General features: G+C 43.2%; 1 protein-coding gene and 1 pseudogene across 1 annotated transcript; one reads left to right on the plus strand and one right to left on the minus strand.

Moving 5' to 3' along the window:
• Window positions 1-90,754: 90,754 nt before the first annotated feature.
• Window positions 90,755-808,461, minus strand: LOC126249226 (E3 ubiquitin-protein ligase RNF220-like). Its single transcript, XM_049950882.1, has 11 exons — window positions 808,318-808,461; window positions 807,409-807,522; window positions 806,348-806,819; window positions 629,962-630,087; window positions 215,666-215,895; window positions 189,296-189,448; window positions 185,992-186,287; window positions 155,954-156,027; window positions 155,766-155,863; window positions 126,256-126,330; window positions 90,755-96,016 (listed from the first exon to the last, which is right to left on the minus strand). Exons 2-11 carry the CDS (start codon window positions 807,520-807,522, stop codon window positions 95,945-95,947), a joined length of 1,710 nt encoding a protein of 569 aa, XP_049806839.1. The 5' UTR covers window positions 808,318-808,461; the 3' UTR covers window positions 90,755-95,944.
• Window positions 343,376-343,493, plus strand: LOC126250281 (5S ribosomal RNA; annotated as a pseudogene).
• Window positions 808,462-1,067,424: the final 258,963 nt, after the last annotated feature.

Genomic DNA, 1,067,424 nt, shown 5'->3' on the forward strand with positions numbered 1-1,067,424 from the left:
TTCGATAATAAACCTCTCCGTATTGCGTAACGCCTTTCTTGAAGTGTCTGCCACTGGAGCTTGTTCAGCATCTCCGTAACGCTCTCGCGCTGACTAAATGTCCCCATGACGAATCGCGCTGCTTTTCGCTGGATCATGTCTATCTCTTCTATTAATCCAACCTGGTAAGGGTCCCATACTGATGAGCAATACTCAAGAATCGGACGAACAAGCGTTTTGTAAGCTACTTCTTTCGTCGATGAGTCACATTTTCTTAGAATTCTTCCTATGAATCTCAACCTGGCGCCTGCTTTTCCCACTATTTGTTTTATGTGATCATTCCACTTCAGATCGCTCCGGATAGTAACTCCTAAGTATTTTACGGTCGTTACCGCTTCCAATGATTTACCACCTATGGCATAATCGTACTGGAATGGATTTCTGCCCCTATGTATGCGCATTATATTACATTTATCTACATTTAGGGAAAGCTGCCAGCTGTCGCACCATTCATTAATCCTCTGCAGGTCTTCCTGGAGTACGTACGAGTCTTCTGATGTTGCTACTTTCTTGTAGACAACCGTGTCATCTGCAAATAGCCTCACGGAGCTACCGATGTTGTCAACTAAGTCATTTATGTATATTGTAAACAATAAAGGTCCTATCACGCTTCCTTGCGGTACTCCCGAAATTACCTCTACATCTGCAGATTTTGAACCGTTAAGAATGACATGTTGTGTTCTTTCTTCTAGGAAATCCTGAATCCAATCACAAACCTGGTCCGATATTCCGTAAGCACGTATTTTTTTCACTAAACGTAAGTGCGGAACCGTATCAAATGCCTTCCTGAAGTCCAGGAATACGGCATCAATCTGCTCGCCAGTGTCTACGGCACTGTGAATTTCTTGGGCAAATAGGGCGAGCTGGGTTTCACATGATCTCTGTTTGCGGAATCCATGTTGGTTATGATGAAGGAGATTTGTATTATCTAAGAACGTCATAATACGAGAACACAAAACATGTTCCATTATTCTACAACAGATTGACGTAAGTGAAATAGGCCTATAATTATTCGCATCTGATTTATGACCCTTCTTGAAAATGGGAACGACCTGTGCTTTCTTCCAGTCGCTAGGTACTTTACGTTCTTCCAGAGATCTACGATAAATTGCTGATAGAAAGGGGGCAAGTTCTTTAGCATAATCACTGTAGAATCTTAAGGGTATCTCGTCTGGTCCGGATGCTTTTCCGCTACTAAGTGATAGCAGTTGTTTTTCAATTCCGATATCGTTTATTTCAATATTTTCCATTTTGGCGTCCGTGCGACGGCTGAAGTCAGGGACCGTGTTACGATTTTCCGCAGTGAAACAGTTTCGGAACACTGAATTCAGTATTTCTGCCTTTCTTCGGTCGTCCTCTGTTTCGGTGCCATCGTGGTCAACGAGTGACTGAATAGGGGATTTAGATCCGCTTACCGATTTTACATATGACCAAAACTTTTTAGGGTTCTTGTTTAGATTGTTTGCCAATGTTTTATGTTCGAATTCGTTGAATGCTTCTCTCATTGCTCTCTTTACGCTCTTTTTCGCTTCGTTCAGCTTTTCCTTATCAGCTATGATTCGACTACTCTTAAACCTATGGTGAAGCTTTCTTTGTTTCCGTAGTACCTTTCGTACATGATTGTTATACCACGGTGGATCTTTCCCCTCGCTTTGGACCTTAGTCGGTACGAACTTATCTAAGGCGTACTGGACGATGTTTCTGAATTTTTTCCATTTTTGTTCCACATCCTCTTCCTCAGAAATGAACGTTTGATGGTGGTCACTCAGATATTCTGCGATTTGTGCCCTATCACTCTTGTTAAGCAAATAGATTTTCCTTCCTTTCTTGGCATTTCTTATTACACTTGTAGTCATTGATGCAACCACTGACTTATGATCACTGATACCCTCTTCTACATTCACGGAGTCGAAAAGTTCCGGTCTATTTGTTGCTATGAGGTCTAAAACGTTAGCTTCACGAGTTGGTTCTCTAACTATCTGCTCGAAGTAATTCTCGGACAAGGCAGTCAGGATAATGTCACAAGAGTCTCTGTCCCTGGCTCCAGTTCTGATTGTGTGACTATCCCATTCTATACCTGGTAGATTGAAGTCTCCCCCTATTACAATAGTATGATCACGAAACTTCTTCACGACGTTCTGCAGGTTCTCTCTGAGGCGCTCAACTACTACGGTTGCTGATGCAGGTGGCCTATAGAAGCATCCGACTATCATATCTGACCCACCTTTGATACTTAACTTAACCCAGATTATTTCACATTCGCATTCGCTAATAACTTCACTGGATATTATTGAATTCTTTACTGCTATAAATACTCCTCCACCATTGGCGTTTATCCTATCCTTGCGGTATATATTCCATTCTGTGTCTAGGATTTCGTTACTGTTCACTTCCGGTTTTAACCAACTTTCCGTTCCTAATACTATATGCGCACTATTTCCTTCAATAAGAGATATGATATACCATCATCTCAAACTCAATGTTAGTTGAAATGCCGACACTGACACACTGTGAACCACAGAGAGTCAAAAGGCAGTATTCTCATGATCAGCAACACACTAACAACTAATTGGGTTGGCACATAGGATTGTTCTCCACGAATTTTTTCTGTATATGAAACAAAATAAAAAAAATAGATATGAAACATAACTCCACATTATTACAGTGTATGCACTGTACCTACCCCCATAGGTTCTCAGTCGTATGATGCACTTTTTTTGCAGCTTGTGGAAGTATTTGTTTTAGATTGGTTGTTGTAGTATGAGGACATGCTGAAAATTAATGGCTCCGAATTTTCAAGTGAACACTCTTACAGTTTTTTTTTTAAATAAAACATCACGTATCTTTATTTTTCATGTCTACATATTTATTTCTCAACATAGTCACCCTGGTGGAGAACAAATTTCTCTAAATGAGAGAGCAGTTTGTTATACCATCACAGTAGAATGGTTGGATTTATTGACGAAGCCACAAACTCACCACTGCTTTCAACACTTTACGACTATCGAAGTGAAGTCCTCAAAGACGTTCTTTAGGTTTTGGAAATAGATAAAAATCTGATGGGACTAAGTTGGGACTATATAGAGGATAATCAATGACAGTGAACGCAAGGCATCAGATGGTTGCAGATGTTGCAGCCCTCATGTGTGGTCTGGCGTTGTCATGCTGAAGGAGAGGGTGCTCCATGTGTGAACAGTTATAAAATCGATTACAGCACGCTATTTCTCATGCACTGACATAGTTACATTACAAATCACCATGTGACACACTACAAATTGGAGACCCATGGTGGCAGAGGGTTGCAACTTCCGTTGGTAAAGTGGGAAAATGGACTGAGTAATACGCATGACATGTAATACCTCATCCAGTACTGAGAACGGAATAAAAAATCCGGAGGCATTACTTTTCAGCACAACCTCATGTGCTTGCATTGTGGAAGTTAAAAATGAAATGAACTTTGTGCTTGGGTTGCACGTATGACATAGTATCACAGATGATTATGAAAAGGTGTTACTTATCTATGTATGTGTGTGTGTTACCCTTTCACACTAGATTAAGTGTTCGGATGTCCCAAGCAACTCTTTCTGTTGTTAGAAGAGGATTTTTTTTCTGGGCATTGTTGTAGGCACAAGAATAGTGTGGCGTGCATGTAAATAGGATGATGATGAACAATTATGACAGTATATTATTCATCATCATCATCTTGGACAGTTTCCAGCCACTGGCTGGGTCTGTCGGGAACACAAGCCTCTCCATCGTGTTCTGTCTTTCCACCATTCCCCCTCTTCCACCTTCGTCCAGTTCTCTCCTCTTCTCATCACACATTCCTTCACTCCCTTCACCCATCTATCTCTTGGTCTTCCTCTGGGCCTCTTCCCCTCCAGTTGCAGATCAAACATCCTCTTTGGAATTCTTCCCTCATCCATTCTCTTCATGTGTTCATACCATTGCAGTCTTGATTTTTCTATCCTGTCCTGTACTGGTTCCTCCTTTAGTCTTTCCCTCACATACACATTTCGCAATCTGTCTCGTCTTGTTACACCCAACCTGCTCCTCTGGAACTTCATTTCACTAGCCTGTTCTACTTTTGTCGCTTTTGTGCATTACCCATGTCTCACTTCCGTATGCCAATATGGGGACAAAGTAGGTTCGGTATATAATTCCCTTGGATTTCTGTGGCACCTCCTTGCTCCAAATAAGCCCCCTAATGCATTTGTAGAACTGCCCTGCTTTTCTGCACCTTTCATTTATTTCCATTGCGTTTCCCCCCTTACTTTCAATCACGCTTCCCAGGTACTTGAAGTTCTCTACCACTTGTAGTTTTTCCCCTCCACAAGTTATATCCACATTTGGCCTATTCTTCTTCCTTGTTGTGACAATTATTTCACTTTTCTTTGCAGAGAAATGCATTCCATATTGTGCTGCCGTTGCCTCCCATGCATCTAACTGCTCTTGCACCTCCTTCTCGCAATTTCCCCAATACATCAGGTCATCGGCAAAAAGCACTGCTTTCATTTTATGATCTCCAATTGCCTCTGATACTTGCTGTAGGATTTCATCCATAACAATAATAAACAATAAAGGCGAAAGTGCACTTCCCTGTCGCAGCCCATTTTCCAGCTTGAACCATGCAGTACGTTCCCTCCCCACTTTCACACAACTCTCACTTTCCTCATACATTTTTCTGACTTTTCGTGTTATCTCTTCATCTATCCCTTTTGCGTTCAGCACATCCCAGAGCTTGTCCCTACAGATACTGTCATACGCCTTCTCAATATCTAAAAAGGCCATGATTAAGTCCTTCCCGTACTCATAGTGCCTTTCCTGCAGTTGCCTTACCGCAAATATGAGGTCCGTTGTTGATCTTCCCGGTCTGAAACCGTACTGCTCCTCTTGCAGTCTACTTTCAATACTGCTTCTTATTCTCTTCTCCAGGATCTTTTCATAGATTTTTCCACAGTGGCATAGCAGGGTGAGTCCTCTGTAGTTCTCACATCTCCTTTTATCCCCTTTCTTGAAGATCGGGACTATAATTCCTTTCTTCCAATCCTCAGGAATTCTGTTCTCCTTCTACACCACCCTCAGCACTCTGTGTAGCCACTGGGTTCCTACTTCTCCTGCTGCTCGTATCATATCCACTGTTACTTCGTCCGAACCTGGTGCCTTGCCCCCTTTCATCCTCTTTATGGCTTCTTCCACTTCATTCCAAGTTAGATCATCAATTTCCCCACTATTATAATCGTCTGCTGCCTTCGGCTCTCCATCACTGTTAGTTACCCGCTTGGCGGCATTCAACAGATCTTCAAAGTACTCCTTCCAAATCTTTTTGAGCTCATGCATTTCCTCCACAACTCTTCCATTATTATCCATGATCCTCAGGCACTCGCTTCTGTCGTTCCTCTTATTTCTTACCATGGTGTAAAGTACTTTTTTGTTCCCTTCACTGTCCTCTTCTAACATTCTTGTCCATTTTTCCATCCACTTCTTCTTCTCCGCCCTTACTATGGTCTGTGCCGCTTTCTTGCTTTCCTTATGTTTTACCCTAGCTTCCTCTGTTCGGGTCTGGAACCATTCTCTGAAGGCTTTGTTCTTTCGAAGCACTGCCTCTTTACATATGTTGTTCCACCATGGGGTTTCCCTACTTCTCCTCTTTGTGCTAGTTCTTCCGCATACAGTCTCAGCTAACTCAACTAGAGCCCTATTAAAATCTCCCCATTCTTCTTCCAGTGTTCTCTGATCTTCCTTTGGCAGCTTCTTCCTGATCAGTGTCTGGTACTGGGTCCTCCGTTCATCCTCTTTCAGCATCCATGTCTTCAACCTTTTCTCATGTATATCTGTTGCCCTCCTATCTTTTTTCTCTCTCAGGGTGGCTACCAACAGCCGATGGTCACTGTCTAAGGCCTCAGATGGAATGACCTTAACATCTGTGAGGCTGCTCATCATCTGCCTGTCCACTAGTACATAGTCTACTACTGAAATTTGGGACCAGTCCCCACTGTACCAAGTTATTTTGTGACTACTTCTCTTCTTGTACCAGGAATTTGCGATCGTCAGCCCATTCCTCTTGCAGAATTCCAGCAACAATTTTCCTTCTCTATTTCGGTTCCCCCAGCCCTCTGGTCCCATTATCTCCTCGAATCCTTTCCTGTCTGTGCCAACATGTGCATTGAGGTCCCCTATTATAATCTGATTTCCTCCATTTAGCTGCTTTTGCATGTCATCTTCAAATTCCTCCTTCTCCTTTTTTGTACACCCCACCTGTGGGGCATATGCTTGGATGATTTCAATGCTTTTTCCTTTCACCCGTACTCTGGCTTTTATCATTCGATCATTGATACCTTCCACCTCCTCCTGCAGACCCTCTCTGACCACTATTGCCACTCCATTTCTTCCCCTCTCATTCCCTATCCAGTACAGTTTACATCCTTTACTTAGTGGTTTTTCACCAACTCCTCTCCACCTAGTCTCAGCAAGTCCCAAGATGTCCAATTTCCTCCTTTCCATCATTTCTACCATTTCTTCTAACTCCCCAGTTAGAGTCCTTACGTTTAAGGTGCCCAGTCGTAAACCATCTCGTAATCCTTTTCCATTGCTTGGTCGGTTTCCTTTAAATCCGTTCCGTGATCCGAGTCATGTTCCCTTTTTAAAAGCAGGTGATTTATCCACTACTGGCTTGCTAGGCCTATCGCAGCTTCACCAGAGCCCCGTTAGCCGTCACGTTTCAGGGTTATTTAACAAAAAGATTATGATGGTACACCCTGCGGTGCATTATTTAAAACAAATACTTCAGGTACCTTGACAGTTTATGCTGAACGATTTTCCCATGACATTGGTTCACAGAACTGGAGCTGGTGGAAGAGTGAGAGTTGTTGACACACAAATGTTGAATGTATCAAAGGAAGCTGCAAGACATGCCAAGGCCAACACAGCTGCAGTGTGTATCCCATATAGAGATCAACAGCCAGTTCATCCACATGATTTAGTTAGAGAGCTGATACATCGCCCCTTTTTTTTCGTAAATGTTAAGATTTATTGCATCCTCACAAGTTCGAATGCATATTGCAAACTAATTGTGTACTTATCTTCTTCTAACATTCTGTATTACTGTGATTGAGCTATAAAAAGAACTTACAGAAAGCCCTGAAGCTTTTACTTTAAGGCAGATGTGTATATCTCTTAATTTAATGATCATACATAGATCGATGGCAACAACAATGAAGCACAGATTTTCTATCAATTTTCTACCTTACAAGGTTATTATATTCTACTGAACGTTATTGCTTGGGGAGGTTCCGACAAAATCTGATAGCTTGTTGTATGTGGAAGAAACAGATTATAATACAGAGACAGGTGAATTTTTACTGACATTTTTTGTAACTCTTGGAGGGCTAGCACACATTATCTCAGCTCTGTATTGATTGCCCTTATTATCTCTCTCTAGACTCATGCAACTGCTGTGCATTAGTCATCGTTAATAAGGCATTACTTATTTTGTTATTCCAGGTAGTTATAATTTAACTGACAGTGTTCCGACTGCTCAGTGCAGGTTGCATACATCGCAGGATGCTGTAGCATTGTAGATATGTTCATCAAATGGTGCCCTCATGGAGTATGTTGAACAAAAAAAATAGTGACACTTTCTGCCACCTGACGAAAATATTGTGCTGTAAGCAGACAAAATGTGAAATGTTTCCTGTTTTGATGTCTGTATGCTGTTTATCACTTGACAATGTGTGTTGACTTCTTTTGTGAAGTGGCTGTTGGTGTAAGAGTAACATGTATGTACTGAACTGTCGCATATGGTGTTATGTTGCTCCACATGTTGTGCAGGACCATCCACTGCACTCAGGTTATGTGTATGTGTGGCGTGGTTTCACAAGCTCGTACATTCTTGCTCCACTTTTCTTCGAGGAGATGACATCACGTGGGCTTGTTAGGTGTACAGTGACATCTACAACATCTTATAACGACCTCCCTGTGCAACACGCGATTCCAGTTATGCAAGAACGGAATTGTGCCCATACCACTATTTTCTTGCAAGATGGGGCGACACCACAGGTCGCTTGCAATGTGAAACATTTGCTTCGAGAAACCTTCGGTAACAACCTCAACATTTCTGGGTGATTTCAATATGTGAGGCCTTTCATATCCCCAAACCTAATTCCAAGTGACTTTTAGTTTTGGGATAATCTGAAAGATCACATCTATGAGGGATGTACCCAAACTCTTCCTGATCTGATAGTATAGGATGATATATCGCTCCAATTACAATACATATGCCACAAGCAACTGTTGAACATGCTGTTCAGAGCATGCAGCCTGCTGCTGAGTCAGAAGACCATGCTGAATGCATGCTGTAACTTGTGACCATATACCAATAAACGCGCCAGAACCATCGTTATCATGTGTTTGAGCGTTCCTCCCCTTTTCCTACACCCACATTACTTTCTGACTGTTAACAGCCCCATATTTTCACCAGCTGGCAGAAAGTGGAACTATTATTTCTTTCAGCATACTCAGTGAGCACACCAATTAATAAAGATAGCTACGATGTTTCAGTTTCCTGCAGTGTATACAATCTACGCTGGAGCACTCAGAACACCATCAGATTAATTATAACCACCCAGTACCCCACCCACAGAGCTGCTGACTACAGAATAGGGTTGTGGGAAATAACATTTTTTACCTAAAATTATCTTATTTCTTTTTGACATACCAGTAAAAACCGTGCACTGGGTGCAGTACTTCATCATCTTCAAAGAAAAACTGCTGATGGTGAGAACAGTTGTTGTGCCATTGCATTTCCCGGTTATGATGTTGGGAGGAAAGCAAAGAAAGACAAGTATATGTGAATACATTATTATTATTATTATTATTATTGAAACTTCCTGGCAGATTAAAACTGTGTGCCCGACCGAGACTCGAACTCGGGACCTTTGCCTTTCGCGGGCAAGTGCTCTACCAGCTGAGCTACCGAAGCACAACTCACGCCCGGTACTCACAGCTTTACTTCTGCCAGTACCTCGTCTCCTACCTTCCAAACTTTACAGAAGCTCTCCTGCGAAACATGCAGAACTAGCACTCCTGAAAGAAAGGATATTGCGGAGACATGGCTTAGCCACAGCCTGGGGGATGTTTCCAGAATCTATGTTATTTCCCCCAGGCTGTGGCTAAGCCATGTCTCCGCAATATCCTTTCTTTCAGGTGTGCTAGTTCTGCATGTTTCGCAGGAGAGCTTCTGTAAAGTTTGGAAGGTAGGAGACGAGGTACTGGCAGAAGTAAAGCTGTGAGTACCGGGCGTGAGTTGTGCTTCGGTAGCTCAGCTGGTAGAGCACTTGCCCGCGAAAGGCAAAGGTCCCGAGTTCGAGTCTCGGTCGGGCACACAGTTTTAATCTGCCAGGAAGTTTCATATCAGCGCACACTCCGCTGCAGAGTGAAAATCTCATTCTGGATTATTATTATTATTTCTTCCCTTTCTCAGACGTTATGTCTGGTTAGAAATGGAAAGTGACGCGGACCTTGATCAAGCGTGACTTCCTTTTAACTGTACGGTATATGTTACTTTGCATTAGGAACTTTCAGGTAATTGAACATGTATCAATAATTACAGATTTCTGTAGTTGTATATATACGTTTGGATGCTGCTGTATTGCGTTGATGTACTGGTGGATATTGTGTGGTATGACTCCTGTAGTTGATAGTATAATTGGTATGATGTCAACTTTATCCTGATGCCACATGTCCTTGACTTCCTCAGCCAGTTGGATGTATTTTTTCAATTTTTTCTCCTGTTTCCTTCTGTATATTTGTCGTATTGGGTATGGATATTTCGATTTGCTGTGTTAATTTCTTCTTTTTATTGGTGAGTATGATGTCAGGTTTGTTATGTGGTGTTGTTTTATCTGTTATAATGGTTCTGTTCTTGTATAATTTGTATTCATCATTGTCCAGTACATTTTGTGGTGCATACTTGTATGTGGAGACGTTTTATTAGTTTATGTTGTATGGCAAGTTGTTGATGTATTATTTTGCTGCATTGTCATGTCTTCTGGGGTATTCTGTATTTGCTAGTATTGTACATCCGCTTGTGATGTGATCTACTGTTTCTATTTGTTATTTGCAAAGTCTGCATTTATCTGTTGTGGTATTGGAATCTTTAATAATATGCTTGCTGTAATATCTGGTGTTTACTGTTTGATCCTGTATTGCAATCATGAATCCTTCCGTCTCACTGTATATATTGCCTTTTCTTAGCCATGTGTTGGATGCATCTTGATCAATGTGTGGCTGTGTTAGATGATACAGGTGCTTGCCATGTAGTGTTTTCTTTTTCCAATTTACTTTCTTTGTATCTGTTGATGTTATGTGATCTAAAGTGTTGTAGAAGTGGTTATGAAATTGCAATGGTGTAGCCGATGTATTTATATGAGTGACTGCTTTGTGTATTTTGCTAGCTTCTGCTCGTTCTATAAAGAATTTTCGTAAATTGTCTACCTATTCATAATGTAGGTTTTTCATATCGATAAATCCCCTTCCTCCTTCCTTTCTGCTTAATGTGAATCTTTCTGTTGCTGAATGTATGTGATGTATTCTATATTTGTGGCATTGTGATCGTGTAAGTGTATTGAGTGCTTCTAGGTCTGTGTTACTCCACGTCACTACTCCAAATGAGTAGGTCAATATTGGTATAGCATAAGTATTTATAGTTTTGTCCTGTTTCTTGCTGTCAATTCTGTTTTCAGTATTTTTGTTAGTCTTTGTCTATACTTTTCTTTTAGTTCTTCTTTAATATTTGTATTGTCTATTCCTATTTTTTGTCTGCATCCTAGATATTTATAGGCATCTGTTTTTTCCATCGCTTATATGCAGTCGCTGTGGTTATCCAATATGTAATCTTCTTGTTTAGTGTGTTTTCCCTTGACTATGCTTTTTTTCTTCCATTTGTCTGTTCCAAAAGCCATAATTATATCATTGCTGAATACTTCTGTTATCTTTAGCAATTGGTTGAGTTGTTGATTTGTTGCTGCCAGTAGTTTTACATCATCCATGTATTACAAATGTGTGATTTTGTGTTGGTATGTTCCAGTAATATTATATCCATAATTTGTATTATTTAGCATGTTGGATAATGGGTTCAGAGCAAGGCAGAACCAGAAAGGACTTAATGAGTCTCCTTGGTATATTCCACGCTTAATCTGTATTGGCTGTGATATGATATTATTTGAATTTATTTGGATATTAAGTGTGGTTTTCCAATTTTTCGTTACTATGTTTAGGAACTGTATCAATTTAGGATCTACTTTGTATATTTCCAATATTTGTAGTAGCCATGAGTGAGGTACACTATCAAAAGCATTTTGGTAATCAATCTATGCGTAGTGCAGCAACCTTTGTTTAGTTTTAGCTTGATATGTCACCTCTGCATCTATTATCAGTTGCTTTTTATGCCCTCGTGCTCCTTTGGAACAGCCTTTTTGTTCATTTATAATTTTGTTCTGTGTTGTATGTGTCATTAATTCCTGTGTTATGACTGAAGTTAATATTTTGTATATTGTTGGTAGGCATGTTATGGGGCGATATTTTGCTGTGTCTGCTTGATCTTTAGGTTTCAGATAAGTTATTCCATGTGTAAGTGTATCAGGGAATGTGTATGGGTCTGCAATGTAACTGTTAAATAATTTAGTTAGTAGTGAATGTGTTGAGGTGAACTTCTTTAGCCAGAAATTTGCTATTTTATCTTTTCCAGGGGCTTTCCAATTGTGTGTAGAATTAATTGCTCGGGTGACTTCATGTTGCAAAATTATCACTTCAGGCATTTGTGGTATTATCTTGTATGTGTATTATTATTATTATTATTTTATATGTATTAATATAATTACTATTATATTAATATATAATAATAATAATATTAATAATGATGGAAAGGTAGACCTACGTACTTTTCAAATTTGCGTAGGAGCTGCTGTCTCAATCGTACAACTCACTGATTTCAAAAGGGAGAGCCCATCCATCTCCACACATATACATCTCTGGATTGCTAAGTAATCCAAAAAAACTGTCACCTTTTGTGTGGTGGAAGAGGGAAACTAGGTGGGGATTTCGAAAAGGGTATACAGTTCCAGCAAATGCATCTCACTGTCTCAGCATACATAATCAGGTAATGCACTTTCATATCATTCTCCTGTATTTCATTTATTAGCTGAATAATATTCCTACTTATACAGCTCCTGACTGCTGGGTAATCCAAATAAACCATCACTTCCTCCTCCATTATCATGTCTTTCCAGTCTTGATGCAGACAAGTGTGAATAGATTCCTCTGATGCATGCTTGCAGGAAATACACCTGTTAAAGTCTTCTCTACTCAACAAAAGTGCCTCAGCAATTGAGCAAATCAGACCTGGATGAAAGTATAAATGCAAATGAAGGAGAAATCTCATCCAACTGAATTATTAAAAAAAATTGATCTAACGGTGGGAGGCTGGTCTTCCAACTGAAACGCACATAACTTGAATGATTCCTGTTTCACAATTGCGCGAGAGCAAAATCAGGGGGGAGGGAGGGGTGGAGCTTGATTCCCACTGGGCGAACTCTCCTCCTCTCCCCCTCCCCTTCCCCGGGTGACCTCAAAACGTGTCGAAAGTGACCTTGAATATGACCTGGACAATTGCATCACATGTAATACAACATCCGAAAAAAATTTCTGATCGATGCTGAGTTAGCAATTTGAGACAGAGCCTACACCAACCTTCTACTAACAGCTGTATGACACCCTTTGCAACCGAAGCAGTACATATATCCAGGCCAGAGGGGTGCAACATTGTACTCGTAACTGGGCTCATACTGCCAAGTTATTAGTAAATTTGACTTGATTTTGTAATGACAGCAATAACATCTCATACCCTCTCAACCAGTGAAATTTCATTTCATTCCTATTTATCTTTTGGACAGTTCAATTTTTTGTGAGGCAGTGTATATTCAAGGATGCAGTGGATGACAGCAAGGGAGGAAAATCTAAAAATAACATCAGTAGTAGGGTAAAGCTGGTTCTGGAATACTTTTGATGCCAAGTTATTGTGCAAATTAATTAAATTGTGGCAGCTGTTTGATTTATGACCTTAAACTATTTTTTTGCTATGTGGTGTTTCATGTAACACCTCCCCTCCCCTTAATCTATTGTTCTGTTAATTGAATTATGTGCTCCTGATGTTAATTTATGATGCCCTGGAGATAATCCGTCCTTCTGAGAACCTTCCACCCTACCCCTACCCCTTCATCTCTACATCCCCTCTGCAAAAATCCTAACCCCTCCCCCTCTCTAATACAAGAACACTTTTGATATCAAATTAATTGACTAATTAATTAAATCGATAAATTAAACAACCTATCTCCTTCTGGGAAATCCCCGAGACCCCTCCCCTCTACCACTGCCCCTCCCCTCCACCATTAGGAAATTGGCGAGAAAAAGACCCAGTCTGTGCTGGGGAGGTAAGATCTCATGAAAAGAAATTCTTTTGTTCTTTGGGGCATGCAGTGCAAAATATGTCTTCAAATGACATGATTATTACCAATATCAGCCAGCTACTCTGCTCTTTAAATTGTTTCTGTTTTATGACTCACTCACAATGAGCCCATTTCGGCATATTGCCATCATCAGATGCTCTGTAAATACATAAGTAAGGAATGATCTAAATATAATGGTTTGTAACTATGATCAGAAAAGTTATAATACATCGTTAGGTGTTTCTACCTTACACATATATAATACCATTGCTGCCATGATGTGTCTATTTTCAAAACTATTAGTTTCTCCTTACATGCACAAAATTCAAATCGATGTCAATTACATAGCAAAGGATATACTGTTTATCTGTAAAATTCAGTTCGCAGGGGTTGGGTTTTTCTTTTATTTTTTGGGGCCGGCCGAAGTGGCCGTGCGGTTAAAGACGCTGCAGTCTGGAACCGCAAGACCGCTATGGTCGCAGGTTCGAATCCTGCCTCGGGCATGGATGTTTGTGATGTCCTTAGGTTAGTTAGGTTTAACTAGTTCTAAGTTCTAGGGGACTAATGACCTCGGCAGTTGAGTCCCATAGTGCTCAGAGCCATTTTTATTTTTTGGGAGAAACTCACCAATCTCTGCTACTTTAGAAGATGCTGATCTTGTAAGATACATAAAAAGTAGTTAAATAGATCGCTTTTTCTGATCATGCAAAGAATATCATCACGAAATCGACGTCAGCATAACTCACCACACATAATTACACTGTCAAAAATCTTGTCCTGTTCCACCACCCCAGACAGAATAAACCAGAGGTGTTCACCTTGATTTATGAGCCTCGACTGAGCTTGTTCACAAATCTGCCACAGAGAGCACTTGAAATGGGTATTTTCTCCCCCACCCCCAACCACTTCCCTCAAGAACGAATAGGAACATAGCGTTCACTTGAAAATTGGTGGGAGCCATTAGGAATGAGGGAACAGTACATCTGGTCAGTGACCATGACGTCGGGGGATATCAGACAAATGTACTGTCAGTTGCAGTCAGTCAGTGGAAGAACCATGTAGTGTCAACAGCAGCGGAGATCTGCTTCTGCGTACCAAAACAAGCATAAAACTAAGTACTCATTGCATGTCTTTGTTACCATTACTGCATGTATCGATTCCTCCTCTTCTTTGCTCATTAGCATCCAGAGACAAAGACATAGAGTCTTCTTCTTTTTGGTCCAGCAGCCTCCAGCGTGTCCAGACTGGCAGCAACATCCAGCATTTCTGGACCAGCAACAGACGCCACCAGCTTGTTGGGACTGGCAGTGAACTCCAGCCTGTCAGGGCCCGCAGTGGCAGCAGCACTATGGCATCCTGTAGCGCATCTGACCAGCATGTTGGAGCAGAACAGTACTGGTCACCAACACACGCACGATCCCAGAACATAGGGGTTCTACTGCAAGCACTAAGTGTTGATGTGGTGGATGATAAGCTGCCGATTCCTCTAAGTGCTCTACTGCTTTTTACTCCAAGTTATAATTTAACAGCAAGCGACTCAAAGTGCTTATAAATGCCATGTGACTAGCCGTAAAACCTAAAATAGGGCATCACCATCTATAAGATGCCAATGATACAGGGTGACAATTATTGAACTATATGAAAAAAACGTAACTTAATTACAAACTAAGGCACTTTACTCACACACTTTATTCAACATGTAAACGTTACTGCAGATATTCGGATTTAGATTATGACATGTTCGACATGCCTTCCATCAATGGCAATGATGTGGCGCAGACGAATAGCGAAATTCTGCATGGTCTGCAGAAATATCGGAACATCGATGCAGTTGATGACCTGCTGAATAGCTGTTTTCAGCTCAGCATTGGTTTTGGGTTTATTGCTGTACACCATGTCTTTCATATAGGCCCACAGAAAGGAATCGCATGTGTTCAGACTCTACTCGTTCTCTCAAACTTGCGAATCAAATTATTGATTGTTAGCACACTTCAACCAGTTGTCTTCAGCTTGAACTCGGTTGCAAAGTTTCTTTGAACCACTACTCGCATAGTAGGCCTTGACAAGCGCTACACGCTCAGCCACGCTGTACCGTGACTTTTTCACGTGCACTTGGCCGATAACAACAATGCGCGTGCACATGCGCATACTAATTCCCATCATGCCCCGAAGCCAACCGTGCAGTTCGAATGTAATAACGCAAATCGTTCAAAAGTTATGACGATTTTATTTCATATAGTTAAATAATTGTCACACTGTATTTGAAGTGAATATAGGACTGCCGGTGTAATAGAAGGGAAACTTTATTCTGTGAAGCACTGTTTGGTAATATGTGGGATGTAGACGTTGATACATATGGCACAGTAACTACTTATTTTATAAAAAATGATGCCATCAGGAACTAGGCCAATTGACCTGTGGATAATTGACAGTGAAATACCAAAGAAAGTACTACGTGCCTATGATGGACGTGGTAATGTATGTGCTACACATTTCTTCGTACATCATCATTTGTATGCACCATTTGTATGCCGACCGGAGTGGCCGAGCGGTTCTGGGCGCTACAGTCTGGAACCGCGCGACCGCTACGGTCGCAGGTTCGAATCCTGCCTCGGGCATGGATGTGTGTGATGTCCTTAGGTTAGTTAGGTTTAAGTAGTTCTAAGTTCTAGGGGACTGATGACCTCAGGAGTTAAGTCCCATAGTGCTCAGAGCCATTTGAGCCACCATTTGTATCATAAAAACAGCTTTATGATGGAAGTAGCCAGTACATATGTCGACTTTGCTGGAACGTTAACGTCTTAGGCGGGCAACACAAAGTGATCATGGAACATTGGAAGCAATGTCAGCACCAGAGATTCGGTGATGTAAAATTCTCTCACTTCGGTTATTTCATTCACTGCAGCATGTGTAATATGGTCCAAGATTAACACTAAACATCTGGAATATATCTGAAAAGATCGCATGGAAAATTTTAATAAGAAAGATTGTTTAACATGGGTGTTATTGTCAGTACATATAGAGTGGTAGCTGCTGTAAAGAAATGTTACAGGAATTAGGAGGGAACTGTTGGGCTATTCATTTGCACGTATTTCAGTAAATCAGATTACACTAAAAAGTACTGCCACCTACTGTAACACACATTCCAGCATCCTTTTCGACAGTAATGCAATCCTTTCGAGAATAGCAATGTCCATTGGCTGGTTTTCTAACTTTTTCGATTTTCATCCTTCCCCATGAACAAGATTCTGGTAGAGCAATATTCAGGTACATTGGTGAAAGGAGACTGTGATCGTTGGATTCTGAGGGAAATTATATTCAGTTGTAGTGTGCCCACAGGCAGGGGTCCAAAGTGAAGCAGAATGATAAATTTTGCATATAATGAAAATGTTTTTTTCATCTAATACAAAATTTCTCACCGAGACAGCACTAACAAATAAGCTATGTACAGTGAACGAACATGATGTGCGTGTGACAAAACACGCAAATACCACTGCAACGTCACTTGATTGCTCCACTTTTTCCCGCGCAATACTTATTTGCTACATAAACGCTTTTGTGTATGTTCCTCTGCAAATTATTATTGAAATGCTGCCAGCTTTCTAATGACCTATTTTCCCCTATGACGTATGGCAATTTTGCCAGATTTCTTCCCCCCATCCTTCTGACATCACAGTCTAAAATGGAGGCTATGATCCACTTTTCTTAAGTTTAAAATGGGAAGAAATAAAAAAATACAAGAAGGAACACCTGTCCTAAAATAAAATGGCGGGAAATATAACATAGCCTTCCAAACACTAGTTCCGATTTCCGCCACTAATATGTTATATTTGGCGGCGTTGCAGTTATCCACTAACCTACTTTTATTGAGATTGTGAAACCTCTCTGAATTCACAGCCCTTTTGTTCTAAGTTAATATGTCAGGAAATGCAATTTATTTAATTTATTTAATCGTATGGCTACAGCCCCCCCATCGGCCAGGCCGTTGACCAAGGGCTGGGTGTTAAGGACAGCACAACACCCAGTACCTGGGCAGAAAAAAGTCCCTGACTCAGCCAGGAATCGAACCTGAGCCCAGAGGATTGGCAATCCGTCACTCTGACCATTCAGCTACCGGGGGCAGACAGGAAATTAAATAGTCCCAAGTTAAAATGGAGTAAAATTCGAAATTGCAAGAGGCCACTTGTTATAAGCTAAATATGTTTAAAATAGGTCCCAAAAAATTCGATACACTTAGTGTCTTACCGTTCCACTGCCACCAAATGCAACGCTCCCCAGCCTAGGGGTTGCACCATGTGTTATAGATAAAAAATGGAACATTCGATACATTATCAGTATGACAATGGGGGCTTTGAGCCACTTTTGATATCAAACATATCTCATTAAATATATCAATTAATTACCCCATTCCCTGATCACATCATGGGCTTTCCCCACCCAGCGAATGGGTCCCTTCCCTATCCACCCCTCGCCTGTCCTTTCGACCTCTCCCCTCTCCTCCCCCACACTCCTGGAAACAGCCAGAAACTCAAAAAATGGCGAGAAATTCAAATTTATTGGCGCGAATAACAAATTTTGTGCGTTCTCCTTGAGGTTCGGAGGCCAACTGACCTAGTTATTAACACCACCCCCAGGGGGCACTATTTGCTGTCCCCTGTTCCTCTGTCCCCCCCCCCCCCTGCCCCACTCAACCACCACTTGTGAGAGAGCTTCAGACTGCGCTAAGCTGTCGGATAGGACAGACACGAGACTATTCTGTACAGTGCAGAATATTGTTTATTTAAACACTCTGTATTGCGCAGTGGTTGTTGCCATTGGTTGAGCACTAGACAGTAGCTCCATCCAGTTTCGTCAATAACTGGTAGATATATAGTGGATATTTTCAATATTAATCTATCACTGGTGGGTTTCTCCAGCCAGTCTAGCCAGTATCCCTATATGCAAAGGATGAGTAATAATAATAGGACAGCAAGCTATCACTGAAGTACAGGGGAGTAGCCTCCTACCGATCTACAAGTGGATAATTGCTGGATGTGGAGAGGATGTTTTCGCTGCTAGTCTAACTAACACTGCAGAGTTGCTGCAAACAATCTAGGCAATAGCCCTATAGGGGAAGTATGGGTAATAATGACAGGACAGCACTGAAGTACAGAGGAGTATCCTCCTGTCAATCTGCAAGTCAAAAGCTGCTGCTGGGAGGAAAATAAGAAAGGGCAATGATATTAGAGCAGCAACACACTGTCCCAGTGCATTTGTTTTTTTCCATTGTTGTGATTTCATTCCCCTCTGGCAGTGGCACAATCTGCCGCTCTTCAGCTGAGTGATATATTTAATAAAAAAATGAAAACGATACATATAAAAGGCGATAAAGGGAAACATAAGAACAGAATAAGGAGAGACAGTCGGGGATTAAAATGTAGACGTACATGGAGACGTTCACTGTGGGACAGTTACAAAAAGTCCACAGACAGTCAAAAAACACAGTTTGGGATTTGCTTGGCATGTGGAAAACACTGATGTCACACGCACAAGTTAAAGGTTGGCCACACAGTATTAAAACACACGATAATGACGTCACTGTTCGAGAGGGGGTTGGACGCAGGGATGCGAGAGATGTCGAGCACGTCCCATGTGTCCCTCGTTCAGTGCACTGCTGTGGCCACCCCGGGTACTGCCTGCATTGATGTTGACCCCTCACCCTTGGTCGAGTGGGTGATCATTCCAAAGTCTGGTAGGCAGCGAAAAACTTTCCGAGGGGCCGATCGTAAGGCCTCCCCGGTTCGTTTGATGAACAGGTTTCGGGTGTTATCTGTGGCTGATGATGTCTGTGAGCTGGATTTAGTCGTCCACCCTGTCCCAGAGGAAGCTTCTCGGCCTGCAAGATCTGGGCGTTCACAGAGGGTGGGTTTGCTGGTAGTTAGGAGCTTCAATGTTAGGCGTGTAATGGGGTCCCTTAGGAACATGTCTGCCAAGGAGGGGAAGGAAGCTAGTGTGCACTCCATGTACATACTTGGGGGAGTCATTCCGGATATGGAAACGCTGCTTCCAGATGCCATGAAGAGTACAGGGTGCAGCCAACTGCAGGTGGTGGCTCATGTTGGTACCAATGACGTATGTCGCTTTGTATTGGAGGAGATTCTCTCTGGTTTTAGGCGGCTGGCAGAAATGGTGAAAACTGCCAGTCTTGCTTGTGAGATTAAGGCGGAGCTCACCATCTGCAGCATCGTCGATAGAACCGAATGTGGTCCTTTGGTGCAGAGCCGAGTGGAGGGTCTGAATCAGAGGCTCAGGCAGTTCTGTTACCATGTAGGCTGCAGATTCCTTGACTTGTGTCATCGAGTGGTTTTCCGGGTTCCGCTTAATAGGTCAGGAGTCCACTACACACAGGAGGCGGCTACACGGGTAGTGGGAGATGTGTGGAAGGGACTGGGCGGTTTTTTTTTTTTTTTGTTAGAGGGCCTCAGGGAACCACAGAAAGGGCGTCCGTCTAAAAGGGGGCAGGTAAAACACAGTACGTTAGTTGTAGAAACGATCGGTATTGTAGTTGTAAATTGTCATAGCTGTGTTGGGAAAGAACCAGAGCTCCAAGTCCTAATAGAAAGCACTGAAGCTAAAATAGTTATAGGTATAGAAAGCTGGCTAAAGCCGGAAATAAGGTCAGCAGAATTTTTTTCTAACGATCTAACAGTGTTCAGAAAGGATAGATTAAATACAATTGGTGGTGGAGTATTTATTGCGGTCAGAAGTAGTTTGCCTTGTAGTGAAATTGAAATAGATAGTTCCAACGAAATAGTATGGGTAGAGGTTATACTTGACAATCGGACTAAACTATTAATTGGGTCGTTTTACCGAACCCCCGACTCAAAAGATATAGTTGCTGAACAGTTCAAAGAAAACTTGAGCCTCATTTCAAATTACAATTATAGTCGGTGGTGACTTTAATCTAAGCTCGATATGCTGGAAAAATTATACGTTCAAAGACGATGGCAGGCATAAAACGTCATCCGAAATTGTACTGAATGCTTTCTCAGAAAATTATTTTGAACAATTAGTTCATGAGCCCACTCGAAGCGTAAATGGTTGCGAAATCATACTTGACCTCTTAGCAACAAATAATCCTGGACAAATAGTGACTACCGTGGCGAATACAGAGATTAATGACTACAAGGCAGTAGCTGGTAGGCTGAATACCGTAACTCCTACAACCTTCAAAAAGAAACGCAAAGCATATCTATTCAAAAAGCTGATAAAAATGCTCTTAACGCCCTTTTAAGAGACAGTCTGCACTCCTTCCGATCTGATCATGTAAGAGTAGAAAAGTTGTGGAATGATTTCAAAGAGATAGTATCGACAGCAGTTGAGAGATATACCACATAAATTAATAAATTAATATTGATCCCCATGGCACACAAAACGGGTCAGATCGCTGTTGCAGAAGCAGCGAAAAAAAAAATGCCAAATTTAAAAGAACGAAAAATCCCCAAGACTGGAAAAGTTTTGCAGAAGTTCGAAATATAGCGCGTACTTCAATGCGAGATGCTTTCAATAATTTCCACAACGAAATCTGGCACAAAACCCAAAGAGATACTGGTCATACATAAAGCAAACCAGTGGCAAGACGCAGTCAATACCTTCACTGCGCGATAACAACGGTGATGTCACTGATGACAGTGCCACTAAAGCAGAGTTATTAAACACGATTTTCCGAAACTCCTTCACCAAAGAAGACGAAGTAAATATTCCTGAATTCCAATCAACAACAACTGACAAGATGAGAAACAGAAATAGATATCCTCGCTGTCGCAACGCAACTTAAATCACTTAATAAAAGCAAGGCTTCCGGTCCAGAGTGTTTATCAGTCAGGTTCCTTTCAGAGTATGCTGATACAATAGCTCCATATTTAGCGATTAGATACAACCGCTCGCTCACAGAAAGATCCGTACCTAAAGACTGGAAAATTGCTCAAGTCACACAAATATCCAAAAAGGGAAGCAGGAGTAGTGGTGGTGGTGGTGGTGGTGGTGGTGGTTAGTGTTCAACGTCCCGTCGACAACGAGGTCGTTAGAGACGGAGCGCAAGCTCGGGTTAGGGAAGGATTGGGAAGGAAATCGGCCGTGCCCTTTCAAAGGAACCATCCCGGCATTTGCCTGAAACGATTTAGGGAAATCACGGAAAACCTAAATCAGGATGGCCGGAGACGGGATTGAACCGTCGTCCTCCCGAATGCGAGTCCAGTGGGAAGCAGGAGTAATCCGTTGAATTACAGACCCATATCACTAACGTCAATTTGCAGTAGGGTTTTGTAATATATACTGTATTCGAACATTATGAAGTACCTCGAAGAAAACTATTTATTGACACGTAGTTAGCCCGGATTCAGAAAATATCGTTCTTGCGAAACACAACTAGCTCTTTATAGTCATGAAGTAATGAGTGCTATCGACAGGGGATGTCAGATTGATTCCATATTTTTAGATTTCCAGAAGGCTTTCGACACCATTCATCACAAGCGTCTTCTAACCAAACTGCATGGTTATGGAATATCGCCTCAGTTGTGCGACTAGATTCGTGATTTCGTGTCAGAAAGGTCACAGTTCGTAGTAATAGACGGAAAGTCATCGAGTAAAACAGAAATAATATCCAGCATTCCCCAAGGAAGTGTTGTAGGCCCTCTATTGTTCCTGATCTATATTAACAACATAGCAGACAATCTCAGCAGCCGTCTTAGATTGCTTGCGAATGATGCTGTCATTTACCGTCTTGTAAGCTCATCAGATGACCAAAACGAATTGCAAAATGATTTAGATAAGATAGTTGTATGGTGCGGAAAGTGGCTACTGACCCTGAATAAAGAAATGTGTGAAGTTATTCACATGAGTAATAAAAGAAATCCGCTAAATTTCGATTACGCGATAAGTCACACAAATCTGAAGGCTGTAAATTTAACTAAATACTTAGGGATTACAATTACAAATAGCCTAAATTTGAACGATCACATAGATAATGTTGTGGGTAGAGCTAACCAAAGACTGCGATTCATTGGCAGAACACGGAGAAGGTGCAACAGGTCTACTAAAGATACTGCTTTCACCACGCTTGTCCGCCCTGTTCTGGAGTACTGCTGTGCGGTGTGGGATCCGCTTCAGACGGGACTAACGGATGACATCGAAAAAGTACAAAGAAGGGGCAGCTCGTTTTGTATTATCGCGAAGTAGGGGAGATAGTGCCACAGACATGATACGTGAATTGGAGTGATAATCATTAAAACAAAGGCGTTTTTCGTTGCGACGGGATCTTCTCATGAAATTTCAATCACCAGTTTTCTCCTCCGATTGCGAAAACATTCTGTTGGCACCCACCTACATAGGGAGAAATGATCACCACGGTAAAATAAGAGAAATCAGAACTCGCACAGAAAAATTAAAGTGCTCGTTTTTCCCGCGCGCCGTTCGAGAGTGGAACGGCAGAGAGACAGCATGAAGGTGGTTCATTGAACCCTCTGCCAGGCACTTTATTGTGAATAGCAGAGTAATCACGTACATGTAGATGTAGATGTACTGATTCTAGACTAATCCTGCTGAGAGCTGTCGGTCTATGGGAGCAGTAGGATGTTTAACTCTCTTCTCCACCCTCACAATGTATCCGCCACTAGGTCACATGTGAAGAGCTACCACTGCCGCCACCCACGTCGCAAACTTCCGCCTACGCATCATGGCTGTACCACTCCTGGCGACAACCCACTACTCACCATCCCAGACAGCTGTTAATGATTCCAGACTAGCAAAAGTTGTCTATCCTTCTCAGAAAGACTGGGCGCTTTAATGTTGCTGGGGTAAAATCAGGATTTTGAACAATATGCTTTCCCTATCCCTCCTACAAACCAAAACGTTCTGAGATGTGTTTCCGAAATATTCTGGAAAGGCTGATGCAGTGAGCAATAACAAAATAATTGTTTTTCTGTCCAGCACACCCCCAACGTGTATGACTCTGCAAACCTCGAGGTTTCCCTCAGAATACAGCCATATACATGCGTTCCAACTGTCAACCACCAAATTAGTGGGCGAATGCTTTGGTAACTGAAATGGAAATCCCTGGAGGGAATGTGATGTTCTTTTCAAGGAACACTATTGAGATCCGACATTTGAATAATACTGCAGAAGATTTCTATTGCCGTCAACGTACATTTCACAGCACGAAGATAAGATACAAGAAATTAGCGCTCATATAGAGACATAATGACAATTTTTTTCTCCCGCACTCTGTTTGCGAGTGGAACAGGAAAGGAAATGACTAGAGGTTGTGCAGGGTACCATTTGCCATGCACTGTACGGTGGCTTGTGAGATGTGCGTATACATGTAGATATAAATTTAATCTACGTAGTAAGATGCCACTCCGTCCATTTATAGGCACACATTACTCACGGAATAATGTCGTCTCTTGTTTAACGAGAAAACAAAACACGGAACTCCTGCAGCTGATTGTCTCTCAGTGCAGTCACTTCACGAGAATTATGTGAGAGGTTGTAATATATTTATCGACAATACTTAGAAGAACCAGTATAGATCTCACCTCTCAAGTCCCCTTTCATTAGAGTTTCACTTACCTGTTGTATTCTGTAGTCTTCGATGTATAACATTTGAATCCACCTGATTTCGACGAGTAAGAGCTCTCCCGCTCCAAGTTATAGACACCTACTAATTATCTCGAAATCCCATCACGTTATGGCAGCACTGTTCCATCACAGCCATGCAGAGTATACATGGATTACACAAAGAAATTGAGAAGCATAACACCTACAATTCATCTATATCAAATTACTGTCTGTCGGTATCTCCACTGTACATGATCTAATCTCCTTTATCGCATTCCTTTGAATACCATGCTAGAAACATGACGGTGTAATGGTGTTCGAGTCTTTGTTGACAGCACAGTCTCTCTCTCTCTCTCTCTCTCTCTCTCTCTCACACACACACACACACACACACACACACGCACGCACACACACTCTTCATTGTTTTTGTAAGATCCAACGAAGAAAAACTACAAACTATAAAAACTTTTCTAACGTCACCTGGTAGAGAACTTAATAAGATTTTACCACATCTCTCTGTTCCGATATATCGAAAACAAATGCCCTTGAATGATTAAATCGACCATATTACATCTGAAACAGGTGGTGTCGGTCAATCATTATGTAGTAATCAACAGCGTACCAGTGGATGAATGGGATGGAAAAAGACACTGTCGATATGGGACAATGTACTGTAATAAGCACCTCAGTTGATAGTGCGATCAATTTTTGCAGTTTCACCAGTTTTTCCGTAATTTCAACGCCAGCCAATAACACGGCAGCATGCTTCCAAATTTCTGTAAATCGCTAAACACTACTTTATGAACACCATATACTAGATTGCAAATGTAGATATATGACTGTGCAGTACGTCCATTCATGGTTAATTCTCGGACATAAACACGAAAGCATACCAGACAGCGCCCTACACTAATGCAGTTAGGTTATCTACGTATGTCTAGCACTTCGATCATAGTGGGCGGAATGTGCAATTACCATTTGCCACCTTTGCCCTATGTGGGTGAGAGTCACAGAGCATACTCGCATTCATAGGATAAAGCTGGAAATTGATAGATCTCCCCCACATTGTCTTTGATCAACCCTCCCTGCAACACTGTCGCCAGTTTAATTTGCAACTGACAAGAAGTAGGGGGTACTGTACCGACTCCATTCCACATCAAATGTAGGAACAGAGCGAGCTAAGTTCATAACTGATGTCCAGCGAAGTCTGTACCACACCACTCCTACTCACGGTACCCATCCAAACGCACAAGATCTCTCCAGATGTTCGCATGTCGAGGAGGTTAGCACCCCTGATCGGCACATAGTAGATATGAGAGTGTTGTGGTGAAATAATGGACAGTGTGCGGTCCATGCATGATGGTGTTCCAGATGGACCCAGTTTGAAACACTTCATGTAAATCACTTATCTTATCAATTCCTGAGTATTGTTCTAGTTTCTGGAGTTTTTATCAAGAAAGTACTGGAAAGAGATAAACTATCTTAGAACATAAGCACACATTCGTAAGGTTACAGTGCTCTATATTTAAAAACGCTATAATGTTACAGGAATGCGGTTTTCCGATGTATTACTCATGTGGAAATGTATTTCCAACAGCTCACATCCATCCACCCTGCAAGTTTTATACCTCACTCACTATGTCAAGAAACTTTAAAATGACAAAGCTACTACCTTCTGCACGGTATAAATAACACATATTCTTTGCGATAGAGGCTATGCTCGCATCAGTACTACAAAATGATCGTTATCAACAGAAAATGCAAGAAGCAGCTACATTTTATGAGGAAATAGACAAATACGTAGCAGCTGCGCCTGGCATGTGAAATTACTCACCACAATGCACTAACTCCGTGAAAATACACTACTGGCCATTAAAATTGCTACACCACGAAGATGACGAGCTACAGATGCGAAATTTAACCGACAGGAAGATGATGCTGTGATATGCAAATGATTAGCTTTTCAGAGCATTCACACAAGGTTGGCGCCGGTGGCGACACCTACAACGTACTGACATGAGGAAAGTTTACAACCGATTTCTCATCACAAACAGCAGTTGACCGGCGTTGTCTGGTGAAAAGTTGTTGTGATGCCTCGTGTATGGAGGAGAAATGCGTACCATCACGTTTCCGACTTTGATTAAGGTCGGATTGTAGCCTATCGCGATTGCGGTTTATGGTATTGCGACATTGCTGCTCGCATTGGTCGAAATCCAATGACTGTTAGCAGAATATGGAATCAGTGGGTTCAGGAGGGTAATACGGAACGCCGTTCTGGATCCCAACGGCCTCGTTTCACTAGCAGTCGAGATGACAGGCATCTTATCTGCATGGCTGTAACGGATCGTGCAGCCACGTCTCGATCCCTGAGTCAACACATGGGGACGTTTGCAAGACAACCATTTGCACGAACAGTTTGACGACGTTCGCAGCAGCAAGGACTATCAGCTCGGAGACCATGGCTATGGTTATCCTTGATGCTGCATCACAGACAGGACGCCTGCGATAGTGTACTCAACGACGAAACTGTGTGCACGAATGGCAAAACGTCATTTTTTCGAATGAATCCAGTTTCTGCGTCTTTGGCTACATCGCGGTGAACGCACATTGGAAGCGTGTATTCGTCATCGCCATACTGGCGTATCACCCGGTGTGACGGTATGGGGTGTCATTGGTTATACGTCTCGGTCACCTCTTGTTCTGCATTGACGGCACTTTGAACAGTGGACGTTACATTTCAGATGTGTTACGACCCGTGGATCTACCCCTCATTCGATCCCTGCGAAACCCTACATTTCAGCAGGATAATGCACGACCGCATGTTGCAGGTCCTGTACGGGCCTTTCTGGATACAGAAAATGTTCGACTGCTGCCCTGGACAGTACATTCTCCAGATCTCTCACCTATTGAAAACGTCTGGTCAATGGTGGCCGAGCAACTGGCTCATCACAATACGCCAGTCACTACTCTTGATGAACTGTGGTATCGTGTTGAAGCTTCATGGGCAGCTGTACCTGCACACTCCATTCAGGCTCTGTTTGACTCAATGCCCAAGCGTATCAAGGCCGTTATTACGGCCAGAGGTGGTTGTTCTATTTACTGATTTCTCAAGATCTATGCACCCAAATTGCGTGAAAATGTAATCACATGTCAGTTCTTGTATAATATATTTGTCCAATGAATACCCGTTTATCATCTGCATTTCTTCTTGGAGTAGCAATTTTAATGGCCAGTAGTGTAAAAAAAAAAATGGTTCAAATGGCTCTGAGCACTATGGGACTCAACTGCTGTGGTCATAAGTCCCCTAGAACTTAGAACTACTTAAACCTAACTAACCTAAGGACATCACACACATCCATGCCCGAGGCAGGATTCGAACCTGCGACCGTAGCTGTCGCGCGGTTCCAGACTGTAGCGCCTAGAACCGCTTGGCCACTCCGGCCGGCTGCAGAGCTGTAACATTGTCGAAAATAACGTACAAGTGGTTGAGACCGAGATTTCATGATTGGTGATATGCGTGCAGAGTCCGCATTGTTGGTCTGGGGATACTGCTCACCAAGCTTCTACTATCAGAATCCACATTTAAAAGCTATACATCGTTGCATAGCAGTTATATAGCGACTACAAGTTATTTATGTGCAGCTGTAAAAATCACAACTGTGTTCGCTAAAAATGATCGCTGTAGTGCCGTATCGAGTTTGTTAAGTCCTACTGGTTGCATGATGATGCACTGTTCTTTGTTCATCAAACGAGTATGTCTTGAGTTTCACATCCTCTGCAAACGAAAGTCACTAGAAGCGGAACGGGAGCTCAGTAGGACAAAGTTTACGGGAAGTCCATAGACTACCTAAAGAAACCATTTCGGCATTCCCCTAAAGGAAGGTCGGCCACGGCGTGCCACACTCCACGAATGCAGCACATGCGGGCCACGTGCGTGCCAAGGCCCGGACTGTCTCGGCTTTGCTTGGTCCTTTCTGGAAGCAGCCCGAACAGCGCGGCATTTCGTTGAGTACTGTGGTGTGGGATTTTTCTGTCTGCACAACTCTTTTCAGTTCGGTACAATCGTGGTGCCGGAGCAGTTTACCCTTCGCTATTTGTTCTTGGTACGAAGGACGTTTACAAGTTCAGTGACCGTTTGCACAAAAAGAGGTATTCTAGCAATCTATCGTCACAAGCCTTTAAATATGAATGGGAATAACAGCAGACAGGGATGAAAATTCTAAGTGTCTAATATGCAATCGCATAAGCGACGGGTACTCAAAATTTGCTATGAAACAATCTATCAGTACCACCCACAAAGAATTTAAAGATTTTGTTGACAATGAAAGAGCAAAAAATTACAATCATGGAGAAACGGGAGTCATCGTTCTGTATATAAACAAACACTCTGTGCTAAATTTCTAGGCATGCAGCACGTGAAGAAATTGGTGGTACGAATAGTAAAATTTCTGAAATAACACTCATTATTCTACTGTCATTAGCAACAGTTTTCGATGGAATTGAACGAAGAGTATGGCGAGTTTATGTATTACTGCAAAGTACGTTGGTTAAGTCAAGGGGTATGCCTGGAACGATTTTTCGATTTGAAACTCGCTATTGTTGGATTTATGAAAGAAAAAGGAGTGTAGGAACGAAAATTAGAACATTCGAAATGGACTGCAGACCTCGCATTTTAAGTGAACTTGTGTACACTGCCCACAGTAAGACATTGTTAGGCGAGAAACAATTTCATTCTGATATGATACTAACGCATTTAAAAATAAAATTGCATTGTTCAAGGGACACATTGTGACTAACCCAGTCCAGTTCCCCAAGCTTACTCATGTTAAGGGAACCCGGAACCTAAAAATGATGAAATTTTGGGTTTTCAGTTTATTGTGAAATAAAATACTACAGATCTTCCTCTTTAAAATGACATATTAATCTTACCTGTAGCTCAACTCCAAGTATTGAAAATATTACTTTCAATAATGTGCTGTAGAGGGCATGTCGCTGAATTTCCATGGATACATGTTCATTGAAAACATCGTTTTTCAAAACTTCCGGTCTTTCCAAAGACTTTATATTATGTTGGCAACACGATCTGATAGGCAATTGTTTTGTCTGCATATTGTAGTCTTTGGATACTGTTGTTTACATTGAGCATTTGGTGGTTATTGCACGATTTGTGTTGTATTTCTATTGCGTAACTGGAACTTATCAAATATGCCTCGATTTAGTAACAGAGTTTACAAGAGGAAGAAGCCTCCTCCGAGGTACACTAGTGGAACTGTGACAATTTCTCCGACATTGGGAAATGATTCTGAAAATAGTGAGGTTATTCATGAAGTGAAATCTACTCCTGTCTCTAGCACAAGCAAGAAGTTGCATGGTTCAACTGAAAAATACTGCAGTTTATTGGAGAAGTGTAGTGAGGATAATGTGAACGAAATAATAAACATTTCATTGCTCTCAAAGGTGATTGAGAGTTCAGTATTGTGTAAGGAATGTTGCAAATTGAGTATGTCAGTAAATGTCAAGCGACACACAGGACTTGCAGCAGAAATCTGTCTCCATTGTACTAGTTGTCATTACAGTGTTTCATTCTGGAACTCAGAATATGTCGAAATAGGCCAAGGTGAAACTGATAGTGAGAAAAGCAAGTACTATGGCGTAAATATTAGATGTGTTTATGCTCTAAGGTCAATCGGTAAGGGATACTCTGCTGGTCAAATGTTTTGTGGTGTAATGAATCTACCACCACCACCAACGAAATTCTCAAAATATAACTCGGTTGTTGGATCCTGTGTTGAAGATATTGCCCAAGAATCCATGAAAGAAGCAGTGGAGGAGGCTGTGGCAGTGAATGAAGAAATTCCAGATGTTCAGAATCCTCGGGACCTGACTGTCGCACTAGATGGTACGTGGCAGAAGCGCGGGCACACTTCACGTAATGGGGTAATAACGGCAACAAGTGCTGATACTACAAAAGTTATAGATGTTGTAATTAAATCCAAGCACTGTAGGTGTCCTAAAAGAGTGAAGGATGAGCATGCAGAAGACTGTCGAAGGAATTACAGTGGGTATAGTGGGGCCATGGAAGTTTCCGGTGTGAAAGACATTTTCAGTCGCTCTCTTCTGTGGTACAAGGTCAGATACCTACAGTTCCTGGGTGATGGTGATTCGAAGTCTTTTGCTGCTGTATCTGAACTGAAACCTTATGGAAATGATGTTACCATTACTAAACAGGAGTGGATAGGTCACGTTCAGAAACGTATGGGAACAAGGCTGCGTCGACTGAAGACCACAATGAAAGGCCAGGTATTCAGTGATGGAAAACATTTGGGCGGAGCTAAAAGATTGACAGACGAGGTAATCAACAGATTGCAGAGAGACTATGGACTGGCAATAAGACAAAATTCTCATAGTGTTGATGCAATGGAAAAGGCTGTTATGGCACTTTACTACCACACCTTATCGACTGACGAGGAACCACTACATGGACTATGCCCACAGGGACCCAATTCCTGGTGCAAGTACAACAAATATCAGGGATCTGAACGTGTATACAAGCATCATCACAGTCTACCAGAAACTGTCATGAAGGCTATAAAACCAATTTTCAGGGATCTTTCTGCAACTGAACTTTTGAGGAAATGTCTCCATGAACGTACACAAAATCAAAATGAGAGTGTGAATAATGTAATTTAGACCAGAATCCCAAAAAATGTGTTTGTGGAAATTCATACTCTTCATTTTGGAGTATATGGTGCCATTTCTATGTACAACAAAGGTAACATTATAAAGTGCAATGTGCTGCAGAAGTTGGATGTGATGCCCAGAAAGTACACGGTGAGTGCAATGACGTCGATAGACAATGAGAGGAAACGGGATGCTGAAAGGAAAGAAAAGGAGTGTGAGAGTCAAGCCAGACAAAGAATGAAAGGTGTGAAAAGAAGGCTAGATGGGGAGATGTCTAGTGACAATGAGAACCCCTCTTATGGTGCTGGACTCCACTAAAATGTTAGTGAAACTTTGAAACTCGTTTTCCACAAGTTCACTTTTTTGCCATATAAGGAACATTTTCTGCTAAAGAATTAGAGATAAAGACTTAAAATTTTCAAGGAATGTAAACGGTGCCAATATACACCTTGTATCATAGCCTTTTTGTGATACATAATTGATAACAGATTTGATTTCAAAGATACTATGCCAAAAAAATGTGTCAATTATTTTCAATACCAAATTAATTAACATCTTCCCAAAAAACACCAATAAATTAAAATCCATATGGTACATGGTATTAAATATATGTAATATTATACTGTAAAAGTTTCATAATTCTGGTGTTAATAGTTCATAAGAAAATGTTCCTTACATTTAACATTGGAGGTATAGGACGTTCCGGGTCCCCTTAAAGGAAACATAAGTTTTGAAGAATTCATTGGGGCCTTGAAAGAATTACAACGATAGTTCCCTAAACGATTTGAGGACACTACCAATCAATCTTACATCTGCTTGCGAGACCGTTTGCCGTTTCGGTTGAAGGCACACCTGTGCATGTGCACATGTAAATGATTGACCTGGAAGGTAATTTCCGGTTTAAAGAAAAATCCTTTACCGCCCAAATTGCCAAGGACGTCTACATTGCTTTGCTGAGGTAGAGATCCCAAGTCTCCATAACGAGTTGCAAAAGTGCTACACTATTTCGACCTACGAAGGTGTACCCAAAAAACCGGAATTCTTTTTTAAAAGGTCCACATTTTCTAACTGTTTACAAAACAACCTTATACCCTTCAAAATATTCTCTATTGCAACTGACACATTTGTCCCACCGGCGCTTCCATAGTTTGAAACATTTTTTGTAGTTATCTTTAGAAATGGATGACAGCTCCTCCACCTTTCTTTTTCTTGATTTCTTCAGTCTTATCAAATCGATGTCCTTTCATGCTCCTTTCCATGTGTGGTAATAAGAAAAGGTTACGCCGAGCCAGGTCAAGCGAGTAAGGTGCGTAGGACAGAGGTACCATGCCATTTTTAGCCAAAAACAGTCTAACAGGGATGGCTGTGAGTGCAGGTGCGACGTCGTAGTGGAAGAACCAGTCTCCTGTCTGCCAGAAGTCGGGTCTTTTTTGACGAACACTGCTGCGCAATAGTTTTGGTTGCCGGTCTGACATGGGGGAACAAACTCTGAATCCGGGCAGTTGATGGACGTCCACAACGAGGTTTGTTATCTATCGACATGTCGGCATTTTTAAATCGCGTAAAACACTCGTGCACCTGTTTTTCCCATTTTTACCGAGTAAAAAATAAAATTTTACAGCTGCACGTTGTTCACTTAAACTCGCCATCATAAAAAACGAAACAAGAACAAAACAGCGTTAGCAAAAACAATCACTACAGATCAACAGAACAAGCCAGGTCGACAACACAGGCGGCACTGAACTGGCAATGAGTTGGCTATACAGGCGTAGTGGCAGAAATGCGTACTACACGATTTCCGAACACAAAAGTGTTATTTTGGTTTTTCTGTGTACATCCTCGTACATACGTGTCTGAAAGACACTTTTTCGATTACGATACTAAGTAAGTCACGCTTACACGGCAATATGAATAGGAAAGTCTGTGAATTTGTCTGCGTCTGTCCGTATGGCAACTGTTTGTACCAGATAAAAGTTTCATTATGTCCTTATTGCGCCAAAAATAATAAAGTAATACTGAAAATTTCGTCGTGTTTTTGATCTACATCGTTGAGAAATGTGAAGTATAAAACCAAGTGTATGCACTGTCACGGCATCGCTACTTAAATGCGGCCCATTCACAGTTTCTTCCACATCCCCTCCTCGCGCTCAGACAGCATGGTGTGGCAATTGGGGAAATGTGTCAATTAGGCTTAGCGCTACGGCCCTCAAATCAGGGCACGGTTCACGAGTCGAATTCTGGTCACCCCTGCCCTAATGTGAACCAGAGAAACTTGGTAACCTACACTTGGATGGCAAGAAGGAGATTTGAATCCTGTTCCTTCCGAATACGAGTCACTGGGTATTTAAATCTATTAGCAACTAGTTCCGGTCCGAAATTTAGCACGGGATCTCCTGCTTACATGGCAGCTCCGTCAAGGCGTACTAATCTTTACAAAGCATACAGTGTCTCTTCCTCGGCCTAATATGTAATTAAAAACGTACTGCATAAGCTTACCTCCGCACCTGGTATCCTCTAGATGACACTACAAATGCATGTATATTGGGAACAAACCTGAAGTTGACCCAAAGATGATACGTAACAATCACACAAACCACCTCTCTGACTTGGTGCCTTGCCTAAGAATCGTAGTATTTCATAATGAATCTTTCATTATGTAGTGAAGTGTGCGCTGTTTTGAAACTTCCTTACATATTAAAACTGTGTGCCGGACTGGGAATGGAACCCAATACCTTGCCGTTCGCGTGCTTATCGAATGAGCTCTGCAGGCACGACTCACAAGCGGCCCTCACAGCTTTAGCGTTCCGCCAGTACCTACCAAACTTCACAGAAGTTCTCCTACACACCTAGCAGCACTAGCAGTCCTGGGAGTGCAATTTGCCAGTAAGCTCCAAAACAGTACACATTTCGCGCTGCAGAGTGGAAGATTGATCCAGAAAAGAATTCCCCTGGCTGTAGCCAGGTCATTTACACTCACAAGGGAACCTCCCCATCGCACCCCCCTCAGATTTAGTTATAAGTTGGCACAGTGGATAGGGCTTGAAAAACTGAACACAGATCAATCAAGTAAACAGGAAGAAGTTGTGTGGAACTATGAAAAAAATTAGTAAAATATACAAACTGAATAGTCCATGCGCTAGATATGCAACATGAAGGAGAATGTCAACTCAGGAGCGCCGTGGTCCCGTGGTTAGCGTGAGTAGCGGCAGAACGAGAGGTCCTTGGTTCAAGTCTTCCCTCGACTGATAATTTTACTTTCTTTATTTTCGCAAAGTTATGATCTGTCCGTTCGTTCATTGACGTCTCTGTTCACTGTAATAAGTTTAGTGTCTGTGTTTTGCGACCGCACCGCAAAACCGTGCGATTAGTAGACGAAAGGACGTACCTCTCCAATGGGAACCGAAAACATTTGATCACAAGGTCATAGGTCAACCAATTCCTCCACAGTAAAACACGTCTGATATATTCTATACAACACTGGTGACGGCATGTGTGTCACATGACAGGAATATGTTGTCGACCCACCTAACTTGTACACTTAGCGAATGGGTAAAAAGATTCTTCTACCTTGCCCGATTTAGGTTTTCTTGTGGATATGATAATTACTCCCAAAAAAGTGATGAAAACATAAGAGTTTGTCACATAAACTGAAAATAAAAAATTAAAATTTTCACTCGAGGGAAGACTTGAACCTAGGACCTCACGTTCCATAGCTGCTCTCGCTAACCAGACCACGGCTCTCCTTGACTCCCATTGTCCTTGATGTTGCCTATCTTCGCATGGACTACTCCGTTTGTATATTTTATTAATTTTTTTCATAGTTTCACACAACTTCTTGCTGTTTTCTCGATTGATCTGTGTTCAGTTTTTCAAGGCCTATCCACTGTACCAACTTATAACTAAATCTGAGGGGGGTACGATGGGGAGGTTCCCTTGTCAGTATCCTCTCTTCCAGTAGTGCGAGACTCGCAGGGTATGCAGAGGAACTTCTGCGAAAATTGAAAGGTAATAGAGAGGTACAGGCGGCAGCAAAGCTGTGAGGGCAGGTCATAAATCGTGTCCGAATAACGCAGCCAGTAGGGGCACTACCAGCGAAAGCCAAAGTTCCGGTTCGAGTCCCGGCAAACAGTTTTAATGTCGCTCGTTAATTGTTAGTATGTGCATAGGTTCAGTCTTTCGGAATCTTGTCGTTTTAGGAACATCTTCTGTTAAAGTGGTGGTTCACTCTGCATTAAATGTATATCCACATTCGATGTGGGCTAGGTTTTCTTGATAGCATCAAGATTTGTTACATTAATTAGGGGTTAACAACTGTCTTTCGCCAAAATATCAATAATTTAAGTGCGTTCCCTTCGTCCCAGCTTTTGGTCACTTCACTTGCAAGTTTGTTTTAGGATAGCTTGCTGCATGTAACTTCGGGGGCTGACATCTAGCGGCCTAACCAAGAAACACACGAGCATCTGTCACTGCGTGCCTTGGGAAAGCTATTCGAGGTCTCGTACTGGACGCGTACATTCACCACCTATAAGAACCTAAATAAATGATATCAAATATTATTCCATCATTTTAAAAATCGGTACACTACCTTCTGTTATTCAGGAGAAGACTGCATAAAAATTTCAACATTGTAACTATCAAAGTTTCAGAGATAAAAAAATTTCTAAAAAAGTAAAAAACCCACACTTAGGGAGCTAAATTCAGGTAGGAAATATAATAGTTTATCTTTTGGTATAACTGGAAAACATAAGTAAAACTCTCAGTGTGCAGAATTAATTAATTGAGATTTTCATATTAAAACTTCAATTATTTTTCGTTATCGTAATATAAAAATCAGACGAAATTATTATTTGTGTCTAATATTGTTGTGGGAATAAATGTGAGTAAATGAGAGTGTGCACGTGGGACATTCGTCAGATTTACATATTGCATTATATACCGTCTTAAGTAGCCTGCAAGAGTTACACAAGCCTGTCGTGAGAAAATGCTCCTAGGGAATTTACCCACTTTGCTGATGACGTATGTCTAGGTGTGATTGCTACTGTAACAGAGGAGCCAGAAAGGCAGCTGGAGTAAATCTGTATCTAAAGAATATTTACAGAGTTATTGCCTTTTCGTTTTCGTTTATTAAACACTACTTTAATATTTGCATGCCAGATTGACACAAATGCGTCTGTGCATATGGATTGGTGGAGGCCAGTTTTGGCACGAGTATGATCATGAGCGAGCATTCTGATTGGCAGCGAGTATGATCAGCCAATCAGAATTGAGACGGTTCCCGCTCGTTACCTGATAGTTATACTGGGGATGAGGCTGCAAGAAGGGAGCTGCTCACTAGCTTCGAACGCGGACGGTCATGTTATTAGTGCCAATCAAAATAATGTGTAAAATGAAGACATAACTGGCTCCTCGCATCTAGATTGTATGGCCGTAATGGCAGTTGCATTTACGGACAGTTTTGTGAAATTTGGAAGTTTTGGAATAGTTTTTTTGGAATGATATTCGCATATGAAATCAGGCCTTCTTAGTGTCCACGTGGCATGTTTCAGTATTCAAGTACTGAGTATTTTTGGCGAGCAGTTGCTTTTTTAGAAATCCACAAGAAGGACCGAATGTAATAACTCGAATTAGTGGTGAAATTAATGATTGTGGAAATGTGGTTTAAATTGAGGTTTGGACAGATTTCTGGCTGCTGTGCGTGTGAAATGTATGTATGAATCACGAACTGGAAGGTAATAGCCCATAGCTTAAATGTGGACTGAATAGTACTGTTTCTTTGGCTATAAGGGCAAAATAAACATTTTTGTCTGGAAATTTCGGACATTATTTTCCAGAAGCCAATCCATTTCCTCACTGCCCGATAAAATTTTAATGACAGTTTTTCTACAGAACTTTATTTCATTTCTAGAGTTGCGCGGCGTCACTAATTGTAGATATTAGATTTTTTTTTTTTTTTTTTTTTTTTACATCACCTTGTAAGTATCTACGTTGCCGAGTGAAGGGACATCGAGCAGACGCCGTTCTGAGGTAGCTCAATTTTAATTTGCAGCCTGCACAAACAAACCCTACCCCGCCGCAGCATATCCTACTGAAGTTAGGCTACAGTATGTGTTAAAATACCCGTAATTAATCTTCCAATCCACAACGAAATGTGTGCTGTAGTGAAAGTTTCTGACGGGTAAAAAATGTGTGCCAGACTGGGAATGGAATCCGGAAGCCTTGTGACTTGCGCAAAATTACCCACCAAGCTATACTGGGACGACTCACGACTCGCCTTGCCATCTTCAATTCTGACAGTACTTTCCACCCACTTTCCAGCGGTTATCATGTATATCTTTGCTGAATGAACACTAGTAGAGAGCCGTAGTGCAGTTTTAAAAATAGGGAGGAGTTAGTGATACAATTGAAGTAATGTAAGCGGTTCGTTATTCGAGCGTGTTAGTTCAGTTGGTAAAAGTTCTGTCCACGATAGGCAAAGTTCCAGGTTTGAGTTACAGTGCGGCACAAATGTTAAATATTTGAAAAAGTCCATATTCACTTCTATGACATATGAACTCACCTCATTAAAAATCATAGAAAAACAATAGACAATACAATATATGTTCCTACTGTTGGGTTTTTAAGTAATTGTGCTGTTTCAACCCATGACGACAATGGGAAGAAACATCTATCGACGCGTCATATTATGGAATGTATTAGTGTTGTCGCAATGCGTGAAAAGTAACAAGCAAGCCATTTTTGCTAAGGCGAATTGCCAGGAAGAGGGTCGCTGTTGTGAGGGGAGTAAATTGTGTGTACGTCCTCGGTCTCTGTTTAGCCCTAAAGGGCCTCATGAGGCGGCCTTGCGCTGTGCTGACCCCATCGCCATAGAACACCACCACTGTGTCTCGTGTCGCCCAGAAAAGCGTAAACTCCTCCGTATCGAGCGACAATTCACGGAAATTATTAAGAAAAAGAAGAAGAAGAAGAAAAGTTTAAAGTAAGGCGACGTTAGTGAAAGTTGATAAATTATAAGAATAATTGCACGTCCAAAGTAAAGAAACTATAGACAATTAAATCGATGCTACAAATCGGCTATCCAGGAGGAAACCGCGAATTAGTAAATCGATATATAAGCGCGCTTTGGAATTAAAACTGCGGAATTCCGTTTATCCTATTCACTCAATTAATCGAAGATACTGAGAGCTGCAAGATGGTAACGGACGAGCAAAGACTCTTAGAAAGATGAATACAACGTAAATTACGAAGATGAGCTGTTCTTCGCTACACAGTGAAACTATTTTTGTAAGAGCAACGGAATACTTTCAGAAAGGCAGAAGGGGGAAACGACACAAACAGACACGTTCAAAAGGCTCTGAGCACTATGGGACTCAACTTCTGAGGTCATTAGTCCCCTAGAACTTAGAACTAGTTAAAGCTAACTAACCTAAGGACATCACACACATCCATGCCCGAGGCAGGATTCGAACCTGCGACCGTAGCAGTCGCGCGGTTCCGGACTGAGCGCCTAGAACCGCTAGACCACCGAGGCCGGCAAACAGACACGTTCGATAACGAAAAAAGTAGCATGTACGGTGAAAGTTTCGTACCCATAATTAGGCCTACGTGCACTTGGAGTGGAAATAATGTGTAACGTACCGAACCTGGCCACTGGCCACCATTGTGCGTTCCGTAATCATCTCGCATGAGCTACACATTTTAATGCTGGATTTAGTTGCACATATTAAAACTGTTGATTTAAATGTTTATAATAATTATATTTACAACTATTTCTGGTTCATTTTGACTTCGGAAGTCTTGTTAAGTTTGCCAGACAGTCGCAGCCCGCAACATGTTCCGTTGTAATATTGGTAACATCAAGTACAATCATCACATACACACTGAAGCGCCAAAGAAACGGGTATAGGCATGCATAATCAAATACAGAGATACATAAATACGTACAATACGGCGCTACGGTCGGCAAAGCTTATATAAGACAACAAGTGTTGACACAGTTGTTAGATCGGTTACTGCTGCTACAATGGCAGGCTGTCAAGATTTAAGTGAGTTTGAACGTGGTGTTCTAGTCGGCGCACGACCGATGGGACACAACATCTACGAGGTAGCGATGAAGTGACGTCATGTGTTTGCCCTTGGCATGTTGGGAACCCACACTAGCACTTTCACTTTTCATCATCATTTCAGAGGAAGGGCTGGAAAGTTGATGCCATACTACTTGCGTGACTGCTGCCTCCCGTAATTTCTTCGGTACTTACTGTTAGATGTTTTATCTCTCTTCTCCAGTTCCACAAGATACATTTTTTCGTTCGTAATGTCATAATGTACTTACACTCCTGGAAATTGAAATAAGAACACCGTGAATTCATTGTCCCAGGAAGGGGAAACTTTATTGACACATTCCTGGGGTCAGATACATCACATGATCACACTGACAGAACCACAGGCACATAGACACAGGCAACAGAGCATGCACAATGTCGGCACTAGTACAGTGTATATCCACCTTTCGCAGCAATGCAGGCTGCTATTCTCCCATGGAGACGATCGTAGAGATGCTGGATGTAGTCCTGTGGAACGGCTTGCCATGCCATTTCCACCTGGCGCCTCAGTTGGACCAGCGTTCGTGCTGGACGTGCAGACCGCGTGAGACGACGCTTCATCCAGTCCCAAACATGCTCAATGGGGGACAGATCCGGAGATCTTGCTGGCCAGGGTAGTTGACTTACACCTTCTAGAGCACGTTGGGTGGCACGGGATACATGCGGACGTGCATTGTCCTGTTGGAACAGCAAGTTCCCTTGCCGGTCTAGGAATGGTAGAACGATGGGTTCGATGACGGTTTGGATGTACCGTGCACTATTCAGTGTCCCCTCGACGATCACCAGTGGTGTACGGCCAGTGTAGGAGATCGCTCCCCACACCATGATGCCGGGTGTTGGCCCTGTGTGCCTCGGTCGTATGCAGTCCAGATTATGGCGCTCACCTGCACGGCGCCAAACACGCATACGACCATCATTGGCACCAAGGCAGAAGCGACTCTCATCGCTGAAGACGACACGTCTCCATTCGTCCCTCCATTCACGCCTGTCGCGACACCACTGGAGGCGGGCTGCACGATGTTGGGGCGTGAGCGGAAGACGGCCTAGCGGTGTGCGGGACCGTAGCCCAGCTTCATGGAGACGGTTGCGAATGGTCCTCGCCGATACCCCAGGAGCAACAGTGTCCCTAATTTGCTGGGAAGTGGCGGTGCGGTCCCCTACGGCACTGCGTAGGATCCTACGGTCTTGGCGTGCATCCGTGCGTCGCTGCGGTCCGGTCCCAGGTCGACGGGCACGTGCACCTTCCGCCGACCACTGGCGACAACATCGATGTACTGTGGAGACCTCACGCCCCACGTGTTGAGCAATTCGGCGGTACGTCCACCCGGCCTCCCGCATGCCCACTATACGCCCCCGCTCAAAGTCCGTCTACTGCACATACGGTTCACGTCCACGCTGTCGCGGCATGCTACCAGTGTTAAAGACTGCGATGGAGCTCCGTATGCCACGGCAAACTGGCTGACACTGACGGCGGCGGTGCACAAATTCTGCGCAGCTAGCGCCATTCGACGGCCAACACCGCGGTTCCTGGTGTGTCCGCTGTGCCGTGCGTGTGATCATTGCTTGTACAGCCCTCTCGCAGTGTCCGGAGCAAGTATGGTGGGTCTGACACACCGGTGTCAATGTGTTCTTTTTTCCATTTCCAGGAGTGTATATGTCATACATATTGCAATCTAGATAACCTTTAAGGTAATTGGAAGACTATTTCTATTAAATTGACTAAATAGTGCGCCTTTAACGCTCTTTCGAAATATTTCTCCAATTAACAAAGAGTACACCACAATTCTGCACTTGCGACGTTCCTCTGCTACCGTATACTAATTACAAGTTTATATCCTAGAATATACGCTTGTTACAAAGAATAATGCATAAGAGGAACAAGGAACCCTCCCATAATACAAAGCAACTGTATTAAAATATACACCGAAGAGCCAAAGAAACTGGTAACCTAACTAATATCGTGTAGGGCCCCCGTGAACACGCACAAGTGCCGCAACACGACGTGGTATGGACTCGACTAATGTCTGAAGTAGTGCCGGAGGGAACTAACACCATGAATCCTGCAGGGCTGTCCATAAATCCGTAAGAGAACGAGTGGTTGGAGATCTCTTCTGAACAGCACGTTGAAAGGCATCCCAGATATGCTCAATAATATTCACGTCTGGGGAGTTTGGTGGCGTAGCGGAAGTGTTTAGACTCAGAAGAAAGTTCCTGGAACCACTCTGTAGCAATTCTGGACGTGTGGGGTGTCGCATTGCCCTGCTGTAACTGCCCAAGTCCGTCGGAATGCACAATGGACATGAATGGATGCAAGTGATCAGACAGAATGTTTATGTATGTGTCTCCTATGAGAGTCGTGTCTGAACTTTTCAGGCTCCAAAATCACTCCAACTGCACACGCCCCGCGCGACCGCTACGGTCGCAGGTTCGAATCCTGCCTCGGGCATGGATGTGTGTGATGTCCTTAGGTTAGTTAGGTTTAAGTAGTTCTAAGTTCTAGGTGACTAATGACCTCAGAAGTTAAGTCCCATAGTGCTCAGAGCCATTTTTTTGCACACGCCCCACACATTTACATAGCCTCCACCAGCTTGAATAGTCCCCTGCTAAAATGGAGGGTTCATGGATTCATGAGGTTGTCTCCATACCCTTACACGTCCATCCGCTCGATACAATTTCAAACGATACTTCCGACCGGGTAACATGTTTCCAGTCATCAACAGTCCAATCTCGATGTTGACGGACCCAGGCGAGGCGTAAGGCTTCGTGTTATGCAGTCATCAAGGGTACACGAGTGGGCCTTCGGCTCCGAAAGCCCATATCGATGATGTTCCGTTGAATGGTTTGCATTCTGACACTTTTCGATAGCCCACCACTGAAATCTGCAGCAGCTTCTTGATGGATTACATTTCTGTCACATTGAACGATTCGCTTCAGTCGTCGTTGGTCCTGTTCTTGCAGGAGCTTTTTCCGGCCGCAGTGATGACCGGGATTTGATGTTTTACCCGTTTCCTAATATCCACGATGCACTCGTGAAATGGTCGTACGGGGAAATCCCCACTTCATCGCTACCTTGGAAATTCTCTGTCCCACACTCGTACGCCGACTGTAACACCATGTTCAAACTTTCTTAAATCTTGATACCTGCTATTGTAGCAACAGTAACCGCTCTTACAACTGTGCCAGACACTCGTCTTATACAGGCATATTTGAATAGCATGCCTAGGCCAGTTTCTTTGGCTGTTCAGTGTATATTGCATCCTTGCGTACTAAAATGATACATACTGAAAAACCACAAATATACCTGCAATGTTTTTTTCAACGATTGTGATCCTACACAGAAGCTTGTGACTAACTGGTGAAGCGTTCCAATGGTAGCCGCGTATTTCACGCTTTACAAAAAAGTAGTTTCCGCTAGTTCAGAATTCAACCATTCATCCATACATCTTCTGATCCTTGGAGTACTTTTAGGATACCAACAAGAACAGATTGTGTTTTTTGTTGATGACGATTGTCCACATCTTTTCTTGATGCCTATTGTCCGCATCAGTTGCAAAAACCAGTGGGAATTTAGGGTTGTTGTCAGCCGTAGTTGTTAGTGTATAACTGCAGATGAACATGTTTCCCAGTATCATCATCTTACCCAATCGGGGTTCAGTCGGCATCATAGCAAGTAAACGACTCCGGCTGTCCGTCTGTGTTCACAAAGGTAGACTGCAGTACAGCTGTCAGTCTGCTGTATTGCCTCCCACCATCAACAAGTGTTCCATTAGAAAAAAATATAACTGCAACAAATACATCCCATCATGATTTTGAAATGCAGTTTACTAACAATGAATAGCAAGTACTCCACCATATCAATGGAATAGGATGCATAACATAGACTTCCACAAAGCTTACAATAAAATACGTTGTCTCGGCTTTAATATAATACCTATATCATCTTTGTTGGAGTCTATGTTCAACTACTATCGTCAACAATACATTTGTCAGCTCCACCTCCGATTTAAAATACAGTAATGGTACTATCTTCCGTCATTAACAAACGCTCCGTTAAAAATAGTCTTCTACCGCTTATGATCCCGATGTTGTTGTCGTTGTGGTCTTCAGTCTGAAGACAGACTTGATGCAGCTCTCCACACTACGTCCTATGCAATCCTCTTCACGTCTGAATAACTGCTGCCACCTACATCCTTTTGGAGGTGCTTACTCCTCTGATCTCTTGGTCTTCGTCTAAAATTGTTACCACTGACATTTCGTTTTAATGCTAAGCTGGTAATTCCTTGATGTCTCAGAATGCGTCCTGTCAAGCGGCTCGTGATTTAAGTCAAGTTAAACCACAACTTTATGTTCTCCCCAGTTCTATGCGGCACTTCCTCGTTAGTTTTGCAATCTACTCATGGAATCTTCAGCATTCTTCTGTAACACCACATTTCAAAACTTCTGCGTTCCAGACAAATATCTTTAGGCAAAAGCTTCCTAACACTTAAATCTATATTTGATATCAAAAATTTTTCTTTTTCAGCAAAGTTTTTTTTTTTTTTTTTTGCCACTGCCAGTCTACATTTTATATCCTCTCTACTTCAGTCATTATCGGCCCAAAAGCAAAAACCATCTACTACTCCTAGTATCTCGTCTCCAAGGATATTTGGTAGTTCTGACGGAATTTCGTCTACTCCAAGAACCTTGTTTCGACATAGCTCTTTCAGTGCTCTACCAAATTCTTCTCGCTATATCCTATCTGCCACCTCATCTTCATCTAGTTTCTCTTCCCTTCCTATAATATTGCCTTCAAGTTCATTTCCTTATACAGTCTCTCTATCTGTTCCTTTCATCTTTCAGTTTTCGCTTTTTTACTCAGTACTGGTTTTTCATCTGATCTCTTTATATCTATATGGCTCTTTCTCTTTTCTCCTATAGGCGGTATCTATCTTTCCCCTAGTTATATATGCTTCTACATACTTACATTTGCCCTCTAGCCATTCCTGCTTAGCCATTTTGCACTTCCTGTAGATCCCATTTTTAGACGTTCGTATTCCCTTTCACCTGCTACATTTGCTGCATTTTATATTTTCTCCTTTCATCAGTTAAATTCAATATTTGCTGTGATATCCAAGGGTTTCTACTAGGCTTTGTCTTTTTGCAGATTTTATCCTCTGCAGTGATGCGAAAGACCTTTGCTTCTGCTTCCGCAGATTTTTTCACATCCGCTTCCGCATTTCTATATCAGAAGTTTATCGGAACTTTCAACAATGGCAAGAATGTCGGTGCGCACACTTATTGGTCCAACGCGCCGGCTGCTGCGCAACAGGGGTGTTCGTTGGGTGGGGCGTGTAGCAGCAAGCCGACAACTGCCCGTAGCGATTGTTGCGTTAATTGGATTATTATGCAGTAATTCTGTCCATCGCTACGGAAGTATAGCGTCTTCTCAGTCGTCAGTCTACTTTGCGTTGCTGTATAATACACTCCTGGAAATGGAAAAAAGAACACATTGACACCAGTGTGTCAGACCCACCATACTTGCTCCGGACACTACGAGAGGGCTGTACAAGCAATGATCACACGCACGGCACAGCGGACACACCAGGAACCGCGGTGTTGGCCGTCGAATGGCGCTAGCTGCGCAGCATTTGTGCACCGCCGCCGTCAGTGTCAGCCAGTTTGCCGTGGCATACGGAGCTCCATTGCAGTCTTTAACACTGGTAGCATGCCGCGACAGCATGGACGTGAACCGTATGTGCAGTTGACGGACTTTGAGCGAGGGCGTATAGTGGGCATGCGGGAGGCCGGGTGGACGTACCGCCGAATTGCTCAACACGTGGGGCGTGAGGTCTCCACAGTACATCGATGTTGTCGCCAGTGGTCGGCGGAAGGTGCACGTGCCCGTCGACCTGGGACCGGACCGCAGCGACGCACGGATGCACGCCAAGACCGTAGGATCCTACGCAGTGCCGTAGGGGACCGCACCGCCACTTCCCAGAAAATTAGGGACACCGTTGCTCCTGGGGTATCGGCGAGGACCATTCGCAACCGTCTCCATGAAGCTGGGCTACGGTCCCGCACACCGTTAGGCCGTCTTCCGCTCACGCCCCAACATCGTGCTGCCCGCCTCCAGTGGTGTCGCGACAGGCGTGAATGGAGGGACGAATGGAGATGTGTCGTCTTCAGCGATGAGAGTTGCTTCTGCGTTGGTGCCAATGATGGTCGTATGCGTGTTTGGCGCCGTGCAGGTGAGCGCCACAATCAGGACTGCATACGACCGAGGCACACAGGGCCAACACCCGGCATCATGGTGTGGGGAGCGATCTCCTACACTGGCCGTACACCACTGGTGATCGTCGAGGGGACACTGAATAGTGCACGGTACATCCAAACCGTCATCGAACCCATCGTTCTACCATTCCTAGACCGGCAAGGGAACTTGCTGTTCCAACAGGACAATGCACGTCCGCATGTATCCCGTGCCACCCAACGTGCTCTAGAAGGTGTAAGTCAACTACCCTGGCCAGCAAGATCTCCGGATCTGTCCCCCATTGAGCATGTTTGGGACTGGATGAAGCGTCGTCTCACGCGGTCTGCACGCCCAGCACGAACGCTGGTCCAACTGAGGCGCCAGGCGGAAATGGCATGGCAAGCCGTTCCACAGGACTACATCCAGCATCTCTACGATCGTCTCCATGGGAGAATAGCAGCCTGCATTGCTGCGAAAGGTGGATATACACTGTACTAGTGCCGACATTGTGCATGCTCTGTTGCCTGTGTCTATGTGCCTGTGGTTCTGTCAGTGTGATCATGTGATGTATCTGACCCCAGGAATGTGTCAATAAAGTTTCCCCTTCCTGGGACAATGAATTCACGGTGTTCTTATTTCAATTTCCAGGAGTGTATTTGCAACTATTTCATTGAGATTAATGATCTGAATGCCTAATGCAATACCTGTGACAAAGTATACTCGCGAGAAGGGCGCACGACCACTGCATTGAACAGTCATCTTAAATCACTGTATGTCGAGAAATTTGCGGAGTTTGAAAAGTTAGATGAAACTATCAAACTTCCAGTGGAGGCGAACAAAGGTTAGTTCAATATTTATGTAATAATATAGTCGGTACTAATAACATAATTCGACTATTATAGGGTGAGCCGGCCGTTGTGGCCGTGCTGTTCTAGGCGCTTCAGTCTGGAACCGCGTGACTGCTACGGTCGCAGGTTCGAATCCTGCCTCGGGGCATGGATGTATGTGATGTCCTTAGGTTAGTTAGGTTTAAGTAGTTCTAAGTTTTAGGGGACTGATGACCACAGATGTTAAGTCCCATGGTGCTCAGAGCCATTTGAACCATTTTTTATTATAGGGTGAATTCTGTCACCGCTGGTGCAAATCTGTTTTATCCGTATGATTCACAATACGATAACACTTTAAAGAGCTCACCCCACCCTTAGTTCTGGTCTGGTCGTGCTGGTACAAGTCGATAGATAGTGTGCCTTTTCTCTCAGCTGCCAGCACTTAACTACATAAGCATATAACAGTATATGAAGCGGAATAAATAAATGAATACACCACTGTAGTACGTGAGCTGCACACGAGTGTATCTTGGGAGAACTTTACGAAATTTAAACTGATTCTGCGTCTTTGCCCCTCATCCAATCTGAGATGCGCACTTTAAAAAGTTATCGCACTCCATATAGTACACACGTAACTACTTATAATTACTCAGTAGAATGTTAATTGCCGGCCGAAGTGGCCGTGCGGTTAAAGGCGCTGCAGTCTGGAACCGCAAGACCGCTACGGTCGCAGGTTCGAATCCTGCCTCGGGCATGGATGTTTGTGATGTCCTTAGGTTAGTTAGGTTTAACTAGTTCTAAGTTCTAGGGGACTAATGACCTCAGCAGTTGAGTCCCATAGTGCTCAGAGCCATTTGAACCATTTGAATGTTAATTTATTTACTCCATTTTATCCTCCATATTGCATAACAGGTGTTGGTAACTTCTTTATCATCATCAGTTCTTAAATAAACACTAATAATGGTAAATAAGTAATCGAAACCTAGTACGCAATATGAAGAGTAAAATCCAATAATTATAAATCAACATCCTACTGAAAACTGAGAATCATTTATAAATTGGTTCAGAGACGTTTCTTTTCCAAATTGTTGCTTCAGTTGGGCACGCTACGAATTATTGACGTGATTAACTTAACAACCTGAACTTTAATTTTTGTATTACTTTTACCGTATTTAATTTCTTGGGGTATTTTTCTGCTTTTATTGTGTCGTTGTTATAGGTTTCAAAAATGGCTCTGAGCACTATGGGACTCAACATCTTAGGTCATAAGTCCCCTAGAACTTAGAACTACTTAAACCTAACTAACCTAAGGACATCACACACACCCATGCCCGAGGCAGGATTCGAACCTGCGACCGTAGCAGTCCCGCGGTTCCGGACTGCAGCGCCAGAACCGCTAGACCACCGCGGCCGGCTGTTATAGGTTTCTTTTACTCTAGCCAAAGATGCTAAAAAACAACATACAATGCAACAACGGCTGCAAGTAAGTGATTACTGGGATTCCTCACACCTAAAGTCTCAACAAATGGATCGCTGAAATGATTCCCCTCCACAACTTATCGTTTAATTTTGTCGAGGGTACCGGCTTTCACAGAGTAATGAATGCTGCTCTTCCAAAGTATAAGTTGAAAGGTTGTGATTTTTTAATTCACATTTGTGCGATAACTTGTACAATAAGTTTGCAAGAAAAATCACAAATTTACTAGAAGAATTTGAGAAAATATCTTTCACAACTGACATATGGACTGATTTGAATTGTGGAACTACATTACTTAGTTTGACTTATCATGGTATTTCAAAGAATTTTCACAAGACGTCTATAATTTTGAAATGTGAAGTCATGACTGGGCGTCATACAGGTGACGTAATATCGACAAAATTTGAAACGGTACTTCAAGAACGGGGGATAAATCACCAAGCAGTGTATTGTATTGTTCGTGATCGTGGATCTAACATGATTAAAGAATTTCATTTGTCTGTTTTGATGATGTGAATTGGGCAAAGCTTCGGATACAACTTTGTATTCGGGCTGCTCTGGAATCACGGAAGTGACTCCTACAACTTACGGATAAATTGAAAAAGACTGTCACCAGTTTCAATCATTCCTTGGTCGCACAAACCGAGCTGGCAAAAATTCGAAGGGATCACCTTAATCAACCTGCTTTATCTGTCATTCAGGATTGCCCAACACGGTAAATATTTTTAAATATATATAAATGAATTTTAATTTTATGGTATATCTTTAGTGTAAATATTGCGTCTTGTTTTTACGAAAGCCTATCAGTTAATTTAATTTCTTCTATTTCCAGCTAGAACAGCACGTTCTATACGATATATCTATTTTCTAAGTTCAAGGGTTCGCTAATTTTGTACTTATGTTCCAATCCACTCACGATAATCTCCACTGACGACTGAATAATTGTTCAAAAATTTGTAGAAGTAATGAAACCATTCGAAGAAATTACTAGAAACTTAAGCAGTTCTCAAGCGAGCATTTCATCAGTCATACCGCTAATTCAAGTTCTTGTGACCACTTTACAACAACAAGAAACGAAAACTGACACTTCAGAACAATTACAAAATTTGGCAAGAAAATTACCTCTGGAATATTTTTCACAAGACGATACTGTTAGCATTTAGCTATACAGTAGAACTGCATGCCCTCAGGAAATATAACAGCTGTCCTTTCCCCTTGCTTTCAGCCGTTCACAGTACCAGCATAGCATGGCCATGTAGTTATCATCCCATACCGATGTGTAGCCAGTCATGAAATCAGACGTGTAAGAAAAGTTACCGCCAAGAGGTGGTTTGTAATACGCCTGTCAGTCCCATTTCTTAGTAGAGTAGGCCTAATGTGGCAGTGCCACCTGCCAGAACTTTCACGTGCCCTTATTACTGCAGAATGACAGTAGCGATATATATGCTCCGAAGGGGATAATTCTCGGTCAATTTCACTTTTGTGGACTCGTACTGGCTGCACTCTGCTAACTGTTAATCTTTAAAACAAGAGGACACCAACAAACCCTCACTAGCTATTCACCCACTCGTGACACAGTGGCAGCATGGTAGCTTGACCTAGCACACAGAAATGTGATCTGCATGCTGTTCACATGGACCATAACTTTAAACGTCTCTGAGGAACTGTCAATGTGTATCTCTATGCAGCATATAGAAAAAGCTGATTATCTTCTACGTGACCCGTGGCAGAAGTATCATGTAAATTATTGTGCATATTGTAAAACCAAAAAAGGCTAAAATTATGAAAATAACTTAGAAATGGCCGAAATACCAAACAACACAGAAAGTCAGACCTCTGGTGTCCTTTTACACACTTGTGTAGCATTTATTAACAGATGAAACAAACCCAACGTTTTACCAATAGCACACTGCGAGGAATAAAATGACATATTTTTAATCCTACGGAATAACGTCGATGTGGACAAACTCTTGTATTTTCTGCCAGTTCTACGTTTTAGCACTAAAATCATAAATCCTTCTAATATCGATCAGTTTTTTCGAAGGAAGTCTTAAGATCACTATGTATTAATGTTAGGAAATTCTGGATATTATCTGTCACTATACAGAATGTCGATGTGAGGTGTGTCTTATGACACTAGCAGCTACAGTTGGCAACATCTCCACCTTCCCAGAGGTTTTTGTTAATGGTATGGACAATTGTCATCAACAAAAAAACTTTCTTAGTGATAGGCTTTCTTATTACATTACTATGCTAAATACATTCCAAGCATGGGAAGATGTATGGATGAATGATTGAATGGTGAAGTTGAAAGAACTATTTTTTGCGAAGTGTGGATTATTTAGCTGTCATTGGAACGCTTCACCAGTCAGTCAATAATTCCTGTGTGGGATCACAATCGTAGAAAAAAAAAAGAAACGTTGCAGGTAGATCCGGGTGTCTGCAATATGTATCACATTACTGTGCAAGGATGCATTATATATACCCATCAAGCTATGATATAATCATCACTTTAATACAATATGCATCCCTAGATTCCCTCCTTACATGACAGCTGCTGCATTAGAAGTATTGTTTATAATAGAGGGGTTTAATGTTGAAATCATCCGAGGGAATATGTTTCAGACAGTATATTACTTCCACACACATATGTATATGTTGCTTCGGACATGAGTAACATAGAGGATAGTGGAAATTAAATTGTAACACACTCCAAAAAGCATGGGTAAAACTACCAATCGTGGGTCAACCGAAACGTTTCTTTCATGTCGCAGTTGGTTTGTGGGAAACCCTTGTGAACCCTTGGTATACTGGAAACTATATATATAGCGTTTAGGCTAAGTGACAACTGGAGAACGAACATCGAAGTAGATACCAGGGAAGATAGAACAGTGACTGATACAAATACTAAGACTGACTGATGTGGGATCGAAACCAGCACCTTCATCCATAACCTAGCAAGAGTTGTCTGCGCTACTGCGCATAGGAGCAATCGATAATCACACACCAGTCCAATCTACATCCCGTCAAAGCAGAACTAATGCTAACCTGCCACACAGCTTTTGTGGAACGACAGTCAAAGTATTATAATGTGAAATTTGTATGTGTTTCAATTCCATCTGTTAACGGGTGTTTCGTGTTCCAAGAGTAGCATGTCAGAAGCAACTTACGCACTTCAGTATACTAGAACGACTCAAGGCTGCAGCTATGAGAGTACGGAGTAAATTGTGTGATCCACTGCCATACAACTCCTCCTTACTGTAACAGTTATAATTTATTGTCCACACCCACATGTCAGAATGATTTTAAAATTCCCCCCTTCGTAACACACTATACGTATGGTGCAGGTTTCTTTCGCTCTCAATTAGAATCCACCTTTCCCTAACGAGTCGAGAATTGTCTGTAACGATAGAGTTTCCTATGGGTCACCCTATCCATGCGCACAGGAAAAGAAAATGTAAAAAGGGACACAATAGGTCACAGTATTATTGTGGAATCTTTAAAAATATCATTTATTTATTTCAGCTTTCTTAGGTAATTCGATTTGACAATCCACTGTGGTAACCAATGTGTGTGTGTGTGTGTGTGTGTGTGTGTGTGTGTGTGTGTGTTTGTGTGTTTGTGTGTGTCGGGGGGGGGGGGGAATACAACGACCGTAGTTTTCTGCTGCACATGTGAACAAAAAACAAATTTTTTGAATGATTCTACCATGGTGCATATCTGTAACACTGCACCATTTTCTTAATGTGGGAATTGGGTGCATCTGTTAAAATATCTTGCAGTGCTAGTTGTTTAACATGGGATATCGACGTAATTTGTTAACATATCGCACTGCGGTAACTGCTGAATCTCAAACTTAGGGTCGCCATTTGTGGAAAAATCCCCTAAAATTGAAAATAGCAATGGGAGGTTGAGTGCTTGATGAAAATTTCCAGTGTTTTGATGCTATTTGTGCTGCTTAAGATACGAAACTTGAAGGCAGCCATTTTGGACCATTACTTATGATAATATTGCCTAGCCTTTTTTGAGCAGGATAACATCCTGCCACACAATTCACTAAGAGGTCTTACATTTTCCGACATTTGACAGAATATGCTATGATATTATTAAATCATGGTAATTGAGCCACACACGTAACTTACCTCTTAGGAATGTGTTATACCATTCCAGATTCCTGCAAGCAACTATTGAGTTAAATAAAAAAATTTTACTGTACAGGTGAACTATGCTAATATGTAGACTGTTAATAACGACTTATTATAGGAAATATTCAAGGTATTTAGAAAGATGTGTAGTCATAAATTTTTAGATCATTCTTGAGACTGCCTACATGATGTGTTCACTGGCTTCTTCTGAAAGGTCCAGTGTCAGTTGTGTAGGGGCTGCTGGCAGGCGGGGATCTTTAAGAAGCGACAGGACTGTTGTCTGGAGGAGGTAGGTGCACCGGTGACACGACATTCCATTATTCTCATTTTGCTTTTGTTGATGTTCATCTTATATCCTCCTTTCAAGACACTGTCCATTCCGTCCACCTGCACCGGTGAGTGGATTGCTTGACCATTACCGCGAGCAACATGGGCCAGGGGATTCTCAGTTTACCAAGTACGCATAGGACATTGTCCTGCAGTTACTGGCTGTCAGTCTGTGTGTGTTGTCTGCAAGTTGAAGCTTGTCAGATATAGGCATCGTGGTACTTTCCCGTGTTAGAGGGTACATACACACCAGACACTAGAGCATTGGCCGTCTCAGGTACAACGGAGCAGCTCTGTGGAGAGCATTTACTCGTGCTAGCACTTTCCAGAGGGCCACCAACAGTCCTGCGCTATGGTGAGATTCGTGCGAATTGCGGAGCCGATTATGTGCAAGTCCCCACATTGCATATTTTAGTTTGTTTTTGATAAAATGTATTTCTCTACCATTCCTATCCATTGGTGGGGAAATTTTTTACTGTTCAATATAACAGTTTGTAGAAACATTACTATTCAGGTTTTCCATTGTTTATTTGCAAGTATACTACACTCATGAGCGAAAACTTTATGACCACCTGCTTAATAGCTTTTTTGTCTGGCTTTAGAACGAAATACATCACTGATCCTGTGTATCAGGAATTCGACAGTTTGTTGGTACATTTGTGGAGGTATCAGATATTAGATGTATACGCACAGGTCGTGTAATTCGTGTAAATAACGGGCCGCTGATTTGCGTATGCGGTGGAGGCTTCCGATAGAGACTGAGATGGGTTCCATAGGATTTACATCAGACGAATTTGGTCACCGAGACATCAACGTGAGTTCAATACAATGCTCCTCAAACCACTGTAGAAGAGTTCTGGCTACGAAACATGGACAACTATTCTGCTGAAAGACATTGTCGTCAGGGAACACATGAAACATGATGGGACGCAGGTGGTTTGCAGTTGTTAGTGTCTTCGATTGCTGTCACAGGTCTCATGCAAGCGCAGGAGAATGTCTCTTATAGCATAATACCGCTCCCAACCACCGTCCGTGGCGCCGTTCACCTCGATAGCGGCGTTTTTGGAGACGACCGTTGACCTAATGTAGAAAAAAATGTGATTCACACGAACAGCAGACAGCTTTGATTGATCGACGGTCGAATCCCGATGGTCCCGTGCCATCGCAGTCGTAACTGACGATGTCGTTGGGTCAACATGTGTACTCGTAGGTGTGGTCTGCTGCGGGGCTCCATGTTCAACAATGTACGACGACCGGTGAGCTCCGAAACATCTGTACGTGCACCAGCATTGTGCTCTTTCGGCAGAGATGGAACAGATCACCACAGATCTATCCAACTTTACAGAGCAGATAAGCAACCGAATCTCACGTTCTGTGAAGAGTAGCGGATGTCCAACTATTTAGCGACAAGTGGTAGCTTCACTGCCCTACCTCTTTCTGTACATGCTCACGATAGTAGCACGTGATCATTCGACCAGCTTCGCCGTTTTCGAGATACTCGTTCACAGGCTCTGCGTAATAATAATCTGCCCTTTGTCAATGTCGCTTATCTCAGTGGATTTCCCCTTTGCAGCCGATATCTTCCCTGAGGTGATCCCCCTTTGGTGTCTGCTCCGCTTACATACTTGTGTTACCGCGTCATGTGTGTGTGCAACGCCACCCGGCGGCATCCACTGTCGCGGTGAGCTGTGGTCATAACGTTTTGGCTGATCAGTGAAATGCGTTAGTGATGTCATAGTCTTTTAACGTACTATGAGGCTGTTTTTTGGCTGGTCGTGAAGTTAATTGTTGTTGTAGTTATCTTTAGTCCAAAGACTGGTTTGATGCAGCTCTGCATGCTACTCCATCCTGTCCAAGTCTCTTTATCATCGAGTAACTACTGCACCCTACATCCTTCTGAATCTGCTTAGTATATTCATCTCTTGGTCTCACTCTACGATTTTTACCCTCCACGCTGCCCTCCAATACTAAATTGGTGATCCCTTGATGCCTCAGAATATGCCCTACCAACCGATCCCTTCTTCTAGTCAAGTTGTGCCACAAACTCCTCTTCTTCCCAATCCTATTCAGTACCTCCTCATTAGTTATGTGATCTGCCCATCTAATCTTCAACATTCTTCTGTAGCACCATATTTTGAAAGCTTCTATTCTCTTCTTGTCTAAACTGTTTATCGTCCATGTTTCACCTCCATACATGGCTACACTCCATACAAATACTTTCAGAAACGACTTCCTCACACTTAAATCTATACTCGATGTTAAGAAATTTCTCCACAAAAGCTTTTCTTGCCATTGCCAGCCTACATTTTATATCCACCCTACTTCGACCATCTTCAGTTATATTGCTACCCAAATACTCATTACTACAAAAAGAGTCATTTCCCAATCTATTCCTTCAGTATCACCTGATTTAATTCAACTACATTCCATCATCCTCGTTTTGCTTTTGTTGATGTTCATCTTATACCCTCCTTTCACGGTACAGTTCATTTCGTTCAACTGCTCTTCCAAGTCCTTTGCTGTCTCTGACAGAATTACAATGTCATCGGCAAACCTCAAGGTTTTTATTTCTTGGCCCTGGACTTTAATTCCTTCTCCAAATTTTTCTTTTGTTTTCTTTACCGCTTGCTCAGTATACAGACGGAATAACATCGGGGTAAGGCTACAATTCTGTCTCACTTGCTCCTCAACAACTACTTCCCTTTCGTGCCCCTCGACACTTATAACTGCCACTGGTTTCTGTAAAAATTGTTAATAGCCTTCCGCTCCGTGTATTTTACCCCTGCCACCTTTAGAATTTGAAAGAGAGTATTCCTGTCAACATTGTTAAAAGCTTTCTCTAAGTCTACAAATGCTATTAAGTAGGTTTGTCCTTCCTTAACCTATTTTCTATGAGAAGTCGTAGGGTCAGTATTACCTCGCGTGTTCCTACATTTCTCCGGAATCCAAACTGATCTTCCCCAAGGTCAGCTTCTACCAGTTTTTCCATTCTTTTGTAAAGGATTCGTGTAAGTATTTTGCAGCCGTGACTTATTAAACGGGTAATTTTCACACCAGTCAGTACCAGCTTCCTTTTTTTTGAGGTTTGCTGATGATATTGTAATGTTGTCAGAGACAGAAAGTAAAAGACACGAAAGAGCAGTTGAACGGACTGGATAGTGTCTTCAAAAGAGGTCATATAATAAGTAAAACAATGATTGTAATGGAATGGAGTCGAATTAAATGAGGCTATTCTGCAGGGACTGGATTACGAAATAAGACTCCAAAAGTAGTATATAAGTTTTGCTATTTGGACAGCAAAATAACTTATGGTGGACGAGGTAGAGAGGAAATAAAACGTCGACTGGGTAGAGAAAGAAAAGAATTTCTGTAAAAGAGGAAACTGATAACATCAGATATAAATTTAAGTCTTAGGAGGTAAATGTCAGGAAGTCTTTTCGGGAGTATGCGTGTGGAGCGTAGCCCTGTAGTGAAATGTGGACGATAGACAGTTCACACAAGAACAGAACAGACGGTTCTGAAATGTGGTACTACAGAAGAAGGTTGAAGATTAAACGGGTGGATCGTGTAGCTCATGGGATCGTGCTGAATCAAACTGGGGAGAAAAGAAGTTTATGGCTCAACTTGACCAAAAAAACGGAGCGGCTGACAGGACAGATCCGAAGCATCAAGGATTTGTCAATATGGTACAGATAAGAAGCGTAGAGGGTTAAAACTGCAGGAGACTAAGGGACGAATAAAGCAAGCAGGTCCAAATGGGGTTAGTTGCAGCATTAAGAGATGAAGGGACTTAGACAGGCTGATGCCGGCGGAGGTTCGAGTCCTTCCTCGGGCAAGGGTGTGTGTGTGTGTGTGTGTGTGTGTGTGTGTGTGTTTGTCCTTAGGATAATTTAGGTTAAGTAGTGTGCAAACTTAGGGACTGATGACCTTAGCAGTTAAGTCCCATAAGATTTCACACACACTTCAACATTTTCAACTTGCACAGGATAGATTAGCATGAGGAGTTGCATTAAGCCAGTCTTCAGAATAAAGACCGGAAAGACAACTACTACTACAACAGACTGTCTCCTCACGCCAAAAAAATTAAATCCATGTCTACTGTCCTTGCAGAAACAGTAAAAAAAATTGCTTTCGCTTGAATACAAATCAAAAAATTTTCTTCAAAATTTTCGGAAAGCATAAAGCCTGTTTTGAGAACTTAGGTGCTGATTATTGCGAGTACAAACCGCGAATCTTCCATAAATATCCACTCGCTTTCATGGCACGTGTCAGAAAATCATAATATTAAACAAATTTTCCGTCACCTCTTCTCTCATTTCTCCCACAGTACCTCATTATCAGTAGGGATAACTGCTCGCGATTTTCGCGTACAGCACATCAAAATATGTTGTCACAACGTACACGCTATCGCCTGTGCCAGTTGTATCCTACACTGTTGAACGAACAGTCGTACCAAAATGCGCTAAATCTGTCGTCGCAATGGCCAGTACGTTTCGAATATCGACGTTACTTTCTTCCGGTAGCTCTTCACGAAAGTGAAACGAATATTTTCAAATAAATTTTCTAATTGAGATACATGAGAAACCCAGATATAGTCAGGTCTGTAAAATATTCCGAGGCAGCTAAAGAGAAAGGGTCGGGAAGTTTGTTTATTAAGTGAGATGAGAGAAGTGTAAATTTCTCGGGTACGAAAGACTCGAGATCCGTTCCGCAATGCAGCTACGAGCGACATATTTCTTCCGTCGGTTTTCGAGAGCAGACACTACAGGTGAAGCCAACTGCGACCAGAACGTGCCTCGCATAAGAGCATTCCGGCAGACAAAGTGGGCGTCTTAAAAGCCAGCCAGTCCCGTTCAATTACAGCTCACGAAACGGATAAAGCCGGCAGAGTAGTGCGAGGAAGAGACAGAGGCAACAAGTGCGGGAGCGGTGGGCGGCGCGTAGAACGACGTGGGCGGCGGCAGTGGGCGTGGAGCGGCGGCGGCGACGGCGGCGGCGGCGGCGTCGGCGGCGGAGGCAGCGCGGCGCGTCGGCGCGGGGCGTCTTGGGCGGCGAGGCCGGCCGGCTGCGACAGCGTCGGCGCCAGGCCAGCGCCGCCCACCGCCGGCCACGGCGCGCCCGCGGTTGGCCGCCGCCGGCGGTGGGCGGTGGGGAGAAAAAACGCGGCCCCCGCCCCACCCGACCCCGCCGCCCGCCCGCAGCCGACAGCCGCCGCCCACACTCCCGCCCTCCTTTCGCAGTTTTAATAATCGTCGACCCTCACAGCTTCTCCTCGAGAAAGACATCGCCGTTCCCATTATCGCTAATTTATTATAATAGAATTTTGGGTCGAGAAGATAAGCGCGACGTAATTTGCACAGTTACACCCAATTAAAATTTTAATTACACAAAAGGTGAAGCGATCTTTGTTATCGGGGTGGGCGAGGGAAATGACCGACGTCACGGGTGGGGTGTCTTTATAAGCGGTAAAAAATGACGGTACAAAGTATTTCAGAAGAGGGAGGTGAGTGCCCTACACCTTCCGCGGTTCAAATGGCCCCCTCGAGTTTGGCCCGAAGCATCTGCTTCTCCCGCAATTTTCTTTCTATCTTAAACGATATTTTGCTCGTTTACTCCGCCTCGCAGGAATTAAACGACGTCTTAAGCGATTCGAGCGATATTACGAGGGGGGCGAGATACTACGCGCCCGCAGTGATCGCCGAGCGCCTTTCGGCTTTCGTAAGTTTGCGTTCCTGGGCTGGCCTCATTGACGCGTAAATTCGAGGAAAGTGGGTACCACCATCGTTTCAGAAGTTAGACTTACGTCGTGAGTACTGTAAGACGTACTGGAAACAATATTTCACGATGAGTGGAATATCATTCGCTACTACGGAAATTTCTCGACTGACTACAAAATCTTTTTAACGTCGATGATATTCATTTGAATTTACAGTCTCTCTCTACATATCTGTATGACATACTATGAGAATGCCTGAACGAACTGAAATCTCTAACGATGGACTGCATATTAGATATGAGTACATACACGTTTGTGGCGTCACTTATAATCTAGGACCATTGAAACATTATATCGCCGTTAATTATTTTATAGAGTATAGAGCGACATTTTTCCTTGGAGTGAAATGTCACCCCAATTTACGCTGTCTGTGATTTCCCCAGATGGTTAAAGGGGAAATGCCAGGATGGTCCTGTTCATACAATGTCTATCTTACCTTACCCTGTCTTCCCCTAACAAGGGAACCTCCCGATCGCACCCCCCTCAGGTTTAGTTATAAGTTGGCACAGTGGATAGGCCTTGAAAAACTGAACACGGATCAATCGAGAAAACAGGAAGAAGTTGTGTGGAACTATGAAAAAAATAAGCAAAATATACAAACTAAGTAGTCCATGCGCAAGATAGGCAACATCAAGGATAATGTGAGTTCAGGAGCGCCGTGGTCCCGTGGTTAGCGTGAGCAATTGCGGAAAGAGAGGTCCTTGGTTCAAGTCTTCCCTCGAGTGAAAAGTTTAATTTTTTATTTTCAGACAATTATTATCTGTCCGTCCGATGCGAGGTAACTGCGCCGTAGTATGGGGACGCAACACCTAAACAAACACCGAAACACACGACGTCAGACGACTACAGCGGACGGAAGAGAGAGTATTCCTGCTAACGAGGCACCCTGGCTGTCAGTTGACTGTTCGCTACTTTGGACGAGAGTGCATTAAATACGTGAGATGTATTCCGTGGGAAATATGAATCCAGCAAATATAGATCGCTGCTTCAATAACAAGGTCAATGAATATTTTCCGAACTGTAAGTTTGCGGTGCGGTCGCAAAACACAGACACTAAAGTTATTACAGTGAACAGAGACGTCAATGAACGAACGGACAGATCATAACTTTGCGAAAATAAAGAAAGTAAACTTTTCACTCGAGGGAAGATTTGAACCAATAACTTCTCGTTCCGCAGCTGCTCACGCTAACCACGGGACCACGGCGTTCCTGAGCTCACATTATCCTTCATGTTGCCTATCTTCCGTATGGACTACTCAGTTTGTATATTTTGCTTATTTTTTTCATAGTTCCACACAACTTCTTCCTGTTTTCTCGATTGATCTGTGTTCAGTTTTTCAAGGCCTATCCACTGTGCCAACTTATAACTAAATCTGAAGGGGGTGCGATGGGGAGGTTCCCTTGCAAGTAAGCTAGAACTCGTTGCCAACAACATATTAACTGTCAGTATTAGGAAACGGAGAAAATACCCAATTCTAGGCAGATAAATCTGATAACTGTAACTTCGCATTTTGTTTTGACAAGTAACACTCCTGTATTGCAAATTTTCTAGCGTAAAAGTGCCCCGCTTTAATTCCAATGAGACAACCAAAGGCATCCTTTTAGTCTCAAAAATTAAAGTTCACCACTTTCTGCAAAACTGCTTTTGCGATGGAAGCCGACAGGCTACCGAGAACGAATGGGATCTTCAGCTTTATAGATAACGCTCATTGCTAGTATAGAATGTTTGAAGAGATACCAATTACGTAATGCAGAGCTGAGTTACGGATGGTAGTAGGCGTAATTTCCCGGCATTTGGGGATACTGGTGCATCATACAGATCCACAACAACCGCGAAGTCCACTTCTCGAGCTGCGAGGAACAAGCAGGGGGAGAGTCCGGGCTCGACTGAGAGGCGCCCTGCAATCCCTCACACTTCTCTTATATTTCTAAAAGCAACATAAACTTGAATCTGTAGATCAGGAGGGGTAAGAAAACTGGTATAATTAATGTTATTTCCTTTACCGAGACAAACCAGCTTTTGCTGGGCACATCGAAAAATCATTTCTCTCCCATCTTCTCTTTGAATTGGCAGCAAGCTGACTGAAGTGCGTATGGAGACGCACCGACAGTTTTCTGCCGATCCATTCGGGAATGAAACCAGAGGAGCTGTGAGTATTAATGGCAAGAACCCTCCACCATGCATTGCACCGCGATTCGTGGAGTATGCAGGACGTGTCAAAAATTTGAATACACACTTTGGGAATGGACTGCTCATACCAGAACAAGAAAAAAATATATACAAAGTAATATACGAATCTCATGTTTTGAGTTATTAACAAATAAACATTTTACTAAGTTCTCGAATCAGAAACACATGACAAATGTTCCATATGGCCTCCACTTGTCTCTACAGACACAACACATATTTGTCATCGATTGTCGCGCCCTTTCCAGCGCGCCTTAACGGCACCAAATGATTTCGGAGGCTCCTATGAAATGCTGATGAAGTGGCTTTGCATTAGAGTAAATATATAAAAGGTGCCTACAATCCAAAAAGAACATTGTGTGTGCCGCATTCTGACGCGGGAACCTGTATCCAGTTCACAATTTCTGGGCTCATGCATGCGTGTGTAGAATCAAGCGGGAGTCATTTCTTATGACGTTCTACCTTGACAACTTTGTAAAATGTTCTTTCATTAATTACTCACAAACGGAGGGTTTTAGAAAATACTTTATATGATTTTTGACGTGAACTGGTCAGAGGAGATCGCATCCAAAATTTTTAAAAAGTGTTTCTGAGGCACCCTATGGCTTACAGGTACTGTAACGAAATTAATACTGGTACCTCCACATCTCTGAACATGTATATCTTTCGCTGAAAAGTGCACCACTACAAACAAAGTTGGTATCGACGAAGCCGTATCATTTACATTTTACAGAAAAAATGTAAATAAGTATTTTTAGAGAACCTTCACTATTCTTTGTTGAACTGTTTATCTGAGATCTTTGATGGCGTATTAGGTTCACAGATCCGTTAAAGAAGGGTGATTGAATAGGCAAGTGTGTCACTTAGCGAATTTCTAAGGAACTTTCCCATCATTTGCCTTCATCGAATTAGGGGAATCATGAAGGTTTAAATATAGTTGTCTGGGCAGGAATTTCGAAGAAACAAACTGAAGACATATCTGCAGGAATTAAAAAATGGATATGGAGGAACTGAAAGCATTTACGGATTCATTCTACGTAACAAGTATTTTGGTGTTTCACGATATAGTTAATAAACGCTATTCTGTGAATGCAACAAGCTTATAACACACGGGCAACCAATAAGAAGAAACACAGCAGGAGCTTTTGGAAACCGCACGTATCAAGCAGCGGAGTAAATTTGTTTGGGAGACAGATTAACTGACTGAACATAACATACAAATGCACTGACACGAAACTAAAATCTGAATGGTCTGTTACGCATAAACTTCTTTCTCCTCGTGCGTAAGCAAGGGATGTAGAGTGTTAGGCAACGCTACTTGTATCGTCAGAAGACTTTGCGACGTAAATCGAATCTTGTACTGTGCAAGAGGGTATATGGCTAAGACACTAGATATGTACAGGCGAGAGGCCCGGCTTTTGGCCATCGTGATTGCAGTTCTCTATAAATAACTTGGGGTGAATAATGGAGAGATTCCTTCAACGTGACGACGGCCATTTCTTTTTCTGTTCGTTCCAATGAGCTAGTGTGGCGTCACCACACACGTCAATGCCGATGTCGACAAAGTACTGCACTAAGATTGCTTTCACATCGAACCGAATTAGGGCAAAAATTTGTCAGTGAAGTACATGAGACGTACATTCTTGGGAAGGCAAAAGAGTGCTGGTACTTGCGACGAGCCGCGAAAGACAATGAGAAAACCGAGGACAACAACAGGTAGTTCATCAGTGAAAACTTTATTAGGTGGGTAGGATATGGTAATCATATAAGGAAAATGCACTTTGAAAACATTATGATTTGTGGGCCTAGAATTTCAGGGCTGAACAAGGAAACGCAATGAAATGAGGCGTTAATGTCTCATTGGTCAAGCAGCAGCCCGTATTCGTCAGCTTAGCAATTATATAGCTCCGAGGTTAGCACCTGTTCTTATAGTAAGAGCAGTTTATGTTGTTATTTCTTATTTTATTTAACCATCTTGAATTATGACCAGAACGTACCATCAAAAATGTAAAATATCCTACTCTACATACGATCCTCGTATATTGTTACAGGTGAAGATATCTTTTATGCTAAACAATATAACGTATATTGTTACAGGTGAAGATATCTTTTATGCTAAACAATATAACAATGAATCTGGTGTATCTTTTCGAAATATAAACCAAATCAGTTTGACTGAAATAAATTATATAAGCTTTCACAAAATTAGAGTTAACAGTTTTCTTTGCTGATGCTATCATCATCATAGTTTGGATTAGAATGAAACCATATCTTCCCATAATATCATCATTTGTGTCTGCAGGAAAAGGAACCTATTCTGCACATAGTTTCAAAGAAAATGTTAGCTTTTTCATGTACACCACATCAAATAGAAGACATATAACATACTTCTGTAGAACTTCCATCACAATGTATTCCCATACATATATATAACACATACTTTCTCTATAAATTACTTGAAATACTTACATTTGAGTTTGTAATTTTTCTGTCGCAAAGAGACGGAACATTCAATTAAGATAAGTTACATATATGTAGACTGGTCAATCTAAAAAACATAGCTTCTCCAACAACATGTCATGGTTCACTCAGTGAAACAAGTCACAAAAAGTCGAATCTGGTTACGACTTTATACAATTTAAATCCTATTTTTAAATTCACAGTCATGTAATCATTAGGTACATACTTACTTGAGCCTTAAAAACCGGTCTTCCATTCACAATAAATTTATCGAAGATATGGCTCCATTCTAATCCAAACCATGACGGCTTTGATATCAAGTAACACAACGAAATGAAAAAAAATCAACTTATAAATTTTCATAATAATTGTTTATTCTGCAGTGAAAGAGTCTTTAAAGTACTACATTTAAATACAATGGAGTTATTTTTTAAGAATTAGATCACTTATTAGTGTACTGAATTACTATATTTATACTTTTTACCCATAGAGAAATGGAAGTGTACAGCAAACACAATATCGATACGTTGGTATATTCAGTTTTTTTTTTTTTTTTTTTTACTGTGATCATGCTGTTATTGGCTGCTCATTACGCTAACAAATACAGCAAAAACACTGATCTTGGAGGAACAGGACACTGATTTTATTCTGCTGTATGCCTCACACCCTGGATTGTGAATACCTACGCTTTATAAAGAAAAACATAATATTTTCCTTTTATATTTATTTATGAGCGACTGTTACTAAAATATATAATGCTAGTAGTTAATCGTTCAAAGGATGTGTGCCAGAAACATTTATAGGCGGGTGTCCAAATTAATGTGATTACTGACACGAAAAGTTAGGTAACGTACCGTTCAGATCGAGTTATACACACATCAAGCTTTTGACAACACATGTTAGTATACGACTTTAAGTCGTACATGGGCAGATTGCAAAAAAATGGCTCTGAGCACTATGGGACTCAACTGCTGTGGTCATTAGTCCCCTAGAACTTAGAACTACTTAAACCTAACCAACCTAAGGACATCACACACATCCATGCCCGAGGCAGGATTCGAACCTGCGACCGTAGCAGTCGCACGGTTCCTGACTGCGCGCCTAGAACCGCGAGACCACCGCGGCCGGCGGCAGATTGCAACTGAGGCTGTTGTTTACAGAGCAGTACAGGCAGCAGCAGCTTACGTCATATGGGTAGGACACGAGGACCACGAAGAGACAGGCAGTGACGCGCTCATCACAGCATGTGGTACTACAGTCTCACGAATGCCAGCACCCGCCTCCGGCGGAGAGCAAGTAACTATTTTAGACGAGTTTAATAATTCGTAACTGCGCGTTTAAAGGCGTGCAGCCTCGAGATTTCACGACAATGTTAAGACCTTCATTGGGTACCTTTACAATTACATACTGATTTCCCGTAGGCCCTGGACGATACCGAAAGTTTGCGAACTGTGGCGGACAAGCCAACTGGTGTGACGTCACAAGTTCGTTCCAGGGCCGTATTTCTAGTGGGCCCCGTGCACAGCAACGCAGCGGCTGCTTGTACGGCTCTGTAAACAAAAGTCTCAGTTAGAATCTGGCCCTGTACGTCCTACAGTCGTATAACAACATGTGTTGATATATATATCCTTTTCTTTTTTTAAAAAAAAAAAGAAACAAATCATATGTATTAACGAATTTGAGCCATGTGGTAAATAGATCACATCACTATAACTAAAAATTGAGATATTATTTCGTTATAATTATGTCAATTTAAATAGTGTTAGACGAAGGGATAAAATTTCTTAACGTCTAACGAACGTCAAAGGGCCAATGTTTTGCTTTCAGTGTGTAACATGTGTAGATTTTCTTAGAGTTGTTTGCAATAGCCTGCTAAAGCAGATTAAGAGGTGATTCTAAATGGAGGCTGCTTATTGTTTAGTGAGGCTTGTAGTAAAACGTAGGTAGTTTTACTATTTATTCTTCGTAATACTTACGGAATACCACTGTCAAAGCTGATGCGCTGGAAACTCGCAGTTCTGTGGCGTGCGCGCCTGTGTGTAACATAAGTAACGCGGCTGACCACCACGGAGACTGTTCTACTTTACACGAGATGACACTGAAAATAATAATTACTTTTATTAAATGTTCATCAATATTTCCCCCGTCATAAAGAATTTGCATTGACACAAATACTCAGAAAATGATACAGAAATTTTCCTTTAACGTAATAAAAAAAGTGTGTAATCGCGAATCCGCTAGTTGGTGTCTGTTGGTTAAATGACATTTGCAATGTATTGCTATTCGCCGTGTTAACCTACAGCTGTTCCCCCATCACCGGGTATGTGATGCTCTCCATCTTAAATTTATTGTTCTTTGTTACTTCAGTATAAATAAAAACCCCGGCAGAGTTCACACTGCAAAGGTTATCCGTGACGGTTCTTGGCTTCTGAGGAACAAGGATTTCAGTGACTCCTCACCTTCCTGCAGAATTAACTCTCTCGTCTACAGCTGTAACAACACTAAAAGAAAATGCAGTGTTATATCGCAGTTCATGCGGAAACTAGAGGAAACCACAACCGCTACCATTTTCACCACGATGGTACAAGTTTATATGCCTATCTTCTCCGCGAATGATGAAGGGATTGAAAGAATGTATCATGAGATAAAAGAGGTTAATCAGATCGTTAATGGAGACAAAAATTTAATTGTGATGGAAGACTAAAACTAAATAACAGAAAAAAAGTTGAACATTTGCTGGGAGAAAGGAATGAAAGGGGAAGTCGCCTTGTAAAATTTCGCACAGAACACTTGACAAAAGGTTGTATACGTCGAAGATACCTGGAGACACCGTAACGTTTAAAATATACATAATGATAAGATAGATATTTCGAAACCAGTTTTAAAATGCAAACAGTTACCACCAACAGTTGTGGACACTGGCTACAACTTGTTGTACATGAGCTGTACATAAAATCTGAAGAAATTGCAGAAAGGTATGAAATTAAGAAATTTGGAGCTGGATATTGAAAGAAACACTGCTTGTTGAAAATTTCAAAGGCAACATTTGGCAACGATTGAACGCGATTCCATCGACATAATTTCGGAGGTTGTTCACGATATTTTCTGAATCTTTGGTATAAGGAAGTAATAGTCTGCGGCGTCTAGTTACAGTGTAATCGAATTTCGTACTGATTTATTATTCCCATTTAACTTTGAATATATATTGCACTTCAGCCCGGAACCGCGCTGCTGCTACGGTCGCAGGTTCGAATCCTGCCTCGGGCATGGATGTGTGTGATGTCCTTAGGTTAGTCAGGTTTGAGTAGTTCTAAGTTCTAGGGGACTGATGACCACAGATGTTAAGTTCCATAGTGCTTGGAGCCATTTGAACCATTTTTATATATTGCATTAAATTTTTCTGCACAACGATGCTAATTTTAACGGCATGCACTACGTATGTTATATGGAAACAATCAGTTCACTCGCGGTACTTGCTGTTGACAGCAGTAATGCCCACTTTACTATTAGCCATCGAGCTTGCATTCGGTACTGCTCGGTTGTGTGTCAGATTTGTTTTCCCGCAGTGTTCGTTGTACGTTAACGGTGACACACAGCAGGATGTTAGGTTTACTGATGCGTTGGACGCTATCCCCGTCGTGTCTGGGTTCACTGGATGCAACAGAAGAGCAGCACACACACGCTTTGCAAAGTTGTTCCCGCAGCGAAGGCAACTACATCACAGTACTTATGTCTTCGTTCATAGGCGCCTACGACAAATCCGATACTTGTGTGTATCACTTTTACAGTACAATTAAAACTTCCAGATGAAAAAATTATAAACAGAAACGATCAGTGCTAAATGCAAGCTTGAGGGTGAAGGATAAAATAGACATTTTACTGTCAATAGCACGATGCAGACTGCAAATTACCGATATGAATTAATTGCAGAAGAACCGAAGAACTGGTGGAAGGCGACCGCAGGGAATATCAACTTCGGTTCTAGAGAGATATAGGAACATGTGAGTTAATGCTGAACCTACGAAATATCTTAGAAGACAGGTAGAAGAAAGACAAACCTGCGTTTACAACATTTGTATACTTAGAGAAAGCGTTCGACCATCTGGACTGGAATACGCTCCTTAAAATTCTGAAACTAGCAGGGACACAATATGTGGAGCGAAGGGTTACCTACAACTTGTACAGCAATAAAACAGAAGTTATAAAAGTAAAAGGGCATAAAATGGAAGCAGCGATTGAGAAGGATATGAGACAGGGTTGTAGCCTATCCCCAGTGTTATTCAATATGTACCCTGAGCAAGCAGTAAAAGAAGCCAAAGAAAAAAAAGGAATTAAAGTTAAGAGAGAAAAATAAAAACTCTGAGGTTGGCCGATGACACTGTGACTCTGTCAGCAACAGCAATGGACTTGGAAGTGCCTGGAAAAGAGGAAATAAGATGAACTTTAATACAAGCAAAAAAAGGATGGAAATTAAATCTGGCGTTGCTGAGGGAGCTAGATCACGAAGTGAGATACGAAAAGTAGTATATGAGTTTTGGTACTCGGGCAGCAGAACAACCAATGATGGCTGAAGTACAGTGGACTCGCAATGGTAAGAAAAGAATTAATGAAAGACAAAAATTTGTTAACGTATGATAAAAATTCGTGTGTTAGGAATTCTTTTCTGAGAGTGTTTGTTTGGAATGTAGCCTTGTACAGAAGTGAAATGTGGACGATAAGCAGTTCAGACGAAATGAGAATAGAAAGTGTGCTGTTAGAGCATAATACTGATGATCACATGTGTAGATCTGATAACTAAAGAAGACGTACTAAATAGAATAGGAGAGAAAAGAAATATAGAGTACAACTTGGCTAAAAGAAGGGATTGGTTGACACTGCGCTCCTTAGGTACGGTGGAAAATTCAACTTTGTACTGGAGAGAAGTTTCGGGGGAAAATTTGTTGGGTCAGACGAAGGCTTGACTACTGAAAGCGGGTTCGAATGGATGTAGGTTGCAATAGTTATAAGGGAATGAAGAGGCTTGCATAGGATGGAATAGCGTGGACAGCTGCATCGAACCTGTCTTTAGTTTCAACAGCGACAACAATAAAATTATATACCTGGACAGGAAGTTCTCGTGTTTCTATTGCATATACAAAATTACCGTTGCATTAGATTGCTCAATGCTGAAGGGAGTCATCAGAATAATCTCTTAACCTTTTCACAGCTCCGTGGCATATTTCACGAGTTACAGGGTGGATAAAGTAAGGTTTCGCTATTTGAGCGGGGGACTATCAAAAACGAGTAATCATAGGGCAATGAAACTTTGTTGAAACATTTGCAAAGACATGCAGTAGAGAAATATCGAATAAACAATTGAACGAAAGACATTTTAATTTCTACATGAGAGGATACCGAATGTTAATTCCGTACCACGTTTATGTTGCAGGTTACAAAAGTTGCTCAAAGTGACGACCACTTGCATCCACAACAGCCTGGACAGAGATACCATTTCATAATTATTCGCAGCACTTTTCGAACGGTGGACCATGGAATGTCCGCTATCGTGACACAGCTCGTGCACCGCCTGAAGGTCGCACATCGTGTCCAGCATTCTGAATCATGGTAACTTCTTCAACTATTTGTGGTGCAGTCGGCCTCTCCCAGGAACAATTCTCAAATCGTCAGTTAGTTCAACCTTCCGAATCATGTTTTTCAACCCCGATGCGCACAGAGGATCTGTCCGTATTCCTTTAATGCGTCGATACTCGAAAAGAGCGGCTGCACTATCACTGCTGTATCGATAAAACAGCTTTACAAGTAAAGCCCTGTTCATCTTGTCCAGACCCATGTTGACTGTCTGCAACTATAATGCACACCACCGGCCGCTGTGGCCGAGCGGTTCTAGGCGCTTCAGTCCGGAACCGCGCGGCTGCTATGGTCGCAGGTTCAAATCTTGCCTCGGGCATGGATGTGTATGATGTCCTTAGGTTAGTTAGGTTTAGGTAGTTCTAAGTCTAGGGGACTGATAACCTCAGATGTTAAGTCCCATAGTGCTTAGAGCCATTTGAACCATTTGTAATGCACACTGTCGCTTGTTTTTCACTCGTACGTCGCCGTACCAGTACCGGCGCCTAACAGCAAGTTCAAAAAATGGTTCAAATGGCTCTGAGCCCTATGGGACTTAACTTCTAAGGTCATCAGTCCCCTAGAACTTAGAACTACTTAAACCTAAGAACTTAAACCTAACTAACCCTAAGAAACCCAGAAATTCACGACTACGAAATGAAAATTGGTTTTCCACCAGAAGCTTTTAATTTGGCGATTTATCAAGCAAAGAAAAGATCAAAACGCTCTTCTCAGCAGGAAAATCACAGAGAGTTGTGTCTGGGGGAGGTAAAAGAATTCGATGAACTACCGTTGAAAACGGGGCCTAAATCCTAAAATTCAAGAAGTTCTTGGCTTATTGTACACGACGTGTTGGGAGTGTGCTGTGGTAATATTTCACACAGTGTTTATTCGTAAACTCTGTTCACAGGTCCCGGCGGACCCATCGGTACCGACCGACAGCCGTGTCATCCTTCGCCAATGGCGTCACTGGACGCGGTGTGGAGGTGTGTGGGTCAGCAAACCGCTCACTTGAGTTTCAGTGACCTGGAGGTGCTACTACTCGATCAAGTAGCTCCACAATTGGCATCACGACGCTAGGCGCATTCTTTTTTAGCCCTTCCAGCAAGGACAAATCCCTGGTAATGTCAGGTATCGAACCCGGTTCCTCTGCATGGCATTCAACCGCGCTGACCACTCCGATATGGTGGCGAACTTACACAGAGCCTATGGCCTCTTCAAATAACCGACAGCCACAACTATTCCGCTCCAAGGCAGCCCGATTCTCTCACATTTCTTGCTTGAAAAGCTGCAACACCAGCGTGATCCGACGACATCTTCAGTTGGTGAATTAGTTATGACATTTATAAACCCGTACGTGAACTTGATGGATGTGTGGATATATATAGAAGTCGTGCATCAAACTGCCAATGAAACGACGCGATATAAACCGCAAGTTTGTGAACCATATGAGGTATTTTGTGTTTAGAGCTGCTGCAACATAAGGAGTCAAGATGAAATATAGTCTGCTTGGCGCAAAAATGGGGTTGACATCAGAGACATTTTTTGGTCATTCGTGCATATCGGCCGATAACGTTAGTCAATTATAAACTTGAACTTCATTATAATTTTGTGTATACAGTATTTTAAAGTAGTCATGTTGGGTGTGTTTGGTTCAAATGGATGCACTGCAATATCGGACCGTAAAGAATTTTTTCATCGGTTTATTGGTAAAGGAAATGCATCAGAAATTCTGGAGCTTGTTCTTTTATTTTCAAGAGTTAAGAAATACATAGCGGAATTACAACGTGCCTTTTCCGGAGAAGGGGATAAATATGAACTGAGCAATCGGTGGTTAAAGGTGTATGAAAAGGCAAAGCAAGTTACATGTCATATGAAGATTAAAGTAGAGAATACTTTGAGCTAAATGAATTCAAGATGAATAAAAGCAGATGTATGGACCATATTGAAGAAGAGTCCAGTTAATATTGTGCTCAGATTTGTTACAGTGGATGAGACCTGGACCCGTCACTTCAAGTCGAAAACGGAACAGTAGTCAATCCATTGGGTAGAATCCGGCATACCAAAAGCATGGTCTGCTATAGGAGAAAAAAAAATCGTAGTTCGTCAGGACACTGAAAGACGCTTTGACATAAGAAAAACAGGGACTTTATGTGCGAGGTATTGGAACATCCACCTTATTCAGCAGATCTAGTACTCTCAGGTTTGTATGTACTGCCACATCTTAAAAATATTGGTGGCTGGAAGGAGTTTGGAGTCCAATGACGAGTTTATGGCAGCCACAGGGTGATATTTTTTATATCTTGCCGAATCCCTCTTCAGCAAAGACGCATAGTTATGAAATGGCATTACGTCGGAGAAAAGTGTCAGACTTACACCTTGGCATCATACAAGCTGTCACAAGAGAAAAAGACATTACTACTGAAGCTGACAGACCATCTGAAGTAAAAAGTAGTTAAGACAGACGGATGTTCTGCTGTGAAGAGTTTCAGAAATAAAATGTGGTCTTCATATGTGGCTCCTTTCCACTAGTGCCACGCGGCAAAGCCGTATTTACACGAGATGGAATCAGCTACACACGTAGTGCTAAGACAACCCTGTTCGTTAAAGAAAGGAAGTAAGTTTATGATTTAACGACAGCCGGCCGGTGTGGCCGAGCGGTTCTAGGCGATTCAGTTTGGAATCGCGCGACCGCTACGGTCGCAGGTTCGAATCCTGCCTCGGGCATGGATGTGTGTGATATCCTTAGGTTAGTTAGGTTTTAAGTAGTTCTAAGTTCTAGGGGACTGATGACCTCAGATGTTAAGTCCCATAGTGCTCAGGGCCATTTGAATCATTTATGATTTAACGACACGCGCGCGATGGTCAGAGCATAAGCTCGGGTAGGGAAGAAAATCGGTCGTGACATTGTCAGTCGATCCAATCAGACATTTATTTGCCTCAAGCGATTTAGAGAAACAACGAAAACTGGCGTCTTCCAAAATGCGAGTCCAGTGTCTCACCAATGCACCTCCGCTCTCGATGAAGCCAGTTTGCTTCTCATCAATGCGTGGTGTGGCAAAAACGGAGACACCTTCATGCGTCTGTTCAAAAATGGCTCTGAGCACTATGGGACTCAACATCTGAGGTCATTAGTCCCCTAGAAATTAGAACTACTTAAACCTAACTAAACTAAAGACATCACACACATCCATGCCCGAGGCAGGATTCGAACCTGCGACCGTAGCGGTCGCGCGGTTCCTGACTGAAGCGCCTAGAATCGCTCGGCCATCGCGGCCGGCATGCGTTTGTTTTTTTTTTTTTTGATCCGATTCTCTTGGCCTCTTGAAACTCAGTGTTGTCCAGCATAACGGAAGGAAAATATTACGGTTTACCACTCCGTCGACAAAGAGCTCATTAGAGACGAAGCACAAATTTGGATGTAAGTTTGGGGGCTTATCACAGCTCGTTTTAAAATAACGAAATTGACATGTGTATCTCCGTAGTTGATTAGTTTAATAAATCATGCTGGTCATCGTTTTATGAGATGCTTGAGCCTATTTCTCCATGCGAAAATGTACTTTCAATACCTCTAGCGAAAAAAAAGATATTTAATGAAGAAACAATTGGTGTATCATCCTGTCTTGAAAGTTACGTTGCAAGCATATTGTAGTTTGCTAATAACGTATTCTTAATTGTTGTTTGGAGATGACCCTACGCACGAAACGAATTTCTGCGGAACAAAACCAAAGAAGTGCAATTCATATTTTGCAAGCTAAGGATCTTATACGGCCTAACAGGCCATACGGAAGTATGAAACTGAATGCACCGGCCACGGACGTATCTTCACAACATGGGTGGACTGTGGAAGGCATGTTGTAATTAGGGGAGCGGGTGCTGCCGTAGGAGAATAAGAAGGACCGGTTGCTGCGTGGCGACGCATTTACGGGTCACCCGGTGCCAAGGGAGGCCATAAAGCGAGGGGACGAAACAAGCTCCGTTTTCCGCCTGCTGTCATTTGCTCGTCCCGGCCCAGATAAAAGCGGGGAAGGAACTAGGTTGGTGTCGCGCCACTCCGCCCACCCATTTCGCACCCTGGCGGCTCAGGCGGTAAAGGACACTGCGAGTCATCTGTCCGGATCTTCCCCACCGCTGCGTCTTTAGCTGAGAGAATGTTTGTAACGAGCAGGCACGCGGCATCCAGGACGCACCCTCAGCTTTCCCGTGTCAACTGCTCTTGCCGTGCCGAAGATCACAGATTCCAAGTAGGCAGTAAAGATCCAGACATTATTTTCAGCTTGTTAGTCTTAACGTGTGTTATTGATAGTGAAGTAATTACACTCCATAGCAGGTGCTTTACTTTGTGGGCTAAGGGAGTGAGTCTGCTTTAGATATTGCTTACAAAGTATAAATAAAAATTTATGTGGTTCATAGATCAGCTCCAAACATTGGTTCATGCGAAATATAATGTGCACGGTATACGAAACCGCTCTCCTGCAGCGATGAAGGCGAGAGCATAAACAATCCTGTTAACCTGTTCGAAGTGACAAAGCGAGAAAATGTGTATTTTGGAATCCAAGCACAATTCTCACGAAAAGTACTTCCATTATAGCACTCTTTGTTACGTAATATAATAATGGTTCAGTGAAATTAGTGTAATATACTGCCATTCTGGCTGACACCGTTCCATTTTGAGACTACAAGGAAGTTTTCCCAAGTCCCCCTCTCAAAAATTCAGCCACGCGTTTCTCCTTAAACAGCAGGTGACAGTCAGGCGGACGTCGTCGATTTTCGCTGTTTTCCGTTCAGAACTATTTTTACTGGGAGGAACAACTTATTTATTTATTCTTGTAACTCACTGCCTACTTCGAGCATTTCTTGATAACGCAGTTTCGACTTAAATGTTGCTGTTTCATGTAGGTGATTGGACTGTTCGGGGGAAGAGACCAAACAGCGAGGTCATCGGTCTCATCGGATTAGGGAAGGACGGGGAAGGAAATCGGCCGTGCCCTTTCGAAGGAACCATCTCGGCATTTGCCTGGAGCGATTTAGGGAAATCACGGAAAACCCAAATCAGGATGGTCGGACGCGGGATTGAACCGTAGTCCTCCCGAATGCGACTCCAGTGCTAACCACTGCGCCACCCCGCTCGGTCATGTACGTGACTGCGACAAGAACATGTGGAGTGTAATAGTATGTTTTTGTTTTTCTGTTATGGTCTCAAAGAAGGGAGAGGGTCAAATCTGGTTCCGGCACTTCACCTACTTTTGTCCAACAGCAAGCACTGAAGGGGTCGTCTATCTTTAACGTTCCGTTCAACAAGCGGATAACACGCTTTCACTCCCACAGAAACTGCGGTGAGCCCAAAAACTGGCACAAAGTCAGAAACATTCCGCCACCCACTCTTCTCCTCTGGCTAGTGAATTACTGGCGAGGAATATTTCTTCCATCGCTGGCATTCGAATCGGCTACCTCGTAGTAGATCGCTGTCGCAAAACTGTGCGTTGACGACCTCAGCTACGAAGGCGGTTAGGAGACGCCCATTAATTACGTGAGGGATGAGTTTTAACTCGGAGGCCCCCTCTTTCCCCTTGGTGAGATGGTGAGAATGGTGAGAAGTGGTGGGAATCTGCCCCTCCCTCTCACCCCTAAGGCGAGGTTACCCTGTAGTCGGATGAAAATACGTATGAATTAATTTTTTAAAAAATTTGTTTTAAACATTAATTAATTCACTTTAATAAAACAGTGTTTCATCTATAAAGTGTGTTAAACAGTGCTTTTAATACATGATTTAAAACACTTTAAACGTGCTACGCCTGACTAGTTCTCGGACGGACAGATAGACAGAGAGAGACGGGCAAAGAACTCCACAGTATTAGCTGTCTTAATGGATCTCTAAAAATTGGCCTTTTATTGGTATACTGTATACACTAAATGTCATAGTACCTTTACTTTGCAGATTAAAGACAACATTGTTTGTATCTTCATTTAAACCGCATGATTACGGAGCTTTCCAGTCTCTCGATTTACATGATCACTAGGAGAATTATTAACAATGAATTTCAGCTTTCACACGTGTGTTTTGACTTGTCGGCATGCCCCTAAACATACGCATCGTAAAAGTTTTGGTACGGATCCATGTTGAAAACAATAACGTCGGCTTTACACGTGTTGCTGAATATCTCAACGTATACACGTCGCGATTTCGACCAGCGTGGCGGAGAAATCCTGGAATGAAATCTAACACTGCTGCGAGTCTCGTTTCAAATCACGGAATCCCGGGCATGCACACTTGTAAAGCATTCAGTCCAGTTCAGAGAGGCCATAAAGACTGGTGGGAACTTTAATATTGTCTGTGTTCTGGATTAATTATACAAAACAAAATGTTATCCGTTATAGTAATGTGTATTTTCTAAATTAGTTGACGTGAGATTTTCATTGCCCTCCCCCTTTTAAATGAGATTTGGTGAGATTTCACCGAACACTCCCGCCCCCCGCCCCGAAATCAATTTTCAAGTCTCGTCATTAACGGACGCTCCCTTATCTGGAACGATGAACTGTAGAGACGATCGGTGTTACAGTGCGAGCGCATGCGCGGCTACGCACACACGATCCACACGTCCTAACTCAGTACACACTTCCGCGTATCGATGTGCAACTATCGTCGGTACAATTTACTTCTATTGGCATTTATTGTCAAATGTTTTCCTGGTAACTCACTCTTACCGAACTTTTTTGTTTAACAGATACACCAGCTGCAAATGTGTGACATTCATTATATATCTGTAGTACTTAACCTATTTGCCGTTTAACTGAAACGGACGAATAGTGTTTCTATTTGAAATTTAGCTAACGAGTGAGAGAATGCAAATGGAATAATCGCCGGCCGCAGTGGCCGTGCGGTTCTAGGCGCTAAAGTCTGGAACCGCGTGACCGCTACGGTCGCAGGTTCGAATCCTGCCTCGGGCATGGATATGTGTGATGTCCTTAGGTTAGTTAGGTTTAAGTAGTTCTAAGTTGTAGGGGACTGATGACCACAGATGTTAAGTCCCATAGTGCTCAGAGCCCGAGTCAAATGGAAAAATCAGACTGAAAACTGACAATAACACAAAGTAAATGGCCCATTACAATCACATTCTCGTATTTGAATGGGCTTGTAATTACATCGTTTTCTTGGCACTCTTTTTTGAGCACTGTTGTGTTCGACAATTTCAGTGTCATTAGTAATTGTAATGAAAGTTCTGCAGAAGAAGGAACTGAGGGTAGCTACCATGACATGCAGTAAAGATATTAAAAAAAAAACCTCGCAGCATTCTGACTGGGGAACAGATGGCAGCAGGAATCACCCAGGTCATGTATGAAGACATGCCGAGATTCACTATGAAAGCTACAGAGGCCATACGGGGACTCCAGAGTCGTCATTCACATTCTGACCTGTGGATGACGAGACAAATGTGGACAGCGAAGTGCACAAGATTGTGATGAGCGTTGTGAAGTATTGTGCTGCATTGCATTTATGGCTTTATACAGGGTGCGGCAGTCAAAAAAAAGGCCACCCCGGATATACCCAGAATGAACAAATATTTAGAAGTGCGGTTTTTGCCAAGTTATAGCAGACAATATGGCAAATTTCCTGGCGTTCGCAAGTAATTTTTATCATTTATAATAGCTGAATTACGACACCGACTATGTTTTCTTGTAATAGAACTACATACATTTTTGTGGAATTTGGAAGAAGCTTCTAAGAGAACTTCAACGACATAACGTGTACGGGACGTGATCAAACAGGATGAAGCTAACAGCGGCACAAACCACTGCCATCAGTAGAAGAGGTTCCACGAACGCCTGCCCTACTGTATCAAATGTAACATAACTCAGGTACAGTCATATGTTTATGAGCACTGCTGCCATACCAAGTGCCCAAAATGTTGACCTTGAACATTGATACACGTTTTGAAGTGTTCCGGAGAAAGAATACTGTATGTTCAAATTGCTCTGAGCACTATGGGACTTAACTTCTGAGGTCATCAGTCCCGTAGAACTTAGAACTACTTAAACCTAACTAACTTAAGGACATCATATATATCCATGCCCGAGGCAGGATTCGAACCTGCGACCGTAGCGGTCGCGCGGTTACAGACTGTAGCGCCTAGAACCGCTCGGCCACCTCGGCCGGCTACTGTATATTCAGTTTCATTTGGAGTCAACGGCATTACAGGCCCGTGTTATTAGGCGTTTAATGCAGCCCTCGGTGTTTGCTAATAGACCTCTTGTTTAAATTTCCGCCACAGATAAAAGTATAGAAGTGTTAACTTCGGTGAGTGTGTGGACCATTTTGCATTTCCTGAACGGCCATGCTAAAGCTCCCCAAATGTTCTCTTAGGAGGGTCTGTCACTACATGTGCAAAATGTGAGGGACGTCCGTCATGTTGGTACCACACTCATTGAGTGTCATTTCTTAGTTTCATTACTTTGATCAGTCGCTCTTCGTTTCCCTACGCGTATTTTATTCTTCACGCTTCCAGTCCTCATAACTTTTTTTAATATAATGCTTGCAAAGACATATCGTGAGTGCTTCGTACGATCTGGATACTCTTCAGCATACAACCGCACCGCTGCTCCAACAGTTTTGCGGCATTTGCCATAAGCGATATCCACTTTTTCGACTGTCGTATACATATGCTTGCTAAACACTGTCTTCAATAGGTACATTACTCGCTTCAGTCGTTAACATCTTTATCGGCCACACAATTGCAAACGACTAAAAATATTGTCTGCAATATGCCCTGGGAATTCGTCCAATTCCTACTTCACAGCTACTCTGTCTCTGAGAAGGTGTAGAGGAAGTTCATCGGGAAACGAGACAAATGCAGTTCATACACAAAAGATGGCGCTGTTTCAAAATTTAATAAAAATCTTACTCCGAAACCTTGGCATCGCAGTAGCACAGACCACCAGTAACAGTAGCGGTTTGAGATCCTGCAGGTCTCATGCAACTTACGGAACGAAAGGGAAATGATGTCGCTGCGTTTTAAACGGACTCCGTTTTCAGATGTCAGTATCTACAGTGAGTCTCGGAATGAACAGAACATAAGAATTAACACATATGGAGTTGTTATATTTATTGCCTTTGGTTTTACATAGATCAAGATAAGTACTTGCAGAGTTTCAGTAGAGATTACACGAGTGGCATTTGTCTTGTGGTCTACACTCATGAATTATACGCAGCTATTGTGGTGCTGGCGAGAGAGAGCTGCTGACGTTACGGCGATTGGAAGAGTTGGGCGTGTCACGTGATTGATTTGTCGTCAGACACTGTGTTGGCTGCCTGCGTGACATTCGAAGCCGAGACGTGGGAAATGCATACAGTATCTTGGCATTTGACGCAGCCAGATCACAGCTGCCAGACGCATGGTTCAGGTGATGGAAGCAAGAGGCAACGCACTTCTCACGTGCCTTCTGAATTCCTCTCTTCAGGAAAACTGCAAAGTACTCACCAATTTAGTGTCTGATGCTAACGACCGTATCATCCACAATCAGCTTCTCACTGTGGGACACAGAAGGCACCGTCGAATACGTGCACTTCCGCTTACCGCACAGCTAGTGGTATAGTTCTAGGTACACAACTATTCAAAGCTAGAAGCGTGAGAAAATGCCGTCTGGACGGATGACTGGCGGTATACTTGAATACACACCGACGGCCTGGCACGATTACGTCGAAATCCACACTAGGTAACATACCCCACCGCCACTAGCAGACTGAGTGATATTTACATGGGATGAAATGAAGGACGCTAATAGATCTGTCATCACACTACTTGTTACCGATACATACACTATGTGATCAAAAGTATCCGGACACCTGGCTGAAAATGGCTTACAAGTTCGTGGCGTCCTCCATCGGTAATGCTGGAATTCAATATCGTGTTGGCTCACCCTTAGCCTTGACGACAGCTTCCACTCTCGCAGGTATACGTTCAATCATGTGCAGGAAGGTTTGTTGGGGAATGGCAGCCCATTCTTTACGGGATGCTGCACTGAGGAGAGGTATCGATGTCGGTCGGTGACGCCTGGCAAGAAGTCGGCGTTCCAAAACCAAAGTTGTTCTACAGGAGTCAGGTCAGGACTCTGTGCAGGCCAGTCCATTAAAGGAATGTTATTGTCGTATAACCATTCCGCCACAGGCCGTGAATTATGAACAGGTGCTCGATCGTGTTGAAAGATGCAATCGCCATCCCCGAATTGCTCTTAAACAGTGCGAAGCAAGAAGGTGCTTAAAACATCAATGCAGGCTTGTGCTGTGATAGTGCCACGCAAAGCAACAAGGGGTGCAAGCCCTCTCCATGAAAAACACAACCACACCATAACACCACCGCCTCTAAATTTTACTGTTGGCCCTACACACGCTGGCAGATGACGTTCACCGGGCATTCGACATACCCACACCCTGCCATCCGATCGCCACATTGTGTGCCGTGATTCGTCACTCCATACAACATTTTTTACACTGTTCAATCGTCCAGTGTTCAAGCTCCTTACACCAAGCGAGGCGTCGTTTGGCATTTACCGGCATGATGTGTGGCTTATGAGCAGCCGCTTGACCATGAAATCCAAGTTTTTTCCACCTCCCGCCTGACTGTCATAGTACTTGCAGTGGATCCTGATGCAGTTTGGGATTCCTGTGTGATGGTCTGCATAGATGTCTGCCTATTACACATTACTATCCTCCTCAACTGTCAGCGCTCTCTGTCAGACAACAGACGAGGTGGGCCTGTACGCTTTTGTGCTGTACGTGTCCCTTCAGGTTTCCATTCCACTATCACATCGGAAACAGTGGACCTAGGGATGTTTAGGAGTGCGGAAATCTTCCGTACAGACGTATGGCACAAGTGACACCGAATCACCTGACCACGTTCGAAGTCCGTGGAGAGCCCCAGTGTGCTCTCTCACGACGTGTAATGACTACTGAGGTCGCTGATGTGGAGTACCTAGCAGTAGGTGGCAACACAATACACCTAATATCAAAAACGTATGTTTTTGGGGGGTGTCCGGATACTTTTGATCACACAGTGTAGACCTACTGTCCTATCATGTGCACAGGTTTATTCGGCTACAGCAACCCACAGGCGACTTGTACCTTCAACATGACAGTGCACCACTTCATCGCTTCTGACCCGTGCCAAGATGCATGGAGGAACGCGCAATGAACACGATAGCGCTTGTTGACCCAGCTCGGACCAGTCTGGTGGTCATAAACAAAAATGGATCGCTTTCTTTTTCTCATGGGATCCAGGAAAACACTCGTCGCCGCCGGTGACAGGGTGAAAGCGGTTGCTACATGCTAATTTAGTCGTTCAAGAGTTTACACCCAGGCGAAATTCCATCCCTTACGATACATTCCAATGAATCACAGTTATAACAAATCCCATCGCGTCCGCAATGTGGCTGTCATGAAGCGCTTGTTATACAGTGTGGAGAAGGCATCATTCTCTGAAAAATTGTTTCCAGTTGCAAGTGTTGAATGGAGCCATTTTCTAGAACATCGAAGTATGTGATGAAAAGTCGCTGTAGGTTAGATGAAGAAGAATGTGCTATTGACGCTGGTCTGTATCTAGGCCGCTCACCTTCAGACTGTAACGGTTGTGCCGGTACATGAAAGGTTTTGCTGTATGAACTTTCAGCACGATTGGAGCCCCTAATACGCTACCGATGTAAGAAGTGAATAATTGAAACATGAAAAGAAAGTATTAGACAGATTTATCTTAGCATCACACGTAACTGTATGTTACACTCCTTCCTGATGTTACTTGTGCTTTTTTAAACTGGCACAATTCTGTGTATTTAAAGAAAATGCTATTGCACCAATGATGGGGCACGTTTCCTCCATAGGAAGCGAATACCATTATTCTTGCAAAACAACTTTTCAGTCAAAGAGGACGTCTAGGAACAATAAATGGCCTAAAGGAAGTGCAACATATATTTTCTATGCGATTCAAGTCAGAAGACCTGCCCACTACAAGCGCCGAATTATTTTGCAGTTAGAGATATTCATCCACTACTGGCCCGTGTGTGATCGATACTTTTTTGTGGGACAACGAAATCAAGCATAAATGAAGTTATATTTAGTGGACTGTGGAGTCACAGTTCCACATGGAGACCTTAGTGTCTGCTTACACGTAACCATCTGATCAAAAGTAAACGGACACACTGGCGTAACGTGGAATTGGTCACTAGATGCCAGACGCCGACCAGCCAGTATAAAAGGAGACAGGGAGTATTATTTTGTAAGCAGAGATGCAGTAATAGCAGAATGGATCGGGCAGGAGAGCTCAGGGACTTATAACTTGGACCTGAGTAACAAATCCATCCCAGACATTTCAACCCTTCTAAAGCTGCCAAGTCACTGTTGATGGTGTGAAAAAAATGGTTCAAATGGCCCTGAGCACTATGGGACTTAACATCTATAGGTCATCAGTCCCCTAGAACTTAGAACTACTTAAACCTAACTAACCTAAGGACAGCACACAACACGTTGATGGTGTGACTGGGAACTGAAAACGCGAAGGATCAACCACCAACCAAGACCAGGTAGACGACCTCATGTACTAACAGACAGAGAGAGTCAAGTATTACAGAGTGTGGTCGTAAAAATCATATGAAATCTGCGGAAGGTGTCAGTCGCGAGATCCAAAGTGCTACCAGCAGTCCAACTGGCACCCTGATTGGGCTTAGGAAGTTTAAAAACAATGGTGTACGACGGTCGAGGGGCTCCTCTTACTTCACACATTCCTGTAGTCGCAGATAAGCGCATATGACTGGAAATGAGCGATTTGGATTGATGAATCACTCTACACCTTGTTGCAAAGTATAGTATCAGCAGTGAAGTACGAAGGTGGTGATGTTACTTTACGATTTTCTTTCTTTCTTCTTTTGTGTGCGCGAGTGTGTGTGTGTGTTCTCCGTTGTGGTCCCTTATTACGTTTAAGAAACGCTAAATGCGGAAGGATGTGAACGCATTTTACAACATTGCTGTACTGCGTACAGTACAGGAACAGTTACGGACGATGACTACTTGTTTCAGCAGGACAGTGCACTCTCTGTCATAAAGCAGCATCTGTGAGGTAACGATGCGTGGACAATAAGAGTCCTGAAATGGACTGGCCAACCCAGAGACCCGAACTGAAACATATGGAACATCTTTGGTTTGAGTTGGAATATCGACTTCGCTCCAGACCCCAGCGTTCAACATCACTGCCTTCTCTGTTTTCGGTTCTTGAGGAAGAATGTGTTGCCTTTCTTCACAGACATTTAGAAACCTCACTGAAAGTGTCCTCGGCACGGCTCAGGCTGTCTTAAAGGCGAAGGGTGGACATACCCCATGTTAACAACCACTAGTGGGTGTCAGACTAATTTTGAACAGACAATGTATACCACCTCACATACGCAGAATCCGCATCGTCGGAAGGCATCCCACTCACTGATGGTTGATGGATAATTACAGGTTCCAGCTTTTCACAAAGTCAGAACACATGTGCTTACATTTCGCAGGCAAAACAGAAAATCAGTCTAAAAAAGAGCTGCAGTCCAGAGTAGAGTTTGATGCGCACACTGTAAACGTTCCTCTGATGAGCACTGGACATGGGGCTGATGGTCTCGCGTACATAGCACAGTTTATGAAAAACAGGTGGCCACCTGTGTCTTCTCCTGACCCGACTGCGATCCCGCAGTTGCCAGCCAGCGCTAATGGTCCAGTAAATTATATCTTAGCACCTAGATGGCCTTTCAGATACTTTCTCCCGTTATAAAATCAGCTTTTCGTTTAGTCTCAAATTTGCACTTGCCTGTTAATCACAAATTAGCCAAACGATTACAGAGCCGCTGGTTTGTACGAGGTGCATTCAAGTTCTAAGGCCTCCGATTTTTTTTCTCCGGACTGGAAAGAGACAGAAACATGCGCATTGTTTTAAAATGAGGCCGCGTTCATTGTCAATACGTCCCAGAGATGGGAGCACCGTACGGAAGATGGAATTTTACCGCCAGCGGCGAGAATGAGAACTGTTTTAAATACTTAAAATGGCGACATTTTCCTTACTTGAACAGCGTGCAATCATTCGTTTTCTGAATTTGCGTGGTGTGAAACCAATTGAAATTCATCGACAGTTGAAGGAGACATGTGGTGATGGAGTTATGGATGTGTCGAAAGTGCGTTCGTGGGTGCGACAGTTTTATGAAGGCAGAACATCGTGTGACAACAAACCGAAACAATCTCGGGCTCGCACAAGCCGGTCTGACGACATGATCGAGAAAGTGGAGAGAATTGTTTTGGGGGATCGCCGAATGACTGTTGAACAGATCGCCTCCAGAGTTGGCATTTCTGTGGGTCCTGTGCACACAGTCCTGCATGACGACCTGAAAATGCGAAAAGTGTCATCCAGGTGGGTGCCACGAATGCTGACGGACGACCACACGGCTGCCCGTGTGGCATGTTGCCAAGCAATGTTGACGCGCAACAAGAGCATGAATGGGACTTTCTTTTCGTCGGTTGTGACAATGGATGAGACGTGGATGCCATTTTTCAATCCAGAAACAAAGCGCCAGTCAGCTCAATGGAAGTACACAGATTCACCGCCACCAAAAAAATTTCGGGTAACCGCCAGTGCTGAAAAAATGATGGTGTCCATGTTCTGGGACAGCGAGGGCGTAATCCTTACCCATTGCGTTCCAAAGGGCACTACGGTAACAGGTGCATCGTACGAAAATGTTTTGAAGAACAAATTCCTTCCTGCACTGCAACAAAAACGTCCGGGGAGGGCTGCGCGTGTGCTGTTTCACAAGACAACGCACCCGCACATCGAGCTAATGTTACGCAACAGTTTCTTCGTGATAACAACTTTGAAGTGATTCCTCATGCTCCCTACTCACCTGACCTGGCTCCTAGTGACTTTTGGCTTTTTCCAACAATGAAAGACACTCTCCGTGGCCGCACATTCACCAGCCGTGCTGCTATTGCCTCAGCGATTTTCCAGTGGTCAAAACAGACTCCTAAAGAAGCCTTCGCCGCTGCCATGGAATCATGGCGTCAGCGTTGTGAAAAATGTGTACGTCTGCAGGGCGATTACGCCGAGAAGTAACGCCAGTTTCATCGATTTCGAGTGAGTAGTTAATTAGAAAAAAAATCGGAGGCCTTAGAACTTGAATGCACCTCGTATGGGGCATTTTTCTGTAACAATAGTATCACGACACTATGCTCCACTTTCATGTCATCTGCTTTATCTTTTCTCGAGTTATAGCTGCTTGTTTTTGTTTTCCCTAATTAATGGAAACCAGTGTAGCTCACAATTTTCTTCATCTAACAACGGTATTTGCATTTCGTTAAGTGCATATAGAACTTCCCCTTAATGGAAAAGGATTACACTTCGTAAAGATTAATTACTACTACAAAACGGATTTCGGCTAATGAGTTTGACCAGTGTTGCATGTACTTATGTATAAAGGGTGTCGCAGGAGAAATGGTCAGTATTCAGGGATGTGACATGAATGACCATTCGAAGCAAAAAAATTCTAGTAAACACCGGCTCTATAATGCATACATTATGAGCTTTGAGGACTTGCACAGTAGAAGAGAAGTGTTTGACAGCAGCGAAGGTGAACAAGTGCTCATGGCTCTTAAGGTATGCCTTTTAGAGTAGACGTTCATTAGAACTCTTTGCTTCGAATGATCGTTCCTGTCATATCCCTGAATATTGACCATTCCTCTTGGGGCACCCTGTATACAATCCTCAGTAGATACTTTGCTAGTGAATGTAAGTTCACGTTTTCATAGAGTACTTTCATAGTCTGCTTCTAGTCTTTATACTTTGCTTCTTCAACATAAATGAAGAACTTAACCATCAACTTTCTACATCCCGTAACATCATTTTCGGTGAATTTCCTAGAATACATCACGGTCCTTTCCTTCTCCATCCTTGTCCAATACAAGTTACTGATTATTCTCTAATATCCTCAAATTTTACTTTTATGCTAACGAATTCTTTACGGAGATGTAGTCTTTTAGTAAAAAATTGAACATTAATTGTGGAAAAGTCTGTTGTCAGATTTCTTTGTTGTATTTCTGTGATGAATTGGGTCGATTTTGCTGGTAATTCGATAACGGTTGTGCGGGAAGTACGAGCAAGCAGAAACAATGCCTCCTTGGACATCAGAAATGTCATTTATCTCGCTGATAGGCTGCCCTCAAATTTGTTAATGTTCTTGACAAATATTTCCAGAAGTACCCATTAACTTTATTTGAAACTAGGAATACTGACATACTTTCTCTGATGACGGTATAATCTGGACAACGCTTTAACTGAGTTTTCGTATGTGCTTGACGTAACATGACAACAACATTGAATAGGAAACACTTTCCTGATTTTCCGAAAAATTATTTAATTAAACACGAAACGACTTTCATTTTCTACGAGTTTGAAACTGGCGAAAAACATTTATTTATACAAACATCAAAAAAAGTTTTGCAACACCCCAGTTCCCAGAACTCCTGAAGACAGACGTTGACTCCGGATAATGTATCACAGACACAGTCCCTTTGACTGTTCAGAGATGTCACTAAACCCGCCCAAAGATATAAACGACCATGCATGAGCAGCGCCTGTAAGACGGAGAGGGGCCGACAGCCGATCAGTTCCAGTCATTCAACCAGGAAGCAGGTACACTGCTCGTGTTGTCTGTAGTTTAACCATGCCTCGACGGTCAATACCGTGGTTCGATCGCTTCAGCATTGTTACTTTGTGCTAGGAAGGGCTCTCAACAAGGGAAGTGTCCAGGCGCCTCGGAGTGAACCAACGCGATGTTGTTCGGACATGGAGATACAGAGATACAGGAACTGTCAATGACATGCCTCGCTAAGGCCGCCCAAGGGCTACTACTGCAATGGATGACCGCTACCTACGGATTATGGCTCAGAGGAACCCTGACAGCAATGCCACAATATTGAATAATGCTTTTCGTGCAGCCACAGGACGTCGCATTACGACTCAAACTGTGCGCAATAGGCTGCATGATGCGCAACTTCGCTCCCGACGTCCATGGCGAGGTCCATATTTGCAACCACGACACCATGCAGCGCGGTGAAGATGGGCCCAACAACATGCCGAATGGACCGCTCAGGATTGGCATCACGTTCTCTTCATCGATGAATGTCGCATATGCTTTCAACCAGACAATGGTCGGAGGCGTGTTTGGAGGCAACCCGGTCTGGCTGAACGCTGTTTTGGGGCGGCATTATGTGGGGCCGACGTACACCGATGTTGGGCATGGAAGGCGCCGTAACGGCTGCACGATACGTGAATGCAATTCTCCGACCGATAGCGTAACCATATCGGCAACATACTGGCGAGGCATTCGTCTTCATGGACTACAATTCGCGCCCCCACCGTACCGTTCTTGTGAATGACTTCCTTCAGCATAACGACATCGCTCGACTAGAGTGGTCTAGCATCTTCTCCAGACATCAACCCTATCGACCATGCCTGGGGTAGATTGAAAAGGGCTGGTTATGGATGACGTGACCCATCAACCACTCTGAGGGATCTACGTCGAATCGCCATTGAGGAGTGGGACAACCTAGACCAACAGTGCCTTGATGAACTTGTGGATAGTATGCTACGACGAATACAGGCACGCATGAATGCAAGAGGACGTGCTACTGGGCATTAGAGGTACCGGTGTGTATAGCAATCTGGACCACCACTTCTGAAGGTCTCGCTGTACGGCTGTACAACATGCAATGTGTGATTTTCATGAACAATAAAAAGGGCAGAAATGATGTTTATGTTGACCTCCACTCCAATTTTCTGTACAGGTTCCGAAACTCTCGGAACCGAGGTGATGCAAAATCTTTTTGATGTGTGTATCGTCACCTACAGCGGTAACTTCCAGTCAGCCATCTCCTGTTAGACTGTCCCATATTTTCTTCCCAATGTTCTAGGAGTGAGAACACCAGTTAATTAGCTATAAAGCTTACAGTATGCCTCTGAAGACGAAGAATTTGGATTTATTATGAGACGCCTAGAAGAGGGTTTTCGCAAGCCTGTACGAAATACGGGTCTGAGATATATTTAGCCTTCATCACGAGAATGTTTGCTGTTTCCTGTTTGGTAGCCGCTCAGTAAACTGACATTGAAACTGTGTTTTACCTTACACTGTTGCTGTAGCGCAATGAATCAGTCTTAAATAGTTTCCGACTTTTGAAATGTCGCTTGAAACCGGAATAATAGAGTCAGACCTGCATAGTTTACGAATAATTAGTCAAGATCTTTGCGAAATACCCAGCAGGAAATCTGAAATTAGAGAACAAGAAAGCCTTTCTCCCACACCATGCACTAGATGTTCAATTTATTCCCGAGTATGGGTCTATTAAGACAGGCATAAACCACATATTGTGAATCCTTCAGAAAGAACTAGTTTGAAGAATGTGATCTATCGGATCATTCTTTTTTCGTTACGTACAGGGTGGTCAGAAACAATCTGAAGAACTTGTACGGATGTCTCAGGGTAGGTTGTGCTGAGAAAGAATTGTTAAGAAAAAAATTCTCTATATTGTGCCGTTTCCGAATTAATTAGCATTGAAGTTAGCCAACCTGGCCGTTGCGCGCAAATTCAAGCGGTCCATCAGAGACTGTTGCCAAACGTGTTCTTCGTTTGGTATTGTAAGACCGAACAAGAGAGCGATACACAAATTGGAGGTAGTGAGGATCGAACCCGAGCCAAAGGCTGTGCAGTCGCGTGCGCTGTAATTTGCGCCACGAGAACAACAGACATTAATTGTATCTGGCGGGCCGCTTGAATCTGAGCGCAAAACGGCCTGATTGGCTAATTTCAATGCTAGTAAACTCGGAAACGGCGCAACATATCGGATTTCTTTCTTGATAATTATTTTTCAGCGAAACCTAGCCCGCAACACATTTACAAGCCTTTCATACTGTTTCTTACCACACTGTTTACAAATGACAGTGCATATTGCACCCCAACTGGGAGTGAACGAATAACGTGGCGCAGTAGTCAAGACAATGGACTCGTAATGAGGAGAAAATGAATATTAGCGCGAATTTCTTCATACTGAATTCCTAATCTAAGCTAGTACTCCGTCTAGAATTACCTCAAAGTCGACTGGACCTTAAATGTTAAAAAATCAAAAGAACTGTGAACAAAACGAAAACTCGGAGTGGATAGGGGCGGGAATGGAAAGCGGCCGTGGACTTTACAAAGGAAAGATCACAGTAACAGTCTAAAGTGACTTTCGAAATGCACAGAAAACCTAAATCAGGATGGCCGGAAGAGCACTTGAACACCGTTCTTCTCAAATACGAATTTAATTTCTTAACCACCGTACCACCTCAGTTCTTATATGGGAGGAGTTGGGAAACCACAGTTTGGCCACCCAAAGGTCAGAAAGGTCAGAGACGAGCCCCCTCTCAATTATTTTCTGTCTGAAATCGTGCTCTGTCGCTGACCACCTCTAAGCCAACGAGACGTTTTTCGTGTTCGTCACGAAAGAGGTTCAAATCCCCGTTTCACAGTCCTTTCAGTAAACTTTTTCTCTCTGTTGTTGTTGGAAATAGAAACTTCGCATTTCCATGTGCCATACAGGGATAATTTTGAATTTGTGGAACCCTGGTTTCCATAAACTAGGACATCAATTAAAATGGCAGTAAAGTAAAAGATAAAGTAGACACACGAATAGAAAAAACCAACACAAGCTACCAGCGGTGCTGGATTCCCCATGGAGCAGACAATGACGTTTGATGGTAAGGTGACTGGCTGCAGCAGCACCACGTCTTCACACCATTTACCGTCTGTCTTTGTTCCAACCAGTGGTAGGTGTTTAAAACCTAAATATCGATATCCGGACGGGAATTTGTTCCCCAACCTCCCGAGTACGAGTGCAGTATCTTACCAATGTGTCACCTCGACCGTTCCGTTAGGTAATGTATGACTTCATTCGGAACATAATTTTACGTGATGTAATTGCGGTGTGGCAGACCGCAGTAGTCACTGAGAGTGTTTTTTTTTCTGGAAGACGCTCCAGACTATACAGGAACTGGGATACTCCCTTTTCCTCGACAGTGGTAAGGCAATGGGCGGATAGCGTCCTAATCAAAGCTTAGCATGTCGCTCGGGATATTTCACTCTACGGAGTATTCAGAGAAATTTTGTGATCGTTAGTTTGCCAAATATGGTTACGATTTCTGGGAGTGTTGTTAAAAGACCCCAAGTGACTTAGTGCTCCGATTTTTCAAATGAGTGAGACGTGAATCTATTACTTAGCACAAGAAACGAAACAGCGACCATAGTCAGGGGAAAAAAGGAGGGGGCTTTAGTCCTGCATCAAAAGTGCCGAAGTCGATTTCAACTGCTAGAGGCTTATACCCTGTGGTTTCGGGGAGGCTGCAAGGATTCATATTATTTACTGCCTTACAAAAGAGGAAACAATAACTGGCGTATATTTTAGGAGTCTTCTGGATCAATTAGAAGACAAAGTAAGTGCCAATGCATGAGATTGCAAAAGAAAAATTCTGCTTTGGCAATGGAAAAAACTAAGTGACTTTGTGAATGAAGTTTTGGAACACCTATACTATTAGCTATATTTGGCACTCTTTGATTTCCAGCTATCACCCCACCTCAAGGAATTCGTGGCTGAAAAACGTCATTAGTTACAGTCTGAAGACCCTCAAGACTCGCCCCATGGCAATTAAATGTACTAACTGCAGAAATGTTGGACAGCGTGTAGCTAAAGGGCATCACTGTCAAAAAATGAGAGCAATTTTAACGTAAATACATAGGATTTCACTCAGGGGGAACGCATCACCTTGCTCAGTGCTTGTTAGTTGGGAAAAGCACTTAATATTCCAAATTTTGAGCACACCTTCGCTCTCTCCTTCCAGTGCTTCCCGTCTCGTTGAAGAAACTTAACGCGCCCTACATCCTAATTAAATTAATATAATACGTCGATGAAGTGTCGTTGTGACGGGTGAAGGGCGAGGGCACAGGGGGAGGTGGAGGTACAGTTGAAAAATGGTTCTGCATTTAGCAACATATGTGATGTTGCTTTCACCATTACATCACTTTTCCATAAAAACTAGTTACTTTGATATACGGTATGGTACGGTAGTTGCACAGGGTGAATTCATAATTCATCAGCTACAAACGGTCTTTGGAAAATATTTCATGCATGTGCATACAACAATAGTCTACGAATATGACATCTAACCAAAAAACACGTAAGTGTTCTGATTAGTTGTTGAAATGTACTTGTCTGTGTCATTCCGGACAATGTTCTGCAAATTCAAAGGAATTGGGTTAGTTTATCACTGTTGCTTGTGACAGACCTAGAATATGCAGTGTTTAGATGAGAGCGCTTTGATACATCAAAACCACACTGATACAGTTCAAGCAGACTGAAACAGTACTAAAGAGATTAGATTAGTATTTGGAAGACTTATAGTGCAGTTCCCTGTCCAGCCACGCAAATCTATGTTCTTCACTAAGATCACGCCCAGTTTCCTTCCCCAGCCTTGCATACTTCAATGTGGGCGCCATCTCTAATGAACTTGAAGGAGGTTAATCTCCAAAATTCTTTATTCCTTATGTAGGCATTGAAATTAACACATTATGAGTCTGTTTTTGATGGACTAATTGGTATTTCTCCACAGGAAACTACTGGGTTCCACAGGCAGCAGCCATTACAAACTTTTCTTCCTCTTCCTTTTATTCACCACATGCCTAGTCCACATAATATAAATTGTCTCTAGCAGCTTAAATACTTTCAGAACACGAAAAAGATATTGAGAACGCATTGCAGAATGCATTGGTTGACTTGAAAATATGCCATCCCACACTGCTCAGTTCTTTATGATTATACAACCAACCAGATTCTGATTCCCCATTACAGTGTCTTGAATTTTTTGGGCACAGAACCGAAACCTAAGTTCGAATAATTGAAGTTTGCATCAGTGAAAAAGACGAAATTATTCAACTGCTCGTTTCATTTTCAGTTATCAGTTACCTTGATTCTTGTTCCTTAATTATAAAAGGTTGAAATGTTTTCCCCCAAATTTTTAGCACAGTCATTCAGGTCGCAGCAAACAATATTTGTTTTATCTGATCAATTGCCACACTGAAGAAGAGATTAATTTTTGGCCACTAATGGCACATAAGGGAGCAGATAGCTTATTCTTACAGATCATATGATGAATAATATCTCAAAGTATTGCATCCTTGTATAACACAAAACTGAGCAGTTTGGTGTACCACAGCTTAGCTTCTTATTCAGTTCACAAGAAAAAGACCACGTGGATGCATTTCAGTCAACAACAGAGATTGAAGATTCTTCGTAAAGATCACAACCCACAAAATCAGTATCTATTAACAGCCTTCTCACTACATGAGAGACTTCTACAACTGGAACCACTTCCAGATTAAACTGGAGTGGAAAGTCTATTCTCATTTGGTGTGTGAAACTTGGTTCTCACGAGAAGATGAGCCTGAGATACCAATTCAATACAATTCTCAAAAAGAAACACTCTTTCAGAAATCGACTTCATGCTGTGCTGTGCACTGAACTGCAAAAATAAAACTAAATTAATAAATAGACAAATCAATTAAAAATTAATTTCAAGATTAATTTTGATTAAATACACCCACAGAGTATGAAATAATACTGCAGCTAACCTGTTTAAGTTTTCCAAATACATTAGACAAGCCCTTTGACACAGGGTACAACATATTTTTTTAAGTGATTTGGGGGGAGAACAGCAAGGTAATAACAAAGAGATAAAACTGCTTTAATATTTCAAATATTTATTCTATTACAGGTCTGGAAACAATTTGCTACTGCATTTAGTCATAATAGCTTTAAAGACACAACACATATGTAAGCTTAATCTGCCGTTTTGGCGTTAGGGCAAAATGCATATGATACCGAACATGTAGCGTTGACTGTATGTATACATTTATATATTTGCAATACGAATTAAATACACCATTATACCACTCTGTGTGATTTATGGTATTTAGGAATTAATTATCAAGATACAGAACCAACTTTGCAATGAGAAAAGGTTGTGCCAAACTGAAATTCGGATTGTGACATTAGTAGAACTTCACACATATATTTTTAGGTATTGACAGTTATGACAGATATAAATTGAAGAAATGGGCACTTGGCTGTAAGGTATTCAAATACATTATACCATAATAATTCATTATCGGTAAATACTGATTTCTGTTCAATTTTAAATTTTCTCCAACATTGGGTTGGAGTTAAGTCCTTGAGATGAAAATGACAGAGATAATTAAATCTAATTGCATAAACAGTAAATTATTTTGAATTGAGAACATAGACATTTTATCCTCGTGGCACGAACTTAAACAAATATGTGAATCACAAAAAGATTCTACTGAGACAATGCAACATGACTGTTGTGTAAAAGTAAGTGAAAGAATATACAACTGTAAGGTTCAGACTTGTAAACGTGAGTTTGTTGAGTAATATTATGCACATATTTGATTAAAGCTGTCTTGTAAAACAGAAAGGAAACTACAGTTTAATGCTGTAACAGGAGGCATCTCAACCACAACATTACATGGACTAGTAAACAGGCACACATGAATATTACGTCAGTAAGGTGTCCAATGGCCATATAAACAACGGGAAAAATTCATAAATCTCTGTATTAACGTGAAATCTTACCATAACAACATATATGACGAAAAATGCCTTTCTGGTGGGGCCATATACAGTATATTTATTCGCAGATGTTCGCGTTATTTAACAATAATCACGTTTTACATAAAATTTCACAGACGATTCCAATTAAATCTTGCCTTTTAACCCGTAGAAACAATTCTTGGAAAGGTACTGCTACTCGTACTTAGATACAAAAAACGTTAGCGCCACATAAAATATGTCAAACCTTTTTTAATAATGTTTGCTTCATCACGAAATACGTATAATGAACTGCAACACAAGCATTTCATTCCTAAGTGTCAGAATTTAAAATCCACGTCGCTGATGTTCAGTTGAGGGAGGACGGTAGGACTGGGTTACTACTAAAAAGAACTGTTTTCAGTTTCTTCTTCTCCGAATGGGGAGTACAACAATCTACACTACAGCCAACAAAGGGAAGTTGCACGGTATATAGAGAGCTGGTTAGCTGTAGTACTGAGTGGAAATTGCCAAAGCTTTACAGTTTCTGCCATGCCATTGCCAGTTACACCCAGAAAACAAAATGTAACTAATGTAATGAAAATTCTCATATAATTTAACACGTGAACATGCATTCTATTACACAAACAGCACACCCAGGTTACAGATAAACATGCGGTGCTCCGTAATGTACGTAAAATGGTCGTGGTCCCTGCCAGAGTCACAGAGAGTATTGTTAACCTCTCCAAGAAAGTCTTCCGCCAACTGAATGCCTGCCGGGTACTTCTAAGCAGACGGGCCTGTAGAACCGTACTTCGACACTGGTAAAAACACATGGACCAAATTTACTTTAACAAAACTCGTGGATGGCTATATTAGTGCAACTGCTGGCATTTTATATAAGTACAGAGGTCACGCAACATAAACACAGATGTTCTCAAAACTTTTCCCTGCTTTTATGCGTTCGACATTGTTCCCTAATCCCACTGGAAGTCGCCTTTACGTATTAGGAGTTGTTTCCTCTAGTTACACTACATTATGTTTTCTGGCCAAAAGAGAGACATGCAGACGTGTCGCACATACAGAACTCACGCTGTCAGTCTCATAATTACGGTTTGATTCAGCCACGCTAGTTCTCATGTGGTCTGCAACGTTCCATGTAAGCGGTTTCAGACAAATCCAACGTGTCTCCTTCGGAATGTATTACGGTAGAAGGGCAGGAAGGCACGAGCAATCCACATCTACTAATCTCAAAGTTTTCGATTTTGAATCATACCTATCTATGCGCTTTTAAATATCGGTGACACCCTACTCAAATTCTGCATCAATACTTTGATGAGGTAACAAAAATGTATAATTGATCTTAGGCAGGATTATGCGTTCGCACACACATGTACATATCGATAATAGGCAACAAAAACCTCGTAGCTCCATTTTTTTTAAATTTTGCAGGAGAAGCAAAAACGGTTTCTTAAAAATAATATAAAGTGATACAGAAAGTTGCTGCATATGTAACTGTATAGTAGAAACCTAGTTATTGACAGATTAGAGAAATTACCACACTTTCAAATCTCTCTCTGATTATGGAGTTACTGGTTACTGGAATTACGACGTTTTCACCAACAGATGGAGTTGCGGGGTTTTTATTGGCTACCATCGACATATTCCTCCCTAACCGCGGTCACTGCAGACTAGGTTTGTCTTATCTCCAGTTCACACAGATTTAGGTTAATCTTAATTCTGTTACCTTTGGGACTCTAGGTTATTTTTACTGTCCCTACATTCTGCACGAGTTGTTTTCTCGCACACTGAGACACGTACTCTTCATACAATGAAAAGACATAGTATCTGGGAAGCAAAACGTTTTACTGGCTATTCCTAACATATAGTCATTTAGTCACAAAGAAGCCCTACACGAACAATTCAGTTTGTTTATGTTTACATTTTTCAGTTCGACATGACGCTCCTGCAGTCTGACTTTATTTAATTAAGTATTTTTCTCACCGAGTGAGGTAGCATACTGACAGCATAGGAAGCAACTAAACGCAGTTAGTTGAATTTTTTCTCACTTCGCCAACTTACTTTTAGAGCAGGCACGATTTTCTGACATAACTGCAACACTTAAACGTCAAACTGGTGGTTTCGTAAACGGTACATAGATTTCTGTAATTAATATGTAGAACCAAGGTGTTAAATAAAAGGCTCTGTGTGTATACAGAATTCACAACGTTAAGTTTCCCCCATTACTGTGCAGATAAAGTTAATAGAATTTAATTTCCTATGTAAATTTCATACGGTATTCTGACACGATATTAGAACGATCAGATGAAATCGACATTTGGCCAGAACTGTCGAAACAACTGAAAACTGTTTTCGTCAGTTACTGTTTGGAATTTACTTTTTAATTGACAAACTGCTTCTGATGGAAGGATCCGACTTACACATTCCCACAGCCGACTGTCTGCAACGGACTATTACTACGAAAAACCAATTTTTTAAAGAGAAATATTCAAGTTGTGAATCAAAGAACTACCCTGGAAAATGTGTGTAGTAACTCTGGTGCCACAGAAGGGAGCAGCAGTGTACGGCTAAGCAATAAAGCAGCTCTCTGGGTCCACACAGTTTTATCTTCATGGACGTTTCGGATACACAATAGCCAGCACACGTAGACTGATAATTAAGGACGTTTCGGAACAACTTTGTCAGTAACAATAAAAGCAGACTACGTGAGCAGAAGTGGGGCTGAGTTACAAGATTCATATCGGGTAATTTTCTAGACGGAATTCTATCTAATACAATCGGTCCATAGCCGTCTGCTTTGAGATGGTACTCTGCTATTAAAGCCTCATCAGGGTTGCTATTTGGCATATTATTCGACACTGTACATGGGCGCTCGGCAAGATGTTTACTGTAAGCTATATATTTTGCACAAGTGATAGGGTATGGGACCTATAACTGACGGTTGTCACGTTGTAAATATTTTCTCATTATTAATTGGTATAGTTTTATTTTGGTAAGAAAGTTCACTTTATAATAAAAATTAAGTTTTATTTTAGAAATGTAGCTGGGATGCGCAGTCAGCCAGACAGCTAATCTTTCGACAACAGTCACTGACGAGAGGTAATTAAAGTTTCTAGAACAATTATACCAATCGTGAATTCGTTAAAAATACCGGTACGTGTTTTGCATGATTAAAACCGATTTCTGTCAGACTGTAGTAAGGGCCTCACAGACTTAATATACACAGAGAACGTAAAATATGACAAATACATACGGTGAATCTGCCATACATATTCGTCAACAAGATCGGGTAATGCTACACTGCTTCAGTAAGTATTATTTGGGAATGTGCATGTACACTACGTCAGTAGGATGGCCACACAAACATTTATGAGACGAAGGACGATTGAAGCCAAAACACATTTTGCAGTGGTTAAATTAATGAGAGGTTTATAAATGAAATTTGCGCGCGCGGCCTTAGTGGGATGCTTCTGTGGTGATTTGTCAAATGCGAGTCGCGAATCAGTATTGCTATTTAATTCGTTGAGCTCAGACTTTTTAAGATCCTCACAAAGCCGGAGGAGGTCCACGATCTGCGGAACCTCGTCGTCTCATTACAAAGAGCAGACCAACTGTCTCGACAAATACGAATACATGAGGGGCTGGCACAGCTCCCACACATTAATTTCCAACTTGCCCACTCGGATCTTCTGTCCCGTCCGGAATCGACCAGGTGCGCCTCCAGTTAACGGCGAGAATCCACACGCTCACACAGATGACGCTTCTGTTCTTGAGTTTAACAACAGTCCTGCATAATTACGATGCACTCGTTTCCTCCCTAAATCGTTAGCCATTGTACGTACGACACTGAGCTTTCACGCACATTGTCAAATCTTACGAATGTCAGTTACTTCAAAATCGACTGAAGTAAATTGCAGCTTATCACGATTGACGGCACTACCGCCTATGTCTCTTGCAAGCCAGTCAAAGAACGTCGCTTTGATTGGTGTATTCATTCTTGACGCCGTAACTCACAAGCCGTAGCTGCAACTCACCTTCGTACAAGGAACGCATTGACACAAAAATCTTCCAACTGTGCTGTGAAGTTGCAGCTATCCGCAAATAAAAGCTTCATCTCTCTGCAGTGCACCAACAAATCCATCATCAGTCCGTAGTTTCATAAATACGCTATGTCGCAAACCGAAGAAAGCCAAGGGATGTTCCACTTCAGAGAGATGTAGCACGTGTTTCCACTGGAGTTACTTCTTCAACAAAATGGATGGCGGTCGCCAGAGTATCAGCTAGGGGCGATCACATGTAAATCCTCCGCAGGTCCGATGGTGATGTTATCATATTGCACTGAGGACACAGCTTCTTTGCACCCTGAAACAAACACCGACGAAACATATTAATTACTGTTTCCTCAATATTTGCAGTAAGTCTGTATAAAAAATAAATTAACAATATATACACCGTTTATTCCCTTTAAGTCATAAGCTTTATTTTCTTATTCTTATTTTTTTACTACTAAAAATACGAAAAACCGAATATGTGACTCATACTGAAACATAAAAACTATGTTGAAACCCCTTTTTCGGCCCTCGCTAAGACTCATATCAGGCTACAACGCGCTTTTAAGTGAAAGGATTCCATCGAGTGAAACATCCAAAATAAATGCGATAAAAACATACAGGACAGTCAGAACTACCGTCTCTAGTCACACCGTATCTAATCATCCGTACAGTGACAGCCAGCAACAAGCACATTTTATTTTCAGATTTGGTTTTCCTAGGAATTTTACAGTCACTGGAGCTACTATTTACTACGAGCTACTGTTAACAGTCACACAAGTCTAAGACTTGCGACAACAGAGCGAAGTCCAGAAATTTTTTTCCGTTAGTAAAAGAAACCAGCCTCGGAATTTGGTCGAGGGGACTGTTTGACACCGACGTATCGTAGTGCCATCTCCGTCAGTAAGCGTTCTCATTCAGGACGTATTATCGTGTTCATGGAGTGGGACGAGTTTTCAGACACTACGTGAAGTTTCATTTTGCGAAGCACTTACGTGCGTGTATAATGCACTGCATCTAGTCGGATTTCGGCAAGGTGTTACTAAACGAGAACCAATGTGTCTCTATTATATGCCGAACCGAGCAGTAGACATATATTGTAATATAAATTACTAAAGCTAAAGTGTCGTATTTGTTGGTTTTGCATTACAACTTGTCACGAAAGCCCGCTACTTCTAGGTACTGGCAGATTAAATACAGGGTGTTACAAAAAGGTACGGCCAAACTTTCAGGAAACATTCCTCACACAAATAAAGAAAAGATGTTATGTGGACATGTGTCCGGAAACGCTTAATTTTCATGTTAGAGCTCATTTTAGTTTCGTCAGTATGTACTGTACTTCCTCGATTCACCGCCAGTTGGCCCAATTGAAGGAATGTAATGTTGACTTCGGTGCTTGTGCTGACACGCAACTCATTGCTCTACAGTACTAGCATCAAGCACATCAGTACGTAGCATCAACAGGTTAGTGTTCATCATGAACGTGGTTTTGCAGTCAGTGCAATGTTTACAAATGCGGAGTTGGCAGATGCCCATTTGATATATGGATTAGCACGGGGCAATAGCCGTGGCGCGGTACGTTTTTATCGAGACAGTTTTCCAGAAAGAAGGTGTCCCGACAGGAAGACGTTCGAAGCAATTGATCGGCGTCTTAGGGAGCACGGAACATTCCAGCCTATGACTCGCGACTGGGGAAGACCTAGAACGACGAGGACACCTGCAATGGACGAGGCAATTCTTCGTGCAGTTGACGATAACCCTAATGTCAGCGTCAGAGAAGTTGCTGCTGTACAAGGTAACGTTGACCACGTCACTGTATGGAGAGTGCTACGGGAGAACCAGTTGTTTCCGTACCATGTACAGCGTGTGCAGGCACTATTAGCATCTGAGTGGCCTCCACGGGTACACTTCTGCGAATGGTTCATTCAACAATGTGTCCATCCTCATTTCAGTGCAAATGCTCTCTTTACGGATGAGGCTTCATTCCAACGTGATCAAATTCTAAATTTTCACAATCAACATGTGTGGGCTGACGAGAATCCGCACGCAATTGTGCAACCACGTAATCAACACAGATTTTCTGTGAACGTTTGGGCAGGCATTGTTGGTGATGTCTTGATTGGGCCCCATGTTCTTCCACCTACGCTCAATGGAGCACGTTATCATGATTTCATACGGGATACTCTACCTGTGCTGCTAGAACATGTGCCTTTACAAGTACGACACACCATGTGGTTCATGCACGATGGAGCTCCTGCACATTTCAGTCGAAGTGTTCGTACGCTTCTCAACAACAGATTCGGTGACCGATGGATTGGTAGAGGCGGACCAATTCCATGGCCTCCGCGCTCTCCTGACCTCAACCCTCTTGACTTTCATTTATGGGGGCATTTGAAAGCTCTTGTCTACGCAACCCCGGTACCAAATGTAGAGACTCTTCGTGCTCGTATTGTGGACGGCTGTGATACAATACGCCATTCTCCAGGGCTGCATCAGCGCATCAGGGATTCCATGCGACGGAGGGTGGATGCATGTATCCTCGCTAACGGAGGACATTTTGAACATTTCCTGTAACAAAGTGTTTGAAGTCACGCTGGTACGTTCTGTTGCTGTGTGTTTCCATTCCATGATTAATGTGATTTGAAGAGAAGTAATAAAATGAGCCCTAACATGGAAAGTAAGCGTTTCCGGACACATGTCCACTTAACATATTTTCTTTCTTTGTGTGTGAGGAATGTTTCCTGAAAGTTTGGCCGTACCTTTTTGTAACACCGTGTATACAACATGTAAATGATAACTGTTTACAATGTACCAAAGTGGTGTAGGCGAAGTCGACACGAAAAAACTGATATACGACAGTTGAGTATACAAGGGAAACAGCCTCGAATTCGCCTACAAAAGTCACCTAAGCTACACCGCACCCTCCCTGCGCGGTATTTTGCCCAAAATCAATACTGAACATTAAAAACTCCTCCTTGCATTTACAACATGTCAAATTGACATCTGTGTAAATTTTAGTTCAAAATAATGTGAATTTTAACAGCATAAAATTAACTATTAAATAATTTTGTTTGTCTGTCCTCTTAACTACGAAGCTCGTATGCTTGTAAGGGAGAAGTTTAGATCGAGAGGTAAACGTAATCAGTTTTTACATAATTTTTACAAAAGTCTTTCCTCTTTCATCATTCGCACGGAAAAACTTAAATTAACGTTAATGAAACAGCCAACTAAGCGGGCGGCCTAAGAGAGCGAGAGAATATTCAAAATCTCGCGTGTGTACCATCCGCTGTAGCTTATGTGGCTTTTGTACACCGATTTGAGGTTGCTTCCCAGCCTGATACATGGCAAGTGTCTTATATCCAACTTTCCATCCTTACTTCCCCTGGGGGAGGGGGGGGGGGAAGAGGGAGGGATGGAATGTCCCTGGGGGAATATTCAGGGATATGACAAGAACGCCCATACAAAGCAAAATAATCTAGTGAACGTGGCTTCAAAAACGTATACCTTAAGAGCTACGAGCACTTGTACAGTTGACTACACATTTTTGCTTCGAATGATCGTTCCTGTCATATCCCGGTATACTGACCGTTTCCCCTGGAACACTCTATATATCATCATCCAATTCAGTCATTTGGTGATGTGTCATCTCTGAGTCGGCGTGCAATGTAGAATTCCAGCAGGTTCTTCCATTTCTGCAGATCTTGAACTTCCTGTAGCCAATTGAATCCAGCTTTCTTTCTTAAGACGCTGTCCCATCTGTGCGGTGGTCTTCCCCTCTGTCTTTTTTGGTAAATTGGGCTCCAATCTAGTAATTTTTTTTTTACCATCTGCCATCTCTTCTTCGAGCGATGTGACCAGCCCATTGCTACTTCAAGGTATTTTCTCTTACATTAGGTCACTGACCTTTGTTGTACGTCTGACATCTACTGCTTTCTTTCTGTCTTTCTTTGTGTAGCCGAATACTGATTTGTCGTTTTTAATTCTTTTAGTAGTCAAACATACTACCATATCGCTAAATGCATAGTTGTAGGATGGAAATTTCTTCAGATCTTTTATTCAACTAATGCCTGTTTGCGTGTCCTGTCATAATGTGGAAGTTACTGGTTGGTTGGTTGACGGGGGTAAGGCACTAACAAGCGAGGTCATCAGTCCCTTAGTCAAGAGTTCATTCATCCGGAGGCAGTGACGTTCACCAGGAATGAACTTGGACGAGGACACTACGGAGGAGTGGTAAGAGTGAGGCACTGAAGGCAGAAGTGATGCCAGAGCTGGGAAAGCGATTTACAGAGAGCAAAAGTGTATGGATTCGACAGGTACGTAGGTTAGAGCAGACATGTGGTCTCCTAGGGCTCAGTCATGACCAAAGGTACCCCACTCGCTTTGCACCTCCGCCAACCCGATTAAGGGTTGGTAAAGAGTAAAGAATGCCTTCTGGTCAATAGGGACAGTGCTAAAAATGTAATGGACATCAGTTGGCCCGTCAATAATAAAACTAGACGAGAGCAATAGTTAAGGTTGCACATGGATGTCCGCTGTAGCTCTGCATGCGAATGGGGCATCCCCTCCCACAACCATCTCATCCCTGATCCATCACAGGCAGAGCATTTAACAGGAGGATAGCACCACGAATCAACAGAGGGCTATTCCTAAAACGAAGAGCAGGGTGCGGCAGAAAAAAGAGGCGTACTACCCAAGAGCAACTAAAACAGATTGAGAGAGGACAGATGCAGCATGCAAAGCAGACAGGGTCAAGGGTCCCCACGAAACATCATGATGCAGGACACGTCCCCAGCCCAAACGAACTGGCTCCTCTCCTGAAGGTAGTTTAAAACGTTTTATCTGAGAATAAACATCACAGTCAAGGAGAAAACGGAAAAGCATTTCAACTGTCCATGAGTCATCTGGCAATACGACAGACAAAGAATTCTGAGGACAATGCTTAGCACAAAGAGCCATAAGGAGGGGGCATTCAACCAGGATATGAGCAACTGTCAGTAAGCCTCCACACCCACAAAAGCCGGCCCTGTGGCCGAGCGGTTCTAGGCCCTTCAGTCCGGAACAGCGCTGCTGCTACGGTCGCAGGTTAGAATCCTGCCTCGGACATGGAAGTGTGTGATGTCCTTAGGGTAGTTAGGTTTAAGTAGTTCTAAGTTTAGGGGACTGATGACCTCAGATGTTAAGTCCCATAGTGCGCTTAAAGCCATTTGAACACCCACAATGTGGGGACGGCTCGGTATGCAAAATAAAACTATGGGTCCATGTAGTATGACTGATGCGGAGGCGATATATAACGGTGGATTCCTTCCAGGAATAACGGAAGAAAGAGTACCATGCAGCAGTAGTCTCCTTGATAGCTCAGGGTTTATTGGAGGGGGCAGTAGCCCACAAGATGTTTATCCATGTTCTAGTGAGCAGAGGCATTATAGTTGTACCTGCAAATCCGCACCCGAGATTGTCAAAGTGAATGGAGGCGAGTAATCACATCTCTGTCCATATCGTCAGCCATTTTGTTCCCTGGGATACAAACTGCTTGGAACCCAGAGAGAGAGAACGGAGCAGGCAGTATGATCAAGTCCAGAAACAAGGTCACAAATATCAAATATCACAGGGTGGCAACAGTAACACTGGTAAATGGCCTGAAGACTGCTTATTGAGACACTACATATAAAAACAGGGACAAGGGAGGCCCTTTTAATGCTTGGTTAATTGCCACCAGCTCCACCATAAAAACATGTTACCGGCAGTTAATGGTGTTCCTCACGTGCAGGAGATGTAATAGGATGACCCCTCCTATCTATTGCTTTAGAACCGTCATGTTGAAATGTGGTAGCACCCTGATATTCTTTAAGAACTCAAAGGAACAGATGCCGAAAGGTCATGAGGGTACCTGAGAAATCCTTGAAATAAATCGGTTTTAATGTGTGGCCTGAGTACCAAGTGGGGATGGTGGGAGGAGGGAGCGAAAACATGGGCTGTGCATTCTACGGTGGATATACGGAGGTCCTGCTGTGAGGTGCTTTGCAACTTGTCATAACAAGTGAGGGTGGGTAACAGGGAGTCGATGCATCTCATATGCAATACGAATAGGATAATTTGGATGACCAGGAAACTGTCAAAAGGCGATTGAACAGGTGAGCAAGGGTTGGTGACTCCGTAACTGAAGAGGGAAGATCCATGCTTCAGCAAGGAGAGTGTGTACAGGAGTAGTCCAGAAGGCATCACTGGGCAGTCGAACTCCATAACGATGGACCGAGTCTAGCAATTTCAAAGCCAAAGGCACTACACAGCCATAAATCTGGCAACCATAGTCCAAGCCGGATTGGACCACAGCTCCGTTGATATGAAGGAGAATACCCCAACAAACATGGAAAAGGAACCACAAAGCACTGAGCTTTCGTATGCAGTCAGTCTTTAGCTGATGAATGGGGAGCAACCAAGTCAGATTCTTGTCAATGTGGAGTCCCAAAAAAATCTGTCTGTGTAACATCCAAGTGCCTTGCACCTAAGTACAATTCTGGTTCAGGAAGGACCGTGGTATGATGACAAAAATGCATGTCCCTTATTTTTGAAGTATAGAACTGGAAACCATGGGAAAAGATCCAAGCAGAAGCCTGTCAGATGCTGTCTTGGAGCTGATGTTCAGCCAAGGCTATGCTGTGAGAGCTGCTCCAAATACAAAAGTCGTCTACATACAGCATGGGGATCGGCAGTGGCCTGACAGAGGTGAGAAGCTCATTTATAGCAATGAGAATGAGTGTGACATTCAGTATGGAGCCCTGCAGAGGTCACCATTCTGTTGGACCCGTGGATAGCTGAGTGATGTGTCAACTCTGACCCAGAACAACCGGCGGGATAAAAACTGATGAATACAAATTGGTATAGATCCTCGAAAGCTCCAGTCATGGAGGATAAGTAAAATGTGATGGCGCCAGGCAGTGTCGCATGCCTTATGTAGGTCAAGAAATACTGCAGTATGGTGTAAGCAGACAGTTGGTCCCTCTTGGAAGCCACACAGATAGCGGGACAAAAAGCCCCAAGATTCGAGAATCCAGTATAAACGGCGAGTAACCATCATTTCATGCAGTTTGCAGAGCACATTAATAAGGCTAATCGGCCATAATTGTCAACGGATATTTGCTTTTGCCCACATTAAGGATTATGATGATGATACTATTTCGCCATTAAGAAGCGAAGACCCTGTCGAGCCAAACACAGTTGAAGACCCTGAGGAGATCAAGTCATTGAGTAATATCCAGGTGCTGGATCACCTGATTTTGAATGGAATTTGGGCCTGGGGCTATACTGTAAGACAAGGTAAGAGCCTGAAGCAACTCCCAGTCAGTGAATGGTTCATTACATAATTAGGCTAAGAGGCGAAGGAGAGAACGATGTCTTTAATTTGTCGCTTAGCGTCCGGAAGACAACTGCATAAGAATGGGATGCTGACGGTGTCACAAAGTGGGTCACAAATTGTTGAGACTCAGTGCATCATTATAGATAACATATTGAAGTAAGAGACCCGGTACAATTGTGGATCTCTGGGTCCCTGACGACTACAGAGCTTAGTCCACACCTGGGATGAGGACGATTATGTTTCCAGGAAGGGGACGTAGCTCTCCCAGCATTCCTTCTTACTGCAAATAATTAGATAGTGAGCCTTAGCACAAAGTCTGGGTGATAAGGTTAGTCTGCAAAGGACGTTGCTTGAAGCATTGCAGGGCTCTTCGGCGATCCTGGACAACTATTGAAATGTCTTTGGTGCGCCAAGGCACTGGCCAGTGATAGAGAGCACCTGTAGAAATGGGAATAGCAGTTCCACTGGCGTGGGTGATCCCACCGGACATGTCCTGCACGTGCTCGTTAATGCAACCTGACAAAGCGGCGATGGGAGGCCATTCCCTTCCAAGGATTTCAAACCGCCTGCGCCTGTTCGATTATCCTTGGGACCTTTTTGGATGCTTCAGGCGAAATGTACTCATTGCCCCCCAGAAATCAGTCTTTAGCTACTCGTCTGTCTGGAGCGTGAGGTCTCCGTGGAAGATGATTTCTTGGACAATATTCAAAGTTTTGTGTGGGGCAATGGTCAATGGTATGTCATCCAGACGATCACATGCCTAAATAGTTGCCGACTGTGTAGCAGAGCAGGCTTTGATCAATAGAGATCCACTTCACATCTTCCACAAAGTCACAATTTCTCCAGATCAACCTTCAATATGATCTGCGAAAAATAACGGATCTGTCGCAGCAAAAACATCCCCATCAGTTCGATTATATTGGATAAAATGTTTCGCTCCCAGACTTCTGGCTTGTCCTCCTTCCCACGGGGTAGTCTGCTGTGTCGACACTGGTGCCACTTGCAGTACAGTAGGGTAAGTAATAGAGTTATAAATATCTGTACTGAGATATTTAGACCTATCTGATGAGAAGGCCAGATTAGAACTGCCATTGTTTTGGTATAATCTGATACGTTTCATGTGCCACCAACTCCGGTCTAGGGCTCTCTCCAAGGGCGCCAGACAGCGGCAGCAAATGCCATCTGGTACGACAGCTACTGCTGAAAGTTCCGATGCCCCAGGAAGACGAGCATCTACTCCTTGGCATACGCAGGGAGCTAGCAGCCCAATCATCATCAGCTGTGCGATCCCTGTGTTGTCAGGGGGTTCCACCGAAAGGGTACACATGGACCCCACCACATTGGTTTGACTAAATCGTTGGCTTTCGAGTTCATATAAGAGTGTACGCAGATATTGTGCACAGATGACCTTTAACGCTGCATGTAGTAGGTACTACTTAAGGTGTTATTCTAAGTCGGCCAACATTACAGAAAAATTTGGAAAATGAGGTCCAGCTAAGAAGGGATCTAAAGTTACTTCAGCCCAAAGGTATTGTAAAGTAAATGAATTAATATTCGGAGAAAGGAAAGCAGAATCTTGGAAATAGGCAGGTCGACATCAAAGGCTGCTACCATGAGAAAAAGAGGGAATGATAATCAGAGATGAGAGACTGCAGCACAGGAAAGGCAGTAGGTGATGCAGTACCTTTGTGGTCCGTGCTCGCCATGCACGCACGAAAGTGTCGTGAGCCCCATGAGGGGAATGTGGAAATGAAAACCTACTTTGAGGTATGAAGGCAAACAATTTAGAAATACACCTTTGATGACATTTCAGTTATTTGCACACACCGTGGATTGATAGTGTACTGCTTAGTTAATTAGGAGATCCATGTTATATTCCCAGAAGGAAATAAAATTTTAGCTCGGCGAAAATTTTTGTTTCCTACATGAAATATATTGTCAAAATGGTTCAAATGGCTCTGAGCACTATGGGACTTAACATCTGAGGTCGTCAGTCCACTACAACTTAGAACTACTTAAACCTAACTAATCTAAGAACATCACACACATCCATGCCCGAGGCAGGATCTGAACCTGCTACCGTAGCGGTCGCGCGGTTCCAGACTGAAGCGCCTAGTGATTGTCAGTGATACTGTGTCTAGGAGAAAACGTATTACCTTATAAGCTCTCTTTTTCTTTGCACTGAAGCGCCCTGATTCCATTTGCATCACCACAAAGTTTTTCAGGATTTTTTTCCCGCGCAACTTTGAGAACCACTGTTGAAATTGAAGCAGCTGTTTTACGCATGGCCATTTTCGGAAGCAAATTTAGTGTGGTGGTGCAACAGATGTAGGCGACAACTGTCGCTGAACAGCAGATCAGTTTGGCGTGTGATCATTTGTGAACGCCCACACCCACGGTCAGGACACCTTAACGAGTCACTGGAGGAACATGTAGACAGCACACCACTCTTTCGATCATTAATGTGAGTTTATGCTCCCAGAAGTTGCTGTTTTGCTCCCACTAGAGCGAGTCCCCAAAGCAAGGCAAAATGGAAACAACAGGGGAGACTCCTAAGTGTGGTAATCAAATGCGCTGGCTCCTCAGCTACATAGGTGGCTGTTTGAGCTGTTGCTCATGTCGAAGATCAGCTGTCGATTGATTATTCGATAACATTCTTCATCAAAGATCAGTTTTCTGAAAGAAACCACAGTTAAAATGGTATGTCTCTGGAAAACTGTAAACATTGTAAAACTCGATGAAGAGATTGAGAAATATAAAGATTATATGCACAAGAGAAGTCGTGTAGTATATGCAAGACAACAGATCAGGTTTCAAGAATCAACATGTAATCCGGAAATGTCTCTCATGTAGACAGACTAAAGTTTCTAAGAGAAATCGGCAAACAAACGACAAGCCAATTGCAAATACTACACAGAGCATGCAAGAACACCTGGAGCACATACATTAAAAAATGTAAATCACCGGCCGGCCGCGGTGGCCGTGCGGCTCTAGCGCTGCAGTCCGGAACCGCGGGGCTGCTACGGTCGCAGGTTCAAATCCTGCCTCGGGCATGGATGTGTGTGATGTCCTTAGGTTACTTCGGTTTAAGTAGTTCTAAGTTCTAGGGGACTGATGACCTAAGATGTTAAGTCCCATAGTGCTCAGAGCCATTTGAACCATTTTTTGTAAATCACCTAGCGCATATCTAAGTCATTATAAGACAGCTGTGAAAACACTCACCCCGCCTGAAACTACGATAACCGATGCTCGATAAGAAAAAAAGAAGTACTTTCCGTGTAATTTTAGGACTGAAGTATGATAATAAAGTTTGATGAAAGAGTGATCTATTAAGTCACTGATAAAAATCAAAGACCCAAGAGGAAATAACGAATAAAAGTTTACAGTCACAAACATTGGATGGATTGAAACAGATTTACGAAACATGTAAATCTTGCCTTACTTATGAAAATTCTCAACAGTTAGTGAAAAGAAATTAATGAAGACTCAAAAGATACTGCATTCGCAACGAAATAATGCAAAAGAGAGCAAAATTATTCCTAACTGTAATTAACAAACGAAAATTTTTCGCGAGGGAATGCCCGATATATCAGAGGGTAAAGTGTAACACCAAAGAAGCACCATGGGGCGCAACAATTGGCGAAGCAACATTAGAGAGAGAGAGAGAGAGAGAGAGAGAGAGAGAGAGAGAGAGACGCACAAGAACATCAGATGATAGTATTCCGTGGTTGCGCACAATGAATAAAGAAAATATATCTGTGACAAAAATAAACTGTGTTATCACAGCATAGCATATCTTTCACGTCGACGATTTTCTCACTGGTTCGACGATAACTCACCTACACACACACACACACACACACACTGTAAGGGGTCCGCAGGCCCTTACTACTACGTTTACACTCACACAGGTCGGTAGGGCAACTATCGATTAGTGCGTGCAGGTCGCGAGAGCGAAAGGGGGTTCACCGGAGTGCCGAGTGCTGCTTGGGTAGATTCCCGCGAGGCGGGAAGAACTGGGCGGAGAGCAGTTAGAGTGGAGATGTGCGGAGTCAGGGTGTGGTAGGTTCCCGCGAGGCGGGCAGAGCTGTGCAGAAGCCAGCAGTTGAGTTAATGCAAATTATTGACAAAGGGAGTGGCCATCGCCGCGGTTTAACCCCTATGTATTAGTATCATACGGGAAAGTGAGAAAGTTTGGTTTAACCCCTATGTATTAGTATCATACGGGAAAGTGAGAAAGTTTAATTATAGAGTGATTTCAGTGATATTAAGTGCCGCTATTGAACTTCCGCGTCTACCGCGCCGGCATTACTTGGATTACAGTGATTGGATGTTGCGTGTGACGATTAAGAATAACTAAAGAAACCTGTGCTGAGATTAGCCATCATTAACAGTGTATTGACGAAGGCAGTGGCTGTCTCCTTATTTTGTGCTTTTGCTGAAAATATAGATCTTGTTTGTGAAACTGTGTTGTGTCCTTCTTACCACCAAACAGTACGTATTACCATATTTGCGAAGGACAATACGGAATGTAACATCCCCTGAGCAGTCCAATCCGATTGCCAGCCCATTAGGTACACGGTCACATTAATTAATTATCTAAATTTGGGCTGCTACTCAGATCCCGAACGAGCGGGAACAATAAAATAAATAAAAGGGCATGTTACACCCTTGGCGACCGTGAAAGGACAAGTGCAATTTTCGGACGAGTCGTAATGAACAATAGGTAATTTACCGTGCTTAAAGCAAGAAAATATTTTGCAACGTTAAAATCGCGATAAGGAACAGTGCATTTTTTTGAACAATACGAAGTAATAATATCTTACGGTTGTGACTAAATTGTTTTTCTGGCCATATTAAACTGTTGTAAAGTGCAAATGCAAAAATTCGCACGAAAAACTGTGAAAAGTGGACGCTAAAGAAAGACACGTGTGAACAGTAAAATAGCAAAACGAGCTAAGATTTCGTCACACAAATCGTCAGAAAGGTGTTTTGTGGTAATATGTTGACCGAAATTGCCTTTTGAATGGTGAAAATCGGACGGTTTCGTGTGGACCCAAAAACTGGTATGCTGACGATAATGTATTGTGGCGACGCAACTAGTGAGTGACGTCACGCAGACCAGTGTAGCAGTTGCACCAAAGAGCTTCGACCCGCGAGGTGATTTCACACGACACCACGGCGAGCGACGCAACTTCGAGACAACGAGCGCAGTCCCGGCATCTAGCGGCCGAACTACGAACTACGCCCGCCTGCAGCGCCACGGAGCGGCCGACGGGGAACTACGTCGCCTTGCAGCTGATCTTCAACTTCACGCGAGCTCCAGCGGCGGCACAGCCACGCCCATCTCAAACGTCAAAACATCGCGACTCGCGGTAACGTCGGTTGGTGAGTGAAGACGACGGGTTAACATAACAGTAAATTGCAGTGTGCAGTCTTCGCGATAAATAAACAATTTTTAAATGATATTTACATTAGGAAAAGTGCTCAATTGCAGTAATTTCAGGAAAGTTGCGAAGCATACTCTGAAGTCTAGCATGCTTACTTATGCACACTGCACTGTATAAATGGTAATTGTTTTGGTAATTTGCATTTATAGATTTTGTGAGTGTTATGATATGTTATTTAAAACATTTTTTATATAAATTGTATATGTGAAAATTGTTATTGGAAATTAATACTCATGCATATAGTATCATTTTGGAAGTTAACTGAAAGAATTGCAGGGACTGTTTGATTAGTTTCATGATAATTAGGAGTGTTTTGGGTTATTGGAGGTTATTTTGTATTACTTGCCTGGGCATTAAAAAATCAATCAAACATGTCTTCTGAAGATAAGCAGGTCTGTGAGGCAGTAGTTGAAAGGAAAGGGATAGGACAGGAAGATAGAGATGATTCAGGAATTAGTGATTGTAGATTGTCATTAGGAAGCCCATCAGCACATTCAACTAATTATCCCGAGACACCGGGACAAGCGATGAGAGCTAAGTCAATTTTAGAGGATGAAGATAAGTGGTCGATGTTGATAGACATGATAAAGGAGCTTAATGAATCGATAGAGAGGAGCGCTCAAGAACTCAGAGAATCAATAGAGAAGAGTTCACGAGAATTCAGAGAATCATTAAAAGAAGAATTCCGAAAAACTGGAGAATTATTTAAGAAGAGTTCACAAGAAACGAGAGAATCACTAAAGGAAGATTTACATGAGATCAAAACATCGTACACAAAGATGGAAGGTAATCTGAAGAAGGAAATGCAGGAGTTACCAGAACGATTGAAGATGAACGTCGACGGAAGAGAAAATAAGCTACAGACAAATATAGACCAGGTCCAGGGAGACGTGGAGAAGATGGAAGAAAAGTTAACAGAGAAGATAGAAGACAATGTTGAAGAAACTAGAACCGAATTGGGAGAAAAGATCACCGAGGTGACGCAGATGCAGAAACAATGCAACGATGTGGTTGAGGGGATAGGAGATAAGCAAAACCAATTGGCAGTCAATCCAAGAAATGCTATAGCCGTGCAGCGAGAAGAAGATGACCAGTGGGTTGCAATCGAAGGTGAGGCCTTCACTTGTGGAATCAAAAGGAAGAAAGGGAATACTAATTATGATCAGTTTGGAGGAGGATTATTGGAGAAATGCTGGCCCAAAAGTCGTCAGTGTGCAGCACTTGAGGACCCACTACGATGCAGACCACTTAGTAATTGGAAAGGAACGTCGGAAGAATTTGCCAAACATTTGTGGAAATGGAACGAGATTTTGGAACAACCCCTGAGTGACAACGTAATGGTATCTGCCATAAAAAGAAGATTGAATCAGAAAAGGCAAGGAACTATATCTAGGAGCCTGATCAAAGATAGGGAGGCCTTAATGAAGATACTGGAGCAGTTGGAGTCTATTAAATCACAGAAATACAAGCAAGCTAATGATCGAAACAGAGAAGGGAGTAATGACCCAAGGATTCATATTAATCATTCGTCTGATTTCCGAGGAAGAAGAGGAGGAACCGAAAAACCGAAGGACACTCCAGGTGAGGTCCGACCAAGAGTGAGGGCTATAAGGACCCGAATAAACCTGCTAAGACATGGTTAGGACATTTTAGCTGTAAAATGGACTTTTGAAAGAAGGGAGTGTTTTTTACATTGTGTTTTGTGATATATTACAATTAGAGTTGCATATTTCATGTCAAAGACTATCTAAGAATGAATATAAAACTTGGTAATAAAGTTTGTAGTAATAATTGATATATTCTGTGTTTAGGTAATAATTTTTGAGAGTATATGTTGTGTGTTGTCATCTGATATTGGACTAGAGAGGACTATTGCTGGTTGAGATAAAAAATATTTTTTTTGTAATTTTGGACAATGCCATTTATGTAATATAATAACCTTTTGTAAAATTATTGTGGAGGCAGCCCACTACCGGAGTCCAGGACTATTTTGACAAACTGTAAATTCATTAATTATTTGTATTGTATGTTCTGTTTAAATGTAGCCATGTTTTAAATCCCTTGCCGATTCTTTTTCGCCTGCGGTTCAAAAGAAGTTTTTGAGGGCGGGGATGTAAGGGGTCCGCAGGCCCTTACTACTAAGTTTACACTCACACAGGTCGGTAGAGCAACTATCGATTAGTGCGTGCAGGTCGCGAGAGCGAAAGGGGGTTCACCGGAGTGCCGACTGCTGCTTGGGTAGATTCCCGCGAGGCGGGAAGAACTGGGCGGAGAGCAGTTAGAGTGGAGATGTGCGGAGTCAGGGTGCGGTAGGTTCCCGCGAGGCGGGCAGAGCTGTGCAGAAGCCAGCAGTTGAGTTAATGCAAATTATTGACAAAGGGAGTGGCCATCGCCGCGGTTTAACCCCTTTGTATTAGTATTATATGGGAAAGTGAGAAAGTTTAATTATAGAGTGATTTCAGTGATATTAAGTGCCGCTATTGAACTTCCGCGTCTACCGCGCCGGCATTACTTGGATTACAGTGATTGGATGTTGCGTGTGACGATTAAGAATAACTAAAGAAACCTGTGCTGAGATTAGCCATCATTAACAGTGTATTGACGAAGGCAGTGGCTGTCTCCTTATTTTGTGCTTTTGCTGAGAATATAGATCTTGTTTGTGAAACTGTGTTGTGTCCTTCTTACCACCAAACAGTACGTATTACCATATTTGCGAAGGATAATACGGAATGTAACATCCCCTGAGCAGTCCAATCCGATTGCCAGCCCATTAGGTACACGGTCACATTAATTAATTATCTAAATTTGGGCTGCTATTCAGATCCCGAACGAGCGGGAACAATAAAATAAATAAAAGGGCATGTTACAACACACACACACACACACACACACACACACACACACACACAAACCTGTGCGCACACGCGGAAATATAAGTTCGCATTTGCAGACAGTTATAAGACTTACGATGAAAAAGGTAAATTCAGTGAAATGACCTAAAAAGACACTGTACTAAAACGGAATGAGCCGAAAAGCTTTGGTTGACGTCCTGACAAATCACAAAATCAGAAAAGATTTACGACACCCTCCTCGTCGTTAACTGATATAGAGGGTCATCGCCTTTTGCCCTTTCGTCTACATATAAAATGCATTCAGTTAAAATGAGACGTACAGTCATTTGAACGCCACAGACAGCAGCACACATTTGGGCGGAGGGGGGGGGGCGGGGGAGACGGCTCAGGATTACGTCATCCGATCAGAGTGACCTGTCTGCAGTGGACTATGGGATAACAGTTCAATTCCTTCGTCCATTTTCCAGGGGGGGGGGGGGGGGAAGTCACACTTCAACAGCAGTAGTAAGTTTGCATAGAGAACGGTAATAATGAGACTGTAGTTCAGTACGAGAGAAACTAAAACAATTATCACTTCCTGAATAAACTTTATAACTTTATATAGTCTCTCTCTCTCTCTCTCTCTCTCTCTCTCTCTCTCTCTGAACTCTACCAAACTGCTACTCCAATATTTCCATGCCTGTGGGATATATTAATTAAAATGTCGTCCTCATGCTATCTTATTTTCAGTACAGAAGAAGCCATTGCTATAGATGAGGAATGGTGTGAGTAAATGATGACTATTGGACGTGTTGACTTCTCATCCGGAGATCGCGACACACTGTGTCCAGAGGAAGTGCACGTGCAGCTTTTCACCATTGTTCTGCCGGTTTCGAGAAAGACTGAATCACGTGGATGCACGTTATAAGAGCACCATAGCTGTGTCTTCCCATAAGAACTACACAAAGAGAAAATCGTACGCCTGTTCGACTGGCTCTGACGTACTGGCGGAAGACAACAGCTCAAGTATGGATAAACGTTACAGGCAGACTGTCACCACGAACCATCGGGAAAAAATTACCGGAATATGGGTTGACATCTCGAGTTACTATGCTTCTTTCATTGCTCACAGCACACCGCAGAAAACAGAGACTTGCATGGTGTGGAGCCAGGATCAACTGGGACACTGAGTGGCATTCTGTGGTGTTTAGTGATGAGTCTCTCGTTCTGGCAGTCATTTCGACGCCAACCTGAGAGCATAGACTACCGGTGAAATGTAACAGAAAGCAACAATTCTTAAGAGCCATACTTCACTAACTCCTGGAGCCATGGTGTGTGGACTGACTTGATAGTTATTGAACGGAAGCTAAATGCTCGCCAGCATATGGCAAGAACGATAAACCCTGCTGTTATACGCTTCATGGCTAGGGTACCGAGTGACAGATACTAGCAGGATAACACAAACGCCACAGTGCAATTCACACCACAGATGCCTTGAAGAATGTGCAGGTCCTTGACGAGTGTGCCTGGTGCACTCATTTGTCAACCATAATGCATGTTTGGGACGCGACGAGTAGGAATTCAGATACATTAGTTTTCAGCACTCCCTCGTACTTTCGTTCCATTCGAAATTGATGCCCATCACCTACATCAGAAGCAAACAGCTTCCGAATGTAATCTCAATGAACCTCTTGTCATGTCCGAAGAACATGCTTTGTCATATCCCGAAGATTTCTGGCTGCAAATTGGTATGAAAGTTCATACCAGTCTGCAGCTAGAAATCATCAGGTACAGAAAAAGCATGTGCTTCAAGCATGGCAAGAAATTCATTAATATGACATTCAAAAGCTGTTCGTTTCTGATGTAGATGATGGACAACAATGTCGAACGGAACGAAAGTACGAGGGCGTCCTGAAAACTAATGCCTCCGCAATTTTTATTCTCTTCTCAATACTGGCTGAGGTATTACATGTTGTGCATATGACTCGATCTACTTTCCCGCTTCGCTGGCGAAAGTTGTAACCCTCTGCATCTAGAGGGCTCCGAATAGTAGCGGGTAATATGGCGGTATGTGAGAAACAGCGTGTTGTAATTGAATTTCTCTCGTCGGAATCGTGTTGATGAACTGATCAGAGAAAATCGTCGGATAACACAAACGCAGCTCTCAGGTAAGTGTGGAATATCACCAGCGCGTATACATGCTATCATTGTGGAACTCTGGTACAGGACACTGCGTGCAAGGTGGGTGCCTCGAATGCTGAATCCTGACATGAAACAGAGGAGATTGGACATCTGTCAACAACTTCTTTTGCGTTTCGAGCGTAAGAGTGATGGGTCCCTTAACAACACTGTGACAGGTGATGAAAGCTGGGTTCATCATTTTGCCCCCGAAAGGGAAAAAAGCATCAATGGAGTTCCGTCACGAAGGATCACCGATGTCGACGAGTTAAAGACCCTGCCATCAACAGGTAAAGTCGTACTCGCAGTGTTCTGGGATATTCGAGGTGTGTTGCATTTGGAATTCATGCCCACCATAAACTCTGCAGAGGTACTGCGAGACCTTTACAAAACTGAAAGCACGGATTCGAAGAGTTCGTCCACGGAGCGCCCTTTCCTTCAGCCAGACAATGCCAGACCACTCGAGCGCTGCGACAATTCGACGCCTTGGATTTACTGTCATCGATCATCCTCCATACAGTACCGACTTGGCAACATCCGATTTCCATCTGTTTCCAAAACTTAAAGAACACTTTCGAGGACTTCACTTTTACGGTGATAATGCTGATGTGAAGTTGTGCCTCCGTCAACAAAATCAAACATTGTACAGTGACGGTATAAACAAACTGGTCTCTCGTTGAGAGAATTCTATTCGTCGCTAGGGTGACTATGTTGAGAAATACATGTATAGACATGAAGAATAACGAAATGTTAATAATGTTTGTTTTATTTAAAAGCTTTCAGAGTTTTCACATAAAAGATTAGGTGGCATTATTTTTCAGCAACACTCGAAAAACTTTTAGTACACGGTATGTGACAAACATCTCCACAAAGTTTGGTACATATCGGTCGGGTGCGTCATGGTGTAATATTTGTATTTCCGTTGCAATCCAAGAGCCCATGATTTGGAGGTTATGATTAGTTAGTTTGACTTAATGTATAACGAGCATTCCACTCGCTCGTATAGCATTTCGCTGTCGAAGTTTTAAGTGTGAAAGTCCGACTACATCCGCAACTGATGAGCCCCAGTACGACATAACGTCCCGCTGGGACGCTAACAATTTAACCAAAAAAATGGTTCAAATGGCTCTCAGCACTATGGGACTCAACTGCTGTGGTCATCAGTCCCCTAGAACTTAGAACTACTTAAACCTAACTAACCTAAGGACATCACACACATCCATGCCCGAGGCAGGATTCGAACCTGCGACCGTAGCAGTCCCACGGTTCCGGACTGCGCGCCTAGAACCGCGAGACCACCGCGGCCGGCAACAATTTAACCGACAAGGGTTACATTTCAACTGCTCTGAACTTCCTACGTCAGCCTAGTTGCGACACTAGCACTAACTGCAGATCAAAATATCGGTTACTGATCATGCAGGTGTCACGTTCAAACGCCTCCTCCAACGACGCATAAATCTTTTCACAACCCGATGTGTATTTTCTCTACGACCTCAAATCGAAGAATCTGAGCAATTTTGACAACTACACACTCAGTATTACGCCTTCTTCCGCAACACAAGTACGTTCACTTGCAATTTTGAGATGTAGACAGGCATACAGTAAATAAAAATGACTCACCAGCATTACCGAAGATTTGTTTCGTTTACGTTAAAAGGTATCACGAATAATACAAACAACAGTTACGGTTATTTTACAACTTCTAGGCTATTCCGCTGATGTGTCGTTTTCCGTCCCATGTTTTAAGTCACGCGGACAAAAAATATGGGTCATACACATACACCACTACATTTCAGCATATTATAATGCATGTGGAAGTATTTCCTTCTACATCTACACCGATACTCTGCAAATCACATTTAAGTGCCTGGCAGAGGTTTCATCGAATGAACTTCACAATTCTCTACAATTCCGATCTCGCATAGCGCGCGGAAAGAATGAACACCTATACTTTTCCGTACGAGCTCTGATTTCCCTTATTTCATGGTGGTGATCGTTCCTCCCTATGTAGGTCGGTGTCAACAAAATATTTTCGCATTCTGAGGAAAAAGTTGGTGACTGGAATTTCGTGAGAAGATTCCGTCGCAACGAAAAACGCGTTTCTTTTAATGATTTCCAGCCCAAATCCTGTACCATTTCTGTGACACTCTCTCCCATATTTCGCGATAATACAATGGTGCATACCAGAGTACCATAAAAGATACTCTTTATGTATAATGTGACATGTCGTCAGGTATCTTAATTGCTTTGACCAGTTTCTTACACCATCATACATATCAAGTCCGGTCGAACACAATAACAAATGCTTATTCCCAGACATACGCTGATGAGCTGAAACAATATGACCACTGTCCAACGCGAAACTGAATATCCCCTAACGGCATTGGGAACACGCTAAGCGTAAGTAAAGTATACAGGGCGTTCCAGGTGAAATGCTCGTATTCAGGGATATGACAAGAAAGATCAATCAAAGTAAAATAATCCAGTAAACATGGGCTTTAAAAGGCATACCTTAAGAGCTATGAGCGTTTGTTCAGTTTACTAGACTTTTTTTAATTTCAAATAATGGTTCCTGGCATATCCCTGAATACTGGCCATTTCACCTGGGGCACCCTGTATAAGCGGGACAGACACGAGTGGGGAGTCATTCTACCGGCAAAATGGGCCGCTGATAGCGAAATTCACTTTCAAAAACGGCATTTATTAACGCTGCGTGCTTCTGAACGAGCACCTCGAAAAAGTCGATGCTAGCGATCTGTTAGTGTACTAGTGTCATCAGCATCTATGGAAAGTGGTTGAAGGACGGCGAAAACACGACTAGACGACAAGGTGTTGGACATCCACGCCTCACCATAGAATGTGGAGGTCAAAGGCTCGCCCGCTCGGTCCAGCGGTATAGGTGGCGATATGTAACAGCTCTGACGACAGAGTATAATGCTAGTGCTGGCATAAGTGTTTCGGAGCACACTGTTCAGCGCACACTGTCGAATTCAGGGCTCCGCAGCAGACGATCCATAGATGCACTACGAAGTTCGATTCTAGAATTGCGAATCTAAATTGACTTCAACTGTACCATTTATCGGTGGCACATGAAAATTTGTGCCGCACCGGCACTCGAACACGGATTTTCAGCTTATCGCGAAAGGTCGCCTTAACTATTTAATGAGACAAACGTGTTCAACGTTAGTAGTGTCGTCATTTTCGCCCGTCTAAGCTGTAATATTTATTTTTGCTTGGTATGTATGAAGGAGTAAGAAACCGGTCATATCAATTAAGAGAGCTGACAATATATCACATTATAGGTAAAGAGTATCTTTTATGTCAATCTTATGTGAAACATTGGAGAAAATAATTCCAGACGCATTATAACGTGCTGAAACGTGGCGCTTAGGTTCTCGAGTGAACTGTCAACACAGACATTGTACGAGGGTATTTCGGAAAGTAAAGATACACCGTACACTAGAGGAACAGAAGAGTTTTGGCGAGCAAGTTGGCAACACTGGTGTTAACCTTGAACCGTTAGCTTTCTCCTCGCGGTAGTTCGGCAGTTGAACATTGCTTCTGGTTGGAGTAGGTCGTGTTTAAAATGGCTGCGCCGATTCAGAATCCCGCCAAATGCGAAGTGCGCTCCGTCATAAGTTTTCTTCATGCAAAAGGTAAGCGACCAGCGGATATTCACTAAGAAATTGTTTCTGTTTATGGGAACATTATGAATCGACAAAATGTAACGAAATGGTGTCGTCATTTCTCTGAAGGTAGGACCGATGTTCATGACGAACAAAGAACAGGTCGGCCATCTGTGATCTTTGATGCCCTTCTTCAGAGAACGGAGGAAACAATTCGTGCGAACAGACGTCTCACATTGAAAGAATTGCATCAGATCATACCGGACATGTCAATGACAACTCTTTATGACGTTGTGACTGTCAAGTTAGGGTCCAGGAAATTGTGGGCGCGCTGGCTTCCAAAACTGTTAACGGAAGAACGCAAAAAGAAAAGGATGGGCTTTGCACTCGACTTCCTCACACGCTATGCTGAAGCAGGTGATGAGTTCCTTGATCACATTGTGACAGGTGACGAGACGTGGGTTTATCACCATACACCTGAATCCAAGCAACAATCAATGCAATGGCACCATTTGAATTCACCCAAAGCCAAGAAATGCAAAACGTCGATTTCAGCGAAGAAAATCATGGCTTCTGTTTTTTTGGGACAGACAAGGCATTCTTCTATTGGAATTTATGCCCCCTGAAACGACAATTAACGCTGCTGCATATTGCCAGACTCTGAAACGTCTTCGAAGGGCAATTCAAAACAAACGCAGGGGAATGCTGACAAGTGGAGTCCGCTTGCTTCATGACAACGCTCGGCCTCACACAGCGCTCGTAACCAAAGCACTACTCAAACAATTCAAATGGGACGTATTGGACCATCCGCCATACAGCCCGGACCTTGCGGCCACCGACTTCCATATCTTCCGTTACCTGTAGTCACATCTTGGTGGAAAATCATTCCACGACGATGAAGAGATCAAAGACGAAGTTGAAATGTGGTTCCGACAACAGGCGGCAACCTTCTATGACTGTGGGTTACAAAAGCTTGTGCACCAACATAACAAATGTTTGGATAACGGGAGTGATTATGTCGAAAAATAACAAATAATCCAGTTACTAAGATGTAACTGACGTTTCTAAATAAATGTTCTATTTAAGGACTACAAGCCATTGTACTTTACTTTTCGAAATGCCCTCGTATAATTACATAGTAAGTATTACATTCTCTGATGCGTTAAAACAATGATCGTATCGAATACCGCTCTCTGGTGGGAATCACATAGTGTGTGTGTGTGTGTGTGTGTGTGAGAGGGGGGGGGGGGTTGGGCTGGCGCGCTGGCCAGTGTGGCCGAGCGATTCTTCTAGGCACTTCACTTCAGTCTGGAACCGCGCGACCGCTACGGTTGCAGGTTCGAAATCTGCCTCAGGCATGGATGTGTGTGGTGTCCTTAGGTTAATTAGGTTTAAGTAGTTCTAAGTTGTAGGAGACTGATAACCTCAGAAGTTTAGTCCCATAGTGCTCAGAGCCATTTGAACCATTTGGGCTGGGGCACGCGAGACTTACTGGAAGTAGATAAGTGTGACATGTGGAAGTTTGGGTCGGTCCTGGGGACGTGCTGGGACACTGAAAGTAGTTAAGGCGGCTGCTCGCGTAAAGCGGGAAACCTGGTTTCATACTTATCCGGCAGGACATTTTTTCCGCGAGAATTGTCAATACAGACATTGTGGAATGACATATTTACACATATTACGGACTTTTGTTAAAGTTTCGAGAACATACCTTCACCGAAGAGTCAAGCAGTAAATTGCTCCCACCTACGTATATCTCGCGAAGAGACCATGAGGATAAAGTCAGAGAGATTAGAGCCCACACAGAAGCATACCGACAATCCTACTTTCCACGAACAATACGAGACTGGAACAGAAGGGAGAACCGATAGAGGTACTCAGGGTACCCTCCGCCACACACCATCAGGTGGCTTGCGGAGTATGGATGTAGATGTAGATTAAGTAGGACACCTACGTATTCCCATGATGACCCAACGATATCGTCAATTACAGTTGACTTGGGGACAGGATCATTGACGAAGGTCCGTGGATCAGTGGAAAAGTGTCACCTGGTCATATGCATTACATTTATTGTTACACCAGGTCTATGGTCATGTTTGGATATATTGTCATTTAGGGAAACGGCTGCTCGAATCATCCACTGCCTCACGAAGGCTGGTCGGTGACTGCAGTGCTAAGCTCTGGTGGACATTCACCTGGGCTTCCATAGGGCCTGTGGTAGTAACTGAAAGCATCACGACATCATGACGTGAACATTATTGCGGACCACTTGTCTCATTTCATGCCTTCTACAATGGTAATGGCATCTTCCAGCAAGATAACTGTTGGTATCACAAGGCCAGAATTGTGCTACAGTGGTTCAAAAACGGTTCGAATGGCTCTGAGCACTATGCGACTTAACTTCTGAGGTCATCAGTCGCCTAGAACTTAGAACTAATTAAACCTAACTAACGTAAGGACATCACACACATCCATGCCCGAGGCAGGATTCGAACCTACGACCGTAGCGGTCGCTCGGCTCCAGACTGTAGCACCTAGAACCGCACGGCCACTCCGGCCGGCTACAGTGGTTCAAGGAAATGATGTCTTGGAAATAAAATTCGCCTTATCAGAATCCTATGGGACATAACGGGGACCCTATTGGGTATCAGCTTCACATCCACGAATCACCCGCCCACAAGTAACCATACAGTAAGAATTTCTATGGAGTGAGGTTAGCGGACACTGAGGTGACGAAAGTCATGTATAGCAATATGCACATATATAGATGGCGGTAGTATCGCGTGCACAAGGATTGGATTGGATTGTTTGGGGGAAGAAACCAAACAGCGAGGTCATCGGTCTCATCGGATTAGGGAATGATGGGCAAGGAAGTCGGCCGTGGCCTTTCAAAGGAACCATCCAGGCATTTGCCTGGACCGATTTAGGGAAAACACGGAAAACCTAAATCAGGATGGCCGGACGCGGGATTGAAACGTCGTTCAAAAATGACTCTGAGCACTATGGGACTCAACATCTGAGATCATCAGTCCCCTAGAACTTAGAACTACTCAAACGTAACTATCACACACATCCATGCCAGAGGCAGGATTCGAACCTGCGACCGCAGAAGCCGCGCGGTTCCGGACTGAAGCGCCTAGAACCGCTAGGCCACCGCGGCCGGCTGAACCGTCGTCCTCCCAAATGCGAGTCCAGTGTGCTAACCACTGCGCCACCTCGCTCGGTGCGTGCACAAGGTATTTGGCCAGTGCATCGGTGGAGCTGTCGTTTGTCCTCAGGTGATACATTTGAAAAGATTTACGATGTGATTATGGCCACACGACAGAAATTAACAGACTTTGGATGAGGAATGGTAGATGGAGCTAGAGGCATGGCACATTCCATTTCGGAAATCGTTAGGGAATTCAATATTCCGGGATCCAAACAGTCAGGAGTGTGCCGAGAATACCAGATCTCAGGCGTTACCTCTACCACGGGCAATGCAGTGGCCAACGGCCTTTACTTAAGTACCGAGGGCAGCGGCGTTCGTTGGCTTCACGCGGTGTTAACAGACAAGCAACACAGCGTGAAATAGCCGCAGAAACCAATTTCGGATGTACCACTAAAGTATCCTTTGGACAGTGCGGCGAAATTTGGCGTCAGTGGACTATGGCAGACGACTGACGTGACTGCCTTTGCACGACATCGCCTCCAGCGCGTCTCGGGGGCTCGGGACCACATCGGTTGGAACCTAGATGACTGGAAAACCGTGGCCTGCTTAGATCAGTCACGATTTCAGTTGGTAAGAGCCGATGATAGGGTTCGAGTACGGCGCAGACCCCACGAAGCCATGGAACCAAGATATCAACAAGGCACTGTGCAAGTTGGTGGTGACTCCGTAATGGTATGGGCTGTGTTTACATGGAATGGAGTTGACGGGAAATAGTTATGTTCATCTCCTTGATCATTTGCAGTCATTCATGGACTTAACGTTCCCAACCGATGAAGTTTTTATGGATAACAATGTGCCAGGTCACCGGGCCATAACTGTTCACAATTGATTTTAAGAATATTCTGGTCAATTTGAGCGAATGATTTGGCACCCAGATCGCCCCATCGAACATTTATGGGACGTAATCAAGAGGTCAGTTCGTGCACAAACTCCTGCATCGGCAACACATTCGCAGTTACGGACGGTTATACAGGTAGCTTGGCTCAGTATTTCTGCTTGTGATTACCGACTTGTTGAGTTCATGCAGCGTCGAGTTGCTACACTACGCCGGGCAAAAGAAGTCTGACACGATATTAGGAGGTATCCCATGACTTTCGTCACTTAGTGTATTGTACATGTCGCCAACGTGAAACGGGAAATACCACGTGACTTTTCAGGTAATGCTCTTACGCCATTCTACGCGAAGACCGGAACTGTAATATTATCGTACATATACCTCTTTTGTTGTTACATATTTATCAGTGACAGCAATGCTGAATAACTTTTGCTGTTGTGATTGCGAATCGAAATACGTAAAAACAAGCAAGTGCCATAAAGTCACGTAGCATGTGAATCAGCGTATGTTGGCGACGAAGGTCGTCTTATGCGTATCTGAATGCTGACCCCATAAATATTCCCGTTCTATGCAAATAACTGCTAAATTAGTTACCCAGGATTGCGAAACCATGAACACAGGGGATAACTTGAGTGCCATAGATGTACAGTTACATAGAGTGCTACGAATGAAGAATAAAAATTTCTCTATTAAAAGAAAACTATTTTATGTGATACAGATGCAGAGCTTTGCAAGAAGAATGTTCCACGGTCAGTGTCAAACCTTTTAAAGTACAAACAGTTCCGAGAATGTTCTTTGCGTTCATTTTAATATGAACACATTGAAATTATGGAAATGTGCCATAAAAGTGTCTTTCACTTTCGTCAGAACTGAAATTATAAGAACTTTATCAGATACACTTTGGAATTTATCTATTTTTCCTAGTAAATGTACCATACCTATACTTATGTTTTGGGTGGCTTATGTACACAACCTGTCCAGTAAACCAGCTTATGCATACTTGCAAAGCCCTGTCATCTGCAGATACACTTTTACTGGCAAACAGAGCTTAAAATATGACAGTAATGAAGTACTGGAAAATTACAGTGTACTCACCAGATGCTTTCACATGCTGCTGGTATTTTATAGAATTCCTGTTCATCTAATAACTTCATGTCTCTCTTGAAAGAGGTCCTCAGTATAATAAATCTCAATTCCTCTGTATCTGTCACAGAGCCATATTTATACACAACGATGTAGAAGAAGCTGGTTGAGGCACATTGTAATACTGACGAAGCAGATGGATATCAACACCAAATACTGCTTTAAATTAAGCGTTGTATCTCTGTTCTTTATATTGATGTATTTGTATGATGTTTAGTTTTTCCTCCAGCTGACTTTATAAACTTTCCATTAAATTAATTCTCTCTTCAGTACAATATGAATCAATACTTATTGCTTAGATTCATTTTTTTATTGCATCTTTCAACTTAAAACCCAAAAGATTTGAACATTTTCATACTTATTATTTAGTTCCATTGACTGCTTCCTTCAGTTGTTCTCCCTGATTTACTGGCAAACATGCTGCTTGCTTTCCACATACGTTCTTACATAAAGACAAAGAAAATGACTAACAGTGTTCATTTTTATTATTCCACTATGAAAATTTTCTGTGTAGCTCAGTGTATGACGTTAGTTTCTCATTTTAACCTTATCCAGTGTTATTTTACATCATGTCAATCAAGCTCTTCTCTTCATCCTTCGTGTAGAAGCTAGTATCAATAACATTTTTTATGCTCAATATTGCAGTTTTCCAGAAATTTAGAAAATTTGTAGTCTCCAGATTTGCTTTATCATCATTACATATTCTTCAAACATCATTTGAATTCTGAGTTTAACTATGCTGTTTTCCGCACTGGACGATCTATATTCATTATTGAGCATATTGACCGCCCTTATAATAATTTAACTTTCATATACTAAATTCAGATAATAAAACACATATATACATGCTCCAACTCTTTGGTAATAAATATTCTCCTTAATTATCTTCACTACAAAGTATTTCCCCTTCACAGGGTTTCTTGATCAACCCATTTGTAAGTCTCTAAATTACTTTAGTTTGAGTGTGAAATAGATAATAATCTGCTCATTTCAAACAAAAACTTCGTTTAGGGACTGGCTGATTCTCTGAAACAATGATCAGTAGGAAAATTCCTGACAATACTGACGTAGTGACAGTGATGTGCTTTGTTCTGCAGTGTCTAACATTTTCAAAACATCTGAAATTGCGGAAAATCGGGAATCCACGAAGAACAACTTAAACTGTCACTACTTCACTTCTAAAGAATATGTATATATGGTGAGCAGTTCCGTGACATATAAGAAGGATATGGCATCAATGGAAATTTCACTTTACAGGAGTTTAACGCGCGTTTTAGTTAAGATTAAAGTATTTTGCAGCTCCTAACACCTGTATTTTCTTTCGTTTTTATTACTCATTAAATGAAGTGACGGCTATAACTTTAATTCTTTGTTTCATTTCTCTCACATATCAGTCTGTCAGTGTACTGGAGGGCATCCATTCCAGCAGTTTCAGAAGGAATGTTGCTGGATGTTGACCAAGTTTTAAACGATTAATTTTACTTTTTCGCAGAAAAAGTACTGTCAACATTGAGATTTTCAACTATACTTTAATCAAATGAGTTCAGCATTTTAATAAATCTTCGTATCAATGCAAGCGTTGAACTTTTTTTTAGTATTAGCAATGCATCAAATTTTATTTCTTTTCTAGTGTTCCTTCATCTCCAAGAACACAGAGAGAATGTATGCGTATCTTTATTCTGATATTTACGCTAAGTGACTGTATCTATTTCATTTTTACATGAAAATTACGGTATACTTTAAATTTCATTTACTGCAATGTGGGGATGCAACTTCCTATATAAATCCACCAATGCATTACTGATAGCTAATGTTATCATAACGATTTACCAGTAAGTACTGTATCAGCTGAGATTTTTTTTGAACAGATAATCACCATCAGCATATGATATCCACTGCTCGTTCGAGGCCTCTTGTAGACTCTTCTGTGTATTACAGTCTTCAGTTATTCGCATCCACGTTGCTCTTGCATGTTTTCTAATTCCATCTACCCATCTTCCACGAGATCGTCGGTCTTATATCTTGGAATCCAGCGAAGAATTTAATTGCGCTGTCTGCTACCAATTCGTCTAGGTACACGTCCCGCACATCTTCGTAGGGCTATTGTTTAGTTAGACAAGCATCTTGTAATTTTGTTCTTCTTCCATACATTCCATTCATTATGGGGTCGTCTGAAGACAGTTTTAAATGACTCATAGTGGCGAAGCACTGATGGCATATACCTCTGGAAAATTCACGTCCAAATTCCAAGAATTCGCACAGGGCAATGGTTCTCTTAAGGATGGACCTCAATGATCTGATATACCACAGGTGCGTCTCTCTCAATTGCACTACTACTTAGCTAATAAGGATATCAAAAGACTCATAATTACATTAATGTTGTTCTTCCAAAAGTTTTACTCTGGCTCTAAAACCTAAAATAACATTGTCCTGCTGCTTCAAAAGTCCATTAGCGGTTCTTCACCAACTCAACTACCACAGAAGTCCAGATTTTAGCTACGTGACTCATCACACCCATTAAGAGCTTATAGTTTTACTTCTAGTAATTACATAAGCATCTAACTTAAAAAAAAATATTTTAACAATTTAAAGAACTCGGTACTGTTGCGTTTACTTTCCGCCTTGCTACTGTAATTCATCTTCAACAAATTACTGAATTTCTTTTTCACTTTAAAATGCAGAATGGACTGTTATAAACTATTTCGTGCAATCGACAAGATTGTATACAAAATTCAATTGCTTATGTTAATTGAGCGTTCGTTGCGTTACGTTCTTTTTTCTAGTTTTCAACGGCTCACGAAAACATATGTCATAATACTGAAGGCATCAATTATTCCACTTTGCATCGGAACATTCACTGGGCATTATCCAAAGTGACACACACAATTCACTATTAATGTCACGTCATCCTGAAGCAATAATCTTATCTTAGTAGATGTCAGTACGTTATTTGCATAGATGGAAAGATGATGAAGATTTTTTGGTTTGTGGGGCGCTCAACTGCGCAGTTATCAGCGCCCGTACAAATGCCAATCTTCACTGAGTCCAATCTCGCCACTTTCATGGATGATGATTGATGGAAAGCGAACCACCATCTGTCAACTGCACATACATTATGAATTGATTCACTGAAGTAGACTTATTAAATTGTGAGTTTCCAGAATTTTCTTTTTTATTCAAGCAGAGTTTATTGATGAATTTGCAAAAAAATAAAAAATCCACGAACGAATGTTTCTTTTGCTGGCGACTGCATTTGTCTCACATTCCAGACTCGATGCTTTGAAGAAGATCAAAACTGATTTCTCCATACTGAGGTTTTACATCTTATTGGCATGGAAAACAAGAATCTTCTTTCAACTGGTTATTGACTGCAGTCTTCAGTTCACCAGTAGCACATCAAGTGAAATTCTATATCAGTTCTTTCCACCGAAGGTTACTGAACTTGGCCCACTAAAAAGATATGATGAAATACTTTCCTCCAATACGTCCTGGTCCATACATAGTGCTGGAAGAAAACTGGAAGCAATAACGTGTTTTGTTAAATTCTGTAGTGTTTTTTAATTTGTAAATATTTATAGAGCATATAAGCCATTTACCTTATATCTTATATCCTTGTACATTCTTAGTAGTTTGGTTATCTGGAAAAAAAGCATGAAACAGCAGCAGGGTATATCTGCAACTAATTTTCCCAGGGTCTGCTTGTGACTACGACAAGATACTTGCATTGCGGCAGGTTCACTGGACAACTATGTACTCAACTGCAGCAGTAAGGCCCCTCTGGGAGGCCCTAACTGTGCTAGTTGCTACTCAGGCCACCCAAAACATTGTCTGTTAAGTCTTCAGCTATAATTAAAACAGCTATACCACCTAAAAACTTTACACGATAGCGCTTAACTGTAAGAATGCAGGTTGATAGAAGCACATTACCAGAGTACGTAGCCAGCATTCTTCGCAATGAACATGCCAGCAGCATATGGATATGACAGGTTTCTTGTAACGTTCCTGAAACAGAAAAAACACGGTTTCTGCAAAATGAGACACTAAAATAGTAATTGTGCTGGAGTGTTAATATCAACTTGACAGTTCATACAAATTATACAATGTGAGTAGTTCGGTAGAGTGAACTGAAAATACAGAAGTTGTTTCAAAAACAAATTATGGAAATTGGATTTAAGAAAAAGATAGTATAGCGTGTTCTTCCACAATGAGTACATTACAATATGCTGTTGCTGGATCCACTGAATCTTGCACTTTTGTCACACACAATTTCGAAAAACTTTCACCACTAATTAGCTTTTTCCCCCAGGAAAATCAACTTTTCTTTTGTGAATGTTGGCCCTCCCGGCGCATACGGTTCGTGAAAAGCTCTCGGGTTTCCAGCCAGGTGGAAATCTTAAAATTCCGCGACTTTTCGACGAGTGTAATACCCCTCATCTTCTGGCGAAGTATCGAGATATACTGATGCTGTGATGTTTATACTAGTGGAGTGCCCCTCTCCACATGGTTACGAGCGGCCGACGCGTGGGGAGAGGGGTGAGGCTGAAGTGGTAGGAGTAGTGGGTGCTCAGTTCGCATCTCTGTGTGGTCATACCGCCGGCGTCTTGTGAGTTGGACATTGGCTGCGGATGTGGCCAACAACAGAGTGGGCAAACGTAGCGCTCTATTACGAAACGCTGCGAAGAACACATCAGGCTAGTGCAACCGGGATAGACAGAAAAATCAGCGATAGCAGAGCAAAGCCACAAGTTTAGTTTCCAGAACAGAGAGATGCTTTGCCGAACAACCGCCTGTCGGGACTGTTTCATACAGGAATCCATTGAAATACGGGTTGACAACAGTCTTGTCAACAGAGACGAAGGATACCAGTTATGCATGGAATCCGGAATTAGCGGCAATATGACGAGAAAGCGACCAGCACCGTCCAGTTCTCAAGACGTGATCGGAATGACGACACAGAGAGCGAAGTGAGCACACATGCTATCCCAACCACTGCAGCCTCACCCCCCACCACCGTTCACCGGCCGGGCAGCACACGGCCGACCGTAGCCAGTTGGAGGGGGCACTCTACTAGTACAGATATCACAGCATCCGCAAATCTCGACACTTCGCCAAAAGATGATAAGTATGACCCTCTTAGAAACGTCGCAGTATTTTAACACTGCTACCCGCTTGGAAATCCAAGAGGTTTTCGCCAGCTTTTCACTTGTTACTTTACGTAAACGAACAAAACGTATTTTAACATCCTCTCTTCATCGTTTAACATGAATAAGCCTCAACAAACTCTATTGAGTTTAGTGTGCTAAAAAAATTTAAGGTCGTCTCTCCTTACGAGAGCAAATTCTGTAGTGTCACTCCGCAATTTGATACACTATATAGCCATAAATGAAAAATTACTCGAAGCGCTTAATTTTCATGAACGAATGTCTCGCTTTTTCTTAAGGTACCCATTCCTTTACGATGGGTCGGCAGTGGGTGGTAGCAAGATCCTATTCAGTGTCTACAGGCTATCCTTCCCCCATATGAGATTGGGGCGAGCCGTGGTGGATTAAGTGTGGCTTTGTGGTTAGTCATTGGCTGATCTGCTGCTGGTCGCCAGTTCAACCTCGACCACTAGCAATTATTTGTTATATGGTAATTAATATTTCTGTAACGTTTTAGAAATTTCTTGTGTTTGTACATTCTGGAATATTCGGTGTCTTGTATAAATGGTGCACTCTGTGGCCAGAATTTCAGTTCTGTTCTGGCTCTACATTGGTGTACGAAATAAATGTGCTTTTAGTTCTATGTGCTGCACCTCCCTGACGATGCTGCTTCTGGATTCGAGCTGGAGCGTGGTTTCGACGTGATACTGATTTACCGGGACGTCGGGTACTTGAAAACATCTACATTGCCGTAGCTTTAAGCAGTAGCCTACACGGACATGAACCGCAATACAAGTGGAACATGGTTCACAAGGTCCGTAAATTCAGGGTGCCAATCGTTTCCAAAAGAGCAACAAGTCTCATGGTAAGCAAATCCGCCACAGTTGTGAAATACTTTTTCTGACCGAAGTTTTACACGTCAGAAGTCGCTATATACTACCACAGTTTCATCAAGCGCATCTGAAATCTGAAGTAAAACAACAGTTGTAACCTACTCCATTAAACAATAAAGAACTTTAAAAAAATAACCATTAACATTTAGAAAATAAAAAATCAGACGAAATGATTAAAAATAACCTATCTAGCAAAAGTAGGACGTCATGTCCATGCCGGAACAACTAGTAGGCAAACATCTATCGTACGTGGAACGTCAAGTAACATTCTAAATTGTGGCTAGCAAGAACCCCAAAACAATCGCGGCCTAGGAAAATGCCTCTTGTCCCAGAATTGCCACCTTGAATGCATGCAATCCATAAAAAAGGCCACCATATCACATTAGAAGGCAGTCACGCGCTAGACTAAGGTTGGCGTACATTGCAGCTGCAATTAGCGTAAGAACATGTGAAGAACAGGGCCCAATGTCAGGGAGAAATGACACAGTGCTATATACAGATTCTTTTGGTCCTGTGTCACATTGTGAATCCGAAACCAACAAAACCTCGCACTTGATAAAGAAATCACAGAAGACATGATCGAAGCTGTTCTAATAAATGATGTGACAAAACAGAGGAATTCATCATCAAGTTATGCCAACACATTGATGAAATGCAATAGAAAAAGAGTCGGGCGACATACGTATACCTGAATCCCGAATATGGTCCCCAAGGCAGCTGTGGAACATCACTATGACCTCACCGCTCTCATCCGGCAGGTAGTAAGAGAAGAGATGTATCATTTCTGGCAACCAGAACTGTCTGAGCGAGTAAGAAAGAGGCATCAGCCGTGGATGTTGACCCCCTACGTCAGGAGGTAATAGAAAAGATGAGGAAGAAGTTTGTCAATCTTTAGCACAAGTTACCCCCAGCAGTCGTATGTGCCAGGAAGAATGGCTCGGCAGACTCGGACTTTTCTAATGACAACCCAAAGCCCGACCAACGCAGGTGGAACCAACTCCTCCGCCAACTGTAATGTCCCACAGACGACAAACATTTGAAGGAAATACGACAACATACCAGTGTATTTCCACCGTGGACGTCTTGGACACTTTGTACATAACCGCAGAGGAAAAAAGGCGAGTTTGCGAAGACTACTGCGCCACCAGACGTCAACCATGACAACAGTGCAACTCACGCCAGTCATCTGAAAATGATTATAGTGAAAACGTGGGCAGAAGCGTATCGTCGTACCCTGGATGAGGTCACTCCCCGGCATGCCGTAACTGTTCCCTGCCGTCGGAGAGAGAGAAGCACCAGCCAATTGGTGACCACTTATGGCGTTAAGGACGCCACTAATGGAATCTTCCATGGACGACAGTCGCCACAATGTCAGGAAATCTCACTGACGTCATAATCAATGGCCATCTTGTACGGGCGCTAGACGACTCCGGAGCTTCTTTATGGTCGAATACTTATCACTACCAAAAAAGAAGACTATGTTCTGTGATACTAAAGTGATTGTGAAGATCGCAAATGGGAAATCCGTCCTCCGACAGGAATATGTATTGCAAGAATAACTATCAATAACATAGCACGGCCATTCGAATCAACTGGTTTGACAGAATGTAGTCATCACGTTATTCTTGGATGAGACTTCTTGCAGGCATCACAAGTAGTCGTAGACTGTGGAAGGTCAGAGCTCCAGACTGATGAAGTTATTCCAACGAGCACACAAATAAAAGATTGCTCTCAGTACTAGTTTGCCACTGAAGATATTATTACCCTGCCATCATCAACTAGACGAGTAGTCAATCAAGATCCTCAGTTAAATCATGAAGCTTTCGTCAAATGCAAAAAGTTACTGAGGCTCACAAAATAAATCTAAATGCTATCAGCGACCAGAAGCATTGTAGGTGGTCAAGGAGAACTTTGAATCACCAACCGTCACAAGCAGCTACTACTCATTCCTAAAGCTACAGGGTAACAATTATTGAACTATGTGAAATAAAATCGTCATAACTTCTGAACGGTTTGCGTCAGGACGTTCAAACTGCGCGGTTGGCCACGGGACATGATGGGAATTACCACATGTAAGTATGTCTTGGTTTAGCGATGAAACCCACTTTCATTTGGATGGGTTAGTTAGTAAGGAAAACTGTCGAATCTGGGGGACTGAGAATACGCATTTCGCGATCGAGAAGTCTCTTCACTCTCAACGGGTGCTTTGGTGTGCTATGTCCACTCACGGAATAATCGGTGCGATATTCCTTGATGGCATTTTGAACACTGAATGGTACGTGAAGGTTTTGAAAGATGATTTCATCCTCATTATCCAACGGGACCCTGATTTCGACAAGATGTGGTTCATGCAAGATGGAACTCGACCCCATCGAAGGAGATGTTTGACTTTCTGGAGGAGCACTTTGAGTACGGCATTCTGGCTCTGGGGTACCCAGAGGCCACTGGCATGGGCCTCGATTGGCCGCCATATTCTCCAGATCAGAACACATACGACTCCTTTTTGGTGGGGCTATATTAAAGACAAGATATACATCAATAGCACGACACTTCAGCGAGTCATGCAGAATTTCGCTATTTGTCTGCGCCACATCATAGCCAATGATGACAGGCATATCGAACATGTCATAGCCTAAACCCGAATATCTGTAGTGACGTTTACATGTTGAATTAAAAGTGTGTGCACGCCATAGTTTGTAACTAATATAAGTTTTTTTCATTTAGTTCAAAAATTGTCACCCTATAAGTTCATAGGGACAGCCAAACCACCTTTGCATCTTTTTAGCATCAAAGAATTGTGCTCTGCTGCCACTACAGACAGCAGGGGAAGAAGCTACTATCAACCTGCCCATAGGATCTGGCCTGACTAAGGAACAACATTGGCAAGTGTTAACCGCTCTGTGCCAGTTTTTTGGAAGTTTTCAAATCTAAAGTGGAGAAAACAGAAACCAAGTGGTCTATGGTAAAACAATGTATCAACAGTGGGTATCCTCCACCAATGAACCAACACAATTACAGCATGTAGCTGGCTGAACGATGGATAATCTGGGTGGAATTGGAAAAGTTTTTGCAAGATGACATTATTCAGACTTCAGAGAGTCCTTTGTCATCTCCTATGGTCCTTGTGAAGAATAAGGTTGGCTCATGACATTTATTCATTCATTATCAATGACAAAACAAAATCACAAAATAAATCTACTGACTGTCACTTACTGATGACATCCAAGACTGCCTGAAACGAGTAAGGTATTTCCCAACTATGGACATGAAGACAGGCTATTGGCAAACCGAAATTGAACATGCTGAATGGTAAATAGACTGCCTTGATAACATATGACAGCCTCTATGAGTTCAAAGTGTTGCCATTTGGTCTGTGTAACACTCCAGCCACTTTGGAGCATACGATGGAAAACCTGCTTTGACACTTTAAATGAATGGCGTGTCTTTGCTGTCTGGATGACATGGTTGTTTTCTCGGTCTTATCAAGAACATATAAGCAGCCTGACAACCACGTTGAATAGTATTCAGACTGCAAAGCTCTGTCTAAATCTGAGAAAGTGCCTTTTCGCCAACTAAGAAAGACAAATCACGTGGTACCTAGTGAATGGTGATGGAGTCTGTCCCTAACCTGGGAAAATAAGAAGAGTCACAGATGTCAGAACTACTCAGCATATTTGTGATGTGAAAAGTGTACTCTCAATGTGCTCATACTACCATCAATTCATTACAGACTTCTGTACCATGGCACATCCCTTGCAAGTACTATTGCTGCAAGACGCAATATGTGCCTGAAATGAGGTGTAAAGAGGCGCAAACATCTTTTCCAATCCTATCATTGTGTGAGATGAATACTGAGAAGGAACTTCCCACCACTGCTGGTGGTTGTGGTATAGGTGCAGATTTAGTGCAAATCCCAGAGTACTCATCAAGTCTGAGATAAACTACTCTACAATTGAGAAGGAGTGCTTTGCAGTTTCCTGGGTTACAATGACTTCCAATGGTATTTACTTGGTAAACCATCCACTGATGTGTTGGACTACAATTTTCTGCTCTGCCTGAATGGCCTAAAAGGATCTGTCAGGTTGATGGTGATATGGGCACTGAAGATTCCGGAATACGATGTTGCAGTGGGATACACATTCAGTCGCAAACAAAAGTATGCAGACTGCATTTCATCGAATCCTTTGGCAGAACAAGGCAGCTTTGGTGAAATCTCAGTCATCGCTGCACAAAGTGACATTGCCACTAAACAGAGGGAATAAGCAGCACTGATGAAAAATATACAAGCCTTGAGGAAGTTTGAACTGACCAAAGGAGAATTCAAATTAATAAACGATATACTGTACAAGAAAACTATGATCCAATAGGCAGAAATTGTTGCTCATCATTCCAGCTAATCTACAGCCAGTTTTCATGAAATATTTCCATGACACTCCTGTTTCTAGGCAAGTGAGATTCATGTAGACGCTACACAGTATCAGACGCAGGTATCAATGGCTAGTTCTCTACCAGTATGATAATACATTATGAGAGCCACTGCAAGGAATACCAGCTATGGAATCACGTTCCACTATTAACTCCATGGCAGTTGGTACCAACTTACATGCAGCAGCACCATACCACTGAATTGGATTCAATCTCTTGGGGAGGTTCCTGAAGCCGAAAAATGGAATTCGATGGATAACACTCACTACTGACTACGTCTTCCACTCACCAAAGCTGTGCCAACTGTCGAAGCTCCAGAAATTGCAAATTTCCTTATAGAAGACATCATTTTGAAGCACGGGGCTGTTCTCTGAATGCTGAAACAGTCGAGACTAGTAACAGACGTAATTTCACGTGGCAACATGATCCACAGGATGTCAAAATTCCCACCCAAAGACGGATTGTCTCACAGAACACTTTAATTCTCGATACACGCTTCTGTCGAACACGGAGATCTGGATACAACACTGCACGTTGTGACATTTGCATACAACACAGTGAAGCAAGACACTACGGGCTTCACACTGTTGTTTCTGCTCCAAGGCCATGAGACCAAATCGACAGTGGATACATTGGTCTCCTTTCAACGAGACGATACTTAGGAAGACCACATGGAAACATCTCATCACCAAGACTCGAGAAGAAAGACAGTTGGTTCGAATTCGGACGCTGGACGCACAGGAGAAGGGCCGAGAGAGCTATGAAGCCACGTACTGGTCAGTGACATACAGCTCAAAAGATTTGGAATGGGTTTTTACACCCGCACGGAAAGGGAGTCAATCGCAAAAGTTACTAAAGCTCTAGTTTAGGCCATATCACATCCTACATCGATTATCGAAGGTCATATGTGAAGTCAACGATTAAGACCCTTCATCAAGAAGACAGAAGGGCACAGACGTCATCCATATCCTCCGTATGGATACCTAATACAGTCCGGAAGTGTAAATCGACGAAGATGGCTCCATGTTCACGGGAACTGAAGAACTACACAATCTCTCTTGCAACTCTGTCCCTGTCTAATATGCGTTATCCTCAAAGGCAGTTAAGCAATAGAAGGGACGAAGAACAGATGCGCGAAATAAGACACAAGTATTCTTAACATCAGGCTGCTACAGGATCCTTGACCATTTTCTAAGCTCAAATCTTGTGATTTACCTAAAGAGAGAAAAGCTTCCGTCTGTAAATCGGCATAGATTTCGCTTGTGGGAAATGAATGTCGTCCTTTTCACACACGATATCCTACATACTATAAATGGAAGTTGATAGGCAGGTGCTACATTCCGACATTTCTGGAAAGTGTTCTGTTCCTAGATTTCTGGAAAATGTTCAACACTGTACCATACAGTAAACTAATAATAATGGCCCGAGCATATGGAGTAGGTTCTTTAAGTAGGTGACTGGCAGAAGCTCTTTTGCAATAATAAAACCCAGTAAGTTGTCCTGGACAGCGAGTGTTCATCAGGGATAAAAGTAATCTCATGAGTGTCAAAGTGCCTCAGGAAGTGTGATATCATTACTCCTGTTGTCCACGCACACCCATGATCTGTGGGATAGGAAGCGGGGGGAAGGGGGGGCAGCAATGTGAGACTGTTTGCTGAAAATGCTGTTGTTCCCAGGAAGCGTTGTCAGTGAGGGAGTCTGCGAGGATCCAGGATGACTTGAACATAATTTCTACTTGGTGTAATATCAGACTGCTGAATTAATGGTATGAAGCTTGACCCAATTATGTTGACTAAAAATCTGGACGTAACGTTGAGAAACAACATGAAATGGAATGAAAACAAAAGGTCATTTGTAAGGAAAGCGAACGGCTCACTGCTGTTTTTTGGGTAGAGTTCTAGGAAACTTAAAAGCAACTGCACTGCCTGGCAAAAAAAGTGAAGTACCCAGAAGACGTGGTCGGATGTCAGTGTAACTTTGTTAATCTGTACATGTACACACAATCGGCGGGTACCACACGATTAGAGTTGCAATTTTCTGTCAGGTAGAATGGCCACCAGAATGCATTGTTCTTGTTTGTGTTTCGTGTTTTAATACGCGTGGTAGGGTATATAACGGCGCCACATGTTGAGTGAGCACTGTGAAGGACACGTAGATGCTGTGTACTCATGTGAGACAGCGTTATCAGCACCTGTCAGAATTTGATAGGGACCTCGTTGTGGGTCTCCATTTGTCCAGGTGGTCGAATCACGCAAATCCAGATTTTTTGACCGTTTGGGTTAACTGTGGGCTGATCCTGAACTGCATGAGAACGTGACAGCACGCACACTTGTCATAAAGGTTCCGATCGACCATGTCTGTCCACCACAAGGGAAGATTGCCGTCTTGTGCAACAAGCACGTCATAGCTCTTCACATTTGTGGCTGCCATCTGAAAACAAATAATAATGGGATACGTGCATCATACTGTGTCATGCCACATTACTGGTCAGAGACTAGCAGCAGCCGGATTAGGGAATTACTGTTACTTGTGCACATTGCCATTAACAGTACAATACAAACTGCAGCGTTTGAAGTCTTTACGTAACCAATAATGATGGTCTACTGATGAATGGCGTCACACTGTGTTTAGCGATGGGTCGTGGTTCTTCACTACCCCAGATGCTCATCATTGGCGAGTATGGCGGGGACCGCATTCTCCCAATGTATTGGAGAGGCACTATGGTGTTACCCCTGGTGAAATGGTACGGGGAACCATCGGGAATAACTTCAGGTCTCTGCTGGTAGTAATTGAGGCAATTCTGAAGCACAAAACTATGTCATGGACATCCTGCGCCCTCACGTGTTATCTATCATGCGAGATGCCATTTTTCAATAGGAGAATGCTCGTCCACACATGGCACATGTCTGTATGAACTGTCTGCGTCATAATGACGTACTCCTATCGCCAGCAAGATCCCCATATCTGTCCCTGATAGAACATGTGTGAGAGCAGCTCGGGCGTCAGTCTCATCCAGTGTCAGTATACAACACATCAAGCACCAATTACAAGAGTTATGAGTCAGCCCAACTCTGGAGACGATACAATGGCTCTGTGACACCTTCCTGACAGAATCGTTGCATGCATCTGGGCAAGAGGTTGTGCAATGTCATACTGATACGTGGGTTGATACTATAGAGTTCTTCGTAAATTTCATTTTATTTTGTAATCACTGAAATATCATCACCAACCCTCTCAACCACTTAAGTTTCATTTAAGTTCCTTCTCCCCTTTTAGGTGTCATGTGCCATGTATAAAGGAGATCAAGTACAGAACACTTATATACTCCACCCCGCAGTTTGTTTCAAGTGTTTGGAATACCTCCAGGTCGTATTAAAGGAAGGCATCGAAGATATTCAGAGAACTGCTGCTAAATATGTTACTGACCAGTCCGATGAGTATGAGGGTGTGTTAAGAAAATGCCACGTGTGCATAGTTGGGAATCCTTGGTGAGAAGAACACCACCGTTTCGTGAAGAGCTTTTGAGAGAATTTAAAGAATGCACAGCCTATTGAACGATTCTACTGCTTCCACTGCTCGTCTCATGTAAGGACTAAAAAGGTAGATTTGGCTGCGCTCATATGCAAGCAGTTATTTTCCCTTGCTCGATTTGAGAGTGGAACGGTAAAAGGGATGACAAGCAATTGTACACAGTGCCCTCTACCATGTAACGTGTTGTATCCCTCCTACAAGACAGCAACCTGAAAGCCTGCAACACACTTGCGTCCGCAGGTGGCCACACTTCAGACATCGTCTGTCGCAACACGAACAAGCGCCTGCAAGCCAAACTCTCATCCGCGCTCGTCTCGCATATTGGTAAATGCTTCACACGACGACAACAACAATAACAACAACAACAAGTTGATTTGTGTCCACGGAGTCCGCCATACAATGTGCTCACCAGCAGCTCCCTCCGCGACACTATTTAGGCCGGTGCTCAACCACTAATTGGCACTTTGGTTGCACCTATCAAATCTGTCCGTCCTTCGAGTTCTCTGGTCCAGGCACCAGATGCATCCGCAGCCCACAAGTAAGAGCTCTCTCTAGCAAACCACCATCGGATAGTCGCCATGCAGTGTTTAACACCTGAGTCCGCAGCTCGTGGTCGTGCGGTAGCGTTCTCGCTTCCCACGCCCGGGTTCCCGGGTTCGATTCCCGGCGGGGTCAGGGATTTTCTCTGCCTCGTGATGACTGGGTGTTGTGTGCTGTCCTCAGGTTAGTTAGGTTTAAGTAGTTCTAAGTTCTAGGGGACTGATGACCAGAGATGTTAAGTCCCATAGTGCTCAGAGCCATTTGAACCATTTAACACCTGATCTCTAATGAGCTTAGGGCAATAACTTTACTTCTTCAGACTTAAGCCTTAAATCAACTAAGTATGGATTGTGCTATTAACTAGCGAACTTTTCAAGTGAGCATGGACTTGAAACTTTTTGTTATTCATTTTGGTCTTCGTACTTTCTTACCTCGTTCGGACTTGAAGTACCAACCAAATTTCCATTTGTAAAGAACTTACCCCAAGAAGGAGCTTTTGTATATGTACTTATTAATAACTGCCGGCCGAAGTGGCCGAGCGGTTCTAGGCGCTACAGTCTGGAACCGCGCGACCGCTACAGTCGCAGGTTCGAATCCTGCCTCGGGCATGGATGTGTGTGATGTCCTTACGTTAGTTAGGTTTAAGTAGTTCTAAGTACTAGGGGACTGATGACCTCAGAAGTTAAGTCACATAGTGCTCAGAGCCATTTGAACCATTTTATTAATAACTTGTTCTAAATTGGTTACTTGTGCAGTGTTCTCTGCAAAGACACATCATTCATTGGCGAAGAGAGTAAACAATTTTTGAGTTTTCGTCCCACCTGTGGTGTCAGCGCCAGACACCACACTTGCGAGGTGGTAGCCTTTAAATCGTCCGCGGTCCGGTAGTATACGTCGGACCAGCGTGTCTCCACTATCAGTAATCGCAGACCGAGCGCCGCCACACGGCAGGTCTAGAGAGCCTTCCTAGCACTCGCCCCAGTTGTACAGCCGACTTTGCTAGCGATGGTTCACTGCCTACTTACGTTTTCATTTGCCGAGACGATAGTTTAGCCTAGCCTTCAGCTACGTCATTTGCTACGACCTAGCAAGGCGCCATTATCAGTCACTATTGATATTGTGAATCATGTACCGTCAAGACCTACGTTCATCATTAATGGATTAAAGTTAAGTATTCCACCAGCTACGTCCGTTTTTTCTAAATTCTAATTTCCTTGTCCTGTTCCAGACCTCACGCCAGCCTGCATGAGCTAAAATGCGTGCCTTTCGGCCTCCTCTAGTAACATGATGTTGGCTCTCCTGCCAACCACAACATTGGCGACGAGGCAAAACCGCGTTCTTATCGATATTGCCCTGATTTACTTGTGTAATGGCTTCGCCACAATCTCCAGATGTACTGTCCGAATTTTATCGCTTACAGAATCAGCAGACGCAGGCCTTACTGGATGCCCTTGGACAGCTCGTCCAGGGTCAAAGTGCCATGCAAAACGGTGCGGCAGCAGCCGCTCCACCGCTAACGCAGCCACAACACGCAGTTGCACCTACTTTTCGACCTTTTGATGCTGCACTGGAAAGCTGGACGGAGTGGTCACGCCAATTTGGATTCCATCTCGCGGCCTACAGAATTCAAGGTAACGAGCGGCAGCCTTATCTCATATCATTGGTCGGCATACAAACGTGCCATGTGATAGTCCAATTATTTCCCTGACGAGACATTGCAACTTTGTCCTACGAAGAAATTTTGTCTGCATTAGATGTATATTTCAAAGAATCAGTCAATGTAGTTGCGAAAAGGTATACCTTCTTTCGTACAAAACGTACGGCAGGTCAGACTAATCGGGAGTGGGTTGCAACCTTGCAAGGCCTTACTAGGGATTGTGCTTTTGAGTGTCAATGTGGACTCTCTTATTCAGATACTATGGTATGTGATGCAATTGCACAGTAAGTTTCTGATGTTCGTATAAGGGAACATATTTTGAAACTAGTCAATCCCTCCCTCCAACAAGTGATGGACATATTGGATCGGCTGGACACATTTGACTTTGCTCAGGAATCTTTTGAAACTTCGCCAGCAGTGTGTCAGGTTAACCGGCCCACCTGGCGAGCTGCACGGAGCAGTAAACAGCCGTCGCGCCCGGCCGCGCCGCTGCCGCCAGGCTCGCAGCCACGTGTGCCACGCCGGCAAGCAAATGCAGTGCTCAAATCATGCCCGCGGTGCGCTACTAGATATTTGCGTGAGAATTGCCTGTCACGCCGAGCTATTTGCTTTTTCTCTAATAAAAAAGGACATGTTCAGAGTGTTTGCCAGAAAAAGCTTGGATCGGAAACTCACAACCATTCCAGGCCCTTTGCTTCGCGCCGGATTCGAACCAAGGATACTCAGGCTCGTGAAACTTCTCCCATGGAAATTCATGTAGTTCATTCCACTCCGCTCATTGCCACTCTCTCTAACAGTGACTGCGTTCGTCCCACAAATAGTGTGCGTCGATATCGCCGGAAATCCCGTCAAGTCGCAAGTGATTATGTACCAGTGTCAGTTCACTTTGCATGAGACAGTCGCTCATGTCGTCAGCAGGACAATAAACTTTTTGTAGACTTGGACATTAACGGCAAAGTGATACCATTCCAGCTCGATACTGGAGCTGCAGTTTCACTGATCAATCAAGACACGTACAAACAGCTGGGCACACCTCCGTTGCGTGCCGCAAATGTTAACTAGTTATTCAGGTCAAGATATACCTGTGTTAGAACAGTGCAGCCTTCTTGCAACATACAAAGGACAAACAAAACTTGTGTCATTTTACGTCCTTCATTCTTCTTCTGCAGTGAACTTGTTTGGTTTCGATTTATTTCAGTTGTTTAACTTGTCTATAGTAAATCAGGTCCTATCAGTGAACCAGACTGTGCCTTCCGACAGTGTTTCTCGTCTATGTGAAGAATTTGCAGACAGTTTTGCACCGGGCCTTGGTTGCGCTAAGAACTGAAAGTAAATGCGCAACCGAATTTTTTCAGAGCGCGCAATGTTCCCCACACATTGCGTGATGAGGTCGCAAAAACATTACACGTTTTGGAATCACAAGGTGTAATTGAACGTGTGCAGGCTTCTCTCTGGGCATCACCCTTAGTAATTTTGTCAATACCTTCGGGAAAATTGAGACTGTGTGTGGACTTCAAGGCAACAGTGAATCCACAACTACTGATTGCAACTTTTCCTTTACCCCACCCGGAAGATCTTTTTGACAAACTGTGCCCAGGTAAATATTTTTCGAAGTTGGACCTCGCACATGCGTAATTGCAAATACCGGTGGACGAAGAATCCCAGCGCGTTTTGGTGGTTAACACGAATCTTGGGTTGTATCAATTCAAACGACTGCCATTCGGGTGTGCATCCGCCCCTGCATTGTTTCAGCAATATCTACAAACTGTTTGTGCGTCGGTCCCTACTGCAGCAAATTCTCTGGACGATATTGTGATATCCGGAATAATGGAAGAAGAACATTTGGCCAATCTCAGAACAATATTTCAGGTCTTGCAACAAAATGGTCTTAGCTTGTGGAAGGACAAATGTGTGTTTTTTGCTCGTGATTTGCCATATCTGGGACATGAACTCAATGCCGAAGGCATACATCCCAGTCCCACGCACCTTCGTGCCATACAAGACTTGCCTTCGTCGCAGAATTTGAAGCAGCTACAGAGTGTGCTGGGAAAAATAAATTACTATAACAGATATGTCACATGCCTCTTCCATTTCAGCTCCGCTTCATCGCTTACGCCGTAAAGGTGTTCAGTTCGTCTGGACGACGGAATGCGAACGCGCCTTTCGCCAGTTGAAATCGGCGTTGCTTTCCAATACTTGCCTTACGCCATTCGATCCCCAGAAGCCCCTTTTGTTGATGGTGGATGCATCGGATTTAGGGATCGGTGCCGTGCTTGCGGACAAAGATGGATCGCACGATCGCCCTATTGCCTTTGCATCCAAATTGCTCTCGTCTGCGCAAAGAAAGAAGCATTGGCTCTCGTATTTGGTGTTACAAAGTTTCATGATTTCTTGTATGGTCGTCACTTTACCATAATCACAGACCCCAAACCTTTGACATTGCTTTTTCATCCGAACAAGCCTGTACCTCTACGTACAGCGCAGAAATTCATTCGCTGCTCTATTTTCCTCTCGCAGTACCGCTACGATATCTTGTATCGGTCCACTGCTAAGCACGGAAACGCCGATGCGTTGTCCCGCTTGCCTGATGCTGAGGATAGGGCATTCGATTCCTCCGAACTTGCTTGCATGTTCATTGATGCAGAAACCGATGACGTGGTCAAATCGTTTCCGATTGAGTTTCGTCGTGTAGCTACAGCCACAGCTGCCGACTCTGTCCTTGCTACCGTTCTGCGTTTTGTTGCTACGCAATGGCCCTTGTCAAAGTCATGGATCGGGGACCCATTGGTTCGCCGATTTTTTGCTCACAAGGAGAGACTTTTTGTTCGACGTGGTATTTTGCTGTTGCGTTCTGATAATGATCAGTCCAGGATCGTGATACCACGTTCGTTACAGTCCTCTGTCTTAAATCTTCTCCACCAAGGACATTGGGGTATAGTGAGAACGAAACGACTTGCTCGTCAGCATTGTACTTGGTTCGGAATCGATGCTGCGATTACGAATATGTGCTCTTCTTGCATGGTGTGTGCCGAACAACAATCAGCACCACCGCGGAAATTCTTTGCATGGCCAAACGCCACTTCCCCTTGGCAACGCTTGCACATCGATTTTGCTGGTCCATTCTGGAATGCTCGATTGTTGGTTGTGGTACATTCATTCAGTAATTTTCCTTTTGTTGTCCGGATGTCTTCCATGACGTCATCTGCCACCATCCAAGCGTTATCTGCTATCTTTTGCATTGAAGGTCTTCCACAGACTATTGTTTCCGACAATGGCCCACAATTCATGTCCACAGAATTTCAGTCATTCTGCAAGGCCATTGGTATTCAACATCTGACATCCGCGCCGTTTTCGCCACAGTCAAACGGTGCCGCTCAACGATTGGTCAGGACTTTCAAGTCACAGATGTTGAAGCTGAAAGAGTCGCATTCTCGGGAGGACGCGTTATTGCTCTTTTTGTCCTCGTATCGCTCTCAGCCCCTAGATGGTCGCTCGCCGGCTGAGTTGCTCCACGGTCGTCATCATCGAACCTTGATGTCTTTGCTACATCCGCCACATCAGGTTCCTGTGCAGCGGCAGACACCTGCTTTTGCTCCAGGCGACGTTGTCTACTATCGCCACTATCGAGGTTCACGGCGTTGGCTCGAAGGGTGCATTCTTCGCTGCCTCGGACGCGCTATGTATCTGGTTTTGGGGCCCTCTGGTGAGGTGCACCGGCATCTCAACCAGCTGCGCCTCTGTCGTCGCACGGGATCTTCCGCTCGCCGTCTGCTTTCAGCGTCGGTGCCGTCCGATCAGCGTCCTGGGGACCCATCTACTGGCTCGCCTCAGCCCCAGGTTTTACCGACGCTGCCTTCCATTTTGCCCCATGGCGACGCGCCGCCCCCGCCGCCTGTTCTCCCGCCGGCGACGCCCGCAGTGGACGATTCGCTGCAGCCGCCGGGCGCCTCCCTATGTCACGCGCCGCCGATCGCTTCCCGTGACCCGTTGTCCTCCGACATGGAACTCTTGCCCGCTCCGAACCATGTGTCGTCTTCGCCCGTCGGGTGGCCCGGCCCGATGGAGGTCGACCCTTCGGCCCCTCCTGTCTCTCTACGGGCGCATACACCGCATGTTGGCGTGCACCCTGGAGCAGGTTTTCAGGCGTTTCCTAGCTCCCCGCGGTCCGAATGGCAGGGTGCGGGTGGCACAGCCTCGCCTGTTGTTAGGCTCCCCACCTCGTCGCATACGTCAACATGGGTTCCTTCCCACGCCGGGCGGAAGCCTTATACCGCAACCGTACGCCGATTTGCGGGGGAGGAATATGGTGTCACCGCCAGACACCACACTTGCTAGGTCGTAGCCTCTAAATTGGCCGCGGTCCGGTAGTATACGTCGGACCCGCGTGTCGCCACTATCAGTGATCGTAGACCGAGCGCCGCCACACGGCAGGTCTAGAGAGCCTTCCTAGCACTCGCCCCAGTTGTACAGCCGACTTTGCTAGCGAGGGTTCACTGCCTACTTACGTCTTCATTTGCCGAGACGATAGTTTAGCCTAGCCTTCAGCTACGTCATTTGTTACGACCTAGCAAGGCGCCATTATCAGTCACTATTGATATTGTGAATCATGTACCGTCAAGAACTACGTTCATCATTAATGGATTAAAGTTAAGTATTCCACCAGCTACGTCCGTTTTTTTCTAAATTCTAATTTCCTTGTCCTGTTCCAGACCGCACGCCAGCCTGCGTGAGCTAAAACGCGTGCCTTTCGGCCTCCTCTAGTAACACGGTGTTGGCTCTCCTGCCAACCACAAGACCACCATTTGGCGATGAGTACACGTTTTCACCTGTTTCAGTGCCACCTCTCCAAGTTTCGTATCGTAGTTGGCGAAAGGATTTTTTTCTGGACTCAGGGCCTCCACTGGCTCCAGAACCACCTCCAAGTTTAGCCTCAGAGTATTTACGACGACATATTTTGTTCTGAACTCCATTTCTCATCCATCCCAGGCAGTCAATGCTCTTTTGTTTTTAAGGCTCAACATTCTCGTCCCACCGTTGGTAACGGCTTCACTAGCGTTGTGCCACCATTGTCGACAGTTTCCACGTTATGCCCCATCATTTGGCGATGGGTGTCAACATTCACATCAGATCCAGTGCCACCAATCAAAGTTTCGTCCCGTCAATGGGCGACGACGCAGAAGTTTTTCACTGGCTTCAGCACCCCCACTCAATGTTTCGTACTACGCACTGGCGACCGGACTGTCTGTCCTTGATACAGAAGCGACTTTCCAAATCTTATGTATCTATCTTGTACAGACGCAGAGGCCCATTTTGGAGACGCTGCCAGTGTCAGCATGACACCATCGATATACAGCTGCTGTCTCCGACGCACTTCCAAGGTTGACCAGCTCCGGACGGAATCGCCGCAGCTTTCTGCTTCTGGCACAGCACCAAAATCCTCTGTCCATTACAGCATCGTCAGAACAGCGGAGATACCCAGCCGCCATCCCCGATGCACCTCCAGGGACAACCACCTACAGACAGCACATCCTGCAGCCTCCTCGAGACACAGCACCAAAACCTTGTATCAAATACTGCCTGATGCATGGACATCAGGGAGACTGCAACCAGCGAACCTCCATGGTCGCACCTGTTCCCTTTGCCTTGGCCCAGCCCAAGCCTAATCCATGCACACAATTTCGGATAGTTTTTTCTGTACCTAACGCACACACGTGTTTTATGAATATCCTTTCTGTACTTTATTCTCTGGTGCTCCTGCACCCACCTATGCCATCCAGGTCTGCACCCACCTATGCCATCCAGGTACAGTCATCTTACATCTCATCTTCTCTTGCAGTCATCCATGCTCTCCAAGCACAATACCTGTATTTCTCAGGTGCTTCTGCACTCACATACACCCTCCAGGCACAGCTGTGGTATCTTCGGGGCACTCTCACACTCACATCTGCACTCTGGGTGCACCATTCCCACATTCCTTCCTTGGGGCTCTTGCACCCCTACCAGCCATCCGCATGCAGTGTGTCTCTTACTATGTTTGCTATCCTTGAAAATTCACTCCAGACTATATGCTCCTTGTCAACTGCCAATCTTGCCAGCCACCCCATGTCTGCCCATTCCAGCCTCACGGCGGGCATCCGCTGGACATGTCTAACGCCACTTCCTCTGGATCAACACCATGAGGGTTCTTTGCCCCTCTCCCAATGATGCCGAAACCGTTTTCCAGGGGAAGAAGAAGGCCAGATTTTCATTCTTCACGCAGACGACTTTTCCATCTGTCCCATGGGGGAATGGGTAATGTTGTATCCCTCTTACAACAAAGCAACCTACAGTCCTGCAACATACTCATATCTCACAGCTGGCCATGCTTCAGGTATCATCTCCCGCACCAGACACAAGCATCTGCAAGTCAAACACAGTGATCCGTTTCACACGTTGGTAAATGTTCCGGACAACAACAACAACATGCCACGATGATTTGTCGTCCATGGAGTCTCTGGAATCCGCCACGAGAGGCACCAAGTCTGCTGTAACTATTTTCCTATACCATATCACATGTCTGTCAGTAGTACGCCACGACAGTATTTAGGCCAGCGCTCAACCAGTTTGGTCTCAGCTATCGAAACCATCATTCCTTCGAGTTCACTGGGTTAGGCGCCGGCTGTATCAGTAGCTAGTCAGTCGGAGCTCTCGCTAGGAGCCATCATCCGACAGTCGCTGTGGGGTGTCTATCTTTTAATCTCTATCGATCATGGGGCAGCAACTTTACTTCTTTCAACTTTTGCCTCACGCCAACTAAGTAAAGATTGCATTACTAACTTAAAAGCATATCAAGAAATCCTGGACTTGCACATTTTTGTTACTCATTCTGGTCTTCATATTTGATTCGCTTGTTTGGACTCAAAAGTACCAAACAAGTGTTCATTTGTAAATAACTTACTCCAAAAAGGAGCTCTTGTTTATGTACTTAATTAATAAACTTGTTGTACAAACTGTTTACCTGGACAGTGTTCTGATTGTGCAACCACTGGTGCAAGATACATCACAATGTACGGTGGTTCGTGTAGTAGGTATTTATGTATGTATGTACGTACTGGGGAGCCGGCCTGGGTGGCCGAGCTGTTCTAGGCGCTACAGTCTGGAACCGCACGACCACTACGGTCGCAGGTTCGAATCCTGCCTCGGGCATGGATGTGTCTGATGTCCTTAGGTTAGTTAGGTTTAAGTAGGTCTAAGTTCTAGGGGACTGATGACCTCAGAAGTTAAGTCCCATAGTGCTGAGAGCCATTTGAACCTTTTTTTTTTTTTTTGTACTGGGGATAGGCAAAATAATGTGAGCAGTGGTAGTAATGGGATAGTTGTGTTTGACAGTCAACAACGCAGGTAAGGCACGTGTCGCGCTGGACTGTGCGTATTCAGTGCGGACTAGGTATCAGTGCAAGTTGTTTACAAGTAGTTCACGCTTCGTATTTGCATACAGAGGCCGAGGTCGACGTGCAATGAAAGACCTAACAGAGTTCCAGATCAAAACTAAATGACAGAGATCGTCGTACGATAACACGAATTGTGTCAAAACAAAATTACAGCGACTAAAGTGACTGCAGAGCTCAATAGCCATTTTCGAGACCCCGTACCTATCGACACTGTCCGCCGAGAACTCCATAAAGCGAATAATCATGGATGAGCTGCTCTACCGAAAACATTAGTGACGACAACCAACGCAAAGGAGCGTAAAACATGGTGTCAGGAGCAAAATCCTGGGCGGCTGATCACTGGAAACACGTCATGTGGTCCGACGAGTCAACGTTTTCGTTATTTCCAACATCGCGATGGGTTTACGTCTGGAGAACGCCAAAAGAAGCATACAATCTTGACTGCTTGATTCCAACGGTTAAGCATGGAGGTGGAAGTGTGATGGTGTGGGCAGCAATGTGATATATTCTGCTGGTCCAATCATTACTCTCAAAAGCCGTGTTACAGCCAATGATTATGTGAACATTTTAGGTGATCAGGTGCAACCCATGATTCAAATGATGTTCCTCATCAATGACGCCGTATTTCAGGACGATAATCCATGGATTCACACAGCTAGGACAGTACAATCAGGGTATGAGGAGCATGCAACTGAACAGCAGCGTCTTCCCTGACCCCGGACTTAAACATTATCGGACCCTTGTGGACGGTATTGGAGCGCAGACTCCGGAGCAGATTTCCGCTTCCCTCGTCACTACAGGAGTTAGAAGGGGTTCTGATCGAAGAGTGGCATCACATTCCACTGGAGACTATGCAATCATTATATTCCAAGAAGAATCGCAACTGTATTACGGACAAATGTGGGCCTAACCCCTTATTAATAAATCACTCCCAAGTAAGTACAGGTGTTAACATTATTTTGCCTATCCCTTGTATCTATGCAGATAAAGATGTAAATATTCACTTCGATTCTATAAAGGTTTAAAAGACTACGCATTGCGTATCAAGCGTCAATACAGAATATTCTTGGTTTCCCACGTTAGTAACCTCGACTTTCTAGAGAGGATTATTCCTTCTGTTTTTAACAATTCGTGGATATCTTCAAGAAAAATTCAGATTTTTGCTTGAAGTCGTTCAGAAATAGAAATGCTGTTAAGGCCGACTCTGTCCGATGACAATGCTTCTTGTCTCCTCTGGTTTCTAACATCTCTATAACGATTTGGTTAACAGAGTTTAGCAGATTTTTTTTAGTTTTCAGAGCAGTTTGTAACACGACTAACACAAATGTATAGATAAATACACAAGAGAATTCCGATTCCTTTAATAAACAATTACTTTCTTATTTGGATTTATTTCATGTGGTTCATTAAAGGCTTGGCTAAATACGGAGTTTCCACCTTGAGACACTGCCACATTCTATGCCAACTTTTAAGATAACCTCTCAAAGGAGTTGTAATCATAACTGTATTGTAAGTACATTTTTCTTATCATATATCTATTTACATGCAAAACTTTGCTTACAGCCCAGCCATAAGTTACAGATTTATTACAGCTGCAGTTAGATTCTGAATATTTCAAGATTTTTATATGCGTAACTGACACCAAAATCTTAACTTTCTCTTTCTTTCTTGTCGACATTCTTACTCGCAACACGACCATATAAGAAAACAAAAGCCTTCATGCATAGACAGCGTTGTTGTTTAATAACGTCCGCTGAATAAAGGACAATACAACGAATTTTAGTTCATTTCCCTTCGAAGAAAGAGATCCTTTGATATTACAAGTCATCCAATCCCTCTTACCGTCGGATTTGTCCCTGGAAAAAGCACACAAATTTCTGAAACGCACCAACTTTTTTTATAATATCCACCTCACAACGTAATGCGTATTTACAGTTGAATAGTCATCACTTCCAGCACCAACGAACTGAATACATTCCGCATTTGTAACACAAACAAATGAGAAATGGTGGAACGTAGAACATTTTCCTTCCTGTTTACAAGCAAATTGTTATCTTAACACACCGGGAATAAATTTCTTGTGGCATATGTGGTAAGCCGGCCGCGGTGGTCTAGCGGTTCTGGCGCTGCAGTCCGGAACTGCGGGACTGCTGCGGTCGCAGGTTCGAATCCTGCCTCGGGCATGGGTGTGTGTGATGTCCTTAGGTTAGTTAGGTTTAAGTAGTTCTAAGTTCTAGGGGACTTATGACCTAAGATGTTGAGTCCCATAGTGCTCAGAGCCATTTGAACCATGTGTGGTAACTGTTCTTTCGGACATGTCCGAAAGAACAGATACCATCTTCATATATACATAGTTAAGGCTCACCCGCATTTGACAATCTTCTTCTGCGCGGATGCACAAACAGTGCCCCAACTCTTACGGGAATCGGCAAAAAGCCGCGAGTAATGAGTGTAATGGGCAGTGGCAATATGAATGTAGTGCGTGACAATAAGTTGGGAATGTGGGGTCTCACGGGAGGCGTGCCAGAGATAAGTCCCTGCAGTCGCACTATCGTCTATGTCCTCAGTGGCTCTGATGGATGCCGGCACGGTAGCTCAGCGTGTTCAGTCAGAGGGCCGATAGTCCTCTGTAATAAAAAAAAAAAAAAACTGAGTGAAGGAATCAACGAACAACTTACAACTTGAACAGATGTCGTGTGACGTCCACCCAGACAAAAAAAAAAAAAGATGTTAGAGCGTCTGCCATGTAAGCAGGAGATCCCGGGTTCGAGTCCCGGTCGTGGCTCACATTTTCAACTGTCCCCGTTGACTTATATCCACGCTTGTATGCAGCTAGGGGTATTCATTTCATTCTAAATGTCTAGCTGGTCGTATACTTCTGCACGGTCTGCCTGGTCTGGCACTAATGCTTTACTGCTAAGGCTGATGAAAGTCATCGTGTCACAGCTGCAGCATATGATAGGATGGGAAAAATTCTTCTAAGCCTCTACCACATGTTGTTTTACCTTTCCTAAAACGTGAGTGTGGACGATGCCGAGTAAACGTGCATCATGAAGCCTGCTTTGTTGCCGTAGAAAACTCGATCATATTAAGTACGGTTGTTATCTCAGTAAGAAATAATTTGGGTAAACATATATGCTATGGTTACACGAGCAGACAGAGTTGCAGACGGCAGGGACACTGATGCGCTTTAGATATCCATATGTCGAGTAGGACAGTGACTTACAAAGTTTGTATTAAAACAAAGAGCGTTTAAACACAGATTTAAATAGCACCAAACATGAACGAAGTAGAAATAAGTGCAAAGAAAGCAATACGACAAACGAATAATGAATCCTACACCAAAATGACTACGAGTAATAAAAAACAATTGAGCTTACGCACAGTTAGACAACGGATCAAAATGGCCAATACAGAAGCTTGTTAATCATACTGACTTGAAATAATGATCAACAAGACAAAAATACTTAACACTTGCTTCGGAAATCATTACGCTGAACAACATTGTATTAGGGTTCCGCTTTTCGGTCATCATACTGACGCTAAAATGTCAAATATTGAAATACTCAATAGCATAATCAAAAATCAACTAAAATATTTCTGTGGGCGAATGTTACTGATGGTACACCTGTTCAGCTCTATATAGATTACGCGAAATGACAAGGTTCTGTTCTCGTAGCAATTTAGCGTAGGTAGATGGAGCCAAGAAACGGTCCGTGCGAATGGATAAAAGCGCATTCTCGCTATCAGGAATGGCCATCGGACAGATGTGTATAAATACAGGCCTACATTTCCGATGTCAGTCAGATGTATAAGGGGGCAATCAAATGGAAAAGAAACAAATGGAAAAAAGGTAAATAAACTGTTTATTATTTCAAAAGTATCTGATGTAACTGTTAATTAATACATTTATCTCACTGTGAGATAAGACGGTCACAATGCGTCCATGAAAAAATTTGCAGTTGCCTGTAAAACCCAGGTGTCCAGCAATTCTTACGAAGCAAAGCGGCAGCCACCAACGACTTTCTTCACAGTGCCAAAAATATGTAATTCTCATGGGGAGAGATCGGGATTGTATGGAAGATGAGTAACGGCTTCCTAGCGAAGCTCCTGGAGAGTAGTCGAAACAATCTTTGTAGTATGTGGGCGGGTATTATCCTAAAACAGAACGATGCCGTCCGTTAATACACTACTGGCCAATAAAACTGCTACACCACGAAGATGACGTGCTACAGTCGCGAAATTTAACCGACTGGAAGAAGATGCTGTGATATGCAAATGATTAGCTTTTCAGAGCATTCACACAAGGTTGCCGCCGGTGGCGACACCTATAAAGTGCTGACACGAGGAAAGTTTCCGACCGATTTCTCATACACAAACAGCAGTTGACCGGCGTTGCCTGGTGAAACATTGTTGTGATGCCTCGTGTAAGGAGGAGAAATGAGTACCATCACGTTTCCGACTTTGATAAAGGTCGGATTGTAGCCTATCGCGATTGCGGTTTATCGTATCGCGACATTGCTACTCACGTTGGTCGAGATCCAATGACTGTTAGCAGAATATAGAATTGGTGGGTTCAGGAGGGTAATACGGAACGCCGTGCTGGATCCAAACGGACTCGTAGCACTAGCAGTCGAGATGACAGGCATCTTATCCGCATGGCTGTAACGGATCGTGCACCCACGTCTCGATTCCTGAGTCAACAGATGAGGACGTTTGCAAGACAACAACCATCTGCACGAACAGTTCGACGACGTTTGCAGCAGTAGGGACTATCAGCTCGGAGACCATGGCTGTGGTTACCCTTAACGCTGCATCACAGACAGGAGCGCCTGCGATGGTGTACTCCTCGTCGACGAACAGTGAGGGCGGGAGGGAGGGAGGGAGAGAGCGTGCGTGTGTGCGTGCATGCGCACGCGCGCCGGCGACGTGGGTGCGTGGTGCGTGCGTGCACCAGCATACCTCTGGGACGCCTGAAGTAGAGGAATGGTAGGGGTACACGATGTACTCCATCTCACAGTCGTAACTCATTTACGGCAGTTGTGTGTAACTTCTGATGGCGTAACTGCTAATACCTTACTAACTTCATAAAGAACGGTGTGTTCTCATTTGGCACGCAAGTGTTGTATCCGCTTCTTCCTTGAGGATCGATATTTTCGAAATATGGAAAACGTAGCGTGCTATCATTTGTACATTAATTTTCTTCGACATTTCTCTCGGCTCATGTACCACTGTGCTCTCTTTTCCAAAGACAGACAACTTTCTACATCGCCCCACATAAAACATGGGAGGCTAAACAGAAGAGAAACACGTGAAATAAAAGGCACATTTACATGAAAATGCATAGAGCGTCTGTAACAGTCAGTACTGGTCAGAGTAGTTGTAATGAGTACGTGTTGCGCTTATTTGATACACGTTACTGAAGTCCTAGGGAGGGAAAACGGCCGGGAGCTGAACTTCATCTGTACCTTTATTTTGCGGCTATGGAGCTTATGCCTTGAAGGAGGAAACATTTAATGGCAGTATAGATAACTTCAAACACGTTTAACAACCCAGTGACAGGTAATTACACTGAAACGCCAAAGAAACCGGTATAGACAGGCGTATGCAAATACAGATATATTTAAACAGGCAGAATATGGCGCTGCGGTAGGCGACAACAAGTGTCTGACACAGTTGTTAAATCGGTTACTGCTTCTATAATGGCAGGTTATCAAGATTTAAGTAAGTTTGAACAAGGTGTTATAGTCGGCGCAAGAGCGATGAACTGGGGATTTTCCTGTACAACCACTTCACGAGTGTACAGTGAACATCAGGAATCCGGTAAAACATCAAATCTCCGACATCGCTGCGGCCGGAAAAAGATCCTGCAAGAACGGGACCAACGACGACTGAAGAGAATCGTTCAATGTGACAGAAGTGCAACTCTTTCGCAAATTTCTGCAGATTTCAATGCTGGGCCATCAACAACCATTCAACGAAACATCATCAATATGGGCTTTCGGAGCCGAAGGCCCCCACGTGTACCCTAGATGACTACACGACCGAAAGCTTTACGCCTCACCTTGGCCCGCCAACACCGACACTGGACTGTTTATAATTGAAAACACGTTGCCTGGTTGAACGAGTCTCGTTTCAACTTGTATAGAGAGGATGGACGTGTACGGGTATGGAGACAACGTCATGAATGTATGGACCCTGCATGTCAGCAGGGGATTGTTCAAGCTGGTGGAAGGTCTGTAATGGTGTGGGGCGTGTGTAGTTGGAGTGAAATGGACTCCTGATACGTCTAGATACGACTCTGACAGGTGACACGTACGTAAGCATCCTATCTGATTACCTGCATACATTCATGTAAATTGTACATTCCGACGGAGTTGAGCAATTCCAGAACGACAATGTGACACCCCACACGTCCACAATCGCTACAGAGTGGCTCCAGGAACACTTTTCATAGTTTAAACACTGCCGCCGGCCACCAAACTCCTCAGACATGAACATTAATTAGCATATCTGGGATGCCTTGAAACGTGCTGTTCAGAAGAGATCTCTACTCGCTCGTACTCTTACGGAATTATGGAACCCTGCAGGATTCATGATGTCAGTTCCCTCCAGCACTATTTCAGACATTAGTCGAGTCCATGCCATGTCACGTTGAGGAATTTCTGCGTACTCGCGGGGACCCTACACGATATTATGAACGTGTAGCAGTTTCTTTGGCTCTTCAGTGTGTATTGGCTTTAATGCTCGAATACGTCCAACGAGGACAGTCCCTGCCAGGCTCGATACATAGCGTCCAGCGTCGGGGTCATAGATTCCTCTCAAAATGTTTTCTGAAGCTGTAAGAGGATGTTGTAAATTCCGCGACACACCAGTCGCATTCCATACACACAAAGACACTGGGTGCCACTGCAAATGTGATATTGCCAATCATGAATGTTCCCGTGAAGAAGGGTAGTGTCTTGTTCTCAGACTTGCGGTTTAGTCGTCGGTTCATTTGACGCTCCCAATGGACAAGTTAAAACTGCCAATATCATGTGAAAGGATTGTTATGGCGGCCACTGTGTTCTCGTCTGAGGCGGCACCATGTTCGGTGCACATACAACGTAGTAGGGGAAGAGGAATTTCGCTTTATGCAATACACCTTTTATTTGTTTTGTTTCACCCATACAAGTATCAGCACATTTTGTGCTATGTTCAGTGGGTTCTTTTTTTATTTTTTTTTTAATTACATGATACTATTCGACATTTATTTTGGTAGCTATTCTGCTGTACAAGTTACAATTTCTCATGGTTTTAATGGTACAAATGGGTCTGAGCACTATGGGACTTAACATCTATGGTCATCAGTCCCCTAGAACAGAACTACTTAAACCTAACCAACCTAAGGACAGCACACAACACCCAGTCATCATGGTTTTAATATTGTGGTGCTTTCTCATATGTTGCTGGCGATGTGAATAGGCAGATTTTGTGGCCTATGGTGGCTTGAAACTGCACTTTCACCGATTTTTCAAACCATAGGCAGACTTTTCGCCGCGACGTAATGGCAAGCTGTGTTGCTGCGTTGCCTGTGGTGAGAGATGTTGTTGTTGTTTGTTGTGGTCTTCAGTCCTGAGACTGGTTTGATGCAGCTCTCCATGCTACTCTATCCTGTGCAAGCTTCTTCATCTCCCAGTACCTACTGCAACCTACATCCTTCTGAATCTGCTTAGTGTATTGATCTCTTGGTCTCCCTCTACGATTTTTACCCTCCACGCTGCCCTCCAATGCTAAATTTGTGATCCCTTGATGCCTCAAAACATGTCCTACCAACCGATCCCTTCTTCTAGTCAAGTTGTGCCACAAACTTCTCTTCTCCCCAATCCTATTCAATACCTCCTCATTAGTTACGTGATCTACCCACCTTATCTTCAGCATTCTTCTGTAGCACCACATTTCGAAAGCTTCTATTCTCTTCTTGTCCAAACTAGTTATCGTCCATGTCTCACTTCCATACATGGCTACACTCCATACAAATACTTTCAGAAACGACTTCCTGACACCTAAATCTATACTCGATGTTAACAAATTTCTCTTCTTCAGAAACGCTTTCCTTGCCATTGCCAGTCTACATTTTATGTCCTCTCTACTTCGACCATCATCGGTTATTTTACTCCCTAAATAGCAAAACTCCTTTACTACTTTAAGTATCTCATTTCCTAATCTAATCACCGAGCGAGGTGGCGCAGTGGTTAGCACACTGGACTCGCAATCGGGAGGACGACGGTTCAATCCCGTCTCCGGCCATCCTGATTTAGGTTTTCCGTGATTTCCCTAAATCGTTTCAGGCAAATGGCGGGATGGTTCCTTTGAAAGGGCACGGCCGATTTCCTTCCCAATCCTTCCCTAACCCGAGCTTGCGCTCCGTCTCTAATGACCTCGTTGTCGACGGGACGTTAAACACTCACCACCACCACCATCCTAATCTAATCCCCTCAGCATCACCCGACTTAATTTGACTACATTCCATTATCCTCGTTTTGCTTTTGTTGATGTTCATCTTATATCCTCCTTTCAAGACACTGTCCATTCCGTTCAACTGCTCTTCCAAGTCCTTTGCTGTCTCTGACAGAATTACAATGTCATCGGCGAACCTCAAAGTTTTTATTTCTTCTCCATGGATTTTAATACCTACTCCGATCTTTTCTTTTGTTTCCTTTACTGCTTGCTCAATATACAGATTGAATAACATCGGGGAGAGGCTACAACCCTGTCTCACTCCTTTCCCAACCACTGCTTCCCTTTCATGCCCCTCGACTCTTATAACTGCCATCTGGTTTCTGTACAAATTGTAAATAGCCTTTCGCTCCCTGTATTTTACCCCTGCCACCTTCAGAATTTGAAAGAGAGTATTCCAGTCAACATTGTCAAAAGCTTTCTCTAAGTCTACAAATGCCAGAAACGAGAGATAATGCCTGATATTTGGTATTCTCGGTACGCTCTTGACACTGTGAATTCGGAATATTGAATTCCCTAACGATTTCCGAAATGAAATGTCCCATGCGTCCAGCTTCAACTACCATTTCCCGTTCAAAGCCAGTTAATTCCCGTCTTGCGGCCACAACCAAACCGGAAACCTCTTCACATGAATCACCTCAGCGGAAGTGACACCACCGCCAATGCACTGGCCGTTCATACACAGTGAACGGGAAACTACCGCCATCAGTACATGTGGATATCGCTATCCATGACTCTTATCACCTCCGTGTATTTCAAAAGTTCTTATTCTCTTCTTATCTGAACTGTTTATCGTACATGTTTCACTTCCGTACAAGTCATCCAGACAAATAACTTCAGAAAATTTTCCCTAACACTCAAATTTAAATTTACGTTCAAAAGCTTCTCGCTACTGGTAATTTCCTCGGCAACGCCTGATTTAATTCGACTACATTCTGTTACCTTTGTTTTACTTACGTTGATGTTCATCTTAATAACCTCTTTTCAAGACATTATCCACTCCATCCAAATGCTCGTCCAATTCCTTTGCCGATTCCTACGGGTTGACTCTATCATCGACAAACCTCAAAGTTTTGATTTCTTGCCCCAAACGTTTCATTTTCTTTCGAAATTTCTCCCTTGTTTCCTTTACACCTTTTTCCATGAACAAACTTACATTTGTTGTTGTTGTTGTTGTCGCTGTTGTAGACTTTAGACCAACGACTGTTCGATGCAGCTCTCCGCGCTACACTACCCTGTGCAAGCCTCAATTATTGAGCTTTAGCTACTTTTGAGTGTAATAGTAATGCGTTGAAGGAGGGTGGCTGGAGGTAGTACTGACCATGCAGATGAGGCATTTGAACTTGTCGGCGCTGGAGGCGTCCGCCTCGAGCTGTCGGATGCGCGCCTTGAGCGCCTCGACCAGCTGGTCGCGGTCGGGCGCGGGGTCGCCGGGGTGCGCGCCCGCGGCCGCGCCCGCCGCCTCGCCGTCGCCCTCCGCCTCTGCGTCGCCGTCGCCGTCACCCTCGCCCTCGCCGTCGCCGTCGCCGTCCGGCTCCTCCTTGATGTCGGTCGCCTCCGCTGCCGGACTGCTGCTATCGCCACTGAAACACCCACCAGTCACATCACGACATGCGTTACCTCAATATTTGACAGTCTCGCCATTCCGCTTCCTTCCAAAAAACTCGACAAAGTGATTGACAGGAGCAGCGAAAATGACCCTCTTTACACAATGTTATCTGTTACCACGGATGATCTGAGCAGTGGAGCAAAGTTCGTACGAGGAAACTTTTGATATCAAATTAATTGACCAATTAATTGATCAATTAATTGCCCCTACCTCTCTGGCAAATCCCCAGGCCCATCAGGTGGTCCCTATTATTCCCTTTCGGGAAATCACACGCACTGCCCCCCCCCCCCCCCCATCTCGTAAGAAAAATCGCTCAGTCTCAGCTGAGCTGTTGGACTGATCTCACAACATGAAATTGAAATCAATGTCAATTACATTACAGAGGATATCTGTTTATTTACAAAATTCAATTTGCATATTATTTATTTAATCAGTGCAGAAGACAGGGCTCCTCCCCTCCCACACCTAGAAAGACGGCGGGAAATTCAAAACCTAAGGAAAAACTCAAATTTTCGTGATAAATACGAATTTTCGCGGTAAATGGTTCAAATGGCTCTGAGCACTATGGGACTTAACTACTGAGGTCATCAGTCCCCTAGAACTTGGAACTACTTAAACCTAACTAACCTAAGGACATGACACACATCCATGCCCGAGGCAGGATTCGAACCTGCGACCGTAGCGGTCGCGCGGTTCCAGACTGTAGCGCCTAGAACCGCTCGGCCACCCCGGCCGGTTCGCGGTAAATTCAAATGCTAAAATGTATAGGACATAATAATAATGATGATGATAATAAATATTAATAATAATATATTCAAATATGTGGTATCCGTTCTTTCGACATATCCAACAGAACAGACACTATTTTGGTCCAGCAGCAACTACGAATTAAGACACAAAAGAATTACACACAATGGCGTCTAGTAGGCAATGATTTAAACCAATGGGGAAGGCTGAAAATTTGTGCGAGACTGGGATCATCACCTTCTGACAGGACTTTTTCATTACTGAAAACTGCACACTAACGTTCAGGAAAAAATTCACCACCATGTGTATGCTCGAGGCCAAATAGTAGCAGACCACTTTACCTATTTTAGATTCAATTCTTACATTTATTTACATTCAACTCCAAGGCCCACCAACCCTCAATTCTCTGCAAATCGCTATAGCCTACCTGTGTTGCAGCCCTGCTCCGTTCCTTTTCCAGTCACATGCGTAATGATCAAGTAAAAATAGATGTATGTATCACCCCTATGATTGCTATGCCAGATACAGGTTGTTTAATGCCGGAGGGAACCATACTGCTGAACCACTACAATACGAGGACTGTACAAAGATGATCTGGTACATCTGCAATTCATCGATATCAGCCGGCCGCGGTGGTCTCGCGGTTCTAGGCGCGCAGTCAGGAACCGTGCGACTGCTACGGTCGCAGGTTCGAATCCTGCCTCGGGCATGGATGTGTGTGATGTCCTTAGGTTAGTTAGGTTTAAGTAGTTCTAAGTTCTAGGGGACTGATGACCACAGCAGTTGAGTCCCATAGTGCTCAGAGCCATTTGAACCATTTCATCGATATCAAATGATAATCTACTTATCCTAATCTAATTTATCATATTCCAGTGATCACTACACTAGATGTACACTGGCATAATGGCCTCAGAGTCTTCACTGACAGCATAGCCACCAGTTTTTCAGCTGGGATATACCTCCATAATACAGTTCTAACTGTATCACAAATCGTTCAACACGCACGCTATCACTGTGGCTGAGGTGCCCATTGGTTTTCCGTCGAACGAGGACGTCAAGAAGGGCAATGCACCATCCGTCTCGACTTCCATCGTAAACTTGATGCGGCCGTGAATGCCGTTCAGGTGTTCTAAGTGTCTACAGGAAACCGACATACACAGATCGCGAGATCGGTATCCACACGGTCTCAGCCACCACCATCCGGCACAAAAACGTGGCGTTCTGAATACCCTCGTCCATCGTGCTAACGTCGTCTCAGACGCTGAAAGTCTGCCACTTGAACTGAGCCACCTCCGAAAAGTCTTCCGGGAAACGGGTACAGCCACGGACAGGTGTCACAGGCTATATCTGGTGTGACACGCAAGAAACACACCAACAGAGAAGAGAACAACACCGAAGAAGAAAGCAAGAAACTTGTGTTTTTGCCTTTCTGCGGTACAGTGTCGGGAAAGATTATCCGGCTCCTGAAGAGATATAACATTTAATCGGTGTTCAGGCCCCCAGCAAAAATTCGACAGCTCATGAGGCCTGTGAAGGACGATATAGGGCTTAGAACGCGTGGAGTGTACAAGATACCGTGTCAGTGTGGCTGTTAATTCGTCGCCCAAACAGTACGCACTGTGGAGCAACGCCGGACGGAACACGAGAGGTACTCACGCCTACGCTATCCAGAAAAATCAGCCGTGGCAGAACACGCCTTAGAAAATGGACACCGAATTCTATTCGACGAAACATCAGTCGTTATGAGGACGAAGGGATTTTGAGATAGCGTCACAAAAGAAGCTATTGAAATGAAAACCTCTGAAAACACCATCAACAAGGACGGCGGTTTGCATCTCAGCACAGCCTGGGACCCGGCCATCGCGAGGTTAAAACGGGCACGACGGACGCGGAATGAAAACATTACCATATATGGCGAGGAAGAGAGCACTAGTGACGTCACAGCCAGCAGTGCGGCTACATAACGACGCGGCCACGGCGACACAGCAGTCATTCTTACCACTTGACAATGACTGAAGAGAGCTCGGTCGAAAGCTCGTGGAATTTTAACCACATGACGCGGCTGGAAGCCCGAGAAAATTTTATTAATTCATATCGCCGCGAAACCATGTATTCATACACAACTGCTTTTGTATGTTGTGAATTATACATTTATTGCATCCAATACCTTTTGGAGTAGGCATACCACCTTGCACTGAACTTTCGTTCATCTTAGAATAATTGTGTCACTGAAATCACAAACAGCATATCTCCATAACAATGCTCCTGCTGTCTTAAGCACGAAAATGCCACAGATCTACTCTCGCTCCACTGCAGCACATACCGCTTCCTGCAGACCACATAGATGGATAACACTTTGATATTTTAGGAACACACTCTGCGATGACTCTTGAGCTGTTAATTTTAAGACAGCAAGACCAAGCACAATGAGTAATGATGCACTAACACTGCAGCTGTCGGAGGAATGACGAGACAAAATGTATTGTACTTAACCATCAACTGGCCCTCGATATATATGTCAGTTTACTGCACAAGTTCTCCCACTCTATAAACAATCATTTTTTGACTCGAACAGGGTGTGAGATTGGGATGGAGGGTAATCGATAATACTGATGCCATGTGCCCCTCCACCATGTACTGCACAGTGACTTCTGAAGTATTTGTTTTACATGTAGGATGTTCACAGGTAATGGAGTTTTCTGCAAGTACACATGAAGACCTATCGTGGGGCTTGCAGTTGACCTGAACATATCTAAATCTATTGTACATTAACTGGACTAGAAATACTGCACACTGTTACTGGAAGCGTTAACCGCAGTACAATGTCTAACAGTATGCATCTCAAGCGAGCTGAAGAAGATTGCATGTGTTGGGCTGAGATTCACTTGCTGGAATCTCAGGAGAAGCAACGCAAACACTGAGGACTGATAGGTCGGTGAACTAAAGCAGAAGAATATGTCAGGCTAAGGCTCAATTTTCATGAATTTTTAAGGGGCTGTAATTCACTCATAAAGAAGTGACAGTGTATGAGGCCAGTGGACGCATTTCTGGTCGGCATGTCACCTGGATACTGTGGCACTACAATACAGATCGAAGAATAAGAGGCGCTTAACTGACTGCTGTTGCTGGAGGAAACATCGGCAATTATTTCGTCTAGCTTGTACTTGTTGGTTAACTGGCTCTCAATGTACGATAGTCAAATAGGCGTGCAAGTACGGGGTTCGCTTCCAAATACATAACTACATTATGCATATGCGTACTACTGTGTGAATATACTCTGCTCTACACGGAATACGGTATCATGTTTGGTCCACTCCCAAAGAGCGCCCGGGGGGAAAACGAACAATGCTATAATTAAAACCTGAATCTTTCCGTACTCCTGCAGTAGCCTTGAATTGTGCTTGGAGGTGCGAGGCTGTTGCACCACTGTAAATGATTCAGTGGACAGTGTGTGTGCTGAAATATCTGTGATGTTGTTAGAACTGTATTATAGAAGTATATCCCAACTGAAAACTGGTGATTTATTTCTCATGAAACACTATGCTGTCAACGAAGACTCTGATGCCAATATGTCATTGTATATCTAGTGTAGAGTTCATTGGAAAAAAGATGAAGCGTTCAGGGATATATTTATAGACAATCATTTGATATCGACGAATTGCAGATGTATCAGATTATCTTTGTGCAGGCCTCATGTAGTACAGTGCAGCAGTACGGCTTTCTTGGCCATTAAAAAAACATACATCTGGTGCAGCGATCATAGGGGGGATTATGTTGTATAGATAGTCATACGGACATATATATTTACTGGATCATTACGCATATGACTGAAAAAGGAAAAAGGAAAAAAGACATGGGTAATACTACCGACATAGTAAATACCGTGCAGTGGTTTGCTGAATACGTATTTCGATGTAGGCTCCTGTCTATGTTGGGTTGCGATCCGATAACCTAAAGCGATTTTCAGAGGGTTGAGGACTGGGGGACGTTGGAGCTGAATGTAGATAAACGTAACTATTGAATCTAAAATAGCCGATGAAAGTTCTTACCTTTTTATTACGTCATTGACTGCAAATCGGTAGTAGCAATAACAGTCGCATAAAATATATGGACGCGAGCATCTGCATAGTGGTGAATTTCTCATTGAACATTGGTGTACTATGTTTTCTTTACGTTGTGGTAGCTCCCACATAGCCAAGGATGGGTGGAGCGTTAGACTGGCTTCTAACTAATGGAACGGTGCTGTTGCAGCTTGATGGGATTTCGAGAGAGTTAGGAGGGGTCTGTGACTTGGCTGGGGGTATATATCGCTATATATCGAAGACTGGGTAGATTCGTGCGGATATGGATGCTAAACGATACTCTGACAAAAGGGAGGCTGAGAGATGATCTCTTTATCGCTTCTTTTAAGTGTTGCGGGCAAACTTATTACATCCTCCCACATGTCTCGTAATCAAAGGCAAGAAGATTCATCTAAATATGGAGGGTAAGCGATACCCTGACAAAAGGGAGGCTGAAAGGTGATTTCTTTACCTCTTCCTCTAATTGCTAAGAGCAAACATTATTACTCCATCCCACATACGTTTCGTGAAGTGACTGCAATGAGAAAAATAGCAGCTAATACGAAAATTTTTACTTAGAGACTGGGGATGTACCACACCAATTTAAAATGCTGTGAACAACTAACTTTGGAACATATTATCGTAAATCTACTCTCAGAATTCGATCTACTCAGAAGGAGACTGTCGCGGAAAAAAAAAGGTCAGATTGTGCCAATCGAGGGGCTGGTGACAGTATATTCCAGAGAGAGAGAGAGAGAGAGAGAGAGAAAGAGAGAGAGGGGGGGGGGGGACTAAAAGTGGTGGGAATGAACTTCGCAGTCATCTTCAAGCTAGAGGCCGATTTTAATTGCATGTACCGTTACTAAATATATTCCTAATGGACTGACGCACATACCTTTTACATGGAAGGAGATCACATTATCTATCGAAGAAATCCATACAACTAACTGGGGCTCGAATGCCAGACTCTTGGGTGACTGCCCTGATGCTTAAGGAAACCAAATGTTATCGATTACTGTAATGAAATTGAGGTACGATATCTGATCAGGCTATCTGTCAATAATGAAACAGGTGTAGGTATGAATAGGGGCATAGGTCACAGATGAAGTTATAGAATGGAAAAATTGTTCAGAATTAAAACTAGATGAGCCTCAACTATGAATCTGTAATTTTATTTGCCCACGTGAGATGCGGAAGATGGTGAAACATAAAAGCGTCTACAAATATGCGGAAATTATAGTAGAATACTGAGCATTAACAAATTTAATGACAAGACATAGCAATGCTACATTCGGAAGATAAGAATTTTTTAAAACGTTTTTTGTAAGACCAGTATGATATATCGAAGTTTCACCTAAATCCAGGCGTTCTTAGCGAGATTGCATAGACAAAAAGGATACCTGGAAATATTGAACTTGTCGATAGTGGAGGATGAATGGTTCAAATGGCTCTGAGAACTATGGGACTTAACATCTATGGTCATCAGTCCACTAGAACTTAGAACTACTTAAACCTAACTAACCTAAGGACATCACACTCATCCATGCCCGAGGCAGGATTCGAACCTGCGACCGTAGCAGTCGCACGGTCGATTAGTTGTGTTAATTTCTTCTTTTTATTGGTGAGTATGATGTCAGGTTTTTTATGTGGTGTTGTTTTATCTGTTATAATGGTTCTGTTCCAGTATAATTTGCATTCATCATTCTCCAGTACATTTTGTGGTGCATACTTGTATGTGGGAACGTGTTGTTTTATAAGTTTATGTTGTAAGGCAAGCTGTTGATGTATTATTTTTGCTACATTGTCATGTCTTCTGGGGTATTCTGTATTTGCTAGTATTGTACATCCGCTTGTGATGTGATCTACTGTTTCTATTTGTTGTTTGCAAAGTCTGCATTTATCTGTTGTGGTATTGGGATCTTTAATAATATGCTTGCTGTAATATCTGGTGTTTCTTGTTTGATCCTGTATTGCAATCATGAATCCTTCCGTCCCACTGCATATATTGCCTTTTCTTAGCCATGTGTTGGATGCGTCTTGATCGATGTGTGGCTGTGTTAGATGATACGGGTGCTTGCCATGTAGTGTTTTCTTTTTCCAATTTACTTTCTTCGTATCTGTTGATGCTACGTGATCTAAAGGGTTGTAGAAGTGGTTATGAAATTGCAGTGGTGAAGCCGATGTATTTATATGAGTGATTGCTTGGTGTATTTTGCTAGTTCATGCGCGTTCTATAAAGAATTTTCTTAAATTGTCTACCTGTCCATAATGTAGGTTTTTTTATGTCGATAAATCCCCTTCCTCCTTCCTTTCTGCTTAATGTGAATCTTTCTGTTGCTGAATGTATGTGATGTATTCTATATTTGTGGCATTGTGATCGTGTAAGTGTATTGAGTGCTTCTAGGTCTGTGTTACTCCATTTCACTACTCCAAATGAGTAGGTCAATATTGGTATAGCGTAAGTATTTATAGCTTTTGTCTTGTTTCTTGCTGTCAATTCTGTTTTCAGTATTTTTGTTAGTCTTTGTCTATATTTTTCTTTTAGTTCTTCTTTAATATTTGTATTATCTATTCCTGTTTTTTGTCTGTATCCTAGATATTTATAGGCATCTGTTTTTTCCATTGCTTCTATGCAGTCGCTGTGGTTATCCATTATGTAATATTCTTGTTTAGTGTGTTTTCCCTTGACTATGCTATTTTTCTTATATTTGTCTGTTCCAAAAGCCATATTTATATCATTGCTGAATACTTCTGTTATCTTTAGTAATTGGTTGAGTTGTTGATTTGTTGCTGCCAGTAGTTTTAGATCATCCATGTATAGCAAATGTGTTATTTTGTGTGGGTATGTTCCAGTAATATTACATCCATAATCTGTATTATTTAGCATGTTGGATAGTGGGTTCACAGGAAGGCAGAACCAGAAAGGACTTAATGAGTCTCCTTGGTATATTCCACGCTTAATCTGTATTGGCTGTGATGTGATGATATTTGAATTTATTTGGATATTAAGTGTGGTTTTCCAATTTTTCATTGCTATGTTTAGGAACTGTATCAATTTAGGATCTACTTTGTATATTTCCAATATTTGTAGTAACCATGAGTGGGGTACACTATCAAAAGCTTTTTGGTAATCAATGTATGCGTAGTGTAGCGACCTTTGTTTAGTTTTAGCTTGATATGTCACCTCTGCATCTATTATCAGTTGCTCTTTACATCCTCGTGCTCCTTTGCAACAGCCTTTTTGTTCTTCATTTATAATTTTGTTCTGTGTTGTATGTGTCAATAATTTCTGTGTAATGACTGAAGTTAATATTTTGTATATTGTTGGTAGGCATGTTATGGGGCGATATTTAGCTGGGTTTGCTGTGTCTGCTTGATCTTTAGATTTCAGATAAGTTATTCCATGTGTAAGTGTATCAGGGAATGTGTATGGGTCTGCAATGTAACTGTTAAATAATTTAGTTCGATGTGAATGTGTTGAGGTGAACTTCTTTAACCAGAAATTTGCTATTTTATCTTTTCCAGGGGCTTTCCAATTGTGAGTAGAATTAATTGCTTGGGTGACTTCATGTTGCAAAATTATCACTTCAGGCATTTGTGGTATCATCTTGTATGTATCTGTTTCTGCTTGTATCCACCGTGCATGCCCGTTATGTTGTACCGGGTTTGACCATATGTTGCTCCAGAAGTGTTCCATGTCTGTTATGTTTGGTGGATTGTCTATTTTAATGTGTGTGTTACCTATTGTCTGGTAAAATTTCTTTTGGTTAGTGTTGAATGTTTGGTTTTGTTTCCTTCTATTTTCACTTTCTTGTATCTTCTAAGTCGTTTGGCCAGTGCTTGTAATTTCTGCTTCTTTTCATCTAATTGCTCTATCGCTTCTTGTTGTGATATTTTACCTAACCTTTTTCGTTTTTTGTCTGATATTTCATTTCTTATAAATTGTGTTAGCTGTCGGATGTCTTTTCTCAGTTTTTCTATTCTGATCTGTAGCCTGTGTTGCCATGTTGGTTTTGTGGGTTTCTTCTATGTGTTGGTTGGTTCTGATCTCTGCCTAGTGTGTATATTTAGTGTAGGGAGTGCTCCTATATAAACCAGTAGTTGTAACTCTTCCATAGTTGTGTTTTCATTTATTTTGTTGTGTATGATTATGTTGATAGTTTTTATTGTTGTTTCGACTTGTGGGCTATTTGGCGGTCTATGCAAGAATGGCCTAATATCTGTATTTGTGTCTTTGTATTCTATATATGTCAGCTGAAATTTTTCTTCTATATCTAACATGTGTGTCACTTCGTGTTCTATTTGTACTTGTTCTGGTGGCTGTCTTAAGATTTCGTTTTCCTCTGATTGTTTAATTGATGAATGTTGTTCTTTGTTTGTTTGCTCTGGGATGTTTGAGTCCATTACTGTATTTTCTTCTTCTTCTGATTGCACATTATTTTGTTCCAGTATTTGTTGTACTTGTTTGATGTTTTCTAATTCTGACTGTGGTATCCTGTTATTTTTTATTATTACACGGATCTGATCAGCTAGTCGTTGTTCTGTTAAAAATTTTAATTCTGGGTATCTGGTAATAAATTTTGTGTATACTTGTGATCTGTATCCAGTTGTGTTGGTTCCTAGGTTTGTTGCTTGGTAATAACAGAACATGAGGTGTCGATTAACTTCATCTGACCATCTCATCCTCTGTCTTTGTTTTCCTTCTAGGGTGGTTGCAGGAAGCATATCCTGCAAAACACCTCTGTTTGGATTTAAATCATTTTCCAGTTGGCTAGCAGTGTCGTTACCATTGTGGGCGGGCATAGGGTTCAAGCGTCGTCCCCGACCATGACGGCGCTTGTCCGAGGCTTCTTTAGTTCCCTCCTGAACCAACTAATCACACTAAAAGGGGGGTTAGCCCTATTAGTGGTTTGTTCTTTTCGTCACCTTTTACGACTGGCAGAACATACCGGAGGCCTATTCTTTTCCCGGGCCTCCACGGGAATTATTATTATTATTATTATTATTATCATTATCATTTCAATTAAGCGAATTCACTCATTTCAGGTCTGTACGTCATAGTAAAAGGATTACCATGAAGCACAAACAGTAGAGATCAGCCACCGTCTCCAGCCAGAGCAAAAAGATGAACAAGTCAGTCACATTCGAAAGTATTTGTCCATCCAGTTCTATTATTATTAATTAATGTTAATACTATGTTAATACTCACGATTATTCCTTCTCCACAAATGATCAATTATTTATTGATACTCTGCGCGATTTTACTTAGTATATTTCATTTTTATTTTCCAACAGCGCAACACCCTCCTGATGCAGCACCAGTGGAAATGGTGGACCACGTCAAGCAGGTGTTCGTAATAGTCAGCCTATTGCCGCGACCGCTGCCCCGGGGGCCGCGCAAGCCTCCAGCGACTCCAGTGCCCACTACCGCCGCCGTGAGTGGTCGCTGCCTCGCCACAGCTTGAAGGCCAGAGAAACACCACTGTGGACGCTGACTGCCGCCCACGCAGATATCGGCAGCTGACAAGACCCAACATGCCTTAACCGCAAACAGTTGCCGGAAGCTTCCCATGCTTTTGATAAACGAGTTCGAGATAACGATGGATAATACTCACACCCTTTCTAGCACATGACGACGGGCAAGCATTCCCCACACTGGAGATAAGACGGAAGTAGATCGCGAAAGTGATGCGCATCACTTTTAGATGCGAGTATAAGTCACACTGCGCTCCAATGTTGCTTCACTCCTAAAAGATGCCCGCCCGCCAGCAGCGCCTATGAACCAGAGGAAGCTAAGGGCTGACAGCCCACACAACTCAGATTAGACCAGCATTCTGTCAGAAGCAGCCAGCAACTCGTAGAATGCAACCAGTTAAAAAAAACTATTTAATCCTTTTTTTTAATTCTGTGTCTCTCCGCTTCTCGAAGATATTTCCAGAAAAGAGCTGTTATTAAATTCATTATATGTACTACTCCTTCATTATTTTCCTAAATTTCATTCTGCAACTACGAAACTGGTGGCTCTCTACGATTTCTACGGGGCAGCAGACAACCGCTAACGACTGTGAAGAAAAACGTGATGCTCACGTATCTTTGTAAGTAGTGCTAAGCTTAGAGCAGCAATTGCATGGTTTATATAGTGCAAAACATACTGTTGTGTGTTTGTATAGTTGGAGCAGTAAGGGCTCTGACATACATGTGAAAACAGCACCTAATGCACATTTGTTTAATTTCTTCGTTCAGTTCGAACACCTACATCATTTAAATATAAAATTAATCAAATGTATTTGCTAATTAACATACATCTAATAATCGGTTTTTAGAAAAAAAATGTGTGTCTTCTGTTTGCTGAGAAAGGATTTTGTTATGCAAGTTTTTACTATTCATACTCATTACAGCAATGAAAAATCCGCTGGCACATACTGTAACGAAATGATTTATGCTCGTCAGGTAAGTATTGTAGAATATTTTTTACATCGTCTAGGTTTTTTTTTTAATTAGAACAGGTCCAATATAAGCTTGTCGATTTGGACAATGGCTCTTCTCTAACTCAACGCCCTTCTAACGAGCTCTTCTGTTGATGAGATATGATCCCATGTTATACGAAACGATGCATACAGTTATCTCCGGTAATCGTAAATTAAAAAAGTGGAATGGCCCCTTTTTCAGCTCATCGATGCAACCACGTACCACGCTCACTGCTTAATTACATAAATTCTAAATTATCGATATTTTATACAATACTGTGAATAGATATTGATGAAATTTTAAAAAATCATTACGGATTTATTGACAAACTTTTATAAAATATCGATGATGAGATATGTGTTAATTAGCATATATTTGATAAATGTTTATATCTAAATGATGTAGGCGATCGAGCTGAACGAAAAAAATAAAATTAAAAAAGACAATACTAAGTTTCGAACCAGCGATCCATTGATTATCACATTACCATTCTCCAATACAAAGCTACACGGCGCACACACGGGTATTTTGCCCTAAATCTGGCCAAAAGTCCACTTTTCAAACGGGAGTAATTCCTAGAATTCCTACATTCCTGCGATAGTCTGATGGATAGGGCATTGCTGAGGCAAAGCGTTATTTGCTTATTGTGCACCGATACGTGGTAGAGTTGTTATATATTTAAGTCTCACTTGCGGTGCATCTGAAGCTTCTCCACTGGCTTGAAATCACTTTGCGTTTGTAACTGTGTTGAAGCGTGTTTCTGCTTAAAGTGTAGTGAAAAGCAATATGAATTCCGAAGAACCGCCTGCGTACTGTTATTTATACTTATTTTCATTCAAACTGTTTGCTATTTTTGTTATAATCATTCTTTTTGTCATAGTGCAGGGTGTTTCCCTGCGTACCTGTTAATTCAGTTTGATAGAAAAATCATTTCTCTACTGGAAATTTAAAAAATTGTCGCTGAATACCGCAGTTTATTTTGTACGATTGTTTAACATTAACGAGTTGCCAGCTGTAAACAATGTCATCTCCGAAATGAATTTTGAAAGCATTTTATTTATATACTCGCGTCTTTGAAAGTTAAAATTATGACAAACAAAGGCCTTTATGTCCTTACGAACAGATGTTCTGGAAAAACAGTTTGTAGAAAGATTGGACTTTACGGAGAATTATATACACTCCTGGAAATGGAAAAAAGAACACATTGACACCGGTGTGTCAGACCCACCATACTTGCTCCGGACACTGCGAGAGGGCTGTACAAGCAATGATCACACGCACGGCACAGCGGACACACCAGGAACCGCGGTGTTGGCCGTCGAATGGCGCTAGCTGCGCAGCATTTGTGCACCGCCGCCGTCAGTGTCAGCCAGTTTGCCGTGGCATACGGAGCTCCATCGCAGTCTTTAACACTGGTAGCATGCCGCGACAGCGTGGACGTGAACCGTATGTGCAGTTGACGGACTTTGAGCGAGGGCGTATAGTGGGCATGCGGGAGGCCGGGTGGACGTACCGCCGAATTGCTCAACACGTGGGGCGTGAGGTCTCCACAGTACATCGATGTTGTCGCCAGTGGTCGGCGGAAGGTGCACGTGCCCGTCGACCCGGGACCGGACCGCAGCGACGCACGGATACACGCCAAGACCGTAGGATCCTACGCAGTGCCGTAGGGGACCGCACCGCCACTTCCCAGCAAATTAGGGACACTGTTGCTCCTGGGGTGTCGGCGAGGACCATTCGCAACCGTCTCCATGAAGCTGGGCTACGGTCCCGCACACCGTTAGGCCGTCTTCCGGTCACGCCCCAACATCGTGCAGCCCGCCTCCAGTGGTGTCGCGACAGGCGTGAATGGAGGGACGAATGGAGACGTGTCGTCTTCAGCGATGAGAGTCGCTTCTGCCTTGGTGCCAATGATCGTCGTATGCGTGTTTGGCGCCGTGCAGGCGAGCGCCACAATCAGGACTGCATACGACCGAGGCACACAGGGCCAACACCCGGCATCATGGTGTGGGGAGCGATCTCCTACACTGGCCGTACACCACTGGTGATCGTCGAGGGGACACTGAATAGTGCACGGTACATCCAAACCGTCATCGAACCCATCGTTCTACCACTCCTAGACCGGCAAGGGAACTTGCTGTTCCAGCAGGACAATGCACGTCCGCATGTATCCCGTGCCACCCAACGTGCTCTAGAAGGTGTAAGTCAACTACCCTGGCCAGCAAGATCTCCGGATCTGTCCTCCATTGAGCATGTTTGGGACTGGATGAAGCGTCGTCTCACGCGGTCTGCACGTCCAGCACGAACGCTGGTCCAACTGAGGCGCCAGGTGGAAATGGCATGGCAAGCCGTTCCACAGGACTACATCCAGCATCTCTACGATCGTCTCCATGGGAGAATAGCAGCCTGCATTGCTGCGAAAGGTGGATATACACTGTACTAGTGCCGACATTGTGCATGCTCTGTTGCCTGTGTCTATGTGCCTGTGGTTCTGTCAGTGTGATCATGTGATGTATCTGACCCCAGGAATGTGTCAATAAAGTTTCCCCTTCCTGGGACAATGAATTCACGGTGTTCTTATTTCAATTTCCAGGAGTGTATTATCAGATCGTACCTTCCCTGATGAAGAAAAGAAAGGTTTCAGACATAATGTGTTTTATATAAAGTCACAATTGAAGTAACGATGACTTGCTTCAAACAAGATTGAAAGTATCTTCTCAAAAATAACCATAATTGGCTGCAAGGTATCATCACAATTCCATGTTGCAAAACTCGAGTTGATAGGCCATCAAGGTCGTTTGTAGAGCTAAATGAATGTAGTAAAAAGCGTAAGACACAAGTATTGAGAAACAAATTTGGAGCCACAGAATTAACGTGAGCCAGTCAAACGAAACACACGTTGCTGAGGACTGTGGTAGATGCAAGGGTCTGCAGCATCGACAATGAGGTACTACATTTACAATGTTACATCAAAAGACTTCAATGACTTACCGAAAACCAAAGTAGTAAATATTGAAGGTTTCAGTTCGACCTGTCTAAACTCCACACGCGAATTAGATTTTTGGAACTTTTGTTGTATTCTTCGTAGAAAATAAACATCAAGAAGTGGCATATCCGTTCAAAAGAGGAAAATAAACTTGTTCAAGAGAGGGAAAAAGCCACACAAGAAATGTGCACAAATCGACTGGGGTTAATTGTAGACGTTCCCAAGCAAGGCTGTGGAAATAGCAATGACGGAAATACCAGTAGGATATTTTTTGAAGATCCTGAAATTTCAGCGAAATAACAGGTGTAGATCTGCAACTCATCTATCGATTCAGAGTTATTCTAGAAGCTATTTCTAGGGGCATAAGATAGACATATACAAATTTTCTGCTTATACTGTCGAAACAGCAAGACTGTACGTTGACTTACATCCATGACATCACATGTCTTCCACTGTATACAAGATTTTGGAGAAGCCAAAGAAAAACAGCCAACGATTCTGAAAAGAAACATACATTTACTGCTCTCAAGCGAAGGATAGATTAGGCAGGTCCCTCAAGCTCAAAAAGATAATAAATGGTTTAAATGGCTCTAAGCACTATGGAATTTAACATCTGAGGTCATCAGTCCCCTAGGCTTAGAACTAATTAAACCTAACTAACCTAAGGACATCACACACATCCATGCCCGAGGCAGGAAGCGAACCTGCGACCGTAGCAGCAGAGAGGTTCCAGATTGAAGCGCCTAGAACCGCTCTTCCACAGCGGCCGGCTAAATGATAATAAAGAGGAGTCGCCAGCAGAAACAGACTGCTCAGATGAACAAGACTAAGATGCATCATCTGAATAATACATAGTATTGCAGCTAGGGAATAAATAATCTAATAAAGATACCGTAATTCTGGTCTATTTCATGTTAAGTATTTAAATATATTGCTGTCCTACAAACACGTTCGCTAGGATCTCACAATACAGAATATATCAAACTTTAATTCCGGCCAACTTTTTGCATGAAATACCTCTATGTGCGCCGCGTCGGGAAAATCGCCTTAGTTTAGTGAATTACAGCCCGTTGGAAAAATTCAAAGTTGATTTTGTCGAGACACTTTTAGAGTTGCATAGAACTACTTCGGTTGGGTGATATTTGAGTTCTGAACTTCACGTACCATAAATATGAAAAATTTGCAAAAATCCCGTTGCTGGGTGGTCTCCTTGTGGGCCTCTCTTCTGCAGAATGCGAGTCTCGTGCCTAAAACAGTGCGCCACCTAGCTGGGTGCAGTCGCAGAGACTACGAACGATGGCAGACGCATAAGCGTTCGACGACGGTAAAGGAGCATGAATGCGTGAAAACTATGGAAATAATAAGAGCTAGGGAATACAAGATTTATGACTTCAGGGGCAACCGAAGAAGAACAGGGGATAGGCAAACAGTGGCAGTAATGGGATGGTTGTGTTCGACGGTTGGACTGTCTGTGTTTAGTACGGACTAGGCATCAGGGCAAGTTGGTTGGTTTAAAAGGGGGAGGGGGTAAGGGACCAAACTGCTTGGTCAATGGTCCCTTGTTCCTGTTAAAACAGTCCCACAAAGGAAAGAATAAAACAAACGAGACGTACAGCACAATATCGAAAGGAAGGAAAAACCACAAGAACGACAGAAAGGCAACAAACACCGCAAGGAATAAAAGAGGAGAAGAAAACCACAGTTAGACGCAAGAAACAGGTAGAAAAGATTTAAAAAAAAGAAAGCAGATTACCATGGCTGGCTGACCACGAGAATAAAAAGGAGAAGCCAGCCACTCTGCAACACATTAAAACCTCCAGCCTAAAATCACTAGGGTGGAGCACACAGAGGGACAAAGGACACCCACTAAAACTTACATAGAATGATAAAAACCACCCTCGCGCCTAAAACGTAAAACTATATCAGCCGATGAAGCGTTGTCAGCTAAAATTAACGGCAACGCGTCCGGTAACCAAAGATTTTGTCGCAGGGCAGCCAACACAGGACAGCGCAACAGAATATGGGCCACTGTCAACCGGGCGCCACACCGACACAGGTGGGTCTTCACGGTGCAGGAGGTAGCCGTGGGTGACACAAGCGTGGCCACTGTGCAGCCGGCAGAGAACCACAGAGTCCCTCGGAGATAACCGAATGGAAAAGTTCCACACATTCGTAGTCTCCTTAATGGCACACAGTTTGTTGTGCGTACTGTTATGCCATTCCGTTTCCCAAAGCCGAAAAATCTTGCGGCGCAACAAGGAACGTAAGTCAGTTACAGGAATGCCGATTTCCGTGTAGCCTGTTTGGCCAGCCTGTCAGCGAGTTCATTGCCTTGGATGCCGACGTGTCTGGGGTCCAGACAAACACCACTGAACGACTGGACCGTTCCAGGGCACAGATGAACTCCTGGATGGTCGCTACCAAAGGATGGCGAGAGTGGCAGCAATAGCTTGGAGGCTGCTTAAGGAATCAGTACAGAGTAAAAACGACTCGCCAGGGCATGAGCGGATGTGCTCAAGAGCACGAGATATTGCCACCAGCTCTGCAGTGAGAATACTGCAGCCATATGGCGAGGAGTGCTGCTCAATATGCCCTCTGTGAACATAGGCGAAGCCAATATGACCATCAGCCATCGAGCCGTTGGTGTAAACCACTTCAGAGCCCCGGGACATGGCAAGAATCGAGAGGAAGTGACAGCGGAGAGCCGCGGGAGTAACTTAAGGCCATGAAAAAGGTCCAGACGAAGCTTCGGCTTAGGTTTAATCCACAGAGGTGAACGTGAATGGACCTCTAGAGGTGGTAAACGGAAGGACTCCAGTTCAGACAGAAGGGATCGGAGGCGAATCGCAATCGTAAGCCCTGACCTGGGCCCCCGATGCGGGAGATGAACCGCCGTGGTTGGGAAAAGGAGACAGTAATTCGGATGCTCAGGAGAGCTACGAATGTGTGTAACGTAACTGGCAAGCAGTTGTGCACGTCTGATCTTGAATGGAAGGACTCCAGCCTCCACCAGTACGCTGGTCCCGGACTCGTCCTAAAAGCTCCCGTCGCTTGTCGAACTCTGCAGTGGTGCACTGGGTCGCGTAAACACAACGACGAGGGCGCTGCCGAACGATAAACCAGACTCCCACAGTCGAGGCGGGATTGAACAAGGGCTCTGTAGAGTTGCAGCAGCGTAGATCGACCTGTACCCCAGTTGGTGCTGCTCAAGTAGCAGAGGGCATTGAGGTGCTGCCATCACTTCCGCTTAAGCTGACGAACATGAGGAAGCCAAGTCAATCGAGAGTCGAAAACCAGTCCTAAGAATCGATATGTCTCCATCACCGTGAGTGGATCGTCATTAAGGTAAAGTTCTGGTTCCGGGTGAACGGTACGACGCCGACAGAAGTGCATGGCACATGACGTCTCGGCTGAAAACTGGAAGCCGCGGGCTACGGCCCATGACTGTGCCTTGTGAATGACTCCCTGTAGGCGCCGCTCAGCAACACCAGTATTGGAGGAGCAGTACGAAATGCAAAAGTCGTCTGCATACAGATAAGGTGAGGCTGACGGCCCGACAGCAGCTGCTAGACCGTTAATGGCCACTAAAAATAGAGACACGTTCAATACGGAGCCCTGCGAGACTCCATTCTCTTGAATAATGGGGGGATCTATGGGAGGCACCAACTTGGACACGGAAAGTACGGAGCGACATGGAGTTTTGGATAAAAATAGGAGTGCACGTTGTTTACAAGTAGTGCACACTTCGTATATGAATTCAGAGGCAATGACGTGGAATGAAAGACCTAACAGAGTTCCAAAGAGGGCAGATTGTGGAGGCCCGATTAGCTGGAGCATCAGTAACCTCGACAGCCAACTTGTTGAATGTTTCAAGAACAACTGTTTCAACAGTCATGACAGCCTACACAAAACATGAAACGACGTCATCGCGTAAACGTGAGAGTGGGCACAAATCAAAGCTAAATGACAGAGTTCGTCGTACGGTAACACCGATTGTGTCAAAGCAACATAAAACTACGGCGGCTAAAGTGACTGCAGAGCTCAATAGCCATCTTAGAGACCCTGTATCTATCGACAATGTCCGCCGAGAACTCCACAAAGCGAATATTCATAGACGAACTGCAATAACGAAACCATTAATGACGACAACCGACGCAAAGAAGCGTAAAACATGGTTTTAGGAGCGTTAATCCTGGAAGGTTGATCAGTGGAAACACGTCATATGGTCCGACGTGTCAATCCTGATTGCTTGATTCCAACGGTTAAGCATGGAGGTGGAAGTACGATGGTGTGGGCAGACATATCATGGTATTCTGCGGTCCATCATTACTCTCTAAGGCCGTATTAAGCCAACGATATTGCGAACATTTTAGGTGATCAGGTGCACCTCATGGTTCGAACGTTGTTCCCCAACAATGATGCCATATTTCAGGACGATAATGCACCCATTCACACGGCCAGGACAGTACAATCGTGGTATGAGGAGCATGCAACTGACGTGCAGCGTCTTGCCTGGTCAGCACATTCCCAGGACTTGCACGTTATCTAAACCTTGTAGGCGGTATTGGACCGCAGACTCCGGAGCAGATTTCCGCCTGCCTCGTCACTACAGGTGTTAGAAAGCATTCTGATCGAAGAGTGGCATAACATTCCACTATACAATCATTATATGCCAGTATTCCAAGGAGAACTGCAGCTGTATTACGGGCAAATGGGGTCCAACCCCTAATTAATAAACCATTCCCAAATAACCACAGGTGCTCACATTATTTTGCCTATCCCCTGTACCTGAAATTATCAAATAAAGATGGAAAAAGAAAATTAACAAAATGATGAGCGAGTCATTGTTGTACATGACTTACAAGGGAACCTCCCCATCGCACCCCCCTCAGATTTAGTTATAAGTTGGCACAGTGGATAGGCCTTGAAAAACTGAACACAGATCAATCGAGAAAACAGGAAGAAGTTTTGTCGAACTTTGAAAAAAATAAGCAAAATATACAAATTGAATAGTCGATGTGTAACTTAAGTCACATCAAGGACCATGTTATATGACGAGAGCCGTGGTCTCGTGGTTAGCGTAACCGACTGTGGTACGAGAGGACCTCCGTTCAAGTCTTCCCTACAGTAAAAATTTTAACTTTTTTATTTTCTAGCAATTGACGTGTGTCAATTATCAAAGTTCAGGCACTCACACAATCAACTTCGCTCTCGAAAATTCCAGGACATGTTCAGATTTGCTTGGACATATGCAGGATTTGACGGTCTACACGGAAAAAATTGGAAAACGTTAAAAACATATGTTTTGACAGAGCACAGGGAAAACTGTGTGACTGTGAAACTGTTGCATTCATTTGTTGCAGTTTATGTGACAAACTCTTATGTTTTCATCACTTTTTTGGGAGTTATTATCACATCAACAAGAAAACCTAAATCGGGCAAGGTAGAACAATCTTTTTACCCATTGGCCAAGTGTACAAGTTAGGTGGGTCGACAACATATTCCTGTCATGTGACGCACATGCCGTCACCAGTGTCGTATAGAATATATCAGACGTGTTTTCCTGTGGAGGAATCGGTTGACCTATGACCTTGCGATCAAATGTTTTCGGTTCCCATTGGAGAGGAACGTACTTTCGTCTACTAATCGCACGGTTTTGCGGTGCGGTCGCACAACACAGACACTAAACTTATTACAGTGAACAGAGACGTCAATGAACGAACTGACAGATCATAACTTTGCGAAAATAAATAAAGTAAAATTTTCACCTGAGGGAAGACTTGAACCAAGGACCTCTCGTTCCGCAGTTGTTCACGCTAACCACAGGACCACGGCGCTCCTGAGCTCAAGCTATCGTTGATGTTGTATATATTGCATATGGACTACTCAGTTTGTATATTTTGCTTATTTTTTTCATTGTTCCACACAACTTCTTCCTGTTTTCTCGATTGATCTGTGTTGTGGACTGACAAGAGCAGCCAGTCCACAATGAAGTAGCCGATAGGGCACGCGTCAACTCACGCCGTCTTGCGTTAAATCTGAAACAGGATATGTGGTAAAAGCTATAAAGAAAAGAACGGAGCTTCTCATATACTTATCTTTAATTTCTTCTTGTACATCTCTATGGTGAACACAAGTGGCGACACGCGGGTCTGACATGTACTAGAGGACCGCGGCCGATTTAAGCTACCACCTAGCAAGTGTGGTGTCTGACGGTGACACCACAATCTGTGTTCAGTTTCTCAAGGCCTGTCCACTCTGCCAACTTATAACTAAATCTGAGGGGGGTGCGATGGGGAGGTTCCCTTGTTAGAAGTGAAATACGAAGTAGATTCAATCAAACGTCGACTGATTACGAATGAGATATAAAAAAGTTGGAAAAGAAATAGCTGTAAACAATATATAATATATAAGAAGATTGAAAAATTGGTAAGTAACGTATTCATATCAGCGGTATGGACGGTACTCCACTGATAATCAAGTAGAAAAGAGCACGAAAGTTAGAAAACATGACTGAAATCTAGTACTAGCATAGTAATCATATAACAACATACACTATTACGTAAACCGGGAGGGTAGAAACAAATGGTAGAAAGCTGCAGAAAGGGCTGCAGGCATGCCTTCGAAAGATTCAAGCACAGACTCGATGAAGCAGATTGTTGTTTATGAAAGTTACAATGGATTCTCCAATAGCGTCAGGTATATAACTATATCAACTTAATTTTTATTGTGGATGGTTGCTGCAACTGCATATCCCGACCAAGCCATTAAGAGATCAATCAAGATATCCTAATACTTGGTAGGAAAAGAGGAAACGCACGTTCTTCCAAGTTGCAGTACGATAGAAGAGAGAATTTTCGACAGCCGATGGGACAACTTTCTGACATGGTGTTACTAAACGGTCTCTCATAACGCACTGAAAGCGGTATACACTTACAGAAAATCTGATAGCAGTATTAACGCTATTCAGAGCCTCATATTAGAAAATGAAGGTATCAAATGCCCCTATACCAATTTATTTATAAACTACCGGCGGAATATAACTTGCTCATGTTGGTCTGGAAACTTCAAACCATACAGAATAGAAAATCTGTAAAGGTTTCGCAAGTCGTCCTTGATAATGTTCTGACACTACGATTTTTTAACTCCTGCTTGCACACCAAACCGGTTTTGCAATTTTATCAGACTTTTTTTGCATCCTATCTTCTATTTAAACAATATTTTCTTTTGTTCTGCCTCGTTTCGATTAGTTTTCTTGTTTAAATTACGCTGTCCCGAACTGCCAAATACATTTTGGGGGCTAGTTTTACTTTGGTCGCATGATACGTCCGCATTCGATGGTCATAAACTGCTAATGTTACACTGACAGATCATTTTTGTCGCAGATGACACTCAACTCTCCAGTGAATGACAACGCACATTTTAACGATAAGATTCTACGTCAATCGCAGGCACATATGAAGCCTCCTCTTGTGAAAACGCTTGCCCATCATATTATTCTGGGAATGACCAGGCCGGAAACGAACGTTGGAAGCGCTTTTCGGCAGAATTGGCTCAGCCGCATATCAACTGTTGCTCACCGTTCTGTTCTGCCCCATTCATCTGGCCATGACGCGGCTGCGGTTAACCGTAAGAGTTAGAGGCTTCCATACCGCAAATAAACTGCTGCGGCAGAGGGGCTGTGCCTCTACAAACCGCACGTTCCTTGCACTTTAAAAATGATCTCACAGCGCAATTGTTCTGGTCGCTCCCATCCCCATCCCTAAAATTAGTGTCGAAGTAGATTAGCTTGTTAAGTGGGTTCGACGGGCGTATCCGTCGTAAGCGTGTTCATTCACAATCGGTACGATTTATTTATCCGTCTACTCCAGTCTGTTGTGTGTTTAGTGGGAAATGACACTACGTTCCAAATTATTTTACAGATACTTCCTAAATAGAGCATGCTTAACTTCTACAATAAATTCATTTACAATTGATCTTTATTTCAATTAACAGTTGAGAAGCTTGCAAAGTTTTTTTCATAGTGTGGCCCACAAAATAATGCTACAGATATTTTATAGTTCAGCGAGCCACTTACTACTATTGTAAAGGGAAAAGACACAGCTGAAATGATAAAGGATTTCATTTCTGTATCACATAAACCGATGCAATTGCACTGGCGTTACCCCGGTATGATGTTCACAGAAGACACCCAAGGGATATTTTCTACAGATTCCGGAGTCCAGCAGCCAATTAAACCCGTCCCCCCTGAAGATCGTAATGTCAAAGGACGTGAATGGACCTGACAGCAGTGTGTCTCATTTGTTTCTAAATAGTGCCGCACTCGCGACTATGCTGTCGGATTCCCCCCGGAACAATTACAGTGCTTCAACCCCCCCACCCCCGCCACCCCTCTCTCTCTCTCTCTCTCTCTCTCTCTCTCTCTCTCTCTCTCTCTCTCTCTCTCGACAATTTTTCAAGAAAATGTTGGACAATGTTATTTCCAATAGGCATTTGTCATTTTAGGTTTATCAGCAGAACAGTATTCTAAATTTTCTGTCATTTATACGCTATCAGTTTGCACGGCCATAGCTGGCGAAATTGATTAATTACGCGTGTTACGAAGCACAATATGCAGAGCCATTTCTTACTCCATCGAAATTTGTGTAAATAAAACTTGTAACGACTGTGAAGTGCATAAATGTATTAATGATTCTTTTGTTACGAGTGTCTGGTGCACGAAAAACGTTTGGTTTAGTCTCTTAGTAGATAATTCACATTTTTATGACGACTATAATGTATAAAGAGGAAACTCTTTCATTGTGATATACGCAAAAAATTCAAAAACAGTCGTAAGAGCTGTGCTACAAGAATTGCCATAAAATACTACTCCATTTCAACAAATTAAAACATCAAATGGTTCAAATGACTCTAAGCACTCTGGGACTTAACATCTGAGGTCATCAGTCACCTAGACTTAGAACTACTTAAACCTACCTAACCTAAGGACATCACACACATCCATGCCCGAGGCAGGATTCGAACCTACGACCGTAGCAGCGGCGCGGTTCCGGACTGAAGCGCCTAGAACCACTCGGCCACAGGGCGGGCAATTAAATTATCGACTGAAGTGATGGAAGACGTCAATAATGTCAAAACCCTGCACTGTCTTTGTTGTCTACTAGTCACCTTACCAAAAATTTCATCTGCAAAAGTTTAGTTTGCGATATGAAACGCGAGTTATCTACGAAGTTCATGATATGTGATATTTTTCCTATGGTTAAAGTACCCGAAATGGCCGTGAGGTTCCCGCTTTACGCGACATTCCGTTGACTCGTCACAGCTGCTTCAACTAGGTAGAAAAGCGGTATTAAAAGTTCTAAGTTCGGCGACGATGAGTAACTTCAACATTCAGAAAAGTATTTGCATTCCATGTTGGCAGCTAAAAGTTTAACACTTCATGTTTTCGTTCTGTTGTTACTGTGTAAAAGGCCGTGCGGTTAAAGGCGCTGCAGTCTGGAACCGCAAGACCGCTACGGTCGCAGGTTCGAATCCTGCCTCGGGCATGGATGTTTGTGATGTCCTTAGGTTAGTTAGGTTTAACTAGTTCTAAGTTCTAGGGGACTAATGACCTCAGCAGTTGAGTCCCATAGTGCTCAGAGCTATTTGAACCATTTGAACTGTGTAAAAACATTTTTTTCAGGGCAGGTTTTGACATGTAGTTGTGTGGGTATTGGTGATCTCTAATGGGCCACCCAAACCGTTGGGCCATTTGTTTCTACGTCTGTGAGGATCCATATACGTTCCCACGACTAGCTATGGATCTGGATCTATAACACGCTACCTTTGGTGACCCACGGGCCTGGCTCACTAACTTCCTTAAGCTTATGGGTCGCCATGTCATGTGACGCGACAGCAGCGCTCTTAGTACATGAAGTCGAAACTATACTAGCGGTTGTCTGTTGATGGTTGCAGTCACATCACTTTTACAGTATTCAATGGAAGCCAGATCATAGATGTTGGCCACTGAAGGGATCGTTTATACGATTGGAGTTCACCTCCTCAGCGTCACTTAAGGCCTGAAGATGACGTAATGACTCACGGAAACTGGTTGTAATATAATAAAATAACATCACAACGACGGCTGTTGACTAAAATTTACAGACGCGCGAAATTTGGCACGGACTTCAATGCGAGATGCCTTTAATAGGTTCCACAACGAAACATTGTCTCGAAATTTGGTAGAAAATCCGAAGAAATTCTGGTCGTATGTAAAGTACACAAGCGGCAAGACGCAGTCAATACCTTCGCTCCGCAGTGCCGATGGTACTGTTACCGACGACTGTGTCGCTAAAGCGGAGTTATTGAATGCAGTTTTCCGAAATTCCTTCACCAGGGAAGACGAATGGAATATTCCAGAATTTGAAACACGAACAGCTGCTAGCATGAGTTTCTTAGAAGTAGATACCTTAGGGGTTGCGAAGCAACTCAAATCGCTCGATACGGGCAAGTCTTCAGGTCCAGATTGTATACCGATTAGGTTCCTTTCATATTACGCTGATACAATAGCTTCCTACTTAGCACTCATATACAACCGCTCGCTCACCGATAGATCTGTACCTACAGACTGGAAAATTGCGCAGGTCGCCCCAGTGTTTAAGAAGGGTAGTAGGATTAATCCATCGAACTACAGACCTATATCATTGACGTCGGTTTGCAGTAGGGTTTTGGAGCATACACTGTATTCAAACATTATGAATCACCTCGAAGGGAACGATGTATTGATACGTAATCAGCATGGTTTCAGAAAACATCGTTCTTGTGCAACGCAGCTAGCTCTTTACTCGCACGAAGTAATGGCCGCTATCGACAGGGGATCTCAAGTTGATTCCGTATTTCTAGATTTCTGGAAAGCTGTTGACACCGTTCCTCACAAGCGACTTCTAATCAAGCTGCGGGCCTATGGGGTATCGTCTCAGTTGTGCGACTGGATTCGTGATTTCCTGTCAGGAAGGTCGCAGTTCGTAGTAATAGACGGCAAATCATCGTGTAAAACTGAAGTGATATCAGGTGTTCCCCAGGGAAGCGTCCTTGGACCTCTGTTGTTCCTGATCTATATAAATGACCTGGGTGACAATCTGAGCAGTTCTCTTAGGTTGTTCGCAGATGATGCTGTAATTTACCGTCTAGTAAGGTCATCCGAAGACCAGTATCAGTTGCAAAGCGATTTAGAAAAGATTACTGTATGGTGTGGCAGGTGGCAGTTGACGCTAAATAACGAGAAGTGTGAGGTGATCCACATGAGTTCCAAAAGAAATCCGTTGGAATTCGATTACTCGATAAATAGTACAATTCTCAAGGCTGTCAATTCAATTAAGTACCTGGGTGTTAAAATTACGAACAACTTCAGTTGGAAAGACCACATAGATAATATTGTGAGGAAGGCGAGCCAAAGGTTGCCTTTCATTGGCAGGACACTTAGAAAATGCAACAAGTCCACTAAAGAGACAGCTTACACTACACTCGTTCGTTAGAATATTGCTGCGCGGTGTGGGATCCTTACCAGGTGGGATTGACGGAGGACATAGAAAGGGTGCAAAAAAGGGCAGCTCGTTTTATATTATCACGTAATAGGGGAGAGAGTGTGGCAGATATGATACGCGAGTTGGGATGGAAGTCATTAAAGCAAAGACGTTTATCGAAATTTCAGTCACCAACTTTGTCTTCCGAATGCGAAAATATTTTGTTGAGCCCAACCTACATAGGTAGGAATGATCATCAAAATAAAATAAGAGAAATCAGAGCTCGAACAGAAAGGTTTAGGTGTTCGTTTTTCCCGCGCGCTGTTCGGGAGTGGAATGGTAGAGAGATAGTATGATTGTGGTTCGATGAACCCTCTGCCAAGCACTTAAATGTGAATTGCAGAATAGTCATGTAGATGTAGATGTATCTGGGGCTGCATGTAAGACAAATAGTGAATCAGCTACAAACGATTAAATTTATGAAATTCTTAATTCACTTTGTAGTGCCTTGTCAGTACTGATTCCGACAACGAAAACGTTTGTAAGCAGACTGCTGAAATCATATTAACGAGACCAATTAATGGCCTGCTACATGTTTGACTAACGCCATAGCCTTCAGATAACATGGAACAATAAATAACTTTAAATAATTAGTGATTGGTAGACGTTGGGAACTTAAATACAACGGTGGAAACTTAAATAGAAACGTTTACAATCAGTTTCATTACACAATACACTAACGGATATAGACGCCCAGGTATACTGGACATCAGACAGTTCCGAAATGCACCACTGTCGTTCCAGGCACACGCTTCGCTTGTTCATTGTATACTACTTACGGTTAATAACAATTTAATATAATCCCCATTGTAAAAACTGACGACACGTAAAGAAGGCTGTATTCCTACAATATAAATGCATATTCTTTTATACCAAGCGACAGGAATATTCTGCCCAAATTAAAATTCGAGATTTGTCTTCAACATCGTAGCTCGTCTCTACAAAATAACATTAGGTTGCCGCGTAACTTCGTACCGTTTTTGTTTTGCATGTTGGCATTCCCGTTGCTATGGATTTATTTACCGACTGTCATTCTTCTTTTGTAGTTCGTCATTGCTTTCTTTTCTCGATATTCTGAACTACTGATTGTGAATGATCTGTTAAGCTCAGTGTAAGGCTAATTTACAAAAGGCTCTATGTAGTCAATATGTGTGAGCTGGGATCCTCGTGAACTGCTCAAAGCAATAACTGGAAGTGTGCATTGCACTTACCACACCGCCGACAGAAACGAGATGTCTCGAAGATGGTAGCTCATTAGTCTCAACTATGACATTTACAGTCTGCAATATATAGGAGTACTCTTTTACCTCGGGTGACTTTATATATTGTCATTCGCCGGCCGGAGTGGCCGAGCGGTTCTAGGCGCTACAGTCTGGAGCCGCGCGACCGATACGGTCGCAGGTTCGAATCCTGCCTCGGGCATGGATGTGTGTGATGTCCTTAGGTTAGTTAGGTTCAAGTAGTTCTAAGTTATAGGGGACTGATGACCTCACAAGGTAAGTCCCATAGTGCTCAGAGCCATTTGAACCATTTTATATTGTCATTCTGTCATTTGGAGATAGTGAGTGAAGTGTCATGTGGAGAGATCGGAATATTTCCGGCATGTTCCTCTGTTTCAATCCATTAGAGCGGTGAGCCAGAAACATTAGCGCCGTGTCTGGTGATAATGCCACTGGACAGAGTATGGAAAGAAAATGGATTTCTCGTTTTAAGAAGGACCGTTTGACATTAGTGACTCTTCACGCTCAGGACGACTTTCGGGGTTTGATGAAGATCGTTTAAACGCATTAATCTACAATGATCCACGTCAGTGTATCCCAGAACAGGCAAATGTGATGAATTGTGATTATTCCACCATAATGTGACATTTACATGCAATGGAGAAGCTTAAAAAATCGGGTGTGTGGGTGCCGCATATTCTAAGTCAAAATCAGAAAAAAATCGGATGGCCATAGGTGCATCTCTGGTTGCTCGTCATCAACTGGCTCGTGAACGACACCAACCATTCCTATCCCTCATCGTTACTGGTGACGAGAAATGGTGTGTCTATGCTAACATAGGGAAAAGAAAGAAATGGTTGAACCCAAACAAAGCGGCAACTCCCCGTACAAAGGCCTGCGCGCATCCACAAAAGATAACGTTAAGCATCTGGTGGAACAGCGACGGTGTGGTGTACTACCAATTGCTTCCCAGAGCCGTAGGCATCACCGCTGACATTTATTGTCAACAACTGAAACGTCTTCTAGACGCAGTCCGAGCACAACGACCAGGAAGACTGCGTGAAGTGACGCTACTCCACGATGACGCCCGCCCGCCTCCTGAAGTCATTCCGCACCCGCATTAGTCACACGATCTTGCGCCCTCAGATTTTCACCTTTCCCGCTCTCTCTCGAACAACCTTGAAGGAACATCCTTCTCGGATGAAAATGCGCTCCGAACATGGTTCGACGAGTCCTTCGCCTCAAAACCACGCGATTCTACAGCCGCAGGACCGAAAAGGTACCTCAGCGTTCCAGACTGCTGTAAATGGCGAAGGAGAATATATTATTGGTGACTAACGCCTCTATTGTGTATATCTATTGTATTTATTAAACTAGCGGAAAACCGCTACAAACTGATACACCAATCCAATACTTCGTTTCAGACGCGCTGATTTCCGAGCTATGCTTCCCATCCGCCGACACTGATTTACACCACTGGCCATTAAAATTGATACACCAAGAAGAAATGCAGATGATAAACGGGTATTCATTGGACAAATATATTATATTACAACTGACATGAGACTACATTTTCACGCAATTTGGGTGCATAGATCCTGAGAAATCAGTACCCAGAACATCCACCTACGGCCTTAAAAATGGCGTTTATACGCCTGGGCATTGAGTGCAACAGAGCTTGGATGGCGTGTACAGGTACAGCTGCCCATGCAGCTTCAACACGATACCACAGTTCATCAAGAGTAGTGACTGGCGTATTGTGACGAGCCAGTTGCTCGGCCACCATTGACCAGACGTTTTCAATTGGGGAGAGATCTGGAGAATGTGCTGGCCAGGGCAGCAGTCGAACATTTTCTGTATCCAGAAAGGTCCGTACAGGACCTGCAACATGCGGTCGTGCATTATCCCGCTGAAATGTAGGGTTTCGCAGGGATCGAATGAAGGGTAGAGACACGGGTCGAAGCACATCTGAAATGTAACGTCCACTGTTCAAAGCGCCGTCAATGCGAACAAGAGGTGACCGAGACGTGTAACGAATGGCACCCCATACAATCACGCCAGTATGGCGATGACGAATACACGCTTCCAATGTGCGTTCACCGCGATGTCGCCAAACACGGATGCGACCATCATGATGCTGTGAACAGAACCTGGATTCATCCGAAAAAATGACGTTTTGCCATTCGTGCACCCAGGTTCGTCGTTGAGTACACCATCGCAGGCGCTCCTGTCTGTGATGCAGCGTCAAGGGTAACCGCAGCCACGGTCTCCAAGCTGATAGTCCATGCTGCTGCAAAGGTCGACGAACTGTTCGTGCAGAAGGTTGTTGTCTTGCAGACGTCCCCATCTGTTGACTCATGGATCGAAACGTGGCTGCATAATCTGTTACAGCCATGCGGATAAGATGCCTGTCATCTCGACTGCTAGTGATACGAGGCCGTTGGGATCCAGCAGGGCGTTCCGTATTACCCTCCTGAACCCACCGATTCCATATTCTGCTAACAGTCATTGGATCTCGAACAACGCGAGCAGCAATGCCGCGATACGATAAACCGCAATCGCGATAGGCTACAATTCGACCTTTATCAAAGTCGGAAACGTGATGGTACGCATCACAACTACGTTTTACCAGGCAACGCCGGTCAACTGCGGTCTGTGTATGAGAAATCGGTTGGAAACTTCCCTCATGTCAGTACGTTGTAGGTGTCGCCACCGGCGCCAACCTCGTGTGAATGCTCTGAAAAGCTAATCATTTGCATATCACAGCATCTTCTTCCTGTCGATTAAATTTCGCGCCTGTTGCATTTCATCTTCGTGGTGTAGCAATTTTAATGGCCAGTAGTGTACTTACGAGGACCGGCATGAAAACGGAAGAGTGGAGAGGAAGCACGCTACCTGAGCAGGGCGTGTCGCAGCGCGCGCCGCTCGCGCGCCGCGGCGGCGGGTAGCAGCACGTCGGCCTCCGAGTACTGCGCGGGCCCCAGCGTGGCGGAGTCGTCGCCGTCGACGACCAGGTCCCCGTGGTCGGCGTCGTCGGCCGTGGTCGCGGCCGTCGCCAGCCCGGCCGCCGCGTAGCCGCCCACGAGCAGCGCGGACGCGCGCACGCGCCGCTGCCCCGCCCACTCGTACTCCGTGAAGACGCCGCCCTCCACGTCCACCGGCTCGTCCGAATCGCCGTCGCCGTCGCCGTGCTGCAAAACGAGACACGCGCCGCTCCTCACCTCGGTGCATCACACTACTCTCAGCCCTAATTACTGCTTCCTCCGCTCGGTGTTCGGTCTTCCTCCTAAATGCGACCATTCCGTGTTTTCACTGTACACTGTCGAGACACATTATTATAATCACCAATCAGAACCTGGAATAACCACGGTTTATAGAACAGACAACAGGCACACAAGCTACAGATTACTGAGTCGGGTACTCGCAGGTCAAACGAGTATCCTGAAGCTACGCTGTCCGCAGAGCCGCAGTTGTCGGAGGGTGCCTACGAATTCCCACAGAGGACGCGGTCGTGATGGTCTCACAGATGTTGAATAGGCTTAATATCCCGGTATTTGGGAGTAGAAGGACTGCTTTAGTGTCTCGACCACGCTCTTCCAGTCATTTACGGACTCTTCTAAAAGTAAGTTTATCGCTGCCCGCCCGGATGGAAGTGCGGTCTAACGCACTGCTTTCCGGAATGGTAAGCAGCGCCTGGTCCCCGGCACGAATCCGCCCGGCGGATTTGTGTCGAGGTCCAGCGAACCGGCCAGTCTGTGGATGGTTTTTAGGCGGTTTTCCATCTGTCTCGGCGAATACGGGCTGGTTCCTCTTATTCCGCCTAGTTACACTATGTCGTCGATTGCTGCGCAAACACGTTCTCCACGTACGCGTACACCACTCTACCACGCAAACATAGGGGTTACACTCGTCTGGTGTGAGACGTTCCCTGTGGGGTCCACCGGGGGCCGAACCGCACAATAACCCTGGATTCGGTGTAGGACGGCGGAGGGGTGCCGTGGACTGCGGTAGTCGTCGTGGGGTTGTGGACCACTGCGGCTGCGGCGGGGACGGAGCCTCTCCGTCGTTTCTAGGTCCCCGGTTAACATACAATACAATACAGACAAGTTTATGGTTAATGTACCAAGACGAGCGACAGTTTGGAACAGGGCGACAAGGTGTATTACCTTGCTGAAACACCTCGTCTCTCCAGGACACGGAATTATGAATGCACGAATGAGATCTCTGAGGATGGATTAGTAACCACATCCGCTAAGAGTATCCCACAGAATACCGTGTAAACATTTACCAGACATTAACGCTCGGCCGTGCGCTCTTGCAGAGACAATGCAACGCGATTTTTCTCTGAAGTTTTTCTCCGGAGACGCCAACACTTGTCCATCCGAAATAGTAGAAAACTTGCCTACGCGGGAAAATCTGATAGCTTCTTAGCGGTAGCAGTTCACTTACGATAATGCACGAGCAACGCAAGTCACTTCCATACATGCAGTGGTATTAAAACTGTTTCAGACACACTGTGTCTGCTTCAGGAGCCCCTACGTACAAGGATCTGCTGAACTCCTGTCGTATATACGAGTTTAGTTTACTCCTGCTTAATTTGAATGGTTCCACAATCCGTGTCGATTGGCTGTTACGAAGTGTCGCAGTTGGCGACTACCTCTGAATCAATGGCAGCAACCGTTTTCCACTTCCGCAACTATGCACTCACGATGTACTTTCACACTTTCACAACAAGGGCACACGGGTAGTCCACAAACTTCGCTTGCTCCGAGTTACTGCTCACTTGGCTTTAAAGCTGATAGAAAACACTATACACCCTCCGAATAGGCCTCGGAAGGGCCAATGGTACCGACCGATAGGCATCAGCGCAGGCTGATATTGGGGGGGGGGGGGGGGGGATGTGGTCAGCACACCGCTCTCCCAGCCGTTGTCAGTTTTTTCGACCGGAGCCGCTGCTTCTCAGTCAAGTAGCCCCTCAGTTGGCCTCACAACGGCTGTGTGCACCTCACTTGCTAACAGCGCTCGACAAGCATAGACGGTCACCCATTCAAGTGCTAGCCGAACCCGACAACGCTTAACTTGGGTTATCCGACGGGAATCTGTATTAGTACTGCGGCAAGGCCGTTGTCCTCTAAAGTCCATAGTCACTCCTTTTCAGAAACTCGAATCGTCCATTTCTTTACTCATGACGGCTGTGATCAAAATGCCTAAAGACAGCTTGTCAGTCCCGTGATATATATTACTTCGTCAGTGGTTATCACATGATATACGTCCAGCTCAGTTCTAGGTGGTGGTCATAATTATCTGACACGACATTGTACACAGTCAGGTCATTTGATTCGATGCCCGCAAAACAAATTATTTGAATCAATATTCGTAGTAATTTAAAGCATTAGGACTCGGAATTCCACTTACCTTCATGCGATGTGGAGCTTTCTTCGCAGACCGAAACGGAGCCTGGTTTGCCATTGAGTCCCTATGGGTTCTAGGATAGTGGCGGAAAATCAATAACAGGCTGAAGTTGTAAGGTGGTCAGTGAGAACGGATCAGAAGATGAAGATGCAGCGTTGTCCATAAGGAACATAGATCCGGTGCACACTTCTAATTATTCAAGAAGCTTCGTGCGTGTACAAACTCTGATGCCAGAATGAATAGCTAGAGCCGTACAGAAATTCTTTAACATCTACCAGAGCATACTCATTAATTGGGCTAATCCCCACTGTCAGGTTCCAATGTTAACCTGAACTGTTCTGATCCGTCGCTCGAGTTAGCAAGTCACACTATTATTTACACTACGTTAAAAAATAAAAATAAAAGTGACCACAACGATTAAAACGATTGTAAGGATTCACGTAATTTTTAAAATCTGAAAAATTGTAGACCTGGTACCAGTAAAGGGAAGAACTATGAAAGATATAACAGCACTGATGCACTGTCTTTAAAGGATAGATAAAATGTGTCCTTACAATTACGTCGTCACTGCTGCGTGCGCGAAATTCATTACTCCATAATAATGATAAGCAGTTCTTCTTGTAACCCTTCTGTAAGTTATTTTTCCACTGGAGCTAAAAGAAAGGAAATTATCTTCACAACAGCAAGGGAAAGGAATGTTATTCAAACAGATAGTTAAGTACTGGACGTAAAACGGATAAGAAGAGAAACTTGGACACATGGGAGTGTAGGTAGGTATGAGACTGACCTTGCGCAGGCAGGCGTCTACGTGCGCGTTGAGCTCGTCGGGGCTTCCTGAAAGACGCTCGCTGCACACGGGGCACGTCGCCTCGTCCGCCTTGCGCTTGCGGTTCTTCAAGCGCAGCCTGCTCTGTCGGTTCGCCTTGATCCGCTGGTAAGTCTGCAACAAACAAGTCATCCCTGAACATCATACATGACTCCACGCATATCCTTCCCTACACAGCTTCTCTAATAACACACCAACTCAGAAGGCATTGACGACCAACCCTTAAGAAGTGTTTGTCTTACAGACATAAGAAATGAAAAAAGGTGAGCTGTGCGATTCGCAAATTGGAACTTCAATAGCATAACTGAACGTCAGAGATGTCCAAAAGCAAAGTGTGCAACAGGATCAATGTTTTCAAGATTAAGAGCATGTGTCATAAAAGGGTTCCAGGGACATATTAATTACCCAGCACATCTTCTCGTTCGCATCCACAAATTGGGCAGTGTAAAAAAATTACAGAGATTCAGGAAAGTATAGAATCGATGGTGGACATTCCTCAAAAAGTATCTCAGAATGAATTATGGAAAGGAGGGAAGAGGAACGTAATATATATATATATATATATATATATATATATATATATATATATATATATATATATATATATATATATATATATATATCAGCTAACGCCCACAATATTACAATAAACTGGCCTTCCGATTTAGACTGCGTGTCCTTTTCAGACAGAAAAGTGTCGCAGAATTACATGTATCGCGGCAAAAGAATAAATTCGTGGAGCTGCTGTATTATTCATCACATGAGGTTCTGCGAACCGTAAGGGCCTAAACCACACCGTCGTCGAGCCCAAATTTAGGTGAATATTAGAGAAACCAATGACAGAGTTTTCCGTATATGTTGAAATATACAATGTGGGCCTACAGCACACGTAAATCTAACTCAACATAAGATCAACAGATGTCAGAAGCACGACTGACGATGATGAGCTTAGGGCGTTATGGTTCTCGGCGTCTCACAGCAAGATGCTACATGAATGTCCCTTATTCTCTCGTCCTCGGGGACGTCACAGAGTCGCGCGAAATCCCACTCGCGATCGCGGCCGTAATTTCCGCGCTCCTGGGTCGACTTATTGCTCCAAAGATTTGCTACGAGACGTTTATTGGCACGCCGGGATTAATTCTCTGCATCTGCATACATACACGCATATACAGACAAATATTTCGTAAGCCAAAATACGGTGCAGGGCGCACTATACCTAGTACGTCCTCAAGTCTTCCCCTTTTCTCTTCCACTCGCAAATGGAGCGAGAGAAAAACGGATGTCTGTATGCTTCCGTGCGAGCCCGAATCCTCTTATTTTCTTTACGCGGTCCTTAAGCCAGATGTACGTTGATGGCAGTAGAATCGTTCGCCCGTCTGCCGCAAACTCCGGTTCTCTAAATTTACTCAATCGTGTCTAACTGAAAGAACGTCCTCTATCCGTCAAGAGTTCCTATTTGAGTTCACTAAGTATTATATAATATTAAAGTGTCTGATGCAGTAAACTGTTTTATTTATACTTATTAAATAATACAGTCCTCATGACGCCATACTTTATGAGCGAAATGTTCAATAAGTATTCCACCCACAATACTCAGCAGCACACCTCTGAATTGCTTCAACGTCTTTCTTTAATCCCACCTGGCGAGGATCCAAATTACCCTTGCGATACTCAGGAATGGGTCGCACACGAGTTCAGTGTTCACGGTTTCCTTTATATATGATCTATACTTTCCTAGAATTCTCCAAATAAATCGAAGTTGACCATTCGCGTTCACTGCAATCGACCTTACGTACTCGTTCCATTTCATATCGCTTTGCAACGTTGCTGTGTCTAACTGCACACTACAAATACTGTATTCGAGCATTACAGGATTATTTTTCTACTATATCCTTTAACTTAGGTTTTTACACATTCAGAGCCATCCATCACACCAAACAGATATTCTATCCACATGGATGCTCACTGGCATATCTTTTGTCTCTACAGAGAACGACAGCTTTTCCATTACACTTTCCTGAGCCACTCCTGAACAATACCTTTATCTCACAAGAACACTCGCAGTCGAGGGTAACGAAAGGGATTCTATTACTTAAGAAGTATTATGATGGAAAGACCGCTTGAGCTGTATGATAAATATTTATTTATGAAACAAGTAGCTTCATGGCGTTAAAGTCACATCTCCAGGGATGCCTCTGTATAAAAACAAGAGCAAAACGTTTAAAGATCCAGTATCAGTTAAAATGTAGCTGAACTGTACACTGAACTATATAAGAAAATTACGTACTCACATTTATTTCGTAACTTAGTTCAAGCGATAACTAGTAGCCGACCCAACACTCTCTGTCCAAATTGTGATAAAACTGTTCAACCGTTAAGAGGTCGGTAGTCAAGTTAAAACACGGCAGAATGCAGTTCATCCATATTTGAACCGATACTGAATCTTTATACGTTTTGCTCTTGTTTACACACAGACGTATCCCTGAATATGCGACTCTAACACCCTCAAACAAGTTGGCTCATAGATAAATATTTATCATTCAGCTGAAGCGATTTTCACATCATGATACAGTTCTAAAGCTGTGGATTTTCTGCACTTAAGAAGTCCTGTAGACACGTACCGGAGAATCTGTTACGTATACCCGGACCGTCGTTTAAGAGTCTGGAGCGTGCACTGTGTCAAACAATTTCCGGAAATCTGAGAATATGGAATCTGCCAGGTTCCCAACGCCCATGGTTCGCAGGATATCTATCGTATGAGAAAAGGATAATCTGAGTTTCGCATGGGCGAAGCTTTCTAATTCCGCGCTGAACTGTGGACAGAAAGTTGTCCCTCGCAAGGAAATTTATTATATTTGAACTGAGAATATGTTCAAGACTCCTGGAGCAAACCGATGTTAAGGATCTTGGTATGCACTTTTGCGGATCCGCTCTTTTACCCTTCTTATGTACAATAGTCACCTTCGCTTTTCTGTAGTTGTTTGGTACTTTGCGCTGTGTCAATTTCGAAGGTAATTCTCTGTAAAATCGAATTGGGGTTCCTTCCGGACCTGGAGACTTATTGTAGAACTCTTTCAGTCCCTTCTCAATGCAAGGGATGTCTCTTCCTAAGTCATCCACGCGAGAGTTTGTGCAGAAGACAAACTATAGTATTTCTGTACGATCTGCCTGCGTAAATGATTCGTTTTAATGTGAAATTTAAAACTTCGGTTTCCCTTTCGCTGTCTTCTATTCCCAAATCAAACTGCTCGACGAGGAACTGAACAGAACCATTCGATCCGATAAACCACTTTGTGCAGGAGAAGAATTTTCTGGCATTCTCGCCCAGAGCTTTCGCTTATGTACTAGGGGCGTTCAATAAGTAATGCAACATATTTCTTTCCTCGGCCAGTTTCGGCTGACACATGTGGATTTTGTTGCGCGCCATCGTGGAATATTCCCGCTTCAGCTCCTATAGTTTCATGAAGTTCCGATTGTTGGCGGCGCTATACGAAACGTCTGTAACGGAGGTGCGTTCGAAGTAGAGCTGCCATTAAGTTTCTTTTGGCAGAAAATCAGAGCATCGCATATAGTCATAGGCGCTTACAGAATGTCTGCAGAGATCTGGCAGTGAACAAAAGCACGGTAAGTCATTGGGCGATGCATCTGTTACCATCCCAACAAGATCGCGGAAACCTGTCCGATCTCCTGTGTACCGGCTAGCCTTACACAGCTGTGACTCCTGCAATGTTGGCACGTGCACCACTCTCACTGGAGGTGATCGACGGATCACAATCAACAACCTCGCTACACAACTGGACGTCTTTGTTGGTAGCGCTGACACACTCGTCCACCAGTTGGGGTACATAAAAGGTTAGTGACCGATGGGTTCCTCGATGCCCAACAGAAGCCCGTAAACAGCAACGAAGAACCATCTGCGCGGAATTGCTTGCGTGCTAGCAGGCTGATCGTGACAATTTTTGTCGACCATCGTCACGGGTGATGAAACATGGGTTCATCACTTCGAACCGGAAACAAAACGGCGATCCATGGAGTGGCGCCACACCACCATTGCTCCGAAGAAAAAGTTCAGAGCTGCACCCTCAACCGGTAAAGTCACGGTGACCGTCTTCTGGGCCCCTGAAGGGGTTATTCTGTTTGCTGTCTTCCGTCATGGTGCATTGATAAACTCTGAAGTGTACTGTGCTACCCTCCGGAAACTGAAGAAACGAGTTCAGTGTATTCGTCGCCACAAAAATACAAACGAACTTCTTCTCCATTACAACGCAACACCTCGCACAAGTCCGTGCGACCGAAAAGAGGTCACAAGACTTCATTGGACTGTTCTTCCTCATCCACCCTACAGCTCGGACCTCGCAACTTCCGACTTACACCTGTGTGGCCCAATGAAGTGTGCACTCCGCGGGAAACAGTACGTGGATGATGAGGAGGTTATCGATGCAGCAAGACGTTGGCTGCGACGTCGACCATTATACAGGCCCTCCCAGTAAGGTGGCGTAAGTGCGTCGCATTGGACGGAGATTATGTTGGAAAATAGTGTTTTCTAGCTAAGAGATAGGGCAATAATATTGTGTACTGGAATTCTGAACAAAACCAATCTGCTTTCAGAGGAAAAAAAATGTGTTGCATTACTCATCGAACGCATACTTTGTGCATCAACATTTTTATGCACAAACGAATATCAACTAACTTTGGTCTGTCGACATTTCTGCTTTTTTTCCCCGAGAGTACAATAGCCTGTGTTTTCTAAGAATTTTCCAAATTTTGTTATCAAACCACTATGTGTTTCTTTCAACCTTAATCTCTGAAATGTTCTACTATTAAAACTGGTCTAAATAAGGATCACCGGAGTCCTCGACCCGCAAGAATGTGCTAATGTTGTTAGTGTTCGGAAACCTATGATTACTCCCCTAAATGCATCACAAAGATTCTGAGATCCGACCACTGAATTGGAAAACATGCTACGCTAACACTCAATACACCGCCCCCTCCCAACTTAAAGAGAGAGAGAGAGAGAGAGAGAGAGAGAGAGAGAGAGAGAGAAGCACCGCTGCTTCTCCCGATGGCGCTGTCAATGCTTCTCGTATCTTGTTTCCATAAATCGCATTTCTTTTGGTCCTCCCCCTACCAAAATTTTCAAGACACCTATAGTCACTCCGCTGGGTTAGTCAATGTACATACGATTTTTACAGGATGCGGAGCGGGACGGGTGAGCTTCGGAAGGAAGGTGGCGAAATAAAAGTTAAGTTCACTGATCTTCGGAAATATTGTTGGTATACGGAATACAGAAATGACTCCTCCTGGAGCCTGAGAAAAGGTTCACTGCCAGTCTATGAGTTTGGTCAAAAATAATTAACGGGAGAAGTGGCGGTTCTCGTTCGTGTGGCTGGTGGCCGACAAGCCGCCCGCATTGGGCTCAAGTAAAAGACAACGTCTTCCCAGTCTCAAAACTGGAAACCAAGAGAGGGGCAACTCCGCTCTGCCCTTCAAGACCTTCCAGCGGACACATACGTGTCTCGCTTCTAACGTTCCCCATTGGTTAAGTGCAATAAGCAGAGGTCTGAAAGCGTACCCTGCCAGCGGCTTATACTGGAACGAACTGCTTCTGTCCAGAAGGACAGGTCGGCCGCGGTGGCCGTGCGGTTCTGGCGCTACAGTCCGGAACCGCGGGACTGCTACGGTCGCAGGTTCGAATCCTGCCTCGGGCATGGGTGTGTGTGATGTCCTTAGGTTAGTTAGGTTTAAGTAGTTCTAAGTTCTAGGGGACTTACGACCTAAGATGTTGAGTCCCATAGTGCTCAGAGCCATTTGAACCAGAAGGACAGGCTGGGTTCTCACGTATGCATAACAAGAATTCACGCCCGTAGTTTAGTTGGAAAGCATATGAGAAAAATTTCGAACAAAATTCTGTGACGAACTCAAAGCTGTCCCATGATTGGCTGACTATCCTATAAAGATTTATACATATCGATTTCTCCTCAACATTTTTGTGACGTCATATCTCATGCGTCATGCTATGTAAACAGTGTGTGTGTGTGGGGGGGGGGGGTGTTATGGGAGGGGATGAAAGGCGACAATTCTTCGGTTCATGACATCGTTACCTTTGCATAATTCTAACATTAAAATAAGAGTATACTCATTCAAATGTCGTTTTTCAAGAAACACAGCACAATACAGAATGAGTTAATGTTTTCAACAAGCAACTTGTCGATATTACGATTAATTGCAGCAGTTCAGATGTGACCTCTACTAAAAGAAGATGTGTTGTTTGCCTCTTGGTGGACATTAAATCACAATCTGAAACTGAATCATGTCCTCAAAGTTAGTTTGATGCCCCTGTCCCAGGAGATAACATCCATCTAATTCGTAATCACAGCTTTGTCTTCGATCGTAGCTAACAATCTCAACACAATAGAGTCTGCCGGCCACAGCATGCCAAACTCCACCCGTGCACCGTGTGCAGGGCCAGGCCCGACCTGTCACTTAGCTTTGCTCAGTCCTCATCAGAAGTGCTCAGCACAGCGCGAAATTTCGCTTAGCATTGCGGTGTGGCATTTTTCTGTCGGCACAACTCCCCGAGTTCGGCAGAATCGTGCTCTCAGCGCTGTTTAACCTTCGCTATTTGTTCATGGAATGATAGACGTTCACAAGTCCAGTGAATGTTTTCACAAACAGCAACTTTCTAGCGATCTATCGTCTCAGTTCTATAAAATGAATGGGAATTATAGAAGAGCGTGATGAGAATTCCCAATTCCCATAAGCGACATTTACTGTATATTTGCTACGAAATGATATTACAATGCCAAGCAGAAAGAATTTAAAGATTTAGTTGACAATGAAAGAGCAAATAAAGTACAACTATCGACAGACGACATTCATTTTTCCGTGCATCAAAAAGCACTTTGTGCTAAACGTGCAGGCCTGGGGCACGTGAGGAAATTGCCGGTACGAATAGTAAAATCTCTGAAGTTGCTCGCACTATTCCATTGTCAGTGCAACAGTTCTCAGTGGAAATAAATGAAGAGTACGGAGACCTCATATACATACAACAAAAAATGTTTTGCATCACCCCGGTTCCCAGAACTCCAGAAGATAGACGTTGACTGCGGATATTATATCACAGACACTGTCCCTTTGAGTGTTCAGAGATGTCACTAAACCTGCCCAAAGATGTAAACAACCATGCATGAGCAGCGCCTATTAGACGGAGGGGGTCCGACAGACGATCAGTTCCAGTCATTCCTCCAGGAAGGAGGTACACGGCTCGTGTTGTCTCCAGTTCAACCATGCCTAGATGATCAATACCGCGGTTCAATCGCGTCCGCATTGTTACTATGTGCCAGGAAGGGCTCTCAACAAGGAAAGTGTCCAGACGTCTCGGAGTGAACCAAAGCGACGTTGTTCGGACATGGAGGAGATACAGAGAGACAGGAACTGTCTATGACATTCCTCGCTCAGGCCGTCCAAAGGCTACTACTGCAGTGGGTGACCGCTACCTACGGATTATGGCTCAGAGGAACCCTGACAGCAATGCCACAATGTTGAATAATGCTTTTCGTGCAGCCACAGGACGTCGCATTACGACTCAAACTGTGCGCAATAGGCTGCACGATACGCAGCTTCACTTCCGACGTCCGTGGCGAGGTCCATCTTTGCAACCACAACACCATGCAGCGCGGCACAGATAGGCCCAACAACATACCGAAAGGACCGCTCAGGATTGGCATCACGTTCTCTTCACCGACGAATGTCGCATATGCCTTCAACCGGACAACCGTCGGGGACGTGTTTGGAGGCAGCACGGTCAGGCTGAACGCCTTAGACACACTGTCCGGCGAATGCAGCAAGGTGGAGGTTACCTGCTTTTTTGGGGTGGCATTATGTGGGGCCGACGTACGTCGCTGGTGGTCATGGTCTCCTGCAGGAGAGCTTCTGAAAAGTTTGGAAGGTAGGAGACGAGGTACTGGCAGAAGTAAAGCTGTGAGGACGGGGCGTGAGTCGTGCTTGGGTTGCTCAGTTGGTAGAGCACTTGCCCGCGAAAGGCAAAGGTCCCGAGTTCGAGTCTCGGTCCGGCAGACAGTTTTGATCTGCCAGGAAGTTTCATGGGACAGCCATGTCGCCTTAGTATCAAAGAAGGCCCAAGAAACGGAACTGCACTGCAATATCTATGTGCTGGTTGCCTAAATAAAGTTCTGGATTGGGGTGGGCTGTAGGTCTACGGCAAAAATGCATAACATGCATTTTGGAGGGAGAAAACTGTAAGTAATGGAAAAAGGGCCACGCAGAGACCCATCAGGTGGCGCCTTGTAACTGGTGTTCAGCAGATGCTACCAAGTGGGAGCTGCACCAGATGCAAAAGTCGTCGACATACAATGCAGGGGCAACCACAGGCCCAACAGAAGGTACAAACCCATTGATGGCTATGAGGAAGAGTGTGACACTTAACACAGAACCCTGTGGGATACCATTCTCCCGGGTCCGAGGGGTGCTGAATGAGGTACCAACTCGAGCCCGGAAAAGCTGGCGGGATAAAAACTCGGGCCGCAAAAGGCCCAGTCGTGGAGGGTACAAAAATGTGCCGGAGCCAATCCATGTTATATGCCTTATGTAGGTCAAAGAGGACCGTGAAAAGATATTGGTGGTTAATAAAAGCCTGTCGGACTGCTGTTTCCAATCTGAGTAAATGGTTTTCCTTCCCAGAAGCCACACTGACACGGGGACAAAAGGCCCCGAAATTGGAGTACCCAACATAATCGGAAGCTAACCATCCTCTCGAGTAATTTACAAAGTATGTTGGTCAGGCTAATCGGTCTGTAGCTGTTGAGAGACGTTGGGTTCTTCCAGGGCTTAAGGATTGGGATAACTATGCTGTTTCAGCATTGTAATGGGAAGGCACCCATGAGCCAAATGCAGCTGAAGACCCTGAGTAGATGTTGCCTCTCGGTAACGTCAAAGTATTGTATCATCTGGTTGTGGATGGAATCTGGTCCTTGTGCCACGTCATGTGAACAGGTAAGAGCCTGCACGAATTCCCATTCAATGAAGGATTCAATATAGGCTTCACCTTCGTGGAGGTTGAAACAGAGGGGGTTTCCAAAACCTGTCATTTCTGCCGCAGAAAGGTAGCAGGATAGGAAGAAGACGCCGATGCCGTCATAAAGTGTGTCACAAGGTGTTCTGCCAAGGACCTATGTGTCAATACACAGAGCACCCTCCAGGATAAGACACTGGAAAGCTGATTGTCGCTGGCAGCCTAGAAGGCTGTGGAGCTTGGTCCACACCTGTGATGAAGAGGCATACGTCCCCAGGGAGGAAACATAGCGCTCCCAGCATCCCTTTGTACTCTGCTCAATAAGGCACAGGGTCTTAGCATGGAGATGGTTAAAAGCGATAAGGTTGGTCTGTTAAGGCTGTCATTTAAATCGTTACAGCGCCCGTCGACGGTCCTGGATAGCGATTGCCACGTCCTTAGTCTACCACGGTACTTGTCGACGACGGGGCAGACCTGTGGATAGGGAGATAGCAGTGCCAGCGGCATGAAGGGTAGTATTAGAGACGTCTTGCACGACCGCATCAAAGCAATCTGAGACATAGGTGTCTAAGAGCACAGCAGACGTATATAAAGAAGACCTATTGGCTCTGTGGAATGCCCAACGTGGGGGCCTGCCTGCCTGTCGGCAGCAGGGGAATGATAGAATCACCAGAAAGTGGTTACTGTTACAAAGATCATCATGGGGTAACCAGTGTAGGGAAGCCACGAGATCAGGTGAGGAGAACGTGAGATCGATTGCAGAAAAGGTGCCATGAGAGGCACTGAAGGGGGTAGGGGAACTGTTATCGAGGAGATACAAACCAAAGTCTGTGATATGTTGGTCAATCAGAAGACCCCTAGCCATCAAAGTGGCACTCCTTCACATGGGGTGGTGTGCAACAAAGTTCCTGAGGAGGAGATATGGGGGCGGAAGTTGCAGTATTATGGTAGGCAGTTCAACGTAAGGAAGTTGCCTACCTGGAAGGAGGCAGACACTGCAAATGGTGATTGCTGGGATCTTTCACACTCGTACCGCTATTGCTCCCAGGTTGGTATTGAAGGGGATCCAATCACTAATGACATCAGTGCGAACCGAAGTGTATACCGTTCAAGATGCTATCCTGGGGCTTGTACGGTTCCAACAGAATGCCCGATATCCACTAAACGTTAGAGAGTGGTCATCACGGAGCTGCGCTTTTTAGAGAGCAAGAATAAAAGGAAATAAAGTGTTGTATTTCCCGTAGGTGACAATAATATCCATTGCAATTCCATTGGATAAGTGTGTGGCGAGAGTGCAGCTTAGACATAAAAAGCCAAGGGAAGGTCATGTCACTAAGTCAGTGGTCGTCACCGACGAGGATGGGGTGACATCCTCAAGTAAGAGCTCAGACTCAGGTTGTGAGTGGGAAGATGGCACCTCAGGTGGGACTGGTGGGAGAGCGGGGCTTGTCATGTTTCTCCTTCTTCACTTTCAGAGGATGAGGAGGGCAGGGCAAACAGGGACAGCAGGTTTCTGCGAGATCCGGGGCCGAAAGACAGCAAGCAACTTTGGGACACACAGACGGTGCATCTTGTGGCCGAGCTGTGGTAGCAGGCTTCTGGTCTGAGAGACACTGGGGAGAGTGGTCCATGGTGGTTGCCGAAGAAGGGGGCACTTCTTCAGCCAGGTAGAGGGAGTGGCACCCAGAGGGAAGGGTGTGGGAACCTAGGGGAGGGGGACGAGGATGGAGCTGGGATAAGGAAGAGGGGAAAGGATGTAACAGAAGCAAAAGTTGATGAAATCGACACTGTGTGATCATATTTCTGGTGGGCCTCCGCATAAGATAGGCGACTCAGGGACTTGTACTGTTGGATCATCTTTTCTCTCTTGTAAGCTGGGCAATTTGGCGATCGTGGAGAGTGGCGGAACACCTGGGCTTCCCTCATGCAGTCGGCGTCAATGGTCAGCACACAGATGGTCTGTTGTACAGCAGGAAGACATATGCCCAAAATGCAACCACCGAAAGCACCTCATGGGTGGAGGGACGTACAGCTTCACGTCACATTGGTAACAAATGACCTCAGCCATCTCTAGGAGGGTATCTCCTTTGAAAGCCAGAATAAAGGTGCCAGTATTGGTGCAGTTGTCTCTATTGCCCTTCTGCACACGTCAAACAAATTGAACACTGTGTCGTTCCAGAACTAACCTGGAGTTCCTCATCAATTTGCAGGTAAGGGTCTCAATGAGAAATGACTCCCTGGGCCATATTCAGTGACTGGTGAGGGGTAACAGACACCGGTATGTCAGCAAGACGATAACAAGCATCAAGAGCTGCAGACTGGGTGGCAGAAGAAGCTCTGATCAACAGGGAGTTCGACCACATCTTACTGAGAGCCTCCACTTCTTCAAACTTATCATCAATATCATCCACAAAAAACAACAGCTTTGTGGCAGTGAATGTGTTCCTCTCCATCCGACCAAGAAGCTGGCAAGTGTTTCATCCCAAGACAGAGAACCTGGCCCTCCTTCCACGGTGTATCCAGGGAAGGGAAGGCTGCAGGGTCATTTGAAGCAGCACTCAATGAACATTACCATTCGGAGAGACGGCCATTTAAGAATGGGCAGATGTTTGCACTTGATATGCTTGATGCACTAAGCATCCACGCTGATACCACTCAGTCTCATCAGGGGCTATCCTCATGTGTGCCACCCAGCCACAGTAAGGGTGGCCTGGTACGGTGGCCATTGCCGGAAGTTCCTACACTCCAGGATGATAAGCAACCACTCTGTGGCATACATGGAGGGGTTGGGGGGGGGGGGGGCAGCGGCTCAGTAGCGTGATCACTGTATTATCAGGAGGCTCAGCCAGGTGAGTACATAACAGTCCCACCACACAGACTGACTACACACCCTAGTGACCTAGTCCGGTGGAGAGGGGCTATGGCAGGGAAGCAAGGAAGGGGGAAGAGGAATGCACGCAGTAAACGCTAGGGAGGATGATCTTCTCAGATAGCTCACACTAAAGACAGAAAATGTAGAAATGGAGGTCAAACCCGAAGGAACAAAACTGCAAGGAAAACAGGGAACTGGGTGGATAGCCAGGTCGACATGAATGGGAAGAGGGGGGCAGCAGGAGGGGGCAAGGATAGGGAGGGCATGGTGAAGGAAATGCAGTCAGGTGCCTGCCACACACGGACTCACGAGAACCGTGAGCCCCTTGGGGGGATTTAAATGCAATGTGGTTGCAGTTTTCCTCTCTTCCCTTTCCTTGTGCTCAGGTGGCATTGTGTGGCGACGGGGCAAATGTGAACTAAGTCTGAGCGCTTTGGCACTCATGCTCGTGCATGGCCCGTGAGCTGAAATTTTGGCCACCTCTGGTGTGGCATTATTCTGGCAACTTCCCAATATTTCACCTCATTACAGCAACAATAATGAGCTCTTTTTCTGAAGTCCTGAACATGTTAATCTGCAATGGATAATTTTTTTCGACGTCTCCTTCATTGTCTTGATGTCTTTTCAAATTTCAATTTTATGAATACAGTAGTGTTCTGATTTTACCACATTAATTATACTTTCATTTTTTTATGGGGCATTTTGCAACTAGTGGAACTCAAAATGTATTATAAAGTCTTATGCTACCCACCTGTTTTCACAGTCTGGTCTCCTATTTCGTAAAATTCGTTTTACTTGTCCACTGTTTCCTGGATAATAATCCAAGTCGATAAATATTTATTGAGGTTGCTGACTCAAGTCAGTGTTTCATACCTGCGCTGCTACCATACTGACAGTTTCATTTACTGTGTCTTTTAGTTATGTGTGAACAACTAAGAAACAAAGAACCTCAAAATATTACTGTTACTTATTGCAGAGACCATTCTTTTTAATGTCACACTTTTAGGATGCTGCATCAGCTGCTCATAATAGGGTAACATGACAAGTACAGATAATGATCTTATCTCGAGGTCACTTCTGCTTATAACACTTTTATGAACTCTGTCCATCCACCTGAGACAACTGGGTTTGTTATCTTCTAGGTTATCCTGAGGAACACCCGCTTTGCCCACGTATCTTGGGCAATTGTACATAGTACAATCAAGGACATGATGTAACCTAATACAGGTCACATGTCATACACGTGCCTCTCAGCGAATTGTGACTGTTTCTGAGACCAAATTGAAGGTCACCTGCTCCTCCCCTACTTCCTTCCTCTCTAGACCAATAGGAATGAAGTTCCCCTTCCCCATTTTTTAGTGGAAATTCAACTGCATGAGGCTCATCATACTTGTTCTGTATGCTGTAGTGAAAGGATCACCATGAAGCGACAGCAGAGATCTGACAGTGAAACTGGCCAGAATCAAAAGACTATAATATTCAAAAGTAAGTAGTTTGTTCATCTTTAATCGCTATTATACTATTATTATTATTGTTACTGTTATGTATCAATTAATATTCTATGTATTAGTTTTTTTTTTAAAACAGAGCGAAGTGCCCCTGATGCGGTACTAGTTAAAATGCTGATCCTGGTGACGCAGGTGATCGACTTACTACTGTCATCTGCTCAGCATTAACAGAAGTAGCAGCAGCAGCAGCAGCAGCTGTTGGAGTTTCCTCAACGAGCTGAACCTCAGTTAAGTGTTAGTTCAAATTGGTTCAAATGGTTCAAATGGCTCTGAGCACTATGCGACTTAACTTCTGAGGTCATCAGTCGCCTAGAACTTAGAACTAATTAAACCTAACTAACCTAAGGACATCACACACACACATGCCGGAGGCAGGATTCGAACCTGCGACCGTAGCGGTTCGCGCAGTTCCAGACTGTACCGCCTAGAACCGCACGGCCACTCCGGCCGGCTAATTGTTAGTCAATGCATATAATTCAGTCGCTAATCGATGTAAACACGTGAAAATAGTCCTGGCAACTGATAGCGAATATGATGTAATAACTGAGGTAGAAATGTTCAACATCTAACATCTTGGTACTAGAGTACAGCATATGTGGTACGAGAGAGGTGCCCTATGCAGTATGACCGACTACATTAAGAGGAAGATGATAAGTGACTATTAACTGTCACATACTCTTATTAACATCAAGCGTTGTCGAGATACACCACATTTTCTGTTGCAGTTCATCAGTGTCTTGGAACCCTTGGCATCTCTAAACGTTAACGTAGGTGTTCGAAATGTCATCTATGCATCTGAATGCAACATTGAACTCCACTCTAAAATGAGTTGCAAATCCTATCGGGCAGTCCTGGGAAATTCAGAAAAAGCTGGAAGGGTGCTTCAATTCAAAGCGTAATTCCTCAAGAGAGCTGACCTCGGTAGCGCAGCCCAGGCTTTTGACATGGACTCACACACAGAAAGCCATGGGATTTCAATCTGGAGACCTTGGAGGGAATGACACACACCCTCCTCTACCTATCCAATACTGATCATACGTCCGTGTTAGAAGCTGCCGCCCTCGTAAATGAAAATGTGCTGGAGCACCGTCATGCACGAACCACATTTCAGGCGTTGGTTGAAAGGTGCATCATCACGTACACCTGGCAGTACAGGCCACAGAAACCGCATGTACTGTTGTCCGGTTAGTCTCTGTGGTAGGAAGTGAGGTCCAATTATGCAGTCTACAAGCTGTCCTGCCCAAACGTTCAATGATTAATGCTGCTGATGTCATGATACGTTTGTTGCATCAGGATTGGCCCTAATGTGAGAGTTATGGTAGTTAAAAATACCGTAATGGGCTAATCCAGCCTCATCTGTGAACAGAATACTGTTTACAAACGGGGGATTCAGGGTACACTGTTGTTGCACCCATTGGCAGAAATTGTCTCTGGGAGGGAAGTCTGTATTGTTGAGTACTTTCACTCTCTGGAGGTGATGTGGACAGAGTACTTGCCAATGTAAAATCCGACACACACTGCAATGACTGAGGACACGCTCTTGGGTATCAATCCTCTTTGTTGAAGTGCTCGGACGTTCGTGTACAATGCGTAACATCCTTTCCTCAACATCGGGTGTTGTGGATCTAGGTCGACTTTCACATACATGGAGTGCGATTCTCCTGGTTTCTCTAAGGCGCTGATGTAATTGGCTAAATGTACGCCTGTCAGGCTGCTTGCAGAGAGGAAAAGCTTCTTCATACAATAACGCAGCCTCAAGGGCTCTGCCATTCGCTTTGCCATACATGAAGTGTATGCAAATGTACTCTGCATTGGTGTAACCGACTGTGAGGCTGGTATAGCACAGTTCACGGAGAGGGAAAGGGAAGTAGTTGTGCATGCGTAAACTAAAAGATAGGCAATCCCAAACCTTGAGACACCAACGTAAATCCAGAGGTGTTTACAGTTGGTCCCCAACTCGAATTAATGCGATACCTCGGCAATGGTTGATTTGTGGACCCATGTTTATTGGAGCTTTTTAGCTACTTTTGGCCTGTACTTCTCATGTGTGAATTATTGACCATCACTTCTTAAACACCCTTTATTTTGAAATATTTACCTTTCTAACCATGTGGAAACCTGTTACACACCTGATCTCATTGATACGATGGAGTGCAGACTATTCTTAGTATGCGAATTGTAATTCAAAATATCAGGAGGAAGGAAGATCGTGATGTTTATGCCCTTAGAAGAATGTAGTTTCTTAATGAAACATTTGCAAATGGTGGAGGCAGTATCACACAGCGATATTCTACCAATCAAATGGACTGACATACATACAACAGAACAGACGGTCTCTTGGTGGATATCTAAGTTACATATTTGGCGCCATTGTTCTATTGGAAAATAATTTTCCATAAGAAAACTGCATATAAAAATCAGCTAGCATGCGTGAGTCAACAGTAGTCAGTGTCCATGATATGACGTACTGTGATGGATGTAAGGCATGGAGACATGGAAGTTTTCAATGTCCAAAGAGGTTACGGTATTTCTGTACACTTCTAGATTTGATTACACTGAGGTGACGGAAGTCATGTCAGACCGCCTTTTCCCCAGGATAGTGCAGCAACTCGACATGGCATGGACTCAACAAATCGTTGGAAGTTCCCTGTAGAAATACTGAGCCATGCTGCCTCTATGGTCATCCATAAATGCAAAAGTGTTACCAGTGCAGGATTTTGTGCGCATTCTGGCCTCTCCATTATGTTCCATAAAACTTTGATGGGATTCATAATGGGCGATCTGGGTGGCCACATCATTCATTTCAAATGTTCAAAAGAGTCATCCGGTGATATCGCGCACTGTCATCCACGAAAATCTCATTGTTGTTTGAGAACATGAAGCCCATGAATGGCTCCAAATAATCTCCAAGTAGCCGAACATAAACATTTCCGGTCAATGATCGGTTCAACTGGACCAAAGGACCCAGTCCATTCCATGTAAACACAGCCCACACCATTATGGAGCCACCACCAGCTTGCACAGTCCCTTGTTGACATGGCTTCGTGTGGTCTGCGTCACATACGAACCCAATCCCGCCAGCTCTTACCAAATGAAATCGGGACTCAACTGACCAGTTCCCGGTCTTACAGCCATCCAGAGTCCAACCGATACGGTCACAATCCCAGGAGAGATGCTGTAGGAAATATGCTATTAGCAAAGGCACTCGCATCGGTCGTCTGCTGTCATGTCCTATTAACACCAAATTTCGGCACACTGTCCTAACGGATATGTTCGTCGTACGTCTCACATTAATTTCTGCGGTTTTCACGCAGTGCTGCTTGTCTGTTAGCACTGACAACACTACGCAAACGTCGCTGCTCTCACTGTTAAGCGAAGGTGAGAAGTAATACCTGACATTTGGTATTCCCGGCACACTCTTGGCACTGTGGATCTTGGAATATTGAATTTCCTAACGATTTCCGAAATGGAATTACCCACGCGTCCAGCTCCGTCTACCATCCGCATTCAGAGTCTAATTCCTGTCGTGCGGCCAAATCACATCGAACAGCTTTTCACATGACTCACTTGAGCACAAATGACAGCTCTGCCAATGCACTGCCCTTTTATACCTTGTGTACGCAATACTACCACCATCTGTGGATGTGCACATTGCTACGCCGTGACTTTTATCACGTCAGTGTATATAAAAGTTACGAGGAGATTGTTAACAAAGACGACTCGGATATCACACATACAGCACATGGACAAAAAAACACCGTGAAAAATAAATGCTTGACTACAAATGCTAGTGAACCTGCAGGTTTCAGTGTCGTATTGTAAGCAAATTGGAATCCATTGGATAATGCTGTATCTGTGCAAGAACGGTACCTATGCAATGTCCTCAAAAAGTTGCAAGTGTCAGCCGTGTTCAGTAGTACACATATGTGCAGAGTGCTAATTTATTTAGAAGCAAACCCAGCACCTAAACGCTTATCCGACTATAGTACATCGAGAGCCAATTAATCAACAAGTACAGGCCAGACCAAATAATTGTCGTTGCTTCCTCCAGAAACAGCAGTCGTCTAAGTGCCTCTTACCCATCGATCCGAATTGTAGTGCCACAGTCATAAGGTGACATACCGACGAGAATTTCGGCCACTCGTCTCCTACACTGTCACTTCTTAGTGGGTGGATTACGCATTCTTAAAAATCCATGCAAATGATTTCGAGCCTGACATATTTTTCTGCTTCAGCTCACCGACCATTCGGTCCTCAGTGTTTGAGTTACTTCCTTTAAAATTCCAGCAAATGAATCTCTGACCCAGACATATGCAGTCTTCTTCGGCTCCCTCCAGATGCTTCCGCCTAGGCATTTTACTGCTGTTGACGCTTCCGATGACATTTTTGCGGGATTTACAGTCATTTACACTATGACGCCATCAAATATGAAAACACTGTTTGGCTTTACTTTCTCGGACGGTGAAATATCACTGCTTTCGCTAAATGACTGTTAGGTTACTTCGTCAGTGCTGTGCGGAATTTCCCGCAAAAACAGATGCTTTGGCTCAAAAAGAGTTGTTGAAAATACACTCCTGGAAATTGAAATAAGAACACCGTGAATTCATTGTCCCAGGAAGGGGAAACTTTATTGACACATTCCTGGGGTCAGATACATCACATGATCACACTGACAGAACCACAGGCACATAGACACAGGCAACAGAGCATGCACAATGTCGGCACTAGTACAGTGTATATCCACCTTTCGCAGCAATGCAGGCTGCTATTCTCCCATGGAGACGATTGTAGAGATGCTGGATGTAGTCCTGTGGAACGGCTTGCCATGCCATTTCCACCTGGCGCCTCAGTTGGACCAGCGTTCGTGCTGGACGTGCAGACCGCGTGAGACGACGCTTCATCCAGTCCCAAACATGCTCAATGGGGGACAGATCCGGAGATCTTGCTGGCCAGGGTAGTTGACTTACACCTTCTAGAGCACGTTGGGTGGCACGGGATACATGCGGACGTGCATTGTCCTGTTGGAACAGCAAGTTCCCTTGCCGGTCTAGGAATGGTAGAACGATGGGTTCGATGACGGTTTGGATGTACCGTGCACTATTCAGTGTCCCCTCGACGATCACCAGTGGTGTACGGCCAGTGTAGGAGATCGCTCCCCACACCATGATGCCGGGTGTTGGCCCTGTGTGCCTCGGTCGTATGCAGTCCTGATTGTGGCGCTCACCTGCACGGCGCCAAACACGCATACGACCATCATTGGCACCAAGGCAGAAGCGACTCTCATCGCTGAAGACGACACGTCTCCATTCGTCCCTCCATTCACGCCTGTCGCGACACCACTGGAGGCGGGCTGCACGATGTTGGGGCGTGAGCGGAAGACGGCCTAACGGTGTGCGGGACCGTAGCCCAGCTTCATGGAGACGGTTGCGAATGGTCCTCGCCGATACCCCAGGAGCAACAGTGTCCCTAACTTGCTGGCAAGTGGCGGTGCGGTCCCCTACGGCACTGCGTAGGATCCTACGGTCTTGGCGTGCATCCGTGCGTCGCTGCGGTCCGGTCCCAGGTCGACGGGCACGTGCACCTTCCGCCGACCACTGGCGACAACATCGATGTACTGTGGAGACCTCACGCCCCACGTGTTGAGCAATTCGGCGGTACGTCCACCCGGCCTCCCGCATGCCCACTATACGCCCTCGCTCAAAGTCCGTCAACTGGACATACGGTTCACGTCCACGCTGTCGCGGCATGCTACCAGTGTTAAAGCCTGCGATGGAGCTCCGTATGCCACGGCAAACTGGCTGACACTGACGGCGGCGGTGCACAAATGCTGCGCAGCTAGCGCCATTCGACGGCCAACACCGCGCTTCCTGGTGTGTCCGCTGTGCCGTGCGTGTGATCATTGCTTGTACAGCCCTCTCGCAGTGTCCGGAGCAAGTATGGTGGGTCTGACACACCGGTGTCAATGTGTTCTTTTTTCCATTTCCAGGAGTGTATATACACATGTCCGAAGCCGAACCCCTCAGGGTATGTTAAGAGTGACAGAACGAGATTAGTATTCCCGCTAAAGTCAAACAGCATATATTGTCTGATAATAATGAACTATTTCTTCTTCTTCTCGCAGCTTCCAGTATCATTGCAGGACTAACTCACATGCCCACTTCCCACATACGTAGATCATTTTCAATAGGAAACGTCTTAGCATTGTTTCCAGGGCAGAGAATAAGAAAACAAATATTCACGTACAAAACCTTTTATTAATTTCTGTGTATACATTTACACACAGACAATAATTCTTTATTTTTGTTTGGTACAGTTTTAAGAACATTCGGTCTAATTTTTAACGTATAGTTTAAATCTACATGTGAATCGTTTAATTCTCTCTCCAACAAGTAGTTTGACTCATGCAAATACGGTATGTTTTCGAATTCCAAGACATATCTAATTTCTTTCCTGTAAACTATCTATTTTATGGCTTTGACAATTAGCTGTGTTCCTCCCTGCAATTATTCCAGCTGAGAGCGTTCTGGAATTTTAATTTTGCCCCTTGTTTCCCGCATGACACAGTTATTAAAAACACTCTACGTCTTCATGGATGTATCTGGTAGCTCGTCTGTGGGACACTCCCAAATGTAATTATTCCGTTCGTTTTAAGCTCCGCATAAGGTCGTTCCATTGACAAGTTTACAAGGTCCAGTCCATCTCATTTCCATACAATGTAGTCATCCTTTTTAAGCAGATCCAAACGGAAGTGGAGCTTTATAAACAGATTTTTCGTGTGACCTTTAATGTGGTAAACGTGCTCCAATCCATCCTTTTCGGCCAGCACCCCAACACACGACCAATTTCCAATGCTGTTTACTGTAAATGCAGATATTTCATATTCCCCAGTCGTAACCAGACTTCTCCACACACTGTTCTTAAAACCATATGTAAACCTTGCTTGCACATCTGCAATAGTTACTTCTTTAACCAACTGCAGTTTATAATCTTCTTTTATGGCGGTTGTCTTCGCCATATACTCCAGTTTTCGTTTCTTGACTTCGATGTCGTTCACTTACAATTTTCTTTTGCGTGCACATAACACATTAACTGTACTTATGGGAATGATTTCCTTAATAGGGAATGGTTTAAGTCTGTCTGACACATTGATTCTTTTCCTTACTTGCGGAATAACATCGGTTGTAGGAACCAGATCCCATTCGGCAGTGTCAATATTTGATGGTTCTGTGGCTGGTGCGCTGTGCCACTCGGTGAAAAACAACTTGCCCACCCCGGGACAAGCAGGCAGGCCCATGGTTTTCCCTTGACGAGCGGCTGTGTACGACGTCTAGCTTATGATTTTGCTGTACGGCTTGGCCTCAATCATAAATTTAATAACGAAAAATGAAACGTAGGTTACGACTGGCTACAACCGTTCTTATCTCGATATCCAGATCGAAGTGTATGAAAACCTGAAGGCGTATCTTTGGCCAGAGACCAGGAATTGAATCATAATGAAGTCATAGAATATTTCAAGGTACTTTCAAGAATAATGGAAGAAAAAGGGGTGGCTCAATAAACTTGGAAGTATATTTAACATGGATGAGACAGACCTTCAGTTAAGAAACCGACCAGGCGCTGTTGCAGCTGAAAAGGGGTCATAAACAGTTCCTGTAATTACTTCGTCAGAAAAAGGAGACACTGTTACAGTACTTGCATTCTGCACTGTTGAAGGGATGTTTCTGCCACCTTGAGTTGTCATGAAGGGAGTTAACAAAAAAAGAGTGGGGGGGACAACAAGCCACTGGGAAGTAAGGTTGTCATGTCAAAGAAATCTGCCTACGTGAATGATGTTGAGATCTTTTTTGAATGGCTAAGGGATTATTTTGTGCCCCGCAAACCCCTTCGAACAATTAAACTGATTTTGGGTGGCCATACTTCACACTCTGGCACGGTACAGCTGTTGGAGTTTACCGAGAGGAACAGTATCATTTTAATGTGCCTCATTATCTGCAGCCGCAGTACCGACCTGTCTCCAAATGTTTAGAGCTTCATTTTCACAGTGCCGTTGAAAAATGCCAAAGGAATCACCCACATCGGAAGCGAGGAAGTTTGAAATTTGGCGAGCTACTAGAAGATTATTCGGGAAAAGCTGCAGCATAGGGGAACGGCGTGTCTGGGTGCACGGCAACGGGAATCTACCCGTTTAATCCCAATGCAATTCCACATTACGTTTTTAGAAGTGATCCAGATAGATTTACAGGAAATAAAAAACATCAACGTATCTGGACAAACACTCCACGAAAGAACCTCTTCTCCCTTTCCATGCTCCCCTACTAGAGTAAATATCATCTAGTCATCTAGCTAGAAATCCACTGAAAGAGCTCTATTATCCTAGCTGCAATTCACTACTAGATCCACAGGCTCTACTTCGGCAGCCAAATGTGGCCAAAAATACGCCATCCTCTGAAAGGAGTACAACGTCACCTCTACCAGGGCCTTCTACAAAACCAGACGATAGGTCTACTTGACCTTGTGATCTCAAATGAAACGAAGCAAGTCACCCCTACGAAAATTCAGAACAATGGTTGACATTTTCCAGCTACATCCGATCCTCAAACAAACAGACGTAAACCTAGACAAATTAAAGCTACAAACTTGATGTCAAAAGAAAATATTAACAAAGCTAAAATAGAAACTTATTGCAAAAGGAAAAAAAGTCATCAGACTCGTCAGATGGCGTGCACTATAAGAAAGTAAAGTAAAAAATGGCTCTAAGCACTATGGGACTTAACATCTGAGGTCATCAGTCCCCTAGATTTAGAACTACTTAAACCTAACTAACCTAAGGACATCACACATCCATGCCCGAGGCAGGATTCGAACCTGCCACCGTAGCAGCAGCGCGGTTCCGGACTGAAGCGCCTAAGCGCCTAGAACCGCTCGGCCACAACGCTCGGTGGTAAAAGTAAGAAGCATTTTGTACGAAATATGATTACTTATTTATATCTACATATATACATAGTCACTAATTTACAATCATTCCGTTATTCAATATTTTGCAAATAATTGGTTCCTATACACTTTAAATTAGGCCTGAATCGCATTCAACCCTGTAGAAGCAGAAAAATACATAGATATTAAATTCGTAAACTCCGCTTCTACGAATTTATGCTATTTGGAGATACCAGTTGCATGCTTTGGCACTAGTTGAATATATGAATTCATACATTACTCTGACATTCACACTATGCTCACTTAAGTAGCCTATAAAGTCATTGAATGGAGCTCTAAGACACGGATACAAGCAGCTCTGTCTGTCGCAATCGCTAACGCACAGTACAATTCACCCAAATTCACGAAGGCTGTATGTTTAATATAATTGTCCGTGTCTCCAGAAGTTAATTACAGCGTTGGTTCTCCACACATATCGACTATGGACACATTCCTTCCAAACATATGGACGTTAATAGGCGTATGCGACAGGTCATAGTCACTCTTCATCTTCCTCTCAACGTAGTCCATCACACTGCACAGGTAGCCCCACTCATACCACTTACACTGAAGCGCTACAGAAACTGGTATAGGCATGCGTATTCAAATACAGAGACATGTAAACAGGCAGAATATGTGGCTGCGGTCGGCAACGCCTATATAAGACAACAAGTGTCTGGCACAGTTGTTAGATCGGTTACTGCTGCTGCAATGGCAGGTTATCAAGATTTCAATGAATCTGAACGTGGTGTTATGGTCAGCGCACGACCACTACACAGCATCTCCGAGGTAGCGACGAAGTGGGGATTTTCCCGTACGAACATTTCACGAGTGTACTATGAATATCAGGAATCTGGTAAAGCATCAAATCTCCGACATCGCTGCGGCCGGAAAAAGATCCTGCAATAACGGGACCAACGACGACTGAAGAGAATCGTTCAACGTGGCAGAAATGCAACCCTTACGCAAATTGCTGCAAATTTCAATGCAGGGCCATCAACAGGTGTCAGCGTGCGAACCATTAAACGGATCATCATCGATATAGGCTTCCGGAGCCGAAGGCCTACTCGTGTACCCTTATGACTGCACGACACAAAGCTTTACGCTTCGCCTGGGCCCATCAACACCAACACTGGACTGTTGATGACTGGAAACATGTTGTCTGGCCGGAAGAGTGTCGTTTCAAATGGTACCGAGCGGATGGAAGTGTATGGGTATGGAGACAATCTCCTGAATACATGGACCCTGCATGTCAGCAGGGGACTTTTCGAGCTGGTGGGGGCTCTGTAATGGTGTGAGGCGTGTGCAGTTAGAGTGATATGGGACCCCTGATACGCCCAGATACGACTATGACAGGTGACACGTACATAAACATCTTGTCTGATCACCTGCATCCATTCATGTCCACTGATCATTCAGACGTACTTGGGAAATTCCAGCAGAACACTGCGACACCCCACACGTCGAGAATTGCTACAGAGTGACTCCAGGAACAGTCTTCTAAGTTTAAATACTTCCGCTGGCCACCTAACTCCGCAGACATGAACACTATTGAGAATATGTGGGATGTCTTGTACCGAGCTGTTCAGAAGAGATCTCCACCCTCTCGTACTCTTACGAATTTATGGACCGCCCTGCAGGATTCACGGTGTCAATTCCCTCCAGCAGTACTTGGGACATGAGCTGAGTCCATGCCACGTCGTGTCGTGAGACATCTGCGTGCTCGCGGGGGTCCTACACGATGTTAGGCAGGTGTACCTGTTTCTTTGCCTCTTCAGCCTATAATATCGAATACTCATAGCCAGAAAGCTCAATGTGTTGTAGACGTGTGAAGAAAGCACGGAGACGCACTGGTGCTTCCTATAGTCAACTGACCGAGTTTGAAAGGAGTCAAATTGTGGCCTTCCGAGTGGCGGGATGGTCATTTCGGGCAACTGCCACACGAAAGTGAACGTGCTACGTCAGTTATGCAACGTTGCTGGTATCAGTGGTCACGTGAACATTCTCACACCCGTACACGAGGTTCTGGACGTCCACGCAGCAGAGACTCCCTCCAGGATTGTCGTATTATAAGGGTATCAGTGGCAGATCGCACAGCTAACACTGCACAGATAAGAGGGCTTGTGAACCGAAACGTGTCAACAAGAACTGTTGCGAACCGGTTATTAGCAGTGAGGGTAAGGACTCGCACACCTCTAGCTTGTCTTCCACTCACGTCACAGCATGGATGAGCACGCCTCGACAGGTGCCGTCAGAGGATCACTTGGAAGATGGAATGGCGCGTCGTGGTCTTCAGCTAGAAATGCAATTTTTCATGCGCGCAAGTGATGGTCGTTTGAGAGTACGACGTTGACCTGGTGAGCGCTGCCTCGTAGAGTGCATTCGTCGAGGGCACACTGACCCCACCCCAGGCATTATTGCCTGGGACAACTCTCTTTCACCTACGATCTCTGGACTTGTTGCCAATCGATGGGACGAGAAATGACTCGTGCGCCTCGGCAGCCAAGAATGCTTACAGAACTACATGAACAGGTCGAGCACACGTGGCATGAAGTATCTCAGAACAGTATTCGCCATCTGTACGATCGACTGAATGTCAGCGTGAGCGCCTGCACTGCCGCCCGTGGAGGCTACACCACGCATTAATATGGGTGTTTCAGCATGCATTGATACCTAGTACTTCGGAACCGCTTGCGCTTTTCGTCTGTAAATCTAATCAGTTCATGTACTACATATTGACGGTTGCCATAATAAATCTTGAGTGAACTGGAAGCCTCTAAAGGGTGTACTAATTTCTTTTCCTGCAGTTTATGTTATTTTTGACATTTTTAACTGATTAGTTGGTTGTTTGGGGGAAGAGACCAAACAGCGAGGTTATCGGTCTCATAGGGTTAGGGAAGGATGGGGAAGGAAGTCGGCCGTGCCCTTTCAAAGGAACCATCCCGGCATTTGCCTGGAGCGATTTAGGGAAATCACGGAAAACCTAAATCAGGATGGTCGGACGCGGGATTGAACCGTCGTCCTTGAGAATGCGAGTCCAGTGTGCTAACCACTGCGCCACCTCGCTCGGTTTTTTAATTGACTTAATTGTTTTCTCTGGCTGCACATATCGGTAATCATACACCACAGCTGTGCACAGAAGTACAAAATTGTAATTGCTTGCGACAGTGTTTGGTGTTTCGCCGTTGTCGTTCCAGCAATGCACATGAGTCAGCTGTAGTAGCGAGCCGGCAGTCTAAAGTGGAGAGTTTACAGCCGTTAAGTATTGTTTCATATGGGAAGTCGGGTATCAGATTAATTAGTCCTGTCAGGAAATTTTATCGTGCTGAAGTTCCAGTGTGAAAATGTGTGTTGGCAGTTGTGGCATACAAAGGATTTCACACATTCCACGATTCCAATGTTCCTGTACTAAAACATGTCGTGAATGATCATTTGAAATAACAGACCTAACGGTCCACATTGTCGTTCAACCCTAGTTAAATGCATGTGGTACGGATATTGAAGCAAAATTGATTTTCAAATGTTGTTTGTGAAATGGCGAGATTTGGTGAGGTGGGAGAAGAGCATTAATGTAATACGAAGATTAGGCGCAGTTTCACCTGTCACGATAAATTGGAAAAGAGAATATTTGTACTTGTAGCACCGATAAAGGTTACGAGTTGTAAGAAATGCCAGTATACGACTGGAATGTAGTGCACCTTTAATCGTCAGTTTATTATGAGAACATCTTATTGCACGATATCGTATAACGTTTTGCGTTACCACGCGTAAATTCTGAAACATACAGAAATCCAATGCAATGAGCGTGTGATTATGGGCTATTTCCAGTCTCCTTAGATTTCTGTGCGAGGGATTCCGTGACAGGACACGTTCACACACACAGAGGGGAGCTACGGTCACTATGGAGCGCCGAGCGCAGTTATCTCCAGCGAGCCTGCGCCACGTACCTCCCAGCGACCCTCGTGCGTGCCGTCGGCGGAGGCAGAGGCGGCGGCGGCGGCGGCGGCTGCGGCGGCGGGCCCCGGCGGGGGAGGCGGGGGCGGCCGCCTGGCGCGCGCGCCGCCCAGCTTGTAGAGGCGCTGCAGCTCGTGCGCGTAGTGCGCTTCCAGCTCGCCCGCGCGCAGCGTCACGCCGCACACCGGGCAGCACGACGCCTCCGCCTGCAGCTTCTTCTTCCCTGCAACACCCGCACGCGCCTCCTCTAGTCGCAGTTTTGTTTTACGCTCGAACTCCTGATACCCCAGAAGGAGCTGCGTCGGTACTCACATTTGAGGACATTTGCGGAAAAAAATTAACTGCCTTCTTTTACCCTCTGCCAATAAATAAACTTGCAAATGAGTTACGTTATTAAAAACTTGACCTCTTCCAATAAATAAACTTGCAAATGAGTTACTTTATTGAGTACTTGAAACATCTTTCAATCAATAAGTCGATACTGAGACACCAAATAACGCAACAAATATAGGAGAGGATTCGCGAGATAAGTGTTTCGCGAACCCGTACGGCACAGTGCATTAGTTTAATGCGAGAAGGATAAGTTATACCTGAAATGAAACAGCGCACTGAATTAACGAACGTGCGTCTCGTACATCATCCTTCTCTTGACGGATTACTTTTAAGCGACCGAGAAATGACGTGGCGGTATAATGAAGACGTTTGACTCTTATTCGGGTGAAACGAGTTCTAATTCGATCCTAATTTATATTTTCCTTTGTATTCCCAAGCGCGGGATTAGCCGAGCGGTATGAGGCGCTGCAGTCAGGGAATGCGCGGCTGGTCCCGGCGGAGGTTCGAGTCCTCCCTCGGGCATGGGTGTGTGTGTGTTTGTCCTTAGAATAATTTAGGTTAAGTAGTGTGTAAGCTTAGGGACTGATGACCTTAGCAGTTAAGTCCCATAAGATTTCACACACATATGAACTTTTGTGTGTGTGTGTGTTCCCAAATACGTAGGGGTGAATGACTAGTAGGGAGTGGCTCCTAGGGCCAATTTCGTTATCAGTCTTATCAAATCGTAAGTAGCGCGCCGTCTTCGTATCCCTATATCCACGGTACATTCTTTGCTTCCTCATTTTAAGCGATTCCCCAGCACCGCCTCATATACAAAACACTAAATTAGTTAAAAATATGAGAACACAGATTTTAAACATTGTGTATGCGACTTCCTCCCCATCTGTAAAGCTAACTGTAATACTAAGGATAGAATATCTCGACAGGAATCCAGATCGTTGGTAATTAAACAGGGCCAGATAATCATCGAAGGCAATAACGCAGTACGAATACCAGTAAAAAAGGGCAAACTTTCTATGTATTTGACTTAAAGTCGCCAGCCGATGTGGCTCATCATTCAAAAATGGACAAATGGCTCTGAGCACTATGCGACTTAACTTCTGAGCTCATCAGTCGCCTAGAACTAAGAACTACTTAAACCTAACTAACCTAAGGACATCACACACATCCATGCCCGAGGCAGGATTCGAACCTGCGACCGTAGCGGTCGCCCAGCTCCAGACTGTAGCGCCTAGAACCGCACGGCTCATCATTACATGAATATAGTTCAGCGGAAAACTTGCCGGATTTCTGGTGCACTGCGTTCACGAAGCCTATACCTGACCACTGCGAAACGTTATGGGTCATAGCAATTAAATCCATCTTATACTGTGTATTAACCTAACATACATGTTCCAAATGTTTCTTCAGCAGTGCAAGATATCGAAATAAGTGTTTCGGCAAGTGATGCCAGAAAGATGCGCCTAACTTTTTTTAATGGAAAATTTTACATCTTTTCATAAAAGAAACAATCCCACAGTTCTCAGAGTATAAAAATGACAGAGCACTTGTTAATTTTGCAGCCAATCTTTTCGCAACTCAGTCACAAGACGTGAAGTCAACGACCACAGCGCCATTATTCTAATTTGTGCTCCAATAGAGGGAAAAGCCTGCACTTTTGGTATTCACTTCTCGAAAAACCACACAAATATTTCACTCTAAATATTGATGAGTGTCATTTTCCGTGTTCTCTGCCACTTTCCGAAAATGCTGTTTTCATATAGTGATTCGTTTGTAAAGTATTATAGTATTACACGTTACGTGTCACGCATTATACATTACAGAAATTTAGTCGAAAATTAACGGAAGCTTGTGTGCATGTGTTTGGTGCTTACGGGCGCTCAACGGTGACGTTATCAGCACCCTTACACACATTAAAAGAAACGAATGAGGAAAAAAGTAGTAGAATGTGATGATATACGCCGACTCAACGGGAAAGGATTAAAGATGCTATACAAGAGACTAAAACACAAGTAAAACGAGAAAGGAGCTAAAAGGAAGCCACAGGAAAATGTCACTGGCTGACCTCTTACGTAAAATATGGGCGAGCCAGTCACCCTGTGAACAAATTAAAACCGTCTCCCTAAAATCTTGGTAACAACGTTGTACAATTCACAAAAGTTTAAAACTCTAACCACATTCGTTTGATTATTGTCTAAAAGAGATTGCAGATCCGTCGGCAAATCAGCCGCGGCTCGCTGGTCGGAAAATAAAACGCAGTTCAGTAAAGCGTGGCGCACAGTGATCTGAACGCCGCAAACGCCACAAATTGGAGGGTGCTTTCGCCAGAGCAAGAAGCGATGCGTCATAGGGCTGTGGTCTATGAGAAGACGAATGAGGAATACCTCGTCCCGTCTATGTGGCTGGAAGCAAGTACACCATAGTCGCGATGTGAGCTTTACTAATCGGTCACCTCCACCCACTCACCTCCCCACCGACGCAGAAGCTTGAAAAGACGACTGTGAGCTGTACTGATAACTCTGATTACACAATAAAATAGAAATTTTTACACAATAGAAACATAATGATACAACATGCAGGAAAAGGAGATATTTACCACATATATTAGAAGCATGAAGAATAGTTTTTTTCTCTTAACTATCCTTCTGATATTTACTCGTGGCCGTACCGAATGAATTACTTCACTATAGACATTTACACAAGCGGAAATGATATGTTTCCTAATTAATTTTTACTGTTTCCTTTTAAATTTCAGTAAAATATTCTACAAATATGCAGAACCAAAAGTTTTACAAAACGATGGAAGTAGGCCGACATGTTGTACAGTAAATTTACGGTAACAGCTTATGATAATATGGCGATTTTAATCCTTAAGATTCCGAAGTTTCGAACTGACAATGAAAACAGTCCATTGCAAACACATGAACATGTTGTTTCACATTGTCAATCGATACTGTGCGTGTTCAGCGTTATATATCATTCAGTTTATATAAACCTTTATACACAATACAATTACACATCGTACTACACCACTGATAATGAACATGACACACAAAATTTCTACGGAACAATTCAATCAAAGGCACAGAATGGAGTAATTTTTAATATTTACATGTTTCCATGTTTCAATTAAGTTTATTTACTGCATTTGGTCCGTTAGAATGCCAGGTAGAATGTCATATTAAGTACGGACACAATATGGACGCCAAAGAATGCACACTACGTGCCAGAAACACACTCGATCATATAGCGAGGTTTTCAATCTGAAAATGAGACACTGTCGTTCGAGGCTGAACTCTCCACTATAATTAAAACAACGAGAATTGTGACCGTTCTCGTCAGGATACTTTGCATTACACTCTAGTCACTGTAAATATTTTAAGACAATTTTAGAACAAATGTGAGTGAAGAATAAAGATACAGAACTTAGGCGGTTACCTATCACAAATAAAGAATAGGTGCCAAGAGTGGGACAAACGGTGAGTAACGAATATAAGAACTTAACACTACAGGTGAAAAAGTTTGGCTGTTTTGGTTGCGGTCAGTCTGACGACAATGACAGTGAGTTCTGTGGGCTAAGATTCTGGTTTGCGTACCAGTAGTATTAATATTTCAGAATACTTTGCTTGCGTTATATGACTTGTATAGGCCTCACCCACCATGTTACTGGTGTGATCGAGCGTATTGCAGAATTTCAAACTTCTAGTGTTTCGTAAAGTTTCCGTATCAACACCTGAACGAATCGCGGCCCGCTGAACCAAATTTCTGCAGCAAAAGCTTAATTATCGAGTAAAAACAACGATTTAGTGAATATCACTCTAGATTATTCTGAAGGGGGTTTACAATTCGGTATCTGTCTCATCGGCACAATGAAGAAAGCATGAGAAATTACTATCCATCGCCTAAGTTCCTTTCACACGATGTAAGGCCTAAACGCGAGACAGTCCGTGAAACGACGAGAAAAATCACCTTTGCGACAGGTTCAGGCAGACAAGCGTGTTGAATTCTGAATTATTGCGTAGTCAGAACGTAGATCCATTCCATCTGACCCGTGACATGTATATGCATGTGTACACAACGGTGCAGAGCTCATGCAAATACTTCTTCTTACTCGTTAATATTTTCAAAAATGTCACTTAGATCTGCTCTTATTGCGAAAAAATGATACGTCTATACTACACGATCGCGAGTTCGTTACAACTAGAGTTGCGTCTTTTAGTAATTTTTCGCTGCCGCAGCGACAATGCTGCAACTCACGTATGAACCACAACTGGCCGAAAATATGAATAACATAATGACGTAGATGACGATGACAGTGGTGGTGTTGACGAAGGAAGAGAAGAAATAATTCCATTGTGGTAGCTACATATGCAAGTGTAACGAATTTCAACCAATTCAGCAAAACAGGAAAAGATGAAAAATGTATGAATATTCTTTTTAACACAGAAATGACAACGTTTCTGCTAGCTTCCGGATCTGATGAACCACACCACCAACGGGAACTACGCGGGTATACAGATCTTTCGTTGGATGAAACTTGTTACAAAGTGAACGTTGTGCAGGAGTAGCGGGGAAATGTAGAAAGGCGAGAAATAAAGCTAGGAAGTGGCGGGCGCCGGCTGGGCGCGGCGGGCGCCTGCTCCGTTTATTTAATCGCTCATGCTATTCGTGTAAGTAAACAAGCAAAATGTTGACAGTCGATCAGCGAGGCGCTGCTCTGTTTGTGTCTCCGCTCGGCGCCATGCGGGACACTTCAGCCGCTGAGAGTAAACAAACGCTCTTCTCCGCTACTTAAGTCCTCCGCCCTCGCCAGCGGAGGAATCCGAGCGCCTCCCCTGCCAAGTGGCGTCTGTCTTCCGACAGGGAACAGCGCAATCACTCGCCGGAAGCGATTAGGGGAAGCAACAGGGATGTGCAAGCTCAATCCCATGGAGGGGATACGTAGCGCCAAAAATGCCCACCCTGATACACCATAAAAGTTGCGTTACTTTAATGGATCCGCACAACGTTCGTGAGAAAACTAAATCTTTACAGCAGTGTTACGCAATGAAGATTATTGAATATCCAGAGACTAAAATCCGTTGAAAATGACGTAAGAGGATATTCGCAGTTCTCATATCTTGACCAGTAATGTTTAGGCTTCCCACTGGATAGCTGTTGAGGTTTTATCTGTACACAACCACCCCGTCGAACAGTATCTGCGTCCGTTTTAACAAATCTGTCTGCCATTCGGAGTGGCCGAGCGGTTCAAGGCGCTACAGTCTGAAACCGCGCGACCGCTACGGTCGCAGGTTCGAATCCTGCCTCGGGCATGGATGTGTGTGATACCCTTAGGTTAGTTAGGTTTAAGTAGTTCTAAGTTCTAGGGGACTGATGACCTCAGATGTTAAGTCCCACAGTGCTCAGCGCCATTTGTCTGCCATTCCAGTAACGTATAATGCCCTGTGGAAATAATTACTTAATGTACCCACGTTATTGGTGGTTGAATTCCGTGGCTGTAGACTGAAATACTTGAAGAAATACAGCAATTAGCTGCTTTCATGTACAGCTGTATTTATGCTAAGACGGTTTCGGTCTTTCACCCATCTTCTACTGACGTTAACACATTTACATCTCTGTCAATATAACGTTTGAATGACTGTACTTTAGTAACATTCAATATAATTTTGTTACCATTCTCTCAAAACTAGTCAGTCACTATTCTACTAAGCCGATAAGGATTTACGTCAATTGCTAATGTAGCCATCCTAATTCATGAAAAAAAATACCTACCCGTAAAACGACTCGTGCGACTCATTGCAGTAGATACTTATATATCAAACCAAATTTTGATCATGCATGGACAGCGTCAGCCGGCCGTTGTGGCCGAGCGGTTCTAGGCGCTTCAGTCTGGAACCGCGCAACCGCTACGGTCGCAGGTTCGAATCCTGCCTCGGGCATGGATGTGTGTGATGTCCTTAGGTTAGTTAGGTTTAAGGAGTTCTAAGTTCTAGGGGACTGATGACCTCAGATGTTAAGTCCCATAGTGCTCAGAGCCATTCTAACTATTTGAAGAGACAGCGTCAAGTTTTAAGGTCAGCAAAATTAAGTCCAAAAATATAACTGATTTCCGAAGTAGTTTTCGAACGGGTAAGAATATTGTAACTTGACTTAAGATATAATTTCCGATACACACAAACGCATTAATTGACCACAGGACGAATGCTGGGCAGCATCAGTGGAGCTAAATGAAGCTAAACGTGTTTGCGCTATGCATATGAAGACGGAAAATGGAGTCACAAATTACTAAACAAAGGTAATTGCACCTAACTATTAATTAACTCGGGAAACGTGGTGGCTGTGCGAATTGTTATTTTGCACACGGCAGTGTCTGAGTTCAAAATGAAGTCGATAAAAACGTAATCATTACGGAAATATGAGTGTTTTATACCAACTGAAGCAAAGTGAAAGCCGGAAACACGTCTTGCCAAAAGTAAAGCTACACAAAAAAGTGTCTGGTTGCTGTATAACTTCAATTAAGTATTACTTGCTTCATCTTTCCGTCAAGATAGTGCTAGAAGAGGAAAGAAAACAAAAATCATCAAATTCTGACCGCAGAGTATGACATCTTTCGGGAAAACTATTCAGGATCGTCACAGATATTTTAGCTGTGAGAACTGTCCGCCGACGAATCATAGTGTTAGAAGGACGATGACTCATACTTCAGTCGCTTTTAACCTTGGTTGTTCATAGGAAGAGCTAACGATTACAGCCAAATCACGCAGTTAGTGCGTAAAATACAAAGAATTTGCAAACAACAATCTATTATTGGTATTCAAAACCTGTGATACAGTTTACAAGACCTATTCGAACGACAAAATACTTTGTCATTAACAAACGCAGGTTTATTGCAACAAAAAGGCTTCGGATACTAATTGACATTAAAACGAAAATGTGCACAGATTATGTGTCTTCTAAGATGGCAATTGACCGTTCTTCGGGATACAACTAAGAATGCTTGGCATGAGTGACATTCAGGACCAATGTCATGTTTGCACTGAACTGCAAAGTCCGCGAGATTTGACTACGGCCCAACAGAAAAAATAGGCCAATGGCTAAATTTTGTGATTTATGATAGTTACTATGGTAGGAAGAAAGTAACTTTTTTTTTTGTCCTGTATGCGTGCTCACATAATCAGCATGGGGTCCAGCGGTTTAATGTTGACTGCATCTACGTCGACAGCCACAACTTCTTAGTCATCTGTTTTAAAATTATCTACACGATTAAGTCATATAATGCAAATAACTCTCAGATCATCGAGTGAGTGAGAGTGGGGGAAGGAGGGAGGGAGGGAGGGAGGGAGGGAGGGAGGGAGGGAGGGAGGGAGGGAGGGAGGGAGAGAGAGGGGGGGAGCTTTAAGGAGTAACACCACTACAGAATTTTCAAAAAATCCTTTTCTTATTGGCCTAAAAGATGCTTTGAATCCCCTAAAATGTGAGGTTAAAGTCTAATCACATTGCGCTTCGAATCTTAATTTTTGTGTGCAGTATTGATTCTGATAGTTAATTTGTGATCTAATAGTATACAGTTTTGTCTTTCAAGTAAGAATGAGCTCGGGCAGAAAAGGTACGAAAACATCGTATCCAATTCGGTGTCGAAGCAGTTTGTCATCCAAGCGTCGGAAGGAGTCAGTGCCTCTGCTAAGATACTGAAAGACAGTGACCAGGATTTTGATGTAAATTACGGAGTGAACTATAGGATTACAAATTTTCTTGCCGTTTTCTCTGTTATTTTTTAAACCTGAAATGTAAAACGTGCAACGCAGAGATCACGTTGCCAGAACGAAGTCCTCGAGGCTTGGGCTTCAGTATAAATAGTGCTTGTCCAAACTATACAGTTGTTATACCAAGTATTAAGTTTATACGGAATGCATATGAGATCAACCGTCGAATCGTCCAACAAATGCGCCTGCTTGGAATAGGGATAAATGGAATTGTATGGTTTTGTGCGTTCATGGAATTGCCACGACCGATATTTCAATCGTTCTGTGATAAACTAGTGGATATGATTTCGATCACAACGCAACAGTACGACAGACCAGTCCTGGGATGGATGATTAATGATAGGAGTTTTCTAAATGTAGAATTTTTTTTATTTGTTCATGTCTATAACACATTTCCAAACTTCAAGCGTGTTATTCTCTGAATATGATTTTCCGAAACGGCACGCAGCATAACTCCAACAATTTTCAGTCTTTTTATTTGGAAATTTAATTACAGTGCTCATACTGGCACCGAAACGAAAGATAACAGAGAGAACGCCGAAATACTGAATTCGGTGATCCGAAATTGTTTTACCGCGGAAGATCGTCACACGGTCCCTCCTTTCAATCGTCTTACTTACGTCGAAATGGCATATATTGAGATAAAAGATCGCAGAATAGAATAACAACTACAATCGCTTAGTAGTGGAAAGGCGTCAGGACCAGATAAGATACCTAGAAGATTCTACAAAGACTATGCGAAAAAACTTGCTCCCCTTCTAGCAGTAATTTATCTTGGGTCGCTTGAGCAATGAAGGGTATCTAGCGACTGGAAGAAAGCGCAGGCCATTCCCGTTTTTGAGAAGGGCTCTAGGACAGATGCACACAATTATACACCTATATCGTTGAGGTCAACCTCTTGTATTATTGTGGAAGATATTTTACGCTCAAGAATTATGACGTTCTTGGATAAGGAAAATCTCTTCTATAAAGATCTGCGAAACTCAGCTCGCTCTGTTCCTCCATGACATCCACAGCGCCGTAGACAACGGCGCTCAGGTTGGTCCGTGTTCTCTGACTTCAAGAAGGCATTTGACACCGTCCTGCGCTAACGTTTAGTGGAAAAACAAACGAACCTATGGAGTATCTGAGCAGATTTTCGACTGGATGCAAGACTTTCTTTCAGAAAGAACTTAACACGTCGCTCTCAACGGAACAAAATCGACAAATGCACAGGTCATTTCCGGAGTACCACGAGGAAGTGTAATAGGACCGTTACTGTTTACAACATATATAAATGATCTAGTAGAAAGCGTTGGATACTCTCCAAGGCTGTTCGCAGATGATGCCGTTGTCTGTAACAAAGTAGCAACGCCAGAAGATAGTAACGATTTGCGGAATGACCTCCAGAGAATTGATGAATGGTGCACGCTCTGGTAGTTGACCCTGAACGTAAATAAATGTAACATATTGCGCATACATAGGAAAAGAAATCCACTACTTTACAACTACACTATTAAGGACAAACAGCTGGAAACAGCATCTGCCGTAAAATATCTAGGAGTAACTATCCAGTGTCATTGTTAAGTGGAAGGGCCACATAAAACAAACAGTGAGATGAGCAGACGCCAGACAGATTCACAGGAAGAATCTTAAGGAAATGTAACTCATCCACGAAGGAAGTGGCTTATTTCTTGAGTTTTGTTCGTATATCTGGGATCCCTACCAGATAGGACTGACAGAAGAGACAGAGAAGATCCAACGAAGAACGGCTCGTTTCGTCACGGGATCACTTCGACGACAGAGACCGTTACGAAGATGCTCAACAAACTCCATTAGAAGACGTTACAAGACAGGCGTTCTGCATCACAAAGAGATTTACTATTGAACTTTCGAGAGAGCACTTTCTGGGAAGAGTCGTACAACATTACTTCCCTCCACATGTCTCGTGTAATGATCATGAGGAGATAATTCGAGAAATTACAGTCAGTACATAATAGGCTAACCGACAATCATTCTTCCCACGCGCTAGTCGCGAGTGGAACACTGTTGGGGGCCACAGTTAGTGGTACAAAAAGTGCCCTCCACCACACACCATTAGGTGGCTTGCGGAGTATGATGTAGATGTAGATTACATAGATGTTTTTCTGTTTTCCAGATTCAAATTGGCACCAGTTATAGTGCGTGCCACAGATCGCCTCAAATTCAACGTGCCTCGGGAGCAACATAAACAGAACATCTTTCTTTCTTTCTTTCTTTCCACGAACAATACGAGACTGGAATAGAAGGGAGAACCGATAGAGGTACTCAAAGTACCCTCCGCCACACACCGTCAGGTGGCTTGTGGAGTATTTATGTAGATGTAGATGTAGACTACTGCTACAGTGTCGCCATTCTGCAACATTTTCAGACACAGATTTTGTGTAATATACTTAAAAACACTCTCAATAACTACCCCAGATATTATTTCTCTATCACCTTTCCTTCTGCTCAAAAAGTTTGAAATACACGGTTTTTTAGGCCAAACAGTGGTGTTACCCCTTAAAGCAGGACAGATAAAGGGAGAGAGAAACTTCGGGGTATACATAACAGAGGAGAAGGAGAATAACATTTTCCTTTGAAAATCCATAGCAGTCAGCTTCGTTACACCCACGCATCTACACGCCGAGTCATCTGCCTCCAGTTTTTAGTAGTAATATAAATTCAAGCAACATATGTCAATGAGTCAATGAGTCCCGTAAAATTCGTAAAAGAATATCATTTCATCAATCTGTCAAAAACAAGACAAACGCAGCTATCGACACCATTCGGTTTCTAATGATCACCGTCTCCTCGGCGAGTTAGATATTTTAAGACTACAAAAATGTGAGAGCGCGCTTTTATTGCAATGGCGCGCGGCTGCTGTGAGCTGTACACTTGTGCCCGAGATTTCCAGCAGAAAGGGTCAGCGGCAGAAGAATGCAAAAGGAAATGTATAGAGCCGACTGAGGAGGGGAGTGGGCGCGGGGACAGGCTTCACTGCGTAGAAAAACAATTTCCCTCGAGCAGAAGCATCTGGAGAGGGATTTACGACTGATCAAGCACGATTCATTCGCATTCCTTAGAAGCACAGGTCCAGCATTTTCCCTCCGAAGAGCAGCTTCTTTCCCTTCGCTGTGCACATACACTAAAACAATTAATCTGACTCGGTGGGTAGTATTCAACAGGCCGGTGAATCAGTGCGGACGTGTTAAGAATAGCGATGCACAACTGCGCTCAAGTAACAGCTTGGCCGGCCATTAGGAGTCCCCCGCGGACGCTTCTAATTAAAACCGCTAGCACGCCTCTCCCATTTCAGAAAAACACATCACTGCTTGCCATTCAGTGGTTTACTAAACTAATGCCGTTCGAATGCAGCAAGCTCTTTTCCCTTCGTTTAGCGTTCAGTCATTAGAGGCACTGAGACTAACTCAGTTCCGTAAAGAAACGGGGAAGTGATAGCGGCTATGTCGAAAACCCACTTGATATACTACATTCTACAACAGTGGTCTAGGGAAATTAAGGATAAACTAAATTAAAATGGCGAAGATTCAAGTGAAACCAGAATAGAAATTAGTACAGCAGAATGGCTATACCAGGGTTTTAACGTAGTTTCATCGGATATAAGTTCGGAATGTCGCCGCAGTAGAACGAAATACTCGCATGGCAATATACATCCTTCAGACCTACTAGATGCACTTCAGACCTACTCGATGCATTTACGTGGTACTAAATTACGGCGTAACAATACAGAAGAAAGTGGCAGTGGCACACACCTTATCAAATGAAGGATTTCTCTTAAGTTTGAGTACAAACACTGTAGCCACTTATCAGTAATTCACTCTGATCTACTTTTGTAAACAGTGCCACGTAAGAGGAGTTGAGAGCTGATGCTGCGAAGAATCGATGAATACTTACCTATAATAGAAACATTCCATAAATAACAACATCTGGCAGCTCGTTTTAGCAAAGGTAAATTTTCCGGTACCTATAATGATCCCCTCGCCAGGTTTTATGCAGATGCTGTAACAGTATGGAGGGATATGGGGTCAGCACACCGTTATCCCGGCCATTTTGCAGACTTTCCAGACCATGTAGCTGTAACTACTCGGTCAAGTAGCTTCCCGACTGGCATCACTAGGTTAAGTGCACCTCCAACCAGTCCTCCCACCAAAGAGAAATCCTTGGCAGTACCGGGAATCAAACCCAGATCCTCCAGGTGGCAGCGGTCTACACCGATAACGCAGCTATGGAAGGTGATAATATCTCATCCCGCCGACTCCAAACTCCTATCCTTGCACAAATTGGCTATTAATCTACGTTTCTTCGCCCTCTACAACGTAAGAGAATCACTGTCCTTTCCGCATTCTTTATCACATACGTAGTTTTCCGCTTATCTTTTTTTCCTTAGTTTCCTTCTTTCCTTTTGCCATTACTAGTGTCCCATTCCGAGTAAGTCCTTTGCATTGCTCTTATTATGTCTCAAACCGTGTCGTCATTTTACTCCTCGCTACTTATTGCTGCCACCGACATACATACAGCCTACACTTCCCTGGTATTATTGGCTAAAATGGTTCAAATGGCTCTGAGCACTATGGGACTCAACTGCTGTGGTCATCAGTCCCCTAGAACTTAGAACTACTTAAACCTAACTAACCTAAGGACAGCACACACATCCATGCCCGAGGCAGGATCGAACCTGCAACCGTAGCAGTCGCACGGTTCCGGACTGCGCGCCTAGAACCGCGAGACCACCGCGGCCGGCCCTGGTATTATTAACTAAATATTGTTATTAAATATTGTCTCTGCAAAACTTTGTTAGGATCATTTTAATAATGTTTTAATTTGTTATTATTCTTAGTAACTTTTACTACTAACATACTTATTGTATATCTGGCATATTAACTTTTTTTGTGAACAGAACCTAAAAAAGGTTGTATTCTTAGACTATGGAATGGTCGAAAGGCACTACTGTTACTAGAAAGAGTAAATAAAATGTATGTAGGCGTAGGTTTATCTATTATGACAGCAGTCAGTATACTATGTTCTGCATCTCTTCATGTATCTTATAATATACAGGGTGAGTCAGGAGGAAAGGTACATGCTTTGAGACACTATAGTATTAGTGATTCTGAACAAAAAAAATTCATATGGACATATGCCCTATTGTTAATGATTTACGAGATAGAAGACGTGTAATACCATTTTTGTACGGTTTTCTTTAATAACTCGAAAACCGCACACTCCGACGAAAACGTGTCTTGGCTCTACGTAAATGGCTCTAAGCACTATGGGACTTAACATCTGAGGTCATCAGTCCCCTAGACTTAGAACTACTTAAACCTAACTAACTTAAGGACATCACACACATCCATGCCCGAGACAAGATTCGAACCTGCGACTGTAGCAGCAGCGCGGTTCTGGACTGAATCGCCTAGATCCGCTCGGCCACAGCGGTCGGCTAAAATGTGTCTCAATACACAATTAAACTAAATTAAATTTGCTACAAAAAAGGTCCTATTTATCTTTTGTCTAGGACTAACAGCTCGCGCGGAGAGATCGCGAGAACATTGACAATCTCGCGCGAAGCGCGTGCGCTGTAGCTTAGGTACTTTTTGTAGGGCAGTTTGTGGTAGTTTTCCGACTTTATAGACCACAAAATGTTCGTCTCAACTTCCTCTATATTACTGTGGTGCGTTGTAAACAATGACAATGAATAATACAGAAAATAAATAGAAATGTACATTAAAAATGTTCTGTCTCGGAAACCATTCGGAATAGGGCATATGTCCACATCACGTTCGTTGTTCAGAATCAGTAATGCTATCACCCGTCAAAACACCTAAGTTTCCTCCTGACAAAATAAATACATTACGATAGTAAAAATGGTTCAAATGGCTCTGAGCACTATGGGACTCAACTGCTGAGGTCATAAGTCCCCTAGAACTACTTAAACCTAACTAACCTAAGGACATCACACACATCCACGCCCGAGGCAGGATTCGAACCTGCGACCGTAGCGGTCGCGCGGTTCCAGACTGTAGCGCCTAGAACCGCTCGGCCACTCCGGCCGGCCATTACGATAATAAGCGACACAGAAAACTTTTATGTCCGTTTTCTCTAAATTTTCAAAGTGCTGAACAAGAAACCGAAACGGGAGACGAATCATTTGCTGAGTTCCCCTTGTAAGATTTCTAGCAGACAGATTTATAGCTAAAAAGATCTGGTATATGTACAGGGCGGTTGTAATGAAACATTCGCTACTTGAGATGATGTAGACAGAAAACCATTTACCGACTGGAAACCCAACCTTATAGAAATGATGTTCAGAGTATACGCTGCATGATTTTTGTTGCCGTTAGGCGCCGGTGCTAGTACGGCGAAGTAGGGTTGAAACAGATGCGTCAGAGTGCATTACAACTGCAGGCAGTCGACATGGGTCTGGACTGACGCCCACGAGAAAGACAGGCCGTGGCGCGTACGTCATAGCAAATGACACTGCACGTCTTACGAGTGCCAGCAGCCGCCTCCGGCGGGGGGGAGGAGGGGGGGGGAGTAACTCTTTCAGACGAGTTAATTAATTCTTGACTGCGTGTTTAAAGGCATGCAAGTTCTTGATAGTACACGACTAAATTAAGACCTTTAGTGTGTACCATTTCAATCAAATATTGATTTCCTGTGAGCCCTGCACGGAGCCGAGCGATCACGAAGTGTGGGAGACAAGCCGACTAGTGTGACGTCACAAGTTCGATGCAGGGTCCGTATATTTCGTTGTCCCCGGTGTGGACAAGGTAATTGGTTGGTTGTCGGTCAACGGTCCCATCGGGATAGGGAAGGATTGCGAAGGAAGTCAGCTAAGCCCTTTCGAAGGAACGATCCCAGCATTTGCCTGAAGCGATTTACGAACATCACGGAAAACCTAAATCAGGATTTAACTCTTCAGGCTTTCCCGGCGATCTAATGACATTTTGGGTTGTCGGGTGTTCTGCCGGATATCAGCGTCGTACTTGCACGATATTTCGGTCACGTAGCTCGTAACCTTCATCAGGTGCGACCTGAGACTGCTCCTCGAGTGGACCTGGTCCAGTATTATGCCTATGGCCTTCCCCATCTACCAACGGCTGCAGGCGCTTCCTCTGTGGTCCGCGCCCATTCCTGCGACCTGCTGGAGCGTTGCTGCTCCGTTTTCCGTCCGCTACGGTTCTAGGTGTTCCCTCTGCGGTCCGCGCCCACCAAACCCGCTCCACTGGACCAGGTCCACTCGAGGAGCAGACTCAGGTCGTACCTGATGAATGTTACGAGCTACGTGACCGAAATATCGTGCAAGTACGACGCTGATATCCTAAATCAGGATTGTCGGACGCGGGTTTGAACCGCCGTCCTCCCGAATGCGAGTCCAGCGTGCTAAGCACCGTGCCACTCTCTCAATGCACAAGATGGGCAGGACTTTAATCGTAAAGCTCTTTTATCGAAACAGCAGCAGTACTGCTACTCTTCGCGAGTATCGGCGCATTAAAGGGATACAGAGAGGTCCTCCTTCCGTACCAGGGTTGGAGATATTGATTTGGAAGTTCTAATTATCTGGCGATTTGGGAATTGCGCCTGCGAGGGGTCGACGGTCAACTGCGCCAAAAACTGTTGAAGAAGTTACTGTTGCCATACTGAGAATGCTGGACACAATGTGTGACCTTCAGCCACTGCACGAGCTGTGTCACGACAGCGGACATTCCATGGTCCATCGATCGAAATGTGCTGCGAACAATTGTGAAATGGTATCTGTAGTGCTGTCCCACGCTGTCGTGAATGCAGATGGTCGTCACGTAGAGCAGCGTTCCTAACCCGGTAAACATGGTACGTAGTTATCACATGTTACCCTCTCATGTGGAAATTAAAATGTGTTTCTTATAATGGTTTATTCGTTATTTCTCTTCCGCATATCCTTACAAATGTTTCCACAAAATTTCACTGTCCAAGTTGTGGAATGAAATACAAGAACAAAATTACAAATTTTCGTCTACGCATTTTGGGCCATAAAGAGAAGAAAATTATTCAGAAGAGAACGGCATTTATAGGGAAAGTTCGTGCCTTTCTACCATGCAATGAACCGTTGTCATGAAGTACATATCAAATTCAGGTGCAATTTACTGCCAGTTCTTATTAAGCCATTGAAGAATACACAACAACGGGACCACAGAAATGTTTGAATCACAAAAGACGCGTTATCGCTTCCACGAAGCGCCTCACTTGGAGTCGGGTCACGATTAAGGGGCAAGCGAGATAAGTCCGAGATCGATTGGATTTTTCCGCTTCGCTGGGGGAACTAGGTGGCAGAGTAGTGAGGTTGAGTTGTCCCATACCACCAGACGGTCTTGAGGCGCGCTCGCAACGACAATTTGATAGTTTGCCAATTTCCTGCGGAAGATGACGTCGCGCCTTGTGGAAGAATTATGAAAATCGCTTGTCGCGTATTTGCATGAGGTCGTTCTGCGTAATAGAATGGCTGGCGCGGGGGCCCACAGCCATCTTGTCTGGATTACAGTGAAGCACCGCTGTAAATTGAAATATTAAGCAACAGATGAGGCCCCATTCACTTTCATCAGCATTACGTCTCCAAGTCGTTCACTGCAAGCACACGACGGATTACACGAGAGTGCTTTCGATAATTTTACTGCAAAGCAGATTTCGCTCAAGAAAAGAAGATGTGCCCGAATTCTCGCAGTTGGCCACAATCTGGTGGAAAAATACTGCCAGCAATCCATCGCTTCCTACCAGCTCCGCATCTGTCCAGCGTATGAGAAGACGGTTACTGTCATATGACAGCTGTCAGCTACGACCGGGATAAAGCGCATGGTCGCATTAAAATGCAGCACTAAAACTTTTCGCTTACGCCCAGCGGCGCTTGGATGCTTCCTTCTAGTCGTCATCGAGTCGTCCTGCGTACTAGGCTAACACCGAGCTATAGTCCCATATTTCATAATCCCACAGAACAGGGCAAAAACTGCTCAGTGCTCTCTAATTGCTGTTCTCGCGGTGGTACCATAAATTAGTTAATATGTTTCCCTCCATAGTATTCCGAATAATTGTGCTAGATAAGAATTCCTTTGTAATCTTGCACCTCTTAGCAATATGGTCTCCATATAAAAGCGAATGACTAGATCGAAATGTATTAGATTAGGATTGTCAGATCCGTTGAGAGATTGTGGCTGCTTACTCGTACGAATTCTTCTGTATCTAACTATTTTTACCACTTATAATGTAGACAGCAAAACGGATAACCTGCAAGACTTTTACCCTGTTCTCTATGAACAGCATCCATACACTTTTCTGTTCAAAACAACGTATGAATGGAAGCAACGTAATGTATATATTTTTAATTTATTTATTTATTTGTTGCTGCTACCCAGAAATCAGTTCAAAAATGGTTCAAATGGCTCTGAGCACTATGGGACTGAACTTCTGAGGTCATCAGTCCCCTAAGTCCCATAGTGCTCAGAGCCATTTGAACCATTTTGAACCTATTTATGGCATTGGCGTCAGTCAGCGTGCCTCTTATAGCAGTGACCAGGTTATTTTGTCGCAACCGTAAAACAGCAGCAAGCTGAAAGCGGGTTACGTCACTCCCTCTGTCGCAATTTTCGAATAAAATCTATTCATTGCCTATATGACCTACTGACTCGTCCTTAACAGATGTCCACCGCTTAGAGTAAATCATCCCTCAGTGGTCGTTTATCATGCGACTTTCGGTCGCTTCGAGTAGAGACAGAAATTTCACCTAACTTCTTGTCGTAACGGATACCATTCAGTCATTTCACACGTTTTCTTTAGACTTCTCTCGGCTTAAGGTGTTTGTATCTAAAATGCCAGATAACTTTTACGGTTTCGTCAGGTGTTGAGAAAACATTTCCGAGGGAAAAACTCCAGATTGAAATTTTAAGTTAGATTTAACTTATGCTAAGCATGGTGCACTGCAATTTTGTCTCGGCAGGCAGCCTACATCGTAGGCGTATCCAGTTGCAGTTAGCGAGGCTTTTCCTCAACAATTATATCTGCAATGGGTATGAAATCACAAAGTTGTCAGAAACTATTAGGTTACGGGTGTGATACGTACAAATAAAATTCCTTATGATCAAACGTTCTAACTTTTCTACTTGGTCTGAAACGGATCCTGCTTCACGATTTTCTTTCACCTCCATCTTTATTCCAAAACGGAGGGGTAGTGGCCTTAAACCTTATACAGGAGTAACTTGTTAGTGTACCTGACCCCCCCCCCCCCCCGCCCCCGGCCTCTGTGTCGCAATTCATAAGGTTTTCTGACAACCGGTTTCAGTACCGGTGACGTTCTGTGCCTCCTGCACGTTTCCACTTGAAAGCCAGTGGGGTGACGCCGGACTCAGGCACCTTCAAACACACAACAGCACGCTGACGGAGCGCTCGAATTTATGAGCGCCTGGAATCAAGCACATTGCGAATTCACCAGCCCTCGTCGCTGATTTATTACGGCGGGAGCCACCAGAATGATGTCGAGCGCTAGTCACACGCCTTTGTGTCACTCTGCGCAAGTGCACTTGTAGCAGAGTCGGTGTATGATGATTCTACCTACATAACGCAGTGTATTACAGAGGCTAGTCAATTATTAATGGCTCATAGAGCAGACAAGTAAAGTCTCGTTGCTGACTTACGGAGCATTTTATTCGAAGTTTTAAAATACAAAATGCGAGAATGGAAGTTAATGCTTAACAGCTACTTCCACCGAAATACTACGGATGGATCACGATAATGACAGCGTAGTACACTTAAAAAATGTGTCAGTAAAAAAATTGTTACCCAAAGCATGTCTCGCAAAAAACTGAATATCATAATTTTTTGTGCTGTTTCCTTCGCTGCACATAATGACGAAAACAAGAACAACAAAATATTGGTTGCAGGGACAAATGAGTTTAACAACCACGTCAAACACTGCAAACGTATGCGACATAACTGTCGCCCACTGTTCATGTTAGCTAACAGATTTCCATAAAAAAAAAAAAAAAAAAAAAAAAAAAAACTGTGATGCACACCGGTTGAAATTTACTGTAGGTAAGTCATTCGAGAATGTCTGCTAACCGTCAGAGTCAACAAGATATCTATACATTTTGAGAAAGCACAGAAGTTCGCCATGTTGAAACCGAAAATTATTTTGCATCCGCCGATTCAAGCATGATTTATTCTCAGTTCGATGATGATCGGTTTGTGAGGCGCTCAACTGCGCGGTCATCAGCGCTCCTACAAAGTCTCAATTTTTACAGTGTCCAATTTTTACACAGCCAGTGTAGCCACTGTCCTGAATGATGTGATAATGACGAGGACAACACAAACACCCAGTCCCCGGACAGAGAAAATCCCCAACCCGTCCGGAAATTGAACCCGAGACCCCTTGATTCAGTTCGAGAATTTCAAAAATATCTTCGATTTTATAGAAAGCTAACATAATAAGAGCAGAAACGCGAGATGATCATGTGAATAAAGAAATAGAAAAGGCAATGATGCTGCACCGAACGCAATGCATTTTGGCGACTTACCTGGAACGTCAACTCCGAAACCGACTTGCATTATTTCTGGCTACTTTCTGTTTATGTCGGCCAAAATTTTTCTCGGGATATGTGAAAAACGTTTTCGTATTTTTAATAGCTTGTAGCGATTCGCGCACCTTCCGTGGCCATGACTGAAGTCTTTTCAACATTACTTCATGTTACTCGCTACTTTCACGTTCTAAAATTCGTATGCAGCTAAAATAATCACGTTATTCTCATACGCTCTTATTCAATCGTTCGTGGACACACATGTTAGCGAACTGAAAGCAACATAGTGAAGGTACAGATTCTGAACAGAATGTTCCGGAGATTTTCGTTTTGTACATTTTGCATTTTAAGTGAAAGCGTGACCTTCCAAATTTCCCGGGCAACATAAAGCTTAGTTTCTAGAAAAGAACATGCGAAAGTAGGGTGATTTTTGCAGTGTACTTATTATCGTCAATGATGAGTAGGAAGGAAACAATTTAACTTTTTCTCACTGCAGGATACTTATCCGTTACCGAAAAAATGCAAAATCATCAGTGCCATAATTACTTTACTACTTCCAATGCATTCTTCACTGTCCGGCCACTTTAATGTGACCATCTGTGAAAAGCCTGAAACCATAACAACATTCTCCAACCAAATGGCATGCAGGGTGTTCGTTTTAAGACGTATCACGCTGTACACACCAACGGCCACAACGGAACACAAAATTGATCCATCTGGAAAGGCTAAGTTCCACCACTCAGCAGACGTCAAATTGCGGTATTGGCGTGCAAATCCCAGCCTTCCTTGCCTTTGTACAGTAGTCAGCCTGGATCCATGATATGGAGACCAATAAGCTACATACGTTCGTCGTTGAGGTGACACTGTTCAAAAAATGGTTCAAATGGCTCTGAGCACTTTGGGACTTAACATCTGAGGTCATCAGTCCCCTAGAACTTAGAACTACTTAAACCTAACTAACCTAAGGACATCACACACATCCATGCCCGAGGCAGGATTCGAACCTGCGACCGTAGCGGTCTAACGGGTCCAGACTGAAGCGCCTAGAACTGCTCAGCCACACCGGCCGGCGAGGTGACACTGTTAATAGCTGTTTACGTGGGAGGTAAGTTGCTTAAAAGCTGCACGTTTGCTCACCCACACACATCACCGCAGCCGTCGTTCACCCCTGTCATCTAAGGCTCGACGTGCACCACACTTGCCTTGGTGTCGGTTTTGGATAGCGCCATTATGCCATTGACGGCATACTTTTAACCACGGCGATAAGTGAACAGTTAACAAACTTGGCCGCTCCGAAAATGCTACCACCTTTGACCCGAAAGCCTATGACCATCCCCGTTTGGAAGTCAGATAAATCGCGCCGTTTCCACGTTACGTCAACGCCTGCACTGTTTTCCGCGTCCCCCAATACGCTTTATGTACCCTCCACTGCTAGCGCTGCCACCTGGCGTCTGTGAGTGGTTATTGCACGCTGACGTTCAACTTAGGCGACCCTGTCAGCAGCAACAAACTGAGAAGGATCTGCAAAAAATAACAACCACAACGAGAGCATCTGTACTACACCGACGATATATTTGTGAAAATTACAACAAGGTTACATTAGTAAATTAACCTTTAAGTAGACAATAGAACACACATTGTAACACAATTTGAATTTTTTTTTACAGGTACGAAAGTAGTGTCAATTAGAAGCAACGCAGCGTGCTCCTCCCGCAAGTAAACTTCCATACAAGCATGTCATTGCAATTTTTCCAAGGGTAAAAATTTTTGTGCTGATGTTACTTTACAAACCTTTTTATCTTTCTTTTTTTTTCTTACAAAGTTTACATGTAAATGTAGCGTTTTTATTTGATACCAGTCGAATAACGAAGACTGAAACGTTGCCATTATATTAAGAAACAAGGGCAAATGGACATTTCAAATCATCGAAATGATTTCTATTAGAGGCGCGGCAGACAAATATAGCACCCTCGAAGGATAAATTTCACTCTTTTCTTCGAAACAAGTTGCTACCTTAACTTCGCGAGTTAAGCTGATAGTTTTGATGCAAAAAGGAAGCAAAAAATGTCCTTACTTTTAAACGTACGACTAAACGGAAGAAAGAAGTAAATTATACAACATTTACAATGCGACGACGTGCAGCCAATTGAGAAACCGTTTACAATGGTTCTACATTTGTTCGGAATAAAATTAAAGGAATTATACCTAAACCGCAGGATACAATCGGACGCCTGAAATGGTGAATTGCAAAGACAATTCCATTAAATAAGGTAGAGTAAGTGTTCGATATAGTTCCTTATAACAGAATGTATTCCGTTTTTGTTTGGCAACATCAAGTTCACTCCGAACATGTAAAAAGATGATGGTCTTACAGTGAACTTAATACATACATTTCTCGTGTTTCTAGTTAATATCTGCACTGTTGCGAAGGTTACAGGACATCAGCGCAGAGCAGATGACTGACAATTGTTCGCGGATAGATCAAAACATAACTCGAAGTATGTGTTTCTACTCAGTGGCAATGTTTTCCCATGTAAAGCGCGTCGTTGAAATGAATAAACAGAGGAAATATGAATATGCTATTAGAAAAAGTAAGTAGATTATTTGTAGATCTGAGGATCACTGTTTTACTCAATCGCTTGTAGCTTAAAATTACTATACGCTGTGTTTTTTCTTGTATGAATGGCGCAAGAGAGTCGAGAAATGCATCGACATCAGAAAACAACAAACTAAATTTCAAACTTTTATTAATGTGAAGAAAAATACAGCAAATGTACATTTAGTGAAGTCACTAAGGCTGTGCTTACTTCCGCTGCATGTGAAAACGAAACTCGTGAATAATTTTTCGAAAAAAGCTGATTAAATTCTCCTTTGTCTACGTATTTAAGACGTAAATTCAATGGTGCCAGTTACAAAATAGTGAAAGAACACACAGTTCATGAGTTACGAAGATAATCACCACCGCTAGATGACGGACGCTTTAGGGCAACGTTAGAACCGCTAGAACACAAGGACAAGAGTCTGACAGCAATTCAGAAATATCTTCGGTTTTCGTAAAAATAATAAAACACAGTAGTGTCGTGATTTAGCAACTGTTCTCCTTTCTTAAACACTGTACGATTCACATTTAGGACTACCATCTCGACTTCATCCCAATATATATTGAGAGTAACGTGTTACGGAAAGGTAACTCTATACACGACGATTACTGGCTAACGATTTTGCAGATGTGACCTAATAAGGAAAAGGATGTACGAGATTAAATACAAAAAAGTAACGATTGTTAGAACTTCGTGAACGTACTAAAAATGGCAAGGGTAAGAGCCGAAGTCTAAAAAGTTTGCGTATCACATTTAAAAACTGAACACATCAGGAAAGCAAAATAAGTTATTCGGAGAGTCTTTCGTTACCACAAAAAAAGAAAAAGGTTAGTTAACTAGCACCATATGTTTTCCCTGCAAGGAGTGTTACTGTTCTAATAGTGATAGGTCTCGTGAACATTTAGCAGGTCCCTTGTAACAAAGGATGTTTTCTTTCTAACAATGCTGAATTACCTTCGAAAAACACAAATGTTTCCTTCAGTACTGGTTGGTTGGTTGGTTTCAAAGAGGGGGGAAGGGAACAAACTACGAGGTCATCGGTCCCTTGTTCCAAATAAAACAATACGACAAGTGTGAGAATAAAACAGACGAGCATATAACACAAAACGGAAAGAAAGGAGAAACCACAAGAACGAAGAAAAGCCAACCAACACTAAAAGGAAAAAAAAGAGGACAAGAAAACAACAGAGAGTAAAACAAGAAAGCAGATTACAGTGGCTGGCCGACCACGAGAATAAAAATGAAAAGCCACCAACTCTGCAACACATTAAAACCGGCCGGCCGGTGTGGCCGAGCGGTTCTAGGCGCTTCAGTCTAGAACCGCGCGAAGGCTATAGTCGCAGGCTCGAATCCTGCCTCGGGCATGGATGTGTGTGATATCCTTAGGTTAGTTAGGTTTAAATAGTTCTAAGTTCTAGGGGACTGATGACCTGAGATGTTAAGTCCCATAGTGCTCAGAACCATTTGAACCATCAAATAAAATGAGCGGAAACGAGTCCGGTAACCCAAGATTTCGTCGCTGGGCAGTCAACGTGGGACAGTGCACCAGAATATGGGCCACTGTCAACCGGGCGCCTCACCGACACTGAGGCGGGTCTTCACGGCGCAAGAGGTAACCGTGAGTCGCCCAAGCGTGGCCAATGCGGTGCCGACAGAGGTCAACTGATTCCCTGTGAGAGGCCCGCATGGAAGACTTCCACACTTTCGTGGTCTCCTTAATGACACGCAACCTGTTGTGAGTACTTTTATGCCATTGCGTCTCCCAAAGACGAAGAATCCTGTGGCGTAAGTCAGAAAGCAGGTCAGGTTCAGAGATGCCCATCTCCAGAAGCGGTTTCCGCGTAGCCTGTTTGGCCAGCCTGTCGCAAGTTCGTTGCCTGGGATGCCGACGTGTCCTGGGGTCCACACAAATACCACTGAAAGACAGGACCGGTCCAGGGCATAGATGGACTCTTGGGTGGACGCCACCAAAGGAGGGCGAGGGTAGCACTGGTCGATAGCTTGTAGGATGCTCAAGGAGTCAGTACACAGAAGAAACGATTCCTCGGGGCATGAACGGAGAGAGGACTGACGTGCACGAGATATGGCCACCAGCTCTGCAGTGAATACACTGCAGCCATCGGGCAAGGAATGCTGTTCAAAATGGCCTCTGTGGACGTAGGCGAAGCCAACATGCCAATCAGCCATCGAGCCGTCGGTGTAAGCCACTTCAGAGCCCCGGAGCACTTCAAGAATCGAGAGGAATTGACAGCGGAGAGCCGCAGGGTTAACGGAGTCCTTAGGTCCAGGCGAAGTTTGGGCCTACAACTACACCACGTAGGTGTACGTGAATGGACCTCGAGGAGAGGTGGTGAAGGGAAGGACTCCAGTTTAGACAGAAGCGATCGCACGCGAACCGCAATCGTTAGCCCTGACCTTGGCCGCCTATGCGTAAGATGAATCGCCGTGGTTGGGAAAAGAAGACGGTAATTAGGATGTTCAGGAGAGCTATTAATGTGTGCAACTTAACTGGCGAGAAGTTGTGCACGTCTGATCTTCAATGGAGGGACTCCAGCCTCCACCAGTACGCTTGTCACCGGACTCGTCCTAAAGTCTCCTGTCGCTAGTCGAACTCCGCAATGGTGCAATGGGTCGAGCTAACGCAATGCTGAGGGCGCCGCCGAACCATAAATCACACTCCCATAGTCAAAGCTCTGTAGAGCTGCAGCAGCGTGGAGCGATATGCACCCCAGTAGGTGTTGCTCAGGTAGCAGAGGGCATTGACGTGCTGCCAACACTTCCGTATAAGCTGTCGAAGCTGAAGAAGAAAAGTCAAACGAGCGGCGAAAACCAGATCTAAGAATCGATATGTCTCCACGACAGTGAGTGGATCGTCATTACGGTAAAGTGATGGTTCCGGATGAACAGTACGACGCCGACAGAAATACATGACACACATCTTAAGGGCGGAAAACTGGAAGCCATGGGCTAGAGCCCATGACTGCACCTTGTGGATGGCTCCCTGTAAGTGACGCTCTGCAACACCAGTACTGTAGCAGCAGTACGAAATGCAAAAGTCGTCTGCATACAGAGAAGGTGAAACGGAGCGCCCGACAGCTGCTGCTAGACCGTTAATGGCCACTAAAAATAGAGAGACACTCGATACAGAGCCCTGCGTGACTCCATTCTCCTAGATATGGATAGAACTATGGAAGGCACCAACTTGGGCACGGAAAGTAGGGAGCGACAGGAAGTTTTGGATAAAAATTGGGAGTGGGCCCCAGAGAACCCACTCGTACCATGTGGCAAGGATATGATGTCGCCAGGTCGTGTCGTATGCTTTACGTAAGCAAAAAAGACAGCAACCAGGTGTTGGCGTCCGCAAAAGGCAGTTCAGATGGCAGACTCGAGGGACACAAGATTATCAGTGGTAGAGCGATCCTGGCGGAAGCCGCCCTGACATGGAGCCAGTAGGTCACGTGACTCCAGGACCCACCCCAACCGCCGACACACCACATGTTCCAGCAGCTTACAAAGAGCGTTGGTGAGGCTAATGGGCCAATAGCTATCCACGTCATGCGGGTCTTTACCGGTTTTGAGCACCAGAATGATGGCGCTCTCCCGCTATTGAGATTGAAAGTCGCCATCGCACCAGATCCGGCTGAAGGTAACGAGGATATGTCGCTTGTAGTCAGATGAGAGATGTTTAATCATCTATCTGTGGATCCGATCTGGTCCAAGAGCTGTATTGGGGCAATGTGCAAGGGCACTCAGGAGCTCCCACTCTGTAAATGGGGCGTTATAGGATTCAATGTGGCGTGTAGTTAATGAAAGGCCTTTCTCTTCCAGCCGCCGCGTTTGAGAGTGCGAATGGCTGGGGGGGGGGGGGGGTTAATTCTCTAACGCAGAGGCTCGAGCAAAGTGCTCAGGAATCGCGTTTGTCGGAAGATAACACGCCATTTATGGTAGCACCAGGAACACCTGTTGGGGTCTGGTACACGAAAACACGTTTCATCTTTGCCCAGACTTGGGGAGGTGACGTATGGCACCTAATAGTCGAGACATCTCTCTTCCAACACTCCTGCTTCCGTTGTTTGATAAGTTGGCGAACGCGGTCACGGAGCCGTTTAAAGGCTATGAGGTGCTCCAGATAAGGGTGGCGCTTATGCCAGTGCAGAGCTCCCGACGCTCCTTAATTGCTTCAGCGACTTCGGGCGACCATCAAGGGACTGTCTTTCGCCGGGGGCACCCCAAAGAGCGGGAGATCGTGTTTTCTGCCGCAGAAACGATTATTGTAGTCACCTGCTCAGCCATCACATCAATATTCGCGTGTGGGGGAGATTCAACGGTTACAGCAGAGGTGCAAGTTTCCTAGTCCGCCTTGTTTAAAGCTCATCTGGGCAGGCGTCCATGACAGGAAGATGGGGAAGTGGTCACTACCACACAGGTCGTCATGTGCTCTCCAGTGGATAGATGGAAGAAGTCCTGGGCTGTAAATTGCTAAATCAATGGTCGAGTAACTACCATGAGCCACACTGAAATTTGTGGCGGCCCCAGTATTTAAATTGGCAGTTGACCCTAAATAACGAAAAGTGTGAGGTCATCCACACGAGTGCTAAAAGAAATCCGTTAAACTTCGGTTACACGATAAATCAGTCAAATATAAAGGTCGTAAATTCAACTAAATACCTAGTTATTACAATTACGAACAACTTAAATTGGAAGGAACACACTGAAAATGTTGTGGGGAAGGCTAATCAAAGACTGCGTTTTATCGGCAGGACACTTAGAAAATGTAATAGATCTACTAATGAGACTGCCAACACTACGCTTTCCCGTCCTCTTTTAGAATACTGCTGCGCGGTGTGGGATCGTTACTAGATAGGACTGAGGGAGTACATCGAAAAAGTTCAAAGAAGGGCAGCACGTTTTTTAACATCGTGAAATATGGAATAGAGTGTCACTGAAATGATACAGGATTTGGGCTGGACATCATTAAAAGAAAGGCGTTTTTCGTTCCCACGGAATCTTCTCACGTAATTCCAATCACCAACTTTCTCCTCAGAATGCGAAAATATTTTGCTGATACCGATCTACATAGGGAGAAACAATCACCACGATAAAATAAGGGAAATCAGAGCTCGTACGGAAAGATATAGGTGCTCATTCTTTCCGCGCGCTATACGAGACTGGAATAATAGAGAATTGTGAAGGTGGTTCGATGAACCTTCTGCCAGGCACTTAAATGTGATTTGCAGAGTATCCATATAGATGTAGATATTTCATAATGGAAGAAATGACGGTATCCATGTTACAGTTCATTCATTTGGTCCTTTGGCTTTGTCGTATTTACCATACTACACACGACGCGTTTCTTGGCAAGAGTTGCGGAAAAATAGTGCTGCTCACTTTGTGTGAGTGAGGCAGAATTTGGGCTTCATTTTCACTTTAGAGCAGCCCGGGAAAGAGCAACAAACGTATCTCGTAAAAGCTACGCAACTAGATAATCATGGAAAGGAATGTAACTTTTACGACGAAGGAAGGTTACTTTTATATATAGAGGATGAATAAAAATACGCAAACACAGCGAGAAATGTATGCCTGAACATAAATTCAGGTGATAGCCAAGCCTGTTTGTTGCGTTGTTGTATTTGACGACTAACGGTACCTGTGCAATTACCTCAGTACGCTGCAAGTGTCAGTCGTGGCCAGAACAATGTTCTAAAGGATGTTTCCGTAAGAGCGTGCAAAAACGTAACAGGACATAGAGAGTGCTCCACTGAACTATTTGAAGTAGGTAACATGGGGTCGGAGAAGCCTGCTTAGGGAGATATGGAAGTAAACTTGTCTACCGCTTTGTCTAGCATTACTGTTTTTCGGCTTATTTAAAACTAACAAGTGTACAAGTTTACACGTACTGCATTGTTTATTCACATTTACATTCTGTATTTCCTGCGAGAAAACAGGGAGGACGAGCCTGATAACTAGGAAATCATGAGGTAGGTTTTGCTTACTTTATTTGTTCGTGCAAAGAGTTATACCTGAGTTGTTCGAGGACGTAGCGTTGTCTGTTCGTGAGAGGATGTGGATACAACATGGCGGTGCACCGCCTCACTTTAGTGTGGATGTCCGCAAGCACCTCAGTACTGTATTTCCTGGTCGCTGGATTGCAAGGGAAGGTCCTATTTCATGGCCTGCGAGGTCACATGACCCGAATCCTCTTGATTATTTCATATGGGGACATTTAAAGTTACTGTGTATGGGACACCAATGGATACGGAGATGGAATTTGTTGCCAAAATTTTAGCTTCCTGGGATGTCGTTCGAAACACACCAGGGATATTTATCAGGGTGCGTCAGAATCTTGTTAGCCGATGTCATGCTTGCACAGGTTTTTGGCTATCAGTTTCAGCATATTTTGTAAGATACAAAACAGACGGTACGTTCCCTGTGTCAGTGATTGCATTTTCAGTTAAATGTAACTAACGTAAATACAAAAGTATACAGTAATGTGATTTTATTCGTATTATCTCCTTTAGCTGGCTTCTCCGAGCCCACGGTCCCTACCTCAAATTGCTCAGTGGAGCATCCTCTACGTCCTGTTAAATTTTTGCACGCTCATCCGGAAAGGCCCAGTATGTAGTTGTAAGTGCGTTTGTCGGAGCTGATTGAATTCGAACGCGGGCAAATTGTAGGTGGTCGTATGATAGGTGCTTCCTTAAACAAGAGTAGCAGAAGTGTTTGATGTTTCAAGAGGCACCATAAGGATGATTTATATTGTAGGTGTGCCGCAGGGGAGTGTCGTAGGACCGCTGTTATTCACAATTTACGTAAATGACCTTGTGGATAACATCGGAAGTTCACTGAGGCTTTTTGTGGATGATACTGTAGTATATCGAGAGGTTGTAACAATGGAAAATTGTACTAAAATGCGGGAGGATCTGCAACGAATTGACGCATGGTGCACGGAATGGCAATTGAATCTCAATGTAGGCAAGTGTAATGTGCTGCGAATACATAGAAAGAAAGATCATTTAGCTATAATACAGCAGGGCAGCAACTGGAAGCAGTTAATTCCATAAATTATCTGGGAGTAGGCATTAGGAGTGATTTAAAATGGAATGATCATATAAAGTTGATCGTCGGTAAAGCAGATGCCAGACAGATTCATTCGAAGAATCCTAAGGAAATGCAATCCGAAATCAAAGGAAGTAGGTTACAGTACACTTATTCGGCCACTGCTTGAATACTGCTCACCAGTGTGTGATTCGTACCAGATAGGGTTGATAGAAGAGATAGAGAAGATCCAACGGAGAGCAGCGCGCTTCGTTACAGGATCATTTAGTAATCGCGAAAGCGTTACGGACATGGTAGATAAACCCCAGTGGAAGACTCCGCAGGAGAGACGCTCAGTAGCTCGGTACGGGCTTTTGTTGAAGTTTCGAGAACATACCTTCACCGAGGAGTCAAGCAGTATATTGCTCCCTCCTACGTATATCTCGCGAAGAGACCATGAGGATAAAATCAGAGAGTTTAGAACCCACACAGAGGCATACCGACAATCTTTCTTTCCACGAACAATACGAGACTGGAATAGAAGGGAGAACCGATAGAGGTACTCAAAGTACCCTCCGCCACACGCCGTCAGGTGGCTTGCGGAGTATGGATATGGATGTAGATGTAGATGTAGATATAGGAAAAGCGGAAAAAACATCATTGTGATCTAAGTTACAACGGACGAAGGTGTGTGTTGAATGATCGTGACAGGCGGACATTGCAGAGCATTGTGAGGAAAAATGAGAGGACGGCAGTTGCAAATGTCACCGCAGAACTTAACGTTGCACTCGCGAACCCTGTCAGCAGCAAAACAACACGATGGGAGCTCCGTAAGCAGAGAACAGCAGGGCCAGCTGAAATTGCAAAACACACACATCAGTGATGCAGATGCCCGTAACAGGAAAACGTGGTGTTGCAAAGCCATAAAACCTGGACTATGGAGCGAATGGAAGAATGTCACTTGGTCGCATGACTCTTGTTTCCAACATCTGGTCGAGTTTACGTGCTATGACTGAAACATAGCGGCGATTCGGCCTTGATTTGGGCAGCAACATCGTGGCATTCCATGGGCCCCGTGGTTACTCTGCAAGGTCGCATTACTGCCAACGATTTCGTGACCATTTTGGCTGATCAGGCCGATCTCATGGTACAATACGTGTTCCCCAATGGTGCTGCTGTGTTTCACGACGACAGGCCCTCTGTTCGCATCGTCCACGACTGGTTTTGTGATCACCAGGATGAATGTTCGCATCTCTCCAAGCCACCACAATCACACATTTAAATATTATCGAGTATTTGTGGTTTACTTTGGAGAGAAGGGTCCGTGATCGCTATCCACCTCCGTCATAGTTATCTGAACGTGCCACTATTTTGCTGCAAAAATGGTATAAGCTTCTCCTGAAAACCATACAGGACCTGTACTTATCCATTCGGAGATTATTGGAAGCTGTTTCGAATGCCAACGGTTTTCCTAGATCGTATCAGGCATGGTAATATGATGTGTTCGTGGCGTTTCCATATTATTGTGCACCTCCTGTGGCTCACATGCCATTAACAATGCTGATTTCAGCAAAGTATTTCCTATTTGTGCGATTATAAGAAATTATTTGCAACGTTTCATACTTATAGTACACTTTAAAGATGTTAGCAACAGATTTACGATTCATTTTTACACTCATTTATGGATACGCAGATTCCAGATTATATACACCTGTATCTAATAATGGACCAGGTGTGTTGTACGGTACGTAATATAAACATATTTTATAAAACAGGGTCCAAATTGACAATTTAGTTTACAGCGTACGTTCTGTTATAGTTAGTTTCTAAGGACGATCGTAGCAAATAAATAAATCGCGAATGAATCTGAGAACTGCATTATTCACATCGGTATCCATCAAATTGGCATAACATATTACATAGAGAGACATACATCAGCGCTGAACAATACAGGTTCTACTGAAATTTAAAGAAACTGGATTATAAAAAGAAAAAATAGATCTGGATGGTTCTATTGTTTTCGGATAAAATATCGTTACAGAGACACACGTGTTATTCCGGTCAAAAATTTCCCTTCGATGTTCAAAAGTGAGGGCAATTTCTGAAAGGCCTACCGGAAAGCGATGTCAGCATATGCAGCGGTGCTGGGGCGACACTGGAATGTAAGGGGAATGGTGGGGGAAAAGGGCGATGGCACGTAAGTGATAGGACCGTGTGTGTCAGGAATGTGGCGTCACACTTGTCGCAAAAACTGTAATTCCTCGCCCCAAAAGATTTCCGGCGCAGGCGTCACAAAGAGGATTACGCGTGAGTGATGCGATACGAGGGGAGCCCGACATCAAACACGGACACATCAAAGTGCGCTCGCCTAATTACAGTTAAGACGGGGTCGGCCCCCGGATGCAACTCAATTTGCCGCCCTGCAAAACTGTGCAGCCACGCACGCCGCGTGCAAGCGTCCTCTTTATCGCCTGTGAACGTCTAAAACCGATTATTAATATATCCTATTGGGGAAATGTGAACGAACGTTCAAAGTACAAAATGAAAACATTTTCACATGGTGCCCAACTGATAGAAGGTCCGACAAGAATACGAATTGAGTGACAGTCCCGCGTTTATATGAATTATATAGCTGTAATATTGCAATAACAACCAATATTTATGGTTTCACTTCTCAGCTCCTACGTAACTGACTGCAAATCTGCGCTCTTTACACTTACGATCGGTTGGTTCTAACCGCGGTGGCTGCATATAGAGGCTCTTTCAGTAGTGGGGTAAACGTGTTTTCCACAAACATTTTTTACAGTTTTTCACGGTAAGTACGTGATAGGTAAATTGCTACTATCAGCTTCTGTCGGAAGCTGTTTCATTTTTAATTCCTGCACACACCGCTTTGTCTCTATTAATCATAAACAAACTTACTGTACTTTCTGTAAGGGTCTGTACATTTATCGCAGCGATATTTATATCGCCTACCTACTCGTATTTAAAACATTAACATAAAAATGGCTCTGAGCACTATGGGACTTAACTTCTGAAGTCATCAGTCCCCTAGAACTTAGAACTACTTAAACCTAACTAACATAAGGACATCAAGCAATCCATGCCCGAGGCAGGATTCGAACCTGCGACCGCAGCGATCGCTCGGTTCCAGACTGCAGCGCCTAGAACCGCTCGGTCATTTCGGCCGGCCAAAACATTAACATACTAAAATCTGTTTACCATTATGTTTGTTTTCAAAATTGTATTTCAGGGGTTTTTTACGCAACGCTCCGGAATTGCTTGACACAGGAGCAATTATTTACAGTGACACTTTTCAATACTACTGCTAGGCATATACAGAGTCGCGTTGGTACAGCATTCTGATTCTAGTTGGAAGTGAAGGATTTATGAGTAGCAGGTCTATTACACATTCCTTGTAAATATACATACTTGTAAATATACATATATATATCAGGGACGATTAAAAAGTTCCCACTCGAAGGCCCTACAGACTGCGATAGGTATGCCAACCAGGCAAAATCGGCTTGTGCATTGACGCAATCATCCCACCGTAGCACCGAGTTGAAGATACCCGTTTGGTAAATTCCCGAACGTTTCGCCTTAATTGCACGCCGTAATTTCTCCAACAATGTGCAAGAACATTCCCAAGTGATGGAGACACCAGGTTGTTTGAAATCAATCAGCAGTGGGCCCCAGTAATAAAATCATTTTTCCAGTAAATGACTGGCTCTTGAACTTCTTGGGACGAGGGGACGGTCGATGACACTACTGAAACGTCGACGATTTCGACTTCGGTTCCCAGTGGTGGCACCACCTTTCGTTGCCTACAACAATGCGCTCAAGGAACGTGTTGCCGTCAACATTGAAACGCATCAGGCGCTTCAGGCAAACAGCCATCCGATTTGTTTTTCTTTCGACATTCAGTGCCCGAGGTATCCACTGGCTGCAGAACTTACGGTAGGTTAACTTCTGCTGTATCCTGTGTTGCTCGCTACCGATGCTGAGCCGGCCGAAGTGGCCGTGCGGTTAAAGGCGCTGCAGTCTGGAACCGCAAGACCGCTACGGTCGCAGGTTCGAATCCTGCCTCGGGCATGGATGTTTGTGATGTCCTTAGGTTAGTTAGGTTTAACTAGTTCTAAGTTCTAGGGGACTAATGACCTCAGCAGTTGAGTCCCATAGTGCTCAGAGCCATTTGAACCATTTTGAACCGATGCTGATGTCGAGATACGTCGCTAGAGCAAGAATTGTTATGCTTCAATCCGCCCTGATCGCATTAACCCGGCGTCTTGCGTACATTCTTCATTCTCATATGAATGTGAACAGGTGTTTGTCCTGTGGCAGCTAAGAAAAGAATAACGGCACGTTGGTCCTGTTTGGACGCATTTTGTAATAACATCGCCGTAATTCTCGTTTCCAACATGTTCATGCTTATATGCACGCATTGCGCTGGGTTGCAATTACACTGCAGCAACGCTCTCAAACGGAATCTGTTTGATCGCTCCTTTATATATATGGTGGCGCAGATAAAATTACCCTGTGTAAGTATGAAGGAAATGCAGTGAAATTACAGAAAAGAAGAGCTGAAATGGACTAACTATTTATTTACAATGAAAAATGCAGTGAAAAATACATTTTTAGAAGATGTTGAATGTGACCCCCTAGCCGGCCGCGGTGGTCTCGCGGTTCTAGGCGCGCAGTCCGGAACCGTGCGACTGCTACAGTCGCAGGTTCGAATCCTGCCTCGGGCGCTCCTTTATATATATGGTGGCGCAGATAAAATTACCCTGTGTAAGTATGAAGGAAATGCAGTGAAATTACAGAAAAGAAGAGCTGAAATGGACTAACTATTTATTTACAATGAAAAATGCAGCGAAAAATACATTTTTAGAAGATGTTGAATGTGACCCCCTAGCCGGCCGCGGTGGTCTCGCGGTTCTAGGCGCGCAGTCCGGAACCGTGCGACTGCTACGGTCGCAGGTTCGAATCCTGCCTCGGGCGCTCCTTTATATATATGGTGGCGCAGATAAAATTACCCTGTGTAAGTATGAAGGAAATGCAGTGAAATTACAGAAAAGAAGAGCTGAAATGGACTAACTATTTATTTACAATGAAAAATGCAGTGAAAAATACATTTTTAGAAGATGTTGAATGTGACCCCCTAGCCGGCCGCGGTGGTCTCGCGGTTCTAGGCACGCAGTCCGGAACCGTGCGACTGCTACGGTCGCAGGTTCGAATCCTGCCTCGGGCATGGATGTGTGTGATGTCCTTAGGTTAGTTAGGTTTAAGTAGTTCTAAGTTCTAGGGGACTTATGACCACAGCAGTTGAGTCCCATAGTGCTCAGAGCCATTTGAACCATTTTTTTTGTGACCCCCTACAAACATCAATACACAGCTGTACACGCTTAAGCATAATCAGATACACCCAACGTAAAGTTCAGACATCAATGGCTGCAACTTCGCAGCTCACGTTGTTTTTCAGTACCTTTTTTGTGTGTGGATTTGTTTCATAGACCTTGCTCTTCAAGTGTTCCCACAGGAAAAATTCACATGCTGTTAGATCTGGCGAACGTGGTGGTTATAAATGTTTACCGTGAGGCCTATGCTCCACTTTGTTGTCCGCCAACACAGTTCCAGGCTGATCATACAACGCACGCTTTCACGTCCGGTGTTTACTTCCCTGGTGACGTGTGGATTTGGGATACTGGCTGTGGTCTAAGGCATCATTTTTGCTTATTTTTCGTCTCCTGTTGCGTGAGATATCGTCAGAGGCAATAAAGTTAGACATTTAAATTCAGCGACGGTAACTACTACTACCAACTCGTACTACTACTACTATTACTAAAACCATTAAACAAAAATTGAAAAAAAGGCCTTATATATTACTGGTGGCTCAACTGTTTATACACTCCTGGAAATGGAAAAAAGAACACATTGACACCGGTGTGTCAGACCCACCATACTTGCTCCGGACACTGCGAGAGGGCTGTACAAGCAATGATCACACGCACGGCACAGCGGACACACCACGAACCGCGGTGCTGGCCGTCGAATGGCGCTAGCTGCGCAGCATTTGTGCACCGCCGCCGTCAGTGTCAGCCAATTTGCCGTGGCATACGGAGCTCCATCGCAGTCTTTAGCACTGGTAGCATGCCGCGACAGCGTGGACGTGAACCGTATGTACAGTTGACGGACTTTGAGCGAGGGCGTATAGTGGGCATGCGGGAGGCCGGGTGGTCGTACCGCCGAATTGCTCAACACGTGGGGCGTGAGGTCTCCACAGTACATCGATGTTGTCGCCAGTGGTCGGCGGAAGGTGCACGTGCCCGTCGACCTGGGACCGGACCGCAGCGACGCACGGATGCACGCCAAGACCGTAGGATCCTACGCAGTGCCGTAGGGGACCGCACCGCCACTTCCCAGCAAATTAGGGACACTGTTGCTCCTGGGGTATCGGCGAGGACCATTCGCAACCGTCTCCATGAAGCTGGGCTATGGTCCCGCACACCGTTAGGTCGTCTTCCGCTCACGCCCCAACATCGTGCAGCCCGCCTCCAGTGGTGTCGCGACAGGCGTGAATGGAGCGACGAATGGAGACGTGTCGTCTTCAGCGATGAGAGTCGCTTCTGCCTTGGTGCCAATGATGGTCGTATGCGTGTTTGGCACCGTGCAGGTGAGCGCCACAATCAGGACTGCATACGACCGAGGCACACAGGGACAACACCCGGCATCATGGTGTGGGGAGCGATCTCCTACACTGGCCGTACACCACTGGTGATCGTCGAGGGGACACTGAATAGTGCACGGTACATCCAAACCGTCATCGAACCCATCGTTCTACCATTCCTAGACCGGCAAGGGAACTTGCTGTTCGAACAGGACAATGCACGTCCGCATGTATCCCGTGCCACCCAACGTGCTCTAGAAGGTGTAAGTCAACTACCCTGGCCAGCAAGATCTCCGGATCTGTCCCCCATTGAGCATGTTTGGGACTGGATGAAGCGTCGTCTCACGCGGTCTGCACGTCCAGCACGAACGCTGGTCCAACTGAGGCGCCAGGTGGAAATGGCATGGCAAGCCGTTCCACAGGACTACATCCAGCATCTCTACGATCGTCTCCATGGGAGAATAGCAGCCTGCATTGCTGCGAAAGGTGGATATACACTGTACTAGTGCCGACATTGTGCATGCTCTGTTGCCTGTGTCTATGTGCCTGTGGTTCTGTCAGTGTGATCATGTGATGTATCTGACCCCAGGAATGTGTCAATAAAGTTTCCCCTTCCTGGGACAATGAATTCACGGTGTTCTTATTTCAATTTCCAGGAGTGTACGTAGCTGGGCCGTGACGTCGTCCCAATGCTACCAAAGATCGCACGCAGCGCTGAACTGGGTCCCTGAGACCTTTCAGTTGATAAATTAGCTGTTCTTGCTACCGCTACCGGTGAAGTATTTGAAAATTCGTCTTTCGACGTAGTTAACAGCTGAGACTTTAAATAGCAACCGTACAGCCTCTCGAAGACTTCTCCCACAAGATACGAAACATTACGGAGACACGGTAAAAATACAGAGAAAGGATTTTAGACGAACTCCAAATATCAAGCACCTTTACTGATTGTACAACTACAGAACTGATTTACTTCTTCTAGACAGTTAGATTCTATTAGATGGAAAGAAGCAGCGTAAGAGTGAGTGCTGTTGGGTCATACAGGATGTCAATGTTTCTCCACCGCTAATGTACGCGGAAGTCACGAGGGTGAAAATTGAAACATAAATTCTCCAGAAGCATTGCGACTGCGTTTTGCGGAAATACATATCAGAAGGAGCGCGCCATTTTGAGAGTCAATCTGAAATACACACCATTCAAATGAACGAAATGATTTCGTTATGCGAATAATTTATACAGAATTTACGTGTACCCCAGCAGTCTCCTTATTAGTAATACGATGAGCTGTAATGACACCCGCGCGGCATCTCGACTGTGGCTTAGTCACCGCCTCCCACAGGCAGTCCCCATACTGGAGGCCCCTTCGGCCGCGAGGACACAGCTATTGTCAAGGAGCAGCTCGCGAGCTGCCAGCTACTCCAATGTTTTCACGGGCTGTGGCTATGTCAGAAGTAGCTCGATAATAAAATAGCACAATCGGCGGTCGTAACTGGTCGTCCAGTAAGGAATGCGGCGAGAGGGCGGGCTTCTTTTTGTAGCAGGGCGCGCGCGGCCATAAACGACCAGACTTGTTGATCCCGCTGCAGCTGCCGCGCCGGCGGCACATACCGCGCTGCCAATCCCCAACAATACGCCGCCGCGACAATAACGCCAGGCATCCGCCATTAAGTGAAACAACTGCCGAGCCAATATAAGCAGATTATGGCCGGCGTCAGCGATTAAATACGTCGCTCCTTTCCAAATCCGAGTAATGCATAAAAGTGATGGGCGGAAGCCCTTGACAGCTTTCCAAGTCTCTGATGCTGTCATTACCGTCGTTGTTGGCGTTTCACGGTTGCTGTACTCCAACGACCAGTAAAATTACAAGTGAAAACGAACCTCACACAATACTCAAAATTCCCAACGCATCTAAAACTGAGATTATGGGGTACCCTAAACTACAACAAAAATGGAGAGGCTTACGGTCTCACATTCTTAGTCTCGTTGAACACATCAATAACTAAATGATGGCGGAATCAGATAATCAGGTAAGCATTTAGCAGAGTAACATAAATCTTTTTCCCTTCGTACTTTATCTTACTACAAATAAAGTGGCTGAAGAGTGCAGTACTGAGAATGAATCTTTCGCTCTGCAGCAGAATCGCTGATCTGTTACTGTTGTGTCGTGAACGCTCCGCAGTGTGATTGTCACCGCTGACGAAATGGACGCAAGTATTAATGCACATGACGGATGACTGCGAGACGAGAATCTGCATAAAAGCATTTAATTATCTGAGGAGTACTTGTCAAGTTGGACAACGACTTCTGCTAGTTGCATATTTCCATCTGCTCTTAAGTCCGTTTTTGCAACGAACTGTACCGTTCTAACGCAATATTCCGTCAAACAGCCTGCAGTCATATCATCTCTCACTTTCTTCCGTTTTAATTATATTTAATACTAGTCCATAGTGGTGTCACTGGAGACAGATAGACCTATTACACAGCTAACTTTTATCAAGGAAAGAAACTAACTGTAACACCGCTTGCCACTTAAAGATGTAAGGTGTTTCATGTTAACACCGTTATAATTTACAATGCAGCATACCGCGCAAATTTGAGGGAGTGGCTTAACTTTAGATGTATGTCAATAATGTAAGTAAAATTAAAACAGGACTGATATGTTGTTATATGTCATATATATCGGACAACGCTATTTTATGTCGTATTTCCGAAATGTGACAACACTGGCATAAGAACTGTGTAGATTCTACCATATAGTCTGCGCATTGAATTATAAGCCACAAAATCAATTAAGATACCCTAGAATTATACTGTAATCTCTTAACGAAAGTTTGATTGACATCCTTCGTGCGGAATCTGCGGAAGTACACGCGAAAACTCAGTATCTGAGAATTGAGGCTACTCTGCATTTGCGAGAGAGAATGCTATTGTACATTCTGGACTTCGTGTGCTTGCTTGTGATCACTTGAAATACATGAACATGGCCGAGGAAGTAAAACCTGAACGCGGCAATTTACCCCACGAAAACATTGCAGCAGATAATCGGCTTTATGGCGAACTTTTCTTTCAGACATAAATGCGCATATCTTTTCACAGTTTCGAACGCCACAGACATACTACAAGGAAGGTACCAAAATTTTTCAGTGGTTGGTTTCCTGATACGACAGCATTTAGCTGAAAATAAATCGAATTATAGTACTTTCAGTATTAAGACCTACGCAGCAATAGGTACAGTAGCCACGACAAGTTGCTTCTCTCTGCAGAAGCGTGAGGGAAACTAACTTGGTCAGATCTTCAGAATACAGTGAACGTGACGATGGCGAAAGGACAAGCCACAGGTTGAAGCGTATTGCGCCAGTTAATTTCTTTAAACGTGCACCTTTTGAGTGTCGTCTTCAATATGCTCTAATCGCTGTTGCTGTTATCGCGATAGCAACACCAGTCGCTAAGAAGGTCTATTTTGAGAAATGTATGAACACTGCCGAAGAAGTTATTAGAGGGGTCAACCACTATATATTAGAGCATCTAGCATGGTGGATGGGCTATAGGTAAACTACAGCACTGGTAATTGTTCCAAGGTTGCGCCAGCTAATGCGTGGCAGCCATCGTCAGGAATGCTACCAGTTCTATTTCCCGTGGAGTAGGAATTTTCATCACTGGTATTAGGATGGTGGGGTAACATTTCCCGACCACCAGATTATGACAGGATTAGATTATGAATACAATCGTAGTGTTTTACAGATTGAAGGCTCATGACTGTATCGATGGCCACCTTGGCTTCCTTGATGCAATTTGAGAGGACCCAGCTCTCCTCTCTCTCACCGTCCGTCACCACCAATATAAATACAAACACTAAATTCTACACTCAGGCATCAAAGAACAAACAGTTACGCTACGAAACTACATTTATACTTCTCGACGAAACGTGTGGTAATGCGTGCGAGTGAAGGTAACATTTCCAAATAGGCGACTGAACTTTTTGAATATCTCGGTCAACAGTGTCACGTGGACCGACTTCATTAAGAATATCATTGTAGCACTCTTACTAATTCCTTTTGTCCTGTTCATAACCGAAAGGCTGTCTGGTCGAGTTTCTGTACTGCATGAACCACCACGACATGGCTTCTGTGCGCTGACATTCATAATCACGGAGAGAAAACGCCTCAAAAGAAGTACAAGAGCCAAATCCGGTAGGGAAGATGCGGCAAAGCTAGTACCGTAGAACAGGCAGTGAAGCAGGGGCGAAGTGTGGTAAGCCAGTCGTTGTTTATGAAGCCGGCGCATTATCCGGAAGCGGCCAGAGGACGTATATCTCGTCAGGCTCCTGCGAGCAAAGCCCGCGTCACGCGTCCATTGTGCTGAGGAGGAATATGAGGTGTGTACACCAACCCCACACAATGGCCACGGTGCACTTGTTACTTCCCAACCAGCCATCCATCCATCAGGCCACTACGAAAAATCTGCTGACACCCCTCGCTTGTGCCAGTAATTGGCGTTCAGTTCATGCAGAGTTTAATGGAACAACCCACACGGTTGTAATTTCCAATAACGCACATTGAGTCCACTATAGATCTTCGGCGTAATCGCCGTGGTGGAATTTGTGGTAATTTAGTACGCGTAGCAAGAGAATGACTTAAAACTTTCTACGATGACCACAAAGATCAGGCAAGGTTCAAGAAGGAAAACAAGATCTGTTTGAAAACCGTCCCACATTCTCGAAATCTAGCGACTGTACATACATCTGTTTGATGAAACGAGCCGGAAACTGACTACATTCTAGCAGATGACTGAGGAATATAATACGTATTAAGCCTATTTGCTTTTATCAAACTCCATAGCTGCTGTAAGCCGAGGAAGTCACATAACCAGAAACACACCAAATTACGAATCAACAGGAAGCATTGCGACTAATCAGCAACGAGTCCTGAAGATGGTGTATGTGATCGGTAGTAAAGCCGTTTGTCATTCGCTAGCTTAACCGCTTCAAGTGCTTAGCGATAGTGAATACACACTATATAAAATATCCTCACTGGATAGATTCCAGCTTACTCGATAAGTAGAGTGTGGAGTTCAACTTGTAGCTATTTTGCAGCCAACAAGCCTATCACGCTACTAACCTGTGACTTCTTTATTTATTTTTAATTATATTATACAATTAGCAATATTGTTTACAGCGTATATTGACAAAATTGACATCTAACGAGCACACTCTCTCCTAAAGCATATTCACACGTCACAGTTCGTAACTTTGCGATGCCATCAACATGTATATGGCATAGTCAAATGAAAACGAGACACATGGGAAAAGGTAAGTAAACTTAATTATTTTAAAAGTAATCGCCATAACTTTCACACGAGACGGCCGATTCCTTCATGGAAAAATGTTTGCGGTTGCCTACGGAACCGTGATTGTACCCACGGGTGAACCTCTTCGTGCGAAGCAAATCTCCAGGGCTCCAAAAATATGAAAATTAAATGGGAAAGAGATCGGAGCTCTTTGGTGGATGTGTCAGGGCGCAGCGAAACTTTTGCAGCGTACTCGAAACAACCTTAGCAACATGTGGGCGGGCATTATCCTGCAACAGAATGATACTGTCATTCCTGAGCGTTTGGACTTGATGAAGTGCTTTAGTTTTTGCAAAGTGTCCACGTACAGCTTTACGTTTATTGTGGTGCCGCGTTCCAGAATGTCAATGAGCAACAGGCCCTTGCAGTCAAAAGAAAAAGTTTGCTCCAGAAGTTTCGCTGGGAAGTCGTTACAATCCTCCATATTGTCCAGATCTCTCCCCACAACTTTCATTTCATTGGTCGCGTTTTCATTTGACTGCCCCCTGTAATTCCAAACAAACAAACAAAAATCTAGATATTTATCGGAGCAAGTGTGCTTTTATGTACATGCAGGATTTTGCTTATTCCTACGAAAATAAGTGGGATACCTATATCCAAAGCAGATTTGGTTTCGGACAGCTGACGCTTTTCTGAAGGAAGTCGTATCATTTAGACCAATGTGGTCGCTTTTCAACTGTTTTGGTCATTACTAATTACTTTACAGTAGCACAACTGCGACAAGATCAAACATTTTCACCACTACCTTATATTTACGAGCAATTCACATTTTAATGTGTGTCATGACAAAACCCTATAGCTACGTAGTTGATACTCCACGCTATTCCTAACTAGCCTTCCGTGAACACCAACCTACGCGGTAACGTGCCAAATGACAATGAGGCTTTAAAAGTCACCGTCTGAAAATAAATATTCCTGTAATTATGTGCAATCATATTGTTACGTCCTTGGATGGAATACCAGTGTATCGACGTTCAGAGTATCGACGTTACTTAACTGTTGAGACAACATGGTACGGTATTGGTGATTCCTGTTGAAACATTTTAAGAAGGGATGGTACAAGGGACGCCATAGCAATGTTTGTATAATTCCCTTCTGCTTGTGGCAAAGGACTGCAGATAAAAAGTTGTGACACCTACTAACACATGATGTGCTAGCAGAGAAAGCACGATCTCTGACATTTCATTTCATCTCGAAACGATTAATAGTCAATTAATTTTTTACTCGCCAATCGAAACAAGTGAATACCGGTATAGGGGCATAAACCACAGCAAGAAAATAATTAGTTATTATTTCGGTCAATGTGAGTAAGGGAGTGACTAGCTGGGCTGAAACAACAGAGAGAAGGATACATATACATATTGCCGTTAGGTCACGTTTTCGAACCAAGTCTCTTTAAAATTTCTATTCTATCTCACTTAACTGTTCTAAGGAATTCCTAGAGCACTGGGAGTCATACTGGCTTTACAATGTCCGTGAATGTAGTTTCCAGTCACGTGTTTTTGTTTACATATACAGGGTGTTACAAAAAGGTACGGCCAAACTTTCAGGAAACATTCCTCACACACAAATAAAGAAAATATGTTATGTGGACATGTGTCCCGAAACGCTTAATTTCCATGTTAGAGCTCAGTTTAGTTTCGTCAGTATGTACTGTACTTCCTCGATTCACAATCAACATGTGTGGGCTGACGAGAATCCGCACGCAATTGTGCAATCACGTCATCAACACAGATTTTCTGTGAACGTTTGGGCAGGCATTGTTAGTGATGTCTTGATTGGGCCCCATGTTCTTCCACCTACGCTCAATGGAGCACGTTATCATGATTTCATACGGGATACTCAACCTGTGGTGCTAGAACATGTGCCTTTACAAGTACGACACAACATGTGGTTCATGCACGATGGAGCTCCTGCACATTTGAGTCGAAGTGTTCGTACGCTTCTCAACAACAGATTCGGTGACCGAAGGATTGGTAGAGGCAGACCAATTCCATGACCTCCACGCTCTCCTGACCTCAACCCTCTTGACTTTCATTTATGGGGGCATTTGAGAGCTCTTGTCTACGCAACCCCGGTAACAAATGTAGAGACTCTTCGTGCTCGTATTGTGGACGGCTGTGATACAATACGCAATTCTCCAGGGCTGCATCAACGCATCAGGGATTCCATGCGACGGAGACTGGATGCACGTATCCTCGCTAACGGAAGACATTTTGAACATTTCCTGTAACAAAGTGTTTGAAGTCACGCTGGTACGTTCTGTTGCTGTGTGTTTCCATTCCATGATTAATGTGATTTGAAGAGAAGTAATAAAATGAGCTCTAACATGGAAAGTAAGCGTTTCCGGAAACATGTCCACATAACATATTTTCTTTCTTTGTGTGTGAGGAATGTTTCCTGAAAGTTTGGCCGTACCTTTTTGTAACACCCTGTATATACACATAATCAATAAAATTATATCACCAGCTGCAGCCACAGATGTTTTGCTATTTTTTCGAAGGCTAGAGAGGGACGGCTCCATCACTTACAGATATTCTGAGAGTTTCTCTAAACCACCAGTGGTTCCTGAAACAAAACTAGGTCTATTTTACTTCATCCCGCCTTGCCAACATGAGCTGGCACTCATTTCTTAATGACCTCGACGATATGTTAAAAGCTAAATTTCAACTTACTTTTCACCACACAAGGCGCGAAGATGGAGCAATATAAGATGGATGCCTTACAAAACCAGTAAGAGGGTGAATGGATATATTTGTGGCATCGAGTAAGCGGAGGAAATTTTGAACCGTAGATAATGAATCGAAGAGCAGTTGCTCAAGCAAGGATGTAGGAAGGACTCTAATAGATCTAATTAGAAGAAAAATGCAAGTTTCGTTTTGTAGGGAATCGACAAAACGTGTGTCAGTACACGAGAACACAACGGGGTTTGAACCCAGTGCCTAGTGTTTTAAGCGAAGCAGAGACGTGATACGCTGTTTATTTCACATGTACAAGAATGATTGGAATACATAATCTAGTGGAGATTTATCATAACTAAAGCCAGAGGAATAACTGGAGTATTGGTAGATGGTACACTGCTATAATGGAACACCAGCACGAGAAGCGAAGCTGGCAGAACGCAGTGAATGAGCTGGCTGTGTATAGATTATATCGACTGCCAACTTTAGAGATGTGGCGCTGCCAGCCGAGAATTTCTAGAGCCGCATTTCGAAGATGTTAGGCGGTGGTTTGGCCTTCCAGGTTACGGCGGGCAGCCACTGGTCGCGTTACAAAGGCATTCTGCCGCTCGAGATAAGTTGTTGGAGAGAAATATACTGGCTCGAGAATGTAACGGACACTTAGTTGTGCAGAAAACTACTGGCTCGCTGACGACCGAGACAAACGACGCGGCGAGCGGTAGGCGGCGCCGCGCTTAATGCACAGATCAAGTATTTACGGTTATTGCGGCGCCTATCGGCCGCATCGCGATCCTCCGCCCTCGGACCGCACCTCGCAGACATGACGCCGTATATTACCGCAGCGCAGCCTGAGAACAGTCGGTAAATTTAATAACGATCACCCCGGCAGCCTGTACCGGCGTCGTGTTTCCAGTATACGTACGCTGTTATAGAGATATTTTAAACCCAACAATTCCGCGGATACACTAATGCGAGGCTTCATAAAACTATACGCTGCCGATCGCGGGCTGCAGCAACACTCACTCCCGAGAGCACACTGGCGTATTTCAAATCCTAATACTATTTACGATCTTGTACTTTTCTGTCGCGTTTCCGACGTAGTTGCTACAGAAAAAGCATGCGTTTCGCAGAACCATCCTCGGGAATTTCTCATTTGTCTGCCGTATCTATACTGCGAGGAGTTGAAATGCGAGTTTGGCTTTAAAGTGACGATTCAGTGGGAAACATACTTAGCTACTCAACCTGCGCTTTCAAGTAGTCAGTAAAATTTCTAAGCAAATAATAATCACTTTACTATATTATTTTCTGCACGAACAAGTTCTTAACTTCCTTACTACGCCATCGATATTCTGGGCAGTAATACTACTGACACGGAAAGCGAGTGCTTCAAGCACCATTGATACAACAAAGTTTTGAGAAGAGTTGAATTTGACGCTAATACTTAAATTTTTAAGTAACGGATACCCTAAATAGAACAAACCAAATAACTATGCCACATGAACACATGTTCAAGAATAGGGTATTAGAATCTTCGTTAAATGTCTACACAAATGCACCTATTATTAAGCAAGAAATCTGTCATATAAAGTGGACGTATTCTCAGATTTTGGTATCTACTCAGCCACGGCGGTAAATTTTGCATCGTCTGGCCACACTTATGAAGGAGAACATTGTATTCTTCAGATGAACAAACAACTTAAGCATCAAAAGCATTGTTAATAGAAGATGGAGCTGCACGGTCGGAAGTGAGAGCTTCAGAATACCACACATTTGGACGAAACATCCACGAGTGTGATTTTAGTGCCTGTCAAAATACATGTTTGATCGTATTTTTTGAAAGTATATTTGTTCTTTTTTTGTTTGTTTCACATTTTGAAAATGTTTTCAGTACATTTAGTGGTTATTGTATTGAAGGTTTCCATGTCAACTCTGTTTCCGATGGTCGTTACCTAGATCTGACTTTTCATTACATACAGCACTCACGCTCATAACGATCTGTATACACTCCTGGAAATTGAAATAAGAACACCGTGAATTCATTGTCCCAGGAAGGGGAAACTTTATTGACACATTTCTGGGGTCAGATACATCACATGATCACACTGACAGAACCACAGGCACATAGACACAGGCAACAGAGCATGCACAATGTCGGCACTAGTACAGTGTATATCCACCTTTCGCAGCAATGCAGGCTGCTATTCTCCCATGGAGACGATCGTAGAGATGCTGGATGTAGTCCTGTGGAACGGCTTGCCATGCCATTTCCACCTGGCGCCTCAGTTGGACCAGCGTTCGTGCTGGACGTGCAGACCGCGTGAGACGACGCTTCATCCAGTCCCAAACATGCTCAATGGGGGACAGATCCGGAGATCTTGCTGGCCAGGGTAGTTGACTTACACCTTCTAGAGCACGTTGGGTGGCACGGGATACATGCGGACGTGCATTGTCCTGTTCGAACAGCAAGTTCCCTTGCCGGTCTAGGAATGGTAGAACGATGGGTTCGATGACGGTTTGGATGTACCGTGCACTATTCAGTGTCCCCTCGATGATCACCAGTGGTGTACGGCCAGTGTAGGAGATCGCTCCCCACACCATGATGCCGGGTGTTGGCCCTGTGTGCCTCGGTCGTATGCAGTCCTGATTGTGGCGCTCACCTGCACGGCACCAAACACGCATACGACCATCATTGGCACCAAGGCAGAAGCGACTCTCATCGCTGAAGACGACACGTCTCCATTCGTCCCTCCATTCACGCCTGTCGCGACACCACTGGAGGCGGGCTGCACGATGTTGGGGCGTGAGCGGAAGACGGGCTAACGGTGTGCGGGACCGTAGCCCAGCTTCATGGAGACGGTTGCGAATAGTCCTCGCCGATACCCCAGGAGCAACAGTGTCCCTAATTTGCTGGGAAGTGGCGGTGCGGTCCCCTACGGCACTGCGTAGGATCCTACGGTCTTGGCGTGCATCCGTGCGTCGCTGCGGTCCGGTCCCAGGTCGACGGGCACGTGCACCTTCCGCCGACCACTGGCGACAACATCGATGTACTGTGGAGACATCACGCCCCACGTGTTGAGCAATTCGGCGGTACGTCCACCCGGCCTCCCGCATGCCTACTATATGCCCTCGCTCAAAGTCCGTCAACTGCACATACGGTTCACGTCCACGCTGTCGCGGCATGCTACCAGTGTTAAAGACTGCGATGGAGCTCCATATGCCACGGCAAACTGGCTGACACTGACGGCGGCAGTGCACAAATGCTGCGCAGCTAGCGCCATTCGACGGCCAACACTGCGGTTCCTGGTGTGTCCGCTGTGCCGTGCGTGTGATCATTGCTTGTACAGCCCTCTCGCAGTGTCCGGAGCAAGAATGGTGGGTCTGACACACCGGTGTCAATGTGTTCTTTTTTCCATTTCCAGGAGTGTACATCCGGCCATGTTTTTATACATAACTTTGGCCGTGTACCGCCACACAAGTGAATTTTTTTCTTGTCACACAAGTGAAAATTCACATCTCTGCGTTGTGTTTAGGAAATATCTACCGTTGTTTTGAATTTCTGCGAAGGGTGTCTTCTGTCTAACGTTCTGTTTACTTACGTATGACTTACTGAACATTCGCTCGTAGCGAACAGGTAGTGGAATAAACGTAAAACATCTGCGACAGTTTTTTTAGTTCTACATATTTAGGACTTTTTCCTCTGCTATAGATGTTTTATCTGACCACGAGTGGAAGCAGTGGGAATTGCCACAGGAAAGTAAGCAGTGAGATCCATTGTAGAAACTGTAGCAAATTGTCTGACTTTGGGGGAATACTGTAGGGGAGAATCCTGCTAAGGTCACTTAAACAATACCTTGGCACTGAAAATATGCAACTGAGCAGTTTAATAAGCGAACACGACAGGAAATTCTGAGAGATTCCAGCACATTGGGATGGATCTAGGAAAGCTCTACTGACGGTGAAGGCAGAGGAAGGCAATGGTGAGGGAGGGTGGTTGGGAACTGGCGGTTGGTAAGAAGGCTAGTACGACGTGGGCGCGGTGAGGCAGTTTTGTTGTGTCTACCAGTAACAGTTCCCAGCTACTAGAGATGAGGGGAGAGAAGCCTCACGATGGTCTAGGAACAGGATATGTGCAGCACTCTCCGCCTGCGAGTAGGAAACCTAGGAGCAACACTAATGTTGGGAAGAGAAGAGTGCTGCTGCTGCTGCTGCTGCTGCTAGGTATCAATAATGGCAGAGTTCTACGCACCAAGTTACACGAGAAGTCAGGGGAGGACTATCACGCCACCATCATTTTCAATCCGAATGTTGGGCTGAATCGGGCTATTGAAGGTTTTAGAAATTTGTGTAAGGTTTTTCAGGAAAGATGATCATATAGTGATACTGGGTGGGGCAGCTTACAGTTTGGATAGGGACGAGCTGTACAGCATGGGTGATGACCTGAGAAGAGGTAGCTTCCCTAATTGGTAGCACCAATGAGAGCATGGCTGAGCTGTTCCGGCGGCGAGATAGGCCTCGTCTTGGCAGCACTCTACTGTACGGAGAGCCAATTCGGAACTGGATATGACGCTGATAAATGGTGACTAGGCGCACATTGCGCAGGTGCTGATTAGGACTCTCAGGAGTGACTACACTGGCATGGTCTACACCCAAACTGTACTGGGAAGAGGAGACTGGTGGAGTTAATTAGTGAGAGCATAGCAGGTGGGTGAGGGACCACACATCGTCAAATGCAAGCAGTCTTATGCAAGCAGTTATTCACCTTGGCATTGATTGACAGAGTTGTTGGTTGTCTTCCGGAGAGATATCGTGCCAAATTCTATCCCACTGGCGCGTTACATCGTCAAAATCCCGAGATGGCTGGAGGGTCCTATCCACTATGCATCAAACATTCTCAGTTGGGTTGAGATCCATCAACCTTGCTGACCAAATTAGGGTTTGCCAAGCACGAAGATAAGAATACTGTAGTGGAGAATCCTGCTGAGGTCACTTAAACTCTCGCTGTGTGCAAGCCAGCATCATCTTGCTGAAATGTAAGCCCAGGATGGATTGCCATGAAGGGCAACAAAACGGGGGTGTAGAATATCGTCGACGTACCGCAATGCTGCAAGGATGCCGCGGATGATAATCAAAGGCGTCCTGCTATGAAATGAAATGGCACACCAGACAATCACTCTTGGCTGTCGGGCCGTATTGCGGGCGCCATTTATGTTGGTATCCCACTGCTGTGCCGGCCGTTGTGGCCGAGCGGTTCTAGGCGCTTCACTCCGGAACCTCGCTGGTGCTACGGTCGCAGGTTCGAATACTGGCTCGGGCATGGATGTGTGTGATGTCCTTAGCTTAGTTAGGTTTAAGTAGTTCTAAGTCTAGGGGACTGATGGCCTCAGATGTTAAGTCCCATAGTGGTCAGAGCCATTTGAACCCACTGCTGTGCAAAGGGTCTCCAGACACGTCCGCGCTAATTATCGAGATTCAGTTCAACGCTGGACTCTTCACTGAAGAAAATTCTACTTCGTTCAATGAGAGTCCAAGCCTAATGTGCCCGACTCTGCTGCAAACGGGCTTGTTGGTGTACAGAGGACAATGGTAGTCAGCGCAAGGGGCGCCGTGAGCTCGGCCCTGTTTCTCTGAGCCGCCTATTAATGGTCCTTGTGGTCAATGAAGCACCACTTGCACATCGGATCGATGACAATAATGAATCTGGGACACCGACTGTCTGTCGTCTGTCTAGGTCTATTGCTTACTTCTTGACGCTGTGTTCCGCCATGGTTCACCCATTCTTGCCAACATCGTCGAATAACGGCAGCGCGCCTATTCAAAGGTCGAGCAGTTTTCTGATACATCCAACTGGCCTCTTTCAGTCCAACTACACGTCCTCTCTCAAATCCGACATATGCGGGTACTGTCACACGCTGTCTGCGAGGCATAGCTACTGTCCAACTGAGCAGACGGAATGAAATTCGCCAATGCCCTGATATCGACATGATGTCCGCTATTTACAATCCTTGCCCGCTGCGCGGTCAAATTACACTGCAGCGTCACAAATTCACCCATCGGCCGACGAAGTTCACAATTTTGCATTTTCCATCCCTACCTGTATGAATATCGATTTGTGACCAATTTGCGTAACTCCTTTGCGGTGCGTTTTCTTTTTTTGTCTTAGGATGTATATTTAATCCGTTAATGAGTGGATTTCTTACCAAGGCTACGTGTGTTCTTTGGCGGTTCAGTCGCAAATACTGGACCCAAAAAACAAAACAAAGGTGAATGCTTGTTTCTGACCACATGCAAATTAATTAAGATATTTTCCACGATCTTGAACGGAAGTATGTTTGCGGGACTGCTCAATTAATTTACGAATATCGCTGAATATTGCTCCCAAAACGCATGTGGCAATTTTGTACAAGAAGAATATAGTCTTTTGCACTGAGTCTTCGATAATGGCCAGACAGCTTATTCGTCGTACTTTTATAGTGACAACAGGACCTCAGATGGTGTCTTCTACTAACCATATTTCAGGGTTTGCACCTTAGAATGCTAACAGCACGAGCAATGACACAATTAATCTGCAAAGGTTTATAAACATAATCGTAATTTTCTTTTACAAGCAGTCACAATTCCATTCTTTTATCTTGAGCTGTCAACTCATTCAGGTAGATAACAGCACTTACGAGGACATTTTCTGCTCAAAGCAGGATGGTTTCATTCACAATCTAAATACACCATATTGTTCCGCAATTCTTTGATTATAAAACTCTATTTTTCAACGTAATCTCCGTTCAATTCTATGGCCTTATGCCACATTAATCTGAGCGCCTGTATGTCGACATGCTTCGTGCGCAGTCCATCCTTCAGTGTGTCAAAAGAGATGGAAGTCACATGGTGCGAGATCCGGGATGGGGAGGTGGGTGATGAACATTTCACTGAAGCTTTGTGGTATCCTCGCGGGTGTGCAGACTTGATGTGTGTCTTTGCGTTATAGTGGAGAAGAGCGTTCACAATTCTGTGGCCAAGAACATGCTGTAATCGTTTCTTCAATTTCCGAAAGGTCTCACAAATAATTCGTAGTTGCCTGCTTGGCAATGAGAAAGCAGACGGAACAGAATAACCATCTCCAAGCCCCTGATGAGGGTAGTTATTTTTTTACGATCTGAGGGTACAGTTTTGAAGTACTACTTCGAATGCGACGTTGTGTGATAGCACTCATACCACTCCATGGATTGCCGCTTTGTTCCAGGTTCAAAGTAGTGAATTCATGTTTCATTGCCTGTGACAATGTTTGACAAGAAATCTCACCATCAACCTCAGAACGAGCAAGGAATTGGCACAGACGTTCCTTGTTTCCTTTTTACGGTACTGATTTAGGCTTCGACGATCCGTGAGGGCACAAACTTTCAAAAACCTTTGAATACGCTCCCTGGCGACACGTGTGACAATATACCCAACAGAGACGTCACACTCAGCACCGAGTTGCTTCATGGTTATTCGTTGATCGGCTCTAATAAGAGTGTTCGCACTCTGCAATATTGTAGGCGTGGCAGCTGTGTACGGGTGGCCTGTGTGTGGGACATCAGGAAGATTACAGTCTCCTTGTTCTGTTCACGGCAAACGCTTCGTCCAGCGCGGTTATCCACTGCCCGTTGCCCACAGATATTCTCTAAATGCCTGTGAATATTTGTGAACGTCTGACTTTCCATCAATAGAAATTCAATAATTGTTCTTCGGATGGGACACACCTCTCTGCTGAAGATGCCATTTTGAAGCTGGTTACAGCGATACAATCTACCGGCAGTTACTAGAAATATATGGGATGGTGCGGGAGTATTTAAGGACCCAAACGAAAGTACAAATTTTTTGAACCAAAAGTGGTCGAGGATAATATTGTGCTGCATTACTGAGTGACAACTCTTTAAAAAGTCTGTCTTCTGGGTGTACAGCAAGGGATTCGTTCAGTACTTTACGTATGTAAAAAAATCCACAGAATATCACGTTAGTGATGAAATCAATATTAATTATTGTTAATTTCACTGTTTCTGTTAACACATAATTGACGTCTACATCTACATGGATACTCTGCAAACCACACTTAAATGCCAGGGAGCGGGTTCATCGAACCACCTTCACACTAACACTCTATTATTCCATTCTCTAACAGCGCGCAGAAAAAACGAACACCTATACTTTTCCGTGCGAGCTCTGATTTCCCTTATTTTATTATGATGATCGTTTTTCCCTATGTAGGTCAGCGTCAACAAAATATTTTCACAATCGGAGGAGAAAGCTGGTGACTGATGTTTCGTTAGAAGATCCCGCCGCAACGAGAAACACCTTTATTTTAACACATTGACTGCCATGTGAGCCAATGGTGGCTCTCAGTTACACGGGTAGTGAGGCCACGTGAGCCATATTTGGTTCACTTATACACTGTACTGTGGTCCACGTGAGCCATAACTGGCTCACATGCAGAGTTGTGGTTAGAGGCCTCGTGAGCCTCATAGGGCTCACAGATAATGCGTTTCAACTATGGGTTTGAAAGTGGCGGCTCCACTGAACACTCATGTTCGTAGCACTCAATAATTTTACAATTGGTAGCCATGGTGATTCCTAACTTCGGCGTACAGTTAAATGGTACAGAAAGATCGTTTTTGAAATCCTTTTTGGAACATATTTGCAAATGCTCAAGTGCTGTACAACTTGGCAAACAAAGGATCAAAGTCTCACATACAAATAATTTCTTTCAGGCGGCACTTGGCTCTACTGCTATTGAATGCCAAAGATCCACAACCATGAGCAACACTACAACCGTCCCAGGAAGATAACAGCAATCGCCTTGTGACAGTAGAGGGACCAAAGCAGAGCAGTCAAAGATGATGTTCGGGCTGTTATAAACGCCTGCAAAGAACAGAAGAAAGAAAGGATACTGCCAAGGAAGTGAAGATGGTGTGCACTAAATGCAATAAATGTGACAGTTTTATGTGCAACGGGTGCTTTAGTGACATTGACAATGCTGTGTTGAAGAAGTAGAATATTCTAAGTCGACAAGACAGCACAACCACGAGCACCTCCGAAGATGTCCAACGTAGCCTTGGACGAAAAGTCAGGGATTGAATAGTTCCATGGACCACGGCCATACTACCCGTAAAAATTCTCAGAAGCTGAAACATCCGGTCGTGAAAGCCTTCACTGTATGATGCTTCAAATGGTTCTAATGGCTCTGAGCACTATGGGACTTAACATCTCAGGTCATCAGTCCCCTAGACCTTAGAACTACTTAAACCTAACCAACCTAAGGACATCACACACATCCACGCCGAGGCAGGATTGGAACCTGCGACCGTAGCGGTCGCATGGTTCCAGACTGAAGCGCCTAAAACCGCTCGGCCACAGCGGCCTGCCTTCTTCCAGGAGATCAGCTCCTTGATAACTGTACCGCAGGACAGAGACAAGCTGGTGGATTCTCCATTATGCTCTGGGGAACATTAACGTGGGCATCCGTCGGTCCAGTGGAGCTCTTGCAAGGCACATGACGGCCACGAAGTATCTTACACTGGTTGTAGACCACGTACACCCCTTCACGACAATCCTGCATCCCGACGGCAGTGGCATTTTTCATCAAGATAATGTGCCATGTTACAAGGCTAGGAGTGCCATGGAACGGTTTGAGGAACACAGTGAGAGTTCCAATTGATGTGCTGCCCTCACAACTCGACAGATCTGAACCCGACTGGATACAGCTGGGATGGGATTGAACGTGGCGTCAGAGCTCAACGCCTGCCTCTCCAGAATTTACGGGAATTAGATTACTTGTGTGCGCAGATGAGGTGCTAACTCCCTCCAGTGATCTGCCAAGGCCTCATTGCTTCCACGCCAGAGCTCAAATATATCTCTCCTAAACCCGTTCCATGCAACTCTTCTTTCGACAGTCAGCGTGGCTATATGGCAGAGTGCTCGCCAGACGCGTAGTTGGCCTGCGTTCGAATCATGGTGCAATCAAATTTTTAAACAAAGGTGCTTGCTGTACGAGTATTTCCGTGAAACGCATAATATATAAAACAGAGTAATCCCCTGGTCGAGTCCTATTCCGATTATTATTTTTTTCGTTTTCTTCTCGTTCAGTACGAGCCTCTGTTGTTGTGGTCTTCAGTCCAAAGAGTGGTTTGATGCAGCTTTCCATGCCACTCTATCCTGTGCAAGAATCTTCATCTCCGAGTAACTACTGCAACCTATATCCTTCTGAATCTGCTTGATGTATTCATCTCTTGGTCTCCCTCTACCATTTTTATCCCTCACGTTTCCCTCCAGTACTAAATTGGTGCCTCAGAATGTGTCCTGCCAACCGATCCCTTCTTTTACGCAGATTGTGCCACAAATTTCTCTTCTCCCCAGTTCTATTCAGTACCTCCTCATTAGTTACGTTATTTAACCATCTAATCTTGAGCATTCCTCTGCAGCACCACATACCAGAAGCTTCTATTCTCTCTTGGCTGAACTGTTTATTGTCCATGTTTCACTTCCATACACGTCTACACTCCAGACAAATACTTTCAGAAAAGACTTCCTAACACTTCAATCTACACCCGATGTTTACAAATTTCTCTTCTTCAGGAACGCTTTTCTTGCCACTGTCAGACTACATTTTCTATCCTCTCTACTTCCACCCTCCATTAGTAATTTTGATGCCCAAATAGCAAAATTCATCTACTATTTCAAGTACCTTGTTTCCTAACCTAATTCCCTTAGCATCAACTGATTTAATTCTACAACATTCCATTATCCTGGTTTTGCTTTTTCTGATGTTCGTTTCATATCCTCCATTCAAGACACTGTCCATTCCATCCAACTGCTCTTCCAAGTTCTTTGCTATCTCTGACAAAATTATATTCTCATCGCCAAACCTTAAAGTTTTTATTTCTTCTCCCTGGATTTTAATTCCTACTCCAAATTTTTCTTTTGTTTCTTTTGCTGCTTGCTCTATATACAGACTACAGACTACAGCGATAGGCTACAATATTGTCTCACTCCCTTCTCAATCGCTGCTTCCCTTTCATGCTCCTCGACTCTTACAACTGCCATCTGGTTTCTGTACAAATCGTAAATAGCCTTTCGCCCCATATATTTTACCCCCGCTACCTTCAAAATTTGAAAGAGTATTCCAGCCAACATTGTCAAAAGCTTTCTCTAAGTCTACAAATGCTATGTACGTCGGTTTGTCTTTCCTTAACCTATCTTGTAAGATAAAGTGTAGGGTCAGTACTGCCCCGCGTGTTCCTACATCTCTCGGAATCCCAACTGATCTTCCCCATGTCGGCTTCTCCTGTTTTTCCATTTGCCGGTAAAGAATACGTGTTAGTATTTTGAACCGTGACTTATTAAACTGATAGTTCGGTAATTTTCACACCTGTCAGCACCTGCTTTCTTTCAAATTGGAATTATTATATTCTTGTTGAGTCTGAGGGTATTTCGCCTCTCTCATACATCTTGCTCACCAGATGGAAAAGTGCTGTCATGGTTGTCTCTCCCAAGGCTATCAGTAGTTCTAACGGAATGTTGTCTACTCCAGGTTCCTTGTTTCGAAGATGCTCTCTGAGTGCTCTGTGAAATCCTTCACGCAGTATCGTATCGCCCATCTCATCTTCATCTACGTCCTCTTCCATTTCCATAATATTTCCCTCAAGTACATCTCTATATATTCCTTCCACCTTTCAGCTTCGTCTTCTTTGCTTAGGACTGGTTTTCTTCTGAGCTCTTGATCTTCATACAGATGATTCTCTTTTCTCCGAAAGTCTCTTTAATTTTCCTGTAGGCGGCATCTGTCTTACCCCTAGTGATATATGCTACTACATCCTTACATTTGTCCTCTAGCCATTTACGCTTAGCATTTTGTACATCCCGTTGATCTCTTTTTTTTAGATGTTTGTATTCCTTTTTGCTTTCTGCATTTACTTCATTTTTATATTTTCTCCTTTCATCAATTAAATTCAATATCTCTTGTTACCCAAGGACTTCTACTAGCACTCGTCTTTTTGCCTTTTGATCCTCTGCTCCCTTCACGAATTCATCTCTCAACGCTATCCATTCTTCTTCTACTGTATTCCTTTCCCCTATTCTTGTCAATCGTTCCCTAATGTTCCCTCTGAAACACTCTACAACCTCTGGCTCTTTCAGAGTACCATCTTCTTAAACACCTTTTTGCAATTTGCTCTGTTTTAATCTACAGTTCATAACCAATAAACTGTGGTCAGAGTCTACATCTGCTCCTGGAAATGTACAATGTAAAACCTGTTTCCGAAATCTGTCTTACCATTATATTATCTATCTGAAACCTTCCAGTATCTCCAGGCCACTTCAACGTATACAACCTACTTTCATGCTTCTTGAACCAAGTGTCAGCTGTTATTACGTTGTGGTCTGTGCAAAATTCTAACCGGCGGCTTCCTCTTTCATACTTTCCTCCAGTCATTATTCCCCTACTACTTTCCCTTCTCTTCCTTTTCCTACTATTGAATTCCAGTTCCTCATGACCATTAAATTTTAGTCTTTTTCAACTATCTGAATAATTTCCTTTATCACATTTCTTCAATCTCTTCATTATCTGTGGGGCTAGTTGGCATATGAACTTTTATTACTTTGGTAGGCGAGAGTTTCGTGTCTATCTTGGCTACGATAATGCGTTCACTATGCTGTTCATACTACCTTAACCACGTTCCTGTTTATTATTATTATTATTATTAAACCTACTCCTGCATTACCCCTATTTGATTTTGTATTTATAACCCTGTATTCAGCACATCAGAAGTCTTGTTCCCCGTGCCACCGAACTTCACTAATTCCCACTATATCTAAGTTTAAGCTATCCATTTCCGTTTTTAAATTTTCTAACCTACCTGCCCGATTAAGGGATAAGACATTCCACACCTCGATCCGCAACGCCAATGTTGTTTCTCCTGATAACGACGTCCTCCTGAGTGGTCCCTGCCAGGAGATCCGAGTGAGGGATTATTTTACCTCCGGAATATTTTACTCAAGAGGATGCGGTCATCATCATTTAACCTTACAGCAGAGCTGTATGCCCTCGGGAAATATTATGGCTGTAGTTTCCCCATGCTTTCAGCCGTTCGCAGTACCAGCACAGCAAGGCCGTTCATGTTGATGTTACAAGGGCAGAAAAAAATGGTTCAAATGGCTCTCAGCACTATGGGACTCAACTGCTGTGGTCATCAGTCCCCTAAAACTTAGAACTACTTAAACCTAACTAACCTAAGGACATCACACACATCCATGCCCGAGGCAGGATTCGAACCTGCGACCGTAGCAGTCGCACGGTTCCGGACTGCGCGCCTAGAACCGCGAGACCACCGCGGCCGGCTACAAGGGCAGATCAGTCAATCATACAGACTGTTGCACCTGCAACTACTGAAACGGCTGCTGCCCTCTTCAGAAACCACACCTTTGTCTGACCTGTAATCAGGTACCCTTCCGTTGTAGTTGCATCTAGGGTACGGCTATCTGTATCGCTGAGGCATGCAAGCCTCCCCACGAACGGCAAGGTCCATGGTTCATGTCATTTTTATGAAAAATGCAAGTCTTCTTATTTCTAATTATAAATTGCACACGAAAATACAGTTTTCATTGCTAACAAAAATTCTTCATTACCTATCTTTTACATAAGATTGTTACTCAAGACTGTATAGTCAAAAAAATACCAATTACATTTTTCTATCTTTTTGTATTGTACGCTTCACGTTAATGTTCACAGAACATGCACCTTTGTGTAAAAACATGATTCGATCCCAGACCCTCCACGCGTCAAGCGAGCACTCTACCACATAGCTTGTCGAAAGAACACCATTTTACTTTAGCACATTAAAAAGGTTGGGAAACTTTGAAGTCAATTTTGTCGAGTATTTTTGAGAGTTGCATCGAACTGCTTTGGGAAGGTATATTTGTGTTCTGAGCTTCTTGTCCCATAAATATTATAAATTACAAAAGTCCGGTTGCGTGCGGTCCCCTTGTAAGTACAGACTGATTACCATGCACAACTAAAAACGTTTTGCATTGTTTCTTCTTTTCTAAATAAGTGAACACAGTCATTGTAGCCACAGAAGACTGCGGTACATAGTTAATGAAGCAGGCAATTTTGAGAAAATTTTGATATTTCTTGTTCATATACTGATTTCCACCAGTAGGTTTGTTCTGTACCTCAGTAAAGTCTTACACATTATAAAAAAGTACGCAGCTACTTTTACCACTGTTCTCGTGTTGTATTCGCTCCGAAGAAAAGCGCGTTGTACATCACGCAATAATGCAAATAAACGTCAGTTTAGCGGTTACTTTGAAGGCATGTCTTCACAGTCAGCGTATTCTAGTGTATCAGCTGCTGATAAGAACTCGTTGTTTATAAAAAGTACAGAACTTAGTATCAGCACAGACACACAAAATACCTGGTAAAAAATTTCTTTGAAGTTTAACTTTATCTATAATCCACAGAGGCCACCGTTATTTTTCTGAAAATGTCGGTATATGGTAGACGACGCTATCAGTCACACACACATTCCTGCTTTATTACGTTGAATAATGCATTTTGCCCGCTGTGGATTCGTCAGCCGCTACAATATGCTTCTTATATCAGTTTTCTTGTTGCTGAGCCGGATAGAGCGCTAGAAAAGTATGCAGCTTTTACAAGAAGGTTGTGTGTTAAATTATCGAAGAAATGAGGAAGCAATAGAAACATACATTAAACTTAAAGGATGTGATGAATTTTCCCTGACATTACGTTAGCTTTGAGTAATGTGAACGGCACTACAGGGCAGCACGTTAAAAAATAATGGGAACGCAGGCAGATAACGTCATCGCCACCTGAGATATTTCGACACGTAAGCACACCGTCATTTTAAAGCACATATATACCTGTACAAACGGCAGCGCTTGTCGTTGACGTTACCCAGTAATTTATCTCAACATTCGATACTGTTGGAGAAGCTCAAGGCTCACAAAAGCACGCGACTTCATTTGAGGGACATGTAGTTACGTGTGGACCAAACCAGTTCAAAGATATGGTACACAGCATATATCTTATTAAATGCTATTTTATTTTACTAAATCTTTAAATTACAAAATTACTAAGTTAATGGTGGCCGAATAAGAAGCTACATCTAATACTTTCGACTGTATCTGCAACGCCAAAAGCATTGACGACGTGGTCGTTAACGTGGCTGGGGAACAAATTCGGCCATGTCCTCTTCAAAGAAAGCTTCCAAGAAAGCTTCCAAGAATTCGCATACATCCATTTAGGACAAAAATGGAAAACCGAAGTATAAGCTGCCGCAAAAAAATTCAACACCCTTAAGGACATGGTCATTTTACTGGCAAGGTAGTTCACCATTGCAGGAGTATATGATAAATTCAGACCAAATGAAACATACCCTATGTGATCAAAAGTGTCCAAACACCTAGCTGAAAATAACTTACAAGTTCGTGGCACCCGCAATCGGTAATGCTGGAATTCAATATGGTGTTGTCCCTCCCTTAGCCTCTACTCTCGCAGGCATACGTTCAAACAAGTGCTGGAAGGTTTCTTGGGGAATGGCAGCACATTCTTCACGGAGTGCTGCATTGAAGAGAGGTATCAACGTCGGTCGGTGAGGTCTGGCACGAAGTCGGCGTTCCAAAACATCCCAAAGGTGTTCTATAGGATTCAGGTCACGACTCTGTGCAGGCCAGTCCATTACAGGGATGTTACTGTCGTGTAACCCCTCCGCCACAGGCCGTGCATTATGAACAGGTGCTCGATCGTGTTGAAAGATGCAGTCGTCATCCCCGAATTGCTCTTCAACAGTGGGAAGCAAGAAGGTACTTAAAACATCAATGTAGTCCTGTGCTGTGATAATGCCACCCAAAACAACAAAAGGTGCAAGCCATCTCCATGAAAAACACGACCACACCATAACACCAACACCTGCAAATTTTACTGCTGGCACTACACACGCTGGCAGATTACGTTCACCGGACATTCGCCATACCCACACCCTGCCATCGGATCGCCACATTGTGTAGCGTGATTCGTCACTCCACACAACGTTTTTCCACTGTTCAATCGTCCAATTTTTTCGCTCCTTCTGTGCGGCTGGTCCCGGCGGAGGTTCGAGTCCTCCCTCGGACATAGTTGTGTGTGTTTGTCCTTGGGATAATTTAGGTTAAGTAGTGTGTAAGCTTAGGGACTGATGACCTTAGCAGTTAAGTCCCATAAGATTTCACACACATTTGAACATTTTTCGCTCCTTACACCAAACGAGGCGTCGTTTGGCATTAACCGGCGTGATGTGTGGCTTATGAGCAGCCGCTCGACCATGAAATCCAAGTTTTCTCACCTCCCGCCTAACTGTCACAGTACTTGCAGTGGATCCTGATGCAGTTTGGAATTACTTTGTGATGGTCTCGATAGATGTCTGCCTATTACACATTACGACCTTCTTCAACTGCCGGCGGTCTCTGTCAGACAACAGACGAGGTGGGCCTGTACGCTTTTGTGCTGTACGTGTCCCTTCTCGTTTCCACCTCACTATCAGATCGGAAACAGTGGGCCTAGGGATGTTTAGGAATGTGGAAATCTCGCGAACAGACGTATGACACAAGTGACACCCAATCACCTGACCACGTTCGAAGTCCGTGAGTTCCGCGGAGCGCTCCATTCTGCTCTCCCACGATGTCTAATGACTACTGACGTCGCTGATACGGAGTACCTGGCGGAAGGTGGCAGCACAGTGCATCTAACATGAAAAACGTATGTTTTTGGGTGTGTCCGGATACTTTATGTCCCCCCAAGACCATGAATCCTGGGATGGGATCCGCGTATCGTGCGCTAACGTAATCTGGAAGAGGCAGCTACAAAGTCTACGCCCTACACGAGGGCGTCCATCACTCGTATACAGACAGAACCTACTCTCATCACTCAAGACTGTGGGGCGCCATTCCACTCAGCAATCAACTCTGACGACACGACATCAAGGTAGCTTTTCCTAGGGGTTACATGGTGTCACTGGTAGTCTGGTTAAAGGCCTTAGTCCTGTTGCAAGCAGACGGTTCCCAGTAATCCATGATGACACAGCAGGTGCATCATGAGCCGAGATTTCGCCCATGGTTGTGTTCGGTAGGCGACAGCTGCTCGCACAATGCGTTGATGTTGAAGCGCATGTGTACTACGCGGACGTCCAGAACCTGGTGTACGGGTGTAGGAATGTTCTACGCGCCGCTGTTGAAAGCAGCGATACGCCATCGACAGATAATTTGTATCCAACATGTGCAGCAATCCTTCGATTCTTTCCTGCAGGCCCACTACGCGACTTCCTTTAAATGGCTGAAGCTGTTGAACAGAAGTACGTACTCACCGGAGGGGCGTGGTTATGTCCTAGAATGGTTGTTACGAATATTGTTCACGTCTAATTTCACAGCGAAGTCTCTTCAGCGCCATGTGATGTGAGAATTGAATCACTAGTTCTACAACCCCTCAGTATGCACATATTGACCCCTGGTGCCTCTGAGCACAGTCCTGGAAATGAGTTTATTTTTTTTCCAGTGTTTGTCTTGCTACACGGAACTCAACTGCAGTCAGTATGTATATTTTCTAGTGCGTGAACTGTACAGGGTGTCTCACAATTCCTATTACAGGATTACAGGGTTTGTCGAGAGGACTTAGTAGATACAGTTTCAATAATGAACCTATCTCCCGAAATGTAGCGTTTGGATGCAAATAATTTAAGTTTGAAGATGGGAGCACTTTCAAATCTAGCGCTTCATGTTATGCACACAGTGGAGACAATGAGCTCTGACTCGTGTGCTCTACAGGAGCCCGTGGCATCGGCAATGTTTGGAGTACTCGTCATGGCGAAGGACGTCTTCTTCAAAGTGGGAGTGCAGTGCATCCGGGGAGTACCACAGTCAACCCTTATAGCAGCGAACGTACCTAGCAGACGAAAATGGAATGTGGTGACATAATTACGACTGGAACTGACGAAGGTCCCCTCTTGTCAATCTGTGTGATCACCGTGAAGCGGAACATACCTACAAACGTATTTCCGGACTTGAGTTTCTTACCAAGTCCCTTCTGCAACCCCTGTAAGTCTGTAATAGGAATTACGAAACACTCTGCACGAATGATATTCATAAAGGATATTTCAGTTTTTGAATGAATGATTTTATAATCACAACACAGGCTTATACAAATCTATTTGTTTGATGTGTTTTCGGTTGCGCCCTGCATTATAAAACAACTTCTGTCTAATTTGAGATAAATGAGTACTGCACGAAATTATCCGCAGTTCAGCGCAATTTTATAGCTCCGCAGGTATAATTCGGCGAATTTTTCGTAAAAGATAAGATGTATTTTTATGCTGTATTATCGCCACCGTCTTATTCCAGTATCTAATTTCTGTAATTCACAGACATGAATTGTATCTTTTACAGGACCGCATACTGCGCGTAGGGTATCGCACTGTCTGTTGTTGATACACTAAGAAGAAAATTAAAATGAGAAAGCTTAACGAACTAACCAATGAAGCTTTAGATGGACATCTGTTGAGCTGCTGTTAGCTTTAATTAACGTGAATTGCGCTTCTCAAATAGCACATCACTTCGTTCAAGGTGCAGATGTTTCACAGACATAAGAGTCCACAGAATGGCATACTATGGGTCATTCAAAAAATGTAGATTTCTAGATGGTGCTTTAGGAAAATGATGTGACGTCTGTTTAACTGAGATCTGGCATTAAGGAGATCTCGTAAGCTCCGGTATGCTGCCCCTTTTCTGTTTTTTTTTTTTTTTTTTTCTTTACCAACACGCACACTCAGTTCCAAGAAAGAACAAAAGCGAAAATACTTTAGTCGGAATCTTCAGTCACAGACTTTAAAGACATTCTGTCTTTTGACAAACACACGTCTTCATTACATAAAGTTTCCGTCTCTTATACTATTTGTCTTCTATCTAGCTGACCACAGAAACGCACAGACCTCTTGTAACAATGAACTTATTGCAACAGGCTCGCAGACTGCCGGTGAAACAAATTACTAGGTAGACGGCAGAAACCAGCAACACATCATTCAGTACATCCAAATGACTACACTGACGTCTCGAATAAAAATTACAAAAAAAGGCTCTAAGCATTATGGGATTTAACATCTTACGTCATCAGTCCCCTAGAACTTAGAACTACTTAAACCTAACTAACCTAAAAACATCACACACATCCATGACCGAGGCAGGATTCGAACCCACGACCGTAGCAGCAGTGCGGGTCCGGACTGAAGCGCCTAGAACCGCTCGGCCACAGCGGCCGGCTAAAAATTACATACCAAACAACAGCATTATTTCGCAAGTTTCTCCAAAATACAGGGGCACGTTACAACTAGAGAATTACGGGGCGGGTTAAGATGTTTTAGTGACACACCATGAACCTGCATTGTGAAAACTGCTAAAATGGTCAATTTATTTTATATAGACATAGTTCTAGATTTGCGTCGGTACGCCGTACGGTATCTGTGACGAAAAAATGTGTTAAAGTAACGTTTGAGCTGTTTAAATTTTGCCGGCCGTTGTGGCCGAGCGGTTCTAGGCGCTTCAGTCCGGAACCGTGCGACCGCTACGGTCGGAGGTTCGAATCCTGCCTGGGGCATGGATGTGTGTGATGTCCTTAGGTTAGTTAGGTTTAAGTGTAGTTCTAAATTCTAGGGGACTGATGACCTCAGATGTAAAGTCCCATAGTGCTCACAGCCATTTGAACCATGTTTAAATTAAAAACCTGGGAACGTTACAGTACGGGTGTAACGCGAAAATAATCCTGCAACACATCAGAAAATGTGATTCACAGCTCATTTTCACACAAGAAATAGTAAATTAACATATAATTTATTCATTACTATTGGTATTTCTGTTTTAACAACCTGATCTTTGAACTTTGCTTCCTCTACTCCAACAAGCACAGCAGCCTTTTGAGATCCGGTCCATTAAAAAGTCGCAGTTCTTTGCAGCTAATCGTTCTGGCAACCTGTGAGCGTGGCGGACGGAATCCCAAATGGGAATATTTGAGAGGGGAATCCCAGTTCCGGAATTCGCCTGACAACCAAGGAACCAACGGAAACTTCCCGAAAACCTTGGTCCGAACGGAAGCATCGCGATTATGTTAGTTTATTTCTGGCACAATGTTGTCACCTGTCCCACACCAAAATTAAAATTTAGTGTATGTGTTTGTTTTGTGTATGAGCCTGTGCGTTAGCGTGAGTAGTCTTAAATAGTGTTAGCTAGGCACATTTGTGGAAACATATTACAAACGTAAGATTTATCAATTATGGCACCATAAATGTGTCTAACGAACACTATTTAAGACCACTTATACATATAGCATCGTTGGGCCCGAGTAGCGTCGCTGCTTCGTAAAACCGAGCTCGCTGTTTCGATTCCCGACTCGGATATGTGTGCAAATTTTATATGAGCTGTTGCTGTGCGAATGTCATTTATGTAAATCAAAATGCTCAGCGAAAACCTTGCATTCAAAGTTACAACTGCAGTTAATGTGCTGTTAATCCTCTGTGTCCTTACAAAATATTACTGATAACGACATGATTAGAGTAGATGCACGAAATAGCTACTTATAATAACTAAGCTTTATTTACGACAGACTGTTTCGGCTTTATCGCCATTTTCAAGTACCTGCAATTACAATTTTGGTGAGAACAGGAATGGATGCCACTGTCATATATACTAAAGTAGCTGTACCGTACTCACGTCTAGATTGATGTGACGTCCATATTACGTCGTTAGAGGACTGTTTTATAATCGTCACTGCTTTAATAAGACGGTAAATGATGTCAAGATGTCGAAAATAAAATGTTAATTACGACGTGACAGCAGTTTGACAGTTCCACTCTTACGACGGTACATATTTACAAAGATTGTGCAGATTAACAGCGATATTATTTTATTAACTATAATTTGTTACGATTGTCTTCGGTTGTTGCATATGTTACTTCCGATTTACTCATTTTCGTGTCCTAGAAGTTGTAACTGTTTGATGTTACTTCAGTTTTACTCGATGACTTTCCATTAATCATTAATGTGACCTTTCTGACAGGAAATCACGAATCCCGTCACACAGCTTAAACGATACTCCATAGGCACGCAATTTGATTGTCAACGACGGAAGTAGTTTTCCACCACTCTCGACAGCTCTGAACGTTAACTATCCTTGTGATGAAATTTTCTTTGCGTGTTTACGTACCAGAAACTTCAATTTTCCCGATAGTATTGAAAATGTGTTGACCTGACGGACAACTTCTTCTACTATTACCCATAAATGTAGCGCCGTAGTGGAAGACATGTCAACCAACGGCTCAACCTTCGTTCGGTCCGCAAATCGTTTTAGGGGTTCGCTGAAATACTACTTCACGATGTGGCGGCATATTGACGCGGCTTCTCACGCAAGGCTTCTCCTTCGGCTAGCAATGTACATCGTCTTTTTTGAACAACCGTCTTGGCGTTCATCGTTATATACGTGTCGCCGAACAAACGATTCTATTAGCACCCAGGCCGCCTGTCGATCTCCGCGCAGTTTCTCGGGAGCAGAGAAAAAAAACAAGGTAAGCGATATGCGCGCAGGAAGCTGAGGAGGCAGCGCGGGGTTGCGGGCTCGCGTGTAGGGGCGTCCGGCCGGCAGAGGGCACAAAAACACAAGCCAGAGCGCGTGAATCACTGCAGGAATGCTGAAATTGCATAGCTGGGGACCACAACCGGACCACAATAAAATCCCCCCGGGAGGCAAAAGTCATAATGAATGAACACCTCTATCAATGTTACAAAGAGCCGCGGCGCGATTTCAGCGCTGGAATAACCGCTGTCAGGTTTTGTGAGGCGAAACAAAAGGGTGGCGGCGGACAAACCGGCGCACAAAAGCCGCTCGTATTAATCGTTACACCGCAGCGCCGGCCGCCATTTCCTACATCAGTCCGACATCAGTCCATTGTGACCTCGGCAATAATTCTTAAGGTTGCGCCGCCTCCCCATGACACGTGGCTCGCCCCTGTTGCTCCCCCCGTCGTTGCTCTACATACAAGATACCAAACACAGCTCCGTGTTTTCGTTAAAATCACGAGCTAACATCTATCGGCTTTGCTCCGGTTCGTTGTGCAGTAGTGCAACTGGTGACAAGAAAAAGAAGTAGTATAAGACTAAATTATAGTCTCTGTAAAGCGCTTGCTGATATGTGCCATCGTAATTTCTGCCACACAGTGTAAAACGAAAGTCTAACGCCACGAATTGTAAAAAGGCATAGCGTAACCCAACAAGCGAGTGAGTCAACAGCTTATCATTAATCGACAAGGAGAAAAAGGAGACTCAGCGGTTGCTAAAAATACTCTTACGAAAAATATTGAAATACAACGGTTGGGAAATTTCTTTATGTTGGTTATAAACCGATTGAGAGAGACATCCAACAGGAGGACTGTTTTTTTAATTACTCATGTTCAGTGAGTATTTCACTTGGTAGTTCACCTCCAGAAATACACTATAACTCTATAACTATAAATTGAACTTATATCGACTCAATATCGCAGTGTGCTGGATGTCGTAAATAGATCCTTGCTGCTGTATGTATGTTTACAATTTCCAAAAATAACATTATAAAAGAAGTTGAAATTACCTCGTTGTACCAATGTTTCTAGATTCTCACAGAACGAAGATTAGCAATATCTAAGTCCAACAGCAAATTCGCACATGCATGGAAAAAGCTTCCGTTGGTAAGTAAAGTAAAACTGCCAATAACCGGAAGTTTGAACACCACACTGTTTTACTGGGCATGGTGCTACTCGCAGTTATTGGAAGACCTACAGCTTAATGTGGGCTCTGGAACACGTAAAACGACTTGACAATTTTCACATGAAAAAAAGACTGCCTGAGGTAAAGGAGGCAACGAAGGACAAAGCAAAGCTTCCGATCGACTCAGGATCGAATCTCAGAAATACAAACTTGTAGTTTATCACTTTTTTTCACTTGCTCTTTATTTCTCTAGTCTTTACATAAAGTAAACTAATGTTTCATACAGTTCGACTTTTCAATAACTATTTAACCATTATTTCATTAGGATTATACATAAGCTCTTTACGTTATACATAAAAATATGAACACGGCAACTACAGCAATCACAGAATTATTAGTTGCGTACAGTGTTCAGTAATTAATTACAAACGAAAAATTTCAGGTGCTTCTGTTTGAGAGGCATCTTCACTGTCTCTCTTTCAGTAGTGGTATTTCTATATCACGTACGACTCGGATTTCCTTTTTTATTTCCAATACCAAGTATTATATTTTTTCTGTTTTATGTCACTTTACTAAGTAAAATATTTCGAACACGGTAACAAAATATGTTGAAATATAATACAAATTATATAGAAAAGAAATCTGCAGTTTCATCTATCAGGTCACTTCTTCATTTCCTTACGTAACATTATCTGTTTTAGAATATTGTCGCAGAGATATTTGGTACTGGGTTTTTTGAATTATATGTCCTTTTTCAGCTGTCGAATTCTAGTTGTAGGTAGGTTTTGAAATCTTAGAGTGAGTCATATTTTTCTTTGGGAGCATAATGTGCAAAATAACCTAGGGTCCAGCTGGTGCATACATTTTTTCGCTTCAGGATACGGCCACTGGGCCGCACTTCTAACTCTTGAAATGACTGATCATCTCAGGATTATGTGTTTTGCCATTCACACATCGGATGTGCTACGAGTAGTACGTAAGGATGGCAAAGTTAGAGTATATTTTGTACATCAAGGGGGTGATACCTCGCAGTTTTCACAACTATGGAGAAATTAATATAATTTACTACCACTGCCACAATGAGTGAGTCATCACAAAACGTTGAGAGGAACATATTTTACTATAATAAATGTGTAGCAAATTTTGGAACGGTGAATGCACTATACTACTTTATTATTTTCGAGTGTGAGATATGTAAATACACCCACACACACTACAAAGAGAAAAATATTTTATTCAAAATTTAGAAATGTCACAGATATGATTATTCACCGTTCACAGCTAATCAGAAGGGGTGAATACTGTACAAAATGCAGGTAAAACGAAAATACATCACTGAAGAGTTTAATAATTCGGTAATCCAGTACGGAACCAGAGACGTAATACGAATGCAGACTACAGGACACGTACACGGGGTGTACAAAAATATGGAAACACCAAAAACACAACATATTTCCATGCCTAATACGGTGTAGAAACGTCATTGGCATTCACACAGCTTCTAGTCGTCTCGGAATGGATGAATACAGGACATGTATGGTTTTCACGGCAATCTTATACCATTCTTCCTGCAAAATAATGGCAAGTTCACGTAACGATGTTGGAGGTGCATAGTGATCACATTCCTTTCCTTTCAAAGTAGCCCACAATGACTCAATAATTCTGAGATCTAGTGACTGTGGTGACAATTCATCCTCATGCTCACGAAACCACTCCTGTACGATGAGAGGTGTGGGAACAGGGGTTCTGCCGCCTTGGAACACAGCATCACCATTGGGGAACAAATACTGTACCAAAATGATCAGAAACTGGTCCGAGCGTACACCTCGAAGTAACCGCCCAAATCGTCATCGAAACCCTGCCATGTTTCACTCTTGCCAGGAAGCAGTCGGCACCGTGGGGTCTGCACGGCGTACGCCAGACGTATACTCGGCCAGAAGTTGCAAACAGTTTGAAACAAGACACATCCCACGAAATGGCTTTCCTCCATTGCTCCATAGTCCACGTTTATGGGTTCGGCACCATGGTCTGCTGTTACGGGTATTTGCACACTGATGTGTGGTTTTGGAATTTCAACTGGTTCTACAATTCTCTGCTTATGGAGCTCCCATCGTGTTATTTTTCTCCTAACAGGGTTCTCAAGTGCGACATTCAGTTCTGCAGTTGTCGTTCTTCCATTTTTCTTCACAGTCCACGTCAATGTCCGTCTATCACGATCACTCAAACACACACTTTCGTCCACTTTGTGATGAGCAGATGACGTTCTTCCGCTTTCGCTGTATATATTATAAATCTTCGAAACAGTGCCTCTTGAAACACCAACCACTTCAGCTACCGTGGTTACGGAAACACCCACCATGCGAACACCAACAGTTTGCCCATATTGTAATTCACTTGGCTCCGAAATAACGCACACACGGCATTTATGTTGAAGCACGCATTTCTCGCGGTGTTCCCATACTTTCGTCCAACCCCTGTAGGGTTATGCGCAGAAGAACACCGCCACGTGCCATGCCGGTTAGCAGCTGATTTGTTACAACAGGCTCTCTCGTATGCTTATAACACTGCAGTACACAGTGGCGGGGTGTACCTGCCTTACGGTTTGCAGTTCCCGTACCACAACATAATTGTTTTTTTTTTTTATTCCTTACACGTATATCTTATTTACTCAAGAAAATTTATTATTTTATGTTACACAAAAGACTGTTTTCTTCCAAGAATCAGACTGGGCTGCGTCGTAGCTGCTCCTCCACTGTTGTCAAAACTAATCACCCACTATCAACAAGACAGAACCTCCTAATATACGGATTAAAACTAACTTACACATTTTTGTTGTAAGTGCTGCATCTCTCTCCAGCGCATTTCACCAATCGATACAGTCACATTATTTTCTGAAGAAAAGGTTTGCGTAACGAAACGCATGGTGCTTAAGAAATTAAACAATACCCCCACACAAAAAAAAAGAAAACCAACAGAGCCACTAACATTCTCAGACATGGTTGTATATCAGGTAACAAACATTCGGGTTTTCAAAAAATGGTTCAAATGGCTCTGAGCACTATGCGACTTAACTTCTGAGGTCATTAGTCGCCTAGAACTTAGAACTAATTAAACCTAACTAACCTAAGGACATCACACACATCCATGCCCGAGGCAGGATTCGAACCTGCGACCGTAGCGGTCACGCGGTTCCAGACTGAAGCGCCTTTAACCGCACGGCCACACCGGCCGGCTTCGGGTTTTCACCGTTGTGTTATAGATTCAACTTTGCACATTGTGTTTCGAGATGTATCTCAGTAGTGTTCTTCAGATATTATGCTCTTTGGTGCTAGCTATCAGAACTCCGGTAAGAACTCTAAGAGTGTCATCACAACGAAAACTTCATAGGTCCCTTGTGCGGATAATTAGAACCGATACACCGACTGCTTGATACATCAATTTGATTTTCAAAATCTGCCTACTGTTTGTTCCTTTAATTACGCACTCACGGTCGACTTTACGTTGTACAGCAGCGATAGTGAACACCTTCATATATTTGCCTTTGGAACTTTTAATATTTAAAAAAATAATATTTTGTATATCCGCGATTTAAATGTAGTCTAGAGCCATAAACAGGCACTTTAAACCGGTAACAGCTGAAGTATAGAAGCAGTACCGCTAGATATTGTGCAAATGAAATACACTAACCATACACAAAGAAGGATGTAGCAACTTAGATTAGAGTAAAATGGAAGATTAATTTGGACAGAATAGCATAGAAGACAGATTCTAAGCAGCGACTCTATGTCCATTCGCAGATGCTTCCTTATAATTTGTCGTCACTGGGATTAGAAATCACTATGCCACGCAGAGGTGAGTGGCTGGAAGTGTACTACCGAGGTCATTTTGCATTTGTAATGGCACTGATGAAGGTATCTTACATTTTCTATCTTCTCTTCTTCTTCTCTTCTTTCCTAATCAAATAATCTAGAGTTACGTTATTCTAATTTTCCAATCTAATGTTAAAGTTGTTTTTGTTTGTTACTGAGTATAAGTATATAGTTCGATAAAATAAAAAAGTCTTTTGTACAATTTGTGGAAAAGTGCAATCCAAAGCACGGTCCATTTAGTTAGATAGGTGAGGGACCATCAAAAAGGAGAAACGTAAATGTGCTGCTGAGCATGGTGGCTTTATTACCAAAAAATGGTTCAAATGGCTCTGAGCACTATGGGACTTAACATCTGAGGTCATCAGTCCCCTAGAACTTAGAACTACTCAAACCTAACCTAAAGACTTCACACACATCCATGCCCGAGGCAGGATTCCAACCTGCGACCGTAGTGGTCGCGCGGTTCCAGACTGAAGCGCCTAGAACCTCTCGGCCACACCGGCCGGCCGGGTTTTTATCTTATTACAAACGGCTACAGTATATGAAACAAATACATAGCCGTGAAGGGAAATTCTATGAAAGAATATCAAGCACGAATAATAATGCTGTTTTTTTGTGAGAGATGAATTGCTGTAGTGACTGCTTCATCCATTGTTGAGTCGCATCATCAGTACCTGCCACGCAAAACACGTATACTACTGCATGTCCATCCTGTCTACGTACCCCTTCCAAACAGACTAGGGAGCAAAGAGTGGGCAACTGCTGTTCACCAAAATTAAAAAAGAACCTTTAACTATAAAATGGTTGCTTAAACCAAGCATTTCGCTACGCCAACTGACATCAGTCGTATAAGAAACTATATACACTCCTGGAAATTGAAATAAGAACACCGTGAATTCATTGTCCCAGGATGGGGAAACTTTATTGACACATTCCTGGGGTCAGATACATCACATGATCACACTGACAGAACCACAGGCACATAGACACAGGCAACAGAGCATGCACAATGTCGGCACTAGTACAGTGTATATCCACCTTTCGCAGCAATGCAGGCTGCTATTCTCCCATGGAGACGATCGTAGAGATGCTGGATGTAGTCCTGTGGAACGGCTTGCCATGCCATTTCCACCTGGCGCCTCAGTTGGACCAGCGTTCGTGCCGGACGTGCAGACCACGTGAGACGACGCTTCATCCAGTCCCAAACATGCTCAATGGGGGACAGATCCGGAGATCTTGCTGGCCAGGGTAGTTGACTTACACCTTCTAGAGCACGTTGGGTGGCACGGGATACATGCGGACGTGCATTGTCCTGTAGGAACAGCAAGTTCCCTTGCCGGTCTAGGAATGGTAGAACGATGGGTTCGATGACGGTTTGGATGTACCGTGCACTATTCAGTGTCCCCTCGACGATCACCAGTGGTGTACGGCCAGTGTAGGAGATCGCTCCCCACACCATGATGCCGGGTGTTGGCCCTGTGTGCCTCGGTCGTATGCAGTCCTGATTGTGGCGCTCACCTGCACGGCGCCAAACACGCATACGACCATCATTGGCACCAAGGCAGAAGCGACTCTCATCGCTGAAGACGACACGTCTCCATTCGTCCCTCCATTCACGCCTGTCGCGACATCACTGGAGGCGGGCTGCACGATGTTGGGGCGTGAGCGGAAGACGGCCTAACGGTGTGCGGGACCGTAGCCCAGCTTCATGGAGACGGTTGCGAATGGTCCTCGCCGATACCCCAGGAGCAACAGTGTCCCTAATTTGCTGGGAAGTGGCGGTGCGGTCCCCTACGGCACTGCGTGGGATCCTACGGTCTTGGCGTGCATCCGTGCGTCGCTGCGGTCCGGTCCCAGGTCGACGGGCACGTGCACCTTCCGCCGACCACTGGCGACAACATCGATGTACTGTGGAGACCTCACGCCCCACGTGTTGAGCAATTCGGCGGTACGTCCACCCGGCCTCCCGCATGCCCACTATACGCCCTCGCTCAAAGTCCGTCAACTGCACATACGGTTCACGTCCACGCTGTCGCGGCATGCTACCAGTGTTAAAGACTGCGATGGAGCTCCGTATGCCACGGCAAACTGGCTGACACTGACGGCGGCGGTGCACAAATGCTGCGCAGCTAGCGCCATTCGACGGCCAACACCGCGTCCTGGTGTGTCCGCTGTGCCGTGCGTGTGATCATTGCTTGTACAGCCCTCTCGCAGTGTCCGGAGCAAGTATGGTGGGTCTGACACACCGGTGTCAATGTGTTCTTTTTTCCATTTCCAAGAGTGTATATACACCTTCGAAATAGATACAGGACTGTCTGACAGATAACTCAACCCCGTGAAGTCGTCAGATGCAGAAGCATCTTCGACCATATCGTAATAGAACGTTTGCTGTAGAGTCGTTACTGTTTATAAGGTACACGTCGGTCAGGGGCCTGAGGGTGGCGTTCAGTAACGCTGAAACTGATAGCAAAAATATAATAAAACTGGAAATTTAGATGTCTGAAGGTGTTTTGATTTGACATTTTTAAATATAAATAAAACAGTTACCGTTCTCTGAAAGATATTTGATGATGTGCTAAAAGTATCTTAAATTCTGAAGTAATTTAAATGTAAAAGTTCAGAAAGCGAAAGTATGCTAGAAACAGTGATTTTAATGTATACAAAAATTTATTTGAAATTGCGAAAATTACGACAGAAATTTTGTACATGTTGTCGCAAATGAAAGCGCTACGAATTTTCAACAACAGGCAAAATACAAATTTTAGCTCCACTGTGGGTTCACCCTCTTTCAGCAGTGGAAAGTAGTTGACGATTTGCACTCTAGTGGCCGCTTCCTGATGTGAATGAGTAAACAGTTCGAATAGTGCCCGAAAGTATATACCTGCGCATCTGTTAGTGGGCATGAATGAGAAAAGTGTCCTCAATATTGATACGCTTGACATGTAAAGTGTCATCTCTAACGGCCATTGATTACTCTAGTTCCAGCACTTAGTTAACGAGTAATGCAACACGCAGGTTCCTTTGTGACTTTCAGTCCAAAAAGGCTACTCCGTTGAGTAGTGCAGCTACCAATGTACTTTTAAGGTTCGACACAAAACCGAATAATTTCTTTACGCTGTTTGATTACAACCACGTTATGACCGTAATTAGTGGAAACTTTTTTTTGCGGTTTCCTGGAATACCTCTCAAGTATGTTATCCAACCTACCTCCCAGTATTCTAAGTAACGAGTCATGATAGGTGTTCACTTTGGTTGTAGGGAACGAGTTCAGTTTGACATTTTCTATCGGTACTTCCATTCCGAAATTAGTAAGCACTTGACGGATCCGTGAAGTCGAAAGAAGGCATGCTTAGTGTCCAGATTACGGCCTCTGGCGTCGTTTGGTGTCACCAGTTTTGGAGAGGCCATAAATAGCTGCGAGGCCCCCGTGTACTTTTGTTACGACCACGTGAGGAATGTAACATCTTTCTCTGGCGACCGGCCGGTTGCCTGCTTCGTAGGACAGGGGCCGCGGCAGCTGTTTTTCTTAAACAGCACCTTCTGTTCACGTTAACTGCCTGCACAGAGCACACAGCTACGCTGCCGAGCTCACGTTCCTAACTGCGGATTATCAGAACATACCAGTTCTGGAAGTCTAGGTCACTTTTGCTTAGCTGAAATTGGCGTTTACAGCACTGTGTCCCACCATTAGTAGAAATAATCATTCACAATTCATTTCAGAAAGAAAAATTTCATTATCCATTTGCATCCTGCAATCATGTTACTATGCAACTTCACAATAATCAAATGTTTTAGCTTCACAAGGGAGTAGCAACACGACCGTCACGTAGCGTTTTCTGTCTTTAGATTTGACACGACAGCCCATCCTTCTTTTATATGATTCAGTCACGTTCCCATATAAAACTGGTTCTATGAACATGTACAAAGGCTAGGTATTAGAGTTGTAGAACTACCGTAGGTTATCGTAGACTGTCAGAAATAGGCGTAGACTACGGTACGATAGGTGTGTTGCATATCTATCGGGCGTCACCTCGTTTCGACCCCTCTCCTTGCGTACGCGATGAGTCTCTTACTAGATTCCCCTAGAAGCAGGAGGTGGTGAACCGTCTAGAAACTGAGTGAGGATATATAGAGGGCCATGTAACCTTCGGAAATTTGTCATACATAGTTATCCCCCTATCTTTTACTTAAAAATAAACAGTATTTATAGCAAAACTGAAATTGTCAGTGTTTAATTTTGATTTTTTCGAAAATTGTTGATTTGTAACGTGAAACAGAGGGGTATTGTAGTGCAAAATTTTTAGAAATGAAGGTTTATCACAAAGTGCTAGAAAATCCAATTTCCTTCAAAAAGTAAAATTTAAAAAAAAAAGACGAAAAACAGAAGCACATTAAAACATCGCTTCAATACTTCGTCGAGCTTAAATAAAACATGTTTCTGTTATTCGTAAACAATTACCACACTTATCAATAATAACAGGAAAATCTTGCCTTTGATCATAATAAAGAACGTTCTATTGTGTACAAAATAACTGTGTGTGTGCTTTTAATACTTATAAAATGCAATGTATATTCTCTAAGAATATAAAATACACAATGGACTAACACTGGATGATGTGTAGTTTATTTATGTGCAAAACAAACAACCCAACAAAAAAATTAAAAAAATGAAGTAGTCGACTCCCATTTTCTCTTTTACACCCTCATTTATGTTTCTTTCCCTTCCAATGGTACGAATACTACCGGTAATCCTACGATTTACTTCGTCATTTACGTAATGTACCAGAACTATCGAACCGTAGTTTCGGTAGAGTGAATCCTCGTGGATTCTCGTCTTTTTAATACTCTCCTTTCCAAAATCTTCACAATACAAGCATAAGGAAACACTGCAGATAGTTTTTCTGTGATTTCCTCCTCCTCTACGTTCGCAGTCAGCCTTATTACAAATTTCAATATCTTCTCCAAACATCTGCGTAATGTGCGTAGCAATATTTTCGTTCGTCCCATTAATCAATGCCGTTAATGGTCTACCTGAAATAACATGTTAACAAATTGACTATTCCCCTCCTCCACAGTTATACGGTACCCCTTACACAACTAGTGCAGTAAATGAGTTCAGTCTGTCTTCGGCTCATCTGAACCGGTTAGCAGTCTGATATTCTGAATACATTTGGATGCGAGGTAAGGAAAGCATTAAGTACATGAATTTAGATAAAGAAAACTAAATCTAGTTATGGAATTTGAAATGTATCGCATTTCGTGTGCTTCTGGATGCTGTAGTCTGAAATCTACGGGAAGTATTCACACCTCCCGGATTCTGAAACAAATAGCTTTGGTCATTGAAATGGACAAATCTTCGTGCTACAGTCTATCAAACTGTAATTCAGTATGAACGTGCCTGCCCCAAGAGGATATAACAATTCAGAAATATAACTTTACAGCATAGGGCAAGATATATCATACTACTAATTTTGCCGTTAATCTTCCTCCGTGTTGTAAAATACAGATGTAGGTAAACTCTGACCTTCTGTGTACTAAATTGTTGTTTCAGCTGGCTCGCAAATTTGGTGCTGCTAAAGTCTTCCCAAAGCCCTGTACAGTCATGAACGACTTGACACCCAAGATTGACTTATGTCCACGTCGCATATTTCAAACCAATGGAAACTGTGAAAAATATGCAAAGACACACTATTTTCATAAATTTATTTCAGTGAGTAATCTTTGACAAACGATTACCCAGTGGTAACGGTAACAACTTGGAAGCAATGTGTATCATTCGGTAAAAAATTAGATTTAGACAGACTGCAGGTATAGTTAGGATTCTCGCATCTTGTTAAGCTACATTTGAAAATATTTTCACTTTGAAACAAGTTATGAGGAAATGTATCTTTTAATAGCTTCCACAATTTTCCAGTAAAGCAGTTTTCGCTCTGGACAAGAAAGTAATACAATAGGTATTACTGGCTGTATTTGACTCGAAACCTTTTATCATCAGCGTGTACTGTTGTTTTTACATGCTGCGAATTGCTGTGGTTACTGAAAACCAGCTTATGTGCTAAAAGGTCTGAGCTTTTGACCAGCAAGCAGCAAAACACGTCGTTTATAATTGAGACCATATTCTACTTGAGTGTTTATTGAAATTTATTCCTCCGAAGAAAAGTGCTTAACTCCTTTTGAAGGCATTTTTATTGGCTGCCGAAGTCATCAGAAATTTAATACTGGTATAGCAAAATGTAATGAAATTTAAGGACATATTACACGAAGAAACCTGTAGACAAGTTTAGTTCAGTATTTCGTGAGAGTATTTCAGGGAAGGCACATTACGAGCGCGGCCCTCTTCTGTGTTAGAACTTATTTGCATGGATGTTGTGTTTGAATAAAATGGAATACGGTACTTATATTTTAGTTTAGTTACATGATGTACAAAAACTCAGGAGGCATGGACGGCACAGGGTTCGCGAAGGTACTTCCTTGTGAATTACTCATTGAGTACTAATTTCTTACTAATTAACCAAATACTTCGTGCGAGCGTCAGTTTTCGCGGTCGTTATCGTCTTCACTAAAAAAATTTCTCGGTATATGACGGTGACGTCATCATGTTTTTTTAGATCAACGTTTCGGTCCCTGCAGAAAGTAAAATGTATTTAAAATATGATAAGTACCACCTTTTAACCAACAACACCGGGGGACATGAGAGAAGCCTCCACGAAGGGTGTGTCCTGACAACTAAGCCTTACACATCCGGGCGTCCCCTGGGCGTCTAGGTATACCTAGACGGCTGATTTCTCACACCAGAAGCAAACAAACATGCGAGTAAATAAACGGTCCTTATCAGAGCCAACTTTAACTATCATATCTATAAATAATGAAGGCATATCATCAGCCAAAGAACATCTGTTATCCAACCTATGCCGTGACAAAAAATGCGACGTCCTGTGTATACAAGAGACGCATAGAGATGAGCGACAGAGACGACCAAAAATACCGGGCATGAAACTAGCTGCAGAAACACCGCACTCTCAGTATGGAAGTGCTATATTTGTAAGACCAGGGCTTCAGATAATCAGTGCTCACTGCACCGTAGAAAATAACATCGAAGTCATCTCAGTGGAGCTGAGTAACTGCGTGGTTACCTCTGTGTATAAGCCCCCTTCGGCTGCATTTTCCTTCACACCACCCAGGAACTTCTGTAACAGCAAGACGTCTGTAGTAATCGGTGACTTTAACAGCCATAGTCATTTGTGGGGATATTCTGAAGATGACGAAAATGGGGAGGCAGTCCTCTCCTGGGCTGAATCCTGCCAGTTGTCTCTTATACATGACAGCAAGCTACCCCCTTCCTTCAACAATGGCAGGTGGCAACGTGGATTTAACCCTGACCTCTTTGTGTGTGAAGACATCACACAGCTTTGCTCCAAATCAGTGTGCTCGCCCATACCAAAGACGCAACACAGGCCACTACTGTGTTAAGTTCTTCCAGCAATAAGGCTACAGGAGGTGAATTTCAAACGAAGATACAATTTCAAGAAAGCTGATTGGAAACAATTTGCTAAGATGCTGGACAAGGAGATTAAGTCTGTGCGACCTATTCCTGAAGAGTATGACAGCTTTGTTCAAACTGTCAAACATTGCTCCCGGGCATCAATTCCAAGAGGGTGTAGGACAATGTATCTGCAGGGTGTGACACCTGAAACAGCTGCTCTGCTGGACGGATACTATCGACTATATGAAGAAAACCCTTATAGCGAGGAGACTTATCTGGCTGCGCAAAATACTCTCTCCTCAATCTCTGAGGCGAAGAGAGAACAGTGGATTAAACTGATGACAGAATGTGAGATGAGTAGAAGTAGTCAAAAGGCCTGGAGATTGTTACGACACCTTAACAATGATCCCTCCCAACCCAATACGCATACGAATGTGAAGGCAGACCAGATCGCACACCAGCTTTTGAAAAATGGTAAACCTGACCATACCAGTAAAATCGGAAGACGAACCCTGGAAAGGGATCCCGAACAAGAGGGAAACACTCTGTCTCGACCATTCAGTTTGAATGAGCTCGACTCAGCTCTAAATAAGTGCAAAGTCGGAAAAGCAGCAGGGGTAGATGACATAAGAAGTGAACAGATCAAGAACTTTGGTCCAGGCGCAAAGTGCTGGCTACTCGAGCTAATGAATAATTGTGTCAAGAGCATCAAGATACCAAAATCTTGGCGGAAAGCAAAAATTATAGCTATACATAAACCAGGGAAAGACCGGGATGACCCCAAAAGCTATAGGCCAATCTGCCTCCTATGCCACCTGTATAAGGTATTGAAAAGGTTGATCCTCCAAAGAATTACAGATATCATAGAACCATTACTGATCCCTCAACAGGCAGGATTCAGACAAGGGAAGAGCTGCACAGCACAGGTGTTGAATTTGACACAGCATATAGAGGACGGCTTCCAAAGGCGGCAGATAACAGGAGCGGTGTTTATAGATCTTTCAGCCGCCTACGACACTGTCAACCACAGACTCTTGTTGGTGAAGCTATACAACCTCACCAGGAACTACAAACTAACCTGTCTAATTAGAAATCTTCTGCAGAACCGAAGATATTTTGTGGAATATCAAGGACAAAGAAGCAGATGGAGGCAGCAGAAAAATGTGTTGCCACAGGGCAATGTACTGGCACCCACCCTCTTCACTATATACACTAATGACCAGCCGTTACCAGAAGGAACACAAAGCTTCATATATGCAGATGACCGAGCAATCACAGCACAAGACCACAGCTTTGAGAGGGTGGAGCGGAAGCTAACTGATGCTCTGAAAGAATTAACTGCCTATTACAGGGACAATCAATTGAAACCAAATCCTTCTAAGACCCAGACCTGTGCTTTCCACCTCCGAAACAGACAGGCTAGTAGAACCTTGCAGATAGATTGGGAAGGAACCTCTTTAGAACACTGCAAGACTCCAAAATACCTCGGAGTCACTCTGGACCGTGCTCTTACATATAAGGAACACTGCTTAAAAACAAAGCAAAAAGTGGCTGCCAGGAACAATGTGGTTAGGAAGCTGACTGGAACAACATGGGGAGCACAGCCAGACACAGTGCGTACATCCGCATTAGCCCTCTGCTACTCTGCAGCTGAGTACGCTTGCCCAGTATGGTGCAGATCTACACATACAAAGAAAGTTGATGTTGCTCTGAATGAGACATGTCGTATCACTACGGGTTGTCTAAGAGCCACACCTGTGGAAAAACTGTACTGCTTATCCGGCATAGCCCCCCCGGACACCCGAAGAGATACAGCAGCACGGAGTGAAATGAAGAAGGCATTAACATCCGAAACCCACCCACTACATGGCCACCAACCGGCACAGCAAAGACTTGTGTCTAGAAAGAGCTTCCTTCACAGTACAGAACCACTCGCTAGCACTCCACATCAACACCGGGAGAAGAGATGGCAGGTCAGATGACAGCATCTGGAGGAGTGGCTGATCCCGCAAGAAGTTCTTCCCCCAGGCCACACAGAGAAATGGTCCACATGGAAACCACTCAACCGCCTGCGTTCTTCTGTCACAAGATCCAAGAGTAATCTGGAGAGGTGGGGCTTCCAGGTGGACTCTCTCCAGTGTGACTGCGGAGCTGCCGTGCAGACATCAACACATCTACTACAATGCACATTACCTCCAACTGTGTGCACCATGGAGGACCTCGTAAACGCTACACAAAGTACACTGGACGTTGCAAATTTTTGGGCATCCACTGTATAGATTAAAATTACCTTATGTTTGACAACACAATCTGTGTCAAATCATTTATTTCATTCTTGACTAGTTTAATTTATAAACCATAATGTATGTATGTATGTATGTATGTAGTAATGTATCTAATATTGTTTTTTTTTTTAGTTTGCTTCTGACACGATAAATAAATAACCAACAACACCGGTTGAAACATTCGTCTACAAAACAACATGAGATCGCGGTAACGTAACGGAAAAAGTTTTACTGAATTAAACTTCTATTCTCGCAGCTAGAGGTTGCAATATTTTATTTTAGGTTGCTTCCATTTCTGAACGTTTTAATAGTATGAGGGTTATTCGGAATGTAAGGAACGGTCGGTCGCGAAATGGAAAATAACAGTGAAAATCTGATGAAGCTTTGCACAGATGCGTAGGGCACTGTGTCTAGTTCACCCGTCGACCGCATCATGTCGCTCTTTTCAGTTCTGAGCTCACAGTGAGAACGTAGCAATGGCTAGAAATTAGCGTCTCCCGCCAAGTATGAGGGCCTGGCGAAAGATTTCGCCTGAAGCTATGCAATCAACATAGCATAACTGTCATGTGGTTCGTTCTACACGACAAATCTCGGCCGCACTCTGCAGGGGTAATGATGATGTTCCTGCAGCGTTTTCGATGGGAATTGTTTGATCACCCACAATACAGCCCGTAACTGGCTACCCCTGAGGTTCATCTCTGCTGAAATGAACCGCTGGCTATGAAGACAATATTTTGACACAGACAACGAGCTGCAGTCCAGAGTAGAAAATTTTCGAAAAGCACTGGCGGCTGTCTTCTGTAACGAGGGAATTGAAAAGTTGGTACAACGCTACGACACATATCTGAGCGGCGACTGTGTACAGAAGTAGCTGGAAGGTGTAGCTAACCGTTGCAAATAAAACAGTTTTGATTTTCACTGTGGTTTCCATTTCGCGACCTATCGTCCCTTACTTTCCGAATGCCCTCGTATATTAAAGAAGTAGATTAGGTATATGCACTAATCACAGGTTTACTGTCTGTGACTGGTGCTGTAGAGGAAAGAGTTGGTCTGATACAGTCATTTGTAATCCTATGCACTGTAGGTGGCGCTTGATAGCGACTGAACTGGGCTGCAATTCACCGACTGGCGTTGCCGGCTCCCATTGTGTTGCCACTTCCGCTACATAAAGCATTAAACTTGCGAGCTCTCAGCAAGCTGTTGCATACAAGGTTTATGTAATGTTTAGTTTCGCGAGCCTGTAGGAGGTACTTTTTACGAGTTAAATTTTGCCAAAACTACAAAAAGAAAAGAAAAAACGTAGTTCAGCAAAGTATATGTATATGCGATAAGCAATTCTGCTGCCGAGCGAAGTATTTTGCCAATGAATAAAATAAAAAGTATTTCAGCGAGTTTAATCGTTCTCGAGACATGACATGATAAGTTTGAATTTTCTTCCCGGGCGAAAAAATTTCATCCGTATCAAATAAACTAAGAACATATTTTCGATAGGCTTAGAGACACTGTAGAGATCTGTATTGTAGGCGAATTTCAGATTTTTTACGTTATTTTTGTAGGCGTTAGAGACTTTAAAGCGATATTCTATCACCGTGGAAAGCGGAGTGTTGTGGCGCATGACTGCAGGAAGTAGTTCTCGCGACTTCGCTGCTTTTCAACTAAACGTCAGATACCAACTGGCTTAAATCATGCTAGAGCAGGAAGCACTCGATACTGTCCTCCCTGACGCACGTGCGGACAGTAAACGATCACTGTTCTTTTATATATTTTAAATTTATAAAATCTGTTATTAGAAGAAAATTCTATGATAATAGGCTTATTCGGAATTCATTACGAACTTGTTTCGTAAGGTTACTTAGGATTCCAGCTGTTGTAGACGCTGAGGGTTCTACGTCTAAGTAACATCGCAAACTTCACTGAGCGCTAGCCTGGTGTGTGGCCGTTCGAAACGACAGACAGTATTTCACGATTCTCGGTTAGACCTTGTGCAACGAGCAGTCCGGCTACTACACGCGCATACGGACACAGCAGAGACAATGCGGCCGCGACGGGTACAAATCCCCTGACTGTCCTGCGCGTTAATAAATGACGAGCGCCACATTCCATACCGGCAGACACAATTCTCACTTCGCGTCTGACATTTACCATTCACTTGGTTTTTGGCTGGCATGACAAAACCACAGGTCCCCAGGACAATCCCCGCTGTCCCTCGCTCGGCCGCTGCCCCTCCCCGCTGCTCGCAGATGGACGAGGATACGGGGGCAGCCAGTTCCCCACCGCTTGCGTGGGTAGTGCTAAACGCCAACATTACTCCAACCACCGCGCCAGCTAGGGGGTAGTGGACGCACTCTCAGACAATATTATTATGCGAAATATTAGCTGTTAAGTTCCAACACTTGGGTGTCTCGCTATTCAGCGACAAACAACATGCAATTCAGGGTTGCAGAACGATCAATATCCCGGTCTACATCAATTTTCCATAGACAAAAATATTAAGACGTAATTTATACGTACATTGCTACAGTATCGAAAGCTGTTGCAGAATGAGACTTAAATTTCGTCCACCTACGCTTTCGCGGTTACTTCATTTAGACACGAATACCCATTATAAACATAGGAGAACTAAAAGGCCATTGCCAGAACTTGATCTAGAGTTTTGAATTTTTGTTTCCCCCATAGATCGTTGACTCTGAGCCGTCCGCCAGCTTCGCTGAGTGATAACGTGATTGCCTACCATACAGCCGGCCCGGGCTTTTTTTAAAAAAAAGTGGCTCAAATGGCTCTGAGCACTATGCAATTTAACATCGGAGGTCATCAGTCACCTAGACTTAGAACTACTTAAACCTAGCTAACACTAAGGACATCACACACATCCATGCCCGAGGCAGGATTCGAACCTGCGAACGTAGCAGTTGCGCGGTTCCGGACTGAAGCGCCTAGAACCGCTCAGCCACCGCGGCTGGCGGGCCCGGGTTCGATTCCCCGGTGGGTTGGAGATTTTCTCCGCTCGTGGATTGGATGTTGTGCTTTCCTCATCATCACCGACACGCAAGTCGGCCAATATGGCGTCACCTGAAACAAGACTTGCAACTCGTCGGCCGAACTTCTCCCGGTCATCAATGCCACACGACCATTTCATTCGCACTATAGTACATATTACTGAAAGCGCTGAATACTAGCTTATTGCTGTAGTAGTAAGTGCCCGCAACACTACACTAAGTCACAGCAGAGAAACTGTTAAATTGTTGATCCTACGTATGAAGAAATTTCATCCGGGATTCACTGCAGACCTGTGCGAGAAATTGGTGTTTCTATGGGATGTGCTGTTCACTACTCGTTGGCCAACATCTTAATTATTATCCACACACATATTAATGCTGTCGGTCACAAATTTATCTGCGATGAGGCACTAGTGGTGTCTTACGGCAACCGTTCACAGCCGAAACGCATTCCAACTTCCACTTAAATTACTCAACGGGTAATTGATTCAGTTTCTTATATCATCCATCCACATCACCTAGGATAGTATTTCTAAGTCGAATTTGGTTCACAGCGTTGGCCCTCTGTTGAAATGCGAAGCAGAACGGTGTGGGTACCAACAACTTTCTTTTTGAGTAGCATCCGAGATCTACACAATAAATTAAAAGATAAACACGACTATCCAGTTAGATTGCTCCTATAAAAACACATCCCGGAATTATGAAAATCTACAGACTACTACTTCCCTGACGGAATGCTTCTGTTGTGTATTCGTGTGTGAAGTGATTCTGAAATGGCGATAAGACTGTAAATAATCAGGTTTCGGGTTGGGGCCTTTATTAAAGCCCTTAACGGGAGGCACATACGTAATGCTGCAGTGAATAATTAGGACGATACAGTTATTTAATATCAGCCAGTTCAGCGCAGAGAAATTAAAATAAAGCGACACCATGTAGCTAACATTGTCACTGTTTCCGTGATCATTATACATGCGAGTACTGAAGAATGACTACACACACAAGCAATTTCCTTCGTATGATTGAGTCTAACCTTTGGCGTTTCATACACTAGCCAAATATCTTCAAATAATATTCCCGTGGGCCTAACATCAGTGTAAATGTGGCCGCCAGCTGTTAACTGACAAATTGTGATCCCGGCGGAGGTTCGAGTCCTCCCTCGGGCATGGTTGTGTGTGTTTGTCCTTAGGATGATTTAGGTTAAGTAGTGTGTAAGCTTAGGGACTAATGACCTTAGCAGTTAAGTCCCATAAGATTTCACACACATTTGAAGATTTTTGACAAATTGTGGCTGTTGGAACCAAAGCAGCCACCATGTATTTACACAACTGGTTCAGTGCTTACATCCTGATGTGAACTGCATATGCAGAAGGACCATAAAGGGTGTCCTCTTTCGTCTTGGAGAGAGACGTAAATGACCAAAGATAATGCGACATAGTTGCTGAGTGAGTGGGGCTTTCCAGTTGAGTAATTAAATAGAATAATGTAACATGCAATCCAAAACTTGTAGGCCGCACAGCCAGCTTTGTGATACATAATCGGCATTTCTGTGAATTGGGCAATATTTGAGCCCTTCAGACTACACAGGGGCACTAGAAACAAAACAGAGTTAGTAAGGCTACGGAAGACCCGGCAGACTATATCACATAAAATTTTGCTATCATCGTTTGTCAAGCGTGAACTGATCCCACGTCATCGCTGTCTACCATCCAGTTCCATGGTGCACCTTCGTGAGCGATCGTGAACCGACCAGGACAGCACTGCTTCTCGCAGAAAAGAATTTGTCTTCCGAATAGTTTCTCATTAACACCTCAACAGTGGCAAGTTGAGCATTATTTGTTTCCTGACTGTCAGCAACGCTATCTGCGAACTGGCGTCATTTATCTGGTAATTGACAGCTATGGATCGTAGTCTATAGAAAGGAAACACACGGGCAGTATCATGGGCGTCCGCACAAATTTATCCAAGAGGAGGCCAGATTCCAAAAGTGCTATTTTTTCTATGGTTGGTAAGTTGAACTTGAGAACGTGCTGTTCCCCAAGAAATTAATTTGACATGAATTATACAAAGGTTACTGTATCTCAAACGTTTGATAGTTATCAAGTGAATATTTTTTAAAGGAATGTCAATGTAATACCTTGATGGCAAGCACACTTGATTCACATACCCTAAGTACTTTTTCTATTATTAATATGGATTGTTGAACCAACTCTTAGCATCTTAGGACTGAACCAAAATGGTCCCCGTCTCACTTGTTTGGCATGGTACTATGTGGCCATGGCATATGGACTACAGAACTAACTCTATGGGTGTATAGCGCACAGGTTTTGCACGCCATACAGCTCAAGAACTGCAATACTTATTTTACAAAGGTCCAGACGCCTTATTGAACTTGATAGTTCACCATTTTTCCCTTTTTACAACGCGCATATTGGCATTTCTTCTGCATTTGGGCCCACAGATAATACACCTACGGCGTAGCATGACCGTGTTTCACAACATACTCTACTACACTCGCTCTACTATGTAAAATTGACTGTAGGCTTAGCAAGCTTTGACGTGTCACATACAAACCAGATGACTAGACCTCCAGACCAGAAAAAAAGGAAACGAAGATCAGCAAATTGTAAGTAATTACTTTTTTACATAACAAAACTGTGCCGTGAACTGTTTAATAATCCAAAACTAACAAAACTGTATCGTTACAGATCCCACTGATGATGCCTTAGAATAACAAAAAGACGAAACGCGTCTGGGATAAATAATTTGGCAACAGGGACAGGCGTTTTATTTACAAAACAAGTATTACAAACCTACTGTTTTGATTAAGATGTGTAAAAGGCGAACGGACTGTTGTTCTGGCAATTACGGCGTGTGACGGGCACACTGCAGCCATGATAGTACTGTGCTGCGTATTGGAAGAGTCACGCCTATTGCAGATCCATTAGTGGCTTTACAAGTAAACGACAGAGTAAAGTTGGAGGGCTCCATTTCGGCGATGTTCTCTAAAAGTTCACATCCGTCAAGACTGAAAAACAATGTCGAAAACGCAACCACGGCAAATATGATTTTCCGTGAAGAACCTAACAATCAAACAAACTAGCGTATACTATAGTCACAGTGTTTCCCTTTGTATTTGGCAGTGCTAAATCCGCGGTAGGGAAGCAACAGAGAATATCATTTCTAGAAATACATAATACATAAGAATTATGAAATTAATAAAAGGTCTAACCTTGATACCAGGAGGGAGCAGGAACCCCCCCCCCCCCCCCCCCCCCGCACCCTGCGGACGCCTATGGGCAGTACTTGGTCGTATGGGAGGCAATGAGGAAGCAGTAGCAGCAACCGGGATGCAATAATGACACAGTTAAGTCAACTTCGTCTACGACGTCCCAACATATGTTTCCTACTCTTTTTTGGGGGGGATCATACGGAGGACGCAGAATACGAGTGATCTGAATGGCCAGTTGCAGAAACTATGGCATGATATTCATCGGAAGCATCCAGACCTCTATAATTCGATGCTCGCTCGTACAGGCGAATGTCTTGGTTATAGAGGATGCCTAACACAGATTTTGAACCGACATGAAATTCGATGTTTGTCTGACATAAATAGTTGATGAAGTACGATACTGTAATGGCTTCATGATATGCCCATGCGCCAATTTCACGGTATCTCAGCAGCTTCCTCATTTCCCAAAAGAGTACACAAGTTTGCAAGTTTGCTTACCATCTCACAGGCACACTCATCTTTTAGAATCTCATCAAATTTGTCAGAGCTCATTCGACGATAGAGATTACCACCAATATCAAAAGAATGTCTTCAGTGAATGTCTGCGTGGCTCTGGGTTTAAGGTATATTTACGTACGCTAAGAAATCCACACAAGTCCACTAACGCACTGTCTGCTTGTATGTCACGATTAATCTTCTTAACGCACTCAGCATAGTAACCTAGGAAGGAGAAATTGCTCGGAACGCTGACCACCTTGCCAACACTATCCTTTTGACTTTCGCAGGCTGGCCAGTAGTGTGTGTGACGTCAACAGGCTCGGGGCAGCGACCCCACCATAAACCAGCGCTAACGACCAGCTAAGCAGCGGCAGATAACGCCGCCCTAACTGGCCATCTCAGTGATGCAGGGCCGGGGGTTAACTCCTGCCAACCTACTACCGCTCTCCCTCTTTGCTACCGGATTATACAATTACATCAAATATCACAGCTGCTCCCAGCCTTCTTATTCGCAACCTTGGAGCGATTCTTTCTTTAATTGACAATTCAAAAGAAGGAGAAGAAGTGCACTGGTGCTCTCTCTTTGGTTCGGAAGTTAATGATAACGTGTCTATCGGCTGACATGACAGAATACTAAACTCATGACGAAATAAGTTTTTCGAGTCATTTCCACCAACCGACGAAAATCTCCTATAGGCCGCCACCATCGTCGTTACAGAAAATATCCCCACTGTTCTTCGAAACTTCCTTAGTGAATGTCTTTTCTGCAGAGAGCAATGGGAAAAAAAAAAAACAATTTGCTTAATTCTACGCGCACGTTCAGGAAATACAGAATCACTATAACAACAGTTTTGCGTGAAATTAGTGCTAACACTTAAACATCAAACACGCTTATTTTATAACAGCGGGGTCATCAGCACGACGTAATTTGACCACTCTGGGGTAAATGGTGGTAAATAATCACTCGTAGTTTCGTTGTCCACATCAACTAGTATATCTGCATTCTGTAAGCCACAGTATGGTGTGTGTGTGTGTGTGTGAGAGTGAGAGAGAGAGAGAGAGAGAGAGAGAGAAGGAAGAGGAAGAAGAAGAAAACTATAAGGTTACCCGGAAGGCTGGAATTTGTCAATAACTCAGCAAAGATGGTGCACTAGTGACACCAGGTTTTCTAATAGCTGCAAGCGTAAACGTGAAATAGCGCAGCTGCGGCAGCTAATAAGTTGGCGCACTTGCAGGGCTTGCAGGGGAGCGCGGCGCGCAGATTAGGCTATATATTTTTTGATACTTGGCAGGGAGAATTTCATCCAATTGAGCAGTGAGTCTCCCCAGTTCCCCATAAAACGGGGCGCCTTTAGACAATCGGAGCGGCGCCCGCCGCTTCCAATAGCCCGCCGAGAAAGTGACAATTGCCGCGCAGTGCCTCGTGTCGCGACAACCACGTATTAACGTTTTCATATACACCCGCCTAGGCTCGCCGGATTGCGCTATTTATTTGTGAATGCTCTGCTGTATTTCCGGCGTGTAGTGCTGGCAGGAAAATGCAACCTGTCAGGTGTAATATTAGTATATTAAATTACTGACCGTATTCGCGAAATTCGTACTTCGTATCTTAATACGAACTATACTGCTGACGCAGACAGAAGACAAGCTGTCTCCTAAAGTACATACATATCCCACTACTGCCAAATATCCCATGTTACACTCAACCCAGGTCCACTATTTTCCACAGGGGAGAACAACAAACTTTTATTTTGCCGTTTATTTGAGACGGTTATGGATTTATTTCAGACAAAGCTATCCTAGCTGAACTTTTTCTAGTGTTCTTGGACTTTATAGCAGGCAAGACGATTTATTTTACTAATGAAAACAAAAAAGCGAAATCACTGACGTATTTATTTCCCTTGCACATCGTTGTCAGATAAAATGTAACTATTATCGTAAAAGACATTGTACGCTGATCACCCTGCACAAGAAATTACCCTCGAAAGTTGATTTGTTGGAAATGTAAATGCAATCCAAAAATATAAGCGAAAGTTAAAACTGAAAAATAAATCAATTTATATGAAGCCAAAGCAGAGAATATTACAACAAGGCTGCAAATGAATGAGAAGGAAGAAGGCAGGAATTAATTGCAAAAAGAAAGTTAAAATAGATTATAGCACTAAATTGCAGTGCAACTAAATCTGATTTTGTGATCGCAGATTCTACTGTTTTAAGTTACAAATAATTTAGCACATTTACATAGATTAACATTAAGTTTTAGGTAACTACAGAGAAGATTTCATTTGTAAAGGCAGGAGGTTCTTTAGCAATTTAGAATGCTTTAAAAATTCGCTTAAACTGTCTCGATTGCGCCGCCAACGATGAATTTTGCGCTTGCTCTTTTTTTATAAAGCTTTTGGTAACAGGTAAATGTTACACACAATCAACAGTATGATGGACTGATTGCAGAGCAGTAGAACAGTAGGAAACCATGCGACTAGTGTACAAAAAACATCACTACATAAGCTGTACCTGTACGGAAACGGACACAGTAAAATCAGCATGAACGTAGCGATTATCAACTAATCAACTTTATGATTAACATACTAACAGTAATAATAATAATAATAATAATAATAATGATAGCAGAAAATTATGCAATCCCTCACAGCTTAAAAGAAACTCTATTTTAAATTACAAAAAAATTTATTACTAGATATTTAAAGACACAAAAGAAATAAATTTGTGTCCAACTCAAGTCACGACAGCTCTAGTCAAGCAACGTGGTTACAAGGCAATCGATTCGGATTCGGAGCAAGCTGAGGTTCAAATCCCCGTGCACCCATCCAAGACAGTTCATTAAAATAAAGAAAGATACGTGGTCACTCGCCCTTTCCATTTTTGTCCTGTCCGTACATTTGCCCCGTCTCTAATAGGCTCATCGCCGACGGCTTGATACACACTGCTCTGCCTTCTGGAACAGCTGCTGAATATAAAGCGAAGCTACAATAATATGGAAAACATAGCTCTCAATAATAATGGAGCTAGTACTAAGGTATACAACCAGATATCCAAAAAGAAATACAAGGGGAGGAAAAGTGGCTGTTCCTTTATGTCATGTTCAACAGCTGTTGAGCCGAAGAAAAATGTAAGAAATGAGGAATATCTTATAACATTCGTGAAAATCGAATCAATACACTGTCATAGTTACAATATGAACTGCACTGTCTAGACAGAAAGCTTCAGGAGCATACACATCGTTTCTAGAGAGTCGTACGGTCGGTATGGAATAGTGTAATCACAAAATCCAAAAGAAGTATGAGAGTGAAGTGCATATTCAACGTGTCACAGCAATGAAACAAAATACATACCACTCTAACAACGAGACATTATTAATACAAGTATAATATAAATGTAACAAGTCATTCGTACGACACAAAAGAGTACAATTACGTGCCACAAATAGCTACACAAGGTCAACAATCACACAACTACAGTGAATTTATATGGAAAGCAGTATGGAGTAAACACGCGTCAAAAAGCCGTCGTCATCCACTGACCGGAACATAAGCAAAATGGATAGAACCAATGCACAACAACGACACAAAGGTCCCGAGTTCGAGTCTCGGTCGGGCACACAGTTTTAATCTGCCAGGAAGTTTCGTATCAGCGCACACTCCTCTGCAGAGTGAAAATCTCATTCTGGACACAAACACAGTTTTGCCTTTACTGTCAACTTAAAAATAACTTATAAAATTTTTTATGAGTGAACCAACGGAGAACAGACGGAGCGCTAAAATAGCTGAATTAGCAGTACAGTTTTTATTTCTGTGCTGTATGGCGCACATGTCTGAACTATACAAATGAGAAATTACACGCCTTCCTCATACATTTCCCTCTGACAACAGCAGTGACGCGGCCTGCGATGGACTCCTCGGCACACCGAAAGTGTCCGGCAGACATCACCATGATCGATGACCACTCACCCGTAGCCCACAACTTAAGCAGATTACTCGGAGCTGGGTCCAAGGCATGCACATATCACTCTATGGAGTCCCACATGAGTTCAATATGACTGAGGCCACGTGACTTTTGGCAGAAGTAAATGTGTGGGGGGAGGAGCGTGGGCGAACAAATGTCCTCACGTCCGCGACGTTCGCTCAAACAATTGAGATCGACGCGGTGTTAAATTATCTTGATGAAGGTACAGTTCACCTATGGAGTGCTGAAAGCAAGAAAACGAATGCACATTTTAAGATAGTACCTTCTTGTACCATTCACCAGTGTGATACCAATCGGTAGTCCCTTTTCATCCCCTATAAGCCTCTCCACATGATAACAGCTCCACTATCCGCCTGAACAATAGGGCCTACCCTGCTAGCAGTGCCCGCATCTCGTGGTCGTGCGGTAGCGTTCTCGCTTCCCACGACCGGGTTCCCGGGTTCGATTCCCGGCGGGGTCAGGGATTTTCTCTGCCTCGTGATGGCTGGGTGTTGTGTGCTGTCCTTAGGTTAGTTAGGTTTAAGTAGTTCTAAGTTCTAGGGGACTGATGACCACAGATGTTAAGTCCCATAGTGCTCAGAGCCATTTGAACCATTTTTTTGCTAGCAGTGAGGATCCATCGTCCATACGTGGTTTTCTACAGTACTGATAACATGTCATAGGCGTGTTCAAACATAGTCCACATATCACCGATACAGGAGCTCCGTGCGTACGTGATAAGTTTCGCCCGTAGTAGCAAGTGTGCCCTGAGATGTGTATTGATCAGACGAACACTTATGAGACGGTCACTTCAGGACCCTACAATCCGATGGCGACGGTGGATGCCGTTTGATTTTGGGAGTTTCACGCAGGACGTTATTAAAGCGCCCCAAAATCCTAATTCTGTTACCCTGCATGTATTCTCCGTCATGCCATTTGTGGTTAATAATATGGAGTTCCTGAAAAGAACTGCAGCATTCACTCGTTGAATACTCAACACAACAACGGTTTGTGGAGGTCGTTACTGTACAGCATTGAAGGAAGGAAGGTAGGAACATCAGGCTTCAGCGTCATGTTAAAGACATGGTCATTAAGAAATAGAGTTCAGGCTCAGATTCCGGAACTAAATCGGCCCATTCTTTTACTCTACAGAGGAACTATACCGACATCTACCATAAGCGACTTAGCAACGCCACAGTACACCTAAATATCGAAGGTCAGGCTGAGATCTGAAGCGCTGTTCTACCGCATGAGTGTTCAGAATGTTTCCACTGTGCCACCTCGCTCGGTATACAACACTGGGAATAACTAGCCGCACTGTGATCCTTCTGGTCGCTGTCATTATACGTGGTCATCGACGGCGACCCCTGTCAACGGCAGTTGACTTTTGATGCGGTGGGGCGTTTTTTCCGAATCTAGGCACTCGCGGTACGCCCCTGCACAGTGACACGTGAAAGCCTAGTGTCTGCACAACCTCTTAGAAGAAATCTCTGACTCATCGGGCATCCATGATCTCACTCGTTACCAAATGCGCTAAAACGGGCGCGTTGTGCTCATTGTGTACTAGACTGCCACGCCCACGTCCAATACAAGATTTGACGTCGTACTGCTCACGTGACATACCGAAAATGGGTCGTGGCTATAGAAAGGCTATTCTCCAACACACTAGCCGCCTTTAATTCAACTGCTCGTGAGTGTATAACGCAATAGTGGAGTGTCAGTTTTTGAAGTGTTCCAGTCAGGTGCTTTTAAGGCTATTATTTCATCGAGCCCAATACATAAAACATGATGAGACAAATTGTTACTTAATTACAAGGCACTGAACGAGGCAACGCCATGTTTAAAGGGGCAGTCCTCTTTGAAAATTAAAAAAAAATCAATTTTTTGGCTAAAATGTTATCTGGTATGTCTACTTTATTGTAGTGTTCATCCCAGGTTCACCAGAAACGTCATTATCGAGTTACAAGGCGATTTGTGAAAAAGTGTCGCGGAAAACCATTCGCAGTGGGAAAAAAATCATCGACATCGAGGCCCATGTGGCAGCATGTAGTTTCAACAACGGCCAACCAAGCATTGCGGAAATTATGAACGGGCTCGAACTTGAGATAGGACCAACCTGTTACAACTTCTGCACAAAGGCGGACAAAAAGCGTATCAAGCGAGCAGAACAGCGGACAATAGACGCTGCCACGGAAGCCCGCAGGACCACCATGACCACGAAGAAAACGGAGAAGGACTCCTTTCTGGTCTGGAAGGATTGCTGTATGGTAGAGGGATCGGCTACTAGAGATACATTAACTACAAAAAATGTAACCCAATACTTTAAACGTGTTTTCCCATAGCCGTCTTTTTCAAAATGATGGGAAAAATAACTTGACAAGTGTACACGCGATTTTGACTGAAATTTGATGCCAGCATTCTAAAAGTGTACATAGTCGTTTTGCGATATCTTCAAAAGTCTATTTTCGGTACACGCTTGTCTCCATTTTTGGTGTGAAGTACATGTCTTTTTTGAACACGTCACCATTTTGTTAGAACTTAATATTTTTCCAACTATACGAAGTATGCTGATAGAAAATATATTGAAAATGACACATCCACAATTATTTTGTTACGAATCCAACTGAAGGGCTTGGGGAATTCCCGCCGACGACCAATGTTTCGTCTGCAAGGGGGTCTTTCCACCAGGTGCAGCGGTTACAGACAGCGTCCGATGTGGACACAAAAATGATTTCTTAAAGACAAAAGTATAAGGAATAAAACTATATCATGATATTTAGCATAACTGTTTATTTTATTCGAAAAATCACAAAGATCACCAGTTTTTCACGCATTCAAGGAGAGTTATGCCGTTAAGCGGATGAGTGCACTTCATATTTGAGTCCGGCTATCCGTAATTCAGTTTGTCATGGTTTCCTTAAATCTCTCTCTCTCTCTCTCTCTCTCTCTCTCTCTCTCTCTCTCTCTCTCTGTGTGTGTGTGTGTGTGTGTGTGTGTGTGTGTGTGTGTGTGTGTGTGTGTGTGTGTGTGTGTAAGGGGGGGGGGAGAGATAAAAATTGTGGAGGAGACCACGCAATGAATAAAGTAATCAGGTTCAAATTAATGTACGTTGTTGTAGTTATTCGGAGATAGACGAAAAAGTTGCGGACCCTGGAAAGCCCTACCAGTCTTCGGACTGTAGACGACGATAATGAGGCGGAATATTGATATTACAAAATGCAAAGAATACTCTTACAATCACACAAACGTAAACTGCATTTTGCTTTTCAAGAAAGTGAAGACGCTTCTTCTGGAAATTACTCATTTCCCTCTTCTGACATGTTTTCGAATATATATTTTTGCATGGTGTTCTTTTCAGTTGACTAGAAGTACGATGTATTCAGTAATGGTAGGAAAAGAATTGCAGAATAACGGTTTAAAAATAGAAAGTCTATCTCATCGAAAACGCCATTGGCCAGACGAAATAAAACGTATTTCCAGCAGAGTGTTAGCTTACAATTGCTGATTCAAATGGTTCAGATGGCTCTAAGGCACTATGGGACGTAACATCTCAGGTCATCAGTTCCCTAGACCTAGAACTACTTAAATCTAACTAACCTAAGGACATCACACACATCCATGCCCGAGACAGGATTCGAACCTGCGACCGTAGCAGCAGCGCGCTTCCGGACTGAAGCGCCTAGAACCGCTCGCCATAACGGCCGGCTATAACTGCTGTATTGCAGCAATAACATTATATTTGGTTGCATTATTTAAGACACTGTTCCTTTCATTTATCGAGAAAGCATTTCATGTTGCGTCTGAAGATATGTCGGATACTGAATCCCTATGCCGCAGCAAATGAAAACACAGCAACCACATGTTGAGAATATAAATGCTGTCGTGGTTTTCATCTGAGTAATATTACAACCCCCTTAATGTCACTGTTAATCAGCTACACAATATCACACAGTTTTCCCCATACCAATCGAATAATGGCGATAATGGACTGTAAAGAACTGGAAAATTAATTGTTTATTTAAAATAGTTAGGCACCTCTTCGGACTTTTAGATACACAAGTTATGCGAAATACTTTTCTTTAAACATTTCTGTAGACTTGTCAGTACTGTTAAATGAAATATACACCCCAAGCTTGAGGCAAGGTGAGAAGTTAGGAGTCATGCAGAGAAGAGAGAACGCGGTACCGCCAACAGCTACAAGCACGAGATTTTGCAATTAGTTTTTATGCGGGTGCGTGCGACCACAGCTAAACATCAAAGCACGGCCGCCAGTTATTAGCAAATCCTGGCTATGATAATTGTTCCAGCGTGGTGGGCGCAAGGAATGCCAGCCCATCTGTTAGCGTAATCACTGAGCCGTCGTGACCCCCCCTCCCCTCGCCACCCCCGCACGCACACACACACACACACACACACACACAGGATGCGGTTTCATCTCTCCCCGCATTTTAGGCTTATGGAAACTAATATATATGTACGCTAGACTGCACACAACTTTTATAACGTTTGTTATATAAATAAACGATCGCTGAACAGCAATGAGTCCCCCCTCCTCGCTTCAGACTGCTTCATACCCTCCGAACGTGTTATGTCTCTGTAAACATGTAAAATTCTAAAAACTTTGCATATCCAGCCAGTACATGCGTAAATGGTGTCACTGGTGGCATAATGGCAGCATTAACTAAGAAAGAGACAAGATTGATTTTAAGAATGCAATCATGCAAACTATTTATAAACTTGAAAACAAAACAAAAAACTGTATGGCGAAGGGTACACAGTCAAATAGTCACCAAATGCGGATTCATTCGAATACTATGCAAGTATACAGACAGCTGTTACGCCTCTGTACGTCTAAAAGTCTCGAATTATTCCACTGCCGTTGCTAAGCGGTACGACAGGGAGTGGTAACAATGTGTCCCTTGACAGCTCTCGCATGGTAGATTCCCGGAATTTTAAGAGCTAACTGTTTACTGACACCATACTTCCTATTCTAATGCCACTTTCAGAGTACCTTGGCGATACCAGTAAAATTCTCGCCTTTCAATAAACGAAAACGTGTCTAACAGCGTGCCTTCTGTACCCGTTCTGTTCAACACGTTTGGTGAGAGCCCAGTTACGGAAACGACACTCAGGTATGATTCAGGCAAGAATTTTGCACGTGACCTCCTTGATTGCACAAAAGAGACCAGTGAGAATAATTAATAGTGTTCACCCAAGGACATCATGTAGGCACCTATTCAAGGAGTTAGGTATTTTAACTGCACCATCAGAGTACATATATTCGCTAATGAAATTCGTTATAAATAATCCATCTCAATTTGCGAAGAACAGTGATGTTCATACGTACAACACTAGAGGGAAAAATGACCTTTCCTATCCGTTATTGAAACTGTCAGTTGCTCAAAAAGGAGTAAATTATGCAGCAACAAAAATCTTTGATCATTTGCGCAACAACATGAAGTGTCTGGCAAGTAGCAGATCAAGTTTTAAATCTAGCTTAAAATCATTTCTTTTGGACAACTTCTATTCCACGGACGAGTTTCTGTTTCAGAACTACTAAAAAAAAAGAAATTTACCTGTAAATGTAGTTGCATGCGTAGAACTAAAAATTTCAGTAATATTAATATTAACACTATTCATGTGTGTATATACAGGGTGATCAAAAAGTCAGTATAAATTTGAAAACTTAATAAACCACGGAATAATGTAGATAGAGAGGTAAAAATTGACGCACATGCTTGGAATGACATGGGGTTTTATTAGAACCAAAATAAAAACAAAGTTCACAAAATGTCCAGCAGATGCCGCTGGACAGCAAAACGTCAGTAACGGTTACCGTGACGGGTGAGAGGTACGCCGATATGTTACAGAATCGCATCATCCCCAGCCTGGCTGCTAAACACCTGCTGGAACGTACGATGTTTACGCAGGATGGCGCTCCACCCCATATTGCTAGACGAGTGAAAGATCTCTTGCGCGCGTCGTATGATGATAATCGTGTACTCAGCCGCCACTTTCGTCATGCTTGGCCTCCCAGGTCCCCAGACCTCAGTCCGTGCGATTATTGGCTTTGGGGTTACCTGAAGTCGCAAGTGTATCGTGATCGACCGAGATCCGACGCCAATGCCTCATCATAACTCCGGACATGCTTTACAGTGCTGTTCACAACATTATTCCTCGACTACAGCTATTGTTGAGGAATGATGGTGGACATATTGAGCACTTCCTGTAAAGAACATCATCTTTGCTTTGTCTTACTTTGTTGTGCTAATTATTGCTATTCTGATCAGATGAAGCGCCATCTGTCGGACACTTTTGTATTTTTTCGGTTCTAATAAAACCCCATGTCATTCCAAGCATGTTTGTCAATTTGTACCTCTCTATCTACATTATTCCGTGATTTATTCAGTTTTCAAATTTATACTGACTTTTTGATCATCCGGTATATCTTGTAATCTGACTTGTTCCACATCATATCGATAAAATAATCGTGAAAATCATCTACGGAACATGACATAACTAAACTAACTTGCTGAGAATTCTTCCAATTAATTTCAGTTTGGTGCATACTTTCCTGACGCAAGATTTATTTTTTACATGCTGCCCACGGAGGAATAAGCACATGTACTTGGAGGCACTAACAAACGAAAAACATACTACTCCTAACAGCCACAATTATTAGTCTGCAAATGAGTAAATACCGAAGTAATGTTATTCAGTACACTGCCCTCAGCCGCCAGCACACCCTGTATTTGCTTATATTACGACGCAGTTGCCACTCAATACAATATGTCGACTGACTACAAGGATTTCTGCATTGTCCAACAACTTTCTAGAAAACCACTTCTTTGTGCGCAGGATTTGGCACCTTACCTTTTTTGCCGCAAACACCTTTTGTTACGTTATAGATATTGGTGCTCAGCTTGCACCTTAACAAAGTCACAAAGGACTCACGAAACAGTGACCACCATGTTTTCGTAACTATACTAACCGTCGAGATGAAGACATCAGACTTGTTCTTTAAATGGAGGAACGCATTTTGTTGGCTTAATAGCATTAGTGGGAACTAGTTGTTAACTTGACTTGGAACGTCCACTTTTGAATTTTAAAGGACAAGTCTTTCCCAGACGCACAACGAATTTTCTCGGGCATTACTGGGCGGCTTTCGCACTGACTAAATAAGACCGTGATAAATGCCGCAAATCCTCTTCGAATCTCACTTTCATCCCTCATTTTCTTTTGCGTTGGTCCAATAGCATGAGAGAATTATGTTGTGAGGGACCTCTTCTGTGAATGAAGGACTTCAACGATTGACAGTATACTACTAGCCTTCTTCAGTTTTATGTTCTTAACATTTAAATGGCTCCGAACGGATTCCGCTAGATATTTATCTGTTGAGACTGATTCCAGCGACTGACCTGTATGGTACAGTCAAACAGCATTGGACTTGGTCAAATCTTTTTGCTGGAAAATGCCACATTTTGAACGACAGTTAACTTCAGTGAGAAACTACAATGTGTACTAATCTAAGTTCCTGAGACTATACATTGGCACATCATGATAATCTTCTTTCTTTTCCTTTCCTTGAGTTTATTAATCAAGAAGTGCCACTTTACAAATTCAATTCCTTTTCTTTCTTTGTTGTTTAGCGCGCTTTCAGTATTTTTTCATCTTCCCATGTTTTCATTTTATTTCTTCCGCTCGTATCAAATGTAATTCCTAATATTTTTGAGTTTGTTCTTCTAGAAAGAGAGTGTTATTTCCAGTTCTTAAATATTATTCCTGTCGACTTTTATTTTATTTCTGTGATTCAAGTAATCATTAATTTTCTTTCCAAAAATACGAGAATATTTGTTTAATGAATTTGTTCTCACTCATTCTGTAAACCTGTCAAAACAGTAATCTTTTTTTCTGATATCACCTTTGACATTTTTGTGTGTACTTCGAAGAATTTCCTCGCTATTTCTAAATTTTAATCCCTCTTGTGTTTGTATCGTGTCCGTTGTTTGTCTTGCAATTCTACCCGATAGTCTTCTAACCCATCTAGTTCTTAATTACTTGTTGGCCATTCGATTGGATACGACCATAAACATTGTCGACATACGGAAGTAGTGCAGTAGGTACGTTAGTTTTGTAGTTTTACAGTTACACTTCTTGTTATACATGTTTGTGGCCCACGTTTGTTTCTCTTCTACTAAATCTGCCTTCTGTTACAGGTTTTATAATACATTTTCTTCAATAGTTTCTTGGAGATTTTCCGTTCCAGTTGCAAGTGTTTTATCTAGGTAACTGGAGCCGGAAATCCATCATTAATGCACATTCAACAATTGCGGATTTGCATCAACATTTTTCTTTCCTCCTTTTCCATTTCATCTCTTTTTGCTACCACGTATTTCGGTGTCAGACTTAGTTTCAATAATATTCGTACACAAACACAGTCCTTTTCTTTTTGTTATATACATCGTAGGACCACTGTAATATTGCAAAGTACCGTTCAGACAGGTAATGGAGATACTGTCGTTTGCCACCATCTCTCACCTGCGAATAATGCGGAACCTACTTCCGATCACGTGGATCCATTTGTCCGCCTCCAGCACCTGACCTCAATCCTATTGGCAACATCTGGAAACCCATCTAGCTCCAAGCAATCTCCGCGAGTATTATACTACGGCAGAACGGTTATCGAGCACGTTGGACCGCCGTCGCTTTCATTGCTTCAACTAGCCCTTGCTAAGGGGCGTTACCGTCATTATCAGGCCTAAGGACACTGCTACGCGCTCCTAGATAGCTGTTACTATTGGTATTTTCCACTTGGCGGTAGCAAAACGAAATAATTAGTCTGTAAAGAACCATTAGAGGTCATGAATTCCTAACACAATGATGAACATTTGGCGGCTGATGTGGGGTTCACCACGTATGGGCTTTCAGGGGTTTGATCAGGCGACTAAAATGATATCGCCTGTAGTCACCAATATTTACACGTCATATTCTTTTTTTAATTTCCAGCAAGTTTCACATGACCTGCGTGATCCGTCATCGGGCTGCACTTTCCAAAACGCAGTTCATTGCTGTTTATCTTTACGGGACTTAAGGTAAACAACTTAACATCAAGGAGACATAAGAAATTATAGATTTTTTTTGTCACTAATGAGACCTTGAAATACGCGTAGAGTGAATAGCCTAAGAAGTGATCGGTTCAAGATATTGAAGCAAGGTTTTGGGTAAATAATCGTACGCGGAAGTTGTTGATAGTTAATACTTTTAATTCTTATATCAACCGAGACACTGAGGGTAGTACAGTATTTTAAATATACATGACTACACTTCCAGTTCTCACTTGACTGCTTGACAGAGGGTTCATAGAACTATTTCTTTACCGTTCTATTCTCGAACAGCACGCGGGAACAATGAACACCACAATCTTTCCACACGAGCTCTGATTTCTTGTATTTTATCGCGATGGTCTTTCCTCCCTATGTCATCAACAAAATACTTTCGCATTCGGGGTAAGAAGTTGGTGATTGAAATTTCATAAAACAATCTCGACGCAACGAAAAACGTCTATAAGAAAACGTGTGTGTCTGTGGAATCTTGAAATTTCAGCTATAGACATAATAGAATGTAAAAAAGAACTCAACAGAGATTAGGAAGCTTACATCTAGAAGTTGAGAGTATTTACGCAACCAGAGATGGTACACCAAATTTCATGTAGGCCTACACACGTTAGTATCTCGTATAATATAAAAAAGGCTTTGTAGATATTATAACATAATTACATAGAAGCACTTGTTGGAAACGCCACTTTAAATTTTACAAGGTTTTGCAGTAAGCGGTTTTGCTGTGCTATGAAGAAAATGCAGGGAAACAGAGAGTGGGTTACGTCTCTTTCGTCTTTTTACTTACAGTCGTGGAGAGGTTTATCCTTGGCGCTTTTCGAATGTAAGTGGAAAGGAGATGAACCATGGTTGGTATGTCTTCGTACGAAGGTACTTACCAGCTTCCCGAAGTTTTCGAAACCAGGGGGAGCTTCCAATTACTGGTTGGATTGCAGCATAGTATTGGCCTTTAAGACAATTTGTAACGTGCCAATCCTCTGCCCATTCTTCCTTGGCTATTTCCCGTATTTGTAACTTAAAGCAAGAACACTAAGGTGGGGAATGTTACATTGTTACTAAAGCATCGTAAATTTTACCACTCAATATTTTTTCAAACGAAGTCATAAGTTACAGTTTATGTACTAGTTAATTACAATTATAAGGTCTCCAATGGTATGTCACATGCAAAAGTTCAAAAATGGTTCAAATGGCTCTGAGCACTATGGGACTCAACTGCTGTGGTTATAAGTCCCCTAGAACTTAGAACTACTTAAACCTAACTAACCTAAGGACAGCACACAACACCCAGCCATCACGAGGCAGAGAAAATCCCTGACCCCGCCGGGAATCGAACCATGCAAAAGTACAAAATGTTTTGTTGAACACCCTATACTGACAACACCTGATTGGTGGGAACCGCGAATTGGTACCAACAGCAATAGTAAATTTTACGAGGGTTAAAGTCGGAGATGGTAAACTGATGTTCGTTACCAGGTCAGAAATACTGACCCCAAGAAGATACTAAAATAAAAAAGCTACTCAGATAAAATACACGTCCTCTTGGCTCATCTTTATACGACATACATACAGGGTGCGCTACGACTGTAGTAAATGGAGTTATATGCTACGTTCTAGTACATCAGAAGGGGCTAAGGAAACAAGTAAACAGTCAAAAGGTTTGATACGACGATGGAGCGTGTCATGAGAGGCTCACTTGGCGATATTTACACCGCAAAAACCCAATCCGGTCGCCTTGCCTTTCAAATTTAGCCAGTTTCCCGGGTATTTTTGTGAGAAGTTTCGGCGCTAACTTTATAAACAAGCGTTACTTCTCTGTACTTGTATTTTCAAGAGCTTTCGTATGCCGATAAACAATGTACACCAGTCTGCGACGTAATGTCATACACCGAAACATGATTTCGACATCTTAAACCATTCACGAAGTAGAAGGATTTTACGTCTTATGCTACTATCTGTATAATTGGGCAGTTTCAAGGCAGGTAGCGGATGTGTCAGTTCCCATTAACATGAAATGATCATGCGACAGCTTCCAAGAACAGCACGTGCATTGTACAGTCAAATACATATGTACTGACACACATTATTCCATCAGATACTTTTTTACGCGTGAAATTTCAGACCTATGCAAGCAATTAACAAATAAGTCGAACCGAAGATGAATTTTTCCTTGTGAAAGATACCTCCTTCAGCGAACTGTACACAATGGAAGAAAGATAGAGACCGTTAAGGTACGCAGAATAGTTAGAAATGCTTATTCATTCTGTTCCGATGGGACTTAATAGTTTTCCGTGAACCACAACAAAGTGAGAATAAACATATGATTAGTATTTTTTAGCCGTTAAAAAGTCACTTTCCAAGCTAAGTGGAAACAATTCATTGTTTTCAGAATTGCGTCGAATAACGTTTGAAGTTGTTCTTTCAGGATCAAGATTATCCGGCATATCTCAACGTTTGCGATTCCCTATTAAGCGACCACGTTAAATGAAAATTAATAAGAAAGAAAGGAGATTCACCCAACGTGCAGCTTTTTGCGGGTGACGTATTGCGACAGAAATCACATTTTCATATATTTAGTTACCTCCGACTGCAACACTTTCTCCCCACAGTAGAAAAAGTAATGCCTGTTCGCGGAATGGAAACTATTTGGAAACGGAGTGGAGTTGACCGAGAGCTAAGTGAAGACTGCCCGGAGGCAGCTGATTTTCCTTCGGGCAACTCTCACATTCTTCAATCCACTAAGAAGGTGCACCTCTACAGGCGAACAGTTACAGCGTACTCCTTAAGTATTCATCCAGCTCACATTTTTTTTTCTTTTTTTTTAAACCTTCGTAAACAGTCTTTCGCGATCTTTCTGGGTGCAGTTTTCTTCGATCTGTGATAAAATCCAGAATCTCACTGCATAACAAAAACCGTAGTTTTCTGGAGGGTCAGGTTCCAAAACGCTAAAATGTTCTACGTTTCTCATATTTAATGGCAGAATATTTATATCGTACATATTTCTATCAAACATACTAGCTTACATTCTGTCAAAACTTGCAATGAGGCCATATTCTAAATGTTTAACGTAGACTCGATTCAGGAACTCCTGCATGCTTCTAAAGATGCCTAAGAGAATGACTGTAACATCAGAACACATGTTAATGTTTACAGATCTACTTTCTTTTACATTAGGGAGTGGGATTCCAATTTCGGTCGGTAATTTGATCTAATCTTCTAATCTTCTATTCAGTGGCTCAGTGACCATAAAAACACCGAAACGGGAGAGTACAGTGAGAAAGCCAAAATATTGAATTCAGTATTCCGGAACTGTTTACTGCCGAAAATCTTAATACGGCCCTTCTCCTCAGTCAATGGTTCAAATGGCTCTGAGCACTATGGGACTTAACATCTATGGTCATCAGTCCCTAGAACTTAGAACTACTTAAACCTAACTAACCTAAGGACGGCACACAACACCCAGTCATCACAAGGCAGAGAAAATCCCTGACCCCCCTCAGTCAATGCACGAACGCCGAGATGTAACATATTGAAGTATGCGATAACGAATATTAATCCACCAAAATCGCTAAATAACGCAAAGTCATCTGGATTTGATTTAGATATTTGCGAGGTTCTACAAAGTCTTAGCTCCTCTTCTAGTAGAAATTTATCGTACGTCGCTTGAGCAACGAAGTGTAAAAACGATTCGAAAAGATGCACAAGTTATTCCAAATTTCATAAAGGGTCTTCGGACACGTGCACATTCGAGGTGTGTGAGAAAATTAATCAGACTGATTTTTTACATACCAAAGTACTTTTTTTTTCTTCAAACAACAATATTGTCCCATTCAAAGTAATTCTCTTCGGCGGCTATACACCTGCAGAGTCGTTCCCAGTCTCGGAAGCAGCGCTGAAAGGCTTCAGCTGGTAGGGCCTTTAACATGTCGGCAATATTCTTTTGAATGGTCTCCCGAGTCCCAAAATGACGACCTTTTACGACATTTTTCAATTTCAGGAAACAAAAAATGAGATCAGTTGCACAGCGGAGCTGTGGAACAACTGGAATGCGTTTTGAGATCAAAAATCCCGTGATGGAAGTGGCCGTGTGACATGGGGTGTTGCCATAACGCAGCATCCGCTTGTCTGCAATGTCCGGTCTCACTCGACTCTCACTTTTCCTGAGCCCTTCAAGGACATCTTTGTAAAACGGTTGACAGTTTGTCCTGGAGGAACAAATTCTTCAAGCGCGATATCCCTACAGTCAACAAAGCAAATAAGCATTGTTTTGATCTTTGATTTGCTCATTCGAACTTTTTTTCGGTCGAGGAGATGTCCCAGTGTGCCACTCCTCATTTTGCCTCTGTCTCACGGTCATACTCAAAAATCCAGCATTCATCACCTGTGACCACACGACTGAATCATTCGTGGCCATTGGCTCGATTGACCTTCTGCTCAGTTGTGAGGTTTTTCGGCAGCACTTTGGCACAAATCTTCCGCATGTGAAGATTTTCGGTCAAAATTTGATGTACGGTGAAATTATTTAACAGGTCACTCACCATCCTTATTGTTACACGTCGCCGGCCTTATTGTTACACGTCGCCGGCCGTTGTGACTGAGCGGTTCTAGGCGCATCAGTCCGGAACCGCGCTGCTGCTACGGTCGCAGTTTCGAATCCTGTCTCGGGCATGGATGTGTGTGATGTCCTTCGGTTAGTTAGGTTTAAGTAGTTCCACGAATAGGGGACTGATGACCTCGGATATTAAGTCCAGTAGTGCTTAGAGCCATTTTGCTACACGTCGGTCTGATCTCACAAGAGCACGCACACGTTCGACGTTTTCGTCAGTTTCTGAATTTGAAGGTCTCCCTGAGCGAGGTTCGTCTTCAAAGTTATCTTGGCCTTCCAAAAATGGTTGAGCCAGCCAAACACTTGTGTTCTCGATACCGAATGTTCCCCATAACTCCGTTTCAACTTTTGAAAGATCACAATAGCGGATCCCTCCAAGTTCAATACAAACATTGATGGTATAATGTTGCTCTAAATTCTGCTGTTCCAGTTTCGTAACAGACAACAAAAATACAACTTCACTGTTCTCCTCTCAAAAATCACTTGATGGCTGTACAGAGCTGAAACTCGGACTGAGCATCTGGAAGTGATGAACACACCGGTCTACACAGCAGAACAACACGGCGTTGCCTGATCGCTCGCAGTATTGTCAGTCACTATGGAACACGTTTTAAGATCACACGCTAGCATCTACTCGGAGAACAAAAAAGATCCTCTGAAAAAAATCAAAATAGATTCTGCGAACAGTTCGCTCTTCGATTGAAGAGATTACAGAGCGCTGCAGGCAACGACGCCCGGGTCGATGCCGCGTTCCTTGACTTCCGGAAGGCATTCTGTACAGTTCCACACTGTTGTCTAGTGAAAAAAAAAAAAAAAACTATCTTACGAAAGCCAGATTTATGATAAGATTCACTATTTTCCAGAAATCAAAATATCGCGTTCAGCGGTACGAAATCAACAGAATTAAAGGTAATTTTGAGGTTTACGGGGGTTAGGATCTTTGCTGTTTCACCCAGTGGAAAAAAAAGCACATAGAGGACATAATTCGATGTCAACTTAACTTTGTACATACACGAACCATCGGCGGGTATGTAAATGATTACAGTTGCAATTTTCTGTGACAGGTAGAACGGACAAAAGTGTGCATTAGTGGTGTTTGTGCTTAGTATTGTTACCAGGCCTGGAAGCGCGTATAAAGGGTGTGAACATCGACAGATGTTGAGTGATCACTGTGTAGTCATGTGAGACAGGGTTATCAGCACCTGACGGAGTTAGAAAAGAGCTTCATTGTTGGTATCCATTTATCTGACTGGTCGAACCGTGCGATATCCAGATTTGTGTAGCATTCGGGCGTGACTATGGTTCAGTGCTGGACTGCATTGGAATGTGAGGGAGGCATAATCGTTGTCAAGTTCCCAGTCCACCACGACTACCAACAGAAGGAAGGAGCACCGTATTCTGCACCGAGCCCGTCGTATCCCCTTCACATCTCACACTGGACTCGCATTCGGGAGGACGACTGTTCAATCCCGCGTCCGGCCATCCAGATTTAGATTTTCCGTGAGCTCCCTAAACCGCTTGAGGAAAATGCCGAGATGGTTCCTTTGAAAAGGCACGGCCGACTTCCTTCCCTGTCCTTCCCTAATCCGATGAGACCGATGACCTCGCTGTCTGGTCTCCTAGCCCAAACAACCCAATCCCACCCCTACCCTTCACATCTGCGCTTGCCATCTGAGAACAAGAGTAATGAGCTCGCTGCAACAATATGTCTGGCCCCGCACCTTTTGTAGGGGACTAGCAGCAGCAGGATTAGGGAATTGCCGCCCACTACGTGGGATGCCGTTTACACCACAACAAAATCGGCTGCAGCTGGAATTGTGCTATGACCGGGAAGTCCATGAATGCCGTCGCATCGTGTTCAGCGATGAACTGCAGTTTGCACCACCCCGGGTGAACATCGTCGGCGGGTATGGCGGCAACCTGGGGAGAGGTACAAAGTTTTGTAGGGGCACAGTGATAATAATACTGGCGTCATTGTGTGGGAAGCCGTTGGGTATGACTTCAGGTCACGGCTGGTAGTGCCTGAGGAAACTGACAGCACAATGGCAGATCACAGACATCCTGCATCCTCATGTGTTACTTCTCGTGCAACAATATTGTGGTGTCATTTTTCAACAGGACGATGCTGGTGCACACATGGCACGAGTCTCTATGAACTATATGCGTAGTGTCGAGGTACTGCCGTGGCCAGCGAGATCCCCAGATCTGTCAGCGACAGAACATGCGTGACACCAGCTCGGACGTCAAACTGTCCCAGTGCCAGTATGCAGTGTATCAAGGACCAGTTACAGCAGTTGTGGGCCAGATTTCCTCAAAAGAGGATATAACAACTGTACCGACACCGTTCCCAATATAATCAGCGCATGCGACTCAGCCAGAGGTGGTGCAACGTCCTACTGATACGAGGGCGCATACTGCCAACTTCTTTGTAAATTTCACTCAATTATGCAATCACTGAACTATCATCATATACGCAAGCAACCAGTTAACTTTCATTTCGCTTCCTCCTTCCCTTCTGGGATCTTCACTTTTTTCTGGAAGGCAGTGAATATTAACGATATAGTGGACGGCGTTGAAACTTCCGGCAGCTGCTGTTCTGTATTGGAAAGGTGAAACGCCAGAAGAATGTAGCGAAATGCAGGAAGGGCTGCAGATTGTCGATTATTCGGGCACACATTGGCAGTTGACCTTGAAAGTAAATAAATGTACGTATTGCGTATAAATGAACGAACAGATTAATTTCTGTTCGGTTACGATACAGACGGTAAATCAGTGGAAACAGTAACAACTGTAAAATGTCTAGGAGCGGCCGCGGTGACCTATGGTGAAATGATCAAATAAAACTATCTATTGGAAAAGTACACTGAAGCCCCAAAGAAACTGGTAAAGGTATGCGTATTCAAATACAGAGATATGTAAACAAGCAGAATTCAGCGCCTATATAAGACAACAAGTGTCTGGCGCAGTTATTAGATCGGTTACTACTGTTATAATGGCAGGTTATCAAGATTTAAGTGACTCTGAACGTAGTGTTACAGTCGGCGCACGCGCGATGGGTCACAGCATCTCCGAGGTAGCGATCAAGGGAGGGTTTTCCCGAACGACCATTCACGAGTGTACCGTGAATATCAGGAATCCGGTAAAACATCAAATATCCGTCATCGCTGCGGCCGGAAAAAGATCCTGCAAGAACGGGGCCAACGACGATTGAAGAGAATCGTTCAACGTGCCGGAATTGCAACCCTTCCGCAAATTGCTGCAAATTTCAATGCTGGGATGGTCAGCGTGCGAACCATTTAACGAACCATCATCGATATGGGCTTTCGGAGCCGAAGGCCCACTCGTGTAGACTTGATGACAGAACGACAAAAGCTTTTTGATGACTGAAAACTGTTGCCAGGTCGGACGAGTCTCGTTTACAATTGTACCAAGCGGATGGACGTGTACGGGTATGGAGACGACCTCCTGAATCCATGGACCCTGCATGTCGGCAGGAAACTGTTCGATCTGGTGGAGGCTCTATAATAGAATGGGGCGTTTGCAATTGGGGTGGTATAGGACCTCGGATACGTCTAGACACAACTCTGACAGGTGACGCGTACATAAGCATTCTATTTGATCACCTGCATCCATTCATGTCCATTGTGCATTCCGACGGGCAATTCCAGCCGGAGAATGCGACACCCCACACGTCCAGAATTGCTACAGGGTGGCTCCAGGAACACTCTTCTGACTTTAAACACTTCCGCTGGCCACCAAACTCCCCAGACATCAACATCATTGAGCATATCTGGGATGCCTTGCAACGTGTTGTTCAGAACAGATCTCCACCCCCTCGTGCCCTTACGGATTTATGGACAGTCCTGCAGGATTCATGGTGTCAATTCCCTCCAGCATTACTTCAGACATTAGTCGAGTTCATGCTATGCCACGTCGTGTTGTGGCACTTCTGCGTGCTCGCGGGGGTTCTATACGATATTAGGCACGTGTACTAGTTTCTTTGGCTCTTCAGTGTATATGGCATACTGACATTCACTGGAAGAATGTCAAAGAAATGCAATTTATTCACGAAAGAAGTGCTTTACAAAACAGTTCTGTCGAATAATGGTACTGCTCATTACTCTTTTCTATGATTAATGGAAGAGAAAGAGGTAATCCATTAAAGAGGGTGCGTTATGTGACGTGATCGTTTATCTAGCAAGAAACTATCACGGAGATATTCAATAATTCTATGTGGCAGATGCTGGAAACAGGGAATTACGTATCAAAAGGAGGTTTTCTGTCGAAATTTCGCGACCGTACGTTCCTAGAAGACATAAGTCTCGCGAAATGACCACGACGAGCAACTCAGAGAAATTATAGTCCTTGTGGAGGTTGATGGACAGTATTCCCCCCACACACCATTCGGTGATAATAGTACCAGAGCTAACTTTCGGTACACACAAGAAGCTGGCTTGAGAAGTATAGACACAGATGTAGAATTACTTCGGTCATAGCACAAAAAAAAGTGTGTAAGAACCCTTTTGGGCTCGAATACTGATCACCCCGTGGTGCAACAAACACACAAACTGACTTCTGAAACGTAAAAGATATTATTATTACGTAATAAGAGGAAGGTGGTGGTGGTGGTTAGTGTTTAACGTCCCGTCGACAACAAGGTCATTAGAGACGGAGCGCAAGCTCGGGTTAGGGAAGGATTGGGAAGGAAATCGGCCATGCCCTTTCAAAGGAACCATCCCAGCATTTGCAATAAGAGGAAGGTCTTACTGGGCTAAGGGCGTATACGAATGTTTTTTTTCTTTAGGAAACTAATGACTGGTTGGTAGATATGGATATCCATTGCGGCAATCAGAGTTACCGCCGGTGTTGGGAGTTGATGCTCACAGTTCTCATAATTCCTGCATGCAAACAGCGTGAGATTAACATTCCCAAAAGAAACTTTATAACACTGGTATTAACAGGGTGTCCTTCGAGAATAAATATTGCCTGTAATGCTGGGTGGTCAAAACGCCGTGATAATGTTGGATCATTCGAGATGTTGTGCACGGAAAGTGTTCTGTTAGAAGGGTACAGCCCACAGATGTAGTAGGAAACGCAACAGATAAGATGTTTTTGGGTGTTCCTCCACAAAAATCTAAAATGTATGGCCACTGCACACAAGGGGTAACTGCACTACAACGCCCGGCGTTGAATATTTATGTCTCTTTCTAATACACACCAGCAGCTATGACCATTACTTTCGCCAAGCGGGATTAGCCGAGCGGTCTGAGGCGCTGCAGTCATGGACAGTGCGGCTGGTCACGGCGGAGGTTCGAGTCCTCCCTCAGGCATGGGTGTGTGTGTTCGTCCTTAGGACAATTTAGGATAAGTAGTGTGTAAGCTTAGGGACTGATGACCTTGGCAGTTAAGTCGCATAAGATTTCACACAAATTTGAACAACCATTACTTTCAACGAAGGAGATTCTACTCTCATCACCGAGAACCTTGGTGTCACTCATCCCTTGCGCTATATCGAGTGACGACTGCACATGTATAGATGTAAAAGTAAGCCACGCGTGTGGCACCATTTGCTCACAGCTCATCTTCTCCCAAACGGTAAGGGAGAGTGTTGTACCTCGGTACACTTTTCAGACTTTCGCCTCTAGCCAGCCCTGCAATACAAGTTCAATATATTTTGTTCTTCCATTTTTAAACGATGGCATTCACGTTTTTTGTGCTATAGTCTTTTCCGAAATTACAGAAATTACTACGGAAAATTATGGTTTTTCCAAATCTGAAAACATATTCTGAGGTACAACATGGTCATATACCTAGGAATGAGTATTCTATACAAATTTAAAAGCGCTGGAATAGAGAAAATCACGTCAATATTGTATTTATTCGACAATCTGTTACATCATTACTCAACTACACACCAAAAATTAGCAAGTCAAATCAAGTTAACGAGAAGTGTTATCAAAAACCAGTTACAACATTATGAAATGTACTATGCTACAGAAAACGAACACATATTTCCATTTTCAAGACAGATAAAATTGTTCTGATACTAAATTCATTTGTATCACATTTTCATGGTAAAAAACCTCCGTCTATTTCAAGGTACAAGACGTTCCACCACAGCCTAAGGACGGGTTATCTGTTAACAGTAGGTTATCAACGCATGTTCTAGATGACGTCGACCTTTGACCTTTTCGTAAGATGTCACCAATAAGATAAGAGCTCCCTGTGTGATCAAGGTCACTGCTTTCCCTCCCCTTCCTTCCTTGCCCATCTCTCCCTCCTCTCCACCCTGGGCCAATAAGATGCAAGCAACTCCCCCCCCCCCTCCTCATCTTTTATAACTGGAGCACTTGAGTGGGTAGGATCATTTCTGGCTGCGCACCATAGGGAGAGGACTTCTGCTGCTGACTCACTGCGGGTCACATCGCTGCTGCTCTCGCTCGCTGCGCAAACATGCCTGGACGCCCGAAGAGAAGACAAGGAGAACAAGTTGCCGCGATCGTCAGCTTCCTGGGCCAAGCGCTTGGGCTGGACGGCAAGCAGAAGAGGAAGAAGCCTATACAGTGCTTCCATTGTCAGAAGCTGGGGCACTTCCCCGCGGACTGCACCGGCGTACTTGCGTGTTTAAAGTGTGCAAAGCCGCACCTCACACGCCAGCGCACAAAGCCTAGGGACGCCGCCGCTACATGTTCCAACTGCGACGGCGCACACGCCAGCAACTACCGTGGCTGCAGTTATCTCAAGAGATGTAGCCGCGGGAATGGGCGGCACACACGCCCACAGCGAATCACCGCGCAAGAGGAGGCGGCAATGGACCAAGATGCGGTAAACGCCCCGCCCGCACATCATGCCATCGGCACTTGTGGAGGGCCGTGCTGCTGCAGTCCCGACAGCATTCGCTAGATTGATGATGCTGTCGCCAACGCAGTTGCCGCTCTCAAATTTGCCGTGGCAGAGGAGAGGGCTGCACTTCTGGCTGAGGCGGACGAGGTGCGCCTTCAGCTCGCGCAACTCCGGGAGTCGCTGGAATGCAAGTCTCGTAAGAGGCGAGACGTTGCGACCGCCACCATCGCCACGCAGACGAACGCTCTTCCGACCTCTCCGGCGGCGCAGAGTCTGTGGGGGTGCCCATGGAGGTGGTGACAGAGATGTCTGCCCCCTCCTCGAAAGGGGAGGGCTCGCAGAAACAAGATTCCGACCCAGCTCCACCAGCAACGCGGGATGACGTGGCCAAAGACAATGAACTGCCCGCCCGCTCTCCTGAGGGCAAGGCTGAACAACCGCTGCTGGCAGATGAAGTCATAATTGCTGCGCCCGGCCAAGAACAGGATGCAGAAGAGGTAGTCAATACGCAGCCAGCAGAGACTGAGATGACCGCTCCAGGACTACTGAAAATGGTCGTGAAATCATTGTGTGACAAATCGTACGCGCACCACAGAACCCCCTACCCTTTCACCGATTCCAATGTTCCAAAACCACCTCTACCCCACAAACCTTATGACGTCGGTTAGGCCATTGCAAATCTGACCGCCGTCACCGTCGTTCCTAAGAGGTACCTGGATCTTACAAACCGCTTCCCTATCTTTACTCAACATGAACTGACAGTGCATAATCGCTGCTATACCAAGAATTAAGCAGAAGAAGAAGAACAAACATTCTTCATCCTCGCACCGCTAGTTCCCTAGCACCCCCAGTATTTTATCCTGTCGAGCTCAGACAAGTCTTAGTCAATCCTTTTAATCCCAGACAAACAATTTTTATCTTATCCTTGTGGAGTAAATGTCAACTGACAAACACCCCGATATTGTAGACCACCTCAGGGGAGGCTGTCAATACCAGATAGCAGAGAGAGACCATAGGGAGAGGATCAGGATGTGGCTATTCGTTAATAACAGCTTAATGTTGTTGTAATTACTTTGCCATGTCACTCGAGGTCTAGGGTGTAGGTATTCGTTAGTAAAAAATTAAATTTTATATTACGCGATTTTTTAAGATACCAGCAGAGTAAGATACCCCAATAAAATATGAAAGTACTCTCACTTTTCGTCTTTTTCCATACTGTCCACAATTTTACTTATTTTTCTACGCTTTTCGTATTTTTCCATATTTTCCATATAATCCACTATAGTCTGTCGAAACTTACTTTAGGACTGGCACTTGGGCAGGAGCACGTGGAGGTGCGGAACAGAATTGCCACGTTCAGCACGGAGCACACACGTAATCTTACATTTCATTCAACTCGCCCAAACAGACAACCTATTTACTATATAAATATAGTAACTGTATCAACGTGTTGTAGAAAAGTTACAGTACTTTTTGATTTTAGTTTTATCTGCGGCAACAAAGTATTAATAAGATACAGGGACAGTTTAGAAAAATGCATTTTTCACGACGTCATCGAATTTTCGACACGGAAAAACTTTTTGTTATTGAAGTTAGGCGAATACATTATGTGAATGAAATCTTAAGAATACAAAATATTTTCATATGTTCGAAATCAGAACTCTGTCTGAGATCTCTAATGCGAGATCATTTTAGCTAAATTTGGTGCACAGTGGTTCACTCGTGTGTCAATTACTAATCGGGCGCCTGTACGGTTTCGACACGTGAAACAGATCGCTATAGGTTTTGTAAGTTTGTAATGAAACTAATTGATTTTTCTGATCCACCTGCTTAATTCTAACACAAAAAAAGATCAAGTATGTTTATTACGGTGGGAAAACGTGTCTTAAATAGGCCTATTGTTCAGACAGAACAAAAGTGATACAAATATCAAAGCCTCTGTATTAAAGCATTTACACTCCTGGAAATTGAAATAAGAACACCGTGAATTCATTGTCCCAGGAAGGGGAAACTTTATTGACACATTCCTGGGGTCAGATACATCACATGATCACACTGACAGAACCACAGGCACATAGACACAGGCAACAGAGCATGCACAATGTCGGCACTAGTACAGTGTATATCCACCTTTCGCAGCAATGCAGGCTGCTATTCTCCCATGGAGACGATCGTAGAGATGCTGGATGTAGTCCTGTGGAACGGCTTGCCATGCCATTTCCACCTGGCGCCTCAGTTGGACCAGCGTTCGTGCTGGACGTGCAGACCGCGTGAGACGACGCTTCATCCAGTCCCAAACATGCTCAATGGGGGACAGATCCGGAGATCTTGCTGGCCAGGGTAGTTGACTTACACCTTCTAGAGCACGTTGGGTGGCACGGGATACATGCGGACGTGCATTGTCCTGTTGGAACAGCAAGTTCCCTTGCCGGTCTAGGAATGGTAGAACGATGGGTTCGATGAGGGTTTGGATGTACCGTGCACTATTCAGTGTCCCCTCGACGATCACCAGTGGTGTACGGCCAGTGTAGGAGATCGCTCCCCACACCATGATGCCGGGTGTTGGCCCTGTGTGCCTCGGTCGTATGCAGTCCTGATTGTGGCGCTCACCTGCACGGCGCCAAACACGCATACGACCATCATTGGCACCAAGGCAGAAGCGACTCTCATCGCTGAAGACGACACGTCTCCATTCGTCCCTCCATTCACGCCTGTCGCGACACCACTGGAGGCGGGCTGCACGATGTTGGGGCGTGAGCGGAAGACGGCCTAACGGTGTGCGGGACCGTAGCCCAGCTTCATGGAGACGGTTGCGAATGGTCCTCGCCGATACCCCAGGAGCAACAGTGTCCCTAATTTGCTGGGAAGTGGCGGTGCGGTCCCCTACGGCACTGCGTAGGATCCTACGGTCTTGGCGTGCATCCGTGCGTCGCTGCGGTCCGGTCCCAGGTCGACGGGCACGTGCACCTTCCGCCGACCACTGGCGACAACATCGATGTACTGTGGAGACATCACGCCCCACGTGTTGAGCAATTCGGCGGTACGTCCACCCGGCCTCCCGCATGCCCACTATACGCCCTCGCTCAAAGTCCGTCAACTGCACATACGGTTCACGTCCACGCTGTCGCGGCGTGCTACCAGTGTTAAAGACTGCGATGGAGCTCCGTATGCCACGGCAAACTGGCTGACACTGACGGCGGCGGTGCACAAATGCTGCGCAGCTAGCGCCATTCGACGGCCAACACCGCGGTTCCTGATGTGTCCGCTGTGCCGTGCGTGTGATCATTGCTTGTACAGCCCTCTCGCAGTGTCCGGAGCAAGTATGGTGGGTCTGACACACCGGTGTCAATGTGTTCTTTTTTCCATTTCCAGGAGTGTATATTGTAAACAGTAATATTTATTTTGTGTGATACACACTGAATTCCTGAGATAAACTTCCTTTGGAATCAGCTGCTATTACGGCCTCCTTATTAAAATTTCGAAACTTACGACGATAAAATTTTGTTACGTAGGTAGTTATACATGTAAACTGCGCAAGCCAAACAAGTAGCTGAATCCGACTTTGCTCCATTTCAACGGGAATAATGGAAAAACTCCATTGATATCACTATGGTCACTATGACAAGTTCTTCAAGTGTTACTGTCACGGTCATTGTCAGTGTCACTGTTGTCATTTACTGAAATTTTCTTCTCCTCCACTGAATTTTCCAAAACAGCTTAATTCTGCCATGCTCTTTCCAAGTTTCTCTGTGTATGACGGCTTTTTTATAATCTTCAGAACTGACTTGCCTGAAAGCTTCTCTTGCGAGTGCTTCGGCTGCAGAGAGAGTAAATTTATCATTGTTCGTGGCAACGTAACCTTTAATTTGGGTCCACATTAACTCTACTTGGTTGAAATGACAGTGGTAAAGTGGTAGCCCAACGATTGTGTGCCTATGTTTATTTGCCAGTTCGTCAATTTCGTATAGGGCGAACTGTGGCTTATGGAGAGAGATTCTTTCCATAAGCTCCACCTATTTAAGGCAATCACTTACACCGATGTTATGACGCTGAAGCCAATCAATCATTTTCTCTGTTTGGTTTGTCATGTTAGGTGTCTTATAAACAACAACTGAACGTTAAGGAGCATTATCTAGAACAGCTGTTGATGGTTTTTCAAAGTTTTGTATTTGTGAGTCTTCGAGCCCTTTGTAAATGTAAGGTGGCACATTTCTTCGTGATTATCTCCTGCTTTATTTGATTTAAAAAGCAGGAGACTGGGAGAAAATCTTGCGAGATGCCTGCATGAAGAAGAATAAGTCAAGTCTGCCCCCCTTGCCAGAAGGCATTGCCATTGTTCCTTTATCTGTGTCGTCTGTTCAGCCCTACTTGACAAGGTGGCCAGAATTGAACCACGTTTCGTCAAGCCACACCACTTCGTCGATATTTATGCTTCGGATGTCACTTAAAAAACCGGCATCGCCATGCAACTATATCCTCCTCCTCCATCAACAGTCTACGGCCACAGAAATGTCCACAGTGAAAATCTAGGTTGTGTGAAACTGTGGACAAGGACATGCGACTGGCATGAAAAACTCCTTGTTCTTCAAGTGTGAGCAGTAACTTCCAGAGTTTCGTATGTTCCTTCCTGCGAAAAAAATCTAAACATCCTCCGCAAGCGGATCGTACTGGTAATCCGCTTATCCACACGACGTTTTCCTCCAAGGATGTTAAGATTCGATGACTCTTTAGCTTCCTTTTTTTCTGTCTAATATTTCCTTCCCAACCTTCACAACAGTGTTTTTGTTTATACTCAAAGCTGCAGCAGTTCAGTCGGTTACTCTGTTAATTGAGATTCTCGAAGTAGCCACGTAAGGCGCAACCATTTCTCTCGGCTGTCCTCGTGCGGCAGTCCTTTAGCCAAGTGAACGATGTCGAACTTCTTCACTTATAACTTTCAATGAATTTCCCACTGAAATCGTTTAGTAACACACAGAACGAATAACAGTAACAACGAATAAAGGTAACAACGAATAAAAGACGAACTCCTACAACTGTAAAAACGAAAACACAGAAAATCACAGGGAGCAACGATCACACAGGAAAGCAAGCTGACTGCAACTGACGTTCCCTGCAAGCAGGAAATGTTGTGGTGTGGGGTGACGGTTTGGCAAATTTGGGGATTTGCTACGGTTGCAGATATTGTGGTATTTGGCGGAAAGCGGTCTGCGCCTGTCGCATGGGCTTCCCCCCCTACCACTTCCGTTCTCGCTGTGATCCTACAGTCATTTTGGACAAACTACGTATTTTTTCACATTTTTAAACATTTTTTCTTATTTTTCCACAATTTTACGTATTACATCCTAGTACTTGAGTTTCGTCCCGCCCCTCTCGATGTCATATCAATGTCACATCGCGTCACATTGTGTCGCGACATCACGACAATATCGCATCGCGTCGACATCATGATGCTCTCAGCTAATAACAATGCAGCATGTGCCCAAAAGTAGCCAAATTAATTTTCATTGTTAAGCCACCATTTCACTACTAGGATGTGTGTGACGTCATAGTCTGTGTGTTAGAAACGAACACGGTCCCCTACTGATAGAAATAATGACATCACGACATATTCCGCAAAATTAATGACGTCATAGCAAGTTCTGTAAGCATTACTGTTTTAACCATTTAAACCAAGGCACTGTACATATAAGAAATACCACACTGCGACAAATAAACCGTTGCTAAGCCACCACTACATTACTAGATTGTGTGATGTCCTCATTTATGAGTTAAAACGACTGCGTTAGAACCAATGATATCACGGCAAATCTATAAAATTATAGCAAAATTCTGAAGTTTACCGATTCCTACCTAAAGATACGTTATGTGGGTATCAAAATAAGAACAGTACCAAATAATACGTATCTAGAGAGCTAACCAGTATCTCCAACCACCCCACCAGGAAAAAGTAAGTCAATTGCAAGGTAGAGCACACTTCGAACGCCGACGCTTGGAGTGTATCCGTGAACACAATGAGCCAACCCGGCAATGACCAGGAAAACTTGCATTTTTTAGGGACAATTGTCTCCAACGCAACCCACTTGGTTTCTGAAGCAAAAGACACTGTTGCTATAGCCAGCATTCGGCGGGGGCCCTCCCACTGTGACAAACGTCCCAAAATGTCAGTGGAACTGTGTGGGTTGCACTGCAGGTAAGAGTAATCCCCTCCCCCAAACATAATGCTTTCCAAACTAGCGCTTATTGGTGGGTGGTGTCAGTTTCGGTCAGATAGAGCTCCCAGGCAGAATAAAAAGACGTGTAATCTAGCGCAACACGACATAAACTATTGCATTATTAGTGAGTGTGGGACGTTGCTAAGAGATACGTAAATAAGTACGACAAAAAAAATCGGAATAGGCACGCTACCAATCCTGTGTCCACCACTTTGGTAAGGTTAGTGTCGAGTTTCCTTCAAACGTGGGAAGGAGTGGTGCCATGCAGAGAAACTGCTATATTCTCCCAACACGTGGACCGTAATGAGCATATTAGGAAAAATTTGTCGGCAAATACAATACTCGAATACACCGTTGGTGGGCGAGTTCTGCTTGTGCTCCCAGGCAGAATAAAAAAAGACATGCAACACAGATCAAACTCTAGCAGTATTGTTTGTACTGTTCTCGGCTGTCCAGCAGGGTGCAGTCGTCATCACAACATGATATTTTGACACCGTACCTTGCTGTCATCTTTATGTGATACCTGCAGAATGAGCGTCTTCGCTGCAACTCGCCTCCTTTATACTGCGATCTCTCCCCGCCCCTCCCTCCACTATCCAGTCGCGGGATGCGTTGGGTGGTGGTGGTGGTGGTGGTGGTGGTGGTGGCGGTGGTGGGGCGGGGGGGGCCGCCCCTCCCTCCACTATCCAGTCGCGGGATGCGTTGGGTGGTGGTGGTGGTGGTGGTGGGGCGGGGGGGACGTCGCCAAAGTCTGCGCGTCCACAGTGCTTCTGTAGGCGAAGTCAGGCGCGGAAGTGGCTCTCGCCGACACTATGATTTCAGTTGGCTCAGCGCTGCGTCCCAAGCTTTGCTTAGAGTGCAGCCACCGTCTCTATTGATCACTCCGTCGGTCATTCGAATTTCAATAGCCTCCTTCAGAACACAGTCCCAAAATGGCAACGTCTGTCTTGACACGTCCGTTTCTTCATCCTTCATTGAATCCCGTGTAGCTATGCAGTGTTCTGCAACTGCGGATTTTGTTGGTTGCTTGAGTTCAGAGTGTCTTGTAGCAGTATTAGTATGTGACATCACTGTAAGATGTGTAAATACACGACGGAAAAAATCGCAACACCAAGAAGGAGTTGTGCGACATAAACGAAAGTTGTTACGCGTGTTTCTACATCTCAAATAAGTACACGCTCTAACGATCGTGAACGTTAGTTACCTTTGAGATTGGCCGTGAAGAGTTGATGTTAGTCAAGAATGCCTTTAAGGCGACAAAGACACCATTATCAACAACTCACTGTGTTTGAACGAGGTCGTGTACTAGGGCTACGATTAGCTGGACGTTCCTTCTGCGCTATTACAGAAATGCGAAATACTTGGCAGGAATGTAGTCACTGTACATGAGTGCTGGCAGCAGTCGTCACGGAAATGTACGGTCTCAAGAAGACTGGGCTCCGAACGGCCACATGGCACTATCGAGAGGGACGACCATCGTGTTCGGCGTGGGGCTCTGGCACAACATACAACATTTGCAGCAGCAATTTGAGCAGCAGGTGGCACCAAAGTGATACAACGAACCGTTACAAATCGGTTACTTCAAGGACAGTTCCAAGCCAGACGCCCTTTGGCGTACATTCCACTGACCCCAACCAACCCATATTTGGGACTTCAGTGGTGTCAAGTGACAGTTCGTTGGAGAGCTGGGTCGAGGTCTGAAGTGTTTTCTGATGATATCTGGTTCTGACTCGGTGCCAGTGATGGCCGAATGTTTGTCCGAAGGTCAGTTGAGGGCCTACAAGCAACCAGTTTGCGTCCTAGACGCACTGGACCTACACTTGGCGTTATGATATAGGGTGCGATTTCGTATGACAGTAGGAACGCTCTTGTGGTTATCCCACGCATCCTCACTGCAAAACTGTATGCCAATCTGGTGATTCGACCTGTCGTGCTGCCATTGATGAACAGCATTCGTGGGAGCGTTCTCCAATTGGATAACACTTCCCAACATACCGCTGTTGTAACCCAACATGCTCTACAGAGATTCGACATGTTGCGTTGGTCTGCTCGATCACAAGATCTGTCTTCAATCGAATATATGCGATATCATCGGACGACAACTCCAGCGTCTTTCAAATGGTTCAAATGGCTCTGAGCACTATGGGACTCAACTGCTGTGGTCATAAGTCCTCTAGAACTTAGAACTACTTAAACCTAACTAACCTAAGGACAGCACACAACACCCAGCCATCACGAGGCAGAGAAAATCCCTGACCCCGCCGGGAATCGAACCCGGGAACCCGGGCGTGGGAAGCAAGAACGCTACCGCACGACCACGAGGAGGAGGAGGATATTAGTGTTTAACGTCCCGTCGACAACGAGGTCATTAGAGACGGAGCGCAAGCTCGGATGAGGGAAGGATGGGGAAGGAAATCGGCCGTGCCCTTTCAAAGGAACCATCCCGGCATTTGCCTGAAGCGATTTAGGGAAATCACGGAAAACCTAAATCAGGATGGCCGGAGACGGGATTGAACCGTCGTCCTCCCGAATGCGAGGCACGACCACGAGATGCGGGCCCAGCGTCTTTCACAAACAGCATTAACCGTCCCTGTATTGACCAACCAAGTGCAACAGGCATGGAACTCCGTCCCACAAACTGATGTCTGGCACCTGTACAATACAATGCATGCACGCTTGCAAGCTTCCATTCAACATTCTGGCAGTTACACCGGTTATTAATGTACCAGCGTTTCACATCTGCAACGGCTTATCCGTGTACTTACATTAACCAGTGATCTTGCAATGTTAATCACTTAAACATCTTACCCAGACAAATGTATTCGCGAAATTTCATTACAGTACATTAATTATTTTTTGGTGTTGCTTTTATTCTCCGTCAGTTTACGTACGGAAATAATACGAAGCATATATACACGCCCTTGCCACGCGAATGGGACTGAGCAATTGCCACAGTGTAGCAAAAATAAACTATTTCTACTTACGAAGACAGATGTCACGATACCTCTGTTCCTATACGATAAAATGCGGCCATCGAGAGCTGCAGCGTTCACATACCGTCTGTCGATAAGCCGAGACGATTAACAATTTCATCGTATCTCACTTAACAACATTCCAAAGACGTGCGCCTACAAAACATTGAACTAAACAACTACGTACAAGGAACTGCGCCGCGCACGTCTCTGCAGGAGTTACTGCCGACACAACCGCCACAGACGCCGCTGCAGCGGCTGACCCCGAGGCCATGAACGATGCACATCCCCATGTCTGTCCAACAATACACCAGCCAGCCACGTCGTACACCACTGACGTCCACGTCCGCCCTCGACAGCGCCTCCGGCGCCTCCACGTCGGCAGCTGCAGCCTCCGGGACTGAGAGTTTCCAGCCACATCTGGGAATACTGGCCGGGCCGCGATCCTCCAACAACTCTCTGTACTCGCGTATAGCTCAGGGGGCTACCACCATGCGTACAAAGCTCAGCTCGTTGGTACCAAGTAACCACGAGAGATCTTCCTAAGCGTCAGGGATTCCGTGCGCTGTCTGTCACTCGCAGTAATGGTCGAATACCTTTCCCCTACCAGGGAATCTCCGATCGCAATGTCCACAACAGAGAGGCTGTTCAATAACTAAAAAACAAACAGGAGCTGAGGAGTGTCACGCAGTGGCGATATCTGTAATCGCCGAAGTCAGTGCTTGATAAGGCGGCCAGGGCGTCACCTGACAGCCAGCAGACACACATACAGAGTGCAGGCACCTGTAAAACATTCTAAAATTTGTTTCCTTACTATACATCTCTCTAAATACCGAGAATAATACCAGTAATGATATACTCCTAACGGTGGCAGAGTTTTCCCGTGCAACAGCACAGCAATTTATTAAGTTCATTAAAAAAAAAAAGGTTCTGAGGCAGATATGTAGTAAGTTGTGTCATGTGGACCACTGCGATGGGATTATTAAACATTCATTTTGCTTACATACGCAGTCGTAAATTACGATGGATGTATCACAGGACAGGTCCACATACCGCTTCCTATAAAGAAGCAAAATTAAGATAGAAACAAAATAATTACAGCCAATCCATGTTGTTTATAAAGTTTCTGGTCACAATTTGTAGTAGTGAATCTTGCGTTGTTTGCAGAAATGCTGTATCACATTCATTACCAGCATCGTATAACGCTTTTCCCAAAACCAATAACGTAATGCTGTACCTGTTTGTTACCAGTAGATTCAATCAATACACTAGTACTACGTGAACTCAAATTGTGTAACGGTCTTTTCGCGAAAGCACTATTGAGAACTGACATTCGTAGCCAACACGTATTTCAAGCGAAAAATTAGGGCTCGTACAGCGGCATAAGGAGAGTCGTTTTTATCCATCTATCTTTTTTTGAGCGAGTGGCACAATATACCCCTGTCGCTGACTTAGAGTATGTATGCACTCTAGAAAAATTCTGGGAGAAACGCCATGACCTCGTGACCAAGTCAAAATGGTACAGCTCTGTCGTAGGACAGCTTCTGTGAAGTTTGAAAGGTAGGAGACGAGGTACTAGCGGAACTACAGCTGTGTGGGAGGGTCGTGAGTTGTGGTTGGGTGGCTCAGTCGGTAGAGCACTTGTCTGCGAAAGGCAAAGGCCCCGAGTTCAAGTCCCGGTCCAGCACACAGTTTTAATCTGCCAGGGAGTTTCGTATCAGCACATACTCCGCTGAAGAGTGAAAACTTCGTTCTGGAAACCGGACCTTAATCGACATCGTCAGAGCGTCGGTACCAGTAATGACTATAATGCCATTATAGAAACTATGGTTACGAAAGTTAATAAATTCTGGTCCAACGTAAAATCTCTAAGCGGATCTAAGACTGCCATCTAGTCATTCGTTGACCAGTCTGGTGTGGCAGTTGAAAATAGCAAAAGGAAAGTCGAATTTTTAAATTTGGTATTTACGAAATAGTTCACGCTGAAGAATCGTTTGACGACATAGTTCACGCTGGAGAATCGTACAAACATATCGTCGTTTTACCATCGAACAGACTCCCCGTATGGACTACATAATAATAAGCATCCCTGGCGAAGAGAAAAAACCGAAAGAGTTGAAACAAATACGTCGCCAGGTACAGATGGAATATAAATTCGGTTTTACAAAATTTCTCGCCCATAGCAATGTCACAAGCTACTGGATAAAAGCGCACGTGACTCTTGTATATAATAAGGGTAAAAGAACGGACCCGCAAAATTACAGACCAATTTTCCTAACTTCCGTTTGCTGCGGAATCCTTGAACATACTCTCAGTTCGAATATAATAAATTTTCTTGACACCAAGAAACTTATGTTCACATAATTTTAGAAATCATCGCTCTTGCGAAACTCAGCTTGCCCTTTTCCCACATGATATACTGCGAACTATGGATAATGCAACAGACAGAATCCATATTTCTAGATTCCCGTAATGCATTTGACACGGTGCCCCACTGCAGACTGTTAACGAAGGTACACTGCAGACTGTTAACGAAGGTACGAGCATATGGAACAGATTCCCAGATATATGGGGGGCTCGAAGACTTCTTACGAAACAGAACTCTGTTTGTTGTCCTCAACGGTGGATGTCTTTAAGAGACAAGGGTATAGTCTGGAGTGCCCCAGGGATGTGTGACAGAATCGCTATTATTTTCGACATACATAAATGATCTGGCGGACACCGTGGGCAGCAATTTGCAGTTGTTTGCTGATGATGCCGAGGTGTTCGGGACGGTGTCGAAGATGAGTGACTGTAGGAAGATACAGAATGATTGTGACAGAATTTCTAGTTTGTGTGATGAATGGGAGCTTGCTCTAAATGTAGAAAAATGTAAGTTAATCGGATCAATAGGAAAAACCTGTATGGATGGCAGAATGAACGGTTGTTTAAACGCATGTGTGCGCGCTGTCATTAGTTTCGTCTTTTCCTCGAGACCCCTGCAGAAGCGATACGTAGGGGATTGTAGTGTATTCCTAATTCATCAATTAAAACTGGTTCTAGAATCTTTGTAAGTAGCTTTCAGGGGATAGTGAGTGTCTATGTTCAAGCGTCTGCCAATTCAGTTATATCGTGACTCTCTCCCACCTGTAAAACAACCGTGTCACGATTCGTGCTGCCATTCTCTGTATACGTTCAACATCCCTGTTACACGTATTTGGTATGAGGCCCACACACTTGAGCAATATTCTAAGATGAGTCGCAACAGTGTTTTTTTACGCAATCTCCTTTGGAGACTGATTGCATTTCCCTAGTATTCTACCAATGAACTGCAGTCTGCCACCTGCATTACCTACCGCTGAGGGTATTTTATCGTCCCTTTTCATAACACTACAAATTGTTACACGTATTTCTGTACGTTGGGAGATTACAACTGTGACTCGCTAATGCCGCAGTCATAAAATGGTTCAAATGGCTCTGAGCACTATGGGACTTAACATCTGAGGTCATCAGTTCCCTAGAACTTAGAGCTACTTAAACCTAACTAAGGACATCACACACATTCATGGCCAAGGCAGGATTCGAACCTGCGACCGTAGCGGTCGCGCGGTTCCGGACTGAAGTGCCGCAGTCATAGGACTCAGTTTTTTTGTCCTGAGAAGTGCTAAGTTTTATAGTTATAAACATTGAAAGTGAGTTGACAATCTCTGCACGATCTGGATCTTCGTACTGTTTCGCCAACTTGCTTTAATCAACAGGAGTAGGAGGTCGAACTCGATTCCACTTTCAGCTACCGTAAATTAGTCTCGTGCTTCCTTACGACGTCTCTAAGGGCATGGTCGGCAATGGGCTGCTGACCTGTAGAAAGGAAAATACTCCATAGCTGCCCTTTCGTAGTTTAGCTTTGAATTTCCAACAAACAGCATGATGTAAATCAAGCCAGATAGACGGTTACCAACATGAAACAAAGTTTACAGAACTACTTGACAAATTACCTCTAAAGAAAGTTTAGGGTCAAAAGTCCATCGACGATACGGCAATGAGAGTCAGAGCACAAGCTCTGAATGGCGAAAGAATTAGATCGTATTTTCAAAGGTTCCATCCCGTAATTTGCCTTAAGCGATTTAGGGAGATCACAGACGACCTACTTCTGAATGCCACCTTATCTTCTCTGTTCCACCACTGACCTGCGACGTTCACAATGCGACTGTCCTACTCGCTACTTGTGCTTCGTACACCTGACTTTTTTTTAATCTGTGCTTAAATACAAGAATCAGTTTTCACTACTGATACAGGGTCCACTACCATCTATTCATCGTTCAGGGAATGCTAAACATTGTATCACGTTTAGAATTTGCAGGGTCTCAAGCTAAATTAACCGATTTTCGATTACATCGTGTGATCGTAATCTGCACTTTAGATAGCAGGGCAATGTAAATACTAAATGTTTCCTCCTGTAATCTCCTTGTAGTAAGGAATAATAAATTTTAAAATTAATGATGCTATAAACGCGAGATACATGTTTGTTACAACTAGTATAACCTACTGCGAGCGCTGTCACCCACAGAGCTGCCTCCAGACGGCTTTTTGAGCACTGGTATATAATCCCCAGTACGAGTTTGCTGCTTCCTTCCCGGTGTTGTTTTTTTCAAAGCAAAAGAGGAGCATCTGTGTGTGGTACGAGCTGGTGGCTGCGCATCATATTTTGGCTGCGGTTTTGACGAAGCCGCACAACGTCGCTACCGTGGACAAGTTAGCCGTGGCACAATTGCTGGTACTGAAATTCTTCCTGGGGATTCCACACATGATTCTCGGAGAAGTCCGTCAACTACATCTGACATACTCCCGTCATTTTAACATTAATGAAGGATATCGCTCTAGCGTAAAAAATTTCATGCTTGAATGACTAATAATTCAGTAATATTCCGTTCGTAAGTGCCTAAGTTACCAGTAGTTTCTCGGTCATCAGAGCTCCCACTAAATTTGCGGACATTGTGAAGTACGTGTAAAGTGTTACTGCATATACCGAAGTACTGACCAACAATATTATCTGTCAATGTAAACTACCTTTATGAGAAAACAATATCTTAGTGCTTCTTTTTTACACAGAAAATATCTAATTATAAAGTTATAGTAACTGTAGACAACAAAATAGTAAGGAGAATCTCTAAAAATGATCCTAATACTAGCGAATTTTAAAGATTTGTGAGAAGAGTGAATATTTCGAAAATCACAGTGGCGTGGTAGCAATGCAAAACAGAATCATTTCGGTAGATATTGTTCTAAACTTACATGGAGAAAACTTTTCACAAACAGATTTAATTTTGAGACATGCTGTAATATTATGTTAAGAACTGCTATTCGGGCGCTCGCTTAAGAAATCCGTTCTGCCTACGGAACGACTTTTCAGTGAAAGTAAACAATTTCAGTGCCGTATTTTCCAGACGTTAATAGTTTGAGGTAAAAATGTAACTTCTTCTAAACATTACACATCTGGATAAATAACTGTTTCAATAAAGCATCATGGAAAAGTAAACTTGTATTCAATGGAATAGATTCAAAAACACTCTCAGTACGAACACCGATTGCAGAATCACTCCTTGATTGTTATTTGGTACCTGACAACACTTGATGTATTAAGTTCCGCGCTGTTGGCGGCATCCATCTTGGTATTTATTAAGCTTATAGAAAGATCGAGAAGAACCACTTGCGGTTAACGGTTTTCATTTTCGCATCAACAATATGTAAGAAGACGAGGAGGATCAACAGTATCGATGTCATGAGGCACACGACTTTAAGAATTCGACATAAATACACTGTACTATCAGCTAGAGGATAAAATTGTGTACGTAATGTCTCTAGGCCGTGACATTCTGGCTTAACGGTATTGACAGTGGGACAAAAAGGAATTTCATTAATCAGAATTGGTGGACAAATAAGTAAGAGAAAGCGTTAATGAAAGACACGCTTCACTGCTTATGTCAGCAAGTGCACCATTTCGCAACAGTTCTCACTGCAGGTCAAATCTACGTAGCACTGCTGTTTCTTGCTTTCATATTAGGCATGACAGTAGTGACAATTGCGTTATATACTTAGGTAAGCAGCGAAACAGGGTAGAGATTAGAGCTTCGGTTGTTCTCAGCGACAGTAGACAGCTTAGGTCAATCCCTTCAGATCGCATAGCACTTTACCTAAGTAGATGTATTAACTGACCGAATCAATACGCAGTAATCACGCCCTCTACATACAGTATTACAGCGAGTTGCTGTAATACTGTTAGTGATAACCAAGTTGGTTATAGCCATTCAAAAATTACAGGACGCTATCACAAACGTATGAAAATAACGCCCTCCTGTGTTTTTTGTAACAAACCGAGTTGTTATAGCTGAATCGCACATTTAAAGTAAGCTGGTAGTAGTTCTGAAACCGTCATGTGATGTATGCCGTGGATGCCGTCACGGGTAAAAGTAGTTTCGCCATTAAACAGTATTACCAGTTAGCGTATCAACTATATTTGAACTGTCGGGTCACATCGTGTTGACTGGCGTCAATAAAAAGCCAAGTTGACGACGTACGTACTTAGCACTGTACGGGCCAGGAAGGTCAGAGCCTCTGAAAAAATAATCTAATTCCTCGGTGCAGGGTTTGACGGCCTCCAAGGTTTCGTGGCAATGTCGCTAAATCGTAAAGCGAAGACACCGGGTTCAAGTTCCGCCTCGGGAATGGGTGTTAGATTTAAATATGACGTGGACTTTGTTTGTTATAAAATACCCTTTGCTGTTCCCAGCAAAGATTTTCTTTAATTATTTTTTACTCGACGCGCTTCGGGAAATAATTACAATCAACCATGACTGGCATTATTCGTGTATTATGACATTCTTAGGGGCAACGGCCTTGTCTCAGTAAATACTCCGGTTCCCGTCAGAACACCAAAGTTAAGCGCTGTTGGGCGTGGCTGGAACTTGGATGGGTGACCGTCCGGGTAGCCGTGCGCTGTTGCCATTTTCCGGGGTGCACTCAGCCTCGTGATGCCAACTGAGGAGCTACTCGACAGAATAGTAGCGTCTCCGGTCAAAGAAAACCATCATAACGACCGGGAGAGCGGTGTGCTGACCACACGCCCCTCCTATCCGCATCCTCAGTTGAGGATGACTGGGCAGTCGGATGGTCCCGATGGGCCACTTGTGGCCTGACGACGGAGTGCTGTGCATGACATTCTTAGGCGTGATGTTTGCGGCGTCTGAGCTGCTGCATTATTCTGATGCATTTACTGTAAAATAAACAAGCGCAACTTAACTTTGCAGTTGCTGAAGTGTCTTACCCTAAATATTACGGTGAAGTTGGAAAGAACTTCTACTTACGGATTTCTTGTTGTACTCTTACGAAGAAACTCTTGCATATTATGCATCACTTACGCTGATGACAGTGCACACAATACGTTAAAAACAGAAATATGCAGTAGCAACCAGTTGCAAGGATGTGTTACTTACTGTCAACAGGGATATGATGTTAAACGTCGTCCACAGAGTATACATACTGTTCTGCACTAAAAAAAATCCTTAGATGAAAGTTATTTCCAAACATCTATTATTTATAGAAAGAATGACATCAGTAACTGAGAATCTGCGCTTGTTTCAATTACAGTAAAGACACCAGAACAATGCAGCAGCTCGCACGTCGCTAACATTAAGCCTGATAGCGTCATTATAGACCATAGTTTTTACAGTCTCAGAGCTTCACTAACCATGCCCAATGGATAGAACAAAATCTAAACGTGACGTTACAATATGCGCATCTTTTATAGCAAGGGGTTGAACATAAAGCAAGCATACGTGTATATGTGCCTAGTTGCGGAGTATGAGAAGTTCAAACTAAGACTGATCGACAGCCGGAGTGGCCGAGCGGTTCTAGGCGCTACAGTCTGGAACCGCGCGACCGCTACGGTCGCAGGTTCGAATCCTGCCTCGGGCATGGATGTGTGTGATGTCCTTAGGTTAGTTAGGTTTAAGTAGTTCAAAGTTCTAGGGGGCTGATGACCTCAGAAGTTAAGTCCCATAGTGCTCAGAGCCAATCTGAAGCATTTTTTTTATTTTTTAAAGACTGATCATCGACAGCTAACAATACCGGGGTCTCCTCGGAAACAGAGCCTTGCTTCAATAGTAAAATACAAATGGCTCTGAGCACTATGGGACTTAATATCTGAGGTCATCAGTCCCCTAGAACCTAGAACTGGTTAAACCTAACTAACCTAGGGACATCACACACATCCATGCCCGAGGCAGGATTTGAACCTGCGACCGCAGCGGTCGCTCGGTTGCAGACTGAAGCGCCTAGAACCACTCGGCCACACCGGCCGGCAGTAAAATACAACAGCTATATGACTGTTAAAGGAAAGTATCACGATTTTTGTTAGAGACCTATGTGCATCAGGATTTACGAGGTAACTTCGCTCAGCTGACATCCAAATATGTTAGAAAAAGACAGACACATATTTACGTAACTCTCAATTGGCCGTACTGTCATCTTTCAAAGACACACTGCTCCCCCTGGAAGACACGGTATTCGTTGGCCATATGCCGTTAGTAAATTAACTACTAGTCTAATGACTTCTATGATTACACGTACAGGAGAAACGATAAATTGTACTCGATTTCACGGAGAAGAATACTGTATGACACTAGTAACTAGCACAACTAGCTTTTCATTCACGGTTGGCTCAAAGTGGCGGCAGCAAAATTATTTCTAAGTATGAGAGTGTTGTTGTCGAAAGCCAGGAGAGCGTGTGTGCTGGAGACGGCGAGGGAGCCCTGTGAGCAGTGGCAGGTAGCCGGCAACCGGTAGCAGTAGCGGGCAGCGGGCATTGTGCAGCGTGCAGCGGCGCGGCGCTAACGCAGTTATTAATATGGCCGCGCGAAAGGCCGCGCAGATGTGCGTGTCAGGCCGGCCCATTAGCTTTGAAGAGCGCGCGCCCGGAAGGAGCGCCACAATGGCCGCGCAGACTTGTCCGCGCCAAATTGATCCACTTTATTGGTGACCTCTGGCGGTGCCAGATGCAAGACGCGCCTGTCCCCAGCTGCAGCTGTCCCGGCCCACGACTCCGTGTAATCCCAGTCAACATTTTCCGCGACTACACCGTCGTCATTCCACACCTTATGCTAGCGTACTGAAACTCACGTAACTCCCATGACGGCACCCATCGACACCCGCAAAAATACAGAGTGAAGCAAAAGGAGAGCATTTTTTGCCATCGATGGTTCGTGGGATAGGGGGTAATAACTTTATTGACTTTTAAAAAAATAATACTTGCACCGGAACAAACTATAACAAACCGAGTTTTCCATCGAAATTGAATTACGGAAGATTATGACCTTCCAGGTCACAAATCCGGAGTTTCTGATATAGCCGTCATTTCTTCTCGAGTGCTAAACTACTGGCCATTAAAATTGATACACCACGAAGATGACGTGCTACAGACGCGAAATTTAACCGACAGGAAGAAGATGCTGTGATATGCAAATGATTAGCTTTTCTGAGCATTCACACAAGGTTGGCGCCAATGGCAATGCCTACAACGTGCTGACATGAGGAAAGTTTCCAATCGATTTCTCATACACAAACAGCAGTTGACCGGCGTTGCCTGGTGAAACGTTGTTGTGATGACTCGTGTAAGGAGGAGAAATGCGTACCATCACGTTTCCGACTTTGATAAAGGTCGGATTGTAGCCTATCGCGATTGCGGTTTATCGTATCGCGACATTGCTGCTCGCGTTGGTCGAGACCCAATGACTGTTGGCAGAATATGGAATCGGTGGGTTCAGGAGGGTAATACGGAACGCCGTGCTGGATCCCAACGGCCTCGTATCACTAGCAGTCGAGATGACAGGCATCTTATCCGCATGGCTGTAACGGATGGAGCAGCCACGTCTCGATCCCTGAGTCAACAGATGGGGACGTTTGCAAGACCACAAACATCTGCACGAACAGTTTGCAGCAGCATGGACTATCAGCTCGGAGACCATGGCTGGGGTTACTCTTGACGCTGCATCACAGACAGGAGCGACTGCGATGGTGTACTCAACGACGAACCTGGGTGCACAAATGGCAAAGCGTCATTTTTCCGGATGAAATCAGGTTCTGTTTACAGCATCATGATGGTCGCATCCGTGTTTGGCGACATCGCGGTGAACGCACATTGGAAGCGTGTATTCGTCATCGCCATACTGGCGTATCACCCGGCGTGATGGTATGGGGTGCCATTGGTTACACGTCTCGGCCATCTCTTCTTCGCATTGACGGCACTTTGAACAGTCGACGTTACATTTCAGATGTGTTACGACCCGTGGCTCTACCCTTCATTCGATCCCTGCGAAACTCTACATTTCGGCGGGATAATGCACGACCGCATGTTGCAGGTCCTGTACGGGCCTTTCTGGATACATAAAATGTTCGACTGCAGCGCTGGCCAGCACATTCTCCAGATCTCTCACCAACTGAAAACGTCTGGTCAGTGGTGGTCGAGCAACTGGCTCGTCACAATACGCCAGTCACTACCCTTGATGAACTGTGGTATCGTGTTGAAGCAGCAGGGGCAGCTGTACCTGCACACGCCCTCCAAGCTCTGTTTGACTCAATGCCCAGGCGTATCAAGGCCGTTATTACGGCCAGAGGTGATTGTTCTGGGTACTGATTTCTCAGGATCTATGCAACCAAATTGCGTGAAAATGTAATCACATGTCAGTTCTAGTATAATATATTTGTCCAATGAATACCCGTTTATCATCTGCATTTCTTCTTGGTGTAGCAATTTTAATGGCCAGTAGTGTAATTTCACGCCGCACGAGGTTCGTGAATGTAGACTAGATCACAGGTATTCCCATACGGAAGAAATTAGAAATAGATTTCGTGACTGTGAGAGCCCAGGATCATCGCGGGACAGCGAGTAATTTAATTCACGTAATAACAGCTGTGATTCCTTCTAGTTGGATCTGTGTTTTTTCACGTTGACTGATACTCCTTGACGACCCCTAATAGCAAAACGTCATGCGGAACTGCAACAGTACTAACATGGATAGATCTCTGGCGTTTTTTCGTGGGTTCCCTACGACCAATAATCTGTTGTATCGATACGGAAGCAAGAAAGCCTCATCGCTCATCAACGCAAGGTTATCGGAAGTAATGATTTCAAGCGTTCTTTCACAAAAGAGCCTACATTGGACAAAATCAAATTCACGTAGCTCTTGAACACTCATCTTTTTTATGTAGACCGTAGTGTAGTAGGAAGACTTAGTGTTGGAGCACGACGCCTAGAGGAGCGACGAAGACTCATAAGAACTGTTATTCTTACATTCTTGAATGCGTACTGTCTTTCTTCAGAACAGATCCAGTTCTGTGAAACGCTCAGTGATCGCACCATGTCATCTGTATTACACTCTGGTCGAAACAAAGACGTTGCACAATACTAATAGAATCCTTAGTTTTGAATTATTGTTCGAAAAGAAATAAACAATGCTCTATGTTCCCATAGCTCAAGATTATTAAAACTGCACGGTATGAAATTGTCACAACCGATGGAGGAAAAATCATCTTTCAGTCTCTTCTGAAGTACTACCTGCGTTAGAAACACGTGATCCTTTTTTTCTGCGACAAATTCCTGGCTGTTAAACAAAATAAATTAATTAATGAATAAAATGAGTGTCTTACAGATTAGAAATAATTAGATACGTCACACTCGAAAAACAAGTATGAGCATTTCCGTTTGCCATCGACATCGAACGGATATGCAAAGTTGTTTATAATAGCAAATACTGAATAATGTCGGCAAAATCTGTATTACCTGTAACCGAGAAGACTGCACTGGTTCTCCGGAAATCATCCTTAGCATTAACTGTGATTTTAAACTTTTGTACAGTGTCTCTTCACGCATGGTTGCTAAAGGTGTTACAGCAAAAATAACAATTTTCCAATGCGAAACATCTGGTGTTATCCCCATGGCTAGTTAAACATTAACGAGCACAACATAGCATCGCATATACGTCTGATATGTTTTATAGGTCCTCCCCGTCTGGTGACGTTATTGGTAATCTAAACTATCATTTTTTATAGAGAAACATTCTCCGGTTACATTTGTAGTAAAGTACACAATTAGTGCTACTTCACACAGCGAGGGGCAACTGGCTCTGAACGTAAACAGATGCAGTGTAAGCACGAAAATAGTTTTCCTTTCTCAGTTCACTTTTCTTTCTTTTTATTCTTTCACTTTGGCTTCCCCCCTTATTTTCAGTTCAAGTGTCCAGAAACGACAAGTTTCTCGGAAGAAAACCAAGGATGAAGCAATGTACAACTAGGAGAATTCTCTGTATTATTCAAGCACACAATCGGTGATGACATTCCAGAGTCAGTGTAATCAGTCAGTACTTTTGGTGAATTTTCAAGGCATACATATGACGGTACCTGAAGAGAATTTTGAAGTGGGGAATGTCTGACTACGGTTCATCGGGAGGACTCTAGAAAGGTGTTCTGAGACTAGATATTTCATATCACATGAAGAACTTCATGCACAGTTTCGCGACACATATCAAAATCAAAAGCAAGATATGGGTATTAAAACGAACTATCTTGTACAGAATGGCTATGATGGAATTTTCAGAGTATTCATGATGGTGCAAAAGGCAGTCGGAACTTGAGAAGCGCGAATGGATCACAATACTTGCAACTGCGATGGGAAAGGAAAAAAAGTGCGACCTCACGAATGTGGAAATCTAATGTTGTCAAACAAACAGCAGAGCATGCATCTGTGGAGGTAATGGACAATGTTCAACAGGCAAGCAAACCCTGTAGAGAGCGCGGCTAGCGATAATAAATATACTGTGTGCAAAAGTATCCGGACACCCCCCAAACATACGTTTTTCATATTACGTGCATTGTGCTGCCACATACTGCCAGGTACTCCAGATCAGCGACCTCAGTAATCACCGTCGTGAGAGAGAAAAATGGGGCGCTCCGCGGAAATCACGTACTTCGAAAGTGGTCAGGTGACTGGATGTCACTTGTGTCATACGTCTGTACGCGAAATTTCCACACTCCTAAACATCCCTAGATCCACTGTTTCCGATGTGATAGTGAAGTGGAAACGTGAAGGGACACGTACAGCACAAAAGCGTACAGGCCGACCTCGTCTGTTGACCGACAGAGACCGCCGACAGTTGAAGAGGGTCGTAATGTGTAATAGGCAGACATCTATCCAGACCATCACACAGAAATTACAAATTGCATCAGGATCCACTGCAAGTACTATGACAGTTAGGCGGGAGGTGAGAAAACTTAGATTTAATGGTCGAGCGGCTTCTCATAAGCCACACATCACGCCGATAAATGCCGAACGACGCTTCGCTTGGCGTAAGGAGCGTAAAAACAGTGGAAAATCTTTGTGTGGAATGACAAACCACGGTGCAAAAAATGTTCAAATGTGTGTGAAATCTTATGGGACTTAACTGCTAAGGTCATCAGTCCCTAACCTTACACACTACTTAAGCTAAATTATCTTAAGGACAAACACACACACACACACACACACACACACACACACACACACACACACACACACACCCATGCCCGAGGGAGGACTCTAACCTCCGCCGGGACCAGCCGCATAGAATCACGGTGCACAATGTGGCGATCCGATGGCAGTGTGTGGGTATGGCGAATGCCCGGTGAACGTCATCTGCCAGCGTGTGGTGCCAACATTAAAACTCGAAGGCGGTGGTGTTACGGTGTGGTCGTGTTTTTCTTGGAAGGGGCTTGCACCATTGGTTGTTTTGCGTGGTACTATCACAGCACAGACCTACATTGATGTTTTAAGCACCTTCTTGCTTCCCACTGTTGATGGCGATTGCATCTTTCAACACGATCGAGCACCTGTTCATAATGCACGGCCTGAAGCAGAGTGGTTACACGACAATAACATCCCTGTAAAGGACTGGCCTGCACAGCGTCCTGACCTGAATCCTGTAGAACACCTTTGGAATGTTTTGAAACGTCGACTTCGTCCCAGGCCTCGTCGACCGACATCGATACCTCTCCTCAGTGCAACACTCCGTGAGGAATGGGCTGCCATTCCCCAAGAAACCTTCCTGTACCTGATAGAATGTATGCCTGCGACAGTGGAAGCCGTCATCAAGGCTAAGGGTGGGCCAACACCATACTGAATTCCAGCATTACCGATGCAGGGCGCCACGAACTTTTAAGCCATTTTCAGCCAGGGGTCCGGATACCTTTGATCACATAGCGCAGATCGGCTACTGCTACATCAAATTTTATCGACCCTAATAGAGAGAGTTTCGGACATTCACGCCCCGCTCCTTTAGATACATTTCACAGCATAAAATTACCTTACGATATACTCGAAACCATTGAAAATTTAAGACCGTGTTTGGGGTAGGTTCAAAATAACGTGTAATTCTGAACCTCAACTGATGTAGTGAGAACATAGTACTGTAATGTGACAATTACAGTGTACGTGGAATCTTCATCTGGGTTAGTACAAGCAATACAAGAACACTTGCTTGTATTATTGTAGAAACGTATTGCATCAAGATGGGGTGACGATATGTTTTCGCGGTGCAGTGTGTGTTCGCATCGACAAAAATTGCGGCCAACTCTGTTCCGGAGACGTTGCATAGTGAGGAATAAAAAACATGGATGGGACACTCTCGGAAAATCGGTGACACATTGGACAGCAAACACTGCGATTTCTTGCAGACTAGCAAGACGAGTTACCACAGGTATTGGAATTTGCATCTACAAAATACCTGTCCAATGCATCCGAAGTTCCGGAAATACTTACTTCGGAAGTCGAACATAGTGTCGATACCTTGAGAAAATGTGTTGTTCCAGGTTGTGATGAGTCGTCTGTTGATATTCTGAAATTTGCTACGCAGGAAACCTACGAGTTCTTGTCAAAAATCTTTACTTTGTCTACTGACCGTACACCTGCCCCAGCTCCATGGACTAAAGCAATAATACTGTCCCGCAAAAAGGAGCATTCACGACATAAAATACTACCACCCCATAAACCTAATTTGCGTTTTGCACAAAGATTTTACAAGAATGTTGTTAAATCGTATATCCCATTCTTGATGCAGCTCAACTCATTACGAAGGTTGGATACCGCAGCTGTTTCAGCACATTAGACCATAACCTAAATCTCTGGAAAGTAATAAGCAAAGCAAACGAATCCCGAATGCCTCTATGTGCACCTTTTGTAGATTTCGCAACGGCTTTTGATTTTAATATTTGTGGAAAATTCCGTCGGTACTTGGAGGAACAAAGACATCTTAATAACTTGAATACATAGTATTAATGTTCCACAATAATGTGGAATACTAATACTGTGTATTCAAGTTATTAATAGGCCTTTCATTCAGTTAGCCATCCTACTGCCTTGCAAGCTTCAGCTGAGCAAGGGTAGACGTGGAATATATTAAAATCCTGTATCTTATATACGAGACTTCTACAGTTTTTGTTATGTCAGCAAACCAACTCAAGAGTTTCCAATTCACAGAAGAGCGAAACAAATCAATGATATCTCTCTCGAAGTGTTCTCTGCCGTCCTGGAAATGGCAATGTCAAAATTGAACTGGGAAGAAAGAGGAATTAGAACCAACGGGGAAAGAGTTAGTCTGATATTTGCAGTTGACAGTGTGCTTTCGGCATATGATTCTGAAGAACTACAGGCGTTGGTATCGGATCTCGCCTCGGAATGTCAGGCAGTGGAACTGAATATAAACCTTTCCAAGACAAAAGTTATGTCTAATAAATGGAGCACGGAAGGAAACGTACATCTCAAAAACATACTACATGACACTGTTAGCAAATACGTCTGTCTTGGCCAGCTTGTAAATATGACTTGAGACACTAGATCGGAAATGTTTCGACGCATAAAGTTAGGCTGGCAAGCAGCTCGAAGACATTCAACTATCTTCAGGTCAAACTTGGCAGTAAAACTGAAAAAAAAAAAATATTTTTTATCAGTGTGTGCTCCCCGTGTTGACTTGGGACTGTGAGCTCTGGACACTTGATGAACATACAAGATGTAAACTTAGAACTGCACAGCGAGGCATGGACAGATCTATGTTGGGATTTACAACGAAAGACACAAAAAAGCAGAAGACATCAGCTCAACTGACAAAGTAAAAGATGTCCGGGAGAGAGCAGCCACTATGAAATGGCAATGAGCCGGCCATGGTGCCAGACGAAATGATGACCTATGGACTTAGGTGGTGCTGGAACGGAGTCCAAGTGTCACAGACAGACCAGGAAAAAGACCGTCAGACCGATGGGACTAACAGCTGCTGGAGCTACTCGCTGAATATCGCCCAAGACCGTTTGCTCCTGGAAGAAGTTTGCAGATACACCTGAACTCAGTACCTGGAGAGGCAATATCTTTTAATGGTAGAAATGGCTGCTAATGATCTGTTGCCATACATGTGACATGTTCTTTCTTGCACTGTGACGATACTGATCCCACTAAAGTTCCCTGCCCTTTTCTTCCCTGTTCTGCGTCCGTCCATAGTGGTGAATTCCTGTCGAACCACGTCCGCCATATTCTGTATATGTCCATACATTATTTTGATGTCCAGTACTGATGTTAAAAAGAAAAAGCATATGACTGTTAAGGAACAATTTCCAATCAAAGTTGATGTGTACCAGGATAGGCTTACGATCCACAGAACGCATACGGTAGCGTCCAACAGTTTTTCTCCGTGCGCAGTTACGCAATGGATCAGCCCTTTGAACACACTCCCGAGGAAGACGAGACATCGTAAATGTAACGAGCGTTTGTGATTTGGGGGCAGCGCGCTGCGCAGCTCTGCAGATACCGAGAGCTGGAGTCGGCCGCAAAGGAAATGTAAACGCCGCTGCTGTGATTTGTGAGGAAGCATCTCCTTCCATACGACTCGGTCTTTACGGCCCTCGCGTAAAAAGCATGGGCGTGTTGGCCACTAAAAGGCGGCCGCGGCGCGGCGCGCTCGCCGCCAACTAAAACGTCTATAAAATAATCCCGCCCACCTGTTGGGTCGCCCACACACAACCCGCCCTGCCCCGCCCCACCAGCACGTTCCAAAAAAGAACAACAACCAAAACCGATAAAAAAAAGCACACCACTGTCGTCAAGTGCTTCTACGTATTCCAGCCGCAATGCACGCGCGCTTTGCGTCTCGACAGAATAATACGTGTCGCGCGCAAGCCATCATACCGTGCCGGTAAACACAACTGCACCAAAAACGGTGTTTCAACACGCTAGTAAACTCGTACACATCTTCTCTCACCAGTCAATTATCTATGAAAAAATAATTGTTCTGCGTTCTTGTGAACCAGTGCGGCGCCGGATTTTTACGATAAACTAGACCTCATCCGTTAAAAATTACAGTTATGGCAACGAGAAAGTAATATGGTCTTCTCTTGGTATTCAAGTGTGTCACACATTTAGCAGTAGTTTAGTTTAAGTCACTGGAGCAATGGAAAGTAACAAGGTAATGGAAGAAGCGCAGGTCATTCCTGTTCTCAAGAAGGGACGTAGGACCGATGCACGTAATTATAGGCCTATATCGCTGAAGTTAGTCTGTTGTAGATTATGTAACATGTTTCCTGCTCACGATTATGACGACGACGAAGGAAGAAAATCGCCTCCACCAAAAGCAACGTCGATTCTACAAACAGAGTCCTTGTGAAACTCGGGTCGCTCCGTTTGTTCACGAGATCCCGAGTACCGTACACATCGGCGCCCAGACTAATGCTGTATTCCTTGACTTCAGGGAGGTGCGCGATACAATTCCTCAGCGTCACTTACTGAACAAAATACAGAGTACCGGACCAAATTTGTGATTGGATTCATGACTTCCTCCCTGCATATCGAACTCAACACGTCGCTCGTAACGAAACAAAACAGTCAGATGTAAAGACAATCTCATACGTACACCGGAGGAGTATGATAGGAACTTTATTGTAAGACAATTAGCTAGTGGATAACGTTGTAAGGTCCATGATGCTATTCGTGAACGATTCCGTTACTCATAGGGAAGTTCGGACGCCAGAAGACTGTAGCGAAGGGCAGCAAGACCTGAAACGGATCGTTGATCGGAATAGGGACAGACAATTGGCTATGAACGTAAACAAATGTAAATACTGTTCGCTAACACTATTGCAGACAACTGGACACAGAACTGCTGAAAAAACCCAATAATAACTGTCCACAACGATCTAAAGTGGAATGAGCGCATAAAATAAGTTGTAGGAGAAGCACAGGCCAAGCTGAGATTGACTGGGAGAGTTTTACTTACTTATTTACTTACTTACTTATGCTGGACACACAAAACTCCTTGGCCTCACTCAGTCCAGCCTTCGACACCTTCCTGTCAGCTGTATCTTCATCTCCCTGACCCAGTATGTCTCCCGTGGCATTATCCTTCCATCTCGTTCTCGGCTGTCCTAGTGGTCTCCTTCCTTCGGCTTCTCCATCCATTACTGCCTTTATTACCGTGTTCTCCTCTCTCCTCCTCACATATCCGTCCCACCCGCGTCTTTTAGTTTTCACCCTCGCTACGACGTCAGGTAGTGTGTACAATTGTCTGAGTTCTCTGTTTTTTCCTAATTATCCTCTACTAATTTTCTTTTATTGGTCCATATACTTTTCTCAGTACTCTATTCTCAAAAGAGATGAGTTTTTTCTCTCTCTTTTTTTGTCAGGGTCCGTGTCTCACTTGCGTAGCACAGTAGCACACTATTGGTTTGATGATGGTCTGATATATTTCTGCCTGCATGGATACTCCTAGACATCTTCCCCCGCCTCGAATTCTCGTTATGATCTCTTGTTCTTTAAGGTTTTGTTGGTTGATGTTCACACCGATGTACGTGAATTTGTCTGTCTTCTGTATTGTTAGGTTCCTGATTGTTAGATGATTTGGTCTTGAGATTTTCTTCCTATTACCATGAACTTTGTTTTACTTTCATTTATACTTAGACCTAATTTCTTAGCTTCTCCCAATAGCACAGTTCCCATTTTCTCCAGGTTTTCCATGCACTTTCCTATCACGGCAATATCATCCACGAAAGCCAGACCATTTATCTTTTTCCCTATGGTAACTCCCGCACATTCTTGAGGCACTCTCTTCAGGGCACTGTTGAGTGCCAAATTGAACAGGATTGGTGATATACTGTCTTCCTGTTTCAGTCCTGTTTTTACCTCAAATGTTTCTGAAAACTCCCCCTGTACTTTCACTCTACACATTTTAGTTAGTTTTATCAGCTTGTCGAGTATCCCACGCTCTGCCATTACCCTACACATCTCCTCTCTCAGTATGATGACATATGCTTTGTTGAAGTATATAAAGATACAGAAAATGTCCTGATTCCGCTCCCAGTTTTTATCTAGTATTTGTCTTAGCGAGAATGTTTGGTCGGTTGTTGACTTGCCTTTTTGGACCCCGCTTATTCTGTGTCCAATATTTCTTCAATTTATGGGTTGAGCCAGATCAGTATAATTCTTTATGTTATTTTATAGCACGTGCATAGTACAGATATGTATCTATAGTTCTATGTCAACATTTTGTCTCACTTCTTGTATACAGGATATACAGTAGCAGTTTTCCATTCCTCCGGCATCACTTCTTCCCTCCACACCTCTGTTATCAATTCAGCTACCGCTTCTTTGATGAGCTCTGCTGAAGTTAAGCCTATGTCTGGGGCCTTCCCATTTTTCACTCTTTTTAATGCCTCCTTCACCTCCATCAAAATTGTTTCTTTTGTATCCCGCCTGGTGCCGGCCGCTGGTGGCCGAGCGGTTCTGGCGCTACAGTCTGGAACCGCGCGACCGCTACGGTCGCAGGTTCGAATCCTGCCTCGGGCATGGATGTGTGTGTTGTCCTTAGGTTAGTTAGGTTTAAGTAGTTCTAAGTTCTAGGGGACTTATGACCTCAGCAGTTGAGTCCCATAGTGCTCAGAGCCATTTGAACCATTATCCCGCCTGGGAGGCGGCGCGTGGGTAAAGAACAGGAAAAGGTACTAATCTCTCGGTACTACAAATACGGCTTAAGCACTTTTACTAGTGGATAAACATATGCAAACATATTACATAACTTGCGAAGTTGAAGCGAAGTGTCCTGGCTGTCTGCACCTGATGAAATGCGCTGAAGCAGTCGCGGAGCTCGTAGACCTCGACAGCACCGGCTAGATGGCGCTGTCGTCGGTGTCTCTCGTAGTGCCAACCTAACAGAGCGGACCTACGTTGTGGCATCGTACCTATCGATACCACATGTTCTTCGACTAATGATTGTCCGTTCAGATTTTTTTCTGCCCCCGCGCGGCTCCCCCCGTCGGAGTTTCGAGTCCACCTTCGGGTATGGGTATGTGTGTCGTCCTTAGCGTAAGTTAGTTTAAGTTAGATTAAGTAGTGTGTAAGCTTAGGGACCGATGACATCAGCAGTTTGGTCCCTTAAGACCGTATCACAAATTTCCAATTTTTTTTCTGCCTTCTTTTCGTTCTCATAGGTCTCTACAGGCTTGTTCTTCAGTTGTTTGAAGTATCTTCTCCAGTTCTCTAGATTCCCTTCATTTATGATCATCAGTTTTTAATTTTCATCCGTCATTATAACACGCCGAGCTCTATACTCCTTTCTATAGCTTCTCATTATCCTGTAAAACTGTTTATTATTGTTCTGGCTATAGTCCTCCCTCTGCCTTCTCGATCTGTTTATTTATGAATTATCTTTTCTCTCGCCTGATTCTTCTCATCATTTCTCTCGTGGCTATTCTGTACTTTATTTCGTTTTCATATTTGTTATTGCTCATCACTGCCTGTCTCGCTGGCTTCCTGTCCTGAACTGCTTTTCCACAAGTTTTATTGGCTCTGAGCACTATGGGACTCAACTGCTGAGGTCATAAGTCCCCTAGAACTTAGAACTACTTAAACCTAACTAACCTAAGGACATCACACACATCCATGCCCGAGGCAGGATTCGAACCCGCGACCGTAGCGGTCGCGCGGTTCCGGACTGTAGAGCCTAGAACCGCTTGGCCACTCCGGCCGGCCAAGTTTTGTAAAATGGTTGATACTGCTATTATTGTTATCTCCTAGTAGTTCCTGTGCTGTCTCATTAATAACTATTTTTATCTTGTTCCATTTTATATTGATATCTTCTCCTTCTTTCCTATTGTTTCCGTTCTCTAATTCTGTGAATCTATTTCTGAGTTGTTTATTCATGTCTTCTTCTTTTAGCCTATTCACATCTACTCTTTGGATTCTTTCGCCACTTTTGCTCTGCGATGCTTTGGTGATGACTGTTACGTCTTTATTAGCACAATAGAATAGTCTGATCCTACCTCGGCCCCTCTCATTGTCCTGTTACAGTATTTTTATGTTTTTTTTGTCTATCAACACATGGCCTATCTAAGTACTGTTCATCAGTCTGGGACCCTTATGAGGTTGGATTAAAAGAAGAGATAGAAAATATACAAGGAAGAGCGGGGTGTTTCCTCACGGGATCGCTGAGTCGACGCGAGAGCGATCTACATCTGCGTCTACATCTATACTCTGAAACCGCCGTGAAGTACATGGCAAAGTATATGTCCCATTGTACAAGTTATTAGTTTTTTTTCCCCGTTCCACTCACGTTTGGAGCGCGGGAAAAATTATTGTTTCAGTGTCTCTGTGCGTGCTGTAATTATTCTAATCTTGACTGTACGATCCCGATGTGAGCGATACGAAGGAGGTTACAGTGTATTCCTAGCGTCATCAGCGATACGAAGGAGGTTACAGTGTATTCCTAGCGTCATCATTTAAAACCGGTTCTTGAAACTGTGTTAATAGACATAGTTTACACCTGTCTTCAAGAGTCTGCAGTTAAGTTTCTTCAGTATCTCGGTGATAATCTCCCATGAAACAAACCTGTTACATTCGTGCTGCCCTTCTCTGTATACGACCTGTTAGTGGTATTTTGTACGGGTCCCACACACTAGAGCAGTATTCTGGAACGGGTCGCACGAGTGATTTGTAAGCAACCTCCTTTGTAGAATTATTGCACTTCCCCAGTATTCTAACAATAAACTGAAGTATAGCCCCTCTTCACCCACGACTGAGCCAATTTGTTCGTTAAATTTCATATCCCAAAAAAGTGTTATATCCGCGAATTTGTACGAGTTGGTCGATTCCAACAGTGACTCACTGATATTATAATCATAGAATACTACGTTTTCTCACTTTGTGAAGTGCACAGTTTTACATTTTTGAACATTTAAAGCGCGTTGCCAATCTTTACACAACTTTGAAATCTCATCAAGATCTGATTGAATATTTATGCATCTTCTTTCAGACAATACTTCATTATAAATAACTGAATCATCTGCAAAAAGTCTGAGGTTACTATTAATATTGTCCGCAAGGTCATTAATATCCAACATGAACAGCAAGGGCCCCAATACACTTCACTAGGGCACACACGAAGTTACTTCTACATCTACCAATGACTCTCTAAGAAGATAACAAGCTGCGTCCTCCTTGCCAAAAAGTCCTCAATCCAGTCATAAATTTCACTTGATACCCCATACGGTCGTACTTTTAACAATGACAATAATCGTAGGTGCGGTACTGAGTCAAATGCTTATCGGAAATCAAGAAATACTGCATCTTCCCGACTGCCCCGATCCAACGCTTTCAGTATGTCATGTGCAGAAAGAGTCATTTGGGTTTTACATGACCGATGTCTTCGGAATTCATGCTGGACGGCATGGAGGAGGTCATTCTGTTCGAAATGCCTCATTACGTTTGAGCTCAGAATATGTTCTAAGATTCCACAATGAATCGATGTCAACGATATTGGACGATAATTTTTTAGATCATTTCTACTACTGTTCTTGTAGACGGATGTGACCTGTTCTTTCTTCCAAGATCTGGACACGGTTTTTTGTTCCAGGAATCTACGACAGATTATAGTTAGAAGACGGACTAATTCAGCCGCAAATTCAGTATAGAATCTGATAGTGATTCCATCGGGCCCTGGAGATTTTTTCAATTTTAACGATCTCAGCTGTTTCTCAACACCACTGGAACTAATATTTATTTCACTCATCCTTTCAGTGGGACGTGCGTTGAGCAGTACAACCGGATTGTAAATGACAGCAGTATGCTGGTTAGCCAGCGGATTCTGGCAGCGAACAAATGTTGATCAACATTTTTTCAAAGACAGAAACATGCAGTTGTTCTCAATACACAGTGAGCCAACGTTTTGAGTTAAAATCTCGATTATATCATTTTGAATTCATGTAATAGAGCGCACTGTTGTTGGTATTGGTATTTGACCACTGCAGTTTATGTGCAGGATGTCTGCGAGTAGATTTCACTATCACCTAGTACGTAATTTCACGTACAGGATTACACACTTAACAGACACTGAAGATGTTCTCACGATAGTCAACTATACTGTGCATGTGCGCGAGACGGAAACATACGAAAACGGGAACACAGAAGAGACAGAAGCACCTGTCGTTTGAAAGACAAACAAGACTTACTGCTATTGCAAAAAGCTTTGTCTAAGGTACTTCCGAAAGGAAAGTGAGAGACGTAGGGCTCTGATTTACGTTTGGTACGCATCACAGGCTAACATCAGCCATTAGAGCGGAACGGAAATCACAGAAAGTGTCAATACTTGGGCCAAATCTGGGTCGAAGCTGCCGGCGAGCTATCAGTAGTTTAGCGTTCCTTGCTCGGTAAGAAATAAAGCTGTACGCAACCCGTAGATCGGTTTGAGTACTACAGTAATTTACTAAGCATGGTCCTATTGGGTGCGTTAAGTCCTTGACTTGAAAGATCATTAAACTGCCTTACAGTTAACGGGGTCTCGAATCGCGTTACACTGTTTGCATTTAGCACTCGCTGCCAGAGGAGAAAGAAATAATCAGTGACACTAAATGTCCTACGACAAAAAATGGTTCAAATGGCTCTGAGCACTATGGGACTTAACATCTGAGGTCATCAGTCCCCTAGAACTTAGAACTACTTAAACCTAACTAACCTAAGGACATCACACACATCCATGCCCGAGGCAGGATTCGAACCTGCGACCATAGCGGTCGCGCGGTTCCAGACTGAAGCGCCTAGAACCGCTCGGCCACACCGGCCGGCTGTCCTACGAGAGATCGAGCCTTGTATTGATAGACTGGCACTTACCTATAACGTGAGCGGCATGACAACAGGAAATGAATCAACGTCGAAAACTGTTATTCTTGCAGTTCCAGGAAGTCACGCAATTTAAGAACTATGTTTAGGATATAAGGCTGCGTATATTTGATATGGATAGGAAAATTAAAGAGTTCACTCTGTATATCTGTGGATGTCGAGTACATAAATACCTGGTATTCAAATAAATATTCTAAAGAAAGTTCTTTTGAAATTTTGAAAAAGAATTTTACGCATATTACACCAACGACGGCAATTATAATGGACTTGAGACGTACCACATGTCTGAAATCACTGTCTCCAACTCAAATTATTTTTTCTCTTGCAAAATGTTGTAGATAAATATCTGTAGGGTGCGAAAAGTGGCAATTGACCCTGAATAAAGAAAAGTGTAAAGTTATTCACATGATTACTAAAAGACATCCGCTAAATTTAGATTACGCGATAAGTCACACAAATCTGAAGGCAGTAAATTCAACTAAATACTTAGGTATTACAAGTAACCTAAATTGGAACGATCACATAGATAATGTTGTGGGTACAGCAAACTAAAGACTGCGATTCATTGGTAGAGAACTTAGAAGGTGCAACAGGTCTACTAAAGAAACTGCTTACACCACGCTTGTCCGCCCTATTCTGGAGTATTGCTGTGCGGTGTGGGATCCGCATCAGATGGAACTGACAGATAACATCGAAAAAGTTCAAAGAAGGACGGCTCGTTTTGTACTATCGCGAAATAGGGGTGATAGTGCCACAGATATGATACGTGAATTGAAACGGTAATCATTAAAACAGAGGCGTTTTTCGTTGCGACGGGATCTCCTCATGAACTTTCTATCACCAATTTTCTCCTCCGATTGCGAAAACATTCTGTTGGCACCCACCTACATAGGGAGAAATGATCATCACGATAAAATAAGAGAAATCAGAACTCTCACAGAAAAATTTAAGTGCTCGTTTTTCCCGCGCACCTTTCGAGAGTGAAACGGTAGAGAGACAGCTTGAAGGTGGTTCATTGAACCCTTTGCCAGGCACTTTATTTTGAATAGCAGATAATCACGTAGATGTAGATGTTCTGTAAAGAGACCGTTATTTTTCTTGTTAACGCATGAACCAGGTGGCTCCGAACACTTTTATTTCTTGCCTTGTCATCCAAGGATTCATTTCGACATCACCTAGCTGTGTGCGTGGGGTATTGGGAAAGTGAGCCAGATATGGTAACTACACGGGTTTTGCCTACATCGTATACCATTACAAGGATGATAAGGGAGGATAGACTCTTTACCAAAATACGGCCGACATCGACATCTGAATCACGAGTATCTGGCCGTGCCGGAAAAAATCTCCACACAAGAAAGCGCACCAAAATTCGTGACCGAAATGGTACAAGCATATGGGGGAACTCCATCAAGACGTTATCCGACTCTACAGTTATCACGAAGACTACAAGAGTATCCAGGAGAAACCCGTTCCTCGTCAAGTACTGTAACTAGAAACGTACTGCAACTCGATGATGAGAGCTATGTGCTATTTTCTGAGGGACTGAGAAGGAAGGAAAATAAGAGTTTAACGTCCCGTCGACGGCACAGTTATTACAGACGAAGCACAGGCTCGGATTACGAAAGGATGGGGAAGGAATCGGCCGTGCCCTTTTCAAAAGATTTCTTTTTATTTTAAAGACATAGAGGATGGGGAAGTAAAGGAAAAGGATGATTGGGGAACTCGTGACTTCCAGCTGCACAGGCCATTGTGGTAATGCAATGGCGGCAGTTGCTTATAGCGCGCTGCAATGCAGCGTCCCTCGTCCATTAACCCCTACTCTCAAATTATTGATTCCCATAGGATTTCGGACGGTACTAGTACATTCGCATTTAAACAAACGTCAAAGAGCCGTCGCGCTGTTACAGAAATGTATCTGTTTGAGTCGTGTCTGTTCTGTCCAACATGTCCAACAGAAAAGACGCCACTCACATATATACATTTCTTTTCAAAAGAAACATCCCGCTATTTGCCAGGAGCTATTTAGAGAAAAAACGGAAAACCTAAATTTGGAGGGCTGGATTGAGATTTGAACCGTCGTCCTCCAGAACGCGAGGGATTGAGAGTAGCTGATAAATCTCATGTTTGATATGCAAACACCAACTTTCCATTCATCTTCAAACGATAGAGTTCTTGTGTAAAGTGGGGAGCCAATGATGAAATATGTGGAGTATGATAAAGTACTGAACAGGCAAAGTCATTGCTAGGGGAGCCATTGTCTTCGGCTGGTGTAGGAGAGCTAAAATGAATCTACGACACAATAAGAAAAGAACATTATCTGAACGTTCTAAATAATGTCTACACATAGGTGCGGAGAAACATTTCATGTTTTTGTGTTTTTCAGGATGGGGAATCTAAATGCGGAAAGAACCAATGGCTACACCACACTCGTCCTGAAGTCAGAGATACAGATCAAATCACCAATCAGTAAAATGGATTGTAGAGACGAATGAGGCAGAAAGCTCACTTTTACAAGTGAAAAGCTAAAAAGAAGGGAAAGTAACGTGTCTGAATACATAAAATAAGAGGAGGAGGAGGAGGAGGAGGAGGAGGGGGGGGGGGGGGCGAGAGCAACTGCAGCAGGTTGGTATGTGATGAAACTGGGACGTTGTCAAGACACCGAACAAGCAGTCGGTGTCACAAGCGGAGCGGAGAATGGACAAAGTGCGCTACTTCTGCGAACTTGATCTCTACCAGATCGTAGGTACTTGTTATGTGGAGTGCTTCACCTCTGAGATCGTGCAGACACTGAACTTTTCGCGTGCCACTCTTTCATGGGCGTGCCATGAATAGCTTGACTTGTCGAAATCTGCTGCCACTGCCAGCTACCATGAACAACAACGTGTTGATGACACAGCCCGACGTCAACTATCGAGGATTTTAGCAGCTGTTACACGGGTCAGAAAGCAGCAAAGCACTCATCAAGGGAATGCTGGCTAACATCAGCCCTTTTATTCCTTTTCATTGTTTCTCGGGTTCCGTCGGATCAAATGAACCAAAGCTACTTGCTCAAGGACTGCATAATTAATAGAGGCTGACGATGAAAATTTAGAATTGATCAACAGAAACAAATAATCAAAAATGAAAATATTTGCGATAGTACACACAAATATACAGCGTATACAAATACTATCTCTACAAAATTTTAGTGTGTTTAGAGGAAGTAGAAAGAAACACTTTTTTTATCTGAAAAATGACACAGATGCATCGTTTTCCCATTAGGGGTCCGTGAAAGTTTTGACATTGTTGATGTTCAGAAATGGTGATCCAGGTGCCGTGTGATGAATATTGTGTTAACGACCTGTTAATTTTCCGTCGTCTGGTCTCAGGGATCCTGTTTCACGAAGAAGGCCATCAAGTCAGCAATGTGACATGGTTTGGGTACCTTCTCCGTGGAAGTCGTTTTGCATACAGCCACCTTGTTGCTCGACTTTTGCATCCTGCCCCCCAGAAAAGAGATGTACGTCAGCTAACTCGTTTAGAGGGTAACCAGCTATCAAGAACAGTAAACATTAGTAGAAACCTTCATGTAAATGGAACATAACGTAAACAATAATAACGTGTTTATGCAGAGACGTGGACACTGCCAGCAGTAATGGAAATGGAAATGCCGTGTGGCTAGGGCCTCCCGTCGGGTACACCGTTCGCCTGGTGCAAGTCTTTCGAGTTGACGCCGCTTCGGTGACTTGCGTGTCGATGGGGATGAAATGATGATGAGAAGGACAACACAACACCCAGTCCCTGAGCGGAGAAAATCTCCGACCCAGCCGGGAATCGAACCCGGGCCGTTAGATATGACATTGGGTCGCGCTGACCACTCAGCTACCAGGGACGGACGCCAGCAGTAATGAAAACTTACCCTTCCTAGCAGTAAGATGTAATCGTGTTGCAAATCAGATTCCACTGTCAACAGGTCGCATACGAAGCAGTCAAAACAACTGAACTATAGCCTAATGGATGTCCAGCATCGAAACTTTCAAAGATCTCCGGGAAAACTGTGTACCTGTGACATTTGTGTCATATAATAAAATTGTTTCTTTTTATCTTTTCTAATTTGTATACGTCGTTTTTTTTACACCCTGTATGTAATGAACAGGAATGCGCTGAAGACTACTGTGGTTATTCACTCTGACGTCTTAGTCCTCTTCGAAGACTATTACAAAGAGAACCTACAGAACAGTAATCACATTTCCATTTTAGCTATTTATATTTGTTTTGTTTGTATTTTGTTCATTCATTTTATTTTTTGATGAAATAGTAGACGAGGATGAAGAATGATTCACTTGAAAACACAAATTAATTAAATCCTTAAAACGAATATCTTCTTCTTCCCTTCTTTTTCTTAACCTTATCCCATACCTATACGGGTTCGGTATGTTAACCTGAATTAGGAAATGTTGGTGTTAGATGGTACCTGGACGCCCGAGGACGCAATTTTCCTGTGCCTAGTTTTACCCAGGTGTATGGAAATCTGCCTAAAAATCACATCCAGGCTGGTGAGCACACCAGCCCTCGTCGTTAATCCGCTGGGCGGATTACATCCGGGACCGGGGCCGGCGCCTCTCCATATTCCACGAGCAGCGTGATAACGCGCGCGGCTATCCAGACAGGCTTCTTAAAACGAATATAGCAATAAAGTAAAAACGTGAATCTGAGACTACAATAATCTTAAGTGTTTGTATTTTACCTTGGTGAGAACTGATTACCGTAGAATGTAGCTTTCTATTGCTGTTCTGCCAACATGAGTGAGGAAAGTATTCAGACGTGGACGTATCGATGAAACTACTTCAGCGTTCGTCTGAGAGACAGGCTACATCTCTGTCATCCGGTTACGAGGTCTACCCTGCGGTGTCCACTATCAATGACTCCTCCGGCGGCCGGTATGATACGCCAGCGGTCAGTCACGTGGGCTTGCCCGCTGACGTCAAGCGAGGGATAAAACCTGGCCACTGAGCGGCTACAACACACTTCGAATCGTGCTGTGCTAACATCTGTACCTCACTTACACGATACTTTCGTGACCCGACTGTTTACTGGATTTCATGTGGACTACGTTTAGGATTGCTGTTCTACAGTTTATTGAAGAATTTGCTTTACTATGGACTATCTGGAATGTTCTCTTGGTGTGTTCAACAATTTACTACGGCCCATTGCGGACTGGAATTGTGAAATATTAAATCATTACAATGTATCCATATTTTCTGTGTAATAAGTGTGTGTTGCACTGTAGTGGGTGTCATATTGGCGACGAGGTGTGTTACAACACATGTTCAGTGATCCTGTATTCACAATTCAGTTTATACTACAGCAGCTCAAAGTCAGAACGGTACCCATGACAACCATCCGTGCCATTTCGTCCAGAAGATGAAGACTAGGACTCATACAACTGACACCTGCATGTACACTTTTAGCGAATAGCATAACTGACATTGACAAACTGCCTATTGGCTTCTGTCTCGGGTTCTTCGGCCGACGTTCATCTAATGATTTTTCTGACGTTTCGCCAGCACGAGTGGCTGGCATTGTCAAAGCTTCACCCTCCATTGCCGGTGGTGAACTGGAGCCGAGCTCGTGGGCGCAGACTATATGTACCTGGCGCGCCAACGTCCGAGGGCTTCTCCGCGGTCATTTCCGGTGCGGTTCTCCTCTTGCTACCTGCGACGGTCGTCCGCTGCAGAACGGGAAGCCAGGATCCGTTTACCTTAAGGCTTTCCTCTTTCTTGTTCAAACTGTTCGCGTGTTTTTGTATTTCTACAGCTTCTCTGAACAAGCGCGTGTGATAGTGGTTCTCTACAGCCAGAACTTCGGTGTCGGCGAATTTTATTACGTGGTCGGTCTCATTCAGTGCGTGTTATGCCACGGCCAATTTCTCCACCTGCCCCAACCTGCAATGTCGCTTATGCTCCTTGATCCTGGTGTTAATGGATCGTCCAGTCATCCCGACATAAACTTTTCCGCATGTGCATGGTATGCGGTATATTCCCGACATTGCAAGTGGGTCTCTTTTCTCCTTCGCCGATCTAAGACACTCTTTGATCTTCCTTGTCGGTTTGAAGATCGTCTTTACGCCATGTTTGCGCAATATACGGCCGATTCTGTCCGTCACTCTGGGAATGTATGGCAGAAAGGCACGAATGGCATACCTATGGAGGACATCATTGCCAACACCGAAGCAGTCATTCGTGCCCTTCCTTGTGAAAGGGCAGAGGAAATACGCACGGAAACAGCCAGGATACTGCGCCGAGCAAAACCGCCAGCTTGCAACCTGAAGAAAGAAGAGGTACAAGCCATTAAGAATCTCAACGCCGACGAGAGTATATTGGTACTGCCTGCCGGTAAGGGGAATGCGACCGTCGTAATGAAGACCGGAGATTATGAGCAAAAGATCCGAGACGTATTAGATCCGACGACGTACCGAAAACTAAGCGCAGATCCGACGCAACGTACCACACGGAATACGAATCGATTGATCAAGGCGTCTTCTCTGCCGGCGGACATACATAGAAACCTGCGCAACACAGAAGCCCTACCACCTCGGCTGTATGGATTACCCAAGATCCATAAGAACAACGATCCACTGAGACCGATCGTTAGCGCTCCTGGATGACCGACATATAAACTGGCAAAACACTTGGCCTCTCTGCTCCAACAACACGTGGGGAAGACCGACACATACATTAAGGACTCAGGACATTTCATTGAGAAGCTGAAGAAACTGAAACTTGCACCAAACGACATCCTGGTCAGCTTTGATGTTGTTTCGTTATTTACGAAAGTGCCACTCAGTGACGCTCTGGAGCACATCGGTTCCATTTTCCCGCTAGACATCAGAAAGCTCTTCCATGCATGTCTCACCACGAGCTGTTTCACGTGGAATGGCGACTTCTACGAACAGCTGGAAGGCGTCGCCATGGGTAATCCTCTCAGTCCAGTGGTGGCCAACTTCTTCATGGAACAATTCGAAGCACAGGCACTGGACTCCGCGACTTGCAAACCTAAGGTGTGGTACAGGAACGTCGATGATACTTTCGTGGTGTGGAGCCATGGTGAAGAACAGCTCGGTGACTTCCTAAGACACTTGAACAGCCTCCATGCCAACATAACATTTACCATGGAAGTAGAAAAGGACAAGAAACTGCCATTTCTAGATGTGCTGGTCACAAGGGACGGCGAAAACCTGGGACACAGCGTGTATCGAAAACCGACTCACACGGACCGATACCTGCACAAACTGTCAAACCACCACCCGAGCCAGAAAAGGGGCATGATTAGTACGCTCGTAACGAGAGCAGGACGAATATGTGAGCCGCAACACCTCAAACGAGAAATGCAACACCTGGAAACAGTCCTGAGGAGCAATGGGTACTCCACAAATTATATTAGAAGTGTAACTGAGCCAAACACTCGGCGAAGTAAGGAACCAGAAAAAGAAATGTCTGGTACGGCCTTTCTGCCATACATTCCCAGAGTGACGGACAGAATCGGCAGCCCGCATCTCGTGGTCGTGCGGTAGCGTTCTCGCTTCCCACGCCCGGGTTCCCGGGTTCGATTCCCGGCGGGGTCAGGGATTTTCTCTGCCTCGTGATGGCTGGGTGTTGTGTGCTGTCCTTAGGTTAGTTAGGTTTAAGTAGTTCTAAGTTCTAGGGGACTTATGACCACAGCAGTTGAGTCCCATAGTGCTCAGAGCCATTTGAACCATTTTTGAACAGAATCGGCCGTATATTGCGCAAACATGGCGTAAAGACGATCTTCAAACCGACAAGGAAGATCAAAGAGTGTCTTAGATCGGCGAAGGAGAAAAGAGACCCACTTGCAATGTCGGGAATATACCGCATACCATGCACATGCGGAAAAGTTTATGTCGGGATGACTGGACGATCCATTAACACCAGGATCAAGGAGCATAAGCGACATTGCAGGTTGGGGCAGGTGGAGAAATCGGCCGTGGCAGAACACGCACTGAATGAGACCGACCACGTAATAAAATTCGCCGACACCGAAGTTCTGGCTGTAGAGAACCACTATCACACGCGCTTGTTCAGAGAAGCTGTAGAAATACAAAAACACGCGAACAGTTTGAACAAGAAAGAGGAAAGCCTTAAGGTAAACGGATCCTGGCTTCCCGTACTGCAGCGGACGACCGTCGCAGGTAGCAAGAGGAGAACCGCACCGGAAATGACCGCGGAGAAGCCCTCGGACGTTGGCGCGCCAGGTACATATAGTCTGCGCCCGCGAGCTCGGCTCCAGTTCACCACCGGCAATGGAGGGTGAAGCTTTGACAATGCCAGCCACTCGTGCTGGCGAAACGTCAGAAAAATCATTAGATGAACGTCGGCCGAAGAATCCGAGACAGAAGCCAATAGGCAGTTTGTCAAGAAGTGGCCACGAAAGCCTCAACAATTTTGTATAACTGACACTGCTAAACAGGGTGGTTTTCTGCTATCTCCCAACCCCAAATACTGTGTCTTCTGCAAAAACTACGTCCTCTCGAGAAATCTGAATCTTTAAAATTTGTCTGAAATGCATACTTTGCTCTCCACCCATTATGAGCAGCCAACGCGTGTTGTGGCAGCGAGGTCCGCATTTTTCGTTTTCCCACGAAGTCTCATGAACTGCATGCTGCATGGGCTGCTGATCTCAAAGGGCTCTACCTAAGTGTGGATTTCTGCGTAAAAATCGAAACTGTAAATAATCCTATGCTGAATCATTAGAGCTTGATATAATAATTATCTATGTACACGATAAACAGTTTCGTGCACAGGCACTTATTCTAGTCGCTCAGTCAGGAACCGCGCGACTGCTACGGTCGCAGGTTCGAATCCTGCCTCGGGCATGGATGTGTGTGATGTCCTTAGGTTAGTTAGGTTTAAGTAGTTCTAAGTTCTAGGGGACTTATGACCACAGATGTTGAGTCCCATAGTGCTCAGAGCCATTTGCACCATTTTTTTGCACAGGCACTTAAATTAAGAAATTATTCTGTTGAGGAAGTGTTGTCAACAGCAATACCTTTTGAAATGTCAGATGCAGCTCAGTAGCATTTTGAGAAAGGCAGCGTATGTTCTGAAAATTGCTTAAAATATCTAATGCGACACAGGATAATCTCGATGAAAGTGAGGCAGATTCGGCAAAAAAGCGTTTCCATTCACATCATAGTAAGCGTGATCAGAACTCATCAAGTTCTTCTCCATCATCCGAGTTGGGAGTCAATCCCCAACATTCATTTCGGAACACAGCGCAAGTAACATATTACTGACGGTACGTGTTTGACTCATGGTCTTCACGAAGTCTCTACTGCACATCCAATCTACTCAGTGCCCGTATAGGTAAGCGCACTATACGCAGTGCTGTAAACAAAGATATGTAATGGTACTTTGTAAAAGCGGCACCGCACCGCGCCGCACTGATAACGCTGTAGCAGCGTAACATGTCACAGCCACAGGTGGACCCTTTCGCAGAGCAACTGCGATACTTCTGCAACCGACGAACAACAACCACTTGCAATGAGCGGGTTAGGCGGCCATTATGCGGGTTATGGTGATGGGTTGATGGAGGTCAGGAGGTTAACGTACCATCACCCAGTGTGGGTATGAACAGAGGTGAGATGAGGTGACGGGACAAATGGTAGATGCCTCGTGGGACGTCAGAGCGAAAGTATTGACAACGTAGACATTTATTATTCAGAGTGCAACAGTAGTCAGGTCGTCACTCCAGGAAGCCAGCACTCGTAGGTCTCAAGTAGCATGAGCCCAGCCAGGGGATGCTGCCGTCAGCGCGCGTCAGCGTTGTCGCCATCAGTTTACGTCGGAGGCGATGCACGGGGGCTGAGGCGAAGGTCGTTCCCCAGCACGTCTACTGCACTGCCTACTGGCAGCTGAACATCTTGACACGGGGCACGCTGACACTCACCAGATCAAGCTGTGGCCCTCAAGAACCGGGCAGCAAGGAGACCGCTCGCCATTACGGTGGTGGTATAGCGGCTGCCTGTCTCCAGGCCCTTAGTGTGGGACGCCAGGCCTTCTAGACCAATGGCGCCAAGTTCGCCACATCGGACTCGGCACGAACAGAAGCGCTGTGGCTAGCACCGCCCATATCCGCAGGGTGGGACGTGCAGTTTCACAGAAGCTTGTAGCTTGTGGACAGCTACATTCGTAGAGGGCTGCGCGACATAGTCTGCTGCTTGTAGCTGGATATCAGTGGAATGAGCACATCCGAGAACATCTGAGAACGAAGATACGACTTTGAAGATATTTATGAGAATCTACTGGCCAGTACACCTCCAACAGCAGCACCCCACCGTCGAAAAGGCAAAATGTCATAGTAGTCAGGCGTCGCCACTGACTGGTGGTAACTTCATTCGTTCTACTCTTCTTGTTTCGTCAGCTCCTGAAGGAACCTAGTCACAGCTCATTGCCCAGCCTTTCTCTTCAGAGCAGCTGCCTACTTTCTTCTCCTTTGTCAGCTTTCTGAATGAGCGTCTTTTTACTTCACAGTGGTGGTCAGCACAATGATGGCACCTCTGTCGTTTTGCTGCACTGGCGCCGGGCTGCCATGTCCCACCAGCCTTGTCCGACGTTGTCGCCCGAGGGACACAGTCAGGATGTTGACCTTGCGAGCTGATATCTGCTGATTTCCTTTTAAAGGCACAAGAGAGAGAAAGTCCGCTGATATATTTAGCAGAAGTGATATTGGAACGGAGAGGAGAAGCTTCTAGGAAGTGAATAAGGATGCAAACATTTCCAAAATACAATTTAAGAACATTTATTTTTTCAATAGTTCAACCTTACTTGGAGAGGTGCCTTACAGTGGCTTTTTATCCATCAATGATTACACTCTACCACTCTAGCAACCACCGGTTCATGAGTACCGCCTTTTACTATCAGGGGCAAGGGCTTTGCTTGCAACTCGTTCCGACGATACTGTGAAATACTCGAATCAAGATATGAGACGAGTGCGAGACAGCACTCCTTCCTACCCATACACAGAAGACTCTCAATTATTCCTCGTAGTGACACACACAACTAGACACTAGGAGACTAACTAGGAGACTAGTGTAAGGTGGCACTGGTTCCTCTGTACATTCTAACACACAGAAATACTATAAGTCTTTGCTACTTCTAGAGACAAACTCTATAGAGCTTGTTCTTTACTAACAGGTAGAAAACTCAATGTAAGAACTGTGGCTGGGTACTTCCTCCCTCGAATGTGTACATTCTTCTCGCAGTTTACAGTAGCATCTGTGACTTTACAGTGACGGCTCCTGACGACTCAGTTGCTCTCTGGTGATGACCGCGGCTCCACCTGTGCGACTCACTGATTAACACTCTCACTGCTTAACTCATCTGCTACTGCCGAGACTGCCTCCGACTGCTGTTTATACACTGCTTTTTTCATGGTCTTGGAGGAGTTTCCCCTGGAAGTGTTACTTTCCCCCGCTTCAACTGAAGGTCCTTCTAATGGTAAAAATCTTTCCAGCAGTTTCTCGAACAGTTAAGAAACGCCCCACCTCGATCAGCACTTCCTTTTTTAGACCACGGTAGGCTTCCCGTGGCTATCTTCATTGTTTACAGCATGTTGTCGCCCCGGCAGTGACCACAACTGCAGCACTGTACCACTTACACCTAGGGTGTGCTAACTCGCCAATTCTACTCCCTGTTCACTATGTGCAGTGTTCTCACCGGGGCCACGCCAGTGCCTTACTACTTAATAAAGCTTTGATTCTTTTCATAGAGTCCATGACACTTCTTAAATCAGTAACATTTGACCTCTTCTATTAACAAACCTTGATATCCATGACAGGATGGTTCAGTGCCACAGAATAGGACGTTGCTCAACACTCTTCCTCTCCATGGCTTCTTGTGTTACCAGGGAAGGTGTTCAAATGGTTCAAATGGCTCTGAGCACTATGGGACTCAACTGCTGTGGTCATAAGTCCCCTAGAACTTAGAACTACTTAAACCTAACTAACCTAAGGACAGCACACAACACCCAGCCATCACGAGGCAGAGAAAATCCCTGACCCCGCCGGGAATCGAACCCGGGAACCCGGGCGTGGGAAGCGAGAACGCTACCGCACGACCACGAGATGCGGGCCCAGGGAAGGTGTCTTAATTTTTATGCGGGTTCTCCAAGTACATTATTTTGCAGCACAACACAATTAATACAATTTCATGTAGGTACCATTTACCAGATTCTACTATCAATAAGGAAACTTATGCTCAGACTGGTTCTCCATCTCTTCAGCCGAAATCATAACGGTTGCAGTCCTGCAGCAAATATTGCACACTTTTGCATGGTAAATGCACAGCAACAGCGCCGTACAAAGAAGTTAGATGTTTTATTACTTTCTTAATTATGCTATCACGTCAGGCACAAAATATTATTGAGATGAACGCTTTTTCATCATTAGGTTTTAAACCAGTAGATGACGACAACAATATGTCAACAGTTGTACCATTCGATGATCTTAATTCACTATGCAACGAATATTCAGATCTGTAGTGGTGGAATTTAGTATAAAGGCACGTGCTTATTTGTGGAAAAAAAAACATGTTTACTTGCGTAGTTGGTGTTGCATGCATTTTCCCGTACAGTTTACAACAAAGCAAAACAAAATACATTCTCAATTCACCACTAGAATTAGGCCGAGTACTTAAAAATTGAAAAAAAAGGCGGTCTTTCGGGTAGAAAGGGGCAGACGTTGGTACAAGGGCAGGTCCGCTAGGTGACGCGCACAGCAGGGAACGTCAACAGTTCGCGGCAGTTACAGTGTAGAGGTTTGACTGCTAACGTCGTATTGTAGTTATTGTGATATTTCCGCGTGGAAAGCCTCTATCGGGTGACGAGCAAGCTATTATTGAGGTCTGCAACGAAATGGAACTGTGTAATCGCCAAACTGCTCAGAAATTTGGGTATTCCAGTTTTTGATAATTTTGTCAGACTGGTTGTACAGTGTGGCAAAAATGGCAAATACGGCTGGACAGGAAAATTATCCTGCATCAGATACGGGTTTGATTCTGCGTAAACTAAAAGTCAACAGCTTATGATCCTCTCAAATCGTGGCTAATTTGCAGTTGTCAGTCACTTCCAGACGCCTTAAACAAATCCTGGCTAAAGACGCGAATCTGGCATTAAAGAAACAGCTCCATGAACCACCCTTAAACAATGTGCATAAGGAGTCTCGGGTGTAGTTTGCGGAAGAACATACGTCGTGGACCACTGGATGGAACGAAATAATTTTTAGTAATGAGAAGAAGTTTAATTTGGATGAGTAAGATGGTTTTCAGTATTACTGGCATGATCTCCGCACAGAAGAACACGTTCGGATGAGTTGAAACTTTGGTGGTGATAGCGTTATGGTCTGGGCAGCATTTCGTGCTCAAGCCACGTTCAACACTGCATGGCTGCACCCCAAAATGAATTCCGATCATTATACCTGAAGACTGGAAATTGAACTTGACGATGGTAATTTACTATTCCAAAGCCATAACGTTGAGGTTCACAGGTCTGCCACGATAAAGACGTAGTTTTAAGACAAAGGAATTCCACTTTTGAGCTGGCCATCGAGAAGTTCTGATTCAAATCCCATGGAGAATCTATGGGATATCCTAGCATGATGGGATATCCTGGCATGACCTATTTATCGCAATGGACGAAAGTCTAAGACTGTGGCCGAGATGAAAACTACAATTCGAATGGAGTGGACCTCAATCTCGGAAGAACAGATCACTGCCCTTATACAATCAATGCCTACGAGTATTTTCGCAGTTATGGCAGTTCGACTAAATACTAGGTCATAGCTGTGATCCAATTGATGTATACGTTAGGTTATTCTGATAATAATTCATAAGTGTCTATATACCAATTTCCACCCCTAATGCTTGTTTCTTTAAATTTCTTAAGTGCCAATGTTAGTGGTAAAATGAAATGTATTTGGTTTTGCTTTGTTGTAAACTGTACGGGAAAAATTGCGTGCAATATCAAATACGTAAACATACACGTTTTTCTTACAAACAACCACGTGCCTTTACACTAATTTTCACCACTGTATTTCCTCCAGGCTTAAGGTGTGCAGATTATTATGTAGTTTACATTCAGCTAAAGTATTTTACAGCACCTCGTTACTTTGGTGCTACAGCAGTGGCACTAGCATTATTAAATCACTTCAAATCCGAATTAGATCGTCTGGTGCCACAATACATCCTGACAACTGTCAAATCCACACAATGGGCAAAATACTAGTAGTATTAAGACAACCACATGGCTCCCTACGTCTTGTGGTGACTTTAAACCAAATGGAAATGCACACTCAGAGATAGCGCATGTCAAGACTATTGGGTGGACAGTACAATAAGACTGATCTGAAGATTATTTACAATCGCTGCTAAATGAACAGTCCCACCTATTCATGACCATGAACACGTCATTTGTATCGTGCAGATACGACAGGTTGCCTTTGGGAACTGCTTGTGCACCAGCAATTTCCCAATGTTTTTTGGAGCAGCTGATTCGAAACATTCCGAACACAGTCAATTATTTGCCCTGTATATAAGTAAGAGGCGTCAAAACAGAGCAACATCTTGTCTACTGTTCCAGAGACGACAACAAAATGAATTAGTGAGATCTACAGAGGTTCGAATTGTTTGAAGACCAAGTAGAGTACTTTGGCCATATATTGGGCCGTTAGGGACCTCAACCCACTCAGCAACATGTGGATGCCACAGAAAAAAATTTAAGCCTCTACAAATTAAGAGATCTTCAGACATTTGTCGAAAAATAAATTATGCAAAATTTACACTAAATGTTGTCCAGATCGCCAGACCCCTTAATAATCTACACAAGAAAGATGTAAACCAGGAATAGTCATAACGGTGTCAGGAGGATTTCACAAGCTATAACATTATCTGAAGTTCACTCCTTGTCTGCCGACCTATGGTCCATCAAAACGCCTTATTCAGTCGACCGACGCGTCTTATCATGTCATCAGGATTACTCTTTCTCACAAAAACAATGATGGACACGAACAACCGATAGCATACGTGTCTAAAAAGCTCACGTCAGCCCATATTAATTACTCACAAATCGCAAACAACTACTGGCTATCATATTTGGCTTCCACAAATTCCATACCTTTCTTTACAGCACAAAATTTCACCTCATAACGGATCGTAAACGATTAATTTCCCTGTTTGGTCTTAAGTATCGTCTTCGACAAAAAAAGGCACTACGTCTACAATGCTGAGCCCACTTACTAAGGTATTATTCAATTCACTATCTGTCGACAGTGGCCGGCCGCTGGTGGCCGAGCGGTTCTGGCGCTACAGTCTGGAACCGCGCGACCGCTACGGTCGCAGGTTCGAATCCTGCCTCGGGCATGGATGTGTGTGTTGTCCTTAGGTTAGTTAGGTTTAAGTAGTTCTAAGTTCTAGGGGACTTATGACCTCAGCAGTTGAGTCCCATAGTGCTCAGAGCCATTTTTTTTGTCGACAGTGCAACATGCGAACGCCGATGGGCTATCCGGACTACCTAGGAGACCAGATCCCAAATTTGACTCTCAGGAAACACTGCGCTTACATCTCACAAAACCGCCTACCGGAGTTTCCCGTCACGCATCCATAATTGCGAAGTATACAGCTATGGACCATATCCTCAAGCAAGTTATGAAATAACATTCGGCACGGTTGAGCAGAATGCCTCCTACTCTACTCCATTGTATTGTGTGTGTGTGTGTGTGTGTGTGTGTGTGTGTGTGTGTGTGTGTGTGTGTGTGTGTGTGAAACCGGGGACCCAGAAACGACGGAGAGGCTTCGTCCCGCCGTTAGCCCTCAGTGGTTCACAATCCCACAACAGGCCATAGCAGACCACCCACTCCACCGCCGACCCACGCCGAACCTTGGGTTATTGTGCGGTTCGGCCCTCAGTCCAAGAAGCAACAAGTTTTGTTGCTACAGGACTGTGATGAACACGTTCCCGGCAAACCACATCTCAAACATGTTTTGATGTGGAAACATGAGCGAACGTGCAGGCCAGGGAAGCGCTCAAATCGATCTTTACACGTCTGGGGTGCAGCGCAGTAGTGTACAGACAGACCTTACGTCCGGTTGACGCAGTCAGCGACACAAACTGCGCGCGTCACTACTCCCTGCACTGCCGCGAGGTTCTTTATGTACATCACGTAAAAGAGAGCCAACTACTAATCCAAAACACTTCGCTAAAAACTGACGATTACTAAAAAATATTTTAGAAGCCTACTTCGGTTTTCATGGTCTTTCATCGAAAATCACCACGTGACAACAGGTGCTTTCAAAACAAAGTACTTTAGTTAAAAGCGAGCGAATCGTCAATACTTTACTACATTAGTGACCATATTTATATATTTTTAATCCAGTGAATCCCTGCGTCTACGTTCATGGAACATGCCCTTACATTCCCAGAACTTTTTTAAGAACAATTTGTCTGTATACTTGGCAACAGAGAGGTGGAAAACAGGACATTAACGAGAGACCCTCACCTACTACATAGTCTTTACGGCCCAAATCTCAACCTTTACTTGGAGGCGAGAGGTAAAGCAATAAATAACAATCAAAGTTTTCCAAAATGTCCTTTCATCTAAAATGTAAACAAAAAATGTACAGAGTTGAACAGAGAATTATTTTACTTTCGTAGATTTACTGTGATATATAAAGATAACGTATGGTGTTTGTCCGCAGTTCCGATCAACAGTGCAGATAATCAGACTGGGATCACCACGGTAGCGTCTAAAAAGTATACAGCCATAACTACAGGTCAGATAGTAGACGGACCCGTGTGCAAACACTAAGTCTTGCCGCTCATCACGCCAGGGCAGCGGACAAGTGGCCATTGCACTTACAGACGGTTGTAGTTTCCCAGCCGGATCAACGCCATGGTTGATACAAGTCCGCTACGCAACAGGCCCGTCGAGCTGTCGGCAGTTCCACAACCTCCGCAGTGTTCTGACATACAGCCGACAAAGTGGATGAAGATGCACAGTCTGTTAATGACATGCAGACGAGATGGTGGTCATCATTGGTGTGGTCACACTGTGTGTGCCACGACGTCACAAACGCATTTCCCACAGGCTGATCACTCTATCTCGTTGGATCTGTCTCACGCAATTAAATGCCCTTCGACGCTGACGAGGGATAATAGCACATGCTTCCACGTTTTCACTTTGTCTAACGTCTCTTCACTGCCTTATCTGGGCATAACACTGATTTTCTAGTTACTGATCAGAGTCCTAGGTGAACGCGCCATCTCTCTGGAAGCACAACATGTGTGTAGAAACGGCAGTATACAAACTGGTTCGGCATTTACGGCTTACTGCAAGGTCGTCACACACACACACTACTGTGGTCGCGCTAGTTCAGAATATACGATAACACTACCACACGATGTAATATTTGTTTCCTTTACTTTCTTTTTCCTTGTTTTCTGCTTTATTTTCGTGATATATTGAAAAAGTTACTTCAGGTTGATTTTGTTCAGTTCATTACTTTGTACAACTATGTTTCTGTTAACGTCATGCAGTTATCATGAATGTAATTGCCAATTTTTCGTTTCTTCTTATTCTATATGTTCTCACATTTATTAACATGTTTGTATTTATTTTCCGAGAACAGAATTGTGCGAAGTTAAAAAATACACTCCTGGAAATGGAAAAAAGAACACATTGACACCGGTGTGTCAGACCCACCATACTTGCTCCGGACACTGCGAGAGGGCTGTACAAGCAATGATCACACGCACGGCACAGCGGACACACCAGGAACCGCGGTGTTGGCCGTCGAATGGCGCTAGCTGCGCAGCATTTGTGCACCGCCGCCGTCAGTGTCAGCCAGTGTGCCGTGGCATACGGAGCTCCATCGCAGTCTTTAACACTGGTAGCATGCCGCGACAGCGTGGACGTGAACCGTATGTGCAGTTGACGGACTTTGAGCGAGGGCGTATAGTGGGCATGCGGGAGGCCGGGTGGACGTACCGCCGAATTGCTCAACACGTGGGGCGTGAGGTCTCCACAGTACATCGATGTTGTCGCCAGTGGTCGGCCGAAGGTGCACGTGCCCGTCGACCTGGGACCGGACCGCAGCGACGCACGGATGCACGCCAAGACCGTAGGATCCTACGCAGTGCCGTAGGGGACCGCACCGCCACTTCCCAGCAAATTAGGGACACTGTTGCTCCTGGGGTATCGGCGAGGACCATTCGCAACAGTCTCCATGAAGCTGGGCTACGGTCCCGCACACCGTTAGGCCGTCTTCCGCTCACGCCCCAACATCGTGCAGCCCGCCTCCAGTGGTGTCGCGACAGGCGTGAATGGAGGGACGAATGGAGACGTGTCGTCTTCAGCGATGAGAGTCGCTTCTGCCTTGGTGCCAATGATGGTCGTATGCGTGTTTGGCGCCGTGCAGGTGAGCGCCACAATCAGGACTGCATACGACCGAGGCACACAGGGCCAACACCCGGCATCATGGTGTGGGGAGCGATCTCCTACACTGGCCGTACACCACTGGTGATCGTCGAGGGGACACTGAATAGTGCACGGTACATCCAAACCGTCATCGAACCCATCGTTCTACCATTCCTAGACCGGCAAGGGAACTTGCTGTTCCAACAGGACAATGCACGTCCGCATGTATCCCGTGCCACCCAACGAGCTCTAGAAGGTGTACGTCAACTACCCTGGCCAGCAAGATCTCCGGATCTGTCCCCCATTGAGCATGTTTGGGACTGGATGAAGCGTCGTTTCACGCGGTCTGCACGTCCAGCACGAACGCTGGTCCAACTGAGGCGCCAGGTGGAAATGGCATGGCAAGCCGTTCCACAGGACTACATCCAGCATCTCTACGATCGTCTCCATGGGAGAATAGCAGCCTGCATTGCTGCGAAAGGTGGATATACACTGTACTAGTGCCGACATTGTGCATGCTCTGTCGCCTGTGTCTATGTGCCTGTGGTTCTGTCAGTGTGATCATGTGATGTATCTGACCCCAGGAATGTGTCAATAAAGTTTCCCCTTCCTGGGACAATGAATTCACGGTGTTCTTATTTCAATTTCCAGGAGTGTAGTTCAAATGGCTCTGAGCACTATGGGACTTAAACATCTATGGTCATCAGTCCCCTAGAACTTAGAACTAATTAAACCTAACTAACCTAAGGACAGCACACAACACCCAGCCATCACGAGGCAGAGAAAATCGCTGACCCCGCCGGGAATCGAACCCGGGAACCCGGGCGTGGGAAGCGAGAACGCTACCGCACGACCACGAGATGCGGGCTGAGCGCGCAGTTGAAGGATTTGTATGAAACTGTAAATAGATGTATTCGGAATTTTTGGAAGTGTAATGTGAAACGAGACTTGTTGAGCCGTGTAAAACCATATCAAAGGGTCGACAGAGAAAGCATCAACAAAGACTATGGAGCGAGAATGGAAGGTGATTATCGTGCCGTATGAGTGCCACTTTGTGTACTGTGTACGTGACCGGTGTGAAATAACTGTTTGAACGGTGATACTTTTTGTGATTTCGGCGTGTACTGCGGGTAAGGAATTAATAACCTTACGTGTCTGTTGCTCACTAGACATAACTGCTACTCAGCACACTAATGTTGAAAACTAATATGTGCACACCGACAAGCTCCGTGAATGCTGTACGTGTGGTTTTAATTGTAGATAGCACGGACTGTTTAGTGTATACTGCGGACTGTAAAACTGAACAGAACTATGGTAATGCGTTTCCTTGTCGTGAACTTATATTAAAAACTTAGGCCAGTAAAACGCTGTCTTTGGTTTGCCTTCCCCAAAAATTTACTATGGGTTCTTTCAAATTAAAGTTGTACCGAATAGCAATTCCTAGGTATTTACTTGAATTTACGGCCTGTAGGTTTAACTTATTTATCGTGTAACCAAACTTTAACAGATACGTTTGTAGCATTCATGTGGATGACACACTTTTTATTATTTAGGGTCAATTTCCAGTTTTTGCGCCATACAGGTATCTTTTCTAAACGGTTTTGCGGTTTGTTTTGATCTTCTGATGACTTTACTAGACGATAAACGACAGCATCATATGCAAACAACGTAAGACGGCTGCTCAGGTTGTGTCCTAAATAGTTTATATAGGTAAGGAACAGCAGAAGGCCTATACTTTGTTGGGCGCCAGAAATCACTTCTGTTTTACTCGATGACTTTCGCCATTTACTACGAACTTTGACCTCTCTGACAAGAAATCACAAATCCAGTCATATAACTGAGACGATATTCCCTAAGTATGTAATTTCACTACAAACCGTTTGTGTTATACAGTGTCAAAAGCCTTCTGGAAATCTAGAAATACGGAATCAATTTGAAATCCCTTGTCAACAGCACTCAACACTTTTTGTGAGTAAATAGCTAGTTGTGTTTCACAAGAACGATGTTTTCTAAATCGGTGTTGAGTGTGCGTCAATAGATCGTTCTCTTCGAGGTAATTCATAATGTCTGAACACAATATACGTTCCAAAATCCTGCTGCATATTGACGTTAATGATATACGCGTGTAATTTAGCGTATTACTCCTACTACATACACAGCCAATGACGTTACGTGGGTGCGAGTGCAGACCATTCACACTGAATTTAGATTTTGTAATTGGATCAAATCGAATCATAGATTTCTTCTTCTTTTGAATACGATGCAAAAATCAGTACTGTGAAATGGAGTTACTTGAAAGAGCGGGGCAACAATAAACGATTGCAGTTATCTTGTTTTTAATGTTGGCCTCACGGTGTGCACAATGTAATTTTAGGTTTTGTCTCAGGTTCTGAACAACCATACGACGAGCGGTTGTTTTAACTACAATTTGAACTAAATGAATGAAGTTACTATCCTCTAGATATCGTTTATGTTGCTGACGATTTTAGACCTGAAAATTTATCTTTGAAAATTTATTTTCCCTGGTAATTTCATGAAAATATGAGCATAGCCTACCTTGTTGCTGATAATGTCACGTTAACAATTCCTTCTCATCAGGCCTGTTTAAATTTCTATTTTTTATAATTCCATGTCTATACTGGGGTAATTTGGAGCAACTATATTTTACATTCACTCAGAAATAGTCAAGGCCAGCAAGAATGAACATACCGGTGTTGTGTTGGTGACTACAGTGCAGTATCATTAAGAATTGAGTGTAAAAACCACCGAGGAAAAATTGGCTAGTTGGTGGCTAGTGGCTTCCTTTAGTCTTCAACGGTATGAAGCAATTTAAAGCGGCACAGCTGCCACCGCATGTGACAGAATTACTGATCCTCGTGTGGCTTACTGTCCTGTGTCGATCAAATACGCGCATTGTGCAGTGCCTGCCACCAAGTTAGCAAACGCTAGTCCATCACGATTTTTCCACAGCGTTTAGTGAAATCTTTTGTTCGGGGGAAACTTTTTGATTTCAACAGATGTGTGAATGCTCATTACGTTATAGTTTTATGTGCCTTGCTTGCGTCTGTGAGTGCAATGTTCAATTAATCCTGGGAAAAGTTAAATATTCTTGTTTCAGTTACCTCAAAACTTATGTTCGTGAGAAATGACGTGAGGCGTATCAAAGTTTCTTCACTTTTATTTGATGAACACGTTTATGTGTAATTAGATTGATAATCGAGGGGGGTCGTGTTTCGTCACAAGTGGTCGAAGGAAGGTACGTGACGCCTTCTCCTACAGAACACGTTCAACACAGAACTTTGTTGCTCAGTCTACCCTTTTCACTTCACGGGTAGAAACAGTCGTCTGCGGAGGGTGAAAGGGGTTCTATGCAAGAGAAAGCAGTAAACACAGAGTTGCACAAACTGTCACAAGTGACATTACACGCTCTCATTAAATTCGCGGAGGAGGATTCGACAGGAATATTAGACGAACAAGGCTGGCAAGTCTGAAGAGACACGACCATAAATCGGTAGCCATCATTTGGCGCAACGCAAACCCGGGGTGACGTTTCGGGCGCGATTCATTAAGGGGCTTAATAGGGCCATTGCGAGGCGAGGCACGTGGCAGCCGCACGCATTAGCGCAGCGGTGCCGGCTGCAGGCTGCCGCCAGCGCTCCCACTTATAAAAGATGGAACAAGGCCGCCGCCGCGCCACCCATTTATTTAATTATTACTCCCGCCTAGCTTAATTACAGGCCAAAGAGGATGTTATATTACTCGTACTGAACAAACGCTAAAGATTGCTTGTAGGGGCAGCAGCCGGCGGCAGGCAGCGACACCACTCCCCCGTCTCCTCACGTTCCGCATTCCGATGCTCTGGGTCACGCCACTGTCTATTTCACGCAGTTTCCCCCTTCTTTCTTGTTTCCCCAGATTTACCTACGTCCCCACAAACAGGTTGCAGCTGAAGTGGTACTTTCCGTTTCCAGGAAAGTATTTCATACAATGAAGTGACAAAAGTCATGGCATACCTCCTAATATCGCGTCGGACCACCTCCTGCCCTACGTGGTGAAGCATCTCACACGGCATGGACTCAACAAGTCGTTGGAAGTCCCTTGCAGAAATATTGTGCCCTGATGCCTCTATAGCCGTCCGCAGTTACGAAAGCGTTAGCGGTACAGGACTTGGTACATAGACTGACCTCACGATTATGTCTCACAAATGTACGATGGGATTCACGTCGGGCGATCTGGGTGGCCTAACCACTCGCCCGAATTGTCGAGAATGTTTTCAAACCAATTGCGAACAATTCTGACCCGGTGACATGGCACATTATCATCCATAAAAATTCCATCCTTGTTTGGCAACACGAGGTCCATGAATGGCTGCAAATGGTCTCCACGTAGCCGAATATCCAGAGGATCCAGTCCATTCCATGTAAACACAGCCAACACTATCAAGGAGCCACCACCAGCTTGCCTTATTGGCGACATAGGTTCGTGGGGGTTGCTTTACACCCTAGCCCTACCATCAGCTCTTACCAACTGAAATCGGGACTCATCTGACCAGGGCACGGTTATCCAGTTATCTAGGGTCCAACCGATATGGCCACATACCGAAGAGGGGCGATGTCGTGCTGTTAGCAAAGGCACTCGCGTCGATCGTCTGCTGCCATAGCCCATTAGTGTCCTGTTTCGCCGCATAGTCCCAACTTATACGTTCGTCGTACGTCCCCATTGATTTCTGCGGTTATTACACGCAGTGTTGCTTATCCGTTAGCACTGACAACTCTACGCAAATGACGTTGCTCTCAGTCGTTAAACGAGGCCGTCGGCCAGCGCGTTGTCCGTGGTAAGACGTATCTCCTGAAATTTAGTATTCTCAGCACACTCTTAACACTGTGGATGTCGGAATATTAACTCCCTGACGATTTCCGAAATGGAATGTCTCATGTGTCTAGCTCCAACTACCATTCTGCGTTCAAAAACTGTTAATTACCGTCGTGCGACCATAATCACGTCGAAAACATTTTCACCTGAAACATCTGAGTATAAATGACAGCTCCTCCAATGCACTTCCCTTTTACACCTCGTGTACGAGATACTACCGCCTTCTGTATATGTGCATAACGCTATCCTATTTCTTTTGTCACATCCATATATAATACCCTCTTTGTGGGCTGGATAGCAAATATTTATTACGAAAGTAGCACGATAACAGGGCTGTGAAATTACAAATTAGCTAGCTCCGATCTGGTGTCGTTATTTCCATTATTCCACTAATTCCTATGCTGGATCAGCTAAATCGGATGTTCCCTCCCGATATTGCAGAACTGTGTATATAATGGATGTCAAATTAAATACCTTTCAGCCGTCAACTTTAAAAAAAAATGGTTCAAATGGCTCTGAGCACTATCGGACTTAACATCTTACGTCATCAGTCCCCTAGAACTTAGAACTACTTAAACCTAACTAACCTAAGGACAGCATACACATCCATGCCCCAGGCAGGATTCGAAACTGCAACCGTAGCAGTCGTGCGGTTCCGGACTGAAGTGCCTAGAACCGCTCGGCCACAGCGGCCGGCGTCAACTTTCAACCTTATTTTATTTGGCAACTAGTTCAATTAAAATTGACACAGTTCTTATGAGCCTGTGAAGTCTTTCACTCGATTATTATGGAAAGGAAAGTGCCCACCCTTCGTGAGCTAAATAATACTAAACCCATTTTCTCCTTGTTGTGATAACAAAAATCTCCGAAACGAAGACGTATGTTATATATTCTAATAGTGCTAGATCTTCTTTTGTCATCACATAATAAAGATACTGACAGACGAGTCATGAGTAATTGTTATGCCTCGTAAGAGGGTATAATTTCCAGTCTTTTTTTAGTTATCTTCGACTATTATCGATGTATCCGACGTCCGATTCATGATCGTCAATTTTTTCCTAGTCCACTTCCATATGTGACTGATCACTGTATATGAAAGTATGTGCTAATGTGGCAATGAGGTGTCACTTTAAGAGTACGGCTTCGGCTTGAGGTTTATGTGATGCAACTTTTCACCAGTGGGAACCATAGTGCAGTCACTGTAAAACTTAGCGTAGGATTGTTAAAATTGTCCCATATGAATTTCCAGTTTCTGTAAGGGTATTTCCCTTCGGTGAATTGGCGATAGGCTGTAAATCTGCCTGGTATTAAGTTTTGTGGTCTATTTGGCATGTATCTAATATCCGTGAAATATCGCCGAACGTATTCCAATGCCATGTGGAAAATGTTCGTTGGTGAAGTACTGTCTTTGGGATCTAAGATATCAAATATATTTTTTGTAATGCTTGGCCGGCTATCTTGCAGTATTCTAGCTGTGCTCTTCATGAAGTTTACTGTGCACTGTGATGCAGTATCTCTGATCCTCAGTCCGCCTTTGAGTCGCAATAATGGAGTTCCCTTGCAGCTGAATTCAAATATATTCCTTTTCCAGATATATCGACAAACGAGGGCTAATATTTTATCCGCTATAACTGTTGGAATGGGAAGTATCGCAGTCATGTGTTATATTCTGCTAAGTACATATATATGGGAAAAGGTATCTATCTGTATTCGCTTGAAATTCCGCATGATTACTTCTTTGATCGTATACACTAGTGTGGTGAGTTTCATTTCCCAGTTAATCTTGATCATATCCTTCGGATTCTGGGTCAGTGTGATCCCTAGACGTTTAATCTCATTCGTGTGCTGTAGCCATGTTTGGTCCATGTACTCAGTTTGTGAACGTACGAGCATTATTTATGATTTGTAGAAACTGACTTTTGCTCCGTTTGCATCTTCATACTTCTGTATTAATCGTCTAACTCTGTCAACCTCGCCGGCCGTTGTGGCCGTGCGGTTCTAGGCGCTTCAGTCTCGAGCCGCGTGACCGCTACGGTCGCAGGTTCGAATCCTGCCTCGGGCATGGATGTGTGTGCTGTCCTTAGGTTAGTTAGGTTTAAGTAGTTCTAAGTTCTAGGGGTCTGATGACCACAGATGTTAAGTCCCATAGTGCTCAGAGCCATTTGAACCAAGTCTTTGATTTGAGAACTAACATTACCTTCGTAAATAGTGGAAGGAAGACGTTATTTATGAAGATCCCACTGCTCATTTCGGTGAGTTCCTATCCTCTGATATTCCAAAACTGTTCGCAAAATTCGATGGGCAATCCTAATTCAGGAGCGTTCGTTCCTCTTGGGACCGTCGGTGATGATTCGTTTGACGTCTTCAAGCCCCTGACCCAACGCTTCGGTTTGATCAGTTACTCGTTGAAGCTGCACATAAATTACATCAATATAAAAAACCGTCGTCTCCTCTGACACGGTGGAGTATCTACGCATAAGCTGGGACACATATTCGTTTATTTTGACGCCTCTTCCACTGAGCCAAGTTCCTGGGAAATCGGGTTATGGCACTTGTGTTTTCCTCGCGAGACTCCATACACTTTCACAATACGTTTTCTCATTTACTTGGGAATTCCATTAAGTCAAGGTTGAAATTTAATCCCGTTGCAAAGAGAGAGACAGCATCCGCTTAGAGTGAAAAATATCCCCGTATTCAGACTACCAACGTGCTCGCATCATTAGTTACGGTAAGATTACTAAGTGCTGTTGCTTCTTTCTGGGAGCACTAATTAATTGCTTAATACAAGCCCGGGCGCCCTCTACACGGTGTTACCTGCTGGATACTGTCAGTCCGGGCAATATTAAGTTCGCTGGAGGCGATATTGAAACTCGCAATTAACAGCTGTCTATATATCATTAAGGCCGTTACTCGCTGCACAAAAGCAGGAGCTCACCTCAAGGGCGGCTTGAATATCACGGAAGACAAAGTCTGCTCCCGTGATGGCACAGGCGGCTGTATATCCCCGGCTTACACGCAGTCTTCCTCACAACAATCTCAGCCTACCGCTAGCTTCCTTTTTCATATTTTCGTATAGCTGTCTCAATTAACTCCACAGCAATAGTCCACAAAATTACTACATCCAAGGTAAGCCTCATGCTGAAACAAGAAAACACAATTTTCCAAGGTTACTAGACCAGACATGACATCATTTTCATAGCGGCATTTCTTGTCGTAACAAACGTTATGCCTCGCTTTCCTAATTGATGACTCCGGATGTTCATCCTACTATATTATCAGTTATGTTTATGTCCTTCGCTCCCCCTCCCCCCCCCCTCGCCTCCCACCCATTTTGAAACAATATCCACTGTATCACTCACAAAATTTGCGCAAGTTTCAGTGTGGTCGGAATGTAATGTTCGGGTTTATCGAAACGTAAAAGCTAACGCAACCGTTTGCCGGACAGACTGGAGTGTGACTGATGATTTGCGGTACAAATACTTTCAAGTGCAATGATATTTCTTCAAGCATTCGTCAGATTGAAACTTAACATACCGTTAAAATGAAATACAAGTGTAAGTATCATAAACAGAGAGTACAACTGTGTGACTTTATAGCGTCCAGGAAGTTTGTATTCTTGTAGAATATGCCTTTCTGTAATTATACGCTCTGCCAGAAAGTCTATTTATTTATTTCTGCAGACAGCGGTCAATGCGTCATTCTCACAGTTTGTTTCCACATACTTTAAGCCATCATCTAAAAGTTATGTCGTGAAGCAAGTACTGTCATGAAACTTACGCTGTGGTTACATGATTCCACAACTCTCGTAGCTAATTGCGGTACGCCATCAGAACACTCTTTCATCACTTTGAGCTTATCTTGGCTGATCATTCGCGTTCAAATAATTTCGGTTTCTAATTCAGTTTTTTTTACATTTCTGGACTGAATATTTTTACTTGCTGGAATAAACGAAGCTTTTTTCAGTCCCCAATGTGAATTTCCCTAATTTCGACCTCAGGTTTCGGCCAGCTCTTAGTCCCAAGTGTTAGATGTTTCATGAGTCCTCCCCTGCTCCTTGAAGGGACGTACATTTTAAAAAGTTTGTTGTGAAAATTTTAGGGAAAACTAGTAGAATCGTAATACTCTCATTCTTGGTTCTACACGTCTGATTCATTATGTAATTTTCGCAGAAGATGTAACTATTTGCGACATTCCAACGAAATCTTGTAACTATTTTCCTTCTCAAACTCAGGTCATTATTCTACTAAAATTGAGTTAATCAGCTGCGCACTACATAAGCAGCCTGAAACGCTCAACAATGTCACAGTCAACTTACGCAAGCACAACATCGTCACCGGACTAAACCGCACGTAGAATCCAAGAGAATTTTTTAAAATTTATGTGACTTCAGCCATTTAAGCAGGAAACTAAGTATTTACACACTGATTTTTCTATATCAAACATTGAACATAGAAATACAAATTATACTAATACCATTATATACCGTGTGGCACGACGCTGTGGTGCAAGTCTTTGCCGGCCGGGGTGGCCGAGCGGTTCTAGGCTCTACAGTCTGGAAACGCGCTACCGCTACGGTCGCAGGTTCGAATCCTGCCTCGGGCATCGATGTTGTTTGTTTTGGTTTTAGGGCGCAAAACTGCTATGGTCATTAGCGCCCGGTCCGTGACTTAGGAAACAGTAAAAAAACCGAAAATGGAAACCAGCAGCAATGGGAACGAAAATCATAAAATTGGATAAACTAAAGGCAGAAGAAAGGCTTAAAATCCACTACAGAAAGGGGTTGGTTGTCCCCAAAAAAGCTTCAAAAGACTGACGTCATTTCACTGGCACTAATAAACTCGAGAACGCGATCGGCTGAGCGCGTGTCATCTGCTAAAATCGACGATATATCAGGCGACAGCTGTAGACGGGAGCGTAACGGATTAAAATAGGGGCACTCAATTAAAAGGTGTCTTACCGTCCACAGCTGAGAGCAGTGGGGACAGAGTGGGGGAGGATCGCCGCTTAAAAGATGTCGATGGCTAAAAAGACAGTGCCCTATCCGGAGTCTAGTTAAAATTACTTCCTCCCGACGACGCGTTCGGGAGGAAGAGGTCCAAGCACAAGGAGGAGCTTTCACGTCCCGCAATTTATTATGGGGAAGTGTCGACCAATGTGCGTGCCACAAAAAAAAAAAAAAAAAAAAACAACACGACGACATAAAACGCTCCGTAGATCGGCGAAGGGAATCGATTGAATAGCTGGCCGAAGAAGAGAGACTGCAGCCTTGGCTGCTATATCGGCCGCCTCATTTCCACAGATACCAACGTGTCCCGGGAGCCAGAGGAACGCCACCGAGACGCCCCCCAGGTGGAGCAAGCGCAGACAGTCCTGAATCCGTTGGACCAGAGGGTGCACAGGGTAAAGAGCTTGGAGACTGAGGAGAGAGCTGAGAGAATCTGAGCTGATAACGTACTGTATCCGCTGATGGCGGCGGATGTAGTGGACAGCCTGGAGAACAGCGTAAAGCTCCGCAGTATACACCGAACACTGGTCGGGAAGCCGAAAGTGATTTGGGGTGTCGCCAACAATATAGGCACTCCCTACACCTAACGATGTTTTCGAGCCATCGGTGTAAATAAATGTGGCTTCCGTCATTTGTGCACATAGAGCAGCAAATGCCCGACGATAAACAAGTGAAGGGGTACCATTCTTGGGAAATCGACAAAGGTCACGGAGCAGGCAGATCCGGGGACGGAGCCAAGGCGGTGCTGTACCCCAAGTTGTCAAGAAGGTTTTAGGAAAGCGGAAGGAAAGAGAATGGAGCAGTTGACGGAAGCGGACTCCCGGTGGTAGTAGGGAGGAGGGGCGGCCTGCATACCCTACATCAAAGGAGGCGTCGAAAAAAATGTCATGGGCTGGATTAGCAGGCATGGAAGACAGATGGCTAGCATAACGACTCAGAAGGACTGCTCGCCGATTGGACAGCGGAGGTTCAGCAGTCTCAGCATAAAGGCTTTCCACAGGGCTGGTGTAAAAAGCTCCAGACACTAAACGTAATCCACGGTGGTGGATAGAGTCGAGACGCCGAAGAATAGACGGCCGAGCAGAGGAGTAGACTATGCTTCCACAGTCCAATTTCGAGCGCACTAAGGCGCGATAGAGGCGGAGAAGGACCACTCGGTCCGCTCCCCAGGAGATACCATTCAGGACACGGAGGGTGTTGAGGGATCGCAGACAGCGAGCCGAAAGATAGGAAACGTGGGAGGACCAGCACAGTTTTCTGTCAAACATAAGACCCAAGAATTTAGCGACGTCTGAAAACGGAAGGTTGACAGGTCCTAGATGTAAGGAGGGTGGAAGAAACTCCTTACGTCGCAAAAAATTAATACAAAAGGTCTTACTGGGAGAAAAACGGAAGCCGGTTTCGATGCTCCAAGAGTGGAGGCGATCGAGACATCCTTTAAGACGTCGTTCAAGAAGGCTGGTCCGTTGAGAGCTGTAGTAGATCGCAAAATCGTCCACAATGAGGGAGCCCGAGACATCAGGAAGGAGACAATCCATAATTGGATTTATGGCAATGGCAAACAGTACAACACTCAGCACGGAGCCCTGGGGTACCCCGTTTTCTTGGGAGAAAGTACGGGAGAGAGTAGTGTTCACCCGCACCCTAAATGTGCGCTCTGCCATAAATTCGCGAAGAAAAAGGGGCAGCCGGCCTCGAAAGCCCCAAGAGAACAGTGTGCGGAGGATGCCTGTCCTCCAACAGGTATCGTATGCTCTCTCCAGATCAAAAAATATTGCTACTGTTTGGCGTTTCCGGAGAAAATTGTTCATGATATAAGTGGAGAGAGCAACAAGATGGTCAACTGCAGAACGATGCTTTCGGAATCCGCACTGGGCAAGTGTTAAAAGACTGCGGGATTCCAGCCACCAAGCTAAACGGTAATTCACCATACGCTCCAAAACCTTACAGACACTACTCGTGAGAGAAATGGGGCGATAGCTAGAGGGGAGATGTTTGTTCTTTCCAGGTTTCGGAACAGGAACGACGATAGCTTCCCGCCATCGTCTGGGAAAAGTACTGTCGGTCCAAATTCGATTATAAAGGCGAAGGAGGTAACGCAGACTATGGGTTGATAAATGCAGCAACATTTGGACGTGGATACCATCCAGTCCTGGGGCGGAGGAGCGTGAAAGAAGAGAGTGCATGTTGGAGTTCCCGCATGGAGAAAACAGTATTGTAGCTTTCGCGATTTTGAGAGGAGAAAGCAAGATGTCGCACTTCCGCTGCAAGTTTCTTCGGGAGAAACGCTGGCGGGTAATTTGAAGAGCTCGAAATCTCAGCAAACTGCTGACCCAATGAGTTAGAAATTGCGACGGGGTCCACTAATGTATCATGCGCGACAGTGAGCCCAGAGACCGGGGAGAAACTAGGCACGCCTGAGAACCGTCGAAGCCGACTCCAAACTTCCGAGGAGGGAGTGAAGGCGTTAAATGAGCTAATAAAGAATTTCCAGCTTGCCTTCTTGCTATCGCGGATGACACGACGGCATCGCGCACCGAACCGCTTATAGCGGATACAGTTGGCCAAAGTAGGATGGTGGTGGAAAACGCGAAGAGCACGTCGCCGCTCACGTTTTGCGTCACGGCATGCCTCGTTCCACCAAGGAACTGGGGGGGCGTCGGGGCAATTCGGAGGTGTGTGGTATTGAACGTTCCGCAGCTGTAAGAATAACGTCAGTAATACGTGTGACCTCATCGTCGACGCTGGGAAAGTGACGGTCATCGAACGTCGCTAGAGACGAAAAAAGTGTCCAATCGGCTTGGGCAAACTTCCAGCGTCGCGGGCGCATATATGGCAGTTGAGGCTGCAGTCTAAGGACACATGGAAAGTAGTCACTCGAGTGTGTATCATCAAGGGCGAACCATTCGAAGCGCCGAGCTAGCGGAACAATACCCACCGCAAAGTCCAAATGAGATAAATTTGTCGTGTAGGCAGACAAAAATGTAGGGACCCCAGTGTTGAGGCAAACTAGATCCGCTTGGTGGAAGACGTCTAGCAATATTGAGCCACGTGGACAAGGATGTGGAGATCCCCAAAGCGGGTGGTGGGCATTGAAGTCCCCAACCAGCAAATAGGGGGGTGGAAGCTGACCAAGAAGATGAAGGAGATAAGCTCGTGCCATTGGTGTGGACGATGGAATGTATACAGTACAAAGAGAGAACGTGTATCCAGAAAGGGAAAGACGGACGGCGACAGCTTGGAAGGAAGTGTTTAAGTGGATTGGGTGATAATGGAGAGTATCATGGAGAAGAATCATGAGTCCTCCATGGGCTGGAGTGCCTTCAACAGAGGGGAGATCATATCGGACAGACTGAAAATGAGGGAGAACAAAGCGGTCATGGGGACGCAGCTTTGTTTCCTGAAGACAGAAGATGACCGGCGAGTAGGATCGTAAGAGGATCGACAATTCATCCCGATTGGCGCGAATGCCGCGGATATTCCAGTGGATAATGGACATAGGGTGAACAGAAAATGGAGGAATGTGACCAAGGTTGCTGTCAACTCAACGACTGCTCAGAGCTTGCGATCGACAGCATGGAATGGCATTTAGCCGAAGGCAGAAGATCCTGATCCATACGTTGTTCAGGAGCAGCTCCTGCCACCAGCGATCGGCCGGTTGATCGGCCGCCAGCAGTGCGCCTCGGCGACACAGAAGACGGCCGAGGGCGATTTCCGCCAGGTGGTGCTGTAGATGGGACACGCCTTGGCGGAGGAGAGGAACTGGGTTTCTTTGTAGGCTTCTTGGAAATATGATGTTTAGAAGAAGGAGGAACCGATGGTTGTGAAGTTGGGGTACGTAAAAATTCTTCACGAGTATGCTCTTTTTTCGAAGTCTTGGTGTCTGACTTTTGGGCTCGAGATTTAGCAGAACCCGATGAAGGGTGAGCCATAGAGTGGGCAGGCGAAAGTGGTGAGGTTGAACGGGCGATCTTTGCGCTGGCCGATCTGACGACCGTGGCACTAAAGGTGAGGTCGCAAGTCTGCGTGGCCGCCTCCTTTGTTGGCCGAGGAGAAGCAAGGACAGTGCTGTATTTTCCTGTCTGAGGCACGGTGGGCTGTCGACTGGCGAATAATTTTCGAGCAGCAAAGGTCGACACCTTTTCCTCCACTCTGATTTCCTGGATGAGCTTTTCGTCCTTAAAAACGGGGCAATCTCGAGAGGAAGCAGCGTGGTCACCCATACAGTTGATGCACCGAGGGGATGGAGGTGGACAAGCACCCTCATGGGCGTCCCTGCCACACGTAACACATTTGGCCGGATTGGAACAGGACTGGCTGGTGTGATTGAACCGCTGGCACCGATAGCAACGCGTAGGGTTCGGGACGTAAGGGCGAACGGAAATTATCTCATAGCCGGCTTTGATTTTCGATGGTAGTTGAACTTTGTCAAATGTCAAGAAGACAGTGCGGGTTGGAATGATGTTCGTGTCGACCCTTTTCATAACCCTACGAACAGCCGTTACACCCTGGTCAGACAGGTAGTGCTGAATTTCTTCGTCAGACAATCCATCGACGGAGCGTGTATAAACGACTCCACACGAGAAATTTAAAGTACGGTGCGCTTCAACCTGGACAGGGAAGGTGTAGAGCAGTGAAGTACGCAGCAATTTTTGTGCCTGGAAGGCACTGACTGTTTCTAACAACAAGGTGCCATTCCGTAATCTGGAACAAGACTATACAGGACCTGCAATTGCGTCGACACCTTTCTGAATAATGAAAGGGTTGACCGTGGAGAAGTCGTGACCTTCGTCAGACCGAGAAACAACAAGGAATTGTGGCAACGATGGAAGAACTGTCTGTGGCTGAGACTCTGTGAACTTACGCTTGTGAGCAGACATAGTGGAAGGTGAGGAAACCATTGCGGAAGAATCCCCCATGATTACCGGCGTCTCCGATGGCGCGCTCCTCCCTTGTGGGGGCCCTCTCTGAGGGCACTCCCGCCTTAGGTGATTGTTCACACCTCAGGTCACACATCCCGACAAACGGACGGAGGGACCAATCGGCACTTTCGGAAGGTATCAGCTCGGGTAATCACCCCTCCCTGGGCCTGGCCGTTACCAGGGGGTACGTACGTGTCCTACCTGTCTAGCCGGGGCAGGGAATTACGCGTTACCCCGTCACCGGCTACGCACAAAAATGCGTGGGTCGGCCTTCAGACATGCACAGGGAGGAAGAAAGAGAAAGGGAAAAACAAAGAAAGAGAAAGGAAAGAGGAGAGGTCTCAAACGCCGCAGCGGAAAAAAGGGTAAAGAGAAGAGGTAAGGAAAAGAGAAGGACAAAGGAAGGATGAAGACATACAAGCAGAGAAGGCGAAGATTGCGGTACATTTACGAGCGTCCGTCTCCGGACGTAGGCACAAACCATATTCCCAGAGGGGGAGAAAGGGAAGGAATGAGCCTGAGGTGAGGGGAGGAGGGGCGAAGATGAGGGAGAGGGAAGGATGCGGAAAAGGAAGGTATGCAGCCCGGAAAGGAAGGAGGGCCACAGTAGCTCGGGCTCCCGTGCTCGCTACGCATGTATCCACAAAAGAGTTGTGGACCCCCTGGGGGGGGGGGGGGGGCATGGATGTGTGTGATGTCCTTAGGTTGGTTAGGTTTAAGTAGTTCTAAGTTCTAGGGGACTGATGACCTCAGAAGTTAAGTCCCATAGTGTTCAGAGCCATTTGATTTTGCAAGTTTTTCAACATGACGCCACTTAGGCGACTTCCGCGTTCTTGAAACCAACAGCGCCCGTTTTCCCCAAACGGTCACCTATCCAAGTACTAGCCGGCCCCAACGTTGCTTAATTTCGGTGATCAGGCGGGAACCAGAGTTACCGACGTGGCAAGCCCGTTGGTTACCATTATACAAAACGACACACTTTTTTCAATTTAAATGGGAGAAATCATGCGATTACTACATTTCACTGCCTAAAATTTCACAGGAGCAATGTGCCAACATTGTAAGCAGTTTTCCATATACGTCTTTAGGAACAGTTTTTTCATACGAAGTCTCATAGAGACCGCACTGTCAGACAGTTGCTCTTCCGACGACGTCAAAAGAGTCCCTCTCCGGTATACCGGGTGATCAAAAAGTCAGTATAAATTTGAAAACAATAAATCACGGAATAATGTAGATAGAGAGGTACAAATAGACACACATACTTGCAATGACATGGGGTTTTATTAGAACCAAAAAAATACCAAAGTTCAAAAAATGTTCGACAGATGGCGCTTCATCTGATCAGAATAGCAATAATTAGCATAACAAAGTAAGACAAAGCAAAGATGATGTTCTTTACAGGAAATGCTCAATATGCCCACCATCATTCCTCAACAATAGCTGTAGTCGAGGAATAATGTTGTGAACAGCACTGTAAAACATGTCCGGAGTTATGGTGAGGCATTGGCGTCGGATGTTGTCTTTCAGCATCCCTAGACATGTCGGTCGATCACGATACACTTGCGATTTCAGGTAACCTCAAAGCCACAAATCGCACGGACTGAGGTCTGGGGACCTGGGAGGCCAAGCATGACGAAAGTGGCGGCTGAGCACACGATCATCACCAAACGACGCGCGCAAGAGATCTTTCATGCGTCTAGCAATATGGCGTGGAGCGCCATCCTGCATAAACATCGTACGTTCCAGCAGGTGTTTACCAGCCACGCTGGGGATGATGCGATTCTGTAACATATCGGCGTACCTCTCACCCGTCACGGTAGCAGTTACAAAACCAGAATCACGCATTTCCTCGAAGAAAAAAGCCCCGATAACGGTAGATGTGGTGAATCCAACCAATACCGTGACTTTCTCGTCGTGCAATGGAGTTTCCACGACAGTTCTAGGATATTCGGTAGCCCAAATTCTGCAGTTGTGGGCATTGACAGACCCTCGGAGCGTGAAATGAGCTTCGTCGGTCCACAACACATTACTCAACGAATCGTCATCGTCCAACATCTTTTGAAACGCCCACACCGCAAATGCCCTCCGCTTCACTAAATCGCCAGGTAACAGTTCATGATGCCGATGGATTTTGTACGGATAGCATCGAAGGGTACGCCTCAGTGCCAAACAAACAGTAGTGTATGGAATGCCGGTGCGACGTGCGACTGCACGAGCGCTGACTTCCCCGTGCATAGACGAACCCGCTACAGTCTCCATTTCTTCCTGAACTGTCTCAGCAGCATTACGCCTTGTGCTCTATCGGCCACTACGGGGCTATCGTCTAAACAGCCCGTGGCTTCGAACTTCGAAATCATTCTCGCCACAGCTTCATTTGTCAACGGACCTGGTTCTAATAAAACCTCATGTCATTTCAAGCACGTGTGTCAATTTTTACCTCTCTATCTACATTATTCCGTGGTTTATTAAGTTTTCAAATTTATACTGACTTTTTGATCACCTGGTACTTCTTGCTTACCCCCATTTTTCGGCCCTGTCCGTTTATCATAACTTCATTAGAAAAATTAAACGAAAGTAGCAGGCTTGGAGGACAGAATACAGCTACTATGGATAGTTCTAATGTCTTTAAGCGAGCTCACGCCGCTACCACCTGGAATTTTCCACGTAACTAGTGAGGCTGGAACCAGTGACCTAACAAACAGTGCTACTCCGCAATTTCCATCGTATCCATCCTGCCGACAAAATATGGAAGCCTGGTAGCGAGTACAAAGAATTTGGTTTAAACCTCGTTTCCGAAAGACTCGAATGTGCACGTTTTGCCAAGTTAACACTCTTCGCAGGGATTCTCTGTTTGAGATGGCCGGCCGCTAGTGACCGAGCGGTTCTAGGCGCTTCAGTCTGTAACCGCGCGACCGCTACGGTCGCACGTTCGAATCCTGCCTCGGGGACGGATGTGTGTGATGTCCTTAGGTTAGTTAGGTTTAAGTAGTTCTAAGTTCTAGGGGACTGATGACCTCAGATGTAAGTCCCATAGTGCTCAGAGCCATTTGAACCATCTGTTTGAGATGAACGACCTAGTGTTGTTGAATGTCAGTTTCACGTTATCGTGTCAAAGTTTACAATAACGACTGACGTTTCGCTGTAGATTTTAACTGGTCCTTTGTGTGCTGTTCAGATTTAGAGAATAGCCTGCACGATTAGATTGAAATATTCTTCTTGAAATGTGGCTGATCTTAGAGAAGACGGTCTTCCTGTTTCCGGCTGTGGCACGGCTGTTCTGTCGTACCGCAGTCTGGTGTTCGGGCGGGTCTGGATGGCAGCGAATTGGGCCAAATGGCCTGGCGTCGGGGTGCAGCGGTGGCGCAGATTTCCATCGGGTAGTGGGCGCCGGTTGGGCAACCCGATATCGCTGTTGTGTTACTGTGATTCTGTGCGGCAGGACCGGCAGGGCTTGGAGGGCTGATTCCGTGACGCCTTGCCTGGTAGCGATTTCCTTCTGGCGCGCGTATTCCGCGACGCTCTGTTCGGTGCGTCGTATGGCTGGTTGCAATGTATTCAGCGCGTCCGAGTTGTGGGGCAATCGGCGCGGGCCTGATTGTCACCACAGCTAGCAATCTTACGGCACAGCGGCACTGGCTGCTTATACGATTAAGCTTGAGACAGTTTAAAAAAAAATGACAGACAGAACGGACATTTATTTCCAGCGCGCAACACATTGCCTAAATTTCAATAAAATCTTAGCAGCAGCTACAAGTCAAACTGAACTACGCACGTTCTCAATGGTACATGGGTGTCAATTCCGTTCTTCGTCAGCGTTTTCGTCATACGTCTTACATGCAGTGTGGTGGAACGTTCAAGAGTAGTTCTTCACCTAAGTTGGTTTCAACTTTCCGAATTCAAGCAAGATCTAACTCAGTCCCGTTAAGTCGCTTAGTTATTTATTACAGATTCATCGCGAGCATACATCAGTCGAAATAAAACAATAAAACCTAGTTACATCAGTAGTATCGAGAACAAGCTACACCTACCGCAGAAAGCACATTTTTGAATTGTTCGGTAATACGTATACGGGCTCTTTAGATCGATACTTTATTGGAAAGACGCAGCGAACAGCCAAAACAAGGTGCTCTATCAACTGATCGGTGGACAACCAATTAGCACGGAAAACGTCGGTGGTCGTTGTGCGGCAAGCTTTTTGATACAAAAAAAAAGTTATGCGGCAACGAAGAACACTAACAACGTGTTTGATTGGTGGAAATGAAACTAGCCGAGCATCAGTAACGGGCAGGTCGCGGGAACGTACAGTCGACTCTTTCATCTGAAATATCCTCTTTTTTCAATTTTTTTCGTTCGACGATAGAATGAGGGGAGAGTCTCTCCTGCCAACTGTAAATTTGGTCTGTCCACGCGGAAAATGGCTAATCATTAATTGGCAATCGGGAACAGGAAGGGTGAGGAAGCAGGAGGATAGGGGAAGGGGGTTGCGGGAAGGTGAGAACAGGCGTGCGCACAGCGGTACGGTCCACTAACATGACACTTCCTTTCCACAAGGAAACAGAGGAGGGCACTCCCACACGCCAGCACAGCGCAGTCACAACACGCCTTCAAAACTTCGTTCCTGCAATGCTGTAACAACAGTCTGCCTCCACGCAACGTCTGAAGAGTACAAAATATATATAGTTTTCCTATCTTTATTTGCAGCATGCTCCATGACCGTATTTATAACACTATCTTCTGTGTGCGTGCGTGAAGTGTAGCGTAATGTTTGTGTTGTATGATGAAGATGAGAGAATGAAGAGGGTGAAACCCGGTGCCGGCACATAGCTATTTTTAATTTTGTCATCAGTCTTCTGACTAGAAGCACTTGCAACATACGTCCTCAATTATTTGCTGGATATACTCCAGTCCCTGTCTTCCTCTACAGGCCGGCCGAAGTGGCCGTGCGGTTAAAGGCGCTGCAGTCTGGAACCGCAAGACCGCTACGGTCGCAGGTTCGAATCCTGCCTCGGGCATGGATGTTTGTGATGTCCTTAGGTTAGTTAGGTTTAACTAGTTCTAAGTTCTAGGGGACTAATGACCTCAGCAGTTGAGTCCCATAGTGCTCAGAGCCGTTTTCCTCTACAGTTTCTGCCGTCTAGAGCACTCTCTGGTATCATGGAAGTCGTTCCTTGATGTCTTAACAGATGACCTAACATCCTGTCCCTCCTCCTTATCAGTGTTTTCCACATATTCCTTCCCTCTCCGATTCTGCGCAGAGCTTCCTCATTCCTTATTTTATTCCACCTAATTTTCAACATTCGTCTGTAGCACCACATCTCAAATGCTTCGATTCTCTTGTGTTCCGGTTTTCCCCCAGTCAGCGTTTCAGTACCATACAATGCTGTGCTCCAAGCGTACATCCTCAGAAATTTCTTCCTCAAATTAAGGTCTATTTTTTATACTAGTAGACTTCTCTTGGCCAGGAATGCCCTTTTTCCCAGTGCTATTCTGCTTTTGATGTCCTCTTTGCTCCGTCTGTCATTGATTATTTTGCTGCCTAGGTAGCGGAATTCCTTAACTTCAACTTCATGACCATCAATGCTGATGTTAAGTTTCTCGTTGTTCTCATTTCTGCTACTTCTCATTACTTTCGTCTTTCTTCGATTTACTCTCAATCCCTATTCTGTACTCATTAGATCGCTCATTCCAATCAGCAGATCATGTCATTCTTCTCCACTCTCATTCAGGATAGCAATGTCATCAGCGAATCGCAGCATTGGTAACCTTTCACCTTGAATTTTAATTTCACTCCTGAACCTTTCTTTCATTTCCATCATTGCTTCTTCGATGAACAGACTGAAAATTAAGGTCGAAAGACTGCATCCCTTACTTACATCCTTTTTAATCCGAGCACTTCGTTCTTGGTCGTCCTATCTTGTTATTCCCTCTTGGCTCTTGTACATATTGTGTGTTACCCGTCACTCCCCACAGCTTACCTCTATTTTTCTCAAAATTTCGAACATATTGCACCACTTTACATTATCGAACGCACGTAGCACATAGCCTACTTCTTTCAAATAGCACCAAAGGGGTCTCTAAGCTTTACGTCCCCATTCGACCGACGGATCACCATCAACAGTGTCACATGCCCTCACTTCATGACAAACTGTGGAGCGGTTTTATATTTAAATCGGGACAGTGCCGCAAAGTCTGGTGATCAGAAACTTAACGCCAACACCACCTGGATTCGAACCGACTTACTCCTGGGTTGAGAGCCACCGTACAAGAGTGTGTTAGCGAACACTTTTTTCCTGTCTTACGTAGATTAATTTCCGTAACCAGTTAGAGCCACTGATATAATAACAGCATTATAATTTTAGATGGAGTGACATTTCATATAACACTGTTTTACAAACAGTCCTGTACCTACACTGGTATTGGCGAAGATAAAGCTAGGAATCCTCATCATCATAAAAATCATCATCATTTACAAGAAGCATTAGTCTTTCAATTCTGCTGCGACGACAGATATCATTTATCGTCGGCCTTCCCATTTGGTTCCGACCTACCCACACTATCACAATATTTTAACTGTTCTGTAAGACTTCAGCAGCGTTTGAGTTCTACTTTATGTACTAAACATTCTGTTAAATTTTTCGATTTTTTTCTAGTATCAACATCCTTAAAAGTTTAAAAACGTACTCTTAAGAAAGGTAAAGTTTGCCATTAATAACCAGTTTGCACTGTAGTTACAATTAATCATACGAATCCTTACAATCTTTTCGCAAAGAATTTTGCAATCACACGTTCTCATTATTTTCTTAATTTTAATCAGCGATTGTTGTAATTCCTCGTCGGAGTTCCAACTTATTAACTGATTTCTACACAGAAGCTCATGGTGAAATTACCAACATCCGTTTCACTGACAAATCCAAAATACAAGAGCTGATGTTCCGATCTCGGAGCTCTCGTCATTCTATAACGTAAATTGAACAGGTGACATAGAACATCTATGTCTACGCACTAAGATGATTTCTTGACATAAATTAGACTCTTTTCGCAGAGGTTTTGCAATATTTCTTCAAGATGATTTCCTCCTTTATCCATGACGACAGAGAAATATTCCATAAAAGGATTTGACACAATTAACTAATCTTTTTATGAAGTCTGACAACATTATTCTCTTCCTCCTATCATTCTTTCCGTTAGATGCTTTCTATATTAAATATGGACGAAAACTGTACAAATTTTTCACTCGACAAGAAATCTTAATTCCACTTCGCGCCCAGGTAGTCGTTTGCTAGAAAAAAGCCTAGATTAGCTTCCGTAATGTGTTTTGAGAAAGCAGAATCAAACAATAGTTTTTAAACAATCTACGATCAATAAATACTGCGGATGACTGCTAATGTGTCGTGTAGCTGGTATTACTGTCCCAAGGTCAGTCACATACCGGTAGCTATGTGATAGTCCAGGCGTTTGTATCTGTGTACGCGCTGAGAAAGTGAGGTATAACGAAGCGATAGTGTTAAAGGTGTAGTGGAACACCGTGAAAAGTGAAATTCGCAAAACGGCAACACAATATCACAACACGCTGCGCCAGGTGTATCATAACCAAAGAAGAGTGTTCAAAAATGGTACAAGCGCTTCCGTGGCAACTGGGAGAGCGCGAAAAGTGTGCAACGTACAGTCTTAAACATAAAACCCGGCCACAACAGATACACTTAACGCGGCCAGTATAACCGGTCGCCCTTCAGAATTCTAAGTCCAGCCACATGTACGATCTGGTAACACTGTAGGGTGCAGAAGTGTATGGAGGAAGAACTGTCATTCTTCATGAACTGTTACAATGCTGTAACTGCTCGTGGTGTAGTAGTCGCGAACTAGGTGTGAACGGCGTCTCCGATTCTACGCATCAGTGATGGTGACTGGAATGTGCCGAACCGACGCTCCGTCGCACATTCGTCATTTACAGCAGCGAGGAGGGCGATTGGCACAGGCGCGCTTTGGACTTCTACTTCAGCGCCCTCCGCGACCTTGATGGCCAGCCACTTACTCCGGAAGTGCAAATTGAACGCAGCACGGTTAAGGCGAAGCCACTACCGATTACTTGCCGGAAACTGCAGGCGGCTGTGGTGTATGCCCACAAACCGGATTTGATGTGGCGGAAGAATCCCTACATGCATGATATTGTACATGATCGCAGACACGGCAGTCAAACTTTAGACACTGAACTTGTCGGTCTCCGTGTGCAGCGAGCGGACATAGTCGCCAGCTTTATCTAACGTTGTCGCCGAGTCTACCGTGCCGACGATGGGACCGTCCTGGATTTCGATCCTGTCTCCGTGTACGTTTCACGCGCCCTAACGGTTGAGGAGGGGTTACATTAGAGGAACCTTTCACCTACGAGGACGTCACTACCGCTATCATCCGGGGTGCGGTGTGTACGTCGCCAGGCACCGACGGACTCCCTACTGAATTTTATGGTACGTTTTGAGGTCTCATGTCTACAGGATGGACGGAAATGTATAATGAACTGATCACGTCTGCAGCTGCGATTACACAAGCTTTTGTCGAGGGCATTATTTTTCCCGTTCATAAACCGACACCTGGAATTACGACGGTCCGCTGCCGCACTGTCACCTTGTTAAATACTGATTACGAGATTTTTGCGCCGTTACTGGCGGTACGCGGCAGATCTCTCTTACCACGTGTCCTCTCCACCGAGCATTTTGGCAGAGGTAACGTAGAAACAGTCACTGGTGACTGCCGTGACATGACTGCGCTAGCAGAGGGTGCAGACTTCGTGCGGCGAGCGTAGACGTAGATTTTGAAAGCGCGTTTGAAAGAGTGCGCCAAGTATTTCTATATTCTGGCTTCTATGCGCGGCTCACCAGCGCCCTTCGGCGGCTCTTTACCAGCGCGCGTTCGTTGGTCCAGGTCAATGAGCTGTGGTGGGTCGTTCCGCCAAGATTGCCCCCTTTCTACGTTCCCTTATGCGGTGGCGTAGCAGCCGCTCATGGGCCTGCTGAAGGAGCAGACTCTCGTTACTTGGTTACAGCTTTGGGATGTCGCGCACTCGCAGATGACCTCCTGCTGCTGGTTCGTTCTCGGGAGGATGTCGCACAGATTCTCGACACCATCTCAGCTCATGGGATGGGGGCTGGAAGAGTGATGAATGTGAGCAAATCCACAACACTGTGTATTGGTCGCGGGCTACCCGTGGAAGATATGGCGCCCTTGCCCTGTGTCCAACGTCTCCGCTATCTGGGGTCACCTTTACGTCGTTAGTGTGCTGTACAGTGGCGGTCAGCTTTCGTCAAGTTTTGTGAATTACCCGTATGATGATCAGTCACAACTCCCTACGCCGCCTCGATCCTTCACAGGGTGTTACCCACCTGAATGCCTACTTGGCATCCAGAATAGTACATATTGCGCAGGTTCTACTGATGCCAAATATGATAGGACGTTGTACTCAAGCGGCATTCGGTTATTTTCTGACGGCTGAGTCTACCTTCAAAGTCCGCTGAGACACACTTACTCTGCCCCGCGTGCAGGAAGCCTTGGTCTTACGAACGTACACTATCGTACGGCGGCACTTTACCTGGCCACGATGTATAAACAGAGGCGCGGTGTCTAGGCCTCCATTATGCACCATTTACTTGACTTTCTTGTGCCACTGTCTCTCTCCCCTCCGGTCCTGTTTAGCAGCATCATGCCTGCGTTCTATGCTTACGCCGAAGTGTCATGAACTCGCCGGCCGTGGGCAAAGTATTTCTTCGTCCTTTTCCTGCGTAGCGTTGTTTATAACGTCGTAGAACGCAAGTTCCCATCGTTGGGTTGGACTATCATTTAGCGGCACATTGGTCACAGTTTCTTTCCGACGCATATCACGTCGACTTGGTATGATGCGAACTGTGGGAAGTATCCAACTAGTCACCGACTTCATGCCACAGGGCTGGCAGACTCTCCCCTCTGCGTCGTCTGTCGTTGTGTCGGCGATGACCATCACCGCTTCAACTGTGTAGCCGTTGCGGGTGTCTCGTTGTTGGGGCGACAAATGGTTGTGTGTTTTCTGAGAGTGTCGCCGCGTGTTTCTGACCTGGAGTCCTTTCTTTACACAGTGGTGTAATGTTTTCCTGATACAAAGCCTCGTGCTGTTCTCTGGATAAAGGGCTGAACTTCGGCTTATCTTCATGGAGATACCCAACACTCGTGTCTCACTTTTTGGCAGTATTGCAGATGCACATGCGGAGGCTACGCGCTGTTCCCAGTATCGCGTGTATTTTGCCAATTATCTTAACAGCATTTTACCACGCCCCCACTAAGTTTGCATTTTCCCAGTGTTGCGGGCGCCCGCCCGATTCGGGAAGAAACATGACGTGCCAACCTCTTGGACTCAGTCGCCTCCCATCCTTTATCGCCTTACGGGGTTTTCAGGGTTCCGTAGGGGTGGATTAGTTTTACTTTGTTTTTCCAATTATATATTAGCCAAAAAAGTTTCAAAGCAATTACATATTGTAATTAGTTTGTTACTTGAAGAAACTTTTAAAAACAAAACAAGAAAGTGCGAACGTCACGCAATGAGCGTATGAAGTCCCGAGTTCGACAGCCTTCGATGCGTAATATTATTAAAGCGTATTTCGGGTGTCTCCTAAAGTTCTGTCTGATGGAACCTCAAGATAGTGGAAAGCGTCTTGAGTTCGAGTCCATTCCATTCCATTTGTTTTTAAATCGCTTTTCGGTTGGCTTCTACAATTTTAAGTCTGATGGAACCTCAAAGACAATTCGCTTCACCTTATAACCCACCTGCAACAGATAACACTTCCAGAAACCAATCCGCCAAACAGCTCGTGGTTACGTCAAGATCATTTTATGCTCGACAGTTTCCTCGCACTTCAGCGGCCGCTAGCTAACGGTCATACGCCACCCGCCGCCTAACGCCACGTGCCGTCCACCATGTGAACGAGAGGAGGGACTGTGAGTGTAATAATCAACTGTCATTTTCTTACTTGAAGCTCTAGTATTTATCTTGTAGTTACATGTTTGAAACTTATGAACGTCCTTCAAGAGTTATAAAACAGACTCGCAAGTGGAAAAATGTCAAACATTTGCGACAGATTATTCGCTTTGGATTTATTAGAGGAGTGAAGGCAGCAAGGCATCTTGGAATCTTTGTACTACGGATTGGCGAATGCCCCTGGGCAAAACACGTCAGAAAAGGACTTGCTTGTTTCACAAAAGGTCGTTCTGGCATGAATTATTTTCCACATTCAGGAAGTCTCGATAGTAGACACATGTGATGTACTGCGACCACTGAAGCGTCGTGCGACATTTGCAATCAATAGGCGAGATTCAGAAGTCGGGCGTAGGAGTACTCAATACTCTAATTCACAGCAACAAAATTCAAATAGTGACTATTACTGCATTTTTGCTTGAACGCCGTCAGTTCACACATCGAGCTTTTCTATGCAACATTGTTACTGGTGGCGGGTTGTGATGCGTTTATGTTAATTTCTTAAGAAGAAATTAACAGCTGAGTCGTAACAAGAGACATGCTTGAGAGCGAAGGCCAACGTGAACATATTTTGCATCTGTTGGCTAAAAAAGGATGCTGTTCACTAGGCGCTCCTACGTAGGGGGTGTGTCCATCGCAGCTGGTATTTGTTGCCAACAACTGAGACACCTTTCGGATAAGTGTAAGAAAAACTACAGACAAAACTCCATCGCGTTTTGCTGCTACGCGATAACGCACTCTGCTAATTTCAAAAACAACAATATCCAGGAGGTAGTTTGGGAAACCATCCCTCACGCACATTATTCTGACTCTACGCTCTCGTATGTTTAATCTTCCCGCTCCTTATCGAACAACCATTAAGAAAATTCGTTTCCGGACTACAATGCACTTCAGACCCGATTTGACAACATTTTAAACTTAAAATCTGTAGGTTTCTACAGGTGTGAAATCGGTAGACCACCTAAGCATTATCACGTTGTTTTAGATAATGTGAGGGACTATATTTTTGTTAACTGATTAACATCTGCTGTTGTGTTCAGTAAATTAAGGGAAATTGCTATTGAAATATACATTTTATTAATACAAATGAAATACAGCTTACCACGACGAAAGTCTATTTAAATAAAACATGAAGAAACCGTACCAAGAGTGGGTCTATATTAGCATGAATTAGTAATGACTTAAATAATGAAATCTGCAACAGGTACAAATTTTTTGCTGCTTAGCACAACACGTCTGGAGAATTTATTCTGTGAGTAAACAAACAAAAATACCATTCATACAATGGTTCAAACTGACAGGACATCAGACACATCCATGCCCGAGACAGGATTCGAACCTGCGACCGTAGCGGTCGCGCGGTTCCAAGCTGAACCGCTCAACCACAGCGGCCGGCGCAATATCACTTATTCGGTTTATTAAATGCCACGTTTTCATACTACTGGAGAGTGATTTACATATATATACAGTTACGAAGTCAAGAGCGAGTAACATCTCACTAATTCATGCCAATATTGGCAAGTTCTAGTTACAGATACCTTATATTTTATGAAAAGAGGTTTTTATCATACGGTTATTGTGGTATGCTGTATTTCATTTGTATTAGTACAGTCCATATTTTAATAGCGTTTTCCATTAGTTTGTTGTACACAACGATAAAAATCAGAGAGAAATCAATCATCAACAATATATTCTCTCACATTTTCTAAAACAGTTTGACAATGCTTAAAGAGTTTACCGATTCCACACCTGTGAAAACATAATGGATATGATGAGTTAAAGATGCCAAACAAAGATTCGGAGTGCATTTTCGTTCTGAAAGGAAATTTCTTGACCATTTTTCGTTGAAGGCCAGAAAGGTGAATATTCGAGGGCGTAACACGAGAAGAAGAAGAGCATGGCAGATGACTTCCCTAATAAATTTCTGGGCAGTTTTGCTTGTGAAATCAGCACAGTTTATCATCATGTAGTAACAACTCGCGATGTAGTTTTGTCGATCGTGTTTCCTACTGCGACCAAAAAGTGCCTCAAGTTGTTGGAAACAAATACCAGCCGCGATGGACACATCCCTGGGGAGGAGTTCGTAGTGTACAATGCTCTATTTGAGCTATCAGATGCAAAATATTATGTTCTCACTGCCCTATGTTCGAGTATATGTCACTTGTTGGGGCTCAGCTATTAATTTCTTAAGAAGTTACGATGCCTGCAGGGGAATGCTCAGCGAGTGAATTGATGACACTCAAGCAAAAATCCAGTAACAGTGACCCTTTTGATTTTTGTAGCAGTACTCTTACTCCCGACTTCTGAACCTTGCCTATTGAATGCTAATGCTGCATAACGCTTAAACGGTCGCAGTTCATCACATATCTCAGTTATCGTGTCTTCCTGAAGGTGGAAAGTTATTCATGACAGAACGATCTTCCGTGAAACAAGAAAATCCTTTTGTGACGTATTTTGCACAGAAGTGCTTGCCCCATGGACAATACGAAGATTTAGAGCTGCCTATGCTACCTTTTATCGAACCGAAAGCAAATAATTTGTTGCAAATGTAAGACCATTTTCCACTTGTGACTCTATTTTATTACAACTCTTGATCGATGTTCATTAGTTCAAAGTTCTTGTAGATTGTAAGTAATTTACGATTACGGGAGACTACTCACCGAAAAGCATAAGCGTTGAATTGTCAATAGGCACATACAAAAAGAAGAAAACTTACTAGCTTTCGGATTTTATCCTTTTATAATTTAGAGTAAAACAAAATACACACACACATATTCACACATACGTATAGACATGCCTATGCTCCCACATGGTGCCAGTATGCAAACTCCAATACGTAACTACAAGATGAATACAACAACATCAAATAAAAAAGTAATAAACCCGCCAGCGTAGCCGAGCGCGCTAGCGCGCTGCTTCCTTGGACTCGGGTAGGCGCGCCGGCCCCAGATCGAATCCGCCCGGCGGATTAACGACGAGGGCCGGTGTGCCGGCCAGCCTGGATGTGGCTTTTAGGCGGTTTTCCACATCCCGATAGGTGAATACCGGGCTGGTCCCCACGTTCCGCCTCAGTTACACGCGTCGCAGACATTTGAAACACGTTAGCACTATTTCACGATTTACACTAGATGCAGACAGCTGAGGTGCACTGATTCCATCCCAGGGGGTACGGGCTGGCGGCAGGAAGGGCATCCGGCCACCCCTAAAAAAAAACTAACCTTGCCAAATCCGTTCTAACCACGCCGACCCTGCGATTGCTGCGGGACTATGGCGTACGCGAAAGAAAGAAACGAGAAAGTAATAAGAAAGTGACAGGTGATAACTACAACGATCGCGCCGCACCGTGGTCGTCTGGTAATAATGGAAATGTCGTGTGGCTAGGGCCTCCCGTCCGGTAGACCGTTCGCCTGGTGCAGGTCTTTCGATTTGACGCCACTACGGCGACCTGCGCGTCGATGGGGATGAAATGATGATAATTAGGACAACACAACACCCAGTCCCTGAGCGGAGAAAATCTCCGACCCAGCCGGGAATCGAACCCGGGCCGGAAGGCGCCTCACGTTCTGCGGCGAGTTGCGTGAGGCCAAGCAGCTGTAGCCGGTTGCCGCCATACAGCAAGGAAACTCTCGATCGTAAAGTGATCTTGACGCTGCCACGAGCTGTTTGACGGAAACGTTCCTAGATGTTTTTGCTATTACAGGTGGGTTGAAAAGCGAAGAGAATTATCTTTGAGGTTCCATTAAAATGATAACTTTAGCAGTCAACAGAAATACGATTTAAAAATATAGGGACTGGAGTGGACTCGAACTCGAGACTTTATTTCTACATCGCACGACACTCCCACGAGCAGATACATCACTCTGACAGCTCGTGAAGTGTGACAGTATCTCCTCCACACACTTCCACATCCTACAGTGTTGCCAGATCGTGCATATGCCTGGACTTAGGATTCTGAGGGGCGGCCCGTTATATTGGCCACCTTAAGTGAGCGACTCCAAATTAGTCTCTGCAGCAGCAGGCCGGCGGTCGAGTTCTATGTCTAAAACTGTACACGAAGGTACGTCACGTCATGCACCGAAAAGATTCACAACTCTCCGCCAAACATCTTTTATGGTCGATTTGAATGTCGGCGGAAGATGTGATTGTAGCCGTAAAGCTGACTAGTGGCCTGACTGCTGAACAGGCACAAGAGAGGAAGAAAGCATGCATCGACTTCATCAATACGGTGGCTATTGATACCGATTATTTCGTTTCTCATCTCCGTAATCCATCGCACTGTAAATGCTGAACTCGACCACACCGTCACAAGCTTTTTGGCTCCAAAGTTTTCGAGGCCTCTATATGCGTTGTCAGAAATGCATAATCACGACATACAATATTTTTGAAAGGAAGTTGCTTACATGCATCGCCTTTACATGAACTACATGATTCACCATATTTACCGATCATGCATTGCTCTAAGGCTCGTAACTCAATACTTTTTAGCAGATACATGCTCTTGTTTTGAAGCTTTATCCACAGGAAGCGCAATTTCTGTTAAAGAATCATCTCGGCGATTGGAAATGGATCAACTTGAGATCTGTGAGAGGGTGGTTTCCAAAATGATATTAGATTGTTTCGAATATCCTTCAGAAGTGACACCGGTCTTATCAGTCCATATTTTCCCCTCCTTGTAAAATGACGCCAGATTGCGATGGCACCGACAGCAAGATATCATTACGAGTGCAGGTAAGAGACGGGAGAAGCATCGCTCCTGGACATATGATAACGTCGTAACATATGAGCAGTAGGTTATAAGTGCCGGTTCTGGATATAGTGGGTATTCCTGATAAGATAAAGACTTCCGTCATCAGGCTACGCACTACTCAAGGTCAACTTGCACTTCTCTCCCTCCACCCCTCCAGCAAACCATCAGTCCAGCGTATCACCCCCCCCCCCCCCCCACACACACACACACGCCTTAGGCAACTGTGTGAGTTACATTCAAGATCATGACGTAACTCCATCTGGTCATCACATAATCCTACCCACACACCTTAGGCAAGCGGACTATTTATATTCCAGGTCATGATGTAACTCGATAGTGGTCACGTGATATAAAATTTGTGGGGAAACCCTTGAACCAATACGAACACACTGAATCGGCGGGAAACCCCTGGACCAATAAGATTCGAGCTCCCACTCCTCCCCCTTATCAGCATCATTTCTAATTATCTCATCAGATAAGACCTCTACATTCCCGGTACGTGGCTCATAGGTACAAGTTCAAGTTTGTTATACAGAAATTATTATTGACAATAATTCTATAGTAGCAGGGTTTGGAAATAACAACAATGATATAAAGAATTAATTGATAGTTTTATCAACAATTTATTTTTGCAACATATTATTTACAATTTATTTGTCTTTTTACAAATCTATTTGTTTTTTTATTTACAACCCTTTTAATTGACCCAGTTGTTCTACAAACCTTTTTTATATATAGGGGTTACTACTAAAGAAATTTTTTCTGAAGACTTACAAGTATCAGGTAAAAGAAGAAAAACTTAAATACACAGTTTCCAATCATCTGTCTACTTAAATTTTCTAACTAGCAGGTTTCACCATAATATGTATAGTATTTACATTTCTTTCAATGTATACAGTGTTCATATGTCAATAAATTATTTTCTATACACAATATATACATGGCAAATGGGTTTCTGTAGCGCAGAGCAGGCAGTAGTGTAGAGCAGGTGTGCATCAGTGTTCATGTATAATCTCAGATGTTCTCTTACATCAGGGATGCCGAATTCCTGTCAAATATTCACCACGTGCTCATACTCCGCATACATTTGGCAGCGCCTGTTAGTTTAATGGAGAATGCAGTTATGTGGGGGTATGTGGTTTTGTAGACTCTGTCCATCGAATCCAGGTGTTTGTATGGAAAAATCTCATTCTTCATCAGAAACTGAAGCTTCGCATCAACAGGATATGCAGCTCTGGTGATATGGTTGTTCTCCAGACACATCATCTCGCCAAGTTCCTGGAGAGACGCATGCATGAAGCAAAGTGAATCCAGGAAGCAGAGAGGTATCCTTGGTATGATTCTCTTGCAAGAAAAAGTTTACTTTTCGACAGATTCAGGAATGACGCTGACCTTATCACACTTCAAACTGAAATCACCCAGATGCTGCACAATAGAGTGGACATCATACCCATTTAAATTGTGGAAGATGAGAGGAAGTGCGACGGCAGTTGCTACATCAAGTAGCATGCATTGCGAGCTGTGCTGCAGCATTTCCCTGTTACATGTAAACAGTCTCTACAAGGAAAAAAATGCGTGTGAAATCTTATGGGACTTAACTGCTAAAGGCATCAGTCCCTAAGCTTACACACTACTTAACCTAAATTATCCTAAGGACAAACACACACACCCATGCCCGAGGGAGGACTCGAACCTCCGCCGGGACCAGCCGCACAGTCCATGGCTGCAGCGTCCGAGACCGCTCGGCTAATCCCGCGCGGCTCTCTACAAGGAGTTTATGCTTCTCTATCCAACAGCAGCCCATAAATAGGACCATCATCAGCTTGCTCGTATAAGGCATCATACTCCTCAGAGTTGGTCATGGGGACATTGTTGCGATAAATCCCATCAACTTCCCATGCAAGTATTTCGAGCTCAGAAAGCAAAAATCTCGCAGGATCATCCCCGAAATAAGATCCGATTTTGTTGCAAGTAGAGCCATACATGTATACAACTTGATACAATGCCACATACAGTACGTGCATTGCTGTGAAGATAGTATTGGAGGAAGTGTGGTCGCTTTCACAATGCACCACAGGAGCTAGGAGGCACTCGACATCAGCGTACATGCTGAAGGGTATCGGTCCAGATGGTGAACATTCTTAAACTTGACGAACTTCTTATCCTCGGTAGGCACTTCCATATGTACCAGTTTCTGGCTCAAGCAATCAATGAGATGCCTTTCTATATACTTACTCTTGGTAAACGAGTTGAGGCATCTATGGCATGAACGTTGTTTATGCCCATCTTTACTCAATAGGGTAGAAAGTATGTGGGGCATGCTTTAAGCTTGACTTCTTTGTTCTGTAGAGTGTGCTCATGGTCTTCATCTTCTGGCTTGCTATCATCAACATCCACGGTGTATATGTGAACTTAATAATCAGGGTTCTGTCTCTCGAATTTTGGTTGGTCCTAGAGTTCTATGGGAAATGAGATGTCTTGGGAACTGCCATGCCCACGAACACCATATCTTTCATATTCACTCGAACATTGTGCATCTTCTGGATAATTTCTATTGCTAGCCAGATGTGACCATGCAAAGCAATATAAATCCCTGTCATCTATAATCTGGACATTAATACATGCCTGTTAAGCAGCAATATATTTCACAAGAAGGATGACCCCCCTCCACTAAATGTGTCACAGATATGTGAGTATATATTGAGGTGGGGTACTTGCCTGAGTGCCTAATCCAACACTCTTTCCTGCATGTTGGAGAAATGACTAAAAATGACACTCTTTAAGAAAATTCCAAACCCCCTCTCCACGATTCAACAGCCCCCAAAGTTGAACGAAGGGCATCTCCTTGCCAGCATCACTGTCCTCCTCCAGGGGGTGCCAGTGTAGAGCTGTATTAAGATTTAATGGCAGGATACCGTGGACTGTTCACAGTTTTGGGGAGCATCCATTCCGAAACATCTTGGCAGGCACCGAGGAAAGTGGCAGGATCCTGGCAGCATGCGAATTATCAATGCAAGCTTGTGAGATTATGTTTGCAAAAGTGTCAACAACAACAGAGTAGTCCAGTGTGGCTGCAGGATTTACCTGGTGATCCGTTACACTGCAGCTAAGGGTACTGCTGCTGGTATGCCAAGAGTAATGTCGAAGCCATGTCCAACGCCATGAAAGTCAGTTATGATTGAGAGATGGTCCAGGGCACAGCTGCATCAGCAAACGAGCTGGTGTCTTCAACCCGTATATTGTTGATGATGACAGATCCAGCTGCTGTTGTATTTACGGGCACAGCAAATACATCGTTGATGAAATGGAGTGGGGCAACGTACACGGCATAGTCAAGTCGGGTGATGGAATAGTAGTTGCAGGTGCAAGCCGGCATCTGCGTACAATGCTGTATACGACCATGTCACTAATATCAGCAATGGCTTGTAGTATCATATACTTCGATCCTTCACAACATTATCATCGAGTGCATCAGGAAACAAAGGTCCATAACGAATGTGAGATGTTCCAGGACAAGGATAAGTTGGCAGACAAGCTGGTGTCATCAGCCCACAACACAGTGATTACAGTGGTCTGGGATGTGGTGCTGTTTGCAGGCACAGCAAGTACAACGCAGGCAAACTGGGCTGTGGCGATGAACACGTCATCGTCTCGACAGGTATGGACTAGTAGTTGTTGCAGGTGCGTCTCCAAGTCCATACGTCCATCACATCTGCAACAGAAGAAGGAGAAGAAGAAGAAACTAATCACCAGCATGCAGCTGTAACAAGCACACAAACATAAAACAAAATCATTTTAAATGCATACCTGTAGGATCACTGGAGTCAAATCAGGGTTGCTTATTAGCCCGTCATAAACCATAACATTCAATATGGTGTTTCTTCTCTGCTGATTCTGTTGACGCTGTTGTTGATAACGCTAGCAAGTCTCAGACTGGAATGACCTCTCGCCCTGAAACGACTCATATTTATAGTCGAAAACCACATTCTTTTGCTTATCTCAACCGATGAGGAACGAGTATTCATATCTCTAGTCATGTGCTTTAGGCAGCATAGCGCTTGCTCGCGGCTGTGCGCAGGCACTGCCATTTTACACGGCTTCTGTCGATGTTCTTAAATATCTTGAATATTTTAGTGCAGGTGTGTGCGCTGGTCCATCACGTGAGTGTAACATCCGCTGTTCAAAGAGAAAAAGACTTTTCTAGTGAGTACACAGGTACACCATGAATGAGAGAGGAGGAGAACAGGCCATTTGACATTTTAGGTTACATCCTTTACCTGGATGTAAACAATCTCTACAATTATGTCATGCAACAAAGTCTACCACTTGGAGCGTTCTGATGGATGTCGACAAGGGGAAAACGCCTAACTGAAGGAAAAGATCCAGGATGCTGTGGATGATGATGCGCGATATGTTGTGGAGGTAAAACTGGAACAATCCACCCACTTGCGAGACGACCACAGCAACTTGCCACTGTGTCTGGAGTCACTAGCTCCGTGAAATGGTTCCATCCCAACGTTGTTGACAATGCTGGGGAATAAGCAGTGACATACTTTGTACTATAGAAACTTCCAGCAATGTCTCAAGTTGGGAACTGTACTTGTCAGAATCACCTGCTGTATCTGCTTCACGGAGATAGAGTACACTGATGTTAACTACAAACTGAGAATTCTAAAAACGTGTGCCTTTGAAAAAGATTTTTCTAGGTTCAGGAAAAATACAATTTTGAGAAAACCCTTGGGAAATGTTACAAAATGTCCTGACGTTCATTTAATATACCAGTGGGCTGGGCGTTATGGCACAAGAGATTACATCGCAAGGCCAAATTTCAAGCATACCACCATCTTCAATGAACGGCTGGTCGTGGTGGAGATGGCTAAGGTTTCAGTGCAGTTCACGAAGCCTGTCTAGCGATAAATCGGTCGGTGAGTTCTAGACCTCCCCAAACTCAACGTTACCGCTTTCACTATGCATTTTCAAAGCCCAACTTCGCTGATTCCAAGTTATTTTATATGGACACAGACAGTTTCATCTACTGGGTGAAAGGCTGTGATCCATATGAAGTAATTAAATACAATCGCGAACCATTTGGCATGTCAGGATATGTGGCCGCTAATCCTTTTAGAATAACACATCAAAACCGGAAGATTATCGGTCTGATGAAAGATGAGGTGTATGGGCTGCAGACTGTTGAGTTTGCGGGCTCATGTCAAAGATGCACCGTATAGATGCAGGTGTCACGCAGAGGCAGTTTATGTGTGTGCGTTGTGTGGCATCGAAGGCTCTCACGGTTGAGGATTACACCAGATGTCTCCCCGATAGAGTTGGCGCCACTCCACATATGGTGGATAAGGCAATCTTTCGATCGAGAGGCCATGAGGTACGTATTGCACTGCAGCAGACAGTAGGGTTGTCACATCATGACGACAAACGTTTTATCTGTACTCAATCTATTAAATGGAGTTATTGATACTGTGGGTGTGGCTGCGTATTCACGCGTGCGTGATTTTTTCTTCACCTGATGTTGCTATTCTCGGTTTCCCATGTATATATTGTATATAGAACACAGATGATTGAAATGTAAATAGATAGAATGATCAGAAATGACTGATACGTAAATACTGTTTATATAAAATGATAAAAACAGTCAGAAAAAAATGATTAAAATGTAAGTACTGTATATAGAAAGATGATGGGAAACATGACGTTTAAGTTTTTAATATACCAAATAGTAGTAAGTCTGCATAAAAAAATTACTTTATAAATAAAACCAGTATACGTGAAAAAAATCTGTGTAAATACATAAAGAAAAACTGCAAATTATTACATGTAAGATAATAGCTTCACAGAAAAAAACAATGTGAATGAGACTTGTAAATAAAAAAATTGTTAATAAACAATAAATGATTGTAAATAATGTATTGTAAAAAAGAAACTCTCCATAATAACTATCAGTCAATTTGTTACATCACTTATTTCCAAACCCTACCACTACACAATTATTGATAATAATAATTTCATAATTTTAAACATAGCTGACAGCATCTACTGTAAATAAACTTTCAATGAAGGATGTATTCAGCCAGTTGGTTACATTAACTTTATTGCAATAAGCCTTGACAAGTTTTCAGTACCACTACAGGTATCTTCTTCAGAATAAATAAAAGTCACGTAACTTACATTAAGTTAAAATTATAAGCATACATTATGAGATGAAACGCGTAAGTCCTACTATTTGACTTGAGTGTTTTAATTCATAATGTTATAATTTTAGCGTAATGTAAATTAAGTGATTTGTTCCTTCTCAAAAAGATACCCGTAGTGGTACTGAAACCTGGTGAAGGTTTATCACACTAAACTTTATAATTTGTTTATAACAGCCCTTAACCTCTCCTCCATGATGTAGAGACCACTAATGAACATGCCTACACAGTTGAGCTAGTTATAAAGGATAATGAGGGGGAGGGGGACCACGACTCTTAATGGTTCACAGAAATTCCTGCCATTTCAACGTGCTCCCACTGGTCCAGGAGTTTCTCACCAATTTTATATCACATGACCAGCATCGAATAACGTGTCTACTTAGCTACGGTGCTTAGGTAGTGTAGGCGTTACCCTGGATGACGTTGAATATAACTTACACAACTGCCTAAGTTGCGTGGGGGTTCCTATGGATGACCTTGAATGCACCACATAACCGTGCCGCTGATTCCCCAAGGGGGAGAGAGTGTGGGGTGATCTGGATTAAAAGTAGCCCAGGTGTGTAACTTGACACCGGAAGTCTTTATCAGTCACCTTCAGATAAGATCGTTTTCGTTCCTCAACTAATATCTTACTGTTTATCAGTTACGGTGTTACCAGTTTCCGATGATTCTTCCCACAATGCACTGTAATTACTTGTTCAATGACACATAATGTATTTTTCCCACTCCTTCAACTGCCTCGTGATGCAAGGCCAGTCCCATGTGGCACTATAGCCTCGCTGACATCACGCCATGTGACTTCCAGCTTTCTGTACACGACTGGGAGACCTCTAGCAACATGCTCCCGCAGTTCCTTTCATTCCCACCGAGTAGTCAATTCGTTACGGTACTTTATCTAGGTTGTCCTTAAGTTTTGCAGAGCGTGTGTCTGGAGACGTCAGCACTTACTTCCATACGACTGCATCTATGCTACACTACTGGCCATTAAAATCGCTACACCACGAAGATGACGTGCTACAGACGCGAGATTTAAACGACACGAAGAAGATGCTGTAATATGCAAATGATTAGCTTTTCAGAGCATTCATACAAGGTTGTCGCCGGTGGCGACACCTACAACGCGCTGACATGAGGAAAGTTTCCAATCGATTTCTCATACACAAAAAGCAGTTGACCGGCGTTGCCTGGTGAAACGTTGTTGTGATGCCTCGTGTAAGGAGGAGAAAATCGTACCATCACGTTTCCGACTTTCATAAAGGTCGGATTGTAGCCTATCGCGATTGCGGTTTATCGTATCGTGACATTGCTGCTCGCGTTGGTTGAGATACAATGACTGTTAGCAGAATAAGGAATCGGTGGGTTCAGGAGGGTAATACGGAACGCCGTGCTGGATCCCAACGGCCTCGTATCACTAGCAGTCGAGATGACAGGCATCTTACCCGCATGGCTGTAACGGATCGTGCAGCCACAGATGGCAACAGGTGGGGACGTTTGCAAGACAACAACCATCTGCACGAACAGTTCGACGACGTTTGCAGCAGCACGGACTATCAGCTCGGAGACCATGGCTGCAGTTACCCTTGACGCTACATCACAGACAGGAGCGCCGGCCGCGGTGGTCTAGCGGTTCTGGCGCTGCAGTCCGGAACCGCGGGACTGCTACGGTCGCAGGTTCGAATCCTGCCTCGGGCATGGGTGTGTGTGATGTCCTTAGGTTAGTTAGGTTTAAGTAGTTCTAAGTTCTAGGGGACTTATGACCTAAGATGTTGAGTCCCATAGTGCTCAGAGCCATTTGAACCATTTGAACCATTTTGAACAGACAGGAGCGCCTGCGATGGTGTACTCAACGACGCACCTGGGTGCACAAATGGCAAAACGTCATTTTTTCGGATGAATCCAGGTTCTGTTTACAGCATCATGATGGTCGCATCCGTGTTTGGCGACATCGCGGTGAACGCACATTGGAAGCGTGTATTCGTCATCGCCATACTGGCGTATCACCCGGCGTGATGGTATGGGGTGCCATTGGTTACACGTCTCGGTCACCTCTTGTTCGCATTGACGGCACTTTGAACAGTCGACGTTACATTTCAGATGTGTTACGACCCGTGGCTCTACCCTTCATTCGATCCCTGCGAAACCCTACATTTCAGCAGGATAATGCACGACCGCATGTTGCAGGTCCTGTACGGGCCTTTCTGGATACAGAAAACGTTCGACTGCTGCCCTGGCCAGCACATTCTCCAGATCTCTCACCAATTGAAAACGTCTGGTCAATGGTGGCCGAGCAGCTGGCTCGTCACAATACGCCAGTCACTACTGTTGATGAACTGTGGTATCGTGTTGAAGCTGCATGGGCAGCTGTACCTGTACACGCCATCCAAGCTCTGTTTGATTCAATGCACAAACGTATCGAGGCCGTTATTACGGCCAGAGGTGGTTGTTCTGGGTACTGGTGCCTCAGGATCTATGCACCCAAATTGCGTGAAAATGTAATCACATGTCAGTTCTAGTATAATATATTTGTCCAATGAATACCCGTTTATCATCTGCATTTCTTCTTGGTGTAGCAATTTTAATGGCCAGTAGTGTATTACATATATGTAATGGTTCAGACAATTCACTTCATTTACTAGTACGGGTTTTCAACTGAATATTTTCGAAAATAAATACAAACAGCTCTACAGATCTTATCGATTGCGTTACAATGAGTCATGTATCGTGCAACTGAAGCGAAAGGATCATTCCTCTTTGCGCAAGTAATACTCTATGTTTTTTTTATTGTAAAATCGACATCATCATATTTTAGAATAAACAGCTCAATATAACTTTTGTTTCATACGATTCCTGGTAGCATCGTGAGTAGCACAGATGGTTTGTTTGTTAACAGATCATTAAAAAACGGCATCTTATCAGGAACAGCACCTGAATTTCCCTGACATGACTTTCAGGAATACAAAGAAATTTTTATGCTATCCTGCGGACTACCTCTCATAATGTACGGGGAACAGATCTCCTTCAGTGTAGACACGTACTTACGCCATAACTGTAATGGCTAATAAGCGCGGCTGTACGAATCATTTCACACTTGCCGTTTCCCTCAAGCCTCGCAGATCAGCGTTAAGGTCCCGATTTATTTGTGTGCGCAAAGAAACAGTACTTTCTGTAATCCCCACAAACAGAGGGCGCGCGGACAAAGAAAACGTGCTGGAAGACGTGTACGCTGGTGCCATAATTTACTGAATTAAGCCTTAATTGTAGGCAATAACAGCTGCGTAGGAACGGCTGATCCATTTTTATTCCGACCATCACGCACTATTTGCCCAGCAGTAGCTACAATTAAACGGCTATCATAGCACCTTTATCCAAAACCTGACACCGTGTTTCACGCGAAGCAACGGCAAAGCAGAAGCAGAAGCACCGCCTGCTCCCCTCGCGGCGAGCGCCAAAGAGAAGGGGCGCTGGGGGACGCGCCGCCACCGGTTCTTGCTTTGCTCCATTTCCTCCTGCTGATGGGCGCGCATCTGTCTGTGTACCACTACTGCACTCATACGTTTCAGTCTATATTCATATCCTTTAGTTCAGGTCTAAATATGGTCAATGCATGTTTACTCATAAAACCGACAACTTCGTAATTCCATAAAAATTATTAAAATTGATTTGCCTCTGCGTACTACATCGATAAAAATAAACCTAGAGTAACGCTAACGTTAGATTGAGGAGAAAAATGCATGGCAAATAAATCTGCAACGGAAGAATCTGAAAACATTACCAGCCTCTTACTTCTTAAGTAATAGAACCCAGTACGTTGTCCTCGATGGTGGGTGTTCATCGGAGGTGAGGGTATCATCTGGAGAGCCCCAGGGAAGTGTGGTAGGTCCGCTGTTGTTTTCTATCTACATAAATGATCTTTCGGATAGGGTGGATAGCAATGTGCGGCTGTTGTGGTGTACGGGAAGGTGTCGTCGTTGAGTGACTGTAGGAGGATACAAGATGACTTGGACAGGATTTGTGATTAGAATGGCAGCTAACTCTAAATATAGATAAATGTAAATTAATGCAGATGAATAGGAAAAAGGATCCTGTAATGTTTGAATACTCCATTAGTAGCGTAGCGCTTGACACAGTCACGTCGATTAAATATTTGGGCGCAACATTGCAGAGCGATATGAAGTGGGACGAGCATGTAATGGCAGTTGTGAGGAAGGCGGATAGTCGTCTTCGGTTCATTGGTAGAATTTTGGGAAGGTGTGGTTCATCTGTAAAGGAGACCGCTTATAAAACACTAATACGACCTATTCTTGAGTACTGCTCGAGCGTTTGGGATACCTATCAGGTCGGATTGAGGGAGGACATAGAAGCAATTCAGAGGCGGGCTGCTAGATTTGTTACTGGTAGCTTTGATCATCACGCGAGTGTTACGGAAATGCTTCAGGAACTCGGGTGGGAGTCTCTAGAGGAAAGGAGGCGTTCTTTTCGTGAATCGCTACTGAGGAAATTTAGAGAACCAGCATTTGAGGCTGACTGCAGTACAATTTTACTGCCGCCAACTTACATTTCGCGGAAAGACCACAAAGATAAGATAAGAGAGAGTATGGCTCGTACAGAGGCATATAGGCAACCATTTTTCCCTCGTTCTGTTGGGAGTGGAACAGGGAGAGAAGATGCTAGTTGTGGTACGAGGTACCCTCCGCCACGCACGGTATGGTGGATTGCAGAGTATGTATGTAGATGTAGATGTAGCCTCCGCCAGTTTGTAAGCATCGTTTAGAAACTTTCAATACAGTTCCAAATTCTCTTGTCACAGACTTTATTTAAAAAGCCAGTAAATATATTGGACCCAGCTGAGACGATATTTGGATCTGTCTTAGTTATCGCAGCTGGACAGTGAAAAAGTAATTTTGCTTATTTGTAGGAAAGACAGAAAGAGCATTGCTCACCCCAAGAATGATGAAAAACTGGTTTGCGAGTTCTTCAGCTTCTTCTCAACAATGCATAGTTAAAGAAATGACGAAAAATGTTAGTTGTATTTGAGATGCAAGACCTGTCTAATGCGTTTTCGTGAGATATTTTACGTGCCTGTAGAAACCACGCGGCCAGCTGCCGAAACATAGTTAGTGCGTGAGTGACAGGGAGAGAGATCTAGCGTGTCAGAACATCCAACACTAATGATAGGGTATAATTCAAATGTGACTAAACCGATTCCGCTTTTCTGTTGCCTTAAACTACCCGAGATGAATACCGGTAGAAGTGCTCAACAAGGCATTTTCCCAATCATTTTTGAATCCGATCTTGTGCTTCGAAAGAGTGGACCATGACAGAAACAACACGCTGAATTCTAGTTATCCTTCCTTCACTCCTCCCTTTGTGACAGTTGAGCTCATTTCATGTCAGTCGATACGTAGAACACAACTTACAGTACCTGTCTCCATATTTTTGCGAATACATTGCGTTTTGGTAACATTCTGCTAACATGAGATGCATTTTGTTCTCTAGGATTTTTAAACAGTTCCTATTAACGAACGAGATGACCAGACTGTGATTCTAATTTGGATGAGACCAAAACATACACAACCCACGTGGCCATAAAAACACAGTTCGCTTGTTTGTAAATCCAAATCGACTAATGTAAAGAATTTTTCCTTTAAAAATCTGAGCATAGTTTACAGAATCAATCTGACTGCTCTTTAATTACACTTCCTCACTCTTCTCATTAATGTTTCCCATATGACAGTACAATATCGGCGCATCGTAAACTAAAACGTGCTTATCACGAACCGTCTTCATGCTGTACTAACGGCAGGTTGTCAGAAGGTGGCAGCGGCAGCAGCAGCAGCAGCAGCAGCAGCAGCACGAGGAGGAGGGCGTGAGGCTGCGACATGTCTTCATTCATCAAGTTTCGGGACGAATCCTAAGTTCCGATATCTCCATGTACTGTTTTTGGCTGCTTCTAGGAGTCTGTGCACCGGACGCTGTAACTGAAATCACATTCTCAGCCAGCATGACGTGAACAACTATGGCATTATCGACAGTTCGAGTATTTGTGTATCTGCGCACGGAACGCAGCTCTTCGTGAAGACGTTTTCTGTTAAAATAAAATGCAACTCATTGAGGAACGGAATAAATTGTTCCGAATTTTAGTTGTGCACAGAGGGGCTGGAGAAAGTGTTAGAAGATAACGACAATGAACAAACCTGTCTGTAGCAGAAATCGATTTGTTCAAGGTAAACATAGTACGTCGTCACACGCTTAGAACGAGTACAAAATAGTACACCTCCATATCCAGAAATATGTGGTGATTGCTATGAGCATCTCTGGTTATTGTGTGCAGGATGTCCTCTGATGCCTGGACAACTTCAGTATCACAGTTATGTCATTGCTTCTGGTTTTACTGATCTGTGTATATATTTTTGACTCAGCCTACTTCATTAAAAATGCCGTGCAATTTGTTTCGATGGACTGTGCTTTCATTTGTCACACGGACGCAAAAACATACTATACAAATTATTGAGGAACCGAAAATCAATTAAAAGTTACCAGATAGATAAGAAATCACTGGACCGGAAAGAGTACCACACACACACACACACACACACACACACACACACACACACACACACACATTAACAAAAGTTTTGCATCACCCCTTCATTTCAAAATTCATATTACAGAAATCAAAAAGTGACTTTGAGTTATGTGTACATATTCATTTGCAATGTGTCCAAATCACCAAATCAAAAACGACCAACATTTGTGTAATGAAAAAATCGGGTGTTTCCCAAGTGAGGTTTTTCACAGGACTTCTGAGTACCGCCAATAAGTGGTGAAATGTCCTCTTGCTCGAATGCAGACTTGAATCCATCGTGGTATACCATCGACAAGATCATCTAGACAGCCTTGATCCAAACAATCCTTGATCCTTCAATGGGGATTCTGCCGAGGTCGTGCAGAGTATGAAGCCGTTGTCCACGTCAAAAAACAGCTCGTTTCAAACGATCCCACATATTTTCGATTGGGTTCATGTACGAAGAATAAACAGGCCACTCATTCTGATGATCCTAGCACCCTGAAGGAACCTGTTCACGAGAACAGTACGGTGAGCCAGGTTGTCATCCATCAAAATGTTGGCGGTACGTTCCCTTACAGGTCGCAGAATCTCGTCCCTGTATAGTCAAACAGTGAGACTGCAGTAAACAACCAAGAGAGGTGTACCGTGGCCTCATGTAATGCTACCCAATAACGTCACTTCATCACTACCTTGTTGCACATGTGGGACACGATATTGGAGGCGCTCGATATTAACGAATTATCCCTAAACTCGTTGACTACGTTTTTGTAGGCATTCTCGGTTATTCTATATGTCTGTAATACCCCACGAAGGGAAGATCATTAATGTTGTCTGCAATTATCAAGGTACCAACGGATCCGAGTTTCGACCGTAAACAACACTGACGCCAATCATGGGGCATCCATTCTGCATTATTTGTGGCCTACAACAAATTTGTTGTAGATATCTGTAGCTATGGGGAGTCTCAGTAATCGGAAAGAGGTATGAGACTCTTAAGTGGTGTAGGAGACTGGTGGGGTGTGGGTGAGGAGGGGGCAGGTATCAAAGAAGTAGAGATCCTATGCGAATATGTTGTAAAATTACGTATCGGTTGTTCAACGTTACAACCCTCCGTACTTAACGGTGATCCCTGTCAACGTGTAGCTGAGCAAGACGGCAGTTTTCCGTGAATTGAGGCACTCACCGCCCAGTCCTTAAAGGAAGGCACGTGAAAAGCCCAGAGCCTGCACACGTCGGGCCCTCACGAGACGACTGATAGTAAACTGCGCTCATATCGTGTGACTCGCCGATCACGTGTTTGACAGTCACACCGAAGGGCAGTGCAAGATTTCACAAGATGCCACTATCGTGGTAGCCCCAACTATCCCTTTCGCCATAGAGACAGCAGTTGTCTCTAATTTAATGGCTCACTGAGTGTAAATTTTACTGGATGTTTTTATTATTGTAATAAAAGTACTGAATTTGTCGCTAAAGAAAGGCAAAAGAGTGATGACAACGCCTATCATATAGCTACTTTCCTGCACGACTGACTCGCGAAGAAACTGACTACGCCACAGGTGTTGGTACAGCACGTACTGTCGTACAGTCAGATAATTGTAAAGACGCCTCGAAACACCTGCACACACCAGGGCGCCTCGTTTTATCTTAGTGCCTTGCCAGAAGCTTCACATAACAATATACTGAACGTGCAATAACAGTTGGTAAACCGAGTAATCTCTTTTCGGTACAAGTCGGGCGTAGCGCCCAGAATGGCTGCAAATGGACGCAAGGAGGCTGGCGTGGACGCCGACTTTTACGAGTCAACATCAACCCACAAGCGCTGTTAATATCGAGTAACATTTACGACTCGAAATTGACTGAGGCAGTAAAATCACAGAACATTGTAATATCCTGTCAGGCGCGGACGTAGCACGGCCTGGAAATTAGCATAAATGTGCGCCGATTGTGCCATTAGGTGGGTTAAAGTCCGTGCTGCAGGCGTCGCTCCACTCGTAAAACACGGCTGCGCTCGCGCCCGCGCCCGGCTGGGCCTTACGCTGCTCTCTCAGGATCAAAATTATCTCTCCGTCTGCAGCTGGCGCTAAGCCACTGCCTGCTGCGACACAAAGCCGTTTTTTAAAGAGCCACTTGGAGACAATTTGTGACTAATAAGTTACGGCAAACTACGAGACCGGAGGATAACTGTTCGTTGCAGTGCATCACGCCCTCGAACGTGCGTGAGGTAATGCTCAGTTGGAACTGATCATCATTCAGTCACGGGGCTTATGCACTGCTTGGTAGAGACTGAGCCAAATACTTCTTTCTTCTGGACTTTACTAATCATGTTACAAATCGAGAAGATGCTGTTACCTGCATAAGTATCACTTTACCCTCACGGACTTCTTGGTCACATGTGGCCAAGTTTTTAGAATGTAATCTATTTTCCAGCGCCAGACAGTTATACGTGGACCTGCAAATGGTCAATGAGCAGTACAAACACAACAAATACACGTTGCATACCACCAATTCACATTCTTAAGGTATGTAAGTGAAAGACGGAAAGAAAAAATAAAAGTGGGTTTCATTAGTAAATAATCTAACAAGCCAAGGATTCTCTTTTTAAAATGACGACATTGTTGCCAAGAGACTGTCTGAGACATAATAATTTATTCCACTGCTTCATATTGGTCTGAAAATAATTATACGATGAAACTCATCGTACATTAAGTGAACGTTCAGATATTAAGAATCAAATACAGGCTTCATTCCACAACTGAAGCGCAAATTTAGTGGTTTAATTATGAAGAAAACATCGAATTAAAAGTGAATGTAGCACTTTTTTGCTCTCATAATGACTAACAGAAATCGCACTGGAAGCGTAGGCTGTCAAATAACACTCTGTTTATGCAATTTATGTTTTCAGTGACTTCTGTGATCGCGAATCTCCACCAAACTTCTCTGTTAACCTGAAGGCTCAACCAGTCACTCTCTCCACACTCCCTCACAGCTAGCTGCAGGCCTCTACTGGTGCGAAGTCTGCCTCTGATCTGGGCAGACACTGTTGTAGTGAGCTGCCTATTCTTCATTGGGCCCACTCGTGCTCTCTAGCCAGCGCGGCTGCCGCAGTTGAACGCTGACTTGCTGGTGTTAGTGGTCTTGCCTCGCCGTAGGTATCTTCACTTCCTGGCCTGCACAACACCACAGAGCAGTGCGCTAATCACAACGCATTCCCCGTCGGCTGAGTATGACTTACGTCCCGAAGGCATTGGCCTCTGTGAAGATCGCTATGACCGTTGTAGTATTGACTAATGAATGTGTGGTCTACCGATGCTGTTTCACTGATCAGGCATCGAACGCCAACCTGGCAACTTCTCACCGATACCTGACTGCTGCCCACCTGGGTAGTGGAATCCCGGCATCATGACCTCCAACTACCACGTTCCACCATCCACCGTAGAAGCAAATCGCATTGGTAGAGTGGTCACTGACGACTGCTGAGGGACTCCAGGACCATGTGCGGCGTGCAGTGCAGCGGTAGGGTTTTCATGAGTGAGATTTTTATTTTTGTGGCCTTTCTTGTTTTGTTTTGTTCACGGCCATAGGAAATAGGCACGACCCAAATAAAAATTAGAATTATGGCCATTGAAATGAAAGTATTGTAATTTACTAGGTCATGAGTTACCATGTATGCGGGCAGTGTCAGCTACGTATAGCGCATGCTGACGTTATGGGCATGAAGGACATTAGTGCTCAGTCTTGATACGCTATAGGAATTAATGTCACTTTCCTTGAACCTCCGTCTGAGTGATTCGTGATAGATGTCCTCGCGCTTTGTGGTGTACTTTAAATATACTGTATTGTATTGATAGATGCCAGGAACACGGGCAATGACAATGGAGAAAATGGTCGAGATTTTCAGGAAACGGATGTTTGAACTGGAAGCGAAGAACGCCGCATTACCAAAGCAGGTAGACACGTAAATGGCAGACAGTAACCGTGGACAACAAGAAATGGTGAAGGCGGAAGTCCACTAGTCTACGTGTCAGTGTAGCTGTGCTTTCTATTGATCCTAGTGCGGCTAGTTTAGTGGCTCCCTTTCTGGGCAAACCAAATTAGGATATGTCAGCATTTACTAACAATCTGGGAACTGCTGCTGCTAGTCTGAGTAACTGACCAGATGACGTACGTCTGCATATGGCAAATTTAAGATTAGTAGGTGACACAAAGATGTACATCATGCATCATGAAGGTTTAAATAAGGTGCGTACGTCAGAGAAAATTAAGAATGAACTATATCACCGATACCGCAAACCAAATAGTGCTAGATTCTTCAGGAAACAACTTAATGCGATGTCGCAGAAACAAAACGAGTTAGCAGAGGCGTTCTTGGATAGGATCATAGAATTCACAAACATACGAGTTGCAACATGAAGAGGCTGATAAGATAATTCTCCATGAGACAGAACTTGGGGCAGCAGACGTATTTTTGAGAGAACGTCCAGCCGATACGTCCAGGAGTGTAGACATGGAAAACCCAAAGGATTTGATGCTGTCTTTAAGTTTGCTACACAGCTCAAGAAGGTGGACATAGCGACTTTGTGGTAGGATAAAAGGAGTGTTTTTTTCCCCGGAGGTGAAATGCTATAGGTGTGGACGTATGGATCACATCTGTCAATAATGCTACCACCATATTCTAATGAATGCGGGATGGTGGGGCATCGAGCGCGAGACCGTCGAAACAGAAAACAAAGTGAACAGTGTCATAACAAGCATTCATTAAAAGCCAATTGGAATTCCTCAACCTCCAGACGCCGTTTACGGCAAACTGTAATGTTGCAAAATTGTATACAGAGGTGAGTGCTGTTTGGTGGGCATGGTAAACAGAATAGAACGTATGTTTTTGTGGCATAATTGGGGTCAGCGTTGCTCAATTTTTTGTATTGGAGCAAGAAGTTTTCAGGAATATATTGATGCATTACCCTGTATCAACGTGGGGACTGGCAATCCTAGGGCTGGATTTTTTGGATAGGTGTCACGCAAAAATTAATCTTTCACAGCTTACTCTCAAACTCAGGGGGGGGGGGGGGGGCGTTGTTCCATTTGGGAACGACAGCAGCGAGTGATACATAGTCGCGAGGTCCGCCAATCATGAAGGTGAAACCGAATAAACTGTGTACACATTAATTAAAGTTCAATTCGAGGGATGAAGTACTAAGAGGTACAGGAAAACTACTCTTAGTGAGTGTGGGCACTGACCTACCGAACGATGTGCTAAGCAATTGGAACACAATGGCGAATTGGATACTTCGCATTGTTTTGTGTATAAAAGTGTGGCACTCATGCAGGAAAGAGACAGAGATTACATGGTTCTGATGAATGTAGGCAATTTTGGCTCTGGTGAAGTGGATCTGCCAAAACGGTTAGTCGTTGGTAATTTGTACATCCTAGACGAGGGCAATCTGGACAGCTCGAATAGAGACCTCTACCGTCAGCTAACCTTAATGTATCTCCATTATGCAGAAAGATGAAACATTTAAAACGAAAGGATAACTCAGCTATGGAAATTTGTTAACACAATTTGTGGATTCGTTCAATACTAGTGGACCATTACCAGCAACACCTGTGACTCAGCATAAAATCCCAATGGGGAATAGCTTCCCCGTCTACAAAACGCCATACAGAATATGCTGCTATCTGCTACCTAAAATGGAAGAATTCATGAATCAGCAATTGGCTGATGGCATTACTGAGGAGAGTAAGAGTCGATGGAGAGTAGCTGAGTAGCTGCTGCTGTCATTGTTTCAAATAAGTCATTGGATGCAACAAAGAAATACATGTTTTGCTGGATTCTTTTTGAGCCATCAGTCTTTCGACTAATTTGATGCACCCCACCACAAATTCCTCTCCTGCCCAATCTTTAATCTTTTCATCTCAGAGTAACACTGCATGTATTCTAATCTCTGTCTTCCTCTGCAGTTTTTAGCCTCTACAGCTCCCTTTCCAATACGTAAACGCAATAAATATCACAGCTGTCTATCCCATACTGAGTATAACTGGGATTTTGGACAACCTAGGTCAATGTAAGTATTTCTCCAAGATGGATCTGAAGAGCACATGTGAACAACTGAAAGTGATTCTGGAAAACCAGCCGAAAACCGCGTTTACCACATCATGGGGTCACTATCAGTATCATGAGATGCCAATCGGACTTAAAAACATGCCAGACACATTCAAGAGATTATCGGGTGGAGTACTACGGGAATTAAAACAACAACAGTGTATATTCTATTTACATGATGCTACTGCGTTTTCTACAGATCTAGAGAAGTATGCCCAATGACTGTAGGAAGTATTTAAGAGATTGCATTTCGGCAAGTTTAAATACTGATATATGTCACCTTGCATTCACAGAGGTAAACTAAGATTGACCCAAGGTTGATAACCGCTCTTCGTGATTTTTTACTTCCACAATCAATGCAACAACTGCAAACCTTCTGAAGGACTGTGTAGTATTCATCATAGAAAATTCTTCAAAAGATCTGCCGAAATTACTAGACCACTGGCTTATTTGTTGAAGAAAGATATGAAATGTCAGTGGCAGACCGACTATCAGTCTGCGTTTGCGAAATTGAAAGAGGCGTAAACACCTAGCCTGGTATTAATATTTTCAAATTAAGAGAAGGAATTTATCCTCTCTTGTGATGCAAGCAATCAGTTGTTTGAATATATTCAAAGTCAGGATATAAGTGGCAAGGAACACCTGATAGCATATGGGTCGAGACAGTTGAATAAAGTGTCTGAATTCCTAAGAGACCAAACTGCTGAGGTCATCGTCAATAGGATAAAGCCAAAGGGAATTACTCAACCACAGAGAGAGAAATGCTGACGGTCATTTGGGGTATTACCTGCTCCCACTGTTACCTGTATGGTAGGAAATTCAAAGTTATACTAGACCAAGGGGCAGTGAAATGGTCCTTCGTGTAGATTAACCAGTGGGGCATTAATGTTGAGAAAATTCGACTATGAGGTAGTACACAAACCCAGCAGGAAATATAACAATGCTGATAGCTTGAGCAGAAAGTTAGGGGACATATGAGCACTTGACAGAAGCCTTGTCGAGTGGCACGAAGCACTACTGATACGCAGCAGTCACTTAGGACAGTCGCAGTTCACGACACATGAGGGGCTATTGTGTAGTATAATGAAGTATGGGCCACGCATTGAGACACATACATCTTTGAAGGGTGAAATGATGAGGGCAGCACATCACCATGTGTTAGTAGGCCATGATGGGTGAAAGACTACTGATCATCGAATAGCTCAGCAATACTGAGAGACGGCGAGGCAGGATGGCTACCAGTATGTGAGGAATTGTAATGCACACAATGTACTGATCTCAGTCATCAATGAGTATTATTGCACAGATTACCGGTGGCATCCAAGCAATTTTAAATGGTGTGGATGGACATTTTGGGTGCATTTAACCTAAAACTGGCAGATAACCATTACGTTTTAGCCACCACAGAACATTTTTCATGTTATGTCGCGATGACTGCAATTCCAAATCAACAAACAAATATCAAGGCACATGCCATGGTAAACAATTGGTTATTAAAGTTTGGTATTCCTGACATAGTAATTACAGATCAGGGCATCACCTTTATGTCTGGGTTGATTAAGTAGCTGTGCCGTCTATTATGAATCTGAATGCTTAGAACTAGCCCTTTCTACCTCAGTGAAACGGAGGAACAGAACGTATCTCACATTTTAGCAAACAGTTAAGTTACTGTGTGAATAGCCATCGTAACGATTGAGATCGTAACTGCGTTTAATTCTGAAGTACATACCAGCATTGGGCTATCAGTGAATGTGGTGGTATATGGTAGAGAGATGTCATAGCCTTTTAAAGTGATTAAGTCTAAAACTGGAAAAATAAGAAGTCAGAGAATACATTTGTGGAGATGCCACAGGGTGTTTTGAAATATACGGAAAAATCAAATACGAAAGTACTCAAATTTCAAGAGCAAGTGGGATGACGTGCTGGTAAATTATCTGAGTACAGAGTTGGTCAATGAATCACCCTGGCAAATCCCTGCACATCAAAGAGAGAGAGAAAAAAAAATTCTTACTCAGTACCAATGACGTTATCTGTGAATGTGAAGTTGCAGTTACCAACATAAATTTCCATTCTTCAGGTAGGGCACAACAAGCCTTTTCAAGAACAGTGAACTTTTCTCCTCAAGTGCCAATGTCGTTATCAACAAAGTATGCTAAGACTGCGAAGGGAAGAAAGAAAAGCGGAGTTGACGAGAAGGAGGTATTCAGAGTGCCTTGTGCACTCAGGTCATGCCAATAGATACCAGCGGGATAGAATACATGAAGACGACTGGGGGAATAATTAACAGGGATTTGGATAGAGTACAGGCTCGACTGAATGCACTCAGTGGGAGATTGGGCGCACCAAAGTTTGCTGCGATCCCTGGCAAACAGCCTAGATGATCGAGGGATGGAGGTGACCACATTGTAGGGTCCGCCCTGAGTGATCAGCGCGACAGAATGTCAATCCTAAGGGCCCAGGTTCGATACCCGGCTGGGTCGGAGATTTTCTCCACTCAGGGACTGGGTGTTGTGTTGCCCTAATCATCATCATTTGATCCCTATCGACGCACAAGTCACCGAAGTGACGTCAAATCGAAAGATTTGCACCCGGCGAACGGTCTACCCGACGGGAGGCCCTAGTGACACATTTTATTTTACCACATTGTAGGACGTGGTACATCATGCACTGCATGGGCAATTAAGTCCTACACTAATGCCTACATGACTGTTCATAAATTCACTAGGGAAACTATTGCAAAAAGGTGAAGGCAGAGCTGCAACACACAGTTTAACCAATGGAACGGAATTTGTCATTTTAGCATACATTCACCATCAAGACTAACTGTGATAGAGTTAGACTTCACGAGTTGGTTTGGTTCAGAGTGGTGAGTGTGGATGTACGTTCCCAATGAAATGGGCATCTTATTTGTACAGACGAAAATGCAGGAGGCGGTGTTACTTCCAAGGATAATGAGAGCTATTTATTGATGTCGAGCTACGTTCGGCCAGAGAGAGAATCACGAAATGCCCAACTAGGATGGTTCACACTGGCACACACGCCTGTGAAATTCAGTTCTTTTTAGGTAAATGGGAAGCAACAAGGTGTCAAAGTGAAGTGCTGATGCCACATCCATACTTTCTGAAGGTGGGCATGCACTGTATTTACTCCGTGTTCACTCCAGAGTAACCTGCTACGAAGAGGAAGGTCCAAAGCCATGACGAGGTTGCACTTACGAGATAGTGGATTGTTAGTCAATGGTACGACATGTGACAGAATAGCTACGACGTTCCGTCTCCTGGCTACCGTCACTGGAACAACCATAATGAATCTAACACAGCTTTCGTTGTATTTGTTGGAAAAGTCACTAGATGTGTTAGCAACCCAGAACCTGACCTGGTTTACAGACATACTAAACCCGGCCCTTTTTACTGATTGTGTGAGTTTACAGAATCATTAAAGGGTCGAAGTAGCGCTGAGAGGATGTTACAACAAGTATTGCAGTATCACGATCATCAACGCCACAATATTATGACGAAAAGTATCTCAGCTTGTAGTAGTTCCAATTTTGCTCATCTGTCTTAGGCGGGAAACTGTCCACCCCTGTAAACTTTCGCCGCATCAACTACCAGTGCATTGGATACATTGGAGCAAGTAAGATTTACTTAAATAAGAATTAAATAGGAAACTACTTGGTAATCGAAATATAGAAAAGAGTTGAGCAGAATTATTTACGGTGACATGGCTATTGAGGAATATGTATAGATGAATTAAGTTAATGATGTTATTGCATTAGTCTGTAAATGGTAGTCCAGTGGAAACATATTCCACTAGGGGAACGACAGTCTAGTGGAGCAAATCTCCAAATGATGATAAGAATTAAAAAGAGCTCCAGCTAACGTTGTGGTTTAACCTGAGCTAGTATAACAGAAGGAGGGAGACGAGTTGCGCTGCAAGTTCAAATGGTTCAAATGGCTCTGAGCACTATGGGACTCAACTGCTGAGGTTATTAGTCCCCTAGAACTTAGAACTAGTTAAACCTAACTAACCTAAGGACATCACAAACATCCATGCCCGTGGCAGGATTCGAACCTGCGACCGTAGCGGTCTTGCGGTTCCAGACTGCAGCGCCTTTAACCGCACGGCCACTTCGGCCGGCTGCGCTGCAAGTAATTAACTGGGCACAGCTGAGTAAAAAACAAACACACCCACCACAGCTAACGCAAGGGGCCACGTAAGTGCGTCAGATCAAAGCTGATCAAATGTTATTGTATTGGGGAACGTTAGTGATACAACAAAAGCTGCACTACGACGCCACTGCAGCATTGCTGCCCCGACTGCTTCATATCCGAGCCACGGGCTTGGTGTGGCTTACGTGATGTTCAGATGTTCAGATGGCTCTGAGCACTATGGGACTTAACATCTATGGTCATAAGTCCCCTAGAACTTAGAACTACTTAAACCTAACTAACCTAAGGACATCACACAACACCCAGTCATCACGTGGCAGAGAAAATCCCTGACCCCGGCTTACGTGATAAAAACTGATACTGCAACATAACAAAGATGGGCCAAGATCATATAAATAACTGTCATTTTTTCTCAAAAGTATCACAGTGCCGACCACCAGTCCCGAGGAGAGCCCTACGTCGATCCACAAGTCTATCAGTCTACATATTTAAACTATTCACCCTCTCTGGATCCTCACTGCAAGCAGCAATCCTGCTGCTGGTGCTAGGGCCGATGCTGTTGACTTAGCGCCACGTACCCAGCGGGTCACTTCGGGGGCCCACTTCAGGTTTTCACCCTGGAGGTCTCGGTCTCTCGTCCGCGACCGTGCAGCCGCTCAGCTGCTGTCACTCATGGCCTGCTTGCCTCTGCTCTGGGAAGACACTGTTGTGGTGAGCTGTCCCTTGTACACCCGGCCCACGTGGTGACCTCACGCGCCATGGCGCGCTTTATCGCGACATTTTAGCTGTCTCTAGGCACCAAGGCTGCCGCAGTTGGCCGCTGACTTGCTGGTGTTAAGTGACCTTGCCTTGCCGTAGGCGTTTCGTTTCCTCGCCTTCACAACACCACCGAGCCCTGTGCTGACCACAGCGCCCTCCCCATCGGCTTTGTACGGTTTACCTCTTGCGGGCATTGACTTCTCTGGACATCGGTACGACGGCTGTAGTACTGCGTAATTAACGTGTGTTTCACTAATGCTACTGAAGATACGTCAGATGCCTACCAGGCCTCCGCTTACGGCGTCACCGCTATTCCGCTTGGGTGGTGGACTACCAGCATCCTGACCTCCAACTACTCCGATCACCGCAGTCGATACAGAATTCTAAAGTGGGATGTTTATTAAAGCGCGCCTTAACTTGAGGTAACTTTATTAATGTGACAATAATAAAATTTTCTGACGCTAATTTCTCTTTACTTACAAATCTGGTTACATAAAGTTGACAACTGCTTGCAATCTCAGCTCCTGTAAAGCGTGCTGTGGTAGAGCACAACAAAAATGGTTCAAATGGCTCTGAGCACTATGGGACTCAACTGCTGAGGTCATTAGTCCCCTAGAACTTAGAACTAGTTAAACCTAACTAACCTAAGGACATCACAAACATCCATGCCCGAGGCAGGATTCGAACCTGCGACCGTAGCGGTCCTGCGGTTCCAGACTGCAGCGCCTTTAACCGCACGGCCACTTCGGCCGGCAGAGCACAACAATTGAGAAACTGAAGCAGTTTGCGTACAGCAGATCGCAGTTTTAATTACAATCCCTGCGGCAGAGAAGAATAAATTTAACACTGACAATCAATTCATTTGAAATAGCGTGTGACCCTGCGGATTTGAAGTAGTCTAAAACCACAGAATCAACTACTATTACAGATATACACTGTTTTTTGCATCTCAAGATCCTTGCGTTCCGTTATGGACTTCTCCAATACATTAGGCAAGACAATGGCTCTGAGCACTATGGGACTTAACATCTATGGTCATCAGTCGCCCTAGAACTTCGAACTACTTAAACCTAACTAACCTAAGGACATCACACAACACACAGTCATCACGAGGCAGAGAAAATCCCTGACCCCGTCGGGAATCGAACCCTAGGCAATACAATCACGGACTATTTTATTCAAAACAGAAACGTTAAACTTGCCGACGAGTGGCAGAACTACGTCACATTTGTCACCGTGTGATAACAGGAAGGTTACATTTGATGACCTGTAACTAGTATACACTCCTGGATATTGAAATAAGAACACCGTGAATTCATTGTCCCAGGAAGGGGAAACTTTATTGACACATTCCTGGGGTCAGATACATCACATGATCACACTGACAGAACCACAGGCACATAGACACAGGCAACAGAGCATGCACAATGTCGGCACTAGTACAGTGTATATCCACCTTTCGCAGCAATGCAGGCTGCTATTCTCCCATGGAGACGATCGTAGAGATGCTGGATGTAGTCCTGTGGAACGGCTTGCCATGCCATTTCCACCTGGCGCCTCAGTTGGACCAGCGTTCGTGCTGGACGTGCAGACCGTGTGAGACGACGCTTCATCCAGTCCCAAACATGCTCAATGGGGGACAGATCCGGAGATCTTGCTGGCCAGGGTAGTTAACTTACACCTTCTAGAGCACGTTGGGTGGCACGGGATACATGCGGACGTGCATTGTCCTGTTGGAACAGCAAGTTCCCTTGCCGGTCTAGGAATGGTAGAACGATGGGTTCGATGACGGTTTGGATGTACCTTGCACTATTCAGTGTCCCCTCGACGATCACCAGTGGTGTACGGCCAGTGTAGGAGATCGCTCCCCACACCATGATGCCGGGTGTTGGCCCTGTGTGCCTCGGTCGTATGCAGTCCTGATTGTGGCGCTCACCTGCACGGCGCCAAACACGCATACGACCATCATTGGCACCAAGGCGGAAGCGACTCTCATCGCTCAAGACGACACGTCTCCATTCGTCCCTCCATTCACGCCTGTCGCGACACCACTGGAGGCGGGCTGCACGATGTTGGGGCGTGAGCGGAAGACGGCCTAACGGTGTGCGGGACCGTAGCCCAGCTTCATGGAGACGGTTGCGAATGGTCCTCGCCGATACCCCAGGAGCAACAGTGTCCCTAATTTGCTGGGAAGTGGCGGTGCGGTCCCCTACGGCACTGCGTAGGATCCTACGGTCTTGGCGTGCATCCGTGCGTCGCTGCGGTCCGGTCCCAGGTCGACGGGCACGTGCACCTTCCGCCGACCACTGGCGACAACATCGATGTACTGTGGAGACCTCACGCCCCACGTGTTGAGCAATTCGGCGGTACGTCCACCCGGCCTCCCGCATGCCCACTATACGCCCTCGCTCAAAGTCCGTCAACTGCACATACGGTTCACGTCCACGCTGTCGCGGCATGCTACCAGTGTTAAAGACTGCGATGGAGCTCCGTATGCCACGGCAAACTGGCTGACACTGACGGCGGCGGTGCACAAATGCTGCGCAGCTAGCGCCATTCGACGGCCAACACCGCGGTTCCTGGTGTGTCCGCTGTGCCGTGCGTGTGATCATTGCTTGTACAGCCCTCTCGCAGTGTCCGGAGCAAGTATGGTGGGTCTGACACACCGGTGTCAATGTGTTCTTTTTTCCATTTCCAGGAGTGTAGATGAAACCCTAATAGGTTTAGACAGAAGGAGAGACGTTACGTGCTTCCTAATGATAAACTGCGAGTTGACAACAATGAAAATGTAACTACTACTCTACGCGCGTCCTTTTCAAAGATGATGTAAACGACAGGAAGCGGAAGAATCGGATTGACATTGTCCACAAGTTATCTCCTCCTTTTTTGTTCAATGGTTTCAGTAACGAGTTATGGAACTCTATCGACTGTACGTCAATCCGTGAAAAAACTACTCAGCTCTCCATACTTGCACACGTCACTGCCGAAAAGTCACCTTTCCACTTCAGAATCTCGTAAAAATCGCTATTTGCCATTGTCAAGTGACACTGGAAAAGTGGACGCGAAAAGCAGTTGCGAGGCGAGGTGAGTAACTAGGAAAGATAGCGCGGGCGAGCAGAACGCGCCGGGGGCGTGATGTATGGGTTTTTGGAGCGGCGGCTGCGGCCGTGCTTATTCAGCTATTAGCCCACTTATCGGCGCCGCCCGCGGTGACGGAAACATGACACCCGCAATCGTTACTCATAATTACCGCCGCTGATTGGTTTAGCGACGACTAAGCCCCGCCATCAACTAGTACACTTTGAATCTCGTTTATCCCCGCGAGGCAACATTTTGCGGTCAGAAAGTATCGTATTAGCATGAACTGGATGAATTGCAAGTTAGCGTGCCGCGTTCAAGGAGGCCGCAAACAGTGGGCTCGCTAACAACGACTGTATTGTTTTCCCTTCGTGCTGCAAATTAACCATTCTTCAGAGTGTTTCTATTTGTGCAGTAAATTGCGGGCGTGTGAAAAATATAACTCTGAAATTTTTCTGACATCTGTCACAAGTAGCAATTTTGTGGAGTCAACGACAAACCAGTATACAAAGCAACATGCGCGTACTAAAATTTAACAGGAACAGTAATTTCGCAGTGTTACGTACAACATATTATGAGAAACTTTCTGGTTTTCACTTTACATATATTTCCGAAATAAGCGAAATGCACTGTATTTCCTAGAAATACACTTTGATCATTTAACACTGGTTAAAATTTCGGGCGTTTTGCCACATTCATTCTAAGAACTTGTTCCCCGAGATTTGGGCACATGTTGGCCAATTACACGAGTATCTACACTGTGTCCTAGGAGAAGAGTCACTATTTCAAACGGTGATAACAAACATTTATTTGAAGCAAAAATATTCAAATATTCATATGCTCTGTTTAAAACGGTCCCGACGTAGAAACCTATTCAAGCAAATGTCCATTTTCGCCAGCGGTGCTCTGTACGATAAGTTCCGTGTTTCGTTCATATGTTGTTTTGTAGGAACGAATGACAGGATACAATTACTTGCCTTTCTCTCTAAAATATGCTAGTTGCATAATTGTAACCCGTTCCCCTGGCTACGAACAATGCAGATTAGTTCCAGTATAATGGAGCTCCAGCACATTCTACCACATGCCTGACACAATACGTCAACGGCACTTACCATATTTGGTGTATTGGTCGTGGTAGATCAAGTACAGGGTCACAGTTATTGAACTATATGAAAAAAAACCTCAATTTGTTACAAACTACGGCGTCCACACACTTTATTCAACATGTAAACGCCAAAACAGATATTCGCATTTAGGTTATGACAAGTTCGATATGCCTGCCATCATTGGCGATGATGTGGAGCAGACGAATAGCCAAATTCTGCATGACCCTCAGAAGTGTCGGAACATCGATGCTGTCAATGACCTCCTGAATGACTGTTTTCAACTCAGCTATGGTTTTGGGGTTATTGCTGAACACCTTGTCTTTAGTATACCCCACAAAAAGGAGTCGCATGTTTTCAGATCCGGAGAATATGGCGGCCAATCGAGGACCATGCCAGTGGCCTCTGGGTAATCCAGAGTCAGAGTGCGGTCCCCAAAGTGCTCCTCCAGGACGTCAAACACCCTTCTGCTTCGATAGGGTCGAGCTCCGTCTTGCATGAATCACATGATGTCGAAATCAGAGACACGCTAATAAGGATGAAATCCGTTCGGTAGTCACCGCGCCGTCAAGGAATATCGCACCGATTATTCCGTGACTGGACATCGCACATCACAGTCACCCGTTGAGGGTGAAGAGACTTTTCGATCGCGAAATGCGGATTCTCATACCCCAAATACGCCAATTTTGCTTATTGAAGAAACGATCCATATGAAAGTGGACTTCGTCGCTAAACCGAATGGAATAAACCATACCAATTCCCATCATTCACCGCGGCCAACCGTGTATTTTGAATGTGCTAACGCAAACCGTTAAGAAACCGTTAAGAAGTTATGACGATTTTAATTCATATAGTTCAATAATTGTCATCCTGTATCTGGCCACAAAGATCTCCAAGCCAAACGTGTGTTAGATCGTTGTTTATGGGCTTGGATGAAGACATTGCTGTATTATAGAAAGATGGAAATGGTGCGTCAGATCATGCACATAGTTGACCTCGTAAAGGAACATACACACACTCCTACGACATGCGATGCAATTTATCAATAGCGGACTTTCTACTAATATTTTCTGAATTATTTAAAAACTAAGTATGAACCGTTGAAAAATTTTACCCTAAGATTCAAAAAATACAAAAAAATAAACACTAAAAATAAAATCATTTCATAATTAGAAGCGTTTCTTTCAGGAAATAGGGAACATATTTTGCTTCAAATAACCGTTTCTATCACCTCCCCCTCCCCCTGGGACACCATGCAACCCCATCAGTCCAAAACATTGTCAAATTTTAGTAATAAACAATTTGAGGAAAGGTAAACTGGTGGTTTTATTGCGTTACGTGTTCTATACAGTCTCCCCCTCCCGCCTTCTCTCCTCCACGCCACTTGACTACAAAGCACAGAACGTTCACTGGATCACGAGAAACTGTCAGAAAAGTCCTTCTTTGGGCTGTTGTTCAAGTCGCGGTCACATCCACGCCTTCTTCGGTCTTGGCGAACCATCAAAAATCTATTGTGCATTTTGCCGTTTTGTGGTTGTTTCTTATTGATAACACCAAGTTTCTCCACTTGTGATGATTCTTCTCGCAGAAGAATTGCCCGCGTTTTTCATTTCAATCACGCCGAGGCAGGCGTCCACACGTAGTTGTTTTTGTTCGGGGGTCAAGGAATGCGGTACAACTTTCCACACTTTTTTTTCCTTAAAAACATTCTGGACAAAATCTTGACCACTTCATTTAGAGATGTTGCTTCACTGCGATTTGTGGCGCAACAACGATGACACAATGCGGCTGCACGTCCACTAATTAATAATGCCTGCTAATGCATATATGCTGTTTACAATTGTTAGTACAAGTGGACAACTTGGTTACTGCGCTGACGTCGCTTATACGCCAGGAATAACATCAGTCTCGGAACGTTTTGGGCGCCTCAACACTAATGTAATTTATCTTTGATCAGCCACAAAATGTTTATCTGTATCTTAGTTGTAAAATCTTTAGCTTCACAGTATTTTTTTCCATTTTCCTCCGTAACACGATATATTAGCTCGAAGATGGTCTTTTAGAGAGTATATTTGTTCTCGAAGTACGCCGGCGAGCAGAAAACTACTGCGTCCGAATTTTTTATGTGAAACTCAAAGCTTTTTAAATGAAACAAACGTCATTTGCATTCTACGTCTTTAATCTTCATGTTCACGTATTTGCAATCAAAAATGGTTCAAATGGCTCTGAGCACTATGGGACTCAACATCTTAGGTCATAAGTCCCCTAGAACTTAGAACTACTTAAACCTAACTAACCTAAGGACATCACACACACCCATGCCCGAGGCAGGATTCGAACCTGCGACCGTAGCAGTCCCGCGGTTCCGGACTGCAGCGCCAGAACCGCACGGCCACCGCGGCCGGCTATTTGCAATCCTCTGCCGCTAGGGCTTCGAACTGTAGCGTGTAACAAGGCGGCATGTTGGTGGTTGAATGGGCCGCCCAGTGTGGCTGAGCGGTTCTAGGCGCTTCTGTCTGGAACCGCGCGACCGCTACGGTCGCAGGTTCGAATCCTGCCTCGGGCATGGATGTGTGTGATGTTCTTAGGTTAATTAGGTTGAAGCAGTTCTACGTTCTAGGGGACTGATGACCTCAGATGTTAAGTCCCATAGTGCTTAGAGCCATTTGAACCATTTGTGGTTGAATGGGGGGAGGGGACCAAACAGCGAGGTCATCTGTCCCGTCGTATTAGGGAAGGATCGGGAAGGAAGTCGGCCGTGCCATCCCACCATTTTCCTGAAGCGAATTATGGAAACCACGGAGAACCTAAATCAGAATAACCGGACGTGAGTTTGAACCGCCGTGCTCCCGAACACGGGTCCAGTGTGCTAACCACTGCGCCACCTCGCACGGTCAGGCTGTGTGTAGCGTAACTACGTCAGTGCGTGAGAAACAGCATACTGTAGTCGAGTTTCGAATTCGAAGACTTTGTCCACACAAGGCGTACCCTCTCCTTCAGCATAACAATACCAGACCATACACGAGCACTGCGACATCTACAACAATCTGACGTCTTGGGTTCACTGTCATCTATTATCCTCAATACAGTCCCGACTTGGCGCCATCCGATTTTCATCTGTTTCCAGAACTTAAAGAACACCTCCGAGGACTTCACTTTGATAGTGATGAAGTGGTGCAAGCAGAGGTGAAGTTATGACTCCGTCGACGACGTCGGACATTCTATAGTGACTGTATCAACAAACTCATCTCTAGTTGGGAGAGTCGTGTTCGTCGCCAGGGCGACTATGTTGAGAAATACATATCTACACAGTAAGAACAAAGATGTAGAATGGTAACAAAGTTTGTTATATTTAGAAACTTTTAGGAGTTTTCACATAAAAAATTCTGAGGTATTACTTTTCAACACACCCTTGTAAATTAGTACCAACAGAATTTTCTGGGTTGTGTGTCTTCCAGTCTTCAAGATGAAAATGTTCTTCGTAGGACTGACGCAAGGATCCATTAAGATAATCCGTACATAATACGACAACGCACTGTCCAGAAGCGTGTTACAGTAGCTTTACCTTTGGAGTATGTGAAAGGAAATAAGCGGGGGCCGTTTATTGGATTTCGCCGACCGCAGTTTATTACATCTCACTTTCTGCCACTCAAACTCCCATTGACACAGGGCTCCCCGCGGCACGCCACATTGTGCTGTTGTCCGTCATCTGAGGCTTCTGCTGGTTCATTTTCCGCAATCCCATAGTCCCCGGGGCCCTCCAAACCGTCACCTCCATACTCTTCTTTTGTACGCAGGGAGCGGATTATTGGATATTTTCGACAACTTTCAATATTGAATAACTCTTAGATTCCAAGCCGGTGACCTCATCAGAATCTATCTTCTTTAGTATTCTAAAACTTTCGTGTAACAGTCCACTAAAGGTGTTGAATTCTTTTAGTAGGATATTAAAGATATTAGCCTACTTCCAGAGAAGACAGTTGAGAAGTCAAATGAATAAACCTGCTGAGAGTCGGTGTATGTTATCACATAATTACAGTGCTCACCTAAAATACAGCAATAACATGAAAACCTACTGAATAAGAATAAACGTACCGCAGTCTCCATAGAGGACGGTAACTTTCCTTACACATGCTCGAGAAAACAGTGTGCCTAGAATAACTTGGGATCGCATTGTTCATGGGCAACATATGAACATTCCTTCGGAGAACTAGAATGGGTATAACAATGACAGACAGCACTAAGAAACATTAATGTGCTTAGTGAATAACAAGTGGGCTATTACCAGTCTCATCAAGAAGTCTGGGTGTAAGCAGGTTACATAAAACAACTTCATTCAGAAGAATTTCTTCAACAATGGACATCATCAACGATTTTTCAGATTTTCGGCAATGATGGACCACATACACTGTACACACACTCGAGTTCGGATCGTAAAAATGTCGGAACTTTCTAGTCTATGTTCTATTATCTGCACTTAACAAACAGACCACACGGCATCAAATTTCTGTAATTTTTTACATTTTTTGTAGGTGAAGTTCAGAACTCAAATATCAATCATCAAAAGCAGTTCTAAGAAACTATCAAAAATTCTCGAGAAAATCGACTTCCATGCTCGTCTGCCATGTAGGGGTCCTGGGTTCGAGTCCTGCCTGATGCAAAATTTTAAGCAAAAGTGAATGGTTCAAATGGCTCTGAGCACTATGGGACTTAACTTCTCAGGTCATCAGTCCCCTAGAACTTAGAACTACTTAAACCTAACTAACCTGAGGACATCACACACATCCATGCCTGAGGCAGGATTCGAACCTGCGACCGTAGCGGTCGTGCGGTTCCAGACTGTAGCGCCTAGAACCGCTCTACCACCCGGCCGGCGCAAAAGTGAATGTTCTACGAGCATTTGTGAAGTGTAAAATACATAAAGATGGGAAAAATCCGTAGCGGTCGAGACGTAATCGCTGGTTCTAGTCTCGTTTCGGACACTGTTCTTTTTTAGTTTTGTTTTTTTGCCATTCACTTCGAATATCTACGTCATTCATGTAATCGCACACAACAATGCAGCTTTTATGAGAAAAATAAATTTTACAAAAGAATGTTAATAAAAACAGTTTAAATTATAAAAACATTATAAATTATTCTTTTTTCATCCCTATGTATTTTACGCTTCTTTAGAATCGCTACCTACTACGAAACAGCGAAATGCACTGTCTTAAGATGGCGAACAATCAGATGGGAATGTAAGCTGATTGAAAAAAGAAACATGGAAACGTCTGAAATCACGTATACATCTAAGCGTTGTCGACATAAAAACTCAGTTCCTGGTCGGGACTATAACTCCGATCTACCGCTTGAGCCATGCTAACACGTCTTACTGCCCACCTCAAACCTTGGATCTGCAGTTCCCTCTCTTCATTGCAATAGCTCTCGCTCATCTTTTGTTTCATTTCCAGATCGTATGTATGTCTGTAAAAAAAAAAAAAAATTCCTCCAAAACTGAATACTTGCAAATGAAATATTATAGTTCAAGTTCCATAGCCAAGTAAAGGAGCTGACTAAAAATCATCTCTGATCTAGCCAGTGATCAAAATGTACCTTAAGGCTCCACAGTCTTATAGTGTACGACTATGTCTGTGAGTTTGATAGCCTTAACACCGCATCCCTTGCAGGGAACATCACGTGTAGTATACCGCTCCCTCTTTTCGGCACAAGTATCAATGTATCGATCGTACAAGGATAGCACTACGACGACGTAATACTACGACGCTGATATATGTACGAACGAGCTCTGATTTTGGAAACTATGGAAGTCACTCGTCACATAGCATTACGCGACGCATTACTCGATGGCGATGAATTTATTACGAAAATTGTGGTATTTTGAACGGAGTAAGAGGACTTAATAAACGGGATCTCTCTAATCAACGCTGATGTGACTTTTCTAAAACACATTGATATTGGCGACGTTTACTGTGACAACTATACAATTTCTTGACACAATCTCTCGTAACCTACGACTGACTTACAGTATTATTTGTGAGATGCGAAATACGCACCATTCTAATTTGAAACTCAATTTCTATATTTAACAGCTCGTGCAATGAGATTCTCACTGTTGCTTGTATATATTTCCACGAAGGCAAAAGATGTAGCATCCTGCGAATTCCCTTCAAAAGCGGAGAAGAAGCTGTCTCCTCCCCTCGACTGCCACCTTGTGGTTTTCAAGGTGCCCCTCGCCAACGCCCAAACTTGGCCCCGGAGAAGCCATTAAAATGACAAACGGCAATACATTTTGGACTCACACGGATCGCAGCGGCGGTGTAAATACGCGCGCGGGCATAAATATTCCGTCAACACCTGGGCTTCCCGGCAGAATCATATTACGGCGCCAGGTCATTTGACCGGCATCATTCACAGGATTAGGCCCGCCTTGGCAAAACTTGTTAATTGCGAGTGCTAGCCCCTGTAAATCAGGCGGGCTTTAAGAAGCTTACGAGAGCTGCCTCGTGACGAAGACAAGCTAAGGTGCCGGCGGGCAGGAGTCTACGCCTGCGCCCCTAATCCCCCACCAGGTGCACCCCGTGGCGGGCGTCTGCCCGGAAACCACACCAACTACTGCATCTCATCACCTCTATAAATTAATGGCTGTATCGCTATTGGAACAGAACACGTAAACTGTCAATATACAAAATTTCCGTAAATCGTATCGTCTTGTGGGTCTACCTACTTCGACAAAGTCCCTCTGCGGCAGCATTGGCTGTTCATCATTGGACAGCTTTTTCCAAAAGCGCTTCATTGGTGAAAGATTACCGATACGACTTCTGCAAAATTCATGTAATGTACAGCACATACTTTCAAAAAATTTTGCTAATACACTACGCAAAACAAGTATCACTTTTTCGAAACCCCGTTACAGTCTCCCATTGCGACGCGTTAGTTACAAACTGGGCTCTAAGGTGACTACAAACCTCCTCCGTAATGGTGTAAAAGCGTGGCACTCTGCGATACTTCAAACAGCAATGTGTCGACACAGCTCAGAAGTTAATGTGACGTTTAAGGTAGGGTAATGATGTCACATAAGCAGCAAATTTCACCACAATTCTGACCAATGTCATTGTGAACGTGTCACATGATGGGAAGATCGTTCCCCCCCCCCCCCTTACCCGCATTTCACCCATTATTTTGACGCCTCTGTGATGCAATCCCATCGATATCCCGTAAGTGGGGTTGTCTGCCTTCAGGCGCTAGAGCAGCCGCGAGGCGCCAATCAACCAAATGGTGTCGAAGTCTCTGAAAGGTAAATATTTAATGTGCTCAACAAAGATGGGTGGGTGGCACCAAGGATGTTTCCGAACTGTGGAGTCTTAGAGGGACCCTTTGCCATTTTATTCACGCACATGTCAATGTTCACAACACTGGAGGACGCGAAACATGAGGGCTGAAAAAGCCTAAACACCCTTAGCTGCTTCGGATCACTTTAAAATTTGCTCGAATGGTTTTGAACGGTCCCTGGCGGTTCCACGCTGTACACCAGAGGAAAATCTGAAGTCGCGCTACACTCCAAAGGGGCTGCTGTCCCAAAATTTTCTTAAAGTAAGGTTCAATGGGCCAGGGGGTGTCAGTAGTGCAGAACGTTTGCACGAACATCGTCCTGCCGCTCGTTCGCTGTCATTTTCGACCGCGACATGTGTGGGAAACAACGACCCAACAGAACAGGTTTCATCGACGTCCTTTATGCCACCCTCTGAGGGCTTTTCGTGTCGATTCTGGGCGGCGGTGTAGGAGAAATGTTTTCCTCGGTCACCCTGATGATAACTGCGTGATTTCAACGCTGGGTGTCGCGGTTCTGACCTCCATCGCAGAGACATCAAAAGATGGGATGAAATGTCCCGTCGTGTGACATGCCCACGATGGCGTTAGACAGAATGCTTGTGAAATTTGGTGCCAATGTGACAATATTAATCCACTTAACACCCCACATGAACTTCTTAACTGAGGCCTTGCTGTTTAAAGCGTCGTCGAACCCAAGGATGATATTTCAGGGCGCCACGCTTTTACACAATTACGGAGGAAGGCTGTAGGCACCTTCAAGGCCGATTTCTAAATTAAGCGTCGCAATGGGAGACAATATGCGGTTTCGAAAAAGTGATACTTCATTTGCGCAGGGTACAAGTGCTTAGGCTTTTACGGCCAGGGTCTATTTGGAATTATGGAGCACTAAGATACAGATAAAACTGACTTCTCGATCGTCTTTGCTCCGTTCCTCTTCATGGCGACAAAACTGTAGCCGTTTTATTGCCGTCAAGAGTACAGCAATAAAGATAGTCGAAAAGTCTGTATTATAACTGTTTTAGACCTTTAAAATAATTCGGCGTAACACCCGAAAGCATTTTATTCAAAATTTCCTAACAAGGAGAGGTCCCCAGCGGTAACATCAAATTTTTGAAATCATCTATACTACGATGTAGGTTAGGATCCCAAGTTTCACACCCTGCAGCCATTCACTCTAGTAGGCCCTCGTTTGCGACTAATTGATGGAAAAAATAGGAATTTCGCGTGATGGCCTTCAGCTTTAAAAAAGCGATGTTTAGTATATGGTTGCGCAGTGTCACTGTTACGGTACAGGCTCCCTGTGCGTGAGGTTGTGGGTCCGAATCTTGTCAGGTGGTTTGAAATTTTGTATTTTTAAATTTTTTTCCAAAATGACTTTGATCTTAAGTTTTATTCAGTCAATTGCGTTAAATGTAATTTTTTATTTCTATTGCTTCGTCACATCATGTTAATCAACATATAAACCTTTTCAAATTGTTCTGGTTTCTTCTCCCTATAATTCTTTTCCACTCGAACTCTTTGTGAATGCGATTTTAATTATTTACATGTATTAACTTCGGTTTAATTTCTTCCACTTTATCATATTTTTTACTATGTTATTTCATTAATTATTTCCATTCCTCATTTGATTTGAATTTTGTTTTATTTATAATCCCTTCTTTCGTTTAAATCTTAATCTGCGTTACTCTGTCCAGAGTGGAAAAGGAATTAATGTTCAAATGTTTTTATGACATTAACTAGCCAAAAAATATACTACTAGTAGCAAAAAATCCTTTTCTGGCACAATTGCACAGTCAATGTAAATAGATTCCATTGTCTTTTGTTTTTTTTAACTGAGACATCAACAATTTCAAATTTTAACTTTGACAAATAAATAAATTCACATTCACGAGGATCCCAAGTAGAAAAAGAATAATAGGAAGAAAAATAAGAGCATAACAATTACAACACTTGTTAAAATGATGTAACAAAGCAACAGAAATAAAAAATTACATTTAATCAAATTAGCTGAATAAAAGTAATGATCAAGTCATTTCTACAAGGATTTAGAAATAAAAAAAAATTTCAAACACCTGACAAGATTCGAACCCACAGCTTCTTTTACATGAGGCCTGTACCTTAACCGTTATGCTGCAAAACCAATCTGCTAAAAACCCCTTTTTTAAAGCTGAAGACCATCATGAAATGTTCCACAATATTTTTTCGTCGATTACTCGCAACCGAGGGTCCACCGTGGTGAATTTCTGCAAGGTGTGACGCTTGGGACCTTAACCTTCATCACCGTATACATGATTTCAAGACGTCGATCCCACCTCTGGGGGCCTCTCCTTGTAAGATGAAAGATCAAAACCACGAATAATCTGATGTGACTTACAACAGGCTTATTTCTTAGCCTAATATATACTAGATAATGGAGTTCAGTGGATTCTTTCACAAAGACATTCTTTGTAGCATACAAAGTGTCAAATAAGCCAGTCTCTGGGCCTCTTTGATTTTCCGTAAGGGAGAAAGTTCCAGAGTTTTCAAATTCATGCACACCATTTATAGAGCCTGTATTCCTCGGTATCTACATTTACGGTCCATAATCTACTCCGGACCGCGCTACGGAGGATACCTGACACCAGCCTCTGAATGACACCCGTGCCTTTACGTTCCCAGGTGCAGCACTGGAACATAGACTGCCTTCGCGCATCTGTCAAGCAAGGTGGCGGGGTGGAAAAGGGTTTGAAGGAAGGAAGGAAGGAAGGAAGGAAGGTTACAGTTCAACATCTTGTGGACGACGATGTCATTAGAGAATGATTATTGGCTCAACGGCAGAAGGAAATGGGCAGGAACAATCGCTGGATTCGCTTGGAATGATATAGGAAGACCACAGGAAAAGTAAATTTGGTCTTCAGATGCGAGGAGCGAGTGAAGGCTGGTGTGTAATAAATCTTGTTGCACCTGCTCGGTCGCATTTTGGAGGGTCGGGATTATGTAGAGCTTCAAGTGTAATGAACAGTCTTTATGTGAACGGGGCGTTAAAAATCTTGCCCAGATTTCCTATCTACGCTTCTCCGTGCACTCTAAACTCGCTTGCCTTAGCAGTGGATGTCTGGAGCAACGCCATGTTCTTAAAATCCACTATGAACACAGTTTAAGGAATTTTGAAAGCGGCTCTTCCAGTGACGCATACGCCTTTGCTCGTGGTGATCAAATAAAATGGAGAAGGAAACTGTCCTCAACTTCTGCAATAATTCCAATTTCGTGACTTCTTATCTTCAACACAAATATTAATCTCCGTTTGCGTCACTATAAAATTTCACGTCTGTTTGTCAAGAAAGCCGGAAGCAATATCGAGTTTTCAAGACACACGAGGAAAAACACTGTCAGTACACACGATGGTTTTCTTACTACTGTTCTCGTAGTGTCGACTACGAACCAGATATCAATAGAACTATTCGCAGTTCTTTATTTATTCGGATGAAATTCAGTTCCTTTGCAGTTGTATTTTTTTTTAATTTTGATGTTTATCTCATGTATTTACTATTGATTTCAAGACAATACTGTCTCATCTTCAGCTACCAATGCAACTTGCTACTGTGGTCTCAAATAATTCAAAAGTTGTATGCCAGAGGTTTCGGATGTAACTGAAATATCGTTTCAGAAACTCGGTAAGATATTCCTTTTTCTGAATCTTAATAAGGCGGCGGTTTAAATGGCGGCTCTGGAGCCCGACTGTGCCTGGCGTGCAGCGAGGCGAAGCGCGCTGCGGCGGTGTGGGCGGCCGGCCGCGTTGTTTGGCGGGCAGCACGATCCGCCGCCTGCAAACAATGGCAAAGACTGCGGAAATAGTTAATTCGCGGCAGCGATGCTTCGCGCGGCAGCCGCCACGTTCGTCCCGCATTCCTGCGTGAAAATCCCGACACGTCAAAAAGCGACGCCGCCTGTTCCCTCGACTGAGAAAATTAAAGGTCTGGAAATAATCCTTGCACCCCGTCTGGCAGCCATATTCACATCGGAACATCGGTCGCCCTAAATCAGCAAAACAATGGCGACAGTTTAGTGGCGCAGTAGTGGGGTGCGGCCTACTGCTTCTAACCGCATTACTCCGTCCAATGAGCGCGAATATGTCGGCCAGGCTAGCGGTACAAAAATAAAACTCGACAACAAACCCTGTACAAAAATACTTTGAGCGGAATTCCCGTATTACCCGTATTTTGAAATAGTTGCTGAAGCTATTTTCGTAATTGCGTTAAAAGGCCACGGAACACAAATGCCGGCAAAGAAAAACTGAAAACTATCTGTGTGAAGAAGGGAGCCGTGCCTCGTTAAAAGGTTCGGATACCATAATGTAACCAAGCAAATTCATTTGTGAAAGTAATGCCTATATATTCTCACAGTTTAAAAATACATTTTATGACATTCTACTATGCACAGCATTCGTACAGAATGAAACGAACGAATGGCACAAAGTGGGCGACAGACCCAAGAAGAGAGAAAAACAAAAGTGATGTGAGAGACTGAGCCGACTTCAGAATATTTCCACCCTAAATTCATAATCCACACAATCTGTGTAAGGTGGCTTACTGAGACACACCTCTTACTCCTAAAATTTTCTATCGCAATTTGGATAACTGGAGAAACAACAACAGACCACTAGATGCTGGAAACAAGATCATGAACGCCTCTACCACTTGATGGGCAAGAAATTTCAAACAACGAAAGCAAATTTAGCGCAATGCTCAGAAACGGAAGTCACGTGTTGACTGAGCACACCTTTGGCGATAAATAATTCGACTTTACAATTAAATAATATAATATTGTCTATTGGAAGCGATATAAAACGAAACAGCCAAATAAGTCTAGCAATTAGGAAAACAACAATCTCCTTTCGAAGAATTCTGAGACTGTGTACCCAATGTACGAGGCTCGTGGTGGTGAAAAGTAAGGGCTCCGAATTTTTATGTGAAAACTTAAGCTTTATAAATAAAATTATTCATCTTTATTACTCAACACAGTTACCCTGGCGACGAACACATTTCTCCCAACGAGTACCAGTTTGTTGATATCACCATTGTAAAATGTTTGTAATTGTTGACGGAATCACAACTTCGCTTCTGCTTGCACCACCGCGTAACTATCAAAACGAAATCCTCGACGGTGTTCTGTAAGTTTTGGAAACTGATGAAAATCGGATGGGGCCGGAGTCGGGACGGTATGAAGGACGATCGATGGCAGTGAACCCATGGCGTCGAATTGTTGCGGACGTGGCAGCGCTCGTGTGTGGTCTCGCACTGTCATGCTGAAGGAAAGGGTGCACCATGTGTGGACGAACTCTTCGAATTCGAAAGTAGATTATAGCACGCAGTTTTCTAGCAACGACATAGTTGCGTTACACACCGCCATGTTATACGCAACAATTCGGAGCCCTCTGCCGGCTGACGCTGCAAATATGTAGACAGAGAATGAAGACGTAGAATGCTAATACCGTTCGTTTTAATCAAAAAGCTTTAAGAGTTTTCACACGAAAAATTCGGAGGCATTATTTTCCAGGATGCCCTTGTACCATAGGCTGCCGGACAAAACTCTCGAATTGCCCGGTATACAGTTCTATCTGCAATTCCTATAAAACATCATCAACACGAGAATGTACACAATATTCAAATGGCAGATGAAATATTCGTCACGAAATTCACTAGTCAGAACGGATAAATCACAGAAATTTTCTAAAAATTTCAGTGATTTGCTTTGAGCGAATTAGGAAATCCACGGAAAACCTAAATCTGGGCGGCCGTACGGGAATCTTACCCGCCGTTCTCCTGAATGCGTATCTAGTAGTATCCTGACCACTGCTCCACCTCCATTTATAGCTACTAGTCTTGGGTTAGTCAACCCATTCTCCAAATAGCACTCTCCTTCAAGGCAGCAAATATGTCAAGTTGCAACCTAGCATTATTACAGCCCACGGTTAGACTAAAATTGTTTATGAATGTGACGTACACCGGCCAAAGAGCGACAATGAAACTAGTAGCTACGATGGAAATCAAAGGCACAGTTGTTCTATACTCAGTACTTGAGCATCGGGGAACAGATGCAGGAATTCTGTATCGCCATTCTACGGAAAGTCCTTGTGAATGTGGTTGGCGGTGCCTTCTTACTACCTGTTATTAAATGTCCAGCGTGTATCTGTGTCATTTGGCTGACGGTGATGTTTGCTTGTACACTACTGTGGTGGGTTGCGTTTGTGTTATTATGGATGAAAGGAATGGAGAGGGTGAATACCGGGGCCAGTACATAGGCTACTCCTCTCTAATACCATCACGGAGACCACCGAGCTTAACTTCACCATCCGGCGAACGAATCACCATTAAAAGAGTGGAATGCTCAGACTTCACGAGACACTGAGGGCGTGTTTGGAATTTAATCCAGGATATCGATACAAAGACAGATATCAGGGACTTCACCCCCAAATACTGGCAGTGAAAATTTTGTATCACCAGGATTCGAAACGACACACATCCGAGACGAGTGCCATCACACAGGCATGCGTTAGCGACCTCGGCTATAGAGGCGCTTCAAAGAAGGAAACAGTAATACAAAAAACAAAACATAGCTCTGGAATAACTATTTCGAGGAAATTATGATATTGACACAACCATGAAGATATGATACAAGCAAATGTAGCAAAATTAAAAGAAATATCCTTACACAACAGCCTCAACTGCCAAGTGTCACTTAACACTATCTGCGTTACAAGTTAAGAGGACTTCCACGGCTACAATACTGAGATTCTACAATATTTACTTCGTAATATCATGCGAAGCTAGACCTATTTAACAAACAGTAGTGGATTTTTTTCGTGTGTGTAGCATAGAACTTGAAGTGAAGTGCTCGCTTGGAGTAGCTGGTTCAAAATGGCTCTGAGCACTATGGGACTTAATCGCTGAGGTCATCAGTCCCCTAGACTTAGAACTACTTAAACCTAACTAACCTAAGGACATCACAAACATCCATGCCCGAGGCAGGATTCGAACCTGCGACCGTAGCGGTCGCGCGGTTCCAGACTGAAGCACCTAGAACCGCTCGGCCAAAACCGCCCGGCGCTTGGAGTAGCTCTTACGTTAACTCCGCCAGCGTAATAGCGTGGAGCTAAACTGCACATTTGCATTAATGATGGCAATTTCTCATCATCTAATTACGATAAAATTTCGTAAACTCGTTCGTGGAGTCATGTGGATTAAAGGTGGTCCGCCAGTAAGGCTGAGATGTTGAGCGCAGCAGGCAGGCCCAACCGCGCTTTCAACAGCGGCAGACCCAAGTACTGGTAGATGAGATAACCCTTTCACTCTCTTTTGCATCACAGTGACCCAAATAAATAAATAAATAAGGCCACAACACTGCACAAGCAGGAAAGATGGTCACCGTGAAAGTGCCACATTTTGAATGGTTCAAATGGCTCGGAGCACTATAGGACTAAAATCAGAGGTCATCAGTCCCCTAGAACTTAGAACTACTTAAAGATAACTAACCTAAGGACATCACACACATCCATGCCCGAGGCAGGATTCGAACCTGCGACCGTAGCAGCAGTGCGGTTCCGGACTGAAGCGCCTAGAACCGCTCGGTCACCGGGCCGGCCGCCACATTTCGAACATGACGCATAGGTCGGAAAAAAGTCCCGTAGACCAAAGCAATACTGAACACCAGTGTATGGGACTCAGAAGTCTGCAGCGGTCTGACATAAATGTAACACTTGCCACACAAAGTCACTGTGGATAATTTCCCTTTTCTCTACTCATACAAGAGTTAGTATAGAAATAACATTAAAATCCAAACAGTTTATTGTAGTTAAAATCTCTTGAAATTATGGCATGAGTCGAGAAAAAATGAAGAAGCCAACACTTGCGAGGGGTGTTCAATAACTAATACAATTTTTTTTTTTTTCGGAAAGATGGTTGGCTTTATCCAGGATTCGATTATACCGTATTATCCCCTACTCTTTTGGTTACAAAACTCTATTTTCTTTACTGCCAGGTCTCCGTAGGCATTCTGAAATCGCCTACGAATATCTGCGATGTTCTAGTTTTCCGCCAAAATAAATTCAATGAAAGCTCTCTGCTTGGAACGCAACTCTGTTACAGACGCCATTTTGAAGGCTACGTATTACGCCACCCCTATCGGAATTTCGTGAAACTATAGCGGCTGAAGCGGGAATTTTCCAGGATATTCCACAACAAATTCGACATTTTTTCATCCTAAATTGGCAGAGGAAAAATGTGTTGCATTACTTATTGAACGCTCCTCGTATAATACTGGAATATCAAATGACACAGTGTAAATGAATTTTATCTATTAATATGGACATGATACTGGCTGTGGTAATTCAAATGCCTAACTCACAAAATAACTGTGAATTCTTTTTCAATTGGTTGTTTTCTTGCAGCGCCTTCGTGTATCTTTCCATCTGATTATTATATGTAATACACACAAAGAATGTTGTAACAAACCACAAAAAGGAACCTTATAAGAAGACAGTTGTAGACGTCATAAAAAAAGAAGCACCTGCAAATGGGTTCAACGGATCTGAAATAATATAATGTATAATTTATACAGAGTTATTTTGTGGCTGAAGGCAGTAATTACAAAAACATTAATTAAAATAATTTATTTACCGATGTTTGGTTTCTTTTTAACGAATAACAATTGAAATTTCTCTGAATATGTTGCGACTCAATTTTGAAAGCACTGTCGGTGGCGAATTTTGCTTATTTTCTGCATCGGTGTTGACCTGGTACTGTTTCCCAATGCACATCGATGTCCAATATTGGCTCAACCTGTAAATGTGCGACCTGTGATGGCATGGAACAATTAGCACAAGGCAAAATCGCTTAGTCCAAGGCCGATGTGAAGCAGTAATAAAACTAGCCACATGAAATTCTTTTTAAACAAAAGCTAAACGTGTTGGCCCAACATTGTCATCGTCAAAAATGGTTCAAAAATGGCTCTAAGCACTATGGGACTTAACAGCTGAGGTCATCAGTCCCCTAGACTTAGAACTACTTAAACCGAACTGACCTAAGGATATCACACACATCCATGCCCGAGGCAGGATTCGAACCTCCGACCGTAGCAGCAACGCGGTTCCGGACTGAAGCGCCTAGAACCTCTCGGCCACAGCGACCGGCATTGTCGTCGTCGTCATCGTCATCATCGACTGCACAGACTATCGCTAGTATTTAATAACAGTACCTTAACAGGTACACCGAAGGAATATAGGTCTCTTACGCAGAACTGTTTACAATCAACATGTTTACTCGTGTACGATGTCCAAGCTGCTGTCCAAGGCAGAAGACGTTCAGAATTTTCGTATTCCTTATCAGATTACGGGGGCAGTATTGTCGCGAGCGCAGTTGGAATAAATATGCGTGCGTGCGTGTGTGTGTGTGTGTGTGTGTGTGTGTGTGTGTGTGTGTGTGTGTGTGGCGCCTATGCCGTATTTAATCTGTGGGTTTTTGCGCGTTATAGTGTATGTGATGAGAGTTTGATTGAGATAAATCTGATTGTCGGGCGAGTGGCAACAGGCACGCCTGGGCCGCTACGGCTCTATTAGCGCGGCGTGGCGCGGCGCGGCGTGGCCAGGTGTAGCCAGCGACCCTCGCTCCGACAATTACACACTAACTAATGGCACTAGCCGAGTGATTAATGACTCTCCGCGGCTTAGCCGCCGCACCGCCGTCATCCACAACAAAAAGAAGAAAAAACTAAGGCCGCAGTGTGCACAGCTATAAGCTTTAGCTCCGACTAACGTATGCGAACGGAACGAAACGAAACTTCTGAAAAAGGAGGCCGACGAAAACGTCGTGTAGTGGAATGCGGCCGGCTTCCGATCGTTCCGGCTGAGTTAGGAGCCGAGGGGACGCCGACAAGTGAGTGACAACGCGGACAAGACGTTCGACAACGGGCGAGCGTTCCGCCCCTCGCAAGAAAAGAAACGAAAAGCGGCCGGCGATGGAAATAAGAGGTAAAAGGTTGCAGGCAGCGCCGCGCGGCAGATGCTATCAGCGAGCCGGCCTCCGCTACACATTACACTGCCACTCGCGCCAAACTCGCCCTTGTTCGCCGCCTACCTTCGTTTTATTCCTTTTGATTTTGTAGCTACTTCCTTTATTCGGGGAGAACTGCAAAATAAAAGTGCTACAATGTTATCATTGTCCTTCGACAAGCCCGCCCGACCCTTCCTCAAAACACGTACGCACACACGCTAACATAAAACACGGTCATCTACGAAAAGAAGAATATCTGCGCAGTAAATACTATCATTTACGACTAAAGTGCAAAATCGAGAGCACTGTTTTATCTTTCTCGGAGGCGGGCAAATATGGAGACTCCAAAGCGCAATTCGCGACTCCCGAATATTTGATAGGAAACACGTCTTTTACGAGCTTCGTTCACAAAGGAGACTCTTCGGCGATCGAAAAAGCGTCGCCGACATTCCAAAGAAAAAAAAAGTGATAGTAGCAATGAGTTCTGAGATAAGAAAATATAAACCCAGTAATTTCCAACTTTTGTTCATTTGCTCGAGATGCTGGACTGCCGGCCGTGGTGGCCGAGCGGTTCTAGGCGCTACAGTCTGGAACCGTGCGACCGCTACGGTCGCAGGTTCGATGGTTCAAATGGCTCTGAGCACTATGCGACTTAACTTCTGAGGTCATCAGTCGCATAGAACTTAGAACTAATTAAACCTAACTAACCTAAGGACATCACACACATCCATACCCGAGGCAGGATTCGAACCTGCGACCGTAGCGGTCGCTCGGCTCCAGACTGTAGCGCCCAGAACCGCACGGCCACTCCGGCCGGCTCGCAGGTTCGAATCCTGCCTCGGGCATGAATGTGTGTGATGTCCTTACGTTAGTTAGGTTTAAGTAGTTCTACGTTCTAGGGGACTGATAACCTCAGAAGTTAAGTCCCATAGTGCTCAGAGCCATTTGAACCATTTTTGAGATGCTGGACTTCCAAGAGTTTAATGTACATGGGAGTTGTAGTATCGTCACGCAAGAGAATTTGTATAGCTACGTGTAGTTTAATCGCTCAGTACTACAGAGAACACTACGCTAAGTACAGTGACTAACAAACGAAAGTGGTCCCGGATACGAGATAATCTGGTTAGAGATAAACAGATGCTAATGTTCACATACCTCAAATACCAACTGTTAGAATCCAACTCCTATTTGCTTCCGTATATCAAGGACGTATGTGAATAACGACAGCCGTAAGTACATTATTTTTTACAGTAGTGGCATTATGTAAAACGCGATTGGCATATTTACGCTCACATTCTTATTTCAAAGGCCAAAGGCATACTGACTTGGAAGGAAAGCCACAGCTATCAAGTTATATAGAAAGAATGTCATGTCTTTGATAAATTACGATGTTCTGCGTTAGAAAAAAGCATGCGTCCAAAATAAATTACTTTTCTATTGCTAGAAATTCATGTAAACTATTTCACTATGATGGGGAGGTAGACTTTTCATGTTGTAGCAAAAGTGTTCGTAAAATTTAAACTGTGAGCCATCCGGCGAACGAATCGCCATCAAAAGAGCGACATGCCCTGACTTAACGAGACACTGCGGGGATGTCTGGAATTTAATCCAGGATATCGATACAAAGACTGGTATCAGGGACTTCACCCCAAATACTGTCTGGTTACACTGATCTCACTGTTTCCAGAAAATATAAATTCTTACCGTAGACGCAAAATGACGAGGAACACTGGGTAATTCTAAAAGATTCTTTGTGTTAACTGAAATCACTAACACCGCCAATGTTAAGTTGACGTAAAAAATAGATACTGCCCTCTATCAGATGCATCTCGTCCTCCACTGCTCAACTTTGGTGTGTTTAACAATGTAGACGACGAGGTCGTTACATATTGAGCGCAAGTTCAAGTTGGACAAAGATGGGAGACGAGGTCGGTCGCGCCCTTTGCTAAAGGAAATCATTCTGTGTGAGCCATAATTAATTTAGGGAAATCACTGAAAAGCTAATCTGGATGGCCGGACGAGGATCTGAAGCACCGAATGTGAGTACAGGGCCCTAGTTATTGCGCTACCTCTCTGGGCGTTCCGCTTCTGTCATGAGAGTTCGACTACTCTACCAAAATTAAATAAGCTTAATTGACAGGACTGATTATTGCCACTTCCAGATTACTGAACCCGCAAACGTCAGTTACTCACGAAGAACCTAACACGCATTGCCCTGCGTCTCTCATGTACGCTATGAGTATGGCCAGGTTGAGGAGTTAGGTAAACCGAACCAGTGAAGTACATAAAACGGACTTCAATTCCTTCAGAATTGCTGGTATTCAACATTTAGCCAGAGAACCGATAAACCCATGCACTATACGAGGCTTGTTTTTTTAAGTAAGTACCGTTTCGAAATTAAAAAAAGACGTGCTAAGATATATCAATAATCTACGCACTGACCCCATTACAGTCTGATTCTTCCTTGTTTACGTAGTGTACTGAGTGTTAGTCCCGCCGACTGTGAAGTACGGGCTGTTATAAGATTTCTTATTGCTAAAGGCCTAAAAGCGATCGATATTCATCGTGAGATCTGTGCAGTTTACGGAGAAAACATTATGAGTGATGGAATGGTAAGAAAGTGGGTGAGAGCATTTAAAGAAGGCTTCACACATGTGCATAATGAACAACGGAGTGGGCGTCCTTCGGTCGATAATGAAAGTTTGGTGCAGGAAGTGGACAATAAACTGAGAGAAAACAGACGCTTTACGATTTCCTCCTTACGGGATGACTTTCCTAATGTTTCTCGTAATGTTTTTTACGGCATTGTGACCAAGCACTTGAATTACCGAAAATGTTGACGGATGTGCACAAAACCAAATGTTTAGACAGTGCATTGACTTTCCTTGAGCGGTACTATAACGACGGTGATGATTTCTTATGCCAAACTGTTACGGGCGATGAAACATGGGTGGCCTACGTCACACCAAAATCAAAGCAACAGTCCATGGAAGTTGAGCAAGGGCATCGTTTTGCTGCAAGACAATGCTCGTCCGCATGTGGCGAATCAGACCAAAGATCTCATCGCATCTTTTCGATGGGAAACTCTAGATCATCCTCCGTACAGCCCAGTGACTACCATCTGATCCTGGACTTGAAGAAACACCTGGGCGGTCAGCGTCTTCAAGACGACGACGAAGTCAAAACAGTGGTGATGCAGTGGTTAACAAGTCAGGCGGCAGACTTCTACGAGGAGGGTATTCAAAAACTGGTACAACGTTATGACAATTGCCTCAATATTGACGGAAATTATGTAGAAAAGTAGATTAAGGTACAGGCTTTCATGTAAAAATAAAATTATTGAGATATCTTAGCACGTCTTTTTTTAATTTCTAAACGGCACTTACTTAAAAAAACACGCCTCGTACATACGCTGGTGAGCCGAAACATTGTGACCATCTGTTTAACAGCGCGGTGGTCCATCTTTGAAACGGAGTACAGCAGCGATTCTGCATGGCATGTGCACCGTAAGTACTTGGTAAGTTTCCGGAGGTTTGTTCCTGTGAATTTCTACACACAGGTAACGCAATTTTCACAAATTACGGGCCGTTGGTTTGGTAGCGCGGAGCTGGCGCCCTGTAGCGTCTCAGATATCTTCCATGTAGTTCAAATCAAGCCCATTTGGAGGCTAAAATATTAATGTAAATTAACTATCACGCTTCTCAAACCACTGTAGCACGATTTTGTCCTTGTGACACGGACAGTTATTCTGCTATAAGACGCCACTTGCGTCGGGAAAGACATTTAGCATGAAGGGATGCAAGTGACCTTCGCCTGGATGGTGGGGTATCTGCATAGGATCACAGACGTTGGGTAACTACAAACGTGATTCATCCGACCAGACGACACGTTTCCATTCATCCGTAGTCTAATTTCGACTATCCCGTGACGATGCTATCATAATTGACGATGTCGTTTAGCCAACACTGGAACGCTTAGCGTTCATCTGCTGCGGAGCCCCGAGTTCAACAACGAGCGCTGATCACTGTGCTCCGAAGCACTTGGGCCTGCAACATCAGTGTACTCTGTAATCAGATCAGACACAGATCGCAGCCTATACTGCTTTACAGAGCGGGCAAGCCTTCGATCTCCACACTCTATTATGAGGGCTGGATGTCCAACACTTTGTCCCACGACTCTTGGTTTCACCGTCCTTCAACCACTTAACACTCATTCTCACGGCAGGGGTAAGCGAACAGCCGACCAACTTCTCCGTTTCTGAGTTACTCGGTCCCCAGACGCCGGATCATACCAATCTGTCCTTTGTCAATGTCGCTTATGTCACGTAGATTCCTCATTTATCTTCGCTACAATCACTGCATTCTCGTCTCTGCTCATACGCTTTCCTTACCGCGTCGAATGCCGCAACGCCACCTGGCAGCATTTAACGACGCGGTGGGCAGTGGTCATGATGTTTTGGTTCATCAGTGTAATCAACGACTAAAAACTAGAGAAATGTTAGATGGTATGCTAGCTATTAATCATTAACTCTTAACAACGATTTAACGATACAACAAGCAGTGACGTTCATGCGGAAAACACATTCCGTTGAATTCTGGCGGCACTGCTGCACGGTTGACAATCCGGACATGCGACACGCAAACGTAATTATTTGGTTGTCTGGGAATATATGCTACAGGCATTAGTTGTGAATTGTTTACAGAAATAAGCAGTACTGAAACAGCCATTACTTGTTTTGTGAATTGTTGTTTTTAGAACATTCGGGCAGCGGCAAAAATTCACTCAGTCACTTACGTGAAGATTACAGAGTTGACGGGCAGTCTCGAGAGATTGGTCCAAACTGTTGACGTAATAATCAAAGATATCGCATTACATTCCGTCAAGGTAAAGGCTGCAAGGGTACGGTTTTATTACAATAGTAGCGGTGTAGATTCCAGAAGTTTTACAGAAAATTCTGATTTAAATCGCTATGATCCCAGCGAAAAAAATTGTACGAAGAGGGTAAACGGAAACAACAGAAACATAAGTATTGGCAAACGCGAAATTGAATGTAAGATAAACATCACTGTGACGGCTTTTCTTCAATTCTCAAATTCCATCTCACCCTCTTACGTATGTACATAAAGAGTAGGCCATGCGATAGCCAGTGGTACCCAACTGTAGATAGTTCATTTACCTCACATGCTCTATTTTTAGTGTGTCTCCCTTTAGCAAGATCATTAAAGACGGAGAATGACATCATCAGGTATACGAGAAAGAACCTAAATCAGCTTCTTATATCGGCTCCTTCATATGCGCCTTACGCTGCCCTCGCCCAATACGCATGTTCGACTGCAGACTCTGCCGGTAAGAACAATTCCAATTGTTAAATAACAATAATTATGTATATTAGACTAAAATCTTGACTCTGCTCAGAGTGTTCAAACAGTTTTCAAAGACAGCATTGCATCCAAAATCGATGATCTCCGAACTCTATCGAAATGATCGAATAAGCTCTGTCGCTTTGGGAAACATGTTTCTAGCATTCTTGCCGAAATTTCGACTGCAGCCAAGCTCTTTGAAACGGAAAAACTGTAGGCGGGAAAGGACACGGGGGTTCCGCGGTATTTCCGATGGTGATGTTGATGGTACACGGCCCAAACACTTTCTTATTTATGGCCACCTAAACGGAAACATAAAGGGGGGAAAAAAAGAGAATACCACGTAACAGCCAGCAACGTAGGCGGCAAAATTTATCTTACACGCACACGCACACACACACACTGAAGAATGGTACCGCAACGAAAACACGGTTGTCATACTGCATTTTAAAATATACACAGACGTATAATATGACAGCGTGGAGGCCCTGAGGGGCAGAAATACTTACAAGACGTTGGACCTGAAAGCCTATATAAAACAAATGGGGATCCATTGTGGTGCATAGTAAATGTTTCAGAAGTTTTCTCATAGAAAGTGTTTCCGCGCGGCTGGCGACTGTTCGCGACGCAATGGAGTGCGTATCATTTGAGGGTTGGTGGGCGGGCGATTCCAGCGCTGCATCCTTACAGCAAACGCCGCTACTGCAGGGCGCTCGCGCTAACAAAAACAACTTTTTCTTGCCTCAAGTACTGGTTGTCCAATTGGGTCACGATAAGAAAAAGGAAAAAGTCATGCAGTATGCAGGCTTCCCGGGACATGACACATCGTCCAGAAGCCAGTATGTCGTTTTGTAGCAACAATAAAGACACACAAAAAATATTAAAAACAAAAGACGTAGTGCTGAACAGGGAAAAAGTTTGAAAATGGAGCTGTTATAATTAAAATAAACAATGTGATGACTACACGCTTCGTCACAGGTGTACTGATCAGCTAGTCGCCGTACGAGTGCTGTGCAGACGTGGAACGTCGAGAAAACTGCGTTACAATTTTTACATCCTCGTGATCAGAATACTTAGCCACTGCAAAAGGAAACTTTTAACTGAGACCGAGTGGTACTTTTGTGCATCAATAACACCAACACTAAATGCGGTAAAGGCAACAGTATGCGTAAAACTTTTGTTTTCTCCTCCTCCAATACAGTAACTTAAAAGTCTACCGAATAGTATCCTCGTAGACGAAAAGCTCACTGAAATTACTGCTGATTAACAAGTCTTCTACATAAATGTGTAATGGAGGGAGAACTTCTAAGCAAACTTTTCTCAGTGGTTCTCCGATTTCCTATCTTAGTACAGCGGTGATGTAAAGGTGTGATAAAACACCGAGATGTAAAAAGAAACGCTGTTTTTCCTCCCTAACAGTTCGGTATATTTATTTGCCGATGATACAAGTATAGCTATAACACCCAACAGACAAGAATTAACTGGTGAAATTGTAAACGATGTTTTTCAGAAAATCATTAAGTGGTTCTCTGCAAATGTGCTCTCGTTAAACTTTGACAAAACACAATACATACAGTTCCACACAGCAAATGGAATGACACCATTAATAAATATAGACTTCTATCAGAAATCGGTAGCTAAGGTAGAATATTCAAAATTTCAAGGTGTATGCATTGATGAGGGGTTGGACTGGAGAAAACACACTGAAGATCTGCTGAAACGTTTGAGTTCAGCTACTTATGCTATTAGGGTCATTGCAAATTTTGGCGATATACATCTCAGTAAATTAACTTACCACTCGTATTTACATTCTCTGCTTTTGTATGGCATCATATTCTGGGGTAACTCATCAGTGAGTAAAAGAATGTTGATTGCACAAAAGCGTGTAATCAGAATAACTGCTGGAGCTCATCCAAGATCATCCTGCAAACAATTATTTAAAGAGCTAGGGATCTTCACTGTAGCCTCACAATATATATACTCACTTATGAAATTTGTTGTTAACAATCCGAACGAATTCAAAAGTAATAGCAGTGTACATGGCTACAACACTAGGAGAAAGGATGATCTACACTACTCAAGGTTAAATCTAACTTTGGCTCAGAAAGGGGTAAATTATGCTGCCACAAAGGTGTTTGGTCACTTACCTAATAGCATCGAAAGTCTGACAGATAGCCAAATAGCATTAAAAGGAAATTTAAAAAAATTAATGGCAACTCCTTCTACTCATTAGATGAATTTTTGGATATAGTAAGTGGATAATTTCCCCAACCCCCACAAAAAAAAGAAATTAAAAATTAAAAATATTAAGTGTCATGTAATATTTCGTATAGACACCTTTTATTAACCTGACACGTTCCACATCATTACGAAGTGTCGTATTCATGATCTATGGAACAAGAACTAATCTAATCTAATGTAAATGGTTCTGCTGCCATCTTTTATTACTTTAACTTGGTTAAATTTGCACCCTTTCGCGTGTAATTAATGAACGTAGAATCCAGATTCAGAGAACAGCACTTACCCAGCTTGCAGAAATTTCACATTACAGAAGTAATTCCCCGACATGTTTTTTTAATAAATATATAAACACCCGGAAATTATCGTGACACATTATAGGTACTTGACCTCGTTCGCAGCTCGAACGTAATCAATCTCCGCCGTTACGTCTAGAAACATACACCTCAATTCAATGAGGGGAGATATGAAGCTGTCATTAGTTGCGGCAACAAGCGATTGAAAATGATATACTAAGTTATATACAATTACCATTTTATTCACGTTAATTTATTTCTGTGAACTGTCCAAAATGCAGTATTGTATATGCACGCTTGGTGAGCAAAAAAATAATTACGCGCCCGCTGCCTGGTTCTACAGGAATTAGTTCCAGCACAGAGAACTTACCATTAACCAAATAATCTGTTAAATTAATAAAAGAAGGCGGTGTACACGGTAATAAATACGTGGCGCCGCAGGGGCGCCGAACATCAGCCCACTCGCTGACTTCCGTTCTTTTTATCTCATTTTTACGTTAGTGCTCAACTAAATTGGAAAATCATAGAACCTTAAAAAGTCATTAGCTTACAACATTTATGACACACTCCGGCAAAAAACGCGCGCCGGAGTCGCAGAAAGCACAGCGACATTATATTGTTAGGCACGGAGAGAGATTAGCTGCGGGCCGCGGGTCGTTGCGCAGCTATGCGGAAAACTACCGGTCGCGGATAAAATACATTTAGACGGAAAAAGACAAACGTTGGTTTAATTGGATGCTAAAGGGCACCATCCTGTCAGTCCTCGTTGATATTCTTTCGAGCTTGACAGCCGATGGTACGGAAGTTTAATACCAGGTAACTACTTTCAGCGCTACTTGACTGCACACAAATTGCGTCAGTCACCGTATGCCGGAACTAAAAATGAGCTAGCACTTTGCAGCCAGTCGCTAACATTTAGCAATTATTCACAACGAACACATTCCATCGTCCCTTGGCAATTTTGGTCTCTCGTTCAGCGAATCGTACGTCTCACAAAAACAATGACGTCGAAAATTCTGAAAATGATTTGATTTTATCTCCGTGATTACAACCGAATACAGTACACTGAATTAACAAAGTAATATACTTAAAATCTGTTGTCAAGCTGGTGGGGTTCTCCGCATCTGCGTTTCGTATTTAAACTCCACACTCTGCTTAGAAATAGTGCCTAATATGATACAGGTTTTGCGTTTCTTTTTGGTTAATAGAAATCCTTATGAATCTGTGATATTTTGTTTTGGTAATCAACACTAAGTTTGGTTGAGGCAGCTCTCCATTCCTGGCACCTACCAGCTATCCCACCCATTTCAGTATAATCTTTGAATCCCATATCGCTGACGATCAACCTTATATAGTTCTACTAGTATCTAAGAACCTGCTGCGATTCTTTGCTACCACTATACCTTTAACCGTAATTTGCAACGACATTTACTGTCGCGATGTGTGCTAACCATTCTCTCTCTTCGATTAATGTTCAAATGCGTGTGAATTCCTAAGGGACCAAACTGCAAAGGCCACCGGTCCCTAGACTTATACACTACTTAAACTTTGTGCTAATAACAACACACCCACCCATGCCCGAGGGAGGACTCGAACATCCGGCGGGAGGGGCCGCGCAACCCATGACATGGCGCCTCAAACCACGCGGCCACTCCCCATGGCTTCGATTAATTATGTTTTTATTATCTTCAACAGTTTCATATGTAACACTATATTTCAAAGACTTCTCATCGTCTCCTTTGTGTCTACTCCGTTGTTCACTGCATCAAACCCACACACAGACGTGCCCCCAAACACAGATCTTCCAGACTGTTTTCCTGATCCCAATCCTAATTTTGAGATTTTATCAGTTGCTTTTTATGTAACACAATTTTGCCCAGTACAATCATTATTATATGCCTGGATCTCCCCTCTTTATCCATACTTGTACATAATCGAAAATACGTTTTACACTTTTTGAGAATTAAATCTTTTTAAACCTGTGTAACACTCCTGGATTTCTTCAACTATTTCTTCTACAATATACAAAATTTATCTGTACTAATTAAACTGAATTCTATATAATGATCTGTATAGGTACACTTGCAATGCCAAGCCGGCCAGAGTGGCTGAGCAGTTCTAGGCGCTACAGTCGGGAGCCGCGCGACCGCTGGAGCAGGTTCGAATCCTGCGTCGGGCATGGATGTGTGTGGTGTCCTTAGGTTAGTTAGGTTTAAGTAGTTCTAAGTTCTAGGGGACTGATAACCACAGCAGTTAAGTCCCATAGTGCTCAGAGCCATTTGAACCATTTTTTGCAATGCCAAGAAGACGATATGTCATATAATTTAAGTGAACTGGGCGTGAATGGGTTTCATGAAAGAGCCATGCCTTACTGAAGGTCATTTTCCAGCTTTTCATTCAGCAGAGGTCAGTGTAAACTCCGGTGTTATAAGAACAAATAGCTAATACGAGTAACTCTCGATCGTGTATGATAGATGGTCAGAGCTTTCTTTACATCTGAGTTTGGATCAAGTTTCACGAAGGCGGGGTACAACGACTGATTTCCTGTGTGTGTCCTGTTTAAGGATTTCCATGTGTTCACTGAAATTTATTCCGGATATTCCTCCCGTCAGTACAACATACTTGACATACGAGATAACGCAACTGAGATCTCGTCGACAAAGATCGATCGCAGGAACCGTCGGCGATAAATTACACAGATTTATTTATTCACAAGGATATTACATATGTTCAACCATTCACAGAGACACAGTGGAATACCAGTCTGAAACTTACGGCAGTCATTTCTTTTTCCCTAATCTTAATCATTCAACTCGAGGCCAAGTGTCTCGGAGAAAAGGGGGACGGGGTGAATAACATGCTGCTTTAATGCCTGTAACAGCATGTCCGTACACTGTCAGCCACTGAAGAAGGTAAAGAAACAGAGCCCTCCCTGATTTGAGTTGGGTTAATCAGTTGCCGTTAACCGCAACAGATCCTATTAAAGCGTTAGTGATTACCGTGAAATACAGCCCTACCTCATCTGGAAGAAACTATGTGATTAGGGCTCGGTCGCTAATAGCATCGCTCAATTTCGAAATTAAATCGATTAGTAAGATAATCGAATGTCCGCACACACGGCGCGGCGCGGTGCACATTACTCAAACAGCAGACAATTCGCAGGTCGCCGCCGCCGCGGGCAATTCCTCTTATTCTGTTCTCATTTCCCTCAACACCACACACTAGCTGGCCAGCTCTTTCCTCACTGTCCATTACACAAGCAGAGAAAGCAAATACTCGCTTTATGGAGAAACAAAGACTGCCACGCCTTGTTATTAATTAAACGTCAACACAGCCGAAAACAGCTCTCTCCGAAGACACAAACAAGCGATCATTTAATATCAGACGGCTACAGTTAGATCGCCAGCAACACTCTCTCACCAACATATGTATCACAGAAAGGCCCATCAGAGGCGTTTGCGAAATTCTGCTGCGCATGAAATTTTATTTTTATAATAGTAAACTCGCAGTTATCTGGGTTAATGCGGACCCGAGACTGCATGCTTAGCCGAAAAAACACGAATAATCTAAAATATTCACCCTTTTACCGGAAACTACTGTTAACGGTGTGCATAAAACATACTACATGTCACAATTCAAAGCCCATTGCATTACTTATGCGTTACTCGCCGAAAACCTTATTTAGAAAATTACACTTACAACACACTGTATCACTTGCTTTCAGTTCACTTTCGTGTAGTAATTTTTTTCGGTTTTTCATTCGCGTTTTTCCCTGATGGCGGTTCTCACTTTCTGCAGAGGCAAAACATGTGTATAGTCAAACGACTTTTTCATGCATTCTCCAACAACAAATCAACGCATTTCAGTGCTCCCATGTGTGCGACGACGGTTTCCTACTTCGCCTTGTCTTTGCTCTCTTTCTTTCTTTCTTTCTTTCTTTCTTTCTCTCTGCCGATACACTTCGTGTCACTACATCCGCGTCACTTAACTGCTTAAATCCTAGTTCCTAGGCCTCGTTATTAACCACCTGCGGATGTTTTCGTCATCTACAGTTCACAATCACAAATTTGTATTCTAAACCAAAATATTCGTTCATATAATAACACAATAACATTTTTAAAAAAAATACTTGTACTATTTTTGGATAATCCGCAAGCGGGATAAGCGGAAGTTTCCTGTAATAGCAAATGAATTGTACCACATTATTTGTGATATGTAAAACAATACCTTTAGTTCGAAACAGGAGAGACTATTTGGCAATCACCAATACGTATACAGCCAACATACAAACTATCGAAAATCTCTTTCAAATCACAAAAGTATTTCAGTACTTATAAATAAAGGTAACGATAGAATGTTTCTCGGACCAAGGGGGATAAAACTCTGTTCAAGCATTCTTTTTCTGCACTTAAAGCGTTGTTTTTCTGGGTAACAGTCCTTAATATGAGGCGCGTTTAATAAGTTATGCAAATATTTTTTTTTCTCAGCCAATTTTGGTTGAAAAAATTCGGAATTTGCTGTGGGACATCGTGGAATATTCTCGCTTCAGTACCCATACATCTACATCCACATACATAAACCTCAAACCACTGTACGGTGCGTGGCGGAGGGTACCTTGTACCACTACTACTCATTTTCTTTCTTGTTCCACTAGCAAATAAAGCGAGGGAAAAACGATTCCTCTATATGCCTCTGTACGAGCCCAAATCTGTCGAATCTTATCTTCATGGTCCTTACGCGAAACATACGTTGGCGACAGCAGAATAGTTCTGCAGTCAACGTCAAACGCCGGTTCTCTAAATTTTCTCAATAGTGTTCTTCGAAAAGAATGTAGCCTTCGCTCCAGCGACACCTATTTGAGTTCCCGACACATCTCCGGCATACCTGCGTGTTGCTTGAATCTACCGGTAACAAATCTAGCAGCGAGCCTCTGAAATGCTTCGATGTCTTCCTTTAATCTGACCTGGTACGGCTCCCGAACACTCTAACAGTACTCAATAATGGGTCGCACCAGTGACCTATATGTGGTCTCCTTTACTGATGAACCACACTGTCCTGAAGCCTCCCAATAAACCGAAGTCGAACATTCGCCTTCCCTACTACAGTCCTAACATGCTCGTTCAATTTCATATTTCTTTGCAACATAACGCCTAGGTATTTAACCGACGTGACTGTGTGAAGCAGCAAACTGCTAATACTGTATTTGCTCCTACTCATCTGCATTAACTTATATTTTTCAACATTTACAGTCAGCTGCCATTCGTCACACCAACTAGACATCTTGTCTAAGTCATCTTGTATTCTGCTACAGTTACTCAGTGACATATTCCCATATGCCACAGCAGCATCAGCAAACAGCAGTAGATTGCTGCTTACTCTGCCCTGTCCACCAGATCCTTTATGCACGTAGAAAATAACAGCAGTCCTATCACACGTTCCTGTGGCACTCCTGACGATATTCTTGTCGTTGACAAACACTCGTCGCTGAGTACAACGCACTGGATACTGTTACTTAAGAAGTCTTCACATACCTGGGAATCTATTCTGTATGTTCGCACCTTCGTTAACAGTCTGCAGTGTGGCCCGTGTCAAATACTTTACGGAAATTTAGGAATATGGAATCCTACATCCATAGTTCGGAGTATATCAAGCGAAACATGGGCAAGCCGAGTTTCGCAAGAACGATGCTTTCTAAAACCTTGGTGACTTGTCACAAAAGCTTTTCTCTCTCAAAGAAATTTATTATATTGGAACTGGGAATATGTTCCAGGGTTCTCCTCCAAACCGATGCTAACGACGTGGGTCTGTAGTTTGCCGGATCCGTTCTTTTACCCTTCTCATATAAAGGAGTCACCTGCGCTTTTTTCCAGTCGCTTAGGGCTTTGTACAGTGCACAGATTCGCCTAAGTAAGGCGCCAATGCTGTAAAGTACTCTTTGCAGAATGGAATTGTGATTCCATCGGGACCTAGCAATTTTGTTTTCAATTCTTTCAGTTGTTTCAAAAATGGCTCTAATGGCTCTAAGCACTAAGGGCTTTAACATCTGGCGTCATCAGTCCCCTAGACTTAGAACTACTTAAACCTAACTAACCTAAGGACATCACACACATTCATGCCCGAGGCAGGTTTCGAACCTGCGACCGTAGCAGCAGCGCAGTTCCGGACTGAAGCGTCTAGAACCGCTAGGCCACAGCGGCCGGCTCAGTTGTTTCTCTACACCAGCTATGCTTATTACTATGTCCTGCATACGGGAGTCCGTGCGACGGTCTTCCCGAACCTCGCACCTTCCGACTTCAATCTGTTTGGCCGAATGAAGGATGCAACCCGCGGGAAGCAGTAGGTGGATGATGGGGAGGTTATTGATGCAGCAAGACGCTGGATCCGACGTCGACCAGTAGAGTGGTACCATGCCGATATACAGGACCTCCCAGTAAGCTGGCATAAGCTGGTCGCATTGAACAGAGATTACGTTCAAAAATAGAGTATTGAGCGAAAAGAGTGAGGAACAATATGGTGTTTGGAAGCTTGAGTAAAATCAACCTTCTTTCAGAAAAAAAAGTGTGTTGCATTACTTGTTGAGCGCTCGTCATAAAAAACTTAAGGTGAAAACTGCCAATGCACAGGTAATGAAAGTCGAAGATCAGTATTGCGCACACATTCCTCGTTTTTATTTCAAAGATGGAACCTATTCACTAGAAAAATGTTGGACTTAGTGATTGAATCTGGAAGCGGACTACGCCGAAAACTGAAATGCATTTCTGGCTCATACAACAGCATTTCACTGATATGCCGAGAATGTTTCTTCTTGGACATGTATGACTGAAACATACTGCCTGACAAAAAAAGTAAAGCAGCTAGATGACGTGGTCGAATGTCAATGTACCTTCTTACACGTACACACCATCGGCGAGTACGGAAATGATTAGAGTTGCAATTCTCTGTGAAAGATAGAATGTCCGCCAGAATCCATTAGCGTTTTGTGTTGAGTGTTGTTAGCAGGCCTGGTATGGTATATAAGAAGTGTGAACAGCGTTAGATGTAGAGTGACCATTGAAGGACACTGAGGTGCCGAGTACTCATGAGTGACAGCGTTATCGGCCCATGACAGTGCCTGAAGGAGTTCTCATTGTGTGTTTACATTTGGCAGGTTAGTCGAATCATGCAATATTCACATTTTTGTGGTACTCGGATGAGACAGTATCCCGATGCTGGACTGCATGGGAACGTCACGGCATGCATACTCGTCAGGAAGGTTCCGGCTGGCCACGTTTGACCACCACAATGGAGGATCGCCGTACTGTGCACCAAGCACGTCGTGACCCCTTTACAGCCGGCCGCGGTGGCCGTGTGGTTCTAGGCACTTCAGTCCGGAACTGCGGGACTGCTACGGTCGCAGGTTCGAATCCTGCCTCGGGCATGGATGTGTGTGATGTCCTTAGGTTAGTTAGGTTTAAGTACTTCTAAGTTCTAGGAGACTGATGACCTAAGATGTTAAGTCCCATAGTGCTCAGAGCCATTTGAATCAGAGCCATTTGACCCCTTTACATCTGCGGCTGTCATCCGAGAATAAGCAATGGACTACCTGCAACTTTGTTTCATCCTGCACCATTGGTCGGAGACTACTAGCAACCGAACTGGGGAATTGTCATCCCGAGCATAAGGTGCCGCTAACACCACAACCTTCTTTGCTGCGTTTGGAGTGGTGTCGTGAACGGGAAGCATGAACTCGGCGAGATGTCCCATTCTTCCAATGGTTTGGAGAGGCACAGTAACGTTGCTCCTGACGCCACAGTGTGCGGAACCATCTGGTGTATCTCCAGCTCACGACTGTTAGTGATTGACGGGACTGTGACGGCACAACGACATATCACTGACATCCTGCGTCCTCATATGACAGTATAGTGGTGCTATTTTTCAGCAGAACAATACTCGTCCACAGATGGCACGTGTATCTGTGATCTATCTGCGTGATATCGAGGTACTCCCATAGTCAGCAAGATCCCCAGATCTGTCCCCCGACAGAAGATTTGTGGGACCAGCTCGAATGGCAACTCCGTCCCAGTACCGTTGGCCAGCTTGCCTCGGGAGAGGATTTAACGCCTTTACGACACCCTTCCCAACCGAATTAGTGCTTGCATCCAGGCCACCGGAGGTTGTGCAACGTCATACTAATAAGAGGTACTCCCATAGTCAGCAAGATCCCCAGATCTGTCCCCCGACAGAAGATTTGTGGGACCAGCTCGAATGGCAACTCCGTCCCAGTACCGTTGGCCAGCTTGCCTCGGGAGAGGATTTAACGCCTTTACGACACCTTCCCAACCGAATTAGTGCTTGCATCCAGGCCACCGGAGGTTGTGCAACGTCATACTAATAAGAGGGCTCATACTGCTAAGTTCTTTGTAAATTTGACTCAATCACGTAATCACTGAAATAACGTCACATACTCACTCAACCCGTGAAGTTTCATTTCGTTTTCTCCTGCCCTCCTCGGTGCTTCACCTTTTTGTCAGGCAGAATACATTATTTCTGTACTGCATGATTGCTGGTTCAAAGTACGTGTTCGAAATTCATTTGCAATACATGCGTTTGACAAGGCTTAAGATCTGTAACCCTTCCATGCAGGTTATTCACAGGAACAAACCAGTACGTTTATTTAGCGGGCGTGACATCAATTTTCTAGATTCATCATCAAGTAAAAGTAGGATGCGTTGAGCTCTGGTGAAAAAGGCTGCCACACCACGCACACATCGTGGGATAGCTACAGTTCGCGGCAAGCTTCATGTATCTATCATTGCAAATGGTCAAGCAAAGTGGCTTGTGGTCTTTCGTGCATGAACCACATTTCACTCTGTTTGAGCAATGAAACGATCTCTAACTCTGATAGCACATTGTAAAAAGGTTTGGGTGTACTCCAGTGTCAACTTTAGTCCAGGTAAATAGTCATCAAGGGCACCCGGCCACGCATTGACCGAAAACCAACACTGATGATGTTTTGATATCCCAAGAGGAGTGCATCGTTTCATAATGCTCGTTTCGTGTAGAGCAGCTTCCCGGAAGCTTTTTTTTTTTTTTTTTTTTTTTTTTTTTAAATCCACAGGACACTCCGCTTCGCCTCATTTTTTTTGAGGATTGCTGATTTCAGTATTCAATAACAAGACCCATCTCCCTCGCTCCAGCGTATCACCCCATAACCTAAAACCTGCAAAATGCTTCAGATTTTTTGGCAAAACCCTCATTTTGCACGATGAACGCAAGTCTGACAAAATAAAAAATGTCATACTGTTTCTGTGATCATTTGCGGTCATTAAATTGTACCTAACTCGATGAGAGCCACTGCTGACTTATAAGGTGTTCAGAGGCCACGCCGCTAATGTTATTGTGGTTTCGCCCACTCCTTGGCCAGAACACTACTGTTGTCTGTAGCGCGAAGGGTCAAGTGAGTCACGGGAATTTTACGAGGTGGGTCGCCCTCCTCCCTCCGTAGGCTCAGCTCAGCCAACCGGTTTTGGGAACCGCTACGGTTTCCGAGCTGAAAGCGGTAGCACACTAAAATATGGCGGTGGGACGTGAGCATTCGAAGTGAAAAAGTGAAACAGCGGGTTGAGAAATCTCACGACCAGCAGCCCTTACGACAGGGAACCATCCAGTACGTTCTATTTAACGGGCGTGACGTGATAATTCTAGATAACTGGAATAATCATTTCAAAATCCCTTTTGTTGCTTCTGAGATGAAAATTTCTTTTTTCCACTGTAGGAAACTTTTTCCTCTTAACAATAAAAAAACTGAATGCTCAAAGTAATTTATTTACATTGTTAACGGATTGCAGCTTACATGGTGATTACCAGACAGTCACTATCACTAAACGGATGATATTCAACTAGTGCCTTCGACAGTGCACCAACGACATGGCAAAAACGGTTAAAACTACTAGTTAGATAAATGAGATACTAGATTACAGGTTAAAATCTAAATGGTAATAATAAAACCAGTTATTATTAATTGAATATAGGCCAATCATTTGTCTGGGCGTCGGTAATCACATAAACAGAACTGCAAAAGCTATGTTACCTCCAGAAACATTTTTAGATACGACTCATTGCAAGGAAAGATCCCCAGTAATACAAATAATGAATCCTGACTCTAACATTTCAGATCTCCAATTAAATAGCATAAACTTACTGGCAACGTCTCCAAAACGTCTTGTGATTTTGAATGGACAAGGTAAAACGAAATCAAATAGTCTACGAGAGATCGCCGCTAACAACACAGGGGACTTTGTACTTGACGTCAGTTGTAACGCACTTTTCCGATTCATTCAAGATGTGTCGCATGTGTAGTGTTGTGTATGAAAGAGGACTATTAGTGGTCGTCCTAAGCACAGTGTTATCATTTTTCTTTATGGGTAAATGTACAAAAATGCTATACTGAGAGGGGCAACCGGACTCCACGTCTGCATCCCAAGAGAGAGACGCCCTTCAGGGATTGCTAAGCGCTCTGTTGGTAGGACACCCAGGAAAGAGAAGAAAGTTGCAGCTTACAACGTTACTGAAATCATTACAGAACTAAGCACATGCTCACTTGCAGAAGGATCGGGAAGGAACATGGTGTAGCCCATAAGACGTATTCCCACAGGGTGATTTAAGAAGCCACTCAACACCAAGTGGGGACGTAAACAGCTTTCCTCCACAGCGCCCGACTATGAGTTCAGCAGCCTGACGGCCCAGCTCGCACACACTGCGGCGAGATTCGAAATTTAATCCTGCAGTATGGCGCACAGACCGAGGAAACAGACCTGCAATATGCTAAGTGTACTCTACTTAGTGGTCAAAAACCAGAGCGGGGATATTTTGCACTACCATATTACCAGTAGGCTTCCTCTGAATTGGGAACCATCGCGTAAACATGACTCGACGGACTCGGTCGCAAGGATTGATCCATTTTATTCCAATATAAGGAATAAAACTGTGTGAAACCTAAAACGATTGCTTGGATACTATGTGGGTTCTTAAGGATAGCAACTGCTGATTCTGCTTCCACACAAGCCGTTCGTAGTAAAATAGCGTGCTTATGGAATATCGTCTCAGTTATGTGACTGGATTTGCGATTTCCTGTCACAGATGTCACAGTTCGTAGTAACTGACGGAAAGTAATGGAGTAAAACAGAAGTGATATCAGGCGTTCCCCAAGGTAGTGTTATAGGCCCTTTGCTGTTCCTTGTCTATATAAACGATTTGGGAGACAATCTGAGCAGCCGTCTTCGGTTGTTTGCAGATGACGCTGTCGTTTATCGACTAATAAAGTCATCAGAAGATCAAAACAAACTGCAAAACGATTTAGAAAAAATATCTGAATGGTGGGAAAAGTGGAAGTTGACCCCAAATAATGAAAAGTGTGAGGTCATCCACATGAGTACTAAAAGGAATTCGTTAAACTTCGGTTACACGATAAATCAGTCTTATCTAAAAGTCGTAAATTCAACTAAATACCTAGGTATTACAATTACGAACAACTTAAATTGGAAAGAATATATAGAAAATGTTGTGGGGAAGGCTAACCAAAGGCTGCGTTTTATTGGCAGGACACTTATAAAATGTAACAGACCTACTAAGGAGACTGCCTACACTACGCTTGTCCGTCCTCTTTTAGAATACTGTTGCGCGGTGTGGGATCCTTACCAGATAGGGCTGACTGAGAACATCAAAAAAGTTCAAAGAAAGGCAGCACGTTTTGTATTACCGAGAAATATGGGAGAGAGTGTCACAGAAATGATACAGGATTTGGGATGGACATCATTAAAAGAAAGGTGTTTTTCGTTGCGACGGAATCTTCTCACGGAATTCCAATCACCAAATTTTTCCTCCGAATTCGAAAATATTTTGTTGACACCGACCTACATAGGGCGGAACGAACACCACGATAAAATAAGGGAAATCAGAGCTCGTACGGAAAGATATAGGTGTTCGTTCTTTCCGCGCGCTATACGAGATTGGAAAAATAGAGAATTGTGAAGGTGATTCGATGAATCCTCTGCCGGTCACTTAAATGTGATTCGCAGAGTATCCATGTAGATGTAGATGCTTCTGTTTATGAGAGCCACGGGTCTCGCCAAACAATAAACAAAACACAAACACGTGAAAACGATGTGTCGAAAAAATTATAAACTTTTGTTGGTTATTTCAACCTCATATCAAAAAAATAGCCAGTTTCGACTTCCTACCAAATTGCCATCAGATGATATGTTTAAGAGTAAGAAAAAAGAGGATAGTGAAACACCAGGAAACTAAAGTACAAATCAAACTAATTCCGATACACAGGTAGAGGAACGTATGTTAGACAGTAACTCGTCAACAGAATAGACTCTGGTAGGCGCCCACAAAGTGAACGTGTCTGCTCTCTCATTATTGGAACTTGAGGCCACAGTTAATTACATGATAGTAGAATGTGCTACGTCTTAAATCGCAAACACGAGATTAAAAATTCCCGAAGTGAAAACTGCTAGCGCAGATAACTGTAAATGCACTAGATGCAGGGCACGCTATCCACGAGTAGCAAACTAGTAGCTGGCTCTCGTAAGTGTACACTGAACAATCGGCATGAAACACCCGTTAAATCTAACTACTGTTCGAAAAGTGTGAGCCGCCACAAAAAGGAACTTGAGACAAAACAACGCGGAGGAGAGTCAACATAAGTACATTTAGCTTCTTCCTCGATCGCAGGGGACCACGTTGCGTGTCTGGTTGCTATTTCATTCGAGTGTTTCGTAATCTGCACCCAGTAACTAAGGACGAATTCACGACTTCTATCGTTAAAAAGAGTGTCTGCCGCAGTTTCCTTAGATGCCAAACTTTCACGGTCACACAAAGTGCTTGGACAGTGTGAAAGGAATTTATTCTGGATTAAGAGCTTAGTTGAGTGCGGAAGAAAGCGCAGCGAAGCTACACCCGGGGGCCCGGCCGGTCACGGGCGAGCGGCGTTAACGCCGTGCTATCGGCGCGCGCGGGGCGGGAGCGGCGCTGACACGATATTAATTGTGATCGGGAGCGGCCGCGGCAGCTGGCAGCAGGCTTAAACAATGGCATATGGCGCGCCTTATCGCCGCCCGCATCACGCACCGCGCTTCAAGATATTGCCAAACTCGCGCCGCCACGGCCTACATACTAATTTGATACGGGCCGGATTTGCAAGTTCTAATAACCGACTGGGCGCTGCCGCTGAATACCTGTCTCGTCGTTTTCTCGTCAAATTGGAATCTCCGCCCTGCTGGGGCTGCGATGTTGTCCACCTGATGCGTTACGGGGAAATGCCGATAAAACCTCGGAATGACAAAGTCGTAACGTCAAGCGCAGGTTATAACGCGAGCGAAACGTAATGTGAATCAGCTCCTCACAACAACTAGGCGAACCTTGCGCTTTACCTTTAGTAATTTAGTGTGTCCCAAGAATCTACAACAACATACAGTAATCGAAATTTGACTCTTCTCTCCTTACTCGTGGGTATTGGAAGACAAAGCCAATAAACAAATTTGCTTGAATAATTATTCCATCTGATCAGGAGAACGCAGTCACTGTTTGATGCACAAAATGCTGCCAGTTTTACATCACTTGACAATCTTATCAGTAATACGCCATTCGTATCATTCCAACGTTTTTATGTCTGTGCCGTACGAAACAATTGTCCAAATTTACAGCCGGCCGGTTTGGCCGAGCGAGAGATTATAGGCGCTTCAGTCCGGAACCGCGCTTCTGCTATGGTCGCAGGTTCAAAAAAGTGGTTCAAATGGCTCTGAGCACTATGCGACTTAACTTCTGAGGTCATCAGTCCCCTAGAACTTAGAACTACTTAAACCTAACTAACCTAAGGACAGCACACACATCCATGCCCGAGGCAGGATTCGAACCTGCGACCGTAGCGGTCGCGCGGTTCCGGACTGTAGCGCCTAGAACCGCTCGGCCAAGGTCTCAGGTTCGAATCCTGCCTCGGGCATGGATGTGTGTGATGTTCTTAGGTTACTTAGGTTTAAGTAGTTCTAAGTCTAGCGGACTGATGACGTCAGATGTTAAGTCCCATAGTGCTCGGAGCCATTTGAACCATTTTTTGAACCAGATTTACAACAAACAAGGATTTATGTCACATGGTATTAATGTAGCACGGATAAATTCACCCGGGCTCCAGTTACTGTCTGACCATTCTGTTTTATATTTTACGCAGTTTCTTCAAGATGACTCCCTCCCACTGTTCCCTCATCCACTACCCCGTTTCGCCTCAAAGAACTTATAACTTGTAAACAAAGAAGACATCTGTTAACCATCCCACAATGAATACTCATTCAGATTTCAAAATTACTTCAACATACAGATAAAACAACTGAACTTTCTCGATAATTAAGACACACTACAAAACGAGATTCTTTTTTTCTTTTTGGAAGATTTACTTGACTGTCACAAAGTAGTGAATACGTGGTTGAACACCGTCTAACGGAATGTTTTATCATTATGCACTTTCCTTGGTTAATGTGTCTTACTGAATCGCTATATTACAAATTTGTATTAACTAAACGAGGCACCTCTTAGGGATTACTCATTTAATAAGTTATTCATTCGGTAGAAAATGTCGAAAACGAGTATGAGCTAGTTTATTACTAAGTTTCATTTTATCCACTTTTTTCAATCTGAAAAAAAATACAAACGGATTACGTTTATTGTAAGTATTATTCGTTCATAGAATGGTAGGTAATTAAGGAATACAACACACTTAATAGCACGGTACGGAGTAATGGTACAGCATTACCCTAAAAATAAATTTCTTTCATACGATGCTTCGTTACTAAATTAAATCTGAGACCACAGATTTGCTCGATAACTTTCTCTAATGAAATCTTCTGGGACCGAGTAATAATGTCCTCTTGAAGCGAATTTTCCTGCTCGTCATCTCCTCCCGAAAATATTTCTTCTGAACTAATTCTTATTTTTACCAGACTGCAGAGATTCTTCAATGGACATCTAAAACATAGTGCGATCTCAAATTCAAAAACGTCCTTTCAACGGGAAAGCTTTGCTTACAGCTTTTAACAGTGTACGCATATTTGTAGCTAAGATTACTTGTCCTTTCCTCTGCTACTTCATAGCAAAATACGAATCACTGTAAGACTTGAGATTATCGCAAACCTATGAAAAATGCAGTATCAATATCGACACTACCTAATCAGTTCCATTTCGGGATGCTTACCGCTTCACTTCCTTCACAGTGCAGATCCAAATTATAGCTTCTGTGGAGATATCACTGCACACTTCATTCGTTCGTATATGTACCGTAACGCATGGTCTGTGTGTAAGAAAAAATCCCAAGCCGTTAACCGAACTGAACCGAAATCCAATTATCTAAGGCGTGGACTGTCAAACCCAGATTCCTTGTTTATAGAAACAAGTGTTTAGCTGTTTACACTGTTTGAGCATATGTTTTATAGTTAGTCTATTTGTTCAGCGTGTTTCACTTTGCAACATGGTACTACATGGACAACTTACGTAGAAGGAAAATTTTGTTGAGTGAACACGAAAGCTGAGAAGCAACTCACTGTAACGAACGTCGAGGAACAATTTCGACGAACGTCAGATGGTTTCAGGGCGGCAACGGAAAACAAAATCTATTTGAGGAGAGCCAGGTGTTCTGTCTGTGCGCTCTCCACAGCAAGTCCAACATTCCTCTCACTTGATATCTCTTCCTTCGCATCTCACGGCACCAGAGCCGACGAGAACCGAGTAATATCTGTATTATGAAAAACATGTCACCATATGAGAGTGAACGAACTTCTGTTTCATGTGCTCGAAAAACGAAGGAACAGCCAACCTGATGAAACGCGGAAATTTCCACTTCAATAACGCTTCAACACGCCATTAAATCTTGCGACCAGATAGTAAACCACGGTTTTGGAACACTGTACAAACAACGAAACCAATGTTGATCACTGAATGAGTTAATGCATCACTCCATGCCAATGACTAAGGAAACAACGAAGAAAGATTGGAGTTTAATGTCACGTCAATATTACGGTCCAGAGAGGGAGCATTAGCTCAGATGGAACAGGAAGGAAGAGTGAAAGACAGTGGTCTTATCCAAGGAATAGTCCTAACATTCATCTCTAGTAATTTAGAGAATGCAAAAAAGTCTAACTCAAGAGAGCCTGATGGAATTCGATCGCTGTACCTCCATAGTGTCAGTCTATTGTTTCACGAACTGTGGCGTACAATGATCAGCAAGAAAATTATGACCAGCTAGCTAATAGCCGGTATGTCCACATTTGGCACGGATAACAGCGGCATGTGTCGTGGTATGGAGGCAGTGAGACCTTGGCTGGAGGTAGTTGGCACCACATCTGCACACCTAATTCCAGTAAATTCTGAGGGGGAGGGGGGTTGATGAGCCCTGACGCCACGTTCAATCACATCCCAGATGAGTTCGACAGGATTCAGATCTGGCGAGTTGGGGGGCCATCAGTTGGAACTCGCCACTGTGGTCCGTGAACCACACACCAGACTCCTGGCCTTGTGACATGGCGTATTATCGAGTTGAAAAATTACCACTGCCGTCGGGGAACAAGCTCGTCGTGACGGGGTGTAGGTGGTCTGCAACCAGTGCAGACCCACTGGACCCACTGATGCCCACTTGAATGTTCCCTAAATCACCTATGGAGCCGCCGCGAGCTTGTCTCCGTCCTGCACCGCAGTTGTCAAGGAGCTGTTCCCCTGGAAGACGATGGATTCGCGCCCTGCCATCGGCATGGTGAAGTGGGTACCGCGATTCATCAGACCATGCAATGCTCTGCCACTGCGCCAACGTTCATTGCCGACGGTCACGTGCCCATTTCAGTCGTAGTTGTCGATGTTGTGGTGTTAACCCCTTAATGATGAGTGTCGCGATTTCGGATCATACCAATGCTGTGCTAATAACTGGAAGGTTAACTGTTTTTAAATGCCAGTGCCGATAGACACTAATTCTTCACGAAGATACCAACGCTTCTGAGAAGTGCTTCATTCTCCTGAATGTTTCGGGTGCCTCTGAAACAGCACGATTTTTGATTATTATCTTTCATCTAGAAATTTATTCAGGCATTAAGGGGTTAACATTGGCATATGCATAGGTCGTCGGGGGGCGGAGACCCGTCTTAGGTGTGCTCCGTGCACTGTGTGATCAGACGCACTTGTACTGTGTCCACCATTAAAGTGTAATGTTAGTTCCGCCACAGTCCGCTGCCTGTCCTGTTTTACCAGTCTTCCCAGCCTACGACGTCCGACTTCTGTAATGAGGGGTGGCCGCCCAACCCCACGACGTCTGGGCGTAGTTTCACTTTGGATTCGTCACGTATTGGAGACATTCACCACAGCACTCCTCCAACACCAGAGAAGTCGTGCAGTTTCCGAAATGCTAGTACCGAGCCTCCGGGACATCACAATTTGCCCTCGGTCGAACTCAGATAGATCTCGCGCGTTCCGTATTCACACACAGACAGCTCGCTCACTGATACAGCATGCACCGTGCGTTTGTCTGACTAGCAGTCATTCCTCGTCAGGTGTCGCTGCTATCGCCTGGAGGGGTTTATATCGATAATAGGTTGGTAGTGATAATGTTCTGGCTGATCACTGTATAAATCAGAACTGGTCATTTTAGTACTGTCATATACAAGGAGCTGATAAAAGACAACACTATAAGACCGCCACGTCCTTCGCTTTCCTCTGTTTGTAGCTGTCTCCAATTGATGTAATGAAGCACTGTCGGTTTTTAGTGCATTCTGTGAGAAAATGACTGGGAAGTTTCTAATACACAAAATAGTAATTGCATTTTAATTACAACGTTAGGAATATTAACGACACGTCAAAATGTTACATCATTTGCGAATATTATAACACTTCACCGCCATTCGCTATGAACCGCTTCCAGAGGGTGAAGAAAGAAAGGGCATGATTCTTCGTTAAACTGTCTTTAATTACACTTCTGCGGAGAAAAATATTATTAATGCATCCGCACACCAACTGGAACACAATAACATGGAAATTTTTCTTTTCACGATGAAAGAGAAAGTAACAATAACAGTCTGCTGCGGCGTTCTCAGTCACCATTTATAAATACCTACAAATTTTACTACCTAAAATGGAACAGAAAGAAAATTTGTTTCCCCGTTGTATTCAATGAAATTCTAAATTGAAACTTATATTTCAATTCCAACGACAGTATTTTTAGGGCTCTCCTAAGCAATACACCTACAAGGCGCATTATGTCGAAACAACGTGTAAAACACACCATCATGTGTTTTCCTTTGCTCCTCTTCGTTAGGGGTCTATAAAGCGCTTCTCCGCCTTTACGCATTTCCCTGTACCTATGTGGCGTTGTGCTGAACGATAAAGACACAACAAATGTTAGACTTGGGGAAGACATATTTACTACAGGAATTTAACCAAACAGCACCAGATGTGGCAGTTCACCGTACCGATCGTTATTTTATGTGCATTGGTCATGTACGTTGGATTAAAAATCCAAATCCTTTCACCCTGTCGACTGAAGCAAGGCATATTAAATTTTCAAAGTAATAAGACCAAAGTACGGAAGCGTCAAGCTCGTCATCCCCACGGTTTTGCTGGCTATACACTTGCACTAGCTTCATTTAACACTTAGTTACATTATCATATTGGCTCTGAGCACTATGGGACTTAACATTTATGGTCATCAGTCCCCTAGAACTTCGAACTACTTAAACCTAACTAACCTAAGGACATCACACAACACCCAGTCATCACGAGGCAGAGAAAATCCCTGACCCGGCCGGGAATCGAACCCGGGAACCCGGGCGTGGGAAGCGAGAACGCTACCGCACGACCACGAGCTGCGGACACATTATCATATTGATCAATAATGGTCGTACACTCCTTTAATTACAGTAACACATCTGACGTCATCGATAGGTCGCAAAGGGACAATAGTAATGTAAAAGCAACAGGAATTTAGCAATGAGAGCATTGCAGGCACAGCTGTAAGGACAGCAACCTCAGTCGCTGAATGCAGAGACTCGCATTGAAGGACTCATAATATTGCAATGCACACGAATTAAAATCATTTAAGGGACAAAATATTATGTCCCGATTTCAAATCGGATTGGTGAAACAGGAGTTTTCAGGATAGACTTTCTGACCTAAAGCAATACGCAAAAGCAGAAAAATTAAGAACTAGTTGATAACTGCTTTCGTTCGTTCAAGCTTCAGATGTCAGCGTCGGCGCACTTAGCGAAGCCAAGGATTGGGTAGTTTCCATGTCAGCAGAACAAAACGCTACCATAGGTTGCTAAATTTCTGTGCACAGAAGTAACAACCATTTCGTAAGTTACAATCACCACAAGAAAGAAGAGAAGAAAAGCACTAGAAAAACCGATCTTAAATTATCCACAAGCAAATGTATATGGACTGCTGCTGCTAATAGCTCTCCTTGGAGCAACAATATTAAAGCTTAGTGAAGGAGCGGAGTACAGCTTTGAAGCATGTTATCTATTAACAAGTAACACAACTAGGGACTAAATCCAAGACCAATTTTTTAAGTTTTCTTACTTTTACCGGGGTAAAAACAAAACAACGACTGGAGTCAATCATATTTCAGAGTCGAGTTGTCAATCCAGCTTATACAGAGTGGTCAGAAACAGTCTTAAAATCTTGTAAGGGTGTTGCAGGATAGGTTGTGCTGAGAATTTATTGTTAAGAAAAAATTCGATACGTTACACCGTTTACGAGTTAATTAGCATTGAAGTTAGTCAATCAGGCGGTTGCGCGCACAAATTCAAACGGCCCACCAAATAAAATTAGTGTCACTTGTTCTCATAGCACAGGTGATAGCACACGGGACTGCTCAGCCCTTGGCTCGTCTTCGATCCTTACTGCCGTCGCCTGTCCAATTTTTGCATCGCTCACTTCTTTGATTTTAGGAAACAAAATGAAGAACACTTTTGGCGACATCGTCTCTGGCGGGCCGCTTGAATTTGCGCGCATGGACCTCGTTGGTCAACTTCACTGCTGATTAACTCGGAGATTCCGCAACGTATCGAATTTTTTCTTAACAGTTATTTCTCAAAACAACCTACCGTGCAACACCCATACAAGCTTTTCAGACTGTTTCTGACCATTTTGTATGCTCCTATCAATCGTATTATATCTTTCGTACAGTGCACAAGTGCTAACTTTTTCAAACTATGTAACAATCTTGGACATATCGATGCCATTTCTTCGCCACGGCCATTTTTGTGTCTGTCACAAGCCAAAACAATACGGGATATCAATTTTTAGTTCCCAAGATATACTAGTTTCAAATAATAGCACATACATTGCACAGAAAGGTGACTGGACGAAAAGTGGAAGAATAAGTGAGGTGATAATGAAGACGGCGATGATAATGAGGGTGGTGGACGTGTCCCGTGTTTGACAGCGGGCAGCGAGCAGCGGCGGCGTGGGGACAGCGCGGACCGTGGTCCGGGGAACGGGGGTACGCAGGCCGGCCGGCGCGTGCTGATGAGCTATTGATGAGTCGAACGTGTCGCCACCAGCTGAGCCAATTACGACGGAGATCAGTGGCCGGGATTACCCAGCTACACTTTGTCATATTGATACGGATTTCCCGCGCCAGCCGCGCCGAGCTCCAAGGCAGCCGGCCGCATCCGGAATACAAACAGCGTGTCGCCTTTTTCCCCGCGGCCCTAAAGCCAGCACACCAAATCCCCACCGTCAACGTGACGTTCTCATCTCCAGAAACGCGCGCTGCCCTTCTCCCACACCCTCAGTTCGCCCGCGTACACACCTGCGGCAGGGCCGCGAGAGAAAACGTATCACGCAAATCTTGGCCAGAAAGAAACGCCGTTCGCTTTATTCAGCAGGCACTGCTACGTACCGTTCTAACCGTGAGCCCATCATTCAGTTGAAAGGTATACGTACACAAATACGCGAAAGAAAAATATGGAGAATATTTATTTTCCTTTCCTTGGTAGGGGCTGAAGTTGTTATAAAGACTCTAGGCTAAATTACATTATTTCATGTCTGTGTGGAGGAAAACACCGCGCGTCACCTTCAATTAAGCACTCTGTCGAAGTTTAACTCTTACTATTCGAACAGAGTGACAGACGAGTCCTATTTTGCTAAGACGCAGAGTACTACACTATCATAACGTATTCAACGTTTGGTAGAGTAGTCTAATTTTTCTGCTTCACAGTATTTTACCCAATGTGTCACCTCGCTCGGAAAACATATTTTTGTTCCAAAAATAAATAATTAGTTATTGCCCGATGATAGGCTTGTACGCCGAAAACCCGTTCACCAAATAATTAAATACCATAAATAATGTAGAACATCCGCCTTTTGTGCTTTTCATTTATAAAAGTCAATAAAGCCTCTTTAGAACCGCTGTGCTATTTTGCTTCTTAAAAGGCCCTTTGATTCTTTTATCATTTCTGGAGAAAAGCTTCGAAAGCCTGTGGCTTTAGATAAATTCTTCACTACTTTCAGAACAGTCACTATCATAGTTACTTATTTCCAGACGTGTTTCGGAGAATAATATGTTAGTCTTCCCTGAGGATTCAAGTTGATTCATTTCCGCAGTTCTGATTAAAAATACATCTCATGCAAAGGACATGTTGTGAGTGTAATGTGCAAAATTTGTGAATTATTTTAGTGAAAAAAGTGAACTCCGTAATTTCGAGATGTATCTTCCTATACTCTTGAAACCAAGTAAAATACGTTTCATCAGTTTATAGTAAATGGAACTCTCAAAATATTGACGTCCGCACAGCAAAAGTGAAATAAGGTGTAAACGCCACTGAAAATGATGACAGTTCTCTAAAAACCATCATGAAATATATAATTACGAAACTGATACGTAGCGTGATTATTCTGATAATAGGGCGTAATTAACTATGCCTGTGAGGCCCTACAATGAATGTTGCAATTACGTAAGTTTGGGAATTGCGCTGCAATCTGAATACACCTGCTAATCTGCTTTTTATGTCGTCTCGTAACAGCACAATCACTCCACACAGATCAAAGTATCAATTGAGGACAGAATAGGCCGTTGTCTACCCGAAGAAAAAATTTAAGATATTTTCTTCGATCATGGATAGAGCTGTATTCGATGCTGGCTCTTCAAGAGTATTATCCTGGGCCTTGCCAGTGGGTTTGCCCACTCGCTAGGAATATGTTCGCAAACATATTTGTCTGCTACGGTTACGTGTAATCAGATTTCTTTTTGACAAGTCCAATATCACAAATAATTAATAATAAAATATAGATGCAGACTTCTGTACTGAAAAATCTACATAACAAATATTTACTCCAGCGCTGAATTTAAAACGGTAAACAACGCTGCGTAAAGAAGTAAATCGCAATATAGAAGAGATACACTACAATGCCTAATCTTGCTTGTCAAGTTACATGTGAGATCAAAGAATGCTTTTGAATTCCGCAATCACAGGTACGAAACATGTGGCACAATCAGCTCATGTCAGCCAAAGCACGTATATAAATACTATTTTCATAATACTCCACGTGTCGTCATGCTTCGGTGAGCATGAGAATGAGAAACGGAAAAATGACACACCAAACGTAAGCGAAAAATATTTGTGACTACTGATAAGAGCAACAGGGAAAGGCTGATTTCTTTTGTTTAATGGCGCTTTTATTGTGAGCGCAGTGGTATTAATACCTTGGACAGATAATTCTCGCTGTCCTAATAAAAGGACTCATATCTTCTGTGGATTTAACAAGAGTTCGTATACTGTAACATGTGTATTATGACGTATTAAAATTAATATCGACGTAACTTTCAGAGCTACTTTGCACCTGAAATGTGATTTTCAGCAATTGCAGTTACATATGGCCTACAAAATATTTCATTTACTTCGTTTGCTAAAACCAATACATGTCACGCAGACAATTGTTGAATATCAAATACGACACATTATTGTTGAGTTTCATTTCAGGAATTCTGGAACACACTGATGAATGGCTGTGAGTGTAAACTGTACCAGCGCCGTAACTTACTACTTATTTGAAAGTTCCAGTTCCGAAAGAAGAATGCATTCAACTCAACGACAGAAATTTCTTATGTCACGTACTTCCTTGCATTCTAAGTGAAGTAAATCGCTTGCAACACTTTCTAATGAAAGCCAGTTGACTGTATTTTTGTTTCTGATACGTTTTATTGAAGCGAAAGATCCATCATCAGGGGTTTCAACATTCACATATAGTTTCCCGTCTTGAACTGGTGAAGCAGTCGCACCTGACATTTGTTACACAACTGTAAAAACATATGAGCGCTAGTGCAAAAACTACAGGACTATAAAATATCTGCTTGTTGCGAGAAACTGCTTCAGTGGTAGCCCTTGCCGAAATTCCATGAATTTGTTTGCTTTTTATTGCACACACATAATCACAAACAAGAGAAGGATAAAAAAGAAGAAATAAACCACTTTGTCAATAACTATCATCTCACCAATGTGTACTCATCAAATCTATTTCCCGAACTGTCATTAATTTTAGTTTAGTATGCCGACGGCACGATTAACATATACCATATAGAACCAATAGTCTTGCAGATTGTAAAACCACTAGACAGAAGTTATAACGTAGCTCAATACGCTGTGCATTTGCCGTGTTTCTTAAACACATCCGGGTATCACAGCCTGTAAGGGCACATTTTTTTCGCATTAATATTTCCGCCCGTAAAAATACAATAACGCTACAATAACTAAGAATGTGCGTTGCTGGAAATTACAGTATACAGATTACATACTTGCTGATGATGTACTGATGGAAGGGCACAAATACGGATTAAACGCAGAAGCACTACACCACTGAAATTTCTGCAGTTTTCATACAGGAAATGTGTTTTTAACATGTAAGACGTTGATCAACACTCAAAACTACAGGTTTGCTCATTTTGGCCAGGATAGAATGAAGTCAGTAGCCAAGAAATGAGGCAACACTGGGTACCTGAGGGCTGACGTTAACTCATACTATTAAAAACGGTACGACATTTTATCCGGATCTTCCTTGGTTTATGCAAAATCATAACTGTGCAAATCTCAGCCTTTTACAGATCTCAGAAAACGAAATGGAGGTAAAACAACAACATTCCGTTTTACCTTCATTGGGCAAAATTTCGGACCCTATCTGAATTGTCGTCTCTGCCTCTTATCCAAACGCGCTCAACACAAAAATCGTGTAAAGCACCCGAAGAAAACAACAAGTTGCGTCATCGGAATATTGTGCCCAAACCCGACTGGACAGCCGGAAATCACACACCGGTAATAGAACCCTAATGGAAAAAGATACATTATACGAAGATATTTTACTGTAGGAGACAATCATTTATATACATGTTCATTTTTGTGACTATAGTCCCGCAGTCAGCTTTGCTAATTATAGCGTCTGTACTAGCCTTATTGAAATGAAACGTATATTTAGAGCAAATGCATTTACTGTTTAACTACAGAGAATATCAAGGTTCAGTTTATATTAACTATGCATACTTTAAGAAATTGGCTTCGAGAGACAAAAGACAGCTTTTACGCTTCATTCTGGTTTTGCAGCACTCAACTTGTGTCATCTTACATACAGCTAGTGTGTTTTATCTCAAACTAGGGTCACGGTTTCATCACTTATAGATACTTACCCCAAGTTTAGAACATATTTGCGTGTAACCAAAAACAGATGTCTACATCTGGAAAAATTAACCTAAGCGATGGAAGAAGACAACAAATTTGATTACTGGTAAGACAAAATTTAGCCGAACTGCTTCTGGACTGCTTCAACGAAACCGTAAGCGTGATTATAATAGTTATATCGACCACTGACGATGGTAATTTCGCGTTTCTTCTCGACAATGGTTGCATGTCGAAATTTTAACTTCTTCCTTCGTTACTCTTCGGCAGCGTCTAAAGATCAAGCCACAAAATAAGCCACTAAAAGGGGGGGCGTGCAGCCTGATGTTACTTCGAATATACGAGAACAAATCCAGGCTTTCAATTTATATATAGAATTTTAATACTCAGCATACTTCAGCATCGGTTTCATTTCCTGTTCTCCAACAATGTAAATATTTCAGTACAAAGACAAGAGCGTCCGACAATATTTGAGGATAAAACATGCAAACTTAAAAAGCAACAACATGAAAGCAATATCTTATCACCAATGAACTGTTAAGGAAAAAATGCCCATCGAATTACATTTTAAAACTTAACAGCCTCTATTTATGACGGTACTGAATTTTTTCCCAAATTACAATGGTAATCTGGTTTTACTTTCTTGAAATAAGACATAACTGGTTATTTCATGTTTTAAATTTTAATTAATCATCACAACGCCATTCTGAGTGTGAGTTCATCTCTGTGTATATTTAACTTAATGAAAAAAGTTGCAGATTGTTATTTTCGTATTTCTAATGAATTAGGCCTACTGTGCAATCTTCAATGCATTTATTTTCCTATGGCACCTTCCGATTGAACTGAACTGTGCAATGCATATCATTATCGACAGATATTTAGTAGCTGGAGGCAGTCGATTAATTCTCCTTTAAAAATAATTCACCAATAATATATCGTCTCCACACGAAATGTTATTTTTTTATCGAAGTGCAATAAGTTTCGGAAATGCAACTCTACTTAAACGAAATCTATAATCATTTGTGTACAAGCAATTGCTTAACCATTCTTAAAGGCATTCAGACAGACAATATTTGCGGCCTTCATACGTGAAAAACGTCCACAATTTCATTTACACTTGACGAAAATTGATCTATGAAGAATACATTATGTTAATGAAAATATGGAAGTATTTCGCCAATCGAGAAAAGTATATTGAGGACGAATCTAGTCAATCATCAAAATTAAATTATTTGAATATTAAATTTTCCTTGACGCGGTATTCACGCCAATTGAAGAACTATGTCGGTGAGTAATTGCTACGCGAAGACCTGAAACAAATGTCGGAGTCCGTATGTTAATGTAGCCTTGCAAGTTGAGTTCAAGATCTGAAAAGCATTCAACGTAAATACCAAAATAAAATACTGCGACTGATGACGGTATATTATTTTTTAAGCATTTTTAACAAAATATACAGCTTGAAAGGATCACACGTAGCCTCAAAGTTTTAGACTAATGTTCACTGAAATGTAGCACAATATAGCAAGGATCTTCATACACATTAATGGTATGCAGTTTTCGATACTTATTATAAGATTCGAAATCCTGTATGCAAGAAGACAGTCTACATACAACTGTTAAGCGAACCGTTATGACTCCGCATGGGCCCTGATGATGTAACATTCTACACTGATTCGCTTGAAAATCCAATAACTTCAACAAAAACTATTACACTTTTTAACGATCCAACGGTCAGGTACCAGAGAACAGGTTGTGCATGAATTTATTAGAATATTACAGTAACAGCCATGGTTTGATCGATCACAATCACTATTTCATAGGGCACGAATTATTTGTTAAACTGCAAAAATTAAGGGAAATCTAATTTGAAAACAAAAAATGTGTAGACTGAATAACAGTCGAGGATAAGTTCCTGGTAAATATTATCGCTTCGCGCGAAACCACTGTATTCAGTTCGACCGTAAATTTCAATTATATGAACTTGACTGATTTAACGAAGTCAGAAATGTGTGTCCTATAAGTAAATGTGTGGATAGTCCCTAAAAATACACCATGGCGGTCACTTTCAGCATTCTCTACCAGTTTTTACTGGACTCAAAATGTTTTCTAGTCGTAACTTCATTGAGATGTGGGGGAATAGGTGGAAGTCATAGGGTACCCTGTCTAATGAACAGGGTGCAGGTTCCATAACTTGTACTTAAAATTCTTTAGTTTCCAGATTCCAAAGCAGCTTTCTTGGCAGATGCATGTTCTTAATCGAGGTAGATTTTTTCCTTCTCCTGTTCGGGCTGCTTCTCGCGGATTGCTTCACCAAGCAGGTCCAGGAGACTTGCAAAAATTTCTCCACTTATTGTTGTGTCTTTGTGGTCCATAAAATAAGAAGAATCAATTTTGAATCCAAGAGTCATAATCTTTCCGGCATACGAAACAGCTGTTCTTTCATGCATAGGGCCACCGCCAGTATAAATTTTGTCAAAGAATTTATTTTCCTGCGACGGTTGTTTCCTCATTTAAAATAACCACTTTATTTCATTATTAGTGATTTTCTAATTTCACCTTTTCTTGGAGCTTGGTTGCTAGCTTCGACACACTGTTTTAACTGCTTTTTGGTTTCTGGCGTGGACTGGTTGAGATACGTCTTATCCACAACAACGTATCTGCGTAGAAAATTATGCGGGTGCGTTTTAAAATAAGTCCCAGCATTCGTTTTGGCATGTGTAATCAATTAGTATCTAATAATGCGACACTACTTTTCCATTAATTAGTCCCATAGTAAATCACTGACGTAAAATGCATCGTACTATTTCCTGTACATGCGTTTGGTGAAGTGTACTTCATGTATCTTCAATCGTTGATTTTCTATATAATTTTTTTGGTGTTTTCATTTGTGGGTGCACGTTTGCAACATACATTATCTGGGCCATCTTCAAGAGAAATACGACAAGGTTCGAATTCAGAACGCATTTAGCCTACTAGATAGTGAAAATAAGCAAGTAGACTCCTTATAATTCTATAACAGCTCTGGATAAATTGTCCAAAACAGGTAACTATATGACAGCAGTATATTCTAGATATCCATCTGAACGAAATACGTACATACAACACGATTACTTAAACAAATCACTTGACTTACTTTGCTGCGAAACGTACACCAACATAAAGAAATTACTGGTTTCCGAATCAATTTTTTTTCAGAGACTTCTATCATCGCGCTAGAATGTCAAGGGACTATGCAATAAAAATTAATAACATATACGATAAGTAGGTGTATGCCTTTATGCAAAAATTTATTTGCCCAAAATCGTTTCGACAGCGTTTTAATATTTTCTGTACGGTGTATGTTTTCTTTTTGCTTTGTCACATATTGCCTGGTTTGGATTTGATCAACCGATATGTGTTATTTCAATGTTATACCGTGCCATCTAGACTGACAGCATTGTTTGGAACTCGTATTCATCCTCGGCAAAGAACTCAACGTAATCGTGTTGTTGAATGCAGGTTGTATCTGTGACTTAATTTTAACTGATAATACAGTAGACGCACAAATCTTAACTAATCACTACTTCTCACTTTTTTAACGCCTCACAACGCTTTTCGGAACCTAGACTTAGCGAAGGCGGTTATCGCTGAAACAAACTATTTTCAGTTATATCAGTTGTTTCAACGCCAGTTCATCGTGCGTGGTAAAACTGCTGAAAACAATAGGTTTCTGAAATAACCTACTTTCGGTTTTTTATTCCTACTATTTCGTGTAATAAATGTAGAAATCGAACAAAGACTAAAACATTTGACTCCCTCAGTTTCAAGATAATAGAATCAAAATATTACACTAATTAGACAAATAAAAAAATACTTAGTGCGTCCAACCTCCGCTGCTTGTCTCGGAAACTGATAAGTGATTGAAAACTACAAAAAATCACCAGTGTTCTCCTACTGATTCTAACTTTTTGAAACTCTGCTCAAAAATAATGTTGCAATCGAGGATCATACCGCATTTGGGCATTACGAACAGTCAGTCCTAAAGGGTGAAAACTGAAGTTGGAGAAGTCTATTTCTTGTGTTAATTTGTCCGTTTTGAAGGGTTACAAAAATATACATGCATATAAAGTAGACACAGAGAACAGACTAGGTACTTTCTATATTTATTGTAAACTACGAATGTATTTCTAAGTTTTAACTTTTCTCCTTACATGATGTTACAGGTTTGTTTCGGCTCCTTCCTTCCTTAATTTTTTAAAGCAAATGCAGCATTACACTCCATTGATACCGCACTTCGTAAAATACTTCCAGCCTATAGATGGTATAATTCTGTAATAAAACTAATTTCCGACCACAACAGAGAGAAATTCCCATATAAACCAGATAGTACAAGTCTCACGCACTGCACGTACATGCGTACCATCCAATAGGTCACGCCACGCCACGCGCTAACAATTAAATTATTGTTTTAGCAATGGTTACCAATTCTTATGCCACATGTTTGTTGCTCCTTTTTGATGGAATTATTATTAAAATAGCACTGATCGCGTCTCTCAGTTTGTATACTAACGCAATATCCCAAAGCAACGGAAATTTTGTAAATAAAAATTACTTCTTTCTTAAAAAATATTTATTTGAAAAACAAAAATTTAGCACTGCTGTTACGGCTAATTGATATTTCTGTTTTTACCCTGTTATCAGCATAAAGTAAAAGACCTGTTATAACACAGACCTAACAAATACCGAAAAATATGTTTTATTCCAAACTAAAAACACGTATCGGTTTTAACCAATCTGTTTTTCGCAGCCCTATCTATATTAAATGTTCAGGATATATAGCAAAAGAGCTAGGTTGTGGCAGCGGTAACTGAAGCAGACGAGGCTCCAAACATTAACTGTACAATTTCAGCCCAACCAGAAAATGGAGCTAGGTCCCGAAAGGCGTTGTAATAATTAAAGAACGTAAGAGGCAGTGACAGACAGCAGTCCAAGTACAGTTCCAGTCGTTCCAGAAATTAAAATTGGTCACGTGACAATGTACAACTGCGTTCCAGTGTAGAGTGTTGTATATTGTTACTTCTACACCTACATGGATACTCTGCAAATCACATGTAAGTGCCTGGCAGAGGGTTCATGGAACCACCTTCACAATTCTCTATTATTTCAAACTCGTTTAGCGCGCGATAAGAATGAACACCCATATCTTTCCGTACGGGCTCTGATTTCCATTATTTTATCATGGTGATCGTTTCTCCCTATGTAGGTCGGCGCAAAATGTTTTCGCATTCGGAGGAGAAAGTTGGTGATTTGAATTTCGTGAGAACATTCCTCCGCAACGAAAAACGCATTTGTTTTAATGATGTCCACCCCAAATCCTGTACCATTTCTGTGACACTCTCTCTCCTATTTCGCGATAGTAAAAACGTGCTGCCCTTCGAACGTTTTCGATGTACTTCGCCAATCCTATCTGGTTCGTAGTTGAAAGAATAGAAAAAATAACACAAAATGTGTTCAACCATATATCATGGCTAGTTCTTAACGCGTTCGTTAACTAACCACCACAACACAAGAAGACAGGGTGCATATGAAAAGTGTTTCGGTACTAAATAATTACGAGAAAACTGTGAGTAAAATATGGAACAGAAATTGGCACACGGGGGTGAATTAAATTTCATTAATTTTTCAAGAGAGAAAAAGGAAGATGAAAAGTGCTTTGCTTAAAGAAAGAAAGAGAGAACAAAGATTCGGGTTTAACGTCCGTTCACCGAGGAGCTCATAACTGCTGGAGCACAAGCTCGGATTGGGTAACGTTGTGGAAAGAAATCGGCCGTGTCGTTTTCAAAGGAGCCACACCTTAAGCAATTTAGATTAACTACGAGAAACGTTAATCTGAATGGCTGGACCTTCGTCCTCCCGTACAGTTCTGAAGCAGCCTCTGATGTTCTAATGGTTCAAATGGCTCTGAGCACTATGGGACTTAACATCTGTGGTCATCAGTCCCCTAGAACTTAGACCTACTTAAACCTAACTAACCTAAGGACATCACACACATCCATGCCCGAGGCAGGATTCGAACCTGCGACCGTAGCAGTCGCGCGGTTCCGGACTGCGCGCCTAGAACCGCTTGACCACCCGGCCGGCCGTTGATGTTCTATTTCTTGGCGGAATAAGATCGTCGACCTGGCGCTCAGTTTCTAGCGCCTTTTTGTAAACCCACTCCGAAAATTCTCAGGTTATATTGCCTCGTCATACTGTCAGTAAACGTAGGTTCATGTGCCACAGCTAAATGTACAGTCCTCCCACACCATTACAAAAAAATGGCTCTGAGCACTATGGGACTTAACATCTATGGTCATCAGTCCCCTAGAACTTAGAACTACTTAAACCAAACTAACCTAAGGACATCACACAACACCCAGCCATCACGAGGCAGAGAAAATCCCTGACCCCGCCGGGAATCGAACCCGGGTACCCGGGCGTGGGAAGCGAGAACGCTACCGCACGACCACGAGATGCGGGCCACACCATTACAATGCCACATTTTACAGTGGTCTAAATATATTTATTTTGAAATTCTTCGTTGACTTTGCACCACATATTTACCCTTCCACCTAATATGTAAACATTAAATTTACTTTCGCCCACACATTTTTCCATCAGTCAGTTCCTTGCTAACGTAACTTTTAAAGAACTTCAGCCTTTTATTGGGCTTATCTCATCAATTTATGGCTTTCTTTTTAATCCTACTTGGTCACTGTCATTTAGACTGCAAGTCACTTTCCTGACGAATTGTTCTTCAAACGTTCCTGAAATAGTACAGTTGTTAATACAGAAGCGTTCAGGCGATAACGATACTTTATCTTACGTAGGATGACGGATCTTTCCCTATCATAAAGATTCTGTAGCTGTGCGCTGCATAACAGTTAAAGTATTCGTGCCTTTATCAGCATATGTTACCCACGGTATAGCACGTCATGTTGAGCGTATGTGCACTTTCCCCTCTTCGAATCATCCATCTCTTCATAACAGATCGCCAGGTGCCGCTGATCGAAGAAAGAAACTTTCGTGTATTTTAGACTGGGGCCAGGGGTAAAAGTCAACTACTAGAGTACACGACAAGAAATGGTGTACGCAAGCGATATTTGTTGTCGTTTCAAGGAGGAAGGAGACACTCTCACTATCGATAGCTGAATATCAAAATACGCTAACTTCGTGCAATGTAAATCAAAAGAAAACATTACCTGCGGTTTTAAGTCAAAATTTTGTGAAAAAGTGAAACGTTTTATTGATGCCGTTAAGCGCTTCTTGGCTCTGAGCACTATGGGACTTAACATCTATGGTCATCAGTCCCCTAGAACTTAGAACTACTTAAAACTAACTAACCTAAGGACAGCACACAACACCCAGCCATCACGAGGCAGAGAAAATCCCTGACCCCGCCGGGAATCGAACCCGGGAACCCGGGCGTGGGAAGCGAGAACACTACCGCACGACCACGAGATGCGGGCTAAGCGCTTCTTAATTTCAGAATAATCGACGGCTTTCTTTGTCATAAAATAACATTTACTTCGGAAAATCACAAATACTCTCTTATTTATTATGTGCACGACGCATTTCGGGAAATAATTCACATTATCAAGTGCGTTTCAAATGTGTTACGAATTTTTAGGTGAGATGTTTGCAGATGTGTGAAGTGCTGCATAATCCTAGCGCCTTTGCTGTAATCTCAACACACCCAATCTTGTAATTACTGGTATGTCGTCCGCAGCTCGTGGTCGTGCGGTAGCGTTCTCGCTTCCCACGCCCGGGTTCCCGGGTTCGATTCCCGGCGGGGTCAGGGATTTTCTCTGCCTCGTGATGACTGGGTGTTGTGTGATGTCCTTGGGTTAGTTAGGTTTAAGTAGCTCTAAGTTCTAGGGGACTGATGACCATAGATGTTAAGTCCCATAGTGCTCAGAGCCATTTGAACCATTTTTGAACTGGTATGTCTTTCACTGTATATAACTGGCACAAGAATAATGCAACAGCTCATACGCCAGAAACACCACGCCTAAAATGGCAAAATACACGAAAAACGCACTTGATAATGGGAATTACTTACCGAAACGCGTCGCACAGAAAATTAATAAAGCAATAACCGTGACTGGTACCAGCAAATACTATTTTATAACAAACAAAATCAAGATTTAATACGTAAGACACCCGCAACTGAGAGACATGATAATTAATTTACAGAGATCCGTTTCAGTTGTGCTAATATTTATGTACACCAATGGTGGTTGGCGTTCCTACCGTGCGGCTGCCCAATGGCAAACAGTTTCCTCCAACATGCAGTGATTGGAACTCTTGCTCTGACTGGCCCGAACGCATCTTACGTATTACCAAATATTGGAATTTCATACACCTGAAGATGGCATTATAAAAATCTCGAAACCGGTCGTATTTTAGATATATATTACTGCAAGTGAAGCGGATCTCTCTAAATTAATTAACTAACAAAATCATTGTTTTTTACAGTCGCATGCTACCACTAGCCATTTGTAGTGGAAAAAAATAAGATTCAGAATAAACGCTGACGCAATGGGAGGTGGCTTTGCAATAATAGATTAAATGAAGGCGCTTCCTGTGTGTCGAGACGCACGCATCATAAGTTCGGAAAAGTGCGCCGGCGTGTATTTAGCGGCCCGTCCGTCCTTGCAGAGAGCAGAGCGCGGATAGCGGAGCGCAACCCACCGGCCCGCCCATTCGCTGCACGCGCTCTCCAGGCCGTCAGCATTCATCTGGCGCAGGTGATTACTCACGCGGCTAAACAAGCCTCGAGAGGCCTTCACCGCAGGTACACACTGTTGTTACGTACGACGGAAATCGCAAACCGTACGCCACACCTCTCTGAGCCCTCAACGGCCGCGCATGACCACCAACTCTTCTTGATTTATGCACGTTGCGGACAGAACGTCCTCGTTTCCAGCAATGAAATTCAGCTACGACATAGAGAACAATGTTAAACCTAAACTTCGCGTCAAAGTTTGTATAAAGTCAATACTAAATGAAATTCCGTAAGTGTCGTAGAGAAGAGGTTCATAAACTACAAATACGACCAATGACTTTAATATGACATTTAATTAAGGTCATTTTCACTTTCCTGTCGCTGGTTTCCGGTTTCAGTATTCATAGATTATTCGTGTTGAGACACATGCTGTCTAGATTGCGAATCTGATGAAATTACATGTGATGATAACAATTTTAAAATGCGTAAACGCGCATTAAGACATCTACGTTCGTTTATACTTCACAAGCTACCCCGTAGTAATGTTATTTGCCCCCATCCAACGAATCCTTCCTTTTCTGCAAGAAAAAGAATAGGACTGCCCATACACGCGTCTCAATTCTCCAGTTTTATCACTGTGAGAGTCAAAAACGCGTCTGCTGTTTTCCTTTTGTTAAGAGAGAGAGAGAGAGAGATGCGGATGTCTTCCACAAACCTTTCTTGGAATTTTAACAGGAGCCGTTCAAGTGATTCACGACACACCTCCCTTGCAGTCTCCTATGGAAGTTTCCTGAGCTTCGCAGCAACGATGTAGTGCTGATTAAACCAAGTGTAAGGTTATTCAGTAAAGTTTTGCAGTTTATTTAGTCGCTTCGACAGGGGTATCTAGGATCCTTATCAGCAATGAGTTCGTAAGAATTCCTTGCGAGCTTCGCTCTCCACAATGTTCCCAGTGACCACCATTACGACCTATGCCTTAAGATTTACATGGTCGTTCTAGTTCATAATTATATGCTTCCGAATGACCACCCTAAGATATTCTGTATGAGTATCGAAACAGTTTTTACAATAGGCCATTTCTCTACAAGCGGCTGTTATGCCTCAGAAAGGCATTAGAGAGCTATTTGAAGAATTCTACATCCTGTTCCTGAGGTGTAGTATATACAGAAGAGCTGCGCTTAAAATGTCGGAAATTACAGTTAACAGCAGTCATTTACTTGGATCTAAATGTGGAGACGCTGTATGAAACACTGAGACATTTTTAAAAACATTTTGCTGCAAATAAACTCTAGCAAACGGTACTATTCGAGCAGTGGGTAAGGTAACAGATATTCATCTCGACTTATTACTGCATTATGCGCCTTCAGTGCAGAAAACAGTGGAAATGTGCATTACTGATTGCTTTAGCCTGAAGTAAAATCGGGTCAGCACAGTACTCTGCAACATTTTTGGCTCTAAACAAATTATTATAATTGATGTGCTGCACGTTGTAGAATGATGACCACGGGAAGTGGAAAGCGATGATCACTAGAAGAGAACTGTAAAATTTTACGAAATTTGAAAGTGAATGGCTGCCATGATTATTCATTCACCGTTTCAGAAGCACAACCATAGGCTTTTGCAGAAGAAATGAGTTAACTGAAAGAAAAACAGCACTTGCACAAGATAACGAAGTATGGGTGGGGAGAGAGAAAGAGCACAGCAATGACTGATCTTTTCTGGTGGAAGAGCAGTAACCTAAACAACTGGAAGATGAGATACTAATGCCAAGAGATGATTTCTGAATGGACCATAAAATACTGGTAGCCAAATTAAGACTTGGAAAAAAAAAATCACAAAGTTAACAGATAAAAGGGAAAGAAAAACAAAGATATGGAAGATGAAGGAGAAGGGCACAAGCGAAAAGTTCCAAAAAGATCTTAAAAATTTCCAAAGTTGAAGTAAATAGTATAGAAGAGGAATGGAGGTGTTTCAGAAACGGTTATGTAAAATGTACAGTGAACCTATGGGTGACTATTAGGGAGCAAAAAAGAAGAACGAAATTCCTTGGATGAACAACAGCGTAAAATAAGTAATGAAAGAGAAGCAAGTGACTTGGAAGAAAAGGACAGGCAATAAAAGTACTGAAAATTGGCAAAAGTATATAGAAGCCAAAACGCTTATAAAAAATAGTGCAAGAAGAGGAAAAGAAGAGCTAGAAACTTTCGCTGAAATTTTACAGAAAGATGCTGAGAAAGGTAAAAAGGTTTTGTATGGATTGATAAAGGGTACGACAAAAAGTAGGGCACATAAGAAATTTGTTAAATCAGAGACAGGGCATATACTGCCACAGAGATTTTATAGTCTAAAAAGATAGGAAGAATACTTCTCCAAACTTGTCAATGTAAAATACAGTGAAGACAGCAGATGACCGGCAAAAAGAAGACAAAACAGAAGAAGAAGAAGCAGCATAAGAAAATGAGATCTATGTTATAAATACAGGAAGTCATAAAGAAGATGACGAGTGGTAAAGCAGGAAGAGTGGCTGCAGTGATTACTGAAATTATACAAGCAGGAGGACAGGGGCTGTCTAGACTATTTAGAATAAGAAAGAAATCCAATAAGAATGGGAAAAACGTCAAATTATCTCCACAATTAAGAAAGGTGTTAAGAATCAATGTAATAACTACAGAGGGCTTACCATTACTGTGTATGTAATAAGATCTTTCAGAGAGTATCAGAAGGAAGACTGAGGATAAAGCTTGAAGGAGAAATGAACGAAGAACAATATGGTTTCGGGACAGATTAATTTAACCTCGTGTTTACATTAAGAAATTTGGTGAAGAAAAGATGTGAATTTGGAGAAAAAAAGACATATTGAGAAAGCCTGTGAGTGGGTCTAGGCGGTCGGTATGGGAAACATTAATGGATAAAAAAGTTTATAAAGTGGAACAGCAAATGATGCCGTTATACATGCACAAAATATATATTAGCGCAGTAAAGACCGGTATAAGAGAGGCAAAATGATGTACAGTTGAAACGGATCTAAGACAGGGAAGTGTGCTGTTCAGCACATTATTCATCCTAGTCATGGACAAAACTCATAGGAATATTACACAGAAATTAGGAAGCGATGCAACAAATGCCATGTTGTTTGCAGATGACATACTGGTATGGAGCGAGGACAAAATTGAAGTGTGAAAACAAATAGTCGTTTGGAACCAAGAAATATAAAAAAAAAATGGGATAACAGTACGCACAGAGAAGAGCAAAGCAGTAGTGATGATAGAGGAAGGAAAGACGGACGGACGGATGGAAGGAAGGAAGGAAGGAAGGGAAATTGGAAAAAGAATACCCGCAAATAGCTTCTACCAGAGTGTAAGAGGCATTCTGTGGAACAGAGACTCTGAAATAAATGTAAAAACATATTCAGCTTATCACGAACCCATTTTAGTTTATGCAACTGGTACATGGACTATGACAAGAAAGGAAGACACCAGAATGTAGGCAGTAGAGATAAAATTTTAAGAGGCATCGAAGGCAAGATAAAACCGTATAATATCATAAATGAGATCAGAACAAAGAAGGGAATTTCGCAACTTAAGGACAAGAAAGTGTAGTGCCACTCCTGGTTTATGTGTAACACGGTAAGAATATGTGGGGAAGTACTAGAGCGGCTACTGGTAACTGGCGACATGAGGTGTTTGCATTTCTGTTAGAGTAACAGATCTGCGGAATTATTGCTAGTGCGGCAGGCTCACTCCGTGAAACCTGCCAGCGCAGCAGTAGTGAACGGTTGTTGTAGGAGAGGAAAGAGGCTTTCTCCACTCACGGGTTTCAGTAATATTGTTGAAAACGTGACTGGAAGTGGTGCATTGGCGTAACAGGTGTGCCGCTTTCCTGTATAAATAGCAGTAATTTTGGTAGCAGATTCATTCGCTCCCCAACAGTTCTCTCAGGACAGGACGGTTACTCCCGATGAAGGGACGAGATGGAGCAGGCAGCAGCAGTCATGAGTTCGCAGCTTTATTGTTGTACATGCCACCTGCACTGATAAGGAGATTCTGCCTACACGTCATCACCGATTTCAAGGACATTCTGCCTATACGTCATCACCGATTTCGTCCAAATTTACGGCACATGCAGGGCTTGGCCAGAAATGGAAATGACAGAAGCTCCAGACAACCAAGCGTTTCGAACAAATGTTATTTTTGGCGTGGGTAGGCCGAGGCCTGAGCTACTTATGTTAACACAGTTTCTAAGCAGCATCTGGCGCAGCGAAGGGAGTCCAGAACGGTAATCCGAGGGTCTTGGATCGAATTCTTTTCTTTTCCCTGATTTAATTTTAAATTTTTACAATACTTAGACTGAAAATAAACCTAAGTAATGATGAATACTTTACATTTATTAATTTCTCATAGAAGGAATTGAAAGCAGTCGAAAGGTAGCAAGTGCATGAGCCCCGCAAATTAGCTAACGTTATCCCCAACGGCCGATGGGCCGATTCTACCTGCACCGGGAACCTACTGTTCGCGTGCAGCTGCCGAGGGCGCTCGAAGGTCAAAATTAAACTAATGGAATACGAACTGCACAGTTTAAATCCAGTCTCTTCTTCGCAAGTTATTTGCAGCGTCCTCCTGGGCGCTATTAACTATAACCTTTTCTTGGAAATTGATTCCGAATCCCAAATTTTTCTTCACTTTTCTTTATCATAGCTTTTATGAAAATATTAATCAATACAATATATTGAGCATTATTTCAGTTTATTCGCTGTGTGTAACTAACGTGATAATGGAAAATATGAAATACTTGTGCATATGAACTCAACCCCAAGATCCTCGGATTACCGTTCTGAACTCTTTTTCATGCGACAACCGCTGCCTGGAAACTACGCAAACATAAGTGGCTCATGCCCCACTCGACTTGTACCTGCATATACCATAAATTTACATGAAATCGGCGAGGACGAGTAGGCTCAATCCCCTTGTGAGTCCTACTCACAGACTTAGAATGGCAGCGCAGTGCATCATTCTATGCATACTCTATCGGTAGGCCAGACTCCTGCTCAGGGGGGCAGCGGGTCGTGTAGCGTGCACGGCAGCCGTCTTCCGCCTTCGCGGCGCTGGCATCACCGCGCCACTCTCCAACGGCCGCTGGGACGCAATCATTCACCGCAGAGCTGCCTACCGTAGCAAGATTCCCTGCTGTCTTCGAGCGCTGCTGATACAAGAAGCTTGTGGTGCGACTCACGCAATGGGATCGCTTGCCACATAATGAGCGCTGGCATTAGCAAACCTGCGTTGCAGCCAGCTTGCTGGACACTGTCATCTTGCTGGTCAGTGTGAGGGGTCGCTACCCCGTGCCAACAAAGCACAGATGTATGAATAAAGTAAGTGTTAACTTTGACATCTGAGTTTCCCTGGGCCGTCACCGGTCTGCAACCCCGCATCAACTTCTCTGCCGTCTGCCATTCTGAACCGTAGCCACCCCTCCATTCCAGGGATCGGCTCCTCAGCTACAACAGAAACAGCAAGCCAGAAGTGGTATGGAAATTTGATGAGAATGAGACACGTGGGGGTGCCAAAAAATCATTTACCGAAAGGTTAACTGGAAAGAGATCACTAGAAAGACCCAGATCGAATGCGCAGATACAGTGACGCAGACGAAGCTGGAAACGAGCGAAGAAGAAGAAGGAAAGCGCTATCCTTACAGTGACTTAAATTCCCATACATGCATTCTAAAAAAAAAAAAAAATAAATAAAAAAGGGAATAAAGCATGCTATAATAAATTTGTCTTAAACTCAGGTGGTGGATGAAACAACTATCTTGTCCCAAAAACAGAGTTATCTTGCCCAAAAAACAGAGAAAGGAATTAGCAATAGTGGAAACATCTTCTATATCCTCCACATTTTAACAATAGACGGTATGAACATTTATATCGAATTCGTACCTCTCACCTTCTTTTCTCGATATATCGAGGGCCAACGGAAGTGCAAATATTTTTATCTTATGACTATAATACTGTGTACTGTAAAAGAACTTTGTCAGATACCTATTTGTAAAAAAATGTTTTTATGGCCTTTGACAGTGTATTGTATGGCACTTTTATCATACGTTCTATAACAAAAAAAATGGTTCAAATGGCTCTGAGCACTATGGGACTTAACATCTATGGTCATGAGTCCCCTAGAACTTAGAACTACTTAAACCTAATTAACCTAAGGACATCACACAACACCCAGTCATCACGAGGCAGAGAAAATCCCTGACCCCGCCGGGAATCGAACCCGGGAACCCGGGCGTCGGAAGCGAGAACGCTACCGTTCTATAACATTTAGAGCGTCGTCTAGCTTTTAGAAATGATCTGTCATAGATCTTTGACATAAAGGAGATGCAGTAACTTGTTTCTTAATCTCTATTACAAACAGTTAAAAATGAGTATCAGCCATGATCCAAAATTCAGACAGGAAATACGTGCAGTTCTTGATTAAATTGCGTGTTGTCATGCTAATTAAATTGCATGTTGTCATGCTATCTTAGTGCCTAAAAGGTTGTTAAACCTGAGATGTATTATTACGCACTCAGGATCATAGGAGCACACGCACAAGAAACTTCAGCATAATTCACTATCGACAGAGAAATGATGTGATGTCTTGGAGCAATGGTTCATCTCCTAAAATGCTCTTCTCGCAGACCCCTGTGTACGGCTGTGTAACAGAAGAGTGTTGTTAGCCATCGAATTTTCGATGCAATGACTGGCTTCATACAACTGCTATTAGCTTTGCAGTCAGATGTTCCATATTTCGAAATTTCTGCGTATAGAAAGTAGTTTCTTATGGGCTAAGATATTTAAACAAAATCACTACTCTTACAGATTCGAATGCTTCCTGAAATGTTTGAACATCAAACATATGATGGCTGGGTGTTGTGTGCTATCCTTAGGTTAGTTAGGTTTAAGTAGTTCTAAGTTCTAGGGGACTGATGACCATAGCTGTTAAATCCCATAGTGCTCAGAGCCATTTGAACCATCAAACATACACCGCGCAAACGGCTCACACTAAGTGATGCAATAGAAGATGTTTTGAACACAGAAATGTAAAATAAGTGTGTTCGTCTTGCATGCATAAACACTAACACTGATACAAAATACAATACGGTAGCAGACTGGCTGGCCAATTACGCACCACGGGAAAAAACATTAACACCTACCCACTTTCCATATACATACTTTATGCTTACAGTGAAGCAATATTTAAAATGACACTGGGCAAGTTAAAGGTAAAATCTCAACAGGGAGAGGGAAACATTACACAGCTCTTCAACCTGCCGTCTCCATGATCATGGTTCCTTCACTTCCACGCGTCTACAAATGTATTAACTCTGTTAATCATAATAAGATTAGGACAGGAGTATTATTCATATTGTTTACTCGTCTAACTGTAACGATTATACCCCAGAAGTTGGTGATGAATACAACAATTTACAGTTAGTATATTCTCGATTTAGACGTCCAGTTTAACTATTGTAGCCAACGAGTCCTTTAGCTGGTTTCTAGCTACCGAGAAGAATGACAAACTGCTACTCTCGGTTGACGTCGCTTTATATTCAGTTACTTATAAGGATCTAAACAAACAGTCTTTTTGTGTGTCTAAGACACTCAAATATTTCCGTTTCAGAAGATAACAATTATTGTCAACAGACAGTATCATAGCACATGAACAGTGACAACATACTAACTACTTAATTCCACTTCTACACCTGAAGACGGAACGCACCACAATGTGTTTCTGTATCAGGTTTACCGTAAATTATGAACATGGAGACAAAACTTCTGTGAATCAAAATTATTCTTGGCTTCATAGAACTCAAAGTACTAATAAACATACGAATGTTACGTGGTATTCCGTGAAACCAACAAGTTACGTATAACAAATGTCACTCACCACTCAGCAGTTTCAGACCGCATACCAAAAGGTGGAAAAGCAGTACACTTACCTGTAACAAAAAAGAAAGAAATTAGGAGTAAATAGGAGCATATAAAATGCTGACATATCTTCACTCATTACAGTAAAAATACTTAAACGTACGTCTCCCTTGTCTCCTTGACATCGAGATAAGTTAGTCTGAATGATGTACATTCAGTACAGATATTTAACGATTTAATTTTGCACTGACTTGACACATTTTGTGTAGAATGAAGGTGAACATAACACAATTTTTTTCCGTCCTTACTCGCACGATATCCAAATCTGATGTCTACAGGTTTCTTTATAACACAAAAGCATTTCAGTACAGATATTTAACGATTTAATTTTGCACTGACTTGACACATTTTGTGTAGAATGAAGGTGAACATAACACAATTTTTTTCCGTCCTTACTCGCAAGATCTCCAAATCTGATGTCTACAGGTTTCTTTATAATACAAAAGCATTTAATAAGTTTCTTTTTATAGTTCCCACACAAAGTGAAGTTTACATAACGGAGATTTGTGGACATAGCAAGTTATCTGCTCCGGTAGCAATTTTAAACAGCGGGAGGAGACATCGGGATGGCACTTCTTATTCGAGAAAGCATGGCAAATCTGTCAGGACGGTCACTTCCAATTTCTACGAACCTGCTTTCATAATAGGAGTCTCGTCCAGAATTAAAAGATCACTTCTGCCTGAGGGATGATTTAGGAGTCCACAACTAGCCCCTCTAAACTGCCCCAGGAGCCGTCAAATGAAAAGGAGGTAAGGGCGTTTATCTGTTTTTCTCATACCTCAAGATATTAAACATGGCTGAAACAGAACCTCTGGAAATTCTTCACGCTAAAAGATGACAGCCAAAACAGTTGCAGGATAAAGATTTATTAAAATTCTTGACCAAGGTTTCGGTATATATAAATATATCTTCATCAGAAGTAAAATATCTAAAATTACATCCTGCAATGGAGATTAATAAAACAATTATGCCAAAAGGCATCGTCGGTAGTTAAGACATCATCTCCATTTATACAACATGATTGTGGACACAGACACAATGCGAACACAGTATTAGCATCATTAGCCTTTTGGCACAATTGTTTTATTAATCTTCATTGCATGATGTAATTTTAGATATTTTACTTCTGATGAAGGTATATTTATATATATCGAAACCTTGGTCAAGAATTTTAATAAATCTTTATCCTGCAACTGTTTTGGCCGTCATTTTTTACCGTGAAAAATTTTTCACATACCTTGAAGAGAACAAAATAACAAATTCCATCTCAAATGCATTTAATGATGTCGTATACTTTCTGGATGCGTAACAGTGGGGTCCCCAACATTTAGCGACACCTATCAGAAATCAAGAAAACTGGGAAGAATGTTCCATGGTAGGTATCGTTGCATCATGGTGAATGTGTTCGTCCACATAACGTCATTCTTGACGAGAAAAAGAACTAAAAAGAAAATATTTAAGAGTACAAACATTTTTAACAGTTTGCTCACCTTTTCCCCGAAATTTCGATAACTCTTACTTGTGAAATTTTACTGACAAAAGAATGTCACCTATCGTAACGTGTGTGTGTGTGTGTGTGTGTGTGTGTGTGTGTGTGTGTGTGTGTGTGTGTGTGAGATCCAGTGAAAATACTGGAGATTTTGCCTTGAACTGCAAATATTTCTTTCCTGGAGTCTTATTATTACACAAAAAATCCGAAGATAATTGCCTTGTCATCCATAATCGTTTTTGTCCATTCACAGTACTCAAATGGTATAAAGAAACAAAGTCTGGCCTGGTATGGAAACTGTACGCTTAGTGTCCTCGTCTACGCTGGCAGATGCAAAGTGGAATGCTTAAAGAAAGAAAAGGCGTCGCGCTTCGTAAAGCATATCTCCACAGCAGCTACAAGCAATCCTCGGAGGGACGCCGGAGCTCTGCTTACGGCTCCCTGTCACACCAGATCAAACGGGGCGCGCCAGATATTGAAAATAATATTCGGGCCAGGAGGCACAAACACCACTGATCCCATGGCTGACGTTCAAATTTCCTGAGATGGGGCGAGAATTGAGACGGCGTGCGAAAAGCTGCGTGCTCCCCCGCTACAGATACATAATATACATCTGGTCGAGCGGACCCCGAAGAGAGCGTTTTATTTGCCAAATTAAATTTCCGCGTTATTACATTTCTGGCGGCGTGCTGTGCGCCTCGGGCAGTGCACTCACATGCGCCCCACCCGCTTCCAACTCCTTCGCCAAATTAAATGATTTCGCGGCGAGATGACAGGCCAAATGATATCAAAGGATCGAGTACATATTTCAATTTTTAAAGCCCGAGTTCACACCGTGATTGAAATTTTTTCCTCCTATCCCTGCTCGGCTGCTCTCGTGCCCCCAACCATTCCACTTCCATCCCTCCTTTTCGCCACGGCCGTTCGAAAGACTTTCGCTTTATCCGAAAAGTTGCGAGTAAGATACGCGCGCCATCTGCGTAGCAGGACTGCGCTTTTGTGGGGCGCTGTGTTTCTAGTCGAGCGCGCAGCTGGAACGCGGCTTGCCGCGGAAACTGCGACGCCCTTCTTTTCGGGGTAATGCTTCGCCTTAGGTGACAGGGAAAGAACAAACCAGAAACTGTACTAATTTACGTTCTAACTATGCAGCTACAATGGTTTCTATCAGTGTGGCTAAGCTGCATTACAATATGAATCTAATGGAAAACAAGAAGATGGGAGCGAAGTTTTCAACCATATAGTCATCGAATGGAAATAAGCGTACCTAGAGAAATTACAGGGATCAACTTTTGCTTTCAGCTCTTTTAGCCACTAAGCCGTCGCCAATTACATTTTCTCTGCCACAAAAGAACAACAATGAAAGACTGACAACATTTTTTGGTTTTAAAAAAGGTATTGCTACACTAGGACTATGTCTATATATTAAGACACGGACTAGTAAAACTGATGTAAGCATGTAATAAACAGTTTGGTTGTACGAATTCATGGGTCATAAGTTGTCTTCCAATACCAATAATAACTCCTTCCGTCGAATCCTTGGTGTTATATTACTGGGCTCTTCAGCAAAGCTACACTTCCAAGACGGTCACTCGTGAAACTGGTCCGTCTCTTTTTAAACTGAGACTACAACACTGTTTGGATGGGTATTGTAAGAGTAGTTTGGACATTCTTAAATTTTCCATTCCTTGACGCCGAAACCGTATAGGTCGTTCAGAACATTTTTTGCCCTAGCTTTCCTCAGCGTGTACGTAAAAGCAACACCGCGTTCTGACCTTCAAGAAAGAACCATCTCAGCATTTCCCAGAAATGATTCAATCCAACCGTGGAAAACTGTAAAAAACCAAAATCATGGACTTCACATTCACTTCTCGGAATAAAAATGCAATAAACGCGGCATTTCTTTCGTTTCAAGCATTGACACTTCGTTGAAGATTACAAAATACAAATGATGTCCCTTTGGCCTCGATGATTGTTTTAAGCGGTTGAGTTATCAAACATTTCACTGTCTAAAATTTAACGACAACTCTGCACATACAGTATACTACCGTTAGTTATAATCTCTCATATTTGTGAATCGAATCTCGTTCATGTGTAGCGTCATCCTCGCAAATGACTTATGAAGGTTAAATGTAAACTTCTTTCGCCGATTATGACAGAATGACATGAAAACGGAAGAACAACTCACCATGAATGAAACAGCTAATATACATATCACCGATACAACAAAGGAGTCGTGAACATAATAAAGAAACAACCAAGGAAAACCGGTAAATACATATAAAGTAGTCAGCAGGAATCCTTAGAGATACAGAGAGAAGAAAACGAAATAAGAGAAAATGTGACAAACCAGAAAAAGAAATGTCTCTCGGTAAAGGAGACTCACGTTGGAGGCAGAATTCGTAGATATCGAAAACAAAGGCGGCCCACTACTGCGGAGCGAATTTGAAAAGGTAATGCGAAAGTTTTCGAACAATGCACTAGAAAGAGACGCGATATCATCCGACGTATTGTAGTCTCGGAGTGAAACTGATGTGGGAACCAATTTGCTTTTTCAGACTAGTACACTTTAAGTCCATCACAGTCTAAGAAAAAACTTTAACTGCGAAAACCGCGAGGATGTGCAAGCAAATAAATCAGAAGGCTAGCACAGATAAGATTCACATACCATTCTTCTACCCTCTGTATTATAATTCGGTGCCTTCGGCGTACATTCACTAGCAACATGTAAAAACACCGCCGGCGATGTGATAGTCAATATGAGATAGGAGGCCGGTTTCTGCTTCATAAAGTAGCCGGACTCACTGAGGAAAGCCTAACAAAGAGCTCCATCGTACATAAAACAAATAAGTTGAAACGCCACCTCAACGTGACAGGGACCCAGATAAAGTACAAAATTAAAAAATAAAAACCAGCAACGAACAAAATGTTCAGGCGCTCACTAATTTACGATAACAGCGCGTGTGACGAGTATTTTTAATTTGATAATAAGCGGCAAAGGGATGTCGACAGACGCTTCGATAGGCAATTCCGCGCTCACGTGGACGAGGGGCAGGGCGGCCAAGTGGCCACACGCGGTTCACCCCACCCCGGCCGCTGCCCCACCTCCGCCGCCACCTCCGACCATCCCCGCCGATTTATGCGGCCGTTAAACCCGAGCGCACCTGACTATTCATCTTTCCTCGTTTCAAAGTTATTGCAAAGTCATAAAAGAGCGACGAATGTGTCGTACGAATGCGAGCGCCATCGTGTTTTTTGATGCCGCAGCTACTGCTCCGAACACGAAATACTGGAAACAAAAGCGCGAATAAGATTATCTCAAAGTTTCAGTTGTCAGGAACACTGATATCAGACTCAAGCTGAAAGAACTTCTGTAAAATCATCGTGTTTTCCGGTGATACACATTCTACTACAAAAACCGTAACAAAGCGGCCTTCTTGTAATCGGGACCAACAAATAATTAAAAACAAGCACTCCGTCTTCAGGCCACGAGTGGCCTACCGGGACCATCCGACCGCCGTGGCATCCTCAGTGGAGGATGCGGATAGGAGGGGCGTGGGGTCAGCACACCGCTCTCCCGGGCGTTATGATGTTATTCTTGACCGAAGCCGCTACTATTCGGTCGAGTAGCTCCTCAATTCCTCAATTAGCATCACAAGGCTGAGTGCACCCCGAAAAATGGCAACAGCGCATGGCGGCCTAGATGGTCACCCATCCGCTTAACTTCGGTGATTTCACGGGAACAGGTGTATCCACTGCGGCAAGGCCGTTGCCCAAGAAATAATAATAATAATAATAATAATAATAATAATAATAATAATAATAATTACTGAACAGTCAGATCGTTCAATTACTTTTTTCATGAAACACCACACAGAAACACTGGTCGAAATATTCAAAACATTTACTCTTCTTTCGTTCACTTGCTGTTCATCTCGATTTGAAAATGACCCACTCCCTCGAGGCAATAAAATTACATGCGTTTGTTTATTGAAATACAAGGATTAATAAATCTTCCTTCTTTTTATCCAGACGTATTTCGCTGAAGAGGAACATCTTTAGTGGTTTTTTTTATTATTTTGCTTTCTTGTTAACACATTCCGTAACTTCAGCAAAACATGTCAGTGTAGAAAACAGGACAAACATGTGTTTGCTCACGGCGAAACCTATCCGAAAACCAGTTTATTTGTAAACACGACCATGTCTCTCTCCGTAACTGAGTGATCTGCGTGGCTGACTGTCATGCGGAGGACCAGGCTTCAGTTCCCAGTACTGCCACAGACTTGATTTTTCCTTGATGGGAGAACTGAACCAGGCTCCACTCAGCCTCTTGATGCCAACTCAGGAGCCACTTGAATGAGAACTAGAGGCAGCAAGGTCTGTAAAGCCGATAACGGCCGGGAGAGCGCTCTGCTGACCCCCACGCCCCTCCATACCGCATCCACATGACGCAGATGGTGAGGATGACATTGTGGTCGATCGGTTCCGATTGGCTCATCTGTGGTCACAAAGGCGGTGCAAACATGGACACAAGAGTGAGCTTCAACCTCCTGACGAAGATTAACGCTTGATCGAAGTTGTGTATGTAGTCCTTTTTTATTCCTGTCAGAGAAGCCATAGTTCGTAGTAATTGGCGGAAAGTCATAAAGTAAAATAGAAGTGGTTTCTGGCTTTCCCCAAGGTAGTTTTATAGGCCTTCTGCTGTCCTTATCTATATAAACGATTTAGGAGACATTCTGAGCAGCCGTCTTAGGTTGGTTGCAAATGATGCTGACGTTCATCGTCTAGTAAAGTCATCGGAAGATCAATACCAATTGCAAAACGATTTGGAAAAGATATCTGTACGGTGCTTAAAAAAAAACAGGTACTAAAATGAAATATCATTACCTGCAAATTAAGTTTCACTCGTAAATATATATCTGTAGCATCAAGCAGAAATAGAAGATACCCAATTAACAGCCGGCCGAAGTGGCCGTGCGGTTCTAGGTGCTGCAGTCTGGAGCAGCGAGACCGCTACGGTCGCAGGTTCGAATCCTGCCTCGGGCATGGATGTGTGTGATGTCCTTAGGTTAGTTAGGTTTAACTAGTTCTAAGTTCTAGGGGACTAATGACCTCAGAAGTTGAGTCCCATAGTGCTCAGAGCCATTTGAACCACTTGAACCCAATTAACATAAACGCTTGCGTGACTAAGATTTCGGTATTCTTTTTCTTCTTACGTAGTACGACGTACAATCAAAACACGCGATTCGAAATCAATATCATTCACAACTGTTTACATTTTTAAAAATTTCTCTTGTGGTTCCAGACAAGTAACTAAAAAGGATATGCTACAGGCTACATCATGTCACCGCTATCAGTTAAAATGAAGAACGCTACACTGACATACGCCTAAAATAGTGCGTTCAGTTATCCTATATGTACGTCTCACTTAAGAGTCAATATGATAAAAGATTTGACCCTGATATACAAATGAACATATGCACAGTTTGCCCCCGAATTATCTCCAGTAGAGTGAATAAAGGAGCTACCCAACCACGAAAATACTAATATTAAAAAATTTCACACACAACAACGCAAAAAGCTCAGATCACCAAAAAACATAGTGCTCTAAGCAATCATAAAGTATCCTGTCGATACATAATCGATATTGCACACAGAGATTGAAAGTACAGCTAAGCTTAATGGAAATCCCAGCAACAGCCACATTCTAGCTAAAAAGATTGCATTTTAGTGTCTCCAAACTCACAATGTTAACAACAAGGAGAAGTAACTGAACAGCATAATTTGTTACTAGGGGTGTTCATACTGAACGTGGTAGTGACACAGTCTTATTCTGACTTCGAATCAAATTGAAACATAACGTGCACAACCGTTAATGTTTTCTGGATACATACAACGACATATTATAAAAAACATAAAAAGTCACAAGACCTATCGGGTTGCAAACCGGAAGGTTTTGGATAAACAGCCTGTCTTGTTATATTGACTGCTCGACCCACTTCGCACCAGGTATTCAAAATGATTAACCTAATGTACAAAGACAAAAATTAGATAAAAATCTGGACATTTCATACACTACATGTAAACTCAACCAAGATATGTTTATAACAAATTTAGAACATAAAGTCTTGTCCGTAAATTCTTTATTATTGACCGAGAAGAGAAAACCCATAAAAATATTTTTATTGATTACAACAAAATGAATGTAAAATAATTACTTGCCAAGTCAGACAATTATTGGAACAAACCAGTTTTGTAAGTTGTGTCGACTAACAACAGAGCAATGTGCAGATCTTGTATCTATACAACTTCAGAGACCAGTGCTTCAGTTTATTAGTTGTGCTCATAGCGTTGAATGCACCGAAGTTCAGAACCCTCAGTTCAATTATAAAACGTAGACATTACCACAAACTGAATCTGGAAATATTAGCAGAAGCTACTCTTGATACAATATTACAGAGCAAAATTAGCAAAGAGCGGTACAAACCAAAGATTTTTTCCAAAGTTCTCAAACAGTCCCAGCAAAAATGAGAAACTGCATAATTTATGACAGCAATGGAGAGAAATAAACACTCTAAAATAAATGACGCACCGCGAAGGAGTTATGCAAACTCCTCACATATTAGTATTCTTACAGATATAGGCGGAAAATTCAAAATTGTCAACTTTGGCGGCCGATGGATGAAAATGTGACCCTGCAGAGCAATTTCAAAGCGCAGGTACCAAGGATAGTAAACAGGGGACACGGCGATGCCAGGGCATAAAATCTTTGTGAATTTCATTCCTTGTACTCAGATTGGCAGTAATTATGCCTCGCAGATAGACAGCAGGTGTCAGCATTTGAATGACGTGAAGTTAGGCTCAAACAAACCCCTTGGACTAACTGGCGCATCGTTCGACATATGAATAGGAGCGATGCCACTATTCGACGATGTTAGCAGGACTGCGTGAACGATGGCCAAACACAGTGTCAAGAACGGAAGCAGTCGACCTAGAGAGTCGACAGAACGTAAGGCCGAGCAATCGTCGGAGAGGCACCCAGAGCCCCTGATTCATCATTGTCACAGACCCGGCGTGTACCTGGTGCTTCAGTGACCTCAAGGCCATTAATAGACGGCTCACAGAAAGGAGGCTCAGCTCACGGCGCCTCTGACCTGTGTATACCAACAACCTGGATTGCAGTGGTGTCGGGCACATTCGGCCTGGAAACTCATTCACTGGAGTAGAATTGTCTTCACTGATGAGTCCCGGCTCGAACTGAGCCCCAATGTTTACCGAAGACGTGTCTGGAGACGCCCTGGGCAGTAGTGGGACACCAACCTTACTGTGGCTCGTCATACGGCCCGACAACCAGGAATGATGGTCTGGGAACGCCATTTCATTTCATTTCATAGCAAGACCCCTTTAGTTCTCTGCGCGTCACACTTACAGCACAGCGGTACGTCGACGATATCCTACGCCCATTTTATTGCCATTCATGACAAGCGATCCCGGGCTTACATTTCAGCAAGGTACTGCCCTCCCGCACATGGCGAGAGTTTCTATTACTTGTCTTCGTACTTACCAAACCTCACATTGACCAGCAAGGTCTACCCAACTGAGAACTTTTGGAGCATGATGAGCTAGGTGCCGCAACCAGCTTAGGATTTTGACTATCTAAGGTGCCAATTGGACAGGATGTGGCACGATATCTTTCAGGAGGACATCCAAGAACTCTATCAGTCAATGTCAAGTCGAATAACCGATTCCATAAGGCCCAGAGGTGTATCAATGTGTTACTGACTTGTTCAGTTTTTGAAGCTTTTCCTCTTTAATAAATCACCCAAATTTTCTAAAATTGTAATCATTTATTTGCCTGTACATGTACATCATGTTTACAGATTCGGTTAATCCCTTTGTTGTATTCGTTTTCTTTGTCTTGTAGTGTATTACCCACGTGGCATAGGGTGGATAGCCGCTCGTTTTCCGTCTTCTTCTCTTGATTTTCGTTTGCCCGCATCGATATCTTGGACCCGAAACACTACACGAGGGTGACATGGAAGATGGCAAAAAACGCAGTGACCTGATAGAACGGATCGTCTTGATACTGAACTCGTGTGATTTAGGAGAACTGTGGAAAACTTGAAATATATTTGAAGATCATCATATCCACGTATGAGACCATAGTCATATGCACCTGTATCACACTAGCCAATATACGAACACCGCAATGCCTGCACATACGTAAAATCTCTCACTTATCATCATCCTGTGACAGCTTGCTTATTCGAAAGGTCTCTGTATTAAATGGACTTACTTCCCCTTATTTTTACAACATCAAAGCATAAAAACAAAGGAAAGTCTTTCTTAGCCTTAAGTAGTTGCAGAGTTGAGCATACAGAGTATTTTAAGGAGTTAACCACAATTTCCATTTATGTATTCTGAGAAGTCAAAATGACAGAACATATTATAGACGGGCCATCATTTCCTATTATCTATTAAAGCAACAGCCTGTAGCCTCTGAAAGATAGTGTGCCTTTCACTGTCATCATATTCGTTTTTACTCACATCTATTCTCCATTAATAACTACCAGGCCCGCATTCACTGGCTGCATGGCCAACATTAAACGGACCAAAATGTACAAATTTACCACAGCACGGTTTCTCTATGAAATTGTGGAGTGCCTGATTCACTGTATCTCAAATGATAACTCCATTATTGTTGCTAATTTGGTTAAAGCCACAGCAATAAACCACTTTTTTTAAAGGCTGACCCTTCCAGTGGACCTATTACAATAAACTGTACGAAGATTTCAGTATAAATGTAAAGCCGCGAAGTGCGCGCTTCCCTCGCCTCTGGTCCCAGCGCACACAGAACCTCCTAAAGTTAGAGGAGCTACACTGATAGTCAACGACTATCTGAAAACACAGAGCATGTGATATGTTCCCATATATTAAGATCAAATTGGCCCTAAGCGCCTCGCATTCAGGTTTCCGCTACGGGAGGCAGGTAAGGCGCTAAAGAACTTTGGCCGAAAGAGAAATGAAAGAGATTTAGAGCACATGTAGACTGAGAAACCACAACCTTGCTCCGAAGAAAGCAAGAAGGCTGAAGACAGAAACATCTAAAAACAAAAAAAAAGTTAGGTGTAACTGAAGCTACAGAGAAAGGGAGCTAAGCAGATGTAGTACGATGCTGACGGCATGACACCTACAAGCATCCATTACGAATGTTGAAAGGCGCTTCCAAGAAACCTCTACGTATTCTGTCTAAAATGTCAGTGGATCCAATAATGATTTAACAAACTTGCACTACTACACATTTGCAATGTTGAACAGTGAAAAATCAGCGCAACAGTAGGGAAAAAAGGATTTTCCCCGTTTACGCACTTTAATTTTGTATTTTGTGTCTATGAGACATACAAGTGTGCATGCCTTTCTAACGCCCATCACATAAAGGAATATATTAACTGTTCGGCCACCTGAAAGCTAGTCGCTTAATTAACGTTTTGGATCAAAGTGGTCAAAGGAAAAGTTATCAGAGTGATGAGGTTCTTTCATGTGCATTATGCGCAGCAGAGATGCCATAATCGTACCCTCCCTTCCCTCTGACAGGGTTTATCTTCTCCAGCGACATTCCGCTCCTTAAAACTCAGGAGGAGGCGAGGTCACTATAATCTAAGAGGGCGTAAAAAGATCGTATGAATGGAACATCGCCGATATCCTACAAGCTGGTTGTCTCACAAAAAGCCCGTCAGCAATGGACAGGAATCTCTTTGGTGTCTCAACTTAATTGAGCAAAAGGCAACGGCAGACAAAGTAAACTAAGCGACTGAAGCAGCCGTGGAATTCCAGAAGCTCTTAATGAAGCGCACCAACCGAGGCCGATTTCTGTCCTGGCGCAAGCTTTCCGTTCCCTTTGTGAGAGCCCCTGGCCGCAGCATATGACTTGCAAAACTGCAGCGCTCGATACACAAGATATTTTCACACGTGGCTGAGCTGTTTTTGTGGATGCAAATGAAAGCTAAGCTAAGCGAAACGCACCCGCAGCCGCTGCGGTGAGAGCAGTCTTGCCGAATAAATATTTCAGTATCTGGAGCGCGACACGCGCCTCCCTAATTCCCTTCACCTTTCCGCCGTGAACAAGTATTTTCCAGTCAAAAAAGCAGACAGCGATGGGGAAAAGGTAGAGGCGCATTCGTAAGAAGCTGAATAGATTGACGTCGGGCCGTCCTCAAGCCGATGTTTAAACGCCGCCATATGTTTGACTTTCAGGGCTCGAGTGGCATATGCAAAACTGAGTGGATTACAAGAGGGGTGGGTTTCTTTCCTCTTGTAAAAAGAAAATTCTCAAAGGCTGTCGAGCGCGTCTTCCGTTTTTACTCCCCCTCGGAAAGGTCCCTGTGATGGCTCGTCTCGAGTGCATGAATTAATCATGCACCGCTACACGAATGAAGATGCGATGAATTTTCATAACCGCCAGCAATACCACCCCCACTCTCCGTCTGCTCTTTAACAGTCACGCGGGTGCGAACAATGAGAGAGACGAAATATGTATGAAGAAGGGAGATCCGCCTTGCCAGGAAATTAAATAGAAATCCCAGTTATTAACCTGCGAAAAAACAGCCACGACTTCGCAATATCTGGAATACTGATTCATTTTAATTAAAATTCGTGAGGAGGATTTTACATAAAGTAAAAATTTCGAAAAATACTTGAGATATTACCGTACTGGACTTGTTAAAATAACGCTTGCCTATATTAATAACGCTTCTGCACCAGTGGCTCCCAAAAGTAATGACATTCGTCCTCCAGATATATTTACTAGCAACTCTTAAGCATATCATAATGTTCTAGATAGTTCCCTTGCACAATCTCTCACAGATTAAGACATCACGGTCACGAACCTCACCAAAAGTGCGACGAAGTTTGACATTGTGTTGCACGATTTCTATCACATGTTTCTAGAGTTTATAGGAGGAACTCGGCAGATGAAGATAGCCTGAGAACATTTCGACGCAACAAGGTGGATAGGTCGAGGTGGACCACATTTAGGTCCATAAGATTATTTCTTGTGGGGCTACACGAGGATTCTTGTTTTATGAAACCCCTGTACACGAGGAAGTGTTTGCAGCAGGTACGTTATACAGTGGATATCTTCAACCGTACCCAATATTTTTTAACACGGATTGTTGAGCAGTTTTTGCAGTGGCATAACATAAATGTAAGCGCCAGAGTTAAAAAAGGGTCCTCATGGACATACGTTCCTACTTAAAGCTATAGTCAAGTCGGAGAAGACGAGCTACATACGAATGCCAACCACTCATCATCTTTAGGTTTTGGAAACGCACTCAAACTCACCCTAAACACCTATTTCTTACATTTGGTAGTCAAAAAATCAAACCTTGGTTTCTTTTCCAGTTACATGTCATTATCGCGAGAATTTTTATGCCAGTTTAGAGCTGAGTAGATAAACTAACCCTTGTTGAAATTCAGATGAAAGTTAAGTGATAGAGTTGTTCTAACTCGGTTACAGGTCGCTCGCATAAGTATCTACGATAATTAGTCTAGCAGGAGACTGAGCATCCTTGATCCTTCATATCATCGGAAATTTTCACAACGTGAAGCTGCCCATAACTGCGTAAAGTCTCAGTCCACAGTAACGGCTGACCCAGCTCATTTAGACAACTATTACAACACGCGTAATCATGCTCCTTCCGTGATTTACAGTCTCTGTTCCAACCAACAAAAATGACGTTACCTTTTCTTCTTTGAAATTTTAAACAGCAACACGCGAAAAATCGATCTCGTATAAATGGTGGCCCGGTTTTGGCGACGACTCTCTAACGCACATTCATTACTTAAACCTCAGAAATTTGACTTGTCGTAGTTAAAATTGACAGCAACATTACATGCCGTTATGAGAAACAAGGCAAACAGTAGATTGTTTCTGAAGCTAGGGCAGAGTCTGTATTTCCATTTCCCAAGTACTACGGCCACATTTTCTTTGTGGACCTTCTTTTCCAGACAACACCCAATTTTGTCACGATTTTGCAAAATGCTGTTACGAGCTCTGCTCCAGTACTGAAGTAACGCCATCTGTTAGCGAACGTGTAAAGACAGCCTCATGTCCACAAATTTACACTGACAAGGTCGTCTCACAGGATAGCGTTGCATGCTGGGTATCATGTATCGACGATGCAAATACCTTCTAGATCTAGCGCCATTACTCGAGAAAATATCAGACTTCTCTAGTAGCACGGGGCTGGAACTAATTAATCAGCGCCAGCTGAAGAGCGGTTTTTGTCCGCTGCCAGCCCGCCCCCGTTGAGGGGAACTGAAATAACAATAAAGAAAAAAAAGGAGGAACAATCGGGCAGTTCCCATCTGAATAGCGACCTGACGATTCTTTCCAAACGTGATACGAAAAAAGAGGGCCAGTTAGAAATGTCTGAGCCGGCCGCGGTGGCCGAGCGGTTTTAGGCGCTTCACTCCGGAACCGCGCGACTGCTACGGTCGCAGGTTCGAATCCTGTCTGGGGCATGGATGTGTGTGATGTCCTTAGGTTAGTTAGGTTTAAGTAGTTCTAAGTCTAGGGGACTGATGACCTCAGATGTTAGGTCGCATAGTGCTTAGAGGCATTTGAACCATTTAAGTACTGTCTGAAGAGTTTACTGCAGGTATATAGGGCGTGAAGTGTTTAATGACGTGTACTACTATGACCGAAGTGTTTTTGCCGACTGTTTACTGTCTAATAAACTTATCATAGCCTACGAAAATGTCTCAGGATGGAAAGAGAAAGCGTCACTTTTCGGATGATTACATAATAGAGTGATCTCTTGCCAAGAAAGGACGCACGGATCAGGAAGCGTTGTGTGATATATGTAGCTGTTTCATTTCAGTGACTCACGGAGGTAAGGCAGATGTGAGGCATCACATTTCCACGAAGAATCATAAAAATAGATTCGCGGTAGCATCGACATCAAAGCCTATTTCGACATTCACGATTAAAGAAGATACCCACGAATAATTGCTTGTTGCTGCTGAACTAACAACAGTTTATAAAGTTGTCAAGCATCATGAATCCTTCAGGTCTCTTTACTGTACCGTAAAACTGAATGTCGAAATATATCCTGACTCCAAAGTCGCCGCAAAGCGGTTTGCACAGCCAGGACCCAAGCTAGAGCGTTTGTAAAAATATTCTCGCATCATAATCCGTGTCCGAATGCATAAAACAATTGCAACAAGTTTCATTTTACGGCATGGGTGCCGACGCATCGAACCACAAAGCTGAACAGATGTTTTCTTTAGTTGTTCAATACTTTACTGAAACTGACGGAATCCAACAAAAGCTGTTGAAGTTTGATTCTCTGAATAACGAAATATCGCAGACAATTGCAAATTTTTGTCTAGACACTTTAAGACAACTGCAAATTTCATTAGATAAATTAAGAGCTCTTCGTGGCGACAATACCAATACCAACGTCGGAGGTCTTCTTCGACGAGGCCAGCAGAATTTGTTTCACCAAATTAATGAAGAACTAGGAAAAAATGTAGAAGGAATTGGATGTCCGGCTCATATTCCCCAAAAAATATATCAAGCGCTGCTGGAGTATTAACTGTCGACACTGAAATATTCGTCATGAAAATATTTATTTATTTTTCAATATACATGGTAAGGACAGAGAAGCTCAAAGAATTCTGCTTATACGTTGATGTAAATCATCAGACTCTTCTATTACACTCAAAAACAAGATAGCTGTCGTTAACGTCCTCAGTTGAGCGAATTCTTAAGCTTTGGATTTCATTAAAACAATTTTTTGACGCCGAAGACAGGCCACCTAAAATAATTTCAGATTTTTTCAGTAGTTCTCTCGGTGAAATTTACTTCATGTTTCTGCAGTCAAACCTGACTCTGTTTGAAAAAAAAATTATAAAAAGCGTGGAGAACAATAAAGTCTCGACAACTGAAATAAGGAATATATTAATCGACACTCATAGACGTCTGAATGAAAGGAATACTGCCAATTGTATTGGCATGAAAATGAAGAAAACTTTGAACAAATTAAAAAATAGGAACCCTAACCAATAAATAATTAATTCGATTTCGAAATTTGAGGAAGAGGCAATGGCTTTCTATACTACAGCATTTCATTACTTAGAGAAATGGGCTATTTCTTTTAATAAACATCAAGTATCTGATTGGATGACGCTATCTGAAACCCCAGATAGGGTGATGATTGAAGCCTTGAGGCCTGGCTGTGTAAAGCGCTTTGCGGCGACGTTGGAGACAAGATACATTGCGACATTCCGTTTACACCTGACTAAAAATGGTGTGAAGATTTCAGACGACAATTGATTTCAGGAATATATGTATCTGAAGAGCTTTTTAGAAACTAAGAGTGACTCGGAAGAACGGAAGTCTAAACACTCCATGGAAGAAAGGTGGAAAATCGAAAATACTGAACGAAAATGCCAAGTGAAAAATTATGAGTGTATTTGTTTTATATTCCCGCACAGAGACAGCAAAAGACTTGGAAGAGCAGTTGAACGGAATGGACAGTGTCTTGAAAGGAGAATATAAGATGAACAACAACAAAAGCAAAACGAGGATAATGGAATGTAGTCAAATTATATCGGGTGATGCTGAGGGAATTAGATTAGGAAATGAGACACTTAAAGTAGTAAAGGAGTTTTGCTATTTAGGGAGTAAAATAACTGATGATGGTCGAAGTAGAGAGGATATAAAATGTAGACTGGCAATGGAAAGGAAATCGTTTCTGAAGAAGAGAAATTTGTTAACATCGAGTATAGATTTAAGTGTCAGGAAGTCGTTTCTGAAAGTATTTGTATGGAGTGTAGCCATGTATGGAAGTGAAACATGGACGATAACTAGTGTGGACAAGAAGAGAATAGAAGCTTTCGAAATGTGGTGCTACAGAAGAATGCTGAAGATAAGGTGGGTAGATCACGTAACTAATGAGGAGGTACTGAATAGGATTGGGGAGAAGAGAAGTTTGTGGCACAACTTGACAAGAAGAAGGGATCGGTTGGTAGGACATGTTTTGAGGCATCAAGGGATCACAAATTTAGCATTGGAGGGCAGCGTGGAGGGTAAAAATCGTAGAGGGAGACCAAGAGATGAATACACTAAGCAGATTCAGAAGGATGTAGGTTGCAGTAGGTACTGGGAGATGAAGAAGCTTGCACAGGATAGAGTAGCATGGAGAGCTGCATCAAACCAGTCTCAGGACTGAAGACCACAACAACAACAACACACAACGCCACTGTGGCGTTTCGCTGACGTCGGCCCAGTGGACTGATGAAAGAAAGCAACTACTGCTAAGGAATCAATTTTACAGTGCCAGTTTAACTACAAGCTGACTTAGATGGAGTTTCATAAATATGTAAAAGAAAAAAAAAAAGACTTGCTGAAAAATATAGTGTGCCAACTACTTCTGCCGCAACAAATTCCGTGTAATTGTGTTCTAAATAAAAAGTAATCATATTAAATAAATTTTTACTTCATTTCTACACCCCCATCTCAGTGTGTCCCGACGAGGTCCCTGCTAGATATGGCAACCCTACAAGACATGTAGTGTTTTATGCGTCTTCCAATCGAAATATTGCTGTCAGACTGTGCCTCAAAACTGCCGTTCGTGTCCAAACGACCACTGCATTTCTAAAACTGTAAAACTAGTCTCGTTTCCGAGAAAAAGCAAGTTCATCTTCTGGCTGATAAAATTAAATCGGATTCGTCTGTCAAAATGGCCCTGAGCACTATGGGACTCAACTGCTGAGGTCATTAGTCCCCTAGAACTTAGAACTAGTTAAACCTAACTAACCTAAGGACATCACAAACATCCATGCCCGAGGCAGGATTCGAACCTGCGACCGTAGCGGTCTTGCGGTTCCAGACTGCAGCGCCTTTAACCGCACGGCCACTTCGGCCGGCGATTCGTCTGTCGTTGGCCTTAATCGTTACTGGCGAAAGTAGGAATTATTATCAGAATTATATCTCGACTGACATTGTTGTCTATAGTAAAGAATTATACACATATAAAAGGGAATTAATAAAAAGGCAGGGAAGGAAGGAAACTGCAAATGGGCCGGACATAGCGTAAGTTAAGGCGAAGGATCAGTAGCGAAACAGGATCTCGACTGCAGCACATGGTGAGATAGTATTTACGAATGTGCGGACAAGAAGTAAATCGAACGTGAACACTGCACCTTGCCCAAGATGTGATCGGCAACAGAGTGCGATGGAAACTCTTGGTGGCGGTCCTTTTTTACATTAGTCTGACAAACAACAAGAAATGGCAGTAATGAAATATTTTATCAGCTATTTCTAGACCAGACAAAAGATGGATGCTTTACTCACTATATGTCAAATTACCGAACTATCAGTTTAATAAGTCACAGCTGCAAAATACTTACGCGAATTCTTTACAGACGAATGGAAAAACTGGTAGAAGCCGACCTCGGGGAAGATCAGTTTGGATTCCGTAGAAATGTTGGAACACGTGAGGCAATACTGACCTTACGACTTATCTTGGAAGAAAGATTAAGAAAAGGCAAACCTACGTTTCTAGCATTTGTAGACTTAGAGAAAGCTTTTGACAATGTTGACTGGAATACTCTCTTTCAAATTCTGAAGGTGGCAGGGGTAAAATACAGGGAGCGAAAGGCTATTTACAATTTGTACAGAAACCAGATGGCAGTTATAAGAGTCGAGGGGCATGAAAGGGAAGCAGTGGTTGGGAAAGGAGTGAGACAGGGTTGTAGCCTCTCCCCGATGTTATTCAATCTGTATATTGAGCAAGCAGTAAAGGAAACAAAAGAAAAGTTCGGAGTAGGTATTAAAATTCATGGAGAAGAAGTAAAAACTTTGAGGTTCGCCGATGACATTGTAATTCTGTCAGAGACAGCAAAGGACTTGGAAGAGCAGTTGAACGGAATGGACAATGTCTTGAAAGGAGGATATAAGATGAACATCAACAAAAGCAAAACGAGGATAATGGAATGTAGTCAAATTAAGTCGGGTGATGCTGAGGGAATTAGATTAGGAAATGAGACACTTAAAGTAGTAAAGGAGTTTTGCTATTTAGGGAGTAAAATAACCGATGATGGTCGAAGTAGAGAGGATATAAAATGTAGACTGGCAATGGCAAGGAAAGCGTTTCTCAAGAAGAGAAATTTGTTAACATCGAGTATAGATTTAGGTGTCAGGAAGTCGTTTCTGAAAGTATTTGTATGGAGTGTAGCCATGTATGGAAGTGAGACATGGACGATAACTAGTTTGGACAAGAAGAGAATAGAAGCTTTCGAAATGTGGTGCTACAGAAGAATGCTGAAGATAAGGTGGGTAGATCACGTAACTAATGAGGAGGTATTGAATAGGATTGGGGAGAAGAGAAGTTTGTGGCACAACTTGACTAAAAGAAGGGATCGGTTGGTAGGACATGTTTTGAGGCATCAAGGGATCACAAATTTAGCATTGGAGGGCAGCGTGGAGGGTAAAAATCGTAGAGGGAGACCAAGAGATGAATACACTAAGCAGATTCAGAAGGATGTAGGTTGCAGTAGGTACTGGGAGATGAAGAAGCTTGCACAGGATAGAGTAGCATGGAGAGCTGCATCAAACCAGTCTCAGGACTGAAGACGACAACAACATGTCAAACTACAGAGTTGGAACAACCCAAAATTGAACATGAACGTCTCCTACAGCAGGGCATGAGAGAAAACGTTGAGGATCATAATGAGTAACAGAAAGAAACATGATGCGGAAGTAGTACTGGAACAGAAAAGTGACCAATATCAGACAGCAGGGGCCCGTTGGAATCCAGTGTACGCCTCGAAGAAATATTACATTTCACATGCACAGATAACGATCATCCAGGGATCTCAGTTGACTGACCACACGAGATATATTTAGTATATTGCTTTCATTTAAGTTATAGGTTGCCTTAATGGTTTTAACAGCCATAGAGCAGAGATCGAAATTGAAAGGAGACAACTCTTGCGAGGTGTCTGCAACGTCATTTCTCTTGGAAACATTCAGAGTCCACCTGAGTCTTTGCGATGAAGCACAATGGCTCTACCTAAGCCTAGTTTTCGGCATACAAATTGTTTTATTCCTATTTACATGCAAATGCTTCTTTTCATCTTAATATGAAGTACGAAGAGCAAATTACGCTCATTTATAATAACTGCTGCATTGCGCGGTAATTTTCACAGAGCTTTGGTGTCGTCGAAATAGTAATTACATAGCACGAACAAATAGAGTATTACCATACTGGAGAATAAACACCAAAATGCACAAATTTAATAAAAATGCCTAAGACTTCACACTTTCCGACGCACAACGAATTTTTACAAAATCTCTCCACGAGTTGTTATTTGCAAGAATGAAGCGACAGGAAATTGATAGCGGCGCTGCGGGAAAACAGCGGTGAAGGAACAAGGGAACCTTCACATGACTTGTTTCATCAGTGTCTACTAATCTACATACAGAAAAAAACTACCTACTGAGACGGTAGTCAGCCATGAAAGTGAAATTTGTTAATAGATATTCAGATGCGCGACCGTCGTAAGACGTGGGGCGACTTTCAAGAAACACTGAGGCTGCCTCTTAGCTAGGCAGTTGGCCCCTGCAGAAGCTGGGATTAAGCTGAGACGTTCAGTGAGCTCCAGATTAGCTTTGTCACCACAATAAAGAAAGGAAAAGGAGGGATAGGTGGAGGCTGAGCCCCCGTAGTCGCGAAGGGTTTATTTCCAATCCCACTCCTGAAGTGTCCCACGAAGCCTGCCTGAGGTATAATACACCAACTAATATTTCATGTGGTACAGAACTGATACGGACATAAATCCCGCATTCGAGGGTTAATAAAACAGTTGCAGGTCGCAGTGGCAAGTCTCCTCTTGGAACCAAGGTACACAACGACTACTCGAGCTCTGTCGGTCATTATACAATGTAACGTTATCAGAGCACAAACGCGCGTTTAATTATTTTCATCAACACTTCATCGACAACACGAAAATGCGTTGCAAGAACCTGGGAATTCAAAATGCATTTTGGTCCTACAAGAGGGAAAAAAAAGAATTGGCGTTGGCTCAGAAGCACGTAGCGGCCGAAAAATTAATCGCCACTTAAAAACGAAAAAAATCTTAGTTTTCCTTTTTTTTTAGTACATTTCCGAAAAATGTAATTTTGCGCTACGCGAGAATCGCCCAGAAAATTCGCCAACAAGTCGCATCCTCAGAGCGCCTGTGGCAAACTGGACGCTCAGTGGCCCACCCACGTCGTTGACTTAATGCGTCGAAGTGATGTACGCCAATGTGGCAGCAAATTTACGAGCGCGAGGGCAAAGTTTTCAGAGAAAAGCGCGGCCGGACAAGGGCGGCGGCGATTAGCTATCGCAGTGGCGCGCAAAAAGGGGCCCAGCGCTGTCGCGTTAATTACCGCCGGCAATTAGCAACCGACTGTCAGCGCTTTCTTTGACATACACGCCAAGGGGCGCGTAACTTACACGCGGACACTGTATACTGGTGCGTTACCACAAAAATAAAAAACAAGCCACTTTCCAGGAAGCGACCATTTGCCACATATTAATTCAATCTTCAATCCAACCCCACCGACAACCAATACCGCAACCATTTACACTAGCGCTGCAAGCTACGCACTGTTTCTCTCTTTTTTTTTCTGCACGTCACTCTCCTCATTCTCTTCTCATATCTTCCCAGTGAGTTCCCAACATCCAACAAATCTGGCGAATACCATCTTCCAGTATATGTTTAGATACAAGGTCTTTGCAACTCTCTCATTATTTATTGTGGGAAAATGGTACACATATATTCATTCTAAGTCGTGCAGCTCTTATAATCGCATGAATTCCGGTGTAAGAAAATTCTTTACGTTGTTTTCAGCAAGTTATTCACTATCTGCTTAAGCCTTCAAAAAAATTTATTGTTTGGTCCCCTAGTGTGGCCTAGAAGAGAACAAGCCGGCGGGAATCGCTAGAGGATATTGTGGTGACCGTGGATGAGATGATACCCAATACGATATTATCATCTTGTCCAAATTGTTGCTGGGAGAGTGATGAGATTTGCGGTATAACATTACGAAAATGATACCCTTTGACTACATTCGAGGCCACTGATTTTATGTAGACCGAAGACTACCTGTAGGGGAACTTAATACGATGCATGGGTAAATTTGTTTTCCGTGGACGTGCGTTGATCTAAGATTATGTCTTGTCCCTAAAGAGAATAACATGCCCTACACATACCACTGAACGAAATTTCAGTGCCGGCCGAAGTGGCCGTGCCGTTCAAGGCGCTGCAGTCTGGAACCGCGAGACCGCTACAGTCGCAGGTTCGAATTCTGCCTCGGGCATGGATGTGTGTGATGTCCTTAGAACTAGTTAAACCTAACTAACTTAAGTTCTAGGGGACTAATGACCTCAGAAGTTGAGTCCCATCGAGCCATTTGAACAATTTTTTTGAAATTTCAGTTTTGACAACGCAGTGTGTCGCGATTCTTCTTTGTTTTCGGTTAGTTTCAATGGATTTGAGTTTTCTCAACCTTAACATTTGTTATAATCAAGCTACCTTCTCTTCTTTTAGGCCAGAACTCAGATTACAAAGCATCTACCCCAGCGACAGCGACACTCGGTGAAACCCACATTCGTCCAGCAAAGCTCAACGGATTTCCGGAAATATTGCTTAAATGATTACAAAGTTCTGCAAATATAGTACTACGAAAATATTATATCACTAAGTCGCACTAGACACGCACACTACCATCTTCGTTCGAATACTTTCAGCTGCGATAAATCTGCATCACTATGCTGATTCTTCATATATCTATCAATTTCAGTAGCTATCACATCTGCACCATTCAGAAACCGAACAAACAACCTTAATTCGATTGCTCATATGCGCAGATAGCTGCTGGATTGGAGCGACTGCGTTCCAGTATTCAAGAGGAATGGACTGTTCTACAGGGATGTCGTTAGACCCTGAACTGAGCACCGGTTTGACAGTCGAGCGGAGCAAAAATGAGAGATAACATCCGGCGGGGTCAGGGATTTTCTCTGCCTCGTGATGACTGGGTGTTGTGTGACGTCCTTAGGTTAGTTAGGTTTAAGTAGTTCGAAGTTCTAGGGGACTGATGACCATAGATGTTAAGTCCCATAGTGCTCAGAGCCATTTTTTTTTTTGAGATAACATCTCATTTGTTCACCGCAAATCCAATTACTACCGTCATTATTTGTGCTAAAACTGTGCTCTGTGCAGTACGTGGTTATAAAAAATCACTGCACAACGATCAATGAGTAGGGTCCTGTGTTGTATGGGTACAGAAGCTATAGTGAACTACATGTACCTCTACTCACTAGACCCGCCCCGCGCGATCTTAGGCGCCTTGCCAACGTTCGCGCGACTCTCCCCGTCGGAGGCTCGAGTCCTCCCTCGGGCGTGTGTGTGTGTGTGTGTGTGTGTGTGTGTGTGTGTGTGTGTGTCCTTTAAGTTTGATTAAGTAGTGTGTAAGTGGGACCGATGACCTCAGCAGTTTGATCCCATAGGAACGTATCACTGTCACCACCACCACCACCACGCCCCACATACTACATGGGCCCAGGAACATCGCCAATGGACGCCCCAAACATAGAAGAAGGTCGTCTCCATTGGTGAGTTGCAGCAAACGCCGATGGTAGAGTGCATGAGGCGACGCGTCCCGCTTGCCAATAGGGCACCGTTCAGGTTGGTGTCTGTGTTATTCTCGCGTAGGCGACGTTTACATCTAACAATATGTGGCCCTCGATGCGTCTAGCATCGTCTCTCATGGGTGAACGATACAGAAACCTACTGTCCAATAATACACTCCTGGAAATGGAAAAAAGAACACATTGACACCGGTGTGTCAGACCCACCATACTTGCTCCGGACACTGCGAGAGGGCTGTACAAGCAATGATCACACGCACGGCACAGCGGACACACCAGGAACCGCGGTGTTGGCCGTCGAATGGCGCTAGCTGCGCAGCATTTGTGCACCGCCGCCGTCAGTGTCAGCCAGTTTGCCGTGGCATACGGAGCTCCATCGCAGTCTTTAACACTGGTAGCATGCCGCGACAGCGTGGACGTGAACCGTATGTGCAGTTGACGGACTTTGAGCGAGGGCGTATAGTGGGCATGCGGGAGGCCGGGTGGACGTACCGCCGAATTGCTCAACACGTGGGGCGTGAGGTCTCCACAGTACATCGATGTTGTCGCCAGTGGTCGGCGGAAGGTGCACGTGCCCGTCGACCTGGGACCGGACCGCAGCGACGCACGGATGCACGCCAAGACCGTAGGATCCTACGCAGTGCCGTAGGGGACCGCACCGCCACTTCCCAGCAAATTAGGGACACTGTTGCTCCTGGGGTATCGGCGAGGACCATTCGCAACCGTCTCCATGAAGCTGGGCTACGGTCCCGCACACCGTTAGGCCGTCTTCCGCTCACGCCCCAACATCGTGCAGCCCGCCTCCAGTGGTGTCGCGACAGGCGTGAATGGAGGGACGAATGGAGACGTGTCGTCTTCAGCGATGAGAGTCGCTTCTGCCTTGGTGCCAGTGATGGTCGTATGCGTGTTTGGCGCCGTGCAGGTGAGCGCCACAATCAGGACTGCATACGACCGAGGCACACAGGGCCAACACCCGGCATCATGGTGTGGGGAGCGATCTCCTACACTGGCCGTACACCACTGGTGATCGTCGAGGGGACACTGAATAGTGCACGGTACATCCAAACCGTCATCGAACCCATCGTTCTACCATTCCTAGACCGGCAAGGGAACTTGCTGTTCCAACAGGACAATGCACGTCCGCATGTATCCCGTGCCACCCAACGTGCTCTAGAAGGTGTAAGTCAACTACCCTGGCCAGCAAGATCTCCGGATCTGTCCCCCATTGAGCATGTTTGGGACTGGATGAAGCGTCGTCTCACGCGGTCTGCACGTCCAGCACGAACGCTGGTCCAACTGAGGCGCCAGGTGGAAATGGCATGGCAAGCCGTTCCACAGGACTACATGCAGCATCTCTACGATCGTCTCCATGGGAGAATAGCAGCCTGCATTGCTGCGAAAGGTGGATATACACTGTACTAGTGCCGACATTGTGCATGCTCTGTTGCCTGTGTCTATGTGCCTGTGGTTCTGTCAGTGTGATCATGTGATGTATCTGACCCCAGGAATGTGTCAATAAAGTTTCCCCTTCCTGGGACAATGAATTCACGGTGTTCTTATTTCAATTTCCAGGAGTGTATATTGTAATATTTCTGGCTTTACAGCCACCATATCCAGGTACAAGAAGCTCTTCTTAGAGCAGTTGAGAAGACAGAAATGGGAAGATGACGCAATGTGGCGTGAGGAACCGATGACAGATGGCTTGTTCGGTACGAGTATCGTCAGAAAGACTGCGCCTAAATTGTGGCGCTTCTCCGCGATTGGCTGCTGCGTTCGGAAGTTGCTCGTCAAAATGGTAAACTTCTGTCAATAATATTTGAAAAACTAAGCAGCGTATTTATTTGCGCCGGCCGCTGTGGCCGAGCGGTTCTAGGCGCTTTAGTCTGGAACCGCGCTGCTGCTACGGTCGCAGGTTCGAATTCTTCCTCGGACATGGATGTGTATGACGTCCTTAGGTTAGTTAGGTTTAAATAGTTCTAAGTCTAGGAGACTGATGACCTCAGATGTTAATTTCCATAGTGCTTACAGCCCTTTGAACCATTTTTTTATTTATTTGCATTTCATATTAAAGCATTTCTCAACAGCGTGCTATCATTCCATTATTTCACGAATATTAATAACCAGCAGAATAATAGGCAACTGCTAAACGAAAAGGCAGACGAAGCACTTCGGTGATCTTCGGATAGAGCTAACTTGGATGGCGGGCGAAGTGGTTCGGTTGTATGATCAGAGCTGATTCGGCAGTCTCGGAGGACAGACAGGTTGTCTGCCGCAGCCGATACCAGTTAAGACTTAATTAGCAATGTCTAGTTTGTAGATCAGAGTTGGACTCGCTGTCTCGGAGGACAGTTGTTGTCTGTCCTGGTCTGCATCAGGCTAAGACTTGATTGGCAATGTACGGTTCCGTAGACATGTAATTGAGATCAATTTGATAGTAATTAATTGTTTTGATTTTATAGAAGTGTGAAGACTGGACATTATTTGTGATGCAGAAAGTGGAGTATAATAGTGCAGTTTCTCGTATTCTGCTAACAAAAAGCGAGTGGCATTCCGTATAAAGAAACGTTTTGGAAATTTAATTATTTCTAAGATATCAGTTCCTCGCTAAGAGTGTATTACAGCGTCAAGATAACGGATTCACGACCTACGTGCTGTTTTCTACGCAGGGGACAACTATTATAGAAGACTGCAGGTTGGTGAACATTAATTACACCTTCTGCATTCCACTCAGGGCGATGGAAGCTAATAAGCACCTCGCGTGTACTGCTGACTTAGTACAAAGGAGATCAGTGACACGTCATCTGTGGTAACAGAGGAGGTATTTTACGGGGAAGGGGTTTTTCAGACGCACATATATATCCTGCGCTCTCTCTCTCTCTCTCTCTCTCTCTTCCAACTTGCCGTAATACCACAGACAACGCACCATCCCAACTCTCTTCAATTGTGTCACAAGGCTTCCGTAAAAAAACTTCACTGCCATGAGATTGTGTGTTCTTCCCTCCTCCCCTGAAGACATGATATGACAATACTACTGACTACATCTGGGACGCAACCAAGCGAAATGTACACGCCTTGGACCCGCACCTAACCAATTTCCACTGGATTTGCGCGGTGGTTGGGCATTCATACATCATAATGGCTCTACAACATGACGTTAGATGCCCTGTGGGGCCCATTCAACGATGCGTCGTCGCTGTCGTGACACACGATATAGATGTGTTCAAAATGGTTCAAATGGCTTTGAGCACTATGGGACTTAACATCTGAGATCATCAGTCCCCTAGACTTAGAACTAATTAAACCTAACTAACCTCAGGACATCACACACATCCATGCCGGAGGCAGGATTCGAACCTGCGACCGTAGCGGTCACGCGGTTCCAGGCTGAAGCGCCTAGAACCGCACGGCCACCAGCGGCCGGCGACATAGGTGTCTGTCTAACTCAATTTCTCATACGTGTATGGTGCACATTGCTAGTGGAACTATAGAAATTTATAGCAGCATTGCTATCGGGTAAATATTATACCAAAAATTTATTACAAGTCTGTAAAATTATTTTATTCACTACCTTACGCCGAATTTTTAAAGGGTTTTGCACAATACAGTTAATACTAAGTATTATGATATCTTGGTCATTCCTCAGTTCACAATTTCAAGGAGTAATAACACCTTCATTTCACTAACATTTATATTTTTGAATACGACACAACAATCGTAAAAGACTTATTGCAAGCAAGATGAAACGCGGCAAATTAAATAAATGACAAGACTACTACGAGGGTTGCCCAGAAAGTAATGCAACGCATTTTTTTTCTCAGTAGAAAACAACGCTACGAATGCGGAACGTTAAGTATGTGTATTATTTGGAGTTTCCTGGGCGCACGCGCCACGTTCCGTCACTTCCGACAAATAGCATAGCTGCAGGAAACTTTCAAAATGGCGTTTGTAGGTGATGTACGTTACGAGCATCGTGTCGTCATTGAATTTCTCGCTGCAGAGAAAGAAACTGTGAGGAAAATTCACAAATGATTGTGCAGAGTCTATGGAGAATCTGCTGTCGAAGGAAGTACAGTTAGTCGCTGGACACGGAGGGTGAGGTCATCAGAAAGCGGCCCGGGGGATCTCCGCGATTTGCAGTCGTCGGGGAGACCATCCACGGCTGTCATGTTGCAGCGACCTGATGTCATTCGCGAGGACAGATGCATCACGACTCGGCAGTTGGCGCTGCATCTGTCAATCATCAAAGGAAGTGTGGATGCAGTTATCCGCACTCTTGGATATTCAAAACTGTGAGCAAGATGGGTCCCGCGGTGTCTCACTGTGGATCACAAATCGCACAGAAAAAACATTTGCTTGGATTTGTTGCAAAGTTCTGAAGCTGAGGGGAGGCGTTCTTGTCCCGGATTGTGACAGGTGATCAAACCGGAGTTCACCGTTTTGAGCCCGAAACAAACCCACAGTCGATGGAATGGCGCCATTCCCACTCCCCACAGAAGAAAAAAATTCAAAGCAACTGCTTCCGCCGGTAAGGTCACGATTACCGTGTTTTTCGACTGTAAGGGTGTGATTCTCATTGATGTGATGCCAAGAAGCAGAACCATTAATTCAGAAGCATATGTCAGCACATTAACGAAACTCAAGACGCGCTTCCGGCGACATCGGAGCCACAGCAATCCACGAGATGCTTTACTGCAACACGATAACGCTCGGCCCCACACAAGTCTGAGGACTGCTGAACACATTGCAAAACAAGACTGGACTGTGTTATCCCATCCACCCTACAGCCATGACCTAGCCCCCTCGTACTTCCACCTGTTTGGGCCATTAAAGGATGCCACTCGTGGAACACATTTTAAGGACGATGAAGAGGTGATTCACACGATGAAGCACTGGCTTCGACACCAGGACAAGGATTGGTACCGAGAGGGCATACACGCCCTTGTTTCGCGCTGGACGAAGGCCATAGAACAGGATGGAGATTACGTGGAAAAACAGGGTGTGTAGATAAAACACCATTCTTTCGCGTATGTGATTCTCGTTATGTTCAATAAAGAATTGTTGAAGGAAAAAAATCGCGATGCATTACTTCCTGGGCAACCCTCGTATAATTAGACGCCATCATTTGTCCTAAAATTAGGCTTTGCAGCTTGTGCGAGACGGTCAGAAGTCAAGTCTAAAACCAAAACTCACCATGAAGTACACACACACACACACACACACACACACACACACACACACACACACAAAAAAAAAAAGAAAAAACAAGAACGTTCTGCGCGACAGTCATTTTATTTTTGAAGTTCGATTGACGTATTAGTGCATTATTTAATCCGTTACAGACCTCGAAAAATAGTTTGTAATGAACAAAGTAGCACTTTCTAGTGTTCGACCTTCTCTCGTTAACACATACTGCCAAGGAGAAATTCTATACAAGTTTAAAAATACAGTCACAGACGGAAGATTTTTTAGTTTTTATGACACCGCATCCCTGAAGCTATGCAAAGTAGCAGCAGACAACAATATATGCGAGATGCATCTCTTTGTATGTAAAGTACTGTAAAAACGATGGACGTTATTGGAAATGTAAATTATTCCCATGTCTAAATTGAATACAGCAATCTAAAGAAATGATGTCGTCCGCCAACAAAAAGTTCATAGTCGCTTCATGATAACGGTTCTTTACTTTCCGAGAAAAGACTAGAGAAAGGTGCAATGAAGTGGCTGTGTTGGCGTTTTGCCAAGATGAAACTCAAACAACGAGATCGTAAATGTAGTGTACGTTTCCACAGTCTACTGGGTGTAAATTTGTTCACTCCACTGTAAAGTTTAACGTTCAACCAGTGCTATTCCCCTTTGTTTATTGCGTTAAACATACACAACACGCAGGAGTATATATACCAACCGAGGTGGTGGTGGTGGTGGTGGTGGTGGTGGTGGTGGTGTGGTTCAAGAACGATTGATTGGCAACTGGAAGGAGCAGAGCGCACCTTTCGCCACCTGATCTCAATTTAAGTCAAAGCAACTAAAACGAATGATCTGAGGATTCCTTATTCAGGTAAAAGGAAATGGTTCAGGTGAAGGACGGAGGAAGGAAATAGAATGATTTGCTGGCGCCACAAATTTCCCAAGTAAAATCACATTTTGTGTATTAAAATTGTGTTTCAATGACGCAACATCCATGTGCTACTTTATTTAGTCTCATTAAACATGCTACCGATAGGTGTCAACGCTAAGTCCGTTTCGCTTGTGCATCTTTTAAGTGGAATTGCACAATGCCCTTGAGGTGGTGCGAATATTATCTCTGGAACAGAATAAATAGGAAAGAATCAAGCTTCTCGTGGCATTAGAGGTAACAACATATCATTGAAAACATTCTCAGGAAAATTATAGCAGGAACTGTTACGACACATTGGTCGAAAAAAACAGCCTCCTATTTATTTATTGTCTTCTGAAAACCTTGTATTTTTAAGCCAAATCCTATAACACACTCAAAACATGAATATTCTTTACATAATAGTATTTTTTACCTTCTTAGCTCCAAAAACGGAATGCAAAACATAGTAGTTTAAAAACTATAATTTAACAGTAAGTATATAAAAATCCCTATTAATTGGAAAGAATCTGAAATGAAAAAAAACTAATAAAACAAAAATAAATTGGTTAAGTTGCTTCTGACGTTTTCAGGTATGTGGATTACTCTTCGTGCCCTTCGATCTGTAGCTACTCGGTATGTCTGCAGTTTTCTACAACACTGAAAACAGAAGTCGCACTCCGTAATCTTATCTGACGAGCCCCGGTTCTGCGTACATCAAGATGGACGTATCTGGCTCCGGAGGCTCCGAGGAGGAAGAACGTTGCCAGATTGCATTCGTCATTGTTATATGGGCCCAGCCCCTGGGGTGAACGTATGAGGAGCCATTCGGTACACGCTACCATCACCTCTGGTTCGTAAAGCCACTAATTTGGAAAGCAGCCATTAGCTGTGCCCTATTTCGAGAACTTCCGTGAGGTTACCTTTCAGCAAGACAAAGCACGACTCTCACGTTCAATCAAAGCGGAAGGAAGAAAGGTACGTCCTGACGACAAACATGTCAGCCGGCCGGGGTGGTTCAAATGACTCTGAGCACTACGGGACTCAACATCTGAGGTCATCAGTCCGCTAGAACTTAGAACTACTTAAACCTAACTAACCTAAGGACACCACACACATCCATGCCCGAGGCAGGATTCGAACCTGCGACCGTAGCGGTGGCGCGGTTCCAGACTGTAGCGCCTAGAACCGCTCGGCCAGCCAGCCGGCCTCGGCTTTCATAAGAATTTTTTTATGTGATTATCTAACTTTAAGTCACTTCGGATGATCACTCCTACCAATCATACAATATTTACTGTTTATAGTGATTTGTCGCAATAACAGTAGTAGGTTTTTTCGGTTATTTATACATGATGTTACATTTATTTACTTCACATTTCGCAAATCGTTAGGGGATCCAATATTCCGAGATCGACAGTATCGAGAGTGTGCCGAGAATATCAAATTTCAGGCATTACTTCTCTCCACGGACAACGATATGGCCGACGGCCTTCACTTAACGACCGAGAGCATCGGAGTTTGTGTGGAACTGTCAATGCTAACAGACTAGCAACACTGCGGACAATAACCGCATAAATCAATGTGGGACGTGCGACGAACGTTTCCATTAGGACAGTGCGGCGAAATCTGGCGTTCATGGGCTATGGTATCAGACGACCCACTCGAGTGCCTTTGCCAACAGCACGACGTCGCCTGCAGCGCCTCTCCTAGGCCCTTGGTTTGTCGGCTGGACCGTAGACGACCGGAAAACAGTGGTCTGGTCAGATGAATACCGGTGTCAGTTGGTAAGAGCTGGATGGAAGGGTTCGAGTGTGGCACAGACCCCACGAAGTCTTGAACAAGGCATTGTGCAAGGTGGTTGTGGCTCCACAATAGGGAATTTGACTGTTTTGTGGAAATCGTTTTAAATGGTTATTTATGTGATTTTGTGCTCATAGCATGCTTTTGTACCGCTTGAGTTTTAGTATTTTTAGAATAAAACAGAAATAACATTCAAATAATTTGAAAGCCCGCTAAAACGCTCCATTTGAGTCATCTGACGTCACTGGCTTTCTCGCTGCTCATACTGTCCAAAAACCTATTCAAAGTGATATCTTGTTGTGGAATTTACGTGTCGGAAAAATGGGTTACACGTGGCGTGTAGTACGACAGCGTACCAACACGTCCATACGAACCCCTGAAAAATTGTTTTCGGTTATTCCGAAAGAGAGAGTGGTAATTACTTGTGTTTATTTCTGTGAGGATGGTTTTGATATAAGTAAAGACTTCATATGAAACTGTATTAGCTCACTATTAAATATTATGCTCTGCCACTTCAAAGGTGTAGAGAATAATGACGTGCAGGTTAGTGTACTTATTCTTACATTTGCGAAATAACATTTCACGATGTGATACACAAACTATTTGTAGCTAATTAACGTCGTCAAATCTACGTGATGAAAGTACAAAATCCATAATGTTTTAGTTCACTATAAAGTATTACACTGCACTTACAGTTGTCAGTTTTAATATTTAGATCAATGATGCAGTCGTTACCTACATGATGCAACAACGACTTGTGTTACTTAAGCAAAATGAACCGTATTTCGCTCAGTTAGATTCCCATAATTATTGTGATTAATTTTTTCATCGTCAGTAGATGACATTCACACCATAATCTCAAAAACGCATTTTGTGAAGCAACATCGTTGTAATGTCATGCTGGAAAGCATTATTCCACAAAAATAAATAAATATCAAATTTAGAAAGCAAAAGTAGTTTTCCGTCATTAAATAATCAAGAGCCACTCGTGAATTCAATTTAGCGATGATACCAGTAAAGAATCTGCCACGAAACTAGGTAACAATATTCAAAACTTCAATCGGAGATTGTGTTTCAGTAAGAAATTGCTCGTTTTGCATCGAAACTCCATTGCCAACAAGATCGCAGAAAATGAATCAGTGACTGTAGTACTTCTATACCAGCTCGTACCAAAAGACACAAAATCAGTCTTATTCGGGAATGTGAAGAAGCAGCTGAGTCAAGTTCAGAAAATGTGACTGCTAGCAGCAACCAAAGCGTTCACAGCGAGATGCAGAATGCCAGTGAATTGGTGTCCATAGGTAAGTTATGAGTTGTTAATGTGTTTGTTTTCAAACTGTTGAAAAGTGTGAATGCAAAATATATCAGTCCTTATGATATCTATCATTCTCTACTGTATTTCAAGTTACATCGAAACAGAAAATATATTGTATTTTCAAAACCCTGTAACGAAACAAAACCGGAACATTCTGCATCAGCTAACAAATGTGTAGGCCTACAGATAAATTTCAGCCCCATTACAGAAGCAAGTCAGTGCAGATCAACTCTGTGATGCTGAAAAAGAATGTTTCTTTGTCTCCTTGTTAAATGCCAACTGCGTCTACTTACACCCCACCAATCATGAGAACTCAAAATGATTTAAATTCACCTAGGAGTAAGGAAACAAGCTTTGTACTTTACATCCTGTCGTACCTAAGAGTGGCTTTAATGGTATAAATAAAACAGATTGTTTACCTGAAGAACAAAACTCTGGATGTGATGTGTCGTCTTTTGGTACTCAATCATTTCATTTGTCTGATCCTGATTCCAGTACCACTGAGACAAATGAAGACATTGAAAAAATGCTCAGTGTAACACATACTAAGCGTTCATCGTCAAGAAACCCTTGATATATGTTGGTATTTCAAAAGTGTGCTATTTCATAACTCAGTTAATTTAGAAACATTGTAATATACGAGAAAAACAAATCTTGTTATGTTAAAAAAAAAAGAGACTAAATAGCACATTTTCTGAATTTGAGGACTACTTTGGCATCTCTATTTCGTATGGCAGTAAATTATTTGTGAAACGTGTACCTTTACTTGCTGGTGTGGTACATCCCTTCATTGTAAAATGAAATAAATATTCAATTAAAAAAAATCTCCTTGTTGCCTTTAGGTATAAATATTACGTTGTAAGCAGCATAAGAGATTACTTACACATTGATACTCAATAGCCACCCAAAGGCCTTCCACCAAGCTTTAACTTGGTCAACCTACTAGAAACCTAATACCGTAAATCATTTGACAGCCTGCACACCAAATTGTTTAATCAGCGACATTTCATCCAGATTTGGAAGTACCATCATGGAAAACTGCAACATTTTACATAATTTAGAACCATGTACACATTTTGCTAGCTGATAGAGGTTTCAAACATGTTGAGCATATGCTGAGTAGAAGAGAATAAAATCACTAAGGCCAAGAAGTGTAGCAGTTGGCTGTAAACAGAACAAAACAGAAGTTAGACAGGCAAAATGCATTGCAGATTTGCGAATACGCATACAGAGAGTGATTCGACGTATAAGAGAGTTTCACATTTTGAAGCAGCATTCAGTTTGTTAATAGTAATATACTTTCTGCTCTTGATGATTTTACTTTAATAGCGTGTGCTCTTGTTAACTTTTAAGACTCTCAGATAAAATAATATTTATGACTATGGCATTTATTTTTTGCAGCAAATACCTTAAATCTGATTCCATGGCGGAAGAAAGTAACACAAGACGCGTTCTCTCTCTCTCTCTCTCTCTCTCTCTCTCTCTCTCTCTGTGTGTGTGTGTGTGTGTGTGTGTGTGTGTGGTTCAAATGGCTCTGAGCACTATGGGACTCAACTGCTGTGGTCATCAGTCCCCTAGAACTTAGAACTACTTAAACCTAACTAACCTAAGGACATCACACACATCCATGCCCGAGGCAGGATTCGAACCTGCGACCGTAGCAGTCGCACGGTTCCGGACTGCGCGCCTAGAACCGCGAGACCACCGCGGCCGTGTGTGTGTGTGTGTGTGTGTGTGTGTGTGTGTGTGTGTGTGTGTGTGTTCAGCAACCGTATTCATTATTTATTGACGATATATCAGTAACATTGCGAGGGGCTGGAGATCTCTTTTGAACAGCACGTTGCAAGGCATCCCAGATATGCTCAATAATGTTCATGTCTGGGGAGTTTGGTGGCCAGTGGAAGTGGTTAACCTCAGAACAGTGTTCCTGGAGCCACTCTTTAGCAATTCTGGACGTGTGGGGTGCCGCACCGTCCTGCTGGAATTGCCCAAGTCCTTCGGAATGCACAATGAACATGAATGGATGCATATGCTCAGACAGGATGCTTACGTACGTGTCACCTGTCAGAGTCGTATCTAGACACATCAGGAGTCCCATATCACTCCAACTGCACACGCCCCACACCATTAAAGAGCCTCCACCAGCTTGAACAGTCCCCTGCTGACATGTAGGGCCCACGGATTCATGAGGTTGTCTCCATATCCGTACACGTCCATCCGCTCGATACAATTTGAAACGAGACTCGAACGACCAGGCAACAGTTTCCAGTCATCAACAGTCCAATGTCGGTATTGACGGGCCCAGGCGAGGCGTAAAGCCTTGTGTCGTTCAGTCATCAAGGGTACACGAGTGGGCCTTCGGCTCTGAAAGCCCATATCAATGATGTTTCGTTGAATGGTTCGCACGCTGACACTTGTTGATGGGCCAGCATTGAATTTTGCAGCAATTTGCGGAAGGGTTGCACTTCTGCAACGTTGAACGATTCTCTTCCGTCGTCATGGGTCCCGTTAGTGAAGGATCTTTTTCCGGCCTCTGCGATGTCGGAGACCCAATGCTTTACCGAATTCCTGATATTCACGATACACTCATGAAATGGTCGTACGGGAAAATCCCACCTCATCGCCACCAGGGAGATGCTGTGTCCCATCGCTCGTGCGCCGGCTATAACACCACTTCAAACTCACTCAAATCTTGACAACCTGCCATTGTAGCAGCAGTAACCGATCTAGCAACTGCACCAGACACTTGTTTTGTATAGGCGTTGCCGACCGCAGCGCCGTATTCTGCTTGTTTACATATTTCTGTATTTGAATACGCATGCCTATATCCGTTTCTTTGGAGCTTCAGTTTATTTTTTCCATACGGAAGCTAAACTGTTAAGTAAATTACTAATATATTTACTGTCATAACCTACTACAATAATATCAGTATCATTCGTCTTTTCAAAATCTCGGTGACTTACACACAAATAACACTTCTTTCTACTTCATGCATACACCTGTAGCTGCACTTGACTAAAATATCCTTTAGTTAACTCATTGTTTTTAGTATAGTTTATTTTTGTTTCTTCATTTTTGGGACACTTTATTTCAAGAACAGGATTTTTGCTTATACCATTTGGAGTAGTTGCAATCATTGGATAAGCCTTTGAAATTAAAGTCCGCAAAACGTAAAATGTTTTTTAAATTTATTCCCCGCAGCCTTACGGACAGCAGTTTCTAAAATAATACCCCTTCTCAGAGCAGAGGAATCTGGTGTTTTGGTTCCCATGATGGCAGCTACTAATGATCCATAACAGTTTTTCAGCGACTTATTCCATAACCCTTGGATGCTGTTATACGCCGATATCGAAGCTCGTACCATATTATACTTTTATTTTGGTCCCCCTCTAGATTCTTCTGTTAATTCAGTGGTTTCATTGTCCATCTTTTCCCTCATACGCTGCAGAAATATATTTACGCAAGTTTTAAATACCTCACGGTCTTGTATATAGAAACGATGTAGGCAAAATTGCTTTCAATGATTGTACCTATAGTCACTCTGATATTCCAAAAGTTCACAATTTTCAGTTTTTCTTCTTCCTGAAGAAACTCCGAAAGAACTTCTGTGTTTCTGTTGCAAAGTGGAGTTTCTGTTCTGCTTCAGAATGCTACGTTTTAGGGAAGTCCCCACTCTGGAAAGTGTTAGCTTTTGCCAGTAGCACTATACTGAAGTACACGATCATTCTTCACTTTGTTGGTGTGCCCGCGTCAGAAGGGCCACTGCATGCTTAAAACCACCAGCTGAAGCTGCATTCCTGGCATTGACAACTTACTGTTTTGCCTTCGTTTTCATCCACAATCATAGTAGGTGAATACGAACTGCTCCTCATTTTGTGTTCACGGGATATCTTGCATTTGACTGTGCAGAGTCCATTGTCACGATGCAGTTGCACATAGGAACTTCGTTTCCATGGGATTATCTTGACACCTTTTAAAAGCACAAAGGAAACATATATTGGGGAGAGTACACGTATTGTCAAGATATTCCCAGGGTATTTCGCCATATGTCACAGTTACAACTAGCTACCAATTTACGAGTAGGCTAATATGAAAGTATTCCCTTAGCTGCGTGCTTTAATGGATAATTTGCGGTCGTTTTTTGTCACAGAACGAATGGGCAGCCAATGGAACGAAAACCGAAGAGTCTAATATAAAATCCATCAACACCTACAACAGGCAGCGAAAACAAGAGTGCCGGGCAGGGTGGCAGAGCGGTTCTAGGCGCTACAGTCTGGAACCGCGCGACCGCAACGGTCGCAGGTTCGAATCCTGCCTCAGGCATGGATGGGTGTGATGTCCTTAGGTTAATTAGGTTTAAGTAGTTCTAAGTTCTAGGGGACTGATGACCTCAGCAGTTAAGTCCCATAGTGCTCAGAGCCATTTGGACCATTTTTTTTTAAAAACAAGAGTGCCACTAAACACAATTTACCTTGACAAGTTTCTTTGTAACCAAACATCAGGAAAAGTGTCAGGCATAATGATTTGTGGAAAGTGAGAAGTGCACAAGATGAATTTACGTATACACACTAATTAATCTGAATCAGAGCTGTAACTGCAGAGGCGCGCACATACAGGATGTGTCACGTGCGACGCAAGAGTTGAGTCCAGCGTTGCGCGAGAACTAATAGGTTGAGTACGCCCGCTCAAAGAGATGTGCACAAATTCTAACTCTGAGAGAGTATCTAAATTGGTCAGGTCTACACAACACTGGTTATTTGTAGGATTTCACGTGCAGTTTGTGTGTATCTCCATTAGCAGGCGTTACTGACTAACCTGATGTTGGGTAAAACTGATACGCCACCTGCTAGTGTCCAAGGATCGAGTGAATATGTCAACGGCAATCGGATCCTGCCTCTCGGTACTTATTCTCGTACAGCGCCGGACACATCTCTTGGGTCTTACGTGAGATATCCTGTACTATGGTAATTTCTACTGCGACCACTGACGATAATTTTCATTTAAAAACGAAACGCGTGTGTCAGAAAAATGACTAGATCCTAGAGGCAATCATATACACACGGTTTTGGTGTGTAATAATTTGTAGTGACTTTAGATTTAGTCTGTTGACACAATTAAGTACTTTTCTTCTTCAAATTGTATAAAAATATGCCTAGCTATTAACTGCGTCAACTTTCGGAAGGTTTCCGCTATCAACGTTCACAAAATTGCTTCCCATAGTTACTTAAATGCGTGTTCCACCATCAAATAACTAAACTGCAGAAAAAGTACGGAAAAACATTAGTAGCTTCGACTGACACTCCTATAACACCCGTATCTCTTCGTCTTACTCCTAGCCTATACCGTCACAAGTGCGTCAGCCAATAACAGGGCGTTTTCGATCATAGACCAAATCTTGAAATTAAAATATTTTTTAACTTTAATTACGTAGAAATAGCAGATATTTTGTGAGAATACTGACCGAAAATGCAATTTCAGTGTTATGATTATTCAAAACAAAAATCCGAATCCTTTTTAACATAGCAAAATAGCCTATGGGGCGGGCTGTGTTTACATGCAACGGACTGGGTACTCTGGTGCAGCTGAACCCAGCACTGACTGGAAATGGTTATGTTCGGCTACTTGGAAACCATTTTCAGCCATTCACGGACTTCATATCCCCAAACAAAGATGGAATTTTTATGGATGGCAATGCGCCATGTCACCGGACCACAATTGTTTACGATTGGTTTGAAGAACACTCTGGACAATTTGAGTGCCGCCCTCTCCCCTCTCAGGTCGCCCGACGTGAATCCCATCGAACATTTATGGGATACAATCGATACTTGAGATTGTGTGTTAAATCCTGCACCGGTAACACTTCCTTAATTATGTACGGCTATAGAGGCAACATAGCCAACGGCCTTGCTACAGTCGTTACACCGGTTCCCGCCAGATCATCGAAGTGAACTCTGTTAAGTTTGGCTAGCACTTGGATGGGTCACCGGGTCTGCCAAGCGTTGTTGCCGAGCGGTTGCACTCAGCGCTTGTGAGACCAATTGAGGTGCTACTCGAATGAGAAGTAGCGGCTCTGGTCGCGAAAACTGAAACGGCCGGGAGAGCGGTGTGCTGACCACACGTCCTTTCATATCTGCATCCAGTGACGCCTGTTAGCTGAGGATGACACGGCGGTCGGTCGATATCGTTGGTCCTTACGAGATCTTGATATTACGAGGTACCTCATGACTTCTGTCACACCAGCGTATTTATAATGTAAACAGCAACGGCCCGGTCAAATTCCTTTGTGGTATTCTTCAAATTATTTTTACTTCGGTTGCTTTTGTTCCGTTGTGAAAGACGTGCCGAGTTCTATCTGCGAGGATGTCCTGAATCCAGTCACAAGTGTTGTCCGACACTCTGTACGCTGGACTTTTGTTCAATAAACGAGGGTGCGGAATAGTATCGAATGCGTTCCTGAAGTTATGAACGCGGCATCAATCTGGATCTTATGGACGAACACAGCACGCCGAGTTTTTCAGCATCGTGTACGAAATCCATGCTGATATTTATAGAGGCGATTTTCGCCCTCCAGGAACGTTATAATGCGTGAGCATAGAATATATTCTATTATTGTAAACACACTGTTGTCAGCGATATGGGCTAATAATTAAGATCTTAAGTAAGACGACCCTTCTCTAAAACGGAGAGGATATGTGCTTTTTTTTTCTAATAGCTTGGTACCCTTCGTTGTTCCAGCGACTTAAGATAAACTAGTGCTAACAGGTGAACAAATTTTTACGCATGAGCTCTAGACTCTCAGAGGTACTCACACAGTCCAGGCGCCTTTCCATTACTCAAATATTTTGGCTGCTTTTCTTTTCCGCGATTACTTATCTCAGTATTTGCAACAGCAACGTTCGTGCGATGGCTGAAATGGAGAATTGTATTACAATCTCCTGATGTGGATTCAAATTGTCGGTCTTCTCTCTGTCATCTAACGTTACGGTGCCTGTATGGGCACTGAGAATCTGAACAGATGATTTCATTCCACTTACTGACTTTACGTATGACACCAAAAGCTTCTTGGGATTTTTAGTCAGACTGAGTGCCTAAATTTTAGTTTGCAATTCATTAAATACTTCTCGAATTGTTCTATTTACAATCATTTTGGCTAAGTTCAGCTTTCGTTAGTCAACTAGGTTTTGACTCCACAGATCTGTGATGAACGTTTCTTTATTTTCGTAGAAACATTCAAACATGGCTTCTGAGTCGCGGCGAATTTTTTCTATCCCTCAAAATCTTGGTCAGGACATACGATTCTAAGGCGTATTTTTATTCACTTGTTCACCGCAGTTTTGTTCTCAGAGTTGATTATTTGATGATAACTACTCAGATACTCCGCGATTTGTATCCTACTGCTTCCGCCAAGCAAAAATATTTTTCTACATTTCTTACCATTCCTTGTAATATCTATAGTCTTTGGTGCTATCTCAGACTTATCATGACTGATGCCCTGCTCTACCTTAACTGATTCGAAGAAGGTCGAGTATGCTTTTTGTTAGGTGGTGTAGGACGTTACCCTCACGATTAAAAAACACATTTAGAACAAAACTGGTATCTATTGGCTAGTTTAATGATTCTGGAACAAATTCGAAACCGATCTTCACAACCTTTGATCCCCATACTTTTTATCAGGTATACCCCATAAAGCTGAACCCATGATCGATTATTAGATCCAGTAAATCAACCAAATTGCGAGAATGCCAACTACTTCGTTTCACCAGCTGTTTCAAACTGTCCCTGAACTTTTTAAAGTGTTGAGACCCGATGATTTAGCAGGCCAGCCAGCCAGGGTGTTTATGAGTATTAAAATAAGCAAGAACGTAGGCGTGCAGTCAGGTGAACACAACTTTTTACATACATGTTGGAAGATAGGTGTGTCCGTAACATACTCATCACGAAGATGTGGAGGACAACGCAACACTTCATCATCGAGAATACTGATATAAACATCCTCGTTCATGTTCACTGTAAACTGAATCAGTGGGCTAAGGTCATGGTATGAGAAACACCCTGAAAACTTCACAGAACCACTTCCAGCCTTAACTATATCCTCCATATAAAGCGGGTTAAATGGCTCATTGTGTCGTCGGTACACTCAGCAACTTGCTTCATTTGAAAGTGAGGTACAATCGCGACTCCAGCCAACAACTGTGCAGTTTCGTTTATGTTTGGCCAACTGAAGATGTGCAGCTTTATGACGCACTACGTTAACGCTCCTTTGCAAGGTACCCCACCCCCAAATGTTAGCTGCATGCAGTTTCCGTTGCAATTTTCGCTCGGACACTGGTGGAAATGGACTTCGATATCCTGACAGTGGCACTTCCTGCCGGGTTTGAAGACAATCGTATCGACAAAGCATGGCATTTGACAAAAAGTTTTTTTTATTATTTTTTTTAATTTTTTTTTTTTTTACGAGCACTGTTCTTACACCATGTTACATTCCCGCGAATGGTACACCATTCCTTGTAGACAGACACACTGGACAGTCCGCGTTGATACACCAACTAATTGGGAAACTTCATTCACAGGGTGGTCATGGGCACATCCAAACAAGACGGCTGCTGTTGTCATTCTGCTGCGTCTACCCATCTTACTACGTTGATTCTACAGTATACAACTGAATGGTTCATATGCACCGCTTCACTGACATGACGTACATCAGTAGCAGACGGATGTACAATGCTTGGTACCAGTCCTACACCACATACAGCGCATAATTCCATCAAGAAATCTAGAATTTGTATACTGTGAATGACACAATAGACTAAAAAATATTTCAAATTTCCACCTTTCATGTCTCATAGTCAGCCAGAATTTACAAATATATGGCATATTTGCAGTCAAAACGACTCTCCCGCTTATAACATGCATTTAGTTAAAAGTAAGCACAATGCTGGACGCCCACAGTTCCTGAAGCTGGCGGGCTTCAGGGCCGGGACACCAACTGTGCCTTGGGTTCACCATTCAAAGCATCGTCCAAGTTGATTCCGGCCTTACGCACCCATTTCTGAGGGGAGGGATCTGGTATCGCAGCTGCCGATTTTGAAAGCCCGCCAGAAGACACTCAACATTGGCAATCTAAATCACTCATTTGGCCTTGTTATTCCGCCATGCCGTCTCCTTCTTCTGTCTTCCTCTTGTGTTCATGTACTCCTGTTCACACTTGACAACTTGCTGTTAACAGCCCTTGGCCAGTTCTGCGGGTTCTTGGATCGTTCCTGATCTTGTCAAGTTCTTGTCAGTACAATTGGTAATGCATTGTGTGAATTTCTAAGGGACCAAACTGCTGAGGTCATCGCTCCCTAGACTTACACACTACTTAAACTAACAACACACACAACCATGCCCGAGGGAGGACTCGAACCTCCGGCGGGAGCCAAAGCTAGTGCAATTCTTGGAACAGCAACAGTAGTTGTAACAGCTGTTTCACCAGCAGTTTCTCTAACAGAAACAACACCAATAGCAGGAAAACGAGTGCCTCCATCAAGAAATTGAACTTTTAAAGGATCAGCTAGAATATTTCGGGTCACAGATGATGCTCTCCAATGGTCGATCTTTCTTTCTTGGGCTTCCCTGGAGACGTTTTTCTTATTGAAGAAGTTGGCACCCCTCTCCAATCCGGTCACTCTCACCTTTGAGGAGACGTACTTGTTGCTTTCGAATTATTATTCGCAACGATTCCATGTGGTCACATCGCGACCCGAGTTTCATCAGTACAGCAAGCAGCCTGGGCAGTCACATCTGAAGCGCTGAGTCACTGTTTCTATTTGCCTTGTGCGAACTCAGGCTGGCCGGCCGCTATGACCGAGAGGTTCTAGGCGCTTCAGTCCGCAACCAAGCGGCTGCTACGGTCGCAGGTTAGAATCCTGCCTCGGGCATGGATGTGTGTGATGTCCTTAGGTTAGTTAGGTTTGAGTAGTTCGAAGTATAGGGGACTGATGACCTCAGATGTTAAGTCCCATAGTGCTTAGAGCCATTTGAACCTTTTTTTGAACTCAGGTTGCAAAACTCACACGCAGACTCTTTGGGAGCCAGCTGAACCATAACATCTCGACTCAGTCTTAAGCATGCACGGCTGCCATCAAGTTCGACAACCCTTGCATGATTCACCATTTTCTGGTAGGTCATGGCCTCTGAACAATCTGGTCACACCCCTGTCGGTATAGGTAGCAGGGCTTTCCATCACGTCCCAACAGTGGAAGAAATATTTCGGAGACTGGACAGATACAGTGATCTTAAGATGCAATTTAAATACCATCTGCAGCGGGCAAGAACAGAGAGCTGGAACCGATGTGTGACACTGAACATACATCTTGACCCATGGGGCCAGCCATATAAAATCGTCCGTCACAAGATAAAATCTCCAAAAATCTTATCAACTCTAAAACGAGCAGACGGCAGCATGACATACGAATGGCTGAAACCTGCAGAATTACTGAAGGACACTCTCCCAGAAAACACTGCAAAGGACGAATTTGATGAACACAGAGAATTGTGGAACAAAAGTAGGGAAGCTTCCTGTGGAAATGGGATGGTTTGTTCGTTCTCGGAAGGGAATGTGAGGCAATAAATCTTGAAACAGAGACGTGATAAATCACCTGGCTCTGACAGCATCTCTGTTGAACTTCTGCATGTCCTTCATACGCACATACGTTAATATATGTGAAAACTCAACAACACGTATTTATTGCAGGGAAGAATACCACATATGAGAAAGAAAGCAAATATTGTTATACTGAAAAATGGGTGAAGACAAGGACCTCCTAGCTCCAAAGTTCCACAGACCGATTTGCATTCTCGAAACCTTAGGTACAGTTCTGGAGAAACTGCTATGCGGCAGACTACAGGAGAGAAGAGTTCTTCACGGAATGAATTTCCAACAGTATTGTTTCGAAAGCGGTAAGTCAACAGATTATGCTGTAAATGAGGCGATAAAATTTGTGAACAATGTCCCACATAAATAAGTGTATTTATAACGGTGGACATCACCGGGACGTTCGATCATAATGGTGTCCAGCACGTTTCGATCGCCTGAGAAAGTTGGTCTGTTTACGAGCGTTATACAACTGCTTTATGAACTGTTGGGATAACAGAGAAACAACGCTGTCGTGCCCAGAAGAGACACAAGAGTAATTTTAAAAGGCTGCCCCCAGGGATGCATAAGCGCCCCTGTTCTCTGGGGTCTGGTACTCGGTCCAGCATTACGAAAGCTGCAGGATAATGGTCATAGGAGTCGTGGCATAGTCCGGCCATCTTATGATCCTTGTGAAGCGAACCTCCAGAGGCAACCTGGAAAAAGGATGTAACATAGTCCTTTAACAATTACATCAGTAGCGTCCAGAAGTCAAATTGTCTGATGTACCCGAAAATACGACGTATATGTTTTTAAAAGGGGATCTTTTAAGAGACCTGATCACGAAATCAGGTGATACGTCCGATAGCGAACTTCCGTCACCACATACTTAGGCATTTTCTTGGACAAACGACAAAATTATAGTGCACATAATGAAGAAATGAGCAAGACAGGAAGGAACACCATGAAAAAATTATTAGTCTATTCAGGTATGATTACAAGCTGCCAATGCAAACAATAAGAACGTATGATAACACTATCCGAACTGCGATCAGGAGATGACGTGCGAGTGCTTGGACAGGCGAACTCCTGCTCATAAAACCAGCACGGTTAATTAACTGAGTGCCACGAAGAATACTTCTACGGTTGACCGAAATTTTCGGCAGCGTAAGTTGAGGCATTGCATGTAGTCTTTGGAATATGTCCACTCGATCTCCAGATGCGGAAAACAGCGGCGATGTATTAGGTGAAGAAAGAATAATATTATGAAGTGATGTATTTAATAGGAATGGGGACGACAAGCAAGCAGCAAATTGACAGTCAGATTCTCCACTCTTGACACAAATAATGTGATGATGCCCAGACAGCGAGGTGCACCTATAGTTTTCTGCTAAATACAAAACGCAGACTGCAAATGAAGCAGCCAAACCCCTCAAGAGGCCACACACACTTCTTGTCTGGCCACCGGCCTACGACGCCTAATGGCAACTAACTGGTACAAGACAAATATCCCAGTGTGCCTGTTGCGAAGAAGGAATGCCAGAACATACTCTCCGGGGATATTCGACGTATGCCGACGTAGCTGATACTGTTCGGCAGCAACTGAACGGAGTGGAAGACTCGGTGTCAAGGAAATACTGCATTGCGAGACAGAATGGCAGATTCTGGACATCACTGCCGACACTGATTCGAGAAAGTCTTGGACAGCGTGTTATCTTAACAATCAACTCCCGACTAATGTACTACGAGAGGCTGCGACAGAATATCGAGAAACAACGCAGCGAAGACAGTTGAGGTCAACGGTTACAGCAGAAGAACAGCCAGCGAAAACCAAAAAGCAGCCATGGATCTTGTCTCGTCGGCCAAGGAACTAGAACCGGTGTGCCGCGGGCCGCCATACGCCAACAAACGATGTTCCACGGAACAGGGGAGACACCCCCGGGACTGCGATACAGTGCATTGTGGACTGTGATAGACAAGAACTGGCGTTAATATAATAGTGACAAAGATAGTCTGATTTGGTAGTATGGGTAGTTTTTGTTTGTAGTAGACATCGTTATTCCTAATTATTATTAACATTGGATATAGTTATGGTGACGTGATGTAGTACTGTGTAGCAGGTAATAATGTACAGTGCATATTTGTGTAATAATCTGTGCAAGAATCAATACAGCTTGTGTTGAAATTATACATAACAGGCTACAATTGAATTAATAAATAAATAAATGCCCCAATTTCATCACAGCATTCCTGTATGCGGACTGTCTATACTGCTGGGCATATTGCACCCACTGTGGAAAAGAGGGACATCTCCAAACTGTTTGCCTTAAACTATCAGGACAGGTAGACCCAGTTCCCCACATGCACCAAGGGACAGTGCGTGAGCTTCAGACTATTTTTCCTCAGGGCGATCCTTGGAATACCAAGTTGTTTATCGACCTCACGACTGTGAATCAAGACTTCTTTCCCAGATGAACATGGAAACTACCGCTTCCTTGGTGAACCTCCAAACATATACTTGTCAGGGTTACCTTGAGTTAGCTCCACCCTCCCATACGTTGGTCACATATGGAGACAGTCGATTCCCCTTTGTGGTCAATTTCCATCACCACCTGATAAGGTCACACGACTGGTGATGCTATTTGTTATTGACTGTCATTCAGCAAGACACGTTTTCGATCTGGACACCTTGTCATTGTTTGCTTTCTGCATCACTATCAAGGTTCAACTCATCACTGACGTGGGTCCCATCCAGGAACTATACAACCTTTGTGCTGCTTTTGCACCTATCTTCAAACCTGACCTGGGATGTGCCACACACTTCCAGGCTCATATCTCATTGTGTCCAGATGCAGTGCCCCATTTTGCAATGCTCATTCTGGTCTCATTACAGATGTCTGTTAAGCAGGAATCCGATCATCTCCTGAGGCTGGGGCGACTGAACCTGTTGACACCAGTGCATGAGACACGCCCCTGGTAATAGTCAAGAAACCCAATGGTTCCCACCAGCTATGCAGAAATTTCACATTGATGATCCTTATCAGGCCCAAGTGGAAACCTACCCACACCACATCCAGATGACCTCCTAACATAGCTAGTAAGATCGACCTTGCCAACACATATTTGCAGATCCCACTGGACAAGGAGTTACACAACATCATCGTTATGAACACTTCCTTCCAGTTTCTATTGCTGCTTTCACTATCATCAGAATTATGCATCAGGAACACCTGCGCAACCTTGCGCACGATTTAATAAGTTGCACGAATCACGGCTCAAGGGCCATGCACACAAATGCCACTTTTTTCAGGAACAAGTGGAATACCTCAGACACTTCCTCAACAAGGAAGGTATCCAGTCCACTCACCGCAATATTGCAGCTATCGATTCTACCCTATCCCCAGAACTTACATGAGCTGCGGCTTTTTTTTGGGAAAGGTGAATTATTACTCTAAGTTCCTCCCACAAGCAGCCCACATTGTGCATCTGACAAACCTAAGTTCCTCCCACAAGCAGCCCACACTATGAATTCGACAAACCAGCTGCAAAAGAAGGATGCTCAGTATTGGTAAATGGCTGCTAGTGAACATGGTTTTATGGAGTTGAAGCATATCCTGCAGTAGGAACCCTGCCTTACGCCTTTTTCCCCCACCACATCCACTGTCTTTCGCCACAGTTGCCTATCCACAAGGCATTGGTACACTGCTCGTGCATATGAATTACAATGGTGCTGAGCAACTGGTTGCCTGTGCATTAAAGACGCTGACGCCACTACTTGCAGACAGAAGAGGAAGCTTTAGCAATTACCTTTGCAATTAAGAATTTCCATGTTCAATTATTCAGGAATAAGGTTACATCCATTATGGAGCACAAATGACTGGTCGCACTATTTGGGCTGTGCTGCCATCTTCCAGAACAAACAGCACAACAGCTCAAATGTTGGAAGCTTTGCATCAGTTCCTACAGTTATACCATTAAATAAAAGCCCAATGCACGCAAATTCAAACGCTTCATCTCGCCTCCCTGCAGGACCAGACCTATTCTTTGACCAGTAGAGAATTCCCTGTTTTCACATAGATGTGGAACCGCGACATGCCTTGGATCATTTTCCTCATCACAGCTGTCCAATTGCTGCATACACAAGCTGTGTTCCCTTCTTTCAGAGTGTCATGCAGCATGGCTGGACCACATATTTCTCGAAAAACGTGAATCTGGAGCTCCAGGCATGGGCTCCCCTCTCCCACTGTCAGTCAGTCATCACCAACATTCTCCTGCTTGATGCTGAGGCAGATACTCACCATGTCATCATCTCAACTTCCCTGCGGTCTGAAGTTTTACAAATCCTCCATCACAGGCACTGGGGTATGTCATGGATGAAAGCCCTCGCAGGCATGGTGTCCACCATAACCGATACTACAATTAATGCTCTCATCAAGAATTTTCCCCATCAAAGAGCTTCCCCAAACAACTGTGTCAGATAATGGGCCCCAATTCACAGTGATCGCTTTTGATCAATTCGGCGCCTCAAATGGCATCAGACACCTCTTTAGGCTGCCATTCCATTTGTCCTCCTGTGGCAAATCTGAGCACATGATTCAGATGTTTAAAAAGCAAATTTTAGAACTTGTGGGAACCACCGCCACCACCACAACCGCAGCTGCAGTTGTACTTTTCCTGAGCACATGCAGGACCACATCCATCAGCAACCAAAGTAAACTGGAGCTTTCCCATGGGTGGCAGCCACATACTTTCCTCCATCTACTGACCCCACAACTCCAAGAACCCCAAACCAGGCTATGCACGGCTATGAGGGCACAGTCTTATAGGGCTCACAACATATGGACACCTACCATGATGGTTACCACCCATGGGCAATACCTCACAACGGTTAAAACCCCAAGGTGTTTGAAGTGCAATCATACCACCCAACTCCATCCATGTCCCTCGACTGCAATGCTGTTAGTGGCTTAATCAGACCTGGAAAGCCTGCCCTTGCCAGTCAAAAGACACACCAACGGGTTGTTACTTCAGTAGAAAAGACTCCTGTATCGCATTTTTCAAGTGGGTCAGGTAATCAAGAGTTGAACAGTAGCCTCTGAACTAACTAAAGAAGAATTTCATTTTAATTTGCACGAGGAGACGAACCAATTTCTTTCTTGGCTACTAGAGCTGAAGTCCAAAAGTTCCTTTTCCAGATTGCACTAATGTAAGAAAGTGGGATGTGCATCGCTTGAAGGTGAAAAATAGTATACAGAGTTTCTCAGACCATTTCACAGGGAGAGGTTAACAGTGTACTTTTTTCTGTAATAGCAACGGGTCTTAATCTGCCTTTGGAAGGGATCTTTCCGACACCCATACAATGCCTGTTGAAGTAACCCAACTAATTTAACAACTTCGGTTATGAATTCCCCCCACTTCCTGCAAGTCCTCCATAGGCTTTCATTCTTGCTACACATAAGGCTGCAAGGTTTATTATTGATGGCCTAAACCCGAAACATCACACAGCCTCCCACCTGCCATAACTTATACAGAGAGGCAGTCCGTGATTCAGCACAAGGCTGGCAGTCTTGTAAACTAACGTCATGATTTGGGCTGGATGCTTTAGTGATCCGGTTAATTTTACTGAAACTACGATAAACCATATCCTCGACAGTCGTAGCACTGTACAGGGTCCAGTTTACGCTGTCAATCGTCCGTCTTCAGAGCCTCCTCTTTGGCACTGTTCTCTAAGTTAGGCGAACACACACTCACTGATGAGTAAAAGTTAAAAACGAAAGTAACTTTCGCATGATGTTTCACTGACAAATACGATTGCCCGATGAAACTTGGACCATACATACAAAGACCTTGAGTGTAGTGCAGAAGGTAACTAAAAGAAATACGGAATGAAATAGACAGAAATGACGCTTTTATTCAATGACAGTAATTACAAAAGGCAGGAGATGGCTCTTAACAGAATGTGTGATCAAAATGGACGGCAATGCAGTGCAATGTTCCTGGAGCACTTTGTGTGTTCTCACCTCTCACCACATGAGGGTGCGTCTAGCATTGTCGAACATGATCATTTTGGTGGTCCAGGTGTTATGGCGTTGGAAGCATAACGTTGCATTGGTGTACCGACGTCTCAATGTTTTAACACTGTCCAGTCACTGGTCAACGTTACTGTGACACTGTACTCCTTCCCCATGTGCGCCTTCTCAAGGTTGCAGTCAGTCCTGTGGATGACCGTGAGTGACTGCATCGAACATCGCAGGCGGAGGAACTCTCGGAACGAGACGATATTTGGCGAATGGACTGGCCTGTTGTAACCCGACTCAAATCCCATTGAGCACGTGTGGGATACGTTGGAGGGGCATACTGCAGTACATCCACACGCACCAACGGCAGTCCAGTATTTGTGAACTGCGCTCGTGGAGGAATGGAACGCCCTACCCCAGAAAACCCTTATTAACATTTAGATCAGCATGGGGGCACGTTGCAGAGCATGCACTGCGTCCGTTGTGATCACATACCCTATTAAGAACCATTCCCTATCTTCTGTAATGTCTAGGGGACCATCATTAATTGTGGTGACTTCTGTGTAAATATTGTCTTTGAATAAAAGTGCCATTTCTGTTCGTTTTTTTGCGTATTTCTTTCAGTTACCTTCTGTGTTATATTGTAGCAGTTCTTTCTATGAATGGTCCAAGTTTGATCGAGCTATGTTACTTGGCAGTGACACACCAGGTGGAAGTTACTTTCTACATCTACATACACTCCTGGAAATGGAAAAAAGAACACATTGACGCCGGTGTGTCAGACCCACCATACTTGCTCCGGACACTGCGAGAGGGCTGTACAAGCAATGATCACACGCACGGCACAGCGGACACACCAGGAACCGCTGTGTTGGCCGTCAAATGGCGCTAGCTGTGCAGCATTTGTGCACCGCCGCCGTCAGTGTCAGCCAGTTTGCTGTGGCATACGGTGCTCCATCGCAGTCTTTAACACTGGTAGCATGCCGCGACAGCGTGGACGTGAACCGTATGTGCAGTTGACGGACTTTGAGCGAGGGCGTATAGTGGGCATACGTGAGGCCGGGTGGACGTACCGACGAATTGCTCAACACGTGGGGCGTGAGGTCTCCACAGTACATCGATGTTGTCGCCAGTGGTCGGCGGAAGGTGCACATGCCCGTCGACCTGGGACCGGACGGCAGCGACGCACGGATGCACGCCAAGACCGTAGGATCCTACGCAGTGCCTTAGGGGACCGCACCGCCACTTCCCAGCAAATTAGGGACACTGTTGCTCCTGGGGTATCGGCGAGGACCATTCGCAACCGTCTCCATGAAGCTGGGCTACGGTCCCGCACACCGTTAGGCCGTCTTCCGCTCACGCCCCAACATCGTGCAGCCCACCTCCAGTGGTGTCGCGACAGGCGTGAATGGAGGGACGAATGGAGACGTGTCGTCTTCAGCGATGAGAGTCGCTTCTGCCTTGGTGCCAATGATGGTCGTATGCGTGTTTGGCGCCGTGCAGGTGAGCGCCACAATCAGGACTGCATACGACCGAGGCACACAGGGCCAACACCCGGCATCATGGTGTGGGGAGCGATCTCCTACACTGGCCGTACACCACTGGTGATCGTCGAGGGGACACTGAATAGTGCACGGTACATCCAAACCGTCATCGAACCCATCGTTCTACCATTCCTAGACCAGCAAGGGAACTTGCTGTTCCAACAGGACAATGCACGTCCGCATGTATCCCGTGCCACCCAACGTGCTCTAGAAGGTGTAAGTCAACTACCCTGGCCAGCAAGATCTCCGGATCTGTCCCCCATTGAGCATGTTTGGGACTGGATGAAGCGTCGTCTCACGCGGTCTGCACGTCCAGCACGAACGCTGGTCCAACTGAGGCGCCAGGTGGATATGGCATGGCAAGCCGTTCCACAGGACTACATCCAGCATCTCTACGATCGTCTCCATGGGAGAATAGCAGCCTGCATTGCTGCGAAAGGTGGATATACACTGTACTAGTGCCGACATTGTGCATGCTCTGTTGCCTGTGTCTGTGTGCCTGTGGTTCTGTCAGTGTGATCATGTGATGTATCTGACCCCAGGAATGTGTCAATAAAGTTTCCCCTTCCTGGGACAATGAATTCACGGTGTTCTTATTTCAATTTCCAGGAGTGTAGATACTCCGCGAGCCACCGTACGGTGCATGGCAGGCGCTACCCTGTACCACTACTAGTCATTTCCTTCCCTGTTCCACTCGCAAATAGAGCGAGGGAAAAACGAGTGTCGATATGCCTCCGTATGACCCCTAATTTCTCGTGTCTTATCTTCGTGGTCCTTACGCGCAAAGTATTTGGCGGCAGTAAAATCGTTCGGCAGTCAGCTTCAAATCCCGGAAATTGGAAATTTGTGGTAAGGTCTTATGGGATCAAACTGCTGAGGTCATCAGTCCCCAAGCCTACACATTACTTAATCTAACTTAAACTAAATTACACTATCGACAAAACACACAAACACACACACACACACACACACACACACACACACACACACACACACACACACACACACACACACACACACATGCCCGAGGAAGAATTCGAGCCTCCGACGGGGAGAGCCGCACGGACCGAGTAAGGCACCCTTGGACCGTGCGGCTACCCCGCACGACTATTCAAATCCTGGTTCTCTAAATTTTCTCAATAGAGTTTCTCGAAAAGAAAGTCGCCTTCCCTCCAAGGATTCCCATTTGAGTTCCTGAAGCATCTGCGTAACATTTACGTTTGTTCGAACCTACTGGCAGCAAATCTAGCGCGCCTTTGAACTGCTTCGATTTCCTACTTCAATCCGACCCGGTACGGATCCCAAACACTCGAGCAATACTCAACAACAGGTCGCACCAGCGTCCTATATACGGTCTCCTTTATAGATGAACCACTCTTTCCTAAAATTCTCCCTAAAAATCGAAATCGACCATTCGCCTTCCCTACCACAGTTCTCACATGCTCTTTCTATCTCATATCGCTTAGCAATGTTACACCCAGATATTTAAACGACTTGACTGTGTCAAGCAGGACACTAGTAATCCTGTATCCGAACATTACAGGTTTGTTCTTTCTACTTATCCGCATTAACTTACATTTTTTCACATTTACGGCTAACTGACGTTCATCACCCCAATTGGAAATTTTGTGTATGTCCGGTCACACAGAGGAGGGCGCCGCTGGACCTACGGGCACGCCATCTATCTGTAACCTTGATCACTTATTACGGATCTACTGTTCTACACATCCTCCGATTTTGGAGTGATTCAAACTGTTCCCTACGGATGTCACGATTTTCACAAACAGTAGTGTACAAGAAATTAAATCTAATTTCAGCTGACGTTAAGAAATATGTAATTTAATGTATTCCATTTAATAAGACCGTGTGCTGCTCTGATCTTCATTTAGCTTCTGAAATACTACACCTTCATTTAATATTTCTTTTTTTATTTATACACGCTATGAGAAAAAACAATAAAACGACGCACCACGAAGGAACTGTCGGAAAGAGACAAGAATCGGTATATGTGATGTACATGCACAGACAAGCAGATGATTACAAATTCAGATATGCCGCGCGGGATTAGCCAAGCGGTCTTGGTCGCTGCAGTCACGGACTGTGCGGCTGGTCCCGGCGGAGGTTCGAGTCCTCCCTCGGGCATGTGTGTGTGTGCGTGTGTGTGTGTCCTTAGGATAGTTTAGGTAAAGTAGTGTGTAGGCTTGGGGACTGATGACCTTAGCAGTTGGTTCCCATAAGATTTCACCCATATTTGAACACAACAAATTCAGATAAATTGTATGATTTATTCAAGAGAAAGAGCTTCACAAACTGAACAAGTCAATAACGACTTGGTTCACCTGTGGGCCTTATGCAAGCAATTATTCTGCTTGGCACTGATTGCCAGACGTGTTGGATGTTCCCTTGAGAGATATCGTGCCGAATTCTGTCCAATTGGCGCGTTAGATCATCGAAAACGTTCTCCATTGGACGGAGAACCGGAGACCTTGCTGGCCAAGGTAGGGTTTGGCAAGCACAAAGACAAGCAGTAGAAACTCTCGCCGTGTACGAGCGTGCGTTATCTTACCGAAATTTAAGCTCAGGAAGGTTTTCCAGGGAGGGCAACAAATGGAGCGTCGAATATCGTCGACGTATCGACGTGTTGCAAGAGTGTCGTGGATGTCAACCAAATGAGTCCTGCTATGAAAAGAGATGGCATCCCAGACCATCACTCCTGGATGTCGGGCCGTATGTCGGGCGGCAGTCAGTCCCCCTACTGTCCGGGGCGTTTCGAGATACTTCTTCTGCCTGGAATCCCATTGACTGAAGTGGAAGTGTCTTCAGTGATGAGTCCTGTTTCGAATTGAGCCCCGATGATCAGTGAAGACGCGTCTGGAGACGCCCCAGACAGCGTGGAATCCAACGTGACTGTCGTCTGCCACAAGGCCCGACAACCAATGAGATGATGTGCTATTTACATTCATAGCAGGGCTCCTTTGGTTGTCATACGCGGCATCCTTACAGTACAGCAGTACGCTGATGATATTCTACGATTCGTTTTGTTGCTCTTCATGGCAAGCCATCGTGTGCTTACACTGCAGCAAGATAGTGCCCGCCCGCACACGGCGAAAGTTTCTACTACTTGTCTTCGTGCTTGCCGAACCCTACGTTGGTCAGAAAGATCGCCAGATCTCTCCCCAGTTGAGGACGTTTGGAGCATTATAGGCAGAATGCAATAGACTACCAACTGGCATGAAATATCTTACATGATTCCATATGCAAATGATTACTATTTCAGTGCAATCGCACAAAATACGTATGAGTAACGAGATCCACATTTTGCATGTTAGGAAACATTAAGCAGCTTATTTCTCATTCAGGAATAGCATTTGAATGATAATTGGTTTTGATAAGATCGCATTACGTGTTTTGTAAGGAGGAGATGCGTCTACCAGTACAATACCTGAAGTCGAAAGCGGCAAGATCGTGACATATCGAAACTGCAGCTTATCGTTGCGTGATATTACTGTTCGCATTGGACGGCATCCAAACAATACGAATTTGGAATCGATAGATTGACATCCCGCATCTCGAAGGCTCCATGCGACTAGTGTCTAGCACACTGCTCGCCCTGCCGAGTACGATCGTAAATTCACATTAAGTACCTTGAGTAAGGAAGTGGGCATCTTTGCAGCAAAACTGGTACCTAGATCAACAGCGTGACGACAACTGGAGCACCACCAACTGTCAACACGGCACTTCCCTTGACGGTGGCAGAGAGAGGTGCGCCAACAGTTGTACTCCCAACGCAACACTGGACTCAACAATGGCACCACGACATCTTCTGAGGAGAGTACCAGTTCTGCATATAGCACCAACGATGAACACATCCATGTGTGACGGATTCAAGGACAACGAACGTTGCCAGACTACATTCGTGATCATCACATGGGCCAACCACTGCCCTGGTGCTATGGGGCGCCATTGGATACACAACATGATCACGTCTGGTTCCTATAAGCGGTGATTTGGGCAGCAGTCTTTACATTTATAACGTGTTAACGCCGATGGCTTTGCTCTATCTTAGAGGCCACCGTAACGTTATCTTTAAACAAGGTCAACCGAGACTGGATGTTGTCTGTGTTGTCCTGATCTACCTAGATACAGAAGGTGTCCGACTATTGGACTGGCCTGCATGTTCTTCGTACCTCTTACAGACCAACTTTTATAACAGATACGGGCTCGACACGATGTCCAGTTGGGGACGAGCCAGAGATGACAGTACTATGTACTAAATTTCGTGCCCTGACTACCTCTAAATCACCTAAAAATGTGATAATGTATCCTTCTTACTACACTGTATACGTACTATAAATGAAATTTCGTTATTTCCCATTTTCCCTGATGTAATTTTACGGCCTGGTAAGTCCTAATGAATGTAACCGAATCACAGTGTCTGGAGTACACGACGAACCCTGTCAGACCTTAATCTTCTTCTTTCAGCATACCTGTTGTAGCTCAGACATTATGTATTCATTCGACTTACACGTTGTCCTCGGCGAAAAGTCACGAATTTGAAGTGTAGTGAAACGGACAAATCCATTTGCGTATCTTCTTCTTACTTCTTTCTTACTATACATATTAATGCCAGACAAAAAAAGTGAAGCACCCAGTAGATATGGTATTATATCAATCTAACTCCGTACACATTCATAGTATCGGGGGGATATGTAGATGATTATAACTGCAATTATCTGCGACAGGTAGGACAGCCGTTAGAGTATATTAGTGTTGTTCGTGTTTAGTATTGTTCCCACGCCTGGTAGGGTGAACCACAGTTGAATGATCACTGTGAAAGGCATGCAGATTTGGCGTAGTCGTGTGAGACAGTATTATTGGCAGCTGGCAGAGCTTCAAAGGGGCCTCATTGTAGATGTCCATTTGGCAGGCTGGTCGGTCCATTTGGCAGGCTGGTCGAATCATGCGACAACCAAATTTGTGGCGCATTCGGATGTGACAGACGCCTCACGTTGGATTGCATAGGAATATAAAGGAAGGTATACTCGTGTTTTAAGGTTCTGGTCGACCACATCTGCCCACCACAAGGAAACACACTGTGCACCAAGAACATGGTAATCCCATCACATGTGTGCCTGACCTGCCATCTGAGAACAAGTAACTGGCTCCCTGAAATATTCGGTGTCATCCTGCACCACTGTTCAAAGACTAGCTGCAGCCCGTCTAGGGAATTACCATCCATTTTGTAGGCTGTTGTTAGCATAACAACGCAAATGACTGGGTTGGAGTGGTGTGGGGACTGGGAAGCAGTGACTGCTGATGAATTGCATAGGTGCGTGTTCTGCACTGCCCCGGCGACTGAGCTAGCGAGAGATCCTATTCTTCCGATGTTCTGGAGAGGCACAGAACCGTAGCTCCTGGCATAATGGTGTGAGGAGCCATTGGATATGACTTCAAGTCATGGCTGGTAGTAACTGATGGAATTACAACGTCACAATAATAAGTGACGGCCATCGTTGGTCCTCATTTATTACCACTCATGCAGTATCGTGGTGCTATTTTTCAACAGGACAATGTTCGTCCACATGTGGAACGCTTTCTCTACGAACTGTGCACGTGCTGTTGAGGTAGTCCAGTGGCCAGCAATATCCCAGATATGGGCTCAGTAAAACTTGTGTGGGACAATCTCAGACGGCAAGTCCATCCCACTGCCAGTATCGAGGATATCAAGGGCCACTTACAACAGTTGTGAGCCAGCTTGCCTAAGGAGAGGAGAAAACGCACTTCCGTACCAAATCAGTCCATTCATCCACGCCAGAGAGGGTACAACGGCGTACTGATAAGCGGCTTTATACAATAGTGCCGCTACCACTTTGAGGGTAATATGTAAGAATGTGTGGTGGAGTACTGCGGCAGCCGCTGGTAGCTGGCAAGTACAGGGCCTGTAATTTCGGTTATTGCAACCAAGTTGTTGCATTATTATGATACAGGCCAAGTGCATCGGTAATGCACAATTCTTGCAGTATAGGCATAGGGGATTACTCCACCTGCAAGTTACCGCGGTGTTGTCAAGTACATGACTAGAAGCGGTACACTGGCATAATGGATGTGCTTCCACATTTCATAAATAGCTGTCGAATTTGTAGCAGTTTCTTTCGCGATCCAGCAGTTCCACTAGGGCGCAGGCGCTACGCCAGACGAGAAAACTGTATGGAGCCACAGGCAGCAGTCACATGTTCGGGTTTCCGTCGCATTACCAACTTCTGCACTAAGACCGTCCGGATTTCAGGCCACAGTGCAGCAGACCTTTTCGGCTCACTCCAGCAGCAGCTGTACTTCTGCCCTGGGCAGCCCGTACACAGCAGCCATCTTCCGCCACCGCGTTGTGCACGCTTCCATGCTGCACGCGAAGTTGGCTACCTCTGCAAGATTAATGTTCGCGTTCATGCATTGCTGACGCCCGGTGTTCGTGGCTCTCGAAATAGAGTCGCATGCCAGGCTCCGAGTGCAGGCTTCAGCAAAACTGAGCACGCGCTTGTTGCAGCCAGCTGTCACCTGTCGGCCACCTGCCATCTTCCCCTAGATTGGAGTTATCGTCGCCTCCCTGCATAGACACACAGCTAATATAACAGTGCGCAATAAAACAATTTTCACAGCAGCTTCTCTCTGGGCTTTCATCCACCTGCTATCCCGCCTCAACCCTTCACCGTCTGCAATGCTGACATTTTAACCAACCCATCATTCCTAGGTCGGTTGCAATACTGTCACGTTCCTTCTAAACTTGACTCGATAATGTGAACACTGAAACAACATAAAATACTCTCTCAACTCGTGACGTTTCATTCTGCTTCTTCCTCCTCTTCTGAGTGTTTCACTTCCTTTGTCAGGCAGTGTAAATATCTTAAGGCGATAGCAGGATTCCTCCTAAACGCATTCCATCATCACGAAACAATAATACGATTCTGTTGTTATTGTATGATTAATGTAACCCACATTAGGGAGTACAGGATGAGGAAACATTGTCTTTGACTCCTGTTGCTGTCTTGAGGCTAAAGACTGGTTTGATGCTGCTCTCAACACTAATCTATCATCCGCCACTTATATCCAGTAAATAGTCATAGAGGAATTATGGGTAAAATTTAAACGGATTGTAAATCAAAATCCGGAGAAGTACAGGGTGATTCAAAACGAATACCACAACTTTAGGAATTGAAAACTCTGCAACGACAAAAGGCAGAGCTAAGCACTATCTGTCGGCGAATTAAGGGAGCTATAAAGTTTCATTTAGTTGTACATTTGTTCGCTTGAGGCGCTGTTGACTAGGCGTCAGCGTCAGTTGATGCTAAGATGGCGACCGCTCAACAGAAAGCTTTTTGTGTTATTGAGTACGGCAGAAGTGAATCGACGACAGTTGTTCAGCGTGCATTTCGAACGAAGTATGGTGTTAAACCTCCTGATAGGTGGTTATTAAACGTTGGTATAAACAGTTTACAGAGAATGGGTGTTTGTGCAAAGGGAAAAGTTCTGGACGGCCGAGAACGAGTGATGAAAGTGTAGCACGCATCCAGCAAGCATTTGTTCGCAGCCCAGGAAAATCGACTCGCAGAGCTAGCAGAGAGATGCAAATTCCACAATCAACTGTATGGAGAGTCCTACGAAAAAGGTTAGTTATGAAACCTTATCGTCTGAAATTGGTTCAAGCACTGTCTGCAGCTGATAAGATTAAAAGAATCGATTTCTGTGATTTTATCCTTGCTCAAATGGAAACAGATGAATCTTTCATTTCAAAGATTGTGTTTAGTGATGAAGCAACTTTCCACACTAACGGGAAAGTCAACCGTCACAATGTCTGTATATGGGGCACTGAGAATCCGCGGGAAACAACTCAGTATGAACGGACTCGCCTAAGGTGAACGTTTTCTGTGCCATTTCAGCCAATAAAGTTTTTGGTCCCTTTTTCTTCTAAGGTGCTACTGTAACTGGAATACAGTATCTGGAGATGTTAGAGAATTGGCTGTTCCCTCAGCTCGAACAAGAAGCACAACAATTCATATTTCAGCAGGATCGAGCGCCACCACATTGGCACTTATCTGTCCGTAACTACCTGAACGTCAACTACCCGAGGCGATGGATCGGCCGCCAGGCAGCCCGTGACAGAGCACTTCATCACTGGCCTCCAAGAAGCCCTGATCTTACCCCCTGCGAGTTTTTCTTATGGGGGTATGTTAAGGATATGGTGTTTCGGCCACCTCTCCCAGCCACCATTGATGATTTGAAACGAGAAATAACAGCAGCTATCCAAACTGTTACGCCTGATATGCTACAGAGAGTGTGGAACGAGTTGGAGTATCGGGTTGATATTGCTCGAGTGTCTGGAGGGGTCCATATTGAACATCTCTGAACTTGTTTTTGAGTGAAAAAAAAACCTTTTTAAATACTCTTTGTAATGATGTATAACAGAAGGTTATATTATGTTTCTTTCATTAAATACACATTTTTAAAGTTGTGGTATTCTTTTTGAATCACCCTGTATTTGCCGACAAAGTGGTTAAAGGACAAAAAGGCCACCGTGGTTTAACAACAACATTTGCAAAACGGTTAAGAAACAAAAACTGTTGCACTGTCGGTTCAAAAGAAAACGTGCAATTGATGACAAGCCAAAGTTGGCAGACATTCCTGAGTCTCTACAAAGATCGATGCGAGAAGTATAAAAAACTACCACTTTCATACCCTTGCAAAACATCTTGCTGAGAACTCGAGAAAATTTTGGTCTTACGTAAAATCGCTACGCGCCTCTAAGGCTGACATCACATCTGTGGCCACTTGTCTGGCATCTTCGTGCCCGTTACCGTCTCCTGCTACTGAGTGCTGAGGCATGCAGTCACCGCTGGCCAGGTTCAACACGCACCACTGGATGGAGTCATCCCCAAAGACATGCTTCACATGTAGATGATAAAAGCATTATGCCAGGCAGTTCGATGAGTGCGCATGGTTGATGACTAAGCGGAAAGAATTAATTGAGTAGGGTAGTGCTAGAAGTAGATGTCTAGTTGATCCAATTGTATTTTTCCAATTGTTTATCCTAGTCTGTTACACAGAGGTTTCAAAACCAGCGACTCAAAAGAACAGGTAGCTACCACTCAGGAAGTGGTTCAGTATTTGCTAGATCATGTAGCTCAATTGAAACTGGATAAAACAGAGCTGCATAAGTAGTTACGTGCTGTGAATGAGGACAGAGGCTCATCTCTACTGGTGAGCAAAAATTAAGGACGGAAGCAACTTTTGCATGATGTGACAATGCCAAGTAACATAACTGGATCCAACAAGGGTCATTTGTAGAAAGAACTGCTACTGCAAAGTACAAAAGGTAACTGAAAGAAACACAGTATGAGACGGACAAAAATTACACTTTCATTGAAAGACGATAATGACACTGAAGTTAGTGTGAATCATCGTGGTGACCTGGACACTGCAGAACGTGAGACATAGTTCTTAACAGGGTATGTAATCACGACAGACGTCAATGCATGCTCTGCAACTTACTACTGGCCACAACATTAGTAAGGAGTTTTTGTGGTTCCCCATTTGGTTGACAATGAGCACGGTTGACAGCTACTGGATGTTCGTTGGTACTCGTGGATATTATGAAATATGTCCCCTCTCCCCCTCCCACCGCCACAATGCATACCATACATGCTCATTGTAATTTAAGACGAGGGAATGTACAAGTCACCCATTCGCCAAATATCTTCTCGTTTCAAGAGTTCCTCTACCTCTGCTCTTCGATGCAATCGTTTATTGTTAGCCATCAAAAAAATTCCTGGGCGAGTGCACCTCCAAGAAGACTCACATGGGGAAGGAGTACAATGTCACAATAAAGCCGACCTGTGAGTTACAGCATCCAAAGATCTGGAGGTCAGTACGCGCATGCAACATTATGGCTCCCAATACCTTAAAACATGAACCACTAAACGATCATAATCGACAATGTTCCTCCGAGCATTACATGTTCCCATCTCTCGCAAGGTGCGGGTATGTCTAGCAGTACCAAATATGATCGTTTTGGTGTTCAGGTATTATGGTGTGGGAATGCATAATGTTCCTTGGACATACTGACATCCAAACCTTTGAACACTATACACTTACTGGACAACTTATTCCCTCCTCATGCATGTGTTTTCAAGAGTGCATTCGGTTCTGATTTCATTTTTATGGATGAAAATGTGCAACACACCAATATCTATTCAGCAGTTTTCAACCCTGCTCATGGAGGAACGGAATGCCCTACCACAGGAACTGTTTACTAATGTTGTGGCCAGCAAGACATCACAATACAGAGTGTGCGTTGTCATTTGTGATGATCACATACCCTACTAAGAACCATGTCCCACACTTTGTAATGTCCAGGGGACCATCACGGATCTCGGTGACGTTATTTTAATTATTGTCTTTGAATAAAAGTGAGAGTTCTGTTTGGCTCACTGCGCATTTGTTTCAGTTACCTTCTGTACTATGCCGTAGCAGTTCTTTCTATGCACAGTCCAATTTGGTTCAAACTGTGATGGTTCAAATGGCTCTGAGCACTATGGGACTCAACTGCTGAGGTCATTAGTCCCCTAGAACTTAGAACTAGTTAAACCTAACTAACCTAAGGACATCACAAACATCCATGCCCGGAGCAGGATTCGAACCTGCGACCGCAGCGGTCCTGCGGTTCCAGACTGCAGCGCCTTTAACCGCACGGCCACTTCGGCCGGCCCAAACTGTGATACTTGGCACTGTCGCGTGAAAGTTAATTTTGTCCTTCAATTCTGCAGACCAGACAGTTTAGCCATGTCTGTCCTAGATGAAACTACTGCTAGCCTAAATGAGCCTTTCTCAGGCAAGTCAATGATTAATCTTTATAGATAACCTGTTGACAGTTGCAAAGCTGGGCTATTGGACAGATGAGTGGTTGTTGCAAATGGCCAAATAACGCTTGACAGGGGACACGAAAATTTATTTAATGTATGATGAGGATGTGAGAATGGTTTCTTATATGGTACATGGAACTTTGATGTTAATACGTATTGGATAATGATGATACGAATTCTGCAGTAATCAGAGCAGAGAGCATCAGGTGTTTGTACGGGATCTGCCACCTGATGTGTCAAGAAAGACACAGTTTTCATAAGGCAAGGTTGCAGCCATAGTGCAGCAATGGATTTGAAACAAATAGATGTGGTAACTAAAGGAGAATAAGTGTACAGTGTTGAAAGATTTGGAGGTCAGCATGGCCACGCAACATTTTGCGTCCCCGCACCGTAACACCTGGACCACCACAACCATCATGTTTGGCAATGCTGGATATATCCTCATATAGCAAGAGGAGAAATGTTAGTTTCCACAGACTTTAAACTCTACCATTGTAGTTGTTCACGTCATATATGAAGAGATTTGTCGTCAGCTACAATGTAACAGGTGTGCCAGGGTTGGACACTGAAAACAGGATTGTAGAAGAAAATAGCATAATAGGGAGGGACAGAATATGAAGTATCAACTGTTAAACAACGGTGGAAGCCATATGTCTGCTGCGCTGTGCTCTGAGGAAATTTTATTGCTACAAGAATTTGTGCAGAGTTGGAATGTTGTTTGACTGGCACAGTGAACTGTAGGGAACATATGTTATTGTTAGTCAGAGGTGCTGATGTGTCTGTGACAAGTTTGGACCTAATAGGGAAGAGGCGATTAAATACTCCACAGTATACGTTATTGGACTTGGGATTATCAATGTGCAGACGCTAGATTTAGCAATGTTGAGTTTTCAGGTGTAAGCAGAGCAATTCTGCGAAAATATGGAAGTTTTGCTCCATATTGGTGAAGCGAACTAAGCAATCATAGGATTAGAGTTTCTGTGTAATAATCACGCTAAAATTGATCTTGAGCAATGCGTGATAAAACTTGCAGGAATATCGTTCCATCTGAGGGAAACTGTTGTCAGTGACACAATTCCACAAGTTTCATCTCTCTTGGAAGATAAGTTAATTAAATTGCTTGCAAGAACACTAAGGGTAAATTCGTGTTTTAAAGTACCACAAGGCACTGGGTAACGGTTGTGGGTGAATGTGGAAACAGATCTGTCTGTACACATGCGTGTGGTGGAAACACTGGGAGAAAACAATGAGTTAGATAAAGCACAGTGTATTGCAGATGTATGGGAAACAGTGAGTGACCTGTGCCCACTGGTGTTAGTAATTTTTGGACAGAAGAAATCAGTTTGCCTAAGGAAGCGCTGGTCACCAATTTTGATGTTCTAGATGAAGATGAGCTGTACAGGACGAATTTAATCCCTAGCCGTGAGCTTGTTCCCTGTGTAACTGCATTGTGAGAAAATGACACATCTGAATGGGATGAGAAGCATAGAGACTATCAGCATTTTTATCCTTGTGGATCGTTACCATCAGCAGTCACTCAACACAGGATCCCAACTAGAAATCTATCACCTCTGTATTGTAAACCCTACCAGTTGTCCCCACCCTCTACATTATATGCTGCAGGAATTTATGAAACAACAGTTATGTGATGATATGATTGAGGAGAGCACTAGCTTGTGGGTATACCTGTGATAATAGTGCTGAAAAAAACTTGGATGAAACAATTCTGCTGCGATTATGGATACATCGGTAGTTGTACGATTAAAGACACATCAAAATAAGCATACGACTACATATTCGTCAGTCATGGGGGGTGCAGAACCACCGGCTGCAGAGTAGCCAAACATTTCCAGTGGCACGCATGTGGACAAGATGTAGAGCAGTACATAAAAAATTGTGTGCTGTGTGTGCAACACGCAGAGTTCAGCCATCAACATGTTCTGCAGCATAGATTGCCAGAAGCTGGTACTTTTCACAATGATCAGAATAGATATTTTAGGCCCTTTTAGCTAGACACCAGAGGGGAACCGCCGCATTCTGGCCATTAAAGATAATTTCTACCACTGCACATGGATAGTCACTACCCCCAATCAGCAAGATGACACGATAGTACAAGCAATGGTGAACAACTGGGCACTATGGTTCACTGTTCACGAAGTGATTATCATGAATCAGGGCACTAACTTTATGTCAGGCCATTTTTTTGCGTATTTGCGAGCTAGAACGAGTTGATGGAAGAACAGAGCAGGCACACCTAATGATAGAGAAAATGCTAATCCTTTGTGTGAACAGATATCATAGTGACTGGAATACTTTATAGTCTTATGTGGTAGTGACTAATAATTCTAAAACTCATGAAAATACTGGTCTGTCGCCATACAACCATCATTCGAAGTAATCAAACCTAAGGAACAGAAAAACGATGAGCCAGTGAAACATTTCGCGAAAATGTTGACAGAAGTATGGAAACGAGTAAAAAAATCAACACCAAGGCCCTTGTGCGTAAGAGAGAGTAGGGTAGCCCAGTGTTATGCTACTGGTGTATCATATTGGGGACTGAGCAGTGATGACACACCAAAGGGAAAAACAAACAAATTCGTCGCATGGCATCAACGTCCACATGATGTTATTGAGATGACCTCAGCAGAACGTCAAAATATAACTGTGGACTCGGTAAGGTCAGATGCGTACATCCTTTTATGGACAGACCAGATTCATTACCACTGGTACCGGTAACACTCCCAAAGACGAGGGGAAGGGACAGGAAGAAGAATATCGCTGCACCTCTGCAAGCTACATGCACACTGCCGTACATGTGAACTCACAGAGGTTGTCGTATTTTGAGATGTTTACGTTTTTTGAGGGTGTTTTTATTGTGTCGTGTATCATGGAAAAAAAAGAGTGAGAATATTATACAAGTGAAAAGAATGATGTGGTATTTTGAATGCTATTTCTAGAAAAGGTTTTGTTTACTTACATTTTATTTTTGGGTACATGAATTTTGCTTAAAAGTTAATATGGGATTCTTTACTATATTTCATTGGTTCATTTTTTCCGATCAGTTGCATGAGTGTGATTTCCCTTGGCTGGAATGTTAATTGATTGCGTTGTAGACACTGTAGCTATTGAGAGACTTTACCCTGTGCTGCAGTGCATTTGGGGAGAATGAAGGTGATTGATAATTTGATGTCTAAGCAATTTTTGTGGTGTTTAATGAGAGATTTACACCATTTTCAGCATGTTGAAGATTTCTGAGTGGCGACTGGAGACGCTAGTTGTTACGTGTACAGAACAATGTGGATTATGGAAGATATTCCTGACTGATGAATAAATTACACGGTATTTGGGAGCAATTTATTTGTACTTTTGTTTAGAATGTTGTTTATCTGTCTTCTTAAATTTGGTGAGTAGGGGGTTTGATTTGTCTTGTTGCAAATAACTGTGTATAGGACTAGAATGGGCTTCTTGTAATTTGTGGAAGATTTTTGGAAGTTGTCTACTCTCACTGAGGTGCTGACATTGCGTCTTCTCTGTCTGCCTGTCCACCAGGAGTCATCTCCTGCTACCAAATGCTGAGCCAAGCAAGCAGCGCTGACGACAGCCAACACGCGCCACTGAGACTCTGACTACAGAAAAACGATGCCTCCGGCTGCTGTATGAATTCTGCCAAATAAACCTATTATCTTTTCACTACCGATATGATTCCACAAAGAACAATGAGCTTGTTCTCCGTGCCCACTGCACTGTCTAACATTGTGCAACGTCATCATGACCTGCAGAGAGGTCAGCAACACTCAGACCATCCTCACTCCAACTCTTTGAACGGTAGCCCCCACCCAGAGAACTTAATGTGGGTTATTCTATCTCTGGAACGTATTACCCAAGAGAATATCCTCATCATTACACCATACAATAGAGCTGCATGGCTTCGAGAGAACTAACTTCTGTAGTTTCCCATTGCTTTCCGACCTTTACAGTACCAATATAGCAGTTCCATCTTATCCACTATTACAAAGTCAGATCAGACAAACATACGGAACGTTTGCACTGCAACTACTGAAATGGATGCTGCCCCTCTTCAGGAACCAATCCGACTTCCCTACATATATCCCTCTATTGTGGTTGCACACATAGTAAAGCTACTTGTATCAGTGAGCACGCAAGGTACCCAAACCTGGCAATGCCCATGATTCATAAAGGTGTGTTTTGACTGTCGCTTCAGAAAGAAGACACTAGGAATACGATTTGGGGACTTTGGGCACAGCCAACAAATGTTATAAACCCCTGGCGACCATTTAATTACCGAAAAGGAAGCTCTGTTACATATGTTCCAACCATTCCATGTTGAAGAGATGGTTCTCCATATTTCTGGGGAATGTAATCATCCAGATGTTTTCATCCTCTACCGTTTCATTGTCTTAGAAAAAAAGAGATCGTAAACCTTGTTGTTACCCACACAACACCACAACAGCACTAGTGTGTTTCATGTGAGTGTTCCCAAATTTCATACACAGTGACAAATGATGTGACGATTCATAAGAAATATCACTTCACCAATAAAAACGCTAGGAGAATGCACAGGTTTATTGTCTTTCATGTCCTATAGCATTTCTGTGCACAAATCCATCAGCTCTTCTTTCTCAGTGGGCGAACGCACATGAAGGAGCTGCATTTCGTAGAAAATTCAGCTGATGACATCTCATAACACATCACAGAATGGGCTAATGGTTTGGAAGCTCACGGAAAGCTGAAGCTAAAAATGTCTACAAACCTTATTGAAAAGCTTCCCAGAATCTCTTCAAGTGACTCTCGAAAACTCCCATCAACTTCATAGTGTGATCACAACTACCTAGTATTCTTTACAGAGGATGTGAACATGATGTTAAATCCCCTTTACAAACGTAGCGTTTTTTAACATACACTTAACACATGCAAGTGTAGCCCCAAAAAAGAGGAGAGATCTTCGTTGGGTGCTGATGGGAAGGGCAAAAAACACCATATGCAGCATTTATCACAATGACCACTTTCACGGCAGGGAACAATACCTATCACTCGAGATCGTGTTACTTTCCTAAATCTTTTTGCGTTGTTTTATGGCGCTAAAGCAACTGAGGTCACAAGGGCCCATGTCATAATCTTAGATCATCAAGAACTTAAAAACGACTATACTTTAAGCCCAATCGATGGAAGGAAAGAGCTAAGGACGAGGACGTCCTCTTGGAGAAAGGTCCACAATATAGGTTATTGAGTCAGCGGAGGTCCCGAACCAAAGACTAAATGTCCTTCGCCATAATGAAATCAGACGACAAACATACACTAAAAGGCAAGTGGTTAAAAAAGGGCAATCGGTTAGGAAATGGAGAACAATCAGAGGTTGACGACAATGAGCACAAAGTGATGGGGATCACCTCTTAACAAATGGCGATAGCTAAAACGACAATGCCCAATACGCAATCTATCTTAAATGATCGCTTCGCAGCGAGGGGGACGAGATGAGGTCGGCGAAGCCCCTGGGAGAGGTTTAATTCCATGGAGCTTGTTCTCATGAACAGAATACCAGTGGTGATGCCAAAGTGATAGAGCCTCCCAACAGGCGGCAACACTGAGATCATCTGAAGGATAGAAGAGCTAGCGGACCGAGGTAGGAGGAGTGAAGTCTTAGCAGCACCGTCAGCAGCCTGATTTTCCATCAGACCAACGTGACCAGGAACACACATGAACATCACAGTGGCTCCCTCAACACTGAGCAAGTGGAAGTTTTCATGGACTGTTGCACTAATGGGTGCACTGTGTACAGCACACAGAGGCTCTGAAGGGCACTGAGAGAATCGGAGCATTTGACGCAATTAAAAAGCCTATGCCGCCAGATGTACTGGGTGGCCTCATAGAGGGCAAAAAGCTCCGCTGTAAATACTGAGCAGTATTCTGGAAGCCAATACCAAAAATTGTCGGTACCAATGACGGTGGCACACCTGACACCACAGCTGGTCCTAGAGCCAGCAGTGCACATGACGGTGCTATTGTTGAGTTGCATGCGGAAACAGAGAAACTTACAGCAATAGATTGAATCCGGAGTAGTGTCTTTGGGAAGCCAATGAGGTCCAAGATCAACATGGGCTGCCATAAAAAGCCAAGCTGTTGGAGGATTCACATCCATCAGGAACGTGGCAGGTAGTGTGACGTTAAGTTGCCAGAGCAGGAACTGAGAGTGAACTCTGGGGAGTATCAGGGAAGAGGGATGTGACCCATACTGACGGTCAAGGTAGTCATTCAAAAACGAGGCCTGGGATGGGTGGAAAGACATGGCAGACAAATGGCATGCATATCTGCTGAGGAGAACATTATGCCTGTAGGACAGTGGTAATATGCTAGCTTCTGCGCAGGGACTCTCAACTGGGCTAGTGTAACACATGTCAGTGGCCAAAGAGATTCCATGATGGTGGACTGTATTATGACAGTGTAAGATGGATGGACATGCAGATGGATAAAAGAAACACACACAGACTAGTTTCAAATGGACAAGGCACCGGTACAAACGGGAGTGTTCTGATCCACTCTCCAGGAAGTACTGCTTAGGACATGTAGGACACAGAGACCGGGTACAGTGTGTGGCCAGATAAGACACATGGGTGACCACAAAAGATTTCTATCGAGCATGAGCCCCAGTAATTTCGTAGATTCAGCGAGTGGAAGAGCAACAGGCCCAGGATGTAAAGACAGTGGAAAAAATCCACTGCGCTGCCAGAAATTCATACAAACGGTTTTGTTATTGCAAAAGCGAAAGCCATTGTCGATGCTCCACGAATAAAGACGATCGAGACATTGCTGGAGACAAGTCCATGGAGAACTGCACTAGGTCGTAAAATCGTCGACGAAAAGGTGGTCTGAGATGCCTAGTGAAAGACAAGCCATAATAGGGTAAATGGCTATAGCAAAGAGGACGAGACTCAGGACGGGGCCTTGAGGCGCCGCGTTTTCTTGGATAAAGGCGTCAGGCAAGGCCGAACGCACATGTACCTCGAAAACTCAGTCTTTTAAAAATTCATCAAGGAAATGGGACAGGTAGCTTTAGAAGCCCCATGTTTATAGAGTACAGAAGATGCCACACTTTCAGTAGGTGTCGAAGGCCTTCTCCAAACCAAAAAACACGGCTACAGTCTGGTATTTCGGCAGAAAAGCGTTCATGACATGGGTTGGCAAAGTGGCGAGATCGTCAACTGCAGAATGGCGTTCTCCAAATCCACATTGTGCAGCGGTTAGTAGGTAGCAAAACTCAAAACACCATACCAGCCGGCTATGAATCATACATTCCATCACATTGTAAACACAGCTGATGAGAGAAATGGGGCAGTAGCTAGAAGGAACGTGTCTGTCCTGACCGGGCTTAAATATGGGCATGAGAATGGCTTCAGGCCAATGTTTGGGAAACATGGCATCAGCCTAAATGCGATTGAACGTGTAAAGGAGAATGTGCTTGCCCATAAGAAAAAAAGGTGCTGCAACATCTGAATATCAACATCATCCAGACCTGGGGTGGAAGCTCGGGATGAAGTGAGAGCATGATCTAGCTCCCCCATAGTAAAGGCGGCATCGTAGCATCACGGTTCTGACAGGAGAAGGTTATCAGCTGAGCTTCCTCCTTTGTTTCTGAGGGAGGAAGGCGGGGTGATAGCCTATGAAGCTCGAAATTTCCGCAAAATAGCGGCCCCAGGTTCAAGTAGCATAGCGTCCGCAATGACACCATCTGCTACTGTCAGGCCAAGAATCAGGAAATGGACCTTGGTACCAAACAGCCGACGGAGGTTGATCCACACGACGGAAGAGGAAGTGAACCTGTTGAAAGAACGAGTAAATGGAATCCATCTAGCTTTTTTGCTACCGCGAAGGATGCAACGACACTGTACACGCAACTGTTCCTGACAAATACAGTTCGCCGTGGTAAGATGACGCATAAAAACGCAGAGAGCACGTATCCACGCGCGACTCGCGTCGGAGCACGCCTCAATCGAGATGACGGGCAAGGTGGGCAGTGCAGAAAGAGAGGTCCTAAAGGAACATGGGTGCTCCGGACAAAACAGGTGCAGCTGATTGAGTAGGTCAGCCAAGAGGCCACCTTTCTGACAGGTTCTGGAAGAGCCCCAAAGGGGATCCTGTGCACTGAAGTCGCTGAACAGCAAAAAGGGGTGAGGGAGCTGACCAATGAGCTTGAATAAATCTGCATTAGTGATACCAAATGTCAGAAGGATGTAGACGTTGAAACGAGCAAAGGTGAACCGAGGAAGGATAATGCGGACTGCAAAATATTGCAGCCATGTATTCAGTGAAATGGTTTGGCTATGAACAACATCCACCATGAGCAGCATGAGTGCCCCATGAGATGAAATGCCGTCGTCAGGGAGAAGGTCAAAGTGGAACGGAAGAAAATGCGAGACGTCAAAGTGGTCACGAGAACGAAATTTTGTTTCTTGTAGGCAGAAAACAAGTGTACGATGCGATTCCAAGAGCAGCCATAATTCCTCCTTGTTGGATTTAATGCCATGAATGTTCCATTGGAGAAGAGCCATAATGGGGAATGGGAAAGAGGAAACAAATGAAGGGTAGTCACTTCGGCAGCTGCCGGGTACCAAACTTAGAAGACTCATTGTTACAGGGCGCAGAGGCTGGACGATCCTGTTCCATGAGGTCTACGTAGGATTTGGCATTCTCATTGTGTTTGCCTGCGGATTCCAGGGCAGAAAAAAAGAAGACAACGTGCACCGGCAAAATGGAGGTCGGCTGGGTATGAGCTGGAGACACCATTGAACAGAACCTCTGAATCGGGGAAGGAGAAGACTGTTTGTCTTTGATTTCATTAGAGCTTTTGAGGTTGGCAGATGACGATTCAGATGTTTGTTAGCTGGATGGACATAGAAGAGTTTGCGTGGCAGTATTCCTTTCATCTTTTCCGGCATGCCAGTTGTGTAGGTGATTTCGCCACTGGAGGGGAAAATTAGGTGGCTTGTTGCATAGCTGGAGACGAAGGAGACACGCATACTGGGCGATTTTACAAGTGCAGTGCTGATATAGAGCTCGGAATTTAGGGATATAAGATAGCTGTATAATCAGTTTCCTCACCAACTACTCATGAACTCAATAACATATACCTCCTCCAGCAACGACACCACAACCACGATTTTTTCACACCATCAAGTTGGATGTTGTTGTAGATAGGACTACTACTATTTTTCTTGTCTTTTCGAAGCTTTGTTTATATTATAACAATAAGCGTCTCAAATTATGAATTCCTTAACGTACTGCTTCTCCCTGCTGTAACAGTCGTCATCTCGGTCTCTATGTTGTGACATTTCGGTCAAAGTAAGGTTGAGAGAACCTGTGAGGAGCTATCATTTTTATATACCCATGGGAAGATAACATATTTTCTTAGTTGTTCTAAAAGATGCACTGTCACATTTCTTTGTCCATGGAATTACAGAGTTACACCTCTCTGTTTGGTATACTTCTTTCCTCGCCCTTTTTAAATAATGGAATGCTAACTGTTTCCACTGTCATACCGCCTTTCATTTCCGACTTCTGAGTAGAGATCTGTACAGTCACAGCTGCACTATCTCTCCAAGTACTTCGATTATTTCCTCACTGAAATCAATTCTTCCAGAAGATCCGTTGTTGTTGTTGTTGTTGTTGTGGTCTTCAGTCCTGAGACTGGTTTGATGCAGCTCTCCATGCTACTCTATCCTGTGCACGCTTCTTCATCTCCCAGTACCTACTGCAGCCTACATCCTTCTGAATCTGCTTAGTGTATTCATCTCTTGGTCTCCCTCTACGATTTTTACCCTCCACGCTGCCCTCCAATACTAAATTGGTGATCCCTCGATGTCTCAGAGCATGTCCTACCAACCGATCTCTTCTTCTAGTCAAGTTGTGCCACAAGCTCCTCTCCTCCCCAATTCTATTCAATACCTCTTCATTAGTTATGTGATCTACCCATCTAATCTTCAGCATTCTTCTGTAGCACCACATTTCGAAAGCTTCTATTCTCTTCTTGTCTAAACTACTTATCGTCCACGTTTCACCCCCATACATGGCTACACTCCACAGAAATACTTTCAGGAACGACTTCCTGACATTTAAATCTATACTCGATGTTAACAAATTTTTCTTCTTCAGAAACGCTTTCCTTCCCATTGCCAGTCTACATTTTATATCCTCTCTACTTCGACCATCATCAGTTATTTTGCTCCCCAAATAGCAAAACTCCTTTACTACTTTAAGTGTCTCATTTTCTAATCTAATTCACTCAGCACCCCCCCGACTTAATCCGACTACATTCCATTATCCTCGTTCTGCTTTTGTTGATATCCATCTTATACCCCCCTTTCAAGACTCTATCCATTCCGTTCAACTGCTCTTCCAAGTCCTTTGCTGTCTCTGACAGGATTACAATGTCATCGGCGAACCACAAAGTTTTTATTTCTTCTCCACGGATTTTAATACCTACTCCGAATTTTTCTTTTGTTTCCTTTACTGCTTGCTCAATATACAGATTGAATAACATCGGGGATACGCTACAACCCTGTCTCACTCCCTTCCCAACCACTGCTTCCCTTTCGTGCCCCTCGACTCTGATAACAGCCATCTGCTTTCTGTACAAATTGTAAATAGCCTTTCGCTCCCTCTATTTTACCAGTGCCACCTTCAGAATTTGAAAGAGAGTATTCCAGTCAACATTGTCAAAAGCTTTCTCTAAGAAGATCCGTAGCTTTTAATTTTAGACATTGTTCCCTTCATTTCCAACCACTTCATTGTATCTGCCTTTCGGTTAGCAAAATTGTGCACTTCATTGCCTACAGGAATGACATCCTCATTACAGTTTAAAAAAGGTATCGTCTTTATCACAATTAAGCTCCTGAAATATTTGGTTCTTGCCCCTCGCCACCTCAGCACTGGGAAGTCAAGTGATTGAATATCGTTTCGGTAGATGAGAATGATCCTCATTAATCCCCAAAATTTTCGGCTAAAGGGGGTCTGGTGAATTCATGTTGGACGCCGCTAGCTAGTACTGGATAAAAGATTAACAAGAAAGTGCTTGTCCCAAAATACCGAATAAAAAATATTTCGTTTCTATATAACATGATAATCGTTGTCTAAGGAATTATATAGGGTGAACATTAATAAAAACGACAAACTACAGGGTCGGATTCCTGACTGCACATGCAGTTAAAGAGGTCCTATGAACATGAGTCCAGAAATGCATCGTTGCTACGGCAGACGGCGCTGATGAATGGAAGTTCCTCTGACCACTTGCCGTGTGTTCCCTGTGGGTTGCAGGCTGTGTGATTGACGAAGCTTACTGTAAGCAGCAGAATGGGCCGATATTCAGGTCTGGAACAAGCCGAGATGGTGTCGGTGTACGGTCAAGTAGATGGATGCGATCCAGAGGCAGCACTGCCATACCAAAACAAGTACCTCACAGACACCAGCCACATCACACAACATTTCCAACCCTTTTTGGGCATTGGTTGACCATGCGTCCTTTCAGACAGACGAACGTGCGGGGAGGCTGTTGATTGTGCGTACATCAGATCTGGACGATCGGGTTCTACCGTATATTGAGACGAAACCTAGTACAAGCTCTAGCAAGTGGCCCGGCACATGGTGTAAGCCAAAGTGCGGTAATCCATGACGTGACGTGTAAACGCGTGCATCGCATCCCATAGAGGCCATTCTGAACATCTGTTCTGACGTGGATGCGGTGCAGCTTTGTGCTGGGTTCAGGGGCGATTTGTTGTCGTTGCATACATTCCGTCCATTTCAGGACACATGCTCGTAGAGCCATTTTTTCCCTTCATTTTCTGTCAGGAATCCACACCTACAATTTATCGGTTTTATTAATGTTTACTATGTATATGCGGAAATAGACTTAATCAATGTGGCACTGCAGTCTGCTGCGAGAAATCCAGAAATCGAGGCGTTGACGGCCCAAATCAATGTACTGCTGCGAAGCTTCACCAAATGCTGAACTCATATATAGTCAAAGTCCTAAAAAGACGGAAAAAGACGTATTTCAAGATTACATCGTTCTGCAGAAATAAAGTCACTTGATCTGCTGTCATATAATGCAGGTATTTGTACAGCACGTGGCAGAAATAATGTGCCTAATATATTAGTATTACTGATGATTTCTACACCAGGTAGAAATACGCAACCATAGATAACTTTAAAGCATGACTCTAACAATATCACGCCCAGTAAACCAGGACCAGTTCAGGTTATCAGAATCCCATTTTATAGGGTTAGGGCCTGTTGAGAAAGAAAAATAACAATGGATAGAGAGCAAAAGGTGACTACTCATCTTTGTGGATCATGGATCACGTAACTTCTGAACCCTCTGCAACATAAACATAAAACCAGTGACTGTACCATACAAAATGCATCATATAGTAACTGTGTTCTCTGTATCTGAACTGTCATGAGGGACTGAACCAAGACTCTGTCCATGATCTCGTTACATTGTTACATCATCCATTCCTTCCCGATTACGATTACGATTTTAACATATCAGCTGTAACATGGGGCTCTGGTCTTGCCTGCCAATGGGTCACGTTTGAGCACCTCATGCTCTTAGAAGATATAGCTATTCTGAAAATCGGTCAAGTGATCTAGCACTGATATTGGTAGTTTCTCCCCCTCCATCTTTCCTTATGCTCCAGAGGCTTCACTAGTTCCCTCTCGTAGTACGTGATCCTAACTGGACAAACCACATACGGAAAACCGAACAAGGTGTCTCACCATGGAAGAAGTATTATTTACTGCTAGTGTCAAAAATTTGAACGAATAAAACACTAGCTCAAGAGAGAGCATTCTCTTGTTTGATGCTAACACAGGACGTCAACTAGCTATTTAAAATGGCAATGGGAGAAAAAATTCCATATACAGATATGAATAAATACTTTGAGGCAAGTAATCATGAAACAGTTGCATGTACGATGTTTCCAAATATTATTGCAGATCATCTCAAGTTCATGGAATAACACATACAATACGGTCAGTATCTCCATGATGAAGGGATATAACCAGAAAAAAATATTTGATAGCCATAGACCTGTACAGATTCTTAAACAAGGGAGTCATTAGAGTAACACCGAACGAATTGTCCTTTCTAGGTGTTAAGAGAGGAGTTATAGCGCCTTCCTTTCACGACAACGAGAACAGTTCCACTGCTCAAAAGATATAGAATTTATTTAAGATCATCAGTGAGGTAGCGGAAGAAGTGTAATTGATTCTGACATGAACTGGTGAAGCGCCATGTGCCGCAGATGATTTAGAAAAGTGCTCATATACCACGCAGAGGAACTAGAATGAAAGCATTAATCTCTCTTCTCGGTGGTCATTTGGAAAAGAATGAAACCTGGATCCTGACCGGCTGTGGACTTAAATCGAGCTAAAATGTTTTCTATGGATTGCTCAGTACAGCATTAATACCGTATTTTTTCACCTCTCCGTGAAATGAAATACAACTTCGTGTACACATGTTGAATTCATGTGGGAGATGATGTTCAGAACAGTTTTCGGCGGCACTTCTTGCTTTCTTCAACATGACGGAATTTCTCCCTACACAAAAAGGAATCAGAGCCTTGCAACAGTTACACTCTACGCTATGCAATTTCTTATTTCTGCACATCAATGTGCAACGATATTCCTTACTCCATAAATTTTCAGATTGTTACGTTAGTTCCTCTGGATGTTATGGTATGAATGAATGAGATGCCTGAAGAGGTCGTGAGGATTTCGTCGTAACGCCCACTTTCTGCCACGAGCTACGCTGCATGCAATTTGACTTAGCAGTTAGCGTCGTCGCCAGTACTGCGGGTCGCGAGTTCAAACCTGACCATCAGCAATCATTTGTTATTTACTGATCATTTCTGGAAGGTTAACGAAATTTCGTATATTTGGGATGTTTGTATATTCTGGAATATTTGACGTTTGTATAAATAACAGGGCCCTCCGTCCAGCAGACAGTTCTTTTCTGTTCTGTCCTACAGGGACTAGACCTGTCTGTACATTCAGGAGACCAATAGATTCCAAAATAGTGGCAACTCAGCTTTACATTAGGCATCCATCAGTGCTTTCTGGAGAAGCTGGTCAGGACCAAGCGAAATGGCTAGACTGAGTTGCAAAATACAACAGGTGGGATGACATGATGTGTTTGGCAAATGTGTACTTTCACTTACGTGCCAAAGCCCAGGAGTGGTTCGAGAACAATGACTAGAAGCTCGTAGTTGGGAGAAATTCCAGGCTACATTGAAGAAAACATTTGGGGACAAGTTCACACAGCCAAACAACACTTGAAGGAGAGGGCCCAAAGCCATGGCCGAACGACACATTCCTATTCCTTTATATAGAATGCTTATCGCCCCATCACACATAGTGAATCTGAGTATGACAGAAGCCGAGAAAATCTCCCACTTGATCAAAGGAGTCACAAAAGACTTATCACGTTCTTCTGGTGAAGGATGTTACAACAATTGAGGAAGTCATCAAATGGTGCCAGCGCATCAAGGAAATGCGACAGACAAGAGAGAGAGAGAGAGAGAGAGAGAGAGAGAGAGAGAGAGAGAGAGAGAGAAAGCGGGAAAGGGAGGGGGGGTGTCGACTGCACGTTCAAGAATGGATTCAGCCAACTCGGACTTAACCAGCAGCCATAAATAACAACTCAGCATCCGGCCAATGCATGAACAACCAACTCATTCACCAAGAGTAACGTCCTGCAGAAGAACGGAAGTTTCTAAGGCTGAGAACAACTCATCAGTATGTTTCCACTGTGGACATCCTGTATGCTACTGCTGCAGGTGCTTACAGCCGATAGGTGGGATGTAGCGCACTGCCATACGGTGGAAGAGCTCTCTCACCAACACGCTGTAGGCGTTCCCCATCATTGTACAGAGGTATTAGCTGCTCACCTAGCCGCCAAATTCAGGAGTAAGCAAGGAGATCATCTATGAAGGTGAAGCCGTCACAGAAGAAACTCGTTCATGGACGGTAATTACCCGTGTCAGAATCTCATCGATGTCCTGCCTGCCAGGGCGCTAGTTGACTAGGTGCCTCTTTTACTGTAACGTCGAAAGCTTACTGTTGCAATCTAAAGAAGACTATGTTCTGTGACGCAAAAGTACGAGGACGGTTTGATAAATCTGGTAAATTTCTATGAAATACTGGAAAACTTTTATGGTACCTTCATGGTTAGTAAGTTTAATTATTCCAAGGATCGTATACACAATTTCAACAATTTACAGTGTACAGTTCATCGTTGACTGAATTGGTCAATGTGTCAACTGCGATTGAAAGGCCGGCCGGTGTGGCCACGCGGTTAAAGGCGCTACAGTCTGGAACCGCGCGACCGCTACGGTCGCAGGTTCGAATCCTGCCTCGGGCATGGATGTGTGTGATGTCCTTAGGTTAGTTAGGTTTAAGTAGTTCTAAGTTGTAGGGGACTGATGACCACAGATGTTAAGTCCCATAGTGCTCAGAGCCATTTGAACCATTTTTTTGCGATTGAAAAATGGGGAAAACCGAATTTCGTGCTGTTATTAAACATTTCCTTTTGAAGGGTTGGACTGGCACACAAATAAGAAGAGAACTGGATGAAGTTCAAGCAGACTCTGCACCATCATTGAAACCCATTTTCCTTCTGGAGTCATTGATTTAAATGTGGTCGGACAAGCAACGTAGATGAAGCGCGATCAGGTCGTCCCTTTGAGGTCACCACAAAGGAAACCATTGACGAAATACATGGTATGGTAACGAAAGACCACCGAATAAAAATTCATGCGATTGCTGATTAAGTGCGTAACATCCTGCATGGACAATTGGACATGAACCAGCTGACTGTGAGGTGGCTGCCGCAATTGCGGCATTTGAACACAACATCTGGCGATGTTTAATCGTAATTCGTAACACTTTTTGCGTCCATCTCAGACTGATGATGAAACCAGGATCCATCATTACACACCAAGATCAAAACGGCAGTCAAAGCAATGCACAGAGGCTTGTGAAAGTGCACTGAAGGAAGCAAAGACCATTTTGTCCGCTGGGAAGCTCATGGCAACTGTTTTTTGCTATTTTCAACGAGAAGTCCCCAGAGATTGCTTGGAAAGAGGCAGAACCATAACTGGGCCCTATTATGCTTCACTGTTGGATCGTCTGGGACTTGCGTTGGTTGAAAAAAGACCAAAGTTGCTGTACAGAGAACATAATCGGGTCTACCCTGGAAACGTTGAGCCAGTGTGAATGGCTAATCCTTCTACCATCAGGAAACATCGGAGAAAAGTTGGAAACACACAAAACTGGACCCCTTCAAGTACAAAAATTGCGTCAAGTTCATTAAATATTGAAGAACTGTCAAGAGAGAAAAAAGTCTTACTATCAGACAGTTGCAAGCAACATTCATGGGACATTTTAGCATTGCAAGAAACAGACAGACGGGTAAACGACCGAAGACCAAAAACTGAAGGCATGAAGATGGTATCAGAAGGCCCTCATGAAAAATATAGTAGTGCTGTCTTTTCAAAATCAAATATGGAGATTTAGTCAACAAGCATAATGGACACAAAAAAACACTGAAATTTTTAACAACTGATCTACAGTCGTGTACTATTACTTTAGAGTACAAACCATCTAAGATTGATTTTACCTTCCATAAGTGAAATAACTTTCATAACCAAAACGTCAAGATTATATTGGGCGATTTTAACTGACAAGATTTCAACTGGGATTAGAATTGATGAAAATGGGGAAGAACTACAAAGTTAGACAGAAAGAGGGGTAGTGAAGCATATTTTTTATCCTAACCAAAGATCATGATTTAATAGCGGCAGGCGGTAGGTGGCAGAGAGGGCATAATCCTTGCAACGTCTTCAAAACGGAGAACATCTCTCATCAAATTACAAAAAACAACAGACGAACCTTGGCCCACGACGCAACATTGCCCTACATCTTGTATAGTTTCTGGAGTCGTCTAAGTAGAAAGTGTACCATTCAATCGCAGTTTTAACTTCAAGAAAGCAAATGGAAGGTTTTCCGAAAAGAATTGGATCTCGAAGTTGAAAACATGGAAGCAGGCCCTAGAGAACCAGAAAGAATTTGTCGAATTTGTAAAGAAAGCGCCAAGGAGGCATATTCCTCGGGGATGTAGGACTCAATTTACATCTGGACTTGACTCAAGCTCACATGACCTTTTGAGCGTATCACATCACGTACAAAGCAGGTCCTTTCTCAACAAGCACAACTGAAGCAATAGGACTACTCTGAAAAATAGTTGAACAAAGAATGTAGAAATGGGCTAAATCACTATCCGATCTGGACACGAAATAGAACAGTCGAAGACCATGTAAGATGATAAAAATCTTAGCAAGCCCACCACTGATTACAAACGTCACTCCGAACCAGACTGCTCACCAATTGCCACTGATTGCAGGCCAAGACAGAAAGCGATTAAGCTGAATCTCAAGCGAAACACAGGAGGAGACAGCGAATTTGTAGAAACTCCAGTCTCACGTCGAGAACTGGGAAGAGCAATGCGAGAAATAAAGCTGCAGGCCCTGGTGACATATGAACTGAAGAAATAAATCATTCTGTTCCAAAAACTAAAGAAATGGCTCGTGAACATGATAAACAGATGTTTCGAAACATTCCACATTCACAATCTGAGGAGGACAGCACAAGTAGTAACATTACTGAAGCCTGGCAAAGAGCAGACTCAGGCAAAAAAATTGCCGTATTTCTTCCTATAAAATTTATTTGAAAGAATGATGCTGTCAAGCATAGCAATCAAAATCAATACAAAACTTCTCCTTGAACAAGTTGGATTCAGACCAGGGAAAGCACGTTGTAGTCAGATACTAATAAATATGACTCACCACACTGAAGACAGTTTTGAAAAGAAACTGATAACTGCTGTGGTTTTTGTTGACCTTTCTGCTGCATATGACGTAGTAAACCACAACCACTCCTCACAAAATTCTACGAAATAACAGAGGACATTCGACAGATTTACCAAAAGAATTGAGAGACTGTCAGGACTGTCACCGGATGCCTGAGGCTTACGCCTGTCCAAAAAATTTACCCACTAATGGTCATAGTGGCACCAAATATCAGACCCGAAGTAACTAGTTAAAGAAAGAGGGAAAAGCAGCAAATCGACCCACGGCACTTAATGTAGAACTACCGAGTAGTTTCGTCTAGTCTTAAGTCAAGGAAGAGCTTTATCCAACTTTAAGTATCGTTATATGGCCGACCTGAGACCTGTCGCCTATCTTTATGGTTGGACGCTCTGTAAAATACAAACCTACACTCCAAACAGGAAATCACACAAGGGCAGTAACTACATTACATACAGAGCTGTTAATAAATTAAGAAGGGGAGTCGCAAAATGCAAAGTAAATATGGAGAATTGGGGGTTGCTCTGTAGATGACGAGTGTGAATGTGGAAAAAAATAGATGATTATTTGCTCACGTGCCCATGGATGAAATTTGTTTCACCAGTGGAAAACACTTTTGTGCTATGACGAGGCCATTCAAGCTGCAGAGTTTTGGTAAAAGAGTCTTTAGATGTCCTTGCCAGAACACAGAGAGTAAAGTAAGTACCACGATAATGCACCATCCCACATATAACAATGGTGAAAGCGCGTGAATAGAGCTTTGACTTTGTTCCTCATCTACCCTATTCACCAGGGTTAACTCTGACTGACTTCTTCTTGTACCCTAACTTGAAACTACTTCTTGCTGGCAAGAAATTTTCCTCAAACGAGAAAGTGATACTTGGAGTCAAATAGTGTTTTGCAGAATTTTACGCAACCTATTTATCTGATGGGATACAAAAGTTGGAGGACCGCTGGATGAAAAGTACGCGAGTTGTTTACGAATACAACATTTCTTCTTGTTTTTTACCATACTTATCAAGGTCGTAAATGGCAAAACATCCAGCCAAGATATATACCTGTATGTACTGAAAGAATAAATGTCAAGTACTAAACACAGAATTTGTCTTTTTAGAAGACCGTAGTCATGATATGTCTTGGATGGGACTTTTTAGGCATCACAACCAGCCATAGACTGTGGAAAATGAGAGCTCCAGACTGGAGAAGCTATTACAACAAGCATGCATAACAAGTTGCTACTGGCGGTTATATGCCATTAAATACATTATTATGCCATGATCATCGAAATGAGACCCAGCCATTAATCAAGGTGCTCATATAAACTGGCCGCTTTTGTCAATTGCAAAAACCTAATCAGGCTCACAAAAGAAATATACATGCCAGTGATGATTACAAGCATTGCAGACGATCAAGAAGGGCTTAATATCATTAACTGTCATGATCAGTCACAGCTCACTCCTACAGGTATGTCTGTAGGGAAAGCTGGAACAGTGCAGGAAAGGCAGCTTAGTGACAGCAGTGAGCAGTCCTACACTACTACCACTACAGACAACAGATGGGAGTTAGCTACTATCAAATGGCCCACAGGCTCTGCCCTGACTGTGCAACAACATCAGTGAGTATCAAATGTTCTGCACCAATTTTCGGATGCTTTCCAATAAAGAGTAGAGAAAAAAATAGACGAACTGGTCAATGGTAAAACACTGTATCATCATTGAGGATCATCCATCACATACTCAGTGCTCATATAGGATGTTGCCAGCTGAACAATGAATAATCCAGGAGGAAGTGGAGAAGATGCTGAAAGATGACATTTCTGAGTATTCATAGAGCCCTTGGTCCTTTCCTGTGGCCCACAGGCAGAAGAAAAATGGCACATGGCATAGCAGCACCGACTGAATAAAATCACTAAGAAAGCTGCCCATCCACTTGTGTGCAGTGACAACACCCTAGACTAATTGAAAAGAGGAAAGTATTTTTCAGTCTTGGACATAAAGCCAGGCTACTGGCAAATCGAGGTTGACAATGCTGGCTGAGGAAAGACTGCCTTCACAATTTTTTCCATTTGAACTATGTATTGCTCCAGCCATCTCTGAGCATATGATGGAAAACCTGCTTTAACACTTTCAATAGATATATATGTCTTTGCTATCTGGATGACAATTTCATTTTTTCGAAGACACTTGAATAATAGCTAAGCCACATGAAAACCATCTTGAGATGTGATCAAGCTGAGTAGCTTTCTACAATTGACAAAAGTTTCCAATTTATCTGAGCATCTACATTAATGACTGGGCCTCATCTCGATGAAAACAGCAAGATATAAAAATCTTGAAACACCTAGTTAAAGGCGATGGAGTCCATCACAAATTACAGAAAATAAAAACAGATTTTCCGTCTCCTTAGTACATTTGTGATGTGTCAAGTTCTCAGAAGGTGCTCATACTACTATGGACTTATGAAAGACTTTTGTACCAAGACACATCCGTTGCAAGATCTACTGCATGCAACTCCAAATTTTCCTGGAAGGAGGAGCAAGGGAGATCATTCATTGTCCTTAAGGAGACAATAATGCTGAGACAAAACTTCACAACCATGCTAGCAGTTTTGGGATAGTGACAGCTCTAGTAAAAATTCAGGATGGTGCTGTAAATGTGACAGCTTGAGCCTCCAGAAAACTCTTTAAGCCAGAGATGAAGTACTCTACAACTAAGAAAGGCTGCCTGCAGTTGTCTGGGCCATCACCAAGGACAGGCCATGATTATATAGCACCCCATTCACAAAATTGTTGGATCACCATTCTCTTTGCTGACCGGCTAGCCTGAAGGATGTCACCTCAACTGACGAGATGGGTACTGAGGCTTCACGAGTGCAAAAACAGACGCAAAATACAAGAAAACTGAAAACCATCCATGGAATCCTTTGGTGGAACACATCAGTGTGAACGAAAACTCAATCACTGCTGCATTAAATGACATTGGTTATGAACGAGGAGGAAACAACCAAGGCAGAATTCCAGTTAATATATAGAACATTACATAAGAATTATATAATAACTATGTTGTGATGGGGCAGAAACCGTTACTAGTCATCCCAGCTAATCTATACTGAAGTTTTTACGTTATGCCGCAACATATGATCACTTGGGTATCATAAAGATTCTAGATAGAATCAGATGCAGTTATCATTGGCCAGGTCCCTACCAATCCGTTAGACACTATGCAGACACTGCATGGAATGACAGTGACGAAAGCAAGTGCCGCACTTACCTCAGGATCATCTGGTGCCAATCCTGCCAGCAGGAGCGCCACTGCACCGAATTCGAATCGGCATCTTGTGCACGTTTCCGTGGTCAACGAATGAGAATCGATGGACGATAGTCTGCACTGGCTACATAGCCTGCCATGCTGTCAACAAAGCTATGTCAGCTGCTGAAACTCTACCAACTGCCGGACCTTCGGAAAGTGCAAGATTCCTTGTAGATGACATCATTTTGAAGCATGGAACACCCCATGAGATCATCTCAGATTGCCCTCACACACTGCTTTAATATGCTGGCAGACAAGCTCTGGATGTAAGTACATGTCAAACAGAAAGACTGGGATACAATACTGCCCGTCGTCACATTGGCATATAACACAGCGAAGCAAGTTGCTACAGACTGAACAATGCTCTTTGTGGTCCATGGTAGTGAGGCTGAAATGGACAATGGATAAACTATAAACATTTCAACTGGGCGATAATCAAGATGACTGCGTGAAACACCTCATTTCTAGGACCGAAGAAGCAAGACAGCTACCTCGCATACTGTCCCTGGACATCCAGGAGAAAGACCAAGAGTGCTGCAACACTAAGCACGGGCCAGTGAGATACAGCCCAGAGACTTTATATGGATTTTTATACCTGTGCAGAAAGTGGGACTATCCGCAAATATACTAGCGACTACTTTGCGCCATATCGTCCCCTTGGTCACTTGTAGGACGTCACATACAAAGTCAAGGATTCCGACACTATGTCAAAAAGAAACAAATGAAGAGACGTCATCCATGCCCTTCGTATGAAGCTCTACTACAGTCCTTATGCGCAGATCGACGATGAGGGCTTCTCCAAAGAAACTGAAGATCTGCTCAACAATCGTGAAGCTTCGATTGGAAAGGGTACCTGTAACGCTCTTCATAGTCAAAGAGGGAGTGACAATATGACCAGCATGCGATGATATGCCAGAGCTGCATGCACAGAACCACAAACAAGATCTAGATCCATGGTACTCCGGTCAGCTACAATGAGAACTTCTATAAAATTTGCTTCCCGAGGAGAGTCATCAATGCCGAGAGCTGTGCTGTAGGCAGTGTGGCGTAATGGAAAGTGTCAGTGCCTGGTGTGTTGCAGGTCGCCAGCTCCAACATGACCACCAGTGATTGTTTTTTAGTTTGTGATTATCAGTTCTGAAAGACTCTCGAAATTTCTTATGTTTGTAAATTTTGGAATATTCGATTTTTACATAAATAGCAACAATCTCCATCCAGGAATTAAGTTTTGTTGGTGGTCATAATAAACGTGCTTTTATTTCTAAGTGTTATACTTCATTAATGAACCTGTTTCAGACTTGGACTTTATTGTAATCACAATGTGACAAGTGTGTGTGTATATATACAGTAATACTAAGCACTGATAAAGTATATGCTTTGGGCCATATTCAGAAGACACAGGCTACACATTCTTCTACGAGCATGAGGCACTCAGCAGCATGACCCATTAGGGAACTGATGCCGCAATCTCGTATCAGTGTCTTCAGTAAAACCCCACTAAGGGATGAACGGAGGCGACAACGATGTCATGTGATGAGTGACAAGCCTCTTTGAACTAAACATTCAGGACAGAACAGGTAGAGGAAACACACAGTTAACCTGTGATGCACTTGCAGAAATATAGTCACTGATTATACGTATGTGTTGAATGAAGCGCATGTGGTGTAGTTTGCGTTATTTTCAAAGATAGCTACTTACCTTTGGCTCTCTCTCCACTGGGACTGTTCTCTCTGTGGAGGCTGTAAGCTTTCACTGCAGAGTCTCTTCTTGTTTGTGATATTATAATATTAGCAATCGTAGCTACAACTACACTTTCGTCCACATGTACCCCAAATTATTTTAAATTCCACTGTAAAATAGGAATAATTTTATCTGATGTAGTCTCATGCTTGTTTTGCTACAGATGAAAACAGTGCCTGTTCGGTTGTTCTGTACACTTGCAATGCTGGTTCCTTTTGGCGGACTTCAATATTAATACCATTCGTTATTTAAGTTCCTTAAGATTTGCCACACAAGGGCAGTACAACATAGTCCGATAGTTTTCAACTACGTCTTGTAATTTGCAGGTTCCTTATTACGCAACTACAGATCAACAAGCCATCTCTATCTCCAGTGACGTAAAACACATTCCCTGATCGTTTTCTGCTTGTCAAAAGGATGACTTTGTAGCCTGCGGTGTTCACTTGTCTGCAACCTGACCTGTTAGAAATTAGGAAAAGGCTCACTTTATCCCAAGAACATAAAAGTAATCAAAGTACACCACAAAAAAGACGTGTCATGAAGGAATTGTCAAAACGGAACGGAAATCGGCAGAGGTGATGTATGCGTACTGAGACAAACAAGTTACAACAATTTCAGAAAAATTTAATGATATATTCAAAAGAAAGGGCTTCGTAAACTGAACATGTAAATCCCATTGGCTCCCCTCTGGCCCTTTTGTAAGCAATTATTCGGTTTGGCATTCATTGATAAAGTTGTTGGATGTTCTCCTGAGGGATATAATACCGAACTCTGTCCAAATGGCGCGTTAGATCGTCGAACTCCCGAGCTGGTTGGAGGGCCCTGCCCATAATGCTCCAAACGTTCTCAATTAGGGTGGGATCTGGCGACCTTGCTGGTCAAGATAAAGTTTGTCAAGCATCAAGACAAGCCGTAGAAAGTGTCGCCATTTGCGGGCAGGCATTACGTCGCCGTAATGCAAGCCCAGGATGGCGTGCCATGAAGGGCAACAAAACGGGGCAAAGAATATCTTCGATGTACCGACGTGCTGTAAGGGTGCCGCGTATGACAGCCAAAGAGATCCTGTTAGGAAAAGTAATGGCACCACAGATCATCACTCCATGCCGTCGCGCCATCTGGTGGGCGACAGTCAGGTTGGTATCCTGCGGTATCTCCAGACATGTCTTCGTACTGGAATCTCATTGACTGGACTAGACTTGTCTTCAGTGATGAGTTCCGCTTCGAACTGAACCCTGATGACCTGCGAAGACGTCTCTGGAGATTTCCTCGACAGCGGTGAGTTACCAACTTGACTGTGGTCCAACACATGGCCTGACAACTTGGAATGATGGCCTCGGGTGCCATCTCTCTTCATAGCATGACCCCATGGGTTGTCGTCTGCGACAACCTTACAGAACAGTGGTACATCAATGATATTCTATGCCTCATGTTGTTGCCTTTCATGGAAAGCCATCCTGCGCATACAATCCAGCAAGACAATGTACACCGACCCACACAAAGCGAGAGATTCTATTGCTTGTCTTCTGTTTGCCAAACCCTACCTTGGCCAGCAAGGTCGCCGGGTTATTCTCAAATTGAGAACGTTTGGAGCATTACACGCAAGTCCCTCCAACCATCACGGGTTTTTGACGATCTAGCGCACCACATGGACAGAATTTGTCACGATATCCCTCTGGGTGAAATCCAATAACTATATCAGTCGATGTCAAGCTGAATAACTGCTTGCATAAGAGGCTGAGATGGACTAACACGGTATTTACTTACTGAACTGGTGAAGCTCTTTCTGTTGAATAAATCACCGCATTTTTCTGAAAATTTTGATAATTTGTTTCTCTCAATATGTAAATCACATGTGTCGATTTCTGTCCGACTCATATCATTCCTTCGTTGGGAGTCTTTTTTTTTTTTTCGAGAGTGAAATGAAGTACATTTGGAAACTTTTTACGAATTTGGCGTTGGTTTTCTCTTAACCAACAAAAGTTTTAATTACCTTAGAAAAAATCAAGCTGCGACCATGAAAGTTGCTCTTAGGTCCTCTCTACAAATTCACATTTCAACATTTTCTCCCAACAATGCATGACTTTGTGGAGACCTTGGCTGTAGAAGTCTGCGTTCTGGCCATTCTGGAAATGTTCCACATTGAAAATCGCCTCTTCATTATTCGAGAAATTCCTGCCACACAATGGTTTCTTCATCCAAGGAAAGAGTCACCATATGTCATTTTACAAGAATATGAGAACTGAAGCAAAATTTGATGGCCCAAAGAAGCAACAAGTATGACTGCGTGCTGCCCAAAATGTCCTAGGCAGTTGTCATGCAACAAAAGCAACTTCGTCAGCTTCCCAGAACATTTTGTTCTGACAGTCTCCTGTAACTTCGTAAGGAGCTTCGATAGTAAGATGCATTACCTTTCCGGATGATAGTTTGGCTTTCGCTTTATCGGCGCTAATGAACCCAAATGTTTCAATTCCTGGCTTTACTTCGTATCGGCGTCACCCACACTGGTTCATCCTTATTATGCAGTTACAGAAGTCATCTGGATTGGCACGATGTAAATCAGAACTATCGGCTGCTGCCTTAGTTCGGCAGGCTTTTTGAATGGGTGAGAGCACTCGCGGCATCCAGCAGGCGGCGACCTTGGTCATGTTCCACTTTTTGTTTATCTTGTGATACCCAGTCTCTATTATTCACACTTGTTCGACCACATCTGAAACTCCTGCGTCACCTAACCACTGTGCCATATGGCGGTGCACTGTTGCCATACAATTCCAACAATTTAGCACAGACCGTTGTAGGTTTGTTTCCCCTCAAATTCAGAAAACGATTTACCGCACAACGCTCCACTTTATCAACGAGCTGCGCCATTTTGTTTTTGCTCCCATTTTTCACAATAATCTTCACAAGTACTTCAAAGTTACTTCTCCTCGTTTTATTAGTACAAAAACATTCAGACAGTTGTGTGTTAGTTACGAGTTTGTTTCTTACTGCTGAAAACTCGTCTTGAGGGCTGGAAACCCAAGCTCAGCTGTTGGATTGGATGTTAAGTCATTTCATCAGTATGTGTGAAGCACCGGCAGTGTTTATGTTTGATTCTGAAGGACCAATGTTAATCTCAAGAAAAATCCTTGCAAATAAATATTTCCATACGTTTGTAGGTCCTAGCTGCAGTTTAATGTGTGTTTCACCTCAACATACACTTATCTCTTTACTCACCTTGACGTTGGCATCCAGGTAATAAAAGAAACATCTCTGGTCCTTGTACACACCACGTCCCGTCGTTGTACCTGCAGTTCTAGCGGAGGCAAGCACTTCGTTTACCATTATAGGAATGCCTGCTCGGAAAACGTGATTGGCGAAATTCACACATAAACTAAACTGTTAAATTACCTTTGGACTCCACTACGACATAATTTCTAAAACAGTGTGCTTCGATTAATGAATAGTAGCTACAAATTACTGCACAGAAATCTCCACATGCACACAAATCTCTATATCACGCCACCAACTTACGTTACAGATTTGCTATTCTGGAAATATGGTGTTTTAAGTCACTACTTGTTACATCAGGACAGTTGGGTTCATTAAATGGAACGTTTATATGATTAATAAACATTCACGATCAAAATACTTTGGGTTGTATGCTGTTGATTATTATCCACCTAGCACTGCTCTTATATTACTGCCTCAGCAACATATTTGCGTTTCTGCATAATGACATTAAACATAATCTGTTTTGGTAATTTTTGTTCGCTGTGTTACCTTATAATAAAACACAAAACATAGTAATAAAAAGAATTCGTGCAGCCAATTTAAAATTTGTGCCAGGCCTGACTCAAGTTTTCATTGTCACTTACGTCTCCACTTACGATCTCCGAGTACTACTGCCAGTGGTTCTCTGACGAAGTGTTCGGAAATTGGAAATGGAAACAGCAGTCAGGCCTTGGAGCGTGCAGAGATACCCTAATAGTACAGGCAGGAAATCCGGCTGGAGTGCCACTCTGGCACGGAGTTTCAGTATTCATTTCATTGCAAGTTTGACATATCACAACAGTTCGCACTGATATCATTTCAGGTTACAGCATTTTCACTGATTTCATCCCCCACAGATCCATTCATTTCATTACATTACATTTAATTCCGTTTCATAGCAATCAAAACACGGACTGGAGTCCCTCTGGATTAATATAACTCGTTTACTTACCTGACATTATATCACTGCTCAAGGAGCCAGTAGAGAAGATTACATATCTGAGCAGTTACTTCCTAATCCCACAGTCTGCACAATACAATCGGCAAAATGAATATTAGTAGTAACAGTTATGCATCTTCAATGACAAATCATTTCATGACCGAAGTACTGAAAAATGCAAAAATCGGTGTCAAGGCACCTCAGACATCAACAGTTAGTTTTCACTCCATGTGCACCAGATGATGCCTACAGCACACGCAAGTACTAAGAAAACAATAGAGGAACTAATACGAAACCCAACTGTGCGGCCGGCCGCTGTGGTCGAGCGGTTCTAGGCGCTTCAGTCCGGAACCACGCGGCTGCTACGGTCGCAGATTCGAAACCTACCTCGGGTATGGATGTGTGTGAAGTCCTTTGGTTAGTTAGGTTTAAGTAGTTCTATGTCTAGGGGACTGATGACCTCAGACGTTAAGTCCTATAGTGCTTAGAGCCATTTGAACCATGTGAACACAATTGTGCGGTAACTGAATAATACTGTGTACACCATGGTCAGCGCATAAACTATGACGATAAATCTCCTTAAATATCCGGTAAACTGAGGACACTATAAGGTTTAATGCGCACTGATAAATCTGTTGCATGTACTGGTCGTTAACAGTCTATTCAATTCGCTGACCGTAAACACAGGGAGTGAAAACACACGGTTTAAACAGTTGGTGTTAGCTGATGCTGGACATGTTGGCCACTCTGTATATGTAATGCGGATCTTTAACATTCCTCGATTCGTATGGTCAAAAGTGTGTGATGACCTCACATTGTCATCCACAGTGGACAACAGTGTTTCACCATGATTACTCAGCACGAAAAATGGCATGGAATGTAGCCAATGAGCTATGAAGTATGACTCTGAAGGACACCTTCCACAGGATATGTGTGAAGGAACCGCACTACAGTTCCTCCGCTAACGCTACAAACCTGTAGGCAACATATTCTGTGCGCCTCTGAAGTCACGAATTGGACCAAACATAACTGCAAAACTATAGCCAAGCGATATGAAAGTTGTTCAAAGAGTATGGCTGGGTGCGATGCGAGGAATGAACGAGTATTAGACCGTCCAGTCACATTGATGTGACCACCTATCAAACTCCTGAATAGCCACCTCTTGCAGCGCGGACCCCCGTTAAACGTGCAGGAAGAGTGTCAATGAGGTTCTAGAAGGTACCGAAAAGGATGTCGAGTCATGGAACTACAGTGCCGTGGCCAACTGCACTAGGTTTATCGGTTGAGGATCCATGGCACAAAGAGCCGCATTGGGGTGGTCCCAACGATTCTCGACAGGGTTTACATTTGGGGAGTTGGATAGATGCATACTTGTGTTCATCCACTGTGCCTTCCGGAACGACGAGGTCGTCCATGGAATTCCACGAAAACATTTCCAAGACCATAAGGCAAGTAGGATGTCTGCTTTCAAACGTTTCACACCGTACACAACAAAGGCCAACTGTCCGACAGAGCATAAACCGTGATTCATCTGAAATGGCCACATGTAGCCACTTAATGGACGTCCAGTGACGGTACTGGCGTGCAAATTCCACCCTTTGTCGCGGATGAACAGTGAGCATGGGTGCATGAATCAGGTGCCTCCTGCGGACGCCCATACACAGTACCGTTTGCTGAACGGTCGTTGAGGGGATGTTCTTGGGCAGTGGTCAGTTGCTCAACAGTTGCACTTCTGTTCGCCCGTGCACTCGCAGCAGTCTTCTACCCGTCATCTATGGCCCATCGTGCATCATAGTTGCCTCGGTGCCAGTTCTGGATAGCCCCATTTTGTCATGCACAGTATGCTTTCACCACGGCAACGCGTGAATAGTTTACAAACTCAGCCGTTTAGGAAGTGCTTGGCTCGAAACTCAATGATCATGCCCTCTTGGACGTCAGATAAAAAGCTCCATTTCCGCATTACGACAACGACTGCACTGTTTTCGGCGTCCTCTGGGCACGCTCTACAGAGCCCCCATTGGTAGTGCTGTCACCTGCCGACTGAGAGTGGTTATCGCACATTGACGTCCAACAAAGGCGGTAGTCATATTAATGTGACTGATCCATGTAACGCCAGTAAAACTGCCTGTGTAGAGATCGTTGCTGGCAAGCTCCTTCGTGACGAAAGTTCGTTCCACTGGTGTTCCTAGGCAGAACAGTTGATTGCGGCCGCAATGAAACTTTGTTTGTACATTATTTTGAAGTTTTAGAACAATTTACATACCTTATCAGGTAGGAACATTACGGACGTATCATCTTATGGCGAGAGGTGGAAACACGTAATAAACTCACGGGCACTGTCGAACGTGATCTTTCTGGAGGTTCAGGTGTTATGGTTTGGGGAGGTTGGTTCAAATGGCTCTGAGCACTATGGGATTCAACATCTGAGGTCATCAGTCCCCTAGAACTTAGAACTACTTAAACCTAACTAACCTAAGGACCAATCATAGCCTCTTAGCCGGGAAGTTTTAATTACTAACCTAAGGACATCACACACATCCATGCCCGAGGCAGGATTCGAACCTGCGACCGTAGCGGTCGCGCGGTTCCAGACTGTAGCGCCCAGAACCGCTCGGCCACCGCCGCGGCCGGCAGTTCCCTAGAACTTAGAACTACTTAAACCTAACTAACCTAAGGACATCACACGCATCCAAGCCCGAAGCACGATTCGAACCTGCGACCGTAGCGGACGCGCGATTCCAGACTGTAGCGCTTACATCCGCTCGGCCAATCAAGCCGGCGTATGAGGATGCACGATGTTGCATAGGACTACTGACCTCCAAATCTTTGAACACAGTACACTCACTGGTCAACATTATTGTGACATTCCACTGCTTCCCCATGTGCGACTTTTCAGGAGTGCATTCGGCCCTGACTTCATTTTTATAGACGAGAATACACGGCCACATCGAAGAGTGCATGTGGAAGAACTCTTGGAACGACAGTATATTCGTCGAATGAACTGGCCTGCCCGTTTTCCCGACTTAAAACCCGTAGAGCATATATGAGATGCTTTGGACTGACGAATAGAAGCACGTCCACTGACACCACCGATCATCGATTCTTGTCAACCGCGGTCGTGGAGGAATGTAATGCCTTACCACAAGAAATCCTTACCAGCCTTGTGGGCATCATGGGAACAAGTATTGCCGTCCGTTGTGATCACATACCCTATTAAAAACCATGTCGCGCCTTTTGTAATGTCCGGGGAACCATCACGATTCGCGCTAACTTCAGTTTAATTATTGCCTTTGAATACATTTCTGTTGCGGACGTTACTTTCGTTCTTCAGTTTTGCTCAACAGTGTATTTAACATCTTTAGGATCCACCATTTACCTGGATTATATGTTTACAAATATGCCAGGCTTGTTCTAGTACATAGTCTCATGGTGAGTTAATGGATAAAACATAGCTACATTTTCATTCGTTTCTTCGCGTCATTAGAGTGAGGAAAAAGCATCATGCGCGTTCCGAAGCATAGAAAACGCACTTAATTGTGGATCAGGAAGGGGCAGGCCTGCCGTCCGGTAAGCATCACTGCAACACATTATGCCTCTTATATGCTAGTAAACTAATATTCATTACTTCTTCAGGAATTCGTAATCACTGAGTAATCAGGGCACATTCTTAAGGTTTAGCGTCCCTGTGAGGTGTTACATGTGGTGGGTGGAGAACAGGAAAATAACAAAGATGATACTTCAAAGCTATTTCACTCTGGTGCAATGACGCTCGAACTTCAAGTAATCGCTTTGAATTCTGGTTACTGAAAAGTTTTCACGGCCCCTATTTTCTGTAAACGGGAAGAGCGCTAGTGACATTACGATCCCTTTCACGACGTCTAGCAACAATTCCTTGGACTGCATCTCAAGACTCTTCGTAGCGTTTCGTGGCTTGAGAGAACGACACAAAGTTCATGATGATCACTCAGTTGGATGGGGATTACGCTCAACAACCTCCAGTGATTTTATTCTAGCTGAGTAGACCATATGTAGGTGACATGTTTTGCCTGCTTCTTTCTACTAATTCATTCAGAAAGTCTCCACAACATGGCACTACACAAGCTGTCACCCACACGATACAGATGCACGTTGGACACTTCCTAACTGCTTGGGCGGCTCACTTTGACGGTAACGGTGAACGCAAAGGAAAGTGACAATAACGACGGCGAGATGATAACGGGGCACAAACTTCGTTTGGGCAAGAAATCGACAGCGTTCTTTTCAAGCGAAGCATACAAATCTCCTTATGTGATTTAGCAAAACTATGGGACTTCTACATGTAGATGGCAGGATAGAATTATGGTATGAGAAGGAAGGGAGTGTAATGTTTCGACCATCCGAAGAAAACATTATTACTTTATCATCCGACCAATCTTACCAAAACAACCATATGAATATGTGATCGGGGAGGGAAGGGGGGATGAAGCCAGTTACGATAACGTGACACATCTTGGAAAAAATATCGGTCTCTAAGAGCCTTAGGTACAAGCAATCAGTGTTAATGCTGTAAGGGAGAAACGGGCGATTCCTCTCAATTAGCGATGTGACTGGAAGGCGATGCAAGGCTCATGATTCGGACCACCAGGAAGAATAAGTGTTTGGCAATAATGTTCAGAATCATACTTACATCCCATAAGAATATAATGGAAAACCCAATTTAACTGAAACTGGCCTTGCAAACAACAACAGGATGCACACTATAACAAGACTCAGAGTATATCAAACTGCTAGTAATATTCTTCATGAAGGAGGCCTCAATACACGTCGGCTCCTTGTATGTGTCACACCACACACGAGTCCGTAGTGCCCTAACTCTGGACGTAGAAATATTGTGTATACGGTCACCGATTCGAGTTTTCTTCTCTGGCGAGTCACGATTTAGCGTCGAAGTTGAGAACTGCTAGAAAATGCATGACCTATGAAAATTCCAGTTCCATGGTGATAGATAATACCGGCAGTATTTTAGATTAGTGACGTACGAAAGTCCATGCATTCGAAATGGTTCTGATAGCTAGAAGGTGGATTCAGGTTACCTTATCAACAAGGTTGAGGTTACGGATATGAAAGTAGCTAGGATGATTGCAGGTACTAGTAGATGGGAACAATGGCAGCAGGGTGTCCACAATGAGGAAATCAAAGAAAAACTGGGAATGAACTCTATAGATGTAGCAGTCAGGGCGAACAGGCTTAGATGGTGGGGTCATGTTACACGCATGGGAGAAGCAAGATTACCCAAGAGACTCATGGGTTCAGCAGTAGAGGGTAGGAGGAGTCGGGGTAGACCAAGGAGAAGGTACCTGGATTCGGTTAAGAATGATTTTGAAGTAATAGGCTTAACATCAGAAGAGGCACCAATGTTAGCACTGAATAGGGGATCATGGAGGAATTTTATAAGGGGGGGGGGGGGGGGCTATGCTCCAGACTGAACGCTGAAAGGCATAATCAGTCTTAAATGATGATGATGAGCTAGAAGGTATAGGGGTGAGGTTCTCTTTACTCGTAATTAACATATCTGGTGTCATTCTCGTCTTTCCTTGCTATGAACGATAAAGGTCTGCTGGTGAAAGACGTGCTACAAACAAGGGTGTACGTCGGACAGTCGCCATCCTGCTCCTCGAACATTGATTCTATCGACACGTATGTGGTGAGCATCAACAGAAATGGCCATCTATTGCAACTCTTGAGTCGTAGCAAAACGCCCCAATGGTACGCATAAATATCAGTTAATTTTGTCGTGCAGGTGAGAATTAGTATAGGCTTTTTGAAGAAACTACAAATCCTATCAGGGGAGAATTGCTTTGTTTCTGGACTGTTCTACTGGAAACCAGTTTTCCATGTATTGAGACGCACAATCAATCATTACAGACTGTCTACATTAGCATATATTAAATTAACTGAAAATGTAGTCTTCTCTCTAGGAGAAACTGAGTGAATTAAAAGTTTATTTTTATCTAATGGGTGACTTTCGATTTAATTCCCAAACTGAAGCTTAGGGTTTAACACACAGTCGACGGGGAAGTCATGAGAGGAGTACAAGCTCGGACTGTGGAAGGAAATAGGCTATGTCTTTCCAAAAGAACCATACCGGCTTTTCCCTTGCGCGATTTAGAGTAATCACGGAAAACCTACATCTTGATGACCGTATGGTGATTTCAACCGACTTCGTCGTGAATACGAGGCCTGTGACTGAACAAGGTGCCAGGTCCCTCGGTGCATCTGATTCCCAAATGTTTTCAGAGAAGCATAACGCATTTCTTGTGGAGATATTGGTGATATAACAGAATGGTCAGAAAATTCGGTTGCACTAACGACGGAAGTAAATCTATACTCCCACACCATGACTTGCATGGAAAATAAGTTTAATGGCTCGGAGTAAGCATTTCTTGGGAAGATTCAGTAATTTGTACCTCTGAACAGTCTAAACATGTCACTATTCACTAGTCTGCTTAAATCCAGCTTGAAAGCTTAAAGTGTGTCTTAATACGACAAATTACACCTAATTCAACGTTTTAAGGCACCTGGTAGGACCATTTTTATTAGTAATTCATGTCTTCATGTCTTAACTAACTTTACTCTCGCTTATGACTTTTGAAGTCTGCGAATCTTGCTGTCTGTTCTCTAAAGCTGTTTTGGTGTGTAGGAGTCCAACTGCAAAGCAGTGATAGCGGTAATGGAACATGTACACAGAGGAATGGTGTTTGTAAGCAAGGTTCTGGTACATGCTGAATGACACACGAGTGAAAGTCAACTGGAAACAGGCCATGCAATGACACAATGAACTGATATCTTACCTCAAAATCGGTCCAGCGAACTCCAGTATCTTGACACTCCGAAGTTCGGAAGTATAGCACAATTATTCAGTGATTTTATATCACCTACCTGTACTGAACTTTAAGAAACAGAAATTTTCCATTTCCCTCAAGATCCATGTTGCCGGCAGGTCATCTGGATTACCTACCCTCTGAGAATAAAATTCAACTCTTGTAGAAACTTAAGTATCCAAGAGGAGCATGCAATTGGTTTGTAAATTACTATTGTGGCAATACAAGCGCTAATATGATTGGAGAGTTTGAGAAGCAGGTTTTCTTTCCAAAAAATACTATTCCTGATACGTACCTTTGCATAAGTTGTGCAAGTTAGCGTTGCTTTATTTTGGAAAGTTTATTGTAAGTTTGCTAGCTGAAACGTCATCTCTGAGTGGAATGGATAAAAAAGACCACGACACTAGTACCTGACCATGTATGTAGTCTTACCAGTTTAAGTACAGCAACATTCGTTTGTTACGCACTGGAGAGCGTGTCATTTTCCTGCACTTATAGCACAGTCTTAACCACAATTAAACTCGTCCAAACTACCACGGTGTGTCATTTGAACCAATTTTTTTGGAACCTTCAGGTCGTGATTGTTTTGTAGAAACCAATCAATCCTTAGTTTTAACGTCTTCCGGAAGATAACGGTCGAGTCTAACGCCTATCCTTCCAATAATAATGCTCGAACGGTTCTGAAAACTTTAAATAACTTATAGCATTCTCTGTTTATTTGATGAGCTGATGAGTGTTGTCACAATGGCCAGATGAAACTGTCCTAAATATGGATTATGCTGATCTTTTTCCTCGCAGTTGCTCATACTGATGTTCGCAAAGACACACACGACCGCTTCCAGAATCCCTCCCTCACTGCAAAAGAATGTTCCACAGATCTTTTACAATGCACGAATGGCTCTTCAATACTAGACATCACCTCCAAATTAACAAACGGTTGTTGCAAGGCAAATAAATGTATGTTTGCTAGCTCCCAAACCACCAAAATTACTCCAAAATTTATATTTCCTGCTCATTTCAAGTGCGTCTCGAATGAAATTCTTTGCAGTTTGTTACGAAGCTGTGTGTCAAACCAATATAACGATTTATAAAAACAAACAGTAAAAGGTAATGTCTAACATTCGTAGCTCGTTCGTCAGAGAAATGAAAGCTGCTGGTCATCAAACCAAAGATCTGGTGCAAGTAATCTTTGTTTTATCCCTATGAAAATTTTCCATGATATGATAATGCTATAGCATAGGATACAAAACTAACTGATAATGCAGACAGGCCAACGTCTTTTGCTCTCTGATAGAAACGATACACCATGGCAGCTTGTCAGTGCGCCGCTTGACAGAGGAAACTAAGAAAATTCCAACGCAGGTATAACTTTACCAGTAGTATTTAGCAGTTCCGCTGTCAATATCAATTTCTAAGCTCATTTATCTTGATTTTCAAAAGAAAATAATAGCATGGCGACAGTGTGGTTACAAACATGCGAGGTAAGGTTGAAAATAGTGTAATGTAATGCGCAAGACCTGACTGCTGTCGTGTCAGCTGTCCCTTTTATTACTGATTCTCGTGTTTGACTGGACTGGACTAAGAATGGTGCGACGGAGAAGGAGTACTCCAATGTGTGATGATATTTTTTTTTTCGTACAATTAGTACGAAAATTTGTTGATATCGCTAAGGCAATCAGTACAGTTACCATTTCTTACAGAACCGATCAATTAGGAGTTTGTGGAGTGGGCGGAAATTTTAAAACGTTAACAACGCAACCCTCTAACAATAAATGAGTACTGTAACATAAAAAATTATCTGGCAACCTGAATCACTGAAGAAGGGAAAGAGAGAGAACAACATTCACACACCGCTAAGCTCTGCTGAGATTATTTTTGGAAATAAGACGACTGATGCGAACAAATTAGAAGATAGAAAATGTCGTTTAAGTAAGAAACAGAGGGAGGAATTTGCGAAACTGAAGAAGTTCCCAACCAATCCATTTGCAGTGGTCTTCCGTGGTACGGGTAGATCGTTGAGAAAACACAATTAACACCAGCAGTGAAGCGTGATGGTGGTAGGTGCCGGCTCAATCTGTCAAACCACGGACCCACGCACGCCCCCGACGCTCATTAGGAATATTACGGCGGGGAAAACTATTCTCGGCTGGGAGAGGAGTGGCTAGCAGCTGGTTCCAGAAAGTGACGGCGTGCCTACGCAGCGGCCGGCTAATTTTGCAGCCATCATTAGCAGAATTGACGTCTAACGGCGCGGCCGCAGCATGTGCTGGCGCGGCGTACACTCTGGACAGCATGCAAACAGCGCATTCTGCGGCAGGCGGCGGGGGAGGGGGAGGGGCAGTGGGTCGCGACTCGCGCGGCGCACCACCAACCCTAACACTGGCTATTCGGTTAGTACAGCCAAAGGCAAATTCATTTAGCCCTTACGCGTGCTCTTCAAATTGCAATCAGAGGCCAAGGCGGCAGTATCCAACTACTAAGCATCACACAGCGACATAAAAAATATTTACAAATGCGCCGCTGTTGATGTGTAATCGCCAATCACTGTAAAGTAGTATTCACACAAAATGAGATAATCTTATCCAACACAGTTTCTGTAGCCACAGCAGAACGACAAAAATGCCCAATTTCCTTATCGTCAGTGGCACTGAGCAACTGCGCCAAGTAATTTTTCTCACGAAGGAACTGTCTTATCCCTTCGTTTATAAAAGATGTACAAATCCTACTGTGCTTCAGTAGTTATACCTAACACTACCATACTGCATGTTATGGCTATATTACCTTTTGGCACTTTAGAAAGTTAGTAGCGCAAAACAGTCAACGATTAACCCCTTCAACTGTTAATGTTCCCTGAAGCACCGCTGATTCCCTGTGGCCACTGTACGAGAATTAAGCATCATAATGCACTTTAAATGGCAACGCTGCTCTCGACCATCCGACAATGAAATAAAAGTAAATACTTAATTACATTCAGGAAACCCTATGTACTCGTAAAAAGCCAATGAAATAATTTTTTAGAAAAATTTAAAGGTAGTGCCAAATAAAGGGTTAATAACGGGCAATTACTTATCCTTCTGCATACTGAACGGAAAACGATTCCAATTAAATATTACCTAAACGCAATATGGCAATATTTTCCGACGGACAATGTGAACGAAATCTCTTAGCTTTGTAGTGTTTCTTACTTTCCTTTCTATGCTTTATTCGTGTTAGTAAGCAGCGAGTTTCTAATTCTCGCTGCGTCAACGAGTTTATAGTTTGAAGCGTAAGTTTGAATAAAGCGTAGCGAAGTAACGTATTTAACAAATAAGTTCGAGGAACTTCTCAAGTCGGAAAGCACACTACTGTGTGTGAAGGATGCAGCACCATTCGAGAAGCATACAAATGGTATGAAAAAGGTCTTTGTTTGAGTACTCCAAAGGGTTTGTAAATTATTAGAACAAAGGAGTGGAAGAGCGATGTTTCCGAACAACGCCCTCTGAATGACCTCAGTCAGACAAAAAAGTTTCGCGACTGCATTAATAAAAAAAAAAAAAAAACGATGCTGGTTACAGAGAGTCACCACCCCGTTACCTAACCACTTGAGTGCCATGCACAGAACGTTCATAGAACATAGTGGAACTGTCATAGATGAACTCCTTTGGGATGTTGTTCAATTTGCGCGTCACGTGGTTTGAACTACGTTTATGGCGCCAAAGCGTGGACCCTTCAGGTGAATTTCTATATTTGGTCGCTTTCTGGTAGCTTCGTATTGATAACGCCAACTCTCCACACTCAAGATTATTTTTTCCCGAAAAGAATTGCCCGTGTTTTCCATTTCAACCACGTCGCGGCATGCGTCATAGCGTCGTCGTTTTTGTTCGGGAGTTAAGACGCGCGGGACAAAATTTGTACATGCTTCTCTCTTATTCAAAACAGTGTAGAGGATGTCTTGGAACACTTGATTTAGAGATGTTGCTCCATTGCAATTTGTGACTCACTACGGTCGTACGTCCATTATGTAAAACCTTAGGTATAATCGAATGTACGTAGTGAACATGGCACGAGACGATGACAAATGTCGTCTTATAATTAGAGACTGAACACAAACGCAAACCGGACGAGGACTGGGAAGAATGCGAGTGTGGCCACATTACAGAAATTATGCTGGAGGAAAAACCGAAACTGGAGGGGCAGACAGGGATTTGAATCCACCTACTCCAAAATACAACTGCAGCGTATTGCAGTCTCCTAGAGTGCAACATCCATTATCATGCCGAACCGATGCCTGACATGAGGGTATGGATCGTAGACGATCTTCACTACTTTCAACAGTTGCTACACGATAGAGGTCACTTGCAGTTCGCAGTCGCCGATATGATATAATTTTGCTACTTACCTAAGTACAAGGAGTAGTATATTTTTTTTTTTTTTGTTACTACGAACAGTACGATACACATTCAGCTTAACACTGTAGACCACAAAGAAGAGATAAAAGTAACATTAGAAGTACACAGCATGCAGCCACAGTTTTGGTCATAACTATATTTTAAAACTTCGACACGTAACAAGTAGGTACAGACAGCAACATAAAAACAGCCCAAGCACTTTGCAAACTTTGGAGTATATTTCAAGGCGCCTTGCTAGTTGGCTACTGTACAAGAACTATCTACACTTTTGAATAAATTTAACTTTATTTACATCACACACATTTAATTCATGTTACACTTAAGCAGCAGTACAAGGTGACTCACCATGACGCCGAAATATGAAATCAATGAATTAAATTATATCCTTTGCCTGCACGTGCAGTGCTGGTGGATTGTTTAACAAAGTACTAGATCTTACAAGTACACCGGAATGTGTTGGAAGCAAAATGTTTCTAGACAGCCATACTGATTTCGTCACAAGATTAGCTTCACCCTGTTTCTCAAAGTTTCTTATTCAACACCGTATACACTAAACAATATGTCGGGGGAAATAGAGAATCTATAAAAAATGCATTTCGTTTTATTTATACTTGGTTGTCAGATTTCCTACAAATCAACTTAGTTTTCAGAGGAACTGCTACTGCTCTGTACGCTATCAAAAGCTAAACTTGCAGATTACAAAGGATGCCAGCATAGCATTTACACTACCAAGGCCTTTAATCTTTTCACAATATCTCGTTTTCCTTTAATAATTTGTGGTCACTGCTACTTAGTCATGCCTTAAAACTTTTACGTACATAACAAATCACTAATGTCACTTGCGAGACTTCGCTGTAGTCCCTGAATACTTAAATCAGAGAGAAGATACTGCAGCGGGTGAAGGTATCCTATCATTTTTTTCATTGTTTTGTTCATTGGCAGAAACTCAATAATCTCATAATCACAACCCCATCAATTAACATACTGCTTTCCTCAACTAATGAAGACCGATCTATTAATGCAGTGAACCCAATATGGACACTGTATAACTTTTTTCAGAATATCTAAAACTATCAAATAGTTATTATGAGTAAAAGACATACGGAGTTTCAATAACACGTGGCGACATCCACTGTCACTGGGCACAATATGTTTAGAGAACACAAGCGACACTATCAAAGACAACGACTGCAAGCGACTTTGACTCATATAAAGCAAAACCTGACGTCACAGACTGCGGCGAGACAAGTGGGCAGCTATTTGTGTTTTTACAGCTACGCGTTACCGTTTCGGGCAAGAACAAACCACCAATATCAGCGAGGGAAACGCACACGCCGTCGCCACGTTGCTCAAGTTTGGTCCCAGAGACAAAGAGCCAGCTGGCCGCACAATAACCACTGATGCGCAAACTTGGCGACAACTTCAACTCCGTCATTAATATCTGGGCGCGGTGGGACGGCTTTCTTACGAGTTTCTACCCCACAAGCGTGCCCCTACCTGACTTCTCAAGTGTGACCCTGGTGCACGCAACTTCAGCACAGTTACTACGACCACCGCTCATCCTCCATTTCTTAACGCGCACTAAATTAAAGTCACCTTAATAAAATACTTTACTGCACTTGAGAATCATAATCTAATGTTGACGTTCTATCGCGCGATCACACACCTAGCAACTGATTTTGCAATTCATGACGTATATCTCACGCACCTTAAACAGGTGTCTCCACGTATTAGAGGTCGAAAATTATTTCGTGGAAACGACAGATAGCCAGTCCCCTACCTCCAAAATTTGGAGACTTTCGCTACTTGCAACGTGCCGTACAGAAAATATGCAGTTACGCTATATTTTTTGCCCACTTTCCGCGCGAGTTACGTAACAACCACGTGGAAGTTACAAGAAATTCCAATATTCACCCCACACTAGCTCTTTTACTGCTAATACTTACCTGTTGCAGAATAATGAACAGACACGTGGAGGCATTTAATAAACGATGAAATTAATAACAAGCACTAAGTAGAATAGTTACAGCTATAATAGAACGCACGTTCCGATGCCATTCTCTTCAAAGTGTAGAACAATTGGATAGCAAGAGGATTTCAATCGTATAAAGTCGGTCTCCGGTGTCTCTTCATGCTAGGAGTTTGTCAGAATCACGTCGGATCGTCCAGAGTACTTGGTTCCATAACAAACAGTCACCAAGCATTTTCATCTGATTTATTTCGACAGTGGAAGGCACACTTCAATAACAGCAGCGTGATTCGTCCATTCTCTTTTTGATAACTACATGAAGCGTAATGTAATTCAGGTTTTGCGTAGTTAAAATTTTGAGGTAACGTTGTCGCTCTCTTTGTATTATTAGAACAATACGAGGTATGGACGAGAGCATATAAAAGAATAATATAAAACGGATTGCAATGTGAATTTAGGGGACAGCAAATCGTCGTTAACCATCAGAAGCACTATCTTTTATATTCACAGTAGCTAATCAATAGTGAATCAAATATGCGTAAATTAGTACTTATAAATCTCGATATTCGTTCATCGTACACTAATCTACATGTTACGGTTTCGAAACTAATGGAAGCCATGTAACGTACTTTGTACTAATCTTCCTTTAACCCTAAAATTTATTTCGTAGCAACTAAATGTTTCAGAAACAAAGATTTTCTGTTAAAAGTTATCATCACTGCGTTTCACTACGCTCAGCACCACACGTTTTGAAAACTTATTGTCATCGGTATGTGTTACAGTTTCTCATCGATGTTGTGATGTTCTTGCCAGCGAAACTTCCATTTACACTTGGATTTCATTTCACACAACATCTAAAAACGAAGTAAGACTGTTTACGTATATTACTGTTCGAATTTCCTTTGAGCGACGTCGTTTAAACATTCCGGCGATTCAGAAGTCGCGTTCCATTGCCCACAGACGCTCTCCCCTAAACCTGCTGTCTCTTTAGACACTGTACTGCAGGATAACTACAGATCGCACCTGCTATGGTGTAATATGGAACAAACCGCTGCAGCTCGCAAAGAACTGGAGGTATAAATGAATACTTTATATTTCCATCAAGATACAATGATCTCTAAAATATGCAATTCTAGTATCAAAACCTAAATATGAAACGTCGAACATATCGGCAGACATATTTAGCTACCAGAATGACATAAATCACTAACATAACATGGATGCTAGGTAAGACACACATTCAGCACCATATTTTCTCGAAGTAGCATAAAGAAAAGTAATATAATCCTGCTGGTCTAGTTTGGCGACTTTACAAATGCAAACCAGAACCTTTATTCTTTAGTATTAATTTAATATTAACCACAATGAAGATCTCCATTAACTCCGATGTGTAAAAAACAGATTGAATATAGACGTACACCCTACTCTAAAACTCTAAACGGAATTCTCTACTGTGATGCAATATTCATTAACTCGCTACAAACAGACCTGCAGCTACGATCTACCTAACAACGGCTGTTGAACAATAAATTTAAAATTTGCATCAACAAACGGCCATCCAATTAATTATCCGAATACTTCGACTCTGGAATTACGCATCCGTTTCTTTCCAGTGAAGAAATCATAAAGCTTACAAAAGTAGCTTAATATCCTTCCCAAAATAACTACAGGCACATACTTGCGTGTACGCAACGTACTAATAAGTTAAAAACACCTGAGTAGCAGCATCTAAAATCGGCAACTACTTTCCCTGTACATTAAATCATTCTGCATCTTAAGGTTCTCTGGTGGGAACTATGAACACACGCGCACGCTGGCGTACATAGTGACTTTGTAGTGCATGTGAACTAGTCTGTTCCATGCATTCCCCAGATCTGTACTCAAGAGTTCTGCTTATGTGCACTCAGACAGCACTTGCCCTTTCCATTACATACTTTCATAGTCATAACCGAGGTGCTGCCTGGCACCGGTGCTTCAAATAAACATATATTCAACTGCTACGCATTATGACTTCATAATTCCGACAACAAAATGAGAAGGCAACAGCAAAAATGTCAGTATCATGTGAAATAAGTTAGAAATAAAGATTATGGCTACTCGCAAGAGTCTAATTTTTAACACACTATTTCCTGTCAAGGTCTACCTACGAGGGCGAGCTGAAAAGTAATACCTCCGGGTTATTTATGTGAAAACTCTTCAAGCTTTTTAAACACAAGAAATTTTACTAAAGTTCTACATCTTTATTATTTATGACTGCGTATTCTTTTTCTCAACATAGTCACCCTGGTGGCGAATACATTTCTCCCAACGAGAGATCAGTTCGTTAATACTCTCACTGTAGAATGTCTGACTTTGTTGACGTAGCTCACAGTCTCTGCTTACACCGCTTCACCACTATCGAACTGAAGTCCTAGAAGGTGTTCTGTAAGTTTGGAAACAGATGAAAATCGGATAGGGCCAAGTCGGGACTGTAAGCAGGATGATCGATGACAGTGAACCCAAGGCGTAGGATTTTTGCAAATTTCACAGCGCTCGTGTATGGTCTGGCAATGTCATCTGAAGGAAAGGGTTCCATGTGTGGACGAACTCTTCGAATTCGTGCTTTCAGTTTTCCGAGGGTACCTTGCAGCGTTTATGGTGGTGCTTTTAGGCATGGATTCCAAATGTACCACATCTTGAACATCCCAGAACACTATATGACTTTGCCTGCTGATGAGAAGGTTTTGAACCGTTTTGGCGTCGGTGATTAGTCTGTGGGAGACCTCCATTGATATACTCTTGTTTTCGGTATGGAAATGGTGAACCCAGCTTTCGTCACCTGTCACATTGTTGTTAAAGAACCCATCACTCTCAGACTCGAAACGGAAAACAAATTGTTGGTAGGCGTTTAATCTCCTCTGTTTCATCTAAGGAGTGAGCATTTGTGGTAGGCACCGTGCACATAGTTTTCTGTTCCGAAGATCTGCAATAACAATCTGTACACGCTCTCGTGATATGCCAGTTAGCTGAGAGCTGTTTGTGTGTGCCATCCGGCGATATTTTCTTATGCATTCATCAACACGATTCCGATAAGTCCCGTCATTTACGGTCCACTCCGATCTCTGTCACACACGTTGATGTTAGCACCACCGTTTCCTTCATTACAAGCACGAACAACCCAACGTGACACATTACTGATGCCGATACAATCATCACGACACACAGCTCTCATTCTTCTAAAGATTTCAACTGGAGGCATCTCTTCTGCTGTCACAAACTCCATTAAAGCACGCTCTTTCTCACGCGTCAATATAATTAAGTTAAACATCGCCATGTTACACGCTACAATTCCGAGCCCTCTAGCGGCACAGGGTTGCCACTTGCGTCAGTGAAGCGGGAAAGTCGACCGATATTTAGAACAAAATAAAAAATTTGGAAGCATTGCACTTCAGCACGTCCTCGTATATTAGTAAATGAGTATCTCTGACTCCGACGCACGATACCTTAAACCATTTGCAGACTGCCTATCTAACAGCGTCCAATGGTAACAACAATTTAATTTTCAACATTTTGTATAAATATTGACCGAACTCAAAAAATTAAAATACTTTCATGAAATAATCATTAAGTGGTATAACCACATGTTAAAAGTTCAACTCAGTACGGAAAGTATTCGGTTACAAACTGTGTCGAGGCAACGTAACTGACGGCGCGCAAATGCTCCGACTTTATTCACTATTTGAGAATGACAGCACTTAGCGACTTCCAACAATCTTTAGGTATAATTTCAAACCTATGCTAAACTCTTTCTCGACTATAAGTCAACTATTTAACACATTAACTCATTTATAAAGTAATCAGATGTTTGTAGCTGTTCTTATGAGTACATGGGAGTTTGATTCTTTTAAAAAAATCGTGTATTTAATGATATTTTGCTATTTTAACGGTCACTATAGATGTGCATATCAAGACAAAGTGGAGCAAATTGTTTCTAAATCTCCCTCACGGTTTACTGTACTGTAGATGCCCTTTGTCTGGCTTGCAGTGACAGGATTATTGTGTGTACCACTTGTTACATGTATCGTGAATCTTTAATCTATTCACTAGAAAAGACGTGAACAATTATATACTCGTACAAATATGGTCCATAGTTCTTAGATCATACAACAAACCTGAAAATAAAACCAACGTGTCACGTAACTACGCTTCCTAGACAACTTATAAATATAGAAAAAAAATTAAATCAAAATGTAACAAGATCAGTGTAGGAAAATAAGGTTTTAACAGCTGATCACACGGGAGGTCAGAAGGACACTAACTGTAAGGAACACATATTGAGGTCAAAAATTAATTTCTAGTGAATAATCAGAAATGACAGCAGCTTTCTTAGCGTAAAGCCTCGAAATCCATCTTTTCTCCGTATTGACTGACGAGATTAAACTTCGTTATGTCTTGGTAACCAGTCGTACCTTCAAGGTAGTGTAACTGTTTTTTTTTTTTTTTTTTTTTTTTTCTCGTGGCTTTGTCCCACATCGGCGCAGAGTCAGTATGGTTACGTACCGGATTTGGCAACGTATTAAGAGATGACCGGATACCCGTCTTTTCGCCAAAAGCTAGCAGAAGAACTACCTATAGAAAAAGGCCTGTCAAAACAGGGTGAAATGATGGTTTATGACAAGTTACTGACGCGAAAGGCGAAACGGAAGGACCTGACAACTCCGATTACCACACACACCGCAATGCAGCTAAATGTACGATTACAAACCGAATGAACTATATTCCGAGTCATTCACGAAAACATTCCAAAATGTGTGTCTTTCCAAGTCTGATTTTTCCTTTTAACGATGTAACACATGTTAATTCAAGTTTAACAAAGTAACTGACAGAATTGAGGTGAGACAAGAAAAGCACGTACTGATACAAAATTCGAACAACATTGCGACAGCTTAGTCACTATTCTATTCATAATGAAGCTTAAAAATACTAAGGGTAAGTAGAAAATCTATACAAAACGCTAAAAGAAAAAGTAAACGACCAATTAGCCGTGCGATTAATTTATATACTGTTCCGTATAATATGAAAGCTACGCACGTTGCGTGCAGAGTGACAACATATCACCATCCCGGTAAGTGGAACGAAAATTACGACTTGAAAGTCTCGTCGAAGTGAAAAACGTCAGAGACAGAGTTCTGTTAGAGACGAACCAATGAACTCCTGATTCTTTTAAGAATGGAACACACATGTATGAATCAGCTTCAATCGTCTAACTGCGTGACAAATGAGTTAATGTGATAAATATTTTGCCTTTAAAAATGTAAATCAGAAATAGTTTGGGAAAGGTTTGAAATTATGTGTAAAGTTTGTTGGCAGTCGGTAGGTCCTCTCATTCTAAAATACTGCATGAATGAAGTAAGTAACGTTGCTTGGACACAGTTTCCAACAATAATACTTCCCCCAATGCGTTGAACTTTTAACATACGATTATATCTCTCACTGAGTATATTACGAAAGCAATTCAAATTTTTGAATTCGGTCAATAATTAAGTGAAATACTGAAAATCAAAATTCTGTTGCCCCTGGAAGCCGTTAGATAGGCAACCTGCAAATGGTTAAGTGATACTGTGCTCGGGGTTCCGGGAATTCATTTTGTTATTCCGGTAGGATAAGGAAATAGTCGTTGTCATTTAAGAAACAGTCCTGGCATTCTTCTGCTTTGCTTTAATAAACCACAGAAAGCCTAAATGAGACATCTTGAACGCTGATTTGAGACCCGCTCCTTTAATGCGCCTATGCGTTGCGCCATCACAGACAGTTCAGCAGGAAGGGAATACCAAACAGCTTCTAGAAACAACTTCGCAAGGATTAATGCATAGTTTTTCTGTCAGAGTAGCAGGAAACTGTAACAAAATAACCCCCTGAATTTGGCTGAAGCAAACAAAAAAAATACTCCTCTTAAACGGCTGAGCTCACGCCTCAGGTCATCCACTATTAAGGCCAAATTGTTACTGGAATGTATGAGGCGTTACGTCAAACACCTGCGAAGCTGTGCAGCTTAGGTCTAGATCCGAGAATATTATGTAATCGGTGCGGATGCAAGGTATCTGATGAACGGCCTGTTACTCTGTGGTTTTCCGGAAATTACCGAAACACGTCTGCTTCGGGAGTTGCGTAAGTTCGTAAGGACGTGACCGGTCTGTGGTGGGATTGGGTTTCAGTACTCACCTGAGCCTTGGAGCCATCCATACTCGGCTTACCGGACGTCCCGCGGCGTACCGCACCCCCCCCCCCCCACTCCTCCAAACACACACACACACACACACACACACACACACACACACACACACACACAGAGAGAGAGAGAGAGAGAGAGAGAGAGAGAAAGCCAGCTCTCCGCGTAACTTCCTCCCCTTTCGCAATTTCATTACTGCAAATTCAGACATGAAAAGACACACTAAATGCAATTTAGAGAGAAATATCCAAATTCCATTTTTACTTCATTAAACTACTTTTATTTCAAGAGCTGTATTCTATGTTCTTTGGCCAATTATTTGTAAGCTGTAACCTATCAGTATCGCCATTACTCATGTATAAACATGAAAACGAATCTTGAATCTCTTAGTTCGCCAAGAATTGACCACCTCTTTTCATCTGAAGATCAATACATCTTGAAAATAGTTTTTTTCAAATTGTCGGTCGCTGATATCTGCAGTAGATACAAGCATTAAAACCTCTTCGGTGGCGCACACACTGTTGTATTAAATCATAGAATTTTCTCCATATTAATATGAACTTTATGCAGCAACAATGAAACTATTTAATAAATTAGCAGGAAAGTATGCCAGTCTTCACGAAGCTATTTTCACTTAACGATGGAGGTATCTATAGTGATTCTAACTCCTCAGTTCCATTCACAGAAATTAGAAGAATTTACCCCATTGGGCTTAACCCGAGTAGGAAGCGTCAACCAGAGCTAAACAAAAGCAGTCATGGTTTTTTGTTTTTAAGATAGTGTCTAACGTTACAGTTTTACGTACTGTCAAAACATGCAATAGAAAATACACAACGCGGCAACAGAACAAATAGTAGCAGAAATAAATTTACAAAGTTATTTTTAAGGAAATTCCACACAGAACAGCGTGAATGACACGGATAATAAATTTCATGTGGCTTTTTTCTTATCTTTTCGCATGTCGTTAATTTGTAGCTCATTTCATAGGACGACGCTGTTCAGAATGCAAATCGTAGATAGTAAGTCAGTCCAGCAAAACTTAGTGGCAGAGTACAATCTACGCCTGCTATTCTAAAAATGTGTCATTCACTCACAGCGCCCGCATCTCGTGGTCGTGCGGTAGCGTTCTCGCTTCCCACGCCCGGGTTCCCGGGTTCGATTCCCGGCGGGGTCAGGGATTTTCTCTGCCTCGTGATGGCTGGGTGTTGTGTGACGTCCTTAGGTTAGTTAGGTTTAAGTAGTTCTAAGTTCTAGGGGACTGATGACCATAGATGTTAAGTCCCATAGTGCTCAGAGCCATTTTTGAACTCACAGCGCAAATATGCCCTTCCGAAAGGGGCCACGTGCCCCTTGTATCACGTAATTATCATCTAATGTGCTGAAACTGGGGGGCTTCTTTATGAAATCCTGGATATTCATGTTAGGCGTTCGTCGCCCATTAACACTGGATAATGGCCGTGAAATACTTTCTTCTTAGTGGTTTACACGCGGAGAAGCAATATCTCCCTCGCGTAAAAATAGGAAATTTAAATCAGTGCAGCAATTCATAAAGAAAGAGATCTGGAGCCGAAATGTTAAGCAAACTCTACGATAAACGAAACTAGTTATCGAGGTGTTGGAGGAAGTCGCCAAAATATGTTCACTGAAGATTTGATATCTCAGAAAGTAATCTCCACAACAGACCGCTTGTATCATTTTACCACAGGGAGTATGTTCCTCCATGTGCTACCGGAGCAACTACATGGAGAAACTGCAGAATTATCCGGCGAGTTCTGAACAAATGCTGTGTACGCGGTCTGTTGCCTTTTCTCAAATCAAGTTTAGCAATAACCTGTGTAAAAATGCAGTCTACGTCCTTTTTTTTTCAAAAAAACCATACATATTTATAATGAAAACTGTCGCGATTCAGAAGCCGATTGATGAAGCCCTAGAGGTACATGTGATAAAAGAAGCAATTTTACGGAAAGGTCCTACGACAGAAAAAAACGTGGAGATGGCGGGGGAAGGGTGGCGGGAGGCTAATTTCGAACATCTGCGTATGTTGTTTGACATCTCTGAAGTTACCTACTCGTTTTAACTATACACTGACGACCCAAAACATTAGGACTACTGTCCACCGTGGGACTGAATGCTGCCTGGTGACGTTGCGTGCACGTAACGCGGCAAAGAAAGTAGGAGTATAAGAGCGGAACACAGATGAATTCTAGCGACGATACGAGGGCCGCAAATGAGGACATCCACTGGCATAAGCGACTTTAACAAAGGGCAGACTGTTATTACCGGGCGCCTGGGAGCGAATATCACGCATAATGCGAAGATTGTCGGTTGTTCGCGTACTACTGTCGTGAACATCTATGGAACGTGGCTGAACGACGGTGAAACCGCGAGTACATGACCTCATATTGGCACGCGACACGCAATATTCAATCGCTAGCGGGCATCACATTTCTTTCACGCAACGAACCACGCCATATGCTGTTGCACTCTCACTACTCGCCTTGAAAATCAATCGGTACGCAACACTATTTTCCGCACATTCTTAGTATAATCCAATATGGGCACGTTGCTACACCGTGTGTAAATATCACATGGCTGCCAACCGATAATGTTTTGCCTTCATGGTTCAAAAATTCTGGAATGCTAATGTCAAATTTCGTTTATACAAACGAAGTATATCCCTTGACATAGTTTCATCCACGATCCCTTATAGCGTGTACTGAGTGTAGCACTGTAACAAGCAGAAAATAACTCGGCCTTTGACCTCATGAAGGACACATGCGTGCTTATACGTTTATACCTTCCTGAATAGTGGAAATGAGACATACGCGTGGGCGTGAAAGCACTTACAAGAGAGACTCGTGTGTGTGTGTGTGTGTGTGTGTGTGTGTGTGTGTGTGTGTGTGTGTGTGTGTGTGTGTGTGTGTGTGGCGAGGGGGGGGGAGAAGGAGAGGGATGGGGAGAGGGGGGTAGAGTCTCACGTTTGAATCGTTAGATTAATTCAGTTGTAAAATCAAAGGCTCCAAGCGTCCGACGTGTTGGTTCTTAGTCCTCGTACATCAAGCAGAATGTACCGAAATTCTCCTTCCTAAAATTGTGATACGCGTCTCTTTCTTCCCATTTTCAAGACAAAGACAGTAGAAAATTCTATTTCCGCTAATGTTCATCTGTGTCATACCTTCCGTTCGTCACAATGGCGATGAGATATAGTAACATTTTTACAGGACTGGGTAATTCATTCTACATCCGACGAGAAAATGACGTTACATTGAATCACTTGAGAAACTTGAACGCTAAAGGTAGCTTGAGGCAAAAACAGAGATAACTGGCAGCTTCTGAAGGCTGCGAAAATTTTGGAAAATGGATACCAAAAGTAGAGTAAAAAGGATATCATCTTCCAGGACGGGGAAGCAAACCGGCTGTGCCCTTTCAATGGAACCATCGCAGCATTTGCCTGGAGCTATTTACGAAAATCACGAAAAAAATCTGGATGGCCGGAAGCGGATTTGTTCCGTCTTCCTTCCGAATGCGAGTCCAGTGTGCTAATCACCGCGCCACCTTGCTCATTGTTCCTACAGAAAGGGTGCTTTTCGAGATACTGCTTCATTACGTGGCTTCTGGGGTAGATGTCACGAGTGTGTCGCAGTAGCACAGGGAATACCAGATTTGCATGGGCGCTATACGCTATTAATATACGGCATCTACTGAAACATTTTGTTTAAAGCAAGAGGACGTGAAACCGAGTATGGACAGGTCATAATTCTGGGAGACAAATTGATAGAAAATACGCGTGCAACTTTTCATGTTACATTCAGCGTCCGCTGAGACTATTACCCCCCCCCCGCCCCCCCCCTCCCCCCCCCCCCCCCCACACACACAAGCCTGGTGTCATACGCACCACAACAGCGTGGTTCATGTCTTTGGGAACAGAATTAAAGCAGCTCTTTTCCGAAACCACGTAATTGCCTCCCATTGCGACACCTAAGTTTGAAATTTGGCTCAAAGGTGCCTACAACCTTCCTCTGTAATGATGCACAAGCGTGGCGCCCTGTGACGTCACCCTCGGAATCGGAAACGCTTCAAACAGCAAGATGTCGACACGTGCGAAAAAAAGGCCACTGCTCAGAACTTAATATGCGATGTAAAGTGGGTTAATGATGTCACATTGGCACGAAATCTGAACACAATTCTGCCCGACGTCGCTGTGGATGTGTCATACGATCAGAAACACGGTAGTAAAGTGCCTTCAGAAATTTCGACACCAAATCAGCCTGGCGGCTGCTCTAATACCTCATGGTTAGACAACCCCCCCACTCCTCCCGACAGCCTTTGCATGGGGTTTGCCAGCTTTAAGAGAGCCGCCAGGCTGAATTGGTGTCGAAGTTTCTGACACGTACGCTTGTAACGTGACCATCCGGTATGCCGAGAGCTGTTGGCAAGCGGGGTGTACTCAACCTTTGAGAGGCAAACTGAGGAGATACTTGATTGAGAAGTAGCAACTCCGGTCTCGTAAAATGACATACGGCCGGGAGAGCAGTGTGCTGACCATATGCCCCTCCGTATCCGTATCCAATGACGCCTGAGGGCTGAGGATGATCCGGCGGCCGTTCGGTACCATTGGGCCTAAATGGCCTGCTGGAGGGGAGTTTAGTTTTTACATTTGTAACGCAATTTTGCATTCCAACGTTATCACGTCACAAGAAGGCGGAAAACGGGAGGGCTGAAAAACCGTAAATACACTGTTTCGCCCGGCCGCGGTGGCCGAGTGGTTCTAGGTGCTTCAGTCCGGAGCCGCGCGACTGCTACGGTCGCAGGTTCGAATCCTGCCTCGGGCATGGATGTGTGTGATGTCCTTAAGTTAGTTAGGTTTAAGTAGTTCTAAGTTCTAGGGGACTGATGACCTCCGATGTTAAGTCCCATAGTGCTCAGAGCCATTTGAACACTGTTTCGGATCTCGTTCAAATTTCGTCGAACGGTGTTGAACGGTCCCTGGTGGTTTCAGCCTCCACACGAGAGCAAAAAATACAGTCGTGCTACACTTCAAAGGTGTGTGATCACGTTCAATGGGGATGCTACCCCAGAATGTCCTTCGAGAAGGGTTGAAAAGTTCAATTCTGTCAGCAGTGTTCAAGGATGTTACGAACATCTTCCAATTACTCATCGCACTGCGAACTGTCGTTTTCAATCGTGATAAGGGTGGGAATCAACGCCCCAGGGAAAGGGGTGGTTTCTTTGACGTCCTTTATGCCGCCCCCTGAGGCCTTTTCATGTCGATTCTGAGTGCTGGTGTGTCTGAAATGTTTTCCTCGGCCAGCTATAACAAAACAGCGCGATTTCAACACTGGGTGTCACGGTTCTGACCTCCATCGCAGAGACGTCAAAAAAGAGATGAAAAGTGCGTAAGTGACGCTGTGGTGAACTTCTCATCCTGTCACACGTCCACAGTGGCAATGAGCACAATTGTGGTGAAATTTGGCCCCCCATGTAACATTATTAATCCACCTTGCAGCTCCCATTAACTTCTCAGCTGCGGCCTGTTTTCGCACGTGTCGACGCCTTGTTGTTGGAAGCGAAGTCGCCAGGTGCTACGCATTTGCATCATAGCAGAGTAAGGTTGTAGGCACCTTCGAATCAAATTTAAAAGTTACGCGTCAGAATAGGACACAATTATGGGGTTTCGAAAAAGTGATCCTTCAATTTTGTGGCGCAGTGTATACAGGGTGTTACAAAAAGGTACGGCCAAACTTTCAGGAAACATTCCTCACACACAAAGAAAGAAAATATATTATGTGGACATGTGTCCGGAAACGCTTACTTTCCATGTTAGGGCTCATTTTATTACTTCTCTTCAAATCACATTAATCATGGAACATTTGCACTGAAATGAGGATTGACACATTGTTGGATGAACCATTCGCAGAAGTGTACCCGTGGAGGCCAATCAGCTGCTGATAGTGCCTGCACACGCTGTACATGGTACGGAAACAACTGGTTCTCCCGTAGCACTCTCCATACAGTGACGTGGTCAACGTTACCTTGCACAGCAGCAACTTCTCTGACGCTGACATTAGGGTTATCGCCAACTGCACGAAGAATTGCCTCGTCCATTGCAGGTGTCCTCGTCATTCTAGGTCTTCCTCAGTCGCGAGTCATAGGCTGGAATGTTCCGTGCTCCCTAAGACGCCGATCAATTGCTTCGAACGTCTTCCTGTCGGGACACCTTCGTTCTGGAAATCTGTCTCGATACAAACGTACCGCGCCACGGCTATTGCCCCGTGCTTATCCATACATCAAATGGGCATCTGCCAACTCCACATTTGTAAACATTGCACTGACTGCAAAACCACGTTCGTGATGAACACTAACCTGTTGATGCTACGTACTGATGTGCTTGATGCTAGTACTGTAGAGTAATGAGTCGCATGTCAACACAAGCACCGAAGTCAACATTACCTTCCTTCAATTGGGCCAACTGGCGGTGAATCGAGGAAGTACAGTACATACTGACGAAACTAAAATGAGCTCTAACATGGAAATTAAGCGTTTCCGGGCAGAAGTCCACATAACATCTTTTCTTTATTTGTATGTGAGGAATGATTACTGAAAGTTTGGCCGCACCTTTTTGTAACACCCTGTATAGCTCTGTTCCACTAATCTGCGACAAAACTCAGTTGACAGCGCACGCTTTGGAGTGCTTCTTGTCGACAACTATCACTCGGAAAGTGATATGGTGATAGATAAGACATCATCTCGCAATGTAAGGAAATTTCTAACAATTGTCTGACGTCCGGTATTCATGATCGCGCTGTATCAAACCAATCGAGTGTTTAGTAGACGTGATGAGATCTGGAGCTGCCCTTCTTACAGATCCGAGGGAGATTTAGACAGTTTTAGCGTAGTGTGCCTAAATGTTTGTTAAGTATTTGATCGATATATTGAGTCCGCAGCTCGTGGTCTAGTGGCTAGCGTTGCTGCCTCTGGATCACGAGATCCCAGGTTCCATTCCCGGCCGGACTGGGAATTTTCTCTGCCCGGGGACTGGGTGTTTGTGTTATATCATTATCATCATCATCATCATCATTAGCGACAGTGGCTAGACTGGACTGTGAAAAAAAATTGGACTGTGTAAAAATTGGGACGTCGTACGAGCGCTGATGACCGCGCAGTTGAGCGCCCCATAAACCAATCATCATCATCATCATAACCACCTTCTTCGATATATTGATATTATGTTAAGTCCTGTTGCTGCACTCGAGTTACCGCAGGGACCCAGTGCATTTTACTGCACCAACGGTTTCGTGTTTCAAAATTATTTTGCAGTCTAATGCAACGCATAAAAATGTACTGTGGTGACGTAGCCTTCCGAAGGCTTAATAATATAGAAAACCCATCTTTTGCGGTTATCTTCCAGTCTGCACATAATCGTATAGTTCATGATTCAGTTCTACAACTGCTGGTGGCAACGTAACATCACGAATAATTTAATTAGCTTGCTACCTACCTACTAGTGTGCAGTATGCCATAATAACAGCGGCGACATTACGTTATGGATTCCACGATATACCGAAAAAGCTGGCGCAGGGAAGGGGTGGGGGTGGGGGGGGGCACCCTAATCAGCGTCCGATCAAACGCCGTGCGCAACTCTTAGAACACTGATCGCAAGGTGCATGGCGATTACTTCTCGCTTGATGGCGCCTAAGGTGTTCTCAATAGGGTTGAGGTTAACTACTTTGGGTGGAGAGAGAAGGGGTAGGGGGTTTTGTTGCAGGGAGGGGCGCAGGCATACAGTACCCTCACAACCTTCGTATGTTCCTCAAACAATAGTGACAAAATTATGGAGCCATGGAATAGTACAGCATCTTGGTGAAAGTATGTACACATTACCTGAAGCGTCTTGCGTGTGATTGTTCGCCGGTAAAAGACAATGGCACAGGTAGCAAGGAGCCAATTTCGTCCCATGCAAACATTCTCCGCGGGAGAATATGTACACCACGCGTTTGAATAACGTTCTGTGGCAAGCGGATTGCATCGAGTAAAATGCTATACAATGTATATGCACCGTCCCATCTACGTGTACCGTAATTTATCAGGTCAGACGACCTTTTTCCAAGTTTCATCGTTCAATGGCGCTGTTCCTGATACCTTATTACGATCTGTGCACTGAGAAAGGGTGACGACTTTACCTCACAGCGCAGTTGTGATTCTGGAATAGCTGCTTACAAGCTACTGTCCAGCACTGAAGTGCCTAGTGATCTGTTCCACTGCGGCTCATCCATCCCCTGTTCATATCCACAAGAGTCGATGACGTCTACTATCATTAGTACGCTGTCACCCATAACAGCTGCTCTTGGCGCTACCTTTCGCCGCTATGGAGGTACTTCAAGTAGATTCTTGTCATGGTTGTGTGTTAACAGCACAGTGTCTGCAGGACCTCTGATTTTGTGTCTTATTTGTGGAGCACGCGATCTGACTAGGAACAAAAGCGTTGATATCGCGTTCTTTCCCTCGCTGCGTCTGACTGTCACGCTATAATCCAGAATATGGAACGAAAATCAGAGTTTAACGTCCCGTCAACGATGAGGTCGTTAGAGACGGAGCACAATTTACAAAGGACACATATGAAAAAAGGAAATAAGCCATGTCTTTTTCAGAGGAACCATGTCTACGTATGAATGACGCGATTTGGGAAAACCACGGACAACCTTGATCGCTGAGAGAGAAATCAAACCCAAAATCTCCCGACTAAGGGTCCACTAACTCAACAGTGTGTTACCTCGATTAGTCCGAAAATCGTCAATTTAATACCTGACAATATTCCAGTCTCTTAATATGTCGAACTATTCTTTTTGTCGTGACGGTAGAAGCTTGCATCTCAGACTTCACCTATACATAATACAGTTGTCCAAAAGTGTAAATGGAACCAGTTTACAGGACGTGTCTGAGATACAGCTATATGACATTAGTTTTCGGTTATTATTACTGCAATGAGAAATTGGAAGAATATTACAATAAATTAGAGATGGAGGAGTGAACTTCACACAAGCCGTATGCAATACATGAACTGTACATGAAAGTGTCAACGTCATGATCAGATGCCCGTTGCTTCGCGGAAGTTTCTATCGATCAATCAAATTCGAAACAATGATCAGATTGCACGTAAGGCACATTGCAGCAATGCAATGGAAGTTAATTTCCGGTTAATCACAGTTGTAATCATAATTTTATTTACGGCGACGGAGTAAACAATACGACTGTCGTTCATATTTAAGTAAATCCCCATTAGCACCTAAAACCCGAAAAACTTATTAAATTTCAAAATTTCCTACGAGGAAGGTTTACTAAACAAAGCTGATTATGTTTCCAGAAGAATGTTCGCAATTGTTAAAATACGGTATCAACGATTCGACAAATCGTTCCATTGACTTTCGCCCATGAGAGGATACAGTTCACTGCAACTATTCTTCCTCTAACATAACAGGCAGCGCGTAAAGCGTAAAACTAGCAGTTACGACATATACCTGCTTAATATTGCGAGAAGTATTAACGTAAAAAAATGTTGTAAAACAGAAAAATTATCGTCAAGAGAAACGTAAATTACCATCATAGAGTAAAAAAGTGAATAACGTGTCGTGCTGAGGCCTAAGTGTCACAAGTGCTCTTCTTTTTAGAAATGAAGCACCAGACTTTCACATTTTTGTTTCAACGGAAATTTCAGTATTTGTATTAATGTATTACATGTGTTTGACACTGACGTGTCATATACAGCATAAACAATCGAGTAAAAGTAGCTGTTTACCTCCCATTTTTTGCTATGCACCACTCGCGGAACATTAGGAAAGTAAAATCAAAGAAAACAAGTTATTCATATTTGTTAACATATAGCTTTAAGTTCCGGATTTGTCCCCATATATAGACCAATACCTTTATTTGCGAACCTATCTTTAATTCACTTTCCGTTTGCACCTGCACGCTTGACTATACGTTGTCCCAATGATTTCAGAATATTATATCATCCACTTACACCTTCCGCAAAGGGAGGAAATTGAATCGGTCCAATTTATTTGGTGCTACCCTCTCTACTGGCCTACTTTACTTCAGTATTATGTCAACAATTCGATCTTCCGTAAACAAACTGTGTTCCCGACTTATTCTCTCGCACAAACTGTGTTAGTACCTGTACAAGAAGCATAATAAACTGTCGTCGCACATGTGAGTTAACAACCACGTCGTATCATTGTGTAGCCGCCTTTCCCCCAGATTTTACTTATCAGAGCGTACATACTCAAACGTCAGAGTGACTGTTCCATACGCTGCCGTTCTTGTCAAAAGGTCGTTTAAAGCGACGAGATGATAAAAGAAAGCTTCGTAATAATGATATGGAGGGAGGAGGAGGAGGAGGAGGAAGAGAGGGGTGCGGGGAGGAATGAAGACCAAAGCTTAACGTCCTGTCGACAGAGCAGTTATTGAAGAGAGAGCACAAGCTAGGATTACGAAGGAATAGGCAAGGGAATCGGACGTGTCCTTTTCAAAGGAACCATCCCGGCATTTGCCTGGAGCTACTCAGGGAAGTGACGGAAAACTTATACCTGGATGGCCGGTGTCCTCCCGAATGCGAATAGAGTGCGCCAACCGCTGAGCCACCTCGCTCGGTAGGTGGGGGAGAGGAAGAGAGGAGGAGAAAAGGGAAGTCCTGCGTCCTTAGAACAGGCAAATAACAGCAAAAGCGCTAAACAACGCTTTTCGCAAGCAATAACAAAAGTTATTCAATTACAGATTACATTTCCTTGTTGAAGAAAAGTGGAGTTCTGGGCGCTCTCTTGTACGAGTTGTAGCTAGCGCTCTCTCTCTCTCTCTCTCTCTCTCTCTCTCTCTCTCTCTCTCAGGACAACATTCGAATCTCACTGTATTCATATGCAATGAAGTTTCTCTGCAAACTGATACTTTCTTTTCAACAACTATGACAAAAAAGTAAACTAAGTTAATACACTGGAAATACGTAGATGATAATCTATCGGCGATCATAAAATTGGTATAAAATGAGCTTATTAAATTTCCGTTTTTCAGCGAGCAGGGACAGAACAAATATGTAAGGAAGGATTAAGTTTCTGCAACCGCCGGCCGGTGTGGCCGTGCGGTTTTAGGCGCTTCAGTTTGGAACCGCGTGACCGCTACGGTCGCAGGTTCGAATCCTGCCTCGGGCATGGATGTATGTGATGTCCTTAGGTTAGTTAGGTTTAAGTAGTTCTAAGTTCTAGGGGACTGATGACCTCAGAAGTTAAGTCCCATAGTGCTCAGAGCCATTTGAACCATTTTTTTCTGCAACCTAAAAGCTTAGAGTAGTAAATGATACACAGGGAGAACTTATTTATATATTCCATTCTTACAGGTGTAATTGGCTAACTGACCCGTACCTCTTGAATATTAATCCAACAAATTACCCATCTGTTCAGTACGCACAACACAACGTCGTTAGTTATCCAGACGGTACCTATATAAAGACAACACGTCAGAAAGCTAACATAACAGGATGCCCCCGGAAATCCACAAAATGTTTAGAATAATGCGCGACATCACCGGTGAGTTTCGTTACTAATTCAGAATGTGAGCCGCCTCTGGTGATGATATTGTGGGTCTTTATTGCAGGGGGTGCACAAGCAATATAAAACACATTCCACGGATACCTCGAACGACAATACGCTTCACCAAAAATACGAAGGAGAGTAACACGAGAGCGACAGGGGCCGCTACGGCACAGTGCGCTACTATAAAAGGAACGAGTAATTAACTGTTTCATAATGCATTCGGAATGCGGACATAAAATTAAGATATTTCGAGTGTAGGCGCATTAGCATAAGGCCGTAAAAATAAAACACAACACGCGCAGGCCGTGCGGGAGCGTGCGCTTATTTATTAGGAAAGACCGGTGACGTTTAGTGGGGAAGGTGCACCCAGTGTCGTCATATATCGCTATTAACGAGGCAATTCGCGGCTTGCCAACACATGGCGCCACCCGCCCGCGCCTCCGCCTACACTTAACTGGCAATCTATCATAACTGCTCAGCCGGACGCAAACTTCGCTGTTGATTGATACCTTGTCCTAGCTTCCGGAAATATTTAAAAGTGGGCTCTTATTGGATGGCTTGCGGGCTCGCTCGCATTTTCCGCAGAAGGCTGCAGCATCACAGCCTACGCTTTTAGCCTTTATGTGTGCACCTTCTACTTCAGTCGCTGTGCATCCGAAGCAACTGATCTATAAACTAAACTCCCACACGGTTTTGAAATTAGTTCATAAGTTGCTCTTGAGATGAATGTCACAAATTTATGACTTCTCAAATCCTCATATTGAAAACTGATATCTCTTGCCTTCTATGTTATCAGATCTCCCTCGCATCAAAAGTACGTGCAACAACCATTCGAGTATTCTTTTCTTGTTGGCACCTAATGTGTCAAAATGTACTATGCTACGAATCCATTATTAAAACAAGTTTGCTATTTCAAGACACATAGGAATTAAATACATTAGCTGCCAGTGGACACTGATTTATATCAATGGAGCAAGTTGAAAATTTGTGCCGGACCGGAAATGGAACCCAGGTCTCCTGTTTACTAGGCTGATAGGCTGATACGCTGACCACTACGCCGACTGGACAATGTGGTCACCACAAGCGCATGGGCACCCTAGCACCCTTCTCTGTTTTGATGATCTCGGGTTCTCAAACCTAGAAGCAAAGGCAAAAGCGGCATATAAGGCAACGTCCGCTTTGAAATATAGTAACTATTGGAGGTCGTAATGTGGCACTGTTTTTAGCATAAAACCATAAAACCAAGCAAAAACGTGATACGGTTGCCAATGTGCAATGTACCACGAGAATGTGGTTGCCTTCACTGGTGCAAATATGCCCCGCTTTGATTTCTTTGTGGTCTGTGTACAAGGTACAAAGGTTTATAAATGTGGAGAACAGAGCCTAAACATCAGTTTCTCTGAAAGTGCATAACACGAGTGTGGTGTACATTCACCGGCAAATCAGTGACTACCCACTGGTCACAGCCGAGTGCAGAAGTCCACTGCAGATTGCAGGCATGTTCACAGTGAATACCAAAACTGCCGAATATCTACAGTGACGGCGGAATTTGCGTAAATGAGTGATGGATTACACAGAAACGATAGAAACTGTCACCAACTGGTAACATTCGCAAGTGTTGGATCAGCAATAATATCCTCTCGTTAAATAAATTTCTCATCAATGTTAACAAATGTGTAGAAAAGATGTGGAAGTATCGGAAGTACTTCCATGCTCAAGTATTCCAACAGCAGTTTTAATGCTGCATCGGAAATTACTATTTGAAATTATTTCTATCGTGATACACGGATTTATTTTAATATGGTATAAGTGAGTAAAACTGTACCAGTAACTTCCTGATTTTATTGTTATTCAACGCGTTGAATCAAACCGCACATAGTCTGGCAGTCCACGACACACTACAATTTCAACTAAAACTCACCGGGAACATAATTCAAACGTCTACACTACTTCCATTAGGAACTATGCTTAGTGAAACGCTGTATGGGTCATGTTAGCCTACGGTTTGAAGACAGCTTTCCGTAAGCTGGTACAAGCCACTCCGGCTAATTTTCTAATCTTGATGCTATAATTTATTCTTTCGGCTGTTTACTTCTAACTGAGAATTGAGTAGCGCTTGTGTATGACGTTGAGACAAAGTGCGCACGATATTGACAACAGCAGTTAACCTCATACTAACCGCATCCACAGCGCCACGGTATATTCCGTCTTTGGCACGCAACTACTAAAGGTCATAAATGAAGTGACACGTGATATGCAAAATTAAATTACAATATAAATCATAAAGTGACTCTTGCTGATTTATGCACATATTTCACACATTCAGGATAATTCTTGTACTTGCCGAAAGTAATATGCATCAATTCGAAAGCTGCACATGGAGCACAACGATAAAATACAGTTTTCAGATATATACGTACTAAGGTGGCATACGTTAAAGCTTTAACAGCTGAATAACAAGAGGTAATGTTGGAAACAAGCGGCCTTCTTTTGAAAATAACAGTTCCGTTTAAAGTCAGTTAAACCAAGCAGATGATAGCGAAGATGCCAGAAATATCGGAAACGTCTGCTGTACATAAACTGCACTCTTCCGGACAGGTGGGTAAGTTTTCCTCGGTATCGTGCTACTGAAAAATAAAAGATAAAAAGTAATCTTCGCGGCCTAACGTTACAGCAAGGCTAACGGGACAGGCGGTAATATTTCACCAAGACACGCCGGTCACCTCGGAGTCCATCACTCGGCCAGGGTACCAATATCAATGTATCAATAGCGCCGGACAATGGCGAGACCTTCCATCCATCACGCAAGATTTTAATAACACTGGCGTGTGGTACCGCGTAGCGACAATATCGCCGCACGTCGCTCCCTCAGAAAGCGCAACCCCACACAACCCCACAACCTAATATTTGCAGCACATAAATTTAACGAATATTGCAAGAATGAGTGTAATGTTGGAAAAGATGGTGGGGAACTCGTAAATATATGGTAGTGATAACATTTGTAAAGGTCTTTTATTTCGTGTACAGAAGAAAGGATATTGTGGCCAGGACGTATTTATCATCGGAATTCCTCAGGGAGCAGGATTTGGGAAAGGACAGGCGGCGATAACTTAGGCGGCCTAATAACGGGATGCTTGAGGCGGCCGGTGGCCGGCGTCCGCACTCTCCCCTCTGCTGTCTTACAGCCCGGCCAATTATGATACAGGACACTACTACGCCCTGTCCTCTAACCACGGGTTACAACCCTTCCACCGGGTTCATTTCGGCGGCTCGTTTAAGAGGTATTACTTTCAAAATGTGACAACGGTCAATTTCCTCACAACTCTGTATTAAACAGAGCGAGGGGGGGGGGGGAGGGGGGGGGGCTGCCTTATATTTTCCTATTCTCCATTATGACAGTCAATCGTTACTTTTACCACAACTCGTACAATTGGTGGGGCTCGTGACACGTTCTGCTTGCAGGTGCTTTCTTTCACTTCTTACAGATCGGCACAGTTTGTCACGTGGGCAGTTACGTTTTGAGACAATAAATTTTACACAGGCACCACTGGTTTTAGTAGGTATATTAAACAATTCTCTGGCGTGTTCTCCATCAACCGTTGAGTGAGAACTGTGGATGATATTAACATACACTCAACACATATTTTTCTCGTATTTAATAACATGTATACAATTTTTTCTTCTACAGTGGCGATTTGGCACTGCCAGTAAGCTGCCGATCATAAACACACTTTCTCTACGGATTTTCTCCAGGCTTGGTAGTTTGTACTATGTGTTTATCATACCGAATATCCTTCCAGCCACGCTATATATGGATTTGTAAACTATATTTCATAACCACTGATATGGTGCAGTGCCGAAACTACTTAGTATCTTTTTCCATGGAAGCATGGTTCAAAATCTTGTTTAGTCATCTTCATTTAGATATATTAATGCTGGGATGTTTCTTTTAAAAAGATAATGGCTGTTTCCTATCTCATGTATCTCCACCTGAGATAATGCTCAGTCACTAATGACAATGACTTCAATGGAACGTTAAATCCCAACTTTCTGACATCTTCGATATCACAGCACATGAAATTAGACGCTGTGTTCTGTGCTTTATTTGACTCCGAGTTGTAACGTACAGCTGCTGTCTCTATTTTTATTTCGAAATGCAATGCGTTATTGATTATCTCAGTGTATGTTCTGACCATCTGCGTAAATATTAGAGCCATGACATATTGTCACTTGTTTCACTTAATGCCCTAAATCGACAATTTGATTAGCCATCCCATTAAAACGTCGTTAATAAGTAAATAATATTGCACAGCTGAGAGCGTGCAATCCTGTGTGAGTGATACAATGAGATCTCTCCTCTTTCCCGTTTCATCAGTACCAGAAACACAACGAAGCTGATCTAGTACGTACTTTCAAAATAATGCAATGAGCAAGACAGAACGATTGATTCGTTGTATAGTAATCAGCAGCAATCACTAGATCAAAGATAAAAGTCTACAAGGAAGTACGCAAACTAAAGTAATACAGTTAATTCCTTATCACTCACAAGTGACGTCACTGTAGCAAGCACACTTCAATACCTTTACCCCCCCCCCCCCACACACACACAAGCAGGCAAAGAGAGAGAGAGAGAGAGAGAGAGAGAGAGAGAGAGAGAGAGAGAGAGAGAGATACCCCGTATCACTTTCTTGTTACTGCCACTGCTGGAAAGATGCGGGGCAAACGACAGGAAGAGGACCAATTTTGCAGGATACCAGCAGATATTAATCCCCAGTATTAGTTCCACACGTGGTATCGAAACAGTTCATCAAAACCATACAGAAGAAAAAAATGGCTCTGAGCACTATGGGACTCAACCGCTGTGGTCATAAGTCCCCTAGAACTTAGAACTACTTAAACCTAACTAACCTAAGGACAGCACACAACACCCAGCCATCACGAGGCAGAGAAAATCCCTGACCCCGCCGGGAATCGAACCCGGGAACCCGGGCGTGGGAAGCGAGAACGCTACCGCACGACCACGAGATGCGGGCATACAGAAGAGTTCTTTACTTTATTGTTGAAAGCTTGATTTGAAATATGAGGAAAGTAGAATGGGCCCAGTTCGATTAGTAACAAGCCTTTCAAAATCTGTACAAAGTGGGGCTAAATGGGACAAATTCAAAATTCTTTGTTGTTGGCGCATTGAAACTCAAACCCATTCTTTACAATTCACGTATCTCAATTATTCCATAACTGGTGCCTACTTAACTGTTGCATTGTAGGTACTATTGCTCAGATGTTCCCTTACGTCTGATAAAAACATCATGGGGGATGTACCAATTGTCTGTTTAAGTTAAAAGAACTTTGAGATTTGAACGCATAACATACGTAGGTTGAATGCCTGACTATATACGTTAAATTTTTCTCGGTGCGAATATGGTGGAGCTGCTGATCGACTCACTCACACAATATACTTACTGGCATCGAACAGTCCAACTGTAGTTTCCTTTCCTCAGATACTCATTTTATTTACTTATGCACTCCTCCCTTACACTGTTGGCAGCTCGACGACGAATACTGAAACACAATAGTTTCCCGTAACACTGGATATGTATCGATGATAGGATATCACATTGTTAACGTTACACCTGCTTTAAATAGAGTAATTCCAAAACCAATGCTTTTCGCTACTAACGTAATACCCAACAATGAAGACTAGCTTGAAATGCTTAAAACGCAAATACTGACCATTTAAGGAACTCCCAAATCTTTCGAGGAAACTAAGATCCGCATTCAGTGTGCAGGTTCGGTGTGCAACATCGTCGTCAACACTATTCCTGTATGTGACTGCCAGGAAACATCGTGGCGTTTCCTGTAGAATGTCAGGTGTGGGGGGTCAGTGTGTGTATATGTGATGTGCTCTTACCCATCCGGACATTACGAGAAGTGTGATGGTGTGTGAGTAAGTCTAAGAGTATGAGAGGGTACTAACATGTGCGCGGAAAGATAGGATATGGCGGTAGGCCGAGGGGTAATTGCCAGTGCCACATCTTCATGCCCATGGTGGGCGGCAGCAGCAGCCTCGCGGGCCTGCCGTCCCAGCCGGCCCCGGCCCCATCTGCAAATTCGGAAAAGCCGCACTTAGCACACTGACACTGCACACGCAGATCCAGAAGCTACAACCCTGCCCACGCTGCCCATCACAATCTCACAGTGCTCAAACTGAAATGACGAGAGGAAAACGGCTACCACTGGGGTTTGCATTCTAGTCATTCTCGAACACTATCCGCAAGTGGAAACGAGCTATTTTTGGATAATGGTACCACGACGAGCGGAAACATACTCATTTGTCTCCAGAATGAGATTTTCACTCTGCAGCGGAGTGTGCGCTGATATGAAACTTCCTGGCAGATTAAAACTGTGTGCCGGACCGAGACTCGAACTCGGGACCTTTGCCTTTCGCGGCCAAGTGCTCTACCAACTGAGCTACCCAAGCACGACTCACGCCCCGTCCTCACAGCTTTACTTCTGCCAGTATCTCGTCTCCTACCTTCCAAACTTTACAGAAGCTCTCCTGCGAACCTTGCAGAACTAGCACTCCTGCGAGAGCTTCTGTAAAGTTTGGAAGGTAGGAGACGAGGTACTGGCAGAATTAAAGCTGTGAGGACGGGGCGTGAGTCGTGCTTGGGTGGCTAAGTTGGTAGAGCACTTGGCCGCGAAAGGCAAAGGTCCCGAGTTCGAGTCTCGGTCCGGCACACAGTTTTAATCTGCCAGGAAGTTTCATACTCATTTGTCATTAGACAATTACGCATTTTCATTTCAACGAGCAATTCGAGGAAACAGATAGGAACGCGAGACAAGTATATCTTTGGTAACCGTGTACTACAAACTATTCCGTCAGGGTTAATTTTTATTTTTATCTAATCGAGGTGGAAATGTAACCCCTGCTATGAAACGTAGTCCGTGTTCCTTTAGACATTCACGCAACTTTCATTTGGTACGGTGGGGTTCTTCCAACAATATTGATATTAGCGAGAACTGCAAATAACTCAAAAAAAAAAAAAAACCACCTAACAAACGTTCGTCCAATACTCTCTTATTTCTTATTTGGAAACAGATCGACCAGTGTGTGATATTAATCCTATTCGTCATTACAAAGAGAAAAATTGTGAAATTTAACCTCTCGTCCATATTTCGAATTAATCAGACAAATCTGCCACCTTAAAACGCGCGATGGGCTCCTGAACAGTGTACAAAAGCAACGTGGGCTTTGAGCTGTAAGTTTCTGATCTGCTGCTTAGTCACACGATGCTGGCCAGATTGCCTCTCAACCGTGAACGGGATATTTTCTTCTGTGCGATGGCGTCAATAACATTTACTCTGAAGTCGACTAATTCTAATGAGTTTCTCCTTAGTGAAAACTGGCCAAGCTTGGGACACATGTTGAGAATTACAAGAACATTTCTGAACCATAACAAAGAGTTTACTAAGACGGTTAGGGATGACCCTTGAATACGCACTATACTGAATTAATGTACACCTTCGAGTTCGACATCTTACCGATGATCACTGAAGGTGAATGAAATGATCAGTTCGTGTTAACCCCACGCACAGTTTCAGGTTGAGAAGCAATGGCATAGCTTTAATTATAGTACTACTTGCTTAAGTTTAAACACATACAGACATACAAAGACTGAGGACAGCACCCGAACCTGCCAACACAGAAAGTACGAATCTCATAAAACAAAAGCACAGTTGTTAAATTTGACATATACTGGAACACCATCAGATAAATTTCTCTTCATCGCGAAAATCTGCAATGAAACCGAAAGGACCGAATTTCTGTTTGTCTAGTCTCATATTACAAAAATAATAAACATACAGGTGGTTAAATAAGAGTTATAAACAGCCATTTACTGACTGACCTAAATCACTGGACACTGAGAAATGCACTAATTTGGGATGAGTACTAGTTTATACGATCTTATTTAAACAAATTGTTCCTTAATGCTTTCGAAAAATTGAATGCTGGATGAATCTAAATTGAACCATCGTCCGTAAAAGTGTAGACCTCGGCCAAAAACAAAACAAAAAAAAAAAAAAACCTCACGTCACCAATTACGTTGAAAATGGTCACCTCACGCTGTGAGTATTACGTACGTTGGTATTTCAAATCAGACGTCAACATCGAAAGAGTGTTGGTCTTACCAGTGGCGACAAACAAATAACTATTTACCGAAAGAAGCGTATCGATTGTACGTAATAAATTGAACTGCTAAACTGTGGAAAGTAACATGATAGTTGAGGCAGTACGCTTGGACTGAATAAGAGTAAATTGACGCAGGTATATTTCTTTTCAGGCTGATTTCCCCAGTACTTCCGTTATAAAATGAACATGAATTATTTGTACCGTCTAAGTTTCTATCTGTCGTTATAGATAAACGTCAAAAACTATTCGTTAGAAAACAGCAGATCCCAAGACACTCCTAAGGTAAATGCTCTGCTATTAGTACACACAGGTAACGTGGTGCGAGCGTAAGCTGCTTCTTCAACTTTTCCTCTCAAACATGATATCTTCATATCAACTGGACCCGTACCAGTCGCGAGACAAAGTCCGCCTATGTCATGGAGACAATAAGAGGCACTTGTTCAACTAACGATAATTATGGTGCAGCCACGACTGTGCTTTTGTCCAAGAGCTCTAAAACAGTGAACAAGCGTAGAACTAAAGTCTGACACAAAAGGAAGGGTAATTTCGAAAGAACTATTAACAAAGCGCTGCAGCTAAGTACCAACAAGGATAACAAATGGCAATCTAATCATAGAAGCAAGACAGTTCAGAAAAATTCATGATGACAATAACTGTGGCGTAGTAAACTGGTATTTTTTGAACCCCCTGCCCCAGCCATGGGCCTCACTGTGACGCAACTACATAAGACAAGCAAGACTGAAATATGGCACCTAGGCACCTAGGAATACAGTAGTGGCTCTGAGCACTATGGGACTTAACATCTGTGGTCATCAGTCCCCTAGAACTTAGAACTACTTAAACCTAACTAACCTAAGGACATCACGCACATCCATGCCCGAGGCAGGATTCGAACCTGCGACCGTAGCAGTCGCGCGGTTCCGGACTGCGCGCCTAGAACCGCTAGACCACCGCGGCCGGCCGAATACAGTAGTCTTCTCAGAAGTTGCAGGACAACAAGCTAGATGACTGACTGATCTGGTCATGTAACATTATCCAACATGGCCTTGCTATACTGGTACTGCAAAAGGCTAAAAGCAAGGGGAAACTAAAGCAGTTATCATTCCTGACGACATGCAGCTCTACTTTATGTCTAATGCATCCTCTTACGTAAATAAACTAGTGTGTACGGGTGGGACGTGGAATGTTAGACCCCTTCATAGGGTTTAATAGAATTTAAAAAGAAGAACGATGAGGCTGATTTTAGACGTGGTGAGAGTAAGTGAAGTGCGGTGACAGAAAGAACAGGACTTCTGATCAGGTGAGCACAGGATTGCCAAAAAACTCAATTACGGTTATCAAAAAATCAATTGGGAGTAACGCAAGAGTAGGTCTAATAATGTGCAAGAAAACAGGGATACGGGTGAAACACAACGGACAGCACAGTACCGGATTATCATAACCAAGGTATAGATAAAGCCACGGCCAACCACAGTAGTAGAAGTATATACGCCTCCCAACTCTGCCGATGATGAAGTGTTTGAAAGAAATGTAGAGCAAGTCGCCTGCTAGGATTCTGAACACAGTATAGTTTAATCATTTCTAAAACTTCATTCAAGAACAATGAAGGAAGGTCGTGGATGTGGGACAGACCAGGGAGAAACCGGAAGTTTTCAGATAGATTATAAAATGATAGCACAGATTTCGAAACCGGATTTTAAACTGTAAAGCATTTCCAGAGGAAGACGTGACTCTGGCCATAACTTATTGATTATGAACCGCAGATTAAAACTGAAATAATTGCAGAAAATCTGGAAATGAAGGGGGGGGGGGGGACAACTATAAAGTGAAAGAACCGCTCGTTGTCCAGAGATGAAATATAAGGGCAGCAGAGGACGAAAGAAGAAAAAAAAACATGGCCCAGCAAAAATTCTTGGATAACAAGTATTCAGTTAACTGACGAAAAGACAAAATACAAAAATGCTGCAAATGAATCAGGTAAAATGGAATACGGATGTACAGAAAATGAGACTGACAAAGTGCAGGGTGGCACAGCAGGAATAGCTAGAGGAGAAATGCAAAGCTGCAGAAGCATGCAAGAGTATGAAATAGGTACAAGTCTATATGAAAATTATAGAAACCATAGATAAAAGAGAGATCATGTATGAATATTAATGACTCCGAAGGCAAGTTAGTAGGCTACTAAGCGAAGGTGGGAAAGCTGAAAGGTGAAAGAAATATATAAAATGGCTATACAACGGAAATGAGCTTCATAGAAAAAGATGAGGAAGTAGACGAAGAATAGTTGGGAGACATGATATAGCCAGAAGAATCTGAAAGAACGCTGGAAGTCGAAATAAGGCTCCTGGAGTAGATGACATTCCCTCAGAATTATAAAGATCCTCGAAAAATAGACAAGACAAAATTATTCCACTTAGTATGCAACACACATATGATCTAGGCAAAATACCCTCATACTTCAAGGAGGACGAAGTAATTGAAATTCCAACGAAGGCAAGTGCCCAAAGGTGAACCATCAATTTCAAAAGCCATATTCTGCACAATACTGACACGAATTATTTACAGATAAATGGGAAAAAGTAGTATGCGCCCTGTTGACTGGAATACGCTCTTTGAAATTATGAAGGTAGCAGGGATTAAAAAAGTTGTAAGAGTCCAAGGATATTATAAGGGAAGACATAATTGAGAAAGGAGTGAGATAGGTTTGCAGGCTATCCCCGATGTTAGTTAATCTAAACATTGAGCAAGCTGTGAATGAAACTAATGTGAAATTTGGAAAGAGATTTAAAGCTCAAGGAGAATAATAAAAACTTTGAGGTCTGCCGACGACAATGTAATTCTCAGAGACGGTAAAGGATTTGGAAGAGCAGATGGACATAAGAGATAGTGTTTTTAGAAGAGGTTGTAATATGAACATAAACAAAAACGAAAAACGGTAATGAAATGTTTTCGGACTAAATCAGGTGATTCTAAGGCAACTAAATTACAAAATGAAACACTATAAATATTGGACGAGTTTTGTTATTTGGACAGAAAAATAACTGACGCTAGCGAAGGTGTAGAAGACATAATAAAATGCACACCAGCAATAGCAAGAAAAGCTTTTTGAAAACCAGAAATGTGTGAAATCGAATAAAAATTTCAGTGTTCGGGAGTATTTTCTGAAGGTGTTTGTTTGGAGTATAGCTTCGTACTGAAGTGAAACACAGACGATAAACAATTCAGGCAAGGCGTAATTTTGAAATGTGGCGACAGCCTACAGGTGAATGCTGGAGAGTAGTGGGTACATACGCTAACTAGTTAAGAGGTACTGGAGGGAAAAGAAACGCATGGAACAACTTGACTAAAAGAAGGGATCTGCTGGCAGAACACATGCTGAGCCATCAAGAATAATCAAACTGGTAATACAGGGGGAAAAAAGGGGGTTGCAGAAATTGTAGAGGGAGACCAAAGCTTGATTACAGTAAACAAGTTCAAGTGCATGTACCTTGCAGTAGTACTGCAGAGGTGAAGAGGCTAGCAGAGGAGATACTAACGTGGACAGCTTGCATCAAACCGGTTTTCGAAAAGACGACGACGACGACGACAACTATTTCTCTGTGAGAAAGTATTCTATAAGAGCTAAAACGGAGTTGTAGTTATTCGCAAAAATTATTGATGGCTCATTAAACATCAAAAGGCCCACTAAACATCAAAACTGAACTAGGAGCCGATTAAGTTGGTCGCCGAATTCTACTACCAATGACATGAGAGAAATGATGAAATAAACAAAGAAAATAAGTTTTTGAAATTAGAGTCAGGACTTTGATTGGATCAGTTGTTTTCAGCTAAACATTAATAACATAAGGGGAAAAAGCAGTCGGCCAGTAGAGAATCCAGAAAGATGAGAGGTGCAAATGAGGAGAGGTAACGACCAAACCTTTGGGAATAATGTTAAAGATTTGCTATGCTTCAATGAGGGTCTCACACAAGTAGCAGGAAACAGACATAATAACGAGTAAATATGACGAGGTGCGGATTTCGCTAAGTTATAGCTAACAGAGTAGTGAATTTTATGTCTTACACGCAAGTCACTTAACGTTCATAGCTGCCGAATCACGGCAAAGAGGTTTATTTAATAGCACTACACACATTTTTATCCATGGCATAAGAAATAGTCTTCGAAGAGATCTTCAGCTAAATGATATAACAGCACCGGAAAGCACGGTCCCACCGACAGAAGAAGAGGTTCCATAAAGGTCTGCCCCGCAGTACCAGATATGAACAAACTCCTAACTCACGTAACGGTTCGTGTGTTTACCTGAGCGCCAGAAATCCCTCAGTCTGTTCTGGTACTGATCTATCCGACAACTTGATCATGTAGCCGTTTAACAACGTTTAAGACAGACGAAAAACTGGATATGGGTTTCGTTCACGAATAACGTCGCCAAAGTATTAGAGCGGCAGTCCGGATGTATGCTAATGGAATTCTGATCGTGAAAATTCCTCACAATCCGTCTTTATTTAAAAAAAAACAACTAAAGAAAATGAGAGTGAAGTAAAAAATACGAAAAACAACAACAACTTACATTTGAACATCGGTAGCACTCAATCTATATAACAAGGCAGCTTGAACGTGTAAGTGGGAAGTGGGGGATCAGCCCAAGGAGTGTTTGCGAATATTACATTCCAACGCACTCAATCCTTTCCACAGTTCGCTCCCAACAACAGCTTCACAGCAATGACATTAAAATCGGTTACATGTCTTCGAACGGCGTCTACGAAAACTGCGAAGTGACGCAGCGTTTCTAGGCAAGATTTTCTTTGCGGACAACGCAGAGTTACAGAACATGGGTATGTCACTCTTCCCAATATGCACTACTGGTTAGTTGAAAACTCAAGAGCGGCTGAGAGAAGTGGATAAGCAACGGCACTGGTCTTTGAACGTGTGGTGCAGGCTTTTCACGAATCACAAAACTGATCAGTTTTCTTGAGGAGACGCTAAACAGCCACTAGTACACCATCCGATCAAAAGTACCCGGACAACTATTAGTGAAAATTAATATGGAAAGTGTCTTCCCGAAGCCTTTATGACGACTTAAACTCTGCCGGGGACACTTTCAATGAGGTGTCTGAATGTACGAGGGGCGTTTGAAAAGTCCGTGCAAAAATAAAAACTACTTACGTGTTTGGGATAAACCTTTTTTATTTTTCGACGTAGTCTCCTTTTAGACTTATACACATCGTCCAACGCTGTTCTAATTTGTTGATCCCTTCCGAATAATAGAAATTGTCCAAGCCTGCAAAATAGCTATTAATTCCTGCAATCACCTCCTCGTTTGAATAAAATCTTTGTCCCGCCAGCCATTTCTTCAAATTGGGGAAAAAAATAGTAGTCCGACGGAGTTAAGTTTGGAGAATAGGGGAGATGTGAAACGAGTTGGAATCCTATTTCCATTAATTTTGCGACCACAACTGCTGAGGTGTGTGCTGGTGCAATGTCTTGATGGAAAATGACTTTTTTGCGGTCCAATTTTCGGCGTTTTTCTTGCAGCTAGGTTTTCAAACGGTCCAATAACGATGAATAATATTCACCTGTAATAGTTTTACCCTTTTCCACGTAGTCGATGAGGATTATCCTTTGCAAATCCCAAAAGACACTCCCCATAACCTTTCCGGTCGAAGGAATGGTCTTCGTCTTTTTTGGTGCAGATTCTCCCTTGGTAACCCATCTTTTAGAGTGTTCTTTGGTCTCAGGAGTATAGTATCGTATCCACGTTTCATCCACAGTGACGAAAGGACGCTTAAAGTCCTGCCGATTCTTGCTGAACAGCTGCAAACCACCCTTGCAACACTTCACACGATTCCGTTTTTGGTTAAGTGTGAGTTATCGCAGAACCCATCTTGCGGATAGATTTCTCATGTACAAATGTTTATGCAAAATATTATGTACCCGTTCATTAGAGATGTCCACAGCACTAGCAATCTCACACACCTTAACTCTTCTGTTATCCATCACCATATCATGGATTTTATCAATGATTTCTGTAATCGTAACCTCCGCAGGGCGTCCGGAACGTTCAGCATCACTTGTGCCCATATTGCCACTCCGAACATTTTGAAACCACTTATAAACTGTTCTATTCGAAGGTGCAGAGTCACCGTAATGTTTATCAAGCTTCTCTTTAGTCTTCTGAGGCGTTTTGCTTTTCATAAAGTAATGTTTAATCACCACACGAAATTCTTTTTCGTCCATTTTTTGACAATCACTCGACTTCCTTGATTCACACGAATGCCAGACACAAAGAAATAGACCAATATGGCTGAAACTTGGTGTGCATTCTTTCCAAAGATGGTACTAACTAAACATGACGTCGATACGCGCTGGTGGTGCCATCTCTCGGACTTTGCACGGACTTCGTCTATGTCGACGAATGGCAACCCAATCTTCCTCAGGAGCCGAAACCAGAGTATGTAGTGGTGTTGGATGTCACAAGGTTCCTGTCGGAACTCAGGGCGGGCCAGTTCATTTCAGAATATTTTGTCCACAAACCATTGTCTCACAGCTGCTGCTTTATGACAGCGTGCACTGTCATGCTGACACAATCATCGTCTGAGAACTGTTCCTCTGATGTACGCAACACACAATACTGCAAAAATGTCGTTCTGCATTTAGTGTTTTCTTAAGTGATATAAGGGGACCACACCCGAACCGCATAACGCAACCACATACCGTGCTAACTAGCCTGCTGGTAGCATCTCGGAACTAACTAGTTTTTGTTTCCGCTGATTTCATTCGAGTTTTTACAATCATCATCCCCAATGGTCGACGGTCGCTGCCCATCAGTACACGAGGTCTGCCTGATCTTGATTAAATGTGGTTTTTCATTCGCGTATCCACTTTACAATCTCATTACGAACAGTCGGATTGGTCAGCTTTAGAATAGCTCAAACGTCTTCTTGTATTCTATGGATTTATCACTTAGATAACATCCAATAAATAGTATACGTTGTAAGTCACTCAGCTCACCTGCTCGACTCATTCTGCTGTTACTGTCTTTCTACTGGCAACACAAAACTCTCCGTCTCCTTTTACGCTGGCGGGTCCGCCTCTCGTGACATCTAGTAATCAATTCCGAATCACACAGGGGCGTCCGGACACTTTTTATCAGAAAGTATATATGCAGTTCCTAACATACGAGGGTGAGTCAAATGAAAGCTTAAAATATTTTTTAAATATTATTTATTGTGCAGAAGTGGTACAAAGCTGTATCGCTTTTCAACATAATCTCCCCCACGCTCAATGCAAGTCCTCCAGCACTTACAAAGTGCATAAATTCCTTTAAAAAAATTCTTTTGTTAGTCCGCGCAACCACTCATGCACAGCGTGGCGTACCTCTAAATCAGAACGGAACTTCTTTCTTCCCATTGCGTCTTTGAGTGGTCCAAACATATGGAAATCACGCGGGGCAAGGTCTGTGGAGTATGGTGGATGAGGAAGACACTCAAAATGCAGGTCTGTGATTGTTGCAACTGTTGTACGGGCAGTGTGGGTCCTTGCATTGTCATGTTGCAAAAGGATAACTGCTGACAGGAATCCACGTCGCTTTGATTTGATTGCAGGCCGCAGATGATTTTTTAGGAGATCTGTGTATGATGCACTGGTGACAATGGTCCCTCTAGGCATGTAATGCTCCAAAATGACGCCTTTTCGTCCCAAAAGAGAGTCAGTATAACCTTCCCTGCTGATGGTTCTGTTCGAAACTTCTTTGGTTTAGGTGACGAGGAATGGCGCCATTCCTTGCTCGCTCTCTTCGTTTCCGGTTGGTGGAAGTGAACCCAGATTTCGTCCCCAGTAACGATTCTTGCAAGGAAGCCATCACCTTCTCGTCCAAAGCGCCAAAAGAGTTCTTCACAAGCTTCAACATGTCGTTCTCCCATTTCAGGAGTCAGCTGCCGTGGCAGCAATCTTGCGGACACTTTGTGAAACTGGAGCACATCATGCACAATGTGGTGTGCTGACCCATGACTAATCTGTAAACATGCTGCAATGTCATTCAGTGTCACTCGGCAGTTTTCCTTCACTATGGCTTCAACTGCTGCAATGTTCTGTGGAGTCACAACTCGTTATGCCTGACCTGGACGAGGAGCATCTTCCACTGAAGTTACACCATTTGCGAACTTCCTACTCCATTCTTAGACTCGCTGCTGTGACAAACATGCATCTCCGTACTGAACCTTCATTCGTCCATGAATTTCAATAGGTTTCACACCTTCACTACGCAAAAACCGAACAACAGAACGCTGTTCTTCCCTGGTGCAAGTCGCAAGTGGGGCGGCCATCTTTATACTGATACTGCGACGGTATGTGTGCATCTGCAGTATGTTGCCACCTACAGGCCATTCTACACGCTGTTTGTAGCATGCTTACCAACTTCCAGGATAACGGCGAGAAATTTCGAATTGTTATTACAAATTTAAGGTTTTCATTTGACTCACTCTCGTATGTTACCGCAATTGTTGGAAGACATCCTACTGAACATGAGGCAATCCATATGGTGCCACCATGAGGGATATCTCCAACTATCCACCCCCTCAACCCTCCCCCTCCCCCCGAAGATAATTACAGTCCACATTAACAGAATTTTTAAAGATCTTTGGAACGGACAACCCGGATTCGCAGAACAGCCTGCACGCTCACCACACTGAACACATCTGGATTTTTATTTGGGAGCCAAATTAAAACAGGAAGTCTACAAGGAAACACTGACAACTTCCGAAGACATCCTATGCCGTGTAACACAGATATGTACCGCTATAAACCCCGTCTACAGTACTGTCTCTCCAGAGCCGGTTTATGCCATGTATCAGTGCTTTCACAGCCCATCATTTTTGCCACTTGGCCAGACAGTAATAATAATACACTGATGGGCAAAAAGAGATGAACGCCAGTAACTTTCTCATGACGTGTCACTGCCAAGTAACATAGCTCGATGAAACTTTGGACTGTGCATAGAAATAACTGCTACAGTATAGTAAATAACTGAAAGACATACGCAATGAGACAACAGAAATTACGTTTTTATTCAAAACGATAATCACACTGAAGTTAGCGTAAATCATGGCGGTCTCCTGGACACTACAAAAGGCGAAATCTACATCTACATTTATACTCCGCAAGCCACCCAACGGTGTGTGGCGGAGGGCACTTTCCGTGCCACTGTCATTACCTCCCTTTCCTGTTCCAGTCGCCTATGGTTCTTAACAGCGTGTGTGATCACCACGGAGGGCAATATATGCTCTCCCATGCTAGCCACAAGGTTGGTAAGGAGTTCTTGTGGAGAACGTTTCGTTTCTCTGCCAGCGCGGTTTAAAACTGCTGGACGGTCGTTTGTGCATACGGACGAGCTGCAAACGTCTTCCTAACGCATGTCAACCGTGGTCTTTATGATTGAAGTCGGAGGAACGGGCAGGCCAATCCATTAGTCAAATATTCTCTCGTTTCAAGAGCTGCTCCACCTGCGCTGTCCGATGCGGTCGCGTATTGTCGTCCGCAGCTCGTGGTCTAGTGGCTAGCGTTGCTGCCTCTGGATCACGGGGTCCCGGGTTCGATTCCCGGCCGGGTTGGGGATTTTCTCTGCCCGGGGACTGGGTGTTTGTGTTGTCCTCATCATTTCATCACCACCACCACCATTCGTACAAGTGGCTAAATTGGACTGTGTAACGATTGGGACTTTGTACGGGCGCTGATGACCGCGCAGCTGAGCACACCACAAACCAAAAACATCAACACAACATCGGGTATTGTCGACCATATAAATGAAATCAGGGCCGAATGTCCCTCTGAGAAGACGTACATGGGGAAAGAGTACAGTGCCACAATAACGTCGACAGTGAGTGTACTGTTTTCAAAGATTTGGAGGTCAGTACGCCCACGCAATATTATGCCTCCGCATACTATAACACATGGACCTCCTAAATGATCATGTTCGGCAATGTTCATCGGAGCATTACGTGCTCCTACATCTCGCCATATGAGAGTACGTCCAGAAGTGTCGAACATGATCGTTTCGGTGGTCCAGAAGTTATGGTGTGGGGATACCAACGTTGCATTGGATTACTGACCTCCAAATCTTTGGACACAGTACACTCACCGGTCAACGTTACTGTGACGTTGTACTCTAACCACGTGTGCGTCTTTTCACGGGTGCATTACGCTCTGACTTGATTTTTATGGATGACAACAAGCGATATCACCGAACAGCACAAGTCTTGGAACGAGAGGGTAGTCAGCGAATGTACTAGCCTCCACGTTCTGCCGACGTAAGCCCCACCGAGCACGTGTGGGATGTGGTGAGAAGACATATTGCAGCAGGTCCATATGCACCAATAACCATCCAGCAGTTGTCAAACGCGCTGCCGGAGGAATGGAACGCACTATCACAAGAACCTCTTACTAACCTTCTGGTCAGCATGAGAGCACGCTGTGGAGTCTGCATTACTGTCCTTGATCACACACGCTATGTCTCGCCTTTTGTAATGTCCAGGGAACCATCATGATACGCGCCGACTTCCGTATTATTACCGTCTCTGAATATAAGTTGAATTTCTGTTCGTTTCATTGGGCAGTTCTTTCAGTTACCTTTTTTACTACACTGCAGCAGTTCTTTCTATAAATAGTCGATATTTCATTGAGCTATGTTACTTGGCAGTGACACATACGAACGTTACTTTCATCCTAGCACTAGCGCGCACACATCATCCGCACCTGACTTACGTGTTTGCTTACAGACGTTTGTGGGACCTCTTCCAGCGGCGAGACAATCTCTCGCAGCGCTGTCACCGTGTTGCTATTTGATCAAATTCCACACATGTTATGTCGTTACGTCCTTCTTCGAAGGTTCTTTGCAATGGTAGAGGATAAGTATGTTGTTTCATCTAAAAAGAATATCGTAATTCAAGAGATTATTGACTTACGTCATAAAATACGTGAAGCTGTCCGCCATAGTTTAGCAAGAACCGCATCTCGATATGTTTACTCGCACTGGCTATATTTTGGGCTTCCTGTCTTGCAATCCTCACGCTGTTTATACCTCTTCAGCTGGGTCATGGGATGACAAATTGAACTACCAAACGTCTTTTACAGATATATCTTGTGCGCGCACGTTGTTTACTCATCTTATTGAGTATTTCATTGAATCATACTAAGTACTGTTCTGACTTCTACTACTGTATATTACTTAACGCTATCGATGAAATAACTGTCCAGTGTGCACGTAGGAATACAGGTTCCAGAACTGAGACGAACAGCCGCTTTTACAATCTGATACATTCCACGTAGAAGTGGTGGAAAAAGCGTGTGATAAAACTAGCTTTTTTTCTGGAACCGGTATGTATCGAATACCGTAATACGAAAAAGAGCAGCCCACAGGAATCCGTGGATCGTACAGTACTATCCCAAGCTATCCCGCCTCGCGGCTTTCTCCGCTCGCCAATCGTCCCCGTACGACGCCGGAGAACGGTGTATTTATTCGAACTTGTCGGCAACGACACAGAACGAGCCAATCTGATCTCTGGCGGCGGCCGCTACCTAGGAGGCGGTGTAAACAAATGTGGCGACGAGAGCAGAACAGGGGCGATAAGGCGGGGGAGAGAGATAAGTGCGGCGAGAGACGAATTGGCGCCCGCATGCTGGGGCCCCGGCCGATAGCGGGATTACTGGCCGTGATGGGCAGGCGGGCAGGCGCGCACCGCCCCATCATATGCATAACTAACGCGGCCCGCCGCAAAAATTGGCGACGCCACCCTCGCTGCCACTGCCGCCAGCCCTCACACCCGTTAATAATCCAGTCTCCTCTTCAGTAGCCTCCACCTACATGGTCGCCTTCTATCTCAACCTGAGGGACAAACGTCTCCGCCGGCAAATTTCGCCTTAGAAGAAACTAAAATGGGCGTTACAGGCAAACGGCATATGAGCCACAGGAGGACAAACTGCCGCTTACAGAAATAGACAGCTCGGCCTCGAATACATTAAACCTGCGATTCCCGTCATCTTGTGCAGCACATTCGAAGTCTTCCCCCTATGCCAGTATTGGTCATCAAAAAAAGAAAGGATTAAGTTAGACCTTCGACATATCTGCAAAAATTTTCCCACATTTGCCCTTAAAAGAGCAGACAAAAAAAAAAGGCATGGACGAAAGTTAAGTTTATTAACTATCTCACTTCGAAAACAGCTAATGTTTTATGGACAATTTTAGGTATTGTACGACATGTGTCTCATCAAAATCTTGGCCGATGGCCCTCCACCCCCCCCCCCCCCCCCGCCCCCGCCCTCTCTCTCTCTCTCTCTCTCTCTCTCTCTCTCTCTCTCTCTATATATATATATATATATATATATAACCTTTACCTTCGAGAGGGTGTTTCTGAAACTTAGACTCCTTAAAACACTATTCTAACACTTTTCTACGGATTTTAAAGGTATGAATACATTTGTTTTACATCGCTTCAAACGCAGCAAAAGTTGTGAAGTACCACATATGAAAATCTCCGTTTCTGTCGTTTTCTTTTTCCGTCAGAGGTACCAGTGCTTGCCGTAACAAATGGTTCAAATGGCTCTGAGCACTATGGCACTCAACTGCTGAGGTCATTAGTCCCCTAGAACTTAGAACTAGTTAAACCTAACTAACCTAAGGACATCACAAACATCCATACCCGAGGCAGGATTCGAACCTGCGACCGTAGCGGTCTTGCGGTTCCAGACTGCAGCGCCTTTAACCGCACGGCCACTTCGGCCGGCCCGTAACAAATCAAGCACTATATATATCGCGCTCTAGATAGAAGAGGACGCTTCAGATTTCGCTCAGTATCTACGAAGCAACTGTTCAAATGAACAAGTATGGAGGAAGAAGTCAGTCGTGACATTGATGATAGAATCATTTCGACATTTGCCTAAAATGGTTTATGGGGACCTTGGAAACTTACACCTGGATAGCAGTACAGGATTTGAACTCTCCTCCTCCTCCTCCCGAATACGATTCTCCTGCCTCAACCTCACCAGGTCAAAAAAGATTGATACAGTCGCCACAGAAATGTAACTAGAGCGACCTGAAACTCAAATCAAAATATGTAATAGCTCAGCTCATTCCTTAATTTTATTACGAGATTCATTAATTCGTTGATGATTTAGTTCCATTCTCATTTGTATCAGACTTCCTCTTTCAGTTCAGCAATGTCACTGCTAGTATATCCTTCGATGATGTCTTTCCTTCTAATCTTAGGCATCAGCAACTCTAACCACACCATCCTTTATGTCTTTTTCTATTGTTTTAACGAGAAAGAGCTCATTAACTGGTCAAATTAGACTCGCTTTAGTCTCACCACTCAATGTGGAAACGTTCGGTCAGATCGTCTGTACGACGTGCTTGTTTTCACTTTACTGTTACGAAACTTTTCCAAAGCCAATATTCAAGGACAACGACCTTTTTTGGGGCCTTTTACGCGGTACGAACAACAAAACGATATGTGCCTATGGGAAAACTGATAGTCTTCACCAACTTGCACGTGGTTACCATGATGACGTTCTCACTCTTCCAGCCTTTTCCCCCATGTCGTCACCGAGTCCCTTGTAGAGGAAACAGCCGATTGATTTCAAGGATGCAGTCATCTGTGACGTCGATAATAGAAGGAAAACGTAAGCACTGACCCTTGAAAATATTCGTCGTGAAGTCTAACATCTGCATGTTCTGCTGTGGAAACAAGTACTACTGCGCAAACTCGACTAAGACTACGCAATGTTGCATCAGTAGAAATAAATAAATAAATAAAGACATTAAAGAATCGGAGAAGTTATTGAATACATCGCTACTTACGGTGACGCTTTCAGCCAACAAAAAGCTATCAGCGACATACGGGAAAATAATGAGAGTGGGCGATAGCTAGTAGCTGTGAGTGCTTCTCCTGTGACGCGTCAGGGAAGTGAAGCCGACAGCCGCATAGTGACCGAAAGCGACGGATCAGGGAAGCTCGTGACGAGGCAGTTGCGGAGCCGGCGAGCAGCTAAGTGCCGCCAAGGGGCTGCTAATGAAACACGCCGCTGTCACGCTCGTCTCCCTCCCCGAGGAACCTAATCTCTTTCATGCGCTCTCCCACTCAGAGTAGAGCTGACGCAGTATGTATCGCAATTTTTTTTAATTTTTTTTTTACGTCCGTATGACGAGAAACGTTTCTCGATGAACTTCAATACGTTTTTACATACAGGTTCAGTTTTCCGCACTCACAGCAGACAAAAACTAGGTGCAGTTCCGACGGGTTTTCGAATTTAGAAAAATGTAACCCGCACGTAGCCCCACAACAGCTAGGTACGATATACCTTGATGACTTAAGTCTAGTCGCGGCGATCTTAAGAGAGACAAGTAGAGGCGCCGGTCACGACGTATCTCGACTGTAAAAATTGCGTTCCCTGTTCCGATTACATGCCCCATCACATACTAAGAGCAGGTTTGAGAAAGAAATTACGGTTTCTGTGTGTGGGGTTTGGGGTTTTGTTATGATATCGTGAGTGTGCGCTTTGTTTCCGTCCCCCAGGCATCAAGCTTCCCCTCCAACAACTGATCCCCAATCTCTTGACAGAAGGGTCAGCGTAGGCTACTCGCTGTAAGCAGCACAGGAGGAAAGTCCTGTGGACGTCACGGCTGCCTTCTAAACAAAACGTCACGTATGTCTGCATACACCGCTAGTAAAACAATAATTTCTTCTAACATCGATGGCTTATTTGCAAAACATGAAAATTGTTTCTCAGATTGTAACTAAACAATGGGTAATCAGTAGCTGTAGGTTTACAACAGATTAAATTTCGAAAGGAATAGGACATTTGCTACTGAAATGCAGAAAGTTGATGAAATTGCAAAATCACGCAATATTCTTACGAACACCACCACGGTCAACCAACATATTCCCTTCTACGTATTAAGTGCTAATAATTCGACTAAATGCGAAAAAATTTAAGTGTAGTCCTTATATCCCATGTTTTATTCCAGTTCGAATTGCACATAAAATATTAGACGAATTTCTTCCTAACGTCATCATCATTAATTCTGATGATTGCTTAGTGGCTATTTTTACAGTAAACAAAACAGCAACACACTGAGTATCTCAGTTCGACAGACATACCTTTTATCTTCTACTATATTCTATTCAGCGAACTATTTCTTCCTTCCAGTGGTTCGTTCCTCTCTTAACTCTGTTATCATTCGGTTTCTGTAATATTCATACATACAGGGTGTCCCAAGAGGAATGTTCAATATTCAGGGACATGACAGGAACGTGAATTCGAAGCAAAAGAGTCTAGTAAACACGGTCTCTAAAACGCATATCTTACGAGCTATGAGCACTATATATTTGATACTGTGAAACAGATTTCCTCTACTGCAAGCTCTTTCCTTTTCACACTTTGAGAGTTCGTAGTATGGACCAAAACAAGGAAAAAAGTCCAGTAAACATGGGCTTACGAGCCGTGAGCACTTGTTCATCTTCGTTACTGTGTATACAAGCCATCTACTGAACTGATAGTAAGACCCCACAATCGACAAGGTCGTTGAAACTACAGGGACAAGAGCCGAGACACCACACATACCTTTTTCCATAGTGAAAGGTACCTGATGCTGACGGGACAGAACAATTACGTTCGAAAATTTATGTGCGAAGCATTATACTTGCTAGAAACAAAAAATAAAAGCAATCTACAACAGAATTAAGACGGATGGAAATATTTCAATTAAGACGTTAACACTACAATGGCATGTACTTACGTACTACAAGGACAAAAACTAATCTCAATGTAGCAGTCAGATTTTTTTCTTCGAGAGCAATAATATGAAACCGAAGTTTTTTGTAAGTGACGTGGAGAGAAAAGCTTTTAATAAATATCCTATGTTTTCAGCCTTTTTCCTATAGGAATCCTTGGTAGCCACTAAAATACAGATTAGACTGTATACTGACAAGCAGAATGGGAAATTTCTAATGAAAAGTCTTGCATTCATAGTGGTAACTTCCGCGAATGAACTGAGGGAAAGGCTGACCTCACCGTTTTCCGAAACGAAGACACGACTGGAGCTGCGTACACCGTATTCACAAAATAGTTTTCCAACACAGCGCACGAAATTATATACCCAAATACATAATACGAGGGCGTGCTGGAAAGTAATGATTTAAACTTTTTGTGTAAAAGCTCTTACAGCTTTTTAGACAAGACAACCGTTATTAACATTCTACATCTTTATTCTTAATGTCAACATTTATTTCTCAACATAGTCACCCTGGCTACGAACACAAGTCTCCCATCGGGAGACCAGTTTGTTGATACCGTCACTGCAGAAAGTCTGAATTTGCTCACGAAGCCACAACCTCACCTCTGCTTGCACCGCTTCATCGCTGTCGAAGTGTTCTTTAAGTTTTGGAAACAGATGGAAATTGGATGGGGCGAAGTCGGTACTGTATGAAGGACGATCGATGACAGTGAATCCAAGGCGTCGGATTGTCGCAGCTGTCGCAGCGCTCCTGTATCGTCTAGCACAGTTATGCTGAAGGAGAGTGTGCCCCATGTGTGGAAGAACTCTTCTAATTCGTGCTTTGGGTTTTCTGGGGATCTCCCTCGCACCGACATAGCTACATTACGCACAGTCACGTTACACGCTACCAATCGGAGCCCTCTGGCGGTATAGCGTTACAACTTGCGCGAGCGAAGCGGGAAAGTCGTCTGAGTAACATGCATGACATGTAATACCTAAATTGATACTAAGAACTGGATAAAAAATACGGAAGCATTACTTTTCAACACGCGCTCGTAGGTCCTTTTGGAAACTTTTATTTTCGTCTCCCATCGTGTTCTTTTCATATTAATGGTTACTATTTTATAATCTTGCATAATTCCGTACACATTTTAGGGTTGTCCTCGAGTTAATCTGCGCAATACGCTAATTTTCACTAGTGGTTTAGTGTTCGTGGTGTCCACTGGTTCTTCCATTTTCCAAATCGATGTCTTCGTCCCTGTTCGACGTCTCTGATTTTCTATCTCGCTCGTGAAACATTATTGTATGTTCCTATTTTTCATTATTTTCTTGGTTCTGTTTAGGTTTTGTTCGAATTCCTGTTTCTCCTCCTCAGTCTGTGAAGTGCGAATCGGTTTTCCCACTTTCGTTTTCTCTCTCTCCTTTTCTTGGTGAAACTGCTTGTCTCCTTCCTGAGGTTGGTTCCAGTTGTGGTGTTCCTTGGTGAAGGAACTGCAAACGGTTGCCACTGTATGTCTAGCCAGCCTTGTTCGGCCATTTCTTGCTTGATATTCTGAAATACCTCAAGCGGCGTCAGCAAGACAGGAAAATGATAATGTTTGGTTTGTGGGGCGCTCAATTGCGCGGTCATCAGCGCCCGTACAAATTCTAAATCTGTACGTAGTCCAATCTAGCCACTTGCACGAATGATGATGGAATTATGAAGACAACACAAACACCCAGTCTCCGGGCAGAAAAAAGTCCCCTACCCGGCTGTGAATCGAACCCAGGACCCAGTGAACGAAGGCGGGAAAACCGACAGAGAAATATGCACGATATGTAATAAAAATTCGAAGGCATTACTTTTCAGCAATTGTTGGACAATTGTGAGAAAATATATCACATGAAAGTGAAGAAAGTATGTAGCATATTTAGAGAAACATTGTGTGGCAATAAGCATGGCGATGGACTCAAGAACTAGGAAGATTACTATATATTAGAAGCGTATTCGTCGTAAGTGTAAAGTTAAGTAATTGTGAGAACTACATGATCATGTAGGAAACACAGATCGGAATGATTCTGCTAGCACATACGTTCTACATCTCTCTGAATTCTGTACGTCTTGTCATGAATTCAAAATGTAGAGACATAATATGGATAAAATGTCTGAGGATGAATTTAAGCTCTGTTTCGCAATACAGAGAAAAGATTTTTAAAGCTGCACTAAGATAATACCGCATAAATTAGCTGCGGCAACATCCTACAATTCCACTTCACCTCGTTAGATACTTTAGTTGCTTGTCGTGAGATATGTGTTGTTATTGTGGTCTTCAGTTCGGAGACTGGTTTGATCCAGCTCTCCATGCTATTCTATCCTGTGCAAGCCTCTTCATCTCCGAGTAACTACTGCATCCTACATCCCTCTCAATCTGCTTACTGTATTCATCTCTTGGTTTCCCTCTCAGATTTTTTCTCCCCATGGTTCCCTCCAGTACTAAACTGGTGATCCCTTGATGCCTCAGAATGTGTCGTATCAAACGTTCCCTTCTTCAAGTCAAGTCGTGCCACAAATTCCTCTTCTCCCCAATTCTATTCAATACCTCCTCATTAGTTATGTGATCTACCCATCTAATCTTCAGCATTCTTCTGTAGCACCACATTTCGAAAGCTTCTATTCTCTTCTTGTCCAAACTATTTATCATCCATGTTTCACTTTCATACATGGCTACACTCCATACAAATATTTTCAGGAAGGACTTCCTGACACTTAAATCTATACGCGACATTAACAAATTTCTCTTCTTCATAAAAGCTTCTCTTGGCATTGCCAGCCTACATTTTTTATTTTCCCTACTTCGACAATCTTCAGTTATTTTGCTTCCCAAATAGCAAAACTCATTTGTTACTTTAAGTGTCTCACTTCCTAATCTAATTTCCTCAGCATCACCTGATATAATTCGACTACATTCCATTATCCTCGTTGATGTTCATCTTGTATCCTCCTGCCCATTCCGTTCAACTGCTCTTCCAAATCCTTTGCTCTCTCTGACAGAATGACAATGTCATCGGCAAACCTGGAAGTTCTTATTCCTTCTCCCAGAATTTTTAATTCCTACTCCAAATTTTTCTTTGGGTTCCTTTACTGCTTGCTCAGTATAAAGACTAAATAACATCGGGGATAGGCTACAATCCTGTCTCGCTTCCTTCTCAACCACTGTTTCCTTTTCGTGCCCATCGACTCTTGTAACTGCAATCTTGTTTCTGTAAAAATTGTAAATAACCTTTCGCTCCCTGTATTCGACCCCTGCCATCTTTAGAATGTGAAAGAGAGTATTCCAGTGAACACTGTCAAAAGCTTTCTCTAAGTCTACAAATGCTATAAACGTAGGTTTGTCTTTCCTTGACCGTTCTTCTATGAGGAGTCGTAGGGTCAGTATTGCCTCGCGTGTTCCTATATTTCTCCGGAATCCAAACTGATCTTCCCCGAGGGCGGCCTCTACCAGTTTCTCCATATTTTTGTAACGTACTGGTGTTAGTATTTTGAAGCCGTGACTTATTAAACTGATAGTTCGGTAATTTTCATACCTGTCAGTACCTGCTTTCTTTGGAATTGGAATTATTATATTCTCCTTGAAGTCTGCGGGAATTTCGCCTGTCTCATACAACTTGCTCACCAGATGGAAGAGTTTTGTCATGGCTGGGGCTGTCCCAAAGCTACCAGTAGCTCTAAAGGAATGTCGTCTACTGCCGGAGTCTTGTTTTCACTTAGGTCTTTAAGTGCTCTGTCAAATTCCTCACGCAGTGCCATATCACCGATCTCATCTTCATCTACGTCCTTCTTTCATTTCCATAATATTGCCCTCAAGTACATCGCCCTTTCACAGACCCTCCATATACTCCTCCCACCTTTCCCCTTTTCCTTCTTTTCTTAGGACTTGTTTTCCCTCTGAGCTCTCGACATTCATACTGGTGGTTCTCTTTTCTTCAAAGGTCTCTCTAATTTTCCTGTGGGCAGTATCTATCTTATACCTAGTGATACATGGTTCTACATCCTTACGTCTGTCCCCTAATCATTCCTGCTTAGCCATTTTACACTTCCTGTAGATCTCATTTTCAGACGTTTTTATTCCCTTTCGCCTGCTTAATTTATTGCGTTTTTATATGTTATCCTTTCATCGATAAAAATTCAATATTTCTTGTGTTACCCACGGATTCCTTCTACCCCTCGTCATATTACCTGCTTGACCCTCTGCTGCCTTCACTATTTCATCTCTCAAAGCTACCCATTCTTCTTCTACTGCTTTCCTTTACCCAGTTTTTTTCCATCGTTCACTAATGCTCCTTCTGAAATCCCCTACAGTCTTTCAGTTTACAAGGGTCCAATCTCCTTAAATTCCTGCCTTTTTGCAGTTTCTTCAGTTTTAATCTGCAGTTTGTAACGAATAAATTGTGGTAGGAGTCCACATATGCAGCTGGAAAAGTCTTACGATTCAAAATCTGGTTCCTGAATCTCTGTCTTACAATTTTGTAATCTATCTGAAGCCTTCCGGTGTCTCCAGGTCCCTTCCGCGTATATCGTGAAATACAGAGCAGAGGAAATTGGAGAAGGTGGTAGAGGTATTGGAACGTGATGTGCTGTCTTCTAGTAACATTTCCAAACGCTTTATCAAAGTTAACAACTTAGTGTCACTTGAAGATATTGTACTTCAGATTTATTTGGTATGCTGTCTTGCCCACAATGACAACGAATCATTTATGGAGTCCTCTTTATACGTAGGAGGTAAAGAGCAGCGACGCAGTGTGTAAATGTGCATTTACATCCATACTCTAAGAACTACAGTGAAATACATGCCACAGGGTACTTCGAAATGAACCCGTTATTAGGGTTTCTTCCCGTTCCATTCGCGGATGTGACGCGGGAAGAATGACTGTTTAAACGCCTCTGTGCACGCTTGTCCTTGCTATCCCCATAACGGCGACACGTAGAAGTTTTTAGTATACTCCTAGAATCACCAATTAAAACTGTTTCTTGAAACTTTGTAGGTAGGCTTACTCGGGGTAGTTTGCTTCCATCTTATAGGTTTTGCCATTCTCGATCGTGATGGCCTTCTCCGTGTATGTCCAGTGCTGCAAATCTAAATGTACCAGAAGTTTTCTAGAATGTACTTCTGTGACGAATATAAACGAATGCAGACAGTAGCTTTACATCATGTGTTCGTCATGAGACCAGAAAAATCAGGAGAATTTTAGCGGTGTACTATTGTGAATTGCAACACATCCCTGACGATTAAAGTTGCAATAATTCAATAACTGTAACAATTCAATTACATTTGCTTTATTATTTACATGTAAATACTACACAATGGAGATACCTGAGCCTTCGGACTGTATAATTTATCATTCAACATACTGAACAATATGAATGATGAGCTCTGCAGGTTTCTTTGGATTCACACACATTCAAATGAAGCACTCTCGAGAAAACTACAGTTCGAAATTACGATCCGAGGAAACAAATTAACGTATATTAGATTTATGTTTTGACATCAGCGCAGTTTTTGCATGAATAAATCACTGTTAAATGATCACAAGTTTTAATTTCATAATGCAACCCATATTTGCATGGCATCTTATATCCGTAAGACATCTTTCCCTAATTGAAATCAATATTATACAGGATGTACATGTTAGGCTTAGCAAATAATCTAAATAGTTTATCAGTCTGAATTTGTCTGATTACGGTAGTTACTTATTCAGCACACCCGTAACTGACTTAGCCTTCTTCAAAAACTCTTAACTAAATTTCTGCTCAAAGCACTTGCCTTTTTGAAGTGATTTTAAAATCAAAAATTTCTCCAAAGACGTTTCTGAAAGCATGGACCTGAACTGATATTCATTTGTCTCCGAACGCTGCCAACGATAAGTTCCTTACTTCCTTGTAGATACGAAGCGCGAGCTACGCCTAATGCCGCTCCCGACAACCACCGCACCAATCTACCAAGTTAATATAGACAAGTAGCACCCATACCTTATCATCCACCAATATATCGAAGGCGCAGGATTTTCAAATAGTAAGGAAAGTATTGAAACTGCTCTGAAAATCGGGAGATAGGTCTTTACTGTCGGGAGATCGGCAGGAAGAAGGAAAAATCGGGAGTTTGGGGTTGGGTTGTTTGGGGAAGGAGACCAGACAGCGAGGTCATCGGTCTCATCGGATTAGGGAAGGATGGGGAAGGAAGTCGGCCGCGCCCTTTGCAAAGTAACCATCCCTGCATTTGCCTGGAGCGATTTAGGGAAATCACGGAAAACCTAAATCAGGATGGCCGGACGCGGGATTGAACCGTCGTCCTCCCGAATGAAAAATCGGGAGTCTCCCGCTTAAATCGGGAGAGTTGGCACGTCTGCATTGGACAATGGCGTGACTGAAAGTGGCAGCAAATGTGTGCGTACTCACACTGTGGACGCTTCGTCGTTTCCATCTCCACTGGCACCGAACAACCGCGTCTGGATAACTGAAGGAAACACTGTACTACCCGTCGATGAAAGAAGATTTTGTACGTGATTCCTGTTTAAGCGAGCGATTTGGACACCGTGTACTGAAGCTTCTAGAGGGATTTTCATCTAAGATACGCTCTTCTTCCAATCACTGTTGTGGATTACGGTACATTACAGCGCCCTTTCGCTTTGTGTGTTCGTCGAGGGGCGTCTACCATCGCTACGAAAAGCAGGCTTTTCCGCGTCTTTGTACAGATATTCTTCTGGTCGAAAGAATATTTTCTGTGGCATTTCGACAGAACTCTCCTGAGCACTGCCACCGAACAGTGCATTCTCTGCGAAGTGTGTAGCTACTTCGTAAGCTAGCACGATCGGAGGACTCACAGTACCTGTCAAGCACTGGGTCGGGGTCTAGCCATTTCGCAACTGTCGTAGGTTTGTACGCCTAAATAGGGTTAGTGCAATATTGGGTTCATCAGGGACTTCCGCTGCCGCATAAAATGAACATAGCGCGTATTAAAACAATCTCTCAGAAATTGTTTCGACATCTTTTTACTACGCAAAATATTGGCATAACGTTCACAAAATGCAGTTTATTTCAAGTACACTACCTATATTTCGACTACAGTAAATAAGGAAAAACGGGTGAACTTACGTAGTGTGCTTCAGGAATCATTCCCATGAGATAACACAAAAAAGCGTTTCGAATACACTTTTTGACGATGTACTGTGTGATATATTATACTTCAGTATCAAGTTATGATGAAGGCAACTTGATGTGAAAGTTGTGAGAGTACTTCGGCGATGTGGCTTTTGTCTGCCAGAGAGAAGGGAACCCTCGGCTGCGTAAGAGACTGCCACGCCAGGACGCGCAGCAATCGCTCCACTTACTTCCTTTTTCTTCTACAACTTAGGCTTTTTTTGTCACCCTATTTTCTCCCCTTCTTTTTATGGTCAAATCTCTCTTAGATACTGATGAAATTAAACGCCGAGTTTTAATGTTCATTGGGTGGAAAAAAGTTCATATCGTCTCCGAAAGAAGGGAATTTAATTAAGTGAAATTACGCTGCTTGTACTTTAATTATGTTAGTTTCAGATAAAAGGGGGCCACCTCTCCTGCGTTTGTTGCGCAGCAGCAAACTCCCTGTAATAACGACCGTTAGGCTGATAAAGAGGAGCGCTTCAATACTTGACTCCCCCTGGCACGAGCCGGGCTCCGACACACGTCTAGCGCCACGCCACGCAGCGCTCATTACCTGCTCCGCCACTAATAACAAACAAACAAACCTCTCGTACGCCTGCACCCTCAATTCCCGCCAAATAATTTCATTAGACGTTAAATGTTCCGTCTCCAGAACGAGCAGCCTTCCGTTCCAAGAGCGCTCCACACAACAAATTTCTTGTGGCGCTTACTTACCGTCGTATATTTACGTGAATATACGTTTGCGATAGAGAGCTTCTTTGGTTTGTCTAGGTCAATGATTGGATAACGAAGAGAGGGACATTAAACTTTTGACGTCCTTATCAACATTTTAAGACACGAGCTGCTTCATAAATAAACTCGACGTCACTGGACCGAAACGAACCTAAATTACTGCCACATTCAAGCTTTAACGTGCCTTAATGTTTTTTTTTAATTTTTTGATCCGTCCAACTCACCTAGAAAGTCTTTGTCACATCCCTCAGGCGTTAATTTTTTTGTGAAAGCGCAATGAAAACAAAGTGGCCAATGCGCAGGCAGGATTTAGACAAAATGGTTGTAACAGTTAACTCAAAACTTTTAAAATTTGTTTAATGAGCAGGTCAAAGACGTAAATATAATTTATACAAACGAGAAACATTGTACACATGTGTTTACGTGTAGAGGATAGATTCGCTGTTCTCCAACATTTCTAAAACTTTGTTTGAATTTGAGTTCAGTAATCGAAAGTTACGAAGCCGAACGTGTTGTTGGACAACTCTGCAAGTAGAATACGACACATGTGACTCTTTGTTTATGCGATGTAATAGATTGATTTTAATTATTTACGTACCTTATAACACAGGGTACGAAAACTCTATATTATACTGCATATAGGGAACGCGGAAAAACATCGTTGCGCGCTATGTCACAACGGACGGAAGTGCGTGTCGAGTGAGTGTGACAGGCTGTCACTGAATAAGACTGTGACGAAAAATTAAGATGACGGCAGCTGCAAATGTCACTGCAGAACTGAATGTCGCACTCGCGAACCCTGTCAGCAGGAAAACAACACGATGGGAGCTCCATAAGCGAGCTGAAATTCTAAAACCACAGATCAGTGATGCAAAGAAATGCCCGCAACAGGGAAACGTGGCGCCGAAGCCATAAAATCTGGACTATGGAGCTATGGAAGAAAGTCATTTGGTTGGACAAGTTTTCTTGCACACTGTTTCCGGCTTCTGGCCGACTTTACGGCTAGTGTACGCCGTCCCAAGACTACAGCGTAGACTGCTTGCTCTGGAGTGAAACATAACGGGGGCTCAGCGACAATTTGGGTAGCTGCATCGTGGTATTCCATGGACCCCGTTTGTACTCTGCAAGGTCGCATTACTCCTAAGTATTTTGTGACTATTTGAGCTAATCAGGTCTATCTCATGATACAATGTTTGTTCCCAGTGATGATGCTGGGTTTTAAGATGACATGGCCCCTGTTCACAAAGCTTGTTTCCTTCAGGATTGATTCTGTGAGCACAAGAATGAATTCTCGCATATCCCATGGCCACCAACTCAATATCAAGGAGCCTTTGTGGTCTACTTTGGACAGAAGGGTGCGTAATCGCTATACAACGCCATCATCGTTACCTCAACTTGCCACTATTTTGCAGGAAGAATGGTCTCAGGTTTTCAAATATTCTTTTTTTTTGCCTTCTTTTCCGCAGTTGCACATATAAAAATAGTATAGGTTAACTGCCCTCTTTAGCAACTGCAATGAAAATCTTATTAAGACCTTTATTACAGTTGATAAGACTGCAATTAGCCTATACAATTTGGGTATAAGATTTCCTTGAAAATCACACAAGACCTGTTTTTTATCCATTCCGAGACGACTAGAAGCTGTTTTGAATACCAGTGGCTTTCCTACAGCTTCTTAGGCACGGTAGTGTGTTGCATTTGGGATGTGTCCATATTATTGTCCACTGTCTGTAATTACATTCAATATTTACTGCTCTCAGTTAACAGTTACAGTAGATAACGGCTGACACTGGCAACGCCTTTTCCACTTATAAATATATCTCAATAGTGGTCGATTACAAGAGCTAAGGTGTGTGTTCTACGCTCTTACTGGACTCAATTTCGCTGTCTGACCAGTGTTTTTTCGACTGCAGCAAATTAGCCCTAGCTTCACGTGAAAGTGAAACCCTGCGTTCTGCACGGCTGTTTGCTGCAGAAGAATTTCCAACAGAGATAAATGGTGCCACGCATTTGGGAACTAACAATATGTGCAAGGCAAATGTTGTAACTAACTCCGGACGCAACAAATTCGAATCATGAGTTTACTGCATTGAGAAAGAACTGCTAGTAGTAAGGTCAAAACTCACATGCGTCATCTGAAAAGTTTCTTATTTCTCAGACAGATGCCTTGGGTGTATGCTAATATAATAAACGTAAAGAAAAATCAGAATTTAATGTCCTTTCAACGTAAAGATTATTCTTACTAGATAAAGAACTACAGGATTGCTCATATAAACGGGCTAAAAGAATATATATATATATATGTTCGACGCTGTTAATTCTACACCTAAATTATTTTCGTAAGGTGAACATTATTTCCTCTATTGCTATTTCGCTTGACGTATATCGTATTTGTAATTTTGTGGACCGTGCAGCAAACAAAAAACAATAAACTTATGACCAGATTTGTATCATCATGATGCCTTTAACGTAAACTAAGTAAAAGTACATTACTTTAAAATTGCTTACGAAGCTGTTGCTTTCAAAATCAATAGTGATACACACTGCATAATGTAGAAGCATCTTTATGTACAAAGATTCCTACGTCTAAACATCTTGATTCGTATAAAATTCAGATTGGAATGAACGGCGGCATATTAATCACAGCCAGGAACATCTGTTGTCACTAAATGTTGATCACTTTTCTTCTCTCATGTGTACGGACAACTGACAACAAAAATAAAATACGAGTGTTGGAAACATCTTAAGCTACACCCATTTGTTACTTAAGTAGCGTACTAACACGTCTAAGGTAAGGTTAAACAGGAGGATGGGCTAAACGGGTAACTGGTATCCAGTTCATGATCGCGAGACTCATCGTAGCGCACGTGTGGACGGTTAGCGGAATGAGTCTTCGTAGCATCTATGAAGACAGACTCACAACGTCCATTTAACGCCGTTTAGGGAAGGCACGAAAAACCTCAAACTAGATGGCATGTCGGATCCTTCGAAACGCTAGTCTAGCATTAAATAATACGGAAACATGTTACAGCTGCGTCTACGGAGTTGAACACTTTGTTCGTATTGCAAACTGGCAAATATTACATCAACAGTTTATCTCTCGAGAAAAAGAGAAAGTAGGATTAGGCGCATCTAAGTACTATTTAATCAAAATGATAATTTGGCGTGCCAGGGGAACTACGTAACAACCGTTGTAAACGGTGGCTACATTATTCGCCAAGATGCAGGAAACTGCACTGAAAGATGAATATTAGTTGCCTACATCGTATCAGCTATACTTGACTGTACAGCCATCTGCGTGCTTGTAAAACTGCTCCCGCGAGCCTAGGACGCACGATCATCACCAACTTATGTTTCAATGTTAATGGGAGGACCGTATGGTCCTTCCGGTAACTAATGTACACCACTCGCGCTAGTACTTCCCTACCAACGTAACTATGTAAATACCGTCTGCCATCACAAACTGTCAGATGCTGAACTGTTCGAACAACACTGCTATACGGAAAAACTTTTCATGACAGCTGAAGACAGTGATGTGAAAGTGAGTCATAAAGCTACATGACTCTTGCACGAGCGCGATTCGTGTTTCACACTCGCGATACTTTAGTTCATTCAGTTTCCTATTTCGTGCAAAGACTGACTTGTCAACCGGATTGTCTTCTGCAACAGCGAGTGCACGGAAGATCATTTGAATTTAAAACTCTATAGGGTGACCCAGACCTCCACCGACAAACTTTCAGGTGTGATGGTACGGACCAAAACAAGAAACAAATCTCCAGTGGACGTAGGCACTAAAATGCATACCTTAAGGGCTATGAGCACTCGTTCCTCTTCGCTACCGTGAAACTTATCTCTTCTATTGAACAAATGCTCATAGATCTCGAGAGCCCGTGTTTGCTGGACACTATTTCCTTTTTTCGTCCATACCATCATCCCTGAAAGTCTGTCGTTTGAGTTCTGGTTACTCTGGTTACTTTTGGCAAGTGACAAGCAAACATTGAGCCTATTTCATAACAAGATACAAATTTGTTTTTCGTCATTAAAGACTCAACGTTTTCTTCCCTCGCGCGTAACTGAAACATTTTGCGGTTAGGCGTGAGGGAAGAAAACGTTGATATTAAATCTTGCAGCTGCGCTTCACGCATGTGTTAGTAAGAGTCTTAGCTGTCACCGGAATATAAAAGGAGAGAGTCGCGGTACGAACCCTACAACGTTTGTAGTTGGAAAATGGAACAAATTTCTCTAGCGAAGTACATCGCGAATATCTATCCCAGGGTATGCAAGCAGGTGTGACGTTTACACGCGGGGAACCACAACAGCACTGAAGTAGAAAGAGTTTTGTAGTGGCACCTGTATACAGTGGTGCTGAAGCCAAAGAAGCAACAGCAAACGAAATTAATTACCTGTAAACCGAGACCGGGAGGGAAAAAAACGTGCAGACGTACAAGTCATCCAGTGTAAATGAAATAAAGGTCACGAACGTGGCTTTTGCACTAACGAAAGCACGTCGGCGCCCTGAACGACGAAAAAAGGAAACGCTGGATAAATAAAGCCAAGGGTGGCGAGGGGAAAGGGAAGGGCAGGGCAGGGGACGGGAAGGGAAAGGGGCGAACGAAGAGGGAAGCAGGCTGGCTAAGAGGGTGAGAAACGTGCAGCGGGCCGGGAGCCGCGCGGCAGCGGCAGCGGCGAGAGCGGGAGCGGTCAAGCGCAGTTAGGGGCGCGCCAGCTGTCGCCTCGTTACCGTATGCAGATCAGCCTCATTGCGATTCTTCGTGACGTCTCGGACACACGGGCCGTTCGCGCCAGCCGCGCACAAACATGATTTCGACATCCCGCAATCAGGCTCTCCGCACGCCCTGCCACCGCTGGTAGCCCCAGTAAGACGCTGTCCAGCCGCAAACGCAAAAAAAAAAGCCAGCCAAGACCGCCTATTGACTAAGTAGTGAAACCACACGCGCTGTTTACACCTGTCCACTCGAGCTCCGCAGAAAAAAATACCAACTACAAACAACTATATTTAATGATTACAAAGAACAGAAATTTTTGCACACGTTGGTTAAGAAATTTTTATCTTTGTAAGCGCCTTGGAATGGGAGGGGAGGGAGGACGGTGAGGGAAAGAGGGAGAAAGGCAGGCAGAGTGAGAAAGGCAGGCAGAGGGAGGGAGCGAGCGAGCGAGAGAGAGAGAGAGAGAGAGAGAGCACATTTTATTTCTGAAATTCTGTTTCCAACTAACTTCTTTCTACACCGACACTGATGTCGCTGAGTGACGTTTACTAAGACTTTAAGACGTAGGCCATGCCAAATATTTTCACAATTTTCGATGAGGAATCGGTAGATAATACAATTGTGTGAAAATATCCTAGTTCTGTTATTGTCGCCAGCCAAGCAACCATCGAAATATATCTTTAAAGGAAGAAAGTCACAAGCAAAAATTGGCCACGTGCGAATAGGACTCACGCACTTAAGGTTCCGTACAAACTCATATATGTATATAGGAAGGTCATCCATTCCGGGAATACGGGATCTCTACGATTTTGGCCTGTTATCAACATCGATACTGGCAAGATCGGTTCCAAGACTTTGGAGGATGGTTTAATTTCAATTCTGAAGTCGGATAACAAAGGACACGAGAATACTTTTCCGTGTGATATAATTACAAATTAACAACTCCCTTTTTTTTTTTCCTTCACGTGAAGTGTGCAGCTTTCCTTGTTGCCGAATTTCATGTTTCTACGTCAATGGGAAGTACCCCATAAATTTTGATGAATGATTTCACTACTATCAAAATATTTGACACAAATGGCCGTATCTCTTGACTGCACTATCACGATAGATCTTAGTGACACAAATTTCAACTTCAAACTTCTACCCGCTGAAGAGAAAAAGGGTTTTGAAAAGTCGGACAGAAAGACAAAAAAAGTGATCCTATAAGGATTCTGTTTTCATCCACTGAGGTACGGAGCCCTAAAAAGAATGACGATTTCTGCCTAGGCTTCTTACAACTGCACACAGTAACGGCACATTTAAAATCTATATCCGTGCCCCAAGACTAGACCCGAACCCATAACCACTAGTTACCAGACAGCAGTGCTACCTCGAGATCACAGAGTCTTTCAGACATACCGGGTGATCAAAAAGTCAGTATAAATTTGAAAACTTAAAAAAAATGGTTCAAATGGCTCTGAGCACTATGGGACTTAACTTCTGAGGTCATCAGTCCCCTAGAACTTAGAACTACTTAAACCTAACTAACCTAACGACATCACACACATCCATGCCCGAGGCAGGATTCGAACATGCGACCGTACCGGTCGCGCGGCTCCAGACTGTAGCGCCTAGAACCGCTCGGCCACTCCGGCCGGCTTGAAAACTTAATAAACCACAGAATAATGTAGATAGAGGTAAAAATTGACACACATGCTTAGAATGACATGGGGTTTTATTAGAAAAAAAAAAAAAAAAAAAAAAAAGAAACTGGTAGACGCGTGAAAGATCTCTTGCGCGTGTCGTTTGGTGATGAAGACAACATCCGACGCCAATGCCTCACCATAACTCCGGACATGCTTTACAGTGCTGTTCAGAACATTATTCCTCGACTACAGCTATTGTTGAGGAATGATGGTGGACATATTGAGCATTTACTGTAAAGAACATAATCTTTGCTTTTGCTTACTTTGTTATGCTAATTATTGCTATTCTGATCAGACATTTTTTGAACTTTTGTAATTTTTTGTTTCTAATAAAACCCCATGTCATTCCAAGCATGTGTGTCAATTTGTACCTCTCTATCTACTTTATTCCGTGATTTATTCAGTTTTCAAGTTTATACTGACTTTTTGATCAGCCGGTAATTCTCTCATTCATTCATCCTGGATTTTGAAATTTATTTTCGCTGCCAAATGGCCTTCCTATTGTCCTGTTACCATAATAGGAAAGTAGATAGTGCACAAAATTAGACGGTGAAATGTATTTTTATCTTTTAATTCTGTCAGTTCTGAAGCAGCCCGTTATGTACCTCATAAGGCATGAAAATCGCCTAAAGGGTATGCTTAAAGCCGTTCGTGTCCAGACAACGGTCGTTAATCGGGTGCAAGGGTCCGATACGTGATTACTTTCAAATTTGATAAATTATCGCTAAACGAGCTGGTAATCGCTTGTTACATGATTATACAATTAAATTTGGGATGCCATGCACCATATATTTCACGACATACAGTACGAGCTGAAACGTAACACACTAGTGCCCAAGTTGCGAAAGTACGTTGGTAAAAAAAAGCCTTTTAGCTAAGGAGGAGAGACCAGACGCTGACGACTATACCGGCTGCTCGTATACCAGGAAAATTATTACGAAACTGCGTATGCTCGCTACTCAGACCGAGTTCTCTGTTTACCTACAATAGACATTCAAACATGCCAACTCTCCTGCTTCAGCCAGCCGCGGTGGCCGAGTGGTTCTAGGCGCTTCAGTCCGGAACCGCGCGGCTGCTACGGTCGCAGGTTCGAATCCTGCCTCGGGCATGGATGTGTGTGATGTCCTTAGGTTAGTTAGGTTTAAGTAGTTCTAAGTTCTAGGGGACTGATGACCTCAGATGTGTAGTCCCATAGTGCTCAGATTCATTTGAACCATTTTTTTTTTCCTCCTGCTTCCCGCGGGCAGTACGCAGCTACAAGGCCACCATGCCTAATCTGCACATGACTTAAAGATGTTCGTGTCTGGCAGCTGCATATTGTAAACGAAGACACTTGGAAGACGCACTCCCATTCCCATACTCATACTGGGCGTGTCCTGCATTTTGGAAGAATCGCTGCGCTAGTCAGAAGACGGCATTGGAAGGCAAACCGCTAATTTCGTGGCGCGCTATGTACATTTACATGTATCGTTAAGTGCGGCCGCGGGTGTCACAAGAAGAGAGGAGAGATCCCCGGTAATTAGGCGGCACTGCGGAGCCGGATCACCGTGACGAGCGACAAGCGCACTCCGGAGCTAGCCGGCGACTAATTGCTTCCTCGCACAGTTAATCAATATTACAGTTGCAGCCGGGCAGCCGTAACGAGGATTTGCTAAGTGGAGGTCGCGCGTCACGCTCTGTCCTACCGGCCACTCGCGGCCATAAATACATATAGGCAACCGCGGCGCTTAGCCCAAAACCACAGCTATGCTTCTCTTCGTACTTTCTTATTACTTTAATGACAAAAGAAAAATATTCCTGTGCCATCTGTCGCTATAGCTTCTGCAAACTTCCAGTATTTTCAAACTTTACTACGAAGTCACCAAGAGCCGAGAAGCAGCAACATGTCGTGGTGTAAGCTGCTGGGAGACTGACTGTCGGCCGCTTATACGCAACTTCACTCACACCGCACCGGCTGCACTTTGTTAATGACCCAATTGGTCCATTCGCAGCTACTCACGAACGAACTGGTAGCCGTCCTGCTGTGGAATGATGGACGTTGTGGGCAGTGGGCTACCTGCTTTAGGCCAGCTGAGGAAAACTCAGACGACGTCCACTTGTCCCGGTACCTCACCTACCCTGTACCACAATTTCTTCTTTTGCATAGTAAGCAAAGGATTTGACAGTGATGAATGGGACACTCCACAACAAACCGCAACGGCTTAGTGGCATTGGTCACCTGCCGCTGAATTTCTATAACTAAAAAACTACCCACCTTTTCCACTGAATATCTTACACTAGGAAGGAAGGAAGGAAAATAGGTATATAGGCAAGTATGAGTTCAACGACCAGTCAACGATGACGTCATTAGCGACAGAGCACCAGCACGTATAGGGAAAGAAAACCAGCCTCGTCTTTTTCAAAGGAAAAATCCGACGTTTATCTTCGCAGTTTAGGGAAACCGCGTAAGATCTACATCTGGATGGCCGGACGAGAATCTGAACTGCCGTTCTCCTTAATGCGTTTTATGGTCTCACACTGCGCTACCTCGTTCGATCGTACGTATACATCTACATACATACTCCGCAAGTCACAATATGACGTATGGCGAAGGGTACCGTGTATCTCCATTTGTCATTTCCTTTCTTATTCCACTCGCAAATGGTGCGACGGGAAAACGACTGCCTATAGGCCTCCGATAAGCCCTAATATCTGTTATCTCGTCTTCGCTGTTCTTTGGAAGCAGTAGAATCGTTTGGTAGTCATGTGCAAATGCCGGTTCTCTAAATTTTCTCGATAGTGTTTCCTGAAAATAACGTCATTTTCTCTCCAGGGATTCCCACCTGAGTCCATAGAACATCGCGGTAATACTCGCGTGCTGATCGAACCTAACGGTAACAAAATCTACAGGGTGACAATTATTAAACTATATGAAAACAAATATAAGTTACTTAGAAACTCACTTTATTAAACGTGTAAACGTCACTACAGATATTAGGATTTAGCTTATGACATGTTCGATATGCCTTTTTAGGACCGCCCTTACGTGCTCGTTCCATTTCACGTCACTTTGCAACGTTACGCCTGGATATTTAATAGACGTGACTCTAATGCAGCTCATCAAAATACAGTATTCGAACATTACAGGAGTGTTTCTCCTACTCATCTCAATTAACTTACATTTTTCTACATTTAGAGCAAGCTGCCATTCATCATACCAAACAGAAAATCCGTCTAAGCCATCCTGCATCCTTCTACAGTCACTCAACGACGATACTTTCCCATAAACTACAGCATCATGAGCGAACAGTCGCAGATTGTTGCTCACCCAATTCATCAGACACTAACAGACTAATCAGCAAAAATAGAAAACAAGTGCGCTATATGATATATTTCTTCTCTTTTACTCCCAGACAGTAACGCTGCTTACATGTGGGTAGACGTATCTTTTCATGTTTTGTAATTGTCTGCTCACAGCAACTACGAAACTAACCAGCAAAATACTGCTTCACACACCATTAAAAGCTTCTTATAAAAAGAACAGGACTAAATTCAAACAAAAACTGTTGCACCGCTTATATGGAAGAGAATACGACAGTAGGAAACCATTTAGAGCCACCTGTTGAATATCTCATTAGGTTATATCATTCCGTACCGTAGTGTGAAATCAACAATGGTGTTTCTTGGGGTTTTAATTTTTTTAACTATTTATTTCAGTGATAATCTGCTAGTAGAACGATTCTGATCACAAAAGCAAACTGTAAATCACCTGTATTCGCTATCCTATTTCAGGAGCTCCCAAAAATATGTATGTACCTTATACCTACCCGGAAACAGAAGAGACAGGATTGTAACAAAAAACGCCACTGTAACATAGTGTTCAGCTCACTTCTTACATTTACGAACAAAAAAAATCTCTAATCACGCACAACCGAGTAATGAATGATCGAAAATTTCCTTCTGGTTAATCCACGATTATCATCCAAGAAGACTTAGATTACATCTGTAACATATGTGCGCTCTATACTGTCTTAAACGCAGCTCCAGTTTAATTAAATGGCTCTCATTTTTAAGAAGTTGATCTTTCCACACCCGGATATAAACTCTCGTACTAAATAAATCAAATACATTACAAATTACATTTGCCATTTAAAGAAAATCTACGAAATCGAACAAAAAACTAGAAGAGCTGTTTAATGACTTTACTATTAACATCGTTCCGACTGCAATACGTCCGTGTAGCTATGCGCTTCTCACATGTACATACCCGAATCGTTGCGGTGAAGTCATAACTATGTAATACAAAAAGCATGACAATATAATTACAAAGAAGTCAATTAGAAAAGTCTTCATTGCTGACTAAATAGGACATTTAGGCACTCTTAGGATTTTGCATCCTACTGCACTCTGACAGACCTTAAATCCAGGATTTCTCAGTTTTGGACATGACAAGTAACTAGGACAGGAAATAAAAACAGTGACGTCCGTACCAGCTAAGAGTCCTTCCACACCGTCATATCAGAAATCCGTAAATATGTATCCTGTCAGGCGTCGCAGGAAGCTCTCGCCTACGTGGAAAACACGATATATGTAGGTGTTGTTCCAAGATTATATACAGTGTAATCCAAGGTACTTGATATGCGGGGTGACACCGCCATCAGACACATTAAACATACGTAATACCACAAGTGAATGCAACTACGATAGAGAAAAAAGCAGTAAAGAAGCGATTTGGTTTTGATGCACTGCTTGCCAGTCTGCTACAACAAGTGTACCTCGAATGGCCACTGACAACTAGCAAATACTAACAAGAGGATTACCGAATGATCAAATTCCATGTGGGCCTAATGAGAGACCTTGACGGCAAATATGCATACCAGGGATGAAACGACGTTCTCTTCTGTTTATATATACAATCTACGCACCATGGGGTTGGGCACTCTCTTGTTGGCCTTTACAAACTTTGACTAAGAAATTCTTTGCGACAGCTGTTACTGTTCAAACCGTTCTCAATTCGCACAAACTATGACTGGCCAAGTCCGCCGCTCGTGGTAGCGTTCTCGCTTCCCCAGCACAGGGTCACGGGTTCGATTCCCAGCGGGGTCAGGGATTTTTCCTGCCTCGAGATGAATGGGTGTTGTTGTGTCGTCTTCATCATCATCATTCATCCCCATTACGGTCGGAGGAAGGCAATGGCAAACCACCTCCACTAGGACCTTGCCTAGTAAGGCGGCGCGGGTCTCCCGCGTCGCTCCCCTACGCTCTGTAAAGAAGTATGGGATTCATCATCATCATGACTGGTCAATGTAATGTGGTTTCGCGCTGATCGCATGTAGCATGGACCCAGCACAACGCCCCAAACTCCATGATGAGACACAACCCTGCACCGTCGACAGGACGCATGAATACAGCTAACGGCTTGTGAGCCTGTAAATCGTGCTGTCGAAGAAGTCTCCAAAGCTCTGTATTGAAACGAAGCTCACAAAAGAAACAGATAACCAGTATGCTCCTGAGAACATTTTGGAGCGTCATACTGGAAAAATAGCGAATGTTCTCGACAGAAATTGCTATGTGCGCGCGCGCGTGCGAGAGAGAGAGAGAGAGAGAGAGAGAGAGAGAGAGAGAGAGAACTAAATGGGAGAACATATGGAATAAGTAGAAACGCGGGAGAACGTCTGAGTGTGCTACTGTTGAACAGGTATACAACGTTTCGCGGCTTCTTGAGAACGGAAGCGTAGCACCGAAAGCAGCAGCTTCTGCTTCTCAGGGTCTTCGCGTTACTAGAGGGTCACTTTCCGAGTGTGTTGGCCCAGATGCCATCGAGGCGACCGTGTAACATTATCAGGCATTTTGTGAGCCGGGCAAACCACGGTTTCCGTAACCGACACTCTCTCTCCATTTCTCCGCCGGTTGGGGACCAGCAACCCAATCTTATAGCGGGCGGGAGTCGTCGGAGCTAGCTAGCCGGCCAGCACTGTAACACTACAAAGAGCGCCATAGCGACGCGGGCGTGTAGTCTCTTCTTTTCTGCGGTTTTCGCCCTGCCACAGGTCGGGTCGTAGCATGCGGGCCGTCCTACTGCAATCTGCCGGGGATTTGTGAGCATTATCACGAATCCGTCCTGCCAGCAGCGTGGAGGAAGAGATTACGTTTAGTTGAGAAAGCCGTGGGGAGGGCCTGCTTCGCCGCAAGATGATTCTGAAGCCAATGCGCTGTGCTGCCGTTTGTTCAAAACGACAGCGCAATAATTCTCTAAGCCGCAATCACTTGACAGTGCAGTGTTAATTTCCTTTCCATGACTCCTACGACATCATCAGAAACTAATTTAACAATAAAACTTGAGAAGAGACTGCGTCCGCGGTACGACATATTAGTAAAATCTGAGTGCACGGTTAATCTAACCTTATTATCAGCAAACGAAATTATCAAGTAATTCGCTTTGGTATCAAATAATAACCTCACCGTTCCCTTCAGTGTCATTAGTACACAGTTTATCAGAATTATGGGGTGACGCAAAAGTGAAAGTGAATGTGAAAATCAGCAGATCGGAAAGTACTGCCACCAGTTCAGCGACGCGGTTTCCACAGAAAAATATGAAATTTTCAATAACAGAAAATTTATTGCCAGAATAGTTACCGTTTTCAGCGACAGGTGGCACTGGTGCAGTTGCGCTTGCAGAGCTGCTGCTCGCTGTGATTTAAACAGATTTACTGGCCGGTACAAATGGAAAATGATGCAGCACGGCTGTTAAACGTGCTGTGGACAGGCGCGGTGCTCTTTACCGTAACTAAACTCTACATTCGTTCATCTCACTATACAAGCTACTAATTAATGAAGCGGGATAACGAAGTCACTAACTACTAATGCAATTATTATTCTATTAGTGCAAATCGCATGTGATATTTTCCTTTATTAATTTCTCTATTACTTTTGCATTTTCGGTACCCAAAGGAAGAAACCAACATCGCTTTAGTCACTGTTATTCCTACATGCGTTGTGAGAAATATTTTTTCTTTAGAATGAACACGAACCACATGACCAGTTAAGGCATATTCATAATATATCGTAAGGCCGAGATAAATTTAAATTCGTTTCATTATGGTTTCCTTTATTTTTTCCCTTCAGGAAGTCCGTCTCTAATGACCTCTCTATCGACTGGATGTTAAACTCTATAATCTTTCTTTCCTTCCTTCCTTCCTTCCTTCCTTCCTTCCTCCCTCCCTCCGTCCGTTCCTTGAAGAAGCAGACATATTTTACCTCCTAATACTGCAACTATAAAGGGCGCAACCGTATGGGGGAAGCATGTGGCTCAGTAGTAATACATATTTTATATATACGGAGCAACAATCACGATATAGGCTCTCAATCATATCACAGACGGCACCTTTACTGGGACATAAACATCAATAATTCAAGAAATGGGCGTTCCAGTCGCGGTAAGTCTAACGACGCACCGCTTTCTAGGTCCGCTATCCAGAGACGTGCAAAACTTCAGAATCGCACAATCAACGGAGATCGTTGCCTACAAGTAACATTTGTTACGCTCACTAGTTACGTAATGAGATTTTATCAAGCGGTCGTTGAACAGTAACAGACTTCACTGGAAAGGTGGTACCCGAGTTCTATTTATGAGCGCCTTTGAAAAACAAAAGAAAAATACGACTAAGTTAAATATGACAGTGGGAAAGAAACCCGTCATACGGATAACGCTTGAACGTGCCTTCTCTCTCGATTCAATGATGTTTTGGAACAGTTAGCGAAACAGTTCTTACTCTGTCTCACTTGGCGCTTTCCTAGATGGAATCGTATCTCATCTCCTTTCTCTGACCTGAGAACCAGCTAGTTATAGTATAAACCATACTGGGGGAGGGGACATGAATTTCAGGTTATTTTTCATGACGAATCAGAAGGACTATGCAGGTTGGTATTTTTTGTGCAATGCCACAAAAAGAAGAAAGAAAGAGCAAATTATTATTCGACTTCAACCTTTAAATTACTTACCTTACATCAACCAACCTAACGAACCACACTAGTAACGGTATACCGGCAGTAATATTCAAACGATGTCAAAAATTGTCCAACAAAAAAGAGGATATTTTTTAGCTGTTTTATTCTTGTGTAAATACTATCACAGGGGGGTCCTGTCATTTTCAGTCTTGACATCAATTAAAATGAGATGAGACTTGATATTATAGTTAACTGGCATTTTTAGCTTCAATATCCCATTAATAAATATGTCAGTCCATTGTGAGGAAGATAAATTCGTCATTTCTCTTTTACAGATATAAAGGGAAACTACATAAACCTACTTTCTGAGGCTTCGCCGCATTCCTCTACACTGCCTTCCCTCGACTGATTCAATTATCATCGCCCTCGATAGGAAGGACAGTACAAACGCTTCCTTTCTTCGGAGTGAGGCCAAAAATTTACATGCAAATTAATTAACTTAATTCAACTGTAATACCAGCAATGACTACTGAACATAGGGATGAAGAAAACTAAATTATGGTTGTGGCATTCGCGTAATTCAAATAGTCGCCAGCTCTTCTAGTGGCGGTCAGTCCGGCGCGGAAAATGTGGCAACTGCGACGAGTGGGTGGCACTCTTAGGAAAAGGCGGCGCGTTGAATGAATCCCCCCTGTATACCTGTCAGCCGACCGCATTCCTCGCTTGCTCACAAAGGAACACTTGCGAGCGGCGCGGCGGGCGCGACTTCACCCCGAAAGTAACAGTGCTGCGCACCGTAATTCTCACCTTTTCAAGTCACTTCCTCCGACGCAGACCCGAGGCACCGGCCTTACAACGCTGCAGCCGTTACAGCAAAAACTACGTTCTTCCAATCTACACGTAACTTCATCAGTATGCTCGTGGCCTCTATCGTCTCTGTATAACACTTCGGTACTTACCCTCGTCTGTATTCAACACAATTCCTTCATTTATTTCTGTAGCAAAACACGGTTTTCTGGAATATTATTGTACTTCATTCTCAGCCAAAGGGTGTTACTGCGAGCATTTCTGACATCCTTATACAAAACTGCCGGTGTTTGCCAGGTGCTATTTAAAGCTGATGCATTACTGGCAGTTGACAAGGAAGGAAGGAAGGAAGGAAGGAATGAATGAATCGGAGACTGAACAAAAGTTCCTCAATAAATCATCCCTGAGTTTGCCCTTTTAGTGACACTGGTAAATATACAGGGCTAGTTGAAAAAAAAGAAACAGATTTCAAACTTTTGTGGGTTCCAAACTACAAAAAACAGAAACAATTCCAACCTTCCTGAGAAAAGTTCAAAATTTTACGTATTCAATGTCTTACACGACAAATATCAAAACGGTGGCTCATTTCCTGCCACAGACGAAAAAGGTGGTCTCTCTTTATCGAATTCACAGCTTCAACAATGCGATGTCACAGACCCCACAGAGAAAAGTCACAAGGTGTGAGGTCTGTGACGTTGGATTGGAACAGGAGAAGCAGAAGATGAAAGCCGATGGCCTCCCAGGCCTCCAGACCTCACACCTTGTGAGGTTACGTAAAAGACCACGTTTTTAGCCCACCTACGACTGACACCCTTGAAAGTCTGTGACATCGCATTCTCGAAGCTGTGAATTCGATAGCGAGAGACCAGCTGCTTCGTGTGTGGCAGGAAATGAGCCACCGTTTTGATATTTGTCGTATAACACATGGAACTAACATCGAAGGCATAAAAATTTGAACTTTTCTCTTTCCAGAAACGTTGGAACTGTGTTTCTGGCATTTGTAGTTTGGAAGCAATATATGTTTGAAATCTTTTTCTCCTTTTCGAATAGCCCTATATGTACCATAGGTCTTAAATGCAGTTTGTTACTTTCTTTACTAAAAAAATTCATTTTATTGGTATTAATTTATGGACAATTGCTTCTCTGATAATATAAACATTTTTATGTTCCGAAGTCGGCAGAATTGAGATACCAGCGAACAAGTGAGTAACGGTGCAAATATTTACCAATGGCCTTTGAGGCACACTTCCCCAGAGTTCGTTTTGTGTTCAGCTGGCATTTATCACATGTGGATTTACTCTTCTGATACCTTCAGAGAAACGAAGTCAAGTTCAATTCAAGTTCAATTAACAGTAACATTTCGTACATTATAAAGTACAGCATTAATAGGGGAGTAGTTTGTAAGCATATTTACAGCTAGTTTTCTTCCGCGCCGTAGACAAAAAAAAAAAAAAAAAACGTGAATTGTCGTGAATTCATTTCCTAGTTACATCTAATTTGACTGAGTACATGCTGTGAAGTGCTTTTTCTAATGAAGGCTGGCCATTGCCGATAACACTGTTTCACGAATTATCTCGAACATGTTTGCCGCTGAGGTAACATAGATTATTTCCGCTGACAGGGCACATGTAAGATGATTACTGAAAACATGTATTACAACGAAAACGGTCTCATACTTTAGTATATTAGGTATCTTATTTACTAATTTTTGGTTGGTCTTTATAGTTAGAAGGATCATATTGATATTTAAGATCTATAAGAACGACTTCATCGAGTTGAGGCTGTTCCATGGCAGATGGAGCTCTGACTGATCGTGTAATGAACTGCTGGGAAGAGGTTACAGGAGAACAGGCAGATGATTCGGAATTTGGAGAAGAGACTGATATAGATCATGTAGCTACTATTTCTACAGTTTCAAACATTATTAACGTAATAACTGATGGTAGTCTGGGTAACAAAATGTCAAGTGGACCAGTAGGTGAAAAGTCTAGTCAGATGCAGCAAGTAGGGTCGACTGTCCGCGCTTGAAGAAGATTTTCATGGAAGTCGTCAAACTGAGATCAAATTTAGATTGATCTCCATTGTCGGAAGTTGGGTTATGAAACCCAATGTTCTGGAAAATGTCTTCCTCCTGAAGGCAAATGTTAACTAAACAGAAGCTGACATTGGAAATTTCCTGCAGATTTTTCCAAGCTTTTCTGAGTTCAGATCTTGTGCTACTGTTTAATTGGTGTGAATACTTACCACCCCACAACTATGGTGACCTCAGATATATATAATAAATTGTGCAGCCTTGCTGATTACTATTTGCAAAGAGTACATACTAACATGTATTTCACTGTTGTGCTGGATGCAACATTTTGTCACTTACAGGATTAAGCTATTTGGAGGAACTGTGGAAAACCTAAATCTGCGTGACCGGAAGAGGATTTCAAACGCCGCCCTCCCGATAATGTCTCATGTCTTACCAAAGCAGTACCTTCATCGGTAGACAAGAGGAAACATTAAACAAACTTGTTTTTTGGAATGCCAAGATTTTCCCAATGAACGAGTTCACTCCCTGCTTTACTGCACACACTACTGTTCGGTTATTTTCAGCCAGCTGTTACACAGTCTTGAGATTGACTCAACAACTGTTCAAGTAAATGGTCCAAGAGTATCCGCTATAAATTAGAGGAGCTTTGGCATCAGCTGTAATTACTTGAAATCCACGATCAGCAAAATGAAGCAAATTTCCTGGCACATTCATAACTACACTTCTTTCACACATCACAACTCACAACAACGCAAATACAATCCTTACGACAAATCAAAACCAGATCAGTTATTGTTTAAAGTATGCACGCCAAACTGTACCATAACAAAGAATCCAGCAGGTATGGGTCAAGCTGGTTCCAGATAAACCAGGAAGCATATTTCATCTTCAGATACGTGATTTCTATACGAAATTGTTTTCTCGTCCCTCTCACATCATTGAAAAACAAATGCTCTCCTTATCAGGCTACAAAATTAAGGCTCAATGTATATTTAGTTCATCTCTCATTATAGGAATCCATCGCTTCAGAGGTCCTCAGTATCAAGTTAATGTTGTAAGTCGAAAGCCACTGGCCGTTCTGCCAGCAATTAGCAGCTTCAGTAATCTGAACATACTCGCAAGGTGAGAAAAATGTAAAATAAGTAAAATAGAGGAGTTCAGATGCTCTGTAAGCATACCACCAAAGATCTACAACAGTACTGACACGTCTGTCCCAAGTTAAAGCAGTTGCTGCAATGTACTGGGACTTATCACTAAATTACTATGAACAGCACTCCACATGCAGTGGAGTTCAAGAAACTGATCAACGGAAGGCTGATCACCAATGTTCAACGCTAGTAAGGGAGACGTGACTCTGATGCCATCGCACGCGAATTTGTATGGCTTAAGCGCAACCTAAATTCACTACCTGATCAAAAGTATCCAGACATCCCTACGTAATGCTAAACTAAGCACTAGATGTTACGAAAGGTGGACCCGCCAGTATAAAAGAAGACGGGAAGTATTGTGTTGTCAGTAGAGATACAGTAACAGCAGAATGGGTCGGGCAGGAGAACTGATTCAAATGGTTCAAATGGCTCTGAGCACTATGGGACTTAACATCCGTGGTCATCAGTCCCCTAGAACTTAGAACTACTTAAACCTAACTAACCTAAGGACATCACACACATCCATGCCCAGGGCAGGATTCGAACCTGCAACCGCAGCAGTCGCGCGGTTCCGGACTGAGCGCCTAGAACCGCTAGACCACCGCGGCCGGCAGGAGAACTGAGTCACTTCGAACGTGCACTGGTCTTTGGATGCCATTTGACTAACAAATCCATCATCACATTTCAACCCGTTCAAAGCTGTGTAAGTCGACAGAATAATGCTGAAGATTAGATGGGTAGATCACATAACTAACGAGGATGTATTCAAATGTTCAAATGTGTGTGAAATCTTATGGGACGTAACTGCTAAGGTCACCAGTCCCTAAACTTACACACTACTTAACCTAAATTACCTAAGACAAACACACACACACACACACACACACACACACACACACACACACACACACGCACGCCCGAGGGAGGACTCGAACCTCCGCCGGGACCAGCCGCAGAGGAGGTATTGAATAGAATTGGGGAGGAGTTTGTGACAACTTGACTAGAAGAAGGGATCTGTTGGTAGGGCATATTCTGAGGCATCAAGGGATCACCAATTTAGTATTGTAGGGAAGCGTGGAGGGTAAAAATCGTAGATGCAGGTACAGAAGGATGTAGGATGCAGTAGGTACTGGGAGATGATGAAGCTTGCACAAGATAGAGTAGCAGGGAGAGCTGCATCAAACCAGTCTCAGGACTGAAGACCACAACAAGTCGACTGTTGGTGACGTGACTGAAGTGGAAGCGCGAAGCAAGAACCACAGCTAAACCAAAATCAGGTCGACCTAATGTACTGACTGACAGGGATCGTCAACCATTGCGAAGGGTGAGAGTAAAAAATCGCATGAAATAAGCGGAAGCAAACCTCGCGAGTGCCGAAATGCTACCAGCAGTCTAGTTAGCACAATAACTGTACGTAAGTGGTTAAAAAGAACCGGGTACAATGGTCGAGGGGCTCTCATCATACGCCACACATTTCTGTAGTCAGTACTAAGCAACGCTCGAGGTGGTGTAAGAAGCGACGCCACTCTTCAGTAGATGACTTGAAACGAGTGATTTGGAATGATGAATCACGCTATACTCCGTATCAATCCGACAGAAGTGTCTGGATATGCTTGGAGAACATTACCTACCACCATGTGTAGTACCAACAGTGAAGACGCAGGTGGTGGTGTTCTGGTATGGGGGTGTTTTTCGTGTGATCTTCTTATTGCGCTGAAGAAAACGCTACATACGAAACGATATGTACACATTTTACATCACTGTGTGCTGTATACAGCAGCGGAACTGTTCGGAGACGATGATTGTATCAGCAGGACGAAGCACCCTGTCATAACGCACCATATGGTTTGGGGGTGGGAACATTCATGGAATGGACTGGCCTCCTCGGAGCCCCGACCTGAATCCAGAGGAACACCTTTGGAATGATTTAGGACCTAGACTTCGCTCCAGACCCCCAGCGTCCAACATCAATACCTTCTCTAATGTCGGCTCTTGAGGAAGAACGGGTTACCATTCCTCAAAAGACATTCAGATATCTCACTGAAAGTGTTTCCAGCCGTCATAAAGGCAAAGAGTGGACACACCCAATGAAAATGCCTACTAACAGTTGCGGATACTTTTGATCAGTTGTGAATCATTCACGTTTGACTTGCAGATACTGGCAGATTGTGTTTATAAATAACAATGAACTGTCGTAGCAGTCAATATGTTTCCTTTACCAGGATTTCTTTCTTATGTTTATGGACGGAGGCGGTAAGAAACGAATGATCTTCTCTCTTCTCGTTCCAATTGCAGATGGAGCGTGGAAAGAATGGCAGCTTATACGTCTTTGAGCTAGCTGTTAGTGATCTCAATTCATGTTCAAGGCCTTCTAGGAAACAATACGCTAAAAAATATTCGTAGATTTCTCTTTGAAACCAGGCCCTTCGGATCTTCTATGCACGTTTTCGTGAAATACAAGGCGTTTATTCTGGAATGTCTGTTACAGTCTTTCTCCAGCCAATCAGAAAAATCTACCCTGATACACATACCACACACTGGAAGATTGTTTCAGTGTTGGATGAACAACTGTAGACCAACTGGACTCTCGCACTAGCCTACAAATGAATTGGGATGAACAACTGTAGACCAACTGGACTTTCGCACTAGCCTACAAATGAATTTAAGTCTGCAACTTGCTTTCTTTGCTACTTAACATAGTGATCGATCCACTTCACGTCCCTACCGACGTTTTTGGAAGCCTTGTTGACCGTTTAGGTCTACATAGTGTTTAAGCTCTGAATGCGTTTTAAAACTGTGAACAGAGGTGAGTACTTCTGCAAATGAGTTGGTGGTCGGTACAACTATCCAATTACAGCTTTCAGCCTACGCCTGATAGTTAAACTTGCCCGAACTATTCCACCTTACATATAGACGTCACCACTACTAATGCCTGGTTTTGCCCAATTTTGCGTACCGAGTGTTATGTGAGCCGGGTTTTTTAATAGTTATTCAAACCCAGTAACGTTTTTGAGAATGATCATTAACATCTTAAGATTCGCATCCATTTAGTGAAGCTCTCGTCAGGGAGGTTTATAGAAAATACACGGAGAGATACCTAATAAAAGATATAAAACTGCAAAAAAATCTAGTGGATGTTCCACCGCTGAATTACCTAGCTTAGGCGTGAAATAAAAGTAACTGCAAAAAGAGCGCTACAATCTACAATTTTGTGTGTCTTTCAGCCACCCGCCACGCTACACAAAGTATAACAGCTCACATTGCAATGCAGTTGGTCATTAAGTCAAAATACGTTAATCTCTGAGCTAAACATAACTTGTGCCTAGTGTTCTGAAGAGCACTAATTCTTGGTACCGGTAGAAAAAATACAAATTTCGAATTTTGATACTGCGCCCTTACACTTAGCCATTTATTTAAAGCTTCAGTTGGAATTATTTTCTGGAAGTCTTATGTGCTGCGTGTGTTCAGAATCACTCACGTTGCTTTAGGCGATGCACTCGCAACAGTAGTGACGAGAAACTGTCTCGATACAGGTGAATGGCGGCCCAGCTGAAGGGAGAAGACCGCCTGCGACGACACGGGAGGATACTCACTTTGTTTCGTACCAGCTCATAGATAGCGCTTACACAAATAAAACTAATCTACTAAGGCTAACAACACGAAATTACACTAATCTACCACCACACTACACTACAGTCACACCTACCAAATACCTAACTACAGTCACAAGTCTCAACCTTAACAGCACAGCCTTCCGTAAAACAAATACTTCACAGTTCTGCAGTTCAGAGTCACGCACTCCACAACACTGACAGCTACTACGTGTTATTGAACGTGCATATAACAGAAACCTGACAAACAATTATCCTATATTCCGGCAGCAGGCGTGTGAGAGATTCTGGTGTTTCGGATCACTCAAAGGATTCTACAAGTACGAACATATAAATGGTTCAAATGGCTCTGAGCACTATGGGACTCAACATCTTAGGTCATAAGTCCCCTAGAACTTAGAACTACTTAAACCTAACTAACCTAAGGACATCACACACACCCATGCCCGAGGCAGGATTCGAACCTGCGACCATAGCAGTCCCGCGGTTCCGGACTGCAGCGCCAGAACCGCTAGACCACCGCGGCCGGCACGAACATATATGACGATTTTAATTTCATTTGAAAGTGATTAAAGTATTTATAAAAACTAACTTTCGATCGTGAAAGAAAAAAAAGAAAATCCTTCTAGTGTGTCTGAATCAGAAATTAATAAACTACATATCGGAAAGTTTCATATTGATACGATAGTACAAAATATTCGATGGCACAAGCAGAAACACTTAACAAAACAACTCATGTCAAAATTACTGGCACATTAGTGAATTAGGATATCGTGTTTGGAAGTAACTGTAGCAAGTACCGGAATCTCTCGAAGAGTAGTCCCTAAATATTTAGTAACATATAAAATGTGCAAAGCAATGGAACAACTTGTAACTAAAGAAAGAATCTGTTCTTACAAGCCAGAATCAAACACTAGAGAATAAATTGTTTCTATAATCTAAAAACAATAGGCTACCAGAAAGTAAATTTCATTGATAGACCTTGACAACACGGCGGGGCTGCAACAGTTTGCATAGGAGAATACGATATTATCATGACTGTGCACGAGTACTGATGTTCAGATGTGTGTGAAATCTTATGGGACTTAACTGCTAAGGTCATCAGTCCCTAAGCTTACACACTACTTAACCTAAATTATCCTAAGGACAAACACACACATCCATGCCCGAGGGAGGACTCGAACCTCCGCTGGTGTGCACGAGTACTGAAATGTGCTTACAAAGATGGACAGCAGGATCAATACGGCAGCCTCATGCGAACCAGGAAAACGACATTTTTTTTCTGCGCGAAACCCAACTGCAGTCTTGGTCATATAGTTAATTTCGGGAGAATTGTCGAGTCAGGAAGTGCACATGGTCGAGGTGCAGAACAAACGGGCAGTCGTCATGAGTGATTAAGGAACTAGTGCAAAGTGTCGCTGCAGCACTTGCAGAGGTTATCAGTTTATCTTAACGACACGTTCAATTCTGCGACAATCACGAAATGAAAAACTGTTGAGGTACCTACGTCAAAGGCACAACAAACAAATTTGTATTTGTTATCTGTGTATATTTCATTACTTTTGGTTATAAGATCAGAGGAAGGGTGGAGTATGTCCCATCCAATCGCGTCATGCCGAGTATATCATTCTGATGACTAATCTTCCCGCCCCCCCCCTCCCCCTTTTGACTGAGGACTACTATACATTTTACGAACATTTTTTCCCGAATGATCATAGTGTAACAATGAAAGGAATAAAAAATGGGGAGTCGGTCAGAACGCAAGAAAGTTATGAGGCCAATAGATTACTTCGTGAGTATATACATTCTTTTTAAGGTTAGTCTGAATTCTCGTAGTCTACAATTGTGTGCGCAGGCAACAGTAATAGGCTGACTCATATTCGAAACTCAGTTCCCCAAGTTTTTGAGCAATTCAAAAATGGTTCTAATGGCTCTGAGCACTATGGGACTTAACATCTGAGGCCATCAGTTCCCTAGAACACAGAACTACTTAAACCTAACTAACCTAACGACATCACACACATCCATGCCCGAGGCAGGATTCGAACCTGCGACCGTAGCGGTCGCGCGGTTCCTAGAACCGCTCGGCCTCACCGACCGGCTTCAGCAATTCATTTCGCTATACACAACGTCATTTTAACGTCCCCCTATGGACTTAGAACAGCGTATCAGTGACACTATCGCTGTGACTAGAGAAATCAGTGACGAATCTTTCAGTTATAGTTTCGATACCTCCTCAGTTAACCTTTTCATAAGGACACAGACAGAAAAAATATTCGTGAACAGGCTAAACGAGTGTCTTGTAACCGATTTTCGCTGCAGATATGTTACACTTTCTAACAATTCTTCCGATGAATCTCGGTCTGGACTCCATTTTGCCGGCCGCGGTGGTCTCGCGGTTAAGGCGCTCAGTCCGGAACCGCGCGACTGCTACGGTTCGAATCCTGCCTTGGGCATGGATGTGTGTGATGTCCTTAGGTTAGTTAGGTTTAAGTAGTTCTAAGTTCTAGGGGACTGATGACCACAGATGTGAAGTCCCATAGTGCTCAGAGCCATTTTTGACTCCATTTTCCTGGTTACTAGATATATGTAGTTAATTTATCATGTGTCGTCCTGGACGATAATATCTAAACATCGTATTATTTTAACAAATGTAAATCGCTTACCGAGGAGAGTGTAGTTAAATACGTATATGATTTCTTCTCATATTTGTGCACGTACCATCACATTTTCTTCCATTTAGAGTCGGCTTATTTTTTCTCTAAATCCTGAGAAACCGCAGAAGTTTCTCTCTTTCCCAATGAATATTTCGGTAATGGAATCCTATAAAATACGGTACATCAGTCCGTAAACGTCACAGGTAAGAGTTTCATCTAAAATTGTTGTCGGTAATCAGGTGAGGCTTCTGCTGATTAATGGATTGGTGAGTGTATAGCATAATTTGATTACGACAGGCACTGACCGTGGAACATTGCAACACGAATTTTGTGTACCCCGCGTTTACATCCTGAGGAGCACATTAATGTATATGTGAATTTTTACATTATTTTACCGTGCGAGCACTAAACCAAAGTGGTCACGAGTAACTCACCTGAGCAAGTGAACGTCGTGCGTGAGAGAACGGCAGTACATTTTTAGCTACTAGTTGCACATTATATGTAGATAATCTTTGCTCATTATCTTATATTATCTCTTCACCAAAGGTACGTGCAATACAGAATGTAAAAGGTAATAATTGATACAATTACAATTGCCTTTGATACATAAACAGTTTCCTCTCTTTCCCCTGGAACACAACATGCCAAAGTGCTGTACTTTTTGCAAGGCACACACTTTGCTTAGTCGTTCGGTAAGACTGCTAAATGTATCCTAACCATCCAATGGCGCCCGTAAGGGAGGGGGCGGGAGTGGGGACGGGGGTGGGGGGCGGGCATGTCAGTGGGGACAGCCGCCCCTGGCGAGAATTCATTTAGTTTACGAATACAGAAAGGATATGCATGGCATACAATACAGCGAAAATTATCACTAAAATGACCTGCGATATAACGACGTAAAATGATACAATGAGTTAATTTTATAACTATAGCAATGAAATACTTTGTAGGAGGTTGGAAATGAAATTATAAGAACCGTAATTAATTTAAAAACACTAGGTTTTCTTTACGAGATCTCATTCTTTGACGATGTACGAAAAAACACCTATTGTAGTGTATGGCTGTCATCAAGTAGAGGTTCTCTAAAGTGAGATAACGTATTTTGACAGACAAAACGTGCTTGTAGTCAGAAAATCTTTCAACAGCTGTTGAAACAACTGGAGCGTGCAATTTGATATTTATCTTCAGTTTCAAAAGCGAATTTATAAAATCGACATGCGAATATCGATATTTCGCAAATGTGTATTATGTTGGTACAATATCGGTACAAAATATTTATATTTTTGTTTCAATACCCATTCCTGGTATAAGGTAACAGTGAGTCGAGGATAACAATAAGCAGATGAACCCCCAATCAATTTCTGGTATGTACGAATATATTCCTCAACATCATCGTCACGCGTTTCATAGAGGCACATTCATTGTTCGTTCTTGCCAGTATTAAAAGACTGCATTACTGTCTCATAAACGAATAAACACAAACATGTAGAAATAAATTTGAAATGCATGGCACTATCCTTGAAGAATTAAATAAGATACCTATATGATGAAAATGAAAAATCAAATTTCCAATTCTACAGTCAGAATTTTCAGGATTTTCGTGTTTGTGAACAATGCATGTCTCATAAGGAAAGAAAGATTACATGTCAACAAACTCCAGTATTACAAATATAATAAATCGACATGAAGCTGTCGATAGATTGACAAAACTCGTTAGCATGTACGCGGTCTACAACTACTATTAAATCTGCATCTACATCTGCATACACAGACCAAAGCCACCATATGGGGAATGGCGGAGGGTACTTTGTATCACAACTAGTCATTCTCTTTCCTGCTCCACTCGCAAATGGAGCAACGGGGAAACGACTATGCCTTATCTTTGTGGTTCTTACGCAAAATGTATCCTGACGGCAGTAGAATCGTTCTGCAATCTGCCACAAATACAGTTTCCATAAATTTTCTAAATAGTGTTTCGCGAAAAGAACGTCGACTTCCCTCCAGGGACTCCCATCTGAGTTCACGAAGCATCTCCGTGACACCTGCTTGTTAATCGAACCTACCTCGTAACAAATCTAGCACAATACCTCTGAAGTTCATCGATGTCTTCCTTTAATTCGACGTAGTGTGGATCCTGGACGCTCGGGGTATACTCAATAATGACTGCAACTAGTGTTTTATAAGTCGTCTGCTTTATAGATGCGCCAGGGTTTCGTAAAATTGACCCAATAAACTGAAACCGACCACACGCCTTTTCCACTACCGATATTACGTGCAAATTCCATTTCATATCGCTTAGCACAAGCTAGGTATTTAATCAACGTGACTGTATCAAACAGCACACCACCAGTACTGTATTGGAACATTACAGGAGCGTTTTTCTTACTCATTTGCATTATGTTATATTTTCTTACATGTACAGCAAACAGCCATTCATCAAACCAAATAGAAATTCTCTCTAAGTAACCTTGTATCCTCCTGCAGTTACTTAACGATGGCACTTTCCCGTAAACTACAGCGTCATCAGCAAAGTCACAGACTGCAGCCAAACACTATCCGTCAGACAATTTATGTATACATGGAACAAGAGCAGTCCTCCTATCACACTTCCATAGAGCACTCCCGACGATACCATTTTGTCTGTGATGAACACTCACTATCCTGCACAACGTACTGGGTTCTATTTCTTACGAAATCTTCCAGCCGCTCATATATCTGAGAACCCATTCCTTAAGCTTGAACCTTCAATAACGAACAGTCTACTATCGTGGCACTGTGTCAAACGCTTTCTCGAAATCTAAGAATACGGATTAGCTCTATAACCGTGATTCGCTAGGTATCGTGTGAGAAAATGGTAAGCTGAGTTTCGTATGCCGATTTTTGGACAGAAGCTTTTTTGTTTCGACGAGCTCACAAATGCTCTAAAACCCTGCAAGTAAGCCGATGTTACGGATTTGGTCTGCTACTTTACAGGTCCGTTCGTTTTTCTTATGGAGAATTCACCTGCGCCTCTTTCGAATCACTCGCGCAGGGCGAGGGATTCGCGACGAATTTAGGATAAGTTAAGGCGCCAATGCCGAAGAGCACACTCTGAAAACCCGAACTGGGATCCCATACGGACCTGGCGACTTGTTATTCTGAACGCCTGGGATGCCTATTTCTATATCCTCCATATGATAGTGTTACGGTCGAATGATGACTTTCCTTTTGCTGTCTTCTTTTACCACATCAGACGGGTCAACGAGTAACTGGATTGTCACGTCCCACCAGCCTTCTATGACGGTGTGGCCTGCATGGCGCAGTCAGGACGTTGAAGACAATGTGAACTGAAATCTGTTAATATCTCTTCAGCAGAATGACAGGGAGAAAGTCCTAGGATATTTAGTAAAGGTGATGTTGGAACGGAGAGAAGCTGTAGGAAGTAAATAAGGGCGCCAACACTTCCAAATACAATTTAAGAATATTTTACTTTTCAATAGTTCAACCTTGCTCTGAGAGGCTTTTTAGGTATCAATGATTACACTATCACTCTAGCAACCTCAGTTCCTGTGTACTACCTTTTACTATCAGAGGTGAGTGCTCTGCTGGCAATTCGTTCCGACGATACCACCAAATACTTGAAAAAGAGAAGAGACGAGTGCGAGACAGCGCTCGTTCATTCCTAGACACAGAAAACTAACAATTATTCCCCACTGCGATTCGTGCAACTAGACACCAGGAGACAAGCTATGGCAGCACTTGTTCCTCTGTATATCGAGCTACAGAAATGCTACTACTATTTGCTACGTCTACAGGTAAACTACAAAGTTGATTCTCTACTAACAGGTAGACAGCTCAATGAAAGAACTGTGTTACATATCTATTGGAAAATCAGTTCCTCCCTAGAATGTGTATAGTTTTCTCATTGGTTATTGCGTCATCAAACTGTTACTTTACAATGACAGCTCCCGACAATTAGGCTGTTCCTGGTGACGACTACGGCTCCAACTGTGTGACTCTCTCGCTAACACTCTCACTGCTCATCTGCTACTTGCCTCCAATTGCCGTTTATATACTGCTTTTTCAGGGTCATGGAGGAGTTTCTCCTGCTTCCATCGAAGGTCCTTTTAATAATTAAAATATTTCCTAATGCTTCTCGAACAGTCTAGAAACGCCCCACTTGGAGCAGAACTTTCTTCTTTTCGCCTCCGTCAGCTGGCAGTGGCTATTTCTACTGCTTAAAACACGTTGTCGCCTGGGGTGTGATAACCGTTGCGTTCGCTTGCTCTGCTTCCTTCTAGCCATATGAAGATCTCTCTCCAGCACCCTACCTGTGCCTCATTACTTCATACAGTTCCCTTTCTTTTCATAGCATCCATGACCATTATTATATCAATAATACTTGATTTTTCATATTAATAAACCTTGACAGTAATGACAGCATGGAAACAGTGCTTTCACATAGGGGCAGAATTCTCTCAATTTACTACGTATACCGGTCTCTTTACAGACGCACGAATTTCTACAAACTTTTGCAGGTCGACATTTCTGCTTTGTCTTTTGAACAGAGAATTGAACAACCTGTTTCCTCAACATTTTCTGAATTTTGTTAATAAACCAGGGTGGATCATTTTTATCCTTAATTCACGTACCCGGCACACAATTATCTCATTAGGGATATCCATGGTGAGAGTTCCATGTAGAAAACGTTGCCTTCCTAGTAAACGAAAAAGTCACCATCACAGTTCCCGCGTCACTAGGTGCGCATGTCTTCAAAAATATCAAATGGCTGTTGCTGTAGCAAAACAGTTGCACGACAAAACACACTCGTCAAAAGTTTACCTCTTCAAAAATCAAAAGCTAGTAAACAACTATCAGGTGCTAAGTTAAACTAACTTATTGTGTTGATTTCTTTTCGTTTGCTGAAGCGATGTTCGTCTATACTACAAGGTGGTGATACTTAAACTTTCGTTACTTGAGCCAATGTAGATGGAAAACTATCATATGGGTACGCAACTTTATACAATGATGTTCAGACTGTGTTCTTCAGGATCTGCGTTGTTTGTAGTATTAATCTCATGACTTGCCGTTAGGAGCCGGAACTGGTATGGCGACGTAGGGATGAAACACAAACATCAGTGTGCATTACAGTTGTAGTCAGTCATCATGGGTTTGGACTACGAGAGCAGGGCATTACTCACAAAACTGTTTTATCAAAAACAGCAAAAGTGCTGCTGCTCTTCGCGCGTATTGAAGCATTCAAATAATACGGAGAGGTTCTCTTTCCGCACAGGGGTTGAAAAGCACGATTCCGAAGTTAGAATTAACTGGCAATTTGGGAACTGCTCCTGGGAGAGGTCGACGCCCAATTGCGCCAAAAATTGTTGGAGTAGTTACTGTTGCCATGGCTGAGAACGCTGGACACACGGTGCGATCTTCAAGCAGTATACCAACTGTATGACAACAGCTGAACATGTAATGGTCCTCTGTTCGATAAGTGCTGCGAACAATTGTGAAATGGCATCTCGGTCCAGGTTGTTGTGGATGCAAATGGTCGTCACACTAAGCAACGTTTGTAACCTGGAACGTAAGCATTCTACGCAATTAACAAATGTTAACCTCTCATGTGGAAATTCATATGTGCTTCTTTCATAGGTTTATTCGTTATTTCTCTTCCGCATACATTTACAAATGTTCCCACAAAATTTCATCGTCCTATCATGACTCATTTTTCTGGGGGGCAGGGAGGTGGCTCCTCCAAGCAGCGAAAGTTTAATTATAACCACTCTGTGTGTAGCCGCTGATTGGTACAAGTGAGAAGTAGTAGTCACTGGAGTTACTGCCAACCAATGCGATCTAACAGTGGGATATACTTATTGAGTACCTGTTGGACAAAAGTTTTCATTTAATTAATTTGATAGTCACAACTGCAAAGAAGCACCACACAGAGCATGGACGTTTCTACTTGAGTGCATGAATGTGATTTACGTAGAATTTTGTAGATAGTCAGGTGTAAAAGAATTAGTGAGTTAAGTGAGAAAAGGGGTTGGGGTTGGGTTGTTTGGGGAAGGAGACCAGACAGCGAGGTCATCAGTCTCATTGGATTAGGCAAGGAAGGGGAAGAAAGTCGGCCGTGCCCTTTCAAAGGAACCATCCTGGCATTTGCCTGGAGTGATTTAGAGAAATCACGGAAAACCTAAATCAGGATGGCCGGACGCGGGATTGAACCGTCGTCCTCCCGAATGCGAGTCCAGTGGTGAGAAAATGAGCAGTGTTCGTAAGTTTTTTTGTACATCATAAACGAATAAAAACCCAAAACGAAAGTGAGGGATTCGAAAAATATACTACCTGCGATGAAATATTATACGAAAAGGGGGAGTCGAACCAAATCCCTATAAAAGTCCCAGTAACTGTACTCATGCAGAAAATCTAGATCGAGCCACAGCATCTACTGGCTTGATGTGCTTTGATGAAAATGGTAGTGGTATCCCTGGTCATTATTTGTAATGTTGGAAATTGAGTTTAAAACAGAAAATAAAGATTGACATTTCCTGAAGTATACGATTTTATTGAATCTAGGGCAACCTGACAAAAGTTATAATTTCGAGAATGACGTGGATGGCAAACACAGAACAATTCGATTGGACTGGCTGACGTTATACTCAGGGTTAGTTTATTCTAAAGCAGTTAAAAATGCACTTTCTACGTTGCGTATGCTTTTCCGGCCACGTATAACACTTGGCAATCAACATGGCGCATTCACAAGGCATCAACAATTTCAAGAAGTTTCATTAGTCTGCAAAAATGAATATGAATTCGAATGACAAAGATGCAGCTGAAAAGTCAAATAATTTTTGTAATATTATAACAAGATAAAATTAAGTTTGTAGAACTACTCGTCAATGAGAATCTTCTAAAATTACTACAAATTAATCGCGATAAGTTGAAATCAATAGCATTTTGCGCAGTTTTTTGGACAATACTTGGATTTCAAAGTGAAAAACCCATTAAAATGTTATTTTTGATGATTCACTGCAGTGTAGATAGAGTCCTGTGACGAAATGTTGCGGAAACATTTAGAAAGTGCCCTAAAAATGCGAGAAATATTACTTTTCTAACTAAAAATCATCTAGATTCTGAAATAAACTGTACAGTTTTATGTTACGCATTATCCTATAGACGGTGCGTGAGACGTTACATGATGTAGTTTCCACATAATCGATTTGCAAATCTATGCTGAAGCTTGTGGTCGTGGCACACCCCATGTGGGAAATGTTATCCAAACTAAATTTTCAATGGCAGGAAAACATGTAACTGATAGAACAGAGCCAACGAAACATAACGTAAATGGCGGGAAAACATAAAAATTGGAAATGTAAAAGCAAGTTTTACTGTAATTATACTGTTAGGTTGTTTATGTTTGTAACAATGACCAAATACTAGACGCGCACTGTAGAAATCAATAGGATAAAGTGACGAGCAGGTGACAATGCCCTAAAGATTTATAAATCGCATGAACGGGGAAAAAGTTTTGCCCCTATTGACATAAAAACCTGCGGGCGTCCGTGTAACCGCCTAACAATTCGGTGCGCTAGGAAGAGTTAACTGCACCACACGCGACTATCAGGAAAATGAGTGGTAAGGCATTTGCCTGTTACCATAGCAGAACCCACAACAAAACGTCTGGCAAAAGCTAAAGCACCTGGGGCCAGCTTTACCACGACAGAAGTGCTAAATTCGCCGTTCACTTAACAATAGACTGTTACACTCCATGACAAAAAAAAAAAAAAAAAGGACGCACCGCGAAGGAATTACCCGAGTGGGAAGAATGGTTTAAATGGCTCTGAATAGTATAGGACTTAAATCTGGAGGTCATCAGTCCCCTAGAACTTAGAACTACTTAAACCCAACTAACCTAAGGACATCACACACGTCCATGCCCGAGGCAGGATTCGTACTTGCGACCGTAGCGGTCGCGCGGCTCCAGACTGTAGCGCCTAGAACCGCTCGGCAACTTCGTGCGGCAGTGGAAAGAAAATCGGTAGATGTGATGTACATGTACAGACAAACAAATGATTACAATTTCATGAAAAATAGGGTGATTTACTGAAGAGAAAGAGCTTCACAAATCACACGTTGGTCCACCTCTGGTCTTTATGCAAGCAATTATTCGGCTTGGCATTAATTCACAGAGTTGTTGGATGTTCTCATGAGAGATATAGTGTCAAATTCTGTGAAAATTGCTCGTTAGCTCGCCAAAATACCGATCTGGTCTGAGGGTCCTTCCCATAATGCTCAGAATGTTCTCAGTTGGGGACAGATCCGGCGACTTTGCTGGCCAAGGTAGGGTTCGGCAAGTATGGAGACAAGCAATAGATACTCTGGCCGTGTGCGGGTGGCCATTATTTTGTTGAAATGTACGTGCTGCGGATGACAACCCTACCTTGCAAGGTCGCCGGATCTCTCCCAACAGAGCATCGAGTGACATTATACTGAGTGCACTATCCGAAAATAACCTCGAGCAATTAAACAGAGAACCGACTCGTGGAGATAACATCTTGGACCTACTGATAACAAACAGACCCGAACTTTTCGACTCTGTATGTGCAGAACAGGGAATCAGTGATCATAAGGCCGTTGCAGCATCCCTGAATATGGAAGTTAATAGGAATATAAAAAAAGGGGGGAAGGTTTATCTGTTTAGCAAGAGTAATAGAAGGCAGATTTCAGACTACCTAACAGATCAAAACGAAAATTTCTGTTCCGACACTGACAATGTTGAGTGTTTATGGAAAAAGTTCTAGGCAATCGTAAAATGCGTTTTAGACAGGTACGTGCCGAGTAAAACTGTGAGGGATGGGAAAAACCCACCGTGGTTCAACAACAAAGTTAGCAAACTACTACGAAAGCAAAGAGAGCTTCACTCCAAGTTTAAACGCAGCCAAAACCTCTCAGACAAACAGAAGCTAAACGATGTCTAAGTTAGCGTAAGGAGCGCTATGAGTGAAGCGTTCAGTGAATTCGAAAGTAAAATTCTATGTACCGACTTGACAGAAAATCCTAGGAAGTTCTGGTCTTATGTTAAATCAGTAAGTGGCTCGAAACAGCATATCCAGGCAGTACGGGATGATGATGGCACTGAAACAGAGGATGACACGCGTAAAGCTGAAATACTAAACACCTTTTTCCAAAGCTGTTTCACAGAGGAAGACCGCACTGCAGTTCCTTCTCTAAATCCTCGCACAAACGAAAAAATGGCTGACATCGAAATAAGTGTCCAAGGAATAGAAAAGCAACTGGAATCACTCAACAGAGGAAAGTCCACTGGACCTGACGGGATACCAATTCGATTCTACACAGAGTACGCCAAAGAACTTGCCCCCCTTCTAACAGCCGTGTACCGCAAGTCTCTAGAGGAGCGGAAGGTTCCAAATGATTGGAAAAGAGCACAGGTAGTCCCAGTCTTCAAGAAGGGTCGTCGAGCAGATGCGCAAAACTATAGACCTATATCTCTGACATCGATCTGTTGTACAATTTAGGACATGTTTTTTGCTCGCGTATCATGTCATTTCTGGAAACCCATAATCTACTCTGTAGGAATCAACATGGATTCCGGAAACAGCGATCGTGTGAGACCCAACTCGCTTTATTTGATCATGAGACCCAGAAAATATTAGATACAGGCTCCCAGGTAGATGCCATTTTCCTTGACTTCCGGAAGGCGTTCGATACAGTTCCGCACTGTCGCCTGATAAACAAAGTAAGAGCCTACGGAATATCAGACCAGCTGTGTGGCTGGATTGAAGAGTTTTTAGCAAACAGAACACAGCATGTTGTTATCAATGGATAGATGTCTACAGACGTTAAAGTAACCTCTGGCGTGCCACAGGGGAGTGTTTTGGGACCATTGCTTTTCACAATATATATATAAATGACCTAGTAGATAGTGTCGGAAGTTCCATGCGGCTTTTCGCGGATGATGCTGTAGTATGCAGAGAAGTTGCAGCATTAGAAAATTGTAGCGAAATGCAGGAAGATCTGCAGCGGATAGGCACTTGGTACAGGGAGTGGCAACTGTCCCTTAATATAGACAAATGTAATGTATTGCGAATACATAGAAAGAAGGATCCTTTATTGTATGATTATGTGATAGCGGAACAAACACTGATAGCAGTTACTTCTGTAAAGTATCTGGGAGTATGCGTGCGGAACGATTTGAAGTGGAATGATCATATAAAATTAATTATTGGTAAGGCGGGTACCAGGTTGAGATTCATTGGGAGAGTGCTTAGAAAATGTAGTCCATCAACAAAGGAGGTGGCTTACAAAACACTCGTTCGACCTATACTTGAGTATTGCTCATCAGTGTGGGATCCGTACCAGATCGGGTTGACGGAGTAGATAGAGAAGATCCAAAGAAGAGCGGCGCGTTTCGTCACAGGGTTATTTGGTAACCGTGATAGCGTTACGGAGATGTTTAATAAACTTAAGTGGCAGACTCTGCAAGAGAGGCGCTCTGCATCGCGGTGTAGCTTGCTCGCCAGGTTTCGAGAGGGTGCGTTTCTGGATGAGGTATCGAATATATTGCTTCCCCCTACTTATACCTCCCGAGGAGATCACGAATGTAAAATTAGAGAGATTAGAGCGCGCACGGAGGCTTTCAGACAGTCGGTCTTCCCGCGAACCATACGCGACTGGAACAGGAAAGGGAGGTAATGACAGTGGCACGTAAAGTGCCCTCCGCCACACACCGTTGGGTGGCTTGCGGAGTATAAATGTACATGTAGAACTGAGAACGTCTGGAGCATTATGGGCACGGCTCTCCAACTGGCCCGCGATTTTGACGATCTAACGCGCCAGTTGGACATAATTAGGCAAGATATCTTTCAGGAGGGCAAACAACAACTCTGCCAAGCAATGCCAAATCGAATAACTGCTTGCGTAAGGGTCAATAGTGGACCAACACGTCACTGACTTGCTCAGCATGTGAAGCTCTTTCTCTTGAATATATAATCCACTTTTTCTGAAATTTTAATCATTTGTTTGTCAGTACACGTACTTCACATCTACAGATTTTCGTACTATCCGGATAATTCCTTCGTGGCGTGTCGGTTTTTGTTTTCGTTTTCGTTGTTTGTTTTAGAGCGTATTTTTTTCCTCAGTACGAAGAACAGTTTGCCGCAGATGTCTGCGCTACTCTACTACAATTCGTCCTCACGCCACTCTCCCACCCCAAACTCTCTCAATTACCAAATTAACTTCTTAATGCCTTAATTAAGGGGCGTGCCATCAACGTATTTATTCTTTTGGCCATGTTGTGCTATAAACTTCTATCTTTGCAGTTCTGTTCAGCCTCTCTTCATCATTTATCCGATCTACCCATATAATCTTCAGCACTCTTTTACAGTTCAAAGCTTCTATTCTCATCCGCAATGTTTACCGTGCCTGTTCACTATCAGTTTTTTGGCTACGCTCCAAAACATAGTTATGAAAAGGTTTCCCAGTGTCCGCAGCTCGTGGTCGTGCGATAGCGTTCTCGCTTCCCACGCCCGGGTTCGATTCCCGGCGGGGTCAGGGATTTTCTCTGCCTCGTGATGAATGGGTGTTGTGTGATGTCCTTATGTTAGTTAGGTTTAAGTAGTTCTAAGTTATAGGGGACTGATGACCATAGATGTTAAGTCCCACAGTGCTCAGAGCCATTTTTCCCAGTACTTAAATTCTATTAGATTTTAATATATCTACCTCCACTCGCTACTGTCAGTCTGCATTTTATTTCGCCTTTATTTTTGTCCATAGTCAGTTACTTTGTTGACCCAACACACGCGTAATGAATGCAATTACAGATAGCTGCTGTGTTGGAGAAAATGTGTACCTGACAACACGGCGAATCGAATAGTTCGGTGTTTCACGTGGCTGGGATGTCGTCAGACCTTTCGTTGTTCGTCAGCATGACAGTCGAGGGCAGAGTAAGCTAATGACTGATATCAGCGCAATTGATCGCAGTCCAATCGTTGTTCCCAAACGCATGAGACACTATCGTCGAGGTCGTATAGGCACCGGGCTTAACACGTGGCGCCGCATGAAGGGTGTACTGTGATCACCCCGACTCGGGGAAAGCCGCGGCAGCAGTCAACAGCTGTAGGCGATAACGAGTCAATCAAATGCGCCGCCGTCGATCATTGCGAATACGTGGGTTGTAATAGCTGAGAGATGGGCCACAGTGGCGAATTAACACCAAATTCAATGCTGGCCAACGTAACCATATCATATCCTCGCTATGAGATACAGAAGTGCAAGACACCGCCACTGGACGCTCGGAGCATGGCAAAATGTCGTCTTAACCGGTGGCACGTGGTATATAATGGTACACGCCGACGGCGGGATACGGGTAAGAACAAAACCACAGGATGTGACGCACCCTGCTGGTTGATATCGTACAGTTCAGCAAGCGATACAGATGGTGGATGTTTATATTGGATAAAACAAGACTGCTCATACGTCTGTCACTGCACCTAAGCGGCGACGATACAGACACCTACCACATATTCAGTTGTTCAAAAAAATGGCTCTGAGCGCTATGCGACTTAACTTCTCAGGTCATCAGTCGCCTAGAACTTAGAACTAATTAAACCTAACTAACCTAAGGACATCACACACATCCATGCCCGAGGCAGGATTCGAACCTGCGACCGTAGAGGTCGCTCGGTTCCAGACTGTAGCGCCCAGAACCGCACAGCCACTCCGGCCGGCTTACTCAGTTGTGTGTTCTCACAAACAAGGCCATAAGTTGAAATGTATCAGTCATTCTAGCTAATTAAAGCCAGAATATAGCGACTACGTGAATTTAGAACCTTATTTTCCACTAAACTTGCCGCAACCCAAAATACCGTCTAGCCACGGCAAATTAATTCAAGTAGGAGGCTAAGTTGATAAATCAAGCTGCAATTCATTTGGAATCCTGGAACTGCATTCAGAAACGGAGACACTCTATAAACCGCAATAGTCTCTTGAAATAATACGCTGCGCACAAATGTATGGTAGTAATATAACAAACAAATCACATGCTGAGGTAAATTTCAAATTTGTGGTAAGGTTCTATGTGACTAAACTGCTCAGGTCATCGGTCTCTAGGCTTACACACTAATTAATGTAAGTTAAACTAATTTACGTTAAGGACAACACACACAGACCCATGTTCGAGGGAGGATTCGAACCTCCGACGGGGGGAGCCACACGAACCGTGACAAGGCGCCTGAGACCGCGTGGCTTTGCAGAAAGTATTTCAAGACATAGACGCTGGTTCAATGTCAATCGTATAACTACATAGAAATCGGAAACAGAAATGAACTCTGAGAAACATCGCATGAACAGGGTTCAATAAATGGTTCAAATGGCGCTAAGCACTATGGGACTTAACATCTGGGGTCATCAGCCCCCTAAACTTAGAACTACGTAAACCTAACTAATCTAAGGACATCACACACATCCATGACCGAGGCAGGATTCGAATCTGCGACCGTAGCAGCAGCGTGGTGCCGGACTGAAGCGCCTACAACCGCTCGGCCACAAGGGTCGGCTCATGAACAGGGTTTCTCCTAAATAACATATCATCCATGATACTGTGACAGGCTTGGACTCATATGTCGCCTAATTTTTTAAATTAAGATGGGTGTATTTTAAACAAGACTCTTCACAACACTATAACTGACCATGACTGATTTTTAACAGATACGAGACTGAGACTGTTACAGGAAAAGGGCGGTGGCGTAAGATGGAGCAGATTTCTTATTTTCGCTAAGGATGTTTTTGTTTTCATCTCACTGAGGTAGATCTTGTATCGACGAATCAATGTCGGTCTTGGAAGGGAATGAGATCTTGTATCGACGAATCAATGGCGGTCTTGGAAGGGAATGTATTCTAACACAGCGAACACAAGATTTAGTCCTCACTTCGATCTCAGATTCGAATGACTCTGCCGGCCTGTTTGGCCGAGCGGTTCTAAGCGCTTCAGTCTGAAACCGCGCGACCGCTACGGTCGTAGGTTCGAATCCAGCCTCGGGCGTGGCTGTGTGTGATGTCCTTAGGTTAGTTAGGATTAAGTAGTTTTAAGTTTAGGGGGCTGATGACCTCAGATGTTAAGTCCCATAGTGCTCAGACCCATTTTCGAATCACTCTAGCCTTTTTCTTTCTTTTTCCTCCTCGCCACGGGTTAATAATCCACTGACGACAAAGTAACCAAGATTATGATAATGTGGCGAGGTCACTATTTGTGAAGAGAGTAATGCTGATCTGTTGATTTCGACTTCTATATTTATCAAACCACAAGTACGCAACAAACTTAGAAACAACACAGTTTTCCCCAACGGCGTGCATCCGTACCAACGTGTTCAAAACAGGCCAACCACAACGTCTGTCGTCCACTACAGGCCGTTATCACAACAGTATGGCTTTCCTGAACACTTTGGAGAAATAATTTTTCGTGGTTACCACTCAATATTCACCCACACACTCCAGGACAACATTTATTCGGAAATGCTATTGACAAATAATAAACATCGATTCGGTGTCCTTCATGCGTGCTGTACTTGGCATGGCCCTGTGCAAGTTGCTATTTTACACACACACACACACACACACACACACACACACACACACACACACACACACACACACACACACACACACAATAACCACAGAGAAGCGTATTCTAAACACCAATACTTACAAGGGAACCTCCCCATCGCACCCCCCTCAGATTTAGTTATAAGTTGGCACAGTGGATAGGCCTTGAAAAACTGAACACAGATCAATCGAGGAAACAGGAAGAAATTGTGTGGAACTATGAAAAAAACAAGCAAAATATACAAACTAAGTAGTCCATGCGCAACACAGGCAACATCAAGGAGAACGTGAGCTAAGCAGCGCTGTGGTCCCGTGGTTAGCGTGAGCAGCTGCGGAACGATGGGTCATTCGTTTAAGTCTTCCCTCGACTGAAAAGTTTAATTTTTTATTTTCAGACAATTATCAAATTTCAGGCACTCACACATAATCAACTTCGCTCTCCAAAATTCAAGGACATGTTCAGATTTGCTTGGACATATGCAGGATTTGACGGTCTACACACGAAAAAATTTGAAAACGTTAAAAACATGTTTTGACAGAGCACAGGGAAAACTGTGCGAATGTGAAACTGTTGCATTCATTTGTTGCAGTTTATGTGACAAACTCTTATGTTTTCATCACTTTTTTCGGAATGATTATCACATCCACAAGAAAACCTAAATCGGGCAAGGTAGAAGAATCTTTTTACCCATTCGCCAGGTGTGCAAGTTAGGTGGGTCGACAACATTTCCTGTCATGTGACGCACATGGCTTCACCAGTGTCGTATAGAATATATCAGACGTGTTTTCCTGTGGAGGAATCGGTTGACCTATGACCTTGAGATCAAATGTTTTCGGTTCCTATTGGAGAGGCACGTCCTTTCGTCTACTAATCGCACGGTTTTGCGGTGCGGTCGCAAAACACAGACACTAAACTTATAACAGTGAACAGAGACGTCAATGAATGGACAGATCGCATCTTTGCGAAAATAAAGAAAGTAAAATTTTCACTCGAGGGAAGATTCGAACCAAGGACCTCTCATTCCGCAGCTGCTCACGCTAACCACGGGACCACGGCGCTCGTAATATAACATTGTCCTTGATGTTGCCTACTTTGCGCATGGACTACTCAGTTTGTATATTTTGCTTATTTTTTCATAGTTCCACACAACTTCTTCCAGTTTTTTCGATTGATCTGTGTTCAGTTTCTCAAGGCCTATCCACTGTGTCAATTTATAACTAAATCTGAGGGGGGTGCGATGGGAAGGTTCCCTTGTTAGAGCACCATCTACGTCGATAGCTGTAGAATTCAAACAATTGATCATAAATAAAGATAACTTGCAGCAACCAGAGTGCCACGTCCTATTGTAACAGCTGACACTGGAGATTTAGCTTCTCAAGTTCAAAATGGTTCAAATGGCTCTGAGCACTATGGGACTTAACATCTATGGTCATCAGTCCCCTAGAACTTAGAACTACTTAAACCTAACTAACCTAAGGACATCTCACAACACCCAGCCATCACGAGGCAGAGAAAATCCCTGACCCCGCCGGGAATCGAACCCGGGAACCCGGGCGTGGGAAGCGAGAACGCTACCGCACGACCACGAGATGCGGGCTGCTTCTCAAGTAACGTGCTCATCAAATGATACTGATGTGTGGAACAAATAGAATAAAATGAAAGTACCTTGAAATTTTTACAGAGCATCTTTTCAGATGATTTAATATCATTCCCGAGGAAGTTATAATAACGTTGTATCACTGACGTTTGGCTTGTAGGGTTTAACCGTTAAAATAGCACAATTGGAAGAGATCAGCTGAGCGTGTTCGTACACATGTCGAGGATTTTTTGACAATACACAAAAAAGCAGAATACCATGCAAATAGGGCTCCCTCTATTTATCGGCTGAAAATTTTGTCAAGTAATTGTACTACCTGTCTCTGTACTGTGCAGTTGATTAAGCCACATAATCATGCATCATTATTATCTATCTGACATCTACTACTGGATAAATGTCTCCCTCCGGACTTCTTTGTAAAAGATTTTGAGCAATATATAATTATTATCAAAACTATGTCATACCGCCAATATTTATTTGAGCAGAGGGGAAGAATACCGTAAGTTGTCCTAAAAGCAGTAACCTGTATTATTATTATTATCTGACTGTTTGGTAGTACGTTAAATGTTTCGCACTGTTCTCTCATTTCAAACGAGGCAGTTATACAGGTGGAAACAATATATATATATTTTTTTAATTTATCTTATATGATGTAGGGGTTAGGCATTAGCACAAAGTCTGACATTTGGTTTTGTGAGAATATACTACAGCTACTAATCTTCCTCGGTAACAATTTTTTCCACTCTGTTCTCTCAGAAATTATCCATTACACGTCATGCACTATACACGGAATTGCAAAAATCGAACGCAGATTTCGTAGCGAACAATATGAATCCGAGAAGCCGGAGTTTCCATAGCTGGCTTTAGGAGGTCACCGCAGAAACTAGGCACTCACATCGTTTATCCTCTTCAGCTCTGTTTACAAGTTATGTTATCAAAGTGTAACTTTTTACGAATCTTTACGAATCTCCCAGCGTGTATTCGAGCATCTAGTATTTAACTGTAATTCTGGCAATAACCAGTATTATGACAGTTTTCGTTAAGGTATTGGATGCTTTTATACCCTTCATAAGAACCACTGATTATGCTACCCCGTTGTCACAACACATAGTTAAACGTTATCAGGAGTGCTTCCAAGAGAATTATGAGAATCAGCCGAAATTTCCCACCTCTGTCCCCCTTTTTTTACAGTGATTGAATATCACCGCTTCCATCTTTCATGAGCCACACCAAAATAGTTAATACGATCAGATACAAATCAACCAACCTCTCTACTGGATGTACAGAATAGCGTAACTTTTGTTTTCCTTTTATCGGTGCATTCCACAACATACAAAATTCTCTGCTAAGTTTAAACTAGATCAAATACAGTTGGCTGTAGATAATTCGTCCCTCCGGAATAGGAGGGGCAAAAGAAAATAGCAAAGAATCTGAGCTGCGAAGATGAATGAAACGAGAGTAGGCTTAATGGGAACATTCTTCAGGGAGTGGGAGCTGTCAGGCGGCGCTCACCTTGCGCCGGGGAACAAGGCGTAATTAATTTGCTGTGACAAAGCCTGCGCGATCACCCCACACTTTAAAAAAAATTGCTTCGCCAATTGAAACAGACGACGCACGATGAATGAATAGCACTGCCTGTATCTGCCCCTTGTGGCTCTCGTTTCAACGTGCTCCACGCCCTGTAACACCATTTGAAAGTCGTTTATTTGTGTTCGAGACAGTCTCTGCCCCCCCCCCCCCCCCTCTCTCTCTCTCTCTCTCTCTCTCCCATCCCCTCCTTCTTTCTTTCTGCGTTTCGTGATTCTTAGTTGCGGCGCTGATGTCCCAGCAAGAAATCAAAAGATGTTATGTCATCATATAATTTTAAAGGAAGCACAAGAAGGCTCATTGTACCGTGCTTCACATTACATCTGCAAACAAACAACTTCAGTGAACCACTAAAATTTAAAGTTGTAACTTATTTCACAGAGCACCAAAAGATTCAGAAGTTAAGTAAAATGTGAAATTCTTTCACAATTCATTTTCGCTTCTATTAGCAAAGTAGATGTCTTCAGGACGTTTGTATATGAAATAACATTTTTCCAAGACACATAGGCGCCATCCTTTCCAGCAACAATTTACAACAGATACCTTTTAGTTTTACTGTAATATTAAATCTGGATAATAACGCTAAACTTTCATGCTGACAGTATAAAAGTGATGCTTCTATGAGCACATACACACAAGCAACATTCATTCACTCCCTCTAGTCTGCTTCCGATTTTTCTCCCACATGAATTGAGTTCTTGAGATCAATTAGCCCTTGCCCTTCTGATTAAACACTGTAAATTAACTATGACATTGTGTGTACTTAACTTTCCGCTGACTACTAACAGCTGTCTTTTTTGTTAATTCATGATTGTCTTTTTTTATCTATTTAAGTATATGGTTATCTATTAACTGCAAATTCCCAGAAATATGGTAGCAAATTATATAAATTTCCCACTCAGTATACGAAAGATAGTACTTCCTGTTAGCATATGGTATCTGAATTTTTAAATTATTTCCTGATACAGCAGTATACCTTTAGGATCATTGCAAAACCTTGACAATATTTTGCTATTCGAAATATGCACTTAATTTTAGGAATAATCCTACCTAGGTCGCTTTTCAATTTTATTCTTAATTACTTGTTTCAAATTCATCGATCTTCGGGTACAGCAGATAAGAATGGAAGCAATACAAACAGGAATACTATGAAATATTTCTATTGCTTTCGTTAGTAAGTACAGTGTACGAAGACGGTAAGAGCCGAAATATGCAAATACATCGCCATTCCAAAGTAGTGCCATTAATCACATGACAGTTATGGAGAAAGGTCTTAAGTTACGAAGAGATACGCTCCATTTCTCGTCCAGTTGCAGAGAGAAGATAACAAACAAAACGAAATGTTGGCAGCAGCGACAAATACACCCCAACCGCAACTGTCTATGAATTAATGGTGTACGGTATTTCTCTCCTCTGCATTAAACTACAGCGAATACATCACTCGCATATAGTATCACTTCCGTTACCTTCCTCATTCCCACTAATATGTCGCATACACTATCAACGAATGGCGATTACTACTATATTTTTAAGCAGAATACAACATTACCTAAATGTCTAATGCCTCTTATTCAGTTATCAGTCATCTGTCTACGTTTATCCGAATATCATTCAACATAAGCGAATCCCACTGAACTACAAATCACTTAATTTCCCCATTCATCGGTATTTTTTTTCTGTTCGCAGTTTTGCTTTTCCTTCGACGGTGCATCCGGATATGCAGGACATACAGAGCTCCTGCCGCTGCGCGCAATCACTCGGGTGTGTCGTTCAGCGGCCTCTGTACGAGATAATTCAGCCATAATTATCGAGTAGCACAGCAGACAGACACTGCTTCACTCGGCCATTTCTACATCGCAAACAATTTCCAGCGTATACATTATGCAAATCTCGCAAAAAATACGCGTAAAAGACGGGAGAGAGGCGTAATCGATAACCGAGTGAAGACAATTTCGGGGCGATATTTAACAGCGGTAAGTATTTACACACAATGGCGATGAAATGTGGGGCGCTGCTAACTACCGCGAGGCCGGCCGAGCCGCGACTGCAATTTATTTCCACGGCGAGACAAACACGGTGCACCAAAAGGAAGCGTACACTATTTGTCTTGCCTGCCTCGTGACGTGGTATTTCAACCACCGGCAACGGTATTCTTTAAATTGAAAGCTTCGCAGAGTGAAGCTGTGGCAGATAAGGCTCCGTGCCGCGGAGGATGGGAGGACAGGCAAAGGGCGCCGCCCAGCGGTTACAACAAAGGGCACATTGTTGGAGCCCCGCTCCTCCCCGCGCCGACGTCGTCGTCGCCAGCATTCTTATTAAATCTCTCCCGGAGGCCAGATACTCCAGCTCACTGCTCCTGGAGGCCAGCAGCGGCGCAACTGCTTGCTGCTGTTTCACTCACAGTGGGGCCGTGGTCAGGTAAATACAAAAGGTACTTGCGAAGTTCGGCGATGCGAGGCTCCGACTGGATAAGGCACAACCTGTTTCCGTGTCTCTGTTGATCAGACAGCTCCACGACATGTCTCACTGGAAAAAGGAATAGCACGCACTTTGCGGCACGACTTTTTTCGAAAGCTGATGGAGAACAATTTCGTCGAGGAAAGTACTCCAGTGGCTCAGGAGGACTGTCCATATTTCTGTATCCAGCGCAGATGGTTAAGACGCTCTGCGCTAAAGGAAAATGAAGGAAATGAGATTATTAGGCACGGAGCACGAACTCTAAGAATTGGACCACGTCCTTTACAAAGGACCCATTCCGGTATTCGTCTCTATCTATTTACGGAAAGGACGGAAAACGTAAGTGTGGGTGGTGGAAAAGGGATTTGCACCCCACTCTTCCAGAAGCCGAGTCAATACCTTAGCCACGGTCCAATCAAAAATAGTTCAAAAAATGGCTCTGAGCACTATGGGACTCAACTGCTGTGGTCATCAGTTCCCTAGAACTTAGAACTACTTAAACCTAACTAACCTAAGGACATCACGCACATCCATGCCCGAGGCAGGATTCGAACCTGCGACCGTAGCAGTCGCACGGTTCCGGACTGCGCGCATAGAACCGCGAGACCACCGCGGCCGGCTCAAAAATAGTTCAAATGGTTCTGAGTACTTTGGGACTTAACATCTGAGGTCATCAGTCTCCTAGAACTTACAACTACTTAAACCTAACTAACCTAAGGACAGCACACGCAGCCGTGCCCGAGGCAGGATTCGAACCTGCGACCGTAGCAGTCGCGCGGTTCTAGACTGAAGCGCCTAGAACCGCTCAGCTACAGTGGCCGGGACGGTCCAATCTCATTTGGTCTCCGAGTCGAACCCTCTCCTCGGTCAAACATATCAATACGAATTGGAAAGCGTGCTGCTGTTGCAAGGAGACGAGCGAGATACGCTCGATTTTTATATCATCTCAGAGATACCTTTGAACAGGTCTGCGCCTGCAGTTCATACAATTCTCCAAGGAAACATAAACAAGAAAGCTTGTCCTTTGTGGGTAACTTTTCCTTGACACAAATGCAGATGGCACAACGTTCCTTATAATGATAAGAAATGCTCCAGAACATTCGAGAGTAGTGAAACCTCGCTATGTGAACAGCTCAGCTACACGGAACAAAGTTTTTCATTACTAAAAGGAAAGTCCAACCATGCCACAAAACAAGGACACACCGGCGGTTATTTTTTTCGTTGTATTTCACTCCAAGTATCTGCGTTGGTATTAACTGATATTGTGGTCAAAGTTTGACATCGCGTCCCCAACTCGTTCACCAGAGACTGCACAATAACACAATTCTGACAAGAGGAAGGCATTCCCTGCCACATGACTGAAGTAACCTTGCAAACTATTGCCACAATCAGCCACCCAGCTATTCTCACATGTGAATCCATTTCTAGAACTACACTTAACAGTCTGCAGCGCAGTGTTTGTACAAATGTACCTCCCAAGAGATTAAAACTGCACGGTGCACGCAGATTTTAACGCGCCGCAAGTAACGCTCTAACCTTGCTTCGGAAGAGCATACTTGAGGCCTTAAATGTACATTATATACTGGCATTCCGAAGCCTAGGATAGTGAGTCACGTTAATTTGGGGCGGCTGGTAAGGCTTTGGCCGCGAAAATAACACTTCGCCCGCGAAAATAAAAATCTAAAATAGAGACAAAGTACAGAAAAATATCGTTAACTGCCAGAAATGCTTACAGATTCAGCGTTCTATCTCATAATTCCCTCCTCCCCCACAATGCAAGAATAAAAATGGTAAAGTTTCTAGCAAGTCACAGCTTTATTAACATTTATGTTGATTTTAAATTACACTTTCGAATGTTACGAGTGTGTTGCACAACGGTAAAACAGATAATACCGCATCGAATAATGGACATTACTGAGAATGGAAGGTACATATAATTTTTAAGTAAATAAAAAAATGCAATATAGTTAGCACACAATCACCAAGTGCGGAGAAAAGGAACTATTTGTTGTAGTAATTGTGGTAACTGTACACAACACACACTAAAATCTTCACAGAAACGTGAAAAATTATTACCACCTTATCTCAATGCAATACCACGACTGTCTACCTTTAAGATAACAATAGAAAATCCTCGAAATACAAAGTGGAATAAATAAATGGTACTGCTGAGTGTGTGCTCTTCTTATTGGTCATTTACGTCTTGGATTTACCTTTGCCGAAAAAAATGGGCAATAAAACAAGCTTGTAATTTTCTGTAGGATGTTAAGTTCCATATCTATTCTTCTACATAAAAATGATTGGGGGGGGGGGGGGGGGGGGAAGAGAGGGAGAGGGAGAGGGAGAGGGAGGGAGAGAGAGAGAGAGAGGGAGAGAGAGAGAGAGAGAGAGAAAGTACCAGATGGATAAGAAAGAATATGGGCTGAGATAATTACTGAAAAGTACAAACCCATGTTTGGTAGAGCGCAAACTACGGGCAAGTACACTATCCACCTACGTGATATGGTAATCCTATTGATAAAGACGTTTTACAAGAAGTGAAATGCTGTGTCGCACTGACTGATATTCAGTGTAAGTTTTACAACTTACAAAAAAAGAGTGATGCTGCACTTGGTCTCTAAAGCGAAACTTTCAAAGGACACTGCTGCTGATGTCCACGTTAACTTTTTCCACGTGTGCGAATTTCAGAGAAATACTGCAGAGTTTTCAAGGCAAGCGAAACAAGTGAGTGGCAGTAAGAATCGTGTAACAGGCATGAGTGTGTGTAGCCGATGCAGGTAGCACCGCTCGCTAAGCGAGACGCCACTAATCTCAGGGTTACAAGTTCGATTCTCACCTTTCAATGTGATTCTTTAAAAATTTTATTCTGATGGTGCCTATGCGCAATTCTGACGTCCTCACCACAGATGCCAAAGAAATTAATGGTGGAAACATTGAAAGGGAATTAAGCTGCGGACTTAGCTACGGGTTATAACGTTGCAATGACGTACAGTTTTAAATATTACAGTTCTTTCACCGACATACAGAGATTCCGAAGAGTAGAAACTGCATGACCGTCTCGCATGCATTATACTGAAATGCTACTTATACAATTAAATATTAATCAGGCACTAAATTTTCCACAAAACTGCAAGCAGAAGGATAAGAGAGGTGAGATGAGACACCACAGATTGCTCTGAGCCAAAAGCCTCTGCCGAACTGTAACAAGTAACCGTGATAATACCCATTTTATAAACTGTATAAATTCGGCCACTGCATAATTCATGGCTCTCATTCCCTTCTCCGCCAGAGAGAGACCAATCATGATGGACGGCGTGATAAGAGCCTTGTTATTACTGCTCGGATTAAGGATTTAGTCACAACGGGCTTCACACTTCCCATTTGTCTCCACGTAATGGTACACTTTTATGGGGCAGAGATTTATACGGCGAAAAGGCGAGAACAATATTACCTTAAAACGCTACACAAGTTGTTTCGATTGTAAAAACTAATGCCGGCTAAACAAAGGGGGAATACCACAATGTGCGGCGGTATCTGGGGAGAGGCTTCACCTGAGACATAAAACATGGGGCGCACACCAACCGGCTGTGAAAAATGGCCGCATATTTCAGAGTATCTGAAGCATCTGCGGTAAGATACCACAGCCGGCCGCTCGTTTGCGTACAATGAAGCTGCTCCAGGGCAAGCGCCGACACACGCTTCTTTTTAACTTACGGACCGCTGCTGTCCGCAATGAACGACATCATATAGCCTACGGAATGTTCAGAATGTCTGTATCCTGCACACACACGTATAGTGTGGTTCAAAAAACAAGGCTAAGGATTGGTAAAAGAAAAGTAATGAGCAAAAGGGACGGCTGAATCGTGTGTAAGATAACTTCACACTCGGTAAAACTTTAGTGTCACTGAAACTCCAGTCTCACGTTTGAGACCTTTGTGGTCACTAGTAACTCTCTTCCTTTACTGTATTGACTTTACCCATTCATTCTGCACAAAAAAAGAAATAAATTTAAAAAATAAAAAAAATATAAAAAATGGAAATTAGTACGAAATGCTGATCTTTTATTTCTACCAATTCAGGGAGATAGGGAGAGCTCCAGTGACACAGTTATATTTTTAAAAAAGCTAATTTCCCCTAGTTATTATTTAACCTAACAGCGGCATTGAACTCCTGTAGACTTGCGGCAGTAATTCTGTTAGAGGAAACAGTGTTGTTTTTATAGTCGCTCTGAAATAGTATTCGAAAATCCTCCCCATATACAGTGGGCTTCAGAATTCCTATTACATCCTTCAAGAGGTTGTGGAGGGGACTTAATCTATTATGTTTTGATAAGGAATCCATGTACCGTTTGGACATAAAATAAGTTTGAAGATCGCAGCTCTCTCAAATCTCCTGCTTCATGGCACGCACACGAACTGACAAGACTGCCCCTGTTCTAATTATGTTATATTATCATACGACATTTTCGACCGACTACAACGGCTGAGAGATGGTTGACTATTGTGCTTCAACGGACGCGCCGACTACTCGAATTTGGAAAGAACGTCCAGTGTCATACAGAAGAGAATCTTACGACTACTCTAAGCTCTGTCCGTGCCATGGGCTCCTGTAGAGCACACACGTCAGAGCTTATTGCCTCTACTGAGTGCGTACCGTGATGCGGCGGACATATGAAAGAGGTCAAATCTCCCACCTTATTTTATATACAACCGGTACATTTCGGACATGGGTATCCGATCAAAACTTTAGCTACTGAGTCTCTTCTACAACCCCTAAACTTTTGTAATAGGAATTGTGAAAAAAACTGTATATAGCGTCAACACTGTGAGAACAAGACGAGATAAATAAGGGTGTGCCGTAAGGTATATAGACAGACAGCTTTCCCGCGTACTACCTCTTAAGCGATAAGAAAGACCAATTATGTAGAATAAAGCAAGGAAATTTGTTTTTGGAGGCATCCGCCTCAAGTGACAAACTGCAGAAAATATCATTCGGCTCACTATACAGCGACTGGAATCTAGTGCCTACAGAGTTTCAGGTCATTGTGTAATAGCACGGTAGCAGGGGACCGTAAGGAAGACAAGCAGATTGTAATCTCTCTGGGCAAACGCACAAGAGCTTAAGTTTTAGCTGGTCGGCTGACACCCAGGAAAATGCAGATGCTACTCGAGGGAGAGGGGACGGCGCCAAGATTTGAGATAATGAATGAACTACCCAAAAAAATCGGAGACCGCCCTAGCAAGTAGAAAACAGACAGTGGACGAGAAAGGACAGGGTAGGCTTTTAAATGTTACAATTTTAAAAAGGCACGTCTAGAGAAATAGTATTGCAAAGGGTTTAATGTTAGCAATAGAAGTGGTTTGGAGCAATAATTTTTATAACAAACGTTTGGACTAGAGCTATCTGTGCACGCCTGCCACCAATCAGAACGATACAGATGCCAGAGAGGTCTGCTGGATGCTAATAAAGGGAAAAGGAGAGGAGCAATGTGCGGAAGAGACTTTCGTTCGAGCAACACACTGACGAGCCAAAACATTACGACAACCTGTTTAATAGCGTGTTGTTTCACTTTTCAAACACAGTGCAACAAAGATTCTGCCTGTCATGGATTCTCAAGTCCTTGACGAAATTCCAGAAGTATGTGGCACGAGATGTCTACGCACAGGTCAAACACTTCCCGCAAATTACGGAATGGTAGTTTACGGGCACGCAGCTGGTGCCTGACGTGTGTTCCAATGGGTATAGATCAGGCACATTTGCTGGCCAAGGCATCAATACGAGATCATTATAATGCCTCTCAGACCACTGCAGCACGAATCTTACCTTGCAACACTGACCATTATCATGCTGTACGGTGTCATCGGCGTAGGGGGAAGACTTCAAGCATGAAGCGATGTCGGTGGCCCGCAATAATGTTCACGTAGTTCACTGGTGTCATGATGCCTTCGATTACCACCGTAGATCACGTGGAAGCCCAATTCAATGTACCCCATAGCATAATTCTGCCTCACCGGCCTGCATCTGTGGCGCGGTGCATGTTTCGTGCAGCCATTTGCCCGGCTGACGGCGTGTAAGAACCCAACCATCGACCTGGTGTAACAAGAAATGCGATTCATTCGACAGGTGAAACTTTCCTATTGATCCACAGTGAAAACTCAGTGATGCCGTGCCCATTCCAATCATAACTGATGACTCCGTTGGGTCAACATAGGAACACGTACAAGGTCGTGTGATGTGGAGCTCCATGTTCAACAATGGCCATTGAACGGTGTGCTCCTAAGCCTTTGTGGCTGCATCAGCCTGTTGTCAGATATGTCACAGATCGCTGCCAATCCTGGTTTAACAGTGGGGGATCCTCCGACCTCTACTTTTGTGATGAGACGTGGTCGTCCAATACCATAGGGGTTACTCGTTATCTCACCATAGGTGCTCACGTCAGTAGCACGCCAATAGGAGACCAGCTTCGCCGTATCAGAGATTCTCGTTTCCAGCCGCAGTGCCAAACCAGTGTGCTCCTTGACAAAATCGCTTATATTGGTGTATTTCCGCATTTGTCGCCAGTACTTCCACTATAATGACTGCCCACTCGTCTGCCTTCCGCTTACTTCTTTCCTTACTGCGTCACGTGCCCGCAACACCACCAGGATTCAAAAACGCAGATAAAAATTCACTTGATGCCTTCCTGAGAGGCAATCTCCACTCATTCCAAATTAATAATATAAGTGTAGACCAGATGTGGCTCAAATTCAAAGAAATAGTATCGTCCGCAATTGAGAGATTTATACCAAATAAATTAACCCTGCTGTTCTGTTCACTTTTACTTGACATATATACTGTTCGGGTCAATATGACCCGACATATCAAAATGCTTTAGAAACATAAATTTTGGTACAGTTTTAGCTATCGACATTGTTGTTCTATTCCAGTACCTTGTTAGTAATAATAATAATAATAATAATAATAATAATAATGGTAATAATAATAATAATAACAATGCATACAACTTTATTGAGGGATATTTTTCATTTAAATATGCACATAAATTTGAAACAACAGACAGTTTCCATTACAGGCATTCAACTTAGAAAGCACTACAGTTTTTCCATACTTCTATTCTTATTGTTGACAGTTTAGACGTAAGTATTGACATTTTCTAACAACAGACAGTTGTCATTACAGATATTCATCTTAGAGCACACTACAGTACAGAACACACTACAGTTTTTTTATTACATTCCAACATAGAAAGCACTACAACTTTAGAATCCTCTCTTCTTACTGATTGTAGTTTAGGCACAAGTATTCACATAAATTTGAAACAACAGAATTTTCAATACAATCATCTTATAAAATACTACAGTTCTTTTCTTACTGCTTGCACTGTGGACACAAGTAGGTTACATGTTTCTTGCAAATATGTTTACTACATTTTCCACACACCATGTTTGTTTTATTGTCATTACTTGATGGACAGAACTTACAGCGTGCACGTTTTGTAGATTTTCTTGTTGTTACCGATTCTGACACACCACCCACATCATTCGGGTTTTGGATGCTTGTGACCATTCTCAAAGAATCTTCTGTTCTTGGGAAATGCGTTCTTGATGCAATATGTTCTTTTATCAGTGACTTTCCAAGTTCCTCCAAGAATATTCTCCTTCTAGTCAATTTGCTTGCATTCCAATTAGGGTCAACCGAAATCCACAAAACGTATGCATTATAAGCAGAAACATCAAGAATATTGTAGAAAACTATCATTGGCCACCTATTACTTTTTCGTTTGCATGTATATGTACCTAATAACTGATCAAGCGTGTCTACAGCACCTTTGGTTGAATTATAGTCCAAAATCATTTTTGGCTTCTTATCAGCCCTGTCACTGATTTCCGCATCATGGTGGAGAGTGCTCATAAGTACAACATTCTTGTGTCTCTTAGGAATATAATTAACCACAGTAGTGTCATTTGTGAAGTAAAATGAAGAGCTGTGTACCTCCTTGTTGGTCATTTTGTGTGGAAGCTCCGGCTTATTTTTCCGTATAGTTCCCAACATAGTCAATTTCCTTTTCAGAAGCAGCTGCCCCAAATTGTACGACGTAAAAAAGTTGTCACACGTGATATTCTGACCACGTAACTCAGAAGTGAGATCAGATACCACCCTCATTCCCTGATTTCTTTCTGGTGCCGCTCCACTCACCTTTCCTGTATAAATTTGGGCTTTCAGTACGTATGAAGTTTTGCTGTCACACATGGTCCATATTTTGATCCCATATTTTGCCGGTTTACTTGGGATATACTGCTTGAATGGACAGCGACCTCTAAATGCTACTAACTGCTCGTCAACAGTAACATTTTCTCCTGGATTATACAGTTTAGGAAGGACCTCTACCCACTTCTCCCAAATACTACGAATTGCGGCAAGTTTGTCAGTACGTCGTCTTTCCTCTCTAGTAGATTTCTTGTCAAATCGCAGGACACGTGATATCTTACAGAATGTTTCATGAGACATGGTTGCTCGAAATATGTTTCGCCCAGTATCTTTATCCCACAAACTTTTTGTAGACTCCCCATGAGATCGATATACACCCGCTAGGAGTAAGAGTCCTAAGTATGCATGGAAAACAGAACCATCAATATCTGTCCACTGTTCACCATAAACTCGCTGCCCTTCAATATTTGTCATCTCTATTATTTCATTTTGAAGCGCTGTGTGAAATACTGCTTCAAATGAACATTTTACATCAGATATTCTGCTGACTGCATACCTGGTAACTCCTGGGGTACTCTTGATGATGTTCGAAGCTGGTAGGCGACCATGTTGTGCTGGTGGATGCAACTGCCATTCTATATTCCCATTTTTAGAAAGAAAAGTCTCTACACTATTTTGTATGGGCTGTGGACTGTCGTAACTGTCATCGGAACACTCGCTTTCAGATGCATTGCTGATGTGATCTTCAAACTCAGAAAGTGATCCTTCATCTGGTGAGGCATTTACTATTTCTTCCAACTCACGATCATTCAATGGTCTCATCGCCATGGTGTCACAAGTCAAACTGGGCAGAAACAAAGCATTCCAATTATTGAGAACTGCCAATTATTATTTCCTGGGGAAAGCAACAAACAAGCCCATTGTTGTGAACGCATGGAGCTTTAGGTGATTGTTGAGAGTAAGTTGGAATGATGCAGTCACTATTCCCACACAACACAACAAAAATAATTTTCGCCATTTCCAGATTTTAGAAATAAATACGAGTTACACTAAACATATTTGTGTCGGGTCATTATGACCCGAACATTACATATGCAACTATTACAGTTGAAGCCCAAACTTCTTAAACTTTTTTAAAACCTTTTAAAACACATGCTGCTCATCCATTTTCAGACAAAGTCACAAAGTTTCATAAATATATATTGGTATTTACATAATGTAAAATAACGTTCATATTCGTTTCGGGTCATATAGACCCGAACAGAACAGCAGGGTTAACAAACGACGGAGCTGATCCTGCTTGGTACACAAAATGGGTTCGAACACTGTTGCAGAAAGAACGAAACAAACATGCCAAATTTAAACAGACGCAAAAATCCCCAAGACTGGCGTTCTTTTACAGAAGCTCGAAATTTCGCGATGACTTCAATGCGAGATGCTTATAACAGTTTCCACAACGAAACTTTGTCTCGAAACCTGGCAGAAAATCTAAAGAGATTCTAGTCGTATGTGATGTATGTTAGCAGCAAGAAACAATTAATGCCTTCTCTGCACCATAGCAATGGAGATACTACCGAAGACAGTGGTGCCAAAGCAGAGTTACTACACAGCCTTCAGAAATGCCTTCACAAAAGACGACGAAATAAATATTCCTCAATTCGAATCGAGAACAGCTGCCAACATGAGTAACGTAGAAGTAAATACCTCGCAGTAGTGAAGCACCTTAAATCTCATAATAAAAGCAAGTCTTCTGGTCCAGACTGTATACCAATTAGGTTCCTTTCGGAGTATGCTGATGCATTAGCTCCATACTTAACAATCATATACAACCGTTCGCTCGACGAAAGATCCGTACCCAAAGACAGGAAAGATGCACAGGTCACACCAATATTCAAGAAAGGTGATGGTGATGGTGATGGTGATGATGATGATGATGATGATGATGATGATGTCCCATACTCCGAGGAGTGTAGGGGACGATGCGGGAGACCCGCACCGCTGTACTAGCTAGGCAAGGTCCTAGTGGAGGTGGTTTACCATTGCCTTACTCAGACCGTGATGGGGATGAATGGTGGTGATGAAGACGACACAACAACACCCAGTCATCACGAGGCAGGAAAAATCCCTGACCCCGCCGGGAATTGAACCCGGGAGCCCGTGCGCGGGAAGCGAGAACGCTACCGCAAAACCACGAGCTTGGGACTCAAGTAAGGTAGTAGGAGTAATCCACTAAATCACAGGCCCATACCGTTAACGTCGATATGCAGCAGGATTTTAGAACATATATTGTGTTTGAACATAATGAATTACCTCGAAGAAAACGGTCTATTGACACACAGTCAACATGGGTTTAGGAAACACCGTTCTTGTGAAACACAACTAGCTCTTTATTCGTATGAAGTGCTGAGTGCTATTGACAAGGGATTTCAGATCGATTCCGTATTTCTGGATTTCCGGCAGGCTGCACCACACAAGCGGCTCGTAGTGAAATTGCGTGCTTACGGAATATCGTCTGACTTATCTGACTGGATCTGTGATTTCCTGTCAGAGGTCACAGTTCGTAGTAATTGACGGAAAGTCATCGAGTAAAACAGAAGTGATTTCTGGTGTTCCCCAAGGTAGTGTTATAGGCCCATTGCTGTTCCTTATCTATACAAGGTGTTACAAAAAGGTACGGCCAAACTTTCAGGAAACATTCCTCACACACAAAGAAAGAAAATATGTTATGTGGACAAGTGTCCGGAAACGCTTACTTTCCATGTTAGAGCTCGTTTTATTACTTCTCTTCAAATCACATTAATCATTGAATGGAAACAAACAGCACCAGAACGTACCAGCGTGACTTCAAACACTTTGTTACAGAAAATGTTCAAAATGTCCGCCGTTAGCGAGGATACATGCATGCACCCTCCGTCGCATGGAATCCCTGATGCGCTGATGCAGCCCTGGAGAATGGCGTATTGTATCACAGCCGTCCACAATACGAGCACGAAGAGTCTCTACATTTGGTACCGGGGTTGCGTAGACAAGAGCTTTCAAATGCCCCCATAAATGAAAGTCAAGAGTGTTGAGGTCAGGAGAGCGTGGAGGCCATGGAATTGGTCCGCCTCTACCAATCCATCGGTCACCGAATCTGTTGTTGAGAAGCGTACGAACACTTCGACTGAAATGTGCAGGAGCTCCATCGTGCATGAACCACATGTTGTGTCGTACTTGTAAAGGCACATGTTCTAGCTGCACAGGTAGAGTATCCCGTATGAAATCATGATAACGTGCTCCATTGAGCGTAGGTGGAAGAACATGGGGCCCAATCAAGACATCACCAACAATGCCTGCCCAAACGTTCACAGAAAATCTGTGTTGATGACGTGATTGCACAACTGCGTGCGGATTCTCGTCAGCCCACACATGTTGATTGTGAAAATTTAGAATTTGATCACGTTGGAATGAAGCCTCATCCGTAAAGAGAACATTTGCACTGAAATGAGGATTGACACATTGTTGGATGAACCATTGAACCATTCGCAGAAGTGTACCCGTGGAGGCCAATCAGCTGCTGATAGTGCCTGCACACGCTGTACATGGTACGGAAACGACTGGTTCTCCCGTAGCACTGTCTATGCAGTGACGTGGTCAACGTTACCTTGTACAGCAGCAACTTCTCTGACGCTGACATTAGGGTTATCGTCAACTGCACGAAGAATTGCCTCGTCCATTGCAGGTGTCCTCGTCGTTGTAGGTCTTCCCCAGTCGCGAGTCATAGGCTGGAATGTTCCGTGCTCCCTAAGACGCCGATCAAATGCTTCGGACGTCTTCCTGTCGGGACACCTTCGTTCTGGAAATCTGTCTCGATACAAACGTACCGCGCCACGGCTATTGCCCCGTGCTAATCCATACATCAAATGGGCATCTGCCAACTCCGCATTTGTAAACATTGCACTGACTGCAAAACCACGTTCGTGATGAACACTGACCTGTTGATGCTACGTACTGATATGCTTGATGCTAGTACTGTAGAACAATGAGTCGCATGTCAACACAAGCACCGAAGTCAACATTACATTCCTTCAATTGGGGCAACTGGCGGTGAATCTAGGAAGTACAGTACATACTGACGAAACTAAAATGAGCTCTAACATGGAAATTAAACGTTTCCGGACACATGTCCACATAACATCTTTTCTTTATTTGTGTGTGAGGGATGTTTCCTGAAAGTTTGGCCATACCTTTTTGTAACACACTGTATGAACGATTTGGGGGACAATCTGAGAAGGCGTCTTCCGTTGTCTGCAGATGACGCTGTCGTTTATCGACTAATAAAGCCATCAGAAAATCAAAACAAACTGCAAAACGATTTAGAAGAAATATCGGAATGGTGCGAAAAGTGAAAGTTGACCTTAAATAACGAAAAGGTTCAGGTCATCCACATGAGTGCTAAAAGGAAGTCGTTTATCTTCGGTTGCACGATAAATCAGTCTAATGTAAAAGCCGTAAATTCATCTAAATACCTAGGTATTACAATTACGAACAACTTAAATTGGAAGGAACACACAGAAAATGTTGTGAGGAAGGCTAACCAAAGACTGCGTTTTATTGGCAGGACACTTAGAAAATGTAACAGACCTACTGCCTACACTACGCTTGTCCGTCCTCTTTTAGAATACTGCTGCGCGGTGTGGGATCCTTACCAGATAGGACTGACGGAGTACATCGAAAAAGTTCAAAGAAAGGCAGCACGTTTCGTATTATCGCGAAATGTGGGAGAGAGTGTCACAGAAATGATACAGGATTTGGGATGGACATCATTAAAAGAAAGACGTTTTTCGTTGCGACGGAATCTTCTCACGAAATTCCAATCACCAACTTTCTCCTCCGAATGCGAAAATATTTTGTTGACACCGACCTACATAGGGAAGAACGATCACCACGATAAAATAAGGGAAATCAAAGCTCGTACGGAAAGATATAGGTGTTCATTCTATCCGCGCGCTAGACGAGACTGGAATAATAGAGAATTGCGAAGGTGGTTCGATGAACCCTCTGCCAGGCACTTAAATGTGATTTGCAGAGTGTCCATGTAGATGTAGGATGCATTCAGCCTCGCGGTGGGCAGTAGTCATAATGTTTTGGCTCATCAGTGTATTTAGGCAATGTACTTGTGTCATTCAACTTATTAAGCAATGTGTTCTGGGAACTTGTGACAGGCTATGTTCAAGATATCAGTTATGGACTTTATACTTCAAACCGTCACACTTGGGACGATCCTGTCGCCACCGTCACCACTTGATAATGACGAATGTTACAGCCTGTCATGTTCCGAAAGCGTGCCTCAAAGCCAGAGAATCCGGAGAAGCTGAAGTAATATGGATCATTCGAAGTAATGATTCATTTATTTGAAATAAGTTTTGTTTTTCCTTGGAATATACTTAAATATTCTGTATTGGCACACTTTAGTTAGATCTGAAAACGACCGAGCGATGTGGCGCGGTGGTTAGACACTGAACTCGCATTCCGGAGGACGACGGTTCAATCCCGCGTCCGGCCATCCTGATTTAGGTTTTCCGTGATTTCCCTAAATCGCTCCAGGCAAATGCCGGGATGGTTCCTTTCAAAGGGCACGGCCGACTTCCTTCCCCGTCCTTCCCTAATCCGATGAGACCGATGACATCGCTGTCTGTCTCCTTCCCCAAAAACCAACCAACCTCTGAAAACGAAAAAAAAAAAGGTCCAGAATTTACTTGGCCCAGTTAAAACAACAACAGGGCAATGAAAACTGACTGCTCTATTTGTGTATTTCCTTTCTTTCCAGCTGACAGATCAGTTTACATTATTGTATTTAATTACCGTTTTCACTGTCGACAGCGTACCGTAATTAATTCACTATACAAAATGGCTCTCTATGTGTATCGATGTTTTCGTAACTGAGTGATTGATTAATTAATTTATTAACTATAGAACACCAAAATAGCTTAATCATGCTGAAACTAAACTGTGAAAATAAGAAACGGAAAGGAAAATTTCGTTGCTAGTCCAAGGCTAGATTTCAATTTCACTATAGTTAAGAAACAGAGCATACGTAACATTACGTCATTAGCACATCTTGGGGGAAATACTTTTTGTAAATTCGAACTATTCACCCTCTCGCGACGAACTGCAACAACTAAGGCCAACAGATGCACAATAACAAAAAAATGAGAACTAGACGGCAATTTGGAATTCAGCAGATTCCCGATTAAGAAGATAGAGATGTTTCCTGACTGTGGTTTACTAACGGGATTATTTGGGAATTTCCAATGCGGGAACCATTCTAAAAGATCTCGCCAGTTTATACCGGTCAATTATCCGGAAAGCTAAAACGTACTATTTCAGTGTTTCATTCATTTCTAATTTATCTGCTGAGTAGGAGATTATATGTCGAAGAAGTATTTCCATTGTTTCACACACACTCGATCTACTCGCAGTTCCGCGGTGTTGTTTAGAGAACAACATACGAGCTGACCAAGTATCGGATCAGATTTGTGGCTGGATTCAGGAATCCTTAGAAGAAAGATTCAACACGCTGATTTTAAAGGAATGAATGAAATGGACGCATGTAGAGGTAATTGCAGGAGTACCCGAAGGGAGTGTTATAGCGCCGATACTGTTTACAATATGCACTGAAGAGTCAAAATACGAGGGTTGGAACTTAAATAGTGGCAACTATTTATTCACAACCGATCCAAAAGAGTTACATGTTTGCACCTGTTACTTTCCTTCAAAGTAGTCACCAGCGATGTGGAAGGCGTAGTATACCGTCAGCAGAGCCTGTTCTGTTGACGGTGCGAATGGAGCGGTCTACTACCCGTCAAATCTCTGGAACAGTTCTGAAGCGAATGCCACGAAGTGGTTCCTTCATCTTCGGAATCAAATCAAAGTCACAAGGACGTAAGTCATACTACTGTTCGTCTTTGGAGCATCACCTGCTATCAGCTTTGCGAAAGAAGCTGCGACACTTTCTGCGCAACCCACCCATCATTTTGCACGACAATGCGTGGGCGCATACAGCGCAAGCTGTGACTGCTCTGTTCGGTCGATGGTACTGGGAAGTACTGTATCAGCCACCATACTCAGCGGACTTAAGTCCTTGTGACTTTGATTTGATTCCAAAGATGAAGGAACCACTTCGTGGCATTCGCTTCAGAACTGTTCCAGAGATTCGACAGGCAGTAGACCGCTCCATTCGCACCATCAACAGAACAGGCTCTGCTAACGGAATGCTAGGCCTTCTACATCGCTGGCAACTGGTTCTACACAACGCTGGTGACTACTTTGAAGGACAGTAATAGGTGCAAACATGTAACTCTCTTGTATCGGTTGTGAATAAATAGTTGCCACTATTTAAGTTCTAACCCTCGTATTTCATCCACCTGCTTAATAACGACATGGTCCGACTTTTGAACGCAACACAGCATTGATTGTGCGTGGTGTGGATTCGTCAAGTCCTTTCCAGGCTTGCGAAAGTGAGTGGCTCCAAGCGTCTACGCACACACAGGTCATGCAGTTCCTGTTAATTATGGGCCGGCGGTTTGTGGGCGCTGAGCTTGCGTCCCAGATGTGCTCCATCGGGTTCAGATCAGGAGAATTCGGTGGCCAAGACATCAACGTGAGTACACAATCATCCTTATCAAACCACTATAGCACGATTCTGGCCTTGTGACAGGAACAGTTATCCTGTTGGAAGACGCCACCGCCCTCGGGGAAGACAATATGCATGAAGTGATGCAGGTGCTCAATAAAGTTCGCGTAGCATACAGCTGTTATGGTGGGTTCGAATACTACCATAGGTGTATGGAGATCCTGGTGAACGTGATGTGTGGCATACCTGTCCTCCATGCAATAGTGTTGTAATCCCTTGCCCGCGTCTCGTTCCCTACCGCGGGGCCATAATGATTTGCTCTTTGCCAAAGTCGCTTATGTGTCTGGATTTCTCCATTTGTCTCCGTTCCACTTACATGCTTTCCTTACCGCGTCACGAGCCCGCAACGTCGTCAGACGACATTCAAGCTCCTGTTGGGCAATGGGCATTAAGATTGTACATAATGATCTAGGGGATACGTGGCATGCTCCGTGAGGGTTTCTGCAGACGATACTGTAGTCTAAGAAAGGTTTAAACGCCAGAAGACTAGCGAAATATACGAACACCTGCTGAGGGTCAACGTTAGCTGCAGGTACCGGCAATTAACCTTGAACGTAAATAAATGCAATATACTGCAAATAAACAGACAAAGAAATCTATTACTGCCCCATTAGTGAAATATTACTGGTAAGAGTAACAACCGTAGAACACCCAGGCGTAACCGTCCGCAGTGGAAAGATCAAATTAAACAAATTGTAGGATAGTAAGAGTCTATGGTGAGAGCCACTGGAAATATTTTAAGAAAATAAAATTCATCCACGAAAGAAGTGGCTTACGAATCACTTGTGGTATTAATATAAGAGATGAACAACACCCAACGAAAAGCGGAACGTTTCGTCTCAGGATCGTTTAGAAAGAGCGAGAGCGTTACGGAGATGCTGAACAACCTCCAATGGCAGTCGGTACAAGAGAAGTTTACTGTTGCATTCCACGAAGTGTCCACCACGAAGAAATAATAATAATAATAATAATAATAATAATAATAATAATAATAATAGACTCATACGGAAATTTACTGACAACGTTTTTTTCACAGGCACCATTAGCGGAAAGAAAAAGATTAACAGAAGGGAGATGGGCGAGTCTAATGATACTGTAACTACCATTCGTCACACACCGTAAGGTGTAGAATAGATTTAGACCTTACCGAGTGACAGGCTCGCCGTAGACGCTGGTTTTTTTTTCTTTTTATTACGATTAACGAGTCATATAGCGGAAAGATATTCGCCTGAAGAAACAAAAAGTGTGTTGCGGAAACGGCGACAAGAGGGCGGCTTCCCTGAGAATTAACATAACCCTCCCAGAGTCGCCTTACGGTTAACAGCGCCGGATTTGATTAATTTCCACTAAAGTCCGTTTCGTATGAATAAGACGGAGTGTCGCTGAGGAATTAAAGCGCAGCCGACCGCCGCAGAGCTGACAGCTTAAACCGGCGATATTTTTTGCACGCGCCGGGGGCAGCCGAGCGCCTTTTGTGACGGATCAGTGCGAATTTAAATTGTTAATAAGGCGGAGCGGGCTAACGAATGCTGTCCGCCACCGTCGGCAGCTGCGGGGCAGCAAATATTTACGCTCTGCCCACTGCTGACTTGCGCCTAATTGGTGACACCTATTTTTACCGCTGACGGGAAGCTCCAAGCACCCGCCACTTGCACGTCTCAGTACGCAAAAGCAGCAACCCTCGGTGGCGTTCTCGCGGCGTCATGCAACAACAATGCGTATCCCCCACCCCATAAATGGAAACGGTGTTACAAGCCATTATAACCAAGCTCCGCGGCTAATTCAGTCGCAGGACGTTATATCTAAAGAAACTTCCGACGTGGAAGATGCTAATTACTTAGGAAACGCTAGCGTCCGAAACATAAGTGGGAGGAAATCGGCTGTAGCATTGTGTAATGAAACGTCCCGACATTTGCCCCAGTTTTCGGAAGCCACTGATATAGTCCCAAATATGACATCACACTCTCCACTAGTTCTTCTCCCCACTCGGTACAAAATTACATCTATTGGTACAAATAAAAAGCCAAAAGCACGCAAATGTATTACGAGGGCTATCCACAAAGCACATTACGTTTTGGAATTAAAAATAAATAAAGTACGGGAATTTTTTTTTATTATATACAGATGAAAGCCACACTTAAATACTACTTTTCTACATAGTTGCCATTTAAATTAAGGCACTTATCGTAGCGATGGACGAGCTTGGAAATTCCTTCGTCGTAAAATTCGGCCGCCTGCGCCTTCAACCACGTGGTTACCTCTTCTTGAAGCTGTGCGTCGTCATCAAAACGCTGCATAGCCAACCACTTCTTCATTGCTGGGAATAAGTGGAAGTCGCTCGGTGCCAGGTCGGCGGATGAGGAAACAACTCCCACTTAAAAGATTCGAGAACTTCACGAGTGGCATTTGCCGTGTGGGCCCGGGCGTTGTCGTGAATCAGCAAGATCTTTGAGCCCAACTTTCCCCTGCGCTTGTTTTGTATTGCTCTTCTGAGGTTGTGCAGAGTTTGGCAATACCTTTGAGAATTTATTGTAGTGCCTCTTTCCAGGAAATCCACAAAAATCACACCTTTTCTGTCCCAAAACACAGTCATTACGGGGTTGAAGGCGCAGGCGGCCGAATTTTACGACAAAGGAATTTCCAAGCTCGTCCATCGCTACGGTAAGTGCCTTAATTTAAATGGCAACTATGTAGAAAAGTGGTATTTAAGTGTGGCTTTCATCTGTATATAATAAAAAAAATTCCAATACTTTATTTATTTTTAATTCCAAAACGTAATGTACTTTGTGGATAGCCCTCGTATGAATAAGTAGCCTGCACCATTAACATCTGTTTCTAAATTTCAAATACACTGCTGGCCACCGTAAATGCAACACCAAGAAAGACAAGAGGTAGCACAACAAGATTTATTTTGTAGATAACATGTTGACCAAGTATCAAATGATTACGTTTACAGACGTCTGTGACATGTGGTTCCTGCCAGAATCAGTAGCCAGAGTAGCCGCCATTGTTGGAGATCACCGCTGCCACACGCCTCGGCATTGAGTCAAAGAGACGTTGGATGTGTTCCTGGGGTACAGCAGCCCAAGCAGCTTCCACACGTTGCCAAAGATCATCTGGTGTGGCAGCTGGGGATGTAATCTGGGTCACTCGTTGAGCAACCATGGACCACATGTTTTCTATCGGCGAAAGATCCGGAGAGCGAGCCGGCCTGGGAAGCAATGCAATCTGGTTATCGACGAAGAACCTTTGGACAATGCGTGCCACGTGTGGTCGCGCATTATCCTGTTGAAATATGGCTGTGGCCGAGCCCTGAAGGTAAGGAAGGACAACTGGCTCCAGCACCTCGGATATGTAGCGCCGGCTATTTAAAGTACCGGCAATGCGTACTAGAGGCGTGCGAGAGTAATATCCAATACCGCCCCATACCATAATACCCGGTGCAAGACCAGTGTGGCGGTGCATAATGCAGCTGTCCAGCATCCTCTCTCCACGGTGTCTCCACACTCGAATCCGACCATCGTGGTGCTGCAGACAGAAGCGTGCCTCGTCAGTAAAGACAACGTCATTCCATTCTGCCGTCCACATCCGTCTGTCATCACACCATTGGCGACGGAGACGTCTGTGGTTCTGCGTCAATGGTAGACGAAGCAATGGACGTCTTGCGGACAGACCACTCTGCTGTAAACGGCGTCGAATGGTACGCGCAGACACTGGATGATGCGTTACATACGCAATGTGCTGTGCTATGGTTCGGGATGTCACTGAGCAATCCGTCACTGCCATGCGCACAATTTGCCTATCAGCACGTGCAGTGGTGCACCGAGGTGAATGCGATCGACCACGTCGGTCCGTCGTACCCTCCTGCATCCAACGGTCACATATCCGCATTACAGTTGTTTGGTTTCGTCCAACGCGACTAGCGATTTCTCTGTAAGGTAATCCACAATCTCGGTAAGCCACTATCCTTCCTCTGTCGAACTCGGATACTTGATCAAAAGATGTTCGCTATTGTCTACGAGGCATAACTGATCGTCTTGTGAAACAACCACAAGGTAAACACACGTGCCGAACGTACACTCGTCGAAATCGCCAACCCTTAAATGGCGCTATGAGGTGGCGCCACAGGCGCGCGTGATGTGCGTGTGCGCTGAAATTCTCATCAGTTGCATATCTCATCGCTGCAAACCCATGGTGTAAATTTCACTTGATTCGGATGCTTCCTTCAGGGTGTTGCATTTACGGTGGCCAGCAGTGTAATTTGTGAATTTTCAGATGGTTCAAATGGCTCTGAGCACTATGGGACTTAACATCTCAGGTCATCAGTCCCCTAGAACTTAGAACTACTTAAACCTAACTAATGTAAGGACATCACACATCCATGCCCGAGGCACGATTCGAACCTGCGACCGTAGCGGTCGCGCGGTTCCAGACTGAAGCGCCTAGAATTTTCAGATGTTCGCATCTTTAGTTAAAAATTACCTGCAACTGTGAATCCTGCGTCAAATTATCTCTAAATTACCGCTCAGTTATCGTAAGGAACCAATATCTTCGTGGAGTACCCAGTAATATGTTAGTCTCTATCGTTTATAAAAATGTGGGAATTCCTAAGGGACCAAACTGCTGAAGTCATTGATCCTTAGACTTTCACACTACTTAAACTAACTTATGCTAAGAACAACACACACACCCATGCCCGAGGGAGGACTCGAACCTCCGTCGGAAGAGGCGGCGCAGTGTCATGGTGTCTAAACGTGCGGCCACTCCGCGCGGTTATCGTTTATATCTGTGTGACACAGCTCGCAGAGCGAAAAGCAGATTCTAAATGCTCAGAGCTACGCGCTCATTCTTAACTGTGAAATAGACAAAAGCTAATATCGGCACCTTCTACATACTTCCTCTAATTTATCTATCTTAGTCCCCACTTTAAAAAAAAAGACTTTACAGAAAAAGGTTCCGTCAATATTCACCGCAGTTCTCTCTACAATACGAAGCGAAATAAATTTAAAATATGAAAGTTATTCTACGTGTTCGAAAGTGATTAATTTAGTGCATTCAGTTCCAGCAATTGATGGCGGCTGTTTCCTCTATAAAGCCTCTATAGTGCTTTTAACAGGCACGTGCGACACAGTAACGTCTGATGTTACATAATAAGGTCTCTGGTTTAGCTATTACGCCTAACCAGTAGCCACAAGAGTTGCTTCGTTCTATTTTTCTAAGCGCTTCGCTGCAATTCTGTCTCTAATGAATTCGTTACTCTTGGAAAGTTAAAAAAGCATGTCATTCTTCATTACATTTCCCCACTAAAGACTTTTACAGATGGTTTAGTAACACTACTCTCTTTCGTAAATGTTGCCGAGAAAAACAAGATATTTCAGAAAAAATCTCATATCTGCACATAGTTTAATTCCCCTGAGACCAGAAATCTTTGTAATCGGGGTAACAGATTTTTAAAAAATTAAATAGCGAAGTAGTAGGCCTACATAAAATATGGACGACTCCACTCTTACACCCACAAAAACGTAAAATAACCTAACTTGGATCAGACCGCCTCTGAAACTGAAATTAAGCCAGCACACCACGGGCAGAGTTGTGCGGCCGGCTAATATATATTACAGTGGAATCACTGCCCTCCATTTTGTACGTTAAGATTTAATGATCGTCAACTTCGCACCATTGGCGACATGCTTTCTGTCTTCCCTGGTTTCGCATAACGCGTCATCCGTCCTCTCTCTATATATATGCATAATGTAATATCCACCTCCGCACAATCGTGTTCCTCTTCCCAGTGCCTCATTGCGTTGTGACACACACACACACACACACACACACACACACAGTTTTTGTAATGACGCATACCACTGGTTTTGCAGGTCATTACCTGAAAATAAATAAGAAATTAACAAATGTTGCAAAACTTTTCTTTGACAACACGCAAAAATAGACGCTTTTTAAACACAGCGTTGAAGCCTCTTCCGTAAACAACGGAATATTAACGCACTGTGAGCAATGAATTCAAGACATAGTTGAACTCAAGCATGACATTTGACAGTATGGATATTTGTAATATATACAGACTGGAATCAGCGCATGTGTCATGGTGATTAAGAGAAACTGCGTATGTAACAAATGATTCAAGGGTATTTGAAGTTTGCCGGCCGGAGTGGCCGAGCGGTTAAACGCGCTACAGTCTGGAACCGCACGACCGCTACGGTCGCAGGTTCGAATCCTGCCTCGGGCATGGATGTGCGTGATGTCCTTAGGTTAGTTAGGTTTAAGTAATTGTAAGTTCTAGGGGACTAATGACGTCAGAAGTTGAGTCCCATAGCGCTCAGAGCCATTTTTTTGGTATTTGAAGTTTGACACTAGCTTCTGGTACGGAAGTTTCTTTAATTCGGTTACCACCTACTACAGAAAAGTTTTAGTACACTCACGACGAGAAACCATTATCAGGAAAGCTACGACACAGAAAGCTTCAAAGTTATGAAGCTGTGTAGTTAAAAAAACAAGTCTCAAAGTTCAGTTGTCAGACAAAAGTACATTTACAGCCTATATTACTTCCCTTCCGATGTCGAAAATTGTACTATACTACTCCCTTGGTTTGCAGTACAAAGAAGAAGATCAACGAGCGAACAATGAACTACGATCGCAGACAAATGCTTCTGTGAACTGCTCCTTCGAAGTGCGTTTCTATTCATAATAGTCCCTGCCGACACACACCATTCAATTTGCCGACGAATAAGAACTTCAGGCGAGCCGTTTAGTTCGTGGAGCTGGGTTCTATGGAATCTGAGAACGAAAACGGCCGCATAAACTTTCCCATAGACGCCAGTAGTCGGAAGCACAAACCGCATACTCTTACTCCCGCTGCTGCATTACCAACTGGAGAAAATCGAAGCATACACCAGAAACAGAATTATGCCGTTTCTGTATCAAGCAACAATAATATGAAAATTGAAATAAAAAAAACAACTATTCATGTATGTTTAGTTACAAAGCCAAACAGATTTCAGGTCGAAGCCTACTCACATATGCTAGCATAAAGGCCTTGCTATACTCCGCTACACATTAGATTACGACTTACTACAATACTTGACAAGAACTACATTCAACCAACGTGTAAATACCTCACCGTTAGAATAATATGACACAGGGCATATGGCGCTATGTGAATATGGGATTAGTTATTGTTAAATAATTGTTTATATAAAAATCTTGAGACTCGTGGTAGTTTTATCAGTTCACCATACGAAGTCTCCGGTTTCATCTGGAGTCATAACGTGTAAAACAGTCCGACCGTTTTTCGTAATAATCTTACTCTACAAGAATTTCGCAGCCTCTTCACTTGTAATCGTCAATACTGTTCGACAAACCGCAGCGCTCAAATTATTAAAATGGCTGCTGAGATCAAGAATTAAAAGTTCAGGTCTTCTCTGTTGACAAATGACTTGTAGACACTGGCGTGAAGGAGAACCCCGGGCCAAATAATAGTGATGAGAATTGTTCAAAAAGAGAAAAACAAGTCTTAATGTCCCGTAGACGACGTGGTGTTTACAACAATTGGAACCATGTCATTGGATATCCCAGATACCTAGAAAATTCTCTTCATTGTTTTTAAAACACATGACACGAAGCGCAGCAAGCGAGTACTCGTTCTCCAAAATATAATCTAGTGCATAATCGCCACATCACGTGCGAACTAAAAAGGAGAAGCGCAGCAAGCGAGTACTCGTTCTCCAAAATATAATCTAGTGCATAATCTCCACTTCACGTGCGGACTAAAAAGGAGACAAGATGTACGAACACAGAAGTACACCAGAGAGAGTTCGCAGCATATCTGGTCCACGCATCTGCTATCTCGCACCTCGCTGTTACAACCACTATTTTTTTCTACATGCCACAAGATTTTAATTAATGACAGTAATTAAATACCCCTGCTACTGAACGACACCTAATGCCAAAAAACAGCGAAGCAAAATTTAAAAAGTTAATTCTGGCCAGGATTTAAGAGAATTTGCGCGTCAAACGGGTAAAAATAACGCCGGCACCTGTCAACCGCAACGCCATCAGCGATCCCGGTTGAAGCCTGGGACGCCGCTCTCGTGTCGATGGCAAGATTCGCCATACAGCCCCACCTGTCAGCGCGTAAAAAACTAGCTGAGGACAGGTGTTCATCCTCTGCTCACCTTCACAATTGGAACACGTCAAGAGGCTTAAGGCTCGTTTACAATCGACTAAAAATCGAAATCTTATTTGCAAGATGGAGTTTCATCAAATCGAAAAAAAAAAAAAAAAAACTAGCTCACGACAAGTGTCCAACCTCTACTCAGCTTCACAATTGGAACATGTCAAAAAGATTCAGGTCCGTTTATAGCATCAAAATCCATAAAAAATCAAGGGCTTATTTGCGAGGTGTGGTTTCACTAATATTTTAGTTTAAATGGTTCAAATAGCTCTGAGCACTATGGGACTTAACATCTATGGTCATCAGTCCCCTAGAACTTAGAACCTCCGCCGGGACCAGCCGCACAGTCCACGACTACAGCGCCTTAAACCGCTCGCCTAATCCCGCGCGGCTTCTACGTGTAAATCTATAATCTGTGGCACCTTCCAGTGGATGGTAGAAGTATTTCTGGAACCGCTATCATATCCTTACTATTTGTCTGTTCACGAATGGTTCACGTGAGTAACTACTCTCGGTAAGGCTCCGTATCTAATTTTTCCACCGTGGTCATTGTAAGAGATTATGTAAGACGAATGTGCATTCTCGGAATTTTTAAAAGTGCCGCACAACTCTCGACCTAAGTCTGCACTGGACTGAATCCTCATCTCGGAGACACTACCGGGCTTACTAAACGAACCAATGTCGTAATGTTGCGCTCTTCTATGGATATTCATCCCCCTCCCCTCCCTATTAATCCTACCAAGTACGACTTCCACACCGACGATCAGTACTCAAGAATCGGTAGAACAAGGTTTTTGTAGGCTAGTTACTTAAATGGATTACTTTTCACTTATTCTTGTAATGAATCTGTCTGGCACCTATCTTTCTCGCAAATATGTTGCATATGGTCGTACCACATACTCTTTCTGAATGTTCCTAAATATTTAAAAGTTGTTACTGTTTCCAGTGATGAAACGTCAATTGTAAAATGTAACAATAAGTGTGCTTTCCGCCTGCGCAACACATTATATTAGTTTATGTTGAGAGTAAACTGCCATTTCTTCACGTAGTGTTGACACTCTGCAGGTCTTCCTGCACGTCGCTAAGATTTTCTGGAGTTGAAATACGTACAGGTTGAACCGGAACTCCACCGAAGAAATTTCAGACGTTGTTCAGGGATATTTTCCAAGTATTTTGGTAGAGAGAGCAGTGGTTTCTTGTGGCACCTTACGGACTGAATGCATTTCGTTTTATTTTTGAGCCTCAGTGATCTTTATACCTGCGTTGCACTAAAAATATCTTACAGCTGAGCAAATGTTGATGTTATCCGCGGTGTGTCTTGTACAGAAAGAAATTTGTTCAGTTTCCTTACGGTACTTGCTGCTGACAACAGTAATGGCCACTTTATTCTTTGACCTCACGCTTGCATTCAGTACTTCTCGGATCAGTCTCGGGTTTGTTTTCCGACAGTGTTAGATACAGCGGTGTGGGTTGATTCACTGATGAGGGGTTGGCATGTATACACCTTGCGTATCCGTTCACTGAGTGCAATACAAGAGCGGCACAACGACGCTATTCTGAACTGTTCCCAGGGATGGTAACTATGCTATTTCACTTTTAATTACGCTGCTTTATGCTGTACGATGTTTTGATTTCATATTGCACTGTAATATTTTCACAGGAACTACGATAATTGGGGTAACAAACTGAATGAACCACTCTTATAATTTTCCTGTGTAACGAGTCACCGGAAAATTTTTTTGTAGGCGGAGTTGACCCTGTATATAAAAAGCGAGTATTATGTAACAAGATTATTTCCTGTGTAATCCATATTGATTCCTAAAGCAGAGATGTTCAGTCTCCAAAAAGATCCCAATACGTTAGCAAAAACCTCTTAAAATTCTACAGTAGACTGACGTCAGAAATATAGGCCTACAGTTATGATCATTCGTCTGGTCAACTTTCTTGAAAACAAGAATGTCCTGTGTCTTTTTCACCTAGCCTCGAATTCATTATTGTTCCAACAACCTACCACAAACTGCCGCCAGAAGGAGAGCACGTCCTTTCATAGAGTACACAAAGAGTCGTAAAGGTATGCAATGTGGTCCATTCAGCTTCCCTCTGCTGAACACTTTTTGCATATTTTCTGTTCCGCGATCATCGGAGCACCGAATTTAGTAGTCTGTCCCTTGTGTCGGTCTCCATTTCGGTTACGTATTGTTAATGGGTGGCTGTATAAATGACCTTGATCCATTTGTAACATTCACGGAGACCAGGCATGGTCAATCTTTCGTGAGCCGCGAGCCTGATTCTCACACTTACTTAAGCTCGCGGGCCGCCTCGTCACGTAACACGACAGCTGCGCTCCTAGCGCATTAATTCAAAACTATAACGCCTGTGACGTTAACGTTCAAGTTGTAACGCATCGATTTGAACGGCACCCCGTTCCAAAAAGCAACGCCAACAAGTAATTTCTCAAAATCCGTGTTCTTGAGAGCACATTCATATTACGTTCACCTCATCTACAAACGTTTGTATTTATTTAAGCGTCGTGAACGTTTCGTTACTTACCACGTTTTACATTAGTTGTCTTAAAAACTTCCGTTGCAAATTCTTGCACGTAAATCAATGTACGTATCTGAACATGGGATGTCAGTCACCTTGAAATGTCATCGTGGAAAAATAAACGCCTATAAAAGTAACTGGCAGCAAGTAATTAATGATAAATTACTAACAGTTTCAGTACTTGTAGTTTTCTATTCGTCCCGAGCGGAGAGGTGCGATGCGAGAGCTTCGCCTGCTGCAACACTCACTTCTTCCGAGGGCCGGATCCGTGCCGCAGGCCACCGGCTGCCCAACCGTGACGAAACTAGAATATCTTGAGATTTTCTTCAGCTCGGTAGACATTTTTTTTTACTTCCTAATTCATTAAAAACTTGTCCTATCGCTCATCTTACAAAAATTTTGAATTCATACTTTTTTCTCCTCCAATAGAAAGATGTGTTAAATGCGTGATTAACTATATTTGATATCGTAGGAACTTTGTAAACCGACTACTCATCTACGGCTGTTATTTCCTATTCTTCATAACCTTTCTTGGCACGTACAGGCACGTACACTGATGAACCAGCCGGCCGCTGTGACCGAGCGGTTCTAGGCGCTTCAGACCGGAACCGCACTGCTGCTCCGGTTGCAGGTTCGAATCCTGCCTCGGGCATGGATGTGTGTGATGTCTTTAGGTTAGTTAGGTTTAAGTATTTCTAAGTCTAGGGGACTGATGACCTCAGATGTTAAGTACCATATAGTGCTCAGAGCCATTTGAACAATTCGGCCTGATGAACAGAAACGTTCTAACCACTGCCTGCTGATCCACTATGGATACATGACAGTGGCCGATCAAATATTTACCACGTAAAATCGGCAAACAGCCGTATGTTTTGAGAAGCTATTTTATTTAGACAACCAGTTCCGGCGTCTCAACAATGCTATCTACAGAATCCGATGCACTCCGAAGTATAGACAATCAGATATATCGAAACTTGCATAATTGGAGGTATCAATATCTGGATTCCGTGAATTCGTTTCTGAAGTGTTTACTTCGAAGACTTACAAGTCGCGAAGCACATCACAGGTAACATTATACCTTAGCAAAAGATCATGCCAAGAACCCTAGAATAAATTTCGCGTGTAATAAATCGCTCATGCAGAGGAATCGTACAAACATACGATCATTTGACCATCGCTCCCGTATGGAGGACTTAGTGACAGGCATCCCTGGCGTAGAGAAACAACTGAAACAGATGAAAGAACGAAGTCGTCAAGGCCGGATGGAGTCCCAATACGGTTTTGCATTGGTCCCTCAGCTTGCATTTATCGCGAATCCCCACGCGAGCGAAAAAAATGCACAGGTGACTCCTGTATATAAGAAGGGTAAAAGAACGGACCCGCAAAACATTCTTGAACATATCCTCAGTTCAAATATAACAAATCTCCTTGAGACGGACAAGCTTCTGTCCACAAATTAGCACGGTTTTAGAAAGCATTGCTTGTGCGAAACTCAGCTTGCGCTTTTCGCCCATGATATCTTTTGAACAATGGATGAAGGACGACAGATAGTTTCCATATTCCTTGATTTCCGAAATCCGTTTGACACTATGTCCCACAGCAGACTGTTAACGAAGGTAAGAGCATACGGAATAGGTTCCCAGATATGCAAGTGGCTTCTTAACTAGTACTAGTAGAAACTAGAACGCTGTCTTCGACGGTGAGTGTTCGTCAGAGACAGTGGTAACGTCAGGAGTGCCCCAGGGAAGAGTAATAGAACAACTGGCTTTCTCTTTATACACAGACGATTTGACGTATAGGACGAGCAGCAATTTGCTGACAATGCTGTGGTGTGTGGTAGGGTGTCGAAGTTAAGTGACTGTAGGGGGATACAAAGGTGACTAGACAAAATTTCTAGATGGTGTGATAAATGGCAGCTAGCTCTAAACGTAGGAAAATCTCAGTTAATGCAGATGAGTTGGAAAAACAATCCCGTGATGTACGAATACAGCATTAATACTGAGTTGCTTGATACTGTAACGTCGATTAAATATCTAAGGGTATGAAACGGAACGAGCAGGTAAGGATTGTAGTAGGGAAGGTGAATGGTCAACTTCGGTTTATTGGGAGAATTTTAGGAAAATGTGGTTTTTCCTTGCACGAGACCGCGTATATGACACTAGTGTGACCTATTCTTTTGAGTACTGCTCGAATGCTTAGAATCTGTGACTGGTCGGACTGAAAGAAGACATCGCAGCAATTCAGCTGCAGGGTGCTAAATTTGTTACCGGTAGGTCTGAACAACACGTATTATGGAGGTGGTTCGGGAACTCCAATTGGAAACCGTGGAGAGAAGATGATGTTCTTTTCGAGGAACACTATTTAGAAAATTTGGAGAACCGTATTAATTATTCTCATTATGAGAAGAAAGAAGAAGCGATCTGTTTTACTTGCTAAAACCTTCCTAATGCCAAAATTGCATAAAATTTCTTTATTTTAAATAAACAATTTCGACAGACTTTGCTGTCATCTACAGATCTTAAGAAAATCTTTTTTTATGAAACGTATTCGTTTAAGTTGGACCTCACGCCAAGTTGTCATGCGGAGGTCCAACTTAAAAAGAACACTTTTTATAACAAAACGATTTTTTAAGACCTGAAGTTGACAGCAAAATCTATCGAAACCTGTTGTCTTAAATAAAGAAATGTTTTGCAATCTTGGCTTTAGAAAGGTTTTAGTTAGAGAACAGACTTTTGAAGCTGATTACAGAAAGATTCAACTGCCGCCAACGTACATTTCGCGTAAGGACCATGACGATAAAATAAGATAAACTAGGGCTCACATGGAGGCATATAGACAGTCGGTTTTCTCTCGCACTACCTGAGTGGAACATAAAAAGGAAATGACTAGTAGTGTAGAAGGTACCCTCCGTCACGCACCGTACGGTGGCCTGCGTAGTGCGTATGCAGATGTGGATGGAAATTACTCATTTTGGCAGCAGTTACTGATGCGAATTCTCGAATATTTATTTCGTTTTCTTTGTGAAGGAATTTTGGAAAACCGTATTTAGCAACTCCGATTTCGAGGCGCTGTCAAATGGTTCAAATGGCTCTGAGCACTACGGGACTTAACTTCTGAGGTCATCAGTCGCCTAGAACTTAGAACTAATTAAACCTAACTAACCTAAGGACATCACACACATCCATGCCTCGAACCTGCGACCGTACCGGTCGCTCGGCTCCAGACTGTAGCACCTAGAACCGCACGGCCGCTCCGGCCGGCAGGCGCTGTCATCGTTAGTAATAATATTCCTATCTCGCAGTGAATGTACTGTGTATAGCCGCTGGTGTACTTTACGTACGAGGAGAACCCCTCTGTATTTTCTGCCAGATTTCAAGACAGAGCTTCGCTACGCTACGTATTCGAAGAATCCGACATTGAAGTCCGTGCTAAATTTCGAACTTCTGTAAAACTTCGCCTGTCTTGGGGATTTTGCATTCTTTTACATTTGGCGTGCTATTTTCGTTGGTTTTACAACGGAGTTCTGATCTGTCTTGTGTACCATAGTGGATCATTTCCGTATCTTATTAATTTGCTTGGTATGAATCTTTCCGTTGCTGTCGATGCTATTTCTTTCAATCCAAGCCACACCTGGTCAACGCTTATGTAGTTTGTTCAAAACAAGTGGAAACTGTGTCATAGGAAGGCGTCAAGCTAAGTTATGTGCCTTTTTAAATAGATGTTACGTGTGCAGTATTTCAGACCACTTGCATCCCTTCACGCTTGATCTCTTACCCTACGGCGATGATATTTTCCAGCACGATAACTGCCTGTGTAACAAGGACAGAATCGTGCTATAGTGGTTTGAGGAGCACTCGCGGCGTCTTGGCCACCTAATTATCCTGATCTGAACAATGCAACACATCTGGGACGCAAACTCCGCGCCCACAAACCGCCGGACCGTAATTTACAGGAACTGCGTGACCTGTGCGTAGAAAAGCGGTGCCACACACCTTCAGCCGGCCGCGGTGGTCTCGCGGTTCTAGGCGCTCAGTCCGGAACCGCGCGACTGCTACGGTCGCAGGTTCGAATCCTGCCTCGGGCATGGATGTGTGTGATGTCCTTAGGTTAGTTAGGTTTAAGTAGTTCTAAGTGTAGGGGACTGGTGACCTCAGATGTAAAGTCCCATAGTGCTTATAGCCATTAGAACCATCTGTTCCCATCGTTTACTCGGGTCTAGTATGTTACAGAGATGCTCAGCAAACCCCAGAGGCAAACATTATAAGAGAGGCGTCCTGCACCTCGAAGAGGTTTGCTGTTGAAATTTTGAGAGCGTACGCCGGCCTGTGAGGCCGAGCGGTTCTAGGGGCTGTAGTCTGGAACCGCTCGACCGCTACGGTCGCAGGTTCGAATCCTGCCTCGGGCATAGTTGTGTGTTATGTCCTTAGGTTAGTTAGGTTTAAGTAGTTTTAAGTTCTAGGGGACTGATGACCACAGATGTTAAGTCCCATAGTGCTCAGAGCCATTTGAACCACACACCTTTGGAAACCTAGCAAGGACTTTTCGAATCCATGTCACTTAGAATTGCTGGTGTGTCGCGTTCCAAAGGTGGTCCAACACGCTTTTAAGCAGATGGTAATAATGTTTTGGCTTATCAGAATACACGGGGAATGATCACTCCACGGTCGCACATTATACGGTGGGTGGTTCGTTCCTCATGGGCATCTGAATTTATAATTTGCTTATGCTCATTACATTCTTTTTTGCTAATACTTTGGGCTAAGATGCCAGTTGTTACGTTCAGCGCCATTTTATTTTTGAGTTTCCTAAGATTTAGCAACAAGTTATCTGTACACTACAGCGACACGAGTAACAGCATTGCATGCGAACGGTCAAAGAACTAATATCTGGCACGATATCTATGTTTACTTGAAACAGCTGCGACTTCAAAACATTTTCTTCAGAAATATACAATAGTGTGGGCGTTTTCAATTAAGACTCTCCATGCACAAAAGAAATAAAACTTTCACCTGGTTGTTAATTTGTATTGTTGGTGTCAGTCTGAAGACCACAGTTCTAACCCTGAAACAGACCTGACACCTTTCGGACGTTTGATTCCACGCTTTATGTTTTTTTCTGTTTCCATGAAGTGCTTTCTCCTTGTCGAAATTACTGGAAAAACAATGGGGAAAATATCATGCTTTCAAACTGTCTGATTTGTTGTTACCTTCAGATAGTTGGTCTCGATCCACAGCTCAAATTTATTTTTCGTTGTCGGTATCGCTGTCTGAATCAAGGCTCAGACATAACAATGGCTTCAATTCCATGATCAAAACCGTTGCATGGATTGACTCAGCTACATCCTGCTACAGCTATTTCAGTAATTTTGTATAAACCTATTCGGCCGTCCCAAATGAGAAAGGCTGTCACTTAAGTATTGGACGATTTCATACGGTTTTTACCACTCATGAAACCAAACATCTCTCAAAATTACAGGTCTGCGCTTACTACTGTGTTCAAAATTAATCAACACACCTTTTTAAAATTTTGTTTCGTAATGATGTGGAATACAGCTTTCTTCTAAAAGTATTTCGTATCATAAAAGTGACTGTGGGACTTAACACTTCTTAAGCAAAGTCATTTAAAGTAATCGCAGATGAACATAGTGATCAGTTTCAACTAGTTCGTTGATAACTACGTTCTCAAGCGCGATCACGTTATATATCCCTTACGCTTAATTCCTGGCTCAGTAATCAAAAATTTTTGTCTCTACCGATAGTATTGCTACACCTATGTATATTTCAATTTTCTACTTCTTGGTTTCCGGACTTCGCTGCTCAGTATCTATAAACTTTTATTAGACCCTAAACGCCTCCTGACATATATGTGCTGTTAATCTGCATTTAAGACGTCAGATAACGGCCCGCCATCTCAAATCCTGCAAAGCAATTACAAAAGATCTGCTGTAGGCATACTCCCCGCCTTCTCCCTCCGCCTTGAGAAATACTCTGAACGAGTTTTTTTTCTGAATTTTATAACAAATTATGTTTTCTTTCGGCAAGAAACTACATTAATAAGAGCCCCTTACCATCCCTCAAGGGGAGATGTATGTAAAATCCGTCAAAAATGTTGAAATTTTTTCTTGTCACCAGACAGGTCTGCAGAATGTTATAAATATTGTTTCCAGTTTTCAAGAGTTTAATTCATGCTACAAATAATATAAAAGCTATCTTGTTTCAATCAATGTCCAGTGCCACGCCCACTTTTCTATACGATTCTGTTCTTCTTCTTCTTCTTCTTCCTATCAGAGAAGAAGACATGCAGTGTATAGAAGGCTGTGAGCCCATTTACGATGCGATGAATTAAATTTTATTAAAAAAATGCGCACATGTTGCGGAAACCAAACCTCATTTAGAAGAGACGCCCAAAGACATCACTTTGCTTCATCTACTATCGGCACGATTTGCTCATATGATGGTAACACCGGAAGAATCAGGACCCTTACGAGACTAGGATTTGATGCACGTTTCTTCACTGAAGAAGTACTGAAGAACGTTGATGATGTTCGTACTACTAGTTGCGAAATATTAGTGAAGGATACTGGCAAACGGACACGACAGAAGGAACAGTCTACAAGAAAAGAGGTACATGAAGACAAAACCAAATGTATGGTTATAGCCAACATTAAGGTCCTTGTTTCTGGCTTAAATACCAATAAAATCCTTTTACTTTATTTCCCAAAACATTCATATTTCAGTGTATAAGGAATATTATCTGCTGAACCATTGCAGACGAAAAGGCGAAATTTGTTACGGGCTTTGTTCAAACTGTAACGCAACTCCTGCGGTTCAAAATTTTCTAATGTGCATTACTGTCAAATTTATTTAAATTTTTGTGAAATGAAAATTGCCATGTACTGTACACGCATATTCCAAAATCTTACGAGAGTTTTAAGATATATTAAAAAACCGGTACACAGATTTGTTTACCTAATTACTAAGAATAACTTCCCACATTTTGAAAGTGATAAGGAAAGAAACCTTTTAGATGATGTTCCTTGTTTGATACTGTTCCTTTTGTTCTAGAAGTATCCAGCAACGTCCTGATCAAATCATTTGACAAAAAAATTAAAAAATGCAGATCTTACGTAGCAACATAATGAAATCTGTAAAATTTCGTTCAGTTATCTCTCGAACAATAAAAGTAACGTTAGCTTATATGCACCCGTGTATTTTCTCGTACGTTCCCCCTTGCCAGTTTGAACAGCGTGGAAAGAAAAACACACAGTCAACACCGTAGAACAAAAAAAGTAAGCTGACATAAGCACGAAAAAAAGAAATTGCGCAACGCTCCAAACAACACATAACCAAAGGTAAACGGCTGCTACAGCGACCTGCTCACCGACGTACTGTCACCACACAGACTGCAATGGTAAGAATTAAAACAAATTTTTTTTTTTTATTTCACACGTTGGACGGATTGCCAAGCGTTTCTTCACTCGTAGGTACAGCAGTAGTTACTACTGGTGTATTGGTTTCAAGAGATCAAGTGCAAATGAACTTGGCTAGGCGTGTACAGAAGCATCTATCGGTTATACAAATACACGATCGGGGATGGACAGACATGTACAACTGACCTCGCCATCGAAATAACACTGGCGTTACACGTTGGACTTCTCAGTACGGTTTATCATGAAACACATCGTAAGTTCAATTTGGGGTCCTTCTTAAGCACAATACTTAAATTACGGTTGAAACAACAGTAGCATATATTACTAAATCTACGATAAAAGCAGGATAACGTAAATTAAAAGACAAAGAAGATGATTAAAATGGCAACCTGTACTAGGAAATCTTTCTCAACAGATATCTCAGGAAAATTTTTAAAATCTTTTAGTCAGGGTTATACAGAATACAGATGGGAGGAGGTCATATCGCAATCTAAATCAAGAGAAGCGTGTGGAAGTGGATCGGACACACACTCCGAAAAAGCAAGGATACTGTACAGAGACAAGCGCTCTGTTGGAACCCACAAGGTAAAAGAAAAAGTGTGTGTGTGAAATCTTATGGGACTTAACTTCTAAGGTCATCAGTCCCTAAGCTTACACACTACTTAACCTAAATTATCCCAAGGACAAACATACACATCCATGCCCGAGGGAGGACTCGAACCTCCGCAGGGATCAGCCGCAGTCCATGACTGCAGCGCCCTAGACCGCTCGGCTAATCCCGCGCGGCAAAAGAAAAAGGGGAAGACCAAGGGCATAATTGGGGATGGCAGCGGAGGAAGAAGCCAAGAAGAGGGGGAAAAACGTTTGCACACTTAAAAATCCTTGTGCGGAATCGAGTGCGATGGCGGAGCTTCATCGAAGCCCTATGCTCTGCGTAAGCGCAACGGGAAATAAATAAGTCAAGTACTCGGAAGTAAGTCTTATGTACATAACAATTCGCTGGACAAATAATCATGCCTTGCTACCGCGTCATTTCTGTGGTACCAGAAGCAGAAGTGCCAGTTGTCTACGACAGTAATACGAGAATTATGTGTTTACCTGTTTAAATTACAACACTTTACACTGCAAGGATATCAAGGGAAAGATGCAATAAATCACCATCACTGATTCTTTTCCGACGTACAACGGTCTTTCGGCTCGGATGCAATACGTCCCGCAAATACGAGAGAGACGAATTTCAGCAAGTAACAGCGCTTAAAATTTTTCACGTCCCATCAACAAGCTACATGTAGGATGCAATACGTCCCGCAAATACGAGAAAGACGAATTTCAGCAAGTAGCAGCGCTTAAAATTTTTCACGTCCCATCAACAAGCTACATGTAGGATGATAAAGGAACAACAAAAACAAAAAGTTTGAAGGGCCCCGTTCTTTCATATTCGAGTAGTAGCGCAGATACCACAATGGCAATAATCTCTTTAGCACGGAAAATGTTTAGCACACGAGAGCAATTGAAGCAATAACGCTTGGCTCTAGTCCTGGTGATCTCTTGCAGGAGCACTGATACCACTCCAGGACTATTACTCAATAGAGCCAATTGTGAACCCTGCAGCTGCGAGGACTAAAGCTAGTAATGGACACTGCTACCGTTTGGTGTTCATGAAACTATGTTAACTGACTAATACAAACGGGACGTGCCGATGGCAAAAACGGCACAACTAGTTTCTGACTCACTGAAATATTATAGGACGGCTGTAAGCAAAATGTGGAAAAAGAACACTGGGCAAAGGTGAGTGGAAGCAGAACATACTCTCTAGAGAGGAAAAATTTTGACGGTAAGTGGTCATCTTAAGTTTTTCTTTAGGACGGGGGCGATCTGTACGGTTGTAATCCGAAGCTGCTGTTCCTTTGACGTTGTGATAAGTATTTGAGAATAGCAACTCTATGGAGACACACACATTTTACGGCACAGAGGATTTTGTGGCACAGAGGTCGACTTATGCACAAACACATGAGCATTATTTTGTCCACGCAATTTCATTTTAAGAATTGCTAGCATAGATGAGTGAACGGCAGAACATACAATCCAAAACTGAATTTTACTATAAACCGAAAGGTCAAGAGGTTAAATAAAGTATGACTTCCTTACAATGGAATGTGAATTCACATAAACGCAGAGTGTAAGTGCTGTCCACGAGACAATACTGTTACTGCCAAACAACAATGTCAGTCAACGTTTGATTGTTGCGCCTTCTCCTCTGCTTCATAAAGCCTCTGTCCATCCAGAGTGACATCTCGAGAAACATGCTTCATAATCGCCATCGTAACGAGACATTTGACATTGACTATTGGACAGACATCATCTTCGGCTACACGCCTCCACGTCTTTCAAGCTTTTATTTATTTCGTCTTGCCCCACTTTCCATTAGGTCGACTCTGACTTTTCTTATTTATTTGAATCGAAGTACTTTCCTGGCCTATGCACCACCAACCATTCGACTGACCTCACTACATGCCAACGCCCACTTTATTTTCAACACACTCATAACTACATATTTCAACGTAAGTTTGTCACCTGATTTATTTGTAAGTTTCCGTATCACTCCCAGTAATTCCATCACACGTATCTCTATTGCTTGATGAACAACCCTCAAGTTTGGAATGGTTTGCGCATTTATAGACCGATGTAAGTAAAAACTGGTTATTTGAAAGTATTATAAACGTTCAGTTTGAGACATATCAGAAATTAAGTTTTGAAAACGATTTGTTTACCAGGACTCTTTTAGTATTTTTTCTCTTCAGTTTAATATGGTCTTACGTTTTTGCTGTCCTTAAGTTAGACTAAAAGAGTTATTGTTAGAGAGGTGCGTAATAATATGATTTGCGATTAATCTTGATTACAGCTTAATCGGAAGAAGACAGTTCCGCGATCACAAATAACAGAGACTGAAAAATCGTAAAAACAATAGCTGCGAAGATATTTCTAACGAAACATTGTTAGCAGCAGAGAAACATAAGCCAGTTTCTTATTTTGGAGGGAATTTGGCAGTTTCTTCAGCGATGATTTACGCGAGTCGGAGAGTGCTGTTTGACTGCGCTTTATTTGCGAAAATATCAGGCCAAGCTCGTTTTCCGGACACAAAGGCGGCAGTGCTCACACTGTTGCCCGGTCCATACTTTACCTTGTCGTGTAATACAAACACGTCAGCTGCAAGAAACGGCGAAAACGAGCGGTCAGTTTTGGAGAAGGAATCTGGTGGCCCGTTGCTGCCTTCGGAGGCGAGGAGAGGCGAGCCGGGCTGCGCGGGATGCTATCTGCGGGCAGTGTTAATGCTGTGCAGAGATCCCCGACACAGCACAGGCGCCATCCCTGGCGCTAAGCCACAAAGCGGCCCCGATAATGCCCGTATCAGGAACACATAGAACGGAGCTGGCGGGCTGGCGGGCCATCTGTCGCGGCGTCTGCTAACGCCGCCAGCTTTGTTTCCGACGCAACGACGTGTTAAGGCCGCCCGCCGGACACTGTCCGCGCTCGAATCCCGACACACGTCCAACTCAGTCGCCCTTCTCTCCGCTAAGGCTCGATAGATCCACCGTACAACAATGCCGACTATCGCACGGCTGCCCTGCGTTATAAGTCTTCCGTAAGGAGCTGAAATTACACCGTGCAACATCTCTCTAGAGCACTTTTCGAACAAAAATTCATTTGACGACTTTTATCACTTATACAGGAGGCTGCTACATACCAGTATTTCTTCGCTGCCGAATAACGCCACTATGGAAGAAAATGTTATCTTTTCATCTCCTTTTATATTATCCTCAACGTATCTACATTTTCATACCTCGCACCCAATCATATTTTAATATACTCTTATGAAAATCATTTTTAGCGACATCGGTGATATTGTTTGAAATACTTTTCTTTCTAAACGTAACCTGTTCCAGTCACTTCATCAAAAACAGCAATAATGTCGAATTCCTCATCGTTTTGGCTTTATGCTGTATCTCTTCCTCAACTCGGATTTTCCCTAGCCTACAGTAACTACCGGAAATATTCGCCGTGTTTTTAATGTGTACCTCCTTTCAAAAATGGTTCAAATGGCTCTGAGCATATGGGATTCAATATCTGAGGCCATCAGTCCCCTAGAACTGAGAACTACTTAAACCTAACTAACCTAAGGACATCACATCCATGCCCGAGGCAGGATTCGAACTTGCGACCGTAGCGGTCGCGCCGTTCCAGACTGAAGCGCCTAGAATCGTTCGGCCACACCGGGCGGCTGTAGCTCCTGCTCGGTCTATTAAATAGCATAATACCACTCATTTAAAGCTGCTCTTCACCAAACTTGCCGCCAGATGACAGGATGCTCGACAACAACCCAGTCGTGAACATACAGTTTCTGGACGGAATTATCCCACGCGATTTCGACATCTTCGCTTCACCAAAAGGTTCATCTCAGGTGTCTCCCCCTTATTGAAGTAACAGGTGGACGAGTAGCCTCAACACTGACTAGAACTGACTGGATACCACCAAAAGAGGTGCTAACCCGAGGGTACAGCAAGTCATGGCCAACATGGAGATCAGTTAGTCGTCTTCGTTTGGGCATTAGCCTAAGTAAAGCTGCTATGTTAAAATGGGAGCTCTGGGATAAACAAGGTGTGTCCTGTTGAGCGGACGATGATACACTTCCTTCACTGCCCTGTCTACACCATCCCCTCAGGCATCGTGATGCAAGACCATCTGGCAGCAGGCAGCCCAAAAGCAGTGCACCTTGTTGAGGCAATATACTTCATTTAAATGGTTGTAATTGACGCGCTAAGAAGTAGTTTTAAAACGTATGCGCTTATGAGTACACATGTGCGAACATTCAGTGGACTCGTTTTAATAATTCCCATCAGTTGGTTTCTGGTCCTCTCAAACATTTCACCACGAAACGCTCGCAGGTGAACGATGGCTACGAAAGAGTGGGGAAAAGTTATGAAGATCAGAGAGATCTCCGATGTGGAAGATTTTCGGATCCTGCTACGAAGGCAGCTGAAGACAAGGTGACCAGCATATGAGGAAGATGAACGATTATTGGAAGATGGATTTCATCAAGAAGAGGACTGGAAGAGCGACTGGCGAAGAGTAAATCCACAGAGTATTATTTGTGCGATGGTCAACATAGTTAAGAGTCGTTAGGGAGCACCCACCAGGAGGAGGAGGAGGAGATTAGTGTTTAACGTCCCGTCGACAACGAGGTCATTAGAGACGGAGCGCAAGCTCGGGTGAGGGAAGGATGGGGAAGGAAATCGGCCGTGCCCTTTCAAAGGAACCATCCCGGCATTTGCCTGAAGCGATTTAGGGAAATCACGGAAAACCTAAATCAGGATGGCCGGAGACGGGATTGAACCGTCGTCCTCCCGAATGCGAGTCCAGTGTGCTAACCACTGCGCCACCTCGCTCGGTGAGCACCCACCAAGAAAGTTGCGGGTCCATTTGAATCGGTGTCGCAGGGTACAGAGATTGTGCAACAACATCAAGCACAAAGAGGCCTTCAGGGAGGTGTCTATCATGTAATAACGAGATACTGATGTTAATACCCCCCTTACTGCCTCAGTAAGTGAATAGTTTAAACATTCGACGTAATTTCAGAAAAACTTTAAGTGCTATATTAACAGTCTTTTTCAACGCGACTATTAACATCTGGCTCGCAGAACAACGCTTTAATAATCATAGTGGAAGTATTCTGCAGAACCCACTTGATATAAGAGCCTGCATTGGCTCTGATCCAGGAATGAAAGTAGGTATTACAGTATGTGACAGGTTGCACTTTTCTGTAGCCATAATTAGCGAACTATATAGGCATTAAATTCAGTAACAACGGTTAACATTAATTACAATTTGAGTCTAGACTCTAGAAGTTATCACATTGTCATTATCTCTCGCGATGTCTTGCTCAATGAGTAGTATTTCGCCACAACTCCCGTACTTCAAAGGGCCAATCATAAGTGTTTCACCACTTGCGACTTAAATGAAACACGGTATGCGACTTAAATCGGTATAAACTGCCCCCAAAAAATTTTTTTCTGAATAAATTAATTTCTACCTGAGTGCATGCCAGATATTCAGACGTTGTAGGCAGGCTACCATTTGTTTTCCAAGTTCCAACCCCAAAGGGTATCTCACTTGGTACTATGCAAGAAAATACAAAGTGGCCATTGTGTCATAAACTTTTGTTTTACATACAAGTTAAGCAACAAGGGGATTATAGTGAGTTCTGATAATTGTTACCATAATGCTGCGAAGTCACACGGAAGTACCACATTTTTTTCTAACGAAAACAGAGTGCTTAGAAAACAAAAAATAAAGGAAACTGATGGTTTGACGTCCCGTCCCCCACGAGGTCATTGGAGACGGGCACTAGTGCCGGCTGATGAAATAAAGAAACCATTACGGAATCCGCCTAAAATATTTCGGGAAATCCTAAATCCGGGTCATCCGATGTCAGTAACCGAATGATCTGATACGCATATTCTGAAGATATTGTTTGTTGTACCTTACCAACAATAACGTGATGAATCGGCTCCACGCGGGAACAGAAGAAGTCACTTTTACTGCAGTGGTCACTTAGCTATCGCATAACAGACAAAATAGAGAACTTAAACACATTATTCTTAACTGTTTCATAGTATGTACCAACACGCGAATTCGACTCAAACAGATGTCATCAAAGTCTTCTTTGTGCTGCAGTTACCTGGTACCTTCACACCTCACAGTCTAAAATTTCGTAGTTGGCGTGCTCAAACAGACTAAGGCTAGAGAGAATTTCCGTGCAAAAACAAAGGCTGGGAGTCAGTTCACATTATTGCAGGACACAAATGGTCGAAAGACTTCACGAGCAGCCGTTTGCCTTCGGCCGGTACGGTCAAGCGCAAACTAGCAAGCTTAACTCAAGCTCAGATCTACGTTCTTCAGCACACGGCCGTAAAATTAATCAGTCCAGCTAAATAGTCAGCGGTAAAGCGTTAGCGGCGCCACAGAGCTACAGCTAGAAATCACTAACTAAAACAGCAAATGCTCTGTATAATTAAATTACAGAATCAAAGATACTTAGTGTGCAGTGAACATAAACCTCCGAATAAATTGCACTGCAGGCCAGTGCGTCGGAAGTTTACATGCTGATTGACAGTACGTTTCCTGAATAATGGTATGACATAGCGTCCAGATGCAGCTTGTAATCAGCGCACCCTCCGATTTTTTTTTTCTATCAAGAGACTGAGTTATCGGATTAATATTGCATTGTAAGAACGACTGCCTTTCTAACTTTTTCTGATGGCGAACAGCTTGATAAATCACGAACATGTTGGCATTCTCAGTGATAGCGACACTGCTGGCTTTCCTATAGGTTGCTCGCGAGAAGATTGCAGTAGATGGGGTCAGCCTGTTTCTTGTTCAATAAACGACGATAAAAAATGGTTGGAAGGCGTAATCTTGTGTTTTAATTATTACAGATAGATACTGTAAAGAAAGGAGACGAAAGGCCAAAATTCGGAACTTGCACACAGTGTACTAGTCCGAAAGCAAAGAGGAGGCAGAACTTAACTTCTGCACTCGACAAATACACGGTCCAGTCACATTAATGTGACCTCTGCCTAAGTCCGACGTCAAGTGCAATAACCACGCACTGACGGCAAGTGACAGCACTAGCTGTGGAGGGTGTATAACGCGAGTCGGGCGGGGGGGAAGGAAAAATTGGAGTCGTTGTCGTAACCCGAAAACGGAGCGATTTATCCGACGTCCAAAAGGTCATGATCATTGGCTTTTGGGCCAAAGGTGGAAGCATTACAGAAGAGGCCAAGTTCCTAAAATGTTTGTGTGCCGCCGTGGTTAACGTATAGTGTCGGAAGTTCCATGCGGCTTTTCGCGGATGATGCTGTAGTATACAGAGAAGTTGCAGGATAAGAAAATTGCAGTGAAATGCAGGAAGATCTGCAGCGGATAGGCAATTGATGCAGGTAGTGGCAACTGGCCCTTAACATAGACAAATGTAATGTATTGCGAATATATAGAAAGAAGGATCCTTTATTGTATGATTATATGATAGCTGAACAAACATTGGTAGCATTTACTTCTGTAAAGTATCTGGCAGTATGCGTATGCGTACGGAACGATATAAAATTAATTGTTGGTAAGGCGGGTGCCAGGTTGAGATTCATTGGGAGAGTCCTTAGAAAATGTAGTCAATCAACAAAGGAGGTGACTTACAAAACACTCGTTCGACCTATACTTGAGTATTGCTCATCAGTGTGGAATCCGTACCAGATCGGGTTGACGGAGGAGATAGAGAAGATCCAAAGAAGAGCGGCGCGTTTCGTCACAGGGTTATTTGGTAAGCGTGATAGCGTTACGGAGATGTATAGCAAACTCAAGTGGCAGACTCTGCAAGAGAGGCGCTCTGCATCGCGGTGTAGCTTGCTGTCCAGGTTTCGAGGGGTTGCGTTTCTGGATGAGGTATCGAATATATTGCTTCCCCCTACTAATACCTCCCGAGGAGATCACGAATGTAAAATTAGAGAGATTCGAGCGCGCACGGAGGTTTTCCGGCAGTCTTTCTTCCCGCGAACCATACGCGACTGGAACAGGAAAAGGAGGTAATGACAGTGGCACGTAAAGTGCCCTCCGTCACACACCGTTGGGAGGCTTCCGTAGTATAAATGTAGATGTAGATACCGTGCATGCCAAAATGGCTTTACCCAAAACCGGCGAAGAGGTAACTGCGGTGCACCATGGTCCATACATACATGACAGGGGTGAACGACGGCTGCGGAGACGTGTACGAGCGCACAGACGTGCAACTGTTAAGCAACTGAGAGCCCAGATGAAACAAGGGGTCTGCCGAGCAGCGCCTCCGCAACGACCGTTCAGCGAACGTTGCTGCGTATTGGCCTGGACAACAGGCGCCTGGTTCATGCACCCATGCTGCCTGCTGTTCAACGGCGACGGAGGCTGGAATTTGCACGCCAGTATCCCAACTGGACGTCCACTGAGAGGCGACAGGTAGCCTGTTCAGATGAATCATCTTTCATGCTCCATCTGACGGATGATCATTGGCGTGTATGGCCCTGCAACAATCGTCGTAAGAGACCAGACAGGAGGTGGGAGCGTTATGGTGAAAGGAATGTTTTCGTTGCATTTCCTGGATGATCTCGTTATTCTGGAAGACACTGTGGATAAACAGTAGTATGGCTCTATCGTTGGCGACCATGTCCACCCCTACATGCACTTTCTTTTTTCCTCGGCGCGATGGCACCTACCAGCAGGACAATGCAACGTGTCACACAGAATAGAAGAGCACCACGATGAGTTTGTCGTGTTTCCCTGTCCACCAAACTCATACGATTTAAACCCAATTGAGAATCTGTGGGGGCCATCTCGAACGGGGTGTTCGCGCCGTGGATTCTCAACCGGGACACGTATCGCAGCTGGCCACGGTACAGCAGTCGGCATGGTCTACATCCCTGTCGGACCTTCCAGAACCTCAGTAAAACTGTTCTTGCACGACTGCTCTGCAAAACGCGTTATTCAGGCTTTTGAAAGGTGGTCACATTAACGTGACTGGCCGTGTACTATAAACAGATTACCATACGGCACACCAGCGCAGTTTACTACCCAGGAATTCCACGCTATTATTTATTATACCCTTATCGGCAAAATCGGGAGGGAGGGGGGGGGGGGTGAATCATTCCTTCTACCAACGGACCTCTAATCACCTATTATCATACGTTTAGGGACCTTGGCTTCTGAGCCAGCTAATTATATAGGATATACGACTGTAATGGTTGCGTACAAAGTCTAACGTTCAATTTCTATCGTTAAGGATCAATATGGGAGGTAACTTGCACATCTGACGAACGACTCACGATTTCTGTGATTATTACTTCGATTCTGTAAAACCCAATTACACGAAGAACGAACTATTTAACGCGCGATCGCGACACCTTACAGCGGGCTGTGCACGGCATAAAGCAATTACAAGAAGCACTCAGGTGCAGTAGAATGTGCGAACCTGGTCGGTTCACGCGCATTTTGCAGTGCGCCTGTCTAGTAGCTCGAGCACTTGTCTTGTATTTTGAGCATAAAACGTAGCAGAGCGGCTTGGAATTTACACCAAACCTCTGGAACTATTTCTACTACCCCCGTCAGCCACTCTGAACTGACAATAATTCTTTCCAGCGTCAGAATTCCGACTACGCACTTCCCTCATATCACAACAGACTTGTAATAGAATATGCACAAGAGTGTGAAAGAAATGCGCCAATAGGAACAGCAAAATCCTTGTAACGGGAAGAAGAATAGTTAGTATAACAACTAGATCAAGCTCAAACACACGTAAAAATTCGATAATGTGAATACGACTTCAGTATGTATAGCCATTACACACCATAGTACACTGCATCAAGAAATATATGAATAATTTGGAAAATTTGAACTGCAAATGGTACTAAAATATATATTCGATCATATAGATAAAGAAACCAGCTAAAGAAGAAGATAGACGATGAGGAGGAAATAAAATTGGAAAATAGGCCAACATAATCCCAAATATGATAGCAAGGGGTGTAACTCATATGTAATAGCGTATGCCACGATTTATGAAATAGCTCCACACAAGCCAATTTCAACAATAACAAGATGCGTTCAAGGCCACCCGTGAAAAATTAAATGGAAACAGAATAGTATTACGCAAACTGATGACAGAACAACAATTAAGCTCTACAAGAACTGTAGTCTAACGACTACGCAGATTCGAATGTGGTACATCAATGATTCCAGATGGCAACTGAAACCATGCACGGCATAAACTGAATTTAGAGACGCCATTAATGTTAACGAAATGCATTTCGATCAGTCGAAATCTGGAACATACTCACATGACAGTTTGCAGCTACAAAAACCTAGAGAATGTAATTCTAAAAGGCAGGCGTACGAACGTTCCTGATCTAGCTGAAACTGAAGGAGTGGACAGCTAAACTTTCCGGTAAACCATATTCATTTTAGCATTCAACTTCCTGCGTACCCCAATTAAAACAAGAATTCTAGTACAATTAAAATATCTGCCAACGCCGCAGAACGTCTTCCAGCTTGTATGACAAGTATAAACGTACCAGTCCTTAGAGCATTGGTTGGTTCAAATGGCTCTGAGCACTATGGGACTTAACATCTGAGGTCATCAGTCCCCCAGAACTTAGAACTACTTAAACCTAACTAACCTAAGGACATCACACACATCCATGACCGAGGCAGGATTCGAACCTGAGACCGTAGCGGTCGCGCGGTTCCAGACTGTAGCGCCTAGAACCGCTAGGCCACCCGAGCCGGCCCTTAAAGCATTCTTTATGTCTACGACGCAAGTAGTAGCAATAGTTTCATTCATCCGTGGCTTGCTTTTACAAAGATATTGGGCATTTTGTGGTATTGTACTTCAAGAACAAAAAACGTATTAAATACAGGCATTTACACATTTAAAAGTCTAGTTTCACAAGGATGTGGTATGTAGTGAGCCGGTGTAGGAAGCATCCCGGCATTTACCTGAAGTAATATAGAGAAACCATAGAAAATTTGAATCAGGACGGTCGGCTGGAGATTAATAGCTTCTGTCCTTGCGAATACCAGACCAGTCAGTTTAAAACAGCAACACTTATTCCCATTTATCCCTAGCATGTAATACGGTTTTGTTCATATAGTCTTACAAAGAAGTTATTTAAGAACATAATGCTATACCGTTCGTTAATTTCTCATCAATGTGCACATTACACATACATTATTTCACAACGTAAAAGGCTAGAATCACTTCAAAAACTATACACGAACTAGCAGCTGTCATCAGGACGTTGACGTTTGGTTTCCATTTGGTGCAACGCAACTTCCCATTACCTCGCGTGAAAAACTGAGTCAGCACCCGTCCATTATGAGCGAGTTATTAAGCTTACGAAGTAGAAGTTTATGTTTAGTATGCCGGCCGAAGTGGCCGTGCGGTTAAAGGCGCTGCAGTCTGGAACCGCAAGACCGCTACGGTCGCAGGTTCGAATCCTGCCTCGGGCATGGATGTTTGTGATGTCCTTAGGTTAGTTAGGTTTAACTAGTTCTAAGTTCTAGGGGACTAATGACCTCAGCAGTTGAGTCCCATAGTGCTCAGAGCCATTTGAACCATGTTTAGTATTATCAGTTACAGAGCTTGGTGAAAGGCGTTCCAAGGAAGAAAAGAAACTAGTGTGAAAGTATGTTATGACAAAAATAGGCGATTTACTATTGCTTACTTGTGTCACATTTTTAAGTATGTAACGTAGCGGACTGTAAACACAGAAGCGGAAACGTCATTCGCCTGACCCCGTAAGCCTAACCAGTCATTTACGGCCTGCATTATATTGGGGAAACATTTCAGCACAAAGTGGGTAAAGGCTTTTTACATTATATTTAGAAGGGACGTTTTTTTTTCAGAACATCTCAGTACTGCACGCTGTGTGTAAATGTAATTCCCACAGCGAAAAGTAACAAAAGAATTCTAGACGTGTTTCAGTAGTCAGTGAAGATTGGATTGTGAGTATATGAACAAAAAAACTAATGTAACGCATAACCGGTAAAACAGTACATATTCGGCTTCACAGTGATGATTTTAGACAGGCAAGTATCTCAATCGGCCTTACATCTGATTGCAAGCATTGGTTGTTAAAACCGCCAGTGGTACACGGGAGCCAAATGCCCAGCCCAATCTTGTAAACGGTAGAAGAGTTTCGCTGGGCAAAATTTCAGTCGCCGGCGTCCTATCCTCAGGAAAGGAAGCGGAAGCTCGAGCAACAGCGCAACAGATCTCTTAAAGCCACGACTAGATGTCTTTCGCAAGAAAAAAGAAAAAAAAACTGGAGTGCAGAGCGGTGCGCTGCTGCGCGGCCCGTGACGAGCATGCCATAATGACGGCTGAGGTGCGAACAGAGGGCGACCGAAGATTTCATTCCGCGCCGCAATTTATGTGGAGCAGCAGCTGCGGGCTCCGTCCCCTCATCACTTTCCATAATCGAAGTTGCCGCCGGCATGCAGCGCTGAGGAGAATCCAATGCCCGTTAACGGCATCCCGCCGCCAAAACGCTCCCGCCACTCACGTCTTGTTTATTTCGCCACGACACACACACACACACACACACACACACACACACACACACACACACACAACCAAGCACCATTCAACATCATGCTAATTCTGGTTTGAAATGAACGAGTGAGATTATGCAGAAGTTACTGCTAGACTGAAATACCCTCAGGCTATTACTAATTAACGTTTCCACGTCTTTCCTAAATCACCACCGGCGAATGTCGCGACAGCTCCCACAGAACCGTATCCGGCCGTTTGCCTCCCCCATTCTTGTCCAATCAGAGCTTGTGCTCCAACTCTAACAACCTCTAAGTTGAAGGTACTGAACCCCTACATGTGTCCGGTTTTTCTGCATTAACCTAAACGTTCCCAATATTTGTCCCGGCACGCACTAGTTTCGAACCAGCAACTGGTAAACATTGATTACTTGGAATAAAATAGCGTTTTTTTCTAGGGTAACCAGTACCACTTGACACACAAATCGCTGCCTCGAAGCTTCCTATCCGAACAGGTTTTTCTCATTACAAGAATTACGTTTCGACAGGTATACCACGTACTAGAGAAAAGCTGTGTTTCCGTAGACATAACGAGTAAAAACTCGTTTTCCCTTTGTTTCGATGTTTGTTCCGGTACTCCTGCTGCTGTTGCTGGGAACTATCTTCCACAGCTACGACTAGAGGTATGTTTCCCCAACTTTAATCAACACTAGAATAATTTATCCACTGTTCGCATGCACGAACGGAATTATCCTTGTCTAGATGTGAAGCGAGAGCAAGTGATGAGTCAGCAGCTCATAACGATTTCAATACATTTACCATGAGCCTCGCAAATTCGAAGAATTTTTTTAGTTTTCTACGATTAAAATTCCTGCCCTTAGCTTCTAAAAATAATCTGAATTCCTCTTCTGAACATGGAATTACAGGTAACACGCTCGATCTCTGGATTACCACAGAGTATAAGAACCGAAAAATTCCAGACAAAATCGTTGAATCTGGGTATTATAGTCAGAAAGGTCCAGCGCAAAGACTCGCGGAACAAAATCGCCAAAGCCAATTGCATCGAAAATTGCCTGGTGTAGAAAAATTAGAATGTGGGGGGAGGGGGCAAGAAGTAAAGGAGAATAAAATTCAGATATGACGGGAAGATCAAACCCAGCTGTGTTTTGTGGACTGATTACCGATTGCGATTGAATATGAATAAGCTGCAACATATCATAGGCAAAAACCGGGTGGTGCAAATACCTTTTGACAGCTTCACCCGCCGCCTGAACTAGTCATTCGCGATGTATGTATTTCGAACCCATTGTTGATAGCTTACAAGCGCATGGTAAAAGCAACCTTTCTGAAGCCGCTTCCTTTGAAAATAATGTTCGTCAAAATTTTCGGGGCATTAAAATGTGTTTCTCAGGCTACATTGAATGCACGCGAGAATATACGCAAATTTAGAATTATTAAGTTTAATTCAATTTAGCTGTATACCATAGTACAAATTCCTCTTGGCGTATCACATCTAATTAATAGCTGCGTCCAGATAATTTATCTGTCAGTGGCTAATTCGTTACATTGAAACAGTTTAGGCTATGAAACAGCGATGGACGACTTTTGTATTCATAGATGAAATGGATGCCAGTAAAAGGTCTACAAGATGTATTGCAGGCTTGGGGATTTCGCTTCGAATGAGACTCATTATCATCAAAAGAAGCATAAATTTTGTTGTATACTTTTTAACTCTAAGTTATGCTGCGGTAATGAATTCTAAATATTACAACCGACCTTTTTAAACGTGCGCAGCATGATGCCATGCTGTTTCTCTTTCTCCGTGTAATTAGCTTTCTGTACTTTTTCACGTGCGTTTGCCTATGGTTACCGAAATTTCGTATTTCTCAAGTCCGATTTCTTTCTTGTACGGAGTTGTTGCTAGTACACATGAACTGATGCATTGCATGCTTGCCTTGAGTGAAGCATGAAGTATTCTCATAAATGACAAAACAGATCGACATTCTAAGGGTAGATGCAAAAAAATACTTTTTAACATTTCGAACACACAAGGTATGAACAGTTGCTATCTCTGATCACAACTGATCTGCTAACTGGACATGTCCCACTGTACAAAATACAGGTTTTCTGCTTGCGAATGCAGATTTCCAAATTTTAGAGTCTCTCCTAAGACCCTGCAATATTAGCAAATCTTTGAAAAAAGACCTGGCAAGTAAAGGCAGGACTTCAATCTAATGTATTATTTTATGAATGAGATTCTCTCTGATCAGCGAGATAGCCGCCGGAAACACGCTATGTAACGTACGGATAGAGCACAGAGCGCATACATCATTACTTCCAGACAACTACAGAGAATTTCGACATACGAATACGCGGGGGCATCTGCGCGTAGTTGACTGAACATGCAGTTTCTAGGCAGCAATAAAAAAAAGGATACTAGATAAACTTTCAAAACACGTGCACAATTAATATCGCTAATATTAGCGGAAATGAAAGCTCAAGTTCTCGAAGAGTTTTCGTATCCGCTAAATTAAGATACATCATTAGCTGTCATCTGAAGCTAGATGAATGACCCAGATCACTGAATAAGTCAGTAGTACTCAGAACTTGGCACAGAGGTGTCAGGGCACGTGAAATGTTCTAGCACGATCTAGGAGAAGCCTGACATTACCGCCAAAGAGTATGCCTAAAACTTTGTCCCCTCATCTGAGTTAGATGATTACATACCTTCCCCATAAATAAAGTACCGTAAGTCATATCAATGTAAAAGACGACAATCGCGTGTACAGTTTCAATATTGAAATAATGTCAATCCTCTACGCAGAAAGGACACATTTGCAGCTTTGTAATAAATTACTCAGAATTGTTGTGAAGCCTTTATTCTAACGCTCCCAAATGTCTTCTTAGCGAATCTATCATGCGTAGATGTTAGACTCAACAATAAAAAACAGTTAACTCTGAGGGTGAATATTTCGTCTCCTATCTCTAAAGCAAGAAAACATGTTAATCAGAATGCGAAATAAACGGCAGGGGCCAATTGACGGTTGAGACTGTGGTCAGGAAATGCAGAATGACAATTCGTGCAAAATGGTGTACAAGTTAGCTCGAGCTGTGCTTTGCCCAGAGAGCCAGTGCGTCGCCGTTAATTACTATGCCTCGGCCGAGCCGAGCTGCAAGCAATTCCACTCCACTGCCTACACCAGCAGCATTTCTACAAACACCCCCCCCCTCTCTCTCTCTCTCTCTCTCTCTCTCTCTCTCTCACACACACACACACACACACACACACACACACACACACACACACACACACACACACACACACACACAGGGAGAGAGGGAGGGAGGGGGAGTAGGGGCCTACGTGCTCCCGATTCTTTGTGCCCATTCGATCAATATTCTTTCTCGGTAACAAAATCAGCATTTAACGTCTCTGTAAGGTCGAAAAATGGAAAGACGAGAACGGAACTTGTGGGTGCCGAAATACAGAGGTCTAAACAGACAATGCCATGGATGGAAAAGGATTATGGCATATTTGTATCGTCGGAGTCACTGGTAAGATGCGTGACATGCTTGGCCAGTCGATTCAAATACGACGTTCCAGCACAGAACTTTACTCTTTTGCAGAATGAGTGTAAGCACACCGTTTAAATTTCTCGTAACTATCGTTCAATATTCGCAAAAGATCATTTGCTGGAGCCGACGAAGAAAATGTTAGCTAACACGGCAGAGCTGGGCTCTACGACACGGCCGGTATCCGCAGCACACATCACTGCCACACCTAACCCTCCACCACCACTACGCAAGAGATTAACTGCCACTGCATGTAAATAGCTTATATTTTAGTTTATGTATAATATCAATAATGTATAGTCGACAATATTGCCGACTACAAATCGTGTGAAATTGTGCGCCCAAAACTGGCACGATACCAATGTGGCGGGGAGCGCCGTGGCCAGGCGATAAATCGGCTGCGACCGCCGGCCGCCCCCGCCGCCGACACTTTACTCTTGCTTTACGGCGCCAGCGCCACTGCCAGCCAGCCTTTCCTTCAAACGCTGCCACCGGACGTCTGCATACACCGTCAACGCTTTTGTCACTCCCTCGCCCTTCCGCAGTTTTACCGTCCCCATTTATTTCGAGAAAAATATCTGGCCATGTTTACGATAGGGAGGAACGTGTAATCGGCGCGTTCCATTAAATACGACGGGGGTCAAGAGCCCTACATGCTAACGAAGCCCCGATCGACAGCCAGCAATGTTTAGATGGCAGAGTCTCCTTGCCGCGAAACCACAGCCCATCCCCAGTAATGCGGCACGTTTTTCGTATGTATTTGGCTGCAAATGGGCCGGTTCTCTTGCAGTACCCTGCAGCAAAGAAGTAGTTTGACAGTTACATGAATTTACCACAGGGTGGGGCACATCACCTTCCACACTGTTTCGTGCAGATGTAGTCTTTCTAACAAGCCTTCATCTACGTTAGCCAAAGACGAAACAGTATCCTCATGTTAAGTTTGGCAGTAATGGTGAACGTGGTTATGACAAATAACGAAAAATGTACAGCTCAGTATTGACTGAAATTATTTATTGAAAGAAATGGTTATCACGCAGGTGACAGACGATATACGAGGGCAGTTCAATAAGTAATGCAACATCTTTTTTTTCTGAAACAGGGGTTGTTTTATTCAGCATTGAAATACACCAGGTTATTCCCCAATCTTTTAGCTACACAACACTATTTTTCAACGTAATCTCCATTCAATGCTACGGCCTTACGCCACCTTGAAATGAGGGCCTGTATGCCTGCACGGTACCATTCCACTGGTCGATGTCGGAGCCAACGTCGTACTGCATCAATAACTTCTTCATCATCCGCGTAGTGCCTCCAACGGATTGCGTCCTTCATTGGGCCAAACATATGGAAATCCGACGGTGCGAGATCGGGGCTGTAGGGTGCATGAGGAAGAACAGTCCACTGAAGTTTTGTGAGCTCCTCTCAGGTGCGAAGACTTGTGTGAGGTCTTGCGTTGTCATGAAGAAGGAGAAGTTCGTTCAGATTTTTGTGCCTACGAACACGCTGAAGTCGTTTCTTCAATTTCTGAAGAGTAGCACAATACACTTCAGAGTTGATTGTTTGACCATGGGGAAGGACATCGAACAGAATAACCCCTTCAGCGTCCCAGAAGACTGTAACCATGACTTTACCGGCTGAGTTTATGGCTTTAAACTTTTTCTTGGTAGGGGAGTGGGTGTGGCGCCACTCCATTGATTGCCGTTTTGTTTCAGGTTCGAAGTGATGAACCCATGTTTCATCGCCTGTAACAATCTTTGACAAGAAATTGTCACCCTCAGCCACATGACGAGCAAGCAATTCCGCACAGATGGTTCTCCTTTGCTCTTTATGGTGTTCGGTTAGACAACGAGGGACCCAGCGGGAACAAACCTTTGAATATCCCAACTGGTGAACAATTGTGACAGCACTACCAACAGAGATGTCAAGTTGAGCACTGAGTTGTTTGATGGTGATCCGTCGATCATCTCGAACGAGTGTGTTCGCACGCTCCGCCATTGCAGGAGTCACAGCTGTGCACGGCCGGCCCGCACGCGGGAGATCAGACAGTCTTGCTTGACCTTGCGGCGATGATGACACACGCTTTGCCCAACGACTCACCGTGCTTTTGTTGTCCACTGCCAGATCACCGTAGACATTCTGCAAGCGCCTATGAATATCTGAGATGCCCTGGTTTTCCGCCAAAAGAAACTCGGTCACTGCCCGTTGTTTGCAACGCACATCCGTTACAGACGCCATTTTAACAGCTCCGTACAGCGCTGCCACCTGTCGGAAGTCAATGAAACTATACGAGACGAAGCGGGAATGTTTGAAAATATTCCACAAGAAATTTCCGGATTTTTCAACCAAAATTGGCCGAGAAAAAAAATGTGTTGCATTACTTATTGAACTGCCCTCGTACGTGAGTACATTACACCAGTATTAAAAAGTTAAAGTGGGGAAAAATTAATTTCAATATAGAAATAAATACAAATGAAGTATTGTACAAGTAGATTGTAAACTTATTTCACATTTTTACGATACTACTCATGCAGAAGACATATCGAAGGTGGAATTATTGAAGTAGGTATCTCACAACCGTTGCAAAATATCCAGCACGAAACACCGAAGATGAGAGAGCTGTGTGAAGGATAGATGGCATAATTTCTGTTAGAAATGCACACAAAAACAACTTTTCAAGTACCCGTCGCCGCCTCTTGCTCGTAATTCAGTCAATTTCTGATGACAGTTAATGCGTGTACATAAAACTGCTACTATATCTATACTATGACATCTAAGATAAAGGTATTTCTAAGTCACCCTAGAGAGAGGGCTAAGACTTTTTGATATCCATCTGGTTATGGGACTGCTTTACACGTACAGATTTCAAAAAATAAGTTACGCTTATCACGCTAAGATCATTGCAACAAAAGAGTGACGCATTGTTAGAAGGAAGTACATATGCTCGGTTTCCTGCTGATAAAGTTCTATTGTGGTACGGATAAGAGGTGCATCACAGCGTGCGAGTGAAATGACAGACGAGTGGAAACGTACTCCAGTGTTAAAGTAGTATACGGGACGGCATGCTTCCTGTGGGCAAAACGTCTAAACTCCACAGAAATGGTGCCAACAATCTGACCAAGGTCTCACAGACACAGGACATGCTGATCGGGAAGGAAGACCATCGACATCGACCACTAGACAATGTCCAGAACATCGAGGGAATGATTCGCCGCAATCGCAGATTTTCCAACAATGAGGACGTTCACATAGCGGTTCTCTTAATGGCTTCGTGATTTCTATCGTCGAGGAACTGAATGTTTTGTAGAACGTTCCGCCGTTGTTTACAGAAACTTAGTGACCATGCTGTCAGTGTCACTTTTTAGAGCAGCATTCAATAAAAATTACTTGGCCTGCCACGGTAATGTGTAACTTACTTTTTGATGTCCCCTCGAACAACGTTTCAGCAAATTCTCTATACGTCGGAATATATGGCGCAATATTGAAGCCGGTCACTCCGCTGAATGTTCGAACAACTTGACGCACAATGATACAGTTTCCGATTAAAGTCTAAACGTTCAAGACTGTTTCGCAAAATACGTGATATTTAACCAGGGCAATTTCACACTTCGATTTTCGCAATGTACAACCTGAACATACTGCGATATGAATTAGTGTTTCGTCTACCCACGCGCCGATCTCTATAATTCGGTTTCAAGAAGCAGAAAAGTTACAAACTACGAAAATTCAACATTAAAAAAAAATCTACTAACCATTACCCGTCGACGAAAATGCGATACATTTAGATCAATGATACAGTCATTAGAATACTGTTCTCAGCACCGCGAGAGAGATCTAAGCACAGCCGCTAGATACATACGGAGGCAGGGGGTGCAGAGGTTAGAGGAGGGAGGGGGAGGAGAGAGGACGGGAGCAGGTGGGGAGGAGGAGACAATGCAACACACTGACCATATAATGAATAAGTCAACCACCGTTACAGTCAAACTGACTTTCGTGATCGGCGCAGTCAACTAGTATTATAATTCTTCCGTCGAAAGCAAATTAAATGTATATCAATAAACAATATTTCACAAAACTTCCCTAGTTCTTACGAGCGCCACATGTCGAAACTTTAAAGATGGTGGAAGAAAGTCAAATTGACTGTATTCATTAATATTGTGTGCGTTTCAATCTTACAACACATAGACTTCTCGTAAAATGGTTTCTTCTAAGAAAATCGCGTACAATAATTACGTCAACTTTGTCAACAACAAATTATTTACGGCCTTCCGAAATAATATTACGGAATCTAAGCAGACAGTTTTTTCAGATTTCCTGTAGATACTCATACATACGTCTGTCCAGTTCCACACAGACACTGTTCTTTCAAAAAGTGAGTTCCTGGTGACACTGCTCGGTATAGTACTGATTATATCTTTTCACGTCGTCTGTTGCACATATATCCCTCCTCCCCTCCCTCCTTTTCTTGTAACGTTTCATTCGTTCTTACAAATTTTAGCATTTTTTAAAATTTTACATCATTAACTCCCAAACTAAAAGGTAGTATCTACAACCTATCCGGGAAGGCATTTATCTTTAGCTCTATCCCAGTCGTACTTAGCCGCACACGTACTCGGCCGTTCTAGAAATGACGCGAAAAATGTGAGTCACACGGCGAAAGGTGATGTCTGAAGGCTGCCTGCCGGCCGCGGTAGCCGAGCGGTTCTAGGGGCTTCAGTCCGGAACCGCGCGACTGCTACGGTCGCAGGTTCGAATCCTGCCTCTGGCATGGATGTGTGTGATGTCCCTAGGTTATTTAGGTTTAAGTAGTTCTAAGTTCTAGGGGAATGATGACCTCAGATGTAAAGTCCCATAGCGCTCACAGCCAGCCAAGGCTGCCTGCTGGCGTTTTTTTCCCAGGCACAACTATAGAAACGTCAGTGGCGTCTCAAAGCACTGGTCGTCGTCTCGATTCCGAAGTAGTGATTTTTCCATCTTGTGTTTCGAGCGTCCCGGACACATTCGTGGAGATACTCGAAATGTGTGCACTCTTAGTTCCGTCTGTGTATGCAGGGGATTGGCCCGTCGTGTCTCTAACTGGTTTTAATGTCTTCCTTTTTATGACACAACAAATCGTAAGTAGTACTTTTTGGTTTATCACTTAGCTGTCAACATTATACACGTTTAGCTTTTCCCAGCACGTAGTTTTTTCCCATGGTTGTTTCAACGTTATGCGATTTCCACTAGGCGCTCGCCCAAATTACAAAAAGGCTGAGTGCATAAAGGAATGCCTGCACGGCGCCAGGTCAAGGGGGATGGAGGGCCGGGGAGGGGGGAGGGGGGGGGGGGGAAGATGTGCGGTCAAATAGATATTTGTACAGTACTAACAGTTCTCTGATGACCAGAAAAACCTCTCTAAGGGACAGGCATACGGTAATACTACCTTGAAAGTTCGTTTGCGTTGCGTCAGTTCGTGTGGAACATGAACGATATTTCAACCAAATAGCTGCTCGTCATCTTCAAGTGCGACTGCAGGCAGATGAACGAGGTCGCCAAACAGCGTCAAACAGCACATTTGGTTCCTCTCCTACGGTGTGGAGATGGTCAACAGAATACGCAGTTTGTAAACTTCTTAAAAAGAGAAATTGACTGTTGTATAAACTAGCGGGCAACTACAGCTCCCACAATCGCACCTGGAAACGACGACCAGCTGAGTCGTTGAAATACTGCGCAGTTTCTGCAACACAATCCGACACAACGCCCCAGAGTATTACAAGCCGTTTTTACGTGTGGAATACCTCAGACAACATATGGTGACACTATTATTAATCATGCTTTCTCGATCACTGTAACAGTTCAAACATCTGCGCTGCTTATGTAGAGTTCACATCTGCATCCATACTCTGCAAGTCGCCTTACGGTGTGTTGCGGAGGGTAATGTGTGTACCAGTGTCACTTCACCGTTTTCCTGTTCCAGTTGCATATGGTTCGCAGAAAAAACGACTGCTCCTCCGTGTGGACTCGAATATCACTGATTTTATACTGAGGGTCTTTTCGGAAGATATACGTAGGAGGAAGTAATATACTAACTGTTCTAGGAACGAACGGTCTCTGAATTTTAGCAACACAACATATCGTGATGCAGAATGCAGCGTCTGTCACTGGAGTTAGTTGCTAAATGAATCTGTAACGAAACGTGCAGCTCTTCTTTGGATCTTCTCTACTTCCTCTATCAGTCCTACCTGGTACGGATCCCATAATCCCATACTGAAGACCAGTATTCACATATGGGTCTTACTAGTGTTTTGTAAGCTACTTCCTTTGCTGATTGACTACATTTCCTGAGGATTCTTCCAATGAACCTGTCTGATATCTGCCTAACTCGCGATTAATTTTATTTGGCGTTTCCGTTCCGTACGCATACTCCTCAACATTTTATGGAAGAAACTGCTTTCAGCGATATTCTGCAATTGTATAATCATATAATAAAAAGTCTTTCTATTTATGTATTCGCAATACGTTAAATTTTTTATGTTGAGGGTCAACTGCTACTCCCTGCACAAGTGTCGATCCTTTGCAGGTCTTCCTGAATTTCGGTACAATTTTCTAGCGTCCAGTTCTCTGTATACAATAGCGTCACCCGCAGAAAGATTCATGGAACTTCCTACGTTACCTACTGAATCTTTTATACATATTATGAAAAATAATATGTCCTATAACATTCCCCTAAGGGCACGCTCGAAGTTATTTGTACGTCTAAAGACATCTCTCCGTTTAGAATGACATGCTCTGTTCTGTTTGCTAGGAATCCTTCAATCCAATGACGTAGCTGGTCTGATACTCTTACGCTAGTATTTTGTCCACTAGGTGGCAGTGAGGAACTGTATCGAATGCCTTCCGAAGTACAGGAACACGGCATCTACTTGGTTGCCTGCATTTACTGCTTTCTAGATCTCATGGGCAAACAGAGGGAGCTAGGTTTGACATGATCGTTGTTTTCGGAAACCATGTTGGTTTCTACAGTGTATGTTGTCAGTCTCCAGAAATGTCATAATATGCGAGCATAAAACATGTTCCAAAAGTCTACATTAGACCGACGTCGTCAGAGATATAAGCCTATAGTTCTGAGCGTCTATTCGACGACCCCTTTTGGGAACGGGAACGACCCGTGCTCTTTATTAATAATGAGAAATGCTTTGCTCCTCTACAGTCCTGCTGCTGAAAGGGAGACAAGTTCTTTCGGATACTCAGTGAAGAATCGAGCTGGTATCCGGATAGGTCCAGTGGCCTTTCCTCTGTTGAACAGTTTCAGTTACTTTTCTATCCCATGGTCACATATTTCGCTATCTGTCATTTTATCGTTCGTGCGACGATTTAAAGAAGGAACTGTAGTGCGCTCTTCCTCTGTGAAACAGTTTTGGAAAAGACGTTTAGTATTTCGGCCTTCTCTGCGTCATTCTCTATTTCAGTGTTACTGTGTTCACAGAGTGTCTGGACAGATGGCTTCGATCCGTTGACTGATTTAACATAAGGCCAGGACTTGTGAGGATGTTCTGTCAAGTAGTTAGACAGTTTCACTTTCGTATTTGCTGAAAGCTTCACGCATAGGTTTTCTTACGCTAATTTTGTACGCTAGTATATGAGAGCGACCTCCTCTTAACTTCGTATTATCTGACAGAATACGCCTCTCGTGGAGCTAATTGCATGTAGAGGTGGTAATACGCATGAGACACGACATGATCTCTCGCAATCCACCGGATATACTGCAGCAATGTCGAACTTGTATCACTCATAATCAAAGTACATATTTCAAACTTCAATGTGTTTTTCCCTTCGGAGAAAAGCCGCACAGACGAGGGATAACAACGTACTAAACGTAAGGTGATGATTTCACTCCCCTTCTGGAAAGCGTACATAATCTTAACTCTAACAACATACTTCGACATGTGAAGGTTCCGCAGTTTCATCTACTTTCAACAACAAATCAAATTGAGTTCAAAAGTTGGTGGCAAATTTGACGTGTGTTACGAATCGTAACTCGAACCCGGAAACGAGCCTTTCGTGGCAATACTCTGACTGAGCTATGCAGGCACAACTCACAGCCCGCACTCGTAACTTACCTTCCCATACTACCGCTCCCCTACCTCAAGAACTTCACAGAAGTTTTCCGGCAATAACTAGCGTGAATAGCACTGTTAATCCTCTGAAATACCCTTTTCTTCTAAGAGTTCTAGTAACGAAAAATATGCAGGATAACTCCTATGCCATGTGGAAGGTACGAAAGAGGTACTGGCAGAAGTAACGCTGTGAAAGGCTCATTCTGGAAACAAATGCAGCAGAGTTCGGTGTAAACACCCAACCAGTGCAATTTACGACAAAAATATATCATAATATCCAACAACTCTTCAGAAGTAATAAATAACAGGCATTGGTCATTTCGTTATACTGTAACTTTCAACCTAGTTCTACAACAATAACTCTCAATTCTCCTTTTTGGCACGCTGACACGAGGCTACACTCAATGTAGGGGAATCTTATAAACCGAGAGCGATGTCCCATCCGAGGACACGCTCTATTGCCGCAATACTTAACTTACAGCTACGCCCCACGGAATCCCAAAGTCCATCACCGGCACATGCCAGAACGGATGACGGTTAGATAAGGTTGGGCAGGACTCCTCTCAATTCTGTAAGAACAGCGGAGCGTACCTGTGTCCAATTTCTACACACAACTGCTCCGTACTCAGTAGTAAGTATTTTGATCACTATTTAAAGCGAATGTTCCACCAGGCATGCGTTTTCTCCTCACACGTACGCTACATACTGATGTGAACGGTTGCACTCATAGTACGTTTACATGCACTCACTTGATGCACAGTTTTGTCTTTGCAATTCCGAAATCAATGAACACAAGATTAACAGTAGCAGAGCACGTAAAATACAATGAAAAAAGAATGAAATAGCTTATTAACACTTCTACGGTAATGGGAGGAAAATTCTTTTGATAATTTTGGAAGAGAGCTACGATGGGAACAGTATTTCTAATGAGAAGATATACGAGAGTGAGTCAAATTTAAGGGTGAAAATTACAGATGACAGATCTGAAACCTAGTATTTTACGATAAGGAACCAATGGTCGGAAATGGATATTTCAGAAGACAGACACGATATCTTGACTCAACAAAGTTTGTAAGGCACGTTTTTGTAAACTGCATATAATTGTGCATCGATGATTGGGGCGCTACCTTAAAAAACAACACACAATCGTCTACGATACATCCACAGTGGATTTTTTTCGTTTGTAGTCGTTGGTATGTAACAGCCCACTAGATAAGGAAGATGGACTGCCTGCATCTATCTACAACACACAACGGGATACTTGAGTGTGACCAAATTTCATGCACCGTTGAACTGCAGGCACTAGACTTGCGGCGGTCACTTTTAAAAGGTTGTTTCAGTAACTATTTTAAGATGTTAAGCTGTTAATGACAATGACAAACTGAATATTCATTTGCAGCCTTTAGTTCATTATCTGAAGGAACGCTTTTAGAGTCGTCTAGCGTCTGTATCATTTTCACACTAAATGTTTACGACACTCTGTATTACAGCTACCCGAAAGGTGTCATGTGAGCATGTTAAGAAAATAGTTTGTGGATTTACGTGTCACCCTTTAACAATGTCGCTGACTGCAAAAGCATTAAATTGGAGGCACTCGTCATCACTCGATACTATTCAACACCCTCGATTGTTCAACTTTCAGACTTAGTTAGCCAAGAAAAGTCAGATTTGTCATGTACAAAACTGCCGTTATTTTTTGCCACTAGTACTTAAACACCACCTGAAATTCAGAAGCCAAATAACAGCTGCCGCTGCACACTGGAAGTTACCTAAAAAATCGCGAATACCCGTGTTTTCTGGTTGGGCGTCTGTAACTAGGAGAAGAAACCTATGGTTTTCGGTATAACGTTGGGGTGCGTACTGCACGTGTTCGGGAAATTGTGCCCGGCGGCACCGCGCTGTTTCAAGAGGAATCTCGATTTAAGGTTTAGTTAAAAACATAATATTCGTTTTCTTGACAGTACTTTCTGGCAGAAGGTAAATGTTTGGAATTACATAGTTTTAACCATATCTTACACCCCAAAAACTATTACATTCGATAAAATCTTGTCGTGTAGGTGATGGAAACCCTATGAATTTTTTGCTGTTTGTTACGGAGATATACAACGTATGCCCACTGAACCTGGTTCAAATGGATCTAAGCACTATGGGACTTAACATCTAAGGTCATCAGTCCCCTAGACGTAGAACTACTTAAAACCTAACTAACCTAAGGACATCACACACATCCATGCCCGATGCAGGATTCGAACCTGCGACCGTAGCAGCAGCACGTTTACACAGCGGCTGGTGCCCATTGAAGCCACCAACCGAAACAGGGTGAAGATTTGGTTATCTGCTAAATGGTAGTTAACCGTCTACACCTACGTTTAGATAGTGTATACGGAAGGCTAGGAACGACTGAAGCACTCAATGTGCCGCCAATGGCGGCGAAAAAACTTATACTACTGCCGGCCGTGGTGGCCGAGCGGTTCTAGGCATTACAGTCTGGAACCGCGCGACCGCTACGGTCGCAGGTTCGAATCCTGCCTCGGGCATGGATGTGTGTGATGTCCTTAGGTTAGTTAGGTTTAAGTAGTTCTAAGTTCTAGGGGACCGATGACCTCAGAAGTTAAGTCCCGTAGTGCTCAGAGCCATTTGAGCCTTATACTGCAGAAGAATTGTGAGTGATGCTGTCACATTTAACTAACAATTATCTTCGTAAGAAAAGTCAGAAATTATCATTACCGCGTTGCACAAAGATAAAACGGTGGTGTATCGGATGAATAAAGGTAGTGATTATAAAGAATAAAATAGCTGGTTTCCGTGAATCTTGCGTTCCCAATGCAGATCAGCTTAATTTTGAAAACTAAATGCAGGTTAAAAGAACGCTTTCGTTCAAAGTTGAGAAATATACAATGAAATCTGCACCGAGACAGTCATACGTAATAAAGCCCTTGATCGGTCTGGGTGGCCCATTGTTTCATATGTTATTTGTCTTCCAGAATTGATTGGAAACGTTGCAATACGTGTGAAAAGAGCAATGTTCAAATGGTTCAAATGGCTCTGAGCACTATGCGACTCAACTTCTGAGGTCATGAATCGCCTAGAACTTAGAACTAATTAAACCTAACTAACCTAAGGACATCACACACATCCATGCCCGAGGCAGGATTCGAACCTGCGACCGGAGCGGTCGCTCAGCTCCAGACTGTAGCGCCCAGAACCGCACGGCCACTCCGGCCGGCTAAGAGCAATGTTCCGCACAGAAAGTCTCGTGGAACACACATTCAAGTCTCGAAAAATGTGAAATGAAAATTTTACATTTTCACGCGCCACGTTTTTCTTCCATTTCTTGAAAAGAAATACCTTCCCTATTCATATTTATTAATAGTTAATAATTAATAAATAATAATAATTATTAATAATTTATTAATCATTATCAGCCTAATTTCCAGTTCACACTTGCAAATATAAAAATTCCATATGGCACAACAAATATACTTCAACTGGTAGACCGAGAATTTTTCCGTCAGTGGAATGCATTTTACAGAATATTAACAGAGACTTATCATATACCTAGCACTGGAATTCTCAGTTTTATCAACAAGACTTATTAATTTACATTCGCTAGTAATTTTTTTCCCTGTTCTCGTTTCCAAAATCTGATTAAATACATACAACACTCTTCGAAGTATATCGATATTACGCAGGACTTTTTTCATTTTTTGCAAAAATGTCAAAGTGTCTCTGCTACTCACAGAGCTACCAATTGTCGTACGTGATTTATGTTCACGAAGTAAGACAAATTTATGTTTGGACCATAGTATCAATAATTCACATTTTCGGAACAGTTGGAAGAAACACAATTATGTAGACGTTTTGACAATTTTATAATTATGTGCACTCACAACACACCAAATAGGAAAGAAAGTTATACACTATGTGATCAAACGTATCCGGACACCTGACTGAATATGTCTTACAAGTTCGTGGTGCCCTCCATCGGTAATGCTGGAATTCAATATGGTGTTGGCTCACCCTTAGCCTTGATGACAGCTTCACTCTCGCAGTCATACGTTCAACCACGTGCTGGAAGGTTTCTTGAGGAATGGCAGCCCATTCTTCAAGGAGTGCTGCACCGAGGAGAGGTATCGATGTCGGTCCGTGAGGCCTGGCATGAAGTCGGCTATCCAAAACATCCCAAAGGTGTTCTATAGGATTCAGGTCAAGACTCTGTGCAGGCCAGTCCATTACAGGGATGTTATTGTCGTGTAACCACTCCGCCACAGGCCATGCATTATGAACAAGTGCTCGATCGTGTTGAAAGATGCAATCACCATCCCCGAATTGCTCTTCAACAGTGGGAAGCAAGAAGGTGCTTAAAACATCAATGTAGGCCTGTGTTGTGACAGTGCCATGCAAAACAACAAGGGGTGTAAGCCCCCTCCAATAAAAACACGACCACAACGTAACACCACCGTCTCCGAATTTTACTGTTGACACTACACACGTTGGCAGATGACGTTCACCGGGCATTCGCCATACCCTCATCCAGCTATGAGATCGCCACATCGTGTACCGTGATTCGTTACTCCACATAACGTTTTTCAATTGTTCAATCGTCCAATGTTGACGCTCCTTACGCCAAGCGAGGCGTCGTTCGGCATTTACCGGCGTGATGTGTGGCTTATAAGAAGCCGCTCGACCATGAAATCCAAGTTTTCTCACCTCCCGCCTTACTGTCATAGTACTTGCAGTGGATTCTGATGCAGTTTCGAATTCCTGTGTGATGATCTGGATAGATGTCTGCCTATTACAGATTACGACCCACTTCGACTGTCGGCTGTCTTTGTCAGTCAACAGACGAGGTAGTCCTGTACGCTTTTGTGCTGTACATGTCCCTTCACGTTTACACTCCACTATCACATCGAAAATAGTGGACCAATGGATGTTTAGGAGTGTGGAAATCTCGCCAACAGACGTATGACAAGTGTCACCCAATCACCTGACCACGTTCGAAGTCCTTGAGTTCCACGGAGCGCCCCATTCTGCTCTCTCACGATGTCTAATGACTACTGAGGTAGCTGATATGGAGTACTTGGCAGTAGGTGGCAGCACAGTGAACCCAATACGAAAAACTTATGTTTTTGGGAGTGTCCGGATACTTTTGATCACATAGTGTAGGCCTATATGAAATGCAAGTTTTATTTCTCTACGAATATTAAGTTATTTTTCGATCGCTATCAATCGGTAAATCAGTACTCGCATCGCCGTGTAGCCAACGCTACTTTGACCAAATAGGTGTTGGCGTGGCGTAGCCAGATAATTCAGGGCTGTCCAACAGGAAGTTTAATGTATGGAAACATTGCAAAAAATGTCATTTTTCTTGTCTGAATTACATTTCATGTCGGCAGTTAAAATTTTACATAAGGACTTTTTTCGAAGTTCGCTAATAGCGGGGAAAAAATTAACACAGGTTTCGACAAGAAAAGTCTAGCCATTCCCTAGCATGATTTTTTCGAGTGTATATAGCGTCACGTTATCAAATAAAAGAATCTATTTCGTAGCAGTTCGGCTAGTAAAGATACAAACTATGGAAAAAACGACTTTCCGTTGAAGCAGATCAGTGAATGACGCATTGTGAACATTCTATCATAATCATAACCGGTTCGATTCTATATCGGTCATCTTCAGATGTTACAGTAGGGAAAAAAAAGAGAGAGAGAGAGAAGTCTACATTAATATCCTGCAACCTGTAAAAAGTTATTGCCAGATCTACTTGTAAGCACAGTAAGATTGAATGATACGTGATTCATAGCTATTGGTCATGTATGTCATCTGATGAAGAATAACGTTCACTTTATGAGTTGTCAAACTAAACTTATTAACAAAGACGCAGAATTATACAGGTATTACTATATGTGCTTCGTTTTGCCTCTTCTTTGCGGTAAATACGCGCGTCCTCTACGCGGCACATCTTTCAAGTGTAAAAACTCTGAAAGGTGTCAAAGTTACAATGTACGTTCTGACTTTTATTCGTTATATATTAATATCATGTGCAAATCACTAACAAAGCAAAAAAAAATAAACAAAGTAATATCTTAGTAATAACAGGAAAACAGAAGTGACCCGAGGGAGTTGCATTTCCGTTAGGGAAGTGTGCACTTCAGTTTTTGTTAACAAGGAGGCCAACACAGCAATCAGAGTTTGGTAACATTTTTACATTTGTGGTATGTGTTCACCCCACTTATCTGTTCGATGTAATTCTCAAAAACCATCGATAAAATCAACTTTGAGGTTTTCTATGGAACTTCGAGGATTTCAATTACTTTAAATGAATGAGCCTTTTGACGACAGGCACCGTGGTTTACTCGGTGGTATTGGAGAATGGTAATCGGAGGATCGGAGGCTCGAATCTCGCTATGGTCTTTTTTTCATTTTATCTTCATTGTTCATTTAAAATAGTTGTATCATTATATATTAAATATATCCTAAATAACACGTATCAATCATTATTTTTGAAAGAAATGCACGTTTTCTTGTTTCTGATTGTTTATATACGTAAAATTCCGATTTTCTTTACGAACAAAAATACTTAGATATTATATAAAAGATAGTTTAAGTTATATATATGCCACACGCAAAATAGCAGTTTTCATAGAAAACGTAACTTCTTAACTATAGAAATTTTATAAAAAATGTTTATATATATATATATATATATATATATATGGTTAAGAAGTTATAGTGTCTACGAAAACTGCAATTTTGCGTGTGGCATGTTACATATAACTTAAACTATCTTTTATATAATATCTAAGTATTTTTGTTCGTAAAGAAATGTAAATCAGAAACAAGAAGTAGTACATTTTTTATAAAAATAGCGCTTAGAAATGTGTTAATTATCACACATTTCATGAACTTTCTATGTAAATGATGCAGGTACACGAACGAGCTGGAAAAAATAAAATGGAAAAAGGCCACGGTGTAATTATAATCAGCAAACCATTGATTGCCTGGGTACCAATCTCCAACGCTATTCAGTAATCACTGTGAACCAAAACTACATACTCGGATGCGACAGCTCATTCCTTGCATATGAACAGTAAGAAAATGTCAAACTAAATTTCGTCCTGTGCACATTTTCAGTAGAAAATGGACGTCAAAGAAAGGCAATTTGGCAACATTGTAAACACATATCCGAGGAACATTTTCATTCAATATTGTGTAGCCGAGCTGCCCAGTTAGTACAGTGGGCCGAGTTTTGTGTTGGAATACTTGACTTCGAGCGATAGATTCCGGGTGTTAGTGTAATTTATTTTTACACTGTGTGATATGTTATTTGGCTTCTTATTCGTTATAGGCAATTAAACCAGGTCTTGTAAAAACACTTGCAATTATTTAATACCAACAGAAACGAGAGTTCGGCGAACGACATAACGTCACGGACAGCGTATTTAAAATATCCCAAGTGGCCGCTCTTACTCAGCGTAATATATATACAGTAGAACTTGCTCAAAATGGGAAGGTATAGGAAGGAAACAATTTTCCAAATTGGACAAGTTTCCGGACTACACAAAACTCATTAGGTTCATAAAATTTGGCAGGTATCATGCACGAAAGTACAAATTTGTAATTATGCGCGTATTTACGTACAATCACTTCTGCACAGTAGATGTTCATTTACTGTACATTGTAAAACAGAAAACTAGACTTTGCAGAAACTGTATTGTTTCTCTAACTTTAAATTCGTTTATTCTTGTATTTACATACATATTTGGTTCAAATGGCTCTGAGCACTATGGGACTTAACATCTGAGGTCATCAGTCCCCTAGACTTGGAACTACTTAAACCTAACTAACCTAAGGGCATCACACACATCCATGCCCGGGGCAGGATTCGAACCTGCGACCGTTGCGGTCGCGCGGCTCTAGACTGTAGCGCCCAGAACCGCTCGGCCGCTCCGGCCTACATACATATTATTCTCGCGTTTATTTTCCTTACAATTAAATTTTTGTTACTTTTTTCCTCTTCAAAAATGTTTATTCTACGCAATTTTTCGTCATATATAATATTTCCAACAACTTAGGAGAATTTGTTACATACATATTATTCTCGCGTTTATTTTCCTTACATTTCAATTTTTGTTACTTTTTTCCTCTTCAAAAATGTTTATTCTAAGCAATTTTTCGTCATATATAATATTTCCAACAACTTAGGAGAATTTGTATAGTGCTGCAAATTGCATAACATCGTTTAAGCACGCAATAGCTTCTGCAGGCGTGTTAATTTTTCTAGGGACATGAGTTTGCTCCTCTTCTTCTTCCTTTGTTTCTTCCTGATCGTCGTCTGTGTTGCGGATGCCTCTTAAACGTGTTACTGAAGTAAAAGCAGAGTGAGTTGACAGGAAGCCATCACTTCGAATGCAGTCCATCTACACTAAATAGAATGTTTCGCATTTTAATTTGTTGGCTATTAGGTTGTATAATACTGTCTTTCCTTGTGTTGCTACTCTTTCCTTCACGTTCTTAACTTTACCACGCACTTCATGTTACATGTTGTGGTGATAAGCTATGAAATTGTCTAGCCATCGAAGCTCTTTAGCGACTTTCACAACCTCACTCTGCAACAAGGGTCCAGACAAAGGGAAGTTTTTCTGCTTGCGCGTTTACGAACCATTCCTACATTATCTCGTCAATTTCTCCATTACCCGTCTTCTTCCCTTCAATTTGAGCGTTCCCTTTCATCCACCTTATCCTTGTTTCTTAAGGTATCATAAATTTGTGTTTTATTTCATTTCAAACGCAAGAATTTGTTTCTCACACTCTTCGACTGTCTTAATCTATTCGCTAAATGTACCAGAACATAGTTTTTCTTCAAATCAAATGGTTCAAATGGCTCTGAGCACTATGGGACTCAACTTCTGAGGTCATCAGTCCCCTACGACTTAGAACTACTTAAACCTAACTAACCTAAGGACATCACACACATGCCCGAGGCAGGAGTCGAACCTACGACCGTAGCAGACGCGTGGTTCCGAACTGAAGCGCCTAGAACCGCTTGGCCACAACGGCCGGCACTTTTTCTTCGACATCATGTTACCAGTATCACTTAAAGTGCTCCTAGTGACCTGAAACTGACAGAAGATAATGCACACAGTGCATTTATTTGAAATGCTTGACCTTGCTCGGTAAAACCGTTGTTTAACCGAACAGCACCCACCTCTCTCACTACGCATATTGCAGCAGAGTGTTCGTAAGTGCGCAACAGTGTTCCAGCGTGCTCCTGCGCGCATCAGTAATAATGGAAAACGAGAAAAGCCGACAAAGGAGCGAACTATTTCCTTAGGTGTACCGACACTGCGTCCAACTTGTTTGTGGTTGCACAGAGCGGCGCGGTTTGATCTCCACACCGAATACGCCGCCCTGCTCCGAAAACTCTTTTTTTAAAATTTTGCACTGCTCGACAGCTGCCACGGCTGTACAGTCTGTGTTAAAAGTATAGTCGTGAATAAGTAACGTATACTGTAATACAGTAGAGCTGTATAAGCTTTTTCCGCATTATAAAATGAATTATTATTATTATTATTATTTCTTTCCTTTCTTAGACGTTATGTCTGGTTAAAAATGGAAAGTGACGCGGACCTTGATCCAGCATGACTTCCTTTTAACTGTACGGTATAGGTTACATTGCATTTAGGAACTTTCGGGTAATTGAATATGTATCAATAATTACAGATTTCTGTAGTTGTATATATACATATGGATGTAGCTGTATTGCGCTGATGTACTAGTGGATATTGTGTGGTATGACTCCTGTAGATGATAGTATAATTGGTATGTCAAATTTCTCCTGATGCCACATGTCCTTGCTTCCTCAGCCAGTTGGATGTATTTTTGAATTTTTTCTCCTGTTTTCTTCTGTATATTTGTTGTATTGGGTATGGATATTTCGATTAGTTGTGTTAATTTCTTCTTTTTATTGGTGAGAATGTCAGGTTTGTTATGTGGTGGTGTTTTATCTGTTATAATGGTTCTGTTCCAGTATAATTTGTATTCATCATTCTCCAGTACATTTTGTGGTGCATACTTGTATCTGGAAACGTGTTGTTTTATTAGTTTATGTTGTATGGCAAGTTGTTGATGTATTATTTTTGCTACATTGTCATGTCTTCTGGGGTATTCTGTATTTGCTAGTATTGTACATCCGCTTGTGTTGTGGTCTACTGTTTCCATTTGTTGTTTGCAAAGTCTGCATTTATCTGTTGTGGTATTATTATTATTATTATTATTATTATTATTATTATTATTATTATTAGTTATTTCTTAAAATTCCTTTTTAAACGAAATATTAGTGTATAAAAGTATATTGAATGCGTCGGGACTGAAATACTTGTATGGTTGGGCAAATTTCCGAATTATACACGTTCCGCTTTGATCAAGTCTTACTGTATTTAATATCTTCACATCGCGTATCGTTTAGTTTCGTGTATGTTACAGCTTTACTGGGCAGATCGGAAGTAGAAAATAAAAGTAGTTACACGTACATCTAAACCCCCAATCGAACTGTCGAATTCTAACGCAAAACTCTACCCCCAAAAGTGACTAGGCGGAACAGCTACAGAGTATTGAATGAAAATGCGTGTTCGACATGTGAGTACATTACTGCCAAATTGCCTTACTGTGACGTCCGTTTCCTACCGAAAATACGCGCGGGACGAAGCTTTGGTGCAGACATTTTTGCACTGTTTGTACGCAAGGTATCGTGCTGCGGCGTCAGAGTACGCGAATTTCGGTTTTGACATGTCATTAAGGTGCGGGAAACAGTGACGTTTATGTACGGTTGCAAACAATGCTAGACACGTGAAATGCGGGTGCAGCATATTGGTTAGGCGTCGGTAACGGCGTTTGCGTTTAGCAAAGGGTGTGAGGCGGCTACTTGTAGGATCGCAGCGGCGCAGTTGCGGCTGTCATTAGGCTATCGCTGGCGGCCGGGGCGGGCGGCAATACGAGCAATCGCACAAAGAGGAGAGCGCGAGACTTTAATTAAACAATGGGCGTTGCTGGCGGCGCTGGCAGTGACGTGCCGTGCGCGTTGCCACCTGTCAGCCGCAGCGGATCACTGCGCGCCGCCTCTGTGACCAGAATCGAAATTGAAATGTCACAGTGTCATTTTCAGGGCCCGCGTGTTCCCCCGCAGTAGTTAACGCCATCCTGCGGCCTAAGTCACTAAATGTCACGCCGGCGCTGCTGCCTGTACGCCGGCACCAAGACGATCCCCCTCCTTTTTTTTTCTTTCTTTTTCGTGTACGGACACGTCACAACTGTTCTTCCCGTGTCTAACCTCATCAAAATCCTTACCCGTAGGCTTATTTCGGCAGCGGTCCTCAGTGGTATTCCCGATTTAGGGGAAGGCGCGACAATTTTTTTTGTGACGCGTTCAGCGCTCGCTTCCGAAACAGACGGTGCGCCAGAAGCGACGGAATGTGCACGTCAGCTCTGGGGTACTCCGTTCACGGTTCCCTTAGGCTACTGCTAGCCTGGTCTAGAATTCAAAATACGGTGTAACTTGCTCAAAACAAATCGTATGGGACAAAAATAGTTTTCCAAATTGGACAATTTTCAGAATTACACAAAACGCACTCGCCTATGAAAATTGTCAAGTACCATGCACAAAAGTATAAATCTGTAATTACGCACATATTTATATAGTTTTACTCTTTTACCGTAGATATCAGTTACTGTATATTGTACAACAGAAAGCTAGATTATTAAACTAATTGATACACAGTACGGCATACGTCTATTTTTACTGTAACGTTAAATTCGTGTATTGTTGTACAGACATGGCCGTGCGGTTCTAGACGCTGCAGTCCGGAACCGCGGGACTGCTACGGTCGCAGGTTCGAATCCTGCCTTGGGCATGGACGTGTGTGATGTCCTTAGGTTAGTTAGGTTTAAGTAGTTCTAAGTTCTAGGAGACTGATGACCGAAGATGTTAAGTCCCATAGTGCTCAGAGCCATTTGAACCATTTGTTGTACAGACAAATTATTGCAGCTTTTATTTGGTTTACATTTCAGGTATAAAAAAAAAAGGTTCAAGAACTTATAACTAATTAAACCTGACTAACCTAAGGACATCACACACATCCATGCCCGAGGCAGGATTCGAACCTGCGACCGTAGCAGTCCCGCGGTTCCGGACTGAAGCGTCTAGAACCGCACGGCCACCGCGGCCAGCTATTTCAGGTATAAAGGAGAGAAACTTTTTGAATTTTTTTTCCATATTTTTCCACACACTTTTTTTTTTTTTTTTTGCACCATGTAATAGTTCCAACAGCTTGGGAGAATTAATTATTCTTCTTCGCCGTGCTTTTCATTTGCCCATTCCCTTTCATCCAGTCATCCCCTATCTTATCCTTGTTCCTTAAGGTTTCATAAATTTGTGTTCTACCACATTTGAAATGCAACATTATTTCGCACACAGTGAGTGTGTCTTTCTCACCAGCCTCGACTATCTTAATCTTTTCCTTAAGTGTTAACGACGCATACTTTTTGTTCGACAACATGTTCTCACAAAAGCAGCAAGTCAACTGAAACTGGCAGAACGTAATGCAAGTAGTGCATTTCTTTGAAAAGCCTCAAGGTGCAGGGTAAAACCATTGTGAGGCCTGTACAATACTCGAGTTAAATGTACCGTCCTTCTACAGACGTGAATTACTACGGTCCACTGAAAAACAGTGGTACTGTATTAGTTTTTTTCCCCCACATTGTAATGAATTATTAACTAAGCCTTAAAATTTTCATTCCATTTCCGCGATAGGTACGTACAAAAAACAACTTACAAAACCTTGTATGGTTAGGCCAGATTTCCGAATTATACACGTTATGCTTTTATTTAGTTTAGCTGTATCTCCTAAATAATTTAAGACATCACAGCGTGAATCAGTTACAGATACAGAAACGTGAAATAAACCACGCATTTATTTACCATCAATTTAGATTACGTCGTAAATGCAAACTGAACTGGGGGATACGATACGGCAATCAATTTCGTCAACCAATTGAAGATTCCGCGACGCAAGTGGACTAACGAAGCTCGGCGGGAAATAGCGGCACGCATTACTTTCACGTTACTACTAAATACTACCTATCGCCATAGTGCTGCTTCATAACAGTGAGGCACCGTGCAGCAGCGCTGTGGTAACACTCAAAACTGACCTGGTGAAGAGTGGGTTCGAACTCAACTAAAGTCATCACAATTCCGGTTGTAGCGTTTACCCTACACTGCCCTAATTATCTATACACGTGTTAATAGTTCATGGGTATCATTACGGCATCATTCTTAGAGTGTTTTCAGAATCCATATCATCGCTTTGTTGCTGCTCCCTTGCGCGGCCCAATATGAGGAGCCGTGCCGTGCAAGACAGGTTCACAGACAAGAAGTCGCAACATGTTCCTCGGTTCCTTTCAATAATTCAGGGCGTGGCAAATTTTGTCGACCCCCACTCACTACCAATAAACGAAATCTTTGCTCTACGCCTAATGGCGTTAACGTCGAATGGATGTTAACCGTATTACACCTTCAATTTAATTAACTCTTTCCGTCTTTTGTTCAGCCCTATTCTTATTTTTTGAAGTCCAGCAGAGTGCCTCCTTGATCCACCTGTCAGGCATCCGTCTGGCTACATACACTGCTCACTTCAATTTATTTTACACTGCAATGATAATTATGTCTTGCATCCCGGTTCCTTACCTGATCTATTTGTTTGTTTTCCAGAGACTTCTCGTAATTCGCAGCGGGCATCTCTCCATTGCGCACAGTGCAAACATCTGCGTTTGAAGAACTTGTCTCAATGCCGCAAGTTACATGTAGAAATTCGGACGGGTTGTAAACTTGCCATTTCAGAGATATCAGTAGTTTGTTTTCATAACCCTAGTTACTCTACCACAAGCACTTCTAGCAGTTTTTGTTCTTCTCTCTTTTTTTCAGGTGTCCATTCAGCGGTTGTCTTTAGTTGCCCTAAACACCACACCTCAAACAGATTGTGATTTTGTTACTAATTTTCTTTTCGTTGTGTAAATTACAAATATTTTTGTATTATAATAACAAATTATCAGACATATCACTGTTACAGGTAGTCTGCGAAAACCGCTTACAGATGTTGGCCACCGATGAATCGTGTATAGAGATAGAGTTAACCCCTTCAGTGTCAGTTAAGGCCAGAAGATGATGCACTGCAGCACCGAAACTGGTAGCCATCTAATAAATAACATCGTAAGACCGCCTGCACGTGTGCCATTTTATTAGATAAGTGAACGGCCGAAGTCCATCAAACCCCCAATCGCAAGAATGGACATGCAAAAATTATTTCTTTTGTAACACCACCTTATCATGACACTGTCTTTCTTCATACTTCGAATGATTTTATACACCTCGCTTATCATTGTTTACAGAGTGTGTGTCTGTTATTTACTGCGCCATCTGCCACCGTAAGAGATGCGATGTGAAGCGTGGCCACATTCATGTTATATATTCACCATAATGTTACAGTTTCAGCCGGCCGATGTGACAGAGCGGTTTTAGGCGCTTTAGTCCGGAACCGCGATGCTGCTACGGTCGCAGGTTTGAATCCTGCCTCGACACGGATGTGTGTGATGTCCTTAGGTTAGTTCGGTTTAAGTAGTTCTAAGTCTAGGGGACTGATGACCTCAGATGTTAAGTCCCATAATGCTTAGAGCCATTTGAACCATTTTTTGTTACAGTTTTCAATCCTTCACCACCTCAAATTTTTATCGTACCATCGCAGATTCTCTACAATATATTTCTGAATATTTTAGTTTAGTCCAGCAAGTTTCATCGAGCATTTTTTTTTTTTTTGCATAAAATCAACGGTTCGTGTATAATAGTTGCCGTATTCCATTTCAGATTTTCTTCTGTCTTTTTCAGACCTGCAACTGTTTGTACTGTAACATTATTAAATAACTGTCCCTTTTCGAATGTGTGTTTAATCTAAGTTTTCTACGACGGTCAGCACACAATGGTGTTATGCCAAAGCAGAAATAACGATCACCAATAATAGCCCATACGCTAGCGAAATTTCGCGCAAGAAAAAGCTACCGTTTATTCATCACTGTAGTTGTATGACAACAAGAAATGCAAATCACAAAGCAGATATCTCACTGGCAATTCTACAACAACGAAAGAAAGGAAAAAGAAACGTCGTAATGTTCAACAACGCATAAGAAGGAACTATGATACAAATTCTTCTAGAATTTCTTGTTTCTTCGTATATGAACAACAGTGCAGATTATGGTTATTTTGTAACCACAAATGATCGGGATCCACGCAGTGCTACAAGCGTGCGAACGTTCAACGTAACACCCCGGTTGGGCACCGACTAGCAGCAGTGAGTTCTAGCCCCAACATCATACGAAGGCGATTCATGGTTATTTGAGTTGAAAACTGCAGCAGATAATACTTCGTTTCTGAAATACGTTAGAACGATAACGCCTAGAATTACTGAATGCGCGTGATCAGTCAAATTCTACAATGGTTCATAAAAAATCGTACAAGAAAGAACTGCAAGAAAACTAAATTCCTCGAAAGAGATATTCAAAAATCATACTTTGGCTCGCACGCCAGAAGATTTTAACAAGTTCTGCAATAACGAAACAACTTATAAGAAGTGATCCGATGAGAATAGTTTTGGTGGCCAACTGCTGTCGCCTACCACGTGGCTCTTGCAAATTTTTAGTCGAAATTAAAGAATTTATGCCGAGAGACAATAGAATTCGACAGAATTATTCTGGGTAAGAGTTTTGTAGGTGGCGCTCCAATGCTGTAAGAGTGGCTCCCCGTTTCTCTCTCCAACAGCGTCTGCGAATCTTTTCACTTACCAAACTGAAGCACGAGCACGGCTTAGAATTTGTCTCCCAAGTCTGAACACACTACACTATATATATATATATATATATATATATATATATATATATATATATATATATATATATATATATTACTTACCTGACATTAAAATAATTGTCTCTTCCATTTGCAACATTTTAAGGTAGAAAAAGGTTTTTATGAAGCAGTGTTTTCTCTCAACTTGTGATATAAATTACGCTAGAGACAGAGAGGGGGGGGGGTGTCACGACAATTCGTCTTAAATTATTTTTTGCATTCTTCAGCGAGATACAAATCAGCACGCTATCCGTAAAACTCGCAAATACTATCTTGTATTAAATCTGTGAAAATGGAATTCCAAGGTAATTCCTCATCTGTGAAACAGACGATGTATTCGGTAAAGAGCTTTTAAAAGCGGTCGGTTTACCTTTGACATGGAGATCATTGTCGCCAAAAGGGATTGTGTCCGTTCAGTTGCCCTTGCGCGTTAAGTAGCTGAAAGGCTGCACTGAAGCCTAAATGCGCAATTAAATGCTTATAATAGCCCGACAGGAACAGCCATACGAAGCTGTCGCCTTTTTTTTAGCCTTTTTGTCGCTGAGTGGCAGGCGGCTGACAATTTGTTGCCGACAGCGGTTTCATCAGTGCAGCTACGCGCGGCCACGCTCTGTTGTTGGCAGATGGTTCGAGGCCCCATACAGATGAATAAAACATACAGCCACACAAAACTCAAACTGCTGCGCTGTATCAGCAATTAATGCTTAAGTTACCGAAAGCAGCATAGGCCTCAATTTCTTACTTTTTATCGGTTTACGTTCCTTCCTCGGTGAAATATACGTAACATAAGCATTTTCTTAACATATTGTCAGCTACGAGTGAAATAGCTAGTACGTAAACAGTTGCTTGTTGACAAGGACGCGCTGTACTTTCCACATACACATTTTGTTTCGATGGAGTTGGAAGACTTTACTGCTTATTGCACTGGTGCTACTACCTGTTGTTAATTGCCAATAACTAGAGCTTAATTTTCCACCGTAAGATGGCACCATTGGTATCCGTATGGCATTCGATTACAGCTGTGCTTATTGAAGGCACCCTATTAGATTGTAGCTGTTGTCCTTCACCAATCGTATTGTTTGTTTTACAATTTGTCACAGGACATGGAATTTCTGATGGAGGTATATGCAAATAAATGGCGAAATGTAGAAATGACGGAAAATTTCAAAGATTTTTACGTTTCAGGGGAGACATGTTAACATACATTTTTAGTCCGCTCTTTGCTATGTGAAATTTCCGGGTCTCCATTATTAACACAACCAGTGCGAAACACAATCGGCCGCGGCGGCGACGAATTAATTTCTCACAGCTATTACCCGATATGTTGTAACGCGACGTTTTTATGTAAGAATTTATTTCTGAAGTTTCAATAACTGTAATCGGACGAAATTATATGCCAATTTTTAGTACAAGGAGGTTAGAAACGAACATGTATAAAATTTAGCAAATGTACTTACGATATTTTTACGTTTACAGTCTCGACAGAGTACATATAGCAACGACGACTTCGTTTTCACTATTTATTCAAGGAGTCTTCAGTATTCAGTGAATAAAACATGCCACAGGGACAGTACAGCAGTCACATTGTTTGTTGCAGACATATTATCTTACTAGCGAATATCACATTAGTCTGAAGTAGTAAACCCCGATTCATTAAAGAATCGTACACACATGTACAAAACACCTTCAAACTTTAGAAATGAAATAACGTGTTCAACGTTTAACGTAGGCATTATGCAACAAAAAACTTAGACAGTATTTGAAATTATGTTTAAAATTTGCTGGAAATCGCGAAGTAGTGTCATTATCGAACACTTGATGAGTATAATCTGTGTAACTTGCGCTCCATTTTAAGCAAAAGCTTGTTTTTCACGCATCTCAATATTTATGACGTATCTCCTGAACTATATGACGTACAATGATACAATTTTGCTGCTACATCCAGAAGTATATATGGATATTGTTTTCAACGTGTGTTGCAAATATAGTTAGTAGTAAAGAAGTAATAAATCGAAACGCCATTCCTGCTGCTGCCGTTTTACTGCATGAACAGCGGAAATGCAGTACGCGATAATTATTTTTTCTGCTCATCATTTTGTGGGGATGGCAGCGACAAAAAGTTTCGAAAACGTTTGAAATTGTGTGTGTCTTGGAAGTTTCTAAGTGCTCTCATTCTCAAATACTGGTGGAATATAGTCTGTGTAATTTGCGCGTCGTGCGTTACGCTGCCTTAAGACATACATGCAGTGTGTAATTTTAATATTAGTCTCACTGTGTTAAACTCTGAACTGAAGATTATACATCTTAATTAGAACATTACGAAACTTTAAAAATTTAAATTCGGTCAAAAGTTACACGACATATTGAGAACGAAATTCCTGTTGCCCCTCAAAGCCGTACGGTAGCCAACCATGCAATGTGTTATAGAAAATTTTGGTACTTTTCCGTTTCCTTAAGAACGACAAATTTATGACAAATAGCACACATTAACTCTAAATCATGTAACAGACAGTATTTACTCTGAAACTGTATGTAAATTATCCAATCGTGGGCTTTCAAGCACCTAATTAACGTATGGAAAACCCACGGAAAAGTAATAAATGAACGAATGCAGTTATCGAATTATTTAATGTGCACGGGCACTAGACACAATACTGCGACAAAAATGGTTCCCAAAGTGACTGGTTCCTTATTGCTCCTTCAACTGCATGTTTCAAAGAATTTCATCCGAAGATACATCACGAAGAGTGTGAAATACAGTGGCGTATTTTTTTCTCTCATTTGCTCTTCTACGGTTTTCACCGTATGGAATCAGTGCGAGTTTAGCGCGCGGCTGGCAGAAGCTCTAACAGGGGAAACTCCCCATCGCACCCCCCTTCAGATTTAGTGATAATAAGGTCCAGTGGACAGTCATCAAAAACTGAAAACAGGTCAAGCGTGACAATAGGAAGAAGGTGTACTTAACTGTAAAAAAAAAGCAAAATAGGAACACTGAACGGTCCAGTAACAAGAAGTCCAATATAGAGCAGCCTGAAATAGCAACGGCGTCGTGATTATGTGGTTACGGTGTTCGACTGCCAAGTAGGATGCCGGCACGGTAGTTCAGCGTGTTCGATCAGAGGGCTGGTTGCCCCCTGTAATGAAAAATACTAATTAAGGAGTCAACGATCAACTTGAACGGATGTCATGTGACGTCCGCCCAGACCAAGCGCAACGAACATTACCGAACAAAATGAAGACAATTAAAAAAAAAAAGTGGGTGAGCCGTGTTCAAATCACCTTCTTGCCAATTTTTTTTTCCGCTGTAGTCAAATTTGTGCCTGTTTGGTGGTGTAACGTCCGTTTGAAACAGCAACGTGTAAAGTGTAAGGTACGGGTCTACAATGACAGTTGATTCTGCACAACTATTGTATTAGCAGCCGAAAGGAACTGGCTTTCGAATGGGAACCGCAAACATTTGACGACAAGGCGAGAAGTCAACCGAATCCTCCGCTAGAAAACACGTCTGGTGTGTCATACACGGCATTAGTGGCAGTACGTGTATCATATGATATGTATCTCGTGTCGACGCACCTAATTTGTACGCCTGGGATATGCCTCTTTGCCCGATTTTGGTATTCGTATGAATGTGAATCTGATCACTCCGAAGGAAATGATGAGAACCTAATAGTTTGTCATGTAAGCTGCACCAAATGAAAGCAACAGTTTCACAATCACACAGTTCTTCTGTGCTGTCAAAAACGTGGTTTTGACGTTTTTGAAGTTGCGTTCCGTTTTGAAAGTTTTCGAATCTTGAATTCCTTTGTTGTAACATATTTCACACTCGTTTATTTGTTGTTTTCACTTATGTGAGACGTCTATGTGGTATCTCGGCTCCTCCCACTATTCATCATATTTACTTGCGATGGTAACATTCTTACTACATGACTCATATTCTATAACCAATGTATACTATGACAACTGCCAAGACTATACAAAGGTTGGTTGGTTGGTTGGTTGTTTGGGGAAGGAGACCAGACAGCGTGGTCATCGGTCTCATCGAATTAGGGAAGGATGGGGAAGGAAGTCGGCCGTGCCCTTTCAGAGGAACCATCCCGGCATTTGCCTGGAGTGATTTAGGGAAATCACGGAAAACCTAAATCAGGATGGCCGCACGCGGGATTGAACCGTCGTCCTCCCGAATGCGAGTCCACTACACAAAGTGATCAAACATTTCAATGACCGGACAGACAGTTCATAACGTTGTGAAAAAAAAAAATAAGGGGCTCGAGGGAGGTGTGAACACTGGTCGTCCGGTTTGCAGTCCAACACGATCACCACTTAACCACAACGACGCGACTTTTCAAATTTTCTCGTTACTGGACCTGTTAAGCTTGAACTGTTCACTGTTTTTATTTTCCTTTATTTTTTCACAGTTCAGTAAACCTTCTTCCTGTTTTCATGCTTCATCTGTGTTCAGTTTTTGACTGTCTATCCACTGGGTTATCTTACCACTGTATCTGAGGGGGGTGCGATGGCGAGATTCCCTTATCAGCACTGGGAAGTACAACAGTCACAAACCGGAAACTACACGGCAAGATGTGACGGCAATGCGCAATTTACCTCGGCTTCTCGGCACACATGTACGATCCGACCCTCATGGATTCTGCAACTTGCCCGACACCGTAACTAGCAGCAGACCACCGATTTTCTATTGGCCAGTCCCCGTAACAAGTCAATACGTCATATTGTAGGAATGTAGCACTGTTAAGCTGAAGATTACTATTAGATTTTTATTGTGAAATCTAAAAAATGGGGGAAATTATTGTCTTAAATACCTTCACTGACAGAAGGATGACGAAAAACTGTTTAAAGAAAAGAAGGTATATAATAACGTGGTTCCACTGCAAGTACTTTTACTGAAAAGACATTTTTAAGCTAGCGATAGCATTTAAGCTTCGTTCGAAATACACGTTAGCAAGTGCATACTGCCACCACACATTTGTGTTCCGGAACAATACAAGTATTTCTTTGATTATCTTGGTAGTTTGTTACACGCAACCAGCGCCAACATTATGTAGCCGAATGTACGAATCTTCACGAATCAGTCACATAACTGCAAATGCTAGTGTGAACCGATTTGAACAAGTGTGTTAAAATGAGACTGGAAACTCCCCCGCGCATTAGTATTTCTCCAAAGCGCAGAGGACTCGTCCGCCAAAATATACACAGGTGGACAGAAGTATTCATACACAGTCTTGTTTGTAGTAGATCCTGCCTTTATAATGAAGGTGATGAACTGTCGACGTTATGTCCCTTATTCACGCCATGTGCCCTATATGTCTGCGTATACACAAATTTATTTAAATCCAAAGCACTGGTTAAAAGCCAGGGACCGAAACGCTGATAGGTGTTGTAGTTCACGATGACGTAAGTATTCACACACCGGCGGTACAAATGCCAACACATCGCCACAGTTCCAAGCTGGTTGCCGCTAAGTGAAGACAGCAGCAAGGTCAGTGTGCCGAACACACAAATACGACAGTGGCAACAACATGGGTAGAAAAGGGAAGGAAACAACTCCAGAAGAGAGGAAGATAATGGTAACGTTGCATGAAGAGGGCAAATCATATGCCGAAATAGCAGCAATCGTTAAGAAGAGCCGTTATACAGTGTGCAGTGTTGTTAACAGGTACAGAAAAACAAAAACATTGATAAATGGGCATCGTGTTGGAAGACCACGTCACGTTTCAGAAAGAGAAGAGAGGCACATTGTAAGGATTGTTAGGGAAACACCTAAAATAGGTTCATGAGAGATTGCTGCACAAATACACTAGTTTTATGGGAAACAAGTTCACCCAAAGACTGTCCGGTGGATGCTTCATCGAACCGGCTACAAAGCTCGAGTTCCAAGAAAGAAACCCTTTATAAGCAAGGCAAATACGGACTCAGAGTTCTGGAACAGAGTTATTTTCTCTGACGAGAGCAAGTTCGACCTTTTCCATCACGACGGACGTATTTTAGTGTGGAGAAGACGAAATACCGAGTTGGAACCTGCTAATATGGTCTGTACTGTAAAATATGGTGGGAGTGGTATCATGGTCTGAGGGCGCATGGCTTCATCAGGTGTTGGGAAACTGGCATTTATTGATGGAACTATGGATCAGTATGTTTATCTGGATATTTTAAAGAGAAATTTGAAAGTCTGTGCTGAAAAACTAGTTTTGAATACTGACTACCATTTCCAACAGGACATTGATCCACAACATACAGCATACAATGTACCCCCCACACCATACAAACACCGCCTCAGTCCCCAGACATGAACCCTATTGAACATCTGTGGGACGAGTTAGAAAGAAAAATCACAAAACATATTTCCAGTAGAACACAACTGAAGGAAGTGATTGTTCAAGAACGGGGAAGATTGACGCAGTTGTAACAAGAAAGCTAGTACAATCAATGCAGGACAGGCTGAAAGCTGTTATTAGAAGCAAGGGAATAAATACACGCTATTAGATGTATGCAACTAAACCAAACAGTGCCACATAAGCGACTGTGTGAATACTTATGACCGTCCACTATCACAGTACAGCTAAGACTTCAATTTTCTTTTCGGAACAGTAATAATGATTATTTATGTTTAAGTGTGATTAAACGGAAATACATGGAGAATAGTTTTTTTTTTCAATTTGGTCGCTTGCATTCACAATTGAATTGTTAGAAGAAGTCTAAACATTAAATGTACGTATGATATACCCTGATGTGAGAATACTTCTGTCCACCAGTGTATGTGCGCGGTCTTCTGCCTGCAGAGCAAGTTGCGGAATTCGGGTAGGAAGGCAAGCTGATCTGTCCTCGACCTTTTCTGAAATGCAGATTTCTTGTCCCCGTAATAACATACGCAAGACTCTCGGCTCTCACACGGTGAACTTACAAGTGTCTTTTCAGGGAGAGCGGATCTCTATCCAAATACCTGCAGTAAGAGCAAAGAAAACACAAAATAATGTCCAAAAATGAAAATATAAACATTCCAGGCCAGAGATGTCCAAGCTTACCTGGGGCACAACGGAAGAAGACGAGTATTTTTGGGCCGCACCTAATATACTTAACACTAACCGCCGAGTCGGCCGGAGGTATATAGTTGGAACATTCAAGTAATTTAGAATTTATTAAATTACGATTATTTATTCGACAAAAGCAAGATGGAATTAATTTAATATTTCATAAAAGAAATTTTTTATATAAGTAATTATAAATCGTAGAATCACTGTGACATTTTACTTTGAATTTGGGAAATTAATGTGTCAATATCGCTTTCGATCTAAGTGGTTGCAATTTTCAGAGTATTCATCCGAGATTTTGGTTTTATTTTTACTCTTTTTGTGCTTTAATCTTGCTGTTCAGAAACGTACGTGCTTCCAAACAAAGATGATATATACAGAGCATGACTGTGCAGCAAGAGAGATTTATACCTGGGCAGATATGATTTGAAAAGTCCATCAAAGATACATGATCAAATTTTCCCTTAGTTGTATGTCAGACTGCAGCTCTATGCATTTCATCTTAAAATCTTCTGGCAGCGTATCTATATTGTTTGTAAAAGGTGTCGCATAAATAGAAAAATATTGATTATTTTTTTCGAAAATTCTGAAATCGATTTATACATTCTTGCATCAAAAGGAAAAGGATGGTTGCGTCTTTAGGATTGTGTTTCAATTAATGGTAACTTTACTTAAACGGAATTTAACTACATTACGGATGCTCACTACTTGGGCCGCAGTGATACTTGCTTTGGGTTGCATCAGGCCCCCGGGCCGGACACCTCTATTCTAGACACCTGGTAAAAAAACTGTATCGGCCAATCCTAGCGGCCGGAGAGTCTGCCCAACCACAATGTTAATAATTTACAGAAAAAAACACATTGTAATGTTTACACAGCGTTAGTAATAGCAACGTAACACGCTATAGGTAGCAATGTGTTGCATAATAATCCCCCGACAGACATTGAGGGTTGGGGTTGGGTTATCTGGGGAAGGAGACCAGACTGCGAGGTCATCGGTCTCATCGGATTAGGGAAGGACGGGGAAGGAAGTCGGCCGTGCCCTTTGAAAGGAACCATCCCGGCATTTGCCTGGAGCGATTTAGGGAAATCACGGAAAATCTAAATCAGGATGGCCGGACGCGGGATTTATGCGAGTCCAGTGTCTAACCACTGCGCCACCTCGCTCGGTGGCATTGAGGGGGTACGAACCAAAATGACGAGTAAAATGTGTACAGTTCGTCCTATAACAGAGACAGAAGGCAGTTACCGATCAAACCAGGATACGGCCTGTGATTAAAATGTACCAAAAGATACGGGGCAGAGTCGACGGCGAGTTTGTGGGGCGGCGTCGGCGGCGCAGCCCGGCAGAAAGCGCCTTAATTGGGCCGACGGCGCCGAGGGGAAAGCCGCGAGACGCCAGTTATGCTTAGTGCAAAAGTACACTAAATCGAATTAAACCTGGCCTGACGCTCTCCAAATTGAATGGTGCGCGCAGGGGCATGCAGAGCACGTGGGCCGCGCCACTTACTTATCAAATTGGGAGACATTTGGCCGCTCTTCTCTCTCGCTCTGCTCTGCGCTCCCCGCACAGCGCGGGCACCACAATTCGGATCAAACAGTACTCGGCCGTGGCTGCAGCGGACCTAGATTCCAGTTGAGATATCTCCGGGTCCATACATCCGAGAGCACCATCTGGTCGCGCTCATCTCCCTCTCTCACCCTTCGCTATTCGTTAGAAAAAAAAAAAAAAAGTATTTTCGCGACCCTCTGCCTCTTAGACGCCACTGACCAAAACCTGTGTGTGTGGATCGCGTATAAGCACGAGAGAAGTGTGGTAGTAAAGAGACAAGTAGTTTTACAATGTGACAAGTTCGGAACTAGTTTTAATTTCTAACTCTTCACACTCGGTGATGAGACCGTGTTCGGTCAATCAGTATACAGATCTGCACAATTATTCATTTGGACCAAAAAATAAAGCATTCGTCGAACAGAATGCTGGCTTGGAAGCCGCACAGCCTTAACAGGCAGAGAACTATTTGATGTGGTGGGCGCGTCTTCTTCTAACATGATAATCCTGCACGTTAGTTACAGAGCCACCTACGGTTTCAAGAATAATTGAGGAGTTCTCTGGAACAACCACTTAACTGAAATCCAAATCAGTCCGTAAATGTTACATATTACATTATCACGTCACATATCCTGAAACCACAATATTTCGTTTATATCTGACTGAAATTGTGTAAGTGCTTAAAATTAATAAACAAAACTGTTTGAAACGTTTGATGTTATGTATCTCGATACATTTCGATTAGGTCGTTGTTCCAGGGAACGCTTCAATTATAACCTCGGCGCAACTCTTAAGTCAGCAAACAACTAAAGAATTACCTGTAAGAAACAACACAATAAACGTCAGGAAATATCCGAGAATCCAGCAGACGACACCCACGAATCGCCAAGAAACATCAATAATTTTGTACAGTAATTATAGTAGATTCTCTTGGGCGCCCAAAGTACAGAAGTACATGACAAATTAGGTAACAAAGAACTTACGACATTAGTCAAAAAATATGTCGAAGTGCAGATTGAAACTCACGGCTTTAGCTGAATACTGAAGGACGTTCGCTGCGGTAGAAACTATTATTTTTGGAACGTTTTCGCGAATTTAAATTAACTGCGTTTTTACTTCTTTTAACAATCAAATTAACTATAATCTCCCACAGATAAGACTTTCCTTTGCCGTGAAGTACTTCAACGGTCAGCTGGAGATCTGAATACGAAGCTGTGCTTATAAATGTAGTTAAATAACTAAATACGGTATTTAAAAAATGATAGAACTTGAACAACCTCCAATATCGGTACCATGGCGTAATATGCTATTTTTTTCAAATTCGCAATGTCTAAATAATTTGAAAATAATATCGGAGTACCTGCAAGTCCACTGGTGAAGGGGACGAGTCTGCCACAATGAATTTACCAATTTCATTGCTTCACATCCCTGCCCCACCTGCTTCCGGAAGAATCAACTACTGTTACTGTCGGAGGATAACATTAACTCTCTAAAAGAGGAATGCGAAACAGAATCTTCGAATTAGCTATTAGTGTAAGCCGTAGTAACACAGATTGAGACTATAGTGCAACTTATCATGCACGCGCTTCCTCCACCACTTAGCGGTGCATCGCACAATCATGCGGGGAACCGATTTAATTTTTCAGTGGTGTCTGAACTACTGCAGACGAAATTTGTCCTTCATTAAAAATTATTTATTACACTCACAATTGCGATATAACTAGTTGATTACGTGTATCTTTCACTGGTGTTATTTTAATGTCGAGACAGCCACATTCGACGAAGAAATTGACGTATTACACTGTAACGAAGCTGAGAAGATTCACAGACGACCCCTAATGACACACCAATTATAAATTCCAACTGCTACTGTATCTCTCGACTGAAATTATGTCGAGATTCTTATGACCCTTGTAAGATACAGGAAAATCGAACCTACAATTCCTTACTTAACGGATCGGAATTTCCAACTATATAAAAAAAACCGCACACGGGTACTAGCAGAGAATGTGTTTCATTCACTCCCATTCACTCTCCTGAATTATTTTCTCGAGTCTTCCTATTGTAGAAAGAGATCTCTGGCGCACTAAGCTGTACTCAAAACTATGCAACGTAGTATCAGTAGCTGCCTAATAGCAAAAAGCCGTCAGGTGTGTCTAGGCACTGCCATTACGAAATAATGACTAAATACTAAACTCATGAGTGATAGTACTAAAACAGTTCGGATACGGAACGGAGTACGGGCACCTCCCCCTCTCATTTCTTTACAAAAGGAAAGCAGATCTTATCTGGAGGTATTATGGAAGCGCAAACCAGGGACATCCGTCAAATATTCAAACCACGGGCCTCTCGGTTAACAAAGTACCGTCTCTCTAATACAACTCTAACTGTTAGTTAGTAATTTATGTTTAGAATTACACAAAATTTGTTTATGGAAAACGTAAATTTTGGAATTTAACAAATATTTAAAAAAACAATGCAAACATTTAACCATCGATTCCAGTGCCTGCAAGACTAGTGTTATATGCTAAGCACGAGAGGCGCTAAGAAATATGTAACGAGGAAAAAAAATTAAACGCAACGCGTAACTACTGCATGTCATACCAATTGTAATTTTGTGTAATTCTCTCAAACTGCTCGTCGAATAAATTAAATTTAAGTTCTGTATATTGCCTAACTGCGATTAGGTCCCGAAGGAAAACATTCTCCACTTGTCTCAGGCGGCTGTTTTATCCTTTCCCTTCCAGTGATAAGCAAACCCTTATCATTGCTATAGATATTTTGTCTCAGTAGTAAATGTTTCATGTACAGGCTAGTCCAAGTTCTCACGGGTACGATCCTCCAGTAAGCATGCAGGTCGCGTTACTACTTCGGTGACACATGTCAGCGCGAACTGAAACTCATACAGAAAGAGGTATGTTGCATTGGAAGCTTCCTGTACACACGAATCGCAGGTGGGAAGCTGTGCAGTTAGCTTTGCGTCCCTGCCACCGAGAGAAAAATGCCAATAGTCTCTTTGTCCACCGCTGACGTGTACTAATCGAGTGTTATGGTCGCCACCTGCAAACTAACATTACTCATTTATAGCGCGATTCCATCAGACGCAACGGCAAATCCCTAAGTCACACGGATGTGTGTGTTCGGAAAGCTGTGTGCTAACATAGTTGCGTGCGGGCTAAGCAAATATTGAAGGCCGTGTAGTGAAATATGAGAGCGCGCGTGGCGCGCCCACCTGACGCCCCTTCACAACGCCAACGCCCCACGGCTCAAGACAAAAATCGCCAAGCCTTTACCACCCCACAATTCACTGTGCATTTTGATCTTTACAAAATCAAATTCGTAGCGACAAACCTGCTGTATGAATAGCCAAATACAGCAAGCAGCTACTTTCTAGCCGTTTCCATCCAAACCCGCACGATCGTGCTGATTAGGATTTTTTTTTATTATTATTATTATCATCATTTTTTATTCTGTCTGACATAGCCTCTTACCTAGCTTTCAATCGATCTGAAACGATTATGCAAGCACGTTCTGCACTACATATTTCTCTTGTTTGGGTTGCTATTCGACGCCAACACATCGCGACACATGTAAGTTGTGTGATAACGTTACTACCTGAGCCCCCATCTTACTCTGTTACTCGCTCCTGTGAACGGAAACGCGTTATGCAGATCTTACTGCCTCTCGCGTCCATCTAGAAAAGATAACCTGAAGATGACTAAATAAGGCGAAACGCGTCGTTGAAAAATAAAAAACTAAAATTGCAATCAAGACTGTTTTTAACCAATACTGTTAAGCACTGGTTTGCTGTATGCCACATATGGATTGGAAGAATTTCTATAACGTTACTACGTTACATTGGGTTGCTTTGGCGATTTGCTGGGTATGGCTGTCTGGAAAGACGTATATATTGTCGTATTAAGGACAATTATTAGCAGTATTTTGGCTATGCATAGTAATTTCGGATAAATTCGTAACAGCACGAATATGTGAGCTGACTGTTTAGTGCCTAACTCAACACAGGATGGGCGCGGTTGTGGGGTCGCTCTATCGCGGTTTTTTGTATACTTTTATGGGAAACGTTTGTTGCACATTAACTTTGTTATATTAAGGTCTAACAGAAGATCGTCTGCTAGAGAATTCCGATCTGAGTGGTGTTTTGCTGTACTTCGTACCCCTTTTGGCTGTCAGCTAATGGCTTCTGCACAGAGAGCACTACCGTGCAAACACGAATCTGAAAAAAAAGCATGATCGATCTTCTTAAATTTACGATGTCTCTGGTGGAGACGCTTTTAACAGGAGTGTGTGAGGCATAACTAGAAGACAAGTTAGGCACTTAAAAAGGCAAAAATACACAAAAACCATCCGAAATCAGTTCTGGATAAGTGATCTAAGGGATATGATCACTGGCCCATAGAGACTGACCTTTTTTCACTAATATTTCGAAATAAACACTGCTGTTGCAGAACGAAAACAAAGCGCATAAAGTGCAACCAATAACACTTTCTTGCTAAAGGAAACGATTGTTTAAAAGTCTTTCACGAAAGTTGAAGCAATCTGCACCATGAAGTTAGTACTACAGACGATATAAATTTGTTGCGTTACATATGTATGCCATAAAATATGAGTTGCAAACTATGTAATAATTTGGCAGCAACTCTATTAAAATAAAAATTATTTGGAGAAAACGTATTTGAACCACCAGCTATACAACTTTACGTTTATTCTCCAACGGTTTCGATTGTGACAGTAACCATTATTTAACAGCTGTAGACAATCACCCACGAAAAGCTCCAAATAAAAACACATTAAGAACAATGTTTTATTCAGTAATGTTCCTCATAATATCAAACACGTTGGCTCTGAGCACTATGGGACACAACTTCTGAGGTCATTAGTCCCCTAGAACTTACAACTAGTGAAACCTAACTAACCTAAGGACATCACACACATCCATGCCCGAGGCAGGATTCGAACCTGCGACCGTAGCGGTCTCGTGGTTCCAGACTGCAGCGCCTAGAACCGCACGGCCACTTCGGCCGGCTCAAACACGTTGCAGTAAGTCAGAGGACAATTAATGTGAAATAAAACTTGACCCGCATATTCGTGCTAAATCTTTTCCCATTAAATGTTTAGTGAAAGGATATTTTTACAATTTTTCTCGTCGTCTAATACGCCAATATATACAGAGATTTCAACTTAATTCACCATTTTGTTCAAAAAGTGTTCGGGGTGGGCTGAAGCAACTTACAAACCTGTGAAACGGGTGAAGAAAACTGACCATTATTTAGAAATAAATTTCCCGTACCTGACATTCCTGAAACCATCTTTCTTACGACTGCACTAAGGAGGAGGCCGCCCCTACTCGTCATCAGCAATTTCGTCCAAATTTACAGTATAAGCAGGGTTTAGCCAAAACTACAGGTGACAGAAGTGCAGATCCAAAAGGCCAAGGGTTTTGAAAAAATAGCACTTTGGGTGTGGGTCGGACAAGTCATGAGCTGTTGTTAACGAAGTTTCTAGGCAGCGGTTGGCGCAGCGGAAACCGTGCAGAAAGGTAATCAGGGTCGCGTCCCTATATGAAAACTTTATTTTCAACTTCTACGTTACTTCATTGCAAATAAACCGAAATAATGTTCAGTATGTTGCATTTCTTAATATTTCCATGAGCCGCGCGGGATTAGCCAATCGGTCTAAGGCGGCTGGTCCCGGCGGAGGTTCGAGTCCTCCCTCGGTCGTGTGTGTGTGTGTGTGTGTGTGTGTGTGTGTGTGTGTGTGTGTGTGTGTGTGTGTGTCCTTAGGATAATTTAGGTTAAGTAGTGTGTAAGCTTAGGGACTGGTGACCTTAGAAGTTAAGTCCCATAAGATTTCACACACATTTGAACAATTTTTGAATATTTCCATGAAGGGTAGGAAAAGGAAAGAAAAAGGAAAATTTGAGATTGCAAATAAATTTCCAAGAAAGGATTTTACTTACAGGATCCACGAAGACTGTGCAACCAGCTTTACAAGAATGGACTGCAATTGGAGTGTACAGGTAAAAATGCGGCGTCTAGTGGTGTGCAAGATACCGGGAAAATTACAAGTGCCGCTGTTTTGAAGCTGAATATCATGTCAGCACGTACAAATCATCAACCATACAATAACGAAAGTACATAACTTTATATACGAAGCTGTCGTGTACGCCATACAATCCCACGCTGGAAAGTTATTTCCAGTTACAATTTTCCTATACCTTCATTTTCATGTACTTCAGGAAAATATTAATAAACACAATATACTGAGCATTATTTCAGTTCATTTGCAATGTAAGCAACGTAAAAATTCAAAATTGATGAGGCTTTCGTGGCCACTTGTTGACAAACTGCCTATTGGCTTCTGTCTCGGGTTCTTCGGCCGACGTTCATCTAATGATTTTTCTGACGTTTCGCCAGCACGAGTCCCAGTTCACCACCGGCAATGGAGGGTGAAGCTTTGACAATGCCAGCCACTCGTGCTGGCGAAACGTCAGAAAAATCATTAGATGAACGTCGGCCGAAGAACCCGAGACAGAAGCCAATAGGCAGTTTGTCAACGTAAAAATTGATTTAAAAAAGGCTCCATATAGGAAATCGACCCCACTACTCGTGTATTATCGTTCTGAACACTTTTCACTATGCCAACCGCTGCTTGGAAACTACGATAACACAAATAGCTCATGCGCCACCCGACCCGCACCGAAAATGACACTTTTTCTAAACGCTTGGCTATCTGGAGCCCCCACTTCCGTCACATGCATTTCTGGCCAAGCCTTGCATACACCACACATCTGAACGAAATCCATGACGACTAGTAGGCGCGGTCCCTTTGAAATACTGCAGTGGAACGAATACTAAATGATCAACAGCAAAATCTGCAGAAATACGTAAGAAGGCCCTACTAAAACTGTAACAAATTGGATCGGCAGAAATCTGCAAGCTCTCGTATCTGCGAACCAGAGTAACGATTAAGCATTTCTCATTTACATATAGGTATGTCACAAGTGGAACACAAAGTGACACAAACTGTTTTAGGGTCAAATGTTATTCGATCGCAGATAATTGGATAACAACTCGGCACTTTACTACTGACGACTGCAAGATGAATTTGTCAAAGCACAAAGATCTTTAAAATTTCACTTTCTACATTCGTAACTAACAATAGTTCCGAAGAATGACCACGGACCAAAGAAAAATCTAAGCTCATAGGAAAAATTATAGAATTCTACAACAGGCACCACGTCCACATATTGTCACGGAAATTAGTGAGAGACCTTCCTAATATGGTAAATCATGTTTCTTTGTTTTGCCTAATTCTGAAAGAAGAGGCGACATTTAGTAGTTGGAGGTAATTTTCCAAAAACAATTAGTCGATCGGTATGTGTTAGTACAATGCTACAAGAAATTTTTTTGCAAAAGAATGGCAACGTCAGATAATACAAAGCTTTATGAAAGTGAAATTGTTCACTTTTTACTTTCATCACGTTTTATATTTTCCGAATTAGCCATTCTTGGCTAAAAATTATATTTACACAGACAGATCTGAGGACCATCGTAACTGATTGAAAGGGCAGTCAAATGGAAACGAGACAGATGGAAAAGAGTAAGCAAGCGGTTTATTACTTCAAAAGCAATCGCCATATATATTAATACATTTATCCCAATGTGACACAAGACGGTCAATGTCCTCAAGGAAAAGTGATTGTGGTTAGATACGGATCCATGATTATACCCAGGAATGCGCCACTTTGTCCGAAGCAAATCGACGGCGACGAATGCCTTTCTTCAAGGCTCCAAAAATATGGAAATCGGAAGGGGAGCGATCGGGAGTGAAGGAAATATGTGTAAGGGCTTCCCAACGAAACTTCTGCAGCATAGTTGAAACAACCTTGTGGAAGATGTGGGCAGGCATTATCCTGCAACAGAATGATGCCGTACGTCAGTATTCGACTTGATGGCACGCTTCAATTTTTCCGAAGTGTCCACGTACCGTCGTGCATTAATTGTGGCGCCGTGTCCCAGAAAAAGTCAACGAGCAGCAGGCGTTCGATTTGCTTCGCATGAAGTACATGCCTGGATAGTCATGATTCCGTAGGCAACAACAAACATTTTTCCACGGGAAAACTTTTATGGTGAAAGAGTCACACAAATTCTGTAAAACCTCTTTTATAATATTGAGCACGGACTGGATGTCGTCGTATATGCGGGGCACAAGTGAAGCAGCACACCAGCCATTTTTCTCGAAGTATTGCGTATTACAGTTTTGTTACAACGTAATGTTTTTTCCTCCCTGGTTCCTGTTTACCTAGGCACTTGACATTTTCTTCTACTATTGAAGTAAATGTAATTTTCAATCGAACGAAATCGAGAAAAAGAACTAGTGGATAAAGTGAATGAGAGATACTTTGGACGCGGGTCGGAATGATGCATTCTTGAAAAATGCCGCTGCCTTCGGCCGTGACGAACACACAACTTTTCCTTTTTTTTTTTTTACACGCTATACTGAAACTGACAAACACGGTACACGCGTTGCATCTCTTGAGGAGTCGCTGTAGAAAACAAGCCTTGGGACGGGGGAGTGTAAGAACAGGAAATAAGAAAAGCTAAGAATTCGTCTCTTTCCTACAGAGGCCACACATCTACTATTTGGCTTTAGATCCATCTCCTGGATCCACTAACGGTGTTCCACTATCAGTTGTACGTATCTGATTATCGGCTAGGTTTTATCCGCATCTAGTTATTTTGTGCCGAAACAGAAACACTTTATATTTTCTAAAATTAATTTGTTTTTATTTAAGTTGAGATGGGGAAAAAACAATCCTGAAACACAGCACTTACGGTACGTACAGGGTGATGTTCCGTTGCCAAGAAGTGACTGGTTGCGTTGTTCACCCACTACAGGAAGACTGTTACATGAGACAAAAATATAAATGATGCGTAAGAGAAAACAATTGGAAAAACCGCCCGAGGGCAAACCGGACTCCAAGGAGCCTATAATAATCTGAGACGTGCTCAAAATGACTGAAACACTCCTGTTTCTATTAGTTTATGAGCATGACGAATGCGGATTAAAACTCCGTGATTGTGATAATTTAACTAGTCACGACTGTAAACACTGAATATAAGACTGAATGTACTTATTAGTTGCGCTTTACGCTGTAACCGTTTCAGATCTTGAGCAGCACACGCTACCCAGTTGTAAGCGGAAATCAAAGTTTAACAAAGAAAGAAAACGGTTTTGTAGTATTTCCTGCTTTTATTTGTACCTCAACCGATGTCCCTGTATATGTAAACGAAGAACAAAAAGGTTTGTCACCACTTACCAAGAAAATGCGCTAATGAAGGGGGAAAGTGGAATGAATAGTAATCAGTAATATATGTAAATATAACCCACAACCAATAAAAAACGTGACTGTAATTATATCAAGTAATGTAATAAACACTTAGAAGATGCAATCCACTACAGAGGCTGCCTACACTACGTTTGTCCGTCTCTTCTCGAGCAATGCTGCGTGTTACGGGATCCGTGAAAGATAGGATTGACGGAGGCCATCGAAAAAAATCAAAAGAAGGGCAGTTCGTTTTGTACTATCGCGAAATACGGGAGAGCGTATCATGGATATGATATCCGAGTTGGGGTAGCAATCATTAAAATAAAGGCGGTTTTCGCTGCGGCGAGATTTTTCACGAATTATTTATTTCAAGTTCCTGCTAACGGTCACTTTAAAACGTGACTGGTAGCAGAAACCTTAAATAAATAATTATCCCACACAGTCACGGTTCACAAACATAGCCATTATGGCTGAAAATAATATTTTCACGAAGTTTTAACAATCAACTTTCTCCTCCGAACGCGAAAATGTTCTGTGGACACTCACATACGTAGGAAGTAATGATTGAAGCAATGAAATAAGAGAAATCCGAATTCGCACGGAAACATTTACGTGTTCGTTTTTCCTGCGCGCTGTTCAAGAGTGTAACGGTAAAGCGTAATGGTTCAAATGGCTCTGAGCACTATAGGACTTAACTTCTGAGGTCATCAGTCCCCTAGAACTTAGAACTAATTAAACCTAACTAACCTAAAGACATCACACACATCCATGCCCGAGGCAGGATTTGAACCTGCGACCGTAGCGGTCGCGCGGTTCCAGACTGTAGCGCCTAGAACCGCTTGGCCATCCCGGCCGGCGGACAGGTACAAGCACATGGCAACATTCTACCCAGCTACAAAATACTTGTCGCTTCTTATTGCTGAACATTCATCAACTAAAAAAACTTCTAAAGACAAGCTAATGCTTTGAAGCAAAGAATTTTTCTGTTTACAGAAAATAATGCTCGTAGACAAACGTTGTGTGTAAAACAATACAAAACAGATGTCGATCCACGCTCACCTAATGTCTTAAGAAAGGCGGCGAAGAAGACAATACACAGAGTGGGTAGAACTGACAGACGAAATAGTAAAATGATACCACAGGCGGCCAGCAGGGGAAAACGATACGGATTAAGCACAGACATGGGTCTTCTACTGCTTTTTCTAGTATCTACACCGACATTCTTTTGATTAACATGCGTAAGCGCACTCGGACCCGCCGGAATAGCCGCGTGCAGTATCACGCCACTTCCGGGATTCCGGGAGAAGCACCGGCTCCAGATCAATCCGCCCGCAGGATTAACAACAAGTGTCGGTATGCCATCAGCCTAGATGTGGTTTTCAGGCTCTTTTTCCCCACATCCGAATTGGTGAATACCGGGCAAAAATTCCGTCATGGGGAGTGGGAGGGGCCGACCCTCTTACCACTAAATCTCCAAATCCCGTAATTAGCATGCCGACTCCGTTAAGATAAGGGATAAAGGTCAACGATTAGCCTCTCTCTCTCTCTCTCTCTCTCTCTCTCACACACACACACACACACACACACAGAAAATTTTAAACGAAGTGTTAATGCAACAAACGATGCTCGTCCACACAAACCAACACTTCGTCCATTTCCGTAGGTACAACAGACTGACCACTTGACAAGGGCTGTAAGTAACACGCTATAATGCCGATTCTGTGTATGTGCGCGCGCACACAAAACATCTCGTTGTCTGCAACAAATTAATTTGGGACACGGACAGCAATCGAAGAGTCTATCAGCGGCATTTGTGGAGGCAGCACGTGCGGCGACGGTGGGCCTCAGTCCACGAGCTTCGTGTCATGTTGTACGCTACGGGGAGCCGTCAATTTCCAAATCAGCAACCACCTACACGCGGACGTGCCACTGCACAAACGGTCATCGCAGCAAGTAAATCTTTGCCAAAGACCGCAACCTCACACGCAAGACGGCCTGTTTTTCCAGAGAACTGCACCCTCACCTACGCTCAGAAAATCCATCTAACATACGTGGTAGAGAGTACACCATATCGTGCACGAATCTGAAAGTGAATCTTCACAAGCTGGCGCTTCCTACACGAGTATAGCGTGAAGCATTCACTAGAGAAAACGATTCAGTAGAAAGACGTTATTGGGGGGAGGGGGGTGGGGAAGGAAAAATGTACTTTATTGCGTCCCTGCCGCGCTACACACACACACTAGTACCCGCGTGGCTCTCTGCGGAATTCCAGTGACAGGTAACGGGACGAGAGGGCAGTGTTATTACCAACCGTCACACGCAAAAACGCAGAATACCAAACACAGTTTAGAGGTAGTCCGGTGAGTATAGCAATTGAGGGTGCGGAGCATATCAAAAGCACTTACAGAACAATAAATAATATTTCTGGTTGACGCATACAAGAGGGCATAATCCGCTGCGGCATGTTTCCGCCAACCGCAGGACCGCAAATGTAACCGAACACCCTATGGAGCTGCAGGAAACAGGGAACTGCAAAAATGTTAAGGTAACAAATTATAAAGATTTAGTAGGTTTATCCTTACTGAATAGAAGTTTTTTTAAAAATCTGTAACAAGAAATCAGCGGCTAGTGAAAATTAATTTATGTAAATTACAGTGATTCTCTTTCGCTCAGGTCGACAAAAATGTTTGAGCAAATTTCCAATTAGAAAAACACATTTTCATAGATCAAATGACTCCATTCCGTTTTCCTCCGGTTCACAATCCTCCATTCTTCCCTCTTGAGCACATGGAAATGTGGCGATCTCTACGGAAATTGTATTAAAAGGACTTTCACTGTGGCATCTGAGTGTAGCTTATTAACCACGAAAAATTTACACATTCAGAACTCCTTCAATGATATGTTACATGATTTTCTTCATTCAGTACGATGATAGCGGAATAAACAGCGTCCCAGTAAGGCTGTCTAAGTGACTACGATGGATTTCCGATTTCGCCGAGGTGCCCCTGCACTGACAGCTAACACAGAACAAATTCAATGGGAGCAGTGTCCGACAAAGTACGACGGCAAAGGGCTGACAAGAATAAAAACTGTGAATTAAGGACAGAGATACAAAATTATTACTGTCTAGTTAGGAAAGTCAGTTTGCAATGATTAATTTCTCATGTCACAAAAATGTGTGGCGTAGTAATGTCAGTGACGATCGATAAATGTAATACGAGGAATTGATGACAGACGTATGAACAATATAATTATGTTTCACGTATCCTCATTTCTGCATACAGTAGCATTCTTCTTATGTTAGGTGAGCGTAACAACATAGTCAAAGCAGTTTTTGTCGCTTAGAAATCTTGAACAACACATTTGCCAAACTCTGGAACGAAGCGGCCACAGGATCCTCTGTCATCCAATTCTTCCGCACCATTCCCCACCCTTCTCACGTAAAAAAGAAGTAGCAGAAGCGCGAGAGATTGGTTCTTATACGTAATACCAGTGGTTCTTACCCGTGTTCCGGAGAACCAGTGGGGCGGTGACTCTTCAAATGTAGACGATGACACACCGATGGAAAAAGAAATGTTTCGCTTCCCTTAATCCAACGCCCAAGTCAACGAAGCTGTGGTCTGGTGGTGTAAGCTGATACTGCAGGGTATATAAGGAATCTGGCTTCACATACAACAGAAGCCGCCAGTGAGTACAAAAAAGCGACGTATTTGAAACAGCATAAACGCTAAGTAACATTAAACACGGTATCGACAACCAGGGAACACGAATGAATAAATGCGTGACAATATCGTGACCAGGCCAAAGGTAAGCAGGCTCTCCCGAAAGATGCTCAACCACATTTGTACACGGGCGACACACCAGCAAGCTTGACCCGAATTTTATTCGGTAAACGGCTGATGGTGATAAGAAATTTCCGAGTTTAATAACTACCACGTTGGAGTAGAGAACCGGTTACTAAGGCCAGCTTCACATCAATAGCATAAAAATACGGTAAATAGATTATGTTGAAACCTTATAGTGAGGAACACCTGAGAATATTGTATAAAGAGCCTTGTGGAATGTCTCCTCACTGACCGTACAGGTCCATCTTAAATACACCGCGACATTATGCACCACTGTCGGAAGGGTACTAACAGGTATTTGCCTTAACTCCAATTTGCCCAGCCAAACGCGTCTTCTTCCCATGGGGGGGGGGGGGGCATCTGAGGAATTATTTCACAGTTCTACACGAAGGTCTGGCGCTTGCAGGTAGTTTTCTATCAAGCCTCACTCGCTCTGCTGCTGCACCCAAAAATCTACACACCACCTTGCTTTTTAATACGAATGTGACACGAATTTTTAAGTGGGCATATGGTTGCATAAGGCACACAGGGAGAATTCTCTTGTTAACTTAACGATTTGCCCCAACCGGAGCGCTTCGATGCGGTTCTCAGGAACACCTTCGTAACTCCCTGATACAAGCCATTGAACAGGAAACATCTCATTTGAAGCTTGCTACTAGACTGACAAATATTAGTACCTAGAAAAAGGCACGGATTGCTGAATGTTTTTACTGCAACAAAGGGCGAGTCGGGCGAAACTCTCTCACGAAATCGAACTCCGAGAGACAGTTATGAGTCGAAGTGACCCGATTAGATTCCAACAAGAAGTGTTATATACCACTGATACTTGTGAAGGTAATGAACAAATACTGGCCATCAATGAGAACAGTAAGCATGTACGAAAGCAAAGGCCGCCAGACAGAAAGTAATGAAATTAAAAATCATCATTAGATCGGCCTGTCAAGCACTTGAAATGCTTAAGAGTGCGGAAAAACAGGTGCAGCCGTAAATCGTACTAGCAAATGACGCACCAGTTCTTTCGGTAGATTAGATGAACCTTCGGTTCTGAAGAGAGGTAATTCTTGGACATTATCAGAATAAAACTCAGATATCTACGGAATGCGAAAATACTGAAAAGTAAACTGGCGAAACCATATCGACCAATACTAATGAAAACTAGGAAATGAAACGAGACGAGATAAGTGGTCACTACAGCCTCAAAATACGAATACGATTTTAATCATGAGAAAAATGAGCGTCGCCCGCATCCAAATCCAGGACTGTGAGCCTTAGGAATGAACGAAAAATATACCAAAATTCCAAAGTTCTGGTATGCTTGGGTATTTCTACAGTCATAAAGACACTTGATTATCTGTCATCCAAGAAACAGGAGAGAGTATCAAAAGCTGCTCGTTCGTAGGGTAATCTAGGAGCGACGGCGTGTCCGGTGAAGAACACGGGAGAAATACCAACAAAGTATTTTACAGTTTGAATGGTAGCGCATTCGCTGAAACTGGTACTCACAAGTTACAAGCAATGTTCGTGAACTTCCGAGGACCCACAAGCTAGCGCATATATTGGACTTCGGTGGGTTTCTGAAAATTTTCGAAGGTTTAAAGAGGACACAATGTTTCGAAGTGTGATATTATCAGTCACGATTGAAATATTCTTTTCTGGTCAGCAAAACTATTACCCATATCTCACTGATGGAACTGCACGTGTGTTACAAAGCTTGGCTGGGTAAAATAACTAACAGTTGTCCAAATACAATCGACACTAATTTCACAAGAAGTGAAAAATTGGTGATTTTTTCAGTCGCTTTTCCATTGGCAACGCCACCAAAAACAGAACTACATATCAATTTTAGGCACAAGTTTTTATGGACAACATCCATTTTAAATGCTCTGAAAGCTCTGGTTGAGAAAAATGTCCTTATGAGTATCTAGCTCTGTAAGTACACATTACTTTACAACGAAAATTGTATTCCCTTTACCAATTAAATCCCAGTAGGGAAGCTGTGGAGGTACCCTTCTTTTAAATACAATAGCTATAAAATTTCTCTGGGAATTCGTTAGAGGAACGAAAATACGCCTCATTTCATTGTTTAGCTTCATTACCCTTTTATCTCCGTTAGAATTGTGGATGGGTCAACCTCAGAGTTACTACTAGTATCTGTTTTTCCCTACTCTTCCAATATTCCTAGGCTTTCGACCAAAGCTTTTTTTTTGGGGGGGGGGGGCTGATTGAGAGCGGCTCGATCGGTTATACCTGTGCTCTTATCCCCCGCAACGTTGAATTTCACCACTAGGTTTCTCAAAAATATATCCTTCTGCAGCTCTAATACGATTTGTTACAAACGCTTTCATTAAATTCATGGGCCTAACTTCTTGTTCATTATTTTCCCCAGGGGTATTTCAGGCCTGTTTTGTCAGTCTATCATCTATAGCAAAAAACGCTGTCTTCTTTCACTGTTTTTTTTTTTAATTTGCGACATGCTTTTAGAAAACATAACACTTCTTTGTTATTTACTTTTCTTTCAATAAATTTATTACTGTTATTATTAAGGCCAATTATCAATAGACATTGATGTAAAACAGTAGTTATTAATTCTTGCCTTATTTTAATGAAAAGATAGTTTTATGAGCAGTTAACAAGAACTAATTGATGTAGTTCAGGCAACAACGCATTTCGGATGGAACCTCTGAGAGCTATCTGTTGTGAAATATTATTCCCATGCATGTCTCTCCGTTCGTTTGCCCCATTATGTAGACGTTCGAATTTTAATTACCTATAATACATCACAAAACAGAATTCACATTCGCTGAAAGAGAATTTCTGTCTCCGCTTTACACTTATTGCACCATTGGCCCTTGCGATTTTGTACACAATTCATTCCTTAATTCTCTTACCCGTAGCGCTCATCCATCGCTAATCTGTAATTGTTCAGCTATTACAACGAGACAATTTACACGAGTCAGGCAATGAATACCATCTTAACGAAACGATATTGCATTTAGTGTCAGAGATGGTAGTCCAGCATATAAAAGACCCCGTCCCTTAATAATAAAAGTGTGGCCGACAAGCTAGACCCAGCAAAATGTCAGTCTACTAGAGTTGCCAATGACACAGTTTCTACAGCACCGAATTCCAATGGTGTTCCCGCACATTCTTGCGGAGAATAGGGGGCGGACGAAAGCGCTGAAGTCAGTCTGCCAAGTTCTGCGACCACAAACCTGTCACTCACCGTCCGCCCCCCGGCAAACACTTATAACCGAGTTTCCGTTCTCGTAACATTTCCGAACACTGCGTTAAACGTCCGGCTACTAATCGCTTCAAACTTCAGTTGGATGCGATGCACCATATTTTTGAAGAATACTTAAATAGTGCTGAGAAGAATATTAACAACTGCAAACGAGTCGCTAAAATAGCCCAATAATTAAAAACTGAAAGCACACACCTGAGCAGATGGAAACTATTACGTTAACAAACAGTTCCGTCGCTCCTTGACAGAACAACTTCTTGTACAAATCTATAAGCGAGAAAACTGAAAATGTTTTACTGTTATTACAATAGTTGCTGTTGGATGCTGAAAGACGGCCGATGGCGGGAATACATATAAATGTCACAGTTTTGTATAAACACTCTTACAGAAAATTGAGGCACATTTTTTTCTGTTAATTCCGATTAAATGGTCCTTGTACACCCTATTACCAAACACAATCCACGAAATACGACGAGTTTTCAACAAACAGATACCTATCGTGATTCGGCTGGAATTACCCGAATGGAAATAAACCAGTCAAGATATCGCACGCCAGCAGTTTAATGTAGACCGACAACTGAATGCATCGACTAAATGAAGTAAAAAGTAGCCCAACAGATCATCATTAGTGCGTATTTCCAACAACGGGTTGTATGATCCTGAAGCCAAGGGCTAAATAAATTTCATATCTCTAAAAATTTTTTGCATTCTTAGAGGCGGCTGATAGATTTCTGCACTCTCCATGGAACAAAATCACGCAATATTGGCTAAAAATTTCTGCATACGGCCTACTAAGATATGTTTCGAATTCTTGGACCAAAAACTTCTGTTTTGCAACGGTGAGAAGCTTGATGTCACACAGAAAAACGATTCATTGGAACGATATTTTAAACTAAAAATTTATCCGAGAAGATATGTTCACTAACAATGATTGGCAAATGCCCTGTTGCAATGAGAAATATCACAGAAAATGACAAGCTGTGTTTTTCCGCATGAGACAATAGTGTCTAAATGATTGCCCAGCCAACTGGATGTACTGATTTAGGCTCAAAATGTGCCCTCACACATGCGCAATATGAATGTACTGATAAATTGCTAGATTAATGTCAAGAGGAAAAACAACAACAGCGTCAGCAAAAACTGATAATTACGTACACTTCAAGAGAAGTGTAAAATCCGGGTGAAAGTAATACAAAGAAAAATCTGTGATATAAGAAGACGACGTATTAAGAAAAGACAGCTGTAGCTTGTTAGAACCCCTACCCACGTTGGGGAGAAGAGTAATACACACAGAATTGTTGAATATTCTTCCACTTTTCGATATGACAGCTAGCACACAAATTTTTCGTCGTAAGTCATCGGCCCTCTCGTAGCGGCTAATGACACGCTAGCCATTCTGCTAAAAGCACACAACTCTACCAAAGCTTATACGCTTTGTTATAAAATTATCTTCGTTATGACAAAAAAAAGAAAGGTGCCGGCGTGTTAAAACGTCGATTGCTGCTACTTCTGTCTCATTCGGCGCATAGGTTATCGTGCATCTACATACATGTGCTCCGCGAAACGCTGCAGTTCATGGCGGAGGCTACTTCATACAAGTACTGGCCATTTTCTGTCATATTCATGTCGCATATTGAGCGAGAGAAAAATTGCTATCTGTATGTTCTGTGCGCAGCGTAATCAAATGTTAATAATACCGTCGCTGATCCAATACTGCGAGCGCTTTAACAGTTAATACTTCCGGGCTCAACTCGTTACAGTTAAGCGGCATAAACAAATACTGTCCTCGAGCGAGAGATGGAGATAACTGTTTCCAGAATACAGCAAGGCGGGCACGGAAGGACACGACGTTATAAAAACGCGTGGCAGTCAAAGGGCATCAATAATAGTCTCAGAAAGGAACGAAGCGTAATTATCGTTGGAAAATATTCACAGTGGGCAGACTAGTATTGTTACCATGCACTTTCTCATACAAGGAACGATGAAGGAGGCCAAGAGAAAACGAGGCACATAATTTGTCGTACTTCCGACGGGCACTTAAGGCTCCCATCTCTCATAACGTTGCCACTAATAAAACCGTGATGTGACCATCGAATTATCGAACTAATAAAACCATGATACAGACTAGGCAGATTCATTTATGCTAACACAGTGGTTACACAAACAATTTTCCGCCAATATCTCGATATAGCAACTAAGAGCGTTTTGATAATTTCAAGAGCCAAACAACAGGACGCTAGAACACAAACTGACCAATCCGTGAAATGTGCAATAATATGCGAAAGGTGTGTTACACTTGTTCCTTGGTCAGAGCTTAAGTATACGTTTATGTGCCATTAACACTTTACAAGCATAAACGGTAAGCCCTCTGACGGGTGCTACTCTAGAACTGTATCGAGATGTTGGGATACTATCGTTTTTCCCATCACTTGGGCCGAGCGACTTGAACACAATATCGCAAATACCAACGTTCTGGAGTATAACATATCGGCAAACGGGCCATTTTGAAAAATCGCTATCTTACGAAGAAAACACGGGAAGCGCCGTAACCAGATTCCCCATAAACTTCGTCGGTGGAAGGGGAGTCAAAATACGCGGACAGGTGTCTCGGCTTATCCGTAGATACCCGACCATTTCCGAGAAATCGACGGTCAAAGTTTTCAATGTAATTTAGATGCCTTTTAGGGCACATGGATCAATAGTATCCGAAATGGTGACACAGTGCCGTCGCGGCTTCTCAGTTTTGTACCCCGTGTTCGAAACCGGATTACTACTTTTACTTTCGAATGCCATTTATCTACCTATGTCCGTAAGAGGTTACTGCAAGAATGTTTCTTGTAATGTTAATGCATACAGTGGTGTTAAATTAATTGTAAAATTACGATTGGGTTTCACAGTAATTCTCATATTCTTATGTCATTCTTAAATCAATCCGCATATTAATTCTTATATTTTCTTCTAATGCTTATTCTTTAGAAAGATTTGGCGCATTCCCTTCAATGATACCGATCGTAGAAACATAGAAATTTTGAACACATCGCGCGGAGGCAGATTTGCTACTGTGACATTTCTTCGCACGAATCTCACTTGGGAAAGAAATATCGTTAACGTCGTTGAAGACTTCACGCGTTGGCAATAATGTGGCAAATCATAAATAACGGATCAATTCACAGAAAACTGGCACTAGCATTTCATTGTGAATCAAGATACACCACAGGAACTTCACGGAAAAAATTTCAAAAAAATTTCTCATTTATTTATTGCTTCTTTTCTTTATTAAATTTATACATCAGACATACGATTAGTAGACGAATAACAACAACGTTGCTTCAATACAGCCTGGAAAACATTTGTGTAGTGATCTTCTACGGGCACAGGTAGATGTATGAAAAACAAAAATAAAAGTAATAATCTGGTTTCGAACACTGAGCGCGAACGTGTAATAACGGGACGCTAGCCACTGCTAAAAGGCACAAAGTACCTCGAAAACTCTGACCATCGTTTTCTCAGAAACGGTCGAGTATCTACGGGTAGGCCGACACAAGTGTTCTCTTGTTCTAACTCCTCTTTCACTGAGCGAAGTTTCTGCGAAATTGGATTATGGCACCTGCCGTGTTATCCTCGTAAGTAAGAAATAAAAGAAAAACCTATATGCGCCGCCGGATGTTTCTTTATTGATACACCACCAACCCTGAGCTTGTTTCGAGAAACGAATTTTACACGTTAGGGTTGTGATATCTTCGTAATGGGTACCAGTTAACATCAAGCGCCAGTGACCACTACCCGCCTTCGAAATGCTGGGTTCGTGGCCTGAAGCCTCTGCCCGTGCGCCACGTTCACGGGCACGTTAGCCCATCAAATACTGGCGAAAGTACGAGCAACGCGACACCGAAAGAAAGGCGGAAAACTGCAGCCACAGTAGTTCTCTTTCATTGGAGCCTCATCAAAGGCTTTGACGAAGCACCAGTAACATACCGGAAAGAGAAAGCAGAGCCAGCGAGACTCGCCTTCAGAAAGGCAAAAGTTTGTTCTGGCGCCTCGTACGCCACCGTGTGTTTCCAATAGGTGCGCATCAAATTCAAATACACAAGGCATCACATGCACTGCCTAAAAATACCCCAAATGTCAGCTCCAAAGTGGCGGCCAAAACGTGCCATCTGGCGGGCGGGCGCTATTCTGGAAGCGTTTAACTGCCGCCGCGAGGGGAGTGCGTGACGCCGCGCAGCCGGGCTCTACAAACAAACCGCGGCTCCGGCTCTAGCCGCGCGAAATCACACTCCCGTAAACCGTCAAACACATAATACAGCCAAACATCTGTCTGCCCAAAGTCGTCGCCTCACTTTCAAACACGCTAAATTTTTACTTTAATTTTAATATACGAAAAGTAAGAAAGCTACTTGTCAAAACCCTTCTCTAGCCTCGGCATCTCTCGTGCTACTCTTTAGTTGCTCTCGCAATCTTTAAAATTTCGGTACACTGAAAACTGACGCGTAACCTCAAACCAGTAAGCCTCCGAGGGTTAACTTAAAACTAACAGCAATTCCATACGAACATTGTTAAAAAGCGACGTCGTTGCACAGGATGGCTTCAAGTCACACCACGCAGGTGATAGATTTGCCCTGCTGTTCACAGAAAGAGTAGGTGCTCTGTGAGACGTACCACACAAACTCAGGCACTCCATCCGGGCAATAAATTTATCAATCTGGCCCAATATGAACCGGCTCAAACTTTTTAACTCCGCGAACGATGTAGGCGGTGAGTCATACTTGTACCACTACTGCAACTGAATCTGTTATTTTCAGCACCTAGCGCCAAAATTACTTTGGATGCAAACTGCATATCTAGGGAAATTCATCATTAACATAACAAATTTTATCTCCACACACACACACACACACACACACACACACACACACACAAACACGCAATGACACACGCAAATATAAATACACATAGCATCCACTAGAGGTCTCTCCCAGTACAGAGGAGAAGATCTGAGAAAAAACATTTTAAATTTTAGTAGGCTGTCAAAATGTTAAAGTGTGCAATCCTCCAATACATCTCAAATGCTTTCATTAAAAACAGTTATTTTATTTCTATATTTGGTTTGGTAAACATGATAGATGGCAAGCATGAGGAATTATTAAGCTCTAGCAAAATCACAATACATAAATGTAATTTTTATCACTGTAATCTTGGAAATAGGAGGCTGAAAAAATACCCTCTGTTAACAACAATGAGGATTCAGCCAGTAACTGCAATAGCACAGTGAACAAATTTAGAAACTCCAATTATCTGCTAACTGTATGTGTTCATCAATTCTTCCACACTGAAGTTTCTGCAGATCTGCACCATTTGAAAAGTCTATCGAGACATTTTTTCACATATTATTGATGAGAAAATATCAGTTAGACTTCAAACCTAAATATAAAAGACACAAAATTGAGAATAGAGACAATTCAGCACCACCTAATTCTTACAGGAAAGAAACTGTACCAGTTTATCTGCTACATCTAACTATAAATATAATTTACACAGCCAGTGCTAAGAGCATGCAGACAATTTTCTTCCCAAAAGAACGCTAAATAAAAGAGGAGCTAAAAGGAAAGAGCAAACCAAAAACACACTATAAAAGTGAGACCCAGATTACACACTTCACATATTGGACTCTTCAATGTCAAAACTACATAGCAGCTCACTGCAAAGAAATATTATCAGAACTGCCCATCAAAGCTCATACTACTTTTTAAAAAGGAGCACTAAACCAACTTGCACACATACTAAAAAAGATGCTTTGCACTGCAAAGACCTCCAGTGGATAGATCTAAAATAACAGACACCAATAAAGGCACTTACGTCTATAGCCACGTCCCTCCTCTGGTGTAAGCCGGTCTGCAACATTGCCTTCCGATAAGGATCCAGGAGTGAGTGTGCCATCACGGTCTCTGTCTTCTGACAGTGGTGTGTCCGAACCCTCCTCCTTTACACGGGGCTGCAGAGGCGGTGTACTGTTGGGTGAGACAGAGCCCGCCAGGCCCTCACTTCGGTTACCAGAACTAGACAGTGTAGGAGCTGGAGGTGCAAAAGCAGACAGCCCCCCAGTCTCCATATCACCAGCACCTGGGTGCCCTCGCCCCAAAGGACGGAAGGCACCAGCTCCTGCAGAGCCAAATGGAAGCCTGGGATCCAGGGCTGGGTGCACAAACTGTGGTTGCAGGTGATGAAGCAAGTGAGCTGGCAGCCCTGGGTAGCTATCAACGTGCCGCAGGCCAAAACCGGCAACAGTAGCACTGCCAAAAGGGACGTGCAGGTCTTTTGCTTCTGGGACCTGCACAATGGGATGTCAGTTTTGTTAAACAGAGGTTCTAGGTAGACACACACTGATAATGTACATAAAAAATATTATGTAGCACACAAGACTAATCTTTATGTATGTGTACGCTCATTCTCCCCTCCCCCCCCCCCCCACACACACACACACAAAGTAAACACTTCAAACATATAAGTCACTGCAAGCAATGCACTGTTTACACTGAAAACAAAATCATAAAAACAAAAAAATCATGTCAGAAGCAAGTTCCAAACAGAGTTTTCTAATGCACAGTCCCAGTTTATATGTATTCTTAAAAATATTAAATGAATCCACTAGACACATAATTGAAAAGTCTGAAATGCACAGTGCCAAAACACAAAAGGAAGGAACTGCAATATTTTTCCAAAACCATTAATGAGAGCTGCATAGAGTCAAAAATAAAAATAATCACACACACACACACACACCATTTACTCAGCAATATCTAAATTAAAAAAACAGCAACACACACTATATAAGAGAAGAAACATTTTACACTTTAAGTATTAAAATATGATACAAATTTAGTTCATCACAAAACACAAACTATTCAAAATATACAGACCTGGGGATTAAAGGGCCTCTGCATTCTCAGAGCCTCTGGAAGCCCTCCAGCCTGAGAGAAGACGACAAGAGCAGGTGGTGGAAGATGATTTGGTACATATGCAGAATTTTCCATCTGTGAACAGGCAAGAATTATTATTAGAAATTTACGTTCGAATTTGATACAGCATTATGTAAACTGTATATAATATTTCCTTTAAAATGTGCATTTCACTATCGGTACTGAACCACAATAGACGTTATGAAACGCAGATCAGGTCCGTGTCTCATAGATACAATTTTAAAAAATAAACCAAAAAATAAACAAAAATTCACCGAAAACTCTATCAAAACAGTGTGCCCTTTGTATCACTCTGTACAATAAATACTCAGTGGTCAGTTATAAATGTACCTCTCAATTACCAAAATTGATCACAGGTTCGAATCATGATTTGTTTACAAGCTGCGCGATACAAGTAATTACGAAAGAGCTTAAAACAAGATGAACAGTTCACTGTAGTTTACATGGAACACTGCCGGCTCCTCATAGTTTACCTTCCTTTGGCATTTAATATAACAGAAAATCTTTCATTAAACTTCTCACATCTCATCACGAATCAGCATGTAACACTGAATTATTTTTGTCAAAACCAAATTCAACAAAACAGCACATTATCATACGCATGCTACTATAAAACTACACTCAGACAAATGTAAACAAAGGACGACGCTGATAGGACATTTAAAAACACACACATAACGCTTTCATTAATATATACTTGTATCCCAAATCTACCTCTGCATTAATGCAGAGTATTGTCACTGCACAAAGACGCAACGTAAATACTTCTCGAAACAATACATTTTGTTTCAAAAACTGGAACACTCAAAAATGAAAAAAATTACAAGTGAAGAACGGCAGATCGTTTACCTTACAGAGCTTTATATGGACTAAAGCATAAGACAACGAAAATAAACACAGCAATAACAACAACTCCACATCTATTGGATAACTCGATCAGCGTACTGTACGCCGTATCGTTTCCCTGTATCCACCAAACCCCGACTGAGCTCCATAAACACGTACCTACTCGCTCATGTTGTCCCGCGGTGCATGCCGGGTAGGTGACAAAATACGATCGCCGTCGGTTGGCGGGAGGAAACAAAGATGGCGGCTAGCGCTTGTAAACGACTGCTGGCGGGAAATTCGTATCAGTATGCGTCACGTCTGCTTTATAGTTGAGAACGCACACAGTTTTTAACGATACCACCAGTTAGTGCGATACGGGAACACATTTATATTTATTTTCATGTCACTCGTCATTTAACATACGTTGATTTTCAGGCAATTTCTTTCCAAACACGTAAATGATATAAAAATGTGGTCTTCACGTCGAAATACGTAACTTCTTCGAACATGTCGCTAATGAAAGTTGCTATTAATCAACATCTGAATTCATCCACCTGATGTTTGAATTTTTTTTATCTGTGTAGTACTTACAGAGTGGTGGTGTGTAGAAAACAACGAGCCGTCTGTCACATAATACTCAGAAATAGCTCAATTTAAGTCTCTTAAAGATTGGTTGGTTGGTTTGTGGGATTAAAGGGACCAGACTAAGTCTCTTAAAGCTCTCTACTAATGCTCAAGTGGTAATGAGAAATAATTGTTTCTTTTACGTCTGCATGTAGTACAGTTTCTCTTATTTGTCCACCTTTCAATATGATAGGTTTGTGATAGGTATTGAACGTTTCTAGCACCTTGTCAGCCACGGTGTAGGAGATGGAACAAACAGCCTTACGTAAAATTCACGTTGCACAACGGCATTTTTCGTGAATTTAACTGACAAATAAACATCGCGAGTGGATAAAGTGTGTTTAATAATTCAGCCTCTAGTTCGGAACTAAATTGTGGACTCAAGAGGCTTCTCAGGATTTGGAAGGAAAGTTAGCGTTCATTATTCTGTCGACAGTTCTGTAATTAAGAAGTGGCCACTTTTTCAACTGGATAAGAATGAGGAAGGATATCGGCTTTGGCGTTGACGAAGCAACAATCATATGAGGTGATTTAGCGGTCTTCCCCTCACGTTGCGAGTTGTCAGCAGCCAATTACATCGTGGCAGATTGAGCTTGCCGCGAACTAACTTGTAAGACTGGTAGGCCTACCTATGTACCGATAGTGAAAAACTGATTCTCAACTACGGTCAATTAACTTTTTGGCCTATCTTAAGCTGCAAATGAGGTTCCATAGCTACAATATTAATCTTAAGTTGTGAGTGATGGAGGTCTGTGAGGTTATTTATTTACGACAGATAATACGATATGTCCTGGGTAAACGTAAATGTCCTAAACTATGCTTGGTGTCGAAATGCGTTTGGTGAGACGGCCAATAATAGGCAACGATGAATTCAAGGGCCACAAACAGTAAAATTCGTACTGTTTACGCTTCATTCCTCTGGTAGCAGACTTTCCGCATTACTTGCAAAAAACGAACTTTGGTCTCGACCAGAAAGAAAGATTTACTCAACATCTGCATCAATACCGTGAAAGTCTGAAAAAGGTGCTTGACAGAGGGTACTTTTTGTTGCAGCATGTATTACAGTTTCTTCCCGTTCCATCCATGCATGCGCAAGGGGGAAATAACACTCGGTAAGCATCAGTGCGACCTATTATTAGTCTGATATTATCTACATCCTCTATAGAACAGTGTTACTGTGGAGCTGAAAATCCGTCTGTGGGTTTTCTAACTGTAAATGAGGCTGTATGATTGTTCCAGTTTATCTTTCAACATGTTTCTATTCTCAGTTCTATTTGACTTGACTCCAATCGTGATTCATAAACCGAACAAAGAGCGCTCTATTTCATGTTTCGTGAAGTGCAGAAGCTAATATTTATGTATATCATAAGGTACTTGTCAGTCTGTACACCACGCTGGTGAACTGCATACATATAACTGGATATTGTAACAGTTGAAGAATGAAAATGGAAAAATTGTTAAGTGTCAAAGCTTAAATTTGTCAGAAGAAAAAAAAATACAACGTATCTCTTTATGTACAGCACTTATTTGTATTCATAATGCTGAACCTTCTGATACCACAGAAGAATGCTCCGCGTCACATCACTGCAAAAAATAGTGAGACAAATTAGAAAATAAAAAAATTAAGAACGTCCTAAGTGGCATACTAGGAAACTGATTGGTCCTAAGTGTCAGTAAGAAACTCTTTGTTTCAAGTGGCATTAATATAGAGACACTACGTGTTATTCGTGATAATAAAAGTATAAAAATACAGCAATAAGATTTTAACTAGTAAAACTGTAGTCAACAAAAGTCAGTCCTCATATCTTTCACATTTTTTACAAGAGAATAACAAAATTAAATCCTAGGAAAATATCTTTCAGTATTGACTTCTATTTCTTACACAGACCCATTCTTGGGGCTTGGGGTCAGATGTTGCAAAGTTTACTGTAAAGCTCCCTGTTCTGCTGAGAAAAAATGGCAACATCGTCAGCAAAAAAAAAGGACATCACACACATCCACGCCCGAGGCAGGATTGAACCTGCGACCGTAGCAGTCGCGCGGTTCCCGACTGAAGCGCCTAGAACCGCTCGGTCACCGCTGCCGGCCATCGTCAACAGGTCTCTCGGTTTTGCAGCTAATAAACAGCTAATAACAAATGAAGTACGGCATGGCATAAAATTGCCGTGGCCTTTCCTCTTTTGAATACACTGACATTTTCCCATTCCTCTGTTTCAGAGTAAGAACATTTAATAGCTATTTCATATGGATAACTATGACGTCCTTTGATCATATTGTCTTTGGAAATCTTATACTCCTGTATTGACAACAATGTTTCAGCAGTATCCTTCAAGTCAGAGAATTCAGTTGTATGCATTGCAGTTGCATGAAATTGGCTCATAGCTTTAGTTAACTCAGCGACCTTGTGTGAATCTTGCCGAAAGATACCCTGCTTACCTTTCTACGTTCCTCCGTAATTTCAAAATTTCTGCCCAGCTCAGAAAGCTGTGCCCAGTCACCAAAAACCTGTGTGTTATCTCTTCAAACCAACCCAGGCTAAATAAAGGAGACCTTGACGTATGGCACTTGGAACTCCAGAGGGAAGCTGTGCCTTGCAAGAAAACTGTGTGTCCTCTAGCAATGAATATTTGCAACATTTTCTCCATGATTTGTCACTTGGAACGAGTCTAGGGACATGCAACAGGCTACAGAGAATACAACAGCACTGGAAACACGTTTTGTAAAAAAAATCACTTACGACCTTTTCATTTCCACTCTTTAGTTGTTATCGAAAATACTTTCTTACATATGAAACGTCCATCGACTTTGCAACTCAATACAGCTGTAAGTGTATGAATTCTTTTTCATGCGATTAGCTTTAGGTATGGAAGTTTATTGGTAGCCAAATACGATGACCGCCGGATAATTCGGCGTGGTATTAAAAGGTAATTTCAGAACACAGCTTTCTATGAGTAATATCACAAAATAAATGCCACACTGTCTCTGAAAATGAAAATTTCACTAATATATCAAGAACAAGACAATATTTAGGTGAAATGGTTATTATCGGAAAAGAATTAACCGTAGAGTATAAATCAAAGCATGGAGCTTAGAAAAGATCTATTTTCACTCTGGACTAGTTAACTTGACTGACAAAATACTGGACAGCATCTCTCCATCTCACATGAAGACGAATTAATAGAAAGAAAACACTTTTGCGACTGTATGGGTCCAGCCTTATCTCTCGATGGCCACAAAACTAAAAACTGTAATAAAAGCTACTTCCACAATCCACGATTCAGTATCTACTCAAAAGGTCAGAAACAGACGAATATCATGGCGGGGGACCAGATAAGATGCACTTACGTGTGTATTTCTAGCCCATCTTGTGATACTGCAGTGATAGAAAACAGTATTACCACTAATACGTTAACAATCTTCCTACAATATACATTTTCTCAGTTAATAACCCGGAAAACGCAACATTTAGAATTCGCTAGAAACAGAGACCACTGATGTGAGAGTTTGGGTTTCATTATACTCGTTTATCTTAACGTCGACTCGGGCGTGGATGTGTGTGATGTCCTTAGGTTAGTTAGGTTTAAGTAGGTCTAAGTTCTAGGGGACTGATGACCACAGATGTTAAGTCCCTTAGTGCTCAGAGCCATTTGAACCTTAACGTCGAAGATTTGTCTGTACCTCGCAGTGTTCTTGTAAGAATTAACTTGCCCTTACTTTCCTCCGAACGTCGAACTGACTTGCGTAGCTAACTATGTGGGGCCTTACAGTTGAAGGTTGACTCTATACCAAGATGCAACTTGGCATTTTTCACATGTAGAGATGATAGCCAGAAGTGTCAAGAAACAGAAAAAATCCTAGGACACACTGAGGGTCAAATCGTAAACTTTCGGTTTTGTGGTTTGCCACTCACTTGCCCCAGAGTCACATTATCCAGTAAGTCGAAACGACCAATTCCAACGTGCATGTTACGATGTGCACTGTATTATTTCACCCACAAAGATCCCTGTAAAGAACAAATTATTAATATTTAACATGATAGTGACTGTTAGGGCGACGAAAATGAACGACTTTTTAAGTTCTGCTTCAGAAGACTTTCAGTAGCAGAGCCGGCCGATGTGGCCGAGCGGTTCTCGGCCCCTCAGTCCGGAACCGCGCTGCTACTACGGTCGCAGGTTCGAATCCTGCCTCGGGTATGGATGTGTGTGATGTCCTTAGGTTAGTTAGGCTTAAGTAGTTCTAAGTCTAGGGGACTGATGACCTCAGATGTTAAGTCCCATAGTGCTCAGAGCCATTTGAACCATTTTCAGCAGCAGTGGATAGTTTTGAAATCAAAATAACTGACAATAACATGACCACTTAACAATAACTATGGCTTTAAGTAAACTGGCACATACGTCAGCTTAGCCACGTAGGACGTGCTGAATATATATAATACGTGGCGATCCGTAATCGTTTAGAATACTAAATTGATTCTGCAATCATTCACTAGAACCACCGACCACGGACTGCTAACTTGAAAGAAATTATACATAGTGTGGAGAAAGGAAATCAGCTGGTTTTTGTTCCTTTGCATAGGAGAGACGGGAGGACCATGAAAGTCCTAGTCCTCAAGTGAAAGTTAAGTATGCATTCATATCACATCCGGAAAATAGAACGGCGATACGGCACGCGAGGATATCGGCGTCTGGACTTGAAATCGGAAGGAGCGGGTTTCAGATCCCCTCCTGACAATCCAGATTTAGGTTGCCATCGGTTTTCCTAACTCACTTCAAGCGAATGTCGTGATGGAGCCTCTAAAATGGCTGCGATCGATTTCCTACTTAACCCCGAGCAGCTGCGACAACCGGACGCTAAACTTGATAACTTCCCTTCCATCCATCCTCTACTCAACAGAGATTTCTTCACGCTACATTCACTGCCGGAGCATGGTAAGCATGACTGCTTTTACACCTAAGAGCGAACTGTTAAGTAGCCTAAATTTCTAAAAAAATTAATGTTCGCTGATGTAACGGCACCATTACCATGGAGGATGATGAGTAAGCATAGTTTCCGCTCTTAAAGACTGTTCTAGTAATTTTTCAATTAGCTTTTAGTGTAATATACGACGTCTTTTTCTGAAGCGTTTGATAGCTAAAATTGTTTTTCAGAATTTCTGTTGCACTTCCTCGCTACTCAAACAATACTGCGAGCATTGGTGCCAACCTTCTTTGTGCATATTCTGTATCCGCTGTTACTCCGATATGTAATGGTTCCCATACACTTAGGCATATTCTAGTGCAAGCCACACAAGACTTTGTTAATCAGTCTCCTTTGTAAACAAACTGTAGTTACCAGAAGTGTATGACACGACTGCCTCCAGTTGTGAGTCATTAATTGAGTAAACTAAGGCTAACACATTTTGATTTTCGCAGAGTACATAACTTTTTATTTTCCCACAGGAAGCGATAGTTGACAAGCTGATATTTGTCAGGATGTAACTACATATCACTACAATTTTATCGGATGATAATTTCTTGTAGGTAAATGCATTATCGATGAAAAATCTGAGATCAGAACTTATATTTTCCGGCAAGTCATTTATGTATAACATGAAAATTCTTGTCTGCTGGTGACACTCAACCCACGATAGCGTTTAGCACCCAGTCTGTCACAAAGTTTTCAATTCAGTCTCAAAGTTGATTAGATCTTCTGTACATATGCATTTTATTGGCGTAAAAAACCTGCCCCTCGCTTTCGGATTAAATCCACGCATTACTAACATGCAGTAGAGATAAAAGAAAGGTGAGGAGAGGGAGGCCGTCAATAGGTTTCTGTCGTCACCTGAGAGAGGCAAGCACACATTGGAAGCCCTGGTCTTTAGAAGACATTTTCGGATGTATTTACAAGTTGTAAAATGACATGGTGATAAGGCACGTGTGAAAGCTTTTCTGATCAATTGTATCTACATCTACATCTACGTGATTACTATGCTATTCACAATAAGGTGCCTGGCAGAAGGTTCAATAAACCACCCTCAAGCTGTCTCTCTACCGTTCGATACTCGAACGGCGCGCGGGAAAAACGAGCACTTAAATTTTTCTGTGCGAGCCCTGATTTCTCTTATTTTATCGTGATGATCATTTCTCCCTATGTAGGTGGGTTCCAACAGAATCTTTTCGCAATCGGAGGAGAAAACTGATGATTAGAATTTCATGAGAAAATCCAGTCGCAACGAAAAACGCCTTTGTTTTAATGATTGCCACTCCAGTTCATGTGTCACGTCTGTGGCTCTATCTCCCTTACTTCGAGATAATACGAAACGAGCCGCCCTTCTTTGAATTTCTTCGATGTCATCCGTCAGTCCCACCTGATGCGGATCCCACACCGCACAGCAGTACTCCAGAATAGGGCGCACAAGCGTGGTGTAAGCTGTCTCTTTAGTAGACTTGTTGCACCTTGCAAGTGTTCGGCCAATGAATCGCAGTCTTTGGTTGGCTCTACCCACAACATTATCTATGTGATCGTTCCAATTTAGGGTATTTTGGGTATTTGTATCCACCATCACTAAACGGGGCAGTGATTAAGCCTATTGTTGTAGTCATCGGTCTAAACACAGGTTCAACATTGTTTTCCACTCTGTCTTATGCAATTCTTTTCATATTTGCATTACTACTATACCCTAAATTCACTGAAACCTGCTTATTGCAATCGAGCCTTATTCAGTATCTACAACTTATACCTCTCACACTTCGCTCCATTACCAAATTAATCATTTCTTGATGTCACAGAATACGTCCACTCAATCTATCCCGTCGTTTAGTCATGTTGTGCCATAGAGCACTTTTCTTCTCAATACGATTAAGTAATTCTTCATGAATTACTCCATCTACACTTCCAATCTTCACCGTTCTTTGTAGCACCACATTTCAAAAGTTTCTCTTCCCTTCTTGCCTGAACAGTTTATCGTTCACTTTTCACTTCCGTGGCTGTGAAATGTTACCTCTAAAATATCTCAGTTTTCTTCAATGTTCAGTTTGCGTACCTAGTTTTACACATATAGAACCCACAATTCTTTTAAATATCGTCAGCAGTATGTGTAGTTTCAACTATGTAGCCAGCTACAGCCCATTTATTTGGCTATTGCACGCGAGACACTGCAACATACTCATTAAATAACACTTTTAAATTTCCGCCACATTGACCATAATAGATGTTTTGGCAGTTTATTTTATCTACTCTGTTTTGTGGTTATTATTACTCGGTCAGTGTAATATTTTGAACGGCTGTTCAGTTTTAGTACATAAAGTAGTGCTTATGTTGTCATGTTTGAAAATGTTGTATTTTCTGTATTAAAAGTTGTAAATGAATTCCAAACTATTGTATAGCTTCTTGTTAATGTCAGGTGTGTGTGAAGACATAAATACTGTACAATTATTTTTCTACAGTCTTACCGTGAAAAGAAAGGCTGGTTTAACAAGACACAAAATTTAATCAGGATGGTGGGATGGCTCAGTTCCTTCAGATTATAAGTCCAGTGTCTTAATCAAAGCATTACCATGTTCGATGAATTCCTTGTGTATTCATGTTTAATCTGGTCTGACATCCGATGACGTCTCACAAAATTCGAGAAGTATCAAAAATAGACGTCTTGTATTTTAAGTAGGCTGTTTATGTTCTTATATTGGTGACGCCACGTAGCGTTCTGTATGAAAATCACTGGCTGTGCTGTGTGCAGTCTGTGGCTAGTTTACATTGTTGTCTGCCATTGTAGTGTTGGGCAGCGGCAGCTGGATGTTAACAGCGCGTAGCGTTGCGCAGTTGGAGGTGAGCCGCCAGCAGTGGTGGATGTGGGGAGAGAGATGGCGGAGTTTTGAAATTTGTAAGACTGGATGTCATGAACTGCTATATATATTATGACTATTAAGGTAAATACATTGTTTGTTCTCTATCAAAATCTTTCATTTGCTAACTATGCCTATCAGTAGTTAGTGCCTTCAGTAGTTTGAATCTTTTATTTAGCTGGCAGTAGTGGCGCTCGCTGTATTGCAGTAGTTCGAGTAACGAAGATTTTGGTGAGGTAAGTGATTTGTGAAAGGTATAGGTTAATGTTAGTCAGGGCCATTCTTTTGTAGAGATTTTTGAGTCAGATTGCGTTGCGCTAAAAAATATTGTGTGTCAGTTTAAGCACAGTCATGTATAATTTTTCTAAGGGGAAGTTTCATTATGAAGTATTTTCTGCTGCTGCACTACCCTTTATTCAAAATTCTCCCAATAAATATAAGACATTCAGTTGCCCTCGCTCCAACTGAGTGTAAACGGAGAAAAGAGAGTTATCCTTTGCGACTAGGGGAGTGTAGATGTACATCTCAGTTCCACTTCCTATCGTTACGCAACATTACACATATACATTTAATCAAAGCTTCGGCGTCCAAGTAGTGAACTATTACTGCTGTACTCGTACACTAACGGAACTGTTTTTGGTTCAAATGGCTCTGAGCACTATGGGACTTAACATCTGAGGTCATCAGTCCCCTAGAACGTAGAACTACTTAAACCTAACTAACCTAAGGACATCACACAGATCCATGCCCGAGGCGGGTTTCGAACCTGCGATCGTAGCCGTTGTGCGCTTCCAGACTGAAGAGCTTAGAACCGCTCGGCCACCACGGCCGCCCAGTGTTTTTGCATGCATGCGCGTTATCTTAGGTTCATCAACATTTAAAGCAAGTATTGGGCATTTTGTTGGTGTTTATCATAATTTCTTCTTTGTGTTGCATTTTTTTCCGTATCAGCAATGTGTTCCTGTATTATTGTATTATATGAGAGACGCATTTCAAAAATGTCCGTTGATTGTCGTAAAAACATTAGTTGCATAGGCGTCCACCAGGGGGGGGGGGCGGAGCAGCAGTATAGAGTTTATACTTATATTAAAAAATTCGCTCACTTCTAGTACTGATGTTCTGCGATTAAACTAAATCGCAGGTTTAGCATTGCCGACCACCGAAAGAAAAGATGTGGTCCTCCACTTTGAGGAGCATTAATTTGACATTTATTCCTGATTGTTTTTGTTGCCATTCAACTGGGTTTTATCAATCGTTATCGTTCTTATTTCTCTTTCATATCTCCAATTTTCAGTGAAAACCTGTCGTTACTTATATACAAAGTAAAATTTGTTTCATACAAAACTCACTGAATAACCCGAATTTAATAATAATAAGATCGTAAGAAATGTTGGAACACGTGAGGCAATACTGACCCTACGACGTATCTTAGAAGCTAGATTAAGGAAAGGCAAACCTACGTTTCTAGCATTTGTAGACTTAGAGAAAGCTTTTGACAATGTTGACTGGAACACTCTCTTTCAAATTCTGAAGGTGGCAGGGGTAAAATACAGGGAGCGAAAGGCTATTTACAATTTGTGCAGAAACCAGATGGTAGTTATAAGAGTCGAGGGGCACGAAAGGGAAGCAGTGGTTGGGAAGGGAGTGAGACAGGGTTGTAGCCTGTCCCCGATGTTATTCAATCTGTATATTGAGCAAACAGTGAAGGAAAAAAATGGTTCAAATGGCTCTGAGCACTATGGGACTTAACATCGATGGTCATCAGTCCCCTAGAACTTAGAACTACTTAAACCTAACCAACCTAAGGACATCACACAACACCCAGCCATCACGAGGCAGAGAAAAGTGAAGGAAACAAAAGAAAAATTCGCAGTAGGTATTAAAATCCATGGATAAGAAATAAAAACTTTGAAGTTCGCCGATGACATTGTAATTCTGTCAGAGACAGCAAAGGACTTGGAAGAGCAGTTGAACGGAATGGACAGTGTCATGAAAGGAGGGTATAAGATGAACATCAACAAAAGGAAAACGAGGATAATGGAATGTAGTCGAATTAAGTCGGGTGATGCTGAGGGAATTAGATTAGGAAATGAGACACTTAAGGTAGTAAAGGAGTTTTGCTATTTGGGGAGCAAAATAACTGATGATGGTCGAAGTAGAGAGGATATCAAATGTAGACTGGCAATGGGAAGGAAAGCGTTTCTGAAGAAACATGGAGTATTGATTTAGGTGTCAGGAAGTTGTTTCTGAAAGCATTTGTATGGAGCGTAGCCATATATGGAAGTGAAACATGGACGATAACTAGTTTGGTCAAGAAGAGAATAGAAGTTTTTGAAATGTGGTGCTACAGAAGAATGCTGAAGATTAGATGGGTAGATCATATAACTAATGAGGAGGTATTGAATAGGATTGGGGAGAAGAGAAGTTTGTGGCAAAACTTAACTAGAAGAAGGGATCGGTTGGTAGGACATGTTCTGAGGCATCAAGGGATCACCAATTTAGTATTGGACGCCAGCGTGGAGGGTAAAAATCGTAGAGGGAGACCAAGAGGTGAATACACCAAACAGATTCAGAAGGATGTAGGTTGCAGTAGGTACTGGGAGATGAAGAAGCTTGTACAGGATAGAGTAGCATGGAGAGCTGCATCAAACCAGTCTCAGGACTGAAGACCACAACAACAACAAGAAGATCGTAACTTCACATGGTCGGATCAAAATGGTGGCATTTATATTCTTACTAATTAAGTAAGCATATGTACTTACGTCCTAATGAAACATGTACCAATGAAATATGCTTACCATTTCGATACCATATTACTCTATCTAAGAACATTGAGTGGACACATATCAGTCGCTTGACATACAATAAACTTTGTGTTATTCCTTTCAAATTTAGTTCTCAAATTCGCCGAGTGACTGCATCGAAAGCCGGCCGAAGTGGCCGTGCGGTTAAAGGCGCTGCAGTCTGGAACCGCAAGACCGCTACGGTCGCAGGTTCGAATCCTGCCTCGGGCATGGATGTTTGTGATGTCCTTAGGTTAGTTAGGTTTAACTAGTTCTAAGTTCTAGGGGACTAATGACCTCAGCAGTTGAGTCCCATAGTGCTCAGAGCCATTTGACTGCATCGAAAATAATAATTTTAGAATCTTGTCTTCTCTCGGATCAGTTTCTGCGGATATCCACGATTAGTTGTAGAAAGATTTTGATTTTCATCACCCACTTTCTCTTTACTCACAGGCGGTGAGGAAAAAGCAGCAACAAATACGATCGTTATTCCGTGTCCTCAAGTGAGTAGAAAACGAAGAAATATCCAAGTTACTTTTACCGGATGCAAAGGTAAACATGGCGATGTGCTACAGCTGGACTTTTCAGTATTTGTGGTAATCAACTCGTCGTGAGAAGTGGTCGTTCGATGTTTACTGCCTCACGACACAGAGGTCGCGGCAGGTGGATCGTTTCTCCCCGCCTTACGCAGTGTGGGAACAGGAAACGCCTACAGTGTACGTAGAGGACCGTTTCCAGCCAGTCTAAATCAGGACTACCGAAGGGAGGATCATGCCATTAGCGAAACCGCTGCTGCTGCACCTTGCGTCTCAACCTCGAAAAATGCGCCCCAAATTTACTCTTCTTCCGGATCTAGGTTTTGCGAAGTTTTCTTAAATGGCTTGAGACGCATATAGAGCTGGTTTCTTTGCAAAGGACATCGCCGACTTCGTTACGCTACCCGAGTTTGCCCTCCTCCTATAACAGCCTCGTTGTCCCCTCTTCCAAAAACTTTAACCGGAACGACAAGAATCCTTTTATACGGAATATTACTTTACTCGCAACATTATTCGCTCAGACGATAATTATGTGCTCGAATATTTCTCTCTGAAAATGTGTTACTATCAAATACTGAAGAAACAAGAGATCAGTGTTTACCGTTGATGACAGTGTTGTTAATCTGCAGTAAGCAAGCACACAACCACACACTGCGTTAAAGACACAAGGTGCTCGCCATGGTGTTGAAGAGTACTCGCCAGGTGGCGACCGCCTTAACTAGATACACTCTAAAAATAGAAAAAAGACACACCATGAAGAAATTAACCGAATGGGACGGAAATCGGTAGAGTGATGTACAGCCGTGAACAAAACGAGCGAGACCCCTCGCCTTTTCGTTATACCGATCCGCACAGCTTTAAAGTCTGCTACACAGCATAACAGGCAAGGCGACGAAGTGCTACCAACATACTATGCACAGACGTGAAATTGACAAACTACCCGAATTTTCTCAGACTGCTTTCAATCATGTGTGTGACTATATTAATGCTGATTAGTGTGTTAAACACAACACGTAAATATAAGATATAAATGAAAGAAGAAACGCTAATTGGTATGAACTGTACTAATAAAAATGAATTTCAGCGTATCGAGACAACATAACTGTTTTAGTAAGACAAAGTACCCCAGATCGTTACGAATTAGCAAAACGGGTTTTAAGGGCTGGGTAGACAGATAGACGGTGAAGAAAGTGAGGCTAGTAGGGTTCCATGTTTACCGATTTAGGTGACGAAATCCTAACAACGAAAATAGCTACAACAGTTACTGAAGATGAGGGCCGCATAAATAATTCCCCCTACTCTTTATTGGAAATGTTCTAGTTACAGTCGATACATTAGCATATTACTCGTAGATATGCTTTCGATCCAAATCACGTTTACAGGAATACAAATAAAATCCATTTGCTTACACGTGTGGCAATTCAGATCCCAGTATTAATGCCACCGCGTTTTAGAAGTGTGAGCGTTCCCATTGCTAGCTACCGTAAGAAACACTTTGGCTAATGAACGTTTTCTGCCTGTGGCGAGTCTAATGGAGAATTCGAATCATTTTAGAATACTTTTGGCAGCTCTGTAGCCGTTTATTTCCTGGGGTGGTGCAGAATTCTCCTACTAAATTTACTCGCTAATAACAGTATCTTGTTATTTCGATAAACATCCCGATTGATTGTCACATAAGCGGTGACAGAAACGTAGAAAATTCATGTTTTTGAGTCCAGAAAGCTCTATGCAACAGAAACTGCAGACCATATTGCCATTTTCATTGCGAAATTGCCGGCTTATTCAAGTCTGCGGTAATAATAGAGGGCTCTTTGCTTGGGTGGTCTGCTAGCGTAGTGAAAGGTGTTTGCTACTGCGAGGGAGGTCTGGTTTGTTTTCGGTTCTAATCTCGATGGAGGTTCAAATGGTTCAAATGGCTCTGAGCACTATGGGACTTAACTGCTAAGGTCATCAGTCCCCTAGAACTTAGAACTACTTAAACCTAACTAACCTGAGGACAACACACACATCCATGCCCGAGGCAGGATTCGAACCTGCAACCGTAGCGGTCGCGCGGCTCCAGACTGTAGCGCCTAGAACCGCTCGATGGAACAGATAGACTATCAGTAATGCAATTTTAAGAATTTCTCGCGCCCCCAACACGTTTTATAGCGACCTTTACTCTGTACCGGCGCCCTGTGGATGTAAATATGAAGATCTTGTAGAATTTCATACTTGTTACTGATTACTTTTTCGGCTTCTGTCAATAACTGATTTGACTTATGTGTGGCACTGAATGATTTTTAACTGAATTTCGTTATGAATCTTCACGCATTGCTAAATTTGCACACTTTCATGGTAGGTCAGCAACAGTAATCCAGTATGACTGGTCTGAACATTGACACAGACCGTTTCGCAGCCGAATGCGCATAATATTTTGCTAATTCGTAACGATCACGGGTACTTTATCTTACTATAACAGTTATGTTATCTCGATAAGCTGAAACTCATTTTTATTAGTACAGTTCATACTAATTAGCGTTTCTTCTTTCATTTACATCTTATATTTCCTTGTTGTGTTTAACACACTAATCAGCATTAATATAGTCATACACATGATTGAAAACAGTCTGACAAAGTTCGGATGGTTTGTCAATTTCACGCTTGTGCATAGTATGTTGGTAGCACTTCGTCGCCTTGCCTGTTATGCTGTGTAGCAAACTTTAAAGCTGTGCAGATCCGCATAACGGAAAAGGGAGGGTTCGCGCTCGTTTTTTCCACGACTGTACATGTACAGACAAACAAATGATTATCAATTCACCCTTTCCCTTCTCCCATCGTCATATAAGACAAACACAACACTATTCTAAGCACACATCCATTCCACTCACCTACACTCTACAACTACACATATGACTCAACTACCGCATATCCTCAAGAAAAGCTGCCAGTGCTGTACCCACCCTGTTTGTTATCCCAGAAAACAACGCCATACGGCACACACATTTTTTTATCACAACCAATCACGTAACACATCTTTTTCTGTGACAGCCCCTAGGTGACTTAAGTTTACAGTCAGTGCTTCGGTGCGTTCTTTTCGGAAGGTTTGTGAATACACAAGGTGACAATTATTGAACAATATGAAATAAAACCGTCATAACTTTTAAGCGGTTTGCGTTAGGACGTTCAAACTGCGCGGTTGGCTGCGGGGCGTGATTGGAATTAGTACGTGTTGTATGGTTTAGTTTGGCGACGAATCCCACTTTCATTTGGATGTGATCGTCAATAAGCAAAATTGGCGCATTTGAGGGACTGAGAATCCACATTTCGCGATCGAGAAGTCTCTTTACCATCAACGGGGGCCTGTGTGATGTGCAATGCCCAGTCACGGAATAATCGGTACGATATTCTTTGATGGCACGGCGACTACCGAACGGTACGTGAAGGTTATGGAAGATGGTTTCATCCCCATTATCCATAGTGACCCTTATTTCGACAAGACGTGGTTCATGCAAGACGGAGCTCGAGCCCATCGAAGCGGGAGAGTGTTTGATGTCCTGGAGTAGCACTTTGGGGACCGCATTCTGGCTCTTGGGTACCCAGAGACCAGAGGCATGGGCCTCGATTGGCCACCATATTCTCCGGATCTGAACATATGCGACTCCTTTTTGTGGGGCTATGTTAAAGACAAGGTGTACAGTAATAACCCCAAGACGATTGCTGAGCTGAAAACAGACATTCAGAAGGTCATTGACAGCATCGATGTTCCGGCACTTCAACGGATCATGCAGAATTTCGCTATTCGTCAGCGCCACATCATCGACAATGATGGCAGGCATATCGAACATGTCGAATATCTATAGTGAGGTTTACATTTTGAATATAGTGTGTGCACGGCGTAATTTGTAACCAATTTACGTTGTTTTCTTTTCATATAGTTCAAAAACGGAACTGTATTTCCGACGGAATCGGTAGTCGAGTTTCTTGACGTTTATGCTCAAAATGGATTCTTGTAGCGCAGGCTAGACGAGATTTGGAAAAGAAAGCTACGCTGAAAGCTCAAACACGCAAATTTATATACAGATTAGATAGTTGTTTGGAAAAGGAAAGGGACAGTGGCAGTACTTTGCAACCAGTAGGGACAGTAATCGACAGAGTGCCGGAAGCATTGAATACCTCTTCACTAAAGTAAAGAGAGTGATAACTTAGAGTGCTTTATCTGAAAACTATCTTGAGCAGTTAAACAGAGAACCGACTCGTGGCGATAACATATTAGACCTCCTGGTGACAAACATACCCGAACTATTTGAAACAGTGAACGCAGAACAGGGAATCAGCGATCATAAAGCGGTTACTGCATCTATGATTTCATCCGTAAATAGAGATATTAAGAAAGGTAGGAAAATTTTTCTGTTTAGCAAAAGTGACAAAAAGCAGATTACAGAGTACCTGATGGCTCAGCACAAAAATTTTGTCTCAAGTACAGATAGTGTTGAGGATCAGTGGACAAAGTTCAAAACCATCGTACAATATGCGTTAGATGAGTATGTGCCAAGCAAGATCGTAAGAGTTGGAAAAGAGCCACCGTGGTACAACAACCGAGTTAGAAAACTGCTGCGGAAGCAAAGGGAACTTCACAGCAAACATAAACATAGCCAAAGCCTTGCAGACAAACAAAAATTACGCGAAGCGAAATGTAGTGTGAGGAGGGCTATGCGAGAGGCGTTCAATGAATTCGAAAGTAAAGTTCTATGTACTGACTTGGCAGAAAATCCTAAGAAATTTTGGTCTTATGTCAAAGCGGTAGGTGGATCAAAACAAAATGTCCAGACACTCTGTGACCAAAATGGTACTGAAACAGAGGATGACAGACTAAAGGCTGAAATACTAAATGTCTTTTTCCAAAGCTGTTTCACAGAGGAAGACTGCACTGTAGTTCCTTCTCTAGATTGTCACACAGATGACAAAATGGTAGATATCGAAATAGACGACAGAGGGATAGAGAAACGATTAAAATCGCTCAAAAGAGGAAAGGCCGCTGGACCTGATGGGATACCAGTTATATTTTACACAGAGTACGCGAAGAAACTTGCCCCCCTTCTTGCAGCGGAGTGCCGTAGGTCTCTAGAAGAGCGTAGCGTTCCAAAGGATTGGAAAAGAGCATAGGCCATCCCCGTTTTCAAGAAGGGACGTCGAACAGATGTGCAGAACTATAGACCTATATCTCTAACGTCGATCAGTTGTAGAATTTTGGAACACGTATTATGTTTGAGTATACTGACTTTCCTGGAGACTAGAAATCTACTCTGTAGGAATCAGCATGGGTTTCGAAAAAGACGGTCGTGTGAAACCCAGCTCGCGCTATTCGTCCACGAGACTCAGAGGGCCATAGACACGGGTTTCCAGGTAGATGCCGTGTTTCTTGACTTCCGCAAGGCGTTCGATACAGTTCCCCACAGTCGTTTAATGAACAAAGTAAGACCATATGGACTATCAGACCAATTATGTGATTGGAATGAAGAGTTCCTAGATAAGAGAACGCAGCATGTCATTCTCAATGTAGAGAAGTCTTCCGAAGTAAGAGTGATTTCAGGTGTGCCGCAGGGGAGTGTCGTAGGATCGTTGCTATTCACAATATACATAAATGACCTTGTGGATGACATCGGAAGTTCACTGAGGCTTTTTGCGGATGATGCTGTGGTATATCGAGAGGGTGTAACAATGGAAAATTGTACTGAAATGCAGGAGGATCTGCAGCGAATTGACGCATGATGCAGGGAATGGCAATTGAATCTTAATGTAGACAAGTGTAATGTGCTGCGAATACATAGAAAGATAGATCCCTTATCATTTAGCTACAATATAGCAGGTCACCAACTGGAAGCAGTTAATTCCATAAATTATCTGGGAGTACGCATTAGGAGCGATTTAAAATGGAATGATCATATAAAGTTAATTGTCGGTAAAGCAGATGCCAGACTGAGATTCATTGGAAGAATTCTAAGGAAATGCAATCCGAAAACAAAGGAAGTAGGTTACAGTACGCTTGTTCACCCACTGCTTGAATACTGCTCAGCAGTGTGGGATCCGTACCAGATAGGGTTGATAGCAGAGATAGAGAAGATCCAACGGAGAGCAGCGCGCTTCATTACAGGATCATTTAGTAATCGCGAAAGCATTACGGAGATGGTAGATAAACTCCAGTGGAAGACTCTGCAGAAGATACGCTCAGTAGCTAGGTACGGGCTTTTGTTGAAGTTTCGAGAACATACCTTCACCGAAGAGTCAAGCAGTATATTGCTCCCTCCTACGTATATCTCGCGAAGAGACCATGGGGATACAATCAGAGAGATTAGAGCCCACACAGAAGCATACCGACAATCCTTCTTCCCACGAACAAAACGAGACTGGAATAGAAGGTAGGACCGATAGAGGTACTCAAGGTACCCTCCGCCACACACCGTCCAAGGGAAATAAGTTTCAGGTTGAACAGATTCTTAGGGAGGAAGGTATTTATGGTACACGGATGCATTGTGGCGTTGAGATGTAGTTTTCTTCGTGAGGCTCTAGCATTTAATACGGAGAATATTATATGGATAGATGAAACATGAGTTATCGTGCGTCATACACGGCTCGTATCGTTGACTGACGATACGTGCCACAGAACGAGAAGTGTGCCCACAGGCAGAATTGTAACTATTCGTCTTGGCTCAATGAACGGCTTTGTGCCCGCTGCAGTTAAAGTGACGAAATGAGTGCTGATACATTTAAAGATTGGTTAGTTACTCGGTACCCGCTAAATGCCAGTTTTGGTACTGCTTTTGTAATGTATAACGTGCCGCACCATTCAGTACAGATAGATAAGGCACCAACTACGCTTACAAAGAAAGAAAATAGTGTTGTCTTTGAACACAATACAAAAGATGAAATTTTAGGATTAATGAAGAGATACAGAAAGAGGCAACGCAGTATGTAGTTGATTTGTTAGCACAGATCCATAGCCACAATGTTATACGTGTTCCTTCATACCATTGACATCTCATTTTGTTGAATATGTCTGGGCCAAAATTAAAACGGATGTTTCGGAGCGAACTTTAAAGCTTCAGCTTCGAGAGACGTAGAGACTGGTGAACGCGGAAATGAAGAAACATCGCGAACCCTGTGTGGAATGAGTTCAAAAGATCGAACGAAGAAGATGGCAGAAAAGGAGAAGCTTTCTCAAATACAGTAGTTTACAAAAGAATAGAAATAAACACGTACATCAGTGTTACAAGAATTATGATGAGAAAATCAGCATTGAAGAGAGCGACTCCAGTGTTGCCGTGATTACAAAATATAAATCTGGTTACAACGATCTTGCTGTTTCCATTGTCCCACAATAAGACTGAAGATGTGGTCCTCATTAGTTGTTTCATACGTAACATTTCTGGAATATTATCTTTGTGAAAGTTGAAAAGCTATTTTTGTGTGTGTGTGTGTGTGTGTGTGTGTGTGTGTGTGTGTGTGTGTGTGTGTGTGCGTATGTCAACTCACGAACTTTTTGTCGATAGACGCGTATCCTCACTGCTGCCGGCAGCCTTTTCAACAACGTTGCAAGCTGTTAGGGAACTTTTTGGAAAGGAATATAAATCCCGTGCGATTTGAATGATAATTGGAAGCTGTCGCTAATGTGCCCTTAACAGTACGAAAATTGATAGTCCTATCATATCTGCTGCACAACGTTGGAAAGTGTATGTGCCACTTAAATGAGTTGCACCTTTTTTGACATTGTGTGGATGACGCATCCTGAAATTAATGTGCATCTTCATTTCTACCAATGTGGTCATCGCCGAAAAAACGTCAAGATGTTGTCGTGTTGCCCGCCAAAATATCGTGTTGACTCGATTGGCAAATCAGCAACTTCAGACTTGGTGCAGAGGGTCCAGTAGAAGATTTTCTACATTACTATATTACCGTAACATTTCCTGAGAGACTGCAACTGCTTGCCGGACCGGGACTGGAACCCGGATTCTTGTTATTCGCAGGCCACGTTCTTACCGATTAAGCTATCCAGACACGAGCTGCGATGGTCATGCACTATTTCAGTTCTGCTTGTACGTCTATCCTGATTAAATTCCTGTGTTTATGTAAATATATTTAACCTGTCTAGAATACAGCCTCAACAGAGGGGTTCTTATTAACAGATTTTGGCATTCAAAATGTCGTGACATATGGAAAGGAAGAAAGATTAGAGTTTAACATCTGGTCGACGTCGAGGTGACTAGAGACGGAGAACAAGCCCGATACGATGAGGATATAACTGAAAATCCGCAGCGGCTTATTCGAAGGAACCACCCCCGAATTCGCATGGCATGAATTAATCTGGATAGGAGGATGGCTATATGAATCCCGTTCTTTTCGACTGAGGGTCCAGTGCGTCTTTTGCTGGGCGGCAAGTGATGCTGTTCCTTCACTGCAAATAATTCGTCCAAAAACCTTTGATTTCCGTGGCCATTGGAGTATCGCGACGACTTGAGTGTATCGTGTGGGAAGAAAAGCGATAACTGCCACCTCCATCTGGGTTGCTGTCATACGTTGTCTGTGATTGAAGTATGGGGCACAAAGCCATCAGTTGAGAAAAGTACCATAGCTGATATTTGTGCTGGTATATGATCTTCCTGGAAACAGATTAGGCTCTCAGGATGTAGTAGTCTGACTGTTGGGATCACATCATATCTCATAATATGACTGTACTGGGCAGCGTACAACCGACCTTCGAGAATTTGAAATACATGATAATAATGGCTAGATTGATGCAACCTAACAAATGTCTTAGTTACCGTTCTTCACTGTCCTTTAATTAAAAAGATACACTCCATTGTAATAGCCTGTCAGACAAGAGACTGACTTGTGGACATCCTGCTAGAGAGAGCTCTGTATGTAGTTACAGTCAAAACAATTTTTGCAAACATTTAGTTAATTTCCTCTATGGGACATTTCTATTAAGTATGGCAATAGGGTGGATTTAGTCCTGTGCAAACATTTTAACATAATTCATATTAGAAATGATTGTATCTGAACTACTTACGGATGTTCCAAACTGAAATAAAAATATTTTAATGTGTAACTGAAGTAGTAAGACAATTTTTATGTCCGTATAACCTCTAAGAATCTAATTAAAATGTTCCATGGAAGAGAATGAGCTATTCAGCAGAATTTTTTGTGCTTGCTTTTTTGTTTAGTTTTGTCACCTGTCAGATAGTTGCAATACTATTAATCCTTTCGTTATAAAACTAAATAATTTTGACGAGCAATGACAGTCTTTTTCGTATTATGGTAATAAGGGGAAACAGTGTTTCTTCTGAACTGTAATGGATTATTTGCAACAAATCTTCCGAGACAATACATGCGCTGTGCTATTGAAGTTACAACACTTAATTCCTTGAGTTGCCTACAAGGGAGCCATGAATGAGCAACACATACTATTCATACACTAAAAACTCAATAATTTTATTCAAAAATTCTGAAGATTCTGTCGTTGTTAGAAACTCTTTCCCGTTAGCTAAATTTATGACTGACATGGCACCATGTGACGTCCAATACTAAGTGTAGCGGTCTGCATTTAAAAATTAAGGGACATATCATTTACAGTAAACCAATAAATAATTCTTTTAAAGGCAATTTCTGCAATTTCTTTTACTGCAATATGTCTAATGTGATTGTTTATAATACTTGCTTCCTCCTTCTTAAGATTGAGTTACCACGTATAAGAGTTCATACAAAATTATCGAACGAAATTAGCGAAGTATGTTAATATGCTGATTTTTTTCTTTCTGAGGCTTCCTGTCTGACAGTGAAAAGTTCCTCCAAAATGTATTTTCTTTTTGAAGTTGAATTCTCCTCAATAATTTTATTAAAAAATTCTGAAGATTCTGTCGTAGTTAGAAACTCTTTCCCGTTAGCTAAATTTATGACTGACATGGCACCATTTGACGTGCAATACTAAGTGTAGCGGTCTGCTTTTAAAAATTAAGGGACATATCATTTACAGTAAACCAATAAATAATTCTTTTAAAGGCAATTTCTGCAATTTCTTTTACTGCAATATGTCTCATGTGATTGTTTATAATACTTGCTTCCTCTGCCAAAACAACGAAGTTTGTTTTTATGTATTAAATGGGAAGTTACGCATTAGAAACAGCTGTGGAACTAGAACTATCAATCATTCGTTACTAGTTAGAAACATTTCCTCTGTCTACATTTATTGAATTGTGTCACAAATTGCCTTGCATTTTTATTAAATAAGCCATAAGACATACGTTAGCTACATATTTGCTACTGTAAGAGCTCAGTTTCAATAAGACGAGTTGTGATTTACATAAGAAAAAAAATTGTGTTTGGTAGATTTAAAAGAAAACGACAGTTCAGATTTTAGTGTACCAAATTATCATTACTGCAGAAGCACGAGACTGTTCTACAGTAGACAACCTTTTTCAGAATTACAGAGAACGATTGAAAAAATGGTTCAAATGGCTCTGAGCACTATGGGACTTAACTCCTGAGGTCATCAGTCCCCTAGAACTTAGAACTACTTAAACCTAACTAACCTAAGGACATAACACACATCCATGCCCGAGGCAGGATTCGAATCTGCTACCGTAGCGGTCAGGCGCTTCCAGACTGTAGCGCCTAGAACCGTTCGGCTACTCCGGCCGGCAGAATGATTGAACAAATGAAACATGTCATTAATTATTGTTATCTTTCTTATACTGAGGATACATTTTCATTTCCCTGGAAAAATGACGTAGAATGTGATACATTACATATTTTAAGGAAGGCTGATATCTATCATATGACAACAACTTTTCTGCTTACACAGCTTCAAGAAACAGTATTCAGTGAAGAATCTAAAGATATTCTTCAGCTCCCTACCTATCACTCCTGTAGGGATCGTGAAGATAACATCAGACTAATTATATCACACACAGAAGCATTTGAGCAGTCATTCTTCACGTGATCCATACATAATTGAAGCAGGAAGAAACCCTAACAAAATGTTGCGTTCTGTGTACCCTCTCTCATGCACTTCACAGTGACTTGCGGAGTATGTATACAGATGTAGGTGCATTATCCTCTTGGAAACACCATAACTTTATATGATGTGTAATTTTCGAGAGATTCGGAATATCCTCAGTCTCAGAAAGGGAAGCCTACGAGACCACTAAATAACTTAATTTTTTGGAAGCTGCTTCTTCACTACACTGTTCTAGAGTTCAAATGGCTCTGAACACTATGGGACTTAACATCTGAGGTCATCAGTCCCCTAGAACTTAGAACTACTTAAACCTAACCAACCGAAGGACATCACACACATCCATGCCCGAGGCAGGATTCGAACCTGCGATCGTAGCGGTCGCGCGGCTCCTGACTGAAGCGCCTAGAACCGCTCAGCATCAGGGGCCGGCTCTAGAGCTCGTACTTGACCCTGTTATCTTCTATTTTTAAGACTCAGATGTTAAAATACTGGATACGTTAACTGTTATTTTTAAGCCATTTCTATTCTAATCAATAGTGATATTGTTTTGTTTTTTTACATGTTGACCTGTCTTTTATTTTACTATGTTCAATACAGATTTAACTTGGTAGTCTTATTTGCTAATTTCTGACACTGCATATACTCCTCTAGGATCTTCTTTAACTAAGTCAAACTATTTTTAATAGTATTTAAATGAAGTATGGTCATTAGTTGTTCTTGCCAGAATGTAAATGCCACTTTTTCTTTCACAAGATAGTCTAATCCCACTAGTGATCAAAGACTTTTCATAGCTTTACAATATACTTTTAATTAATTTACTGGGAAAAGTATTTTCACATGGCACCAACTTATGACTCAATACATTAAATCTGACATGGGATCCTATCAGTTTGATCCCAGATCCTCTCTTGTGAATTAGTTTTAAAATTTTTTTCCAGTTATCATTAATTTACCTGTTTGATTCCCATTGAGAAGTCTCACCCCTTCATTGCAATATTTCGTTTATTATGACTATATTTAGTTTATTATCATTATATAAACTTTATTTACTATTTGATAAACATTTATTTGATTGCTTTTAACTGCCTAGAAGTGTATCGTAAATCAGAATTATACTGTCTTGATCAAAACTGTTGGCTCAGCAATGGTGGCTCCAGTATCTTATGCAACAGGATGCGGCCCCATTACCAGTGCAATGGAGATGAGACAGTCGCTTGTCCTGAATTCCAAAAGTGCGAAATCGGTTTAACTACTCTGCCGGTGTTGCCGGTTATCCTCACTGTAAGATAGACTGGGATGTACCAAACTACGCGGTGCAGACTCACAGGCCCCTTCGCGAAGATTTCTTCAGCTCCTAAGCACGATTCCAAGACGCAGCAGTCTATACCGCACTGCTATGCCAAGTCGATCCGGACGCTTTCGCATCTTATCCGCAAGAAATTCTCGGATGTGGACAGGTTCGAATCCTGCCTCGGGCATGGCTGTGTGTGAAGTCCTTAGGTTAGTTAGGTTTAAGTAGTTCTAAGTCTAGGGCACTGATGACCTCAGATGTTAATTCCCATAGTGGTCAGAGCCGTTTGAACCATTTTTTGACTGTCGACCCCTTTGCGTCATACCGGCCAGTGCTTCTCTAGCTGCGTTCACATACGCTCTGCGTAGTCCTTGCCTCAAAACGGTGCCAGTTGCCAAACGCAAAATTACGAAACACTGTGGTCCAACCACAAAGATTCGCTCCAACAGATGAACCCTCCAAAAATAGCGCGTCTTTTCCAGCCTCCAAAAACAACACGAAACTCTCCCCTGGTACCAAAACAGCATTCATTTCAACGCTGTGATCTGATTTCACATTTCTTTACATCAACCTCACGTACTCTCGCCAATGTCCATAGCCTCGCGACCGGATTCGAGAAATTCAGTGAAGACCGCTATGAGGCTGGACTTTGTTTCCAGTAGCCTGCACTTTCTACGAGTGATAGATGCTAATCTTCAAAAGAAGTCAGAAAACATGGAAAAGTCACCCCCGACTCCTGCACGCAGCGCCGTACCGTCCGAGGCTGGACATTAGCCGCCAGTAGTCACTGTGGGAGGACAATGCTTGACGCCCCCTGTGGGGGCGGGCCGATCTCACTTCCCAAAGTCTTACGCCACCCAGGCAAGGTTCCCGTGCTCAAGCCACCGCCCTGCTCAGCTGAAGCGTTTCATGTCACTCTGTCTCGAGGCCCTTACCCATTCGCACACTCGCCATACATGCATCATCCGCTAAAAATCGTCAGTGAGTTAATAAGGATAGGGCCGGCCGAGGTGGCCGAGCGGTTCTAGGCGCTACAGTCTGGATCCACAAGACCGCTACGGTCGCAGGTTCGAATCCTGCCTCGGGCTTGGCTGTGTGTGATGTCCTTAGGTTAGTTAGGTTTAAGTAGTTCTCAGTTCTAGGGGACTGATGACCTCAGATGTTAAGTCCCATAGTGCTCAGAGCCATTTGAACCCTTTTTTTTTTAGCAATTTGCTACTATCACTAACGGTGTCATCCATGGAGTAGATTGCATGGGGGCTTAATTAAAATAAAATGCAAATACTTTTTTAATTTTTTTCTTTAGTAGCTGTCTGTTCGATTACGAAGTCTCGTAAACGGTTGGCCCTGACTAGTATTATTACGCTATCTGACTGCATAGAACAAAAACAAAGAATGAAATGGAAATTTTCATTAACACAATTAATTAATTAAGTCCCCAGCAACTATAAAACCTACGAAACCAAAGCACAAGTATAACTGTTCTGTGTGTGGAAGTATGACTCAACGTACGCATCTGGCACGGTTCTTCTTCAACAACACAAGAAATTTTAAATATCATTTACACTGAATTAATTAAAGGAAATAGAAATACCATAATTACTCAAGAAAACTAGAATTACACTCTAATCCCAGAACACAAGCCAGATGCTTTGTTGACTGAACCTGTAATGAAGCATTATTTACGACATTAAATAATGAAAAATAAATCAAGTTTCGTTACCTTCATATATTGACCAAAATCACTCTAATCATTACAATATATCTCCACACCGACTCGCTATTACCACATCTCAACAAGAACTTTTCAGTATCACATCTCAGCAAGCACTCCCTACTAGCACATCTCAACAAACACTCTCTGCTACGAGTTCTTAACAAGCACTGACTACCACGAGCTCTCCCCAAGCACTGCCCACTACGACATCTCAATAATCACTGCCAGTGGAGGCGGCCGAACAATACTCTCTAGCGCGATCTCTGGCGCTGTGGCTCAGTGTAGCCACCTTTCATACGCCCTTCCTCCACGGCTAGAATTTGATGGTATTTTTGCCAGCATTGGTGGTGAAAATACCACCAAATTCGTCAAAAAAATACAGACAAAAATAAAAGATAATATTAATGCGTAAATATCATATAACTAGATAAAATTTTGGCTTTGCACTGATCTTTCAATAACCTAATACATAAAATACAGTAAGCAATACAAATTCTTTCATACATGTGACTTTACATAACAGTTTACACAAGTATTATGTGGTTAAACAGCTCAATCAATAGCGTCAACAATGACGAATATGTGCAGGTAAGAGTCTCATAACTTTTCACAAACAGTAATACACAAAAAATCAGTTTATACAAATATTCACATAAACGCTTTCCACAGCTCAAGAATAAGCAGTTGACAGTTCCAGCAGTAGCACCCAGCAATGGTCAACAGGTGCAAATACCAACAAGTAACATTATTTCAGTAGAAACAGTCCATCAGTGGCACCCAGCAATGTTGAGCAGGTGCCGACACCAACAAGTGACATCATTTCGGTAGAAGCAGTCCATCAGTGGCACCCAGCAATGTTGAGCAGGTGCAGACACCAACAAGTAACACCATTTCAGTAGAAGCAGTCCATCAGTGGCACTTAGCAATGTTGAGCAGGTGCAGACATCAACAGATGACATCTTTTCAGTAGAAGCAGTCCATCAGTGGCACCCAGCAATGTTGAGCAGGTGCAGACATCAACAGGTAACACCATTTCAGTATAAGCAGTTCCATTAGTGGCACCAGCAATGTTGAACAGGTGCAGATATCAACAAGTAACACCATTTCGGTAGAAGCAGTCCATCAGTGGCACCCAGTAATGTTGACCAGGTGCTGACCGCAGTCCATAAAATTCACTATCACTAATCACACTGTTCATCAGCAGAAATTAAACATGTCCTAGTGGCACCAATCATGTAGAAAAAGTGCAAGTAACAGTCCATAATATTTACTATCACTGATCACACTGTTCATCAGCAGAAATTAAACACGTCCAGGTGGCACCAATCATGTAGAAAAAGTGCAAGTAACAGTCCATAATATTCACTTTCACTAATTAGACAGTTCATCATACAAATAATAATAAACACACAAATGATATCAGATAATTGTCATATTAACTATTACAATACACAAATAGCAGTAAACCTATAATATTTATGGGTGTCAGTGCAAGCCACAACAAACAAGTAAAATAATATTTAGGAGATAGGTTGGGATCACTTCTCTGGGATTATAAAAGGAAAACACACAAAACACACTCACTCATCTTTCATCCACATTAGTGCTACTGTGTAATTGAATAGTGTTAACTGTGTAAATGCAATTCTGTCAAAATTTTATGTTCATCATGTGTATCAAGTAGTAGTGGCAGCAATGTATAACAGTCAATAATAGTTAGTCAACGTCATAGTCATCATGTCAAGACCAATGTTTGCCAAGCCAGATCAAAATGTACGGTTGCTGAACAACTGTCAGTGAGCCAAGATATGCAAATACTTCCTCTCTTCAAAAAAAGTATATACTGCTTAGTGATTTAACAAAGTGTGTGTGTAGACAATCTTCCTTCTACTTGAGTGTTCTAGTCTGCCATCTTTATCCTCCTTGTTCCATATAGACCAACAAAAAAAATATGCTCCTCACTTACTTCACCTCTTATCCACCAAAACTCCAATAATCATCAGCATCACTTAATCTCAATACTTCAATAATACCTCTTCAATACGTCGATCATCAATATCATTTACCTTACCTCTTGTCCACGAAAACTCCAATAATCATCAACTTCACATAATCTCAATACCTCAAGCATACCTCTTCAATACGTCGATATATATAAACCTCATTGCCAATATCATTTCACTCCCATAACAACTCTTTCCTCTAGTCAGTCTCCTCGAACAAGTGCAGACAAAATCCTAATGCAAACCTCAATTCATCATCTCATAAAATCCGAAGACACAATGTCAACACACAACCTCTCGTGTAATCCATCTGATCCAAATCTGCTACTCATTATAAATTATAAGATACATTTTGTTTACCTTGTCCATCATTAAATAAAAGAAATGCGTACATGACCTCTAACAGACTTAGTTCGAATAACTCTCAGTAATTAAGTACGATTACGAAGTGTTAATGATCATAATATTTCACAGTGTGTACACCACTTCAAGAATCATGGCAGAAGCAAACATGTGGAGTATTTTTTGTGTCAAGTGTCACTTCCTATTTCAATTGCTCACGAAGAATGCAGTGTAATAACTCTCAATGGTCTAAACCTAGTTTTGGTATGTCATGTCGTTAGCTTCCTTCCTATTAGCATAAATTTATACAGCTTCCATAAAACCTCCGGCTCATGTGACTTCTATGAAGTTTCTCGTACTAATGTCGTTCGTAGAATTATAGCAGTGCATTTTCTTATCTTAAAAATATAAGGCACTGAGCGTAAGCAAAACATGCAAGAGCGCGACAATATACCAGTAGAGAACAGAATGTCAACAAGTGGATGCAGCACAATCCCTATAACGAGTCTCCGTCAAGCGAACAATCTATAATTAACACCATTTTGTGACCTAAACTCTATGTTCGTACACAGTATATCAGCATTTCTATATTCTAAATTGAAGAGTAGTTATGACAACAAAACAGAAATGTGTAAATATGCAATCCATACGCACAGCAGCAAACATATATCTTACGTAATAAACAAGTCATTAGCATCATATCAGCATAAGCAAATAAATGTTCATACGTAATCTTAATAAGTAAACATGAAGACGCAAGCAGATAAATCACAAAGTGTAACCTACATACATAACCACAGTCAGCACAATTAATCAGTTGACAATTACAATTTAAATAAATAAGCACAGCAGGCACATAATAAAAAAATATAACATCAGTGAAAAAGCACAGCAGCCAAGCGATGCATAATATAAACAAGTAACAACCCTGTTCATTAATCACTCATTGTCAAAATCAGTTAATGTGCGCAAGCACGTCGTTTCATAAGTAAATTCACAAAACATGAAATTTAGCACAAAGTATGAGTCACGTAATCGCGAGCAGCAAATTACATCTAAAATACGTACCTGAATGGAAATATGTTACCTGAAAAAGAAACTCAGTTAATAGTTACCCTTTTTAGTTTATTACTTTTTTCTTAGAAATTACATTCTTCCTGAAATTTTCTCCATAGCAAGTCGTCTTAACGTCGGACACGCACAGAATTTACCTGAAGTTCTTAAATATTTTATACAACCATATCCTGAAAAATACTGAACGTTAATAACATAATCCATCAAGTCACTATAGCTTTATACTGAATTTAATCGGAGAAATTAGACTGTGTATTTGTTTACGTCTGTCAGTGCATTCGCACTGAGCGCTCGATCAGCTGTAGGCGCGTGACGTAGGAAGTAATTGTTTGCGGTCAACGACTGCCTTGTGCGGCGCGCAGACTGACTGTTGCTTTGAGTATGTGCCGCCGCCAAAACACAGCGCGGTATCCTTGTATTCTCCGCATGTTTACATGTAGCCGTTAGTTTCTCTAAAGTATGTCATTCCACAAAAAATTTAACGTTTGATATATGATGTATTCCTTTAGAGCGTCGTGATTTAAGAGTTTCTACTTCAACAGTGTTATCATGAATGATTTTGCGAACTCTATATGGACCGTTATAAAGCAGAAAAAATTTGCGACACAAGCCTTTTCCTTTGTGAGACAAACGATGAGACTTAATTAACACCTTTTGACCAACTGACAAAATTTTTAAACGACCAGGACGTTTAGCTGATTTCTCTCTTCTAGCAGCCGCAGATGCAATATTTTGCAGAGCCAGGTTCACAACTTCAGAATGCCGCAGTTTCCGTGAAGGCGGAAAAGGAACGATTTCAGAAATGCGATTTGTTGGTACTTTATTTTTTAATATCAATAGAGGCGGTAAAGAAGTTGAGTCATTTGGAAGTTCATTCAGAATGTTTTGAAAAATATGAAGATACTGATCCCAAGTTCTGTGATTCTGATGACAATAAAGACGGCACAATTTAGTGATTTCTTTCATCCATCTTTCTGAAGCGTTAGACTGAGGGTGAAAAAGTGAAATAAAAATTGGTTTAATCTTACGACGCCGTAGAGTACGAAGCCAAATTTTAGAGCGAAACTGAGATCCATTATCTGATATAACCTTATCAACATGACCAACTTCTTTAAGAAAATGTTTGATGAAAGCGTTAGATACTGAACGAGCTGTTGCTTTGCGTATAGGTGTAAAACACACATATTTTGATGTCAATTCCACTGCTACGAAAATGTACGCAAAACCATTAGTAGAACGAACCACTGGACCAAACAAATCGACTGCAGCCATGTCCTTTAATTTCGCTGGAATGATAGGAAACAACGGTGCTCTGTGAGAAATCGTTGGAGGCTTAGCCTTTTGACATAATTTGCATTTGGCAAGAACAGATCGAATACGTTTTTCCATATTACTGAAGTAGCAATTTTCTCGTAATTTATGAAAGCATTTTCTGGGACCAAAATGTGCATAACTGAAATGTGTAAACGAGGTGTGGCCAAATCATCCAATCTAACAAGGCGTCTAAGAAAATTACAGACACCAAGGAAACTACGAACATCACGTTTTGTGGTAGGAACAGCATAATTACGAATAGCGTCTAGTTTCTCTGAATCAGGGAGAATACCTTCTGTATAAATAATGTGACCGAGAAATTTCACCTGAGAACGACCAAATTCAGATTTTTCCAAGTTCACTGTCATGCCAACTCGTGCAAAAATCCGTAACAATGAATCCAAAATTTTGTTATGCTCACTCCAAGAATGTTTAGCAATAAGAATATCGTCAACATATGAAGTAATATTGTCACGAAGATAAACAGGTAAAATTTCATTTAAGCTACGAATGAATGCTGCTGAAGATACAGTAAGTCCAAACGGTAATTTCCGAAACTGGTAACAGTTACCAAAGGCTAAAAAGGCAGTATATTTTCTACAATCAGGGTGGAGTTCTATTTGCCAAAAACTTGCGCGCATATCAATCGTGGATAAAACTTTAATTCCATGGAAATGTTGAAGAAGTTCATCTAAATTTTGTGGACGGTCAGTTTCAGGAATGATGATATTATTTATCTGTCTGGAATCCAGAACCAAACGAATTGACCCATCCTTTTTAAGAACAACGTGTAATGGGCTGGTATAAGGGCTGACTGCTGACTCAATAATGCCCTGATCTAACATGTATTGAAGTTCATTCTTAACCTTGTCTCTGTAAGCCAAAGGAATAGCGTACGTTTTTCCTCGAAATTGTGTGTGTTCTTTTACTTTAAATAAATATTGTAAGCCTTGTATAGTTCCTGTGTGATGACTAAACACTGTAGCATGTGAAGTCAAAATATGGTGCAGCTCTTCTCTTGCAACGTCATCTGGCACTTCAGCTTTTTTAACCTTTTCATTAATTAATTCTTCGCTATTAATTATATCCTCCATCGTGTCCCTGTATCTATTGTCATTGTCATGAATAAACACACTGTCGTCATAATGCTCAACGAAAACATCAGAAGTAAGAAACCTTAAACATTTTGTATCTGATTCAGATCTTGCTAAACACTCGAAAAATTTCAAACATTTCGGCATTCCGGCAACAGTCAAATTCACCCTTCCTTCTTTAAAGTTCAAAATTGCCTTATGTGTGTTAAGAAACTCCATACCTAATATAATCTGTGTACTGAGTAATGGAACAATAATAAAATTAGCAGACAATTCGTATCCTTGACAAATGAAATTTAGGTTGGTCTGTTGTTTAACTTCCACACCCTTTCCAGAAATCGCTCCTCGAATTGTAGTTTTAGAAATAGGTAACACAGGACAGTCAATAGTTCTTTCACATATACGAAAAACTGATTCACTAATGACGTTCAATGGGCTCCCAGAATCTAAAACTGCAGTGAACTTATTCTTACCCACACATACTTCAATAACAGGATGTAAAAATGCGTCTACATTATTTTCCTTTTCGCCTAGCAAAATGTCTCTCATATCTTCCAGGCGTACGTAGTGTAAAGTTGTAGTGTCATTACTTTCTGAACCGTCTATATTGCTGCCAGAAGCCGAAGCTGCAAGTCATGGTCGATTGTTTGCGTCACGTCTTTGATTATTCCCGTCATTTTGCGGATCAATTTCTACTATTTCCACTTGTCTCTCTGAATTTCTGTCACGCGGAGGATGCCAATTAGGTCCTTCCTGTCTGTTAGATGCAAATTCTTGGTTGTGTCTGTTATTAAAATTTCTGTTTTCCTGTCTGTCTGCATAACTACTTCTTGTATAATTTCGACTGTCACTTCTGAAATTATTGTTAGACCTACTACCCTGGTTGTTTCTGTAGTAAGAGTTTCTATTATTGTATGAATAATTTCTGTCTTGATGATACTGATTACTGTTTCCGTATGATTGATCATTCCGGTAAGAATTACCGTTATTATAATTGTCTGTGTAATTTCTGTTAGAACGTCTGTTATTGTCATAAGGCTGGTATCTATTGTCCTGTCTGTTACGTCTGTCATTCTCAAAATTACCCATATAACGCCCGTTCCGATCACTATCCCTTTTCTCAGAAAATCTATCGTAATTACTGTTACTGAAAAAGTTACAAGAAGTCCCGTCGTCGTTGTCATACTCAAGTTCTTGTAACAAAGTCTTAAAAGTCTCAATGTTGTCTTTACATCTTCCAGCTAAAGCAATTTGTCTTATGGATTGTGGCAGCTTAGTTAAACAAATGCGAATTAATTCAGTCGGGCTATAAGGGTTAGAAAGGAAGTGATTCTTTCGAATCATGTCTTCAAAATATTCCGCTGGCGTGCGGAACTCAGACTGTTTGAAATTACGCTGCATAATAAGACTGTGTTTGACTCTGTCTTGTGTGTTTTCGGACCAATATGCCGATAGAAATGCATGATAAAAATCATTCAGATTATTACAATCTCTAATGAGTGCACGCATCCGCGTCGCCGGTTCGTTTTCTAAATATCCACACATAAATTCCAGTTTGTGACTTAGTGGCCAATTTGGTGGGAGTGCATACATAAATTGATCTAACCATGCACATGGATGTATGTCATTCTTAGAATTACGAAAGATCGTAAATTTCCGAACAGTCAAAAAGTGTTTATAGTCAAAGTTTTCGCCTCGTGGCGACAAAGACCTACCCCGTCTGTCCCAGTCCCAATGTCGATTATTGTCAAGTTCGCGCGCCTGGCGCTCTCTTGTTGCATCCCGTAAATGAAACAAATTATTTTCTTCAAACCCCTCTGGTATCTGTGATTCTAAATTTCTTTTGCCGTCATTTCCTACGATTTCGCCTTCAATTTGTTTGACTTGCTTTTTTAATGCCTCAAATTCCCTTTTCACGCGTTCATTAAATTTCCCTGATTTTCAACATGCTTATTTGTGTTCTGATACTCTTCGGTTTCTGCAAATGGCAATGGTGCTGTATCATCTGAATCTCTGTCCCCATGTAAACTAAGATTTGTCAATTTATCTGAAATCTCCTCAACTCTTTCCGATAAGTCACCTATTTTTTCTTTCTGTTTATTTACGTCTTCCGTAAGTGTCGCGACTCGGGTTTCAGTGTTGACACATTTGGTAGTTAACTGTTCATATTGTTGTGTTAGATTATTTATTCTGTCATTTGGTACGGATTCCTCGATTCTCTCAAATATTTCTTCCTTATCGTGTGCACGTTGTAAATTTAACTCTGAAAATTTTTGTACTATCACGCGATCTCTTTCTTCCTGTTCTCTATCTTGTTCCCTTTGTCTAATCTCTACTGCAATTAATCTATTATTGTGAGAATTCAAAATCGGTTGTACTTCTTCTCTGATTTCTTTCTTTAACTCATCTTTCATATTTTTGAAACATGTCCCTATTCGTGAATCTAACCGTGTTTCCAAAGTTCCCATCTCTGTTTTAAATTCAGATCGAAACTGCTCCATTGTTCCCCTATCTGTTTTTAATTCAGATCTCAAAGTTCCCATCTCTGTTTTAATTGTTCCTATTTGTGATCCCAGTGATTCCATTGTTCCCATCTGTGTTTTTAATTCAGATCCAAACCGTGTTTCCATTTTTAATATAGCACTCATCAACTGCTCCATAGTAACTGATTCGAAACTCCTTTCGCCCCTAACATTTCCCACAAAACCAGTTTCCTTCGTCATAGCTGTAAAGCTATCTGTGTTCGATACTATTTCAGAATCTTCTATCGTTAATCTCGTATTCTGTGAATTTCCTGATTGAGAAAAATTTTGAAATGGTTCCGGACTATTTTCCCGACTTCTTAAATTGTTTTCAACTTCATTATCCATCATACTGTTGTCCTGTGTTGGCGAGTTCGCCATGTCAACGATTTCGTCATTCTCACTATCCATCATTTTTGCCTTTTTCATCGATCGCGTAATCATTTACAAAACATACAAAACTCGTCACTATATGAAAATTACACACAATGACACTTTATCTCCGACAATACCATTCACACGAAATGTTTCCCTCAAACACGATTAATCGAACAATTGAAATAATTGCACTAATTGTCAAACCCGTAGACAAGACAATGAAAATTAAATTCTGCCAATATACCATTAAAAGAATGACAATTACCAAATCTACTCATGCAAATAGACTACAATTACTAAACTACAAATTACTACAACAATACTACTGTCTACTATTTTTACAATCAAAAGATTCCAAGGGACGATCCGAAGCAGCGGTCGCCACGTGCATGGGGGCTTAATTAAAATAAAATGCAAATACTTTTTTAATTTTTTGCTTTAGTAGCTGTCTGTTCGATTACGAAGTCTCGTAAACGGTTGGCCCTGACTAGTATTATTACGCTATCTGACTGCATAGAACAATAACAAAGAATGAAATGGAAATTTTCATTAACACAATTAATTAATTAAGTCCCCAGCAACTATAAAACCTACGAAACCAAAGCACAAGTATAACTGTTCTGTGTGTGGAAGTATGACTCAACGTACGCATCTGGCACGGTTCTTCTTCAACAACACAAGAAATTTTAAATATCATTTATACTGAATTAATTAAAGGAAATAGAAATACCATAATTACTCAAGAAAACTAGAATTACACTCTAATCCCAGAACACAAGCCAGATGCTTTGTTGACTGAACCTGTAATGAAGCACTATTTACGACATTAAATAATGAAAAATAAATCAAGTTTCGTTACCTTCATATATTGACCAAAATCACTCTAATCATTACAATATATCTCCACACCGACTCGCTATTACCACATCTCAACAAGAACTTTTCAGTATCACATCTCAGCAAGCACTCCCTACTAGCACATCTCAACAAACACTCTCTGCTACGAGTTCTTAACAAGCACTGACTACCACGAGCTCTCCCCAAGCACTGCCCACTACGACATCTCAATAATCACTGCCAGTGGAGGCGGCCGAACAATACTCTCTAGCGCGATCTCTGGCGCAGTGGCTCAGTGTAGCCACCTTTCAAGATCCAGTGTAACCCCGCTTGTTGGATGTAGGGTTGTAGCCCCAGAATGTCACATGGACAATCGTGACTGTTTTTCCTAGATACAACTGAACTTCTCATGTGGCCATGACAGTCTGGAATACTGAGCTCGTTCAGATTGTAATATTTTCCCTTTGACAGTTCTGAACTCCTTACAGTGTCATTACCGTATGTTTATCCCTGTCCTCCGATATTAGCAGGATTTCTCCTGTCCTGATCTCCACACATTTTCCCAGAGTCTCCCACCGTAGTGGGTAAGCATCAGCAGCGAAACACCTGAACTGTGTGAGTCTATTCGCAACTGGAAACCAAAACAGAATCTATAGTGGTGCTTGGTCTGTCCTGACTTCTACTGTCGCTATTTGATAGTACAGGGATAAATTTCGTTTGCGTGGCTCCGTAATGAGTTTCAAGTCCCGTGGGAACTCCGTCTGTGCCTTCTGCAACCCACTCAGAGATACTGTTGTGCTGCTAACAGGGTTGAAATAAGCTGCCTGATTGTGGCGTGGTGAATGACTTCCTCCAAATTTGCCATAGCAACCCTCGTGTCCTTGATACTGTTGGCCAACGATTGTACCAGTCTTTCAATTGTTAATATTCTCACTGTCGGCCCAATATTCGGCAAATTTCAGCTCTGTTCAAAAATTTATGTCTTTGAAAATATCGACTTATAGCTGCAAAATTAACACTATTTTAAGCCCATTTTGTCTTCTTTAATATGCAACTATGAACAAAATATTGTCTGCTATGACATGGACAACTTGTGTTATTATACATGACTTGTTTTCGTAAAATTAAAGAAGTCATACATACATGTATATAGAGTAAATGAGTTCATAAATATATAATGATCAGTGCTGAATATCGTATTTAAATACTATAGCACTTTCTACATGGATTTATACTGCATTTTCGTTTGAAATATTGTAAAACAGGGTTCCATATACAACGCCAAACAGCACTGTTCGTACTGACAGCGAGCCTCTTGCGAGATGCTTTCCCACTTTCTTTGATTTTGAAGAACAAACATCACATACAGTGGAGGCATATTTTTTGTTTGAGGGTGGTGAATGTTCGAGGAAATGTGTCTGTGTTCAATGTTCAAATGTGTGTGAATTCTTAAGGGACCAAACTGCTGAGGTCACCGGTCCCTAGACTTACACACTACTTAAACTAAGTTACACTAAGAACAACACAGACAGCCATGCCCGAGAGAGGGCTCGAACCTCCGGCGGGAGGGGCCGCTCAGTCTCTGACATGGCGCCTCAAACCGCACGGCCACTCCGCGCGGCTGTCTCTGTGTCAGTCAGCCTACGGGTCCGTTTTGGTTATTTGAAGCTATTAACAAGATTGGCAATGAAATTAGTAATTGTTATTTTCTTGGTCTGAAATGAACTGAGTAACAAAAATGCATTCGATACTCCTATAAGAGCAAACGAAAAAACAGTTTCTGCCACCATTTTACAGTTCTGTGCCTGAAGACATTGTACTGCAGTCGCCTTCAAAGACACCTGTGTCGTCCAAATCATTTTCACTATCTAGGGCATCGCAAATGTCTCCAAAATTCAGCAAATCGGCAATTTCTTCACCGGATAAATAACGGCGCGCCATTTATCTAACACTGAACACCAATAATGTGCTCTACCCGCAGGCGAAAACAATGACTCATAACGAACGAAATACCGCTAAAACAAGACGCACATTCACGCTATCTATCCGTGCAACTAATAAATAACAATATAAACACCATATATCGATATTCAGAGTTGGGAAAACAACGCGCAGCGCTTTTTAATCAACAAAATACGCTGAGCCACAGAACCTACAGGCTTTTGGAAGGGAACTCGGCCCGTAGAATCTGGCGCTGGGAGAGCTAGCTTCATACCCAGCATATCCACTTGAGTCTGTATAATTCCTAGATCCTGATTCATGGTGTCAACTGATGAGTTCGCATGTTCCGTCACATCAGTCGTCAGTTTCCATAGTGCATGTGTATTATTCAACACCTCGTGCTCCAAAATTGCCAACTGCATCATACGCCGCTCCTCCACTATTTTGTTACCCCTTGCCATTTACTTACTCTTTCCATGATACGGTCCGCCTGCTTAACTGGGTGGTAACGTGCTCGCCTCCCATGCAAGCGGGTACGTGTTCGATTCCCTGCCGGATTGGGGATCTTCTCCGCTCTGGGACTGCCTTCATCATCATTTGTCCTCATCATCATTTCATCCTCATCACCGGCGCACAAGTCGCCCAATGTAGCGTCGACTGAAATAAGACTTGCACTTGGCGGCCTGACTTCCCCGGATGGGGCCTCCCGGCCAACGATACCATATACTCATTTCATTTCCATGATACCATTTCTCTCCCTGATGTCGCTTCCATCTGCAGTTTGGAACACCGTTTCCAATAGCCTTCCCCAACATTCAACGAATCTCGCTTGTGTTGCTGCAAGATGCGCAGTAGCATATCTATCATTTCCTGCATCTGTTCCCATAGGTGCTCAAAAAATTTGTGCAGTCTAGAATACTCCCCCATGCTTCTTTAAATGCGCCTTCTTCTTTGCTTCACGCTGGAGTCCCGCAAACACGTCCTCCAGTCTCCTCACTTCATTACTCGCCTCCCATGCATTGAAAGCTGGTTTCAGCGTCCATTGATCACTGGTGAGAACCACATCATCCTGTCTGGTAAACAGACCCGGTTGTCCAGTCGCTGATCTTACAGTGTCCCTACTCCACTCTTGGTGAAGAGGTGAGGCAGAAACACGACTAGGGTTCCCTTGATACCCGTTCCTAGTGTACCACCACCTGAAAACAGGGAACCACAATTATTCCCCCTTCCCCCTTTGGAAAGGTCTGCTGTCTAGCAATACACGTCTTACACCTACATTAAACACACGACCTAAAATTTAATAACTGCAGAATACAAAAAATATATTCTACACGTCCTCTCCATTACACCTTGCTGCTTCCGAAGACCACACAGTTCCCACGTCAATGCTTCCTAACTCCGCAATTACACTCCAACGTAACACAAAGTATTCACAATATCAGTCGCCATTTTCTTGGGCCTAACGTATGTGGTATTTTCCGTACAGGTTATGTAATAACTTCGCGCACGCCCTCTTCATCATACCTTTGGCCGTTTCTCTTCACCACGGCTCTTGATCGAAGTGGCAATGAATCTGGAGCACCTTGAAATGGTTGTAAGTGTCCCACGGGAACTATTGTTGTTCTAGTTGGCAGCTAGCTTAACGTTTTCTGCTGACGTCGTGTCTGTTACCTGGTATGGCCTCCTGGTACCGTGTCACAAACTTTTGTGTTTTACCGTTAGTGGTATAAGGGCTCGACGATATCACCGATTGCTCTACTCTCTGCTAGCGTAACTTCCCCGTGCGCTTTCCCACTACGCTTTGTCATTCGATGGATTTGGTATTCACTTTCTGCATATGATTCCATATTTCCCTTAGCGTCTTGTTGAATTTGTGAGTATGTGGTGATCACTTCAAATGATAAGGGCATCTTCCTCCCATACATCACCTCATAAGCAGATAGCTCAGTACCAGTGTGAACCTTCTAATTGTACACTGCCACAAAAGATGATGGGTATGTGTCACAGCCATTGTGACGAGAGTTTACATAGTAAGTCAGCATCTTCCGAATAGTTCAATTCATACGCTCATTACTCCTAATGGTTTGCAGGTGCAGCGGATTAGTTCTGAATTTCCGACTACTTAGCAAATGACACAGCTGTTACATCAAGTTGAAATTTGCCCCTTGGTCTGTTAAATCTAGCCTAGTCGACAAATATGGGGTGTCTAGAAAACCTGCTTTCTTGGATCGCAAGACAACATTCAGACATATCGTAATAACGAGTTTTATTACGAAAAATAAATGACAAAACTTAACTTTGAGAATTACATAGATGTACCGCAAGCAAAGGGCGACATGCAAAATAATCAAGTTTCTTCAGTATAACAATTCCAAGTTTGAGCTACATAGAACGTACAGGCAAAGTAATGAACTTTGCCGGCCGGTGTGGCCGAGCGGTTCTAGGCGCTTCAGTCGGGAACTGCGTAACCGCTACGGTCGCAGGTTCGAATCCTGCCTCGGGCATGGATATGTGTGATGTCCTTAGGTTACTTAGGTTTAAGTAGTTCTAAGTCTACGGGAGTGATGACCTCAGATGTTAAGTCCCATAGTGCTCAGAGCCATTTGAAACATTTTTTTAATGAACGTTGACGCTTCTATGCAGGTCGGCTAGTCTTGAGACTGCAATTAAACTGGGCCGCGACGCGTCGAGCGCGGCGCATATGTCGTCTTCACCTAGGGGCCGCTGGTGACATGTTGTCACCCTAGAGGCAGGTCCGGTCAGCGTACAATTGGCTGACATCTTCTCACACCTTTCCCTTCTCTGTCGTTCCCGACTGGTGTGTCGGCACTTCGCTTTACGCATGTTCTGTGATTACTATCTCAAGTACACAACTCTTGAGCAACCAGTTGTAAAACATGGTTTGTGCCACCGTCGCTGCTTGTTGATTTTGGACGGCTATCATTTCCACATATCAGGAAAAGTGGTCAATAATCGCTGGAGTCCAGTAAAACGAACCTGAAATATCCAGCGCCTTATTTTAAATGGTTTTTTTCCTGCTGGTAACCTTTGTAATGCTATTAGCTTATGGCTCATGTCCGCTCATTGTGCACACTGCATACAGTTCTTTACATACTGGTCCAAGTCTTCTTTCCCCTTCTTCCTGCAGTACTATCCTGCTACCCCTTGGTTCGTTGGCCGCTGACCTTCATGCCCAGACAGCAAGCAGTCGTCTGTTTGCCTTAACACTTCTTCCCTGAGCTTAGCTGGCCCCAACCTAGTTGTCTTACATAACGGACCATGGCATCATGTACAGCTTGCTTTCAGTGTGAGCGGCTTGCACTACTCTCCATTCAGCCAGGCTGTGTCTGGGTACCTGAGCTACTGTTACATTTCTGATCAACACATCAGCATTTCCATGCTTCTTACCCGCGGTTTAGCACAACTTCATAATCCAACTCATTCAACCTCAACGCCCACATTGTGAACCAGGTAGAGCGGTCCTTCGAGCCAGTAACCACTATAAAGCTGCATGATCGGTCACTACTTTGAATTTTTCCCACACAAAAATACTGAAAATAAGTGACTCCGTGTATTAAGCTGAGCATCTCTTTCTCTGTCGTGACATTGCTATTTTCCGCTTTATTCAAAAGTTGTTAACGGTAAGACACAGGATGTTCCTCAACATAATTTATCACCTGATTTAAAATACACCCAAATACTTGATTAGAAGTGTCACATTATAGCACAAACCCCTTCTCATAGGCCGGGAAAATCAACACTGGGCTTTATGTCAAAGCTTTTCAAAGCTTTTTTTAAAGAGGAACCTTGGTAAAAAGTGACACAACATCAAAACTAATGACCAAATCCATGGGACTGAAACACATTGGTAGAAAGAGCTTATGCCATCTCAGATGTAGATAGTCTGATACAAGAACTGTATCATCTAAAAGCAGCGTTCGAGCCGAATGATTATACCGACGATCAGATCCGTCGTGTGCTACAGATTGGACCTACTCGGGAACCAACAAAAGATTCAAGCAAATCAGTAGCGTTCCTACCTCTCGCGTCAAGCATATCTAAAAAATAGGAAGAATTTTAAAGAGATTTGATATTAAAAGTGTATTCCGTCCGCAGCCAAGACTAGAACGCTGCTTGGTTCAGTTAAGGATGATTTGCGTTTGGGGAAGTATAGTATCTACAAAATTCCCTGTCATTGCGGGAAAGCCTATATTAGACAAACGATTCGTACGCTCCAGGATCGATGCGTTCATTTCAGCCAGAAAAATCTGTGGCTGTGGAATATTGTCTTACTGAAGGACATAAACTGTTGTACGACTAGACACAAGTCTGCGTCACGTTATTGGGACAGCGCAGCGAAAGAAGCCATTGAAATTGGCTATCTGACAATATTATAAACAGAGATAAGGGGTATCCTTTAAATAAGAGTTGGAATCCTGTTTTGTTTGACATTAAAAAACAACGGCCTTTGTTTCGGTCATCAAAAGGTGTCAACAGTGTTTAATGTCGATTTATCGTTTCCGCGAGTTTTCACAACAGTTACGCTGTCGTGCTTTGCACTAGAGGGCAGTTACGTTCGCTCAAGCGCAGTGGACCTACAGGCGGTGTATAAAGGAACCGCCGCTGCGGTTTGATTTCGGTTCCGGCGAGTTAGTGTGACGGCTTACACATCTGAAGAAGGTGGCCGGGTTTACTGCCGAGTTGCTGTGTGAAGATAACGTTATGTTCCGGCTGGAGACCCGATATGAATATCAAAAAATACAGCTTTTGGAGTTTCGAGCAAACTAGCACGCTAACGAAACTGCGTATTTGGTCGGTATGACATTCTAAACGCACTGACGTCAGCTGTAAGACAGCTGACATCTGTATCTGTAGTAGAAGTAGATATGACGTGACTAACTGCTGTAAATACGTACCTTGTGTTCCAAATCATTGTACAGTCTCTGAGCACACCTATTCCGCATGGTATCCAATCTGATATACAGGGTGTAAATTTTAAGTTGACCAACCAGAATAACTCGAAAAATAAAATCCAAACGAAAAAATGTGTAGAATCCAAAGTTGATTATTTTCGAGAGGGACGTCTGCTGGTGCTAAAATTAGCCCGCCACTCCAGCCCCCTTGGGGTGGGGCGTGTGGCAACTTTAAAATTTCAAATGGGAACCCTAATTTTTTATTGCAAAATCAGATTCTACATAAAAAACTACGTACATTTTGCCTTAAACATTTGTTTTGATTCTTGGTAGTTGGCGCTGTAATTCAAGAAAATCCATGCTCTCATTTTTGCGTGAAAGATGGTTACGGATAAACAAAAAATACTTATTTACTTCGTAGGATGTTAGTTAGTTAGTTAGCTAGTCAGATGATTTGTTTGAAGATTAAAAGTTGCGTGGCCTCATGACCACTGTAACGTTGCTCTTGGGGGGCAAAAAGGAAAAGAATTGTTATTTTATATATTTTTTTAAAAAATGTCGAAAAAGTGATTATTTTGGTGGGCCACTTGGCAACAGAATCAGGGATTGATTACACTATTATAATAACATACGTTGAGCATTAACTACCTGAATAAGAGAAACATTATGTAATGTTGTCGCATTGATTTGCTATGAAAGCGGTGCTGATAGACAATAAAAGCGGGTTAAAAGCTGTGAGCTATGTGGGGAAGTTAACCTTGCATTACTGCGCAATTGTTTCACCAGGTATCCAGTCTAACTTACCAAATTCCCAACCAGACTAACATTAATTATAATCTTTTAATACTCATACGACAACCGGTGATATATATATATATATATATATATATATATATATATATATACTCCTGGAAATGGAAAAAAGAACACATTGACACCGGTGTGTCAGACCCACCATACTTGCTCCGGACACTGCGAGAGGGCTGTACAAGCAATGATCACACGCACGGCACAGCGGACACACCAGGAACCGCGGTGATGGCCGTCGAATGGCGCTAGCTGCGCAGCATTTGTGCACCGCCGCCGTCAGTGTCAGCCAGTTTGCCGTGGCATACGGAGCTCCATCGCCGTCTTTAACACTGGTAGCATGCCGCGACAGCGTGGACGTGAACCGTATGTGCAGTTGACGGACTTTGAGCGAGGGCGTATAGTGGGCATGCGGGAGGCCGGGTGGACGTACCGCCGAATTGCTCAACACGTGGGGTGTGAGGTCTCCACAGTACATCGATGTTGTCGCCAGTGGTCGGCGGAAGGTGCACGTGCCCGTCGACCTGGGACCGGACCGCAGCGACGCACGGATGCACGCCAAGACCGTAGGATCCTACGCAGTGCCGTAGGAGACCGCACCGCCACTTCCCAGCAAATTAGGGACACTGTTGCTCCTGGGGTATCGGCGAGGACCATTCGCAACCGTCTCCATGAAGCTGGGCTACGGTCCCGCACACCGTTAGGCCGTCTTCCGCTCACGCCCCAACATCGTGCAGCCCGCCTCCAGTGGTGTCGCGACAGGCGTGAATGGAGGGACGAATGGAGACGTGTCGTCTTCAGCGATGAGAGTCGCTTCTGCCTTGGTGCCAATGATGGTCGTATGCGTGTTTGGCGCCGTGCAGGTGAGCGCCACAATCAGGACTGCATACGACCGAGGCACACAGGGCCAACACCCGGCATCATGGTGTGGGGAGCGATCTCCTACACTGGCCGTACACCACTGGTGATCGTCGAGGGGACACTGAATAGTGCACGGTACATCCAAACCGTCATCGAACCCATCGTTCTACCATTCCTAGACCGGCAAGGGAACTTGCTGTTCCAACAGGACAATGCACGTCCGCATGTATCCCGTGCCACCCAACGTGCTCTAGAAGGTGTAAGTCAACTACCCCGGCCAGCAAGATCTCCGGATCTGTCCCCCATTGAGCATGTTTGGGACTGGATGAAGCGTCGTCTCACGCGGTCTGCACGTCCAGCACGAACGCTGGTCCAACCGAGGCGCCAGGTGGAAATGGCATGGCAAGCCGTTCCACAGGACTACATCCAGCATCTCTACGATCGTCTCCATGGGAGAATAGCAGCCTGCATTGCTGCGAAAGGTGGATATACACTGTACTAGTGCCGACATTGTGCATGCTCTGTTGCCTGTGTCTATGTGCCTGTGGTTCTGTCAGTGTGATCATGTGATGTATCTGACCCCAGGAATGTGTCAATAAAGTTTCCCCTTCCTGGGACAATGAATTCACGGTGTTCTTATTTCAATTTCCAGGAGTATATATATATATATATATATATATATATATATATATATATATATATATATATATATAAGAGAATTTAAATAAAAAGAAATAAATCAGTTTATATTTGGAAATTTATTTTAACATTGATCATTGAAATTTCAGCATATTAAACTTGATTCATAACTAAACTGGTGCCTTATTTAGGATTGTGAAAATGTGAGATTGTAATCTTACGGAACACATCAAATATGGAGCCAAGATTGGGAGACTGCATACAACACTGCATTCATAAAATAACACACGAAGAACGTTGAAACATATCCAAGAGGAAATTAACCACAACCAACCGATTCAATTTTCACCCAAAGAAGTAACGTTCGTAGCACAATCCTGTCCGTCATGAAATTACCACACACTGGTATACTAAATGCATACTAACTCTCTGTGAAATCTTCCCGAAAAGAATAGCTGAGGGCTACTTTGATGCTTACACCACATGCTTCACGTGGTCAACTTGGTTTACACAAAGAGTGCAACTCCACAGTAATTTTGATAGTTAAAATTAATTAGATCGAAAAGCAATTTACAAAATAAAAACCTCGAACTAGTTACTATTGTTTTACTATTAACCTGATGGGTCAAACAATTGTATAAGCACGTGGTACTGGTCTCACAAAGTACACCCCACGTGGGTTGAACATAAAGAAAAGTTGCTATATTGAAAAATATTGTCAAGACGAGACGTTATAATCTCACGCACATTCACATTGAAGATTGATGATGCTAGTTAGAGTTACTGATCAACAAGTGGTTCCACTTTACTCACAAAGTAGTGACAAAGCAACTACCGGAAGATATTCTGAACTTCACACTCGAATTACACTGCGTTGCAATTTAAGATAACATTAGATATTTCAGAGCTAAACCTGAAATAAAGGTGATTAAATTTTCAGTTAGGCTGAACTTAAGATATCCATTGTCCTACGGACTTAGAAGAGACGCGCTTAGCCGGAGATCTTACCACTTCAAACGCTCGCCGCGGACAGACTGACCTGGGATCCTACCGATCGTGCTTCACAAATACCAACGGAAGTGACCAGAGAGGCAGCTTCCTATACCAACATGACAAGGGACGGACAGGACCATACTAAGAATAGAAACCTCTTTGCTTCTAGAAAGCGTAGCTACCTGTTCCGACGTTGGTCCTACTGCTCTCTAGCCGACAGGCTTGTCTGCTACCCTCAAGCATGCAACTAGAAACACATTTGCTCATTCATCCTCTCACACAGAAGGGAAGGGGGATGACAGTAGCTCATCATATACAGTATATAAAAGAAAGCGGATGTAGGTTCCGTATGAGACTGTGTGACATGAATTACATATAAACTACACTCCTGGAAATTGAAATAAGAACACCGTGAATTCATTGTCCCAGGAAGGGGAAAATTTATTGACACATTCCTGGGGTCAGATACATCACATGATCACACTGACAGAACCACAGGCACATAGACACAGGCAACAGAGCATGCACAATGTCGGCACTAGTACAGTGTATATCCACCTTTCGCAGCAATGCAGGCTGCTATTCTCCCATGGAGACGATCGTAGAGATGCTGGATGTAGTCCTGTGGAACGGCTTGCCATGCCATTTCCACCTGGCGCCTCAGTTGGACCAGCGTTCGTGCTGGACGTGCAGACCGCGTGAGACGACGCTTCATCCAGTCCCAAACATGCTCAATGGGGGACAGATCCGGAGATCTTGCTGGCCAGGGTAGTTGACTTACACCTTCTAGAGCACGTTGGGTGGCACGGGATACATGCGGACGTGCATTGTCCTGTTGGAACAGCAAGTTCCCTTGCCGGTCTAGGAATGGCAGAACGATGGGTTCGATGACGGTTTGGATGTACCGTGCACTATTCAGTGTCCCCTCGACGATCACCAGTGGTGTACGGCCAGTGTAGGAGATCGCTCCCCACACCATGATGCCGGGTGTTGGCCCTGTGTGCCTCGGTCGTATGCAGTCCTGATTGTGGCGCTCACCTGCACGGCGCCAAACACGCATACGACCATCATTGACACCAAGGCAGAAGCGACTCTCATCGCTGAAGACCACACGTCTCCATTCGTCCCTTCATTCACGCCTGTCGCGACACCACTGGAGGCGGGCTGCACGATGTTGGGGCGTGAGCGGAAGACGGCCTAACGGTGTGCGGGACCGTAGCCCAGCTTCATGGAGACGGTTGCGAATGGTCCTCGCCGATACCCCAGGAGCAACAGTGTCCCTAATTTGCTGGGAAGTGGCGGTGCGGTCCCCTACGGCACTGCGTAGGATCCTACGGTCTTGGCGTGCATCCGTGCGTCGCTGCGGTCCGGTCCCAGGTCGACGGGCACGTGCACCTTCCGCCGACCACTGGCGACAACATCGATGTACTGTGGAGACCTCACGCCCCACGTGTTGAGCAATTCGGCGGTACGTCCACCCGGCCTCCCGCATGCCCACTATACACCCTCGCTCAAAGTCCGTCAACTGCACATACGGTTCACGTCCACGCTGTCGCGGCATGCTACCAGTGTTAAAGACTGCGATGGAGCTCCGTATGCCACGGGAAACTGGCTGACACTGACGGCGGCGGTGCACAAATGCTGCGCAGCTAGCGCCATTCGACGGCCAACACCGCGGTTCCTGGTGTGTCCGCTGTGCCGTGCGTGTGATCATTGCTTGTACAGCCCTCTCGCAGTGTCCGGAGCAAGTATGGTGGGTCTGACACACCGGTGTCAATGTGTTCTGTTTTCCATTTCCAGGAGTGTATGTTTTAAAGTGTAGTAGTGGACAGATCGTTCTTGTTTATGTGTAAAAGTAACACGTTTCACTGCTCAGTCTCCTCCCAGATACTCAGAAACACCACAGTAAATTTAGAAGAGGAATTTATGCCGTAAATGACAACAGATTTCAGAAATTAACATGAAACGAATCCAGCAGAGACCTTTCAATTATCATTTCTGTGCATTTTTATTTTCGCGATGTAGTCATACCCGGAACAACACTAAGGGACCAGAAGATTTATAGACTTTAAAAGAAATGCAACATTACACAATTAAAAAAAGGTTGGTTCAGAAATAATAGGAAAACGATAATGTTCCTCCTGCCTCATGCTGCGTTCAGCCTGTCAGCGTGATCGTAATTTCTGGTGATGAACTAACACAAAATAATTATCAATTAAGTAAATGAGGAGATGGAAATTATCAAGGTTAATTTACTAAAATAAGCACATTTATCTTTAACACACTTTTTTTAATGCTACGTACCTTTTCATATTAAATTACAATAGATGACCATTGTGGTTAAATACTTTATATATAACAGTCAAAATGTCCTCTTCATGGTATCTGTTCGTAATCAATTACAAGAAACTACATGTTTTCTGATTGGAAAAATAACAATTAGCATATTCACTCAATATGTTCACATTAAATATAAAATACCGTCGCGGAACGCAGCAAGTCCGCGTCCGCCTTTCATGGAATACAAACAGTAAAAGGTGAAACGCCAAATGCCTCATTTGTCTTGAAACAACAAAATTTCTTTTTTATATCATTGATCGATACATGTACATAGAGATTTACAGGCACCGCGCAAGAACGGCAAAGATAAAGAATAATAGATTCTGTCGCTGCTATGCAATGGTTCATTTCTTTTACTTTACAATTGTTCGATAACTTTAAGCTAACAGGCGTTTACTATTGAGCGTATATTAATGTCTGGGAGGCAAAAATTACTAATATTACACCACGAAACAAACAAAACTTATCCGAATCTGCGGAAGAAAATAATATTTGGGTCAATATTTGTAAAACTCCAATTCCTCTCTCTCAAATGGGGAGAGAGGGGAGTTTTAGATTTAGCGAATCAAAATTTACAAAGTAAATAAGTATGTCCCCCTCTAAAATAGTCATCTTTGGATTCTACACATTTTTTGCGTGAAGCTTATTTTTGGAGTTATTCTGGTTTGTCAACTTAAAATTTACACTCTGTATATGGGTTTTCGTTGCGAATAAGTAAAAACACTAACAACACGGTTTTTTTACAGTACAATATTTTATTAAATTGTTAATGACGAATTGCTGATCTTATAGCAGCACAGGAAATTTGAGAGAAAAGTGGTGAAAAATGTCACAGACACCCCTTCTCAATCGTGTTCACTTTTGTTATCCTCCTCATCGCATTTTTTCTTATTAGTCTTCTTCTTCGCCGCTCTCATCGTTTGCGGTTGTTGAGTCATCACTCGCTTATGGTGTCTCGGACTACTTAATTCTCAAAATCTTCTTTATGTAGATTTTCTGCATGCTGAACAAATTTCTGTCATAGCTCGACTACGAAGTTTTCCAAGGCCTCGTAAAGTAAGCACTCAACATCTGCGATTTTAAAAGTGTTGTTTCTCGCGGCTAGTTCTCTCTTGATCTGGGCCCAAATGAGCTCAATCGGGTTGTACTGCCTATGATAAGGCGGTAAGCGATACTTGCCCTCTTTCATTTGCCATTACATCTAGCTTATAGATAGGTTCTTCTTTGTTTAAACGAACCTTATCCAACGTATCAGCTCTTGTGCCTGTAGGTAATAAGACAATATTTTTCTCATTTAGCCAAGCGGCTATGTCAGCCTTCTATGTTTTTGTTGTTGGAGCTCGGTTCATGACTACCTCCAGTAAATTGAAAAAAGTAGTCTCAAACCAATTTTTAAACTTAACTTCGTTCATTTCCGAATTGTAATCTTCTGGTTTGTTTATTTTGCTTCATCTGTAAACTAATTTACTTTCTTTAAGAAAACCAGTCTTCGCTGATCCCTTCATGCACTGCAATTAGGCTGGCTGCTTTCCCAATAGGTGCCTCAAGGCCACCACTTCGGTTCTAATTCTGCTACATGTACCTTTGTGAATGGTTTTGAGTATCCCAAGTTTCATCCAAAGAGTATACAGGTCGCATGCCTCCCGAAGTAAGCACCGGATTCATCGTCCACTATGTCGTTGCGTTCTATGTCTATCGTCATTTTGATGTTTCTTTTAAATCCTATATCGTTTAGCGTGCGTCTCACATATCTGGTAGATCCAATGGAATTGATTTGATTTTTTCTCAGTTTTTCTGATGTTGGGTGCTCGCGATTGTCGCAAAATTAATAGACTGTCCGCCTGCCAACGTCTTCATTAAAGTATTCCAGTTTGGTTAAAGAGTTGTTTTGTTTCGTATTTTTCCCGGGAGAATCGAATGTTGGAGATTTGCCATCATGACACACGTGCTGCATATTTCTTAAACCAATGCCACAGGCTGCAGCACAAATAGCCTGTACGTTAGCAAACTTTTCTTCTTACGATGATAGTTTTTTTTCGGTAACATATCTCAGCATTTCTTGGTATCGTCGCTATTGATGATGTCTACCTGGCGAACCTTTTCCCTAAAGAGCATGCATGTAGATGCTAATACTTCACCTTCATTGTCTACAAGGTGTTTTAAATCTTTACAGACATTGTGAATTATTGATTTGTTTCGGCGCCGAAACTCTGTCGCCTTTTTCAGTCACATTCTTCCTGCTGTACTTACGCATATTATTGGAGCAGTTTGTAAAGCCGACCCACATGGCACAGGGGAAATCTGTTTCTTCCTGCTTTTCCAGTTTCAAATTACACAAACACATCCACTCAATAAAAAAATTGAACAAGTAATATCACAAAAATACTTTTTTTTTTTTTTTGCTTCGAATCAAACTGCCGGCCGGCCGCGGTGGTCTCGCGGTTCTAGGTGCGCAGTCCGGAACCGTGCGACTGCTACGGTCGCAGGTTCGAATCCTGCCTCGGGCATGGATGTGTGTGATGTCCTTAGGTTAGTTAGGTTTACGTAGTTCTAAGTTCTAGGGGACTAATGACCACAGCAGTTGAGTCCCATAGTGCTCAGAGCCATTTGAACCATTTGAGCCAAACTGCCGGAAGTAATAACTCATTACCGAATGGAAAACAAGATCTGCGCGAAAATCTACACTCTGTCTCGCTACTGACGCTGTACTGGCGCTAGAGCTAGGCAACTACTTACACTCAGCGTTGCCATGTTCGAATATTAGAGAGAAAACGCAAAACAGGACCAAGTGCGGCATCGGCACGCTTGCAGGTACCCGCCAGTACGCTCGGCCGGAGCTTTGGTGTTCTCCTCGATTATTCCATCAGCTCTCTGCCGGTTAGTGAAATGCTTTATGCTTGGTTGTAAACACCGATGTATACGACATGGCTTATGATATACCGGTGGTTAGTTTCCATTCCGGATACTGTGTTGTGTTATAGGTCTTCCTGGCAAAGGGTTCTGAGAATAAAATAAATCCTCAAACTCTGTTAGCAGTTTCTCTATTTACAGTCTTTCCAGTCCTTCTAGATGCTCTCTCTTCTTACATAATGCAGTTTTAGTTGTGGCCTGCATGTGATATGTGCTACATCAAACGTGGCCCTATCAGCCTCCTCCAAAATGTCAAAATTCGCTACTAACAGTCAATTAGTTAGATTCGCCCCATCGACACCAAAGTTTTCTATATTCTGGAACGATTTTCCAGCCATCTTTCTCCTGCATGCGTACAGTGCTCCTTCTGACAAAACAATGTGATGTGTGCAGTACATCGTTCTTGTCTAGAGGCTCTATTACACATAAAATATCAACAGGTATCTCAGTTTCTACACTCAGGCAAAGTGACTTCCCACTGCACACAGAAGTAGAATCAATAGATTACTCACACGCCTTATGTGTGACGACTGCAGGATGTGGCGGCTGGACATTATGACGTCCACTGAAGTCAACAACAGTACTTCTGGCACCACCTTAGGTGGTCCAGGGTTGTAGAACCATGTCTGTGTAGGATTGAGTTATGGCAGAGAGGTGGGTTCATGGGAACGGTATGTTGACAGCTTATTAATACATTATGAAAAAGCAAAACATTTTATTAGCACTCATTTGACTACATTAGTAGCGTCTTGGTTAAGGCAGAGCACATGCCCCCTCACAGCACATGCTGTGTGGCGATGGTGATCCAATGCCTACCGTGCAGTGACTTAGTGCCCAGCAATGCTGACTCCAATAGGTTATGCGGCAGCGTGCAGGATCGTTAGTGGGACCCGGCCACACACCGTTGCAGCCAGCAGCACTGAAGCCTGCCAAGGTACTTCAGGGCCTCCGGTGATGGTACCCGCGCCAGCAAGTGCCCGCCTGTGGCCCCTAGGCGCCTGCACAGAAGGGTGGACGGCTACACCGCCTGGGCCTCGTTCCGCTACCCTCTGCAAAAACTGCTCGTTTAAATTCATCCATATACATATCGGGATTTCTTTCTTTTACATATTTACTCTGCACAAAGAAGATGCTTGTGCACAAAAACGTAGACTTAACTTCATGGATCCAAGCGGATGTCATATTCAGACTGATACATAACACTGACATGTTTTGATATTTTTAAACAAATAAGAAACTCACCATTTTTTCCGCTCTCCTTGATGGTGTGGTGAAATAAGTTTGTGTTACGTTGCACTGACTCCTTGCACAATTTATGTGAACCTTCTGTGAATGGTTTCACTCTCAGTAAAAAAAAAAAAAAAATTTCTGCGCATCTAGGTCTACTTCGCCAATGATAAGTGTAACACATGGCGAGTGAATAATAAATAGGGCGGAAACTTCAAAATCATTATGTTTCAGTACTGATGGGAATTTAAATGGAAAAAGGACATTTTGAAACTCCTAAAACAACTCAATTGAGCCTATTTGCACTTAGAACCATTGCAAATCTTGGGGAGAGTCAAATCAGTAAGTTGATATAATTTACATATTTTCATTCTGTAATGTCATGTGGAATAATGTTCTGGGGTAGCTCATTTTTAAGAAAGAAAGTCTTCACTGCACAAAAACGTGCTGTAGGGACCATCTTGAGACATCTGTTTAAAGAATTGGGCAGTCTGACTACTGCTTCACAATAGATTTATTCTCTCATTAAGTTGGATGTAAATAATCTACTACAGTTCAAAAGGAAGAATGATGTACATAATTACAGTACCAGAAGGAAAAATGACATTAATTACTCCACAACAAGGTTGCCTTTAGCTTAAAAAGGTGTGCACAATGCTGAAAGTAAAATTTTTGACCACTTACCCAGTGATATAAAATGTCTGATAGATAACAAAGTAAAATTTGAAAAAAGACTGAGAAAGTTTATCCTTGACAATTCCTTATATTTCATAGAAGAACTTCTATTACTGTAATTTGTAAAAGGTGGTGGGTAGGACTTACTAACTGACAACATCTGTATATATTTTTCTCTTTTTGGAATTAAACTTAGAAATGTTCGGATTGTAACCATATATACAAATTAATTTTCATTGTGAATGTAAAATGACTCGTTTCACATCATTAAATCTATAATGCAAAATGATCCGTGGAACATGAAAGTAACTAACTAACTGCAATATCTTCATAATTGCCTGCGTGAACAAACATTGACTGTGACACAGAACGAAGTCACAGGACCATTGATATTCACAGTATGCTATGTGACTTTTATCCACAGACACACATACCGCACTCTTTCCCAACTTCCACATGTCTCCACAACCACAGATCACTGAATTCATGCATCGTATGGCTCCACAGGACCCATCTGGGCTCACAACTTCGGACAGAAACGTGGGTCACGCTTACCACTACAGTACAGCACTACAGTTGCCTCATATTTGCGGTCGCACCCGAGGAACTTATAAATCTATGGTGATGCCCTAACGCCATAAGCGTGTTGCAGAGCCCAAAACATTTGACATGGATCGTACATATTGCGGTGTTATGAATGGGAATTGTGTAAACCTGGCGCACAAACAGCTAGGGGAAAGCCGGCTGCTTCTTTTACATGTCAATGCTTCGTCTGAACTAATACTGTTGGTTTTAGAAGTCGCAGTTCGTTTTCACTTCGAATTTTTATGTTTACTAAATGTAGAGTCCTGAAGGACAGGGCAGTGAAAGAACTGTGGATCAAATCGTTGCACTTAAAAGACTGGAAACAAGCACAATAATACACGTTCTCCATCTGGGAATATTGGAACTGCAAAAAGTAGTCCTTATGATCAGTATGGTATATGAATATAGCACAGAATGAAGAAAAAATTGTAGTTCGCACTGCAATATCTTATTTCTGGAAGTACAAAAAAATTAAATGTGACAAATTTAAGCGTTGGGAATTCGTTATGTAGTTGTAAATAAGTGGCTGTTTCCCCATTATTTCTTGAATTTTGGAGGTTTGTGTGCACTAGTAAATGTAAAGGTAAGTTAAAATAATAACTGAAATATATGTTCCTGTTTAACAAAAAATGGCTCTGAGCACTATGGGACTTAACTGCTGTGGTCATCAGTCCCCTAGAACTTAGAACTACATAAACCTAGCTAACCTAAGGACATCTCACACATCCATGCCCGAGGCAGCATTCGAACCTGCGACCGTAGCGGTCGCGCGGTTCCAGACTGTAGCGCCTAGAACCGCTCAGCCACTCCGGCCGGCCCTGATTAAGAAAAATAGCAAAATGAACCGGCTAATTTGTAGAGTGTGTAATGTTGTTGCATTAATTTGTCCCGAAAGCGGTGCTGATATTCAAGACCATAAAAATGGGTTAAAAGCTGTGAGCTATGTGAGGAAGTTAACTTTGCATTACTGCGCAACTGTTTCACCAGGTATCCAGTCTAGCTTACCATATTCCCAACCAGACTAACATTAATTATAATATTTTAGTACTCATCTTACGATAACCGGTAATATATATATAAAAAGACAATTTAAATAAAAACAAATAAATCATTTTATATTTGAACATTTATTTTAACATTGATCATTGCTCCGTTAAAATTTCAGCATATCAAACTTGATTCATAACTAAACTGGTGCCTTATTTAGGATTGTGAAAATGTGAGTTTGTAATCTTACGCAACACATCAAATATGGAGCCAAGATTGGGAGACTACATACAACACTGCATTCATAAAATAACACACGAAGAACGTTGAAACATATCCAAGAGGAAATTAACCACAACCAACCGATTCAATTTTCACCCAAAGAAGTTACGTTCGTAGCACAATCCTGTCCGTCATGAAATTACCACACACTGGTATACTAAATGCATACTAACTCTCTGTGAAATCTTCCCGAAAAGAATAGCTGAGGGCTAATTTGATGCTTACACCACGTGCCTCACGCGGTCAACTTGGTTTACACAAAGAGTGTAACTCCACAATAATTGTGATAATTAAAATTAATTAAATCCAAACGCAATTTACAAAAGAAAAACCACGAACTAGTTACTATCGTCTTACTATTAACCTGATGGGTCAAACAATTGCATAAGCACGTGGTACTGGTCTCACAAAGTACACCCCACGTCGGTTGAACATAAAGAAAAGTTGCTATATTGAAAAATATTGTCAAGACGAGACGTTATAATCTCACGCACATTCGCATTTAAGATTGATGATCTTAGTTAGAGTTACTGATCAACACGTGGTTCCACTTTACTCACAAAGTAGTGACAAAGCAACTACCGGAATATATTCTGAACTTCACACTCGAATTACACTGCGTTGCAATGTAAGATAATATTAGATATTTCAGAGCTAAACCTGAAATAAAGGTGATTAAATTTTCAGTTAGGCTGAACTTAAGATATCCATTGTCCTACGGACTTAGAAGAGACGCGCTTAGCCGGAGATCTTACCACTTCAGACGCTCGCCGCGGACAGACTGACCTGGGATCCTACCGATCGTGCTTCACAAATACCAACGGAAGTGACCAGAGAGGCAGCTTCCTATACCAACATGACAAGGGACGGACAGGACCATACTAAGAATAGAAACCTCTTTGCTTCTAGAAAGCGTAGCTACCTGTTCCGACGTTGGTCCTACTGTTCTCTAGCAGACAGGCTTGTCCGCTACCATCTAGTATGCAACTAGAAATACATTTGCTCATTCATTCTTTCACACAGAAGGGAAGGGGGATGACAGTATCTCATCATATACAGTATATAAAAGACAGCGGATGTAGGTTCCGTATGAGACTGTGTGACATGAATTACCTATAAACTGTGTTTTAAAGTGCAGTAGTGTGACAGATCGTTCTTGTTTATGTGTAAAAGTAACACGTGTCACTGCTCAGTCTTCTCCCAGATAGTCAGAAACACCACAGTAAATTTAGAAGAGGAATTTATGCCGTAAATGACAACAGATTTAAGAAATTAACATGAAAGGAATCCAACAGGGACCTTTCAAGTGCTCTAAATGTTCCTTGAAAACAATAATACACAGACGAGAAAAAGGTAGAGAGAAAGACAGGCTTACATGATATTAAACGAATATTAAATTTCATATTGGTTCGAATGCTTATTGTGAAAATGCCAAGTTGTACTATGGTTCGGAATCGACATCAAACTATATGTCCCCCTGTAACTGACTGGGAACGTGAGTTCATGGGTCGGAAGAATATGCCATCTCCATTAGGACCACGCCTAGTAAAGCACTGTGGTGATCAAATAAGCCTTAGAGTTTATGATAGCTTTTCCTCCTGGACCCCTTAATGACTCGGAAGCTGAACTAATAATTTTCATACATTGTTGTCGTCTTTCTCCGACTAAAAATCGTCACTACACTCCCGACATTCTTAAATCATACACTTTAGGTAGTAGCATGATCTGTAGGATCCTGTGGCATTTTTACAGGGAGCTGTTACACCTGGCAGTTCACCCTCGCTTAAAACAGGAGAAAAACTTACTGTTTTGCAGCGAAGCAGGCCGTATGCAGCTATTCTACTTGCAGGCCTGTGGTTCTCTCATTCGTACGCTATAGGACTCACTGCTCTCCCCTTGTTTCCACCCAAATGATAGAACATAAAACAAGGTATGTGGCACATAATCTATCTCTATTCTAGCTAATAGCAAAATATACAACGTGTTCCGCTCACTGCGGAGTTTGCCAGGTTGCGACGCGTGTCCGTTCACGGCTGCGCCTCCAAACTACCTGGTAGAGGTGGCAAAAAATAACTTAACTGATAGAAATAACCGGTTACTGAAAAGTAGCAGTATTCTAATAACTGGTACCACAAGTTATTTTAATAACTGCCAATAGTTCATCCCGCCACCTGTTGACCGAAGATCGTAATACGCTTTCGCGTCATCTGAAATCTGGCCACAAAGGAGAGGGACGGACCATCTAGTAGGTGTTCTACAGCTCAAGGAAATAACTGTGAGACTGTGCACCATCTGTTTTATAAGTGTGTTCTGCGCTTTCGTGCGCCCTGCTACTGTCGGCAAAAACGCAGTTTATGTCAGCGCGGTGGCTGATGGGAGCGACCGTAGAGGCATTTCGTATGTAGAGTCCTTCCCATCAGCCACCACGCCGTATGCATGGGCAGATAGTACAAACGGAGTGACCATACGGAATTTGCGCGACCACGCAAATAACGGTCAGACGTCAGTATTTTTTTGTAGCAGTTATCGTATCCGCTCACAGTTCTTATTCTCTGGTAGTTAACAAATCACTACAGGTAACGTAGAAGTTGGTAACAGTGTTCTGGACCCCAGTTAAAGGTCGTAGAAGTTGGTGATACATCCAGAGAGGTTAGTTGTTCAATTGAACAAGTATTTTCTTACTGCTACGGAAACAGCCGCTGACCAGAAATCACACCTGTGTGAAGTAATTTTGTAAGAATATGTTGTGTTAATTTTGTGCAGTATAGGAAACTCATGTCAGCAGTAAAAATGTGCAGATGTGTGTGAAATCTTATGGGACTTAACTGCTAGGGTCATCAGTCCCTAAGCTTACACACTACTTAACCTAAATTATCCCAAGGAGAAACACACACACCCATGCCCGAGGGAGGACTCGAACCTCCGCCGGGACCAGCCGCACAGTCCATGAATGCAGCGTCTCTGAAGCGGAAAACTGGCTGTCTTATCAAAGTATACCATATCCTTAAAGTTTAGTTTCATCATGATGAAAAAGTGCCAGTGCCTTTCATAAATCAATCTAATTAAAGTATATCTTATCAACTTATGAGTATAAAAAACTTGTGCAATTTGGCGATTCTTAGCTTTGTGCCAGAAAACGAGTTTACGCAGTTTGTGCACTTCCATTACACAAGGAGTTTTTTATTTAATTAGTCTTTGGTCACTGACTTGGAAAAATTTTCTACACAGTATTAAGCACATCAACTTTATACAGGATAATTGTACAATGGAATATTTTTCACTTTAGAGACATGTATGGAAAATTAAGCATTTCATGGAGGCATGTTTGGAATGAATACAGGTGTTAACAATAATAATCAGGTCAGATACTTGTCAGTGGTATTAAAATAAAAGTATAGATTTACTTGTACTTGTGCATACTGCATGAACATACTTGAATAATACATGCTTTCTTTGTTATGAAAGAGCTTGTCAGTTAATTTACATTATGTTAGTAACAACGATAACGTTTTGCCAGGTGCACTCGTTACCATGCTGAGGTTTCGTTATATGCAAAACTTAGCCCTTCATCTGTCTTATTCATGAAGTTGAACGTCAAAGCAAGCGGTTGGCATTGACAGATGAAGTATGTTGAAAAGGATGCACATTATTGCCTCATTTATTCGACAGAATGTGTACACTATTATAATATTTAAGTTAAAAAGAGGCAAAACATGGAATCGACGGGTGAAGTATTCCTCCGGACACGAAATTTTGTTACTGAGAAATTTCTAAAAACTTATTGCAAATTCATATTCCCACACCAGTACTATTAATTCAGAATCTCACAAATTGGCTACCCAAAGAAGAATTAGATCAACATAGAACAAAGGAATAGTAACGACATCTGAGGTGTTTAAATCTATTAACCTTACGAGGTTAACACAACAGTCATCCACTGAAATTCTGGGTGCAATAACGAAAACCGTAAGAGATACACAACAAACTGAAGACTTGGAGAAATGTAATTAGCCATTCTCTCACCAAAAAATTAAGACCCTCTCAGTAGCTGAAGAAATCGAACAGTTTTCCAGATCTCACATAAAAATTCCCTCAAATGGATTATCTTGTACAAAAGTAAACGAATCTATCACAGTGCACATACATTTGTGTTGTATTACAAGGCCCTACACTCATTACATTAAATCAATTGCACCAGTAATTAAGGTTCGAATTTTACCCACAGTATTCAGCTTAAATATTAGTTCATATTTGAAAAAGCGTGTTTTTAACTTTTCACTTTAACAGTGCTGTAGCAAAGTTTCATGTACTATCTATTGCAGCTGCAAGGATAATATTTTAATAGCAACCGATAACCTATACACATATAATATGAAACACCAATAGCCGTTCAAACATGAACTGAAATGTACTGGACACTTAATACGCTAAGGTTACGGCACGATTCATGCGACATTCCTGTCACTTCGCACTACTCGCAGTAATACTGACAAACTAAACTGATGGATTCCACGTAGTTGTTTAACTGTAGCCCCGTCTGGAGAATTCGATAGTGAAAAATAACTGACAGTTATTTATAATGATTAAAAATAGCTGTAACCGTGATAACTGATACTCTAAAATAATCGCTTCGCCCATCTCTACAACCTGGAAAGCATCTTGAACAAAGGGACCGGATGTACTCCAAGTAGGTGCACTCAACACGGTTACAAAGTTCCCGACAGGGAGTAGGCTATTCGGGACAGACTGATCTGTCCTGTTGAAATCTCTACCCTAGATGCCATTGCAAGTAGCAAGAGCGAGTGGGAAAACTCATCATAGGCCACACTGACTGAATGAGATTACGTCTCAATAAATTAAATTTTCACTGTCTTATAATGAGTACACTTCTACGGGAGTACATTGTATCTTAATTCATCTACAGAAGTTACTGTCAATTCAGTGTATTCAAATTATGAAGGCAAGTGTCACAAAGAGCAGTTGGACGGAGGCACCAAGATGGCGGACTGCCACGCCTTCAGCCCTCACCTCACGGCTGAGCAAGAAGACAGAGAGAGGCTGCGCCACGTTGATTCAGCGCTCACTGCAGTCTCGGTCGTACTATTAGCTGCCATGTTTTGGGAAATCATTCTGCAGTTGTTTCGAACGAAGAGTTAGTGAATGGTCTTGTAAGCTATAAAGTAGCTGTATTTATTTTCGGAATCGTGCTTGCCGTGTGTTCCAGGTATAAATGCATGCACATATCTCGAAAAAAATGTTGAAGATAAGTGCACATATCTTTACGTATGTTCTGTAACTGTGCTGTATTTTGTGTACATTGATGTATTTGTTTACTTGGATTATAAAGCTTGTTTCACCCAAGTTATTCTTCGCATATACCTTAAACTATGTGATATTTCCAGAATTTTGTGACAAAGGAGAAGCTTGAAAAAGTTATACTTCGTAACATCTCCGAAACGCAGTAGCATAAGATCGTAAGTTCTTGTTGTGACTGAAAAGTAAGTTACTAGGTGGAAAATATGCTGAATTACGACTTTTTGTATGGGTATTATAAAATAAGTGATTCAGTTATTAACATTTTCCATAGGCTTTACTTCAATAAATTGTTGTATGCATTCTTATATTGTGTATAAAGATGTGTTTGTTTACTTGTCTAATACAGCTTGTTTCATATACTGGTACATTCTTCTTTACGTATACCGTAAACCAGATGATATTCCCAGAATTTTGTAAACATAAAGAATCATGACAGAGGCGAGCAGTAAAATCTATAACATTTCCAAAGTTTCTAAAGCACACGATCATAACTTTGACGTGAAGAACTTCGTTACTGATGGGAGACGTGGTCTGTGCTTTCTAAAATATTGCGAATGAAACACACACAACGCTGGTGTAATATTCTACAATATTTATTATTTGTTTTACGAACCGGTTTTCGGCTGTGACGCCATCGTCAGGTACAAAGATAAGTATATGGTGCAGCGAAAGTTTCTTGAATGAAAGATTTTGAACTAATCCATCTATAGAGTATCTCCATTTCCAGAGCTGAAAAATGTTCCTTTTAGATTTAGGAATAAAACAACAGGGATTATTTCAGTTAAATGCAAATGTAAGATTATTTAACTAAGGTAAAATATGTGACACATTCGCTAATGAACTATATAGAAATTATAACAGTTGATCATAGAAGAAAATAAGTTGAACAATAAACTTTGGTGGCATGTTCCAGAGATGGGGCTGAACAAAATAATCTTTCTTTAATAGGTCTTAAATTACAAACAGGTAAGATATGCTAGTGATATGAAGCAGACAAGTGAAACAACTGCGATTATACAAAGCAAAACTTTAACACAAGGAGAAAAATTGTAAAAACTGAAATAAAAATGGGACATGTGAGTAAGAGGCTAATTCTCAACATGGCGTGGATGGGATTGTGACTGGTACCTGCTGTTAGAAGTGGCGAGTAAGGAACTGTGCCTGGTCATTAGGTACTAAGCTTGGGCTGATAGACATATGTTTATTGATTTCCCATTATTTCAAGTAATTCAACTTCCTTCCTTTATGGGTGTAATGTAATACATGAAGTATTACACCAGTGGTGTGTGTATTTCACTCATAATGTAAATAAATAATAGGAACCGACGGAACAGTCAATCAGTGCTTTCTAAAATAATTGATTCAGTTGCCCTATGCATTGCATGTTCCTTTACGTTTACAGAATCACTTTCAATTGTTCATGGATTCAGAATAACTGTTTGAAACTAAAGATGTAGTGTGTCATTGATAGTGTTGTTAAGTTGAAAGGTGATAATTTAGTTGTGAATTGGCGTTGCCAACGAATGTCAATACCAAATAACGTCTGTGATAACAGTCTAACCTGTACTATGCCCTAATGTTTACGTTCGCCTGGTATTTTATCGTACTTTGCCATATTTAATGCACTTTTCGTCATAAAAACTAAAATTGCATAGCAAATACAAAAAATGTCTGTTGCCTTATGGACAAGTCTCCGAGTATTTTGATGCGTATTATGTACATATATCGTAAATAAACTACGAAGGATGTAAAGGGGGCATGGCAGTCACTACGTAACTTTTACCAGCCATTTCGTAGAATTTGGCTCTACGTATAAGCAGAGTAATCTGATTCATGAGACGTGTAAGGCTATTATTTCAATAAACTTACTATCAACCAAAAACTTCACTGAATATTCTGAGTGGTTTAATCGTAATATTCCTGCTGTGTGGGGTACTGTTCCTTTGCCCCTTGGAACACAGTTTTTATTTTGAACATGAAATGAATGGAACATACAACTGAAATTAACGTCAACTTTCTGTAGAATATTCGTCACTGAAATCATAAATCTTTCATTCTATTGAAAAAAACTTCATTGTACTTTTTTATTTTTTATTTTATTTTTGGGGGTGATCAGTTCCTTGACCGAACGCAGTGAGCTACCGTACTGGTATAACTCAGCGTCTCTTCCATTTACACTACACCGAGCTTCTCTGACAAATCACGCTGTATTTGATGTTTCGAGCTTCTGAAGGCTTCAATCGCCGATTGTTTTTAACTGACAGTGTAACAAATCCTACCAAGAGCGACGCGTTTTTGGTGAATATTCAATGTGCTGTTACCCTAAAATGGAGTACTTTCATACCACGCGATTTGTAAAACGAAATGTGAATACATCGTTCATCTGCCACACCACCTCAACAGGAGCACCTCACCGCCTACATATTCAACCCATTATGTTAATTTACAGTATCAGAAGTGTAGAGAGCTCAGACAGCATTATCAGATATGTGATGCAGATTTGAACAATGAAATAATTCAGACTAATAGTTTTAAATGTTGTTTATCCAAAAAAATTCTTATTTCCGCAATTGAAGTAATTTCACGTAATAATTTGAGTATATAAATGTGCCTTTTTGAAGTTATAATTTCGACAAAGTCTTGTAATCGCAAATATCTTAAGAATACGACACTGAACGGTCCCTCAGAGTTAACGAACAATAAATGGATTCAGTGGTTGTTTTCTAATTTAACTTAAAGTAATTTCTGTTAAACTGATTTTTACAACAGATTAATATCAAAGTAATTATTGACATAATAATATTTTCGGTGACTTTATACAGTGAGATGTTGTATTAGTAGCGAATATGCTACAATTAAAGTCAGCGAATCCATCTTGTGTTGCTTTCAGGTTTCCTCCAGAAACGTTGAATAACATTTGCTCTTTCAGAACTGGCGTCTGATCTCCGTTGTTTTCAGGGGATTTCTCATAATAAGTGACCATCTCCCTCGCCAAGGCTCACTGAGTTGCGGACTCTGACTGGAACTACGACGCTCTGAGGTAATCAGTGTGTTATTTTGTGTGACGATTAAAACATTGCCCTATCGCGGATTGAACCATCTGATCAGCTCTGCGTTTTGGTGACAGAGTTCGAGAGTATAAAGTACCTTATCAAATTAGGAAAACACATTAGGAACACCGACCAAAATATCAATAAATACTTTATATTTAAATAAGGTTAGTGGGGAAATCTGTATAAGATCTACGGCCGAATAACGGAATAAGTTACAGAGCAGTGACACACACCAGTCTGAACAGGTGTTTACAGTTTTTTGTGACAGTCGCGCAGTCGAGAGTAGCGGCAAAAAATCTGGCGCACACGCCAACCAAAGAGACAGCGCAAGACAGTCCAGTCTGTAAACCTTCCTCTAAGAAAGCAATTTCCTCAAGTAATACAATCTGAGTAATGAATGTGGCGATAAGAACACAAGCACCTACGCTCACGTCTTTTCGTAGTTAAAACTGATTAACAGTACTACGAATAAGATAAAGTGGGTCACTCTTACGTTAACTGACAATTATAATCTTGCAGACAGGAGTTCAAGTAGACATCTACATCTACATCTACGAGATAGCTCTGCTATTCACAATAAAGTGCCTAGCAGTGGGTTCAATGAACCACCTTAAAGCTGTCTCTCTACCGTTCCATTCCCGAACGGCGCGAGGGAAAAATGAGCACTTAAATTTTTCTGTGCGAGCCCTGATTTCTCTTATTTTATCGTGATGACCATTTCTCACTATGTAGGTGCGTGCCAATAGGATGTTTTCGCAATCGGAGGAGAAAATTGGTGACTGAAATTTCATGAGAAGATCTCGTCGCAACGAAAAACGCCTTTGTTTTAATGATTGCCACACCAATTCACGTATCAACTCTGTGGCACTATCTGCCCTGTTTCGCAACAATACAAAACGAGCCGCCCTTCTTTGTACTTTTTCAGTGTCATCCGTTAGTCCCACCTGATGCGGATCCCACGCCGCACAGCAATACTCCAGAATAGGGCGGACAAGCTTGGTGTAAGCAGTCTATTTAGTAGACCTGTTGCACCTTCTAAGTGTTCTGCCAATGAAACGCAGTCTTCGGTTTTCTGTACCCACAACATTATTTATGTGATCGTTCGAATTTAAGTTATTTGCAATTGTAATCCCTAAGTATTTAGTTGAATTTACAGCCTTCAAATTTGTGTGACTTCACGCGTAATCGAAATTTAGTGGACTTCTTTTAGTAGTCATGTGAATAACTTCACACTTTTCTTTATTCACGGTCAATTGCTACCTTTCGCACCATACAGATGTCTTATCTAAAACATTTTGCAATTGGTTTTGGTCATCTGATGACTTTACAAGACGGTAAATGACAGAATCATCTGCAAACATTCTAAGACGGCTACTAAGATTGTCTCCTATATCGTTAATATAGATCAAGAACGATAGAGGGCTTATAGCACTTCCTTGGGGAACGCCGGATATTACTCCTGCTTTACTCGATGACTTTCCGACTATTACTACGAACTGTGTGTGACCTTTCTGACAAATCACAAATCCAGTCGCACAACTGAGGCGATATCCCATAGGCACGCAGTTTGGTTAGAAGACGCATGTTAGGAACGGTGATGAAAGCCTTCTGGAAATCTAAAAATATGGAATCAGTTTGACATCCCAGGCAGTTGTAAGCGTACTTGGGCCTGAAGAAGCGACGAATGGTTCGGCCACAGGAGGATGCGGTTTCGGCTTAAAAGCGCACTAGCTACTTCCGAGTGGTTATTAGATAGGGTGCTACGTGGTTTAATGCCGGAAACACGGAAGGTAGCCTATAATTGGACCATATCATGGTATTCTTGATGAGTATGCCAGAGCATGCGAAACACTTGAAATATGTATTCAGCAGGCTATGATCAGCATGTCTAATGCTTAGCATGGATGCTGTAAGAGCCATTTTGCACAGATGCAGGTGAAATACACTGTGTGATCAAAAGTATCCGGAAACTCCAAAAACATACCCTTTTCATATTAGGTGCATTATTCTGCCACCTACTGCCAAGTATTCCATATCAGCGACCTCAGTAGTCATTAGACATCGTGAGAGAGCAGAATGGGGCGTTCGTCGGAACTCTCGGACTTCGAACGTGGTCAGTTGATTGGGTGTCACTTGTGTCATACGTTTGTACGCGAGATTTCCACACTCCTAAAATCCCTAGGTCCAATGTTTCCGATGTGATAGCGAAATTTAAATATGAAGGGGCACGTACAACACAAAAGCGTACAGGCCGACCTCGTCTGTCGACTGACAGAGACCGCCGACAGTCGAAGAGGTTCGTAATCTGTAATAGGCAGACATCTATCCAGAGCATCACACAGGAATTCGAAATTGTATCAGGATCCACTGCAACTACTATGATAGTTAGGTGAGAGGTGAGAAAACTTGGATTTCATGGTCGAGCTGCTGCTCAGAAGCCACACATTGAGCCGGTAAAGCCAAACGACGCCTCGCTTGGCGTAAGGATCGTCAACATTGGATGACTGAGCAGTGGAAAAATGTTATGTGGAGTGACGAATCACGGTACACAATGTGGCGATCGGATGGCAGAGTTTGGGTATGGCGAATGCCTGGTGAGTGACATCTGCCAGCGTGTGTAGTGGCAGTAGTAAAATTCGGAGGTGGTGGTGTTATGTTGTGCTCGTGTTTTTCATGGAGTGGGCTTGAAGCACATGTTGTTTTGCGTGGTACTATCCCAGCACAGGCCACCTTCTTGCTTTCCATTGCTTAAGAGCAGTTCGGAGATGGCGATTGCATCTTTCAACACGATCGAGCACCTGTTCATAATGCACGGCCCGTGGCGGAGTGGTTACACGACAATAACGTCCCTGTAATGGACTGGCCTGCACAGAGTGCTGACCTGAATCCTATAGAACACCTGTGGAATGTTTTGGAAAGCCGACTTCGTGCCAGGCCTCACCGACCGACATCGATACCTCTCCTCAGTGCAGCACTCCATGAAGAATGGGCTTCCATTCCCCAAGAAACCTTCCAGCACCTGATTGAAAGTATGCCTGCGAGAGTGGAAGCTGTCATCAAAGCTAAGGATGGGCCAACACCATATTGAATTCCAGCATTACCGATGGAGGACGCCACGAACTGGTAAGTCATTTTCTGGCAGGCGTTCGGATACTTTCGCTCACATTGTGTACTTCGGACGCGTGATGAGTGAGAAAGGTGCACAAGCTCATCGATGGCTAATAGAGTCAAACCGAGAACTTAGAGTGCCACAGACCACGAGACAACTAAAGACATTCCTGGGTTTATGCAATATTTATCAAAATTCATAAAGAGTTTTGACCAGATCACAGAACAATTAGATCAGTAATTAAGAAGGGGCATGAAATTACAGTGGTCAGCAGAACATCAAATGGTGCTTGACTCATTGTAGAAAGCATTAATTTATGATCGAGTACTGATCTATATAGATTTTGAGAAGGAATTGCCGGCCGAAGTGGCCGTGCGGTTAAAGGCGCTGCAGTCTGGAACCGCAAGACCGCTACGGTCACAGGTTCGAATCCTGCCTCGGGCATGGATGTTTGTGATGTCCTTAGGTTAGTTAGGTTTAACTAGTTCTAAGTTCTAGGGGACTAATAACCTCAGCAGTTGAGTCCCATAGTGCTCAGAGCCATTTGAACCATTTGAGAAGGAATTTTTCCTGTCACCTGACACAATCAGTGGGATTGTTGGTTGTATTCTGAGCCAGAATATTGAGGCGCAGAACATCCAGTAGTACATACTTCAAGGTAACTGAACAGAGTGGAGCGTAACTACTGAGCTACAGAAAACGAAATGCAAGCAATTATATAAGGGCTCACATGTTTTTATTGTTACTTACATGGCCAAAAGCTTATGGTTGTAATGGAACACATATCACCTAAATACCTGTTGGGGCTGAAAGACCCATCCAGCAGATTGAAAAGGTGGGTGCTGAAACTCGGTGAGTTAGGTTAATAGGTTATTCATAAACTGGGTAAGAAACATACAAATGTGGATACACTGCGTAGAGACGTTGCAGTGTTGAAAACATTAAAAAGAAAGTGCAGTGGAGTGGCAGGGAGCACAGGCAGCTGTGAGAGTTAGTTGGGCATTAGTAGTAGGATAAGGGTGGGATCAGAGTAAATAGTTAGTGCGGTCTGTCTATATTCAGGGGCAAGAATACACTCAATGGCAAACCTGTTGTACACTTCTGATTAACAGGTCGGTAACCTGTTGTTCTGCTAAGTGGATTATGACCCCCTGGGGATAATCTGTCTTTCCAAGACGTACAGACTCACAAGAATGTTGGGAATCAGGCACATAAATGTAATTACAGTTAATATTACGATAGCTGCTGCAGTCTGACACTGAGCGACATACTGACAATGTCTCTTCTTGATGGCTGTGGTTCTGGAACGAATCTCTGTATCTATAGTGCACATAATTTTCCTCGTAAAATCTTTTATAATCATACAGCTATTGATGTGTTGAATCTATATCTCCCTTATGACTGGAAAAAACCATTCTCTTTGCACATGGCGTAACATAAGCCCACAGTAACTTTACACTGCAACATATACACATTTCAGACAAGCAGTGCAGTTATCGTTTGTATGTAAATAGCACCTAAAAAAAGTATGGTATGCCCATACTCACACCGCTAGGTGCTTCGATTCTCCTCAGTTCTAGGAAATTATTTGACATTTAAGTCTTCCAGTCAGCACTTCCGGAAGGTGCTACATCTTGCCAAGACTCTCGTAAACAAGTGTGCGAAAGCACAGGCGTCCAGCACTGTGTGATAATCAATAGCGGTCCTACGGACGAAAGGGCTGGAAAGACATCACCAATACGGGTTGGTGTACTGTAATCAACAACGCAGTCGGTAGTGCAACAAAGAAAACGTGAAGATACGAGGGCTATTCCGAAAGTAAGGTCCGATAGGTCGCGAAATGGAAACCACGGTAAAAATCAAAAATGTTTTATTTGCAACAGTTAGATACACCTTGCAGCTACTTATCTCCATAGTCGCCGACCCGACTTAGACGTGTATCGTAGCGTTGTACCAACTTTCCCATACCCTCGCTATAGAAGGCAGCCGCCAGTGCTCTCCGCCAATTCTCTACGCTGGCCTACGGCTCGTTGTCTTGTGCCGAAATGTTGTCTTCATAACCAGCGGTTCATGTGACCTGAGCTGAAACTCAGAGGGAGACAATTACGGGCTGTATTGTGGGTAATCTCACATTTCCATTTGAAAACGATGCAGGAGCATCTTCATTGCCCCTGCAGAATGCGGCTGAGAATTGTCTTGAAGACGAAACAGCACGACAGTTATGTAATGTTAGCTGCATAGCTTCAGGGGAAATTTCTCACCAGGCCCCCGTACTTGGCGGCAGACACTATTTTCTAGACATCTTTACGCACTCACTGCGAGCTCAGAAATGAGAAGAGCGACGTGATGCTAACTGGGGTTATACTAGAGACACTACCCAACACATCTGTGCAAAGCTTTATCGGATTTTCATAGTCGTTTCCATTTCGTGACCGATCGGACCTTACTTTCGGAATAGCCCTCGTATATTTAGGGGAGCCGATGAGGGGACGCTCTGTGTCTCCATTTTGTTACTGCAGTATTGCCCGTCCTATGTACACTGTAGCTCATCCACTTGAACCCTCTCATTGCTATATTGTGTAGCTGTTTACGAAATGAATCTATCACCCTTTACATTCGGATTGCTCCTTAATGCGTTGAAATCACAATTCATCACGTCAAATATATCCTCCCCCTAAGACTAGACATACGTAATGTTTTTACATGAATAGTAGTCTGATTACTTCCCACAGACACCTGCTGATAAGTCGGAACGCACGCCACAGTACCTCAAGGTTCTAGCAGCAGTATAACTTTTCTGTCTATCATTTTTAGGTGTATAAAAAATTTATGGAACTTCCATACTCGCACCAGCAGGGTGTCGTTTTCGCAGTGCCTAGTAGCAAATAAGCCTTCTGCCATCTCACATTTGTCGATGAATAAGGAATTTAATTACAGTTTAAAAAGCCGTGGCATCTTTTTTTATTTTATCGATTCACCACTTCCACGAAACCTTTTCGTATTTTTGATACTTGTAAATGCAGCCAAAACACAATGGCGTCTTATATGTATTCAGACTGCCCAGTCGCGGTTTGTGTCAGTGCCTTCCATGCATAGCCATCGTAGGCCTACTTACCATCACACTGATCTTACAAATTTCCCCTGACTAAGAAATCATTGCGAGTGAAATATACACTAGAGTACGTCCATATGGAGTTAATTTTCAGGAGCCAAGCAAATGGGTGGAGAAATCGCAAAACTGTTCTAATCTAACCACGTCTTTAAGTTTCCGCTGCTAAGCACTGTACCTCTTTAACACTTTGGAGCAGGAGGAGGATCATTGCGAGATGGATCTGTTCTTGTAGCTGGCAAAATTGAGTTCGTTACGAAGCAACAAAAGAGCGTGTTAGAGCGTAATACTAAAATTTTCTTTGCAACATGTGCGAGAAACGACGACTTAATGATACGTACCTGTTTAGATCGTATAACATGTGAATGCGGAAGCTGAATTTTCAAAAAGGAATACCATGTTATGCAGAAACGTCCTACAGGCTTGAATACAAAGAATGCTTTATTCCAAGCGTATAATAGACTTGTGTTTTTCCGTTTCAGCGCACCAGTTGTATGTAACTGAATAATCCCTACGAATCCATTGTCATTCAGTTATTCAACTTCAAGTATGTACAGGATATCTGTGAATAGGGTAATCCTGTAATTCTAACAATAAATAGTATAGGCCCTGCATTAATCAATATGACTCGAATGCGCGATACCAGATTGATGGACAACCATCAGTTATGATGTATTGTATTGGGTGTATAGCTGAAAAGATCAGTAATAATTCTAATAATGTCTGTTCCGTAGCCTGCCGATGTGGCCGAGCGGTTCTAGGCATTTCAGTCCGGATCCGCGCTGCTGCTACGGTCGCAGGTTCGAATCCTGTCTCGGGCTTGGATGTGTGTGATGTCCTTAGGTTAGTTAGGTTTAAGTAGTTCTAAGTGTAGGGGACTGGTGACCTCAGATGTAAAGTCCTATAGTGCTTATAGCCATTAGAACCATCTGTTCCCTAACCAAGTAAGATGCTAGTACTTTGTAGTGACCTATTTCTTTACTTCATGGTTTCTATGATGAGCACCCACAATTCATATTTAAAGATTTTGCACACACAGAACATACTGGTACAATTGAGACATTCTCAGCAAAAATTGCATCACCGATGTCTTTCAGGAGTGTGAATAGTGCTAAAAAACGGAAGAGCGCTAAGTGGTTAACACATTTCTACCATGGAATTCACTGGGATGATCCCAGTATACCCTACAAAAATATGGTCTCGTTACTTCTATTATTCGACCATACAGATACCATTACCTAGGCGAAGGGGAAGGAGAAGATCTCTTGGACGCATCGAATCTTCAGGTTTGCTGGTATTCAAGACCTGGAATTCTACGAGTGCCCAGCTCTCCATCGCCTCAAGAAGAAGATGTGTGAAAATAGAGTTGTTGTTGCATCTGCTTATGAAAATGTAAAATGGCTTTGAGAAAAAAGTAAATTTTTTCCTTACAATCTGTGTACTTTTTTTCACACCTTGATAGTATACAGTTTTGTCCAGGTACCACGTCTGCAGTTCTCCTGGATATAATTTTAGACATGTTTGTTATACGTCTTTGGAAGCGGATGCAGTCATGTGCATCCTGCTCCCATAAGCAAAAATGTGCAGCGTGATAAGAATAGCCCCATGCAACCATTACAAATATTTTTAATCTGTCATCTCAAACTTCACCTCCTTAACAGCGCTCACTTTCAGGAAAACTAATGTCATTTGTATGATGCACACCCTTTATATATACACAATGCAATAGGGAATAGGTTTTTTGTAAACAACAACGAAGACGTATGGTAAAGAATTTTTGCATTTAGTCAGTTCACACAAATACAATTCAATTTTTGAGATTATAATTTAGTTGTTGAGATTACAATATTGTTCTTGAGGTACAATATAGTTCTTGAGGTTCAATTTAGTTCTGATATTTCAATGCAGTGATAGTTTTAACTTACGTGTAACAACAGCAACACTGGTTGAGAATATTTTTTTACCGTTTTTTACAGTAGCACTGGATGAGAATGTTTACAATTTTTCCAGATATATAAATCTACGCTAAAAACTAGTGTGGAAATACTACTACTACAACTAAATTCCACAGTCCCAGTAATACAACTTTTACAACAATTCAGATGGACTGTGTGCACTTAGAAACTAATTTCCACAGCCACAAAAGCAAAGATTTTTACAATAATTCTGATGGACCGTGTATACTTAAAACGGTACGCATATCTTGTATATGAACAAATATACAAATATCTATTTTCCTTACATTTTTTAACTTTTTTCATACACATGGTGTTTGTGTGTGTGTGTGTTTATACATATGTACATAGCCCATAAATAAGCACGACACACACACACACACACACACACACAAAATTACTTACACTATGGTAAAAGGGCCATACTACTACTTTGCAGACTCTTTCTCTCTCTCTCTCTCACTCGCTCACTCATTCTCACCCTCTCACTCAGAGTCCCCCACCCATTCTCTCGCTACAAGCGAGCAGGCGAGCAGTGAGAGTACGGAAGTGTTTCAATACCGTCATCACAAATGACACTTTTATCGTCATGAGGCGACAGGCAGATTTTAGACTGCAGCACACTGTACACCCCATGTCCTCTCGATCGAATACTAGTCTGCCGTACCATATGCGGCGACTGCGGTGCAGCATCATGAACACCACAGTACAGGCACCGCAAATAGTCTTTGATAGAGAGGACTCTCGATGCCATAAGATGCACACCCTTAGCCTGCCTCTGAGTGGCGCCTTCCAAAGTGCGATACGCATACATTTTTTGATCGCAGACCTACATACTCCACAATCGGCAATCCATTCACCTCATCTTTCATAAGGCCGATAACCTTCTTGTTGTGTGGAACAATACCATAAGGATTCTCAGCCATGTAGGAGAACGTGTCGAATTCATTACCATGGTACCTCATTACTTCATATGGATCGCAGTTCTTCACCCAATAGATGACGCTATCTGTGTCCATATAAAGTATTTTAGGACCTACAAAATTAGTTTTCGCAAACTCATAATGAAAGCGCTACATGTGGGGTTTGGATAGGTCCAGTATGCACATCGCCACGTAAATGGGTTTCGTAAGCTCTACTGCAGCCTTTGCCATATCCACAGCAAAAAGTTCTGACTGAATATGGTGACCCGCTTAAAATTTGGTCTGGTGATGCATTTTCTTATGCCCCCAACGTCCATCCCATTCGGTTCTAATCAAAATTTCAATTTTGTTCCCTCAAATTCTCCATTGTTTTTCCGAAAATTCAATTGTTCATTAATTTATAAAAATCTGTCCCTAAGTCAACATCGTGGAAGTCTCTGTCTCGTATTCAAATCAATATACTCCTTCAACCAGGGGGACTGCTTGAAGGAGATAATCCAGGTGACTCTAACCAGCTCCATATCCAAGCTGAGACACTGCTGGAGATTACGATAATGAATAATGTATCTCCGCTTATCCCCCAGCGTTGTCATCAGTTTTGGTGTGGTAATAGGGTATGTGAGTGTTGCCTCCATCATATATCCTCTTCAGAATCAGCCGCCATACCCCTCTAAAACTTTCCACCTAATCCCTCGCATTCGCCTTTGGGCACCCATCGAAACTCACCAATCGGCAGTGATTGTTGCAGCATGCCTATATAAGTTATTTACATCCAGGTACGTTATATAACTCGAATCAAAGGATGCGTTGAACCTGTCACCCATCCGTGAGTTATGTGCCTTCACATGCATATGGATACACTGGCAAAGTCCACCACTGATCCCTCGCTCAGTGGAAAGAAGTCAATAATTCAGTACTGCACTTCGTTTTTTTGAGCATTGCGTCCCAAGACAACACAAGTGCCATGTAATAAGAGGTGGGATCCAAATAACATGTGGTCATGCATAGACTCTGGAATTTCTCGAAAACATCCACAAACAAGGGCACGTCTGTGTTCATGTAAAGCTGTGCGCACTCTCCTAAAGTTGTGATGTTGAATTCCCACCAGACGTTCACAGCATGCTCATATCCTGCATCCGTTATGGCATCGCCTGTAAGGTTGCTGAAGAATGCAGTTATGTCCGGTTGCCTGGATTCATTGAATTTTGTCATACTATCAACATACTCGTATGGGAAAACCCATTTCCTAGTCACAAATTTTCCTCGTCGGAAAATACAGCTCGAGTGATATGCATATTCTCCCGAAGCAGAGTTTCGAGTTTCTGGAGTGGCACCTGCATAAAATGTAGCGTGTTATGGAAGCTGAGAATAATTTTTGGCGTCATTCGTTTGGAGCATAAAGTGTATTTCTCGACGCTATCAGATAGGACACTGACCTGATTTTTCTCCCAACCAAAATCAGCCAAGTGCTCAACAAGAAAGTGAGCGTCATACCCACTTAAATTATGGAAAAAAAGAGGAATGTGCCTTGGTAGTTGGTGCTTCAAATTGCACGTATTGTGAGCTGCCCCATGGAACTTCCCCATACGGTGACAGTGGACTTTATGAGGTTTCTATCTAACGTCAGCTCATAAATATGACAGCCAACCACGTTATTGTACAAATCTTCGTTCCCCTTCGATTTGGTCATGGGAACGTTGTTGCAGTAAAGCTTATCAACTTCGCATGAAAGTTTTCCGAGCTCAGTGAGCAGCCAAACAGCAGGATTATCCCCGACATAAGATTTGTGGCGCTTAAGACTACAATCGCAGAACGATACAGTTAGCTACACTTCGGCATATGGTACGTGTTTTCCCGTAAAGGTGGTTTGTGAGGGCATAGGGTCGCCTTCAGAGAAGGTCGCCGGGGTGAGGACGCATGCAAAGTTGTCATACACTACAAACAGGCATCGCTCCGGTGGTGAGCATTTTTAAGCTTTATGAATTTGTTTTTCTCAGTAGGCATAACACGTACCGGGTCCTTGCAAGCGCAGTCTACTAGATGCGCTGCTAATAACTTGTCTGAGGAAAAAAAGATTCAGGCACCTTATGCAAAAATATGCTTTATATATTCATGTTTTTTCAACGGAGAGAACAGGAGTCGGAGCATGTCTTTGATCCAAACATAATGATAATTATCACCTTCAGAGAAGAGCAGCATGTTTACATCCATCTTACGCTCACTGGCAAATTTTGAGAAATGGCTCTGAGCACTATGGGACTTAACATCTGAGGTCATCAGTCCCCTAGAACTTAGAACGAATTGAACCTAACTAACGTAAGGACATCACAAATATCCATGCCCGAGGCAGGATTCGAACCTGCGACCGTAGCGGTCGCGCGGTTCCAGACTGTAGCGCCTAGAACTGCTCGGCCATTTGAGAAATGGAGGGGGCCGATTACAATATGCTTGTCCTGCCCATCTGACTTGCTTTCTTCTCCAGGTCATTAAACTGAACCGATATTCTGGTATTCTGGTTCTCAAATTTAGATATGTCCTGGATATTGATGGGAACTCGATACCATCAAGGTTATAACACTTATGAATCTCAAGGTATCAACCATACTGAGATGTGCGCTGCAGATCTTTTGTGTAATTTCTCTCTCTCACAAGGCAGGATTGACAACGCAAGACAAGCCTGATCCGTTTTACTTTCGACATTAATGTATTCCCTCTTATCAGCTATATCCTTAGAGAGCTTGATACAGCTGGAGCCTCCATTTACCAGATCGCAGACATGTGTATGCGTGTCCAGGTGTAGTATTCAGCTGAGTGCTTTAGCTGAGCCCCTAACTTCCATCTCAGAAAACTGAGCGAGTATAGCACTCGAGGTGATTGATGTGCTCCGCGTTATCACGCCCTTTTTCCCCCCAGGATAATGAAGACTTTTCTCCTTAATACCAGAATCAACTTTGAGGGAGAGGGGGGGGGGGGTGTGTAACAATTGGATACAGGGTACAGTACCACATTTAAAGGCGGGATACTGTGGATCATTAACGACCTCAAGGAGTTCCGTTTCCATGACAGGAAGGCACACTCGTAGAAACCTGACAGTGTCGCGGTACCCTCCTGACGGATTCTTGATCCTTGTGAACGAGATTCGTTCCTCAAAGGCGTCTGGAGTCAACACATATTCTAACTGCGGTATATTGTCACTGACCTGATGTCCTTCACTAGAAGGACGGGAGAGGGAACTGCCGCTAGGCACTGGATCGCTGTTATTACTAATACTATAATTACAACTAGACGACGAAACTGGTTGCGGTGATGTGTTGAAGGGTATTTGCCGTACCCCGCGAGATCGGCGAGGACGAGAAGATGGAGATGGAGGAGGAGAAGGAGGAGTTGGAAGAGACGCTGCGGAATTGGGCCAGTGCAGCCCTGACCCGCTTTCCAGGGGGAGTTGCGCCCATGGACGCCAGTGCAGAGCCGGTATGATGACAGCGGCGGGGGCGGCGGGGGCGGCGGTGGGAGCGGGAGCAGCGGTGGCTGCGGCGGCTTCCTCCGCGGCGACTACCGGCGCCTTTGCTAGCAAATTGTGCCGCACAGGACACCGCCTCGATGTTATAGGCTTCGCCCCCGGTATCCGGAGCGCGCCGTATTGTGGAAATCGTTCCCCCGAAGCAGCCGCTGTAGAAGAGAGGAAGAATTACGAAGTCAAATTAAGTGCAACGTTCTAGACATCACCTGCTGCTACTGCTGCAGGGAAATAAAAAACACTGATTATCTGTAAGCAGAGTGAGTATGTATTACATATTTCGCTCTGGCTCCCGTGACAACGAAGGTCTCTAAATGGTTCAAATGGCTCTGAGCACTATGGGACTTAACATCGGAGGTCATCAGTCCCCTAGAACTACTTAAGCCTAACTAACCTAAGGACATCACATACATCCATGCCCGAGGGAGGATTCGAACCTGCGACCGTAGCGGTCGCGCGGTTCCAGACCGAAGCGCCTAGAACCGCTCGGCCACAGTGGCCGGCAACGAAGGTCTCTCACCATTTCCTCCGCCCATTGTAGCATTTCGCCCTCGCCTGAATTGGGGAAGGCCCATCGATTCATCTCACTGATATCGCCAATAACATAATGATCTAATAACAAAAACATATACACACACAAAGTACGGGAAACAAAAATATTTTTTAGAATATACATTTACATGAGATCTGGGATAGCTCCTGCATATCTCCAGCTCGTACCCCTCCCTGTCCTCCTTCTTCGTTTGCCAGGAAATCATCTGCAACAAAGAATATACACCATATTACATATACGATCACATTTAATTACATATACACAGTACTGTGGAGATGAAAAAAATTAATAGATACATATACTGGAACAATACGAAATTCTTAGTGAAAGGAAAAGAAGTAACGCTTTGTCGATTTTACTCCTCGAAATCATCTACAACAACAACAACATATTATATAAATGACAACATGCTTAGAAAGAAGCTACATATACACGACATATACTACACCAATAAGAAATTCTTAGTGGAAAAGTACTATTTATCGATTTTGGTCCCTCAAAATCATCTACAACAACCTCAGACTCGCAGGTCACAACATATTATGTATACAGTGAAAAATACAATACATATATTAGTTACGATGATATTGCTGCTACAGTTCCTGCCACTGCTGCTACTGCTGCTGCTGCTGCAACTGCTGTCACTGCTGTTACTGTTACTGCTGGTGCAGCTGCTGCCACTGCTGTTGCTGCCACTGCTGTTGCTGTTGCTGTTGCTGCAGCTGTTGCCTCTAGGCCTTTTCTATAAGCCACTGGATATATGCTAAAACAATAAGACATGCATTCAACATGAAATTCTTAGCGAAAAGAAAGCTACGGTTATTGATTTTGATCCCTCGAAGTCATCTACAGACTCGCTGGTCACACCAGTACAGCAAAGATGGAATATATACTTACAATGATGCCGATGCTGCTGCTGCTGCAGCTGCTGCCACTGTCTCTGCTGTTGCACCACAGAATTCATTTTATCCACGATTTGGTGTTGGTGGATATGCACTGAAACAATAAGAAGAAATGCTTTCAATATTACGAAATTCTTAGTGGATGGAAAAAAGTTACAGTTAGCGATTTGAATCTGTACTTAACAGGTAATTCTCCATCCTGCTCTAACAGTCTCTACGGTTTTCCGCTATTGGCACTACAGATGCTGCTTGATGCCGCTGAATGCTTCATGTTAGACGAACCAAACTAACGAGTAATGCACACGAACGAGAACAAGACAATCGACCTCACACTACGGTGGTTGACAACGGTACGAGAGCGACTGGGTGTGGGATGGCCTTTATATACCTCTGCCCCTACACCCACCACTTCCTCCAGGGAACCAACAGAACTGCGGCATTCCTCCCACGTGCTGATGAATGCTGGTCTGAGTAATCAGGACAGGTCGGCATCGGTCGACGCACTAAACAAGTTGGTGCCGGTCTGTGAGCACAGCACAAGTCAGTGCCGGTCTGCGAGCACAGCCTGTGTCCCGCTGGTTGTGGGTTTTTGCTATTCGACAAAACCGAACGTGAGCTTCGACGTAGGTAATGGTCGGCCCCATTTCGCGATAACTCTACTTTCAGCTGTCATAATTTCTGTCTGATAAACTGAGACATTTCTCTCAAATTGACTAAAAATGGACGTAATTTGGGGAGGAGAAACCGGACAAAGTAAACCACTTCCCTTAAGCTTTTTTTTTTTTTAAAAAAAAAGAAAGTTAAGCAAATGCCTCTTTTAGATGCGAACAGCCGCAGCTATACCAAAAGTAACAGACACTTGAAAGACCACTACGAGAGTTTTTGACAGTGTAGGACGCTAACAATTATTTCACAATTGCTGCTGATTTTGTTATGCGCAAGATCACATTTTTCGCGGCTTCTGGAACACTAAAAAGATTGGAGATTACCGTGAAAGTATAATTCACTGAATTCAAAGATATAATGATGTATAATGGTATGACGGCACATTACTAATTTCGCTGCTGTTGCTAATTGACCCTGTTTGAATGAATTTGGAACAAAGTAACTAACGTTCCATTTCTTTAAGTGGTCCCAGAGTGCACGTTTGATTTGCGCTTTACGTTAGCTAAACTGTCTCTAATATCTTCTCTCCCCCCATCCGTAATAATGTTATAATACTTACAAATTACAAATTCCGCTTCATAGTCACGCCTCCCCCGTTTTATGAAGAACCATTCATCTGAATATTTTTCATGGAATGAACACTTCCTCTTCGGAATTTTGAGTTCACTTCTATCAGTGAAGCATTTTAATACCAAATTAACCGCAATACGACTCAGAGGAACAGTGAATCACGTTGCTGCAATGCATAAACTAAGAGATAAGGGACATTGATAGTGGTCCACCGCGTATTCCAGTCACAGAACTTAAAGCGAGGCTCATACTCTGAAATGAATTCATCCTTTTTAAACATGAAAAGTAGCAAATAGAATCTGTGCGACGTATGTCACACAGTAATGGTAAAAGTTGTGTGGTGAACATGTAGTAATCAAAAGCGTTCACGTGCGAACAACTCTTAATGAGTTTCATATAAATATCCGACAGTACATTAAACACAGTTCTTGATCTCACCCGCTGAAACTCCTTGTAAGCAGTAACATTCTCTCTTCCTAGTGCAACCGAAGTCTTCGACGCTAATTGTCGTAACATATTGGGGACGTAGGAGCTCTAGAATACATTTTTGATGTGTGGATGCAGCTTTGTTCTTGAATAAGCAGAGTTGTGCAGTCACTGCCACATTTTAATAGCGATAACTAAAGCATGACCATGCTTTACACAATACACTCCTAACACTCCTGAAATTAAATATTACAATTACAGCATTACCTTATTCACAGATATCCGCGCACATTTGAAGATGAATAACTGAATGACGATGGATTCGTAGGGATTATTCAGTTACATACAACTAGTGCGCTTAAAGGGGAAAAACAGAAGTCTATTGTACGCTTGGAATAAAGCATTCTTTGCATTCAAGCCTATAGGACGTTTCTACATAACTTGGTATTCCTTTTTGAAAATTCAGCTTCCGCACTCACATGTTATACGATTTAAACAGGTGTGTATGATTAAGTCGTCGTTTCTCGCACATGTAGCAAAGAAAATCTTTGTATGACGGTCTAACAGGCTCTTTTATTGCATCGTAACAAACTCAATTTTGCCAGCTACAAGAACAGTTCCATCTCGCGATGTTCCTCCTCTTGCTCCAAAGTGTTAAAGAGGTACAGTGCTTAGCAGCAAGAACTTACAAATGTGGTAAGATTAGAACAATTTTGCGATTTCTCTACCCATTTGCTTGGCTCCTGAAAATTAACTCCATATGGACGTACTCTAGTGTATGTTGCACTCGCAATGATTTCTTAGTTAGGGGAAATTTGTATGATCAGTGTGATGGTAGGTAGGCCAACGATGGCATTGCATGGAAGGCACTGACACAAACTGCTCATCGACAAATGTGAGATGGCAGAAGGCTTTTTTGCTACTAGGCAGTGCGGTAACGACACCCAGCTGGTGCGAATATGGAAGTATCATAAATTTTTTTATACACCTAAGAATGATAGATTGAAACGTTATGCTGCTGCTTAAACGTTCAGGTACTGTGGCGCGTGTTCCGACATATCACCAGGCATCTGTGGGAAGTAATGTTCCGCCATGTTTAAAGAGAATGGCTTTATCCAGTCGTAAGGAAGGTATAGATTTAACCAATCAATAGCTGTAAGGGGATGAAAGATTTTACGTGGAAAATTATGTGCACTATAGATATTGAGATTCGTTCCAGAACCACAGCTACCAAGAGGAGACATTTCTGCTACATCGCTCGGTGTCAGACTGCAGCAGTAATCGTGATATTTAATTGTAATTAGATTAATAAATATGTGCCTGGTTCCCAATATTCCTGTGAGTCTGGAGATGGCTGTAGAAAGCACAGCAGCAAGCAAGCAGGTCGGAGCCGGAAACAGTATCACAACGGATGCCTTTGTTCGAGGCCGGGGCCCAGCCTTTGTACACCAGTTCAGAGAGTCCGAGAAGGCTACGGCTTATGACGATTTGGCTAGCGGCTTTCCCTGTATGGGTGAAAAGTGGACTAATACCCAGTTTGCATTGAGCCGCTTTCGAGATCGCGTGTATTGCGAGTATATTCCGTGGAGATTTGAGAAGATTCAATATGACGAGTGTTGGCGCTGGGAGAATTGATAGTATTCGAATTCGTACCACTCCAATCATTCCCGGGTGCCCTCCACAGCTGGCGGGCCTCTCTGGCTGACAAGCGCTACGGCTGTAGTTTCCTCCGGCCTCTGAGCATTGGCTCTCTATTGCCGCACGGTTGCGTGTGGCCGTCCGGAACGTGAGTACGTGGGATCTAAGAGGGTTTTCAGTGATCTCAGGCATGAATAGATCGTGTTTCTCTATACGTGGTGGTCCAGATTATTATACACAGCGGTACCTATAATACCCAATAGCATGTCCTCCTGCATTGATGGATGCCTGTAATCTTCGTGGCATACTATCCACAAGTTCATCAAGGCACTGTTGGTTCAGATTGTCCTACTCCTCAACGGCGATTCGGCGTAGACCCCTCAGAGTCACGTCGTCCATAAACAGCCCTTTTCAATCTATCACGGGCATGTTCGATAGAGTTCATGTCTGGAGAACATGCTGGCCACTGTAGTCGACATCTCTGACAGTCAAAGGGACTGTGTCTGTGATACAATATCCACAGTCAACGTCTATCTTCAGGAGTTCTGGGAACAGGGGTGATGCAAAACTTTTTTTTATGTGTGTCTAACGACATTTCTGTAAAACATAACACTGTTGTTTATGCACACAGACTACGTTACAGTGTCGATCTTTTTCATTTCGAGTAGTTATGTATGAAATAAATTGTTTAAACCCTATATTAACGCTTTAATTAATATTCCCCATGGCACGTATTCTGAAGCACCATTTGTGACATCTTCGAGTTATGATGTTCCACACCAGATTTAATAACTCCTTAAGCAGTTCGTGAAGTGTATGGCATGAAAAGTGTGCCAGGAAGGCTCGGAAGTTTAGAGTCCATGGCGGAATAAAATATCCCATGCTGGTTCCTGCGTCATCTGCAAAGAAAGCTGCTGCTGCTCTCTCTCTCTCTCTTTGTATGCAACAATATTTGTTAAGTGTATTTCGAGTCAGCCTGCTACTAGTTTTGTGACATCGTCAATTTGTGTGTGTGTGTAAAATAGCTACTGTGTCCACCTTATATCCCCTACATCACCATCACGTGACCGGAAAGTAATTATTTATTAACTTCAGCAGTATTTCTGGATCGATTCCCAGTCAGGTATTTGCTTTGGAAGGAAGGCGTCCCTCACATACGCTGGTATCCGACAAGTTGGTTCATGTATACAGACCACTTGAGACAGAGGGGGCACTAATAATAATTTCTTATGTATGAAATATGAGAGGGCTGTGGCTACCTGAAGCCTTTGTTCCCGGTGACTAGCTTGCTGCTACTTGCAGTGGCTGGCACGGACACCGGCGGTACCTAGTCTCCTGGCGTATAAACCAGAGCGTGCTGCCGAACAGACCTGCAGGTTGAGGCAGCCGACAGCCGTCGCGGGTCCTGGGATGCGCGGCTGGTGCAGCCGGCGCTGCGAGCCCAGCGCATGGCTTCTTCCACCGGACGCAACTCTGGTGCACGGAGCACGAGGGAGAAAGTTTTTCGGATATGTTTATGTTACAGTCTGTGACTGTATAACTGCGTGTTTCCTTGAGGGATCGGAATAAAAAAAGGGCCACAATGGTTTAAATATTCCACTCACTACAATAGATTTCCAGAAAAATTCCTTACATAAACTATATTCCATATACCACCTTGCATCACATAAATTGTTTAAATAAGCGGAACCATACACGGGAGTTTTTTAAATAAATGAATACACTATGTTCCAAACACCGCCTTGTATCCCATTAACTGTATAAATAAACAATATTCCATACACTGCAATCGGTTTCCCACCAAATGGCCAGTCAACTGAGTATTTTTCTCGCCAATTTCCAGGTATGGGAGAGGGGGGGAGGCTGGGGGTTTCCCAGAGTGTGAGGGGCTAATTAATTGATCGATTTAATTAATTAGTCAATCAGATTGATATAAAAAGTGTGCTTGTATCGGCGGGGGACTTCCCAGAGTGGTGGGGAGGAGGAGGGGGAGGTGTGGGGAGTTTCTTAGAAGGACAGATTATCCCCAGAGGGCCATTAGCCACTTAGCAGAACAATAGGTTAAGGACCTGTCAGTGAAAAGAGAACAATAGATTTGCCCCTGAATGCATACATGCCCCTGAATGTAGGCAACTCACACTTACAAACTGCATTGATGCCGCCCTTATCCTACTACTGGCATTCAGGTCACAACAAGTCCATGACACATGAGGGCTTACTCTGCAGAGCAACAAAATGTGGACCATTCATAAAGATTCTGGCAACATTGAAGGATGAGGTGTTGTGACAAGGACATGACAATATGCTGTCATATCATGGAGGATGCAGAACAATAGACAGATGAGTTGTGAAAAGGTTCTGGTGGAGAATAGAAGAATGGATGTTGAGCAGTACATGAAGGACTGTGTACCTCAAACACAAACAACTGCACAAACAACTGAGCTTGGTCATAAAACAATTCCTTTGCAGAGACTAACAGAAAACCTTCTCAGATGATTGGACTTGATCTATTTGGATTGTTCAATAGAAAACCCACTGAAAATAAATATGTACCAGCAATTATAGATCATTTTCAAGTTTCCTGCCAATGGTGGTGATTCGTGATCAGTAGGCTAGTACAGCATCTCAGGCTATAGTTAACAGCTGGATACTTAAATCTGGTGTGCCTAATACCTACATTACGAATGAGGGTACGAATTTCGTATTGGACTTTATGAAGCAGTTATGTCATGCACTTCATATCTGGAAGTTACAGACCCAATCCTGTTCCATCCACAAACCAATAGCAGAAACAGTGAGTACATAGAACCAACTCTATAACGTTAAGTCATTACATGAATAGGCAGCACAACAACTGGAATACATATCTACAATACGTAGACTGGGTATACAGGGTGTTCAAAAATTTAACAGGACATAGAGGATGCTCCACTGAACAATTTGAAGTAGGGAACCTGGGGTCAGAGGAGCCAGCTTGAGGAGATAACAGGAATAAAATCACATTACTGTGTACTTTTTTATTTACGTTAGTTACAGTTTACTGCAAATACCGTCACTGACACAATGACGTACCATTTGTACTTTACCTTACAAAATGTGCTGAAACTGACGGACATCAATCTCAATGCAAGCGTCATATCGGCGAACAAGATTCTGAAGCACCCTGACGAATATACCTGGCCTGTTTCGAATCACATTACAGGCAACTACAATTCTGGCAACTAATTCCGTCTCCGTATCCACTGGGGTCTCATACACCAGTGACTTTAGATACCCCATGGGAAATAATCAAGGGGATTCAGGTCAGATATCCTCGTAGGCCCTGGAATAGGACTTTCCCTTCCAATCCAACGGCCAGGATATACAGCATTGAGATGGTTGCGGACATCCACACTGCAGTGAGGCGGTGCACCGTCATGTTGTATCCATATCCTCTCATGAACAGCAAGGGCTATGTTCTTCAACAACTCAGGAGGAACTCTTCGCACGAACCTCAAGTACAGGTGGTCATTTATACAGTAGGTAGAAGATATGGCTCGTCTTCCTTGTTTCCTTGCAGGAAATAAAGAATGCACATGTAAGTACGCATGTTAGTCGTAAATTAGCTGGAAAACAGTAATGCTAGACAAAGCGGTAGACAAGTTAATTTCCACATCTCCTTCAGCTGACGTCTCTGGCCCCAGGTTCTCTACCTCAGATTGTTCAGTGGAGTATCCTCAATGTCCTGTTAAATTTTTGCACGCTCTTACGGAAGCACCTTGTAAAGTGCTAAAGCACATATCGGTGCAAGTCTGTCACCATTTGAGGTGGAATACGATAGGAAAATACTGTCCTCCTTTGACGTCATGATTCCTGAGCGGGGACCTAATGTGGATCAGTCAAAAAATTTGCAAAATTGATACGTGAGATGTGGCAGAATGTAATCCGGAACGACAAGAACAGTCGGTTCAACATTTAGTGAAACTACCATAATATCGAGAAGGTCAGTGGGTGCTAGTCACTAATCCTTACATACCTAAGGAAAAAACGAAGAATTTCTTGACTGCGTATCAGGATCCTTAACATGTCATTGAGATGACTTCCGCTGCGAACGTTAAAGCGTAGTCTCCGACTAAAACTTCTAATTGCCATGTTAGCAGAGTTAAACCTTTTAAAGGAATGGTGCATACACTAACACAAATTCCGGAAACTAAGTTTGTGTGCAGGAATCTAATGTATGTGACATTCTTTCTATTCTTGTTCGAATGTATTGTGATTTTATATTTATATTAGTTAGCATAGGCTGTTACAGTTGAGTTGGATGAGTTATTTCATGGTTGTTTTGTTTTGTATACGCGTTTTTGAGAGAAGTAGGGAATGCCGAAAGTTCCTTTCCTCAGGTGGCGAATCACCAGGGACAGCCAGACGGGTTGTTCTATTTCTGATGTTGCTGCATGTCGTCAGTGGGGGAGCGAAGCATACAGTTCGCGTTCAACAATTAGAGTCAAGTGTATTAGTTTCCAATTTGATGTGTTATTAACCAGGTGGACTGTTGATAGGTGAAAAATAAGAAACAAGGTTCACAAGTTGCAGGATGCATTCATAGGATTACTGAGTTATAGGCAATGGAATAAAGTCCTCACTGGGACAGGGTGAATACAAGGAATTGAGATTGTCACATGGCGAAGTCACAGCTCAACTGACGCAAAGTGGCACTGTAACATGGACGCAAATTCGTAGGAAAAGAGGATTGGTGGATGCAGGGGACAAATATTAAAGACAGAGTTTGGAGCGGGGGATAAAGAGGATACTCAGAAGCTGAATGACACAAGTGGACAAATGCAGCTAATGGCAGGCACCACCAAAACCATAGTTGAATGGAATACTACACAATAGTCGAATTTAGAACAGGACGTTCTAAATAACACCAATATGGTATGTGGGTAAACCACAGAGTTAGCCCAGTGCACCCAGGATAAAATGAAAATGGTAAACAGTGGTTTGAGGGAAATACTCAATCATTTGATCTTAATAGACAGCAAATATCAGTACCCAGACTATTACAGGCATTAGTAGACAGACTCAACGATGCAAGAATGGGAGTATAATCATTACAAGAACCAGTTTAACATGTGGTAAACAGATACTTGGTTCGATACTACTGCCGACGCAAAATTCCTGGCAGGGCTGTGACTAGCAGAAAAAGGATTCCCTGAAGAACTATAACATGTGATAGAGTTAACAGAAAAAAAACTTGGCTATATTTTACCACATAACAACCGTGGAAGTGAGTATGGACAGAGCAAGGTTGCATGTATCAGTCTAATTACTGGCATTAGGAACGTAAGTGAGGTATCAGTGTTATACGATTCACGCTTATCCAATAAGATGGGGGACAATGGGCAAACGGGTGCACTTGAAGATGTGAGAGGTAGTATTATGGAGAAGCTCACACTCTTAGTGCACCAGGGGACCTACAGGAGTGTATATGAGAAAGCATCATCACTTGCCCAGCCAGGGAAGTAGAGACTGACTTGTGGACATGAGAACTGTAACTGCTTCTAGGGACAGCAGATGCAGTGGAATTCCAGAAGCAAATATTGGCCCCACAACCTCATTTTCAGAAGACAGAAGCACACTGGATCCACTAAGTTTATGCACTGGAAGTCTTTATCATGAATTGCTATAATAATGTGAAACCTAAGGTCATGGTAAAGTTCGAGTTACATAATAAGGATGTTTTCGTGAATGTCACAGCTTATGAGATAGGCAGGACAAACTTCCACCTACCAGCTACATTCATGAGTACGATAGTACTCAAACTAACCCACTCTATGGTGTGTTGGCCACAGAAACCATTGTGAGTGCTGCCAGCACAAAATCTAACGTATCTCAACAAAATCCTAAATCCTGACCATGTTAATTCTTTAGATAAATTAACTGCATCTCAAAAAGAGAGAATTTCCATGGAACAAATGTCTTCAACACATTCAGCAATCTCAAAAGAATCGACATCGAAATGTCAAACCTATAAGAGTTACTACCACTAGTCCTGCCACGCTTCTATAGCAATTTTTATTTTTGTCACAGACCTAGAAGTATCGACTCTCCCGCACTCTATGCTTGGCCCCTTGCACACAAAGTGACTACAGTTCCCTAGGTCGCAACAGTACTAAGGGACAGAGCCTTACCCTGAGTAGCACCAATTGATTGCGTGGGGTTGGCAATCATGATAGGAAGTTCGATCCTAAATGTAACCTATACCTGGTTAGAGTCATAAATTAATGCAGATGATGGATACAGGGAAATCTATGGAAGTGGAATCTTTTCGGAATGAGATCAGTGTAGATGAATAGATGATATGGTATAGGAATGACAGAAGGAAGAGGTCGAGGATGAGTAAGGGGCTGAAATGGGATGGAAAAAGAGCTGTGCCCCAATGACATTTACGTGGGTAAAGAAAAGAAAGAGATCAAAATCAAATAGAAAGAGTAATGCTCTGGAGTGGGGTGAGTCAAATCATTGTTGGTCAGATGAAAGTAGGGCATGCTTAATTACACAGGGAATTTCCAAGTGGAAGGAATGAGGTAGATAAAATGAAGCAAACAATTTGCTGTTGAGTTGTTGGGTGAAAGATGAAAAGAGAGAGATAACATGAGGAGTAACGAAGAAAATAAGGAAGCTGAGAAACAATTAGAAGAATCATTAGAAAAGTAGAGGTAGAAACCTGATAAAGAGGAGGAGGAAGTCATTCGTGACTTTGCAAATGATACACTGTAAAATGGATTTCAGGGAGCAGATGCAATTAAGTCGATAATGTGGCTAGGTCAGAAGAGCGGTGCCCAGAAGAGGCGTTAGTAGAATGGGTAAAGGAATTGTGCGACATGTTTTCTGGTGTGGCTGAATACGGAATGAAAGATGGAGAATGAGAAGAGACAGAGAATAAGAAGCTTGAAAAGAATGAAGATGAGACAGGCAGTGATCACAACAGTGAAGAAGGTACTGATGAGCTACATTTCAATGAGGAATTAAAGGTTGACAATGACCCAGAAGAGATACTAAATGGTGGAGGTGCAGAAAATGAAATAGTCATTATATCAATGGACGGAGTGAAAAGGGAAGAAAATGAATCTGGTATGGGGTTGATAGAGTCCAAGAGGGATGGGGAAATTTTATATAAGGAAAGAAGAAGTGGTCAGCATCGTAAGTGATGAAAATCAGGCCGAAACATCCGAGTTATTTGAAAATCACAGTCAATAGAAGAGTACCAAAATGGTTGAATTGAAGAACGAAGGAGTAAAAAGTCACCAGACAGAAGATTAATCTAAGTGCGAGGGAAAAACTTGAGTCATTTGGTAATGCAAAGGAGTGAGGGAAAAGATCCCTACAGCAGTGCAAAGTAGAAGGAAATCAGTATGAGATGTTAGAAAAAGATCTACTAGAAGAAGAGATTATGGAGGAAGAGCTGAACTGTGTTACCCTATAGCTGACATAAAATATACAAAGGCGCAGTGTGCATTAGTAGAGTCAGGTAGAGAAAAATATGCTAAGACCAACAAAAGTTAACAGAGATGTTACTGACCAGTTTCAAGGTCACAGAGACAGCAGGCAAATTAAGTAAGCTCATTAGAAAACAGGTACTTTTGCAGTTTGGTGTAGGACGACTGAGTTTGGAACACGTTTTAGTAATTCCTGGGCGAGTACGAACATTATTTTGGGAATGGATTGTATGCTGAAGTACACGCACAAATTAATTGTAATACATACTGTTACCAAGTGAAAGGTGAGGCAGTAGCAGCTGTAGTAGATTTTAAGGAAATGATCATAACTATGAAGAGGAAAAAAGGGAAATTATTGTCCATATGCTGGGGAAATGAAAGTGACTGGGTATCAGAATGCAGTGAATTGAAATGGTATAATAGGAGAACCATGGAATAAGAACATCATCTACAGACCAGACGGAATATACCATCACTACTGCAATCAACACATGTACTGCAGACACAATAAATAATGAATATCGACATTCATCCTAAGGCAGTGTCAAGCTCTTCTGTAAATATCTATTGCAGACAAAGGGTTATTAGAATATCCAGTAGTGACTGTCGTGGTAGTCAAACCACTAACTGTGGGCTACTAAGCCACCACCTCTATCCAGTGTGGGGTTCTTAACTTGAATCAGCGAGAGATTCTTAATATATGATGCTAGATTATGTTATTTGGCAAGGCCAAGGAACTAATTTCTATGTTTACAGTATTTAAGGTGTAGGACTCACTTCGGTTGCACGTATGTGTAAAATGAATGTAGATAGTCCAGTACTCAAGCAGCATGAGGCACTGTGGTTAAATGAAGGTGTATGTTGTGGTTAAATAGTCCATGACTGTGGAAGTATTTTCCCATTGTGGAGATTGTAAGTGTGTAAGGAAGTGAGAGTGACTGTTGCAGCATTTTCCCACTACCATAGAGTATAATAATACTAAGGTGTTGGTGGATGACGTTCAGAAGTTATCAACAATTGATGAACCGAAAGTGTTCTAAGTCAATTATGGTTTTAGTGTCTCCAAATTAAGAGGAGTACATTTTTGGCATTCTATATGTTCCATAAATTTTGGGTCTAATTAATGCTTGATGGTTTTTTCTGTGATTAATTAGTGCTCCGCTTTCCTTTCACCTTTTTAGGTCTAAATAATGGCTGATCATTTTTCAGCTTAATTAATGTAAGGTCTTCTTTAATTTATTTGGGTTTAATTAATACTCACGGTTTTTAATAATTTGTCTATATAAGGTGTGAAGTAACTGACGAAATATTTATAATAAGTAAGTAATTTTGAAAAGGTGCCTTGTTTGGTTGGATAATGTGGAAAGTACGAGTAGTTACTGGGGATAAACAGATTCCTTCTCGCCATTCCTTCATAATAATATGAAGGAATATGGGAGCATATATAACGGTTACCATGCATTGCCAGGGAAAATCTTTCTTAAAAGTTACTAATGTTGCGCAATATGGCGTCAAGTGCATGAAGAAGGATGCCTTAGTAACTTTTGTAATACAAACCATGGAAGTGAGGGGGCGAGCATACTCAGCCATGAACCACAAATCTGTCATTTGTTTGGCGGGAGTGACAGAAATTCAACTAGCACTTTTCTGTAACAAATCATGAGCCCTTATAACTTTAAATTTAAGATAAAAAAAGAGAATGTTAAATATTAATCATTGACTGTAAATACCAACTGTATATAACTTTTTGAACCATACAAAGGATAAAAATATTAATGCACCACGTAAGCCGAAATTCAACCAATGGGAGCATCCCTTGGGGGTTTGGGGGGGAGGGGGGGGGGGCATGGAGTAAGCGATGCTGCAATGCATCACTAATGAGAGAGATGCAGACAGAAGGTTGCCTGAGACGATACAAGGCTTGCAGTCTGGTTCGGTGGCAGACACATTACCAGGGGAGACTACGCACCTCAACATTTGACAACACGGTCCAGATCGCCATCTCCAGCTGCCATCGTTGATGAGACATCATCTGCCAGTTTGGGGTCTCCAGCTAAAATTATGAGACAAATTAACTTGTGAGATCTAGGTTGAACGGGAAAGAGTCCAACAGTAATGATGTCGGCAATTTAATGCAACATTGGTGCTTACTTGAGGAACAGTCAGCAAGTACATAGGCTTTCGGATCACCATTTAATAATGGCCATTAACTATGTTTTTGATGATTCCCAGGAATATAAAGCTACAATCGTTTTCTGTACTACTGACCTTTCTTGCCACTATAAAGAATTAAAAATTACACACTATAACCTTTACCGCCTTTCTTATCAAACTCTGAGCAGGACGAAATATAAGAGCAGGTACGGTATGACCTGATATCAGCACCATGACGATGTCGAGTAAGTGGGCAGTAGCAGTACCTATAAATGTAATTACAGTCATTCACTTGAACAGTTACTTTCGTGGCGTAGCTTGTTGCTGCAGCCATCGTTACTCTCAGTAGCATTTCCTTCAGCAGCAATTTTAGTGATAAATTCAGTAAAAGCTATTTTTTTGGCTTTATTATGTAAGTGTGCGCTTGACTTCTTCTAAGATTTCAAGAGTTTTCTTTCAGCTTTGCTTTTCTGTCAGTAGTGGGGCAGGGCTCGGTTTGATCGAGGAGAAAGGCTGTAATATACATAAAAATATTTGTAGCGAAGAGTAAGCTGTAACAGGTGATGCAACATGGGATCACCATGAAAAAGGGAAAGTCAGGCTGACTGACCAATTTGTGCCATCAGCGTGATAGCTAGTTCTTTTATACATTCTTACGATCCTTGGCAAAGGGACAAGGGGACTTGCAGTAGTTCATCGGGAACATAAGAGTGTAGAAATCATGATCCTTGTTGGTGCCAGAGTCTAAAGCGATATCTGATAGCCTTACTATTATGGCAGCCAATAGAAACCGAGAGACAGCAATTTGTGGTCGGTGTCGTTTGGTGCAGTACGGTGGGGCACGGAAGCAAGGTCAACGATAGGGTGTGCCGCCTGCGGCAGACGTAGTTGGATGCTTAATTGTAACAAAACATTTAAAGTGAAGAACCAAATCGGTTAGGGAAACTAATAAGATTCTTATTGATACACTACCAGGACTTTACAATGAGTTAAGGCTCAAATGGCTCTGAGCACTACGCGACTTAACTTCTGAGGTCATCAGTCGCCCAGAACTTAGAACTACTTAAAGCTAACTAACCTAAGGACATCACAGACATCCATGCCCGAGGCAGGATTCGAACCTGCGACCGTAGCGGTCGCTCGGTTCCAGACTGTAGCGCCTAGAACCGCACGGCCACTCCGGCCGGCAGAATGAGTTGAGAAAAAATAGAGCGTCTCAGTGGATAGAGCGATAAAATCTTGGCTTAAAGACCAACAAATAAACAAAAATGGAGCCAGGCAAAAGCCAGGGACCCATCATAGTTGGTGGAGATATTTTGTTTGATGTACTTTGGAGTATCGTCAGGCAGGTTATTGTAAGTATATTTACTATTTTTTTTTTTTTGTGGGGGGGTCTTAGTGTTGTTCTTGTGGCGTGGAGCAAAATGCTACAACTGCAAGGTGCTGCATAGAATTTCCATTCCACACTCAGCTTGGTGAACTTCTGTCTCGCACTTTGTCTGTCTTAAGAGTTCTGAAAACTGATAATCTCTTACATCGCTTTTATTTGCAAAGTGTCACCAGCAGTTATTTGTAACCATTACGAGTTGTAATAAATAAACAAACACCTTCTGGATCATAACTTTGTATTTATTGACAACCGGTTTCAACTTGCGTTGCAGATCAATTCCACGTTTGACGCTGCAAAGCGAGGACTGTCGATATTGGGTTTCAAAAAAATGTTCAAATGTGTGTGAAATCTTATAGGACTTAACTGCTAAGGTCATCAGTCCCTAAGCTTACACACTACTTAACCTAAATTATCCTAAGGACAAACACACACACCCATGCCCGAGGGATGACTCGAACCTCCGCCGGGACCAGCCCAACATTCGGTTTCACACAACGTTGAGAAACTGCACTTGTGGTGCCAGAGATGAATATGATCTGCAACCCAGATTGAAATCGCTTGTCGGTAAATAAAAAGTAGTGATACAGACGGTGATTGCTTATTTACTATAACAAAAAGGTGATGGTTGCTAAGACATTGCGTCAATCACGAATTACGAGTTGATTGTACTTTTCGTTTTTTGTAGAATGAAAGACAGTTTTGCTTAAGGAGGACATATACGAGACATTATTACATGAAGCAAGTTTACTGTTACCAGTCAGTGTTTATGAATTTCCACGATGCATTTCAAACGCTTAACCTCCATCATCAGGTTGATTTACATTTGTTAGTATGAAATTTATGTGTGTGTTGTGTTACGATTTTTTGGAGGAACTTGTGGCACTGTCTAATGGAGAAACAAAACACTATTTCAGAACATGATTTTCGGTTTCTTTTGATAAAAAACTAAACGTATATCTAACGGTAAAAATAAAATAAGTAAAACAGAGTATCTCCAGTGGTTACAGGTTCCTTTCACTGTCGTAAAACGTCACATGTATACTGTCATATTTTGTAAACAAATATGGCATCTGGAAACTATTAGATGCAAGAATCGTATAGCAGAAGAGAAAACTTTATCACAAAGTACAAAGAATATACATCGTAACAACATTATAACAGAATAAGTTTTTAAAGGATTTTGGAGATGTTTGTTTTGAGGTGTCCAATGCATGCGTTGGAAAAAATATTTCAGGTGGTATATACTGTTAACGTTATGCGGTTTTTCTTCTTCCACGTTCTCATTACACCTCATTCTTTATTTATGTTATCGGATGCTGGAATCGATCTTGCAGTGCACTCATTCACTTGCTTGATTTCCTTCACGGAATACTGAATCTAATTTTTCGTTACTGTGCAAGATTTCCACACAAATTTTACTTTTTTCGTTTGAAACTTTTTCGATATTCACAGCTTATGAAATTTCTTTCTTGATGTTTGCATTTTGTAATCAGTGTTGTATTATTTTTTTCGTTTGTATTATTGTGCCGGCGGTGGTCCCAGTGGAAATGTTGTTAAGAAAACCCGTTTTTAAGTGACTAATATTAAAAATAGTTACAATGTTTATTGCACAGTAGTTTGCTATGCTGAAATAAACTTTTTATTTTGCAGTGTGATTTAATACAGAATAACAAAAATAGTCACCCATAAACCATGGACCTCGCCGTTGGTGGGGAGGATTGTGCGCCTCAGCGATACAGATAGCCGTACCATAGGCGCAGCCACAACGGAGAGGTATCTGTTGAGAGGCAGACAAACGTGTGATTCCTGAATAGGGGCAGCAGCCTTTTCAGTAGTTGCAGGGGCAACAGTCTGTATGACTGACTGATCTGCCCTTGTAACATAAATCAAAATGGCCTTGCTGTGCTAGTATTGCGAACGGCTGAAAGCGTGGGGAAACTACAGCTGTAATTTTTAACGAGGGCATGAAGTTTTACAGTATGGTAAAATGATGATGGCGTCCTCTTGGGTAAAACATTCCGGAGGTAAAATAGTCCCCCATTCGGATCTCCGGGCGGGAACTACTAAGGAGGACGTCGTTATTAGAAGAAACAAAACTGGCGTTCTACGGATCGGAGATTGGAATTTAAGATCCCTTAATCGGGTAGGTAGGGTAGAAAATTTAAAAAGAGGAAGGGATAGGTTAAAGTTGGATATAGTAACAATCAGTGAAGTTCGGTGGCGGGAGGAACAGGACTTCTGGTTGGGTGAATACAGGGTTATAAATCAAATAGAGGTAAGGCAGGAGTAGGTTTAATAATGAGTAAAGAATAGGAACACGGATAAGCTACTACGAATAGCATAGTGAACCCATTATTGCAGCAACGATAGACACGAAGCCCACACCTACCACAGTAGTACAAGTTCATATACCAACTAGACCACAGATGATGAAGAGATTGAAGAAATGTAGGCTGGAATAAAAAAAAAAATTATTCAGACAGTTACGGGAGACGAAAATTTAATAGTCATGAGGGACTGGAATTCGATAGTGGGAAAAGGAAGAGAAGGAAAAGTAGTAGAAGAGTATGGACTGGGCTTAAGGAAAGAAAGAGGAAGCCGCCTGGTACAATTTTGTACAGAGCATAACTTAACCACAGCTAACACTCGGTTTAAGGATCATGAAAGGAGGTTGTACACGCGGAAGAGACCTGGAGACACTGGAAAGTTTCAGGTTGATTATACAGGGTGTTACAAAAAGGTACGGCCAAACTTTCAGGAAACATTCCTCACACACAAATAAAGAAAAGATGTTATGTGGACATGTGTCCGGAAACGCTTAATTTCCATGTTAGAGCTCATTTTAGTTTCTTCCGCCTACGCTCAATGGATCACGTTATCATGATTCCATACGGGATACTCTACCTGTGCTGCTAGAACATGTGCCTTTACAAGTACGACACAACATGTGGTTCATGCACGATGGAGCTCTTGCACATTTCAGAGGAAGTATTCGTACGCTTCTCAACAACAGATTCGGTGACCGACTGATTGGTAGAGGCGGACCAATTCCATGGCCTCCACGCTCTCCTGACCTCAACCCTCTTGACTTTCATTTATGGGGGCATTTGAAAGCTCTTGTCTACGCAACCCCGGTACCAAATGTAGACACTCTTCGTGCTCGTATTGTGGACGGCTGTGATACAATACGCCATTCTCCAGGGCTGCATCAGCGCATCAGGGATTCCATGCGACGGAGGGTGGATGCATGTATCCTCGCTAACGGAGGACATTTTGAACATTTCCTGTAACAAAGTGTTTGAAGTCACGCTGTTACGTTCTGTTGCTGTGTGTTTCCATTCCATGATTAATGTGATTTGAAGAGAATTAATAAAATGAGCTCTACCAAGGATAGTAAGCGTTTCCGGACACATGTCCACATAACATATTTTCTTTCTTTGTGTGTGAGGAATGTTTCCTGAAAGTTTGTAACACCCTGTATAATGGTGAGAGAGAGATTCAGGAACTAGGATTTAAATTGTAAGACATTTCCAGGGGCAGATGTGGACTCTGACCACAAATTATTGGTTGTGAACTGTAGATTAAAACGGAAGAAATTGCAAAAAGGTAGGAATTTAAGGAGATGGGACCTGCGTAAACTGAAAGAACCAGAGGTTGTAGAGAGTTTTAGAGGGAGCATTAAAGATGGATTGAGAAGAACAGGGGAAAGGAATACACTAAAAGATGAAAGGGTAGCTTTGAGAGACGAAATAGTGAAGGTAGCAGAGGATGAAGTAGGTAAGAAGACGAGGGCTAGTGGAAATCCTTGGGTAACACAAGAGATATTGAATTTAACTGATGAAAGGAGAAAATACAAAAATAAGGTATATGAAGCAGGCGAAAAGGAATAAAAACGTCTCAAAAATTAGATCGAGGGAAAGTGCAAAATGGCTAAGATGTGTAGAGGACAAATGTAAGAATGTAGAAGCATATATCACTAGGGGTAAGATAGATGCGCCTATAGGAAAATTAAAGAGACTTTTGGAGAAAAGGGAACAAGCTGTATAAATATCACGAGCTCAGATGGAAAACTATTCCTGAGCAAAGAAGGGAAAGCAGAAAGGGGGAAGGAGTATGTTGATGGTCTATACAAGGGCGACGTACTTGAGGGGAATATTATGGAAATGGAAGAGGAAGCAGATGAAGATGAGACGGGAGATATAATACTGCTTGAAGAATCTGACAGAGCACTGAAACAACTAGGTCAAAACAAGGCCCCGGGAGTAGACAACATTCCGTTAGTACTTCTGATAGTCTTGGGAGAGCCAGCCCTGACAAAACTCTTCCATCTGGTGAGCAAGATCTATGAGACAGGTAAAATACCCTCAGACTTTGAGAAGAATATAATACCTCCAGTTCCAGAGGCAGCAGGTCCTGACAGGTATGAAAATTATCGAACTATCAGCTTAATAGGTCACGGTTGCAAAATACTAACACACATTCTTTACAGACGAATGGAAAAACTGGTAGAAGTCGACCTCGGAGAATATCAGTTTGGATTCCGTAGAAATGTCGGAACACGCGAGGCAATACTGACCCTACGACTTATCTTACAAAATAGGTTAAGGAAAGGCAAACCCACATTTATAGCATTTGTAGACTAAGAGAAAGCTTTTGACAGTGTTGACTGAAATATTCTCTTTCAAATCCTCAAAATGGTAGCGGTAAAATACAGGGAGCGAAAGGCTATTTACATTTTGTACAGGAACCAAACGGCTGTTAGAGAAATCGAGGGGCACGAAAGGGAATCAGTGGTTAAGAGGGGAGTGAGACAGGGTTGTAGCCTATCCCGGATGTTATTCAATCTGTATACTGAACAGGCAGTGAGGGAAACAAAGGAAAAATTTGGAGTAGGCATTAAAGTTCAGGGAAAAGAAGTAAAAACTTTGAGGTTTACCGATGACATCGTAATTGTATCAGAGACAGCAAAGGACTTGGAAGCTGGTTCAAATGGCTCTAAGCACTATGGGATGTAACATCTGAGGTCTTAAGTCCCCTAGACTTAGAACTACTTAAACCTGACTGATCTAAGGACATCACACACGTCCATGCCCGAGGCAGGATTATCGTGCTAAATCCACTTCATAGTTTCTTGTCATTTTCATGAAATAATATGAATGATTCTCACTTAAATTTTAATGCTGAGTTATCAGATTTATGGTTTTGATTCCATGCAGTATCTACAGCTGTTCTCACATGTTACTTGCAAATTATTTGTTTTATCAACCACGATGGCAATGAAAGTGTAGTGCAGGCTGCAGTGACTCACTAGCTAAGTGCTAACATGCTTGATTTGGCCTGTGCTGCCAGTTCCAACCTCGAGGGAGACATAAATAGTTTCTTAGTTTTTTTTTTTCAGCTATACGCTGCAAGATCGAAAAATAAAAGGAAATGTTAACTTCTCCATCTAAAGTCTTCTCCCATCTCCATTTAGTAACGACTAAATATGAAGCTGAAAAGATTAAGAAATTTTGACAAATGTTGATCGTGTTAGGACAGCAACCAGCCACAAATTTACTTTCAGTTCCTTTATTCAAAGGGTACCGTTACCGGTTTCGAATCGTTGTGATTCATCCTCAGACGGTTTACATGCTATCTTTCCGTTTTTAGCCATATATTTTCACATTTTTGCTTAGCAAATCTGGCAGCTTTAGTTTTGCAGTTAATTTTGACTTTGACGTATTTCGGAACTATTTTAAGTGACATACACTCTTCGTTGAATTTAATGTTAAGAGATGTTTTCATTAGGTTAATTTTATGTTTCTTGAAAGCATGTATATTTCTCATTACCTGGCGAGGCAAGCTTAATGCAATTTTGTCATATGATGACATGCTTCAAACAACAGCCACAGTCTCCATCATGTCATCATATGACAGAAATTTTGACATTGCAGCCTAGTTAAAACTTGCATTTTTCTGCTCATAGTGACATATTCCCTAGTTTTTGATGAACACACAATATGACTGATTTATGTGCGTCAGTGATTCATACGTGCGAACGGCCTTGCCGCAGTTGTAACACCGGTTCCCATCAGACCACCGAAGTTATAAGCCGTCGGGCTTGGCTACCATTTGGATGGGTCGCCGTCCGGGTCTGCCGAGTGCTGTTGGCGAGCGGGGTGCACTCAGCCCTTGTGAGGCCTATTGAGGTGCTACCTGCCTGAGAAGCAGCGACACCGTTCATGAAAACTGGGCGGTGTGCTGACCACATGCTCTTCTGTGTCCGCATACGGTGACGCCTAACGGCTGAGTATGACACTGCAGCCGGTCGGTACCGTTAGGCCTCCGAGGCATATTCGGACGGTGTTTATTTTTAATGATTCATATGTTAATTGGGTTTATATATGTCTGCCTCTGAAACTGAATGATGATTACCGCTGATTGCCATGCTGAGGCTTCCTTGGTGGGAGGACTGAAACAATGACCACTCAGCCTCTTGATGTCAATCGTGGAAGTAGCGGCTACAAGGCCTGCAAAGCCGACAACGCCCATGAGAGCGGTGTGATGGACTCGCGACACTCCGTACCGCGCCTTAACGATGCCACTGATGAGGATGACACGGCGGTCGGTCGGTCCCTGTTGGCCTGTTTGCGGCCAGAACGATTGAGCTTTTGTGTTTCTTTATGCGTCTCCTACCACTACCACATTTCCATGCTTACGTCATAGTCCTATAATGCTGCTTGAATATGACGCAGTATTGCTCTGAATGAACATTTCAAAATCTAAAATGCATAATATCTTACTAATTCGTGACGATTTGTACACGACCACATTATGGAGACTTTATATTTGATTAAGATAATCTTTCGTCGTATGGTTATCATGCTAAGTTGTAATTAATTGGTATAAGTATAGGTCCTATTTTATTGAATTTTTCCTTTAGTTTATTGGACAAAGCAGATAAAACTCAGAGGAAAATCAACATTATATTTTATTTACTCAAAGTGGCCTTTGCTAAACATATTTTTCGTTAGGGCTCAACCATTATTTTCGTTTTGTTGAGTTAACGTTCAGTGGTTCAAATGCCCATCTGGACATTCGGATTTAGATTATCCATGATTTTCTTCCCCCCCCTATGAACCATGGACCTTGCCGTTGGTGGGCAGGCTTTCGTGCCTCAACGATACAGATAGCCTTACCGTAGGTGCAACCACAACGGAGGGGTATCTGTTGAGAGGCCAGACAAACTTGTGGTTCCTGAAGACGGGCAGCAGCCTTTTCAGTATTTGCAGGTCCAACAGTCTGGATGATTGACTGATCTGGCCTTGTAACGCTAACCAAAACGGCCTTGCTGTTGTGGTACTGCGAACGGCTGAAAGCAAGGGGAAACTACAGCCGTCATTTTTCCCGAGGGCATGCAGCTTTACTGTATGATTACATGATGATGGCATCCTCTTGGGTAAAATATTCCGGAGGTAAAATAGTCTCCCATTCGGATCTCCGGGCGGGGACTACTCAAGAGGACGTTGTTATCAGGAGAAAGAAAACTGACCTTCTACAGATCGGAGCGTGGAATGTCAGATCCCTTAATCGGGCAGGTAGGTTAGAAAATTTAAAAACGGAAATGGATAGGTTAAAGTTATATATAGTGGGAATTAGTGAAGTTCGGTGGCAGGAGGAACAAGACTTTTGGTCAGGTGATTAGAGGGTTATAAATACAAAATCAAATAGGGGTAATGCAGGAGTAGGTTTAATAATGAATAAAAAAAAAATAGGAGTGCGGGTAAGCTACTACAAACAGCACAGTGAACGCATTACTGTGGCCAAGATAGACACGAAGCCGACGCCTACTACAGTAGTACAAGTTTATATGCCAACTAGCTGTGCAGATGATGAAGAAATTGATGAAAATATGATGAGATAAAAAAAATTATTCAGGTAGTGAAGGGAGACGAAAATTTAATAGTCAAGGGGGGCTGGAATTCGAGAGTACGAAAAGGAAGAGAAGGAAACGTAGTAGGTGAATATGGATTAGGGCTAGGAAATGAAAGAGGAAGCCGCCTGGTAGAATTTTGCACAGAGCCTAACTTAATCATAGCTAACACTTGGTTCAAGAATCATGAAAGAAGGCTGTATACATGGAAGAACCCTGGAGATACTAGAATGTTTCAGATAGATTATATAATGGTAAGACAGAGATTTAGGAACCAGGTTTTAAATTGTAAGATATTTCCAGGGGCAGATGTGGACTCTGACCACAATCTATTGGTTATGAACTGTAGATTAAAACTGAAGAAACTGCAAAAACCTGGGAATTTAAGGAGATGGGACCTGGATAAACTGAAAGAACCAGAGGTTGTAGAGAGTTTCAGGGAGAGCGTAAGAGAACAATTGACAGGAATGGGGGAAAGAAATACAGTAGAAGAAGAATGGGTAGCTTTGAGGGATGAAATAGTGAAGGCAGCAGAGGATCAAGTAGGTAAAAAGACGAGGGCTCGTAGAAATCCTTGTGTAACAGAAGAGATACTGAATTTAATTGATGAAAGGAGAATACAAAAATGCAGTAAATTAAGCAGGCAAAAAGGAATACAAACATCTCAAAAATGAGATCGACAGGAAGTGCAAAATGGCTAAGCAGGGATGGCTAGATGACAAATGCACGGATGTAGAGGCTTATCTCACGAGGGGTACGATAGATACTGCCTACAGGAAAATTAAAGAGACCTTTGGAGAAAAGAGAACCACTTGCATGAATATCAAGAGTTCAGATGGAAACCCAGTTCTCAGCAAAGAAGGGAAAGCAGAAAGGTGGAAGGAGTATATAGAGGTTCTATACTGTGGCGATGTTCTGGAGGACAATATTATGGAAATGGAAGATGATGTAGATGAAGATGAAATGGGAGATACGATACTGCGTGAAGAGTTTGACAGAGCACTGAAAGATCTGAGTCGAAACAAGGCCCCGGGAATAGACAACATTCCATTACAACTACTGACGGCCTTGGGAGAGCCATTACTGTCAAAACTCTACCATCTGGTGAGCAAGATGTATGAGACAGGCGAAATTCCCTCAGACTTCAAGAAGAATATTATAATTCCAATCCCAAAGAAAGCAGGTGTTGACAGATGCGAAAATTAGCGAACTATCACTTTAATAAGTCATAGCTGCAAAATACTAACGCGAATTCTTTACAGACGAATGGGAAAACTGGTAGAAGCCGACCTCGGGGAAGATCAGTTTGGATTCCGTAGTAATGTTGGAACACGTGAGGCAATACTGACCCTACGACTTATCTTAGAAGAAAGATGAAGGAAAGACAAACCTACGTTTCTAGCATTTGTAGACTTAGAGAAAGCTTTTGACAATGTTGACTGGAATACTCTCTTTCAAATTCTGAAGGTGGCAGGGTTAAAATACAGGGAGCGAAAGGCTATTTACAATTTGTATAGAAAGCAGATGGCAGTTATAAGAATCGAGGGGCATGAAAGGGAAGCAGTGGTTGGGAAGGGAGTGAGACAGGGTTGTAGCCTATCCCCGATGTTATTCAATCTGTATATTGAGCAAGCAGTAAAGGAAACAAAAGAAAAGTTCGGAGTAGGTATTAAAATCCATGGAGAAGAAATAAAAACTTTGAGGTTTGCCGATGACATTGTAATTCTGTCAGAGAAAGCAAAGGACTTGGAAGAGCAGTTGAACGGAATGGACAGTGTCTTGAAAGGAGGGTATAAGATGAACATCAACAAAAGCAAAACGAGGATAATGGAATGTAGTCGAATTAAGTCGGGTGATGCTAAGGGAATTAGATTGGGAAATGAGACACTTAAAGTTGTAAATGAGTTTTGCTATTTGGGGAGCAAAATAACTGTTGATGGTCAAAGTAGAGAAGATATAAAATGTAGACTGGCAATGGCAAGGAAAGCGTTTCTGAAGAAGAGAAATTTGTTAACATCGAGTATAGATTTAAGTGTCAGGAAATCGTTTCTGAAAGTATTTGTATGGAGTGTAGCCATGTATGGAAGTGAAACATGGACGATAAATAGTTTAGACGAGAAGAGAATAGAAGCTTTCGAAATGTAGTGCTACAGAAGAATGCTGAAGATTAGATGAGTAGATCACATAACTAATGAGGAGGTATTGAATAGAATTGGGGAGGAGTTTATGGCACAACTTGACTAGAAGAAGGGATCTGTTGGTAGGACATGTTCTGAGAAATCAAGGGATCACCAATTTAGTACTGGAGGGCAGCGTGGAGGGTAAAAATCGTAGAGGGAGACCAAGAGATGAATACACTAAGCAGATTCAGAAGGATGTAGGCTGCAGTAGGTACTGGGAGATGAAGAAGCTTGCACAAGATAGGATAGCATGGAGAGCTGCATCAAACCAGTCTCAGGACTGAAGACCACAACAACAACAACATGATTTTCTTAAATCTTGGCAAATGCCGGAGCCGACCGTTGTGGCCGAGCGGTTCTAGGCGCTTCAGTCCGGAACCGGGCGACCGCTACGGTCGCAGGTTCGAATCCTGCCTCTGGCATGGATGTGTGTTATGTCCTTACGTTAGTTAGGTTTAAGTAGTTCTAAGTTCTAGGGGACTGATGACCTCAGATGTTAAGTCCCATAGTGCTCAGAGCCATTGGAACCATTTGAGCAAATGCCAGAATCTTTCCTTTGAAAGGGTAATCTGTAGTTCTGCTTTGTCTTTAATGACCTTATCGTCGGGGATGTTTAACCCTAATCGTCCTTACTTTCTTTTTTCCCAATACTGCCCACTGAATGCAAGTCTCACACGACTTTTAAGGTGTTGTAATCTGACAATTATCGTCTGCACTGTCATGCACCTTACGGTAAAATGTAAAAACCTCCTCATCAAAGACCATTGATCTTCTTGAATGTTGCGAATAATACTTGAAACGATAAATCTGTTTTCTGACTGATTTGTTCGATGGCTCTCACCCCGTACAGAGCACAAATGTTTCGAACTGTCTATGCTGCCTTCACTGCCCTATTAAATCCAAAGCCAACAAAATGTCACAAATGTGAAGAATTTTTCCATTTTATACTACATTTTCCAACGCTGAAACAACACTCCTTATAACCTCCAGATATGCAACATTCAATAAGTCAGCGTACGAACAATAACAGAGCCCGAAATAAAAACGACGATTGGTAAACATACCTGCCTGCCTGACAATACGTCCAAGGACACAAAACAAAATCTCCAGGAACGTTTGCCCCAACCTAGTTTTTTTTAGGTACATGTTGCCCACAGTGGTGGGTTACATACTTCAGTATTCTTCGTGTCACGTGCTGTGTAACCACTGGTCACAACGCTGTTGTCTGCACAGTTATATCAGACGAAAGCAGTTTAAAAAAATGTAGAAAAGACCGCACTCGTTATATCTTGCTATTGGGCGTACACTGCGTGAATTATTCACAGCTAGAGCATGAACATATGCAGTACCATTGGAAGGCAATATTTCCTGTAGAAACTTTCGTATCCTACAGTGTTGCCAGTTCATGCAGGTGGCCATTACAAGATCTTATTTCAGTGATTACAAAAGCAAGTCCATGTTATGCACTGGGCATCTGAGGCTACCGGTTAGTGGTGCTGTGATCGAAAAAACAAATAAATGTATCGAGTAGGCTGTAATCCAACCCAAGGGAGCCAGATACTCATCCAGTGTGGGACGTCATTCGGTAAGGCAAATAAGTGACCTATCCACATGTAGCGTTCGGTGATCTGTAGGATCGATGGTAGTTTCGTTTTACTGATGTCTGGATTCGACAGAGAACCCAAGGCGTCGGATTGTTGCAGATGTCGCAGCTCTTGCGTGTGGTCTTCCATTGTCATACTGAAGGAGAGGTGCCCTATGTGTGGACGAACTCTTCGAATTCGAAACTCCATTACAGCTAGCTGTTTCAAACGTACCTTCATAGTTACGTCACAAACCACCATGTTGCGCGCTACAGTTCGGAGCCCTCTAGCGGCAAAAGGCTACAAATGTGTAGACATGAAAAATGAATATATAGAATATTTTGAACATTTGTTTTATTTAAATGTTTACGAGTTTTCACACAAAAATTCGGAGGCATTACTTTTCAGCACACCCTCGTAATAATGTAGGTAAGAATGATACAGATGTGTTGTCAGATAATCATAATCCTTTCGTTTAATACATGGTCCAGGCATTTTAATCCTGAACTTTACCTAGACAAAACAGCTAGTGATAAACGTCATAAAATATAAACATCATAACAGATACTTTCACGCATGCATATCACTGTTGCCTAAAGGTCTTCTTAAAAGAAAGTTGTTGTGCGTTCATTAAAATACGTCTGCACGTAATTACGTTCGACGCATACCAGACATAAGAAAACCTGTCTTCAAATTTCGAGGTAAATGGTTTGTTATGAACATGTGTTAATCGCCATTGCACCAGTTCGATTGAGTAGTACCAAGTGCTTCGAAGAGCGAACAATGGTTTTGCAATAAAGTTCTTTACACACGCACTTAAAAGGCAAAGTTCAGAAGGGATCTGTCTTAACGGTAAGACATAAAGATGTGCTTTGCAATTATTTTTACCCCATATTGTATTATTCTTAGGTGTATTACTATTTTATTATGCAAGTAGGCTGTTTATGTTTTCTTATTGGCAACGTTACGTAGCGCTCTGTATGAAAATCACTGGCTGTGCTGAGTGCAGTCTGTGGCTGGTTTGCATTGTTGTTGGCCATTGTAGTGTTGGGCAGCTGGATGTGAACAGCGCATAGCGTTGCGCAGGTGGAGGTGAGCCGCCAGCAGTGGTGGATGTGGGGGGAGAAATGGCGGAGTTTTGAAATTTGTAAGACTGGATGTCATGAACTGCTATATATATTATGACTTTTGAACACAATTAAGGTAAATACATTGTTTGTTCTCTATCAAAATCTTTCATTTGCTATGTCTATCTGTAGTTAGTGCCTTCAGTAGTTAGAATCTTTTATTTAGCTGGCAGTAGTGGCGCTCGCTGTATTGCAGTAGTTCGTGTAACGAAGATTTTTGTGAGGTAAGTGATTTGTGAAAGGTATAGGTTAATGTTAGTCAGGGCCATTCTTTTGTAGGGATTTTTGAAAGTCAGATTGCGTTGCGCTAAAAATACTGTGTGTCAGTTTAAGGACAGTCATGTATAATTGTTCTAAGGGGACGTTACAATTATAGTCGTCCTGTAATTATTCCGCAAAGTGAGATTAATTTCCAATTTTATTAAATACTTTTACTTATTCGTGTAAAAAATGAAAAAAATTGTGGCACGAGAATATGAACCTGCGACTTAGTGATGGGTCGACAATCGCGCTAAGTGCAACTCCCCGGCGTCAGATTTCTTACGTGTATACGCGACAAACTTCAGTAACAAAGTGTTTTATCGAAAACTGTGTTATAGTGACCTAAATCATTTTGTAAAAGTGACTCTTATGAGGCCCCAGTCAGTGTGTTACAGAGCGCCAAAATCGGTGTATGCCTCTACTTGTCAGTACAGTACAGGTCGTTGGCGTACCAAACCGAGCGAATTACGCTGTAACGAGCCACTGGCATAGAATGGTTCCTTAAATCAAAGCACTCAGCAACCAACCCTGATTCGCTTCTAAAAGCCTGTTTACAGAGTTCGGTATCTCTCTACACAAACTACCACTATTGTTCTCGCAAGGGGGTAGTCAAAGTTTGGAAAATTCCTATTTGGAGGTGGAGACTGATCTGAAACTAACCCTGTTGTGGTGTTGTTTCAAGAAGGAACTGAAGTAAAATACTTTACGTGTTGAAAAATTCCAATACTTGTCAACCCTGACAGCTTCGATTTGTTAACACGAGTGAGTAGCAGTAACATGGTGTAGAACAAACGCAATATCTTATACCGTCTCGCTGGCGACACGTCTCTCCAAGAGCAGTCTCAAAGAAACCACACGTCGACCTTAAAAAATGGCGATATAAAATAAAAGTCCTTGCTGTAGCATCGTCAAAAATATTTACCGCTGTATCGATTTGCGCCACGTGTACAGTAAGTGTATTGAATTAGGCGTTCGATGTAGCGTGCGTTCATCATTTCTGCGCCAGCCCGAGAGCAATATACAATCACGAACCCACCCTTAGCCAATAAATAACTGATCAGTGTGAAACGAACCAGCCACCTTCATTATGGGTGGTCGGAGTTGGGGGTAACGAACCGTGTACCACGCGGCTAGTAGCTCTCCCAGACAAACATCGCCCCTATCGATAAACGGAAGCTGTATTTCGCCGCAACGTCCGGCGTTGTTGATAACCTCTTCTCTCCCACACCTCGTGTCGAGAGACCAGAGGGAACCGCTGCGCGCAAGATATGTTTGTTGTCACCGTGGGTGCAGTCGGAAGAGCTTTCTTTTCTATTTTCTATTTTCGTTGCCATGTGGAAATCGTTTTTATTTTCATTTGGCGGTCACTATTTATATCTATCATAGTGGGTGGAAGTCGAGTGCACTATCCGTGTGTGATTAACGTACACCTTCATCTGTGTATACTGGTACGTTATCTGTTTTGGTATATGTCTCCGAAAGGGAGATGGAGAATATGCCTGGCAATTGCCTAGACCAGCGACCACCAAAATCCTTCACCATAGAGCTACTTCCCAAATTCCGAAATACACGGTGAGCTATGAGCTAGTATAGCTGAAAACAGTGTTTTTTTTTCAGGTAAAATGCTCTCGAAGAGGGGGATTTTGAACATTAACAGGATATGTTCCGTATAAAGCAGTCATAATCTTATTTATTATAATTTTCGGTGTATTTTCACCACTGTGCGGGTAAAATGTTGCAAGTAACCCCTCTGATAGGGACAGGCTGGAACTACTACCGATTCTTAAATCGAATAACAAGTAGTAAAATCAATGAAACAATTTTTTCTGCTGTAGTTTTCTACGCTGTAGCATACAAATATAAAAATGCAGAGAGTTAGAAAAAATATAGTTTATTGTCATGTTTGAATGCGAAAGATGGTACTCACTTTCAGTCACTATCTGTTTGTGAGTGGAGTGAAATTAACTACCGCCATTTGAATGTAATTGTCCTCCTCGTCAGCTGTGTGTTTTTGTACTTGTTTTTAATCACTTTCATGGTAGAAAAAGAAGTCTCGCATAAGTAAGCAGAACTGATCAATGTTTTCGCTCGTAGTGCAACACGGAATACGACAAAATACTTTTCTTTGGACGAAAGGACCCAAGTTCTTTCAGAATGAGATCCAAAGCGCTGTAGACAACGGTGCCAGGTTGATGCCGCGTTGTTTGACTTCAGGAACATATTTGACACCGTCCCGCACTGCCGTTTAAAGAAAACAAATACGAGCTTACCGGATATCGGACCAGATTTGCGATTGGATTCAAGACTTCCTCGCAGACAGAACTCAAAAAGTCGCTCTTAGTGGAACAACTTGAGTACCCCAAGGAAGTGTGATAAGACCGTTCCTGTCTACAATCGAATACTTCGATGAGAAATCACTTTGAAGTGCTATGAGCTCCATTTCTGATGCATTTCCGTCTTCTTGAAAGTGATTAACAACAGAAGACGAAAATTCTTCTACGTAGACTTTCTTGAAAGGTGATGCAGCAACGTCTTCTGACTGACAACACGAGTCAAAAATTCTTCTACGTCGACTTCCATGAAAGGTGATGCGACTAACTTTACCACATGTTCGACTTGTTTGAAATCCTGAAATGTTTCTGAAACTGTTCCCCTAAGGCAGAAATACTGTCAAAATCCTTACCACTATAGGGTTGTGATGAGAACTGATTCTCCATCTTATCTTTCAAACAAGGGAAGTGTTTGACATCATCTATGCTAAGATTTTTACTCCACAAGTCAAGTTTTACTAAAAATGCCTAAACATTTTCAAGTTCTTGCCATTGCCTTAAAATATAAACTGTGGTGTCACCGCCAGACACCACACTTGCTAGGTGGTAGCCTTTAAATCGGCCGCGGTCCGGTAGTATACGTCGGACCCGCGTGTCGCCACTATCAGTGATTGCAGACCGAGCGCCGCCACACGGCAGGTCTAGAGAGACTTCCTAGCACTCGCCCCAGTTGTACAGCCGACTTTGCTAGCGATGGTTCACTGACAAAATACGCTCTCATTTGCCGAGACGATAGTTAGCATAGCCTTCAGCTACGTCATTTGCTACGACCTAGCAAGGCGCCATTACCAGTTACTATTGATGCTGTAAAACATGTACCGTCAAGAGCGATGTTCACCAATTATGGATTAAAGTTAAGTATTCCAGCAGCTACGTACGTTTTTTGTTAGTCTCATTTCCTTGACCTGTTCCAGACCTCACGCCAGCCTGCGTGAGCTAAAACGCGTGCCTTTCGGCTTCCTCTCATAGTGGGTTGGCTGTCTTGCCAATCCACAACATAAACGACGTCCGCAGATTCGTCTTGTTGAAGTGAAAAATAGCAGAGCCTAAAAAAATGACTTCTCCTTTGTGAAACGACGCTACTACGTATAACCTCAAATCCTCTCATTACTGTGTTAGCAGAAAGCTGAATAGATTTTGCATCAGAAATTATCTCAGCTTTATTTTCAAAATTCTCAAACAATACATCACTTGTTTCTAAAAACGCTACTTTGATCACTTCGCTGTCTTCATGTGATTTCTTCTTTCGAACAATGATCTTGGGGTCGCTGTATGAGGCTGCAGTTGTAGCATTCTTCATGTTTGTCGTTGTATGATACAGTGGTTCTTGTGCTGCTAATTTATTTTTTAGCTGCCTCTCTTCTTTCTTTTCTGGGAGCGAAGTGTAGAGGAAAAGACTCGCCCACTTCTCAATGAACAGTTTTATAGTGGCGTTGTACGTTTCCTTTTTATTTACCACGGCCATCCTTGTATTGTTCAACAAACACACACTTCTGCCCTTAACCTTTGTGAAGAAAAAATCTTCCTCCAGCTTCTAATGAAAATGATAATTGTTTCATTTTTGACTGGCCCTCGAAGTTCTTGAAAAACTCCCACGTAAACACATGTGAAGGAAGTACAAGACGCATCAACTGAAGTCCGCAGTAAGCTGGGATGCAGTACAGCCAACAGTACGCGAACCACTGAATGGCCTAGACAAATGGGAAAAACCACCTGAAATCAGACACAGGCCGGTCAGTGTACCAAACTGACGCTCATTAATTCGGTGTCCGGATTGCATCCGAGTCTGGCTCACATCCACGCCTCGCCTAGAGTTAAGCGATGCGAATAGGCAATACAACATATCTCTCGTGACTGTCCAAAGCAGTTACCGACTCATTTACAATCAAGATAACTTTGCCGTAAGGCTCTCATTAGAAAGTGCACTGGAAAACTGATATTGCACCAGCCCACCTGCTCTTTGCGTTCTTCCTCTTCTGAATGCACACAGGACAAATTATTCGGAGTTTTTTATATCTCCACGTGAAACTACGCTACATCTACCACGCAAGCCACTCTACGGTGTGTGGCAGAGGGTACTTCTGGTACCACTAACTGATCCCCCATTCCCTGTTCCACTTCCTTGTCGGTAATCCTCTGTATTAGCTCTATCTTTTCTAATATTCCCGTCGTGGTTGTTTCGCAGGATATATGTCGGAGGAAGTAGTATGTTGTCCGACTCTTCCCGGAAAACTCCTTCTCAAATTTCAATTAGTAAACTTCTCAGTGTTCCACAACACCTGTCTTGTAACGCCTGCCGCTGGAGTTTGTTCAGCATCTCCGTAACGCTCTCGCCCCGATTAAATGATCCTGTGACGAAACGTGCCACTCTTCGTTGGATCTTCTCTCTTTCTTTCATCAGTCCCCCTTGGTAGGGATGCCAGATAGAACAGTACTCAAGAACGGTCGAGAAACCACCATGCATGCCACTTTCTTCGTGGTTGAGTTAAGTTTCCTTGAGATTCTTCCTATGAATCTGTCTGGTATCTGCTTTTGCTATTTGCTCTATTTCGTCATTCCGCTTAAGGTTGCTCTGGATAGTTACTCCTAGTGATTTTACGGCATATACTGTTTCCAGCAATTTTTTATCAGTAGTGTAGTTGTGCAGTAGGGTATTCCTTTTCCTATATATGCGCAATATGTTACTTTATTCAGTTCAGGATCAACTGCCACAGCCTGCACAATTCATCAATTTTCTGCAGGTCAGTCTGCAAATCGACTCTGACTTCCGGCGTTGCTGCTTTCTTATAGACAATCGCATCATCTTCGGACAGTGTTAAAAAACTTCCGACGCTTTCTGCTAGATAATTTATATACATTGTAGACAGGAACGGTCTTATCACACTCCCTTGGGGTACTCAAGTTGTTCCACTAAGAGCGACTTTTTGAGTTCTGTCTGCGAGGAAGTCTTGAATCCAATCGCAAATCTGGTCCGATATCCTGTAAGCTCGTATTTGTTTTTCTTTAAACGGCAGTACGGGACGGTGTCAAATACGTTCCTGAAGTCAAACAACGCGGCATCAACCTGGCACCGTTGTCTACAGCGCTTTGGATCTCATGGTGGAAAAGAGGGAGGTGAGTTTCGCAAGATCTGTTTGCGTAATCCATTTTGATTTTTTATAGAGAAGATTTTTGCTCTCCAAAAACGTCATAATTCTTTTGCATAAAACATGTTCCATAATTCTACGCCGGCCGAAGTGGCCGTGCGGTTAAAGGCGCTGCAGTCTGGAACCGCAAGACCGCTACGGTCGCAGGTTCGAATCCTGCCTCGGGCATGGATGTTTGTGATGTCCTTAGGTTAGTTAGGTTTAACTAGTTCTAAGTTCTAGGGGACTAATGACCTCAGCAGTTGAGTCCCATAGTGCTCAGAGCCATTTGAACCATAATTCTACAATAGATTGACGTCAACGTTATAGGTCTTTAATTATGTGCATCTGTTCTGAGACCTTTCTTGGGCATGGATGTGTGTGTAAGCCGGCCGAAGTGGCCGCGCGGTTCTGGCGCTGCAGTCTGGAACCGCGAGACCGCTACGGTCGCAGGTTCGAATCCTGCCTCGGGCATGGATGTGTGTGATGTCCTTAGGTTAGTTAGGTTTAACTAGTTCTAAGTTCTAGGGGACTAATGACCTCAGCAGTTGAGTCCCATAGTGCTCAGAGCCAGCCATGGATGTGTGTGTTGTCCTTAGGTTAGTTAGGTTTAAGTAGTTCTAAGTTCTAGGGGACTGATGACCTCAGGAGTTAAGTCCCATAGTGCTCAGAGCCATTTGAACCATTTTTTGAACTTTTCTTGAATATGGGAGTGAACTGCGCTTTTTTCCAGTCGCTTGATGCCTTTCGTTGCTCCAGCAATTTACGATAAATTGTTGCTAGAAGTGGAGCAAGTCCTTTCGCATAATCTTTGTAGATTTATCTACAGCCTTACAATAAAAAGAACTTTGTTTACAAATAACCTTAATTTTGAAATCTATCTATGCTCGCCCATGAGATCCAGGACAATATAGACTGTAGCGAAACGCGGGAAGAGCTTCAGAGGATCGACGCCTGCTGCAGTGGCTGGCACTTGATCGTGAACGTGAATAAATGTAACGTATTGGGCATAAACAGGCGAAGATATCCACTACTGTTCGATTATATTATTGTTGACAAATCGCTGGAAACATTAACAACCGTAAAATATCAAGGAGCATCATCCGGTGCGACCTAAAGTGGAATGACCACATAAAACAGGTGATGGGAAAAAGCAGATGCCAGACTGAAATTTATTTTGAGAATCTGACGGAAATGCAATTCATCCATGAAAAAAGTGTCTTGTAAAACATTTGTTCCATTGATTCTTGAGTGTTGTTCATCAGTCTTGGACCCATACCGAATAAGATCAAAAGAAGAGACAAAGAGAATTCAGAGGAGAGCGGCGAGTTTCGTCACGGGATCGTTTACTCGGGTCTAGTATGTTACAGAGATGCTCAGCAAACCCCAGAGGCAAACATTATAAGAGAGGCGTCCTGCACCTCGAAGAGGTTTGCTGTTGAAATTTTGAGAGCGTACGCCGGACTGTGTGGCCGAGCGGTTCTAGGCGCTGTAGTCTGGAACCGCGCGACCGCTACGGTCGCAGGTTCGAATCCTGCCTCGGGCATAGTTGTGTGTTATGTCCTTACGTTAGTTAGGTTTAAGTAGTTCTAAGTCTAGGGGACTGATGACCTCAGAAGTTAAGTCCCATAGTGCTCAGAGCCATTTGAACCATTTGAGAGCGTACTTATCAAGAAGAATCGGGAAAAGTAGTACTTCCACCCATATACGTCTCGTGAAATTATCACGTCGAGAAATTTGATGACGTACGAAATTTTACACAGGCGCCGTTAGTGAATATAACAAGTAAGAGGGGAATGATAGTGATATCAGAAGTATCCTCCGCCACACACCGTAAAGTGGCTTCCGGAGTACAGATGCAGATGTAGACGTCGATTTTCCATCCGCGACCGAGGAGTGACAGCCCAAACAAAACAGCGACAGCCCTCTCGTTGCCGGTGTACTATTGGCAGGACCACCATGCTTATGGAGAAACTGATGGACGAAACAGGATAACTATCAAATGTATTCTGTGATACAATGACATTTATATCCCGCAGTAGGAGAAGACAAAAATCTCCTATACAGTAAAAACTGACTGACTGACTTTATTAGCGGCCTAAGATATCCATGCTATCTCCATTTACACTTGAGGGGGAACTTCATATTGAAATACAGAAACAGGTTGAAAACTTTACAGATGTCTATTAAAATTTCAAAGCGAGAAAGAATGGCAGATTACTAAATTTACTCATAGTGCCTATACACTACATTAAAAAGAGTACATAATTACATTTGTAGGTGATTTGCGGGTAACATGGTGCGAGTATTAGAATAAAGAGCTGCCACAACTGACAGCAACAAAGCTCAAATCCTGCAGGGCAGCGAGTCGAACTGAGCCCAAAAGACACATAGTGGTACACCTTTCCGTGCTGCATCAACTCCGTGCCACAATTCATCAGACGCAGTGGCTGGCGAGTGTTGGTGTGCCAGTCTTTCAGTAACCCATGACCAGACATTTTCAGTGCATGTGTTGAAAGATAACGTCAAGAAGCCCTCTGAGATCTGGCACAGCGACCGGTTTAAACACACCAATAATGTAACGGAAGCTGCCAAAATTACCGGCTAAGCGAACCACAGGTGATCGTGGTGTGTATCCAGTGGCACTGCACACCATCACGCCAGGTGCTGGGAACGCATGGTGATAAATAATGCAGTCTGACAACGTTCGGAGCCTTCCCAAACGGATACTTCCATCATTATGTAGCACGCAGGAGAGGGAAGCGTCTGTGAAGACAATGTGCTGCTGCTGCCGTGTCCTGTGTCGTCTTTGAGCGCCTCTGTTTGCTGCCGGGTCAAGGGAAATCGCAACAATGCTCACAATTTTGTCGCACTGACTGTGTCGATACTTACCGTGCTGCAAACAAGTCGATTTCCTGACTCAAGTACATGATGGGGCTGTACTATCCTGCACAGCCGAGTGAGCAATATATTTGTCCTGTCGGGTACTAGTCGTGTAGGGCCGTTCAAATTATGTGTGGCCCTCCCGAACCCATCGATTTGAAATTCGTATGACAGCCGTTTAGGAAACTTAATTTTATATTTAACTTTCATAGCACGCCGCCACTATAGAGTTTAAATTTCGATGGCCAGTAGCGTATTCCATCACATATCTACGAGGGGATACCCAAAAAACGGAATTATTTTTAAAAGTTTTACAAAACAATCTTATCCCCTTAAAAAATACTCACCATTACAACTAATACATTTGTATCACTTCGCGCGGAGTGGCCGCGCGGTCTGGGGCGCCATGTCACGGATTGCGTGGCCCCTCGCGGTGGAGGTTCGAGTCCTCCCTCGGGCATGGGTGTGTGTGTGTTTTGTTCTTAGCATAAGTTAGTTTAAGTTGTGTATAAGGCTAGGGACCGATGACCTCAGCAGTTTGGTCCCTTAGAATTCATACACATTTGAACATACACTCCTGGAAATTGAAATAAGAACACCGTGAATTCATTGTCCCAGGAAGGGGAAACTTTATTGACACATTCCTGGGGTCAGATACATCACATGATCACACTGACAGAACAACAGGCACATAGACACAGGCAACAGAGCATGCACAATGTCGGCACTAGTACAGTGTATATCCACCTTTCGCAGCAATGCAGGCTGCTATTCTCCCATGGAGACGATCGTAGAGATGCTGGATGTAGTCCTGTGGAACGGCTTGCCATGCCATTTCCACCTGGCGCCTCAGTTGGACCAGCGTTCGTGCCGGACGTGCAGACCGCGTGAGACGACGCTTCATCCAGTCCCAAACATGCTCAATGGGGGACAGATCCGGAGATCTTGCTGGCCAGGGTAGTTGACTTACACCTTCTAGAGCACGTTGGGTGGCACGGGATACATGCGGACGTGCATTGTCCTGTTGGAACAGCAAGTTCCCTTGCCGGTCTAGGAATGGTAGAACGATGGGTTCGATGACGGTTTGGATGTACCGTGCACTATTCAGTGTCCCCTCGACGATCACCAGTGGTGTACGGCCAGTGTAGGAGATCGCTCCCCACACCATGATGCCGGGTGTTGGCCCTGTGTGCCTCGGTCGTATGCAGTCCTGATTGTGGCGCTCACCTGCACGGCGCCAAACACGCATACGACCATCATTGGCACCAAGGCAGAAGCGACTCTCATCGCTGAAGACGACACGTCTCCATTCGTCCCTCCATTCACGCCTGTCGCGACACCACTGGAGGCGGGCTGCACGATGTTGGGGCGTGAGCGGAAGACGGCCTAACGGTGTGCGGGACCGTAGCCCAGCTTCATGGAGACGGTTGCGAATGGTCCTCGCCGATACCCCAGGAGCAACAGTGTCCCTAATTTGCTGGGAATTGGCGGTGCGGTCCCCTACGGCATTGCGTAGGATCCTACGGTCTTGGCGTGCATCCGTGCGTCGCTGCGGTCCGGTCCCAGGTCGACGGGCACGTGCACCTTCCGCCGACCACTGGCGACAACATCGATGTACTGTGGAGACCTCACGCCCCACGTGTTGAGCAATTCGGCGGTACGTCCACCCGGCCTCCCGCATGCCCACTATACGCCCTCGCTCAAAGTCCGTCAACTGCACATACGGTTCACGTCCACGCTGTCGCGGCATGCTACCAGTGTTAAAGACTGCGATGGAGCTCCGTATGCCACGGCAAACTGGCTGACACTGACGGCGGCGGTGCACAAATGCTGCGCAGCTAGCGCCATTCGACGGCCAACACCGCGGTTCCTGGTGTGTCCGCTGTGCCGTGCGTGTGATCATTGCTTGTACAGCCCTCTCGCAGTGTCCGGAGCAAGTATGGTGGGTCTGACACACCGGTGTCAATGTGTTTTTTTTTTGCCATTTCCAGGAGTGTATTTTGAACATTTGTCCCACTATTCGAAACATTGTTTGTAGTCATCTTTAGAAATGGCTGACTGCTCCTCCCTCGTTTTTTTCTTGATTTCTTCAATGTTGTCAAATCGGTGTCCTTTAATGACCCTTTTCATGGGTAGAAATAAGAAAAAGTCGCACGGAGCCAGGTCAGGGGAGTAAGGTGCGTGGGGCAGCGGAACCATGCGATTTTTAGCCAAAAACTGTCTGACAGAGATGGCTGTGTGTGCAGGTGCGTTGTCGTGTTGGAAGAACCAGTCTCCTGTCTGCCACAAATCTGGTCTGTTTTGACTGAACTGAGCTCCAAGGTAATCCACTAACCTCTAACAGTTGATAAATTGTCTGTCGACGGTCTGTGGGGACAATTCTCGAATTTTTTCAATATTTTCGTTGATTTGGGCAGCTGATGGACGTTCGGAACGACGTTTGTCATCAATCGGCATGTTGCCATTTCTGAAACGAGCAAACCACTCGTAAACTTGAACTTTTTCCATAGCGTCATCTTGGTAAGCTGTTTTCAACATTAAAACAGTTTCAGCGGCATTTTTAGCGAGTAGAAAACAAAATTTCACAGCTGCACGTTGTTCGCTTGAACTTGCCATCACAAAAAAAAACGAAACAAGAACAGAAAAAGCTAGCAAAAGGAGTCACTGCAGATGAACAGGACAAGCCAGGTCGACAATACAGGCGGCACTGAACTGACAATGAGTTGCACTACACACGCCTAGCGGCAGAAATGCGTATTGCACAAGCTCCGTTCTCGGCAGTGTTATTCGGTGTTTTTTTTTTTCTTTTTTTGTACCACCTCGTAACATATACATATAATGAGAATTAAACATAAACATGTGTAATAGGTCACTGAACAAGCGAAAGGCATCTGGCAACCAAACAAACAGCCTTTTACACTACTTGAAAAAAGTGAAGCCACCAGATAAGGAGAAGGACACGAAATGGAACTTCACAGATTGTGAGGCTATGTGATGTTATTTAAGTGATTACAAAATCGAGTCAAATTTACAAAGAACTTGGCTGTACGAACCCATTTAGTAGCATCACTCTCCACCTCCTGTGGTCTGGAAAGTGCGTCACAAAGCGTTGTATCCTCAACTAAAGCAAGATGACCCACAACCGTTGTAAAAGGTTCTCGATATCCTCTGACTGAGATGACGTCTGAGCTGGTCCCACACAATCATCTTCTTGGGACAGATCTAACTACGCAGACAGTTCATAGAGACCCATGCCACTTTAGACGAGTATTGTCCTGCTGAAACATGGCACCGCCGTACTGTCATACGAGAAATAATCCATGAGGACGCAGGATGTCTGTGACGCACCGTTGTGGAATTACAGTTCCCTTAATCACTACCAACCTATGTCTCATCACACAATGACGCCAGGAGTAATACCGTTGTGCCTCTCCAAAACATTGGACGACTGGGACCTCTTCCAAGCACGCCATCATAACCAACGACGATGATCATTCTGTGTAGTGCAGAACCGCGATTCATCGCTGAACATAGTGTGGTGGCAGTCGTCGGTAGTCCATACTGGTGCGTGATAACACTAAATGTTACCGGGAGCTCAATATTTATCTCGGATTTCAGGCGGAGGTGTGAAGGGGTTGCGATATACTTGGTGCACAGTATGGCGATGCTCCCTTGTGGTGTTCAGAAGTGGTCGATCGGAAACTTGACGACTAGTATGTATGTCATCACGTTCCCCTACGGCACAAAATATGTCCACTGTCACATGTGAATGCCCACAGATCTGGATATTGCACTAATCCACCAACTGGCCAAAAAGAGACCCACAATGAGTAGCCTTTCAAATTCTGTCAGGTGCTGACAACGCTGTCTGAAACGAGTACGTCTCCGTCCGTGTTCTCCACAGTAATCGCTCAACATCTGACGCTGTCACGCTTCTTAAATACCTTACTACGTCTGCTAACAACACAACAACACTAAACACGAACAAAGCTAATGCACTCTGGTGGCCCTTCTAACTGTCATAGAGAACTGTAACTCTAAGCCGGCCGTTGTGGCCGAGCGGTTCTAGGTGCTTCAGTCCGGAACCACGCGGCTGCTACGGTCGCAGGTTCGAATCCTGCCTCTGGTGTGGATGTGTGTGATGTCCTTAGGTTAGTTAGGTTTAGGTAGTTCTAAGTCTAGGGGACTGATGACCTCAGATGTTAAGTCCCACAGTGCTTAGAGCCATTTGAACCATTTTCTAACTCTAATTAGTTACGCCCTCACCGATGGCGTGTCCGTGTGCGTAAACGTGTACTCAGTCACAATGTCATCTGACAGTGTCTTCTGGGTGCTTCACTTTTTGTACCAGGCAATGTATTTAGTCCTTCAGACGGTATTTATGCGTTAAGAAATTACTTGTCTTCAGGTGAGTACTGTGAATTACTTCGGGAAGAGTTGTCTTATACAGTGTATTGAAACGAAGTGTTCTGGACACAAAATTTACACGAAAAAAAATTTTTTTTATCGCAATAGCCGAAGATTTAGCAAGCAGCCAATTTCTACAGATTGCTTTTATGTGACTTTCACCTACTAAATTTCCTTTCGATGAGCTATTTATTACACGTCATACGCCTCCTGTCTATCCGGGGCTATCGAGGTAAAAAATTCTCCATTTTGACTCTGTTCGTGTTGCAGGGACTGACAAGGACAAATGGTTCTGAGCACTATGGGACTTTAACTTCTGAGGTTATCAGACCCCTAGAACGTAGAACTATTTAAACCTAACTAACCTAAGGGCATCACACACATTCATGCCCGAGGCAGGATTCGAACCTGCGACCGTAGCGGTCGCGCGGTTCCAGACAATAGCGCCTAAAACCGCTCGGCCGATCCGGCCGGCGACAAGGATACTTTCTTGCTGCACACACTTCTTATATTCTTGACTGTTGCTAAAATTAAGGAGAAAATAAGACAACTCGCACAAAGAATTCAGGAAACAAGTAGTGGAGCGCCGGGCATAGTGGCGAGACTAAGGTATTCCTACTTTTTAAACTGAGTAGCAATAGACGGAAATGCATAGAAATGAGTGATTATAATCCGCGACTATTGAAGTATAATCCAAGTAGTTTAATTACCTTACGATCAAATTAAGTGCTTCAAACAATTCAATTTTCACTAAGTGCCAAAGTAGCCACTTTGCCCGACGTGAGCGGTCCAACTGGCCACTTAGTTTTCGGTTCAAAAATAAGGAATAAGAAAGGTTTTAAAGAAGAACTAAATATATTTTATTTTAAAACATGATAAGCATTAAATTATATACACTTTTATCAAATAAAAATGGCTCTGAGCACTATGGGACTTAATTTCTGAGGTCATCAGTCTCCTAGAACTTAGAACTAGTTAAACCTAACTAACCTAAGGACATCACACACATCCAGGCCCGAGGCATGATTCGAACCTGCGACCGTAGCGGTCGCGCGTTTCCAGACTGTAGCGCCTAGAACCGCTCGGCCACCTCTGACGGCTTTTATCAAATAAAAGTCAAGCTATGTTGCTCCTGTACAGAGTTCGTGGGCCCAGATGGAGCACAAATGGAAGTGAATCCATTGCTCTTATGGCCGTTCGCGGTACAAGCACTATCTGTCTCCATTGTTATCGTCAAAAAGCGCTCTTCCAGGGTTGTTTTCCCTGCTCTCCGCTATTTTCTTTTTACTGCCTTTCTTCTCTTCGGTTGCTTTCAGTTTTTCTTTATTTGCCGCTTCTAGGTCACTCTAATAAGGACTTGCTGTAAGTATCACCTCGGAGCCCTTCTTTTGGCCACTGCATTTACGTTTTCTTCCTACACAAAGTGACCAGAAGCCACCGCCGAGAAGGTCACATTTTTGGAAATTTGTGGTTAAGGTCTTATGGGACCAAACTACTGAGATCATCGGTCCCTAAGCCTACACACTGCTTAACCTAACTTAAGCTAACTTACGCTAAGGACAACACACACACCAATGCCCGAGGGAGGACTCGAAACTCCAACGGGGGCAGCCGCACGGACCGTGACAAGGTGCCTCGACCACGCGGCTACCCTGCGCGGCGGAGGTCACTTTGCCCGCATTCACCTCATCACGCAAAAACTGTATATCCTCTAATAGCATGACCGAAATTTCAATAACCGAGGAAGGATTATGGAGTCAAGATGAGACTTCAAACATAATTTCATTAAAAAGAGGTAAGTCACATTCCCTCTCCAGAATAACTACACAAACTGACCACTAACCTTAGATCAGGATAACTAAAATTCGCAACAATTATCACAACTCTCAGGAGCGGCACGGCAAACATGTTAGAATTCATTGGGTGACTGAGCCCTCCACGGAGAATACGTTGAGGTATTTCCCGCGCCGTGCTAGCACCTTGTAGCCACCAAGGTTCCAACGACCACTCTGCCCACCGTGACCACATTTCCCGGCTCTCCGCTAATTGGTTAACGAAATGAAAACGAAAACTGGCAGTGCGATAATAATCTTCGGTTTCTTTTTGGCCGACACTTTAACATAAAAACATCAATTTTTGGATACGAAACATAATTTACTTTCAAAATGTAGTCTTTTGTAAATTACTGCACACTTCATATGTATGAGCCTGCCTAATTAATGTTATGAACAGTAGATGAAACTACATTGCACATATCTGCTTTTAATTTAAGAGATAATATAAGACTATGAACGTGATAGCAGCTTTCCTGTATCACTATGTTCATTACAAACACAAAGTTATTAGTTCGATTTGATTCGTGCAGGAACTGAGCGTAAGAAAGTGGTATTTGGCTGGTCAAGGCTCATTAATAGAATAATATCGTTGCCTCCTAACAACCGTCAAGCACAGTTTATTCACGTTTCGCAAAAGCTCTCTACGATTTAGGTTCTGTCCAGAAATACTAGTCAGATGAAGACAATGAATACAACAGGACATGAATTAAAATTTATCCCGCTCGGACTTTAGATTGAGAGACAATATCGAGGAGCAGACAGTAAAAACAGATTTTACTAAAGAGCGGCAATGTGCTTTATGTAAGTTAGAGAACGATACTGTCGCAGGACAAGGACAGTATACTGAAATACTGCATGTTTGTCTTTCCTTCGTCATTATGCCTGTGATGGCTTCGATGGCTAGCGGAGAGCGCGAGGATGGCGTATTGGTGTTTGGTAGCTGGTGATGATACTGTCCCGAAATGGGCTTCCGTCGCTCTTTATACTCTCTGATGAGGGATTGCTGTCAGTAATGTGACGCAGTAATGTTTCAACAAAGCCTCAGATTTCGTGGGGGGCAAGCAGATGATGGTGATAGTACGTTTTTCTCAACCAACGACAGAGTCGAATCTGCTACAGGTGGTGATTCATTCATTTCTACCTCCTCATGTGAGCTGAAATTACGTGTAAAAAAAAGGTTGTGCTGTTGATGGTGGCGGTGAATTTGCGCTCACTGTGGACCCCTACTTTCGTTATTCTTATCCTGTTATCATGGCAACGCATTCTCAGTCGAAATCTAACAGGTTCATATCTGGTTTATTTGGTGAAACGGTATTTTCGAATTTCCGGTGATGTTTGTGCAACAGCCAGAGTCGTAACTTGGATTTTGTTTACAGAGATGGATATCCATTTGGTATGGTGCTTATACTCACGGCATCTTGCGTCAGGAATGAATACCATATCGGCGGAGGCACCTGATAGGTCTCTGAGAAGAGAATACTTAGTCGTATCATCGCTGCTGATTCCTCTGTTGAACCTCGTCTGAGCATATTTCGTTTATGAGGCTCTCTGAAAGGTTGCAGTGGGCACATTGTAGTTTGCTTCGATAGTGCTTTTGGTATTTCGCCTTAGATGTACTGATCTAACATTCAGATGTGCCATTAGACGATGGATGGAAGGAAGGTAGTGGAAGATGACCCATGTTCTAAACTGAGGAAGGAGATGAACTTGTGAGTACAGAATGTGGATCCACTTTCTGAGTCTACCTTTCAGAGGCATAGGGCAAAAATACGTGTCAAGATCCTCATAGTGACTTCTGATGAGGTGGATGATATCTGTATAGAGCAGCGAAATGCAGTAGGACATCTAAACAATCAGTTACATGCTAGTCTTGGAAGGGGATGATCAAATCAACATTGACGTAGTCTTAGGGCCTTTACGGGGACGACCATGATGTGAACATATAGTGTGGCTGTGATTGGTTGCTGGGACGAGGTGCACGTATGAAACTGACAATTTTGTTGTCCATAATGTTCACTGGAAGTTATTAGGCATTTCTTCTTGCTAGACGTTTGGCGCAGGACATGCGTCAATACCCTTTGAGGATGAAGGCTAAAAACTTAAATCGAAGTGTTGTAAAAACACTAACCTGATTTCCTATGTCGAAAGATATGAGCAGAACGCCTTGACACTTAAAAACAATTGGCAGTGGGCAAAGAAGATTTGGAGATATGGGTGCCCTGAGTGTCGATGAAAGACCGTAGATGGCCGTGAGAGGCTGATCCTGTAGCTGACTTACCTCGAGGTCACAAAATTATCTATGGGTCCAACAGCAAGGAGGGACTTTGTGTAAGCGCCGTCGCGGCGAACTGTCGGTCAAAACAGAATACTTGAATTATAATTGCTTAGTGTTGTAGCCGTCGTGGTGTGCAGTCAGAAAGACAACTGTCATCCCCAAAAATCGGTATTATAAAAAAAAAGTTTCGAATTAGACTCCACATTTCACGAAAATTCTGGCACCGAAAGAAACTTCCTGCCCCTTTACGTTATGGAACAGAAGAAACGGCGCTGTCGGCTTATGTCCTGCAGTTTTGTAACCCTTTGTTTCCTAGCATCTCAAAAAGAAAAACAATCGATAATTGTCTACTTATTGCTCACAGTAGTGCGCTAACAGATGTAACCATTTTCATGATCGAATGTGAAAGGATGCCACGGAGGACACAATATTCGAAAAAGTAATCACGGCAGTGGTTTAGGTATGTGACTTCAGTTGCCTCAAGTTGAAGATGTCAGTGCTTAGCACAGACGTTCCACTCGACTCCAAAAATGTCTGACTCTGGGAATGAAAGGAACACCGTTGTTTGAGAGCTAATAGTGGCCGAGGTAGTATTTAAATAATGGTGTTACGGGTCTCGTCCGCAAGATGAAAAGTTGCAGTGCGAATATGGCTGCTACATTAAAATTTTACAACGTAGTTTTATTGAAAATTGACGTTGTGAGTTCCTGAGTGTGTAGAAACAAACGTTAATTCTTACAACAAGGAAAAACGGCAACTAGCTATTGTTAATATTGCTATTTATTAAGAGTAAATAACACCGGCACCGGTTTAGAACAGACAGGATCATTGATAGACGGCTGTTCACGTTTAAAATTATGTTTGACTTATGCGGTACGTGCCAACATCGCATGTGCAGCATGAACCAAATCTACAGCCATCTGGTGATGAACCTGGCGGTTCGAAATAGTAACGATGGCATTTGTTCTTAATAAATAGCATTATTAAAAGCCCCTGATTGCTGTTTTTAATCTTTTTACGAAAATTAGTTTTAATATTTACAACACCTTAAATACTGCACAGTATACGCACCTCCAGGAATCAACCATTAGCAACCTGATAGATGCAAGCTATGCAACTGAACTTGTGAGCTTGTGTTTCTGTTGGATAAACCTATCGAGTAACGGCCTCATGTGTACACATTTTCAGGAACGTTTGAACGTGTCTTGTAGAGACAGCGCAAGAGACGAAAGCATTTGTGGATCTGCTATTCACCTTGATGAGAATAGTAACAGATGTGACCGCTGAACTATGTGTGAATGTGCTAATAATATATACTGCAGCACTGAATCACAAAAAAACGATACTCTAATAAATAATCTTTTTATTCTCGTATCATGCAACTCCAGTTGAAATGTTATCGCAACAGGTCTGTACTGTATGGTAGATATGAATCGACGATACATAAGAACAAACGGAATGGTTAAAGCTACTCGACTCCACATGAACTACTGTGGTTGATCCCTAAAACTGTATTAATGCGAAATGATGTTAAGTGGCGCTATTACTACTACTACAACTAATAATAATAATAATACTTTCGTGTGGCTCTACGGCCGGATGCAAGTCTTTCAATTGGGTGCCACTTCGGCGACAGCGTGTCCCTTATGTATATCAGTTTTCCAAGAGGAGGAAGAGGTTCTACAGTTTAACGTTGCACATGAACGACATGCCATTCTTGGTGACTCCACACATAGTTGAGAGGTGAAAGCTAGATTACAAACGAGTTCCTCGTGCAGGCCTGGAAGGTCGACAGATGTAGACCGGCCACCGTGTCATCCTCTACCTTGGGTCAGCACACCGCTCACCCTGCCGTTTTGTCGACTTTTCAGACCGTGGAACCGCTGCTTCTCATTCAAGTAGCTCCTCAATTGGCATCACGAGGCTGAGTGCACCAAGGGAGAAGTCTTTGACAGTACCAGGGAAAGGCTATATTAAAGACAGTCTGAAACTTACCCTGGTCCGACTGGGATTCGATCCCGCGACCTCTCGGTTTGCAGGCACGTGATTTTACATGTTTTGTCCTTTTATTTCTTTCTATCTGTTTCTTTGTTCATTTCACGTCAGTGGTCCTGTGCGAATGTCGCACGACGCCCTTCAGCTTCCATTAATGAGAACTTAATTTAGTTTTTTTTTTAATTACAGCGTATGACCAACACCTGACCGAACACGCTAAACTACTGTGCTGGCCCGACCACTACCAGGCCCGACTAGTGGAGGTACTGAGAACTGCTCCTAAAATTCACTATGTAGCTGAATATTCTAAATGTTGAATTAAAAGTGCTGTCTCGTTTTTTAGCAAGGAATTGTCTGTAGCAGCATTCTTAAGTATACCTAAGGCGAGAGATGTAACAATGTGAAATACTAGACGAGAGAGAGTATGATTTGTGAAAGCTGATACATAGCCTTGAGACTCAATTTTCATCATATTTCCTTATTTTTGTATTAAACATTGGGAATTTTACGATTGCGCAAGTGTACTATCCATACTCATTCTTTTTCACACGTGCTCGAGTCTCAAACAACGCGAAAGGTGCTACAGTGGTAACACACTCAGCTCGCATTCAGGAAGGTGGCGATTCAAGTTCACGTACAGATTTAGGTTTTCTGCGCAAACCCAAAATCGCTTAAAGCAAACGCAAGAATTATTCCTTTGAAAAGGACACGTCTGATTCCTTCTCCATACTTCCTCAAACCGAGTTGGTACTTTGTCTCTAACGATTTGATTTCGAACCTCAAAACTGCTAAATTAGCCTCAGTTTACTTCTCACAGATTCGAGAGTTTAGGCAGCAGTAATTTCACACTTTATAGGTACCTTGATTGGTTGCTTGGTTGATATGGGGGAATACCTTAATGGATTCACTTTTTTGATCTCTCCCCAATGTTATTTAGCCTGTAAATTGAGCAACTTATGAAGGAAACCAAAGGGAAATTTTGAAAGCGAATTAAAGTTCAGGGAGAAGAAATTAAAACCTTGAGGTTTGCCGATGCCACTGTAAACTTGACAGAGAAGGCAAAGGACTTGGAAGACCAGCTGAACGGAAACGATAATGTCTTGAAAATAGGTCATAAGTTGAATATTATAACAGTAAAACAAGGCTAATGGAGCTTAGTCTAATTAGATCAGGTAATATTGACGGAATTAGATTAGGAAATGACACGCTAGACGTACACGGTCCAGTCACATAAATGTGACATTCTGTTAAAAGCCTCAGCAACCGTCGTTTGAAGCGCGGGCATGGAGGAAAAGAGCGAATGAGGTTTTGCAAGGTACCGACGTGAATGTGGAGCCATGCCGACTCCAATGCAGTGCCAACAGCCCGAACAGCCCGATCGAGCTGGTCCCACGGATTCTCGTTTGGGTTCAAATCCGGGCAGTTTGGTGGCCAGACAAGTACAGTAAACTTATCCTGGTGTTCTTCGAATCATACACATAGACTGCGCGCTTTGCCTTGTCCTCCTGGTACACGCCATCGTGCCACAGTGCAGAGAAAAAAGAAACTGCATGCAGGAGTGGACATGGTGCCCAAGGATAGATACATGCTTGCGTTGATCCACTGTGCCTTCGAGAACGACGAGATCACCCAGGGAATGTCACGAAAACATTCCCCAGACCACAATGCTCCCTCCTCCGGCCTGGACCCTTCCGACGATTGTTGTAAGGCCGTACACGCCAATGGCCATCTGTCTGATGGAACATAAAACGTGATTAATCGGGAAACGCCACCTATCGCCACTCATTGGACGTCCAGCAGAATTTGCACTGGTATACAAATTCCAGCCTACGTCGCCAATGAGCAGCAAAAAAATGGTTCAAATGGCTCTGAGCACTATGGGACTTAACAGCTGTGGTCATCAGTCCCCTAGAACTTAGAACTACTTAAACCTAACTAACCTAAGGACATCACACACATCCATGCCCGAGGCAGGATTCGAACCTGCGACCGTAGCAGTCGCGCGGTTCCGGACTGCGCGCCTAGAACCACGAGACCACCGCGGCCGGCAATGAGCAGCAGTCAGCTTGGGTGCGTGAACCAGACACCTGCAGCGGAGGCCCATACGCAGCAACGTTCGCTGAAAGGTCGTTGACGTAACACTTCGGTAGCCCCTTGGTTCATCTGGTCGGTCAGTTGCTCAATAGCTCCACGTCTATTCGCCCATACACATGTCCGCCTTTCGCCCGGGTCATTTATGGCCCGAGGTGCAATGCAATTACCTCGGCGCCGCATTTGGATAGCCATTTTGTCATGCCCGGTATACTTCAACCACGGCGTCACGCTAATAGTTTACAAACTTAGCCGTTTTGCAGTTTCTTTCACCCTTGGTCCGAAAGCCAATGATGATGCCGTTTTGGACGTCAGATAAATCGCTGTGTTACCGCATTACGACAACGGCTGCATTATTTTCCCCGTCCCTCCGACACGCTTCATACACTGAAGCTCCAGAGAATCTGGTGTAGTCTTGGTTATTCAAATACAGAGATATATAACAGCCAGAATATGGCGCTGTGGTCGGCAACGCCTATGTAAGACAACAAGTGTCTGGTGCAGTTGTTGGATCGGTTACAGCTGTCACAATGGGAGGTTATTAAGATTTAAGTCAGTTTGAACTTGGTGTTATAGTCGGCGCACGAGCTATGGGACATAGCATCTCCGAGGTAGCGATGAAGTGGGGATTTTCCCGTACGACTATTTCACGAGTGTACCGTGAACATCAGGAATCCTGTAAATCATCAAATCTCCGGTATCGCTATGGCTGGAAAAAGATCCTGCAAGAACGGGACCAACGACGACTCAAGAGAATCGTTCAACGTGACAGAAGTGCAACCTTCCGAAAATTGCTGCAGATTTCAATCCTGGACCATCAAAAAGTGTCAGCGTGCGCACCATTCAACGAAACATCATCGCTATGGGCTTTCTGAGCCGAAGGCCCACTCGTGTACCATTACTGACTGCACGACACAAAGCTTTACGCCTCGCCTGGGCCCGTCAACACCAACGTTGGACTGTTGATGACTGGAAACATGTTGCCTGGTCGGACGAGTCTCGTTTCAAATTGTATCGAACGGATGGACGTGTACGGGTATAGAGACAACCTCATGAATCCATGGACCCTGCATGACAGCAGGGGACTGTTCAAGCTGGTGGAGGCTCTGTAATGGCGTGGGGCGTGTGCAGTTGGAGTGATATGGGACCCCTGATACGTCTAGTTGCGACTCTGACAGGAGACACGTACGTAAGCATCCTGTCTGATCCCCTGCAGTCATTAATGTCCATTGTGCATTCCGACGCACCTGGGCAGTTCCAGCAGGACAATGAGACACCCCACATGTCCATAATTGCTACAGAGTGGCTCCAGGAACACTTTTCTGAGTTTAAACACTTCCGCTGGCCACCAAGATCCCCAGACATGAACATTATTGGGCATATCTAGGATGCCCCGTAACGTGATGTTCAGAGACACTTCCACCCCCTCGTACTCTTACGGATTTTGGACATATCTGCAGGATTCATGGTGTCAGTTCCCTCCAGCACTACTTCAGACATTAGTCGAGTCCATGCAACGTTGTGTTGCGGCATTTCTGCGTACTTCGAGGGGGCCGTACACGATATTAGGCAGGTGTACCAGTTTTTTTGGCTCTTCCGTGTATATCCTCAACTGATAGTCTTGCCACCTGCCGTCTGCGAGTGGTTATTGCACGAATACGTCGAACATAGACGAATGGTCATATTAATGTGACTGGACCGTTTAGTAGATAAGTTCTGTCATTTGAGCAGCAAAAAATCTGATGAGGACCGAAATGGAGAGGATACAAAACGCAAATTAACAATAGCAAGAAAGGCATTTCGGAAAAAGATAAATGTGTTAATACAGAATACGAATTCAAATATTAGAAAGTAATTCCTCAAAGTATTTGTCTGGAGTGTAATCTTGTTTGGACACACAGAGAATTGTAGCTTTTGAAACTGGCTGCAGGAAATGCTGAAGGTCAGATGTGTGGATCGGTTAAGTAATGAAGAGGTAAGAAATCGAACTGGGGGAAAAAGAAATTTTGTCGCGTATCTTGACTAAAAGAAGGGATCTGTTGTGAAGACACATCCTGAGGCACCAAGGTATGGTCAGTTTGGTACTGGAGGAGTAGTGGGTAAAAATTTAAACAGGGACTACAGTACGGAGGTAAGCTGCAGTAGTTATGCAGAGATGAAGAGGATCGCACAGGGTAGACTAGCATGGAGAGCTGCATCAAACCAATCTTCGGACTAGAGACACAACAACAAGAATGCCTGACCTCTGACACCGCATCGTCGAGACATACACCTGTCTCTCTCGTATACAGGGTGGTTACAATTAAACTTTCACTACTTGGGAGGACCCCCCTGAAAACGAGTGATCACAGCGCGATGAAACTTTCTGGAAACATTTGTAAGGACATGCGGAAGAGAAATAAGCAATAAACCACTGAAAGAAAGACATTTTAATTTCCACATGGGAGGGGTAACAATCGTTAATTGCTTACCGTGGTTACTTATTACAAACGTTCCTCTGTGTGACCACCATCTGCATCCATTACAGCCTGAACAGCACTAGAGATACCATTTCACATTGTGTGCTACACTTTTCTAACGGTACACCATGGATGTTCGGTTGTCATGATAGAGCTCGTGCGCTGGTTGAAGATGGCACATTGCGTCCAGCATTCTCAGCCATGTCAACATTAATTTCTTCAACAATCTGTGGCGAAATTAGCCGTCGGCCTCTCCCAAGAACAGTTCCCAAATCGCCAGTTAATTCGAACTTCCGAAGCATTTTCTTCAACCCCGTTGTGAAAAAAGGGCCTCTTCCGTATCCTTTTAATGCGTCGATAATCGCGACAAGGAGCAGCATTATTGGTGCTGTTTTGATAAAATTGCTTTATGGGTGAACTACACTGGCTCAAGTAGCGAAAGTTTAATTATAACCACTCTGTATGTAGACCTTTCAAGCCGTGACGGCATATGTCGAATCACTCGGACAATGTAACTGTTTCATTTTCTCTTTAAAATGGCAGACCTCTTTCATACAGCTATTCTTAGCCGAGGACACAGAAAAAAAATCGTCTTCAAATCTGAGGGATAGTAATATTCTTGCTTTTCGCTGATATTCGTGGAACTGTCACGCTTTGTAAGTATTGAACATGTGCCTGTTGACTTCTCCACACTGGGTACTTATGTCTACCCTACCCTCCTACCCTCACAACAGTTTAACATGCATAAGTACCAATTGCTACCCATCCCGTATTGAAGCTGATAATGTAATCATGTTTTGCACTCTCCAAGTATTAAATGACTGGAAAGGTTTCTTTCAAAGTCTGAGAGGGCATTTCCAGATAGCCTATCTTCGCGCTGTTGTTAACTAGCAATTCACCAAGTAGTTATTTACAAATCTGTTGGAAATTCTTAACGTTCTTAGGAATAAATTAAGGCTGAATCACGATAATATTATCAAATGAACAACGAAAGTAGTCTTTTGACCTCATTAATACTATTTCCCGTGCACCAACTTTAATTATAGATTTTTACTTCTAAAGTTGCTTTATACCTGCAAAAATTATTAACAAAAAAGGGTACCTCTTTCATAGTTTTGTACAGTCCAGCTGTATGTTAATAACTCCAGCAACTTTCACTGATATTGCGATTTAACAGATGCAGAAATGCTGTGCATACGAAACAGAGTCGAAGATACAAAAATAACATTTTCCACTGTCGGGACTCGAAATCGGAAGGGTGAAATAATGAGGCATTCGTGCAACACATGTAAATTTTAAAAGTGATAAAAAATTGTAATAACGTCTAATTAGCAACAAATGCATAAAATGTCAAAAACAGTGATAACGTGTGAAAAATACCTCCTCCAAGAGTTAAATTCACGAGGTGTAGACTGCTGTCTCTTTTGCAATTCTTGCGAAGTGGAAATTCATGAAAATATGTACAACTATAGAAAATTAGGAAAAATAGCTCATTCACGGTTCAAATGTTCAACATCTTGCACAGAAACATGAACGCGAAGGTTGGAAGAACGAACAGGACAGAAAATGGAGATTGAAGACACTAGGGATACTTTCCTGCCATGATAATTGAAGCGAAAACTTGGAAACATAGAATATTAAATTTTAAAACAACATAACAGGACTCGAGCCCGCAACCTCTCAGGCCCAAAGACAAGTACAAGTGGGTTAGTGGATGAGATACAACGGTAATGAGTGATCTTCAGCACAATGCCTCACATGTTATATTAATTCCGGTTGAAAGTTGTGATGTCACGTCGTTAGATAACATTAGGCCAAGGGCATTGCACCTGCAACCGACCCGTAGCAGTAATGTTTAACTGTTAGAGCTCCCTGGGCGTCGCCGGCCGGAGTGGCCGAGCGGTTCTAGGCGCTACAGTCTGGAGCCGCGCGACTGCTACGGTCGCAGGTTCGAATCCTGCCTCGGGCATGGATGTGTGTGATGTCCTTAGCTTAGTTAGGTTTAAGTAGTTCTAAGTTCTAGGGGACTGATGACCTCAGCAGTTAAGTCCCATAGTGCTCAGAGCCATTTGAACCATTTTCCCTGGGCGTCACCAAGCGCTCACTTAAGGCAAATGCCGAGTGGGTTTCTTTGAAAAAGAAACTGTCGATTTATATCCAGATTGATCACCAAATGGAACTGGTGCTCTGTCTCAAATGAACCTGTCGGCGACGGTACGTTAAACCTTAATCTCCTTTCCGCACGACAAATAACAAAAGCGCTTAAGCTCGCCCTTGTAGATGTCAGCTTTGCCACTAATTTATTACTACAGTGGAAGACCTCTATGCACAACGCCATTAAATGATTATTTTTTAATCAAATGATGGGTCAGCCGGCCGTGGTGGCCAAGCGGTTAAAGGCGCTACAGTCAGGAACCGCGCGACCGCTACGGTCGCAGGTTCGAATCCTGCCTCGGGCATGGATGTGTGTGATGTCCTTAGGTTAGTTAGGTTTAAGTAGTTCTAAGTTCTAGGGGACTGATGACCTTAGAAGTTAAGTCCCATAGTGCTCAGAGCCATTTGAACCAAATGATGGGTCATTCGCACTATTATGTATAAGTTACAGATTAGGAAGAATTCGTTCAATTTTAGACTGTACTTTGTCGACGACTGTACAAAATATTCCATATACATAGCTGAAGTGTATAAATACGCAAACATTTGGGATGTGCTACGGGGGAGTGCTGAAAAGTGATGCCTCCAAACCTTTTATTTGAAAACTCGTAAAGCTTTTTATAGGCGCGGAGTGGCCACGCGGTTTGAGGCGCCGTGTCACTGACTGTGCGGCCCCTCCCGCCGGAGGTTCGAGTCCTCCCTCAGGCATGGGTGTGTGTATGTTTGTTGTTCTTAGCATAAGTATAGTTTAAGTAGTGTGTAAGTCTAGGGACCGATGACCTCAGCAGTTTGGTCCCTTAGGAATTAAAAAAAAACCTTTTTAAATTAAACAAACGGTATTAACATTAACATCGTTATTCTTCATGTCTGCATATTTGCAACCCTCTGCCGCTAGAAGGCTCCGCATTGTAGCTTGTAACATGGTGGTGTGTAACGTAACTGTATCGGTGCGTGAGAAACAGCGTGCTGTAATCGAGCTTCGAATTCGCAGAGATCTTCCACACATGGAGCACCGTCTCCTTCAACATGAAGCTGCGACATCTGAAATGATCGGATGCCTTGGGTTCACTGTCATCGATCATCCCTCATACAGTCCCGACTTGGTCACATCCTTCCACATCTGTTTAAAAACTTAAAGAATACCTTCGAGAACTTCACTCTGACAGTGATGAAGCGACGCAAGCAGAGGTAAGGTTGTGGCTCCGTCAACAAAGTCAGACATTCCACAATGACGGTATCAACAAACTGGTCTCCGTTGGGAGAAATGTGTTCGTCGCCAGGGTGACTGCGTTGAGAAATAAATAAAATGAAAAATAAAGATGTAGAATGGTAAAAGGCTTGTTTTATTTAAAGAGCTTGAAAAATTTCCACATCAAAATTCGAAAGTATTGCTTTTCAGTCCGCCCTCGTAGATAGCTTCTCCACTTGCAAGCTGTGCTTACCGACCTCACGATCTACACAGTGTCTCTGGCAAGATGATAATGATAATCATTACGAAAGCTGGTCTACTGTTTTTGGTAAGAGGCTAATATTTTTTCGAGGTACGAAGTGCTATACATATCTGCTATTGCATATGCAGACGCTAAACCAATGTATAAAAAAATAAGTTTGTTAAGATTACACGGAAACACATACATATGCAGTTAAAAGTTCAATACATTTACTTAGATAGACGTGACTGGTCCATCGATAACCTTTTTGTGCGATGTCACTTTAAGATAGGCACAACATCTAAAACTCTCACTTTGTGACAAAAATGTACATTTCTCGTCGAACAGCAGGGCCAGAAATACGCTGATTGCTTAGTGTTAAGTAATGCTTTACCCAGTAGCAATTTAGGCTGAATAAATGCATGATGTATAAAAGTAAAATTCACACATACACATTTCCCTGTTTATTGCTTTGTAAGGTAGATAACGTTCCGTGTACTGGCCCTGACGGGACAATCGGTCCCGACCTACCGCCGTGTCATCCTCCGGCAGTGACGTCATTGCATGTGATCGGCAGATCGCTTTCCCGCTCGTTCTCAGATTTCTCGACCTTGAGACTGCTATTAGTCGGCCGAGTAGGTCTTCAGTTACCTCCACAGACATGTCCTTCCAGCAAGGAAAAATCCGTGGTAGTACCGCCAGTCGAACCGGGTCGTAACCCCCACCCCCCACCCCCACCCACTATTTCAGTCAGACGCGCTGGCCACTAAGCTACGGAAGCGGACATATTTCTTTGTACTAATAAGTAAATATAGTATTTTAGAAGATTACGGGGGTTCAGTAGCAATTCTAAATGGCTCTGAGCACTATGGGACTTAACATCTGAGGTCATCAGTCCCCCAGTACTTAGAACTACTTAAACCTAACTAACCTAAGGATATCGCACACATCCATGCCCGAGGCAGGATTCGAACATGCGACCCTAGCGGTCGCGCGGTTCCAGACTGAAGGACCTAGAACCGCTCGGCCACAACGGCCGGCAGAAACAATTCTGCTGCTTAGTAAGTTAGTTTTATAAGGACAAGTTAACCAGGAAGCGCTTGAAAACAGCGTTCCACCAGCAAAACCTATTCACTTCGTCGCCAAACACCCATCAAACACAAGCAATTTTACAATGCTTCGATGTCGATGGCCCGATGGCCGAGCGGTTCTAGGCGCTTCAGTCCGGAATCACGCGGCTGCTACGGCCGCAGGTTCGAATCCTGCGTGGAGCATGGATGTGTGTGACGTTCTTAGGTTAGTTAGGTTTAAGTAGTTCTAAGTTCTAGGGTACTGATGACGTCAGATGTTAAGTCCCATAGTGCTCAGAGCCATTTTTCGATGTCGATGGCTGCTAAAAAACCATTAATTAAAGATAGTTTATGCTAGTTTTTACACTGCTTTTCCTTATTTTAGACGGATAAAAGGGCAAAATATGAAACCTGATAATATCATTCAGCAAAAATTAATATCATTATCATTTAAGACTGATTATGCCTTTCAGCGTTCAGTCTGGAGCATAGTCCCCCTTATAAAATTCCTCCATGATCCCCTATTCAGTGCTAACATTAGTGCCTCTTCTGATGTTAAGCCTATTACTTCAAAATCATTCTTAACCGAATCCAGGTACCTTCTCCTTGGTCTGCCCCGACTGCTCCTACCCTCAACTGCTGAACCCATGAGTCTCTTGGGTAACCTTGCTTCTCCCATGTGTGTAACATGACCCCACCATCTAAGCCTGTTCGCCCTGACTGCTACATCTATAGAGTTCATTCCCAGTTTTTCTTTGATTTCCTCTTTGTGGACACCCTCCTGACATTGTTCCCATCTACTAGTACCTGCAATCATCCTAGCTACTTTTATATCCGTCGGTGTGGCCGTGCGGTTAAAGGCGCTTCAGTCTGGAACCGCGTGACCGCTACGGTCGCAGGTTCGAATCCTGCCTCGGGCATGGATGTGTGTGATGTCCTTAGGTTAGTTAGGTTTAAGTAGTTCTAAGTTCTAGGGGACTGATGACCACAGCAGTTAAGTCCCATAGTGCTCAGAGCCATTTGAACCATTTTTTTATATCCGTAACCTCAACCTTATTGATAAGGTAACCTGAATCCACCCAGCTTTCGCTCCCATACAACAAAGATGACTTCCTTCTTGCAGAAGAGAGTAGATCGTAGCTGAGCACTCGCTGCATTAGCTTTGCTGCACCTCGCTTCCAGTTCTTTCACTATGTTGCCATCCTGTGAGAATATGCATCCTAAGTACTTCAAACTGTCCACCTGTTCTAACTTTGTTCCTCCGATTTGGCACTCAATCCGTTTATGTCTCTTTCCCGCTGACATTACTTTCGTTTTGGAGATGCTAATCTTCATACCATAGTCCTTACATTTCTGATCCAGCTCTAAAATATTACTTTGCAAACTTTCAATCGAATCTGCCATCACAACTAAGTCATCCGCATATGCAAGACTGCTTATTTTGTGTTCACATATCTTAATCTCACCCAGCCAGTCTATTGTTTTCAACATATGATCCATAAATAATATGAACAACAGTGGAGACAGGTTGCAGCCTTGTCTCACCCCTAAAACTACTCTAAGCCATGAACTCAATTTACCGTCAACTCTAACTGCTGCCTGATTATCCATGTAAAGACCTTTAATTGCTTGCAAAAGTTTGCCTCCTATTCCATAATCTCGTAGAACAGACAATAACTTCCTCCTAGGAACCCGGTCATATGCCTTTTCTAGATCTATAAAGCATAGATATAATTCCCTGTTCCACTCATAACACTTCTCCATTATTTGCCGTAAGCTAAAGATCTGGTCCTGACAACCTCTAAGAGGCCTAAACCCACACTGATTTTCATCCAATTGGTCCTCAACTAATACTCGCACTTTCCTTTCAACAATACCTGAGAAGAGTTTACTCACAACGCTGATTAAAGAGATACCTCTGTAGTTGTTACAATCTTTTCTGTTTCCATGTTTAAAGATTGGTGTGATTACTGCTTTTGTCCAGTCTGATGGAACCTGTCCCGACTCCCAGGCCATTTCAGTTATCCTGTGTAGCCATTTAAGACCTGACATTCCACTGTATTTGATGAGTTCCGTCTTAATTTCATCCACCCCAGCTGCTTTATTGCACTGTAATCTATTGACCATTTTCTCCACTTCCTCAAATGTGATCCTATTTCCATCATCATTCCTATCCCATTGTACATCGAAATCTGAAATATTACTGATCGTATTTTCACCTACATTGAGCAACTCTTCAAAATATTTCATCCATCTGCACAAGGAATCCACAGGATTCACCAGCAGTTTTCCTGACCTGTCCATAATACTTGTCATTTCCTGCTTACCTCCCTTTCGAAGACTGCTAATTACACTCCAGAATGGTTTTCCAACAGCTTGACCCAAAGTCGTCAACCTGTTTCCAAAGTCTTCCCAAGATTTCTTCTTGGATGCTGAAATTATCTGTTTGGCTTTGTTTCTTTCTTCAACATAACTTTCTCTGTCTACCTGAGTTCTAGTATATAGCCATTTTTGATACGCCTTCTTTTTCCGTTTACAGGCTGCCTTGACTGTGTCATTCCACCAAGTTGTTTGCTTCGTCCTACCTTTACACACTACTGTTCCAAGACATTCTTTAGCCACTTCTAGTACTGTGTCCCTGTACCTTGACCATTCCTTTTCCAGTGACTGTAATTGACTACATTCAACTAACTGGTACCTTTCTGAGATCACTGTTATGTACTTGTGCCTGATTTCCTTATCCTGAAGTTCCTCCACTCTTATCCTCCTACATATGGACCTGACCTCCTGCACTTTCGGCCTCATAATACCAATTTCACTGCAGATTAAATAATGATCAGTGTCATCAAAGAATCCCCTGAATACACGTGTGTCCCTCACAGCCTTCCTGAATTGCTGATCTGTTATTATATAGTCAATGACAGATCTGGTTCCCCTGCCTTCCCAAGTATACAGGTGAATGTTCTAATGTTTAAAAAAGGAGTTTGTGATTACTAAGCCCATACTAGCACAGAAATCCAAGAGTTGTTTCCCGTTCCTGTTGGCCTCCATATCCTCTCCAAATTTACCCATAACCTTTTCATACCATTCTGTTCGATTTCCAGTCCTGGCATTAAAATCACCCATGAGCAGAACACTGTCCTTGTCCTTTACTCTAACAACTACATCACTGAGTGCATCATAAAAACTATCCATCTTATCTTGATCTGTCCCTTCACAATGCGAATATACTGACACAATCCTAATTTTCTTGCTAGACACTGTCAAATCTGTCCACATCAGTCGTTCGTTTACATACCTCATTGCAACTACGCTGGGTTCCATTTCTTTCCTGATGTAAAGCCCTACACCCCCATGTGCTATTCCTGCTTTGACTCCTGATAGGTAGACCTTGTATTCTCCCACTTCCTCTTCTTTCTCACCCCTTACCCGAATGTCACTAACAGCTAAAACGTCCAGCCTCATCTTACTTGCAGCCTCTGCCAGCTCTACCTTCTTCCCAGAGTAGCCCCCAGTGATATTAATAGCTCCCCATCTCATTACCATTTGTTTGCCAAGCCGTATCTTAGGAGTCCCTGGTTTGTCAGTTAGAGGTGGGACTCCGTCGCCTCCAAAGGTCCGTACATTTTGCTCTGATTGTTGCCAGCATCATATTTAAAGCATCAGGGAAGCAGGTTGCTAGCCTTACTTGCTCCGAGTCCCATTGAGTTTTACCCCTAACGGCTGAGGGACTAACCGGTGGATTTGGTAGTCTTTGCCGTATGAGCACAAAGGTGACCACGACTCAGAATATGTCCGAGATGCCCAGCCTTATTCCAAAGTAACTGGCATCCCGACTGTCGGAACCACTTACTTGGCCACTCATACGTTGCCCGTGGTTCATGAACTAGGACATGACAACAGGAACCCACACCATGAACCAAAAATTAATATTATACAAATAATCTGAGTGAACGAAGTAGCTTGGACGGATATGGGCGTGGCTTAGTATCTACTTAGACGACTTAAAGAAATCATGTAAAAGCCGAAATGAGGACGTGTACTACACCAGCGCCGGTAGTGCCAGTGTTCAGATTTTGAGCGTAATGATGAGGAGATGAAAACAGAAAGGGAAAAGTTGGGCGCTCACTATCAGAGACCCATAAGACTTATCCTCAAATCGTACTGTGTTTTTTGTATAGGAACGCGATTCTAAGAAACAAAAAACCGTGCAATAGCTCCACAATGTCCCTGTCGCGTCTTCACTTTTGTTGTATGTTGGACGCACTCAGTTTGTAATGTCACCAACACACCACTTGACGTACGTATTTTGCACAGGAGAACGCACAGAAAGACATAAGGTAAAGCTACTCTGAGATTCCACCAAGTGTAACGTTCGGCGACCGTTTCGAGGCACAAAAGAATGTTCAGCCTAGGCCAGTCCAAGTTCGACTAAGAGTAACCACTCCGCAGTATGATCGACATTTAGCTTTAACTCCAAAGCGAAATCTAAAAATGTTTGCAAGACAGTTGTCCGCAAAACGTATAATTAGGCCCCTACCTAAGGAATTGCTGTTTCTGGTGGATCGGAGCAGATATTCTGTGAGCAGACATCCGTGCGTGTGTGTCTTACATAGAAGGACTCAATCTATTGTACAATCAGATACATGAAATGAAGAATGAATGGAGTAATGTACAGTTTATCGACGAATCGTTCTTCTGTTTGAAGAGTTACCCCACAGCACGTACGTCGAGAAGGAAGCGGCTACCAACAGTCACAGCAAAATAGTGGAAGAGGACCATTTTGGTGGTTTTCAGCTCTGGAGTGGGGAGGCATCATATTTGACAGTCATAAGAAGCTTGACATCTCCATTATTGGTCAGAGGATTGTTGTTAGTGCCCAACGGAATGAAGTCGAGATACTGAGTCCACATGTGTGTCTTGTCGTAAGTGCAGTTGGTCTAGATTTCTTCTATGGATCACCGACCTGCTGTCGTGGACAAATCTATTGGCTTACGAATCACATCTCGGATAAGCACTACTGCATTGGGGAGACGGGCTGCAGCCCGTCAGATGGCACCAAGGACACTGTCTCCCGTTCGCATAACTGTTTCTACAAGCTATCGATCCACATTATAGATAGGATACTCCGTCACTTGTCCGGCATATTTAATAGCTAAAGATGACCATGTCACCAATTAACTGCTTCGTTTTTGGGGAAAATATATTACGAATTCGTTGCCTTTTAAAAATCTATATCTTCAGTTTCAGAATATTTTTAGTTACTTGTTTGGGAGAGTCTGGGATGCTAAATGTCACATGATAAAACTTTCACGGTTCTGTAGTCCTTCCCTCATCCTGTACACGGGATACTGTACGTTCTTCTCTCTTGATTATACTTAACTTACTGACGGTAATGCACTTTTGACACGTCGCCTCAGCCTTCTCAGCTGCTTATGGGGCACTTATTTTTCTTAATCAGAATGCTTGCAACCAGGAAACGATAATAGAAACAGTAAGAGACGGAAACCGAGTCTTGATTGACGCTCTGTGGGAGTCAGAATCACATAGCTTCATAACAGAGAAGTACAAAATAAAAAATCCAAAGAGTAGCACGTACTGGAGTGTGAGGCATAGTTAGTTGGGAAACATAAATTGGTAGGCATACACAGATGAAATGATTAATGCACGGTAGCATGTACTGAAGGAATGAACAAAATAATTCAGAAGAGGAGTCAGGTGAGGACAGTAAAATACCGGAAAATCTCAGTAAGACGAATATAAAAAGAGAGAGGGGGGCGGGGGGAGAGACCGTGCGCATGAGATTGGCTGAAGGTATACGTGGTGAGCAATTCAGCATGAAACAGGAATAAAATTGTTTACCCGAGTGGAAATGTCTGAATGTTAATATTCAAGAAATAGATGCTTGACAATTATACCATATAAACACATGTGGAATAAAAAGCAACCACAAAAGAGCAAAAGGAACAAAGGAATGAAGGTAAAGGATAACATTCCGGCAGCGTCAAGGCCATTAGAGACGAAGTGCAAGGTAGGGTTGGATAAAAGTGAGGAAGGAACTCGACCGTGTCCTGTTCAAAGGAATCACCCCTCATTTTTCCTTTAGAGAACTCTTGGAAAAGAAAAATCTGGATGGCCGGACGAGGCTTCAATGGCTGTTCTCCGGAATGCGGAACCAGCGAGAGAGGTGAGGTAACTAACTCACTGGACATTCGTGGTCGGCTGGAATTCGCAGCAGTAACAGTTGGCTTTCACCACTGTAAAAATACTGTGACATCACTTCATGCCCACTCTGAGTTGCACTTCTAAATTTATTACCATATTTTTAATTGTTTCGAGAGAAATTGTGTTTTTAATCCCTACTGTGTATGAGAAACATTGTACTCTGTCTTCTACTTCGGAGGGAATTATAATATTTAGTCGATATATTAGTCTTTTTTTCTTTGCGATACACGTATTTCTTTTAAATTCGTACTTTTTATCGAGGTCCTCACTACAGCTGTAGTGCTGTTTTCGCGAAACTCGATTTGGTGTCTTTCCGGCAAACAGTTAACGTTCTCCTTACCAAATCAATTTTCGATCTACTACCGAAAAGTATATGTATCCGAAACTGTGTACCGCAGCCTCCACTAAAGCCATGTAACTATACCGTATTTTACGATACAGGTGACGATTTATTTACGACAAATAATTTTTTAGTTCTCACTGTGTCTCTTGATATCTATGGAAATGCCGTGTGGCTAGGGCTGCCGTGGGGTAGGCCGTTCGCTTGGTGCAAGTCTTTCGAGTTGACACCACTTCGGTACTTGCGTGTCGTTGGGGATGAAATTATGATGATAAGGACAACATAACACGCAGTCCCTGAGCGGAGAAAATCTCCGACCCAGCAGGGAATCGAACCCGGGCCGTTAGGTATGACATTCCGTCACGCTGACCACTCAGCTACCAGGGGTGGACACTATGTCTATTACAGCTGTAGAATTCGATTCATTTTCTTTCGCCGGCCGGTGTGGCCAAGCGGTTCTAGGCGCTTCAGTCTGGAACCGCGCGACCGCTACGGTCGCAGGTTCGAATCCTGCCTAGGACATGGAGGTGTGTCATGTCCTTAGGTTAGTTAGGTTTAAGTAGTTCTAAGTTCTAGGGGACTGATGACCTCAGAAGTTAAGTCCCATAGTGCTCAGAGCCATCTGAACCATTTTCTTTCCAATAAATTTTCCTCTTATTTATACAGGATATTAAAAAAAAGTGTCGAATACTTTGACAGGTGGTAGCACTCAACGAAATAAGAAAACTAAATTCAATATACAAGGGACTGGAAACGCATACTTTCCGAGATAAACACCTGTTTATAACAAGGGCTACGCTCCGCTTGGTTGCAGATATTAGTACAGTCGTTTCATTGGCGCTCCGTCAAATGTGTCGGCAGGGTATTTTGTCGTTTTACTCACAGTACTCCACCTATCATTAGGCGGTCTGCAATCAGTCGTGTGGTTCGGGTCGTGTTGTAGGCTACGTTAGTTTTCGTCGTGTTTTTGTGCTTTGTTGTACAGTACTGTCAGCCCTGGGTACGTATCACGGTGTTTGCCTTCTTCCACACACGGATTCACTCACGTGTTTACTGTTATTGCACTGTTTGTATGTACAAACGGTGTAATACACTCCTGGAAATGGAAAAAAGAACACATTGACACCGGTGTGTCAGACCCACCATACTTGCTCCGGACACTGCGAGAGGGCTGTACAAGCAATGATCACACGCACGGCACAGAGGACACACCAGGAACCGCGGTGTTGGCCGTCGAATGGCGCTAGCTGCGCAGCATTTGTGCACCGCCGCTGTCAGTGTCAGCCAGTTTGCCGTGGCATACGGAGCTCCATCGCAGTCTTTAACACTGGTAGCATGCCGCGACAGCGTGGACGTGAACCGTATGTGCAGTTGACGGACTTTGAGCGAGGGCGTATAGTGGGCATGCGGGAGGCCGGGTGGACGTACCGCAGAATTGCTCAACACGTGGGGCGTGAGGTCTCCACAGTACATCGATGTTGTCGCCAGTGGTCGGCGGAAGGTGCACATGCCCGTCGACCTGGGACCCGACCGCAGCGACGCACGGATGCACGCCAAGACCGTAGGATCCTACGCAGTGCCGTAGGGGACCGCACCGCCACTTCCCAGCAAATTGGGGACACTGTTGCTCCTGGGGTATCGGCGAGGACCATTCGCAACCGTCTCCATGAAGCTGGGCTACGGTCCCGCACACCGTTAGGCCGTCTTCCGCTCACGCCCCAACATCGTGCAGCCCGCCTCCAGTGGTGTCGCGACAGGCGTGAATGGAGGGACGAATGGAGACGTGTCGTCTTCAGCGATGAGAGTCGCTTCTGCCTTGGTGCCAATGATGGTCGTATGCGTGTTTGGCGCCGTGCAGGTGAGCGCCACAATCAGGACTGCATACGACCGAGGCACGCAGGGTCAACACCCGGCATCATGGTGTGGGGAGCGATCTCCTACACTGGCCGTACACCACTGGTGATCGTCGAGGGGACACTGAATAGTGCACGGTACATCCAAACCGTCATCGAACCCATCGTTCTACCATTCCTAGACCGGCAAGGGAACTTGCTGTTCCAACGGGACAATGCACGTCCGCATGTTTCCCGTGCCACCCAACGTGCTCTAGAAGGTGTAAGTCAACTACCCTGGCCAGCAAGATCTCCGGATCTGTCCCCCATTGAGCATGTTTGGGACTGGATGAAGCGTCGTCTCACGCGGTCTGCACGTCCGGCACGAACGCTGGTCCAACTGAGGCGCCAGGTGGAAATGGCATGGCAAGCCGTTCCACAGGACTACATCCAGCATCTCTACGATCGTCTCCATGGGAGAATAGCAGCCTGCATTGCTGCGAAAGGTGGATATACACTGTACTAGTGCCGACATTGTGCATGCTCTGTTGCCTGTGTCTATGTGCTTGTGGTTCTGTCAGTGTGATCATGTGATGTATCTGACCCCAGGAATGTGTCAATAAAGTTTCCCCTTCCTGGGACAATGAATTCACGGTGTTCTTATTTCAATTTCCAGGAGTGTATATTTACATTTTTTCCCTTCCACCACTTGTTAACAATGGAAGCCTACTACTCGACATGTGAAATGTCGGATATGATATTCTGCTATGGTTTAGCAGATGGACGTAGCCTGCGAGCCCGTGCCCTCTACGTTGCAAAATATCCACAGTGCACAGCGCGCTCCGATTAGCTGTTCGGCAGACTTTTCCACAGTCTGAGTCACACAGGCACTCTTGCACGTGGGAGAAGTGAGAGTGGAAGGCCCCTCACAGTCCGCACGCCTGACGTGGAGGCCCGTGTGCCACGTTCGGTGGAAGAAACCGCTGGGACCAGTATGAGACGATTAGCAGCAACAGAAGGCGTGTATCACTCTCGTATCTGGGGATACTTCATGAACAATTGCTGTACCCATATCATCTACAGCGCGTTCAGGCCTTAAGGCCATAGGATCATCATGGCACACGGCGGATCTGTGAATGGCTGTTGCAGAAGTGTGCCGGCCGGAGTGGCCGTGCGGTTCTAGGCGCTACAGTCTGGAGCCGAGCGACCGCTACGGTCGCAGGTTCGAATCCTGCCTCGGGCATGGATGTGTGTGATGTCCTTAGGTTAGTTAGGTTTAAGTAGTTCTAAGTTCTTGGGGACTGATGACCTCAGATGTTACGTCCCATAGTGCTCAGAGCCATTTGAACCATTTGAAAAATTGCGGTGTGTGATCGGGATTTGATCCCGCGACACGATTTTCACGGTCGCACTTTACCGCTAGAACACGAAGCCCGACCCTGTTGTAGTGAATTCCGGTAATCAAAACTGTCTGTTTCGTTTTTGAATCAAAGGGTATGACGTTATAGTCACTATGTTGTTTACGTCGTTTGTCGGACTGATCAAAGCCGCCAGTTAGTATCGCAATTTCCTCTTCATCGGGAGAACGGAGGTTCAAATCCCCGTTCGGACAGCAGAATTTAGGTTTTCCTGGATTTCCCTAAATCGCGTAAGGCAAATGCTGGGATGGTTCCTTTTCAAAAGGCACGGCCAATTTCCTTGCCCATCCTTCCCTACTCTGAGCTTGTGCACTGTCTGAAATGACCTCTTCGTCGACAGACCGTTACATTCTAACTTCATCCTACCTTTCTTTCGAATGCGAAACAAGAGTCTTCACCGCTACGCCACTCTGAACGACAAAAGTAAGAGAAATGAAGTTTTATAATATTAGTATACCATTTAAGCACGTATCGTGCACTTTTGTTTCCATGTGATGGAACACAGTACATGCAAAGGAAAGTTCAAACTAGACTTTAAACTAATCTACAGTTAGTGCTTCAAAACACAAGCATGATCTACCTCAAATCTTCCAAAAACAGCATTTGCACATCTGAACTCTAGCTGTGGACACACTGATCCGCAGAGAACTACCCAAGACGTCGCAGTTTTTTTTTGGTCATCAGTCTACTGACTGGTTTGATGTGGCCCGCCACGAATTCCTTTCCTGTGTAACCTTTTCATCTCAGAGTAGCACTTGCAACCTACGTCCTCAATTATTTGTTTGACGTATTCCAATCTCTGTCTTCCTCTACAGTTTTTGCCCTCTACAGCTCCCTCTAGTACCATGGAAGTCATTCCCTCATGTCTTAGCAGATGTCCTATCATCCTGTCCCTTCTCCTTATCAGTGTTTTCCACACATTCCTTTCCTCTCCGATTCTGCGTATAACCTCCTCATTCCGTACCTTATCAGTCCACCTAATTTTCAACATTCGTCTATAGCACCACATCTCAAATGCTTCGATTCTCTTCTGTTCCGGTTTTCCCACAGCCCATGTTTCACTACCATACAATGCTGTACTCCAGACGTACATCCTTAGAAATTTCTTCCTCAAATTAAGGCCGGTATTTGATACTAGTAGACTTCTCTTGGCCAGAAATGCCTTTTTTGCCATAGCGAGTCTGCTTTTGATGTCCTCCTTGCTCCGTCCGTCATTGGTTATTTTACTGCCTAGGTAGCAGAATTCCTTAACTTCATTGACTTCGTGACCATCAATCCTGATGTTAAGTTTCTCGCTGTTCTCATTTCTACTACTTCTCATTACCTTCGTCTTTCTCCGATTTACTCTCAAACCATACTGTGTACTCATTAGACTGTTCATTCCGTTCAGCAGATCATTTAATTCTTCTTCGCTTTCACTCAGGATAGCAATGTCATCAGCGAATCGTATCATTGATATCCTTTCACCTTGTATTTTAATTCCACTCCTGAACCTTTCTTTTATTTCCATCTTTGCTTCCTCGATGTACAGATTGAAGAGTAGGGGCGAAAGGCTACAGCCTTGTCTTACACCCTTCTTAATACGAGCACTTCGTTCTTGATCGTCCACTCTTATTATTCCCTCTTGGTTGTTGTACATATTGTATATGACCCGTCTCTCCCTATAGCTTACCCCTACTTTTTTCAGAATCTCGAACAGCTTGCACCATTTTATATTGTCGAACGCTTTTTCCAGGTCGACAAATCCTATGAAAGTGTCTTGATTTTTCTTTAGCCTTGCTTCCATTATTAGCCGTAACGTCAGAATTGCCTCTCTCGTCCCTTTACTTTTCCTAAAGCCAAACTGATCGTCACCCAGCGCATTCTCAATTTTCTTTTCCATTCTTCTGTATATTATTCTTGTAAGCAGCTTCGATGCATGAGCTGTTAAGCTGATTGTGCGATAATTCTCGCACTTGTCAGCTCTTGCCGTCTTCGGAATTGTGTGGATGATGCTTTTCCGAAAGTCAGATGGTATGTCGCCAGACTCATATATTCTACACACCAACGTGAATAGTCGTTTTGTTGCCACTTCCCCCAATGAATGTCGCAGGTATCTATCCGAAATCATCCTGACTGCTTGAGGGTTAGTTTGGATACCGACAGTATTTGCCAGGAGGTTGCTTGTGGATTTCATATTCTTTTAAAGTGGATGTCCGTGCATTGGTCGGTGACATCATTATGGACTTTGTGAAACCTCTAGCACAGGTGTCACAGGTCTTCCTACTGAAGGCGAGGTTATACCTGATGCAATATAGCTGTCATCCACTGAGCTAAGGCTGAACCAACCAGTCCTAACGCGAAATGTTTCAATCAGCGCGACATCTGCTTTGCCTGTGGTATAGATAAATGGTATAGAGGGAATTTGAACGTAAACCAGAACGTCAGTTACATACTGCTTGACAAAGAGATGAAGCACCGAGGAGAGGGGAAAGAAAATGGCTCTGAGCACTATGGGACTAAACATCTGAGGTCATCAGTCCCCTAGAACTTAGAACTACTTAAACCTAACTAACCCAAGGACATCACACACATCCATGCCCGAGGCAGGATTCGAACCTGCGACCGTAGCAGTCGCACAGTTCCGGACTGAAGCGCCTAGAACCGCTCGGCCACCGCGGCCGGTAGAGGGGAAAGAAACGAAATGAAACTTCACTGATTGGCCGGGTATACGATGTTATTTCGTGATTACAAAATGTAGTCAAATTTACCAAGAACTGGGTAGTATCAGCCTGTTTGCCAGCATGACGTTCCACCCCTTCTGAGCCATATGCATGTACTAATTCGGGCGCTTCAGTCTGGAACCGCGCGACCGCTACGGTCGCAGGTTCGAATCCTGCCTCGGGCATGGATGTGTGTGATGTCCTTAGGTTAGTTAGGTTTAAGTAGTTCCAAATTGTAGGGGACTGATGACCTTAGATGTTGAATCACATAGTGCTCTGAGCCATTTTTGCTAATTCGCTTGGAAAATGTGTCATAAAACTGGTCTATCCTCTTATGTGGCAAGCTGGCCTGCACTGTTGTAACTGCTCCTTGATCTCCTGGACACTGGCACTGTGACGGAGTTAACGTTCGAGCTGGCTCCACACGTGTTCTACCGACGACAGATCTGGGGACAGTCCTTCCTGGCCACGGGTGTACCTCAACGTCACGCAAACAGTTCATGGATACACGAGCCAAGTGAGAAATATATAGCATTGTCCTGCTAAAAAAAACGGCATCGCGATACTGTCGAATGGGAGAAAACAAAGGAGGACGTTGGGTGCGCGTGACGCACCGTTGTGCTGTCAGATTTCTCTCAATCACTACCAGCAGTGAACTGAATTCATACCCAATGTCTCCCCACACCATGACGCAAGGAGTAGCAGCACTGTGTCTCTCCAAACCATTGGAAGAACGGGATCTTTCCTCAAGCAGCGATCACATTCGCGGGTGATTATCATCCAGAGTAGTAAGAACTGCTATTCATCGCTATAGACAGTGTGCCGCTATTCATCAGCAGTCCACGCTTCCCTTTCACGGCATCACGCCAAACGCAGCCATTTTTGCTGTGGTGTTGGCAGCCTACTAATGCAACGTCAATAACGTAGTCCGGCTGTTGCCAGATCCTACCAATAGTGTGGGATCACACAGAATGTTACAGGGAGTCTGTTACTTGTTCTCGGATGGCAAGTGAATATGTGATGGTTTCAGAAGTTCTTGAGTCACTGTACGGCGATCCTGCCTTGTGATGGTCAGACGTGGCCGACAGAAACCTTGACGACGAGTATACGTGCCCTCACGTTCCCGTGCCGTCCAACATCGTGTCAGTGCCATATCCGAATGCTCCACAAATCTGGATATTGCGCATTTCGACCAGCCCGCCAAATGGAGACCCATAATGAGGTCACTTCCAAACACTGTCACGTACACTTAACGCTGCCTCACAGGAGAACGCGGTATCTCTGTCTCCTTCACAGTGATTGTTCTACGTCCGACGCTGTTTTCACGCCCCTTATATACCCTACCAGGTCTGTTAACAACACTTAAAACGAAGAGTACTAAGGCACTATGGTGGCCATTTTTATATGCCACAGAGAACAGTAAGACTAATATTTTCGCACTACCGATGGTGTGTACTTGTGCGAAGTTACTCTGTTACTCTGACATTCGACTATGCCTCCTTGGTGCTTCACTTTTATTCTCAGGCAGTGTAACAAGACTAAAAGAATGTGAAATCAATAAGAAGAAAAGAAAGTTGTAGAAATTAAAAATGGAGTGATAGATTCTGTTGATCATTTTTTGTACCTTGGGCAGCTAAGGATTTGACGGACAGTAAAATAAACAAATAGGAGACTAAAAATGGCCCAGAGAGTTGTGGATAAATTAAATAGAACTAAAAATTTACGGTCAGTATCGACTGAGGAAGCAATACGTTATGATCACCTGCTGAATAGTGTATTGGTCCACCTTTGGAACGCAATACGGCAGTGATTGTGGTAACCTTAATTTAATTCATTTTAATAAACACGTGAAGCCCATTTCAGTCGTAGCATAATCTTGAATCACTCTGTAAGTATGAAGTGCGTGTAGTTAACAATTGCTGTTTAAATAAATAAATTTATCCAGCGTATTATATCTGCATAAAAAAGGGTTTTTCCAGGGCTCATACCTCGGCTTTTGTGGATGATAGAAACGTAGGATAGCCTTTGGGCTTGAGACCATTAGTATATCCAACAGGAGGATCGTCTTACTATCGTTATCCTATAGTACAGCATCGAAGTTTAAATATTTACACACTTTCTCCAGCTTAGCAAATCGTTTGGTTCTTTTTGAATTAGATGTGGTCTACGGTGCGCTTTAAGGGGCCTATGGAGGCACCCTTTAGTTCATGGGCGGTTCCTGAGAAAACCCGAAAAACATTATTTCTGGGTGCCAAAACCGAGTCGCGGACTCCAAGACGGCTATGCACAGAAAATGGCCGTAATTTTTAAGATAGAACAGCCTTGAAAATTTTCTTGATATCTTTATCCCTTTCCGAGATGCGGAGGTCCAAAGTTACCCTTCTTGTACAAGTAAAATAAGCACGTAAAATCCGGTGTGAGGCGAAAACGTAGTTTATAAAGTGACGTAGCACTGTGAAATATGCTGTAAAGTGCCTTGTCACCGAAAAGGGTTCTGGGAATCCGTTGTTGTGGTACTGAAGCACCTGCAAAAGTTTTGTGCACGGAAAATTCGCTCTGAGGTTTAAAAATTAGTTTTGCGTTCTTTCAGTTTCATATAAGTGAACTAGGAAAATTTGAGTGATCTATTAAGTTCTTTTCATACGAGAGATATGCAGTGCTGGAGAAGGGAAAAGAAGGGAAAAAGCGGAAAACGTTCCTATCGGAGCATAAAACGGTCAATATGCTCCTGTTTAAAAGTCTCTGACTGAAAAGTAGGGTACCAGCTGCCTCATTCTACTTTCCTCACCACCTTTAAAAATTTTCCCAAAATTTTGGGAAGCGAGCATATTCGAGCTTTTTTATGCTGAGATAGTAGCCAGTAGTTGCGTTATAGAAAGCGAAGGAGGCAATGGCACTGTGAGAGAAAGACAGCGACACTGTGGCAGTGGAATATAGTTGATACTGACAGAACAATAGGAAAAGAGTAAAGGAGGAAGTGCCAGTGAGAGAGCAATGAAGAGAAGGGGAAAGTAGAAATGGGTGAGAGCCAGTGATAATGAGAGACAGAGTCCATGACAATGACAACGAGGAAGAAAGATATAGTGACAGTAAGAAGAGACAACAGCAGTGGGCGGGAATGAATGAGATGATATCAGTAAGAGAGAGCAAGAGGGAGGCAGTGACAGTGAGAGGATCATATCAGTAGGACAGAACGAAGGAGACTTTATCTGTGGGGCAGGAGACAGCGACAGTTAGAGAGACACAAAGAGATGAGCTACATCTACATCTACATCATACCCCGCAAGCCACCTAATGGCGTGTGGCAGAGCGTACTTTCGGTACCACTATCTGATTTCCTGTCAGCGAGGTCACAGTTCGTTCTAATTGACGGGTAGTCGTCGAGTAAAACAGAAGTGATTTCTGGCGTTCCCCAGGGTAGTGTTATAGGCCCTTTGCTGTTCCTTATCTATATAAACGATTTGGGAGACAATCTGAGTAGCCGTCTTCGGTTGTTTGCAGATGACGCTGTCGTTTATCGACTAATAAAGACATCAGAAGAACAAAACAAACTGCAAAACGATTTAGAAGAAATATCGGAATGTTGCGAAAAGTGGCAGTTGACCTTAAATTACGAAAAGTGTGAGGTCATCCACATGAGTGCTAAAAGGAACGCGTTAAACTTCGGTTACACGATAAATCACTCTAATCTAAGAGCTGTAAATTAAACTAAATACCTAGGTATTACAATTACGAACAATTTAAATTGGAAGGAACACATAGAAAATGTTGTGGAGAAGGCTAACCGAAGACTGCGTTTTATTGGCAGGACACTTAGAAAATGTAACAGACCTACTAAGGAGACTGCCTACACTACGCTTGTCCGTCCTCTTTTAGAATACTGTTGCGCGGTGTGGGATTCTTACCAGATAGGGCTGACTGAGAACATCGAAAAAGTTCAAAGAAAGGCAGCACGTTTTGTATTACCGCGAAATATGGGAGAGTGTCACAGAAATGATACAGGATTTGGGATGGACATCATTAAAAGAAAGGCGTTTTTCGTTGCGACGGAATCTTCTCATGAAATTCCAATCACCAACTTTCTCAAATGGTTCAAATGGCTCTAAGCACTATGCGACTTGACTTCTGAGGTCATCAGTCGCTTAGAACTTAGAACTAATTATACCTAACTAACCTAAGGACATCACACACATCCATGCCCGAGGCAGGATTCGAACCTGCGACCGTAGCGGTCACCAACTTTCTCCTCCGAATGCGAAAATACTCTGTTGACACCGACTTACATAGGGAGGAACAATCACCGAGATAAAATAAGGGAAATCAGAGCTCGTAGGGAAAGATACAGGTGTTCATTCTTTCCGCGCGCTATACGAGATTGGAATAATAGCGAATTTTGAAGGTGGTTCGATGAACCCTCTGCCAGGCACTTAAATGTGATTTGCAGAGTATCCATGTAGACGTAGATGTAGATGTAGATACCTCCAACCCTGTTCCACTCGCGAATAGTGAGTGGGAAGAATGATTGTCGGTATTCCTTTGTATTATCTCTAATTTCTCGAATTTTCTCCTGGTCAATAAGTGAGATGTGTGTGGGGCGAAGTAATATGCTGTCCGTCACCTGAAAAGTGCTGTCCCGAATTTTCAATAGTAAATCTCTCCGTGATGCCCAACCCTTCTCTTGAGACGTCTGCCAGTGGAGTTTGTTTCATCTCCGTAATGCTCTCTCGCCAGCTAAACGATGCCCTGACGAAACGCGCCGCTCTTAGTTGGATCTTCTCTATCTCCTCTATCAGTCCTACCTGATAGAGATCCCAGATATATGAACAATACTCAATAATTGGGCGACCAATGCCTTATAAGCCACTTCTTTCGTGGATGAGCTACATTTCCTTAAGATTCGCCGGTCGCTGTGGCCGAGCGGTTCTAGGCGCTTCAGTCTGGAACCGCGCGACCCCTACTATCGCAGGCTCGAATACTGCCTCGGGAATGGATGTGTGTGATGTCCTTAGGTTAGTTAGGATTAAATAGTTCTAAGTTCTAGGGGACTGATGACCTCAGATGTTAAGTCCCATAGTGCTCAGAGCCATTTGAACCTTAAGATTCTTCCGATGAATCTCAGTCTGGTGTCTGCTTTTCCCACTATCTGTTTTATGTGGTCAGTCCACTTAAGATCGCTCTGATGATGACAATCATCTGGACCGAACGGGGGTGTGAGAATGGACAAATAGGAGTGGATGGGTATGAGCGACTTATAATGATGGGCCAGTGGGTGCGAGCGAGTTACAGTTAGGGGAGCTTGTGGGAGAGAGAGGTGAGCTGCATGTTAAAAAGAGCGTGAATTGTTGGCATGCCAAAATTTTTGGGCACTGAGGAAGGGAGAATGAGGCACCTGATATCCCACTTTTCAGTGAGAGTCTGCCGGCCATTGTGGCCGAGTGGTTCTAGGCTCTTCAGTCTGGAACCGCCCGACCGCTACGGTGGCAGGTTCGAATCCTGCCTCGGGCTTGGATGTGTTTGTGACGTCCTTAGGTTTAAGTAGTTCTAAGTTCTAGGGGACTAATGACCTCAGATGTTATGTCCCATAGTGCTCAGAGCCATTTGAGCCACTTGAGTGAGAGTCTTCTAGTAAACAGGAGCACACGTGCCTTTTTGTGCTCCGATAGGAGTATTTTTCCGCTGGTTGTGATACTGATTTTTCATATGCTGTAACAAAATAATCAAAAAAATATGCAACGAAGTTTATCGTTTCCTTGAGTTAAATTGGACTGTTGTTGACTGGTCAGGTTGAAGAACGATTTGAAACATTTCACCCAGTTCCACAATAATGAGGATGTTGCACGTTTAATAAACTAAAGCATCATCTTTGATATATGTCGTAGAAACTCAACTTTTTAAATAAAGTTCGGACACTTTTTACCATTCTAGTTGGTAACCTTTAAGCATCTTTCATGGTCTACAGACTCAGCTGTAGAAAATATATGTAGTAACAGAAGATCGTTAGAGTTGTAAAATAAGATTTATTACGTGTACAGGCAAATACTTATACTGGAGAAACGTTTTATATATACTTGTCGCAACTTGCTTATACGTGTAGCAGTGAAACAGCCTAAGAATTTCATTGGTGTCGTGGAGCATAAATTTCCAACGACAGGCCTGGAGAGTAGACCTCGTACGGCAGAGCACACGCAGAGCTGAGTGCATTTATCATGCTTATTGCGTGCCGTCTCTGCGTTCCTGATTACTAATTTCCCCGAAAGGTGGCCGTCGTTTCTTTATGCAAGATGGTGAAGCTCGGACGCAGGGGGATTGCGCGTTGCGCGACGCGCATAATTCTCGCCGGAATTTATACAGCTCTCCGTCGTTCCTTCGCTAAGGTAAAGGAAGATTTGTTAGGGCCTAAGCTCGCGCGGTCCTAACGCCGTATCGACATTCGGACAAATCCCTAATTCATGTCTAAGTTGTGCGTTTATTAAGTAGCCGGCGGAGCGTGTGTGGTGACGCAGCGGGGATTAGCGCGGGCCGGCCGCGGCCGCTATGAGCTGCCACCTTACCAGTCCGTTGACAGCCCGCGCCGCGCTTAAGCTCCAGTTAGGAAGCTACAAACGCAAACAGATCTCCGCCAAGCTCGGGCTTAAGAACGCATAACTCATTTCACAGCGGGAACCCGTTTTAACACGCATAAGCGCTCCGGAGCTCGTAGCGAGCGAATTCATGCATAAATGAATCTCAGCCACAGCATTACCCTCCAGCCCCTTTTCCTTCACCAATGTTTTTTTCCCCGTTTCTGCCGCATTTCGTGGCCCTCTGTCGCTATTGACGCCCTACAACGTGGGCATTGGAACGACTGGCTGTTAAGCTGGTCGTAAACGGAGAAGTTCGCCGGTTTTGCGGAAAGGAGTCGGTAAATGGCATAGACTATGCATTATCAACTGAAATCAATTTTTCAGTAACGTATTGACAACATAGTGCGTTTACAGAGTTTCAGAACTGACTGTGGAAGGCCGGCCGAAGTGGCCGTGCGGTTAAAGGCGCTGCAGTCTGGAACCGCAAGACCGCTACGGTCGCAGGTTCGAATCCTGCCTCGGGCATGGATGTTTGTGATGTCCTTAGGTTAGTTAGGTTTAACTAGTTCTAAGTTCTAGGGGACTAATGACCTCAGCAGTTGAGTCCCATAGTGCTCAGAGCCATTTGAACCATTTTGAACTGTGGAAGTAAGAATCGTGTTTTTTTTATCACAAAAATCTGCCAAATGCACTGTTTCCCCACTAGGTGCGCTAAAAATCTACCTTGTATTTCTACAAAAAATGGTTCAAATGGCTCTGAGCACTATGGGACTTAACTTCTGAGGTCATCAGTCCCCTATAACTTAGAACTACTTAAACCTAACTAACCTAAGGACATCACACACATCCATGCCCGAGTCAGGATTCGAACCTGCGACCGTAGCGGTCTCGCGGTTCCAGACTGCAGCGCCTAGAACAGCACGGCCACTTCGGCCGGCGTATTTCTACATGAACCAGGCACTGATACAAAAGGGGAAGGTTGGGGGGAGTCAATGGGTGGCATGATTCCCCTCCTCCATCCTCCCCCCCCCCCCCACAACATCTTAGTAAACGTTTATATTTTTACACATCTAAATTCCCGAATTTCTTAGCTAACTGTCGGAGGATTAAGTACCATAGCATGAAACCTGTTTCGAAAATGCCAAAGAATTCTAGAAATTACGAGTTGTGTTTGACATGAGATGTCTGATTTGCCCACGTGGATGGGATGAGGCTCGAAAGCCTGCAGTAAACATTCCAACCAGGAAAACATGGCCAGGCACATACCTATCACTAACAAGAAAACCGACGCGGTTCACGAGCACACAGGCGTAGCAGTCAAACCACAGGACGCTGAGAAAGAGAAGTCAGATATGGAAAGACCCAACACTAGAAAGAACAACAGAACGTCTGGCTTCCCAGAACGTAGGAGGAACTAACACGTTCGTATAGACACAGTCTGCAGATCTGTGTTCATAATCGTATCGCTAAGTGCAGTACTGATAATGGTGAAAGAACGCAACAATTTTGTATTGTGTAAATATGACGTTTCAAAGTTGTGAGAGTTTGCTGCTATTACAGTTCTTAAACAAACTGCACGGGTCATGTACAATGAGGTGACAAAAGGCGTGGGATAGCGATATGCTCATATACAGATGGCAGTAGTATCAAATTAAATGGCTCCAAGCACTATGGGACTTAACATCTGAGGTCATCAGTCCCCTAGAATTAGAACTACTTAAACCTAACTAACCTAAGGATATCACACACACATCCATGCCCGAGGCAGGATTCGAACCTGCGACCGTAGCAGTAGCGCGGTTCCGGACTGAAGCGCCTCGAACCGCTCGGCCACATCGGCCGGCGCAGTAGTATCGCGTACATGGTATAAAAGTGCAGTGCACTGGCGGAGCTGTCATTTGTGCTCCGGTGATTCACATAAAAAGGTTTCCGGCGTGAGTATGGCTGCACGACGGGAATTAACAGACTCAGCGCGGAATGGTAGTTGGAGCTACACGCATAGGAAATTCCACTCCGGAAATCGTTAGGGAACCCAATATTCCGAGATCCACACTTCAAGAGTGTGCCGAGAATACAAAATTTTAGCCATTACCTCTCACCATGGACAACGCAGTAGCCGACGGCCTTCACTTAACGACTGAGAGCAGCGGCCTTTGCTTAGAGCTATCAGTGCTAACGGGCAAGCAACACAGCGTGAAATAGCCGCAGAAATCAATGCGTGACGTACGAAGAATGTATTCCGTTAGGACAGTGCGGAGGAATTTTGCGTTCATGGACTATGGCAGTAGATGACCTACGCGAGTGTCTTCGCCAACAGCACGACATTGCCTGCGGCGTCTCTCCTGGGCTCGTGACCATATCTGCTGGACCCTAGGCGACTGGAAAACCTTCGCCTGGTCAGATGAATCCAGATTTCACTTGGTAAGAGCAGATGGTAGGGTTCGAGTGTGGCGCAGACCCCACGAAACCGTGGATTCCAGTTTCAACGGGGCACTGTGCAAGCTGATGACGGCTCCAAATGGTGTGGGCCGTGTTACATGGAATGGAATGGGTCCTCTGGTCCACATTTACCGATCATGGACTGGAAATGTTTATGTTCGGCCACTTGGAGACCATTTGCAACCATCCGTGGACTTCATGTTCCCAAACAATGATGTCATTTCACACGGCCACAACTGTTCACGATTGGTTTGAAGAACACGCTGGACAGTTCGAACGAATGATTTGGCTACCTAGATCGCCCGATATGAATTCCATAGGACATTTATGGGACATAATCGAGAGTTCAGTTCATGCACAAAATCCTGCACCGGCAAGACGTTCGCAGTTATGGACGGTTACAGAGGCAATATGGCTCAGTATTTCCGCAGGGAACTGGCAATGACTTGCTGAATCCTTGCCACACCGAGCTGCTATACTACGCTGGGCAGAAGAAGGTCCAACACGATGTTACGAGGTATCACACGACTTTTGCCACCTGTGTCCTTTTTATTTTTCTGACGAATGCTTTTCAAGTACTCTGTTTCTCTAAATTGGAATTTTTGTAAGTTATGCTTAAGCAGCTTATCTAGCACTGACGTAAACACATGATTATTAATATTACGAGGCGTGTTTAAGTAAGTACCGTTTTGAAATTTAAAAAAAGACGTGCGAAGACATCTCAATAATTTTATTTTTACATGAAAGCCTGTACCTTAATATACGCACTGACGCCATTACAGTCTGATTCTTTCTTGTTTACGTTGTGTACTGAGTGTTTAAGATGCCTCCGATAATCGTGAGTCCCGCCGACTGTGAAGTACGGGCTGTTATAAGATTTCTTAGTGCTAAAGGCCTAAAAGCGATCAATATTCATCGTGAGATCCGTGCAGCTTACGGAGAAAATATTATGAGTGATGGAATGGTAAGAAAGTGCGTCAGAGCATTTAAAGGTGGCCGCACAAGTGTGCATGATGAACAACGGATTGGGCGTCCTTCGGTCGTTAATGAAAGTTTGGTGTAGGAAGTGGGCAATAAGGTGAGAGAAAACAGACGCTTTAACATTTCCTCCTTGCAGGATGACTTTCCTACTGTTTCTCGTAGTGTTTTGTATGGCATTGTGAGCGAGCACTTGAATTACCGAAAATTGTGCGCACGTTGGGCACCGAAAATGTTGACGGATGTGCACAAAACCAAATGTTTAGACAGTACATTGACTTTCCTTGAGTGGTACCACAACGACGGTGATGATTTCTTAAGCCAAATTGTTACGGGCGATGAAACATGGGTGGCCTACGTCACACCAGAATCAAAGCAACAGTCCATGGAAGTTGAGCAAGGCCATCGTTTTGCTGCAAGACAATGCCCGTCCGCATGTGGCGAATCAAACCAAAGATCTCATCACATCTTTTCGATGGGAAACTCTAGATCATCCTCCGAACAGCCCCGATCTTGCGCCCAGTGACTACCATCTGTTCCTGCACTTGAAGAAACACCTGGGCGGTCAGCGTCTTCAAGACGATGACGAAGTCAAAACAGTGGTGATACAGTGGTTAACAAGTCAGGCGGCAGACTTCTATGAGGAGGGTTTTCAAAAACTAGTACAACGTTATGACAAGTGCCTCAATATTGACGGAAATTATGTAGAAAAGTAGATTAAGGTACAGACTTTCATGTAAAAATAAAATTATTGAGATATCTTAGCACATCTTTATTTAATTTCAAAACGGTACTTACTTAAAAATCGCGCCTCGTACATTAAAACATGTTATACATTTTATTTTAAATAAATAACAATTATCATATAAATGTTTTATATTTTATTGTTATTATAAGGGGCAGTCAAATGAAAACGAGACAGACGGAAAAAATAAGTAAACTGTTTATTATTTCAAAAGTAATCGACATACCTGTTAATACATTTGTCCCACTGTAGACGGCCAATGCCTTCAAGGAAAAATGTTTTCTGTTACGTACGGAACCTGGTGTATCCAGACGTGCACCTTTTTGTCTGAAGCAAATCTACGTCTATGGATGTCTTTCTTCATGGCTCCAAAAATATGGAAATCGCGTAAGAAGAGATCGGGACTGTGTGGAGGATGTGTAAGGGCTTCCCAGCGAAACTTCTGCATCGTAGTCGAAACGATCTTGCCAACACGTGGGCAGGCCCATCATGTCACTGACCGTCTTGTCTCACACTGGAATAAATACACTCCTGGAAATGGAAAAAAGAACACATTGACACCGGTGTGTCAGACCCACCATACTTGCTCCGGACACTGCGAGAGGGCTGTACAAGCAATGATCACACGCACGGCACAGCGGACACACCAGGAACCGCGGTGTTGGCCGTCGAATGGCGCTAGCTGCGCAGCATTTGTGCACCGCCGCCGTCAGTGTCAGCCAGTTTGCCGTGGCATACGAAGCTCCATCGCAGTCTTAAACACTGGCAGCATGCCGCGACAGCGTGGACGTGAACCGTATGTGCAGTTGACGGACTTTGAGCGAGGGCGTATAGTGGGCATGCGGGAGGCCGGGTGGACGTACCGCCGAATTGCTCAACACGTGAGGTCTCCACAGTACATCGATGTTGTCGCCAGTGGTCGGCGGAAGGTGCACGTGCCCGTCGACCTGGGACCGGACCGCAGCGACGCACGGATGCACGCCAAGACCGTAGGATCCTACGCAGTGCCGTAGGGGACCGCACCGCCACTTCCCAGCAAATTAGGGACACTGTTGCTCCTGGGGTATCGGCGAGGACCATTCGCAACCGTCTCCATGAAGCTGGGCTACGGTCCCGCACACCGTTAGGCCGTCTTCCGCTCACGCCCCAACATCGTGCAGCCCGCCTCCAGTGGTGTCGCGACAGGCGTGAATGGAGGGACGAATGGAGACGTGTCGCCTTCAGCGATGAGAGTCGCTTCTGCCTTGGTGCCAATGATGGTCGTATGCGTGTTTGGCGCCGTGCAGGTGAGCGCCACAATCAGGACTGCATACGACCGAGGCACACAGGGCCAACACCCGGCATCATGGTGTGGGGAGCGATCTCCTACACTGGCCGTACACCACTGGTGATCGTCGAGGGGACACTGAATAGTGCACGGTACATCCAAACCGTCATCGAACCCATCGTTCTACCATTCCTAGACCGGCAAGGGAACTTGCTGTTCCAACAGGACAATGCACGTCCGCATGTATCCCGTGCCACCCAACGTGCTCTAGAAGGTGTAAGTCAACTACCCTGGCCAGCAAGATCTCCGGATCTGTCCCCCATTGAGCATGTTTGGGACTGGATGAAGCGTCGTCTCACGCGGTCTGCACGTCCAGCACGAACGCTGGTCCAACTGAGGCGCCAGGTGGAAATGGCATGGCAAGCCGTTCCACAGGACCACATCCAGCATCTCTACGATCGTCTCCATGGGAGAATAGCAGCCTGCATTGCTGCGAAAGGTGGATATACACTGTACTAGTGCCGACATTGTGCATGCTCTGTTGCCTGTGTCTATGTGCCTGTGGTTCTGTCAGTGTGATCATGTGATGTATCTGACCCCAGGAATGTGGCAATAAAGTTTCCCCTTCCTGGGACAATGAATTCACGGTGTTCTTATTTCAATTTCCAGGAGTGTATATTTCTAGTGGTTCTAGACGCGTAGTCCGGAACCGCGGGACTGCTACGGTCGCAGGTTCGAATCCTGCCTCGGGCATGGATGTGTGTGATGTCCTTAGGTTAGTTAGGTTCAAGTAGTTCTAAGTTCTAGGGGACTGATGACCACAGAAACTAAGTCCCATAGTGCTCAGAGCCATTTGAACCAATAAATATATTAATAGTTATGGTGATTACTTTCGAAAAAGATGAACAGTCAACTTATTATCAACGGTCGCAGGTTCGAATCCTGCCTCGGGCATGGATGTGTGTGATGTCCTTAGGTTAGTTAGGTTTAAGTAGTTCTAAGTTCTAGGGGACTGATGACCTCAGAAGTTAAGTCCCATAGTGCTCAGAGCCATTTTAACCATTTGATCCCTTATTATTATTATTATTATTATTATTATTATTATTAAAATGAAACTGCTTTTTTAAAGAGGTATCATTTGGTTAAATAATTCCGTATTACTAGAGCTTCTAAGCGTCACTTTTACTAGGTACATTTATCATCTCTGAATTTCATATGTATTTTAAGGACATGCGAGGAAAGTGTATTCGCATATGCTGATGCGATGAATAATTCCAGAGAGCTTGCGGTGACAGGTCAGCATTCCCTCTGCTTAAAGTGTCCGACGTCCATATCAGAAATCTTGATAAGAATTTCTCTGTCGAAAAATGCAGATGATGTCCGTTGCACAAGTCATGCATTCTCAAGAAGTGCTATTCGAAAACAAATGATCCCTAACTTCCACCAGCGTCCGCCAGACCATCCCCTGCGTGATCTCGTTCTTAACATACAGATCGTGCCTTTAGTTTGACCTATACAAATTTTTGCTATAAAATATGGTTGTACCACGTGATTTCTACTGCTAATTTCAAAAAAATGTCTTTGTTACAATCCCAAAATGTTTGTTTTAGCGATATTCCATGAGCGTCAACATCTTTGCCCGTTAGACTCTGGGATTTCTCGCTATTCACTGCTATTGTTTGATATGCAGACTATCGGGTTCATAAACCTTTACATTTACAATCTTTGTTTTTTCAGAAATGTTGGACTTTATCTGTCTTTGGAACGTCTGCTTCTAACATATCACGAGAAATTCATTCCTCATTCCTTGCATTTAGCTCTACCTCGACAAAAACCGGTACTATCCAAGTACAATGAGTGGTGTTCTATAAAGTATTTCACAGACTCGTGCAATCTGATTAGCTGACTATCTGTGATGGGACTGCTTGAGCACAGTGTCTTCGCGTCTAAGGAATATTTGCTGCAAATGCTGAATTGGGTGGAGTATAAAGAACGCGTTGGGGCAGCGGTAAAATCATACACAGGACTCGCATTCCGTTGGACGACAATTCAGATCCCCATTCAGCCATGCACATTTACGTTTCACATGGTTTCCCTAAGTCGCTAATGCGAGTATTGGTGTAGTTTCAATGAAAAGAGCCCGGACGACTTGTTTGCTATCATTTCTCAATCTGAAAATACTTGTCGTGGGCGCCTGACGCGTGTAACGGCGATAGACTGCGAGATAGTTGATTGTCAGTGGCACTGAAGGTGAATCATTATTCGAAAAATTCCTGCCTATCTTGATCGTGGGAGGCGTTGATTAATAACCGTACCAGACAAAATATTAGTCAGCACCACGAGACATCCCGCTAATACCATGTCACTCCGCCTCTGCGTTATGGCCTCAATTCGGCGAAGGCGAAGTAGAAGGTCCACAAATTCCTCCATGTACGCCACATACAGCTGAAGCCTTTCATTGGCTATTAGATCCCGCAATACTATCAGATTGTGGCGATGTTGATTGCTATACACTCTAAGAGAAAAAAAAAAGACACATCGTGAAGGAATTATCCGAATGGAACGGAAACCGTTAGATGTGATGTACAGGTACAGACAACAAATGATTACAATTTCAGAAAAGATGGATGATTTATGCAAGACAAAGAACTTCGCAAACTGAGCATATCAGTAACGCATTCGTCCACTTTGGGCCCTTATGCGAGCAGTTGTATGGCTTGCCACTGATTGATAGAGTTCTTGGATGTCCTCCTGAGGGATAACGTGTCAAATTCTGTCAAAAGTCGCGTTAGATCATCAAAATCCCGAACTGGTTGGACGACACTGCACGTAGTGCTCCAGACGTTCTCAACATGGGATAGATCCGGTGGTTTTGATGGCCAAGGCATGGTTCGGTAAGCACGAAGAGAAACAGTAGAAATTGTTGCCATGTTCGGAAGGGCATTATCTTGCTGTGATGGAAGCCCAGTGAGAACCAGTGATCTGCGAAGACGTGTCTTGAGACAACAAGGACAACGGTGGGATACCACCTGACTGTCGCCCGACATCCAGTGCGACTACCAGTAGTGATACAGGATGTCAAATTAAACACCTTTAAGCCGGCTAGTTTCACACCTTATTTTATTTGGCAACCAGTTTCAGCGTTTTACTACGTCATCTTCAGGACCCTGACCGACGTGTAGGAAGACTCTACCTCGATTTTGATTAAAACAGGGGCCAGCAATACTGGTATTAGTGTCGGCAGATGATGGTTGAACTGATCGCTACAGCAAAAATCTACTAATACCAGTATTTTTGGCCCCTGTTTTAATCAAAACCGAGGTAGAATCTTCGTACACGTCGGTCAGTGTCCTGAAGATGGCGTAGTAAAACGCTGAAACTGGTTGCCTAATAATATAAGGTTTGAAACTAGACTGCTGAAAGGGGTTTCATTTGACATCCTGTATCGAACAACCGAGTACCACAACCATTTATAAAAAGATGGACAGACAGAGACCAGAGGTGACGGGCAGGGGTGTCATTTCATTTCATAGCACTGTCTTTTCGATACGTAGACGATATTTTACTCCGTTTTGTTGCCCTTCATGGCAAGCCATTCTGGGCTTAAATTTCGTCAAGATAATGCCCGCCGGCACATGGCGATAGTTTCTACTGCATGTCTTCGTACTTACCAAACTCCACCTTGGTCAGCGAGGTCACCGGATCTATCCCTTATTGAGATAATTTGGAGAATTATTGGCAGGGCCCTCCAATCAGCTAGGGGTTTTGATCATCTAATAAAGTTGCCAACTTTGACGAGGGCTGGTAGAAACCCTTGGGTGACAGAAGAAATATTGAATTTAATTGATGAAAGGAGAAAATATAAAAATGGAGTAAATGAAGCAGGCAAAAAGGAATACAAACATCTCAAAAATGAGATCGACAGGAAGTGCAAAATGGCTAAGCAGGCATGGCTAGAGGATAAATGCAAGGATGTAGAGGCTTGTCTCACTAGGGGTAAGATAGATACTGCCTACAGGAAAATTAAAGAGACCTTTGGAGAAAGGAGAACCATTTGCATGAATATCAAGAGCTTTGATGGAAACCCAGTTCTAAGCAAAGAAGGGAAAGCAGAAAGGTGGAAGGAGTATACAGAGGGTCTACACAAGGGCGATGTGCTTGAGGACAATATTATGGAAATGGAAGAGGATGTAGATGAAGATGAAATGGGAGATATGATACTGCGTGAAGAGTTTGACAGAGCACTGAAAGACCTGAGTCGAAACAAGGCCCCCGGAGTAGACAACATTCCATTAGAACTACCGACAGCCTTGCGAGAGCCAGTCCTGACAAAACTCTACCATCTGGTGAGCAAGATGTGTGAGACAGGCGAAATACCCTCAGACTTCAAGAAGAATATAATAATTCCAATCCCAAAGAAAGCAGGTGTTGACAGATGTGAAAATTACCGAACTATCAGTTTAATAACTCACGGCTGCAAAATACTAACGCGAATTCTTTACAGACGAATGGAAAAACTGACAGAAGCCAACCTAGTGGAAGATCAATTTGGATTCCATAGAAATGTTGGAACACGTGAGGGAATACTGACCCTACGACTTATCTTAGAAGAAGGATTAAGGAAAGACAAACCTACGTTTCTAGCATTTGTAGACTTAGAGAAAGCTTTTGACAATGTTGATTGGAACACTCTATTTCAAATTCTGAAGGTGGCAGGGGTAAAATACAGGGAGCGAAAGGCAATTTACAATTTGTACAGAAAGCAGATGGCAGTTATAAGAGTCGAGGGGTATGAAAGGGAAGCAGTGGTTGGGAAGGGAGTGAGACAGGGTTGTAGCCTATCCCCGATGTTATTCAATCTGTATACTGAGCAAGCAATAAACGAAATAAAAGAAAAGTTCGGAGTAGGTATCAAAATCAATGGAGAAGAAATAAAAACTTTGAGGTTCGCCGATGACATTGCAATTCTGTCAGAGGCAGCAAAGGACTTGGAAGAGCAGTTGAACGGAATGGACAGTGTCTTGAAAAGAGGGTATAAGATGAACATCAACAAAAGCAAAACGAGGATAATGGAATGTAGTCGAATTAAGTCGGGGGATGCTGAGGGAATTAGATTAGGAAATGAGACACTTAAAGTAGTAAAGGAGTTTTGCTATTTGGGGAGCAAAATAACTGATGATGGTCGAAGTAGAGAGGATATAAAATGTAGACTGGCAATGGGAAGGAAAGCGTTTCTGAAGAAGAGAAATTTGTTAACATCGAGTATAGATTTAAATGTCAGGAAGTCGTTTCTGAAAGTATTTGTGTGGAGTGTAGCCATGTATGGAAGTGAAACGTGGACGATAAATAGTTTAGACAAGAAGAGAATAGAAGCTTTCGAAATGTGGTGCTGCAGAAGAATGGTGAAGGTTAGATGGGTAGATCACATAACTAATGAGGAGGTATTGAATAGAATTGGGGAGAAGAGGAGCTTGTGGCACAACTTGACTAGAAGAAGGGATCGGTTGGTAGGACATGTTCTGAGACATCAAAGGATCACCAATTTAGTATTGGAGGGCAGCGTGGAGGGTAAAAATCGTAGAGGGAGACCAAGAGATGAATACACTAAGCAGATTCAGAAGGATGTAGGCTGCAGTAGGTACTGGGAGATGAAGAAGCTTGGACAGGATAGAGTAGCATGGAGAGCTGCATCAAACCAGTCTCAGGACTGAAGACTACAACAACAACAACAAGTTGCCAACTGGACAGGACTTGGCACGACATCCCTCAGGCCTCTACGGTCGCAGGTTTGAATCCTGCCACGGGCATGGATGTGTGTGATGTCCTTAGGTTAGTTAGGTTTAAGTAGTTCTAAGTTCTAGGGGACTGATGACCACAGATGTTAAGTCTCATAGTGCTCAGAGCCATTTGAACATCCCTCAGGACCATATTCAACAACTCTGTCAATCAATAGCGAGTAACTGCTTGCGTAAGGGTCGAAAGTGGATCAACGCTTTACTGACTTGCCCAGCTTGTGAAACTCTTTCTCTTGAATAAATCATTCAGTTTTTCTGAAGTTGTAATCATCTGTTTTATTTGTACCTGTGCATTACATATACCGGTTTCCTTTTGTCGTTGAGTGTATTTCAGCCAATGTTCCAAATAGTCCCAAACATTTACTAAGATATTCAGATCGGTCGAATTAACGGGCCAGTCGAAGTGCGGTAGGGTGCCTGAGTGCTCTTCACAACAGGCGTGTTTGCCAGTGGCCAAATGAATGCAGCTGTCCTCACACTTGGAGACGAGAGTGTCCACAGCACACTCATTGTAAAGATGTAGAAGAAAGAGTAGCCCTGGGTCACCGAAAATGATGAAATTAACATACTGATGTGTGTCTGTTGATCCATCGCGGATACGGGACTGCGGCCGGACAAATATTTACTGAAGAATAATCGCCAAACAGCCATACGTTTTCAGAAGTTATTTTATTTAGTCGACCAGTATCGGCATCTCAATGTCATCTTAAGGCCCCTATAAACTCCGTGTATAGACAATCAGATGTGTCGATACTTGCGTAACTGGAGTCATCCGTATCTGGATCCCGTGAATTCGTTTTAGGGTAAACGCTCCAAAAACGAATTCGCGGAATCCAGATATTGATGGCTCCAGTTACACAAGTATCGACATACCTGATTGTCTATGCATGGCGTGCATACATGCCTGAAGATGGCATTAATGAGATGCCGAAACTGGTCCACTAAATAAAATAACGTCTGAAAACATACGGCTGTTTGGCGATTATTCTTCGATAAAATTCTGATTTATGTTCACGGTAACCTGACCGAGTGAGGTGAAGTCTAGGTACGAAAAATAATCCTAAAACGCCACAGAACCACCTGCAGTCGGAAGTATATTCTCCTCACGTTGCGAACTAAGCGCCTCATTGGGCTGTCGGTGCACTCGATGCCTTGCATCATTTGAAAAAAAAAAAAAAAAAAAAAAAAAGCAAAAATCACGACTGGTCGGACCACACCACTCCAGACAGCTACTCACAAGTTTCTATGTTGTCTGGCCAATTGGAAGTGTGTAAGTTTATGTGTTGCTGTGGGCACTGAACTTTTGCGAGATACCCGGTTCCGAATGTCCACTGCATGCACATGTTTTCGCAGCTTTCGCTCGGAAACTGGTTGAGAGGGGCCTACATTCCATGACAATAGCAATTCCTGTCATTGGCAAAAAGTGACCCTCGTCTACGGTCCCTACCGGTTACGATGTTCTTGCTACCACTGTTCTTATGCTGTGTCACATGGCAACGAGTGATACGCCATTTCTTATAGACAGGTTGAACAGTCCGCACTGACACGCCACTAAATCGAGAAACTTCATTCACGGTGTGGTCATGGGCCAAACCAGTTGTTTGGTGTTTAAATTCGAGCCCACCCTGGCTCACCTTGCTGACTCGTAATCTATATCTACACCAAGGTGGTCCAGCAAGTAGATTCACAAGCGAACACTCCCAAGTGTCGATAAACGATATTGACGAAATTCGGCGGGTATGTAGAGGAGGCAAAATAATGCTATATTTTTTTTGTGCCAAGATTCACTTTTAAGAGGTAAAACACTTCTCAAAAAGTAATTTGGCATATTAGGTTTGGAAGGAATATCTTCGAAACAATGATATATAAAATGTTTCTCGTATTAAAGCTAATATGTAATTAACGTTCTCAAAAACTGTAATCGAATTTTGTAAGAATTTGAAATTTTGGAAAACACCTCACCACTATCAATTAATTTTGAAAAATGAAAACTTTACTGGAACAAGTTCCTTGTGCTCAGGTGTGGTGCTCTATACGGTTCTTTGACAGTGACAAGCCTAAGAATCAAACAATAATGCAGATTTTTCCCCCTCGCTGGGAAAGAAAACATCTTTTGACCTGCTCGGACGTTTGTTTACCGTATTTCGATCCTGTCACAAGGACATTTGGGCCTCAAACAGATATTCCCGAGTTCTCGGTCGAAACTCACTGTTAGTTTCTTTTGAATTTATTGTCAGTGTGAAAAAACAGTGTTGACCATCATATGCGAGGAAAAGAAATTTGTTCATCTGATGATCCCAAAGGACTCGACGGCACAGATAGAGATGTGGTACGTGTACGGCTTTCGATGTTGAAAGAACCTTGTGAAAAAATTTTAAGATCTAGTTCTGTTGAATGATTTTGGTGCCAGTCTCCACTTAAACAATATAATTAAGCTGCAGCCACTAGCACGTAATCAGTTCTTTTCGCCACGCCTTACCAGTGTACTGAAATATGCTTGATGCAAATAAGGAAGATCACCTGTGACAATTTGAAATACTGCCGAACTTTGTTTTATATTGCGTTCTCCGCCCGCATCTCGTGGTCGTGCGGTAGCGTTCTCGCTTCCCACGCCCGGGTTCCCGGGTTCGATTCCCGGCGGGGTCAGGGATTTTCTCTGCCTCTGCTCAGAGCCATTTGAACCATTTTTGGGTTCTCCGTCACGTATATCATGTGATGAAATTTCATTCATTTTATGTGCATGCTATAATCAAAAGTTATGTTTTAAGCATTTATTAAGGATTACCATTATTGTACTAGTTTTGTCTCTTAATCATCAGTTACTTATTATTTTCAATTAACAAAATACGCTTAAGTGAAAATAAACTGAAAACAAAAAAGATAAAAGTGAATATGAAAGGAAAATAACTAATAATAAATGTTTAGATATTTTAATTAGTTATGTTGAAAATATTCTGACATCTCGTTGTTTACGGTTTATTTTCCAAAAATGCTATTTCAGAAACCAGCTTTATAACGTATCACGGATGTATGTACCTTGAAAGCTTGTTTAATTTATATTGTATCAAAAGTTTTCATTTTTCAATATTAATTAGTGGTGTTGGGGTATTTTGCAAAATTTCAAATTCTTACAAAATTCGATTATACAGTTGTCAAGAACATTACTTACATATCAACTTTTTTTTTGAGAAACATTTTTTACATCATCGTTTCGAAGATATTTCCTCCAAACCCAATATGTCAAATTACCTTTACGAGGTGTGTTTTACCCCTTAAAAGTGAAATTGGTCACAAACAAAAAAATACGTGTTACATTATTTTTTCCCCACCTACAAACCCTCCAAGTTTCACCTCAATGGTTTATTGACACTTGGAAATGTTCCATTGTCAGTCAGCTTTAGATAAAAAAGGAGGGCAACATTATCTCCATTTAAAAATAGAAAATCATTCATTAAAACCAAAACCTAACTGATATTATCATGACCATTGAACAGCATGTATCCATGCTATATGGAATTGGTTGCAGTCAGCGACTGCACTGTAGATTTATGAAATTGTAACGGGCTGCTTAATGATACGCTAGAAAATAACAGTCTGAATTTCCTGAAAACTTTCTCTCATTGTGGAATGCTTACTTTATTGAGAGGCTACTCCTATTTTAAAGGCATGAAAGATAGGTGAATTTCGTGACTTTCTTCAGATAAAATAAAAAGTAATTCTAAATCCGACGATAGAATCTTCCTTACCAAAGAGGGAGGAGGAATTACACTCCCTGCAACCCTGCTCCAGATATGTATCGTTCTAACGTTACGTTTCTCACGATTGCAAGAGAAACGCGTTTAAAATTTTGGGTTAAATCTCTTGTAGTTAAGTTAAACATACCTTTAGTCAGTGATTCCTGGACCATATAGCAATCCTTCCATATCCAAAAGGAGGTCTCCCTCTATCTTGTTCGTCGCCGTAGTAGTCCTGTGGGCGTCTTTGGCAGCATCTGTCATCCGCAGCTCTGCTCGCTCGATACGCTTTCCGTCCGTTTTTGTGGAAAAGCTGTAGCAGGCCGGTCCGATCTCAAGTTCGAGAATTTTCATTATTTCCAGAATTACTGTCAGGTCGTCGTTGAAATTACGTGCTGCCACAATGGCCGCGATGTCGACTATTTTTTTCTCTCTGTGAATGGTTTTCGGTGACAGTCTCACAAATCACCTTGCAACTTGATAACGGCATTTGTGACGAACGTGATACGAACAATACAATGAAGTAGACATCCCAGGGAACATTTCAAGCAAAAAAATCGATTATTTAAATTTTCAAAGAGGACTGCCTCCTTCGTACCGGGTGTTCAGAAAGTAACTATGCAGTGCCATCTTGTGGTCTGCTAAATAATGACTTACGTGATTGTCAAACATTAATACATTTTCCATTGTTTAACATATTTGAACCATATTTGAAGCAAATTTGAAACATGTTTCACCAGGTATTTGTATTTGTTCGCAGATCCAGTTTGACTGAAGACAACGTCTTGTGTGACATCGTTGTATTCCAGGTCATAATGCTGACGATTGAACAAAGAGTGTTTCTTGTGGAGCATGTGTTCCGCAATGGAGACAAGTTTACCTCAGCAATAGAGGCTGCATTTGCAGCAAAGTTCCCAGGAGTGAAGTTGCGTAACCGTAATGCTGTGCGGAACCTCATTACCAAGTTTCGAAAGACCGGAAGAGTTCATAATGCTCCAAAATCAGGCAGGCCATCTACATCCACATCCGAAGAGAAGATGGCAGAGGTGCAAGACAGAATGCTGCAAAGTCGAAAGAAATCGGTTAGACGACTAGTTCAGCACGCCCACATGTGCGTGGGTTCCGCTCACAAGATTCTGCCGAATTCATTGTCCATGTATCCGTACAAATTGTCGGTCGTGCATGAACTGAGAGACACCGATCGCCCGGCGCGTGTGAACTTTTGTAACTGGTTTCTGTCGTTCTTGCAGGACAATGGTGAGGGGATTCTTGACACAACGTTTTTCACGGATAAGGCATGGTTTCACCTCACCGGTTACGTGAATAGCCAGAACAGTCGTGTGTGGACTACGGAGAATCAGCATGAATTTAAGGTGTTCCTGCTGCATGATTAAAAGGTTGGCGTTTGGTTCACCGTGGCTCGTAAACGCATCATTGTGCCGATCTTCCTTCAGGACACCATAAATGCAGAACGTTACTGCATCTGCATTCTGGAGCCCTTCCTAAGTGCACTGAATGAGAACGAAATTGAGAATGTTTGGTCCCAACAGGACAGGGCGAGTGCACATACCACCCACAAGGCGATGAACTTTTTAAAGGATATCTTCAGTGTCGTGCTAATAAATATTAGTAAAAGTAACTGAAGCAGTAGAAATTATTTCATAAAGTTTAAGATATATACACACACATGTTTGGTAGGCTGTTACCGTGACTGCCTATTGAAAATATAAATAAAAACAAACACAACGTAACTTGAGACAAATCTGTAAAATTTCCTAATTACGATCTGTTGCAGAAGCTTTGGTCCATCAGCTGGCAGATAAGATGTTTACGTCAGGTGCATTGTTCCTGGAAAACCTACGATGTCAAAATATGTAAAATGTTTTAAGCTTATCGCTATAATTACAAAATGTATTCAGTGAATTAAAAAGAAGAAATATTTTGGATCTGATGTAGCGCATCTGCTGTCCTGCTCATCTTTGTTGTGTACTTTCCTCGGGAGCACTGCATTTCAGTTTTACGCATTTTCTGTTCACAAATTTTACCAGAGATGTAACAAGTATTTAGCATCTTCTGGATATATATGTGTAGGCGCATCATACGGATGGTATTCGTGTAAAGCAAACTTAGCATTGTTCTCATTTATGTAGTAAGTACGACTACAGTATGTAGAAATGTGTGATCTATACCTTTATAATAGTCTTTTGCACATCATAAGATAAATAGTATATAAAATCTAAGTTAAGTCAAGTGACAAAAACACTCAAGCGCCAAAGAAACTGGTAGAGGCATCCGTATTCAAATACAGAGATATGTGAACAGGCATTATACGGCGCTGCGGTCAGCAACGCCTATATAAGACAACAACTGTCTGGCGCAGTTGTTAGGTCGGTTACTGCTGCTACAAAGGCAGGTTATCAAAATTTAAGTTTCAACGTGGTGTTAGAGTCGGCGCACGAGCGATGGGACACAGCATCTCCGACGTAGCGACGAAGTGGGGATTTTCCTGTACGACCATTCCACGAGTGTAACATGAATATGAGGATTCCGTTAAAAAAAATCTAATTTCCGACATCATTGCAGCCCGAAAAAGATCCTGCAAGAACGGCACCAACGACGACTGAAGAGATTCGTGACAGAAGTGCAAGTTTCCGCTAATTGCTGCAGATTTCAATGCTGGGTCATCAACAAGTGTCAGCGTGCGAACCATTGCATGAAACATCATCAGTATGGGCTTTCGGAGCCAAAGGCTCACTCGTCTACCCTTGATGACTGTATGACACAAAGCTTTACGTCTCGCCTGGACCCATTAACACCGACGTTGGACTGTTGATGACTGGAAACATGTTGCCTGGTTGGACGAGTCTCGTTTCAAATTGTATCCAGCGGATGTACGTGTACGTCTATGGAGACAACCTCATGAATCCATGGACCCTGCATGTTAGCAGGGGACTGTTCAAGCTGGTGGAGGCTCTGTAATTGTGTGGGGCATGCGGAGTTGGAGTGATATGGGACCCCTGACACGTCTAGATACGACTCTGACAGGAGACACGTACGTAAGCATCCTATCTGATCACCTGCATCCATTCATGTCCATTGTGCATTCCGACGGACTTGGGCAATTCCAGCAGGACAATGCAACACCCCACACGTCCAAAATTACTACAGAGTGCCTCACGAACCCTCTTCTGAGTTTAAACACTTCCGCTGGCCACAAAACTACCCAGATAGGAAAATTATTGGGCATATCTGGGACGCTTTACAACGTACTGTTCAAAATGGTTCAAATGGCTCTGAACACTATGGGACTTAACTTCTAAGGTCATCAGTCCCCTATAACTTAGAACTATTTAAACTTAACTAACCTAAGGACATCACACACATCCATACCCGAGGCAGGATTCCAGCCTGCGACCGCAGCGGTTGCGCGGTTCCAGACTGTAGCGCCTAGAACCGCTCGGCCACCTCGGCCGGCCGTACTGTTCAGAAGAAATCTCCACCCCCTCATCCTCCTACAGATTTATGGACAGCCCTGCAGGATTCGTGGTGTCAATTCCCTCCAACACTACTCAGACATTCAAATTCAAATGGCTCTAAGCACTATGGGACTTAACATCTGAGGTCATCAGTCCCCTAGACTTAGAACTACCTAAACCTAACTAACCTAAGGACATCACACACATCCATGCCCGATGCATGATTCGAATCTGCGACCGTAGCAGCAGCGCGGTTCCAGACTGAAGAGCCTAGAACCGCTCGGCGACAGCGGCCGGCACTTCAGACATTAGTCGAGTCTATGTCTCGTCGTGTTGCGGCACTTCTGCGTGCTCGCCGCGCCCTACACGATATTAGGAAGGTGTACCACTTTTTTTTTTTTTTGGCTCTTCAGTGTATTTGTAACATATCTGGTAAAACTTCCTAGCATACTAAAATTGCGAGTCGGATGGAGACATGAAACCAGAACCCTGTCATTCACGGCAATGCCTTGACCGATTGAGCTATCAAATTGTGGCTTGCAACCCGTCCTAAAGGCTTTACTTCTGCCAGTATGTTTCTACTACCAATGAACAGCTGTAAGTCACAAGATCCATTACTCGGGTTTACATGTGAGGAGCGTGGCATTCGTAGTCACAGCCACGGAAGTCTATAATTGTCTGAGAATGCGATTGACCAAGTCACTTGAAATCTAGTAATGGTTATGAGATTTCCTGAGTTATGTGCCACTTCGTTGGGGCGGATGACCAAAAGGATCCTTTGCAACTGTGGAAAGCTCATGACCATCGCTAACATGCAAACAATGTGTAACCTTCAGTAATTACTAATGATATTTTCCTTTCTTTGGCTAGGTGAATGAAGACAGCGTGGGCATACTTACTTCGCAGTTCACTTGCCATTTGTTGTTACGTCTTTGTACTGTGGAAAGCAGTTGCGTTACCACATCGAAGGGAATTGTTATGAATGTCAGTTCATAGCAATCTACTGGGTAACAATCATATTCGGATCTCCCATTATGTAACCGCTTCTAATTACTTATATGTGCGAGTGGCAGCTTTCTTAATCAGACAGACGGGCTATGATCGACTTGTGCGGCAGTATTTTTCATTACCGTCGATTTGGCGCAGAACAAACCCTAGTTTGAAAGTACACTCGTCGCCTCTCTCAGGTAGGACCCCGTAGAATCTTAGTGGGTACATTGTCATGACTCACAGGCAGTAGCGTGGTTCGGAATTGTTGTCCCGGCCACGAGTGCGTATGGAAGAGGAGGTGTTTACACCGCCTATATTCGCGCGTGTTGTTACCTGAATAGATCGCCTTGGAACAAAATTTCAGAAAGACTACGATCCCATTTACGTCTGAAAACGAATATGCCAGACCAAAGGCATTTGAAATAGAGTGTTTTTTGAGGGATGAATTTCGTTTACCTGTTACATACCTAGTTGGGATACACCTATCCACTGTAAGCAGCACAATGTACGTCAAGATGACCGATGAAACTGCGCGTGAAAGATCTATCGCCGCAGCCCAAAGCGGATTTAAATTTCTACACTCTGATGTCCATATCAGCGAAGTAACAGTGGCTCCTGCAGGCTTAGGGTTAGGGTCTTTCGGATATTTGAATTGCTGAGGCAGAGAGCAGAGCGCGAAAACAACGATCGCCGAAGCGTCGCGAAAAGCGTCGCGAAAAGCGCCGCCATTGTTCGGGCGACACGTCCTCCTCTAGCCTAGGGGATACGGCAGATCTCTGAGTCGAAGAGACATCTGACGTGGAACACGTGCCTTTAGAGGACGTCGAAAATATTGGTAACCGGATGTCCTTTCTTTCAGACAGTCCCTCTTCATTGACACCGGCTGACTCTATAATGCCGATGGAGGAGTCAGTGACAGCATCCCGGCATCCACAACGAAATGCAGCAGAGGGCTTTTCTGGGACTGATGACCAATGTGACTTGGCAGAGCAAGTCGGAGAGGTACCGGAGCTGGCACCCCCACTTGATGACGGCTCACTCACAGGACGCACACAACATGACGAAGACAATGGAGGGAAGCCCGTTGGCGGCCAACCTTCTGGGCATGAATAGTGGACTTCACCCTTTGGAGTTTACAATGATATGACACCATCATGACAAAAACAACGGATAAAGTATATAATGTGAGAATAGAGAACAGTAATACCGTACTATCGCTTGCAAAGTTGCTATTTTTTCGGGACATGATCTACGCCACGGACGTGGATTCCTGCTGTTGCAGGAAACCTGAAATGCTGCTCTTCCAGACGTGCATGGTTATAACAATTATCTAGCACCGACTCCAGACGTAGGACGTGGAACGGCGATCTTGGTCCTGGAATGAATTACAGTGTGTGACCTCGACAGCTCCCTTCGGTCCGGCGTTTGACGATGACCGTGAACGGCATTCGTATTGTCAACATCTACGCACCCTCCGGAATTCACAATCGACGAGTGCGTGCGCAGTTGTACTCGGAGGAGATTGCGCCTCTTTTATGTGGCAGATATGATCACGTATTGGTAGGAGGGGATTTTAATCGTGTTCTCACGCAGAAAGATCAAAGCCCGAATTTTAACTCCTACTATGCAATGAGCTCGATCTGCAGAGACATCACCCTAATGGACTCGTGGGAAAGATCCATGGACAGCGTGAGGGCTACACGTCTTTTACTAACCACTCGGCAAGCACACTGGATCGGATTTATGTTTCTGACGGATTATGAGATCACGTCCAGGCTGCTGAACGTTGGCCCACAGTTTTTACGGATCACATTGCACATTTATGCGCGTTAACCCTCCCACGGCAGCAGGTCTAGTGGTGCCGTAGTTCGTGGAAACCTAATTCACCAATATTGATAGATCCCGAATGTCGTCTGTAGATCGAAGAAGCTTGGCAGACATGCACTCGCCGTCTTCCGGTGCACTGTATGATTGTCTCATGGTGGCTGTAATGTGCAAAACCGGCAATAGTGGAAGGGCTCTCAAACTTACGGCGAGGAAAAAGAGAGATAGCTCCGAGATACATTTGAATATTACTACATAGTGCTTCGTGACCTGTCCCTCAGGGTTCCATCGCCCGAGCGTCAAGCGGAACTCCATCGCATCCAGGCGTGCATTTTATCTATCACGAGACGTCGACTGGACGGACTTTCGATCCGAACTCGGACGTCCCGTCGCAATTCATGACGGGGGTGATTATACTAATACCGAACTCCGCAGGGAATGTCAACGTCGATCAGTTTCGACTGCTCGCAATTTCAATGCAGACTACAAAATCTTTGCGCGAATTTTGGCGGCAATGATCAAGACTGTTATATTGGCTCCGAACCCACGACCTTCTCCAAAGGGTGGAATATACTAATACTCATCTTGTCTCACGACTGCCAAACCTGGCACAGATACTTCCAATGCCACATGATATTGCTGACAGGTTAATGGCGACCATTGGATACCATATCAGTAAATGGATGCTCTTTAAGGTCAAGTACGACCCTTTAACTCTCCAACACCATTCTTGAGGACTTAATCTTATGAATGTGTGGAACAAGGCACTCGCTCTGTACCTGCGAGCGATGGTACGGTCATGGGACCAACGGCAACACGCCATCCCGGGTTCCCGGGTTCGATTCCCGGCGGGGTCAGAGATTTTCTCTGCCTCGTGATGGCTGGGTGTTGTGTGCTGTCCTTAGGTTAGTTAGGTTTAAGTAGTTCTAAGTTCTAGGGGACTTATGACCACAGCAGTTGAGTCCCATAGTGCTCAGAGCCATTTGAACCAACACGCCATCACGTCGGCGATCTTGAACGTTCTCCTTCCTCCATCCTTTGAACCACTGGTGGCGGCAGCCACAATATCGCCTCCTTTCTTCACGTCGTGTGATTCTTTGTTAATTTTGATTATGTTCAGTTAGAAATACCTGCCACGAGCATTCCCACCACCCGTGAGGTACATCGATACTTGAGGCATCATCATGGCAGCAATGTTTTCGAATTTATTCCCAACGAGGGATTGGCGAAGATCTGGCGAGCTGTCCGTACGCCTCTCCTCACCAGGGCAGGAGATCGTCTTGGTGTACATTTATCAACTGCAAGGCAGTCACACGCCGACGATTGTACGACATTTCACATGGTCGATTCCCCACTCTGCCTTATATGTGGTATGCACGACACCGACGAACATTGTCTGCAGTGCGGTTAGGCGAAGGACGTATGGCGGCTGACGCCACGTGTCATGGCACTCCTCCAACGTATCGGTGACTCCACGGTTACGCGGATGCTTTATTCTTCCCGGATTCGGTCTTTTTCTCCTCACAGAGACGTCGGCAATCCGCTGGATTGCAGGACACGTATCGCACTACGCGCTCTCGCGGACCGTGATACTGGAAATTTTTGGAAGCTCGTGGTAAGTTCCTATGGGATCAAAATCAAACTGGTGAGGTCATCGGTCCCTAGGCTTACACACTACTTACTCTAACTTAAACTAACTTACGCTAAGGACAACACACACACACACCCATACCGAGGGAGGTCTGAACCTGGGCATGGGTTATTGTTGGCTCTATCTACTAGAACATGAGATCATCCGACCTCACTCTAAATACAAAATACAGTTAGCGAACTTTCATGTTGCACGTTTCATGACCCACAGAGCGGTGGGGAGTCCCGGGTTTGCGCAGTTTTACGGGTTAGGATATTCCTCCCAGTAGAACGACGAGGAAGTCACTTCAGCCCTACATTTCTTTGTTTTCTTTGTAAGAGGTGAATGACTTTTTTTCCTGGGATATAAAAATAAAAAAGGAATTTAAATAAAGGCACAATGTTTCCTATCCGGCGCCTCTCCCATATCCTATCAGGAGAAGTGACACCGTGGCTAGGCCTCCTAGCATAACCCCTGACCACTCTGCCCCCGACCTAAAAAAAAAAAAAAAAAAAATTATACTGTACAACGTTCGACCTTCCGCCTGTCGAACTGACTGGTATACCGTATCGAACCCTTTCTAGCGGGTGTGACCCATTATGAACAAAACAATCAACTCTGAAGTTCTGCAAGGCCCTGGAAAAGAAACATATAGTCTGTTCGATAGCACTTGCGTTCGGAGAGAACTATGGGGCGTCAACTGGACTTCGAATTTCAAAAGTATCAGCTCGGGAATCAAGGGAAAAGTTGCCCACTTGGTATGCTGAGCAGTATTTTGAACCTGGTGGATCGTACAAACTGAAACATGCTGTCATCGCTCTCGCTGGTAGAATCGAGGTATCTATGGCGTGAGCATATCATGCCATGTTGTGAATATCTAGTTGGGATTGTTACGTGACATCGATGTAGCCGGCCGCTGTGGTCTAGCGGTTCTAGGCGCTTCAGTCTGGAACCGCGCGACCGCTACGGTCGCAGATTCGAATCCTGCCTCGAGCGTGGATGTGTGTAATTTCTAGGGGACTGATGACCTCAGATGTTAAGTCCCATACTGCTCAGAACCATTCGAACAATTTTTTTTTACGCTTTACGGAAAGGTCAAAACTTAAGCATTACACGTTTTTGTCCCGTTTCTACTCGTTTGTTCACTGGTAATGGTGAACTACTGTTGCTTCTACGGATGCAGAGAGAATTTTATGCACGGAAAAACATATCCTTTTTATAGAAAAGTAACAGAAAGGTCTGATTATAATTATCACTCTAGTAAGAGGCGCTTTACACATTGAAAAATATACACACCGTTTAATGCACGTGTAATCTCATAGGGATAGTTCTGTGATTGTATGGCCATTTATTTACGAGGCAAGAGACATATTAACTTAGCAGTGTGGGCTTACGCTGTCGTAAAATGTATATACTTTTCGAGCATTGTTCATTTGTAGATAAGATTTATACACGACATTCTGAATCAAGTTTTTTGCAGATTTCCGAACCATAATATTTATTATAAAAAATCACAATAGTAAGCTTTATTAGTAGTAACTGAGGCGTGAAGAATGATTACATGCAACTGTGAGTTGCGACATAGTCGCAGCAAAATTCACAGTGATCCAGGAAAGGCTTTTTATATTTCTTCCCGTTACGAACCACAATATTTCACACCAGGTAATTAATTTCGGTCTATGATGAGCATCTTCAAGATCTACAAAATAATAAGACACAATCATCTGGCCGTACAAAGTGCACTAGCATTCAAATTAAGGCAATCGGAAATCAATTTATGCATGAGTAACAAAGTCCCATACCCGAATACAAACAATTTTCCGATCACATCGAGCCAAGATATGCAAATTTGGTACAGTCATTAAGTAATGATCCGAATAAGCTTCGTCGTTTTATATAAAAATGTAAGTACCACACACAAACTATTCGAAAGAAAAATTTGCAATTAAGTTTCTAGTTTTCCTAAGGATGAACCAGGATTAAACGTATGGTACTAGAAAATAAAAACGGAAAAATTCCGTCCGTAAAAATATTTCAAGGGATGCTGAAAACATTTTAAAGAAGAATGTTTCGATAGCCCAACAGTGACAGTGAGCTCGTGTGTGTGTGTGTGTGTATGTGTGTGTGTGTGTGTGTATGAGAGAGAGAGAGAGAGAGAGAGAGAGAGAGAGAGAGAGAGAGAGGGAGGGAGGGAGAGAAGAAATCAGAATACTGAATGTGAACAGTAATAATTAGGAACAAGAATAAAATAAATACTGTGTAGTCATTTTAGAAGCTTTGGTGGATTTTTTATTATGATTATTGTTTTCGACATGTGATTAAAAAGCACAAAAAGTAAATATATGTGATTCTATCTACAATGATGAAAAAAATCACATCACCAAAAGTAATTACTGTAGAGTAATGAAATTTTGGGAATACATTTGTCTAGGGAGCATAGCCAAGTGATTAATATTACAAGATCGCAGGTTAATATAAGCGCGAGATAAGCCATTGCAAATGTGAAATGCTGGTACATTAATTACTGGTGTACCCGCCAGAATATTGAATGCAGGCATACAGAGGTGAATGCGTTGTGTTGTACTGGTGCCGAATGTCAGTTTTTGGGGTGGAGATACATGCATGTTTTCCTTTCTCGGTCAATACAGGGACGGTTAATAGTGACTGTGAATTACACTGGAGTTGTCGTCCGCTGATATCCCGTATGCGCTTGATTGGAGACAGATCTGGTAATGGAGAAGCCAAAGGTAACGTGTCGACACTCTGTAGAGCATGTTGTGTTACAACAGCGATACGTGAGCGAGCGTTATTCCGTTGGAAAACACCCCTTGAATGCTGTTCGGGAATGGCAGCAAAGCAGGTCGAATCACCAGACTGACGTACAGCTTTGCCGTCTGTCTGTGTGGGATAACTACGAGAGTGCTCCTCATGTCATACGAAATCGAACCCCAGACCATAATAACTCCAAGTGTAGGTCCAGTGTGTCTAGCAGGTAGACACGTTGATTTTAAGCCCTCGACTTGGCCTCCTCCTAACCAAAACACGGCCATCAATGACACAGAGACAGATCCAGATTTCCTCAGGAAACACAAGAGACCTCCAATGAGCTCTCGCTTGACACCACTGAAGTCGCAAATGGTTGTAGTTTGGGGTTAGTGGAATGCACGCTACAGGGCGTCTGGCTCGGAGCTATCCTTGAAGTAACCGAATTGTAACAGTTCTCGGTGTCACTGTGATACCAACTGCTGCTCAAACTCCTGCTGCAGATGCAATATGATGCCCCAGAGACACACGTCGAACACGATGGTCTTCCCTCTCGGTAGTACCACGTGGCCGTTCGGAGCCAGGTCTTCCTGAAAACGGTATATTCTCGAGACCACCGCTGCCAGCAGCTATGTACAGTGGCTATATTCCTACCAAGTCTTTCTACAATATAGCATAAGAAACATCCAACTTCTCGTAGCCCTATTACATGAACTCATTCAATTCAGTGAGATGCTAATAGTGGCATTCTTGACTAACACCAACTCACCACGTCCAGTCTCAAAGGTAACTAACGCTCACGACCGTTACAGCATGTATTTAAAGCAAACCTCATAATGGCGCTACTAGCACCACTCCTATGCGACTGGTGCGAAATTGCAATAGACATAATCTTTCAGATGTAGAAACACGCCTAACGACTTTCGTTCACGTCGCACAACTACTTCATGGCGTTGCGATGTTTTCCGTCACTGTAATTCCTTCACGAGTTTCATTCTGTTCTCTCTCTTTTTTAGTTGTCGAATTGATCTTCCGAGCAATATATGATGCTGCAGCACTAAAAAGAATTTTACAAAGCACAAATTTATCGTAATAAATTGTTGCAGGATTTTTTTCTGTCTGGATGTGTCTTTACAGGAGAATGTCATGTGTATTTTTTAACGTTAGTTGGCCTCGTTGTACATTCAGTCAGCTCTGTATTTTTCCCCATGGTAATTGTTCTGTAACGCAGTGGACACTTGTCCAAAAAATTCGCCACTTAAATAATTTGAAATGTTAAATCTTGTCGTCAGGACGCTTCTATGAATGAGAAAAACTAATAAACAAAAAATTCGATAAACAAATAATGAATAAGCATATAGTATGAATCACTCATTTGCGGCGTAGCTCCAAATTCGATATTTTCTGGGACACTTCTAATGGCGTACTATGTGGGCATTGGAAAACCAAAATATGGATGGCCGGTGGGAAGGGGGGTGGGGTGGTGGTGTCCGGTGTCTTACTATTCCGGCACCACACTTGGCTATGCCGACACAACATAAAAAGACACTCAGTAAAACGATTAAGTCCAGTGAAAAAGTTCAAACCCTAAAAAAGAACGGTGACTATTCATTCTTTTGGCACAAGAAACAAATTAGTGTTATCTGAGATGTGAAACTTGAGGGAAACAACGAAAGTGTCCTTCCATTCTCTCTTCAATGCTTTAAGCCAATTTCATTCCCCAAATTAAATATAAATTTTTAAAATGTTGGTAAAACTTGACTACTATACTAGCGATCTACATCTACATCTATGTGATTACCCTGCTATTCACAATAAAGTGTCTGGCAGAGGGTTCAATGAACCATCTTCAAGCTGTCTCTCTACCGTTCCACTCTCGAACGGCGCGCGGGAAAAACTAGCACTTAAATTTTTCTGTACGAGCCCTGATCTCTCGTATTTTATAGTGATGATAATTTTCTCCCTATGTAGGTGGGCGCCGACAGAATCTTTTCGCAATCGGAGGAGAAAACTGGTGATTGAAATTTCATGACAAGATCCCGTCGCAATGAAAAACGCCTTTGTTTTAATGATTGCCACTCCAATTCACGTATCACGTCTGTGGCACTATCTCCCCTATTTCGCGATAATACAAAACGAGTTGCCCTTCTTTGAACTTTTTCGGTGTCATCCGTCAGTCCCGTCTGATGCGTCTCCCACACCGCACAGCAATACACCAGAATAGGGCGTACAAGCGTGGTGTAAGCAGTCTCTTTAGTAGACCTGTTGCACCTTTTAAGTGTTCTCCCAATGAATCGCAATCTTTGGTTTGCTGTACCCACAACATTATCTATGTGATCGTTCTAATTTAGGTTATTTGTAATTGAAATCCCTAAATATTTAGTTGAATTTTCAGCCTTCAGGTTTGTGTGACTTATTGCGTAATCGAAATTTAGCGATTTCTTTTAGTACTCACGTGAATAACTTCACACTTTTCTTTATTCACGGTCATCTAATGACTTTCAACATCTGTAGAAGGTTTGAGAAGCAAAGTTTCCACGTACCGAAGTATTGTGATCTGGGGACATATAGCGTTGCTACCTCTTGATCACGGGTCCCGGGTCGATTCCCGGCCGGGTTGGGGATCTTCTCTGCCCGGAGACTGGGTGTTCGTGCTGTCCCGTTCATTTCATCATCATCATCATCATCATTCGTGACAGTGGCTAGATTGGACTACGTAAAAAAATTGAATTATGTAAAAATTGAGACTGTACGGGCGCTGATGACCTCGCAGTTGAGCGCCCCATAAACCAGACAGCATCATTATCATCATCATCTGGGGACAGTCTAAGACAAAAATTCTGTTCTACGCATCAGAATTATCTCTCCAGAGAAATTTCTACCCTATCCAGTGATGCCTAGCTCTAGGTTATCCATCGCTGCTTTTAGGACTGGATATTCGCTCTTGTAGCCTCTACTTTCTGGAACTCGTTACCGCACCCGATACTCACAGTGCACGGGGCCTTGCTTAGGATTCTGACCGCTCGATGTTGCGCAGTCGTAAACACTGGACTCGTAATCTGGAGGCCAGCGGTTCGTCCGGCCATCCAAATTTAGGTTCTCCGTAGTTCCCTAAATCGCAAAGGCGAATGGCGGGATGGTTCCTCTGAAAGAGCACTGCCAATTTTCTTCCCGATTCCGGGCTTGTGCTCCGTATCGACGGAATGCTGAATCCAAATCTTCCCTCCTTTGCTTTGGATCATGTTGATATTTTGGAAGCGTATTTACGTCGAGAAACATCAGAGGGCGGGAACTGAATTCTCGGAATAGAATAAGGAACTACATATGTAATATCTAACAGTCGATTGAAAATGACGTCATGTTTCTAACACCCAGTTTTTGTATTATTCCAATGACAAAATTTTTTGACATATATAAATTTTATGTTTGAAGCGATTTAAAGAAACAATGGAATACCAAAATCTGGACGGCCGCGGGGAGGATGGGAGGGGGTTGGGGTCCGGTCACCCACCATTCCGCGACCTCAGTTGTCGAAGGTGCCCGTCACTGGGTACCTTTGCTCGTAGCTCAGCTTTCAAGAAATAGTTTGTGACTACACCAGCTGACACCGTTTAGTTCAAATCTTTCTTGTGTTGCGATCAGAAATGCCAACCGACAAGACGTGACGCTCCTGGCACCCATCTGTATGCTGCTGGCTTCTGTAATACAGGAGATGAACCTGCACACCTTTCTTGAGACACTGCCAACACATTGATACACAGCTGACACCTCATGTCTTCTTAGGACGAACACTGAAGATTCCCACACGACCATAACATGACGTCACGGAAATTCTTTTGTTTGCGCCATTTGTGGTTGTTAGTGTCATGTGTACTGCCTTTACGAACACAATATAAACAAGAGACCACAGTTTCAGCCGAACGAGTGCCGTGTTTAGGGTCTCAGTGCTTTCATTATCAGTGCATGGTTGCTATCCTGTCCACAACGCGCTTCTCTGAACCGTTGTCCTTACTGCGGCTCTGTTAATGCTCCATTCAGATACACCGAAGAGCCAAAGAAACTGGTACACCTGCCTAAGCCGGCCGCGGTGGTCTAGCGGTTCTGGCGCTGCAGTCCGGAACCGCGGGACTGCTACGGTCGCAGGTTCGAATCCTGCCTCGGGCATGGGTGTGTGTGATGTCCTTAGGTTAGTTAGGTTTAAGTAGTTCTAAGTTCTAGGGGACTTATGACCTAAGATGTTGAGTCCCATAGTGCTCAGAAAAAAAAACCACCTGCCTAATATCGTGTAGGGCCCCGCGAGCACGCAGAAGTGCCTCAAAACGAAGTGGCATGGACTCGACAAATGTCTGATGTAGTGCTGAAGGGAACTAACACTATGAATCCTGCAGGGCTGTCCATAAATCCGTACGAGTACGAGGGGGTGGAGATCTCTTATGAGCAGCTCGTTTCAAGGCATCCCAGATATACTCAATAATGTTCATGTCTGGGGAGTTTGGTGGCCAGCGGAAGTGTTTAAACTCAGAAAAGTGTTCCAGGAGACACTCTGTAGAAATTCTGGACGTGTGGGGTGTCGCATTGTCCTGCTGAAATTGTCCAAGTTGGTCGGAATCTACAATAGACATGAATGGATGCATGTGATCAGACAGGATACTTACGTATGTGTCTCCTGTCAGAGTCGTATCTAGACGTGTCAGAGTTCCCATATCACTCCAACTGCACACACCCCACACCATTACAGAGCCTCCTCCAGCTTGAACAGTCCCCCGCTGACACGCATGGATTGATGAGGTTGTCTCCACACCCGTACACGTCCATCCACTCGATACAATTTGAAACGAGACTCGTCCGACCAGCCAACATGTTTCCAGTCGTCAACAGTCCAACGTCGGTGTTGATGGGTCCAGGCGAGGCGTAAAGCTTTGTGTCGTGCAGTCATCAAGGTACACGAGAGGGCCTTCGGCTCCGAAAGCCCACATCGATAATGTTTCGTCGAATGGTTCGCAGGCTGACACTTGTTCATGGCCCAGCATTGAAATCTGCAGCAATTAGCGGAAGGGTTACACTCCTGTCACGTTGAACGATTCTCTTCAGTCGTCATTGGTCCCGTTCTTGCAGGATCTTTTTCCAGCCGCAGCGATGTCGGAGATTTGATGTTTTACCGGAAATGGTCATACGGGAAAATCCCCACTTCATCGCTACCTCGGAGATACTGTGTCCCATCGCTCATGCACCGACTGTAACACCACGTTCAAACTCACTTAAACCTTGATTACCTGCCATTGTAGCAGCAGTAACCGATCTAACAACTGCGCCAGACACATGTTGTCTTATATTGGCGCTGCCGACCGCAGCGCCGTATTCTGCCTGTTTACACGTATTTCTTTATTTGAATACGCATGCCTATACCAGTTTCTTTGGCGCTTCAGTGTATATCGATTCTAGGTCACGCCTTTAAAAATTTTTATTTTTTAATTTTTTGCAGTGTTTTGTTTAAATGCGGATTACGCAGGATGGTTTGAATATTGAGCGGCTCATATTAAGTAAACTTTATGTCTTTCAGTTTCAGGATGCTTAAAATAATTACAATATTTGTTCAGGGGAAAAAGCCATTAGAGAAATCCACTGTTAAAGCGTTTAGTCGCCGGCCGCGGTGGTCTCGCGGTTCTAGGCGCGCAGTCCGGAACCGTGCGACTGCTACGGTCGCAGGTTCGAATCCTGCCTCGGGCATGGATGTGTGTGATGTCCTTAGGTTAGTTAGGTTTAAGTAGTTCTAAGTTCTAGGGGACTGATGACCACAGCAGTTGAGTCCCATAGTGCTCAGAGCCATTTGAACCATTTTTTAAAGCGTTTAGCTTCATCAAGTGCAACACTGAAAACAACTAACAGTATTGGAAGAAGCTTAAATAAATACATTTCCCTGTTGCGAGAGCTTATAATGTGGTTGAAATTAATTATTCTATTGTCTAGAGTAAATTTATTTAGGTAACTGGAAGATAAGGAATAAGAAAAATAGCCGCTCCACTTCCTGTAGAGACAGGTTCCGTATTATCAGTAATTGCTTACTTGAGTGTCTTCATATATTCCGTCCCACCTTTCATCACTTCCCTTCATACAAGGATGAATCAAAAGAAAATATGTGCTCCTAGTTCAATCGGCAAAATCCTTTTATTATGGTAAGTGCAAACTAATTATTTGACAAGATGACAGCCACTTCAATCACGAAGTTCCACAGAAAGAACAGTCACGCTTGCTGCGTATTTTAGACAAACGTTGTAATTATGTTCGAAATATAAATCGTATTCTAATGGCTAGGGAAAACCGAGTGATCATTAATTCACTTCGTCCTTGCACGTACGAGCTTCTATTGATATATGACTTTCGAGAGCCAGCTGAAGAATCCTGGAACGCGGAAGTACGCAAATGTCTATGACATTCCAAGAGACCTGCGAACAGCGTATGAAATGAGGAAAGTAAATGCCTGTCTCCTGCTGCACAGTGATAAACTTCTGTTAAGGGAGTGAGAAAGACAGGAATTTGGCCATTGAACAAAAGTATTTGGTTTGAGTTTGTAGGTTCTAAAACTGCAACAGAGAACACGTACAACACAGAGACTTACTGTAGTTATCGTTCAGAAAGAGCCTTGTGCATTCTCTGTTTCATACTCACACCATAGTTCCAAGTCCATCGCATATCCATTGTGGCAGCATAAGGAAGACCTATCGAGACAGTTCCATTTCTTTGCATTGTGTATAAAATTACCATTCAAGTGCGCAAATATGGTAAGTCTTATGTTATCAGAAAAATTCCAAGCAGTAACATTCGGTCTGCACCCGCTGAAAGAATTTCACTCGGCTAGATTAAGGGAAAAACTGGATGGAAGAATGGATTTAAGATGCTCGATATCGTGTTATTCGGCGCCCATGCCAAAACACAGAGACGAGTGTAATTAAAAACACTAAAAAGTTAAAATTTTGCAATAAAGTAAGTATAAAATGTATTCGTAAAGCACACATATCATACTGACTAATAATAAAACGAGTACTAGGTTACTTCTCACAGCTTGCTATGATATAAGTTCAAAGATCAACAGAGAAGAGTCTAAAATGCCACAGCACATACATGTTTCTTGCCGATCAGAAATCAGAAAATGTTAAATCCCAATGAAGCACATATAAATCTCCAACATAAAAACTTAGGCTAGAATAAACAAAAAAATTATAAAAAGCAATTCGCAGTCATCTCGTCGTCAGTTACAAAAGTGGCCAAGAATTCATTGAAATTTACTGCTGTCTTCTTGTCAGAATACAAAACTTTCTGATTTAAAATGTGATATAGCGAAACAAGTACGGCACGGGCACCAAGAACTGATAATTTTTTTTTTTTTAATGGCTCTGAGCACTATGGGACTTAACATCTATGGTCATCAGCCCCTAGAACTTAGAACTACTTAAACCTAACTAACCTAAGGACATCACACAACACCCAGTCATCACGAGGCAGAGAAAATCCCTAACCCCGCCGGGAATCGAACCCGGGAACCCGTGCGCGGGAAGCGAGAACGCTACCGCACGACCACGACCTGCGGACAACTGGTAGTCTTTCCACACCTCATCTGCACCAATGACGTCAGGTTCACGTACAGCTCCATGCTGGCCACTGAGATTGTATCTGTAAGGCCGATCCCCAAATAGCCAATGCATGTCCTCAGTTTTTACCAGTCCACGCATACCCGCTGGTCATCTAAAACTCCGCACTGAAATTCTTTGCTTACTAAAGTTAGTCAAATCTGAAACCACGCCGGTTCTCTTAAGAAAATGTTCAAATGTGTGTGAATTCCTAAGGGACCAAACTGCTGAGGTCAACGGTCCCTAGACTTACACAATACTTGAACTAACTAAGTAAACTAAATTATGCTAAGAACAACACACACACCCATGCCCGAGGGAGGACTCGAACCTCCGGCGGGAGAGGGTTCTCCTAAGAGACTAAGATGGTGGTTTACACAGACTTTTCGCCACACTATTTTTTTTAAATAGTAGTTTTTGACAATCCCAGAAGGCACCATTGGTCGCAAATAGTTATTTAAGAGCCCACCTGTGGGCAGACGAGGAACGGTATCATATGCAAACATTTACAATGTGAAGTAAATTTTTTATGCCTGTCTGACCGTGAGGAATTGTCGTTTGATCTGAAGCGTCGCCCCATTAGCCTCAACGCATAGGCTGGAACAGCGTTTGTCCTAAATACCCCTATCAGTTTGGCCCGATTTGACACCAGAGCGGAAAGTAAAAACAACTGAACGTACTTTGTGAAAATCATTTAGATCTTTAGTTATAGATGTATAAGTTTTATCGAACAGTATATTTAAACTTCCTGGCAGATTAAAACTGTGTGCCGGACCGAGACTCGAACTCGGGACCTTTGCCTTTCGCGGGCAAGTGCTCTATCAACTGAGCCACCCAAGCACGACTCACGTGCCGTCCTCACAGCTTTACTTCTGCCAAAGTTTTAATCTGCCAGGAAGTTTCATATCAGCGCACACTCCGCTGCAGAGTGAAAATCTCATTCTGGAAACCTCCCCCAGGCTGTGGCTAAGCCATGTCTCCGCAATATCCTTTCTTTCAGGAGTGCTAGTTCTGCAAGGTACGCAGGAGAGCTTCTGTAAAGTTTGGAAGGTAGGAGACGAGGTACTGGCAGAAGTAAAGCTGTGAGGACGGGGCGTGAGTCGTGCTTGGGTAGCTCAGTTGGCTTGCCGGCACGGTAGCTCAGCGTGTTCGGTCATTGGGTTAGCTACCCTCTGTAATAAAAAAACTAAGTGAACGGATCAACGAACAACCTGAACGGGTGTCATGAGACGTCCGCCCCGAACATATACAACGAACAAAATGAGAGCAACAAGGAATTAAAAAAAAAAAAAAAAAGTTGGTAGAGCGCTTGCCCGCGAAAGGTAAAGGTCCCAAGTTCGAGTCTCGGTCCGGCACACAGTTTTAATCTGCCAGGAAGTTTCATATCAGGGCACAGTCCGCTGCAGAGTGAAAATCTCATTCCAGTATATTTAAAGCTTGGACGCAGTAAGCATTTTCTCGAGCAGACCGTCGTTACAAAACATTTCATTATTAAATAAAACACACAGATATTTCAAGACAAATGACACTGCTTACGAAAATAATTGTTTACCAAGCATCCTTGAACGTCATATTTTTGTTAATAATTTTCTCAGAAATCCTTTTTTTTTCAGTAACTTAGAGTGGAAAACATCATTCGAAATAGAATACGAGGAAAATGAGAGTATAAGCTTACATGATCTATATACATTGAGGTGACAAAAGTCATTGGATACCTCTTAACATCGTGTCAGACCTTTTGCCCAGCGTAGTGCAGCATCTCGACGTGGCATCAACTCAACAAGCCGTTGAAAGCCACCTGCAGAAATACTGAGCCATGCTGCCTCTATAGCCGTTGATAACTGCAGAAGTGCAGACGATACAGCATTTTGTGCACGAACTGACCTCTCCATTATGTCCTATTAATGTTCGATGGGATTGATGTGAGGCGCTCTGGGTGACCAAATAATTCGCCCGAATGGTCCAGAACGTTCTTCAAAACAATGGCGAATATTTGTGGCCTGGTAATATAGCGCATTGTCATCTATAAAAAATCCATAATTGTGTAGGAACATGGAAGTTCACGAATGGCTGCAAATGGTCTCCAAATATCCGAACATAAATATTTCCAGTCAATGATCGGTTCAGATGGACCAGAGGACCCAGTCAATTTCATGGAAACGCAGCCCACACCATTATAGAGTCATCACGAGCTTGCACAGTGCCTTGTTGACAACTTGGTACACACCTTCGTTGTGTCTGCGCCACACTCTAACCCTATCATCAGCTCTTACCGACTGAAATCGGGACTCATCTGACCAGTCAATAGTCTTCCAATCGTCTAGGGTCCAACCGACCTGGTCATGAGCCCAGGAGAGGCGCTCCACACGTTGTCGTGCTGTTAGCAAAGACATTCGCGTCGGTCATCTGCTGCCATAGCGCATTAACGCCAAATTTCGCCGCACTGTCCTAACAGAATACGTTCGTCGTACGTCCCACATTGATTTCTGCGGTTATTTCAGGTTGTGTTGCTTGTCTGTTAGCACTGACAACTCTACGCAAACGTCGCTGCTCTCAGTCGTTAGGTTGCGAGGTGCCGGGGCTAGCAGTGTATGTAACACTAAATTCTTAAATTCTTCGAGAATCTTCATATATAAATGATGCTCTAAGCCCCCCCCCCCTATTCTAACTCCGACTTTTGCTGTTGCACATGGATTAAAAAGAAACGCGAACTGACTGTAATCGACCCTGCAAGTGGAGGAGAAAAGAGTTTGGCACCTGCAATAATTTAGTTTGATAGACATTAATTACATAAAGGAAAGTTTCAGTAACGTAGTGAGAAATGAAAGGGTTGCTCTACCGATTAACAGAATGAAAGTTCTGTCCAAAATAACAACATGATTTATTGTGACTAAACTCAAAATAATAAACAAAACACATGAAACATTTACAATACATCAAATTGGCTCAAACTGGATACTCAAATAAATGCTGTGAAGGTGAAGTTGTCCCTAAACTAGATTGTGACATTTATGACAAAGTGGTATGTGGAGCCAATTACTTGCAACTCAAATCTTAAGAGAAAACACACAGCCAACCCAACATTGATTGCTGCTACCCAAGACAGAACAAAGAAAAAGACGAACAGGCGCGCTCTGCTGAGCTCCGATTATCACCTAGGAAAATCCCTATCTGCCGGTGCTGCGGACGTACATTACCAAACTGTCTTCTTAACTGCCAGAACACGATCTGGCTTACCGGAGGCAATGGCTGGTTGCTTCGACGTCCCGTCGTGGCGATGATAATGTCGCGAGTATAGCCCGAAACCAATTATCCTGGTTTGGTTGTTCCAGACTAAAGACTTTCTAGCAATACAAATGCGCCTCTGAGGGAGACGAAGAAGGCTCGCCACACAATCACTGACGCTACAGTGATTGATTTTAACAATCGAAGTCACACTGTAACTCCGATACAGTCAACTTTAGCCAAAACTGCTCAAGACAGACAACATAGGCCGCTTGTACACAGAACGCTCAATTGCCAACTGTACTCGGAAAGTTACGTTGAAGTCGAAACTTCAGCAACTTCGTCAAACAGTTACAATTAAATAAAAAAGCACCCGTACAAACCGAACACAGAACATTCCCGCCCCCACGACAGTGGCCGTGGTTAAACGTTCCAATCAGCAACTCGAAAACCGGCGGAAAACGCGGGAATTTGCGCGCCAAGGCTGCTTGGGAACACAAGTCATTCCCACGCCTCGCTGGTAGCCCGCCAGAAAGTGTTTTCGCTAAGTTTCTGCGAAGTAACGGAACCTCTAGCCCAGCCGCTACTTCAGGCCCCTGCGAGCGTCTCCGCCGCTATTCTACAATGTCGGCGTCTGGAAAGCATTCACTCGACTCCCTCCCACCCGTCGGCTTACCCTTTCAAAATCAGCAGAGCCCGCCTGTCACCGGACCACCCGGGTGACGAGAGACGCTGCGTGGGAAGTCCGCATGTGAAGGAATAGCAACTTTTCATCGCATGCAATTAGAGAGGAAAATCGTAAGATAGAAATATGAGAGGGGGCTCATGCCACCTCTCAAGGTGAAGGCCGTCGGCTACTGCATTATCCGTGGTGAGAGGTAATGCCTAAAATGTGGTATTCTCTGCACACTCTTGACACTGTGGATCACGATTTACGAAGTGGATTGTCCCATGCGTTTAGCTGTAACTACCATTCCGCATTCAAAGTTGTTAATTCCCGTTGCACGGCCATAATGACATCGGAAACCTTTTCACGCAAATCACGTGAATACAAATGACAGCTCCGCCAATGCACTGCCCTTTTATACCCAACATGCGGGATACTACCAGCATCTGCATATGTGCATATCACTGTCCCATGACTTTAGTCGCCTGACTGTAAGCTAACCGTCAGGCAATCGTGAAGAACCAACTATAGATTGATTTCGAAATATATAGCTTACAAAACAGTTGTACGACTCATAATGTGTGATGGTTCAAATGGCTCTGAGCACTATGGGACTCAACTGCTGTGGTCATAAGTCCCCTAGAACTTAGAACTACTTAAACCTAACTAACCTAAGGACAGCACACAACACCCAGCCATCACGAGGCAGAGAAAATCCCTGACCCCGCCGGGAATCGAACCCGGGAACCCGGGCGTGGGAAGCGAGAACGCTACCGCACGACCACGAGATGCGGGCTCATAATGTGTGACGTCCATATTTTATCAAAATAAGTAGAGACATAGTGCATACACAAAATGCAACGGCACAAACCGGCTATCGTCTAGTTTGCCTCACGAGAAAATGTAACAGAATTGCTGAGAGATCTCAGCTAGCTTACACTCGGCTAAAGACGTATATTATTTAGTGTAAACCTATGAAAAATGGTTTTCACAATCAAATCTACAGATATTCTTGAACTCCCTCACGTATCGCTCCCGTAGTGCCCGTGAAAGTTAAACTGTAAAAACATTTATAAAAGTGTAGAGGCAATCAATCTTCCCAAACTTTTTCCATGAATTGAATGGTAAGAAATCTTAATATATGGTACAAGAAAAATACTCTCTGCCATGGATCTTGCAGAGATTGGCAGGCTTTATATGTAGATGCAGAGACGAGTCAGTTAGGAATCAAAATTGGAGGAAGGAAATTTCGCTCGTAATTAACTGGATGGCACACAAGCAATTAGCGCCGCCTGACTGTACCAGGAATTCCCAGTAGATTGAGGACTTAAACTACCGGTAAAGAGTAAACAAGAACCAGATCGCATGGGTATAACACTAGCGTCGCTGTTTATGTCCGTGCCAGCGCCACATTGAGGGACGTTTTTCGTTCTTGCTATGATTTCTTTCAAAAATGTTTGAGACTCTTATGTTTCCACTGAGCTCACGCCAGTCTTCAAGTTTCCTTCGTGAGTGCTACTGGACAACACACACTAACAGGATTGTATTTTCAACTATGAATGACATGGATTGCCGGCCGGTTCTAGACGCTACAGTCTGAAACCGCGCGACCGCTACGGTTGCAGGTTCGAATCCTGCCTCATGCATGGATGTGTGTGATGTCTTTAGATTAGTTAGGTTTAAGTAGTTCTAAGTTTTAGGGGACTGATGACCTCAGAAGTTAAGTCCCATAGTGCTCAGAGCCATTTGAACCATTTTGAATGACGTGGATTGAAATGCTCATCTGTGAATGCTGAAAGTCAACGAAACATTTCCGTGAATCTTCTGACTACAGTGTCTTATAACACTGGCTTCTGGAACTGTAGTAGTAATAGGAATGGGACTTATGAATGTACGAAAGTGATGGAAGAATTTTAATATGAGAGGATTGGTACCGTCGGGTGGGAAGTTATAGGTGACTGCAGGATAAAGACATGTAAATGAAGCTTTTGCAATTTTATGGATGTAGTAAAAATATTTCAGACTAAAACAAATTATCTGTGAAGTTACTGTTTTCGGCGTAGAACTAATTACACAAATCGGGCTTATACCTACAAGGTTTGGGTATGCTCCCACTCACGAAGATCAGAACTTCGCAGCACCAGTTAAAAGACCATAAATATACTGTTGAGTCAGATTAATGTTACCACCTGTCAAAAGCCTAAATAACCAACTTTTGCAGCGCGAGGTGCAGGAAGGGAGTCAGTGAAGTACTAGAAGGTACCGTCAGGGATGTGGTGCCATGCCGACTCCACTGCTGTGGCCAGCTGCACTAGCTTTCTCGGTTGAGGATCCAAGGCGCGAACAGCCCGATCGCGGTGCTAACACAGATTCTGGACTTAATTTAAATTTGAGGAATTTGGCGGCCAGAGTGTATGGCAAGCTCATACTGATGCTGTTAGAATCATGCAAGTAGACTGTGGGATGTGTAACTCTTTGCATTGTCCTGCTGGTTCAAATGGTTCAAATGGCTCTGAGCACTATGGGACTTAACATCTGAGGTCATCAGTCCCCTAGAACTTAGAACTACTTAAACCTAACTAACCTAAGGACATCACACACAGTCATGGCCGAGGCAGGATTCGAACCTGCGACGGTAGCGGTGGCGCGGTTCCAGACTGAAGCGCCTAGAACCGCTCAGCCACAGCGGCCAGCCGCCCCGCTCAGCTTTTATATTGAAAAAAAATTACCCTTATCTGCCTGAAGAGCGGCAAATTGTATTCGTTGACAACCCACCCCTTCCAATATGGAGAGGGACGGGGGGACGGGTGGGGGGAGGGGTCGTTTAAATACCAATAAAGAAAGAAAAAAAGATGTTTACCACAGCCGGCCGGAGTGGCCGAGCGGTTCTAGGCGTTTCAGTCTGGAACCGCGCGACCGCTACCGTCGCAGGTTCGAATCCTGCCTCGGGCATGGATGTGTGTGATTTCCTTGTGTTACTTAGGTTTAAGTAGATCTAAGTTCTAGGGGACTGATGACCTCAGGTGTTAAGTCCCATAGTGCTCAGAGCCATTTGAACCATTTTGTTTGCCACAGATAAGAAGCAAAAGGTTCTGTTCAACGTATATTTCACAAATAAAGTGTAAGGAGACATTCATTAATTACTTGAGCCGAAAATTGGGGGGGGGGGGGGGGGGGAGAGAGAGGGGTCCGGAAAAATCTCACCAAATCTCATTTAACTGGGGGGAGGGTGGGGGAATGAAAATCTCACGTCATCGTTCTCATTCTAAGTATAGCTATTATTAGAACGGATGACGCTTTGTTGTGTATAATTAAAACTCAATATAGACAATATTAAGGTGCCCACCAATCTTTATGGTCTCTGAACTGAACGTTTTACACCTATGTATGCCCGGGATTTCCCGATTTGAAACAAGTACCATACCAGCGTTAGATTTCATTCGGGGACTTCTCGGGTGTGCCTGTAGAAATCATTGCGTGTCAGTCAGTGAGTCAGTCGTGATTATCAGAAACGCATATAAAGCAGATGTTATTGTGTTCAACGTGAATTTGTATCAAAACTTTTACAATGCGTAGCGTTAAGCGCTCTCCCGAGAAGTCGAAACACACGTGCGAGCAAGAAGCCAGTCGCTTGTGGAAGGAAGCTAATTTGAAGTTCACCGACAAGAATTCTTTTAGTGATCATATAAATCATAAGATTTAAAGGTTTCGTAATTATACGGTTCAAATTAAGGCACACACAATGTCTTTCGTCTGAAAAGTAAGTAAAAGTTCGAAGATATTTGATGTATGTAATATACCACAGGGCGACCAGATTGCCAAAACCAAAATACTGGACCCAAATTTTTGTTAAAAGCAAAAAAAAAAAAAAAAATCTGTTGCATTACTAATCGAGTAAATATTTTATTTTTTTATTGTTGTCGCTTGCAGACACACTATATGTATGACTTTAATATAACACTGTCCTTAATTCGGGCAGAAAATTATTATTATTATTATTATTGACACAAGTTATTTGTTTCTCACTCGCAACTGGCCCGCGAGTCTCGCCGTCTGGTCTCGCATTCGGGAGGACGACGGCTCAATCCCGCCTCCGGCCATCCTGATTTAGGTTTTCCGTGATTTCCCTAAATCGCTTCAGGCAAATGCAAATGCCGGGATGGTTCCATTGAAAGGGCACGGCCGACTTCCTTACCCATCCCTCCCTAACCCGATGACCTCGCAGTTTCGTCTCCTCCTCCAAATCAACCCAACCCAAGTCTCACCGTGCCTGTTTCATGAAAAATGTTGTTTGTTTTATCTCACAGAAGAAGATATATCATTCAAAAGTTTGATATTTTCAAACAGAATTGTATAAAAATGAACACATGAAGTATCCTGAAAATTAGTCGTAGTCCTGAACAGTTTCAACACTAAACCTACTCTTGTCATCAGTCCATAAAGCATTTGTGACAGAAAAAGACATTGTGCAGGTGCGTCAATGCATTAGCTAACACAAACACAGATATCTGGAGAGGCACGGAAGTTGAAAGTGATAGAACTTGTTGAGTTTAGTTTAATCAAAGAGTGTATTTTCTTTATTCTTTGGGTATGACTTCATTTGTTCTTTATTTGGTTAAGCTACACAATACTTGAAAACATGCTATTTCAAAATATATGGGAAGGTTAATGAAAAACGGGACAGTATACGTCCCGTATGTATTCTGTCGGGGCAACGGGACACATTAGTTAAAGAAGGGACGATCCCGTAAAATACGGGACATCTGGTCATCTTAATATACTAATAAAATGTCAGTTGTTTTAGGAATTCGTCGAAACGGTTAACACCGTTTTCGTGGAGCCTTTTTGTCCGTCCTTCTCTGTCTGTTTGTCTGTCCGTCCGAATACTGCTCAGTGTAGGCATGTTTAAATTAAAGTCTTTTTAATCACTTGTTAAAAACACCGTTTAACACACTTTATAAAGAAAACGGTTTTATTGAACTGTTTTTAATCATTGTTTAATACAAATGAAACTTATTTTTACTCGACTACGGATACGGGGAGGAGGAGGGAGGTTCCACCACATCTCACTAAACGGGGAGGGGGTTGAAATTAAAAGAGACACCCTCACGTAATTAATGGACGTCTCCAAATGTTTCCCCTACAAGCCGGAGAAACGGGCATGCCACCTCGCGGCAGTACTTACTAACATTATCAGACCGCAGGCCGTAGTTCGTGAGAAACGGGCGTGCCATCTTGTGGCATTACTTAGCAACAGCGGCAGACCCGTAGTTCGTGAGAAACGGGCGTGCCATCTCGTGGCATTAGTTAGCAACAGCGGCAGACCTCGGGCCGTAGTTTGTATTTTGAACGCAAGGGGCGGTAGCATACAGAGAGATCCATACGGCTTCGTAACAAAGCTGGCAAAATACGTTGCCCTGCCCTAACATCGGAAAGCAGTCTAAAACAGATATCACGTCCTTCTATGTCCTGCATCGCATTTAAAGCGAAAAGAAACAACAACTATCACATTTAAAAAAATAAAATATGGACCGCGTTTATATTGCGATGTCCTTTACGAAGGTGCGCGTCTCAAATATAATGGTACCGTAAATCCAGTACGTGAATAATTTAGGTGGTAAGTTGAACAACCAGATAATTCTTCTGTGGTAACTCTACCAGCTCTTTGATTAAAAACTGCAAGTTGTATATATGTCCTAGATCTTTTAGTAAGTACGCGAAACGGAAAAAAAGAATTTATGAGTCTTCGACAACGCGATATAAAATAACGCGTGCCGGTGCGGTTAAGTGTTGGTGCTGACAACATATTACGGCAGATGAGAAACAGAAGAACACGAAATAATCATCAGCATAAAGACACTCCGCAAGGTTCAGATAAAGCGTCTAGTCCAGTGAAACTGCCAGAAAAAAGCCTGTACCTTGCAAAAGGTGGGGTAGAAGATTTTTTTTTAACTCGTTCATATTGTTGGAAAGGTTAGAAAACCAAGTTTTGGCAACAAAATTTCTCTTGGGAAAACTTTCTGCAGTCAAAAATCTTCGAAAATTTCGGACTTTTTTCAGTTTTTTTCAAAATATCTCAGTTTCATTTGCTCCTATCGCTTTGACGTCTACTTTCTTTTTTAAAGAGCACAAAATTCTCTACAAATTTGATTCTTACCATTTTTTTCTACTCCCAGTATCTAAGGCGCTACAGCGCGTCAAAAAATACCAATTTTTCAAATTTCGAGCAAAGTGGCAAATTACCTAATTTTTGAACACTGTTATTTCAGTTTCTATTTGTGTAGTATAAACATATTACTCATCATGTTATTCATTGGAATTTACCATCTCACTCTGCTGCAGGGCCAGGACAAACAGCATCATATTCAGTTACTACGAACACATTCACGTCGGACTACGTGAAGTTTATTTGTGTTACAATATGTAATACGACTGCATGCAGGTGCCGTACATTTTCTACAGTTGATTGACGTTAATGATCAGTTATAAGAAAAAGTATGTAGGAATTGTTCTTTAGCGGACAAAAGCGTATTTATTCTTTGGGGGGCGGAAGGCGATTATCTCTGGTGATTGTTCACAGCGCGCTGACAGCTATTAGCACACAACAATAAGGGTCCTACAGTTTGGAGTCGCTTCCATTCAGTATATGTTGTGGTGCTGAAAATGAGTATGTCTGACAGGAATTTGTGTTTCATTTGCGAAAAAACTGTGGTGAGTGGTTCACGCAATGTGAAAAAGAAAGGAGTGAGCACACTTATCGATTGTAGTGCAAAACGCTGGGCGTCTGTTCACACCCGTTTTATTGAAGCGGATCGATCAGGCAATTGGAAACTACATCCTAAAAGCGTGCGAAAAATGCTTCCCTACTTCCATTCAGCTGGACATTTTATGTACGCTGAAAGTGGCCACCTCTACTTACAGGATATGTTGAGACTCGAGGAAAAGATGGATTTATCAGAATATGAGAAGTTCACAACGAAAGGACATTTTACAATCCGGCGATCAGAAAAGTATTGGTCAGGGGTTCCTTCTGACATGACTATAGAATAAACATTGATGAGAACCATGAAGAGTTCTGGAGGACTTACTTCGGGCCGAGGAATTACGGATAGTGTATTAACAAGATGGACATTGGGTATGATTCACATGCAGAACATTTGTGAAGAAATTGAGTCGTATTGCGAAGTGAGCGCAGTAACATCAGCACAGCATGTAGATGCAAGAAGTTGTCGCATCAAACGAGATGGCATAGACTTGCGTAAGCTGCGTGATTGGTTTTCAGTGCACCCTCCCTTCCCTGAAAGCGATTTTATAATGTCTGTCAGCAGTGGTGTTGTCGGAACATAGGATGTTAATTGTCATATGTGTCACGAAGAGGGGGGAAAAGGCATGAAAAGAGTAGGTGGTGTCAATTTCCACGATGTAAAGTTCCGTAGAAAAGATAAAGTTGTGACTCTCCTTTCAGCGTTCAATTCTGTAAAAGCTGGGAGCACTAAAATTACTCCTGTTGATCCTATAACTCTTTTCCAAAGGATTTGTTTAATGAAACAAAGCGAAGAAGAGTTAAAAGCCTTTCTGAAATATGAACTTGCTCCTTACCCAATGTCCCTATTCTCAGAAAAAGGCATGCAAAAAGGAACAAAATCTTCATTCTACAATGCCTTCGTTCCAGTGGAAGATGTGAAGTCAGGTGGACCGAGTACATTTTTTGTCATTGATGGAGGGTACCTTATCCACAAAGTGACTTGGACTCGAAATGTTTGCTTCAAGTTAATAGCCCAAAGCTATGTTTCTTACCTGCAACGTCATTTTGAATCTGAATTTGCTATTGTATTTGATGGGCATCCATGTGAGGGAGACAAATGCAGCACAAATAGTGCTGAGAGGATTCGTAGGTCCAAAAAACATCCTTCGATTGACGTTTTGGTTGAATCAGAGATGGTGAACCAAGTCCCTCAGGACAAGATCTTGTACAACGAACGAAACAAGATGCGTTTGATCACACTTCTTAAAAAGGAATTTCTGGAGTGTAGCATTGAAGTGCACCAGGCACAAGAAGATGCTGACGTTATGATTGTAACATCTGCCATTTCAAGAACCAAAGATTTAGGAAGTGTTGTCATTGTAGGAGAAGATGTTGAGCTGCTTGTGCTCATGACCGGTTTGGGGCAAGGCATTGAAAACTTAATTTTCTTAAAGCCAGGAAGAGGAAATGCAGAAGACAAGTGGTTTTCCACTGCATCTTACAAGTTCTGTTCACTCACGCCTTTAGCGGATGTGATACAACATCCACTTTTTTTGGTCAAGGTTAAATTAAGTGCTGCAATATTGTTGCGAAAAATGAACACCTAACCTCAGCGCTTTGAACGTTCAATAAACCACATGCTACCTGTGAAGAAACAATAACAGCAGGAGAACAGGTTACTATCGCATTGTATAGTGGAGGTGTCAGCAGTTCCCACACACTAGACCATTTGCGGTGCCAGCTATTCGCCAAGTCTGCCACAAAAAGCAAACTGAATCTTGCACGGTTTCCACCTATACAAGATGCTGTACAACATCATTCGTTGCGGACTTACCAACAAGTCCAAAGTTGGATGGGAAACTGGAAACCTCCTGAGAAATGGGGCTGGAATCACAGTGACCACGGTCCAATACCCGTTATAATGAGCCAAGATCCAGCACCTGAAGCACTTCTTCACATTATTTCATGCTCATGCAAGCTGAACTGTGGCGGAGCGTGCTCCTACAGAAAAGCGGGTTTGAAATGTTCTTCAATTTGCAAGAAATGTATTGGGGTCAACTGTGAAAACGTGCCAAAATTTTTATATGAAGACAGTGAAGAAGATGTTATGGAGGATGTTGAGGAAACCGCTGACGAAATCAACGAACTTGCTGAGGCTGACTCGCTGTTTAAAGAAGAGGTCAATCTGGGATCAACTCTATGTACAGACCCTGGAAGTGGCCGTGCGGTTAAAGGCGCTGCAGTCTGGAACCGCAAGACCGCTACGGTCGCAGGTTCGAATCCTGCCTCGGGCATGGATGTTTGTGATGTCCTTAGGTTAGTTAGGTTTAACTAGTTCTAAGTTCTAGGGGACTAATGACCTCAGCAGTTGAGTCCCATAGTGCTCAGAGCCATTTGAACAGACCCTGAATCCGTAACTCAAGGTATTTCTGGTGACACTGAGGAACCTGGCCCATCAAAACGTTGGAAGTGATGCTCATATCTGTCTCAAGTGCGCTAAGGTGCGATATTACAAGTATTACACGCCCAGAACTGTCAACATTTTTTATTAACTGACAATGCATTTTAACTGTAGTAAAGCTACTTATTTTTAAAGTCAACTGTGTGGCTTTTATACACAAGAATAATTACCTACCTTATTAGGTTGCCTATTGCAGCTAATAATAGTTCAGTTTCCTGAGACAATTTATTTAGTGTGTGTGTGTGTGTGTGTGTGTGTGTATGTGTGTGTGTGTGTGTGTGTGTGTGCTTAATGATGTATTTTTATATTTATAGTTTTACAAATACCAGGGCTGAGGTGGACCATACTGAACTTCAGGTAGTGATGTAAGAATCACAATAGTTGGGTGCCCAGCAACCCTCACGTTGCATACAGAGAAATTGAATACCTGAAAGTGAGGTGGTAAATTCCAACATATAACATGATGTATAACGTATTTATACTACACAAACAGAAACTGAAAAAACAGTTTTCAAAAATAAGGTATCTTGCCACTATGCTCAAACTTTGAAAAATTGGTATTTTTTGAGGCGCTGTAGCGTCTTAGATACTGGAAGTAGAAAAAATGGTAAGAATCAAATTTGTAGAGAATTTTGTGCTCTTTAAAAAAGAAAGTAGATGTCAAAGCGATAGGAGCAAATGAAACTGAGATATTTTGAAAAAACTGAAAAAAGTCCGAAATTTTCGAAGTTTTTTGACTGCAGAAAGTTTTCCCAAGAGAAATTTTGTTGCCAAAACTTGGTTTCTTAACCTTTCCAACAATATGAACGAGTTAAAAAAATTAAATCGTCTACCCCACCTTTTGCAAAGTATATCTGCTATTTGACTGGACTAGTCAGGGAAAAGAGTGAATTTGATTTTGCTGTCTGCCCATTTGATGGAAAACTACAACTGAAAGCGCAAATTTATCATAATAAACAGCTGAGGTCGGTAGAAATAACTGTGTTAGAAACATTGTTAACAGATGTGATCTGTTTTTCTAAGACTTTTAACACTGCTGGAAAGATTCTACTAAACAACTTAGAATGATTGGGAATAAGACCTGTCGCTAATTATTGGTCGGATTATACCTAGCAGATACAGTACAAAATGTGGAGGTAATATCAATTCGAAATAAGGCAATGCGTTTAGTGAAGCACTTTTCAGGAGCAAAATACATGAATTCAGGAGTTTCCCAGTATAGCGTATTAGGACCAGTACTGTTTCGATGACTTTCTCAATAGGGTTAGTCACGAGGAAGATATTGTTTTCGCTGATGGCAGTAATTATAGTCACTGAGAAAACAACAGAATTCCTTGCGGAGTTGGCAAATGACACCTTCAAGGAAGTTTAAAATTGGTCAATATACAGTGAAGTTACATTGAACGTAAAGAAAACGAACGCCATGAATTTCAGTTTGAAAAGCGAAAATAATGTAGTCAAATTAAATGTAGAAGTACTTCTACAGCAGTGTAACAACATGAAATTTTTATAAATGACTATAGATTCTCAGTTGAAGTGGTGTGAGCACGCGAAAGTATTTGCAAACAGAACTTCATCAGCATGTTACGTCCTTAAGAGTCCCAATCCCAACATCTGTATAACAGCCAGTGTTTTTTAGTTACGTATTGTTCGTATGCACAATCAATTCTTAGCTATGGAATTCTTTACAGGGGAACAAATGCAAAAACTATACAAAAAGGCCATAAGTATAATGACCAAAAATAAATAATCGGACACATTTCAAAGATCTGTTCGAGACCTTGGCAGTTTTAAGTGCACCGTGTGAGTACTTTTGCCAATCAGTTATGCACATCAAAAATAACCTTTATAAATGCTGCACAAACAGGTCTGTCCATGATAATCGAGCAAGATCTAGACTAAACACACATTTACCAAGAAACAATCAACATAAAACTCAAGGCAGCATTTTCTACCATGGAATAAAAGATGCAATAAATTGCCCAAGAACTTTTAGAGGTTACTAAAAAAACTTGTTTGAAAAGACAGTTAAAAAGTACTACCTGTTAAGCAATATGCTCTATACAGCGAAAATTACTAGGATAATACAGAGTAGGGGTTTGGTAAAAAAATGTAACAAGTAAATGATAACAGTAATAAAACATCTGTATCATTTCAAACGAAACGTTTGCACAATAATTTCTCTTTTCTTTTCTCGAAACCTTACTCCGGAGCTCCGCAGTGGGTAGTACTGACACAGGGACGGCCAACAATTCGGCACGCGTGCCATAGCACTCACAATCAGACTGCACAGCTTCCCCAGCGGCATGCCACGCTGTCTGAGCTAAGGAGGGTGAAGAGGAATAAACGGCGGAAACTCGCTAAAAAAAATGGTTCAAATGGCTCTGAGCACTATGGGACTTAACTTCTGAGGTCATCAGTCCCCTAGAACTTAGAACTACTTAAACCTAACTAACCAAGGACATCACACACATCCATGCCCGTGGCAGGATTCGAAACTGCGACCGTAGTGATCGCGCGGTTCTAAACTGTAGCGCCTAGAACCGCTCGGCCACCGCGGCCGGCGAAAGCGTCCTGTATAGACGGCAATGCACTCTCACTCCATACGGCTTCGTTTCATATTCCTCAGCAACGTAGATTATAAACGAAACAAATTTTCAGCATTATTTAATTATTTTTGGCCCACTGAAGACATAATATTAATCTAGTACAAAGTGTTGGCATACGGACAGACGCAGACAATTTCGCAGATTTTCGCAATAGGCTGCCACGTAATCTTGACTTATTTAGTTCCATAATTGAAAAAAAGACCTTTCAAACACGTATGTTGATCGAGATACACTACTGCCCCTTAAAATTGCTACACCAAGAAGAAATTCAGATGATAAACGGGTATTCATTGGACATACATATTATACTACAACTGACATGTGATTACATTTTCACGGAATTTGGGTGCATAGATCCTGAGAAATCAGTACACAGAACAACCACCTCTGGCCGTAAAAACGGCCTTGATACGCCTGGGCATTGAGACAAACAGAGTTTGGATGGCGTGTACAGGTACAGCTGCCCATGCAGCTTCAACACGATACCGCAGTTCATCAAGAGTAGTGACTGGCGCATTGTGACGAGCCAGTTGCTCAGCCACCATTGACCAGAAGTTTTCAATTGGAGAGAGATCTGGAGAATGTGCTGTCCAGGGCAGCAGTCGAACATTTTCTGTATCCAGAAAGGACCGTACAGGACCTGCAACATGCGGTCGTGCATTATCCCGCTGAAATGTAGGGTTTCGCAGGGATCGATTGAAGGGTAGAGCCACGGGTCGTAACACATCTTAAATGTAACGTTCACTGTTGAAAGTGCCGTCAATGCGAACAAGAGGTGACCGAGATGTGTAACCAATGGCAACCCATACCATCACTCCGGGTGATACGCCAGTATGGCGATGACGAATAAACGCTTCCAATGTGCGTTCACCGCGATGTCGCCAAACACGGATGCGACCATCATGATGCTGTAAACAGAACCTGGATTCATCCGAAAAAAATGACGTTTTGCCATTCGTGCACCCAGGTTCGTCGTTGAGTACACCATCGCAGGCGCTCCTGTCTGTGATGCAACGTCAAGGGTAACCGCAGCCATGGTCTCCGAGCTGATAGTCCATGCTGCTGCAAACGTCGTCGAACTGTTCGTGCAGATGGTTGTTGTCTTGCAAACGTCCCCATCTGTTGACTCAGGGATCGAGGCGTGGCTGCACGATCCGTTACGGCCATGCTGATAAGATGCCTGTCATCTCGACTGCTAGTGATACGAGGCCGTTGGGATCCAACACGGCGTTCCGTATTACCCTCCTGAACCCACCGATTCCATATTCTGCTAACAGCAATTGGATCTCGATCTGCCCGCATCTCGTGGTCGTGCGGTAGCGTTCTCGCTTCCCACGCCCGGGTTCCCGGGTTCGATTCCCGGCGGGGTCAGGGATTTTATCTGCCTCGTGATGGCTGGGTGTTGTGTGCTGTCCTTAGGTTAGTTAGGTTTAAGTAGTTCTAAGTTCTAGGGGACTTATGACCACAGCAGTTGAGTCCCATAGTGCTCAGAGCCATTTGAACCATTTTTTTTTTTTTTTTGATCTCGACCAACGCGAGCAGTAATGTGGCGATACGATAAACCACAATCGCGATAGGCTACAATCCGACCTTTATCAAAGCCGGAAACGTGATGGTACGCATTTCTCCTCCTTACACGAGGCATCACAACAACGTTTCACCAGGCAACGCCGGTCAACTGCTGTTTGTGTATGAGGAATTGGTTGGAAACTTTCCTCATGTCAGCACGTTGTAGGTGTCGCCACTAGCGCCAACCTTGTGTGAATGCTCTGAAACGCTAATAATTTGCATATCACAGCATCTTCTTCCTGTCGGTAAAATTTCGCATCTGTGGCACGTCATCTTCGTGGTGTAGCAATTTTAATGGACAGTAATGTATTTTATCGTGTTTGCAAACTCATTACATAGATGTGGAAACTGTTCCGGAGGAAAACACTGTAGACATCCTGGACAGTTTCAACGCAAAAACATTTGTCTTTAAAACGAGAATCACACTGCAGATCCATTAGTTACATTTGCACATGCATAGGAGCGCTTCCAATTGACACGCAAAAGGTCTCGAAAACAGATGTAATATTGGCAGTGTCTCAAAACTTCTAGAAAACTGGCTTTGCAATTCTCTCAAGTCCACAATGAATTCTTGAAACCTCGTGTTTTCTTTAACGCTAATAAGTTTAGGGAACTGGATTGTGCTTTTATCAGAATTTGTACTTTATACAATGCTATATTCTTCCCCCATGAACCATGGACCTTGCCGTTGGTGGGGAGGCTTGCGTGCCTCAGCGATACAGATGGCCGTACCGTAGGTGCTACCACAACGGAGGGGTATCTGTTGAGAGGCCAGACAAACATGTGGTTCCTGAAGAGGGGCAGCAGCCTTTTCAGTAGTTGCAGGGGCAACAGTCTGGATGATTGACTGATCTGGCCTTGTAACATTAACCAAAACGGCCTTGCTGTGCTGGTACTGCGAACGGCTGAAAGCAAGGGGAAACTACAGCCGTAATTTTTCCCGAGGACATGCAGCTTTACTGTATGATTAAATGATGATGGCGTCCTCTTGGGTAAAATATTCCGGAGGTAAAATAGTCCCCCATTCGGATCTCCGGGCGGGGACTACTCAAGAGGACGTCGTTATCAGGAGAAAGAAAACTGGCATCCTACGGATCGGAGCGTGGAATGTCAGATCCCTTAATCGGGCAGGTAAGTTAGAAAATTTAAAAAGGGAAATGGATAGGTTAAAGTTAGATATAGTGGGAATTAGTGAAGTTCGGTGGCAGGAGGAACAAGACTTTTGGTCAGGTGATTGCAGGGTTATAAATACAAAATCAAATAGGGGTAATGCAGGAGTAGGTTTAATAATGAATAAAAAAATAGGAGTGCGGGTTAGCTACTACAAACAGCATAGTGAACGCATTATTGTGGCCAAGATAGACACAAAGCCCATGCCTACTACAGTAGTACAAGTTCGTATGCCAACTAGCTCTGCAGATGATGAAGAAATTGATGAAATGTATGACGAGATAAAAGAAATTATTCAGGTAGTGAAGGGAGACGAAAATTTAATAGTCATGGGTGACTGGAATTCGTCAGTAGGAAAAGGGAGAGAAGGAAACATAGTAGGTGAATATGGATTGGGGGGGAAGAAATGAAAGAGGAAGCCGCCTTGTAGAATTTTGCACAGAGCATAACTTAATCATAGCTAACACTTGGTTCAAGAATCATAAAAGAAGGTTGTATACCTGGAAGAATCCTGGAGATACTAATAGGTATCAGATAGATTATATAATGGTAAGACAGAGATTTAGGAACCAGGTTTTAAATTGTAAGACATTTCCAGGGGCAGATGTGGATTCTGACCACAATGTATTGGTTATGAACTGCAGATTGAAACTGAAGAAACTGCAAAAAGGTGGGTATTTAAGGAGATGGGACCTGGATGAACTGAAAGAACCAGAGGTTGTACAGAGTTTCAGGGAGAGCATAAGGGAACAATTGACAGGAATGGGGGAAAGAAATACAGTAGAAGAAGAATGGGTAGCTCTGAGGGATGAAGTAGTGAAGGCAGCAGAGGATCAAGTAGGTAAAAAGACGAGGGCTAATAGAAATCCTTGGGTAACAGAAGAAATATTGAATTTAATTGATGAAAGGAGAAAATATAAAAATGCAGTACATGAAGCAGGCAAAAGGGAATACAAACGTCTCAAAAATGAGATCGACAGGAAGTGCAAAATGGCTAAGCAGGGATGGCCAGAGGACAAATGTAAGGATGTAGAGGCTTGTCTCACTAGGGGTAAGATAGATACTGCCTACAGGAAAATTAAAGAGACCTTCGGAGAGAAGAGAACCACTTGTATGAATATCAAGAGCTCAGATGGCAACCCAGTTCTAAGCAAAGAAGGGAAGGCAGAAAGGTGGAAGGAGTATATAGAGGGTCTATACAAGGGCGAAGTACTTGAGGACAGTATTATGGAAATGGAAGAGGATGTAGATGAAGATGAAATGGGAGATACGATACTGCGTGAAGAGTTTGACAGAGCACTGAAAGACCTGAGTCGAAACAAGGCCCCGGGAGTAGACAACATTCCATTAGAACTACTGATGGCCTTGGGAGAGCCAGTCATGACAAAACTCTACCATCTGGTGAGCAAGATGTATGAGACAGGCGAAATACCCACAGACTTCAAGAAGAATATAATAATTCCAATCCCAAAGAAAGCAGATGTTGACAGATGTGAAAATTACCGAACTATCAGTTTAATAAGTCACAGCTGCAAAATACTAACGCGAATTCTTTACAGACGAATGGAAAAACTGGTAGAAGCGGACCTCGGGGAAGATCAGTTTGGATTCCGTAGAAATGTTGGAACACGTGAGGCAATACTAACCTTACGACTTATCTTAGAAGAAAGATTAAGAAAAGGCAAACCTACGTTTCTAGCATTTGTAGACTTAGAGAAAGCTTTTGACAACGTTAAGTGGAATACCCTCTTTCAAATTCTGAAGGTGGCAGGGGTAAAATACAGGGAGCGAAAGGCTATTTACAATTTGTACAGAAACGAGATGGCAGTTATAAGAGTCGAGGGGCATGAAAGGGAAGCAGTGGTTGGGAAAGGAGTGAGACAGGGTTGTAGCCTCTCCCCGGTGTTATTCAATCTGTATATTGAGCAAGCAGTAAAGGAAACAAAAGAAAAATTCGGAGTAGGTATTAAAATTCATGGAGAAGAAGTAAAAACTTTGAGGTTCGCCGATGACATTGTAATTCTGTCAGAGACAGCAAAGGACTTGGAAGAGCAGTTGAACGGAATGGACAGTGTCTTGAAAGGAGGATATAAGATGAACATCAACAAAAGCAAAACGAGGATAATGGAATGTAGTCAAATTAAATCGGGTGATGCTGAGGGGATTAGATTAGGAAATGAGACACTTAAAGTAGTAAAGGAGTTTTGCTATTTAGGGAGTAAAATAACTGATGATGGTCGAAGTAGAGAGGATATAAAATGTAGACTGGCAATGGCAAGGAAATCGTTTCTGAAGAAGAGAAATTTGTTAACATCGAGTATAGATTTAAGTGTCAGGAAGTCGTTTCTGAAAGTATTTGTATGGAGTGTAGCCATGTATGGAAGTGAAATATGGACGATAACCAGTTTGGACAAGAAGAGAATAGAAGCTTTCGAAATGTGGTGCTACAGAAGAATGCTGAAGATAAGGTGGGTAGATCACGTAACTAATGAGGAGGTATTGAATAGGATTGGGGAGAAGAGAAGTTTGTGGCACAACTTGACTAGAAGAAGGGATCGGTTGGTAGGACATGTTTTGAGGCATCAAGGGATCACCAATTTAGCATTGGAGGGCAGCGTGGAGGGTAAAAATCGTAGAGGGAGACCAAGAGATCAATACATTAAGCAGATTCAGAAGGATGTAGGTTGCAGTAGGTACTGGGAGATGAAGAAGCTCGCACAGGATAGAGTAGCATGGAGAGCTGCATCAAACCAGTCTCAGGACTGAAGACCACAACAACAACAATGCTATTTTCATTTTATAACATCCCTATCAAATCAGAAATACGTTGTTCCTCACCTTGCAATGTCTTACTGTGGACAGTGTGCAGCCAAATCCACTTAAAATGCGACGTCTGAAATCCCTTCTGGATGTTCTAACTTACGTTCCTGTGTTACTTTTTCCTTCAATAACTCACAAGTAGCGAATTTTAATTCGAAAAATTGTTCCAGACGTGCTCCTTGACTTAACCGACGTACTTCGCAGTAATATATGTGTGGTGTCACCGCCAGACACCACACTTGCTAGGTGGTAGCCTTTAAATCGGCCGCGGTCCGTTAGTATACGTCGGACCCGCGTGTCGCCACTATCAGAGATTGCAGACCGAGCGCCGCCACACGGCATGTCTAGAGAGACTTCCTAGCACTCGCCCCAGTTGTACAACCGACTTTGCTAGCAATGGTTCACTGACAAAATACGCTCCTTGCCGAGACGATAGTTAGCATAGCCTTCAGCTACGTCATTTGCTACGACCTAGCAAGGCGCCATGTTTAGTTACTATTAATATTGTAAATAATGTACAGACAAGAGCTACGTTCAACATTAATGGATTAAAGTTAAGTATTCCACCATCTGCGTCCGTTTTTCTAAGTTCTAATTTCCTTGTCCTGTTCCAGACCTCACGCCAGCCTGCGTGAGCTAAACGCGTGCCTTTCGGTTTCCTCTAAAATTCGTGGGTTGGTCTCTTGCCAATCCACAACAATATGTCTCCACACCGTTCATTCAATTCCATCGAAAACTGTTGCAACAGACAATGGAATAACGCGTGCGACTTCAGAAACTCAGTTCAATTTCTCCACATGCTGCATGCCTGAAAATTTTGCACAAAGTGCTTCTTGATGTACATAGCAATGGGCCCCATCTGTCGATCATTGTAATTTTCTCTCTTTCATCGTCAAACAAGTTTTAATTCTTCCAGCATGGTGTTGTAATTTTGTTTCAGAGCAAATTTGCAGTACGCGCCGATTGTGCAACTTCATAACAGATACTGAGATATCTCATCTCTCTCTACTGTCATTCACATACCCTTTTCGAGCCGCTTGTGACGATAGATCACTGGACTGCCTGTTTTTGAGGAAACAGCCACTGGACCTGTGAACGTCCGTTATACCACGAACAAATAGTGAACGGTAAACAGCGCTGACACCATGAGTCTGTCGAACTGAAGACAGTCGTGTCGACCGGAAAATGCTGCACGGCAATACTAATTTAAATGTCGCGCTGCACTGTTTACCTCCGCATGTCATTCTCAATCGTGTGCACGCGCCGTGGCCGGCCCTGTACTAACGTTTTATCCACTTTGAGTTCAAAATCTCATTCGCTATGGAAGGCTGCTGACTCAAATTTTCAAACAAGCAAATAGAAGGTTGTTGTACAGAAAACAAAAATCAAACATCGTCGCCATGGTCCTGATGTCAACCGACAGGGTGTATAGTGCTACATTATAAATAATGTGTATAGTTTATGTAGTGTCTAGTGTGTGCGGTGGCTGGTATTGAAGAATGAATGACCATTGTATCACCATCTTCCTTATTATTAAATAACTTCTTTGGAAACAAGCAATGTGCACTTGGTATAAACCGAATGAGAGTGTGCTGTTTTAAACAGACTGGTCTTGTATTCGGGAGGATAGAGGCACCAGTCTCCATCCAATCAGCCTGTATTAGGTTCTCCAAGGTTTTCAGCCAGAGTCCGGTATGGTTTCTACTACAAGGTTACGGCTGACTACGTATCCCATTCTTGCAAATTATACCAGTAAATATGTAAATGTCTGGGTGTAAGAAGTATGCTGTTAAATGGTGACATGTAGCGATCGCAGTGCAGTTAATAATACAGACTTTTTATTAAAATATGAACAAGTTCAATGTCGTATGCACCACCATCAAATATAAAATATCTGCCTACGAATAGCACGCCAATGTGAACTGCAGTATTATAAGCAAAGATTGTAGTTGACATGTCACAGTGAAGTGCAGTATCATAAGCATCACACTGTTATAAAGCTAAAAGCTCTTCCACCTCCATAACTATTACAGTAGCACTTTTCCATGTTGTGGACTTTTAGGAAATGGAGATATTATGACTTTGTTATGTTGTCGTATAAGAATACCTTGACATTCAAATATGTTTATTGCACGTATTAACAGAAATTAATAATGCAGGTAATAGGATTAAAACTGTGGGATGTTTTCACAATATAAGGGCATGACAGCTAGTAAGTGCACAAGATACCATCACAAACTATAGCAGCGCTCAAAAGCATTTTGAAGAAAGCATTGGTTACAATTGCATAAAAATAAGTGAGTAATAGAAAGAACTGCCAGTGGATAATTCAAAAGTATGTAATTATAATCCATTTAGTACAAAACTATATCCAAACAAAGTTTTCTGGTATTAAAACAGAAATAATTCTTCTGGATGAAAAGTTATTTGTATGTCTACGTATGTAAGAATAAAACAGAACTATTTTGTAATCTGAAGAACAGTCCGCCCCCGGTAGCTGAGTGGTCAGCGCGACAGAATGTCAATCCTAAAGGCCCGGGCCGGGGTTTTTCTCCGGTCAGGGACTCGGTGTTGTGTTGTCCAAATTATCATTATTTCATCCCCATTGACGCGCAAGTCGCCGAAGTGGCGTCAAATCGAAAGACTTGCACCCGGCGAACGGTCTACCCGATGGGAGGCCCGAGTCACATGACATTTATTTATCTGAAGAACAAATCGGTATTTCGTTTCATACTCATGGGTTTGATCACAGCTGCGCATCTATTTGCCATAGAATCCATGAACTATTGTAACAGGTCAAGTAGGAGTTTTAACCATTCGTCAAAAAAGGCAGCAGGAAATTGATCCTCGTTTGATTAGCTTTTACGATGAACACGCAGATCCAATGCATCTCAGAGGTGTTCAGATGGATTTAGATAAGGGCTCTGACTCGGCCACTCCAAAAGCATGATTTTTTATCTGAAGAAAAGTATTTTAAGTAGCCGGAGGTGCACTTTGAATCATTGTCCTGCTGAAATATCAATAACGTGCCATAGTCTTTCTCCCATGTGGACCCATATTCTTTTCTAAAATGCCACTCTACAGGAAACGATCCATGTTGTCTTCTATTTGGACTGGAGAATTAACCCCAAGTTTTAAAAAAATCATCCGTTCACCATGACGCTGCCACCACCGTGCTTCATTGTCGATACTTGGTATTTTATGTTATTCCCTTGGTTTTTTGGTATACGTATATACTGCACGCTTTCAGAAGAAAATATATTAAATTTACTTTCATCACTCCATAAAATCTTAGACCAAACTGTAGCATTCCAAGTTAGATTTTTCTTTGCAAACTATCCTGGCCTTCCTATTTTTTGAATTTATTAGTGGTTTACGAGATGGTCGACTACCACCTGCAACTATGCCATGTTTTACAGTAGAGATGTATAGGTTCAGTCTATGATGCTGCCCCAGATCATCCCTAAATTGTAGAGCTGATGTTCTTGAATCAACAGTCGACTGCTTACAAATCATTCTGTCCTCAAATCTTGGCTTATTGGCTACAGTCCCAACCTGTTTTTGCTGTTGACTCGACACACTTTTTAGTTGTGATATACCATAGTCTCTAGCAGCGCTAGACTGCGACTTTCCCTTCTTCAAAACAAGCAAAACAGCTTGTCTTACATCAGCTGAGTATTCTTTTTGTTTTGGCAAGTTTCTAGTTCTCATTACAAATAAACACTCTCTGCCCCTGGTAGCTGAGTGGTCAGCGCGACGGTATGTCATACCTAACGGCCTGGGTTCGATTCCCGGCTGGGTCGGAGATTTTCTCCGCTCAGGGACTGAGTGTTGTGTTGTCCTTGTCATCATCATTTCATCTCCATCGACACGAAAGTCGCCGAAGTGGCATCAACTCGAAACACTTGCACCAGGCGAACGGTGTACCCGACGGGAGGCCCTAGCCACACGGCATTTCCATTTCCAACACTCTCTGAATGCTTAAGTAACAATAGTTAATGACTATCGTACGACCATGGCAAATTACAAAATACTTTTAATCTAAAGGGATATATACCTACATTGTTATTGCAAGATCTTGCTTTTTTTACTCGATATGTACCCACAACGGCATGAAGCTCTTGCTGGAGTGGCCGTTGTATGCGATGCGCTGTTGTTCAAATGGTTCAAATGGCTCTGAGCACTATGGGACTTAACATCTGTGGTCATCAGTCCCCTAGAACTTAGAACTACTTAAACCTAACTAACCTAAGGACATCACACACATCCATGCCTGAGGCAGGATTCGAACCTGCGACCGTAGCGGTCACGTGGTTCCAGACTGAAGCGCCTAGAACCGCACGGCCACACCGGCCTGCTGCGCTGTTGTGACTGCATGCAAACAGTACTGACAACATAAGAGAGCAACTACAAAATACAGTACTTTTGAGCGCTACTCTAAATGAATGATGTAGTAGATTTCCGGAAAGCATTTGGCATGGCGCCCCATTGCAGGTTGGTAACGAAGGGGGCGAGCATAGGGAATAAGTTCACAGATATGTGAGTGGCTGGAAGACGTCTTAAATAATAGAACCCAGTATGTTGTCCCTGACGGAGAGTGTCTAATTCTTCCCAAAGGTCCATCCTGCGCCCGTTGATTTCTCTGTGAAGAATAACTGTGTCTTCCAAATTTTTCGGAGTGTCGTTGGCAATGAGTATATGTTTGGCAAACGTAGTGTTATGTATGTTAACTCCTTTCATTCCTAACAGATGCTTTTTGTATCTTGTCCTCACAGCTCTGTCTGTCTGACCAACGTTAATATAGCATGGGCAATTATTGCAGGTTAATTTATAAACATCTGAATTGTGAAACGAGTCACCAGTATTTCCCACAGTATGCAGAAGTCTTCTCTGCAAACTATTGTCTGTAGAGAAAGATACATTACAGTCATATTTATTCATTAGAATGACGTTTAATGCTATATGAAACATTTCCTAAAAAGGGGAGTACATAAAAATTTATTATTGTGGGAGAAAAGATCGTTGCACGACGTCAAACATTTTTGACAGTTTTTTTTCTGAAGACGAGAACTGTCATTCCCTGGTGGCCTTAATTTTTACATATGGACATACAGACCGTTGCCGATAAATGACATACGGAGACAGCTTTTACTGAGTGTATTGCTAATGTGGAGTTGAAAGTACTACTTGCCCTATGTTGACATATACCATGTTGTTTGTGATATTCTTACACTTTTTGTAGAGAGTTGCTTCTACTAGAGACGTAGTATTGGTCTATGGCGTTTTCGTTATAAGTTATCGCACTCTATGCAGGTCTGTCCTTCTGAAGAAAACTGGTTTAGACGCGTCGAAACAGTGGTCAAGGTTATTTCAAAACCACGAGCCATTTTTGCAACTGGTTGGCTGTCCTTCATTCCTGCTGTTCCGTACCGTTGCTGTAGTGCAGCCATGTTCAAAATATTAACATTAATTGCCTTATAAAAGTTCTAAAAACGTAAGCTCACGATTTTGATGAAATTTCGAACAGAATGCGGAAGAGTTGCTCTAATTTAGTAAGCGATATCTTTAGTGATACACGTAACGCATCACTGGCACAGGAAACTTTTCCAGGCAGATTAAAATATGTAATTGTTAAAGCTCTTTATAAGAATGGTGAAGACTTAACTTAGCGCCCGGTTTCCTTACTGATAACTTTCTCTAAAATATTAGAAACATTAATGAACTCAAGAGTGGTCTCACTATTAAGTATAAACAATTTACTTAGAACATCACAGTTTGGATTCCAGGAGGTTTACTCGAATGAGAATTCTGTTAATATACTCACCAAATATTAAAAGCCTTAAATAATAAAATATCATCAACAGGCATTTTCGTGATCTTTCCAAAGCTTTTGATTCCATATATCATTTTATTGTCTTAGAAAATGGAATTGGTAGTATGGATATTGTACTAGTAGGAGCAGGTGATGGTAAGGTGATGAGCCGAAATGACGTTACACATTTTGCTTAAAATAATTTATTACACAGAAACTGGAACTTTAATATTAAAAACTAAAGAACTGTTTTAACTTTCACAGGGTGAATACCACATGCTATGTACTTCAAATTACAATTATGATGATACCGTGCTACAAGAAATAACATTTTAACAGTATGAAAGTAGTTCATATGAAAGCAAGATGAAACGACAAATTTTACATACTAACTATAGCTCAGGAAAACTGACATCAGTTTCATAGAGCTTAATTAATAACTATACAAGTTAAAGCGTGAGTCAGAAAACGTAGCTGCGCTTTATCGTATTTCAATTCCAGAGGAATGAATTTGCAAAAAATGGTTCAAATGGCTCTGAGCACTATGGGACTCAACTGCTGAGGTCATTAGTCCCCTAGAACTTAGAACTAGTTAAACCTAACTAACCTAAGGACATCACAAACATCCATGCCCGAGGCAGGATTCGAACCTGCGACCGTAGCGGTCTTGCGGTTCCAGACTGCAGCGCCTTTAACCGCACTGCCACTTCGGCCGGCTATGAATTTGCATTTACGCTACAAATTACTAAAACTTGTAAAAGGCGTTATAGCAGAGTTCTCTGCAGTGAAGAGATTTTAAAAGGAGAAACAATAATTACATAACTTCAGCTAGTGGACACTTTAAAATTTAAAGATTAAATACAGAAACACCAAATAACGTAAATCTCAGGTACACACAGACTTTTCAGACAATATCTGCCTATAGGAGCTGTTGCATTTCATTAGAAGCACTGATATTGCCAAGAAAACAGTAGTGATAGTTCATAATGAAATTGAAATTTTCTCTAACTAACTTACAGCATGACAAATTAAAACTTTGACTGGCTTGCAATATGGCAAATTTTAAAAAAATGGTTCAAATGGCTCTGAGCACTATGGGACTTAACTGCTGCGGTCATCAGTCCCCTAGAACTTAGAACTACTTAAACCTAACTAACCTAAGGACATCACACACATCCATGCCCGAGGCAGGATTCGAACCTGCGACCGTAGCCGTCGCGCGGTTCCAGACTGTAGCGCCTAGAACTGCTCGGCCACTCCGGCCGGCAGGCAAATTAAAACCAAGACTACTTAACTTAAGAGACTGGTTCCAATTGACGGCACACAGGTAAAACCCCACTGTCAAATGGCTGATTCCTGAGTTTTTAACACAACACGACTCATCAAGGTGACTTTTACAATGCATTAACAAAGAAAAAACATATGGACAGAAATACCTGAAACATAGAGATGTTTGCTTCCTCTTTGGGGAGTACAATCATCCCTCTTCACGGCTGAAATGGACTTGCCATTGATAGCCTGGAAAACAGTATTGTTTCAAGTTAGATTTCCTATCTTCCCGGTGGAAGTCGTCTCATCACGGTAGAGGATCATTCACAATCTGATCCCGACCAACGAACGCCTCCATCGCCTTAGTCTTAGTCGACTGATCTTTGAGACACACGTGATCAGTCTGATACATTACCACACAGGCTTGTCTCTTACGGACGAGAACACTGGCACTGACAACTGGCTGTCCTTACCCGATCTGCTGAAGCTGCTTTCTACGTTGAACCTCTTCCGTGTGCAGACTTTTCCGTTTTCTCTCGGACGTACTCTAATTCGATCGTATGGCTCCTCGGACACTGCGCCCATTACGTGAAGTCGAGTGAGACAACGATCCCGGCCGCCATGTGTTTCGGCGATATACGGTGAATGTTCACTGGAAGTGGCAATGGCTTCCAAGTTATCGTGCTTTATTTGCATATATGTTGCACCTTGTCTTTAATCGTCAAGGTATTAGATAGCTTTCTTTGTTCGGTTTTTTTTTTCCTTTTCCTTGTTCTGGAGCATTCTCTCATTGTGTTCTTCCTAGGGGGGTAGGACGGCAAACGGGCCGACCTGGAACAGGAGACGCACCACAGGACATTTTAATTTCCACTGTCTATACTTTTACAAATAAAGTCAAAAAACTTTGTCAGCATGACGAGGAAGGACTTAGGATTCAGACCCATAGCACTGGAAGTTCAAAAACATAGCAAAATATTTTTTTACATGTGAAATTTCATCATTTTTTCACTTACTATTGGCTGCATTTGTTGCTATACCTAGATACACTTTTCTTCATAAGTAAGAGATATTCTTCGATGAATTTTGTACAGCATACAAACCATACTTACAGGTGTATGAATCTCTACAATTTATTTAATTTATAAAAAACTAATGAGCTGTTCCATTTTAGACTTCATATGTAGAAAAAACTGAAACTTTATAGTTAATTATCTCAGATTTTACCACAGTTTTTAATAACTTCGGAGAACTCTAGAGTTTCATACACCTGTAATTATGGTTTGTATGCTGTGCGAAATTCATCGAAGAATCTCTCTTACTTATGAAGAAAAGTGTACCTATAGCAACAAATGCAGCCAATAGTAAGTGAAAAAATGATTAAAATTCACATATAAAAAAATTGTTTTTTTATGTTTCTGAACTTCCACTGCCATGACCGTGAATCCTGAAACCTTACTGGTCATGCTGACAAAGTTTTATGAATTTATTTGTAAAAGTATAGACAGTGGAAATGAAAATGTCCCGTGGTGCATCTCCTGCTCCAAGTCGGCCCATTTGACGTCCTACCACCCCTTAATCGTCAAGGTATTAGATAGCTTTGTTTGTTCGGTTTTTTTTTCTTTTTCCTTGTTCTGGAGGATTCTCTCATTGTGTTCTTCCTACAGAGAAAAATTGTTTTCTTTTGAGTCCTGAAATAGCGTAATTTGTCTATCAAGTTTTGTTTCTATAAAAAAGTAGAAAATAAGGAAAAATAAAAAACAACGTAGCACCACGTCGTTGTGACAGGCGGGGTGGGGGCGAAGGGGAGGCATCGTGGTCAGAACTCGGGGTTCGACTCTGTCCACCTTGTCTTCACCCAGTCTGAAGCTGACTGTGTCCGTTCTTTCGTTCTTTTCTGTAATGTAACATGGGCGGTAAGAGGCGTGTCTGGAAACCTAGAGGGATCGAATCTCGGTCGGACCACGGATTTTTCAGTCTTCATTTTAACCTAGCCTTAAAAAAAGAAGTAGCTGAGGTCGCTAACACATGCCTGTGCTGTTGCACTTGACTCGGAGTTAATCTGGTTCAAATCCTGATGCTGGACGAAATTTTCACTGCCAATATTTAGCTGGCAAAGGTAAGAGAGGCGGTGGCGTAAATTTTCTGATCAACAGTATTTGCGCCAATGTCTTGGATTAAGTCTGAAATTTCTTTGCAGTGTCTCACGAAGTAAAAGCATGTGACACTGTCTATGGTGATCCGCCGTCGCTTGGGGACGTTAAGCTCAGCGGCCCCTCTGTGTTTTTCGAGAGGAGTAGGCTATGTGTCGGCACAGGGTTCACCCTCTCCCTTTCCCTTCAAGGTAACAACACAAACCCAACTCGGCACTGTACGAGCACTCTTCACAGGCATCCACTCGACACAGATATACATTTGACACTTCACAACTGGTTGAAGGAAGGCAAGGGTGGCCGAGCAGTTGTAGGCGCTTTAGTCCGGAATCGCGCTGCTGCTACGGTCGCAGGTTCGAATCCTGCCTCGGGCATGGATGTGTATGATGTCCTTAGGTTAGTTAGGTTTAAGTAGTTCTAAGTTCTAGGGGACTGATGACCTCAGAAGTTAAGTCCCATAGTGCTCAGAGGCATTTTTTGAACCCGTGAGGAAACGATTCCACATACGGGATCTATATGTTTTAGTCTCATTCGTTCCTCGACACTGAGGAAAAAGGTGTAGACGCGACGCCCCTTTTTTTGTTGAATCCCAATCTATCTGTTAGGTATCATTTCACATGCGGTTTAGTTGGTGCCTTTCTTTGATGTCCTCTCCTACAACTTCAAATACCTTGTCGCCTGCCTTCCTTCAACCAGTACGCTGATGCCCTTCGACGGACGGTGATGTCAGTGGGAGACACTCCCATCACCACGCATAGTGCTCCGCCGATGTTATGCCGAAGGCGCTCTGAGTAGAACACTTCTTTGACCGTCTCAGAATGATTTTATGTGTTTCAAGCCTCAGGCGATGCGCCTACACGCTCGCTGCAAAATTTACTGTATTCGAATAGTGCGATATGATATGTACGTATTGTCTTTATGGGTAGTCTACATTTTGCAGTATTTAGTCTTGCTAATTTATGCATTATTTTCATTGCTTTGTCGGTTGAAAGTCTGATATGTTAAGTGAAGTTCAGTTTGTCGTCACTGTGTAAACCTAGATACGGGGTGACAATTATTGAACTGTAACGGAATAAAATTGTCATAAGTTCTGAACGGTTTGCGCTAGGACGTCCAAACTGCACGGTTGGCGGCAGGGAATGATGGGAATTAGTATGTGAATATGGTTTGGTTTAGCGACGAAGTCCACTTTCATTTGGATGGTTTCGTCAATAAGCAAAATTGGCGCATTTGGGGGGACTGAGAATCCGCATTTCGCGATGGAGAAGTCTCTTCACCATCAACGGTGACTGTGTGGTTGCAATGTCCAGCCACGAAATAATCGGTGTGATATTCCTTGACACGGTGCCTATCGAACGGTACGTGAAGGTTTTGGAAGATGATTTCATTCCCATTATCCAAAGTGACACTGATTTCGACAAGAAGCGGTTCATGCAAGACGGACCTCGACCCCATCGGAGCAGGAGAGTGTTCAATGTCCTGGAGGCTCTGGGAACCCAGACGCCACTGTCATCGACCTTGATTGGCCGCCATATTCTCCGGATCTGAAAACATGCGACTCGTTTTTGTTGAGCTGTATTAAGGATAAGGTGTACAGCAATAACCCCAAAACCATTGCTGAACTGAAAACAGCCAGTCAGGAGATCACCGACAGCGTCGATTCCGACATTTCAGTGGGTCATGTACAATTTCGCTGTTCGTCTGCTCCACATCATCGCGAATGAGGGCAGGCACATCGAACATGTCAAACCTAAATCCGAGTATCTGTAGTGACGTTAACATGTTGAATAAAGCGTGTGCAGGCCGTAGTTTGTAACTAATTTACGTTTTTTTTCATATATTTCCATAATTTTCACCCTGTATATTGTCACTCTTTTGCGTTGCAAGGTTGTGATGTTTAGCTTGATGCTGGCGTTTCTTGTAAGTTCACCTTTCAGTAGTAGGCACACCGTTTTATTAGCTGCAATTGTAAGTTTATTGCCGGCCGCGGTGGTCTCGGGGCTCTAGGCGTGCAGTCCGGAACCGTGGGACTTCTACGGTCGCAGGTTCGAATCCTGCCTCGGGCATGGATGTGTGTGATGTCCTTAGGTTAGTTAGGTTTAAGTAGTTCTAAGTTCTAGGGGACTGATAACCACAGCAGTTGAGTCCCATAGTGCTCAGAGCCATTTGAACCATTTTTGTAAGTTTATTGTTACTATTCCATCCACTGATGTCTACGAGAAGCTGCGTAGTCTTCTTTTCTAGGTGTCTTCTTGTGTTTCCCGATACCATTACGAACAAATCATCAACGTACGTTACTGTCCCATTTACTCTATCATCTCTGTCTGGGTTGTCATATAGCGGCTCAATAAAGTTGTCTCAGAATATGGGTCCACTTATGGATCCATGTGGGCACCCTTTGGTGATTTTCTTGACAACTCTCTCTCGCCATTCTACAATTCTGTCTCTGCAGCAGTCGAGGAAGCTGTTATATTAAGCTGTTGGGATTTGCATCTGTCTTAACTTTGCAATTAGTGCAAGCAACCAAAGGTTGTCAAAAGCGCCAGTATATCAATTAATATTTCCACCATATATTTGTCCTGTGTGCTCTGAGTTACGTGTAAAGTACTATTTCCCGCACCGTCGATAGATTTGTGCGGCCGGAACGCAAGCTGATGTGGACTGAGGCCCAGAAGCTGTCTGTGTGACTGTAGACTGTCACACAATAGCCTCTTCGGTAGACAGATCGGTCTATATGATTTTGGGTGCGTTGAGTCCTTGTCCTCTGATATTTTGATAATCACTGCATTGGCCGTCTTCCAACAGGCGGGTATTCTCCCTTGCTGTAAAGAGTCATTAAGTAAGTTCTTCAGGTAGGGAATGATCTGTGGTGCAGCAGTTTTAATGGTTTCTGAGTGGACTCCACCTGGGCCCAGAACTTTTCTGTCTTCAAGTTCCGTTATTGCCAGTGGAATCTCCTCATGAGCGAAAGGAGTAGTGATTCCTCCACTTATGTAGTTAATGTCCATTTGTCTGCGTATTTTTATGTGGTGGTGGTAGTTGTGTGAACTGTTATCGTCTAGTAGTAGCTTGTTTAGCAGGTGCTCTGCCGACCATCTCCAGCCCTCCGTCTTCGTACCGTTTTGTCGCCTTAATGTTGACATTACCGTTAGTGTTTTTATTCTCTCAGTTTGTATATGAATGGTTCTCCCCATATGTTATTCTATAAGCTGGTCCTGACAAAATTGTACCAATGGTCCTGCCTTGTTTTTCTGTAATTCGTCTTTGTATTGTCGTTTGACTTCAAGGTACTGTTGCAGCCAACATCAGTTGCCAGATTTCTCATATCCCACAAACGTTTTGCCTGAAATCATAGTGGAAGTAGGTCACCTGTGTTAAGTATAGAATCCAAGATGGCACAGTCATCTGATATCACAATCCAAGATTGAAATTCAAGATGTGACAGATGATGTAGGAATCCAAGACGGCAACCCATAGCGGCTGCCCTAAGTATACAGGTGCAGCCTGCAACGTTATCAGTCCAAAATAGTTGTTCCAATTTTAGTGGTGCAGCAGTCACCTGCCCCCATTACTCATCCGCAGCAGACAGGGTTATTAGTCATCAGATGGACTCAGCACACATGCTGCGCACACCACAGTGAAAAGTCAATCATCATGAAGCGTCATAACAGATACGTAAAAAAAAAAAAAAAAAAAAAAGAGAGAGAGAGAGAGAGAGAGAGAGACAGACGAATGTATTAACCTTCTCCTCTCTCTCAATGTCTCAATGTTTACTGTTACTCATTGTGTATGTGCATGTGTTTTCATGGTTTTCATTTATTAGTTGTCTCTCAGAGCAATGGCCCCCTGGTGCATGCGAGCGGAAATCAACTAAGTATGCAGGCATACTAACTGATGAAGAACCTAATATATCGGAGCAGGACATACAACTGTTTCCACATTTCGAGGTTTCACTACATCCAATGTGCACGCTGATCCTCCATCGTCTGCACCGCTCATCGAACCTCACCTAAGTCGCTTCAGAATTCTGCTATTCCCCACTACTTTTCAACTGACTGCCATCGGATCGAAACATGTAAATGTAGGCATAGCACCAGATGGTGACTGCGAAGTAATAATAGAAACCGAGAATTTTCATCGTAGCGCTAAAGTGTAGTTTACTGGAATGGAGTCGTACCATCGAAATACATCGAGGATCTGATGATGACAGAGTATGACCCGTCTCATCCTCCTTCAGAAAACTACACCTTTAGCAAGAGGGCATCCATCATCGACATGTATGGAGCAACAATATTGGAGTTAAAATGTAGAGACTCTTCACAGTGCAGTTATTTACATCATTCCTACTGTTGTAAACTTGCATTGTCTACTCAGTGGACTGTGGCTTGCGAAAGACGGGCTGAGTAGGTGAAAACTGTATGTAACTGTTCGTTGATGTTCTGAGTTATGTGCATTAACATAAGGTACACGATGGATAAGATTGAGAGGTGGCATGAGCCCCCTCTCATATTTCTATCTTACGATTTTCTTCTCTAATTGCATGCGGTGAAAAGTCGCTATTCCTTCACACGCAGACTTCCCATGCAGTGTCTCTCGTCACCTGGGTGGTCCGGTGACAGGCGGGCTCTGCTGATCTTGAAAGGGTTAAGCCGACGGGTGTGAGGGAGTCGAGTGAATGCTTTCCAGACGCCGACATTGTCAAAAGTAGCGGCTGGGCTAGAGGTTCCGTTACTTCGCTGAAACTTAGCGAAAACACTTTCTGGCGGGCTACCAGCGAGGTGTGGGAATGACTTGTGTACCCAGGCAGTTGTGGCGGGAAAATTCCCGCGCTTTCTGCAAAATTGTAACTGTGATTGGCTTACTCAGGGCATAGCTCCGTGACGTAGCAAAATCGGCGCAGAAATTGGCGCCAAGAATCTCCATTGGTGGAATGGTAGTGCTCCGGCAATAGAGTGGAATTTTCCGCAGGTTTTCGAGTTGCTGATTGGAACGGTTAGCCACGGCCACTGTCGTGGGGGCGGGAATGTTCTGTGTTCGGTTTGTACGGGTGCTCTTGTGGAGAGTCGGCTCTCGCCTTTCGGTCGGAGTAGGTTACAAGACTGAGCTCTCGCTGCTCGGGACAGCCTGCCTTCCGTTGGCTGTCTAATATACTTTTATTTAATTGTAACTGTTTGACGAAGTTGCTGAAGTTTCGACATCAACGTAACTTTCCGAGTACAGTTGGCAATTGAGCGCTCTGCGTACAAGCGGCCTATGTTGTCTGTCTTGAGCAGTTTTGGCTGAAGTTGACTGTATCGGAGTTACAGTGTGACTTCGCTTGTTAAAATCAATCACTGTACCATCAGTGATTGTGTGGCAAGCCTTCTTCGTCTCCCTCAGAGGCGCATTTGTATTGCTAGGAAGTCTTTAGTCTGGAACAACCAGACCAGGATAATTAGTTTCGGGCTATACTCGCGACATTATCATCACCACGATGGGACGTCGAAGCTACCAGCCATCGCCTCCGGTACGCCAGATCGTGTTCTTGCAGTTAAGAAGACAGTTTGGTAATGTATGTCCGCAGCACCGGCAGATAGGGATTTTCCTAGGTGATAATCAGAGCTAAGCAGAGCGCGCCTCTTCATCTTTTTCTAACTTTGTTCTGTCTTGGGTGTTCATTGTCTGAATTCTCACTACTGTAGCAGCAATTAATGTTGGGTTGGCTGTGTGTCTCTCTTAAGATTTGAGTTGCAAGTAATTGGCTCCACATACCACTTTGTCATAAATGTCACAATCTAGTTTAGGGACAACTTCACTTTCACAGCATTTATTTGAGTATCCAATTTGAGCCAATTTGATGTATTGTAAAATGTTTCATGTGTTTTGTTTATTATTTTGATTTTAGTCATAATAAATCATGTTGTTATTTTGGACAGAACTTTCATTCTGTTAATCGGTAGAGCAACCCTTTCATTTCTCACTACGTTAATGAAACTTTCCTTTATTTAACTTATTTATCAAATTAAATTATTGCAGGTGCCAAACTCTTTTCTACTCCACATGCAGGGTCGATTACAGTCAGTTCGCGTTTCTTTTTAATCCATGTGCAACAGCAAAAGTCGGAGTTAGAATAGGAGGGGCTTAGGGCATCCTTTATATATGAAGATTCTAGAAGAATTTAGTGTTAAATACACTGCTAGCCCCGGCACCTCGCAAGATCAATGTATAAATGCATGAATTTTTGCAGTACCGAAATCTGCTGCTACAGTCCTGTAGGTATTAAATACATACAAGCAGAGTATACAGACATAATACTTACGTATATTGTTGATCGTGTCGTTCTGAATGCAATACACGATGAATTTAAGGCGTATAAGGGCAGCTAGTTGGAAAATATTGCAGTGGGGTTGACATGGAAAAAAAGAATGAGAGTATTTTAACAATGGTAATTTATATTCCATAGTTAACAAAATAGAAAAATGTATATTAACAATGTATAATAATTACGTAAACATATATATAATAATAAATAATATTTTTACAATTTGCAAGATGTTTTATTCCATAAATAAATGTCGTGTGGCTAGGGCCTCCCGTCGGATAGACCGTTCGCCGAGTGCAAGTCTTTCGATTTGACGCCACTTCGGCGACTTGCGCGTCGATGGGGACGAAATGATAATGATTAGCGGAAAAAATCTTCTACGCAGCCGGAAATCGAACCCGAGCCCTGAGGATTGACATTCTGTCGCGCTGACCACTTTCTTTGATCGTTGGGTTTGGTCGTTGCGGACGTCACATGACATCCGTTAAAGTTCGTTTGTTGATCCTTCCACTCAGTTTTTCATTACAGAGGCCAACAAGCTCTCTGACCGAACACGCTGAGATACCGTGCCGGTATCACTCAGCTACCGGGGGCGGACGTTTTATTGCATCATAATGTTTCTTACGAGACTTAAGAGTTTATTTGTTGGAGAGAGAATCTTAGCAGTTCACGTATTTGCAAGCACTGATTTATGCATACAATAGATGCACTTAGAAAAGAAACAGTGTACAGATGAAGTAATTGAAATTTAAAACAGAAGGTATTGGGCTTTAATCTAAACACTATATGTCAAGCTCCAATATAAAAGGAAGATTATGCCACTTCTATATTTTAATAAAGTGGATCATAAGTGACTGTCTCTCTCTAAACTGTGTTTCATTGCACCAGACCTCCAGCATGTTGAATAAAACGTATAAAAAAAGTTATCTGAAAAACATGCAGAGTGATGAAAGAGATTGATGTAGAAAAAAAGATTGACATTGTTATTTAAAAATAGCGACTTATTTTTCACAGCAAACGAACTCCAAAATATATATGTTATAAAAATAACTCATGTCTTATTACGATCCTGCGCCTACACGTCTGTGGGAGATAGCCACAGCAGATGTTTGGGGCACGAGCGGTCGACGACAGGGGCGTGCATGCTGGAGACTACCAAAGGAAGTGGTAGACCGCCCTTGGCGCTCGTAAGGCGTGGACACATCGGCCGCAATCCCTAGCACGATCGCATGAGAACGTGAGTGTAAGAATCCTCCGAGCTGCGGAGTGTTTGTAATGTCCTGATAATTAAATAATACTACACATATGCCCTTAAAAGTTGCAATGTGCTACATTGCACCAACACGTTCCTAAATGTTTAAATAAATAGACCATAAAATATGTAACTGACAAACAAGCTGTCTCATTTGGACTTTTTTTTTATTTCCTGCCTTTTTATGTTTGACTACGGCCCGTGTCACAGTAGCAGCTGTATTGGGGTAGTTACGACAGTTCACAGAGGAAGCCATCTTGGGCTGTTATCTTGGATTGTGATGTCACTGAGGCAGCCATCTTATTCATGAGGGATCCAATAGAATAACTGTCCTTGAAAGGGGTAGAGGTGTGTGGTGTGGGGGAGGGGGCAGGTGAGAGGAAAGCGGAACCGAAAGTCATTGATAAGGGTGACAGGTGGGGAAGACAAGGTGATAGTCATAAATCACTGACCCAGAACCGGCAAAACCACCATACTATCGATGGCTTTACAGACAACTGATTTGAATGATACTTGACAAACAGAATGCAAAAATACGTGCTGAATAGATCAAGGACGTTGGAACGAGAGGAAATTTTAGTGACTGGGGAGCACTCACAAGGGGAGTGTAGCTGCGTGATTAAGACTGAAAAATAACATTTTATCAATGTTTAATCATATATATGTAGCATGTAAATTGATTCGTTTCACATGATTTCAATAAAAGGATCGTTCAAATGATCTATGGAACATGTAACTAACAGTTATTCATTGCCAACACTGAGCAATATAGTGATCAGAGATGTTGCGTAGTATTTCACTTCACTGGAGATAAGGTTAGATACACATTTTGTTGTCTAAATCAAGAGTCGGGAGATTCTTAATAAGTAATTTGGAAATGAAGGGAGAGGTGGCCACCAATAAATCATTTAGGTTTCTCTTTAGCTGATTTTTATTATTCGGTAAACGTTTTTGACTGCTGGCAAATGATTGAAAATGCCTGTTCCAGAGTAATGGACGCCTTTCTGGATCAAAGTAAGTGAATGAAACGAATTTAATTAAACTTGAGCATGTATTTTTGAAAATAAAGTAAAACTAATGACGCTGGAGATTTACTTAAAATAACATCAAATGGTTTTCTCGACATGCCCATATGGCTTAACACACTGCGCGCTAAATCCCCAGAGAGGGAGGAAGTTAGATCAAATGCATGCTCCAGATCAGCAATAGTGGCCATCCCGTGTGTGGTTTCTGGGTGGACAAAAGGTATACTGTAACACAGAACAAAGTTTACGCGATTCACAGACAGATGTTGCAAACGAAGTTTTTCTGGTGGGCTAACTAGCGATTGTAGCAGCTGGGAAGTTATTTGGCTACAAAATTAGAATATTCCTGACCAAGAGAAGTCTACAGGTATAAAACATCGGCTTTAATCTGAGGAAGAAATTTCTGAGAACGTACGTTTGTAGCACAGCGTTGTTTGGTAGTTACCATGGACTGTGGGAAAACCATAAAAGAAGAGAATCTAAGCATCTGAGATGTAATGCTAAAACAGGATGTTGAAAATTAAGTGTACTCATAAGAAACGAGGAGGTTCTCTGCAGGACTGGCGAATTAAGGAACACATGGAGACCACCGACAAGAAGAGGAGACAGGGTGGCAAGACTTAGGGAGTAACTTTCATGATACTAAAGAAAAGTGAACAGGGTAAAAACTGTATGGTAAGGCAGAGATTGGAATATATCCAACATATAATTGAGTACCTTGGGAGCAAATACTAAGTGATGGCATACGAGAGGGCGGGCCGCATCAAACCAGTCAAAAACGTGATGAAAAAAAACCACAGAGATTAGTAAGAAAACAGAGATTAGTTATTGCGGAAATATGTTCTGAATCCACTTATGACTGATTCTTGTTGTTTCCATTTCCTGCGAGCGGTCACTTTCTTCTTCAGGTTGATGTATTTGCATTCCTTAAGATGACTGTTAAAGATATGAGTCATTTCGGTCCTTGCCTTGTCTTCTGTTCCACAAACCAGTTTTAACGAGATACAAAATTACTTCATACTTTCTGAGTACTAGCCCAATCCAGTTTCTTTTTCTTCTCCCATTCCTATCGTCCCTTTACCTACTGCACTGCTACAATTTCTTACGGCATTCTCATATCTCCTAGTTATGTATTTTCTGCGAAAGGATAGTGTTCCGTTTCCGTGTCTTACTCTGGGACGTACCTAACACCTCATTTTTCTAATCCCACAAGCAATCCTCAGGGATGAACTGCTCTGATCATATCATTGCATTACGAACACTTATTTTATTCGCTTGTTTGCACCTAAATACTCATGTGCGCTGAACAGCAACGCGTTTAGGGAAATCATGATGGTAATATCCCGAATTTTATAGGCAATGTTGTTGCAACGAGCTACGACACAGTTGCGTTACGCCTGCTCTTGTTAATTTCAAAAATGGTTCAACTGGCTCTGAGCACTATGGGACTTAACTTCTGAGGTCATCAGTCCCCTAGAACTTAGAACTACGGAAACCTAACTAACCTAAGGGCATCACACACATCCATGACCAAGGCAGGATTCGAACCTGCGGCCGTAGCGGTCGCGCGGTTCCAGACTGTAGCGCCTAGAACCGCTCGTCCACTCCGGCCGGCTTGTTAATTTCACCGGCGATTCAATAATCAGCAGTAATTTAATAATCACAATAAAAATCGCAGCACTACCTGTACACAAAGCCAATACTACTTGGAGACTACACCTAGCGACGGTGGGCGGTTTGCCGCCGTGTCTCCCTAGAGATGTCGCTGCAAGTAGCCCTGGCGAACAGATTGCGCGCAGTTAACCGCAATAAACCTCTCTGTAAACAAGTAAACTGAAACACCGTTTCCTTTATGTCACAACCAGGGTAAGCGAACTGGGCGCGGGAGCGGAGCTCCGCCTCTGGGATGGGTCACAAATACTAACGTCACACCACTTCAGAGGTCAGATTTGCTTAAAATTTTTCATTGTAACGAGATTTGTAATAAGTTTGCAAAACTGAAAGCGAGAAAAGATTAAGTTTCTGTCTTCATATTAGTAACTGAACAAATTTTTTGAATTTTAGTTCACCCGCCCGTTTAGCCGCGCGTGTTAATGTGCCCTCTTCTGGGACGGGGAGATGCGCTGGCCCCGAGTCGAATCCGCCAAGCCAATTAACGACGAGGGGTCGGTGGACCAGCCAGCATGGATGTAGGCTTTAGGCGGTTTTCCACACCCCACTACACGAATACCAGGCCGGTTCCCATTTTCCGTCTCAGATACACATTATGCAAACATGTAAAACACTTTCTCGTATTTGCGCACAAAATTTACTCTATATGCAGGCGGACTGGGTAAACTGCTTCCTTCCTGGGGGTTGAACAGGAGACTGATGATCTTAGCTGTTTGATCTCCTTCAACGCTCAATCAACGAAACAATCGTTTTCGTTCATGTTTCGGATTTAACGACTACAACGATTTCTTTCTGTATTCATGAAGACGAAATGTCTTTTGATTGATACTGTAAAAGCTACGCATGCTCTCCTGTTACCTTTCAAGGATATTCTTTCACTATCTGATTGGCTCACTGATACCTGTTCTGTCCATTTGCGACTGCTCTCTAGTATGCTTGTATTTCGATATTATAAACGTATGTACAATTTTATACTATCTCAATCTCTCCTACAGTCCCACTAAAGTCCGCAGCTCGTGGTCGTGCGGTAGCGTTCTCGCTTCCCGCGCCCGGGTTCCCGGGTTCGATTCCGGTCGGGGTCAGGGATTTTCTCTGCCTCGTGATGACTGGGTGTTGTGTGCTGTCCTTAGGTTAGTTAGGTTTAAGTAGTTCTAAGTTCTAGGGGACTGATGACCATAGATGTTAAGTCCCATAGTGCTCAGAGCCACTTGAGCCATAGTCCCACTAAAAAGTTGCGCATGAGAAACAGTCGCAGAATAATCGGGAAAATCTATCTCCGTTTTTACCGGGAGCTATCCGATAGTATATGGCACAGGGTACTCCGTGAACCGCTACCATTTTCTCTCTTTACTGTTTCAGTCGCTAATGGTGCGCAGGAAGAACGCCTGTTGATAATTTACGTATGAGCTCTCTGTGATTTTACTTTAACGGTATTTCTCGAGATATATGAACGAGTAAGCAGCATGTTGGTTGTAAGTATGCAGTCTCGCGGCGGTAAAATTGAATAAAAAGTTCTCGGGTTTCCAACCGCGTCAAGTAATTAAAACTGCACGAGCTTTTGGCAAAGTACTCCTTGGCCATTGTCAAGGGGTATGACTGCCAGTGGGCTACTGGTACGCCCCTTTTTACACTAGGTGCCGATTGTGACGTTACCAATGCGCGCGGCTTCGCCATGTACGGACAAATGTTGATGCGGCGTTCGATGCGCCTGTTTCAAAAAAATGTGTGTGAAATCTTATGGGACTTAACTGCTAATGTCATCAGTCCCTAAGCTTACACACTACTTAACCTAAATTATCCTAAGGACAAACACACCCACCCATGCCCGAGGGAGGACTCGAACCTCCGCCGGGACCAGCCGCACAGTCCATGACTGCAGCGCCCGAGACCGCTCGGCTAATCCCGCGCGGCGATACGCCTGCTTCAGTCGCACGATCGCTGGACCCCACGCCGTGCTGAACTGCGAGTCACCGTCTCTATTTAGGGTGTTATTCGTCATTTTTATTTCAATGGATTCTTTAATTACACAATCCCAGAAGCCGTTTGTGAGAGCCACGACGTCAAATTTTATCCGGTGTCCGTTTTCAAAATCATGCTCAGCTAAAGCAGATTTCACAGTGCGTACTGTTTGTCCGACGTAACAGTGGCCACACTCGCAATATATCTTGTAGATCGCAGGTGTTCTGAGACCTGCTCCGTCTTTAACTGGTCTCAGAAACCGACGGATTTTCGTCGGCGCCTGAAGACCGATTTGACTTTGTGGCGTTTCAGCAGGGGCTTATCTTACCCGACACAGAGCCACAGAACGGCAAGAAAGTAAGTTTCTGTTTCTGCTCCTCGTCGGTGGTCTTGTTGTGAGTTTTGCGGGAAATCACTTCATTTATGTGATGGACGTTATAGCCGTTATTCCTGAAGACCTTGCGCCGCGCTACATTCCTGTCTCTGATATAATAAGTGGCGTCGAACGGGCAGTCCACAAGCTCCCAAATGAAGCAGCGGATGTATAAGGCGTAGGACGAGTCGTATTCTCACGAAAGCAAAATTATCGGCTGAGCGCAATGGCCTGCGAGAACTACGCAATGATGAGAGCATTGTGATTCTTCACGCTGACAAGGGGAATGCAGTCGTAATTATGGACTACGCGGACTGTGATATGAAGATCTGCACGCTACTGGATGAAGATACATATCGGAAATCCCACGCGACCTAACATCGAGAATAATAAGAAAGACATCTGAACTTCTCAAGCGTTCTTCTATGGAAGATACTGTGGCCAAGAATCTTCTTCCACATGCAACTAGACCACCTATTGCTTATGCTCTATCGAAGATCCACGAGTACGGGATGTCATTCTGTTTCGTCATATCCATCATTGGTTCACCAACATACAAACTGTCGAAACGCTTGGCCAAACTCCCCGTTCCATTCGTGGAACATTGCCAGCGCAATATTAAAAATTCAGCTAATTTTATCAACCGAATTAACCGTTTTTGACTTAGTGAAGGCGACATTATGGTCAGTTTTGATGTGGTGGCTCTGTTTACGAGTGCGCCTGTCAAAGACTGTTTGGACCTAGTATCCCAGTTCTTTGCAAGTGAAGTGGTCGAGCCACTTAGGCTCACTCTGACGTCTTCTTATATTCTGTACAACGACCAGTATTATGGCAAGACGAACGGCGTTTCAATGGGCAGCCCGTTAGCACCAGCTGTTGCAAACCTCTTCGCGGAGAATTTTGAGGATAGTGCCTTAGACATTAAAGTCTAGTTGTTTCTTTCGATACGTTGACGACACGTTCGTCATTTGGCCCTATGGTCGTAAAAAAGTTGACGATTTCTTGGAACACCTTAACGGAATTAACATTAACATCCAGTTTACCATGGAGGTAGAAAAAGACGATGCATTGCCCTTCCTCGACGTTCTTGTCCGCCGCAAACGAAATGGATGGCTTGGCCACAACGTCAATAGAAAAACTAACCTACACCGGTCTGTACTTGCATGCCATCAGCCATCATCACCGGTCACAAAAGCGCACTGTTTTACAAACATTGGTGCATCGTGCAAGAATGATATCAGATGCATATAACATACCCCATCAGCTGAGCCACCTATGCAAGGGCTTCAGGAACAACGGCTATAACTTCCATCAAATAAATGATTTCATGCGATTCACAGCAAGACCACCGACACGGAGCAAGAAAAGAAACTTACTTTCTTGACGTTCTGTGGCTCTGTGTCGGGTAAGATAAGCCGCCTGCTGAAACGCCACAAGATCAAATCTATCTTCAGGCCTCCGACGAAAATCCGTCAATTTCTGAGACCAGTTAAAGTCGCGGTTGGTTTCAGAACACCTGCGATCTACAAGGTACCTTGCGAGTGTGGCCACTGTTATGTCGGACAAACAGTACGCAATGTGGAACAACGCAGGAAGGAGCATGAGAGGTTTTATCGCCTACGCAACCCCGAGAAATCTGCTTTAGCTGAGCATGCTTTAGAAAACGGACACCAGATAAAATTTGACGTCGTGGCTCGCACAAACGGCTTCTGGGATTGTGTAATTAAAGAAGCCAATGAAATAAAATCACGTGAGACGGTGGCTTGCAGCTCAGCATGGCGTGGGATCCAGCGATCGCGCGACTGAAGCGGTCGCATCACACGCCGAGTCAACATTTGCCCGTACATGGCGATGCCACACGCACCAGTGACGTCACAGCCGGCAGCTAGTGTATATAAGGTGCGTACCAGCAGCCCACTGACAGTCATGCCACTTGACAATAGCCAAGGAGTACGTGGTCGAAAGCCCGTGCAATTTTGATTACTTGACGCGGTTGGAAATCCGATAACTTTTTATTCAGTATCCTGGTTGACTCTTCTAGGAACGTAACATCAAATACACAGTCACGTATAACGCCTGTCTCATAGTGTCTACCAGGGGAGTTGAATGACCATCTCCTTGATGCGTTCGGTCTTACTAAATCATTTCGCGACGTAACGTGCTGCTCATCTCTGGATCTTCCCACATGTGCTCTTCATACCGTACTAGCTGCCCTCTGCGTGTAATGCACGCCTGGTCTATTAAGGAGCGTCTTGCAATTTACACCGAACTGTAGTGTTCGATAACTCAGCAACCAATATCGTCACATCGCCTGAAAATCTAGTTTAAACATGGTACCAAAAGAGGGGAGATAATTCTGTAAAACGCTAAAATGGCTTGCAAACCTCGTGACTGGCTAGCTGTCTTCACCAATTTACACATCACCTTGTAGATTCTGTAAATGGCTTCACAGGTTTCGATAAGTCGGATTTTGAAAACAATATTTTAAGAATTGGCGAGTATTGGAAACTTCACCAGATAGTATACTATATCTGCCGGGGCTGACATGGGATTTTATCTAACTGATTTATCTTTTCCTTTCGATGCCAGTTTTTAGATATAAATTATCCCATGAGATAGAAGGAGTTGCATAGGAGAAACGATTTTAAGTTAGATTTAAAATTTTCTTTGTTATCTCTTAGACATTTTATGTTATTTGGCAAATGAACAAAGATTTTTGTTACTGCTTGTTGAACTCCTTTCTGAGCGACTGACAGATGTAATAATAGGTAATAAAGGTCATTTTTCCCTCCAGTGCTATAGGTATAGACATAATTCTTCTTAAATTGTGAATGATTTTTTCATGACGAATTTCACTAGCGAATATACTGTATGTGTTGTGACGACGTAGTTACAATCTCTATTTCCTAGAGGAGGTACCTACATGACTTCCGTGGGTTAACACCACATATTATTATTACTGCTCACTTTTTTGCAATCAATACTTTCTTTCTAAGCGGTGAGTTACGCCAAAAATTATTTCTTACGACACTATTGGGTGGAAGATATGCAAACAGGTGGACCCTGCTCTAAAGTGGGACAAATGCTGAGAAGGAAAAGATTATACAGATATGAAATTCAAATTTTAATGGAGATAAAACATTAATACAACATAATTTAATTTATTTGCGAATGCGCTTACCATGTGCTACACTTTTTTTGTGGAGGAGGAGGAGGTTGCACGTGACGCATAATATTTGCTGTTCCACGACCCCAACGGATCTAAATCCGCCACTGGTCACAGCTTAGTTAATATATGTGTTCAGGTGCCGACGAGTATCAGTCTGCCAAATTTATAATGGAAACCAAGTGTAAGCAACGGCAGTATTCAAAATCTTTCCAACATAATTAACCCCTGTAACAGATACTTGTGTGGATTTCATTCGATCATTTAATTACACAGATAGCAGAAAGGCACCTGTGGCGGGCCTCATTGACAATGCATGCATCTGTTGGAAATAGTAGTAACAGTAACTCCTGCAGTTTTAACATCACTCAAGAGGTATACAGCTCAATAGGTCGTGCGGTAACGTTCTCGCTTCCCACGCCCGGGTTCGAATCCCGGCGGGGTCAGGGATTTTCTCTGCCTCGTGATGACTGGGTGTTGTGTGATGTCCTTAGGTTAGTTAGGTTTAAGTAGTTCTAGGGGACTGATGACCGTAGATGTTAAGTCCCATAGTGCTCAGAGCCATTTTTTATACAGCTCAATACGTTAGCCTTTTTGATAAGTAGTGGGTTCGTCAGTAGCCGTATAACCCCTCCGTATGCAGACGAATGGAGAAACATATTTTTCACTCTGAAAGAGATGCAACGTTGCACATTTTACAATTAGACTGAAAGTTTTCTTCGTCGTTGGGACTGCGAAAACCTTCGCAGCATTTGGCATGCATTAATGGCTAGTCTTTCGGCATTTCACACTTAGGCGGTCGTTTGCTTCTAAATCACAGTAAAAATATCTATCGTGCACATTTCGAGACATCTCTAACAGCTTCAGTTGCCGAAAATAGCTTGCGCCAGATGAATTTACGCCTTCGATGAGTGACTTTCCTACAGCCATGTTATTCAAATAAATAATAACAAATAATCCGCAGCTCCAACCGTCTTTTTGCATCGAGTGGTCCACCTGAACCAATTTAAAGTCCCTAAAGGTCAGCTTATCGAATACAGACAAGTAATTCCACGACCAACAAAAGTTTTTGAACAACTGACAGTCAATCTTCACCTTTCTCAGTTTGCTGCCGCTAGGAAACCAAATACCTTGCTTTTTTTTTAGCTTCATAGTGACTGCAAACAGGCACCAGTGGTGGCCATTTACCCGTACTGGAATGAAAATACTTTCAAAATCATTAAGGTTATTCGATACACAGGATTATTTCAACAATTTATTCCTTTCCAAACGCTGTCGACTGTCTGAGAGCAATGTAGAAACCTTTCTCATGACCCTGAAAAATAATTCCTGAACAAAAACTACACTACTGGCCATTAAAATTGCTACACCACGAAGATGACGTGCTACAGACGCGAAATTTAACCGACAGGAAGAAGATGCTGTGATATGCAAATGATTAGCTTTTCAGAGCATTCACACAAGGTGGCGACACCTACAACGTGCTGACATGAGGAAAGTTTCCAACCGATTTCTCATACACAAACAGCAGTTGACCGGCGTAGCCTGGTGAAACGTTGCTGTGATGCCCCGTGTAAGGAGGAGAAATGCGTACCATCACGTTTCCAACTTTGATAAAGGTCGGATTGTAGCCTATCGCGATTGCGGTTTATCGTATCGCGATATTGCTGCTCGCGTCGGTCGAGATCCAATGACTGTTAGCAGAATATGCAATCGGTGGGTTCAGAAGGGTAATACGGAACGCCGTGCTGGATACCAACGGCCTCGTATCACCAGCAGTTGAGATGACAGGCATCTTATCCGCATGGCTGTAACGGATCGTGCAACCACGTCTCGATCCCTGAGTCAACAGATGGGGACGTTTGCAAGACAAAAACCATCTGCACGAACAGTTCGACGACGTTTGCAGCAGCATGGACTATCAGCTCGGAGACCATGGATGCGGTTACCCTTGACGCTGCATCACAGACAGGAGCGCTTGCGATGGAGTACTCAACGACGAACCTGTGTGCACGAATGGCAAGACGTCATTTTTCCGGATGAATACAGATTCTGTTTACAGCATCATGATGGTCGCATCCGTGTTTGGCGACATCGTTGTGAACGCACATTGGAAGCGTGTATTCGTCATCGCCATACTGGCGTATCACCTGGCGTGATGGTATGGGGTGCCATTGGTTACATGTCTCGGTCAGCTCTTGTTCGCATTGACGGCACTTTGAACAGTGGACGTTACATTTCAGATTTCTTACGACCTGTGGCTCTACCCTTCATTCGATCCCTGCGAAACCCTACATTTCCGCAGGATAATGCACGACCGCATGTTGCAGGTCCTGCACGGACCTTTCTGGATACAGAAAATGCTCGACTGCTGCCCTGGCCAGCACATTCTCCAGCTCTCTCTCCAATTGAAAAAGTCTGGTCAATGGTGGCCGAGCAACTAGCTCGTCACAATACGCCAGTCACTACTCTTGATGATTATCATCTGCATTTCTTCTTGGTGTAGAAATTTTAATGGCCAGTAGTGTATAACAACATTTGCCAGCCAGTGGCTGTCTAAGAGAGATTTATAATCCTCACTTCGCAAGAACTGTTCTTTTCGTGGCTCAGCCGTGTCACGGAAAACAGCAACTATCAAAAATCACATAGCATTTTTTTTTCATAGTGGGCTGGATACATTAGCAAATTGTTCTTTAAGCATACTGTTACACGGTCAGGAACGTTATTACTTTCTGTCCACTTTATTTCTTTGTAGCCATGCCCAGGAGACTGAATTGCAACATCAGAATTCTGTCTGAAATAAGAAAATATTGTCTCCTCTTTCCTTTGCCAGAATTCCTCTGCAGTTGGCCCATGATTATTTTCAAATTGCTTCTCTCTTCTCTTTCCTTTTGACTCTCCTGCAACTTCTTCCACTGTATGAAAAACATTAATTTTAAACTTTCTGAAAACAGATCATTGTTTCTAATCCGGCTTTCTATTTCCTGAAGTTAAGGAGGGGCCCCGTTTTATCATTCCGAATCAGTTCTCCACTGCTGCATTGGTGCGCCTCTTGTTGTCTTCTTCACCAGGCAGGAGATCTATGACAAGTCCAGACCAGAAAGGCATAAATGGCATATATCTCCTTAAAGTATGCAAAATCGTCGGCATGGAAATATTCTGGGCGGTATCAGTTTTAAGTAATATTTTTTCTCTTACGTCTTCTATCTTCGTTTTGAAAAGCCAGTAAAATATTCTCCGTTCTTACAACTTCGATGCTGACATAATCTTCAGACTCGGTTTCGGAGGTAGCTGTGGAGTACAGAGAATGGTCATTCGTGTGAAACTGATTTAGCATATCCAACGTTTCTTGCACACCTGACATCATTGCACTGTTCATGAATACAGTGACGAAATGCTGAAAAATGCGGAGCAATTCTTGCCACTTCTTTGCAGAAACCATTGTAGGCATACCCTCCATAATAAACCTTTTGTTGCACTTCGGAAGCCCTCGTTTCTTGAGATGCAAAAACATGATCTACATGAAATGAGCACAGCAAACATGGAGTGCAGCTGAGCACTGGTTCTTAAAAGAGGCAGTACCGTATACGTTGCCCGCATCTCGTGGTCGTGCGGTAGCGTTCTCGCTTCCCACGCCCGGGTTCCCGGGTTCGATTCCCGGCGGGGTCAGGGATTTTCTCTGCCTCGTGATGGCTGGGTGTTGTGTGATGTCCTTAGGTTAGTTAGGTTTAATTAGTTCTAAGTTCTAGGGGACTGATGACCACAGATGTTAAGTCCCATAGTGCTCAGAGCCATTTGAACCATTTTTGAACCGTATACGTTGTCAGTGTGCAGCATGTCCAAGTATGCCTTCAAGTTCACACCACAATTTTTTTTTAATACAGCCTTTGTGCGAGTACAACTCCAGTCCACTGTGATCCTAGACGGCCGGCCGTTGTGACCGAGCGGTTCTGGGCGCTTCAGTCTGGAACCAATCGTCCGCTACGGTCGCAGGTTCGAATCCTGCCTCTGGCATGGATGTGGGTGATGTCCTTAGGTTAGTTAGGTTTAAGTAGTTCTAAGTTCTAGGGGACTGATGACCTCAGATGTTGTCCCATAGTGCTCATAGCCATTTGAACCATTTGATCGTAGACACGGGTGGCCATGTCATGCTTCGTTTAGCACAATATTGTTTACAACATCCAAACAAAAATGCAACTGAATTGGCGTCATGCGTAGTACTCACAGTTTTGAACACGGGTAGAATTCTTCTGTAACTATTAATTACTCCTTCGTAGTAATAAATTCTGTTTTTCTTTTGTCCTGGCTGCTCGCGAACTACGCATCCTTTTGCGCCGAAGTACAAATTTGTATGTCTTATTGTTTTTAATAAAGTAACCTGTCCGCAGCAAAACATGAACACCTGAAGCGGCACAGATACAGGCTGAATGTACTTCTCGTCTGCATTTTGACTGAGGTACCGCAGTGCCACATCCAGATAATCGTTCTTATCCAAATTACGACCACAAAAAGCTTCCGATCTCGCTTTCTAAAAAACACATAATTTCCGTAAATCTTGCATATTATCGCTTAAAGCAAATTTTTGTCGCAGAGGTAATTTAATTTAAGACATAACTCTCTTGGAGCAACATCTGTTAGCGTACTTTCTCAGCACCTCTGAGATCGTAGAATAGTTTATCCTGATTGGTATGATTTCCGGTTTTATCATTTGTAGTCACATAAAAACTGACGATTATGTTATTAAGAAGGCAGTCGAACTTGAAAGTTGTACTGTTCCTGTATTTGAAAATTCCATAGCAAACGTAATTGAAATGCAGTTTGTATTGTGACTTTCTTTTGTGTCGTGCCGGCCATTGTAGCCGAGCGGTTCTAGGCGCTTCAGTCTGGAACCGCGCGACCGCTACGGTAGCAGGTTCGAATCCTGCCTCGGGCATGGGTGTGTGTGATGTCCTTAGGTTAGTTAGGTTTAAGTAGTTCTAATTTCTAGGGGACTGATGACCTCAGATGTTAAGTCCCATAATGGTTCAAATGGTTCAAATAGCTCTGAGCACTATGGGACTCAACTGCTGAGGCCATTAGTCCCCTAGAACTTAGAACTAGTTAAACCTAACTAACCTAAGGACATCACAAACATCCATGCCCGAGGCAGGATTCGAACCTGCGACCGTAGCGGTCTTGCGGTTCCAGACTGCAGCGCCTTTAACCGCACGGCCACTTAGGCCGGCTAAGTCCCATAATGCTCAGAGCCATTTGAACCATTTTTGTGTCGTCCTCTGAAACGTATGGCAATGGCCTTGCGACAGTGGAAACACCGGTTCCCGTGAGATCACCGAAGTTAAGCGCTGTCGGGTGTGGCCGGCACTTGGATGGGTGACCATCCAGGCTGCCATGCGCTGTTGCCATTTTTCGGGGTGCACTCAGCCTCGTGATGGCAATTGAGGAGCTACTCGATCGAATAGTAGCGGCTCCGGTCAAAGAAAACCATTAAACGACCGGGAGAGCGGTGTGCTGGTCACACGCCCCTCCTATCCGCATCCTCATCTGAAGATGACACGGCGGTCGGATGGTCCCGATGGGCCACTTGTGGCCTGAAGATGGAGTGCTTCTGAAACATATGACACAAGGTATCTTTATCTCAGTAATATTTAGTCTAAGGGCAATCAAGAGCTTCTGTTTACCAATGTTTTGCGTACTTGGAAGACCGCAGGTGACAAACTCTACATCAACTTTTAATCATCTGCGCGATATGAAATGCGGCATAGCGATCGTCCGAAAATCCTTTGAAAGGCATTACGTTGTAATACCACAGTTTAACACTACCAAGCTACACTGGAAAGATGCCAAACCGGAAAGTAAATAAACTGCAGACGCAGGGGCAGCGCACAAGCAGATGTCTCTGGTGGACGGCGACGCCGCAGCAAGGTTTCTGGGAATCGATGCGCTCCACCAGAAAGACACCCTCGACCTGATTCGATGCGCTGCCGAGGACGTGGTAAGGATAGCAGTCCTGGTCAAACTTCCGAGAAACAATTGCAAAAAATCTGCAGAAGTTAGTGTCCCAAAAGTTTCCTGTTTTGAGAATGAAAAGAAGACAAAGAGTAAGGAAGAAATACTGTCTTTTTTACACAGACGAACTAGAACATTAGCAAAGTCAAAATAGCTTTCTGTGTTAGGCGTAGCAGAAATTGAGGTGGAAGAAAAAGACAACATGCTCAAGCAGGTTGCACTTAAAAGACAATATTGGTAGCAGCCATACGGTGCGACAGAGAATATCATACGCCTCAAAACGTTGGCCAATAGTTGCAGAGTTTGTCTCATACCGAATAAAGGCGGAGATCTTTAGCCAGAAGAAAAAATTACAAAAAATTATTTTAACTATGATATGCGAATGGTTAAAGGTTATCAACAACGCCATATCGTATTTCGTCCTTCAGAAAGAGTGAACGAAGGATGGCAAAACAATTACTGAAACTGCAGTGGGAAAAAACTGAACAATATTAAAGAAAACTGTAAACTAATAGTGTTTGTCTTTGTTCTGCTACCAAACTAGTGTAACATCGTATAATTCCTTGAATATTATTTTGCATCAGTAATAATTTTGTAATTATTTTTGTGTTTGTAGCTTCTGCTGTTCTTATATTACACTTAAGTAATTTGATTTCTTAATTTTAGTTGCTATCAACGCATCCAGCTACATTTATTTTGATTTATGACTATCTGTTGTAAACGAATACGATACTGAAACTTCTTCTTGGCTATCCCTGTTCTTAATTTCAAATTGAAAAGTTCATTGCGGTAATTTCAAACTCAGTTGTAACTTAGTATGGTAACATTATAATTATTAATCCTTTCTTCTCTGCTAGAAGCGTAGACACTGCAAATAATTCCTCTCTTTGCTTAAGCTATGAACTGTGCGATCTACTGCTAATTCGTCCTTTACAATCCGTTGCTATTGTTGTTTCAAACAGAGAGTTACATGTTTCACCCACGCTATTAACGGGTCCATTATAACTTCCTAACTTTCATTATTCCTTCTAGATTCTCAAACCACTGAAATCTCTTCTTCAGGAACTGTGGAAAAAACCAACTCGTGATCTTCCCTGAGCTACGATGATTGCCAGAAATGTTGGTCATTGTCCACCGCCACACGTGGGTTCAACGTTGCCAAAGAGTCATCTACAGGGCGACGCGAAGTAAGCTTCGAAGAGGGCATTATAATACCAAAACTTGCCGGAATTACTAAGAAATTACCCATCTTCTCTAAATAGGGTAAAGAGTTTACTGTGTATGCAGTGAGCGTGGGGTTGATCTGCTATTCTGTTCTGCGCAACGGATTAATCTGAGATGTACCCTTTACCCTGTGGCTCCTGCAAGATGCAATTTTCACCCCCACACTACTACAGAAGTCAGACAGACGCTCCTAACGTTCTAAAGAGAAATTCCTGAAAAACTTTCAGCAATAAATATCTTCTGGAGTCGTCCGCTGTAAGGAAATGACACAAAAATTCACAAAATTTCTTACGTAACTAGTGGGATACTTGGGTACTGGCGTAGTGCTAGTTAGTGTAAGAAAAACATGAAACTAACGAAAATTATTATTTATTTTGCAAAAAGACACCATATTTATGGCACAATGTACTCTAATAAGCATCACAGTTGCTAGCTCGATCAATTTTAGCCATTTTATCAGTTTTTCCGTAATTTAAACGCCGACAAATGACACAGCAACATTCTCCCAATTTCTATATCATCTTTAAACCACCCATCCACTACTTTGTCAGTACCATATACTAAATTGCGAATGTAGATCGATGCCTGTATTGTACGTCCATTAATTGTTAATTCTCGACTGTATATATAAAAATGTATATACCAAACTATACCAGACAGTGTCCTATACTGATCTACATACTTCTAGCACTTCGATCATAGTGCGTAATTTACGATTACGATTGTTCATGTGCTGCTACAGTCGCAGGTTCGAATCCTGCCTCGGGCATGAATGTGTGTGATGTCCTTAGGTTAGTTAGGTTTAAGTAGTTCTTAGTTCTAGGGGACTGATGACCACAGTAGTTGAGTCCCATACTGCTCAGAGCCATTTGAATTTGAATACCGTCACCGATTGAATTTGCAGCTGACCAGGAGTATGAGTGTACCATACGTGGTACATTCCACGTCTTCTGAATGAACGGAGCGAGCCGAGTTCGTAACTGCTGTTCAGTGTAGACTGTTCTCCGCCAGTCTTACTCATTGCACCCACCCACGTGCCCAAGATCTCTCCAGATGCGCGCATGTGTAGGAGGTTGGCATCTGTTATCAGTGTCCGGTAGATATGAGAGCGTGTGATCGTATAACAGACAGTTAAGAAGAAACTTGTGGTTTATGTATGATGGAACTCCAGATGGATGGAGTTTGAAGCGATTTACATAAATCAACTGCGCTATCAATTCTAAGGTATTGTTCTAGTGTCTGGGGTCAGGCAAGAGAAAAATGATAGTAGAACATAAATACTTGTACTCCTAAGACTACACAGTTCTGCATGTAAACACGTTATAATGCTAAAGCCAACTGATTTACGAAGTATTAGTTATGCAGAGTGCAACGCTCTTAATAGTCTAACGCAGGATGTACATGTCTAACATCTGAAATACATGCATCCTGCAAGTTTCTTTTCCCAGTCACTATGGTTACAAACTTTAAGAAGACAAAACTAATTCCTTCTACACGCAAGAAAATAAACATAGAGTCTTTGTGAAACATGCACAATACAGGTTTCCAGAGGCATAGCGTCCACTGTTCACGTCCAGTCATGGTTCAGAAAATATACTGTGCTCACATCAGCCCTATGAAACGCCATGCTGCCACTAACTCCGAAAACAGGACGTCTGTCAAGCGGATGTATACACAGGTATTGTAGTAACTCACAAGCACCTGCCAATAACTTTGGATCACAGTAGTTATAAAACTGAAGATTCGATTTATGCCCAAGGTACAGTACCGGAATAGAGTACATTACAAACATTTACGTCTAGAGGAGGGTGCTGAAACAGATTTTCCATCGATGGGCATGTTTCATCACACATGAGCTGGAAGTCCTCTGATGGAAAATGGAAATGAGCGTTTGGCGTCATTGGCCAGGAGGCCCCTTAGATGGCAGGTCCCGCCGCCTTGGTGCAGGTCTTATTACAATCAACGCCACATTAGGCGACCTGCGCGCCGGATTGGGATGAAATGATGACGAAGACAACACAACACCCAGTCATCGAGCGCAGAAAAATCCCCGACCCAACCGGGAATCGAACCCGGGCACGTAGGACGGCAATCCGTCACGCTGACCACTCAGCTCTCTCTCTCTCTCTCTCTTTTTTTTTTTTTTAAATCTCATCTTGTTCGATTTCGTTCGTTGTATTTGCTCGGAGCGGACGTCGTAAGACACCCGTTTAAGTTCATCGGTTAACTCAGTTTTTTTATTACAAAGGGCAGCTAACCCTCTGACCGACCACTACTTTTTTTTTTTTTTGTTCGTTGTTGATCGTTGTGTTTGGTCGTTGCGGACGTCACATGACATCCGTTAAGTTCGTTTTTGACCCTCCCACTCAGTTTTTTATTACAGAGGCCAATCAGCTCTCTGACAGAACACGCTGAGCTACCGTGCCGGCCTCTCGGGGCGGACAGTCCTCTGATGACTGTGGGATGGAGAGGTTTGCTGTTAAAGATTGCAGGGAGATAGTACTCTAAGCCACACACAGAACACGCGATTGTATACGAGTCAAACGCAGGTTATACCACACAGCTGGGACACGAGAGAACAGTCAAAAAAAATGTTAAATGCGCGATAAATGATCTGCAGCATTATCTCCCTCTCTCTAGAATGCGTCATCAGTCTACCATTAAATCATACCTCGTTACAACCCCATCTCAACCGATCGCTCCATCTACTTTCGATTATCCTTTAACGCAGATGAAAGACAATTTAGAGGGAGAGGTCCTCTTTTCCAGGAAAGCATCAAAGACAGCAGTCAACTTGCATCTATTACTATTACCTCAATAGACATATAGTAGAATGTTGTTAAAAAAACCATACAGCAACTGTTTGTAAGGTAGTTGTTAGCTGATACTGCATGGTTAAGATTGGCGTAGAGTGCAGAGAAGCCGCGCAGTGTGGCCGCACGGTTTGAGGCGCCATGTCACGGATTGTGCGGCCCCTCCCGCCGGAAGTTCGTGTCCTCCCTCGGGCATGGGTGTGTGTGTTGTTCGTAGCATAATTTAGTTTAAGTTAGTTTAAGTAGTGTGTAAGTCTAAGGACCGATGAGCTCAGCAGCTTTGTCCCTTAGGAATTAGCACACACAGTACACAGAAGCACATTGTAAATACTGTTTGTTAGGGTTTAAAACACATAAACAGTCCTGCACAGGGTCAAACACGCGATCCATTCTATAGTTGAATATTGCAGTCCCACAGCTGGCAATACAATGCTTTGTAGCTAAGGACACACAGCGTCTCGCCGTCCGCCAGGATGCGCCATGCGTCAGTTGCTGGGCGGCATCATACTGGCCAGGTTCAAATGGTTCAAATGGCTCTAAGCACTATGGGACTTAACATCTGAGGTCATCAGTCCCCTAGAATTTAGAACTACTTAAACCTAACTAACCTAAGGACATCACACACATCCATGCCCGAGGCAGGATTCGAACCTGCGACCGTAGCGGTCGCGCGGTTCCAGACTGAAGCGCCTAGAACCGCTCGTTCTCATCGGCCGGCTTCCGGCCAGGGCGTGAGTAGCTACAAGTAGTCGCACACTCGGGCTTGTGTTAATCCCCGCTGAAAAAAAGCACACTTCCTGTCACGCAGGAAATACGTCAGCCTTCCTCTCTCATGGTGCTCTTTCTTTCTTTGTGGTATATTAATCACGCCATGTGGAGGGGGCAGCAGACCTGAAGCCATGCCGTCTTCGTACCTGAGTCATCCGCGACACACGCTCAGACACGCAGACATACAGAAAGTAGAGCAAATGCACTGCAACTGTGAAATATGTGGTCGGAAGTGACTGGATGCATTCGAGTACAGTGCTATACTGTACTGTCCGAACAGAAAAACAGTGCATTTGCGCTAGCTGTTGACGACTTTATTACATTTAGAAGCAATTATAGAATACCTGACGAGACGTGATGTCATTATCGCATAGGCAGAAGTGACACAAAATCGATAAAATTACGAATATTGACGGAAAATACGTATAAATTAAGGGAAAATATACCGAAATGGGAGGAAATTGAGGGAGTAGTTACGTTACTTGCGTGTCTTCTACTTGGTGCAGGACAATTCTTACATGTGATAGCAAGAGGAATACGAGAAAAAATTTATATCGAAGCATTGGGATCTAGAGAAACAGACAATTTTCGTCGACAGCAATAAGACGGCTGGAATAGAATGTTTAACATGGATGACCACCAAATGTGGAGTAAGAAATTTATATATGTCGGATCATCGGCCCGGATGTGTCCCCTAAGTTATCGGCAACTACCTTATAGATTCTTTTAAAGTGTCCTTAGCTAAAGAGAGTTGTATTACCAGATGTGTGGCTGCAATATACAACTACAGAACGGATCCCGTGTTTGACCCTGTGCGAGACTGGTTAGGTCTTTTATACCCTGACAAACAGTATTTACAAAGTACTGCTCTGTACTCTCCACCAATAAAAACCTTGTGATGTCAGCTAACAAATACCTCACAAACAGTTGCTGTATGGTTTTAATAACAACATTCTACTATATGCTTATTGAGGTAATAGTGATACTTGCAAGCTGACTGCTGTCTTTGATGCTTTCCTGGAAAAGAGAACCATCTCCCTCTAAGTTGACTTGCATCTGCATTAAAGGATGATAGAAAGTAGATGGAACGATCGGTTGAGATGGGGTTGTAACGAGGTATGTTTTAATGGTAAACTGATGCGTTCTAGATAGAGGGAAATTTTGCTGCACGTCATTTATCGCGTATGACCATTTTCTCCGTTGTTCTCTCAGGGTGTATCAGTTGTATGGTATAACCTGCGTTTGACTCGTATTCAGTTGTGTATTCTGTATGTGACTTACAGCTCTATCTGCTTGCGATCGTTAACAGCAAACCTCTCCATACCACATTCATTAGAGTACTTCCAAGTCATGTGTCATGAAACATGTCCATCGATGGAAAACCTGTTTTGGTACCCTCCTCAAGACGAACGAAAATTAATGCGACTTATTCCATACCTTGGACATAAATCGATTCTTCAGTTTCATAACTATCATGATTCTAAGTTAGTGGCAGGTGTTTGTGAGGTACTGCAGTCCCTGTTTATAGATCTGCTTGACAGATGTCCTGTTTACAGAGCTCGTGGCAGCATGGCGAGTAATTTCACAAGTCAGACACCGCTGCTATGTGTTTGTCTGTTTCCTTGTAAGAGGCATTCTCCATTGCTGATTATCACTTTATAGGACTATTGCGAGCATAGTATAATTTCTAATCTGTGACTGGATGTTAAGAGTGGGCGCTATCACCTCCGGGATGCTATATTGTGCATGTATCACAAAGACTCTATTTTTTTTCTTTGGTGTAAAAGGAAATAGTTTTATCTTCTTACAGTTTGTCACCGCCGTGAGTGGGAAAGATACCTTCCAGAATGAATGGATGGCAGATGTTGGACATTTGTGTCCTGCATTAGAGTTTTAAGAGCGTTGCACTCTACATGAATAACATTTCAGAAAACGCTTCACTTTAACACTACAAAGTGTTTACGTGCAGAGGCGCGTAGCCTTAGGAGTGCATGTGTTTATGTTCTATTGTCATTTTGATTTTGCCAATACCTTCTTGGTACTAACGCCAAACACTAAAACAATACTTTAGAATTGATAGTGCAGTTGATTTATGTAAAATGCTTCAAACTCCATTCATCTGGAGATCCATCATACATAAACCACACGTTTCTTCTTAACCGTCTGTCATATCATCACAACACTGTCATAGCTATTATACACCGATAACGGGTGCTAACCACCTTGACATGCGCTCATCTGGAGAAATCTTGTGCACTTCGAAGGGTGCCATGGCTAAGATTGGTGTTGAACAGTCCTTGCTGAACAGTAGTTATAGACTCGGCTTGCTCTATCCCCTCATGAGACGCGGAATGTTGCAAATATAATACCCTTCTACTTCTGGTCAGCTGCAAATTAAATCGGTGACTGTGTTGCAGGGAGGGTTGACCAAGGACAATGTGGGAGATATCTTTCAATCTCCAATGTTTTCCTAAGAATGCGAAGACGCTCTGCGATTCCCATCTGCATAGGGAAAGACAAGCAATCATAATCATAGATTACGCACCCTGATCGAAGTGCTAGAAATATGTAGATCAGTCTAGGATGCTGTCTGGTATACTTTGGTATACGTTCGAGAATTAACACTAAGTGGATGTACTGCACAATCACCTATCTGAATTCGCAATCTAGTATATGGTGCTCGCAAAGCAGTGGAGAGGTGGTTTAGCAACGATACAGAAACTGGGAAGCATGCTGCCGTGTCATAGGTTGGCATTGAAATTCCAGAAAAACTATAAAATTGCTGAAATTGACCGCACTCTAAACTGTGATGCTTATTACAGAACATTTCCCCATATTGACAGCGTCTTTTCCATCCCATCTGTTCACTGGTACACTGTTGATTACCACATAATGACAGTCTGACATCACTTGTTTGAGATGGAGAGTCTTGGTGGGTGTAAAACCTTCTGGGGATGGCGAGCACCAACAGTGATTGTGTACATGACCGCAATATGAGGCAACAATATCAATCGAAATGGAACACTGAGACATCTGCTGCCCTGTCACTGTAAAAGATGAGATTGTTTGTAAATGCTCCACAATGCTGCAGACTCTTCCAGTTTCCATATGTTGTGCTGTGTTCTGCTTTTTTGCCAGTAAGAAAAATCATCTGTCTTTTATTTCAATCATAGTCCGCCACCGGTAGCTGAGTGGTCAGCGCGACAGAGTGTCAATCCTAAGGGCCCGGGTTCGATTCCCGGCTGGGTCGGAGATTTTCTCCGCTCAGGGAAAGGGTGTTGTGTTGTCCTAATCACCATCATTTCATCCCCCTCGACGAGCACGTCGCCGGAGTGGCGTCAACTCGAAAGACCTGCACCCGGAGAATGGCCTACGTCCTTTGTGTTGTGGGGGCAGCAGCATAGCTTCCACTGCGCGATGTCCAGTTTTCTGTGAGAGCCAATGGGTCGAAAGATGTTAATGTTGGTTTAGCATCTGACACAGACCTCGAAGTCATAAAACGTATGGCAGTATACAAAGGTATAGTCATATATTGCTTGGATGTATTAAAGTAGAAAAGACAATGTATCAAAGAACTACTCAAGGACCCTCTCTTTTGCCTGATAGGCTATGCCGGGATATAGTCCTCCTACACAACAGGCGACAAAGCTTTACACTGGGCTGTGCAAATGACTTCGATCACTGGTGGCCTGCTTCAGTGAACGAATACGTGTATATTTAATGCAATCATAGCATATGGTCAATGGCAACAAGCAGATGGTATTTGTTTTCTGATATATTGAACGAGAGAGATGTGGTACAATCATAGCGAGTTCTCTGCCGGTGATGTCAGTGCAGCTTTTATAGTTCGTATTGTTTTTCTGTTGGATGGTACAAAATAACGAGAACAGAGAGAATGTTTGGGAGATAGACATGGACGTGTCTTGAGGGACGCAGATCTCCTTCAGCCTGCAGTACATATGTGTAGTTTGGGAAACACCACAATGCAATAGCAAAATCCTCGTCCTTCTTCCAGTTCCCATATGGTGTGGAGTCTTCATAATTTTCCCGATTCGAAACACCAATGTAACTGCTTGTAATGTTTTTTCTACTGCCTCATGTTGCCGGAGAAAGCTTCGTTTGGGACTGGCCTTACACATTTTACACGGTTGCCGGAGCTATGACAAACTGTTCCCATTTCCACTGAGTGGTCAAAACACGGTCCTGTCGCATAACTCAGGTCACCCTGTTTCTCCACAGGTTGCAGAAGGTGGTAGATACAGCGCCCTCTGACTTCTGCTCAGTTCCAACTAAAATCGGGACGATCAGATGGACAAAGCTGCAGGGAGGACAGGACAGAGACTGAGGAACAGCTACGAGATGCAGAGGGAATGTCTAACTGTATGGGGTCCTTAGCAGATATGTTCGAAAAAGGTCACTTGTTTCAGCAAATGTATGGTTGAATCGAGAGACTTGATTCTAAATCGCAGACAGCATGTCTGCCAGAAAGCATAACACTATAGATCTTAAAATCCAGTGGAAGTGATTCCACACATATCACACCATCTATTGTATGTGATCGTTCTCGCCGGCCGGTGTGGCCGAGCGGTTCTAGGCGCTACAGTATGGAATCGCGCCACCGCTACGGTGACAGGTTCGAATCCTGCCTCGGGCATGGAGGTGTGTGATGTCCTTAGGTTAGTTAGGTTTAAGTAGTTCTAAGTTCTAGGGGACTGATGACCTCAGAAGTGCTCATTGCCATTTGAACCAATTTGATCGTTCTCAATCATCGATCATCCCCTTCGCCTATAACCCAGTGGATGTATCGCAGAACCTGTTACATTGCATCGAGATAGAATGCAGTACAAATACTGTTGGTTAGGGTGAAAAATATACACTCCTGGAAATGGAAAAAAGAACACATTGACACCGGTGTGTCAGACCCACCATACTTGCTCCGGACACTGCGAGAGGGCTGTACAAGCAATGATCACACGCACGGCACAGCGGACACACCAGGAACCGCGGTGTTGGCCGTCGAATGGCGCTAGCTGCGCAGCATTTGTGCACCGCCGCCGTCAGTGTCAGCCAGTTTGCCGTGGCATACGGAGCTCCATCGCAGTCTTTAACACTGGTAGCATGCCGCGACAGCGTGGACGTGAACCGTATGTGCAGTTGACGGACTTTGAGCGAGGGCGTATAGTGGGCATGCGGGAGGCCGAGTGGACGTACCGCCGAATTGCTCAACACGTGGGGCGTGAGGTCTCCACAGTACATCGATGTTGTCGCCAGTGGTCGGCGGAAGGTGCACGTGCCCGTCGACCTGGGACCGGACCGCAGCGACGCACGGATGCACGCCAAGACCGTAGGATCCTACGCAGTGCCGTAGGGTACCGCACCGCCACTTCCCAGCAAATTAGGGACACTGTTGCTCCTGGGGTATCGGCGAGGACCATTCGCAACCGTCTCCATGAAGCTGGGCTACGGTCCCGCACACCGTTAGGCCGTCTTCCGCTCACGCCCCAACATCGTGCAGCCCGCCTCCAGTGGTGTCGCGACAGGCGTGAATGGAGGGACGAATGGAGACGTGTCGTCTTCAGCGATGAGAGTCGCTTCTGCCTTGGTGCCAATGATGGTCGTATGCGTGTTTGGCGCCGTGCAGGTGAGCGCCACAATCAGGACTGCATACGACCGAGGCACACAGGGCCAACACCCGGCATCATGGTGTGGGGAGCGATCTCCTACACCGGCCGTACACCACTGGTGAACGTCGAGGGGACACTGAATAGTGCACGGTACATCCAAACCGTCATCGAACCCATCGTTCTACCATTCCTAGACCGGCAAGGGAACTTGCTGTTCCAACAGGACAATGCACGTCCGCATGTATCCCGTGCCACCCAACGTGCTCTAGAAGGTGTAAGTCAACTACCCTGGCCAGCAAGATCTCCGGATCTGTCCCCCATTGAGCATGTTTGTGACTGGATGAAGCGTCGTCTCACCCGGTCTGCACGTCCAGCACGAACGCTGGTCCAACTGAGGCGCCAGGTGGAAATGGCATGGCAAGCCGTTCCACAGGACTACATCCAGCATCTCTACGATCGTCTCCATGGGAGAATAGCAGCCTGCATTGCTGCGAAAGGTGGATATACACTGTACTAGTGCCGACATTGTGCATGCTCTGTTGCCTGTGTCTATGTGCCTGTGGTTCTGTCAGTGTGATCATGTGATGTATCTGACCCCAGGAATGTGTTAATAAAGTTTCCCCTTCCTGGGACAATGAATTCACGGTGTTCTTATTTCAATTTCCAGGAGTGTATATAGGCGGCATGAGGGTGTTGCAAATATCGGTTTAATACCATGTTCCTTAGCCAAATCACTTCCTAAATTCGGTGAGAAGGGTGATTTTATTACGAACATTATACCGCCGGCAATGTGCACCTGTACCTTTGGTCTGTCAGTACACACCTCAGCGATCACTGTCTATATTCAATGTCACGGTATTTGTGTGGAAGACCACTTCATTCGGAAACAATACCATACTTCGATTTATAAAGCTTTTATAGTTTTTAACGCGGATATCGTCAGCGATATTTCCGTGCGCCTGTAGAACCAAGTGTAAGTAGGCTGTTTAGGTTTTTATATTGGTAACGCCACGTAGCGCACTGTATGAAAATCGCTGGCTGTGCTGTGTGCAGTCTGTAGCTGGGTGACATTGTTGTAATATTCGCTATTGTAGTGTTGGGCTGTTGGCTGTTAACAGCGCGTAGCGTTGCGCAGTTGGAGGTGAGCCGCCAGCAGTGGTGGATGTGGGGGGAGAGATGGCGGAATTTTGAGAGCGGACGATCTGGACGTGTGTCCATCAGAAAAAGTAAATTTGTAATATTGGATATCATGGACTGATATATATATTATCACTTTTGAACACTATTGAGGTAAATACATTGTTTGCTCTCCATCAAAATCTTTCATTGGCCAACTATGCCTATCAGTAGTTAGTGCCTTCAGTAGTTTGAATCTTTTATTTAGCTGGCAGTAGTGGCGCTCGCTGTATTGCAGTAGTTCGAGTAACGAAGATTTTTGTGAGGTAAGTGATTTGTGAAACGTACAGGTTAATGTTAGTCAGGGCTATTCTCTTGTAGGGATTATTGAAAGTCAGATTGCGTTGCGCTAAAAATATTGTGTGTCAGTTTAGTGTTGATCAGAATAGGTAAAGAGCGAAATGTCTGAGTACGTTCAGTTCTGCTCAGCTGTTTGAAAATCAAATAATGTAAGAGGTTTACCTGCATAGTAATTCATTAATTTTTCTAAGGGGACGTTTCACAAGCCAGCATTTTATGCAGCATATTATGCAGGGTGACAGTAACATGATCTTTGGAATCGTGTTTTTAATAGCTAGCGGCTCTCTCTTTCTAAGACACAGTGGCACCATTCGCAAGAGAAATAAATGAGACATGTCTGTCCATCGTGGATTTTCGCTCAATATTATTTGGTGTCACCAGCATTCAGTTATTGGCGAAGTATTACTCTTGGTAGGGGATATGTGATAGATTCGCTATGGTCAGCAGGCTTATAAAGCATGTGTTGGGGTGTAAATTTACGGTGGTCAGTGTACCAACGTGTGCAAAGAAAATGGCTTTGTCGGGTCGTAAAGGAGATATGGATTTGACGTGGAAAACTGCAATTTCACCGCATTGATAGCCGTAAGGAGGATGAAAGACTTTTCGTGGAAAATTATGTACAGTCATAAAAATGGTATAGATATTTGTATTTACAGAGCCACAGTCGTCAGGAGGGGGTATTTTCGATACTTTACTCAATGTCGAATGTCGCCATATCGGCGCTACGATCGTAATACTTATTTGTAATTACACTGATAAATATATGGCTGGTTTCCCAGTACAATTCTTTCTGACATGTGGGTACATGACAGAGGTAGCCGGTCGCTGGAACAAATTGCTATTTCTGACTTAAGATATGAGCCGCCCGAACTGGACATGCTATAGTGCGAACATGCAGCTGATCTAACCATGTCGCTCTTAAGGCGAACTAATACTCAATATGTGTTGGGCAGACTTTTTGATCGTGTGTAAGTTGTGAGTATCCTCCGTGGAAATTTGAGAAGATTCAATATGGGCGATTGTTTGAGCTGGACAATTATTTCCTCCTATGTAAATTGACCGGTTGACTGCTTGTACTGCCATTCGACACGCTTCTTGTCTTTACTTCGTGGAGAGGACACCGTCTTTGATGTGTGTTGTGTGCATCTAGATGGTGATAAACAGGTGGAAAAGATATTTGCTGCTTCCGTAGACATGAGAAACACATACGATTATAAGTATAAAAGCCTTCGTCGACTTTGTAAAGTGCGAGGATGGAATTTCTTATATCACTGACATCGGTATTCGTTAAAACAATCCAGCGAAACTACCAGTTTCCTCTACCTGTATTTTCGAGTTTTCATGTAAAGATCTTCGCAGGCGATATAAGTTTCTAGTTACTCACTGGTTTGTCCCACATTATGACGTCGCTAAAGTTTCGGGTTTCTAGAGATACAATTTCCACCCTTTATTTTCGGAACTATACTATGCAAGCAATAGGTAACAAGCTGCTATGTGGTTGATATCGAAAACTTTCGCGTAAATGATACGATATTCTAGCAAACCATGTGGAAATACAGGGTGTTATAATTAAAGTTAAACTTTCAAAACGCTGTAGAAATAACACCACTGGTCAGAATGACGTCAAATTGCAACGGAATATTATCGTAGAAGGGGGAAAAGTATGGCAGAAGAAAAAAATAGTGTGAAAAGTGATCAATAGATGGCGTCGTATGAGTCAGAATACGTAAATGAAAACACTTGTCATCCGCACGACCCATTGAAGTTGGTATAAACACGCCGGGTACACGGCTTTTCCTCCTTTCACGTGTGCGACGTTCGCCATGACTGTCTCAATGCAGGATCGTGTTCTGCTTGTAAAGCTGCACTAAAAGAATGATGACTGTGCACACGTCCCTCTGCAAAAGTTCCGCAGACTGAAGGTTTTGAAAAAGGCGTTGGTCCGATGAGTGACATGGGTCTGGAGAAAATGATTCGGGAATTCGAAAAGACGGGTTCTTTTGGTGTGCAACCTGGTAGAGGGAAGAAATGAACTGATTCGACGTCAGTGGAAGCAGTGGCCAAAGCAATGCAGGAGGAGACGAGTGGTGATGTGCAAGCGTGTAGTGCTCGGAGAATTGTCCGAACATTAGACATACCCGTGAGCACGGTGCATATTCAAAATTACCCATGTGCACGAGTTGCTTCCTGTTGACCTGCCAGCAAGAGAGACCTTTGCTTTAGAATTTCTTGCTCGCATGGAAATGGACAATGTTTGGCCGTGGAAGATTTTGTGGACAGACGGAGCCCACTTCCATCTGACAGGATGTCAATACACCGAATTGTCGAATAAGGGCAACGGAAAATCCAGACTCAAATCAACCAGTACCACTTCATCCTGAAAAGGTCACTGTGTGGTGCGGGCTTACAGCATCATTTATCATAGGGCCACATTTTTTCGGAGAGACAGATGCTTCTGGTCCTGTTACTTGTACCGTCACTGGTAAGCGCTATGAGTGTCTTTTGCGCAACCACGCCATTCCAGCTCTCCAACAGCGTGGATGTGTGGATGGGATCATTTTTATGCACGATGGCGCACCTCCGCACATTGCAAAGCCAGTTAAGCAGCTGCTGAAGCGCCATTTCGGAAATGCTAGAATTATCAGCCGCCATTTCCCCTAAAACCTGGCTGTCCCGATCACCTGATCTTAATCCGTGTGACTTCTAGCTGTGGGGCTATCTGAAAGATGTGTTCAGAGATCCGATTGCAAACTTAGCTGCATTGCGCTACACGTTCTGAACGTGACGGAAACATTTCGATCAGTTGTGGAACATGCTGTTTCTCGATTTCAACTTGTTGCAGAAACCGGTGGACAGCATATTGAACATGTTTTGCCCCAGACACACGGCAATTAAGAATCCGATTTGATTCTGTTTGATGCTTTTTATGCGGTTTTTGGCCTCAAGACATTCAAAAAACCGATGTGAGTGATGCTTTTTATGCTTTTTTGGCCTCAGGACAGTTTAAACCGATGTGAGTTATGCTTTTTGTGCAGTTTGTGGCCTCAGAATAATTACAAACCGATTTTTCCCATCTGATGTGATATGACCTTGCCGTGGTGCATGGGCTTACGTAATTAACAGTATCACACCTGTACACCACATTGAGTAGTACAGTTTGTTTAATGACACGCGTGCATCGTAGGCATTGCTGTATGATTCATTTGTCGTTTGTAATCGACCACTATCAAAGTACAGGGTGACGCCCGAAATGTGTTACCAATTGTTTCTTTCGCGATTTACGACGCACATTAGATATTCCGCTGGGATCTCTACAGCAGTACCAGCAGAGCTTGGAAAAACAAATGAGTTACGAAATGACGTGTAATTCACGATACTGCCGCTAGGAGACTAAAGTGCGCGTCATATATCTTGGCGGCCGAGTTTAGGTTCGTTCTGCGCATCTGACGTCACAAAACACAGTCAGCCAATGAACAGAGAACGACGTTGCCAGATCTCGACTGCAGTGCAGAGCACGGACGAGTGTCTTCAGTTTTAGAAACGTTCAGTCATAAATAAAGTAATAGAACAAAAGCAATGTCTTGATAGCAGACTTTCTATAAAAGAAAGTTTGGAAAAAGCATTCTTTATACCAATTGCTTCATATTCTATTAATTAATTAAACCAAACAAGCAATAAGACTCCTAATTCAGGCGATAGCAAGGAAAGGTGTTTGTTTCAATCTCACGAACTGCTTTTTCGCAATAAAGAACAGCGGTGATTGTTTATTTCCTATTGTACTTCGACGAAGCGTGAATAATTCATAGTCATACCAACAGTGTTTATAAGTAGTTGCGTGAGATGTTAGAGTCCTAATGGAGTTACACTGTTTCATGAGCCGATGTAGCGGAACGGTTAAGGTGTTTGGCTGCCACGTAAAAGGTTACGAGTTCAAACCTTGTGTGGTGCTTAATATTTTCTTTATTTAAAAACAATATTGGAGTGCCTTACTTAACGAATTTTATTCGTTTGAATGAAATTTCTAGTGCTTTGCCTCTTCATTAACCTTTTCGCTGCTGCAGACACGTGCTCCCCGCATTCCGCGCTGTGCGCGATTTTGTCATCACTGCACTTCTCGCCTGTGCAGACACATAGTGTTCCCACTGCTTTGACACACTTATCATTCGATTTCACAAAAACTATTGGGCCAAAAAATTTGATTTTTACACGTCTTCTTGACTGATACCTTCCCCCCCCCCCCATAAATGACTTAATTTTGTTTTGATGTGCAGCATTAAATGTAGTAAACCATTGCACGAAATTTTGAAGAGTTTGCAGAGGTAAAGTTCATAGAGTATACTTTCCGTATGGTCGATTTTAGTTGCCACAATGTTGAGAATGAAATGTGGACAAGATACCTAAATTTCATATAATATTTACTGTATAACAATATCTCATTTAATTTAAGTACCACATAGGTGTCGTATGTAATATTGAGAAATATTCCGTCTTTCGCGAATGTAATAAAAGTTTTATTTACACAGGGCGCGTTTGGATTTATTTTAAAGCACTTCCATCGGTGAAAGGTATGGCATATACGCAATGGTATTCATGTTCTATTTCTTGTTTTTGTTCCACAGTCGCAGTTTTACCAATGGTATTGAAATATATCCCTCTTCTGCAATAAAGCGACTTATTTAGACCAGATGCGTTTCTCTCTTTTGAAGCATCATAAGAGGACTGTATTTTGTGTCCTCCATTGCCAAGTCACCTTTCGTAGTTTTGTGCTGCGGTAGCACAATATTCAACGTTTGTGTTGGCTCATCAGTGTTTTAGCAAATAAATGCTGTTTGTGTGTGTCACACACAAAATTATATTTGACATAGCTCTGAGCACTTCACTGACAGACGGTATATTCAAGTCCTAATGTTTTTGTAAGTCCACAGTTTTGTTTAATGTATTTTGTCTACTTCCTTTTGATTGATTGAAGTGCTTTAAAATAAAGCCAAACGTGCCCAGTGTAAGTAAGTTACAGTCGCGAAAGTTGGAATATTTCTGAATATTACATACGACACTCATGTGGTACTTAAATTAAATGAAATATATAGGTATCTTGTCCACATTTCATTCTCAACATTGTGGCAACTAAAATCGACCATCCGGAAAGTATACTCTATGAGCTTTACCTCTGCAAACTCTTCAAAATTTCGTGCAATGGTTTACTATATTTATTGCTGCATAATAACTGCGTTGAACATCGAAACAAAATTAAGTCATTTATGTGGGGAAGGTATCAGTCAAGAAGATAGGTAAAAATCTAATTTTTGAGCCAAATAGTTTTTGTGGAATCGAATGATAAAGAGTGTCAAAGCAGTCGGAACACAATGTGTCTGCACAGGCGAGCAGTGCAGTGACAAAATCGACCACAGCGCGGAATGCAGGGAGCACGTCTTTGTAGCAGCGAAAGGGTTAATGCGGCCGTGGTGGCTTTACTTCATGAACTGCGCGCACCCCTCTAAACGTAAGCTTGCGAACTATGCTATACTATGGCGCTGCTTCACTTGGCGCGTGCGTCGTGTGCAACTGGCAACGCAGCAATCTCCCGCGTCTAGGCGGGCATGCGCGAGCCGCCAAGATAAAAGAATTGAACTATAGTAAGCAGCAATTGCTGACAGTGGAAGACTGACGATACAGCAACGATCGGCAATTTTGTTACTTTTACATGAAACGAAAAGCCTTGTTGTGACTCAGAGGCGTTTTAGACAACAGTTTAACACACGATGGGTCCCTTTCAAGAAGACCATCCACAGGTTGTACGATAAATTTGTACAGGAAGGAACAATATTGGAAGCGAAGCGACCTCGGCCGAAGCCTGTTTGTTCGCCACAGAATATTGAAGCGGTACGAGTTGCTGTACAGAGAAGTCCCGGAAAATCGTGTACAAAGGCAGCAGTACAACTGAGAATATCCAGACGCTCCATTCAACGCATTGTTAAAAGTGACCTCCATATGTACCCATACAAGATGACCTGTGCACAGAAGCTCACTGAAGAACACAAGCAACAGAGACTACAGTTTGCTCAGTGGGCGGAGGATAGGGAAGAAACTCTCAACAACGTTTGGTTTTCAGACGAGGCGCATTTTCATTTAGACGGTGTGGTTAACAAACAAAATGTACGCTTTTGGGCCACTGAAAACCCACAAGTGCTTCATGAACAACAACATTATGCTCCGAGGATTACAGCGTGGGCAGCAATTTCCAGTCACGGACTAATTGGACCCTTTTTCTGTGAAGTAACTGTGAACAGCGAGCGTTATTTGAGCATGCTTGGCAATAGCTTCATTCCACAGCTTCTTGCTACTGCCTTGCCCTTCAACACGCAGTGGTTCATGCAAGATGGAGCAAGGCCACATACTGCAAACACTGTGTTGGAGTTTTTACACGAGCATTTCGACATGCGGATCATTTCACTCAGGTTTCCAGGTCGCATCAATGACGGACAAAATTGGTCTGCCAATAGTCCAGACCTCAATCCATGTGACTTTTTTCTTTGGGGGGTACCTAAAGGAAAAAATTTTCCCGTAACGTCCACGTGATTTTATGGAGCTCAGAAGACTTATTCTTCAAGCTTGCAGTGAAATTACGGAAGACATGTGCCGTAGGGTAATCACTAACTTCAGTGTTCGTTTGAACAAAGTTAGGAAACGAAATGGTGGACATATTGAGCATGTGCTGAGTTAAAACAAATCTCCATGGACGGCTCTTCATTGTACACTCCTGGAAATTGAAATAAGAACACCGTGAATTCATTGTCCCAGGAAGGGGAAACTTTATTGACACATTCCTGGGGTCAGATACATCACATGATCACACTGACAGAACCACAGGCACATAGACACAGGCAACAGAGCATGCACAATGTCGGCACTATTACAGTGTATATCCACCTTTTGCAGCAATGCAGGCTGCTATTCTCCCATGGAGACGATCGTAGAAATGCTGGATGTAGTCCTGTGGAACGGCTTGCCATGCCATTTCCACCTGGCGCCTCAGTTGGACCAGCGTTCGTGCTGGACGTGCAGACCGCGTGAGACGACGCTTCATCCAGTCACAAACATGCTCAATGGGGGACAGATCCGGAGATCTTGCTGGCCAGGGTAGTTGACTTACACCTTCTAGAGCACGTTGGGTGGCACGGGATACATGCGGACGTGCATTGTCCTGTTGGAACAGCAAGTTCCCTTGCCGGTCTAGGAATGGTAGAACGATGGGTTCAATGACGGTTTGGATGTACCGTGCACTATTCAGTGTCCCCTCGACGATCACCAGTGGTGTACGGCCAGTGTAGGAGATCGCTCCCCACACCATGATGCCGGGTGTTGGCCCTGTGTGCCTCGGTCGTATACAGTCCTGATTGTGGCGCTCACCTGCACGGCGCCAAACACGCATACGACCATCATTGGCACCAAGGCAGAAGCGACTCTCATCGCTGAAGACGACACGTCTCCATTCGTCCCTCCATTCACGCCTGTCGCGACACCACTGGAGGCGGGCTGCACGATGTTAGGGCGTGAGCGGAAGACGGCCTAACGGTGTGCGGGACCGTAGCCCAGCTTCATGGAGACGGTTGCGAATGGTCCTCGCCGATACCCCAGGAGCAACAGTGTCCCTAATTTGCTGGGAAGTGGCGGTGCGGTCCCCTACGGCACTGCGTAGGATCCTACGGTCTTGGCGTGCATCCGTGCGTCGCTGCGGTCCGGTCCCAGGTCGACGGGCACGTGCACCTTCCGCCGACCACTGGCGACAACATCGATGTACTGTGGAGACCTCACACCCCACGTGTTGAGCAATTCGGCGGTACGTCCACCCGGCCTCCCGCATGCCCACTATACGCCCTCGCTCAAAGTCCGTCAACTGCACATACGGTTCACGTCCACGCTGTCGCGGCATGCTACCAGTGTTAAAGACTGCGATGGAGCTCCGTATGCCACGGCAAACTGGCTGACACTGACGGCGGCGGTGCACAAATGCTGCGCAGCTAGCGCCATTCGACGGCCAACACCGCGGTTCCTGGTGTGTCCGCTGTGCCGTGCGTGTGATCATTGCTTGTACAGCCCTCTCGCAGTGTCCGGAGCAAGTATGGTGGGTCTGACACACCGGTGTCAATGTGTTCTTTTTTCCATTTCCAGGAGTGTAGTATATGTTCCTTTCAGATTGTATTGACAATAAATTTTATATTAAAAAAGAAAATGGTAACACATTTCGTGCGCCACACTGTATATCTGGAGTCACCTGCGCTTTTTTTCAGTCACATGGGACTTTTTTCTGTGCGAGAGATTCATGACAAACACAAGCTAGGTAAGAGGCCAATGCTGTAGAATGCTCTTTGTAAAATCGGACTGAAATTCCATGCCGACGTGGTGATTTATTTTCTTTCAAGTCTTTCAGTTGTTTCTCTAGCAAAACGTATCTGCCCCGGGTGGCCATTTCAGGGAGCGCCAAATTCATATTCTTGAAGAAAAACCCCTTGTTTCACAAAGCGCCTAACATCTAGTGCACGTTGGTTTATCGATTATACATATGATTTTGAAACGCATTCCTGTTGGTTTTGAATATTTTTGAACACATTCTAAATTTATTTCTGAACGAATCATATGTTAATTTTTGAATGCGTGCGTAGTGTACATGATGTGTATGCCAGGGAAATTCCGTCGCATCTAGAAATAAAAAACTTTCCCACAGACAAAAGAGAATAGGGCTATAATAGCTGAGTCGCATAAACCCGAACTGGTGAATGCGAATCGCTCTTGGTTTATGGGGTTGATTAGGTGCGCGAATGATCAGCGTTGTATAATTATTAGTGAAATCCATAGATTCAGACTACCAAAGTGGAAATAAACGACTAACAGAAATAACAAGTAAGTAAGAGTACATGTTAATCTTTTCGCTGTATCAAAGAATATGAAATTTTGACAGAAAATTTTGTCACATCGCTATAATACTAAGAGCCAGTTGTACAGTCCCTGGTTAACAGCCGCTGAAGTTCACTTCTCGGAATAGCGCGTAAAACGCGTTGTATGAACACGTAATAACGCCTAACCGGAAAATAAACGCGTGATACCTAAACTGATGATTATGGCAAGGATAGCGAAGTTAACTGGAGAATAAGTTTTGACAATGGAGGGAATAGTTACAGAATTAGTGATCACGAGATTGGTTGATAGAACGAGGAAGGAGAAGAAACAAGGATATCACACAATTTATAACTAAAAATATGACGGTTCCAAATTTATAGAAATATTTCGTAATACTACTTTTCTATCTTGTGCTTGAGAAACTGGAGCATACGAATGAGATGTGAAAGTATTTCCTAACATAAAACTTTTTGCTTGTAATAGGTCTAATAAGCATTTGATATTGGTACTTCGTGAATTATATTCTGTCGTGTTATATATGTACATGAGGTAAATAAAAATGACCATTAGTGCCAAAACATTGTCTTATTGCTGCAATGTTTGAAAGGCCTATTTCGTTTTCTCTAGCAGTGACAAAATGGAAATAACCAAATCGGGAAACCACATCAGTATTTGGTACTCACATTAGCAGCTTTCTCATTATTAGAAAACGACAATGTGATTTTTCATGTAGCAAAGCATATGACGAACTTTGATGAGGTCATAGATTCTTTTACAGAAAGGAAAGCACGCCGTGTACAGCCGTAGCAAGGTTAGAGAGAAAAAAATGCTGGGACCTAAGGATTGAAGAAATGTGTACCGTCTTTCTTGTTTCCAGTCTTTACTGGTTTTAAGTTTCCTATATTTAATTTTATGTCACACAAAAGAGTCAGTTATTAGCTAATAGGTAATAAAGAGTGCAGATTTTCTCCCAGTTACAAATAGTCCCACCCGGTAATAATTGCGAGTGTTTTTTTTTTTTTTTTTTTTTTTTAAAAAGCGGATAGGATGTCAAACCGACCGACTGGGAGCAGGAGAGGCACCACAGGACATTTTAATTTCCACTGCCCTGAATATAGGTTTCATGGCTTCCATTATAAAATATACGCATTTCAATTCCACAGAGCAAAATAAAGTGACGTGCAATATAAGACTGCTGTGCGAAGAGTCATGGCACTGTACTTTTGCACACTTAAGACCAAATAACATGTCTTACATTTCCTCGAACATGTATGTCTCATGTATCAAACTTCTCTGAGAAAGATTTGCGCTACCAAATGAATGTCTTTTTTGAGAAATCAATTTTTTAAAAAAAGTTTTTGACGTCCT

Source organism: Schistocerca nitens, chromosome 3 (assembly GCF_023898315.1).
Source record: "Schistocerca nitens isolate TAMUIC-IGC-003100 chromosome 3, iqSchNite1.1, whole genome shotgun sequence".
NCBI classification, from domain to species: domain Eukaryota; kingdom Metazoa; phylum Arthropoda; class Insecta; order Orthoptera; family Acrididae; genus Schistocerca; species Schistocerca nitens.

Coding starts and splice junctions, on each gene's coding strand:
- LOC126249226 (XM_049950882.1), bottom strand. CDS start 807,522: ATGGAAAATTCTGCATATGTACCAAATCATCTTCCACCACCTGCTCTT. Junction 806,820..807,408: donor AGAGGCCCTTTAATCCCCAG/GTCTGTATATTT, acceptor CCCATTGTGCAG/GTCCCAGAAGCAAAAGACCT. Junction 186,288..189,295: donor TAGACGCCTGCCTGCGCAAG/GTCAGTCTCATA, acceptor CTCGTTTTGCAG/CACGGCGACGGCGACGGCGA.